This window comes from Lemur catta, chromosome 11, assembly GCF_020740605.2.
Source record: "Lemur catta isolate mLemCat1 chromosome 11, mLemCat1.pri, whole genome shotgun sequence".
In the NCBI taxonomy this organism is placed as follows: domain Eukaryota; kingdom Metazoa; phylum Chordata; class Mammalia; order Primates; family Lemuridae; genus Lemur; species Lemur catta.
This window is the reverse complement of record NC_059138.1, coordinates 62,579,546-63,536,669: the sequence shown is the minus strand read 5'-3', so window position 1 is coordinate 63,536,669 and position 957,124 is coordinate 62,579,546. Positions and strand designations below refer to the sequence as shown.

The 957,124-nt window shown below is 34.3% G+C and overlaps 1 protein-coding gene across 6 annotated transcripts; it reads left to right on the top strand.

The window, feature by feature from the left end:
* The first annotated feature begins 249,619 nt into the window (after positions 1-249,619).
* DGKB (diacylglycerol kinase beta) lies at positions 249,620-892,654 on the top strand. 6 transcript variants are annotated; one of them, XM_045565381.1, is made up of 25 exons: positions 249,620-249,930; positions 289,313-289,316; positions 312,653-312,905; positions 380,779-380,855; positions 395,629-395,782; positions 410,341-410,481; positions 420,767-420,816; positions 424,050-424,124; positions 427,121-427,240; positions 435,670-435,787; positions 438,448-438,536; positions 438,619-438,735; positions 447,758-447,856; positions 488,347-488,463; positions 498,247-498,320; positions 501,041-501,115; positions 515,682-515,767; positions 517,851-517,940; positions 523,677-523,837; positions 608,476-608,540; positions 722,648-722,738; positions 729,617-729,812; positions 863,662-863,782; positions 864,729-864,789; positions 891,999-892,654. In XM_045565381.1, the coding sequence occupies exons 3-25, from the start codon at positions 312,836-312,838 to the stop codon at positions 892,104-892,106; spliced, it is 2,355 nt and encodes a 784-aa protein (XP_045421337.1). In that variant the 5' UTR covers positions 249,620-249,930; positions 289,313-289,316; positions 312,653-312,835; the 3' UTR covers positions 892,107-892,654. The 6 variants fall into 6 exon arrangements, with proteins under 6 accessions (XP_045421337.1, XP_045421333.1, XP_045421332.1 ...); XM_045565377.1 differs by lacking the exons at positions 249,620-249,930; positions 289,313-289,316 and adding exons at positions 384,568-384,588; positions 480,287-480,319 and having other exon boundaries at positions 312,775-312,905; positions 891,999-892,106; XM_045565376.1 differs by lacking the exons at positions 249,620-249,930; positions 289,313-289,316 and adding exons at positions 384,568-384,588; positions 480,284-480,319 and having other exon boundaries at positions 312,775-312,905; positions 891,999-892,106.
* Positions 892,655-957,124: the final 64,470 nt, after the last annotated feature.

Here is a 957,124-nt window from a genome sequence, read left to right as displayed (position 1 = left end):
ACTTTGCATGTAGGGAATCCTGCTACAGCAGAGAGCCCTCTGCTGGCTTGAAATTACTAAATTTACAGCATATAAATTCTCAAGACCTAGATTCTACATTTTAAAAACTTTTCAAACTATAGGTCACATCATACAGTAATAGCAGAGGAAAGAGACATTTTATAGATCTTTAAATAGGTTTTTAGTACTTCAAAAGAGTTTAATGGTTTCCCAGGAGCGATGCATGAATGAATCATGCATGAATGCATGAATGTATATGCTTTAATATATGTGAATTTATAGGAGTGGCCTAAAATGAGTTTAATAATGGAAATAAATAATTCAAAAAATAATAAAGATCTTTTTATGGTAGATTCAGTTTTCTTTGGGTAAACTTCAATTTATTCATTCTCTGTTTTCTCTCTCTGCTGCCCTCACTATAATTCTAAAGGGTTTTCTATCAGAAATACAGGTATTTTCAAGCTACACATTTCCAACCCATGGAAGGTAGAAGTAATTCCCAGATAGGTAGTGTTCCTAGGGACTCTATGCATGAAGCAGGGCACCTTATACTTCACCTTCAACCCTGCTAATTTTCCAGTCCAGTTTTCTCTTGCAGAACATTAATACATGATGACAGGTCATATAGCTATCTTTAATGTTGTAAATTGATCTTGAGTGATGCCATATAATTTGTGCTTACTGGAAGGATATTCTGTCTCTCACTCTCTTTCAGGAAAGCACTAAAAATAGGGTTCTGCAATTATCAATCCCTTCTAAAGGAGAGATGTAAACTGATTTTGCAGGTAAAATTATGAATATACTTAGTTTTCCTAATCTATCATAAGAAAAACTAGAGAGAGAGAAGGAGCATTTTTTTTAATGAATAGTGTTCTATTAGCATTATTTAATTTAGCCTCTAAGATCATGTGTATTAGTGCTGTAGCACCAGTTTATAGAAAAAAAATCTCAGTCTGAGAGTGTTTAAATAACTTGCACAGGCCCATGAAGCATAATATTAATAAATGGCCAAAAAGAAAAATACTTAAACTCTCTGAAGTTCTGCATCAAAGTCTATGATGTTTCTCCATTCCATGATGCCAGATATCCAAGGCAAGTCTTTAGAAGTGTAGGCCCATGAGTTTAAGTTCAGAGTATTTTCTATTTACTTTCATGCTCCAACATACAAAATAAACTTCTCAGGATAATTATTTTAGTTGTAGGACTAGTATACAAGATAAACCAATCCATAACTTCTAAACCTTCTAAGAGTGACTATGCCCTAGGTTTACTTATAGGATTACCATGTATCTGAAAGAAACCTATTACTATACTTGATTTGTCAAGTTTCTCTGGAATTGCCCATCAGTTTAGCTCCGTTTGTTGTGTCATTTACTTCACCCTCACTTCATCCCTTCTAATCATTTTTGTTAAACTTAATCTAATCATCTCAGGGTCATGACACCCAGTAATATGTGCATTCCTAATTGTGTATCAGATGTCCAATTAATCACTAAAGTATATGAATCCTTGTTATATTTAACATTAACAGCTTACATTGCTGTTTATAAGAGTTTCTCAAATTTCACTTTACTAGTAATACATAATCCAATCATTCGGTGTGGAATCTGCAATAGACTGATTGAATGGAATTCTTCAATGTAGGGTGTACATCATGGTGTACAGTAATGGGGTGCATTAGGGATAGCAATAGTAGTTAGAAAATAAAATGTCCCCTCTCTATTTTCTCATGTTTATAGACCCCAGAATCCCAAAGTAAGATACAAAACATAAAGACTAGTTTGGCTTTTGGAAACTTAAAACATTTTGATGTCATGATTCTCAGCAACTCTATGGAAGGAGGCTTGGCTCCATCTTAAGCCTGCCTCAGTGAAAGGAAATGAACAGACAACATTCTACTCATTATTAGAGTATTTTTTTTTCATATCTCACTGTAGTTCTGCCACACTTTCTTTTCAACATCATAATAACTTAAACTCCTTCCTCCCTAAAACACAGTTAGAAAAATTTAGCAAAATAAGCAAGCATTGATGGTTTTCTCTTGGGGATTGTGTCTTCTTTTTGAAATTCCACAGATCTAACATCATTTAAGTAATAATTTCCAGCCATTACAGGTACCCCAGTATTCATGAATGACAATAAGTTTACTCCTTGGGTGTGTACTTTCTTTGTTTTAACAGCAAGAAACTCAAAATTATAATCTGTCTAGAGTTACATTACAGACCAGGAAAAAGCAGTCTTTGTCTTTATGTATCACGATTACCTGTAGATCTCTTAAAAATGGAAATGCCTGGTTGGAAAAATGAATTTAGTAAGATTGAGGTGGTGCCAGAGAATCTGTACTTTGCAAAGCTCTGCCAATGATAAAGTACAGAGGCTATACCCAATCTAGAATGAGCGATTAGTTCTTTCTAGACCCTCCTCTCAAGTTTCAGAAATATGCAGGAAAGATGCACAGTGTGAGGAAATATTGTTTTGACAGCAAAGATTTTAACTAAGGCAAAGAGGTGACACTGATTAAATAAGTATGGTCAGATATGCCACCAAAAGACTCTGTTTCACATGAGAATATTTTGCAAAAGTTTTTAAAGAAACTGAGCCTAAAAGCTTAAAAACTATATAATCATCAGCAAGACAGAATGGATGGACATGGAGCAGGCAAGGGAGATGTGGTCAAAAAATCTTGTGAACATAGGTCCTGTTTGTGTTTGAGTTTTCACTTTTAATAAAGGATTATTAGCAGTATTATTAAAATATACTGAGTTAAGTTTGGTAGGCTTTTATTTTGTACTGCCAGCTTCTGGCAAGGTCTCTGATGGCAGTGTAGGAGAAGCATGCACAGTGAAGAGAGCTCTCCCTTTAGCACAAAGTTCTATCTTACCCTCACCCTATCCAGACAAAGGCAGCCAGCACATCCGTTTCAGACACAGTACACAGCATGCATTTTAACTCTCTGGTAAAATGATGTTTGCCAAGACAATCGGTGTCTAAGGGCAGCTAACTCTTTCTAGACAGGAGGTGTTGGAGATCATCTAACTATGGCACCTGGCTGCCACATGTCACACTAGGAAGCCTTGCCTTAGCCTATCAGATAGGCTGCAAGATACATAAAATCATCAGGCTGCCATTTTGCATCAATGAGCCCCTCCAAAGCAACAACTAAATATTTAGTAAGTTTTGAATTGTTTTCCAAGAAAATGTGTGCTAAATGTGTAACTTTCATAAAATGGTTATCAACCTATATTATTCACAGAGTGGGGGGAAGTTAGTGATATCACTGATTGCACAAAAACCAGAAGAAATGAATGTACTGAACAAGCATCAGCATCCATTTCCAAAGCCTGTACTCACTTTAAGAAAACCTTGCTCACAGGGAAGGATTTAACACACGCAACTGCAGAAGGTATATGCATGCACTTTCTGAAATTTAACTTTATTTAGATTAAAAGACTCTTCTTGGTTTATTTCACTTATTTAACTATTACATTTTTTCTTGTACACAGAAAATGAAACAATAGCTGTTAATATGTTGGCTCCATTGCTGAAAGACTTTGCAATCAGTTAAAAGATACCAGTTTTATCTCTGTGCCATCTAATTCTCCACATGGAAAATCTGCTAAGAGCAAGAATAGGTCAATGTTTTCATCCAATTCACGGAATTGAAGCAGTTTTTAACAGTGTATCCTATCAAATGTGAAACATCTCATACCAGTGTGTCAACTGAAAAGTTTAATATTGGAGATAAAATTATTTTTATTTTGTGGTGATATGAATAGAAATTTTGGTGGCATAGTGTAGTGGTAAAAGCAGTGTTCTTTCTAAATTAAGAAACAGATTGCAGAGAAATTGCTTGAAATTGTGTTAGGCACAAAACTAATAATAGTATTCAAAGACGTACATTGTCCAAATTTTAAATAGTATTGTATATATACAGAGTCGCAAATTATAAATTTGTTTGTTGTGAAAATAATGTTAAATACAAAAGTATACATCAATATGACAGTACGATTTGGTGCCAGACATCAACAGATTTTAGAAATCTGTGAGACTTTGAAGAGCAATTTTGTAAACCAAATCTACATTCTCCACCAATATTAAACTTTATGGTAGATTCTGCTAAATTTTCTTGCATTCTGTTCAAGACAGTTGGAAATCCTTAGGCAAATATCAATAAATAGTGACAAAACTATAATTCCCAAAGCTGTTAGTGAATTTCACTTACTGCATACAAAGCTTGCACATAAGAAGATATTGAAATTTATCCCTATGAAAGTAGGAAAGGACTGAATGAATTAAACAACAAAAATTCAATCCTCATATGAGATTTAATTTTAACATCCTATAATTAAGCTTGAGAATATTTTCCTTTGTGCAGATTAAAAAATATATATTGATGAAGGTCTTATTTTTAAAGGGATACATTTATATTATACACCAGAAAAGGAACAAAATCAGAAAAGCCTACAATTTCACAACATCTGAATATGGTGAAACAATAAAAAAGTAATAAATAAAGATAATTTGCCTGATTAATTTTGTTTTATAAAATAATTTCGAAGAAAGTTACCCTGAATGTAGGTAAAAATACAAGATTGATGACAATTGTTAGACTTAATCATTTACAGCTTTCAATAAGAAAAATTTAGAACAGAAAATATCATCCACTTGCTATATTTTTTTAGCTTCATAGGCACGGAAGATTATTAGGTACCTATAAAGAGTATTTTCACAATTTTAAGTGTTGTGCAGAGAAGAGTCCATTTTAAATGCCAACATTTTTAAATGGTATTAATCGTAAGATGAAACTTTGAAGAAGAGTACAGATAATTTTATGGGAAAATTCAAAATAGTAAGATCATACTGACAACATTGTCAGAAAAACACCACTGACATGGTATTAGAGAAAGATGTAACTAAGAAACTGATTGAAGTAGTGAATATGTATCAAGAATAATTATTCTATTTTTTTTATTTTTAATGTTATAGAATCTAGATAATAGCCCAAGGAAAAACTGAAACTTTTTCAGTCTCAGATTTGGCTGAACCCCAAGGGGACAGTTGCTAACTAATCCTAAATTCCAAAGGGACATTGTAGAAAACCGTGAAGGACATACATTGTCTAAAATTAATTCTAAGACCCTGGATTCCTCAAACGAAACCTGAAGAAGATTTGTGGGTTTAGAAGATTAGGATGGGAGAGAGAATTATTGGAGAAGGTCTGGTGATGTGAAGTTCCATCTGGCCCTCCCTCCACAGCGGGAGAGTGGGTGAGTCTTCTTCCTCCTCCATCAACTCTGGTAATTGGAGCTTCAGAGAGTCCAATAAAGAGTTTATTCTTATGTTGAAATTTGTGTCTTGCCTCAGTGAACTTCTGTTCAACCCATACCTTCTAGCCAAGTGGCCAATGGCCGCATTTGGGAAGTAACCTCATTCATGGCAATGAGTGTCATTTGCAAGTTTCTGAAAGGGGACAGTGAGTGTGAGAGCTGACATAAAACACCTGGAAAGACAAAATGTCAGTTGAGAGCCGCTGGAGATGTACGGCTAAGATGCTGGTAAGAGGGTGGAGCCAGAGGCAGCAGGTGGGGGGGATTAATCCTTTTCAAGAATTCACCTAGGAAATTCTGATGAGTAGTGAGCTTTAAACACTACCAGGACACGGGGCTGGGGTGTAGCGTCTGAAATCAGTGGTAGCCAGGAAAGCCCTTTCTTCTCCCCTCCACTTCCACCTTGACTACCCTCTGGACTTCAGGAGAGACAGAAGATGGGACAGACTAACAGAAACCAAGAAACCAACTCCCAACACACAATATGCTCCCTCTCAGACACACACCCGCACGCTAAGTGCACCCTTCCTACGTACAGCAGGGCAAATGGGGGAAGGGGTCTGACGGAGAGGAAGAAACTCTAGTGAAGTTTGCTTTTCAAACACAGACTTTGGCATATTAATTTCTGAACTGAGAATATTTTTATTACTAATGTGATTAAAAGAGTTTTATAATCAAAGGGTAATCAGGTAATATATAGATGCCGCCCAAGATGTCATCCAAGCACAAATAAATGACTCTACAGAGAGGGTGGAGGAAAAATGGAGGAAATGAAAACGGTTGTTTTCTTTTGTTATTTATGAGCCCTGTTTTTTTCAGCATGCCGATCCCATATTCCAATGTGCAAACGAGAAAGAATATCTCTTAATGAAATTATTTGAAAATTACAGGATGCAGTGTTTAAGCTTCAAGGAGAATAAAACGGAGAATAATTTTCCAAGTAAGTGAAGCACTTATAATAACTTATTTCAAAAGCAATAAAGCTTAAACACAATTATATAAAATTTTCTAATGTAGAATAGCTACCTTGAGACTTCTGGAAGATTGCATAATAAGGTTCATTTATTTATTTATTTACTTTTTAAAATTAAAAAGAACAATCACTTTACAAAACTGCTTCCATGGCTAGCAGTGTGGGAAAGGTGAATAGGTCTAAACTAATTTTCTTCTCTATTTCAACACTTTTGAAAGGCACAAAAGGAAATAAGACCAGTCCAGAAATTCATTCTTTCTCTCCAATTTTTCCTTTTCCCATATGAGCCGGGCCTGGAAGTGTAGGGCTACATTAGGGAGTGTTTCCACTGTGTGGGAGAAACATCTGCAGAGTGCGCCCTGGACCACCGCAAGCGAGTGAGTAGGCAGCATATGGGGGCGGAGGCGGCAGACAATAAAAGAAAAACTGGAAGCTGGTTAGTCCCAAACATCCAACTGAATTGCCTAACCTTCTGTTTACCTTTTGTGTTATATAAGAAGTCAAGAGCCTTAACATTTATATTAAAATAAATATTTAAGTGATGATAAAATAGAAAGCGTGCTCTTAGAAATTTTTTCCTTCTGTGACTATACGACATGTTCTGCTTTGCACATCACTCTCTAAACAGCGAGCCTAAGCCGGGTAGTTTTCATGGTTTTTTTTTCTACTCATTCTGGCAGCCGTTTATTAAGATGGCCATGCGAAAGATGAGGAGCTACAGGCCTCCTCTCAACCCAGAGGGAAGCAAACGGAGACAGAGGTGAATTCTGAGTAAACTCACTGTAAAACATCAGGAGCCAAAAGGGCTCTGGAAATGCAAATGATTATCATTAGAAAGTAATATGCGACTACTGAAGAAACATTTGAAAGAATAATGTGGTCTAGCGAAACAATCCTGCAATCTGCATTCAATCAAAACTGACCAGAAATGCTTGCAACGGTCCTTTGTATTGTTGGGAGCCAAATGCTTTCTGAAACTCATGAAGAAAACTTTATAAAAGTGTCTTATTACCGACAGAATAATAGTGACACAAAAAAACTAGCCTTAGAGTTGACTTTTCCGATAAAGGGATGATTCCCCAACTGCAATGGCGAAGGTATTAAGAGTGACAAGAATATTTACACACCTGTCAAAAGCTCACAGATAAGCTTTATGGGTGAGTTTGTTTTAGTCTATGGTACTTGTAATGAGACATCCTGCCCACCAAATAGCTTATGTATGAGGACAATTGAAATTCAGAGTACAGAGTTTTGAAAATCATATGGGGCAAAACTATACTTAGAAGACTCGACAGAAAGAAAGCATAATTAGTGGAAGCTGCTTAATTGATTTTTATTTTAGGCCAATCTATTACAGTAAGTCTTTTAAGTGCAGTGTTATTGAAAATCTATTACTTTTATTCTTGTAGAAAAGAAAACACACATTCTTTATATTAAATAGATTGTGGTCTACACTACTCACCTTTCGTTTGGCGCCTTCGTAAGCCAGGCTTTTGGACTGCAGTCTTAAAATAGAATGTTCTAAGGCTGGCTGTGATTAAGTTTCAGACAAATCATCTGCCTTCACTCCTTATAGTTCACACCTGGCTTCCATGAGCATGGCCGCCTCCTTGGGATGCTGACTGGCAGTCGTAAGACAGGAGCCCTGCAGTCCTCTGTGAAAGAACTACTTATCCTGGGGCCATAGATCATATAGAACCAAAGTGCATGGTTTAGGAGATGTCAGGCATGCTCAGGAATCCTAAGCCTCATTCATTTACCTACCAGAAATGGAAATGTGTTCATAAATATCATTTTCAACAAAATACCATAAAGTTAGAACTTAACTGAGACCTAATGTATTTACTATCAAAACCAGGCAGGCAACCAGAAAGACCAGTAAAACAATTACCCTAGATTTTCTAATTCAAGTGTATCATACCTTTTAGTTTATATTTATTGTTCTGAAAGACAACCCGATGAAATTGGATAAAATCAATATTTAACTAAAATGGAGCACTGAAGAATGACAGTAATAAGTTGATAACTGCTTTGGAGGCATTTTTAAAAATGATAAAGTAGGCTGTATTATAATATAAATACAAAAGAAGTAATATTCGTGAACTTTAGCCTTAGAGAAACATTTTTCTTTATATTCTGAAAGAATACAAAAGAATAGATTATTAGTTTATCAATGCCAGCATTACATAGTAGAAAATGTACCTGTCCAATAAAACAATTATAGCTCTCATGATTCCTTTAAATAAATGTCCTTCCTTCCTTCCTTTTCCTTCCTTTCTTTTTTTGCTTTTTTTCCAAAGAGAGATGCCATTTTAATTTCTTTTAAAGTTCAAAAATTCAAATTCAAATGGGCTGTTTTTGAGAATTTGTTATGAGACTTTTGATACAGATTACATATACAATATTTGTCAAAATATTCAGATTGGTAGAAATACGGAGATTAAATTAAAGACTGCTTCCCCAGGAGATGTGTTGTTTTTAACAATTTATTAAAATATGCTGAGTTTTTCTGCCTAACTAAAATGTACTTAACAATGACAATCACTTTATATAAAATTGTGCTTGCAAAGGAGCAGTTATCTAATTTTATGAGTTTAATAAACTAAAATGATAAAAATCCTTATGTTGTCTTTGTTTAGCCACTCATGGCATTAAAATAATTTGTTTTATGTAAGTTTTTTTTAATGTGCTTACAACTACTTGATGTTAAAAGGCCTAATTTTCTTGAATCTAACTGCAATTTGGCCTTAAATAGCTGATAGAGACTACAGATTAGCAATTCCCATGTGCATTAACTCAATGAACCCTCACAATAACTCTTCTAAGTAGTTATTATCTCCATTTTATAGTTGAGGAAACTGAGTATTAGAAAGAGTAAGCAATTTTCTAAAAGTCAAATGGTAGTTAAATGTAAGATTCTGTAGGAGAACCAGAAGTGTTTGGATCTAGAATCTGACATATTACTGAACTGAAAGCCAAGGTATCTAGGCAAAACAAACAAATAAAAAAAAAAGGTGTATGTAAGCAAAGATGCAGTTGATAAAATAGCCTATTTTTTCAAAAAAAAGTGATTCATATAGAGTATAAAATTAACATTTTTATATTGTAAATTGATGTATCAGAGTATTGTCACAGGTAATGAAAAAGGAATGCTTGAAAACTTCAAATAGCTGGTCTGTTGTTCTTTTCACCCTGCAGAGTGGATGGAGCACGGTGAGTATTAGTTAAAACCCATTTACTTGGATCTTCTTCCAACTGTGTAGGTTTTGGAAATGAGAAAATTTTATCTTCTCTGAAGTCAAGAAGCCAGCAGCTGGGTGTGGTGGCTCACGCCTATAATCCTAGCACTCTGGGAGGCCGAGGTGGATGGATTGTTTCAGCTCAGGAGTTGGAGACCAGCCTGAGCAAGAGTGAGACTCTGTCTCTACTAAAAATAGAAAGAAATTATATGGACAACTAAAAATATATACACAAAAAATTAGCCGGGCATGGTGGTGCATGCCTGTAGTCCCAGCTGCTCGGGAGGCTGAGGCAGAAGGATTGCTTGAGCCCAGGAGTTTGAGGTTGCTGTGAGCTAGGCTGATGCCATGGCACTCTAGCCTGGGCAACAGAGTGAGACTCTGTCTCAAAAAAAAAAAAAAAGAAGGAGCCAGAAAAATATATTAAGAGGATAGAACAGAAATATAAAGGCAGAACCCTCAATTGCTAATATATGCCATCATGATAAAAAAAAATTAAAAAGTATATTTCAACAAATGAAGACCATTCTCCAATATGTTTTCAATAAATTTTATTGTGCTAATATATACATAACATAAAATTTGCCATTTTAATCATTTTTAAGTGCACAGTTCTGTGGTATTAAGTACATTCACATTGTTATGTAACCATTGCCACCATCCATCTGCAGAACTTTTCCATCTTCCTAAACTGAAATTCTGTACCCATTAACCATTAACTCCCCATCTTCCCCTTCCCCCAACCTCAGGAAACCACCATTCTACTTTATTTCTCATGAATTTGACTGTTCTATATATCTCATAGTAGTTGAATCATACAACATTTGTCCTTTTTGGACTGGCTTATTTCATTTAGCGTATTTTCAAGATACATTAATGTTGTAGCATGTATCAGAATTTCTTTCCTTTCAAAGGCTGAGTAATATTCCATTATACGTATATACCACATTTTTTTTACCCTTCCATTGGTCTATGGACACTTGGGTGCTTCCACATTTTGAGTCTTGTGAATAACGCTGCCATGAACATGAATGTACAATATATGCTTTTATCTATAACAATGATTATAAGTTGTATCTACAACACTCTTAGAAGCTTTGGGAATCATCTGCTGTTAATGGAGTTAGAAAGTTTCTTGTTTGCTTTCTCAGGAGCTGTGCATACTAAAACTAAATACAATAAATCAAAACAAAACCACTACCATCAAAAAACAGATTTCTAAAACTTCTACAATTTTCTATTACAGTGAATGGTAAAATTATGGAAAAAACAAAGGAGAGTTCCAATTCTAGATAATATATTGGCCCTACAAGCCTATCTCCTCTCCCTCCTAAAAACTTACTGCACTGAAAGTAATGAAATAAAAGGTATGCATCTATCAAAAAATGTGGAACAGGAGGGAAATGGTTAGAAAGATAGGAGCTGTCTGGGAGTTAGAAAGCTAATTTATAGATGAGTAGTGACTGGTAAAGTAGTTCTGTACGGGACCCAGCAAAGAGTTTGAATAGTAGGGGCTTTAGCTCCAGAGGAATTAAGTTTGTTCCTAAAGAATCACAGTAGATAGAAATAGAAAGCAGGAAGAAAATGTGGGCATTAAAATAACAATCTATTGAAATTTTATGTCAAATAACTCCTTGCACTTAGCATGAAATGTTAATAGCCAAACAATACCTTCTCAGAGAGGGAAAAAGTGAGAATTCTGCTCTAATGAACTTTGAACAATCCAGGAGTTGGGACCTACTATGGTCTGAACATCCCCTCTAGAAATCATGTTGAAATTTAATTGCCAGAGTAACAGATTAAGAAGTGAGACTTTTAAGAGGTGATCAGGTCATGAAGGATGTGCCCCCATGAATGGATTATTGCCCTTATTGAAAGATGGGGTTAGTTATTTTGAGAATAGCTTCCTCATAAAATGAGTAGACAAGTTCAGCCAAATTTTCTGTCTCCCTTATTCAAGCGTCCTTCCACGCTTCCATCTGCTGCCTTCTATCATGGGATGACCCTGGGCCAGATGCCAATGCCATGCTCTTGGATTTCCTAGCCTCCAGAAAACAAATTTCTTTTCTTTATAAATTACCCAGTCAGTGGTATTCTGTTACAGCAGCATAAAATGAAATAAAACAGAAAATTCAGTACCAAGAAATGGGGCTGTTTCTATAACAAATACCTGAAAATGTGGAAGCAGCTTTCAAAACGGGTAATGAATAGAGGCAGGAAGAATTTGGACAGGGAGGCTGGAAAAGGCCTGGTTTGCTATGAATAAAACATTAAGGTGATTATGGTGAAGGCTCAGAGGAAGAGGAGAGCTGTAGGGAAAGTCTGATTCTTCTTAGTAATTACTTAAGTGTTCATGACAAAAATGTTCATAGACATATGGACAGTAAAGGACATTCTTATGAAGTCTGAGACAGAAAAGAGGAACAAGGTATTTGAAACGGAAATAAATACCATCCTTAATATAAAGTAGTAAGGAACTTAGCAGAATTGTTTCCATGTCCCAGAATGTTATGGAAGGCAGAACTTAAGAGTGATGAACTAGGATACCTGGTGGAAAAAAATATTGAAGTAGCAAAGCATTTAGGCTGCTGCATGGCTACTTTTAATCATATACTGTGAGATACTAGAACAAAAAAACCAAACAAACAAACAAAAAAACATGATACTGGACTTGTTTTTGATGTTTCCATCACAGAAAAAGGAAATGTAAATAATGAATATGTGAGTTTTTTTTTCTTTTGATAAATTAGGTATGTATAAATACTGAAGTAGAAAAGTAGAAAAAGATAAATTTCGACTAGTGCAATGATAATAATTGAAGAAAGTGGCAAGCACAATATAAATTTTATCAACCATTCTTCCCAATGCCATTATAGTGCTCCTCTGTGTATAAGAAGACATCATTACTTCCTTGTGATTTTGGTTCAGAAATTCCATGCATCAGTAATGGATCTTCTCTGTGAACTAAATATCATGTTAAAATTTATTAAGACTCAATAAATACTGATAATGCGTGATTAAATACAAATTTCAGAATAAATGACTTTCCCATTTTTAACAAAATTCTAAATTCTGTTTTTCCAACATTGAATTCCATATTTTATTGAAGAACTAATTTGAAAACTCTGATAACTAATGTTTATTCAAAATACAATATGAGTATCATATTTGGATACCTTATATAAGATAAATCAAAGTTCTGTGATAGTGAAAAGAGAATAAATGACAAGGACTAGTCATGTTTTCATCACTTAATGATATATTGTGTTTCAAAGATTAAAATGCCTTGTGAAAATATGTAAGCTCATTTTCAAACATAAAATCATATGTTAAGATCAAGAAATGGAAATAAAAGAGAGGTATCAGATCTTATTCAAACAGGAGAGAGAGAGAATAAAAGCCACACATATAAAAGGAAATAGGTATTATCTGGAAAACATTCAGATGTTCTTCTATTATTTTCTTTGATTCAAGCACCATAATCCCTGCCTAATTCACTAATTACATGAATTCCCCTCCCCTCCAAAAATCATAACCAGTGTGTGATTTAAAACTACTCTCCATGGTTGGTCCTGAGTACATGAACCTGGAAAGAAGGGAAAAGAATCCTCCCTTTTGTATGGCAAAATAGTTAAATTAAACTACTAGCTCTTTTCTTTCTTGATACTGACATCTATTGGAAAACAGAGGAATATGTTTGTATGTTTGCTTTCTGAGGGCAAACGAAAACTAATTAATTAAATTTAAAACCTTAATTTAAATTAAAAATTATGAACGTATAATAAATCAACCATTTTAATGACATCATTTGCTAATTTCTTGAAAACACATTTGTATGGCTTTTTGATCTTATAAAGCTTTTTTTAAGCCAGTAGTTATTGCAGATATAATTATATGTCCTCTAGAACTCATGCACTCTAGGTAATGTGCCCTTGATTCCAGCTAACAGGTGAACATTAAATAGTGAAAGAAAAGAATAGAATTTGGCTTATACTCAAGTTTTGCCTACCAAGCTCTGTGAAGATTGCTCTTCTACCATTTGTATTGGTAATACAAAAAGAAAAGAATTTTCTAAAACACTTAAATTGATTCAAACTGTGAATGTCATTTTTTAAAAATACACAGTTTTTAAAATATATTAGCAAAATTTTCCCAATCTATTTGCCCTGGGGCAAAACGTGTAAGCCCAGTAAAGCATGTAGTCTTTCTCTGTAACTACTACCCAAATTTATCTTTAAGTAGATGTGGAAGTACCAGGCCTCCATAGGGTGTTTTTTGTTTAAGTGAACTCTAAGACATCTCCATGGAAATACACATGCAGCTCCAAGGAAGGACTCCATGGAAGGACTCCTGTTTGGTAAAACAGCCTGTAAAGTATACATTTACTCTACACTGAACTGGGCTGAAGAGTTTACCAGGAGTTCATCTTTACTCTGAGCTTTTACCAATATAAGAAAATCAAGCACTCAATGGAAAAAAGTATTTTTCTTAAAATTTAACTTCTTCGTTTTCTTGGGTAAAAATTAGACATTTAAAATTACAAAAGCAAGACACAATTGTACTACAAATGCAAATAGAATAGACAGAGTAAAAAGTGATGATTCCTCTTTAACCTCACCTAATGCCACTCCCCTCGTCCCAGGTAAAACTGTTAACTTTATTTTTCTAGACTTTATGTATTTACATAGATATGATGTATATATAAAAAAGGTATGGCACATGTTTCTATCTCTCTATTTATAGACATATCCATCTTCATATTTGGGGAAATATTAATTTTAGTAATTCAAGAAATACATAGAAGTACCAAAAAACATAAAGGAAGTAACAATTCCCCAAATGCTACCATCCAGAAACTTTTGCCTTTGATATTTTACAAACATCATTTCAGACTTTTCACAGCTATAAACAGATATAAATAAGGGTAAAAAGTGATCATATTTTTCCGGTTATTTTAAAATTTAAAATGCATTAAAGTTAACATGAAATTTATGGAATTTTTAAAAATTTGAAATAAATCCAAAGGAATCACAACTTTCAAATAATTGTTTCTTTACTCATTAAAGGATATTATCTCTAAAAATTAGATACTACTAAACATAAAAAGAACAAATATGAAGATAATACTAAAAATATATGAATAAAAGCATAATTCTTTCTTAAACTACATTTTCAAATTCATACAGAATCTATTGGCTCTTTGCTATGCAAATAAGGAAATTTGTAAATTTTAACTCTTAATTTTGTTTTTATTCCTTAACCCATTTTCTGTTAGCCATAGTAATTTTAAATGGCCATGGTTCTCTAATCATAAGTACTATAATTTTGTAGTTTTATATTTATCTATTTTATATTTCATTTATCTATTTTTATTATGTTCCATTCACATTCCTTTGCTCTCTTCATTAATAATTTCATTCTGAATCTTAGGGTGATGATTTATGTACCATTTTGACTTGCGTTATAGGGGCTAGATCTTACTCATGTTTCTGTAAGAAATCAATGTGGCTTTAAATATTTTTAGAGTCTATGCTATATGATAGGCCAAGAGATGGACAATTTATTCCATAAAACGAGATGGCACATTCTCACTTCCTATAAAATCAGTTATATCATTCTATTTCTTTGTTTTTTGTTTTTGTTTTAAAGAAATCTACATATGTATATCCTTTGAATGAGCTCCTTTGCATGCATTTGGCCTTTCTGGAGTGATACAACTCACTTTATTAAACATAACTGAAGTGAAAAGTCAAATTCAGTAAAAAGTATACATATAGAAAGAGAAGCTATAGAGAAATATTTTACCTCTTAAACAGATATGATGGGATATAACTATTTCAGAAGCCTTTATTTTTGAGATTTGCTTCCCACCAAGTTAATTATGTCTATCAATTGTGATGGCACGATTTTTCAGATTGAAAACATTTACTGGGTAGTGTTTGTATTGAAATGCAAATGAGGGGAAGGCCCTAGATGGCGGCCCTCCTACCCGGTACTTCCTTGAGCTCCCACCACGCAAAGCCTGAGACACTTGACTGTCCTTTCCTTCTCACCTTGCCTGTCTCTTTCCCTCCACTCATTCTGGGTTTTGAATAAGCATAATTCTTTTGTTAGCCTCTGAAGGATCAGAGAAGCTCAGCTTGCTGAGCTGTCAAAATCCATTCCTACTATGCAACAGGACTTGAGTTTGAGGAGCTCTCCTGGGTCCCTCCCACTGGAACATTCAAAGAAGAATGTGTTTAACCGCCAATAACCAATTAACATTAAAGTCTTGGAGTTGTAGCCTGTCAACAATTGTTGCTCTTTACTCTGAGTCAAATGTCAGGTTTTCTTTAAGTCTTGATGTTTTAGTCAATTCTGTCATAACCATTACTTTACCCTGCTGAGGTCTACAAAATGGATGCTTCAATTCCGCTTGTGGGCCTCTCTGTGAGACGGGAAATAACTAAGTATCATCTTCAACCTGAGTTGGGAAGGGCTCTTGTAGAAACCTGAGTCGGAAAGGTTTAACCTATGCACCTGTACTCACTGAAACTGACTTACTGAGATTCACTTGGTGTCTGAGGGCATATCCTCTATGTCACTATCAATCCTTCCCTCTATCTGGGATATTGGCAATCTTGTACCCAAAGGAAAGACATAGACCACTTTTTCCTCCTTATTCCTGAGGCTGGGATATTAGGCAAAGAATATAGGTGAAACTAAGGTGACATAAATAAAGTATGAACTTTAGTTAATAATAACAATAACATATCAATATAAGTTCATTAATTATGATAAGTGCATCACGCTACATAATACACTTTGCATAGGGTATATGGGGATGCTTTGTACTACCTTTGCAACTTTCTGTAATTTAAAACTAATTAAAATTTAAAAAATAAAAATAAACATGCATGTTATGCCTCTGTTAATGGAAAATACACATACACATGTATGTATGTATATACGTAGCAAGACATCTAGAATCTAGAATGACATGATAATATGTTAAACTTAATTGTCCCTTGATGGTGGATTTTTTTTTCCTTTTTGTTTGTCTGTATTTTTCTATATTAATCATTTATTGCTTTTGTAAAAACTAAAATATAAAATCACTTTTCTGTCCCATTTTATGTAGCTCATTTCTACTACAAGCTACAGAAATCTCACATAATAAAGAAATGCATTTTCTCACAAAATAAGAGATCCAGAGGTAAGGTGAGTTCTCCTTATGCATGAGTCAGAGCTCTGGGAAGAACATCTCATTCTCTTTTCAGCTCTGTGTCCTCAGCATGCCCGCTTTGTCCTCAGGTGTGTGCCCTTGTGCTCACGAGATCGATGCCAACATTAATTACATGGCAACATGCTTTCTTGCTCATATCCAGTGGAAGAGGGGAAAAACATCTCCTCCAACCTTGTAAAAAGATTTGAGTCAATTCAGGTTACTGTGTCCACCCCCAACTAGTAACAGTTGCCAAATGTTCCCTGGCTTAAGCCAAAATTTATGAACCAGTCACTGTTTAGAGGGGTTGAGAATGATGGGTTAGACATAATCGGGATTCACCCGGAACTGGGAATAGAGTCAATTTTCCCTGCTGCATGGGCTTTCTGGAGAGAAAGGAAATGAAGCCTGTTATAGATCTCTTATAAGCCTGCAGATGGGGCATACCTGGCCATATAATCAACCCCACTGGCCCAAGCAAAGTGTAAAAATAGACACCAATTACCCACAAACTACCTGTGAGTAGGACCTTCAATCTTAGTTCTATCCAACTGAGAAATTCAAACTAATGTTGTCATCAGTGATGAATAAATCCACATCCACGGAGAGATAATGGGTAGAAGGAGAGTCCAGAAGCATAACTTGGACAGATGTCTCCCATTAAAAATAGAAACATCACAGGGGGGCAAAATGAGCTCACCTCTTAACACATTGGCCTTACCTTTCAACCTAGCACAGGTGTTAGGAAAAGATGGCAGCCTGTGGGCAGCCTGCTGCCTGTTTTACTACAGCCAAAGAGGTAAGAATGGGCTTCAGCATTTTAAATGCTTGGAAAAAGGTCAAAGAAGAGTAAATTTTGTGACACATGAAAATTATTTGGAATTAAAATTTCAGTATCCATAAATAAAGTTTCATGGGCCAGAACCATATTCATTTGTTTGCATATTGTCTATGGCTGCTTTTGTACTACACGTTGGCAGCATTGAGTTGTTGTGACAAAGACCATCTGGCCTGCAAAGCCAAGAGTATTTGCTGACCATCCCTTTATAGGAGCAATTTGCTAACTCTGGACCTAAAGTCAATCAGGGACTTTGCTACTGTCCTTAGTGGGGGGATCATCAGTCTCTCCAGCCACATGTCTACCTTCCTGAGCTCCCCCGCCTCCATATCAGCCCCTGTTCCTTGGTTTATCCTCCTGGAAGCCCCGGCAGCCAAATGAAATTTGCCCCAGAACAACTCCCTCAGAAGGCTCTGAACTAGGTCAAAACAGCATCATAATTAATCCAACTCCAAGGCTGAAAATGATCTCCTGTTCCAGTGTCCATTCTAAAGGACGTCCAACTAGGTTGTCGCATACAGCCTATCAGACATTCTGCAGTAAGAGTGTCATTATAGGCACAGCTGTCCTCTCACAGCACTCAGGAATCTGCAGTGAAGGCATCCCCACTGCCAGATTTATTTTAGATGCCTTTGTTTCACGTCCTGCATTACCGAACGCATCTTCATTTTCCTGTTGTTTTGAGTCATGTTTTCAACACCCCAAAACTGAATTGAGTGTGGGCTCCATCTAGTGACTCTCTTGTATTTTCAGCCCTGAGTCTTACTTAGGAACTGTTTCTACTGCCTGCTGTTATGAAAATACTTAGGCTTAAAAATAGCCTGCCTCCTGAGGGAAGATTCTGTCTCTTACGTAACTGCCCAGTGCATAGCCAAAGGAAGCCTACGTAGTAGGGATGGCACTCAAGCCTGTGGACATTCAAGCTCTTGAATCCAAGGTTAGCCTCACCACAATTCCCTTCTCGGCTCTGTATTCATGATTATATTTGGAGCGGCACGTACCGGCTGACCAGGTGGTACACTAAAATTTTGAGCTTAGGACCTCATTAATGCTTTTAAAACAGGAAACGTTGATCTAACCATCAATGTATAAAGGCCTATAAATGCTCCCTTTGTTTTTTCATTGCTTTTTCTGATCCTTTACTTCGGTTCCACCAGCTTGTTAGGGCTCAAGACCTGCCAGCATATGCTGACGATCTCCTCCCCTGCAGTAGGTAAGCTGGGCATAGTTTAAAGTCAAAATCAAACAGCATATGTGCCCCGAGGCTGCCTGTGCTGCCTAATGACCTGTACCTTCACCGAGGCCAGTGCAGCTGGTATTAACTGGCCACACCCTGTGCAGTCACAATCTGCAATAAATGTCTGCTTGGCTAACAGGCCATTTAGGGCTTGTGGGTTTGTATGTTTGCAGAGATGTGTTTGGCTCCTACAGCATGGATAGGATCAGCTCTGATCCTGTGCATTGACTGAGGGCTGGTATTTCCATCAAGACAGCCCATGGCCTGTAGATAAGATCACTGTGTGCTGCCATGAATGATGAGGTGTACATCTCATATTTGTTAAGATTTAGAACTGTTTCTCCAGGACACAGCATATAAAAATTCCACATTTCATTTCTGGAACATCTTCCAAAAATGCAGGATTTGGAATTTTAAATGTTTATTGCCATACAGTTAAAAGACACACAGGTTGATGATGCCTGAGCACTGGTAATGGATGGTAGATTTAAATGTCTTGCTGGAGTTGACCTTAGAGAAGCTTCTAAAGTTTTTTGGAGAGCGTTCAGAATAGTGATCTCAGCCGAGCAATCTTAGGTAGATGTGAACTTTTGGTTTTCAGTCTGATCTAAGAACCTAGTGAATGGTTGAAATGTGTTGTAATTGTTAAAGAAAAAAAAATGCTGTGTGTTATTTTTTTCTTTCCTTGCAGTGTTTGAAGGTTGTAATTGCCTCCTAAATACACAAAGTTTAAAGCATGTGGTCTGCTTTAACTCTGTTCTTCAAGCACAGGCAGCCTGTGTAAAGCACTGTGATGCAGTCACCCAGTTTTTTGGTTGCACTCTACTCCTTAGTTTCTCCTGCAGAAGAAGAATAAAAGAAGAAGTGCAAAATACTGATTGCTACCAATTTTCATAATTTTGTGGTGCTATTTAGAAGTACCTATGGGTTTCCATCAAATTAAAACATTTACTAAGGACTTGTAGACAAAATTTAGAATGTCAATTGAAATTATCAAAAATTCCCAATGTGGAATAAAAAGTAGAATCTCTGTTCCTTCTCTTCCCTTTAACTCCCTACTGGACATTTCACTGAATGACTAAGAGCCCCCTTCAAACTCAACATTTCTCAAACTGAGCTCCAGATCCCCCACCCACACTGCTTATTTTGCTCCATCCAAAGACTTCTCTATCTCAGTTGTCAGAAATGCCAGACTTCTACCTGCTCAAGCCACAAGTTTGGATCACCCTGGACTTCTCTCCTTCTTGCTCTCTCCACATGAAACCTATCAAGAAGACCTATTGGCACTACACTTACAATACAGGAACAATGTGAGCACATGTCACCTCTACAGCTTCCACATTGACCTAGGCATCACCCTTTCTCACTGGATGGCTGCAGTACCCTATTAAGGGGTTTCTCTGCTTTCCCCCACCCCTCTCCCTTAAAGCTTCTTCTTACCTAATACAGTACCCCAAGTGACTGATTTTTTTAAATATAAGTTGTATCACATTCACACTCTGTTTAAAACCTATAAACAGTAAGTGCCCTATTTCAAAGAAATAAAGCCCAAGTTCTTACAATAACCAAAGGGCTCTTTATGATGGCGGCCCCCTTTCTCTCTGAGCTCCTCTCGTACTACTCTGCCCCTGACTCCTGCCCTCCCTACAGCAGGATCTTTGCTGTCCCTTGAACACAAACCCTCCTGCCTTAGGGTTTGCACTCATTGTTCCAGTTGCCAGGGGTGAGATTCCATCACATCAATGCGGCTAACTCCTCACTGATCTCGAACGTTTGCTCCAGCATCCTTCTGCTGTTTCCCCTTAATAGAGCAACATTCCCTCTCCTTCCCTAGCACCACTGATGCTCCTTATCTAGCTCTACTTCATGTATTATTCCTATCACATTCCTAGCATATATTTCATAGACTTACTTGTGTTTATTATTTAGTATTTGTCACCCCCTATAATATACACAAGGCTTGGGATCTTTGTCTGTTTCATTCACTGATGTATCTTAAAGACCTAGATCAATGCCGAGCATATGGTAGGTACACAACTGTTAAATGAATGAATGATATAAATTAGTTTTCATGTGAATTTATATACATACACGTACCTATCAATTATCAAAGATATGCTTAAAATTATCTTGTATTATTGCATCATAAATTCTTTAATTCCTTCCTATAGAGCATGAACATGCTTTTACTTTTCACTATTTTAATCTCTGATGACCAATAGCATATATACATATTTTGTATTTGCCCATTTACAGGAAAAGTACCTTGTGTATTTTTAAAATGTCTCAATCTTGTGTCATATCCTATTTTAAGAAATTGAATTATATGGTATATTGATTTAAGTAATGTAATGTAAAGGAATACCTCTAGACTAAGAATAGGAAAAAATTCCAAATCTGCTACTATATAATTCTGGACACTTAAAATCATCGAGCTTATTTTTCCCTACTTAGAGAATAATGTGCTCCTTTTTTGTCATCTATGTCATTTGTTTAAAAGGGTTAAAGATAACATAGTGGCTATTATGTTGAGAACTATAAGAATTTATTCAAGTGTAGTTTTACCATGTTAAGTTACCCTCAAACTCTAAGACTTGTTACCCTTTAGACTCTTCCGCAACTGAGTTTGAGATAACTGAGAAGGGGTTAGTGATTACCTTTTATTATTTCTAATCATACCATCCTAAATTGACACAGAAAACCTGTGATGAGATTTGATAATACAGAAGCCCAACTTGAGTTGTAAACTGTATGCAAATCATTTGAGGTGTTTATTGAATTGAACCTATTTAGAGTTGGCCTTCTGAGGCAGATAATTATCTTCAAAGCCTTGTTCATCTGTTCATCCATCATATTAAGAAGGGTGCCAGACACAGGGTAAGTATATTGCTTAGAGTTCTCCAGAGAAAGAACAAATAGGGTCAATAGGGTAAGTGCGTGTGTGTGCGTGCGTGTGTGTGTGTGTGTGTGTGTGTGTGTGTGTGTGTGTGTAGCAAGAGAGAAATTTGTGACAAGGAATTTTGAGGGCTGGCAGTCCACAATCTGCTGGGTAGGCTGGCAGGCTGCATAAATATCAATATATACAAGAAGGCCTCTTTGGCTAGCACTGGGGCCACCTGTGGTCTTTAGGAGAACCTTGCGATATGGCTCAGCTCCATACTCAATATAGCGCAAGAGTGATAGTCTAGCATTTGCCAAGGATGGTGGCTTGGTAAACAAGAATGAAGCAGCATCTCTAGCTTCCTATGCACTGCAGGCAGGAAAAGCAAAAGTTTATGCAAAGAAATATGTAGGATCTGAGAAGCCTGGAGGAATGATATAGGTGCGAGGACCATAAGAAGTGACTACACAATAGGAAGGAACTTTGCCCCTAGAAGCAAGAGGTTGGATAGTAGTGGGAGTTAGAATTCACCCCAAAAAGAACAAGTAAGGAAGAATGAATTTCCTTTCAGTACCAACCACCTACAGAGATCTGGTGCAAAATATCTACGGATCTTATTTTCCATTTTACCCGAGGGAATTTGGTGACACTTGGATCACTTGTCCACTCCTGGCCCAATCAACTCTGGCAGAAATGGTACAGTCAGGTCTAAACACTGCGTCCAGGCATGATATTTGGGGGATACGAGATATAAATCTTTTTTTTTTTGAGACAGATTCTCACTCTCTTGCCTGGGCTAGAGTGCCGTGGCGTCAGCCTAGCTCACAGCAACCTCAGACTCCTGGGCTCAAGCAATCCTCCTGCCTCAGCCTCCTGAGTAGCTGGGACTACAGGCATGCACCACCATGCCTGGCTAATTTTTTCTATATATATTTTTTAGCTGTCCAAATCATTTCTTTCTATTTTTACTAGAGACAGGGTCTCACTCTTGCTCAGGCTGGTCTCGAACTCCTGACCTTGAGCAATTCTCCTGCCTCGGCCTCCCAGAGTGCCAGGATTACAGGCTTGAGCCACCGCCCCCGGGCCAGGAGATATAAATCTTAAGGGAATGATTGTTGTGAAGTTGGGAACTATGTCAAAACTTGCCTTCTACATATAATAAAAAGCAACTTCTTTAAGAGAAGTAAAGATGCATTCTATTTGGTTTTATTATTTTTGAATTGTAAAATCTTTGAAAGTAAAAATAACTTTCCTGTAATTCAAAATGCTTATAAAATAAACATTCAAGTTGCACTTACCACATAATCAGCAACTTGCACCACACTTTTTACTTGATTTTACTGACTTCATTTAGGTTTTGATCTTTCAGAAACATCTTAAGGAATAATGGTGAGGTTGAGTTGAAAGATCAAAGTCTGTCTGATTCAGATATTAGGAAAACTTTATTGTCATTTCCCCCAAGAATCGAAAATATCTAGGTGACTTCTATCACTATAATTTCAGGTTTCTATGAAAAAATTTCCCAACTCTAAATATACTAGTTTAATAGACAGCAAAGTTTGATATCCAAAACACTAAATAAAGATTTATTAATCCTAACAATCAAAGAAAGTATCAGATAGTACATAGTAGTAATTTTACTATTTCTGTCACCCTTATAAGGCATCTAACCACGTGCTAAGAGAAAAGCTGGCCTCTAGATTTGATACACTAGGATGGTTTTTAAAGGATGTGATCTAGTAAACCATGAACAATTAAGTTTCTTAACAACTACAAAGTTACTTTCATTATCACACCAGAATAACCAACTAAATTATATTTGGACATATATTTCTTTTTCCTCTATGGCTTTCTTTTTTATGAATTCTGAACACCCTATAAAGAAAATCTAATTTATAGTATGCTTTGAAATAATATTTTCTGAGATTTCACAAATTAACAAAGTAATAGAATGAATGGCACTATGAAAAACCTGAAGTTGGAGCAACTGGAAAATCTCTAAAATTATTTTCCTGTTCCATTGTGCAGCCTGTCAATATCTTCTACCTATCGGGAAAGACAGACAGCATTATTTCTCAGATTGCTGTTGGTACCAGTATTATCTGTGTTGTGCTCAATCCTTTAAAGCTATTTTGCTTACTATCTTGTTCCTGTTTCCTCCAAGAAAGATATAGATAGGATCTTTTTTAAATGCGCATGCAACTGAGGATGAGCCTGGGGAGAATGTAATAACCCACTGTTCTTTTCAAGTCCTGGACTCATGCCCTGGGAGCATGCAGTGAGAAGAAACAGAAGAAGTGAAATCTCAGTAGAAGAATTAAAAACAAAGCAATCCATCTCTACACTGTTTCTTAGTCCTTCTTTAGAGATTAAAGATATTTTTTTTTTCAGAGTAAAACCTTTAGATATTGTGAAAAGTTTGTTTCAACCAAAATCACTTTTTCTCATCATAGACAGGTTTATTCCATTTCTAGTCCCCACAAATAAACAGAATATATATATTTTAATCTATCTCAAGATTTTTTTCTTTCATTATGTACAAAAAGTCGTTATTGACCAGTATCTACTTCTATGTTAACATACTGGGTGCTGTTTGGAATCAAATACAAAGCAAATGTAATGAAGAAACTGTCTAATAAGAGGGAGAGACATATACACATGTTAGTTGCTTAAGAGAATATAGTTTCTGTCACCCTCACCCTGAGCCCCAAAATAACAACATGCAATTCAATCTGAATGTTTGCCTTTGTTCATTTTGTATTTATTTTTAGGGCCAAATAAAATTTACTTGTAGTCTTGATTTTTATCTTTATTGTTTCTTGAGGAGTCCACATCAATTAAAACACTGTCCCAAGTCCTGGGATGTATAATACAGTTTATTTCCCTTCAGGAAAAAGATTAAAATTTAATTCAGAGCCAGGAAACAAATAAAAGCAAATCAATTATATGCTGGAGCTTTGTAATCACAGAAGTCTGCACAATTCTACTTTATGAATGGACCTAGTCTGTTATAAATTCCCTTTGCTTTTGTACTTTAATTCTCAGAGGGGTTCAAAAGACAGCTTCATTGGTATGGAACTATTCCCTTAGTACGAATGCTATTGGGATTCTACCAGAAGGCCAATGCATGGGAAAAAAACAAAACTAGAGAAATCAAATGTGTTATGAGGTGGAACATCGGTTGCTATTTTGAGGGATGAGGTTTGTTAATGTTATTGTTGACATTATATGTTGTTGTTGTTGTTACACTTTTTAAAAAATGCTTTCCCCACAATTGTGGTCCTCACAAATGTGATGGTTGTTTTTCCTCCTTTCTTTTTTAAAATGCGATCACAGAGCTTCCCTGAGCTACTGATAGACCCATACCCTGTGGCAAGTGCCAAGGGAGATTTACTAAAATGCATATCCCTGGGCTCCAATCGAAACCTAGTGACAAGGCCAACTTCTTCATTAGCCACAGTAGGTACTATTGTGCTTAGGGTTCGTGGTACTTTTAGGAATCTGAGAAAATGCATTAATGTCTTTTAAAATCTGAAGAAAAAATATAATCCATCTTGGATTATATTTGTCTTTATACCAACACAGTCGTAAAATATAATATTTAATATTCATTTATGGATTAAGGAAACCACTAAAGACAGTAGAGCCTAAGTCCCATAAAAATAAAAACGTGATTCTGCCTAGTAACCAGTATATTCAGAACAAGAGCCCCAAACCTCCATTTTAACCAGTACTCACAAGAAAGTTTTTGAAACATTGTTCTGGAGCAGTATTTCAAAACTGTATCCTTTCTGGGTTCAGTCAGGTTTCATTCAGTGAGACAGAATCATTGTGAGTATTATGAAAGAAGGAATTTATTAGAGGAGTTAGACCTTACACAATCGTGGGAAGCACAGAGAAATAAAGTTGGGAAACTAGATTTGGAGGATCCAAGAGGTCACCAGCCGGCTTTCTTGAGTACGGGCCTGGACGGAGGGGTGCAAGCTGGCACAGGAGTCTGGGAAGGCAGGCTTGTCCAGCTTAGGGAGCAGGACAGGCAAAGTGACGGTGACCTGAAAGAAGTCTCTGCAAGGCAATCGCCTCTGCATCTGTAGGGGTAGAAGTGAAGGGTCCTGGGTCGCTATTCGCCATCAGCACCTGCAGGCTGGCAGGAGAAGAGTGGGACACTGAGCAGGAAACAGCAAGGCAAACTTGAATGCACCTGCAGATGCCTCTGATGACCTCTCAGAGTATTGACTGCTTCTTCACTCTGCCTTCCAGATCTCCTGCAAGTTTCTCATTCGGCTGACACTAACCCGGAGGCCTATAGGGAAAGAATTCTGGGAAGTATGTAACAGTTCCAGTTTAGCCAAGTGGACAGTACAAATATCTGCCTCTCTGACACTCAGATGCTAGGTAATTTTCACCTGCATGACACATCCTCTGCTCTGTGGGCTGACCAGGGTCCTGGTACTTCCGGTGAGTCCAGCTTTTTTCTCCTACCCTCTCACTTATTGGCTGTGCGATCTGAGGGAGGTTATTTAACCTTTCTGAGCCTCATTTTTCTTTCTCATGTAACAAAAGGGTCAGAGTACCCACTTCAAAGGATTACTGATTACTCAATGAGATACATAAGGTCGGGTGTCCTGGCCAGCCTGTCAGGTACATGGTAAATGTTTGTTACTAATACTATTATTAATAAAGTAGACCACAATATGAATGAGTGATTGTGATACAAGTATAGAAATAGTTCTAAATCTGCTCAAACTGTAATGCTATTTGCTGACTTCAGAATTTAACAGCCAGAGAGATGAACCAGACTGCCTAAAAGGACCAATAATTAGATGGCTAACATCATAGCAGCAACTTTGAAAGCCAATAGGAAATAAGGAAATAATATTTTCAATGTGCTGAGAGAAAATAACTTAAATGTAGAACTCTATGTCGGCAAAACTGTCTTTCAAGGACAAGGACAAAATATTTTTCACCCATTAGAGGTTTACTGTTAACAAATCTACCATAACAGAAATTCTAAAATATGTATTTTAGGTGGAAGGAAAATAATCACAGCAAGAAGGACCAGAATGTGAAAAGCAATAATAGGCAAAGATTTGAAATGTTAAGTAAGAAAATGTTAATTGTGTTGAAAATAAAATTAATTCTATTAGTAATCAATTCCTTCTGGTATACTTTACCACAGAACAAGACTGATCAGGGTTCTGGGACTCTTTTGAGAGTCTTTGCTGTAGCAAACATATAAAATTCAACTTTTGCTTTAGTTGGGGCCTCTCCATTTACATGATTAGAAAAGATTCCAAAATTGACACCTAAATTTGATGTTATGACAAACATTATTCTATAATGAATAAAAGTCAAAGTAATAATGCCTTGTCTAGTACAATTCTAGTCTTTAAATCAATAAACAACTTCATCTTTCGATATCCTTTTAACAATTACAATTTTTCAGGGACTTGACTTTTAGAGCTTATATAAATCTGACTACAGCCAAGGTTACTAGATTTCTCTTAGCATGTATTTCCGCCTTTTTGATGGAGACAGACCTTATTTTTAACTAGTCACACAGCCACTCGGAATAGAGTTTACCAGTCTCCTTGGTAGCTAGCTAGTTCTGGCCAATGAAATCCATTAATATGTAATGGGTGCAATTTCCAGGATGTGTCTCTCAAGGGAAGGAGTGTGATGTTGACTGCCTCATCCCACTTCTGCAAGACTGTGAATGTGGTGGGTTGACACTTTGGTCCCTGAGAGGGAGGCACTGGGGGATGGCCAAGCAATAAAGGGGAAGGAGCCTGGGCCTCAGACACCGCAGAGCACTTTACTTTTGTTTAAGCCATTGTTTTTGTTGTTGTTTTTGTTTTGTTTATTTTGGTACCTTTTAACACCTAGCTAGAAAAATAGAGTGGCTCTAAAAACTACTTATGTAAATTTATGGGCATACTGAAATTCATTATTGTAAACATTGCTTTAAATCTCTACATTTCACTGAAAACAGCACTAGTCATTTCTTACGCTGTCAATACTTTACTGATTTCCAAAACCTACTTTATATTTTAGAAGACAATGCCATGGTCATGAATGCAATAGAGAAATCTGTGAGGACTATCTTATGACAATATTGTGTTGGTGCAAAAGTAATTGCAGTTACAGCATTATTGACATTTACCCTTTGATTTTAGAATACATTCTTAAATAAAGGTGGTTATGTTATATATCATTTTAATGCACATTTCTTGCTTTATGTTTTTTTTTTCGCTAATGACTTACTACTTGCTGTTTATTTTATATATATTTTAGACTATGGAGATGATGTCAGACAAAAAGCAAATTAGAGCGATTTTCTTATTCGACTTCAAAATGAGTGGCAAAGCAGCAGAGACAATTCACAACATCAGCAACGCATTTGACCCAGGAACTGCTAACGAACATGCAATACAGTGGTGGTTCCAGAAGTTTTGCAAAGGAGACGAGAGCCTTGAAGATGAGGAGCGCAGTGGCCGGCCATCAGAAGTTGACAACTACCAACTGAGAGCAATCATCTAAGCTGATCCTCTTCCAATAACACAAGAAGTTGCCAAATTGCTGAAAAACTCAACGTTGACCATCCTATGGTCATTTGGCATTGGAAGCAAATTGGAAAAGTGACAAAGCTCAATAAGTGGGTGCCTCATACGCTGACTGAAAATAAAAAAAAATCATTACTTTGAAATGTCATCTTCACTTCTTGTATGCACAAACAGCAAACCATTTCTCGATTGGGTTCTGATGTGCGACAAAAAGTGGATCTTATACCACAACTGGTGAGCACCAGCTCAGTGGGTGGATGGAGAAGAAGCTCCAAAGCAATTTCCAAACCAAACTTGCACCAAAAAAAGGTCATGTCACTGTTTGGTGGTCTGTCACCTGTCTGATCCGCTACAGCTTTCCGAATCCCAGCAAAACCATTACATCTGAGAAGTGTGCTCAGCAAATCTGTGAGATACACCAAAAACTGCAATGCCTGCAGCCAGCATTGGTCAACAGAAAGGGCCCAATTCTTCTCCATGACAGCACGTTGCACAACCAGAGCTTCAAAAGTTGAATGTATTGGGCTACGAAATTTTGCCTCATCCACCATAATCACCTGACCTCTCTCCAACTGACTACCACTTCTTCAAGCTTCTCAATAACTTTTCGCAGGGAAAATGCTTCCACAATCAGCAGGATGCAGAAAATGCTTTCCAAGAGTTTGTCAAATCTTGAAGCACAGATTTTTATGCTACAGGAATAAACAAATGTATTTCTCATTGGCAAAAATGTGTTGATTGTAATGGTTCCTATTCTGATGAATAAAGATGTGTTTGAGCCTAGTTATAATGATTTAAAATTCATGGGTCTGAAACTGCAATTATTTTTGCACCAACCCAATACTTTCATCTGCAAAGCACTTCTCCTCCAGAAAGAAAGCGTGTACTTTTAAGATTAAATTTTTGTGCCGTGTCCAAAGCTACAGGTAGTTTTAAGTAATAGCAAGAATAATAGAGAATGACTTTATTGGCTTTAGTTTTAATAAAACTGTAATTGAGACTCAGAGCCAATACAACTAACATATAAGAATCATTTCATTTTAACAAAGAGAACCTTGACAAAAGATAGCTGACTGCATCCTTTGTCTAGACGAAACCACTTTGTAGACTGTACAGAGCTAAGCCTAGAAAATGATTAAATTATACAATATTTAAGCTTAGTTTTCTTGCAACACTAAATAATTCTATCACATCTTTCTTTTAGCAGTTGATTACAACATTTGAGCCACATGTTAAGCCTAGTGTTTCATATATAAATTACTTATATTTTTTCTTCTTGTAAGAAATTCATGTCTAAGTTAAATTTACAATAAGAAAATATTAACTTTATGGATGTAAAGAATAAGTTTCCAAAAATCTGATAATGTATATTTTTATAACATTAACCTAACAAAAGTAAATGCTTATATTTCAAAAATTATAAAAGTGTATTGGAATTAACTATGCAGTTATATTAACTATGCTAAATCAGACTTTTATTTGTTACTTATGTTTTGAGTGCAGGACTGGAGATGTGTTTTGTTAGTTTTTAGTATTATAAAGTATACTGATAAAACAACTCTTTGTTCCAAGAATAAAATAATTTCAATAACTTAATTTCCACAAGTAAATTATAGTTGCACACAAATTTTAATAAGAAAATACATTCTTCCTTGTTAACATATATTTTTCCTTTGAAATCATCATTAATGAACACAGTTTTAGAGCATACTGTTCCTAACATTTGGAGATGAAATCAGTTTTCCAATTTCCTCTACATTGGAAGAAAGTAGATATAGGTCAGAGCATTTGATCTATATAGTGTAATTGTGGAATAATGATTAAATTTCTGTGTTACAGAATATCCTCACGAACCATTGGGTAATAATCCTCACATCTTCTATTGTGAGTGTGAAAGAGATTGATATTGTGAAGTATATGGGAACACATGAAAGGCAAAAAATAGTTCACACTAAAATATGATAAAAATAAAATTCAGTTTTTCTTTAAAAAACTAGAGTTTAATGGATTAAAAATATGAAAAATATAGAAAAGATAATTATACATAATATTACTATCTGGAGATAATCATTAATATTTTGATATATTTCTATTCTGTTTATTTTTAACATAAGTTTACATATCTACATATCTATATATTAAGAGCCAACTTTATATTGTGTTCATACTATGATAGACTGCACATATTTATATATTTTAAATGTGCTTTTTAATAAATTTGTACCATTTTATTTCATAGGATTTTTATAATCCTTCTTCATTTTTGAGGTATTCAGTAAGCAACTACCTTTTTAAATGCTATTAATAGGAAGCAAGTGGAAAATGACAAGTGATATATAATTTATTTATTCACTTTCTTACCTCATCTTTCTGAAGCATAGGGCGTAGGCACGTGATATTTTGATCCTATCTAATGAAAATAATGTTAGGCCACTTGTTCTGTCTCCATTGGAAATCAGACATAGATATAATTCCACATGCCGGTGCATATAGAGAACATCTTGACACTTAAATTATGTAATTTCAACTTTGTAGCCTGCCCTAAAAGAGCAAAGGCAGACAATTGCAACTGAGGAAATACCACCAAAGGTAGTTATAATGTACTTTGAAAGCACTTATTATTCCTCACTAAAAATATGCATGCATATATATAAGTACCACTCCCACACACACGCACCCCTGAGAATGCTAGGGATTTGTGAAAATCATACACTTTATGGATTTACTTTTCTTGTTTGCATTTTCTTATGTACTTCTGGATAACAGGTAAAGAACTTTTTGAGGGACTTTATTATTTTTAAATCTTTAGTTTCTATTTTGTAAAAAAGATTTGTGAAAAGTACTACCATTTAAGTAATTAACACAGTTGTTTCTTATAAATCAAAGATATATTATACAATACAATTGAGAAAGTTAAACATATGCATGTTCCTTTGAATTATCATATAAAATACTTGACTAAGTATTATTATATGTGGCACAGTCACTTGCCTAATAACATTAATTTTAGCCCATTTCTAGACTTCAAAAAAAAAAAGCATAAAATTGCCTTTCTGGGTCTGACAATAATTTAAACATTTGAAAGATAAATTTTTGTAAATATATTCAAATTTAATACTGATGCTTCTCTTTTTATATGGGCCAAGTAATAAAAATTTAAAATAGTTCAATAGGGTCAATGATACAGCAAATACATATTTTATTATAATTTGCTACACAATAAAGTTTCCTAATGCAATGTATAATTTACAATGCATGCTACTTATCAATTTTTTAAATAGAAGGTTCTGGCTTTCTAATTCTTACGTTATCTACCCAATTTGAGCAAAATGATTAGTACTGGGGTAGTGTTCTCCAGTATGATTAAAGTCATTCTTAAAATCTTACCATCACTCCTTACATTCTAAGAAAACGTGAAGTTTTAATGAGCAAGCTGTTCTATAGTGTCAGAAACTCTAACTGCATATGCTTTACACATTTTTGAAGTAAGAAAAAAATATATATATATAGTGCCAATTCTTTCTGTATGCCCTGCTTGACTGAGTGGAAATATGTTTTTAAAATACTTCTGAATATACACATGGCACCAAACACCAAATACTTATATAATGTAAATATTTAGTCATTCACTAAAATGAGTGCTACTTTGAAAAACCTTCTCAATTTACTATAGACGTGTTCAGTTAGTCAGACCTCAGCATAGAAGGGGTCATGCCATGTTTCCAGTAAAAGGAAGGAATGTGACAAGAGGCAGATTCAAAACCTAGCCATTCTATGTGACAGACTCATTGATTAGAGCACAAAATCACACATGGGTTTAGGGCAATAGCAGTAAATTGGTCCAATAAATTTACAGAGCCTAAGTTTAGAGGATTCCGTGCAGTGGCCAGGCTGTGATTAATAGTTGAACTTAGAGAAGACTGCCAACAAAAGAAATAGTGAGATTTCCACTCATCAATTTCAGGTGCAGTAGCAGGAAGACTCCAAATTCTGGAAAAAACTGTTGGAAGAAATGTAGACATTTAATGCTAATTGGGATTCCTAGATTGTTAGCTTAGGTAAATTACTAAAAGAGGAACTAGGGAACATAAAATAAATCAGGAACCTAATCAATGACCAAAGACAATATAATTTATAGTTAGATAATTGGGATTTAAACCCTGGCTCCTCACTTTAGTGACTGTGAGATCAGGGGCTGTGGTTTAAACTCTTCAGTGTCCCATTTATGAAATGGACATGATAGCAGCACCTATTTCTTAAGGTTGTTGTGAGGATTAAATGAGATAATGGCTGTGAAGTTAGTTTCTTTGCTTCATTTCTGGCACAGACCAGACATCCAGTATATATTAAATAACTATTAGCAGAAATTATTGTGGCAAGGTAATCACTTTTGCCTTTTCTCCCTGCAATCTTCTTTCCCCTCTTACTTCACTGAGGTAGCCAAGGTCTTTTGTACTCCTCAGTTTCAGGGGCTCGATAATACTAAAAACCTTTTAATACTAAAAGTCACTTAAGTGACACACCCTTTCTTGCCATTTGATGTCTTAAAGTCTCAGGATGAAGAAAACAGATAAAATGCTCATGAGGGTGAGTAGAGGAGAAAAGAAAAAGAAAAATGCGAAATATCAAGAGAAAAGATTAATGAGATGACACTAAAGGTAAACATTGGATGGAAAAATTATGGAGGCTGAATAATAAACACCAGAATTCCCATCCTCAGGACTGTATTCTTACCCTTAAGTAAAACATCAAAACCGACTTTCTAGATCTGAAGAACTTCTTCAGACATATGCAGAAACATTTTTAGCTACAATTATTATGGTCCAGATGTTAGTGTGTCTTGCTACCTTTTCCAGGCCATATTTCATTGGGGTCTTGAAAGATAATGTGGCCCTAATAATGATTGAGCATGAATTACCCACTAGCAACATGGGATAAAGACTTAGAATCAGTTTTAATTTAGTGAATTAAGATTAAAAAGTGGCTATTTCTTATATACATGAGTTTGTGGATTGGGATCCATAAGCTCCAAATCATAATTATTAGCACATATGTCTGAGTAAGGTCTTAGAGATTAGGAATAATGTAAGAGCTCTAGACCTTGATACTAAAACCCACTATTTGGCTCCAGAGCTGAATGATTATCTCATGGATCAGACAATTTGAGGATTAGCATAAGGCTAGGCCCATAGACAAAGACACACTGTTCAATCTTTTGGAAGGAAGAGAAATGCTGGCAGAAGTGACCTTTCTTACTATCATTTTTACCATGTTGTTTAAATCACTCTGTTACCTTGAAGAGTGAGAGTCCTCACTTATTTCTAGGCATTTACCAAAAAAATAAAAAAATATTTGACAAAAATATAAATGTAATATTTAAATATGATTTTGTATTTTGGTTATCAATATATATTTAGTTATTAACATTAAAATTAACCCAAGGAATGTAGAACCACCATTTGTACTTTAGGGTACTTATCTGGTGTTTGGCTTTGAGTGGCCTTAGTGAAACAAGACAAATCCAGATCTTGCCTAAAACATAATTTTATTATATTACCAAATTAATCAGAAGTTGAGGACATCTCCAAAGAGACAAAAACAAAAACAACAAAAAGACAAAAAAGGAGGTTGAAACAAAAATTGGAATCTTCCCTACAAATACTCCCAAAGTGTTGGCTTCTTTGCAGGGCAAATGGCGTCAGTTCTGGGCTCAGGTAACAGGACCCTGAGCCGTTTGCAAGATGGAAATCCTTAGACACTGGAACTAAGGCGAGAACCCTAAAAAGCAGATAAATTGGTTTCTGTTGATAATTCCCTTGATTCCGGGGAGGAGGATATGGATATTTACTCTGGAAGGGCACTGAGTAAGGTCAACTAAATATAAGTCTATAGTCAAAGAGCACCAAACACACAAGGAGATGAGTGACCATGAAAGAGAGTCAGCAGGAAATGAGTATTAACTTAAGAGCCATAAGGACTTCAGATATTGGAATCATCATATATAAAATATGAAATGTAAACATATATGAAATATTTAGATAAAAACATAAAATCCTAAAAAAGGAAAAATTAATAAGAAACTATTACTCAACACAATCAGGAAACTTGAAAGAACCAAAATCAACTTTAAGAAAGAAAAATATAATTATGGAAATAATAACTTTAAAAAACATCTCAATGTGTAAGTTGAAGTGTAGATTGGACAAAACTGAAGACAGAACTGGTAAACTAGAAAAAGATCTGAAGAAATTACTAACAGTATGGCACAAAAAAGCAAAGGGATTTAAAAAATAAAAGCAAGATTAAGGTATTTTGAGAATAGACGATCTGGCATATGTTTAATTAGAGTCTTAAAAAGACAGAATAAATGAAATGAAGGAGAAGAAACATTTCAAGAGATGACCACTGAATATATTCTATTACTGCTGAAATTAAAATAACTCAATATTTAAAACTACAGTAGGGAAACACAAAAGGGGAAAAAATAAAAGTGATGTTAAATGATGCCAGAGGTGAAAGATAAATCTCCTCTAAAAAATATCATTTTGACTGAAAGTTGTTTGCCAACAGCAGTAATGGATGCTACAGAAATTAGAATAATATCTTCAAAGTGCTAAGAGAAAATAAGTATAAATCCAGTTTTGTATAGTTAACCAAATTAATTTTTATTCATTATTGTTTTAATTTCTTGGAACTCAGTTTCAAGGACAGAATGAATGTCTCTCAACATTTTATGGCATATTTTATGTTGATATTATATTTTTATACTTTATAATGTATTTTATTTCACATATAATTAATATGTAATTTATATTTTCATTATTGCCCAGTACAAGTCTCATTTCTTTTTATTTTTACTTCCTTTTAGCCTGAATCTCCACTTTTATTCTATTGCCTACCATTCCCTACCATGGTAAATTTCTAAGGTGTTTAATGCACATGTTTTATTTAAATATATTTTGATAAAATGTTGACTAATGACAACAATGTGAATCAATGTCAATTTTTATAAAGTGTATTACTATATTGGAAATAAACTTGGCATGATCTTATAAGATTAAAACAAATGATCCAGCAATTCTATATCGAATATGTACTGACTCCCTGTCCCTAAATCACTCTAATACATGACTACCAGGAGAAAAGAATATTAGTAACATCACTATCAAGAATAAAAAACCAGAGGCAATTCAAAAGCCAACTTTCAGGAGAATAAATATTTTTCAGCCATGAAACTCTATTATAGACATTGGCCTAGGGAAAGAATTTATGAAGAAGACCCCAAAGTCAATCACAGCAACAACAAAAATAAATAAATGGGACCTGATCAAATTAAAAAGCTTCTGCACAGCCAGGGAAACTTATCACGAGAGCAAACAGACAACCTACAGAATGGGAGAAAATATTAGCATGTTACACATCGGATAAAGGGCTGATAACTAGAATCCATACAAAATTGAGGAAAATCAGCAAGAAAAGAAATCAAACAACCCTATTAAAAAGTGAGCAAAGGACATGAACAGAAACTTTTCAAAAGAAGATAGACTAATGGCCAACAAACATATGAAAAAATGCTCAACATCTCTAATCATCAGGGAAATGCAAATCAAAACCACAATGAGATATCACTTAACTCCAGTAAGAATGGCTTTTATCGAAAAGTCCCAAAACAATAAATGTTGGCTTGGATGTGAAGAAATAGGAGCACTCATACACTGCTGGTGGGACTGCAAACTACTACAACCTCTGTGGAAAGTAATATGGAAATACTTCAAAGAGCTACAAATAGACCTACCATTTGATTCAGCAATCCCATTACTGGGCATCTACCCAAAGGAACAAAAGACATTCTATAAAAAAGATATCTGCACTAGAATGTTCATAGCAGCACAATTCATAAATGCAAAGATGTGGAAACAACCCAAGTGCCCATCAATACATGAGTGGATTAATAAAACATGGTATATGTATACCATGGAGTTCTACTCTGTCACAAAAAACAATGATGATCTAGCATCACTTGTATTATTCTAGATAGAGCTGGAACCCATTCTACTAAGTGAAGTACCCCAAGAATGGAAAAACAAGCACCACATATACTACTCACCATCAAATTGGTATTAACTGACCCACACTTACGTGCGCATATAGTAATAACTTTCTTTGGGTGTCGGGCAGGTGGGAGGGGGAGGAGGAGAGGGGTATATTCACACCTAATGGGTGCAGTGGGCACCATCTGGGGGATGGACACGCTTGAAGATCTGACTCAGGTGGGGCAAAAGGCAATATATGTAACCTAAACATTTGTACCCCCATAATATGCTCAAATAAAAAAATACATATTTCAACAGTGAAAATGAATGAACAGCAGCTACACATATCAAGGTGAGTGAAATTTAGACACAATTGTGAGTGGATAAAGTAAGTCAAAGATGACCACATACACCATAACAACATTTTAGACAACTTCAAAACAAAGTTAAAAGTACATGTTGCCTGGAGTTACATATTTTATGTGATAAAAATAATAAGAACAAGGCAAGTGAATGATAAATATAAAATTCCGGAAAGTGGTTCCTTAGGTGGGAGTAGGCAGGGGAGGAGATAAGAAGACATAGATAGAAGCAAAGGTGTTGGAAATGTTCTAGATCTTAATTTTGGTTTTCAGTTCAGAGGGGATATTTATTTTGTTATTAAGCTTCACACATTATGTATGTGATATGTGTAATATATATATATGTGTGCATATAATGTTTATCATATGTCAAATATTACCTAATAACATTTTTTAAGAACTAAATTAAAAAGTCAACTTCCATCTTTGAGAATTTTATTTATAGACTCAGGCCTTGCCCTACATTTATTTTATGATGTGTGGGCTCCATGGGCATTTTGTCTTTATTCAATAAGATTTAATTTTCTGTTAATCAGCTTCATTAAGTTTAATTGATATTTTACCATCTCAGGCTGTATCTTATTTGAGAAAGGTAAGTACTGAAACATTGATATTTAGGTAATGGTTTGTTCTGCTTGTCCCTGCTTAATTCATTCTTGGTTGAAGGTGTTGTGTTGTATGGCCCAGACAACCCCAAAATTTTGAACACTTTCAGGTTAACTTATGCAGTTTTGCAGAGAATATATTTCTCATATTCATAATTGAAATTTGATTTTATAGCACTACGCTTAATGAATATCGCTTCAACAGTTCATTGCCTCAGAATATATACAGCATTTAGAATGCCATGATTATGATTTAGCCTGACCAACTGGTACAGTGGAATCTAATTACCTGCTGTGATTTTTCTCTGCTTAACTCATCCAGGAGGGAAAAAAATCATCCGAACTCATACAAATTTACCTTGTCATTACTATCTAACTTCACTTTCACAAAGTTTTTCTGAACATGTGACAATAAAACAGAGTGCCCTGTCTCCAGGACTTTCTAGAGGAACAGGTTCAGAATAAGTAACAATTATGCAAGATAAAGGTTCCAATAATAGATGTACTAAAAAAATTAGGGAAATGTCATCCAAGGGAGAAAGGCAATTCTAACTCACTTAAGGGCTGCTGGTAAGGTGGTGAATGGAAGAACTGAAGAGCTGAGCCATATCTGAAGTGGGCGTACAATATCATTTGGTGGTTAGAGAGAACAATGGACTTAGCTGGCCCAGCTCCAACTTGAGCAAAGGGTAGAAGAGTGTCGGGGACTCGGAAGTGATGAGGAGACTGCAGTTCTCTCAGAAAACAGTGAAGTAAGGAGAGCAATTTTGAAGTTAAATTCTTCTGCATTGTTTCACTGCCTCTTACCTCATCTCCCTCGCTCTCCTCCTCAACACTATTATATCGCTCTTTTAAAAACACTTTCAATCATTTCACTTCCAAGCTTAAAAATATTCACTGACCTCCCCTTGCCCTTAGCAAAATTTATTCTGGAGCTTGAACTCAAGGACCTTCTCAATATAACCATAATAGTTCTTATGCACCATCATTCCCTCTAATCTCCTACTGTAAAACTCTTTTAACAGAAAATAAATCCATCTATTATCGTCAATCTTCGAATTGTATGCTGGTCTGCATTTGATTTCACAAACCCACTTCAACCACCCCTATGTCACACCATTTGCCACCTGTTTTAAGATACCTATCAAGTTCTACTTTCTCTAAAATGTTTCCCAAATCTCTGAGGTATGATTTCTTCTTCAAAATTCTCTACAGTACAGAAAGTATAACACTCAACTATTAACAATTCAAATAACAAAAAGCAGAGAATTATGGAAAGGCAAAAATCACAAATAAAAATAAAAGAGACATCTTCATGGCTGAAGAACATAAGTTGTCAGATCAAAAGCGAAATTCCCAGTAAAATGTATAACAAATAATTGCTTCAGTTGACATCATTTCTGAACAGCATGGATGAAAACAATTTTCAAATTTTTCTAGAGATACAAGTCACTGACAAAAGGGCAAAAATTATCAGAAACCATACGTACTTTAACACTGTGGAAGAAGGCTTTCAAATTCTAAGAGAAAATAATTTTCAACATAGGATTCTATATCCAGAACATTAACAAGCAAGTGTGGAATGTAGATAAATAAACCATTCTCAGCCATTCAAGGCCAAGAAACGCTTACATTCCATGGAATCTTCCGTTGACATTTTATGATATAATTTGGCAAACCAAGGAATTAAACCAAGGAAGAGGAAGTCAAGGAACCTAGAAAACAGACTCTAAACTAGAATTTCAAGGCAGGTAACCTACTGCGGGACATCTGTGGGACAGATCTAGAAGATAAACCATCCCAGAGGGAGGATTCTGAAGGGAGAAAGTTTGACAAGAGATAAATAGTAGAATAAAATAAAGCTAATAGAGATTCCTAAAAACATACACACACACAGCAACAACAGTAAAGGCAGTCCTCCTGGAAATTCAGTGCTTTCACATGAAGCAAATAAAATATGGAATACTTTCAACCAATATAGGAATTGTAAGAAAACACAAAGTTTGCCCTTTGTGCAGAAAACTTACCTGTTCAAGTGGTCCAGAGATTGTGATTTTGGACCCAAATGAAAAGGCATGTATTCTTAGCACACTATTTACCACAGAATGGGATCTCAGTAATAATGTAAGTGCTCATTTTTTATTACAAAATTTAAAGTCAACTAATGCTAAAGCAATGATGACTCAACTTCTGAAGTGAATGTGGGTGTATATACCTTGATTATATAAATGGAAAGGTTCAGCTGACAGAACTTATGAGATAAAAACCAGGGAGGAAAGGTACCGAGAGAGGGTAGGGGAGCATGTACCCTTATTTGACAATGTGTGACATCAAGATATGCTGTTAAATGCTAAAGGGAAAAAATAGTTGTTTCATTATGTGATCTAAAGATATAAAGTAAAATATGAAAATTTAAAATGATAATAGATGTAATAAGTATTTGAAGAAGGAGGGTGGCAGGAAGGGGAAATAAAAGCAAAACAGAGAAGTCTTCTCCTTTATATGGGAAAATGAATACACACTGAATAAAGCTGAAATATTAAGAAATAGAAAAATATGTGTATCACCTACAGTTATGGAGGCAAATACCACAAGAAATTAAAACAGAAAAATTGTAGTCATCATTAAATGGCAACTAAGTGATCAACACTTATGTGCACATGTGAAAATAACACTGATCAGAAATCAAGCAAGTGGGAGGGGGCAGGAGGGGATGGGTAAATTCACACCTAAAGGGTACAGGGCACACTATCTGGGGGATGGGCACACTTATAACTTTGACTCAAATGGTACAAAAGCAATTTATGCAACCAAAATGTTCGTACCCCCATAATATTCTGAAATTTAAAAAAAAAAGAAAAATTTAAAAGGATCCTCTGATGAGTAGCACTTTGATATCAAAAGTATTTGCTTTTTATCCTGAGTTCTTTATTATTGATTTGCTCCTATGTGGATGCACATTGATAAAACTATAGAATTTTTAAAAGCATTATATATTATTTAAATATGCAATTTTAAATAAATAAAATGTGTTTCTTATCTAAGCTAGTCTTTTTCTGAACACACAAAACAAGTTCATAAGCTCAAAATATATGGCCATTTCATTTACCATGGCAACTGTTACAGTCAGGAAGAAAACAAATCACCAGCTGGTGATTTGAAAGGTGATGTTCTACAAATTTGGGGGGGTGATGAGGACCTTGAACAGAGGGACAGGTCAAAGATTCTGTTTAGCTTTGATAACTTCCTGTGTTCCATTTTCATAGTGAGTCTAAATTCTCTTAACTACCAGGTTGGTAGAAAATACTATAGGCAAATTTGTATACATAAACACATGCACACACCAAAAAATTAGTATAAGCAAATTTTGATTAGCTACACTATCGCTCTCCATTTACTTGGATAATTGAAAATTCACTCACATACAGGTAATGTTTTCCTGAAATGGGAAGATTGGAATTTAGTTGTTTAATCACTATAATCTTGAAATAAGGGGCGTCACCATGGAGTGATAACATTCACCAAAAACACGTGAACTTCATTTATGTGTAAACTGAAAGTTTCCATTGTTGATTTTAGTTAGATTTAATTTGCTAGTCACAGTACCACTTGCTCTCAATTATGAATATGTGTAGTGTTTTAAAGAAAATGTTTTCTGAGCACTCCCCAATTTCACTATCGCATTACCTCCCCCTCCTCCTCTTTCAAAAATCCCAGCTCCTTTGACTTATAAACCTCTGGAATTTATCACTTACCTTTTTTTTTTTTTATTGCTGCCATTGACTGGTGACCTGTTTTCTTATCCCTTATTCACTAACGAATTTAGCCCCTAGCTAACTGTCTTCTCTTTCCATTCTGTGTCCTCCCTGTTGTCTCCCCTCCCTACTTCCTTGTATTCCAAGGTCTTTGTGATAACTACTTCACTGGAGGCAATTTCAGCACCATTGTCCTCTCCTCCTCCATTGTGTTCCCGTTACCTTGTTGAAATCAATTATCCACTCTCGCCATCTTGACCTGAGTAGCCTAATGTTGCAGTGTATGCTCACAAAATAAGAATAGCTACTGTGCTTTGCAAGTTATGCCCGCAGTTCCTAAATGGGCTATGGCACTGCTTGTCAGTCATTTCCCAGCATGCTTTCCTTCCCACTCTCCTAAACAAACGAATATTTCACCTTTACTCTGCACTCCTCAAATCTTTTCAAAAAGCTAAATAACTCATTTGTCACGGATTTTATAGACAAAAAGAAATAAGTTGCACGGGAGCACCCAATTCCCCAGTAAACATAGTAACTTACCATGCCTGTTCCCACATTCTTGTTTTTCTCAGTTTTACTGGTGAAATGGCCCTACCAAAGTTTAACCACTGTACCTGTGTTCCCCTTTCACGTCCGCTCTTGCCTTCCTGAAGACAGACCCTGCAATTGTGAACTTTTTCTCCTGAATTGCCGACATGTCTTTGAATCAGATCATTCTTGCTAACAGACAAATAAGCTGTAATAACCCTCTGTTGTGAACAAAAACAAAGGAGGAAAAAAACTTTCCTTGACCTCATATCCTTGGTGTTATTTCTCTGTTTCTTTGCTTTCCCTCTTTAAAAATTGAGTCCAGTCCCTATCTCCATTGCCTTGTTTCACATTCTATTTTCAGCCCACCCCAATTCATCTCCAGGTCACAATCACTTCCCTGAAATTGCTTTCATTAATGTCACCGGTTACCTTGATGTTGTCAAATCCACTTCTTCATTCTTGGCTTGCCTGACCTAGCAGCAATTTTGTGACAAATAACAATTCTCTTTTTAACACTTTCTTTTTTTCAATTCTTTACCATCACATTCTTCACTTTATTCTCCTCCCTCCCAGACTGTCCCTGTTAGCTTGGGTCACTGGCTGTTTCCCCTCTACTTAACTTACAAATGGGGTGTTTACTGTCTCTCTCCCTCGATTAGAATACTGGTTTTTTGGAAAGGAGTTACCTGAGTGTTTTATTCTGTGGTCTATGCCCAAAGCCTAAAATATTGTCTGGCATATACTAAGCACTACTTACTCATTAAATGAATAAAAAATATCAGTTTGTCTAGTTTTGAAAGGTAGCACAGGCTGCAGTTGCAATCCTGATTGGTTATAAGCTATGTGGGCTTGATAAAGGTTATCTAAGAGCTGGCAACTTAAAACACAAGATGGTGTATTTAAGGAGCTCAGGATGGTTCTGATGGCCTCCAAGTCGGTGCTAGAATAACTTTTCCCTTGTCCCATCTTCCAGGCCTCAGTATCATCCCCTCAGAGACACAGCATTGATAATTGTATCTAAAGGAGACCTGCAACCCTGAATCACATCAGATTACTCTGTTCTAGTGTCAGTACTTATAAGCTGGTATTATTTCATTGCTTTTGGCTTCCTACTCAATCAGCTCCTTAAAAACTGAATTCCAACTCTTCAAGTAATGCCTAAAATATAAAAGTATTCCCCTTAAATATTAATAAATAGTTGTTGAATGAATTCATGAGTGCCCATATAAACTATTTGCCTTTTACTCCCCCAATACGAGCAAACACCAAGGTTGCCTGTGTGTAATTTAGATTTGATGTCCTGCAGGGCAGTAAATCCAGTGCTGCATGGTATCTTGCAGGTGGCTCTTGTAATCTATTCTTCACCCTTCTGTATTCCTCTCTGCCTCAGTAGGCTGGCCTGTATGAATGCATCTACAAGTCTTTTTCTTTGCTCTCTGATAAGCTTTGGCCAACTGTGAGCTCAGCAAGAGATTAGAGGGAAAGAGAAGAGTAGATTCAGGATTTTTATTTCTCTAGATCCTTCTTCATGAGGGTGCCTTGGGCTAGCTGCATTTCCTCAACTCAAAGTTAAAGTTCTCACAGCAGCCCTCTCTACCCAACTCTCTCATTTTGAGTTCCAGGAATCACTCTTATCTCCCCGCCTTTTTTTTTTTTTTTTTTAGAGTAAGTGCTATTACTAGTCCATAATATTGCCTTATCCTCTGTTTTTTCTCTAAATTTTGCCTCTACATTTGTAAATTGTCCCTTTATTAAACCATTCTCCACTTATCCTATTTTGAATATACCATCTACTTTTGGCTGCAACACTGACAAATGTAGATGAAAAAAATAGTTTGCAAGTAGTCAATGACTTATTGTAGTCTTGGTCCACTCCTCGTGCTAGAGTCTAGCTAGAAATGATTTCCGCTTATCTTCAGGTGTCCACAACATTATTTCTCTGTCACTAACAAGAGTCAACTCATTTATTTGTACCATGTTCGGGTGCAGAAAGGAAGGGATAAAAAACACTGAGGTGTATAAATTGTAGATACACTGCCTGTAAGTTAATGTAACTCAACCCAGTTCTAGAGTCCAAGACATGACTAGTCTTACGCCGTTACCCTTTAAGTTGCAGAGCTTAACTTCACTTTGCAAATAATTCATCTGTTTTCTGCTTTTCCTAAAACACTGTTTTATTCACCTGTGATAAAAAATTCCATTTGTTGATGGAAACATTGTTTAAACCAAGACCCTTAGGAGGCTGTGGAAAGAAACTTCTCCTTCTAAAGAGTCTTTCTAAAGTAGCCTCCTCTTTTACTTAAGTGGTTTAAATCCATCCATAAAAAAATTACAAGCAAAGAAAGATTTGAAACAGAATGGTATAACTACCGGCTTTGAGAATCTCAACAGTTTTTGAAGTTTAATAAATTATTTTATAGTTTCAAATTATTTTGCATAAGCCAAGGTTCTATGCTCAAGGAAGTTAATTATTTTAAACAATACAACAGATGGGTACTCAAGATAAGAATGGAAATCACTGCCCACTTATTGCTCATTCCTGAGAAATACATGTCTATATACATATTATACAAATATATGCCAGATGCCATATCATTGACGTTAAAGAGATGTCATCATCATTTTAACACTGTGTTTTCTCACTTCTTTATTTCTTTAAGCAATATTTAAAACAAATACAAACTGTCCTTCACTATAAAACCAATAGCCAAGTGTATTCATTTTAACAATTATATAGATTACATAACTGGAATATTAATATCCCAGTGTTTCCCTGTTTTCAATTAATCCTTTCTTTGTCCACTCCCTGTGTTACAATATTCTTGGCCACACCTTATAACAATTACAGAAGCTTTTGTTTCATATTAAAACAATTTTTAAAATTATTTCCAGTGCTAATCTTTCTTGGGGAGGGTTAAGTGGCATGTGAGGAATGGAGAAAGATGTTGAAAATGTGATATCAGCAAACGTTAAAATGTTACATTGTTTTAGAAGATTATGTCTAGCTCCAGGAGAGAAAAACAAAACAGCAACAATAATAAAAATAGAATTTGACTATTCTCAGAAAAAAAATAAAGGTAGAGTATCTGTGAGTTTAAAAGCAATCTCATTTTTAAACATGAAAAAAGAAAAAGCAAATAAATATTGAGTTTCTGAAATGTAATTATCATAATAAATTTGAAAACCATCGCCCTAAAAAAACCTAAATGGTCAGAGACAACATTTAAATATATTTTACACTAATTAAAATAAAACCATATTTCTAGTATTATTCATACACCCAGTAAACTAACATATTAAAATTGCAAAGTGGGAGGAATTGTATGTAGCATTTTACGATTTCCTGTTTCTAGAATATATGTCCTAGACCCTCAACTCTTATACAATACAGGCTTTCAAATTTTCTCTTTAAATTAAACCTTTGGGATTACTCAAGCATGGCTGATACACTTAGATTATATCAGGTATTCAATACACACTATGTGCCTTTGATTTACCTGACAAGCGACAACAAGGCTGTATTGAGTTAAGCACAGACACTATCACTAAATGAACATTTGCAGGACCTGCCTGTGGTTATTGTCATACCTGGACACAACTCTTGTTCAATATCCTGTTTGGAAACAGCCTCCACCAGATGCTTCCAAAGAAGGGCAAAACCACCCATAATGCAATTGTATGGATATGTAATTCTATACCCTTGGGGGAAAACACTTCATCCTGGCCCCAGGTGGTAGGCCACTAATATTCTGTTTATATTCCTATGAGGACTGATATCTTTAAAGTATATATTGTTCAGTGAATTTTTAGTAGTATGCCTTTACCTTTCAAACGCTGACAATGTTTCTATGATTACAAGTCATCAAGATGGGAAATGTTAAATTGACCAGAATGCGTTGCTTTTCCCCATTTTTCACACACAAAAAAGATCATTTATTTCAATGTGTTGTGAAGCCAGGTGCAGTAGTGTACACCTGTAGTCCCAGCTACTCAGGAGGCTGAAGCAGGAGGACGCTTGAGTCCAGAAGTTCAAGACCAGCCTGGCAACATAGCAAGACCCCATCTCTTTAAAAAATGTGATATGAAACATACAGTATCATCTTCCCATATTTTACTCATTTCTTATATCTGATTCAGACACACTCTCTCTTTCTGAAAAAATTTGATAAACTATGTAGTAGAAATAAAATGAATCCATATGTTAATGGAGAAGCTGGATATACAACTCAACAATGGCCAGGCAATATATAAAAAATAGAACTCTGACCCATATCTCTAGAGCAACCAGCTTGGGGAACCAAGCAACAACCTCTGCTGCAATCCATCTAGAAAGTCAAATCACACCTTTGTAGCAATCATCCCTTGATGATAGACTTGGTCCAAAGACTTCCAGCTTCTCTATCCTGTCCCAATCCCCTGCCTCAAACTCAGGTCAACCCCCAACCAGTTATGCTCCCCAAACTAATCACGTAGGATGCCATACTTCTAGTTAGCCCACCTCCACTTTCCCCATTCAAACTTTCATTTAGAGCAAACCTGAAACCCTTACTTTTTTTACTATAAAGTTCTTGACAACCCTGACTGCCTTTGAGTATACGTCAAATGTAAGTGACAGTGGGTGATTCCCTAGCTGTAGCAAGCTCTAAATAAACAGCCTCTGTTTATGCTCATTTGGGTAGTGTTTGCCTATCTCCACTGCATGTTAATGTTCTTAAAACATGAGCATGAAATTTTAAAAAGAAATTGGTTTTGAAGTACACTTTAAGCTATTTAAAGTGGTTATTTCTGAGATGTGGATTAGATGCAATGGATAACTTTCCTTTTTTTCTACATATGCATACATATTTATATTTATATATTTTTAGTTTATATATATTTTTACTTGAGTATCACTTTAAACTTTTAAAAATTATTTTTTAAAAAATAAGGAATAAGCTTTCTTTCAATTAGAAAACTAAACTCTATTTCCTTGACAGAGCTAAGACAAATTAATTATACATGCAAAGGAATTATCACAAAGTTTCTAGAAGGCACATAGAAAAACAATAATTTTACAGACACTAATCAATTACTAATAACAAAATAAAATAAATTTTTTTAATAAAGTAGTTTATCTAGAATATCTTCCATTGTACTGGTGACTTTAGTTAGAAACCTGAATGGTTTGCTCAATTTCATGAAATTCACCCCTTCCTTTTCTTTTTTTCCTTTCTTCTTAGAAATTCCCCCCAACAATATGGAGATATGACCACAGCTTCTTCTCTTCTGCCTGCCCAGGGCAACAGGCATGTCTATTAGCATGCACGCTTGAGTTGCCACCACTGTTTTCTCCTCGAAGATCTGTCAGGGAAGGAAGCTCTACTAACCAGAAGCAAACTAATTGGATGGCAGTGTCAAGATTCAGGGCAGGAGTGTTGTTCTAAAAAAAAGGAGGAGGAGAAAGTAAGCACAAACCCTTGTGGTTGTCTCTCCAAACTACAAGCAATGGTCTAGAACCAGGGGAATTATATGAATATGGTTGGCAGGAATGAAAGAGAGTGGTGGTCGGGGGCGGGAGGTAGGGCATGTCACCAAGGGAGAAAGAAGTGAAGAAGAAAATATTGTAAATTCCTGAAGAACTGAAAAATAGAAATTATATGGATTCTAACTGACTACCTACTACATTTCTAAGACTGAAATGTCTCAAAAAAATTAATTAGGAGCTAAATTTACAACTACTGAATAGCAGATTTAGAATATTTTGACTTTAAAACAATGTTTAAATAAAAATACCAAACCAAATTATAGATAATAAAAAACTATTCTTAGGAATAATTCTAGATTAAACCTTCAATTTTATTTTACCAATTTTGTTATGGGTAATTTGAATTTTTTTCTGTAGATTAGCAAAATTGAATTATTATCACCCAATCATTACAAGAAGACTTAGTTTCCAGTCACTAATTTAGAATATTTACCCTCAGTATCTTTCATTGCGTGAGATTTAATAAGTTTTCTCTCAATTTGAAAAGATCCTGGAGAAACTTTAGCATATACAAGAGAAGATGTTTGCTGGGGACTTATTTACATATTACGCATAGTAATTTCCAAGGTTGAGAAAATGTTTGTCATTTCAACACCAAGTGCCACAACAGTGTCATATTATGAAAAGGATATCTTGGCAAGAATGAGTCTTACAATCATATATTTGTGTGTTTGTTTTTCATTTTCAGATTTGATCACTCCAATTTTATTTTTATGTGGTACCTAGCAAAAGTACATATTCTTATGTCCTATGGTTACAAGCAACAATAGATGACAGTAAGAGGCTATTACAAGACTTTAGTAAATTTTATACTTCCATTTAGCCAATAGACATGTTGTAGGAATCATATAAATCATATAAATTTGGATGTCATTACATTTTTTACATATTTTTTTAACTTCACAGTGTACACTCCATTTTACAAACATCTATTTTGTATTATCATTGGCTTTACATGGAGAACAGGCACAAAGAGTTTAAGTCTTTTATTATGAAATTATACAGTTCATAGGTGGTAATGTCTAAACCAGAATGCAAGTTTTCTTGTTTCCATCTGAGTATGATTTCTATTATGCTATTTGTGTCTCATCGAAAAGGGGCTTCTGTGTGCCTGGTTCCCAGCTCACTCTTGGCATAGAATAAAAGTCACTGAATGCCTGAAGCTATTACTAGTTACAAGCAATCCTAACATTTGAATAACTTTTATTGCTAATTATTAAATAATATACTATGAAATACCCATTAAATACTAGATGTTGTATTTGATGACTTATAGATATTCCCTTTAATATTTACAACAATTTTAAAAGGTAGGTGACATTATCTCCATTTTTAGATAAGAAAATTGAGATTGGAGATATTAAATAATTTGTCCGAGGTCACACAGCTGACAGTTAGGATTCATAACTATGTCTTTAGTTTTATACTTCTTCCAGGATCTGTTCTTTTTGGAGTAGAACATCTCCTTATTTTCATGTGACTCTATTGTTAACTCTTCTTTCTCGACCCTTCAGAGACCTATCAGATGGTTAGATTATTTAACCTGCCTACTTCTCTAAGCAGATTGTTATATATACTCACTCTCTGGAAGAGAAACACAGGACACCTGGTAAACATAAACATTATTGCAGAGTTTTTTTAAGAGAGAGAGAAGCTTGCCAAAGGAAGATATTAATAACACTTAAATCATTCTAGAGATGAGTCTAAAGCATAAAGTAAAATGTTGGAAGAGATCTGTAACAGTCTATTTAAGGCCCACCTTTGTTATTGAATGGTTCGTTGTATGAAAATCAATTACAACTTAGCAGTAAGTTCCAGGGCTCTTAGTAGGGGTCTGAATAGAAATCTACTTCCACCGGATTTCTGGCCACAACCTGCTGACCAGAAACCACTCACTGCCTCCCTCCCCCACTGGTCATTCTGTGAGTGGGACACAGAAGGAGGGGACAGGGAAGGCACAATGCCAGCCCCTGTGCTCTGAGGACAAACTCATGCCTTCTGATTACATGTCCAACTTCCCAATTGGAGAATGAGCTATTAAATATGTTTTCAAAGATATACAAAGTGCAGAATACTGTTTTTTATAGTTCATAAAACAGATAAGAGCTTGTGTATGCAGACATATCTTGATCTTGGGTGTGTTGAAAAGTACTCCCAGTAGGTGGTTCCCAGCTAAATTGTCATTTCTTTTCTGAAGCCATCCGATTCCAAAAATACAGTTTTAACCTTTCTACTTTTTTACATTTTCATACTATTTCATAACTTTATTATAAAGTTTATCAAAATCTATTGTCATGACTGATTTCTCTACTGCTGCCTATCCTCAGTGATTAGATATGTTCTCCTTGGCAGCAGCTCCCCTGTATCTTGTTCTCTTTCATGACTTAAGTGCTGCCAAGACTTCAGGCATTGTAGGAGGCACTATTCTCAGCAACACTTGCTAATTTTCTGAATCCAGTTACAAGTAATGCTAGCATTTGCATAGCATCCTGAGAAGTGGTTAATTGATATTATCTCTAAGTCCAATATAAAAGCCTATAAATACTCCATGTTGCTAAAAATGTCTATCTTTAGCTATATAAAAGAAATCATTTGAATACTAAAGAGATGGAGAGGAGGACAACACCATCTCTGGCTTCCTTCCAAAGATACGAAGATCATGGAAATGTGTCAGCAAATTTAACATTTAATAAGCAAGAGAAACCTTATCTAATTCAAGTTCAGTGACCTGGACTGAAAACTTAGTTAATTGCTCCAATTTGTACCTCGGATATTCACATATTCTGGATCATTTTGGGCTAAAAACAACAAAATAGGGACTGCCAGAAAATTCTATTGTCATGATAATTGACAATCGAAGTTGACTATGGAAAAAATCTGGCTGTCCATATTGGATCATACAAAAAGAACGTTACCAAGGAGACACCATGGCTACCACAGAGATAAGTGGCTCAGGTGAAGGACAGGGCAGGGGAAAAGCTGGCCAGGCACCAGCAAACAAAGAGCAATGCTGTTAGCTGCTTTTCTTGTTGGTTGGTAGGTTGATTTGGGCTTTTATTTTGTTCTTCCTGCCTGACAGTGCAGGCACAAGATTTATTGTGTGAAACAGTGACAGTGTGGTCGCTGCCTTTTCACCATGTATGCCATCCCTCATCACAAATGTGGTGAAAACCATGAGCTTTTTAAAACACTTGAGTTATGCTATAAGTTGCCGATTTGAAACACTCTGTAAGAATATTCGAGATTGGCACTGATGCAGATTTAACAGAAAAGCTACAAAAAGTTATCCAATTGAGAAACCTGTCCTAGCATACTTGATTTTATTTATTGCTGCTCATCTCACAATTTTTATGTGATCTAAATGAACTCATCAGTGATTTATTTAAAATCTGGGTCAATAAAGTTACTTCTCCAGTTCTGTAATATCTAAGATTATTATCTGATTTTCTTTTGAAGCTTAATGACCAAGCTTAATCTCATTCCATTATTATTGACTTATTTTATGTTCATATTTCCACCTAGTAGTCAGAAGAGTTTAGAGAGAGGTCCCAAAGACTCGTTTAAGGATGAGAGTAGCAATTTATGCATTATCTGTCACATGGTGATGAGAGTCAAATACAGTAACCTGCTAGAGAACATTGTAAATTTTGAATATATGAATATAAGTAGTCATTCATTCATTTGCTCATTCTTTCATTCACAAATATTTCTGAGGGCCTTCTCTATGCTTAGTACAGTTCTAGACATTTGGGATACATAGAAAAATAATTTCTCAGACCTCATGTGGTTTACAGTCTAGTGTAGAAAACAAAGATGAAATATAATTAATAACTAAATTGTATACTATGTTAGAATGTCAGACAGTCTACAGATTATCAAGAATAAAGCATGAAAAGTGAGACTGGCGGGGGTGTGAAATGTTGAAGTTTAAACTATAAATCAGGATAGACATCATTGACCATATGAGTTTCTTGCTAAGACTTGCCAGAGGTGAAGGAGCTGGTCATGTGAATATTTGGGGCTAGAGAACAGGAAGAGAAAAAAAGCCAGTCTAGGTCCCTAGACAAGAGAACAACCAGAATGTTCTGAAAATAGTAAGGAGGCCAGTATTATTACAGAAAACATGGCATGAATGATATTAGCAAAACGTCAGTCAGAAGGCAACAAGATGACCAGATTATGTACTGCCCTGTGGACAATTGTATAGACTATGTTTTTACTCTGAGTCAAATTTTTTGAGGAGAGGAGTGACAAGGTCATATTCAAGTTGTAAAAGGATCAATCTGGCTGCTTTGTTAAAGTAAAAATATAGAAATCAGGATAGAAGCAAGGAAAACAGATAGCTGTGTATCACAGTATATATGATGGTAGCTTGTACCAAGGTGGAGGCTGTGAAGGTAGAAGTGGCTGAATTGTGGATAGATTTTGAAATTTTAGCAAAAAACAAAAAAATCTTAGAACAGATGTGGCTGTTAGAGAAAAAGAAGAGTCAAAAGTACACTGTGACAGTTTTGGCCTAAGCAACAGAAAGGCTAGAAATGTTCACAACATAGAGTAAGGCAAATTTTTGGAGGAGAAGTTTGGGGAGAGGGTGTACAGGTAAGGAGCTCATTTTGGAAATGATGATTTTTGAGATATCTATCAGGTAGAGATGTTGATAAACGATTGAATGGCTATATGAAACAGTAATTTGTGGAAAAATTCTGAGCTGGAAATGTTAATTTAGCAATTGTTGGCACTTTGATTAGTATTTCAAGCCATGAAATCTGATAAGAACATCAAGATGGTGAATACGGATAGAGAAGCGAATGGGCCCAATGGCTGAGCCTGCAGACAGTCTGACATTAAGCAGTTAGGAAGAGATTGAGGCATGAACAATGCAGATTGAGAAAGAGAACAGTGAAATAGGAAAAGAGAAACCAGTGCAGTGTGATAAATTGGTAATCGATTTAAAAAAGAATACACACACACACACACACACACACACACACACACCCATAAAATCTTAGTCTTTTAGTCAGCTCAGGTTGCTATAACAAAATACTGTAGACTGGATGATTTACATAATAGACACTATTCTTCACAGAGACTGGGGAATCCAAGATTAATGTGCCCACAAATTGGCTTCCAGGTGAGGGTCCACTTCCTGATTTGCAGATGACTTTAAGGATGTGTCATTATAGGTAGAGACGGGGAGCTCTGGTCTCTCTTCCTCTTCTCATAGGACACTAATCCCATCATGGAGTCCCACCTTTGTGACCTCATCTAAAACTACCTCCCAGAGGACCTACTTCCAAATACCATTACACTGGGTGTTAGGGATTCAATGTGCGAGTTTTAGAGGAATACAAATATTTAGTCCATAACATATTAACACACATGAAAGAGGAATAAATAATAATCTGGGTTAAATGCTGCAGATATGTCAAGTAAGATGAGTTCTAAGAATTGACTACACGATTCTTCAATTTGAAGAGTGTTGGTGATCTCAGGTGGAAAGGACACAACCTGGTGGGAGTGACTTTGAAGAGAATGAGAGAAAGGAAAACTGGAGACAGCAAATTTATGCATTTTTTCAAAGAGCTCTGAAAAGCTCTTTCAAAGAAAAATGAAATGAAGAAATAGGGTAGTCAGACAAAAAAAATCTAAACAGTGGTTTTTTTTTTTGTTTCTTTATTGGGGGTTTTTTGGTGGAGAGAGGCATGAATAACAGCATACTTTCTATGCTTATGGAAATGATATAGTACAGATTAAATACTCAAATATGTGTTTGAAAGGGGGAAATTGCTGTTCTTAATTGATGTTCTTAATTAGGAGAGCCATGAGAAGAACCAGTGCAAAAGAAGAGAGGCTGGATTTATATAGGAGCGTGCATGATTCATCACCAGTATCACACTCACAAGGTGCAGCATGTGGGGACGGATGCTGGGAGACTGGTAGACCTGTGACACAAATGGGTGCAAGTTCTTTTCCGATTGCTTCAATTTTCTCTGTATAATGTAAAATAATTAACTCAGATTGAGGCTGGGGGAAAATGTGTCTCTAGTTAAGAAAAAGAAGTTATGGAATATTGCTTAAGGAAGTATAGTATGATTGCAGGGAAGCATGAAGGGCCCATTTGAGGTTCTTAGTCTTGTATTAAAAGTAAAACTAGCCAATAGGTTGCGTGTTTTCCTCCAGCCACATTCAGCTGCAAGGGTGCAGGAGTTAATAAATAGGATATAATCAGCCAAGCAAGTTCTGCAAAGCCAGAGAGGCGCAAGGAAGCTGAGGATGTATGCAAGGGAGTGTTTATAATAACTGATCTTAGAATTTAACCTGGATAAGGAAGAAAGAAGGATAGCAGGACAGTGAGGGGTCGTTAAAAGTTGGTAGGTTCAAAATTTAACATTGTATAAATTAAAAGTATTAAATCAACAAAAATATTTTTGCCTATATTAGTTAGAATATCCATTCCTGTATAATCCTTTATGTTTCTTACTTGATTGGATTACACTGTATATGACAGGGTGATCTTGATCATGAAAGCATCTCAATACCAGGAACAATTTATTAAAAGTAAATTTATAACTTACTAATAAACTTATTATATACTCAAACGGGTAGGTAGCACAATTCTAAATTTATCTCAGGTTCATGAACCAGTCACAAAGCAATTTGCAAATTATGTTCTTATATTTTAATCATTTGAAATTATGTTTTCCAATTTTAATTCCATTTGCCAACATTTCATAGGTTTCAATCATGTCAAAATTTATACTAGTATATATGTGTGCAGCATCTAAATTGAATTTGCTCAAATCTAAAATTATGGACATATATTGCCTTTATTTATGTGTAACCAAAATCAAAAGTCCATACAAGTCAGAGTTACATACTGCTTCATCCAAGGTGATGTATTCAATTTTGCAAAATAGCAATACACAAAGGTATAAATACATGTATATATAATATTTATATATTTTTTTTCTTCTCTGTATTTTGGATGCCTATGACTCTTTCACTGCTCATTCATTACTGTGGGAACAAGTGGGAGGAATCACTGTTAGTGACATTCACATCAATCAGTTTTCTGCTCATATCCAATTCTTATAAAGGTCAAAAGAAGAAAAACACCTAAAAGTTTAACTCATGGTTTTCCAATATTAGATCTGTGACAAAATCACTTGGTAAACTTTTAAAAACTACTGATACCTGAGTTTTGTCTTATATCACTAAATCAAAATATCAGGGTAAGAGGAGAGCAAATGTGGCACTAGGCTTCTTATTTTTTTAAAAGCTCTTCAGATGATCCTAATGGACAGCCAGGATTGAAAAACAGCAGCTTTAAAAAAAAAAAAAAGTTTATCTAGTTATGTTGAGCTGTTCTTCCTTTTGCAGCTGATAATCAGAGGTTGACAAAAGCAAATTACACTCATTACTTGTCTGGTTTCCTAACTACAGAAGGTGTCAGTAACCTCCCTACACAAACATTAGAAATACATGGTGCAAATGATCTTTTCAACAAGGCAAAATTAATGATTTCTGAGATCCTGTTCTTTGTTAGATAGGAAAACTATGATAGACCAAAAATTGAGTTTATGCTGAGCAAACATGGTCAGTTTTACGTAATCAATAGTGAAAACTCTCAATCTAAATAAAAATTTGTCCATGGAGGACATAGCTTCTCCATTAGTGTAAAATGGAATAGTAGATAATCTCATGTGATTAAAATTATAATCTCCCCTAAAAAGGCCTTCTTTATCTTTTCCCATTTGGGCTAAAGGTATTAAAAAGCATGCCATACCATGTTTTTAATCAATGCCACTTTTTTGTGAAATACTGTTATATCAAACTTGACAGTTTAAATTAAAAAACTCTCATTTAAAGAGGATTTAGAACTGAGAGCAGGAGATAGAATGATAATAAATACATCAATAAAATGGACCTTACCAATTTCTCCTCTTCTGGACACCTTAAATATGACTGATCATTTTGCTCATATTTTGGGTAATCCAACATCCAAATGAAGTTTTTTTATTGGTCATAACAGTAAATAAGGAAATGTGGCTGTGTAGAAATCTGTATCTAGAGCTTTCCCCAACTGCTATTTTTTTTTTAGTTTAAGTTTGTTGGAGTACTAAGGCACAAATAGTAAAATTTATTCTTAAAATTACAATTCTTTGAGTTTCAACAAATGTACAAAGTCATAACATCCCCATACAATCAAGGTGTAGGATATTACTCTAAAAAACTTAGAAATGTCTGTACAAATCAGACGTACATTATTCTAATAAAATTCTCTCTTGTCTCTTTGTAGTTATTTCCCTCCTAGCATAACCAAGCCTTGGAAACTACTAACCTGATTTCTGCGGCTGTAATTTTACCTTTATCAGATTGTCATATAAATGTAATTATAGATATAGTATTTTGCATGTAACTTCGTTTATTTAGCCTAATGCCTTTTAGAGTCATCTATGTCCATACAAGTATTGGTAGTTTGTTTCTTTCCATTGCTGAACACTATACTATTTTCACCATTTGCTTGTCCATTCCTCGATTGATTGACGTTAGGGTTGTTTCTAATTTTTGGTATAATGAATAAAGCTATTATAAACTTTTGCATACAGGTCTTTGTGTGGACATATATTTTCATTTATTTTGGAAAATACCTAGAAATGGTATTTTTGGCTTGTAGATAAGTGTATACTTTAATATTAAGAAACTGCCCAAGTATTTTTTAAAGTGATTTTACCATTTAGCTTTTCCAGGAGCAATGTATGAGAGTTGCAATTGCTACAGATCTTTATCAGCACTTAGTGTCATCTATTTCATATTTGATTTTTAGATTCTATTAGGTGTTTATTGACATTTCATTTTGGTTATATTTACATTGTCCTAATGACCAATAGTGTGTTTATTTGCTATCCACGTCTCCTCTTTGGTAAAGTGTCTGCTCAAATGTTTACCTGAGTTGTTTTTTTTTTAATTGGGGTGTTTGTTTTCTTTAATTGAGCTGTGAGAATTCTTTTAATATTCTAGATATAAGTACTTTACATAAATAGATATGTCATTTTCCCCTCCCAATCTTCAGCTTGTCTTCTCAGTTTCTTAACAGTGACTTTAGAAAAAAAGCTGTTCAACGTTTGATGAAGTTATACATTCTGTTTCTAGTAACATTAAACAATTATATCAAGCAATTGTACTTCTGGAACACCTAGAGCATTGTTTCTTAACAGATGGATTCTGTGAGATGAGTCAGATGAGGCAAATAATAATCATCTTCAAAACCTGTATATTCAACTAAAGAGACAGGTTTTGCTATAGATGCATTTTAAGCAGGAGAGAGACATGATCAATCTTCATTTTAAAAGACTACTCTTGAGTCCCTTACAAAATTAAAAATAGAACTACTATATTATCCAATAATTCCACTACTGGGTATATACCCAAAGGAAATGAAATCTGTATGTCCAAGAGACATCTGCACACTCATGTTTATTGAGGCACTATTCACAATAGCCAAGATATGGAATCAACATAAGTGTCCATCAATGGGTGAATGGATATAGAAAATGTATGTACATGATAAAATATTATTCAGCTATTAAAAAAGAATGAAATCCTGTCATTTATGACAACACAGATGGACCTAGAAGGCATTTTGTTAAGTGAAATAAGCCAGACAAAGACAAATATTTCATGATCTCACTCATATGTGGAATCTAAAAGGCTGATATCATAGAAGTAGATAATAGAACAGAGATTACCAGAGAGTAGGGAGAATCAAGGGAATGGGGGAAAGGCAAATATTATCAACAGACACAAAGTTACAGTTAGATAGCAGGAGTAATTCCAGCATCCTATTGCACAGTAGGGTGACTATACTTATTCAAAAATAATGTATTGACTATTTCAAAATAGCTAGAAGACAGGATTTTCACTGTTCTCTCTAAGTGTTTGAGGTGATGCCTGTACTAATTGCCCTGATTTGATCAATAACATGATGTATACTAGCATACGACATATCACATCATACCCTATAAATACATACAACTATTATGTGTCAATTAAAATAAAAAATAAGGACTACTCTTAAAGAGCGATAAGTTTGGAAAGAGGAAGATCAAATAGGAATGTATCATATCAGCCAAAGGTCATGTGCTGAAGATATGAATTAAGGCAGAGGAAGTGTGAAAAGAGATACAGAAACAGATTCAAATGATGATTATGATAATGATGATGGTGTTGATGATAGTGATGCTGACGCTGGTGTTGATGAGGATGATGATGCTGTTGCTGCTGCTGGTGGTGATGATGATTACAGGTAACATCTTTGAGCGCTTCCTATTTGATATGAACTGGGGAAATTTTATTACATAAATTATATCAAGTATTCCTTATGACAGCCCTCTAACCCTAGACTTATTTTTAGCTGCATTTGAAAGAAGAGGAAATTACTCCTCAAGAAGTTTGAATAACTTTTTCAAGATCATAGAAATACTAAAAAAAAGTGGAGTTGAACTTTTAAGCAGGCTCTCCAGAACCTCTGATTTATGGCCACTTTAAGATTTTACATCTCAGCAAATATTTAGGAGTTAAAATGGTCAACTGGATGGTAGAAGATGAGTTGAATTAGGGAAGAATCTAGGATTTTTCTCAACATTCTGACTTTGGTAATAGAGTAATGGTAGTCTCAGTCACTGAGGCTGAGAATGGTGGTAGGGGTGCTAGATTGATAAAACACTATCAGTTGTGGGGAGAACAGTCTAGTAAGATCTGAGCTGAAAATATGTATGAATTTATCTGCCATGAGAGATAAACAAACCAGGACATTTTCTAAAGAAAGACTATAGGGCGAAGAAAAATATTCCTCAGATGCACACAGCTGGACCAAGAATTGATCATTATTATCTTAAAATTCTTATAGACAATGGCCTAGGTAAAAAATTTATGAAGAGGACCCCAAAAGCAATCACAGCAACAACAAAAATAAATAAACAGGATCTGATCAAGTTAAGAAGCTTAGGCACAGCCAATGAAATTATCACTAGAGCGAATAGACAGCCTACAGAATGGGAGAAAATATTCGCATGCTATACATCTGATAAAGGGCTAATAGCTGGCGTCTATATAGAATTCAGGAAAATCAGCAACAAAAAATCAAACAATCCCATTAAAAAGTAGTCAAAGGACAAGAACAGAAACTTTTCAAAAGAAGGTAGACTAATGGCCAAAAAACATATGAAAAAAAATGCTCAATATCTCTAGTCAGCAGGGAAATGCAAATCAAAACCACAATGAAATATCACTTAATTCCAGTGAGTATGGCTTTTATCAAAACGTCCCAAAACCACAAATGTTGGCATGGATGCAGAGAGATAAGAACACTCATACACTGCTGGTGAGACTGCAAACTAGTACAACCTGTGTGGAAAGTAATATGGAGATACCTTAAAGAACTAAAAGTAGATCTACCACTTGATCCCGCAATCCCACTACTGGGTATATACCCAAAGGAAAAAAAGTCATCCTATGATAGATACATCTGCACTCAAATGTTTATAGCAGCATAATTAATAATTGCAGAGATGTAGAAACAACCCAAGCACCCATCAATACATGAGTGGACTACAAAATGTGATATATGTATACCATGGAGTACTACTCAGCCACAAAAATTCAATGGTGAACTAACACATCTTGTATTATCCTGGGTGGTACTGGGGCCTATTCTTCTCAGTGAAGTATTACAAGAATGGAAAAACAAGCACCACATGTACTCACTTTCAGATTGGTACTAATTGATCAACACTTAAATGTGCACATATGGAAGTAACATTCATCAGATGTCAGGCAGGAGGGAGTGGGGAGGAGGCGATGGGTAAATTCACACCTAATGGATGTGGTACCCACTGTCTGGGTGTGGGCATGCTTGTAGCTCTGACTCAGGTGGTGCAAAGGCAATACATGTAACCTCAATGTCTGTACCCCCATAATATTTGGGGACAAAAGTCCATAGGTTACAAGTTGGCTTGAGTACAAAGTGTTCTGATTAATGATCACCTTCAAATGACAAGTGAGGATTCAGTGGATAGAGAGACACCTTGTAGCATTATTGGAAGCTTCTGCATTTTCTAGTTAATATAAAAATATCGTTTCAAAAACAGGCAAGCATTCACATCCTCCAAGAGATTAGAATTTGGGATGGGCACCCTTTCTCTTGTCAAAGACCTGTTGCCTTGGTCAGATAAAGGTCAGAGTACATGCATGATATTTGAAAACTGTAGAAGATGTTATAGTATAACACTTTATTGTTTCTATTTAGGTTATAAACCAATAAAATCCAGGATTTCTTTTATAATCACAAGGCAGTATCTTCAGAGTTTCAAGAATATCCCAGAAGTATTAATAAAGAAGATAGTGTCGGGAAAAAAAAAACAAAAAAACACTGAGTATATCACTTGAAAGATACCTAGCATCTATGCCATTTTTTATAAAACAAATCTACTTATTTTATCATGTTTTATTGTCAATATTTACAGTGATTAATCTGTAATAGAAAATATAGAAAAATAGAAAAATCAATGCTTTCTCAGGTAATCTTTCGATCATGCTAGAAACAGGGAGACTGAAAATTAAGATTAAAAATTTCCACAGGAAAAACAATAATTTTGCCATTTTACTTGAATGGTTTCTTTCATTCTAACAAGTTGTTCATTTTTAACAGTGTGGATAAAGAATTGTACATCCCTGCAAAGTTGTTAATGGATTCTGTCACCATGGAGCACACAAGGTGAACCCCCTGGGAGGAGAAAGAAATGTATTAAACTAAATGGACAACTAATGAGATACTTAAAAGCACGGACAGGGAAATGTGCTACTGGAACAAAGTCTATACAAATTTGTTTGAGGCTTCCAGTTCATTGATTTGTTTATGGAGATCGCTTAGATTCACATATCTTTTACTGCCGTAGTTGAATGTAGACTGAAGACATTGAACACATATTTGGTAAGAGTTCCCAGAGGAAGTACCAGAATTAGCAGCCTCCATTAATAATATTTGAGGGCCTTTGGCTTGATTTTAAAAAATAATTAATTTATTTAAATAGTCATTTCCTCCCTAATGTTGTTTACATTGCATCCAGTTCTGGTTGTCAGTTATTTCCTCTGAAGAAACAAAATCGCATGTCCTTAATATTCTCATCATTGTCCATCTCATTTATAAGTAATTTAGCTATGTCTAAGCAAAGAAAGTAAATGAAAAATTAAGCCATTAAGGAGGGAATTTATTTTCAACTAGCCTGACTAGATCATGATACTTTTCTCAAATTTTCCCAATAATAGCATAAGTTAAAAGGCAAATAAGAACTGAAGGATTTACACAATATATGTTTTTAAGCAGAGAGTTGAGTAAGATAGAATAGAGTAGGCAATGATATTAACATTCCTAGAGGGGAATCGCCCAGTTCAGCGATGTCTTTTGAGTGGAGACCTGTAACAAAAACTAAAGTGTGTAAATATGAAAGTAGCACTCCCTGGTTCTCAAGGAGAAAGCTGACAGACAATTCAAATACAATTTTTCATATAAGTACTAGGATGGAGATTTATCAGAATCATATCATATGAAAACACTGATGATAGATGTTTAGCTGCACATAAGGGTTCAAATATCTTTGACACAAACACACATACCACATGGGAGTGTGTATGTGTGTGTGTGTGTATATATATGTGTGTGTGTGCATATAGCTATGTATATATGTATGTCTATATATGTGTATATATATGAATGCATGTGCATGTATGTATATGTATATGTGTGTATATGTATATTGTGTGTATGTGTGCATGTGTATATGTATATATATGTGTGCATATATAATATGCAATATAGATTAAAAGCAACCCTAAACTGAAAAAAATATATATATATAAAACAATCAGTAGGAAAGCTATTATGTTTACAAACACAGTAAACACACTATGATGCTCCATGCATTGGGTAGTACACCTAAAAGAAACAATTTATACTGGTGTTCAATTATCTTTGTTGTCCTTACCTATTATATTCTTTCAAGTTGTCTTTTTTAACACGTTATTTTATTTTGATTTTTACTTTTATGAATACATAATAGTATGAATTTATGGGGTACATGTGATGCTTTGATATAAGCATACAATCCGTACTGATCTCATCTGGGTAATTGGGGTATTCATTACCTCAAATGTTTATCATTTCTTTGTGTTGGGAACATTTCAAATTTACTCTTTTAGTTGAAGACCCCCAAAGCAATCACAGCAGCAACGAAAATAAATAAATGGGACCTGATCAAATTAAAAAGCTTCTGCACAGCCAAGGAAACTATCATTAGAGCGAATAGACAACCTACAGAATGGGAAAAAATATTTGCATGCTACAGATCCAATAAAGGGCTGACAACAAGAATATACATAGAACTTAAGAAGATTAACAAGAAAAAATCAAGCAAGCCAATCAAAAAGTGGGCAAAGAACATGAGCTGAAACTTTTCAAAAGACAACAGAATAGCCAGCAAACATAAAAAAGTGCTCAGCATCTCTAATGATTAGGGAAATGCAAATCAAAACTACAATGAGATATTACCTAACCCCAGTGAGAATGGCTTTTATCAACAAGTCCCAAAACAACAAATGCTGGTGTTGATGCAGAAAGGAACACTCTTACACTGATGGTGGGACTGCAAATTAGTACAACATCTGCATAAAGTAATTTGGAGATATCTCAAAGAGCTAAAAAGAGAAATATCATTTGATCCAGCAATCCCAATACTAGGCATCTACCCAGAGGAAAAAAGGACATACTATACTAAAAACATCTGCATTTCAATGGTTATGGCAGCACAATTCACAACGGCAAAGATGTAGAAACAACCCAAGTGCCCATCAATACATGAGTGGATTAATAAAATGTGGTATATGTATAGCATGGAATACTACTCAACTACAAAAAACAATGGTGAACTAGCACCTCTTATATTATCCTGGATAGAGCTTGAGCCCATCCCTCAAAGTGAGGTATCACAAGAATAGAATAACAAGCACCACATGTACTCACCATCAGGTTGGTACTAACTGATCGACACTAAGGTGCTCACCTAGAAATAATATTCACTGGGTGTTGGTCAGGTAGGAGGGGAGCTGGGGGGGGTGGATAAACTCACAACTAATGGATGCTGTCTGCACTATATGGGGGAAGGGCAAGCTTGTAGCCCTGGCTTGGGAAAAGCAAAGACATTATATGTAACCAAAATGTTGGTACCCCCATAATATTCTGAAATTTTAAAAAATTACCCTTTTAGTTATTTGGAAATATACTATAAATTATTAACTATAGTCACCCTATTTGCTACTGAATAATACAGCTTGTTCCTTCTATCTAACCATATTTTTATATGCATTAACCAACCTCTCTTTATTTTCCTCTCCCTATTACCCTTCCCAGCCTCTGATAACCACCATTCTATTCACTACCTCCACGAAATCAATTCTTTTAGCTCTCACATATGAATGAGAACATATAACATTTGTCTTTTTGTGTGTGACTTACTTCACTTAACATAATGTTAAGTTGTCTTAATAAGTTTTTATTCCCCAGTGTTTGGTATCCACAGTAATTATTTTAAGCCGTTTCTCTATGACATTAATTTATTTCAACCATTTTTATCTTTCTTGCTTCAAACTCATTACTTTTGTAATAGCATTGTTTAGTTCATTTGGTTAAATACTTCTTAATTTTTTCAACATATTGTTTAAGTCTTGTTTGTCTCCAGAACTAAGATTTCATTTCAGAGATATCAATTGTATGTTCTTTTTGGCTTTTGAAGAGGCTGAGCAGGTGCTTATGTGTATGTGTAGGTGTGGGGGGAAGGGGAGAGTGGGTTAGGGTGGTAAATGCTAAGTTAGAACTATTCATGCAATATGGAAACTAACAATTTTGCCAGTAGCTCTGATACAGGATCTACAGCTTCTGGCTGGAATATGTTCTATTCTTGAGCTTTGAGCTTTTCCACCAGTTGCATTGGCATCATTTCATTTCTGGAAAACAGCAACCCAGGTGTCTTCACTACCTATTTTACCCATATTTCCAGAGCTGTCATTTCTACTCAACTTATAAGCATTTAAAGAAAAGGCATTTTTAAAAAATTCATGAACTTTGGCCATAATTTTTCTTTATTTGTCAGAACACAAACCCACTCCTGGTTCTTATCCTTCCATGTTTGCCTTCAAGCCCTAAGGTCTATTATAGATGCTGCTGTCTATGATAAATTTTCCTTTTATGGTGCAATTAAGCTTTTCAAAAATGCAATCCTTATACATTAAGTGATATATATGAAAAGATAATGCATGCCTATGATCTAAATGGTTTTCAGACTTTTTTCATTGCTCCTACCTTTGTCTATTCTCCCACTTTCCTTAACCAGAACATATTAAATGCATTCTGTGATGGAGAAATTATGAGTAGCATTCTCACAGCCATTACTCGTTGACTTTAGACTTTGAGACGAGGGATAAAGCTCAGTTCAATACTTTTGGGACTAAATAAAACCATTCATATGGTTTATGTTCAACTAAATAAATCCAAAATGGTATCATTAGAAAATCAATATTTGAGTAATCCATTTTCAGATCCAAGAGTCATTGCTCTTTTAAGGATCAGCTAATGACTACTTTTCCTATTTCTTGTCTTCCTTACAGGACAATTATGATGCTGCATGTGGAAAAACCAGAGCTCTCCCTAAAGTGGCATGTGGCATTTAAAAACAAAAATCTCCATTTTTAGTGCTTACATTAATCTGATGATTTTCTCCTCTTGAGCAAAGCAACTATAATGCCTTCCTGGTGTGTTTTGCAGCCCACTGAATCAACATCACACATGGAATATATTTATGAAGAGACAGAATTATGTCATACCCAGAGGGGAAAATAATTGGATATCAACCCTGCATTTGCTGCATTAATCATATTTTTGTGACTAAGAGAAGAAAAAATAGAGTTGGTTATTAGACTCACAATGACCTTGTTTTCAGTATCCAGTTTTGTTGTGATGAATCTCGTGACCTGTCTGCACACTAGGTTATTGGTAATGTAAGGATAATTATGTATAATGCCTTCTCATTAGCTCAGGGATTTGGAAAGCAATTTCACATTTTTGTATTCTTTTATATCTTTGTATTACTTTAAAATTTTTTCTCAGGCATTATAACTTATAAATAAAACATATTTAAAGTTTAGAGGGAAGTCTGACATGTATCATGTTTATTTTCCCAACTGTTGAGATGGGACTGGCAAAATGGGCCATGTTGTTCCTGAAATAAATACAAAATTATTTTGAAGTGAAAAAAATATTATACTGTTCAGGTGCTAATGGCACTCCCTGGCAAAGAAAACTAAGGCATACTGTCTTGTGATGATGTGAAGAGGATTTTTAAGTGTATAATTACATTAATATTTGAAGTCGATTGCATATCATTTTTATATCATAGGATTTAGTGTTATTAACATTCAGAAAAATCCAAATTAGGTATTAAGGATAGTAGGATGGGAGGTAAATAATATGGAATTTTAAAGAGAGGATTTGATTTTAGGCAAGATAATGTGTCACACCTGGTAAAAGATAATTTAGTAAATATTTTGGATATAAATTAGCTTCTAATGGAAATGATAGTGATAGCAAATGTTGAGGTCTACTAGAAGCCTTTGGGAGAAAGTCTTAAGAAATTAAAAATATATATATAACATTTTATGATCTATAGAATATATTATTAAGATAATAAAGAAAAATTGCAAATGTTTGGAACCTCAATACATTCATATAAAATGGTAACTTGCATGAAAAGAAAAATTTTATTTCTGGAGATAAACCTCAACATTTTAATCTACTGAATTGTGTTTTGTATTTTCTATGTATCAATCACTAAAAAAAATTGTACTGACAATTCAATTTTAATGTGCAAAATAGTGTGAATGGGGACACTTATCATCAACAAACTATCAGTTAAACTAGCATTATAAGTACTGCACTAATAGGATTCACACTTGTTAATTTGGAATCATGTAATATGCTTATAACTTATCTGATAAATCTTCAATGACTTAGAAAAGCCATGAATGGAGAGGAAGAGGAATCTTCCTATTAAAAGGAGTTTGATTTCCTAAATGATATCTCACTGCAATCAGTTTCATCTGTCTGTCAATGTCAACTTGCATAGAAAGAAGAATGTAGAATGGAATAGAACCTACATTTCATTTTAAGATAGATAAGGTAGGCCTGACAGCCATTTCTCATTTTATTTTATAGTTGTTACCTGAACCCTAGTTCTGCTTAGGTATTGGATAGCCATAGACTATATAAATGGTCATATATTTCAAAGTTTGCATACTTGTGGCATAATTTTGCTCAGCTAAACCTATGATGGTAATTCAGTTTTCATGCCAAAGACTGGTATAGGTATAAATATGTGAAAGAATTCTGGCCCAAAAGACATAAGGAAATTCTACAGCGGTATTCAAGAAATTACTGATAACTAGTAAATGATGAGGAAAAATGAAAGTTTTCTCTTTGTGGGATTATTTTATTACAACTGAAATTTTGGCTGCCATTTTGGGAACATGAGTAGAGCTGGCATAAGAGAATTAATCAACATACATCTAGGCAGAGAAAAGTCATAGAAAGAACATGAGTCATTAGGATGTAATTTATCCACCAGGCTAAACCATCATTCTGCCTCTGATCTTTTTTTCATATGCAATATTAAATTTCTACATTGTCAAGTTATTTTTTGTCTCTTCTCTTACTCAAGTGATAGTTGATACTTGTTATTTAATGCATTGAAGCACGTATTTATATAAGACAGTGTTTTTCTATCTGAGATGGATTTGAGAGCATTGTGAGTCTTTCAATGGCACAGATACAGAAATTAGGATTGTGTTCATCTAAATTTCTAGGATAACTGTTTGACAATATTGTTTACATTTGTAGCAGTAGAGGACCATAGATAGCTTTACCCACACTTCCCTTCCACCTCATCATTTTACAAAAAATGCATTGAACTCCAGAAATATTAATGGCCTTTACCAAAGGTAGACTAGCTCTCCGAAAGAGCTATATTTAAAACACTTGTCTTTACTCCTAGTCCAATTTTCTTCCCATTATACTATGCTTTCCTTAGAAGCCCAGAAACTAAGTCAGTATCTGATTTTAATTATTACCTCATTATTTTTGTTATGTAGTTGACCCTTCTTTATAAAACCTGTGGTATTTATGAATTTTCCAGATTAACTGACAGACTGGGCTTAACTATTGGTGTTGGTGAGTCACTGTCCATGGTGCTATGCAGTGGAAAGAAGAAACTAATTTTCTAATTATTGTTTGACCCTTACTTTTTGATAGTAGAAAATCATATCTATGAATGTTACTACTATATGTGCATGTAAGTGTTGATCAATTAATACTAATTTGATAGTGAGTACATGTGGTGCTTGTTTTTCCATTCTTGTGATACTTCACTTAGTAAAATAGGCTCCAGCTCTACCCAGGATAATATAAGAGGTGGTAGATCACCACTGTTTTGGGGGGCTGGTAGAAATCCATGGTATACATATACCACATTTTATTAATCCATTCATGTATTGATGGGCACTTGCGTTGTTTCTACACCTTTGCAATTGTGAATTGTGCTGCTATAAACATTCTAATGCAGATGTCTTTTTTATAGAATGCCTTTTGTTCTTTTGGGTAGATGCCCAGTAATGGGATTGCTGGATCAAATGGTAGTTCTACTTGTAGCTCTTTAAGGTATCTCCATATTACTTTCCATAGAGGTTGCACTAGTTTGCAGTCCTACCAGCAATGTATGAGTGTTCCTATTTCTCTGCATCCACGCCAACATTTTTGTTTTGGGACTTTTTTATAAAAGCCATTCTTACTGGAGTTAAGTGATATCTCATTGTGGTTTTGATTTGCATTTCCCTAATGATTAAAAATGTTGAGCATTTTTTCATATGTTTGTTGGCCATTAGTCTATCTTCTTTTGAAAAGTTTCTGTTCCTGTACTTTGCCCACTTTTTAATGGGGTTGTCTGATTTTTTCTTGCTGATTTTCCTGAGTTCTATATATATTCTAGTTATCAGCTCTTTATCAGATGTGTAGCATGCAAATATTTCCCCCCATTCTATAGGTTGTCTGTTTGCTCTCATGATAGCTTCCTTGGCTTTGCAGAAGCTTTTTAATTTGATCAGGTCCCATTTATTTATTTTCATTGTTGCTGTCTGGCAATAGTTGAGATAAGTATCTTCTTAATACATTACATAGTATGTTGTCTGCACTAAAAAAGTTTGCAAATATAACCGGATAATATAGCAATGACATGATTGATTTTTCTTAGATGATCCCAGTACTGGCTATAAACTGGTAATAATTTTTCAATCCTACCTAACCTTTCAGTCCTTCTCAGTCTGTTTTATGGGCCTTCCTGTTCTCCATGACCACACAATGTTGCAGTATTACAAGGTTCAGCAATTGGAATTCTTTTTCTCTTCTACTTGCAGTCACTAATGATCTCACTATTGAATAAGTTTATGACTTTGTTCATTCCTGTGGCTTTCAATATACACTTTTTTTTTAAACTTTTAAATGCACATCTCCAGCCTGTACCTCTCTCCTGGACTACAGATTCATACATACAATTGCCTATTTAACTTGGATTACTAGTAATCATCCCACACTTATGGTATCTTCCAATGAGCTGGGGATCTTTTCCAACTTTCTGTGCCTAGTTGATGACAAGCCTATCCCCAGTGACTGCCCTCCTGCAATCATCATCAGCTCTTACCTGAGTTTTTGCTTTAAATGCTAAACAGGTCTTCCTGATTTTAGTTTTGTCCTCTACTATTTTCAACACAACAGCCAGAGTGATCCCCACAAAAGATACACCAGACCATGTTGCCACTCCTCTCCTTCAAGCACACTAGGGGCTTACGGTCTTATTCTCAGAGTAAATAGCAATGTCCTTACAAAGGCCTGTGAGACATTACATGATTTGGTCCTCCCTAACCTCTTTTATCTCATGCTAATGTCCTCCTCTTTCACTTGTTACAGCAATTGCTTCAGCAATGTTCCTGAAATAGATGCAGCATGGTCCCATTTGCAATCTTGGCTCTAATTGTTCTTCCTCCCTGAAAGGCTCTTTCCCCCAGATACCCACTGGACTTATTTCCTTCTAGGATAGGTGTAAATGTCATTTTCTCTACATGGATGTAAAAAAAAAAGGGCAAATAAAAATTGGTTACAATATTGACAACATAATGGTAAGTTGGGCATATGACAAAAGGTCCAGCAAACAATACCTATAACTTCCTTGTTTTCATATTCTTGATAATACAGGCACTATAAGCTTTTTTGATCCTATTAGCACAGGCTAGTTTTCTTTGTATTATTACAGTAATTATGCATTTAGCTTAGGCATTGTGCTGAGAATTTTAGTATAATTTTTCATCTACACAACTTGATGAAAGGACTAATCTTTTCCCCACTTTACATACAAAAACATAAAAAGGACCCGATTAACTTTCCCAAGACCACCTGGCTTGTGAACAATATTTTTTTTTTTTTGTAAGAGCGTTTTATATCTTTTCAATGACAGGTTACATTGTTTTGCCTTCCTTTTAATTATTTTCAAGATAGAAGAATCTTTATCCAGTCATATGCAAAATGCAATACATAATGGATTTCCATAAAAAAGTAGAATTTTATGACCTACAAAATTTTATCATCTACTAAAATCTATAGAATTTAAGCCAGCATTCTTGAGTCCTGAAGGTATTTCAGTTTTCACCCTGATCCTGAACTGAATCAATTTCAGTTATGTCTCTATTCCTTTAGGATTTGAGCAAAACAGTTTATATAAAAGAGAGTAGACTAACAGAATCTCTAATAATCTTGAAAGAGGAATTAAGCAAACCATAAAAATAAAAATCATGTCTGGCTATGGCCCCAGTGGATCTAAGAAAGGATTCAGGGCCACATGGGAACTTTTGAGTATCTCTGGATATCATGAACAAAATGACAACAGCCCCGCCAATTTAGAAACTTCAAATGCCTCAAATCAATGGATTTTATTAAAATATGACAGGTTTATACTATGATAATTCAGACCATTTGTTAAAATGACTTATTAGTTCCTGACTGCATACTCTCTTTGCCCACATTATAATACAGTTATTTGAAATATTGTAATACACTAATTCTGAAATGAACATTTTAAAAAATTAATTAATTAATTAAATTAAGAAAGGAGAGTGAAATGGAATTATAAAAATTAGAGAAAAATCTGATATTGTAATACTGGAGCAAGCAGGAAAATATTAATAAGAAAGATATGGTGGAGATTTTTATAGGAAAGAATTATGGAGGAGTGTATGCATAGCTGAACACAAGAATTCTTTTCCTAAATTCCATTATCATTTGTTTGGGGAGACTGTTAACAGTAGTTTTCCACATATCTGCCTATTTTGGTATGCCATATTTTGAGCAAGCAATTTTGTACTAAATTAATGGTTTTCTGACGATGAACCTGATGACTTGGCTATAATTGTCCTGCCACAGTATGTTTTTATACTTCATTCTACATGTTCCTCTTTCTATGCCTCTTAACCTTTCTGCCTCAATTTGCAAGGGTGGTTGATCACTAAAATTTCTAGCCCTGAGGAGACAATCCTGAAATAAAATAAAACAGGAGACACGTGATGCCACCAAAATAAATCAAACTCGTAATATTTGAGTTGCCTCAGTCTAAATGTAATGAAGATAGCAGCTTCTCTAAAAACAAAACAATAAAAACAATGAAAAACAAGAAATAAACAAAATAACCTGTATTAATCTTGCCAAAAAAGGACAATAGCTTCATTATTCTGATAGGATGCTGGGATACTAGACAGAAAATATTTCCCAGGACGTGATCTCCTTATTTGTACCAATGGCCCAATGACTTTCTCTTTGATCTAAGAGAGCATATGCTTCAACTTGAAGTTTCAATTATTTCTTCTGACATCTGGTAACATTGATGATATTTCCAGAATCACCCAGTATTACTACAACAGTGTAATGCTGGGAGCATTTTTACAACAGATAGCTGTTGAATGGAAACCTGCATTTTAGTAAATGCTTTAATAGCATTCAGGTCTAGTTATATCCGTTTGCTTTCTTTTTCTTTTTTTCTCCTTTTTGTTTTCACTTTATTTTATTTTTATTTTTTGCACTGCTATGAGAAAAAGCCAAAATCACTTAAACCCTTAAATACAGGAGTGTTCAGATCACTTTGTCAAGAAAGGTTTTAAACCAAGAATGGTGCAATGGAAAGATATGAAATTTAAAACTCAGGAAACCAAGTTTCCGTCATAAGGTTCACAATTTCTATAGGCAAATGCATTCTAGGTAGGTGTACTTGTATTTCCCATTCTTTGTAAAACATTTTTTGTACCACTTCCATCATCTGTCTTCTCCTGCTGCCACATATATTCTCCATAAAATAATCTACATCTTCCACATTCTAGGTTACTAGAATTAGAAATCCACCTTTTGTAGTAGCTCTGGGGGGGAAAAAGCATGGTTAGTTCACTGAATTCAAATTTTATATTAAATTTTGCTGTCCAAGGAAAGAAACTATAGAGGTAGGGTAGATTTTATGTTAAAATTTTATTCAAAAACAAAACTTCTGTGCAAAACTTCAAGGCCTTAAACTGATATGCAATGAAGCAAGACCCTGTCTCTAAAAATAATAAAAAAATAAAAAAATTCGAGATCTTAATCATCTCCAGATCTCTCCCTTACTTCCTATTTTCCCATTTTGTAACATGATATATTATGTAATGAACACATAGAATCTTTAAATTGGAGGACAGAATAGGGTTTCTGATATTTACCTTAGGGTATTTTTCCCTTCTTTTTTGACATTGCCTCTGCATCCTGCTGTTTCTAGTCTTCCTGGACTTTGGAATATCATATCATTTTGAATCCACATGTGAGTGTTAACGATTCAGTGCCCACTATTCAAATACCCCACTTTATATGGACAGGACACTGGGGAGGAACTGGAGACAGAGGCAGTTCTCAGTGGTAGGTCTGTGTCTGTTCCACTATGTTTAGTGTTTTCCTCTCTTGGAAAATCTCACTCCCTCACATGGTTTCTACATTCTGTTTCCCAAAATGGAGAAGTCCGTACCACCTCCTCCTGGGCGTGGCCCCCAAGAAGGTTAATGACTTTCCGCAGCAGCGGACATAGTTGATCACTCCCTCTTTTTTGGAACACTTGACTTCTCTAATTTTCAAAATATCACATTTTCCTGGTTTTCTTCTTTTTTGACTTCTTCCTCAGCTTCCTTTTTGTTGATTCCTGTTCCTGATTTTATTATAGCTTCAAATCTAAATACAGAATGCTTTTGGCTATGTTTTAGATCTTTCCCTTTTTACATATGTAATAATGTCTCTAGTTACATCACAATATATCTTCTGTCTATATATATCATCTTCCTGTGTATATTGCATCTCTCTATATATCTTCTTTATATATGAGATAATGTATCAGTCATTCAAATGCTGTTGAAAAATAAACATTTAATTACATTCAAACAGATTCATAGCATAGTAATTTAAAAACCTTGGAAAACAGTTTTGATCAATTAGCATGATATAAAATGGAGACATGTTCTGTAATATTAAAATCATTTACAAGAGTTTGAGACCAGCCTGAGAAACATAGTGAGAACCCACCTCTACAAAAAATAGAAAAATTAGCCAGGCATTGTGGCATGCACCTATAGTCCTAGCTACTTGGGAGGCTGAGGCAGGAGAATTGCTTGAGACCAGGAGTTTGAGGTTGCAGTGAGCTATGGTGATGCTACCACACTCTAGCCCAGGCAACAGAGAGAGATTCTGTCTTTAAAAAAATATTGTTTACAATGGAGAGATGGAATAAGTATTTTCTTATATCTATTTATAATATTTGTTTCATTTGCTATATATAAAGTACATATAATGTATATAGTATAAACATATATTACAGTACAGCAGAAGATCAATAATGCTATTTTTAATGTAATAGTGTGGGGATGGGGCTCTGCGGCCAGCGAGGATACCGGAGCAGGTTCTGGGGATTGAAAGAGACCAGTGGCAGTGGGCGGACGAGATATACTCTTTATTGTTGGGATGATGCAGTGGCAAGAATATGGTAAGCACTTCTATATGGCTCTGAACAATAGTGGCAACAAGCGAAGGCGTGATCACATGGGCTTTACCTAAGAGGTGACATCATGACTACATAACGGTGCTGACTCATGCCTTACAAGAAGACTGGAGGAAAACACAAGGGCAGTCATTTTGGTTTGGCCCAAGAAACCTCTTGCCTATACAAATGGATTTTCCCTTACAACTGGTCAATGAATAAAATAACTCTTAAAGTTTTTACACATCATTTACTTCATTAATGTTTATTTAGCTTGTTTTTTGATATAAAATTTATTAGGTTCAATGGATATAACTGTGACATTTCTGATGGAATGACAATGGACTAAAGTTTTTCCCATATGTATCATGTACTAATCATACCTGGTGGTTCAAATGACCAAAATTACCAACTTGGAAATATTGTTTATTTCTCACTATGTTGTTATGTATTTTGCTATTTTTACCATAATTCTCCTATGTGACTTTGAATATTTCCAATGAATTTTAATTGGAACCATAAATCAGAATGAAACCTAAATAATCTATTGCTTAAAATGATGTATCAGTTTTCTTTTGACACTCTAATGCTGCATTAAAAAACACCTGATAACTCAATGGTTAAAACAATAAACATGTATTAGCACACAAGCCTGCAGTTTCAGTGATTGAAGCCGAGCTTGATGGGGTTGGCTGTGCTCACTCACAGAGTTGAGAATCCACCAGCTGCAGGCTGAGAACGACTGGCTGTGGGAAGACTGGAGCAACTGGCTCTGGCCATGTGTCTTTAATTGTCTCTGCTCCACTTGTCTTTAATTGTCTAGCCTGAGCATATTCTCATGGTGATGGCAGAGATGCGAGAGCACAAATAAAAGGTTGCAAGTCTTTTCCAAGCCTCTGCTTTTGAAACACTTGCTAACATTCCATTGCCCAGATCCAGAGTGAGAGTGGGAGGGTACTACAGGGATAGGAGCAGAATAAGGGTCAGTAATTAAATCAACCCACTGCATATGGTTTGGACACATTGAATGCTGCTATAAGGGTCATAATCATCTGTGGAACATTTTAACCTACACGTAGTTAGTCTCTCCCCCTCAAACATTCTCATTCAAAGAATCTATGTATTCAAAAATCCATGCAAATGATTGAAATGTATAACCTAAGAATGGTTAACCTAATAAAAGTAATACCAGCAGGTATGGCATGGCAATTTGGCCTAAGCAGAGTATGCTTCTATTTTAGGAATTGTCAAAACAATGCACCAGGTTTAGGCCATCCACAAAAACTTTAGGAGAAGAAAGTGATGAATGTAAGGGAAACTTTTTTCTTAGGTCTTAAGATTTCCTCCTTTGTGTTTGTTTTCCAGAATATAAAAGCCAAGCACAGTAATATGCGTAGCTTCAATAATTTCCTATTTCATGTTTTCACTTGTTCTTCTAATTCAATTTTTCTGCTTTATCTAGATTTCCCAAAGGATCTGTCTTCATTCTGTGACTAACTCTGATTCAATTGACTGTTCTAATAATAACTTAGTAATAAATTCGCTCACAAAATCGTTTTTGTTTTCAGCTTTTTAGTGTCATTCCAATTAATAAGAGAGCATTATTTTCCTGTTCCCTCACAGAGTATGTTAATATACTATAAATATCTTGATATACCACAAATGAGGTTAAAATTATAGAAATAATTAAAATACATATGAAAATCGACTCATAACTGGACATAAATACACAGCAGGACTCTACTAAAGTTTTAACCTATCGGACAAAAATACAGACACTCTTTTTTTTCTATTTTTTAATGTACTTCGTTGGTTGACTTTTAAAATACTTCCTCAACAAAAAACCTCAGCTCTTATGAAAAAATAAAATTATTTTTGGTGATCAACAATATTACTAAGAAATTATATAAGAGATTAAAATTAAATACCTTATTTGAGGAAGCAATTTAAATGCATGGTCAACCTATTTAAGGGTTGAGGCCTGGTTTCAGAAATCTGGGCCAGAGAAACTCTCTGAAATTGCTTGAGGCATGTTTCCTGGCTGCGTCTTGCATCACCTTTTCTGACTCCGTAGCCAAGACTCATAGCTCCAAGAGTTGGATGTTGATTGTCAATGTGTTCCTAATAAAAAGTTAAGCCCTCAGATTTTTAAACCAGACATATTTGCAAAAACCATTGCAATTTCTTATTTTTCTTCCTATATCAGCTATTCATCTCACACTCCTAAGAAGCAGTGCATGACTTCATTCATTATAATCTGTGCTTCAGTCTGAAGAATTCAGGAATATTCATCAAGATTTGCCATTAATCAGTTAAAGATGTTCATAAACAAAGCCAATGAATAATTCATATAAAATGGATTACATGTGCGCTAATGATGAATAATCATGAATTGATCTGGAATTTGTTAATGACTTATGAATATTTATCTCTAGATACTCCTGTGAAATTCACAATTCCACGAAAACTGTTTCCTTTTACATTTCATCCTGTACTTTTGCTGAAGATGCCTTTGGGACCATTAAGTACTTTTCCTAGAGGGTTTTAGTATAATAAAAACTGTTACTATGATGTCATCTGCAGATCTTACTGAAGACACTAACAACTCTCATTTATTTCGATAATCTCAATCTAGCAGATTTTTCTTAGGTAATATTGCCTTTCACCATGTGATCTTTTTATAGATGACAGAAAAATTGCTATGTGATGCCCACTTAACTAGTCAGATGTGAGAATGTGAAAAAATAAACCAAACTGGAAACTAAATGCCGGAAATAACATTTTCCTTAAGCAGCCACTAATCGTATGCCAGGTGCAGAATGTGTAGCTCTTCAATGAATGTCTTCTTAGGATGCCCTCTGGCCACTTGCACATCGGAAATTTCATGACAACTTTGGGCTGAGCATTTATACGAGATGAGGCACTTCAGCCTAGGATTGTCATCAGCTGGCCCTTCTCAGGATGAGGAGAATTAACAAGCAACATTTTTGGAAGCCTTCAAGCGTTCCAAGTGCTTGGCCATCACTGAGCAGTTAATCCTCCTTTGAGGGAGGTCAGCCCTCGGCTTGAATTTCCACATGAAGTATTTCACACAGATGTGAAATAATCTCTAAAGGCCACAGTGCAGCAAATCTGGGATAATAAAATTAATTAGAGACAGACATGGGCAAAATTGGGGAGCAAGAAATTTATATTTTTGGTTGCCCACTTGGATGTTCTTTCCGAATGCTTCTCATAATAAAAGTATAGTTATTGCTCACTATGTATTAGGAACTATTCTATACACTTACACGCAAGTGTTAATTTAATCCTCACTACAATCTTACTAGGTGGGTACTACCATTTTCTCTATTACACAGATGAGAAAGCTGATACACAAGGTGGTGAAATCAATTGTCCAGCACACAGCTAGTAAATGACTGAGCTGGGATTCAAATCTATTCCTGTTCATCACAGCTCCAGACTGGGTTTGTAGGTGACTGTGCGGCCCCATTTTTGCCTCACCACTCCTGATCATCCCACCTTAGCTTGTCCATCCTGGCAATTACCTCTGTTATACATTTCTGCCAAGTCTCCCCAACAAAATTTCTCACTGTCTTTTATCTGGTAGAGAACTACTAAATTATCACTACAGTGTGCCTGTATCTGATCACTAGAGTAGTTTTGAAAGACAGAAACCTTTGCAAATTCTTTTTAAGTATCATCTAAGTAAGTACATACTGTGTCTCTTGAAAGGACCACCTCTGCAGGAAAATGTGATGAAATTTTATATCGGTTTTCTTCAGAAGATCTTAAAAATAACTAGGTCATTTAGAGAAGTGGGAGCTTTGAGCAGTTAGGCCAGGGAGGGGTTCATAACTAACCGGTGCGCACACAGCAGTGATTAGGGCGAGATTGAACCAGCCAAGCAGACCACATCTTCGCCCAGACTTTTTATCTACTCTGCCAGGACATATTCATAAGTGCAAATGGTTTTTCGGGCGTGTTCAGGCAAATTACTTTGAGACTGTAAATTCCATTGATGTCACACATTGGGTGGTTAAATTCCTCAATTTACAAGGAAAGTTAATAGTTGTTATGAGATCAGTTTCTATTTATAATAAGTATTCCATTTGAGGGGAAAAAGGGGAGTCTGTGAACTATTTTGCTTTCCTTAGAGTCCAGTACTATTTTCACACTCTTGTAAGTGTTTATCTCTGAACTAAGCTTTTCGGTACATGTATACATTTTTAAAACACTTCTTCATGGACCACTCTCCATTACATCAGACGGAGATCAGTATTTGAATAAACAATAACTAATTATAAATATTATGGATACAATGGAAGTTATGTGTGATTGCTTCAAACAATGGGGCTGCAAATAGACAATGGTAAATAATACAACAAAGAAATTTTGAAGTCAATAGAAGAGGCCGAATTGGAAAAAGTAGGGCTTAGGGACAATTTTAAAATTACCAAAAATCCTACTGGTCACAGCACCTCTTCCTTTTACATACAGGTTAAGGTTTTCCCTCTAGGAGAAAGCCATTGTTCTTTGAAATATCTTTAAGATGTTCTGAAAATTATTTTATTCCTCTTTGTAAATACCTTGTATGCATTCATGTCCAAATAAAGTTATCTGATTCAGCAACATGAAAATATCTTTCATTATTAGAATTTGTAGTACTTTTAAATGGACTAATTCGATACTCAGGATTTTTCAAAACTTTTACCTCTCTCAATTTACAAACACTTTGTATAGGTTTTATACAGTATTAATACACTTTTTTGTAAATGTATTATTGTTGTAAAGAGACTTTTTCTCATTTTATATTTCCTATTACTCATAAAAATATTAATATGATTACTGTTTTATAAAAGTGGTGCATGTATTTAGAATAAATGCCTTACATATATTAGCTCATTTATTTTTTTATGACTCTCTCTTGGCTATTTTCATTATGTTTATTGTAATAAGAAAAAAAGATCAAGACATTGTTTCTTTAGTTACCCAGAGTCATACAGTTAGTAAGTGGCAAAACTGGGGCTAAACAGGCCTTGTAAACACAGAGGCTGGATTCTTAAGTAATACTCTATTTTGTTTTTAAGTATCTAGTTAATACTACAAAGTCCTTATCAATTACTAGTTCTCATATATCCTCCATCTTCCCCTTTTAAATAACATTTATCTTCAAATTTCTAAGTAATACAGTTTATAGAGGCACTTATTTTTCACTATTAGACATACTTATTGACTTACATTATGGAAGAAGAATATTTAGCTCACTGAGTTCTCTTACCCTTTGGGACTTCACTTCTATTGTCAGCCTCCTGAAATACTAACATCCAACCTCCTGATTAAGTCAAATTTCAATGTTTACATTTTTATTATTTTGCAATTACTACTGTCAGCTGAGCTATTGACAGAACTCTCGCTCTTCATTTAAACAAAATTGATATATTATATTTGTAGATATTTATGGGATACATGTGAGAGTTTTTATAGGTATAGAATGTATAATGATCAAGTCAAGGTATTTAGGGTATCCATCACTCAAGTGTTTATCATTTCTACGTGTTAGGTACATTTCAAGTCCTCTCTTCTAGCTGTCTTGAAATACCGGTACATTGCTGTTAACTATAGTCACCCTACTCTGCTATCAAACATAATAACTTATTCCTTCTATCTAAATGCATGATTGTATCTATTCATTTTTGTATTGAGAATACTTATGCTTCATTTCTTGTATATGTTTGATTCTTTTTATCCTGGAGTTATCTTATTCTCTTCAATTGCTTTTATACACACACACACACACACACACACACTCACACACACACACAGACCAGTCACTGACTCAGCACACAAGCTCTCTGATAGAACTGTAAAATTATTCTAAATATGCTCACATACTTCATACATGTATATAAGGACAATTTTCCCCCTGGATACAATCCTTCTGGACCTCTGTGTGCCCCTGTTCCCATTGGACCTTTTTATTCACAAAGCCTAATGCACATCTCACTTTGGAATTTACCATTTCTTCATCATCTTGGGTATTTCCTTCCCCTCTGCTCCTGTTGAATGCTCTTTATCTTGATCTTGTAACTTCCTTTTTCATGTTTGGTGTTTACTCCCCAATTTTGGTGTAGCATATTCTCTAAAAGTTCAAGAGTTACACGATCAAAGACCTATGTGTCTACATATGACTTTATTTTGCATTGAATATATAGCATCGTAGGCTGGATTTATTTCATCAGGCTTTAGCTTTGGACTTCCCAAACAAAACAACCCAGATATATTTTTTACACAAACAAAACAAAACAGAAATTTAGACTCTTCCTTTTCGTCTGTACAACACTTTTTTTTATAGAGGGGGCAGAAGCTCCAAATGAAGAACTAAATAACTATATTAACAATAACTCTCTTTTTTTTCCCTCCAGATTTCTGGTTTAATAAGAACTTGTTTATTTTGAGGAAAAAAGGTCCCAAACATCAGGCTGTTGGCAAAAATAACCCACAGTATCAACTTTAGAAAACAAATCTTAAGACTATTACACTAACTATTTTTCTAGAGGATGCATTTGACATGTCACCTCTCATTCACAAAAGTACGTTGTGACATTTGTGTTGAACTGCCTCACATAGCACTGTTATGTGGGGTATAACACACATACTTCTGTTAATAACTCAAAGGTGATCTCAGGTGCTAGTAACTAAGTGAGATTTTGCCTTTGCAGTTAGGGAAGCAACTATTGAACCCAAGTATGGATGGAAAGAACTGTACTCCCTGTATAACAAGAGATTATTTGGGAGGCAGCTGATGAAAACCATATATCCTTTTCATTGTTGACATAAAAAGGTATCAAAATTAAAAGCAAAAAATTACAGACTAAGACTTAACAAAACTACTAGGAGCATCCATCAAAGGAAATGAAAATGGGACTAGGCACAGGGCAATATGAATGAAGAACATGGGAAGGACTAGGATGGGGAGAACCATGAGCATGTCCTGAATATACCAGGGAAGAGGATCAATTTCTAAACCCCATATGCTTAAGAGTCATGCTCTGTTTCCTAAGCATCTTTTTCATCATCCTTGATCAACTCCAGATAGTCATCCCCCATCTTCATCATCATCATCATCCAGTATGTCCCCCTCCTCAGCAGAGTCACCTGCACGCCCCTCTAGACTCTACCTTCACATTAGTCTTATCTTCCTTCTGGGACCTGCTGCTCTGCTCTTCTTCTAACTTATCATTCTTCATCTCCATTGCTTATTTTCTCTGTTCCTTTTCAATGTTTTCCAGGTTTTCCAGTAGAGAATCCACTTTTTGTTTTATCTGGATCAATTCCTTCTTAATGGCCTGAAGTCATCTCCTTTCAACTCTCCAGACTCGGAAGAACCTCTCTCTGCAGCAGAGATGTATGGCTCCTCTTTGGACTTGGACTATGACTTTCAACAGGATTATGATAATAATTACCCAGCACGTGTTCCTCCTCCTCCTATTGCTCAGGCTGTGGAGGCCTCAAAATGACAGCATGTTTCAGGAAACACCTCACAAAGAGGGAAAAGTAGCTTCAATTCTAAGAGTAGACAGCAAGGTTCTCCTTCCAAGACAATAACCTTCTAATGTTAATGTGAATGAATCTAATATCCTATTAGCTCTTAGTTTCAGTAAATTTCTTTTTTATTTTAAAAGTAATTTTAACTTTAATTAAGAACAGTTTAATTGTATTCCCTAGAGACATCTGTTAAAGTAATTGTGAACATTTATTTTTTTTCTTACTAGCCTGGGGAGTGATGTAGTGACTTATAATATAGCTTGTTCTTTAATTGATAGCAGAAATCTAGGTTCATCATGGTGTTCAGTTTCTGTTGCCTGGGCATTTGTTTAGGATTTTAGCATCTATACGTATCTTTTTATTCCCCCATAATCTTTTTGAGACTTTTATAGATATGTGCATATGGATAAATTTTTATTAGTGTTTGAATCTATGTTCTGTACCTACGAGCCTATATGAAAAAAATATTTACTCAATCTAAGTGACCAATAATGGATGTTGACTTAGCAAATCAGTTATATTTTTTGTTTTTGCCTCCTATCTCCATGGGACATTTGAGATCATAGCTTCCAAAGAGTAAGAAAGTCAACAGCACAAAAGTAGATTTAACAAAAACCTAATGTGGTTGAGTCCTTACAAATAAGAAGTGCTAGATTAGGTGTCAATAGACATCTGCCACTGATGGAAAAAGATGATTTGGCCAATTGACCTGTTTTATCCTGAGTATTCTTCTCTTTCTCATTCTTTTGTGAGGTTTAATTGTTCACCTGTTTCCACCTTTTTCTTAACGTTTTCATATTTCTATGTACTACATTCCCATCTCCTGAATTGAGCTTTAGATATCTTTGCAACCTAAGAGAGACTGTGAAAGATTATATAATACAGAATTATCCTTTCTTTGAAAGATTGAAGGAACTCACCTGTGAGTTGAATTATCCCAGAATTTTATTTTAAATGTAATTCTTACATTTTTATAATATTTTCTGCAGTTACCAGATTATTCATATTTTCTCTCTCTTGAGTCAATTTTCACTGTATATATGCTTAAGAAAATTATTAATAACCATGATTTCTGTTTAATTAGCCTATATGTGAACACATTCATAGTTTTCCCTTAAAATCTTCTTAACCTCCTTTACGGTATGTTGGTAGTATTCAACCACATAAACTGTTCAAAGCTGAATAGGTGCTAAAGGAGGTGGGAATTGAGAATGAAAATGGTTTTTATTTTCTGTGACAGATAAAGTATTCAGTCACCTGGAAACATTGCAAAACTCTTTTAAAGCTTATCTGCTCAGATTATTTTACACTTAAAGGTAGCTTCTCAATTTTTTTTTTTGCAGGTATCAATAACACTTTTGACACAAAGCTAAATAGATTTTATTTCATTGGCATAAAAACAAAGGCATAGCATAAATTCACCCTGAGAACTGTTAGAGAATTGTGGTGTTCCTCAAAGAACACAGTTTAGACATGTTTGTCAAGGTGAGCTAAAAGAGCCTTGAATTTTATTTTTATTCCCAGATATATTTGTGAGTGAATTTTCAGCAGGTAAGACCGTAAAAATTAAACTGGTTAAATAGAAACAATTACATGTGTATTGTCACTTCTCAAACTTTTTCACATTTCTAAATACTTACTTAAACTTTATTTTAGCATAAAATTTTTGAGAACCACTTTGGAGAATAATTAAAATTTACATTTGCTTTATTATATAACTTATGTTAATTGCCCTTTTTTCCTGAAATGATAATCACCTGATAAAAAGGAAGTATATGGGAAATATGTCTTTGTAATACTGTTTCTATATTATACTAAATGATAATTGAATTTAAGGGGGATAAAATGTATCTTGCTAAACTGTGTGACTTTGAAAACTTATGTGGCATTTTTTCCTGGGGTGAATAATAATTATCAAAATCTCAAAGAATAATGATTCATGAAAAGTTTCAGAATCACTGATTAACTTTGTGAGACTAATGATTTTTACATTGCTTAAAATATTTTAGCACTTATTTTGTTCTCTAATCTATACTACCTAACACTTTCAGGTAAACCAAAGTACTCCTAGCAGTAGTTATTGCATTGTTTTTAAATTAATAGAGATGTCTCCATTTTTTACCAGATAGTATAATTTTGTCATCTGATTATAAATTATATTACATTAAGTAATATTTTATTTGTTTGTTTGTAATCAGGAATGGATAATGGTGATTTCTATTTTAAAATTTTGACATTTATTGAATTAATGATTTTTTTTTCTCCTTTGAACTATGCAAACAATGAGTCATATTCATAGATTTTCTAATAGCTGCTCTGGAATTTCTAGAATAAATAACCACAAAAGTCATTATAAGACAAGCATAACAAAATTTATTTATGATAGATATATAATGTCAACAAAGGATTAGTTTTCATGCCTTTTTATGCCTCTCATAGTACAAGGCAAACCAACCCTTAGCTAAATTGATCAAAAGAAAACAAAGAAGGCATAAATATTCAAAATAAGAAATAACAAGGGGGAGTAAACATAGAAACATAAGTTTAACAGGACTATTTCACAGACCTCTATGCAAATAAATTTGAAAACTTAGATGAATTGGTTAATTTCCTAAGGAAATACAGATTACCAAAAATAACCCCAATAGAGTTAGGAAGCTCCAACAGAACAATTTTCTAATAAAGAAAATTATTAAGGAACAGCCCCAGAAGCACCAGATTTAAATGGTTTACAGGGAAATTCTACCAAATTTTCAAAAACCAGACAGTCAGTGCTATAAATACCATTCCAAAGCAATAAAAATAAGGGAAAGCTTTCAAATTCTTTAAGAAAGCAAGTATAAAACCAATACCTTAGGCCCCTTCTTCTAACTTCCCTGCAGTTTTTCATCTCCTTCCTTTGGAGAGGCAGTAGTGTGGTAATGTGAGAGACCACACGCTACCATTTGGGGAAATACTATCTTTTTTACTTAAGTTATTTTAAAGTCTCAGCATTCTCTGTCATTGAGTTATACTGAGGGTGTATGTCTATGTATAATGCAATTTTCCTTTCTTGTTTTGCCGGTAGTTGATCATTACCCGATGCAGGTGTATAGATTGAACTTGGGCTCATTTTCACCGGGTATACCATGCTATTGCTCCATTGTTGGCACATGTTTTTAGCCCTTATGTCTTTATAATATACAAACCTGTTTAGATTGATTTATGTCCCCATTTACTGCTCTTTGCCTTGGATGTTACATTGTGATATTTTTAGTTCACCATCTTTCATTTTTCATGATTTTCTTATATAACTCTTTCCTTTTATTTTTTAACTTTCTAGGTCATTACCTACCTCATAAAGTATGATAGGAGTTATATGATCTAATATATGTAAATCACTTAGAAAAGTACCCAGAAATACAGTAAGTGCATTATGTCATTATTTTATTTCAAGTACAAAAAATATACTTAGATTTTTAAGTTCTTATGTAAGACTACTGATTTCTGTTATGGATGTGAGCTGAATATATCATGCACATCCTCAGATTCCTTCCATCTTAGCTATCTCCTGCTCTTTTATCTGCTTGCTCCACCTGCTGCTGCCATGACAACCAATTCCATGTGGCCATGTTGGTCTGCCCACCTGACTGATGTTTAGAGTCTTGTGATCCTCCCACAACTTCCAGGTAAAGTACTGCACCACATGGCATAGAACTGCCTTTCCCATTGGCTGTCAAAAGGCCGGAAAACACTGCCTGGAATTCAGGGACAGTAACTCCACAAGGGATGAGTTTTGATCATTGGGGCACTGGAACTGCAAAGAGGATAAACTTCCCTCTCCATGCTTGAAAGAAAATATTTGAACAGCTTCTTTGGAACAGTCCTGTTTGCCCTAGATTAATACCTATGTCTCTTGGTGAAACAGTGGCAGTTCACATAATCTGCTCATGCTGTTAAACTTTCTTGAGTCCTGTTTTAGTTGTACAACTTCCATTGTATGAAGCGTTTCTGAAACACCCATGGTCTCATGATTTAGTACCTCAATAATATGTATCTCATGAATAAAAGTTCAAACTCATAGTTAATTATTATTCCATGGTCAAGTTACCTCCCTCTAGAAAAGTCCAGTAGCAGGCTGAGAGATGTTTCTCAAAGTAGATTTTTTTTCTCTGTCATGGTAAACATATGTTTGCTCCACATTCTAAGGAATCTGTATTGCAAATCATCTTGGGTCTTACCGGAGACTCTATTCAGCATCTCTAGTCACCGAAGAAAACTCCAGCTCTGTCAAAAGTTTTGGGTAATAAAGCTCATTTGGCAGGAAAACTTAACCCATAGTTTGGGCTTGCTTCAGAGCTCTCTTTTCCACTGGGACCTACTTAAAACTAGCAGCCTTCTTCAACTTGTGATAAATGAAGCAGAACGGTATTCTCAAGTGTACCATATGTTACCTTTAAAATCCCAAAATGCCTAAAAGTGTTGTGCTTATTTCTGGGTGGCAGAAAGTACAAGGTACAACAACTTGCTCTTTATCTTAGGAGGGGTATCCCAGAACATTCCAGGTCATTGGTCTTCTCCACCCTCAAATTTTGTTTCTCCAGTGGTGTGCTGGCAAATGCTTAATGGCCAGCTTTCCAGGGGCAAAAAAAAAAAAAATTCTATTTCTAGCTTTGTTATTTTTTTTAAATATAAATACTCTCAAAATGGCTGATTTTAAACTATTAATGAGACATCCCTGAATGTGCCCTTGGGAAAACATATGCACATATAGATCTCAAAAACTATTGCAAGCCAGCTCTTTTATACTCTGACACATGGGAATTACTAGGACCCCTAGGGTACTTGCAGCATTCTGCTCATCAGGACCAATATGGTATCATTGGTAGTAGGTCATGTATGATATTCCATAGACTACATATAGTAGATCACGTTTGGTCTTTTGTGGCATGTCCAGGAAAATTAAGGTCTGTGTGGATATACTACGATAGAGAAGAGAAGAAGTAACCTGAGTTCTGTGTGAAAGTTGTACTGTTGGCTTTAACACATAAAGGCACACTGCTTTTAGCCTCCTATTATGGGTTTCAAGAAGATAATGTTTGCCACATGAATTGCTGCATACTATTGCTGCAAACACCGTAGTATGTGCTGATCTGATTCGAAACTTTCCATATCAGACACAGCAGTTTGAACTGAGATTAGAACTTTGCTAAGTTTACCGTAGATCACCACTGTACATGATGATCCACATCATTTTCACTAGGGGCCATACTGGTGAACTGAAGAGGATTTGATGGAGCCTACCACCCTGAATCCTTCAAATCTTTTTTATGTGGCTACACTGATAATAGCTATATTATATACTGATATATTTTATAAGTAAACCCAAATACAAGTATAATAAAACCCTCATGATTACTTTAATTATGACAGGCAATTATTTGGACAGGATCCTGTGATTCAAAGAAGTTTGTAATACAGGTTTCTTTGAAACAGTAAGAGCTATAAACACATTATTTTAAATATTATTGTTTTATAAATACAATTCTTTCCAAAATATGTTATCTTTATTCATTCCCACAGAAGCATTCAGAAAATAATCTTTCATGTTTTAAACATTTGTAAAGTATACTACATATCAGCAAAGATCATATCCCAGGTGTCAAATTCAATGAGTACCTACACAATTAGACACAACCATGTAATTAGCACCCAGGTCATGAGACAGGGCCTTATCAGAATACCAGAAAACCACCTCATGTACCCCATTATACTTAAAACCCCCATAGGGTAAAGGTTACCTTGATTTCTTAAAACGTAGATTAGTTCTTCCTTTTTGTCCTTAATATAAATAGAATCATATATTATGTACACATTTGTATTTACCTTCTTTTTCTCCAAGTTTTATTTGGGAAATTCAGCCATACTGTTGCAGGTAGTTGTGCATCATTATTTCTAAAACTAAGTAGTATCCCATTGTGAAAATATTTTATTTTAGTCATTTTAGGTATTTAATAAGTAACAATAAGGAAAGCGAGTACTTTTTCAAATATTTATTGTCTTTTAAAATAGTATCTTGTATGAAGTGTCTGTTCAAGTCTTTTGCACATTCTTCTGTTGAGTTTTCTTTCTCTAATAAATAAATTCATTTTGGATATCGGTTTTTGTTAGATGTATATACTGAAAATATTTACTCTCTGGGCTGCTTTTGCACTCTTACTGGTGTCTTTTGACAAATATTAAGACTGTCATAAAAGATCCTCGAAAGGTGATCTCTAAAAATATTTGTATTTATATGTATTCCATCCTACCCTATTCATTTTCTTAAGGAACTTATTTTACCCTTTGATGTATTCAAGAATAAATATATTATTTTTACCAGTTTCTAAAGGTAAAGCTTTTTCACCATTGACTTTCCATTACCTGAATTATCAGACTGCTTTGCACAAGGAAGGCCATTGGTCTATGAAACAGCTTTTGCCAAATGGTTAAAAAGTTCAGAATCAGCTATATTTACTAAACCACCATATGGTTGATACTGTGATCAGTAATTTTACAACTTATTTCTAAATTCAACACTTTAAACAAATTACATTATATATTAAATTCAACTTTCCCAGGGGATAAGCAAGTTATTATAATTGCTTCTTCTCACAAAATTCTTTCTTTATATGGTTGATTGCATGTATGTAGGTGTGTGTATTGTGTAAAAATGTACAGACATACTGTGTGACTGTATTTATAATTTAAAATACTGATTTACTAAAGGAAAAGATGCAAATAATATTTTAGGCCTGAATAATATATAGGTTACAGATACAAGTTTGACAGCATTTATTACTGTGATTTACAACGTGTGTAGGATTAACTCAAAGTATTTCCTTTAAAAAAAGACATTAAACTTAAGACTTAACTTCTTACATACAAACACTTATAACTATTTTCTCCTTGACAAAATATGTTGAGAGAGTTGGAAGGGCCAACTAGTGTTATTTGTTATTAAATACTTTAAAGCACTATTTTTTAAAAAATATCCCTTACATTATTAAACAAAATTGTTTTCCTATAAGTAGGAGTGAGAACAAAAACATAACAAGGAAATAGTAAAACTACTGTTGTTATGGTATTGTGATTTTGCAATTTTAAAATTCCTACCATCTTTCAAAATAGCCTAAGATTTCCTGCAGATTGTACTAAAGTAATTGCACAATCTATTTTCTTCTTTTTTGACTTTTTTTATGACTAATGATGAATGAACAAAAATATTTCTTTGGTGTAAATTTTTAGGTTTAATAAATTCCTTTGAAGATATCTTTTTTCTCTTTATTGCTAGAATTGAAATATTTTAATCTAAGTCAAACTACATTCTCTGCTGCATCAGAAACATTTTCCCTTTTGTTCTTGAATTTGCCTTAAGGGATAAAATAAAGTCATTAAAATGGAGACATAAGTATTTTTTTTTTGTTGTTTTTTGTATTGTCTAATGGAACATTTATGGCAAATATGAAATAGCATTGCATTTAAACTATAGCTACTTCTTTACATTGAAAAAGTTATTCTTCCAAATGAAACTCTATACATATACACATATACATACTCGTGAATATAAACCAGTTAAATAAGCCACATGAAATACATTTTCTTCTTGAAATTTTGCTGGCTAGAAACAAATAGATTGCAAAAATACACAGCTTTTTTTTTTTTTTAATTCATTCAAGTCAAATGGCTAAATGGAGCCAGCACTCATCAAGAGGAAGGAAAAACATTTACAGCTCATTTGGCAACCAACAGAGAAATGTGATGGAAGAGAAGTGAGGAAGTTCTGATGCAGGACACCCTTGTAGGGGACCATGGGCATTTGTTCCACTGTTTTATAGGAGAAGGCAACTGGGCTTCTAATCAGCTTGTTTGTGCCTGATCCCCTTAGGGGTGAGAGATTTCCTAATTTCTGTGATATAAAAATTTCTGTGATAAGGTTCTGCCAGGGACAAATGTATAAATGTCCAAATGACATACCAATCTTGATATTTTTAAATATTTTATTCTGATGATTCTGTCAAAATAAATATAGCTGGTTTAATACACTTAGCTAATGGACCATCACATTTAAATTCATCTTCTTATAGTTGAATAGCTTCCTTCTCTAAAGTTCCAAACAAGTACTACTAAATCTGGAGATATATTTCAGGAATATATAGCCATTTAGAAACAAGCCATTCCCCTAGATGACACCAATGTCTTTGAAATATCATAACAAATTAACAATTCCAAAACAGTATCAACATGTTATAATCTCATTGTTCAACACAGCCCACTTTCCCTTCTTAAGTCAATGCTTTGAGGGCAGGATACACAATTATCTTGTGTTTTTCTTCAAACTTTTATGTGTCATATAAAGATCCTTCCATAGATGACTACTTGGCCTAAAGCTACTGTTTTTGTAAATCCTTAACATTTTTCAATGTTTGCTACAATTCACACAAACAAGTATCAGCAAGGGAAAAAAATCACTAGCAAGGATCATCAAAAACAAAAAGCAATTTGGAATACAGTCTTTGAAAACTGATCAGAAGAATTGGGTCATTTTTGTCATGTCCAACTAAAACAGAGTCAAAAAGCCAGAGGCAAAAGCATGCAGGATATCTAACACTGTTCCAAGAATGTAATTCTCTGCAACCCTGGCTGCTGAAACTGCCTGCTATAACGTGAAACCAGTTTTATCCAGTCTTCTGAAACAACCTTCTGCAACACTAAGACTAGTTTTACCCACCACTGTCACCAGTCAAATCTTGCCAGCTCCCCAAAACTTTACTAGTGTCAGTGCATTTTCTCAAAGTACAATACTTATATTTCTCCTTTTCGTAAAACCTCCAACCTCCTCCTTGTTCTTTGGATATGCCAAAGACCACCTGCTCTGTGTGGACCACTGTGAATTGCAATTCTTTCTTCCCAAATAAAACATTAAATTCAGAGATCCATCTCTATATATTTTATTTGACTTTGACAAGGCTCTTTGTCTAAAAACTGAATTATCTTCATTGTAACTAATCGTACTTTAACTGACAAATTTCATTGCCATGGGGAATTTAGATAGAAAAGTTTTCCATGCTCTTCCACTCACAGACCCAATAAGAATGTAGCAAGATATGAGGTGTCTTTTTACCATTTAGTAAATCCAATACTTGATATAAAATCCTGATACATCTGATTTTATTCAGAGTTTTTCTTTCTTTTTTGCTTCATTCAAAATAACATCAAACTAAACACCAACAATTTCCCCCCCAGGGAAATTTTGATTGTTTTTATGTAACTGAGTTTCGCTGTGATATTGTAATATCATGATATTATGTAGGGCAAGGGTATGTTGCCTTTTCCTCCAAAGGAGTTTTCAGGATGTGGGTAGAGTGAGTGAAAGAGTGATGCTGAGCTTCTACTTCCAGAAAGTTTAGAACATAGAATTGGTCCATCACTGGCTTGCAGATCATCATTATCTGACAGACTCAGTCCACATAACTTAGTAAAAGGGCATCACCAGTAATGTCAAGGAGGGTAAAAATGCAAGTAAGCAGTAGTGTCCTTGAGCATATCTCTGAGATACTACATGATACCACTGTATCTTGGCTCTATATCTTATATATTTTGAGCAAACTTTGTGCTCAATGGTCTCTGGCTTTGGCTATTTTGGGATATGAAAGAACAAAAGAATGAATTTCCCTGCCTCAAAATATTATGATATGAAGTAGTTTAATGTATCCCCCAAAAGTACCTTTGCTTGCTTGGACACAAAATAATCCATTTTAGTTCTTTGTAACATATTTTTTTCCTTATAAACAAAGTGATATAAAATAAATTTAAACATTGTATACATTGTAAAAAAATGTAAAGAATACAGAAATTAAAATTAAATACCTCTTCTAAAATAAGTATATTTTTCAAAAATATAAAAATGACTCATACCTATATAGAATGAACATGTATCAGAGATTTTTAATTCATTAGTGAAGGAACTAGTAGGATGTTAAAAGTACTTACCAGCGCAACTGGGTATTTAAAGACTTTTTTTTTTTTTAAAGAAAATGTTATATGAAGTTTTCTAGTCTAGATTTAAAAACCCTTAATATCTATAGAGCAATAAAAATCAAAACTTTTAAGCTTATTTTTTCTGTCAGATAGAAATCTGCCACTTAACTATGTCATTTCATTGTTTTCTGAGCACTAATCAAATAGTAAATAGCAACATCAAACACAGGTACATTCTTCTAGAGAATTTAATAGCCCTTAACTGGACCTGTGAAAACAGGCTCCATAATAACTTTCAAAGAACGTTATGCACTTTCTCTCATATTTTTTTCAAAGTTTTGGATAGTTTTTCTTAACATTTCCCTTATTTTGATAAATAATCTCCAAGGATTATTCTTGAACACAAAGTTTGGACTGCTTATTTATATAATTACAGCAAGCGGTGTTGATTAACCATTTAAGTCACCTTGAGTGCTAAGTCTGAATGTTTATGTCCCCTCAAAATTCATTTGTTGAAATCCTTACCCTCAATGAGATAGCATTAGGAAATGGGGGACTTTGGGAGGTGATTAGGTCATGAGGATGGACCCCTCATGAATGGGATTAGTGTATTGATAAAAAAGGCCCCAGAAAGACCCCTCACCCTTTCTGCCATGTGATTGCTTAGAAGCCCACTGTCTATGAAGAAATGGGCCCTCACCAGACACCCATTCTTCCAGCACCTTGATCTTGAACTTCCCAGCCTCCAGAATGATGAGAAATAAATTTTTGTTGTTTGTAAGCCACCTAGGTTATGGTATTTTGTTATATTAGTCTAAAGAGACTAGGACATTAAGCATACCATTTTGAGCAACTACTGAGCATCTATCAGAGAATTAACTCTATTTAAAAATTATCATAAAGAATATCAGTTTGGATTTTTACAAGCTTATATTACTTGATCCCTTATAGCAAAACCAAGAAACCAAGCCCAAGAAAGTATCCTGTATAAATTTGCGGAATTCTACTTTGTTTGAGATGTGCAAAATCTGTCAAGTCTCTGATCCATCAGGAAGGGTGGTGTATTCCTTACTGATGAGGCCAGAAGTGTGTAACAGGTACTTTGGGCAGTTTACCTGAAAGGCCCCTATGAGCATAGGCTTCACATGCAAATTAATTCCTTAAGTGTGGGTGTGGCATAGCCTTATTAAATGAAAAGCATTCTTAATATGACAATCTAGGAATGATCTTGGATTGGTACTTTATTTTTCCAATTACATCTTAGTAAAAGAAAAACTTATTTTTACTTAAGCTATACAAATGACTATATTTTCACTAAAAAATATAGAAACTCAATAGAAGTATTTTCTTTTGAATTATGAGGGGTAAATGAGCCTGGTAAATTGAGGGTTAGACCTAAATTAAGAAAAAAACAAGCTTATTTATATACCAAGCAGAAAATAGAACAATAAAATTAAATCAACAATCTGGCAAATAACTATAATTACATTTCTCTCATTAGTTCATTCAGTCCAATGGGATTAATTCTTTTACTGAGTCATAGGTCAGCTGTCTGCTGTTAGTGAAGTTTTCTCCTTCTGGATTTTAAAAAAGACCTAGATGTCTTGACTCAGTCTGCTGGTACAGTCTGGCAGTTGTGTAAATAATATCAGCTTTAAGCTGCAAAGCCTGTAACTGTGATTCTATTCCTTGAGGCATCGATAGTTAAAAGTCCCAATATGTCGTCTTCTATGAGACTGTGAGCACAGCTTTCTTTACTGAAGACAAAAAGACACCTGCATTCAAATATTTATAGCAGCACAATTCACAATTGCAAACATGTGAAAACAACCCAAGTACCCATCAACTCATGAGTGGATTAACAAATGTGGTATATGTGTATACCATGGAGTACTACTTGGCCATAAAAAATGATAAGTTAATACACTTTGTAACAACCTGGATGGAACTGGAGACCATTCTCCTAAGTAAAGTATCGTATCACAAGAAAGAAAAAGCAAACACCACATGTACTCACTATTGAATTGGAACTAATCGATCAACACTCACATGCACGTATGAAAATAAAACTCAAAGGAAATCAAGCAGGTGGGAGGGAGGAGGAGGAGGACAGGTAAAATCATACCTAACACATACAATGCACACTATGTGGGTGATGGACACACTTACAACTTTGACTCAAATTGTGCAAAAGCCATTCATGTAGCCAAAACATTTGTACCCCCATAATATTCTGAAATTTAAAAAAAAAGAGAAACTTGAGTTATCCCAGGAAACAAAGTCATGCAATTCACAATTTATATGGTTTTCTTTACGTTTTTGTGGTAGGCAGAATAATGACCACACAGAGGTGTTCCCATTAAAAAAATAAATTCACTCTATAATCTATAGCAGAACTTTCAGGCAACCGCAAGATGAAAGCAGAAAACATCTGTACATGAGACTCAATGGCTGTGGTTAATTTGTTAGAGAAATGAATGATACCTGTTTGGAGAGGAGAAAAATTGTTTAGTGGAGTACAATAAATAATGCTTACATAAGAAGTTTATCAGCATTGTCTCTGAGAACATATAAGGACAGAAAAAACAAATCTTAGGGCCTGCAAATATATTTTGTAAACTGTAGAAGCTCTGAAATATTTATATTAATCACAATTTATTTGTACAAAATCCCTTGGTTTGAAATCTCTTTTCATGAAGCACCTTTTAGAATAGTGAGAAGCAAGTCAAGAAATGTGGAGTTTATCAAATGAATCATTTTTTTCATATTTTCCTTTTGAGAAGGTGAAAGAAAAAGCTTTTTGTCTCCCCAGAAACCCTTTGAGAAAACCAAACTTTAGTGTTCGCTGTTAAAAGACATGCAATTTTTCCTCACTAAATTTAAGGACTGATTTGGTGGAAGACAAAATGAAAAAAAGATTAGCACAGGAGATTTGGTCACTTGATTAAAATAGGATTATAGATGCCTAAGAACCATTAATCAATGTGACAGTATGATATTTTAAATAAATGTAGGAGAATGTAACACAATAGTTAGGAACCTCAGCTCCTTCAGATATGAGCAATATTTCTTCATTGTTTAAAACTCAAGGACATGATCAAATCAAAACAAAGCACAGAGAACTATTTAGTTATTCTGGTGAGGCAAGAAAATTCAGTTGTCTGGCTACACCAATTTAATAGTCCTTGTTAGGAAAAGAATAGAAACTTCAATTGTTACTTTAATGGATAACCACATTTGGCTCAGCATTAACATATTATGTGTCAGTAAAATCTTCCTAAGCTCATTTAGAAATATAGCATTCATAAAGCCATCAAAACTAAAATGTTGCAGAAATTTGTAACCTTTTGTTGCATCTTTCCAGACTCATTATTTGCAGGAAAATTATTTCCAAGACAAATGAATTAATGTGTCTCAAACCTTCTAAAACTTATCACATGCACTTGTGTTTTCTTTTACTTGACTTTCGTATATTCTGAAACTAATTGACAAGTTACCTTTAGGACAAAACGACTCTCTTTTTTCCCTTAAAATCAAGAATTTATCGCACACACACAGAGTTGGTTTTTCATGCCATTAGCATTTCTAGTGTGATCTCAAACATCAATATTAATTATAACTTTTAATCAATGTAACTTCTGTTACACAGAGAAAACTGGAAGGCAGTGATTGATAACTGACTGTCAATACCTAGCATGTTTGCAGACAGCAAAAGCTCACGAGCACATTAATGATCACATACTGAGACCCACATCCTTTAAACTTATTCTTAAAGTGGCTAAATGGAAATGCTCAGTAACTCGACCCGAAGTACAGCCACTTGTAACATACTAAAGTAACATGTAAAGGAGTATTAATATATATATGCTTGCATGTTTATATAAATATAAAGATAATCAAATGTAATTAAAGTTTCAATATTCTAACTTATTTAATATTTCACCAGGTATCAATATTATTTATTAATTACTTGATTAAATAATAATCCCAAGTCTTTAAGTAAAAATATTGGAAATTATTTGAAGATCATACACCCAAAATTATATTAGAGTTGTTACTGATTCTTAAAAATGCTATGGTGTATTTAAAGTTTTAGAATTTTAGATGTTTTTAGTCCCCTGAGAATTCTTAAGTTCACATAAATTGATCTGTTACCCTGCTTAGTCTCTATAAACTATTAATAATTAAACAAAGCTCCTTCCATTGAAGAGACTTTGTAATCTAATCTATCTATATACTTTGAAGGGAAGAAAGCATTTCAGGCTCACAAGAGGTAAAGATATTTCCCAGTTGCAAACACACAGACATAGGGGGAACTTGTAGGTACATTTCCACATCCTCAGTCACAAGTTAGGAAAAAACACAGAACAAAAAAATGAGCTGCTGTAGCACTCAAATGGATGCTCTTCTTTACTGTGGGCAAGAAATGTTTTCTTCATCGAGTTAAGCTGACAAATAGAAAACATGCAAACACAACAGAGAACTAAATAACCAGATTTCTTCTACCTCTTAGCTGACCAAAAAAAAAAAAAATCTTCATCATCTCAACAGAGATGACTAAATATTCAGATCATAAAACTAGATCCTATTCATTATTGCTACTGAATCGGGAATAACTTATTGGCCATATATAAACCAAAATCAGAAACAAATTTGATCAAGAATCTAAAACAAAGTCAACACAGAAGAGAGAGAGACAACCATTAGCACTTATGGATAACTCTAAGGATCCCAAAATATTGATAAGCCATTAATGAGGAAATAACTAAGATGGTAAAGCTGATTCCTAAGGCGCTTGAGAAGCTGAGTATTTATGGTATAGAAGGGGAAGGAGGAGCAGGAGTCAAGAGTAGAAGAAGATTGATGTAAAGATAAGATTGTTAATTAGGTACAATCTTGGTTAATATTGTATATTGCAATAAAACCACAGTCTTTGGGTTAGTCTTATCTACCAGACAGAAATCTACAAGTTAATATACAACATCACAGTGTCTGAGTTACAATTACATAATAGGTAGGAAAGTCAAAAACAGACACATTCTTCTAGGATTTGGAAAGTTAAATGATCCTTATTACAAAAGGCAAATAATTACATTAAAAGGGGATGCTGTATTTTGTTGTATTTTCTTTTCTATTTGCAAGTTTGTATACTATTCCTCAATTGCCTGAATTTCAATTGTCAGAGATATCTTTGTTTGCTGTACAGTTTTTTTTTTCTATGTATATGCCTACATCTGGGAAATTTATATGGGATCATATAGTATTCAGCTTATTAGCTTCACATTTTTCACAGTGTGGTATAACTGCCTATTTCATTTTAGATCTCCTACTTGATTAAAGTGGCCAAGGGATTTTATATTTGTTCATTTTTAGCCTAATACATGATTTCACTCATTATCTTAAATTATTACATCAAATATACATGGTAACATTTAAATTAATATTCTAATCTTATATTAAAGGGAAAAAACTTTAGAACAAATATTTTTATATTTTTATTAGTAGCATAGTGGTTTGGAGGTGTTTTTCTGAATTTATTTTGTGCTATTTGTAGTGTAGACATCTGTCTCAGTGGTCAATAAGTAAATGATGCTAATAAGTGAAGCTTTGAACCATGTTCACTCTATTTATTATTTTGTATAAAAATAACAAGTATTTGTGTTCCACTGTTTTCCCCATAATCATGTATATTCACTTACTTTTCCTTTAGATTTCTTCCTCAAGCAAGAAAGAGAAGCTATGTCTAGTAATATTGAATTATTTCTACAAAGATTCCGTACCATCTATCTAGTTTCCCTCTAGGAAACCCTAAAGGCTACCAGTAATGTCAAGATGACTCCAATTTCTTGAGATGAATAAGGAAGTTTTGAATGTCAAAAAAAAAAAAAGTTGTGGGACACAGGAGTGGAAGGAGAATGGAAAGAGAAAATAAGGAAAAGGAAAAAAAATACTGCAGATTGTAAAATCTCATGAAGTAGCAAAACCCCACATCTACTACCAGCCCTACATTATTAATTTATAATAGGTTTATTGCAGAGTTCTCCTGTTTTGTGATTTCTACAAATCATTTCGATATTTAAGAAAAATTTATATTGAAAGTAATTATGTTTTATTCTGCCCAGTAGTTATGTTTTATTCTGCCCTTTTAACTTACAAAGGAAAACATTTTTACAAGTAAAACCATAATGATACTTTCAAATAAATTGCTATAATTATTTTAAATTTATATTTATAAAAGCTTATTTCCCAATATTCTTAAAATTTGGAGGCTACTAAATCACTGAGATTTTTATAGTCTCTTCCCCTAAAATATACACACATTTTTTTTTTCATGTTATGGACTTTAACAGAACAGTTCTTTCCATTCAAATGCATAATATTCTTTTCCCCAGATGTCTTTATACCCACTAAATTGCTGGGTTAGGCTGATCTCAAAATCAATCCTCAAAATCACCAATCCCATCTAAAATGTGTGTCCTGATGCTAAGTTGGACTTCCTATGCCAGACATTTTCCATTATGATGAAATCTATGATCTACCTCATTGGTTTGATTTCCATTTGGGCCTCCAAATCTGTCAAATGTATCTGTATATGTCCTAATGTCAATTGTAAATTTGGTTAAAAATAATTTCCCCCAAAGAAAAATCAGTCACATCCAACTTTAAGAATGCTAAATACCATTTATGCTTCCTTACACTTTTCAGCTCTCTGCAGATTTCAAGGAGCTTCCAAATACATTATCTTATTTAATTCTTGCAACTTTATGAAGGAAGTTAGGCAGAAAAAGAAGCAGATTGAGGACTATAAAGTGACTTGTATAAGTTAAAAAATGCAGTAACAGCTGCATATGAACATGCTTTTCAGATTTTTTTACTATAAATTCAGGTCGTTTCTCATGAAAACTTTAGCTCCTTTTTCAGGAAAATATTATTTATGCTGGAAGTGGAACTGTTGCTTGAATGCCTGGGGCTAAGTCTCTTCTTTACTATCACTGGCATCTTTGTTCTTCAGTAGAAAGGTCATTGGCCCACTTGAATGGCCCTGTGTTGTGTATAGTACATAGATACATGGGAGTCCAAATTTCAGGCTTTTTTTTTATTTCTCACACTGATGCTGAAAATTTGGAGAGCATCAATTTCTCTGGTCCCAGTATTCTCTGGTCCCAGTAATGACACAAAAAATCATTAAATTAAATACATTTGCTCAAGTCCGTTCCAGCCCAATTATGCTGTTCTACAAACTGCTTATTACTCTGCTACAAAACTGAACTTGGTAGCAAAAAGATGGATTTGATTTGTCAACAAGAAGTTTCTAATTCTGGTCCATTGCAGCTAACTCTTTATTTCTCTCTGTTTCACTATGCAGCACACATGTCCAGTGTGTACTTAATGAAAGGATAAATCTTCAGTTTAGATGGGAGGCCTCATTGGGAGAAAAACCCCAGGCATCCAGGCAACAGTTTCACTTTCGGCATAAACGATATTATCCTGAAAAAGGAGCTAAAGTTATCATGAGAAAATACCTGAATTTATAGTCAAAAATCTGAAAAGCATATAATCATAGCACTTAAATATGCTGGAGACAATCTTAAAATACATGTGTGATTAGCTGAGCACCATGGCTCCAGCTGGCAGGAAGGCTTGAGCCCAGGTGCTTGAGGCTTCAGTGAGCTACAGTCATGTCGCTACATTTCAGCCTGGGTGACAGAGCAAGACCCTGTTACTAAAAATAAATAAATAAATATATAATTTTTTTTTTTAAAGTGCAAACAATCTAAATATCAGTGTTGACCTCCTCTAAAAATACTATTTCTCAAATAATAAAAATGGCAAATAATTTATTACTAATAGTTAATATACCCAAAATATTGAATTTTATTGCTTTGCTATAAATTTGGTAATACAAATACCCCAAACCCTGAAAAGCCTATATTTTCAATTTTTTGAATTGCTAGCCTTTTGAACAAGAGTGGTTCTTTTCAAAATACTCTCAGTCTGACATACTGTTACTGTTACATGTCAAATTGAATTACATCATGTAATAAAACACACTTACTTTTAAGAGATGTACACCATTTTAAAGTAGAACTCTTCCGAAGTGCAGAAAAAGCATCTTGCGTAAAAGATACAGATGTGCAGATCTTAAATTCTCCCTACCTGCATTTTTTTTTGCTAATAGAGAAATCAAAATGCCATCATATATCAGTTAAGACATCATGTTAATATATCTTTATCAGATTATTTAAAACATTACTGTGCAATTGTATAAAATAACTTTGTTGGAAAATGCAAGATTTTAGTAAGGAATATTTGGAAAATTGGATGTATAGGAGAAAGTGTCATTGGCTTCATTCACAACAAATATATGATATCAACAAGGATTAGTTTTCATTCCACTTTGGAAGCAAGTGAATGCTACCTTCTCTTCAGTGCAGAACAGTTCCAAATGAAGCCAATGAGGAAATGTACAAGCCTGCATTCACTGAAGGTTTAGACATGATTATAATTTCTAATTTTTCTCACTAAGAAACTTTATGATCAGATTTATTTTTCCATGTGAGGCTAGTGTATAGAAAGACTATATACCAACACTGTTAAATTTAAATTCCTATGATGTGGAGGTATAATGGCAATGGATTTGCCACAGCTAGATTTTAGATTTCTAAGGACTCCTATCAACACTTACATTTAAGGATATAAGTATAAAAATTTTGAGAAATATTTCTAGAGATATAAGGAAGGTGATATTGAAATAATTTTGAATTCTTAAAGGTACATTATAGAATAAAGCTAATAAGTAATCGTGTTAATGCTGTTGAAAAACTCAGACAATTACAGCTTAAGAGGGAGAAGAAGAGGGATCCTTCCACCTCTTAACTCTTTCCTGTACCGGAATGTTGAACACCCTCTAGCGCTCTAGCCTTGGTACCTCTTTGAGGCCTTCAAACATAGCATTTCATTTCTCTTTTTTTCAGTTTTTCTACTTGTTCTTGACAAAACAATTAGTCTGATATTAGCTAGTGCCTCATAGAGGAAAGCACATTTCTTTCTTTTGAAATTTAAAGATAAAAAAATTAATTATAAGATGACTTGAAGACTTTAAATATATCAATAAACATACACAATCAAGGATTCTAGTATAATAATGAGTGAAATGGAGTAATTCATTTAACATGAATCAAACACCTTTCTAATGCACACAGAGGGAGGAAACACCACCATATTCTTATTACTTTAAACCACACCATATTTTCCCCTCATGGTATCTGTGGATCATAAAAGGAATACTTCATAATATTAAAATGGAATTTGTAACAATTTCAGATATGTATGCACATAGCACCCCTCAAAGTATTATATATTAATATTTTCAAGTGCTAAAACAGATTTGCACATTTGGAATAAATCTCACTTGGTCATGGTGGGATGATCACCTTGCTGACACATTGGTAGATTGGATTTGCTAATATTTTGTTCAGGATGTTCATATTTATGTTCATGAGAAATAATGCTCTTTAGTTTTTCTTAATTCTAACATCTCTGCCTGGTTTGGGTATTAGAGAAATATTGTCATAATACAATGAGTTAGAAAGTGTTCCTGCCGCCTCTATTTTCTGTATCAATTTTAGAGACTTAGTATCATTTCTTCCTTAAATGCTCATTATTAATAGAATTCACCAGTGACCCTTATCTGAGCCTAGTGATCTCCATTTTGAAAGGCTATTAACTATTGATTGAATTTCTTTAATCAATATAGGTCCCCAATGTGAAGTGGCCACAGCGAAATAAAGAGCACTACTTTACAGATTTGCTCACACTCCTCCCTTCACAGTTCCACTGATGGTCTGTCAGGCTGCCAGGGACTTGCTTGGTTTAAAGCAGGACAATCACAGGGGTCTGGGTGGGAAGTCGTAGCGCACAATGTACTAGCCAGAGGCAGAGCTGCAATGGCTGCTGGATCCGTGGCGTGGTTACTGGTGGCCATAAAAATGTCTTTTCAAGTAGTCCTATGGCAGCTGTATGGGGCTCTAATGTCATCTGAATCATGGACGCAAGGCTCAAGTCTGTTTGAGTTTCCCTTGGAAATCTTGGTATGTGCCTCTTTGACTGTTTTCCGTTGTAAAAAGTGGATGTAACTTTGAAGGGAAAGGAGTTAGCAAAGAGACTTGCTACCTGAGTTGAAGAGAGTAATGTAAAGTCAATGAGAAGATTAGACTCCTTACAAAAGTCGTTGAAGCTCTCTAGTCACCTTAAGTGGAGGTCATACATCCAGTGTTACAAACTCTGTGTTTGGTAGTACTTAATAAAGATGCAGACAAGCCCATCTTTTCACTGGAGGATACGGTAGACTTTCATGACAAAGAACAAAAAGCAAATTCCATAAAATTTCATTTCATGGAGTGATAATGGCTAGTCTTGAAGGACAGGCACAGGCACTCAAAAGAGGCATCAGAATCCCTACAGTGCCAAGTAACTGAGGCCAGAATATCTTAAAGTCATTTCAGAAGGCTATAGAACAATGTCAGAGGGAGTTTGTTAATAGTTTTAATGAAAATGTTCACCTTCAGAAACTTGCTTGCCCAAGAAGCTGCTGAAAGAAAATGAGTGTGAGAGATAAAGGAACAGAAAAAAAAACAAAAAACTAGGAAACATCAACAACCAAAGGGAACATGAGGCCAATTATGAAGAGAGCCAACCAAAATGTCTGACTGAACCTATGCTCTAGATAATAAACTTATCTCTCCTCTTTGGAGAAGATTACACAGTTGACAAATTGACATTAGACAAAAAGGGTCTAATATGAAAATGAAAACTGTAAGTGAATCGTCAATTTGAAGAAGCTCATTGATGCTGTTAATGTAAATGTTTCTTTAAAATCTCTTAAAAGAAAAAAACAAGTAGTATTTTTAAAGTCCCCAATCAGAGCAGGCAATGAGAAAATGCACAATTTGCAAGTGAGATTTAAAAGCTTGTTTTGAAACTCCAGACACCACCTGAATTAAATCAAGAATGTGAAATTAAACTTTGCAGAAAATCAATGGAAGAGGAAATTTATCATCTAGAAACAGAGGAGAAAATTCCCAAAGTATATGAAAACATCAGCCTTTTACGTCAAAACCTTGATTCCTGTGGGGAGATGGCTGAAGGCCTGGAGAAACAATTGGAGAGTCGGTTTGCTTTAATCAAATCATCTCTCATGAGAAAATAGCTCAAGGAAGTTTGTTGACTGTTGTTTTGACCAAGATCTCAATGATCTAAGAAAAGAAGATGCTCACAATATGCAAAAGTTGGCTGAATTAGAGTTCAAAATTGAGCTTTTTCCCAATGTCCCCTTTGCACCTACAATTCCACATGTAGCCCACGGCAGCAACCAAAGAGGGTCAGGTCAGCTCCTTTGCCCTCAGGTTCCCCAGGGAGCAGGAGAGTGAGATGTGATGGCTCAGGGATGCAGTGTGATGGACAGGTTTTTATTGAGGTTTACAACAACCATATCTCCAATAGCCACATACTCAGCAGGACATCTGATATTTTTGCTATTTAAATTAATTCTAATTGAGGCCTTTTTGGTTTAACTTGTTACTTAATTGATGTTGTACTTGCTCTATTCAAGTCCTATGTATAATTATAAACTCTAAGGTATTGTTTCCAGAAGATAGATAGTTTAAATACACTTCTTAAGCATATATAATTTTATTTTATTGGACTTTTAAAATTGTATAAGTATTTTATTTTAATTTCCTTAATTTGTCCACTATTACTTAAATTATAACTGAAGTTGGACCTGAATGAGGGACAATTGAAACATTAAAGATAATTTACAGATGCTATGAGATGTGATAACAAAAAGTAACATTTACCTCAATTAATGTTGATTGGTCTTAAACCACTACAAGAAAACAAAAAGCCAAATCAAACATAACAAAATCTCCAGCCTAATTTATTAGTATTTGTGTTAGTTTACTTCAAATTTTACAGAATGATTTGGGAAGCTGATATTTGGCAATAATTTATTTCTTATTTAATTTATTCTTTATAACCATTTGTCATATTGTTTATAATATTTTTTACTATTTACATTTCTAAATTTGCAGTCAAAATAGAATGATCATATGGCTTCTGGCTTCCATTTTTTACTTAGAAACAATCTCCTCAATATAAATTTTTAAAAATTTTTGTTCTCTGGTATTTTTATAGTAAACATTTTTACATTAAATATATGATCCTACTACAATTTGCATAGGGAAGGACTTAGAATAGGGAAATTTACACAGTTGGAAAGTAAATTAGTGGTTGCTTAGGTTTGGAGGGGTTGGGAATAAATAGGAAGTGACTGCTAATGGGTATGGGCTTCCTTGTGGGATGATATGTTCTAAAATTGATTATAGTGATAATTACATCACTCTGTAAATATACTAAAAACTACTGACTCATGCACCTTCACTGTGTGCATCGTATGGTGTGTGAGTTAATGCCACAATAAAGGTGTTATATTAAGCAAACACACAAAGAAAACTTCAAGCTACAGGACTCCATTGGTATTTCAAGGAGTAAGTCTTATCAACCTTACACAAGATATTCTGGAAGATAGAATAGAGGCAGCACTTCCCAACTTATTTTATGAAGCCAGGATAACATTAAAATCAAAACTAACAAAGACTATAAAAGAAAGTTGCCAGCTGATCTTTTTCATGAACATAAGATACTAAAATTCTTTTAAAAAATCCAAAACATACAAAAGGCATAATACATCAAACTCAAGTTGGACTTATGTCAGAAATACAAGGCAGGGAAGTATTGGGGAAGGATGTGACTAATGAACGCACGGCACCTGGATAGATTGAGAAGTTTCCTCCTGGTGATTTTAATCTTGAAAATGAGCCACGTGTGTGGCATGAGACCAAGGTGGATAATGATGAGTTAAAAGCTGTAGTGGAAGCGAATCCATCTCAACCTATGTGTGAGTTAGCAGCAAGGTTTGACATTGCTATTCCAATAATATTGGACCATTTGAAACAAATCAGCATGGCAAAGAAGCTGGATTGATGGGTGCCACATGAATTAAATGAGCATCAGAAGAGAAATCATCTAAAAGCGTGCCTTTGTTTGCTGTCATGACATAAAGGAGAACCATTTCTACACCACATTGTTATGTGTGATGAAAAATGTATTTTTTTTGAAAATCACAAGTACAATGGCTTGATAAAGATGAAGTGCCAAAACATAGTCCAAAAGGGAATATTCATCAAAAAAAGCCAATGGTGATTGTTTGGTAGTCCAGTGTTGATATTATCTACCAAGGCTTCATGAAACCTGGTCAAGTCGATTACAGCAGATGTCTACTGCAACCAACTGGATGAAATGATGAGGATGCTTATGATTAAGCAGTCGAGACTGGTCAATAGAGACAGGCCAACCCTCTTGCAAGACAATGCTTGACCACATGTTTCATAAAGTTCTATTATTAGATGCAGAATAAACAAACATTTGATAAAATTCTGCAGCAAAACATGATGTTTAAAAAATTCCTCAAACAAACTAGGAAAAAATAAGTTTCTAGATTGAATACAGAATATCTACAAACTCCTTCAACCAATAATAAATTTATTAGTGAAATTTTGAAAACTTTCCTTTCTAGATCAGGAAGCATACAAAGACGCCCACCCTCACTCCTTTTGTCAATCATCCTTCTAGAGTAATTAATTAGTTCAACAAAGCCAAACAATAAAATGTGTTGGAATAGGAAATAAAAAGGGAAAAAAATCTTTCATTATATGTGGAAAATGTGTGTATGTAGGAGGTCCAAAAGAAGCTACAGGTGATATCATTAACCAGTTAATTTACCAAGATGGTTAGACAAAATGTCAACATATAAAATCCTATTACATTTCCAAATAACAGCAACTAATAGAAAATATTTTAAATTATACTATTTAAATGAACATCAAAACCAGTCAAGAGTTGGGAATAAATATAAAAATGCAAGTGCAACAAATTTACAGTGGAAATCCACAAAGCGTCATAGGGAGAATTGAAGAAAACCTACACAGATGGAAGGACATATGATATTCATAGTTGTAAGGCTCATAATATAAAGATGTGGTTTCTCTCCTACTTTATCTGTATTTAATATAGTCAATATCAAAATCCTAGCAGGTTATTTCAAAGCAAATTAACAACTTTATTCTAAAATATATGTGGAAATGTAAAGGGAAACTGTTAAGATGATGACCAGGTGATATTTTTCAACAGTCTATTTTTGGGTCCCCTTTCATTTATAACAGTACTTTGATTTATAACAGTACTGTTCATTTATAACAGTACTTTTGGGTCCCCTTTCTTTTATAACAGTACTATGGGATTATACCATAATCCCAGTGCTCTTTTTTAGAGTTTCCCAAATCAGAACATCCACATTTCATTTTGAGAGCTATACTCCACTGGTGAAGCCATTTCCAACACTGGGGCAAGCAGCTCATAGAGAAGGAGTTTTGCTACTCTTTGGCAGAATCAAGGCAAATTGAACACAGTCCCCTTCTGATGTTGTTTCCAGGGTTCTGTTGTGAAAACTCACCTTAGAACTTAGTTCCTATCTCTCAGTCACCAATTCTTCAGTTGCCCTAAGTTTCATGATTATACTGACACCATTTACTTCATTATCTTCCATTAACTCCTCAGTCCTCTTGGTTGCGAAATCCTTGGAATCTTTTGTGGTTATTAGCACAGGTATTGTTTATTAGTATATATTTTTCACATTTCAATAGGTTTTCTCAAAAGGAGCAGAGCAAAAAGACAGTATTCATTCACCCGTCTTGACCTGGATATTTTGTTAGTATGTAGGTGTTGTATAACAGTATGACTACTGTTCAAATTAATTTTAGAAAAATAAGCAAATTCCCAATGCCCAACTGTTGACTAAAAGTCAAAAGAAGAGCAAAAGAAATAGCAAAGTAGTATATATCCTTCAAAAACTTTAGTAATTTTCTTTGGTTATTTTGGGTTTTTGGAAGCTTCACACTGAAAACTTTTCTATGGCTAAAGGAATTAAGCACCTTATATTTTATAAAAAAATTATATAAGACAAAGCAGTCAGCAAAGTAGCTCCGATTTGTGTACCTATTGATTTAAGCTTTGGAATTTATTATTAATACAGCCAAATATAAATGAGGATATCCTGAACATCAAGAAGTGCATTTATGCATTTTTATGAATTGGCTTCTTTCTTAGCTAGTAGCATAGCCTCCATAAAATTGAATGCCTGAAGGATTTTAATAGCAAATAATTGAGTTTCCATTCATTTGTTACTACTACTCCTCATTTCTATTTTCTTGGCACTAAATACCCCAACCTTAGAAGCATGTATTGAGTAGTTTTGACGTAAATGGAAAATTGACATATTGTTTGCTAAAAGGGAACACTAGCCAGTTACAATAAAAATATTGGACTTCCTTACTTGTTAAATATAAACTATTTTATGTCCTCATTCAAACACCCTTTAATATTCTTGGTTCTCCATCCCCATTGTCACTACCCTAGTTTAACTCGAGTTATTTTCTTTCCAGATCCTTATAATGTCTCCTGTTTGCTCTATTTATATCTACCCTACTTTTGTCCCGTCAATTTTCACACAGGAGTCAGAGAGATTCTAATAATGAGCAAAACAAATCATGCCATTTTCCTGCTTAAAACGCTTCAATGTTTGCCCAACATTTCCACCCTTCTCAGCCTCCCTGTCTACCCATTGTGGTTTTATTTCAAACAGCTCCAGGGGTGAGGAACCTGTGCCCTTGGGGCCACATATGGCCTTCTGGATGTTTGAGTGCGAGGCTTTCACTGAATCCAAACTTCACAGAACAAATCCTGTTAATAATGGGATTTGTTCTGTGAAGTTTGGATTTGGTTGAGAGGGCACACTTGGGGATTCGAAGGGCCACATGTGGCCTTGAGGCCACAGGTTCCCCTTGGAAAATACTTGGTCATTTACTTTACAATCAGATTAGTCTCACATGTATATTTTATTCTTTTAGTCATTCAAGAAATTTCTATTTATGACCTGCAGTTTGCTGGTACTATGGTAACATTGGTGAGCAATTTCAGACATAGTCATTGGCCCCCAAGGATGCCATAGTCCAAGGACAAAAACAAACCTCCTGCAAATACTTGCACAAATAGCATACAGTTGTGAGAAAGTGCTCTGAAAGAAAAGCGTGTGGTGATGTGAGAACTTACCCTGAGTATAATAAAGAGATTTCATTTAATCGTAGAGGCAGAGAAATTTTTCAGGAACGAACGATGATTAGCTGTGCTGTGAGTGAGTAGCCGCTAAATAGGCAAAGTGGAGGAAACGGCAGCCCACAGGGAGAAATCAAGAGTGAAGACCTGAATTTTGCTTCCAGAAGGAAGGCCTCCCTGACACCCCAGATGCCATTAAAGTGCCCCTGCGAACTACCCCATTGTAACCTGCCCTTCTCTTGATCTCTGTCTCTCAGTTCAGCTTCCTTTTTTGTGTGTTTCCTCGGACTATTGCCAAATCTTGTACCTTGTGACTTGGGATGATGACTGCTCCAACTTCCTTATTTACTTTATACAGATTAATACTCAGAACAGGAATACACTCTTCTTTCCTCCCCCAATCCCCAGACACAAATACCGGAGAAGAGCATTGATTGGCCCCGCCAGGTCATGTGCTTGGGCATTTATGTTGGCAATACCTGGATTCTGTGCTCACTACTGTACCGAAGGTCACAGTCCTTCTGAAGAAGAAGGTTCTGGGGGGAGAATCATGCTGGACAACAGAAACAATCCCTGTTACAGTCCTTAACTTTCCTAAAGTTTTACCACCCTCTGATTTTTCATTCTATCTTTTATTCACTTCTTTGAGAGTACTCCACTTTGAAAGGAGGCTCAGTCTTCTTTAAATATTTTGAAAAATGATATACACTTAAAGAAACTCTAAGAAACCATTTACAATGTGACTAATGTAAACATTTTTACTTAATTCGAGTATGGTTTTCCACCTAGAAAGTTGTTACAGTGGAGTACCTGAAATATCGCACCTTAGAATTCAGAAGCATTTTATAACCGCAAGAGAAACAGAAAATGTTAAGCCAGCTTTTTCAGCTTTTATTAAGAGCTAAATCTTTTTTTCTGCACTCACTTATAAGACAAGAATTGGTTGTATTAACTTTTCCATTTATATTGAAAATTATGATTTCACCCATGGAATCCTGCAACACCTGGAAAATTCCTCCAAAGAGAAAATAGTGTATCTAATATGGAAATACTTTATCAGCTTTAATAAAACCTCATATGGATGAAAATTTAAGTAAAGCAAATAAACACTTTATAGTAAACTAGATAATTTTAGACAAGCCAGAATGTTAACTATGCTATTTTAAGGGTTGCCAATCTATATTGTGCTTATCGTAATAAATTCCATAGTAGAGAGTGGTGTTTTGTTTTATGCTACAGGATCCCTAGGACTCATTCAAGGGTACAAGGTAAATAAATCTATAATCCCAAATTATCTATATGTTTGTCTAACTATACATAGCAACAGTTTCTCTTTTTTTATTTCAGCACATTACGGGGGTACAAATGTTTAGGTTACACATATCGCCTTTGCCCCACCTGAGTCAGAACTTCAAGTGTGTCCATCCCCCAGAGAGTGTGCACCACACCCATTAGGTGTGTATATACCTGTCCCCTCCTCTCTTCTTCCACCTGCTCAACACCCGATGAATTTTACTACCATATGTGCACTTAAGTATTGGTCAGTTAATGCTAATTTGATGGCGAGCACATCTGGTGCTTGTTTTTCCATTCTTGGGATATTTCACTTAGTAGAATGGGCTCCAGCTTTATCCAGGAGAATACAAGAGGTGCTAGATCACCATTGTTTTTAGTGGCTGAGTAGAACTCCATGGTATACATATACCACATTTTATTAATCCATTCATGTATTGATGGGCACCTGGGTTGTTTCCACATCTTTGCAATTGTGAATTGCGCTGCCATAAACATTCTAGTGCAGATGTCTTTTTTATAGATTGTCTTTTTTTCCTTTGGGTAGATGCCCAGTAATGGGATTGCTGGGTAAAATGGTAGGTCTATTTGTAGCTCTTTGAGGTATTTCCATATTACTTTCCACAGAGGTTGTAGAAGTTTGCAGTCCCTCCAGCAGTGTATGAGTGTTCCTATCTCTCTGCGTCTATGCTAACATTTATTGTTTTGGGACTTTTTGATAAAGGCCATTCTCACTGGAGTTAAGTGATATCTCATTGTGGATTTGATTTGCATTTCCCTGATGATTAGAGATGTTGAGAATTTTTTCATGTTTGTTGGCCTTTAGTCTGTCTTCTTTTGAAAAGTTTCGGTTCATGTCCTTTGACCACCTTTAAATGGAGTTGTTTGATTATTTCTTGCTGATTTTCCTGAGGTATATATAGCCTCTAGCTATCAGCCCTTTGTTGGATGTGTAGCATGTGAATATTTTCTCTGGTTTTGTAGGTTGTCTGTTTGCTCTCATGACAGTTTCCTTGGCTGTGCAGAGACTTTTTAATTTGATCAGGTCCCATTTATTTATTTTTGTTGTTGCTGTGATTACCTTTGGGTAACAGTTTCTTTTAATGAGAGTAAGTTTTCACAACATCAAGTTACTGAGAGCTTACTCTATTCCTGGCACTGGTCTAGGCACCTGCAATCTGTCAGTGAATAAAGCAAAGTTTTCTAAACTCATAGAATTTATGTCCTAGAAGGTTGTAATAATTATTTATACTCATAGTTATTTAAACATTTCAGAGATATCTCACAGCCGGGCACCGTGGCTCATCCTTGTAATCCTAACACTCTAGGAGGCTGAGGTGGGAGGATCTCTTGAGGTCAGGAGTTCAAGACCAGCCCTAGCAATGGCGAGACACCCTATCTACAAAAAATAGAAAAATTGGCAGAACATACTGGTGCACAACTGTATTCTCAGCTACTTGGGAAACCAAGGCAGTAGGATTTCATGAGCCCAGCAGTCTGAGGTTGCAGTAGCTATGATAAGACCACTGCACTCTAGCCAGGGCAACAGAACATAACTCTGTCACCAAAAAACCAAAACAAAACAAAATAAAATTCTCACTGTCTCACAATGAGTAAGGGGTCTGGGATGCCCATGGCATGCCCATCACACAGGCCCCTACAAACTGGCACTTACCTTGGAGAAATCAGTGCATTTCATACACTGGCTTTCATCAAGCTAGATTAAGAAACCTCACACTGAGTACATCAAATGGTGCTCCTTCTCTCAGAGGCAAAATTAAGTGCCTAAATTCGGAGACACCAGTGATTATAACAAAAACACTGACTTACTCACTTACATTGAAAACTACAGAGGCTGCTATACAAGGACTGAACAACCGTATGTCTTCCTTCTCTGTAGACAGTTTCTGAGAAAAGCCAAATTATAATAAGAGAATTATTTGTGGAGCATGACATTACAACATGAAAGTTAAAGACTGATTTAACATGTTTGCAATGTTAGGCTGAAAAAAAAATCAGCTAATATCACCCTTCTTTGAAATGCCTAGCTCCAAATCTCTGTGTAAATTATTTTGCTTTCTCTGATAATACCCTAAAGCACACACACAAAAACACAGACACTTATTTTTCTGTGGCTGATTCTAAAAAGGGCACTCTCATTGTCTAATCAGAAACTTTATATTTGAGTCTTCTCACCCTCTCCTCAGGTCCACCAAATTGGGAAACGAAAAGGAAAAAGGCAAAGAAATGTACTTGTCTCTGCTTTAGTTTAGTGCATGATTTTCATTACTTTCCAGTCAACCTTCCTTAGCAAATATGTTAAATTATTATTAAGTATGAAATGTCCAATTTCCTTAAGTACTAAGTTTGACAGCTGATATCTCTGACATTTCAATTTGAAATTTCTTGTTTTGTTTTTATTGTGAAGGTACATCTTCAGTCTTTCAAATGCATGGTTTGGCTCATGTTTATCTTTTTTAGAGCAATTTTTGTGAAACTGTGGATAAGTCAAAAATTCTTGTTATTTTCAAATATAAGTTCCATCATAGAACAAATGCAGTGCAGACAGTTCAAAATATCAATGAAGTGCTTGGGAAAGATGTGGCTAATGAATGCATAGTACATTGATGGTGTGAGAAGTTCTGGTGATTTTAATCTTGAAAATGAGCATATGGGTGACCTAAGACCAAAGTGGACAACAATAGCCGAATGCTGTAGTGGAAGCAAATCCATCTCAAGCTACACATGAATTGGCAGCAAGGTTTGACCTTACTATTGCAACAGTATTGGACCATTTGAAACAAATCAGCAAGGTAAAGAACCTGGATAGATGGGTTTCACATGAATTAACTGAAGTGTCAGAAGAGAAATCATCTCGAAGCTTGCTTTTTTTTGCTGTCACGACATAAAGGAGAGCCATTTCTACATCTTATTGTTACGTGTGTTGAAAAATGGATTCTTTTTGACATTCACTAACTTTCAGCACAATGGTTAGATAACGATGAAGTGCCAAAACACAGTCCAAACCCAAATGTTCATCCAAAGGTGTCTGTTGGGTCTTCCAGTGCTGGTATTAATGTTATCCACTACAGCTTCGTGAAACCTGGTTAATGGATTACAGCAGATGTCTACTGCAACCAGTTGGACGAAGTGATGAGGATGCTCGCAATTAAGGACCCGAGATTGGTCAATAGAGACAGGCCAATCCTCTTGCAAGACAATACTCAACCACATGTTGCACAAACAATGCTGTTCAAAGTACAGCAGCTGGACTTGGGAACTCTCTGTCATCCACTGTATTCACCAGACCTTGCACCAACTGACTGCCCCTTCTTCCAAGCTTTGGAGCACTTTTTTCAAGGAAAAATATTCAGTTCTCAACAAGCTATGGAATACGCCTTTTGTGATTTCATCGCCACGGGCTCTCCAGGTTTCTTCGCTGCTGGCACAAACAAGCTACATTAAGATGGCAAAACTGGATGGATAGCTTGATTAACTGTACTTTTGATCTAAAATCAGACATTTCATATTTAATGACCTAATAACTCAAGATTTCAATCCAGAATTCCTCTGTTTCTCTAAATATTCAGTTAATATTCTATAATCAATATATATTTCTTCTAAATGGTAAGCTCCCAATCTGTGACACTTTAGAGGAAGTGGGTTACTCTCTGAAAAAGGTTTTACACAGTTTTAATGATATTCCTCGTTTCTTCTCCACCTACCAGAAGTTATTATTTTACAAATCTCTCCATCGTCTGCTCACTGCCAGACCCACTTTAAAACTCTTCTGCCTTACATGTTTCTGGTGCAGCCTCTACAGATGAGCTTATTATCTTCTTTACTCATCTCCCCAGTTGCTGTGTCCTATGCCTCCATAAGAAGTTGAAGTGAATCTGGTTTATATACGTGACATGATAGTGCTCCCCACAAAAGACAGCAGCATGTCTACAAAATGTGGTGCTTTCAGTAAGCTATGACATTGAAAAAAGCACTTGTGATATTGAATTACATATGAATAATTCATACCCAGCAACATCAATGACGTGCTTGTCCTTAACGGATCAATCTGAAAATGGCTTCTGATTCACAATATAACCCATGCTTTTCAAATTAACATCAGGAGATCTGCTGCTCATCACTGCGTAAAGTCTTAATAACATGACTCAGAGGATAAACCTGAATTGGCCTTTGGTTATTGGTATGTCATGGATTTACGCAGGACATGTTCCTTTGTCAGTAAAATCATTGTTGCTGTTGGAATATTTATTTAGTCATTCATTCATTCAGTCATTCAGTTAATTGGTTAGTTAACTACTTATGGCAGACAGAGAGATTCAGCACTAAGATCCCCCTTCGAGGGTCTACTCATTGCCCAGCTGCAAGGACTGTGGGTAGCCATACAGCATTATCTCCACTAAGTCTACTTCAACTTTTGAGCACAGGATGCTTTCCACAGAACCTTCGGCCGATGGCTGAACAAGACTGGTACAAGGGCATATAGTCACAGTCAATTCTGCACAGTGTGAAACTTCTCTAACAGACAGTCTTCATTTAGGGGTTTGTAGAGACTGTCAGATCTACACCATGGTTTGGTGGCTGTCATTGCCCAATTCTGTATTCTTTGATTTTTTTCCTCAGGTGTGTTTCTTCACTGTAACTTCTGTAGTCCTAATTCCGTATCAGTATCTGTCTCCCAGAGCACTAAATGATACTAGAACTGGGGTTTTGGGACTCAGTCACCTACTTCCCAACTGGAAATGAGAACCACACATCTATTTTCTACTAAAAATAGAAAAATTAGCCAGGTGTGGTGGCACACGTGCCGGTAGTCCCAGCTACTGGGGAGGCTGAGGCAAGAGGATCGCTTGAGCCCAGGATTTTGAGGTTGCAGTGAGCTATGATGATGCCACTGCACTCTACCTAGGGTGACACAGCAAGATTCTGTCTAGAAAAAAAGGGTCATAACATCATAACATAGGACTAGATAGATAAGGGAGCATTTATTAAAGTGGGGCCCCACCTCTGGAATACAAGATTTAACTTCATGGCAAGAACCCCAGCAAATTTGTTTTCAGGATGGTACTAGAAGCCTTAAGAAAGTAATGGTTTTGCCGAACCAAGTTGAAATGCCAGATGCCTTGGCAGACATGGAGAAATGGATTAAAAGGGTCAGGGAATTGGGCATGCAAGAGTGGATATTCTATGTAAAGCCAGATGCTGTACTGAAGGATTACGTTTCTCAGAAAGAAATGTAACACAACTCACCCAAGACTATCAGCAATGCAGTGGTAAAAAGGACACTAGCATTGCTAAGAAATTCAGTGATGTCTCTTCCCTGTACTTTCAGGGTCACAGAAGAGGCTATCACGTAGCTTAGCTCATTTAATAACAATGATGATGAGTTCATGAAATGATAGAGGTCCTTCCTATTGTGGTGCTTAACAACTAAAGCCAGGGGCAGGGGGTGCTGTTACAAATTTTGTAAGTATTCACAAGGTGGAGTGCAGCCTAGGGTATCTGGCCTTTAGAAAGTTGTCCAGATGATTATGTTGATTTGGTGTCCCCAGTAGCAAGGCAGATGTGCGATCAATGACATATATACATAATATACTTAATATACACAACATAAATAATATAAATAAAGCACAAACAGATGACCAAGACATCGACATGCTAAAAAGTCACTATCCCTTGCCAGTTTTCCGGACTCAGGCCAGTTTTCAGACTAACAACCTGTGGACTAAAGAAATGATTGAATTCCTAGAAAGAAGAACCCTGCAATTCCATGGCAAATCTACACTGTAATGATTCCCCCTAGTGTTTTTCTGTGTGTTCATTCTTGTTTTCGTTTTTCTAAAAGTTTTCTTGACCCAGTTTTGAGGCTCTGGTTAGAGGCTGGTCAGTTTCTCCTCTTGAGAAGCTGATTTAAGTCCATATGTCAGCCACTGCCCTTATCGGGCTCTTACACTCTGGGCTACTATTTAGCCCCTAATTGCCCCAAAGCCAGGTGCCATGCAATTAGGGGCAGCCCCTGTACTCTGGAGCCCTGCAAAGGTATTCAAATTAGCCAATCTACAGGGAGCACACAAAGCCTAACTAACCCCACCACACTTGCTATACATAAGCTGCCCCCTAGCGTTTCAGCTTGCTATTGCAATGTCCCAGGTGCAACCCCTGTGTGGCCCTGCCTGTCGCCTTCCCTTGTATGGAGCTGTATGTAACAAAGAATGTTTGTTGTCTTTCAACTGTACAAGTCTCATTGGGCTGTGTCCCACCATAAAAATAATTTTTAAATATTATAAAATACCCAGACTTTCTCCCAGGAGACCTGTGGCCTTTGCTAAGGTAACTGCACATTGAGGAAAGAAGAGTTGACTTTTAGACACAGAGATCTGAAATATTATTCTAGTGGGGGCATTGAGGGGTCAGGTAATACATGGAGCCTGACCAAAGTTAGGCTTATGGTGGATCCATTGTATCTAGAGACCCAAATTGGTGGCCATCTCCACAATTCTGCAGCATGTAATTTGTATAAACATACATGACATTTGGAATAACCACTCTATTGGCCTGCGGATTAATTTAGCCTGTGGATTAAGAGTTATCATAGTAGGAAAGACCAAATAGAATTCTCTGAATTACATCTCTAGCCATTATCTCTATGGGGATATTAACAGAAATATTTTTAAAAAATGCAGTGTTGATAATCCCTATTGCTATCTCCATTATATTCGTAAGTATGGCTCTTACAGAAACTACAGAGATCTTGAAAGTATGACTAGATTACCAACGCTTGTAGGTACAGAGGTTGTCCCTCTGTATTAGTCTCCTAGGGCTGCCATGATGAATTATGACAAACTATGTGACTTAAAACAACAAACATTTATTTTCTTGCAGTTTAGGATGCCAGAAGTTTGAAATCAGGTTGTCAGCAACATTGGTTTCCTCTGGAGGTGCCGAGGGAGAATCGTTCCATCCCTCTGTTCTATCTTCTGGTGGTTGCCAGCAATCCTTGGTGTTTCTTGATTTGTAAGTGCATCACTTCAGTTTTGACCCTGTCTTCACATAGCCTTCTTCCTTGTGTGTGTATAACTTACATTCCAACATTATTTATGAACCTGAAGCAACTGAAATAAGAATAGACAGCAGGCATGTCATTTCCAAATACACTACTGAATAATTCATTTCAAAATTCATTGCTCTGGGACTATGTCATGCATTTAAAAAGCTTGGGATAGAAACTAAAAGAATAGAATATATTTTTTAAAAAAAACAGAGTTAGAGAGGCCTTTGAGTTTATCTTGAATTCTATCTCCATTATTATTTTTCCTAGAGCTATTTGACAATGTGAGATTTAATCTAGACCTCAAAACTATTTATAAAAATTCTGAGACCATTATTCATGAAAGAATGAATAAGAAAGAAACATAAAGGAAAAAATAATTACCTCCTAGTGAGCTTCAAAAATAAAAGCAAGGGAATATCTTGTAATTTAACAGCTGATTTTTCAGGGAATTACAATTACTCATACATCATTTACGATTATTTTCTCATTCTAAGCAGATGGTTATATGCCAACTTCATTTAAAACTTAAAGAAACAACAATAACAATTTGACTTTAATTGTCCAAAGAGACCTAATTTCCTGAGCATATAGTTTTTAGACTGATTGCAATTATCTTTTTACAAGCCTTTATATATTTTAATGCAGGGTATGAACATTGGGATATTTATTGTAGCATTATTTTATTTTCCAAATATGTTGGTATTAAAAGCAAATTTAATAATAATATGATGAGTATGACTTTTTTTTTCCTCTTCCATGTATTTCTATTTCATTTCACCTGGTCAGCCACTTTTGTGAACAATTAACAAATTCTCTGTCTAAACCATTCTTCCTTATTTCTTACAATTTTTCCCCCCATTTATACCATGAGTTTCTACTGGCACTTAGCCTCAAAGCTCATTTTAAAATGATCAGATTTTTAGACTAGTGATTTTATTTTGCTGGACAACTTATCACATTGCTTTTGTACTCCCTGTCTTCTATATTAGAGAAAGTTCTCCTGGAAATTCAACCATAAAATTCTTCAGCATGGAACCTCAAGCACATTGAAAATTTGGCAAATAAACAAACAAAAAACCACCACATGATCCCAGGTACACAAGTAAAGCTACACATTGGGATTCCCCCCCACCCAGGGACTGGTCGTTGTCATTTGCCATCACACCATTGAGTTGGCTCATGTTAACCTCCAGTTGCAACTGAACATCCCCAAACTGATGCCTCGTATGTGCTCTCAATCCACTGATTCATTGATGTGAATCTTATCAAATCTTTCATGAAGAAATAGTTCTGTTAGTTTCTGGCCTTTTGTCTTATAGAAACAGAGCCTAAGAATGTATACTGTATCATCATGTCAATATTCATTTCCTCTCCCTATCCGACACCTGTAGAAAGGACGGTAATACAGGGAGAGAAACAAAGAGGGTTTTTCCCTACTGACAGCAGAAACTGTGCTACAGTTAAAGTAAATATATATTTTAGTTTAGTCTCTATTTCCAGCAAACTAAAAACTCCTATAAGAGAGCAAACTAGGAAATGTGATGCCTCACTATGACCAGCATAGCTCTGGGCTCATGTTAGCCTTTCAAAATAGTGGTTGATGTTGACAAAAAAATTAAGTGAACAAATACATATAAAGGTATCTTTTTGAAAAGTAAGCTGAAGTTTTCTATTTTTAGAAACACAAAGAATAACTCAAAAATGCATAGTTAATTTTAGGAAATTCTTTTGCTTATATATAACATGGCAATCAATAGGTGGTTTTCAAGCAATAAAGGAAAAATTAGCATGATTTATATAAAATACGAGAGGCAGAAGACAAAAATACTACATATTGGTTTTGCAAAAATGATCTTTTTCCCTTCATATTGGCTGCAAAGAGGCCAGTCAGGGTGTTCTATCCCTGGGCAGCTCGATGAATCATCAAAGAAAAGAGTTTTAATTGGTTATGGATTTTTCTGATAATCTATAACAGGTTGCCTCTGTATGATATCTACCAGAGTACTTTATTAACACCTCCTTCTCAGAATAGTTCTGAGCATATGCTTCTTGTATCATAATCCCCACAACTAGAGCTGGGAATCAAATGATGTGGCTTAAATTCCTCAATGAAAAGCTGCATCACCTTTAGAAATAACACAACATCTCATTTATTTATTCTTTGTATTTTTTTAAATCAGGATGTTCTTTCCAATTTCATCAGAATATGGATATGATATTAACTATGAATTAATAAATATTTCAAACTCCTGATTTCAAAACAAAACTTATAAATGAAATCCCCACCACCAACAGCAACCTGCTATGTCTATCTTTTCCATGCAAACCTTGTTCATTTGTCTGAAAAGAGAAACTTAAAGAACTGTTAAGTTTCTGAGCCTAATGGTCATATTAACTGCATGGGAAAGAGGTAAGGCTGGGCCTTAAGTTAGTAGAAAAGCAGCAGATGAAGCCACAGTGCCTGTAGAGCTCCTGCTCATGTAGGATTTTTAGGCCATTCTAAAGTCTCCTGCTTTTACTTGGGAGAATTTGGTGTGGCTTACATTTTAACCAGATCCCTCTGCGGGGGTATTAAAAAGAAAACGAAGGGTAGAAATGGTGGAGTAAGTGAAATCTTTTAATGGGATTTATTGCAATAATCCAGGCAAGAGTTGATAATGCTTGGACTAAAGTGTAGCTATAGAGGTGGTGAAAAGAGTTGGGATGCCAGATAAAGGATCTGTTGATGGAAAGGACGTGGGGTATGAGAGAAAGGGGCAAATCAAGATTCACTTTAGCCTTGTCATTTCAGATGCCTTGAACATTCTACTGAAGCAGCTTTAATAGACTTGTATGCCTGTACCTGTTGTGGAAATAACCTAAAGAATTAGATCAACTACATCTGCTAGGATTATTTCAGACATATAGTTATAAAGTAAATATTGTCATAAAATATCGAAAGGGTGATCAACCTCACACACAGATAAATAAATGCAATTAAAACAACAAGGAGATATTTTTCTCTGATTAGTTTGGCAAAAGCACAAACTTTGATAGTACACAGAATGGTGAGGATGTGGAAAGGCAGGAAATTTCATACACTGTATGAATATGGGCAAATAACCTGGTAGTACCATGGGTGGAAGAGATATGACATCTGGCTTTTAACCAGAAATTATGCCACATAAAATTTAGCCTACAGATAGACTTGCAGATATGCTAAACACATAAGGGTATACATTGTACCTCTTTTTAATTTTCTACAATGAAACCCTGAAAGCAACCTAACTGCCCACAGTTTGAATAAATCATTTACCTCTTCTATGTACATTCATTTAATAGATTACTAATGTGATAACTTTTAAAAGATACATTATATATCTCTAAAATATATTCTTAAGTAAGAAATGAATGGTACAAATGTATAAAATGTATTATTTTAGTGTAAAAAGAATATATGTATGTATTGATATATAATATCTATGTATGTATGCTTTTATATAGAAAATGTCATGAATGGTACTCAAATGGTTAACAGACACCTTTTTGAGGAAAATGTGTTATGTGTGAAGAGATCTTTGTGTTTGACCTCTTTCACAGTGCTGTATTTTTTCATTTGCATGTATTACATATTTAATTAATTCAATGAATTTTTAATTATTAAAAATACAAAATTTAACTATCACAGAGAAGTGGTACAATTTGGATAGGCTACAATAATCTCTAAATGTCCATCTGTTAACTTTTGAATTGTTCTGATTTTAATTTATTCTAAAATATCTATAATATCTAAGTATGTGGTCAAGTAATTGAGTAACTGCTTTATTAAATATCTCTTAAGTTTTATTTGGGGTTTAAAAGGAGCATTGAGTTCTTTTTGTGTATTTAATAGAGACTGGATCAGTGGAATACCAATGACTTCCCAACTCCTAAACTTAATGTTTGCTTTTCAATCTTTATTCTATTTGATCTCCTTCAACCATTGCATTGCATTGCATTGCCCGACATCTACTGATAGGTATCATACTCTACCTTTACTTCTATACAATATTTACTCTTTAATTTTTTTATTTCCTACTATTTATTCTTAAGTTATTTTACTGGTAACTCCTTTTCCTGCATATCACCCTTAAGAACTATTTCTCCCCAGGGTTCTGTCACTCCACTCTAAGCATCCTTAACTTGAGGCCCATAGGCCTCAACACTGTTCTTAGAATTCAAGGGTTCTATGAACTTGGATAAGAAAAAAAAATTACAATTCTATTTTCATTAACCTATAACCTAAATTTTGAATGTAGGTGTGAAATCACAATAGTATGACAGCACCTGTGTCTTTGTCACTAATAGAAATTGAGCATTTTGATATTGCATCATAGTTATGGTAGATAGTCAATATCTAGTTTAAAGTTATAGTAGTTTAAAGTTATAGTAGTTACTAGATTTGCCACAGAGATTGTTATTCAAGCAAACTCGTTCAAGTTTGTTAGGAAAGAAGCACTGTGTGATCATAACTCAAATATGTTTTATAGATATTTTGATAACTGTATTTTATTAATAATAAATGATTTTCTTTAAGACCCTATATATTTAATTCTATGTATTTTAATGACTTATCTAAGAAGGCTTTCAGAGACTTTTCCAGTCCACCAAAGATATAATAACACAGAAAAGGATAAGAATGTTAAGGTTTCCCTTATTGGGGATGGGAAACCTGCAGCCTTGGGGCCACGTGGCCTTACGGATCCTTGAGTGTGGCCTTTTGACTGAATCCAAATTTTACAGAAAAAAATCCTTTTAATAAGTCTTCGAAGACTTCAGTAATCACCACAGTGCAAATGATCCTTGAATCTATATCTTCCATAAAGACATCTCTCCTGAATCAGACCATCCACAAGTCTCAATAGGTGTGTTAAATTCAACTCGTTCTAGTCGAGACTATTTGTCCATCAATTCTTCCCTTCCCCATCTCTACCTTCAGATCTGGACCCTGTATTTGGTCATATTGTCCACAACACTCTAATTTTGCAAAGCAAAAGTCATGTAGTCACTTTCTGTTCCTCTGGCTTAATGATGATTTCATTTGGCAGTTTATGTATCAAGAGCTGTTCAGGATTTGCATTTCAATTTTATTTTATCTTAACAATAATCCTACACAAAAAGAAAGTTATTGAGCCCTTTCTGGGCTGGAAGACTAACTAGCATAGATAAATTGGGTTTTATTAAATGACAAAATCAATATACAAGCCCAAGGTTATCTGATTCAAAAGTCCATGCTCTCTCTATCAAATAGGAGGTCAACAGAGTTCACTATTCTTTTTCTCATCCTACTAGAAGCTCAAAGAAGCAGACCCATGCCTCTTCCATTCATTCATTTATTCATCCATTCTTCAAACATTTATCAATCTCCTGTGTTCTAGGGAGCCTCAGCTCTTCACTGGGAGGAAACATAAACTTGATTGACACATGTTGTTTACTCTCAAATACTTTATAGTTTAATTATTTTGCAATTTAAACATTATCTTAAGCAAAGCTACTCCCATAAATTAGAAGACATTTAACATTGCCTTAACATCTGGACAGTATAATGATAATGATACTATTATCGGTAATGTCAACTGAAATAATGGAAAATAAATATAGCTTCAAAGTAGCAGTTACAAAATTTATTCTACTATCTTGAATTTGTTACCAAGCATGTTATTTTTTGTGAACATATTTCATTCAAGGTTTCCAGCACTGTCACATATAACAAATTTGCTGACAAATGTGTAAACTATAATGACAGAGACCTTATATTATTGTCAGTAATAAAGTCTGAGTTTCTACATTTTTCATTTTCTCACTCTGACTAAAACAAACAAAACTGCCTCACATTTGTAAGTCCTTGAGAATTTCCACCATAAATATTATATCTATATTTAAATATTTGAAGAGTGATTTCAGAATAGCTTTATTTAATTTTTCTAAAAATAATACATGCTTACATGTTTATTATTTTTTAAAAGTACATAAAATACAGCAGAAATAAGTAGTAGATAATATAATATCTTATATACAAGTAAATATTATTAATAATCAAATTATCATTCCAGGCATCTCTATTATATGTGCAAATAGACCAATACATAGATAGCTATATATACAGAGATCACAATTTTTAAATTGGATTATATATGCCATTTTAATACAAAGCATAAATAGTCTTTTCAAAAGAATGTGTTTTGCCTCTCATAAATTTTAATTTCTTAGGTCTTTTTTAGACAAAAGGAGAAAAACTTGGTTCAGAGTCTAAAAATATATTTAACTTATCAATTGAGTGAAGAAAATATGTTGTACTAGCTTATTGTACAGCATTTGATATTTTTTAAGAGTCATCCAGTAACACTAAATAAAGAAGAAAACAATTACATGGCGGTGGCCCTCAGTAATTGGGAGGAAGGAAAATCTTGCCCTTAGAAACAACCCAAAGAGCTGTTCCATTTTACTAATAGTAGTCACCTTCCTGTCCTTTCCAGAATCACTTTTGCTCTGAGCTTTAACCTTGCCGGTGGGTCTTTCTCAATCTGTCTCCTGCTATACTTACTGCTGGACATAGGGCATCATTCCTGGGTTGATTTTTTTCTTCATGCTTCCAGATGCAACCACTAGACAAGAATCTTTCACCTCTCTAACTTCCTTCTCCATTCACAGCCATAGCCATTACCTTTTGGTTAAATTAAGATTGTTTATTTTACCAGTAATTCACACATGATGGAATTGTGCTTCTTCATGCCTATATAAGTTACTTTCATAAACTGCAGGTCCACATCATACCAAAAAAGAGACAATTGCTTCAATTTTTAAGGTGCTTTGCATTTTTTATTTCATTAATTTACTAGTCTCACAAAAGTCTTCAAAAGGAGTTAAGGTGTAGTGCTCCCTTTTAAAAGATGAATGAATTTAAAGAGTGGCAGTTTAATGACTTAGCAGAAGTCATAGAATGGACTATAGCACCACTAGAGCCTGGAACCCAATGCCCTGGTTTCTAAAGTGGGACATTCTCCACTACATCAAGACACATACCTTGATCAATATTACCAGTGAAATCAAAAATACAGCTAACTCTGAGTATCCACAGTTCTAGGACCCCCCCCCCCAGATACCAAAATGTGAGGAAGCTCAAGTTCCTTATATAAAATGGTGTAGTATTTGCATATAACTAATGTACATCCTTCTGTATACTTTAAATCATCTCTAGATTATTTATAATACCTAATATAACATAAATGCTATGTAAACCATTGTTTCTCTGTATTGTTTAGGGGATAATGACCAGGGGGAAAAGGTCTGTACATGTTTAATACAGACTTGACATCTTTTTTCTCCCCAAATATTTTCCATCTGCAGTTGGTTGAATCCATGGATGCAGAATCCATGAATACAAAGGGCCAACTGTAGGAAAAAATTCACAGGAAAGAACAGGGGGAATATTGCCTACTGCATTTTAGTATATACACGGGCTTATTAATGTTATCACAAACTTGTTCGAACTCCAACAGATTATGGTTAATTTGATTGCAGAAAGACATTTTACTTGATTTAATTCATTGCAGTCATTTCCTTTGAGAAATCTCATTAACTGAACCAAAAATAGAAGAATAAGTTGTTCCAACAACAAAACATTTGTATCTAGGTGCAATTTGTGTGTGTGTGTGTGTGTGTGTGTGTGTGTGTGTGTGTGTGTGCATGTGTGCTTTATTCTTAATGGAGCCAAATATAATTATGCCTGTTAGAAAAACAATTTGGGGTAGGCAAATTGAGTATCTGAAGTTGGATTGACTACATTTTTATATAAGGTTATATTTTTCTTCCTGAGCTAAGACACTAATTTTACGGACTTATATTTAGGTCAAGAGCTGAACAGTTTGAATATCCATAACCGAGCAAATCATAGGCCCTCAGTCCTAAATACCAGTGATTAAGTGGTATTTGTCATTCCTGGATATAAAAATAGGCTTAGAAAAAATTTTAATGTAGGGAAATCATTCTAATAGTACCCCAGTATCCCATTTTCTGGTTCCTTTGCTCAGCTCTTTGTGTATTCCAGGGCATCTATATTCATGGTCTGGCTTCCCTTTAAAAATCTATCAAGGCCAAGTTATTATCTTCAAACGCGATGATGGTTTATCTGAAAATGGGACCTACTGATTGACAGAATTCATTTTCCTCTTGAGTTCTATTCATTATGATTGCTGTGCTGAACCAATATATGAAGTTAAAGTTATTTCTCATGGCTGCTTAAATTTTGGCACCTCCAGACCTGGCTTAGACACATTCTGCCAGCTGAAATCTAGAGTTAGGTTTCATGGGCTCAAAAGGATTGTCTTTTCATCATGATTGTGTTTCAGGTTTATAATCCTTACAAAACTACAAACCATTCCCTATAGCAGCTGATGGACAAATCGCCAGGTTTTACATATTGAATCCAGAGGCCTAGAGTGTCAAAGTGTGTGGCCTTGGCAGAAAATGGCCTTTCAATAATGGAATGAGAATGTTTCCACAGATCTAGCCCTGACTCAGCTGGGAAGCTTTTTCATTATACTGAAGCTCAGAACCCACCACCACAGATCTGCTTTAACTGTTCTAGGGTGGGCCCAGGCACAGGTAAATATCAAGTGATCCTTAAATGACTCTCACATTCAGCCAAGGTTAAGGCCCACTGATAGAGCCTTGATAATCAGAGACTTTCATCAGCTGGGTAGGAGACAGGATGCCAAGTGATCCCCTAAGATAAGACACACTTTTTTTTCTCTTTTCATCAAGATCAAAGCAAAGCAAATACATGATAATGTGGATCTCATAACCATTATATCCACAAATTTTAGAAAAATAATTGATGTCAGTCATTTCATTCAGCATTACTTCTTTTGTTATGTTTAACCTCAGAATATAATATGTATTCATTCCACTCACATAACCATGATTTGGCTTGATTTTCTATAGGTAAATACTAAGTTGGCTTTAGTGTCTTTGGCCTCTAGAATTTCACTATACCAAAGACAGGAATAAGAATTCAAATATAATAATTTCAACTACTCTTGTCTTTATTTGTTTTAATGGGAGCCCCCCTACTAGAAACTAATATGAGCTTGGGCACTTTGTGAATAGTAATCATAATTTCTCAATGGTACCTGGCTTCTGTAGCTGAAAGGCAGTTTGGGAGAGATGTGTGGTTTAGAGACTGAGATGCTGGAATTATTGGCTGAGGTCAGTAATTTGTAATTTGGGGGGGACAGTTGCATTTTACCACCTTCCTGGAGAATGAGAAACTTAGTGTGGAGATTATGTACATAAAGCATTGGAATAAAAAATAACTTACACATAGGTAATTAAAAGAAAAAAGTAACTATACTTATGTTGGAGTTCTAAAAACATAGCTCACAAACTAAGCAAAGAAATATGGGGTTTTGAGGTTTTTAAGAATATCAGAAAGTGAAAGAATGGAAAAGACACCAAAGAATAGATAGGAAAGCAGTTGGGAAATCAAGATGTGATAAAATATTCCAGTTCCATTAAGGATGTGTGTGTGTGTGTGTGTGTGCGTGTGTTGGAAAGGAAAGAGAGTGGGTTAAGCAAGCTTTCACAGAGAAGAAAAATGTTTTGTTAAAAAGGTAATATATTTTGTAAAAGTATTGGGTGAAATATAATAATAATATAATAATAATAATTTAGAGCACAGCATATAAATTATATTAGCCCCATGTAACACAGGGAGATTGTAAAATATATAATTTGGTTAGTTAAATACAATCATCAAATAGCTATAACTCATGTGTCCTTAGAACAAAGCATTGCAATCTTTTCAAGCTGAGATTATTTTTAGAGGGTATATACTACAGCTAAATCTCTCCGCCTTCCATCTCCCTTCCCTAATTGTACAGTATTTCATGCCAAGCAGATGTGGGGCTTTCATTTGGTACCATAAAGGAATAATACCACTATTTTTAGTCATACAAAAATGCCTTTAAAACAAAAACAAAAACAGTCTTGTGATGATTTGTAATACCTGTCTAACCTTGAAATATATTTTAGAGAAGTTCAGCTGGTAGGAATACAGTTTTCATGGAGGAACTAGAAGTTTATAATATTTCATGAATATATATAGAGATGCATATTTCTGCATGATTCTCTCTTGGTGCCCTTCCCCCCTAAAAGGGAGACCAGTTTCACTGACAAAGGATATGGGTTATTCCAGGCCTTAATATGACTGTCACATAGCATCCGAGAGTAATGGTTAGAAACTAGAGGAAAGCTGTCAAAGAGTTACTATTAATATTAAATATGAAATGTCAGATTTAGAATCAAAAGTGTAGTTTATCATATCTCAACAAGAAGCAGTATAAAACATGTGCCTAAACTATTGACATAGTTTTGCCATCTTAACGGTAGCTTGTTTATGCCAGCATTGAAGAAGCCTGGAGAGCGAGTCGTGATGAAATAGTGAAAGTCATTTTCCACAACTTGCTGAGAATTGAATATTTTTGCTTGCAAGAAGTGCTCCAAAGCTTGGAAGAAGTGGTAGTCAGATGGTTCAAGGTCTGGTGAGTATGGTGGATGACAGAGAGTTTACAAGTCCAGCTGCTGTAGTTTGAGCAATGTTGTTTGTGTGACATGTAGTCGAGCATTTTCTTGCAAGAGGATTGGCCTGTCTCTATTGACCAGTCTTGGCTGCTTACTTGCAAGCATCCTCATCATTTCATCCAACTGATTGCAGTATACATCTGCGGTAATCTATCAACCAGGTTTCATGAAGCTGTAGTGGATAATACCAGCACTGGCCCACCCAACAGACACCATTAGCTTTTTTGATGAATATTTGGTTTTGGACTATGTTTTAGCACTTCATCTTTATCTAACCATTGTGGTTAATGTTTGTGATTGTCAAAAAGAATCCATTTTTCAACACACGTAACAACATGGTGTAGAAATGGTTCTCCTTTATGTCGTGACAGCAAAGAAAGGCAAGCTTCGAGATGATTTCTCTTCTGACACTCGTTTAATTCATATGGTACCCATCTATCCAGCTTCTTTGCCTTGCCCATTTGTTTCCAATGGTCCGATATTGTTAGAGTAGTAACATCAAACCTTGCTGCTAATTCACACATAGGTTGAGATGGATTCACTTCCACTACAGCTTTTGGCTGATGATTATCCACCTTGATCTCAGGTTGCCCACGTGGCTCATTTTCAAGATTAAAATCATCAGAACAGAACTTCTCAAACCATCAACGTACTGTGTGTTCATTAGCCACATCCTTCTCAAACATGTCATTGATATTTCAAGTTGTCTGTGCTGCATTTGTTCCATGATGGAACTCATACTCAAAAATAACTTGAATTTTTGATTTATCTGTAGTTTCATAAAAATTGTTGTAAAAATTTTTTGAAAGATAATCACAAGCCAAACTGTGCATTTGAAAGACTGAGGATGTATCTTCACAATAAAAATAAAGCAAGAAATGTCAAAGTGAAATGTCAGAGATATCAACTGTCAACCTTAGGGAAATTGGACATTTCATACTTCATAACCTAATAAATCTCAGATGATTGATAGATGAGTTTTTCAAGGCAAAGTTTTAGAATCAAAATGAATTCTTCAGCTTAATAAATGCACAATGAGAAAAACTTAAATGAGTACAGATACACATGTGACTATATACATGTTTATAAATCCATTTACTCTTACTACAACTTATATTTGGTCCTGTTGACAATTTAACTTGGTTTAAATCATATTTTTTGTGTCCCAAAGTCACATACTCCAGAGAAGAAATTTTCCTTGATTTGCCTTTTATTTATCATGAAGATGGATGTCACTTCAGGGGCTTTACGTATTGATTATAGGGGCGTTTCTTAGAAATTATTTCTCTACAGTGTAAAGTCAGATACTGTGCCAAAGGAAAGAGATATGATTAGCTGTTTTGCTCCTAGTGTGGACAGTGTCATAGTCTAATCAATGCTGATATGAGAATTATTTTTTTCTAGATAACAGCCGTGTATAGGTACCTGGCTTAGAATGAGAAGACCAGCTGTTATTTCTAGGACATCTGTGTAGTATTTGGGGCCCATCATTTATCTCCCCTGACCCTCAACACTCTCATTTATAAAGTGAAAGTGATACTTTTGCCTCATAGAGGAATGTTGAGGACTAATTTTTAAAATCCTTTGTAAACTGTAACAAATTATGCAAGTAATTGTTTGCTAATCTTTTCATTACAATTTATCAAAGGTATATCAGGTATCAAATATGTAGTGTTTCACATACCCTATTTTGTTTTCATTTTCAAACAACCCTTTTAGATAGTGTTTTGGCTATCAAACGCCACATAACAAACTACCTCAAATTAGTGGCTTAAATCTTTTCACATAATTTTGTGCATCTGGAATTTGGGAAATCTCTACTGGGAGGTGTGTCTCAGATTCACTTGTGGTGTCAGCCAGCGCAGGTGGGACCAGATGATCCACTTCAATGTGCTTCTTCACTCATATCTGACATCTTGAGGCTCCTTGGCTTTCTTCTCTCTCTCCATCTGGCTTCACGTCCTTTGGGGCTTTGCCATGCGTCTCCTCACAGCATGGTGATCTAGTCATTCTTATATGGTGGCTGGCTTCCAAAAGACAGGAGCAGTTAAGTTCAGTTAAGGGTCATGCCCAGAACTAGCAGCATCATCTCCCTGTGTTCTTTCTATTCAAAACAGTCATAATGACTGCGCAGGTTCAGAGGGGAGAACAGATTCTAACCCTTTGTGGGCGAGTGGCCAGGTCAGCTGGGCTTGAATCAGAGCTGACCCACTATCTTCTATTCCTTGCGTTTATGTTTTTCTAAGGTACATTTAATAAATGAACACTTTGCAGCTTCTTACATGATAAACATAAACATATAAACAAAACATTGTATGCCAAAGGCATCTATTATTCACTATTTTATCATCTGGAAATACCTATTTATTTGACAATTGCACTCCTTTTTGGCAATTGATAGTTGTATAATCATCCTCAGGGGCTGAAATTGTGTGAAATGTCAAGGCAGAATATTCCCACTTTATTGTGGCTGGGCTATGGAGGAAGCTACCTCCTCTGTGCAAAACCAGCCATGCTTTTCATATGTTTGGAGTGTGGAAACACATTTGTGATATATGTGGTGTATCTATATGGGTTATCTAGCCACGTTATTTCTTATTTCATTATTTCTTGATTAACGAGATCACTACAGTCCTCCATCATGTCAGGAAACAGAGGATTTATTTTTCCAAAACCATGATGAGTTTTCTTGTTAATCTTATGGCCATAACAGCATGACCTTTACGATAAGCTTAGTAACCATGGCAAAAATCTCACTGTGGCCAGCCTTCAATATTCCGAAGTAGATGGTGAGGGACTGTTTGCTTTTTGTTTGTTTGTTCGTTTGTTTTTAATCTCATAATATCCTTTGTATTGTCTTCTTGGCTTCTGTTTCTCTGACTGTTTCCTCTCCTCTGTTTACTCCCTTCCTGAAAGGATGTGGTCATTCAGCATAGTAAAGTACACCTCAGGAAGATTCACAACATTTATAAGTATTAGGAATTTTTTTTCTTTTTAAGTTTTTAATTTTAATTATTATGGGTACATAATAGTTGTATTTACTTATAGGGTACATTTAATGTTTTGATACAGGCATACAATGTGTATTAATCAAATCAGGGTAATTGGGGTATCCATCTTCTCAAGCATTTATCATTTCTTTATATTAGGAACATTCCAATTCCACTCTTTTAGTTATTTTAAAGTACACGCTAACTTATTGTTGACTATAGTCACTTTGTTGTGCTGTCAAATATTGCTCATTCTATCTAACTATATTTTTTCACCCATTAAGCATGCCTACTTTATCCTCCCTATCCCACTAGCCTTTCCAGCTTCTGGTAAACATCATTCTACTCTCTGGGTCCATGAGATCAATTGTTTTAATATTTAACTCCCAAATATGAGTGAGAACATGCAAGATTTGTCTTTCTGTGCTTGGCTTATTTCACTTAACATAATGTTCTCCAGTTCTATCTATGTTGTTGCAAATGGGAAGGTTTCATTCCATTTTATGGCCATAGATTATTCCATTATATAAATGTACCACACTTAGATCGATTCTAAATCTTGGCTATTGTGAATAGTGATGCAATAAACATGGGAGTGCACATATCTTTTCCATTTACGGATTTCCTTTCTTTAGGATATATATGGAGCAGTGGGATTGCTGGGCCATATGGTAGTTCTGCCATTTGTTTTCTGAGGAACCTCCATACTGTTCTCCATAGTGGTTGCACTAATGTACATTCCCACCAACAGTGTAGGAGGGTTCCCCTTTCTCTGCATTCTTGCCAGCATTTGTTATTGTCTTTTTGATAAAAGCCATTTTAACTGAGGTGACATGATATCTCATTGTAGTTTTGATCTGCATTTGAGCATTAATGGCCCTCTTCTTTCTTGTGCCTATACTCCCATTCACTTTTTAAATTTGAAATTCCATTTCTATGAGGGGAATCACAACCTCAAATGCCTACAAGTGCTTCCAAGGAAACATTGAGGAATAATGCAGGTTGGATACAGTTGAAACAGGGCCTTCAAGGTTCATTTATTTTTATCCTATTTGTTTATCCATGTCAGACATGAAATGTATTCTCTAATATAAAAAAAAAAGTTCATCGATGGTAGCTGACACTCAGCCTCGTTGTGCAGGAGACAATGGGGAGTGGTGGAGAATGTGGCAGATGGAAGGACGTGAGCCTACAGAAGAGGCACAGGCATCACTTAGAGCCGGGTGACTGGAGTCAGGTGAAAATGCAGAGCTATTAATACCAGATCCTAATTTAATGTGAATTATCTTGATTTATAAACATTGGTGACTATTTCAAAATTAAGAACAAAATAAGATATTACATAGAACATGCCCATGGACCAAATTTTGTCCATGGACCACCAATTTATGAATGTGTTCTTAACTCTAGACTCTTATCTTCCTCTTGAGCTCTAGATTTATACCCAACTGTTCCTGTGATATCTTCATTAAATATCTAAAGTTCATCATGCTTAATATGCTCAAATCAGAGCTTTGCTATTTTCCCCTCAAATTTTCCCATCTCAGGAAATGTGTCTACTATCCACTTAGTAACTAGCCTTGATCACTTTTTTCTACTCTTCCCCATAACCCAACTTATGAACAAGTTATGTCATTTCTAATATCCAAAATATATCTAGAATACATCTACTCCTTGTTTTTACTAGCATTAATCTTTCCTCCAATTTCACTCTCCTTGACAAATACAATACCCTTCAGATTGGTCTCTCTGCTTATATTCTTTCTCCTTTTAGATCTGTAGTCTATCAGCACTGGAGAAATATTTGAAAACAATAAGGAAAAAAAGTAATGACATCATTCCTCTACATAAAATCTCTCAGTGACTTCCATTGTAATTGGAATAAAAGTCATATTTTTTTCCATGGGTTATCTCTTTCATAACACTTGAGCCACATTGGCCTTCCTTCTGTCATTGAAGAAGCCAAGCTCCTATACCTTTCAGGATCATAGTGTTTGCTTTTATCCTGATGCTTTCAATAGTTTATGCTTTCTCTATTTTGTGTCTCAGCTCAGATGTCTCCTCAGAGAGGTATTTCCTGACCTAAGATACCTTCACTGAATAGCTAAAATTCATCATGTTTAGTATGTCCAAATCAGACCTTTTATGATTTTCCCCTCAGATTTTTCTATCTCAGGAAATCTAAAGTAGTCCCATCAAATCAGTTTCTATTTAGAACATCACACTATGTACTTTTTTCATTAATATACTTCAGTTATATTGTAGTCTTTTTTATTTCATTACTAGCAATAACTTCCCCCCTAGAAGGTAAACTCTATGAAGGCAGAGATCTCATCTGTCTGTCTTGTTGGCTACAATAGCCAGAGTATTCCTCCCGGCATGTGGTACTTTCAGAATAAATATTTGCAAGAATAAATGGTTTAAATATCTATAGAGACACATTTAGCATGAGGACATCACTATGCTACAAAGAGTCTCAAATTTTTACCATGTCCTGTGTTATCTGCACCTGCCTGTGTTAATTCTGTCAGTCAGCACCAGACTTCCTCACTCTTTGGAATCAGCCACACACTTCCCTCACACAGTGTTTTCACAAATGTCGTTTATTTTGCCCATAATGATCTCTCAACTCATGCTCCTTGTAGCTGACTAACTCTTCCTCATTCTGCTCTTCCTTCAAATCTCTACTGACTGTTGCTTTGTCAGTGAAGCTGTCGCTGGCTGACTCCCATCCCACCACCACAGACTTGCACAGGTTCCCCACAAATGTGCTTTTGTGTACTTTTAATTTGCATTCTTGTCCCAATTGTTATTAACCCATTTTCCTGTTATTATTTGTTTATCAACCATGAGGGCCAAGTCTGTCACATTTATGGCAACTTTACCAGCTTCTTACAAACTTCCTGGAACACAGTTAAGACTAAGTAAGTATTCGTTGACAAGTGTTTGTAGATGAGAGGAAAATGAAAATGCAGAACTCAGTTCTCTGCCATCCCTGTTCCCCAAGAATACAAATTAATTACCATTAACAAGAAACCAATTTGTACAGCACAGGCTTTCATCCTCACTTACAGGGTCTTCATTCTCTGAAAAGTCCTCCATTATTTTTGGAAAATCCTCCAGGATTTGCATTTGTGCTCTTAAGCCACTCCTGTGACCCACCATGAAGTCTGCTGTTTCCTCTACTCCCCTTTGACTCCCAGTTTTATTAATGTTTTTCACCAGCAACATCATGTGAAGGTACAGTGTCACTGTCCCCCAGCCTCTCAGCAAGACAGACTTCCATTTGTTACCCTTTGGTACCACTGCCCATCTCTGCCAACATATCTGTAACTGGTGATCTGGAAGTGTGGAGTGCTTTGAAACATTCTGTGGGACCAGCTCTATCTTGCTTTCTCCTGAATTACACTGTATAATAATAAAGTTATCTTGCATTCCAGTTCTGTGCACATTTTTAAGAGAAGAGTTTGATCTTGTCTTTATACTTTTTAAATTCATGGCCACCTCTCTTAGGATTCAGGCCATAGATCATGAGGCCCCGAGTGAAATACAAATCCACTGACTATTCCATGCTTTGCTCAGAATCTCTTTACCCCTTGGGTAATTTAGGTTTTGATGTGATTCAAAAACATCTTCCTCCAAAGAGTACTCTTTTACATCCCTTGTACACATAGATACATAGAGAACATATCTCAATTCTTTCCTGGACATGGAATGCAACTGAGGATGCCCACAGCACACCCAAATTTTTTTCAGTGAGCAAACAAACATGGCAGCCAGGCAGGTTCAGACAGGTGTGCTCAGTTCTAATAGAGAATGCTTTGCAATTCAAGCATGATGAACCACCTGGTATTTCTGTGTGTTGTGACACTACATAAATGCAAAATAATTAATATGATTTCAGCATCACAGAGCCAGTAATGGGCCTAGGGTACAGATATATTTATAGCAAATCCATCTTAATCATCAGAGATCCCAGCCAGAGCCTCCTTCTTTTTCCCTTTTCCCACACCACTGCTGATGATTCCAAGAAATTTCATACGCATGTAAAAGGGAAAATCACTAATGTGAGACCAAGGACTAGGAATGATGAGGGGTCTGCTTTTGTGTGGGAAATGTTTTTTCAATATGTACACTGACTCAACTTTTCCATTGAAAAAATTTTCCACTCAGATAAATCTGCCACACTTTTGACCAAATGCAAAACAGGATAACAGACAACGGATAACCCGGAGACAGCCTGACCTGACTTTTACCGCCTTCACAGAGCCAATTTGAGCTCTGAGCAGTGAAATGAGTCAGTGCTTGAGAAATGTAGAAGCACCAGGTTAGACTTCAGAAGAGGTCTGTTGTTAAAATGCAAGGGTTGGAACAAAATAGAAATCTTATTCTTAGGAAAAGTAGTAGAGACAGAACCACCCCTGAGAGCAAATGTTTAAATCAAGGGGAATAAAAATCATTAGGCAAAATAGAAATAGAGTGAAGAAAAACGAAAGACTTTACCATTTCTTAAGTGTTGCTTGTAAAAAGGGACCAAATGGAAGAATGAATATGACCAGAAACAATAGCATTACTGTGAACAACTTATTTTAGCATAGAACTCATATATATTACTTTTAAAGTATTTAAATATATTGCATGATTTAAGAAGGTATCCACGTAGCAATTAAAACTACATGCACTGCAAAGTCTTTGTTGATTTTTACCACATGCAACAGTGCTGTAAGCTTATACGTTATATAAGTAATGAGAGATTATAACAAAGCATTTTTCACAGTAGGTATCAGTATTCTGAAGAGCAAAGCCGCTGAGATTCCAGTTGTAATAAATCAGACTCCCACTAGGGGGAGCAAAAGGGAATAAATCTCAAAGCCCTATGTCCAGGCACCTTTCCAATTGAAGGTACGCTAGATTCTAGAGAAAACTACTCAGTACTTTTTTTTTTTTTCCTGGTGAATCATTTGCAGCCTGCATTTCACTGTGGGAAGTTTCTTTCAGATTTATTTCCTCTGGTTTTTCAGCAGCTTTCTTTGGTTGTAAATCCATGCTGCGGTTGAGCAGCAAAGCAATATTCCAGCAAGTTCCTGCAGGGATATATTTTTTTACAGAATTTTTAAAACCTTGAACATTCAGTTACAGCAGAGCCTTCCCCAGTGCCTTGCCAAAGGTAGCACTCTGGTAACTGAGCCTGGGGCTGGGAGAGGGATAAAATTAGATCGGGAGGGGACACACTGCTTAGGGAAGCTTTGGGAACTGCTTAATGACTCAGAAAGATGAACTGGAGAAGCAGGCAGGTCAGCACAATAGAATGTAATTAGCAAATGCAATTAGCATCAGCATATAAATCCCTCCCCCGTGACATTCTCCTTTGTATTGCCAAGGCAACCCAGGCAGCCTCCTCCATCCCTCCTCCTCCACCCCAGCAGCCCCATTCTCCCTCCCCTTCTCACTCTGACTTTGCCCTTGGAGTTGATTTTAAACAGGTTGCACCTGGATGAACATGTGTGAGGGTGGAGAATGGGGAAAATGGGAGCGAAGAAACGGCGGGGAGAGTGCGGACCTACACTTTGAGGTTGTGATTTTTACTTTTTGCTGGTTCACACTATTTTCAGGCTATAATCCCTGACAGTTTGGGAATATTTTATTACTATTTGTGACCATCAGCCGGCATGAAATATGGCTTTCTTTTCACCTCAATGTGGCAGTTTGCAGATGGATAGATGCACACCCAGGCATTTCACTGTGCCCTAGGTGTACATATTACACATTTCAATTTGTCAGAGCTAGTGTGCTGTGAGACAAACAATGTTTCAAGTTCATTTTCAGGGTCACTAGTAGCCTAAAAAGAAATGAGGATAACTAATATATATTATGTAGTATATAGTATGTACAGAAATATATATTATTATGGTAAAATATGTCAACATTAAATATTAATGTATCATATAATGCTATAATATGCATATATAGTATTATATTCTATATGTATATATAGTAGTAACATTTTAGAAGTTGTATTGAAGGGAAAGGATAGGTACTTTAATTTTTTATTTAAATACCTTTTTTATATTAAACAAACATAATACTTTTAAAAAATATGAAACTAACCCAAATTAAAATAAAATAACATTTTAAAATTAAGGTATTATGATTACTTGTAAAAATAATTTATAGAATCTAAATGAAACAACTCTCACACTAGCAAAATCTTTATTGAATGTTTTCTGCATGCCAGTCAGTTTTCTAAGCACTCATTTGAGTTTCAAAAGAGCCTAGGATATAAGTATTTTTATCACTTTTTCTTTCAGGCAAGGAAAATGAAGGGAGATAACTGGTCCAAGATTACTTAGCAATATAGACCACCATGTTATACTGCCTCTCATATTTAAAATTATGTTATAAGTTGCTTATGGCATTATGTTTGTTGTATATTTCTTTAAGAGAGAAAGAACAAAGGAATGGTAGGTAGCTTGATAACATTAAACATTATTAACCTTCATGTCCATGTGACTTTGGTCTCCTGAATCATCCTGTGGATTTTGGAGTCATCTAGAAGTGAATGCACATCTAGGCTTCACCACTTAGCAGCCTGGCAGGCTAGAGTGTCAGCCTCAGTTTCCACATGTGTCAAATGACGTAATAATAGAAACCTCTCTTCCACCCTGCCCATTTCCCTTTAGGTCCTCATCCCTGCTCCCTGACCCATCTTGATTTCAGATATTGTCTTCTTCCTTCTTGATAAAGAAGAAAGATTCAATAAACTATTCAGATCGTATTTTAGTTTCATAATGCCTTTCCCAGGTCATTGGCTTTTTTTTTTTTTTTTAAAAAAAAAAGGTCCAACCAGAAATGAAAGCACTTATAACAAAGGCATGGTTTATTTATGAAATATTGGGGAGATAAGATACTTAATGCAACTATACCCTGAATTGCTCTCTCTTAGTTATTTGCATTTTTACTTAAGACATAATTATAGTTTTCTCTGCATTCATTGTAGATATAGCACATACAGAGATTTAACAGTGGTGAGAGACTTTGCAGAACACGTCACATACCTGCGCAGCCTCTCCATAAGGATAAGCTAACATGGGTGATGCAGCCACACATTGGGCCTCTCAAGTTTTTCAGTGGATTTTTCCTCCAGAGGCTGTTTTAGCGAAAAAAAAAAAAAAAATCAAAGACTGTCCATGATTTCATGGAGTGTCCTTGAATGTGATGTTTAAATGGTTTATATCACAGAAAAAAACCTGCTGTCCGCATTGCAGACACTGGACTTGAGAAGTAAACTCCTGTTAGTTTAGAAGGGATCCATATCGCTTCACTGGCTAGAATACCTACTTCCCGACTCCAAGAATCTGAAATTTTCCTCCAGCTATATTCAGGATACAGCTTGTTAAGCACCAGCAAAAAAAAAAAAAAAAAAAAAAAAATGCTAGGTGGTGACACTTGTGCAGATAGTGAATTTGGTTGTCTGTCCCAGCTGCTTTGTTGGGGCCACGGGGTTTGGCAACTCCCTGAGAACAGACTGTGGGAGAGGAAAGTTTGAACTTGGAAGAGACCCTCCCACACATATGCTTGGGAATCCATCTCTTTAGCTTGGATTTTAGGGAATATTAACATGCCTAAGGGAAGAATATCTCAGCTATTAGGAAACAGTAGCCGAATGGGGTAGGGCTGGAAGGTTTCTTGTCCTTGGGAACCATTTCAGCTTCATCTAAAAGAAAACTCCAACTCAACATGTCTCAAACAACTAAGAAAATTTATTATTTCACATTACAAGGAGCTTGGAGATAAGCCAGTTCCAGGGTGAGATGAATGATTGGATCAACAATGCAATCAAAGACAGTTTCTCCCTGTCTTTCCCTTCTGCCATCCTCACAACGTTGGCTTTGTTCCTCGGCTTTGTCCCCTTATGAACACAATATGATCTTGCATTTCCAAGAATCACCTCCTCAAAAGACAACATCCAATATCCCAAAGTAGGGGCAGGAGGCAGGGTGTATGGGGAAGAGCATCTAAGCTCTTTGTAGACTTTTGAATATCGTGGGAATTTTCCTGCAGGCTGCACTGGTTAACTTTCATCTTACATTCCGTTAGCCAACATCATGTACCTATTTCTTAATCAGTCACTAGCAAGGAGAATGCCAGTACTTTGGTTGGAACAAAACAATCAAGATCCACCCCTGGCTTATCCTGAGACAATAGCTACATCTATAGAACTAAAGGGGTTCCGTTAGCAAGGATGAAGTAAGTGAATGTCAGCCAATGTTGTTTGGACAACGGCTACTGAGCAGCTTCCAGGGACAACCTAGAAAGTTAATTATAAATTATCTTCTCTGCTGTAACTTTGGTCTGTTATCCTTGGACCGTGAATAATGTCTTGACAACCTTATTTCATTTTGCTGTGGGCCTTCTAGGAAAGGCCTGTGGTCACACCTGAGCCAGAGTGAGAAACGAAGAGTGGTATAGCCTGGACCCTTCAACTTCATGACAACTGTCCTGAGTGAGAGCCACAGGGGAGAGAAGAATCCGCAGACAGGAGTTAGGGCTGCAAGAGCCATCTGCCCTTGCTCAAGGGAACAGTTCTGATCCAGTGTTCTCCATGGATCTGATCTGTTCTGATCCATGTGTTCATTCAACAAATTTTATATGAGCTTCTAACATAGAGTTGGCATTGTTATAGGCACAGGAGATATACCGGCAAGTAAAACAGACAAAATCCCAAGTCCATGGTACTTAGTTTTTAGTTAGGTTGGTGGGGAAAGAAACACTAAAAACCAAAACAAATAAGGAAATCATTTAGCACATTAAAAGGTCATAAGCCCTATGGAAAAAAATAAAGCAGAGAAAGGAGCAGAGGGGACTAGGAAGCGGGCAATTTTAAACAGGGTGGTCGGGAACAACTTCACTATGAGATAATATTTGAGGAGAGTCGCTAGCAAGTCATGCAAATGTATTTGTGGGAAGAGCCTTCTGGAGAGTGGAGAAAACACACAGACCCTGCAGTGTCAGGATGCTGGTGTATCCTCGTAACAGGGAGGAGACCAGTGAGACCAGAGTGGACAGACCTTGCCTATAAGGCCCGCAGCAAAATGAAACAAGATTGTCAAGGGGCCTGTCTTTTGTCAGTCTAATTTGCAGGGCCCTAGGCAATGATTTTTAGATGAGTAGAGGAAAAGTATTTTTTTAAGGGCCAATTTTTATAGCAAATGAGTCCTCCATTGCAAAATGGGGAAAAGGTTCGCTTTCCGATCCTTACTCTGTTATAACAGCATCTAACTTTCGTATCTTCAGCAAGTCACGTCATCTTTCTGGATCTCATTCTGTCTCTTTTGTAAAAGAAACAGATTATCTGAGATTGACTTCAGATTCAACATTGTATAATTCTTGGTGTCTATTATCTGATGGGGCAAACAGCTCACTCTTAATGTCTAATTGAAAATAATTATCAAAATGTCACACAAAAGATGGTCAAAATGACCTTATTTTGAAATGAGTGTGGGAACCATTTTAATTCAGAAATGAAAGTGGAATTTTTTTAAAGCATTACCAGTCCAAAAATTTTATTTCTAAAGGACCAAATATTGAGCAACAGAAATATTTGTTTACAAACTTATTTGTAATACTATTTTTTTACAAACTTATTTGTAATAATATCGATAATGTATTTTTGTAAGTTTGAATAAATTGCAGTGTTTCCTTTCCCCAAGAGAAGATTATCCTTTTGGTCTTTATAGCCTAATTATAAACCATCAAGAAAAATAAAGTCTATTAAAACCAAAGATATTAATTTTTTCTCAATATGTTTCAGTAGGAGATGTAGAAAACATCACACCAAATAAGTAGATCATAGGCAGATTTCCACGTTTGCATCATCCATCAATTTATTTCTATAATATTTATTTTTACAATCAAAGATTTAAATTTGCTGAGCATGAAGGATTTATTCTATAGCCAAAATCAGCCCTTATTGAGTTATTTCAATTAATATTTTTTATCCTCCTCAAAAAATCTAACTATGAATTTTCTGAGAAATTGAGATTTTATATAAATCTTTCTCATAGATTGTTCAAAAGCTATTAATTCTTTCATTCACTGAATGTACATGTAAAGGTCCTACTGTGTGCCAGGCACTATTTTATATCTTGGAGATAGAGCTATAAATAAAGTCCCTAAGCCCACAGAACTTTGCTTATACTTTATTCATGTTCACCTTCTACGTGTCAGATGAAATAACTTGGAAGAAACTGTGTATGATGTTGAGTGTTTGGAGATTCAATTCTTAAACAAATGTTGCTGCCTCATATGTTTAAATCCAACTTTTAAAAATTGTTTACCATCTTTCATTCTTTAACTGTTAGTAGCCTTGCCTGATAATAAGCCTTACTGATAATAAGTAAGCTGAAGTTCTTAAATAGCTTTTCACAGACAAAGGATTTTTTAACTAGATCAACGGAGTATATTTGTTCATTTCAATAAACACAGGCACCATGATTTAGAATAAAGATATTGGATTGGAATCAGATGCTTAAGCTCTTGCCCTGTCATGTGCTTGGACTCCAGCAAGTTTAAATTGTCTGAGCTGAGGCCTCTTATGAAAAATGGAGCCTCTCAAGGTTATTTTAAGGCTCTAGTAAAATGGTACCTCCCATTACTCTCAATTCCAAAAGTATACTTTATTATCCTAAAGTCTAAAACATTAATTTTTAATTTTTAGGTTTGTAAATGTTTTTAATTTATTTTATTTTATTTTTTCAGTTTTTCACTTTTAATTATACATAAATGCATAATAATTATGTCTATTTATAGGGTACATGTGATGTTTTGATATAGGTATACAATGTGTATTAATCAAGTCAAACCAATTGGGGTATCCATTACCTCAGGAATTTATCATTTCTTTGTGTTAGAAACATTCCAATTCCACACCTTTTTTTATTTAAAAATATTACAGGAGTACAAGTGGTTTTGGTTACATGGATTGCTTTTATAATGCTTGAGTCACGGTTATAAGTATGTCTGTCACCCAAATAGTGTTCATTGTACTCATTAGGTAGGTTTTCATTCATCTCTTCCTTCCCTTCCCCTGACTCTTATAGCTATTTTATTAATAAAGTATAACCTACTTATTATTGATTATAGTCACTTTGTTGTGCTATCAAATATTGTTCATTCTATCTAACAGTATTTTTGCACACATTAACCATTCCCATATTATTCCCTCCCAACTACTCTTCCGAGCCTCCAGAACCATACTTCTACTCTCTCCTTCTATGAGATCAATTGTTTTAATATTTAGCTCCCACATATGAGTGAGGACACGTGAGATTTGTCTTTCAGTGCCTGCCTTATTTAACCTCAACATAGTGTATTCCAGTTCTGTCTGTATTGTTGCAAGGGACAGGATTTCATTCTTTTTATGGCTGAATAATATTCCACTGTGTATATGTGCCACAATTTCCTTATTCATTCATCTGTTGATGGACACTTAGGTTGATTCCAAATGTTGGCTATTGTGAATAGTGCTCCAATAGACATGGGAGTGCAGATATCTTTTCAATATACTGATTTCCTTTTTATTGCATATATACCTAGCAGCAAGATTGCTGGGTCATATGGTAGTTCTATTTCTAGTTGTTTGAGGAACTTCCATACTGTTCTCCATAGTGGTTGCACTAATTTACATTCCCACTAACAGCGTACGAGGGTTCCCCTTTATTCACATTCTCACAAGCATTCGTTATTGCCTTTTCGATCAAATCTATTTTAACTGTGGTGAGATGATATGTCATTGTAGTTTTGATTTGCATTTCTCTGATGACTAATAATATTTAACACTTTTTCATATACCTGTTGATCATTGGTATGCTTTGTTTTGAGAAATGTCAATTTTGCTCATTTTTAATCAGATTATTTAATTTTTTGCTATTGCATAGTTGGAGTTACTCTGGTTATTAATCCCTTGCCAAATGAGTATTTTGCAAATATTTTCTCCCATTCTGTGGGTTGTTTCTTCACTTTATTGATTGTATCCTTTGCCTTTTAGCTTGATGTGATCCAGTTTGTCCAATTTTGCTTTGGTTGCCTGTGATTTGGGGGTAATACTCAAGAAATCCTTGCCCAGACCAATGTCTTAAAGTGTTACTCCAATGGTTTCTTTTAGTAGTTTCATACTTTCAGGACTTAGATTTAAGTCTTTAATTCATTTTTATTTGATTTTTGTTTATGGTGAGAGATAAGGGTCTAGTTTCATTCTTCTGTATATGGATATCCAGTTTTCCCAGCATCATTTATTGAAGAGACTGTCCTATCCCCAATGTATGTTCTTGGCATCTTTGTCAAAGATAAGTTCACTATAGATGTGTGGATTTTTTTGTCTGGGTTCTCGTTTCTGTTCTATTGTTCTATGTATCTGTTTTTATGCCAGTACCATGCTGTTTCTGTAGTATAATTTGAAGTCAGGTAATGCTATTCTTCCAGTTTTGTTCTTTTTGCTCAGGATGGCTTTGGCTATTCTGGTTCTTTTGTGGTTCTATATAAATTTTAGGATTATTTTTTCTATTTATGTGAAGAACATCATTGATATTTTGATGGGGATTGCACTGAATCTGTAGTTTCCTTTGATTAGTATGGACATTTTAACAATATTGATTCTTCCAATCCATTAGAATGGAATATCTTTCCATTTTTTTGTGTGTCTTCACTTTCTTTCATCAATATTTTATCGTTTTGATTGTGGACACTTTCATTTCTTTCATTAAGTTTATTCCTAGATATTTTATTTTATTTGTAGCTATTGTAAATGGGATTACTTTCTTGGTTTCTTTTCCATATTGTTTCCTGTGGACACATAGAAATGCTATTGATTTTTGTATGTTGATTTTGTATCCTGCAACTTTACTGAATTTGTTTATGAGTTCTAATAGTTTTTTCTGTGGAATCTTTAAGTTTCTCTGGATATAAGATCACATCATCTGCAAACAAGGATAATTTGACCTTCTTACTTTCCAGTTTGCATGCATTTTATTTATTTCTTTTATCTGGTTGTTCTAGCTAGAAATTCCACTACTGTGTTTAACAGCAGTGGTGAAAATGGGCCTCCTTGTGTCATTCCAGATCTTAGAAAAAGGCTTTCACTTTTTCCCCATTCACTATGATACTAGCTGTAGGTCTATCATATGTGGCTTTTATCATGTTAAGATATTTTCCTTCTATACCCAATTTTTTGAGGTTTTTATCATGAAGAATGTTGAATTTTATTGAAGTTTGAATTTTATTGATGATTTTTCAGCATCAATTGAAATGATCATATGGTTTTCACCTTTCATTCTATTGATTTGATGCATCACACTGATTGATTGGGCATGTTAAACCATCATCCTTATATCCTTGGGATGAATCACACCTAATCATGATGAGTAATCTTTTTAATATGTTGATAGAATTCAGCAGTGAAGCCATAGGGTCCTGGGCTTTCTTTTGATGGGAGATGTTTTATTACTGCTTCTACCTCATTACTTGTTATTGATTTATTCAGGTTTTGGATTTCTTCTTGATTCAATCTTGGTAGGTTGTATGTGTCTAGAAATTTACCCATTTCTTCTAGGTTTTCCAACTTTTGGCATATAGTTACTCATAGTAGTCTGTAATGATCCTTGGAATTTCTGCAGTATCAGTTGTAATGTCTCCTTTTTCACATCTGATTTTATTTTGGGGGATCTTCTCTCTATTTTTCATAGTTATTCTTGCTAAAGTTTTGTCAATTTTGTTTATCTTTTAAAAAAAACCAACTGTTCATTTTGTTGACCTTTTATATTTTTTTGTTTCAATTTCATTTATTTCTACTCTGATCTTTATCATTTCTTTTTTTCTACTAGTTTTGGATTTGGTTTGCTCTTGTTTCTCTAGTTCTTTGAGATGCATCATTAGGTTGCGTATTGGAAACTTTTCTACTTTTTTATGTAGGCACTTATTGCTACAAACTTCCCTCTTACAACTGCTTTTACTGTATCCCATAGGTTTTGATATGTTGTGATTTTATTCTCATTTGTTTTGAGAAATTTATTATTTCCTTCCTAATCTCTTCATTGACTCACTGGTCATTCAGGAGCATATTGTTTAATTTCCATGTGTTTGTATAGTCTCCAATGTTCCTGTTGTTACTGATTTCTAGTTTTATTCCATTCTGGTCAGAGAAAATGTTTGATATGCTTTCAGTTTTTTGGAATTTTTTAAGATTTGTTTTGTGGTCTAATGTATGATCTATCCTTAAGAATCATCCATGAGCTGAGGAGAACATGTATTCTACATCTGTTGGATGAAGAAATATCTGTAAATATATATGAGGTCCATTTGATCTATGGTGCAGATTAAGTTCAATGTTTCCCTGTTAATTTTCTGTCTAAATGATCTGTGTAATGCTGAAAGTGAGGGGTTGAGGTTTCCACCTATTATTATACTAGGATCTCACTCTCTTTAGCTCTGGTGATATTTGCTTTATATACCTGGCTGCTCCAGCATTGAGTGCATATATAATTAGAATTGTTATATGCTCCTGCTGACTTGATCACTTTATCATTATATAATGAATATCTTTGTCTCTTTTTATAGTTTTTATATTGAAATCTATTTTATCTGGTAGAAGTATAGCAACTCCTGCTCTTTTTTGGTTTTCATTTGCATGAAATATCCTTTCCATCCCTTTATTTTCAGTCTATGTGTGTATGCATAGGTAAAGTGGGTTTCTTGTAGAGAATATATAGTTAGATCTTGTTTTCTTACCCATTCAGCCACTACTCTATGTCATTTGATTGGAGAGTTTAATACATTCACATTTAATATTATTATTGATAGGTAAAGAACATTCTACTGCCATGTTGTTATTTGATTTCTGTTGGTTTGTAGTCTTCTCTTTTTTTCTTCCTGCTTTCCTGTCCCCCTGTCTTTGTGTAAAATGATTTTCTCTGGTGGTGTGTTTTAATTTATTGCTTTTTATTTTTTGTGCATCTGTTGTAAATGCTTTGATTTGAAGTTAACATGAGACTTGAAAAAAACATTTTATTACAAATTATTTTAAACAGATGACAACTTAACTGCCCTTATACAAAACAAAAAATAAGCACAGAGAAATCTAAAAGAAACTCTGTACTTTAACTTTTTGCCCCTCCCCTTTTTGACTTTTGTTGTTTCCATTTATATCTTTTTACGCTATCTATCTCCTTAAAAGTTCTTATAGATATTATTTTTGATAGGTTTGCCTTTTGGTCTTCCTGCTCAAGATGTAAGTGGTTTATATACTGCAATTATAGCAATAGAGTAATCTGTATTTGTGTACTTACTGGTACCAGTGTGTTTTATATCTTCAGATGATTTGTTGTTGTTAATTAATATCTTTTCCTTTTAGATTGTAGCATTTCTTGTAGAACAGCTCTGGTGTTAATAAGATTTCTCAACTTTTGATTGTCTGGGAAAGTCTATTCCTCCTTCACATTTGAAGGATATTTTTGCAGGATATAATACTCTAGGGTCAAGGATTTTTCCTTCAGCAGTTTGAATATGTCATGCCACTCTCTCCTGGCCTGTAAATTTCTACTGAGAAGTCTGCTGCCAGACATATTAGAGCTCCTTTATATGTTATTATTTTTTTCCTTTTGCTTACTTCCTTTAGGACATTTTCTTTATCCATAATATTTTGGGGCTTGATTATTGAATGCCTTGAGGTAGTCTTGTTTGGTTTAAATCCATTGGTGTTCTATGACTTTCTTGTACCTGAATATTAATCTCTTTCTCTAGGTTTGGAAAGTTCTGTTATTATTTTTTTGAACAAACTTTCCACCCTAGTCTCTCCCTCTACCTCCTCTCTAAGCCCAATAACTCTTAGATTTGCCCTTTTGAGGCTATTTTATACATTTTTTTTTCTTTTTTCTCTTGACTGTGTACTTTCAAATTGCCTGTCTCAAAGCTCACTAATTCATTCTTCTGTTTGATCAATTATGCTGAGAGACCCTGATGCTTTTTTCAGTTTATTAACTGAATATTTCGGTTCCAGAATTTCTGCTTGATTTTTTTATTATTTCAATCTGTTTGTTAGATTTCTCTGACAGGCTTCTAAACTGCTTCTCTGTGTTGTCTTGAAGTTCATTGAGCTTCTTCAGAATAGCTATTTTATACTCTTTGTCTGAAATGTCACATATCTCCATCACTTCAGGATTGGTCACTGGTGCCTTGTTTAGTTTGTTTGGTGAGGTCATGTTTTTCTGGATGTTCTTGATGCTTGTGGATGTTCGTCAATGTCTGGGCACTGAAGAGTTAAGTATTTATTTTATTCTTCACAGTACAGGCTTGTTTTAACCTGTCCTTCTTGAGAAGGCTTTCCAAATATTCAAACGGAATTGAGTGTTGTGATTGAAGTCTTTGTTCACTGCAGCCATATCAGTACTAGGAGTGCCCCAGGCACAGTAATACTGTGATTCTTGCAAACTTCTGATAGTACCAAATTTATGGTCTTGGGTAAGATATGGGAGAATTCCCTGGATTACCAGGCAAAGTCTCTCACTCTCTTACCTCATTCTGCTGAACTGCTGGAACTGGAGGAGGAATGAAATGGGCACTCCTTTGTGGCAACTGCAGCTGGCACTGTGCCAAGTCACACTTGAAGCCAGGCCAGTCTCACCCAAAGCTTCTAATGACTGCTGGCTGGCTAACTCTGACGTTTATTCAAAGCCCACAAGTTCCTTAGTCAGCAGGTGGTGAATCCTACTAGGACTAGGTCCTTCCCTTCAGGACAGCAGATTCCATTCTGTCCCAGGGTGAGTCTAGAAATGCCATACAGGAACTAAGAATCAGGGGCTTCAGAAATCTGCTTGATACTTTATGTTACTGTGGATGAGCTGATACCCAAGTTGCAAAACAAAGTCCTCCAAACTCTTCCCTTTCCTTTCCCCAAGAAGAAGAAGACTCTCCCTGATCTTCACTGCATGGAGTTGGGTATTGGATGACATAGGAACTGGCTTGGCTGCCACTGCTGGTATCTCACTAGGTCACATGCACCCCCAGCTCACTGTCCTGAGCTGGCAAAGCTGCAGGACTTACCTAAGGACTACAGTCTTTGTGGCCTAACTGCCTTATGAATTTGCCAGGCTCCAGGCCACTTTTTGTAAGCTGGTGGTGGGGCTAGCTGCAACTCAGGTTTCTACCACCGGGACAGAGGATTTTCCTCTGTCTGAGTTGGTTAAAAGATTCCTCCATGGTTGTTGGCAGAATTCTGCCCTCTGTTGTATTTCCTTGAGAAAAGGAGACCCTGAGTTCCAATGCAAAGTCCCACTCCCACAATCATTTCACTCTCCCTCCCCTAAGCAGACAGATACTCTTGCCACTGAGCACACTGGCCCTGCACTGCTGGGAGGATGGAGGAGGGGTGGCATCGGCAATGCAAGTCTGTCTTTTCTGCACTTTTCAGCACCTCTTCCTTTGATTTAATGTTAAAATCAGGTACTGTGATCACTCACCTGATCTTTGATTCTTCTGAAGGTACTTTTTTGAGGTGGATAGTTGTTGAATTTGGTGTTTGTGCAGAGGGACAATTGCTGGAGGTTTCTATTAGGCCATCTTGCTCCACCTTGACCTCTAGTTTTTAGTTTTAAAAATAACAACTCAATTTGTTTTAGACCTATAATTTAATACATACACATTAAAAGGAATAAAAAGATAAATAGATTTAGAGAATTTGAAAATTTTAATCATCACAACATTTAACAAACATATCAGATAAGAAAAGTCCTGAAATGTATCAATTCCTTTCTACTTTCTTTAATTTGGGATTAGCAAGTTAAAATAGCACACTCAAAACAAAGCATGACAGAAATGATACTGTGTTTATGTCTGTTTATCTAAGAAAAGATGAACAAAAATAATTCATTTTAAAATGAAAGTTTTATGCATCCCCTATAGCACACCAGACCTATAAAAACATTTTTTCTCATTTCTAGCATTATATCACCCTTCAGATATTTAGGAAAGGTGACAAAGGTATCCCACAGGTACTATTGATTAACTCACCAGGATTTGTTAGGCTCAATGAGATAATAAAATAAGGTACCCACTGAGAGATTTTAGAATCTCAATAGAAAGTGGAAAATGAACAGCACTAACCAAAATTATATCCCTGCAGATAAGTTAAAATAGTCTCTTAACTTTTCCCAATCAATTTAAAGACTCCAGTGGGCAGAATATAAATAATGGCAATGCCCTGTCTGGATTGATGCATAGGTTATGTACTAAGTGAAATCACTCATCTCAAGTAGAACAAGCCATCATTTTCAGCCAAATGTCAGTCTTGTATTTTACTCTCTCTGTCTCCAAGCACTTCCCAGTTCTAATGCCTTGCTCAAAATGGTGTTTTACTTTAAAATATATACTTTACATATTTGCAGGGTAGCATTTTATCCTTACCCACTTATCATTCCTCATGAATAGTGTACGATTCCACAGTGATATCCCAGAAACTAATGCCTAGAACAAGAAAAAAATCCAAGTGTGATGAAGCACATTATTAACTAGCATTTCTCATAAAGGAATTTGGTACCTAATTTTGTGATCCACATTTTAAAATTTATGTATTCAATTCCATGCTTGCTTAATGAAGTACTAGATATAGCCTTACGGACCTGGGGACTGTAGCAGGAAACGGACTAACACAAGATCAACATTTAGGTGATATTCAGAAACTGAATAAGGGAAAAACAAAAATCATACGAATATAAATGGTTGTTTTATATTATATCACCATTTAAATAAATCAGTCCAGTAGTAACAGTTTCATATGTAAACCAAATGCATTTGCAGCTCATATATTGGTATGTGATGTGTGTCCCACATAAATATATTAAATATTGTTCCTTCTATTGAATAGCAATTGGATAGTCAATGGAAATAATTTAATAGCTACGCTGTACTGGGTACACAACATGTCTCATGCAGTTTCCCACCAATTTGTAATATAAAAAAAGCAAAATTAGAACTAAATTGTTGTATCATTGATGAAATATTAAGTAGGAACCCAATAAACTATGGTGAAAGAATAAAGCCATGAGGAACACAGTACTGAGATATTTATCTCCACACATAAACCTCATTTAATATTTTAAAGAGGAAATACAGACAAGAGACGTGAGGTGAAAATAGTTGTCAATCTGCAGCACAATAACTTACATGCATGTGGCAGGGGAGGTAGTTATTTTAAGAAAGTCCTAATATTGGATTTAATACAGATTTATGCAAACTTTTTGCTAAATATATTTTAAATTAATATTCAACTTTGCTTACTCCTTCAAAGGTCAAATCCAAGAGGAACAGATAATATGTCCTAAAACACAAAAGTAGATAAATTTGTAAATTCATTGTAGTGATGTTAAGGTTAGTTCCTTTAGGACCAACAGGTCGGTTCCGCCAGCAGCTGAGAATGTTGCCTGGCTCACAGTATAGTTCTTCCCCAGTAATTGCTTTCTGCCAAAAGGAACTATTTATTCACTGATTAAGGAGTGAAAGGGTATAAAGATCAAGCCCTCTAGCCTCGATGTGAGAAAACTCAGAAGGGCCACACTAACTCTAGAGCGCCCCAACAAATCAACTGAGTCTTGTTTCAACTCTGTGGCCCTTTACCTTCTTCTTCTGCTCAATCATGCAGCCTTCATTCTCCTTCAGGTGTTGCTCTGTAGAGCTCTACCCAATAAACCAGATGCATGCAAGTGTCAATCTCAGAGTCTGTCTCCTAGGGAACCCGACCTTGGCATTGGATTCCTCCCTAATTAATTACATTTTGAAACTACATACATTATAACAGGAAATTGAAAAAGCTATGCATTTTCTTATGATTTTCCCATCATTTTATTAAAATATTTTTCCTTTTTGTCTCAAAGATTCTTATAATGCTCCCCTCTTTTTCCTCTGTCATATCCATGATCAAATTCTGATCACATCAGGAACACAAGACACTGAATTTTTCTTTTATAGATGATAAAAATCATGATTTAATAAGGACAGAGAAATTTGAAAGGTCATTGAATCCAGTTTTAGTTATAGTTTTTAAAAGCCAATAGACTATGAATATTCTATTCAGTCCTCCAAATGAACATTAGTCATCTCTGTTCAGAGATGTCCCTATCTGACAGTTTATTCAGATTTATATTCCCAGACACTGAGCTACAATGAAAATTAAGTTTAAAAGAAATAAACCAGGAGTTATATGGAAGACATTGCCACATTTCTACTAGGTACAATGTATACCTTTTAAAAAATAAATATACTAATAAAAATTATCCATTGTTTACTGATACTATCTAGTATATATGACACTAGGTACCTTTTATACATTTTTTCTAGACTTCACAACATACCACAAGATATATATTACCAGTATTATACAAGGAAAGAGAAATGAGGTTCATGATTATTAAATAATAAGGCAAGACTATGTGTTTAGTCAGTGGTAGTTTTGAAGCCCGTTGGCCAAAGACTAGTAGGGACACATCTGTAGTCATACAATGATAAGTTTATTTAGCTTGCTATAGCAAGGGAGAACATTCCACAGGCAAGTCTTAGCAGTTTCTCAATCTAAGGACATTATGACAGGCCTTTTTTATATAGGGTATGAGGCTTGGCTTGAATGGTTTTAAGAAGGGTTGTGCAAAACAGAGCATTGGTTAAGACTGAAAGGTTGAGAGAAGCAGGGGATATTTGCTAATGGGTTATGGGCTCTGAGATATTTTAACCAAGAGGAAGTGTTTCTCGTTATTTTCCTTGGTCCATCGTCTATTACTATGATTTACTAGTTAATGTCTTTAAGAGGCCCCATAAGCAGTTTCTCAATTGACTTGAACCCCATACCCATGATCTGAAAACCTCCAAGTATATCTACATGGGTCCATTTTACATGTTTAACTCTATCACGCTATCATTAGCATGGACAGAAAATCTAAAACATTGATGGATTAAAATGTCTTATTTTACATTTAAAACTTCATTTATAATGTCTGTTGGTATGAGCCTCACGCTCAGCTTTCTCTTTAACCAAATCAGAATGTATATTTTTTAATTTTCAGGATTTAATATTATTGACCACAATTAGTTCTAGTGACTAACATTTTAAAAAACTAGCAAATTTTGGAGTAGACAGCAGAAAATACTAACATACTACAGAAGAATATGAAAACCATAATGAGGATTTGACTTTTAACATCATAAATAATAATTAGGAATCATAGAAAGTTATTGAGGTAGAAAATAATATTACAAAAATATTAGTGGAATGAGTTTGGGAAAATATGTGAAAGGTAATGAAGCTCTCAGATTAGGAAATAGAGGTAAGACAAAGATATTCTATATATTTAAAAAGTGGCAGATGTTATGGAGCTCTGATACTAATTTTGTTTGTGCAATAGTTGCAGAGGGTTCTAATGTCTTAAATCTAACTGGCTGAACAATAAATGTTAGATCTTCCCTGAATAGGAAAATTAAGTTGATCTGGTTTAGACCAACTGATTTTGAAATATGTATACAGTGACTGATCTGTTCTTTTCAATTTCTCTCAGGCCTTGGGAAGCAGAACATGAGTGATTAAATATGCTCCTTACAATATCACATAGTATTGATTTACAGTAAAAGTGCGAGGCCTGGTCATCTTTGTGGTCACTGCAGAGGGTAGCATTTATAATATACAGCGGTATTACTAATATAACAAGACCGCATCTAGCCCTGTAGTTGAATATGGCAATGTATCTTGACAAAGACTGTTTTCAAGCATATAAATTATGCTGAAGTTTTAGAATGACTTATTTAGGGGTTGTTTTTGTTATCTATTGGTCCTAACAAACTCCCCCTTAAACTAGTGGCTTAAAACAACAACCACTTTAATGAGCTCATGATTTGGGGCTCAGAAATTCACTCAGTGCTCAGCTAGGCAATTCTACTGCTCTGTCAGAACATAATTAGGATCACTAGGTGTTATTCAGCTGGGACTGAGCTGAACTTAATGGGGCTGAAACACTGGGCCTTGCTGGATTTTTCTCCCTTCCACTTTTTATGTAGTCTCAGGGCCTCACCATATGATATCCTTAGCAAGGTAATTGAACTTCTTATCTGGAAGTTCAGGGCTGTCTGTGCACTTAATAGATAAGTGCAGAACTAGACTAGCTTTATTTGTGCCAAACTGTATTATCCAAAGTTGTCATAAAGCCAGCCAGAACTAAAGGGAAGGGCCATGAGACCCCCCTCTTGATGGGAAGAATGCCAAAGCATTTGTGGTCGCATTTAATTTGCCGTAGGTCTACGAGAAGTTAGGTGAGCTCCCCATTGCAGGCTTCTTACACCTGGCAGCATCTCACCTTGCACAAGCAGAAGCTGCTCACCACCTTATGCACACATCAGCCCTAAAGGAATTAGGCACGTTTGAAGGCTGTACTCACTGAACATCACCCTCTGATATCTTCTGCTGATAATATATGATTTGAACTAATCATGGAAAAATGCAGCTTGTAAACAATTTAGAGTGCTCACATTCACCAATTCTCAAAACAACACGGCTGAGTAACAAGTTAGACAATTGGAACTAGTAGAAACTTCTGCCATAGAAATGTATGTTTACATAGGACATGAAATCTGCTTTTAATTTTTGCAGATCAGATATTCAATATATATACACATATACATATACATATTTAAGGGTAACTATTTGAATTTTATGTAGATAACTTACACCAAAAATTTGAAAATAAATTGGATTCTTGAATAGAATTTTTTTTAAAACCAGAGAGAATTTTTTTCTGTTGCATATTATTTACTTAAATATATTTCCCCCAAATCCAGAGTCTCATTATTGATCAATGTGCACATTTAAAAAAATAATATATCTAAGGTGAATAATGAAACTGACAGAGAAATACACATGTTCTCTTTTTCAATCAAAAATTCATTAACAAGGACATCAATTTCAATAACCAACATGCTGAAAATCATAAATGAAGAGTTGCTGGTTTGTAAACATGTCACTAAGTTAAATCATCATTATAAACTGTATCCCTGGAAATGAATTGCAGCTAGAATATCTTCTTTTAAAATTTAAAGGTCACTGTTTTCATTTTAATCAAACTATGTTTTTATGAATTATCTTTATTAACTGGACATAAAAATGCCACAGATCAAAATATTCAATTTAACTGGAATTAAATACTTTCCTATTTTTGTAATTATTATTTTAGTATTTAAGGAGGTTTATAACTTCTTATTTCACTCGGTAAGCATTAATTGAGCTTCTGCTCTTGTCAGACTATTCTAGGGATATAAAAATGAATAAGACTCATTAACTTCCATTGTCCTGAAGCTTGCATTTTATTGGAGGAGCAGACAATAAAATAGTAAGAAAAATAAATAAACACAATATGATATAGTAATTAATGTCATAAAAAGTTAAGCCAGGGAAAAAGAGATAGAATGATGGGCAGAGTGGGCAGGGACACTCTTTCAGATCACGTGGTCAGTTAAGTCCTTTCTATGGAGGTCACATTTGACAGATAATAAATTGAAAGAGTGGGCCATGCATCATGGTGTCCACCTCATCACTCAATCTCTTCTTCCCTGACTAAATTGCTAAATTATTTTATGGCAGTAATTAATATCTCATTATATATATATACTCACACACACACACACACGCATATATTTTTTACTTTTTTATTGTCTGCTCCCTCAAATAGAATGTAAGCTTATAAATGACAGAAGTGAAGTCAGTTTTATCCATCACTACATTCCCAAAGGAAGTGGGTGTTATATCCAGTTTTACAGAAGAGGCAGCTAGATCCTTTGGTGATCAGTGCCTTAACCAAAATATCCTACAACCTAGTAAAGGAGGAGGAGGTAGGAGGAAGAAACAGAACATATGTTGAGTGTTATGTGCCAGACATCATGGTAGGTACTTTGTCTACATTACCTACATTAGGTAATATAGTCCTCAAGGAAACTGGAGTAGGCTGAACAATGGCCATCTAAATATCCACGCACTAATGCTTGGAACCTGTGAATGTCACCTTATAGGTAAAAGAGACTTTGCAGCTGTGATTTAGCTAAGGAGCTTGAGATAAAGAGACTATTCTGGATTCCCACATGGCCCGTGTAATCACAGAAATTCTTACAAGAGAGAAGTGAGAAATGAGAGAAGAGGCAGGAAACATGACTTTGGAAGCAAGAGGTGGGGGAGATGGGAAGAAGAAACATGAGCCAATGAATGCAGATGGCTTCAAGAAGCTAGAAAAGGTAAGGCAGGAAAAGAAAGCGAAAGATAATGGGAAATGAAAAGTCAAAATGTTCTTTCTCGCTAGAAGCCTTTGAGGCATGGGTCATTCTTGTGAAGAAGAGAGAAGCTTTGAATGGCATTAGAGATTGGAGCTCCGATTTAGACTGGAACAAACATTTGAGTAACCAAGAGTGAGTCATAATGATTGAAAAGGAAATAGAGGTGACTTGAAAGTTGTGAGATTTGCATGATGTACAATTTGAATAATTGGTGAAAAATAAAGGGGCTTCTTGAATACATTTCCATCAAGTTTAACCCACTCAGTAAACCAGTTGACCTTGTAAGATGTGAGATGGAGCAGCTGGGCTTGAGATCAGACCTCCCACATTATTGTCAAGTTTTCTAACATCTTACACCATATTGGGTCTCTAATCTCCCTAGAAATCACCTTAATATTAGAATTTAATCACTCATGTCTTTTACATCCAGTAAATGTGCCTTTTTAATACATTGTACAATGCACTGATTTTAGTGGTCATCCATCTCTTCCTGCCTTAAAGAAATCAAATTAACTTTAGACTTCCTCATTGGGTTCTTTTCTTTTTTTTTTTTTTTTAATTTATTCTTTTAATTTCTGGTCTGCCTAACTTGCCACCCTTTGTTACTGCCTGGAGATTTTCCCATTTTTCATGTAATGGTCAAGTGAGAGGGACATGAAAAGATTAGAGGTTAAAAGATTCATTTCCAGGAAAAAAATTAGGTTTCATTTGATAACCTGGGGATAATTTTATGTGATCTTTAGGGTTTATGTTTATAAACAAAGGAGAAAACCTGAGGTACATTACTTTGTCTAAACGGTTTCTTGAAAAATTCAAGGTATATTGAATGTCAACCAATAAGCAGACTGTCAAGTTGAATAACTCAATCCTGGTTATAAGAAATAGATGTAGGCCAGGCGTGGTGGCTCACCCTGTAATCCTAGCACTCTGGGAGGCCGAGGCGGGTGGATCATTTGAGCTCAGGAATTCGAGAGCAGCCTGAGCAAGAGCGAGACCCTGTCTCTACTAAAAATAGGAAGAAATTGTCTGGCCAACTAAAAATATATACAGAAAAAATTAGCCGGGCATGGTGGCACATGCCTGTAGTCCCAGCTACTTGGGAGGCTGAGGCAGGAGGATTGCTTGAGCCTAGGAATTCGAGGTTGCTGTGAGCTAGGCTGACGCCATGGCACTCTAGCCCGGACAACAGAGTGAGACTCTGTCTCAAAAAAAAAAAAAAAAAAGAAATAGATGAAGATGTGGCTGGGCACGGTGGCTGTTGCCTGTAACCCTAACACTCTGGGAGGCCGAGGCAGGATGATTGCTTGAGCTCAAGAGTTCGAGACCAGCCTGAGCAAGGGCAAGACCCCATCTCTACTAAAAATAGAAAACTTAGCCAGGTGTGGTGGTGCATGCCTGTAGTCCCAGCTACTTGGGAGGCTGAGGCAGGAGGATCACTTGAGCTCAGGAGTTTGAGGTTGCTGTGAGCTAGGCTGATGCCACAGTACTGTAGGCTGGGGGAACAGAGAGAGATTCTGTCAAGAAAGAAAGAAAGGGAAGGAGGGAAGGAAGGAAGGAAGGAAGGAAGGAAGGAAGGAAGGAAGGAAGCAAGCGAGGGAGGGAGGGAGGGAGGGAAGGAAGGAAGGAAGGAGGGAGGGAGAGAGAGAACAATAATGAGGAAAAAAAAAAAACCCATGTTAAGTCATTAAATAGCCTAAGAACATTTAGAAGATAATTAAATTTTTTGGCCGGGTGCGGTGGCTCACGCCTGTAATCCTAGCACTCTGGGAGGCCAATGCGGGTGGATCACTGGAGGTCAGGAGTTCGAGACCAGCTTGAGCAAGAGCAAGACCCCGTCTCTACTAAAAATAGAAAGAAATTATCTGGCCAACTAAAATATATATAGAAAAAATTAGCCAGGCATGGTGGCGTGTGCCTGTAGTCCCAGCTATCTGGGAGGCTCAGGCAGTAGGATCGCTTAAGCCCAGGAGTTTGAGGTTGCTGTGAGCTAGGCTGATGCCACAGCACTCACTCTAGCCCGGGCAACAAAGCAAGACTCTGTCTCAAAAAAAAAAAAAAAAAAAAGAAGATAATTAAATTTTAAAAATCTCTAAATCTTTTGAAAAGTTTAAGTTTTCTTTTCTTTTTTTATTTTTATTTTTATTTTTTTGTCCTGTACTACTTGGAAGTTGCTAAGAACCAATATTTCTCAATTTTTCATTTTATGCCTTAAATCTAAAAAAACAAACACTATGGCATTTGAACTGACATATATCAAATTTAAAGGCTGGATGTCTCTTCCTACTCTAGTTAAACATCACAAAAATTATATGTGCCCATCAAAAGAGTTTGAGCCTGCTATGTATGTGTTATTACAGGATGTTAAAGGTCTTATTCTTTTCCCTATTATGAAATTAGCAGTTTAGTTACAGGGTCACAGATTGTCAAATCTAGTTGGCATGTTAGGGCTCATCTAGATCACTCTCCTCGTGGTTGAAATTGTTAGTCCAAGGTGTCTCACCTAATCACTTATCGAAGCTGAACCAGTGAGCAGTGCTGCCGAGTGCTCACGCCTGTCCAGTGTATCCACCCGCTCTGAACAGCATGTGTACCTTGGCTCCAAACAGCACACATGTTCACCATTCCCCACACTCACCCAAAGACTGCAAGATAAACTTGGGAACAAAATATTATTTTCTCTTTCCCATTTTTAAAATCCAACACCATGTTGTTTTGTGAAGTACTTTTTTCCCTCTATTTTTGCCTCCTTATTTCTTCATCTCTAATCCTTAACACCTTAAATGATTCATTCATTTGAACAGTTTTGGACTGGAAACTGTGCCCTGGGAGCTGGGGGTCAGTTCTAAGAAAAATAGGAAGGACAATCAGTAGAAAGAGGACAAACCGGAGAACTTGGATACAGCAGTTTGACTCCTTTTCCAATCACTCACAGTGCTTACAAGGGTTTGTTCTATTTTATGCCAAATTAGGTGCCCATCCCAGCATAAAAATAAAATAATTTTCATCAAGTTTTCATAATCATTTCTGAATTAGATAGGGGAGGCTAAAGCACTTTAACAATAGATGCAAAATATAATGGGTCAAAAAAAATAGATATTCTGTGCAATAGTCTAACACAGTGCTTAGCAAAGTGTGATTTCTGAAGGCCAGAAATCTGTTTCAACAAACCTCCTAATGTTTAAAGTCCATGGAGCATTTTCCAACCCAGGAAAATGTGTGTGCACAGCGGTGAGGGGGAGGTTGTCTCCGCTCTACTTAGTCATCCAAAGACCAGAGCTGACTGTATCTCTGCCATCCTCATATACCCACATGAAAGGAAAAAGGCACAGAGTAGTGTAAGTGGGATGCTTCTTTCCAAAGGTTTATGAGAAGCATATACATTTGCTTCTCATAAATTTAGTTCATCGTCACAGCTAACTGCAAGGGAGGCTGGAGAATGTAATGTGGCTGAACAATAACATGCCAGCTACTACAAAAGAAGGGAGAAAGGATTTGGGTGGATAGCTGATAGTGTCTGCTACAATTACATAATTCTCTTTGGACAATCAGGTCTACTGGTGATGTGTTTTATCTCTTTTTTTTTCTTGCATTCCCATTGTTGTTGCTTTAATTCAAGTACTTTCTTTAATTCTGACATTGGTCAAGAGTATTTTGTCATGGGAGCTGAGGCAAACTGGTAATTCAAGAAAGAGGAAATGGTTAACAGTGTTAGATGCTACTGAGAAATCAATGAAATGGACTAAAAATGTGTCTCAGATTTGGCAGAATCGAGGCCATTGATGACCTTAGGAAGGAATGTTCCATAAAATAATGGAAGCTATGTTGGCATGGGGTGTGTTAATTGTGTGTAGGAGCTGAGAAAATGGAGACAACAAGATAGAAATAAGTTTAGAAAGATGATTGGGTATGGAGCAGAAGAGAGATAGGGCTGTAAGTAGAGGAAGATATGGGATAAAGGCCATATGTTGATGGAAAAGACAGAGTTGAGAACTTGTGATTAAACATTCAGGAAAGGGAAGTTGGGTACTATTTCTTAGAAGGTATAATGGGGTCAAAACACATATGAAGGAGAATGGATGGAATGTAACAGGAAGGCAGGAGACGTTTAGGGATAGAGAGGAAAATTGAAGTGGTCATTGGAGAAATTGAGAGAGAAAGTTCATAGAATAACACAGACAGATCACTGATCAATACTAAAGACCTATTTGAAGTCACTTTGCACAAATCTACACAAAGCCATTATAATTGCATGTCAATGTTACTTTGGGTTGCCATATTAATTTGGATGCTAAAAATCCCTAAAAATTTATCCTATGATAGTTTCTTTGTTAATTTTTTTCTTTTTGAAACATTTTACTGACCAAGAGTAGAAAAACTATGATATTTTATTTTGCCCAACCCTGCTTAATTAATCGTTGTTCGGAATTCCCTAGTCAATAGGTTTATAACAAATATCGAGCTTTGTCAAATTCGTAACTCTCCCAAGGCCTCAAAATGAACACTCTTGTGGGAGATTTTTAAAAGTTGACATCATTTCTAAATATTTTATAGAAATTACAGAAAATTCTTAAAAAAAAAAAACTCATCAAATGAACCAATGCTTCATGTTTGTAAAAAGTAATTAAGAAAATTGAGTGCATACTTTAATGTCCAGTTTCTGTTTCAAGGAATGAAAAAAAACATGCATTTGTCAATTATTAAACATATTATTTTTAAAATCAAATCTCTAGATGCTTGCAAATTGTGAGGTGACCAGAATATTTACGGACTCCATGCTTTCACCCTTGTAATCTGGCCTCTTCAGACTTCTGAGCATGGTAGGCACATTGCTAAAGCCCATGTCACTCTGAAAAGTTGAATCAAGACTAGGTGCTCTAGGCTGGGCATGGTGGCTCATGCCTGTAATCCTAGCACTCTGGGAGGCCAAGGTGGGAGGATCTCTTGAGGTCAGGAGTTCGAGACCAGCCTGAGCAAGAGCAAGACTGCGTCTCTACTAAAAATAAAAAGAAATGATCTGGACAGCTAAAAAATATATATGGAAAAAGAATAGCCGGGCATGGTGGCACATGCCTGTGGGCCCAGCTGCTTGAGGGGCTGAGGCAGTAGGATTGCTTGAGCCTAGGAGTTTGAGGTTACTGTGAGCTTGATGCCACAGCACTCTGGCCCGGGCAACAGAGAAGACTCTGTCTCAAAAAAAAAAAAAAAAGACTAGGTGCTCTGTGAGAGCAGATTCAGACATTCCGACTCCTGTTTGGGTTTTAAGGTTTACCACTCAACAATGAATGCTAGAGTAATCCATGGTGTCCCACCTATCAAAAAACAATACTGCTCTCTTAAGTCATGTAGAGATTTTCTTGAAAACATTTTGTCAATACACTCACAATTTTCAACATGTATTAGGAATTGAAATACTTAATTTGACCTATTAAGTTATATTTATGTGGTCCATGTTGCTTATTTCCCTAACTAGGCATAGGATCTGTTTTTGAAAATAATATTTCAAATGGTAGGTGGCTGGTGGCTAATGAAAGTTTCAAGTAACTATGAGGCTTCTTTGAGTTATTATTGGTAAGGGCATATATAACTATTTTTGCTAACTGAGATCTCTGTGGTTTACATCTAGTTCTTTTTCTACCTGGACTCTACCTCTAAAGGTTAAGAGGACGTTTTTATGCTTACCCTTTCTAGCAACAATTTCCATGTTTTTAGCAGATGAAAGAATACCAAAGAGCAATATCAAATTAAATTGTTACAATTTTCAAATCTGTTTTGGATGATTTATTTTTTGATTCACGCAATATAAAGCCTGGTTTCACCTGACTGCATATGTTCAAGAACTTGGTAAATTTGTCGGTGTTCTCTGCAAGTTTTATAATTTTTGAAATACTTTGTACTATCTCAACTATAACAAAGGAGCCCAAGAAAGATCACAGAATCAGAAGAACTATAAGTTCACATAAACAAATCTATATAAATAGCTTAATTTCTATAAGTGAACAGCTCTTTTGAATATTTTTAACATATATAATTCTGGGGTCAACAAGTTAAATACTCCACCCTTAAAAAAACATAAAACAAAATGAAAAAAAAATACAGGCAGAGTGCAATTCAGCATAATTGTATTCCATTCTTGTGGAAACACATTCTATATTAATTTCATGTTTATATTCTTAAATTTTAGTGAATGTAAATTATCTATTTTTTCAAGTCACTGGGTTTTGTTTTGCAATTATATTTAAAAGTTTAGTAAACCAAAGATTTTCTCCATTGATAATACACTAAATTTTAATTTTTGCTGCTTAACAAGAGAGCTGAAATCTCTAATTTACAGTTCAAGTCTTCACTGCTTTATTTGCCATGAGTAAGTTCATGAATAATTAATGTTCTTTTTTACTTCTCTGCTCAATTATTCATTCAACAAATAATTACTGTGTTCCCTACTGTAGGAAAGGCATTTTCTAAGGATTGTGGATACATGGAGGAAAAAAAAATTTAAAAATCCCTGCCTTCAGGAAGCTGATATTCTCCTGGAGAGAGACAGAAAGTAAACAAAAAAATAAATATATATTTGCTGATAGAATGTGGAAGAAAATAAGGCAGAACAAGACAGCTAGGAAATGCTAGGTTTGTTTTATATAGGGTACTCAGGGAAGGTCTCTGATAAGGTAACATCTGAGCAAATATTGAGCAGGTGACTAAAATGAGGACATTTGAGGGGAAAAAATTAGGCTGGAGTGTGTTCAAGGGGGCTCAGAGAGGCCCATAGGACAGACAGGAGCAGAGTGAGTAAGGTGATAGCAGGTGTGATCAGGATGGTTAACAATATCAAATGGTGACAGTTCACGTAGGGGCCGTAGGCCTTAGTAAGGACTTTGACTCTTACTCTAATTAAGATGGGAAACCTGCTATAAGTGTTGGATAGGGAAAATATTTCTTCTGATTTAGTTGTAAAAGGATTATTCTGTCTGCTGTGTGGAGTATAGTCTTTAGCGGGATGAGTGAAAGCAGACAAACCAGTTAGGAGAGTTATTTTAATAATCCAGGTAAAAGATATTTGACAAGTGAGAAGAGATGGAATAGTTTAAAGCACTCTAGGTGTGTGTGTGTATATATACATACACACATACACACACACCTAGATATATATACACCTATATATATATATACACACACACTCTCTGTATGCTAGATGTGTAAATATACTCTCTAGTATATATCTATAGTATATGTAACTACATATAGTACAGTAGTATATACTATGTCTGTAGTATATATTATATATATATCTATACTACTCTCTAGTATATATCTATATTATATATATACTGCCTATACTAGATACATATATATATAAACACCTATATATATAAAATATATATATACATATTTTTAAAATTTCAGAATATTAAGGGAGTACAAATGTTTTTGTTACATGAGTTATTTTTGTAATCCTTTAGTCACAACTATAAGTGCGCCTATCACCTTAATAGTGTTCATTATACTTGTTAGGTAGGTTTTTGCCCTTCCCCTCCTCCCTCTTCTCTGCTTGATTTCCAATGACTTTTACTTCCCTCTGTGCAGATATGTGTCCATCAGTTAATTCCAATTAAATAGAGAGTACATGTGATGTTTGTTTTTCTGTTCTTGAGATATTTCACACAGGATAATGGTTTCTAGTTCCATCCAAATTATTGAAAAAGGCATCGATTAATCCTTTTTATAACTGAGTAGTACTCCATGGTATACATATACCACATTTTGTTGATCCACTCATGAACTGATCGGCATTTAGGTTGATTCTAGATCTTTGCAATTGGGAATGGTGCTGCATAAATATTCAAGTGCAAGTGTGTTTTTGATTAAAAAAGTTCTTTTCCTTTGGATAGATACCCAGTAGTGGGAGTGCTAGACTGAATGGTAGGTCAACTTTTAGTTCTTTGAGGAATCTCCATACTATTTTCTCTAGGTATATTTTGAAGGTGAGTGAGCAAAATTTGCTGATGGGTGGATATAGGTCTGAGAAAAATATAGAAGTCAATGGTGACTCTCCCCTGTGTCCCAGCAACTGGAAACTGGAAGGATAGCTGTTCCACTTATTTGCAGAAGAAAGAATGCAAAATATGAACGTGTGGTGGGGGTAATGAACAGGAGTTTGGTTTTAGACATGGTTAATATAACTAAGGTAGTTTCATATTATTGAAAGTTACAGATGCAAAATAGATAATTAGATGTATGAATCTGGAGTTCATTGGAGCGTACTAGGGTAGAAACATAAATTTCAGATTTGTCAGTGGATAGATGGGTTTTTTTAGATCCATTTTATTAGATGAGATCATCCAGTGACTGGCTTTAGGTTTTAAAAAAGATAATAAGGCCAAGGACAGAGCCCTTGGATATTTAAGGTTTAATATTGGGAAAGTGAAGAAAAGCTACTTTGAGACACTAAAACGGAAAACCAGCAAGATAGTAAAAAACCCAGAAGAGAGCAGTACCCTTAAAGCCAAAGATGGCATTATTAAGCAGGTCTAATATTGATGTGTTAAGAAAAAAAGGGACTGAGAATTGGTTATCGTGAGTGAGAATGTGGAAGTTACCACTCCTCTTGAAAAAATAATCAGTAGTAATCCACACTATTTTATTTTATCATCACTGTACTTGCAGGCTTGATGTATTTGGCTTTAGTTTTCCCTCTAATTTAATGTTCCTTATATTTTGAAGTTAAATAATTTATTAATAAAGATGTGAACAAAATGGTTAATATCCCTTATATTACACTCAGATCTATTATTTGATATTGCATTTTGCTTTGCAATATGAAATTTACAGCACCACATTAAGTATTTTAGACTTATGACCGATATTAAAAGGGAAAAAAAGTGTTGTTACGAAATACAATACCACTTCGTTGGAGTATTACTTTATCATGTCAAGTTGTCCTAGTGACTGATCCATGGAGCCAGAGTTACTTTCATAAATTTATGGATGAACAATGCTGGGAATTAAATTTTATATTAGACTATCCTTACCCTAAATGAATTGTAAATTAACCCCTAGAACATATCATAATAACATTTACAGTATTACTGAGATATCTTTGAAGTAAAAACCCCTAAACTTTATATTTTGTTGCATGGATACAAAACCCTTTAATTTACCCAAAATCATTTTATGGCTTCATAACATAATTCATATAAAGCAAGATTTTTTTGTATTTTTTCAAAAAAAACTAATACTATATATTTGTTGAGTTTTTCTTAGAGTATAAGTGCTTTTATCATCTATGTTCTATGGGCTCTATTATGTACTATATATACCACATATATACTATACTATATATATCATGATGTATTTTTATTTGTAGCACTTGTCAGAATTATGATTAAATACATATTTGTGTGATTATGTAAATTCTTTTTTTTTTTTTTTTGAGACAGAGTCTCGCTCTGTTGCCCAGGCTAGAGTGAGTGCCGTGGCATCAGCCTAGCTCACAGCAACCTCAAACTCCTGGGCTTAAGCGATCCTACTGCCTCAGCCTCCCGAGTAGCTGGGACTACAGGCATGCACCACCATGCCCGGCTCATTTTTTCTATATGTAGTTTTAGTAGGCCAGATAATTTTCTTTCTATTTTTAGTAGAGATGGGGTCTCACTCTTGCTCAGGCTGGTCTCGAACTCCTGACCTCCTCGAGCTATCCACCCGCCTTGGCCTCCCAGAGTGCTAGGATTACAGGCGTGAGCCACCACGCCCAGCCTATGTAAATTCTTAATAGGTCATACACTCACATAATTCAAAACATATTTATACAGTTTAAACTCTCCCTCCTGTCCTAGGCACAATCCAATAGATCTCTCCCACCACCCCATCTCCCTGAACTTTATTAACCACTGTAGTTAATTATTAATATTAAAGTTTTGGTACACACACACACACACACCGTGGACTACTACTCAGACATAAGAAGGAATGAAGTAATATCTTTTGCAGCAACTTGGATGGGACTGAAGACCATTATCCTAAGTGAAGTATCTCAGGAATGGAAAAACAAACACCACATGTACTCACTAATAATTGGGAGCTGAATAATGGGTGCATACAGGCACAAAGGAGTGTAAAGGCCATTGGAAATCAAGAAAGGGGGAGAGTAGGGAGGTGAGGGGTAAAACGTACCTATCAGTTACGATGGACGCTATTCTGGTGATGGGTACACCAAAAGCCCTGATTTAAGCATTAAATAAGCTATCCATGTAACAAAAACACTTGTACCTCCTTAATATTTTGAAATCAAAAACAAGAAGAGCTGATTGGGACACAGACAAGAACAGAGTGAAGACCACAGAGAGAAGAGGGCCATCTACAGGCTAAGCAGAGTGCCCTCAAAAGAAACCAACGCTCGTAACGCCTTGATCTCAGACCTTCAGCCTCCAGAATTATGAGAAAATAAATTTCCATTGCTTATACCACCCAGTCTGTGGTACTTTGTTGTAGTAATAAAGCTGTTTTTCCTTTTTTTAATTCTTTAATTTTTTTTTTTTTTTTTTTTTTAGAGAGAGACAGGGGTTCTGTCACCCAGGTTGGAGTGTAGTGGCATGCAGTATACCTGCAAAAGGACCCAGAGTTTATAGTGACTGTCACTATCATTTATTCAATATGAGATAGAAATTTTAGAATAAATACCTGTATTAATGTATTATCACATGAGAGTCACATATGCAACTTTAAAAAGAGTAGTCAACAGAACAAAGAAAGGATACCTATCTGTTCTTTCATTTGAGATGTTTTTCATTTGTGTCTATGCTACTGTTTTTGCTAGTAATTAAAATAAAATATATATCTGTAGCTTGTTGGGAATTTAGAAATATTATACTAACATTTTTTCTTCCTAAATGTCTCAGGTAGGAATGGATCTCAAAAACATATAGATAAACTTCCCTAATCGAATTATTTTAGAACAAAACCTTTCAAAATACATTTTCGAAAAATTAAATATTATCACCATTATTATTATCATTACTAACTCTATTTTACCTGTGGCGTAATAGAGATTTGTGGGGGTTTGTTTCTTTAGGTTATTTTTAATGATATCTTGACTTAGTTTTGAGGCCCTGACTAGAGACTGGTAAGCCCCCCACTCTTCTGAAAAGCTGATTACTTCCACATTCCAACCACTTCCTTGGTCAAACCAAGTACCAGGCAATTAAGCACAGCATTTTAGCGAACAGAGCAACCTAAATAACCTCACCTTGCTTGCCCTGGGGCCCTACATAGCTGCCCATTATAGCTCTCTTTTGCGACTGCCTTGTCCCTGAGAGTGATTCCCTCCGTGCCCCGCCTGGCAGCTTTGTCTCAGTAGCTGGAAGTAACAAGAAGTTCCACCTTTCATGTATTCAGTGTCAGTGTGTTGTATCCTGCCACCAAAAGAATCCTTAAATCTTATAAAACAATTGTCATTGTGAGCAGGATCACTGCTGACTCTTGGATAACTTTTCAGGAGACTGTTCTTGGCTTACTAACTGGTTCCAGACCATGCTGAGATAGGCTTGGGCAGAACCCGTGAGTTTGCATTTCAGCATGTTGCCTGTTGCTGGGTCTGCTGCCTGTGGTTGCCAAGTATCTCCACACGTCTCAGAACAGTCTAATGAAGAATGTTATTGGACTAAACTCCAGAGACTAGATCCAAGCCCGAGTGGAGCCCCCTCGCGTGGCAATAGGAGTGATGGACCACTGGAGCCGCACTGTCTGGGGCTGGCATTCTGTTGTGCTTCCAGTCATTGCCTGTGTTTGGCAGAGGCCTACTCCAGGAAGAGATGTCCTCCAATGCCCTCCCTTCATTTCTTTGTTTATCATCATGTATGGCAGAATGCTGGTTTGTCTGTGTGTTTCAGGCAACACCTGTGCAGAGGTGTTGTTGGTTGTTTCTGTGTGGTAGAGAAACGGCACCCCTGTCTGGTAGTCAGTGTTGCTCAGGTGGGCATCGCAGCGAACCTGTCTTCTTTGCTGCACATTTTGCTGCTCCTGTCGGGGAACTTCATGTTCCCCAGGCCTTCAGGAATATCATGGAGACTAGCTGTCCAATACTCAATCCAAAGGGGGCCTCTGGTACAAGGAAACACATATCTCATCCCAGCAACCTCCTTCAACAGTCACACAGTTGCTTAAATAATGCAAAACTCCTGGCCAGTGTGCTTTGGTATTAGTGAGTGCCCCTGCATAGCAACATGCGAAGGGACTGGTACGTCACACAAAGGAGCTCACTGCACTCCCCCAAAGAGAGGCTTCTGTAGCTCTCAGCTGAAACCCCAAGCCTTCAGAGGTGGACTGGGAAGCCCTAGAGGAAGAGCCGGCTGCCTATGAGGCAGACCACCAGGCCCTTTCCCCACTCCTTTCCTGTAACCACCTAGAAGTTCTGAACTCTAAATTGTCAGATAGAGACAGAAACTAAAACCCATGGCATTAGCTGGTTAGAAGCCCAAAAGAAGAGAAAAGAAATGACCTAGGTATAGGAGGAAAACATTTTAAATAAGTAAATAGTGAAGTATCCAGCCATTGCATCCATGTATCCATGGTATCTATGGCAGGATACTTTTCAGACAGCCCTCATATATTTATATGTTAATATAACTCCATCTATATATACACATGCACACACACACAATTATCTGTAAATTAATACAATTAGAAATCAAAAATTTACTAAAATAATTTTTATAACAATATTATAAAAGGTATACTGATTGGGCTTTTGTGCCTCTACAACACAGATACTAATTAACTATGATATCTGCTAAAATGCACCAATTGACAAAACTTCATAGATTTAATTGTACTGGGTCTTAAATCACAGTTTTAACCAGGGATCTCACCAAATTTAAACACGATATCCTCTATAATCTTGGGAAAGTAACTAAATGTAAAACAAAGGCAGGAGTGGTGGCACTTATCTGTAGTCCCAGTTACTTGAGAGGATCAGATGAAGCCTGGAGTTGAGACTACAGTGCACTATGATCCTGCCTATGAATAGCCACTGCACCCCAGCCTGGGCAACATAGTGAGACTCCATTACTTAAAAAATTTTAAACTTTTAAATAGAGAAAAAGTAGTTACTCCTCACTTTATAGTCCTTCCTAAATTCCCCATAGTCATAGTATCCATTGCTTTAAAATATCTCATTTTGGGTATGTATGTTCTGATACAATAAGTACTAAATTGAAATTAAATACAGTCTTTAGCACTTAAAAATTGGCTTGAGAAATGAGACCCTATGGATCTTTCATGTTAAAATAGTTAAGATGGTCCAATGTAAATTTAAAAAGGACCTTCAAAAATTCAAACATAACATAAGACCTAATCTAATAAATGGGTGATTATGCCCATTGCCTTTCCATTTAACAGCTCAATGTTGCCTGTTCTTAAAGCTTTAAAGGAATAAAAAATAAAGAATGATGCCTCAGGGTGGTCCCATCTATTAAGGTCCCCACAATGAATACCTAATATTATTAAAATTACTTACATCATTCAACCAACAACAAGTAAATACTTTGCTTCTGTAGATTTGGCTAATATTTCTCTTCAGTGGCTATTTCAAAGGCTGTAGTTGGCCTTTGTCTCCAAGGAAAAAAGTAAACTTTCTCTAGGCTACCCTATGGGGTACCTCAACAGCTTTTCCATTGCACACAATCTTTGCAGACAAGAGCTTACTGTGTCCACATTTCTCCAGCAGCACAGGTATGATATTATGATATTACATAAATGACATCCTCCTGCAAGGAGTTTTGTTTGACACACTCATCATAAATATGAATGTCTAACATCTTTTAGTCCTTTTGGTATTTTAGAGGCAGAATATTCCTCATTTACAAATTCTACTTAATGTCCCTGATACTGCAACTTTTAAACCAGCTCACCTTAAATGGAACCCCCTCCAGCAAAAGGCTGTAAAATCTATCCAAATTAAATTCAGCTAATCCTGCAGGGCCCCACTCCTGGTTTGTGCATGGAGTCGTCAAGAGCAGAATGTTGGATCTAGGCAGAATGTTGGCTGCCTATACCTGGTCACCTTAAGTGGCTCCTTAAGTGGCTTAAAATCTGTCCAAATTAAATTCAGCTGACCTGCAGGGCCCCACTCCTGGGTTGTGCATGGAGTTGTCAAGAGCAGAATGTTGGCACTAGGGAGAACAGTGGCTGACTATGCCTGGTCACCTCAAGTGGCTCCTCATGTGACTGTTTCTAGCCCAGTGCAGAGGCCCAGGAACCCTGGAGCACCTGGCCTTGGTGCCATCCCTGACCATTGCAGATGCTCTTCATCTGGGTGGGCAAGATCTCAGCCCCACTGGGCTGACCCTGCAGCGCACACCTGTGCAAACACACAGGGGAAAGATGACTCGTTTGTGACTATAAAAGGAGTATGTCAAAATCCTCATCAGGAGATACCATCTGAATCACTACATCCTAATTCACACTGGAGAAAATCCTTTCATTTGTGCAGCTAGTGGCTGTGATCACAAATTCAACACAAAATCCAACTGGAAGGAACAGTTTGCAGGCAAACATGAAAATTAGCAAAAGCAATATGTATGCAGTTTTGAAGGATATAGAAAGACCTTTAAGAAACATCAGCAGCTGAAAATCCACCAGTGCCAGCATAAAAGCGAACCATGATTCAAGTGTAACTTTGAGAACTGTGGAAAACAGCTTCGCGTAGCAGGCTGAGAAGACAGGGACAGGTCCACTAGGGCAATACATGGCAAAAGGAATGTCTCTTTGTGGCAAAAGCACAGATGGAGCATCTAAAACACGTGAGAAAAATCCCTAAAGAGAATATAACATGTGAAGTATGCCAGAAAACATTAAAATGCAGATAATCTCAAGCAACATATGAAAACACATGTCTCAAAATGGGATGTTTGTTGATGTCCAAGAGAGGAGTGTAGCAGAAACTACAGAACTATGTTCAATCTCCAGAGCTGCAGTCTCTCTTTTCATGAGGAGAAGCACACATTTATGTCTGAACATGCTGGTTGTGGCAAAAGGCTTGTGATAAAATAAAGCTTCTTGAGGTATGACGTTATGGATGATCCTGACAGGAAGAAAATAAAGATCAAAGGGAAACCATTTCCTGAAAAATGCAGTTTGGCCTCTTATCTCAGTTGATGTATCCCTCCTAAAAGAAGCAAGAACAAGGCTTATCTTTGCCTAAAATTGGAGAGTCAGTGAACAGTATTGATCTCAACAGTTTCAATAGTTACCCTCAGCTAAATATCAGATTGCTTTATTTAAAATGCTACACACCAATGAGCTCGGTTATTTTCTCTCAGAAGTACATTTTTCTTTATTAAAATAATTGATTTAGTAAAAAAAAAAAAAAAGAAAAAAAAAGACAAGCACTTGCATTAGCACCCTCAGGTACTCACTGTAGAGGCTCTAGCAAGCTCCTCTCATGCCTCCTGCAGTCTCTGGATGGCCTACAATGACCGTAGTTTGTCCATGGGTTTTTGAAACAAGAAAATGAACTTCCTGGCTCTGTGCTATACACCATTAGAACAAAAAGTGCTGACCACATTCTGGGCTGCAGAAATAGAGGATCTCGCAGACCCTGCACCTGTGACCTGTTATGTCCATTAGGTTGCCCATTAATGCCTTAGGTCATAGGAGCCGTACCCCCAAGCTCAACACTGCTACTGAGGCCTCCTTGATACAGGATGGAGCTAAACCTGGACCCTCTGGCATATTCACACGGAGGAGGGAGTGGCCTCTACTGTCCTCAGTCCCATGACAGATGCAATGGTGCTGAAGGATGTCACCCCACTCCCAGATCCCTTGGCTCCCTTGAGAGCCCCTTAGGATTAACTGAGTGTGAAGCAATGGGAGTTTGTAGGCTGTAGGGCTGGCACTGCCACCATCATAAGTGGTGCAGCTTGCTGGAATGTTGTTGCTTTACATCCTGATAAAAGGGCAGGACCCAAGGGTCAGCACAGTTGGCCAGACTTCAGACAGTCATCTTAGCTCTGAATGCCCTGGTCAGCAAATTGCCCCATCTGCACATTTTCACAAATGCTTAGATCATTGCCTAAGAGTTGTTTCTTCATAGTAAAGAACTCTGTGAATCTCTTTCCTCACAGATATCCAAAATATAAATCAAAGTCACACGTCTCTACTTACATTAAGGCCACAAAACAAGGCTTCAGTAGGACACTCCGAATCCCCTTTGGAGTTCCAGACATTGGTGATGGTAATCAGAGCACACGCTTACTTCTCAGCATGCGTAACACTGGGCTTTTTAAAAAGGCATTCAATAAAACTTTCATTTCCCCAACAGGTCCCAGACAACTGGTTTAACTGAGACACCTAATGGACTTCTCAAAGAACTCTTATTTAAATTACAAAATAACAAATAAACTCATAAACTGATCTCTGTATTTCCCCAGGTATTAATATCTCTTAATTCAAGGCCCTTTAGCCAACTCACACCACATATCAACTTTTAAACATTTTCCTATCACTCTTATATTTAAAGAAGAGGAAATGTCTCATCTCCACGTATATATAAAGACACATTATATAATATGTGGCCCTTTAATAATGTCTCCTCCTGTCTTTATGGATTTTTAATTTTGCCTCCATCCCATAAAGGAGGTAGGCCAGCTCTAGAGTAAAGATTCCTTTTTTGATCGATTTATCATGGATTTTCCCATGGGCCAGGACCCTGCCCATCTGATATGGGAACCCTTTGAGCATAAACTACACCGCCCAAAAGACTTTCTTCGATATTTAGGCTATAAGAGGTAGATGATTAATTCAAGCTCTCCCTCTAATCCTCACCAGAAAATTAAAATTAGTTTTCCAGAAACATTCACATAGTCAGTGTAGAGTACCAGTTAGGGAGACAGAAAATTCCACTTAGTAAATAAAATAGAAATGACATTGTGATAATAATGAAATCAATGCCATATCCCATACTGACTAAAACAGACAACCCTTCATTGGTAATAATACAAGCTGGAGGCAAATCAACATCAGACAACAAAGTCCTGTCAAGTGCAACTAAACACAATTCTGTCAACTCTTGGTCTCTTTACTCTTGATCTGGATGCTTCCATTGGTTTGCAATCCAGAGGCTTAAACTCTCCCATTAAGCCATTGTTTCAACATGACAAATGCTGATGTCCACTTTCCATCAAGTTTGGCTAGCTAGTACAAGCCCTACAACCAAAAGACCTAGCTGGCTTGTCTATCACCAACCAAACTAGCAACTGAGGCAAAGGGCCCATTTGTTAAATTTGAGGGCCTGCCAGTAGGCTAATCCTGTCACTCCATGATCAGCCACAAATATTTTAATGGACAAAAATGTAACACACTAGTAACAACATGCATGCAAATCTGGGCACATAAATTAAAAATGCATCTGCAACAGAACTCCCTCATCACCTGTCCAGACAAAATCTTGGACTGGTTAGGAGCTTTTAGGTTCATCTACCCTTAATTCTTTAATTGTGTCAGGCAGGTTCTGGTGCTTTTGTCCAATTACAGCTACAACACAAATGCCAATATCACCTTTCTTAGCTGTGCACTCACAGAGCCTTGACTGAAAAGATACTCATAAGTCAAGCTGCCGGGAGCATCATCACAAGAGGCTCAGTCTCACTATCATAACCCTAAACAAGACCCAGAGCAACTCTGGTGGGTACCTACTGAAAACGGATAGCCCAGTCCCATATCTCAGGTGACATTGCCCTGGCCCTGGAGCTCATTGTTGGAGATGACTTCACCTTAGGCAATGTCATTTCAGCCCAAGACCTCACAATTAGAGATGGGTTCACCCCCTGTGCCGGAGACAACTTCATCCCAGACACTGAGGGCATCGCACCAGCAACACCCACAGGCTCCCTCCCCTAAGGGCTGACAAATTGGATGCAGAACATTTATTAGTTTTTTCTTTTAATATTATTGATTATATTATAATTGCTGAGCTCCCTGTTTGCATGTCTCATGATTCTCGTGTGCTCCTTGCTTTCTGTCTATACTCTCATGCCTAAAGGGAAACCTTGTAGAGGTTACTAACATCTGTGGCATTCCATACCATTCTATGGACACCAGTGCCTCACCTTGGTTCACCTTGGACTAGACCTCTCACTCCCCAGAGCCTTTTTCCTCCCCACTCCTGAGCTTGCCCCCACAACCTCCCCACTTGGTCTCTGACTGTGACCTCCACAGCTACACCTCCCCCGGGTTACAAACAAATACTGCTAATATTTACAGAGGCTTTACCAAACTATCAGTTCATATCCCCCAACAACAAACTGCTGCACTTACCACCTTGACTTAAGAAATACACCAAGATATTACTATCACAAAAAATAATAAACTCAAACTTTTAAACACACTTTACAACTCCACCAGGATATTGTTAGAGGCCCCAAAATTTCATACTGTTTTTGCCATATAAATGGCTAACTTGGTTACAGGCTGGCCTACAAGGACTACTTATACTTCTGCTAGTTTTTTTCCTTTCTGCTCTCATAATAAAATGTTTTTCTATACTGTTTAGGGGAACTTATATCCTACTCTCTGAAAGTTTCCATTACTATTGGGGGCCACTTGAATACCTCAAATAATTGAGTTCAACACTGATGTCAAGACAACAAGGAATCATTGTAAAATATATATACATATATATATATATATATATATATATTTTTAAATTGTAGTGTCTTGATCCTGTTTTGAGGCTCTGGCTAACAGCCAGTAAGTTCCCCTTTCTGAGAAGTTGATTAAATCCTCATCCCAACTTCAACTTATGAGGCTATTACGCTATATACATATCCTATTCTCCCCAGGGCCAAGTACCAGAAAACTAAGGGCAGCCCGCAAACTTACTAACTAACAAATCCTCAGGGGTCCCTGTAACCTAGCTAACCCCACTCTACTTTCCCCTACAGCTACAGCTTGTTGTTATTCTGTACCCACATACAATTATCTGTGTGTCTCTTGTTTACTGTTGTAAGCAACAGAGTTCTGCCTTCATCTACCCTAGTGTCAGTGTGCTGTGTTCTGCCATCGAAAAACTTTAAATCTTATAAAACATGTGGTTTATTCTCTTTTACTATAAACAATTGGAATTTTCTAAATTCTTAGAATTGCTCTAAATCAAAATAAGTCACATCATTTCAAAAAAAAATTGATAATATGACATTTTAACCTCAATAAGGCCACGTGACCTAAATGTCAAAAGAAGATTAAACCCTGGTAGATATTGATCCATCATAAGCATTCTTCTTTTTTGTCTTAGTATTTCTTCTTTCCTTTTGTTCAAATTAGATGTGTCTGTTTCTTCTGACTTCAATTTCTTTATCATTATTATTCTAAGTTGCATCCTTCAATACAGTAGCTCCTAGCCAAAATTAAATATGTAATACAATTAAAACATTTAAAAATGTTTCATTAACTAAAAGTTAATTTTAAAAATTAAATAAAATTACAAATTAATTTCCTAATGACCAGCCACATTTTAAGGGCTCAATAGGCACATGTGACTAGTTGCTACCATATTGGTAAATGCAGGAAAGCCTTGTCAGGCAGGGACCAAATAAATCCACAGGTGGCAGATACAGGGAAGAAGGGTGGTTCCTAGGGGCAGAGAAACCAGGGACGAGACTGCAGGAAAACACAGCTAACAACTACAAAGAGCAGGAACTTGAGGTTTTGAGGCATATACTCCTGTGGAGCTGCAATTTTGTTATAAAACACCTGTCAGTCATGTATAACAGTCATCTGGTAACATCCCACACCTCCTGTAAGCCCTCCCCCAGACCAGGCCAATCAAAGGGAACCACCTGGGAGTCCTCAGTGTCTTTCTCCACTTGTGGAGACTGACCGGTTCCTCTCTGGAACATAATCTCGCTTTGTATAGCTCCCTTTTCTGCTATAAAAGCTGTCGTGTGGAATTGCTTCCTGTCTGTGGTCACTCCGTCATGCCAGCCCTGCTTGGGAATTTTCCAAGCAAGAAGCCAAAGAAGCAGGACAACAGTCTGCCAAGAGGCCGGACCTGACAGCCTAGCCTTCACAGCAGAAAGTCCCATTGCACGCCTCCCTTCTGCATATCAGTGTGTGTTAATCTCCTGACCTAATTCCAGCATTATCTGTTAGAAAGAGTTTTATGGAGTATATCAGAGGTATTTTAGGTGAATATTTGTTAGCCAAATATTAAGATAAGATAGTCTTAGAGAAAAAGTTATGGTAAGTAAGAAACAAAACATACAGTTAGGGGAAAAAAAGCTCTCATTTTTTAAGCTAAAGAAAACATATACACTAATTATGATAAAACAGAAATAATGTGTTATCTTGGATTTGACCTTTGCTTTTCTGGGTTGTAAATGTTTTTCTTAACATGTATTTAGTAACACAAAAACAAAAACAAAGCAAGCAGAAGCGTTTCTACAACATCAAGAAGCCTTCCTTGGATGGATCTGAAAATGCGCTCATATCAACACGGTTAGCCCTCCAGACAGAGTATGTTCTTAATGTAGACAGCCCATCCTTTAGGACTGGACCATATGGCGAGGCTTGCTGAATTAGAGTAGGCTGCTTTCCCAAGTATATATGCATTGCAGCAAGACATATGTATTTCAATTCAACAAGTTGCATGTTTATTTACAACATATAAGAAAAAGTATTTAGTACCAGAGCTGGTGTTGAGGTAGCCTGGGATGATGCACTGCAAACCACGCTTAATATTAAGCCTTATTATGTTAACAACTTTTAAAGATGCAAATTATCTGATCTGCTCTTTAGAGCAAAGGAATGTGGCCCTGATTATTAGTTTGTTTTATGCATCCTGTGTGTGTGTGTGTGTGTGTGTGTGTGTGTGTGTGTGTGTGTGTGCGCGCGTCTATGGCAGTGTTTTTCAACTTTGGCACTATTGATATTTGAGGCATTTCAGAGAGTAATGCAGCAGTGGCCGTCCCAACAAAGATTAAGGCAGGACGGTCAGGCCCTAGGAAATGTGAGATAGTGGCAAGGATTCAGGCTGTATTGGGGGGTGGGAACAATTAAGAAAGAGACGATGCTTAAAAACCAAAACACCCACACCATCTTCTGCCTCTTTTATCCCCAGTGGCTCACACTGAACCAGTCTTGGATGGTGTGGCATAAAGTAAGAGTTCAAAACTTCAGATATTAAATCTGTGACTTGTGAAAATTTGGTATATGCAAAGAAAATCCTGTATTAATATTATCAAATCAAAATCAGCTCTATGAAGACCTTTATTAATAGATCCTTAAGTAAACGCATCAACTTTTAACCAAATACAAAGTAGCCCTTTCAGTGCAGACTATTAGCTATGATCATATATGTCATTGTTTTTGAGGTAAGATTACAAGGGTGACAAAGGGGCAATGCTACTTTTTGAAGTCCAACCGATGAGAATGATAAAGGAAGCAAATAGTTAATTAAAAGTAGTTCAGCTATGCTTTTCATGGCTTATCTTCTATAAACTGATAGTTTCAACACAAATCAAAAAATGTTTAAGAAAAGAACTTTTACTAGTCTGGAATTTTGATAGGAGAAGGTCTACTTTGCCTGGAGAGCCTCTGATATCCCTTTATTTTAATTAGAATGAACTATTCTTAGCAGATAAGAAATTGATTTCTAGCCAGATTCACACATTCAAGAAGGACATCTTGGTCTTCTCAGAATGAGGCTCCACAATCAGTCACAGAGATGTAGCTCCGGGATGGGAAGAGGGAGTAATTTTCTTCCAAATTTCAGCATAGGATCACTTAATAATCAGTATCCCGTGTCCATTATGAATCATTATTTTTAAAATAAGCCTTGTAATTTTATGTGAGATGCTCAGTTGTGTTGTATCATAGTTAGATGTTAAAAGAACTAGTTTATAAGAAGAAAACATTCTAAATATTTAAAAAATTATAACACTTTGTGTATTTGTGTTTTGTTTTGATGTGCTGATGACCTAAAAATGGGGATTCTCTATCTCTGACAGGCTCTGCCAACGTTGTTCTCATTGTTAACTGTGACAGTGACCTGCACAGCATCGAAGGAAGAGGTGACTGAACCACTAGAGAGCATACCATCTGAATTTTCAGCGACAGCCCTCTGGCATGAAAGGTGATGACTGAAAGCGTTTTGTCAAGGTTGTATAGGATGGAATCCAGAATTCAGGACTATCACCATGATATCACTCTTGGAGTCCAAAAAAATTAAAAAGGATTTAACAAAATAATCAAACTGAGCTCATGACTTGAGGAGATTTTGTATTTGGCAAAGGCACTTGAGAGTAAAATCTTCCTTAGCAACCAGTTAATCATGATCCCTTGGCTATGTTCACCAATACACCCGTCATCCATTCAGACCCTTGTGTTTTTAGCTATATTTCACAGATACGTATATCCATCACTTTATCTAAAGTCCTGGGTGCTTTACTTAAGTAAAGCCCATTTGCCTGTAATATATTAAACAGTATATTTTACAGCATTTTGAAATGTAAAATGCACCAGGAATCAGTGCTGATATTTTTCTCAGATAAATCGCTGCACTGATTACCATGAAGTACATTGATGTCACTATCACTATGACAACATTATGACAAGAACTAGTCACTCTAGGCTACCTAGTAAAAGGAAATGTCATCTATATTTCTGAATAAAATGTAACACATAGGACCTCTGCTTTTGTACCTAAATTTGTACCTTAATGGTTAGGGAATGTTGAATCACAGTTGGATGAAGAAACAATTTACATCAATGTTTCTCTAAAGGTAAGATTTAAATATTTGAAAAATGCATACTTTAATTTTTTGGTCAATTAGAAAAAATTGTTTTATCATTATAAGGAACTATTAATAAATGCCCTTTATTTGCTTATATTTTGCATTTAAGAAAGTACAATGCAGTGAAAGCAACAAATAGTCTAGCTAAATAGGTGAGCTTTGGGATCTACTTGAAGGTTATTATGTGAAGCAACATTTGAATCAGTTTTTATACTTTAGGGTATTGCATAATTTTTAATTTTCAGCTTTTTAAGATAGAAATGAATCATCCACTTGTACTGTTGCATTTTTAATTAAGCATGGATTTAAAATCTTTTTTTTTTTTTTTGTTGTTAACTTTAAAAATAGCTTGACTCTCTCCTGTTCTCTGGTCCCCTAGCCCCAGGGATGTCCTATAGAAAATAAATACAGGCATGCTCAAACCTCAGGAAGAAAATATTAGTCATCACAAACACCATTCATTGACAAACATGCCACTGTCAATATTTTTGGATCGTTTATGCTCAATTTCATACATGTTTTAGATTGTACAGTAGTGTCAGTATTCTGACATTTGCTGTTTAGAGAACTGTATCACCACATGATATGACATGGAACAGTTGACAAATGGCAATTTTCCCAGTAATGTTTGCCTTTTTATTTGATCTGAGCCAAATCTGAAACTCTTTAGAGGAATTCCTTCCTTGTAAGACTTGTTTGATTTATAAAAAGCAAAAAAGAAAATCCATAACCTGTATTGAATTTAAAATTCTACTTTTTATTCTGAGCAATTAAGAGAATGTGAATGTTATACATCATATTTAAATATGGGCTGTAATCACAGAGATGGTCACTTTGTTCCCCTATAACTTTGTAATCACGTAAACATGATTGAACGGCTATTTATTTTTCTGTATTGTATCATTTGGTGCTAGAGACACTGAAAGGAAAACAGAAATATTCCTGGTGAAGGATGTGTTATTCTGAGTCTATTAGCTAGTGCAAAAACTGCAGTATATTTTTAGTGTTGCTCAAATACCTATTTGGAACAATTGAGAAAAAATATAAAAATTGAACATGGAGAATAAGTAGTTTGAGGTCTGTCTAAGAAATAATATGATTAATAAAGCTAATTTCAATCCACAATTCTATCATATCAATTTCTGTTTTAGAACTCAGATGTACATATCTGATTACATTATTTTTAACTGAACAATATTTATTTTCCAAATTATACTGACCATATCTGTGTTACACACCACTTAGGAAAAGAAGAAAATAAAGTTCATTTTAATGAAGGATGTTTTGAATATACCTGAATAGTATCTAAATGAAATATAAATAAACATAGAGATAAACAGAAGAAATATAAGCAGAAGTGTTGTCTGTGTAGAAACTTCAAGAGGGGAGGATTTCAACTTTCAATATTGATTGCTTTAAGTGATTTATTTTCATGAGATATACTTCCTTTACAAATTATAGTTTCTATTTTAAAATAAGCCTTTAGAAGAGCACATTGTATATGACTAAAATAATCTGCTCTAAACCATGTATCTAACCTATTTTTATCATATAACACAAACATTAGCTAGATTTCCTATATTCTATATAAAGTTAGCCCACTTTCTACAATCTTACACGCATGCACACACACACACATATACTCACATGCTTTTGTATTTAGGATGGAGAGAAAAGTTTAGTATGTGCCTGCTCTTCTCTGTAATCCAAATAATATATTTCACCATAATTTTATTTTTTAAAGTCTCTCTCTAAAAATCGCCTAAGAACAACTTTTTATTTGAAGATTTTAAGCTACAGTAGATTTTTTTATAATCTTTGAAAGAACTAGGACATTAACAATCATTCTTATAAGAGGCATTCAAATCTTAAGAAATATAGTTCAGATCAAATGGAATACCAGTCAAATCTTAAATTCATCACTTTAACATAATGATTACTTTCTCCTCTAACATTTTAAATTTATTTAAGGTCGGTGATTTTATAGAAAGTCAGAAATAGAAAGTAGCAGGTTAATTTTTTTTTCTTTCCTTTCAGTTTAGAAACAATGTTTTAGTTAACTGATCTGGAAATGAATAAAAATTGTTGCTTATAAATTCAGGACAAAAGGACAAGTAGAATCTCCTTTATTCACAAACTGATTTATTTCAGTTTGCTCGCATAAGTTACATCAAACAGCCTTTATAGACCATAAGGAATCCTAACATTAAGAAAGATATTAAATCTAAAATGGAGACTTTTTACTAGTATTTGTTATAGTAAGAGTATAGATTAGCCTTAGTATATTTGCAATGCATGATAAAAATGGCACTTGTGAATAGAATAGAGATTCCAGACACTGATTTTTGTCACACTCATATCCTTATATAAAGTGGCTTGTCATTTTCTGAAGAATATCATCTTGAGTTGCCTTAAATATCCATTCAATGTACTTTTACAGGCAAGTTTAGGCACTGCTGTCACTTTTTTAAATGAATAAATAAAAGGCTTTAAGTCATCCAAGAATTTTTTTTTCCCCAAACAGCATTGCATTTGATAAATTTAATGTTAATGCAGTTATTATTTTTTCTTTCATTCTTTTTCCAGTAAGCATCATTCATTTCACTAATGTTTGCTTTAAACTCAGTTAACTCTGTCTTGCAGTTATGACATGGAAAATTGGCTAGAAATTTTTACTCAACTACAACTCTTGAACCATATAATTATTTAAAAAGTACCATATTTAATGTACACACAGAACTTTAGATATATTGTGGCTAGAGTTTCTATCAAGAATATACCATAAGCCTCTTGATAATACATTCTGAAGTGGGAAAGGAGACAGGAAACTTTATTTTCTGCAAATATGAATGAAATTTTTTTCCTCTAATATCTGAGACCTCAGTAAACATAGGGACAGCTTGAAATATATTTATTTATGATTATTGTTCTTTTCATGAGCCCAGGCTTCTCCAGCCTCTCAAATACACAGGTCTTATTTACTTGCTATCACCATCTGTCAGAAAAGACTTTGAGTTGAACAGAAGCAGCCAAAGAATAATCCCACCTGCAGATGCTCTTCAACTGAGAAATTAATCCGAACAATTGAAATCATCATGGAGCGAGCACTGGCTTAGTGTTTTTTTTTTCATTGTGACATAATATTTTACCTTATTTAACTCCTTGGGTAAAGAAAACAAAATGCTAATTATTTCTCCTTCAGATTTGCATTTGAAACTTTAGGGCTTTGCATACAAGTGGTTCCAGAACCCTGTGACACCTTCACCCACCAGCCCTGTTAGCTGTGCCATCCTGGTATAGACCGTTGATCTGACCTCAGCTGTCTCCCATAAAGGGTGTTGATTGCAGGGGAGGAGTTTGGAGCTAACCTTTGGGAGACAGAGTCTGAAGAATACTGCCCCGTGTGTTCTCAGCTTTAAGATTTGTATCCCTGCTAAATTAGCAAGATAAAATAAAAGTATAATCTTTTGTGGGAGAAATAAAAAAAGGCAATCATGCAACTTTGGGAAATGGGCATGAAAATATGAGGGCAATTCTACCTACTTTCATTTTGATGAAATGGTAACATTTTGAGGATGGTTTGTATCCAATTTGTCTTTTTCTCCTTGGGGTCATTCATTCATTCATTTTCTTTTTTCCCCCAAGATAATTCATTTTTTTCATGTATTCATTCAACTAACATTTATTGAGCATTTTATCTTTATGAACCGCTTCATTGTTACTTTATTTGCCAGACTTGTTCTTGCCTCAAGGTTTTACATTTTCCCATTATCCTGTTTTATTTCTTCACAGCATTTATCACCACTTGAAATCATCCTATTTGTTTGCTATATTGTCTAGTTTACTCTCGGGAACTGTATGTTTTGTGAGAAAAATAATTCTATGTGTTGTTCAATGCCAAATTCCCCTAGATCTAGGAGGATGCCTGGTATGTTGATGCTGAGAGTTAATCATCATCATCATCATCATAATTATTGGTAGCAGCTAATCTTTACAAAATATTAAGTGTTTAAAATATTTTTTAACAGATGAAAAAATGAATGATTAAAGTCATATCATAGGATTTATTGGGATTAATTAGGCCCAAACCATGTTACTGTACTTAATGATCTACTGATCCCATAAATTTTCGCTTTCAAATAGGCATTTGGCACATAATGACATTTCAGTCAAGGATGGACTGCATATACAACAGTGGTCCCATAAGATTATCAAGAACTGAAAAATTTCTGTCACCTAGTGACATCTTAACCTTCATAATGTTACAGTGGAACACATTGCCTTTTCTATGTTTAGATATGTTTAGATTCACAAATACTTACCATTGTGTTGCAATTTCCTACAGTATTCAGTACAGTAATTTACTGTATAGGTTTGCAGCCTAGGAGCAATAGGCTATACCGTTTAGCCTAGATGTAGAGTAGGCTACACTTTCTAGATTTGTGGAAGTGCACTCTATGATGTTCACAATAGGGATGAAATTGTCTAAGGATACATTTCCCAGAACATATCCCCATCATTAAGGGAAGCCTGATTGTAACTCAAAGTTTCCTTAAGCCAAAAGGCATCTGCAATCACTCCTCTTTATTATCCCCCAGGCACATTTGTGTTAGACAGGGATTAGAATCACTTTTTGTGAGATCTGAAAGTATTAAATGGATATTCACTTAAATTTGTTCATGATACAAGAAGCCTTAAGGAAAACTGATGGTACATAAAGATTGTACCTTTGGTTTGTCTCTGGCCTTATCATCATGTGCTGCCACAGATGTTATTGTTGCTTTTATTAACTCTTTCACAAATGTCATGTTGAACTAGGCAATGAATAATCAAAATAAATGACAGACTGGAAAACAAGTAAAAAGGATTTACAAAATTAATGGAATCTCTTTTACTTAGGTTTAAAAATGTGGCTGATAGTACACAATAATGCCTGTAATAACAGTATTAATGTGAAAACAAAGCATATCACATTATTCGTATGATGCAGATGTACAGTCAAAATGCTAAAAACATGAAATCGCATGTGTTTTGATAAAATATGCTCAGATCAAGAATACTATGCATTACATTTCAAGAGAGAGAGAAAAATTTACTTCCATTTGAATAGGATCAATTTAATTTATTCTGTGCTTTTCCAGAGCAAAACGCCTGAAACTTGCCACAGCAGGTGTTTGGGTAAAGAATGAGTAACTCTCTCTGTGAGGTTGTAGGGAGAACACATGCCATGGATTATACAAAGGACTGGATGACACTCAAGTCTCTTTCAAGTTGGAGCTTTGATTATTGGGTAAATCATCCCCTAAAAAAGAAAAAAAATCAGCTCAGGAAAGTTAATGAGAAAAGACAGGATCTTTGTATTTCCAGCCATCAAAGGTAGAACTTATGAAGTGTTTTCTCTTTTAGAAAAGGTCTCTCTTGAGAACCTATGGTTTTGATTTTATTTGCTATCTTCAAAAGAGCCACAGATGGGTAATTTATTGTCACAGATATCTTACATTTCACTGTGGAAACAGCCATATTACATTCAGCTTGATTCAAGTAGTCATATGCACAAATACAATAGATCAAAGATTATTCAGATAAAATATTCTAATGTCTCAAGTTAGGAACTCATTTTTTTAAATTGTTCACAGCCTAATTGTTGCTTGTCAACTAAGAGCAGGCTTAGTGTTTCTTGACTAATGTGAAAGTAAGTCAATGGAAGTTTGTTTTTATAATCTTTATACTTCAATGTGTTGCTGAAAAAAAAAACAAAAGAGGAAAGATCAAACTTGACTGAGATAAAAAGACGTGAATAGGATCGTGTAAATATTTATTACTTCTCTGCTACTGGTAACATTAAACAGAAAACAGCCAAAGGTATTTGAGTTTTGAATTTCTCTGCTACCTGGAGTGTGGCTGAATGAGCTGTCACTCCTTTCTCACCATGCTTTTGTCAGAAATAGGAATACTCATTGATCCCCAGCAATTATTAGAGCAGGTTACAACTTTGAACTAAGCTTAGGTTTCTGTCTCTCCATTTCTCTCCCCTTGTCTGTTAATATCTCTGTACATTTTGGCCAAATTATTTATCTGGCTAAAATTTTCCACTGGAATTCATTAGTCTTTACCAATTACTTTACTAACTTTCTGCATGTTAACCAATTCACCCATAAAAATATTTAGATTTTTAACCTCTATAACAATATTTTGCAGAACAATAAGTCTCAAATTATGTCAAATCAAAAAAAAATGTTTTGTTGTTAATTATCAAAAGATTCATCTTAAAAGAGTCAATCACATACTTCTAAAGTCTGAAAGCACTGGTTCTTTAGGATGTGCTGTGGATAAAATAGTTTGTTTACATTCTTATATAGGAATTTTAAAATCCTCTTAGATTTTCTTCAGCACATATGGATTAAGTTTTTCATTTAAAATTTTGCATCTTTCAGGTAAAAAAAAGTTCTGCAGCTAACCAGCTGAAGTTCCAGTCTAAAAATAAAAGTTAAAATTAATTCAGCAGTGCAGATGAACCAATAACTACCATCAGGCATATCACTAAATTGGCTCTTTTCAAATAATTGTCTCATTGTAAAGGTTTGTGTTATATGTAGAATGAATAAAGAGGGTCAGAATCTATTGTAAAGTGTACAATTCATACATATAACATTTCCTGAAGAAGAAATTTTAAAGAGTTTTAGGTATTAAGAATCTCATATCATTTTGTTTTTATTTAACCATCTATAATGTTGATTTTATATAGTATATTTTAATACAATTATTTTAGCAATTATACAGAGGTATTCCCTTCTCTAATTCTCAATTATTTATCTTTACAACATCTTTGCACTTGACCAAAAAAAAAAAAAAAGAAAGAAAATCAAAAATTAACCTGCCTGAGGTTATTGTGGAATGGGGCCAAGGAAAAAAATCCAAATAGATCTCTCATCTGGTCATTTTGTTCTAATGGATGCAGCACAAGCTCAGGCAAGTAAACAGCATTGATGGAATATCCCCTTAAAAACTTCCATCATCCCTATCTAATTAGAATTTTTCCTTGAATAAAGAAAAGGATGCCAATTCATTCTGATATTACTAGCATAAATCACTAAGAGTAATTTAGGAAGCTTTTGCTATGTATTTCATGTTGTGCCGCGTGAGATATAAAAAAGCCTTTTAGGACTTAGTCCATCAAGGCACTATGTGTCTAATTAGACAGACAAATTTAAGAGTGAAATTATATTTTACTCATTCACTTGTAGGAAATAAGAGAAGGAAATGGTTAGCATGGACTATTGTAGTAAAATTTTCCTGGACAAAAGAGACTTCAATCAGGTTGTCATATCGAGGAGGATGTAGTTTTGCCCCTAGAAGTAGGAAAGGCATATTATGATGGGCAAAAATGTAATTAAAAGAGAGAGATGGGAATGGCCATTATAGAGTATGCCTGTGTGTGAGTTGAAAATAGTTTTCAATATTGCCAAATAATGGAGACTATTGAAGAGCCAAGCATGCGATTTTAGAACTGATGAGATTTTTTATAGTGTTTTATATTATTTTGATGTCAGGTCTATGTAAATTTAACAGAGCATGGATAAGTGGTGTTACTACCTTATTATCACTCAGTTCTATTTCATTGCTTTATGTGTTAAACCAAATTATAATTTTACTTACGAATGTGAGATTAGTAATTGCGAGTTGATAACTAAGTAGTATGTATATATGATGAATATAGAACACCATTAATCCATAAGAAAGAAACAAGGTTTTTTTTTTGTTATTTGTCTTAATGTTCATTCTAAAATTTGGAGCATATTTTTCTTAGCCATCATGCTGTAACTTGTGCTCAGGTTTCTAAATATGAGGAATTTTCACAAGAACTTCTTAATAAATTCCGGCTACTTGAGATAAGTTGTTCATATAAAAATACACTCAGAGTTCTAATTGGGATACTAAAAACTATCCTCCTACTCATATTTTATATGTTGATTTTCATAATTCTCCCCTCATTTTTAACTATGTACTTATAACAATAAATTTATTCTCCAAGTACAGTATATACTACTGTCCCTCAAATCTATGTCTTTAAAGCTGCTTAACCCCATCCAGCTATAAACCAATATAACCTACTATTTCTAGTATATCTCTACTTGCATGTCTAGCATATCTTAAATTCTACATATCTAAAGTCAGATTTATCATTTTCCAACTAGCCCCTCACCTTATATTCTTCTGATCTTCCCAAATGAAGTTTATGTTAACATCATAAAACCAATCATCAAGCAGAAAATATTACAAAGCCATTCTCTCTTTCCCGCTTTTTCACTACTCACATCTAGTCAATCCCTATTTCCTTTATCTCCTTTATGCTATTCAAATTGAAACCATAGTTGGGTACCTGAGCCACTACTATCTGCTGCTTAAGCCAGTTTTAGTTGGGATTAAGTCATTTGCAACCAATAGAATACTGAATACTGTAACAGCCTATAATTTCAATCTTGACTGTCACTGATTTGGTTCAACAAATTATACCTCTTGCCTCATTTGATAGCCAACAGTCAATCCCTCATCCAACTTTCCTCCACATTCTTGCCAGCAAGATCTCTTCAAAATGAAAATTTCTAGTTCTTATGTTTGAAGTGCTAAAAAAAATTTTTTTAATGAAAATCTGATTTTCTCACTTACCCCAGCTAGCATAACTCTTATTTACAAATTTTCAATTATGATAGAATAAATACAATATCTTTTACATAACCTGCAATATCATTCATTTTCTGGCTTTTGGTAACCATCTAAACTGTCTGTAAAATTTACTCATGTGCTTTATTCCATTCATCTGACATATTTATAATTCTCCAAAATGCCATGTTATTTTGCCACACTATGCCTTAGCACATGTATTTGTGACTCTATGCCTTATTCTTATTCATAACTCAACTGATGAGCACACATTGATTCTTCCAAATGTTCATCCAGCATCACCTCCAATGTAAAATCTCTTTCCATCACCAAATTTCCACACCTTTTCCTAAAAATAACTAAATTTTACTACTGAAAAGTTTTCTACATAACTTTATTATAACTATTTTATCTGTGAATACAAATATACATATACATGTAATTTTATTTTTATCTTTTTGTCTTTCTAATTGTACTGTGTAATTATACAGGGAAAGATCTCTACTGTTTACTTACCCATGTGTTGCCAGTGCTTGGCAGCGCCTGCAACATGCTGGAGTTTTATTAATTTTGGTCAAATTAGAGTACATCTTTCACCTGTTGCAAAGAAGACCAAAAATCTCAATAAATCTTAGGTATGGAATGGGAATACCATACATATGTAAAACCAGGACCTCTGGAACAAATCTGTTTGGCAATCAAATCTTTCTCTATTCACTCCCCAGCATATCAAACAATTGTTAAACAATTGTCTTTGAATTTTATTAAGTGCAGCAATTCTCAAGAGGCAGATATACCACCTCTCCTCCACTCAAATCTGAATTCAGTTTTAAGGAAACAACCTAATTAATTATTCATAAAGGGGATAAACGCTTTTGTGAATTATCAAATATTCATTTATATATCTTGCAATTTACATACTAAAAAGATGAAATTCTAACTATGCCACTGAGTTTTATTTTTGCTAATTTCATTATTTCAATCAAATACTTTGTAGGAACTTCCACTGAATTAGATCTAAGGAATAAAAGTGGACATCATCATTTTCCCTGGCTACCATATTTTCCATCTTTTGTTAGAAAATGAAACACATATTCTGCGTATTTGTGTGTATCTTTGGTCCTCCCGAAGCCAATTTCCCAGAGCAATCTCGTAGATTTGTATGGAATTCTCCTGTTTGTAACCTTCTCCAAGGACACAGAAGCATCAATCAAGCAAAATAATCAAAGCCCTTCTCATGAATTTTTAAAATTAAGGTTATAGGAAAAAGATCCTTTGTTTTGGGCTGGAAACTTAAGAGGAGAGGACAGGAGAGCTTGGAAATTGCTTGGGTACGGTTCTAGCTTTAGAAAGATAGTCTGAGAGAATGAAACAAATAGAGCAAGAGAAGCAAATATGAGAAATGGAGAGAGAGTGAGAGTGCACAAGTGAACAAGGGGCTCACAAGTTCTCAGTTCTGGTTGCTCTGAGACCTGTAGTTTGATTAATGAGCCAACATAGTCTACATCTTTTGAAACCTCATTTTAGTTGAGTTTCTGCCACTTGCAACTAGTAGAATATTGAATAATAAAATAGCTTATGAATCAGCAGCTATGAGATTTTATTTTCAATGGACATAATAAAATGGAAAAGAAAAAATATAATCACTTTAAATAATTCTAGGCAAGTTTATTAGCTTTGGTGCTGGTGGTATCATGTTTTCTACTTGTTTGCCTGTACATATACACACACAAAGAACTACATCTACTTACAAAGAGTTCTGTGAACACTATCTGTTCTGTGAAAGGCAGATATTTCATTGTTTTGAATGAGTAAAAGGAAAAAGGAGAGACAAAACCTTGATTTACCATGATTATGATGGAAGATATCTGTATTCTCCACCCAAGATTAAACCATTTCATTCAAAAGCTAAAAATATTAGTGTAATTTGACCTTTAAAAGGGGCAACACAATAGTTTTGTTATCATTCTTGTTGCTTCTGCTTCCAAAATTCTGCTGCTGTAGTAAAGAATGCCAATAAATACAGCCATTCTCACATTAAAAAGGGCCTTACTTCTGTAATTGAAGAAATAGAAGTACTTAGAGTATAGATGTGTAAGTTTTTTTCTCTATTCTGAGGTTGTAGAAGTGTCTCATAAAATATGTAAACCATTACACACTCAACAATGAATTAAACTGCTGATGATTAAGGATTACACAGTTGTGTCATATACTATTGAAATTTACAGATTGTTTATCTCTGTTTTAGATAAATAGTTGTACAGTTGGTAAGATCATAATATTTTAAAGAATTCCTAAGTAAATCACCCCACACGATATCAAGACTTAGAGGATGTGTTTTTACCCAGTGGATAGATATCACAGTTGATCAGTCTGCAATACTTTGGCCTAGTGTTATTAGGAGATAATGTCTGCGTTATGTGAAAGTTGATTCCTCAGAGCAGCAGAGGCTGAAACTGAAGTTTAGAAGGGCTAAAAGAGTTTATGGGACAGTAACACCTGTTAAACGGAGAAGGAGGGAGCAGGATTGTGCAGAAGAAACTTTTAGACCACATTTCGGTTTTCATAAAATCTGCCAGCCCAAGAGGAAGCTCTGAAAGAAAGATTGCCTATTAGAAGAGTTCTGTGTTAAGAGAAAATGGCCAGATTTTTATACCATAGTTTGCTCAGTTATCTGCTATGGCCACATCAAGATGAGTAACCTTGGTTCAAAACCTGTGATGAACCAGAGGGAGTCAATAGATGGAAGCTGTTGCTCCGGCCACACTTTTCAGAGCTGGATTAGGGATCCTTCCTTGAGTCTACATGGCACATCCCCATGACAGCCCACATTTGAGATATGTCAGGCAAATAAAAAGGAGTGCACTGTAATCAACTTAGTAAACACAATTCAATGAGACAGGACCATTAATAAAATTCCAAATCATGTGTTTTTAAATTAGAGAGATTTTGCTGACTAAAGAGTATTAGAGTTACCACCAGGGAGTGCCTGAGTGGAAAATGGAGAGATATGGAAATATGTTTTATGTTTAAAATATGTTTTATTTAAAAATAATACAGTTCTTAGGTTCATCTGGTAAAACATAAGAAAAAAATGAACTCAGAAGACTACCTGTAGTTTTAGTATCTTAATGTAAGTACTGCTAATATTTTGGGTTCATTTAATTTTTTTAAGATACAAGTTTTTTCTATACTCAAGTAGTATACAAAAATTCAGGTCTTGCATTTTTTTCCTTCTAATAGATCACAGTGTTCCAAGCTGTTATATATTCTTTAAGTACTATTTTGCATGATGGAATAATATTCCACCAAGCAAACCAAATGCATTCATCACTTCTCAGTACTTGAATCTTATGTTTCACAAATTCATCTTTAGAATCTATAAGAATAGCATATCAAAGTTAAGGTTGATCTTAGTTATCACATATTTGTGATTTAGAAGATAAATTAGTCTCCAAAAGTCATGATGGGGTAGATTTCTAACTTTTAACTCATGCCTGTGGTCACAAATGACAGATGATGAGATTTGTCTTCACTGTGAAAATACGACAAAATGTGACCCCTTTGTGGTAAGTTTTTCCCTCAGGATTAGATACCAGAATCATTTGGCTTAAAGGAAAAACATGGCTATTTCGTAGGCATACAATAAGTATGTGTGTATATATTTTTATGCATATAGCCACTTTCATATGAAGTGGGAGAAAATCTTTTACGTAAATTTATTTAAAGTGAAGGGGAAATACTGGAGAACCACTACTGTGTTTTTCTTTTTTACTTTCAGTGAGAAAAATGTAATATTATATTATAGAACTTTTATGTCTCCCCACAACAATGATTGTAAAGGAATTACAGTCACCTCTCCAGACCTGAAATGTTTAAATGACTGAGATTTCCATTCAGGTACACTGAAAAGAACACATTGGAGCAGTTACTTAGTAAGGATGGCAATATGTAATTTAGTGACAAATGTGGTTACTAGGTTACAAACGAGTTATGTTGTCCTTAGTGAACTCTAGGGCTGTGAATACCCAAATTAGTTTCCTCCCCCAAATTTAAAAATATTAAATTCAAGAAACTGAATCATGATGGCAGATTGAAAGAACAAAAGCATGTAACTCCTCTCCCACCAAAAATGCCCTAAAAAGATAAAAAATGTATTTTAAAAAAAATCTCTCTACTTCACTGCCAAATGAAGGCATAAAATCAGTCTGCCAGGTATAAAATCATTCTGTCAAAATCAATAGCTTCATAGGAACCAGCTGTAACCAATTAGAAAATGTAACTGAAAAAAAACTGTAAAATAACTAGAAATAAATCTATCAATAAATGTGTACTAATTCTATAAATAAATTTATAACGTTTTACTGAAGAATATAAAAGATCTGAGCAAATGGAAAAATATTTAACATTCCTAAATGACAAGACACATTTGTACAGATGTCAGATCTCATCTAATTCTTCTCCCATTGATCTTTCTAATGCAATGCAAGCCCAAACAAAATACCAAGTAAAATACCACATCAACATCAGTGATTTTTCAACCAAAGGACAGAGATGAATTCCAGAATAAAACTTTCGAATTGTGGTTAATAGTAACCTATTCTTTGGCTTCTGATATTCTGAATCTGGATTATTTATTTAGAGATGAAGTCAAGCATTCCTTATGCATAGAATTTTAACCCACCTAAAGTTCCCTTCTCATGCAAGGCTCCTGTGGAGAAAGGAGAGAGTCTATCCTGCCACATGGGGACAACATCCTGACACCGTCCAGCTGTGTGCCCAGCAGGTGGCAGGAAACTCACTTCATGAAAACACTTATTTTTACATGTGAGGAGATAAAAATATGGCCAAGGATGTGCATAATACTCCTGTGGAGATGTTATACAGACAGACTGCAGTTGAAAAGCTTGAAGCAACAAAAATATTGGTTATTTTAAGAAAAGGGAAATGGCATCTTTGGGACATTTGGTCATAAAACCAATAATTAAAAAGAGAGAATCAGGCCTTTTTGACTTAAAATACAGAGAGAAATTTCCTAAAGCTTATTCTCTCTCTCTCTCTCTCTCTCTCTCTCTTCTCCCTCCCTCTATTTATTTATTTTTGGCTATTTTATTAACATCTCTTGGAGGATGTGTGTGTGTGTGTGTGTGTGTGTGTGTGTGTGTGTGTGTGTGTGTGTGTCAGGGGTTGTGTGGGGGGTGGGGGAGAGAGTATTGGGAACAGTATTAGGTGTTATTGGGGGGATGGGCTTAACAATTTAGGGAAACTTTTAATTCAGTTTTACATGTTCATTATCTGCCATCTACGCCACCTGTGTAAAATAAAACCACCATGCTATATGCAGGCTTCCCTGAACAGAACAGCCCTTACTCATGAGATGGTTATGACTTCCCAGAAACATCTTCGTTACAACCTAGAAAACTTTGCTGCTCTCTGGGACACTAATACCTATCAAAACGTGTGATGTATACAGTAATGTGGACGCCAGGGTTGACCAGATGTTGATTTAACTCTTGTTAACTGATGCTGCCAAAAGGACTATAAATTAATGCATTTAAATCATACACATGTCGGGTCATAGTTGCCTGTTCTCATTCTTGGTGTGTTCTTGGCTGAAAAACGACCAGACGCAGCAAAGTAAGGCAAGCACGAGGTGGTGTATTGAGTAAAGTAAGGTAAGTTTGCCACAGACAATGACAGACCTCCTGTCATAACAGGCGGGCCCCGATTATGGTCTGGGGTCCTGTTTTATATTGCCTAGGCTGGGCCCTCCTCATGGTTCAAAGGTCACCATTGAAGCACTTTCATGGACAGTTGGGGGTTGTTAATAGGTAACTGGAGTCTTACTGCGCATGTGGATCTCCCATGAGCCTTTCTGACAGCCCATTTGGGGGAGTGAACTGCAATGTAGATTTAAGCTAATGACATGATAATTAGCTTATGTTATTCCAGGTTACCTTCCAGACCCTATTGTACCTGCGCTGCTTGGCGGGAGGGGCTTGGGAATCCTCTGCATTCTTTCATAGTTGGTGCACTAAGTTCTGACTGGCAGATTGGTAGGGCGTTCCCTCCTCCCCCAGGTGTGGCAATTGCTCAGGGTGCTAGCCTTTGTCACCAGGATGGTCGTAGATCCCTCGCTGTCTACCTCACACATATACAATATATTAATAACATATTCTATAGTAAAACAGTCTACATAAACACAAGTATCTATCAAATAATTTTCAAACCAAATTTATGTTTCTGATGTAAAATATTTTAAAACAATACTTATAAAGTTTATGCTTTTATAGTGCTATGAGTGTGAACTAAATTCTGAAATTTTACAATGTTAGTATTCACTTACATCAGTCATTTAAAAGTCTATACATGAAACTATTCACTTTACTGTCAAATTATATAAATTCAGGCACTTATATATAATGTTTTAGGTAAAGTAAGAAAAAACCTGTAATAAATAAAAATAGGCATGGTAATAAATTGCGTCAGTCTCATGTGAAAAAGAAGTACTTACAAAGCAAGATAGAGTATATGACAAAAATAGTATATGAAGAAAGAGGAATTTCAAGACCATTGTTAGGTAGATAAAAGCTAGTCTCAGGAAATATATATATATTTCTTCCCATAATTTTAGGCATATTTTTATAAAAGCTTTCTCAATCTTCCTTAGAAATATCCTCCCATTTCTTATCTTCTCATGCACTTTTGCACTTCAGTTATCACATTCTAATTTGTATTACAGTTGGTTATATGAAAACCTGTCTCTCATACTAGATCACATTATTTATTATATCCCTTCCGTTGGTAGCACTGAATAAATAATTCTTTGAATAGACCAAAGCAGCATTCTAAATCTTTCTGCTTGGGATATTACCAGAAAGCTTCGTAAATAATGTAGTTAAAACAAAAAAAAGGAATTCAGGGATTTTGGAATTCTGTCTGGGGATTCCTCTTTGGAGGCACAGAATCAGGCTAAAAATTCTTTGAATGTTTTTATGCCTTCTTTGTTTAAAAAAAAATTGGGGCAAAATATTTATGAAGACACTGAAGTTTGAAAGAGAAAATTTCAACCATGAAATTAGAAAGCTATAAAGGCTCACAAATTCAGATTTGGTCTGTTGATAGCCTCTGAAAATGTTGGTATATGATTGACACAATGGATTTGTGAAGATTGGGTTAGAGGGAGGAAGCCAGGAGGAGGGAGACAGGAAGGAAGGCTACAAGAATGTTAACTTTGTGTTAACTGCTCATTTGCCTTTTTGTTTATTTTAATGGAATGCCTTTTCCCTCTTTTTTTCCATCTAATAGTATGTTTAACACAAACAAAAATTTACCTTAACGCTGACACTCCCTTATCTTGTATCTGCTCTATTGCACTCTTGGTTAGGTTTCTTTTTTTCATTTCAAGTGCTCATATATTTTTATGCAACTACATTGGTCTGTGATGTTACAATAGTATTTCTGGTCTAGACAATGGAATTTTACTTGACACAAAGGGCTTCTGAAGGCTGAGAAGCTCCCTTAGTCATGTAGCTTCTTTGGTACTAACAGAAGGAGCATTAATTGTTGGTTAAAAGGAATTAATTAGCAGCTCATTTTCACAACTCCTAAAGATATGAGCCCCATTAGTAAGTCACCACTCAGCAGCACCTTTTGAATTTTAACAAAGGCTACCTCAAATCCTTACCAAATATTGAGCAAAAATCTTTAAATTATTAAATGGCAGCACATAGGTGTGCTGGTGTTCAAATTTGCTGAGTAATAGTACTCAATCGTTTAACAAATTTAGTGAGTCCTTTACCATGTGGACATAAGAAGAATCATCGTGAAGGATAAGACCCATTTGGTTTGGGGAGAATCCTACTACATAAAGCACTGTGTCTGAAATAACTGAAATGTTTCAAGTATCTTACATATGGATGACAAGAGCAGCTATTTTAATTTCTCAGTGTCTATTCAATTTTCACTTCTATCAAAGGTATCTTTCTTCAAGGTACCTGAGATGGGTCTTAGCATACTTTCAATTGCTGTTTGTTTGTTTTTTTGTTTCATATTTTGATATATCTTGTTATCACTTGAGCTTTGCCAACCTCAGTTTTAAGATCTCTCTTAGAACAATCACTTTTTCTCCACTCCAGGTGTTATTCCCCTCTAGACAACCCATATTTCATACCTACTTCTTCAATGTAATTCTAGTAGTTCTTTCTAAGTAATTAAACTCTAATGGCCTAAAATCAAATTAGAGTATGCCTACCCTTCAGATATGCCGTCCACTTATATTATTTGTGACAACAAATACTTAACACGGTGATTACCTAGATACTTATGATCATATGCATCATCTCCGAAATCCTCTCTGAAGAGAGCACATAAATTCATCATCAGCAACAGTTTCAGTCAGATATTTTTAACTAGCTTAATCACTGCCCTGCTGTTTCCTTTGTGTGGTGAAGTTTGCAAGCATTTCTTTCTATTCTCTCAGCTCCTGAATTCTTTCCTTCCAGTATCTTCTTGGGCAAGTAGCTTTAGGCTTTACTGAAACTGAACATTTACATCACTGCATTAACTATTTCCCCCTGTGGTGTCTACTTTCTTCTGAGATGCCTTTGAAATGTTTTATCTTCAGTCACTTTGAGGCTTCTGGAAGGAAGTTAATTGAATATAAAGACTGAGCTCTGAGGACAAAGTTTTCCTTAAAAGAAAGGATATAATTTGGATAGCTTAGGAAAAATGTATAGAAAGAGAGAAAAGGAGAGGAATTCCAACATTTAAGAAATTAAAAGAGAATGAGAGGCTTATGAAACAGATTGCAAAGCACTGACTTTTGGCAAGAATTGCTCATACAAATTCTCTCTACTTCTCCTTGTATTCACCCTGAAACTGGAACAAAAATCCCAATCTTGTTTCTGCCCCCACTTTGCCATTAGACTTGCTCTTGCAAATGATCTTTGTTGCCCTAAATCACGTCCTAATTTTATTTGACCTCTTAACAACTTTTCATAGTGTTGGTCTCACCCTTATTGCAGAAACTTTCTTTGCTTGCCTCTCATAACCTCACAGTCTGCTGGGAGTTGTTCTGGATTCTTTAGCTGCTTCCATTAAGCCTTCTTTTTTGGCTTCTCTTCCTCTTCCAAATCTCTAAATGTTGAAGTTTCTTCAGGCTCAATTGTAGATCAGTGTATCTTTGTATGCTTTGTCCATAGCTCGTCCTGGATTTGGAAAAATATCTACATACCAGTATATAATATGTAGACTCATAAACTGAACTTCAACCAAAACTTTTCAGAGCTCCAGACCAATATAACCAATTATTTACTTGTCTAGACTTGGGTATCTAGTAGTTTTCATGTATTTTATTATACTTATATCTTATTATTCATATCTCCTTTTACTTTTATATTATAATCAATTATAAAGAATTTTTGACTATTCCTGAAGAATATATTTCAAATATTAAATATATCCACATTTGCATATCTTGCCACCATATCTGTAATCCAAAAAAGTCAGTAGGCTGGGCGACTGTGATAGCCTCCCATTAATCTTCTAACTTTCACTTTACTTACCTTCAAGTTTATTCCCAATTCAGTGGCTGGAGTAATTCTTTGAAGTGCAAATCAAATCACATTGCCACACTGCTTAAATCTATTAACGACTTCCTTTAACTTAGGATAAAATTCAAAGCCTGGCAACACTTTGCATGATTTTACTTTTTCTTTTTTAGCCTCATCTCATACCTCTCTATCTGACTCTTAATCCATTTCTCCAAGCTTTTTTATCTTCAGTGCTCACCTGCCTGAAATGCACTCCACCCCACTACCAATAGACTGTCCTCATGTTCAGCACCACAGACAACAGTTGCCAGCTTGTTAGAAATGCAGAATCTCAGCACATAGTGACTAATTCAATTTGAAGGTGGAAGAGTCAGATATTGACCAGGTTATTGATTTGGGCAAATGGACTCACACCCCCTTCCCTCCCTACACCTTTGTAAATTTGATACTTCAGAATAGATAAAACATCTTCAGGAAAACCTTCTTTGATTCCCTGATAAAGTGATTCTCAAATTACAGTATCATCAAAATCTCTTAGAAGGCTTAATAAGACACAGATGGTGGCCCCTACCTCCAGAATTTCTTATTCAGTTGGGCTAGTTGAGAGGGCTGAGAATTTGCATTTCTAACAAGTTCCCAGGTGATGCTGATGTTGCAAGTCTAGGGAACCACACTTCAAGAGTTCCACATGATTTTATAAGCAGTTCTTCTTAGCCTTAGCTACACAGTAGAATCACCTGGGGGAATTTTTAAAAACCCTGATGACTGCACCATCCCCTAAATCAATTAAATCCTAATTTCTAGGATTAGGACTTGGGCATGGGCAATGTTTAGATTTCTTAAGATGATTTTTAGCTGCAGCCAAGTTTAAACTCTAGTTTTCTAATGTAAATCAGGTTCACCTGTTTTTATCCCTCAAAACGTCATGCAGCCTTCCTTAAATGCGCTCATTGTAACTTGTGACTATCTAGTTGGTTCGTTGCCTGTTTAAAGCCTATCTATATCCCAAGTTAGTAAGTCTCATGACAGCAAGGCCACATCAACTAATTTCTTACCAGATGCAAGGTGAGCACACAAGGAACTTTTCCGAATAAATAATAGAATGCAAAGGAGGAAAAATTTGAAAATAATGAAAAATTTAAATGCTGCAGAAAATTAGCTTTCACAAGTTGTCCTTGCTAACTTAGAAAGTCATTTTATTGAAATGATGAAGGTGGAATGTACTGCAGAATGGGTCAGAGAAAATAGAGACAATGAGTCAAGGCTCATTTATAAGTGGAAGAAATAAATAAGGTGAGAAAAAAAATATTACTTATAAGTAAGTTTTCTTTTTAAAGATTGGATACTTTCAGCCATGCTCATAGACTGAGGAGGAAAGACTAGTGGTGGCAGGTAGGTTGAAGATACCTCATATTATCAGTTATGCTTTTCAAAAGCAAAACCAAGATTGCTCTTGAAGGTATGAAAGGCAACATCTTCCTTCAATTAGAATGATGTTTCAAAGGTTAATCCACATTGTAGTGTGTATCAGTATTTCATTTACTTTTATGGCTGAATAATATTCCATTGTATGGACTTACCACCTTTTCATTTGTTTGTTTGTTTTTTAGTATTTTGTAGGATTTTCTTTTTTTTTTTTTACTTTTTAAATTTTTTATTTCAGCATATTACGGGGGTACAACTGTTTAGGTTACATACATTGACTTTGCCTCACCTGAGACAGAGCTTCAAGCGTGTCCATACCCCAGACGGTGAGCACGGTACCCATTAGGTGTGAATATACCCATCCCCTCCTTCCCCCTCCCACCTGCCCAACACCCAATAAATGTTACTACTATATGTGCACATAAGTGTTGATCATTTAATACCAATTTGATGGTGAGTACATGTGGTGCTTGTTTTTCCATTCTTGTGATACTTCACTTAGTAGAATGGGCTCCAGCTCTATCCAGGATAATACAAGAGGTGCTAGATCACCATTGTTTTTTGTGGCTGAGTAGAACTCTAAGGTATACATATACCACATTTTATTAATCCACTCATGTATTGATGGACACGGGTTGTTTCTATATTTTTACAATTGTGAATTGTGCTGCTATAAACATTCTAGTGCAGATGTCTTTTTTATGAATGTCTTTTTTCCTTTAGGTAGATGCCCAATGATGGGATTGCTGGATCAAATGGTAGTTCTACTTGTAGTTCTTTGAGGTATCCCCATATTACTTTCCACAGAGGTTGCACTAGTTTGCAGTCCCACCAGCAGTGTATGAGTGTTCCTATCTCCCCACATCTATGCCAACATTTATTTAGTTGTGGTTGATAGACATTTGGGTTCTTTACAGTTTTTGTTTAATTGAACAATGCTACTGTAAACATTCATGCACAAGTTTATGCGTGAACATATGTTCTCATTTTTCTTTGATCTATATCTAAGGGTGGAATTGCTGGGTCAAATGGTAACTCATTAACTCTTTGATGATCTGCCAAACTTTCTAATGTAATTGTACCATTACTCATTCCACCAGCAGTGCATGAGTTTCCAATTTCTCCACATTCATGACAGCACCTGTTATTACCTGTGGTTTTTTTTTTTTTATTACCATAGTATCTTAGTGTGGGGGAAGTAGAATCTCATTGTGGATCTGATTTGCATTTTCGTGGTGACCAGATATTTTGGGCATCTTTTTATGTGCTTGATAGACATTTGTATATATTCTTTGGAGAAATATCTGTTCAGATCTTTCTTGCATTTTTAATTGGGCTATTAGTCTTTTTATTATTGAGTTTTAAGGGTCATCTACATTATCTAAATGTAATTCCTTTGTCAGGTAAATGATTTGCAAATATTTTCTTGCATTCAGTGGATCATGTTTTAATTTTTTTGAGTATATCCTTTGAAGCACAAAACTTTTTAATACTGAAGTCCTATATACTGTTGTCGGTGGTGATGGTTGAGTTTTGGCAAAATAACTAAGAAGCCATGGCAAATCTAAGGCCATAAAATTTATCCTCATATTTTCTTCTAATATTAAATGGTTTTATACTCTTTACAGTTACATTTAGGTGTATGATCTATTTTTACAAAATTTTGTATTGGGCATGAGGTAGTGATGCAATTTCATTATTTGGCATGTAGACATCTGGTTGTCCCAACATCATTTGTTGAAATGATTATCTTTCCCCATTGAATTGTTTTGTCACTGTTGTTGAAACAAATTGTTGTTGAACCCTTGTTGTTAAGTCAACAAAATTTTGTGGTTGATTTCTAGATTTCTAATTATATTCTATTTATTTTTATGCCAGAACCACACTGTCTCGGTTGCTGTTGCCTTATGGTAAGTTTTGAAATCAGAAAGTGTGAGTCCTTCAACTTTGTTCTTTTTTTTCCAGTATTATTTTGGTTCCTCTGGCTCTTTTGAATTTCTATGTGAATTTTAGAATCAATTTGTCAATTTATTTGAAGTCAGCCAGACTTCTCATAGAGATGTCATTGATTCTGTAGATCAATTTGGGAAGTATTGGCATCTTAACAATATTAAGTCCTCTGACCTATGTACATGGGGCTTAATGTTAGGTTGCTAGATCTGCCATTTCAGAGTACCACAGATTGAGTGGCTTAGGCAACAAAAATGTATAACCTCTCAGTTTTGGAGACAAGAATCCAAGACTAAGGAGTCATCAGGGCCATGTTCCCTCTGAAGAAAGATCTGTTCCAGATCTCCCTTCTGGTAGTTCCTCAAATTGTTGCAGCATAACTCAGACTTTTATCTTGCATTTTCCTGTGGGCATATGTGTCTACATTTTCCCTTTCTGTAGGTATACCAGTCACATTAGATTAGTTGTACACCCTACTCCAATATGACCTCATTTTAACTAATTACTTCCACAATAACCTTATTTCCAAATAAGTTCACATACTGAGGTATTGAGGGTTAGGACTTCAACGTATCAGTTTGGGAAAGAGTACAATATAACCTATGACAGATATTTTTCATTTTATTTAGATTATCTATAATTTCAACAATGTTTTATAGTTTTCAGAGTATAAGTTTTGTACTTGTTGTATTTTTAATAGACTTCATTTTTGAGCAGTTTCACATTCACAGAAAAATTGAACAGAAAGTACAAGAGTTCCCATATAACTCCTCAATCCCCCTCTCCACAGTTCCCTGTTATTAACATCTTGCGTTAGTGTGATACATTTGTTATAATTGGTGAGCTAATACTGATACATTATTATAACTAAAGTACCTAGTTTACATTAGGCTCCACTCTGTATTGTATATTCTATGAGTTTTGAGAACTCTATGATGACACGTACGCACCATTACGCTCACATGGAGAATAGTTTTACTGCTATAACAATCCTCTGTGCTTTACTTGCTCACTCCTCTTTCCTCTAGCCCACCCCCAAATCTCTGGGACTCACTGATTTTTTTCACTGTCTTCACAGTCTTGCCTTTTCAGAATGTCATATAATTTGTATTATACAGTACGTAGCCTTTTCAGTTTTGCTTCTTTCACTTGGGAATGTATATTTAAGGTCCTTACATGTCCTTTTGTGGCTTGATAGCCTATTTCTTTTGCCATAGTTTGTTTATCCATTCATCTATTGAAGGACATCTTGGTTGCTTCTACATTTTGGTAATTATGAATAAAGCTGCTATAAATCTTTTTGCAAAGGTTTTTATGTGGTGTAGAGTGACAAGAGACGATATCCTTGTCTTTTTCCTGTTTTAGGCAGGAAGTATTTAGTCTTCCACCATTAAGTGTGATGTCAGCGGTGGGGTTTGTGTAGATGCCCTTTATCAGGTTGAAGAAGTTACCTTCTATTCCTAGTTTGTTGAATATATATATCTTTTTTTACCCTTTAGAGTAATGCATTTTCTAACCATGTCCTTTCTTGAACTTTTTTTTCCTTTCGTTTTTTATTTGTTATTTTTATAGTAACAAGATCTCATTCTGTCACCTAGGCTGGAGTGCAGTGGTGCAAATCACAGCTTACTGCAGCCTTGAACTCCTGGGATTAAGCTTTTTTCTTTTTTTAATATGTAATTGGAATTTTTAAAATTTACATATGTAATTTACCATCTTTACCATTTTTCATTGTGAAAGCATGTTGGATTTTGTCAAATGCTTTTGCTGTGTCTATTGACATGAGCACTTGTTCTTTTAGTCTATCAATATGATTTTATGATTTTTTAATGATTAATATGACATTAAATGATTTTTGAATATAAACCAGCCTTACATTTATGAGATAAACCCGCTTGCTCATGGTGTATAATCCTTTTCATAAGTTGCTGGGTTTGAGTTGTCGGTATCTTATTTAGGATATTTGCATGGATATTCAAAAGAGATATTGGCCTATAGTTTTCTTTGCTTGTGATAGCTTTGTCTGGTTTTGGTATCAAGGTAATCCTGGCTTCATTGAATAAGTTAGGGAGTATTTCTTTCAGTAGTACTGTTTGGAAAACTTTCATTAATTCTCCTTTAACGTTTGATACCGTCTACCAGCGAAACTATGTGTGCTTAGGCTTTTCTTTGTGGGTAATATTTTATTATTAATCTCTTTGCCTATTATACATCTATTCCAATTTTCTTTTTCATTCTTGGTTTTAGGAATTTGTGTCTTCTCTCTTTTTTTCTTGATCAATCTAGCTAAAAATTTACTAATTTTCTGATCATGTTTAACAAACCAACTTGTGGCTTCATTGATTTTTCTCTATTGTTTTTCTATTCTCTATTTCATCAATTATTGTTTCAGTTTTTCTTATTTCATTTCCTCTACTTCTATGGTTCCTAACCCCCATGCCACAGACCCATACTCGTCCCAGTCCATAGCCTGTTAGGGACTGGGCTGCACTGGAGGAAGTGAGAGGCAGGTGAGCAAGTGAAGCTTCATCTGCATTTACAGCCACTCTCCATCCTCACATCACTGCTTGATCAGAGCTCAGGGCTGCCAGTGATTCTGCATTCTGGTGAGTTGTATAATTATTTCATTATATATTACAATGTAATAATAATAGAAATAAAGTGCACAATAAATTTAATGCACTTGAATCATCCCGAAACGATCCCCAACCTCAGTTCGTGGAAAAATTGTCTTCCATGAAACCAGTCCCTGTTACCAAAAAGGTTGGGGACTGCTGCTGTACTTGGTTTAGATTTGGTTTTCTCCTGTTTTTTTGTTTTTTGGTGTTTTTTGTGTGTGTGTGTGTGTGTGTGTGTGTGTGTGTGTGTGTGTGACTTAAACTGAAAAGTTAGGTTATTAATTTGTGATATTTATTATTTTTTAAAATAGGAGTTTATATAGCTCTAAATATCACCTTAGGCATTGAATTAGTTGTATCTTTACATTTAAGAGATGGGCTTTACATTTAAGAGATGAGGTTTTTTTCTTACTGTTTTTAAGATTTTCCCTTTGTTTTGGCTTTCCAATATTTTTGCTGGGTCTGTGTGAATCTCTTTGTATTCATCCTATTTGGAGTTTGTTATGTCTCTTAGATTTGTAGATTAATGTTTTTCATCAAATTGGATAAGTGTTCAGGCATTATTACTTCAAATATCTGTACTGCTTCTTAATCTCCTCCACTCCTGTTACTTGTGTTATGCATATATTGGTTTGCTTAGTGATGTCAGACATTTCTCTGAGCCCATGTTAATTTTTTTTCTTTATTCTTCAAAATATATGAAAACTCTCTGTATAATGTTTGCAAATTTTCTGTTAATTTAAAGCTTCCATAAAGTTTGTTAAAAAGGTAGTAAGTGGTTTTCCAATATGTATGTATCAATTTAACACAACCACATGCTATAACACAACCTTTTGCTGTAAGTCATCCCCAACATGGTGTATTGGTATGTGCTATAACAGTGAGTGGAAACTAGCATCTTCATGGTTTTTCTTAATTTTCATTCTTCTATTATAGATGCGATTGAATATTTTTTAATACATTCAGTTTGCATTTATGTTTCTTTTGTGAAATACTTGTTTCTCTTTTTCCTATCTTTTTAAGTTGTTTGATTCACAAAATTTCCTTAAAAATATAATGAGTATACATCCTATGTTACTCATACGAGTTGCAAATATCTTTTCTGAATTTGTCCTTTGTTTCTTTACTATTCCTTTTTGTATCTTAAACCTCCTATCTGGGTTTACTTTGCTACTTATTGGAATACATCACTTAACTTGGTTTTTGTTTGTTTGTTTTGTTTTAGTGAAAGTTTGTTGGCATATTTCTTTCCATTTTTGTTTATGTACAAAGTAAATTTAGTTTGTCCTCGTTAATGTACAAAGTAGATTTAGTTTGTCCTCAGTTTGGAGAAATAATATTCCTAGATACAAAATTCTAGGATATTATGAATTGTTTTCTCTCTTTTTTAATGAGTTATTTGTTTCTGTGTTGAAGATATTATTCCACTCTCCTCTAGATTCCATCATTGTTATTGAGAAGTCTAATATTAACTTAATTGTCATTTATTTCTGGTTACTTTTAAGTATCCTCTTGATCTTTGTTGTTCAGCAGTTTTAGTATGTATGTCCCAAATAACACTTTATTTTAATTTCATCTATCCTTATTGCTCTTTGTTTTGCTTTTTGTATTTATAAATTGATATTTCTCCTTAATTCTGGAAATGTTATTCCATGATTTCTTCATTCTTTCTCTAGTCTTCTTGATGCATCTTATTAAATATAAGTTGTAACTTTCTGTCTTAGAATACATCCTAAACTCTCTTTTTCGATATTCCATTTCCTTTTTTTTCTCAAGCATCAATGTGAGTAATATTTTCAGGTTTACTTCCTAGTTCTCTAAATTTGTCTTATCTGTGTCTATTCTTTTGTTTAGGACATGCATTGACTAATCAAATTTAACAAGTATATCTCTAAAATTTTTTTTTATTTTAGCTTATTATGGGGGTACAAAAGTTCAGGTTATGTATATTGCCCATGTCCTCCCATCTCCCCCGAGTCAGAGTTTCAAGCGTGTCTTTAATTCTTTTAATATCTATCTTGCCATTTCCATAATCCCTTTTTTGTTCATTTTTAGTTCCATATTTTATTTCTTTAAATATGTTGTACATAGTTATTTTATGTTCATTGTATGATTTCTGACCTCCTTATTCTTTGTCCCCAAGTCAATAAAAACTGGCAGGAGGTTGAAAAAGGAATTTATACAGGCAAGGCTTTGGGTGGGGTGGAGGGGTGGTTTTCTGGAACCAACGGAAGACAGTGCTGGTTAAGAAGCAACCAGACTGGCTCTCTGAACAAAGGGCTGGGGAATTTTTAAGGGTAGAGAGTGTTAAGTTTGATGCTAGCATTGAAATCATAACATGTAGAGGCAGAGTTTTGTTGGCAGCTGTACATCTGGCAATCATGCTTCTTCATATATCACATGTCTCATTAACATGCTAAATCTCTACCCTTGGCATGATTTTCAGCATTAAAATGAGGCAAAAGGTCTATGATCTGTCAACTTGGGCTTCATTTGGGCAGCAACCATTTGGTGCTGGCTTTGACTGAGGCTGGCAGACCTGTGCTCCAATGGTTGCCACATCCTGTTAAAGAAACTAGAACTACCTTCTATTGAAGCTGGGTGTTAATCATTTTCAAAGCTTTTGTTCAGTACTATAAGCAAACTTAATCTTTGGCTCAAGGCTGAGGCAGGTAGCCAAAGTCCACCTCCTACATTGTCTCAATACGATAATTGTAATATGTGACTTATTCAGTTATCTAAATATGTTGTTAATGTTTCTGTTGATTCTCATTCTTTGTAGCAATTTTTATTATGACCTATATTTTATTAAATTTAATAAATTGAGAACACCATAAAATTGGTAGTAGATTGGAAGTTTCTACTTCTAGACACAATTTTTGTTTGTTTCTGATGATGACCAGAGACGCTACTGACAAGTTTAATTCATTTTCACTGTCTTTAGAATCTTAGCTTCAAATTTTTCACGTTCTTGTGGGACCCACTATTAGTGTACTTATCTGATTGCAGATATCATAAGGTAAAACATTTTATATTTTCCTTGTCTCTCATCCCTGCTAAAATTTAAACTCTGTATTTATTGTTGTAGTTTTAAACTTCAGAAATTTTCTTTACCTTTTAATGAAACCAGTAGTGCATTGAACTTTTTGTATGTTTTAGTTCACACAGAGGCTTAATATATTTTAGCAGTAAGAGGGGAGTGCTAAAGTATTAGGCCTGCCAAAACACTATTTAAATGCCATATTGCTAAGTTTGACATTTTAGAAGGAGATTTTAGTACAAACTCAAGGGGGAAGAATTGTTAAGATTTTTCATAACAAACAAATTTAAGGTACGTGATCCTTTAGATTAGAAAAAAAATGAAGAAAGAAAAAGGGTGGGTAGGATTCGAATGTTTGTAGTCTCAAATTTGCTATTCTATTTATTCTAATTCAGATGCTCTGATACATTCTTGCTCCCGAATTTCATTCTCTAGGTGCCATAAACATTATTTGCCTGTGTTGAAAAGTTCCCTTTCAGAGAAGGAAAATACAATTGCCAATACGTTAAATTTAGATTTGTGATAATATAGCCATTTCTCCTGAGCTACCCATTTAAAGAGTACTGCTTCAGGGATGTCACTTGTGCAGATGTCTGGTTTCATCCTTTATTCTTTGGACTGAGTGAGAGTAGGGGCTGTTTTATTTTTCTCTTTCATCATCACAATATTTTGGTTTTATATAGAAGCCAATGAATGGGAAAGAATAAGAATTAATATGAGAAGTTCTGCAATGAAAGTAGTAGATTAATGATAACGGGCTTGGTGGAATTGTTAAACCTGCTGCTGTCGGAAGGAATAAGGGATGCTTGGATCAGAAAGTTTCTGGGGAACTGAGTGTATACCAGTAAATCTAATATCTGTATCTCTTTCCACATTCACCTCTTTCTAACTTTTCTTTGAAAACACATGTTAAGACATACATTATATTAATTAAGATACACATTGAGACACACATAAAAACTTTCAGGTTTGTTTGTTTCTAAAGCTCTTCATATACCTAAACCTTTTCTTATATGGCCACCATTCAATATATACTATTGTATGATCATATAATTACATTAAATTGGCTCCTATGTGTCCAGTATAATCTCATTACTTTAGTATAAGAGTTTCAGTTAAATATATGAATAATTTCTATATGTTTCAAAAAGGTAAGAATGCAAGATGAATCTTTTTAAGTACAAGTTTACATGTTAACAGTAATTCAACCAGAAATAAGTGGATGCCAGAAACATAAATTAAAAGATTCTTAACAGAACAGTTTTGTTTTTCCATTTCTATATAAAGGAGTTTGTTTTACAAGCAAAGTAACAAATGGCTTGGAACAATTTTCTTGTTGCTAGGCTCTCAGATACCTAAACAGACCTTATGCTTTTTAGGTTTAAACATAACAAACTGAAACATTATAAAGATGCTTAGTAAAATAAGAAGGTGACTCATTACAAAAATTAAAATTTCTCTTTCCTTGTAGAGGTCCCCAATACTGTGTACAACAAACATTGATTTCTCTTTTGGTTTCCTCTCTCTTTAAATCCTTCTCTTAAGCGAAAAACAACCTAGCTATGCTAATCTCGTTCTTAAACATGCAACCCTCATTAAAATATATTCTTAGACTATAACTTATTATTTCCTAATTGTTATAAATAAGCTATTTTATTTTGAAATACTTTTTAATTAATTCTATGAGGTAATAAATATGTAGTTGATGATTTTATTGGATTATACAATCAAGTATAATAAAAAAATAGATTTATTTTAAAGACTTTGATTCAAATGTTAGAGGAATCTTACCAATTAGATACAATGGTAGGAAATATTTAGAAAGGAGCTTAGAACTAAGCTCTCAAAAGTCCTGAGTGATCTTCCTATTTCAATTACTCAATGGCTATGTGACTTGGAGCAAGTCATAACTTTTTACAAAACTTCTCAATTTCCCTACTTACATAATGACAGATTCTTTTGTGGTACAAGACATTCAGAGACATGAGAGCCTGATACCTGTGTGTTGTGTGTATGTGTGTAGTTTTGTAGTGTGGGTAAGTGAGGCTGCTGTTATTGAACTACATTATATATATAATAGGATTAAATGTGACACTATAAAATATAGATGTATTTTATTTTATATGTAGTATATGTGCGTGTTGGGTGGGGGATTAAGTCTGAATGAAAGATTACCATGATCGAGATGTAGAGAAACATATTAAAAAGACAGTGTAAAAACAAATGGGAGTTTAGCCTAAATAAAGGTGGTACTTAAGGAAATAGAGGGTCCCTTGATTTTCTGTGCAAGCATTGGTCTATGAATTTTTTTTCCCTAAAAACTCTGTGTCAAAAGTCAATGTTAAATTCTACTGGAAGTGTTGAATGGATCATGAAAAACCAAAAGCACAAATGCTGTGGAACCTATATGGAATTAGACTATAAAATCAACTGGGAAAAAGTATGGAAAATTTAGGGAGAAACACTTAGTACTGGAGAGTGTATATAATCTCAACATATCAAAATTAGAACAGGTCTTAAGAATACTCACATATTAATAATATTTTATCTATTAATAGCATAATATTACATTAAATGTTTAGTATATATTCATTTTGATACATCTAAAAGAAAAATATTTAATTCCATAGTATCACAGTAATATTAGTACTAAAATATTTTCCCCTTGAAATTCAAGATTATTCCTTTAGAAAGTTATAAGTGTAGAAAACTCCAGGAAAAAACTTACAAATTGCCTACTATAATTTCCTCATTTGCCTAATGTGGATATATTGTGTGTGATATTGATATGCCATCAAAGTAAGAATTTTGCAAATTCTGAACTAAAACTAAAGTATGATAAATAAACCTTAATAATTGGAATATCAATGTTTGATACTACCTTGCTTTCTCACTTTTCTTCATCTATATCTTAAAAGGTTGAATTTCTATTAATATAACATTTGTATTATTGTCTGTTATTTGCCTCTGATTAGTGAAATGTATTCAGATTTAGTTGCTTCTGGGATATGCATGCTTGTTTGTGGGGCTGTGTGTGAATGTATAGGAGAATAATTACTGTAATTACTAACAATCATGGATATTTATAAGAGATCTGATTGTGGTATGGTTATTTGTAACCAGATCAGTTTTTAATATTCTAAGTAAGTGTTTAATAACACAAAAAGAAGAAAGTGGGCAAATCATAAGTTGTACAGAATAATACATTTCTACAAGTTGAACACACCCATGTGACCAGAACCAAGTTTAAGAACTGGAACATGACCAATATACCAGAAGTTCCTCGTGAATAGTCCCTTCCAGTTTTTATCCCTCTCCAAAGATAAGTACACCCCTGCCTTCTAACACGAATCTCGCCTGTTTTTTAAATTTTTTATAAATACAATTACATAATATATACATTATTGTGTCTTTATCAATAGTGTGTCTGTGAGGATTTATTTCTGTCATTGCTTGTGGCTGTAGTTGATTCAAATTTTGGCTGTGAGGTATCTATTATGTGATTATACCACAATTTATTTTCCCACTCTCCTGATGTGAGCATTTAGATTATTTTCACTTTTGTGGTGTTATGAATAAGATGTTATAAACACCTGTATATGTATTTTAGGGAACATACAGTAATATAACCCATTTCTGTTACATATATACCTCAATACTTGTTCTTTTCGTACTAGATTCTTTTCAGGTGATCGTCATATCCTCTGAAAAAATGAATTATTCTCATTCTTCCTAAAGTTTATACTTCTAATATTACCTTCTGATAAATTCATTGTCTATACAAACAAAATAATATACAGATTTAATTCATTTTTTCCAATCTTAAAATTATTGACATTTTTGGATGGGTAATCTATAGGTTGCGGAGATCTGTCCTGTGCGTTGTAGGATATTGAGCAGTATCCCTGGCCTCTATCCGCAAGATGCCAGTAGCAACCCCCTTACACATACAGCCATAATCAAAATTTTCTCCAGACATTGCTGCATGTCCTGGGCCAGGGAGGGGAGGAATCACCCTTGGTTTAGCATCACTGGGATTACATTTTCAGAAAAATTAATAGATAACAGTGATATACATATTACAGAAGAGAAATTCTGTGATTTGCTTCTCCAAAAATTTCATAAATAAATTCTTTTAAAATTGTATTTTAAAGACAAATGTGAAAATGAACCTCTCATTTTCAAAAATAATCAATTCCAAATGGACAATGTTTAAACTATTTACCCTGGATTTCAAAATCTTTTATCATCAGCTCTTACTACCTTCTGTATCTCTTCACAAATATCACAGATCCCTAGTTTATTAGCTAATTCTATTATATGCTATTGTGGTTAAGTGGTACCAAATAAATCTGGGTTCCTGGATCTACCATTTACTAATTTTATGATTACAACTGAGCTGCTTAATCTCTGTAACTCTCAATTCTGCCATCTGTGAAATGTTGTTGCCTTTAGCATGAAGAGTTATTATGATAACTAAGTATAATTCCATATATAAAGTATAAAAAGCATCAGGATAATAAAAACAACACTGATGAATTTATTAGGTGACAGAATGAAAATAATTTTTACAATGTCATTGGCAATGAGCTTTAATTCATTTATGGGCCCCCAGAAAAACACTGTTGCAATTAATAAATTGGGCTGTGATAGATACTTTGTCAGGAGGACCAGGGCCAGCTTTGTTGTGTAGGGAGTCAAGAGCCATCCACTGCTAAAGAGAACCAGATAAAACTGGGAAAGAAAATAATGACTTTTGGGGGCCAGAAGGGGAGTAAATTGATTTAATAATAATAAAATATAGAAAAACAATTCAGAAGTGATGGATTTTTAGTATTTATTTCTTTTATTTTTAATATGAGTTAATTTAATTTTAATTGTAGCTGTGTTTAACAATTGGGTCACAAAATTCTTGAAAATTTATTGATCAGCTCTTGTGATTTAGTGCAAACTGCCTCTAGCTAACCACAGACTAAAAAAATTGTGGAAATATGTGATTAATATCTATAAATGTGCTTTGTTATCTCAAAACCAGGCATTACATATCAGAGTTCTTTTCAACAAATGTCTGGCCAAAAATGTCTCTGGATTATCAAAATTTCTACAAACCTGAGACTAAGACTTATTTTCATCATCACATAACAATAAAAGTAATGTGGACAATTTCTTCTTGAAATCGTCTGCTTGAGCTTATCTGTTTAAGTGTTCCATGAACACAAAATGTGTCTATTCAATAAGCATCTAGAAGTAATCATTGTAGGCTACAGTTGACTTGATTTATTATGTCAATATGACTTCTTTAATTAGAGATGTTTTTATTTTCTTGTAACATTATGTATAATATTAGAATTCAGGAAATAAATTAATCGATGTATATAAATATATTTTTTCCATTATAAAACTAGGACTTCATTAAACATAATGATATATAATATTTTCATCCAGCTAAAAACCATGTAATAACACAACAGAAAAATGAGTTTTTATCATATCTCAAGGGAAGGAATGCAAGCATGGTATTTTAAAAGTGCTTATATATATATAAATATAAAAACAAAGAAAATAAAACACAGTTATCAGTAAGTCAACCAATTCTTCAATTCATATTTAATGAGCAATTACAATGTGCTCATTAAATTGTTCTAGGTAAGAATAAAATAAACCACATCCCTGTCCTCATAGAGACTTCATTCTAGAGGTAAAAACAAACAATGAGCAAATGAAAAGATAACCATATATTATGCTAGGTCAGGCTTTGAAACAAATTAGATATTATGAAAATAAAATAATTCAGGATAAGACAATTGCAAGTAAAATGGAGAAGGTATTTTACATAAAGTGCTAAAGGAAAGAATTTTGAAAAAGTGATTTGAATTGAGGACTAAATAAGAAATTGAGCCTTCCAAATATATAGGGGAAAAGAATTCCAGACAGAGTAAATGGAAAGGGCATAGGACCTGGGGCGGAAGCATGTTTGGAGATTCAAGGAGAATCTTGAGAGAAGTGAGTAAAGCTGGAGCAATAGTGGGAGATGGAAGATAGCCAGTGGCCAAACCACACAATTACAGCCTGAAGCTATAATTATTTAAGCATTATTAGAATATATCCCAATATTAAACTAAAAATAGGAAAAATATGACCCATGTGTAAAAAGCAACCTTAAAAGACGCTAAAAGAACCTTAAAAAAGGTTATTAATGGTAATAATAAAAATAATAATATAAGGAACAGTAATGGAAATAATGTTATTACTGTTAAGTAGCATCTCACCTTTCTATATATTTTATTATAATAACCTTTCTTTGGAGACATTTACTTTATTCATTCATTTATTCCTTTATTCACCGAATATTTATATGCATAATTTTGGGGCCAAGTTCTTTTGTAAGAGTAAGAGATAAAAAGTATAATAAAAATATTTTCTGTTTTCAATGGTTTTTATAACATTATATATTCTATTTTATAATTCAAAGTATTATAAAGGCATTTTAGATTCACTTGATATTCTAGCCCTTTAACATACTTTTAAACATCTTAATATGCAATTAGGTTTTAATATTATATTTGAATTTTTAGAACTTGCATATTTTTGGTAGATGTTTCTCTACTTTCGGTTGAGATAATAAATTATAATAGACTATTATTGAGCTGTTACTTATCTGTATTTGAAACATTATTATGGCTAAGACTGGGAGTTCGATTTTGTGCATGTTTCCTTATAAGACAACCTAAAGAAAACATTCAATGGCACTTATTTGAGATGCTTTTAGCTGTAAGTAATAGAAATCTCACCTCAAACTGTCTTAAACAATAGGGATATTTATTCATTTATTTTTTTCTCAAGCCAAAGGCCTGGAGTTAGGTAGTTTTAGGATTAGTTCAAAGGCACAAGGTGTCATGAGAGCGCTCGGCTAGTTTAAACAATTTTCAGTTCTTCTCTCTGATGTCCCAAGGATTGCTTTTGCTGCTGCATGTATCGTGTCTTTGACTAGTCTAGAAGAGAAGTGATTCCTAATGCATTCCTCACTTCCTCCCCCCTCTTTCTCTTTTGATTGGGGATAAAGACTTCTTTTCAGGTTCGGCAGTAAATTAGTCATTGACAGTCAGTCACAGGATTACCCATTTAGGTCATCCCTGATTCAGGATCTGGGGTGAAAAAGAGCCTGCCTTGACAAAACGATTTGCTTTGTCTAATCTAAAAAAAATGTTTTTTGAATCAGGGGTTCTGTTAACAAGGAAGTGGGGCTTGGGAAAAATAGCTGTTGAGTGGGCAAACAATATCTCCCTCTTTATTTTACTCAATTTATTCAAATTGACAAGTCTTTCATTCAATTGCAAAAATAAGTTCATGAACCAATAAGCAAAGGGGAGCAAAGCTCTAAAAACCTACTACTTATTGGATTCTAGAATTTATTGTTAATATAAGGTTGAGTTGGAAGTAATAGTTTAATACATTTTGAAATTATATCTTGTTATATCTATACTGCTGCCAAACATCCCTTTTATTAATCTCTATCTAAACTATTTAGCACAATCTTTCAGATCTTTTCACTATATTCAAACCTAAAATATAGTGCAATTTTTAAATTTTTATGTGATCATTTTGTGTGATTAAGAATTGACCCCTTTTGCTAATTATCCACAGAAGTCTTCTCAGAATAAGTAACAAAATGAGTAAAATAAAAAAAAATTGGTTTTCATATTTCGCATAATTCACCAATATTTAAATCATCATTGTTAACTTTTTGAAGACCACTTCAAGCATTTTATGTACTGTAAACCAGCTGTTCCCAACTTTTTTGGCACCAGGGACTAGTTTTGTGCAAGACAATTTTTCCACGGCCCGAGGGTGGGCAGGGTAGGGGGTGGTTTCAGACAAATTTTCATAAGGAGCACACAACCTAGATCCCTCGCATGCGCAGTTTACAGTAGGGCTCGTGCTCCTATGAGAATCTAATGCCGTCCCTGATCTGACAGGAGGCTCAGGTGGTGATGCAGTGGGTGGGGAGCAGCTGTAAATGCAGATGAAGCCTCGCTCACCCTGCTCACCCCCACCAGCCCCTCACCTCCAGGTGTGCGGCACAGTTCCTAACAGGTGATGGGCTGGCACTGGTCCTCGGCCCCAGGGGTTAGGGACTGCAGCTGTAAACCATCTCCACGATAACCATGTATGTCTACAAATTATGCATAATATTTCTAAAATGAATGTTCACTCGCCATGACATCCATTAAAGTACCCCATAAGCCCGGGAACCTCGGGATAGGAATTCTTATGTAAATGAACGTTTTTAAAAAAATCATCTCTTTCCTATTCAATTCATTCAGCTGATTTTAATTAGCTGGATCCTATACTGATACAGTTCTATCTATTATAAAATCACATTTCAAATACTTTTGTGGGTAAGGCATTTTCTTCCTAAGACCTGCCCCCATACATTCTCAGCCTAAAATTCGTTTTTATCATACAGAGCACCACTGTTTTAAGAATTTGTTTTTTGCAAGTACTTGAAAAGTCATAACTTTTATGACAAAAACAGTTCTATTTATAATCATTCCTGCTGTCCGTGTCCTACTGAAGTTAGTTGGCCTTTGTTTGGGGCGAGAATAAGTAATTCATCTCATAAATTTTCATGAAAAAAATATAACTCTGTCTTCCTCACATCTCGTATTTAAATCATGGTCCTTACCATAACAAAAAGTATGATCTGTACACTTAGAGAATTCAATAATAAATTTATATTCTCTCCTATCAAACTCTTATTTCAGACATATGTTACTTGAGACAGCCTAAGAAATTATTAAAAATCAGTTAATATCATGCTACATCGCCATGAAATAAAATACCTGGAATTCCATCTTACTGTCCAAGATATATACCTAAACTGAAATAGGATTTTCCAATGTTCTCAGTTTTTATAGAAAAATAATACAAGAAATGTTAGATTCTGAGTAGTGATTTTGTGTTCTTGATGAAATACAGTCCCAGACAAATGTCCCTTACAGAGAAATATTTATATAGTTCCAGAAATATATTTGTCTCTACAGATTTGGTTATACATTTTATCAGTTAAGAAAAACAATGCAACTGAAAGTTTTATTTATTTATTTTAATTATGATGGAAACTCATAGCCTAATTATGTGCTTACCTATTATAATTGGTCCATCTCAAATGCCTAATAATATCCACTCTAGGGCTTTTCCAGCTTTGATTCTGTTTTATCACTCAGATACTATCTTGAAAATTGCATTCAGTAGCCTTTTCAGAGTCTATAGGCAATATATGCACATTTTTTAAGCAGTTTGATATTTTGTGTGTCTGAAGACTTAGAGACCACATGCAGAATGTCTTCTAGATTCCTCTTTGTATATGCGTATTGCACGAACATGTGTGCCTGCTTGTGTACTTGTGTTTATATGTGTATGTTCATATACAGTTGACCCATGAACAATGTGGGGGTTAGGGATGCTAAGCGCCCACAGAGTCAAATATTTGCATATATGTTTTGACTCCCCAGAAGCGTAACTACTAATAGCCTACTGCCAGCCAAAAGCCTTACCCATGACATAAACAGTCATCTAACACATATTTTGTATGTTTTATGTATTATATACTGTGTTTACAATAAAGCAAACTAGAGAAAAAAAAATTATTAAAGAAAGTATAAGGGCCAGGCGTGGTGGCTCACGCCTGTAATCCTAGCACTTTGGGAGGCCGAGGCGGGAGGATCGTTTGAGCTCAGGAGTTCGAGACCAGCCTGAGCAAGACAGAGACCCCATCTATACTAAAAATAGAAAGAAATTAACTGGACAACTAAAAATATATAGAAAAAATTAGCCAGGCATGGTGGCGCATGCCTGTAGTCCCAGCTACTTGGGAGGCTGAGGCAGTAGGTTTTCTCGAGCCCAGGAGTTTGAGGTTGCTGTGAGCTAGGCTGATGCCACAGCACTCTAGTCCAGGCAACAGAGTGAGACTCTGTCTCAAAAAAAAAAAAAAAAAAGAAAAGAAAAGAAAAAGAAAAGAGCAAAGAAAAGCATAAGGAAGAGAGAATATATTTACTACTCATTAAGTGGAAGTGGGTCAGCATAAAGGTCTTCATTTTCATCACCTTCACGTTACACAGGCTGAGGAGAAGGAAGGATTGGTCTTGCCGTCTCAGGGGTGGTAGAAAAGGAAGAAAATTGCTTATCAGTGGACTCACACAAACCTGTGTTGTTCAAGGGTCAACTGTGTATAAAGCAGAGAAGAGGGCGAAACCACAGAAATAGTAGAGAAAAAGGAAAAAGGAAAGTCAGGGAACAACTATCTTATCTTTTTCTTAGTATGTATCAAGTACTCTCTAAGCGTCTTAGATACATTATTTCATTTAGTCTTTATAACAATGTTTTGATGCTGGTATCAACCATCATCCTATTTTATAAATATATATATATCTATCATCCTATTTTATTTTATTTTATTTTATTTTTTTTTTTTTTTTTGAGACAGAGTCTCACTTTGTTGCCCAGGCTAGAGTGAGTGTCGTGGCATCAGCCTAGCTCACAGCAACCTCAGACTCCTGGGCTTAAGCGATCCTACTGCCTCAGCCTCCCGAGTAGCTGGGACTACAGGCATGAGCCACCATGCCCGGCTAATTTTTTTTTTTTTTTTTTTGTATATATATTTTTAGTTGGCCAGATAATTTCTTTCTATTTTTAGTAGAGACGGGGTCTCGCTCTTGCTCAGGCTGGTCTCGAACTCCTGACCTTGAGCGATCCACCCGCCTCGGCCTCCCAGAGCTAGGATTACAGGCGTGAGCCACCGCGCCCGGCCCCTATCATCCTATTTTATAAATTATATATATATGGTAATGTTATAAAAAGAATAATGAAAATTTGTAGTTAAAAAGTCTACATCCATATATACATGTGAATGTGATTATTCAGATGCTGGAGCTGATTTGCCCATATTATGCTAGAGATATGCTCACATTAAGCTGGATTTTTGTAACTATAAGTATGCATGGTTGTCTCCTTCCTTTAAAAGCGGAGAATTTTTTATAGGATGTTCTCCATATAAACTTTATATTTAATCAGAATTTGAATACATTTATAAAATTAAGCTACATTTAGAAACATGAATGCTTTTGTTTTTATCTAAATTCTATTAGTAATAAAGAAGTCAATAGATTAATGCATTGATAGTACGCAAATTGCAAAAGCCATGAATATTTGTATTATTTAGATAATAAAAGGTGAAAAATGTAGCATAATTGTAAATTTAACAAAAGATATGTGTATGAGTGTGTGCACATGTATATATATAGTGAATGAAAGCAATTAAATCAATAGTTGATTTTATAACACTTAAGCAGGATGTTATTATTAGGGGGTATTTCATCATTTACATCATGGGAGAAACAAAGACAAGGGCTGGGACCTCTGTGATATAAATTAAAGGCCAGTCTCCTGCAAGTCCCACCATTGTAATGATTTAACTGTAAGTATTCTCATCCTTCTGTAACACTGCTCAAGGTTCACACTCCTGAAAAGGCAAGTTTTATTGGTCTGGAAACTTGGAGACCTCAGTAACAGCTTCAGCAGGATTACACGATAATGAGAGAGGGATAGTTTACAAAAGGAAAGGCTAAGTCTGCCCCCCAAAACAGTGGAAAAGATGCTGATCAGGCCAATAGGCCTGCCCTGTGTTGACATGCAACCCTAAACTAGGATCACTTCCATCCCCAGTTCTTTTTCTTCCTTCCCTGTTTCCTTTTGAAGATGTAAGAAAAATCTTTATAGGCAAATCAAATTAAAGCAAGGCATTTAAAAATTGGTAAAATAATGGAAAGTGTACTCTAGAGAAACTTGTCTGTCACTTCCCTAGTCTCTCCTGCTGTGGATACACTTCAGGAACTTCCAAAGCCTGTCTTTAATTACTGTCTAAAATTGAGGGTAGTGTTTAGTAATGAAGCCAAGGAAATGATGGACCTCCCATGTTACTTTACAAAAATGAATGACCCCATGCTCAATTTCATCCTCCTGTTCCAGTCTCCTGAAATAAGAGTTTCTCTTCATTCAGATTTAATATTTCCACTTGTGATTTTGGTCCAATTTAGTCTATTTTTACAGAAACCATTCTCCATCACTTTTCTCCAATCTTGTTTGTACATTCCAGCCCTCTGTCTAGCTAGTGACCTCACCTGCCTCTGACAATACATTCAAGCTTGCCTGTTTAAACCATGTTAAAAACCTACAGAGGCTCCTTATCACTCAAATTCATGGCTCTGAAAAATCACTCATCTCAGTTCTCTCTTTCTCAGTCTCACAGTCAGCATTCCCTGATTAGCCTCCCATTACCTCTGACCTAGATTAGCATTTCCCAGACTGATTTCTATAGCCTTACTACTCAAAATGTTGTTGACAGACCAGCAACATGGGCATCACCAGGGGAGTTTTTGGAAATGTAGAATCCCCAGACCCTAATGAATCAGAATCTACATTTTAACAAGATCCCAAGGTTTCTCAGAATAAGGTGTTTCTCTTATTCTGAGAAACATTTTCTATAGAGTATAAATTCTATGAGATATTGGGGTGGGTGTGCTAGTGGGTGGGGGGGAGAGAGAAATGGAGGGCAGGAGAAAGAGAAGGGGAGAGGGGAGGAGAGGAGAGGAGAGGGGAGGAGAGGAGAGGAGAGGAGAGGAGCAAAGAGAGAACACATTGTTTCTCTTCTTGGATATCGACAATGTAACTAGTCTGTTTAAAGCTAATGTAAAGTCTTACACTACAGAAATAGAATTTTACATATAATGTACATTAAAGATCTTGTAAGAGCATTCTATGCACAGTAACTATTTTATATTCATTCATTTTCTCATTTTCTATTTTTATATAAAATTACTGTTGTTATTTATATTTACTATATCCTGACTGCAAATAACCAATGGAAAGATTTATTTGAATTCTTTCAGTCAAAAATGCATATATTTCATTAAATTATTTTTATATAGGTTTTGTCAAAAATTGTCTGATGGGACATTTTTAGGAAAAAAAAGATTATTGATAGACACTCTGATGATTGGGGCCTGACATTGAGTCTTAGTGTAACCCTTGTGATCTATTCAAAACATACAGAGTCCTGGCTGTTACTGTAAGAGGAATGTTGTTTTCTCCTTGATAAATAACTCAGTGTGGCACACCCACCTCTTTTACACATTTTCATAATAAACATGGTCTTCCTTGTTAGTGATTCTCTTTAGAAACATCCAGAATTACTATCAATGCAGCTGCCAAAGCCACTTTAAATTGGGGAACCATTTGGATGCTCATTAGAGCACATAAAGACATAGAACCCAGTACCATTTGTCAGCTGATACTCTCAGAAAGAAGCAGGCACTCCAGTGCTTTCTGTCCGATAATATTAAAATTGGCTCTAAGGCTGGTCTCAGTGTTAGTACATAATGTGCTTTTAGAACCAGGAGACTCTAAAAGTGGCATTAGGCTGTAGGTAAAATTATGACCGCAAAGAAATTCAGTTATGTGGGTTTACTTTTGTTGGTTTCAGTCACTGATAAAAATGCACTGAATTAGAAAAGTTGGACAGATGTCAAATACAGATCAATAAACCACATGGAGTTTTAAATCAAGTTAAGGGATTGATTGAAACAGACATTCCTTATTATAATCACTTTGTCTGTTTTTCATCTGCTTGAGGATTAATTCTGAAATAAACCCCTCTTTGTATATTAATTTTACATGACAAAATTTATTATATTAGGCAGAATATTATTTTTGAGATATAAACAAGAAAGATTAGTGTTTTATGCATATGTACATAAAAATCACTTAATTATTTTTAAAATTAGCATTTAATGATTTATTATTGCTTATCTCTTCTCTGCTTTCATGTCCTCAATCAGCACATTCAAAAAGCGGTAGCTTAACCTCAAAATGATGATTAAAAAATAAATAAATGAAAACCAATTTTTAATTCAATGAGATTGTGCATTGATGATTTATAGCATACTAAACACTCCAGCACTCATAAGATTGATAATACAGCAGATTATCAGGTAATTGCTTGCTCTTATGTATATCACACTTTTAATTTATATTATAAACACTTATTTAAAATATTGGCCTACAAAACATAAGGCTTGTTGAAATTTTTCTCTCCTGTGAGCAATTTATTACGTAAGTAATTTTGGATATTAGTGTTATCAAGAGGAAAAAAATGATTTAATTTTTTTCTGCTAATCAAATGGAAGTTGAAATTATTCATGAGGTTGAAGCCCTGAAACTTTGTTTATCAAATCCAGAGCTGACAGGTAATTCAAATGCTCACTTTTTCCTGAGGACACTGATCTTTTGCAGATATAAAACAATGAAATGCTATTCAGATCTATAGTGTTTTGCTACGCTATGGAAAAAAATTGCTACTGACAGGACATTATTTTTCTACAGAGCCGTGTAGTTTACTGTCACATAGTTGGGGAGACAAGCTTTCACAGTTGTTGGCCTGTGTGTCATAATTGATAAAGGACAAAAAATAATAAAGCAATGCCTTGTAATGTTCAATCAACAACAAACAGAGAAACTTCTGGGGCCGCTGAAAATTAGATATTTTAATCTCTTAAACATTAATTACGATTGAGGAAAAGCAAAGTATAAAATAGAAAAAAAAAACTAAGAAATTCATAATCTGAAGAAGCTAGTTAAACTTTTCAGCTTTCTAAAATTAAAATTCATATATTCATGAGACCTCGGTTGCTTTTTTATCTTTATAAACATCAGTTTTGAAGATTGTACCGATTAATGAGCACTTAACATCTGGGACTGCAGACAGGAGTAAAACATCATTTGTATCCTGAAGGAACTTGTGGAGTGATACAATTAACACAACAATAATTATCTGAAAGAAAGAGGCAGAATATAGCCACTTCGGGAGAGATACAAATATAGATGGAAAATGCACCTTATCCATTCAACACAAAAAGTTCCCAGAGACTATATATGCGAAGCACTATGCTAAGAATAAGAATTTAACCGGGGGCATAAGGAAAATTTTTCTGAGCAAATCAAATTTAAGAGAGGAACTGCAAGATTGAAAGATGTAATTTCCAGTTATCTAGAAGGAACAGGATGTGTACTCCAGGGATACAAAATTGTCATGATATAATGAGCATACTGGGAAAGTTTAAATGTGTTCTGGTGATGGAGAATAATTGAATAGAAAATAATTAGTGATGCTTTAGCACTAGATTAATCTGGAAGCAAAAGTTTATTTTGAGTGGGGTAAACTGTGGTGGTTAGTGTCTCTCAGCTCAGGCTCACCAATTTTATAATATGCTTTGTGATATTGGGGATGAGAAACTGCAAACTCCATCTCTAAGATTTTCTTATCATCTGAGAGGTAACAATGTGAAAGGTCAGAGGAGAGAAGAAGGGATAATCTTCCTGCCTCCGCTATCTGTCAACATCCTTTCAGCTCCAGTGCCATTTGGTACTTCTGGAGCTACCAAATAGCACATTCCCAGATGGCCTAAGAATCACCCACAAAGTTCCTATCACCCACTCCCCCGATGCCTCCTCCTTCTCTCCAGCCCCAAGCTGGGTAACAACACCAGCCATCTGGAAGCCCCTTGGTGGTCAGTACAGTAGCTCTGATAAACTCCTAGTTGCTGGTGACTTCTTTTTTTTTTTTTTTTTTTTTTTTTTGAGATAGAATCTGGCTCTGTTGCCCAGGCTAGAGTGCCGTGGAGTCAGCCTAGCTCACAGCAACCTCCAACTCCTGGGCTCGAGCAATCCTTCTGCCTCAGCCCCCCGAGTAGCTGGGACTACAGGCATGTGCCACCATGCCCGGCTAATTTTTTCTATATATATTTTTAGTTGTTTGGCTAATTTCTTTCTATTTTTAGTAGAGACAGGGTCTCGCTCTTGTTCGGGCTGGTCTTGAACTCCCGACCTTGAGTGATCCTCCTGCCTCGGCCTCCCAGAGTGCTAGGATTACAGGCGTGAGCCACTGCGCCCAGCCTGCTGGTGACTTCTTATCCTTTGGTTCTGAAACCTTAGGTTCTCAAACCTTCTTGTAGATACCATATTTTCTTTCCATTTCTGATACCTGAGGAACCAATTATGTATATTAAATGACCTGTGCTTGAAATTATATCCTAGCTTCACTTCTACTTTGTGAATGTATCTTAACTGATATGGAAAGCACTGAGAGATTTTGCCCATGGGGTGGCATATAGTGATGTAATTTAAAAAGTATAATTTTGTGGTTTACAGGATTAATAGAATGTATGAGTGTCTTGAGGAACTGTGTTCACTGGAAGAACTATTAGTAATTCAGGTAAAGAGAAACAGGATGACTTCATTTTGACAAGTAGGTCACTGATTCTGAAAAGCAGTTTGTGTGACATACTGAACACAGTAGAGATAACATGGGTTGAAGCATTGAGAAAGTTAATCCAGCATGTGTATGTTACTATTTAGAAAACAAAAATTGGCTGAGAAAGAACAGAGAAATTCCATAACGTAAGAAATACGTGTGATCAAAAAGATACTTTTAATTGAACAGAGAAAATAACATACTTGTTTCTTCATTATTTTGAGATACTAATGGCTTAAATAAAATCCAGAGAAAATTTTGATAGAGTATTAATAGGATAACTAGGTATTTAGATGGTTAACATTTTTTAATGTTTGAGAATTCCCCTTGTGTTTCCATAATTGCTACTATATAAATTTCTATACACTTGCCCACTATGCTGTAAGCTCCACAAGTTCAGGGCTTTATGTTGACTTCTGAATCCCCAGTGCCTGGCAAAAAATAGGTGCTCACTAAACATTTGTTGATTAATCTATATTTTAGTGTATTTATTTGTCTTGTTACATGTAAATGTAATTTTAAATATATTTTTGTTTCCAAGTTGAAAGGACCTCTACAAGAAAATCTTATTTAATTAGATTTTCCCAATTTCCAAGCTACTCCATTAGTTACACTTGTCATACCATCTAGATGCAGCACTATGAGGGATATATTTATAGTAGCAGTCTTGCCTTTTTACAGACTGGCTCAGAATTAACTATAAATTGTCTCAAAATAAACTAGTCTATGATGTAATTCTTATAAATTCTGTACTGGGATCTCAAAATCAGGATTTTAGAGTGGATTTTACATATAAATATTTAGGAAAGGAGAAGATAGAAAATGTAAATCAGCTGCCACTTTATAAAACTGGTTACATTTTTTCAAAAAATTATTTTGAGGTATGTTAGTTTGTTGTATTTTCTAACTGCTTTCTATGAACACAGAATATAGCTTCAGGAGAAAATGGGGAAATAATAATCAGAAATTCAATGAAAGCAGAAAGCAGTATACATTTTTAAAAGTAGATATGATCCTGTTGTTATTTAAATCTTTATTTTAATATTTCTTGACCATGATTTCTCTATTTAATACTGCAGGATTTACGTAGGCGTTTACATTGAATTTTTTATGGTTTTAGAAGTGTCTTAATTAGAGAGGTGATATAAAACCAAACAAAACCTAGTTATCATCATCATAAGTCAGGGTAGATATTTTTTAAAGGATAAGCCTCATAAATGGTAGAATAAAGGTTCTACCATACCCACTTTCAGAAAACTAATGAATAAACAAGTTAGATAAAATGTTTTCAACTTAAATCAATGAACTGGAAATAAATTTAGTACTCAGTGGGTCAAACTAAGATGAGGAGGGAAGCAGATAAGTGAGGAGAACACTGAATACAGCTTTCTCTATCTTGAGAACATTTGCCAAAACAGATACACATGATTTTTAGTGACACAGGGATACAGGGGAGAGATGAAAAAGGTCCAGGGACCACTCACAGTTGAGGATACCGTGATCTTCCTCATCCCTGCATAAAATCAGAACCCACAAATTCTAAATCATCATTGAAACAGATAAGTAGAAATATCCTTCTCCCAATCATTTCAAGAACAAAGAACTCTAAGAAAAATTGCCTATCTTGAAACTTGATGCTTAGTGTAGACAGAAAAACAGTAATTACTCCAGTGAATTTGTAATGATAAATATGATCCTTCATGAGTATGCAAACTAAGTTTTCACTAGCTGGGTGGCTCAAAATCTAAAGCTCAGAATTTATATTTAAATGGAAGGGTCACCAGCACCCTTCCAACCAGATAGAAGCAAACACAAATCTTCTGTGGAGAACTACATTCAGCAAAGTTGTCAAAGAATTTCCTGTGGTAAATGTTAAGGGAAAATGAATAGACTGCTAAAAATTACAAAACACACAAATAGAAAGCAGGCACTACCAACAAGAGCCGAAAGAAATAATACATACCAAATTCAGCTTCAGAGACATTAAATATTGGGTATATCAGACATAAAATGTAAAATACTTATATTAAACATATTCAGAGAAATAAAAATAAGGGTTATAACATGAGAGAGAAGCACGAGACATAAAAACTGACCCATCAAAACTTTTTTTTTTGAGACGGAGTCTCACTCTGTTGCCCAGGCTAGAGTGCCGTGGCATCAGCCTAGCTCACAGCAACCTCAAACTCCTGGGCTCAAGTGATCCTCCTGCCTCAGCTTCCCAAGTAGCTGGGACTACAGGCATGCACCACCATGCCCGGCTAATTTTTTTTTCTATATATTTTTAGTTGTCCAGCTAATTTCTTTCTACTTTTTTTTTTAGTAGAGACAGGGTCTCGCTCTTACTCAGGCTGGTCTCTCAAACTCCTGACTTCGAGCAATCCTCCCGCAGTGCTAGGATTACAGGAGTGAGCTATCATGCTCGGCCCAAAATTTTTAAAACAAACCAAAAACATACAAAATCTAGAAGTATGGGACTTCTGGTTCCATGACAATAGAGCAGCTTATTCTTCACAAATCCTCCCACTTACAACTTAAAAAAAGCTAAACATAATGCAACAATAATGAAAAAAATAGATTTTGAAAGGTGGGAAGAAAAGAAGGCGAGCTGTCTAAGAACTGTAGGATTTGAAAAATGAAACATTCAAATTTACAATCAAAAATCACTCATCAAGAACCAGGAAAATCACAAACTGAATGAAAAAGAAAGTCAACATATGGCAGCAACAAAATGAATCAAATGATGTGGTTGCCTTACAAGGATTTTAAAGCAGCCATAATAAAAGTTGCTTCAAAAAGCAATTACAAAATCTCTTGAAACAAATGAAAAATATATATAAAATGTAATGTATCATAGCAAGAGTTTAAAGAAGAGAAATCATATGATCATATCAATAGGTGCAAAAAATATATTTGAAAAAATTCTAACACCCATTTATGACAAAAACTCTTTGCAAATTAGGAATATAGGAAAACTTCCTCAATGTAGTAAACACCTACAGGAATCCACAGCTAACATTATACTTAATGGTGAAAGACTGAAAGTTTGAGATCAGGCAAAGATTTCTGCTTTCTCCATTCTTATTCAATACAATACCAGAACTCCTTTCTACCCATTGTGACAAGGAAAAAAAAAAATAGAAAAGAAAAGAAAAAAGAAAGAAAAAGAAATAAAAGAAAGAAAAAGAAATGAAAGACATGGAAAGCAAAAAAGAAAAAAAATCCATCTCTATTGGCACATGACGTAATTGTCTATATACAAAATTCCATTGCATCTGAAAACAAAAACAGTCTCTGAAAACAGTAAGTTAGTTTTGCAAGGTTGCTGGATACAAGATCAAACTACAAAATGAATTGCATTTGTGTATACTACAATGAATACATAAAAACTGAAATTAAAAACAGTACCATTTACCACTGCTCTAACAAAAATGAAATAGGTATAAATCTCACCAAAAATGTGCAGTCTGCATATGCTGAAATTTGAAAACTTTTGATGGAATAAATCAAGGGAGATATAAATAAAACAACAGACCATTTTCATGAATTTAACACCTCACTGTAGTAAAAGATATCAATCTCCATAAATTGACCTATAAGTTTAATGCAACTCCTATAAAGATCCAAGCAAAGCCTTGCATCTTGAATACAAAAAGAACTCTCAAAACTCAATAGCAAAAATTAAGCAATCTGATTTAAAAACATGGACAAAAAAGCATGAACAGACATTTCACCAAAGAGGATATACCAATGACAATTACCATATGACACAGCCGTTATACTCATGGCATTAATACAGAGAAATGAAATATTATATTCATAAAAAAACTTGTACATTAATGGTCATAGTAGCTTTCTTTGTGATAGGCAGAAACTGAACAAAAACTCAGGTATCCTTCACTGGGTGAACAGTTGAACAAATTTTAGGACAACCATATCTCAAATACTGCTGGGCAATCAAAAGGAAAAGAATTATTAATATATAAAACAACTTGGATGAATCTCTAGAGAATTATAGTGAGTGAAAAAAGCCAATCATTGTAGATTACACATTATACAATTCTATTTATATAATAGTTTTTAAAAGATACCATTTAAGAAATAGAGAAGAGACTTGTGGTTACGAGGTTGAGGCAAGGGGAGAAGGGAAACTGTGAAGCAGGGAGGTAGATGTGATTTTTGAAGGACAACATGAGGGATCACTGTGAACTTGTATACACATAATAAAATTGTATAGATTCCCATGGGGGAAACTGGGTAAAGGGTATCACGGTATTTCTGTAGCATGTCTTATAACTGCATGGGAATCTACAATGATCATAATAAAAAGCTTAATTTATAAAACACCATGCTGTGGCAAATACAAAAAATTCAATAATTACTATTGAAACAAAAATCTAGAAATAAAAACCAGTATTTTCATAACCTTTGATGGATGATTTTTTATTAGATTAAACCTAGCTGAAGAGGGCACTAGTGAACTATGAGACAGTTCTGACCAACTTATCAGGAATGCAACTCAGAGGGGAAAAATACAAAAATGTATTTGTACATTTTGTAGAATGTGTAATTGTAGAATGTAGAAAATTGTAGAATGTAGAAAGGTCTGATAGGTATCTATCTGGAGCTCCACAGGGACAGAAGAGTGAATGTACAATGGGGGAAATGTCTGAAGATATAACAGCTGCAAACTTTTTAAAACTTTGGAAAGATTCAGAAAGTTCATAAACTAAAAAGAAAATAAATATCATAGTAAAACTAGAAAATACCAAAGAAAATGCCAATTGCCTTCTAAGAAACCATAATTTGACTGATAACTGACTCAACAGTAATATCAGAATCCATAAGACAGTGTAATAAGACCTTCAAAGCACATAGAGAAAATATCTGTTTAGAATTATGTACTCAGCAAAAATATTTTTTAAGAACTATGGAAAAATAAAAGCAATTCTATAACAAAACCAAAAACACACAAAATCAACAAAACTAAATGGTGGCAAGGAAGACAGTATTGTTAGACCTCATTAGAAGTAGGTAAGAACAAAGGCATATCAAGTCATATTATAAATCTTTAATGCAAGAATAGCACAAATATTTTATATAGAGGAGTTTAAATATATCTTGATGTTTGCTCTGCAGAGAATGAATTGTAAATTGCAAGAATCAGTTCCAGATATTCCATGAGGATGTGAATTCAATGTTTTGAGAAGGAAATAATAATGGCTTGAACTACAATATAGAAAATGAGAAAGGAGATACATTTGAAATTATGAATTTCAAGGAATTTTGGGGACTATATCTTCTGCTTTGTGTATTTTACAAATCAGGAAATGAGCTTTGCATGGCAAAGTGACTTGATTAAAAAAAATCACAAAACTATATGATTTTATTTGTATGTGGAATTGAAAAAAGATGATCTCACAGAAAAAATAGTGGAAGGATAGCTACGAGAGGCTGAGGTGAAGGAAGGATGGGGAAAAGGGAAATATTGATCAAAGGTACAAAGTTTAAGGTAGACTGGAGGAATGTTTTAGTGATCTATTGCACTGTAAGGTGACCACAGTTAGTAACAATGCATTGTATATTTCAAAATTGCTTAATAGATTTTTAATGTTCTCACCACAAATAAAATGATGAGTTGGTGAGATGATGGGTATATTAATTAGCTTGGCTGAATCTTTCTACAATGTACACATAAATCAAAACATCATATTGTACCTGATAAATATACACAATTATTATTTGTCAATCAAAAATATATTTTAAAAATCACACAGCTGTTTAGTAGCAGAGGGAGGATGAAAATTTAGATATCCTAGATCCCAATTCAAGCTATTTTTGGCTATAGATGAAGCAAAGATATATATCCTTCTACCTTCTGCCTTCCAAACCCTGCTACTATTCTAAATCATTATGATACTCTGAAAGAAAAAAGTCTGATCTACAAAACACTGATGAAAGAAATTGAGGAGGGAACAAATGGAAAGACATGCCCATGGAATAGAAGAACTAATATTGCTAAAATACGAATGAAAACAATTCTACAGATTCAATGCAATCTCTATCAAAATACCAAGGAAATTCTTCACAGAAGTAGAAAAAAAATCATAAAATTTGCATGAAAGCATAAGATGCCATAGATAGCCAAATAAATCCTGAACAAAAAGTACAAAGCTGGAAGTACCACACTACCAGACCTCAAAATACACTACAAAGCTGTAGTAACCAAAATGGTATAGTACTGGTATAAAAACAGTTACATAGTCCATTGGAACAGAATAGAGAACCTAGATATTAGTGCATATTATCTACAGCCAACTGATTTCTCACAAAGTTGTCAAAAAAACTCCTTGGAGAAAGGAAATTCTGTTCAATAAATGGTGCAGGGAAAACTGGATATGCATATGCAGAAGAATGAAACTGGACCTCCAGCTCTCATCCTACACAAAAATCAACTCAAAATGGATCAAAGACCTAAATGAAGCACCAAAAACTATAAACCTACCTACTAGAAGACTACAGGGAAAATGCTTGAGGGCACTGGTCTGGGAAAAGATTTTATGAAGAAGACATCACAAGCACAAGCAACAAAAGCAATAATAAACAAAGGGAATTATATCAAATCAAAAAGCTTATGCACAGCAAAGAAAACAATCAACAGCATGAAAAGACAACCTACAGAATGGAGGAAAATAGTTGCAAACTATACAACTGCCAGATTAATATCCAGAATACACAAAGCACACAAATATCTCAAAAGCAATAAAACAAACAATCCAATTAAAAAATGGGCAAATGATCTGAATATTTTTCAAAAGACATACAAAAGGCCAACAAATATATGAAAAAATGCTCAACAGCACTAATCATCAGGGAAATGCAAATCAAAACCACAGTGAGGTATCAGCTCACCCTAGAATGGCTATTATCAAAAAGGTTCATTCACTTGCATCAAGCGATACCTTTTCAGAAGAGATGATAAAATGAAGACTTGGATAAAGAATATCTTCCCCAAGTGATATTGCACAAAAGATATTTAGTAGAGATGGAAGTATGTTCATACCTATTTTTTCACTTTTATTACAAAACTATTTATTTCAGAACATTATGGACATACAAATGTTTGGTTATATGGATTGCTTTTGTACTGCTTGAGTCAAAGTTATAAGTGTGCCAATCACCCAGATAGTGTACATTGTACCCATTAGGTATGATTTCACCTATGCCCTCTTCCCTCTCCCACCTGTATGATTTCCATTGAGTTTTACTTCCATCTGTGCATGTAAGTGCTGATTGATGAGTCCCAATTTAATAGTGAGTACATGTGGTATTTGTTTTTCATTCTTGTAGAATGGTCTCCAGTTCCTTCCAGATTGTTGCAAAAGGTATTAATTCTTTATTATGGCTGAGTAGTACTCCATGGTATACATATACCACATTTTATTAATCCACTCATGAACTGATGGGCACTTGGGTTGATTCCACATCTTTGCAATTGTGAATTGCAATAAACATTCTGCAATAAACATTCTAGTGCAAGTGTCTTTTTGATAAAATGACTCCTAACATTTAATGTAGAATAGAATTTGGAAAAAAAATCCAAAATGAAAGAGCAATTGCAAACTGTTTATGTTATCCAAGCACAGAATAAAAAGATGCTAATTAAAGGAATGACAGTTACAAAGAGAAGGGAGAATGAGTGATTCATTTAATAAATTCCAGGAGTAGGCGTGTCACATACTTCTATACTCCTACTGTCTTGGGTGTAACATGTCAGACTTATGAAGGAAATAGTATCGTTCATCACAAAAACAAATATTGGAATGCCACAACATTATTCTAATTATTCTAGCTATTTCATTCATATATATGTGTGTGTGTGTCTTTACGCATATGTGTGTGTGTATATATATATATATATATATATATATATATATATAGAGAGAGAGAGAGAGAGAGAGAGAGAGAGAGAGAGAGAGAGACAAACTCCAGGAAAATAGCTGGTAGATGTCTTTCAACTCCTTGGTTAAATTTATTCCTTGAAATTTTTTTGTAGATATTATAAATGCAATTGCCTTCTTGTTTTCTTTTTAAGCTAGTTCATTGTGTATAGAAATACTACTGATTTTTGTATATTAATTTTGTATCTACAAATTTATTGAATTGGTGTATCAGTTTGAACAGTGTTTTGGTAGAGTCTTTAGGTTTTTCTTCACAGTAGATCATGGCATTTACAAACAGGGATAGTTTGACTTTCTCTTTTCCAGTTTGGATGCCCTTTATTCTTTCCCTTGCCTAATTGCTCTGGCTAAGATTTCCAGCCCTATGTTGAATAAGAGTGGTGAGAGTAGGCATCCATGTCTTGTTCCAATTCTTAGAGGAAAATCTTTCAGCTTTTCCCTGTTCAGTAACATGTTGGCTGTGGTTTTGTCATGTATGGCCTTTTTTTGTGTGGATGTACTTTCCTTCTAACACTAATTTATTGAGAGTTTTTATCACGAAGGGAAGCTGCATTTTATCAAAAGCTTTTCTGCATCCATTGAGATGATCACATGGTTTTTGTCCTTCATCCTGTTGATGTAATGTATTATGTTTATTGATTTGTGTATGTTGAAACATCCTTGCATTACTAGGATAAATTCCACTTGATCGTGGTGTATTATCTTTTTGATGTGCTGTTCGATTGAGTTTGCTTCTATTTTGTTGAAGATTTGTGTGTGTGTTGTCATCAGGGATAGGGGCCTGCAGTTTTGTTTTTTTTTTTATGTGTTATGTCTTTGTCTGGTTTTGGTATCAGAGTTATTATGCTGGCCTCATAGAATGAGTTATAAAGAATTCCCTCTGCTTCAGTACTTTGGAATACTTTGAGAAGAAATGATATTAATTCTTCAAGTTTTGGTGAAATTCAGTGGTAAAGCCATTTGGTTCTAGACTTTTCTTTGATGGAAGACATTTTTATTACTGATTTGATCTCATTATTTGTTATTAGTAGGTAGAGGTTTTCTATTTCTTCTTAGTTCAATTTTTGTAGGCCATGTGACCAGAAATTTATCCATTTCTCCTAGGTTTTCTATTATATTGGCATGTAGTTGTTCATGCTAGTCTCTAATGATCCTTTGCATTTTTATAGTATTTGTTGTGACATCTCCTTTTTTTATGATTTTAGTTATTTAGATCTTCTCTTTTTTAAGTTAGTTTATCTAACGATTTGTTGAATTTATCTTTTAAAAAGCCCAGCTTTTTGTTTTGTTGGTCTTCTTTGGTATTTTATTTTTAGTCTCAATTTCAATTATTTCTGTTCTGATCTTTATTACTTCTTTTACTGATTCTGAGTTTAGTGTGTTCCTGCTTGTCTAGCTCTTTGAGGTGCATAGTTAGATTGTTGATTTGAAATCTTTCTAGTTTCTTGATGTAGGCATTTATTGCTATAAACTCGCATCTCAATACTGCTTTCACTGTATCCCATAGGTTTTGGTATGTTGTGTTTCTATTTTAATTTGTTTTGTGTAATTTTTGAATTTCATTTTTTTCTTGATGAATTGACCTATTTATTATTATAAAAATAACTATTTATTGCTGATAAAATTTTGTTGTACAATCTACTTTGTGGTGACAGTGGTGTGGCTTTGCCAAGGGTGGGCTTGCCAGCCCAGGTCATGGGTGTGTGCATACACATGTTGGGTTGGGCAACTTGGGGGTCTGGCTTCTGGGTTTGGAGCCATGGGGCTAAAACTCTGGCTGGGGAAACTGGTATACAGTTGTCCAGCTGGCCAGAGGGTGTGTCTGCCAGGACAGGCTTGAAGAGCTGTTTCTCAGGTCCAGGACACAGACATGCAGCTACTCAACTGGCCTGGGGATTTGTCTGCCAGGGGTGCCCCATACAGCTGTTTCTCAAGCCCAAGATGTGGATCCAGAGCTGGTCTGCTGGCCTGAGGATGCGTCTGGCAAAGGTGGCCCATGGGCCTATTTCTCCAGCCAGGCCACAGGCACAGGGCTGCTTGGCTGGCCTGGGGATTTGTAGGCTGGAGGAAATCCATGGGGCTGTTGCTCAGGCCCAGGACACAGCTGCACAGCTCTTTGATTGGTCTGGGAGTATGCTTGACAGGGGCATGATTCAGAGCTGTTTCTTAGACCTAGAACATGGTCACAGAGCTTCTTAGCTGGCCCAGGAGCATGTCTGCTCTAGGTTGCCCACAAGGCTGTTTCTCTGCCTCAGGATGTGGATTCACAGCTGCTCACCAATCATAGGGTCCTGTCTACCAAGGTAACTCGTGGGGCTGCTTGTGATGCCAGGGATGAGGTTGCAAAGCTGCTTGGCTAGCCTGGGGGCATTTCTGTGGGGGTGGCCCACAAGGCTCTTCTTTCCTTCCTTTCTTTCTTTTCTCTTTTGTTCATTCATTCTTTTTTTTTTTTCTCTTTTGAGACAGAGTCTCACTCTGTTGCAGAGTCTCACTTACTGCATTGTGTCACTATGAGACTGTGAGCCCAATCATAGCTCACTGGAGCCTTGAATTATTCCTGGGCTCAAGTGATCCTCCTGCCCCAGCTTCCCTAGTGGCTGGGACTATAGCTGCATGCTACCGTATCTGGCTTATTTATTATTTTTAGAGACACTATGGGGCTATTTCTTAGGCTGGGATGAGGACTCAGGGCTGCTTGGTGGGCTTGGGGGCAGGTCCACCAGACATGGCCCATGGGGCTGTTTGTCAGGTGTTTATTGGGAGTGCCAGGCCACTGGGCAGGCCAAAGGTATGTCTGTGGGGCAGGGGTGCTGTGGGGCTACTTCTCAGGTGGTGAGCATGGGCATGTGGCCATTTGGATAGCCTGAGAGCATATAAGCTTCTAGGAGGCTCAGAGACCTCTCCTGCTAAGAGAAGGGAATCCAGCATTTTGACCAGCTCAAGGGTGGGCTCATCCTGGTTGGGCCTGGCAGACTGTTCCTCTGGCTGGAAGTGCAGTGGCCAGGGTTGGTTTTCATGCTCTGCAGGATCAGAGTTACAGCCTATCCTGAGCCCAAGTTCTGTGCAGCTGGGGTTGTGGCATTCAACCACCCGTATGGGCTTGGTGTAGTGAAGAGGGAGCCCCGGTGCTGGAGAGGTGCAGTGGCAACTGGCTCCCAGAAGAGAAAGCACTCCAGAGGTGGCTCTGGTCTCAAAATGGCAAGGTGCTGCAGTAGCCTGGCTCACAGGGTGTGGGTGGAGGGTGGGGATTGCACACCTTACTGTCCTAATCTGGGGCAGTGCACCTGTGTGAATTCCTGGCAGGTCTTGAAAGTGGGCTCTCATCTTGTAAGGACTGTGGGATTGTCCTGTAGTAAGGACTGTACGTGTTTGTGGTAGCACTAGGGGCTGGTAGGGATCTTCTGCTACCTTTCCCCACAATGGGAAGCCCCTCCTATCTCTGGGCTCATCTGATCTGGGCAGGGGAGATAGGACTGCACAAGCTGGGTCCCTCCACACTGCCCTTTTGGACTTCTAATCACCGTAGTTACGTCTCCACTCCCCTGCTACACTATAGCATTCTCCCTTTGACATTCCAGTTGAATAATCTTAGTGGTTTATTTGTTGTTTTGATCCTTCCTTGGGCAGATGGTGGCGGGGAGCAAATGTCAGGCATCTCATCTCTAGTCAACCATCTTGCTGACATCTGCCCACAGTCAATACCTTCTTCTCAAAGAGACTTTTTTAAAATGTAAATTTAATCATATTGTATCTTGTTTAAATTCCATTAAGAGACACCCACAATATTTAGGGTAAATTTCAAATTCCTTAGCATGATTGCCAAAATTATCTATGGTTTAGGTCTTAGCTTTCCACACCTGGCCCCCCAGACATATCGCTTTAGTCCATGTTTTCTCAACCACTGCACCATTGATATTTTGGGCCAGTTAATTCTTTGCTGTGAGGAGCTTTCCTGTGCATTGTGGGGTGTTTAGCAGCATCCTTGGCCTTTACCCACTTTGTTCCAGTCGTACTGCCATGCCTTAATCATGACAATCAAAAACATCTGCAGACATTGCAAATGTACCCTAGGGAACAAAGTAAGTAACCCTTGGTGGGCAACCACTGTGTTACACAACGGACTTCAATTTCCGGCATAGGTCATGTTATTTTCTAATTTTAGTCTAAGTTTTATATAGATAATGCCTTTTTAAAATTGATACAATTTATTTTTCAGAACATAATTAGCCTTACAGAGAAATTGAGCAAATTTATATATATCCTTCTCCATATCCCTAAATATCTTTCTCCCCACCCCCATTTCATTAGTACACATCTTGCATTAGTGTCCTATGTTTCTTATACTTACTGAAATTTATATTGATACATTGTTATTAACTAAAGTCCATAGTTTACATTAAGGTTAACTATTTATGTAGCACTGTTCTATGAGTTTTGACAATCAAATAATGTCATGCATCCACCATTACAGTTTCATATAGAGTAGTGTTGATAGCCTAAAAATCTCACCTATTCATCACTTTCCTTCTGCCTTCCTGAAAACCACTGATCTTTTTACTGTCTCTATAGTTTTGCCTTCTTGAGAATTTCATTTAGTATTATGGGCTTTGCAGACTGCTTTATTTCACTTAGAAAAATGCATTTAGAGTTTATTCATTTTTGTTGGCAGCTCATTTCCTTTCACCACCAGATAACATTCCATTTTAGAGATGTACCATGGATTATTTATCCATTCATTTGTTGAAGGACATCTTGGTTGCTTTCAGGTTTTTTTGCAATTATGTGTAAAGTTGCTATAAACATTCCTGTGCAGGTTTTTGTGTGGACAGAAGTTTTCAACGGATATATACTTAGGAGTACGACTGCTGGGTCATATGATAAGACTGTTTAGCTTTGTTAAGAAACTGCCAAACTGTCTTCCAAAGTCACATTTACATTTTGCATTCCCACCATCAATGAATGAGAGTTCTGGTTGTTTTACAACATCACCAGCATTTGGTATTAGAGGATTTTTGAATTATAGACATTCTTATAAACATAGTGACATTTGATTGTTACTATAGTTTGCAACTATCTAATGACATATGATACTGAACATATTTTCATATATTTATTGCCATCTGTACACCTTCTTCTGTTAGATGTTTGATCAGATCTTTTGCCCATTTTCAATTGGATTGTTATCTTGTTATCAACTGTCAAGAGTTCCTTGTATATTGTTAATGAAAGTGCTTTATCATATACATAATTTACAAATGTTTTTTTCCCAGGCTGTGATTTGTCTTTTTATTCTCTTAACAGTGTCTTTTGCCAGAAGTTTTAAGTTTAATGTACAAATTATCATTTTTTCTTTCATGGATTATGCTTTTAATAGTGTATCTAAAAAATCATTATTAAACTAGGTTTTCTCCTATGATATCTTCTACATGTTTTATAGTTTTGTGTTTTACATTTATGTCTATGATTTGTTTTGAAATAATTTTTGAGAAAGGTGTAAGGTCTCTGTGTAGATTTATGTTTGTATGTATGTATATATTTGCATATGTGTATGCAATTTTTCTACCACTACTTATTCAAAACCCTATTTTTTTTATCCAATGCATTGTCTTCACTCCTTCAGTCCTCAAAGATCAGTTGAATATGCTTCTGTGAGTGTATTTCTGGGCTCTCTGTTCTATTCCATTGATCTAGTTGGACAATCTTTGCCAAGAACATGCTGTCTTTATTACTGTATCTGTACAGTAAATCTTGAAGTTAAGTGGTATCCATCCTTCAAATTTTTCTTCATAATTGTATGGGCTATATCTGGGTCTTTTGCCTTTCCATATAAATTTAAGAATTATTTTGTCAATATTCCAAAATATCTTGCTGAAATTTTGACTGAGATTGCTTTGACTGTATAGATCAAGTTGGCATATAGATCAATATAAATCAATATTGACATCAAAACAATATTGAGCCTTCCTATCTATGAATATAAAATATCTTGCCATTTATTTAGATCATCTTTGATTATAATTTTATGGATTTTGTCATATATATACCCTGTACATATTTTGTTAAATTTATCCCTGAGAATTTCACTGGTTTACTATTTTACTAATTTTAGAGTAAATAGCATTGTGTTTTAAAATTCAGACTTCACTTATTCATTGCTGGTATGTAGGAAAGCAATTTGCTTGTATATGTTATCTTGTATCCTGCAACCTTGCTACATTTGCTTATCAGTTCCAGGAGAGTTTTGTTTGCTTGTTTGTTTTCCTTTATTTTCTACATAGACAATCATAGCATCTACAAACAGTTCACTTCCTTGTCTTATCCTACTGCATTAACTAGAACATTTAATACAGTGTTAAGTAGGAGTAGTGAAAGATGTTTGTATTGTTTTGCTTTTAGGGAGAAGCAATTATTTTCTTGCCATTAAGTGTAATGTTAGCGATAGACTTTTTTGTAGATGTTCTGTATCAAATTTAGGAAGTCTTCTCTTCCCAGCAGTTGAGATTGTTTTCATCATGAATGGGTGTTGAATTTTGGCAAATGTGTTTTCTGCATCAATTGATATGATTATATGATTTTTCTTTTTTAGCTTGTTGATGTGATTAATGATTATTAATTTTCAAATGTTGAAGTAGCTGTCCATTCTTGAAATAAATCCCACTTTGTAGTTGTGTATTGCTCTTTTTATACATTGTTGGATTCAGTTTGTTAATGTTTGGTTGAGATTCTCTGCATCTGTGTGTATGAGATATATTAGTATGCAATTTTCCTCTCCCGTAAAGGTCTAATTTTGGTATGAGGGCAATGCTGGTTTCATAGAATGAGTTGGGAAGTGGTCTGTCTGCTTGTAGTTTTTGCAACAGATTGTAGAGAATTAGTATTATTTCTTCTTTAAATGTTTGTTACAATTCAATAGTGAAACTATCTGGGCATGGTGTTTCTGTTTCGGAAGGTTATTATTTGTTCATTTAATTTCTTTAATAAACATAAGCCTATTCAAATTACCTATTTCTGCTTGTGTGAGTTTTGAGAAATTGTGTCTTTCAAGGAATTGGTATATTTTATCTAAATTATCAAATATTTGGGCACAGAGTTGCTTATAATATTCTGTTATATCCTTTTTCTATAAATGGAATCAGTAGTGATGACCTTTATTTTGCTACAGCTATTAGAAATTTACATCGTCTCTTTTTCTTGAATAGCCTGATTAGAAGTTCTTTAATTTTATTGATCTTTTCTGAGAACCAGCTTTTGTTTTTATTGATTTTCTCTATTGCTTTCATGTTTTCAATTCTGTTTATTTCCACTTTAACTTTTATTATTTTTTTTCTGATTGTTTTAAATTCATATTCCTCTGCTTTCTCTAAGTTTCCTGAGGTGGAAGCATAGTTGATTTTAGATCTTTCCTCTTTTATAATACATATATTCAATGTTACAAACTTCCCCTCTTAGCATTGCTTTTGTTGTATCTCACATATACGTTGTGTTTTAATTTCCATTTCACTCAAAATAAATTTAAATCTCTTTTGAGACTTCTTCTTTGACTTATATATTATTTAAACATAGTATTTAATTTCTAGATAGTTTGCTATTTCCAGCTATCTCTCTTTTATTTATTTTTAGTTTAATTCCATTAATGATTTGAGAGCATACTTTCTATAATGTCTGTTCCTTTAAATTTATTAAGGTGTGTTTTATGGCCCAGAATGTGGTCTGTCTTGATAAGTATCCCATGTGAACTCGAGAAGAATGTGTATTCTGCTGTTTTTGGACAAAGTATTTTATAAATGTCAATTAGATCCAGTTGATTAAATTCAATTCAATTGTATTCTTACTGATTTTCTGCCTGTTGGATCTATCAATAATAATAATAGTAAAAGTGTTATTTAATTTCTAAGTAGTTTGCTATTTTCCAGCTATCTCTCTTTTATTGATAATTATAGTTTATTGATAATAGTTATTATTAAATCAATTCAGAATAAGCAAAACATAACATTTTATTTTATATTAATTTTTCCCTTCTCTGATACTTTTTTTTTTTGATAAATCTGAGTTTCTGAGCTATATATTTTTATTCTCTCTGAAGAACTTGTTTTAACATTTCTTACAAGGCAGGATTACAGGTGACAAATTCCCTGTTTTGTTTTGTTTTTTTCTGAGAAAAATCTTTATTTCTCTTTCACTTTTGAAGGATAATTTCATGGAATATGGAGTTCTATGTTTTTCCCTTTCAACACTTTAAATATTTTACCCCACTTTCTTCTTGCTTGCAATGTAATTCCGATTCTTATTCTCCTATAAATGAGACAAAAAAGACTAGCTTCTTTTCTCTGGCTTTTCTCAAGATTTTCTCCTTGTCTTTGATTTTCTGCACTTTGAATATGATATACCTAGGTGTACGAGCATGTGTGTGTGTGTATATACATATGTATATATGTATGTATGTATATCTGTATCTATCTATATCTATCTATCTATCTATCTATCTATATATATATATATAGAAAGAGAGAGAGACTGTATTCTACTTGGTATTCTCTGGGCTCCCTGAATCTGTGATTTAGTGTCTGTCATTAATTTTGGAAAATTCTTAGTTGTTATAGCTTCAGATATTTCTTCTTGTTGTTTCTTTCTTTGTTTTCTTTTTCTTTCATTCTTTCTTCCTTTCTTTCCTTTTGTTCTTCTTGCTTTCTTGCTTTATCTTCAGATATTCTCCTTCAGATTATACTTACATTAAACCATATGTAATTGGTCCATAATTCTTGGATGTTCTGTTTCACTTTTTTCATTCTTTTATTTTTTCCTTTGTATTTCATTTCAGAAAACTTTTTTGATATATTTTCAAACTCATTGCATTCTTTACTCAGCTCCTTCCAGTCCTCTGATAAGGTCATCTTAAGCCTATTACAATGTTGGATTTTCTTTTGTTAATTTATAACATTTCCTTTTGATTTTCTCTTAAAGCGTCTATCTCTCTGTTTCCAGTACCCATCTTTTCTTGAATGTTCTCTCCTTTTTCCATTAGAGCTTTTAACATATTAATCACAGTTATTTTAAATTCCCTATTTAATAATTTCAAAAACTCGTGTCATATCTGAGTCTGGTTCTGATACTTGCTTTGTCTCTTCAGACTTTGTTTTTTCTTGATTCTAGTATGCTTTGCAGTTTTTCCTTGAAAACCAGACATGTTCTATCTGGTAATAAAACTGAGGTAATCAGCCTTTAATATGATGACTTACGGCTAAATGCTGGGTTGTGTTTAATATTTGCAGTATTGTATGTACCAGAGGATTAAGTTTTCTACAGTTGCTTTTTCTTTGTTTTTGTCTTTGAGTTTCCTAAAGAACTTCTTCTTAATTAGAGTCTGCATCTTGTAGCTCTCTCAGTTGTAATCTCTGTTAATGAAGTGCTGGGTTTTGGGGAGGGCAGTTTTCTGTAATCTTATCATTAAACCTGAGTTTTTTAATCGTGAGTCTAAGTTCCTTGGCAGTGACCTCAGATGCATATATTAGCCTTTCTCTCCCCTCCCTTTATGTGAAACAAGAAGAATAGATGGGGCCGGAGTTGTATAATTGCACTTTCCCCAGGCCAGACAAGGCTCTGGCAAAGTATTTCCCTTGAAAGCACTCCTTTGTTAGAGAGAACACTCTGGGCTTATTTCAAAATGATTACTTTCCCGTAGCATATTTCAAAAACAGTTACTTTATCCCTTCCTTTCTCCAAAGCATAGAGGGGAGAGATTTGTCTCTGATCTTTGCTGAGAGAGCCTAGTGCAGCTACCTTTAAGTGTCACCACCAGTTACTAGCTCCAGTAGTTTTTACCAGGTAAGCTCACCTCAGCTGTGATTTTTTAATTTGCTTGTCTCTTCTACTTTGGGGGTAGTAGTTTGCCCTGTGACATCAATTCACTGATGAATCTAAGAAAAGTCATTGATTTTTAGTTTGTTCAGCTTTTTCTGAATGTGAAGCGCGGAGTGGTGACGTCCCAGCTCTTTATATACTGGAATAAGTTGAAACTATAAGTTAAGAAATGTTACCATTTATTTCATTCAGCGTCTTTGAAAATTCTCCTCAAATGTCAACTATCCCAGGAAAAGCTTCCATGTCATTTTCCTCCCTCTTGTATTTAATTTAGTTTGCCCACTTCTTTTGTTTCTTGGCTCTCATTTTACTACTGTTATCACTCTCATCTGTAATGTGAGGATTACTTGTCAGGTTCTGCCCAGTGAGAGGTCCTCGGTCTCAGTGAGGCCCATGGCGTTTCATCTGTATTCACAGTGCCTGGCACCATACCCAGCATATAGGACACAATTTTCTTGTGGAGGGATAATGAATATTATGATGAATATGATACCCAACCTCAAGAAGTTATGTGTTTTAGTGACAGCAACAGGCACATTAATAGGGGTTCTATAGGAAATGTAAAATGTGAGTTAACGGGAAAAATCTCCAAATCATTTAAAACTGTAAAATCATTTAAAGAGTTTTACTCTGAATAAACCAAATTATTTATTCCAAATATGTGTGACTGCAACCCAGGGAACATGCTCTCAAAAGGTCTTGTGAAACTGTCATTAAGGCAGCCAGGTTACAATATGGTTTCATACATTCATGGAGACAGGAATTACAGGTAAAACCTAAATCCATACATGGAAGCCATACATTGGTTTGGCCAGAAAAGGTGGGACATCTTAAAGCAGGAATTTATAAGTCATAGGTGGGATTTAGGGATTTTTAGTTGGCAACTGGTTGAAAGAGTTAAGCTTTATCTAAAAACCTGGAGTCAGTAGAAAAGAATGCTTGAGTTAAAATAAAGGGGTCTTCTGTCCTGTGATGCTATACTGGAATAAGCTTGGAAAGTAAGACACATTATACTGTAGTAATAAAACCACATTTAATGAGATTTTATTGTTTGTAGATATGACTTACCAGGCGTCTTAGAAAGAAATTTTGGCAAGAGAAAACAAAAAAAGGTCAGAGTTAAGTCCTCAAGTATAATAACGGTAAAAACTCACAGTAATTGTCGTGTATGCAGGTACCATGGGGGTCAACAAGAAGGATGAATTGTATGTTTTCTAGAGGAGAAGGCAACTGGACTGAGTGTAAAAATAGGAGCTGATGTGTCAAGCAGAGCAAGGAAGGACCACAGGGGCATGAATCTTGCAGGGCGGAGAAAGCATCTCCAGTGAGGTTGTAAAGCTGAGTGACAACACAATAATGTGAAGACTCACTGATCCATGGTGCGAGAACATTATGTGTGAGGCTGGGTAGAATGCTTGACGGCATCACATTTCTTGATGAAGTAGAAGGCAAGGTCATCTTCTATGAGGAAGAAGGTTGAACAAAGTGGGAGTCTAGAAGAGAGTCATAAAGTCTGAAGGAAATAAGAGAGAATAATTACCTTTGACAAGTTAAATAAGAGACAGTGATTTAAAACACTGAGGAGCAACTTGAAAGAAACATAGAAGAGGTGTCTGTACAAGGCAATACAAAGGATGGTCTGTAGGTAGATAAGAGATGGACATATGTGGGACGTTCATGTCTATGGGACAGTCAGCACCTTGCAAGAGAAATAGAGCCTGGAACCACCACTGACATCATGATCGTGACGTGGGTAATAAAACTGACAACTGGGTAGATTTTGGCTATAATATTTGGCTTTGACATTGGCCCACTTAGTCCTACTTAGTTGGAGTTAAGGAAAGAAGCAATGATGAATTTTGTGGCTGAATGTATAAAAAACTAAATTCTTTTCATTTTAACTCCATTACAACAGTCCTGGCTTCTCATGTAAACTATTCAACAGCCTCCTACATGATGCTTGCTACTAGCCTCTTTTTATTCCAACACATGGTACCTATTGCCACCAGAGGAACACCCTGACTATTCCCCTAATGAACTTATTCCTCTGAGGCAAGCTCCAAATGCTTCCTTATTATTGATCCAGCTGCTAATATATTTTTTTTATTTCAGCATATTATGGGGGTACAAATGTTTAAGTTACATATATTGCCTTTGCTAATATTCTTAATAAAGGAAAGTTAAATGGATTCTGGCCACATGGTGCAAAATTATATCATTCCACAAATGTAGTTGACAGACTAACAGAAACCACCATAAGACCGAGTTTAGAAATATTAGGAAATAGTCCTATTTGGAGATCTATATACAAAACATATGAGTGTGATTCTGCTGGAATTTATCACTTCACTAGCTCTGCATGGTTTTAGAAGTTCAAATTTCTAAGAAGAGAGTCTGGTTGGTCTAATGTAGGTCCCCTTGGCCTTGGAAGCAAGGTTACCTTTATATACATTCCAATAAAATTGCATTCAAAGAAAAATTGGAGTTTGTTACCAGAAGAAGGAGAACTGGACACTGAGTAGAAGCAAACAGAAACTAAAACAAATACAAAACAAGAAGAACTCAGATGTGCTTTGGACATAGTCCAAACATTTTAGCTATTAGTCAGCCTCTTTTTTTTTCTGGCATCTGTATACTGTTATATTGATATTCCAAAATGTTATTATTTAAACAAAATGAGGAAATACATAACAGAGAATGGTCCATTAATTTAACTAATTGCCCTCATTTTGATTTTTACATCTTTGGTCTCACATCTGAGGTTTAAATGAAACATACTATTGCTGTAATTTGGGTGCCCTGGGTCATGGTACCCAGATGCTTGCCCTGTAGCTTAAGCCATTCCTAAGAGCTCCAGGTGCACATACCATCTTTCTCAGATGATGTAGACTTAGGAAAGCCAGTCTGTTTTTTGAAAGGAAACAAAGAAAATAAAGATATTTACCAACAGTTCCTGAATTTGTTATATCAATTTAGACTCAGGTAACTAATAAATCAGTTAACTTCAATGATGATGTGCCAGGCAATGGGCTAAGTGTTAGAGCTATCTTGGGTAAACAAACCTCTAAGAATCCACCCCTTATAGAGCTTATAAGTAAGATTGACAAATGTTAAATAGTAAACAACAAACATACTATACTATAAAATTAATAATTATCCTAAGCCCTATAAAAGAAAAATGAGAAAATATACCAACACCAGGCTATACAATTTACATAACTGAAGATCAACTATTTAAAATATTTTCAGCATTTGGACAGATCCTTACACAAACACTTATTGATGCTGTGATAATTTTGACAATATTTCTTATACTATATATTTTTTAAGAACTAAAGATAGAAAGGCAAATAAATTTTGTCCCTTATATCAATGAGTTCATATGGTCATTGCTGAGTGTCACAGAAAAAGTGGTAAGTATAATAAGATAACATGTTTCACTACATGTATGCATTGCAAAGTCAACACAGTTATTAAGATTAATGAATTAATGGCTGTATGCAGTTATTTGTTACTTTGGAATTAGGAATATCTTATGCAACTATAAGTTATAATAAATATGCATATGCTTGAAATAGATTATAAAATGAAAAAATATAAGAAACCTTGATTTTGGAGTTTAGTGAGGACATTAAATTGTCAAGAATTCTACTGCCAGATGATTTAAAGGTAATATAAATTATTGATATTTAAAATGTTGGTTACATCTTGTAGTGATTAAACATAGGTTAATCAACTACTGTTGTATCACCTTAAGCATTCTAATTTCAAATCTTAAATGATATTATTTCTTAGAAGTGGAGAGGCAATATAGAAGATCTGTTAAGACTATGACCTTTAGAGCCAGACTATGTAAATCCAGTTCCATTGTCACCCCTGCAGGTTGTGTGTCCTTGGATAAATTAGTTAAGTTCTCTGTATTTCTGTTTATCTGAAAATTGGAAGTAACTACAATATCTGCCTAAAAAGATAGTTGTAATAGTTAAATGAGGTGACATTTGTTTATTATATATTAATATCTCTTCGATTAGAGGCTAACATAATAGTATTTGTTCTTACCAAATGTGAACATAGTTTGTTAGAGAAAAAAAGAAAACAAAAAAATAGTACTAAGGCATATGATCTTTCTATCTTTTGTAATATTTTGGAAGAAATATTTTCAACAAAAAATAAAATGTTATATGTGTTAGATTTTATGCTTTTTAATAACATATGCTTTTGTTTGTATGAAACATTATGACATCACAGAGTCCCAAGATTATCACAATGGGTGACAATTTCTCCCTCACAATTTTGACATCAATTCCTATTGATGTAAAGGTGCTTATGTGCCAGTGTTTCATCAAACTATTCAACCTCAGAAACCATTTTTAGATAAATCATCCAGGGCAAATATGGTTTCTGAATTCAGGTCATGCCAATTGAGGAAAGAAGTGACTGAGTTTTAAAAATGTATTTACTCATTGTCTGTTTTAGTTGTACAATTTATTCTTATTTTGCAAGCTGACATGCAATAAAGTCTACTGGTAAATTTAATTTCTCATACTAGCCAAGAAACCTTAGTTTTAAACATTGGGCTAGGTATATTTATAACTATTATTAATATAGAAAATTAAAAATATTTTTAATTTCTACAAATTATTAATACTAAAGTTCCTTTTCACAATACTCTAAGAAGAGCTATGATGCTGAATTCCAATAATGTAATGCACACATGATATTGATATTGATAAGAGTAAAAAGGCTATGAAAAGCATATAAGAGGCCAGGCATGGTGGCTCACGCCTGTAATCCTAGTACTCTGGGAGGCCGAGGCAGGCGGATCATTTGAGCTCAGGAGTTCGAGGCCAGCCTGAGCAAGAGTGAGACCCCGTCTCTACTGAAAAAAAATAGAAAGAAATTATATGGACAACTAAAAATATATAGAAAAAATTAGCCAGGCATGGTGGCACATGCCTATAGTCCCAGCTACTCGGGAGGCTGAGGCAGTAGGTTTGCTTGAGCCCAGGAGTTTGAGGTTGCTGTGAGCTAGGCTGATGCCACAGCACTCTACCTGGGCAAAAGAGTGAGACTCTGTCTCAAAAAAAAAAAAAAAAAAAAAAAAAGCGTATAAGAATTACGATTAAAAAATGGAAACATTGTACAAAACACCTCCTCTTTCAGCAGATCTTTCTTTATGCTGAGCTTTTTTTGAGAATCTGACATTTGAAAGTATGGTTACAATATGAAGATAAGAAATTATTCACTGTGGGATGAAATGGATTGGCATTAACAGACATAGCTGTTTGGGCTGTGCAGGTCACCTACATGATTAAGCTTTTCCTCTTTCAACTCTTTAAGCTCGATACAGAGAAATCATACCATAGAAAGCCGTCATAAAAAAAATACGAGTTTGATTTTAAAGACATTTAATTGAGGCTTAGAATGAGCTTTTCTATTTTGCAAACACATTTTATTATTTTAATATCCATATTTATCACTCAGCCAGTATAGACTGAGAAGGTTAATTGAAGAAATGCATTTTCAGTTTCTCAAACTAACTTCAAGGACAAATACCACACAGCTGATTTACAACAGTGAAGATAATGATAATGAATTTTGTTATTATTAAATTTGCACAATTTATAGCATCTGTCTTTTCAACAAAGTGCTTTGTTAAATCCACACAAAAACCAGTCTATATGTATATGTAATTTTAATGCATACTGCGAGTGGCTTTCATTACTGTTACAATCTTTTACACTCTTTTTTTCAGGTTACCTGCCTTTCTAGAAATTATGAAAATATAAATTTCGATGTAGTAAAAATTTGCTTTAAGCTTAGGTCACATATAAGATATAATAGAAAGCTATTCAACCCTCACCAAAAAAAAAAAAAAAAGAGGGAATATGCATTTTATCTTAAGGTACTCTTCTCTAAACTGTAAACAGTATAAATTGTACATTTAATCATTTAAACAGCTTAAAGCTAAAGTATTTATTTGCTTAAAATTTACAGCATGGTGTTTTAAAGATTTAGCTATTAGATGGAGGTTATCTGCTCTATTTCAAAAATGACATTGAAAATGATTATTAGATACCGCTCCATATCAATGCAGTTGAAAATATTTTGAGTGACTTCTGTGTGCAGGGCTTTGTATAAATATGAATATAATCTGGCCCCTAGGTTCAGTGAAGAGAAAAACAAATAAATGGCCTCCAGAGTGTTAGGGAGAGTGATGGATGTCATTCAAGGGTTAGAACAGATACAGAAGAAGAATCAGTTAAATTGACCTATCTGGTTTCCTAGGGGGAAAAAAGAAAGAAAGAAAGAAAAAATCACTGCAGAATAATATTGTATGCCTTGCCTTTTTAAAAACCATTGGTCTAAATAATAAAGTGAGGTCATGCAGTGTAAAATATGGACATTTTCAGGAACATTGTGTGGATGACCATTGCTAAATCAATTATAATATACTCCACATCCATCATTGAGACAGCCAAATAAATGGTGGGGCTGTATTACAGTCTGCTAATTTTCCACATAAAACTTCAGTTGCAAAACTACAATTTTTCTGTCACAGGTTTTCTTTCTTGTGCTTTAAATTGTGTTTTGCTGCATTTTCCATGGTTCCTTAATTATGTGTCTAATTAAGTCCTAGCTTAGGACTTCACGTAGAAAGTTTGCCCAAATAGCTTCATCACTGCTTCATGTTACTTATCTTTGTAAAGACCAGATCTACAACACTGGTTACCTTCTTTGAAGCAGCGGAAGAATTCTCTTTCTTTCTGATTTTAAAAATTATCTCCTAGGTCAGTAATATACTTGCTGCTTCTAAGTGGATCATTCAGATTCTGCCATTACCATTCAGTTACATATATTTGTTTATAAAGAAATAAAAAATCATTTGAATGCCGTGTAGTTAAACATTAACCTCAGAAATCATGGTCCCAATGAAGAAAGGTGGCAACAGTCACGAAAATCCCTATCCCAGCGTGTGTGTGTGTGTTCATGTGCACACACATGTACATGCACATGCAGAACTTTGCCAGGCACTGTGCTATGTACTTTATATGTGACATCTTTGATTCTCTCGATCACTCTATGGCGTAGGTGCCTACTATCATCATTTTATAGGTGAGAAAACTGAAATGCGGAGAAGATTATTTTCCCAAAGTCATACAGCTAGTCATTGACCTAGCTGGGAATTGAAGCATGTCTGTTTTGTGACAAAGGCAGAGAGTCCAGTGGAAAGACTCACAAATGGCCTTCCCAGCAATAAGCCATGGCAATCCACTTTGTTAGTTTCCTTTCCTATAGAAGATGAGAATTGAACTTGATGAGGTCTAAGGGCCTGTCGAAATCCAATATTTAATGATCGTTATTCTTTTTAAAGGGAGTGCAATAAAATGTCTTTTCTGAATTGCCCCTATCCTCCTAGCCTGTGTCCACTGATTTCATGGATTTGAAACCAGTGGAAAAGTTCCCATATGATAGGCTGCTCAATTTAAGAAGGAGCTCTCCTGTCATCATTTAAGCCAAAATTGGTAAGGATTTATTAATAAATCATGTGACTATAAATATGAGCAATTTGATTTTACTTAAATACAAAATTTTAAATTATAAAGATTGCATTTATTTATGGAACAACATGTTTTTTAAAATCCAATGTGATGTCTGATTAAACTATGTTTCTTTTCCCAATGCTTTACAGATAATAGGTGCTCAATAAATGTTTGCTGAATAAAATAAACTTGAAAAGATTATTTTTAAGCATCAGGTTACATAAAGGGATGTTCATAAAGATAGATTTACATCTACTTAATAACTTTTAATACTTCATGATTTAAGCTCTGTTTCTCATCATTTTTTTTTTTTTGGTTTAAGAATTACCTTATTAAAAGTGATAGAATGTCAGTGTAAGTTGTCTTGCTTGTAATCTCTGATATAGGAGTAACATTTTAGGAGGATAAACATACGTAAATGTGCAAGAATCTGCTCTCTTTAAACCTCTAGTCCAGTAACTACAAGACTAGGTAAAGATTTGGACACCAAAATCCGGGAAAGGGAGGGAGCTATACATTTCTTAGGGATTAAATAGATCCTTTATGTTACTGGTTTGCAAAATAGTTGGGAAATGGGATTCTAGGGAATTTTATTGATTAAATTTGTATAATAGAAAATTCATTTTGGAGGAGTACTGGGGACAGACATTTACTATGCAGTTTCATGAAGTGAGTGATAGACCCGAAAGCATGCTGAGACACCATGAGAAGTGAGTCACTTCCCTAAAGTGCCACTGTTAATTTAGCAGCAGAATAAAGATGAGAAGAATTCAAACACCCTTATTTCTAGCTCACTTATCTTCCCAATGCCTTGCATTTACAGATTAATTCATTTACTTATTCACTCACCTATTCAAAACCTATTTACTGTGCACATACCACATTGTAAGCACTTTAATAGATGCTAGAGACACATGAGTGAACTAAATAAACATGGCTTCTGCCATTGTAGATCTTCCAAAGTTTTTTGGCTTTTCAATAAAATAGTATCATCAAATTACAGAATTTAGTTTGGAAATACATGTTATGATGATGACAGAGACTTAGGTAAAAATTAAGGTTATTTCTTTATAATCTTAGAAGTTTATTCCCATAAATTTTTGATTATATTAATAAGTATTAATTTTTCTCCACTTTTTTTAGATTGATTAACTATAAAAAGATCCCCATGAAGTTTCTGAAATTCCAGTGATGGGAGAAGAGAGACATCTTGGAGAAATTAACACAGGGGTTGTAAAGCAGTGATTTGTAACTTTTCCCCAAAATAGAAAATCCTGATTTACAAGAGTCAGGGATTAGGGTCAACCATTGGTCCCCAACTGAAGACTATCTTCTTTCATTACCAAACCTTATAGTTTTAAGTTTTAAGAGAGTCATTTCTTTTTTAAATTTCAATCATACCATAAGGATCTTTTAAAAAACCAATGAGATGGTGTTAAACACTCATTATCAATTATTTCAATATCTCTTGCTGCTTGTATCTCTACCCAGGCCAGATATTCAGCCTCATGCTTATTTATATTGAAGATATGTAATAAATTATGTCACTCAAGAATATTTAAAGTTTAAGCATTCTTCCTAAATATGTTTGAATTTCAAAACAGGAGTAAAAGTAAAACCAAAAAACACACACACTAAACCATGGAATTTCAGATCCTGGTAGTTTTAGTAAGGGATAAGTTTTCAAGGCAGAATAAGTTTAAAATCACACTACTTGTGGATGAAGTTGGCCTTCTGCATCAAAATGTATTTCTTTTTTCCCTGAAAGGAAAATTTTATTTTATTTTATTTTTTAATTTCAAAATATTAAAGGGGTACAAATGTTTTTGTTACATGGATACCTTATATAATGCTTAATTTGGGGCTTTTAGTGTGTCTGTCACCAGAATAGTGTTCATTGTACCTGATAGGTAAGTTTTTAAACACCACCCCCTTCCAGCCTTCCCTCTTCTTGGTTTCCAGTGTCCTTTACATCTCTTTGTGCCCATGTGTACCTGTCATTTAGCTCCCAATTATTAATGAGTATATATGGTGTTTATTTTTCCATTCCTGAGAGACTTTGCTTAGGATAATGGTCTCCATTTCCATCCAAGTTGTTGCAAAAGACATATTTTATTCCTTTTTATGGTTGAGTAGTACTCCATGGTGTATGTGTGTATATATATGTTTATATATATATATATATATATGCACACATACACATACACCCTATTTTCTTTATCCCCTCATGAATTGGTAGGCACTTAAGTTGATTCTACATCTTTGCAATTGTAAATTGTGCTGTGATAAACATTCGAGTGTAGGAGCCTTTTTGATAAAATGACTTCTTTTCCTTTGGGTAGATACCCAGTAGTGTAAATGCTAGATTGAATAGTAAGTGTATATTTATTTCTTTGGGGAATCTCCATACTTTTTTCCATAGAGGTTGTACTAATGTGCAGTCCCACCAATAGTGTATAAGGATTTCTTTCTCTCTGCATCCACACCAGCATCTATTGTTTTTTAACTTTTTAATAATGGCCATCCTGACAGGGGTAACGTGGTATATCATTGTGGTTTTAAGTTGTATTTCCCTGATGATTAGTGATGTTGAACATTTTTTCATATGTTTGTTGATCATATTTCTATCTTCTTTTGAAAAACTTCTGTTCATCTCTTTTGCCCACTTTTTAAAAACATCCCATGCTCATGTTTTCGTAGAATCAACATTGTTAAAATGTGCATACTGCCCAAAGTGAATTACAGATTCAGCATAATCCCCATCAAAATACCAGTGTCATATTTCACAGATTTAGAAGAAATAATTCTGTGCTTCATTTGGAACCAAAAAAGAGCCTTGAGTAGCCAAAGCAATCTTAAGTAAAAAGAACAAATCTGGAGGCATCACATTACCTGACTTCAAATTATACTACAAGTCTATAACAATCAAAACAGTATGGTATGGGGGTAAAATAGAGACATAGACCAATGGAACAGAACAGAGAACTCAGAAATAAAACCATCTACCTACAAGCAACTGATCTCCAACAAAGCAGACAACATACACTGGGGAAAAGAAACTCTACTCAATAAATGGTGCTAGGAAAACAGGATAGCCACATGTGGAAGAATGAACCAGAACCCCTATATCCTGCTATATACAAAAATTAATTCAAGATGTATAAAAGACTTAAATGTAAGACATGAAACCATAAAAATTCTAGAAGAAAACTTATGAAAAAACTCTTCTAGACATTGGCCTGTGCAGAGAATTTATGACTGAGACCCCAAAGGCAAATACAGCAACAACAAAAATAAATAAATAAGACTTAAGTAAATTAAAAAGCTTCTGTACAGCAAAGGAAATAATCAAAAAAGTAAATAGACAACCTACAGAATAGTAGAAAATATTCACAAACTATATATCTGATAAAGGGCCAATACCCAGAATCTACAAAGAACTCAAATAAATCAGCAAAACAAAAAATCAAAATGTATTTCTAGGTGATAGAAACTACTTTGTCTACTTCCTTTACACTGCAGTATATACAGGTATGAACATAAAAAGTTACTCTTCAGATTGTTAATAATATTGTATTGTATAAAATGTAATAGACAAAAAATGAGCTGACAAAAATATATATCTATTTGGCATCATGTTTAATTAGGATTTTGACATTTAAACATTCTAAATACTCTTTGCATAGAAGATATTATATGATTTTTGAAACAAAATATTAGCTTACGATAATTTCTTTTACAATTGTAGTTTGGTTGGTTTTGGCAAATTGCTTTTATTGGTTAATTGATAAATGCTTTGTTCATTATCTGGTCATTTTTTAGCTAAAGGCAGTAATTTTATAATATAAACAATTCAGGAGAAGATGTATTATTTAAAGAAAGACTCATTCTTTCTGGGTCTTTTCTTACACTTTCCTCTTTCTGTGTTCTCCTCTGTCCAATTTAATCCTGATTACACAGGCCCTAACAACCAGGCAAATATATGGCAAATATGAAACGTACTCAGAGCAAGGGAGAAATAATTAAAGGTGTGAATTCCAAATAAAATCAAAGGGAATTAAGTTTATTTTTGGCTCAGACAAATGAAGGTGGAAAGTGGATTAAAACTATTATTAATTAAGCACGATGTGTGTGTGTGTGCGTGTGTATTTAGGAGGGGCTTTACATGATCACCCAATCTATTACAGCACAAGAAAGTGAAGACAAACTATTGCTAGACTAAATGAAGTTAGTCATTAAGAAGTAATCTAGTCTTTGGGGGTTTAAGAACATCTTTCATTCTAAGTTTTGCTGAATATCATTTTATGTGAGAGCATGTTGGAGATAAATGAGGGCAGAGAATGTGCAAACAATAAAGAGAGTTAATAGATGACAGGGATGAGTTGGTTTCACCAGAGTTTGTAGCGAAGGAGAGATATTAATGCACTGAATTCACTGTGGATGTTACGTGGGGAAGCTGAGAGTCACGACAGGACTTGTATATCAAGATACCCTGCATTTAAGCTAGTAAGCACGCTCCTTAAAAACTATCTGGTTTTGCACACATTCTGTAAACAACTTGATTATGGACTGGTTTATCTTCTGATTACCCCCAATACATTATTTCATACACGGGTTAAAAATGATCATTTTTATCCGTGCCCTGATTGGTTACCCATACATACAGTTTCCCTCTTCATATTTAACTGTCTTTCTACTTTATCTTCATCCGTCCTCCAGTCACCTGCTCCCAGGTTACCAAATTGGAATGCAGCAAGAGAGCATGCAGCTGCTACAACTGGGAGAAGTGGGTTAGGCAGGTGCTTGCTGAATAATGACCCATCAAGGACTATAGTTAGTAAAACGGAGAGGGGAGACAGGTTTCCTGCTGGAGAGGAAGTGTATACTGAATGGTAGTAATTGCAGGGAATACAGCTTACAGTCTAAACGACAGCCACTAGTGCCTGCACTGTCTCCTCCCAGGCCGGTCTTAAAAGCGGACCAGCAGTTAAACAGCTGTAAAGCCTTGTCTCCCTGTCTCATTTTTCCCTGAGCTACAACAGCAAGAGTAGCAACAGCAGCTGGAGAAGCGGCAGAGCCACAGCTAGGCAGGGCTGTTGCTTGCAGCCGCGCAGATTGCCTCCTCCTCACCACACACACACACACACACACACACACACACACACTCTGCACAGACTTCCAATATCAACGCATCTTGAGATAAATCAAGGACTAAGAAAGATGAGAGAAGAGCGTTAGTCATGGACAACAGGTATTTCATCTCCGACAAATTCAGTTTCCTTCCGATGCTTATTGGCTTGTATAAGAAAATAATCATTTGTGATAGCTAGCTTGAGTGGGAGACGGAAGGACCGGAGGTGGCCGCTGTGGAGAAGGGGGGCGAAGTGAAGTGGGAGGAGTGAGAGATGGGGAAGGGGGATGCCAAAGATGACTTTCAGGCTCCGGAAACCCACGTCTTTCAGCCTCCGCTGATTTTGAGTTGCAAATGATCGGGGACCGGTGAACTGCAGGCAGCCGGTGCTGGTGCCTGGAAGTAGATTTCCATCTTTCAGACTCTAGTTCCAATGGGCCGGGTGTTCTGGAAGGGGGTGGCGGGAGGAAGGAGGATGCTGTGAGCAGAGTTCTTGAAGCTCCACTCCTCTGGGGAAGCCGGGCTGTGTGGGAGCCGTCCCCGCTGAGCGGACTGTGGGACTGGAAAGGATCCGGAGAGCCGGCCGGTCCCAGCTCCGCTCCGGCAAAGCAGCCGCTCTCGCTCCAGAGATGCGCCCAGCCTGCGCCTGCATCACACTGCAGTAAGTTACACTGGACACGGCTGGCAAATCGAGTGGCTTCTGGGTATGTGGTGCGGGGGAAGGGAGGCTAGGAAGAAATGGCGAGGAAAGTTAGAAAAGCATAGCTTTTGAATTCTCCGTGAAATGCTAAATCGGTTTGTCTCCCTGACTCCTGTCCTACTTAGGCTATAGTCGGGCTACTCTCAGTTATTTGCAGACGGATTCCGCTTGTGTGTTGGGTTTGCAGAAAGTGCACCCCCAGTCCGTTGTGATTTCAGGCAACAAAACTGGCAAATGTGTTCTAGATGTAATTCCAAGAATGGTCTCCTGAAAGTTACGGATGAGATGGCAGTTTGCCTATTCCAGAGAAAATTCATAAAGAGGCTGGTTTAGACTTTCAGATGCCCTAGTTAATTGTTACAAATTCCATTCCAGATTTATACCTAATCTGTGAAAAAAAAAAAAAAAAAAAAAAAAACCAAGCAAACGAACAAAACAAAATAAGTCTTTGATTTGCCATATTAAAATAAAATGTGAAGTAGGTGTCTAGGTAACTGCTAGGCAACAGCCTAGGCAACACTGATGATATGATAAACATTCAAATACTCCTTAGTGGGTGCACATGGAGGGTTCCCCCAGTTTCTTCCTGCTGCAATAATCTCTTCCACCTGCTAAACAGTCTTTTTCTTGTGATTTCAAAGGGGTGATTTTTACATAGATTGCTCTATACTTAGAAACCAAGCAGCATTGTGTTCACTGGCTGAAAATGAAGGCTTAAAAAACTTTTAAAAAACAACTTCAACTGGTTGCTCAAATTGCAGATAACCAACTCTTTTAAAAACAAGTCAGCAAGGTCCAGGCCATTGTAAAGCAAATGACCAAATAAACATGAATGCCTGCAGAATACCAAAGGTCTTTTCTAGAAAAGAAACCAGAAATAATTAATCTAAAAATGTTGGTGTATCTAACCAGGGCCTCTTACATTGACCAGATTTTTATAATGGAAAAAAAAAGGAGAATAAAATCTTTTAAGCAGAAAGGATATATTACACAAAAATGTTAGACATAATAGGAGAATCATTGGAGAAATTGCTATATTATTACATTTCTATCCAAGAAAGATTATTGAAAAAATGGAAATTGCCTAAATGGAATCTAGGATTTTTAAGCTGGACACTTCCATATACTACCATAAAGTCTGCAGGATAAGCAAGTTCAAAACTTAGGAAATAACTAATGTGAAATTCAGAGTAATTCTGAAGTCCTCTGTCATTAGAAAAGAGGAAACTAAGGGCCACTTCTATCCTATAATTTTAGTTTTAAATTGTATTACTCCATCTCTACTCTGCCTAATCTTCATAATTTTATAAAAATAAAACATGTCTAGAATGTAATTTGAATCGTTTTGACTTACATTCTACTCATCTCGGGGATCTCCAAGTATAAAGACTTAACTTAATATTTTTGGCATTGTTGGAGTACTTGATTTGATACAGGCAACCCATTCCTCACGTGTAGTTTCCCTGTGAGTAAATACTACATGTGACTTTATAAATTGCTGTGTGAAATATAACCCAGGGGATATATTTGTAATGATAGTGCATACATGATGGTGATTAAAATTTTTAGATAGCAGTAAGAAAGAAAAGGAAATGTCTATATAAAAACTAGAAGAATATGGTTGGAACAAGTTTGCAAGCAGTTCACTGATACTCTAGAATGTAGCATTATTTGAACTTTGAGTATTTAGCTCAAGAGAAGGAAAATCAGGCTGAGATCACTGACAGGAAGTTAAAATTTCTTTAAAGATAGAAACTTAGGTAGGTGGAGTTGAGTGTGACAATGCCTTTGCTTCATAGTTTTCTTGTCCTACTAGTAATCTAAGCTCATGTTATAGCTAGGAAGATTATCAAGATCCTTTTGAAATAAAACAATTATTTAAATTGTTTAATAGTTTAAGTTAAAACCATTGGTAAAGTTTGCTGGGACAGAGTTTGAACTAGGCAAGTATCCTATGACTCATGTTTTTTTGTTTTTTGCATTCTACTGAAAGTAGAAAGAGTTGTAGCCAGACAAGCCAGACAAAGATATCTGCTGATCCTTAAATCTAATTTTGCCTACTAATAATGACTATAATGTGATATATAGGCTTTAAATGACATTTTAGTATTATCCTTCTTTGGATCCTTCTTCTCCTGCCTGGCCTCAGGAACCAAGCTATATTTATATATGCATGATACTGTGGCATTATTCACTTAAGAGTAATACCTCTAGGCCAGGAGCACCTGCTCAGAGGAAGCTTTAGGGAAAACTGTGAAGAAGCCTCTTCCGATTGCCTCTCTCCCATCCATAGCATTTTCTTTCTTTTGTGAAACATCAACTACAAAATCTGACCTCCAGTAAGAGTCCCATGCACTGTTCACCCTTAGATATTGAATATGAAGTAGGTTCAACTCCTTGACAACTCCCTAGATATTTCCATGTATGTTTGCTCATCACACAACGAATGAGTAGTTGGCAGTTATTTTGAGTGAGCTAATTGCAGGTACTGGGTCAAGTGCTTTGAATATGTTCTCTCATTTATGATATAACAGATAGAGGAAGGAGACAGTATTTTCTCCCACATAGAAGAAACTCAATCCCAGATGGAATAAACAAATTGCTGAAAGCAACATATTTAGTAAATGGTGGGTTAGGATTATCCCCCAGGAGTGACTAACTCTAATTCTTAATCACTTTGCTACATTTTTTTATTAAAGTGGTACTGGAATGTGGACCAGGTGGGGTGAGTGTATCATTTTGTGGCTGCAGTGGGTGGGGAGTAATTGAGAAATCATAAGAGTTAGGAGAGAGGCTCCCTGCTCTGATACCCAAGATTGGATCTACCTAAATTGAAACTTATAGTGACCCCAAATCCAAACATAGTATGCTCACCATTCCAATTTCAGAGCCTGCTTTGACTGTACAAACTGTAGAAATGAACATAGAGGCATTGCCAGGAAGGAAGATGATGGAGTTAATATAGGAGGAGAAAAGTTGGAAGATCCAAAACCAAAGGAGAATAAAAAGAAAATATGGGGATTACATGGTGGGAGGCTGGTCTAAAAATATGTCCAAATTCTTTTTCCTGAGGGACAATAAAGAACAAACTCTTTGGGGTGTGTGGGGGGTGGAGAGCTTTAGTCACAGATAAAGCACAGACTCTAAACATTTCTTTAAATAGTTGTAAGGTCTGATTATAAAAATTAGATTAGGCTTGTCTTCAGATAATCTCCTGTACATAAATTTTTTAAAGAGAAAAAGATGATGATTTAAAGGAAAGTGGAGAACGAAGGCCAAATGATGACTGAAGAGGTAAAACAGTAATTGGAAATATCACTGGTTCTTGCATAAGCATTTTCTGAAAATTTGCCAGGAAGCAAAAGACCATCTTTAACTGGTGAGGATGAAAACAAAATGGTTCATTTAGGTAAAATGTGAAGTGTTACGGAAACTAACATGATCACTGTCACTTGTCTTCTTATCACAGAAGATAAACACTAACAAGAAATAAAATGAAAATGTTATGGGCATAGAGCCAAACAATATTTTAAGATTGGTCTTTCTCAGCATGCTAAATTTAAACAGCTGAAATTCTTTTTTAAGGATTATCTGAGTCAACAATTTGAAATGAAGGATTTGCCTTTTAACAGGGAATTTGTATTGCATCGTAAATTTGAAACACAATGTCCTTGACTCAGTTATTTTTGACTGGCAATATGCCAATCACTATAGATTCAAGGAGTACAAAAGCTGTTATTTTCAAAATCAGAGGATAAATGAATATATTCCATAAGCAAAGTTGATGCTCTTGAGCTATTGTCAGATGTGTATGTGGTGATGAAGCTTTGCAAGTAACATTCACATTGTTTGCTCTGATTCATTCTCTTGTCATTTGTGACTCTTCAGGTTGGGGTTGGAAATAGAGTTCATTTTCAGCGTTGATTTTTTAATGTGCTGCTAAAATCAGCTCTTTTGCCCATTGGCTCTCTTCCTTTTGTAGTTTAAAATAATGATAGTAACTTTTATTGAGTGCTTACTATGTGCCAGTTGCTTTTATAAGCATCTTGCACATTTAATTTTGAAAATACCCTTATAGGATATAATTCTATTATTATCCTCATTTCCGTTTTATGAAAGGGCAAACCAAAGAACAACAAGGTTAAGTGACTTGTCCATGGTTACAAACTGGAGTTTGAACCCCGGCAGCCTGGCTCTAGAGACCATGCTTTTTAACCAAAAGGATTTAAGTTTTCTAATAACTATCACTGGTTTATTTTAACCCTCCACAGTTCTCCTTTGTCTCTGCTTACACTTGCCTCTTTGTCTGTAATTTACTTTTTGACACCCAAACTCCTCTGCCCTCTCTCCACACTAATGTGTTTCACCTGATGATGCATCTTTCTCCCTTAAGTTTCTACTCTACATCGTATAATGATACTTACGGTTTCTATTTGGATTCTACCACTGCCCAACTGGCTTTCTCTGTGGTTCTGCTGAAACTTGTACTTGCCTTTATTATTGTATATACCACAGAGAAATAAAATCATCTGTTTTCTACATTTAGGAAGGGAACCAAGCCTTATTTATCTTTGGAATTACCGTAGTGTCTGATACAATATTAAAGCTCAATAAACACTTCTTTTAATAAACCGAATTCAAGTCTCTAATTCTATCTCCTGAAGGGATAGATAGGTAGTCCTGCTTACACAATATTTAGTCTTTACCCCAAAAAAAGACTGGAGAATTATCTTTCAAATACAAGTTATAAGATCTGATCCAAAGAGTGTAATTAATAAATAGAAGTCACCATTAGTATAAAGTTACTCAAAACATATTTATTACCTTGTGTGGTATTATATATTTAGAATATAGGGTACAATATTTTGGAATATGACAGATGACATATTTATTTCCAGATCACAAAATTGAAATATTTACTGATACCTTTTTTCTGGTTTCAGGTTATTCATTTATCTTTAGGGGGAAAAAAACAAATAGAATAAGTGATTGATCAAAGATGTTTTGCTCTTGGGGGACAATAATGTGAAGTTGTGAAACACTGCTTTTTAATTGTTTCTTAAACTCTTATTTTCTTTGAGGAAAAACGCCTTAGATGATTTTAATTCAGTAAGACCTCACAAACAGTGAATCATACCTGCAAGCAGACATTCAAGACTTCACTGCTACTAGACAAGAATAGAGTGATTGTAGATGGTGGGAAAATCAATTGCCAACCTCCCTCCCCCAAAGAAGCATTCCCGTTTGTGTGATAATTTGACTTCTATTTTTATGATTTTATCAATTTATTTCAGTAAGTTTTAAAGTATTATAACTATGTGAACTAGGCAACACATATGACTTTTCAAATACAATACTTTTTTAAAAAGTGTCATCTTGGGTCAAGTCATTCTGTTTTAGTCTTCCTTCTAATCCACATGGATCAGTTATCAAATAAGAATTATAATCAGTGGAAGGAAAGATGGGTTGACAAGTATAGTCGTTATTTAAAATGTCTTTAGAGTTCCATCAACACAATAATCTCAGGAGGAGGTTTCCCCCAGTGAGGCAGCTGAGACTTGCTTTATAATATATATTTTTTTCCTTTAAAGAATCCCAGGTTATATATTGTGTTTTGATTGTTCATGATGAAATGGAATTGTGGATCAAGGTGTAGAGAAATCAACTCCACATTTAATTTCTCAATATACAAAGAAGCCTTTTTGAGTTTCATCATTTCCTTCTTAAGTACGATGATAATAGGGGCTAAAACTTAGTCTTTGCATTCAAACTATCTGGACTTAAACCGTCAGTACTTGGATGACCTTGAGCAAGTAACTTAAACTGTATGCTTTAGATTTTTTTCTTATAAAGCAGGGATAATGAAAATAGAATCCACTTCATAGAATTACATGATTTAATCATGGATGTAAAAGGCTTAGAACAGAATGGACATAATAAGCACTCAAAAATATTAGCTATTTATCATTTCTGATTTAATTGGAATGTTGTGTTAGAGAAAGAATAAAGTATCAGCAGTAAAGAAAATGTTCTAAATAAAATTTAAATCTAAAATAATTCTTATTCTATTTTTATATGAATAAAATATTTAGACTCATAATATCTATTAAATGTTATAAACCCTCTCTTTACAGGGTCTCCATTACCTACTATTGTGCCCAAAAGGTTTTTATTAAATTACAAAAAGGAGACCAGACATGGTAGCTCATGCCTGTAATCCCAGCACTTTGAGAAGCCAAAGAGGGGGGATCACTTGAGGCCAGGAGTTCAAGACCACCATGGGTGACATATCGATATTCCATCTCTACAAAAAAAATTAAAAATTAGCTGGATGTGTTGGCATGCACCTGTAGTCCTAGCTACATGGGAGGCTGAGGCAGGAGGATCATTTGAGCCCAGGAATTTGAGCTTACAGTGAAATATCATCTTGCCACTGCACTCCAACTTGGGTGACAGAGCAAGACTCTGTCTCTAAAAATACATAATAATAAATGAATGAACAAATAAATAATTTTTAAAAAGATAACTGTTAACATAGATAAATTAGGTAACACATGTAAATTCAACTACAGTGGCTAGTGTACGATGAACCGCCAGAAATTTTAATTCCCTTCTCCTTATCTAAAATCATGATGAAAGGTCTTTCATTTTTCCTCCTCTGACATTCTTAAAACATAGTCATAACTGTTATTTATTTAATACAAAATAATATTCTGTTTCGCTCTGTATTGACTACTCTGCTATCTGTACCTAAGCACACTGGAGAAATGTGACCTTTTGTATGAGAAAACCTATACTGCCTGGATCAGATCCCTCGGAATTCTATGAACTAGAAAGGAGAAAAATAGAGGTGCCATGGAAAAGCATCACAGGATCCTTGACCTGAAATCAGAACTTCAGGCAGAAAAGATGAGTTTGTAGTTTATTCAGTAACTTATTTTGCTGAGACAGAGAATATAAGTGTTTCTTCCTTGGCTTTTGACCAAGGAATCTTTCTGCTGGCTTCTTAATGAAAAGAAATAGGGCTGGGGAATTCTCACTTGTCATGTCTTTCCTCTACGTATTTTGGAGATTATAAGTAATACCCAGCTATTTCTGGGAAGTTTAAGGTTTATATAAATAGAGATAGGAAAACTATCACTTTAAGAGACAGAATTACTAACACGATGACCCTGTATCCTGTTTTATCCTTCAGTCATTGATGGGCTACTCTGTGTCAGCCACTCCACCAGGATCAAGGGAGAAAGTATGATAATCACAGACAAGTTCCTGCAGTACCAAAGGTTATACTTCAGTGAAAGGGAAAGACAGAAGGAAACACAACTAAACAAGATTGTCGTTGTTGTTGTTGTTGAAATAGTGCTCTGAAAGAAACAAAGAGCTGATGTAGAGAAGAATCGAAGACCCTATTTAGACAGGGAACAAGTTGTTTTCAAGCCTCTTGAGGACCACTCCCCCCACCCCATTATGCATTTTTGCATTATAGAACTCGTCTGTCTTGTTAACAGCTAGTACAAGAAGTGACAGTGAGTGCAAAAGGATTATACACCTGAAGTAATCCTTAAGACCAAGACAGATAAACTCATGGTGAATCAGAATTTTAGAATTATTGAGCAAAACATTTTCATTCAGTCAAAAACAGAACTCCCACTATGATTTTCTCTTTACCTTTATATTATAGGATTATTCAGCTTTGGACAGCTTTTACAGATTAGAAAAATGCAAGTACTTGATGTTGCTTAGTAACTTCTTATGCCTGTCATTTTGGGCTGCACATAAACAACTTGTAACTTTCCCACACTTGTCCCAAATTACTAGAATCAAGAAAGAGCACACACGCTGATGAGTCACTTTGCTGTCGTGTTGCTCTTAATAAGAGTTCTGATTACCAGGATGGGTGCTCTATTGTTACATAATGATGTTTGCCATGGCATATACTGGAACTTTCTATTTGGCAAATAGTTCCTTCCCTGTCACACATTAAAGAAAGCATAGCATAAAAGCTACTCAGGGGAGGACCATTGTTTTGTTTTTGGTGTCTGGTTTTGAATGTACTCTATCCAAATTCTATTAGACATCATATTCTGAAAGTGAAGTGGTAAGATTTTTGAGCTTTAAGTGGAAATTTTGTTTTGGATCTATTAATGCTTCTATCATCCAAGCTACCTGCATAATTGCACGGTGGTATATTTAGTGCTTAGGTAACTCTATTTTCTTTATAGGAGCACTTTAAAAAAATGTCTTGTAAGTGTCTGTACTTATATTGCTATTTTTTATGGGATGGCAATGTCTTTAATTCTTGAAATTAGTCACTTGGAAAAAAAACAAAAAGAATTTGTTAGATTGAAGTATTTGTCAGGAGCATAGCAGTGCTATATTGATCAAAAGTTTTTCTTCACTGAGAAGCATCAAAGCTACATTGAAGGAATTAGCACCTGTATCTTAGCATCAGGGAGCGTCTTGGACAAAGAGAATACACCACACCCTCTGGTTCTTTAACATCTATTTTGCTGATCTTCACTAGTAAATCTCAAACTATGGTAAGAGACAGGGAAAACCTCTTTGAGGAATGCTAATATGTGTGTTAAAAGAAAAAAAGAAAAAGATATCTTCCTGATTTAAACATTAAATAAAGTTGGGCAGTTTTCTATTTTAAGGACTTATAGTACTTCAGATGCAAGTGTGTGTCAGAATCTCTGAGAGTGGGATTTAGTACAAACTTCCATGACCTTATTTAATCACAGAATTCCTCCTCTGGGAGCATCTATTACTATAATATATCTCTGAAAACCCCAGAGCACACTTTAGGAGGTACTGGTCTATTGGCATTCAATTATTCATTTAAAAATTCTGAGCACCTACCATACCTCAGAGTAATAGGTTCTGAAAAAAAGTATTATGAATAGAATCTGACCTTGACATTAAGGAGCTCTTAAACTGGGGTTGGAAGAAGACACAAAGGTGTAGAAATTATAAAAACATGGGCTATAGAAGTAGGCACATGTCACTATAGGAGATGAAGAGAACAAGAGACTAAGGAATTAATCACAGATAATTTAGAATTGAGTTGAGTCTTGAGAGAAGAGTAGGAAATTACTCAAAATAGGACGTTAAAACACTTTCAAAGATATATTTAGAAACCATAATTCTTTTACCCTCCTGTGAAAACAAGTATTTCTTTCATTTATCCAAACATAACTCTTGAGTGAACAGTTGGCTATATGAATAAAGAGATGAGAGCAACAAACTGGGAAAGAGATATATAAATTTGGTGATATAGATGATAATGGAAACCTTTGGCATAGAGAAGAATCCCCGGGAAAAGAATGTCTAGCGAAAAAGAAGATAATTTTAGGAATAAATCTTGACATATCCTAATATTTTTAGACTATATTGGAGTGCACATGTTTGCAAAGAATGAAAATAAAATGTTATAGAGGAGGAAAACAACGACACAAATCTATCATATTCTAAAGGCCATGGAAAAACATCCTATAAAAATGACAAAGTAATCATTACTGTTGAATGTTGCCGAGAGGTTAATTGAGATGAGGACTAAAAATATCTGATGGATTTGAACACCGGGAGATCGTTGGTGATTTGAGCTAAAGATGTATTGCTGGAGTGATGAGGGGTGAAACCCACATGAAAATGTGTTGAGCGGGTAGGAGTTCAGGAAATGGAGACAGAGTGACTCATTCAGAGTTCGTCTATGAAGGTTTAAAGAAAGAGCTGTTGCAGGAGAATAAGAGAAGTTTTAAGGAGCTTTTACTTTTCTGAGGTGTGATGTTTTATTTTGCCTTGATTTTTATAATGCTATTACTTACCCCTCAGAGTCATCTGTCATCTTCCTTATTATTCCTTCAGATTTAGAAATCTGGATGGCAATGTTCCTTTACCTATATCTCCTGTCATCTTTAGGATTGGTTAAAATATTTAGGTTGGCAAATCAACTGCCTTTGGCAGAAATCCCTTAATCACCTTACTTTCCTTGACATTCCACTCCATTCCATGTTAACCATTAAGCAACAGCTCCAGTCTAGATGTTGGTATTACCCAGAATTTCTCATCTTTGAAGTCCTGGAAGTACAATACAGTAATCACATTGTTCTTTCCACCTCCCATCAATCTCCAGTACTTTGACCCACCTCATTTTCTTCCAATTACACTTTTCTCATTTTCCCTTTCCTTACTATACAGACAAGACCTAGTATACAACATAAATAACTCTCATGCACAAATTTTCATTTCCTTGTAGTACTCTTTTCCTTCCATTTTCCATCTGGCAAAATCCTTACTCTTTCTTAGTTGAGCAATCTGGCATTGCTTTTTCACTTTGGGGTATTGAATGCTATTGAAACTCACAAAACTGTGAAAACTGGTCTCATAGTAAATTTGTGATCTCCCATCTCAGTTTGACCCTGGTAATTTTTCTATTATTTCTATTATTTCTATTATTTTCTATGTTTTATTTTCTTTTCCATTCTCCATAGCAGCCTTTTCATAAAGCTCTGCCACACATGCACTTCATATTAATATTTTCTTAAGAAAAAAAGAGATGAATATTTTACCCTCTTCTTCATGTCATTTATTTTTATTTTTGGCATTGACATTTAAATGCTTGAATTAAATTTGAATTTTAATTTAAAATTTATTAATATCCGCAACTACTTCAACTCTACTTCCGAGTGCCCACCTTCTGTCTTTCCCTTGCTTTTAGATAAAGCTGCATAATGTGGCTCCTTCTTTATCTCTTCAAGAAGGTCTGTTCTCTTCCAATCTAATGTTCCTTTGACATTGAGCTGCTTAAAATATTCATTCTGTCAGCACTACTTTTCCACATTACTTGCACTTCCATTGTGTCTCTGATTCTTTATTTTTTTCAATGTTTAGAACGGTATTTGGCACAAAACAGATACCTAAAAAGTACTGAATAATTAGATGGACTCTGATCACATCCCTTCTTGATCGGTGATGATGAGTTGTCTCATAAAGCATCTCTCCACGTCAGCAATGTTTTTATCTTTTAGTCTATGTTAAAGAGATAAATGATCATCCCCTTCATCCTTTGAAATACACTATATTGTAGTATTCATAGGGTTTAGTACTATCAGTGATTTCAGGCATCCGCTGGAGGCTTTGGCACATATTCCCCAAGGATGGGGTGTGGGCTGCTGCCCCTGCTCTTTGTCCATTTATCAGTATGGTTTGTACTGATTCTGAACAAGAAGTGCCTGAACTTTAGCATAGTTTCCCCCTTTGGTACTTAACAGTAATAGATATTTGTCTCATTTTGGAGATAATATTCAATCATGGTATTCTCTTGTGAGAATGAGATTATTTTTAATTTGACTAAGTGTAGTAATTGGAGCTTTCTTCTCTGAGAATTTTAGCAGGTTAAGTTAGATTTAGGCATTTGTTTTATTTGTGACATTCTGTGAATTGATTGTTGGCATTCAGATTGTGAACCTGGATGTAACAAAGAGGAGGGATGAAGGTTATTTTTAGTATTTGACAAGAACAAGCATGGGGACTGTGAGAGCTCATGGGAAGTAAACAGAAGTCTAAGAGGTCACCCATGTGAAGAGAATAGAAGATAACCTAGTCTACTTTCATCAGAGCTGTCACTTCCTCAGATACTCATTGAAATGGTGATATGCTAATAGTAACAGAAAGTATTTTTCTCAGCTACATCAAATGTAATACTGTGAGAAAAATGCTTATAAAAGGGTTTTTTCATGATTTCCAGGTTTGATTCAGAAGTAGGTGGTCACTTGATCAAATTTTTGATTTCTATAACCCTATCCCTCCTCCATTCTTCCCATGGAAGCAAATATTATTTGGTGAGATAAATGAAGGCATTTTTAGAGGAAAAGAATGATTTATATCAAACTTGGGCTTCAAGTGGATTTATCTATAGCAGTGTACTAGCCTATTTTGCAAGTGTGCATTTTCCATTTATCTTTAGCTTCAAAAATAATAGAATGAGGCTGCCCTTGGAATAGCCTTTAAATTTCTAATATTTCTTGTCTATGTAATTTTACCTAAGCAATATAAATAAGGTTAGCTGTGACCTAAAAAAAGTATACTCAGTCATTTTGCCCAGAACACAATATAGTATGTGCCCTCATTAATTTTATCTGTGGGATTTTTAAAAGTATAACTTCATAAGAGAATGAAAATTGGGTGGAATGAGAAGACTTTCAGACTGGGGAATTTCATTAGATTTTATGATTAGCTTAATTCTCATAGGCTGATGTATTTTTAATGCATGTATGTTTAACTTTTCCTCTTTTTATTGGTTTTAGACATTACTGAAAGAGGTTAATGTATTTTTGTATGATATTTATCTCAAGCTAAACAGGAAAAAAATTGGAAAACTAATTTTAAGTCTAAAGAAATGACTTCCTTGATAAATTTGAGGTAAAGATTCTGTCTACCTCTATCAAGTCAAATTCCCTCTGTGTTATGTTGTGCAGATTCCACCAATTCTACAGTTTTTCTTTTTGTCGGTTTAGAGTGGGATTTTATGTCGTTATTTTAGAAACTCTTTTCCTTTTAGTTTCTACTTGAGATTGCCAATATATTGAGTATAAACAGTTAATTGATCCCTATGAGGACCTGCTTTTTCCTTATACAATGAACAAAATATTAATGGCCTACTACCCAAGGATTATTTATTCTCTGCTAGCTGGACATGGAGCTCCAGTTTCCTAAACTGAGCACTAGTCTGTGAGTTGAGCTTCCTCTCCCATCTCCTATCTCTTTTCCAAATGAGTTTTGTGATAGCCAGGACTACTCTACTGGAAGTTTGGATGGTCTGATAAAGCACACTGAAATACAGAAGAGTTTATCTGTAATGCAGCAAGAAGCTCTCTGAAATGGAAGGGGCTGGCCCCTTAGTGCTGACAGGGTCTCCCATCCATATGGTTATAAAAGATCAAATTCCCATGTTCTGCACTTTGCTGACTGGGAGGATCCTTGCTCTGCATGGGATGCCGGTAGTACAAAATTTTGGATATGCCCTTATGTGGAAGAAAACAAAGCCTCAGGGAGCATCTGTTCACTTGCATGTTTAATCTTGTGCTTTTTCTTTGCAAGGATTATTTGCTAGCATAATATTCATAGTAAATCAAAGTGAATGCCCAGCATAGCTGAGTCATGGTCCTAATTCTTGCCAATGCCAGAACCTGAACCAGCTTTTTTTTCTGACCAGTTTAGAGTCAATGATAAAAAGATCTTTACTGGACTACCTCATAAGATTCATTGCTGCTTTTTACATAAGACAATTAACACTTCCTGGCTACTGCAATTCCATGATGTTCCACTTTATCCATGTCTTATCCACCAAGATGCAAGGAATGTAATCTTGTTAAGTGTTTTCAAACTCATTAAGCTTAGAAAATTATGACAGGCCAGGAAACATTACCCAGCCTTTATTTACTTATACTTCCTAATTTCAATTTTTAAATAAGACACCTTAAACACTGCCTACATGTAGACAACTTCGAAACTTAACTGTTCTGTCCCTCACAGTTTTCCGATACATGGGTCCTTCTTTACACAAAGATGAAAATCAAGGAGCTCAAGCAATGGAAATTTTGAAGAATTCACAGACATTCTCTTTTAGCTTGCTCAGTTTTTTATGTGTATTTTAATTGCACCTCACCTTTAGGTCTACTGATGAGTTGTTATTTTCCTTGCATTAAGAAATAGTAAAGGGCATCATTTATATTTTGACTGTAACTCTTGAAAAGCTAAATGTAATGTATTCTAAGCAATGATTGATCCTCACAACTTTCAGATATATGGCTCCTTACACAAAGATGAAAATGAAGAGAGCCAGTCATTTATCATTTAAGATACCCAACAGGGAAGGAAATTCTTTAAGTGCAAGGCAAAAGGTTATTGCTATAATGATGCAGGAAATTTCAATACTGGTATATGGAATGAAAGGAACTCCCATATTTGGAATAATATCTACTCTATCATGCCTACCTTTGGGGCTTCTGTCTCTGGGCCTTGCACTAGTTCCTTAGCCAATTATAACCTGTTATCAATAGGTGCCATATTTAAATTGGCCTTACAATATATTAATGATTTTCTGATTATCAAATACACTTGACTTTTATCAATTCTTGTCATCCATGAATTTGCCATGTTTGACAGCTTCACTCCTTGTTGCAACTTTGTCCTTTTTTGTCATTGGTAAGCCTGCACTACCCTAGTATTATTTCTATTTATTCAGGAAGCCAAAAAGCATTTAATAACTGCTATTTGTCAGGCATTGGGAAAAGAATGCTAATCAAACATACAAAGACTTTCTGTCTCCGGTGAGTTTTCAATGTAGTGACAGCGATTGATTACTATATATTATGAAATTTAACAAATGTATTTTGAATACCCTGCTCAATGCCAGGTTCTGTTCTGGACATTGGAAGTGCAGTTTAAAAGTAGTATATTCAAGAATTTACATTTTCTTGGAGGGTATAGAAAGTAAAATTTAAATATGTAATATAATTTTATATATAAGCTATGAGGAGAGGAAGTCAGGGCAAGAGGAACAAGAGTGATGGAGAATGGGTGTTATTTTAAATAATGTGCTACTTGAGATTTATTTTTTAAATATGTCCCATTCTTCTATAGACACACTGTATTTGAAATGCCTCTAAGACATTCAAGTGGTGATGTTGGATATATGGGGCTGAAATTACATAGAGTTGTTGGAGACAAAATTGTGGGAGTTGAGTGTAGACCTGGGAGCAGGAGAGATCACCTAAGGACTAAATGTACATAGAGAAGAAGGTTCAATGCTAAGCCTTGGGGTAAACCAACGTTTTGCAATAGATAAGTGGTGGAGGAATCTGCAAAGGTAACTGAGAAGAACAGCAAGAGAAAGCGAGGAAAGTGCACTGTCCTGGATGCCAAGTTAAGGAAGTGTTTCAAGAAGAATGAGCTGTGTCAGTTGTTACTGAGAGGACCAGCAAGAGGACTGTGGGTCAACCACAAGATTGGGAAGGGTAGGTCTTTGCTCATCTTAAAAAGGTCAGTTTCAGTGGAGTGGCAGAGTAAAAGCCTGATTGAAGCAGATTAAAGTGTGAATTGTTAGTGTTGAAGTGGAGAGAAAACAAATCTAATAACCACACAAATAAATTGGAAAGCACACTGGAAATATTCTATATAGAACAGTATTATTTGACCTAGTGTAGCAGGTTTGAAAGGCTTTTTGAAGAAATGATTATAAATTGAGATCTGAAGAATGAGGTAGTAGCAACTAGATAATGAAGAGAAGGCAGAAAAGCATACAAAAAGACATTATTGCAAGGCAAACTTGAGAAATAGAAGTCCATTTTGGCTGGAGTGGGTATGATAGGAGATTAAACTGGAGTCAGATGGTGCAAGGCTGCTTTATGTTTAATCTTAGAGCACTGGAAATAATTGAGGGCTTAAGGAAGGTGGGGACATGTGGACAGCATAATCTATGTTTTGAGGAGATAACTCTAGCTTTAATGTGTACGCTAACCTGCAGGTCGGACAGATGGAAGTTGGTAGCCAGTCAGTAAGCCACTGTAGTAATAGAGGTGAGTGATTATTTTAGCCTGGATTATAGCAATGATGATGGAATTGGTGAGGAAGATAAATTTTAGTGATATGTATGACGTGAAATTGACAGGACTTGTGACAGTCTGAATATGAGTATGTGAGGGAATGAGGTAGAGGAGTTAAGAAGGAGCTTTAGGCTTCTGACATTAGCAGCAGGGGAGCCAGTGCCCTGCACCAATTGAGAGAGAATTAGAGCAGGACCCCTTTGGTTTGCTGTTACTTTGGTGCCCCTAATGAATTCAGTTTAAACATGTTGAATTCGAGGATATTTTAAGGCTTTCTCATCCGTCTAGTAGGCTTTTCTTGTCTATATATCCTACTCAAGGATATTATCAAAACTGAGTTTATTTGTATCCCTCCAAACCCTTCTTCCCATGTTCAAATCTTAGTCAGCTTGAAATGTTCCTTCTTCCTAGTATCTTCCTAGCTTTCATGTTGGCTGATTCAAATTCCATCTCGTGATGTTTCCTGTCTCTGTTCTCTCTCACATGTGTTCCTTTCTTTCCATTTCTGCCACAGCTAGGCAATTTCAAACTCTTAAATTTCATCTGACTGTCTCCTTAATCTGCTATGTGGTCTCTTTATTTTTAATCCATTCCTTATTTGATATGTTTTTTCCCCTATCCTCACTATCTATTTTCCCATATAAGATTCTAATTTTCTCATATCCTTGCTCAAAATAATTCCATAGTTCCCCTTTTCCTTTTAAATCAGCTGTAGATTCACCTTGACCTGGCATTCAGGCAAAAAAAAAAAAAAATCTGTAAATTACCCTTAGCTTTCCACAATTCTTAGTGCAGTGATTAAGAACTACCTGTTTTAAATCCTGACATTAGTGTTCACAGAATGCTAGTTGTGTGATTTGGGTTGAGTTATTTAATCACAATGTTCAATTTTTCAAATGGGATTAATAATAGCAACTCACATTACTGTTTTAAGGCCTAAATCCATGGGATTCTCTTAGCACAGTCCATGGCACAAAGTCAGCATCAACTAATGCAGCTTCTGTTATTATTAACTCCCACTATGCCCCATCCACATGCATGGACAGAGGTGCATTTAACCACCTAGTGGGCAAACCTTTTATTTTCTCTCTATGTGCCATTTTATACTCCTAGCATTCTTTAGCCTAGAATGTTTTCTCCTCCTTCTCTTGGTAGACTTTCCTCACAACACAACTTCTTTCTGTTTACATTTTTCTTTCCTCTTTCCAGTAACAGCTCTATCCAGGAAACATTCCTTTCACTCCCAACTCTTCCTTCATCCCTAAACCCAGGTTCTGTTACTCCACATTTTAATGTACTTTGACATATATTTCATTTCCCCCATGTATGTCTGTACCTTTTTTTTATCTTCTAGTGCATGGTGGTACTTGAGTACAGGGATTTTAGTTGTGTAGTATTTATTCCAATATTTGTGAATAAATGATTGCAATGTCAGTGGGCAATTCTGTCAATCACCTATAGATATTGCCTCTTCTCTTTCCAACACATACTGGTTTTGGCTCTACCCCCCACCAAGGAACATCAAGTTACCTGGCTCACATCTTCTTTCTTAGGGACATAGGCTTTCAAGTCAGCAATCTTCTAAACCAATCAGAGCCAATGCATTTTCCTGAGCTCCCGGAACTCTTAAGTGCATTTTAACTAAGCACTTCTGGCAACAATAGCCCTGCTTTTGTGTTCCAAGTCCTTAGTTTTTAGTGAGCCCCTGCTCCCGCAGTTATACATTATTTGAGGAAAGCAGTTTTAGGAGAAGTGATGGAGGAGTACCTTAATACTTCTCCACTCTAGGATCATCAATAATTGGCTTCTTAACAAAAAGTGGCATAAAAGAGAATATTTAGTATCTTTTCTGTTTCCTGCCTAATTTCCTCTGGTCTAAGTTCTGCCTGCCAAGCAATGGTCTTTGGAGCCCAAGCTGCTGTGTTTTAGGATGTTCCAAAAGCATGAATCAGGATTGATTCTTATTTTATTCATGGCTATACTTGGTGGTAATTTACAGAGCCTGAGACGAGGGTTTATTTTTCCCCTCTGAAGGTTTCAGGGATGTTTTTGTCAGGATTTGGAAAATGTGCTCAAGGAGCAGAGTGATAAATTGAGTGCTGCCTCAGAAAAAGTCAAGCTGTCAGGGAACATATTTATTTCCACGTTTGGGAAGCAGAGTAGGAGAAGTACAGATCTTTTAAAAAGCTGTGTGAAAACTTTCTTAGGTAAGGGAGAAGGTCAATTTGACATGACTTTCTATCCATTTTATTTATAACTATGGATTGCCTAGACATAAAGAATAAATAGAAATCCAAGATCCCTCAAAGATGGTGAACAATTTTTTTGTAGTAGTGTAGTCGTGAGGAAAAGTTGATAGTTCAATGGTTCTGTTTCAAGAATAAATATCATAATATAAGAGAAATAAATAATTATATAAAAAATTATCCCACGTTTGCCTAGAGCAAGGGTCTGTCTGTATTTGTAAAGTTTTATTGGAAAATGGCTGAATTCATTTGTTTACATATTCCTTATGGCTACTTTTGTATTACAACAGCAGAGTTGAGTAGTTGCTGCAAAGACCAATCTGGCCAAAAAAGCCTAAAATATTTTCTATCTGGTTCTTTAGTAAAAAATTAATTGACCCCTGGCCTAGAAAGAAACTTTTGGATTAAAAGAAGTTTATTCCTTTTCATCCACTGTGTTTTCTGTAATTGCATTAATAAGTAATTTGCTCTAATTGTGATAAATGACAGAATTGTGATGGGAACACCTATTTATTAATTGATAGTCTTATTCTACTGATTAAATTGTTTGTTGGGTATAGTTAGGGTTAGAATAGGGCTAAAAGTAAAAAGAAAATAAATGTGTATCTGCTTCATCCAACCACAATATTTACTAGAGCCTTAATTAGATGTGACACAAGTTAGGTATTATTTGCAGAGCTACTGAATCCTCTTTTGTGTGCAAAATGCCAATTAAACCTTAGGGTTCAGGTTCCCTCTTCTTATAAGAGATTCCCAAAATGAGATTTTCAAATTTGCTAATAAGTATGAATAGTCATAGTGGTTAATACAAAGCCACATGACTTTGAATGTAGACGCCTAGAAAAAACTTTGCTGGTATCTCAATCTCTATATATCTAACTCCTAACGTCTCTGTCTGCATCATATCTGTCTCTATCTATCTTCATCTCGATCTCTAGCATTCTATCATCTCTATCTCTAACTCTATGTGTGTGTTTTCCCATTTTAATATTTATTTAAATAAACTAGAAAATTTGAATTCATTAAATATATTATGTATCTACATGCATTTGTTTGTGATTCACCAGTACTCATCAATATTAATTTAATCAAACATTAGCACTATGCTAGGTGCCAAAAAAGCACGGTTCCTAACTTCATCAAGCCTTCATGTTAGCTTTCAGTCTGCAACCATAGGTTCTTGGCACGCTCGTGGCCAAAGAATGACCAGACACACCAAAGTTAGGCAAGCACGGAAATGAGGTTTATAAAGGATTATAGGGCAAGAGCAAGATATAGGTTTATAGAGCATGGTACATACACCATGGATGATGACAGAGCCATTGTCAGCAACAGGGCAGGCAAAAGGGAGGGCAAAGAGAGAGAGCTTGGCTAGGGTCTGCATCCTATTTTATAGTGTCTGGATAGGGGCCTCCCTTGTAGTTCAGAGGTCACCCTGGAACCACTCTGATTAGACAGTTGGGAGTCACGTGACCTGAGCCTTAATAGGCATGTGGATTCTAGGTCACTTTCCAGACTTTATGCTAACCATGTGGGTTGGCCCATGGGCTAGAGAGTCCTCTGCAGTCTTTTGTAGCTGGCATGCCAAGTTCTGATTGGCAGATTCATAAGAGTATTCCCTCCTCCCCTCCGGTATAGTGAATCAGCGTTGGGCAGGACCAAGATGAGGGCAATAGAACCCAGTTTCATCCCTAGGAGACTCTGAATCCCTCACTATCTACCTAACATTCGTACTTTGGAAAAGATAGACATTTAATCCATTGCAAACAAATATATACAAATATATATATATGTGTGTGTGTGTATATATATACGCACACATACACATAAATGTAGATATATGTAAAATTTGTAATTTAAATACAAATTTTACATGTATCATATGCTAAAACTAAAAACAGTTTATTATATTACAGAGGGGTCCTGATTTAGACAGAAGAGTCACATAATCTTTTCCGAATAAAGTAACTATTTATATAAAAAGGGAGAAGTTAGGCAAAAACAAGAAGAAAGAAGGAAAAAATATATCCCGGAAAAGGATCTTTATACATTCATGATTACAACCAACCAAGTACTACACTGTAACAATCTTATTATACTTTTTCTGGAAAGCACGTTGTTATATTCTCAAAAATGACACAGCTTTTCCATTCCCTTCTTAAAACTTCAGCCGTTACCTTTCACTCAAGTCTCAAATAGCCATGATCCACATTTCATATAGAAATATAAAATATATAGAAATATAAAAGAGTAATTCAAATAGAAATTTCAATACTTCCCACTAATCTATAAACCTACCCCAGCCCTACCTTCTCCTTCTTTTTGCTATTGTGAGAGAGGAAATTCGGTCCTTTATGAAATGCAAGACCTAGTATATTCTCTGACTGTCAAACACTGCCCTTTTGTGTACTACCCTCCTCAGTTATTCATTTTCATTTTCTCTCTTTCTTTCTCTCTCATCCTTGATTCCTGTTACCTCTCAGACTCCCTAATAATCCATATTTACTTTCTGACTTTTTAACTCCAAAATTTACTTCTCGCATTCTCTTTGAGACCACCAAAATCTCTTGTCTAGGAAACATCTGTTAAAGTAGATTTTTTTAAGTTAAAAATATGACTTACATAGAGATACAAAATGAACTCATTTCAAAGATTTTATTCAACTCATTAATTATTAATGGAACTAGTAAAATATCAAGAATGATTCAAAAAAGAATTAGAAGATGTGAGATTTATAAAGTTGGACAGATAAAGGAATGCAGAAATGAATTTGCCAAAAGACACAAAAGTGCCTAATGTCGTATGAGGCAATAAATACTAACTGGTGTATTATGGTATAGAAGCCATTTGGATTTCTTTTGGATAAAAATCATTTAACATTTTCTCAGAGAAGAATCATGTCATTCAGTTTTCTACAGGTTAACCCTTTCTCTTAGAGAGTTGCAACATATCCAAATCAGTAGTAAATATGAAGTTGAACAAAGGTACACAAACCTAGAAAATCCAATAATCTCCAGGCAGAGCGTGCCTGGTACACAATCAGCAACAACTATACTGAAATGATACCTAGTAATCTTTTTGCCCATTTATAAATTCTGATAAATATTTATGACTTAATAATTCTGTATACACTCTTAACTCCCAATTTACTCTCTAGAAAATGGCAAGAATGTTCTTTTGACAATTTTATTGTAGAAATTTAAAATACTTTGGAAAAATTATCTTAGTAAAAATCAAAAAAGCAAGTGATTTGTTCAGAGAAAATAAACTTGTCTTATAATAGGCAAAGAGTTCGTTTCTCTAGTGTTCAAGAATGTATAAAAACTGTTCAAAAACATGACAGAAGTATAGAAATAATTCAACAGGTTAACAATAGTCAATTTATAGAAATGATTCTAATGGCTGACCATGTGAAAAGATGCTCAGTCTCTATGATAATCCTAGAAATGAAATAATAATCACAACAGCAATACCAACAATAATAATACAAACCAAATGTGTCCGTCAGCCTGGCAAAATTTAAAAACATTTGATAGCATCTAGTATTGGCAAGGGTGTAAGAAAATAGCTCTCTTATAATTGCCAGCAACTCTGTAAATTACTGTGAAATAGATGGAAACTATTTTATCGTAATTTTTTAAAATTCGAATGTCCCATATTTTTAGGCCTAACAGCCTCATTGTTATTTATTTATTCAATAAACTAAAGATACTAGAATAGACAGACATATAACAAGGAATTTTTATTGCACCATTGTTTTTTATAGCACAGAACTGGAAACAAGAGCAAATAAAAATCGATAGGGATAAGGTTGAAATAATAGCAAAGCATTATTCCCTATAAATGATGTACCTTGTATAAGCAAAAATAAATTTATACACAAAGCTTTAATGGTGATTAAAGTAAAGTTGTCAGCTTGGACTGAGGCTCTTAGAGACACTGTTTTGATACTTAAGCATGTTTTTATAAAGAGCATTGTTTTCATAATTATACATATAATTTTAAATTATTACAATACAATATTATATCTCTGTTCCCATGATCAAGGTCTTTCAAGAGGCTTCTTACAGCATGAGGATGCAATCCAAACCCCTTACCCCATCTGTAAATCCCTTGTGATTCAGCTATGCTTACTGCTCTAACTTGAACTTGAGTAGGTCTAGCACTCCCTAGTTTCACCTAGAAACAATATCCAGCTTTTAGTTTATTTTGAAAAATTACACCTCTTTCTTACCTTAAAGCCTGCCCACAAACTAGTGACTCCCTCTTGTTAGACCCGCCTTTTTCAGACTCTGCTGTTTCCATTTAAATGTCACTTCCCTAAAATTATCGCTTTGATCCTGCAATAGAAATTATTTTCCCCGGTTATGAATTCTTATAAGGATTCTGAGGAATGTCGTTCTTTTAAAATAGAAACCAAATTGACATCTTAGGAAGCTGAGAATTGCTAAGTAGTATGAAGAGTTTGAGTATGCTATGCATGATCAAATAGAAATTAAATCTAATTTCTTAAAACTAGAGTCCTATTATGAAAGAAAACAAGAATCAGACATACAATTGTTATGTATTAGTTACTTTAAGAGCTTCTGGAATATTTCACTTAAAGAGAATTTCAACTTGTTATACAAAAGTTTTATGTGGCAAGATTATTTCAGCATTGAATTAATTTACTATGGAGAAGAATGAATGGCTTGCTTAATTTTTCTTCCCAGCTATAGAGACTGTTACTATGGACGTTTTTATTGGATCAAAGAAGGGTTTTACAAGTTTGTTTGCTAATATAACTATTTGGGATCATAGGAAGATTCTTTGGACTTTATAGCCTTGGGTCATTTGAAGTGTTTTTTTTTTTTTTCATTGTTGAAGTTTTGGCCATTTAGGTTAGAACCTTCCAAAACATAAATATTTACATAGAAAGTTTTAATTTAAGGTATTTTGATAAGACAAAGTATGAAATACACAAATAACTTGTAAGAAGAGCTAAGTGTTTTATGTTTAAGGAGCAAATTCAAATCTGAAGTGATAGAAAAAGTCTCTTTTAAGTGATATAAATGACCACATTCATTTACTGAATGCAAAGTATGAAAGTTTATCATATTAAATTGTTTCGTTAAATAGACTGGGCTCCCTAACATAGCAAATCAGGAATCTAAACAGAATATTCTATACCTCAGGTCATGAATATTTTGAAACACATTAACATAGATCGTTTTTGTCTGTCATTATTTGAGAAGAGCTGTGAACCACTGTCTTGATACACAGTACTTCTTTACTAAAACAAATATGTCAGAATCTGTGTGACATTTTGCACTGTCTGGTAATATAAGCCCATGAGTATTTAATTTATCATCAAATAAAAGCAGCAATTTTTGAGTACTAAAACACAACAATTTATAGAGAGGTGTAGAATTTGTTCTGGTGGTGGTGTTTAAAATGTTGATGGCTTTTATATGAATTTGAATGGCCTGGGAATCTTATGACCTATAACCCATAAGCTAAAATGTATGAAAGACTCATAATTCAATAGGAAGAAAGCAAAATTAGTTTGTACAGTGTTTTAATAGATCATATGATATAAGTAATAAATATCTAACTCTTTGATTTTTTTATACTCAGTAAAATTGTAGTTTAAAAGGACTCTTCACCAATGTAGAAATTATTCAGTAAAATGTATGCTCTTATAAATACTCTGATTGCCGACAGTCTTTTAAAGTTTTAATTTAGAAATGTTAGAGCAATTGCAATATGAAAGATAAAGCTGTTGGTAAAAGTTTTATTCTACATTACCATTTATGAATGCAGATAAAATAAATAAAAAGGTGGATGTGAAAAGTATTTTTAACTTGTGAATTATTATTGCCACAAATTTTCTCTTGTCAATTTGGTTTATAGATTTATGTGTGCAAGGGTAACACATAAAGAATTTTTGTTGACAGACTCTATTTTTGTGTGTACATATTTCATTGTTAAAATATTATTGGCTTTTTTTTCCTGTTTGGGGCAATCCCAAAGTCACCAGAAGTTAGATGGAATAAAAAAATTCTACTTTTGTCCTTGTATAAGAATTGTCACAAATATGAATTCTTTTTGAACATATACCCATACAAAAATAGACACTAGAGATACAAAAAATTATAGAATGATAATTGGCCCCTAAAATCTAGGTTTTTAATTTAATTATTCTATACATGATTTTTCCTCATAGCAAAGCAGTGTATTTTCAAAAGCTTCAAGGGTCTATTGTTTGCAGAACTTTGCATTACAGAGAATTACTTAATTATCTCCTAGTAAAAGTTTAAATTTTGAAGTTAACTTGGTAAATAAACATTTATTAAGTATCCACCACAAGCTTGGTTTTCTGAACATTTCAAAACAAAATAAGGTATATATTATAAACCACTGACATTCACACAGCATGGGGTGATGAAAATGCAATGCCAGAGTGGTTGCCCAAAATAGAATTTTTCAGAAGCTTATTTAAATAGGAATGAGGCCAAAAATTTGGCCAAATTTCAGCAATGGTATTATAGGAGGTATTCCTCATGTGTGAATTCTCAGAGACTGGAAAGAGTGACAACATGTGGTATATAGTTATGAAACTTCCCTAGCATCCCACCATTCTTATATGAGAAAAAAACTCTTGATTAACTCTGGCCATATGTGTCCTTTTAATTTTTTCACATAAAATCTAATAATACTGATGTCTTCATAATTATCTTCCCAGCACTAAGCACAGTTCTTTGTGCCTAAAACATGCAAGATATTGAAATCACAGACATTGACTAATTTTTCTATTCTGAAAACAGAATTTAGTCGATGTTACTAATCTTGGTTAATAGCATATGATATATAAGAAAAGTAATTTGAAAGATAGATTAAATTTGTGTTTATGATTTGATTCAAACGAATGAACATATTTATACTGAATGTACAATAATTTTGCTAGGCACTATATACTTTAAAACGTATAAATATATCACCTTGTTAGTTGAGGAGACAACTAGAACTTACACTCTGTCATTGAATGACAATATAGAGCATCAGATGATTCAGTCTCAACATCTGTTGTACAGGCGATTATAAGTCCAGAAAAGCAACTAAGTTGTACTAAGTTGAACTTGATGCGACTTATGTAAACAACAATACAAAACTGATAAAATAGCTCTAATACTAAATAAGCACCTAAGAAATATAAGAAGAAACACAGGGTAAGAAAGTTGATTGAGGTCTAGTTTGACTCTTCTTAGTAATCAAGGCAAAAATGTAGACATGAGAGTTATAAAGCTCTTATTATTTACCTGAATGATGCTAACACTGTATGAAGAGAGAGAATTTCTGTTTAACCTGATCACTGCAACAAGGATGTCTCACACACACACATATTCAACGTATTCAGCATGTGTGCACATATTAATTCACATAAATTCCATAATGCTCTTCATTAACAATCATTTAGCAACAAGATCAACAATGATCTTAAGAGTTTTGCATTATTTATTTTTACCAATAAATAAATAAATAAATGAATGAATAAATAAAGGTGAAAACACAAGACATATTAAATTATTGTTGACACGGCATTTTTATTTCACAGTGTTGCAGATTGGTATATTTCATATTACAGTGTTCAATTACCTATGTGGCTTAACAAAAAAAAGCATGATGGCTCCTTAAAAGTGAATGGTTAACCTATTCCTAAATCTTCAGTTAAAAGCAGATACATGAAGCAGAATTTCCCTTTTGAAATAAGGGAAATGGCATTTGGAAGTTATTGAGGATGTTGGAAAAGAATAGAAGGTCTTATATGACAAACAGTTGTAGAGGAATGAAACCTATTTAGTCTGTGGCTTATTGAGGTAGTTTTAATTTTTCTTAATCACTTTCCTTAATATGATATTGGTCAAACTGTTGTTACATTATCATTTTTTTTAGTATGCTACCCATGGCTTTCAGGAAAATTCACCTTAAATCCAATACATCTATTTAATGACATATGAAACTTCTCTCTAAAAAATGAATATTATTTTCTGATGGGGAAGAAAAATTCCTTATCATGTAAAGATCCTTATGGATTTATGCAAAATGTCTGGTTGTTGAATTTTTTTTTTTTTCTGTTTTTCCCTTAAGCTAGCAAAATGCAAAGAGAGTTTGGGAAGGGAAGATATGGCACAGCTATTTTTTCCACCTACTTGTTTTGGAGAAAACTTGGAAATTTACATGCAGGGGAATGTGTGTTCTAAAACTTTATATTGCATCTAATAATAAATCTTTGTGGGGAGATTGATTTTGAATAATGCCTATAAGCTTGGGATACAATTAATTTTATTGCAGTTGTAACTTCCTTAAGTTGTTACTGCACAAAGCAATATTTAAGATCACTTCAATATTTTATAGCAATATTCCCCTTGTCTTTTATCATTGCTTTTGCATACAGAGAAATCCATATACACACATACACACATGTATGTGTATGTATAGAGAATTAATAATACATGTTATGCTATAAAATATTGTAATAGTTTTTACTCACTATAATTTTATGTAGAGATTTTGTAGATATGAAAATTGGGATTTTTTATAGATTATATGCATCTACTAATGTTAATATAAAATGAATGAAAACAATATGTTAATATTATGTAAGTAGATTTATTTTGAAATGTGGAAAATGCATGCTGTCTCCAATGCTAAGCTATCAACTAACTTGTCTCTGCAAAATTGCGTTATAGTAAATACTTAAATGATCGATGAGTTCAATTGTGGTCAAATAAATCCTAATTAAAGAGAAATAAGTGAGGCAGCCAAAGAGCCTGAGACACAGTAGAGAATATCACGTTCTGATTTTCTGTGCATTTTCAAAACAGATTTCTCTGAGTTAAGTTTGTGCTTGTGTCTGTAGAAGCCGTACTACAGGATAACTGAGTATATCTTCATCTTCAACTAGAGAAATTTGATATTTTAGGTGTACTAGTAGAATTTTATTTAAAGAAAGATTGCTATTACTAAAAATGTTTTAAAATTACTACTGTATATTATTTGTTTCATTCTTAGTAATGCAATGTTCTATTTTTTCATATTTTGATCAATTAATATAATTATTCCATATTTCTGTACCAACTACCTATGTAATATTTTATAAAGAAGTTACTAACATAATACATGAATACAGCCATTACTAAATTTTAAATATTATATTTCTATAAATTTAAAGAAGTTGAATGATATTTTAATAATTTTCACTCAATTGAAAGATATTTGGTAATAATGAGTCTATAATTTGGGATTGTAAGGGTAATTTTGCTTAGAAACGGTGGAACTCAAAATTAACTATAAATTTGCACGTACATGTCATTGAAAAACATGTGCATACATATGTATATATACATAAAGTGTACATCTATGATAAGTTAATTATGGCATTAATATTAGGTTGACGATATTTATTCTTTACATTTACATCTTTTCCCACCAAAATCATAGGTATCTTTTTTTTTTTTTTTTCTTTTTTTTTTGAGACAGAGTCTCACTTTGTTGCCTGGGCTAGAGTGAGTGCCGTGGCATCAGCCTAGCTCACGGCAACCTCAAACTTCTGGGCTCAAGCGATCCTACTGCCTCAGCCTCCCGAGTAGCTGGGACTACAGGCATGCGCCACCATGCCCGGCTAATTTTTTCTATATAGATTTTTAGCTGTCCAAATCATTTCTTTCTATTTTTGGTAGAGACGGGGATCTCACTCTTGCTCAGGCTGGTCTCGAACTCCTGACCTCGAGCGATCCACCCACCTCGGCCTCCCAGAGTGCTAGGATTACAGGCGTGAGCCACCGCGCTCAGCCTCAAAATCATAGGTATCTTGTTCAAAATAAAAAAAAAACCTAATATGCTTGAATTTCTATTGTTTATTATACTTGAGTAATCTCCTAAATTTATAGCAGCCCTAAAATTATTCTTCCTGCCCATCTATTTGCCTTATCATTGTGATCAGAGTATAGAAAAACTAATTCACTACATATTTTAAAACTAGTTAGTTATGCCACCAATGAGCAGGCTATTATCATGATTAAGGACAAAGGAAAATTTTGTCCTTAATCATGATAATTCCTATTTCTACTTTACAATTGAACAAGCAAAGATGGGCCTAATTGAGTGAGTATTTAAATGGAAAATTGCAGAGGTGTAATAGAAAGAGGTGCGGCTGCATTGACCTTATGTACCAGAGAGTTATTACCAAACAAGAACTTCCTAAAGATAAAAAATTATTCCTAAGAAGTTTAATGGACAGTTTGGAAAATCCTATTGCTCAGTCAGGGTGCTTGTTTTAAATCTTCTAGGGTACATTGAATTTCTCATTACCTGGGTCAACTCTTGTAGATGATTCTACTTTTTAATTACTTTTTAGAACTTAAACTTTGGCATTAGAAGTAAGGACTCACATTTCATTGTGTTATAATTATCACTACATATTTGTATTCTTATTCTGTTGATTATCAAATAAAATGTTGAATTCTTAAATCCTTTCATATTGGCTCCCATTTCGAAGTCAGAGAAGCTTCTCGGATAAATATATACCATATAAACAATTAATATATTTTAGAAAGTAAGTCTCTTTTTCTGGGAGCTAGGAGTAAACCTAGAATAGTGTCTTAGAGAGAAGGAACCTGAAGAGGCCACAATTCTGAGAGTATCTAATGTCAGTGAAATGACTAAGGTTCAATTTCAAAATCTTTGCAGCGACTTGGGCTTTTTAAACGGTGATGATGATGTCACTGTGCTATATAAACATTCACCAAAATATTCCATTATTCATTTCACCAACATTTATCTAGTATTTACCTAAAATCAGGATGTGTGCTAGGCATCGAGAGTGCAGTATAATGTAAAACAGAAACTTTGCAGTGAAGTTTCTTTCTGTATATTCGATGCTTCTAGAGGAGGTGTTGACAAATAGTTTTCATCACATATACCAACATCAGCTAAATGGTGGCGTTTGCCTATGGTGCTGTGTAGACAGAGATTCTGAGGCTACCTCTGAGCTCAACAGCTAAATATTTTAATTATTTATTTATGACTGTGGCTAGTGGTAGCAGGTATATTCTATATTTGTTATTCTTGTTCGTCCACTTTCTTCTTTAGAAACAGCATTTCATTGCAGAAATTGGTGTTGTTTATAAGTAGCATATTTATGCAATGAGCAATATGAGCAGATTAATATTAGTATATGACAGGTTATCATTATATTAAGCCCCAGAGATGACTTATGATGCTTGGTCCTTTATCCTCCACAAACTCATATTTATTTTTAGATCTAGTGAATCACCATTTTGCCCTTCGCTTCCCCAAGAATGTAGGGAGGTTAATGTTCATGAGAATCCAAGTCCTGTCTTGATGATAACTTTATTCTGGTCAAAGGACCATATAAATCATAGCAGTTTTAACAAAAAGCTTCAGAGAATGCTTATGTTTCAATCTTCAAAAGGTTAAGATAAAAGCTGAAAACTAAATAAGTAAATATGAAAATTCATTTTGATAATGATCAGCTACTGTCTGCACAATGCTATCCATCTTCATACCTCCCCATACATAACAGTCCACACAATAAAAATGTTAATGTTTTCGTGAATTCTAAACAGTGTTGGGCACTTATTAGAGGCTCACTAAATGCTTGTTAATGATTTGATAGATGAGTGATCTATGTATTATTAAAATATTTTCTCAGCATTGTGTTAAGCATGTTTTGTAAGAAACAAGAGGTCTAGTCCTCCTCAGTCTAATCTAGGTAATGTTAGCATACCAAACATCTAGGCATATTAACATATCAAAACCAGAGAAAAACAAGAGGTTCATAAATAAGTGATAAACTGTATAGGAGGGACTGTGAAGATAGTAAATTAGAGTAGGGTGGACCATAGTAGCTAGAGAAAAATCTTTTCAGGAGGATCAGCCATTTTACCCTTTCATAAATAAGTGATAAACTGTATAGGAGAGACTGTGAGGATAGTAAATTAGAGTAGGGTGGACCATAGTAGCTAGAGAAAAATCTTTTCAGGAGGATCAGCCATTTTACCCTTTGGCCAGCATCTCTCTTTTTCCCATCCCCACTTCCTCACTGCCCACCAACCTCTGGTAATAAAATTAATAAGTTTTGGTGCTCTATTGTGCAGCATGGTGACTATAGTTAATAGCAATATATATTTCCAAATTGCTAAAAGAGTGGATTTTATTTTATTTTATTTTATTTATTTTTTTGAGACAGTCTCACTCTGTCACCCGGGCTAGAGTGCCATGGTGTCAGCCTAGCTCACAGCAACCTCAAACTCCTGGGCTCAAGCAATCCTCCTTCCTCAGCCTACTGAGTAGCTGCGACTACAGGTGTGCACCACCACACCTGGCTACTTTTTTCTGTTTTAAGTAGAGATAGGGTCTCACTCTTGCTCAGTCTGGTCTCGAACTCCTGAGCTCAAGTGATCCTCCCACCTCAGCCACCCAGAGTGCTAGAATTATAGGCTTGAGCCACCATGCCCAGCCAAGAGTGGATTTTAAATGTTCTAACCAAAAAGAAATGGTTAGTATGTGATGTGATGGATGCTAATTAGCCTGAATTGTTCATTTCACAATGTATATAATGTATGCATACATTAGATGTATATATGTATATCAAAACATCACATCATACCCCATAAGCATATACAGTTATTTGTCAATTAAAAGTAAAATAAATTTTTATGAAAGAGGTCAGATATAAGTTAGTCTTTGTCAGAATTTCCATAATTAGAGAAAATGGGAAAAGAATTCTTCAAAGATGGTGGGGAAATTATCCTGAGCAGAAGGCAAAGGTATTTTCTAAAGAACTGACTCACTAATTCACATTTTAATCATTTCATTTTACTTATTTATTAAATATCTATTTTTTGAGCACATACAGTGCAGATGCAGGAAGCTATGAGGTAGGATAAACAGAGGAGTGGAGAAGGTCCTTCATTTGATGTATCTGTATGATACTTGGATGAAGACCTCACTAAATATATGGCTCTGTGGGTTTGGGTGTCAGGTGAGAATTGTGGGCAGTAAGTAAGTTTAAAAGGCTTTTTCACATAGCCAGCAGTGGAATCCAGAGACTGGAATGAGATCACCCAGGGAAAAACATGTACAGCAGAAAGACACCCAAGATATAACTCTCGGTTTCAATATTCAACCTATTGATAAAAGAAGAAAATTTGATAAAGGAAAATTACAAAATAGAGAGATGGGAGAAGAGTCAGGAGAGAGTGTAATAAACAAAAGCTTGGAAGATAAAACATTATTTAATAATCTCCCAAATCATAAAGTAGATTTTCTGTTTTAACATGAGCATTTGTGGCTGTGAATGTTGGCTCATTCCTGTAATCCTAGGATTTTGGGAGATAAAAGCAGGAGGATCACTTCAGCCCAGGAGTTCAAGATTAGCCTGGGCAACATAGCAAGTCCTCATCTCTACAAAAAATTTTTAAAAATTACCCAGGCATGGTGATGTGTGCCTCTAGTCCCAGCTACTCAGGAGGCCAAGGCAGGAGAATCGCTTGAGCACAGAAGTTTGAGGTTGCAGTGAGCTATGATGATGCCACTGCACTCTAGCACAGGCAACAGAGCCATACCCTGTCTCAAACAAACAGACAAAAACCAAAAACAACCATGAACATTAGTGAGTAATCTCTTGTTTGTTTTTTTAGTGTCATAACCCATCAATACTAACTAGATATGTGTACGTTTATGTAAATGCAAAGCAAAATGAATTTTCAAATATGAACATGTGTGTATAATTGTTTCAAAAGATTAGTAAATTAGGTATAGAACAGAGAAATGCTCATGGGTAATAAATATGTGTAATATAGTCTCCCCTATTAATGATTTATTTTTATATACTTCAATAAAAATAAACTTTCAGAAAAGCTTTTGTGAAGGTAAGATTGATCATACTTCTTTTTAGAAGTAAAGCACATAGTTGTTTGATATGATTTAATTTATTCAAGAATAAGTATTAATAACAATATTATGATAGAGCATGGCAGCATAAGCATTTTCCTAGAAATGGAAAGAATGTTCCTGATTTGGAGGAATGCATACTTAATTATAAAGTTGTAATACAATACTAAGAAAAAAAGAAAGAAAGAAACCATTAAGCTTTAAAATACCCAAGAAATTAGGGACCCAGCTAAAACTTAAATGTTTAATCCTGTCAAAACATAACAGGATCTTAAAGTCTCTAAGGTGGACCTCAATGTTAAGCAAAAACCAATGCTAAATTCTTAATTGAATTTCATTTTCCAAGAACGACAATAGGTTATTTTTAGTTTTTCACTGCTTATTGTGATAAGGAACATGAGTTTTTTTGTATAGAATATTCCATTTGGCAAGATGCAATTCCTCGTCTCTTTGAGCTTATTTTGGTGATTGCCATGCCAAGGTACAATTCGCAACATTAAGTTATGAAGAATTCTGACAATGTTTAGATGATAACATCTGGAAGGACTATCCTTACAGTTTGATAAAAATGTTCTATCTTTACTTCAAAGACAAACAGTGGTGAGAATTTCTTTTTCCAAGTGTCTTCACGGAGCTGTTTTATGTCTTTATCTTCCCTGGGGAATTTGAAATTTGCAGCCACGCAAGGAAGCAAAGAACTATTTACTAACACCCATTTAGTGCTCAAATGTGCAACAGGGACTGTGCTAGATTCTTGTCTTTAATGTCACCACAGCCCCTTGAGGTAGGTACCATTTTCCCAAATTACATTTAAGAGGGAAAATTCACCCTCTCTTCCATTTCTAAAGAGGGACAATGGAAACTAGAAAAGTAGAGAGGTTGAAGGGAAGAGAAATTGCTTATTAAGGTAAAATGATGGGGAAGTGAAAGGGAGGAGGGGCAGAGGTGAGGAACAGAGCCAGAGCTACTTTGCTATGTGTGACTGTGACATTAGAGAAGAAGGGCGAGGTGAGTGTGGGTGCAGCTGTAGAAGGGAACACTGACAAAGGGGATGTTTTGCTTTGGCAAATGTGTGTGACAGCTACTGCTGCTACATTTTACCACAAAAGCTTCCCTAAAATCTACATTATTGTCAGTGAAAGACTGATTCTAGAAGGGTTTTTGGTTAGATCAGAACCAGAACAAAAAAGTCCAGTTACAAGGGGGTTACTTGTTAATAAAGAAATGGATACAGAGATGTTAATTAGGATGGAAGGTTGGAATTTAGCCTGGGTCTGCCTGACTCCAGATCTTATTGTTCTGTTCCTACATCACTTTGCATATAATTTGAAGCCAGCTGTAAATCCAGGTGGGGAACACCTCAAGAATGCTGCCTTATACTCATTGCTAATACCTTAGTTAGTGTTGAGGATGTTTGACTGGGACAGCCAAGTTGATTGTTTTGGCAGAAATCTCAGTTAGAATTAGACATGGGTTAAAGAATCTATGCTAATTTTTCTTGTGTACATATCCTAAGAAACTATATTTCCTCCACTTTGCTAGTGTATTTATAAAGAAGATTCTCAAAGGAATAAACAGAAGCCTAAGTTTCACATTCTATTAAAAGAAAAAGAGAAAATATGATTCATTAGGGATATTTATGTAGGTTAATTAAATTTGTATTTTAATAACTTATAAATATTTAGAGCTTTATAATTATTTTTCACAAACACTATGCAGCAAACAAGTTTGAAAAAAATAGTGTTCCAATTTCAGAAAACACAAAGTCAGTTTTTAAATTTAAGGAGAAATTTAACAAGTATCATCTTGGTAAAAACAAATACAATGTTCCAAGATTTTATTACTATAAAAATACGTAAATATATAAAAACTTTGGCTTTAAAATATTTTGCATGCTGTTGGAAATTAGTTCTTAAAGCACTTGAAATACAAAAATGTATGACATTTCAGAAAAACAGTTTAACCAGAGAAAAACAGTTTAACCAGTTTAACCAGTGTTTTCGGAAACACTACTTAATAAATATAAGTTAATGTATTAAAAAATATGACTACTGTCTTAATTAGATGGCTTATGCACCAGCATCATAAAAATACCATCCACTGAGGCTTATGTATTTCAGTATCTCAAACGCACTGGCTTATACTGCAATGCTTTATAACAGGATTTATCAACCTTGCACTATTAACATTTTGGACCAGATAATTCTTTGCTGAGAGGACTGTAATGTGCTTCGTTGAATGTGCAGCAGCATCCCTAGCCTCCTTTCACTAAAGCCAATAGCCTACCCCTCCCCCATGCCTCAATCCTTATAAAACTCTCCCCAGACATTGTGAAATGTCTCCTGGCAGGTAACATTGTCTCTGGTTGAGAGGTATTGCTTTATAAAAATCATCATTTAACTCCATCTTATATACATATTTAGAAATCTTTTTTATGCTTACGTTCCAGAAATTTTAAGTGTTACTCAAAAAATTAGTACTATACATAACATTCTTCATCTTTGTCAATTACAAAGATTTTTTTTATCACAATGAATGAATAAAAGTTGTTTTATTTCAGTAAAATTTTCAGAAGATTTAAAATAATAATAAGTTGAGACATCTAATTAGGCTGAAAACATACATATTTGGCACTAATTACCATCTCTTTGGCAAACTCCATACAGGGCCACACTTTTAAAATAATGGAAAGAGAATAAATCCATCCTTGAGAGTAATTAAAATCTGGGTATGTTCAGTATGGAGTTCTATCTGGTCTTTGCTGATTGTATTTGTAAAACATTTTGTGTATGTGTGGATTTATTTTGTTGATGGCTGTCAAATTCATTGACAGTGACTCTCGTTTTAATTTTTAGAAATGAAGTTATTTGTTATCAATTTTGTTTTTCCACAGCATAATAAATGACAATCAGGATTATGCATTTTTCTAAGCAAGAGACCAATTAAATTAAAATAAAAATAAGATTTATTTTATAAAATTTTATTTATTTAAAATAAAAATTAGGTGCTTTCAGTATTTGAAACTTAGTTTAAACAATTTCATGTGTATAAAGCTAGAAAAGCTTTTCTGTCTTCCTTATGAGAGCCAGGGTCTATATGGGAATTGTATCTCGATAACAGAATATCAAAACTAACTGCTAAATATTGATCCCATTGAAACATTTTCTTTAAAGTCTATGCTTTAGATTCACTAAAAGAGTGAAACTTAATCATGGGACTATAAAACACTTCTCTTTCCCCCACACCTTATCACCACATTACTAAAGATTTAAAATAGTAAGTTGAGACATCAAGTTAGGCTGAATTTATAGCAGTTCCTTTTACCTGGTGTATCATGTTCAGTTCTCGAAGAAATTACAACGCATACCAAAAGGCAAAAATATACAATTTGGAGAGACAAAGCAAGCATCCCAAACATGGCAGGGATGTTGGAATTATCAGACCAAGAATTTAAAACAACTGATTTATATACTGTGGGCCCTAATGGATAAAGTAGATAGCTTACAAGAACAAATGGGCAATGTAAGCAGAAAGAAGAAAATCCTAAGAAAGGAACAATAATAAATAAATAAATTTTAAAAAACATGCTAGAGATCAAAAGCACTGTAACAGAAATGAAGAATGCCTTTGATGGGTTTATTAGTAGACTGGACATGTCTAAGGAAAGAATCTCTGAGCTTGAGGATATATCAAAAGAAACTTTGAAAACTGAAAAGCAATGAGAACAGAGACTGAAAAATAAAAAGCAGATTATTCAGAATTTTGGGGGCAAACACAAAAGTGCATAATGGGAATATCAGGGGGATAAAGAGAGAAAGGATACAATAAATATTTGAAACAGTAATGACTGAGAATTTCTTCCCAATTAATGTCTGACACCAAACCACAGATCCAGGAAACTCAGAGAACATGAAGCAGTTTAAACATCAAGCAACAACAAAAACAAAACAACTTTTGTTCTTTTGGGTAGATGCCTAATAATGGGATTGCTGGATCAAACGGTAGGTCTACTCGTATCTGTTTAAGGTATCTCCATATTGCTTTCCACAGAGGTTGCACTACTTTGCAATCCCACCAGCAGTGTACGAGTGTTCCTGTCTCTCCGCATCCACACCAACATGTTAGTGAACTTTTTGTTATAGGACTTTTTGATAAAGGCCATTCTCACTGGAGTTAAGTGATATCTCTACCCAAAATAACAAAAGTCATTATATAAAAAAGACATCTGCACCCAAATGTTTATAGCAGCACAATTCACAATTGTAAAGATGTGGAAACAACGCAAGTGCCCATCAATACATGAGTGGATTAATAAAATGTGGTATATGTATACCATGGAGTACTACTCAGCTATAAGAAACAATGGGGATATAGCATCTCTTATGGTTTCCTGGATATAGCTGGAACCCATTCTACTAAGTGAAGTATCCCAAGAATGGAAAAATAATCACCACATGTACTCACCAGCAAATTGGTTTCACTGATCATCACCTAAGAGCACATTTAGGAATAACATTAATCAGGTGTCGGGCAGATGTGGGGGGGAGCAGATGGGTGTATACATACATAATGAGTACGATGCGCACTGTCTAGGGGATGGACACACTTGAAGCTCTGAGTCGGGGTGGGGATGGGGGGGCAAGGGCAATATACATAACCTAAACATTTGTACCCCCATAATATGCTGTAATAAAAAAAATTATAAAAAAATAAAAAAAACAGCAGCAAAACTACATTTATGTATATCATTCTAAAACTATAGAAAATCAAAGATAAAGTCTTGAAGGAAACCAGAGAGGGATATGTGGAAACAGTTTACATATAGAAAAACAAGGGTAAAAATTACATCCTACTTCTCAGAAGCTATGCAAGTAAGAAGAGAGTAGAATGAAATATTTAAATTATTTACAGAATGAAACCTCACCAACCTAGAATTCTGTACTCTGAAAAATTATATTTTGAACATGAAGAAATAAATACTTTCTCAACCAAACAAAAATTGGTGAATTTGTTGCTGGTAGAACTGTCTTGCAAGAAATGTTAAAAGTGGTTCTTCAGAGGGGAGAAAAATAATGTAGGTCAGAAACTCTAATCTAAATATAAAGAGGAAGAACCTCAAAGAAGGAATAAGTGAAGATAAAATAAAAACTTTTAGTTTTTATTCATAAGTAATCTAAAAGTTAAATCTGTTCAAAATAGTAATAGCAAGTATATTCGATTATGTATGACTATGTGTATATCTTGTGTGTGTGTCTCTCTGTAAGTACACGTACTTATATATGCTTATATATAAGTGAAATGAATCACAGCAAATTCCAGGGAGGAATTATAATTATTTTGTTATTATAGTGTGCTTACACTAACCATGAAGTGGTACAGTGTTATTCAAAAGTGGATGTGCATTAGTTGTAAATGTATATTTCAAACTCTAGGTCAATAACTAAAAAAGTTAAAAAAAATTTTAACTGATAAGAAGGAGAAAAATGGGATCATAAAATACTCAAAACCACAAAAGGCAGACAAAGGGTAGAAAACAACAATAAGGATAAAGAACTAAGAAAAATATCAACAAATCAAAAATAGTAATAAATATGGTAGATAGTAATCTGAATATATCAATAATCACTTTGAACACCAATGGTCTAAATGTACTAATTAAAGACATAGATTGTCAGTGTGGATCAAAAAATAAGAACTTCAGCAAGAGTGAATTCTAATGTAAACTGTGCACTTTGGGTGATTATGGCACGCAATGTAGGTTCATCAATTGTAGAAAAAGCACCAGGCTGCTAGGGGAGGTTGGTAATGGGAGAGGCTATGCATGTGTATGGGCGGAGAGTATATGGGAAATCTCTGTATCATCGTCTTAATGTTGCTGTGAATCTAAAACTGCTCAAAATCTTTAAGAGAAATAAGTCTGTGCTCTTCTTAGGCAAGACTCTTCAGTCTAGGAAGTAACCTGTCTCTGTTACCAACTCCAACCTCCTTTCCATCATTATTTGTATTTTTGTATTCATCTCTGTGCCTTTGCTTATACAATGTTTATCACTTGGAATGCCTTATTTTCCACCTTAATTCATGAAACCTGTAGTTATTTTTAGTGGTCTTTTTAAATTTCAATTTGTCATGAGTTCATTTCAAATTATTCTGAGCCATACAATGCCCTCTATTTTCCAGCCTTTCCTCTCCCATTGCAGGTTAACTCAATCCTTGATCCTCTTTTCACTCAACACACTCTCTTTGAGCAGTTATCATCCATATGTACACAATGACTCCCAAGTCTGCAAATTCAACCTGTAACTCCACCCTGGATCCCTACTCTGCACTTACTCCTCACTATATATGATAGATTGAACGTTCCACAGAGAATCCACCAAAGTTCAGCCAAGATACAGGAAACATTTTAGGCATTTAGTAACAAAGGCAATGGAAGAAAGATAATAGCGAAACAGGAAACCACTAGTAGCTTAGGGCTGAAGACACTAAAGAGAAGGTTTAGCAAGAATCCAAAAGTCGGGGTTGTCCTGGGGGAACTTAGGCCATAGTGAGATGAGCCTGGATATAGATTGCCTGAATCCAGTAGGGAAGGGAGCTAAGAAAATGTAGCAGGAGTAACAGGGAATGGATCTAAGTATAAAAAAACAAAGACTGGAATTCACAGATATCAGAAATGCAGCATAATTTTTATTAAACTCATTTTTCCTTTACCCTAATCCAAATCAGTTGCTCCTCCAGAGTCCCACTAATGAGATTAACATTTGCGTAGGTCATCTTGATCACCTGTTGGTTCAGCAATAGCTTATCAATTCTTTACAATTTTAACTCTGGAATGTCTCTAGAATTGCCATTTTCTGTTCAGCCCCACTGCTATGGCCTTTGTGTCCACCTCTAATATAGCTTTATAGTACACATGCAAAGCATCCTCATCAGCATCTCTGCGTCCAGTCTGTCCTTAAGTGCCAGCAGAATTCTGTCTGGCTATGAATGCAACCTTAAAATTTTCCTACTTATATTTTTAAAAGAGTTACCCACCACCTAAAGGATCAAATTTTAATACCTCAGCTTGGCTTCTGGCTCTATTTTTTTCTTTATCCTCTATGATTCTTTTGTCCATAGCCTCTGCTCAGTCCTAGTAAATGGCTTGTAACACGCCTGGCTGTTGTACATTTCTCTATCTTTACATATATTGTTCCCTCCGCCGGGCTACTGCTTCTATAGGACTCTACTCAAATATCCCATTTTCTGTGAAACCTTTTTTCTAACACCCAGAAATTGTTTCTTATCACTATGCTTAAACATAACTCTATTTGTATTATACATGCATTTTAAATATCTCTGTGTGTATATATATAAGTGCTTGTGTGTATATATATATTTCCCATTCCCAATCAGAATTCTTAAGGGCAAACATTGTATTTTATTTACGTTTTTATCACTAGAATATGGTAGCATAGGCCTATTGTAGATGCTACATAAATGTTTATTGATTGAAGGAAAGAATATTTCTAGTGCTCTTATGATCCATTAAAACAGTTCTGTGATTGTATGAGTGTGTTTGTATGTGTGTTTTGTTTTGTCAAATATTTGACATATAGACTCTGTCATTTAAGTGATTTAAGAACAAGTGGAAAAAAACTACAGATATGTACCTACACAAAACTGTTGTGCAAAATTAAAAAATTACAATTGTAAGACAACTTCTGGAAGCAAATCAAATTGGTTAAATAATTTAAATTTTGCAGAGTCAATGTTCCACTTTTCATTTAATATTTTTTAAAAATTTAATAGACTGCCCAACATTTGTTCTCACCACAAAATAATGGTAAATTGGTGAGGTGATGGATATGCTAATTAGCTTGATTGAATCTTTCTATAATGTATACAGAGATCAGAACATCACATTGTACACCATAAATATACACAATTATTATTTGTCTATTAAAAATAAAGAAAACACTTTAAAACTATATCTTAACTCATAACATTTACACAACTACAAATATGTATTATATGCCCATTTCTCTTGGATTTGAAGTGATTTTCCACTTTCTCATATACTAAAGTTACATAGTTTAGAATTAATATAAAACTAAGATTTTCCAAATAGTGTGGTGGGAAATTCCAGTTTTATACTTAATGCTAAACTATGTAACTTTAATATAAATATTATTAGTTTATTTTTAAACCATAATTTAAAAATATGACAAATGTCTTTTGAAATCTAAATTTTAGAAAATATTTATAAAATATAAGAGACACAAATGATTACTACCTAGTATAAAATATTAAATCAAGACAATTAGTAAGAAAAATACTAAAACACCGTGCAAAAATGGACAGGTAGTTTGAAGGGGCAATACACACACACACACACACACACACAACACACACACACACACACAATTACAGATCCCTAATAAATATAAAAAGTTTCACAGCTTTACTGAAACTCAAAGAAGTGCAATTTAAATGCTTTGGCATTTCTGGACCATCACATAAAAATAAATTAAAAATAATATTATTAAAAGTAATATCAAGCATTTAATTTGGGCTCTCCACCATGACCAAATCTGCATTTCTTTTCTCTTTATGCTAGTGCTCTTATTGTGACCTCTTACAGTATCTAACGTAAAATGATTTCTGTTGAAAATCACTTTAAATAACTATTTCTGAGGGAAAGCATAAAAAAAAGTATATTGAATTTTGTGGCCTATATAATACATTTAATGTAATAGAGCTAAATTAGTTGAGATAAAACACAACTATACACATAATTGTAAAGTTGAACGAGGAGTTAAAGCTGCATTATATGTTAAGAAAAGAACAATTTGTACAGAAAGTTCATAGAGATTTTTTAGTCTTTTCCTTACCTTTCTTCTCATTGAATACTGGACTTTTAAATATAAACATAAAACATCTAAGATATATATATATAAGGGAGGCAGCAGAATTTAGTGGTTAACAATTGGGTAAAAGTTGAGGTTTCTCTGTTGAACTCCATGAGTTTGAATTCTGGGTCCGTCACTTATTCACTGTGTGACTTGGGGCAAATAATCTCAACTCTTCATCTCAGTTTTCTTATCTGTAATATGGAAATAATATTACTTCACCTAGAAAGTTGTTACAACCCCTAAATCAATATAAAGGGTTTAAAATATATCTAGGTTATAAAGAGCACTTAATAATTGTTAGCTATTTATCCAATGCACAGCAGGGTGATTATAGTTAATAGCACTGTATTGTTCACTTGAAATTTGATAAGAAGGTCAATGGTAAGTGTCCTCACCACTTACACACACACACACACACACACGCAAAATCATAATTAAGTGTGATCATTAATGTGTTAATTTGATTTTGGTAATCATTTCATTATGTATACATATATCAAATCATCACATTGTATGCCTTGAATATATGCAATTTTTATTTGTCAATTATACCCCAAAGCTGGAAAATAAAAGGAAAAAAAAAGAGTCTCAAGTTCATTAATCATCAGGGAAGTGACATTTGAAGTCACATCATCATTTCACATCCACCATATTGACTAAATATAAGAAGCCAGATGTTGCCAAGTATTGGTGATAATATGGATCAGCATGAACTGCTGGTGAGAATGTCAATGGGAAACACTCTGGAAAATGGTTAAGCATCTCCTGACAAGTGCAGCAATGTTCATAGCTGCATTTCCATTAGAGCAAAACCTACAAGCAGCTCAAATGTCCTTCGACAATTGAAGAGGATAATAGGGATGTATGCAGACAATGAAAAAGAGCACAGACAATGGAAAAGAGCACAGCAGTGAAAATGAAGAAACTTCAGTTATATGCATCAAAACGGATGAATCTCGGAAACATAATACTGAGGAAATGAAGCAGCCACAGAAGAACAAATGCAGTGTGATTCCATCAATATAATGTTCAAAAACAGACAAAACTAAACAGTATATTGTTTATGGATATGTCATAGACAGCAAAACTATAGACACACAATTAGGGGCATTATGAAAAGGGGGTGGTCTTAGGGAGAGCAAATGGATTCCTAAGGTGCTGGTAACACTCTATTTCATAAATTTGGTAGAGAGTAGCAAGGAGTGTATTTTATTATTTTTCTTTCAACTTTTCATATTTACATTTTATGCATTTCTTGTGTGTACAGTATATCACACAGTTAAAATATTTTATATAATGAAAACATTCTTAGCTATTATTATTATATTTGAACATTTAGCTAACAATGTTCTGTTTTTATTTTTACCCATATCAGAAATTCCTTAAATATGTATTATGTTGAAAGTGAAACTTTGATACATGCTTTTATATTTCAAAAATTTACTTAGTACCTGTATTTTCTTTTTCAACGTATAGCTGAGCAGAAATAGCTTTGTACATCTTATTTGATGCCTCAGGGTCACAGAAATATAAAATGTAAAAAAATATACAAATAGTGAAAAGCCCAACAAATTTCTATGATTTATATACTAAATATGATGGTCAGAAAATTCCAGTATTCTAGAATTTATTACACACATATGCCAGCTACCTGGAAATAAAAGGAGATTGGGTGAAAATCATCCAAGTTTTGAATTCCCCCTACACTGACATCTTACATCACTGCTAAGAAAATGATTCTTAACTGCAGCTATTTGCCAGGGATATAATGTGTCATGCACTGTTTATGAAGGAATTACATGGCATCATCTTTAAATTCCCAGAAAAATCTCTGATATTAATATTTAGATTCATATAACCTTTAGAAAATGTCATAAAATCCATGAGTTTTCACTTATAGCTGTGCATACAAATTCACACAATTTCACATCTAATATCACGTTGTTCAAACACCCCCTGAAACTGTACATGAACAACTTAATGTCCTACGGAAAAGATTCAAGACAGAAGGGGATTGTTTCATGAAATCCTCTAACCATAACATTTAACTGTGCCCTTTGAAACTACAAAATTGATAAATAACTAACAGTAAAAGCATCTAATTAATTTTTTCTCTAGATTAATGTTCTGCTGCTGAAATACTCATCTCTTACCATTTACATATTACCCCATTTTACAATAGGACAAAAAGAGAATGGAACATTTGCTTATGAAACTGACACCAAAATACTATATTAGAATTGTTTTTTTTTCCTTCCTTATCTTAGTTTTTATCTGCCTTTCACAAAATAATTTCCTGGGTATCAATTTATTAGGTATCATACACACATACAAAATAAATAAACAATGGGAGACATATGGGTGTATGTGATTGTCATCAAAGTTCAAATTTGTTCCAACAAACACAGTTATAAGACAGGCAATTGTCAAGAATGAGTAAAATTTCTTTTCTGTAAGAAAATGTTTACTCCTTTATAGATTAGAAATCTAAAATATTTTTAAGTGCTTTATGCTCTGAAATTTCATAATTTCTAAAACTGCAGAAACCACAGATTATATTTTAAGTGTACATTTAGCATTCTTTTTTTAATGTTTATCAATTTATTATAATGGATATTACAAAGGATACAGATGAAGAGATGCATAGGCTCAGGTGTGAGGGAAGGGTTGTGGAGTTTCCATGTCCACTCTGGGCACACTACCCTCCAGGAACCTCCTGGTGTTCAGCTATCTGGAAGCTCTCTGAAGCCAGTCCTCTTGGGTTTTTATGGAGGCTTCATTACATAGGCATGATTGACAACTGTGTAGCAATGGGGACAAAAATCACAGGATCTAAACCCAGCAAGGCTGGTCTGTTCATATTCTTCCTGGACTCTCTGTGTAATGTTCCTTCCTCCAGGGTATGGGGGCAGAACTCCATCTGGAATGAGGGTCTTTTGACCCACAATCAGATTAGAGTCCTGTCTAGGGCAGGTGAACGAGACAGGAGAGAGAGTCTATCTCCTGAGGCCTAAACCACCCCAACATTAGAACAAGGACTATGGGAGTTATGAAACTCCATAGGAACCGTAGATGAAAACCAATATATAGATCATGACACCACAGAGCACACCCTGTGCCTACATCAAAACAATACACAGCTCAAAAGATACCGCCACATGACTAGAATCCCAATTAGTCATAATAATTAGTTTCGTCCATCATAGTGTATTAATGTCTATCAGGGTGAGGCCACCCATGTTTGCAGGGTCCTTTCAATTTTGTCAGGTTCCAAAAGTAGGAGCGGTCCTGGCAAACACATAGCTTCACCCTTCCAGGCATCTGGTGTAATTGAGCGAAGAGACAACATCATCTCTTGCTTTGAGAATCTTTTGAATTATTAATGTAATACAGGCAGTCCCTGGGTTACAGACAACCCAACTTACGGCATTCTGTACTTATGAACGGGCTCCCAAGTCTCCCCATAAGGATAATTAATATTAATAACTGAATAATTAAATTAATACTTCAGAAACTATTTTCTTCCGTGCATGTCAGCAGACCCGCAGACGAAAGCAGTTTATTGGCGCAGCATCTTTGTGCCAGCAGCTACTCTCATTACGGTCGCTTACATGCAGCGTTACTTTTGTCTTAACTTTTTAAATTTGATTTTGTGAGTTTATGTTTACTGTTATGACTGTGCCTCCAAAGCGAAAGTCCACTGCAAGTCCCGGTGAGCCTTCTTTGATCAAAGTAGCAGCCTTCCAAACAGGTTGGTGGCCATTCATCTTGGCACTGTCATCCCCAAACCCAGCAGCTCTTGGTCGTTCAGTTGTGAGCTGTTTATAGGGCACTGTCAATCCAGCAGCTCCTCGCACGGTTCCAGAGTTGGTCATTGAAGGATTTATTGTAATGAATATTACAAAGGATACAGATGAAGAGACAGCATAGAGCAAGGTATGTGGGAAGGGGCTCAAAGCTTTCATGACCTCCCTGGGTGCACCAATCCAGGAACTCCTTCATGTCCAGCTATCTGGAAGCTCCTACGTTTAGTACTGTTTTTTAGTCAAAGAAGGTATTTCACAAGGCAAATACTTGGTACATTGTAGTTAGAATATATCATTTAAATATGAAAATACAGAGCTGCTTTTTCCATTATTTCAGTGCTAATGAAATAGGTTTCTTGTCATTTTGTTTGTGACAGTGAAAAATAAGTAGGTATTCAAATTCCTTCCTATTTCTTGGTAAAATTTTCTGGTCATATTGCCTAAGTTTTTGTTTGTAGGCTTTTGTACAACTTTGGCCACATGTTGTGTTAAATCAGGTGCCCCTAGTGTATACTATATGTTACATTATAGCACAGATGGTATCTTTAACTGTAACACAAACCTGTTGTGAGATGTGCAGTTATGCATTCCAGTTGTTTGCATTCAGTCATGAAAGGAGGTGAAAAGGAAAATATTTATTAAACAATACGGAAATTTTACAACTATAGTTCCAAAGTAAAAAGAGCAATTATATTCAATGGTATAGTAGAATGGAAAAGGAAATATATAAATTCTAATGACAGCAACAATGAAAAAAATAAAAACCCTGAAAATCTGTATTTTCTACCATTCTCAGCTTTTTCTTTTATATCCTTGCTTCTATTTCTGCTAAAACCCACTAGTTACCTCTTTCTCCACCCCTGCACATTCTGGAGAGAGAAAGCAATGCTCTCCTGTTCCTTAGCTCTCTGGTTCACCTTTTGAAGCCAAGCTTTCTCATCTTCTTTCTGACTCACATTTATAGTCTGTTTCTGACTCCGAACAAATATATCTAATGGAGTGATAACAACATGGTGTGGCTGCTTTCACACCTGACTGGGAAATCTCATTTCTGAGACTAACAAGGAGCCTCAGGCTCTGACTCTGCCTCCCTTTTTACTTTCCTTTTTCCTCGATAATCAGATCTCTTCCCCAGTCCCAACCTCTTTTTGCCCAGACTTTAGTTTCTGTTCCTAACAATGACCCACAACTGACACTCTGGGTAATTTCTTGATTACTGATCAACACATTTCTGCTGCCTGCAATGCCTTCCCTCGTGTTCTCTCTTTCTCTCCTGGTGAAAACATAACTCAAGGTCAAACTTGTATTACACTTCCTCTTTGTAGCTCTCCCTAATCTCCACAGTCAGCATCACACTTCCACCTCTGTGCTTCTGAAGCATCCTGTTATTCATCAATCTGCTGCACAGAAAGATGAACGTGTTTAAGTCACTGTTCCCAAATAGACTGACATCATAGAGATCTGAGACACTGCTTAATTGTGTTTATTTTCCCCAGAACCCATGACAGTGATATGCACTTGTCAGTCAATGAATGTTTGACTTGAATATCTGACTCTGTCTATCCTGGCTAGATTTTACCAACTGCCTTGATGATTTCCTTGATTTGTCTCTATCTGCGGTCAATTCCCTAAGGTTCCTACTCATATCTCTTGGCTTTCTGCTGATCTAGTGGCTCTTTCTCTTTCCCTTTACTGCTTGATCTGTTGCCATTTGACACGGTGACAACTTAATATCCCTCATGGTGCTGTGCCACCTAATGATAATCCGTGTTCTACAGGCCAAGTAATTACTGTATACCACTCTGAAGCTGCTACTCCACTTACAAATCTTGTTTGTCCTTGCTTTGCAGGGCAGGATCGTATTATAATATAGAGTTTATTGTCCCCTTTACACAAGTCTTCCATTCTTTTTACATACATTCATACCTCTGTAAGTATTTTCTATTTTTATTTTTCTCAGAATACATTCACATCCTAAAACAAATGTGAAAACTGTATAATCATGTTTGTACTTCAATGTGTGTTACCATGAGCATTCAAAGTCCTTCTAACTGTAGTCATTCCTGAACTACTGCTGTGGACAATCTGGTTGTGGCAATTAGACCCAAGATCATAAACACATTGAAATACTGGCTATTTCCAGGGACATAGCATCTTATCAAGACAACTGAAAACAAAAGACAAGCCCAAAAATGTGGTTCCTGGATATGTTCTTAAAGTATTGTGGGGCCAATATTGGAAAACAGTTTTCCCTCCTCATACCCACTCCTCACCACAGTACTGAATACTCCATTTGCATTACAATGAAAAATCCTATTATACATGAATGGAGTATGAATCTTAATTGTAGCTGAGAACTAGTATCGTTTGAGTATCAATTCTCAACAGTCACTGGTCAAGCAAATCTTATGGCCAAAGAGTCATTCACATTGGACATTTATATTTTCTAGGCTTCAAGTCTCTTAATTCAGATAGTTAAAACTGCCTGTAGTATTTAGAAAAGTAATAGTAAGTTATAAAATAAAATTTGATACTTTTAAATGAAGTAAAATTTAAAATCTAAATAACAAATATCCTACAACAACTGAACAATGCTTAAAAGAAAGATGTTATACGTGAACTCCTATATATGCCAAAAAAAAATAAAAAAAATAAGGAAAATATCCTAATGGAAATATAGAAAGAGGATATAAACAGGTAATGTATTGAACATGATAGTTAAATGTCCAAAGAACACATGAAAATGTTCTCAGTGTCCTAGAAGCTGACATATGAAAATTAAAACAAAAAGGACCATCTTACAACCATTGCATTAATTTCTTTATACCCTTTTAACAAATTAGCACAAATTTTGCAGCTTAAAACACCTATTTTTTATCTCACAGTTTCTGTAAATCAGGCTTCTGGGCATGGCATAGCTAGAATCTCTGCTCAGGGTCTCACAAAGCTGAAATCAAGGTGTCTGCAGGACTGTGTTCTCATATGTAGGTTTGACTAGAGAAGGACCCACTTTACAGTTCCCTTGGGTTGTTGGCAGAATGTGTTTCCTCGAGGCTGTAGAATTCATGGAAGCTTGCTTGTTCACAGCCAGCAACAGAGAGAGTCCCTGCCTCTTCAATTGTCTGACTTCTAGACCCTCCTTTAAAAGACTCACTGGACTAGATCGAGTCTACCCAAAATAATCTCCCTTTTGATGAACTTAATATCAACTGATTAGGAACTTTGATAATGTCTGAATATCCCTTTACCCATGTCATATAATGTAATCCAATCGAGGGAGTGACATCTCATCCCTGTCCTGATATTCTATGGGTTAGGAACAAGTCACAAGTTCTACTCACACTCAAGCAGAGGGGATTACACAAGGGTGACTCATGGGGTTTCACCCTACAGTGTATTCCCTGCACTCATTTTTTGGGCAAACACTTAAGAAACTGACTAAAACACGTCCATTTTGAAGAAAAATTTGGCAGCCAATAGTAAATCAGACCCTAAAACCCAGCAATATCATGCTTAGGTAGGTGCCCAAGTGAAATATGTGGGAATGTTTCTTGCATTATTCATTTCAATACTGGAAAATTAGAGATACAACCTAAATTTCCATTAATAGATGACTAGGTGAATAAATCTGGTATATTTATGCAATGAATACTTTTACTCTACAGCAGTGACAATCAATGAACTAGTGCCACATGTGCTAATATAGACACATCTGAAAAACTTCAGTGAAAAATGTAAGTTGCAGAAAAAGATAGTCAGGGTGATGCAAATTATATAAAGTTTGAAAACATAAAATGGTACTATACAGTGTTCCTATTATATATATTACATATTCAGTAAAAGAATAAAGGAAGTATAGAAATAATAAACAGCAGTGTTAACATCTGGAATTTAAAAGGTGTTAGCTTTTATAAGTGTAGAAAAAATACATGCTTACCAATTGAAAAAAGATCAGTTGTAACTGTGTACTTTAATATTTGTATTTCAATGAGAATCTTATTTCAAAGGATAGTTCATGAGCTTTGTATTTTCTGTTCCACTGAGACAAATTTTAATCTAGAATTTTTCGACTCTTAGAAATAAGCCTCAGGAGGCTAATGAGGAAAGATGCATAAGTTGAAAGTGGTTCACTTAAGAGTTCCTTATAAAAAGTGTTCTGAATGCTATCATATATCTGATTATATCTGTCATTAGAATTGATAGAAACATGGGCTTCAGAGATTCAAATGCACTGTAGAGCTTTAGAAAAATGTTAATTATTGGTATTCATATATATTATCTAAATTGGCACTATATTATCTATATTATCTGTATTGGCACTATAAAATAATGATATTCTTATAGATTGTGTTCTACATATTTTATATTAAAACTTTATTTTTCTATTATTTATGCCTTAACACTCCTGATAAAAATTATTTTTAAAATATTTTTGAGGGGTACGTATGAGTCGCTCTTCACAGGAACAGAAAGGAAATCATATCAAAATTCACATCTAATGAACATCAAGTAGGGTGTTAATAATTAAGAACTAAAATAAGAACAAGAAATTAAGTATGGAAAGAATCTGAACTTTCCAAAAGCATTGTACTCAAAAGAATCTTTTCGTAAGTAAAACAGCGTCTGAGACTTTACTGAAAGATCTTAATCATTTATAACTCAGAAAGACAAAACGCTGAATCTCTGACAAAATGTGTGCATACGCATATGTGTGTTTGTGTAGATCTATGTGTGTGTGTGCTTATTTGTGTTGGGGGTCAGCTATGTCTGTTGGTCAGTGGAAAAATAGTTTTACATAATCAAATTTTCAATTCTTTACCTTTTTCTAGTCATGTCCTGGACGTGTATTTGTTAACAACTACCTCATGATTAAAACTTTATACCTAAGTAGAAAGGATATATATCCTCTCTCTGAAGGAAACTTGAAGAAGAAATCTTAGTTGAAAGGCGAGCTCAAGGTGTGATTGAGGCTCTCCCTGGATTTCCAAGTGCTGCTAAATTTAGGTCATTCTAACCAGGAGAGGCTGAGGCATGCTATTTCTCCGCTGATCTCCAAACAGCAGGTGCTGCACACCAATCTTTTTTGAGATAGGCCTGATTTAAAATATTACAACCTCATTTCACACCTTGAATTTGTCTTAAAAAGAGTAATTTATTTTCAGTACCTTTTTTTAGAAACCTACATTAGAAGCTTTGTAATGTGGCTCAGTTTGTCAGAGTTTCTGTTCTTTTCAGGGGTGTCCCTTGGGTTCACTGGGAATGCATTACACGCTGTCATGCAATTATTCCGGTTTAGATTTTGATTCATTTTTGTGAAATCATTCTGTGCTTATAAAAACTCTTAAATATTTTTCTCTATGTGCCAACTAACATGCACAATAGACGAATTTCATTCGTCAATTAGTTCTTTTTTAATTCTGTAAACTTCTATAGATTAAGAATAAAAGCATAGCTTATAAAAATAATGCTTCTTTCAGTTCAGTCATCTACTATAATAAGCATATATTATATGGCAGGCTCTAGGTGGTTTATACAACAGATTTAGTTCTCCTGAGATCATTTGTATTATCATTTTGCCCAAGATGAGATTCATGTATAAAGAATGAAAATATCAAAGTGACAGTTTTAGGACAGATGAGCTCCAAAGTTAACTTACCAAAATGTCATAAGCTTAACCAGTTTAGAGTTTATGGTTGAATTATATATGGGTAATTTTGCAGATTGGACATTGTCCTATAGGCAATGAAGACCCATTAAAGGATGTCCTATGCAGATGGACTTTTAAAAAGGGTACCTTGATTGTAGTGAAGACAATTGAATAAAGGGGACTTACTACGAATGAGTGAGGCAAGATGTAATAAAGGTGTGAAATAATGCAAAGACCAGAGGGATAGAGATGAAGTATATTTTGCTTGGAGAATGTCATGTGAAATTTCTCTAAACCATTCTTTAGAGAAAAATGGTTATATTTCAAAAATTTCTCAAACTCATTTCTAAAAGGTCTTGCAATTTATGGTTAAACATCCCTAGTTCTTATACACTTGGGTAATTAAAAAAAAGCAAAACAAGTTTAATATATTATTAAGCAGGGAAAAGCAGCATTTTATAATTCGGTACTAGCAACAATAGGGAAAACAAATAAGAAAATGACATTGTAAATATTTCTCAGTGGTATTTTTGGTGAACCAGGGTACATGTGGAAAGTTTAAGGCAGTGTTTTTAAGAAGAAAATAAAACCATATACAACCAAAGTATTTATTGTTCTATTGTTGACATCTAGGTCTGGGTATGTAAATTGAATACAGATCGCTGTTGTATACTGTGGATTTACTACAAGCATTAGTTGTTTCTCACAGAAGACATCAAATATCATTTAGTAAAAAGGTCCCCAGTGTACTTCAATAGTGATTTTCCTTAAGCAGCTGTGTACTCTTATCTTGAAGTTGAATAACAGCATTAGAGTAGATTATTTTCTAGGGATTAAAGATTTGGAAGATATTAGTTCCTTGCCAGCAGTCATTGATTTCTAGGAAGCATCTATGACTAAATTTATTATTTTTTAATTAATAGAAGAAAATCATATAATTGGTAAGCACATGCATCCTTAATTCAAAACAAAGTCTGAATTTTTAAACTATTATATCATAGTTTCCTTGGGAAAGGAGCTTTTAGTTGGAGAATTATTTTTAGTGAGTTTCTGCCTTCAAAAGCTGGATGTAGAAAGCAGTAAAGATAAATTCATCAACTTGCTATAATCAACAGTCTAGGAAATATCTTTTTCTGTTGAAAAAGCCCCAGGTCAGACAGATTGAGAAAAACATTCAACTACATTCTTCCTTAATCAATATTGCACCCTGGGGGCAAAGGAAAGAGTTATCCTTTATATTCTTTCCATTTTCTCCTCTACATTTGGGCTTATATTTGTATTTGAAAAATCTTGGCCGGGCACGGTGGCTCACGCCTGTAATCCTAGCTCTGGGAGGCCGAGGCGGGTGGATCGCTCGAGGTCAGGAGTTCGAGACCAGCCTGAGCAAGAGTGAGACCCCGTCTCTACTAAAAATAGAAAGAAATTATCTGGCCAACTAAAAATATATATACAAAAAAATTAGCCGGGCATGGTGGCGCATGCCTGTAGTCCCAGCTACTCGGGAGGCTGAGGCAGTAGGATCGCTTAAGCCCAGGAGTTTGAGGTTGCTGTGAGCTAGGCTGATGCCACGGCACTCACTCTAGCCCGGGTAACAAAGTGAGACTCTGTCTCAAAAAAAAAAAAAAAAATCTTCATGAAAGAAACAAACAGGACTTATTCCCTGACAAAGATAACAAAACATGGCCTGCAAAATGGACCTCTTCTCTTTTTGGGTTTGAAATCTTTGCCTCTGACCCTCACTCATTCAACAATCTATGGCTGTAAAGTCCAAAACTGGAAGAAAATCCAGATTAAATATTTATACTCACCTCCCAAAGACCTTATTCCTTACTTCAGCGGGTGATGAGAATTGATAAACAATATGCACCTGGCCATATAATGTAAGAATGGTAAATTAAGAATAACACACACATATACACATACTTCATGTAGCGTGTGCTTAAATGTAATAACAATAACAGCAATAATATTTTAATTGCTTTTTATATGTGTCAAATGTTGCCCTAACTAACTTGTTCTAGTTACTATTGCATAACAAATCACCCATGCTTAGTGCTGTAAAACAACCATTTCACTGCACTTGTTAGATTTGGTGGGTCAGGAATTCAGAATGGGCATAGTAAAATTGGCTCATTTCTGTTCCCCAGTATCTGGTATCTCAGCTGAGATGAATTCAAGGTTGAGGAAGGGGGTGTTTGCCAGCATGGGCTGGAATCATCTGAAGGCATCTTTACTCACACATTTGGGGGTTGATGCTGGCTGTTGACTGGGACTTCAGCTGGACTGTTGCCTGGTACACCTACACTTAGCTTCTCCAAGTAGTCTTTTTATATGAGCTAGTTTGGGCTCCTTAGGATATGTTGGCTAACTTCCAAGAGCAAGCATCTCAAGAAAGAAAGTAAGGTTGAAGTGTGTGTGACAGTTGTATAATCTAGACACAGAAGCTGCATAGCATTACATGTGCTGTAAGCTATTGGTTAAGGAAGTTACAGAGGTACTCACTAGTGCAATGGGGGAGATGTAGACACCACCTTTTGAAGAAGTATAACAGGATTCTAGAAGGCCATGTGAGATGAGAGATACATTATTATTGTCATTCTCGGAAAATAGAATCTGCCAGAGCATTTTACATACATTATTTCATGTTGAGAAAGATTCTATCCCTGTACATGATCCCCGTTTTCACCGAACCTGTCAGTCTGTATTCTAAAAGGTGTTCTTAAAATCATATGAAGAGAAAGAGAATTGAAAATTCACTTAAAGTTAACTTTCTCAAAAAGAAGAAAATAAAATAATAATCCAAGTTCAAAACCCTAACTTAAAAAAAAGTACACAATACAAAGCTTGTTATATTTCCCTCTTTTGCATCACCAAAGATTTCCCTTGAACCTTTTCTTTTAGATTTTTTATGTGTCAGCAGAGGCCAAAAATAACACAATTATGAATCTTATATTAAGCCACCCACATAATCTTCTCAAAGGTTTGCAGATTTCCAATCTTCCCCCCCACTATGCATACCATATATACATCTAAATTCAGTGCCACAAATACATCTTAAACCCTTACTTATAAAAGCAAGGAGAAAATAGCATTTATTGAGAACATTTTATTTGTTATGTATTGTGCACGTTATTTCATTAAATGCTAATACCTATGTGAAGTGGGTGGAATTATCTACTTTTCATAAGAAAGGAAATTGAGGTTCAGCTGATGAAGTGATTCACTTTACACAGGGATGATGCTTAGCTCAGAGCTTGAATGGGAATGTGGGCCTGATTCAAAAGTGTAAGAATATGATTATTTGTCCTCTAGATGCCTGTCTACAAATTCAGTTTAAAAGCAGACTGATTATTATGGTTCCAAATTAATAAATAGCAATATCCAACTGGTTCAACTCTGCTGCTCTTACTGCATGGCTTTAGTGAGGTTACTTCACCACATTTTTATATAATTTTTTCATATCTTCCCACTGTTACTTTCTTCTTCCCCCATCATTTCCTAACACAGCTCACCACTGATAACAGGGATTTATACATTATTGAGAAGACAGAAATAATCAATCAGAAATATTTTACATTCTAAGCACCAAATCTACAAAACTGCTTGCATCTGTATCCATCCTTAAGATAAATTTTGGTCCTCACATATTTTCTGGAACTTATCTCCTCCTGCCTTTTTTAAGGACTTTCAAATACTAGGCAGCTTCTCTCTCTCCTGAAGTTTTAACCAGTCTCACTAATAAACTTTTCTCATCAAATTTGAAATTTATTTCAGTAAGTTTTACAAAAAAAGACAAAGACAACTTTTTTCTGGATAGCTATTTCTGTCTCTCCACTTCTCACAATCACACTTCTCAAAGAGTTGATGACTTTCACAGACACTGATTTTTAAGCTCAGCTCCCCTGTACAACCCTTTATAATCTTAACTGCCCGTCTTCAAAGAAATTGCTATTGTTAGGTTGTCGGTAACCACCATGTTGCCATTGGATGTTTCAATCATCATCTTATTTAATTGCTCAGTGACTTTTGAAAACTGTCTTCTATCCTTTCTGTGAAAAATTCTTTTCTTTCTCTCCTGTTGTCTTCATTGACACCATATTCTGCTAGCTGTTTTTTGGAGGTAGAGTGGGGTGAGATGGGGAAGGCCTTTTTCCACCTCTGATTTCTAAATTTGGGCACTCCTTGGAGCTTTGTCCAGGGTGTCTTTCTCACACTACACTTTTGTCCCAGATGTGCTGGGTAGTTTGCATTAGCCCTTGCAGATTTCCTCTTTGCCCTTTTCTCATCTTGCCCTGTGCCTTTAGAGGCCGTTTTATATTGCTAAGACTGCATGGGTGGTGGTCTTTGTCCTCTGGTTTATGGTTAGGTTTGGTCAAAGTGAGGCACTGGAGGAGATTAGAGATTTGCAGAATAACATCATGGAATTTGTTACCCTACCTGGTGTCCAGCTAGGTCACTCCAAGAGAAATGTGTCCTGCTACGTAAGGCCATGGTTTCTGTCTCTGTCCATTCACTGCTGAATGCCCGAGACTGGGCAATTTATCATAAAAAGAAATTTATTTTATCAGAGTTCTGGAGGCTGGAAAGTCCAAGATCAGTGCACCAGCATCTGCGGAGGGCTTTCTTGCTGCATCAGCACATGGTGGAAGGTGGAAGAGCAAAGAGAAAAAGAGGGCTGAATATGACCTTTTATAATGTCATTAATCACACTCATAAGGGTGGAACCGTCGTTGCCTAATCACCTCTCAAAGGTCCCACTTCTTAATAACGTTACAATGGCAATTGAAGTTCAACATAAGTTTTTTTTTTTTTTTTTTTTAGACAGAGTCTCGCTGTGTTTCCCGGGCTAGAGTGAGTGCCGTGGCATCAGCCTAGCTCACAGCAACCTCAAACTCCTGGGCTTAAGCGATCCTCCTGCTTCAGCCTCCCGAGTAGCTGGGACTACAGGCATGCGCCACCATGCCCGGTTAATTTTTTTCTGTATATATATTTTAGTTGGCCAGATAATTTCCTTCTATTTTTTAGTAGAGATGGGGTCTCGCTCTTGCTGAGGCTGGTCTCAAACTCCTGACCTCGAGCAATCCACCTGCCTCGGCCTCCCAGAGTGCTAGGATTACAGGCGTGAGCCACCGTGCCTGGCCCAACATAAGTTTTAGAAAGGACAAATATTCAAACCATAGCAAATCTTATCAGATGACTCTCCATATATAGCTACTCTGGAGTCTGTAAACTGAAACATCCTTAGTCCCTCTAGACACAGGTCCAATAAATTGCCTGCTATTGCTAGTGTAAGGTATTGTACCATCTTCTAGCTTTTATTACCCCTGTCCACACTTCCTAAATAATCTTTTCATTAAACTCTTAATTACACATGTTAATTGTACCATCTGTTTCCTATGGGGATCCTGATACATGGAATCCCTCACTAGGAAATAAACACTAGGATGGAGTTAGAGATGTAAACACGTATCAAGAAATTATTCCCAGGAAAGATTAAAAGGGGGAAAAAGCAAGAAGAGTTGGGCAGGGAAAGTCTTCAAACTGTAATGTAAAATTGACACCTGTGAAAAGAAGGAGGGTGGGAAATGCAGGATTGGTCACAAATAGCCTCAGACCACCATGCAGATCAGATGAAATCTCAGCCAGTTCGATGGGAAGGTCTGGAACAAATATGGACCATTAAAGGAGTCCCCAATGGACAGAAATGGCATAGTTGTAGTATACCCATAATCTTTTATCATTGACCCCTGTCTGTGACAAGTGTTTGGTTCAAAAGCCAAGCTGGCTTCTGAAGATCAGAAGTAGATGCTGTCAGCTAATTGCAGTCTTTGCAGCTGAATGGCAAGTCCTTTCTTGAAGCAGAGCTTCATGGGGCAGCTTCATTGCTGCCATATCAAGCAGAATTATCCATTCCCAAATCTTCAAATATCATCTATACTGGACAACTCATAATATCATACCTCGTGTCTCTTTTCTTAGCTCTAAGATTATCTCACCATCTGTTAGTACCTTCAATTCAGATGTCTGATGATCATCTCAAATTTAATACAGCCCAAAACTAAATACTGATTTTTCTGTTCTCATCAAACCTGGTACTATTCCAATATTTGGGAATTCTTTGAGTTCTTTCCATTTTCTGTGCTAAAGCCAAAAATACAGCAGTCGTTCTTGATCCTTCCATCCCGCACACAACATATTCTATTCATTATCAAATTCTGCTTCAAAAATGTCTTGAATTCAGCCTTTTAACTTCATCTTTACTGCCATTTCCCTAGTTAAAGCCACTTAGCCTCACCCGGTGTTGGAATAGCTTTCTAGATGGGCTTCCCACTTCTATTCTTATCCATTGATCAGGGTGGACTTGTTAAAATTTAAGTCAATCTTGTAAATCTCTTGCACAAAATACATCAATGGCTTCATAATTTTTTCATGACAAATTGTACTATCCTCAGTAGGGCCTTTGTGCATCTCCATGATTGAGCTCTTATCCATTTTCCAGCCAAACCTTGTGCCCCTCTGCTTCTTGCTCATCAGGGTCCAGTCATAATTGACTTCTTTAAAGTTCTTCCAATATTTGTAATCCTCCCCCCTTTCTTTTCCAGGCTTCTGCTCAGAATATTTTTGTCCTTAGTCAAGTTTACAATTTTTAATCAAAACTTCCTTTATGGATTGCTCTTTGAATCTCCCAGACTAAATCAGTACTTCCTGTTGTACTCTCTTATACATTTTTTTTTGTTTTTTTAAATATAACTTTTTACAGTTTATAATTATGTATTTGTATAGATGGTTTGTGAAATGTAGATCTCCCCCCTGAACAAGGTCTAGGAGCTCAGATACCATATCCAATTAGCATAGCACTATATCCCCAGCATCTGGCTTAGCACCTAGTGTGCCACTGGGTCTCAAATTTAGATTTATTTTATTGATTAAATGAACAAATAATTATGAATCAATTGATATAGTTAATATCCCACTTAATTTCATCCTACTTTTCCTCCAGCAATTTTATGGTTGTTATTTTAACTCTGCATTCTTTCTCTGCATTCTCCAGGATTTTTTCCAATGGTTACCTCACCATTTGGTTTTGAGTAAATATTTTCAGCTATCATAATGCCTTAAATTTGTATATATACACTCTTCAGTGTGCCTTAATGTTTGCAAACTCCTATTCAATGATTGGAGTCATGACATGCTGACTTCTAATAATTATTTAAAAATCTATACTTAATATGACTAACAAATGATGCATCAAACCCATCTGTTTCATTTATGGAGATATTGCCTAACAGGTTCTTCATGAGGAGGTTGAATCTTTCTCGAATTACATAGATTGTGTTTTTGTCCAGGTACAATGGGCCAAAAAGCCTTCTTCAACTCTTCTAACATGATTATTTCCTGCCCCCAACTAAGCAAAGTGGTGCATCCACTAACTAGATAGGAAGGCCAGAATTAGTCTGCTTTCCAAAAGCCAGCAAAGTGGATCCCTCCTGGCACTCATTTTAGGTGTCTAAAGAAAGCCTTCTGCAGAGGAACAGGAAAACTGTGAATGCACCCTAGGGAATCCCAACTGAATATTGTCACATTCTTTATACCCATTTATGAAGAGGCAGAGATAATAAGAAAGTGCTGCTATCATTTTCATTACCCTCTGAAGCATGGAGAATACCTCTGTATTTAATATTGTACAAGCAACATTTCTCGTTTCACAGACTTATGATATGTCAGTTCAACTAGTTAAAAGATTTGACTAGAAAAAAATATTTCCATCTGCACCTCACCCTTATTTTTATTGTTTTGCTACATGTCATATCACATGATGAAAGTTAGAACTACCCAAATTATGAGAAATCAAGGGCTTCCATTAGGAGAAGGGTGAGAAAAAGAGGTTTTTAGTCAAAGCATTTTGGTGTTAGAATAAACTAAATCCAAGAGCCAAAGAAAATTTACTGTGAGTCCTTCAGAGATGCCATTACTCTGTAAATACCACTTGTCAAAATGCAAATTGGGTTAGAAGAGCAAATTCAGAGACACTGTTCTTGATATAAAAAGTGAAGACCTAAGTTGACCAGGTCATGCTAAATGAAAGAAAGCCTAAGTGGTGTATTTGTTAGATACTAGAAATAATTTAAAAATGTACTTGAACCTCATGTGTAAGGTGGTTTTATAAATTGGTTAATTAATATCTCAGTTAAGGCATTTCTTGGGAACGATGCTCATTTTTATAGGGCTAGTTATATTTTTTAAACAATTTGACAAACTGTTGGAAATAAAGCTATCCTTTTGCAATATAAAAGCTCTGTATCTGAAAGTGCAACTCATTTTGTTTATGCCCATTTAGTTGAAGGAAATAGTTGTGGCCCCTAGGAAAAGTGAAGCCCATGGTGACTTTTGTTCATGGTTTCTTCTTTATGCACCATTTTTTCTTTCTCGGTTTCAAGAGTTCCTTCTAACTCTCCCACTCAAATTTTTCTTTATGGAAAAAAAGGAAATAAATAAATTCACTCAAGATATATTTACTGATGTGCTACTAAGTACCATGTACTCTTCTAAGCAATGGGGAAGCAGCAGTGAACAAATGAACAAAAATCCCTGCCCTCCATAGGGTTTACATATTGGAGTATAGGACAGGATGGTGATGAAGAATCTTAATACAGAGGTCTGGATGAAAATCAAGGGCAAACCTAACAAGCATTTTTAGTTGATTTGTTCGTTTTATGAAATTCCATCCAGGCTCAAATCCACTTATGTTGCCCTTGATTCTAGTGTCGGGAAACAAATATTAAACAATATGAATAAGTGAAGCATTTGATGATAATACATTATATTCCAAACAAATAAAAGAGTGATGGAGGGATGGTATGTATGAGTGTGCAGTTTTAAATTGAATGACCAGGTAAGGATTTGCTGAGTGGACAGCATTCATGTAAAGATCTGAAAGATGTCAGTTCATCAGTCATTTTCAATTTTGGTTTCTTATACTTAATTAACTGGAGGATTTTAATACATTTCAGAACAGGTAGCCAGATGGCAAGCTATGATTAATTAACTAATTGTTATTACTATTGTAACATATTAACTTGTTGATAACTTGTCAGACAGGCCTATGGAATCATCTTCGTTCATGACCATCCAAGGACACCAAGGGGGGTTTGGGAATTGGCTGTTAAGGACAGGGGAGAGCTCAGAGGAGCAGTTAAGAAATGATTGCAGCAATACAAGTGAAAGAGAAAGGAACTAAATGAAGATGTTGACATTTTCCCAAAATGTTGGAATGATCAGGTTTCTGGCTTTATTTTGCAGTCCTTTCATTGTACCTAACTGCCTTCAGGATAATGCCCAAACCTCGTTATTTAGCATTGAAATCTTTTCCAAATCTGCTTCTTTCTGGTTTCTCTTATGGGTGTGTCTCTGCTCCAATTAATCTGTTTTTATAAAAACAAGTGGTGGATCGAATTTGTTGCACAGTCAGCTGTTTGCCTACCCTTGTCTAGTATACGTGGCTCTACCATCCTTAGCGCATAGTTTCCATTCTAATGTTATCTTACTAGTGCAAGAAACTTCTGGATTTGAAGCCAACATGTCAACATTTCAGGTAGGAAGGTGGAGGGAAAAAAAAAAGATTAAAAGGACCCTTGACAGCTGTTTCCTCTAATAGAACTTTCCTGTATGCCTCACCAACACCTGCTTACATCTCATTGGCCACTTCTTCACCCAAGGAACCTGGGGAATGTCGTCATTTAAATTATTTTCATTCAATAAAATTAAGGTTCTGTTACCAAGTAAGCAAGGGAGAATGTATACTGGGTGAGCTTCCAGCAGTCTCTGCCATACCTACCAGGTTCCAGTCACTCAGTGTCAGTTTTCTAATTCGTCCAAAGGGGAGACTATTAGGACCTACCTCACAGAGTTGGTTTGTGAAGGATTAGGGAGTGCCTTGCATACTCATGCTCTCAATAAAGCTGACACGCTGTTGGAATTAGCATTATTTTCATCTTTTGTATGTTCTGAACTTTGCTATGTAAACAGTGCCTAGAATGCTGTCTAGGCACTGGATATACAGTGGGGCTCAACAACATTGGAATGAATAAATGGATCAAATGGTAGTTCTACTTGTAGTTCTTTGAGGTATCTCCGTACTACTTCCATAGAGATTGTACTAGTTTGCAGTCCCACCAACAGTGTATGAGTGTTCCTATCTCTTCACATCCATGCCAGTGGATGAGTGTTCCTATCTCTTCACATCCATGCCAACATTTGTTGTTTTGGGACTTTTTGATAAAAGCCATTCTGACTGGAGTTAAGCGATATCTCATTGTGGTTTTGATTTGCATTTCCCTGATGATTAGAAATGTTGAGAATTTTTTCATGTTTCTTGGCCATTAGTCTATCTACTTTTGAAAAGCTTCTGTTCATGTCTATTGTCCACTTTTTAATGAGGCTGTTTGATTTTTTTTCTTGCTTGAATTCCTTATAGATTCTAGTTATCGGCCCTTTATTGGATATATAGCATGCAAATATTTTCTCCCATTCTGCAGGTTGTCTATTTGCTCTAATAATTGTTTCCTTGGCTGTATGTAGACCATAGAGTACTACTCAGCCATAAAAAATGGTGAACTAGTACCTCTTGTATTAACCTGGATTGAACTGGAGACCATTCTTCTAAGTGAAGTATCACAAGAATGAAAGAAAAAAGAAAACACCACATGTACTCACCATTAAATTGGAATAAATAGATGAACACTTATGTGCACATATGGAAATAACATTAATCAGAAATCAAGCAGGTGGGGACAGGTAAATTCACACCTAATGAGTACAATGCACACTATCTAGGGGATGGGCACACTTTGACTCAAATGGTACAAAAACAATTTATGTAATCAAAATGTTTGTACCCCCATAATATTCTGAAACTTATAAAAGGGGAAAAAAAGAATGAATAAATGAACTGCCATTATCATCAGTTAAAATTTTAGGATTGTAGGCAATAGAAATTGATTCTGGCCCACTAAGTCTTGGACTTTTAAATTTTATTTTTAAAAAGATTTTAATTAACAAACAATAATCACATATAATTACATTGTGATGTCTCAGTATATGCATACATTTAATCCTTTATTAAAAGAATATCATAAGCTTCTGGAAGTAACGAGATAGCTGGAGAGTCAGGCTCAGACTAGGACAGGTATCCAATTATTTCTGTAATAATTTAGGTACAACTATTTTCACCCTGTCCTGGAAGTGCTCCACTCGACATTTAAAGCCCCAGGAGATGGAGTGTAATGTGCCAATATGACTGACTCATCTGTATCCCGTTAGTAAGAGAAGGACAGTACACATTGTTTTACAGTCCCACCAAAACTGTCTGCAACTAGAAAGAGACAGGGAGTTAGAATAACATTTGTGTGAAGGTGGAAATCAGCAGGAGGAAACTGGGTAGAAGACACAGAAATGTCCATTACAGGTTCCTACTGCTTTCTGTTTGCATTGCATCCACAAATTCATGGTTGTCTCTGGGAGAGAAAGATACTCAACAATTTGACCTATGTTAACACATTAATATCATCATTTTCCCCATTAAATAGCAAAAGACCACCTTGTAAAGTTGAGTGCAGGGACCCTGAACACTTGAGACCAAAAAGAATGGTTTTTAAAGACAGGATGACGGGATTTGACAGTGATGTTCTGGGTTTGATGTTGGAAAGTAGTAAAGTGATGTTGAAGAAAGGCACTAAGACCAAGTGAGACTTGTCCACAGAAGTACTGTGACTTTAAGTAATGACATCTATCGTGCAAATAAGCCTTCCAGTGAAATCGTTTCATAAACCAAGTAATTCTTTCTAAATACTTCATTTTCTATAAAGATTTCAGTGACAGTCTGGCTGATTAATGAGCAATTGAGTATAGTCTCTGACAAAAATGTTGAAATCAGATGGTTTTTCATTTTGTTTGCCTTTACAGATATAGCCAGTGAATGTAGGTCCATGACAACCTAGGGATTTATTTTAAAGCATGATTCACAATAGAATCATCTACTATCATTACACAAGTCTTTCAGACATTTAGAATTGCTTTAATTTGGCAATTCTTTTTGGAATTTTTAAAACTTGTAAAAGTAAACTATTCTCTTTATTTGCTTGCTAGAAAAAATTTATGACTCATCAAGATAGATTTGCATGCTTGCAAGTATCTGTGTTGCTGCTGAAGACCATTCCAAGCAATTGCTGGAAGTCTATATTATAAAGCTGAACACAAAAAAATTTACTTTTATGAAACTATACTTTATATAAAATTTTCTTCACATTTTGTACTCTTAATTATGTTTATTTCTATAATTTGGCAATAGCAAATGCATATAAAATACCATTAAAGTATGGATAAACAATTAAAAATTAAGTATTATACAAATTAAAATACCTTTCAAATATATTATTTAGGAATTAAAAATCCTTAATATTTTATACTTGTCGATATTTTTCCTTTATGCAATAATGCTAATCTTTTGATCTTTGTGTTTTTCTTTTTGCAGTTAACACATTATTGAAACTCCAAACATCCACAGCAGTTTCATGTGGACAGTTTGCATATTTTGAAAGCTTAAGGTATTTTATCATGAATCATGCCGTGTGGAATCTTTGAAGCATAGAGCTCTGCCCAACACCTGAGTGAAGAATCCCTCACCTGGCATGTGAGAGAGCTCCTCACCACCACCATGACAAACCAGGAAAAATGGGCCCACCTCAGCCCTTCAGAATTTTCTCAGCTTCAGAAATATGCTGAGTGTAAGTATTAATAATATGATTTTATTTGGCATTTGTGCTAAACAAAGTATCATTTATTTGTAAGAAGAGACCATAGATCCTGTTCATCATGGGCATAGATGCAAGCGTGTCTTTTGTGTTTTAGAAAGAGGTTGACTTGAGACTTCCTTTTTGACGCGATAGAAAGGAAAGGGCAAATTAAATCAAGCATCAAATCTAGAAGAAAAGGAAGTAGGACGTTAGATGCAAAACAAAGCTTGGAAAACACTCCAGCTGTAATAGAAATAAAGCAGAGGATGAGACATGCTGGCAGAATGGAGACTGGTAATACTCTAAGAGAGGAGAAGAACGACAGGAGCACAAAGGGAGTGACGAGGAAGTAAAAGGATAAAAAAAGCAATGTTATACTGGAGTCAAGATGTTCTGATTCAGAGATATCAGGAGAAAGGGAAAAAGTGAGTTTTGCTTTTGTTTTTTTTCTGCTTAACCTATCATCTCAAGAAAGACTGGAAGTAGGGAGTCATAGATACGTTGTGGATTAGAATTAGAGGTTGCAAAAGAAAGAGATGTCAGGACCTCAGGCCCACTTGTTAGTGTGTGTATTGACACAAATGATCAGCTTTGATAATTCACTTCACAGAACCTTATTTTTACATATTAAGGGGGTTTTTTTAGGGCCACTGTATGCACAATTCGTCCATTCATCATGTTAAGAAGATTTAGCCAAGAATGGCCAAATTCTTGTTTCTCATCTGCATTCTTATACTCAATACTTTCTAAATTTATTAAAAAATGATTTACCTATAATTTTAAATTTCTACATGCTCCTTGCTGTTGTGGCATATCCAATCATTAGGTAAACATTTCTGAGCATCTTATTTAGGGAGAGTAGTCTCCCTAACAGAGGAAATACAAATATGAAAAGATAGGAGCCCTCTCTGCAAACAATTTACGGTTTAATTAAGGGTGGAAACTAATGTATCAATGATTCTGTATCTAGGCAGAATAAGAATACTGTAAGTGTCACAGGCAAGCATTAAAGTTCTTATAGGGTTTTAGTATTCAGTTGGAGTTGGGAAAAGAAAAGGAAGTCTTCATAGAAGAATTAGAATTTAAAATTAATCATGAAAAATAGGTTTAAGGTAAATATTAAATAACAAATGACATGATATGGAGAAAAAGGAAAAATTAGCATATATTTGAAGAAGGGAGGTGAACCACATTTAGCCCATCACAATTGAAGGGAATAAGTGGAATTAAGGCTGTAAAAATGAGATGGGATCAAAATAGGCAATGCTTAACTTGAGTCAGTCAGTGAAGAGTCATTGTAGGGTTATAAATGGTAGAGTGACATGAACAATTTTATACTTTAAGAAGTTTAATTTGACAACTGAGAAAATGGTACAAGGTGATGGTAAGAAACTAGAATCAGGCCAATTAATAAGCTATTGGAATAGACCACATAATGTGGATCATGAATGATGAGTTAAACAGTGGGGATTCAGATATTGTAACATTAAAACTAACAGAAAAGAGCTTGGAAAATAATAAAATATGAGAATTGAGAGAGAGAAAGGTCTCAAATTGAGCTCCAGACTTGGAAGATGGGATTATGGTGATATAATTCTTCAAGCAAAGAAAACACTGAGTTTGGTGTAGGTCGTGTTGAACTTGGCTTGATTATTAAAATGTTATTTTCCAGCATTTGGGTACTTACAGGAAAAATACCTGTAAGTATTATAGGAAGTGTTAACATAAAATAGATAATTATTGCTATGATAGCCAAAACATCATTTATAATTACTGTTGCTCAGATATAGAAATTCCATTTGAATTGATAAGCAGAAAGACATTTCTACTAAAGTCTTAAAGGTATTATAGGCTGCTGCTTATATTTTATTGGCTAAGTAATATGGGGTACTTTAATTATGCCATAAGAATGCTTGAATTAGTAATCAATTTGTGGAAATGCCTAAATAATGGTTATAAAAATTATCATAAACATAAAAATTATAATATATTGAGACAAAAACTAACAAGTGGTTGGTACATTGGTACTATGAAACAATACAATAAGTGTAAGAACATTATTAAAATGGATTGTATGAGAAGACAAATGAACAGTTAACTATTAATTTAAAGAAATAGTGCCTGTCCCATGATTATTATACTTGCTACTCTTTTACAAATAAGCAAGACAACAACATGAAAGTGCTAGATTTACTACTCCAAGAATTTTCCTGTGTACTTAGGAATTAAAGAATACCACGATTAGAATGTATTCTTCTGTAATAAATTTCCATTGTCAGGATATAACTTGAAACAAACTTACCATCCTGAAGATTATAAAAGTAGTACAGTCTCCATGCTATTCAGTATATGCAATCAGTTTATCAAGGGCTTTTAAAGATTAGATTTTTCATGTTGCAATGCAATATTGGCAAAGTGACATTCCTCCCTACTCTAGTAGGAAAATGGCATACTGAATTTGCTTTCTTGATTTTAACTGTTTCATACCTTTTAATAAGAAATTGTTTATATACATTAAATTAGGAAATAAAAAAGTGATTTAAAGTTAAATTTGCTACATACTAAGATTATATGTGATATATATCAAATAAGTATTTTATATGCTTTTTTGGGATGGGGTGGGGTTGTGGAACTCTTGGGCAAGATGAATGAGCTCATGGAACTCCTACTCCAGCAAAACCAAATCATTCAATTTTGGACCTAGAGTATTACCATAAAGATCATTTCCTCGGGTTACTTATCAGATTTTAGATTTTCTCCACAATCGCCACCCTGGAACTATGATTGTTCTCTTAACTGCTAAGCTTTTCTCAAAATTAATTGAGGATGATTTGGGTGATACTGGCCCAGCTAGTTAGGTAGCTAGCCCATCAAATAACTTGGGTTCAAATCCTTATCCCACCATACTTTAGATATCTGATGTTGGGAAACTTACTTAATAAATCTGTGTTTTTATATTTTTGTCTGGAAAACATGTCTAGTGTTGTGAGTATTAAGTTGAATGGATGGATATAGGTGAAGTAATGAGAACAGTGCCTGGAGAATTGATAGTGATATGACTGTTTATGATTATTATCTTCATAGAGAGGGAGTAATTGTGTTCTGTTGGCTGTTTGAACGTATTGTGGATGATCGAGTAGAAAAGTGCCACATATTGAAGCGTGAAGATTTTGTGTCTTTTTTTTTTTTTTTTTTTTTTTTTTGTGCCACAAGACTAGATTCTTCTCACAAGGTAGAAGCTTCTGGTGCTCTTGGCAGCCGCGGTTCTGTGTTGTCCCCACAAATGCGGACGGCAGCTAACGTGCAGCCTGCTGTGGCTGCCTGAAACATGCTGCGACCGTGCTCCTGTTTAAGGTTTCAGGCTGAGTCACTCCATGGGAAGCTTTTCCATTGATATGTGGGAGGGGACTATAATTTTCTCCTCCACTTTTTATATAAAGTCATCCAAACTGTTATAAGATAGAAAGCTCTCACTCCTGCCGTGTAGAGAATTGAGTTTATCACATTACTGGCCTCTGGGTGCTTCCTGCTGTGGTTCCGTGGCACAGCAAAGGGTTAAGAAACTCCAAGTCTTTTCATGGATAACAATATTTTCTATGTAAAGTCTACATGAGATTTCCAAATGATTCATTATCTGCCCACATATTGTCACTTAGGATTAGCTCTTCATTTGCTATATATAAAGTGTGTTATATAGCATGTAAATTATTTTTGAAAAATACTGTGTTATTATGGTGGGAACATTTCCAAACTTTCATAAATTTCATACTGTTTATAGCAGCTGGCATTGTTAAGAGTTACAAAATTATGGTGAATTTGTTCTTTTCAATAAAGACCAATGTGCCTCGTGTCTGAACCTGGTGTGCAATTTCTTCCACTGGAGAGAGAGGCATGTGGCACGGCTTAGTGGAAAGAGCATTCAAACTCATACTTGGTGGTGCTGAATTTCAGCCCTGTCTTTACTGATTAGGGGTATGACCTTGGGAATGTTACATAAACTGCCTGAGCCTCAGCTTTTTCACTTGAAAAAGTAGAATCAAACCTCAAAATGTTGTTGTAGGATTTCATGAGACAATGATCAGCATCGTAATAAATAATGAGTTTTTATCGTACTACTGTAAATAATATACAAGTATTAACTGATTTAATCCTCACAATAAGCCATTTCTGGCAGATTAGCTGGTATAGAGCTGTGGCTCTGTAAGTGATAACAAAGTCAAAACAGTAATAATTCATTTATGTTTCTTATGGAGATTGATTTATTAATAAATAGATTATTAATCATGTTTCTAAAATAGGAAAAGCTACAATCCAAGATTCAGATCCTAATACCTCCATCAGCCACATCATTCCCTAAGTGTTTTTGCGTTCAAGACAGTGCAAAGCAACACAGATGCTGACTACGGCTTTGCCCCAACATGTCTTTCTGGTCTCTCACCCTCGTGTATCTGGCTGGGCAGTGTGTGACTCTCGGTGAGACTCTGCCTGAAGTAGAGGAAGGTTCCAGCATTCTGCCCACACTCATTCCTCCTGCCCCTGGAACCTTTCTCTTGTACTAAAAACATGGGAAAGAAACGAGAGATGAAAAGTAAATCATTAAGCAACTGTAACAAAAATAAGGTTACATCCTTTTCCATTTTAAGAGCTTTACTCGTCTCTTTGAGGAACTCTGCATTGTAGCATGATGATCTAATTGTGTCTTTGAGACATGTTTTGTGCTTGATCCATAATGATGGGACAAAGAAAGAGGAGGGAGAAGACTTGACCTCCTCTCAGGTGTATACTCATTTCGTTGTTAGGCAAATTTAGATCACATGCTAGACCTCTTTTCAGTTCATCACGCTGAGATTAGCTTTTACTTCTGTCCGGTACCCTGTGTTAGATTGGCTCTATTTTGGGAGGCCAAGCCACTTATTGATAATTACTCTCTTTGTATAAGACAAAATGGATAAATGGCACAGGGCCATTTAGCATAGTGTCTGAGAACACATAATTTGGTGTCAGATAACACTGGGTTTGAGGTCCAGTGCTGTGATGTACGTACGCTTCAGCTTCCTCAGGGGATTGCCTCGATGAGCAAATGTGAAAATGTATGTAAAGAGCTCAGGATTCAATATGTTATTGTCATGATTAAGATCATGATAGTGGTAGCTGATGTAGTTGAATATCAAATGTCACTTTTTTTCCCTTTGATTTAGGCCTTTTCAGTTATACTACTTATCTGAAATATCTTGACTTACCTAAAATGTCTTGACTTTGCCCTGACACTTGGTCTGAAATTTCAATATGCAACTCTATTTTAGATAATGTATGTCTCTCATTTCTGACCCTGTTTCTTCTGATTTGCATTGATTAACTCAGCAGTTCCTGGCTATGACCCAGATTGTATTTCTGGAATGGATGTTGGCTGCATAATCTCTGTTGCCTCCTCTCTGTCTCTGGTTCCTATTTGTTGTAATCCTTCAGATTGAATTTCTTGTTGGTGACTTCTCTGTGTCCCTATGTCTTAAATCTTTCAATACCTAAATCTCTCAATTGCAAATGAAAATAATAAGTATGAATGTCTAAATTCCCATTATTTTAGTTCCCTAAAGACAAGTAACTTTCAATGAATTTTAAACATCTATTTCTTTAAACTTTTCAGACTTGCCAAGAAAAACCAGTTTTATTTAGATTTATGGTTAAACAAACTTTAATATTGAAGTTATGACTTCTGTGGAGTATTGGTCAAGGTGGGCCAACTTATGCTATGATTATAAAATTCACAAAGTCTCAGTGGCTTAACAAAACAGAAGTTTATTTTTTGCTCATATTACATTTTTGATTTGAGTCAGCAAGTGGTTTAATTTCACAATGTCCTCAATCAAATCCCAGTCAGATGGAGCAGCCATCAATGTTAAAAATTGGCAGTTGCTGTGGCGCAGAAAGAGAGAGGGACAGAGAAAGAGAGAGAGAGAGCTTGTGAATTAGGCGCTGACTCTTAGACCTTCTCCCTGGTAGGGATATGCTGACATTTCTTTGGCCTAAGCAAAACACATGGTCATATCTCACTTTAAGAGAAGAGCATTTCTCCCATCTTCCCAGTGCTGGGGGAGAATTGAAATATTTGGTGAAAACTACTAATTGTTCAGTATCACAGGAGTAAAGTATAACCTACCATTTACTTTCAGACATTAGGCAAGTCATCACAATCTTTTTAAACCTCTATTTCTTTACCTATAAATTGAGGATAATAATCCCTATCTATATAATAATAACTCTTGTTTTTATTAGTAATATTATTAGAGAACATTATAACAAAAATTATCGATGAGGTTTATATATATCTAAATTATATTCTTTATCTTTAACTCAGTTATAGTTTAATGATTGTTATTCACTGGAAGATTCTTTAGTTGCCATCTTCTATATTATTGTACGAAGTATCACAAAACAAAAAAGAAATAAACGAGGAGACAGGCTAGAGGAACTTAATTTTACTCATCTGTCATTTATTCAGCAAATAATATTTTATGCCTTTCACTCTTAGGCTCTGGGTAATACAGAAATGAATAGTGTGGCACTTTAAATCAAGGAGCTTTCAGCCTGTTCAGAGAGACAAATATGGTAGGAAATGATGATAAAGCAATGAATGAAATGTATTCTTTGAATGTTATTAATATATCTGCAAGATTCTTGAAGAGCTTTTAACTCTGCTTCATGTGGGTAGAAGTTGAGAGGGAAATGGGATTTTAATGTGAATTGAAAGTATTGAATAGAAGTGAGAGAAGCAGAGAAACTATACATTAGGGAAGAACTTGAAGTGTGTGTCGGAATATACATTTTAGTTTATGAACGTGCATGTGTGTACATGGGCATGAGTATAAGCACTGAAGATAAGGCTGGAGAATTCAGCAACAGTCACAAAAAGAGGGTCCATGAGTGCCATTAATAAAAGATTGTCCTTCAATATTGGGAGACATTGAAGATATTAATTTCAGAGAGAGTGAAATTATTATTTGAATCAGAAAGGATTCAAGGATTCAAATATATAAGATCTTTGATGAAAGGAAGACTAAAAACAATTAGGAGGATATTTTACTAGGACAGCTTGTAGAATATTCAGGGTTACATGAAGATTAAGGCATTGTTAACAGAGAGGTAAACACATATTAGAGAGGGTATCTGTAGGCAGAATGAGCCAAATGCAATCACTAGTTGCTTAGGGGGACTAAGGAAGAAGGATGGGGTATTTCAGCTTAGAGAAATAAGTCAATATGGGTCACCCAATCCAAGAATGAACAGGTTTAGAGAGAAAGTTGAGTGATTTGATTTTGGACATATTAAACCTTTGGTTCCACAGGGTATCCGTTTGGGAAGTAAATTAGGTACTTTGAAATACAGATCCAAAGCTCAAGAAAGAAATCAGAGACAGAGATATAGAACAGGTATACCTTTCATTGTGAGTGGTTATTAAATCATGAGCATAGATGAGATGGAAGCAGATTGATCAAGGAGAGAAGGATGGAGATGGAACACTAGAGAATTGTATTTATAAGACAGTTAGAAGATGAGATACACATGAGAACAATTGAGAAATAGTAACCAGAAAGGAATGAGGAAATAAGTGAGTGAATAGTATTCCATAATCTAAAGAAGAGTATTTTCAGAAGATGAGATTGATTTTACAGTAATGATCCTATTGCATCTTAGAGTCATCATCATTTACACTGTCATTGGTGATTTTAATATGGATTTTTTAAAAGAATAATAGCTGCAATGGGGTGAATGGAAAAGAAGAGCAAGGAGAATACATATAAGCTGCTCTTTATAAAAATTTAAATGCGAAAAGAAACAGGAATCATCATAGATAAAGTAAATAGGGTAACTAGAGGGATTTTGTTCTTCCACATGAGGGGAAACACATGTTTATAGGTGGCGAGTGTGGCAAAACTGAAATGGAAGATTTATAATATTAAGGGAATAATCTGTGACAAAAGATTGTAATTCTATGGCCAATTTTTTATTTTTATTTTGGTTTTATTCAATTTACTTAAGCCTGTTTCAACTGTTTATTTTCTTAAGATTAGTTTTGGCCCCTAGCAAGTTACATAACCTTTCTAAACTTTAATTTTCTCAACTGTGTAATTAAGAAAATAATAAAGACTATCTCACAAGACTGTTATAAGACTCAAAGAAAGTAATGTGTGTGAAAATGCTTTGTAAACTGCAAACCACCATATGTAAGTTAATTATCACTTTTATTGTTATCATTAGAATGTACTGAGTTATCTTTCTACTATCTATTCTTTCTGTAGTTTAATATCTCTGCTTTTCCCGAATCCATTATTTATTAAATTTACAATTTGCTTCCATAAGACTATGTAAGAAATGTCCTCCTGCTCATAGTGGCCTAATTTTCCTCTTTTGCCTCTTAGAACATAGTTTATCTTCAAATCCTACAGCCTCTTTTAAAGCCTTCCCTAGGCATCATTAGGAGCAAGGATTATTTTCTCATACCCAAAAATGTATTTTATGAGGAAGAGCATTTATAAGGGTGAAATTTTACCCTTCTTACAATGTAATAAGATAGCCTGCTACAGATTCATGGATGCTAGAACAAGACATGAGACTCCTGGGTCAGAGACAAAACACTTTATTAATCATGTCATAGCAAACAGCATGTACCTCATGTTTGCTTTGGTTCTCCTACTTCAGTTCCTATAGGTAAAGATGAAGAGGGCTAAGTCACATCTGGGTAAGCAGTTAATTGTGTCACAGGAGAGAAACCATAAGCTTAGGGAAACTGATTCTTTTATAATGGACAATAAACATATCTGCTCTTTGCTCAAGGGGGAGTTATAATCTCTGTCTCCCAAGGTTGTTCAATGCAAAAACATCCTTGGAATGAAGTCCAGAACAAAGGCAGTAGGTCCCTTTTCTTGCAAAATCTACAGAAATACCAAAGAAACATTGAGAACTGTCTTTCAATAAATATAAGCTGATAATAGCCATTAACATCATAATCAGCGGCTAGAAGGTGATGAAACCACATATTTCTCCCTCAGGCTGCCTTTCAGTCCTTGTAAAGGTATCCTCAGATTTATGCCCAGAAGTCTCTTGTCTTAGTCTCTGATCTCTTTTCTTTCCCTTTGCCCTACTACTAAGTTCTCAGATATATTCTGTCTGTGCCCTACATTTTCAAAGTAGAAAGAGACTTAACAGCTTTTCTATATTCATCCGGGAAGGATGAAGGGGAAATCTATCTAACTGCTGGATTTTTAGAACCTATCCACAAAAAATAGGCTTAATTCTTCCAGTTTATTTAAAGAAATGTCTCTTAAAACACAGACATTTATACATGCACACACACACACCTTTTTTTGCAAGTATCGATTATTATTAACTTATTTTTCAGTGCTTTATTATAAAATGAACACAGAAAGGAAGAATTTGGGAGAAGGGGACAAATGGTCCCAATGCAGCCACAGTCCCTTTCTTTAGTAAAAGGGCTTTAAGAACACTGGCAAGTGAATGAATGTCCTGGATGCCACTGACATCCCCATCCCCACCCTACCCCCAGCCCCCACTCCCACACCATAAGTGCCTTTAGAGCACAGTGTGTTATTATTTGAGCAGCTGTAGTGGCCAAATGATGAATGACTTCCAGAATATTTTTCTTACTGCATTAAGATAATCCACTGTTCCTTGAAACCTACCCCAAAACTGAGGCAAGTGGAAAAGCAAAGCTCTCAGATAAAACATCAAGGAAGGAGTAAAATGCTGGTAACTACAGCTTTGACTTAGAAAGGAGTTTGACTTGGTTTATAGTTTTCCTATGGCTATTACAGAATAGTCACGGTATTTTAAAAAAAAATTCTGCCTAATAAAATTTTTTCTCTAGAAGTTGACTCTTAAATTAAATCTCTGCCTTTTGTAGCAGGAATTCAAGGAAGAAGTCTGTAATGAAAAGATTCCCATAGAATTCATAGAACACAGGATACATTCTGATTATTGGTAGCATATGATTTGATATAACTACTGAAACAGTCTATTGCCAATATCAGATTAGTTGGTTTTAATGGAAAAAAAAATCAATGCATACAATTTTTTAAAAACTGGCCAGAATCATTCTAAATTAACCTTCCAAGAGGGGCACATTTTCCTTTCCACTCATCTTCCTGTACTCACCTCACAGGTGCCAGAATTATAGAAAAAGTTCTTACATATTCTGGGCTTCCTCAGACCAGAAAAACTACCCAATGATCTCTAAGACCTTTTCTCTTCTTAGGTGTCAAATAATCTCCAGTGTCTTTTTTTTCTTTCTTGGTTTTAAAGACATCAGTCATTGCTCTCGGCATCCCTAGGTAGTGTTTCTGAAGTAGCAGTAACTGCTGCCACAGACCACTTATAAGACACTACTATATGGTTCTCCTCAATTAATAATAATTTCTACCACTTCCAAAGATGCTTTCTGGTGAAGGCACCTTGTAGGACTCTTTCCTCTTCTTCCACTATTGGCTGTCATATTCATTATGTCGAGTTCTGTGCTTATTTTCCTTTTGTTACCTTATCTTACCAGCCTGATCAAAAAAGCATAGAGTTCAAGAGTACAAAATAACTATTAACCTAAGAGTTATTAATACTTAATACAATCCTCTGAAAAAACTCATCTTGGAGAAAGAGACATTCCTAAAATGCTCATTGATAAAGTTCCATGTGTCCTATAATTGCATATTGCTCTACTCACATTCCACAGAAAATGAGAGAGCTTTCCCTCCTACCTTGTAGTTTCCCTTTCATCTACTCTTTCAGGTGCTTGGGTATCTAAAAACCTTATATTTTGTGTGCGGCTCCTTTTCACTATAGCCTGTAGGCTGAGACATTTGAAAATTTCCCCATGACTCTTTCTGACTTACATCTGATTATATTAATACAAGTTGGTACATAAGGGTACATAAGGAGATATAAGGGAAGCATGATAAAATGCCAAGGTATCTCTCCTGTAAGCAGAAAAGAATAATAGTTCAATACCTATAAGAGGTTAGTATTGACACTATTGGCAATATTAGTCTGGTTACAAGTTCTGGGTCCACATGCACCACTACTCTGATTGCCTCATTCTCCAGTAGCAACTTCAGGGGTTCTTCAGTCCACCCTGTCCAGGTGCAGTTAACGTTCGACATTCACACCACTGAGAGTTATGTCAACAGTTATTATAGGAAAATGTGGACACTGATGCCTTGAGATGGACTAAATAATAATAGTCACCAGAGACTCGTCCAGAATTCTTCTTCATCTGTTAGTGCAGACATTTTGGACTACTTATGCTTTTCTCAGGGTATTGCAGGACAGGATTTCCAATAGGACTCAGTTGTCAACAATCCAGCTAAATCCTATACCATGGCATTTTGTCCATCTCTAGGAAAGAATTTCTTGGAAATATTTACCAGCTTGTTTTCTATGTTCCCCCCCAGACAGCACTGGCAGCAGAACGTGGTGTGTCTTCTTGAGGGGAATCCCATGAGCTTGCCCCGCCCATGAAGGGCAGAATTGGTAATCCTCATTCGAGCCTTCTAAGGTGTCCACCAACATGTCAGCTTTCAATTAGATGTATCACCTGAAATCATTATGATTTTTGCCTCTTAAATCATTTCTATTTTCTTTTTCTTTGTTGCCTATAATCTCTGATTTCTCTTCCTGCTTCTTCTCCAATTAGCCAAAATCACAGGAATGCTCAGATATTTTTAGGAGATTGATGTTGGCTGGCAGAGCTTGACATGGACCATGGATTGCTCCTACCAGCTCTTAACTGAGTCTCAACTGGCTTTCTTTTCTTAAGTCTTTCTCTTTAGTGTCCTTTGTAAACATTTTCTAGTGTATTAAAGAATTGCATGTATTTTATCCTCTCTTGTATGCGTGTTCAAGAAATTACATATCTAGGTTGGCCTTTTCTAACCTACTGAGATTTGCTTTCTAAACTGCCAATAGTACAGACTTCAGCAAAACAGAGGTGCAACATTTTCTCCAAGTTTCTCCTCCATAAGAAACTCAAAGCTGGCATTCCAACCTCACCTCATTTCATTTGTATTTGAGTCCATATTTCTGTTGCATAACTATGGCTTGTTCAAATTTTCCTTCCCTGGAACTTTCTTAATAGTCTCACAAATATTTTGAGATTTCAGTGCTTAGTGACATGTAGCAGAAACTGTGCTATTTATCTATCATTGTGCATAACCCAAGGTCTCTGCGTGGATGGCCCAGACATTAAGTAGGGCCCTCAAGCTATACCATATCCCTCATGGGTCTTTCTTCTACACAAAGAGTCTCCAAATTTTTTAATACACATTGCATGATAAATAAGGAATAAATTATTCTATAGAAAGCTCCTTGACTCAGTATTTCCTGCCAAAAATTTCTTTGAGGGATCAACTTGATAAACACATGTAATACAGCTTGGTCCTGACTTTGGAGTAGAAACACCATTTTCAATGTATAGGTTCCTTCCACAAGTTCACTGCTAGTGGCAGAGATTTCTCCATGTTAATCTCTCTCTCTCTGTCGCTTGCTCTCTCTTTCTCTCTCAAAATGCTCTAGGCTTTTCTATTATCAATTTAAATGCCACAGTAGAGACTTCTGGAACTTTCAATGGCATACTTAGATTCATGTGTGGCCATTCCACACATCAAAACTCCTGAACAATGCCTTCTCCTGTCCCCATGCTATTTATTATATTACTTCACACAGTATTTTAAAAGTGGTCCTAGTATGGTCCATATTCCACAAAGAATGTAATACCATGAGTAACTGATCAAAGACACACCTAGAATACAAAGGATGGGGCAAAATACTTGCTCATTTGTTCTATGCTCTTTCTTCTCCTGCTTACCTTCCTATTTCTTTTTGTGGTCATTTGCAGCATCTTGGCACCATCCTGCCTGAATCCCACAAGGTCAAAGGTGGCAATACCATTATTTTGGTGTCCTGTGCAGTCAGGGTCTGCCATTATTCATGGATTCGTCTCATGAGAGCAAAAGATGGCTCACTGGGTCTATTTTAGAGTATCAGAGTAGTGCATTTTTAAGGCAAGGAAATGATTACATGCTGATATTTATTATAACTCAGCGTATATCTTGGATGGCAAATATAATATCTAATATGTATAAAGAGCTGATTATGAGTGCATTATAGGTTACATTATTCTAAGTGCCTATGCCTTAACTATATTAACACATTTAATTTCCATAGCAACCCTACAAGGCCAGTAGTTATTATTATTGTCATTTTACAGATGAGGAAATTGACATACAGAAAAGTTTGATAACTTGCCTAAGATCATAGAGATCTTAAATCGTAGAGCCATGGTTCAAATCAGGTGGCAGTTTCCAGAGCCCATGCACTTAATCACTCTGTTATACTAGCTCTAGATGTATTATCCCTTGGGCATTAATTAGCTTCAAAACAAACCACAAACCAGCAAATCTCCCCAACAGGAAAGAGAATAGGAAGAAAGAAAATGAATAGAAGGACCAGTAAATTCCATTCTGCCATAAGTTCAAATTATTCATAAAAGATACAAATGTTTGATATGACTAAGAAGACAAAATATAAAGTATGGTATTTCAGGAATCCACTAGGCCAAGAGAGGGATAATTTTTGAGTGCTTTTAATACATCCTTTAAGGTAGCTGTGAAATAGTTCTGATGGGCAAGGAGTTTTGAGTCACTTTGAAAGCAGCAAGAGGCTCATGAAATAATTAGAGGATATGAGCAGAAACTTCCATGAGGAGATATATTTCTCCCAGGCAGAATCCATTTCCGAGCTCAAGTAGGAAGAAGGATGATGAGGTCAGCCAAGTTGTTTGAGTAAGCACTTAAAGGCTTGTCTCACTTTCACTGCAAGTTTAACACTGCTACTGAGTACAAGCCCCAGAGCAATGTAGGCAAAATCAAATAGGCTGCCTCAGGCAGGAGCAGTTAAGGAGAAATGCTGAAGGTATAATTTAATAAGTGGGCAAAGGGAACTTTGGAGAGTTAATGCAATTGACAAAAATGACATCAATTAGTCAGAAAGCCCAAAATACCTCTGTGTTTGTGTTCCTGCAATTCTCCTTCTAACAGTATAGTCTTTATTAATATAATATAGAGGTTCAGTTATTGTTTTGAGTACAGAATTAATTTTTTTTTTTTTTTTTTGAGACAGGGTCTGGCTCTGTCACCAGAGCTAGAGTGCAGTGGCGTCATCATAGCTTACTGCAACCTGTAACTCCTGGGCTCAAGCATCCTCCTGCCTCAGCCTCATTAATTAGCTGGGACTACAGGCACCACACAGGGCTAATTTTTCTATTTTTCGTAGAGATGGGGTCTCGCTTTTGCTCAGGCTGATCTCAAACTCCTGGCCTGAAGCAATCCTCCCTCCTGTTTTGGCCTTCCAGAGTGCTAGGATTATAGACCTGAGCCACCACGCCCAGCCTGAGTACAGAGTTAATTTTAAGGAAAGGAGAAATTGCCCTGCTAATTTGTTTAAATTGTAAACCTTTAAAAATGTATTTTTGGAAAGTGGTGGCATCGCTAGTAGCCAGTTGAACTGCTTAATCCATCTAAAACACAACCCTGCTCTAGGGAACAGCTCCCCACTTCAAGCCTGTAGTAGGTGCCAGGCATTTCACACTACTCAGAGACACATACAGAGTAACAGTCTTTTTTTTTTTTTAATTTTTTTTTATTTCAGCATATTACAGGGGTACAAATGTTTAGATTACATATATTGGCCTTGCCCCACCGGGTCAGAACTACAAGCTTGAACATCCCAAAGATGGTGCACACCACACCCATTACATGTGTATATACCCATCCCCTCCTCCCCCCTCTCCAGAGTAACAGTCTTGATAAACGAATGGTCTATATATCTCAGCTTACCTGATATATGTGACACACACATATATATATAAGTATGATATATATGTACATACATATATATAATTTTTTTACTTTGGCTTCCAATTATATCAGCTGTTCCTGTTGGGATGGATCAATATGGGATAGATTATATTATTATAAGAATCAAAAATTCTAAAATTACATGATTTTATAATCGACAAAAATAGATCCCTAAATGATGTTTTATGTTACTTCATGTAGTATGATCTTGAAAGACAAAGACCAGGTCAATTTAGTAATTTTTAAAAGGGCAAATGTAAATAAACTTACTATGTTTTCTAATCTCTGATGCAACTCACCTTAGTTGTGACAAAGCAAACCACATACCAAAATTTCTCTAAGTCTAGGTTAATAAAGCCATTTTTGAGGATGTTAATGATTCTTTTCAACTATATTATGTAATGTAGCTTTCTGAATTCCGATCAAGAGTAAACATAATTTGCTAATTTCATTTCACAAAAATAACTAAATTTTATCTGTTTCCCACTCTTTCTCACTCTGTCTTCTCTCTTCTTTCTACTTCTCTCCTATTTTTCTCCTTCACACCCTCTATGTCCTTTCTATATCCTAATCTCACAGAGAAAACAAAACAAGTATTCTAATTGACAAAACAAGATTATTATATTCTCTAACATGGAAACTTAATTTATCAATTAGTGTTTAGGGAAGAAAAAAACAATGAGGAGAAAAAGGTTATGGATCTGAAAAGTCAATGGTGATACAGGTTATGTTAACGTAGATCAGTGGGCAAGGGCAATTGAAGAAATTACATTTTATTTTTAAAAGCCATATATATTCCTTTTAGCTATTCTACAAAATATGGCAAAGCAGGGAAAAAATTTCATACCCTTAGCCTCACTTTCTTATAAATTGTTTTTTTTCATAATTTTATTGTTTTTGTTAGTTATTTTGGTGAAAAAAGATATTAAATTTTTAACATTGTGCTTTCCTTGTTCCCAGTGAAGAAAATAATCATGTCTTTAGTGCACAGACAAATTTTTAAATCTGACATTATAAAGCATGGATAGTCAGCTCTTTCAGTTAGTTCTCTCAGTTCTTCCAAATAGTTCTTACAGTTGAAATTAGCAAAAACCCTGAAATACTTTATGTCTCTGTGATTTTTGCTTTGAATAAGATGTTATAATAACTGTGTTTTTCCCCAAAGGCTAATTTCTGGTACAGTAAAAGTATCCTATATTTAGTATGCCATGGAGATCAAATTTTAAAATTTAGAAAATATTTTGAATATGCTTGCTTTAGAAATAAAAAGTACTGATTAAAGAGAAATAAGATTTAAGAAAAATTAATTAAAATTATATGGTACAGCTTATCTACATATTTCAATATTCTATCCATTAATTTAGTAATTTTATCTCCTACCTAATTTAGTTCGTACCAAAATCTACTTCTTTAATTATATTTGGAACAATTAATTTACTTAATTTTCTTTTAATAAACAAAGCTGTTTAGAATTATTTATAATTGTATGAAATGAGATAGACATAGATTTAATTCTTAAATTATAAAATGCATTATTTACGATATAAATATATAAATTGAGTTAAATCCTTGATGAATTCAGGTGAAAATGTACTTAAGATATTGAATAGAAAAATATTGTATTTGAAGACACCCTTGATTTCTTTTTTTTTTTTAGACAGAGTCTCCCTCTGTTGCCTGGGCTAGAGTGAGTGCCGTGGCGTCAGCCTAGCTCACAGCAACCTCAAACTCCTGGGCTTAAGTGATCCTACTGCCTCAGCCTCCCGAGTAGCTGGGACTACAGGCATGTGCCACCATGCCCGGCTAATTTTTTCTATATATATTTTTAGTTGGCCAGATAATTTCTTTCTATTTTTAGTAGAGACAGGGTCTCACTCTTGCTCAGGCTGGTCTCGAACTCCTGACTTGAGCGATCCACCCGCCTCGGCCTCCCAGAGTGCTAGGATTACAGGCCATGGCGCCCAGTGTCACCCTTGATTTCTAAGATGAAAGAAAAATGTTCCTAGAAATAGATCTTCATAATTAGCACTTCATCTTTGATTTATGATTTTCTGCTTGTTAGGACAGTTACGGAAGAAACTAACATTTTCATCTGTTATTTGGTCATTTATACTTACCCTTCCATAAACTCACTAGCTCCCAAATTTATCAATCTCAAGAACTTTCCCCAATGTGTATCCCTCATCTACTTAATCCTTCTTTTCTCTATCATTCTATCAACCTACAAATGTACTGTAGAATTCTATGTCATATAAGAGCTTGACCAGATACCTCTCTACTTATTGCTCCACTTATCTGCCTGGTTTCTGCTTTCTGCAATCACTGAAACTATTAAGGCTAAGGTTATAATCGCCAATATTCTTTACTTACATTATCTGAGCTCTTAAAATTATTGGACTTAGTTAACCAAATGATTTCTTCCTAACTAATCTTCCTAACATTCATCTCTCTTGCCTCAACATCTATAATTTCTTCTTTCCTATCCCACCACTGGACCATCCTTTTTAATCTCCTTTTTAGATTCTTCCTTCTAAACCTGACCTCTAAATCTTGGCTGGTTCCTAGATTATGTTCCCTTTTAAAACTTAACTTTCATTTCCTGTGTGATCATTGGTTCCAAGGCTTTCAATATCACATACGTGACAATGACTTCCAAATGTATATTCCTAACCCAATCCTCTACTCTCAATTCCAGGTCTTAAAAAGCAGCTGTCTAGTTGACATCTTCAATTGGATGGCTCACTGGACTTTCACATTTAATAGTCTAAAAATTGAATTATTGATTCCCTTTGTGCCCCATCAAAATAAAGCAAAAATTAAAACACAACTCCATTTCTTCCTTAGGCTATTGCATTTTGAGCTTCTGTTATCATCATTCCATAACATTGGAAAAAAGGTTATGTCTCATCCTTGATTTCCATCTTATCCTCACTCCCACATAGAAACTGTCAACAGGTCAACTCTCTAAAATAATTTCCCTATTTCTCTTAAATTGTGGTGCTTCCACTGCAAATTTGGTCACCTTTGTTTCCTGAACTACCTCAGTATTCTCCTTCTTGGTCTTTCTGCATCTCCCTCTTGTTCCTCTCCAATTTATTCTCTATAGAAAAACCAGCAAAATTCTTAAAAAATATAAATCCAACTATGTCATTCTCCTGCATAAAACGTTGATGTCCCATTGTACATAAAGTAAGATCCAGATTCCTTACCATGCCCTGTGAGACATATGGACAGACTTTGGCCCACCTTTGAAAACCATCTGGCAATCACTATCTTTTACTTACTATGATCAGACACACAAGTCGTGTTATACTCTGTTCCCTTTTTCTGAATGTATCTTCCTTTTGATTTTTTCCCCCAGACTGCTTCCTTTTTAGCTTTCTGCTTTCAGCTTTCAGTCTAAATACCAACCCCTCCATGAGGCCTCTCCTGACCACTTAAAGTTCTTTCTCCCTGATATTATCTACCTCTATTACTCAGTTTATTCCTTTCATTACAGTTAATGTGATTTGTATTTATGTATGTGTTATTTAATTATTTGTTTTTATCATCTTTAGTTTCTAAAGGTAGTTTACTTATTCATAAATATGTATCTAACTTATAAATACAGCATTTAACACAAAATGGGCATTTAATAAACATGGGTCAAATGAATCAATGACACATGAGGTCAATAGGGAAAATGGCTATAGTCTTTATATATAGAAAGGGACATGATAGGGGTTAAAAGATGCTTTGATACAAAAATAAACTTTTCTGATTTTAAGATTTCACTCTTCCTAGTGAAGGGTAGGTTATTGACTTAAATGTGAATAGACTTTTGTATCTCTAAGTAATTAAGTGGCTATGGGGTAAGGGCATAGATATTTCTGGAATCAGGTATATACTTACTATAAATGCCTGAGTTGTTTCTTAAAAGGCTATTCTGACATAAGAACTATGAAATTTGGGCAGAAAAGTATTGTGTGAACCCATTACAGTTCTCTTAGGTCTAACTTGATTTAACTACAGAGCCACATTGTGCTCTAGACCCTTCAAAGTTCTAGCTCTGAGATAGCACTCGGTGTTAATTTTGACTTAATGTAGAGTTCCTTGCCTTAAACCCAACAGAAAGGTCATGTCAAGGAAGGAGCACTGTCCTCCATAGCATTTCATACACAACACACTCACATTAAACATTCTTCAACTGTCCATCCAGTGATCAACTAGAAGTTTGTTTAGAGTATTTACTGCTTTCTTGTACTCTTCTTGATACATTTGAACTAATTCCAAGTTTTCAAGAAGTTTGGCTAATATAAGACTTTAATTAATTGAAATCATAAATAATAACAATATTTCCTGATTACATGTGAAGTTTAAAACAACTGGAAATGCTTTAAAATGTCCATCCCGAGGAAGTTTTTGCATAGGCTGTAATAACAGGCACCACAGAACACCATTGCCAAGGTTTCTATGGGACTTTAACATTTGGCACACTGCATTACAGACATAGTCAACTCTGTTAAAATACACTATGGCACAGGAAATTTGGAAAACGATGAAAGAAACACTATTATATCCTAATTTTATGTAATAAAAGATTGCCTACATATTATTATAATAAAGAAGTACGATTTTCTAAATGGTGTTTTTAAAAAATAAGACTTTAAATTTGGTTCAGAAGATTTTTTATTGATCCAGAATCCTTATTGTTTATATAAAAGGTGACCAGGCATGCTTTAAAGACTTAGAAGATCATTGGATGATTGATGATTAAATATTATCAGGCATCTCCTACATTGCTGGCATCAGGTAATGTATTAAAAGAGAGAAAAAAAATGTAATTTCCACTTATCTTCTCTCTACCTTATCTTTTGTCATAAATCTCTCTAAAAGATCTCAAAACATTATATGGGGTATATATGGGAAGGTGTTATAAAAACCTCTCTGAATATTTATACCTATTTTAATCTTGATTATTTTGAAATTTATTTCATTTATTGTTTATACCATTCATTTGCCCCTTCATTTAGTTTTACAACTTAACCTAGTATGTTTACTTCATATACTTTGTTGTTTTTACTCTGAAAGGTATATGTTATAGAGTTTAAGAACATGGGCTTGGAATTAAACTGCCTAGGTTTTAATTTTGACTTTACAAACCATGTAACTTTGGGCAGGTTACTTGATCTCTGTGCCTCAGTTTCCTTATCTGTAAAATGTGGACAATTATAGTATACATATGTCATTGGAAAATAGTACTAGCAATTGTTATTATTACTCATTATTGTTACTGGTCTAGGAAACAATTAATTCATCCAAATACAATGCAGATGACTTAAATGCAGAACCCTGTATGTCTCCTTTATCCCTCAGGTTTTTACACGCTGGGTACTCTGTATGTATTAAATTATTAGAAGATATTATAAAAAAGAAATAGAATATGGAAAGAGAATGAATCCTTGGCATTTGGAAATGATGGAGCATAGACTGAGGGAAACCATGAGGCAATGGAAGCTGGACAGAGGAGTAGCATAAATCAGAGAGCAAATACCCTATAGATTAGATCCACTCAGTTCTCTTAATGAATAATTAAATATTTACTACCTTATCTTCATTGTTAAATTGCAGAGCTCTGCCAATTTTTATAGTAAGCACTTACATCTGACTTCAAGTCTCTGCACTTCCATATAATACCATTCTCTATCCTTTTTTCCTCTCTTTCTCAAATATTACCATCCCTAATATAGAGATTTTTTAGCATACAGTAGTCCAAGTATAGTTTCAACTACAATTAACGTGTCATTGCCTTTATCATCATTCCCTTCTCCTCACTTGCAAGATGGAAACTTCCATTCCACCACTAAAAGTTGTGTGTAGAATCCCAGCTGGTAAAATAGCCTGACTGGAAGTGTTTGCATTCTTTAGTTCTGCTCTTTCTTTTCCAAACAGGCATTGCCTCTGTTTCTCTTTTTCTTATGTTGGCAGCTAGTCCATAGTTCCTTTCTTCATAGCCTCTACTCAGAGCTTTAGTGGACACTGTGGCAGAGGGCAGGAGGCGGAACGGAAAGGAGTTCCTGCAGGAGGCTAATGGGCTGTTTCTCCTTGCTACTGGGGAACACAGCAGGCCACCCCACCCAGCTGTTCATTGCTCTTCTTTTATGTGTGCAGGTTGGCATTCTCATCAGAGCCTGCTGGTTGAAGATTCTAGAACTGCATGTGTGAGAGGAGGCAGAGTTAAGTATTTGATTTAGTAAAGAATAGAAATTGGACCTCCCCTGATTTAGCCATTTTATTTATATTTTCTGGAAATCACCTTTAAAGTATTTTCAATAGTCACTTGTAGGAGGATTATACAATGGCCTGATTTCCCTTGATATTTTTGAAACAAATGTGCTTAGTCGTTAAGGGCCCCCTTCAGTGAGTGTAGAGAGGTTTCAGGCTTTTAAGAATTCATGTTCTAATCTTCTGGAACATTGGTATTATCACAGTTTCCTAGCAGTCATGATTTGTGTACCCAAGAGAAAATCTGGAGTTTTTCCCAGTTTGTATATGGGTGGCTTTCTCTTATATTAGCATGTAGTAGAGAAAGTCAGAATTAGACTTGCCACATATATAAGACGCCTACTGATTTTTTTTGTTACCAGAATTGATTTTTGCTGTCAGCCTCATGCCATAATTTGTATGCGTCTATATGCACATGTACATTTGTGTTATTAGATTTCAAAAGGAAGTGATTAAAAATAGATTTCACTTTGTACTATATCATTATTGTCAATATCTGTGGCAAGGATCTGGGAATAGATACTAAGTAGACAATTGAGTTTGACAGAATAAGCTAAACATTGTGTCATTTGTCCTTATTTTAGATGAAAACATGCATTTCCCTGGCAAGAAGGAAAAATGTATGTTAATTAAAATATTAATACCTAACTCTGATTCAATTTCTAAAAATGGGTAAATTACTGCAGAAGCATAGATATAATAAATGCCTCAAAAAGAGGAAAGTTTTAAAAACCTTACAAATCAAAACTCAGCGTTTGCTCAGTTTTTTTAAATTACTTTTTCAACTCTTCTTGATTATTTTTATCATAGTTAATACCTTAGAAGCTTTTTATGTTTGGTTGTTTGTTTGAATTTTTTAATATGATCATGTCCAGCTAGATTTATCCTCTTTTTTTTTTTCCCAAACTAAAACTACATTTTGAAGCTGGACTTCTTATAAGTCAATTCTTATTCTGGTGTAACTAGATATGAATTATGACTGGCAAAACTTACGATATTTATCAGACTATGAGATGCACTCTTAGTGGTACAAATAATTTAAAATATCTCAAATGACATTTAGGCAGATATGTGTCTGTGATAGGCACAACCATAAAGCAGTCTCCTCAGAAGTGAAGATCAAGATCCCTGAGGAAGATTAGAAGCAAATCAAAGTAACCGGAGATGGACTTCAGGAAATGCTTAACCCTTAGTTATTTCTGGAAATCTCAAAAACTGGAAATGGGTCTGAAATTTATAGGGTATATGAAAGGAGAAAAATAAAAAGATAAAATATTGATGTATATTATAAAAAGGAACATCTTACCCACAGAAAACCATGTTAATAGTCTGTGAGCTTTCATATATTAAGTGTGTCCCATTAATAGCAGAGAACACAAAGTCAAACATCATCAGGAGTTTATCCCTGAGTGACATTTGCATGAATATGTTGTGTACCTAGAGGAAGTCATTGGTATTATCAGTATGTATTGGTTCATAGGTGTCTTTTTTTTTTTGCTACTACAAAATATTGACAGACTGTAGATGTCATCCTCCTATAATAATCAATATTCACCCATATGTAAAATATTGTGCTAAATTGCTCACATTATCCCATTTAATCTTTAAATTAAACTTATGAGATATTGTTCTTTTTACTATTTTTCTGACCAAGGAAATTAGAGAAGTGGCACAGCTAAAATAAGCAATCAGAAATGGAAGTCAGGTCTGTCTGATTCCCTAGTCCGAGCTCTTTATGCATTTGCTATTCTGATGCATGGCCACAAATCTTTCTGCCTAACAACTAGAGACTAAAAGCAATGATTAGTGATTATTTCAATAACTTCCAAGCATCAACAAGGATAAGTGTTGAGAAAAACAAATAGCAAATTGCCAATCTGGGTGGAGAATGAAAAGGAGCATAAAGATAATTTCTAGTAAGCACACAAAGGGATTTTGTGGCTACTCTCTACAGATATATAATATAATCATGCCTAATATCAGAACAGGCTTCAATAGAAGACTTTTACATTTAAAATCTGCATCGTCTTCCTTCAGTTTCACTTGAGGTTATATTTTATCCATCTCCTGGTGCCTAACAAGTCTGGTCCAGGGAATGGTCTCTCCCACTATGTTCCCAGCAGTGTGTTCTTTTTATAACTGTACACAGCCTGTGACCTCCTCATGACCTCTTTTTGCACTGCTGTTGACATAAGGAAATAACTGAGGGAAGGAAGGAGTGTTGACTTTGTCTGGTCGGTAGCCCAACACTAAAGCCAGGGTACTGGGTCTCCAACAGAACCACTAATAGAGATCAGGATGGCTGGAAGAAGAGAACAAGGCATATCTCTCTCTGTTAAGATCTTGGGTTAGGCAGTGGGCTGGGAAATGTGCCATGCACCTACCTAAGCAAGAGAAAAAATAATCACGTGAAATGAGTGGCTGGAAAAGGAGAGGGCAGAAATGGGGCAACCTACACCTCCTCTTTTGGCATGGCAAGGATGTGTGAGGTCCCCAGAGGTTAAGTGGATTTGCTGAAAGCTGGCTAGACTTGAGCTATTTTGTCAGTGCCATACCCTACAGGGAGGCCTGCTGTAAGGACCTGCTGTAAGGGGACCATGGAGCAAGGACTGCACTTTCTTAGGATGGGGAAGAGAGGATGAGCTGGAGGCACATTTTCCATATCACATTTGGGCCTTCCAAATGGGAGGCCCTGAATGACATTGCACACCTGCACATGACACTGCTGGTGTCCGATGCCTGTCCCACTATGAATAATGACAACCAGCAGTCCCACTAGCCAGATCGACAGCCATAATCAAGATGAAAACAAGGAAACTAATAAACATACAAAATGAACCAGAAAATGAAATACACCTTTTCTTACTCCCTCCATTTTCTGTTTATATGCCTCTGTATTCATTCATCATTCATGATGTTTCATGTGTAGTGATGTAGAATGATAGAAAAAGAATGAAATATTAGAGAAAAGATTAAATATGGAGGTTAGAGAAACTATGAAATCCGGTAATTGAAATACTGGAATAAAAAAGCAAAAGGAATAGATCATAAATATTAATTAGTTATATATTAGAATAAAACTTATTTGAACTGAAGAACAGCATTAGTCTGCTGACCAAAAGGGTTAATTGAATAAAATTACCTCAAATATTCTCATAACATTTTTAAATTTGAAGGATAAAGAAAACATTTATGAGTATTCGAGCAGGTAATCTAAGGTAAGAATATTTGGTCAGATTTCACAATTTATCTCTTTAGAAGCAATTATCAGAAGAAAATAAAGTTTTGCTAGTTGAATGTTTAGTGGAAAATGATCCAAAATTCTAAACCCAAGCACATTTCTATTCATAAATGAATACAGCAGAGACCAATACCCAAATATTTATACAAGGTCTTGTGATCTTGAAAATTACTCATTTTTAATGAAAAATATTAATTGAAGAAACTCTTATAGTAGAGAATGTTTTCAGCCACAATAACAGAAATCCTGATTGAAAGTGGCTAAAATACTTATGTTGATGTTTTTTTTTCATACAACAGGAAGAGACAGGTAATGCAGGCTTCAGGTTGATAAAAATAGCTCAATATTATCAAGAATTCAGGCTTTTTCCATCACTTTAACTTGCTATTCTTGGTACTGGTTTGACTTCAACCTGGTAATAAGGTAGGTGTGATAGTCATAGCCAATTCAGCAGATAAATACTTTTTCTGTGACCATGTATTAGAAGAGAAAATACTTTCTCCAGAAGCTTCCTGGAAGATACTCCCTCATGTCTCCTTGAACAGAATTGGATCCCATGGCTATCCCTGAACCAATGTCTGATTGGCTTGGATTTTATATATCTGGGGTGGAATATAAATTGGAGAGTCAATTGCAATGTTCACCATGGTTCTCCAAGGGCTAAGAGATAAACCAAAATACAGAATGCAGGAAAATTCATGGCATACAAAGATTAGAAGCAATCACTGAAATCAAATATAAATAGAGTGATTTCAAAATAATTGTTTAAAATATGATAGAATAGAAATTTTCAAAACTGTTCATCATAAGCAAATAGTATAAAAATGCAAGGAAATATTTCAGTTCTTAGATAATGCAACAAAAATTAGTAAATAATGTAACATGAATCATAACTACTGAAGATGATTTAATAAAGCGTTTTAAAAAATCACTAGAGTAAAAGATACACTCAAAGAAAACCTTATGTATCACAAAAGATATAAAACAAGAAAGTTTAAAAACATAAACCAAGATAATAGGAATAAGTTATAACAATAGATATAAGTAGATTTAATTTCTCTATTAAATGGCACACAGCCTCATTTTGAGTTAAAAATAAAGTCCAACAATATATAGTCTATAAGAGACAAAGGTATTACAAAGCGAAGAAAAACGTTAAATGAGAAAGAAAAAAGATAAATGTTCTGATAAAAGAGAGTATCTGGTGACTGCTAAAGGGCTCCACAGTTATCAATTCTGGTGACACTCCTGGCACACCCAGCTGAGGCGTTTGGCTGTAGCATGCCTTGATTTCATCTTATCTGTCTCACTGCTACTCATGTATGTGGTTCTTGACATTCCCAAAAGCAATCCTGGTGGGGGAAAGTTGGTGAAATATGCCTGATGAGTATACTAAATATGAGAGCAATTTGCTTACTGCAAGTGAAGCAAAAATTAAATGTTGCATCATTTACAACTCTTTGTCTATATATCTCTTCCTTTCCTCCTAAGACTTGATAATGGAAATAGCTAGAAGTATACGGCAATGGATGTGTTAGAAATTCAGGCAGCAAAAGTCCTTGGAATAGTTCTGGTTATTAATAAAATTACTGTATGCTTCTCACAAGTTTTGAACATTCTAAATATAGCTCTGGAAAAGTTAGAGAACAGTCTACTTTTTCTCAGGATTTCTTGAGCTTTGTTTTCCTATTTTTAGATCATATTTGGTACATCACTGTGTTTATTTTTCTCCTTGGTTTGGATCATGTGTCCTCAAAGCCATATTTACTAGAGGGGAAGAAATCACAATGGAATGTGAGTTGTGGACTGGGGATAAAAAGAAAATGGAGATAGGGGAAGCACTTACTGATGCTGCAAAATTGCTAAGGTGCAGTTTCACAAGGCTAAATTTAACCTAACCAAGCACACATGGTATTTTAGTTGTTGAAATCATATTGCTTTAAAAATGAGTTTTTAATACCAAGAATAGTTCACATGTGGGAGCTGAGAAAAGAATTAATAGAGTGAAGAGGGTTGAAAGATTGAAGCCTGGGGTATTTGACAAGATAAATTCCAACGGAAAATGTGAAATTGGGATAATTTATCTGGGACCCCGAGAGGTGTAGCTTAGAATATTTTATAGACATTTTTAATTTCCAGAATTTATTATGATAATATTTCTACATGTAAAATGATTTAATATTAAAGAAGAATGACTTTTAAAAAATGTAATGGAAACAGAACTAAGGAAATAAGAGGCAAAAAAAATTAAAATGTCCATGGAGTAAATTTATCTGTTCTATTAGGAAGAGAGATTATATATACTATCAGCACGAAAAAAAAATTTGTTTCTTTATAAAATGAAAGAAAAATTCACCACTATTTTAATGAAAGAAAAGCATGAAAGATAACTTGTTCCCACACAAAAGACAGGTATTAAAAGTGAAAACCCATGACTTGAACAGATATTTGTACACTCATGTTTATAGCAGCAATATTTACAATAACCAAAATGTCCAAAAGCCACCCAAGTGTCCATGGAAGGATGATTGGATAAACAAAATTAGGTTTATACATACAAGGAATATTAGCTTTAAAAAGGAAGAAAATTCTGACACATGCTATAACATGACTGAACCTTGGAGATATTATGCTAAACGAAATAAGCCAGTCCTCAAAAATACAAAAATTATATGATCCCACTTATATGAGATACCCAGAGTAGTCAAATTCCATAAACAGAAAATAAAATGGTGGTTTCCAGGGCTGAGGAGGAGCAGGAGAGGTGGAGTTAATATTTGATGTGTAAAGAGTTTCAGGTGGGGAAAAATGTGAAAAATACTATTTAAATATTTCACATAAATAATGTAGTCAGAATCCTTAAATTTCCAGATGGACTTTCTTATCAGATATTCTGATTACATGCTTGTTTTTCAAACCAGTTTTGTAACACTTTTCCGTAGTGGCTCTAAAGAAAATACTAAGAGAAAACCTAGCATACATTAAGCTTATCACTTTCTCATGTTTTGTGTGCAAAGTTCTCTTTAACTTCTGTTAAAAATAAATGCTTTATTTCCACATCATTTGCAAACTTCAAGCAGCTTCAAGTATAAATGGATGGTGGCTGATAAGGCAGAGACATTCTAGAATTACTAGGAATTTAGAGCTGCACCTTACTTGTCATCTATTTTGTCCTCTCGGTTTTCAGTTGAGGACTTTGAGGGCTAGGTCTGTTTATTAGTGGCTGGTCTAGAGTAAGGACCTGGAGTACTTGTATCCTGTATGGTTAATTCCACTGTTTCATGAAGAGTCTCTTGGCATTTGCTGGTAAAATGAAACCTATGAATTAAAATCAAACATTCCAGTTTCATCAGTTTTCCCCTGGGTTACTATAATAGCCTGTGCCCATGTTTTATACCCTTTTTGCAATCTCTTCTGCTACATTCATTTTTTCTTTAATTATTATTTTCATCATGACTTTATCCTGTGTAAAACTCCTTTGCTGACTGTAGTTTCAAGCTCAATGTCCTTATTCTATCCTCGAACCTCTTTACAGTGAAATCTCTTTTTTTTTCTATTTAATTTTGTCTTATTACATTTCATTCAGATTCTACATAATTTTAGTGGAGGGTGATGGACATTTAGGAAGTATTAATGCACAATTCTTGAAAGTTTTAGATTTTTTTTGTATATCCACCTCGACTTGCTATTCAATTTGCCCTCTTCATATTGCTAATTATGTATTACTTTTGTATAGGACTTTCTTCCTTAAGAACTTATTTGCTTTGTAATACTATTTTCTATGTATCAAATATTAACATTTTTGACACTAGTATCTTGGGGTACATTCAGGAAATGATAATCTAATCTATTTGTCTATATTAAAGTAAACATCAGTCACAGAAGTCTTGTTAGTCTAAAGAGAAAGAAGAATCATTTGCAATGAATGAGTCTATTTTGAAAAGGAACCTCTAAAGAGCATTCTTCTAACTAGGGATATTACAATGTGGTCTGGGACCCTGCACTGCAACTCAGGCCTATAATCCCAGCACTTTGAGAGGCCGAGATGGGAGGATTACTTGAGGCCAGGAGTTTGAGACAAATTTAGGCAATCTAGCTAGACTCTGTGTCTACAAAAAAAAAAATAAGTAAATAAAAAAGACTAGGACTTAGATATTAGATAATGAATGTTTTTTTAATTATTTTAGATGGTATATTGACATTGTGGTTTTGTAAGAGACTATCCCTGTTCCTAGTGTTGCATATTGAAGACTGGATGGATGGGATGTCATGATAGCTATTACTTACTTTAAAATAACACCAAATATATATAAGTATATATACACAAACACACAATTAAAGATATACAGATATGAAGCAATATTATAATTGTTAAAACTAGTTTGAGGGCATGTTTTTCATAATATGAAATTCTTCATAACAGAAACAAAAAAACCCAAAAGGAATATTATTCTAAGGAGATGCTGTGAAGCAGTTATACACAACCTTTTCCTATCATAACATATCTGGTTGATAATGTTGTCACAAAAGCAAGAGCCTCTATGGCAGAGATGAGAGGATATGTGTTCTGAGATACTCCAAGGACATTAGTTTCAACTCCATCCCTTTCTACCTCATTTATATCATTTTATATACACAATGCTGATTTTATCTCATCAATGTGATTTGACACCATAGTTGATGACTATTTTTCTAAACCTATATTCCAGTTCTTCATAATGATTTTCCATGGAACAGAGTAGAAGGAAAATAATATTTATTTTCTGCCAATGCAAAATATTTAATTCAGAATTTTTGATAAAATTATTCATTGATTATTTTGATCAATAACTACAGTAATATAGCTATAAAATTAACATTTACTTATTTGTTCATTTATTCTTTTTTATTAAATATTTCAGTTGGTCATTATAGTAGGAACGGAGCATAAAATCATTAACAAGACATGATCTCCATTCTCAAGAAGGATATAATATAGTAGGTGATACAGAGGAGAGAACAGAGAGATCCGTGAGGTGTAACTCTTGCAGTTGGAGAGAAACCAAACTCTAATTGACCACTACAGAGGGAGAGAAAGAGAGAGAGAGGGGAGTGTGTGTGAGCACTCATTAGAGAATTTACAGACTTAACTGAAAAATTCCAGAACTACTTCAGCTTCAGGTGTAGCTTCATGCCCTCAGGAATATGTCTCCATCTCTTAGCTCTGATTTTTTTTCTTTTCCCAAGAGCTTTATTGTCTTTCTGGTAGCAGGGGTACTCCAACAGTGATGGGTGAATACTCTAGTAGTTTGCCACCCTAGAGTGAGCTGTTATTGTTTCTGATTGTTCAGGGAGAGTCCTAGAGCTGCTGATGCTAACTGGTGTCTCAGAATACTTGCTCTCCCCTGTAACATATACTGTGGCTCTTATTGTCTGGACCTAGGTTATATGTTCACCCCTGTTGCCCTAGAATGGGGAAGATTTCTGGAGCAACAAATTCTGAGAGTAGGAGGAAAGGGGATTCTTAGGGGAAATAGATGTGTTACCAGAAAAGGGAGGGCAGCTTATGAACACCAAGCAGTAGTATTTTTTTTGGGAATATTATGGGGGTACCATGGAATACTACTCAACTACAGTAGTACTTTCTTGAATAAAATATGAAGATACTTCAATATTGTCTTGGTCCTTTTTAAAAAGAGCCATCCATTTGTAAACTGCTGATTTTCTTGGGAGCATTATCCCCATAAACATTTTGTAAAGCATTAATGATTTCACCATTCTTCCGCCTAAGCTTCACCGTAAATTTGATGTCTGTTCTTCTTTCAATTGTAGAATTCATGTTGCTCTAATAGAGACTCTTTTCAAACTGATGTCTTATCCTTCTTAGTGCCTCAAACTAGATCCCATTCAGACATTTTATAACAAGTTAGTACAAGTTTATTTTGGTGCAAAAAATTTTGAAATCCATGTGTAGCTTTTTCATAATATGCATTTTTATGAACCCTTTGAAGACCCTTTGTACAGATCAAGTAAAAATTTAGCAGGTTTCCTGTCTATTAATATTTTACTTCTAAAAACACCATGATCAACTAGATCAAACACGCTCACAGATACATTCAGCATAAGTCAGACTGTTCTGATTGCTACTCTGACTCTGCTGTCCATTAAGGTAACCAGCCATACCTTGTGTTTGGTGGTTGAGTGGCCCTTACCACTCCAGGATACAATTATTCCATTGCCTTTAGTTTTCCCAATTCAGTGACTGCAGTTCCCACTCTGAGGTCTGGTCTACAGAGAGGGATCACAGAGCTCTTCAAGGATACCATGGCTTCCCTTATAAATTTATTACTCACAATATTGGTGAAAGGTATGTCTTCTGGTTTTCTCACTGTGGGTGTAAATTTCTTAATTCAAGAAATTTAGTCAAGCAGAATTTATGTCCTACATAATTTCTTTTTATAGTATGGGAGAAATTTCTCCAAGTGAATTGAATTGAAAGTATTTATTTGAATAAAAAAGATATCAGGGGATAATAAAAGCATCATAGATATGGTGCTTTTTCCTAAAAGCCTTTATGGAATAAAGGTAAGGTGTAAAACTATATTAAACAAACCAAAACTATTCTAACGTTACATTTGCAAAGTAACTTTCAAAGTTTGCTAAACAAATTTTTTAGTTTGACTTAGTGTTCATCTTTTCACTTGAGTCTACCAGCCTATTTTTACAGTATGAAAATATGTTGAGGTACCAGTGTTGTCATTTATAGAAAGATTATGAAAAGAGGTTGATTTTACCCCAAACATATGAACACCCTTCCTTAGTTCTGCCTGTCATTTTCCAGCTACTTGTGTTGAGACTTTCCTAGTCCCAGGCCTTTCTTGAGTAGCTTCCAAGAACTATTATTTATTTCCTTTCTAATTCTATTTCTTGACCCCAGAAATAAATGATGAGAGTGATGAGGACAATGAGAGAGATATTTTGCTCTAATCAAGCCATCAATATATACCAAGTCACCTTATGTTCATTATTTTATTTAATATTTAATTACATCCTTTTGAATTCAGTACCACTATTATAAATAATACAACTGAAACACAGAGATGTTAAGTGATCTGTAAATGTCATCTAGCTAGAAAACAAGGTAGAATTTAAATTCAGGGTTGTTTGACCCAGTGTCCAATCTTGTCCCAACTGAGGTCTTAACTAAGTCTACTAATCTTTTAATTGAATGGAATGGGAACTTCATTATGGAAAATCTCATTCCCATAGCAACAAGGGACCATCCCCATTCATTCCTTTCCTCATTTCTGGTTCCCCTTTTATTAGCTTCTTATTTACCTTTTCAGTGTTTTTGTTTTTTTGAAAATAAAAGCAAAATCTAATATATATCATTATATTTTCCACTTCTTAAACACAACTTCTCCTGAAACTATTCCCATCACAGTATGCAGAAACTTTTCTCATTTTTTTCTTTATACCTACAGTGTATTCTTTATTTCTTGATGAAATTTTCTCTCTTATAGTGCTTTGTTGACCATCCCCAAAGCTACATATATTTGTTTTATTAATTGGGCAATATGTTTCTTTCACTCATGTGTTATCAAGCTAATCTCATATTTATATGTAATTATAGACATAAAGTCATTGAAAATAGATATCTTAAAGACTCAGCAGGGTTATCGAAAGAAAGGTAGTTAACAAGAAGCTAAGAAGTTAATTGATAAATTAGAAGACAGAGTACCTAATGGTAGTATGGGAGACAAAAAAAAATTGTTTTTATAATAATACATTGGTTTTTAGGATTAAAGAGACCTATATTTGAAGTCTTTTCTGCTACCTATTGGACCCACAAACATGAATAAATTCTTTCACCTCTTTGATTTTCATTTTACTTTGTCTGTAAAATGGAGGAAATAACATGTACCTTCAATGATCATTTTGAGAATGAGATAATCAATGTAATTCTAAATAGTATGTGATATATAGTAGCCACAATAATTATGTTTTCTCTCTAGATCATATTGTTTAAAATGATATTATACAACAAATATGAGTTTTATCTCATTTTCCATCTTTCTTACCTAATTTTGTCAATGAATTGCTTAAGATGAAAATGTCTTTCTTGGTATATATCAATGTGGCTTTCTTTTGAATTATTATACAGGTTCTATCCTTCTGTTGGGTCTTGTCCTCTTTCACTGCTTGGCTCCCAATGATTTTATGAGAAGCATCTTAAGTGATCAAAGCCACCCACTGTTTTTAATCAGAGCCCCAGAACTGCATGGAGCTGAAAAAGCTTTAGAAGGGTAGCTACATGGTAAGGCTGAATGCTAATTGGATTTGGGGATTAGGGTGGCATGAATAAGCTGCAGGGCTTCCTCATTCTCATATTTGGTGACTGTTAGAACATTTTGCTCTGGGAAAGCAAGACAAATGGTAGGTCTGAAACAAGGTAAGTGACTGTAAAATTATCAATCAGAATTCTGTCAGGGCTCCCTGACATTTGTAAGCAAAACTATTCTTAGAATAGTAATATCAACCCTACCCACCTAGCTGGCTATTTTAAGGGATGCACTACTGAATACTTTGTCAGAATATTCTTTAGACCGTTCCAACTGGCAAGATGCCTTTTGATCTGTGTTTCATCTCACTGTTCATTTTTGCCACAGGAATAAATAGATCACTTTGGAGCATTCGACAAAGGAATAGCCAATAAGAAGAATGATGTGCTTGTATTTAAATTAGATGCTTTATATTAAAGTTAAAAATAACCTCTGTAAACCATTCAGAAAAGCAGATTAAAGACTTAATTTTTAAGATGTACTAAATAAATTTTTAAAATTTACTTTTATATCAGCAAAGTAAAATCAATCATTCTGCCTTTGCTGTGCTTCTACAATTTCTCTGGAATATTAGTTTGTGTCTTCATAGGCCTCTCAGTGTCAGTCTCTCATCCTCTTGTTCTCATAAGCATCCCCATAAAAGTCATCCCTTAACAGTGGTCCCCAAACTTTTTGGCACCAGGGACCAGTTTCATTGAAGACAATTTTTCCATGGGTGCGGGCACGGGGGTGGAACTTAGGCGGTGATACACGCAATTAGGACAGGAGCAGCTATAAATACAAATAAAACTTCTCTTGCTCACCCACTGCTTACCTCCTGCTATGCATCCCCACTTCCTAAATTTCATGGAGGACAATTCTTCCATGGCATGGGGGTGTGCAGCAGAGCTCTATGACTGGGTCCCTAACAGGCCACAGACCAGTACCAGTCCATGGCCCAGGGGTTTGGGACCATAGGCTTAAAAGACACAGTTGGATTTATTGACTTATATGAAATGCTGACTCTTCTTGAGGTGTGTTTGAAGTTCTATGAACCACATTCTGTCATAGCACAGCATACTAGTTTAAAGAATATAAGTGAATATTATGTAGAAAACTTAGAGATTAATCTGTCTAATTGCTACTTCACTGCTTCTATTAACTTTCCGTCAATTATGAATGATGTTGCTTTCAACATTTGATTACAAATCTTTGTGTCCATAAACATTTTTATTTCTCTTGGCAAATGCTTAATTGTATGTAAAGGAAATATTTTTTAAAATTATATTATCAACAGAGGATGGTAAAGGGATGTAAAAAAAGGTTATTTTTCTACCTTTCGTTTAAACTGGTAAAATGGTCACCAGTAGCATATATAATGTAATATTATACCAGTAGTATATATAATGTAATACTCAGAGCAGCCACTAAAATCTATATAAGGAAATACACTCAAAAACAATAAAGGTAAATGAAGTTGGAATTCTAAAAAATGTTCAAGTAACCCATAAGAAGAAAACAAAAAGAAAAGAGAGAAACAAAAACAGACAAACCTGCAGCTAACATCATACTCAACATGGAAAAGCTGAAAGCTTTCCCTCTAAGATTAGGAACAAGAAAAGGCTGTACACTTTCACCACTTCTATTCAATATAGTATTGGAGGTCTAACCAGAGCAGTTATGCAAGATAAAAAAAATAAAAGTTATCCAAATTAGAAACAAAATATTTAAATTGTTCCTGTTCACAGATGATATGATCTTATGTCTAGAAAACCCTAAAGACTCCATCAAAAACCTGTTAGAACTAATAAATGAATTCAGTAAAGTTACAGTATATAAAATCAATGTACAAAAATCAATAGCATTTTCATATACTAATAGTGAACTATCTGAAAAAGTAACCAAGGAAACAATTCAATTCACAATAGCCTCAAAAAATAAAATAAAGTACTTGGGAATAAATTTAACCAAGGAAATGAAAGACCTCTACATTAAAAACTATAAAACATTGATGAAAACATTTAAGAAGACATGACTAAATGGAAAAATATTTGATGTTCATGAATTGGAAAAATTAATATTTTTAAAATGTCCATGCTACCCAGAGTGATCTACAAACTTCATGCAATCCCTGTCAAATATTAATGACATCCTTTACAGAAATATAGAAAACAATCCTAAAATTCAAAGGGAACCCCAAAAGACCTCAAATAGCCAGAGCAATTTTGAGGAAAAAAAACAAAAAAAATTGCTGGAGGCATCATACTACCTCACTTCAAAATATACTGCAAAGCTGTAGTAACTAGAACAGCATGGTACTCACATAAAAACAGACAGATTGACCAGTGGAACAGAATAGAAACCACAGAAGTAAATCAACATTTATAGCCGACTGTTTTTTGACAAAGGCACCAAGAACACACAATGGGGAAAGGGCAGTCTCTTCAATAAACGGTTTTGAGAAAACTGGATATCCATATGCAGAAGAATGAAATTAGACCCTTATCTCACACCATATGCAAAAATCAACTCAAAATGAATTATAGACTTAAATGTGAGACTTAAAACTGTGAAACTAATAGAAGATACACATAAAGGAAACCTCCATGACAATTGTCTGGGCAATGCAAAGCAACAAAAGCAAAAATAGACAAATGGTATTACACTAAACCAAAAGGCTTCTGCCCACCAAAGGTAACAATCCACAGAGTAATGAGACCATCCACAGAATGGGAGAAAATATTTGCAAGCTGTACATCTGATTCTGAAAAGGGCCTAATATCCAAAATATAAAGGAGCTCAAACAACTCAATAGGAAGTAAACAAATAACCTGATTGAAAAATGGGCAAAGGACCTGAATAGACATTTCTCAAAAGAAGACATGCAAATGGCAACAGGTATGTGAAACAAAAAACTGTTCAATATCACTAATCATCAAAGAAGTGCAAATTAAAACCACAATGAGATGCTGCCTCACACCTGTTAGAACAGCTGTCATCAAAAAGACAAAAGGTAATAAGTGTTGGAAAGAATGTGGAAAAAAAGAACCCTTGTACACGTTTGGTGGGGATATAGTTTAGTATATCCCTTATGGAAAATAGTATGGATGCTCCTCAAAAAATTAAAAATAAAACTACTACATGATCCAGCAATCCCACTAAAGGGTATACATCCAAAAGAAATGAAATACACACACACACTGGAATACTATTTAGCTATAAAAGAGAAGGGGGTATTTTATCATTTGCAAAAATACCATGAACCTGGAACCTGAAAAACATTGTGTTAAGTGAAATAAGCCCGGCTCAGAAAGATGAGTACCTCATGATTCCACTCACATGTGGAATCTGCAGGAGTAAAGTGGTGGCTACCAGGCGATGGGATGGATGGCAATAAGGGTTGTGTAGATATTGGTCAAAGGATACAAAATGTCAGTTAGATAGCAGGAATAAATTTAAGAAATCTAATATACAATATGGTGACTATAGTTAATAATGTATTCTTGAGAAGTGCTATGAGAATGAATGTAAAGCATTCTCACCAGAAAAAAAAATTAACTATATGAGATAACGCATGTTAATTAGCTAGATTCAGTCATTTCACAATGTACATATACTTCAAAACATCATGATGTATATGCTAAACACATATATTTTATCTGTCAATTAAAATATAAAATTTAAAAATGTAAAGCAAAAACTGAAAACAAAGTAGAAATACACACATCCACTATTACAGTTGAAAAAGTCAATACTCTTTTCTCAAAAATTGATAAGACAACCATACAGAAAAGAAACAAGGATATAAAATAATTTAACAACACTATCAGCTGACAGGATCCAATCATTATTTATTGAACTCTCCATTCCACAATAATAGAATACACATTTGTTTCAAGTGTCTGTAGAACCTATATCAATAGACCATTATCCATATCCATAAAACAAACCTTAGTAAATTTAAAACAATTGAAATAAATGTTGTGTTCTTTGATCACAATGGAATCAAACTAGAAATCAATAATAAAAGTATAAAAAGAAAGCTTAAAATAACTTGAAAACTAAACAGCACACTTCCAAATAAACAATGGATCAAAGAGGAACTCTCAAAAGAAATAAAAAAAATTGCTTTGAACTGAATGTGAATGCAAATATATCAGTGTTTGTGGAACATAGCTAGTGAAATACTGAAAGGGGAATTTATAGAACTAAATGCATGTATTAGAAAAGAGGAACATTCTGAATCAATACTCTAACATCCCACCTCAAGAACCTAGAAAAACCAGAGCTAACTAACCTGAAAGCAGAAGCAAAGATGAAACAATATAGATAATGACAGAAACCAATGAAATTGAAAACAGAAAAGCAATTGAGAAAATAAATTTTGAAAAGAGTTGGTTCTTTGAATACACCAATAAAATTCACAAACCTCTGGAAGAGTGACAAAGAAAAAGAGAGAGGACACAAATCACCAATATCAGGAATGAACCATGAAGCAGGGACTACCACTACAGATCTTGTACACATAAAAAGGATAAGGGAATATTATGATCAACTTTACATACATAAATTTGACAGCTCAGATAAGGTAGACCAATTCTTAGAAAAAAGAAACTGCCATAACTTAACAAATATAACATATTTAAATTTATAATTTCATAACCTCCAAAAACTAGGCCCAGATGGTTTCACTGGAGAATTTTATCAAACATTTAAAGCAGAACTAATACCAACTCTACACAGTCTCTTCCAGTAAATAGAAGATGAGGGTATACTTAGCAACTCATCTTATAAAGCAATTATTATCCCAATACCTGAACCAGACAAAGTACAAAAGTAGAAAACTATTATATAAGCCAGCCACCCTAATGTATATGATCCAAAAAGTCTTAACAAAATATCAGTGATAGAATTCAGCAATAAATAAAATAATGACACAACATGTGCAAGCATGGATTATTGCAGGGATATAAGGTTGGTTTGATATGAGAATATCAGTCAATGTAATCTATCATATTAACAGGATAAAATATAAAAATATCATGATCATATGAATTAATGCAGAAAAGATCTGACAAAATCCAATACCCATTCATAAAAAAACCAGAAAATAAATAAAACAAAATCTCTCTGAAAAATAGGAATAGAGGTGAACTGCTTCAACTAAACAAAGAGCATCTATAAAAAGCCCACAGCAAATATGTCCTTAACGGTAAAAGAGAGAAATGTTTTTCTCCTAAGACAAGGAAGAAGAGAAAGATGTCCACTCTCCCCATTCTAATTCAGCATATCACTTGGATTTCTAGACAGTGTAATAATGGAAGTAAAAGAAATAAAAAGCTTATAGATCAGGAAGAAAAATAAAATGATCACTGTTCGAAGATGATATAATTATTTATTTTGAAAATCTCCAGTTATCTACAAAAATAACTCCCTAGAATTAGTGAGTTTGGAAAGTTTGCAGGATAGAAAATAAACATCCCAAAGTCAATTGTATTTCCAAATATGGATACTGAAATTCAAAATACAATGTCAATCATAATTACTCAAAAATATTAAAGTATAAATCTAAAAATATGTTTAATGTGAATTGTGTGCTGAAAACTAAAAAATTCTGGTGAGGAATATCAAAGAAAATCTAAATATATTGACAGACATAAAATTCAGAGTTGGAAGACTAATTGCAAAGATGTCAATTCTCCCTAAAATAATATACAGATTTAATGTAATTCCTATCAAAATCTCAGCAAGATTTTTTTGATAGATACAGACAGAATTATTATAAAATGTGTATAAAAAAAGCAAAGGAACTAGAATAGGCAAGTCATTTAGAAAAAGAATAAACTGGGAGAAATTAGTTAATTTTAGGACTTATTACTATATATAGCCACATTAATCAACACTACGGTATTTGCAGGATAAAAACATAGATCAATGAAGACATAGAGAATCCCAAAATAAACTCACAAATATATGCCCCATTACTTTTTGACAATAGAGCAAAAGCTCAATAGAGGTAAAATAGCCTCTTAAACAAATGGTGCTTGAGCAATTGGGTATCCATTAAATAAATAAACCAACCAACAAACAAATAAGCTGAAGTCTTGCATCTTAGAAAAAAAATAACTTAAAATGGGTCATGGCTTTATATTTAAAACTTAAAACTATACAATTTTCATGAAGAAAGAAGCAATATTAAAGAAGATCTTTGGAATCTAGTCCTAGGCAAAGATTTCTTAGACTTGATACCAAAAGCACAATCCATAAATGGAAGAATAAATAAATTGGACTTCATCAAAATAAAAAACTTTTGGTCTACAATAGACCCCATTAAGAGGAATAAAACCCAAAGTCCACATTAGAAGAAAATATTTGCAAAACACACATCCAACAAAGAACTAGCATGTAAAATATAAAATAAACTCTCAAAATTCAGTGGTAAAAACCAAAACAAACCATCTGATTAGAAAATGAGCAAAAGACACGAACAGATATTTTCCTGAACCGAATATACAGATGGCACATAAAGCACACGGAGAGCTGTTAAACATTATTATGTATTAGGGAAATGCAAATCTAAACCAAAATGAGATATCACTACTCAATGGTTAGAATAGCTAAAATAAAAAATACTGACAACACCAGATGCTGGCGAGGATGTGGAGACACTGTATCACTCATCCTTTGCCTGGGGGAATTCAAAATGGGTTTCCAGCCCTCTCTGGAAAACATTATAGCAGTTTCTTAACAAACTAAACATGGCACTACCATATGAACTGGCAGATGCACCCCTGGGGATTTTCCAAAAGATAGGAAAATACATCTATATAAAAGCCTATACATGAATCTTTAAAAGAGCCTATACATAAATCTTTAAAAGAGCTTTATTCATAATAGCCCCAAACCGGAAACAACCTATATGTTCTTCAACAGTTTAATCAAACTGTGGAGTATTCAGCAATAAAAATGAATGGTTTATTGATAAATGGATATCCAGGTAATTATGTTGACTGAAAGAAGTCAACCCCAGAATGTCCCATACTGTATGATTCCATGCATAAAGCATTTTTGAAATGACAAAGTTATAGAAATGAACATTAATGCTTGTCAGGGGATAAGGGGGAGGTAGGAGCCAGAGGGAATTGTGTGTGACTGTAAAAGAGCAGCATGAGGCACTCTTGGGGTGAGGGAACTCTTCCGTATATTGACCATATCAAGTCAATATTCAGGTTGTGATATCATACTACATTTTGCAAGATGTTATCATTGGAGGAAACTGAGAAAAGAACACATGAGGTCTGTCTTATTTCTTACCACTATAGTTGAATCTGCAATTATTGCAAATGTAATTCCTCTAGTGGTAAGCTGCAGCTTTGTTGTGCTTAAGGTCAGGTCTGGAATTCTGAAGAGTTTTTCTCAGCATTCTTGCTTCACTGCCATCTCCCAGCAGGCTCTGAATGCCTGTTCCACACAGAGGACTTCCCTTCCTTCAGCGGTAGACTGCTACCACATGAACTTGGTGTACTGTGTTTAAAAAAAATAGAATTTATTATTATTTAGGCATCACAAGGCCAACAGATTAGGAGATGACTGCTATTGAGAGAATACTTTGTCGTACTCTCAGATTCCGAGAGAAGGGGACACATCGTGCTTTGGGGCAGGCTGTACACGGTGAAGCAGCAGGCCAACCGGGGCAGAGGGAGTGTGGAGAAAACATGGGTAAGAAGCTTTATTGTGGTTTCCACAGGAAATAACAGTGAGGCAGGATAAGCAGGTTTGGGATTGGCTAGTTGGAATAATTTCAGCAGGCCCTGGGTTATACAGGCCAACTGTAGCCGTCTGGTACCCGCTGGCCGTGAGGTGATTGAGGGAGGTGGGTAGTGGGGCAGAGCATGAAAGGCCCCTAAAGGAGGTGATTGGAGTACAGGCTCTGGTTAATTGGTTTGTATATGAGAGAAATGTTCACAGACAAATTTTTGGCTGTCTCTAGAAATTAGCTAACCCTGTGAGGGACAATTCCTCCAGGGTCAGCAAGACCCCAAGATGTCAAAGCATCAAAATATGGAAAACAAAAGGCATGGTTAATACGCAAGGCTTTTGGTGGGAATCAAGGTGGCGGTGGAAGCTTTCAGATCTGCTGCTGCATCCTCACACTTAGAAAGATGCTGTATGCCTGCTCCTCATGGGAGAGGCGCTTTCTGTGTTCCTGACCCTCCTTCGAAGGCAATAGATCTCTGCTTTGTGATGGCAATGTCCTGGGCATTACAGCTGTTTTGTCCCTCCTGCAATAGCAACAAGCTTTTTCCTGGGATCAAAGTAGAAGAGGGTTTTCTGTCCCTTTCCCAACAGCACCCCGCTGTGGCTTGTTACTCAGTGCAATGCGCCAAGGGACCCAGAACAAGTCTTTACCCTCCTGCCCCATCTTCACGCTTAAACTAATGTATACCATAAAGAAAAAAGTGTTACATTTGACTAAATAATAAGGAGCTACTGTAAATGCAATGACATTATAAAGAAAGTGAAAATAAAGTCAAATGATGGAAGGAGATATTCATAAATACTTATACCTGGCAATAAATTAGTGTCCTGAATATATAAAGAACCCCAATGAATCAATAAGAAAACAATAAACATTCAATAGAAAACAGAGCAAAAGTTACAGATATTCCAGAGAATAAGTGATATTCATAGTGAATAAGCATGTGCAATGATGGTCTCGTAAAATCCAATTAAACCTACATTGGATAATGTTGTGTATCATTTAGATCACCTGATTTTAATAAGATTGATAATAACTAATGTTATGAAGATGGTGGCCTGAAGATCTTATACAGTTTTGTTGCAATTGTAAGTCAGTATAACTATATTTTTGCAGGAAATTAATGAAGTTGGTGCCTCCTGTAAAATGAAGATCCACATATACCAGTGTTTAGCAATTCTCCTTTAAGTAGTTTCTCAGAAAAAAAAAAAACCTCTTGCACATTTACATTCAGAAAGCTATGCAAATATTTCTTTAGAAGCATTGCTTTTAAGAGTATGATGTTTAAACCACAAAATTTCTATAAACAGGAGAATGTTAGGTATATTTTGGATACTATATAGCAGTAAAAATGAATGAACTAAGGCTAGGTGCATTGAGGCTAATAAATCTCATGAACATAATTTTGAATCTAAAAAACAATTTTGCAGGCTAGTTATTAGAATACAATGTAATTTGAATAAGTTTCAAAACATGTAAAAGTAAAGACATTGCTTAAGAATACATACATGGGAGATATATTAATACCTGCATCTCTTAATTACCTTAATTTGCTAATTAAGAGAATGACAATCACAAATGTAAAATCCAGGAGTATTTGAAATGTGTTAAATTGATCATCCATTTACATTTTATGTTATATTCTTTCATATATATGAAATAGTTTATAATAAAAATAATCATTTACTATGACAGAGATCCAATCTCTTTCATTCCCTGGTTTGGAAGCCAGGATCAAATCATTCAATCTACAGGACCTCAGTTTTCTCATCAGAAAAAAAAATGCACTAAACATCTCTTTTTTTTTTTTTGAGACAGAGTCTCGCTTTGTCGCCTGGGCTAGAGTGAGTGCCGTAGCATCAGCCTAGCTCACAGCAACCTCAAACTCCTGGGCTGAAGCAATCCTACTGCCTCAGCCTCCCGAGTAGCTGGGACTTCAGGCATGCGCCACCATGCCCGGCTAATTTTTTCTATATATATATTTTAGTTGGCCAGATAATTTCTTTCTATTTTTTGGGTAGAGACGGGGTCTCGCTCTTGCTCAGGCTGGTCTCGAACTCCTGAGCTCAAACAATCTACCCGCCTCGGCCTCCCAGAGTGCTAGGATTACAGGCGTGAGCCACTGTGCCCGGCCTAAACATTTCTTATATTTACTTTTTTCCCTTTCTTTATAAATGTAAACTCTACAGAGAAAAAGTATTTGCCAAATTTAATAATGACAAAATAAAGGCAAAAATATTTACACTTGCCAGCTTCATCAATATACTTCATGTATTTGAGTTTTGTAATAAGCAGAGTTTGTTATATATAAAAATGTCTCTACAAAACCACTCCAATAATTTCCTAATGTAAAACAGCAAAATCAGATAGTGAAAGCAGGAAGAAATGGCCTCAGTAAATGAGAGGAAATTCAGGTATAAAGGCAAGTCACACTGGGAAGGTGAATTAACTTATTTCGCATTCATACATGCAAAGGTTTCAAATGCTTCAAAAATTTTTCAAGTGTCTTGTGATCAGTAATTCAAGAGTGCATATTTCTTCCTTTCTAACTTATGTGGTGTGACAAATGAATCAGAATCTTGGAATCTTTGCTAAATGTGTTCTTCTGGATCTAAAAATGATCCATATTTTGGATAAGCCTATCCTCTTGATGTGCCTCAAATTCATTTAATTTGGTCAGCTAGACAATCAGCTCTTTTATTCATTACTTCCCAGTAATATTTAACATTCTCATTGTCTGTTTCTTACTGGACTAGATACTACCAGGAATGGCAAGAAGGATTAAATATAATCTGAATACTTATATAATGCCCAAGTGAAAAGTTAAAAAGAAAGGCAACTAACATAAACTCTTATAGAGAACAGTATAAAAGAATATTACACATGAACAAACTGTAGTATAATCACACCAGCCTCCTTACTCTTCCACCTTTCCTTCACGCTGACATAGTATAGACTTCCCCAACTTCTATGGGGCTCGCTGCTTTTGGTCTTTACACAACTGTCACTTCTTCAAAGGGACATTCCCTGATCCCCTTATTTAATTCTCCCTCCACCACACACTTCCCCCTCCCTTATCACTTATCACTCACTTTTATAATTTTATTATTTATTGGTGTAACATTTATCTTCTTTTTATCCAGTCCCCTCCCCATGAATTTTTTAGGAGAGTAAATATTTTCTTCCATTTCTTACACTTTTATTCCCAATCAGTGCTTAAAACAAAGGACAGAGTAGGCATTGACTAAATATTCTTGTAAAAATGACACGTATATGGGTTGGAATAAGCACCTATTTTGGGGGTGAAAGTTTTTTCCAAGGTGGGGGAAGCAATATATTAAAGTCTAAGCATAGCATGATCTTAGAATTCATTATTTAACTCATTCATTAAACCACTCAATCATATTTTTAAAAAATACTTTTTACTTTGGGCCAGGTGATGATCAAACTCTATACCTTCCCTAAAGAGAGGAAGGAAGAAAGGAAGGAAGGGAGGAAAGAGGGAAGGAAGGAGGGAGGGAGGGAATGACATTTTTCTAATTTAACTGGTTGTGGCTATCATATAAAAGCTTCATTGTTCAAAATACTTGTATGGATATAACCTTGATAAATACACCATCTTAGGATAGAGTAATAAGGATAAACTCAGAGGATTGAGTACAATAACACAAATGTTACATATAAAAATGGTGCTTCAAAATAACTACGTTGCTTTTCAAGTGGAATAGGATATTTAAATAAATATGTGCAAGCTTCAGTTTCCTTATTAAAAATAAGAAAAATAACTGTAAAGTAAATGTGATTTGATAACCCGGGGGGGGGGGACCAAGGAAAAAAGTGTGATTAGGAAACAATGGATATAGAAACCACTGACTTTAGATCAAATGGTAGCAGGTGAAAAGAACAGGAGTGAGTGTGGGGAGGAAATCAAAATAGTTCATAGAAGTGATAATGGGGGGTGAGTTGTAGCATTTTTCTCCCTTCCAGTATTTTCAAAGAAGTTTGATGTATAACATTTGCATTTAGATGATATAAAGCAGCAGTCCCCAACCCTTTTGGCATCGGGGACTGGTTTCACAGAAGACAATTTTTCTGTGGACCCAGGGGGTAGAGATTGTGCAGTCAAACCTTTCCACTAACAATAATCTGTATTTGCAGCCACTCCTCCCGTGCTAGTATCACCCCTCAGCTCCACCTCAGATCATCAGGCAGGAGATTCTCATAAGGAGCCGGCAACCTAGATCCCTCGCACATGCAGTTCACAGTAGGCTTCGTGGTCCTGTGAGAATCTAACGGGGCCGCTGACCTGACAGGAGGCAGAGCTTACACGGTGATGCAAGCGATGGGGAACAGCTGTAAATACAGATCAAGCTTCGCTCACTGGCCCTCCACTCACCGCCTGATGTGCAGCCAGCGGCTCCCAACAGGCCAGGGACCAGTTTCCTCCACATGGCCTCCAGGGGTTGGGGACCACAGGTATAAAGAATACTAATTTCTAAACAAATGTCAAAGTGTACCTAAGGAAGATCTGGAAGGTGATTATTGAATTGAAAGATAAGTGGGATAGAGCCAACCCCATACACGAGTGAAATGTATGAAAACACTTTATATCAGAATATTGCTCTCCAGGCTGGTTATTTTTGAAGGTCGTGAGCCAGTCTGCACCTTACTCAGCCACACACCCTTAAGGGAAGCTTACCTTTTAATAGAACCAGCATGGGCATTTTTTTTCTTTTTTTTGTAAACGGACATATAAAACTGTGAAAGAAATCAACCTCAGGTACTTAGTGACATCAAGTTTGAATGTTTGGATGAGAATCACAAAATATTTGAAGAAAATGAACAGCCTGAAAGAGAAACATCAAGAGAATAAGTGAAACAACTGATTTGAAACAGTAACAAGGGAAAGCGATAATTGGGAGGCAAAACACATTTCTAAGTATTACTGTTGGTGAGATTTAAGAGACTGCTGCATCATAAAACAAGAAAGGTGTATGCTGAAACATGAACAAAAATTAGCAAAACTTCTCAGAAATTAAAATTATAATGCTAACATTAAAAAGGATGCAATTAAATTTGTTAATATATGGATGCAGAAGACCTTAACCATCTGAATGTCAACCATGGATCTGTTTTGAGCATACAGCAAAATAACACAGAGGTATAAGTTTCTAGTGTTCATTTAGTAAACACCTCAGCAAGACTAAAGAAAAGCAGTTAGACATTTTGAAAAAATCTGTAGAAGAAAATCATGTTCAAAATACTATGCCAACTAAAATATGGCACAGTTTAACCTATTGATTGAATATAAGAGTAAGATGATGGAATCAGCTTGATACTTGGAACATTCTTCAAGTGACACAAAATTAAAGTATCATCACAGCTCCTCCCCTCAGGGATCAATCACACTAAGAAGTAAATGATATTATTATATGCCTATTTTTATAAATGGTGTTCAGTGGTTTTGAAATTTTACAGTCAAAAGATAGGCAGAATACTGAAGCATGTTTGTTAGAGTGGGCAAACATGCTGAAGCAGGGAGACGAAAAATTCTGAAACCTAAAGAACAAAGATGTTTATATCTTTCCTGCACCAAAAAGTCAACTGGGGAATGTTCCAGATCTGTGGGTGGCTCTCCATCACAGGGTCATTTATAGACTCAGGTTACTTTTATCATGTGCTCTGGGCTGGGTGTAGGTCTTGTTCATTTTCCAGCTGGCGAAAGCAGGGAAGAGAAATCATGCAGAAGGCACTTCCCTGTTTGAATGTCCCAAGTTAGAATCAGCACAGATCACTTCTTTACATTCCATGCCCTGTTTTCACATCTAAGCTGGCCATGCGCCCAGCTGTAACATTAAACATTAAATACAGGAGAAGAGGAATCTCCATCGAAGAATAAAAATATAAAAGTAAAGGTGTAGTTGAGAGAAAGTGGAAAAAAAAGTGATGAAAAGAAGAAAAGGGTAGGTCAAACAATGTTCTAAGGCTCTGTAGAGAAGAGACAATAGCTATTCTGGAATTGAAGGATTAAAATAGATTTTTTTAGTGAAACATCTACATTTATAAAGTGCCAGTTAGAAGAAATAAACTAGAAATATAACCAGTAAAATTTTGAATATCTCTGTGTGTGTTGGAGGCATATTTCTTACCTTTTATGTCAGGGAGTAAACAGATACTGTGACAAGAAACAAAGATAGCGAAACAGAACAGAAAGGGATAAAATATTTAATTCTGGGTCTGCAGGAGACTTTACTTTTTATTTTACATCCTTCATTATTGTTTGAATATTTTGATCATGTTGCTTGAACCACGTTAAACTTAAATGATGGTTATAATCGTATTATTTTATAATTAGAATAATGTTAAAACACATCAGGTATGTCTCTTAAATAAAGATGGAAAAACCTTTTGTAATTTTTTGTTAATTTAAGCCATTGGCATAAAAATAAAGGCAAATATTTTCTTCATTTTACTAGACAATTCATGTTCTACTTAAAAAATCACAAAAATGAACTAACTGCATTTAAAATATAAAACTATATAAGAGTAAAAGTTAAAAGTTAACTCCCTCTTCAATTCTCTCTTCTAGCTGAATGCAAGAAATATAAAAGCAATCATTTCTTAGTTGACTGAATATTTTCCTAGTAGTAAACTTTGCATAAGACTTCAATTAACTATCTTTTCTTTACTTCCTGAAAATATCAAGCAACTGGAAGAATGGTTCCATCTGCCAAGGGCTACAGTATAATTAATACTGGAAAATCAATTCTTTATTTTTATACAGGTCTCTGAAATGAGATTTGATTAATAAGCAGCCTAGCATACTCATTTAAAAATAGATTTTAATGTGATCCGTGTAGCACATAAAAATGACTATTTTATGCAAGGTACTTTATGTGCTAGGTGCTGTGGAAAAATCTAAGAAAATAAGTCATGGTCATTAGCTTAATGGAGCTTGCAATATAGCATATATACAGTGTTCTAAAACTAGAAGGCTTAGAGATAGCCTAATCTGTCATCTTTATTTACAGGTGAAAATATTAATAACAAGCTCCAAGGAATATATTTGCCCTAGTTGTACAGGTCTTCTAACTCTGAATCCTGCCCACTTTCTACTTCAGAGCACTTTTCTTCTTCAGTCTTTTATCTTTAAGAACATGATGCTCAGTGATCACTCTACTATAATGCAAGTTAAACAGAGAATTTACTAGTAGTACTGAGGTCTACTTAATTAATTCATATTAATATGAAATATGAATTAATGTGACATTTTTACTTGAGCATATGATTATTGTAACTAGAATGCGCGGAGATTTGTTTCACATTTGAATTATTTCCAGATTCTCTACACAATACCCAACACTTCCCTCGTGTACATACTGTTGTACATACTGCTACAACAAATTAAATTAAACTTGCTGAAGAACAAATTAGCAGAATATTAAAAAAAATAAACCCTAAAAGCTGTGAAACCTTTGATCCATCCATGCTGCCTTTAGGAATTTAGGTAAAGATAGAATGAAATATGTCCCAAAGGTATTTGTATATCATGTTTATTATACTTTTAATATTGATAAATATTTAAGAGTAATTAAATGCTCAAAAATAAGAGGCTATTTAAAAAATTAAATTATGGCATAGCTGTAAAAGGAAATAAGATTCAACGAATACTATTGATAGTACAGATATATATTTATTAACATGAAAAATATTTAAAATGTATTAATTAAAAAAGCTTCTTGGAAATGTCATGTAATTCCTAATCTCATTTTTTGTAATTTCTGATCCCAGTTTCTAAATATGTATTTATGCACACATATGAAAATATTCTAGAAGGATATCAATACACTGATAATAGTAGTCATTTTCTGGTAGAGAAATTATGCATAGTTATATCTTTTTCTCTTTAAGTGCCTTTTGTTTTTTAAATGGACATTATTAATTATGCAATCATAAAAAAATTATAATGATTCTGACTTTAAACACAAAATCCACTTCTAGCGTAACAGCCCAGGAACACATGCCACTTAATATGATGTCAATCTGGACAATGGTAGCCAAGGCATGCAAAGCAATCTGTGATGGAAAGAAGATTTAGGAGACGGAAGAGAGAAATTGGAGAATTCTAAGACAATAACAAATTGTTTTTTAAAAATCACAAATTTAGATAAATTTGCTGCCAATTTCACTTAGTTGGCCATCTGTCTTTATTAACTCATACTTCCTTAGAAAACCTAATAATTTGGAGAAGACTGTTGCATATGACTATATAGACTTTAAGGTGGAAGAAAGGATGATTTATATCACAATTACAATCTAATTAAGATTCAAATAACATTTTCAAAGGGCCAGTTGTTTAAAAGTCGTTAATCAGATAACCTCATTCATAGCAACATTTAAGCAAAATCACTATGAGATAGCTAAATAATAATGATAATAATATGTGAATAAGAGGAGACCTACAATTTTTGACCCTTTCCATTTCATACTGCCACTTCTTGGCTTTTCTGTAATTTCAGATTTTAAGTGGAACAAATATCCAATTAGTTTAGAATCTTCTTTATACTTTTGTATGTTCTTGGTTAATGTGCCTTAGGTAAAGCTCTTACCAAGGTAACAACTGAAGTTTATTTAGTTTCCTGGAATACTCTTTATTTAAATGGCTGATCTCCAAACCAACTCTAACTTTCGAGGAGATACTTTCCTCCTTCTCAGGCTCTTCCTATTACAGAAACAATGTCAAGAAAGTTTCTCCATGGCTTGTAGATCTTTTCTGCCCAGTTATTCAGGAACACTTTTAACTCATCCTCATCCTCCTCCCAAGCCTATAGGTGAGAATAAATAACATTAATGGGATAAGGTCCAGAAAACAAGCAAGTCAGCTGGCTTTCCCAAATTCTGTTAACTCAAACCCATTTGCAAAAGCCACTCTCAGGAAAATGAGCCTAGTGTCTAGAGATTTTTTTTTTTCCCCTTTGCAGTGAGACTACAAAAATCTTGAGAGACAGTGTGGGTTCGTGAAAATGTAACTGTCTAGCATTAACATGACTTTACTATGATGTGTGACAGGTTGCAGTACAAAAGAGTTTCCCACAGATGTAGGCCAGTATAATCTTTTTTATTTATGGCCCATTTACATTTCTTGGTGATCTCATCTTTTGTCCATTGCGAAAGCCCTCCCATACTGCTTTCTGGAACTTTTTCTAAAGCAGAGGTAGTTTGATCAGATATTTCTGTGCCCTTCACTATTGATTGCTTAACATTTTTCATTGTAAACATGAGGCTAGAACCCCTTATTTAGAGCAGCTACCATTAGGACTGCACTACTGTGGTTTAGTTGGACTGTCTGATCTGCTTCATTAAATTCCAGTGCTGTTCTTGACTTTTCTCATTTGTGGTTTCTTCATTAGCTTCTTTGTGATTCTTCAGTTACTTTGACTGAATTCACTGACTGTATACCTTCTGTTTCTACTTAATAAGTGTAATGCATTCATTCCCTCATTATCTGAATTTAACACATTATTGAAAATGTGTCAAATATTGATTTTTTAACAGGAGGCCATTATTTTTAAAAGGGAAAATGAGAATGCCTTCCCAACCTATGAAAACATCCAACCAAATTTTCCCAAGTAATAATAAATACTGAAACACCTATATAAAACTCAACAAAGACTTTTATATAATACGATGCATGAAAGTACCAATTATTTAATCATTTAACACCTTATTATTTAGCACTTCATGTGCTTATTAGTGCATATGTGTGCAGTGTACAATGATGCTGTCATGTAAAGTATTAGATACAAATTACATTTTCCTTCTAAGCAGAAACTTGAATAAATAATATGTTAAAGACATAATGAATAAAAATAACCTTTAAGAAAACAACATAAGGAGGCAAAGTTGGTGGGGGTTTTTTTTTGTTTGTTTTTAATTAAAGCATTGAAGACTTCCTGATTGAGATTTAGTGGTGAACAGAGCAAGGGAATATATAGTTAGTGCTGCTGTTTGCTGAGGGAGAAGGATGGGGATGAGGGAGCTGGCGAGGGGTCAGAAAGGAGGGAAGTAAATGCCTGAGGTCTAGTCATGTCCGAATACAAGGAACCAATAGAGAGTTTTCTACTCTTGGCTCCTTTGTGTTTGGAAATGAATGGCTGTCCATTATCAACTATCAACTGATCCCATAGGCAACAATAATAGAAGGATTAAAATTCATATTCCACATCTGTTTCCATTTCCTTTGCTTGTGTCAGTATAAGTGGTGATATGGAGAATATGACAGCATCACATGTAATGGCCAAATTATTTTTATCTGCATGATCTAAAATTTATTTTAAAGATTTGCAGCAAGGATATTTGCTTTCTCTTCTTCCAATTCACAACAAGAATTAAGTTTAGCAAATTCTTTTCTGTAACTGTATTTCATAAAATCTGTTCAACATTTTCACTGTCCAGTGTCTTAAAATAGACCCCCACACCAGATTAAGCTATCAGTTTTGTGTAGCTCTCTTCATAACAATTTTGGAAGTTTAGCAACAAACCACAGAGCCATCTCATCTTCTCATATTTCATTTAGTCTTAGGCATGACATTCTTCTTGTAGCCCAATCTATCCATTTGAATACCTTCTTGCTATCAGGACCATTTAATTAATCATTTATCAGAGCAAAGTCATCTCTGACAGCACCCACTCCAGATTCTGTAGCACCAGTATTGGATAATATGCCTTCAAGGTGGCTAGTACCTCTTGGCTGTACCAACAGTGATGTTGGAAGACATAAAGATCACTTGGATATTGTCTCATAACCAGCAGTCCTAGAAAGATTCCCTAGGATGCTCTACGATTCCCTGGAGATATCAAAAGAGCTATGTTTACAAAATTTTCCTCCTTCAGTTTTTCTTGGACTTTTGATGAGTGGTGACAACAAGCCTCTCAGTTGTGCTTTGACTCCCTTCTCTTTATTTAGGCCTGATACTTTGGCTTGCTACAGTACTGACACTGAGACTGTGTTCTCCCTGGACTGCTCCCAGGCAATGAGCAATCACAGTGGTGGTGGTAAATCTAGCACTTTTCTTTACAACAGAGAACTCTTCCAATGGGTGATGTGTGCTGGGGAACTCCTCCCTGGCCTGGTGGAGACTTTCTCAGAGCCGCACCACGGTCTGAGGCATTGCTATGCAATCCTCGTCCTTCTTGTCCCCTTTCACAAGTGTTAGACCTGCTTCACAATCTGAAGATGCCCCTTGCCTACTCCTACTCCTTTCCCAGGTTATCTTCATGGGTGTTTCTACCAATTTCTTGCATGTGCTTCTCAGAGGACCTCAACAAACATACCATTTAACAGTTTTACGAAATTTGCTTAAAATCCTGGGTTGCTTTTCCAAACAATGCGTCAATCAGAGTTTTTGTTGTTGACAATTACCTTTAAAATTTCTACATAGTGGGTTCAATAGTGGCCCCAAAAAGATAGGTACAAATCTTAAACCCTGTGAAACTGTGAAAGTGACTTTATTTGGGAAAAGAGTTTTTGCAAATGTAATCAAGTTGAAGACATCGAGATGGGCTCTAAGTTTGATAACCATTGTCTTCATAGAAGACAGAAAGAGAAAAGGCCATGTGATGACAGGGCAGAGATTGGAGTGATGAGTCTGCAGGCCAAGGCTTGCCAAGGATTTCCAGCAGCCACCAGAAAATAGACGAGAGCCATGAAACGTACTGTCCCTGAGAACCTTCAGAAAAAGAAAAAAAAAAAAAAAGAAAAAAGAACCCCTGCTGACACCTTGATTTCAGACCTCTGGCCTCCAGAAGTATGACAGAATAAGTTTCTGTTGTTTTAGGTCACCACGTTTGTGGTAAAATCTACAACAGCCCTAGGAAACTAATAAATAGCATTAGCTTACTTTTGGCAGATTTTATGTTCCCGGCAGTTTTTTTTTTTTTTTATTGCTAAATGAATTTATGAGATGGTATTTGTTTAAAAAAACATCCCAGCGTCAACATGACTGAAAATCTTCACTGTGGCGTGAGCACATTGGTTAAAAGGAATCCTGCAATTCACCCTGCTGCAGTCTTACTCATTGGAGCGGCTCATCCCCGATTTCCGAATTGTGCAATGTTGCATGACCTGTAAATCTCTCAAACCATCTCACACTGGCTTTGTAACTAAACTCCTTTACAAAATCATCACCCTTATCCATTTCTTTCTTTTTTAGATCTTCAGAAATGCTTAAACAATGTGGGACTAGCATTGCTCCTACTAGGTGAATGTCTGAAATGCAGCTAAGATACATTAGAAATCCTCTCTGTCAGGTTAGCCTAAACATTTAGCCAGTAGTTGAGCAGGCTTTTTTATTTGATAGCAAATTATGACAAAGTTTGTTGATAGTTGTTATAACAAATATTCCAATGTTAGAATGTAAATGGTGAAAGATACCCTTTCTTGAAAAAAAAAAAAAAGCATAGATTTTCCTTCTGAACACTATGAGACAGGTATGTATATTCAGAAGAACTAAGGAACAATATGCACATACATAGTATTTTATCTCCAGTCAACTCTCCTCCCCCTAATTTGTAAAAATATAAAGATTGATTGTCATTTTTGCAGATACAGTTCACTGCTTAATAAATGTAAGCTTTTGGGGAACTTTATCAAAACTGATTACTTTTCAGAGTAATAAGTACAATTCTAAATATATTTCTGAAATATAATTCCAGCACCAGTATTACTAACGTTTGATACCATCAGGGAATTTGGCCTGCCAGAAAAACATATTTCTTTTTGATCTGGAATTTTTGCTCCTCCTTCTCTTTATTTTTTGGTTTACCTGGTGATGGGATTAGAAATTTCCAAGTTCCTTAATAATGACCTTGCTGTTAAAAAGTGTGATAAAGATTGAGGCAAGTAAAAATTAGAGACAAGAATATTAGGAGGAGAACATTGAGGATATGTGGGATTGTTCATTCTCTAAGTGTATCTGGAGATATTCATTGTCAGAGAATCATAGAATGTTGTAGCTGGAAGAATCCTTAAGTATTGTTTATTCTGATATCTTCATTATTAAAGAGAGAAAATGGAAGTCCATTTTGTGAGACTATCCTATAGATCATCTAAGAGCCATGATTTGGAAGTAAATCTGTCAACTACTTATCATTTGTATAGTTACAGCCTCCTTTTCACGTTAAAGGCTTCACAGCCTCCTGAGCTAAGGTAGAGATGAGTAGATGCCTCAAGCCACAAGATAAACATGGCACATTCTCTTGAGTTCTATTCTCAATTTAAGATTTGAGGCAATATTTTGGAGTTTCATGTTCTTTAAAATAGATACGTGAGCAAATTGTATTCTTTAAAATGTGTATGCTAGCAGGATAAATAGACTAATATTGTGTTTGTTGGTAAATATACAGACAGCTGAATTTTTTATGTCCAGAAACTAATTGGAAACTTTAGTGATTTTTGTATTGTCTTAAAACAGAATGGTATTAGCACTGTAGCTAGAGAAGAGAGTATTGCTGCCAGAATGTCTGGTTTCTCAGTAAGCGTTTTGTAACCCACATAAGAATTTTGAAAAATAAAATAGTCATCTTCTGAACTAGTGTGGGTTTAAAATTTTTTAATCATGTACTGATTCAAAATTGTAACCCATAATTGCATTAAATGTTTTGATTTAAGCATATAAAATGACTGCATTTAATTTTATTGCCCACAAAAGAGAATTTCCCATAATAAAAAAATTAAAATTATGATTTTAAATATAACTTTAGTTTAAAACACTTTACATTATATTCTGATTGTTTGTTTAAGATAGGAAATTTACAGCATCTAGTGAAAATGCAAAAAAGAAAATGAAAATTGAGAATAATCTGAATTTCAGGTAATGAAGGAAAAAAAAATCACAGAGCTCAGTTTTAAGTCTGAAGGCACAGATGGTGATAAGGGCTCACAATTAATGGATATTTACTATGCACCAGATACTGATCCTAGCCAAAACACATAGACAATATTGTTATTATCCCCTTTTACCAATAGCAATAATGTTACCATAAATAGTGAATGGTAGTTAAGCAGCACTGGTCAACCTGCCTTCCCACTTAGGTAAACTGTCCATGCCCCACCTTAAGCCAGACCCTCTGCTATGAAGAAGATTGCATTCTTTCTTACCCACTTAGATGTTACTATTGTAATTGGGGCATTACAAACAGTTCCCATATATGGTGGAGAATTTAATGAATAAATGCTGTGTGTGTTCTGGCTGCTCCAACAACTGACATCATTCTAGTGGTTTCCGCTCCTTTTTTTTCTTCCTTTTTAAATTTTTCTCTCTCCACTAGATCATTTGTACCAACATGTTATCTTCTTTTTCCTTTTCTTAAAAAAAAAATTATCTTGACCCTACTTCTTGCAGTCCAGCTACTTCCCAAATTCTTTCCTTCTGTTGCAGCAAGTCTTTTTGAATGAGTTACCTGTATTTGCCACCTCTCATTTCTCTCATCATATTTTCTCTTAAACTCGTTCTGATTGGGCTCTTGTCCCAACTACTGAACTGAAACAGCTTTTGAAAGGGTCATGAATGACTTCCTTCCTGCTAAATCCGAAAATCTTGCTAAATCTGCTCCTCATTTAACTTGACATTATAGAATGCTTTGCTTTTCAGGACACTTTATCCTGCTATTTTACTAGACATTCATTCTTAGTCTTCTTGTGGATTCCTTCTGTTTTCCTGATACTTGAACCTCAGAATAGCCCAGGACTCAATCCTTGGTATCTTATCTATCTATACTCATTCTCCATTTGCTATCAATTTCTGTGACTTTAAATATCCTTTATATACTAAGAACACTCAAATTTAGTTCTTCAGCCCAGACCTCTCTTCCGAATTCCACACTCATATATAATTGCTTTTCAAATGGCTACACTTGCATGTCTAATAGATTTAGCAAATAGAAAATGCCTAAAACTAGAATTTAGGACTCCTACCCCAAACCTGCTCCATCTGTATGTAGCATTTTCCATTTTTCCTCTGTGGCATCTTCTCCCCTCCAATTGCTCACACATACAACCTTGGGATCTCTGGATAGTTTATTTTGACATTCCATATCCAATCCAGCAGAAAATACTTTTGGCTATACTTTGAAAATAATCCATTTTTTCTGCCCTACCGCTAACAAGGTATCATGTCTCTACACTGCATTGGTGTAATAATATTATAATTATTATGTTTGCTTTTTATCTTCCCACACTAAAATACAAACTGCCTGAGTAGGTATATTTTCTGTTTTGTTCAATGAAATATTCCAAATAGAATAGTACTTGTTTTAAACTCAATAGGTGCCCTGGGAATATTTGAAAGAATGATTAAGCAGTCATAACTGTAGGCTTTTATTTTAGTTCTTTATCTCTGGATTTGTCTTGAAAGACCTATTTATTATTTCTAAAGTACATAAAACCCCATGTAGATTGATTCATTAATTATTGCTCATGAGAGATACGTTTTAACATCCTGTCCCAATTCCACATTTATAACATCCTTTTGGAGGCTTGAAATGGCCGTGGTGGGAATGTTTACAATACAGTAATTGGCAGATGCTACAAGTGAGCAACCTCTGTACTCTCAACAGTTGTTAAACATTAACCACATACCACTAGTCCACACCAGTCAATTCTGTCACTAATTAAAATTCTTAAAAAATTCTTAATTAAAAATTATATTTTCAATATAAATTTTTAGTTACAGTATAGATGAGTGGTTCAAAGGTGAATGTATGTTTTTCTCAACATATTTTCTAACAATAAAATCTGTACAAAAATGGAAATTATTTCTCAGGTTCCTAGCATCTGAATAAGTTTGCTGATCAAATTAACAGGTATTTTGTCTACCCCCCAAAAATCACTTGTAACAGTAACTTGTAATATTTTGTCTGAGGCATTGGGCTAGATTCATACATCAAAAGGTTAAATGTAGACACATGAAGGAGGAAAAAATAATAGCAACTGCAGGAAAGTGTTTTAAGTGTTGATATTTGAAAGGATTACCAATGAATAATGAATGTGAAAAGTAGAAAGGAAACTTTCTTCATTTTCTCAGATCGGTAGTTCATTTGGAATTAAATAACTTTTTCCAGGTAAATAGAAATAGTTACTGCTATGCATATAACACTTTGCTCAAAGATATTTAATATTATGGTCAGTGTCGTTTTAAGCTCACAATGAACCCAAGAGCTTAGCAGGAATATGTACAGAGGAAACTCCCACTCACAACAGCTTAACGATTTGCCCAAAGGCATGTGATGAGCTTGGAGCAAAGATCTGAACAGAAGGTTTTTTTTGTTTTTTTGTTTTTTTGTTTTACAGTTTTCCCTGTTGTAGGTGTATCATTAGAATATTCTTCTTAGGATGCTTTTTCAAAACTCCAGGTGTATAGATTTCAATTACTATATAAACTGCTACAATGTGACTCTTATTATTTTTAGCAATAGATCCATATTTCTTACTCAATTTCTTTGTACTTTTTTATTGCAATTCTCATACAAGTAGATATGAACTTCTGTTTCTTGGTGACTAGTTTCTATATCTCTTATTCTATAGTGCTGTGGGTGTTTCCTTTCTGCTGCTGACTATAATTTAGGTGGAATTTCTTTTATATCATCTGGGGAATTGAATTTAATAGCAAGATCAATTTCTAGATCTGCTGAATTTCCAAAGTACTATTTTTACTATTGTGACCTGAGGTAATGATAAATAAATCTTTAAATAAAATGTTCTCATGAGGTTCCCCTCCACCAAAAGAAGCTCCCTGTGCAACAGACAGACAAAATATATATTTATACAGAGGAAAATGTAGCAGGAAAAAATATTGCTGATTAACTCTTACTTTCCTGGTACATGTTTTCAAGTAATGGTTAATTCAACCTTAACTGCATATAAGAATCATTACAAAACCTTAGCTGCTTTTGTAAAATACTCATGACTGTCCAATCATGGAGATGGAGGCAAATTCAATCTGCATTACTGTGTTTTGGGCCCAGACATCAGCATATTTTAAAAGCTATCCAGATGATCCTAAATATGGATCCAGATTTGAGTATTACTGGGTTAGACAGAGATAAAGCTATTTCATTCATTTTAAATGCTATATAGCTAAAGAAAACTTTGATTATAAAATTTAACATTGTAATGCATAGTAATATGTTATATGCACATTAATGCTAGCTAAGTATTTAAATAAGAAAATTCTTCTCTCAAAATAGTTGAAGCTTCACAGTCCTATTTACCATAGAATTAAAACAGTCCCTGAGGAGACACTTTCGGCTGAGCACAGGAAAAGACTTCTGGGTCATGAATATCCTTTCTGATAAGAAGAAAAAGCTATGTAGGAAGGCCTAGATTTTTTTTTTTATTTCAGCATATTATGGGGGTACAAAAGTTTAGGTTACGTATATTGCCTTTGCCCCCTCCATCCCCCAAATCAGAGCTTCAAGCTTGTCCATCCCCTACAGAGTGCGCATCGCCCTCATTATGTATGTATACACCCCTCCCCCACCAACATCTGCCCGACACCCAATTAATGTTATTCCTACATGTGCTCTTAGGTGATGATCAGTGAAACCAATTTGGTGGTGAGTACATGTGGTGCTTATTTTTCCATTCTTGGGATACTTCACTTAGTAGAATGGGTTCCAGCTCTATCCATGAAAATACATGACATGCTATATCACCATTATTTCTTATAGCTGAGTAGTACTCCATGGTATACATATGCCACATTTTATTAATCCACTCATGTATTAATGGGCACTTGGGTTGTTTCCACATCTTTGCAATTATGAATTGTGCTGCTATAAACATTCAAGTGCAGATGTCTTTTTTATGGAATGTCTTTTGTTCTTTTGGGTAGATGCCCAATAATGGGATTGCTGGATCCAATGGTAGGTCTACTTGTATCTGTTTAAGGCATCTCCATGTTGTTTTCCACAGAGGTTGCACTAGTTTGCAGTCCCACCAGCAGTGTATGAGTGTTCCTGTCTCTCTGCATCCTCGCCAACATTTATTGTTTTGGAAGTTTTTGATAAAGGCCATTCTCACTGGAGTTCAGTGATATCTCATTGCGGTTTTGATTTGCATTTCCCTGATGATTAGAGATGTTGGGCATTTTTTCATGTTTGTTGGCCATTCTTCTGTCTTCTTTTGAAAATTTTCTATTCATGTCCTTTGCCCACTTTTTGATAGGGTTGTTTGATTTTTTCTTGTTGATTTTCCTGAGTTCTAAATAGATTCTAGTTATCAGTCCTTTATCAGATGTGTAGCCTGCAAAAATTTTTTTCCCATTCTGTAGGTTGTCTGTTTGCTCTCATGACAGTTTCTCTGGCTATGCAGAAGCTTTTTAATTTATTCAGGTCCCATTTATTTTTGTTGTTGCTGTGATTGCCTTTGGGGTCTTCTTCATAAATTTTTTGCCTAGGCCAATGTCAATAAGAGTTTTTCCCACATTTTCTTCCAGAATTCTAATAGTTTCACACCTTAAGTTTAAGTCTGTTATCCACCGTGATTTGATTTTTGTCCTAGATTTTGAAGGAAACTTTTGAAAGCACTGAATTGAGAGAACCAGAAGATGACTTTTCCATGGTCCCATTTAGCATTAATATAAAAAGTAGTAACAGCCCTTCTCACTCTTATAAGAGCTTTCATTTTTGCCTGGAAAAACCAATGTCCTAACTGAAACTAGGAGGCATAGCACTGTCTCTTTTGACAAATAAAAAATTAGATTATGAACTTATGCTTAGTCCTTTAAAGACATGTTATTAATATTTATATAAATGACAAATGCATTTTATATGTTAGGTAGTCTTGGTCTTAATAGTGGAATATATGATAGTCTTCTCACAGCTAGTATGACTACTATTTAGGTGGTGAAATTATTGGCCTTGGCTTTTAAACTATATTTACTGATAGAATTCAGCTGTGAATCCATCTGGCCTTGGGCTTTATTTTGTTGAACTTTTATTACTGATTCACTCTCTCTACTTCATATTGCCTGTTCAGGATTTCTATTTCTTCCTGATTCAAGTTTGTGAGGTTTTGTGTTTCCAAAAATTTATTCATTTCCTCTAGATTTTCTAGTTTGTGTACATAGAGGTATTCATAATAGTCTTGCATGTTCTTTTGTATTTCTGTGGTATCAGTTGTAATGTCTCATTTTTCATTTCTGATTGAGCTTGTTTGAATGCTCTGTTTTGTTTTCTTGATTTATTTAGTTAGTGGTCTGACAATCATGTTTATCTTTTCAAAGAACAATTTTTTTGTTTCTTTGTATTTTTGATTGTTTCCATTTCATTTAGTTCTACTCTAATCTTTGTTATTTCTTGTTTTCTGCTAGCTTTGTGTTTGAATTGTTCTTGCGTTTTAGTTCCCTGAGGTGTGACATTAGGTTGATAACTTGTGATTTTTCTTTTTTATATAGGCATTTAGTGCTATGAATTTCTGACTTAGCACTGCTTTTTCTGTATCTCAGAGATTTTGGTAGCTTGTATCGCCATTGTTGTTCAGTTCAAAAAATTTTTTGATTTCATCATTGACTGAAAGAACATGTAGCAGCAGGATGTTTAATTTCCAGTATTTGTGTAGTTTTGAGAGTTCTTCTAGAAATTGGTTTCCAGTTTTTTTTTTCCACTATGTTCTGATATATATTATGGTTTCAATTATTTAAAATTTGCTGAAACTGGTTTTGTGGTCTAACATACAATCGATCTATTTTGGAAAATGTCCCACATACTGATAAGAAGAATGTATATTGTGCAGTTTTGGGGGGATAATTTTATGTCAATTTCAGTTAGTTCCATTTGTTCTAGAGTCCCATTTAATTCCAGTGTTTCTTTGTTGATTTTTCTGCCTCAATGATCTGTCCAGTTCTGTCAGTGGAGTGTTAAAGACATCCATTCTTATCATGTTGCTGTTTATTTTATTTTTAGTTCTAGTAGTATTTGTTTTATAAATTTGGGAGCTCTGGTGTTAGGTACATACATATGTAGGATTCTTGTATCTTGAATTGATCCCTTTATCATTTATCATATAATGATATGATGACCGTTTTTGTCTTTTTTTACAGTTGTTGATTTAGAGTCTTTTCATCTTATATAAGTATATCTACTCTTGCTTGCTTTTTGTTTCTATTTGCATGAAATATTTTTTAACCTCTTTATTTTGAGCCTGTGTGATGCTTTATGAGTTAAAAGGGTTTCTTAGAGACAGCAGGTATTTGGGTTGTGTGTGTGTTTTTTTAATGTCTATTCTATCTATATCCTTTACGTGGGCATTTAAACCATTTGCATTCAATGGTAATATTGATAAGTGAGATAGCATTCCAATTATCCTGTTGATTGTTACCTAGTTGCTTTGTATTTACCCCAATTTTACTGTTTTATAAGAGCTGTGAGTTTTTACTTTTGAAAGATTTTACACTTGTTGAGTATCAACCATTCTTTTCAGTGTTTAGAGCACTTTTGGGCATTTTCTGCAGAGTAGGTCTTGTGGTGAAAAATTTTCTTAGTGTTTTCTTGTCTGGGATGCACAGAATAATTCACAATTGCAATAAGAGAGAATCAGCCTAAGCACCCAACACCTGATGAGTGGATAAAGAAAATGTGTGTGTGGGGATGTGTACACACACACACACACCATGGAATACCACTGAGTCATAAAAAGAATGAAATAAGTCTTTTGAAGCAACTGGATATAACTGGATGCCATTATCCTAAGTGAAGGATATGAAAAAACTTCACTTTTCAAACCTCAGGAAAGAAAACCAATACTAAATGCATTCACTTACAAGTGGGAGTTGAACCATAAGTAGGCATGGTAATACAGAGTTATCATGGGCTTGGAAGACCTGGAAGAGGGGAGGTGGGAAGATGGTGAGGGATCATAAATTATGTATTGGGTACAATGTACACTCTTTGGGTGAGGGAACACTAAAAGCCCTGACTTCACCAGTGTACGATTCATCCATATGTCAAAAAATCACTTACATCCCCGAAATCTCTTGAAATAAAAAAAAGAAAAATATATATTTACTGTACAACAGTTTGAATCACTACTTTATACTCTTGTAGTTGTGTGATTTTAGCTGTGTGGTGACTAGGTCCCTGAGCTGAATTGTAACATTCTCTTCACTCTTTTTCCAAAGAGAATAATTTGGGTCATATGCAAGAGTTTGAATCCCTATAGTAAACTCTTTTAGCTGAATGATTTTATCTGTGTGATTCTGAGTAGGTAATAATTTCTTTAATCTTGATTTCTTCATGTATTATGTTGGGAAAAAGTTTCATAAAGTTAATTGTGAGTATTAAAAAAGAGAATAAAACACTTTGTAAACTCTAAAATGCTTTACACATTCAAGCTATGATTAGTAGTGTTAATAGTACTCAATGCATAAATCAGATGTAGATTCTAAGAGAGCTATTATGGACAGTTCTCGGGAGGGTTAAGTTACTATCTACTGTGGTTGAAGGAGGTCCTGAGAGGTTTTGTGGATAAGGTGTCAGGTAAACTATTTGTTTTTGATGGGATCAAAAAGAACGTCATGAGCAAAGGAAGAGCTCTAAAATCAGGGGATACCTTCAGAATTGGGTGACTGGATATTGAATTATAAATATGGAAGGCATTGAAAATAATTATTGATAAGTAGGTTTGGATTATATTTTGACACACCTACGATGCCAAGAGGAGGATTTTGTGCTTCAGTCTAAAGACAACGGGAAACTGTTGAAGGGTGATGATGTATTTAAAGTCATCTTTAGGATGGAACAAAGGAACAGGGACTTATTGGGCAACAGACACTTTGCTAGACATAGTATGGCAAGGACCTTTTCATTATTCTATTTTAAGTATTAGAAAACTAAGCCACAGAGAGGTTAAAAATATGTTCAGGGACATTGTGCCAAGAATTCTGGAGCCAAGATTCAAATTTAAATCTATCTGGCTTGAAATCTCTCCATTACTTCACAGGGCCTTCGAGATTAATCTGACAAGTACGTGTTGACTTTTTGGAATAAAGAGGCAAAGAGGCAGTGAAATCACACAGGCAACTCATTCAAGATATAACAGATACATAAAGAGATGTGAGATAAACTAAAGTGTTTCATTATTCATGCAGCACTTTTTAGGACCCATTAGCTATTTTCTCAACATTGCCAAAATGAACTTACTAATTATTTATTTTTATTTCAGAATAATATAAAGGAAATTTAATTTCCCTTGAAAATCATGTAAAATTATGAACCCTGTAAACAAAGTAAATAATAATTTTTTCTTTTTTTTAATTTCAGCATATTATGGGGGTACAAATGTTTAGGTTATGTATATTGCCTTTGCCCCACCCGAGTCAGAGCTTCGAGCGTGTCCATTCCCCATGTGGTGCGCACCGCACCCACTAGGTGTGAATATACCAATCCCTTCCCCCCCACCTGCCCAACCCCAAGTGCCCATCAATACATGAGTGGATTAATAAAAAGTAAATAATAATTTAAGGTTGATTTCAGAAGCGTAGCTAGTTTAATTCTCAAGGCCTTGTTTACTACATGACTCAGCCCAAATGAGAGGATTCTCAGGGTGTGGGCACTTTAGGGGGCCCCTGGAACACTACTCAGGTACCGAGCAGGTGCTAGAGAGATGAGCCATAAGACAAAATTTACTCATCAGCTCTCATATTCATTTCCTGTGTTCTTTCCCAGCAATAACAAAGGAGTTTGCTGAGAAAAACAACTCCCATGTTCTTGCTCAGGACCAGCTCAGTTTTTAGGTGATTCTGGTAGTAATGGAAAAGACAACCCCAAGTGACCCCATTGTCTCAGTGGTGGTTATTGATACAGTATTACATTACTTTCTGGGAAAGATGGATATGCTCGTCAAATGGCGGCAATTTATATCCACTGTTTTTCTCTAAATTTCCTGCCCTATTTGCCAAGCCAAATATAGGTACCTCTGAAATCAGTCCTGTATTTCAGAATTGCCCCAAGTCTTTCTAGGAGACCCAGTGTTTTATGCTAAGCATCTGTCTGGATCCCTTATCCCAAGAATAAACCTGCTGTTTGAACCTGGCTAAGCAGCACTTCACTTGCCAATCTTCTTGGTTAATAGATCTCTGTCCCATTATGGATACATATTAACTGTGAACTGATCTCCTAGCTCTCCTGTCTGGCTGCCTGCCTGGATTTCTCAGCATTGCTCAGCCCAGTATCTGTCACTCTGCTCTCTTGCTTGAAGCTCCAGTATTAGCTGAAATATAACTGAAAGTATGTCTTATCTATCGTCTATTCATCAAGGTATTACTTTCTTGGTGTTTTGTCCTAGATGGAAGGTCAGACCCAGTTACAGATCTTTCCTCCTCTCCATGAGCCCAGTGTTGTTTTGGACAGAACATGATCAAGAATTGGCACAATCCGAAAGACAGAAATACTTGTGGTGATAGGTCATAGAAAGAAAATTGCAAAAACAGCTAAATTACAAAGTAAGATAAATGTGTGTTCTCCTATGAAGGAAGGTAGGTAAAACACAGCAGTAGGAATTTCACAACCTAGTGCAATTTGGGGATACAAGCAGACACGTGGACAGTTCATGTAAGGGAATTCTATTGAATGGTCATGGATCTGGAACCTCTGGTGTTCCATATCAAAATCCCCAACTGTAGAAGATTGGCTGATCAGTCTTAGAGAGACTAGGCCGAAGAAGAGTTATTGAGGCACGGATAGAAGAATAAGATAATGCTCCAGTTTCCAAACTAGATTATAAAGTGGGGATCAGGTCATAGTCAAACTTCAGATATTAAGATATTAGAACTAAAACTTGAGAATTGGAAATGGAGCAGGTGAAATTGATGATGATGATTCACCTGAATATGAGCTAGAGCTTTTTAGATCATCTGAGACCAAAATCATTATTAAGCCTCAGTTCATGGAAAGGGCAGTTGTGTGTGTGTGTGTGTGTGTGTGTGTGTGTGTATGCTTTTAATTTAGCTCATGGTCTCTTTATGAAGATCATTTTGATATAAACTTGACCAGCTAACCAGTAAAATACAACAGGAATACTTTTAAGAGGTTTTGCCCTCTCTGGAGCATTTATGAATGATTATTGAATGTGTTTTTTACTTTTATGGAAAAATGAAATGAAAAGGCCTTCTTCAGGCAGTGTCTCTAAAGTTGTGCGGGTAGCCTAAATATAGGAAACCAAAAATTACCTCCCCTTCCATTTTATCATTGGGCTAAGCTATGTTTAAAATAAACATAGTCTCTAGGGATATGATATTCCAGAATGGATGCATCTGCATATGTGGATGTCTCTGTGAGTACGCGCAGAAGGCTTGCATCTACGTTTATAAACAAGAAGTAAAGGGTTTATTCTAACTTAGAATAGTGTCTTATCAACCATGACGCAGGACTTGGGAATAAGGGACTAGGTTTATGTCTAATTTTAATATACAATTTGGTCCCTGCAGTGTAAGTTTCTGATAAGGTACATGTCAAAGTAATTACTGTAATTTCTTATAATTTAGAAAGAGCTGTGATTAATTTAATCCCAATATTTATTGCAAAATTGTTGTTTCAGCTTTGTAATAAAGTTGAAAGGTGTGCAAAAATGAAAATATGCATTTTCTGCCCTAGGGTGACCTACAGTCTAGCAAGGGACATGACATAACAAAAACTCCGATCACAGTATGGAAAATGCTAGCAAAGTATTAATATATACCAAAAAGGAATTGCATCGGAAGCTGTTGAGGCATCAAGTAAATGTGCGCTCACACACACATACAGCCCGACCCCAGAGAGTTTCAACAACAAAAAGACAAACAGTCTAATTAAAAAAAGGTCAAAGAACTCAGATAAACATTTCTCCAAGGACTATACAAATGGCCAACACACACATGAAAGAATAGTCGGCATCATTAGTCATTAGCAAATGGCTAATCAGATGCAAATCAGACCACTTCACATCCACTAGGATAGCTATAATAAAAAAAAGTTAGGAAATAACAAATGTTGGGAAGGACGAGGAGAAATCGGAGCCTTTGTATGACACATTGCTGGTGGGAATACAAAATGGGACAGCTGCTGTAAAATTAATTTGGCAGTTCCTTGAATCATTAAACATAGAGTTACTGTATGACCCTGCAATTCTACTTAGGTATATAGCCAAGGGAATTGAAACATATGTTAATTGTACACTTGAATGTTCATAGCAGCATTATTCATTATGGTCAAAACCTGGAAACAGCTCAGATGTTCATTAGCTGACAGATTTTTAACACTGAAATATATCCATGCAATGGGATATTACTCAGCTATAGAAAGGAATGAGGTACTGATGCATGCTACTGTGTGGATGAACCTTGAAAACACCCTGCTAAGTGAAAGAAGCCAGACACAAGGACAACATATTATATGCTTCCATTTACATAAAATGTTCAGAATAGGCAAAGCCATAGACGCAGAAAATAGATTGATGGTAGCCAGGAGCTAGAGGGGAGAGAAAATGGGGAGTGACTGTTAAATGGGTTAGGGTTTCTTTTCAGGGTGATGACAATGTTTTAGAATTAGATAGTGGTGATGGTTCCATAATACTGTGAGTATAATAAAAACTGCTGAATTGTGCAATTTGCAATGGTTAAGGTGTTGAATTTTATGTGATGTGAACTTTATTTCAATTAAAAAACACTATCTCACACACACACAAACCCACAGAATTTACAACATAAAGAAAGGAAATTGTACATTTCAAGTGAAAATATTTAAAACAATTCACAAAATATAGGCAAGATGTATTCAGTGGGCATCTGAGAGTGAGTTTTCTAACAGGATGTTAAAAGAACTGATTTGTAAATTAGTTTTTTTAGAACTGGAAAACATTTTATGATAGTTCTTTTTTTTCTTTTTTTTTTTTGAGACACAGTCTCACTCTGTTGCCCAGGCTAGAGTGAGTGCCGTGGTGTCAGCCTAGCTCACAGCAACCTCAAACTCCTGGGCTTAAGCGATCCTTCTGCCTCAGCCTCCCGAGTAGCTGGGACTACAGGCATGTGCCACCATGCCCGGCTAATTTTGTCTATATATATTTTAGTTGGCCAGATAATTTCTTTCTATTTTTAGTAGAGACGGGGTCTCACTCTTGCTCAGGCTGGTCACGAACTCCTGACCTTGAGCAATCCACCCGCCTCAGCCTCCCAGAGTGCTAGGATTACAGGCATGAGCCACCGCACCCAGCCTATTTTACGATAGTTCTAATAGCACTACATCCTGGGGAAGGCCAGAAAGAACTATATTCAAATGCTAGGAAACAGTTTCCCATGCTGTGTTCCATAAAGGACTGCTGAAAATCTACTTATGTCTTGCACTTTAATTTCAAGATTTTCTGTTCATTTTTATTCAAACTTGATTGATTTTGTAGATGACTTACCTGAATTTTTAAGTTATTGTTAAATTTTAAGTTTTAGTTTAATTTAACTTAAATTTTAAGTTATTGTTTATTCCTTTAACTTAAATAAATTCCCTTTAATTCTGAGATTGTTTGATCAAAAATTATATTTTTGTAAGGATGAAAGCATTATTTTAGTATACCAAAAGTACATATTTATATGTATTTTAATTTTAATTGCAATAATATTCATGTTAGTTCTTTTTGATATATTTACCATATTAACTCAGAATTTCTTGTCACTATCTGATATGATGAAACACCTACAAATTAGAGTACTTTTGAAGAGAATAATTTAAATACTTTGGTAACATCTAAGCTTTGTCTCATAATGGAAAGAGAGTGAGACTTAATTTAGTATTGAGTTATGTATAGTTAGAAAATTCTTCCTAATAATACTTGCAAAATACTGAAATCTATAGCTTGCCTCTGAAAAAATTTGTCATTGAGACTTAGCTACACATTTTATTTCTCTTATTTATCCAGTAGTGTTATCATTTAATGCAGTGATATACAAAAAATGTGCTATCTTAATTGTAAGATTTGACAAAAGACTGCTCTTTTTTCTTTTTAAAATAAACTTGTTTCATCCATTTAGATGTTATTTTATGAAATAAAGGAAGAAAACATACTATCTATTCATTTATTTATTCATTAATTCATATAATATATATGCAATTGCCCCAGTCTTGGGCAATACACTTGAGTAAAATATACTTTCTTCTGATCCTTTTGTTTCTTTGTATTTTTTCCCAATTAAGTAGCCTTTCAAAAATGGTAAAAGACATTTTACATGTTGATTTTTAAATTTAATTTCTCTTGGTGATTATTTCCATTTTAAGAAATCCTTGTTTCTGGACTGAGCGATACACTATGTCAGGAATATATAAATAATTTGTGCACTTTCTGTTTTTTTCTTTTTTTTAATAGATTCTACAAAGAAGTTAAAGGATGTTCTTGAAGAATTCCATGGTAATGGTGTGCTTGCAAAGTATAATCCTGAAGGGGTAAAACTTCTTTTTTCTTTATATTAGTTTCATATCTATGCTTGGAGGGGAGTATTACTTAATGAGGAGTTCTTGGAAATATGTATATGTGTGCATATAGATACACACATATATGTATGTATATATGTGTACATATGTGTATATATGTATATATACATGTGTGTATCTATATGCACACATATATACTTATACATATAAATATTCCTCATATACCGTAAACCATTTACCACATATCATAAAATAAACAGAATGAAGTTCATAATGAAATGCTATTCTGGAAGATATATTAAATGTTTTGCCCCATCCAAAACATTTTGCTAATGAAAATAAATCTTCTGTATTGTATGCTTGAAAGAATATAGATCATTTAAATATAGTATTAATTTATTTTCCTAAAAGTCAAGAGACACTATTAGATAAAAGGGAAAGGGATTATGCCTGTTTCTCAGTCTATGACCTACAAATTTTAACCCAAAATGGACATTGGTGTGCAGCAAGGGGTTACTCCTTTAAGGGAGTTATTTCCTTGACCAAAGAAGGATTTTGTGCTGGGTTTAACTGGTCTATCATCTTAAGGAGCTAGTTTGTACAAAAAGAAAGGAATTTCTTTTCCCTGTCTTGTGTTTAACTTATTTCCAGTAAGCTTAAGATTTCCTGGAATTCCTTCCTTGTGAAAACCTTGCATGTCTTATCAATCGCTTTTGAATACCATAACCTTCCATTTAACATTAGTTGAGAGACACTGTATTTTAAATGTTTGGTTATCATTGTCTTTAGTTCATTTGTAGCTTCACCAAGTGATATTTGGGTTATATGGGGTTGTATTGGGTCCTCTTTGAAAAAGACCCTTTTGATTGGATGTGTCATCTAGATAGATTTGTTGGTGAATAAAATGTGATTTGTTTTAGTTATTGTTGTTTTGTTTTTGCATGTTTACAAGAACGTACTGGTTATCTTTCAATATTGTACTTTTTTGGGATTTATAGAACTTTATATTAGTTATTACAGCCTAATCTCTAAACTTCAACCTCAAAACATTCATATTGTTTTAATTTCCTTGGTATTTCTCATCATTAGCTATCATAACATATTTCTTATTCTCTCTATATTCTGATATATTGCTGTAACTTTTAAAACTCTTTAATCTACGATTTGTTTTTTTTAAGAAAATTGATGTTTATTTCCTGTAAATGACAGAGAAAATTAAGACAATTTAAAGCCACTCTCATTTTTCTGTATCAGAAAAAAACAAAATGTCTGAGCTACCTTCCCTCACATTTCATTTTCTTAAGTGCCATAGACTGAGAGAAAAAAGTTGGCAGATAAACTTGTAAAACTGAAAATCTTAAAGTCCAAGAAAGCAGAGTGAAAAAAGTAAAGATGACAACTCCACTGAATTGTTGTGAAACCCAAAAATGTCATTTTTACATTCGCAAAAATATTTAAGAATATGCATACTTATCTAATCTATACAGAAATGAAACCTGTTTTTTCTCCCTAAAGATAGTTGCTGGCTATAAATTCAGTTAGAAAGTGATCTTATTTGCAAAGCAGCCTTTTTGCTTCAGTGAATTTTTTACTTAAAGGACTCCTGAGACTTAGTCTTATTGATATTATATATTTCATGAAGATTATCAGTCACTGTACACTGGATTTATTAAGGTAATTGCTAGATTTATTATTAGACACACATACAAAGTTACCCTTTTCAATAATATATTAACTCTCCATAAATTCACAGAACTGCTGATGAAATGCATTATTAAAATAATGGATAGTTGGAAAACAAAAAACTAGATCTCATTATGACTCAAGAGCAATTCTAAATTAAGAGTGAAACTGCTCTCTGATTTTAATATTGATAGGAAATTTTCTTTCAAGAGAAAATTTTAAAGTTTATACAACCCTTTTAATAAGCAATATGTACTTTATAAAAGCCAATAGGAAATAACTAAGAATATCCAATGATGATGATGAAATCTTTAAGGTCTTGAAATCCTCTTCAATATATGACCTCATCTGATTTATAAAACATTACTGTAACCATATGAAAGAATTCCTACTGCCAATTCACATGTAAAGTTATTGCTGTCTATTATCTGGTCAATTTAACCCTAAAGTTGGGTGACTACTTAATAATGCTCAATTATACAAGAAAAATTAGAAAAGTGATTAATCCAGTCTGGCCCTAGAATGAATATTTGCTCTTTAGTTTTATAAAATGAAGATAGCTTATATCATTCATAAAATAGGTATTTGCCAAGAAAGAATATCCCTTAAATTGCTTGTCCCCGTACAAAGTAAAGCTGTGGAAATGGTAGATGCATTATTTTACTTATAATTCACTTGAATTACTGGATTTCAACAGTTCTGTGTATAAAACAGGAAATGTGACCTGTTTAATTCTATTTTAAAGGAGAGGAAATAGTGAGTATATTATATGGATGAATCATTTATTTTTAATTCCTATCTTTTAAGGAAAATTTGTTAATCATTCTTTAAAGAAATGAGTAAGAGGAATCTAAACAATAGCCTTAAAGATTCTGTAGGAATCAAAATGTTGAAAAGGACTTGAAATTCCCAAATTAATAAAATTACAGAGTTTTTAAATGCAGTAACTCATTTTAAAAAAAGTAAAATGACTTTTCCAAGATTAACCAGGTAGTTCATGACAGTAATCACAAATAAAACCTAATTTTCTAGTATCCCAGTTTAAGGCCAAGGCCTTTGCTCTTCACTTAACTGACCAGGCCATTGGATGAGAGGAAGATGCCTGGTAGGTAGGAAGAAGGTGAAGAGAAAGGCTGGGTGACATTGCTTGTGTAATGAGTGTGGCATATCCCAGTATATATAATTACTACTGACTCATGCCTGACGAGGTAAGAGAGTCTTGTTAGTTTCTACCAATCTTACATGAATCGTATAATGCTCAGGGTATGATTACTGCTAGTCTGTAGTAGAGATCCAGTCTTAGTGAGAGAGTTCACAGTGAAACATAGTTAGGTCATATAAATAATCTCCTGAGGGTAGTGGAATTTGGTAGTATGAGAACCAGTTTGGTATTGCATGCCTTTTTTTTTTCTTTTGGTCTTGGATTTCAAATTCAATTCCAAATTGTTCATTGACATCTAAGAAATGGGAAGAAAGTATAGAAATGTATAGAAAGATATGATCTTTAAGGACATAGAGAGAGACTAGTTAAGTTATGCTAATAGAAGGAAAACCTTAGGAGTAAGGAATAAGTATTCATAATCTAATATATCTTTATTCACACTGGTATATTTTCATTAATCTTCTCTGTAAGATTTTAATCATACTGCATGTGTTATTCATTATATTTATCTCATGTCAATTAGAATTGTTTGCATATTATATTCAAATATTGATCTAGTCATTGGTTCTCAAATTTTATTGTGCATCAGAGTCATCTGGGGGGCGTGTTAAAACATACATTGCTGCCTGCCTCCCTCCACCCCTTAGTTTCTGATCCAGTGCTTCTGGGGTGGGGCTCAATAATTGGCATTTCTATTAATTTCCTGGTTTATGCTGATGCCACTGTTTTGGAACCACATTTTGAGACCTATGGATCTAGGCTATGTTTTAAAATCAATCTGTAAACTTGGACTTTTTGTTAAATTATCAGAGATATGAGATAATGAGTATAAATTATCTTACATTAACACATGTATTCTTTCTTTCCTTGCATGCACAGAAACAAGACATTCTTAACCAAGTAAGACATTTTCTTTTCTATTAAAACCTGTCTTTTCTTTCTTTATTCTGATATGAACTATGAATTTCTCATCCATATCATTGAGCTATACTTCTATACCAATAAGATTCGTATATTACTAGTATGGCAAGGGTGCCTATAATACTTATAAAATTATAATTGAGTTCAGATGGGACAAAATTTTTTCAAATAAGTCAAAGTCTCAAATGGAGGAGCTGGTACCTTAATAGAATCAAAAAGTGTCACAATTGTAGACTACAGTTTTGTAGACCTTGGTATTTATTTTTTTCATTTCTCTAAGACATATAACCCTATGCTGTAATAATCTAATAAAAGTCTTAATTAATTTATTTACAATGGGGAATTTAAAAAGTATATTTAAAGTGCAATGATAAGGCTTTTTTTGTTTTGTTTTAGTTTGTCTATGGTATGTTAGAATATGTAGGAGAAACATAACTGAAAAGTTGCTGATTTTGTCCTCTTGGGAAGAAGAGTAACCAATCTGTTGCTTCAACCACTCTCCTACTAAAGTCCATTTTGTAAACAAAGTTTTAGTTCAATAGTTCAGTTGAATGCATAGAATCACAGCTTGTTTGGGGTGTTCTAAATGGATATTTTGTATCACACTAGAGGACCTATATTAATCATCTTCAGCAGGTTAGGAATATTTCTTACTAAAATGTATGCATTGTCTAAAATCACAATATTGTTTCCCTTGGACAATACTGTATACAAACTAGCTGCTTCTTCTCAATTTTTTTTTATCACTCAATGACAATAAACACTAATATCATTCCCAACATGTAAAGTACAACTGATTACATCAGAATGATTTTGGTGGACATAGATACAGGTCCCACATTCTACAATCTTCTGGATGGGGCACTGCTAAAATGGTGATTCATTGACAGTGATGACATTTATTAGGCCCCATTTCAGAAGATGGCCTTTCCTTGTTTCATGTCTGACCTTTGTGGAAACTTTTTGCTTCCCCAAATACAGACTGCATGGGTTTTATGGTACTTAGGAGGCTACCCCTTGGAGTAAATGGTTGTTTTTTTGAGTGTCTACATTTTCAGGTCTTGGTCATTGAATAGTATTTGTTGAGCACCCTTGGTCAACAAACACACCTTTCTGCATAACGTGGGTCTCCACTAGAGGCTGTCTGAAAACTCGTGTCAAAATTAGCTTTAGCTTTTTTTATGGTCAGCAAAATGGGTTTTTTCCTTCCCTTCTCTTGCCCTGTCTTTGTTCCACGTGCAGTTGTTTAGTAGGCAAGTGATTTCAGTTACAGAATAGGAAAGACAAACTGCGGGTAACCAAAGGGAAAAAATGCGAGCATGCATGTATTATTGCTCTATGCATGTTTTTTGGCTATCAGTGTTCTCCAAATATAGGATTTTCTCTGTACATGTTTTCTGTCAATAGAGATCCTTGGCCTCAGGCTGAGGTATGCTTTCATAGCTCCCTGGTGGCTTCCTTTATCTTTGCATTTGGTTCTCTGTACCGTAGCTTCTGTTAATATGTGCATCTTTACATTCAGACAGGGAGTTGCTTTTACCCCTTAATAAGAAATCTGGGGAATCAGAACCTACTTTTTATAGTGCTTCTGCCTAATGTAATATTTAAATTGTCTTCAACAAAGATAATGACACTGATATAATTATTAACAATGATATAAACACTCTTTCACTGAAAGCTGTAATTATCCTTCCAGAGACAAATTCAACTCTTCCCATTAAAGAAAGCATAAGGAAACTATAACAGAGAAAATGTGGTCTTAGGAGTCTGACTGAACTGAGTTCAAATCCTACAACTACCACATGTTAGCAGGCCTTGGGCAAGTTTTCTAGCCTCAGTTTGTTCACCTATAAAATAAAGAGTGTATCAGCTTTATTGGGTTGTTAAAAGGGTTAAATTCTAAAGTATACGTAAAATAATTAGTTCTGTGTCTATCACTTAGTAGGCATTCCGTTAATGTTTAGAGACAATGACTGTGGTCACTCTTTAGCCACCAATGTGATTTTACACAAAAGTTCTGGAGCATGACCCAAAGATGAAAGTGAGAATATCAGACATGCCGCCCCAACTAATTCTCTACCCTTAATTTTCTCAGGGCCTCGCTTTCTCATTTTAAAGTAAGTAAATGTAATGCTAATGGCTTTTTTAACTCAAAAATAATGTCCTTCCACCATGTGGTGGGAGTGGGGGACATGACATGTTATTGGCTTTCCTGCCAAGCCTGGCCACATTCCTGAGTGCTGTCCTGGCAGAATTACTGTGTCTATTGCATTTGTTTCCCCTCCCACAACTATGCAGGGCCAGGACAATTAGTTAGCAAGGAACAGAAGTAACATGTTAACCAACATTTCTGCTTCTCTTTCTTGTTATTATCAATACAATCTCACTCATGTTTCTCTTCTTATCAGACCTACCTACAATTATAAAATACAGTTACACCAATTGCATCCAATTGCTTTCTTTACAAATGAGTTTTAAAAACAAGTAAACTCATTCTCCTTAGTTTAATAATCACAGCTAACTTTAAAAACTGGTAAATACTCCATCTAGATTATTTGTCCTTAATTTTTTAATGACATTTATTAAATAATTTATATAAGATTTAAAACCAGTTTAGAGAAAAAAATAATGCTAGATTTTTCAGGTAGTCTTTTTACATTTTTCCAAGGAGTAGTAAAGCCAAAATTACCCTGCCACATCTAAATTTTATTTTTACTGTTTGTCTTTTGTTTTTGTTTGTGTGTTTTCATCATCAGGAGTAGCTGTTTTTGAGCAGAAGACCATGGAAAGATATTAGAGGAAAATAAATATAGATATTTTGGTGGAAAGACTTAGAATGTCTAAGAATTTTAAGTTTTGTTTGTAGGCAAGGGAAATCATAAATAATATTTTCAGATACATGGCCAAAAGTAATAGGTTACACTTTGAATGTCAATGAGTACAAAAAGAGTTACAGTCCCAGTTCAGAATGTGCAAGTGGGCAATTCAAGATTGAGCAAGTGAATAGATAGTTATACTATTACTTTTTATTATTATACCTTATATTGTGCATATGCCTTTTTCTGTAATGGCAGATCTATGGATACACTAGTCAATGCATCTAACACTGATAAACCAGTGGCAAATTATCTTGTACCATATGTTGTGGGCATGTACACAGAATGTATAAAAACCTCTCAAAACTCAGCAGAAAAGCAAACAAATAAACCAATTAATGATGGACAACAAATTTAAGCAAATACTTTACCAAAGAAGATATATGAATGGAAAATGCACGTTTGAAAACATGTTCAACATCATCATCCTATGTGGATATGCAAATTAAACCCATAATGGTATACAACTACACACTTATTAGAATGGCTAGTATATGCATGTATATTTGTGTATATATACATATGTATGTGTGTATTTTATATACATGTATATGAAATGTATGTGCATATATACATAAAGTGCTTGTGAGAATATAGAACAACCAAACTTTAACATATTGTTGATAAAATACACATTTTTACAACTTGGAAAATAATTTGTCACTTTCTTATAAGGTTAAAAATACACTTACTATGTTAAACAGCAATCCCACTCCTGAGTATTTACCCCAAAGAAATAAAAGCTTATGTTCACATACATAAAAAAAAAAAAAACTGGAGAATCTGTCTATAAAATTATACTTTGACTAACATAATGGACATTCACATTAGAAATATTGAAGTCTTTAGTGTTAATAAGGAGCTTTTGATATTGGACAACTTAATGAACTTTTATGAGCCTCAGTTTCTTTGTCTATAAGTAGGAATAATAATAGCATCTACGTATTGGGTTATTGTGAGGATTAAATGATAGCATATACATAATATACTGAATGCAGTTCCTAAAATTATAACATTTCATTAGTATTTCCATTATATGCAACTAACATTTTAATAAAATTTCTAACAGCATCTTTTCATTAAGGTTAGTAGAGCAGCTCACTGACTATAATGATTTAAAGGAAAAAGTGGAGACTTTGAGAAGGAGGTTGAAATAAAAACATCCACTAATGAAATATAAACATACAGAAAGACAGAAAAGTTTTTGGAACAGAAAGAAACTATTGGATTGCATCCCAAACGCACTTGTTGTCTGTGTAATAAATGCTAGATATGATATTGGGTCTGGTCCTGTAGAAGAAACAGAAATGATCAAGATGATCTTTGCTCAACAAGAGTGACAATGTAATAAATCTATTTTACAAATTGCAGACAAAATGCTTCCACTAAGAATTTCTAAGCACTAAAAATAATTAGTATAATAAATTACCTGACCCGTTTGTAAATTGTGGGTCCTTCACTCTTACATTTTATCTGAGTATTTCCTGGTTTTGTATATCTTCTCAACTTGATATTTCTCCCAATACTAACAGTGGTAGATTTGGGCCTTGATGGCTTAAAAAGAACAGAACTTATAGAGTAGTATATATTTGAAACCCTTGATCACTTTGTTGTTACTGGTTTTGTTGATATTGTTTTGTTTTAATCTGCTACAATATTAAATATACAGCCATAATCTATGATACTCTGAAATAACAGTATTCGAGATGAAGTGATAGAATATATTTCTGCTGGGAAGCTTTTTGAATTTATTCCATTTTACAAATTTTTGTCATTCCACCTGAATCAATTTTCTTCCTTGCTGACTTGCCTACAGAGAGATTTTTGAGTGGAATTTTGCCATTTTTGACATTTCATTGTTCATACCTCACGTATACAATGAGGACTTACAATGTAAAAGCCATGTTAAACACTTTGTGATGTGAAGTCATGTTGGACCGTGTAGTCTGTCAGGAAAGAGAAGTTGTACGTGTCAATCTGCCTGCGCACATGTGTGCATTAAGAGAACTCCTTTTGGACATTTTTTTAAAGATGAATATATAAGTAAGAAATAATTAAAAACTGACATTATGATATGAATTGAAATTATGTAGCAAAGGTGTTCAATATATCTTTATTGGATTTTATTTTTCAAGGAGAAGATAAAGATAGAGCATTTATGTGTGCGTTTCAGTAACACTCAAACCTGTTCTCGTGCTAACATTGAAAAATAGACAAGACAGTGTCACACCAGATTAAAATAGGTTCCAGCTGAAGTACAAAATATTTAGATACAGGCCCTTGATTACAAGACATACTGAAAATCATGGTAAAAATATTCTGTTTAAAATTTTTCTAATGCATTATTTGCCTTTTGTAATTACTGAAATACTTTGAGTAACATTGTTTATCTTTCTTGCCATTTCCCATCTTTTACTAAAAAATACATTTCTAATTTTTTCTCTACTGAGAGGATGCTAGACTTAGGTCAAAGCTAGAGTTAATGGACTGTGTGCCTCTGAAGTGGTAAAATATTTCTCATTTGCCAAAACTAATTTAAAAATTAAAATTCAAGGTTTTCACACTTTTCACTCTTTAAAGGAAGTTGCCACATTATAGCTTAAGGGGACTATCAAGGCATTCTCTGAAATTTGAAGTAATAAAAAGTCAATTGCAATACAAGATAAGCATAAGAAATGAATTATTTAAAAATATAAATTTTTCTGAAGATATTTCAAATCAAAAATATATGTTTGAAATCTCAGAAAGTTAGGTATGTTACATATTTAATATATTAATATATATTTTGGCTCAGCAGTTTTACATCAGTTTTTAATTTAACATAATTATTTAATGATATAAATTAGAAAGTAAAATTGAAAGGAAAATGGTGAAAGAAAACCCCTGGCTCATTTACATTATCACTTTGTTACCTCATTTCATCAGAGTTCTTTTGCTCAGTAGCTAACACATTAATAGCACTTTGCACATACAGGCCCTCAACCAACACTTGTTGACAGATGGCTTGTTTGTTTCTTTAGCTACTTAATCTGTAGATTAGTTACTTAATCTATAATAGCTCGATGATTTGTTTTTGTATTTTAAAGGTCATCTATTAATTCATTATGTATATAAGTTTGCTAGAAAAATGTGAAAACTGAACGTGGACTATCTTTTATCTGATACAAAGGAGTGTTATAATGGTCATATGATCCTGTTAAAATATGATTTAGATCATGTGTTTTCCTGTTAAAAATCCTCCAATGACAGTTCTGTTCACTCTATGTTGAAACCATAAATCTCTTTTGATGATCTAATATTCTGCACAATCTCCCCCAGTCCACACAGACCAAAGATTGAATCTTTGACCTTATTTCTTCCCACTCAAATCCTCCCTGGCTCCTGCTCTAGTTGCCTGCTCCTTCTCACTGGCTCCTATACAAATTCCTCTAGAACAGGGGCTACTTTACACCTCAGGGCCTTTGCACTAGCTGTCTTGTCTATCTGCAATGTTCTCTCTCCAAATACATGCAAAGCTCTCTCCTTCATCACCTTTAAATCTTTATTCAAAGAATGGCTTCTTATTTTCTGATCATCGAATTTAAAACAGCAAGCACATAGTCCCAAATATATAAATCTTTTGCTTCATTTTTTCTACAGTGCATAAGACCATCAAACATTGCACATTTAGCACATTTATTTTGCTGTTTTCTTATTCTCTTCTTTAGAAGATAAGCTTCCTCATGAAAGGATTTTTTTTTGGTTCTAGTAATATCTTTACCCCAACACCTAGAACAGAGCCTGGTACAGAGTGAGTGCTCAGTGAACATGTGCTGAATATGAGCAAATCCCCAACCTAAAACTGCCAAAAGAAATTAAAGTAATGATAGATTGATGACATTTATTTTCATTTGCTTTGAATCCACTTGAATGAATACTAGTGTTATTTCTTTAGTATTATCAGGGATTTAAAAACAAAGGATCCAGATGGTCAGATATAATAATGAAAGGCATATAGAAATGTGTTTTGAATTTGTGCCAATTTGGCAGCAACATCTGAGCAGCTCGCTCAGTCTGTATTCTTTACAAATTCTCTGTTTTCTCCCTAAATAGTTTGTGGCTGCTCCTTAAGAAAAATGAAAGAAAAAGCAGTTTTCGAAATTTTAACTTGTGTTTGTGTGCACATGCATGTGTGTGTTTGCGCTTATAGCAGCTTGATTTTTGAACACTCATTCAATTAAGTCTGACCCAGTATTTCTCATCAATGTTTTCATTGATATGCCTATAAATTATCTCATTCTATTTAAAGGTCACAATCTTCAAAAGCCTATTCTAATACTCCTACATGACAACAATAGAAAGTATGATACCTAAATTTGGAAATTTTCTTCTAAGTCATGAATTATGGAAGATGTATAGATTGAGAACATCTCATTTATCAGAAATGTCTAATAATTTGGACAACATAGAATTTGAAATGCTTTACTAACAAGAAAATAAAGGGAATGGGTTAACCAGGAGAGGCACTGAAGAACAATTCTTCAATGAATTGGATACACTGAGTTAGCTAATTTTGAGCTGTAATGAAGTCTGGGTTTTACAACCTTGTAAGCTGTGTGTAACGCCAGAAAATGTAACAGAAAGGAGTTTTACTTTTAAAAACATGGTGAAAAAGCTCAAGAAAGAAGTTTACATTGTCAGTTAAATTTCAGCAGTGACTAATATATCTTGTAGAAATAATTTAAAACAGAGGAATTTTTTTCTTTTATTTATATATCTGCAATAGGCTTTTACTTTTAAAGTAAGATATCTTTTTAAATTGTTGCTTTATGAAAGCAGTAATTTATTTGCCAATGCTGCACACACACACAACAATTATAACAAAGTATCTAAGACATACAAAACCTGAACTTTTGATTGGGAAAGATGCAGATAACTTTATAGTTTTCTGGACCAATAAAAAGGCAAATTAATATAATAATAAAAAATCCATCTAAGCTCAAGCTAGTGCTTCCTTTTACTTATTTCTTTTATTTTATTATTGTATTTCTTTTACACACTATGTGCCCAAGGATACGTTAAGTGCTTTATACATCAAGTTTTATTACATTTAGACAACAACCCTGAACGATTGATCTCATACATCACTTTACATGGAGGAAATTAAAGCCTAGAGCTGTCAGAAAATAAAACTAAGCTAAGTTTTGCTTGCTGAGCATGTGAGTGCTATACCTGAGAACGTTCAGAAAGCCTTCCAGAAAGCTGGAAAAAGAAGGACTGAGGAGGAATATATTGCTTATTAGGAGGGATGCTAGACATTTGAGTTCATTTTTCCTTTGGCCATTTTTCTGTTTTTCACTATTAAGTCACAGGCACCTATTTCAATAAGGTTCTGTGGGGGTTGTGTAAGGCTCTGTAAAGAGCACATTTGGGATTTGACATTCTTTTCTTTAAAGCAGCAGGTAATTTGCCCCATATCACTCAGGTGGCAAGTAGAGGTACTGGAATTTGAAAGAAAGGATTTTATTTTGAACTCCCTGTTTTTGTTTTTGTTTATTGGTGGTTTTGGTTTTCTTATGTTACCAAGTTAAGATCTGGGCTAGAAATAGCTGTTTTAAAATATTCCTAAAGGAAACCCAGGGAAAACTTTCAGCAATTTCTAGTCCTTTGCTCCTTTTAGAAGTTCACTTTTTATACCAGCTTCCTAAACAAAAATAATAAATGCAAATGAAAACACATAACATGATATGCTTTGAGGCTTATTTTTCAAATATTATTGGGAATGCTGAACATTTGAAATGATGATTCTTTAAACAAATATTGTTTATATTTGTTTAATTGCTTACAGTGCTTACTATGTGCCAGATAGCATTCTGGTGCTTCAAAAATTGTAAATCATTTAATCCTCCCAGCACAGCAAGAGGTAGTTACTGTTACTGACATTTTATAGATGAAGACATCAAGGTATCTAGAGTTTAAATAAATTGTCCGCAGTCACACAGGTACTGTTGGATCCAAGAGTTGATCCAGGTAGTCTGATGTCCAAGACCATTCTCCTTGTCATCTGTCATGTTGTTAAACAAAATGCTGATTAAAAAGACTTGGGACACAGGAAGAAGTGCTACCATAAATAGCCTTGCTTCTAACCATGATGCCGATGAAGATTTTCATCCTTACAAACTTCCTGTAACTTTGCAATCAAATCAACTCTAGTTCCTAATGGGCCTTCATACACGTAGGGATTATCTATCACTGTTGGTCACTCATCCAAGTGAGTGTGAATTACTCCTTTTTAATAGATCATCTATAAGGAACCCTATTAGTAAAAGTAGGTGTTCTTGCTCAAGGAAACATTATTCGGATATAATTGCCTAACTACTGTCCTTATTTTCATATTTTGAAACGTTGGCTGCATTCATTGTGGCAAATTGTTTTTGGAAGTACTTCTCCCACCTGGGGCTATTCTTTATATTTTTATATTACTCACAGTTTTTAGTTATGTAGTGCATTTTACTAGTAGAATTGGCAATATTCTGTGGTGGTGATGGTGATTTATTAAATGTGGAAGAAAATGAAGTCTTTTTATTGCCACCAATGTAAATGTCTGAAGGGCTTTTGTGAGCATGAATAAGCAAAACAAAACTAAACTAAACCAAAAAAGTTAGATTAGGGTATAGGCAGAGTCTTGGAACTATTAATAAATGAAGAAAAGTTTTTTGTTTTTGTTTTTATTGCTTGAGATTATATTAGGTATAAAAGCAAACATAGTACATGTACTTAATTGGCACATCACCTAATCCATAAAAATTTACTTTCTCTAATGCTATTCCTGAATGTCATATTCCATTTTAGGCTTATCCCAAAAAGCACAATGATAAATTGGTCATTCTCCACCACATTGCCCCAATATTGTTATAAAGAAAAAGCAGACTTTTTCTATTCCAAAATAACAGTTTAGGGAACTAATTTTATTCTCACCTGCCAGGAATTTGAATAAAATTAAGAGCATCAGTCTGCCAAATTTCATTTTTGTTCTATTTTTAGTTTCCTCTCAGTACACTGAACTGGGCAAGAAAAAATTGCCTTTCAAGGGTTCTCTATGACGCCTGTCCTCCCTTGCCCTCTCTTGATCTGCACAGATGTGGCTTTATTCCAGCTTCTTCTCTGTAGGTCTTCTAGTCCTTTCAAATGCCCTCCAGGATAGGACCCAAGAGTTCCACCGCCTTCTCTTCTACGTGGTCTACATCCGTTTCCCAGAAAACACTCATGAATAGTTGCTTCTGCAAACACAGGGAGTTTTGGCCAAATTCAAACCAGTACCATTTACTTGCCTTTGTCCCCAAAGTACCCACACACTTGTCCTCAATTTTGCAGGCAAGAGTCCAGTCCTGGCCCACTGCCCGCATCTGCTGGGAGAAACCAAGCACTTCACGTGGCTCCCGCGAAACACTGTCATTTAGTTTGAGGTTAGAAGGTGTCTTCCATCGCCATTCTCCCTAGTGGGTGAGGCGGCCCTCAACGCCAGAACAATTCTCTCCAGATAAATGTCTAATCGTTTGTAGTTCTGCAATGAATACGAAAGTATAAGATTCTTAAAACATGTTTCTTTGGAAAGTTTGCATATGAAGTTTTGAAATGTTATATCAAGGGTTTAGTTGAAAAGTTGATGTTAACCTCTTTTTACAATTGTCACAACAGTAATCACCATTAATGACAAGCAAAGGAGATGGAAAATTCCTTTCTCTCTGGGTGCCTGCTGTATGGATCTATATGATTCTGTACTGGCTTTTTCACATTAGTCACCTGGTTTCATCATCACAACAATTTTGTGGGAACCAGGAATAATATTCCCAATGTACAGAGGAGGAAACTAAGTTTCAAAGAGTAAATTCTTTACGATCACATGGACACTGTGGAAATAGAAATATCTATATGGAAAGTTCCTGCTCTTCCTGCCACACCACCACAGATAAGACATACATCCCATCGCCCGTGTTAGCCTGGGGACTGCCTAACCTATTTCTCAAATAGCTACTGTCTTTTTGTAAACTTGGATATAAAAAATTATTTGAAGACATCTCTACTACTAATGATTTTGAACATAGCGTAACATCTTAACATTTGGCTAGATCTTAAAATACATGTTTTAAATTTTCTTTTTCAGACGATAGATTTTGAAGGTTTCAAACTATTCATGAAGACATTCCTGGAAGCAGAGCTTCCTGATGATTTCACTGCACACCTTTTCATGTCATTTAGCAACAAGTTTCCTCATTCTAGTCCAATGGTAAAAAGTAAGCCTGCTCTCCTTTCTGGTGGTAAGTTTATTTACTTAAAAATTTATAACAGTAAAAATTTCAAAGGCTAATTGAGTATAAAATTCTTATAAAACAGAAATGATGATTTTCTTAAAAATTGTCTCTGTTGCAGGATTTATACTTTCACACTAAGATTGTGTAAATCATTTTAAATATCTCCAGTATAATAATAGCTAAACGTTAGAGAAAATACAATTTACCATTATCTCTCCCTTGTCTTGGAATTCTATATTTAGGTAATAATTTTTAAGAGATATTCCCATCAAATTTAGATAACTACTATTTTTAAATAGCTAGATAAATATAGACAGCTGTATATTTGTAAATGTATCACAAAGCAGTTATATCAAGAAATTACAATATTAATATCTGTTGTGTTTATTACCAATATACTTTTACATTTTTAGATTTGTGAGCACAGAACAGAGTTTTTATTTTTCTCTTAGAGACCTTAAATTTTTGTCACCATAAAGATGATTGGTTCTCTCATTATGGGTAGCTTCTTCAGAGATGTATAAATACATTAATACCTGTTGTAGCAAGCTCCTTCCAGTCAGGAGAAAAATAATTTCACTACACTTCACAAGAGAATATCAAATAGGAAATTGGTTAAATTGGTGTTGGAGGATTGAAAAAGCAAAAAGAGAACACTGAGATAATGTAGACAGAACCATAGGAAGCATGTGCTGCCCCTAGGTTGGAGTAATCAAACCTCAGAAGCCTGGAGGACGGACCTCTTGGAGCTGGGACGGGGTTCTGAGGCGAGGGCCTTGCCTAGCAGCTCTAGCCTCGGGCTTCTGGCTGGCTTCTTCTCTGGCTTTGGTAGCTCCAGGATTCAAGGAAGGGCCTACAGCCCTGGAACTCAGACTTCTGATGAGGGAGCATCACCGTGGCCTGTGCCAGATCCTGTCAGGGGGACCTTATTGTACCTTTGTTGGCTTAGAAACAAGCTGGAGATTAAGCTTATTGCTACTGGAACCACGTGCTAAGGGCTGAAATGCTGGAGGGTATTAACAGAAGAGCAGGCTGCCTAACAGAACCAGCCTCTCCTCTTTCTCCTGTCTTCTCTTCTTTCCCTCTCACGCCCCCTGTGGACCCAACAGGAATCTGCAGACAATGGAGAATGTAGTCTACAGCATTTCTCATTCTTTGACCTCTTTTGAACTCTTAGAAATTACTGAGGACCTGAAAGCGCTTTTGTTTATGTAGGTGATACATATTGATATTTACCATATTAAAGGTGAGACGGTATAAAAATAACAACAATCAACCAATTACATGTTAACCAAAATAACCTATTTTTATGAAAAAAAAAACTATTTTCAAAAAAATTAGCTAGAAGGGTGGCATTGTTTTACAGCATTACAAATGTCTTTCATGCCTGGCTTGATGGAAGCAAGCCGGGTAATCATACCTGCTTCTGTGTTTCTGTTGCTATAGCATGTCACAGGGCCTCTTGAAAACTTTGCTGTACACTTAGAATAAGAGTAAGAAAGGAAATAATATCTTTTTAATACTATCATTATAAAAATAATTTTGACCTTACAAAGCCCTTGCAAGGAGCTCAGGCATCCCAGGAGAGGCACTGGTCTAGAAAGTCCCAGCCCTAATATCACAAAGCAGAATATAGAAGTGTTGGTAAAGGGATGAGAAGTTTAATAACCAACATTCTGATGAATAAAAATTTAAAAACATATAATTAAGAGACAGGTGGTTGAGCCAAAAACAAAACTTAGACAATCTGATGAAGAGTCCACAATATCAAGCCTTATTTAAATAGCCACAGAATTGAACGTTGCTCCCTCTTCTGTTAATGTTGTAACATATTTTTCCTAGAGCAATTGCATGCTGGTACAAGCTTTTTTAAAACAAGTGTACAAGTGTACACTTTCCACATGATTACCCTCCAAGATATATGATGACTAATATGTTTATCATCATTTTTCTCTTCTTATAAATACTTTTAATTCCTTACATAATTCCCTTTCTATCATGGATTGAGAAGCCTCACCAGACTCACTGCTTTTCCCTGAATGAATTTGAGTTCATCTGTCCTTAAAGTGGGGTATCAGGACTTAAAAGCATTTTGGGGTGAACATTTCAAAATGAGGCAATTCCTTACTTTGATCTAGAAATTGAGACTTCCCTGTTCTTCACTTCATGCTATAAATGTATTGCACATACCTTAGATTGAATAAAAGAACAAAGTTGTCCTTTATTTAATTTTACATGAAGTAATGCCATCCTTGGCTTTTGAGAAACAAGAGGGAACATTTTTTGATAATGTTGTCTGTCTAAATAACTGTATCAGACATGGAAGAAAGAGACCAATTCTAATAACTTAGGTAGCTTTGTAAGGAAATTAAATCCCAAACTTCCTTTTCTTCTAATAGCATATGTTGTGTACTAAATAGATGTTACAATTACTAGGAGTAAAAATCAAATCAGATTTCAAAATGGGAAAAAAAGAAGGAAGAACGGATTGTACTTCATTTGGGACAATCGCACAGAGCTACTTGAAAGAAATATGGGCTGTGCAACCCTCCTGCAGCAATAATAAATTAAACTCTGATTCCTTTTCAAAGCTTGGACTCCACATTTTAGAAATAAGTGCATAGTGTCCTTTCCAGAACTATTTCTAACCCTACATTCATTTCAGACCTACCTTTGTGAGTTTTTTTTTTCCCCACTGAGGAAGGAGGAACAATAGACAACAATAAAATTTTTAAGGGCTGAGGTAGCCTTGACTCAGAACTAAAAAATATCTTTCTACTTTTAGAAACTCCCTTTGCAATAATCTGTTATCTAATGTATAATAAAATGTATTTGTGGTTGAAAAATCACAAATTACTTTTGAACAGAGAGGTGCTATAATCTTCATTTATTCCCTGTTAGAGTTCACCATATTTTATTACCATAATACCAGCAGAAGTACGATAGCTATTCTTTACTCCATACACCAGCTGAAAAATAAGGGCTTCCTGATGAAAAGCAAAACTAAAAAGGACAAAATCTTATTCTCATTAATGATTGATAGTCAAATATAGGAGAAATGGTAACAGTAAAATATTTAGCTTACGTGGAATAAAAATTAAAAAAAATAACAATATGTAGGTATAAATGTTGTGTGTGATTGAATGTGTGCATGTGTATAGCTGGCTTTTGTTTAATTTGCAATATCTAATGATCCATCTGATATTTCATGAAATGTATGACTTATTTTTGTGAAATACTTTGTTTCAATATTAAATAGTGCCTCTTATTTAAAATAAGGTTACCTGTATTGTTCCTATATTGGACTTTTGATTTTTGAATATATCCTGAAAGCAATTATTTTTCAGCTTTCTCATACTTCTCCTGCCTCATTGTAAATGCCAGGTCTCTCTAGTCTCTCACCTCTGCCAGTTCAATGACCACCTTCTCATCCTACCTTCATCCCTTTATAGTTCATCTCTTGAACTACTCTCTGTAAAGACTTTTTCACACAGTTGGAACCTTTGTATTTCTGCAATTGTCTTACAAACCCTCAACTATGAATCAATATTACAATCTCATTTTTTAGTTTCTACAACTTGAACACGGAGCATAACCAGAGAGAAATTGCATAAATATGCAGATTTCTGCCATTACAAATTTCTAGTACCCACTATTTACATGACTTTAATGCTTCTTCAGCTTTGTAAAAACTATTTATTATTGACACTTTCCCCTAGGTCAATTATGTTAAACTTTAAAAATCTCATCTTTTAAGTGTATTCAAATATTTCCTTTCAGTCTCAACACATGACATTTTTTTCACATGATATAAAAAATAGGCACTGTCAGACATAAAATGCCTCAATTACTCCCCACACAACCCAGAATTAATTCTTCAGCACAAAAAGAATATTTATTTACTATATTCCAGCTGCAGGTTTTCATCTGGATGTCCCACAAGATAGCAAACCGTGTCTGAAAGTTAACTCTCTTCTCTCTTGGTGAATGGCATTCAAGAATCTATCCATTTCCCAATAATAAAATATTAGACTCTTCTTATCCACCACTGCCTCACGCCTCATATTTAGTTAATCACAACATGCCCTCTGTTACTCATCACAACCACTTCTTCCCAAACATTCTGCCAGTGTCATGGTTTGATTCATAATTGTGTCAGAGACTAGCAGTTAGCATGGCTCCTGGCTGGGCCCTGGCTTCCCAGCTCCAAAATGTTCTTTTAAACAGAAACCTCAAATAAGACTCCTGGGTTTCTGAGTTTAGCCATTCACTATCAACTAATGTAGGTTCTTTTTGCTTTTTCAAGCAAACTTAAGTTCGTGATACATAAAACTGATTAAAGCTGAGTTGCTTTGATGAAGAAAGTGAGTGTGGGAGAGAGATGATTACGTGGAGTCCTGCTCAGCTCCACCTTTTGAGACACCCCCTCCTGAAGTGACCTTAATGGGACTCCAGGGACTGAGCAATACAGATAAGAAGATGGTGAAGTCTGAGTTCCACAGCCTGAAGCACAATCCCTTGAAGGTTATAGATCTGCCTGCAGCCCTATTCTCACTGTCTCTCTGCCCCATGCACGTCAGACCCTTTTCATATCCAATTATTTGCTATGACTTAAACCTGCTCTGCTTTCTCAGGACTCTGTGCTTTCTTGTATGATGTTTCCTCTGCCCTTATCTCCACAGAGAAACCCAACTCCTTACAGCCTCGGCTAAAGCTTCACTGTAATTAAAAAGCACATGCTGTGTTCCACCCTAGGAATTCAATGATGAATAAGATGGCATACCTAGAGCGTGCCATTGGGAAGCAATGCTGGCATGCTTGTAAAAGACACACCATCTGCCTTTTGTGGCATTGCTGTCCCTTCCTCACCCCCACCTATGTCAGCATCACATAGACCGGCACTCTGGGAATTAACTGCCTTCAGCTAAATTATCTTTCTTTTTGTATAGGACAGCAATTAATAGCAATTGTTAGTAGCTGTTAGTTTCTCAAACAAAATAGAAATTAAAAGAGAATGTAATATAATTCAGACACTCATTTATTCCTATTGGGCTCTACAATGTCCAAAATGTTGAATTTATAATAGAAAATGTCTTGTATTAGCTGCAGGTCAGTGTAAGTTTTTGTTGTTTCTTATTAGTTGTTTTATAAGACAGAAAGAGAAGTTTTTCCAAGCACCCTTTAAATCATGTATTAATAGTTAATTGGTCAGTTGTGCCATTTAGTTATTCATTTTATTCATTCATTAATTCATACATCCAATCATCCAATTATTTAAACACATTAAATGCCAGGAATACCTCGGGAAAACAGAGGATCCTTTAAAGTCAAGCAGGAAGGCAGACAATTGTGTGATCAATTATATTATAATAAAATAAATGTTGTGATCCACTTGTGAGCTGACTAGGTAGACAGCACACTGAAATGCTTACAGGTGCCCACGTAAGACTGGAGGAATTGGGCGGTGGGATGTACCATTTCAGGAGTCATCCAGGGTAAGTTAGAGTTATCCAGGGAAATGGGGCAGGTACTGGTGGGAAAGGAGATCCAAGAAGAGAAAGCAACATGTGTATTTTTATTCAAATATACAAAACATGTCCTATCCAAGGGGAGTGTATGAACTGTAAGACATTCAGTATTCATTCATTCAAAATTGACCACTTACAGTGTGTCACTTAATATTCAAGCTGCTGGGGGATACATCAGTGAGCAAAATAAAACCCGTCTCCAACTGTCATTTACATTCTAGTGGGGAGAGACAGACAATTAAATGTGTGTAGCATGTCCAGTGGTAACCGGTACTGTTGGCAAGAGTGAATATGAAAAGAGGACGGAAAGTGCAGGTTGAGGCTGAGGATGACCGGGAGCCTGGGCTTCTCATGACTCACTTAAACTGGGATAAAGAGTATAACAAGGTCATTCCTGTGAGTCCCAGAGCAGATGGTGGCCATGACCTTATAAGTATTGGTCATGGCTTGGAGGTGGGCTGATGGGAGAAGGCATGATAGGATCCAAATCCCGAGGATCTTACAAGGTTGGAGGAAAGTAACCTTATTAGGAGGGCTGCCAGGTCTGGGTTTCCGCCTTGACTCTGGTTGGGCTGGTGCAGACGCAGTGACTGAACAGCATGAAAAGAGTCGAGAGAGGTAGCCAAGGCCACATGGGGATGAGTTTTGTCTGATTTATGAATTTTATGCAGAAGAAATTGGAAAGCCATTACAAGATTTTGAGCCAGCAAATAATCACACTGCCATTGATGTGGAAGCTATGATGAAGGAAGATGAGGCTGAAGGTATAAAAGGGTCTAGAAGATATTTTAAGGTTAAGAGTAATAACAACTATCTCTGAAACAATTAAGGAAGCTTATCTTTGGTCACTAACCCTCCTCTTGCTTATTCCATGGGGCAGTGGTTATTTCATCTGTGCTGTAAAGCTACAGATCAATAAGCTGTAATGTCAGTCCTAGGATTTGGCTCATTTTATGTTTTCTGTGCAACTAATGAGTCCCACCACAAGCGCTTATTTTTGGTAGAAAAGGAGAAACAATTCCTTTTTGCCTTTAATGAAGTTAATCAATTAAGAACAGAAAATTGTACAATGAAAATTAGGTACTCGAACCTTTGCACAAATGTTCTTTTGCCAAATGACTTTACTGAATGTTCTTGCCAGAAGACATACTTCATTAATTGTGCTGAGAAGAAACTATTATTCTTACCAGGACTGTCTTGAGGATATTAAAAATACATGTATATGTGTGTTTATATGTATTTTTTTTTAATGTGTGGTAGCATAATAGCTCTTTTGTGTGTATTCAGCTACTTCAGTGTCCACAATGCCAACAAAGGTGGATAGGATCTCAGAAAACACAAACTGAACAGACTATAAGGCTCATATGACTATGAGATAGGGAGATTCCTGGTATATAGTGGGCATTTAAAATATACTGGTATATTTATTAATTTTGATATATTTAGTATTGATGTAATAAGTTTATATACTTGAATATAAATGCTCTAGAAACAAAGATGAAAAAATTTTATTCATTAACCAATTGACATGTATTTATATTAACCATTACATTTCTTTTCTCTCTCTCTTTTTTTTTTTTTGAGGCAGGGTCTTACTCTGTCGCTCAGGCTAGAGTACAGTGGCATGATCATAGCTCACTGCAATCTCAAACTCCTGGGTTTAAGCGATCCTACTGCCTCAGTCCCCTGAGTAGCTGGGACTACAGGCCCACACCACCACACCCAGCTAATTTTTCTAATTTTGTTGAGACATGGTCTTGCTTTTGCTTAGGCTGGTCTTGAACTCCTGGCCTCAGGTGATCCTCCTGCCTCCCAAAGTACTAGGATTACAGGATGTGAGCCACTGTACCTGGTCCATTACATTTCTTATACCTCGATGGTACCAAATTCATACTTATAATTATTATTATTAATAGTAGTAGTAGTAATTCACAAATTATTTTATTCCAATAAATATTTATCCCTTAATCCCTTCCCTGCAACCAGACAAAACTTATAACTTCGGGGTCTGGTTTGTGATAAAATTGTTATCAGTAAATAAAGAGTTCTTCCCAAGTCTCTCCTTTAATTATTAAATGGTTTTGAATATATTGGACTTGCTTATACATATTTCTTTATTCTTCCACCTGAATAGTCTAAGTAATATTTGGTTTTCAAATGCTTTACCTTTACTTCATTATTAGATTTATATACCCAGAATAAAGAGATTTTTGTATTTCCAGTTATATCTTAATAATTGCACATTAAATGATAGTATTGTCTTAAGATTTTTGCTCTGTTATGTTCAAGATTATTTATTTATAGTTTGTAATATTCTAGTAAAAGCAAATAAGAGATTTAGTACCTTGCCGAGGCCCAAATCAATCATAACATTTCATTTGAGATATGCTGTAAAACTGCCTAGTAGTGGCTAGAAAATATGCAATGATGTTGAACACTTGCTTTGATCCCCTAGAGAATGAAAGCTCTATAGTAATGGGATTTTTTTGTCTGGATTATTCAGTGTTCTATCCTCAGTGCCTGGGATCTGGTTTTACATGACTAATATTAAAGGCCCTGGGTATTTATTTAGGTTTATGTTTATAAAGGAAATGCTAATCATATATCTATTAAAAACACAGATAAGCCATAAGAAAAATCATTCATAATCCATTTTCCTATAAGCAATTATTGGTAAAGATTTGGTAAATATGTGATATATATGTGTATGTTTACATGTGCAAACACATAGACACAATCACTCACAAACCTGTATTAATATAATGGGTGGCTTAAGACATGGGCCAAATGGAAAATGAAAGTTTAAAGTTCTCAGCCATGGCTAGGATTTCTAATTTCCTTCTACAGGTTTATGAACTAATCAATGTTTTTTGAGTTTTGAAAATCAAACTCTTAAAATGAAGGTTATTTATTGAGAGCCAAGAGACAGATTCCTCTAATATTTTTTCCTCTCTCTAGCCTCATGAAATTCTGCTTAAGGTATAAAACTCCAATTCAGCTGCCTATTGAATTGTGTTTGTACTATTTGTCTTTACCTCTGTTTTCTTAAATGTAAAAACAGGAATAAGTGTATCTATCTATCTTACTAGTTATGAGACTGAGAAAGCATAATGCATATAAAACACTTAAAATAGTATTGGGTACCTTATAAATGCTCAATAAATTTCTGTTGTTACTATTATTCATTAAACAGACTATTTTCCAGTGTTTTAGTCTGCATACATGGCATAAGGGCAAATCTAACTTAGTTTTTTTTTTACTCGCTAAGATGTTACACATTCTGAAAAATAGAGTTAAATTGAAGGATATCATTGGAATTTCTTTTCAATGTGGCAAATATGGCCAATTTGGCATGGTGGCCTCTTTTAATATGTGGTGGTTTAATTCTTTTTGTCCCATACTTAGACGTATTCAAGTGACTGAAAGTTATTTAACCAACTTTGAATTATCTACCTGCAGACAATATGTAGCCCACATGGTCCAATGTAGTGGCCACTAGCTACCCATAGCTATTTAGATTTAAATTCATTAAAAATTAAATAAAACATAATTTCAGTTCTCTGGTTACCAGCCATGTTTCATGTGGTAAATAGCCGTATATGATTAATGCTATTGTATTGAAAGGTGCATATATAGAACATTTTCGTCATTGCAGAAAGTTTATTGGATAGCACTGGTGTAGACAGAACTTGTTTTTACTGCTTTTGAAAAAAGCCCAAAGTTTGGAATTGGATGACCCATCTTCCACTGTTTACTCCCCTGACTGACTGCTATGTGACCGTGAGCAGTTTACTCACTGACTTTCTACTTTTTCATCTCTAAAATAGAATTATAGGGTCATATGAGACTGCTGTACAAAAGTTTTGTTTGTACACAGCCACAGGAGTTATTGTTATTATCATTATTATCATTATTTTTAGAGACAGACTCTCACTCTGTCACCCAGGCTGGAGTGCAATGACACGATCATATCTCACTGCAACCTCAATCTCCTGGGCTCAAGCAACCCTCCTGCCTCAGCCTCCTAAGTAGCTGGGGCTACAGACACATGCCATCATGCCCTGCTAATTTTTTTAATTTTTTATAGAGACAGGGACTTGCTATGTTCCCCAGGCTTATCGCCAACTCCTGCCCTCAAGTGTCCCTCCTGCCTTGGGCTCCCAGAATGCTAGGATTACAGGTGTGAGCCACTATCCCCTGCCCAGAGATGTTACTATTATCATTCCTTCACAGAGGTGGCTCTGCTCCTAGAACATTACCCCCAAAGACCTGCGCTTCCAATCCTTGTTCTCATAATCACTTGTTTGGGGTTTTTTGGCAATGTCCAAGCAGATAAAAATCAGAGTATATTCTCAGGGGGATTTTCTCAACCCCAGTCTCATGTCAGGGACTATATCCCACTGTCTTTTCTCACTTTAGGAGGAATCACTATCTATTTTACATTCATTATTGACTTATAATGCAATCTACCTCATTTTGCTGCCAGTTTGTATATGCATAAAGAAGAAAAATAATTATAATACTATCTCAAGACAAGCATATTTGCAAGGTTAAGTGTAAAACTCATAAGATGTGTAATAATACTAACAAATTTTTTTACTCTTGATTTTCTATGCCTGTTAGTATGGATATTGGATGTATAATTATACTGTGTGATAAATAAGTCTGATACATTTCTGTAAATTGAACCAGTTTTTAAAAAAGTTAAATTGCCAGATTGTTTTATCATCTTATAAGTATAGAAAATGTAATTTGTGCTATTAGTTTTGAATATTTCAGTTAAAAAACCAATAGAGATAATGTTACCATTTTCATTATCTGAAATGCAAGTGTTTAAAAATAAAACAAACGGGAGCAGAAGCACTAATTTAACATGTACTCAAAAATTGTTTGCTAATAATTGAACTTGGAGACTGGAATTAAAAATACCTATTAGAACAAAACTTTTTAGGTTATTGTTTCAGGAAATAGAGTATCTAGATTTTAGTACAATGAAAATCATGTGCTTAAAGAATATAATAATAGTAGATAATATTCAAGTTGACTAATGCTAACTATTTTTATAATTAAAACTTTGAAGAAAAGAATGCTTATAAATATGTGTGTATATGTGTATATATATCTATATATATCCTGAAATAATCTTAGAGAAAAATGCTTTCTAAATAAATTAATAATAAATAGTTTTATTACTAATACTACTAATATTCTTTACAATGCTTATTTTTCACTTTATATTGTACTTTGTTGTACATTGTAATATACATGTATACATATATAGATATATATGTGTGTGTATACATTTGCTTTACTTTTGTGGTGAAATATTTACAGTAGCATATCATTGGGTAAGTCAGAGAACCTGCAAATTAGGTGTTAATCAATCACATGATCTTCAGAGCTAAATATTGGCCACTTGAGGAAAAAGAAACCACCTTTTGTTTTGCCTAGCCTCATATTCCCTTTTCAGTTCTAAAGAGAGAATTTCACTGATGACTAGGTGCATGAAATTGGCCTTTGTTAAAAGAAAATAGAATTTTGAGCCTCTTCCCAAGAGGCTATTGCTGCTAAAGAGTAATATAGGATTCCACTTAACCATCTCGTTGAGGAGCTGTGGTCCAGAAACCAGGCTGCAAGTTCTTGTTTGCCATCTGTGTTGCCTCCTGAGCTTCTCAATAACCATTAGTGCAACTATATAAAAGGAAAAGGACTTTTTCTTCAGGGCAATGAACCATAGCAGAGAGGAATACGTAATGGGAAAAACCTCCAGCCAGATTTAGGAAAAAGAAACAAAGTCTAAGGGATAGAAGATAGAATAGAGTGTAAAAATAACCTCTATGAAGATGACTGAGGCCCAGGGCCTGCTTTCAGAAAACTAAATGAAACTATGAAGAAACATTTTCACCACATAAGAAAACGTGGGCTGATCTTGGTAAGAGGGTAGGAGTAGGAACCAACCTGTGGACATTTTCATCAAACATCTCAAAATTTAATAAGGTTCGTGAATGGATAAATAAACTGTAGGACATTCAGACAATGGAATGTTTTTCAGTGCTAAAAAGAAGTGAGCTATCAAGCCGTACAAAGACAACATGGAAGAATCTTAAATGCAATCTGAAAAGGTTACAGGTGTATGATTTTAGCTGTATGACATTGTGAAAAAGGCAAAACTAGAGAGAGAATGAAAAGCTCAGAGGTTGTCAGAGATTGAGGAGGTTGAATAAGCAGAGCAGAGGATTTTTAGGGAGTAAAACTGCTCTATACAGTACCATAATGGTGGATGTACGTCATTATACATTTGTCCAAACTTATAGAATGTACAACACAAAGAATAAGCCCTAAGTAGACTATGGAGTTTGGATGACAATGATGTCAAATGTCCAAAACATGTCAAAATCTGTCAATGTAGGTTCGTCGTCAGTTGTAACGTATCACTCTGGTGGGGGATGTTGACAATGGGGAAGAATATGTGTGGGGCTGACAACTATAAACAGAAGTAGAATTAATGTGAAACACAGAGATATATTTGAAGTAAGACTTCAGTAAAGAAAATGAAGGAAGGGTATGACGTAGTGTTTTTCAAATCCTTATACTTTCCTCTCAATTTGCTATGAACCTACAACTTCTCTAAAGAAGTAAAGTCTTAAAAAAAATTAAGTCCAGTTCTATAATTTTTTTATCAAGTAATTGTGAAAAAAAGGACTTTGACATTTTATCTCTTTGATGCACTCTATAAATCATTTCAAAAACTATATATTTTACCTCTCAAATTTTGCTGCAATTGGAGGTGAGGAAGAGTGGATCAGTCCTTCAACATATAGATTGGATATATGCCAATATTTCTTTTTCAAAAGCTTTATGTTCTTTTAAATGTAAAACTTTGACATAATTAAATGCATGATTCAACATTCAGTTATTAATATGTCATGAGCAGAAAATGGAAAATATTTACTCACTTTTTAAAACAAAAAGAATTTTAGTACAGTAATACATTCTTTCAAAAATGGAGGCTATACATAAATTTATACATAAATATGTTCATGCTTAATTTATATATTACATACAGGAAAGGCAAACAGAAAATTATGTGGTCCTTACATTCTCCAGTTGTTTGTATTCAGTATAATGAAAACTGATAATTAAATACCATGGGCCTTAGTTTTGTAAGTACAAACAAATTATCATACCATGTTCTAAATAAGTGCAAATGTATAATATGTTTAGCTTTCTTTCAAATAAATGTCACAGCATGCTCTTTACTTTCTTTTTTGTTTTGTTCTGAGTTTTTGTATAAAAAAGTTAAATCAAGCTGATTAGATTGTTTCAGTACCACAGGGGGAGGGCTGGGAAGAGAGGATTAGCTCATCAGGCAGGATGAGTTAGGTCAGAGCTAATCCAACCATAACTCAAGTGCTGTGTTCTCTAAGTCTGGAAGTTATGTTCGTGTCAAGGGTCAGTGCCAAAATGTCTTTTTTATAAATTGGAACTGCTTATTCCTGCAGCTGGCTAAGCTTTCTTTGGCTAGTTGCAATTATTCAAGGCACTTTTTTTTTTTTTAACTTAGAATTTGTCTTCAATTTTCTGCCTTCTTTGGTTTGTAAAAATAACTATTAGTTTGTATTACATATACATTGATACTTCTATCAAGAGGAAAATCTATTTATAATATATGTCTCTGTTACTAACTTTATAAACAAGTAGAATGAATGTGAAACTTGAAGATATATTTGAACTAAGTAAGACTTTAGTGAAAAGAAAAATGAAAGAAGGATATAAAGCAGTGTTCTTCAAACTGTGGCTTTTGACCCATTGGTGGCTAGTAAATTCAGTTGGGAGGATCTTTGACAAAATTTTAAGGATCAAATACAATAGAATAGGAGTAGGTTAACATAGAAAAGAAGATATTTGTGTAGTTATGAAACTCACTAATGTGTGTGTGTGTGTTTGCAGGGTTAAGATGTAAATTATTTTTCTTGCTTTTTTTTTTTTTTAATTATTGGCCTTGAACTAAAATAGTCTTTAAGCTACCAATGTAAAATACAGTGTGAACTGGTATTGCTAGCTCTGAAACTATGGAGAATTAATCTCTGTAAGACTTTTTCTCATCTGTAAAACGGTAATAACGCAATCTACCTCACAGGGTTAATGTAAGGATTAAGATGATATGTGTTAAAAAGCCTACCATGGTTTCAGCCACACATTAGATAATCCATAAATAGTTCCCCTTATCAGTGGTAGCATCACCAATGATAAAACTAACTGGTGACATTTCACAATGCATTCAATTATATGCCTGGGAATTTTGAGATATTGGGATGAGATTATAGGTATTCAATCAAAATTATAAATCACAGAAAATAGACTAGGGCAAGAGATGTGCAATTAGGTAAATCTGTGCTGAGGAACCATATTAAAACAAGATTGGTCATATGTTCTCACCTCTCTAATTAAATGTCCATTGTGTTCATCCAGAATGTTGTTTATGTTCTTTTTTACTCAAGGACAGATTCCTTGATGGGAAAAAAGGATTTCTTATTCATGGTCCTGGCAAATATTTGATATAAATGCATGTTTTTATGATTTAACAATTATTTATTATTAAGATAGAAGTCATATTGTGACAAACTCACATTTCTTCAGTTTTTCATGAAAGGCCCATTTTCAGTATTTTCCCTGCTGATGTATAGCTGTCACCGTCTAAAGCAGGGAAAAGTGGAATAGGAGAGTGGTGCCTCATGCATTCGGATTAGGACAGTAACTCACCCTGGGCAATAGGATCCTGACCCTGGCACCTTCCAGTGGCAGGCAGAGCAGTGTCCAGGGCCCTGGATCACCACAAACTCTCCATTATTTACAACAGTCATAGAATGTGCCTAACTCTGCTATCCTGAAGTTCCTGAGGATTTTATTATTCTATGATTAAGAAAAATAGATATCTTTCTTTATAGTCTATGTGTTCTCTCTCTGTTTTCTTCATTAGTTTTTTTGTGTGAGAACACTATGAATATTTAAAACACTACAATTTTTTTTTTCCAGGTCTGAGAATGAATAAAGGTGCCATCACCCCTCCCCGTACTTCTCCTGCGAATACGTGTTCCCCAGAAGTAATCCACTTGAAGGACATTGTCTGTTACCTGTCTCTCCTGGAAAGAGGAAGACCTGAGGATAAGCTTGAGTGTATGTGTTTCTTAATTATTTTACTCTTCAGAGTCAGGGGCAGAAGGGACTAGATCTTGATGAAGGCAAAATTGCCTCTACTACAGTTGTGTTATTTTTGGATAAATAAAGTGACCCCATTTAATAATAAAACAGTTTCTCCTACTGAGGATCAGACAATTAAAAGATATTAAGATCTCCCCATTTCAGGTTCCTATTTATCAAGTTCCATTTATTACCAATTATTTCTGGAATATGTTTGTTACATGACTTTAAAAAAAATGTTCCTCAATTCTTTTGAATTGACAAACTTTGGCAAGTATCCTTTGAACTGTTTGGAAAAAATATTTATGTCTAGTGTGTGAAGAAATCACATAAGTGAGCAAGAAAGTTCCCTATAAATAGGCAACCTGCACCCTTTTACCTTGGAAATCTTTGCATGCTTTAGCACAAACATTCTCGTTGGCAGGGAAAAATGATTTCTCAAATGCCAAACTGCTTATGAGATTTGACTCTGGATATTATGAATAATTAAATGATAATTTTGTTTGTTTTGGGATGTGGCAGATACAGAAAATTGTTATCTAGTTCAAAGTAAATTAAGTACGGCGTGTGATAAAAATATGGTGATAGTGCTCCCTCTGGTGGCAAACTTTACTCATTGCAATCCAAGAAAATATTTTTTCAAGCATTTACTCTAAACCTGATCACTTGATAATCTACTTTATCTCCAAAGCCCTTTCTATGTTTAATGCTGACAGCTTATTCAATAATCTGATTAACTTAATTATATCGTATATTATTAAAAATGAATGAAAAATTCTTACTACTAGAATGATAGTGAAGATAATGTCCCGACTTTAAGATTTTTAAAGCAAACATAAAATGTTGTGATGGTTCAGAATTATAATTAAGAAGCATTTTTAGTCAAATGTAATAGTAACTTACTGATAACATTTCTCCTGTCAGTAAAGGATTTACCATAATATGATTATTAAAAAGTCACACCTGCTTAAGTTATGAATGAGCCATATGAACATCATTCTTTAAATACATATTTATTATTCATAAATGTTGAATATTTGAATTCAATATTTATTTTGTATTCCGAAGGACCAGAAATTTCTCCCATTCCAAAGTAAATATTAACATTCAGTGAATCTCTATTGAAGTGAGAGCCAGAAAGAAAGTTTGCTCAGGTGTTATCAGGACCGTGTTTGGGGATGATTATAAAAATATAAAGGCAAACATTTTTTCCACATCTGAGAATGGATGAAGGTACCATCAATCCTCCTCAAAATGGTCTTTGGTGGGGCAGTTTAATTATTTCTAGGTCAACTGGAAGTATATTGCTTTTAAGGTGGAATTTCTAAGAAGCATGCTTTTGAGTTTTCAGCGCAAGTCCTTGAACCTACTTAGACTTTGTCCACAATTGTGGACAGAGTGTTAACTCGCATACTAGTCCAAGATACTTGATGAATCAAGTCAAACTGACCTGCTGTTTACTTTTCTTCGGTGTTATCAACCCCCTTCTCTCTGTTCTTTTTTGGAGTTTCCCTGCTCTTTTTCAAGCTTACACAAGATTCAGTTGCATTTTCCTTTTTGCTTAACCATTTCTTCAGACACTTACAGGCAGACTTGTTATGGCCTGGCATTTTTACTATCAAAGTAAAGGATGCTCTAGGTCTCTTCTCTACACCCTCTAATTTGGTGGTCCTTATCCTGGCTATACATCAAAACCATCAGATTTTTTTTTTCTTTTTCTTTTTGAATGCCAAAGCCTGGCCCTTTCCCATATCAATTAAATCAAAATCCACCCCCCTTATCCACTTTCTTAGTAATTTACCATGTATTTTTTACCCTTCTACAACTGCACATTTACAAATTTGTAACATTTATGTATTCTTTTACAGTTACAGTGTTTTTTTTTAATTTCTCAGCAAGACTTTAAAAAATATTTAATGGTGGTTAGTTTATTATATACTTACGTCCAAAAGGGTTATAACTTGTTAAGCAACATAAAACATAAGAATGAAAAGAAGAAAAAGCACTTACAATTAACACAGAAAGAGATGTGATCAAGCACCCAAAATTAACTTTTTCAGGTGAATGTTGAATTTGGATTAGCTGAATCCAGGTAGCTAAGCAGAGGGGAATACATACACGTTGCTCTAGGTCAGAGATTTTCAAACTTTATCACACATCAGAATTGCCTGCAGGGCTTGTGAATACACAGCTTGCTGGGACCTGTCTCTATCTGATTCAGCAGGTCTGAGGTGGGACCTGTGAATGTGCATTTCTAACATGTTTTCAGATGATGCTGATGCTGTTGGTCCAGAGACCACATTTTGAGAAGCACTGGCTTATGCAATTCCTTCTGTTCAGTAAAAACACATACACAGTGTCAATATTTGGTTAGATTCTTTTACTAATAAGATAAAGGAATTACATTGTCATCAATGTTGATAAAAGTAATACCTTTCCCCCAAAAATAATATTTAATAAATGTATTTAGAGCTTCTCATCACTTTCTATCTCCTCACCTGTCTTTTCTGCCAGGTGTTTACACAATGTTCATTATAAAGCTGATCCTACAGAGAAGAAACTAGCAAACAAATATTCCTGAATTTTCCACCGATTACAGTAAGTCCTCACTTAATGCTGTCAACAGGTTCTTGGAAACTGTGACTTAAAGTGAATGATGTATAACAAAACCAGTTCTTTTTTTCCTCAACAACATTATAACAAAATGACATTGAGGGGAAAGGACATTATTTGAGGATCTGCTGTATGTTGTTTTGCTTAAAGTCGCAGTTTCCAAGAACCTCTCAAAAATGTTAAGTGAGAACTTAATCTATAATCCATTTCTTCAAATTTGATTTCCTTAACCCAATTGTAATTCCTCCCTAAGAGGACCTTGGCTGCCCTGAGCCTGTATCAGGTAGAAAGTGTTTCTTACTCTGCTTCCACGTGCCCTGGGATACGTGCTTTTACATGGCTAGATGCACGTGTGTTTTAGGGTTTGAGGGGGTTTCATTTTTCTCTCTCCTTGTTGGTATCAGTTACCAACCATCCCAGTGAATGGATGAGGACATGGTGTTGGGGCTGATTTGCTTTCCTAACCTTAAACCCACCGCAGTACTCTATGGAGAGTCATTCATTCTCTCTTTTAGTCTCCTTCATTCTTCCAGTTCTGTGACTTCACCTCCATATTTTTATAGCTCCACTTCTGTTGCAATACGCCAAGGCTTGTAACTTCCAAGAATTGCTCTTATTCTAAAACTTTAAGCTCTAGAATTTCACTCTGACCACAGCCTATATTCACTTAACTTCTCACTCTCTTACTATAAATATGGCATACATAGTACTTAAGAACACTGACTCTTGATTTATACTGACTGAATGCAAAGCCTAGGTTGACACTTAACTGTCTGAGTGATTTGGGTACATTTTAAAAAAAAACCTCTTCAGGACTCAGTTTCCTCAACTGTAAAATTGGGATTATAAAATAGTGTCTATCTCATAGGATAGCTATGAGGATTAGATGAACTAATATTTGCTCACATAAATTCCTTCACATTTATTAGTTCACATAAAGTTTTTAAGTGACATAAATAAAGATAAGTCAAAAATTCTTCACCCTTGGCCACTTCACTTCCTCTTGAATTTGCCCTCTGAGTTTTGCCTGCCCATGCATTCAAATTCAAACTGATTCCATAATCCATGGTATAAGATGTCAATTACTTTTTCACAGTTAGTTTCAGGTGTCCAATTTATTTACTTATATACTGAGCAGCAAAAATTTAGTGAAATAAAAATATAATTCTAGGGGTTATAGATCTACTCAAAACCTCAGCTGGCCTTCAGTGTCAGTGTTTCTCTCAACTTGTGTGTTCTAGATAGAAGTTAATTCAGATGCTTTATTTTTTCAAACACCTACCTATGTAATTTTCATCTCACTCATGTAGTGTGAATTCTTGTAATTTCCTCCCCTCTTACCTAAAACCTTGTCGACTACTATACCAATTTTTTCCTGTTCCTCTTCTGATTCAGAGTGAAAGAGGGTCCATTTGATGGTTCCTGATATCATAATACATACAATTTAAATCCTTAACTTATGATCGATAAACTGATCTGGCTCCACTGGTAGACCTCAGCCTACCCTGCCAGTCCTGCATCTGGCTACAACCCGCACACATGTGCACAAACACTGTCCCAGTCACATGGGGCAGCTTTTCCATCATCAGACAAACCCTGAACTTTTCTACCTTCGTGCTTTTGCTTATAATGTGCATTTTCTGGGGTTCTTTCTTCCCAGTGTATATTTGACTCAGTCCAGTCTACACTTGGCCTTTCCTATATCAGGAGTCCTCTTGCCATCTCCTAATCAGATTTACTTCACTCTCCTTCATACCTCTGCACTCTGTGTAGGTGCCCATCCTATAACCTAATACCTGTGTGTGTGGTTCACACATAGATGCTCAATAAATAATAGTTAAATGAAACTATGTTAAAGTCAATGGGTGCTTGAGAATATAAAAACTAATATTGATTAGTTAAGACATCAAATAATATTAAATTTATTTATACTTTTATGTTAAAATGCATGGTATTCCTCTTTAGATTAGTGTCTATCAAGTTACTAATGACTTAAAATAATTTTTAAATTACCTTACATTTTTTGAAAATGTGTCACTGAAGAGAAATCAATAAGAAAATATTCAGAAAGTGGATCATGGACACGCAGATAATGAAGAGTAACCTATGTGCTAACGTAACTGCTATGTATGGTATTAACCTTAGAAGCACTGAAATTTAACATTGAGAAGACCTTCAAGTTCATCTACTCAACCTTCCTATAGTTTGTCAATGAAAAAAAAAAAAAAAAGAAAGAAAACCCAGAAAGGGTAGTTATTTATTATTCTACTAGTTTATCTAGCTGTGACTAAAACCTATGATTTCTAACCTATTGTGCAAAGCTCTTTTTTTTTTTTTTTTTTTTTGAGACAGAGTCTCTCTCTCTCTGTTGCCTGGGCCAGAGTGCCGTGGCATGAGCCTAGCTGACAGCAACCTCAGACTCCTGGGCTTAAGCAATCCTTCTGCCTCAGCCTCCCGAGTAGTTGGGACTACAGGCATGCACCACCATGCCCGGCTAATTTTTTTTCTATATATATTTTTAGCTGTCCAAATAATTTCTTGCTATTTTTAGTAGAGACAGGGGTCTCGCTCTTGCTCAGGCTGGTCTCGAACTCCTGACCTGGAGCAATCCTCCCGCCTCAGCCTCCCAGAGTGCTAGGATTACAGGCGTGAGCCACCACGCCCAGCCAGAGCTCTTTTATTTTGAAAGACTGTCTTTTGTTGTTTTATTTGTTGTTTCTCTTGTGGAAAAAAGGAGAAAGTATTACTCCATTACAATGGATGTCAGACACTCTAAGTAACTAATTTTTTTCACCTCTTCTTTTAAAGTTTACTAAGTAGGCATTGAAATCTATAAAACAGTAAAAAATTGTGAATTAAAGAAATTATAGTTTAAATGCCTTTTAAAATATATACTTTCTAATGTGTAACAACAAATTCTATATTAATATTTTCATATTAATAACATATTCTGGCAAGTGCAAAAACACCACAGTATGCAGAGTAGGATACTCAATGAGAAAATAGACAGAAACTTGAAAATCTTTTGGAATAGAAAAAATTTTAGATGTAAAAAATTACCCTTATCCTTGCATAATATGCCTTTGCTCTGATCTTTTAACTAAATACCTGTGTGGGCACATAATTGTTTCTATATAAAGTGAAATTACATGAGCATAAAAATAGAAAAAAAGTGGGTTAAACTAGCTTGTAACTTTGTAGCAGGTACCCATATTTGGAAGCTATCATGTTGACAAAATGATTGTAACACTGGGCTTATTTTACCTTTGAACCTAAACATCTATATGCTTATGTTGGTTTTAAAAATAAGATCTAAACATTCAATGATTCACTTGACCTTGGGACTTGACTTTACTTTTGAATATTAAATAAATATTAAGAAGAAATAATCTCATTATAAAATTTAAAGATTAAATATTAACTTTATCATTATTCATAAATATAGTTTTAAAAGGGAAAAGTTTTATAGGTGTACCAGGCCAAACCATTTTTATTTTCAATGGAAAATAAAAACAATTTCCTTTTTTTTACTTGATTACTTTTCTCTAGTTCTATAACTACTCAGTTCTCAAATTTTCCACCATAAATTCTGGTTCAGAAACATTTGTTCTTGAATCTTTTCATTGATAATCACCTTGCCCCCTTAATTTACTTTTTCTCTCTTTCTGAAACTAATATTACTTGGATGTTGAAACCCCAAGACAGAACTTTGAATTATTATTTGTTCTTTTTGTTTTTTTTCCTATTTCCCACCTTCTTTTCTTTTCTCTTTTGTCTTTCATTCCACATCTGGGATATCTTTTATATCTTGTGAAGAATTTTTTCTTACTTTTTCTATCTTACTTTAAATTTCATAGGGAATCCATTTTGTTCTCAGCTTGATCTTTTTATGTTCCTAGTCTTATTTCATGGACTGAAATTTTAATTTTGCTTATAAAGTTCCTCCCCTTCTCTGCTTTGTTAATTTATTCACACTACTTTTTTTTGAAAGGATTTGTTGATGGTGATGGTAGCCAATAGTCACCAGGAAAATCCAAGAGGAGGTGAAGTGTCCAAGGATCAAGAATTTGTAACTTACTTTTATTTATTCCACTTAAAAAACATGTAAACTAATAAACATGAAAGAATTTATGTGAGCAAATATTGGTTTAATCCTCATAAAAGACAAAATCTGTTAAATATCTAGCAAAAAAATTAAAATGACCCCCACCTCAAACCATACCCAAAATTCAATTCCAGAATTACTGTTTCTAAGAGATACAAAAGGATACAATTGTCAAGATATTGGTGAAGGCTAAGATTTTTATATAGAACATAAAAATTACACATAGAGGAATTATGTAAAGACAAAGTTTGATGAATTAGTCTTTTGTTAAAATTATGATCTTTGGTTCATCAAAAGATTATACTAACAAAGGGAAAAGTCAAAACATAGAGTGGGAAAGTGTATTTGCAACACATAACCCAAAAAGGACCTAAATACAAAACATATCAAGAACTTCTTTGAATTGATAAAAAAATGGACAAACAGGCCGGGCGCGGTGGTTCACACCTGTAATCCTAGCACTCTTGGGAAGTTGAGGTGGGAGGATCGCTTGAGGTCAGGAGTTTGAGACCATCCTGAGCAAGAGTAAGACCCTGTCTCTACTGAACATAAAAAAAAAAAAAATTAGCCAGGAGTGGTGGCGCACACCTGTAGTCCCAGCTACTCAGGAGGCTGAGGCAGGAGGATTGCTTGAGCCCAGGAGTTTGAGGTTGCTGTGAGCTAGGCTGATGCCATGGCACTCTAGCCTGGATGACAGAAAGAGACTCTGTGTCAAAAAAAGGAGGCCGGGCGCGGTGGCTCAAGCCTGTAATCCTAGCACTTGGGAGGCCGAGGCGGGCGGATTGTGTGAGCTCAGGAGTTCGAGACCAGCCTGAGCAAGAACGAGACCCCGTCTCTACTAAAAAATAGAAAGAAACTATATGGACAGCTAAAAATATATATATAGAAAAAAAAATTAGCCGGGCATGGTGGCACATGCCTGTAGTCCCAGCAACTCGGGAGGCTGAGGCAGTAGGATCGCTTAAGCCCAGGAGTTTGAGGTTGCTGTGAGCTAGGCTGACGCCACGGCACTCACTCTAGCCCGGGCAACAGAGTGACACTCTGTCTCAAAAAAAAAAAAAAAAAAAAAGGACAAAGGACAAACAATTCTGTGGAAAATTGGGCAAGAGACTGTAATAGTCACTTCACAAAAGAGGATATTTAATTAGCCAATAAACATATAAAATTAGCTCAATCTCACTAGCAACCAGGGGAAGTCAAAATAGAAGCTCAGTGACATACCACTATACCTCCACCAGCATTGCTTAAAGTAGACAATGGGTAATACTCAACATTGGTGAGGAAATGGAACGACTTAAACTATCCTAAACTGCTGTTGAACAAGTTAAGTAAAATCACTTTTGATATCTGTTTGGCAATATATGCTATGGCCCAGACTTCTTCCTATTGATCTGTAACCAACTGGTAAATGTTCACCTAAGTATAAAAGCCATCTAAGAAGGGTTATAGTGGTATTGTTTGAAATAGCCCAAGCATTACTAGAAATAGCAAACTAAAATATCCATCCAGTTTAGAATGAATAAATTGTGATATTTTTATATGTTGAAATACTGTGCAGATAAGACAATAAATGTGCTAATGCTATCTGCAAAAATACAGAGGAAGATCACAAAGGATGTTCATTAAATTCTAAATTCAAAAGACAGCATATAGAAATCAAGATAGTGGGTATCTTTGGGGAGGGGAGAGGATTTCATGATGAAAGAGAGTGAAAGGGGTGCTATTTTGTTAGTAATATTCTATTCTTTGACTTAGAGATAATGGATTGCTGTGCTCTCTTTGATAATTTATTGAACAATACATTTCTCTTTATGATATTTCAATAATAAATTCACTTTTCAAACCAATGTTAAGTACACAGTATCACTGGAAGAGATAACAAGTTTCCTTTTAACCATTTGTTTATAATAAAGTTGATTATTATTTTTAAGTGATATTAGGAAGCACACAGAATCCCTGGGAGAGGCAGAGAACAAGTATTAGAGGCTATCTCTCCTGAAACAATGACTAAATTAAGTACTGGATTGGGTTGGGGATAGGTTTTTGTAAGTTTTTTCCTTGTTCCCATAGTTAATACTTTCTCTGAGTGGTCAGTTAATTCTTGCCACTTATAAAGATATTTTTTTTGCCATTTGCTGCTATGCTAGAAATTCTTGAAATGCTTAGTGCCCACATTGTGGTAGATTGTTCTTTTCTTCTGCATTTTATTCTCATTTATTGGGTATATGAGAGGGAACAATCACCATGGTTCGCAAATAAACATACTTAAGTCTTTTACTGGCTTAACATTATCCATCTTAATTCAATAGGTAGACATTTTTTTCTTACATTTTAACATCTTTAACTTTTTTTTTGTATCTTACAATACATAGAACATCATAGCTAAATTGGCAACTTATGTTTCTTTTTAGTGATATACGAATTTTGCAACTTATGATGATATCTTAGAATGGGTGAAATGCAATAACTATTAAATACAAAAATAATAATTAGTTACAGATATACATTCAAGGTCATTGCATATTATGCATCTTAGTTATCAACATCTTTATTAATATTATAGACCTCAGGTATCAAGGTTCTCCAGGAAATTATACAAAACCCACACAAACTCTCACTTCCACTCTTCTATTTTTACAGCTGTGTCATTCTTCTCTGTTCTTCTCAAAATGACACCTGCAGCCTCTTCCACAGCCTCCTAGGGGTGTGTGAATTATACAAGGGAGCCCTCAGGCCCATCAGGGACCTCTGTCATCTGCTTTCCTGAGCCCACTCACAGAGAGCCAACATTCTCCTCTTCCTTACTTGATTAGTTCAAAGATCAGTTACCCTATGAAGCTCCACCTCAGATTTAAACAAATAAACCATTATAGCCATGATTATAATGAGTTTTTCTGTGTTGGCATCCTCCATCAGAAAGAATCCCCTATTTTGCACTCCTCCTTCCTCTCCCATACTGCTTGAGAATCAATCATAACAGTGGCTTATGTTTGTAACGTGATCTATGGCTTTTGATATGCATTTGTGTATATCACCTCATTTAATTGTCACAGCAAATGTGTGTCTTATGGTAGGCTGATTATTCTCCTCTCACAGATAAGAAAACAGTGCTTGCCTAAGCTCACATTATAATGGATGGTGGATTCCAAATTATAATTGATTTCTAAAATTCCTGATCAGTTGTTTTTCCTTATTCACTCTGCCCTTTAATATACAGACCATTAATATTTCAACTTCTTTCCATCTTTTATTTTTGAGTTTACATTTAATGATCTTATAATAAAGAGTTTCAATAAACTATAGTACTTTTTAGTGTTTTCTAGATACAAACCAAATTTTATAGACTTTATATCTGATATCCAGTGTACTTATTAATTTCTTTTCAATTTAGCTTGAAAAATAATTCCACAAATTATTTGCATTGAGCAGGGGAGGAATTTAGTATTTGTTTTCAACAGAAATCAAATTTTTAAAGAATATGCTTTAAACTAACATTGATCTTACTCGCCTATAATCTTTTTTTCAACACCTCTTTTATTCTAGTTATGTTTCGCCTTTATGACACGGATGGGAATGGCTTCCTGGACAGCTCGGTAATTTTTTTCTTCAAATTTTCTGTGAAAATTTTAAAGAGTTTTTTGTTTTTTCTGAAAAATGCAATGAATAAATTTGTAGCTATTACCACAGAAGGCACACTTAATATCATTTACACGCACTCACACAGCATTTTTATCTTTTGACTTTTTGAGAAAGAGTGATCTGAGGAAACTGTTGGGATTATGATTGTTCTATTGAATAGTATTGCTACAAAAACAGAGCTTTTTCCCCTGCACTGAATTTAGATAAAAAAAGACTCCAACCTTTTCTGAATAAAATGTAAGATAAAGTTGAGACCATTGATCTAGAAAGAAGGAAAAACTATGACTGAGATTTGACACTAAAGAAAATATTGAGAATACAAGTAGCATTTAAAGGAATTATAAAATCAATTTAAGTATCTCATTATTTTCCCACTTTAAAAAAGTATTCTTACTCATACATGCTGTTGAAATATATTTATAGATTGCTTTGACACACTTCCCTTTTTAAAATATATCATCCAATTTTATATGCAGATTATACTCCATAGTTTTAGTAATAAAAATAACAAAAGAAAAATACCATCTCTAATTAACTGAAAGCAATAATTAAATGTTTATTTTAGTTGTAATATATTGAAATCATTGCTACCTCTTAGAGGAGTACAAAGTAGATTCTTAGTTCTAGTGCATAAATCAGTACATCATATGAAAGTCCATTTTAAGTTCCATCTAATAATCTATTTTATATTTGTTGGTAACATATTTTGAGTATTATTTAATATATTATTTTCTGTTCTATCAAGAACAGATAAGAATATTAATAAAAGAATAAGTGTCATATTCTAGAAAGTTTGAAGTACACAGGTGCATTTAAAAAATAAATGTTTTGATATATTAAATAATGACTGAAATAAACATTATGTCTGTTAATGAGTGAGTTGCTCTCGTCATCTGATGGACCTTCCTATGGCAGAGCTCAAACAGAGTTTTATGAGCAATGCAATGAGGTTGGAGACATGTTTATGTAACATTGAGTAGGATAATGGTATATTAGCTTCTCCAGAGAGAGATAAAAATATATAATTCCTACTCTCGGAAATGACCACCACTCTGAATTGATGCTATGATTGTGGGGTTTCTTATATTTAAGTCTCAGTAATTTTTCAAATTATTTTTAAGTGCCTACTAGTCTTCAGTTTTCCATTTAGAAATATCAAGCTACATAATAAGTTTGCTCATTTTCTGGTGCCATTTCACAGCTAGGCATTTAGATTTCTTCTAGATATTTCAATATGTTTATTGTAGCACTCATGACTACACTAATACAAATTATATTTTAATGCAGATTTGTTTTATTTAATGTTTCTTTTAAATTAAATTAAAATAATATTTCTTTATTAGGCTTCTAGTCATGAGTTGGCAGCTGATTTGAAAATTCAGTCAAATGCTTTTTTTGGTCTCTGGCCATTTTTTGTTAACGTATATGGTAGATTACTAGCAATAATTATAACTATATGCAAAATATTAAATGATGAGTTGGGATAAATGGATTTGTTTATGGATAAACTAGTCATTTTTGTAATTAAAGACCTGGATTTAATTTCTAGAGTTTTCTCTACTGCCCCAGTAGTTTTCTGTCAATGTCAGGTTTCAAACTGTACCTTCTGAAGTCATTTGTGTTGGTACCTTAAAGGTGTAGCAGTTTACTCATTTGGGGGGACAAAACCGAAAGAAAATTGATAATTTGGAAAACAACCACTATGTTTAATAGTAATAGTTGAGGTTTCTTGATCATTTACAATATGCCAAACAAGATAAATGCATTTTACATAATACCATGTTTAATCTTTGCAATAATTCTCTGAACTAGGTAAGTTAGAATATCCATTTTACTGATGAGGAAACTGAGTCTTAGAGAGGTTAAATGACTTGTCTAATGTCATATGCCTACACAACAGTCCACCAAAAATAGTTTCTGTTCTTAAAATACATTCACAGACTTTAACCCTTCCAAATCATTAAGACATATATAAGCAAAGAGAGAATAGATGCGAGATTGGTAATGTGCATGAGTGCATACACACACACACACACAATTTTAGCATATAATTCCAAGGGATTTGTGTTTTAAAATTCGCTAATCTGTAATAAATAGATTTATATTTGTATTGTTTCTGGGGCAATCTGTCTTACATAAAGAATATATTTATAATTATATTTTTCTCGGAGAGATAGAGGGACCCATGGCCTCCTAAAAATCAACCTCTTATATCATATTTTCTTCTCCATTTCATGAACATTGACTACATACATTAGATCAGAGATTTTAGTAGAATAATTTTTGATTAATATGTCTTTTAAGCTTTATTTTTTATACTTATTGTATTTTAAATTATACTATAAAACACCACTTTTTAAACTATGTTATGTCCACATTTGAAATTATAGGCATTTTACAAAGCCATGTTTAATCTTTTCTGGAGCTAGATAGGGAGAATTAAAACATTAAATAAATAGGTATGAAGAAGGTTTTCATTTACTTAGCTAAACCATCTGTATTAACTAGCAGTTCTTCAAAGAGTTGATATTTGAGCAGAATAATGTGAAGATTCAAGCTAAAATTCTATCCTCTCTCAAAATAAACTCTGCATGTATTTGGCCTCCAAAGCTTGACCCTGAACATTTTTCTAGCAGAGCAAATTATCCAGTAAATGACTAGAACAGCCAATGTATGTGCTCAGTGTATCAAAATAAAAATAAACCTCTCAGTTGTCCTCAGACGCTTCCTTCCACAGTTCCACATCTGTTTTCAAGCCAAAGGGTCAGGCTATTCAGTGATTTAGAAGTCACATCATGTAAAAAAATATATATGCTCCTGCTTTCTTTAGATAATTTTTTTCCAGTAGAAGAAAATCTTTCTTGGTAGAGTTGCGCCCTCTCCTGGTGAAGATTTCTAGACAAAGTACGAAATAAATTTATATTCAGACTCCTCTAGTCTGTGTAGTCAGACCTTTCTGTGTGTGTGTGTGTGTGTGTGTGTGTGTGTGTGTGTGTGTGTGTGTGCACACCCATGTGTGAGCATGCATGTGAGTGTATATAATCTTATATATGTATAGGATTATATAAAATCAATCATATAACTCAATTAATTTTTTGAACTATGTGCTGAACAAAACAATTCCTCTCAAAGGTTAAGAACTTACTAAGGTCTTGTATTCAAATATTCTCTCTCCCCTTCCCCCCAGGAGCTAGAAAATATCATCAGTCAGATGATGCATGTTGCAGAGTACCTTGAATGGGATGTCACTGAACTTAATCCAGTAGGTATATGAATAATTTAACTATTGACTAAATTCTGGAAGACCTTTTTTATTTTTTTGTCTTTTCTGGAACCCTAATATATTACTGTCATTTGATTTTGATAATGCTAAGCCACTATTTCTAATCAGAAGTCAAACTAGATTCTGAATAAGATAATAAGGTGTATGTGGTATTCTGAAGCTCTTAGAAGTAACATTTGCTCTCTTCCTCTTGGAAATTATCAATATTTTGAAAAGTGGTCTTACATACATGTGGATAAACAGAAGCTGCTGATAGACATTGTCAAGGTCATGTCATGTCACAAAAGAAGATGATGATAGTTCTCTATACACAATTCATTCTGTTATATTGTGTGTATGTGTTATTCAATGCTTGCAGCTCTCTGAGGTACACTGTTTTTTTCTTTTGCAGATGAGTAAACTGAGACCCAAATATGTTAAAATTACTTACCCAAAGCTCTTCAGATAGTTAAAGGTCAAGACACAAATTTTTAACCAAATGATTTAAAGAAACAGTATCTAACAATGCTTATAAGACCATAAAGACTCATTGTTTTAAATAGATTAATATCAAAATTCCAACATTATTCAAATGTATATTAAAACATACCTGATTAGAAACTTTGACTTAAGTCACAAGTTGAGGAGAGTTGATAACACCTATCGATTTCAGTTTGCTTTCAAACCTACTATGTTTAGTAAAGTGTACATGAATAAAGCAAACACAAATCAATTTTATTTAAGCAGTTTGCATTTTATATGAATTCCAGAAGCCTGTTTTCCAAACCACTGTTCACATATATGCAGTAAAAAGCATGATAATGCCATGACTATGTGATGCAATAACTCTGATAGCATTTCCCTGTCTTTGTAAACTAAAGCCTGCAAAGCACAGGGCATGTACAAAGGAGGGCACCATTCTTATTGGGATTGGAATATTTCCAGTTTTAACTCAACCTATTTTTTCTTAATGTGGAATTGCACACGCTCTGCTCATAGTGAGTGTTAGATACCATTAACGGGTTGCAGTTGTATATGGAATAATAAAGTAGATGGTAACATGTATTTAATTTACAGCTTGATTCACCTTAGTACTATTTTCACTGAAATCCAGGGAATTTCTTATTTGTACTATTGTCCTTTTTGGTTACATTAGTCTAAAACAGCTTTCCATTATCCTACTCACCTTTCTACCTGGGTAAACTATTCATCTACCAATCAGGCCTGCTTGTTCTCGCTGGGGGCTGGGGAAATGATTTTTTCCTATCAGGTTTCAAAACAGAAGTGGGCACTTGCTCTTCTCCACAAAAATTATGTTTGGTGTGTGTGTGGCATGTAGATTTGAGAAGAGAGAGATCAGAAAGCTCTGAGGAAGGGGACAGTTGGTGGCTGACAGCAGCTAACTAAGATGAAACCTACTGTATTTGTCAAATTCTCTACTGGAGAATATACTGTAATAAACTATTGCATTTTTTGGCAAGTCTGCCATTGTTCGGAGTAGTTGAAATAGTAGAAAGGCAAGATAAAAGTCTGCCTTGTGCATTGTGTCTGCTGTCATGGGAACTGCCTTGTCTTGCCTAATGCTTCAACAGCTCTCCTCATTGCAAACAAATGTACAGATTGCAGATTCCTGATAGGTTTCTATATACGAATAAAGAAAAGTAAACATTTGAGGTTGACCCCAGTTAGTACGCAAGACTGAGATGTCCTTGGAAGGAGTTTTTATCAGATTAACACAGGCTGTAACATTAGATTTATTAGGTACAAAAATGAGAGCATCAGCCATTTATTCATTTCTACTAATGCATCACATGCTCTCAAGAGGCAGTGCATTTTAACCAGACCTTATGCCATGTTGTCAGATTCTAAATAATTTCTCCTATCTTTTATTTTGAGAATAATGAAGTAATTATTCCAGCATCATTTTTATTCCAAAAAGTTTCTTCCCAGTATCTGTAGATCAGTTTGTTGCTATGAAGGAAAATAATCTGATTTTCATATATGGTACTTCCTAAGAAAGGACACCAAGTAATCAACGACAAGAGTGTTTAGGCAAATAATACTTCTACCAACACATTAAATATTTCCTTTATTGCACCTTTTCATATCGTTCTCTGTGTATCTTTTCCCAAATCAATTAGAATTTCCACATTTTAGAAACATGGTGAGTTCCTTTCCTCACTGGAATTCTTGCCATTTGCCATCTTGGTGCCATTAGATGAGAAGTACTTTGCTTTGTCAGCAGCCAAGCTTATTATATTTGGAACTGATCAATAATTTCTGTTAATAATAACACAAACAACTCTACTTGGCACTTACTATATATGCCAGGGCTCTTCTATTTATAATACATTAACTCATTTAATCCTAACAACGTGACCCTTTGAAGTAAGTACTGATATTGTCACCATATCACAGAGAGGTAAATTGTATTACAAACAACACTAGGCAGAACATTTTGAAACACTATGTGCAAGTCATCTTTAGAAATGAAGTCTAATCAAATATGATTTGATTCTTTAACTTCTTAGCTCTATTAAGTTCTGATAGGCAATTAAAAGCAACTTAATTCCCTTGCCCCTTACTACTTAGCAAATAATTATTTGAGCTCTTTGCCATGAAGTTAATTTGTTCAGACATTTTTTGGCATATATATGAACCTAAAAAATAATCTAGAGAAAGTAATTAAAGACCACTTTCACCCTTCCATTAAAGATGCCTTCTTGTTTTAGCTGCTCTGTTCATTGAAAAAATATTAAAAAGTTAAGCATTTATTTCTAAAAGGTAGTCAGTGTAAGTAGCCAAGTTTTAGTAATTATAACAAAGTCACTGCTTCTTCAGTAATAGGATTAATGTTGTACTGAACTACCAAGGCATTTATCCCAATTTAGCTGTTAGTCACAATTTGTTCTATAAATCAATGTAATGATTGTTGTATCAAACGAAATTTATTTTATTGATTCATTGCAAATTTTTTCTCATCTTCTCTACTCCAGATCCTCCATGAAATGATGGAGGAAATTGACTATGATCATGATGGAACGGTGTCTCTGGAGGAATGGATTCAAGGAGGAATGACAACAATTCCACTTCTTGTGCTCCTGGGCTTGGAAAATGTAAGCATTTACACAGAGGAGGGTAACCTGGAGGTAAATCAGTGGGGTTCTCTATCACACATTTTGATTATAAATTGATCTGGCTATTTTCTGCTATTAAGTATGTAGTTAGTGCCTGGAACTTTTAGTAAGTATGCTGCGGTAAAATGTAACAATAACTCCTTGTGTCCTAATGCTCGCCACAAACATATTGATTCATTTTAGATATTACCTTAGGATTCAAAATACATTTTTTTCTCTTTTGTTTTTCTCCACTTAAAGTAAAATCTAGTTAAAAAAAAAAGTTATAGACCTTCCCATGTCAAAAGCAAAAACCTCTGTAATATTATCATATTCTGTGGTTCTTGTGGTGCTGCATCCCATTCAACATTCCCCCTCCCTATGAAGATAATCTATTTTATTGATAACCAATACTTGGAGAAAGCAGTTTTCTATCTGAAGTAGTTGAGAGGAGATTATACATATATATGTATTTCTTTTAAAAAAACATAAGTTTTTCTTCCATATTAGCAGATCAGCCAGGTACTCATTCTAAGCCTGTCAAAAGTTTTTTTTGTATCAGAGCTTCCACTTGCAATTAAATACTGGTTTTAGGAAATAGAACAGATTAACCTAAGATCAGAATGTGATATAATAATGACTTTGCAGCCAAATCTTGATGACTTAGCCTTAAAGTGAATTTCAATAATTGTAAAAATCTGATGAAATCAATAGTTTATACTAGATTTTGAATTTCCCCTTAATAGTTGAATAAGACTTAACTATACTATGTATATAGTAATATGTAAACCTACATTCAAAGAACACTAGGGATGAAAATCATTATGATACTTATATTATTTAAAATTGTGAGATGCAATAACATAGTATCCACCACTTTGCTGCTGACCCCAAAACTTTTCATACTCCTTGCTATCAGCAAAAACAATTTTGACAATTTTTGCAATTCAAGACTATACCATGGTTATTTAAGAGACAAAATATTTAAAGGTCAGTTCTCAAGATGTCTTACTGTCTATGAAACATGTGAATGTTTGTAAAAATATGTTTGTGTATATGGGTTTAGGAATATACAAATGAGATTAAAGTTTAGGAGTATATATGGGTTTAGGAATAAATAAATGGGCTTCAGGACTTTAGCATTTGTTTCTTTTTTACCTGGATCTTCTAATCCGTTTACTCTCCATTTAATCTTACTCTTCATGAGGCCTATGGCATTTTAAACATAGTCAGAGGAAGGAAAATTAAAAGAAAACATACTTGTAAGTGACAGAAGAGGAAATTGCCCTTAAAATAATTTATTGAAACAAAATATAATAAATATAGATATTATTGTTCATAAATACATATTTATATCCTTTAAAAATTAATGAAACAATATTTCCTTGTACCTGATGTTTTTATACTACACATATAGATTAGATACACATAATTTAGTATCATTTTATAATGCCCTATAATATGCCTCTATATTATAAGTATGTATTTAATTATTCATATATCTTATGACAAAAGCAGAATGTAAATCATACTATTGGGAGAAAAAAAAGAAAACTGACAAAATGTTAACTTCTTAATGTTTAGTGTAGATGCTGTACTGGAAAATAGTTGTCAGATGACTCTAGTCAGGAAGTTCCAATAATAGTGGTTCCCGGAAAGGTAATATAACATTTTTAATGGCAAAATTTGTGTATTCTAAATATTTATGGAAATCCTAGTATGAAAGAAGAAGGAAAGATGCAGGAATAATTAAGTAAACTGTTTGGTAGTGGGAGGTGGGACAGAATAGGGCAGAAGGGAAGAGTTAGTCCCCTACATTAAATATCACAGAAAGTTTTTGAAATGATGTTTTTCTTCGGAAACTACTGCTTAGAAATTCTTTCAAATTTAATTTATAAATTTAGATATTTATGAAGTTGTAAAAATAGCATGGGTAATGTAGTCTACAAATTTATATGGATTTAACCCAACATATTTTAAACAAATTTAATACCTCATTAGTTTCTAGTGTAGCAGTAAGTTTATTTCAACTGAATGACAATTCTTTGCTTTTAATGTCCACTCTATTTGTTATATGTAATTTACTTTACAATTATATTTGTAAACTTATATTTTATGTTTTTAGTAAAAAGGAATTTTTTAGAGTTAACTAGGAGAAATCAATTTAGGGTTTTACAATAATATCAAAGCTGTGTTCCAGAGTTGTGTTACCAGTAGCTGCCACTAGATGACAGAGCTACATTATTTTAACATTTAGAGGAAACCTTAACTATTAAGAGATCTATTATTTCCCCCTGAGAAGAACAACTCTGAAAGAACAAATTTCCCTTTTCTTTTACTTTTTTTTTTAAAAAAAGAATAAGCCAATCTTATTTTAAATTGTCTTTAAAAAAATATACAAGCCATGTAATCGTATGTAATGTTCCCAAAATAGAGCATCTATTTTTTAGAAACAGCTCTTTTTAATTCTAAGCCACGGTAATTGTTTTAAAAAGAAGGAGTGACACCAAGACAACTGAATGATGAGAGCCTTTTTTAGTAATTGAGATTTATTTCCTAACTCTAGGCAGTTAATGTGTTACATTATTACCTGTAGAGAATTTGATCCATGGTGCCATTCTCCTCCCCTTTGCTTATTAAATTGGAAATCTAGATACTGTAGCTTGAAGTTGGCCATTTATTGCAAAGCCTGTCTTGTTATGTTGTCCTATATATTCTTGTCTATTGTCAATTATGAGCTCGGGGAGTAGATTCTAATTGATAGTGCATGTTAAATACCACAGTGTATTTGAAAGTGACTGTAGTGTCCTAGCCAAATTACACAGATCAGAATGTTGTCCTTGGAGAGTAAACCTCACTTCTAATGTAAGGCACAACAGTTATAATTTCATTGTAGTTTATTGTTCTCTCTTTACAGCAGCTAAAAAGGTGCTTTATTTTAAAGAATATCTGTTTTAGTAGGAAAATCGGAAATGTAATTTATTAGGAATCGATTCTATACCAAATGCTAGAGAGCAGGAGTTAGTTCTTTTACAAGAGGCTCTTCAAATTCTGTAATACACAAGAAGAATTGGTGAGATATGGTACAGGGTCTTGGTGTCTCCTACATCTGAAGGAAAATTGAGAATTTGGATGGCTTTGTTATTCTGGTAATCACAATAAAAAATTATACATGAGACTTATTCATTCTTCTGTCAGCATTCATCTCATTGAACAATTGTTTTTCATAAACATCTTGTTTAATGTATCTTTTTGTCGTTAAATAACTGTATTAGCAATAGACTCTGTTACAGTGATTAGAAACTGTGTAAAGGGACAGATATTAAATAATTTAGGCTTTGGGACCATACGGTCTTTGTTACAACTGCTCAGCTCTGCTCTTATGGCAAAAATGCAATCACTGATATATAAATGAACCAGGAAAGCTAAGTTCCAATAAAACTTTATTTACAAAACAGGTTGCTGGCCAGATTTGACCCCGTATCATAGTTTGCCAGCTGCTGATCTATTCTGTCATATTACAAACAGAAAGAGTTTTAATTTATTTTTAATCATTCAGGAGAAATGAATCTGATACCTTTTACTTAGTATAATCAGGCAACCACAGCAAGGCATGAGGACTAATGGAGAGATTGCATAGGATCAGTGAACTTCATCAAATTGATCTTCACTGTGGCTCTATTATTGACTGACTAGGTCATTTTGTGCAAGGCAGTTGCCCTCTCTGGAATAATGAAAAGAAGTTAGCTAAGAACATGCTTTTTCTTTTCTAATACTCTTTCAGTTTAAACATTTCTTTTCCAAAACGAACACAATAATTAATAATGCTTTGATTTCTGAAATCTATAATTTTTGATTATCAATGAATTTTTCAAGGAAAATTTCTAAATTCGTATTATCATTAAAATCGGAATACACATTTAAACAGTAGCCTCACTTGAAAAGAGGATATTTTAACTTCTTGGTTGTAGATTGTTGTGCCCACATCCAGCCTGTATGGCTTTTGAGAGGATTTATATTTTTATATCACAATGTGTGCTCAAAGAATCCTGGTCTTTAATCCCCATATGTAATTTAAACTTTGCCTTTGATTGAGATGGTTTAGGATGCATTTTTTTGCCCTTTCTCTGTTAAATGAAATGTAGTGGGTTCTCTGATGAAATTTTTGAGTGATGGAGTGTAGAAGATGATGTATTTTTAGTAGATTAAATTGTATTTAGGAAACTGATATTTTACACTCTAATTTTAAAAATTTTAATTGGGTTGAGAGTTTTTGTTCTGCTTTCTATACGTTGCTCAATCTAGAAAGGAGTTATGTGACTAAATAAATACAGCACAACAATTCTTGAGATTACAGATCAGGTAATTCAAGGAAAATGACTATGTAGTGTTACCTGCTGTTGAGTGTGCATCTGAGCCTCAGGAATGGCAGGGTTCCAGACTGACCTCAGACAGTGTGGTCTGGGGATGAGCAGTTGATTGCAACCCCCCCCCCCAACAGAATTTTAAAACTTCTCTGTGCATTCTCCTTGCCCCTAATATAGTTCATCTTTTTGTCTAAAAGAACAGTTTCTTTCATATTGTTATAATTTTTTGGAGACCTTGAACAAAAATGTAAGGTAATTTAATGGTCCTTATTATTTAATGAGTTGGAGTTCATTTGCAACATTAGCACTTCTATGTGTTATAAGTCAGTTGAAACACGGCTTGCTGTGGGGGTTAGGAGCATTCAGGCTGGGGCGTTAGTGAAATTTCTCCCTGAAGTCTTATGAAAATAAGGTATTATTTATAGTAGCCCTCATTGACTTGAACATTTTATGTGATCTTGGAAGTATTTAGAGAAAAACTTAAACTTTAGAAATCACTAGGATAATGAAATAGGTTTCAAAAGTTCCAAAGAGATTCTTTCCTTTGAAATATCCCTTTGACTTCCAGGGAAGTTAGAGTTGAGGAAGAACGGAAAGCTCCTTCTCAGCATGGACTCGTCTACGATTCATTAGGCATTTCTCTCTGTCTTAAGCACAGAACTGAACTGCTTCATTATGTCTGGTAATGAAAAGAAAGAACAAATTTTTTATGAAATAAAGTATAGTGAACCTCCAAATACCCCTCTCAATTCTTTTGGCTGAAACATTGGGATGTTACACAACTCAACCCAATGATGGTAATAATATTTGCTGTTTATATAACACCAGTCTTCTGAGGAGCTAAATTAGTTTCACAGGTATTGTATAATGAAACCTCACACCATGGTCTGGGAAAGGAAAGTGGATACTTTCATTTCATTAGAAAGGAAGATAAGAAAAAAGGTGAAATGGCTTACCCACATTTTCATAGTAGGCCAGGAATCAAGCCTTCTGGATTCCCTGTTTATTTCTTTTTTAATGAAAAAATGAATTCTTGGCAATAAATATTTGCAATAGAAGTACTAATAGGAATGTGCTCTACTGACTGATAGAATATAAGAGACAGATTCTTCCCCTCCACCACTAAGTTTGCCATCTAAATTAGACAAACAAGACAAGACATGAAAATACAAAGAGTTGGAGTATAATTTGCGCTGCTGAGAAGTAGTTGGCTCCTGGTTTCAATTTCTTCTCTTAAAGAAGTCACATACATATTTCATCCCTTGCATATTTTGGCAATATATCCAGCTAAGAGCTATAAAGCTATTTAATTTGTGTTTTGGTAAAGCATTTTATGCCTGGGTAATGGATTTGTACATCAGTTGCAGCCTGTAACATGGCTAAGTGTTCTGATTGACAGAACACCCACGTTCAGACTTGTTTATTTTTTGATAAGGAAAATGCCAGCTAACTTAGTCCATATGTGCTCTTTAAAGGATGAGGCTTATTCACATGTAATGGACAATCATTTAAAAATAAAATGACAAGATTATAAGAACAGTAATGCATATGAAAATTAAATTATTCCCCTTTCTTCTTTCATTTAAAAATATTTTTAAGCACTTAACTATTACTTTTAAAATTTTTTAATTTATTTCTTTAAAAAAATCAACCCCATATTTAAACTTTTAGGATGTTTAAATTTTATTTAAGATAATAAAAATTTAAAAATATAGATTGTTTGGAAAATATAGCAGTTAAATATATAAAGCATTCTATTTGCATTGTGAATCAACTAGAAATATAATGACTCACACAAAACAGAACAGGATTCAGAAATTACTACAAAGCCTGTTTCTTAAGATTTGGAAGGAAATGGAAACAACTATGTCTTCTGAAATTCTCTCCATGACTCCTTCTGCATAGCTACTTTTGTGGAGAACTTGTTAGTCCCTTGTCAGAAAGGCAAATCTGAGCATTATTAAGAACTTTAAAGGGTCTGAGATTTACTCTACTTGCAAGTTAAGGTGTTAGCAGCTTGCCAGAGTTTCAGGGATGGTGGCAGAGGACATCAGACTCTTGGGTCAGAAACAATGCACGTTATTATTCTCAGCAAAGCAAGCAACAGCAGCTTCATATTTGAGCCAGTTCACCTTGCCCTCATAGGGATGATAGAGCACAGCCCAAGTAATTGCTGTGCATAACATCAGAGCTTGGAACCCCTGGCTTAGGAAAACTAAATCTGTTATGTCCCATGAAAAACCTGTTTAACCTTTGCTCAGAAGGGAGAGATTATTATCTTTATTACACTGGGCAGTAAGTAAACCTGCCCTCTCCTCTGCAAGGAAACACATCTTTTTTGTCCAAGATTGTTTGTTATTCAAATATCTTTGAAAAGAAAGCCTGGAAAAAAAAAAAAAAGATAGTGCTTCTGCTTGCAAAACATGCAGAAATTCAAGAGATCCATGGAGAATTATCTCCCAGGAAGCATTTTCATTAATGTTTCATATTATGATGCAAATTTGACATTTCTGGTTCTAACGTAAGAATTAGTTACTATAGATTTCCTCTGGCAATACAAATCTAGTGGCTTATCTCTTGACTGGGAATAGGAAAAAAGTGGTTAGGACTATTATAATTAATATTTTATTATCAAGAGAAACAAGATGATCTGGATATGTTTATATTGTCACACTACTACAGAATTAGTATTAGTGCTCTAGCACATAGTAGATGCTCAAAAAATTATTAGGTAAATGTATTCTAAGATATAGGACAATTTGGCTTACCTCAAAAGTTATGACCTTTAATGGTTTCAATAGAATACCAATAAATGATGTCTGATATTAATCAGAGTTTGGTAACGATTTGTGGATGGTGTACAAAGAACACATGGTAAGGGAGGAAATGATGGCATCAAAAGAAATAGTATATAATAACTTCATTTGATATTTTGACCTTCTTGTCAGAGGTTCAAGAGATTCATAAGCATCAAATTATTTCATTTTATTTAATTAATTAAGAGACAGAGTCTCATTCTGTCACCCAGGCTGGAGTACAGTGGTACAATCATAGCTCACTACAGCCTCAAACTTCTGGGTTTAAGCAGTCCTCCCAAAGTGCTAGGATTATAGGCATGAACCACCATGCCTTGCCCATTTTATCTTTATCTTGAAAAATGTGGATGTAATTAAACACACATTAGAGAAGTAGCTATTATGAGATCATGTAGAGTTTTACTTAGATGAGTAAAACACAATTATAGTATTTGGCTAAAATGAGAATTAATCTAAACTCAAGGTTTTATCGTGGCAAATAACTATAGTGATTATTATAAACAAATATGGTAATACAGTTTTAATGTTTTTACCATCTCTCTGTGAGAATAAAATCATTCATATTTTATAAAAGGAGAGTAAACAAACTGGTAACATAATTAGGTCCTTTAAAAGTTTTTTTCTTAAAATTTAATATTTGAGACATATAACAATATATTAATATAAATTATAATACAGCATAAGGAATCCTCACACAAAGCCCTAAAATATCCCCAGTAACTTCTATGTATTGCTTTTCGTACCCCATCCCATTCTTCCGTTTCTTTGCATGACCTAACCACAACCTTGAATTTTGCATATTCTTACTACCAAGCAAGGGTTAATGAAGTCTTTGCAAGTTTTCATTTATCAGGCTCTTCCACTCAAGAGTAATTTCTCTCTATTCCTTTATTTGTTTATAAATTATACTAAAGATAAAGTATTCAAAGGTGAGGTAGACACGTCCCCGTTCCTAGGGAGAGCTCAGTTTGGCAGGTCATTACGATGGTGTGGGGTATGCTGTCAAAGTGTCGATATTAGACAAGAATTTGAGAGTTGCTATAGCATCAGTGATTTGTTAGCACTATCTCATTCCACTCGAGCACATGTGTTTTTCTAAAGACTCTGTGGTGATCTTGGAGAAAGTCAGAGATGAAATAACAGATTGTCTTCACATGCTTCAGTCCTGCTCTGAATTTTATTGGCACTTACATCTTCCACTGTTTATTTCATTAAGTGAAATCTGTTTCTCCTACATCCTGTGCAGAACGTGAAGGATGATGGACAGCACGTGTGGCGACTCAAGCACTTTAACAAACCTGCCTACTGCAACCTGTGCCTGAACATGCTGATTGGCGTGGGGAAGCAGGGCCTCTGCTGTTCCTGTGAGTACGTTGGCTCTGCCTGGACGTCATCACCTTGAGTGAGGAAGGGCTGATTTCATGCAGTAGTCCTATTTGTAGATGGAGACCTTACAAGTGATCCAGACTGTCCCTGTACCTATGATTTATGTTTTCCTGTAGTGTGATTTTTTTTTTTTTTTGAGACAGTCTCACTCTGTTGCCGGGGCTAGAGTGCCGTGGCGTCAGCCTAGCTCACAGCAACCTCAAACTCCTGGGCTTAAGCGATCCTCCTGCCTCAGCCTCCTGAGTAGCTGGGACTACAGACATGTGCCACCATGCCCGGCTAATTTTTTTCTATATATATTTAGTTATCCAGATAATTTCTTTCTATTTTTTTAGTAGAGATTGGGTCTCGCTCTTAACCATCCGCCCGCCTTGGCCTCCCAGAGTTCTAGGATGTAGTGTGATTTTGAATGCTAAGATTACTCTAGTTTTATATTTCTTCAGTTCTGGGACACTCTCCCCTTGGAAAAGAATGAAGGACACTTTCCAATACTTTAGCCATTTTTTTTCCACTGTAGTTTAATGTATTCATGATTCCCATTTCTTCTGGGATTATCTTGAAGATTTCCACTAACTTCTCATATTTCTGCCTTACTCATGTTTGTCTTTTTCCCCCCTAAGTTAGCTACTTTATTCACATCGACTTCTTATAATGAGTCAATTCCTTCAGGTCTTTAAAAAAATGCACATTAATTGATTAGAAATAGATTTCTTTTCAAATTAAGAAATCACAAGGAATACAAACTAATTTTATACCTCAAGCATATTATTTTGAATACTATCATAAAGAAAATCTTCATATGGGGTTAATAGATATTGGAATTCAAAGCACTGATGGTTCATAAGTTGTGGTCATATTTTAAATTTCAGCTAACTCATCTTTGCAGTTTTCATTTTATTCTATTAATTCCGTACTGCCAATTAGAATTCTTTAATGGTGTATACGACAGTTAATTTATTAAATCACCTAAGTATTTTTAAATCTACAGCATATCTGCCTAAGAAAATTTTACATTCCCTGCTGTTTCTGTTAAATAGATATTAGACCCTCTTTACTTAAGTTTGAAATTCTCCATTAATCCATCAATTTCTCTCTCCATGTCCTTTTTCACTATGTATGGAGTTACTAAAGCTGTCAAGTTCTTTAGACACATACCATTTTTGTGCATTTAATTTAATCTAATTGCTTCCCTGGCTCCATACAATATGTGGTTTTCAGATTTTTTTTTTTTAGCTAGTATCTTCTTTTGTAGTATGTTTGAGAATTTACTTTTTCTTCGATTTATTATTAGACATTAAATATCATGTTTTAGTACTACATATGTATATGACTTTTTAAGTCTTTAAGGATTTTAGTAAAGCTACATAAAATTTACACATAGCACATTAAAGGACAGTTTCTAATAGCCATGTTTGAAAAGTTAGTTATACTAGAACTTTATCCATGTACAAAGGAAGTGCTTTGTTTTTAAAGTTCTATTATTTTTAAGTAAAGGAATTTTTTGTGGTGGACCCTATAAGTAAGAGCATATGAAACAAAATGATAACTCTTAAATAAGGTGAATGATGCTATATAAAGAGTGAGAATTTTGGTCATAAATTTCTACTGATTAGTGTGGTAAATACAACACTCAACATTATTGTTAATATGGAATAGAAGAGAAAGTATGATTTCTCCCTCAGTTTTGCCAAAGAAAATCACATATGTGAATATTTTGGAAGAGTTTTACTATATAAATATTGTGTGGATTTAATGTTTTTCATTCTAATTTTAGGCAGTGGTTTTTGTTTTTGTTTTTATTGAGAGGTCTACATGGTTTTTTTAATTTAAATTTTGTTCTACATATTTATGCATTAGAACTCTTAATTTGGCAACAGCATTTTACTAAAAGAACACCTGTATATGAGCCTAATTGTATTCAGGATCAAACCATAAAAAAATGTGAAGATGCCAAAAAAGTATATGTATATACACATATATATTTGCTTGTTTATGTGTGTGGGTATAAATACATGTCTCCATATAAACATTAATTTTTGAATTTATATACCTTATGCTGCCTAGCAAAAGTTGCTCCTTTTGGACAAACAATGCCACGATGGCAAATGAGGGATGAACTTTTACTGAAGGCCTGGCATGTATGATGAAATCTATTCTGTGGAAAAAGACTAATCAGCCATTTAAGGTTTAGATAAATCAATAGACAAAATAGCATAAACTCATGGGCTTTTATTCCCATGCCTGCCAGCTGCTCTCATGCCTATACTTTGTAAAATATAGATCTCTTCCTTCTAGCAAATGACACCAAGCCATTTGGCAGTCATCAATTTGTCTTTAATATTTTTGTCATCTGGGAATATTGTGAAAAATTTGAGTGAGGACTGATTTAATTAAGCATTTCCTGCTATGCCATGATAGAGGAGTCTTGGTTTTTTACATGCATAATATTTCCTGTACTAATTGGCCTTTTGTATTCTATGGTAGAAACAGTCGACTTGGGCTTTTCCTTGATGTGGCTGATTGGATTGATTAGGGAGCAGTGGATATGAAATAAGGTTCTGTTAATGTCATTCTTTCCCTATAAAATTGCAATCAGGACCAGGATTAGCTCTGAATTTGTGTACCTGTTTCCTTTCAGTCTGCAAGTACACAGTCCATGAACGCTGTGTGGCTAGAGCACCTCCCTCTTGCATCAAGACCTATGTGAAGTCCAAAAAGAACACTGATGTAAGTTTGTGGCCATGCTTGCTTTCTGAAGGTGGTGAGCTTCAATGCCTCCTCTTATCACAATGATGTTATTCTATTCTAGGTCATGCATCACTACTGGGTTGAAGGCAACTGCCCAACCAAGTGTGATAAGTGCCACAAAACGGTTAAATGTTACCAGGGCCTGACAGGACTGCATTGTGTTTGGTGTCAGATCACAGTGAGTAATATTGGAAAACAAATCCCAGCATTCACTCACATTGAAGACTGTGTATCCCATACTTTCTGAGAGTCCCACCTTGGAAGGGCTTCCTGAACTTTACAATATGCATAAAGCCTTAGAAGCTTCTTATTTCGTCCGACTTGCAAAGGGATAGGACCAGAATCAGATTTGTTTTCATACAGTCCAGAATTTTAGAGCTGGTGACAGTCTTAGAGCTGATACAATCACATGGTTTTCAAACTGTGTTCCATGGGGCTCTAGAGGTTCCCAGGAAGGATACTCAATGGTCACAGCTAGGAGTAGGCAATGAGAGCTGGGTGCTGACTGGGGAGAGCTCAGCTATCCCTCCACCTCACAACCCTATTTTGTAAGGGTTTTCTGTTTTACATATTCTAAATTTATTTTAATCACAGGATCCATGGGCTTTAAAAGGATAGAAAAATAAACAATGTGGTGCAATGATTTAATTATATAGTGAAGACACTAAGCCCCCAAATGTTAAGCAAATTATCCTTGACCACATGGTTAGGAGGAAATGGAAATAGGCTATATTTCAGGTCATGATGCTCCTAAGAACTCATTTTACCCTTCTTTCCAACATGTTGTTGCCATTTTCCTTCAGTTAACTCTTAAATTAGAGGATAAGAGATATTGATGTAAATGTTAGTCATTAATGGCATTCACAATTAAGAAAGAAGAGATAAATTGGTCTTTCCTGGGAAACTTTAGGACTTCACCTGCTTTGGATGATTGTCAAAGCTGGCTTCAAATAACTTTTGGAATAAACGCAGCTGTTAGATGGTACCTTTACTGTTATATGTTTAATTTCTAGAAATTAATTAGAATCATGCATTTCAAGAATAGCTATTTTTGATCATATAGTACAAAAACATTTATGGAAACTGGAGTTTTGTTTCTCCAGCATAGTGTTTCAGTACTCTGGTTACAGGAGTAATGTTTTTGCTTTTGTCAGAATAAAAGAGTAGGAGACACTAAGTCAGTTAAGCAAATAAATTTCTCTATAGTGCTCCCCCCAATGCCTCACTCCCAATGCGCAGATTATACAATTTTCTTAAACACTCACACACAAACACACACATACACAGGATAATGAGAAAAACAAACTGACTTACATTTCAAAAATACAATTAAGTCCTTTTTTTAAAAACGAACACATGTTCTTCAATCATTTTAAGCTATTACTCGGTTAAATTATATTTACATTTGAAATTTTCTCAATTATGGAAGATAGTTTTATTTTTTAAATGTTTGGTTATTATAATAAAATGTCTAACAATGATTTAAATTACACACATGAATTACTCAAACATATTGAATTCTCAGTTTTAACAAGACCACAACTATTTTATTTTTTTATAAAATTCATGCATATTAAAAAAGTTAGATTTTTTGCCAAGCATTTACAAAAATAGGTAGTTTTTGTTTTAGCTCTTGTAGCAGGCTCTCTCTCTTATTTTTTCCCATATAGTGCATCTTTCACTAGTTACATCTTAACTTTGACATAAACTAAGATTTGAAAAGAATACATTTCTTTATATTTCAAATTATTTTTCTATTCTTTATAAATCCCAAATGTAATGTCTTAGGTTTATTATTAATATTTTTTTATTTCTTTAAAAAATCAGTGTTTTTAAAGGTGTACTCAGCTTAAGCACACTAGGCTTTTAGAACTTTTAGAATTTTCTTTATTTGATTCCTCTCCTCTTTTCCCCATTTAATCTCATGAAGTTCTGTCTTCTGTCCTGTCCATTGTGTAGGGATCACTGTCCTCAATGTTACTATTGCTATTGGTCTCTTATTGGTATTCAAAGTATCTTAAAATTCTTTATTTCCTTGTTTTATATTCCATTTTGTTTTTCTCATTCTCTTCCTTTTGTTTTAATGGTTCTTCTCATCTGTGACTTCATAATCTATACCTAGCCCTACAACTCATAAGTCATACCTTTATCTTTGGTCTTGATCCTGGTCCTAGCTTTACATGAAATGAGATACTTCCTTTGACAGGAAAGAGGGTATCACTTCTAAATAAACTGTACTTTTTAAAATCTAAAGATTTTATGTCCCAAATCAGTTTAGGCAATATAACCTTAAAATTTTATTCTTACACTAAATATCAATGAATATGTGAAGATGATTCTATTTGTCACTATGGCAAAGCACAACATAAAAAGCAAATGTCTTCATATCCTGAGTTCAAAATTAAATCAATCGATCAATCCTTGAGTTCTATTCAGGAAACAATGCTAAACAGGGAGCTATAAGGTGATTAAGGCAGGGTCAGAAAAAGAAAAATCTTCCCTCTTCCTAAGCTTTCTCAAGTCCTGAGTCTTCTAGCTAACCACAGCCTTATTTGCTATAAACCATAAGCTCCGGGGGTCCCATAGGTATTTAATTTATGAAACAAGATTTGCACGATTAAAAAAAAAAGTTATTATGTATTTGGAAAAATATACAGCCTTCTCAAAAGTAACTTCAGTCTCTATACACTTTTGGATTTTTAATTTTAAGTAACTGTAGGGACACATTTTCTTATTTATTGGTTTTGTGCCCAGGTTAAACAGGATATATTTACTACAGAACATTTATATATTTAGTATTATTTATAGATTTTTCTTGAGCTGAGCTGTTGTGTGAAAATTTTAGTATAAAGCTAATCTGCTCTTGACTGATGCTACCTACTACTACTGCTTGCCTTTAGACAACTGAAACTTTCTTTTGCTCTTAGACTTTCCAGAAAGTACTATTAATGTAGCAGAAGTTATGAGAGTAATGAGATATGGCACTGTATGCTGGGCTTTAGGAAGGCCTATCTGAATAGATTAGATGAGGAATAGATTATAGAGAGAAACAGAGAGAATGAAGCTTGGCTTCATTTCAGGGTTTTTCCAAAAGCCATTATTTCCTTTTATATATGACTGTTGGAAGTGGCTTGCGTGTTGTAAGTCAAACCAACTAGATTCTTAAGATCACCTCTGTCACTGGTTGTGCCATCTTGTGCCATATGTGTAATCGGTTTGGGACAATTTCTTAATTTGTAATATGGAGTTAATGGTACCTAATTTATAAGATTGTATGAGAATTCTGCAACAGGTAGAAAATATGTGTAGATATGTTTAGGACAAGACTTCACACATAGTAAGTGCTCAGTAAGTAAAACTTAGTCAGAATTAGGGTAAATACTATATGGCTGCATAAAACCCACCCCTGGTGCCCAGAGGGCACTCCATAAACAGTATTCATGTCATTTCTCTCTCACCTCTGGAAGGATCTATAGTTGCCCAGTCTAAGTCAGAACAGCACCTTCATGTACTAAAAGAATTGAGAATCATGTGGTCCTGAATCTTTACTAACTCCTAAGCCAAGTCGATTGATTTATTTTCACAAAGAGCAACTCCTACAACTTTTTCATTCTATCAGTCATGGTATCATCATGCTTTCAGTCATTGGGAATAAAGTTAGAAATCAACTTCTTTTACTCTTGTCTTTTACCTTTATCTTATGTACACAACCCATCACTGAGTCTTGACATTTCCTACTTAAAATATCTTTCTTAGATATGAGTTTTTGTCTCCACATTCACAGCCCTAGTGCAAGCTCTTAGCACCTCTTGACTAGATTAGAGTCAGAATCTCTTGGCTCATCTCCCTAACAGAAGGTACTTTTCCTATAACGCAGGCTGCATACCACCTCCAGAAAGATCTTCTGAAAATACTAGTTTGTTATCATATGCCGTCTTTAGCAACCTATAATAGCTCTGTGATAATAAATGCAGCCCTCAACGCCCCCCTACCTCAACTTGGTTTTTAGTTCCTCAAAAATTCTACCCAAACCTAAGCACATGACAGTACCTGTTCCTCCCCTACACACACACCCTCTGCTGTAGTGTGCATGTCTGTGGTTGTCTCTTGGGAAGGCCATGTTTCCTTCCTCTCCATTATTTTGTCCATCTCATTCCTTTGAACACACCCATCTTAAATGCTAACTCCATGTCAGGAACCAAGTTAAGTTCCTTATCTTCCTTGAAAATTTCTTTGATACTAATATATCCTTTTTCTAAATATTCTGTGTATTTTTATTCCACACCCACTGGAAAGACTGAAATGTTCTCCAGTGGTTTTGGGTCTCCATGCTAACGTCTGCACTGCTAGACTACAATCTACTCCAGCTGTAGGTCTATGGTCCTCGGTTTTTCCTAATCACCCAAAGTTCTTGCCAGAATGCTGAGTTAGAGGAAGTCCTCAGTGAGATCATTCTAAGCACCGATATGCTATTCTTATTGTTAAATATTAAATTTCAAACGTATGCTCTATTTAAATTTTGTTTTATCATATCATCCTATAATACTCAAATCTGCATAAGTTATGCAAGTAAATGTAAACAAATACTTAAAGACAAAAATCCACCTTCACACCCATTTTTCAGTCAGTACTTGTGGCTTCTTCATGTTATACTAGTTTGCCATCTTGTAGATATAGTTAGGCTCTTAGAATGAAGTTTTATCTCCTTTTGTAAATCTAAACACTTCAAAAATAAAAACAGGAAAAGCCTAGGGAAGAGCAGTGGAAAACTGCCTTCTAGGCAACCAGTTCTCTGCACTTTATATTCCAATCTTTTGAGCCAGGCAAAATATTTTCCTTGTTTTCTCTTCTCTAACATTCTGCCATCCTTTCAATCTTACTACTTATACCTGTTCATTTCTGCTAAGAATGTGTTTCCTTGTCCTTCTATTTGGAACTTGTTGTGAATTATTCCTGGTCACAGTAAGCTATGCCTAGTCAGACAGCACTCTTCAGGATGGGAGGTTGGTACATATTATTTGGGCTTGACAAATAATGCCTATTTCATAGGTGTGAATTATTAACTTTTGGTTTGATATAGGGATACTCCTTTTATTAAAAATATTAAACTCCTAACAGTAATGTTTAAAGGTTTCCAATGTCATTGAAAGGTTTATTACATTTTAGCAGATGCCAGCATTTAGGAAGCACCCTGAAATTGCAGAATATTAGGGTCAACGGAATGTATCAACCAACAAATATGTTCCTCTGTATCAGGCCATTAAGGTTTTTTAGAAGAATAATTTATTTCTCTTTTTTTTCCTCTAAATTCTTATGAACATTCATTTTCTATTTTTCCTCCTTTTGACTTCTTAGATTCTACTGTTTTCTTTTCTGACCAGTACACCCACTCTTTTCTCAACTCTATCCCATAAATACATACTGGCACACACATATACTCATATACTTTCTTTTTCTTTTTAACTTGAGATAGCTTCTTCTAATATACATAGATCTGGCTCTAAATTAGGTGCTACTGGAAGTTGTCATAAACTCTGAAATTATTTCCAAGTGTTTAATTCACTTCCAGGAAAAGCTGGTTCCTATTCTATGACTTTCCTATGTATGAGGCTGAATTTCTTAACATGAATGAGAATTTTGGGACTTATAAAAAATGATCTGAAAATTTCTACATCTAATTTTTAAAAAAATGCAAAGGTGACTATGAACATTTTTTTTTTGTTAATTTAGAAAAACAAGTAACAATTTCTTTTCTTTGCTGCACTATTGGTTCTTTTACTCAAGAGTTAGGATTCATTAATTATACAGTTAATTTCTATTCTTGATGAGGATCTTTATATTTAGGATTTTGCTGATTTGGGGTCTGGATTATCTTGAAAAAATTGTCAGTCTTTTATTTACACTGAGAACTCAATTGTGTCTTTTTTCTTTTATTCTTGTCCATGAAATGTCATGGTGACAGGTTAAAGGAACTTCTTATTGTTGATGTTTACTTTTTAAAATCTTTCATAAATATATTAGCTTTTATAATTTTATTTTATTGACTTTTGCTTTTTGTAAAGACTGTTTTTTTAGAGCAGTTCAAGGTTCACAGCAAAAATGATTATACACTTTTATGCTTGGTATATGGTCCTGGGAACTATATGTATTTTCACATTGGCTTTCACATTCTATATATTGTCCTCAAGTATGTCTCTGAGCAATATGGTGCATAAATTAGACTTACTATACATATTTGACTCCCAGCTTGTAAAATGATCAGTACTTCTAACATCATGTCCTTAGCTTTGACACTTCTGTCTACAAACAACATTATGGTGTTGATGGCCACCCAAATATATTTACCAGCTGCTGGATTCTAGTCCTAATAAAAGCATAAGGTGTTCCTGCATATTATTAGTTAGTATAGACTTTTTGGTTAGGAGAATTTTCTTACACTATGGATCCCTGTTCCGCAGGTGATAATATGGTTACTGACCTTCTTATGAACACTACTACTCCATGCTTACATTTCTAGAGGACTGTCTTGCAGCTCCCTAAATAAAATTCAGGGATACAGGCCACAGGGGCAATCAAACTGGGAAATCCCATTGGGCTAGGTTTAGCTCTGCAGAAGCCAGTATTTCATGGAACCAATTGTCAGTACATATACTATGAAACTCTAAAACCCCAATATGAAGAACTACCCCTCACACACACTCTGGTAAGCACATCAACTCATCAACCTGAGAGCTCAGTTCTTTCCTTCGGGCTAGGAAATTAGCCTAAATGCCCAAAAGCTATCATTAAATTCATTTTACTTTTACCATCTTTTCTTACAACTGGCAACCCTCAAGTAACTATATAGAGAGCTTGGTTGTCCCTTAACCATATCAGTTGCAAATTGTTGGATACACATGGCATAGAGACATGGAGAAGGCTGAGGCCCTCAGGTAGTACATCCATGGTCCGTGTTGGCATGAGACCCAGAGTGCCTTGTCCCCTTGACCTCCAAAGTCACATGTGCAGTTTTATACTGTAATCAAGAGTAAAAGTTCAATAATCTCTTGTACTATACACCCATGGATTTTTATCTTGCTTCTTGTTATTTGTAGAAGGTTCTTAGAATCTGCATTCTCAGTTTTAAATTAGTTTTATAAGATCAAAGAGCAAAAGCTTTTTCTGTATGACATCCATGGTACAACAGAACCTTCAGATACATAATCTGTCTTTGGTTTTAGCACAGTCTTCATAGTGCTTTATTGTTTTCTTAGGGCTGCTGTAACAAAATGCCACAAAACAGGTGGCTTAAAACAACAGAAATTTATTCTCTCATAGCTCTGGAGGCTAGAAGTCCAGAATCCATATGTCAGCAGTGCCATGCTCCCTCTGAAGACTTGAGGGAAGAACATTTCTCTGCCTCTTCCTAGTGTCTGGGAGTGGCCAAAAATCCTTGACACTCCTTGGACTGCAGCATGAGATCTCCAGTCTCTACCTCTGTCATCACTTGGCCTTCTCCCCTCTGTGTCTGCGTCCAGATTTCCCTCATAAGAATACCAGTCATTAGATTATAGCCCAACCTACTACAGTACAAATATATCTTACTTTGAGTACATATACAAAGACCCTATTTCCAAATAAGTTCACATTCACAGTTGAGGGCAAAGTTAGAATTTTGATATATCATTTTGGGAGACCAAATTCATTCTATAACACTTGGTAATCTATTACCTCTAAATCCAACATTCAGGGTCATGATTTCTTCTTAGAAAATTGATTATTAAGTCCAATAAACTAATGGTACATTTTAAACCACTAATTAGTTTTATTTTGAGGAAATTGTGTATTTTAATTTAACCAGAGTGTCAGTTAATTTAGTTTTATTGCACATCCAATGGCTACTTTGTTTTCAACACCTCTTGCCTCTTGACAAAGACCAGTGATGTCTAATAAAAAAAAAATATTAAACCATTTTTTTTAATACAGAAGCTTTATATGCCACTGAGAAGCAGAGCTGCTAATTATGGGTGAATGTGTAAAGGTAGTTTTATTTCATGTAATGCAACCTAAGGCACGTTAATATTAGTGCAAGTAGCCTTAACTTCAAGGCAAGGAGTTAGCATGACAATAGTTCTAGATTCTAGGACCACAAAAATACCCTTCCAAAACAATTCTACCACCAACAGTAAATCAACCCTTATTAGAGTCCCATGCTTAGTTAATAATTAATTACTTACAAAGGTAAGTATGTTTTAGAAATTTATATAGCTAAGGCTTAAATGGGGTGGCTTTTAGTTCAGAACTGAAAAATGATGTAGCTTTTTTTTTTCTGTTTTTAACAAGACGTTATCTTATTAAAATGTATAATTTTTCTAAAGTATAAATAGTTCATATCAAATTGATATGTACTGGAGGAGGAAGAAATCCCTAGATGCTTTCAAGCAAATACTATTTTATCAAATCTGTATGATTCCAATAAAAACTACCACCTCAATTTAAAAACATCACTACTTAATACACTATGATATAAAACCTTAATTTAAACTTGTGACCAAGGTTGGTAAAAATATCAGTTTGGGTTTATACATGTTGAAAAATAAATAGCACATTATATGATTATACACTAACTTAATGTCGAGCTGAAAAATACAATATAAAGATAAATTTCTATAATCATAATCATCTTTTATTTATATCCTGCTCCTACTGAGATGAATCTCTGGTTACATTTACATATTGAATTACAAAGTTAAAACTAATGATGGGATCAATTATGCCCCATACTGAGCTGTGCACTTTGGAATGACTTTGAGAAAACAGGAGGGTCAAAAAAAAAAAAAAGCATACACAGTGCACAGTGGTTTCGAGATTATGCTAACAGATAAGCAAAAGGAAGGACTGTAATGGGCAATAATTTGTGTTTGTCAAAGAAATTAGGCTTTTTTGGTGCAAAACCTGAAGTACATTCTTAATATAAACATTTCTGAAAATTAGAAAATATATAGGCTGGGTCACAGAAGTTGCTAAATAGTTTATTTAAGGTACATATATAAAAGCAAATGTAATGTGAATCCCTTTATGATTCTTTTTATTTGTTCATATACTTATTTTAATGTATTTCTAATGCATTTGCTGTATTTCAGTTGAAATATTAATATAATTTGCCCACGTTTGCTGTTGTTGTGTAGTATTTGATATTATCCCTCCTTCTCCTTTTCTAGTTGCATAATAAATGTGCTTCTCATCTAAAACCTGAATGTGACTGTGGACCTTTGAAGGACCATATTTTACCTCCCACAACAATCTGTCCAGTGGTACTGGTGAGTTTTCCCTTATCATTCTGCTAACTCAGGGTGGCTGTGACTAATCGGTACAGTACACTCCGAAATGCTTCCAGAACTAATTTTGCATTAATCAAGGCAGAACTATATAGATCCAAAATACATGATTACTTCAGAGCAGAACACCTTTGCCCACTATATTTCTTTCTCCTACATGTCACAATACACGTTTTAGAAAGGTATGCTTGAACTGAAGCTGACTCAGGTTTTATCACTTAGTCATGCTGTACTTACCAGAAATTGTATAGGCAGAACACTTCTACATTTTACATATTTTATAGATCTAGCTTCCCAGAATAATGAAGTTATTCTTATGAGCAATTTTGCTGGGGATGCACATTATATATCTGCAATGTTGAGGACTCTCATCTAGGTCAGAGGCTACCTAAAATGATGACACATATCTTGAAGAAAGCTATGCACTGCCGTTAGCTGTTTTTTTTTTTATTGAACAATAAATTTAACTACCTGCAAAATAATTACTTAATTCAATAAATATAGAAGTGAAAAATGCATGAGTGAAGAAACTCTAAAAAGAACAAACCTTGATAGAAAGAAAATCAGGTATTCAAAGATAATATTCATATTCTTGTTCAAAATCTAAATTGTTTCTAAAGTAAAATAGTTATTTTACAAAACAAACTATTTTTACATCCGTAATACACTTCTCATTTTTAAAAACAACATGGAAATGAAATGGCTGGAACTTCAGTTTGATATAATAAAAATATAACAACTAAGAAATGTTAGACAAATACTTTTCTAAAGGTCAACCTAGAAATTAATCATATTACTCAATTTGCACCCACTTATGATTCATTTTGTAATTATCTGTAAAATACGGGTTGTATTTTAAATGCCTTTATTTAACAAATTTATTAAAAACTCTTCATTTTCCCAAACTACAAAAATATAGGAAAAGAAAATACCTCCATAGTGCTGAGGATAGCAATAACTAATTCTAAATTTCCTTTCTTCATGTAAGATTTATTAGATACCATATAGTAGATAAGATTAAAAATAATGAAAGCCATATAAAAATACATTACATTTAAGGTTAATTTAGTGTTATTTTTATTCTTTTAAGTGTTGTCTTAAAGAGAAAGGACCTCTAGAATTTTTATGTTATATTTATTCTTGATTAAAAATATAGTAATTTTACTGGTTTAGACACATCCTTGATCTCAGATTTAAACTCTAAGAAGAAATACATTATTTCATCCTACTATCCAATGTCTGTGGAAGAACCTACTCAATTCAGTGAGCCTGGGAACTGCTTCCTTGACCCACTTACATCAACTTCTGGTCACATAAAGTCAAACATGAGGTGATTCTTTTTATTATTTTATTGCTTCTTTCTTTGAGAGAATCAAAGGTAGAGAACATGTGTTATGTGAACTTTGTTGTCATCTAACAATATTGCAAATTCTTTCATTGCTAATTTTAGACACTTTGATTCTGAAGATTTATTTCAATCATTAAATATTCATACAGTCTTACTGATGATATGCATCTCAACATTTGCTACTTTACCATTTTTGTGGTACTATTTACTCTGAAGTATTTGACAACTGTTGAACATTTTATGCTTCACAAATGTCAACCTTTTTGACTTCCACTATACCAAACTTTCTTGTTCCTTTTTGTGTTTCTCTGGATACTCCCTTTCACTTTCTTTCTTGGGTTCACAGTGTCAATCCACCCATGTTGGTGCATCCCTGTGTTCGACCCTTCCATATTATAGCTTTCCACTCTTAATATTCTTCCCAATGGGATCTTGCTTATTTTATTGATATCATTATCATGTTAATTTATATTCAGCTTATCCTCTTCTTCAGAATCCTAAACCTATAGAACTGCCACCTGGAGATCCCATATTGTTTTACATGCAACATGCCTGATATATTATTATTAATTAATGTAATAACGTTAGCTCTTATTTATTGAGCAAATATACTATACCAGACACTATGCTATAAATATTAATTAATTCATTCAATGAATATTTACTGAGTGCCTAATATATGCCAAAAAGTATTATAGGTGGAAAGAAACAGTAAAAAGCAAAACCAAATCTTTGCCTTTATACAGTTTACATTCTAGAGGGTATAAAGTATCCATCAAATAAGCAATACAAAAAAGTAAATTATTTAGTACCCAGTTATATTAAAACACATAGAAACAGAGAGTAGAATGTTGGTTACTAAGGGCAGGGGGAGAGACGAACGGGAGATGTTGGTCAAAGAGTACAATTTTACAGTTATATGAGGTGAATAAGTCTAGAGATCTAATGTACAGCATGACTATAGTTCATATTACTGTATTGCATACTGGAAATTTGCCGAAATACTAGAATTCAGGTGTTCTTACCTCAAAAAAGGTAGCTATATCTGGAGATGGGTATATTGATTTGCTCGACTCTAATAATCATTTCACTATGTATGTTGTCAAAGACAAAATCACAACAAATTTATTGATATAATCAGTTTTTGTTCATAATTCATGAACGGGGGCAGCCTCCATTCTGCAGAATAGAATGAGAGCTCCCACTGGACAATGGCTGAACAGTGGGTTTTGTAAAGTGGGAACAAGAAAACAGAACAATACAAAGAAAAAGCTTATCGGTTAATATCAGGTTCCTTCAGATTACCTCTCTGGTGCAGGATAAAGCAGAGGGGACATCCTTATTATGCTCATTCAGGTAGATTGGTATCTCTTGTTTTCAGGAAAAAAAACAAAAAACTGGTTTGTTTTGGGATCTGTCTGTATCCCTAAAGTTTCACCTTGATTATGTGACACTTAGTATAAGTGACTCCATTTTGGTTATTTTGGTTTGCTTGTGTCTGTTAGTTGGGGCCTAGTGTAGGAGCTCAGTCCAAAAAATGGCTTCTCATAATTTTGTTTAACTATATCAAAATATTATCTTGAATTCCTTAAATATATAAATAGAGAACTACTGGTTGTATTTTCAATGTAAAGGACAATATTAATGCAGGGAAAGAGAAGAAATGCTGGAGCTGCAATTATACAAGAGGCAGTCAAGATAGAGTTCATTGAAGAGGTAGTTGAGTAAACAGTTGAGTGATCTGAGAGAGTCACCCATGTGGCTGTCTGGGGACAGAACTTCAGAGACAGAGAAGCCAGCAAGGATGCAGATTTTGAGGCAGTAGACACCTGACATATCTGAAGGTCATTGAGGAGATTAGTGGCTGGCCCTGAGTGAATAGGAGGGAAAATAATAGAAGAGAATGTCAAAGATGTAATAAAATTTTCATATTGTGTAGAGCAATTTAGCTCACTATAAGATCTTTCAGCTTTTTCTCTGAATGAAGTAGGAAGCCATTAGACAGCTGTGGTCCCCAACCCCTGGGCTGCGGCCCAGTACTGGTCTCTGGCCTGGCACCAGTCTGTGGCCTGTAAAGAAAACAGGGGCGCACATGACTGCCTGAGCTCTGCTTCCACCCCCGCACCCTCCACCCCCAATCATGGAAAAATTGTCTTCCATGAAACTGGTCCCTGTTGCCAAAAAGGTTGCAGAGGATTTTGACCAGAAGAGAGAATGATCTGATTACATTTTAAAAGGAACAATCTGTGCTGTGTTGAGGGGGCAAAAGTGGAAAAAAGATATAACACTTCTATTTTCTCAGAGAAATAGGAAGCTGAGTCATTAGCTGGAGTGAGGATGATGGAAGACGTGCAAGTTTGAGGATTGGGAAGAAGTTTTGCAGGAGTCACCTAGGAAAGTGGGGGGCTAAATGGGTCACAAGAAATGTAGTATGATTGCCAAGGAATAAAAAACAGCTGTCTCTAGTTAATCATAACACATTTAATACAAGGCCAGTAAGCTTGGATAAATATTTTTCTCTAGTCACATTCAGTTATATTTCTCCAGTTACTTTCCAGCTCCAGGAGTGGGATAGGCATAGCCCACTCGAGGTGGTGTTTCTGCCAAATAAGATGTACAGAAAGAGCAGCCAGGGAGTTTAGGATATTTGCAAAGCACTGATTATAAGGACTAACCATGGAATTAACCTGGAAAATGGAGGATGTAAAGACATGATGAGTGAGGTATAGTAATAGATGTTAGGAGTGATACACTGTGGATTACAGTGTAGCCAAAGATTGTTGGAATCAAGGTTAGTGGAGTGACTGGTGTCAGGTTGTGAAAGTGAATGAGGTAAGAATTAAGATTATTAAAGGGGTTGCAGTTATTGGTGAATTTATTTAATACTCACAGTGACCCCATAAGATAAATATTATAATTGCCCCCATTTTACATATGAATAAACTAACAAAGAGGTCAAGTGAGTTCCTCAGTGTCACATGAGTAGTATGTGGCAATCCTGAATTAGAACCCGAGTGGCATCACTCCAGAGCCGGATGCTGAGGTCCTCATTGCCACCTTTTCTCCAAATCCAAATAGAAGCCTTTCATCTGTCCCACCTCAGTGACCAGAACCTTCGTACTCCAACTCTCCCAAGCCTAAAACCTAAGAATCATTTTTGAGTTCTCATCTTGAATATTAGATTAATCATTAGGAGTACTATTCTAATGTTCTTAATCCTATCTTTTTACTTCAGCCCGTAACTGTCTCCTATGCCACCCTCACAGGGTTTTCCTACGACTGTCCCAGTAGCATCCTTGCTAAACTGCCTCCTTTCCCTTTATCCCCAATCTGCTTCCTGGGTCCACTTCCAAAAATGCAAATATAATATGTCTCTCATGCATAAAATATTTTTGGTGATTCCCTATTTGAATTCCAAACTCTCTAGTGTAGTAAACAAGGCTCTTTAACTTGATCAATCACTCATATGCAACCTTACGTAGCAGAAGTCAAGGGTAATTGAACTGCTTGTCATTCGCCCATCCAAGTACTAACCAGGCCCGATCCTTCCTGCTTAGCTTCCAAGATCAGAGGAGATCGGTGCATTCAGGGTGGTACGTCCAGCAGTAGACTGCTTGTCATTCCCTAAGTACAACTGTTCTCTGAAGCCTTTAGGGGTCTTGTATATGTTAATAAATCAGCCTAAATCACTTCAGTTTAAAATTTTCTGCAACTTACTAAGTAAGAGTTAAAGGTTACTTTCTTATCACAGAATAAATACATTGACTATTATATCCATTAACTATTTAAATACCCATACTTTAAATGAATGAATAAAGTTGTTCTGCCTACTTAATCTTACTTGCTTAATCTGCTCCAGGTAATGGGCTCTGAGCCTTCTTGTTCTGTGAATTCTCAGTAACTTCCGAGGAATAATTCCACACTGCATGGCCTATAGCCCTTGGTTTAAAGAAAATCATTATATCACAAATAATGTAGTCTTATTTTGTTTTTTTTATTCCTCAATACTAGTTTCCTTCTTAAGAAATTATATACCCCAGTGACTTGTACTAATCTTCTCTAAGGAAAGCAGATGAGGTTCCAACTCAGTTATCACAAAATGGCCATTGATATTATCTCTATTACATTCTAGAAAATATAAAAGACAGAACTTAAGATATGTAGTTTTTTCCCCTCCTTTGCCATTCACTCTGTGGTTAGAGATTAGTTATTGAATAAATTACATAAATACAATATGTATTCCTAATTTCTGGTTGAAGCTCATGTAACCTTGCATCGTAATAACGTACCACAAGTTCAAGATCCATATCAGTAGTCTCATGGTATTTTAGAACATATTTTCTGGTGTCATTAAAAAAAATTGTATCAGCCTTCTCATTCCTCCCCAACACTTATTAACTTTAGGTTAATGATTCAGTAGATATATGCTCACCTGTTACGGAGATCAGCAAGGTAAGCATCTTCTTTGCATGGATGGTGTGCTTTTTATAAGCATGCACTACAAATGGCTTCCACAGATAATTGATCTTAATAATGGCTATTGCCATAAAAATGGGGTAAAATCAACTACTCTATAATTAAAATAATTATTGTATGATTTTTTTCTATTGAAATGGTAAAAATGTTACCGGTGATTTTATACATCAGATATAATTACTATTTTCTAGGTTGCAGTTGACATCTAGCATATTTTGAGAATACTATCAAAAACCTGTATTGCTTAATATTTATTTAATGTGGTTTTTCTATCAATGATTTTTAATGACTGTGTCTAGGTACTTAAAATGCTTCTTTTGAAAAATTTTCAAGCAAAAATTATTACAACCATAGTACATTTACTACCATATTGAAGAGAATTCCTGTTTCAAAGGTAGATTTCTTTCAGGTCTCCCCTTAATTTAACTCCATACAAATTTCGGGTGAATCCAAACTATTCAGTTGGGACTCTTGATAAGCAATTTAATTTTTATAAAAGGCCATTAACCCTTTCCAACTGATTGTCAAAACAGATGTTTTGTCTTTAATGGAATCCATTTAAAAATTCACTCTTGATTCTTCCTACAGATCATACCCTGAAGTCTCTGCTGTCCAATCCAAAAGAAAGTGACACTGCAAAAAAAATATTAATAATCTTGTATGAAACATGGCCTGATGACCATGCAAGCCACTCACTATTATACTTTCTAAATTTTACGCCTAACACAAGACAGGTGTATTGTCTCTTGTTTTAGCACCTCACAGTTTTGCTTAAATTAAATTTAGCCTTACCATTATGGCATCAGCCTGTATGGAAAGGCATTTTAAAAAATAAATCATATGATAACCTCCTATGTGTAACAACAAAGGTATGCTGGCAATGTTCTCCATTACCTGACAAAAGTCCCTTTTAGCTCTGTTTATCACAGTTTGTTATCTTTTGGATTTTATGAGTCATTACCCTTTTATTTTCTGTACTTAAGAAGCTTGGAGTTAAATTTATACCCATTTTACTATGATATTGGACTATATGTTATTTTTTTATATGTGCTAATCTAATTATGACTTTATTACTATGCTATTAAATTTCCCTTCATTATAATGGCCTCAGTTAGTACTTTTTTTTTTTTTTTTTTTTGAGACAGTCTCGCTTTGTTGCCCGGGCTAGAGTGAGTGCCGTGGCGTCAGCCTAGCTCACAGCAACCTCAAACTCCTGGGCTTAAGTGATCCTACTGCCTCAGCCTCCCGAGTAGCTGGGACTACAAGGCATGCGCCACCATGCCCGGCTAAGTTTTTCTATATAGATTTTTAGCTGTCCAAATCATTTCTTTATATTTTTTTGGTAGAGACGGGGTCTCACTCTTGCTCAGGCTGGTCTCGAACTCCTGACCTCGAGCGATCCACCCGCTTTGGCCTCCCAGAGTGCTAGGATTACAGGCGTGAGCCACCTCGGCCGGCCTAAAAGCAAGGTTCTTATTCTCTGAAGAAGGTGTTACTTATTTTTCCATTTCAATGTCAATATTTAAAAATTGGTAAATTAAAATTTAGGGATGATATAGTGTTAATTTGCTGATTATTCAAAGTTGAGATTATATGACAATTAAATATCCACTGTTTATATGCTAATTGTTACTTTTGTGTATTTAAGGTATCTTTTAGATCACACTGATAGTCTGTGTGGATTACTTTTATATATTAATACATCTGTAAAGATAGATTCTTTCTGCTTTAACTATTTTTTCTTCTTCTTCTTCCTCCCTTTCCTCCCCATTGCTTGCTTCCTGGCATCCTTCCTTCCTTCCTTCCTCTCTTTCTTTCTATCTAACTTTCTTTCTTTCTTCTTTCCATTGACTTTTACTAAAGTCACTGGAGCTAAAAAAACCAGTTAAGAACAACTCCCTTCTCTCTTGCAATTCAGAGTCTATGAGTCAAGGCAGGCAAACAGATGACATATTATTGTGTGATAAGTATTAATTTATAGGTGCCCTAGAGGATGGAATTGTAATCCATCCTGAAAGTAAATCAAGAAGTAAATAAAAATTTTCTTGAAGAAATGATGCCTGAGCTGAATTTTGAACAATAATTAGGTATCTGGCAGGCAAATATTGTATGAGCTCTATGAATAGTCTCAGTGACAATGAGTACATAGTGTGGTCATGAAATGGCAAAATGTTTCTTAGGGGTTATGCATAAAGTTGAGGCTGCAGAAATAGACAGGACAAGGTGTGAGATAGTGAAATGTTGGCCTGTCTTGTCAAGGAGTTTTGCTTTATCCAATATAAATATGAGCTTACATGATGAGCTTTGTGTTACAGAAAGACAACTTTGCCAGTAGTGTGACATAAAATAAATTTAAAACAGGGAGCAGAAGAGATACGAAAGTTTCATACTGAGCTTGTGATGTGAATGCTCAAAAGACACCAACAGAGTAAGAAAATGAGGGACCTAGGGGAGAAGACTGTAGCAGCGAGTGGAATGTTAGGATGTGATGTGATTTCAGAAGAGATTATTTTCAGATAATGGTAAGGTGCAATATACAACCATGGATCTGGGTATCTCAGGTGATGTTCAGGGGAAGTTCACTAGATGTTAGAAAGTCAAAGAACTCTGAAAATGGTTGATTGGATGTTATCCTTAAAACCACCCATTAGAATGGCAGGGTCTTGATGAAATGGTTAATATATTACAGTAATGAATAAGAGTAGAAAGAAGAACTATTAAATTTTATGAAGCTGGAGTAATAAGAGATTCTACTTTGGGGGTGGAGGAATGATGATTTTGATGGAAATCCAAGAGATTTCCGTTAAAACCATAAAACCAATAATGGGTGAGAGAGTGAGCAACCTCTTTTCAGAGGTGTTCAAGGGAAAGGGCAATGACTTAGAGAGGGAAAGGATAATTTGGATTTTTTTGAACAGTTTTTCCAGAGTTCCCAGTGAAAATTTTAGAAAAGAGGTGAAATGATAAAGATTGATAAGAAAGAAAGAAATAAGCATGGTCTAATGATAGCCAGAAAGGCTAGAGGACTAGAAGTTAAAGAAGTTCTAACATGAACTCTGGATCTGTGGGTAATTCATTCCCTCAAATAGTTTCAGAATGGTGGAAAATTAATTGTGTATGAAATATAAAAAGAATTGATATAAATTAGTAATAATCAAACAATGCAATTCAAAAGGGCAGGAGACTAAAACAAAAACAAGAATTTGAATGAAATATATATACAAATGACCTATAAACACATGATATGCTCACCATCATTACTTATCAGAAAAATACATATTAATTATAAGGAGATAACATAATAAACCTGCCAGAATGAGTAAAACAGGTAAAAACCCTAAGCTTGGTTAAGAAGCAACCAAATATTCATACATTACAGGTGGGGGGAATAAATGGGTCCAATCACTTAGAACACCATTTGGCAGTATGCTATCCAAATTTAAATCCTGGCTTTTCACTAGTTTTATGATGCAAGGCAAGTTATTAACATTTTGTCCCTCTGCATTATATATGTAAAATGGAATCAAATGAATTGATTTGCTTAGAACTATGCCTAGTGTGTAGTGAGTGCTCAGTTGAAAGCTAATATTATTGTTATAAAAAGTATTATGTTAGAATTTAAAAAGTGAATTTGAACTCTATATTATGAAATAAGCACTCATGAAATAAATTTTTAAAAAATAATACAAAAATTAAAATCTATAATACAGTTATATAAAAAGAACCATTATTAATATATAAATAGAATCACCATTAAAATTACCTTCTTGATTTTTAGACTTTTTGACATTTTTGCAATTAAACTTCATATACCATGAAGCATCCTATTTTAACACTTAAACTGATATCATTAAATGTTTAGGTATTTTCATATCCTATGGAATATCACTACTAATGGCTACATAATCTCACTAAGTGAGGATATGACAATTTAGTTGAAACAGTGTATCTAGCATCTTTCCAATTACCTATTTTCTTATTGTAAGTAACATTTTAGTGAACATCTTTATGAAGAACGGTTTCTTCTGGCTACTCTCTAATCCATAGTGCAAAATATCATTTTTCCCATACTGCATTATTTTGTTCTACACACTAGTCCAATTTCACAGCTTTTATATTCTTTCTGTACTATAAGCCCACTTACGATCAGGAGCATAGTGATTAGAATGTTTCCAAAAATAGAAAGTTTGTTTTAGAATGAACAATTGTTATAATTTTTAACATTAATTTAAAATTTAAAGGTCATTAATTTAGCTCATTTAAAAACAAGCATATCATCAGAATATGCAATAAAAATAGTATCCGTTAACAGGAAGTGATAGAATGTGAAACAATGAATGTGTTCAGCATTGTGCCCCTTTTGGACCAATTGTGATGTGTGCTTCCTGGAGTACTTTTTCTTGTTATAATATCCTATTAACCTTTAAGAATGGAGTTCATAAAAATGCCAAATAGATAAATAATGAAGCTTGTTAGCTCACAGAAAGGACAACAAAACTATTTGGGAGATATCAATTTTTAAAATATTCTTTATATCTTTTTAATTAGTTAAGCCTATTTTTATTTTCTATTGATACATAATATTTATACATATTCATGTAGTACTTGCAGTATTTTATTACATGCATAGAATGTGAGATGATTAAGTCAGGGTATTTAGGATATCTATCACATCAGGTACTTATCATTTCTATGTGTTGGTAACATTTCAAGTCCTCTCTTCTATCTATTTTGAAAAATACAATGCACTGTTGTTAACTATAGTCACCTTACTGTGCTCTTGTACATTAGAATTTATTCCTTCTGTCTAGCTGTGTGTTTGCACCTATTAACCAACCTCTCCTCCCCAGCACCCGCAAACACCCGAACCCTTCCCAGTCTCTGGTAACTATCATTCTACTCTCTGCCTTCATGAGATTAACATTTTTACTTCCCACGTTCGAGTGAGAACATGTGATATTGGTCTTTCTGTGCCTGGCTTGTTTCACTTAACATAATGACCTCCAATTCCAGCCGTCTTGCTGAAAGTTCAAACGGTCTTAATTCTCTCTCTCTTTCTTCTTCACTGTAACTTTGAAAACTTGGCCAAGTTGTGGTGTTGCTGAAGCAACAATCTACGTATCTCTACCTATAACACCCTCCAGGAACCATATGCCATATTAACTTTTCTTTTTCCAATCTTACTTGCTCTTCCACAATTTTAAGAATTCTACTAAATTATGCGTTGTAAATATGGTGATTAAGTCTTAAATAGCATAGAGTATGTTAAATCTTTCTTTAGAGCATGTGTTTAACTAAGTCATTACTCCTCAGCAATGTCAGAAGGTGTGTTGGGGAGCAGAAGTATGGACTGAGTCTCTTTCTCACAGCCCAAGTATAAAGTAGTATTTCTGTTTTTCTATGACTTATTTCTAACTGATGAGAGTTAATAATGACATCCCCAATGCTAAACATAAGCTAATTAAAGGAGGGAAGGTGATATTTGAATTTTCTGTGATTGTGAAATTTGGAATTTGGATTCTTTGTAACATTTTTTCCTAGGCTAGTTTTAGAACTTTCAGAAATGTAGAATCTTCTGAGGAGGTATGAACACTTGACTAAGGATATATGCTGCACTGAGCTTCAGTTTTTATTTTACATACTTTTGGCTGCTTCACCCTTATTTTCAATTTACTTCCTTAACCTTTAACCACAGTTACTTAAGTCATCTATTTTATTGAAATTTTTTATGTAATCAACCAAAGGTTTGTGCCTATGCAGTGTTCTTTTTTGTCAAAAGAGTAGGGATAAAGCACATTGTCAGTGCTCAATAAATGTTTCATCAGTGTCATTACTTAATATTCATTTAATTAATATTCATTATAGATCAATTCATAATTGTCATCATAGTAATGATAGGCAAAAGGGAATCTCATTTTTTCCATATTTTGAAAATCTAACTCAGACTCAATTTCATGGTTTTATTCATAAAGGATAGCTGCTTTTTATTTATTTAATTTTTAAAATGTGTAGTATTAAATCTCACTGATTTAAATTCCAGTGAGGAACACATTAAGCACTAGAGTGCTATAATATTTATAAAATATGTGTACATCCATTTTGGTTTGGCATATTCTTTATGTACATGTATTTAAAGGGACATAGCATGAGAAAAGGGGGATGAACCCAGCATCACTAAGGGTTGATTACATCATCTACACTTGCGAGATGAACTATTTACGTGATACATAGTCTTTAGTTGGATAGGCTTTGTTGGTTTCTGAAGTACCACCTTTATTCTGACCTCGGCTATATAATGTAGACTATGTGCATATATCAACAGGGATAAGTCTAGAAGAAAAAGTTTACGTATTGTGGCCAATTATATTTGTTTCTACCTAAAGGAAAATGGTAGAGTTCTATTTTCATAAAGTTTATTTTTTAATAGGGCTATAAAAATATTCCTACAAGTTTCTGTAATATTTCTGCCTAAACATAGCTGTACTCAGGCAAGCTATAATAATTTTTAAAGAAACAAACTTATGCCATGTTGGGTTTGTCAAGATTTATTTAAAAAAAGCCAAAACAAAAGGCTGATGAGACATAAATTAGAAGTTCAGTTAAGAGGAAATCTGATGAAAATCTTCTTAAAAAAACACTTGATCAATTGAGTTTTTATTTAGCATATTCAGGATGCAATGCCCTATGGATTGACTCTTGACCCCAAAGAGTTTAGAGTCACGAAGATTAATTAGACTGTCATGCATATGGTTAATTAAAAATGTCAGCCTTCTCCACTGTTTCCAAATCTGAAAAGAAACAGAACAGTTCAGATGTCCAAAAACTTACTATAGATAGGAGTATTTCAAAACTCCAAGTTCAGATCACAGGTGTCTATGTTAGATCTAGAAGTACATAGAAATTAATGTGGAGTTTGTAGTCCCTCATATTGAAAACAATAAAGAAGTCATAAAATATTGTTTTCTTTTCTTTCTTTCTTTCTTTTTCTTTTTCTTTTTTCTTTTTTTTTTTTTGAGACAGAGTCTCGCTCTGTTGCCCCTGATAGAGTGCAGTGGCGTCATCATAGCTCACTGCAACCTCAAACTCCTGGGTTCAAGCAATCCTCCTTCCTAAGCCTCCCAAGTAGCTGGAACTACAGGCATGTGCCACAATGCCTGGCTAATTTTTCTATTTTTGGTAGAGATGGGGTCTTGCTTTTGCTCAGGCTGGTCTTGAACTCCTCAGCTCAAGCAATTCTCCTGCCTTGGCCTCCCAGAGTGCTAGGATTACAGGTGTGAGCCACTGTATCTGGCCATAAAATATTCTTTTAAAATTGCATTCTTATGACTTTTTGTTTTTGATGCTTTTTTGCATTTTTCCCCTTTACTTTTTAGTTGATATGTAATAATTTTCCATATTTATAGGGTAAAGTGATAATTTGACACATATATAAAATGTGTAACAATGAAATAAGGGTTATTTGTGTATTCATCACCTTAAACATTTATCATTTCTTTGTATTGAGAACATTTAGAACCCTCTTCTACCTTTTTGAACATGTACAATAAATTTATTGTTAACTTTATTCACCCTATAGGGCTACAGGACAAATTGAATTTATTCCTTATATCTAGGTATAAATTTTATCCATTAACCAACCTCTCTTATCCTCCCTCCCCCATATTTCCCAGCCTGTAGTAACCATAATTCTCTCTACTTCCATAAGCTCAAATTTTTTTTTAGCTTTGACATATGAGTGAGAACAAGTTGTATTTATCTTTCTGCCTCAATTATCTAATCTGCCTCAATTATTTCACTTAATATAATGTGCTTCAGATTCATCCATGTTTCCACAAATGACAGCATTCCATTCTTTTTTAATGGCTGAATACCATTCCCCTGTGTCATTCATCTGTTTATGGACATTTAGGTTGGTTCCATATCTTGGCTGTTGTGAATAGTGCTGCAGTAAACATGGGAGTGCAGATATTGATTTCCTGTGCTTTGGATAAATAGCAGTGGGATTGCTGGATTATACGGTGATTCTATTTTTAGTTTTTTGAGGAACCTCCATATTATTCTCCATAGTGGCTGTGTTAATTTACATTTCCACCAACAGTGTATAAGAGTGCCTTTTTATTGGCATCTTCACTAGCATTTCTTATTTTTTGTGTTTTTGATAATATCATTCTAGTTGGGTGAGATGATATCTCATTGTGGTTTTGATTTGCATTTCCCTGATGATTAGTGATATTGAGCATTTTGTCATGCTTCTTGGCCATTTGTATATGTTCTTTTCAGAAATGTCTATTTAGATCGTTTGACCACTTTTTAATGGGATTATTTGGGTTTTGTTTTTGTTTTTGTTTTTGCTATTGAGCTATTCAAGTTCTTTTTGTTCTGGAAATTAGTCCCTTGTCCAGATGAATAGCTTGCAGATATTTTCTCCTATTCTACAGATTGTCCCGTCATTCTGTTGTTTGTTTCCTTTGCTGTGTAAAACCTTTTTTAGCTTGGTATCTTCTCATTCGTTTATTTTTGTCTTTGTTATCTGCCCTTTTATAGTCTTGCTCACAGAATCTTTGCTTAGACCAATGTCCTGAAGAATTTCCCCACCATTTTCTTCTAGTAGTTTTATAGTTTCAGGTCTGACATTTAAGTTGTTAATCCATTTTGTAATGATTTTTTGACATGGTGAGACATAAAGGTCTAGTTTCATTCTTCTACATGTATGGACATCCAGTTTTCTCAAAACCATTTATTGAAGAGGCTGTCCTTTCCCCAGAGTATGTTCTTAGAGTCTATATCAAAAACAAGTTTGCTATAAATATGTGGATTTATTTCTGGGTTTTTTATTCTGTTCTATTGGTCTCTGTATCTGTTTTTATACCAATATCATGCTATTTTGATTACTATTGCTTTGCAGTATATTTTGAAGCCAGCTAGTGTGATGCCTCTTTTTGCATAGTATTTTTTGGGTATTTGGGATCTTTTGTGGTTCCACAAAAGTGTTAAAATTGTTTTTTTCTATCTCTATAAAGAATGTCATTGGTATTTTGATAGAGCTTACATTGAATCTGTAGATTTATTTTGAGTAGTATGGTCATTTTGACAATATTATTTCTAATCCATGAAGAAACCTGGGATATATTTCCACGTTTTTGTGTCCTTTTCAATTTTTTTCACCAGTGTTTTGTAGTTTTACTGGTAGATGTCTTCAACCTCCTTGGTTAAATTTATTCCTAAGTATTTTTTTTATTATTTTATTTAGTAGCTATTGTAGATGAGATTGCTTTCTTTTTTCAGCTAGTTGGTTATTGGTGAATAGCGATGCTACTGATTTTTGTATGTTGATTTGTATCCTGCAATGTTATCCAATCTGTTTATCAGTACTAAGCATTTTGGGTGGAGTCTTTAGGTTTTTCTTTATATAAGATCATGTTGTCTTCAAAGAGGGACAAGTTCACTTCCTCTTTTCTAATTTGGATGCCCTTTATTTCCTTCTTTTGCCTAATTGCTCTGGCTAAGTTTTGCAGTACTATGTTGAATAAAAGTAGTGAAAGTGAGCATCTTTCCCCTAATCCAGTTCTTAGAGAAAATACTTTCAGCTTTTCCTGGTTTGGTATGATGTTACTTGTGGGTTTGTCATATACGGTCTTTACTGTGTTGAGATTTTTTCCTTCTGTACCTAATTTGTTGATAGATTTTTATAATCAAGGAATGCAGGGTTTCATCAGGGTAGGGTTTCTGCATCTATTGGGTTGCATCTAATAGGGTTTCTGCATCTATTGAGATGATCATATGTTTTTTTTGTCTTTTAATCTGTTGATGTGATGCATCACAATTATTGATCCACAGATGTTGAATCACTCTGACATTTCTTGGATGAATCCCAGTTGATCATATTGAATTATCTTTTTGATGTGCTGTTGTTTTCAGGTTGCTAGTATTTTGTTGAGGAATTTTTTAATCTATGTTCATGAGGGATATTGGCTTGTCATTTTTGTTGTCATTGTTGTATCTTTTTCTGGTATTGGGATCAGGATAATACTGGCCTCACAGAATGAGTTAGGAAGTATTCCCTCCTTTTCAGTTTTTTGGAATAGTTTGAGAAGAATTAGTGTTTGTTCATCTTTAAAAGTTTGGTGGAATTCAGCAATAAAGCCACCTGGTCCTGGGCTTTTCTTTATTAGGATATTTTATTTCTGATTCAGTCTTGTTACTTGTTATTGGTCTGTGTATGTTTTCTATTTCTTCCTGGTTCAATTTTAGTAGGTTATGTGTTTTCCAAAACTTTACCCATTTCCTCTAGGTTTTCTAATATAGTGGCATATAGTTAATGGTCTTTAATCATCCTTTGTTTTTCTATGGTATCAATTGTAATGCCTCCTTTTTCGTTTCTCATTTTATTTTGTTGGGTATTCTCTCTTTTTGTCTTACACAGTTTAGCTCATGGCTTATCAATTTTGTTTATCTTTTCCAAAAACAAACTTTTCATTTTGTTGATCCTTTGTATTTCTTTTAGTTTCTATTTTATTTAGTTCTGCTCTGATATTTATTTCTTTCCTTCTAAAAATTTTGAGTTTGTTTTATTCTTGCTTGTTTAGTTCCTTGAGGTGCATCATTAGATTGTTTATTTGAAATCTTTCTTATTTTTTTGATGTAAGCATTTATTCCTATAAACTTCCTTCTTAGTAACTTGTTTACTATATCCCATAGGTGTTTCTATTTGAATTTGTTCAAGAATTTCTTTTTAATTTCCCTCCTAATTTCCTCATTAATCCATTGGTCATTCAGGAGCACGTTTAAGTTACACATTTAACTTATTTGTACTGTTTTTGAAGTTCTTGTTTTGATTTCTAAATTTATTCCTTTGGTCTCAGAAGATATTTAGTATGATTTTGATTTTTTAAAATTTGTTGAGACTTGTTTTGAGGTCTATCCTGGAGAATGTTCCACATGATGAAGAGAAATATGTGTATTCAACAGCCATTGGATGAAATGTTCTATAAATGTCTGTTACATCCATTTGCTCTATAGTACGGTTTAAGTCTGATGTTTCATTGTTGATTTTCTGTCTGCTAAACATGGGGTGTTGAAATCTCCAACTATTATTGTATTGGGGTCTGTCTCTCTCTTTAGCTCTAAAAATATTTGCTTTATATATGTGGGTACTCTGGTGTTGGGTGCATATATATTTAAAATTATTATAGCTTCTTGCAGAATTAATCCCTTTATCTTTAGATAATGACCTGTTTTTGTCTCTTTTTGTGATTTTTGACTTAAAGTTTACTTTGTCTAAGTATAGCTGCTCCTGCGCACTTTTCCTTTCTGTTTGCATGGACTACCTTTTTCTATCCCTTCACTTTTGGTCTGTGTGTCTTCACAGGTAAAGTGAGATTTTGTAGGCAGCGTATAGTTGTCTTGTTTTTTTAATCTTTCAGCCAATCTGTATCTTTTAATTGGTGAATTTAATCCATTTATATTCATGGTTGGTATTGATAGGTGAGGACTTACTCCTACCAAATTGGTATTCCTTTTCTGATGGTTTTGTATATCCTCTGTTCTTTGCTTCCTCTCTTATTATTTATCTTTGCAGTTTGGTGGTTTTCTGTAATGATAATGTTTGATTACTTTGTTTTCTCTGTTTGCTTTACCAGTGAGTTTTATACTTTTGTGTGTTTTTGTGATAGTAGAAATCATCCTTTTGCTTCCAGATATAGGACTCACTTAAGCATTTTTTGTAGGCCCAGGCTAGTGGTGATGAATTCCCTTAGTTTTTGCTTTTCTGGGAAAGACTTTATTTCTCCTTTATTTTGGAAGGATAGTTTTGCTGGGTATTCTTGAATGGTGTTGTTTTTCCTTTCAGCACTTTGAACATATCGTCATATTCTCTACTAACCTGTAGGGTTTCTGCTCAGAAATTTCCTATTAGTATGATCACAGTTTCATTATATATGACTTGATGCATTTCTCTTGTGGTCATTGACTTTTGACAGTTTGACTATAATGTGGCTAAGAGAGGACCTTTTAGAGTTGAATCTATTTAAAAACATTTGAACTTCCTGTATCTGGATGTGTATCACTCCCAAGACTTGGAAAGATTTTAGCTATTATTTCACTTAATGGATCTTAAACCTTTTCTCATCTGTTCTTCTTCTGGAACTTCTGACATTCAAATATTTAATCACTTAATGGTGTCTCATGTATCACATAGGCTTTCTTTATTCTATTTTATTTTCTCTCTCTTTCTTTTTCTCTTTTTGGCTGACTAGGTAATTTCAAAAGACCCATCAAGTTCTGAAATTCTTTTTTCTGACTGATCTTGTTTGTTATTGAAATTTTCTATTGTATTTTGTATTTCTTTCATTAAATTCTTCAGATACAGGATTTTTATTTGGTTCCTTTTTAAGTAATATCTATATCTTTGTTGAATTTCTCATTCAGGACATGAATTGTTTACCTGATTTCTTTGTATTGTATATCTGTGTCCTCTTGTATCTTGAGTTTCCTTAAGATCATTGTTTTAAATGCCTTTTTAGGTATTTTATAGATTTCCTTTTCTCCGGGGTCTATTACTGGAGAATTATTGTATTCCTTTGGAGGTGTCATGTTTTGTTGCTTTTTCATGTTCTTGTGTCTCCACTTTGATATATGTCCCTCTGATGTAATAGTTACTTCTTCCAATTTTATGGAGTAGCTTTCATAGGGTAAGAATTTTTCCTGTAGATGTGTCTATAGTGTCAGATGGGTAAAATGCTTTGGCTTTGGTTCTGGGTGAGAACAGTAGTGTATTCTCCAGATAGTTTCTTTGGCTGTAGTCAATGTCAGTGTAGTCTGCAAGATCCTCAATGGCTTAGGCTGCAGTTGTTTTTGGAGGCTGCTGTATGTTCCTGCTGGGGATGGTGATATTAGGCAAGCCAGTCATTTCGCCCCTGGGTGATGCTTGTTGTCTCTCGTGGTGGTGGTATCAGACCCTGGGCAAGACACTCATCAGTCTCCTGAGCAGCATGCAAAAACTCACAGGAGCCCTGACACTGGAGGGGCCATGTTCACCAGGTGGCAGTGACAGCAGATCCTGGGGAGGGTGGTCCTTGGGTGGCCCATACAAGCACCACCAGAGGCAGCATTGGGCCCCAGTTATACAAGTCCTTGGGTTCCTGGACAATATATGTGGGCATGGAGTGGCCCCACTGTTGGAGGGGGAGAAGTCAATTTTGGCAGCAGCAAATTGGACAAGTGGCTCTCATGTTCTAGTAAGTATGCACTTCAGCTTCCTCTGTCCTAGGGTTAGCCTCGCTGAGATGCTGAATAACTTGTTTAATGGGGTATAAGAAGCTGCCTGGGCTTGGATGCTGAGGACATTGCCGTACCACTGGTTCCAGCTGGTGTCACAATACTGCAGCCCTCTGGTGGATGTAGGGGGGACCCAAGGATATGGAGATGCAGGGGCTCTTGGGCCCCAGGGCAGAATGTAGTCTGATGGTTGCTCTACTTTCAAAATGATGCCACGTGGCAGCAGCTTGTGTCTCAGAGGTTGGAGGTGGAGGAAGCAGCTTGAATTTCCTCTCTGGAACAATGCAGTCACATGGAATTTGGGCAGCTCCCTGTACTAGGCTTAGGGCCTGGGAGAGCTGAGAAGCCTTCTTGTAGCTAGGACTGAAAGTACTTGCAGTGGGAATATAGACTTCCGGGATCTCCTGCTTACCTTTTCTCTTCAGTGGGGAGTCTTTCCTGGCTTTGAGCCAATCCTGGCTGGTTGTTTTGTGTCTCCTTCTGTGCTGCCATCTTGAGTTTCTGTGTCTTAGAGGGTCTTTGTCACTTTCTTACTGAATTTGAGTGTGCTTCCAGAGATGCTGTATTCAACATATGGTTATTTACTTGCTGTTTTTATCCTCCTTTGTATAGGATATAAGTGCCGGGTGCTTCTAGTCAGCCATTTTAATGGTGTCCAGAAATGTTAAACATATAGCCATATGTTATCATTATTTAAAAAGAAATTAAAATATATGAAAAGCTAAAATTTTGTAAATAGACTTAAAGAGAGAGTATTATACATGTCTGATTCAAAAATGAGGATGTGAAATTATATATTAATGAATGATTTAAGTTATTCTATAAGTTATTGCTAACAATATTCAAAGTGGTTTGTATAATATACAATATGCAACAAAATAAAATATAGTGAGTTTGTGCCAAAATTGTTAGAACTTAGAAATTCATTACGTAATACCCTGAAAACTTGACGGAGATAGTTTGCCATTTTTTCTCTGAGTTTCTTAGTACCTTAACCACCACCAACAATATATATATATTTATATATATATAGGCTATATATATTTATATATAAATTTATAATAATAAATAAATAAGTAAATATAGGCTTGATAGTGTTCACTTACAGAAAAAACTTTTTATTCTTTTGTGGTTACTGAGAACCAAGATTAATTTCTTTTGTGTGAAATTATATTGGTAGTGGTCTTTACCTTAACAATATTGAAATAATCAATGTAGTTGTGTTTGATTTTTTTGGTTTTGTTTTTTATAATAATTGTCAGTGCAGACTGATTCCTTGTGGCCAAAGTGCATTTTAGTATAAAAAGTCTACCTGTTGCCAAAGTAAAATAGTAATAGTTCTGCAACTAGAAAAAAAGAAGTATGGCAGGTAAAAATAGGAAAAATGTCAAAGACAATTGTTTTAGATGGTCAAAAATACTAACAAAAACATCTACCTTATAATACACTGAATCGAGAGAGACTAAAGAGTAAAGCAAGGATATAGTGGAAAGAAATAATGCCATATCAGAAATTAAACATGTCAGCATCAGGATAGGACAAAATCAACATTGAGGACAACTGAATCAATAATTTGTAGAAGAGGATTAAAAAAATTTCCTATAGTGCAAAGGAGAATGACAATAAGGTGGAAAGAGATCATACTATCCCAAGCAAAAAATAAATAAATAACTGAACTAAATTATTCTCTTAAGTCTAAGTGTACTAAAATAAATAAAACTGAATCAAAAAGAACCTAAATCTCTTCTGATTTACTCATCTACTGGTGAAATTTCCATGAAATATTTTTTTGCTGGGCAAAATGATTTCTAAGTTTTTCTGGAAGAATAAATGTACACAAACATAAAACTTCAAAAATGAAGAGTAATAAGACATATTCTAACAAATCTTAAAATTATTAAATTTACAGTAATCAAAATAATGTGGTAATGACTCTAAAAGATGGAAAGTTCTGTTAGAAAATCTAAAGTCATGTTAAACTACATGTAATAATATATGATAAAGGTGACATATCAAATCTAGTGAGGCAACAATGGTGTTGAGATTATTGTATAACTACATGAAAAATAAAGTAAGGTAAATTCTAGGTTATACCTATTCCAAAATAAATCAAACATGGATTAAAAATTTTAATTTTTGCCTGGGAATGGCCTTTTTATCTTTTTCCTAAAAGGAGAAAGATAAAAGATAACGGTAACTGACTTGAGCAATCAAAATTTTTTTTTAAATGTTAAAACCCCAAACTTATGGATCAAAGTAAAGATAAGCATCATAACAAAAAAAAAATCCCTGTTTTGTAAAATGTATGCAGATTACTTAAAAATAATTTAAAAACTTAAACCCATAAGTAATCAAGAAATACAGATTAACACAATGCAATCTACTTTTTCTATCCATTTTGAGAAATACTTAAAAAATAGTAGTACCCAGTGTTGGTGAGGGTGTGCAGTTTTCTATTCCCATATAACACCAGTGAGACTAAATTGTCACAAACTATGGCATTAAAAGCTCCCAAATATATCAACTTCTGTGTTAATATTTCTGGTTGCACCCTTCAAAGGAAGTTTGGGGTTGAGGCAGGGCAAACATCCAGATCTAATAGCATGAGAATAGAAGAAAATGCTTCATATCATTCCCATATTTTAATTTTTAAATTTTGAATGCAATCAAAACCAGACTCCCTTAAACACTTCTAGACGTTTAAGCATAAATTCCACCTTGCAAAGGTTGTAACCTGTGGTTTTAATGATTCCTGCTGAAATGGTGGTGATCATAAAGTATTTATGCACATGATTTCCTCTGTTTTACTATTAAATATAGTTTGTTTATTCTTAACTCTCACCTGAAACCTGAGGAAGAATTAATTCATATTATCACTTTTGGTCCACACATCGATTTCATATATAATACAGTGATCTCTGACATGCTCCTGCCTTGGTTCCTTAGTTCAACAAGTTCAGTCTGTGTCCCCTTTCTGTGAAATAAAGATAGTTCTGCTGAGGTCTCTGAGATCACTCCTTGTTGTCCAGTCTCTATGATAAACATCTATCAGTTGAAATTCTGTTGCTATTAGTAAATGCTTTCAATAGCTTTGACCTGTTCAGCCCCATTTGCCCCAAAGAAACTCAAATCTTTGAGGAATACAGCTCTATACCTATTGTTCTCTTCTTTATTAAGTTACTCTTATTTTATCCCAGCCACAAATATTTTGAAGTTATTTCATTTGGTTGCCATTTCTTCAACATCCTTGAGTCACCCAATGCCTATCATCTTCTGATTTTTTTCATTCTTGTATTCTCTTCCTTCTCTCTCTTAGACTTTCTATTTTTCTCCTGTCATAGCATTTGTCACAGTCTAATAATATATTGATTCCTTAATTTAAAACGGAAAACATTTGGCCAAGGTTTAATGCAGCATGCTTACATGAGTTAGCGCTTAACAGCATTATGATTTGAGTCCATCAGTCCAGTTTCATTTTCACTTTTGTGTATTATAGAACCCATGCCGGTAAAGAGCTGCTTGATCTTTCTTCTGTGCAATTCTGTGTCCTGTATTTGCATACGGATCTGTCTCTTGTCTGCCTCTTCACATAGCCATGAGTATGTATATGCAGGTGTGTAGATACACTGTGTCAAATTCCTTTCTTTCTCCCTCTTCAAAGCACAGTAGTCTAACTTCTCACTATAAAATGGATCTGAAACTGCTATTGCCATCCTTACTAAATTTAATTGCACTCTCTTAAGTTGGGTTCCCAAAGACCAGAGCATGACACAGGGATTTAGCATTGTATAATTTATGGAGGGAGAAGAGAATTTTTAGGAAAAATGTTAAGGAAGGAAGAGAAGCAGAAAAAGGAAGAGGTAAGCCCCAAGCAAGGAAGTGATCATAGGGAGAGTTTAGCCTTGGCCTCAACCTTCTTTTGGGTTATGGGGCAAAACTTGTATCATAGGATTGTTCCTAATTTAAGGACAGGAGGCTGGTCTTTTCTAACCCTTATCAGTCAATCATCAGCTGTGGCCTCCTGGGACAGCTTATTCCTGTGAGCAAAGAATAATTCTTCAGAAAATAGCAATAGCTAGGATACCTAGGATCTCTCAGCAATTAACACTCATAGCACCTGGTGATAAGTTCTCTGACCAGTTAAGAAAGGAAAGGAACTGCTTTGGGCTACAAGTAGCATACACTAGAGACCTTTTCAAGTGCGATTTTTTTTTTTTAATTCCCTACAGTATTTGACACTGTTTGAAATGCTCTCCTCTCATATTCTGTAACACTCATCCAAGGCTTTTCTACTAGTTTTCCTTTTACCTATATAGCTATACTTTGTCAATATTGCTAAATTCCTAGTCCTCTTTCCATTGTTAAATATGTATTAGGCTTTCATTTTTGGTTCAATTCTCATCTTGTCACACTGTTTGTATATTATCTCATTCAATTCCACGACTACAATGAACATTTTTTAATATGTCTTTGTAATTTTGTTCTCCCCACACTCATCTAGATCCAAATACTCAACTTTATGTTGTAAATTTCCCCTGTGATGTCCCACAGAGGCCACAAAGTCAGCATAGCAGGAACTGAACTTAAAATGTTTCTTGTGAAACTTGTCCTTGTACTGGTTGAATAGCACTACCATCATGTCTACCGCCCACAACAAAGGGTATGCCTCTTCATCACTAGCGCCTGATGCGATCTTGACACAGACTAAATGCTCAACAAATATTTGCTGAGTGAATGAATAACATTCAGTCAGTTCTTCTTATGCCCATCAGTTCACTCTTTTTCCTGAGTCAAGAATAAAATATATCAGACAGTAACATATATATCAAGTAAAAGTTAAAATGAATAGGAGACGAGGTGGCTTATTTTTTAAAGATCATTGATAACTCATGATAATTAAATTTTATTGTTATAAGCTAATAATACTGAGTTTAAAATGTGTGATGATGAGATAATTTTAGTGGAAGTCAGATTAGCATTGTATCTAGTTTCTGGAATGGCTCTTGAAGCATTTTATAGTTATAGCTAAATTTTGAAACTCTTGTGATTGTAATGTTGTTGTAGTTATATAAAATATCCAATAGATGGTACTGTGAAATGCCTCACATGGTAAAGTGGAACAGCAGGTAGAGAATTCAAAGGGAACATTTTCAGAATTTTGAGGGGACTCACAGTATTTTCCTCTGGGTATTAAATTATATTCAAATACCTGATTTTTAAATATAGCTTAAGCAATTTAGTCTTCCCTTGTAAAATATTATAAATATTCACTCTTCTTATTGTAGTTGTAGTTCAGAATATGAAAATTGATGTTTATTGCAAAATGGAGCTTTAAAAATATTCACATTCTATTGTTTAGAAATTATGCAGTTTTTTTTTGTAGTGATTACCCTCAGTTAATGTGGTATTTTAGTAAGTGTTACTCAGATACAACATTTTCAGCATACAACTATACTGCATATCTTTATTACTGAAATTCTAAAATGCTTTTTTTAAAAATAGAGCAAAACTTTATGCTTGCTTAGCAGGGTGGGACCATTTCTCTCACATTTGGTCTCCACCAAGACTAGTATGATGTCTGATTAGAACATTCTACCAGAATGTAAATATAACATGCATTCAAAACAATTAAAAAATATATAATCTTATGGAGTTAGAAATTCTTGAGAAAAAAGCAATAATCTAAAACTGGTTAGAGTTTGCTTCTAAAGAACAGGAAAAATAGCAATTTGTAGATGGCCTAATTTATCTTAATGCTTATCCAGAATTTATATGATAAAGAGGCCCATGTCTATTTTTAAGAATGAATGCCAAATTTTGACTACCAGAACTATGTTTTATAAAATCTATTTCTAAAGCTATAAATTTCTGAGGAATATGTGATAATATTGAAAGCATGAAAATAGGTATATATCTACTTTATTACATACAGATATTTGAAAATTTTAAGTTATAGTTTATGACATTGTTCTTGACAAATGCTGAGTATTCCTTTGTATGAGGATTATTTATTTATTGAATATACTGTAATTAAATATGACTATATGCCATGCACTGGAGAAACAAAGATAACTCTTTGGTACAATGTTTTTGCATGAATCAGCAGTTTCTTGGGAGATATGTATCATATGATCTTAGCTTCTTTCTGCATTTATTTAATACTATTTTTTACCTTGTTTTATATAATCTAAATATATGGTATGATATATTATGCATCCTTTGGAAAAGAAGATATTCTTAGGTGCTTGCAAATGTTCTGCTTAAAGAAAATATGCTATTAAAATAACTTGAGCTAGCTGAATTATTTTAGGCTATTTTATTAAAAGACAAAAATAATTAGTGCTTTTATAAATCTGGGTTTTTCCAGTCATTATCTCCTAAGCCATGTCAGGACAAATATTTTCTGATTTGTAATATAGGACTGTAAGGTGAACAAATAATTGCCTGGACACACTGAGTTAATGATTTTTCTTCACGAAATATATTCCATCTGATGATAACATCTTTATAGAATTATCAGGGAAAGGTGGGGCCTTTAGAATCCTATCCAATTCTTAAAGATTTTGTATTCATTGCATACTATACAAATTTTCAAAATGATGACACACACTGATTCATTTACTCAGATTTCCTAGTATATTAGACGTATATAACATTACATGGCAAAGTTTCTGTTTGAGCTAAATGGGTTTAAATATAAACTGTGCATGCAGATCTCAAGTGATAGTCTCTTAATAGATGTCAGATACTCTTTATCGCTACCCTCTTTTATTTCAGTAACATTTTAATTAATTCACACTGATTGAATAAATGTACATTGAGACTTGTTTCCTAATGAGGGCGCATTTAGAGGAAAGGTTCTGCATCATTCTGATATCCTGTGGGTAATTATATTCTAATTATATGGTCGGGGGAAAAGAGTCTATAACTCAGTACTGATATTGTTCGTTGGACCCAATTAATTACATGCACATAATGAAAGTTCATGATAAGGTTGACTGGCAGTCAGTGTAAAATTTTAACTCAATCGAATCTTAGCTTAACGTGAGTACAGAATTGGACTTTAACCTGGTTAGAATATACTTTGGCATGAGATCAATGGATATTTAGAGGGGCAAAGGATGAGAACAAATTCCATTATAATCTCTTTGTTTTTTTAATGCAAGGTCTCTTCCAAGGATGATCAAAAGGAAAACTAAGCTTTAATTCTAAATATCATTATTAATATTCTGTCATTTCCTACAATGATACTTTTATATTCTGGAAAGCAGCAGTACCCTAACTATACAATGATAAATTTCTAGAATTGGCTTATGTTTTCATGGAAAGAAAGAATAGGTATAACAAGAAATATAGATTAATTTTCTGAACATAAAATTTATAGATATTAATCTATTATATTAAGTTCTTTGGACATTTTTTTTAAGCCACCAGTTTCACTTACGACCACATCCCAAACATACACAAAAATAATTACACATACACAATATACTCATCAATCTATTAATTATCTAAATGCATTCTAAAAAATAATCTGAAAATAGTCAAAAAGATGTGCATGTTTCATTTTGAAATCTGTTTTGCATACGATTAGTCTAAATACCAGCTTCCACCATTCCCCTCCTCAATTTCAGTTTTTCTTGCTCAGATTTTGGAAAGGATAGCATCTAGAGTGAGGAAAATAGCAGAGAGGATTTTGTTCTTCCTCTCATCTAGTCCCCTCCTTTCTCACTCTTTGTCTTCATTGCTTTCTCTCTTTGATCTCTTCTCTCCCCTTCTGCATCATTTCTTCTTTCTCTCTTCTAAGAGCCTTAACATAGATGTTCTCATTAAAAACACACATCTGTTGGTTCCCATCTACTTAGTAGCAATAAGAATGGTTTCAGATGAAGAAAGTGGAACCCATCTTTTCTTGCTTGGGTCTCAAGCAGGCAGTGGAAACTAAGGTGCTTTCCTAACTCAGGGTCTATTTATTCAAAAAACGACAGCTGTAAGAAAAAAAATTAAGTCATTGTTTTCAGCCATGTCCACATTTTTAAAGTGATTTGGAAATAAAATTATTTTAAAATATTGATGAAGAATGGAGAAAATATTTAGAAACCACTCTATATTTGTTTTGTCTGAAAGAACTAGCATGAATATCAATATGGATTAATTTAATGCAATAACTTCCAGTGCAGCAGTAAGCTTCCAGTGTTCCAAATAAAACTATTTTAAATAGCTTATTTTCTTTTGTATACATTTGAGTATCTCTGGCATCAAAAAGAAGAAAACTAATGGATGTGGAGTGCACTGTATAGGGGATGGGCACACTTGTAGCTCTGCCTTGGGTGAGGCAAAGGCATTGTATGTAATCTAAATGTTTGTAGCCCCATAAAAAGAAGTGAGAGACATAGAGAAAACCATGGTAGGGAAAAGAAAAATTGTCTTCATTAAGTGGCACACTGCCTCAGTTGGAGAGGTGAAGTTGTTCTCTCACTCATGATAATAAAATGTATTGAGAGCATCTCTGGGATATAAAAACTGCAGATAGTTTGGGTTTCCATGATTTTATTTTCACATTTCAGTTCTATGTATTTTTTTAAAGTTTATCATTGTGGGTCCTTAAGTGTGTATATTCACACATATGAATACAATGCAAATTTTAAAAAGGAAGGGAGATAGAAGTGATTTTTATACTACTGTCATTTTCATTAACATCTTTAATACAAGATTATTTCAGTGTATTACAATATTACAATCAAAAGAATCATGTTATTTTTCTTTTCCACTGACATTTTGAAATATTAATTAAAATCAAACTATCAAAAATAAAACATTTTAAAAAGTACACATATTGTAACCTTACCCAGGGTCCCTTGCCTGATCACTTGTCACCTGAGTCAAGTTTTTAAGCTTGTATCAAAGCAGAAATTAAATGGTAAAAATATTTGTAACTGTGGTTATTTCACTATCCTTAAACTATAATTGTTCACAAAAATATTACATTCTTACTCTAGCAAATATGACCTCTATCCATATTCACAGAGTTTTGTACAGAGGTATTAAAGAGAAGAAAGTATGAGTCTCCCTTTATTCCATCTCCCTCGATATGTGTGTTTGTGTCTAGAAAATAAATAAAAATGAACATTTAGGAAAGGTGTACCTAGTGTAATGGATGTCTGAAAACTTAAGGGGCACCAAATATTTTCAATAAAAATGTTAAGAATTTATCTTTATAGAGGTATCTAAATCATTTCAATCATGGATTTCTAAATATAAAAGCATTCTTACATAGGTATGAAATATAAGTTTTATTAATTTTACTGTAGTCTTGAAATAATGAATGATCCTTTTAATGTGGGTACTGTGCTCCTATTACATTTTAACTAAGTCAAACCTCCAATAATCTCCACCAAAGATTTTTCTTTGTTCTATGACAATTTGGATTAAATTGTCAATTTAAAATGATTAAACATTAGAAAATATGAAGACAAGAGATATCCTAATACTTAAGAATAATAGGATTTTTAAAAATTCTTTGATATTAGATTGAACTTAATAAGTGTCCTGAAGGCAAATGCATCTTTTAAACTAATTATCTGTACTGTGTATTCTATTTAATATTAAAAAGATACTGATTAAATAAAATCAATCACATTCCTCTGTAGTCACATCTCACATTGGATTAAATAAAAATATACAGTTTCTTTATTAATTCTGATTAAAAATATATTACATTTAGAATCATGCACTCATGATACTTTTCAAAAAACTAAAACATTTACTCTGCTCATCCTTGATATTTAAAAATTATGTACAGGAGAGTAAAAAAAGAAGTAATATAATATCTGAATTTATTTTCTATTAAATTGCTACTTTTTTAAACCTAGATACCATGGTTTTTTATTGTAAGTCAGGAATAAACTACTGATGGCATGTTAATTTAATGTATACTTTTTGCTTATACATTTTGATTGTAAATGAACTCATATATATGTTTTTCCATCACTCTTATTCTTGGAGTGAATTTCTAGTGTTGCTCTCAGAAGGCTAAGGCTGAGTGTTGCATCAGAAAATTCTTAGGGCTGGTGGCTTTCTCTCTTACATATTTATAACTTCTGGCCCCAGCTGAGCACTCAGTTTTGCTTGATTCAGTTATTCAGCCTTACTCAACTGCTTTTTCATTGTCAGAGAAGTAGTGACAAATCTCTATTTCATTACCTTCTTCATTTCATCACCTCTCTGCCAACCTCCCTTGCACTCAGCAGATAACAGTAGATATCCCATATCTCTACAGCTCTGAGAAAGAGGAAGTCTCCAAGTGTGAATATCCGTAAATTCCCAATTCTCTACTCCAGTGGTGGCAAAGTGGCAGCTAGGGTTTAATTTCATCCCACAATGCCTGTTGTTTTTTGTGTAATACCCTAAAATGGGTTGTTTATTATTCATTGTGCCATAGTCTTTGCCTTTGTGACATCAGATCTTTTTCGCTCATTTGTATTACCTTCTTGACCCCTGTAGGTTTTTGCATTGGAGACCTCTGTTAGTGCAAACCCACACCTATGTTTCTCTGTCATTAGGTCCTCACCCAAGAGGAACACATCTGGACAAGTGCAAAACCTGTGTGGGTTTCTGCCCATCTGAAATATTGCTTTTAAAGAACCTCTTGTTTATCATTTACCTTTAACAATTCCCTCTGTCTCTCTCTGCTCCTCTTTATCAGCAGCCTAGAAACTTACCTGTGTTTCCTTATGTTAAAAGGAGAGTTCTAAGTCTCCATGAAAATAGTGCTCATTATTTCTCTTCCACCTACCCCCATGCTTTCTCTTCCAAACTTCTAGAAACTTCATTGTTTTCATTGGGATAACATACATGTTTTTATTTCCTCATAGAAATATTTTTATACACTTTTAGGCATTACATTAGAGAATATAGTAAAAAGGTAGAAAGAACAATTTTTTCCTCCCAAATTTTACTACAAAAATTCTCAAACACAAGGAATCCAGTATATTCCCAATAATTGCTGTTATTTTGTCATCATTTCTTTATATATTTATATATATAGGACTGTGTGTATGCATGTATATACATATATACAACATATAGATTTTATGTATACTATGCACACATATGTACATAATATATGTTTTATTAAGGTGAACCTTTTGAAAAGTAAGTTGCACATAGTATGACACTACATCCCTAAATACTTCAGCAGGTATCTTCTAAGATTAAGGACAATTTTCTACACAATGACATTACTATACTCACACCTAAGAAAATTAAAAATCATTTCATAATTTGAGTCATTTTCCTGTCCATATTCAGATGTCTACAATTATCAAAAAAATGCTTTTTGTTGCTTTTATTTATTTATTTTTTGTTGGTAAGTGTGGGAGTGGACCGGGATCTACTACAGGCTCTTGCATCACATTTGGTTGTTATTCTGAACCATTTAGATAACCATAATCTTCACTTGGTTTTCCAAAGCCTTGCTTTCTTCAGACACATGCATAGCAAGCATACTGTCTTACAAGATAGAATGTATCCGTGACTCATACTCTGGGGACTGCTTGTGGGGTGTCTTATTTTGGTTGGTTGAGAGCCTCTGAGAGTTTCCTGCGTCCATGGTGTAGGACCCATGGATAAGGTACTTGATCTGGAGTTGAAGGAGAGCAAATGTTTATATACTAAGATAAAGATGGAAGGACTATATCCCTTGTATCTTGTATTATATCTTATGTATTATATCTTGTAATGTTTATTGAGACCTTATGCTTCAACCTGAAACTGAGAAAGATAGATAATAAGACTGGCAAACAGCTTTGAACTGGCTCATACAGAAACTAGCACAAACATTTTGCCTACCACCCATTGTCCCAGGTGCTATGGAGACTGACTGGGACTCAGAAGTCAAGAATATCACTGAAATGAAGAAGCTTTCAGTGAATGCTCTACCAAACCTATTGTCAGTACATCTTTAACACAATAGCAGTTACTTCCACAGAATTCTCCGGTCAATTGGATATTTGATCAGAATTCATATTCCTAGACTTCATGACTTTTGACTAGAAATCTGCAGCTGTAGTATTTTCTACTTATAATATGGAAATATCTACTAAATAGACTTATATTTCTGGACACCTTAATTTTGCTTGGGCTTCCCTAAACCTCTTCTCCTTCTGTGTCACTTTTGGGTGCACTGAATCTCTGCAGTCCATCTCTATGCCGCACAGCTGTGAGGGTGTCTAAGGTTTTAACTACCTCAGATATAACCATTTATTCTTTTGGTTCTTGATGCCTTCCTGGAGTTCTACTGGGTAAGGGAGTAATATCTGCACTCTTACATTGCTTATACTCATCTTGGTGATCTAGCATCATTCAGATACTTCCTCATATATCTTGTACCTGGGGAGGAAATTGGAATATATCAAGTGTCTCCTACTTTTCAGGGACACACAAATATCTAAGAACTCCTAGCTCCCTATGGAACTTTCCTACTCCCCCCAACCATGGGAAGTCTTTATGTAGTATTGTATGTGTGCTTTGTTAACTATTCTAAATTTGCATTTTATGTTCTAAGTCTCACAAAATTCAGCCTTTTTAAATTTAATAAACTTTTCTCTGTTTCTGACCATCAAAATGCCTTTCCAGTGTGACTCACAAAGAGAGCAGTGGGGGTAAATAATTGAAAATACAGTCATGAAGGACAGCATCAGTATATTTAACCTCATCTTATTTTTTAAATTACTCTCAAGTAAAACTTTTGCCAATTACTTAATTATTTTTACTTTTTTGTACTGATATTAATAGAATGTTTTTCTTATTTCCAGAGTATTATAAAATATAATCAACACCGTAAGCTATATCTACATCTAAAAGGCAATGAGCATTTTTAGGAAGGAATGAGAGTTGGAATGGAAAATGGGAAGAGGGATGGGTAAAGGGGCAAATTAAAAATTAGGGGGATTGTTTGTGAGGGATAATAGAAGTTGGAGATGAAGTCTTCCAAAATACAAATGTAATACATTAACGTTGCAGAGAGGCCTGTGAAGCTGGCCAAGGTTGTTGAGAAGTGTACTTTGAATAGATGAAGTTGTATTTTGGATAAATAATTTCACAGCCTAAACTACTCTGCATTAGAGCATTCCATATTCAATGAAAAAATATTCATTTATTTAATTCAAGGAAACAAAAATTATACCAAGGAAATGTATTTTTAATTTATTCATTTATTTCACAGGACTATAGTGATATAAGAACCTTCATTGATATTTTGTTTTCAGTTTGATTTTTTTTCAGCTTTAATATGAACTTTTCTTTTTCAGCAGACTCTGCCCACTTCAGGAGTTTCAGTTCCTGAGGTGCGTAAGCAAAAAAGGTTTTCACACTTACAATTATAGGTCATTCTACATCTTATATTATTATAAAAAACATTTTGGGCTGGCTCAGTGACCTACTAATATTAATTTTTATATTTTATTTATCCCATATTCTGATATTTGGAAATAGGGATCTTCATATTTTCAGTGATGGGATAGACTTAAAGAATTGCCAATCTACATTTGTTATAAGCATTAGAAAAAAAGTTATGTGACCCAAAGTATACAAAGAAAAATAAAAAAACTTTACTTTGCAAAGTTTTGACCAGTATATAAAAATAATTTCATTCTTATTTGTCATGTAAAAATGTAAGTACATTGCAGAAAATCCAAAACAAATAATCCTTTGAACCATCAAAATGTAAGTTTCAATGGTAGTATGTTGACAAACTTTTGTTCACTTTGAAGTGCCCATCACTTTGAAGAGTCTAATAACATGAATCATGTAGCACATGCCACTGAATAAAATGTCACTGGAATATAATATAGTCACAGAATAAATGGCTTTTATTTTGAAAATAAATGTTAGCATTGCCACAACATTTATTTTCAGATGTTAGCTTTATCTGTACATTAGTGAAGCAAAGCCTCCACATTGTTCTGCGACAATATCCTATTCAATTGTTATTATCTCTATAGGAAATGCCCAAATGGTATTGTTTTCCTTAAAATTATAATTTGAGTCTGCTTGCTTTGGAAAGTATTAATTATAATATAAGAAGGCTACATAAGGGTATGAATTTATTTATTTATGGAAAGTATTACTTATATGAATGCTACATAAGGGTAACATAGTTGCCTCTTTTTCCTCCCCACCAAACAATAGTTTTCTAATCAGTGTAGACTTCCTTATTGAATTACAAAAAATTCTAATTTTTAACCAGAGATATACTTAAAAATATGCTTAGAGATATGCTTGAAATATAATGTTTCTTATCTAAGGAAGTATTAAACTGATTTTGTGTTGTTTAAGTGAGTTGATAACATTATTACCATACATATAAAATAAAGATGTTAAATTATACACTCAAGTGACAAAAGTATTAGAAAAGTTTATCATTTCATCAAATTATTTAAGTGTGGGAGAATCAATTTTGTATTTTCAGGTTCTTGAGTTATTTTTGCCCTGATTATAAGCACATCAAGTGAATATAGGCACTGCATTTGAGATTTAAATTTTCTCTTAAGATTTGTTACTCTGCAAAGATCTCCCATGTTCAACTATATATTTTGTATCATACATACTGAGTAAATATTAAATAGAACCAAATTTCTATTTTCATAATATGCTTCTTTTTCATTGTTTTTTAAAAATAATTTTTTTCTTAATATAAAGTTTTCAAAAGTCTTCCTATACTACCCCCTGTTTTTTTCTGGCAAGATATATTGGTTTACATTAACTTACACTTTTCACTATCCTTCAAATTCATTATATAAGTTTTTTCAACTATGTTGTTCCAAAAATTTCCTTAAGCCCATGTATGGATATATGCATGAGTGAGTGTGTGAATACACATATATATACATACACACAGACAAGAAACCTTATGTTCTACCATCAGGAACAGTTGCTCTTGGGTTAACTAAAAATGTGGTTAAAGTGTATGTGGGAGAACATGTAGAAAGATATATACATACATTAAACATTTAACTTAAAATATGTAAATATATATTCATTGGCTACACTTTTGGGTTAGGATCAAGGACTTTTCTACGAGGACAGATCTTCTAATCGGAAATGGTATATAGCCTTTCTTGCATACATTACAGTCTTATCACTCATAATGCTCAGTTTTAATTATTTTAAAGTATAACTAAAACTTAAAGACATCTATGAAGTATTTTGAGTGTAAAAATACTCTTTATGTTTACTATTAATTCCCAAAGCTTTTACAATTGTTGTGTCTGAACTTAACATGACCACTCTTCATACATACAACACCGCCACTGCCCCACCAACAGCTTATATTATTGTGTCTTTCCAAAACATGCAAGTTATTTTTCATGGAAGCAGCTCTTTCATTTTGTACTCACAATTCAATGGTTTGAGTAATAATTCAATTACACAGTTACACTCACAAGATAAGTTTTACCTGGAATTGGTACAAACACTTTGGGGACTACACAGAAATCACTTTGTTGAGCATTTAGCTTGACTAATAGAAAGAGATCGTGAGTGTGAACATACAAGAGAGCTGCCTCCTGGCTTTTAACTTTCCGCTTACTGTGGCCAACAATCAGTATGGTTATGAAGAGAATGGAGAGTAAGTGAAGTTGGGATTGGTTACAAAGTCTGCTTTTAAAAATAATTGTGTGTATATATGAGAATATAATTTATATGTATGTACATTATGTATATATACATATATAATATTATTTCATAATGGTTCTGCTGTATGCTAGTGCATAGAAAAAATTAAATTATTTTGGCATGGACTCTCATTCCTAAAATTCATTCCCTCCAATCAGGATTCCTTTAATAGAAATCCTGTACGTGGTTTACACCCAGTATGAAATTATCCTAGGAGAAAATATGGACTTCATGTGTGATGTATGAAAACCAGAACTTTTAGGTCAAGTCACAAAGTGTACCTTCAAGTTTAGGATGTAAGTAGCACCTCCATATACCTTAAGACTAGTCATTTTGTCTGCTTTGCTACCTCTCAACTCCCCCAAAGACACTGTGCCCAGATCATCACAACTATTATTCCCCGTTAAGGTGACTCAGTACACAAATGAAGTTTAATAAAGTAACTAAAGTACATCTTTACAACATCCATTTACTACTATGACCTGAGCAGCACACCTCTGATGAAGTTAGTAACAAAATAAACTAATATTCTTTATTTATACTTTCAAAATTTACTGAGTGCCTATTTTATGCCAGTACCTTTATCTAGATTTTCTCAATTTATCTTCACATGAACCCCTCATTTTATAGGTGAAATAGATAGTAACTTAGCAATGGTGAATAACTTGCCTAAGCTTACACAGAAATAAGAGACAAAGCATCTAAGCCCGTACCTTTTTGACATCACTCAAAGTTATTTTTGATTTTGTTTTTTAATAAGTACTTACTTAACAAAATTAAAAAGAAATGGAAATCTTTAGAGTTTATAATGTCTCATTTATTATATTTATGTTTAATACTTGATGAAATCTTTTTAAAAATCGAGACTATTTTGCTAGTCAGCAATTACTTTTGCTGCAACTTTCAAAGATTGCTAATAGATTTAGAGCCTTTGCCGTTTTTGAAAAGTTCATATTAACTGAAGGTAGAGCTTTGCAACTGTTAGTAAGATGGTTTCTAGGAGCTCTGAACCTTTATAAGCCCTGTTATGGGCTTATAAAGCCCAGAAATGTTATAAGGTAACATTTCTGCATCAAGGAGATCGTAAAGAAAGTGCCTATACATATGTGATACCATAGGTTAAAATTCTAGGGTGTCTAAGAAATTCTAGTGGCCTAGCTCCAGTGTTAGAAAGGGCTAAATCTCCATTCAGGCAAGTTGTGCAGTAAACAGTAGCAGGGAAAGCAAGTTCTAGGATGCAAGTGATGGATGCTGTTGACAGCAAAGCACTCACCTTTGCAGCTTAGTACCAATGGAGGTGCTTTGCTGCTGCCAGTCTTTCATGCTGAGATTGGACAAAAAGAAGAAAACTGTGTGCTTGAGGTAATCATCACTTGCTGCTTGTAGTTTGCCAGTGATCGATAACAGCAGGCTTAAGGGTTGTTGTAAACAATTCTTTTGTGAAAGCACTTTTCACCCATGTATAAATACTCTACCTCTGAGAATCAGCATGATATAGAAACAGATTTTTATAGCACATATTTAAAGTGAGGTCTTTTTATTTCATTTACTTCATCTTTCTGTTTTCTGTGAATGGTCTTTTTGGCTTTTCTTCTCTGTTTATTATGATGGTTATTCCTTTGGAATTCTAATACAATATATTCCCCAGTTAAGATCTGTTGTGCTACTTGTGGAGTCTAAGGATCACAAAACACTGAATTCTATATTTTAAATGTCTGCGTAGCAAACAAATAGTTGATATCTGAAAATGCTCAAATATCAATAACTGTATTTTATATTTTGTAGTTATGTGTTCCATATTCTTTCATGTCCTTTTTAGGTTAGAGTAGTTCTTTTCAGTGTTTGAATAAATTCTATTGATTAAAGAAATAATTTTCCAACTCTTTTTCATCTCTAGGATAAAAAATTATCTAACAGAAGGAAATTTGCCTTAGTTACAACAAATGTAATTTATTTTGTAATTTAGAGCCCAAAAACTTAAAGCAAGAACCTGAAGGTTAAATGGCAAACACTCCCCCCTATTATCATAGAGCAATTTTAGCCTGATGTAAAATGAGGTTGATAAGCTCTTTCTGAAACTTTTCAATAACTTCTGCACTGGGAGTTAACTCTCTTCAATATCATAATAGAGCTCTGCCAGTCAGGGTTCCTTAACCCCCAAACATGCTAGTGAAATCCTGGTGGACAGCAAATATTTCAAGGATGCAATTGTTTCCACCTTTCTTTCCTTCATGTAAAAAGGGAAGGAATAAAGATTTTCTCAGTGGAAATAGGAGAATGTATCCATCTACCTTTCTGTTAGCCTATGCTGCTTAAATAAAATACAGTGAATAACTCAGAGGGGTTTCTATACAAGTTGGAAATAAACACATAACAAAAGAATATAATAACAAGAAAACCCCTGGAAAATTAAATAGTTGTGAGTTTCTGCTGTTTTTAAATTTTCAGCCTTGATTAATTCCACAAATTGCACATACTGGCTTTTTTCCTCAAAGAAATCATTTGGTTTTCTTGACATGGGTGTGTGTGTGTGTGTGTGTGTGTTTAAACGAATGTTTCCTATTTCAATATTAGCTAGATAATATAATAAAATAAGTATATAGATGGATATACTGGGGATTTTCAAAATTACCTTATTATAAACCTCTTTCATAAGTCTAGATTTCAAAAACACAACCTCATCAATTGAAAACTCAATTTAGAGTTTTAAAATTTATTTTTTATTTTTTACAATTGTTTAGTCTCCTGCTTAGCTTACTCAGAGGGATGACTTGTTGGAGGGATATGAAGCCATTTAATCAACTGCTAGCTCTGTCAGTTGGAAGTTTCTATCACACAGGAATTTCCCTAGCTATATTCATGAGCAAGAATAAAATAATGTTAATAGATGACTTGGTAGCTCTTTAAAGACATATATTTAAATATCTTAAGTTTCCAATATTACATAAATACATAATCTGGTACAGATACCCATTTCCAATGTAACTAACCAACTTAAATGTTATTTGATTTTTCTAACCTAAGCATTTTATGAATTAAATGCAGAATTTAGTGTTGGATAATGTTTCATGTGTGTGTACACACACACACACACACACACACACACACACACACATTTGGAAAACAAATACTTTGCATAGTAGCAATGAGCACCCAAATGGGGAACTACACCTATTTTATATCGTTCATAATAACTTTCATTTATTGACTAAATATTCTAATATGGACACCATGTTAAGGACTTCATATGCTTTCTGTTAACCCTTACACAATTCTGGGAAATAGGTATCATTATCTCCATTTTGCAAAAGAGTAAGCTCACTAAGTTATATAATTCTTAAGCAGTAGAGATGAGATTCACCTCAGGCTTTCTGATTGCCAACCTCAATATGTAATTCACTCTTCTTATGCATTATACCATTTAATTATCTATGGACAAAATTATAATTTGCAAATTTTGAAAGACGGAGCTTTATTTTAAAAAAATCAATATTTTTGCCAGAAATTATGTCTATATGAAATCACATGATTTTCCCAAGATTTTGGATTTTAAGAATTTTATTATGCCATCCATTTTCATTTTTAAGAATTTTATTATGCCATCCATTTTTAGTCACACACAAAATATATTCAGTGTTTTTGCACCATGGAACTGCAAGGTAAATGGATTATACTAGTTTGCATTTATTTTAGTCAGAGATTTCTGATCTACCTAGCTCTAATATATTTAATGACAGCTTTACTTTCAAACCTACTTAAAAATAGCATTCTAAATTACAGAAATTGAAATTATCCCCTAGCAAGCAAATATAGGAACTACGAAGTGTATATATACACACTGAATAAATGACAGGAAATATGTGGCACTAAAACACTTAAGCACCCATGGCAGACATTGCTAATTAATCAGGAAATTCTTTCAAATTAAGCCTAGAGACGGCCAAATAATCCTTCTCAACACAATGCTTCAGGCACTCTTTTAAAAATTGTGTTTTTTTAATGTTAAGTTTCATTTATTTCTTCATTCATTTATCCTGACTTTTGTCAGGCACTGATCTAGGATCTGATATAGACCAGTGAAAACAAAAAAGTGCTTTCTTTTGTGGAACTTTGATTAAAATGCGGGAACACTGGCATTAAACAAATCTAATAAATAACACTTCAGGTTGTAATAAGTCATATTTTAATAGGAGGCTTAAACGTACTAGAGAAAGCTCTCTGATATTTGATCAGAGACCTGAAGTGAAAACCAAGCCCCACAAATCTGTCGGGTCATGTTTTCCAGCAGAGTGTAGAATGATTACTAAAGCTCTTAATTAAAAGCATGATTGTTGTGGATCAAGAAACAATAAGGAGTCCATTGAAGCTGTGGTGGAGTAAAAAGGGATGAATGTGGCTGTTGTGCAAAGAACTGAGTGTAGGGAGACAAGATGGCCGGATGGACTCATTGATCCATTAGGTGATGGTTACAATAATCCAAGAAAAAAAAGGTAATATTCGCTTAAATTATGTAATAATGAAGGTGGTGAGTAGTCATCAAGTTTGTGATTTATTTTCAGGGAGGGGAGAGGCTAGGCAGGAAACAAAAAAATAGTTTTGAATGTTTTAGGATTGAGTGTTTTAGGCACTCACGTGGATAGAAAGGGTGTTTGCATATAGGAATTGCATTTCAAGAAAGAGATTGGAACTGGAAATATACATTTAGAAGCCTTCAGATAAATGAAATTGAAAGCCTTGGGGGTAAATGAAGTTACCTAGGGAGACAGTGTAGATAGTGAGAAGTTCAAGAAAAAGGTCAAGTTTTATAGGTTGCAAATCTGGGGGAAGAATGAATGAAAGAGACTATGAGGGAGCAAGTAGTGAAGTAAGAAGAGAAGAATTGAGAGGAAGAAGTGTCCTGGAAGCCAAATGAGGCAAGTTTTCAAGGAGTAAGAAGAGATCAATTCTGTCAAAGGCTGCTGAAAAGTTTGAAAAGATGAAGACTGACCATTAGATGTGGCAATGAGAAGGTTACTGGTGATTTTAATGAAAGCTGATTTGGTGGCATAGTGATAAAAGTTGATTGGATTGTGTTGAGTAAGAAGAGAGGAAATAGAAACGGAGCAGGGTGGGGAAGGACAGGGAAAAAAAAAAAAAAAGAAACAGGGACCAGGCAACTCCCAAAATAAATTTTTTCATTATGGGGAACAAAGGAATTAGCTGGGATGGAATGTGAATTTGAAGCTGTATTGTATCCCTAATATAAACAGTCCACCATGCAATTAGAATTCTTATTCAATATTGCCTGTATTTATAAGCATTCTTTTTAATACTCAATACCAAATCCTTTAAATTATAATCCTATACTATTTTTACCATTTTTATGAAAATAATCAACTTTAGCAGTCCTTAATAATTTGTGATAAAGAGTCATAATTGGGCACATAGGGATAATACAATTTAGTTTTCTTTCATATGGTTTCTTTAACTGATATTTTGATCATCATGAAACTATCATATATATTGAGCCAGTTAAAAGTGACAGCTTTCATATTATTCACTGGGAACTTCAAATTAGAAATTTGGGCCCAAGTTTGTAACCATGAAAGTCTTCTACTAGTTGTCCCATTTAGTAAAAGAACTCAACTTTTTTTTTATGTTGATTATTTTTTGATTATTAATTTTATAAAATATTTAATAAAAAATATTTTTCTTACAGGAAAGGCAATCAACAGTGAAAAAAGAAAAGAGTGGTTCCCAGCAGGCAAATAAAGTGACCGACAAGAACAAAATGCAAAGAGCCAACTCTGTTACTGTGGATGGACAAGGCTTACAGGTATTATTTTTTAAGTTCAAATTTTAGTAGCTTCCATATTTGTTACTTCTAGTCTCTCAAAGTGGCATATGTTCAGCTATCAACACATTTGTTTAATGTGCATATTAGCTAAGTAGACTGTTTCAGAAAGATCTTTATTAATTTATCAAGATGCCAGTCTTATAGTTGATTGACAGAGTGACATTCTGGTTAGATTAATCATTTATGATGTTATCTCCATTTAAACTCAAATTGGCAAGAGATCTTTTGTCAATCCGAAAGTTTTTGCAAATTACTACTAAATATACACATTTATTAGATACATATATGACATTTATTTACAGGTATTCTTTCTGTCTCTACATATATATATGTATTTGTATTTAGTATGGATATGATTTTGAAGAGTCATTTTCATAGCAAAAATATGTCTTTAGGAAAGAAGGGAATTAACTCTATTTGTGTTAATGCTTTTATTCCTAAATGAATAATAAAAATAAAGAATTTATTGCAATTTACTCATATCTTCCAAAGTTTTAAGTGACAATTAAACCCCATTTATGTTTCTAGTTTAAGTAAACACAGGTAGTTCAAAATTACCTTTTGAAACTTTAAAAACCTATAAATTATCCTTATGATCTCTGACATTAAGAATAACATTTCTTCCATCTGCATTTAAGATATTTTATAGCATGACTGTATTGTTCTTTTTACTTTTATTTCTTACTCCAATATGAAAATAGTCAACAAAGTAGGCTTAATCTATGAAATTGTGGACTTAATTTTGTTATTCTACCTATACGTTTCTGTCTTTCATTGCTTATTTCTTGAATATGCTTCAAGTTTCATGTTCTTGGGGAAACGTACCAACAACTTAATACACAGAGATTATGTCATGTACTTGTATTCAATAAATACCATGTTTCTTCTTTTTTAAATTTATTTTATCTGTGATACTACAGATTATGTCTTTTATATTTCTTAATCTGTAAGCATAGTTCAGGGCACACAGTCAATGCCCAAATGCTTGCTTCTTCATTGTCTTGAAAATCTCATTGAAAATTTAGAAATAACTGGTTAAATTTTGATAACCAAGTTACTGCTTGGTTTTGTTCTTAAAAAAACTCATTGTGAATAGAAAATTTTTATGAATTATTAAACTCAAGTATAAAAAGAGGGAATACTGAATGATAAAATTATTACATTTGTTAGAGAATATATAATTTAATTATCAAGAGTAAATTAGAATGTACTTTTTGGAAGTCTTATTCACGTGTTTAGCAATTCCATTAAAGGTCTCAAATATGATATATATCCACAGTTTTGATAACAAAAAATTACACTAAATTATCCAGTAAAATATTTTTTGAAAAAAAAATCAACATTTCAATTTAATACATAGATTGCAAATATTGATCAGTTTAAATCTTTAGTCCCTCTGGGTCCCTGCAATGAAATTAATGAAAGGAAAGGCTAATTCTGAAATCCAATTACATTTCATACATGGCAAAGTACATACTTCTCATCATGGAAGGGAAGCATGTATCATTTGTTAAATAGTATAATCTAAGAACTATGATAATATGTTATACATTAACTTGTTTAATTCTCTCAGTAAACATTAGTTTAATACCATTATTATTATCAACACTTTCAAAATTATATTGGTGCTCAGAAGTAAGGTAACTTTCCCAAGACCAGTCAGCTGTAAAGCCAAGGTTTGAATGAGGACCATCTGACTCAGCGTTTATATGTTTTACTCTTAAGCCACCCTCTTTGCTTAAAAATATTTTAACATGTATGTAACTGTTAAATTTCTGACTTCATTCTTCTCTGTGTTTTTATATTGCCACAGGCTGTGAGATAAAAATCATGTGTGCAATAGAATTATAACTTCTCTCATCTCAGGTTCCCAAGATTTGTATAATCATATCTGAATTTACCCAGACATCAAGACCAAAATTAAATGCTCATGCAGAATGTTTTAAAGGCTTTAAACTTACATAGCAATATAAGTTCTATTTTATGTTTTATTAAAAAATAATTTGAAATATTTTACCTTATTACAACTAAATTAGTCACATTAAAAACCATAGATGATGAACATGCTCTGTGGATGTGTTCCATCTCTCACACCAGATAATACATTTCATAACAATTTTTGGCATATAAAAGTGTCAGCTAAACTTTGTCAGTAGGCAAAGCCCTAATAAAACAGCAGTAAAAAATAATACTGTAATTGTGATCCTAATTTTCTGAATTTTAAAATATTGGTATATAATCATGTGCAAAAGTCCCTTGCACCTCAGCAGAAGGGACTAAAATATAATACACATAGAAAATGTAAAAAAATAAAAAAGTAAATTCCTGGATATCTATTACAGATAAAATTTAAAACATAGGAATTTTATGTTGTAGTTATCAATTTAAAATAGTAAATGGTTCTTTATCAGGAAAGGGGAAAAGATCTATCAGTAAATTAATTTTTTTCTGTGAGTTTTAAAAAATATGTATCATGAAAAAGCGTTGAGTTGCAGCCCAGTTTGCATATAACTCAGTGACAGAAGAGATCTACACTGCTTAAAGAAGACTATTAATCATAGTTAAGCCCATTCATCTTATTTCTTTCCAGCTAACCAGCATAATGATCAGGATTATTATTTCTAATTAGAGGAAGTAATAGATCATGTATAACCTTAGGATGAGTCCCATTAATTAACCCGAGTCCTAGGGGACTTCAAATAGAGGTGGTTAGGCACTCTGTCTTTGTCATCACTCACACCATAGGTTTACACTCGATACACATGATCACATGTAATTGAAACTGCAATTTCTTAACATGCAAGAGATATAGGACTACAGATGACTCTCCCACATGTGAACAAATGTGGAGAAAAACAGAACAATTGTTTAAACCGTATTATGTTGAAGTTACCTTGTCCTTAAATTATTCTTTGAGAAACATTTCCAAATAAAAGGATGGCTTGAGAACTAAAAAATATAGTTTGTAATACTTCTAACACAAGAAAAAAAGACGGAACTTTTATACTTAAATATCTAAAACTGAATGAGTATCTTCTCCCACACAACTGCTTCTTCCTCTTGTCTTCCTTATTTGCTACATCTCATTCCTGTAACACGAAGGCTATAAACTAAACATATGCATGTGCACTATACATAACTGTATAGTATATATGTAAATTTAATTCCCTTTCTTTGACTGATGTGTGTGTCCCTTGTTCACTTTAGAATTCTCAATCTTGTTGACTCTTTCATAAGCAGTTCTTCATTGTCATTCTAACTCCTTAAGTCCAGAATTATTACTCTATAGTTCTGAGTATTACAACAACCTTTATAAATAGAGTCCCTATCTCCATATACATAATGTGATAAAAAACAGAGCTGAATAAGATAAGAAATATCAGAGCAGAGAGTTGGGATCATCTAAAATTTTAAGTACAATAGCCAGATTAGGCCTCATTAAAAAGGTGATGATGTTTGGGTAAAGATTCAAGAAGTGACACAGTTGACCATGTGGAAATATTGGAAATGGGTAGCCTTGAGGCAAATATATGCCTGGAAAGTCTAGGATCAAGAAGAAACTGCATGGTTGGAGTAGGGTGATCAAGATGGAAAGTGGTAGAGAGTAGAGTACTTTAGAGAAATAACAGAGCTAGATGCTACAAAGCCTTGAAGGCCTGAATAAAGACTTTGAATTTAGATCTTAGTGAGATGAGGAGATATCAGTAGGAGGGTTAAGCACAGAAGTGACATGATTTGAATTTCATTTTAAAAGGCTCACTGTTATTGAGATAGATTGTGGGGAGCAGGGAGTCCAGTAGATAACTACCACAGTTATCCAGGAGTAACAGGATGGAAGCTTGATAGGGTAGAGCGGTGGTGGTGGAGAGATGTGGGGGGATTCTGCATGTTTTGAAGACAGAGTCAAAGGGATATGCTGACTGATGGGATATAAGGTTTTTCAGAAAGTAAGACATCTCCAAGATAGTTTGGTCCATACAACTAATATGATGGGGTGGCCATTTATGCAGATAAAAAAGGGTCTGGGTGAATAAGATTTAAAGAGAAATTTCTGATGTGTTAGAAATCCAAATAGAGATATTATGGAGGAAGACAATTATGTGAATCTAGAATTTAGGAGAAAAGACAGGCATCAGTTTGTGAGTGAAACACACTGACGGCAGGTAAAACCATCAGATAAGATGAGATCACTAAGGGAGACAGTATGTATAGAGAGGAGTAGTTGAACTGGGATCTGAAACTAGTCTGTCTCTAAAGTCATGCTGTTTAAATATAAAGTTTCAAACTGCCCCTTTATGTGAGTAAATAAAATTTTACATGATGGACTCTATTCAGTATAGAGGGGAATCCAAAAGGAACAGTCTCTTTCTGGAATGCCCTGCACACCTGATTTATAACTATTCTTCAAGATTTTTAGTACCACAGATGCTATAAAATCTTCCTTAAACACTTTTTCTTTTCATCAGTATTTTGTTATACTGCATTACCCTATCTTGATGTTTTTTAAAAACTGTTTAGAGAAAACACAGTGTTCTGTGGAGATGCCACAAGCACAGTGGTGGAGGGATGGGAGACTGAGCATATTCAGAGCTCTTTCACGCTTTAAACAGAGCAACTTGACTGTCTTCTGTTTTACATGCTGTTCTACTTAAGGTTATCTCAAATGTTGTATAAGTATGTACTTCGAAGAATGAATAGTCTTAGACTGACAGAATTTTTGATACATTTATGTTTTTGTCTTTTACCTCCCCGGCTACCAAAATCTGAAACAAAAAGGATACAAAATCTTTAGATGACAAGAAATTAATTTTCATAATGACTGAGTTTTACATCTTATTTCAGAATTAATGTTTGAAAGTAAAAATTCTAAATTCCTCATGTTAAAAATAGATTAGATATAGTCCAAGAGAGAATTACTAAACTTGAATATAGCATTGGTACAAGAATTCTATCTAATCCTCAGATATCATTCAAGTTTGACCAATTGTCCCAATAATATCTTTTACACAAGAGAAACTAGTCCAGAATCATGTTAACTTCCTGATTTTAATGGTTGTATTGTATGGATGTAAGAGAATGTTCTGGTGTGCAGGCAATACTAATGTAAATGAGAGTGATAGAACATAATTTTTGCAACTTACTCTCAAATGGTTAAGGGAAAATAGTTAATACTGTTCTCATAACCTTACCATAAACTTGAGATTGTTTCAAAAAATATAAAATATCACTGTAAAATTTAAAAAATATTATTGTAAGATATTTCAATAAAACTTGATTCATGAAAATCAGATATACTGAGTTTCAGAAGCTAAGAAAACTATTTATATTTTTATTATCAGTAGATATGATTTACATTGCTATGCAAATCAACTCCCTAGACTGAATTCTGTGAAGGAGAGGGAAAAGATAGTTCATACCTGATTGACCTCTTTGGAAACCAAGGTCTGGAATCAGATAGTCCCATCAAATTAACTAATTGAAATATTACATCTAAAAACCAAATTTATTTTTTGATCTCAGATATTTAATTTACAAAAGAATTGGCTGAAAAGGAGTATGCCCATATTCAAAAATGATAATAGCATAATGTAAAATAAAATAAAAAGGCTATCCAAGGGTTTTTATATCAAGTTTCTATTGTTCTTCCCTCAGAGTCTAGAGATATTAGCAAACTTGATGAAGAATAAAGTGTCTCTCTATGCCTGATTACCTCTATATCCAATTGTTTGACCCTACAGATCTTGTCTTTGACATGAAATACAATTAGGCTCTTTAGTGTGTGATGAGGAAAAAAACAAAATATAATTGTATTTTGTTTGTTTGTATCTTAGACAAGATAGCCATCATTTTTTTCCCTCATGTAAATGAAATACAGAAGTAGTATCTCCAGGGCTGATAAGACAACTCCACATTTTTATCAGCACTGGTGCTCTTATGTTTCTGTTTCACGTCCTCAATCTGTGGCATCTTTCCTCATGATCAAAGATGCTGCTGGTCCTCATAATTTCCAAGGTCCATGCTGGCATCAGGAAAAAGAAGGCTAGGTCTCACTCTTCGTTTTAAAGAGCAAACCCTGAATTTCTATGCAATACGTCTATGTTATTCTGCTCCAGCTGCTATAACAGATTACCATAGACTGGGTGGCTTAAACATGGGACATTTATTTTTCATAGTTCTGGAGGCTGGAGAGTCTAAAATCAAGATGACAGCAAGACAGATTTTGTTCTGAGGCCTGGTCTCTTGGCTTGTAGGTGGCCAGCATCTCTCTGTGTGCTCACATGATCTCTTTCTTGTGTGTTCCCAGAGAAAGAAAGAGAGAATTCTTGTTCCTTTTTATATAGGGAACTAATCTCATCATAAGGGCCCCACCCTTATGATTTACCTAATCCTAATTACCTCCCAATAGCCTCATCACCACGTGCCACCACATTGGGGGTTGAAGTTCAGCATATACATTTGGGGGGAGGGCACAATTCAGTTCAAGCAACTTTCAATTATATCTCACCAGACAAAACATAAACATATTTTTTCTCCTTTTTCTATATATTTATTAATATTTATCCTCTTAACATGACAAGATACTAGAAGTTAAAACTTCTCAAAATTCTTCAAATGATATATATATATATATATATACTCTTTAGGCAGCAGCAGCAGCTTCCAAGAGACAGATGTAACAGGAGGGGAAAATACTTCTAAATTACCCTATGCCCATGGCTGTTTTACTTAAGAAAAAGAATTTGGGAATTAAGTGCCAGTAGCAGACTCTACCACTAAGACGCTGCTGATTATTTCAGGATTATTGAACACAGTGGTTGCTTGTTTTTAACTTGTAGAACTTGAAGATGACTATGCAGTACTGCAGGTCTTTGGCTTTCAAATCTAAGAATCCTCTCTTTGGTCTCCTGGCACCCAAATATACTCTGCTGGACTGGCCTTTTTTATAGTAACAAAGGTCAGCACAGTTTTAAAGCTCTTTGAATGAGCATTGAAAAACATGCCAAATTTGCCTGGAACTTTAACATTTTGAGTCTAACACCATTAAATGTTTCCTTAACATCAGAGTCTCAGCAGTGCTTCTGTTTAATCACATATCTCCCCTTAAAAAGTGGATTACATTAGGTGTTAGGTGAGTTCCATTATGTTAGGTACCTGTTAATAGCCTCAAAGGTGTGAGAATACACAGTACCTGATATCTTGCAAATAAATAGCACATTTTATTTGTATATTGTTTTATAAGCCTGATCTATGATAAGAAAATGTGTGAAGAAAAGGTTGCTAATTGATTTATTATTCCTGTGTTTCCATGTTGGGTATTTTATTTTTGCCTTTGCAGAATGTCATAATTCTTCTAAATTCTTTAAATTCTCTTCTATTTTTGTAATCAATTTAATCTTTCTCCATCTAACTGCTTCTAAAAATGACATCTAGATTTTGTATTTTATTTCAAGATACTCTATAGGCTATAATCTTTTCAAATGGGATGTTTATTTGTTTGTAAGAATAGACAACTTAAAAATACAATTATTACTGACTTTTAATTTATAACTTATAATGATGCCTTTAAATATTCCAATAAATATATATCTCTGAAAGTCATTGCAAAACATAGTTTCCAAAGAATTCTAAATATTCCACCCAGTGTGAATTTAAATATAATCTCATATAGTCATAAACTGAATGTTGAATTTGGGGAGGAAATGAAAAATTATCCTAAAGAGTATTTGGGTTCAGGTTTAATACTTTGCTCGGAACCTTTATTTAGCTTGAGATTCACACCTCTATTTAAAAACAAGGGGTAACAATTCAAATTGAGTTAGAAATCAACTAAAATCTGTATCTCTTAACATTATTTTTTTGCATATGGAAACTTTAGGAGTTCCAATTTTGTAAAAAGATTAGAAATAAAGGAAAAATAAAGGAAGTTGAATGCTAGTCTCTAGATGTAGGCCTTTTTTGGTATTTATTCATTTTAGTTTTTAATGGCAGGGGACGGGCACTCATGGCAAGCCACCAGTGCTACTGAAACCCAGACCAAAAAGGGGTCCTAGCCTAGGTCTGATTGCTTGCTGAACAGAAATCCAATTACTGAGAACAAGGAGGATTGCCACGGAAGAAAGGAATTTTTAATAGGGGAATAGGAATGTCATCAGCTGAGAAAGACGGGGCTAAAGGGCAGAGTTCAAATCTGTCTCCCTGAGTAAGGAGAGTAGGGGCTTTTAGAAGAGGTTAAGGAATGTGTAAAATCAGTAAGGATGTTGAGTATTGGTGTAACTCCTTCCAGCATCAACTCAAAAGTCCAAAGTTTCACATGACACTCAAGTCCAGTTCCTGCCACCTATGAGCCTGTAAGACCATAAACTAGTTATTTACTTTAAGAGATAATGGTGGTACAGGCATTGGGTAAACATTCCCTTTCCAAAAGGCAGAAATTGGCCAAAAGAAAGGGGACTATATGTCCCTCATCCTGGGCATGCTGGCGTAAGAGGTTTAGCTGCGAGGCCCTGAGCAGCCTCGTCCCTGCGACTTCGGTGGGCGCAGCCCGTGTGGCTGCTGCGTGGATTGGAGCCACCTGCCTGCAGCTTTTCAGGCTGAGGGTGCAGCTGCCGCCGGCCCCACCGTCCCGGGGTCTGGAGGGCAGGAGCCCTCTCCCCGCAGCTCCGCTAGGCAGTGCCCGGGCCGGCTCCCCGTGGGGGCTCCCACTCCACATCCCCCTGGCCCGGCCCTGGTAGGCTTTCTCCGAAAGGCTTCCACCCCGGCTGCAGGATTCTGCCTGGGCCCCCAGGCTTTCCCGATCATCCTCTGAAATCCAGGGTGGAAGCTGCCGAGCTTCCGCCACTCTCACATTCTTGGCACCTGCGGACTTAGCCACACCTGGACTCCACCAAGGCTTATGGCTTGAGTCCCCCGGGACAGAGGCCTGAGCTGTAGCCCTGCGGCCCTGGGAGCCGCCGGCGCCGGAGCAGCGGGCCGCGGAGCGCGGCCGCCTGAGGTAGCACAAAATGGCGGCGCCCGGCCCCCTGAACCCTTCCGTTCTCTCGGGTCTCCGGGCCGCCATGGGAGGGGCAGCCTGGCCTCATTTCCACCTGGGACCTTACCAGCTCTGCCTTACTGTCCGTATTTCTGTCAGAATGTTGGTCGCAACTGCTTACCAGGTCTCTAAGGAGTTCCGAACGGTCCCCCATCTTCCCGTCCTCTTCTGAGCCCTCCCAACTCTTCCAGCCTCTGCCGGTTACCCAGGTCCAAAGCCGCTCCCCCAATTTCAGGTATCTTTATGGCGACATCCCCGTTCCTCACTTAGGCTGCTTTGTGTTGCTATAAAGTCATAGCTTGAGGCTGGGTAATTTAGAAAGAAAAGAGGTTTGTTTGACTCACCGTTCCGCAGGGTGTCCGAGGAGCACATGGCGCCGCGTCCCGCGAGGGCTTTAGGGAGCTTCCAATCGGGGCGGAGGGCGAAGGGCCCGCAGGCCTGTCACGCGGCCGGAGGAACCCAGAGGGAGCAGGAGGGGCCAGGCTCTTTTAAACAATGAGCTCTCCCGTGAACTAACAAAGTGAGAGCTCACTCATTACTGCAGAGAGGCTACCAGCCACTCCTGAGGGATCCATCCCCGTGACGCAAACACCTGCCACCAGGTCCCCCCTCCAACGCCGGGGGTGGCATTTCAACAGGACATTTGGAGGGCCCAAAAAGCCAAACCACAGCAGTCCTTTTCATATTTAATGTGCCTAGTCATTTTTCCGTTTATCCGTCTTTCCTTCTAGATCACTCCTGTTCCCGGTACTCACCCGCTTTTAGTTTTTGTGAACCCCAAAAGTGGTGGGAAGCAAGGAGAACGGTAAGTTTTTAAAAATCATTTCCTTTTCTGTGTCACATGCATGTACAAAGATAAACTAAAATTATGATGTAAAATGCTTAAAAACATTATTCCTCACTGTTTACTAATTTTAGTACACAATGAACAATGCTAGCATGTATATATACAATATATGTATATAGGGATATGATGTTTTTAGAATTCAAAGTTTAATATAATAGCCTTTGGTAAATATGTTTATTGTCAGAGTTTAGGTATTTGAATTCTCTCTACCCCACCTATCGCCCCTAGCCCTTAACAAACAGCTTCAAATACAGCATGGCTTCATAAATACTGTTGAATGAAAATTGGTTCTCTAAATGGTTAACATGATGGCTTCAGGTAAATCATAACCCAGTACTGAGGAACAGAATTTATATCTAGCTTCTAGGCAAAATATATTATAATGATTTTCTGCATGTGCATTTTGGAGAACATGATGCCATATTTCCTGGAGAAGCACAGACTATTTAATCTGAATAGTAATGAACTGCCTTATCAGGTATATCAGTATTCTGGCTGATAACAAAATTTCATTTTTGTAATGAATGAATGATTAAATAATTATATTTAATACAAATATGAAAATCACTACATTGAAAAGTAATTCTTATGTTCTTAAGAGGACAGTCATAAACAAAAACCTTATACCTGCCTGAATGCTTTCTAGATGTCTTTTTTTTTCCAGAATATTATGGGGGTACAAACATTTTGATTACATGAATTGCTTTTGTACAGTTTGAGTCAAAGTTATAAATATGTCCTTCACCCATATAGATGTCTTTTCTAATCTCAACCAAAAAAGGCAAACATATAAAAGCACTCACCCAACTACTGTGACAGTAAAACAAATTCCTTTGTGGTTCACCAAATAACAAAGTTGAAATATTTCTCTCAATAAGGGAATTTTGTAACTTAATTTACTTTCTGTACCATTTAGTTTTCCAATGAAATGAAGAGTGTTCTTTATTTTTCAATCAACAAAATATTTACTTCTGCTTAAAAAGTATAAGTATAAGTTTCTTCTCTTTCATCACCATATGGTTATGTTTTTACTCTGTGAAATGTGATATAAATTATTTAAAATAAATGGCTTACTAATTAAAAATATTCATAATGCTTTATTAAAGAGAATAGTGTCACTCAGAGATATGAAGTAGTAATGAAATAGTAATGCTATAATATTTTTCTCCTTTACTATTTATAGTCTGTCAGCTATATATATTATAGATATTTTGGAAAAAAGTAAACTTTTCACAAAGAATTAGATAAAACTTAAATTCATGTTGAAAGTTAGAGACAAATTAAATCTTAAGAGAAAAAGGTGCTGGGGATAAAAGGCATAAGAAGCAGTCATGCAGGGAGGCAGGCCCCTAACAGTTGTATTGCAATGCCACACAGCAAATGTTAAAATAGAAATGTTTAAAATAAAGGTGCTATAAAAACTTAGAGGAGGAGGTAACTATTTCTGAAAACCAAGATGTCTTCAGAGAAGAAGTAGCTTTTGTACTGGTTTTCATTTAAGTAGATATTTGTCAAATGAAAGGAGAAAAACAGATTTGTGAAAGGGCATGGTGTAAACCAGGAGGAATTTACCGAGGTTAAAGTTTAAGGGGAAAGGAGAGAAAAATGAGAGAGAGAGACTGTGGCCATTTTGTGGAGATATTTGAATTTTATATTGTGAATAACTCACCACTAGCAGGAACTTCTCATCATGACCGTACTTACACAGCAGTCGAGAAGAGGGCTGGATTACCCAAAATTTTATAGACCTTGTGAGGGAACTGGAAGCCTGAGCTAAGGTAGTGGGATGGAGTAGCCAGGTTTGATAGACATTTCTCAGAAGGAAGAGGTATTGAGACAGATTCTAAAAGATATAAGCACATATTACATAGTGAATCTGGAGAGTTTTTATCAGTAAATATCCTAAGAATGTGTTTATAAAATATGTTTTTATATATATATAAAATTAATTTAAAAAACTAAGTATGTCCTTTCACTTTTAATATTTTGTCTAAGAATCCCAACCGTGTGGCATAGGTATATACATAGAAAAAATTTTGTTGCATTTGCTTACAAAGATTTTTTTCAGAAAAAAATAAAAATTATTTAATATGGCCTGTTGAGACAGTTTAGCAATTTTGTGAGCTGACTAATCAAGATGATTTTCTATATAAAATGATTAGGCCAAGTGAGGCTATATTCTTTGCTTACATATATACATATAAAGTATATAATCCCATTTTACATAGGGGAGAGATAATTTTAGACTAAATTAGGTTGGCTCAATGACTTAATATTGAGCTCCATGTAGGGAAATGTCTACTGACAAGTGTTTATTGAAAGAAAATATTTAAGGAATTTTATAGTAAAATATTTTTAAAATATTTATTTGAAATCTAGTTAGCTAAATAATGTTCAAATGAGGTTTATAAAATATTCTAAATAAATATGCATATTAAGAATGCAAACATTAGTTCTAACAATAAGCTATATTGCCTTTATAATGGCTACTAAGCCCTTTTTTTAAAAGAATCATTAGTTCCTAATGAGTTGTTATACTTCTAATATTGTTAATGCAAAATTTATCAAATATCTTCAGTTATAACCACATATATTTATAATATTAACGGATGCTATTTATTTAAAATTATTGGGTATCATTAAATTTTCTTTTCCCCCTTATATTTTCACCTTTATAGAATTTACAGAAAATTCCAGTATCTACTAAATCCTCGTCAGGTTTACAGTCTTGCTGGACATGGACCAATGCCAGGGTAAGTCCAAGGACAATATCATTACCATTAACTCACTTAATACTAACTAATTAAATAAGCAACCTGCTGTATCTAGAAATAATGTTATTTGACTACAGCAGCCAGATTAGTATATGAAAATTGAATATCAGTTACATAAGAGAAATCAACGTTTTTTGAAATAGCTAACAATCCATTTGAAGCAGACTTCTCTCCTAAACATTGTCATCTTCTTAATAGTACTGATAACAATAATAATCACTCTCTCTCTCACACACACACACACAAGCTGAGTGCTTAAACATTTAAACCATGTGTTTGTAGAACTACTCTCCTTTCTTGTACTTGTTAAATGTAAAATATTTCCTACAAAGGAAAGAGAAAGCCAGTTAACAAGGAATGGAAATCATAATATGATTTTTTCATTTACTGCTTACAAAATCTAATGAATATTACTCTCTTATAATATACTTTGTTGTTAATATATAAGATGTAGTAAAATAAGATTTTTTTTGGCATAAACCATATAATTTTGATATCACAAATACTCACTGAAATAAATCATTGTTACTTTGGCCTAATTAAATAATTAGTGTCATCTTCTTCCACTGGCCTCTTTTTTCTCTATCAACATAAGAGTAAACAGTAGACCACAGGAAGTGGCGAAAAACTCTGCTATACTTATTTCTTTTAAAGAAAAAAGCCATGTGATTTAAAAGGAGTCTTATAGGTCATTCTCAGGAACTACAAACAAAGTATTGAAATTGTCTATACTCTTTTAAAAGCTCAGAATAAAATGTATACCATGTGTCTTATGTTAAACAAATGTTAATAAAATCCAAGTAATTAATGTAAGGCTCCCACAATTATATTCATCTTTCTTTTACTGCCTTGCTGCCTGCTGGCCAGAATCAGTTTCCAAATGCTGAGCTGTGGTCTGTGGAATCGCCTTCCTGTAGCAGGCAGACCACAGGATTTAGTTCAGAAAAATGCCTTTGTTAAGCTCCAAACTACAGAACATAGAGGACCATGATCAGACTGTTGGCTAGGTGAGCTAGCCACATGCAGCCAGCTCCAGTGTAGATAAAGCCATGACAAAGCATAGTCTTGATATTAATTCAGAAGCTCAATCAGGAGAGCTTTTTCTTGCTTTTTAATATTCTCTGGACTTCAAAGAAGTAGCTCTTGTTCTGTAGGATTAGGAACTGGGCATTCTAAAGTTTAAGTGATTCCAAGACCTCTATAAGTCCATTCAAACCAAGTAAACCTAGGATTTCCCATTTTTCACAATTAAATTGGGGGAAGGAGGTATTGATTTTGCAAATTAAAAATGTTATAACTTAACCAATGTGTGCCTTCATTGTCTCATCTGTAAAATGAGGAATAGCACCTGCTTCATAGGAAAGTGAAGTTAAATGTTATAGTGCCTCTGAAGCATATAAAATGTGCTTACTATATAGTATGTATCAATACTATTTGCAGTAATATTAATTAATAATTAATAACATGGCTACTTTGTAACTCTAGTAAATACACTGTAATAACATTGATTTTAGCCCTGTTTTCTCATTTCATTTTTTTCTACTACACTTTAAATATGTATTACATGTTTCCTTCACTCTCTCAATTTTAAGCATCCTATTATTCTCTACTCTATTTTAATATATATAAAAATTAATTTAGAAAACAAGTTAAAGTCTCCTCTTTAAGCACTATTACTGCTTAGGAAATAGGAAATACCATTATGATTGTTTGGGTATATTTTCCTAAACAATCTAATATACACATAAAAACTAATATATTCTTATCTATCTATCTATAGTGTATTCATGTGCCGGCACACATATGTTGGATAGGTATATAGATAAATAAATTTTTATATAACTTGGAGTATAGATTATATATTTCCCTACACATTCCTTTTTATACTCAAAAGTAAATGATATGCATTGTTCTATTTCAGCAGATACTGATCAGTTTCATTATTTCTAAGTGCTGCATGATATTCCATAATTATGTTAGCTATCCCATTATGATGAATATTTAGATTGCTTGTGTTTTTCAAATATTACCAAATATGTTCAATTAATACTTATGTAGTGGGGCGTGGTGGCTCATGCCTGTAATCCTAGCACTTTGGGAGGTCAAGATGGGAGGATCACTTGAGCCTGGGAGTTTGAGACCAGCCTGAGCAACATAACGAGATCCCATCTCTACATTAAATAAAAAAAATTAGCAGGGTGTGGTAGTGCGCACCTGTAGTCCCAGCTACTTGGGAGGCTGAAGTAGGAGTATGGCTTAAGCCCAGGAGTTTGAGTTTGCAGTCAGCTGTGATGATACCACTGCTCTCTAGCTCAAGCAACAGAGCAAGACCCTGTCTCAAAAACAAAACAAAACAAGTGTATCAGTGTATCTGTTTGTTTTTGAAAGCGTATTCAAATACTTTTATGGATTATGTTGCTATGTGTAGAATTGCCTTGGTTGAAAATATTTAATGTCTCAAGTTTTTTTAAGCAAAATAAGATTGAATACAATTGTGTTGAATTTCTAGTTTCACCTTGATCACTAGGAGCTCTCTCCAATACAAAATCCCACACTGCATTCCCAGTGACAGACCCACACTTCCAGAAGTGAGCTATTCCTCTGTTGTTATCCTAAAGGCAAATGCCACAGGTAGTTGCTCAGAATGGGGACTCTGGCCACACTATGTTACCCTTAACTTAACCCAGTGGCTGATATGCTCACTTGTAACTCCTCCCATTCCTTTTTCTAGCTGTGCTCCCTGATCATGGGTCTGCTGAGAGAGTGTCTTATTGCAGTGGTTCCCTTTCAATGTTATTGCCTTACAAGGTGCTCTATTCTGTAGGATCCCCCCACTAATCTAATACCCTTTGTGATTTACACATTTTAGTTTTATCACCATTTCTGGTTTATTACTTTTCTAATGCTACAATAGATATACTTTTTAAAAATATGTATTTTATTTGCTATCTTGAACCTGCAGTTATTTATTCTTTTAATTTCTTTTTTTTCCATTTTTATTCTTTAGCATATCAATTTATATTGTTCTTTTTGTATCATCTCTTCTTTCATGCTATCTTTATTTTTTGCTTTTTCTAACACTTTGTTTGTAAGAGCAGGTGATTTTCTTGATTGACTGAAACTGTCCCTAGTGTGAATTATCTAGTAAATACTAAAATTCTCTGGCATTTGTTTCCTTTTTGATCTTTAATTGTATTAAAACAGATGTGTGTATTTGTTTCCAGTATATCTCCTTCTGTAAATTCTTTCTCTCCGATCCTGACTATTCTGTTTCAAGATGTCTAAACTAGAGTCTATTTCATAAAGGTTGTTTCCTGCCTAGTGGTACTTATTGTGATATAATTTAACAAATTATTTAGAAGTATAAATTACTCAGAAATGATGAAACATAAAATATAAATTGCTCCCTGGTTTTTATATAATAAGATTTTTTCTTCACAATATTAAAATAAATATGTACATTTCTAGTTGTACACCAACTTCACATGCTAATATTACTTATGAAAAGTTAATATCAACTTTTTTGTATACTTCTAAAGTTGTTTGTAACCTTCTGACTGTAAGCTTTATGAATACACAGATAGTTTATTCTCATATCATATCTAAAAGTTTAAGCCAAAAATAACAAATATTTATTAAATTTATTGAATTGAAATAAAACACAAGATAACTTTAAAATATGTAAATTATTTTTCAGATTGATGAACATAATTAGATATAATGAACTGTTTGTCAGAAAGGTGCTTTATAAAAATCTTCGGTTTCATCTACCCAAATTAAAAGCAAAATACCTGTAATTTTAAAAATATAATTTAATAGTCAACCTACAGATTCAACTATTACAAATATCATACATATTTCTGTAGTAAAGCCTTAGAATATAATCCTAGTAAAATAAATGTGTAATTTAGAAATTACATAACAGATTCCACAGATTTCATTACTTTCTTAATTTAAAATATCATTTTATGTAGCCAAATTTCTACCATATTTTATTTAAATAAATCTCTCCTCTTACATCAGAGCTTATGACCTTTAACATATATCTGTTGTTAATAGAATCATGTTGGAGAAATGAACAAAATCCTCAAAAGGCAAAACATTGTTCATTAAAACTCAATCAAGCTGTACTAGAAATTTCAAAAACAAAAAACAGAACCCTGTCCTTTACTAATTTATAGTTATATATTTTTAAACTATCCTAAATGGTGACTATTTTCCATGTACTAGAAAAAGTTTATATTTTAACACATGATCTTTATAAAAATATTTTATTATACTAATGAAATTAAGAATATTTTGTATACTACATCAAAGTCCATTTCAACTAAATATTAATTTTTTATTCATTTAAAAATGACTTGAAAAAACTTGATATTCCTTTTAACATTAATTTTTAAAGAATTATGTACATTAGTCAAAAAGAGAAAACATATTTAGACCACATTACAGAACCTATTGTTTACTGCCTTCTTATTTTAAACTTATTTTATACTAGGGAGAATATTAAAGTTATTTAATGAGTTAACATTGTAGGTTTCCCAGAAATAAATATTCTCTCATTTTCTGTCTCTCATTCTCTCTTTTGTCATTTCTCTGACTCTCTCCCTTTCTCCTTCTATCCTTCACTTCTAACATACACACAGGCATAAGAGATGTTTTTGAAATTTCCAGAGATAATGAAATGAATGTTTGAATTATTAATGGCCCACTGGAATATATATTTTTTCACATACTGTAAAAATTATTTCTGGTTATGATGGTAACAGCAATAAGTTACACTGCACTTTTAAAGATGAGTTCAAATTACATTTTTAATAACTCTCCCACTTATCCACATGGACTGTCCTTCTAAAACAGTATAAATTCACTTTTCATACAGTATCTCAAAAGGCTAACCAAATTTGTTGAAGCAGATACATTTCCTAGTTTATCTAAACTTTATAATTTATTGTTAAAATAAAGTACGTAAGATTTGAGATGGGCGAATACGGTTATAATTAGCTTTACCTTAAAAGGAAATGATGGAAGACTCTCATTAAATTCATAAGTCATCACTTTAAAGCTGATTATCAAGATTCATAGAGAAGAGATGAAATATCTCTTTTTGTAATATATATATATATATAATGAATTGGGGGACATAAATGCATCATGCATAGATTTTTTTAGATACTACATTAGCAATAATATCAATGATACCAAGGTATGTATAGATACAGTTTGGCTATTAAACAAGGTGGAAGTTATTAAAAATGAGTTTTCTAGACTATAAATATAGTTTCAAAAACAATACTAACATCACAAATCAGAAAATTCATGCAGATTTTACTGAGGCAACTGTGAAGACATCTAATCTTGTAACTTTAAGAATAATATGTAACTGTGTACATGCAAGTATGAATATGAATTGAGCAGAATAATAAGAGATAAGTATGCTTGTTTCTGGTTCTAAATGCTTAAATCAGAATGCAGACCTTTCTTAAGACAAATTCTTGAAGTAAACTATTTTTTTTCTAAATAAGGAGGAGGAAAAGGAAGAAAAGGAGACTTGATGACATATGATAAAGTCATTTTTGATCCTTCAGTCTTGTGTTTCCTCAATACAAACAAATATGAATATGTATAATTAAAGTGAGCATTCACTATGCATTGATATGCTAAAATATATATGAATCTCATACTGATTTCCTCTAAGTATCAAAGAATATCATTGTATAATATAAAATGTGTAATACATACACTGCTTAATAGCCATACACTTATTTATTTTTATATAGTCAATCTGATTTCTAACCAATGCATCCACATATTATATAAATGACAGTATTTTATTTTCTTTGAATAATAGAATTGGAGATTGGAATCAAAAGAAGTATCTGTATATTGGCATTTAAGAAATCTGATTTTAAGACACTTTCTAAGATGATTTTGGAATCAGTACTGTAATTTTTTTCTTTCTTAAAATATTTTTCTGATGTGCCTTTTAAATAATATTGTTAGGTACAAATGAAAACTTAATGATTTTTCTGTATCAATTTTATCCTAACACTTACTAAAAATGAAAAGTAAGCTTCTGAATCTTAGAGGAAATTTAACTACATTTGTTTTTAGTGGCACTGAGCATCACAATCTCACCACCTATCTTTTTTATTGTGTTAACACTTAACATGAGCTCAACCCTCTTAACAACTTTTTAATTGTACAAAACAGTATTGCTACCTATAGGAACAATGTTGTACAGCAGATTTCTAGAACTTATTCATCTTTCATAACTGAAACTTTAAGAAAGTGTTTTTTTTTAGTGGTCACTGTTAAGCAAATGTGGTAAGAAAGTATCTGACACAGGGTTACTAAACCCATATATTAACATAGGCTCCCTTTTAAATTTAGCTATTGTAAATAAATAGTAAACTTTATAGAACCAATGCTATAAAGACCAACATTGAAAACTCAGATATCATTAATATCCTTCATAAATCACTTGAAGTTTTAATTTCTAAAAATGTCCATAAGTATAATGTGCCAAGCATGATTATTTCATTGTAAAATGTTTATACGTATTAATTCTTCAAGTGGACCTTTTGAAACTGAGAGGTAAAAAGTACAGTGCACAGTACTGAAGTTGCACCAAAGGGAAGTCCTTCCAGACACTCCTCATTCTTTCACTCCTCTCCACTGGAAGGGCGACCCAGGAAGTGGGAACTTCACAGCTGGTGGTCATTGCAGCCTTACTGGGTGAAAAGTCAGTGCCATGTATAGCCTTCTACTTTGGCTCTTGCCAAGTCTCTTGGATTTGTTTGCCCTCTATCACAGCTATTTTTCTCTGCACCTTCTGTTTACAATGATGTAAGCAGGTCTCCCAATTGTCCACTGGCTACAATTTCAGATTGGAGGTAGGAGAACTCTCCTTACCATCCAATCCAGCTTTACTTGTTAGAAAATTCTCTTTGTGACTATTCTGCCAAAACACTAGGGGTGGGTGATGTGGGGGTATAGATGAGTGGCAGGCATTTTGACCTATAACACATATATACTACCTTTAATCAAGGGGAAAAATTAAATTAGTAATAAGCTATGGATAGTAAAATTCATTTGCAAGCACACTTCGTTGCATGTTTAGCCCAAAAAAGCAGGTGGTGTTAATTCCATTTTAAAGATAAAGAAACTGAAGGTCAGAATGATTAAATAATTTTCCAAAGCTGCTATTCAATGAATGAATGAAATAAGGAATGAATGAATCTCTAGGGAAAACTGCATGGATTGAGTGGATTAAGAAGTTAAGATAAAGAGAGGTCAATTTTTCAATCCAACTAGCAATCAATTTACAGAGAGTAAGCTGGTCTGACAGTCACATGGGGTTTATGTTTGGGGGTAGGATGCTGCTGAAGAACCAATGATGACAATTTTAAAAGAAAACAAGAATGAATAACAGATGAAACATCATCATGGAGTAGAAGAACAATGGTGAGTCAACTGGATGGTTAGGCTTTCACCAAAAACAATTAGCTTTGATAAATGTTTCAGCTACTGACATGTTTTAAAAAGCTCTCATAATCTTCAGTGCCAAAATATTTGAAAACCTAGGAGAGAGAGACAAATTGCTACAGAAATATACCTTGTAAAAGCTGACTTAAGAAGAATTGGAAAGCATGAATTTTTTCAGGAATTATTCAAGGAATTTAAATAATTATTTAAGAATTTTCTATTAAAAAAAGACTCACCAGGAAATTGTAAGTGCTACCAATTTTTAAGTAACTTCCAAAATTATACACATACTTCCAAAAAGAAATAAGAAATGCAGGAAGACTCTGCAACTCATTTTATGAGATAGTATAGTTTTTATAAAAAAATTACACCCAGGTGATATGAGTAATAATGACAGTAGGTCAATTGTGTTCATGGATATAGATGCAAAACTTCTAAAAAAAAATTTGGGAACCCAGATACAATTCTCTATAAAAATATTAATAGACAAGGAGCAATTTGGGTGCATGGAAGAATAATAATACAGAAATATATAAATGTATAATCTCATAATAACCAATTAAATGAGAGCAATCATATCAAATCTCAGCAAATGCTGAAAAAATTTTAGCATTTGTTTATAATAAAAATTATTACTACAGTAGGAGTAGAAGAGAACTTTATTAATCTCATGGAAGGTGTCAATGAAAGAGGAAAAAAAAAGGAAAAGAAAAAGGAAGAAAGAAAAAGAAAAATCCCTGGGAGGCCGAGATGGGAGGATTGCGTGAGCTCAGGAGGTCCAGACCAGCCTGAGCAAGAGCAAGACCCCATCTCTACTAAAAATAGAAAAATTAGCCGGGCATCGTGGTGTGCACCTGTAGTCCCAGCTACTCAGGAGGCTGAGGCAGGAGGATCCCTTGAGCCCAGGAGTTTGAGGTTGTTGTAAGCTAGACTGATGCCGTGACACTCTACTCAGGGTAACGGAGTGAGACTCTGTCTCAAAAAAAAAAAGAAAAAGAAATCCCTACAACAAATATATATCATCCTAAGTGAGCAAATTCTGCAAGTATTCCATTTAATTCAAGAATAAGATATTGATATATCAGTGTTCTCTATGAATACCCCAATTCAACAATATATTGGAATTCTGTCCAGGATAATGAAACAGGAAAAGAAATATTATAACAATTATAAGGATTGGAGATTACTAATAATAGCATTGTTATTAGCATATGACACAATTATATGCACAGAAATCCAAATGAATATATATGTAATACAAACAAAATACAGGCAATATGAAAAAAAGGAGGTATATGACTGTTTATAGAATCAATATATAAAAGTCAAATATATTTATACACACCAGCTACAAAAGCATTAATATTAGTAAACATACATTTAAAATATTTAAAATACCAACAAAAAGTATAAGACAACCAAGAATAAATCTAACAAAATATATGTAAGCCCTGTAAGCAGAAAATTAAAAACTTTATTGAAGGACATTAAAGAATATCTAAATAAATTGAATGATCCTATATTCACAAGTAAGGAAACTTAATTAACATTATACAGATATTATTTCTCCCCAAACTAATTTATGAGTTTAATGCAAATGCAATCAAAATCATGATTGGTTTTTCTTTGGTCATATTTTAATTTTTGTTTAATGTGACGAGTTAACTTTAAAGTGTTTATAGGAAAACAAAGAAAAAGATTTGTTATGCCCTATGAGATACACATTTACTAGAAAGCTATAGTAACTATAAGAGTGTGGCCCTGGTGTGGAGATGGACAAATTCAAAAATAAAATAGAATACAGAATACAAAAAAACAAAAATGCAGACATCTGTGGAAATTAGATTTATGATGGGGTTTTCATGGTAGAAAGTTGTATTCAGTAAAAGAAAATATGATAAAAAATAAAGAGAAAAATTGCTGCACTATAGCCAAAAGGAACCGAGGAAGGCAAGGACGAAGGGAGGAAAGAAGAGAGATAGGAAGACAGGGTGGGAGGGAGGGAGGCAGGGAAGAAAATAAAAGAATGCTTGCTTCACACCACAACACATTAAGAATTTGTATATCAAAAGTAAAACTGAAATTTTAAAAGAGAATATGTGTGAATTCTCTTCAGACATCTGAGTAAAGAAGCTTCTCTTACAGATGACGGTTAAGGTACTAGCTGCTTATCAAAAGATTGATAAATTTTAATAATTAAAACTAAATTCATACTTATTAAAATGAACATTAATGAAAGTAAAAGAAAAAAACTTTAGACTTGTGGAAGATACTAAAATCAAGGACAAGTAAAAAAATTGAAAATCAATAACAACAAAAGGAATAGAAAGTAGAGACAAAAACTTGAATAGGCATTTCACAAAAAGAGGAGACACATGAAATTAAAAAGTGTGACATTACAAGTGTTAGAGAAGATGGACTCAACACAGTACATTTGTTGTACATTGGTCCGATTTCTTTGGGAGACAAACTAGCATTGTTTTGGAAAGTTGCCTGCTACTGTATCTTACTCCTAACATAGTACTGTTCCCATAAGCCCTAGGAAGTATGTACAGGCATACCTCAGAGATATTGCAGGTTCAGTTCCACACTGCCATAAGAAAGCATATATGGCAATAAAGAAATTCACACAAATATTTTGGTTTCCCAGGGAATATAAAAGTTATATTTATACCATACTGTAGTCTATCGTATGCAATAGCATTATATTTTTAAAAAGTACATAAACAAAAAAAACTTCATTGCCAAAAAATGGTAAATATAATCTGAGCCTTCAGAGAATTGTAATCTTTTTATTGGTGGAGGGTCTCTCCTCAATGTTGATGGTTGTTCACTGGTCAAGGTGATAGTTGCTGATGATTGGGATAGCTATGGCAATTTCTTAAAGTAAGACAAGAGTGAAACTTGCCACATTAATTGGGTTTTCCTTTCAGGAAAGATTCCTCTGTAGCATGCAATGCAATTTGATGGTATTTGACCAACACCAGAACTTCTTTCAGTATTGGAGCCAATCTTCTCAAACCCTTCTAACTGCTTTATCAACTATGAGTATGTAATATTCTTTATTGTCATTTCAGCAATGTTAACAACATCCTTACCAGGAGTATACTCCATCTCAAGAAACTACTTTCTTTGCTCATCCCTAAGAAGCAACTCCTCTTCAACTGTTCAAATTTAATCATGAGATTGTGGCAATTCAACCATAGCTTCTGGCTCCCCTTTTAATTCTAGCTCTCTTACTAAATTCTACCATATCTGCAGGGACTTCCTCCACTGAAGTCTTGAACCCCTCAAAGTCATCCATGAGGGTTGGAATCAACTTCTTTCAATTTCCTGTTAATATTGATATTTTGACCTCCTCCCATGAATCATGAATGTTCTTAATGGCACCTAAAATGGTGAATCCTTTTCAGAATGTTCTCAATTTACTTTGCTCAGATCCACCAAAGGAATCACTGTCTCTGGAAACTATAGCCATACAAAATGTATTTCTTAAATAAGACTTGAAAGTCAAAATTACTCCTTGATCCATGGGCTGCAGAATGGACGTTGTGTTAGCAGGCATGAGAACAATATTAATCTCCATGTACAGCTCCATCAGAGCTCTTGGGTTACTAGATGGTTTTTCAGGGAACAGTAATATTTGAAAAGTAGTCATTTTTACTGAGTAGTAGGTGTCAACAGTGGGCTTAAAATATTCAGTAAACCATGTGATAAACAGATGAGTCGTCATTCAGGCTTTGTTGGTCCATTTAAAGAGCATGGACAGACCATGATTCTTAAGGTCCCTAAGCTTTTCAGACTGGTAAATAGACATTGATTTCAACTTAAAGTCACCAGCTACATTAGCCTCTAACAAGAGAGTCAGCCTGTCCTTTGAAGCTTTTAATCCAGGCACTGACTTTTCTCTACTGTCAAAGTCCTAGCTGGCATCTTCTTCCAATAGAAGGCTATTTTATCTGCATTGAAAATCTCTTGTTTAGTGTAACCTACTTTCATCAACGATCTTAGCTAGTTCTTCTGGATAATCAGGTGCAGCTTCTACATTAGCACTTGCTTCTTCATCTTGCACTTTCATGTTCTGGAGATGGCTTCTTTCTTGAACCCTCGTGAACCAACCTCTGCTAGCTTTAAACTTTCTTCTGTAGCTTCTTCACCTCTCTCAGACTTCATAGAATTGAATAGAGTTAGGATCCTGCTCTAGACGTTGGCTTAAAGGAATGTTGTGGCTGGTCTGATCTTCTGTCTAGACTCCTAAAACTTTATCCTTATCAGCAATAAGGATGTTTCACCTTCTTAGCATTTGTGTGTTCACTGGAGTAGTACTTTTCATTTCCTGCAAGAACTTTGGTTGTTTGGTGTGAGAGGCCTAGCTTTGGGCCTATCTTGACTTTTGACATGCCTTCTTTAGTAAGCTTGATCATTTCTAGCTTTTGATTAAAAGTGAGAGACATGAGACTCTTCCCTTCACTTGAATACTTAGAGGCCATTATAGGGTTATTAATTTGCCTAATTTCAAAATTTTTGTGTCTTAGGGACTAGGGAGCCATGAGAATTGGGAAAGAGATGGGAACGTCTGGTAGGTGGAGTGGTCAGAGTACACATGGCATTATCTATTAAGTTCTCTCTCTTACATGAATGTGGTTTGTGGTACTCCAAAATGATTACAATAGTAACATCAAAGATCACTGATGATAGATCACCATAACAGATATAATATTTAATGAAAAATCTTGGAAATATTATGAGATTTTCCAAAATGTGACACAAAGACATGGAGTGAACACATGCTGTTGGGAAAATGGCACTGATAAACTTGCTCAAAGTGGTGTTGCCAGAAACCTTCAATTTGTAAAACATGCAGTATCTGCTAAACTCGATAAAATGAAGTGCAATAAAATGAAGTATGCCTATACAAGAATTCATTTTTGATGAGAATATAAAACAAACTAGTTCAAATGCCCATTGATATAGATTTAAAAAGGCATATTCACATAAGTGGTATTTAACACAACAGTACAAATAAAAAAAATTCTTCAGCTATACATGGAAAAAACTTCATCTGCAACATGGATGCATCTTACTAACAATGAATGCTAACTGGAAAAAGCAGAAAGCCATATGTTGATTATGGTATACACATAATAACCCAGTATTCATAACAGTGCTCACCTTTGTTAATTAGGAAGAGGAGTGCTATAAGGAAAGAGTATAGAGGTATATGTAAGTTACTGGAAATGTTTTTCTGGAATGGGCAATTGGTACATTGGTCTGTATTATATTATACATAATGTAGGCAAACCAACTGGTAATAGACTGGAAGAAAATACTTTTGACATGTCTAACAAATGGTAAATATCCACATTATAATAAGGAAATGCATGAAAGCTTCATGTTTTAAATATCCATGAATATTATTATCAGAGGGTGGGTTTTAATAATTTTTATATATTGTCTATTACATTTACACACTTTTGGTGTCACTTTGATGAAACTCTTTTTAAGTAATGCAAATTTAAATGCAAATATCACAGGTAATATGCAAAGAGTTTATAAGAGAATATTTAAAGACAACTCAGTAGAAAAGAGGGGCAGGGTTTTAAGATGCTGTTTACAGAAGAAGTCATACCTCTCCAGGAAACCTACAAAAATATTCTCAATTCACTAGTAAACAGGGAAGTGTGATTTTACAAAATAACAAGAAGTTGTTTTTCACTCATTATTAAAGAAATACCATAAAGTTATTTATATGTAGTGTTTTGGGGTTGAAAGGAAATGGACACTTACATGTTCTACAGTGGGAGTGACTCAGAGGGATGTGATGATGTAATAGAACATTTTCCTCTAGAGTAGCCTTCAAAAGCACATTGCACATGTTTACATAAATACACCCAAGTAATGTTAACTATATACTTTTTTTTCTAATAGTGAAACACCAGAAATAATTTAAAGCCCATGAAAAGAAATCATTTATTTAAACTGGTATAATACTACATGCATTTATTATAAATCATGATGCGGCACTTAAAAATCATGATCTGACAAGATGCAACACATAACTGTTATGTGCTGATACAGAAAGATCTCTTAGACATATTTGAAGTAAAAAAGCACACAAGTTAATGAATAGTTTGAATAGCACAATCTTATGTGTGTTAAAAAATGTATGTAATAAAGATTCATATATGCCCATTCATATTTACAATATATAGAAAAATTACTTGGATGATTGCATATTATATTACTACCAGTGGTTATCTCTGGGGTAAAGGAAGGGAAGAAGCACATTCCAAAGTTTCTGTCCTGTTTGAATTCTTTTATTGCAATAAAATAGGCATGTATGACTGCCTATATGTGACTTACTTTTCCCAAGGTAGGTTGTTGCATTAATAAGCACGCTGCATGCAGTATCAGCAGAAGCAGTGGGTATTTATGACAGCTGACCCAGCAATTAGGCTTGAGTGTTCCTGGGTGGAAAACACTGTCAACCAGGTCAAAATGCAAGGTGAAGCCTGACTCCTATTTGCAGACTCTAAGTCAAAAGAAAAGACTAAAACAGTTGGCTAGAACCCCAGATACAGCCTGACCAATTTCTCCCAGTAATGGATAAAGTAAAAAATTGTTAAAGACATATTTACTGATGCAAGAGGAACATTTGTATGATTATTCAAAGGATAATTTTTGATTGACAACACTTATTAAATGAAATAATGTAGTATGGTTCATTCTGGATTATGTGAACTGCAGATTATATCTGGGAGAATATCTTAAATTTATTTTAATGTATTTACTTTTTTAAATTTTACAGTTTATAAAATAAAAATTAAAATATATATTATAGAATCTAGAATATATAATTACAAAATATTTTTAAATTATAGACTCTGGAATATATAATTATAAACTATGCTTAAATGATCTATGAAATATAATTGAGATATTTTACATTTTCATGAAATAAAACTATATTTTATTTGATAAAATGCTAAGGAGACAAAACTGAAAATGTTTTCATTTTAAAATATTAATCATGCATCATAACATGCTTATTTTTCAGGTTAAACTTTTTCCGAGATGTTCCTGACTTCAGAGTGTTAGCTTGTGGTGGAGATGGAACCGTGGGCTGGATTTTGGATTGCATAGGTAATGCAAACACATGTTTAATGTGGCTGGGATGAGAGTGATTACATTAAATTGTGTTTTATCTATCTATAAATTTATTGCTACCGTTAATATCTTTAGAGGTGGCAATGTAGTTGGACATCTGGCAGGTGCATACTATTTACTGGTTTTATTTATTCTTCCAAAGTTCAAAATTTTAATAGACATAATAGTTTAAAAGTTTCTAGAAATTCTATCTAATCCATTTCTCATAGTATTTACTAAATCTTCAGCATCGTTTTCAAATCAGGCTCTAGGATATCTGGCATTTGCCCCAGTCAGGGAGCCAAAGGGGTCTTAGCATTTGTGATAAAATTCTGCCACACAGATATGCTTAGTTTATTTAAACATGGAGTCTCAAAACCATACCCTCTGTGTGCATTCATATCATCATCAATCAGTACCGTCATCATTGCTAATTTTTATTTATCATATTCTATTTGATAATCTTGTGCTTTCTGCCTAAATTATCATGTTTATTCCTTGCAACTCTGTGAAATAGATAGTGTTAATAATCCAAGTTTAAAGATAGGGAAAGTAAGACTTGGAGAAGTTAAATAACTAGAACAAAGTCTTCTTACTGTGAACTGACAGAGCTTGGATTAGAACCCACACTTTAATCTTATTCTATATTGCCTCTCTAGTTAAATTTAAAGAGCTTTTTATAAGCAAACAAAACAGATACATGATTGAGGATAAAAGATATTATGCAGCACTAGAAAAACTTGATAAATTCACAAAAACTACTGATTACTGGTTAGAAGAACAGATCGTATATTGGCCTTTATGAAGAGATAAATCCAAAACAAGTATTTACTTTTTTAGGTCTCATTTCAGTTACTGCATTGACCAATTTTTTGTTAAAAACAGGCCCTTTCACAAAAGGAATTGGTTCAAAATAAGTTTTGCTTTTTCTATATACATTGAAACAAACTTCTGTTTAGGTAATATAGATGAGAATATTCTATATTTTTATACACTGGAAAATATTTAAATTAAAAATGAATATATGTTGTCAGCCACACTTTTGAAAAGGATCTAACAACTTTAATCTACTAATATTTAATAAAAAAGAAATAGTGAATATTCTAATCTTGGCCTTCCAATAAAAGATGTAAACAGTATTTATATGCTCTATCTAAGAAGAAAACCACAATTAAGAATTGCAGAAGTCAATGAGTTACTTGAAAAATGTCTGAGGACTTGTGAGGACTTTAGAGTGAAAACAGTAGGAATTTTTAGATTGTTTTAGCTTTCAAAATCTAAATATTGGCTGTTTAATTGTGCATATCACTAAATTATCTAGCCACTCAAGCTTTACACAGACACACACTGACTCTGAGTGGCTGAGGAGGGAGGAAAAAATTTCAAGAAAAGAAAGTGATATATGTTTGTGAGATTAATTCAAGGCATATGATGATTCAAACAAAAGCATATGGAATGTCAGCAGCAGAGATCTTTACTGCTCTGAACCCAAACAAAGCACTATGTGATGTAAAGATTAATCTCATAGAAAACCTGCTGATCTCGGTGTAATCCAGCTGTTAACGTTGTGTTCCATTTGCTCTGACACAAAGCAGCACCATGGGTGGGAACAATTCAAGGACATTGTTAGCAATTTATTCACTTTTACATTCAAATTTTCTCAAAGATTTCATTCCTTCAAGTAAAATGTACCTAGAGTTGATGTTGCAAAAGGACTTTATACAGGAACCTACCCATCTACCCTGTGTGTTCCTATGCTGCATATACCTGCATCCTTGAGGATTGGAGATAACTAAAACATACCATAATCTTTATCTGAGTTAATATATTTAGAAAGCTTTCCTCTTGCATCAATTTTGAAAATCCCTGTCATTTTGTGAATAATATAGTATTTGTGTTTTATCAATTGCTACAAATGCATACAAATTAACCATAGTTCATAATTGTATGTAAAATAAATTTTGTTTTGTTTATAAGCACCTAGGAGAATTCCTTCATTTAATGTCAGGATGTCTTTTTATTTAGTGTTGTTTTATCTGAGTTCAAAATTTTATTTTGTTTTAATTTTTTGATTCTGCAGAAAAGGCCAATGTAGGCAAGCATCCTCCAGTCGCAATTCTGCCTCTTGGGACCGGCAATGATCTAGCAAGATGCCTGCGATGGGGAGGAGGTAAAACAGCTGCAACAATAAAAGCAGAAATACAGTACACAACCACCACTCCCAAAAACACAGCCATGTATTTCTTTACTGGGTGACAACTACCATATGATTTTAGCAAATGTAGTTGATATCATATATATAATTTTGAACTATAGTCAAATAGTAGACAAAGAGACTGTGGGTGTTGGACTTTAATCTCATACTAATAATAGACTTGAACTTGGGAAAGACAAGTTTCCAACCCTCTCTGGTTTTGGTTTTCTTGCTTAGAAAATGAGTAAACATGGATGAGCTCTAAGGTAGTGTTCAGATTTTTAATTTATGAGCTGTGTGGTAAAATCACAAACAGGAAAAAAATGAAATACTTAATTTTTGATACCCACTCCATGCTAGCCAGTGTGTTTTGCACTTAGCATTCAGAAGTGAGAACAGAAAACAAAAGGACCTTAAATTCTAGTAGCACATAAAGCAAACTGTGAGACTCTCTACTAACAAGTAAACAGAGGACCAGTTTAAGGAAAAGCCTCACTGAGGACATGACATAGAGGAGAAACCTAGTGGCTGGATCATGACACAGCCATATAAAACTAGTGGTGAACTTCATGGGCAGAGGCAGAGGGAACATCAAGTTCAAAGGCCCAGAGGTGGCAAGATGCTTGACATATTGAAGAAACTGAAAATGGAATAATGTGGATGGACCAAGGCAAGTAAAGGGAGAATATTTCAAGATGAGTTCTTAAAATATTCTGAAGAGTCACTAATATACTATAATAGGCTGTAGTTATCTGAAGGTCACTGAATACCACAAATTTTGGTAAAGAAGCATAAATTGAATGCTAAATATTTTTAGCATCTAAACTCATTTAGAGAAGTTTGGAAAGTGTCTACTTAGCGTGAATCGGAGCCTTTGGGGAGCTTGTTAAAAATATAGTGGCCTGACCCCACCCAAAATATGCTGAATGGAAATCTCTGGAGGTTGTACCTGAGCAGATGATTTTCTTTTTAAACAAACTCCCTAAGTGTCTCTGATTTACAATAAAGTTGGAAAACAATTCCATAAATATCTGTCCAACTAGCTCTAAGCTGTGTACATGCTGGGCAAACAGCATTGGAGACTAAGTCAAAAACTTAGTATATAATCTATTCAGGATGATCAACTTTAATAAGAGCATTTTCGTGGGTTGAGCTAAATCTCATGGAATCTAAAGAAATAAAGATATAACCATTGCTTATAAGATGCTTATATTTGCCAGTGTTCATACATGTGCCTTGATTAAAAACAAGAGAAATATATGTGCCCTCTTGTTACACTCTTCTGGAACATATATTTTATATATGAAAATTAATAATTGTATTTTTTGCTTCTAAATTAGCAAATGGCTAGCATCTCAAATATGATCAAGAAGTCTATTTTTGGCATATGCTAATGATTCTTGCAAAACCATGTAAAAGATACTGTCCATGGACAAAGGCAAGGCCTCTAGCATATGTACATTATTAATCAGTGATGAATTCTCTGTCAATGTCAGTATGTATCGGCATTGTTCTAGGTGCTAAATAGAGAGTAAAGAAATAAATCTATGTCTTCCACCCTTTTGGAGATTACATTTAGTATATATTTATTATATGTATATACTATATAATATATATTATATAGTGTATATATAATGTATATATACATTTAGTATATGTATTTTTTTCATTTAGTATATAGACTGCAAATCAACAAACTGTACCATATATAATTATAAAATGAGATCAGAGATACAGAAAAATGAATACTAGAGAGGAACTGTTTAGCTAGATGGTCAAGAAGGCCTCTATGAGGAGGTAACATGTAAGCTGGACCTAAAATATGAGAAGCAGGGAGAAATAGCATCCTGTGTCGCAAGGACTGAAGGAAGGCAGGCTGGTGAGATTGCCAAACTGCAGTGGAGTAACAGGCAGTTAGAGATGGTGATTACTGTGAGTCTGGAAAAATAATCGGGAGCCAGATAATGCAGGGATTTGTTTCTCATGGTAAAAATTTTATTTGGTTGATTTTAAGGTGCAAAGTGAAGGTTTCAAAGAGTTTCAGAAGCAGAGTGACCCAATGACATGTTTTCAAAAATAGATTAATTGGAGGAGGAAAATAAACTGGCCAGAAAATGTGACAACATGGAGAACTATAGTTTTCCAAATGAAGACATCTATTATAGTTGTCCTAATGAGACAATAAAATGACTGGACTAGGGTTTTAGTGATGAAAATGAGGCAAGTAGACATGTGAGGGGTACATTTTGGGGTTTAGGCTAATCAAACTTGCCAGTGGATTGGATATGAGATTTGGGGAAAGCAAGGTGTCAAGATGCCCAAGTTGAACAATTAGGGAAATGGAGAAGCCATTTGTTAGACCCTGTTAATAGAGAAACTTGCTTTAGAGTAGGATTATTTCTTGCAAGATATGTAACTTTGAGCAAGTTGCTTAAGAATTGTGCTGTTTAGATTCCTTATGAGAATTTGAGGGAAATAATGATGCCTACCTTGTAGGTTCTTATGTTAAACTATTAAATTGCTTTGAACAGTGTTTGTGCTGAGTATTTATGTAGTCATAATAGTTATTACTATGTGTAATATTTGTAAAAGAAAGTACTTTATTCAACCAATAATCCCTTGCTTCACTTAGGGCAGGAAAATATATTGACTTGAAGTCTCTTTTTTTACAAGAATATATTTCCATATTTTGGAAAAAGTAGCACTGTAAGAACGTAGGAAGTCCTAGGGCATTTGAAAAATGCTTAATTAGCATCTGTTTACAATTTTCTGGCAATAATTAGTCTCTCTAACAAAAATTTGAAGAATATTGCAAGCAAAATTTTGTTTGTGTAGGGTAAGGAGCTAAGTGACAGAGTTTTAAATGGAGCACACTCTTACACATACTTGTGGTTGCTTTTCTTCACGTGATTTTCATTTGTAAAAATTTCTGTGACTTTTTAAATGCATTCAGTTATTATGATAATATATTCTTTAAGAAAAATATTAATTATGTTTTCATTGTGTTTCTTAGCCTGAGTGTTTATAGGCTTTAAATTAAAATAATGAAAATAAAGTGGCATCATTCTTTTGTGTAAATAAGCTTTTGCTTGAATATTTAGTGGATTTGATTTGTCTTTTTTAAAAATATGATCCTCTTGAGTTTAGAAATACTATTTATAGTTATGTACCATTATTTAACATGCTTGTACACAGATAAAATACAAAGAAATAGGGAATAGATATTTGTTAAATGGAGGATTACAGTTTGGAGTTCGTCTGTGTGAATTGCTTCTAAACTGCAGATGTTCTGATTCTCAAAATACATTTATTTATTGACTCTTTTCATTTTTATTTGGCTGGAAGACTGATTAAAACCAGCCTTTTTCATATTTAGCCATAAAAATCCCTGAAAACATCCAGAGGTAAAGATTTTAAGCTGAGTGACCCTACTACAATCTAGCTGTGGTAATTAAATTTCACTGAATTCATTTCTATCATGTTCTCTCTTGGTTAATTGCTGTTCCTACATTTTTCTAGTGTTACGTTGAACAATGCTGATATTAATCTGAGACATGGCTGAAAACAAACTCAACATTTGATTTAAAGCATTATAATTTGCTCATATTTCTGATGAGTAAGTTTATACCAGTTCTGTCTCTAATGTATCCAGCCGCTGCTAATATATTTTTCATATAATGTGACTGGATACTTTCTGAACAGCCCTCATATATATATGTGTGTGTATAGTACACACACACACACACACACACACTTCCATACTATATTATATTAATTCGTTTATGGCTGAAAACAATCATGTTTATTCTGAAACAAAAGAAGAATTTGGAAAATAGGTGAATATACTTAACTATATTTTATTTAATTCAGTAGTGAAAAAATATATATTAATAAAATTTATTTGGGAAGCTAGTAACAGTTCTTAAAAGAAATAAAAATATAAGAAGAAATTAAACATTAAGAATGAGGTAGAACTATTAAGAAACATCTGAAATATAAATATAATTATAAATATGAATTATGCAGTTTAAACTATTCATTGTTTTGCCACTGAGTAGATTTATAGCTATATTATTAATATTCAAATTAAAAAATAAATTATGCTATAAAATATATATCCTTTAAAATAATATTTGATACTTTCAATGTTTATATTAATATAATCATTTTATTGTACTCTGTTGTATATATTAAATAGCACATAATTATTTTTTAAACCTATATAAGATAAGAAGTGAGGATGGACTCCAAAAAGAGTGTTTCTAGTTTCTGGTGGCCTTTACTTTCTAGCAGTTAATTGAAAAAAATATACCTTTAATGTAATTTATTCTTCCTTAGGGAATGTTGGCATATAAGAGTGCCCATTCTTTTTTTTTTTAACCCAGTGAGTTTATCTGATGATATGGATGCTAACACCTCTAATGAGGACTCATAGGCTCTGGCATTTCCTTGTTCATCAAATAAATTATTAAGTTACGGGCCAAAAGTTGGACACAGAGAAAAAAGAAAACAACTCTGAAAATATTGTTCTAACTCAAAATATCATTTTAGTTATATGTATGTTTGTACATGTGTGCATATGTATTTGAAGAGAGCTATTATTTAACTTAGTACAATATTTCAAATACCGATGTTATCATAGTAGTATTATATTGTTGAGAACTTTCTATTCTCTCTGTTTTAGGCCTCATGTATTAAGAGCTTTTATGCATCATTTCACTTAAAATCCTCACAAAAAATCTAAGGATTTACAGGGAAGGAAACTAATGTTGGGGGAGGTTAAGAAACAAAAACAGTAACGTAGCCAAGGTTAGGCTGCAGTCATAACTATAATATATACTTACAGATAAATTATAGAGAAAATGTAATATTAGCAATAACTTTATTTTCAGAACATGTTGACCACCTATAGTTGATTCGTTAAAAAATGGGTTTGTTGAGCATTTACTCTAGGGCAGACCTGGTAGGAGGAACTGGTAGTGAGAAAAGCACAAACTATAAGGCAGTGTACTAGTTCTAAGGCAAAGCTAGTTTTGAGAACTATATGCTGTGGGACTTTGTAAGAGGGGCATCTGGTCCATTATTTTGGAAGGGTGGCTTGCAAAAAGAAGTGTTTGTGTTAGAAAATTTAAAACCATGCTGAGGAAAGAGATGCAAGCCAGCCAAAGAGAAAAAGGGCACTATTAGTAGATACAATAAAAAATAAAATGAAACAAATTTAAAAAGTATAAGACCTTTTACTTAAATTAAAAGTTGTTCTCTATCACTAGAGGGGAAAGAGTGAGGATAAAGGAATTATAGAAAGGGAGACTAAAATGACATGCAGGTTTTAACTTCAACTGGGTGGCTTTCTGAGATAGGATGCACAGGAGGGAGATCTCGAAGCAGATAATTAATTCCATTTTGAATATATTGATACAAAGTTTTATGGGGGTATGCAGTAGAAATGTTCATTTGACAGTTGGATATACTGAGAATTTTCACCAGAAGAGAGAAATATAAGATACACTGAAAATTAAAGTTAAGAATTAAATCTTGATATGAATACAATAAGATTATAGTTAATTCTTCATTTGGTTTTAGAATTTGCTTTAAAGACATTATTTACTTTTAGAATAATGTATGTGCATAAATATACTCAAACATATGTAAATACAGCTTTTGTTATTTGGATAGATTTATTTTCTCAAGGTAATTTTTTTTTCCCATTAGGTTATGAAGGTGAGAATCTGATGAAAATCCTAAAAGACATTGAAAACAGCACAGAAATAATGTTGGACAGGTGGAAATTTGAAGTCATACCTAATGACAAAGATGAGAAGGGAGACCCAGTGCCTTACAGTATCATCAATAATTACTTTTCCATTGGCGTGGTAAGATTTTTAACTAAATTTTCTCTTTTTTTTACCTGTCCTGGGTAATCACAGTATAAAAGCTCTTACACAATGAAAATTTACTGATTATAAATAATTTATTTTATTTTTATGTCAGCAAAACATCTCTTCCAATAGGTAATAATAAAGCTTATGAATTTATTTAAAGTCAGAGTATCAGCAATTGATAAATTTTTCATGTGTTAAACAAAGGAAAGAAACTATATTCTTTGTAATTGGTTTGAACATTTTTGTTACTAAAACGAAGCTTACAATGGTTTTAAGATACTTTCAACTTTTAGAGTAAACACAAAAGCTCTATATTAGGAAAAATGTGAAAAAATTGCATCAAATTTTATCCTACTTTGAGATCCATGTTTATTATAACCTACTAAAAGTCTACGATAAGTCTATTAAAAAGGCTGCTACTATTCTCAAGTGGTTACTAAGTTATGATGCTTACTTTTTACTTTACTTTATTTCTTTTAGAATCTTATACTGAAAGTAAAATATCATTTGTTAGTGGAGTTGTTGATATTTTAATCCTTAAGAAATTAATAATTTATCAGTGGTTATATATGTATTCAGACAATTATGAAGCCTAAAATATATTATCATAGCATTCCACTCCATTTAATATATGTCACTCAAAGCAAATTTTGTCATGTCATATCTCTCTCACGTGCACGTGCACACACTAGTAGACTATTAAAGACTAGTAGAGAATAGAAAGCACTGGTTGAGTCCATGAACTAAAGAGTCAAACTACCTGGGTAAGAGTCCTTGAGCAAATTATTTAATCTGTCTATTTATTTGTTTGTATCTTGCTGGTTATGATTTCCTCTCTCACAGAGTTACAAATAATATGATTATACATATAAAGGATCTTAGAGTAGTGCATGATAAAGGCTACATATACAATAGTTACTAATACTATGATAGTTATTATTATTTGCAAGAAAAATGTAATGCATCTTGATCCATAGAAACTCTCCTATTCATATTGATATGAAAAATGGTATTTTTACCAACTTCATTGGTGTTTAAATTATATACAACCTAATTCATTTTGTTTAGCTTTTAATTATTTTAATAAATTAATCCATTGGACGGGTGCAGTGGCTCAGGCCTGTAATCCTAGCACTTTGAGAGGCCTAGGTGGAAGGTTCACTTGTGGCCAGGAGATCAAGACCAGCCTGATCTCAATTGTGACACCTTGCCTCTACAAAAATTTTTAAAAAAATTAGCCCAGTATGGTGGTGTATGCTTGTAGTCTCAGGTACTGGGGAGGTTGATTTCAGGAGTTCGAGGTTACAGTGAGCTATGTTCATACCACTGCACTCCCACAGCTTAAGTGAGAAAGCGAGATCCCATCTCCAAACAAAAAAAAAAAAAAGAAAAAAAGGAAAAAGAATGAATCCAATTTTACAACATTTTTATCACTCAAACAAGAATCTTCATGCATATTTTTCGTCACTCGTGGCTCCTATTCCCAGTTCCAGGCAACAACTTCTCTGCTTTCTGGCCCTAAAATTTGTTTTTTATGGACATCCTATTAAAAAAAAAACCCTACAATATATGGACTTTCTTTCACATAGCATAATATATTTGAGGTTCACCCTTGTAAATTGTATGAATACTGTTTTCCTTTTTATTGCTGAGTAGGATTCTATTATGATACATATGTCACATATTGTTTATCCCTTCACCAATTGTTGGACATTTGGGTTGTTTCTAGTCTTTATATATTATGGATGATGCCAATTTCTTAAGTCTCTAGGGATTTTTTGTTTGCTTACTATACTTAACTCCAAAATTTCCATTTGGTCCTTTTTTTATACTATCTGTATCTTTAATTAATACTTTTATATGAAGAGTCATTACTGCTATCCTTTATTGTTCGAACATAGTTTCTTTTAGTTCTTTTGACATGTTTGTAATAGCTGATTTGAAGTCTTGGCTAAGTCCAATGTCTGGGGTGCATCAGAGTTTGACAACATCTGGGGCTCATCAGACGCCTTGTTTGTTTGCTTATTTTTTTTAACATGTGTCATATTTTTCTATTCCTTTGCATATCTCCTACTTTTTTGTTGAAAACTGGAAATTGAACACACTATATTTTAACAACTCTGTATTTTCATTCTCCTACTGGAGTTATTGTTGTTGCTATGTTTGTTTAGCGACTTGACTGGAGCCTTTCTCACTTGTGGTGTATACACGCTACTGCCTTAGTTTTTTGTTTTTAATTTTTGTTTTATTTTAATACTGGTTTCCTAGAGATCACTGCTGAGTAAACATTATCGGCCAGAGTTTGTGCTCAAACACTTTGAGCCAGTAAGTCTTCTTCCCTTTGTCATTGGGTCCATGTGTTCATTGGGAAACACACTCAAAGTTCAGGCAATTGTAAATCAGCTTCAGCTTTTAATATATTTGGGTCTTTCTGTTGTCTCTTCTGCTCATGTACAAAGCCTCTCATTTAACCAAGGTTGTGTAGATAACTAGGACTTTCTTCTATCTCTTCTGAACATGTATATAGCCTTGCGTATTCATACAGCTTTTCAGGAGCCAGGAATATGTAGCTTGTTATCATAGGGCACTAAGACTGTCTCATTCCCGTGGTCTCCTGTTAAATTTCTGGCTAGTCTGATGGTTACTTGTTTGCTCTAATCGATTTCAAAAACTCAGGCCGGCTGTGACACTGGCCTTCCCTATTCATTTGCCACAGCAATCACAACTGTTTTAGACAACTCTCTAGGTCATGGAGATTTTCTGGCTTCCATTTCAAATCAAGTCAGCTCCACTGATAGTGAAGCTGCTTTCTTTCCTAGCTTGCTCCACTCTGATACAATGATAGCACCTCGGGATGTGGTGATCAAGAAAGGAGCCCAAGGCCGAAACATCACAAGTTGCCAGAGTTGCTATCTGAGGTTCAGTAGTTTTTGTTGTATAAATGCTTCTCAATTTTTTATATGCTTTTAGTCAGTTTCCAGTGGTTCTCAACAGAGGATAATTCCCCTTTCTCCCAGAGGGCATTTGTCAATATCTGGACACATGTTTGAGTGTCATGACAAAGGAAGTGTTGCTGTTGGTAACTAGTGGGTAGAGAGGTTAGGGATGCTGCTAACTAGCCTCAGTGTATAAGACAACCCCTCAAACACATAGCAAAGAATTATTCAGCTCAAAATGTCAATAAAGTTGAGTCTGAGAAACTCTGATATTAGCAAACAGAAATACAGTTGACCCTTGAACCATATGGGTTTGAACTGCGCTGGTCCACTTCCATGTGGATTTTTTCAGTAAAAGTTATGCCAGGTGTAACTCTCTTGCCTCCACTTTCACCCTCTTCACCTACTGTGCTTCTGCCATCCCTAAGACAGCAAGACCAACCCCTCCTCTTCCTCTTCCTTCTCAGCCTACTTAACTTGGAGACAATTTTATGGAGACTTTTATGATTATTCACTTCCATATATATGTAGTAAATATATTTTCTCTTTTTTGTGATTTTCTTAATAATATTTTCTTTGTTCTGGCTTAATTTATTATAAGAATATGGTGTATAATACATAAAAGATACAAAATACATATTAATTGACTTTATGTTAACTGTAAGGCTTTCAGTCAACAGTAGGCTATTAGTAGTTAAGTTTTGGGGGAGTCAAAAGTTATGCTCAGATTTTTCACTGTGAAAGGGGTCAGAGCCTCTAACTCCTGTATTGTTAAGATCACCTGTATTTAAGTACAAAAACTCAACATATTCATCCACAGACGGTACGCACTGCACCCATTAGATGTGAATATACCCATCCCCTTCTCCCCCTCCCACCTGCCTGACACCGGATGAATGTTACTACTATCTGTGCACATAAGTGTTGATCAATTAATACCAATTTGATGGGGAGTACATGTGGTGCTTGTTTTTCCATTCTTGTGATACTTCATTCACTTAGTAGAATGGGCTCCAGCTCTGTCTATCCAGGATAATACAGGAGGTGCTAGATCACCATTGTTTTTTGTGGCTGAGTAGAACTCCATGGTATACATATACCACATTTTATTAATCCACTCATGTATTCATGAGGACTTGGGTTGTTTCCACATCTTTGCAGTTGTGAATTGTGCTGCTATAAGCATTCTAGTACAGATATCTTCATTGTAGAATGTCTTTTTTTCCTTTGGGTAGATGCCTAGTAATTGGATTTCTGGATCAAATGCTTGAAGCTCTGACTCAGGCAGGGCAAAGACATTATATGTAACCTAAACATTTGTACCCCCATAATATGTGGAAATAAAAAATTTTTAAAAAAACCACTCAATGTGTTAAAAAAGGAGAAATGGAAAACTCTCCAAAAATTGAAAAGGAAAGCTGTAATAGAATAAGAAAATATGGGAAAAAATTACACCACTACAAAAATACAAAATGTTAGCAAAACTAGAAGCTGAAATCTTGAAAAAATTTAATCAGACCTATTGCAAAATTGATTTTATAAAAATTGTAGAGAATTATAAATAAAGCATATAGAATGAAAAAGAGAAAAAATAAATACAAAAGTAATAAAAATGAGAAATATATGTATTTATATACATCACAATTTAAAAATATATATATCCCAATTGAAAATATATTATGACTAATATGAGTGTGTAGCAAAGTTGCCAAATATAAAAAATCAACTTAAATATTTAATAGTATTTCATTATATTAGCAGTAAACAAGGCATTTACAAAAACAATACCAACAAAAATACGAGTGTTTAGGAATTAAAAGCATACACATAACCTTTTATATAGGAACTGTTAAAACTCTGCAAAGACATGAATGGAGAGCAAATAAATGGAGACATTTTCTATTCTTATATAAGAATGCTTGATATAATATTCAAATTAATTTATTCATTTAATCTATGACTAATCAAAAGTAGAGCTGTATGTTATGACAGATTTATTCCAAACTATATATTATATATAAATATATTATAAAATAGTTTATGTGGATTTTTTCAATAAATGTTTAAAGTTTATTTTAATAAGGAAAAACAGATTTGTTTCACGAAATTAAATATCCTGCAGTTGGACTGGATGATTATAACAGAATGGTGCTATGATAGAATAGATGAATGAATCAATGGGGAAGTAGAGAGACATATATTGGAACTTAGTATAGCAGTGGTACAAAAATTTATTGGCTAAATAACAGATTACTCAGTTGATAATGTTCAAAAACTAGCTTTCCAGTAGGGAAAATATTTGTTAGAACTATACCTTGCATTATTTAAGCAAATGCCAGATATATAAAAGAACTAAATTTAAAAGCAAAGGACCTAATAAAAGAATGTGTAATAGAATATATATTTGATTTTACAATAGATAAGAACTAATTAAACAAACAAGGTGGATTTCGATTGAGTTTTGTTTTGAAGGGTCCCATTCCATTTGACTTGGAACTCTTTTGAGCATAATGTGGAGTCAGGGTGTGCCCTCCCTGTAAGATTTTCTACTGCCCCAGCAAGACAAAGGCTCAACACTCAGGGCCACAATCAGAGCAATAACCCTTCTAGAGAATTCATGCTTCATATGTCACTCAACAAGGCCAACTTCTACTCAGCAGCTTGTATTCCTCTTCCTCAATCAGTGAACCTAGAAAACAATGAAATGAAATCAAACTAATCATCTGTCTCAAGCTATTCCTGAATATACAAAAAATAATGGAATTGAAGCATTGAAAGGATGTGGGGAGAGGGCAACTAAACTCTATATTATCACCAGCATGAAAAAGCACACAATGTGGACACATAATGTGTATTTGAAATTGTCTCTAGAAACTCTACTGCCACCTAGTTACAAAGTGATCACAAAGTTTAACTCTACTATCACTACAGAGTATTTTCAGTATTTTAACTATTGCTCTTCATATAGTGACTGCAAGTGCTGTACAATGTACAAAGAACCTTGCCTTACATTTTCAGGAAACCTGAGATGGTTAGAAAATATATAGTTATGTATCATCTTCATATTCATTATGATATATCCCTTGTATTAGTCAGAGTGGGTTGACTGATGGTATAGAGAACCCCAGTGATCTGACGGCAGGTAAAAATCAGTTCTTCTTCACAAGACAGGTCAGTACAGATTGACAAATAGGAAGTGGCTCTGCTCCACTTTGTGTGTCAGTGATCTAGGCTCCTTTCATCTTGTAGCTTCACTATCTTCTAGATACACAGAATTGTCACTATTTAACAATTGAACTACACAGGAAAGTGGAGTATTGAAGTGTTTTTTTTTTTTTTAAATGGGCAGACCTGGTAAAGGTTGCATTGTTTCAACTCCTAATTCATTGGCCAGATCTCAATCATTTGCACCTAATTTTAAGGAAGCTGAGGAAATGAATTGTATTTACCAAGGAAGGAAAAAAAAAATGGTCAATAACTAGACACTCTTCCAATTCCTTCTTTGTAATACTTTTCCGATTTACCCAGAACTATTTGAAGCAATCCTGAGATCATAATTAACTCTAAAAATAGATATTCTTCCATAATGATGGTCCATCAATCTAGGGATATTTATTTCGTATCCAGTATGTACCAGATACTATTTGAGGATTGGCAATGAACATGATAGAAGAATGATATGTATTCACTAAGTTTAAAAGATAGTGAGATGAGAGAGGATTGTCATGAGATGCTGAATAGCTGGACATAAGCAAATTTTAAAAATCCTAGGAAGAAAACCTTCCACTCATGGCATCACCACCAAATTTGCATATATCATTAATTTTATTTTTATGGTTGATTCTTTATTTGTTTAATAAATAAAAAATTAAGCACCTATTTTCCCCCAGGCCATAGAGTCATAGAAATAAATTAAAGATTCAGGTTAACTCATTATTATTACTTTGAGTTTAATGATAGAAGGAAGTATTTAGTTCTTGGACAAATAGATAATTTTTGTGAATTGTGATCAATGCTGTGAAAGAAAACAAAAGCTACCATGAGAGAAATCAGCTTTAGATCTGATAGGAAAGGATTATATAAAAAAGATGCACTTAAGAAGAGAATATAGGCCAGGCACGGTGGCTCAAGCCTGTAATCCTAGCACTCTGGGAGGGCAAGGCGGGCAGATTGTTTGAGCTCAGGAGTTCAAGACCAGCCTGAGCAAGAGCGAGACCCCGTCTCTACTAAAAATAGAAAGAAATTATATGGACAGCTAAAAATATATATAGAAAACTTAGCCAGGCATGATGGCGCATGCCTGTAGTCCCAGCTACTCGGAAGGCTGAGGCAGTTAGATTGCTTGAGCCCAGGAGTTTGAGGTTGCTGTGAGCTAGGCTGACGCCATGGCACTCACTCTAGCCCGGGCAACAGAGCGAGACTCTGTCTCAAAAAAAAAAAAAAAAAAAAAAAAAAAAAGAAGAGAATATACATCAGTGAGCTGGACATCAAAGAGATGTGAAGGGCTTGAGGTGAGAAAGAGCTTTCTGTTTTCAAAGACCTGTCAGGCCAGTGTGCCTGGAGCATAGAAGGGGAGACTGGGAGTAAAGGACAAGAAAGGCTGCTGTAGACATGGCTGCTGCCATGTCTTGAAGGCTCTTGGAAGCTGTGGTGTGGTTGTCTTTTAAGTGATAGGCCACTAAATGATTAAATAATTACAGTTAGGAAATGAAGTAGTCCAATTTACGTCCAGCAGAAACTTTTCTATCAAAGGTGATAGCTAGACGTTAATTGAAAGACAGATAAAATAATTGTCATAAAAATCATAAATACCACTTTAAATATTTTCTTTTAGGCAAAAATCTATTAAAATTATTGAATTGGCTGTTCTCCATTACAAGCCCAGACAATGTCCTTTCTTTGAATATGGGTCACTAACTGGGCTTCTACAAACTCTGCCTCATGTAAACCAGTCTTTATAATAAACCGCCTATGATTTCCAGTTACAGTTTCTTCAAAGTGGAGCAAAAATGCAAAAGACACTTGTGAAGCAAGTTAAGTATAAAATCCCTCTAGGATTTTTCAAAATTTTTAAAGTCTTTTTTAATTATTTTTCTCTCATGTATTAATAATTCTATAGCAAAGTTTCAGCACTCTATTTACTTCAAATCCTCCTAAAGCATTTGATTTAGTTTCTAGAAAAAATAATTATAATTCATAATTATATTTTCAATTTATATGTAATTACATAAATATAATAAAAACTAAACTTGGCATAAATAGGGTTAGAAACAGAAAGAATGACTCTTGATTATCATAAACCTCAAAAGACAGAAGGGAAATGTGCAGGTTTTCAGTAAAATTCAGTATAATTCAGTAAATTCAGTATAACTTTGGAGAAAAAATATTTGTTAATCTGGCAATTCACTTAAAGTAAGCTGAGGTAAACAAATTATATATATATATATATACATATATATATATATTTTTTTTTTTGAGACAAAGTCTCACTCTCTTGCCTGGGCTAGAGTGCCGTGGCATCAGCCTAGCTCACAGCAACCTCAAACTCCTGGGCTCAAGCAATCCTTCTGCCTCAGCCTCCCGAGTAGCTGGGACTACAGGCATGCACCACCATGCCCGGCTAATTTTTTCTATGTATATATTTTTAGCTGTCCATATAATTTCTTTCTATTTTTAGTAGAGATGGGGTCTCGCTCTTGCTCAGGCTGGTCTTGAACTCCTGAGCTCAAACAATCGGCCCGCCTCGGCTTCCCAAGTGCTAGGATTACAGGCTTGAGCCACTGCACTCGGCCTAAACAAATTATATATTAAAGAAACATTTTGATTGCCACATGCGGAATGACATGAAGGTTTTCAAGAGTGGAAGCAATGAGACCAACTTACAGTATGTTTTAGTAAAACAAGAGAGGTGAGTACACTGAGTGCATACGTATTGAAAGAACTGGGCAGACCTATGAAATATTTTGAAAATAGAATTGACAGTGTCTCGGGTATGAAAGGAAATGAAGTATTAAGGCTAATTCTGAGGTTTTGTATTGGGGTCGGTTATATATGAATCAGGTTTTGTAGAGGATGTAAAGACATGCTAAGTTTGAAATGCATATTGGTGGACATGTCAGGGCTACAGTGGATATTTAAGTATGGAGTGTCTCAATTAGAGATAATTTGGAGGCATCAACATATTTATTATTTTATAAATCATTATCTTAAATCTCAGTGGTTTAGAACATTAACCATTTTATTATTCACAAGACTATGGGTCAACTGAGTGGTTCTGCCATCAGTGGCAGATTATCTGGAGCTAGTTAGTCTATGCTAGCCTCACTCATATATCTGAAGGTTGGTTGAGGCTGATGGTAGAATGATGATGGTGATGGGTGACATGACTCCCATCATCTGGAAGTTTAAGCCAGGCTTTGTCAAGGAGTTGGTTTGCATGTCTGGCACCTTAACTTTTCCAAGGGAAAATGACTTTATTATTTTTTTAAAGAGGATAAAAATAAGCAAATATTCAGATTAAGAAAGAGCTACAGACAGCCACAAAACAAAAAGAACTAGAGGGAAAAATGCATCAAAATTATAATGATGTATAAAACCCAAAGCTTCCTCCCCTGCAAAAAAGTAAATAGAATACAAAAAATTCTGGCACAAATATTTTTTTTTAACTGAAAGAGGTACACAGTGTAATAAATTTGAAGATATAACCACAGCTATGGAAATATTTAAATAATTATGAGTATATCATCTGTGTTTATATGGCAATAAACTTTGTCATATAGAAGGAATGGAATATTTTCCATCCAAATATAAATAGCTGAAATTTGCTGAAGAGGAAAAAGTAGCAAATCAAAGCCAGGGGTTCTCAAATTTAAGCATATATCAGAATCAGGTGAAGGGCTTGTTAAAATGCAGATTGCTGGTTCCCACACCCAGGTTTTCTGTTGCAGTAGGTCTCAGATGGGGGAGTGGGGTCTAAGAATTTGCATTTCTAATAGGCTTCCAGGTGATCCTAATGTTGCTTGTCCAGTATCATACTTTGGGAGCCACTGCTTTCAGTGTATAGCCAAAGGGAAAAAAGCAAAACTGTAGTAGAACTACTAAGACTGGTGTCAATTCAATTTACTCTTCATAGCACAAAAAAAATGTTTAATTTTTTAAAAACTTCAGAATATAGATTAAAATAGAAAGTTTCCCCCAATTCATTTTTCGTAGCTAGCAAACTTCAATATCATTTCCTCATAAACACAGTCCCCCAAAGGAAATTCACATATGAATATAAATATAACAGTTGCAAGCAAAAAAATTAGGAAATAAATTTAAATAGAATATCTAAGAACAAAAATCTGTTGACAAAATAGGGTTGTTTTCAAGAAAGCCAAAAGAGATCGATGTTAGTATAATTATTTAAATAAAAACCAGGGTTGCCTTTTTATAATTAAAAACTAATTGGAAAAAAATGTAAGACATTTTCTATGAATCAATAGTTAATATCATATTTGTAGTGGCATACTGGAAGCATTCCAAATAAAATCAGGAAGAAGACAAAGATTCTTCTATCATTTTCCCAGTCAACATTTAAAAAAGTGTACTAATTTAATAGCAAAAACTTTTAACATCATATAAATATTGAAAAGAGACAAGTTATTATTTGAAGGTGATGATTACATTTATAGTAAATATGCATGAACTAAAAATAAAACTAGCATAGCAAATTAAGGTGATAAATACTAGATAGATACACAAAAAAGCCATTACTTCCTTTATAATATTAAGTTATTGTGTTAAGATCAATAAAATTTTGTTAACAATATGAGCAAAATTATAAAATGCCAGGGTTTACATTTAATAAGAAAGATCCCAGCTCATATGAGAAAATCTAAAAAATGTATGCAAAGTTACAAAATAAGACCTGAATAATAAGAATTCATTTCCTGTATGGGAAGATTTAATATTATTAAGAAATCAAGTCTCCCCAAATTAATTTACACATTTAGTCTATTGCTACTGAGAATTCTAATAGGATTACTGGTGGTTGTTTTTTGATTAATTGTAATTTGCAATTGGATAAAAATGCCTTTATAATATTCTGAAATAATTAATGTCCTGCAATGGCCAATTTCCTTGCCATGTACTAAATACTACCAAGTTACTGTAACTGAAATATGGTGGCACAAACATAGATGAGTAGAATAGAATAGAAAGTTAGACTAAAATAAACTACAGATATGTAGGGAATTTAATATTTTTTACATGGCAAAATTTCAGATCATTGGGTAGGTATAAAGTGCACGATAAAACTAGGTGACAAAATTGATTGTTCATTTGAATGAAAATAAATTTATATTTCTACTCTATAGCCATATGAAATATACATGAAATAGATTAAAAATACAAATGGAAACAATACACTTAGAAGAAACTATAGAACTATATTGCTATTATGTTGGAGTAGGAGAAACTGTCCGAGGCAAACGAGAATACTAGAATCCATAAAGGGAAAGGAAATTATGGTTGTGTTTTCTTAATCTTTCATTTTAAAAAATGTGTGTTAAAATGCATTAGCACAAATGTCAAAGAAAATATTTCCAACATGACTATGAAAGGTGAAGTTAGTAAAATAAAATATGACATTTTTAATTTAAAAAATCTAATAAAAATATAGACTATAAGAAATAATTATAATGAATAGGCAGATAAAAAGATTGCTAATGTTTTTAATTAATAATGAAATTTAAAATTTGGCAGTGGGTTACCATACTTTGCCTTTCCAATTATTAAAATTTACAAAGATTGATCATATGATCATATCTAATGCAAATAAATATATAAGAAAAGTGGTCACATTCATATTGCATGATGGAACCTGTAAATTAGAATAATCTTTTGAATAATAATATAATGCCTATTAAAATTAAAAAATATGAATACCCTCTAAGCCATTAATCTCATTCCTAAAAACCTATTCCATAGGAAATAAGAACACAAAAGCCTACACTGTATCAATTATATTTAATGACATACAGTTAGGAAGAACCTAAAAGTTTATCAATTTGAAAATGATATATAACCAGAAAAGAGGTCCCAAAAATATAATGTTAATTGACAAAAGCAAATTTTCCTTAAATAAGCATTGTTTTCTATCCTTTTGTGAAAGGGGACAGTATAGAAACTACCTTCAGGAAATTGTGGGGATTAAATGAGTAAGGGACTTCTAAATTCTTTACAACATTTAACACTAGTGCTCAATAAATCTTGGGAATAATAATCGTAATCAAATATGAGTTTTTTTATGTAGCTTTGTCTCTAGGAACATATAAAAGAACCCAAAAATATATATACCAAAATGTTAACAATGTTCACTTCTGGCATGTGGGGAGACAGAGAGAAATGAAACTTTTGCTTATCGATGTAATTTAAAAATGTGTTGGGACCATGGGTAATCTTTAAAATTTTACATCATTATTCAAAGATATTTAAATATTTGTAAGCCCATACCGTGATGTTTAAATTCCCATTCAAATATTTGCTTTTAACCTGCTCAACAACATTGCTTCTTGTTGAATTGTTTTAATAATGGTTTGAGATTGGATGTGGTTTTACTTTCTTAGATCACATTTTAAGTGAATAGACATAATTGTAGCTGCTGTTCTGCTTCTTTTTCATTTCATGCATTGTGTCTTTTCCTTTCATTCATTTATACAACAGTTTTATTTATTTTTTCTTATTTATATGAGTGTCACTGCTCAATATTTTTTAAAGTATTGGAAAATAAATGAGAATCAGTATTGGGAAATACAGAAGGCAAAACTTCAATTCTCATTTAGTCTACATTTTCCTAGGGTTAAGACACAATGCATAAATGAATTTCAAATACTGATGAGTGTTTTGAAGGAAAAGATGCAGGGTACTATGATGGAAAGTGACTAAGAGTATGTACATGGCATAATGTCTTTATTTCACTGCTAGGTGGAAAATGTATTTTGTTCCATACTACATTATTTGATGCATTTTGCACCATAAAATTCATCTACGCTGAGCTGTCTGAGCTGACCATGGCAAATTCTTCTGTTTCACTTGTTCTTTCCATTTGCTTCTTAAGTTGGACTTTCTCTTTGGCTGTCTTCTGTCTGGGGATTAGGCCTTAGACATCCCAAAGATCTCAAGGCCCTCTCTGTTAGTCTGAAGAACATTGGTTCATTAATTTTATTTTCTAGGTTTTTGATTTGTTGATAGCTGTGGCTTTTCCAGAAAGTCCTCTATGATAGCTCCCTGTTCAAAAACATTCACTTTTTCCCACTGTACAAAAAGGAAAGGAGATTCCATATTAATATGCAAAGGGTGTAGTCAAATTAATGGTAGCTGCCCCACAAAGAAAAGAAAAATTAAGTCTCTTTAAATATGATATTTTCTTGTCCAATAAATAATCCAGTTAAAAAGATTAGCAAAATATACCTTTTATGGGTCATTTACTGGGGTTTATAAATGGCATTGTTGAATAAACATTTTTCTTCTGATGGTACACTTACATTAGTATAAAAAATTCAAAATATTGAGTTATCACAGGCATTTAGTATACTAATACACATTAGTATTTTAGTTACAAAGGAGTTCATTCATTACTTCATTCCACAAATATTTATTGTCTGCTCTATTGCTGACATAAGCATTATAGTGGATACAAAGATGAACATGGTGCCAAAAAGAAGTGTGAATTCTAGCATATTGGAGTTAAAACATTACACACGTGTCTTCCCTTGCATGTGGCTAGAAGAGATACAAATAAGTAATGGTTCAGAGAATTATTTATTTTCCTTTAAACTGTTAGCATATTTATCTGTTTTTACTATAATATTAAGTTATTATGAAGCATATTTAGCCCTCCAAAAATAGATATAATAGAGTTTTAGGGCATATGTTAGCAACTACCTTACCATTCTGTAATTAGAGCATCAGGGTATCATAAACCAAATTCACAAACATCTGTATTGCCTTTCAATTTAATTTGTGGAGAAAAAAAATTAAGACTCACTTTGAGACAGATTGCAGTAGCAATAATAGTATGACTTAGTGTTTCAAACATAATAAATGTTAAAATAGTGAAAGATTTAAGCAAACCCATTTCTTACTAAGTGTAACAGTGATCATCTTTGCAACTGAGAATATGCATAATTATGCATAATTAAGACATATGAATTATCTTCCCCACCTCCTAGGTCTCTGAGGCCGAGTCTGAAAAGCCCATGTATTTTATCCACGGAAATGCTTCTACCAAGATAAATTATATTTGGCTCACTGACATCAATAGATATTCAGCCACAAAATAGTGCTCATGTAAGACCATCTTAGCCCAATTCTGTTTTCCCTACATAGTGTATTGATTTTGTAGCAGCTGTTAATCATCCCAGTGAGTTCCAATTTGGACACTCTTCAACACAGAAGTCAGCACTGTGAGTAGAAACAAGCAAGGCAATAAGAATTGCAAAGGCTTCTGGAAAGGTCCTTCAGTTTTTGTAGAACATATCCAGAAACAAATTAGTATCACATGCTGTGTAAAAAGTGAAAGCCAACATGAAAATGAAAACCTTATCCACTTTAGTTTTTCTGAAATTGGAATTGGGTTTATGCTCACTGTGGAAATCTTCCCTAAGTCTGGAAGAAAGCTGACAAAGTCGAGTGGACTTTTACTGCACCATATATATTACCACCCAAATGCCCTATCAAATAGATATTTGCATGGTTGTGATTTAATATCCTTCAGCCTTCGTCAGTCACTAAGAGCCTTTTATTCTGCCAGCGTGGGAAAAATATGACTACTTAATTCTCATAACCATAAATTTCAAGTTAGTGGAATAGTTAGCAACAGAATTTCTCCAGTTATCAGCCCTTTCGTACATTACACGTTTTCCTATATATTTTCTGAAAACACATAGGAAATATCTTAGCCATAGAAATTTAGTAATGTTCACAGACTGATTACAAAGGCAGAATATTTTTGTCTGGTCATGAGGTCAATATAATTAGCCTCTGAACATAATCAAAATCTATCTTTAAAATCATTTTCTTTGATTTGTCCACTTTAGCTACCTCTCTATTATAAATATTATATAATTTTTACAAAGTACCACTCTTTTATTACTTAGATTTAAATTTGTTTTGATAAAATTCTATTGGTCTACAGATAATTCTGTCATCATACTAATGACAGTAATTGTTATGTGGTTCCTAAGTGAGGAAGTTGGATTCTACATTTAAGAAATTATAAAGCTATGGATCATAATAGTAATCACATGAAGTTTAATGCTCATTACAGAAGACAGTGTTAAGAATTATATTTTTCCCATTTTATGACAAGAACTAATTTATGGTGACATTAATGCTATACTGGTGTAAAATATTCTTCCTAGAAAATAAACTTCACATCTTTTTGAAGATGCTGTCTAGTAGGACATTGACTTCTGAAATTGGTTATTTATCTCAAGAAAGATTTATGTTATTTAAGTAAATTGTCAATCACAAAAAGATAATTAAGCTAAAATACTTGATAATTTTACTCATAAAATTTCATTGCAAATATAATTCCACCTATTTTCTTAACAATTACATACTATCTCTGTTTTATTGACTCAGTCACATTAAACTCTTTAGTAAATAAATTTTTTTAGAAAAATAAATAGCAGTTCACCTAATCTCAAGTGAATGATAAATAATGTATACTTTAAGTATCGAGTAGAAAATAATAGCATTTTTTTCAAAACAGATTCTTCCAATGATGAATACCATAATTTGATTTTATCCCTAAAACTAAAAGCCCCGAGCTAGAGTATTGAATTAGAGGATGTAACAAAATTGCTATTTTAATTTTATTAATAAATTTTCAAAAATACTTGTTTATTAAACTAGTGGTGAATATTTTTAATTGCTTTTCTTTTCACCATGTAACTATTCTATCTTTTAAAAATGTTCAGATTAAATATCATTTTTAAGAGTTACTTTTACCCACATTTCTTTATCACTCAAGAAAATTTACAGTGGTTTTGATTATTGACAAGAATTTCTGATTTCTGAGGAAGGTAAAATGTAATATTTAATTTAAAATAAAATACAAAATGTGAAATTGAATATTTAAAAATAACTATATGGATTTGGAGGAAAAATAAAATGGAAAATGCATATCAATTAAAAAAAAAGAAATCTTTATTCCCAGGTAATTTCTAGGGGTAAAACAACTATTTTTAGGTGTCACCACTTGATCAGCAATTTGCAGAACCAATGCAAACTGGTTTCTGCTGTCCCTCTTCTAACTCTCTCCCATACCATATTCCTAAAACTTCTCTGTTGTCACCCTTGACATCGAATTAACAAGTCCAATAGTACTTTCTTTCTGAATGTTTTGCAGCACTTAACCTTGACTCATTTTCTGTTTCCTGAATTTTTTTTCTTACTTCCTTGGGCTTCCACAACCCCATACCCTCTACAATGTGTCATTCTCTGACCACCCTGCTGGCTCCATATCACCTTCAAGAGACTTTTCTAACTTCATGTGTCCTTCACATGCTGATGATCACCAGGATTGTTTTTCTGTTCTACTCTTTCCTGTCTGCATTTCCCTGGGTTATTTCATACCTCTTTATGATTTCAGCCACCGTCCATGCAGAGGACAGCATTTACTAGAACACCCATCAAGATCTTTTGTTGGCATTTCACAAATCTCCATAACTAAAAGGAATCCTATTGATTGTCTCTTGACTCTTCTCTAAATCACTTCTATGTTTATTTTTCTAGCCCCCCACGTATCTCTGACTCTCACCACCTCTCATCAGTACTATTACCATGCCTCCTTGTTGTTGTCTGTGCTTCTGGCCTTGATTCCTCAGACCCCTGCTCCTCCAGTCAGTAATGGCTCCAGTGGTCTGCTGTTGCATCCAGATGAATTCTGAGTGTCATATCTGTTCTGGCCCTGTCTCATCTCCAACCGCACTACCAGAAACTGCCTATAGTCTCTGAAATGCTTTTACTTAACTTTGTTCCTCTGTTCACATCATCAACTCTGGATGAAACTGACTGTCCTTCTCCTCCTCCTCCAATTTTCCCCAAATACACCCATTCTTTCCTCATTTCACAAGTTACAAGGCTAGTTCCTGTCCGTTTTTGAATAATCAACTCAGGCCTCTCTTCTCTCGTAAAGCTTTGCCTGACCTACCAAACTGGGTTTACTGCACGTTTTGTATATCCTGTATTATTTGTTACATGTCTTTATTTAATATTAATCACATTTTACACTTTGCTTTTTAGTTATGTGCTTGCTGGTCTACCTTTCCCTAGAATCTGAGTTCCTTGAAGTCGAGGAATGTAAATTATTGGAGTATATCTACTGTTTGTACATACATTGACATATAGCTATTCTCAAACAGATATTAAATGATTATTTACCTATGAATAAATAAATATTCTTCTGTATTTAAAGCTACAGATAGATTTCTTTAGCTTTGTCTCTTGTTCACATTTAATTAAGAACACGTTCATTGTTAGATAAAAGCAAATAATATAGATTTCCCGTCATAATTTAAATAAAAATTTCTAAATAAATATAGAGGTAAGCATGTTATTCTTTCAAATATTTCTAACAATTTTAGAAAATGGGAACATTAACAAGCTGCCTAATTTGTTGCTAAAGAATTTATAATTTGCCAGACATTTTCATACATACTTTTCAAAGCATGCGATCTTTTAAAAAATGCTATAAAATGTAGGAGAGACCTATGTCTGACATGAATGATTTTAACAGAATTTTTATTTTCTTACAGTCGTTTAATTTCTAGGACATGAACTTTCTTAATGTTCCATAGCTAATTTAATCTTACCTGGTTTTAGCTGTCATGTGTTTTTAATGACTAAACTTGCAAAATGTATCACAGCTAAGGAATTTTTTTACATTAAAAAAAGCCCTCCACTCTTGCTAAGAGCTATAATGCTTGCAAGTGACAATGATAAATGAGAGTGTATTCCTGAAGATGTAATTAATCTGCAACAGGGTCAGAACAGCTCCTTAGGTAAATGAAACTAAATCAGCTGTGTAGTCTATAATTAACTTACAACCATATTAGCCCAAGTGTAATATTATTCATTATATATGTAAGGTATTATTTTCTCCATACGAAAGTTGTAATTTGCTAAGTAATGATTAACAATTCATCTTAATACTTTAGTCATATTATCATAATATAATTGTCACACATTTTCATTTTATTCCATTTACCATTTCCATTTGAAAGGCAAAAGTAAATGTGTATCCTTTATATTGTATGCACAGCAATGAAAAATTTGAAAATAAAGCCTGATTTCCTGGGATTAGATTAGTTCCCACTGGCACACGATGTAGCAGGTTTATTTTGGATACTGTGAGGATGTGGAGGTATATGTAGTAAATACTAAGCCAGAAGCAGATGTATAGCATTCAGTCTGCATTGAGTACCTGTTAGTACAGAAACATTCAAGAGAAATGGAGAAAGGATTTTTGACCTTTCAAACCTATTTCCAAAATTTTTATTCCATACTGACCACTCCATATGTAACACCGAGTTTATGGAAAGTTTAGACACTCAATGATTGCGATGAATATTAGTTAACCAAGAGAGAGCTTATTTTGTGTGAAGTATGATGCTTTGAGACTTACTCAAGAATATTTTTGGAAAGTAGAGAAAAATATGAGGCTAAGTACAGAAATAAAACATGTTTTAATCAGGACTGCCTGGGATTCACATGACCAAAATCCCACTCATGCCAGTTTAAGCTGACATGAGACTATATTTACTTATACAACTGGTCCACGAGTGTTTCTGTCTTTAGAATGGATTTAGAAGCTAACATCATCAATGCCATGTTACTTTTTGCATCTCTTGGTTCAGTTTGTCTTCAACTCAATTCTTTTCTAGCTGGATCCTAATGACATTGTCTAAATTCAATTTCTTCCTCCTTTTTTGGGTCTGCTTAGCTCACCTGACCTAGTGGAAAAATTTGCTGTCTGAAGTTCTAGATTGATAGTGAAAAGACACAATCTTATAATACCTCCCAGTTCACACAGAAAACCCTAGGGAGATATTTGATTTAAAAAGTTTTGGACATGCACTCAAGAAAGACAACATAATTTGTGGGGCCCAGTGTGAAGTGAAAATAAAGAGTCCCTTGTTCAAAATTGTTAAGAATTTTAGGAATGGAGTGGTAGAGAATTAAACCGATTATGAAAAGGCTCTCCTGAAGGTAGGACACTATGTGACGGTGCAAATTCCATGCCTGTGAAGCCAGCCCTGTGTGGACTCATTCCTGACTGCTCCAGAAATGGCCTGAGTTACACTCATGCCAGAGGATGGCAGTGATAGTAACGAGGGTATTTCTACCTAAACCACAGGAAATATGCTCGCTGTTGTAAAGAGAGGTTCTATTATGAGAAGTAAGAAGACGGATGCTTTACAGGCCAAGCTGGGAAGTTGCTCATTAGAAGTCATTTACAAATTTTGGCAGTCTTTTAAGAAAAAAAGTGAAAAATTCATTCAAATAAAATTTAATTCAGATTGGTTGGGTTCCATATATATGCAAGTAACTTTCGTTGGTGGTGTGAATGTTACTTAAGTATCACAATAAATGATATTTCCTCCAAAGAAGCTTGCAATCTAGCTGAGAAGATATGACAAACTATGAATGATATCCAAGAAAGAGAATTAGTCTATTCTTCAATAACATGGAGTTGTTACTTCTGACATGTAAACATTTTTACAGAAGAAAGACTTACTAGACAAAAAACAGAGTAACACGTTAAAAAAAAAAAGAATATGCATTTGCTGAGATTATGCAGAGCCTTCAAAATCTTTGGGCTGAAAAACAATAGCAAATGTTTGTTCCTTGTTAAATATCCATCACACGTCAGAAGGGACTCTGTTCTGGTTGTAATAATTCAATGACCCAGGTTGGTAGAGCTTTCCTCGTATGCAATATCTCCCTTTACAATGTCAGGGAGATGAGGAAATGATTAATTCAGTGCTAGCTTTTCAAGGTTTTTGCTCAGAATTGACACTAATCACTTGTACTTGCATTCAGTTGCTAAAGGAAGTCCACAGCCACATATAACTTCAAGAGAACAGGAAAGTTTATTTTTATCATGTACCCATTAGAAGAAAAAACAGAATATTGGAGATTGGAGAACATGTCTGATGATTATCAGAGTCAGTTCCTTTGTTTAGAAAATATTTAATCGCTGCCCTACACCCAGTACACTCCTACCCTAATAAAAGGAGTTAACCCTAAGGTCCCAGTAAATTCTGTACAGACTGGCCGAAGTCCATGTGTTCAGCTCAGTCGTGCTTGTCTCTTCTTTGGGAGGTGACAGAAATGGTCTACATCAGTTCTTCTCATGATATCCATTAAGCTAGAGACTTAGGACCAAAACCAAAAAATTTTCTATCCTCTTTCTTTCCCAATGTATGATGATGGATCAGGAACAAGGTAACCAAAATAAATGTTCCCAAGAAGAGAAAGAATGGGAGTCTCCCAGCAGACTGTGGTTTGTAGCAATTCTTAAATTCTGCTGAACAGGTATTGTAAAGATTCCAACTCTAAGATGTGTGGTAGAAGCTGATTAAGCCTTTAATCTTGTCTCTTCAGGCTTTATTATCCATTGTTCCCTGTAGTTCCTTTGCTATAGTCTGCCTCATTTTCCTCTTTGGCCACATCTGATGTAGGCATGTGGTAGTGCACATCCTTTTTGAGAAAATTTGTTTCCTTAGTGTACTTTCTGCTCACAGACTGTGAGGCTCCATGGCTTATCTCAAGTCTTGTAGATTCAGAATCTTTTTTGGTCCATGATTTTGGCAGTATATTTCAAAAGCTTGGTTGACTCCTTATCTGTTTAATTTTAGTTAAGAACATAGACCAATACCCATCCATACCCATAGTTCATTTTATTTAAGGATACCTTCATCAGATAGATCTAAAGGGGAGAACCTCATCTTTAATCTTTTTTTTTTCCTGAGTCATCTTTTGTAGTTGAACAAATTTACTGTGTGTCAAGTCATTGACCTAACTTTTCTCTCTTGTGCCATAATCTTTCAGAGGTTCTAACAATGGAAATGAATTATATCCTTGTCCTGAGGCAATTTATTAAATTAAAATTTCCAGTTATAGGTATGAATCCATACCTTATTTTCTTTGCAAAAGCTGGGTTTTAATCTACTTTTATTTCTCTAAAGCTGTCTCAAATTTATCTTTTGCTGTATAAGGCTAAGGAAAATTTTCGTCTTCCAGCCCTAATGAATTCTCTGTATTATCTATATGAGATTTTGTCCCCGCTTGTAAACTCTCCAGGTTGTTTTTGTGCTCACTTATTTCTTGGCATACTTTGCCAAATACCACCACAGGCAACCTATGTGCATTAAATCCATTTTTTCAACCTCTTATCCTAGAGCTCAAGATATTTAAGTACATAATTCACTTCTGTTCCACCAACATATAACATGGGTCATCACCTTCCTTCCAACTGCCTCTGATGATAGTTTCCTAACTCTGTACCACCCTAGACCCAACTGCTAAGCCATTTTTACATATATTCATTGTTTTATTTTTTTTTTCATCATGACAGCCTCCCCCTGTACTGTATCAATTTCTGATACAATGCAGTAACAAAAAACACTCCAAAATCTGTGTGGATTAAAAACAACAACAGTTTACTTTTTATTCAGGCTACTATGTGTCTAGCATATGTTGCCGGAATTCTCTGATCACATCATCCTCATTCATGGATCCACAACTGGATGTTGTCTCCACAACTCCACAACTTTGTGGTAAATCACATACCCTCTCTTAAAGATATCTGACTGGGAGTGACACGTATTATTTTGGTTAACTTTTTTATTTCCCTAAAGCAAGGAACATGCTACTCTTGATTTCTGAGTTTGCCCAGGAGAAGAGAACTGAAATATAGGCAAACAACCCTAATGACTACCCTAGTATGGATGCATAGAAAGAGAAAAAGAAAAAATTTTGAAAAAAATTGACAAAGAAATAAAATATTTAGCAATGAGGGAGGTTGAAGAAGATGGTAATAAAAAGGAGAAAGTAGTAGCAGGTATAAAGAAAATAGGAGTGTTTAAAAAACTGTTTTTTAAAAAAACATTTTGGCATCGACATGAAGAAGCATCTGACAGTAAAAATACAAGTGGGAGTGAATGAGAAGGAAAATTGACATTTGGGAGAAAGCCTAGAAAGCAGAGAAAGAGAAATAACTCACTTATCGGGGAAAAACAGCGTGACGGGCCTGGAAAGCAAAGATGGATTTCTATAAAAGAGAAAACAACTCTGCTAAGGAATTTAACAACCCGTCCTAGAATTTTCTTGTAAAAAATATTGCATGTCATGTATTTATCATTACTATTATCCAACCCCAATATTTTTGACTATCCATATAATTATAATTGTGACTGATTTAATTTAGGTATTTTTTTCTTTGGAAAATAATAACTTGATTGTTTTCCTTTAGACACTGAATTTTGACTTGCATATCAGCAATGTTAGAGACATGTGAGAATAAAAGATGTTATTGACATTTTTATACACAAAAAGTGAATTTATAAATATGTGTTAATGATTTTTATTATTTGAGTAAAAGAATATTTCATTTTCTATTATCTGAATGAAGCTATATTGTAGATTTATTCACTTTGTTCTATAACTAATGTATCTCTTAATAGAAATCTCTTCAAGGCTGATGAATACCACTACTGTGCTACTAAGCATTTGAAAACACAAAATCAAAGAAAAGTATACTGTGTAATTCTTATTAGACGAATTTAGTCAGTTCATGTTTTCAGTAATTGCACCTAGTTCAATCTCAAAGGCCTTAAACGATGAGATTTTTTTTTATTCTTTTATCTTATAACCGGATTGATCTCAAAACCTTTCTTCTGACATTCTGCTGAAATTTCCTAAATATATCTGATTTTTACATAACAAATGATTGTCTTATAACTGTAAGTCAAGGAAGATTTTTAGTTATGCTGATTTGAATTCTCAGAATTAATGACTGAATTCTAGAAGGATAAAAATTATAAACTAATAGCAATGTCATATATTTAATAGCATATGAAAATGGAATTTTAGTTCATCTATTCATGTTATCATTATGAAATTATTTTTAGGTATACATGATATACTCCATTTTCTGAGTTTCTATCCATCCTTTGTTATATTGTGTTACCATTCAGCTCCTTTTGAAATCCTTGTGGTATATACAGGTGTCTGCAAAGTAGCTTTCTCTCTAGAAATTTTAACCAATTAATGCCTTCTGAGCTTGCAAAGTTTTGGTTTTTAAATTTGTGCCATAACAATGAGTTATTATTTATTGAGCTGCTGTGTTTGAGAGTTACATTGTACTAGATTCTTTACAAATAGTATTTCATTTAATTATCTGCACACCACTGTGAGCAAGTCACTACAATTCTTGTCTCATTTCACTGAAAAGAAGACTGAAGTTCAGGGAGATTAATTATTTCAAGTGCATAGTTGATATTGGGAGGGAACTCTCAAAGTACAAATACTGTTTTGTCTTTTTTCATTCATTCAGGTAGGCATTCTAACACTAATATAATTAGGTCTTTCTTTATAAACATATTTTACATGCTGTAGTGTTAATAAAATGGACATTTGTTCATCATTATGTATTTAGAAATTATTTCAATTTCTAACAGTTTTGAGATGGAATAAAAGATGACATGAACAAGTAATATGTTATAGCCAGGAGTGTGAAACTAGCTCACACACAAAGATACATCTTTATCTCAGAATAGTTCAAATGAACCTATCCACTTTTTTCAAAGCCCTCTCAGCAAAGTCAGCTGAAACACGACTCTCTATGATCTGGGTAAACAGAGACTTAGGTAGGAGCAGTGTGGCTTTAGAAATAGGACATTTTCTTTGAGTTACAATAGATAAAATCCCCAAAGTCCTCTTCCTGCAGTTGGTAACTGAGCTGGCAATCTGCTGCAAGAGGGAAGGCATGGTTGCAGTCAGTCTCAGGCAGCTAGTCTCACTTGACACCCTTCCCAATGGAGAATGCTTGCGAGGACCACTGGCAGGCAGAATTGTTATATTCATACTTGAATGTCTGAATCTTTTGCCGCTGCAAGGGCGGGCTGCTACATGTTGGTTCAGCTGACCAGGCAAAGTAGTGAAATGCAAAACTAGTAAAATTATATAGAAAATCTCTTTCATTTAAGAGAGTGTAGGTATTAAATAGGAAAATATAATATGCAAGTGTTTTCTGGACAAGAAGCATGATGTGAGTAAAGCTATGAAGTGGAGAATACAGACAGTGCAAGTTATGTTTAGGGGAGGGTGACCACTGAGCTTGACAGAGACTCCTCCAGGGGTGAAGTAGATGATCCTATGAGAGTTAGAAAAGAGTAGCATGAAGCACCTTGAAAACAATTATAAGGAATGTGGAGATTAAGAATGGTTCATGAGGAACCATTGGAAGATTATGTAAAAACAATTGATCATTTGAAAGGAGTGTTGTTTTAGGAAAAATAATCTGACAGCAGCCAGAAAATTTTATTTAAATTTGATAGAAATGCAAGTAGGAAGGCCAATAACAAGTTTGGAAGATAGCAGAGTTCTAATGATATGACAATGTAAAAAAATAGAATAAGATTATATGTATGGGAATATTAGATATCTAAATGTGCTAAGGATGAAAGAGACAACTGACAGCATTTGGTAATGAATTTGGCATTGAGATTGAAATCTCTATTAAGTTGTCATCACTTCACAGCATTCTCTGCCTTACTAATGTCAGCTTGGAAGCGCAGGTCTGGAACACAGAAGAAAGGGTGTCGGTGATATAAATTTGAGAACAGATTGATGTGGATGTGATTGCTAGAAAAAGCCTATAGGATGTAAAAGAGAGTAGTCTAGGACTGAGTCAGAGAATTTATCATTTATGTGCTTTGGGAAATTTTTAGATTAGGTTGCTTCTATGTAGCTCTCTACAAATAACTATCAATTTTTTCTTTCTAAGTAAGACCTCTATAACACAAAAATTTTACTTTTAGAAGTGCTGTTCTGTACATGCATTTGTGGTGGCACCTCCATGATATTTCATCTGTTTATTACTTGTTTATCCTCAGTGGGCTCAGTTCATTCCTATACCATTTGTTGTGTTATACAAGTAGCAGGATATATTGACTACAGTGCCACTTTTTTATTTGGGCTCTAAGGCACTGCCAAATCTTTTCATCCAGTTTAGAGGCACTTCGGCGTGCCACACAAGTGAATTGGTGTTGATAACTGATCTATATTTGTGAATGATTTTCTTCTCCATTTTTATTTACATAGAAGCATAATTATCACCATAATACTACAACTGCCACTCGCTTGAGTTGTTATCTACTCTCACTGGTGAAGGAATCTCACAAATCTGTGGACATGGCATTACTTGTCATGTGAGTGTGTCTTGAAAAAAAAAAAGGAAACAATGTTCTTTTTCTTGTTTTTTAATTGACACATAACAATTGTACAGATTTATGGGGGTACATAGTGATGTTTTGATACATCTAATAGTGATGAGATCAGGATAATTAACCATCATCTCAAACATTTATCATTTCTTTGTGTTGTGAACATTCAATACCTTCCTTGTAGCTATTTGAAACTATGTTAACTATAGTTATCCTACAGTGGTATAGAACACTAGAACTTAGGCCTCCTATCTGGCTGTAATTTTGTACCTTTTACAGCAGTCCCCAAACTTTTTGACACCAGGGACCATTTTCATGGCAGATAATTTCTCCATGGACTGGGGAGAGGAGGGATGGTTTCAGGATGATTCAAGAGCATTACATTTATTGTGCACTTTATTTCTATTATTATTACATTGTAATATATAATTAAATAATTATACAAGTCACCATAGGTTGGGAACCTCTGCAAAGTTTAACAGACAATATTCTTAATTCAGTGTTTCTCAAAGTATAAATAATGAACTACTAGTGGATCTTTGTGGTCTGTCAAATGTCAGCAAGCTGTCTGGTGGCTTCAGATGCAACCACAATGTAGTTTTGCTCATACACATTGCATACATTTGAAAAGATTGATTACCATTTTCATAGATATTCTACCATCCTATTGACAATCTTTGGATTTGAAAGGTTCTATCAATGCTGAAAAGACAGTGTTAATCAATTTGTCTCAAAAAATGTTCATATAACAGGCTAAATTTTCTCTCAGCTAGTATTTTCATATCATTTGCATAGTTACTGCTTGTGTGTTTTAAATATGTAGTTGGTATTATTACTATTATGTTGTGTTTGATCCACAATTCATAAAAAATGAAGCCAGAGCTCAGTATAAACCTCTAGAATATAAAAGTAATGATAAAATTACTCATAAAATTATAACTCAAATAGTTGACCAAACTGTATTACAAATTTGGAAGGTAAATCTGTATATTGTCAGATAAGCAAATTACCAAGCGTAATGACTTTGTACAAGCAGCCAAAACAGAAAATATGATAGGAATTATGAAGATAAAACTCTTTTAAAATGATATTTTATTGGATTGATGATTTTTTTAAACTTACCCCAGAGCTTTTTAGGTTAGACATCTCTGCCAATTTGGGGCATGAACTTTTGTTTAATTTCCAAGCAAAGCACAATAATATCTCTGGTAAACCAATTGAGTTATTTCAGAACAATCATAATACAATGTTTATAAAATAAATTATTATTATTTTTGCCAAAGGCAAGGAAAAGATCAGAAGCACTTCTAAGACATCATTAAAACTACATCTTCACAGTAAATACGTCACATTTGCTGAGAGTGTTATAACAGCATTTGCAAGGTTAATAAGAAATGTTATACCAAAAAAGTGATATATGGGAATATTTCTTTATCAAATGATGCTATTGACTCTGGCATAATATTATTGGCTGTATCTTGAAAGACCAAGTACAGGGTCTGTATATGCTAATGAATATTTCCCCTAATGAAACTGGCGATGTGATGAGTCCACAAATGGTGCTACATAAATGAGAGAAAAATATTCAATGACGTTTTTCTGCATCTTACATGAAAAATTCATGCTATAGGAGATTAGTCAAAGCTATTTTGCAAATGATTATGGAGAATTAAAAAGGTATATTGTAATCTATAATGAAAAGGCCTGAGTATTACACTCTGAGGTGGTTACATCTGAAAGTCAATCCACATACTGCGTACATTTAGTTAGTGGTAAAATATATACCTCTGGATCTTGATTAAGTATTAAAGCAAATCAATAGTATGAAGGTGAACAAAGGACACATACTAAGTGTAAAACTTTTTAGTGTGCTGTTCGAGGAATTGGGTAGTGCCTCTAGGACTATGCTTTTCATTACTGAGTTACCGCGGCTGTCAAGAAGACTGTATATTATGTGAATTTTTGAAATTACAAATGAGATTTTTAAAAATCTTGCAGACAGTAGTTGTAAGTTACTTGCTCCCAAGTTTTACATCTCAGCATTATTTTTAAAACAGGTTTAAGAAATATATTTATATACCCTATAATTGAACTATTATAAGGATATAGTTTGATTATTTTTAGTAAATGGATAAAGTTGTGCAAACATCTCCACAAGAGTTTTAATTTTTTCCTTACTTGTTATGCTTTACTAATCTTTACAAAAATTTCATATATCTTATTTCATGCCTTAGCACAAGGAAAACGTGGCAGTGTGGGATTTGGTTCATTTCCCCTGCAGCTTTGTTGAGGTGTAATTGTTATACCAAAACTGCACCTAATTAGTTCAATTTGGTGAGTTTGGATATATGTATACACTCGCATTACCATCACCAATATCAAGGTAATAAACATATGTATCACCTCCAAAAGTTTCTTTGTATCTCTTTCTTTTGCTTTTTGTTGTTGCTTTGGAGTTAAGAATATTTAACAGGAGATCTATTCTCTTGTCAAATTTTTAAGTGTGCATAGCTTATTATTAATACTATAGGCACTATGTTGTAAGCAGATCTCTGGAACTTACTCATCTTGTATAACTGTAACTTTATACTCATTGAACAACAACTCTTCATATCCCACTTCTACCATCTCTTGGTACCACCCCTTGGTAATTACTATTACTATACTGTTTACTTATGCACATGTGACTGTTTTAGATGCATCATATAAGAGAAATCATGCTGTATTTTTCTTTCTATGTCTGACTTATTTCACTTAGCATAATGTCCAGGTCCATCTGTCACAAATGGTAGGATTTCCTTATTTTTTAAGCCTGAATAATATTCCAGTGTGTATATATATCTCACACACACACATATATATACACAAATATATATATTAAATAGATATATTGTATTTACCAAATGTGTGTGTGTGTGTATGTGTATCCCATTTTCTTTATTTATCTGTTGATGGACATTTGGGTTGTTTCCAAATCTTGGCTGTTGTTAGTAACACTGAAATGAACATGGATATGAAAATATGTCTTCGAGATCTTGATTCATGTTCTTTGGGATATATACCCAGAAGTGGGATTGTCAGATCATATGGTAGTTCTATTCTTACTTTTTTGAGGAACCTCCATAGTATTTTCTATAGCAGCTGTACCATTTTAAATTCCACCAACAGTACACAAGAGTTCCAATTTCTTTATTTTTATTTATTTATTTATTTATTTATTTATTTATTTATTTATTTATTTATTATTTTTTGAGACAAAGTCTTACTTTGTTGCCCAGGCTAGAGTGAGTGCCGTGGCGTCAGCTTAGCTCACAGCAACCTCAGACTCCTCGGCTTAAGCGATCCTACTGCCTCAGCCTCCCGAGTAGCTGGGACTACAGGCATGCACCACTATGCCCAGCTAATCTTTTCTATATAGATTTTTAGTTGGCCATATAATTTCTTTGTATTTTTAGTAGAGACGGGGTGTCGCTCTTGCTCAGGCTGGTCTCAAACCCCTGACCTCGAGCGATCCATCTGCCTCGGCCTCCCAGAGTGCTAGGATTACAGGCGTGAGCCACTGCGCCTGGCCTAGAGTTCCAATTTCTTGACAGCCCCACCAACACTTATATTTTTTGATGGTAGTCATCCTGACAGATGTGAAGTGATATCTCATTGTGGTTTTGATTTGCATTTCCGTGATGATTAGCAATGTTGAGCTTCTTTTCATAAACCTACAGCCATTATTATGTCTTCTTTGGAGAAATGTCTATGCAAATCCTCAGTCCATTTTGTAATTGGATTATTTAGTTTTTGCTATTGTGTTGTAGGAGTTGTAAGAGCTCCTTATATATTTGGGAAATGACTGACTCCCTTATCAAATGTGTGTTTTGCAAATATTTTTTCCCATTCCAAAGATTGCCTTTTCATTTTGTTTATTGTTTCCTTTGGTATGCAGAAACATTTTAGTTTGACATAGTTCATTTGCTTATTTTTGGTTTTGTTGCTTGTGCTTTTGATGCCATATCCAGAAATAACATTGACATGACCAAAGTTAATAAGGCTTTTCCTTATGTTTTCTTCTGACAGTTTTACAGTTTCACATCTCACATTTAAGTCTTTAATACATTTTGAATTAATTTTTGTGTATGGTGTAAATAAAGGTCCCAAATTCATTTTAGGTTTTTTTTTTTTTTTTAATTTCTGTAAAAAATGTCTTTGGAATTCTGACGGGGATTGCACTAAAAATGTAGATTGCTTTTAGCTAGTGTGAAAATTTTAAAAATATTGAGTCTCCCAATCCATGATCACAGGATGGCTTTCCATTTGTTTGTGTCTTTTCTATGTTTTTCATCAGGGTTTTATACTTTTCAACTTAACTAGTCTTTGACTTTCTTGGTTTCTAGGTTTACTCCTATGTATTTTATTCTTTTTGGTGATACTATAAATGTGGCTGTTTTCTTAATTTCATTTTTGAATAGCTTGTGACTGGTGTATGGAAATGCAACTTCTTTTCTGTGTTTATTATGTATTCTGCAACTTTATGCAATTTGTTAATTCTCTCAGTTTTGTGTTATAGTTTTTAGGTTTTTCTACATAGAAGAAAATGTCATCTGCAAACAGTAATTTTACTTTTACCTATCCAATTTAGATGCCTTTTTTTCCTTGCTTAATTGCTCTATCTGGAGCTTCCAGTACTATGCTGAATAGAAGTGGCAGGAGTGAGCATCCTTGCCTTGTTTTAGATCTTAAGTTTTCAGTTTTTCAATGTGGAGTATGATTTTAGTTGTGAGATTTTCCTATTTGACCATTATGGTGATGAAGCAATTTCCTTCTGTACCTAATTTGTTGATGGTTTTTATCATGAAAGAGTGTTGAATTTTGTCAAATGCTTTTTCAGTATCTTTTGATACGATTATTCTATTATTGCCCTTTATTTTGCTAATGTTGTGTGTCATGTGTGATTTGCATATGTTGAACCATCTTTTCATCTCAGGGATAAATCTCAGTCATGGTGCATGATTGTTTTAATAAGCTATTGATTTTGGTTTCTGAATATTTTGTTGAGGATTTTTGTATCCATGTTCATCAGGGATTATAGTTTTCTTGTGGTATCTCTGCCTGGTTTTAGTATCAAAGTTATGTTAACCTCATAAAATCAATTTGGAAGTATTCTCTACCTCCTATTTTTTAGAAGAAGTTTTAAAAGATCAGTTTAAAAGTTTTAAAAGAAGTATTAAATCTCTTAAATGTTTGGTAGAATTCATCTGTGAAGTCTTCTGATCCTGAATTTTTCTTTATTGGTACATTTTTGATTACTGATTCAATCTCCTTATTCATTCTTGGTCTTTATAGGGTTTCAGTTTCTTCTTTATTCTGTCTTAATAGGTTGTTTGTTTCTAGGAATTTATGCATTCCTTCTATATTGCCAAATTTAATAGTATATGCTATTTCTGTGGCATCAGTTGTATTGTCTCCTCTTTCTTTTTTTTATTTTATTTATTTGAGTTTTCTCTATTCTTAGTTTGTTTTTAGATAAGAATTTATCAATTGTGTTTATATTTAAGGAACCCCAACTCTTAGTTTTGTTGATTTTTTTCTATTGTTTTCTTTTGTTTCATTTTTTTTCTCTGTTCTAATCTTTAGTATTTCCTTCCTTCTGCTAACTTTGGGTTTAGTTCTTTTTTTTTCCAGTTCCTTGAGGTATAAAATTAGGTTGTTTATTTGAGATATTTCTTCTTTTTAAAGTAGTGTTGATTGCTATAAAATGCCCTCTTAGTACCACCTTTTCTGTATTCCATAAACGTTTTAGTATAAGGTTTTCATTTTTGTTTGTCTCAAGATATTTTCTAATTTTCTTTCTGATTTTTTTTTGACTCAATAGTTGTTCAGGAGTTTATTATTTAATTCCCATGTATTTGTGAATTTTTCAGTTTTCTTTCTGCTATTGATTTCTAGATTTATTCCATTGTGATCAGGAAACATACTTGAAGTAATCTATCTTCTTAAATTTTAAGATGTGTTTTGGGACTAGCATGTGGCTTATCCTAGAGAATGTTTTGTGTGTGCTTTAAAAGAGTATGTATTCTACTCATGTTGGATGGAATCTTCTATATATGTCTGTTAGGTCCGATTGGTCTATAGTGTTGTTTAAATCTGCTGTTTTCTTATTGATTTTCTGGCTGGATAATCTATCCATTATTCAAAGTTGGGTATTGAAATTGTCTACTATATTTGTATTGTTGCCTGTAATTTCCTTCAGATGCGTCAATGTTTGTTTTATATAATTAAGTGTTCTGATGTTTGGGGCATATATATTTATAATTATTATAGGTTCCTGGTGGATTGATCCTTTTATCACCATATAATGACCTTCTTTGTCTCTTGAGACATTTTTTATTTAAAGTCTGTTTTGTCTAATATAAACATAGATAGTTCATATCTCTTTTGGTTTTTATTTCATGAAATATCTTTTTCTTTCATTCACTTTTAGCCTATGTGCATCTTCAAATCTAAGGTGAGTCTCCAGTAGAGAGGATCTAGTTGGGTCTATTTTATTTATCCATTCATCTACTCTATATCCTTTGATTAAGCAATTTAACCTATTTACATTTACAGTAATTATTGTTAGGTCAGGAATTAACTATTGCCACTTTGTGCATTGTTTCCTATTTGGTAATTATCTTGTTCCTCTCCTCTTCTCTTGCTCTCTTTTTTTGTGGTTTGATGATTTTTTTTTTTTGTAATGATACACATTGATTCTGTTCTTTTAATTTTTTGTTTATATACTATATATTTTTCTTATAGTTATAGGGCTCTGTGGAAACTCTTATTAATTCTAACAGTCTATTTTTAACTGATAATGACTTTTCTTTAATTACTTATAAAATCTCTGTTTTTACTGTCACACACTTCTTCTTATCAGTATCAGAATTTACTTCTTTTTTGATGAACACAAAATTTTTATTTTATTTATTTTTATTACAAAATTTTTACAGGAGTACAAATGTTTGGGTTACATCTATTGCATTTGCACCACCCAAGTCAGAGCTACAAGTGTGCCCCTCCCAGCCCATGCATACTGTACCCATTAGGTGTGAATATACCCACCATAAATACCCATAGTATTTATGCTTGTCATTTTTTTTCTTGCAGTCCTTTGAAGATACCCCCCACACTCTCCTTGCTTGCAAAGTTTCTGCTGTGAAATCTACTGATACTTTATAAGTATTGCCTTGTTTGTGATGAGTTACTACTTTAAAATTTCTCTCTTTGACTTGGACTTTTCACAATTTAAATATAATATGTCTCAGTATAGACCTCTTTAGATTTAACCTATTTGGGCTTTTCTGGGCTTCATTAATCTGAATGTCCATTTCCTTTCCTAAATTTGGAAAGTTTTCAGTCACTATTTTTTAAAATATGCTTTCTACCCCTTTCTTATCTCTTCTCCTTTTGAAACTCCCATACTGCATTTATTGTTTCACGTAATGGTGTCCCACAAGTCCTGTACACTTTCTTCAGTCTATTTATTCCTGTTATTTTTATTCTTCTGACAGGGTAATTTCAATAAGTTTCTAAATCAAGAAGTATAACTCATCCAATTTTGTTCTTCCTTGTCAAAATGATTTGACTCCTCTGGGTTCTTTCTCTTTCCACATATGGTATAGGATCAACTTGTTGACTTTTTGGGAAAAAATCTGCTGGTATTTTGATAAGGATATTATTAAATTGATAGGTTGTTTTGTTCAGAACTACTATCTCAGCAGTGTCTCTCACTTTTAGACCTTCTTCAGTTCTCTCAGCAAATTTTTACAGTTTTCTTCATAAAAATGTTCCAATTTTTTGTTAAATATATTCCTAAATATTTTACTCTTAGGAAGGATTATAAATAGACTTATTTTCTTGATTTTACTATGTAATTATTAATTGCCAGTATATGGAAATATAGTTAATTTTTCTATATTGATTTTGAGTATTTTGGATCTTGTGATCTTGCTAAAATTCATTCATTAATGCTAGTAATTTTTTGTTGGGCTCTTGAATTGAGATTTTTTACATATAAGATCATGTTGCCTGAAAATAGAACATAGTTTTTCCTTTCTCTTTCAATTTGGATGCTTTTAATTTCTTTATTTTTGTCTTTATTGTTTTAGTTATAGCCTCCAGTGAAATTTTGATTTATGTGGTGAAAGTGGACGTTCCCTTTGGTGTGGCAATTTTTCAAGGAATAGACAAATATATTTGGGGCACAAGCTGACCTTTGTATGCCGTCAAATGCTCTACCACTGAGTTATACTCCCAGCTGACCTATATATGTATTTCCAATATGCAAATGTAGAAATAATTATAACATATTTGTGATAACATTTGGTAATGACATTAAACAATCTAAAGTTAATATCCTTTTATTCCATATTGTATAGCAGATTTTTTTGCTTGAAATTTAGATTATTTGGCTATTCTGTAGATTTTCTTGAGTTACTTTATAAAGGAAATAGCCTAGTAAAATGAACTGGGAAACTTAGTTTATATTCACTCAGGATATTTTCTGCTAGCATCTTTATTTTATAAGAAATGACACTGTATACAAGAGCAATGAATTAATAGGAGAAAAAGAAGACAAAGGAGAGGTTTAGCCTGACTGTAAATTACATAAACTATTCTTGGCGAGATTTGAACCGTCTTGCTATGTCTTGTATATGACGTGTTCCTCCTCAGGATCTTAATATGATGGGTAACTTGATGTCATCTAAGGTTTCACAGGAAACCAAATATTGTATGGTAAACTCATTTAAAACATTTTTTTCATGTTTTATATATGCCATCCAATTTCCAACTCTCACCTCTCTATAAAATAGGCAAGAATTTTAAATTGTAGGTTATAAATGTTAAGAAGTGATCAAGGGAGTCATGCACAGCTATTTATATATCAGTCATGCCTCAATAAAGGGGTTTATAAAAAGGGATCAAGTGAGGAGGCAACTTGAGATGAATTATTGTATATACAGAATGACAAGCCATGTTAATTACTTATTACCTCCTTTCCTCAGGATAGGCCAAAGTCATTACTCAAACTTGATCTTTATTCATTATCTTCCCTTTTTTTTGTGCTTCATAAAACAGTATATAGAAATTTTTTTTACAAAGTTAGGAATGTAAAAATTCATTTTTGGGAAAGCAATTTTAAATAATTTTTAAGTTACATTAGAAAATATAGCCTTGATAAAATGCCCTCCCTAATAAAATGTGGTATATTTATACCATGGAGTTCTACTCAGCCACAAAAAACAATGGTGATCTGGCACCTCTTGTATTATCCTGGAGAGAGCTGGAGCCCATTCTACTAAGTGAAGTATCACAAGAATGGAAAAACAAACACCGCATGTACTCACCATCAAAATGGTATTAATTGATCAAGACTTAAGTGCACATATAGTAATAACATTCATCAGGTGTCAGGCAGGTGGGAGGGGGAAGGAGGGGATGGGCATATACGCACCTAATGGGTGTGGTACACACCGTCTGGGGGATGGACACGCTTGAAGCTCTAGTCCATTTTGGATTTCACTTTATGGGTAGCTGCTCAGGTCAAAAAATTAACAAGTTCATAAGTGACTACTAATCACATTTCACTTGACTATGTGTTTGTGTCTAGCTAATTGTACAAGACAATATTTGAAAGTACTTCAGAATGCAATTTATTATACTGTAGAATTCCATGAAGAAGAGACATACCAGGCAAAATAATATAAGTTGAGGATTAATCCAAAATAAACCATGCAAAAATATTCTAAAATGTGTTTCCTGGACCTGTTGGAAAAAATAAACAAACACTGAAAAATAATGACAGTAATACGATGTGGAAAAATATAACAGAGAATTTGAAAGTAACCAAATTGTATTTGATAGCATTGATAGTATTGTCATTTTCTTTGGTTGCTCTCAAATCATTCTTATCCCTGATGTAATGGATTTTTATCTATTGCTCAAATACATTTTTCATGGAGAGTGATTAACACGTTTCAGAGCTCCATACCTATGTTATATACAAAATATCATCTTAATTACTTCACGGTGGAATCAACATGATCTTTATTTCAGGGATTATATTGATGTTTTCAATCATGTTACCCAATAAAAAGTAGTAACTCACTTAAGTAGACATTACAGGTTATTCATTTTCAGTGCTATTGCTCAAGAAAATAGTTGATCTTTACTTTTTATAACAAACACATGAGTAAACCATTGTTTCCCCAAATCCTTCTCTTTTGCGCTTCTTCAAAACTCCACAGTTTCTTTTTTCTTCAGGAGGTTTTTATATCAGCCTGTATCAAATAAATTTTGGGGGAAACTCCTTTTCTTTTCAAAATTAAAGTAGAAGCTTTGAAAATAAGTTTAGGTAAACATCTTTAGTGTGTTTCAGCATCATCATAAATAGTTATCCAGACAGTTCTCGTATAACCTAATCATTTTAGCAATGAAACATTGAAGATGTGTAAATGACTGCAACTTGGGCCCCATCAGTTGCTAATGAACTTAATTAAGCTACACTCTTGATCTGGGTTCAGGCACTAAACCCCAGTGCAATTCACAAATTTCTGAACTCCATCTCTTTTGTCCTTCCATTTTTCTATACCTGTCCAAGTTATTTGCCTTATCACAGTATTTTTAAAGAAATATGCAATAAATCACACAGTAACTATAAATTAAAAGGTACAATGGCACTTCTGCATTTGATAGGCCAACCGTAGCAATTCTAATTCCACACATCGATTACCTGTGTTGCAATACGTATAACCCCATTCATGTTTCTTTAATGAATCGTGTAATATTTTTGGTTAGCCTATTTATGCTCTATTAGCATAATGTCTTGATGCTTCTTTTCTGTTATCACTTCATAGAATGTGTATTACAATATAACTACTCTGCAATTACTGTTCAGGAAAACCACAATACAAATACATTTTCTACAGATTACTTCATAATTATACTTCAAGTTACCATGTAGTTCAATGACTAATCACCATGTTACTTGCAATTTTTATATCTTGTAAGCCTGCAGTTTAAAAGACAGAAATAATCAGATAATTAGCCTTTGATTACATAGTACTCACCCTGTTCTTAAATGTACTTAAATGGTCAATAATTACCATGTAATTACAGAGCAATTATTGTAGCACATTCACACCACCATAAGTAAGGCACTGTCAGTGATTTCATTCCCTGTGTTTAGGGATTTATGACTCAGTCATGGAAAGGTCACTGCAGTCTGCATCAGGGCAAAAGCTGCCTGAGAAAGTGGGCCATTTTGTAAAGGTGAGAGCAGGTGTCAGTGCAGTGGAAAGGCCTGTTAAAGAAAAATTGTGGTGACTGCTTTTTTAAGATTTTTGACATGGAAAATGAATACAAAATATGTACAACAAGAGAAAATCCAGAGCTTATACTGACTGTTGAAATTTTTTGAAATCCATCAACTTGTTCTTTTCAACAAGTCATTTTCTCTAAGGTATTTCTTTTCACTTTATCCAAAGATGCTTTTTTGGATACTAATATACTATTTAAAATTACAGAGTACAGGGTTCACACACTAAAAATTTTCATCTCACTTCCATATAGCAAGAAGTTTTAAGTGCCAGCACCTGGCACCTCAGCAAAAGATCATAGTTAGCACATTTTCTTTTTATTGAGTTGTTGCATGGCAAGAATTGATAATTTTCCACTCTGGGAGTTAAATATAAGTTGCTGCTTTAGAAATAGTTTTACACGGATGTATTTTTCTACTGAAACATGTAACTCATTTAATTCTCTAATGTTTTATTTTATATATGTTTATTTTCATTACAATCATATTTCATTAGAGGAAATTGGAAGTATTCGTGTTAACAGGGAAAAAACATATCTTAAACCCAAATAAAATTATAACACTCCATGGCAATATTATCCTATACTTCTTTTGAGCCTTCCAAAAAATGATTCATACAGGGTCAAGTATGTGTAAGAATCTCAGGAAAACTTCCAGTTCAAATCCATTTTAATTCTAATGTTTTTAGTGCATGCTCTAGTATAATATTTGCAAAATTGCCAGTTCACCAGGAATTTGGATGTTTATTTTTACTAATTTTTCTTTATTTTTTTTTTGCTTTTGATAGAACTGCTAAAATCTAAAATGACCACAAAACACAAAAAAGCTTAATGTAAGTTTTCAAATACTTATGTAGGTTTACTGTATTTCCAATTCTTGTTGTAGGTATGAGTGTGTCCCTCTGGGCTTCTGCCCCTCATGTTCTCTTTTTATTATGACTTCTTCCTATTGCCCAACTAATATGTTCTTAAATAAAGGATTCAGATAATTCAGAAGTATACTGAGAAAAACATGGAAGTTTCTCTTATTTCTCCTTCCCCATTTTCGTTTCTTACTCTAGAGGTATCTTTATATTTTAAACATAAACAATTTAACATTCTTTTGAAAAAAGTTAAAATTATCTAATTGGTAGATTGTACATAGTTTTTACAGCTTTTTTCTTAACTAATATTTATTCATATGGTTAAACACTGTTCAATAAAATAGTGGACAATGCTAACCTATGAGTTGTACACAATAAAGGATTCTCTCATTGGACAAATGATTGGGCACATGACCTTGGCAGATCACTTACATGATTTGCTCTAATGACCTTTAAATTAGAGGTATCACATTGTTAAGAGTAGACAAGGTATGATGACCCAGTTGGGCTAACTGTGCAGTTGCAGAGATAAAAGAAATCAACCAGAGATCAATGCTAAGATTTGAAAGCAAATTCAAAGTAGTGTTAGACCATCTTTGACTATAAATGCTGAGGACATTTACTGTAAGTTAAGGTTCTTCAAAACTAAACAAATAAATCGAACATATTATTATATTACCAGTAAGATTTGCAAGCACATAAATGTAAGCCAAATTATCTTTTCAAACTACCAGTTTTAACGTTAACATTTGATGGAATAAAAAAAGATGGGAGAAATAGGTGAACTGCCAAGTAAGTAAAAAGTAAATTATTTACTCACATCAAAATGTATGTGCTGGGGGTGTGGGGGGAGACCGATTTTGGTGTGCATGTATGGAGATTTAGAATTCATTCTTTATCTATGATGAACTGTAAAGAATCAAAATCAATTTGATAAAAATGCAGTTTGCCATCCTACTGTTTCCCTAGGCTTTACAAGCAACCTCAGTCTTTAAACGTCATTTCGTTGTGGCACTCTCTTATAGATCCTTACATTAGCCACACATTCTTTAAAATTAGTTTTAAAAATGTTTCTAATTGAAAAAGCTATCTCTCATCACAATGCCTTTCTCAAAACTTTATTTTTCTTTTTTGACTCTCTCCATTATTTGTGTTGTAATCCTTTAGAAACTAATTAAAATGTAGGGAGATGCAAAGTAGAGCTCACTGCTTTAAAGCACAGGTTTTCAGTGGAGGTGATTCTGCCCCCAGGGGGACATCTGGCAATGTCTAGAGACATTTTTTAGTTATCACAACTTGGAAGTGGGGTGCTACTGGTATCTAATGGGTAGAGACCAAGGATTTTGGTAAACATCCTAAAATATGCAGTACTTACTATACAGCCCCCTACCCCACAAAACAATTACCACTCTGCTGAGGTTGGAAAACCCTGTTTTAAGGGAATATGCATACATTAACTTTGATAATGTATAACTAATCAAATGAAATTTCAACAGAATGTTTTTTTCCCCAAAAAATTTATTTAAAACACACACAAGTGAAGAAAATAAACTTTGGGGAAAATATTTTCATGCAATTGAATTTGAAAAAATTATACTATATAAAATATAAAATAAGAATTAGTTTGCCTAGTCTTTGGGGATTATGCATATATTTTTCAGCACATGTAAAAATCATATTAAATCACTTTTCTTAAAAATTTAAAAATTTTCCATTTCCAATGCTATTCTTCTTCAAATACTATTCTTTACTTCACAATTTAACTTTGTGGACCCAACTGTGATGATATTAACACATGAATAAGTACTGGAAAATATATTGAGATGGTAGTTAATAAATAGTAAAAAAGACCAAAGTAAATTTTTTGTTATATAAATAAAACTATTTTACTATTTTTACTAATTTTTTTGGAATTATCAATGTCTCTACATTCAATATAGTAATTGGATCATTATGTCTTACCTACTATCAACAGTGCTTATGTCTCTAATTTAAAGGTCATTAGAGCAAGTCACTTAAGTGACCTGCCAAGGACATGTACCCAATCATTAGTCTAACAAGAAAGAACCTCTTGTTGGGCAGAGTGATTTTTTCTCTGCTGCTTAATGGAGACAACTTGATAACACTCTTCTCAAGATAGGGTATAAGTATAGCAAAAGAGTATAATTTCCAGAACAGTCATTCTTGCTTCCAGAAGAGTCTAACTCAAGCTACTCAGAATGTCTTCTTTTTTATCTGGAACTAAAGTCACATATGCACCTTACATCTTCCCTGGAACAAATGAAGATGAACTTTGGGATCATTTACAAAGAAGTTTTTAACTGAAATGGGGAGAATGTTACTCAGATCAGGACTACAGAATGCTCACAGGAGAAAAGAGTGACCTACTTGTCTTGGAAATGGTAGTTCTATCTGTATTCAGGGCAGGGCCACCAAACCAGCAACAATAATTAAAAATAACTTATCAAAGAGGTTGAAAATAGCAAGAGTTTAAAAAAATTTTTTTTAAACTTTTTATTATGGAGCTTCAACTTTACCACAAAATGGAGAGAAACATATAATAAATGCCACATACTCCTCATGCAGCTTCAGTAATTATCAACATCTCACCAAATTTGTTTCTCCCTCCCCACTTTTTTGTATGAAATATTTAAGGCAAATTTCATAAATTATGTTATTTTACCTAGAAACCTTTTAGTATATATCTCTCACTGCTAAGGGCATTTTATTTATGATACAGATGCCATCATTTATTATATCTGCCAAAATTGACAGTAATTCCTAGTATTTTCATGATCCCTACAGTAAACGGAAGGCTTATTCAAACTGGGATCATGTAAACAAGAGTTTAATGACTAGACCATTACTGAAGATGTAGGCAGGGTTTGGGCATAGTGCAAGACACAGGAGAGGGTTCAGTAACCTGGCCAGTATCTGGGAAAAGGTTGCTGCTTTTACCACTCCCTTGGTCTGGAGCAAGAAGTGGGAGTAGTTACTTAAACCCAGAGAGAGAAAGGAGCTGAAATCAAATCCCTGGGGATACTCTTTTCCAGGAACAGTGGATTTTTTTTTTCAAGTTTAAATTTAAACTGTTGATACATCTTCTAAGCATCTGTTTTAGAATATTAACTACATCTTATTTAACATTTCATAGGCAAAATCAGTTTCTCAGCTCTCATTAAATATATATATTAAATGAACATTTCTAAAATGGAAGTTGGAAGAGAAACAAAATTACCAGTTTATTTGATATGTCTATATGACTCCATCTCGAACTGGGAAATGCAGAACAATGAACAGTATTAGCTCTGGTCTATAAGTTAGATGCTGGTATTCTCTATGTAGTACACCATTTAGTTATTATAGCAAGATAATATAGAAGATATTATAATCCCCATTAATAAGATGAATAATGTAAAACAGAGCTTAAATTACATTAAATCATACAACTAATAAGTAGTTGAGCTGAGATTGAAATATTGATATGTCTGACTCCACAACTCAAACTTTTTATCTTGCAACATGTAATTTTCCAACTACTCAGTAGCAGTTTGATATCCCTATACCTCATACTTGTTTGCAGATAACATTATATAATATTTATAATATAACTTATAATATTATATAGCCTTATACTATATAAAAATTATTTCCAAACAGGATAGCATATTACTACATGATAAATATTATTAATATTATAGTGTATTATAATATAAAAACATTTATGTTTTATATGTGGCTTTAGTTTGAAGTATAATGTTAGCACAATATCCTCAGGGATTCTGAACTTACTGTATGAAAGACTATGTTGTAGGCCGTTGACTGAACTGTATGAAGGAAACAGTTCTTCAATATAGAGCACTGATCTGTTTTACAGCCAGTCAAATAGGCTGTACCCGTGAGAGCATGCATGGGATTTGGCTTGTACCAGCTACTGGAAATGATATAATCATCTCATTTTGAAATAACTTTCATGAACAAGGAATTGGTAGTCTCACTTCTTAGGTGGTTTCATATGCCTCCTGTCAAAGGTGATGGTGTCAAAATGAAGTGAATTAGAGAAGTCATTACAGCTAAGCAAAGTTTTACTTTTCTAATATGCTTTTAAAAAGAATTCATCACTTAGCAAAGAATGATACTTAAAAGCATATTATCTATCCATTTGACCTGTATTCACAGCTTCTTGTTATTGAAGTTTACCTTTATTTCATGGTCAGCAGCTATGAACTATGAGGTATAATTCTGAATGCTCTGGCTTCTGAAAACATAAAGTTATAGAAAGAATGGGGCTGTTAATCAGAAAATTGGGTTTATGCAAAAATGAACCAGTTTTATACCCTTTCTGGTTTCAGTTTCTTCATCTGTGCAAGAATAGTACAGATTTCTCAATCTAAATTTCTGTTATTTTTAAATAATATTGTATAAATCAACCAATCAAAAGTTAATGGATGACATGACAAAATGAATAATCGACAAATCCTTTCCCCAAAAAAACTATAAACTGGATAATCTTGTCACAAACAAGCAATTCTTTGCTCTAGAATTTAATCAAGGGTATAAAACCAACAGAAGAATGTTTCCTCATGAAATTTTTGAACTTCAGTTATAAGTCTGTGGCATTTTTGCCTGGGGATGCTCCCATGAACTCTCTTTCCAGCTGTTTAAATATGGTCGTTCAACCAGAAGGGGGAAGGCCTTGCTGCCACTGCCAAAAGGGGCTCACCAGATTTGGAGTATTGTCAGTTAACAAGTGGCCATCTCAGTGGCAGGGAAGGATAGCGTTCTGTTATGCTGACTGTGCACATCTATGTGGTACATGCAATAGGTCAGTGGACTAAGTCAAGAATTTTACAGAAAATTATGGGAGGTTAGATAACACTCATGTAGCTCTGGCCTATAGAGGCTATGCATGTGCAGCAGTGATGTCAGAGAGCCCTATAGAAAGTAAAAGCCTGGGAAAACTTGAAAATGCAATCTAAACTTTAAATGTACAGCCTGGGCGAAAAATATATCCATCAGCAGAAAATGAAACATTTAATGACTGAGCTAGTTAAGCACAAATTCTGACTAGTCTTTTGGTAAACACTAAGCTATGTGGCCACAATGGTATATCAAAACACCTTTAGGATGCCAAGCTTAAAAATAAAATTAAAAAAAAAAAGACAAAACAGGATAAGCAGAGACATACATTGTAAGAGACCATATATTGCGGGAAAGGCAGATTTCACAGATTTAGTCCAGGCAAAATTACTAAAGAAAAAAAACAGCAAAATAACAACAGCAATCTTAAGAAAAGAAAGTAAAAATCCAGAGTTGCTACATTATATTATCTGAAAAATCCAATATTCAACAGAAAATTATGATATGCAAAGAAATAAGAAATTGTGGCTTGTACGCAGGAAAAAAAAAACCAGTCAGTAGAAACTGTCTCTGAATTTTTCCAGATGTTGAAAAAGTAGGCAAAATTATCAAAGCAGCTATTATAAATATATTTTAAAGAGAAATCTTATTCAAAGAATTAAAGGAATGTATGAAAATGACTTAGTGAATAGATAATCTCAAAAAGATAGCAATAATTTAAAAGAAACAAATGAGAGTTATGGAAGTGAAAAGTACAATAGCTGAAAAATAAAAAGAAAAAATCACTAGAATGATTCAATGGCAGGCTTGTAATGTCAGAAAAGAGAATCAGTTAACTTGAACATAAATCAATAAAAAGGTCCTAAGTTCAGAAACACAGGAAAAAACCTGAAGATCAATAGAGTATGTGACTTCTGGAACAATACCAAGTAGATCAGTATAATGTAATGAGTGTCACAGAAGGAAAGAAGAAAGTGAAATGGGGAAAATTTTATGATGCAATGGTTAAAAGATTTCTCAAACTTGATGAAAAATAGTAATCTACAGAACCCAGAAAATAACAAACCCCAAACAAGATAAACACTAAGTGATCCACACCAAGGTACACTTAGTCAAACTGTTGAAAGACAAAGACAAAGTGAAAATCATGAATGAAGCAAGAGAAAAGCAACTCTTCCCATGCAGGCGAATGACAATACAAAAAATGGCTGGCATCTAATCAGAAATAAGGGAGGCCAAAAGATAGTAGAATAACATTCTAAGTACTTAAAGAAAAAAAGTCTCTCATACAATAATTGTATGTTTATGTTTAGCAATATTATCATCCAATAATGAAGATATAAGAAGAAAATAGTAGTTTTTTTCATTAATATTATCATTTAATAATGAATATCTTCAGAGAAAGATATTCCCAGACGAACAAAGATTGACTGTTTCATTGCTAGAATTTCTTTGCAGGTATAGTACATCCCACCAAATGACTGCAGGATGCACATTCTATTCAAGCGCTTGTCAAACATTTTTCGTTAGAAACCATTTTCTTTTCCACAAACACATATCAATGAATGTAAAAAGAGTGACAACGTACAAGGTGTTGCTCTGTCAATCACAAGATTGTATGAAAACTCCACAGCCGAAGGAAATCTGGGAAAACCCCAAATGGTAAAAATTAAGCAAGATACTTCTAATCACCCATGGAGCAAAGAAAAATTATAAAGAAAATTAAAAATATTTTGAACTGAATGAAAATGAAACTCCAACATATAAAAATTTATGAGATGCAGCTAACGTAGTCTTTAGGGGTACATTTATAAATGTAAATGCCCATAATAGAAGATAACAAAAGGTCTTAAATAAAAAACCTAAGTTTATACCTTAAGACCAGAAAAAGAAAAGCAAACTAAATCAAAGGCAGAGTAAGAAAATAATAAACATTAGAACAGAGAGCAGTGAAATATAAAATAGAATAGTAATAGAGAAAATGAATAAAACCAAAGTCTTATGCTTTAATAAGATGAACAAAACTGAAAAAATTTAGTTAGATTGGCTGAGAAAATAGGAGAAAAGATACAAGTTACCAAAATCTAGAATAATGACAAGTGCTAAAACTATCAAATTTCTTGAAAAGAACATGTGAAAATCTTTGTGACTTGGTTTCAGGCAAAATGTCCTTAGAAACAATACTGAAAGTAAGACTTATAAATAAAAAATATGGCCAGGCTGGGAGTCATGGCTCATCCCCCTAATTCTGGAACTGTAGAAGGCCAAGGTGGAAGAATCACTTGAGGCCAGTAGTTCAAGATCAGCCTGGGCAACAGCAAGATTCCATAAAAATTATCCAGGCATCATGGTGTACACCTTTAGTTTTAGCTACTTGGGAGACTGAGGCAAGAAGATGGCTTGAGCCAAGGAGGTTGAAGTTGCAGTGAGCTATGATGATGCCACTGCACTCTAGCCCAGGCAACAGAGTGAAACCCTGTCTCAAAAATCAATGAATAAATAGAAATAAATAAATAATATTATAAATTGAAATCTGATAAAATTAAAACTCCCCTTTAAAGACATTAAGAAAATGAAAAGACAAGCCAGAGTGAGAAAAATATTTGTATATCTTTTATCTGATAAAGGACTTGTCTACAGATTATAAGTATTTCTTATTCTCCAGTAATAATAATAATGACAGCCCAAATTAAAAAGTGGACAAATGATTTGAATAGACATTTCATCAAAGAAGATATTATTTAAATTCTAATAAATAAAGAGGTGCTCAATATTATTAATCATTAGGTAACTGTGAATTAAAATTATAAGAAAATACCACTATATACTCACTAGGAAGGCTGTAATCAAAATACCAGACAATACCAAGTTTTCGTGCAGATGTCGCAAACCTGGAACCTCCACTAATTTTCAGTAGGTAAAATTAAGCAGATATTTTGGAAGACAGGTTGTCAATTTCTTATAAAGTTAATTTCACACCTAGAAATAGTCAAGAGAAATGAAAATTTATGTACATGCAAATACTTGTATGTGAATATTCATATCTGTGTTATTCATCATAGCCAAAACCTGGAAAGAAATTCTCATCAACTCATCAATGGATAAAGAAAATATGATATAACTGTACAGTTTAATATCAATGAAAAGGAAGGAAATACTGATACATGCTATAACATGAATGAACCTTGGGAGTATCATGGTATATGAAGGAAGCCAGATGGAAAGATTGCATATTATATGCTCCATTTATGTGAAATATGCAGGAAAGACCCATTTATACAATGAAAAGTTTATCAGAGGTTGCCTAGGGCTGGTGGTCAGAGCAGGGATTGATTGCAAACAGTTTTGAAAAAAATTTGTAGGGTCGAGGTGGGAGAGTGATGGACATGCTCTAAAATGGAACTAGGGGATGGTTACACAACTCTACCAATTTACTAAAAATCATTGAATTATGAACTTACAAGGGATGAATTCTGTGACATGCATACTAAATTCAATAAAATTGTTTAAGAAGTTAATGGTGCTCATGATTTTTTCCTTTTCGCTAAAAGTGTAGACCTGAGAGGTAGGTCAGTGGTTCTAAAAGTATAGTCTCTGAAACAGCAGCATGAGTGTCACCTAGGAACTTATAAATGAAAATTCTCAGACCCTAACACATTCCTCTTGGATCAGAACGTCTGGGCAAGGGGCCCCACAATATGTATTTTAACAAGTTCTCGGGGGTATTGTGGTATATACTAAACTTTGAGAGCCGCATTCCTACAAATTCCTACAGTAGTTGGTTCTCTTTCTTCTTGGGGAAAAGTCTCTTATCGCCAAAGTCCCCTTAAGCCAAATGCTTTTTTTTTAAATTTAATTTTATTTTTTTGATTATTTAAAATATGGGATTGGCAAATATTCTTAAATAGAAGTATTACATAGAAATTTTTAAATTTCACATAGTTCTTGTGAAGAATCACAAAATGTGGCAATACGCTCATCTTTCTTATAAGGCAGTATTGAGCTGGAGCAGTGTTCTGGGTCCCCCTTGAGAAAGCGTGGGCTCTTCAGTGTACCTTTGAACCACACAGCTTTCTTTACTCATCTTCACTATCTGTAGCCCCCTTCCAGATCTGATCTTTAATGTACACTTGAAATAGGAAAACAAATTTCAGATATTAGAAAGTACATTGAATTCTTCAAGTAGACAAGAAAGTATTAAGATAGTATTATTATAAATGTTACGGGAGGGAGTGGGTAGAGTCTGATTTTATAGCCATATTTTTTATGACTTCATTCAATGGTTTTGTTCAAATTATGTACTTCTTTGTGGTTTACTTTTTCTGTTTCATGTTCTGGGAATTCAGGCAACAGATTACTCACTTCTAGAGTAATGGATTGTTTTATATCCTTGTGATGTGAAGCAGTTGTTTTTCTTCTAAAAAATAAAATCTAACTTCTAAATTAGCAATTTGGAATGAGAAGTTTTTTACAGTTCTATAGTAACTATGCCATTTATATATAATCTAAGTAGCTTTAAGAAAAATAGTCAATGTGATTATTCAAATAATTTAGTGATAAAAATTTCCATTTCTAGATGACAAAGGCAGAAGGTTGAGTTTGTTGGCCAGATTATAACAACGCTGTGTGAGTACTTTGGTATTAGATACTTAAAATATGAAATCTATTGATTTTCTCTCCCCCTAATTTATACATTTTTTAGAGAAGGTATTTAAAACATTTTTGTACTCAGTCGATGTGTAAATTAATATCTAAATGAAAATATAGTTTAATAAATTTTAGTTATTAAATATGTTAGATTATTTGATTCAGTTTCTGATTTATTTATAATTGTACAGGGAAAGTGTTTAGTCTGACTGTCAGGAACATTTAAGACACAATCCATCTCAAAGCAAACAACTTCTTTCCTTATTATGGGACCTTGAACACAGTTATCACTGATTTCATTATTTTCTGGCAAATAATCACAGAATCTGCCATAATCAATTTCCTCAGAGATGTTGAGTACTTTTTCTACAATTGCTAATGGATTAAAAATAATGAAACAATATATTTATGTTATGATGTGTTTCCATTTTTAATTTTCATTTGATTTTGGTATTTGTTAACTAACTCTTTTTATAATTTATTCAGGATAGTATCGGGGTACAAGCATTTTGGTTACATGTAATGCTGTTTGCCCCACCCAAGCAAGGGCCACAAGTATGTCCCTCCCCCATACAGTGCATTCCACTTCCATTAGTTGTGAATTTCTACTGCCCCACCCCTCCTGGCACCCAGTGAGTATTATTACCATGTGAACAACTTAGTGTTGGTCAGTTAGTACTAATTTGATGGTGAGTACATGTTTTTGCATTCCTGTGATACCTCACTTCAAAGGATGGGCTCAATCTCTATCCAGAATAATATAAGAGGTGCTAGATCACCATTGGTTTTTGTAGTTGAGTAGTATTTCATGGTATACATATACCATATTTTATTAATCCACTCATATATTGATGGGCATTTGAGTTGTTTCCACATCTTTGCAATTGTGAATTGTGCTGCTGTAAACATTTGAATGCAGATGTCTTTGTTGTAGAATATCTTTTTTTGCTTTGGATAGATGCCTAGTAGTGGGATTGCTGGATCAAATGGTATTTCTATTTTTAGCTCTTTGAGGTATCTCCAAATTACTTCCACAGGGGTTATACTAATTTGCATTCCCACCAATAGTGTAAGAGTGTTCCAACCTCTCCACATCCATGCCAGCATTTGTTGTTTTGGGACTGTTTGATAAGGGCCATTCTCACTGGAGTTAGGTGATGTCTCATTGTAGTTTTGATTTGCATTTCCCTAATGATTGGACATGTTGAGTACTTTTTTATATGTTTGCTGGTCATTAGTCTGTCTTCTTCTGAAAAGTTTCTGTTCATGTCCTTTGACCATTTATTGTTGGGGTTGTTTGAGTTTTCCTAGGTTTTTTTTTTTTTTTTTTTTTTTATGTTCTAGATAGATTCTTGTTATCAGCCCTTTATTGGATGTGTAGAAAGCAAACTAACAGTTTCTAACCCTCACTTTCTAACCCTCTAAACCTAGGAATTGTTACTTAAGAAATGTTTGTCATGCAGAGAATGTTCTGGCTCTGAGTGGGGGATCTGAGACCACTAACATTTAGTCTCCTTTTCTTTTACATGGGATACTGCTGGTACCTTTCTTGTAAGGTTGTTGTAACATTTAATTGAGAACATTCATTTTATTACTGTATATGATACGAGGTAAGATTAAAAGCATGTTTATTTGATACATATATTAATAAGATCTCAATGTATGTTAAGTGATATCTTTGTGATTCTGATGAGAATCTGTTTTGGTAATAACAGAAATATTTAATCTCATGCTCATTCTATAATTAGGTTACCAGTCAATAATAAACTTTATCTTCAAATCTGTTAATAAAAAATTATTTACAGTTATACCAAGTTCTATGGAGTGCAAGTAAAAGTTGGTACTATGTTCACATTGTCCAAATAATGCAATCGATGGTTCTAGAGTTCTACTTAAGAGTAGTTTTTAAGAAAGTCAAGTTAATATCCTATTTTTTTAAAGATTATTTTAAGGTAGAAAAATAATTCTCATATATGTGTTTTCATTTGTTAATTCCAAACTAAAATGTTCCATTTTGGAAGATAACATTTTATTTAATTTTTTTATACATTTGGGGAAAATGTACCCTCACTAATTAATAAGAAAATCATAGTTTGTTAAAATTTATATCACAGTTTAGAGATTATAAAAAAATTTCATTGGCTAGAACTATTAATATAAATGCTTTGTGATTTAAATAGTACCCAAAATCTAATCAGTTCTCAAGTTAATTAGGAAGTTTCCATTGGCATTATATAGATGTTTAACATTTATCATTTATCTCATGGGTTTTAAGAATTTACATTGATAAAAAAGTAACATTTTATAAGAGAATAAAATTATGTTTGTGGTAATTAAATGCCTAAGAATATCAGTGACCAAATGCAACATCAGAAAATTTGGGGACAAAATAAAAGGTAGAAAATTTTAACTAGTTAGTAACTAGGAGAACATAACAACTAGATAGAGCACTTGTATATTTAGAAAACCATCCACATGTTCATATTTCAGTTTGATTCTAATACTTTTTTGTTAAACTAAACATTATTTTAGGCCCTGGGGAGTATAATAAGATGAACTGCATATAGTTCTTACATATAAAGACATTCACAATCTAGTAAAAGATTGTATTTCACTTATCTTTTGACACAAAATTTTGACATTGCTCTTATAATTTAAAAAGTTAGTCTTCTACTATAGTGCCTAAAATGCAGTAGATGTATTGAAAAAAATCTTGTTTTAATAAAATTGCTGTTTTGATATAGTATGAAAATATAGGTAATAATTATATGACTATTAATTGTTATCAGAATTAGACTGACTCTGTCTTAAAGTTGAGTGAATAAACAAACGCTCAAAGGTCTTCCTCTGATCATGCTCAAATAACTGATTCATTTAATTTGGTGAGAAGGTGAGAAATACTCAACAAATTTGCACTCAGTAAAATCACATTAAGTTGTTGACATGAATATGATTTCTTAAAATGAGCACAACCATCTACTATGTCTCATATGGAGTTTGAAAAATTTTTAGCTTTATTCTTAATTATATGTAATACCCCCAAATGTGGTCAAACCTACTTAATACATGTGGAAGATAGAATAATAAAGTATGGATTCTGTCTTAATCACTCTCCTCTATTAAATATTAAAAGGCTGTTATTAATAGCACTTTTATAATGGATGTCATTTTCTCCCTTGAATGAAAACCTTATCTCCTTTCATGTATTCATTGCAGAAGTTATATAATCTTTTCAATTCTGAATCTTGTACCAAAGAGGAATTTTCTTTTGGCTACATTCCATATCTTTTTTGCATCTGCCCCAGTTCTTGACACGTAGTAAATGTTCAACAATTACTTGGTGAATGAATAAATGACCTCATGATTGAAGTAAGGACAGAATTTAAAAAGAGAGCAAATGAATGATCATAAAGCAAAATTTCTTTGTTTAGTTCAAATAATCTGTTTCAGGTGTGCCTGTGTAATAATAAACTGTATTGTAGCTGAGTTCCACCATATGAAAGGGGTAGGGAGCCTCTTAATTACATTTAGTAGGGAATAAGTGATAAAACAGTATGTTTTTTCAAGTTGTATAGCTTAATTATGATTTTGGAAAACCATATAATACTATTCTAGCTTCTTTGGGAATACCTGGAAGCCACTTTCTAAAACCTGAGATATCTATAGGAATGTTTTAAGACAACAGAATAAATAAGACTGAGTTGTCAGGGAGAGATTTTAGAAAGAGGATTCAAGCAATCCAATGCATTCCAATCTATCTAATGTCCAAATTAAACTTTCAGAGTAAGCCTATTTCTTAACATGTTAGTATGTTGTAAGAAAAACAGACTTCCAACAGAAAATATTCTGAGTAGTCACTGTATATATATCATTTATTGAAATCTTCCTTGGTAGTCAAATGAATCTGAATAATTCCTTCTTGTAAAGAAAGTAAAGATAGCATGAATTTCTCAAACATCAGTTTCTGTTATTATGTTTCATGTTTTGCAAGCATGAGTATGTTAAGTGTTGTTTTGAAGTACAGGCATAACTCATTTTATCATGCTTTGTTTTGTTGTGCTTCATACATAGTGCATTTTTAGCAAATTGAAGGTTTGTGGCAACCCTTCATCAAGCAAATCTATTAGCATTATTTTTCTAACCGCATGTGCAAACTTTGTGTCTCTTTGTGTAATATTTTAGTAATTCTTGCAATATTTAAAATGTTTTCATTATTATTATATTTGTTATAGTGATCTGTGATCAGTGATCTTTTCTAATAGTATTGTAATAGTTCTGAGGCACAATGAACAGTGCCCACAGACAATGGTGAACTTAATCGATAAATGTTGTGCGTTTTCTGACTAATCCATCGACCAGAGTCATTTCCCCATCTGTCCCCGTCTCCTCAGGCCTCCTTATTCCCTGAGACACAAAAATATTGAAATTAGGCAAATTAATAACCCTATAATGGCCTCTAAGCATACAAGTGAAAGGAAGAGTCGCATATCTCTTTCAATCAAAACCTAGAAATGATTACGCTTAGTGAAGAAGGCATATTGAAAGTTGGATAGGCTAAAAGTTAGGCCTCTTGTGCCACACAGATAGCTAAGTTGTGAATTCAGAGGAAAAGTTCTTGAAGGAAATTTAAAGTGCTATTCCAGTGAACATATGAATGATAAGAAAATGAAACAGCTTTATTGCTGATATAGAGAAAGTTGTATTGGTCTGAATACAAGAAGAAACCAGTCACAACATTCTCATAAACCAAAGCCTAATCCAAAGCAAATCCCTAACTCCATTTTTTTTAATTTTAATTTTTTTTTAATTTCAGCATATCATGGGGGTACAAATGTATATTCACACCTAATGGCTGCAGTGTGCATTGTCTGGGAGATGGACACGCTTGAAGCTCTGACTTGGATGGGGCAAAGGCAATATATGTAACCTAACTCTGTTTAATTCAGTGAAGGCTCTGAGAGTCGAGGAAGCTGTGGAAAAAAAGTCTGAAGATAGCAGAGGTTGGTTTGTGAGGCTTAAGGAAAGAAGCCATCCCCAGAACATAAAAGTTCAAGGTGAAGCAGCAAGTGCTGATGTAGAAGCTATAGCTAGTTATCCAGAAGATCTAGCTAAGATCATTGATGAAGGTGGCTTCATTAATCAACAGATTTTCAATGTAGATGAAACAGCCTTCTATTGGAAGAAGATGCCATCTGGGACTTTCATAGCTGGAGAAGAGATGTTAATGCCTGGCTTCAAAGGACAGGCTGACTGTCTTGTTAGGAGCTAATGCAGTGGGTGATTTAAGTCATATACCATTTTGAAAATCCTAAAGCCCTTAAAATTATCCTAAATCTCTCCCTATGCTCTACAAATGGAACAGCAAAGCCTGGATGTGTAGACATTTGTTCAGCATGGTTTCCTAAATATTTTAATCTCACTGTTGAGATCTAATACCAGAAAAAAAGATTTATTTCAAAATATTACTATTCATTGACAATGCAACTAGTCACCCAATAGCTCTGATGGAGATGTACAAGGAGATTAATGTTGTTTTTATGCCTGCTAACACAACATCCATTCTGCAGCCCATGGGTAAAGGAATAATTTTGATTTTCAGAATTATATTGTATATAATGATTTAAGAAATATATTTTATAAAACTATAGCTGCCATAGATAGCGATTTTTTCTGATGGACTGGGGCAAAGTATTAATAAATTGCAAACCTTCTAGAAAGGATTCACCATTCTAGATGTCATTAAGAATATTCATGATTCATGGGTGGAGGTCAAAATATCATCATTAATAAAGAGTTTAGAAGAAGCTGAATCCAACTCTTATTGGTGACTTTGCAAGATTCAAAGCTTCAATGGAGGAAGTCACTGCAGATGTAGCAGAAATGACAATGCAGTTAGAATTAGAAGTGGAACCTGAAGCTGTGACTGAATTGCTGCAATCTCATGATGAAGCTTGAATGGATGAGCAGTAGCTTTTTGTGGATGAGCAAAGAAAGTGGTTTCTTGAGATGGAATCTACTCCTGGTGAAGATCTGTGAACATTGTTGAAATGAAAACAAAGAATTTAAAAGATCACATATGTTCAGTTGATAAAGCAGCAGGAGGAGGGTTTGAGATGATTGATTCCAATTTTGAAGGAAGTTCTAGTGTGGGTTAAATGTTATCAAAGAGCATAGCATCCTACAGAGAAATCTTTTGAGAAAGTAAAAGTCAATCTATGTGACAGACTTCATTGTTGTCCTATTTTAAGAAATTTCCACAGCTGCCCCAATCTTCAGCAGCTGCCACTCTGATCAATTAGTATCAAGGTTGAGACAAGACCCTCCACCAGCAAAAAGATTAGGACTCTCTGTAGGCTCAGATGATCGTTAACATTTTTGGCAATAAAGTATTTTTTAATTAAGGTATGCACTTTTTTAGACATTATGCTGTTGCACATGTAATAGATGACAGTGTAAACATATCTTTTATGTGTACTCAGAAACAGAAAACTGTGTGAATGGCTTTACTGGTATATTAGCTTTAATGTGGCGTTCTGCAACTGAACCCACAATATCTCCACACTATGCCTGTATGCCTTCAGCATTTGGTAAACAAGAAAAACCTATAGGCAATGGGGGTCATAAATTGACTAGGAATCAAGACATAAATGGCAGCATGGTTTTCAATCATAGAAGAGACCAAATACCTGTGTGTACTAAATGCTATGGAATTTAAGTAATTTATGGAAATGTGGCAGGATTTAACCACCCACTTAGAAAGCGCAAATTATTTTCTTCATGTTAAATTAAAATCCTAAGTTTATATGTCAATTGTCATAGACGCACACTTGAAAATTTAATGTAATATCCCTTCTTACATCTTAAATTGCAAATGTTATATTATGTAAATGAATTAACCCAATTTCATAAAATGGCAGAATGATGAAACAGTTACAAAACACTGGGTTTGGGGTCAAGGGACCTGAGTGAAATATCTGACTTGCTGAGTAACATATTAAATAGGTTATCCATGTCCCAAATTAGGCTTCAACTTTGCCTCTAGGAGATCAGCATCAACTTATCTAATAGATAATATCCACAAAACTGATTTAATAGGAATCAACCTTAGTACAGCTTATGAACAGGGTGCAGAGATTCTGGGAGTTTTTCACAATAGTTCCAAAGAACTTATGCTACAATAATTTCACTTCATTCTACCCAAATATTCACAATCTACTTTTTCTTCTTTTCTGAATAAAATGTTTTCCTTCTAAAATAGGCACCTTCAGAAGATACAATAGCTTAACCTAACAGAGTAGCAATAATATAAGAAACTTCAGGCCAACTTCCAAAACAGCAGGAAAGGACTTCTTTAAGTGGATGATCCTTTTAAAGATCCTCAAATCATGTACTACGCATTTTATGTGTTCACAGGTATAGTCCTGATAATAAAGTTTACTAGTTTATAAAACACAATAAATTTTTTGATGAAGCAAGCCAGAGGGTTCAAGGAGGAATATTTGATAGAGCCATAATTTAAACCCTACTGTGTTAACAATAATTCAGCCTCAGTATATGGTTTATTGATATTTTCACCTGTTTTAGTTGTACAGTTTATATAAATAAAGCCTAGATGCCCTTTTCCCTTTATTTATAACTAATATGGGATAAATAATTTTGGTAAATTTGCTGCCTTATCTTCTATTGAGGAGTCACCTGGGTAAAGACAAAAGACTAAATAAACAACAGCCTTTGTAGAATCATTGCCTTATAGCTATCCTCAATAGCCAAAGGTAGCTTTAAAAAATTATTTTTAAAAATTAACGTAACTCAGTGCTGGATTATTGTTGACAAATCTGTGTATCTGTAAGTATGTACTATAAGCTAGACTGGACAAGTGTTTGGACCTCCATGTCTGGGAATTATGCCATCAATACCCACAGTTGATTCACATGTTTTTTTGGCTCTTTCCCCTCATGCCATCTGCAAGCTTGGCAACATGCCTACTTGCAAGTTGGGCAGACCTGTGCCAACATAGTGGAATTTCAATGGATAATACATAGAATTCTGCAAGATGTAGCATTTTAAAAAGGAAAACCTGCTTTAAGGGGCACCACATTGGTTCAACATATGGCCTTCTATGGATACCTGAAGAGAAAGGGTGAAAGAAGACATGGAATGCACAGATACTTCCAAGTGGCAGTAAAAATAAGAACACTGTGAAAATATCTGTGCAAAGTACAGAACGAAAATATCTTCACATACTTTATGGCTTGACATATTTAAATATTAAGTGGCATGTGGATTCTCCATAATAATATTGATTAGCAAGAGACCACTGGGATTTTTTACATGACACATTAAATATTTCAGGAGCTTTCCTGACAGTATGCTCAGGGGATTTAAGTATTTCATTAACACTGGCAACATGCCCTATAGAAAATATCAGAGCCTAAATGCTACCCTTAATTTTTGAGAGCCAATGAATGAGATGCTAGGTTTTGGAATTGCCATGAAAAGCACTGAAAAATATATTACTCTTAATTTTCGAGGTGAGGGAGTGAGACTTATAATATATATAGTATTGTTTGAATTAAGAACACTAGGATAGGTTATGCTGCAACAATAAACAGGACTCCAAATCTTTATGGCTTAACTGCAGTAGAAGCTATTGTATTATATCATGTCCATTGGTCAGGCCAGTCTCCTTTAAATAACCCAGGGATCAGACACTTGCAGCTAGTGTCTCTGCCATGTTTGTACTCACAATATAATTACAAATTCATAGGTCACCTTGGCATCCTCCAGACTGCAGATGGAGTAGGAAAGAGGGCAAAAAGAAGGAACTCTGGAAAGTACGTAACTACTCCAGGCCAGAATTGATACATATGACCTCCACTTACAATCCACTGGCTAGAGCTAGTCAGTGGTCAGCTTGCTGGGAAATACAGCGGATCACAGGATATCAGGGAGTACCAGCATCCTGTATCATATCTGAGAATGTCAGTAGTCAGTCTTCTTTTTATGTGTCAGAGAATCTAAGGGAGTAATATCTCTATGCACTCACTTATAGAGTCCTGGACTCCAGGGACTCTAGGGATCTAGGCATGACTGCCTCAAAGGCTAGTGTATGGCTCTCCATCTCCGTGTTCCTGGTGCCTTGCACAGTCTATAGCACATCTTTGTTTTGTGAACAAATGAATGGAAGCAAAACTCCTATTTTACCTGTCAGATCAAAAGAGATTAAGTGGCTTACATGAGTTCCTACAATCAGCTGGATCTTCTAACTCCTGATACAGCACCATGCCAATGTAGAGAAACTTTATTTGCATATTGTCTATCTTTTTGTATAAATGTTTTGAAACTAGAAAGCCTAATTTTTACCTTTAAGAAACTTAAAAAATGATTAAGAAGTTTTTGACTGTAGGAGTTTGATATTTTGCCTCCCCCGAAATTTTAGATTACACAAAGGTCTGGACTTGCTCTTAGCTTGCTCTGTTGAGTCAGGACAACATCCTTCATGTGGGTGAGTTTACATCTATTGATTTGTGGGAGGCCTGGAATTTTGTTCTTCCCTAATCAGAGGATTCTGCCAAAATCATTATTCTGAGTTCCCAGGAAGTGTGGTTAGTCATAGCGTGTCGCCTTTTTGTGCTACACATTGTGAGCTAGAGAATATACATTTAACGATGCCATAAAGCCTTGCACAGCTTATACTTGAAAATATTAGGTGGGCCTGCAAAAATACGTGGGCATAGCTAAGAGTGAGAACATTTTAAATCACACTGCTGGCAATGGAAGGATGTTGCTCTGCCTTTAGAATCAGCAGTGAAAAGACCTGGAAAGTAAGCAAGTGGACTGTAGATCGAGCAAGGGGATAGTGAATTTACATGGGGATGTGGCAAAGAAGCAAATATACTGGGTATTTGGTGTCATTCACATTTTATACTGCTCCAGCATGTCCTGTAATACTTCCATATTTTCTTTAGGAAGGTCTGCTAAAGTGTGTTTTCTCTTTCAAGAAGTATCCCAAAGGTACTAAATTATAGTCAAAGGCAAATAATTATATGCACATATATTCAGGCAGCAATGTTTAATTGATTTTTTTATGTAAAAATAGGTAGCATGGATTGAGTGTTTTCAAAACCATCAAAAGGCAACAAACTTGTGACAGGTAGAAAGAAAGTAGCCTGCTAGGTAAAATAGGATGAGGGCAAGGGTGGGGAGTAAGGTTAGACAATCTTGAAACAAAACAAAATAAAATTTTAAAAACATGAACTGAATCGGATGTGAGGGCCAGGTTATAGCTTATAGCTGAGCATTATACCTGAGCCTTGAGTGTGGCATGGAATCAAGGAAGAACATTGGAGAGCTGTATCATAATGTGGAGCCTCGTTCTTTGCTTCTGAACTAACGGGTTGAATTCTAGCTCTTGTTACTTTGAAGATTTAGAAAAGTTTTAGTATGTTTAAGGGATAACTATAGGATTATTGAAATTATCACTGACTACCTTTGTCTATCTAATTTGGTCAAGAGAAATCATTTAGTATTTAGTGGCATATTGACTAGTATAGATACAGTCATATCTTAGAAATTATCCACTAAAATATAATACCTATGAGTCTCTACATTAAAAATCAATTTCAAGTCAATTATAAAATATTTGTGGGAATCAGGGCTTTTTCTATTTATTTTAAAGAAAAATGGTACTTTCTGTTAATTCTTTTTATTTTCATATACTGATAACTTCTTATTGATGCATGTAACTACTTGCTTCAGAATATTTATTCACTTTAAAAAAATGTAAGCGGAAGAGTGCTTAAAATTTTACAATGCATTAGTAATCACACATCTCACATAAATGAATAACATTCTGTGAATCACAAGGAGAAAGCTATAAGGAAAAAAAAAAAGTCAACAAGTTCATTTCTAGATGCCTCTTAGCTGTAAACCTCTAACCACTCTTTCTTTGTCAATACTGAACTTTAATGAGTCCGGATAAGAAGCTAGTCAATGGATATCCATTTAGCTAGTGACAATCTGAACTCCAGCTGATTGTCCTAGCAGCTGTGTGACTTCATTACCATTAGAAAGGCGTACAGCCAAGCCAGCTGGGATCCAAACCAGCTACTCCATACACAGAGCATATCTATTTGTTGGTTTACACATCAGAATTACACAAGGCTCCATGAAAAGTTTGGAGTATAAAATAGAATCTGCATAAAGATTTAATTTAAAGGGCTTATCATTACTATGCCAAGTACAACTAGTTTGTTTTGTTTCTACTATGATATAGTATATTGTGGTTGTTTTCAGTTCTTCCATAAATGCAGGCTACACGCAAAATTTGCATTTAGATACCAAACATAACTGCACATCATAATTTCCCAGTTAAGAAAACATCTTTTTGGTTGTGTTTGTTTTAGTGCTTACAACAGTGCATTTTCATTTTCTAAGGCAGCTTTAATAGAAAACAGTTTCAGGAACTTGTTAATAGCTAGTTTAGCTTCCATCTGTCCCCTCCTTTCTATCCCTAAAGCTCTGTCTAGATCAGGCCTCTGTTAGCTCTCCTTTAGACTTTTGCAAAGGTTTTCTAACTGGACTTGGCTCTCCTAGTCTCTCCCTGCCTTACATTAGTATTAGAAAATTGCCTTGAATCACATCGCCGTTGCCTGGAGCAGCGTTTTGTAGTATATTCTTTGGCCATCTGCGCCTGAAACTACTGGAACCCAAAAGCAAGTGGAATGCATATTCTTAGCCTCATCCCAGACCCATTGAATAAATCTAGGAGTTAATCTTATTTATACTCATTTTTGAAAAGCACTTCTGTAATGAAGATCCCACAGTTAATAATTCACTTCTTGCCTCAAGAGTGCTCCCAGTTTAATTATATGATTAACATTGTGTCTTAAGTAAAAATGAGTCAAAATATAGATCATGCTATAAAGTTAAGATATGTGAAAAATAAGGTTAGATAAATAATCCATGCACTGTTATAGGAGAAAGAAAGCAGTATATTAAAACCACCATCTTCTCTTTAAGACAATGCAACAGACAAGGATTGATTAGTCCCTAAAGAAGACAGACACACAGATATGGAGTTAGTTTTTGGAAAGAATTTTAAGAAGCATATCTTACTAAAATGTCTCTTTATAAGAACAATTGTTATCACAACATAACCCTGTAGGATTGATTGTTGTGAGGACTAATAATATATGCTTAGCACATAGCACAGTGCCTGACACTCACTGAACCTAAGCTATTGTTCTTATAGCATATAGACCTACACTGTATATATATTTGTTGTTTGTTGTATATATTCATGTGGAAGTTAATTGATGAATAAACTGGGCATAGCTTTAAAAAAAAAGAATTATTATCACATAGTTTCAGCAGTAGATCTTACACAGATGGTAAAGTATTAATTGATAAGAAGCATATTTTTTGAACAACTGAGCAGCAAACCGTGGCAGAAGTACAAGCATGCAGGTATTTCTCACTTTACAGAAATTAGATTCTGGAGGAGCAAAAGGCATAAGGAAGGGGAAAAAAACAAGCACTTACTGGAGTGAAGGTAAAAGTCAAAGGACAGACAAGTTCTTTCAAATGGTATGAGGTCTAGTGGTTCTTTCGTTGCTTTTAGTTTTCTATAAGTAAACTGATTCTTCAGGGGAAGATTGGAAAGTGTTCAAGATGAAAGTAGTAGGAGTCTCTTAGGTGAAGGAGACAGCAGTACTGAAAGCCAGAATACTGACTGCATATTTTCAGAGGAGGTAGGAACTGTGCTGGACTTTGAGTGATTAATGCAAGCAGCAAGAGGGGTTTTGCAGTTGGGGTGCAGTGTGATGAGAATGGAAGTATAGATTACATCATATTTTTAAAGATTTTGCATAGAAATTTTATAGATAATATAAATCAAACCTCAAGTTAAAATTTGTGATCTTTATATTTCTATCAACCATATTTATGACTCCAACATTTATTAATAACATTTTAGTATCAGAAAAATAACTGTTACCAAGAGTATTTCAGAATCATAAATGAATACAAAAATGACAGTGTAGTTGTGTTTGGCTTCCTTAAGAGTAATCTATTGTGTAATGTATTACTTCAAAATGTAATGGCCCGAAACAGCCATTTTATTTTTGTGCACAATTTGTAGGGTGAGAATTTGGAAGGTACACAGCTGGATGGCTTTTCTTTGCTTCATGAGCGTTAGCTCTCTCTGGCAGTTGGAGTTGGAGGATTCAATTCCAAAATAGTTTCTTCACCCACATGTCCAGTACCTTGATTCTGCTTGGCTTTTCTCTCTCTCCAGGATAAGAAGGCCTCTCTCTCCTCACAACATGGAGGTCTCAGGTTAGTTGCATTTCTTATGAGGAAGCTGGCTTCCCCAAAACAAGCTTTCCAATTGACACAGGTGGAAGCTGCAAGGCCTAGAATGTCATTTCCATTGCACCCTATTTGTTAAGCCCAGGTTCAAGAAATAGAAATATACTCCACCTTTCTTTCACTGGGGTATCACATGTATGAATGGGTAGGTAAAGAATTAATGGGAGCCACTATTGATTGAGACAAGCTACAATGTCCACCCTCTTGCCTCCCAAATTTGATGCAATCTCATACCCTCAAAAATCTTACCCCATTATGGTATCTCTTCAAAGTCTACACTCCATCATTTAAATCAGGACCAGGTATTGGTGAGGCTCGTGAGTGCACTTCTTCTGGCACAGCTCCTTGAGTATAATTCATCTTGAAATAAAGACCTATTAACTAAAGAGGCAAATTACCTGCACCCCATATATACACCTAACATAAAATGGCATAGGATAATAGCAACAGACACTTCCACTCAAAAAATGAGGAAATGCAAAGTACAATGCAAAGAACTGTGTTCATAGCAATTCTGAAATCTAGCAGAAGACGTATTTCCAGTTTCTTGTTTATAACCCAGTTTGGCTTCCTGGACATGATTCTCTGAGCTCTTGGTTCTGTTGTCTGAATCATTATTTCTTTTCCAGAGACAGATATCCATGTTTTTCATTAAGCAGTTTTCTTAGCCTGCTATCTTCTCATAGTATGTTGGGGGTTCAACAATCTCTCTTTATTTGGTACTATCTCTATCCTTTTCTGCCAAACTAGAAAACTTCCAATAAAAGCTTTGTGTGCTCCCTATGTGTGAAATTGTAAGTCCACTCCATTAGATAAGAGCCATATCCATATATCTCTTCCTGACAGACTTTTCTCCAACTTGGGTTGCCTATGAGGTGGCTGTAGCACAGTGCCCTTAAGATTCTTAAAAACTCTATTAATTGAAAGAGTCTGTAAAGCACACTCTAAAGAAGTTTAGAAACCCTACTAAGCAGACCCTTCAATATCTTAGAGGTCATGAAAAATAATCTCACAGTCACAACCTTGTGATTTCTATACTTTAAATTCGTGTGTTAATAGTAGCACACTGGATTTGATCTTTTCCCTGAAACAAATTCTTATCTTGAGAATCTTTCGCTGGGGGTGTCTGGGGATGAGAAACAGTTTTATCTTCAAAACTTATCAAGCTCATTAATATTTTCTCTAAATTTTTCTTTAAAACTTGTAAGTTCCTTTATTTCTTTCTCTTTTGTTATTGAGGCAGCATGAAGATGAGAGTGGGCACTTTTCTACATTTTACCTAAAAATTTTTGGAACCAATTTCATGAGTTTATTAGATATCTTTTCTATTTTCCATGTAACAAGATGCAGTAATATTGCTAAAGATTTCACCGCTATCCAACAGAGGTCCCTTTTTCTCCACCCCCAAACATTTTCCTTACTGCCATTCAATTCCTTACCAATAGACCCTCTGAGGTCCTTTGAACTTCTGTCCATCAGCCAGTCCCAAACCAATTTCACACCCAGCTATGAGGTGTCATGCTTAAAACACCACTAGAATGTTTATCTTTAAGAGGAGTAGGTATTGTTTATTATTTTTATCACTGTTAACAATGATAGTGAAATTAAAATGATGGAGGTGAGAAGATTTTACCAAATATATGGGAATGCTACTAAAAATATAACTTGTACTCTTGAGTGTGCCACTTTAGGAAAGACAATGCCAAAAAAAAAAAAAAAAACAAGCAAGGAACTTTTTAGTCTTGTCCATTTTCTTATCTTAAACCCTTACTCCAGTACTAAGCATATAGTAAGGCTTCAATGAATAAACAAATTAATAATAAAAAATGAGTAATTTTTAAATGCTGATAAAAGCAATTTTATTTGAGAGACTGATCAATAAAAATAATAGGATAACCTTCTGAAATTTTCTATCAAAAAAGGTGAAGCTTAAGATAATTTATATGTGTCAAAACAATTAAAAAGCAAAGGTATTAATAAAATTTGAAATATAAGAAAAATGACTTGTTTGATTCTTAAAAGCTGGTATTGATTTAAAGCTAATAAAAACATACATAAAAATAAAAAAATTCAAAGAGCACATAAAATTAAAGAACAGAAAATATATAAAATATTGAGAAAGGCCAGAACAAATTTGTTAATAATAACTCCACAAGGGAAAATAGGCTGTTTGTGTTACAATGGTCTTGATTCACCTTATTTGAATTTCTAATACTTGAAGTTGACTTGTGGGAGAAGAAATGTATTTTCTTCTCAATGCCAATGCTGAAGAGAAGTACTGGGATGAACCATGAGTCTGATCCGCTATGACATTTCTTATGTTTTCTGTTTTAAGCATGTGGAAAATATTTAATCATGCTATCCTTTATGTTACTACAACACTGGGCTATGCTTTGAGCAAGTTCTGCCTTTTACTTTTCAGAAGATACTTGATTTATTTACTACTTGGCATTAAAGTTATTTTATGTAGTGTAAAGATTATACGCTAGGAATCAGGAGACATAGCTCTGCCACCAGATCATTAATTATTTGTAAATCATTCCATTTGTGATGTCTTCTCACTTTCCTTGCTTGTAAAAGGAATTTTCAAGCAAGAAGATCTGTGGGGCTCCACATTTATGGTTTAATGATTATGTTATTCTATCCCTGATCTGTCATATCTCATTTTCACTTTCGGTATTCAAGAAGACTGGGGCCAGAAGGGAGAGGAATCAAATCAAAATGAATCTTGTGGGGATGATATTGGGAGCCAGTAATAATGATGTTTTTGTAAATCATGGTAGCAAAAATCTCACTCATCTTTCCTTTGGAGAATAATTCCAAATGAACAAAACATACTGCAAAATGAAACTATATATTTTTTTAATCAAATGAAGATTTGTCCTGCCAATGCTGGTAAGTCTCAACCTCAAACAATAGTAATAAATATCAACTCCTAGATGCCAACCCAGACCTAACTAACTAACTAAATTATCTTTCTGGGAACAAAAAAAGAAACAGAAAATGATTTTGAGCATAGATACGTTTGGGACATTATTTGCTACATTTTACCACTTAAGAAACCTGTGCACAATCTTTCATTTGTTTAGTAATAATAACTCCAAAACAGAATCACAAAGTTCTGTTTCTAGAATGGGGCCCATCTCTAAGACCTTTTCCCTCCCACTCTTCAAGAACTTTTGATAAAGATTCAACTTTCAAATGAAATGAAAACTCTTTACCTTTATATTCTCAAAGTTCTTCATGTTTATACACAATGTCTTTTCTTCCATCCTCAATACCCAGTTTCCAACTCGTCTCCAAGTGATTTTTTCTTCTTGACTTTACCTACCAAGTACAATCTATTCCTCATATGTGAGCAATCAGTAAACTTAAGGCAAGTAAATAAACTATGTCAATGTATAATGTAATTGGTAATTTTAACATTTTTGGTCTGTTGGAATTAATATTTTCTTGTTACAAAATACAAATTAGTTTGGCTTTCTTTTCTTTGCTAGTGAAAAGCATACTTGTGCTTATAGATAAATCCTAGCATACATTGACAGAGTACTACACATTTTTAGGCAAAAAACAACTAAATTGGCAATTTCCCAAAAATACTTTCAATAGACCTTAATTCAGATGACTTACAAAATAAAAAAGATGTCTGCATTAAAATTCAGAAGACTTTCGTTTTACTCCTAGTACAGCACTAACAGGTTTTTTATTCTCTGAAGCTCTGAGCTTGAATCTCTACAAAACTTTCAAGTTTTTAAAATTTGATAGCTTGTTACCTATCCTAATTTTCTTTTAAATTTGTATCATTATGATTGTATAATACTGTGTTTAATTAAGTTGGCCATATATTAATGTATCCTTAACAGAGCAATTTAAAAAATGGAGCACTTAATTTTGTGAATATATTTTAATGACATTTAAAGACATTTAAGCAAGGTAAGCATCTTTAACAAATGCTATTAAGGAGAATGTGTAAGGTGGCAAATTAGCTTCACTAAGACAATGTTTGTTTGCATTAAAGGATACATTTCACAAATTCAGGAGAAATAGATATAAATTACATATCTTTTTAAATGGGAAATATTTCTTTAGTGGACTTACAACTGTCAGATATAATAAAGCATATTTATGTCCCATGTATTTTAAAAGTACAAGAATCTAACTTAATAAAAATAGAACATAAAAATCCACAAATAAGTAATACTATATTAAATATATGTTTGTAGCAATAAAGATAAATATACAGCAAAACTTGTGCTTTGAGTGCTAGAATATCAGCTGTCCTTCCATGAGTGGTACTAGGTGATATAAAGTAATTTTGTCAGCATTCAGTGGTATTTTGTAAATAAGATAACCAGCCATCTCCCAGAACAGAAGGAGACAATTGAGCTGGGTTCAAATACCAGTTGAAACCAACTATTGATTTTGCAATATTGCACAATTTACCTACCTAACACTGTTAAACATCAATTTGTTCAACTATATGCATAGTAACATCCAACCTTCGAAAACATAGTGAGTTATTGTTACTTGGGATGATGCGGCAAAGTTCCAGTTCTTGTCTGCTAGCTCTATGCCATTGGTTGTTCTCTAGATTACACAGCAGAGGCTAGTTATGCTCACCTGTGCTTGGTTCAATGGGTTTTAAAGAATATAGTGACACATTTCTAATAAATGCCCTGTTAAAAGAGCCCAGGATCATAGAGCCGACTAAGGAAGACATTCTCTGTGATATGGAAATGGAGTTAAGAGCTCTGTGTAAAGTAATCCCACAAGTATAATGCAGTCTCAAAGTGGAGGGCTAGTGTTGAAACTAAAGATGTTCACTTTTCTTACCACTCTCTCACCTTCTACAATCTACGTCTTGAAGCACACTCACATGTTTTTAGAAATACATTCTTATTAGCTATAGCAACTTTTTGTATGCTACCTGAAAATGGGACTGCATAATCACTAACGTGATTTTAGTCAAGTTATTATAAATATCTCAAGTAATTCTACTCTTATCTTCTATTTTCAGATTTTATGCAAAAAATATTACTTTAGCTTTCAAAACTTGAAAATAATGTCTCTACCTCTTTTTTACTAATGCATTCTCAGTAAGTTTCAAAGAAAAATAAGATACTGAAGGGAAGAAGAGATTTACTAATATTTTGATTTTCCTAAGCAAAAGGTCTATATTTTAATTTTGTCATCTGTGAGCCTAGCAATGTTTGGCATACAGTACATACTGAATAAATATTTATTCAGGAAATGACTTTGAAAGTTAGGTTGATGAAAGTGGTCGTTTTGAGCAAAGTATCTATTGTATTGTACCATTATACCACTCCTTTTTTTTTTCACTTAATCACTCTGATTTGGGTAAAAGAACCCCGAAGCTGTTATATTTATAAGGAAATAATAGCCATTTGTAACTGAGAAACAAATACTCATCCATCTTACCATCTTACCATCTTTTATATTTTTAATATGCCACTGAGGTTTATCTTTATAAAAATCCAAGAGCAAACTCCTTCAGTTATTGTAAGTTTGACCATATGGGCATTACTTCTGTAATCTACATCTGAAATTGAAAAACAAATTTTATGCACGTTTCATAAAACATGGACTATTTATTTGCTAAAGGTAAGGCAAGAAAATGCTACTTCAGTAAATTTTTAAAAATGCAAGTTAGGTTAAATATTAATTTGAATGTCTACAATAATGAGTACCACTGATATTTAAGGAAGTCATTACTCCACGGTGTAGTCAACAGGCATATTGATTAGAATTAATTCACTACAAAAAGTCTCCAATAATTTTTAACATAAGTTTTTTCTCTTTAACAGTAGCCTGAAGCTTGTCTTTTCTTTTTTTCTTTGTGGTCAATTTAGCAACAAATTTGCAATTAATCATTTGCTGATTGCAATGAATGGTCTGTCAATAATATGCAACTCACATTGCTAAAAGGGTTATACTGAACTTTATTGTTTTCTTTTTGCCTTGGGAATGCTTTGTCTAGCTGTATTTCCTAGAATGGATTTTGAATAGTTGATTTGAAGTAAAGCATGCCAGTTTTAAAGAGATACTACAGGCTGCTCTGAGGGTATTAATCAAGATATGCCCTAACTTTCTTTTGGCATAACAATATTTGGACATCTGTTCTGACTCCTTATATGTGAAATAAAACTCATACCAGATAGTAGAATAAATGAAAGGTTTCATTATCTTAAATGTCATAACATTTGTTTGAATTATCATGTGTAGATTTTAAATGCTGAAATTGTCATCTTGGTTTTGTTTCATCTATTTTGCTGTCCTTTCAAAAGATTATAAGCCTGAAAAATTCTTTTTTCAATTGCATTAATAATTTAAAAGAAATAATTTACAATTTTATGTAATAACAGTGAAATTGTGGGTCAGCTATATAGTCTCATAATTTCTAAAAGCATAAATATTTTACTGGGAAACATACCCTTTTAAAGCACAAAAGGTTTCTTGTGACAAATAATGCATTTTAAAAGAGCCATTTGTTGACCATTATTGTAGTTCTCTTTGTGTAATGGTATTATAGATTCTTATGTGTTCACTTATTAAAGTATTTTCCATTGTGTGTATCAGAAAGGATTTGTCTCTGAATTCAGTGTTACCACTGATTAGTGGGGACTCCATCTCAAGAATGATGGGTCAACTTGGAGTACAATAGGAATATATTTGAGCTTTTCATTTAAACAACAGAAAATAAATAATTTGTGGCACATAGCAGTACTATCAATTTTTATTTCAATTGCCCCTTAAACCTTTGACATTCTCAAAGACTTTTTAAAAATAGTATTACTAATTATGTGAACATAACTATTTATCATGAAGCCATATAACACACATCCACTAGGGTTGCAAACACTAGCAGTACTAGATACTGCTTAACAGTTTGTATTTTGTGCTTCATTTCATGTTACAGAAAAATAAAGGCATATAATTTGACATACATAAAATGATTTAACTAAATTATGGAAGCAAAGCAGCATTTTACAAATGTGTAATTTTGAATACCTTAAAAAAGTCATAGGAGCTTTCATCCTTCTATTCACTTTGCATATTTGATGTCAGAGAATGAGTGATGTTTTGCCTGGCAAAACATTTCAATCCAAGGTGCCCCATACTATTATGTTTGTGAGAGTTATTTAAGGTGGTTGTAATTCTTAATCAGTGAAAGTCATTTCAATAGGCATTGCTTATTTGAAAAGAGATGAAGAAAGTTAGGTTAAATTTATATTCATATATTTGCAAAAAATGATTAATTTTTACTTCTTTTTGGGTGATGCGGTCCTGAGTTAAAATTAGCAAAAAACAGAAAAAAATTATCCCATTTGAAGCATTAAATAAAGATTGTTTCAAGCTGCTTATACATTTTCTTAGCCATCTGAAATCTGGTTATTTTATAAAATTATAAATACCAAATAAACTAAAATATTCTATGGACATACAAGATGAAATGCTAGATAGTAAATGAACTGAAATGCTAAATTAATATAATGGAAAATATACTCATTTAAGGAAAACTTGCATAACACATTTTAATTATGTATCAGCTCTAAACAAGGGGGGTGTTTTCTTTGTAATTTTATATAAAGAGCATTTTCATATATTTTAAACTTTCAAAGCCCCAAAAACATTGACAGTAATAAATTGGTGCCAAAATAACATGGAGCATTTTGGCCATACATGTATTTACAGATCTTATATTTGACTGTGGACTATGAGTAAAATGACATTTCAGTTTAATTACTCTGATATGTACATAGCCATGAGACATTTATGGCCAAAATATAATGTTAACCATGAAGTTTTCATGGTGGGTAAATTTAGAGTCATAGAAGGCATTATACTGCAGTAGGCCCTCCCTAATCTGCAGTGCAGTTTCACTTCTGTGGTTTCAGTTGCCCACAGACAGCCACAGACAACCTGGACTAAGGCAAGGGCAATGGAAATACAGAAGCTAAAAGTAGATTGACAGGGACTGGCCAGTGCTAGATGTGAGAAAAAAAAGAAGAATCAGAAATAACTCTAATTCTGATCCTGGGTAGCTAGGAGTAGGACAATGGTATCAGTGATGGAAATAACAATTTTGATAAGAGGAGCAATTTTGGGGTAAAAGACAATGCTAAGTTTGAATTTTTAGCATGACAGCTGCATGGCAATACAAAATATGGATTTTGGAACATAGAACTGAAAGTCAGGAGAGTGGTCATAGTTATGGATATTGAACTCGATTTTATCAAAATAATTGAAAGCTGCAGAAAAGAATGGAACCAAAGATGGGGGATTTTAAGACTATGAGGTTGGAAGAAAGGGAAGTCAATGCTGAATGTTGCAAGGGCAAGAAAGCAATCCTGAAAAAGTCTTCAGAGTTTGGTGATTTGGGATTCTTTTATCATCTGTGAACTTTCTAATGACTTTCATTTCTCATGAAAACTGTCAACAAAACATCACTCAACAAAGTCTTGAAACAAACATGCAGCATATTTTCAAATGCTTCCAAGAATGACAGAAAGATAAAGAAAAACCAGGGACGAAACCAATATCAAATTTTCTTGTATGCAATTACTAAAAAAAATTCTAGTTCTTTTTTTCTTAATTTAGGTCAATATTTGTAAGTAACTTGCGAGCAAAGACAGTGGTTTTTATTGATATATTTAAAAGATAATATAGGTTGGTATTTAAAAATCTCATAATTCATGAAATCAAAAATCTGACACTTTTCTTAATAATGATTTTTCAGTGACAGTTTTTACATTAGCAAATTCAAATAAGAAAAGGAAATAATTATTATTGGATGTTTTCTGTATTGCAGGTATTAGTTTGACTCTTTCACCAGACTATTTTCTCATTATACCTTACAATTACCTCAAAAAGAAGAAACAATTTTCCTAGGATCCCATTGCTAGCAAATGACAGAGAAAGGATTCAAAGGAAAGTTTTGTTGATTCTGAAGCACTAGTTGGTTTGATTTCCTTTTCCAAATGAAAGATTAAATGGTTGCTTATTTGACTTTTCCAAATCAAATAAGATTCAACATTTGTGGAATAATGAAGTAGTAAAATCTGAATTATTCACCATCATATGTAAACATTCTATAAATATTTGTTATATATTTCATTTTAAAATTTTTATCTAAACATGAGTCATGATTGGCAGATTCCAAAAGGAAGATAAATTCTGGAAAGTAATTACTTTGTTAGTATTGTAGCAATATTTCACATACATTTTTATTTGAGATTTTAATAATAATTTTAATATTTTCTTATTAATACAGTCTCTCTTTTCTCATAAACTATCAATCTATTCTCCTTTTTGTTTAATTATTTAAAAAGTTATTAACTTGCATAATTATAGATACATATAAGTTCATAGGTGCCAGAAATATATTTAAATAGGCTTTTACCTATTTATCTTTTCAAAAAATTAGGCAGTAGCTCTAATCAACTGGCATATATTTTATAATATTTGGGATCAAAGCTATTATTTTCTCTCTATGCATGTGTGTGTGTATAATTTTTATATATGATTTACACTTTAGTCAAAGTCAAACCTCACCTGGAAATATTAAAAGATTAAAACTCATTCTGAACCATGCATTTAAAAATGATTAAAAATGGTAACTTTTATATTATATGTGAGGTTTTTCTTACCACAATTAAAAATTTTTTTAAAATGTAAAAAAAAAAAAAAAAAAAAAAAAAAAAAAAAAAACTCATTCTGGGAGCTGGGCTTTTGAGATTACACAAATGTGCTTTTTTTTTTTTAAATTTCTCGATGTAGTTGACACAGTTGTGTCCATTTGCCAGTTTGTACTCTCACAAAAAACTATATGTTGCATTTTAATAAAACTTTTAACAAGCAAAAAAAATTCAGTATGACAAAAGAAGACTTTGTCATCTTTATTGAACTTCCTGTTATTTCTGTCTCAGTTGGAGGCAAAACATCAATCTAATTACCCAAGCGAAAAGCCAATGAGTCATATCCTATCCCTTCCTCCCCCTTACCACTCAAACAAGTAACATCCAATCAATCCCAAAGGCCAGTATTTATCTCTCAAACATTTCATGAAAAAGTACTCTTTTCCTCTCCATACTACTACTGCTATAATTCAACTGTTATCTCCTCTGCAATAATGAACCCACCAAATGAATGATCCCTACAATATCCAAGTTGTTACCAAAAGTTTGGTGCTTGTCTCCAAGGCTGAACAAAGAACAGAGGACAAGTAGTTTGAGGAAAAGGAAAAAGAAGTTTATTAATTTGTTAGCAAATGAGGAGGATGGCAAACTCTCGTCTTAAAGGAACAACATCCTCCCTTTAAGCAGAAATACAGAGCTTTTAAAGGAGATTTTTAGCTTCAGGCTATTGTTGTTTAACTATAGCATCTCTGGTGAAGATGATCTTGTGACCTGTGTCCGGACAGGACAATTCTGTTTAGCTATCTCCTGTAGTTTAAGATGCAAAATATAAAGAATATTTTTCTGCCCCTTTGATTACTGGCCTTGGGCAGGAGTGAGTTTTGATTCCTCAAAAGGGTGAGGGGCTTTAAAGAGACAACTCATAAAGCATTTTGCCCTTTTTCAGACCCTTACTCCTGTTACAAAGTGATCACTCTAAGTGCAAATATAATGTTCTGTTTAAAACATTTACATGGTTCTTATTTTTAGAATCATGTTATATCTCCCTTACATAATTATAGGTCTTTCTTTTTCAGGCTCACTTGTGTTGAGTTAGAAAAAAGAGTATGAGGACAGAACCCCACAGAAGGTCATTATGGAAGAGACAGCCAGGGGAGGAATAGCCTGCCAAGTACACTGAGATAAAGCAGCCTAGAAAATAGGAGGAAAACCAGGAGTTGGTCTGATCTAACTCAAGGAAAGAAAATGTATAAAAAAACAAAAGAAGAAGAAGAAGAAGAAAGAGAGAGAGAGAGAATTGGCAGAAGGTCCAGCATTTAATTTATAATGGAGTGAAGGAAAATAATCAGACTGCAGTAGAACAGGGAGTGACAATTAGAAGAAGCAGAGAGAGACAACCTAGTCAATACTTTTACTAGCATAGGAGAAAGCAAACTATGGTGAGTTAGGGAGTCAGAGGAAGTGAGGAAGTGAAGATAACAATTTTAGTCACTATTTTAAAAATTTACATGAAAGAGGAAAGTGACAGTATTTTTCAGACACAGAAAGTTAAGAGATTTTTGTTTAGATTATTGATACCTAGGTAAGGAAAGGATAAAAATAGAGAAAGAAAATACATCCCAGAGGTATTGTGGTTCTTGAGAGATTAAGAAGGAATAGGATTCCTGCACAGATGGGGGGTTTAGTTTTAGAATGGAGGAAAGAAAGCCCTCTTGTAACAGAGGGAAGGAGAGCAGGGTACAGACTTTAGATGTGAGAAGAATGTCTAATATATCCAAAAGGCCCATGTCTGTGTGTGAAATAATATTGGCCAACTAGAGTGGAGTGGACTTGAGCAGATGCAAAACCCAAATCAGAACCCAGTAAGATCAGACCTGGAAAGACATCAGGTCTAGAACAACTGTGGAAAACTCTACTTTCAGCTCAGGCAGTTGGCAACAAAGCCCACATATTTGTAAGAAAAGATTTGATTGGCAACTCCAAAACCATGAAGTTATAAATACTCAATTCTATTCTAAGGAGAATCTTTTTATATTCTTCTTCTAAGATATTTCATCATGAAAAATAAATGTCCATAGAAAGAAGATTTCAGAGAACAACAGTTTTAAATTATTTACAACTATAAAAATAAATAAATTAATTAAATGCCTGAAGTGCTTATGAAAAAATAACCTCTGAAGTCCTATTTTGGAGCAAAGTTGAATTTAAAGGATGACTCCAACAGAAACTTTCATCTGTATTCATATTTCCCCTGAAAACAGCAACTCATTTTAACATTGTGTGTCCACTTCCATTCTGCAGTACTTCTGAACTCTCCAGCTTCAACAGAACTCACTGACTTCCTTTTCATCACGTTGCCATCTTGACCTTTCCTCTCTTCTGATGACACAGCCCTACAAGATGTGTCCCAGACCAATTATATACTCTCTTAGTAAGCAGCCCTAGGGGGGACAGTGATTCTTTATCATATAGTGCTTTTCTCCAGATAATCAGTCCAAAAGGCATCTGAACGTTCTCATTGCAGCAGACAGGGAGAGAGAAAGACGTTGACTGGCATAGGCAGTAGGGGAAGTTGTAGGTTCTTATGTGTTAGCAGTTCATGTCTTATCACAAATAGTTACAGTTTTATACATTATAACTTTTGAGGGTTATATGTCTTAGCAATCAGCCACTATTACACATTTTTGCAGAACACGCCATACTAAATTATGTGTAATGACTGCTCAGGAAGACATGTGGATGATATTTAGAAGCTTAAGATTTTACATCCACATAACACATGAACGGACTTCCCAGGGACGCTTCATGCGGGATTCATGATTTACATGAAACAAAAATTAAAGCAGTATTTCTAATATCCATTATTTCTGTACATGCCTATAACCTGTATCACACTAATAAATGTGATAACCATATTTATGTACCTTCAAACAATCCAACATATTTTTCCTTGCATAAGGATTAGATCTTTATTTTTGGCTGGAAAAATAGGAGTAAATATTTTAAACATTAGCAAAACAACATCTGATATGTTATTTTGTTGTTAATTTTTGGATTTACCTTCAGGGCTTTCAACTTCAACCATCACCTCTGTCCCAGAATACAGCTCCCCGCTCAGATCCCCACAGGACGGTTGGATTGTTCCTTCCTCCAGTGTGCAAACCCTATTGGGAGTGTTACTCCTTTCTCTGCTGCCCACGAGGACATCCTCCATAGACTAATTACAACTCCATTTCGGGGTAGTAAAAGCAAAGACTAACAAGAGTAGTTTTCTCTTATAAGTTTTTTGGGTTTTTTTTCCCTAAAACATGTTTCTAGATAGGGAATAGATTTTAGTTTTTATATTACATTTATAGTGTATTAATTTTATCTCTGAAGTCTTTTGTGAATTCACTATTAATGATTTAGGAGGATGATGTCATAGGCCTTTATTTTCTTTCAAATACTGTAATAGTTTACTGATGTGGGAGTTCTGCCCTCATTTTTTATGATGTTCTTTGTAACATCGAGGCATAAGGTATTTTTTGCTGAGGGATGTTGGACTCAAGTCTTCTAACTTAAGTTAGATAAATTAGGAGTCTCTGATTATAGTCTCAAGATAGTGATTTACTGATTTTATTCTCTTTAATTACTGTGATTACATAAAAGGACATTTAAAATAATATTTATTATTGAGAACAAAGAATAAGCACAAATGCTGTTTATCATTTAAGGAGAACCAATCAACATTATTTTGTTTTCTAACATCCCCTAGGAAATACATCATTAATTAAATAAAACCTACCATTAGGTTAAGAATAGAATTATGGACACAAGCAGCTTCTCCTGATTTTCAGAATAATATATGTTGTTTTAGAAAATATGAGATGCTAATGGCATTAACAGCAATAAATGTTGAAATATCTTAAAGAAAAGACAGGGATGATTACTCATCAAAATAAACATCACACAAATGATCCACATTGGTTGGCTCGATATGGAAGTAGCACCATGAGTCATGGATTAGGGATTTAAAGACTAAATGCAGTCTCAATTCTGGCAAACTGCATAATCTCAGGAAAGCCCCTTAAACACAGATATTTTCTTTCTAAAATAGAAATATTAATATCTTCTCTGTTTCTGTTTTTTTTAATTAAAGGTCAAATGTCTAATTTACCAAAATTAATGAGATCAAAATGTATAATTTACCGGAAAATCATTTAGAAATCAGGGAGCTCTGTATAAATATAAAGTATTATAATTTTAACCACAGAGAAAAATAAGTGACTGAAATATTTCATAGAAATCACCATTATAGAATTAGCAGACTATCTGCATGTTCTCAGAGCAGTGAGATGCTGGAGAAATAATTACCTATGTTTCAGTTAGGGCTATGTTTGGCTTCATGGAGCAATAACAAAGTCACAAGTTGTGGCCTTCTTTTTCCATGTAGAGGACAAGTGAAGGAAGTACCTTCAAAGGTACTGTAGCAGCTTCAAGTTGTTTTAAAGGACCAGGCTCTTTTTTTACCCTTTGTGGTTCTTAGCAATGGCTTTTATTCTTATGTTTTCAAATAATCTGTTGTACCTTTATGGAATTGCATCCCCATTCCTGTGAGTAAGGTGGTGGTGATGAAGGATAGAAAGGACTCTATCTAGATAAACATTTCTAGTTACAAAGGAACCCAGGGAATTGAGTATTTATTTATTTTTCTTAGCTGGACACGTTGCTGCCTAGATGAAATGAGAACCAAATAAACATAGTATCTACTGTCACTTTGAGATATCTAATTGATATTAATCAAACTATTGATATAATTGTTTTTCAGATATAAAGAATATAATCATGTTTTGGAAATCATTCCTATAATATAGCTAGAATCTTTTTAGAATTCTTAAGGCATCACCTATAGAGACAGTGGACTACGTGACTACATGCTATTTACATGTAGGCACATAGATTCTGGTTTAGGTTCTGGCTACTCCAGCTTGATGATTTATGCTGAGTTACAAGAACCAATGAAATTTCAGGTTTCTCTCTAAAAGAGTATTTACCTTATAGATTTGCTAAGGAGATTAAATGGGCTAAAAGCTATATAATTGCATTGAGCACCTTGTTCTTGATGCAACATCAACACTATTGTCATTCGTTGAGGTTATGAATGTTATAGAAAGCCTTTCTTCCAGACTTTCACCATGAAAGTTATATAAGTTATAGTTCTGGTTCCAGTAAACTATTCAGCCTGCTGTTCCCTTCCCCAATATAATCCTCCAGGGAACCCCTGAGACCTATGTGCAGGCTTATTTCCTCCCTCACCTTTGAGATCTATTGCCATTTCTATTTACAGATAGTAAACATATTTTTGTTTGTTTGTTTTCTTCTATCTCATTTCCCCTCCTTTGTGTTCACATTAGGCTTCATGGCAACCTATATCACTATCTGTTCCTCACCCCACCTCATCCCAATTTACCGTTTGCACTCCTTCTACTTTGGTCATTCCCAGCCCCAGCTTAATGACTGGTGAACAATACACATGATGTTTTTACTTGAATTTATTTTGCAAAGCCAAGCATTATGCTATCACATTTCAACCCCTTGGGCATTCAAAGATGACAAGGCTTTCTTTGCAGGTTTGTTGAAATGACATCAAAGCCCTGAACACATTTGTAGCTTTTATCAGATTGAATGAATACTGTAATGACCAAAGCAACCTCAGACATAAATGTAATTGATTGAACCAACCTTTCTGCATTAACTGAAGCTATTTAGTGAATACTGTTTTAGAGAGAAATCTGAAGCTTAAGGCCTGCCTCCACTTCATCATCTTCCCATGTCTCTCCCCTTCCTAAAGAGACTGAAACTATTTGAATTTTACATACTTGACTTTTTTTTTTATAATTGAGAAAGAAGAATGCAAACTCGGAGATAAGAATTCTATTAGAGGGGGATCAAAAACTTGAAAAACACATTGGAACCCTACATTATTCAGTGGATACTGGCAGAACTTGTGAAAAATTCTAGGCCTGTGATCATCGTAGAAAAGGTTTTCAGCAAGTATTTTCTAGTTAAGTGACACTTATGGAAGTAGATGGATTCTGTGTTAAGACACCGTTGATTTGTTTCTTCTGTGACATGTTGGATTACACTTTTGATTCAATTGCTAATCATGTACAGTGTACCATTTGCTTCATTTGAGATTTCTGGGCCTCCAAATCAAAGAATTTTAAATTAAAGGAAGTGCTTTGAGAGAAAGCTAGTCTATTTCATTTAATAAAAACAAGTCAGGAATTTGTTAAATATTAATAGAAGAAAATTTGTATGTAAGGGAGCATTTTAATCATATAAACCTTATATTTGTTATAGTAAGTCCATAATAAGTTTGTTATTATTTCTATAAGTTTGTTCACGAAGCTTAAAGTTAATTATGTGAAGAAACTATTCCAAAAGTATTCTGGCTGTGTTAATGGCATATGTTATGTGTACAAGAAAGAGGAAGAGTGAGACTTACGATTTATGTTTTCTACTTGGTAGATATCTCCAGTTCTCTGAGGTCAAATATTTTTTGCTATTTCCTCCTGAACTACTCTGTCTGGTTTCATGACCTTTACTATATGAAATATATAAACAAGAGGAATATTCAATATGATTATTAAAACTTAAGTAAAATCTGCCCATCTTTGTCCATTTTTGGAGTAAAATGATGAGCTAGGAAGTAAGCATTATAAAATGCATAGGATTAGTTGTAATGATTAACTCAAAGATTATGCACAAAATTTCTAAAATTCACTTATAGGATAACCCCATACACGTTTAGTCCAGCTTTTTTATGCTTATTGGCATATTCCAGACCCATCTTGGCTTTGTTGCAACCACTTTGGTGGTCTAGTCTATGAGCACTGTTTAAGGTCAGTTCTAGATAGAATATTCTAAGCTTTCATTTCTTTTCGAAATGTGAAAATTACAATCAGACAAACAGGAAGAAACTGCTAGGGACAGGCATGTTTCTTACAGCAAGACATGAACATTAAAGAGCCTAACATGATGAAAGAAGAAATAAAAATAAAATTCTAAAAAGATTACAAAGCACAACTACCACTTACCTGTCTGGCGTCATTCCGTGTAAAGTGGATAGCCCTACACACACCGAGGCCCACAGTACGGGGTGACTCCTACCACTAGGGAACGTTAAATGTGACAAAAGATTATTAATCTATAAATTAAATCCGTAGATTTAATGAAACATTTTTAATCTTAATTACATTTAAATGTAAAAGTTTAATCCATAATTCATATTGGAAAATATATTTATGTGAGATACATAATTCTTTGAAAAGCCTTGAAATTTTCTGTGTATACACTGTACTTTCAATACATAAATCTAAGCTTTTAGGGTGCTGTTTTATAAAAATGACAACTCTGGTTTCATTTTCTGAAATAATTCAGTTTCAAGTGTTTTGGTTTTTTGAGTGAGAAAGTTTAGTATTTCTAGGTACCATGTAATAACAATTTTATTTGATTAATTAAAAATTTACATACTCTCTATACACATGTATCTCTTAAATTATACTTGTATGGATATTCCAGTGGTTACTTTAATTAATAATTGTGTCAATTCTTCCACATAGATTTGGCACAGACATTTCTTATACTTTTGTGTACTCATACCTTCCAATTCTGCCATAAGCATTGAATCTCAAGGGCTGTGATCCCTGTTTTCCAGATTGCTTCTGTTTGCCTCTGTAGATCTCTCTGCTCTTCTCCATTCTGCTGTCTGCCTGGACAGTGTCTGCGTAGATCATATCAGGGTTCCCTTGCCCTTTTGTTTCTGGTTGATGTAGCCAATTGAGATCCCAAGCAGCAGATGGGAGGAAAGAAAGCAGGATTAGGGTCCTGGATACCTCAATGAAAAGTTATCTGGGACTGGATGTCTATTCCTCTCAAGGCCATCTTCAGAAGAACTTGTACCATCCCTCAGATATTTTAACCTTAACTTCCTAAATCTTTTTAACTCAACATAGTGGGCATCTCTATTGATTTTTTTCATCCTTCAGTAATTATCATTTTCTCCTGTCAGGCTCACATTGGTAGATTTTTTTCCCTAGATATTTGTAATCACTATTGCCATTGTAAGTGACATTATTTTCTATTACTGTGTTTTAGTGTGGTCAATTCTAATTTTTATATGCTATTCCTATATCTAGACAACTATTTAAACTCTTTTCTTAATTTATATGGATTTCCATTAATTTATTTGATTTTCTAGACAGAACATTATGTCATTGATAAATAATAATAGTTTTTCATTTTCTTTATAATACCTACAACTTTTATTGTTTTATTCTTGATCTATTGCATTTCTAAAGTCCTCCAATGCAAAGTTAAATAGATACCCAGCAGTGGTATCTGAGGTTAAGTAAGTCTTTTTTCTCTAGGGTTTTACTGTTTGTTTCATGCCCATTTTGTGGTGTTGACATATATATAATCTTTGTAATGCCTATTCTAATTTGCTCATATTCCTTTTTACTAAATTATATTATAGATTGTAAACATCATGTTAAATACAAAAAGTAAAGCAAATTTGAACTGAGAGGATAAAAATAATCATGGATTCTGAAAAAATGAAATATTATAAAATAATGGTTTTCTCAACAAAACCTACATCAATATTAATAGATAATATATAAGTTTCCCATGCCTGCTGTAATAAATTACCACAAACTTGGTGGCTTAAAACAACACAGAAGTATTCTCTTACAGTTCACGAGACCATAAATCCAAATTTAGCATCCCTGGACTGAAATCAAGGTGTCAGCTGGTTTGTCCTCTTTCCAGAGACCATAGGGGAAAAAATGTTTCTTGCCACTTTCAGGTTCTGGTGACTTTAGTATTCTTTGAGTCATGGCTGCACTATTCCAATCTCTGCCCCTGCAGTCACATTGCCTCTTCCTGTTCTGTCTGTCTAATCTCTCTCTCTGTCTCTCTCTCTCAGAAGAACATTTGTGAAGGCATTTGTGAAGGAATCTCATTTCCTCACAATCCTTAATTTAATCATAGTTGCAAAACCTTTACCATATAAAACAACATTTCCAGGTTCTAGGGATAATGACTTGATATATTTTGGGGTCACCATTCATCCCACTACCTCTGTCCTCTGGCCCCCAAAGATTCCTGTCTTTTCTGTGTGCAAAATACATTCACCTCATTCTGATACTCCTGAATATCTCAATCCTTTACATCATTAACTCAAGTAGAAAATCTCATCTAAATGTCTTCAGGTCAGAGTACCACATCTCATCTTCTAAATCAGGTGTGGGTGAGACTTGGTATGATTCATCTTTCGGTAAAATTCCTTTCCGTTTGTGGACCTGTGAAACTAGAAAACAAGTTATCTGCTTTCAGAACACAGTGGTAGAAGAAGCATTATATTACAGTAATAGACATTCCCACACCAAAAGAAAGAAAGTGCAGGGTAGAAAGGTCCCAAGAATGAACATGTTCATAGTTGCAGTAAATTTATTAATACCAAGTTCCAGGGATTAAGATCTGATATCACTGAGGGGACATCATTCAGCTCACTATTGATGGCTTCATAAAAATGATCTTTCAATTAATTTATGTGGACATAGAAAATCTAAATCAGTCACAGAAATTAAGAAAACCAAATTCTTAGTTCCTGTAAACAATGCCACGACAATTCACAAATGATTCCTTAAAAACTTCAAAGAGCAAATAATTTCCATGCATTATTAACTATTCTGGCACATAGAAATTAAAACCTCCTGGCTTTATTTATCAACCCAGTGCAATAGTTATCAATATCTGGTAAAATCTGCCTGTGAAATAATCTCACTTGTGGCTACTGTTGTAATTTTCTTAAATAAATATTAACAGGTAAAGGTAGTGCCTTATGTAAATAGTACATTCAGGTAAAAATTGTCAGAAGAGCAAAGATTGCTTATAACAAATGGGAAATATATTATGGAACCATAATCTCTTATCGAAAAGGTCAATCTAAAGCTGTAAAAACCAAATTTTAATAGTTTATTTGGTAAGAAATATAACCTGAACTGACATGCTCTTTTTAATGTTACAAAGTGCAGTGTTTGTAATGTAACTATTAAATATAGTTAGCCCAATCTTGCAATGTGAATTTATCCTTCCTTGAGTCAATATTCATATGTACTAGTGCAGAAACATTTATGTGAAGTTTAATTACAGTGTGCTATCCCTGACCCTTTTAGATTTGTTACATAATTTATCAGACCTGTACAGTATAACCTTTTCTAAAATCCACAAAATTTTGAATACCAAAGCATAACTTTTCCCATGTACTTCATTTAAGCGTTATGCAATTTATTTAATTTACTATCTCAAACAACCTAAGGAGAAAATAATATGAATCTCAAAACCTATAAATATATTTCTACAAAAATAACAGCTAACGTTTATTTTCTTACTTTCTATATGCCAGGCACAATTCTAATTGTCTTCCACGTATTATAACATTGGCTCTTCATAGCAAAGCAAGTATTATTAATATCATTCTTATTTTAAGATAGGAAGATGACAGCATTGAAAATCTAAGCAAACTTTTCAAGGGCAATATCCAGTAAATTTTAGCACTGAAACTTGAACCAAGTCAGTTGAATATACATAGATAAAATGGATAAAAGTTGAACATGTAGTCCACACAAGAAGAAACAGGAATGGAAAAAAGCATATGAGAAGATGATGGTTATTGTACACCTTTGTCAAAACTCATTGAATTACACACTTAAAATTGGTGATTTTTTGGCATGTAATAATACTTCAAAAAAAGGAAAAGAAAATCACCAATTTTTTAATCTTTAATAAAATATTCAACAAGTGAAGCACCAAAAACTTCAGCTTTGAAACTTGTTAGCAAATTGCAATTATTGGGGGGGGGGGGAGGCAGAAAGCTTGCACACAGGGAGACATTAAAATTTATCCCTCCAAAAACAAGGAAAAACTTAATTATTTCAACAATGAAAACTCATATAAGATTTAATTTTAAATTCTCCAGTTGCATTTTGGAATAACTCTTTGATGATGCTCATTTCTAATTGGCTAAATTTATGTTCTATCTTGCAATAGAATAAAATTGAGAAGGCATTTAGTACAGTCCAATGGTCAAATAATCAAAAATTATAACAACTTATTTGACAGATTTTATAAGAGAAAGATTCTTAAAATGGAATAAAAGATATAGTACCTATGACAATATTTGGACAGATATATTTTATATTTCAATAAAAAATTTAGTATTGATAACACCCTCCTCTTAGTAGAATTTGCTATAGGCTCAGGTATACAAACACTTATAGAATATTTTCTCAATTTAAAATTTTATGATTCATAGAAAATAAAAGTTTTTTAAGTGAATATTCTAAAATGTAACTTTAGAGATTTGGGGAAATTTTATTTAAAAAAATAAAAAATAGGACCATACAGAAGAAAAAGAACAAAACACTCATCAGAAAAATACCAGTGACAGATTATTTGAAAAAGATTTGGCTAAGAAGCTGATTCTTTGATATGCATATATTTAAATATGTATAAATATATAGCAAGAAAAATTATTGTTTACATCTTTACTCTTTAAATAACACAATGAGGTTTAAATTTGTTTTGCTTGAGTAAAATTGATATATTTTATTTTTACTTCTTAGATATGATTTTTAAGTAATTTAAAGTAAAACTATAAGTTCAAGAAATAATAAAATCCATTTGAGTCAATAAATAGATATTTCAAAATTCTGCAATTTTACCATATTTTAGCATCTCCTTTTACCTTCAAGAAAATTCTGGTATGTATATAAATTACAAGAACATACCAGCTATACAGAGCATTGATCCAATTTCTGTAAAGAAAAATCTCATTAACTCTCCACCAAGATACTTTAAAGGGGTATCAGTATCCTTTTTTAAAGATAATAAAGCTGTTGCTCTCAGTTTTGGAAGTGGAAAGTCTGTCTGGATTCAGAATTTCCCTATTCTAGGAAGTAGAAGAGATGCTGATTTAATTTCTGTGCCCTAAAAAACTTCATAAAGATGAAAGGGTAAAATTTATTAAAAATTGCCATTTTAGCTTTTTCTTGTTTGATCTCTCTTTAGAGAATCCCAAGTATCCCTGAAAGATGGCGTCTGGATAAGTTTGCAGCGTTTGCCAATACTCTTTCAAGCCCCTTGGGGTTATGCCAAAGGGACAGGGTCCCTTGTGAATTTGGTCTGAATTCTTATCCAAATGAACACCTGCTGTCATTGTTCCTTATCAATCCTGTAGTCAGCAATGTCTGCTCTCTCTTTGTGGTGGAACCCATTCAACACAAGGAAAAGGCCTGCCAGTGTTCCAGGGCTAGATTTTATCCCCCACTCCACCCTTTACTAAAATGATCTATTGCCCGAGTATCTTGGAGATAGAGCTAATATTAAGTTTATCTTTGGCTATTTGCTGTTCTATATTTCTAATAGTTTACCCAATTATGGTCCAGTGTACGTAAATGTTTTTTTGACATCTCTGTCTTCTTTCTTCTCCTCCCTTCTCCTCTACTCACTTTCTCTGTCCTGTTTATGTTCTTTTGGAAAGGAAGAGATTTGTTATTGCAAGAATATATACATGTAAATAAAATTATACTACACAATCTATTTCTAAAAATCTTAGTTTTCCCAAATTAGCAGAAACAAATAATTCAAGCAGAAATAAATTCAGTGATATTCTCCCTATGGGTAACCAGTATTGATCATTCATTCTTAGTACTTGATTTCATATTTCTTTGTTTTTGTTTAACTGGTATGCTGGATGTATGCATTTAATTAAAAGGTATTCCAAATTGGTTTCGCAATGGATTTGTGATTGAAGTTCAAGTAAATGCTTTTTTAAAAATCAGTTAATGATCATGCTACATATATACCATACATAGTCCAATTCAGATTTTTTTCTATAATTTCATACCACAGTAAGATAACTTTATATTCTAAAATATAATATGTTTATGATCTATTAGCAAGAATTAAATTTAAAAAAAAGAAATTCTGTGACTAGATTTCAGAGTTATTGGGCTGGTAAAAGTGAACTGTCTTGAAATGCTTTCTTCCTAGCAAACCAGGAAGTTGATTATGTATATATAACAACATTATATCTTAGAATATCAAACTACAGAGGATTGTTTTTTTAGTTCATTATAAGTGTTGCTTCTATATACATCTATTTATATCTTTTTGTCCTTTTCATTTGTGGATTAATTCGGTTACTTGATATTATTTAGAATATCAAATGTTCGGACAGAAAAATACACAGTTAGCTCTATCTTGCAGGGAAAAGCAGCTCTCTGCCATCTGCAGTGGGCATTGGTCCCTCTCTTGTTGTGCCTCATGCTTTGTTATGCATGAGTAAGCACATTAGCCCTTTCATTTCATTCATTAGACTTTTAATCCTTGATTAGTGTTTTTAGGATTCTCTCAAATACACAACTTCTTTATTTCCTTTGTGTTTGATTTTCTTTTTCTTTTATCTCCCTGATGAAACAAAATTAATAGTTAATCACAACAATAGCCCTTTTCTACTGAGATGATTGGTAAATATATTAGTTTCTCATTTGAGTGATGAATCGTGTGGATAAAGAATGAGAAAATATCTTCTTACTTGGAATAACAGGGTTAACTGTTTAGAGTCAGAGCAGCATGTTCTTGAAGAGCTTGGATCACAATATTCCACCAGTCTAACACACCCAGTATGATTTCTGTTTCATAGAAAAAAATCTGAATGCATTTTCTAAAAGTAAGAGATGTCCATTAGAGTTCAAAACTGATACATTTGGGGTGTCAGAGGCAAATTACGCTTGCCATCAGTTCTCCAAAAATAAATATTTCTCTTTATTGTTTTTCTCTATTAAGCATGGTAAGTCAAGATATGCCAGAAAGTTGCTTGTGATACAGTAATTAATTCCACATCGAGACATACTGAGCAAACCCTGAAGTCAGGTATCATACTTACCTTTGCTAGATAGGCACCCTCACATTGTCTTTTTACCCGTAATTGATCTCAAAGGACTAGGAGCATCTCTACTTGATCATTTGTCCTCTTAGGCCATCCTTCTAACTCTTGTTTAACAATATTTTCAATTATTATTTGGCATTTATGCTTATATGTGCTATCTTAAACATGCTTTGAGTACAGGGCCAAAATCAGTTATTTAAGGAGATATATAAAATTAAATAGAAATAAATTTCTAGATGCAAATGTGAGAAGTAATCAATTGTGAAATGATTAAATAAATCACACTTGCACAGAATTTATGTGGATTATACATTTTTGCCTAATTTCAGAACATCTTCTTGGTAATAGTATTGTGAAGAAAATGTTAATTTTAAAATATTGTTTCTATTTAATCTATATTTCCACAAGATAATAGGATCCTAAACTTTCCTGTTTTGCTTTCTGTTTTCTCCCCTTAGGATGCTTCCATTGCGCACAGATTTCACATCATGAGAGAAAAACACCCAGAGAAATTCAACAGTAGGTAAGACAACAGATGATGAAATGGTAATTGTGGTTGCTGAATTATGTCATAAAAAGATCACTATATGGTATTAAAAATTTTATATATAGTGACTGAAGGAGGCTCAGTGTTTGTGTAAATATTAAGATGAAAATATAAATGAATTGAATTTTTCTTCTTAGGTTTTAATGGGGCTATAATGGGGAATGCAATGTGGTCATCTCGATTCCATTCTTATGTGCTGTAAAAGAAGTATTTCAAGTATAAGGTGAAAATAATTAAGGTGAAAATTTATTAAGACATACTGGAAGTCTTTGAATAGTTTGGTATGTGACAATCCATAATCCCAAGGGAAAATGTGGGGTTCTAATTTGATAATGCTGAGTAACTGCGTGTTACATAGGTATCATATGAGTCCTCCAGTCTTTGGACTATCCACCCCATATGGGCCTCAACTAAATGCAAAATAAGCCAGAGTAATATCTTTGCCAATATAAACTATTTTTAGAGACATTTTCTTCAAGAAAAAAAACCAAAATCACTTTTATTATAATAGCAATAGGCTATCCCTTTAAAATGTTGACACTGACCTTAGCGGCTACTCAAGGAAATAGGGAAAGCTTTGGCTCTGTTTCTTCCCCATTTCTAGAAGGAAATAGGGGTTGCTCTCCACTGCACTCCCCCAGAAAAATGGAGCAGAAGAAGTGAATCACCTTTTGCCTCAATTATACCCATTTTATAAAATCATAATCAGCATTTCTATATATTTAAGAGACTTCATATATTAATATTCAAATCCAAAGACTCTATGGTCTCTGTATTTGGTTAAGCTGGCATCTTACCATGAATGCTATCTATAGAACATTTATTAGATAACTGTAAGAGGAAATTCTTATGTTTATTTTAATTTTGTCCCACATGAGTACATTGATATAATTTTCTTCCATGTGGCTTTATAATAAATAAATGCTATTAAAATGTATTTAAAAATTTAAAATTTTCTAAAATATAGACTTGAGTGTACTATTTTATGCAAGAATCATTATAGTCAATAGTTTCATGATTAGTGAGGTCCTATGTGATTTCACTAAATTTATCTATTAAAATGTTTTAGTAAAAAAAATAAAACTTATTTCTAATACCTCCATTAGGTATTGCCTCAGGTTGTTTCTTACCCTATAAATCAGAAATCACAGCCCTATGGTTTGATTTTATTCTTCATAGTTCAGAAAGCTATAATTTTTGTTTCAAAGAAAATAGAAAAAATATATATAAGGATATTTATGTGTACACATAATTATCTTCAGAAGTGTTCACAAAAATCTTGTAACCCTAGTTGCTTCGGGTGAGAGGAACAAAGTAGTAGTGTGACAATTGAATTTTTCTTTTGTGCCTTTTTGTACTTACTGTTTGAATTTCTCTCCAAGTGCATTACAAATTTAAATCAAAAGTATTCAATTAAAAATTTGCACCTATCAGTTTTCTTTGTATCTATAATAAACATTATCATTTTACAGGAATTAATCTTAATTCACGAAATATATGAAAATAAATTGATATGATAATGAAATTATATTCACTGTATAGATTGTAGTACTCAATGATATACCTTGAATATCCTGGAAATGAATATAGTTATAAATATTCACAAAACCATATTATAAAATATAGTAGTCTGTGCTTTTCCAAATGGCATTCTATGAAGGGTTCATGACTTTATATTCATATGTTTAAAAAGGTTTCAAGTGAAAAAAATCTGTTTGGAAAATGTAGCATTCAATGTACCCCTGCAGGAGTTGAACAATATAAGAGCCCATGAAAGGCTTTAAGAAACACAGGGAAAACAAAAACTTTCGCAAGCTATAAGGCATTACTGTCACAAAGTTAGGCAGGAGAGAAAGACAGAGAGAGAGAGAAAAAGAGAGAAACAGCAATTAAAAAAAGGCAGAGAGACAGAGAAAGGAAGAGAGAGAAAGAGAATTAAAAGTATAGAGAGGTACATCAATATATTTATGTGATAATCAAATTTGACAACCTGTATATAAGAATGCCAATATTTACAATCCTCTCGTAAGTGTCAGAAGCTAATTTCTTTCTACAGAATAATTTTAATTCTTCTTGATAATAAAGACTTCTATTATTTACATATCTATGTAATTTTTTATTGTCAATAGCACTACTAATTTATGACATTCCTCCCTGCTCATAATGTGATTAGATGCCATTAACAACGATATGTTTATGTACCACAATGTTTTTATAAGATGTAAAACTATGCCTTATTGAAACTTCTTTGTAAATTTGAGGCATGAGTAAATCTTGCTTATAAATAGGTTAGAAGGAATATTTCACTTGAGATAAAAACATAGAAAATGCCTTCCGGAATGACAGAAAGTCACAGGTTTCTATTGTGAGTTCAAATAGTGCCAGGTATATAATAGATGCTCAATGTATTATTATTGGCCAACTATTTTTTTAAGATGACAGTTCTGAAACTCCATATATTACCAAGTCAATTAAGCATGGATGTTTCAATCTATGCTTTTGTAGATTAAATCTTCAGTTAGAGTTCCAAATATTTAGGTAATTCCCTAAGCCATTTTCCAGATGTGAAAATTTTCTGATAAATTTCTATGAGGAAGATATATTGTTCACAAGCAATTTCATACTTACAAGGGCAGATTTTCAGATTTCAACACTGAGACAGGTTCAGCTATAGCATACTTTCATATTTTCAGGAATTTGCAAATGGATTTTTTTAAGTACTCCTAATAATGGTATTTCAGATCAGATCTCTTGTCACAATAAATCATATGCCATTAATATTATCCTCTAGCATACTCACCTTGAAATTCATTTATATTTTAAAGAACATGATGTTTCTAACATTATCTTAAGGAAATTAATTACCAAAATATATAGTTCTGTTCTCTATGCTTCTTATGACAGAAATTGAAAGAACTGGGAAAGGTAATGATTTTTCCGGTGCTTAAGAGAGTGCAGTTGAAAAGTCTATATCGTATTCTTTCCAAATTTCTGTGAAAATGTAAGTTAACTGTTAGAAGGAAGCATGCTACCTAACTTTCTACACTTTAAGATATTTTTTCATAAAACTGAATTAAAACAAAGACTTTTGGTCTTATAGATTCAAGACAAAATAATAAGCTATTCATGGTACTATGATTTATAACTATATATTACATAATATTGGTATTTAAAATATTTATATAAATTGATGATTATTATTTACAATCGTATTTATGTTCATAGTGTTCACATATGTTACGCCTCTCGTGGTTCCATTTAGATAGAGGATTTTAAGTGTTTGTTTTTAAAAAGTTGGATGTTAATAATTATCAGTACTTTAAAATATTCAGCCATTAGAATGATAATCATGGAGGCTTATAAAAATTTTAGAAAAAAATGCAAAACAGTGTTGAATTCCGTGAGTAAAGTTATGCAACATTGACAAGAACTTGCAAGTAATAAGTAAAATGGATCTATCTATAGAAAAAGTATTGTGGTCTTACAAAGGTTTCTTAAAATTGTAATCATGTTTTCAAAAAATCAATTCAAATTCTTAAGGTATAATACCTAAAAGCATTTAACTGGAATAAACTAAAAGAAATCAGCTAGCAAGCCCTGATGACCAGTGATCACAATGGTACTATTTCATTAAATCCACACTGCTTATTCAAAAGTATCTGGTCTGTAACTTCCTGAGTCAGATAAAGATAGTTATCTCAGCCTTAAGAGTCTTGATTCTGCATGACTATTTTTTTAGGTATTAATAATACCTTTTAGTTTTCTCAGTCTTTTTATATATTTAACCTACAAGAACAAGAACCAGCAATGCAAACAAACAAACAGAAATTCTACAACATAAATCCCTGAGCATTGTGTCTTGCTAATAAATAATATTCACTTACTTATAGATTAGTTTTATGCTTCTTATCAATTTCATAAATCAGCAATATTTAATTATCAACCAATTATTAATATTTACCTGGTGATGGCAGTGAACTGAAGACTGAGTATAAATCATCACATACACACACGCTCTCTATCTCTGTATATATACATATATAGGTATATATGTATATATACTATTACTTTATGAGTTTGTATAAGTTTTGTAACTTGAAATATTAAGCTATATGCTAAAGTTAATAAAATTCTATTTTGCATAAATATGAATCTGAAGAGATATTTTACTGATGTAAATATTTTATTATCAAAATAGATCATAAATTATTCTTAATGATTTTGAAATTACAATTTTTTACCTGTAATTTATTTTAAATTGTGTTTGTGTCTGCAATCTATTATTGGAAATTATAACTTTTCATGTACTCCACATGTCATATTTGGAAAATTATAATTTCCAAGTTAAGAATAAAGAAATAAAACCTAGGTATTTCTTCTACCTTCTTACCTTGATGTTGTAGAGACAGAGAAAAGCCCACAGACAAGAATAATGAAATAGAAAATTGCCATTTGTTATCTAGACAGAAAAGAGCCACTTAAAGTTCTAGAGTAAAATGTGAAGGTAAAAATAAAATGATGTTTCAGTAGTGACAGGAAAATACTACATCACAGCCAAATATTTTTACTCACTATCTAGACTACTATTAAAAATTGTTCCTCTGAATTCAATAAAATAAATTTTTGAAGCTCCAGAGGAACATTCAAATTCTTTCTTATATCATGATAATGTATTTATATCTGTAATTTTCTTCATCTTCTTTAGAATTTTTAATGTATGTTTAATAAAAGCCAATTGAAAATTGTTTTCCAATGAATTTTATGATATATTCTCATACATATATATCATATATGTATTTCTGAGTCAAGCATGGCATAGCAAATAAAATATAAAAGGTATTTGTATTTTTTTCTCTGAAGGTTTTTAATTATATCTTTATGGAATTGCAGTTTTAGAAATTCATATTTTCTTTCACTTAGAACTTCTAGAAATTAAACTTTTATTTCATATATTTACTTTTATCTGTAGTATTTTTTAGTGAGTAAAACAATTGACATGTAAATTATTGATTTTCACACTCCATTAAAAATAATGAAAGTAAAGGCAAAATGGAGTCTGTATTACATTGTCTTTATTGAGACATTTGACCTCATTTTTGTATCAGTCAAGACAACTTCATTATTGTGTTGTGAATTTTTTCCATTTAAAAATGTAACTTATTATGTTTTAAAGCCCACTCTGCCTTATGTAAATGATACTGTCTTTCATAAGCCAACTAGGTAAACAGTACTGCTAATATTAAAAGTTAAATATTTTTCATTTTTAATATTTTAAATAAAATCTATATTCATTAGAAGTAGTAGCTTTGCACAGGGACCTTTTGGAAGACATTATATATCATGAGAATTGCATATCCTAAAGCACTTTTATGTCTTTATGTCTGTGCATTAGCAACAACTTTGGTCTATTTTTTATAAAGAAGCATACCCATTTTTCATTCTAACTTAGAATGAATACTAACTTATATATTTTAAATGAGATTTTTAGAAATATTTGTGTATGAGCATTATTATTAAGCCAGTTTTTGCAGATGACTAAACTGCTGCTTGCATATAAACCATATAGTGTACTGATATATTGTAAGATAATTACTAATAGTTTCCATTTTTCATATTATATTTATGTAAGTCTTTCAAACACATATGTTTTTGCTATACATATATTTCTAATGTAAGGCTTTTAAAATAATTTACTAACCATGCTATTCTATTTATATGTTTTCATTTATAAGTTGAGACATTTAAATATTTTGTTTGAAACAAGCAGGTAGAAATGTAAAAGGTTAAATGAGTCATAGCTGTGTGCACACTGATGCAAAGGGCTTCAATTCACTAGAATGTTTCTGCATAATTTCCTGGTATTATTATAGCAGAACACTTACTTCTATATACAGGCTGTTCAGCAGCATGTTCCTAAGATAGTAGGATGAGTGAGGACTGGAGGATAAATAAAGAAGAGAGTCAGAAACTTTTCTTCCTTCCTTCTTTGCCTCTCACTCCCTCTCTTCTTTCACTCCAAATTTCTTATTTTCCTGATCATTTTTTTTCTTTAATTTGCCATTGCAGTGGAGTAACAAAAAGATTAATGGAGGTCTTGAAGCTTGCATAAAATATCGCTTATCTGCTGTTGATTTGGTTGATTATTCAGAACACCTTTACCCATTTATATGATGGACATCCAACTGGATGCTGAAACTTTAGAATCTCTAAGGCAAATGAGGGAATAGAACTTGGGGTTACACAGAGATCTTAGATAGTGTTAGGTTCTACAGAAGAATATAAGTTGCATGAAAATTCTATGTTGTAACTGTACATAGGAAAGGATATTTCCTTCAGCTCCCAAATTAGGGTCACCATTGAACTCTAAGGGATATATGTTGGGGAAGAGGTTGCTTATATATTCTCTAATTTAATAAAGAAGAAATATTTATTTCTAGTGTCTGTGTCAAGATACTTACATTTTATTAGTATCTTTTCCATGCAAATATTCTAAATATTTTCCTTCTCAATTTTGCCTTTCTATCCTAGGGTTTGTATTATTACTTTACATGAATTTGTATGTGGTCTATGCAAAAGGTTTATACACACACATGCACACCCACATGAATACTCACTTCCAGGACAACAATAAAGAAACAAGGTTTGTAAAATAATAGTAGTTAATTCAGAGATGTCCACAAAATCACAAGAATAATCCAAGTTATAGTATTTTCTTATAGGGAAGAGTACTGAACAGTAAGAAATTAGTTTCAGAAAAAATTTTCTACTCATTGTTATGGTTTCTATGCCTACATGGATACATTTGGGAAATACAAATGTCAAATTAAAACACACAGTAAATTATTTCTTGCTTTTTACAAGCTGACAGCAAATATATTTGTAACATACATGTATGTATTATATAATATATATATATAATTTCAATTAGTCCATAATAAGTAAAGTGCCAATTTAAAGGGTAGAAGCTAGAGGTAAGCTTGGACTGAAGTTAGAGCAATTTTTTCCTACAAAACCCTATTCCCAATTTTAAGTGTTTTGTGGTTAAAAAAAAAAAAAAAAAGACACTGAAGCTCTTGTCTCCTTTGTGTTGAGGCCTGCTCCTTTGGTTGGCATCAGTCTCTCCAACTTTAGCAAGATCCAGTTGTGTTCTGGCGACAGAGGGGATCCTCTGAACTAATTAGACAATGGCCAGCCTACTTTGGGAAATGAACCTGTTACTGTGACTAATGTCAATCACAGATTTTTTTTCCTTTGATATTCATAGATAATCTATAGGCTGGCATCTGCAATTGATTAGATTTTAATTGTTATTTTCTTAGTATACATAAAGTCAGTTCCATAGGAGTTAGTTAATTTGGTATGAAATTTAAATATCTGGTTTCTAATATTCAGATATGTTAGCATTCATTCTATCAATAATACAATAAAAATAATTTTTGCTTCTTCTAGAATAGAATCGATTGATTCTTGATAGAAGTTATACCAGGGAACAATTTTGAGGACCTTTGTTGTAACACTTCTTTATAGGATATATTAAGTATAAAGAAAGTCTATCTTGAACTCTTTCCAAAGAGGTTAATCACCTCATTATAAGGTAATCTTACTCAGAAAGTAATCCCCTGGCATGGCTAATTGGAACTAATTAGATGCTCTCCATTGCTTCTTGCTCCTGCTCCACCTAAACTTTAGTTACTAATGCCTTTCTTTTGTAATACATGTAGTTAGATGGATATGTTCAGCATTATTTTCTGTCTGAACAAAGTTAATGCTAAAATATTAACCTTGAATGGCTGATTTAGTTTTAAAAAATGGTTCCCTCATAGACATTGCTCTTGGGAGAGAAAAATATTCTCACATACGCAGCATTTTGAAGTTTGTATTTTCTGTTTTGTATTTCTACATTAGCAATGTTTTCACAAAGTAGGGGATCTTACTCAAGCAATCCTCTTAAGATATATACATAGTCAAGGCTAAACTGTGACTTTAAAATAGCCCTGTTTCTCCATGTCCTATTCGTGTTCCCATGGCACTTACTCTCTCTTAGTTCCTGAGCTTTAGCTTCTGACGGAATTTCCAATTGTCTTCTATCCATTTTGTTTGCTGAGTCCTCTGAGTCTGGGAACATTTAAGCAATCTTACTGTGTTCCTTTCACTGACACCAGCACTTACTGCTAATCACAGAGGCTGACATTGAGATCTTTAATGAGCACCCATATCTTCACCATGTAACCACATTAGTTAGAGGTGGAGGTAAAGATGCCTGTAATTTGCTGAGAATTGGCGAGGGTGACAAATGGGATGCTATATTTTACATAGAACCTTCTTTAGATAGATTATGTAAATGGCATAGAATACACCTTCATCTCTACAGACAAGATTGAAATGACCTGGATTGGAAAACAGGCTATTAGAATTTTAAAGTCAACTTAAATTTTAAGTACAACTTCTTATTTCCTGGAAATTAATAGCACTTTATTCCCAACTCTGCTGGGTTAATAACCTCCATGTCAGACTCTCTGAAAAAAGAACAGCTATTTCATTAGTCCTAGGCATTTGTGTCTTTCTAGAATCTGCACAGGTCTCCTCCACACCAGTGCTAGTTGTATTATATCCATCAACATGAGTTTGTCATGGAAATCCTGGCCATTGATGACATTGTGTCTTAAGAGGCCCTGCAAAGCCAGATCTCTTTTATATTTTTTCTAAAAATTAAACCTGGCCTACCACTGATACCTGGAAGAAATACAGAGAACTCTTGGACAATAAAGACATGCTCACAGCCCAATACACCAAAAGGGTGTCCCTGCAAAGAATGTGGGTGCTGATCACTCCAGATATTGAGAAGCTCTGCACTGTTTAATATCTTAATTTTCAGAAGCAGCTTGGGGCATATAAAGCAATAGTTCCCAAATTTAGTCAGTAAAAATAATAACATAATCTAGAATTAAAATACATGTATATTATATTTTAAGTATATACATATTTATATATTATTTTTATTTTGCATATGACTTTTTATTCTTTTATTTTTTTGATTGAAAAATAAAAATTATATATATTTATGATATAAACATGATGTTTTGATATATGTGTATATTGTGGAATAGCTAAATTAAGCTATTTAACATATGTATCACCTCATACACTTATTTTATGTAGCAATAACACTTAACATCTGCTCTCTTAGCAAATTTCAAGCAGTTTGATATACATAATATAGCTAACAATTATAAGAATAAGTGTTTATATAATAAAAAAATTTAAAATGGATAAATAATAAAATATTAAACTAATACAATGATCATACGTATGAGTTCAAAGATAATTAGAATTCTGTTGGACATAGTCCAAGAACTGTACTTTGAAAAATACAACTTTATTTCATTCTCTGTACAGGAAATTCTGTAGCTTGACTCATCAAAGTAAGAAGAGATAGCTCCTACAGCAACAAGATAGCAAGCTGAATTCATCCGGTTTCTGTATATAAACACCATCCTTATGAATGTCACTATTTTAACATAAGGCCCCAAGCTGTGTTGATAATCACTGTATCCAGGGTAGGCACTGAGTTGGAACTTAGTAATATTTTTCAACTTACTTACTGAAAGATAAGACCAGTTTGATTTCCTCATTCCTGTCCAGAATCCACCTAACCAACTCCTACCTTTTTAAATCTTCTTTATGTTTATGGTCCCTGAAAGTAAATATGGAGCTGAACTGCTTAGGATTTAACTAATAATTCCCTATTTCTTAGAAATATTTCCTTGAAAATGGCACTTCAGCTTTCTAAACCCCTAAGATTCAAAGAAGAGATATATGAAAAAGATCTGTCCCGGGGTGCCTGTTTTCACTTTGTGCATTTATTCATTATCTTCTCCCAGCTGATAGCTCATTTCTGTCCTTAGGCCAGCTTGTGTGCACATGCAAATATCTACTTCCAACTCATGCAAATCCCACGGATGATGCATCACAGAAAGTCTCAATATCTGTGGTGCACACCAACAGCTAGGAGTCTAGCTATAAATCATACATGAGCAAATGTGGCTGTGGGCCATACTTTTCCATGAAGACTTAAAAGACAACACTAACAACCAGGGAATCTTGGTGGGAGGTCATGCCTGGATCTCCCCAATTCTCCTTTTTTCTCCCTCAGATTATGTGCTGGTTAGGACTAGTTGGCTTCGAATAGTGGCTCTTCCACTTCCTAGCTGAATGACTTTTGGAAAATTGCTCCTCTTTGTGCCTGAGTTTTCTAATCAGTTTCTAATAGTTCCAACCTCAGGATTTGTTGCATAGATAAAATAACAATGGATGAAGAACATTTTGACAGTGACTGGCAAATATAAAATGTCCAAAATTATTAGCAGTTATGATTCATGAGCTTATCACTCACTGCCTACAACTGCCACCATCTGGAGTTTCTCTGATTCATTCTATACCAATTCCCAGGACACTCCAACTCTCTCCCAAGCTTTCCTCATCTTGCTTCTGTGATTGTTTTTTTGAGAGTCTGAATTCATCAGCAGGGCCATACTTTGTAGACTTCTGTTCTTGGTGAATGGCCAGGAAAATGAATTATAATAACAGACTTGAGCACCTGCAACACCTATGCTCAGCAACTCTGATGTAGTGTTATTCTCAGTTGCCTGAATCCACAAAGTTCTCACATCCCCCAGTGAAGAGTGTATTAAATGGTATGGCAACAAAGATTTAGTTATTCCTTTAATACATCACAAAGTGAATCTTTATTGAGGGAGGTAAGAGTGTACGACTTAAAAAGAAAAGAAAAGGAAAAAAAAAATCTCTTGCTGAGAAAAACAAATCAGTTAAGAATTTGTTTTAAATTTGACTTAAAAAATGAGGGAAATTTTTGGTTCATAAAAGTGATAAGTCAGGGCCAGGTGCAGTGGCTCACACCTGCAATCCCAGCAGTTTGGGAGGCTGAGGCAGGAGGATCACTTGAGGCCAGGAGTTCAAGACCAGCCTGGGCAACATAGTGAGACCCCATATCTACGAAAAATAAAAATAAATTTTAAAAATATTTAAAAATGATAGGTCAGATTTTAGGCCAAGTTTGATCCAAAGATAAATAAAATCATCAGGTCCTAATTTCACTTTTTTTTATTCTATTGTCCTTGACCTTCTTCATAAATTAGATCTGTCCTCAGACTGACTGAGATTGTGGTGATAAAATAATTCTGGGACTTACAAGCCCACAATATTAGGAGAGTAAGAAAGAAATGCAATTCTGATTTTTATTTGTATTGGTTCTGCATCTTTTATATGTGTGCCATGGAACCAATCACTTTCCCAGAAAATGGGAATCACTTCCCTTGAAACCACATGGATATCCAGATGAAGGCAGTAGGTGATTGAGGATGAGGAGGTAAATGCTGCTGTGTCTGCTGCACACGCTAATGAGCAATTGTGTTCATCAGTTACTGAACTTGATTCTCTGCTTATATTACAACACTTTTTCTTTCTTTTTGACTTTTTTTTAGCCTGTGTTTTTTGTGCAAATCTGAATATTACCTTTCAGATTCTAGGCTGAATGTGGCACCCAGTAGTTAATACCTAATGCTGTCAATTATTCCAACTACTATTGCAAATAGATGAAAATTTCTCAATCTTTTGATGTTTCCCACTGGCAAAAGCTTTACTTACCCAGTTGAGTGTCTTCCCCATAACTCACCTGGATGTTGAACTTTATTGTAGAAAATCACAAAACAAGACAGATTATCACCAACGAAAATTCACAATCATAAAACTAGTGATACACTGCATAGTAATCTTACTTATATTTCCTTATCCAATTACTTCTCTCCATCACCACAAAACCTTAATCCAACTTTCCTCATTCTGTTCAGTCCTTCAACCCCTCTTTACTCTAGAGATTACCTTGATTTATATATGGATGAGAAAATATAGACACCATCAGATAGAAAGTGATTAATTCAACTCCCAAATAACAATCAACCTATTTATATCCATATCCATATTAATATTAATATTTCCTTCATCCTTTCCATCCTTCCATATTAATATTTCCTTCATCCTTTCTGATACAAGGGAAAAGTTATTAATCCATTAATCTAGGGCCAATCCCTTCATTTTGTGACCTATATCTCCTCCATACTACTATCGCCTGCTTTCTCTAGGACCTTGGAGTATATTTTGTCTTATATCTTTCATATCCTACTACTGCAGCTTCATTCCCAAGAAGCTCTGCCTACTTTTTCTCTTCATACTAAGACAAACAAACAAACAAAAACTCCCTTGATATTGCTTTACTTACATATGATTTACTTTATTTCCTTCACAACCGTAATGAGCTAAATATGTGCGTCTGCTCAAAGTTCTTGTGTTGAAATCCTAATCTGCGTTGTGATGGTGTTAGGAAGAGGGGCCTTTGGGAGGTAATTAGGATGTGAGAGTGGAGCCCTGATGAATAGGATTAATGCTTTCATAAAAGAGACCCCAGAGAGCTCCCCCATCATTATTACAAGTCTATAACATGAAGGTGCTTGGAAAATAGATAATATTAATGTGAAATATCCTTCCTGATCTTGAAAAGCCTTTGGGCCAATGGGGAAGTCACAAACCAAACATATAATCACAATAAAATGTGATAAAAACTATCAATGAGGTAAATTGCAAAATTGGATACAATGTGCTGCCAGAAAGAAATGCCTGTTTCTGTCTGACGTAAGTGGAGAAGACATCCCCCAAAAGGTGTTCTTCACATCCCCATATCTAGTGCTCACAGCATCTTCACCAGGTTCCTTCTCTGGGGGCCACCATGCCACCTCTGCTCACATCGAGACTTAGTGGTGCAGCCACCCGTACACGCGAGAGCTCAGGAAAACGTGGCCTCCTGCTTGGGGGTCATGGGCCCACCTCACGTCTGGGTGGTTCTAATACACACAGAAAGGAAGAAAAGTGGATAATAGGGTCAAATAATCTCTCTGACAAAATTTTATATATTTTATTGATAAAAATAAATTGGACTTTTCAAAGATTTGGGGTTTCATAATTCATTTTCTCAGCCTAGCAAATAGAGTTATAAACCTAATAGTTGTCTGTTGTTATCCCAACATACCATAATAAGATTCATCACTAATATATATATATATAAATATATATATATATATTTTTTAACAGCGGTAAAGACAGATTTTATTCAGTAGTATTGCAATAGGGAAAAGAGACCTCAGGGTAGAAGTGAACTCAATTCCAAATATGGAAAAGACAGGTGGGCATTTATAGCCAGTGAACCGGATGAGGGATTCATGGAGGGTGATGGATAGTTACTAAGAAGAGACCTCAAGCATAGGGGATTTCTTACTACATCGAATACTTAGACCTCAATGATAGGTGGATGAATTTCATGAAATACCAAAGTTGATGTGATTATTGTAGAATGAATTAGCATAGCAGGATTTTTGCTAAAATGGGGCTATGCAGGCCTAGGACATGGTTCAAAAGGGAGGTCTAGTCCAAAAAAGGGCTCATAGGAGCCTGTCTAAAGTTTGGTGTAGAAGGATCTTTGTCAATCTCTTTTCTTATATAAGGAAAGTAGATGCATTCTTCTTTCCTCTTAAAAATATAAGTCCCTTTCTCATTTAGTCATTTTATTCCTAAAGGACCAGATGAACCATTAGGTGAGCCTTGGTGTAGTAGAGGATATTTGCTCAATGCTGTGTAACATCAGACATTTAATGCAGGGGATTCCTATGAAGATTAAAAAAATATTAATGGTATTTGAAGGTTAAACAAAGCTTCTGGACCCAGAGGGCAGCCAATGGAGAACATTTCTCAACTTTGGGCTTGAGGTATCTTTTCATGGTGTAGATAGGATGGCAGTGGTGATCCAGTGGATTTCCTAGTAGACAATCTGAATGTCTGTGGTGATGGCATAGACATATCATGGCCATTTCCTGGAGGAGAGCAAGGAAGTTTTGAGAGTTCCAGCAAATTTCCGAGATGGCCGACACAGCAGCAGCTGTAAGCACAATGTTTGTCAATACATGATTTTTTTTTTTTAATTTTTTAAAGTCTGGGCTATGTTTCAGATACTCTACTAGAATAGTTTTCCAGGATTATTTTTATTTAATCCACACACAACCCTAGGAGATGTTTACTATTATTATTTTCACTTTACATATTAGAAAATAGAGTTAGAAGTATAAGTAACTTCCCCTAGTTTACATATTTAGCTAGTTACTAACCATTCTGTCTAGATAAGTAGTCATTTGATTCAAGGCTATTATGCATTGAATGCCAGAAAGTACATTTTTTTGCTCAGGGTAAAAGATGAGTTTGACACCATTCCTGTCACTTAGAGTTTACGGCTAAGTAAGGGAAAAATACACGCAAACAAATACGTATAATACTGTAAGATTAATGCAATAATTGGAGCATCATATATAGTGGATACAAAGCAGAAAATACTTCTTAAGCAGTAATAGGATAATGGTGACTAGCAGGCTCTATAGAAAACCTAATGCCTGAGCATGGTTTTCCAAGATGATTTAAAGTTTTTTAAGTGACTATGGAGCCAAAAGAATGAATATCACATGTTAGGATAAAGTGGCATAAAATATAAAAGGTGTGCTGGTGACTATAAATAGTTTCATGAAATAAACACAGAAATAAAGAAATGTGAGAAATGGAAGGATTAAAGGGACTTTATAAATCATACTCATATCAAAAAGAACATGGGTTGTCCCATTGGAATCTTGGACTTTATCCTTGAGATAATATGAAACAACAGGTTTTAAACAAGGACATAAGACTAAGGAAATGGATTTGTAGAAGAGAAAAGTGGTTGCTGTTACCAAGTTTAGTAATTGTTATGGATGTGAATGTGGAAGGGAAGGGAATGATGAACAAAAATATGTGAATGAAGACAAAATATTGGCAACACCCACCAAGAGTGGATATAGAAGAGGTGGTGTGTGGGATGATGATTATGAATTCAGTTCTGTCCCTGTTAAATGTGAGGTGTCGGTGCAATATCCTGGTCAATTCTATAGACGATTGATTTTACTGGCCTGGAATTAGATGAGATGTCTTTGATGGAGCTGAATAATATAAGTGCCATCCAGTAAAGGAGCCATTTTTGCACCATCAACTGCAAATTGGAGTATCAGTAACAATCAGAATGCTGATAACTGGGTTATTTACCTGGGTTATGTTGAATTATACTTGCTATAAAAAATATAGTTAAGATTTTTGAAAAGATTGACATAAAATCATTGGCAAATTATATTTCATATACTATAAGAAAAATTACGGGGCATATTTTATTATTATTAATACCTTTATCAGAGATATTTACTTGGCATTTATTTACTAACCTATTTAAATTATTTTATTTATTTTTAAATTTTTATTATCTTATAAGAAGCACTTTTTAGTCATAATAATTTATTAAATTATTCCTTTAATATTTAGGATAAGAAATTTAAGAATCTAATTTTATTGTGATCTTCAAGGAAATATTTATATGTTAGAATTCAGTTTAAAATTCAAATTGTTAAAACAGTTTCCATAGATTCCTAATTCCAGAAAGAAAGAAACTTTAGAGCCTCGTTTTTGTAAGCAAAGCTTGGAAAGATTGAGTACTTTAAAGAAGTTGAAGAATTGGACCAGCAGAGGGCGCTAGTCCACATGCACTCAGCCTTGCAGCACTTCCAGAGATCTAGAAAACGCCAGATGAGTCCTTCCTTAAAAACACGTTGGCAAAGTCATTGTTTGGCTATGTGTTGTGTTGCCAGGTCTTAGATTATTTACACCAGTAGTCCTTCTCATGTGGAAGTATGCATCTCTCTTGGCGCAGTGTAATTTGAGTTGTATTTGAATGACAGCCAGCACACTTGAGAGTCTGTTATAAATGCTAAAATCTTAGCAGTCTGTGATGGGAGGTCAAAGGCCATCTGTGTACCTTAGTCTTGCAGACTAATTAAGGATCTTTTGATCACATTTGATGAACAAGACCTGTTTTAATCTGATGTGGAAAGGACTTTGCTTCAGACAAACTACAAGTCAAAGTGTTGATGCTCTTTCTTAATTGTAGCATTGCTAACTAAATGCAAAATGAAATAATTTTGTAGTAGGAATGAGGATATACTCAAAAATTCTTATATTTTATCTATAAGTAATTAAATTTGGAAATAATAGCATTAATATGATATAGCACATAGATTATTTTACAAGTTTTTTTTTCACATACGATTTTGGTTTTAGAAGTATTTGATGATCTTGCAAAAATATTATTTTACAAATTTTTCAAAAATGCTAGCAATATTATATTTTGTTTAAATGCATTTTAACAAATCATATATTTTAGATACATTTATTAAAATTATTTTCTTATATTTCCCCTTTAGATAAGCAAATGAGGAAATAGTTTTTTAACACATACAAGCTTTTTAATGTACAGAAATTATTGGCAATTGTTCATTTTCAGTAATTACTTAATAATACCAATTAGCTTTTAATAATACAGGCCCTTTTACATACCCTCTTTGCTAGTGCACCTGATTTCTTCTTATTATAAGAATATTTTTTAGCTTGTGTATAATTAACTATTTGATATATCTGTGGTAGTGGCTAAAATCTTTTTATTTCTAAAAGCTGAAATGAAATATATTTGTTTCTTATGTGTGAAAAAGCAGTTAATGCTGTCATTTCTACTTTATGATGCAGCACAATGAAAGTGTAATAAACTGTTTAAAAACCTGTGGGAAGTTAATTTTAATGTGTAATAGTGTGAGGGGGGTCCCATTTCTTTTCTTCATTCAGTGAAGCTTATAACAAAGATGATGATTATTTAAGCAAGTGACAAACTGTCCCACTGATAGGATACATTAATTTGTCTCCAAAGCTGTTCCTTGTCCTCCATAAGAAGGTGATAATTAGGTTTTGAGATTAGAATAAAATAATCATGTCACTTAGGTAGATGCTTGTTAAAATATATTTAATTCTTTACATAAACTTGAAGCAAAAGCTGTAAAATATTTTCCTGTGTAAACTTTTAAGTGAATATAGCCCATATATCAAGTTAATATTAAGCTAGCATGATCTTTGGGAGACTAACAATTGGAAAGATAATGTAAGAAGTGATTAACTTTTCAGGTAAAGCATTGGAATTAGGTTTGCTAGAATACCTAATAAAACAGCACTCATTCATATCATGATTTAATTTCTTTCTTTGTCCATACTGAGTGTTCAATTTAATCTTTGAAAAGTCACATAGAATTGTTTTATGCATATATATTAACATCTTCAATTTCTAATGTTGTTGAGAGCTTGAATTATCATTAGATATGGCAAATGATTTCATTTCTTCTTAGCAATATTACACAAAATTAACTAGATCCCACATCTGGATGCCTAAAAGAGTACTACAGGTTGAGTACCTCTTACCAAAATGCTTGGGACCAGAAGTATTTTGGATTTTTTCACATTTTGGGATATTTGCATATACTTAATGAGGTATCTTGGGGATGGAATCCAAGTATAAACACAAAATTCATTTATGTTTCATATATACCTTACATGCATAGCCTAAATATAATCTTATGCAATATTTTTAATAATTTTGTGCATAAAACAAAGTTTGTGGTAAGTACTTATCTGTGAAATTTTCTATTTGTGGCTTCATGTAGGCCTTTAAAAAGTTTCGCATTTTGTAATATTCAGGATTTCAGATTTTCAAATTAGGGATATTCAACCTGCATGTGGTATTTGAATTTTAAATGGTGAAAATACAATTTATAAACACAAAATACTGGTGTCTTTTTAAAGGAAGACCCTTTCATTGCCTTGAGGTTGATGACAGCACATTGCCTTAAAGTTCTAAAACCCAATCTTCTCTAGCTTTAAATAACCAAAAGGTAATTTCCTCTTCTTAAGATTTGTAGGGTATTAAAAACTTTCCTACATCTATTTCCTGAACCAAGTTGGAGAATGTTCAGTGCACATTCATTTAAAATACCTTTAAACGTTCTGACTCAATTACTTTTAATAGAGTGGAGAATGTTTGGTTTTTCTTTTAGTGCACACCATGAAAGGTTGAGTTTTAGTTAGAAAACATACAAAATTAGTTCCTGTGCAAAGGTAATCTCTGGAGAAATGTAAGTAACCAGAAAACAGGACTGAAGACCATTATATGTACTGCAAATGTCATGTACTTTTCTTGCACTTATTATGTACAAAATTATGACATAAATGAAGTTATGGTAAGACATTGACAAAATAAAAAGATTTTTGTTGCTAATATGCAAAAATGCCACATCTGTTTTTATTCATTCGGTACTTATTTCTTTGAGGGAGCATTTATACAGCTGTGAAAACCTAGGGAGTTTTGTACAAAACAATTTTGACAAATGTTCATGATTCCACACCAATGAAATGCATTTTAATTTCATTCAGAATTTTCCAAGCTCTCTAGCACATAAACAGTAGTAAAACTCATATTGAAGTTATTTCTATAATTTTTAACTTCTTTGTTCAAATGAAACAAGCAAGTTTTCCTGGTTCTCGCTACAAAATATAAAGAATTTTAAGCAGAGTTTACAAAAAAAAAAAAAGTACATTGATGATTTGGAGGTTTGATCCTAATATTGGGTTCCACTGATGATTCAGCCAGAAGACACTTCATGATGCCATGCAAAGAACACACTTTCAGTTCTGTCTATATCTAAATTTTGCTCTGCTTCTTACCAGCTCTAAAACCTGGGGTAAATCGGTAAATCATTTAGAATTTCGGAGGCTTTATTTCATCACCTGTATAATTGGAATAGTAATTCCTATTTCTCAGGGTTGTCATAAGATTAAATTAAATTGAATAACCCAAGTAATGTAGCTAATGTAATACCATTTCTTTTCTCTCTCATTCCCATCAGAATTTACTATCAAAATTCTCATGTAACTCAAGTGCATGAGGGATATTGATGCTATAATGCAAAGGTCCAATAACTCTCTGGAACTTAGAAAGGTGTATCATAAATATTAGGTGATTCTTAGAAAGTGGGAAATGGACTTGGAAGTTTTTGGAAACTTAACTATATGTGTAAGCCATTGTTATTTTCATTTACATGCACATGTATACAGTCATGCACTGCATAGGACATCTGAGTCAATAACGGATCACATATACAATGGTGGTCTCATAAGGTTATAATGGAGCATTAATAGAAACCATCTGATATAGGGTATTTCATGTTGGCATTGAAGATCAAGTAGAGGAAATGATTGACATTCAGTAATGATGTGAGGACATTTGGTTTTCTACATAAAAAAAATATATAAATAAATAAATATATACAACATCTAGGTTTGTGTAAGTAAACTGTGATGTTCAAACAATGACAAAATTGCCTAATGACACATTTCTCAGAAGGCATTCCTGTAGTTAATTTACATGACTATAAATTAGCTTATGTAGCTGTTTCATTTTCATATACTGTCTAGTTTTTCTTTGTAATTTAAATTCAGTCAATCTCACTTGATCCATTTTTTGTCTCTATAGTTTTCTGAGTTAAACTCACCTTCAGGTGAATCTACTATGAAAATTTCAGTTAAGAAATGTCCTTATCAAAGTGTACTATAAAATGGTTTGCAAACAATAGTTATCCAAATCTTAGTAGCTATGCACACAAATCTTTTGGGCCTTAATAGATTAAATGAAGCATAAATACTTTATACTAAAGAATAAAAACCTACAATTCTAAGATCACAGGTTTTTCCTTAATTTCAAAATGAGTATTATTTTAAAATATATTCTTGAGTAGTTTGGAATTTATATAAGAATAAAATTGTTAACAGATCCAAGATAAGGACCCTGGTTTTCATATTCTAAGAAAACTGTATACCCTTATTAATATTGTTTCAATAATAAAATAACATATTCATACTTATTTCAGTTTTTAAATTTGCTTTTGCATGAATTATTTTATTTGATCTTAAGATGTTTAAGCCCAGATATGTATGCCATGCATGCTCTTTTCTGTTTGGCAGGAAATATTGCAAACATATTGATGGTGATAATTAATATTTTCTAAACAGTCAAAAAACAGGTGTACCTTTTCAAATAAATCCAAATAAAATTCAAAACAAACTTGTTGAATGACTTCAAAAAGGAGTCAAAAAATAAAGTAGAAATTCTCTTGAAAGGCTTTAGATTAGGAATATTATTAGCAATAACCCTTTTAACAGAAGCAGTAAAATATAAAGCAATCATACATTTAACTGTACAAAAGAATGACTTTCATTAATTTCTACAATTGATCTCTTCGTGTTTGTTACCACTCTCACTGATGGAGTAAACAATTGGTTTTCTTAATGAAAAGTACTTTAGTCTTTTATAGTTTAACACATTTTCTCATTTATGTAACTGTCCAGTTTTTCTGAGCATCTTTCTCTACTCAATGGCTTTGTTCTTCCTTTCCTCCTTCCCTGAGCAATATTTAGGTATGAAGGGCATATCTTATTTCCTCTTAACATAGGTATATTAGGGTTCTCCAGAGAGAGAGAGAGAGAGAGAGAGAGAGAGAATTTGGTTATAAGAAGTTGGCCTATGTGATTGTGGAGGCTGAGAAGGTCCAAGATCTGCAGTCAGCAAACTAGGGATCCAGGAGAGCTGATGGTACACTTCCCGTTCGAATCCAGAGGCCTGGGAAGCAGGGGAGGGCAATGGTATAAGCTTCAGTCTGAATCAGTTCTGAAAGGCAGGAGAAGACCAGGCTTGAAGACAGTCAGGCTGAGACAGTGAATTCTCCCTTATTCAGCCTTTTTGCACCGTTAGAACCTTCAGAGGATTGGATGAGGCCCATCCACATTGTGAAGGCAGTCTGCTCTACTCAGTCTACCAACAAATGTTAAAATTATTCAGAAACACCCTCACAGACACATCCAGAGTAACGTTTACCCATATACCTGAGCACCTAGTGGCTCAGCCAAGTTGACACATAAAAGTAACAGTCACAATAGGGGAAGACTCTGTCTTCCAGACAGTCTCTATCCCTGCTGAAATGTAGCAGAAGCCACGTGGTCTCTGGGCATGTTGCACTGGCATCTTCTGTGGAGACCACGTGATATTTTGGGCATCTGGCTGATACCTGCTCCTGGGGATTGTGGACTGTGTAATTGTCTTCATTCTCAACATCCCATACTCACCAATTATGTGTCCTAACATCTGCCTTCTCCTAGTTCATTCTAAGCACTTTTGAGTTAACACTGTGGGAGGGCCTTGTAATTCTAAGATGCTTTTTTTCTCCACCATAATAAGGTTTATGTAACTCTGCAAGGGCTTTCCTCAGAGCCACTTGACTGGACACTTCCTTGAGCCACTGCTACTTTGCTGTTCCCAAACAATATAAGGCATAGAATTATGAAAACAGTATTGTTCTTTGCAGTCACTGAAAGGGTCTCCCAAGGCAAATCCCAGCATTCTCTGATGGCCGTGTTTTACTTGGGTATTTTTCTTTCCCCTCTGAGGTGTTGACCTGAAGAATAAGGGAACCAGCCAGTGCATACAACCTCTTGCCTCTCTATTTCCATGATTTTGTCTCCCACCTTGCCACCCACCACCTACACTCAGCAACAGCAGGGCTTGGCTCTTCAAGTTTGGCAGAAATCCCCCGCCGTGTTTCGTTATTATATTGCTCCAGTGTGTTAATTCTTCTGTCCTCAGTCCTCTGGTACCTGTCTCTTGATCTGAAATCCCTGCTGTGTAAATACAAAGAAAAACCCTTTATATTCCAGCGAGGCCTGACTTTTGCAAGAGTAAAAAATGCATGGCTTTAGATTATTACCTGGATGGATGTCATCCCCAGGAAGATATTATGCTGTTGACATGATCACTAGGGGATTCATAGGCATGCAGGAATTTGGTATTAACTAGCATGGCAATATGTGGATTTAAAATATCAAAAATAAAAAAGAAATGGTCTGTCTTACATCTATTTTGCATAACAATAAAGTGTGTTCTTATCATATCTTATTTTTTTATTGCATGGAAAAAATTATCACAAATACAATAATATCAAAATTTTTGTTGCCTAGCAAGTCCTATATAATAAACTTTGGAAATCAAAGTATAGTAATTTAAAAACAATCCACTATATTATTTAATTTTCACACTATAGTCTGTTCACAAAGAATCCAATTAGATAGTGTCACTGAACATTCTCCATGAAAGTTTGGCACAAACCCTAATCAGAACACCTAACTGGGTTGGCTAAACATTTTGATCCAAGAGTCAATGTTAATTCTCTGACTCTTTTGAAGCTGTTATTTCCTTATTCTGTTGCAGAAGAAATGCTTGCAAAAATGTGCTATTACTCTAAGGGAATATAGATGTTTGAGAAGAGGTTACACACCACTATAAGGTATTTAGGAAATATATTGTCTAATGGAGTTTATAATGGTAAAATATGTAAGCAGTGCTCAAGAAAGTGGATGCAGATATTATCGGCAATTGAAAGTAGTAGGTGGTTATTGTAGCTGGAATGCCTCCCAGAGCAGATGGTTTTTTAGGAGTTTTTGAAGGAGAAGAGCAAGGTGGCCTGCCTGGCGTATATTAATTGTATGTCTGTTCCAAGTGTAGGGGGTGGTTGGAAGAATGTGCGATGTCTTGAGTGGGCGAATGATACAAACAGGCATAACTTCAAAATAACCTGGAATTTATATCTCAGAAAGCTTACAGACAATTTAGAAAGGCACAGTTTTGTCTGAAAGGAATTAGTAAACTGCAAAGGTACACAAACAGAAAGTTAGCACCACGTAAAATAGAACACACGGTCAATGTTTTCCCATTTAACACTTGGCTATTGCTCACCAACCAAAAATAATAATTTTCTAATTAGGGAAAACCTACTAAAACTACTTGCTGAATTTGTGTTTAATAAGAACAGATCTTTTCAAACATGTAAAAGATAAGATTATTAAGTTCTAATATTTTCTATGTATATGTGGCAGGCTTCAATTCTTTAAGAAGTGACACGATTTAACTAACTTTGTTGTAATTATATTTAGTTGTGAGTTCATAAGGACTCTTGTCTGTTACATCCATCCATTTCTTACAGCCACCATTCTGGCTTCAGTAGCATTACCTCGTGTTCATACTGCTGAAAATTCTTCTAATTAAATTTCATCCCCAGTCTTTCCAGTTCTTTGAACACGTCTATATTTTGCACTCAGATTAATCTTTTTAAATCTGACTTTGCTCCTTCCCTTTGACAGTGTAATGGGTAAGAACACAGCATCTGGAAACAGCCTTGCCTAGATTTGAATCCTAGCTCTACCGCTTCCTAGTTGTGACCTTGGGCAACTTACCTCTCAGTTTCTTAGTTCTCTGTATATAAAATATTTAGATAATAAAACTACCTATCTAAGGAAGTTGTTATGGAGGGTAAATTACTTCTTTTTTTCCAAAACTATTTTAAACAATGCTGGGCATGTCACAAGTGTATCGTAAGTGTTTAACTAAGGTCATGGCCATGCTTAGGAACTTTTAGGACTCCCTGTGGTATAACAGAAAGTTCAGAATTCTTAGCTTTTCCACCATCTGCCTCCCACTTTCCAGTCTTAACCAAACTTGAGGCAGACATTCTACTCAGTGTTCTGTTTATTTTGTGCTTTCTTGCTTGTATCTTTTAATGTGGAGCTTTCCTCAAACCAGGATGTTGAGCATCATTGCAACACCACACCCATCTCCATCCCCAAATTATACATTAGGTCAACCACAACTCTAAGAGTCCTGCTTTACTCCCACCTCCTGCATAATTGCTTCCTTTTTCACCCTCTTTCTAAGTGTCTTTCCCTACCAAATTCTCCCAACACTGATAGATGAAGCTACCCATGTATGTAATAGCATTAATCTCTCTCCCACTAAGTTGCTAAATTCCAAGAGAGCATAACTTCAGCATCTCAGGATACTACCTTGCACACAAAAGATGCTCAATAAATGTATGATGAATGAGAAAATGAATGAACAGATCAGTGAATGCATATTTAAACTGGAGTATTCAATAAAGGGATTTATTGTGTTTTAAAGAGATTGAAAGGTCTACGATTCTGGGAATTTAAATGTAACTCTGTGAGGTTTTAGGTAATTCTACTTTAGCCAAAAGCCCTCTAAAAATCAGAGTAAGTAGTCTAAAATTCCCAATGAAAGTGCAGAAATTAGTGTTTCTTCAGTTCACCAAAGTCAGGGAAATATTCTGTTACACAGAAAAGCATAGAGAAAGCTAATGGTTAGAATCAGGGGGTTTGCTGTGACAAGGTTGCTGTGGTAGCCATTGTATGATTATTAGCACAGGTCTGTTGGTATCTACAAGTGTTCTGAACAATTTCAAGTGAGAGATCTGAACATGTTGATAGTTGTACTCCTAGGATCCAGTGACTGAGAAAACAAAAAATGATAAAAAGATGTAAAGTTAACATGAATATACCAATGCTTTAAAATAAATATATTTTATAATGTAACTTAAATATGAACATCTTTTCAAATTATCAGTGTATATAAATGCAAAACTATTTCTATAGTGAAGTAACTCTGCACACGCGAATTTTCAAACTATTGTAATAAATTGATATACCCCATTTTTGGTCCTCATTTTGACAGCTATTGGATTGGAGGATCACATTAATGAGGACAAATTTATGAGCTTGTTTTTATATGAGCCTTTATGTGTCCCTGGACAGAAGTCTTTTAACAAGAATCCTGTATCAGGTACTTTCAACATGTCTTTAGATACAAATTGAGCAAATATTGAGCTGGCTAAGAAAGAAACTCAGAGATCCCTCAGAAAACATGGTATATAAATTTGTGTTTTATCCGTATTTTGTTGGATATATTATTATTCAAAAATTTTATCATTTGTCAATGTTTAGTTGAATTGTTTTTCAAATCGCCATTCCTAATAACACTCAGTTTCTGGCTTCATGTTGTGTGTTAGTGTAATATATGAAATTTGTAAAAGCTAACAAGGCAAGTTTCTATTAAATTGCACTTCCTTAGCCTAGTGTGTCACTCTTAAAGAGTAAACAGAGAAATTGATGAAAGACTAAGTAAATCAGCTTACCTAAATTCTCAGTAAGGTTTCATAAGGATCTTGGAAGAGGTTTAAAGGATGTGCATATAACTATCCTAATAAAGAATGCATTGTGATTAAATGGAACATCAGTTAAGTAGCTACTTTATAAAACACTAAAAGTTTGTGTGGCTTTTTGTCTGCTATTGTCAGGATTCTTTCCAGGCTCCTTAGAGCACAAATTGACTTCAAAGGGAATTCTCTTCATGAAGTAGGAGGAGACCCTATACATTGATTAAACAGGAGACTGCGAGAAGTATTTGAAGAAATTTTCAGTTGGAATAAATATGAACAAGAGACTAAAAGGACAAGGAAGTCAAAGAAACATGTATTTTCCTCATATTACAAATTACAGTGATTGAAATTTAACATATATTACTGAACCAAACGGGTCTGCTTGGACAGCACAGCCAAGCCGGACACTGACACTGAGATTTGCAGTGAGAGAAAAAGACATTTATTGCATGGCACTGAGAATGGACAGCTAACACTGAAGACCCAAACTCCCTGATGGCTTGCAAACAATAGTTTTTAAAGGCAGGGGTAAATTTCAGGAAAGCAGAAGTTTCAGGCAAAATCATAAATCAACATATGGACATAATACATTGGCTTGGCCCATGGGTGTGACTTTCTTCCACTCCCTCAGGAAGAAATTTAGAACAAAGAATGATGGTCAGAGTTCAGTCTTCAGTTCCCCGTTATCTGAGGTCTACATGATAATGGTTGGCATTTTTCATCTGGGGGAAGTATCTAAAAAACAACTCAAGAATATATGTAAAGATGTTATCTTTTCGTTTTCATAGGGAAGTGACTTGTAACTTGTGACTCTGGCTTGCTTGAGGGACTATGGTTAGTACTTTCTTGCTTATCAATGTGCTCGCTCTTCAAGGATAGCTAGATGTCTGGAATTTCCCTTAAAAGAACTCGTTTTTTGTTTTGTTTTTTTTTTAATTTCCATGCTTTGGGAACCTGCACTGTCTCACTTACAAGTAAAAAATATCTCTGAGCTCATAAGTGTAGGTGTTCTCTTTTGGTAGGACTAAGAAATCTAGTGAATTCCTACAGCAAAAAGAATTTGAGTTTTCCATGGAAGAAAACTATAGGACTAGCTTTTGGAAAATTATATATATATATATATATATATATATATTTTTTTTTTTTTTTTTTTTTTTTTTTTGAGACAGAGTCTCACTTTGTTGCCTGGTCTAGAGCGAGTGCCGTGGCATCTGCCTAGCTCACAGCAACCTCAAACTCCTGGGCTCAAGCGGTCCTCCTGCCTCAGCCTCCCGAGTAGCTGGGACTACAGGCATGCGCCACCATGCCCAGCTAATTTTTTCTATATATATTTTTAGTTGTCCAGATAATTTACTTCTATTTTCAGTAGAGACAGGGTCTCGCTCAGGCTGGTCTTGAACTCCTGACCTCGAGCGATCCACCCGCCTCAGCCTCCCAGAGGGCTAGGATTACAGGCGTGAGCCACCGTGCCCGGCCTGGAAAATTATATTTCTTAAAAAAGAAAACAGCATTTTGATATGATGCTATTGATATATAAGAAATATGCAATTTATAGCTGTGTTTAGTGTATGTATGTCATTAGGGACATTTTATCTTTTAATATGCACGTTTCTCTTTATGATCCTTGGGAAAATATTCTACCTGTTAAGATCAGAAATGGTAATCATTACCAAGCAATTCCTTCAATTTATCTTATAATCACTTAATTAAGGCCAAGTTGTAGCCATTGTACACAGAACTTCAGTTTATGCATTTTAGCTTCATGTTATGACATTCTCTCCATTATCTCCTTTATTCTGCTTCTTATTTAAGTACATTTCTGAATGTTATGTCCTAGTAGAACATTTTTAAATCATTTAGAAAAATAAAAAGAAACATAGTTGACAAATGGCTATGGCAAGTTTTGGGAAATATTTCTATTCAGATTTTTTTCTTAGTGTCAATCACTTTTTGCTTGATCATGATGATGTTTCATCTTGCACACAATAATACAAAGGAGTGTGGCAGTCCTTCGGATGATATATTTAAAACATGTAGTGGAAATATAGGAAATCAAGAGATCAGAGCTTTACTCCTTTATTTCCTTCAGTGTTTGTCACCAGAAAAGACATGTATGCACATTTTTACTTTATACATTATGATGAGGAACAAAGCAGCAGAAGAAAAGAAGTAACCAAAATCAGAGAAAAACTAAATAAAATGGATAATAAAAGAATTATACAGAAGATGAATGAAACAAAAAGTTGGTTTTTTGAAAAGACAAACAAAATTGGCAGGCCTCTCACTAGGCAGAAGTAAAAAAGAAAGGACTCTAGTAAGGTCAATCAGAAATGAAAAAAGAGAAATCACAACTGATACCACAGAAATACAAAATATCATCTGTGAATACTAGAAATATCTCTATGCACATAAACTTGAAAATGTGGAGAAAATGGATAAATTCTTGGAAACAGACAGCCTCCCTAGCCTCAATCAGGAAAAATTAGAATTCCTGAACAGATGAATATCACTATTAAATTGGAACTGATCAATCAAAACCCACGTGCACATATGGTAGTAAAACTCAGTGGAAACCAAGTAGGCCGAAGTGGGGAGGAGGGGACAGCTAAATTCACACCTAATGGGTACAGAGCATGCTACCTTGGTGATGGGCACACTTACAACTTTGACTCAAATTGCAGAAAAGCAAAACATGTAATCAAAATGTTTGTACCCCTGTAATATTCTGAAATAAAAAACAAACAAAAGAAAATAAACTCTTATTAGACATACCCCAGTAAAGAAATTCAGTCAGTAAATAACAGTGCATCCCTTCATTCACTGATATTTTTAAAGCCAACTTTTAACAAATATTCCATTAGCATACTTACAAATCTAGGGAATATAAAAGAGGGAACCCTCTCCCACTCATTTTATGAAGTTTGAATCCAAGACAGAATTAGGAATGAAAATTAAAAGCTTATTTCAAGTGTTAGCATAGATCCAAAGTTCTAACCAAATACTAGGAAATTGAATCCAGAGAGATATATATTTAAAAATATCTTTTTTATGACAAAGTTGGGTTTTATCCCAAACATACAAGGATGACGCAATAATATCAGGATATTTGTTATAGAAAAAATTATCAAAGGAGAACATATTTAAAAATAATTTGTTAAATGTCTCGTTAAAACAAAACATACAGGCAGTAGATAAAATTCAATATCCACTGATTAAAATTATTAACATACTGAGAATAGAAGATATGTAACTATTAAAACAGTGTTTAGTCAGCCTGACACATGATGATGAAAATTGGAAGCATTCCTTTTGATTCAGGAATGATACAAAAATGCTCACAATCATTATTTCTGTAGAACACTCACATAAAATAACTCTTAGTGCACTGAAGATCTAAATGTAATAAACAAAAATTTAACATTTTTGGAAGAAAAGATAGGGGAACAATTTATGACTCCAGAGTAGAAAAGAATTTCTTAAACAAGACACAAACCATAAAAAGTTTTAAACGTTAAAAAAAAATTACTTTATCAAATTGAAAACTGCGTATCAAACAGAAGCAGAACGAAAGAGCAAACATAAAGTACATGAAGGAAGAAGAAAAGTGCAATGTCCATAACTGACAAAGGATTATTATTTGGAACATGAAAAGAACTTTTGTGAATATAAAGAGGAAGACAAGGCATTCTGTAGTAAAATAGGGAAAAGATGTGAAAAAAATTCTAAAAGAAGAAAAATGAATGCCCAATAAATATAAGAAAACCTATTTGACTGGTTTCAATTAAGAAAAAGCAAATGAAAATACAAGCTGCCATTTCACAACTATCAGAATAATAAAAATGAAGTTTGATAATCTCAAGTGTTACAGTGGATGAACAACAAAGCCATCATTGTGGGATAGATAAATAAAATGTGTTAGCAAATTCAAATAATAGAATATTATTCAGTGATCATGAGGAAAAAATCTGAATTACCTCTATAACCTGAATATGTGTTATAAACCCAAATGTTGGCTTTTAAAAGAGCAAACTACAGGCAGATGTGGTTGCTGGTTCCTAGCACTTTGGGAGGTGGAAGGATAGCTTGAGACCAGAAGTTGGAGACCAACGCAGCCTGGGAAATACAGAGAGACCATTATCTCTACAAAAACATAAGAAGATTGGGCTGGGTGTGGTGGTGCAACCTGGAGTCCCAGTTACTTAGGAAGCTGAGGCAGGAGGATAGTTGGATCCCAGGAGTTTGAGGTGCAGTGAGCTGTGATCATGCCACTGCACTCCACTCTGGGGCCCTGGGAATGGCAGAGCAAGACATTGTCTCTTAAAAAAAAAAGAACAAACTGTAAAAAAAAAATATGTGTTTATTTATTAAATTTCAAAACTTGCAAAATTTTTTATGTTTTAGAGATACATGCATAGAGAAAGCATACATTCATGAAAATGAGAAATGCTAAAGAGGAAAGTGGTTATCTGTGAAGAGAGAGGAAGGGAAAGGAAATGAGGAAGAAAACACAGGAGCTGCACTTGTATTTGTGGCATTTTGTTTCATCAACGTGTGAAGGCAGCAAAGGTCTTTTTTTGTATTATTTCTGTACATCATCACATATCTAAATCTTTTGCAATAACATTTTATTTTTATGTAAATAAAAATATTCTATTGCCTTTACTGTAAATTGAAATTTTGCTAAAAAAAAACTGTTTAGAAATGTCATGAGAAGATTCATTTTCTTCTCTACTGAAATGGAAGTAACACTAACAATATATCAGCCAATGTCAGGAATGAGGGTGGTGCAGAAAAAATGTAAAGGGGACAGTTTGCGGACTAATACATAAAAGAACCCCTTCTTAAGAAAACCAACCCCCCTTTTTGTTTTTAGGTTTCTTGTCTATATGTTTGTTTTCTCTTAAAGACACTTTAGTTGGAGACATCTCATCTGGTTATGTTGTTTCCAATGAAATACAAGGCAATCCTGATTTGGAAAGACCTTGGACTAAAAAATAAATAAATAAATAAGGCTTCCACTGTTATTATATCATTTTCCCATTAATATAGGATTTGAAAAAATCTTGGAAACTTAAAGGTTAGAAAGTATATTCAGGGCCCAGGTTTTTTTCCTTATTACTTAGATTTTAAAACATGAAAGTGTTAACCTTTCAAAAAGTATAGAGAAGATAATTAGGTGATACTTAATTATCTGCTTCTCTAAGAAATATATTGCTGGATTGAAACCTATTCTTGCTGCCAACACTTACTAAGATTGCTAGAAGGACATCTTGCTTCACAATGTCTGGCTCTAATTTGAGATTAAATAATGTGTGTAACTATGCTGTCATCTACAATTCATGGTCACTCATAAGTGCAGTTCATTGAAATCTCACCCATGCTCCAACCGCTGTCACTCCAGGAAGTAAGATTCATTGCACTTTTCTTTCTGTTTTTATCTAAATTATTATGTCAACTGTACAGAGAGTTTGGGCAGTAAATTGTTCTCAATAAACACATCATAAAAGTCTAGCTTGACAATATCCCCTTAATGAGAGGATCTGCATTTAATACCCCCTTTTTTTTATTTTTAGAACATGAGTACAAAAATAACAAAATGTTTTTGGTGATTTCTCTCCTAAGTCCTCCAAGTGAGATGTGCTTGGTAAGACTGTTAAAAAACCGGCTGGCTTTGCTCTCTTGACCTACTAATTCGACTCTGTCAGCCTCACTAAGAAGCAGTGACAATGTACAACCTGATAACCAGGCAGGGAACTTTAGCCCCATTTTCTTAATCCTGGCTATTTTAGTGTTACACTGACAAGTTGGATCAGCAATCTGTCACGTTTGATTTAATTTGTTCTGGTATCCCTGAGTTTTTATTTGATTTAGATGGATACTTGTGGGGGAAAAAATCTTGTTTGGAAACTTCAAAACTTCTTGAACTTCAAAACAGATAATAATACCTTGTTGTCTAGTTACTAAGACTTATTAATTAGTTTTTGTCATTCTCTAACCCTACAACAAAAAAAGATTGTTTTTTTGTCATTTCATCTGTCCTGTGCTGAAGGAAAAATATTAAACTCCTAGCTTTTATTTCACTGTCTTATTTTTCAGTTACTTAAATACCAGTATGTTCTGCCTTTAAAAAGATTTCCCTAGAATTCTCTAAGGCACAATCTTGTAGTCATTTCCTAACAAGGGCTTAAAAGACAACCCTAGGGAAAAATTTGGGGGTTAGAGAGGAAGTGGGAAATTAACATTGAAAAATCTCACTATAAATAATTGAAAATATATATTTTTAATTCACCAGATAGTACTTTGAAGACAATTCTCTGTCTTGAAATGTTCCCTTTCAAGATGCAAATTAACACAATTACCTTAGTTGAAAACATATTTAGGAGGTATGCAATCAAAATAATAAATCAGTTAAATAAAGCCGGCATGTGCAATCACATTTGGTAAGTAAATAATTTCTAATGAGAAACTATAAAGAATATATTTAACATACTTTTAAGAGTAGAACATATTTTCTGTAGAGTAAGTACTGCTCCTAAGTTTGGATTTAATTTTATTTTTTCAATCCAGAGACCCACAAGCTAATAAGTAACTATGTAGGAAACTCAAATAAAAAAGCATAGCTAGTTTAGAATTATCAGTGTCATTTTATGTTAATTCTACATTACTGAATAAAGAAAAAGTTGACTTTCTATTATTATGGTCTTGTTTACTGAATTAATCAACTCCAGCTTAATTTCAATTATAGCCACTTTTTCTGGGGCTGATAAAAGGTTTTTTCCTGTTGTTGTTGTTTCAGCTTCTTTATATATTTAAAAATAAAATGCATCGCCATAAATCATTAAGTCTTGGCTCCCAGAAAAATATTTTGCATATAAAAAATAAAATTTATGGTTTGCTGAAGCTGCAATTCTTTACTACTAAAACACACAAATAACAGAAAGAAACCCAAGAAAGAAAAAGAAAAGCCCAAATGCCAACTGAGTTAAGTTCATTAAGGAAAGTGAAATTAATTGTGTTAAATAGTAGATACTATGAAAGCATTTTAACTATAAGATGGATTTTAATAATTCACCTAGGTAATTTCACTCTGAGGTTCATTAAAAGATTTTAGAGAATGGTTCCTGCTTTTTGGGGGTCCATTACTTTTAATAATTTAATACTGCAACTTCACTAATTAAAACAAAGGTCAAACTCCTAGAATTTCAGCTAAGGCTAGACTATCTTCAGTCAATTTTGTGGGAAATATGCGTATATTTTCCAAATGAATCACTGGGAAATCACCAAGAGTGAAACAAAAAATCAAAGTAACAAAGTAACATCTAATAACATTTAAGTGTCTAATTATTGAATTTAGGCTAAACAGAAAACATTACATTTTGGAAAGGAGGGTGGTGATTCTCATTTCTTAGGGAAAGAGACCAGAGAGTGGTCACAGATATAGCAGCTTGTCCCCAGGTAGATGGCATACCAGAACAACTATCCAATGGGTCATAAATGCTAATGAAGTGAGGGCAAGAATTCTGAGTCCTGAACCATGGCCCACAGGAAGAACAACATCTGTCATGTTGGCAAGTGAATCCAACTCTTGTAATAAATATTAGTTTGTTGAATTTAATATTAGCTTATTTTTATTTAAAAATGTTCTTGGTCAAAGAGCTAAACATTCAATACTATTAAAAAATAAATAGAAACTCATCAGTATAGGCAATTAATTTTTAAAGCTCTACAATTTCTTTTTCTTTTCTTTTATTATGGATAATAACACTTAACATGAGAAACCTTAACAAATTTTAAAGTGTACAATACATTGTTATTAATTATAGGGACCTTGTTGTACAGCAGATCTCTAGAACTTATTCAAATGCATAATTGAAACTTTATGCTCATTATAAAGGTCTACAGTATTTTTTCTTTTATTTCAGAATATTACAAGGGTCAAAATGTTTTAGCTACATGTATTACTCTTGTGAAGTTTGAGTCAATGTTATAAGGGTGCCCATCACCCAGATAGTATCATTGTACCTGTTAGGTGTGAATTTACCCAACCCCTTCTCCCCCCACACCTGCTTGATTTCCATTGAATTTTATTTCCATATATGTTTATAAGTGTTGATCGATTAGTTCTAGTTTAATAGTGAGTACATGTGTTGTTTGCTTTTCCATTCTTGTAATACTTCACTCAGGAGAATGGTCTCCAGTTACATCCAGGTTCTTACAAAAGGTATTAATTCCCCATTTTTTATGGATAAATAGTATACCATAGTATATATATAGCACATTTTCTTAAACTACTCATGTATTGTTGGGCACTTGGGTTGATTCCACATCTTTGCTATTGTCAATTGTGCTACAATAAACATTCGAGTGCACATGTCTTTTTGATAAAATGACTTTTTTTCCTCTGGGTAAATGTTCAATAGTGGAATTGCTGGATCAAATGTTAGGTCTACTTTTAGTTCTTTGAGGTGTCTCCATACTATTTTCCATAGAGTTTCTAATGATGTGCAGTCCTACCAACAGTGTATAAGTGTTCCTTTCTCTCCACATCCACATCAGCACCTGTTGGCTTGGGACTTTTTGATAAAAGCCATTTTCACTGGAGTTAGGTAATATCTCATTGTGGTTTTGATTTGCATTTCCCTGATTAGAGACTTTGAGCATTTTTTCATATGTTTGTTGTCCATTAATCTTTCTTCTTTTGAAAATCTGTTCATGACTTTTGCCACTTTTTAATGCGGTCGTTTGATTTTTTTTTTCTTACTGTTTTGCTTGAGTTCTTTATAGATTCTGGCTATTAGCCATTTATCAGATATATAGCATGCAAATATTTTCTCCCATTCTGTAGGCTGTCTGTTCCCTCTATTGACTGCTTCCTTGGCTGTGCAGAAGCATTTTCATTTGATCAGGTCACATTTATTTATTTTTGTCGTTGCTGTGATTACCTTTGGGGTCTTCTTCATAAATTCTTTGCCTAGGCCGATACCTATATGAGTTTTTCCAACATTTTCTTCCAGAATTCTTATAGTTTCATGCTTTAGGTTTAAGTCTGTTATCCATTGTGAATTAATTTATGTGAGTGGTGAGAGGTGCAGATCCTGTTTCAATATTCTATATGTGGCTATCCAACTTTCCCTGCACCATTTATTGAATAAGAATTCTTTTTCGCAGTGTATGTTTTGTCTTCTTTGTCAAAGATCAGATGGAAATATGGGGATGGTTTTCTATCTGCAGTATCTGTTCAAATCCATAGGTCTATGTCTCTGTTCTTGTGCCATTACCATGCTGTTTTGGTTACTATAGCCTTGTAATATAGCTTTAAATCTGGTAAAGTGATGACTTCTGATTTGTTCTTTTTGATTAATTTGCTTTGGCTATTCAGGATCTGTTCTGCTTCCATATAAAGTGTAGAACTATTTTTTTTCTAGATTTCCAAAAACTGATGTTGGTATTTTAATGGTGATTTCATTGAACCTGTAAATCACTTTAGGTAGTATAGACATTTTAACAATGTTGATTCTGCCTATCCATGAGCATGATATGTTTTTCCATTTGTTTGTATCCTCTGAGATTTCCTTCCCCAATGTTTCATAGTTCTCCCTGTAGAGGTCTTTCAGCAGATACTTGGCATGTATCCAATCAGCCAGCCTGTCTTTTGAGTGGAAAGTTCAAGCCATTCACATTTATTGAAACAATTGATAAATGGGGTGGATTTCTGTTCATCCTGTTGAATAGAATTTTGTTGCTTTGTTTTATCTCTTGAGACGTTGTGGTATCTTGTCTTTGACCTTTAGCTTTTAGGTGATTTTATACTGAAGGGTGTCTATTGTACTGATCCATATCTAAGGCAGTTCTGAGTACTTCCTGCAGGGTAGGTCTTGTCTTCAAATTCCCTCAGTGTTTGTTTGTCTTAGAAAGTCCTTACTTCCCCCTCATATAAGAAACATAGTTTTGGAGGATACAAAACTCTAGGCTGGTCATTATTCTGTTTGAGAATACTTAGAATGTGGCCCCAGTCCCTTCTGGCTTGTATGGTCTCAGTTGTGAAGTCTGAGTTACTCTGTTGGGTTTTTCTGATGCTTTTACCTTAGGGCTCATAGGAGTACCTCCTTCATGTTTATTTTGGGAAGGCTGATGACTATGTATGGTGGTGTTTGCCTCTTTGTGACAAATCTCCCAGGAGTCCTTTGAGTTTCTTGTACCTGGATATCTAGATTTCTAGCAAGACCAGGGAAATTTTCCTAAGTTATTCCCTCAAATAGGTTTTCTAACCCTTGTGTATTTTCTTCTTTGCCCTCAGGGATGCCTATGATTCTTATGTTAGGCCTCTTTACATAATCCCATATTTCCTGTAGGCTTTGTTCATTCCTCTTATTTCTCCACTCTATATCATGACTGACTTGTTTAATTCATAGCTGTTGTCTCCAAGCTCTGAGATTCTTTCTTCTGCCTCATCTAACCTAATTTTAAGACTTTCTACTGTGGTTTTTGTTTACTTGAAGGAATTTTTCATTTCCAGAAGTTCTATTTGATTTTTCTTTAATAATTCAATTTCTTTAGAGAATTTTTCATTCATTTCCTGAATTTTTTGGTTTCTTTGTATCGGGTTTCTGTTTCCTCTCATATTTCATCGAGCTTCCTTACAATCCATGTTTGAATTTCCTCATCTGTCATTTCAATGTTCTGATTTTGGTTGCTATCCATTGCTTGAGAGCTGGTGTTCCCTTTTGGGTGTGTCTTTTTGCTGTGATTCATCATAATTCTGGAGTTCTTTTGCTGATTGCTTTTCGTCTGGGGCAGCTGTTGCTTTTTATTTTTGGATTTTTTTTTTTTTGTTTAGATAATGGCACTCCCTATTTAATCTGAGATGGTATATGGTACTTGTGGGTGAAAATCAACATCATATCAAGGCCATAAAATATAATCACATTTGCAAAGCCCCTTTTGCTATGTAGGACAACATATTAATAGATTCTAGGGATTGAGACATTGACACCTTTGGGGGAGGGAGGGATTTTCTGCCTAACTCAAAGGGCTTAAAATTTGCAGGTCAAAATAAAGATAACTCAGCAGTGCCAAACTGTTTGCTTGTTCAGCTTTAATTTTTTTTGGTCCAATTAAAGTAACTTAATGTTTCTTTGATTCTAAGATGACTGTCTCTTATTCCAAAAAAGATAACAAGTTGAGCATCCAAAATCTAAAAGGCTCCAAAATCCAAAGGTTTTTGAGTATCAACATGGCACTACAAGTAGAAAATTCCACAGGCTACAAGTCATAGTCAACATGTACTCAAAACTTTGTTTCATGCACAAAATTATTAAAATATTATATAAAATTATCTTCAGGCTATGGGTATAAAGTATATATAAAACAAATGCATTTTTTGTTTAGACTTGGGTCCTGTCCCCAAGATATCTCATTATGTATATGTAAATATTCTAATATCAGAAAAACTCTTCTGAAATCCAAAACACTTCTGTTTCCCAGCATTTTAGATAAGGGTACTCAGCCTGTAACTAAATTTTTAAATTAACTATTTGTTCCTGACTACCTTATTTTCTTTAGTCTCTCCAAAGTTAAAAGGGGAGGGAGAGAGAGAGAAAATTTGTTGAGCCTCTAATCTGCAAAATAATAAGTGTTTTGAATATATTATCTTATTGAATCTTTCACGTAAGCAGTGTGTGTGTTTTTGTTTTCTTTTTCAAGGAATCTTGTTGCACAACTCCCAGGATCTCATTCTCATAGAATGCAATACTGCTTTCCTCTGATTATCATGTTTTGCTTGTAGATACTCAGGAGACAATACCCAAGGTTACACAGCTAGAAAGTTAAGCTGTGTGGCTTCAAAACCAGGCCTCTCTGACTTTAAAGCCTGTTGTTTCAGGCCAAGTTTTTTGGAAAAAAGACTCTTATATAGAAATTTGAATGCAAGAATTTTATTGAGATCAATAATAGTAAGGGAGTGTGGGAAATTTTATTGAGAAGAGTGGAATTGCATTAAAGTTTCAAAAATGCCTCAGCTGATCTCATGGTAAGCTCTAGGACTGGAATGGCTCTTGGCAGTAATTCTTGAAGTAAAGGGGCCAAGTCTTTTATCTTCCCAGTTGCCAGTCAATACCATGTGAGCTGCTCCCTGGCAGAAGCTGTGACCTCAGACAAGGAGGTTCTCCCCTGCCCAGCTACTGTTTATTGTTAACATTTCCAGCAGCTGGGAAGAATGAGTACTTTAGTGTTCATGCAGGGAATCTGGGAAAAATCACTAAAGCAGGGGTCCCCAACCTATGATGAGTTGTATAATTATTTCATTTTATATTACAATGTAATAATAACAGAAATAAAGTGCACAATAAATGTAATGCACTTGGATCATCTCAAAACCACTCCCCTCTCCACCCTCCTGTTCCATGGAAAAATTGTCTTCCATGAAAATGGTCCCTGGTATAGAAAAGGTTGGGGACCACCCCTAAAGCATCCATTACACCATGCTCTTTCCATATGTGCTTTTTAAAATTCTGTCTATGGCACTGGGTTTTCTTCCCTGGGGTATAGTTTACAGGTCTTCATATTTCCTTGTTTCTCCTAGGTGATACATCTGAAGTGTGTCACTTGAGGTAAACAAACAAACAAAAAAGTGTCTGGAGCAGCTTGAATAACAGAAATAAAGAGGAAGGAGAGAGAGAAGCATAAAGTGAGGAAATAAATGACATCGAATAAGGACTGAAATAAAGCTAAAGAAACTAGAACCAAGGCAGAGAGTAGAGGCACATACGGATATTATACCTCACATGTCCTTCTCCTTGGGATTAGGGTTAATGGATTGACTCTATGGGATCAATTTCTGTCTATAGATTTTAAAAAGTCGTTGCAAGCCAGAAAATCTAGTGGATAGAATTCAAGCCAGAGGCCATGAAGGGGAGCTGATAGTCAGAGAGATTAGACTAACCTGAGGAAGTAAAAGTACGATAACAATTGAGAAACAGAAGAGTTGGATATAGTTTGGACCTAATCAATTTGGAGCATATCCTGAAAGAGTAAAGACATCGGAAGGGAATGCTACAGACATTGGTGGTGTTTATGGCCTTTTTAAATTTATTTAGCCAAGAGGGAGTGGTGATGGAGTTGAGTACATGGCTCTTAGAAAAGTTGTGACTACTTCTCATTACTGCCTGTTCTATTACTACAAACTGCATCAATTCTTACTCAAGGTGATAAAGGCAACTCTTTGTAGGAGTGATAGGACAATAGCAAGGGCAGAAAGTCATAAAGGGAAATATTTCTGCTTTGAGAGTAGCAATTTTTATACTTTTTAGTGAGAAATTAATAATTGTTTGTAAGGGATTTTGTAAGTCAGGAATTTTGCCTGTATGGATGATACCACATTGAAGTCTATTTTTATCAACAGAAATACAAATATGTAAATATTAGGAGAAGACACATCATTGTTTTTGTTTCTGGGCAAGCACTTTCATATTCTACTAAAGCATATTGGCATAGCCTTTCACAGCTAACAAATGTCAAGACATTGCAAAATATGCATTTATAAATAACACAGATAAATGTGAATATGAAAATCATAATAAGGATATAATCTATTATACGATAGCTACACTATATATTCATATGGCTTTCTCATTATTACATATGAGATTTTATTTCCTGCTTTAGTATAATTTCTGTGAAAAATTTCATATCAATCAGTATGTACATCTTTCTCAAGAATTTATCAGTTGTCTATCAGTTCTTAAGAATTTATCAGTATAGTAATATAGATATATCTTAATCCATTTGATTATTGGATTAAGTGCAAAACTATTTAAAATATTGTCAGAAAAGTTTTGTTTAATCCTTAATAACTTACCACAATAAAATTAAATTTAAGAAATTATTATAGATAAAACTTATCCATTAATGCACCTAGAGCATTACCTTAAAGAAAGTAAACATAATATTAATTGATGATACCTTAAAGAAAGTAAACATAATATTGTTTGATGATAACTACAAAGTCTATTACACAAGAGCTACTAAATTTTTCCTTTGGTTCATGAAATAGTATCAGAGCTTTAAAGTAGAGTATTTTTAATTTCTGAACATTTTCAGCAGCACAGTATATGCCTACAATAATATTAGATTTATCCAATTAAATTGATAATATTCAAAAACTTTTCACCTAAGAAAGCAGAGAATTTCTATTTCCAAGGAATATTAAAGGCTTTATTATTAAAGTTTACAGTAATATCACACAAGAGGTAGACACAATGTGAGGTTTAAGGAGCCCTAAAAGCTAATAAAGCTTATGCTGCAGAACAGAAGATGGCTCAGGGGTCAGTAAGTGATCATGATGAACCCAGATTCTAAAACAGGTGGAGGGGCAGGGAAGAAAGTCAGTCAGTCAGTCAATCATGCAGAAGTCTGGGACACACGGCAACAAAGTAGAAAACCAAGAGGCAGCATAAGGGAGAAGAAGAGGACCTTCTATGGTGAGATGGTCAGGGATGCAAGAAAGCAACAACAGCCAAGAAATTCATGTCAACTGAGAGATTAGAATAAGAAGGCCAGAAGATAGGCCACAGGAAAATGATACTTTAAAAGTAAGTGTCTGAGGTAGACAATTCTAGGTAAATAGGTCTAGGTAGAATTGAGAACAAATCTAGAGTTAGAATTATTGACATGATAGTCATACTTGGAAACTAAGTACAGATTCGTACATAGCTATGCTATGGTATGAATAAAAAAGATAAATATCATTTTCATCAAATCATAAATAACTTCTCTGACACATGGAAATATGCCAATAAGATCACTCCAAAATGTGAAAGTAACAATGTATCTAAAATGTAGATAACTGAATAGAGTCACTTGGACAGTCTACTCAAATATACAATAAATACTCAACCAAAAACCAAATTTATATTGTGTTCATCCAAGGTGAAACTGTAGAGGCATCTTAGCATTAGACCTAACTTATCAAACATTTACTGAATTGATGTGTTAGAGACTTGGCTTGGAGTGTTTTCTAAATCATTAGTCATAGAAATTTGAAATTTCAATGTCTTGTTCCAGATAAAATTAATGGACCAACTGAACATGGGAGCCAACTGTGAATTTGGACCCAGATGTCACTGAAAAGAATGATAAATTGGCAGATTAGGGTTTGTCCCATATCTCAATAGACAGTGAAATACTTTAATGGTTCAAAAATATAGATGTAAGTCACAAAGACCTCAGAAATTAACAAAAATATTTACAAAAATTATTAGATATTCACAAGAAAAAAACTGTGATTTGAAATATTTTTTAAAAACCAGTTTATACTATGATCTAAAGGCATATATTTTGGTCTAAGTCTGACTTCATTTTGCTCAGAAAATTGCCATATATGTAGATACAAGCTAGTCATTAGCACTTGACAGGGCTCAAAATGAGCCATAGAAAAACATTTTGCATACTTTACTAACAGCAAACCCAACAAATTTCTTGTGAAATTATATAACTAAAAACTCTAGTAAGGGCAAAGAATCAGTACAAATAATGATTTCCCAAGTAAAGCCACAACAATACCTGTTAAAACTAGTATGCTTTCAGGAATTTCCCCAGTATAGATTTTTATAGGCATTCTAGAATGCATCACAGTTCTGGAGGCTGGAAAGTTCAAGATAAAGGTGCCTGCACATTTAGTTCTGGTGAGGGCCCTCTTCCTGGTTTACAGATGTATATATTTTTCCTGTATCTTCAAAGGCATAAAACAGGGATAGAGAATTTCTCTTGTCTCTTCTTATAGCAACACTAATCCCATCAATGAGGGCTCCGTCCTTATAGTCTAATCCACTCACGAAGACCTCACCTCCTAATACCATCACGTTGGAGATTAGAAGTTCAATATATGGATTTTTGGGGGAATTCAAACATTTAGTCCATATAAATTAAGTATTACATTCTTGTAAACAAAAATACTTTTATTTCATCCCTTAAAATAGAATTTCCTATTTCCAAGATACCTTCCCTGGTTAATAATTCTATGAAGACTTCTGGTTACAGAAATTAATGTCTAAGAAACTTAAATATCTATATTATTCTATCCCCATATTATTAGCCAACCAATTTTATATAGAAATATAAAATGGTCATTTTTTCAGGTTAAAAATATATATATTTATTATATTACAGAGAGTCCTTAGTAGGGTAGGGGTACCTGGAATGTTCTCTTCTCTTTTCAGCTGGTTTTACTGGCATCTCAATAAGTGTAGACCCTTTGTTTTCAGATCTTGCCTTTATCCGAATCAATAAGTGTTAAAGTTAAAGGGGGAAACTCCTACTTTGAGGGGGGGTGGAGCAGGATAACTGAATAGAAACCTGCAGCAATCATCCCTCTGCACAAACAACAAATTTGACAACTATCCACCAAGGAAGCACTTTCAGAAGAACCAAATATCAGGTGAGCAATCACAGTACCTGGTTTTAATATTATATCAATGAAAGAGACAATAAAGATGGCAGAAAAGACACTTTTGCATTGGCTATGCCACCCCACCCCTATGCCCCGACAGTGCCACACCAGCACGCCAAGTGGAGAGAGAATCTGTTTGCCCAGGAGAGGGAGAGTGAAATTATTGTGAGATTTTGCACTGGAACCCCGGGCTACCCTGCCACAGTGGAATACAGCACAGGGAAGAATTCTGCTGGTGCCCATGGAGGAGGATTTTCACCAGCCTGGGTCATAGGGAAATCTTCTGCCCTGAAACCCAAGTTCTTCCTGGCCCCACCACCCACTAACAAAAAGCAGCCTGGGGCCTGGAATTAATTCATAAGGTAGTCAGGCTGAAGTCCTTGGGGAATTCCTATAGAAATGCTGGTTTAGAGCCAGTGAACTTGAGCGCATGACCCAGTGAGACACAAACAGAGGTGGCCAAGCCAATGCCTGTATCACTCGTCCTCCAACTTCAGGCAGTGTGGCTCAGGGAGCCTTCTTCCACTTGGGAAAAGGAAAGGGAAGAGCTCAGAGGACTTTGTTTTGCAACTTGGGTACCAGCTCATTCACACTAAAAGTGCCAAGCAGGGTCCTGAAGGCCCTGATTCCAGGCCTTAGTTCCTGGATGACATTTCTAGGCCCACCCTAGGCCTAGAAGGAAATATGACACACTAAAGGGAAGGACTCAGTCATGGCAGGATTCACCACCTGCTGACTAAAGAGCCCTTGAGCTTTGAATAAACATCAGAAGCATCCAGGTAACAGTCACCACAAGCTTTTGGTGAGACATGACTGACTTTAGGTGTGACCTGGCAGAGACGTAGCTTTAGTGGCCACAAGGGAGTGCCCACATCACTCCTCCCCCAACTCCTGTAGCCCAGCACAGAGAGTGAGAGAGGAGAGTGAGAGAGGAGAGTGAGAGACTTTGCCTGGTAATCTACGGAGTTCTCCTGTATCTTATCTAAGTTCACCAAGGTGCTAGCATGAAGAGTCACAGAATTACTGGGCTTGGGGGACACCCAGTACCAACATAGCTGTAGTGACCAAACACTTAGATCACAACACTCAATTCCTTGAATATCTGGAAAGTCTTCGCAAGAGGAAAGGTTCAAACAAGCCCAGACTGTGAAGATTTAAATAAATACCTAACTCTTCAATGCCCCGACATCAATGAGCATCCAGAACATCCAGGAAAACATGACTTCACCAAATGAACTAAATAAGGTACCAGTGACCAATCTTAGAGTGATGAAGATATGTGACCTTTCAGATAAAGAATTAAAAATAGCTGTCCTGAAGAAGCTCAGTGAACTTCAAGACAACACAGGGAAGGAATACAGAAGCCTATTAGAGAAATTTAACAAAGAGATTGAAATAATAATTTAAAAAAACCAGCAATTCTGAAGCTGAAAAATTCAATTGAGAATCTGAAAAATGCATCAGAGTCTCAACGGCAGAATTTATCAAGCGGAAGAAAGAAATAGTGATCTTGAAGACAGGCTATTTGACTATACATAATCAGAAGAGAAAAAAGAATAGAGGATAAAAAAGAATGAAGCACACCTATAAGATCTTAAAAATACCCTCAAACACTGAGGAAAGAAATTGAAGAGGACAAACACACAATAATTGGAAAGATACTGCATGCCTGTGGATGAGAAGCATCAATATTGTTAAAATGTCCATACCACCTAAAGCAATCTACAGATTCAGTGCAATCCTTATCAAATTACCAATGACATTCTTCACCGAAATAGAAAAGATAATCCTAAAAATAATCCTAAAATTTATGTGGAACCACCAAAGACCCAAGACCAAAGACCCAGAATAGCCAAAGCCATCCTGAGTAAAAAGAACAAAATCAGAGGAAAAGCATTCCCTGACTTCACATTTTATTACAGAGCTTAGTAACCAAAACAGCATGGCTCTGGCATAAAAACAACACATAGACCAATGGAACAGTATAGAGAACTCAGAAATAAATCCATACATTTATAGTGAACTTATCTTCGACAGAATTGCCAAGAACCTACAATGTAGAAAGCACAGTCTGATAAATGGTGCTTGGAAAACTGGATATCCAAATGCAGAAGAATGAAACTAGATCCTAATCTCTCACCATATACAAAAATCAAGTCAAAATGGATCAAAGACTTAGACCTAGGACCCTGAAACTATGAAACTACTAAAAGAAAACATTTGGAAAATCCATCAGGACATTGATCTGGGCAAGGACTTCTTGAGTAATACCCCCAAAGCATAGACAAACAAAGCAAAATTGGACAAATGGGATCATGTAAAGCTAAAAAACTTCTGCATGGCAAAAGAACCATCAAAAAAGTGAAGAGACAACCCACAGAATGCAAGAAAATATTTGAAAACTACCCATCTAACAAGTGATTAATAACTACAATATATAGGCAGCTCCAGCAACTCAATAGGAAAACATGAAATAATCCAATTTTAAAAATGGGCAAAATAACTGAATAGACTTTTCTCAAAAGAAGACATACAAATGGCCAACAGGTATATGAAAATATGCTCAAAATCATTAGTCATCAGAAAAATGCAAATCAAAACTACAGTGAGATATCGTCTCACCCCCATTAAAATGGCTTTCATCAAAAAGCCAGGCAGTAACAAATGTTGAAGAGGATGTGGAGAAAGGGCAACTCTCGTACCCTGCTTGGAATGTAAATTAGTGAAATTACTATGGAGAACAATATGGAGGTTCCTCAAAAAGCTGAAAATAGAATTACCCTATGACCTGGCAATCCTGCTGGTTATATACCCAAAGGAGGGGAGTTCAATATATTGAAAAGATATCTGCATTCACATGTTTATTGCAGCACTATTCACAATAGCCAAGATTTGAAATCAACCTAAGTATCTATCAATGGAGCAATTGATAAAGAAATTGTGATACATATATAAAATGGAATATTATATAGCCATTAAAAAGAATGAAATCTAGCCATTTTCAACACAATGTAACTAGAGAACATTATGTTAAGTGAAATAAGCCCAAACACAGAAAGAAAAACCTCACATATTCTCACTCATATGTGGTGGCTAAATATTAAAATAATTGAAGATGGTTTTATATCTGCATTCTCTGTCCTGAGCTATTGGTCTCTGTCACTATTTTTGTGCCAGTAGCATGCTGTTTTGGCTACTATAGCCTTGTAGTAGAGCTCAAAGCCTGGTAAAGAGATGCCTCCAGATTTGTTCCTTTTGCTTAAGGTTGCTTTGGCTATTTAGGCTCTTTTCTGATTCCATAAAAAGCATAGAATTATTTTTTCTAGATCTGTGAAAAATGATGTTGATATTTTGATGGGGATTGCATTGAATCCATAAATCACTTTGGGTAATATGGACATTTTAACAATGTTGATTCTGCTGATCCAAGAGCATGATATGTTTTTTTCTCTATTTATGTCCTCTGAAATTTCCTTCTTCAGTGTTTTGTATTCTCCCTATAGAGGTCTTTCACCTCCTTAGTTAAATATATTCTTAGGTATTTTATTTTCTTTGTTGCTATTGTGAAAGGTATTGAGTCTTTGATTTGATTCTCAGCTTCAAGGTGGTTGTTCAAACAAGTGATAGTGAGAAACCAGAGCATTAAGTTCCTTTGTCTGTCTTATCCAGCTGTATTTAATTAAGGTTTATTTGACAATCCCCACTAATTATTAGTTTCAAGGAATAAGGCTAAAGAGAAGATAAGAATCTAGTAAATATACCCAAGAATGGGATCTAAGACATCAAGATTCACTCAAATGTGGATAATAAAATAACTTACAAGAACAACTCTATCTTTAGAACCAGCAAAATGATTATCCATCTATGTTATCATTGTTTTAACATTTTTAGGATATTGTAGCCAGTTTTTATTTTCATGTTTGAAAGATCTGAGTTATTCAAATTGAATAGTCAAATGGAAATAAAATATTAGAAAACAGAAAGAGGAAACAAATGCAAGTTAATTGAAATTTTAAAATTTTTAAAATAAATAGGATAAAGAAATTGCTTAAATGTCTTAATTTTGAAAGACTCTTAAATGAAATATTTTAGTGAGGTAAGAAATATTTGACTGTTTCTGGGTATTAAATCCATATATTTTTCCCTGCAGATAGACTTGTTTCAATTTTCTTTAAAACATCATTTAATTTTTACTGGTTATGCAATATGTCGATGGTGAAAAATAAATTTAGAGATATGACTATCCTTAGTAAGTAAAAATAATATTACCATAATGGAATTTCTTCATACAGAGTTATTGGAACTAAGTACACAGATGCAACAAACCTTAAATTCAAGGCTCAATAATAGCTTTCATCAGGCTGGGCGCATTGGCTCACACCTGTAATTCTAGTATTCTGGGAGGCCTAGGCAGGAGCATCGCTCGAGGTCAGGAGTTCGAGACCAGCCTGAGCAAGAGCAAGACCCCATCTCTACTAAAAATAGAAAGAAATTATCTGGACAACTAAAAACATATATAGAAAAAATTAGCCGGGCATGGTGGCGCATGCCTGTAGTCCCAGCTACTTGGGAGGCTGAAGCAGAAGGATTGCTTAAGCCCAGGAGTTTGAGGTTGCTGTGAGCAAGGCTGACGCCACGGCACACTAGCCCGGGCAACAGAGTGAGACTCTGTCTCAAAATAATAATAATAGTAACAATAGCTTTCATCAATATATTTAACCTGTTAAGTAGTTTGTCTTTCCTGGCTCATAATTTTAGCACAGTTGCCCAGGATACTTCTTTATCAACAAATCACTTAGATCTAGGTAAGGTAGAAAGGTAGTGAGATAAGGTTAAAGATGTTTTAGTCCAGTCACTCCGGAAAAGCTTCTTATTTCCTGCCATGTCCCTTAACTATGGTGGTGCATGGCTTTCCTGTGCCATGAACCCATTCCATCCATTCAAGCATTCATTCAACAAAAATTTGAATCTCCTACTGTAGGTACATGTGAATGTTACTTCTTCACGAATGCTAATATCATAAACCATAAAGTTTTGATTCCATAGGTCTCAAGTGCAAACTGCATATCTTCAAATCACTTGGCTTAATTTACAGATTTCTAATTCCAATCTTATCCTTTATGAACAAATAGCAAATTTTCAGTGCAGTGAGCCTGTATTGTCAATAGCAGACAGAACTACCTTCTTGCAACCTATGGGTAATTTTGGTAATTCATGAAACTTTAAATTGTTTACACATGAAACTAGTATATTCTCTTAAAAGTAAATATTCCATTTTCTATTAATTCATGTAACTTTTAGCAATAGCCACAATAATGGCTTAAAAGTTTGAAGTTAATTGGATAAAAATTGAATTTTGGTAATTTAAATACTTGTGAACTTTCCTTTTAAACTATTATACAAAAATTTGGATGGAAATATTTTGTTGTTATTTGGTTTGAGATGGCTTTGAAGGGAATGGAATATATCATTGCTACTGTAATACTGACTTAAAGTGATCTAAAATATTCCTTCCTCTATATGCTTATATGGGACTGCACTGATTGGGCACCAAAGATACAATTAATCATCTTTACTGCAAGTCTAATTACAAGATAATGTCAACTACATATTGCAGGACGTTGTCACAAGATAACTTGTTTTCCCTCTCCCATTGTTATATAAATACTGAGACAAAACTGAAATGTTTATAAAACTGAAATGTTTATTCTTAAAGCAAGAGACATTGCTCTTATAATCAGTTTTTATTTTATTTATTTTATATCTAATTCTATCAGATTATTGTTTGTAGTTGACTAGTTCTATGTGTTGGATATAGGTGCACCAGTAGTAGCTCTTCATATACTTTTGAAATTTCATGATTTTTATGTCAGTTTTATATTTGATTCCAGTCAATAAATTGCATTTTTCATCTGTGACAATTATTAAATTCAATTAAATATATACAGGCTGATTTTTATATAAAAATGTAAGGTGCAGTTGATTTTTATCTTTCACTAAATATACAGAAAACTGGGAATTTTTATTATGGCCTTAGTGTGATGGTACACTGCAAATATTCTAAGTGAATATGTCTTATATCATGGGGAAATGCATTCAAGATGTGTCCTAGTTATTATTTTAATTCAACAATCAAGTGTGGACATTGAACAAAGAGAAATTTAGGGAAAAATCAGTGAAAATCATATAAATCTCAACTCTAAATTATGTAATTTCTGGGATAATATCAATATTGGCAATTTTCTTTATCATATGTGCACTTTTCTTATATTTCTACATCAACCAAGTCATAGATCTTAAATAAATATTTATTCATATGAGACTTAAATAAGTGAACAAAAAAAGCCCAGAGTGCATGAAGAGTGAATATGTTTTATCTTTGGCTGTTGATTGGCAACAGAGACATCAGATGTTCCTTAGTATGTCAGTAGGGTGAAGGGGAGTACTCACCAGATTTGTCATCCTGTTGATGCCTCTTCTACAACTTATGTGCTGTGTATTCTTGAGCAATTGTGTCAAGCCCTTGAGCCTCACATTCCCTGTTTGTGAAATTGGGAGAGTTGTAAAGAATAAATGGGATTAGGCAAATGCTAAATAACAAGAGCTAAAGAATTTGGAGACCCAGTTTGAATCTTAGCTATAGGTTTAGTGTATTATGTAAATTTTAATCAGTTGTTTAAGTTCCCTGGGCTTCAGTATTAAAAAAAAGAAATAACAAAACCTGCCTCCTAGAAGTATTTTGAGGGTTATGAAATGGCATATGTAATATACCTAGTAGAGTGCCTTGAATATAAGTGGTGGCTGTTATGAATGTAACAAAGCTTCCAGAGAATGACAGAGCTAACTATTTTATATAGGGTGGCCGATGGGTTTTTGCTAAATGACATTTGAGCAGAAATTTCTTTTTTATTTCAAAATATTAAGGAGGTGCAAATGTTTTTGTTATATGGATACACTGTATAGTGCTGAAGTCAGGGCTTTCAGTATAGCCATCACTTGGACAGTGTTCATTATACCTGACAGGTAAGTTTTCATCTCTCACTTCCCTCCCATCCTCCCTCTTCTTAGTTTTCAATGCCCTTTATATCTCTTTGTGCCCATGCATAACTATCATTATAGCTCCTACTTATTAGTGAGAACATGTGGTGTTTGTTTTTCCATTCCTGAAGTACTTCACTTAGGATAATGGACTCCAGTTCTGTCCAAGTTGTTGCAGAAGACATCATTTCACTCCTTTTTATGACTGAGTAGTACTCCATGGTGAGTGTGTGTATACACACACACATACACACATACACATTTTCTTTGTCCGCTTATGAATTAATGGGAACTTAGGTTGATTCCATATCTTTGCAATTGTGAATTGTGCTGTGATAAACATTTGAGTGCAGGTGAATTATTGATAAAATGATTTCTTTTCCTTTGGGTAGTGGCAAAATTGTACAGCCACATGCAGAAGAATGAAGCAGGATCTCTCTCTATATATATATACAAAAATTAAATCAAGATGCATTAAGGCATGAAACCACAAAAATTCTAGAAGAAAATTGTAGGAAAACCTCTTCTAGACATAGGCCCAGGCAAATAATTTATGACTAAGTCCCCCAAAGGCAAATGTAGCAACAACAAAAATAAATGAGACTTAATTAAATTAAAAGGCTTCTGCACAACAAAGGAAATCATCAACAGAGTAAACAGGCAACCTACAGAATGTGAGAAAATATTCACAAACTCTATATCCAACAAAGGATTAATATCCAGACTCTACGAAGAACTCAAACAAATCAGCAAGAAAAAAACAAACAACCTCATCAAAACATAGAAAAAGAAATGAACAGAATTTTTCAAAAGAAAGTAGACAAATGGCCAAAAAACATATGAAAAATGTCAACATCACTAATCATCAGGGAAATGCAAATTAAAACCATAATGAGATACCACCTTACCCCTGTCAAAATGGCCATTATTGAGCACAAATTTTTTTTAAAAAATAGAGGAAATGTGAAAGGCAGAAATCTGGAGGAAGAGTACTTTGAACAGGGAAGAAAATGGATTAAGTCCCAGGGAGAGATCCAGGGTTGGTGTACTCAAATCAAAGGGACAATGTAGCAAGAATAGAGTGGGGCAGGGAGAATGAGGACAGAAAAAGAACAGAGGTCTAGGCTGTATATTGCCTCAGAGAGAGAGAGTGGATGAAGATTAGGTGTTACTGAGTGGTAGGATTTGGCAAGATGAACAGGGGCCAACTCTGGTTGCTTCATGGAAGGCTTAGAGAGTAGGGATTTAAGTGATGAGACCAGTTAGGAAACTATTGCCCAAGACCAGGCAGGGAGTAATATCAGGTAGACTATTAGATGGTGGTGAAAGTGATGAGATGTGGCTGGATTCTGCATACATTTTGAAGATAATATTAATGAAATTTACTGGTTGATTTTACATGGGATGTGAAAGAAAATTAAATGATAAAGTTACAGATTTGGGCAACTGCAAGAGTAGAAGCACCATTTACCAAGTGGAAAATATTATGGGAGGGAAAGATTGTTAAGTTTTAGTTTCAGTATATTGCCATATGCCAAATTCAAAAGTTAGAGCAATTATAAATAGTAATTGTTAACAATGATTTTAAGGCCATCATTGTGTGAAAAATCAATGATTTCAGTTAACTGTTGATTAGAAATTCTCCTGTTTTGAATTTTCATCCAACTTCATATTGAATCACAGTTTCGTGATTTAAAAGTTTCACAGTTATTACTAAGCCTCTCAAAATATATCCAAAACAATTTTATTAATTACTAAGCAACAATTACACAGTTAAATGAAAATGTATCTGTACCTAGATTCATTATTTTTTATATACTTATATGGACTAGATGATATTTGAACACTTATTTTGTAAATACTAAAGGAATAATATTTAGGAGACCATTTAAATCTCCTTAATGTCAGATAATTTTATAAATTCTTATGTAATTAAGATTCTAATTCTGATTTCAAAAGAAAAATAGCATTATTCTTTTTGACAGTTACAGATAGGCCTTATTCTTCATTTTATATTTTACAATTGAATAGCAAGGTGGATAGTAAGTTTAAAGATTAGTTTCTAGGATGGCAAAAATATTAATGTATTCTGAATTTGAAAAAAACAAATATTATTAATGTATTATTCTATCTATTGTCTAGCAATCTGGCTATCTTACTACTAACTGTCTAGTTTTCATTTTCCATTTGTTAACTTGAGTCAGATATTCTGTTCTTGTTAGATGAATCATAATGGTTTTCTTCTGACATAGAGATATAAGTAGGGCTTGATTATTAAAAAAAAGCTTCATCCTCAGAATAGAATTAGGGTCCCAGCATTGCTGATGAATAGCTATATAATATTGCATATGTTATTTTATCTCTTAGAGCCTATTTCCCTATCAAAACATGCATGGATCTCATAAAGTTTGGGGTGAATTTAATGAGATGATGTATATAAAGACTTCTGCACTATACCGAGGATATAGAGAGCACTTGAAAAAAGTGTTTGTTGTTAGTATTCCTTGTATTGTTGCTAGTGCTTACTCAGGAAGGCTATTATTATTACATTGTGAGAAATCTAGTCTACTTGCCAAATTTTAAATGACTCAATCTCATGTTTAACAACCACAGGATTAAGTACTAAAAGGGTCTTAATACGTAAAATTTTTTTACACTTAAGGAAAAAAAAATCCTATGAGAGAAATGGACTCTTAAGACTACACTATCAAATAAAATACAACAAAGACATTTTGTTTTTAAGACAGTCCTTTGATATTTAAAATTTATAAAGCCTGGAAGGTTTTTGTGTTCCATGGTGCTGTATGTGAATAACTATAGAAAAGTTGGATGATATCTTACGTAAATAAAATGTACATGGATTTCAAACCTTCCTGATTTTAAAGAAATCATAAAAAACAGCATATGTATTTCTTATTGTTGCTTTATTTCTTTAATTGGATAGCAGATTTTTTAACTGTATACAATTTTTGCTACAGAAATTCTCAACAATAATAACATAAAAATGAACTTCAGAAAAATAAATATGTATTTATTCAATCGCAGAAGATCGGGCCCTTCTTTGACTTTTTAAAAGCTAGCAAACAAATTCTATAGTACAGTGATACTTTGTTGATACCAGATTAATCATATTTAGAAACAATTGAAAGGAGACTAAATTTAATTGTATTTTTCCTTTTAGGTTAATGGAACTGAAGAAGGTAATATGATTCAGCAAATTGATAAAGGAGATTAGTTGTCACAAGTGCATTTTTAAAAATAGGTAAACACAATTTATCAATATTTTGATGTATACATTCTATAAATATGCTCGGTATTTTCCCAGGAGACTGTAATAGCTTTTTTGGATGCTAAGGAGTGCCTGAAGTGAATTTTTATGGCCCAGTTATAAACTCCTAAAAGAAGGGTTTATAATGGAAACATGATGAGACATTTAATATCAGCATTGAAATAGGTACTTTTGAGTCCCATATTTGTTTGAAAATAGTAACAGCAGTTACAGTTTCTCCCAGAGGTGTATTTTTTTTTTAGCTACATGTCTAAGTGTGTCTAATTACAACAGTGCTCTTTGTGCCTATTCAAATGTTGATACTAAACATTGTTTTCCATTACCATCATGTTCTTATTTTAGAGCTTTTTAAAAGTACTCTACCCAATAAAATATCTGTGGAAATTATATTTTGAGATTCACTGGAATGTTTTCCATTGATAAAGGTTGAAAGGCAAAATGTTTCCTTCTTTTTAAATAAAAAAAAATTTTTTTTAAAGGCAATTGTCCCAAGACATTAGAATGACCTATTTTAAAACAGATATTATCTAGTTTATCTGACTGGAAAAAATAAATAAAAATAAAGATGATAACTCTCATATATTGGTTAATAATTTATAGTTTACTAAACACTTTTTAAAAATAAATTTTATTTAAACCTTAGTAAAATCCTACATTATCTTTATTATTACTATCTACCTGTTTGCAGAAGATGAAAAAATCATTTGCTTATGGTCAATCAGTGAATAAATGGCAGAGAGTTTTGATTATTTGAAACTATTTGAGTACCTTTAAAGTTGCATTAACTTGTCCAAGATATTATGAGACTTTTCAATGGCTGAACAAGTGAATTACAAAAAATTATTTTTAAAATTAAAATGAGCATATATGTTTGTAAAGTATGAGCAATTTTTTTCCTTATCATCAGCCAGATAAAGATTTAGTTACTTAATATTTAAAATGAAGTAATCAGCATCTCAGCCATATATAGTTGAAACTTAAATTTGATGTTTAAAATAAATGAAATTTAATAATTTCCAAATGAACTGAAGCTTCTTAGTTTATATCAAGAATGGGATAGAAGATTGAGGGTGGTTACAATAACTTTCACCTTCAAGTCTACTGTGATGACTCATTTTTCAGGCTGGAAGTACAGAGAAAAAAATAGATTATGAAATATATATTGATAGAAATGGGATAGAGACCCCAAAATATCTGTTCAATTTATAGTACGCAGTGAGACATGTTACTCAAATTTTCTCTAAATTTTCTAGAAGAGGGCAAATGAATTAAAACTGAAATCCAAAAACCCTCTTGTGTATTATCTTTGGAAGACTAAGGATCAATGAGAAAAGTTCCTCACAAGATTGAAACATAGTTTTACCATATCGCAATGAAAATATTGTCACCTGAATTCATCTTTAATATAGACTAGGTAATATTTTATTCTTTTTTCCTAGGAAGTCATGGTTAGGTCCCTTATTTTCATGTATTTTATCTAGATTATGATTCTTTTTTGAGTACCAGTTTTCTATGCCTTGGGCTGCATTTCAGTTATAGCTTTTAAAATATGCTAGAATAAGAAATAATATTGATGTTTGCCCCTTGAAGTTTCAGGTTGGATGTATTCAAAGCCTCAAACATATCTTTCAAATAAAAGTATGCAGGGCAAGTTGACACTATTTAAGACATTACATGCCCTTCTCTCATGTCCAGAAACCAGCCAGACACAATGGTCATTTTGCTCCAAGCGTATTTCTCTTTGGAAACCAGAGGACTGCAGTATAAAACACAAAGCATTTGAGACTGTGGTCCTTGTCGTCACAAAACAAAGCCAATGTCTTGTTATTTTACACTCAATTTTCACATAATTTATATATCTTGAGAGTGAGGGTCATTTAGAGCTACCCAGGAGCCTAGATGTCTCTAAGTCTAATGACATTGTCTCCTACTCCCTGCTCATGGTTTCATTCAACTTTGCTGGAGGGTACCATTAGTTCCATTACAATACTGGTTTTTGCTTTGTTTTGTTTTGTTTCAAATTAAGCATATTTACCTTAGATAATTTCAACACAGTTTAAAAGATAACATTGAGTCTAGCAGTGATCACCAAGATCTCACCAAATAAAATTTTTTCACATTGTCTTTAGCTACATAGCAAATGTAAACAAATATATGATCACAATTCCCTTCATTGTAACTACAAGCCAAAGAGGAGTGATAATTTGATCTTTTGCAAAACTCAAAGTTTGTATCTCCAAAACTCAACAGTTTTATAGTTGACTGAGAACTGGACAAAGAGGTATTCTAAAATGTCTTTACCTGTTTATTTCCTAGTAAGATTTTGATTACAATATAGCTTTATTCATATTTCCTATAGGTTCAGAACTAAGAAATGTGCTATATGTCATATTAACAGTAGTATTTACTCAAACTACTTTCTTCTATTCTTTTTCCCATAGTACAGAGAATTTTGCCAAGTTTTATTTTGTTTATACATTAGTAAATACAATGAATTTATTTATTTTGTATTTTTTTAATTATAACAAACATTTTATTTATTAAAGTGAAAACTGATGATTTAAAAGACTGGGGAAAAGGACATACAAATAGGTCGTGACTCTATGTGAGCCCCCAAACCAGTACCTAATCTGTAGAGATCAGGCAATAGGGTAACGCAGACAGTTTGTTGGGTGGATCTGGGAAAACATGGAAATTCACATACACCAGTAGCCAGTTAGAGAGGGTGAGGCTACTTCATCTGTCTTTGGGTTATCAATGCACATGTAAATTAGAGAGGTTTCTAACAGAGGAAAAACTCTGCTCTGTAACTATTTTTCTCTGACCAAAGCCAATACTCCCCCAAAAATTTAATACTTAGGAAAAAAAGAAATTTTAAATTGTATTTAAATACTTAGACTTGATCTGAAACTAAGGGATCAATAATAACAGTAAGGAGACAAATAAAAAAAAAATCCAGAAATATGTAAACACTCAGCATTAAAAAGAATAGGACAGGCCAGGTGCAGTGGCTCACGCCTGTAATCCTAGCACTCTGGGAGGCTGAGGAGGCAGGAGGATCGCTCTAGCTCAGAAGTTCAAGACCAGCCTGAACAAGAGTGACACCCCGTCTCTACTAAAAAATAGAAAGAAATTAACCGGACAACTAAAAATATATAGAAAAAATTAGCCGGGCATGGTGGTGTATGCCTGTAGTCCCAGGTACTTGGAAGACTAAGGCAAGAGGATCGCTTGAGCCCAGGAGTTTGAGGTTGCTGTGAGCTAGGCTGACTTCACTGCATTCTAGCCCAGGAAACAGAGTGAGACTCTGTCTCAAAAAAAAAAAAAAAAAAAAAAAAAAAGAATAGGACAAAATGAGAAATGAGAACAAATGATACTCCATAAAAATAGTCATTACAAGACAAAGAAGAGAATTCTGGTTTGGGGAAATTTAGACAGCATGTTGTATTGGTAAATCAAGAGCTGGCTCTTCTTTCCACCCTACACAAAAATAAGTTCCAGGTGGATTAAAAACCTATCATGAAAGGAAAACCTATGCTATTTTAAGAAGGCAATATAAGGAATATTTTCACAGCCTCAAAAAAGGAATGGATTTAACTGGGATAAAGACAAAATCATAAAGAAAACAATTGCTATATGCAACTGCTTAAATAATTTCTATGTATAAAATAATACAAAAAAGTGTAAAAACATGTACCATTTTCAAGACATATGAAATATTTTCAGAATATGTAAAGAACTTCTATGTGTTTATATATAGAAAAGATAAAAATTTATTAGTAATATTGGCAAAGTTTTGTACAGGCACTACATAGAAGAATAGGTCCAGTTGGGCCACAAATGTGCGAAGTATTATTCAGGGAAACATAAATATAATGATTTTCTTATATATACTTTTTTGTCATGCAACAATGTGAATGGTGCAATTTCTGAGTCAATATGTTTACAATATGTTTAAATTTTCCCCATTTCTTCTAAGATTTAATTTAGTAGATAATTAGTCTTCAAGTATTTTCTTTATATGGATAACCTGATTTTTCAGTTTTGATGATTATATAATAATTTTTCTTACTTTCACAATTTAAAAATATTACAAGACTGTAACTTATTTTCCAGATACTTAGTGAGTTTTTTATGTAAAGATTAAAGTGCCTTATATTTGGAAATTAAAAAAAAATACTTTTCTTAGATTATTTCTCCTTCCCCCCGCCATTCTCTCCTGTAGATTCCTGTACATTAGATTTCCTAGTTTAGTCCTCTTCATTTATTTCTTTTTTTTTATTCCTAACTTTCATTTCCTTTTCTTTTATTATTCTTGGAGTACAAAGAATTTTCTGGGATCCTCTTTTATTTAGTTCAATGATTTGGTTTTCTACCTTCTTCAATCTGCTTTTTAACAAAAATCTGCAATCATGATTTGCATTTTCAAGAACTCTCTTATCTTGTTATTAATCCATTTTATGAATTATTTTTGAATAACATAATTTATTATAACTGTGTAAAGGAAAAAAAATTACAGTATAGGCACTCCTTCCCCAGAATAAAAACTCTAATATACTAATTTATCTGCTTTCTCAATTATAATAATCATATTAAATGATAGGTTTCTTAATCTGTCTCTACAATTTGCTATGCAGAACATATGGCCTGAAATACTATGGATGTTTACAAATATTTATACTTCAGAAAGCAACCTTATTTCCCAATTTTAGGTTCAGGTAACTCCTACTGAATGCTTCTATGCAACAGTTTTGTGACAGACCATTTCTCATATTTTATCACATTTATTTTTAATTTCCTGCTCATAACAAGTCTGTGAGGTAACCATTATTGTTCCTGCTTGAAACCTAAGAAAACAAGCTCAGAAGGGTAACAATGCTAATGAAATAAACACAGCTATTAAGTAATATAACCAGGATTATATTCAGGTCTTTTGATTCCAAACCTAACCCATTGTTCAGCATAGTGCAAGATTGTTAATTATTTTTGCAACTGAATGATAGCATATTAAAAAGAAACAAATGGATTGATATAAACGTTCAGGTTTTCCATAGTTATTCAATAATAGTAATAGTAGCTAACATTTGTAGAGTAGTTGCTTTGTATCAGATACTATGCTTCACTTTGCTTTGCTTTATTATTATAACGAGAGGGAATTGATATTATACACATTGCCATAAGGATATTTATTTATTGATTTATTAAAAAACTCTAACTCTAGTAGCATTGTAATCTGAAGCTACATCATTAAGTGTTACAGAGATCTGCAGAGTCCTACAGACACCACTGTTAAGAAAGCTGCATTCATTAATAAGCAAATGGGAACCAGCATACGCAAGCCCAAATTTACTTATGTTTGTAGCTCCCTGACCTTAAAGAAAAAAATTTTATAATATACTTAACAAGGTTTTCATCCACACTAGATAATTTTTTCTGTCATCTTTTCTCTCCTTTTTTACTGAAAGGTGTATATTCTCTCCAATATCCTGAACAAATATAGCTTTTCAAAACATCCTGCTCATCTAAAATTCCAGAGAAGAAAGCTTCACTAAAGTTTATTTTTAATTACTTACTAGCATTCTTAGCAAGGTAAATGTATAGTTTGCAAATAAAAAAGTAAAAAATTACCAGAAACAAATTATTATATGTTTCAGTTTTCACATGTCAATGCAAAGAATTTAAGCAAAATTGAGCTGCTGATCATTATTTAAGGAGTTCCTTTGAATGATTTCTAATCATTTTAAATGTTATCAAATCTCTCTGTTGAGATTCCAGAATAATTTTTCCAAGCTAAAATAAAAAAGAAAATTATTCATAGAGTACATCTCAAATTTTATATTCTGAATTAGTGCATGCCTCATAATTCCAACAGCTCATGCCTTTCAAAAATGTTATAGCTTAACTTACTTAGCTAGGATAACTCCACCTTTTGTTATGTTCCTTTAAGTCTTTTATGTGAATATTAAAATTGCTAGTTATTTCAGTTTTTTCTTCTAATACAGTGTCTGCTTATACCAATCTCCAAAACAAGCTTAACCTAAATCGTTGAAATCATGGAATTAATTATAACTAAAATATATTAAAAATGCAGAATTCTACAACTTTAGAGAAAAAGGGATTTTAGAAAACACCCAGTCTTTACCAAAACCAATAGGGAAGAGGAGAACTAAGTGTCTTCCTCAAGATCACAAAGTAATTTGTTAGAAAAAATAAAATATACAATATCTGTTCCTATGGCCCTAGTTCTTTCTATTAAATATGTGTATATCTTTTTAATCAAGGACATGCACAGTATCTGTCAGAATTTGATATTATTGAACTGTTTGTACAAAGAAAGAAATTTTCAAATGAATGATGCCTGTTGAGCAGAGTACAATCTTGTTCATTGAAGGTATTGGTTGCAACTCAGAAAAATTTTGAGTGGGTCACCAGACAAAGGAAGTGTTCAGTGAAAGTACTTGGAGATGTAGAAATGAACTAATTTAAATCCTTTAAGGGCCAGGCGCAGTGGCTCACCCCTGTAATCCTAGCACTCTGGGAGGTTGAGGTGGGAGGATGGTTTGAGCTCAGGAGTTCCAGACCAGCCCTAGCAAGAGCAAGACCCCGTCTCTACTAAAAATAGAAAGAAATTAGCTGGACAACTAAAAACATATAGAGAAAAAATTAGCTGGGCATGGTGGTGCATGCCTGTAGTCCCAGCTACTTGGGAGCCTGAGGCAGGAGGATTGCTTGAGCCCAGGAGTTTGAGGTTGCTGTGAGCTAGGCTGATGCCAGGGCCCTCTAGCCCAGGCAACAGAGTGAGACTGTGTCTCAATAAATAAATAAATAAATAAACCCTTTAAGAAAGGATTTGAAGCATAAGAATTTGATCATAATCCATAATGTAAGGAAATTTTAAAGGTATATATGTTTTTAAACAGTATATATTTTACAAAGTTAAAAAACAATGGTTGAGGATGGGAGTGGGTTCCTCTTACCAGCCAAAATTCATAACTTATCCAGATTCTATGAAACAGATCTAAGAATAAACACCATAGAATTTTATTCACTCAGATGTAATGAAATCAAAGCAAAGCCCTATTTAAAAATACATGAATATCATTTGACTTAAAATTAAGCATTAATTTGAGGCATAAAGCCAAACTAATTTTAATATTCACCAGAAATTCCAAAAAGGAGTAGATATATATTTATATGTAATCACTTTATGTAATATATATTATATAATCATTACTTTTATATACTTATTTTAACAATGTTTACTTCTAGAAATACATCTTTTAAGTTTTAAACCTACTCTACTGAGACTATATAGTAGATTTCCTTTGTTTAAACATAGATCACATCAAAAAGTCTTGAAATGACTAGCTGCTTTCTTCAGAGTATTTAAATTTTATGTAGTTGTTAAAAATTATGTGCACAAGAGATAGGATTTTAATGGATAAGTTACAGAGGGAATAATGTCAAATGACTGAGCTTGTCAGAAATGTTAAGTGCCCTTCACACATCCCTAAGGCTGGAGAATGTCATTTCACACCCCTGTCAACCTATTTAGAATTAAGTCAAGGAACGTGTGGAGCTTTTATCCCCACTTACACGGGGACCTACAGTAAAAAATTCTGATCCTTTCGTGCTATACAGATAATTAAGATTACACCAATGTATTTTTTCTTTATAGAAAAAAGAATTTTAATGATGTAGAGACTTACAGATAATATAGGGAGACTCTTTAAATACACATGTTAAGGAATTAAAGCTTTAATTAAATGAGTTATCCAAGATACCCCTCTTTATTATTGAAAGAGATAAGACCAAATCCTAATTTCTAGGGAAGGGCTGTGTGTGTGTGTGTGTGTGTGTGTGTGTGTGTGTATGTGTGTGTGCTTGTGTGTGTGCTTGTGTGTGTGTACCACACTGTACCATTTCCAGAACAATTTATACATATCATATTGAAATGGCCTTCTTAATATTATAGGATTCTTTTCATCTCTCTTTCACTTTTAATTGTTCAAGTAAGTTTTTAAATCCTCACAAAGCCTGCTCTGTTCTGCTTTTGGAGAGTAAATTTTGCCTAACCTCCTCCAGATTCCTCACATTCACTGGACTCTGACATCTCCAATCTTAGTTTCTTACAATGATTGTTCATTTTCTAAACTCTGGACATTTGGAAAGGATATACATTTTCCTCTACTTCATCTACTTCGTGTTTTTATCGCTATATGTTGAAACTTTACATCTTTTACTAGAATTGATTTACCCTTTCTTTTTTTGAATTATTCTATAAAAGATCATAACCCTGTAAACTTAAAGGATGTACAATCTGTTAAAAAAGAGTATGAATATTGTTGAAAATGAATAGTATTTATTGAAATATTGAATAAAAAGGTTTAATGTAGTTTTCACATTTAACTTCTAAGAGCAAATCTCTGCTCTTACTATGCTCAAATCTTTCCCATTAAAAAACAACTTTTACACTAATTTGCCTAGCTCATGTCCTTCTAGTGACTATCCTTTATTGTTCATCTCCTTTGTAGCCACAATACTGAAAGTGTTTTCTATTTTTTCTATTTCCACCTTTCAAGTGTGATCCAATCTTGTCTGCACATCCATCACTCTTGCCCTGGGCACCAATGACCTCCATCTTCAGCGAGACTTCTTTTACCTACATCTTAGATGAGTTCTCAGCAATATTTATTAGAGATACATACTTCTGGGAACACTTTTTTTCAATTGGCTTCTATGATGCCATATCTCTGGCCACTCCTACTCTATCCCCCACCCTTCCGGCTTACTCTCCTTTACCTGGATTGCCTCACGACTCATCACTGGGCCCCTTCACCTTTAGCTTTATTGACCTCACACGTAACCCCCTGAATTTCAAGCACGATCCAGACATCTCTTCTGAGATCCAGGATCATTTTCCAACTACCTCACTGGCATCTCCTCTTGAATATTTTGAAAGTAATTTAAGGTCAGTACATCTAAAACTGAATTTATGATCTTCCTCAAACATTGATGCTATTCCAATATTTCCTATCTCCATGAATGACCATTATATCCATCTCTTTATGCAATTAGGATCCTATAAGCCACTGTCACTAGCTTCTTCTCACTTAATATCAGGCCCTTGCTGTGCCTGGCCTTGTGCTGAGTGCTGAAATAACTTATTGGTTTTTCATTCCTATAACCATGTGCAGTAGCTATTATTATTGTCTCCATATACCAGTTTCCATGTTCAGTCTATTACTATATCACTTTAGTTTTGCCTTATATGTAGCTTGTAGGTCCATCACTCCATTCCATTTCTACCAACTCCATCCTAGTCCAGGCTGCTGTCAGCTCTCACCTGTATTACTCAAATAACTCCACAGTTCTGCTCACTGACTTTTGCTCTCCTTCAGTCCTTCCAGAGTGATATTTTTCTAACAGATCTCTGATCATTTTGTTACCGGCCTCCAAGTGGAGGTTTTTCCAAGTTCTTGGTGTTTGTCAGGAAAAGAATTCCAGGAGACACCACATAAGCCAAGCAAGGAACAGTTTTTATTCAAAGTGAAAGTACATTCTCAGGGAAGAGAGCAGGCAAGCTGAAAAGAGAGCAGCTGCACTGGGCAGAAGTGGTCTTAGATCTTTTGTAGTCTTACTAATTGAGGGGAAGAATATTCCTGGCCAAGGGGTTGGCTTTTACTAAGAATTTGGGTAGTAATTCCTAGAATTGGGTTCCCTCGCATTTTTATACTTTATATGGTTGTCTTGGAACTGTTATGGTGATTTGAAGGACATAGAAATTTTAAAACCACAATGTAAATGATATTAAAATTAGCCAAAATTTATGTAAAGTGACAGAGATAGCTAATAAGCTGGTCTAAGCCAGTTCTTGCCTGCATTTATCAGCCCCTCTAGTTAGATTCTGTTTAAGAGATGTTTATTTTAACACCTGCACCAGATCTTTAAGCCACTGCATCTGGTTTCAGCCTTGTCTCTTAGTCCTCTACTCTAACATTTTCACTTATATGACCACCTTTTCAAATCTCCTTAATAATGCCCTAGACACCCCTGTGCCTCCAGCCTTACAGAATGCCAGGCTCATCTATTAAAGCCACACCAAATTCCTTTGCTCCTTTCCACCTCAGGGCATTCCCTGAGCTATCTTTCCTCCCCTTTTCATTATGTATCTCTTGTGCTTTTTTCAGATTTTAGTTCATTTGTGTCTTTAGCAGGGAAGCCTGATCTGACCTTTTAAAAGTCAATTTCCCAAGTCAATGTCCCTAATACACATTTTCCCATCACATCTTTTCTTTGTAGCATTATTACAGTTGCAATTTGAAATCAGTTAACATTATTCTAACAATATCTGTATCCACAATACATTGTTTGCTGTACAGCAAAAGTTTGTGTTTGTCTTTTCTTAACTTTTTATCACCAGAAGTTAGTATGGTATCTGCATTATATCAGGAATTCCTCAAATATTTTTGAATATATGAATGTTTATAGACTTCTGGTCTTTCTCTATTCTTATGCATATACACGTAGCATCACACATGCATACAAATTGTGTCATGTTTATGTCTGACCTACACATGTAAATACCTGCCCTTACCTGCCCTTACCACCCCCCCACACATATAAATAAGTTGTGATAATAAGGCACATATTATCTATACAACCATATTTTTGGTATATCGGTATTGCCTGTGAATTTTTACTAAATAATCTCATTAATTTTCTATAATAAGGTTTAAAGTTCCACATATTATTCCACTGAATGCACATGACATAATGTAGTAAACCAGTGCCTTGTTATTTTACTGTTAGATACCTGGGTTAACATCTTTGTAGATTGAGCTTTGTTTATATCTATAATTATTTCCAGAAGAAAAGAAAAAGGTAGAGGAGAATGGTGAGAAACTAGTAGTTTTCATCTGAAAATCAGTTATCATTTGCCAGAAAATGTGCTAAGATTTATGTGTGTATCATACTGTTTATTTTACAACCACCTTGTAAGTGGTTGCTATGATCCCCGTTATACAGAAATTTAAGTTAAGACTCACAGAGTAAAATACTTTACTTGAAAGTATATAGCAAGCAAATGGCAGACCAACAATTTGAGCCCAGGACTCTTTGATTACAATAAGACTTGTAAAACAATAGACTTTAAATACTTTGATGTTTATCATCAAATGTCCCCCAGAGATTTTTATATTAATCTATAGTTCTTTACTCCCATATGTGGGCCATCACTATTATTATTAAATAATTTAATGTTAAATAATTAAATATTATTACAGAAAAAAATCTTTGCCATATAAAGATAACAGATGCTCCTTGATTTACAATGAGGATCATGTCCTGATAAACCTATCACATGTTGAAAGTATGCCAAAAATGTCAAATATGCATTTAATACTTCTGACCTACTACCCATGATAGCTTAGCCTGGCCTACTTTAAAAATACTCAGAACACTTACATTAGCCTACTGTTGAAAAAATCATCTCACAAAAAGCCTGTTTTATAATGAAGTGTTGAATATCTCATGTAATTTATTGAGTGCAGCATACTATAGAGTACAGTATCAGTTGTTATCCTAGCGATGGTGTGGCTAACTAGGAGTTGAGGCTCTCTGCTGCTGCCCAGCACTACAAGAGAATATCATACTGCATATTGCTAGCCTGGGAGAAGATAAAAATTCAAAATTTGAAGTCAGATTTCTACTGAATGTGTGTATCACTTTGCACCATCATAAAGTGAAAAAATCGTAAGTTGAACCAGCATAAGTTCGGACTTACAGAAATTCATTCTTGATATATTTTTATATGTTTGAATATAAATTCAATACATTCGTATTTTTTCTGTGAGTTATCTGGTTTTTTTATCATTTGTACTGGGATAATTTAAAAATATAATTGATTCATCAGAGCTCTTTTTATATTAAGGATGTTATATACCTCTATTTTGCAAATATTTATCCATTTTATCAAATTCCTTTTAATTTTGTTTATGGGATATGTATGTACTTGTGTATGTACTTTTAATGTTACAGTAATTTTAACCTTTTTATATATTTATATATGAAATATGTAAATGTTTATGTAGTTATTCAGTCATAGCTTTTACCATAGTTAAGATGTGACTTCTGAAAACATTTTAACAATGGATAAATGTTAAATAATTCTTGAAAGAAATGTGCTTGGAAATATAAATTATAAATATGGTTGGTTATATAAGTGAATGTAGATAAAATCTATTTTAGATGTGTCTTGCTGAATAAAAATGTCTTAGAGATAGGAATAGCAAAAGTTTTAGAAATAGAATGAATGTACACATGAGATGAATTTGGAGAAAAATGAATAGAAAGTTATACAGAACCACACTTTATAAAAATATACAGCTATATTATAAATTTTAAAATATGTTAAGCTTCTCTGAAGGAAGATTATAAAAAGAAAAGAGTATATATATGTATTATTGGTGTAAACAGGCTTGATGTAATTACAAGGTCAGAAAAACTGATGGAGAATTCCTGAGACATTTGAGTATAGGTAGGGGTTTTGTTACTTGTGGCATCACAGCATTTTGGTTTATCGTTGACCCTTGAACAATGCACGGGTTCGGGCACTGACCCCCTGCACAGTTGAAAATCCACATTTAACTTTTGACTCTGCAAAAACTTAACTACCAATAGCCTACTGTTAACTAGAAGCTTTATCAGTAACATACACAGTCCATAAACACATCCTTTGTGTATGATATGTATTTTATACTGTGTTCTTACACTAAAGTAAGCCAGAGGAGAAAAATGGCATTAAGAAAATCATGAGGAGGAGAAAATACATTTACAGTACTCTACTGTATTTATTGATATCATAAGTTTACATCATTTGGTTACAAGATTTATTGTCCATCTGAAATGGCAGACAACCGCAGCTGCAGACCTCAATCTATAGTATTTATCAAGCAATTCAACTTTTTCTTGTAATGTTATGACTTTTCTCTGCTTCTTGGAAGCACTTCCAGCATCACCAGTAGCCCTCTGTATGAGTCCCATAGTGTTAGTCAAGGTTTACTGGTATTGCAGTAAACAGGATACAAAATGTGGTAGAATGAGAGAGATCACTCTTTACTGCAATTTGAAATGGACTTGATGAACTGCTCACACAGAGATGATTAGTGTCACAAGGCTTTTAAGCGCATACTTGCAACACTTGAGCTCACCACAATAGCAACAAAAGGTGACTACAACATCACAGTAGTTCAGTATGTACTACAGTGATGATTTAATACACGTTGACATTTGTTTACATTTTTTGACTGTGAATGGTGCTATGTACTGTGTGTGAATGTTTGTGTGCATAAATTTTGACAAATTTAACTTTTTATAATATATTTTGAGTATATTTTATGGTAGTAAATGATGAAATAGACTAGTATTTATATATATTTAATGCATTCATGATATACCTAACTTTTTCTTATTTTTTTCTGATATTTCTAGAATATGCAGTTCATCTGAGAGTTTTTTTGAGTTGTGGCAGATGTCCCAAAATTTGTCCATTGTATTTTTTTAAAAAATATCTGTAAATAAGTGGACCCATGCAGTATAAACCCACGTTGTTCAAATAAATCCAGATTATTTATTTTTCAGTTTATTTTTAGGGCTTGAGATCCAATAATTATTAAATAATGAACAAAAATATGAAATTGAAAATACTAAATCTTAAATTAAAAAAAATAAATGAACAAAAAGATTAGGATTCTAAGCTAAGTTTGAAATGGCAATTATTCTCTGAATTTGGAAAGTTGTTAGATGTGTCTTCCAATGGTATTTTGCCCTCATTTCAATATAATATTTAAACATTTCTAGTTCAGCCAAAAATCAGGTAAGATTAATACTGTGGTCAATTTTACTCTGTGAAAATGATTACTTTGTCTTACAATCTTTCTGTATTTCCCACTGCTGCTAGAATGACAGCAGTCACATAGTAGCACATAAATAATTGCTTGTTGTTTTGAGAAATTTCTTTATTTCTGTACCTATTCCAACCAAGACAAAATTCCTAAGTACTTCTATGATGACTGGCCTGCCTGTGGCACTTCCACTGCTTCTGTACGTGGTGCTTATTAATGACAAGCTCTAGAAAGTCCCAATCATAGTTACTCTGTTATGTCCTCAGAGACCAAAACTTCAACTAATTGGTCACTAAACCCTGAAAGAGGGATATGCTTACTTTGTCAAGAACCACCATGTTTTTTCTTCAAGACTGTGTTTGGTAAAATATCTTCTGTCTTCTTAGAGCATGTGTTACACAAGTTAGCTCCTAATGACTAATAATTATCAGTATAACCAACCCCCTGCCATACCTGAATTTTCTGGTTTTCAGAGGTGGGAAAAGGGTGGCTTCTATTTTTGCACTGTTTTACTGCTCTATCCAAACTGTTATTCTTCTATGCTCTTAGGGAGTACCATTGAAGTACCTGATTTATAGCTTTTGACTCCTTTCTTATTGTATTATCATTTGAATTCTTCACTCTCTGTCTTTAACCACAGATTTTGCCATATGATTTTGTAATACAACACATTAGAAAATAAAAACCATTATTAATTTCAATTTTCAACTAATTTCACTAAATTTGAATTCTTTTGGCTAACAGAATTTTACCAGATATAATTGAATTGAGGCTTTAATTTATTTGTGTGGTTAGGCTTGTCTCTTATGCTTCTATCACTCACAGTGAGAAAAGTGTACCCAGATAGCTTCATCTCCATCAGCCTGGCCTCATAAATGGACACACAAAGAGGAGACAGAAATCCTGGAGCAAAGTCCCCCAGACCTGCAACTTAGAGCAGATCAGCTCAGGTGACCCGAGCCTAGATCAACTGAATACAGTCAAACCACAGACTGATGAGCATGAGACACAATGTCTGCTATTGTAAACCAGTAAGATATTTGAGGGTTGTTTGTTATGCAGCAAAGCTAACTAATACATATAATAAGCACTTATTATATGTGATGAATAAATTCAGGAAAAATTCCATATCCATGTGGGCACTGTGCTACCTCCCTAAGATTGTAGTTCCTAGGACTTCTGAACTAGAAGAACTATCACTTCCATTCTGTTCAGCTACCGCCTGTCATATCTGTCATATTCATACACTGAAATGCATCATTGCCTTCCCTCTCTGGTTTCTAATTTTTAACCTTTTAGCTCTCTCACTCCTTCACTCCTCCTCAACTGGCCCTGTATACCTTGCGCACTTGACCCTTGCATTTTCTCTCATAACCATAAGCATCTTCTTGAAATAAATTTTCTGCTCAGTACAGAATGCATATTTAATCACTTGATTATATCCTCAATCTGTCTCTCTTTCATTTTCTGTGTCTTCCCTGAAAACCCCAAACATAGATCAAACACTCAATTTATTCTCTTCACTTGTACCTTCAGGCTATCAATAGCGCTTGGAAAAATTGTATATAAATTGAATAACTCCATAAAATGAGATGCAACATGGTGATACATCATGCAAATAAATTATTCAAGATGCTACTTAGCTTAATAGCAGAAAGTTTAGGATTTTCCAAAGATTTCTCTCACTCTGTGCATTTTCCAAGCTCCCTAGGTGTAGACAGCCCCAAAGTGGGTCAGTCTATTTCAGACTAAGAGCTTGTTTTATTTATTTATTTATTTTTCCACAGAAACAAGGGTCACTCCTGAGATTTCTTTCTGGTTTTCCACATACAACCGCCTTTTAGGAAGTTAACCAGATAGAGCCTGTAAGTGTGTACACCAATGCATAGATCTAAGACTTCTGTCTGATTTCTGCATTTCCTTATATCAGGGTCAGTCAGCATTTCTGAATAACATTTCTGAATTCATCTTCTTCTGTACAGTGAGGCTATTTGCCCAAAGTATTAAAAGAGTTAACCCTGAATGACTCCTGCTAGTTTTGAGCCAACTTGCTCTCAGATCAATTTTTTCTCCTTTGCTCTTTCTAATGGGCATATCGGTGACTCTATTCTTAAGCTGTGTTTCATCAGGCTATTGTGTCATCTGGCATCTTATTTGGTTCAGTCACTGAAAGTCACTGGTGTTATAATGGATGGAAGAACAAAGGGAAATTTTAAAGATATAGCTCCTCTCTGGGGCACCATCTCGAATAGTGGCTATAGCTCCTCATTGAATCAAACTTCCCTTGGATGTACCAACTAATATTCTATCTTATGCTGGGTGACTATGCCTCTGGGCTGTAGTAATAACCACTCCCCTTCTTTTGCCCTTGTAACCTAGAGATAGTAGTGACTTCTGCTGTAGCTAATCTTGTGTTGACTTACAGCCCAAGACTGAATTCTCATCTAGTGGTCAAAGACACCAAGCTTTTTCCTGCCTCAGTTCCTTTGTCCTTCCTGGTTCCTCTGACTTACAATGGCCTTTTCTCATCTTTGTAAGCTCCTTCTTCAGGCCTCAGCCAAATAACATCTCTTACAAAGCTGTGCCTGGTTTTATGACTCTCACACACATGGAGTTCTTTCATTCCATGTGTTACAATCTATATAGCTGGAATGATTATTGTTTCACTTGCATGTTGACTTTCTTCTCCAAATTAATTATAGTTTTGTGGTGGCTGAAACCCTGCCTGTCTTGATTATCTCTGTATCTTCAACACCTAGGATGGGACATATTAGACTTATGATACGTATTTCTTGAATGAGTCAAAGAAAAATGAATGAATAAAATGTGATTATAGTCCTTAGGAAGCCTATCTCATTTAATTCTTACTATAAGCTGATGTCATAATTACTATTATTATCCAAATTTAACAGTTGAAGGAACTGACATTTATAGAGATTAAGTAGCTTGTCATGAGTTACTTCAGAAGTCATAAAATTAAGTAACTTATTAAAAAAGCTAATGAAATGGTGGAATCTGTATTTAAAAGGCAGGTTTTTGTGAGTCCCCAGTTCATACTTGGTACCAAAATTTATTTTAAAAAAATATCCTCTGAAAGATATTGACAAGGTCATGTAGAAGAATTTTTATCCTTATTTACTTACGCATATAATGCCACATGTGCAACTCTGTATAAGATTTCTAATTTTGAGCAACTTCAAGTTGATTACATTTGAAATGTAGAAATCAAGAATTTGAACTTAGATACATTAAATATGAGGACTAAATGATAAAATGTATCATCCTATTGGAATTTGGGACTTTAGATATGAATCTGGGAATGATCGAGTTGTATGTCATGCTTTCAGCCTCAGAGCTATACAAAATTGCCCAGAGATTATTGAGGGAGAGAATGTGAGCACAGAGCACTGAACTGAAGCTTGGTTGCACCAATTTTTCATGGCTGAAGTGAGAAGAGGGAGTGAATAAGGACATGGAAAAGGAGCAGCCAGAAAAGGAAAAGGAAAAGGAAAACAAGGAATGTAGGTTCCCAGACATGAGCAGGAGGAGCAATTCAAGAAGACATTCTGGTGAAGGCATTGTAAGAGGAGAGGTATGCAGAAAGAACACTCTTGGTGCAGTGCAGGGGACTGAAGGGAAGGAGTTTATAGCAAGATGCAGGATGAGATTATGAAAGACGTGACTAGAGACCACTGTCTGGGAAGTTTTATTACAAAATGAGGCTGCGGCTGTACTTCCATGATTAGGCTCAGTTTCTGGCACACAGTGGCAGTAAATCTGAATTTCACACAACTGTATTAAATTGAATGCTGAGTTATAGTTTGTCTTGAGGAATAATATATACCAAGCATGGTGAGCAGTTGAGTGTGCATGCTAATTTGCTGTTGGGTAGAATGGACAAGGAGAAAAAGTCTATTTGTAGAATTGTCCTTTTAGGCATTTGGCTCCCAGCAGAGTGGGAAAGTATGGCTGAAACAGCATAACATTCAATAAAGAGAAGATAATGATAACTTTTCATGTTTCAGAGGTTGAAAGAGAAAGAAGGGCATTGCATCCAGCTTAAATGGAGATATATAAGATGTATGTGCAAGGCATCTCAAATGTTAGCATCCAAGAGTTTCTCACATACTCTATGTTACTTTTCATCTACTATCAGTGTTTGACTTTAAAAGTAAAGTAGATGTCTCACCTTGGTACATCAAGGTTACTTTTACATAAGGCCTTTGGCCTAAAAGTGGCCCACTTATCTCTGACATGATGAAATGCATAGACTTTCTGAAACTACTTTCTTTAAAGAACACTTTACTTCTGTTTTGGTAGGAGGTTTTATTCTGGTACCCAAGGAATTATAATAATTATTAGATAAATGGCATACTATTATAATGTAATCTTACTTTTACATAAAAAGAAAAGTGAAGAACGTGATCATTAGGTGAATTAACAAAGCTTAGATGAGTATCACAGGTTCTGATTTTAGGTGTCTTTGTCCAGCCAGATTCCATGACTCACTTAGGGTTTTAGTGATTTCAGTAATAGTTCTCATCAAAAGATATTTGAAGAAAGCAAGTCAGTGTGGTGGTTAGATAAATGGCAAAGCAGTCATATGTAAATAGTTTCCGAAGTCTTTACATAAGAAGTTTACTTCCTTATTGAAAACTAATGGATACAACAGGACACTAATTAGGGTTTCCTAAGAGTTCTTCAGGAGGAGTCACATTGGAGTTGATGTGAATTGGCAGAAAGCAGCATAAATTGATTTGATCGCTAAAAGGCATTGCATTTGGGGCCTTTTTTTTTAAATGGAAAATGGTTCCCCAAAGAAAACATATATCATAGCAGAATGAGAGGAAGAGAAGATAAAGAAAATTGAATGTTCGTTGCTGATCAATTATTCAGAATCAATTATGGTTTGCTAGGGAAAGCATGCTGTGCCAAAGCCAAACCAAACTCAAGTAAGCATGAGGATTAATTACTCTCATGCTTGCATAAGCTAGAGGAAGGAGGAGGTGGTAGCTACTGGCAGAACTTTACTGCTCTCGAGGAGCAGAAAGCCATTCTGACACAATGGGAGAGAAGAGCTTGCTCCAAAATGGCAGGCCTTTTTTATTTTTATTAAGGGGGAGAGTCTGCATTCAATTTAAGGGATGGGCATATAAATGATTATAATTTCTTCCAACAAACACTGTATTAGTCAGGATTCCCCAGAGAACCAGAACCAATAGGATGTGAGAGAGAGAGAGAGAGAGAGTGTGTGTGTGTGTGTATTTATGCATAGAGAGAGAAAGAGAGAGAGAGAGAGAGAGAGAGAAAGAGGTAGATTTATTTTAAGGAATTGGCTCATGCTGTTGTGAGGCTGACATGATGACTGGAAACTGCAGGGCAAGAGAGTTTGCTGCAAATTCCTACAAGAGTCGATGTTGCAGTCTATAGTCCAAAAGGCTGGAAACTCAGGCAAAATTTAGAGGTTTCAGTCTGGAGAATAGAATTCCTCCCTCTTGGGGGACTTGTCTGTTTTCTTAAGGCCTTCAACTGATTGGACGAGGCCCACTAACATTAGGGAGGGTTATCTGCTTTATTTAAAATGTACTGATTTAAATGTTAATCATATCTATAAAACACCTCCTTCACAGCAACATCTAGAATGATATTTCGCCAAACCACTGGCGTCATTAGCTAGCCAAAGTGACACATAAAATTAGCTGTACCTTCTTATGACCCAGACCTGTGCTATTGATAGTAACTTCTCACAGTTTGATAAATATTTTTGCACACTGTCACAGTCACAAACGTTATATTCTCACAACAATATTGTAAGTTAAACAGGGAAGCAATTTTGACTCCAGTGACATGAATAAGGAAACCAAACCAGTAAAAACATACCATTATTAAATTGTAGATAGGAGCCCACATCCAGTGTCAGAGAATTTTATTAGCAGTCAATAAGGAAAAAAGCAAATATAATGCTAATAAGAAAATATGTTACTGGAATTAAAATTAGTCATTGATGTGGGTAGGAGTATCATTTTTAACATTAAATTAGAATTATTCTGTGAATTTGAAATTGCAAGCAATTTTCATTTAGCTTGCAATATTTTAGAAATAGCTAAGTTGTGATAAAATAATTTTAATGGTAAAAGTGACAGTCTTATTCTTTAAAAAAATAAGCATTAAATATCATATATGGAATAAAATAGATCCATCTCATTTCATTTATATCTATAGCCGTATGTATGTATATATGCATATATATCTAGAGAGAAAGAATTAGAAGGAGAGCAATAATTATTAGTCCCCACCAAAATATCTGTAGTACCCCAGAGCCCTCCATTGAGTGAGATTTAAGCAAAAGTAGGTTTCATATTATGATTCATATTAGTTGAACAGGTTGTGTGTGTATCTGTGTGTGTGTGTGCATTTGTAGAAATTATCACGTTTTTTGTTTCTTGCTATAGATTCCCCGCCATGGAAGCACTCTTTATTCATAGGTGTCATACATAAGAGAATAACAAATCCTCCCAGTATTAAAAAGTCTTCCCTTCCCCAATGAGACAGGATTTCCCCCTCATATATGACTGCCATTGTGTGACATTCTTTTGAGCTGAGAGAAATTGAAGGCTCTTTCTCGTTTTTAGAGGGTGGATTGGTTAACTATAATGCTAGAGAGAGACTATTGCACCGATTATTTGAAACATTTAAAAACTGGCCTATTGCAGGCAATTATGGTTGGAGTTAATGAAGCACTGATTTTTCTAACATAGTTGAGTAAAGGAGAGAAAGATTTTTTTTGCCAATAAAAATCTCATCAGGTGATGGCCTTGACAGAACATCCCACTATTCCTGTCAGCCAGAGCTGTCATAAACAAACCACTGATGAGACAATGACAATAATTAACACAGTGTTAATGGGATATGGAGCCTCACAGTTATTTTTTCAGCTACAGTGAACTGAATGAATGCCAAACAGTGCACATGGCTTAACATCATAACATGTTTCTCTTTTATTTACTGTGGTTATGTTGGCTCTCTTGTGTTACAAATCATAGATATGCTTTCTCAGGCTCTTGGGATGGTAGCTAAGAAAACTAGATGCTAGAAATCCAACAACTATGTTCAGATTAATGGTAAAGGTTGAGAGCGAAGAAATTAGCTTAAATTGGACTTTGTTTAGATAAGACTATGGTAATTTGGCCCTGCATGATGGAAGACATTTTGCATTATGATTGTAACTCTAGGAGAGAATATTATTTTAAAAATTGGAGGCTTAAACCAAAAGTTAAAATAATCAGAGACAATGAATTTCATTAGGGATGTCACTAGCAGAATTAGATTCATAAGGTCATGAGAGGTGCTAGCTGCTGCTGCTATAAGCAGATGTATTTGGTGGTAATTTTTGAAAGTAAGATGACAGTATATCTGTAATAGTACAGGGGAGCAAACTGAACTGAGAAGCATTCAAGGATAGCTTGGTGAGTTCCCCTGAACATAAATCTCTGGTCCCTCTACTACAGTCTAACTTGCTTAAACTCTACTGTATTTGCAGGGGCATATCTAATAGGTCTTACCCTCTTAGCATTTCTACTTTTCAATGAGATATTTATGGAACATATAAATACTTCCTTAAGCCACACTGCAGGCTTAATAAATTTCATCTTGCACAAAGAACAAACATGGTACGTCTAGACAGAATTTTTTTTTCATTTTAGCTTCCCTGCTTGAACTCAAATCAAAGGAAATAGTTATATTACATAAAACGCATTCACTTGTGGAAGTGGAAATGTTTTGATCTCCATTAAATACTGGAAATAAAAAAAAAGTTTGAATGTACTCTGAAAAGTGGGATTATTTTTACCATCCTGAATGACAAATCTTTCTGAACAGGCTTTCCAGCAATTAGTCTTGCTCTAATGCTATTTCTACACTGGCAAGATGAAGTCTGTTACTTGCCAGATCTCTGGAGAATATGGTGCTTTCTGTAGAGGCACTAGTATTTGTCCAAATGCCAGAGTATATGCTTGTACTTGGCTAGTGTAGAAACAGCAGAAGAGGTCTGAAATACTCAAATTTTTATTGGATTAGTTGGGTGATTTCTCTGAGGAATTGCTGCTTAACTTCTCTAAGAGTCACAAATCATTAAACATAATGCAAGGACGTCTGCGGGTTATTCTGACTATTTACTGAACTCACATTACATTTGGCATCACTGAGAGTCAAAAGGAAGTAAAATCGTGGTCCTGACTCTAAGGGAGACCATAAAGGGTGTTTTCCTCTTTGATTTGCAATTTAATTGAAGAGATTTATATGGTGCTTCGAAAAGGATTTTTAGAAACTATTTTTGTGCACACCAGTTTGGTACAAATGCTTTTTTGTGTGTGATAGTCAGTTACTTACGTAGATCTTACCTTAAATACTTTAAATAGAAATCCTATTGTTCTTATCAAAATTCGTTGTGGTTTTTATAATAATTTAAAAATGTTGTTAATATTGTCCTTCATGTATCTCTCTTATCAAAAGGGAAAAATCTGGCAGTCTATGAAGATTGTTTAAAAAAAAAATCTTTCATTTTGTTAGATTCAAAGGCTTCAGAATAGTCTGTTCCCTATTCTGTCTCTTTTTGAGAACTTCAAGAGAAATGACTTTTTCAAAGAACACCCTGTTGAAGTAGATTTTCTTTGCCATTCTAGAAACACATAATTTGGATGTCATCCCATAGTCTGTCTCAATTAAAGCACCATAGACTCTAAGTTTTCTTTTATCTTGGGCCAAAATCAAAGCTTGCTTTTTTATGCAAGTAAGTATATAGGATGGTCACTGTGCATGGTAATCAATTCTCCTTTTTTCCCTCAAACTTTAGTGCTAGGTTATAGAATTAGTTAAAGGTTATTTGCATTGTAGATATCTTTTTTCAGGATTAGAGCTACTACTGTGAGTAATCTTCAATGTTGATGATAAAATAGAATTTTCTGAATTTAATTAATATCAAACAAATTAAATACTCTAAATAATATTTAGGTTTTAGGCACTAAATGGAACTATTGATTATCGAAGAACTGAACTCAGGTAGAGATGGTAAATTCTTTTTCCCCCCATAAATAGATCCATATCCCAATAAGTTGTGGATATTTAATTATCATTTATTTATAATAATAGATACTAATGATATTTTATGTACTAAGGTGCTTCTAAATATATTCTCAATATATATTCAGTAGCTTTAGACCACTTTTGTTCTAGGAGTAGTAATGGTGTTAATAATAATACTGGTATTCTGATTTTGCCAATCAGAAAATGAGACTTAAGTAACTTAAAAAACTCAGATTCATATGTTTATAAGTTGCAGAGCAAACTCTTGAACTTGTATCTCTTGATTCCAAATCCCTTACTAATTTCACCACACCTTTCCTTCCTGTCTATAGCGTATAAATGTCAGTAGGATATACAGAAGTGCATGATTTGCAGACATATATCCTCTCAAGATAACTTGCTGAGGTTGCATTCAAGTAGCCCCCTAGATCTTCTTCCCTAGTGTTAGATTGGACCCACCACTCACAACCAACTTGAAAACCTTAATGACTTTCAAAATCATGGGCTTCTGCAGGCCAATATCTTGCCTCACTCTTGTTCCTGCTTTATTCTCAGTCATAGACCATGTGTTAGCATCTTGAGATCACATTACTTCATAGATGACTCCAGATAACAAATGCCAACAACTGTTCCCTCTGATTCCATTCCCATGATGTGTTTCTAATCTCTAGTCTGGCTACATGCTCTTTCTAGCTTATCAAAGTAAAATTACTACTAAATCCTTTACTTTTGTAGATGATTTGCTCATTTGAGAATAGCAAAATGATAATAAAAACAGAGTCCAAGATTTTGCCTTCACACATGCCAGTTAGTTTTCTTTTTTATAAAAGTCAAATTTTATAGCTTTGCCTCACTATTCCTTTTCAAAATGATAGTGTGAATTTGTCAAAATCATAATGTGAATTTGTGCTCTAAGCATTGATTGTCAGTTGCTCAGCCTTTTGAATGAATTATACCTTTAGTACCATATACAGATCATGCTGATATTCATTATAAGATGTGTATTTTCCTAATTTTCATTTTGTATGCACAAGGACATTTTCAAGGCCAAAGCTCAAGGAAACATAAGAGACCATTTATGTATTGGTAAATGTGGTTTAGCATAATGTCTCACAATGGATACTATAAAACTTGGCATTTCTTCATTTTTCCTATCTTTAGTCTTTTCAACTGGTCATTATCATTGATCAAAATCATTCAAGAGGATGAGATCAAAGTAAACATTTAGGTAGTTGCAGTAGGTGAGCATTTATGATGCCTATGTTGTATTTTCTCCAATGAGTAAAGCATCCTTTGAAGTGATTCCAGTGTTTATAGCTGCTGAGTATTCAGAGATTTCAGTGAAATTTTGGCCATCTGAAATCAGACTTGCATCCTCATTCATTTTGAAAGCACAAAAACACAAAAGAAGGCTGTGAATTCTTTGAAAACAAAGCTGAATTGTTGAGCACCCGGGAACAATTAATTTATCTAAAAGAAGCAGAAGACCCAAAGATTACACTTGATATAAGAAAGCATCCATATAATGAATGCTCTAATTAGCTGATAAGAACAGGCCTCATTTTTCACATGAAAGCTAAGCAGCATAAGAGAAGCAACGTGAAACAAAACACAACCAAATTAAGTGAAAAATGTGTAATCAAAAGAGAGCATACACGGCAAAGAAGGGTCCACCGGACCATAGTAGTCATGACGCAGGTCAAAGGTAGTGACGGAAGTGGTGAAGAGACCCTGCAGTGCTAAAGAAAATGAGCAATGAGAGGAGACAACAGGAAAAGCAGCTCTGTGGCTAGAAGGACACAGAAGATCTGGACTCCTGTGGAGGCCATCTTTGCTACTTTAAAAGGAGTAAAGAAGAAAAGAGCCAACATGCCACAATGGAACCTGAAGATATACTCACAGAATATTTCTAATGACTGGCTTATGGAAAGGAGGAAAGGTACAAATATGCACTGGCACTTCTGTACTCCTAAAATAGTCTACATGTGAAAAATAGGCCAACCACTAGGATTCAACAGTCTGATGAAACAGCAAACGTTCATAGCTCAGTGAACTCACAGGTCTTATTCTCTGTCCAGTCCTGTACCAATAAAACTGACATTTGTAACTTTAGCTCTTCATTTAGTACAGCACAACTGTTAATGCTAATAATCTAATCTCTTGTCATCAAGAAAGTTTAAATCATGTCCTGTCCACGTATATCAAACTGTAAGAAAATATATCACTCTTACAGCAATTTCCATGTCCCACAATTTCTTGTGTAAGTAAATTCTATGTGTGTACACACACACACATACTCTTCCAGAAATCTTGAAAAATTTCTTGTCCAGAATATTTTATCCCTTCAATATTTCCATATAACAATGAATTAGTAGACAACTTTTCAACCTTAGCTCAAAGTTAGGAATTCTCTCTCCTCTGAATTGATAAGATATAGAAAACAGAGAAACATATTTTGTTTCTTTTATTCAGTGGAACACCTTTATGTGCTTATCATGTCTCTGGTCTTTAGGGTTTTATTACTCTATAAACTTAGTAGATAGTGGCATAGCATGGCAGCTTTAGCTATGACAGAGCTGGCTGTGGATTGAAGCATATTGTCACCTGGTGTGAAATGCAGCCAGAGCACTTTAAAACATAGTGCTTATAGCATTTTAAAAATAAAATACTGATTCTGTTTAAATATGGTATCTGCTTTGATTTACATGTCATCAATGTTGTTGGATAGTATGCTTTTGCTTTTTGAAGAAACCCCATCAATAAATACAAGCTCCGAACAGCCTTTTGGTCCATGGCTGCAAGGTAGGGGTGGGGGATTACTCCTGCTTTGGGGTAAGCTTGAGTATCATCTTGGCATTAAATCCCAATATGTAAAGTTTAACAAATATTGCCTTTGAATTCAAAATTAATTGACTTCCTTATGGTAAGCCAACATAGCTTTCTTTTTACAGAAAATATAATTTTTAATAATTAAATGGCCCAACATATTTGTTCAAAGTAAGGTTTTGATATTTTAATCAGCACACACAGCTAGACTTCTGTGCACCTTGTTTCATACAGATATGCTATTTTATTTTCACCTTGACATTAATTGTTTTTTCAAATAAATCAATCTTTAGTAAAATTGAGAAAAACTATTTGGGATTTCTCAGGTAACAGACTTTTCATTCATTCACGCTTAGTTACTATTTTCAAAATATATTATTTCCTAACTGATAAACTTACTTTTTCATAAAAAGAAGAAAATCTCATCCTAGGAGATGGAAGGTTAACCTGCTCAACCATTCTCCAGTGACAAAGCCATGTAATTACAGTCCAGGAGAATAAACTTCAAGTCATATATTGATGACTCACAATGGGAAAACTTATATAGAAGGCAATTCTTCAAATGCATATTTTATAACCAAGAAATTTTACCTTATTGAAGTGAGATATAGAATAGCTTTCATTGCTCATAATAAAATCATTTTTAGGGAAAAAGCATTTACGCTTTTTCTTGGAGAGACTGGTAATTCAATAAATTACATATAGATGCTCAAGAATTTTATTTATTTTGAATTCACTGAGTTTATCAACAAATTGATTTATATCTTAGTTTCTTTCAGATAAAAAATGTGAATAATAAATTAATGGAACCTAAAAATGATTTTAATAGATCTATTAATATGCCAGAATCTAGACTATTGCATGCTATTTGCACATACTTGTACATATGGTAAGATATTATTTAGATAAGGCAGTTCTCTAAAATTTTTTACTTATCTGGGTTTCAAAATGCTAAAATTCTTGTTTGAATCTGATCACTAAATGGTACATTTGAACATCAACTTATAATAAGCTATTTTTAAATTTTTATCAACATCTTTAACTATAAAATATAATTTTTTCCTTTTTCTTATATTTCTTCTGGAAAAATGTCAAAATATTACATAACATATTTACCTATTAAAAATAAAAAGTATAGTAACAAAATTATGAAAAAATATTTTCTGCCAAAATTTGCTTTGAATTGGAGAGATTATTTTAAGTGTTTTCTAATGTATGAACAAGAAAAGCAGCAAAAGGTGGAATAGGAGTAAGAGATACTAGCAAAAATATTTCATCATTGTATTCATTACCATAAATCAAAGGCACTGGAAGATTTGCCTGTATGTTTGGGAGAACAAGCTTTTTATTGACTGTCTTTCATAATTAATAGCATTTACTGTTTAAATCAAATTAGTCCACTTTTCCTATTAAAGCCTTACTGTAGAATCATTTTTTAAAGCACAAATGACCTTGACAAAAATGAAGGATCGATAATATGTTGATTAGGAGTCTATTTGCTCTAATAGCAAATGTTTCCCTGTCCTTAGTTCCTGTTGCAACACTCTCAGGGGTCGTAGTTCATTACTATCTCCTGGCAGTGGTATTTTCTACATATAGAAAATGTTGACCCTACTGAGCAAAACACTGATGGATTGACTTAGTCATATATATGGATTTTCTTAATACTTCTTTAATCAGCTCATTTTTGGTTTCAAGATTGTGTTTCAGGATATCCATCAATTGGTCAGGAAGAAGAGAACAATATGCTGTTGAACCCAGCATCCTCAGAATTACTTGAGTTAGGCTTAATCAATGAGTAGTATAGGAGCCATGCTTTGTTGCAAAAAAAGAAAAGCTTAATGTGACTGAGGCTTCAGAAAATAAAAACATGACCATTGATGGGGAAATGGATAGCAGGAAGAAAATGCACATATAATAGCAACATATATGGGCATTCATGTCTGACGTGTTGAAAAATGAACCTAGAAAATGTTATACATAAGCCACTGGAACCCTTGCTGAATTCAAGAAAATTTCCTATGAAATATGGTAATTTTTATTACAAAGTGGTCTTCTATCCACCGTAGCTTCAAAGCAAAGGAAGACAAATATTTAAGCAATGACACATCTAATAAACAGAAATCATTAATGATATATTCTTTATCAATAATATATGTGGATGAGCTGGTCTAAAATCAATCTAGTCAAAGAAAAAAAATTTGCTTTGGGTAGCCAAGAGGAAAAAAGGACAAATGAGATGCAATTAAGCAGAGAACAATTTAGTATAACTCTAATAGCAAAGTCTTTAATGATGCTTTGGTACAGATGAATTTGATTTAGAAATATCTCCCAAGTTAAGTTGTGGAAACCCAGCTCTTCAGTCACTTAAATTTGGACAGGCCAAAGTTAATATACTGAATGAGAAAATTGGAGCCTTGGAAAGGAGCTAAATGACCTAATTGATCTTCTTTTCCAGCACTGATTTCTAGATACCACTATGAATTAAGTGAAAGAGGGATAATTTTTTGCTATTTAAGATAAAAAGATATGAACTAACTTATAAGTGCTTACTTTTTTTTTTCTTTTTTTTTAATTCACCATACAGCTGTGTCTAGAGTCTCTTCTGCCATCAGATTCCCACTGTTCTTAGTTATATGGCTCTGTGGTGGTGTACACAGTCTGCATGTCATATAAATTGGTTCAAAGAATTTGTCCACAGGTGTTCTAGAACCAAATAATAGGCACAGAGTTTCTTGTCCTGATTTAGAAACAAAAAGGTCATTAGACACTATAAAAAACATTATCCTTCACTGTTCCATAAGCAAGACTGGACCAATAAGATAGTTAAATAAATGGTGAGAGACAGGGAGAGAATAAAAGGCCCAAAGAGGTTATATCAGTACATCAGCGATGTAAATATTTTATAATCTTTAGAGAGCAGTGTGATACCTTGGAACAGAGGTTGGCAAACTTTTTCTCTAAAGGCCAGGTAGTAAATACTTACTTATGCTTTGTAGTCCAAGGTGCAAAATTAAGGATGTTATGTAGACCATTAATTACTTAACAAGAAATAAAAGGAATTTCTACATGATGTGTATTACTAACATTAAAAATATAATATAAATTGAGTGCATTTTTTATAATATGATTTATTAATGAGAAGCATGGATTTCTGATTTGGGGAAATAACATTTTGCTCATTTGCAGTTCAAAGTTGGTGTTCTCTGTCACCAAATCAATCGCACACAGGCTGTACAAAAACGGGCCCATTTTGTCCCTCGGGTCATAGTTGGCCTTGCCCTTCTCTAAAATACTTTTGACCTGGGGTAGAGCTATTTCTGTAGAAGTTTTATCTCCTGTGCAGGAGTATATTAGAGAAATTCTAAGCCTAAAGTTATTTTGGTGTATAAAATTAAGATCATCTAGTCGGTTGAATGTGACTGATCAAATATACTTAAATTCTTATTTTATTGATTGTAATTGTGTGTGAGGGCCACTTTTAACCAATGAGATTTGGAATTTCCAATAGAATTTGACCAAAATCATTTATTGTCAACCACTATCCATTCCCTGAGTGTAGACAACAGCACTAAATCTGCTTCACTCAGTGAACTCATTCTGTCAATGTCTCTGGATGTCCTAGTGAGACCCCAGGGATATAGTGATAAATGATCTAAGTTCTGCTGCAGAAAAAAAATAATAGTGTTAATCTATTATTATCTATATTCCTTTATTCATTTATTTATATGTATTTTCAATAATCATGTTGAGTTTACAGTATGTTCCATTTACTAATAATTATGAGGATGAAGAAATAGTTTATGAATGTTTCTTAGGCAGGTTTCTTACATCATGATATTGACTCAATAAAAAAGTAAACAACCAGACTCTTGCTACTTTTTTGTGTTAGTGCCAATATCTAGCAGTGACAACTCCAAGATAAAGGCTATAATCTTATAATTTTGAAAGATTTTGTCTAACAAATTAAACCCTATTGATATAACAGTGCTTCTATACATACATTAGTGTTTTTTTAAGACATCAAAATAAAGTTAAAGCAAATACAAATACAGAGAAAATCTACATGTATTTAAATTTCTAAATCAGCCAGTATTAAATAGTCAGATATCCTTTGGTACTAGAATATTACCATATTCTTTCGGGAAACACATGAATTTATATTATAAATGTACTAGGAATTATAGCTCTTCTGTAAATTTTCAAATAAATTTAAATAAAACTTTATTTTAACAGAGATCTTCAAGTATAACCAAAGATGAAACATCAACTCAATTTTGCAAATAAATTTCATTATTTGTGTCTAATTCTCATTGTATATAATTAATAGTCTCCCAATATTATATCTTTCCAACCAATTTTATAGTAAGAATATAGTTAGCATTTGCATTCATTTTGTCTTTAAACATATATCTATATTTCACTAAAGAATTAAAAGCATGAAATTAAGCATTAATATATCATATCTGAAAGACAGAGAAGAGCCCTTTTCCATTATCTTTCAAGTTACCTTCTTTTATCCTCCTAAGAACCTCAGCCCTCCAGTAGGGTGGAGATTATGAAAGGTGGTGGGGAGAGAAAGTTGGCTTGGCTTGCAAAAGGCAGGATCTGACCCAGTCAGACTATCACCATGGATTTATTCAAAATATAACAAAAATCAAAATAGTTAAAATAATACATTTTCACACAAAATTGTTAATGAGAATTCTTAAAAGTGAATTTAATGTGGTTTTAATCACTAATAAATTTATTATTTTAATGACAAAAATACCTCTGACTAACAAGTGTAGATAATATATGTGTCCAACTGAATGCATACTAATTTTATGTTGATTTTTCTTGAATTTAATTTTTCCCCATAACAGATTTCCAAATAATTAAATGTTCTCTCTAAAACTTTCCAGAAATTGAAGAGTCTTTGAAGAAAGAAGCAGCAAAAATCTTTTTACAGAGCAGATCAGTTTCCCTGCTCTAGTTCAATATTAGTCATTAATAACTTTCTTTCTTAAATGAGTATATTTTGCATACTCCACTCTAAATTCTGTCGTGGCTATTTTATTTAAGTAATTATATTTCCCCTTATTAATTCTGTTGTGATAATTTTACTTAAACAAAATCGTGAAAAAGATCTCTAAATGAAATATAGACTAACACATAACGAGAGACACCTGTGATCTTTGGATGCATAGTATTGCTTCTATTTTGTTGTTTTGTTGAAAAAATGTCTTGTGCACTCTAAACACCTACATTTGTAAGTTTCAAATAATCAAAATTCATCTTTTTTTTTGTGGCTCTTGTCAAGAAATCAACAAAATGACATAAGAATTAAGTGTATTAAATAGTACAAAAAATACTATTCTTACATTATCACCTCTTCATATTATGCCAGAAAACATAGATAGCAGTTAAAGGAGGATTTCAGTTTAACAAGCTGAAAAGGCAAATGGACATTGATTTCTTTAAAGAATGATCTTTTGTCCAGGATTCTCTTCAAAAATACTCAAAAACTTTATTACCAAGCTATTATTACAAATTATTAAAGTGAGATTAATAAGAGTATGAGAGATTTTCCATTTGCTGACATGGACAGGAGTTTTGCATCTTGGTTTGCGACATGAGAAAAGGAAAGTTCTGACTAGCTTTTACTGTTCAGAATGACAAGAGTATTTAAATAAAATATGTGAGAAGAATTAGAAATGAGAGAGTCTATAGCACATAGCCTTGTCGTGTATCATAGTTTACTCAGAAATGGGCAAGTAGCATTTCCTGTCTTGAAGCAGCACTATTATATGCCTTCTCATACTCAAATTACTGCCTACCCCTCACCCCCTTAGGTTTTTAGGCCATTTGCCAACCAGTAGAACTTTGAATTATAATTTCTTCCTCCACTATGTTGGAAATGGTCCACTAGAAAGGGGGTTGAATGGGATGCCTCATCCTTTAACTTTAACAAGGGCTGCTGATGGATGTGGTCCATTTAAATGTAGAAGAGAGAACTGAACTAGATAACGAACTTATTATTCCTCTCGGAGGATTATAGGCTAGTCCCGAAGGAGTGCAGTAAGCCGGAGCAAATCCATATCTACTGGCTAAACAATAGCCAGAAGGCTGACTAGAAATATTGATTTACTTTCTAGGCCATTTAGGCCTTAATGGCGGAGAAAAGCTGAAGTGCTGTTTACTTTTCTGCCAGAATCGACCAAACAACCAGTCCATTTTTTACAGGTTTTTGATTGATTTCGCTTAGAGGAATTAGAGGTGATTTATTTTTAAGCTGAAAGCAACTCGTAAATATCTTCAACGGCACAGGTTCCCTGAGAGGAAATGTTAAGTGGAGATACTTATTGAGAAAGACTTTGTTGCAAATCAATGGGAACAGGTACCATGGCTCGCTGTGAGCCGTCAGGTGTCAGACACCTTTCCAGAGCCCTGTCAGGAGTATAATCTCATCCCTTCAGCTACTCTCCTTTTGAAAGCTCTCAAATTCACCAAGCTTGAATAAATTTAATCGCCTGACTGAATTTCAGCCAGATGCACCCTGCTGACTTTCAAAGGGTCCTAGATGGGACAACATAATGGTGTGCAAGGCTCATATGGAGCATTTTCGATGTTTGATGGGTGAAAACAGTAATTTATCACACAAGTGGCAATTTTCCATGATTCCTCCATCCCACACACAGAAAATGTGTAACTCCAACAAAGGAATGAAGCAGACACACAAAAGAGGGCTCATCCAAAATGCTGCCATATTAGTCTGACTTTTAAAAATACATCAACTCTTAAATCAGTAATAATATGGAAAGATATGCTTCAGCAATAACAACAAAAAATGGTTGGTGATTTACTGTTCAAGCTGGCAAGGTGTGAGAAGGCTATAATGGAAGGGTAGGGAGTGTTTTAAATGATCTTTCCAAGAGTGCTCGTCTTCATGCTTAGAATGAGTTAACAAAGGGGTAAAGGACAGCACTTGAAATTCTATATAAAAGCTCTCTATTCCATGTTAGCAGGAGAGGGAGAAGGGAGTTCAACAAGCTTCTGATTTCATCTCTGTGCTCTTTTTCTCAATTGTTATCACCACATCTACTGTCTCGTAAATTTTTTTGAAATGGTGCAGCTTAGGAAAGTTGTCTGTGTTCTTTTTTTTTCCACCTCACTGAAAGATTTGAAAAAACCATATTACCTATAAAAATCAAATTTTGAACCTTGGCATTTCTCAATGTATTTATTCTTATACTTTTAAAAGGTATATATTTCCCTTTATTTCATAAGAATTTCTCTTCTTGCCAATAAAAGCATAGTTGCCTATTGTAGAAAATTTAGATAATGTATACAATTTAAATATTAAAAAGGTGACCCGTGATCATTTCAGTTTTTCTCATATTTTTTCTTTCAGTCTTTCTTTCCCTAGGTATTTATGCATATCTGCTTAATATTTTTTTTTTAAAAAATCAAACAACTGTATATGATTTTTTTTTTTTTTTGGCTTAACATTATCTCAGGAGCATTTTACCTAATCTGCGAGTGAAACTCCTTCATCCAGTCATAGCACCACCATTTCCTAGCAGTGGAAGCTTGAAAAGGACACTTCAACTGAGGATCCCTGTACTAACATGTAAAATGAGATAAGAGTGGAGTCCCTACCCCATAAGATTATTGAAAGGATGAAAGGAATGATGACAAATCATTTGAATTTATAGCTCAAAAATCATTTTGCATGTCTCTCATTTTACATGTCTCGTGTATTTTGCTTTCACAGTAAAATAGTTAGTTCCCTGCCTGCATTCTATATCTATTAACTGTCATTATAATGGCAGGCGTCCCTACAATAAATCAAAACATAGAAAGCTTTTAATGGATAGATTATTTTAAAATAATAAACGTAGACATTAATCTAATTAATGTAAATAATCTATTTCTTTTTTATTTTCCCCCCTCTTTTTTCCTTCCCCACTACCCCTCAAAATAGTTGATCATTTAGAAGAGGCCAAGACTCCTGAGAGAGAAGCTGTACACGTTTGTGCTGATAAACTTAAAAGACCATGTTTGCTGGAGTTCACCAGAGGGACAGTTAGCTACAGCTTTGCTGTAATTACTGTAGACCCAGGGCAGCAGTAATTTATGGACTGACAATTTTCTCTTTCTTTCTCACTTATCTCTTGCTTTTCACTAAAATCTGTGCAACTATTTCAGCAACTGGCACATGATTGTGTCATGATTCCTGTGGCAAAAATTACCTTCTCGCCACAGGTCTTTCTTGATAAATGAAGTTACTTAATTGGAAGGGAATTATACATACTTGATACAGGAGTCATGTGACAGGGCAAAGGGCCACAAGCAGCCTAGATTTCCTAAATGTAAATGTATGAGAAAACTCATTTTTCTTTTCATCCTGGGAATTTAAATGGAGATACTTGCTAAGAAAAAGTATGAAGTTCAAAGAAATTTTTTAAAAAATTATATCTGAAAGTGAAATACATCAGTAAAGAAAACAACAGCTGTTATCATGGAGCTGAACTGGATTTAAAAACGCTAGCTTAAAAGAATGATTATAAATGCAATATTGCATCATTACATTAGAAGCTTCCAGGCCTAAAGCACTTGTTCAAGACAGAATTTCCCACATGCCATGTGGAATTATAATTTTGAAATACATTAAAACTTTCTATATTCAAATAAGTTCAAATAACTCCCACAACCCTCACTCTTAGAAATTCACAAGTGACATTACATTTTAAAGGCTCTGTGATGCTTTATACCTTAGTTTTCATTTCACTTAAATTTAGCATTTTCTTCAGTTTAAACGAAGACAGCTCTGATAATATTAGCAGTCCCTGTGACTTTGTCCCCAATAAAAATGACAGATATTTTCATATCACATTACAGTAGTAGTAGCTGTCTTGTAATATTATTTAGCTCATTACTATTTTAAAATTATGGTAGTTACTAGACCTACTGCTAGATCTTATTATTTAATGTGTTAATCAAGGGATACTTGCATTAATATATCACAAACTTATTTTTATGCTTTGATAATTTTACAATTCATTTTCTTCAATACCCTATACATTTTGTGTATTTAGTAACATTATTCTGAGAAGGGATATATGGCTGCCAAAGGGATTTGTCATGCAGAAAAAGAGGTTAAGAACCCTTGCTGTTAATAAAGTTATTGAACTATGCCTAATGTTATAATCTCCAAACCCATTTATTTAGAAATCCTTTTATTTCTCACTCTGAGAATCATGTTTACATAAGTCATCTATAGAACACTTTGGAAGACTCTTCCATGGTCTTTTCTCCATTGACCTAGTACATTACATCTACCCTAGAACTCTTGGCTACAACCAGCTGCCTCAACTGGTTCAAGTTTCTTCACCACCAGCCTTTTCAGTGCCATTAATCTCTTGGAGGTACACAATGAACCTGTTCAGTCCTGGGGAGTTCTCACTCAGCACAGGATTTCTCAACCTTAGCACTACTGACAAGTTGCTTTGTGGTGGGCAGCAGTTCTGTGCATTGTAGAGTGTTTAGCAGCATCCCTGGCCTCTACCCATTATATACCAGTGGCAGCTCCCTTCCAACCCCCAAGCTGTGACATCTAAAAATGCCAAATCCAGGTACTACCAAATGTCACAATTAAAGGACAATTGCTCACAGCTGAGAACCACCAGAATAAGGTTTAGTTTGTAAGAGGAAAGAATTTGTTATTCTCTAGAAACAATTCAGAATCAAGTTAAAAACTGATTAATCTGCTATATAATTAAATAACATAACTATATAAGCAATTTTTCAGGAGAGTTCTGTGGGCCATAACCTGTAAATATGAGAGAAATTCAGAGTATGTCCTGTATTTTGCTATGCCTATGCCAGGGTCAGCAAACATTTTTCCTATGAATCCAGATAATATATATTTTAGGCTTTGTGGTTGGACAGTATCTAATACAGATATTATTTCTATCAATGTAAGGTGAAAGCAGCCACTCACAATAATGTGAAAACGTATGTGTTTCAATAATACTTTATGTACAAAAAAGTCAAGATACATTTGGCCTGTAAGCTGTGTCTTGCTAATCCTTGCCCTAAATGTTATGTGGTAATTTTAGGTCTAGAATAAAGAAAAATGCTTTCGTAAATAGAAAGTGTTATTTAATTTATTTGATATATATTTAATCATTAAGTGATACCGATTCTCAAAATTTTCATTGTCTCTTATCTAAAACTTTGTTTATGTTAGTTAATTATGTAAGTTTGGACTATCCTCACAGATTTGTTAACATTTTGGTATCCTATGCCTGAAATTAAGGTGGAAACACTAAGTAAGTGGGTTGTTACTGAATGCTAGGCAGTGCATACCTCATCTTTAAAAGCCTCTCAGTCCGTGACTGATGGTGACCAAAGACAGCCACAAAGTATAGTCAATCTTGGTTCTTATAAACAAACTACATGCTTTATTAAAATATCTGTATGAATGTCAATTAACATATCCTCTATAGACATTTTCTGCCAAATGACACCTCTTAATAGCCATGCCCTCTTTCTACCTTACTATTAGAACCCAGGTTTTAATTCAGGATGATAATGCATTCAGTTAAAGACTACACTTTCCAGCCTCTTCTGCAACTTTGTGTGGCCATTTAACTACATTATGGCCTATGAGACATATGTGATAGTACGTGTGGGACATTCAGGACAAATGCTTAAAGAAAGTTCACTCAGGAAGGAGCCTCCTTTTGCTGTTCTTGGCTTCTTTGTTCTACTGGCCTGGTACATTGAAATAAGGGCTGGAGCAACAGACATCATTTTGGGTCATAAGCATACAAACCACACATTGAATATGGCAGAGCAGAAAGATAGGAATCTGGGCCTCTGATGACACTGGAAAGCCAAGACATAGGACTATGTACCTTCTGACTTCTTCTAAGTGAAAAATGAATAAAATCCTATCTTCTTTAAGCTAATATGGGTTTGGATTTTATGCTATATGCTTTAAAATATGATCCTAATTGATTGAAATACTCTAAGTTCAAAAGTGATTCTAAACCTCTTTTGAGTGGTTTTGAGTGTATGAAACCTTGACCTTCTTACCTATTGCTTCAGGAACTGATATACCTCAGACAAATAACCAAGGCATCAGTCACCCCCAAAAAGTTGTGGAGAGACAAGAAATTATATTTAGAGACCTTGTGATCTCCTCAGATGTTCTTCCCAGAGAGTGAAACAAGCCATTATAAATAGGAGCTGTCATTGAAAAAAAAAAAAAAATGTTCCAGTTGAATCTTGTTTTTATCACAGGTCTTTTTCTGCTGTTACCCCAAAAGAAAAGGAGAAGGAAGTTCTTGCTCAAAATTATCCAAATATTACCAAATTGTCAATAAGAACAGGTATGAGGTTATTCAATTTCTTGCCTGGCCAGCACCTTTCTTACCATATTTTTTCTCTACTTCAATTTCTTAAAGGAGGCCTCTTGCCTCTTTCTCACCCTCCATTCCACTGTCACTGCCCACTGGGCCCCATCACTGCTGCCCAGTTCATTCTGGTCAGCCACCACCATTGGCTATTCAACGACGCAGAGACCTTGTCCCAGCCATGTCATCATTTCTACCCCCAGGCACGTTCTGTTATTTCTTCTGGATCTATAATTACAAGAGAAATCCAAAGTAGTTAAAAAGTCATAGGATTTACAGTCCTTCATATCATAAATACTCCTCCCTTAAAAGACATCTCTTGTGTTCTCCAAATGCTTAATTTCCTAAGAGTTGTTATTCTGGCCCTTGGAAAATTAGTAAGTTTTCATAACTGGTTATGTCTACCAGTAGGAATGTATAAAAATTACTCATGTGAATAGGATGAAATCTTTTCCTTCTGTAAGGCAAACTATAGTTTTACAAACTTTGGGATGCATGTGCATGTGTTTGCATGTGTGCATGTGCTAAAAAAGCACTGAAGTACTAAAAAAGATCCATTGGGAATTGATAATGAGAAACGTAAAAATATATATATCTGAGTGAATACAGAGGCTTCTTCCTCTCTATGTGTTGTATGAGCCTTGGTGAGTAACCCTTTGATGGACAAAAAATTGCCACCCTTTGTGTATCTATGCACAAAGACTCTACCAACTGCGGATAAGAAATTCACAGCAGGCATATTCCCACTCCCTTCTCCCAAGTGTGTTCTCTCCTAATGCATCCACATGCAGCCCTATGATCCTTCTCAGCAGAACCAGCAGGCAGTTGCTACCAGCCTATCAGAGGTGAAATCTGAGATGAAAACTTTGTAGTTGTATGACTAAATTGTTTTGTATAAATAAAATGGAGAATGATGGCTGAATTTGAATTCATGTGAAATGCATACCTCAGGATCCAGAAAGAAGTCATACTGACAAAACAAAACACTTTTTGCATTGTTACAAAAAGAGTGCAGAATCAAGAACTAGAGCTCTCAATTGCTGAGTTTGGGTGCTCCTGCACTTTAAGCACAGATGGAAACTGAAACTGGCAAGTATCGTCATCATTCCTCTGAGACCAATATAATTGAGGAAAAGCTTTGTGGTTAGGCCATGGCTAAAAACAGGAGTAAGCCTGGCACAGTGGCACATACCTGTAGTCCCAGCTACTCAGGAGGCTGAGGCAAGAGGAACCTTTGAGCCCAGGAATTTTTAGACTGTAGTGTCCTATGTTTGTGCCTATGAGTAGCCACTGCATTCAAGCCTGGAAAACACAATGAGACCCTGTCTCTAAAAAAAAAAAAAAAAAAAAAAAGCAGGAGGAAATTGGGGCAGACACCTACATCCTAAATGCCAAGGAGAGAATTTATATGAACTCTGTATGATTAAAATCTATTAGTAAGATCACTCTTTCCACTCCTGTAATTCCATTTCTCCTCTCTAAAATGTATATACAAATTATTCCTACCCTAAAGGGTTGTTTTCTGACTTAAATAAAATCATATATGCAAAACTCTTTGCATATTGTCTAACACATAGAAGGCACTCAATAAGCCAATAAGTGTTATCATCTCAGGGCTGCACCTGAAATTGTCAAGACCTAGAGCAAAAGTACAAACAGGCCCACATGTAACACACACCCCAATATTTAAAAGTTTTAAATCAATCTAACCAATTTGCTTTTTGGCATTAAATAAAATAGGCACTATCTGATTACCTTGGCACAATAACATTGAAGACTAGGTTCTAACACTTTGAGTTTCTCACCTAGAGATGACAGCACAGAGAGAATGAGCCCCTGAGCTCTCAGTCAAGGGCCTCCTCTCTTCTTTTCCCACCCCTAGCTCCGTCATGTACTGTGAGGAGCTCTCCTCTCAAGAATAGGGTGTCCAGGCCACACAATCTCCTCCATATAACAGCACCTTGGCCAACCCTTGGGCCTAAGGATGCATGCATACCAGCATTCTGTCAAGGAAGAATTCTGTCCATGCTCTAAAAGTGGGCTTAGGTCTACCTGGGCAGAGGAGTATCGGTTTCCAGTTACCCATAGCATAGTCTTGGGAACAGAAGGCCCAGGGACTTTTGGCCCCACAGACTTTTATTCTGGGCAGGAGGAAGAAAGAAGTAATGCTAGAAGATGGTCTGAGTAAGGCCCTGCAATATACAAATTCAGCACAGAAACCCCTCTTCCTTTAGCATAAGGGCCATTTACAATTTACCTTAAAATGGGTAGGTTGGTAATGCTTCATTAAAATAAAAATTAAAGGCCTAATGATGTATTATTTTCAATGCTCATTATTTAAGAAGTGCATGTAAAATAAAGGGAAAGATGAACCCTTAAGTGGTATTTCGATCCATAATTTATTTTGCAGTTCTCACCATGTCTATATTACTTTGTTATCATGCTGTAACAGATTATCACAAGTTTAGCAGCTTAAAACAACACAAATTTATCTCACAGTTTCTGTAAGTCAAAAGTCCGAGTGGGCTTGGTGGGCTGGTTTCTCTGTTCTAGGTTTCCCAAGGTAAAAATCAAGGTGTCAGCCAGCAGAGTTCTTAACAGACGGCTCTGGGAAGAATATGCCCCCAGGGTCCTTCAGGTGTTCACAGAATCTAGTTCCTTGCTCTTATAGGATTGAAGTCCTCATTTCTCTCTGGGCTGTCCCCTGGGGGCTGCCCTTATATCCTACAAGTTTCCCTCCAGGCCTTGCAGTCAGACCCTTGTAACTCAGAGCCATCAACAACTCCGCAAGTTCTCACATTTACAATCTGACTTCCCTTTCTGCTCCTGCCAAAGAAAGTTCTCTACTTTGAAAAGCTTGTCTGACTAATCTCCCTATTTCAAAGTCCTTAACCTTAATTATATCTGCAAAGTTCCTTTTGCCACATACCAAAATATAATTACAGGTTTCAGGGATTGGGTTTTCGTAGCCATTCTGCCTAACACAATATCTACAGAATTAAAAGATAGTCCATATGTTTTGATTTCTAAGGAAATAAGAAATCAACAATTAGCCAGAAAGAAAAAAATTGAAGAACTATATTCTATTACCATGTAGTGCTTTGTAGGGAATAGAGTCTCAGGAAAATATATTTAATCAGTGTATGATGAAAGCAATGAATATTCCTTATTCTTTAATTTCAGTTTTCTAATAATCACAAAATATTTCAGGTTAACAATACTAATTATATTAATATCATGATAATTAACCATATGGTTATACATTTAAATAAGATATAGAGCTGATAAATATACTACTTGAACACTTAAAGACAAATGAAAACAATATGAGTAATATTTATTCTTTAGTCTGGTAGGAACTCTTGCCAAAACAGTACGATTATGTTACTGTATTTTTATAATACTCTGGTAGTGTTTACAAGATTTACATTGAGAAGAATTTCATTTTCTTCATAATAACCACTGATTATCTGACTTTTTACCCACTTTTCTTCCTTTAACTTCCAAATGATTTTATTCCTTTTTAAATTAAGCATAATTAAAAACAGATTGTCATTATTTTTTAGATAAACAAAGAATTTCTTTTTAAAGTTAAACAGTGTTTATAAGCCTTTTAGTTCTGGATGGTGATAACTGTTTTAATCACTGAAGGCAAATTTCTGCCAGACTTGGATATAGCTAACCAAGTATGTTATCAAGTATTGAATCACTTCAGTGAGGGCATAACTATAATTGCTGAGAGCTTGTAAGTAAGTAAGTATATAGTTTCCACCAGCACTTTAGCTGGACTTCACAATCACTAAAACAAAATGCCTGACAGAAGCCTCACAATGAATTTAGGGGAGGAATTATTGTATTAAAAGCAATTGCTTAAAGCCAGCTGAAGTCATTAACTAGTGGGTATGTTGACACCAATCAGAATGCTCTCCACTCTCTTTCCTCATTCTCTGAATCACCAAATTTCTCAAGAACTGGCAAGAAACAGGAAGTGGAAAAAAAACCCACTTCATAATTTCTTTGAGTCACCTAATGATGGATTTCATCCTAGAATTTCTAGTAGCAGTGGTGCGTGAACTGGAAAGTTGGTTCAACAAAAATGATTTTGTAGATGGTTAAGGACTTACAGATGATGAAAAGAAATGGGAGCGCTTATTTAAAGAGGGATGCAAAACAAACACTCGCTGAATTCAGCATAATGAGACAAGAAAATGAAGCCAGAGAAATGAATTCAATTTACAAATAACAAATTTAGAAAAGGAAGAAATCTAGTGTAATGCGAAAAAGTCTTAAAAATGTGTATGTGGCATAATTGTCTCCAGTACTCTCAAAAAAAGGATGTTGGTAAAAACTGGAAAAAAAAAAAATTAAAAGTTTTTTTCCTCAGATGACATTTTCCTCAATCTCATTATGCCTTACTTTATTTTTAATCAAAATTTCCTCTCATCTTTCCAAATCAGTTTTGCTAACAACTTTCTCACTTCACCAAAATATGTAAATATTTATAATGGACAGGAGCAAAAACATAGATTGTTTTTTTTTCCCTTTTTAATCTTATTTGCATAATCATGTAGTAAAAAGGAAGCCTGAAGAAAATGAGTAGGTAAATGTGTTCAAGTATACCATTTATTTAAAATAAAGGATTTTTGTACCTTTTGAGTTTTAAGTTTTCAATACATATCTTATTGCCTAACTCCCCCTAAATCTATGAGTGTTTTACACAGAAATATATGTTGGTTGAGGCATTTGATCTTAGTCAATGTATCTGGGAGAGGTATTAAATAATTTTATATCTTCTACAAATACTGATTGCATCATTCCCTAGGATTTAAGAGACTCTTTGAATGACTGGGGACCTCCTCTATCATTCACAAATTTTTTTAAAATAATTTTGTTTATTTTGGAATAATTTTAGATTTATAGAAAGTTTACCAAGATGGTACCCATGTAAGCTGATCTATTTTACCTATTTTTCCCTAAAGTTAGCATCTTACTTAATCATGGTACACTTGCCAAACTAAAAATGAATATTCAAAACCAAGAAATTATCATTACTATACTTTTGACTCTGTTTATATGGGCAAATGGGTTAGCAGGTTGTCTTCTTTTCCCCCTGGAAAGGACTGGATCCCCAAAGAGAGTCAATATTCATACAGAGGTCAACTTCAAAATCAGTAGGGAGGAAAAGGGGCTTCCCACTGTGAGCCTAGAATTAAATTCACTTGTCTTTCATTTTGCTCTGCTTTCAGTAGAAGCCTTTTACCTGTGTGGCTACAAAATTTGACAATTTGGTCTGGGTCACCCCACGTAAATCTCAAGAATGTCTGACTGAGGGACTCTGATATTTCAACTGGACTCTAGGATTACAGGGGGATTTCAGTAGGCTGAGAGATCCAGGAAATTCCTCCCCTAGGAAAATCCTTTATGGATTGCAAAGACAGAATTCTAGGACATTATCAAAGGAACACTCTGAGGAAGGGACATTACTATATTGTCTAAAAAGACCCTTCCAAGGGACAATTGAAACCATGGCTGAGGAGGACTCTGCACACGGGCAAAGGGAGTACAATGTGCCCTTGGGAGCTGGGATGCGGATTTGGCAAGAATGTCTGGAAGGTCCCAGGGATCTGGAAAGTGCCCCAGCCAGTGTGAGGTGCATGGTTAGTGATGGAGGTCACAGTGCTACATTGCTTCCACAGACAACTGGGGGTCCTGGCTGGGTATATTGTTTTGATATACAGTTTTAATACGTACTCTTTTGGGCTGTATTTGTTGCCAAGTTATAAGTACTTATGATAAGTTTTTACTAAAATCACTTAAGTTGTGTTTTCATACCTGTCCTAGAAAGATAAAAATGTTCACTGAGGAGTTTTAAAATAGAAGACAAAAGCATGGCCCTGAAGAAAAGAAAGTCCATACTTTAAATCATAAAGCAAATCAAAAAAGTTTAACAAGGCTACCATCAATGCAATTTTTCATTTTTCATTTTAAATTAAATCATGGGAATAAAACAATTTTCCTTTTTCTTTCTCTCTAAAGAGCTTAGTACATTATAAAAGAGATGACATTGAGTGATTGTTAAATTAATGAAACCATTGTTAGAGTTCTCTACAAGTTTAGAGATAGATTTATAAAAGGTACATTTGGCTGGCTGGCTGCTCAGCCCTATTTTTGTCCCTTTTAGCTTTGAAACAGCTTAATCAGGAAACAATTCTACACGATGAGTCAAAGGTGAATCCCTTGAGAAGCTAAGAATATCATGACACAAATGGTCTCAAATTTAGGGGTTCGCATAGTTCAGAACCCCCTGTTCTATAGTGCAGATGCTGTGACATCATATTACTTAAACATGTAAAATGCAGAGACAGTTGTACTTATACTTCACAGAAATTGGCTGAAATTACAAAGTGCACAGTGTGGCCTTACACCATGGTTCTCTTGGAAAGCCTGCCCTAGGTTTAAGGAATCCAACACTCACATAGTCGGCAAAATTTCTCTTATTTCTCTTCTAAGTTTGGTCATTTATAGAAAGCTCATTTCTGCTTCAAGGAACAAGATTACAGTTTGAATATTCTCATTAATCTGCCTCCGTGGAAGTATCTAGGTACCCTTAAATATCCTAGAAAAGTTATTTAGGTTATGTTATTTAGCACAAAAGTGTACATATAATGGCTTTGCACACATTTAGTATTCAAGTAAGCAATACATGTGCTTCTGAAAGGGCTGGGGGTGGGGGCAGTCATGATTTTATAAGGTTTTTATAATTCTATTCCCTAAAATTTAAAGCACTGTAACAATGGTTTCATTAATTTGTGAATCATTCAATGTCATCTCTGCTATAAAGTACCGGATTTTTAATGGGTTCAGGGAGAGATGAAAATTATTCCTATGATTTAATTTAAAATGAAAAATTGCATAGTTAGTAATTTGTTAATTTGGGGGGGATGGGCTCGTAAAATTTTAATCTGATGTAAGATTATTTTTGTAATGAGAATATACATGTTTCCATAATTACTGAGACAAGAAGGATCGAAAATGTATTTAAAATATAATATAATGTGTTTAGGTTACTTATGCAAATTAAGAGTTTTGAGAAATATAGAATGTTACCATGGTGGATTATCACAGCAGGTGACCCTGGTGCATCACAAAAAAGTCCTCTCTGCCTTGTCCGATTTAGGCCCCAGCTGCTGTGAGTGTTCTGTGCCAACTCAGACTCACCTGCGGCTGGCGGGCAGCCACCACCAGTGCAAGCTGGGTGTCCACCTGCGTTCCGCCTCAGGGCCTTCCTTTCTCTTGGCCAGAAACTAGGGAGCCAAGAGAGAGCCACTTCTACTGTCTTGTACCCTGGATCATCTATATACCATTTGCAGACGTACCCTTGTTTGTAGGAAAGTAAAATGAAAGCACTCTTGAAACAAGTTTGAGCCAACATTTCACCCCCAGGGCTCTATGTTGTCTGACCTAGTTCAACTACAAAGACCCTCATGTTGAGGGTGGCATTCAATGTATTCATTCATTTATTCAACAAATATTTATGGAGAACTTACCAAGTGTGAAGCATGCTTCAGGTGCTGAGGATAGAGCCTTGCAATAAAACCATTGCCCTCAAGGAACTTCTAGTCTTGTAGGGGAGAGAGTCAATCAACAAGTGAAACGTCAGCATTTCAGGTGGCAGGAAGAACTATGGAAGAAAGCAAGGCAGGGAATGCCGGCGTGGAGCTTCTATTTATAGTTTCAAATAGTGCACTCAAGAAGTCCTACCTGAGAAGGTGGCATTTACAAAGAGAACTGGAAGGTGAGGAGGAAAGGCATGTGAATATTTGGGGGAAGAAATTTCTAGGCAGAGGGAATAGCAGGTACAAGAAGGAAGGTAGGTCTCTGGTCAGAGCAAAGCACAGCAATGACGCCAACACCTGACCTTGAACTAATAATTTATTCTTTCTGTGTCTCAGTTGTGACTTTTGGAAAATGAAGGTAGTCTTAATAGCCAATTCATTGTGAGGATTGACTGTGTTATTTTATTTATGGCACATAGTACCTGTTCAATACATGTTGGCTCTTATTGTCACTCACTCAGTTTCATCTGTTCCACTCACAAAGGAAACATAAGCAAAGGCTTCAGCAAATGGGATATCTAAAAGGAAAGTAAAACTGTTACAGTGCTCAGAAGGTTCTCCAACAACATCTTGGCTTTTCTACAGCCCTCAGTTGCATTATCAAAGGCCTCATTCTGTTGTAGTGGCCTTGGTATTTGCTATGTGCCATGAACCAAGGTTCAAAAATTGTGTCTTTGGAGGGGAGAGGGAATATTTTAAAACACCTGCCTAGTCACAAAGGATTGATTACAAGAAGAACTGATTTAGTTTGGAGAGTCATTCAGGGCTAAAGATGAGTAGGAATTTTCAAGTGAAGAATGTGAAAGAGAGGCTTATACACAGAGGTATAATATAGGAAGTTTCTGAGGCAACAGAGGGACAATTTGTCCCCTCCTCAGGGGATCCTCAGGGGACATTTGGCAATATCTGGAGGCATTTTTGAGTGTTACAACAAGGTTAAGGGGGGTTGCTACTGGCATCTAGTGAGTAAAGGCCAGGGACACTGCTAAACATCCTACAATGCACAGGACAAAGAGCTATCTGCCCCATAAATGCCAGCGGCATTGAGACTGAGAAACCCTGCTCTAAGGCTCCAAAGTGCTTTCATTTCAGGGAAACAGAAGACGACTTAGGTGACTAGCTCTTATCATCACTGGGTTGTTAAGACTGGCAGGATCTTCTAGATTATGTGGGACTTTGTAGGTTTAATTAGATTGTAGCCTAAATTCAAATGATGTCACTGAATAATTTTAATCAGGATGTGTATGTGAGGGGGGTGAGGGGGTGAGAGACAGGTGGGGTTGGCAAGACTTGATTTCTATCTGAAACAGATTATTATAACAGAAGTTTTAGCTGAGGCACATTCCAAAGAGAGATGCTAATGCAGAACCAGTTTGAGGACTGCGAAAGCACTTTACCAAAGGTGTAAAAGCCCCCTCCCCTCAGGCGGAGATGGAAAGGGTTTTGAAGAGGTGTCTCTGAGGGAAGTATTCTGTCAGGTCCCCCAGACCCCTCCCAATGGGGTCACTCCCTGTTAATCTCTCCTAACCGGAACTTAAAAGAGGAGGTTTAAAGTCTCACTTGGAGACTCTCCTTACCTCTTCTCCCACCCCTTGCCCCAAATTGGAAGGATCAGAGAATATGGATTAAAAGAGCAAGAAAAAAGATGTCATAGGTGAAAAATGAGTTATGAAGCTACCCTCCCACCTTTTCTTTTCACAAATCTTACTCTTGCATCAGCCATTAGCTAAGTCAGAGAAGAAACCTCAACTTTAAATTAGGTTAGGAGTTTTGATGAAGCTAGCATTTTAATTACTGACCTGAAACTTTATTTTGGGTAAAGGCCTATACAGAATACATTTGAAGATAAATTTCAAAATTTATGTCGTTTATGATAGTACCCTTTCAGTCATTTTTATTCATTATAACAGCTACTTCTCAAATTGAAACAAACAAAAACATGGATCCTTTTTGGAGAATAGCTTGGAAGGGGAGCAACAGTATTTGAAAAGAACACTTACATTTGCCTACATCTGGGCAAAATCCTCTGACAATACAGTACAATGTAAAGTGTCAGTGGTTTACCCTCAAGACAGTATGTCTGACCGGGAGCGGCAAGAGTGTTTCATACTGCCTGTCACTAGCCAGGGAAAGGATCAAAATTCAAAATCCAAAGTATGGTAGGAAAAGCGTAAGTGAAACTATGTAAGTTGAGATCATCTGTACTTACATCACAAGCTATATCACAAGCTGTATTTCTTTCACATTTTGTCTAATACATTTTTGATTATTTTAACACAATAAAATATATAATTATGAAAGTATGTTCCTTTCTAGAGGAAATCTTTGAAGGAAACTTTAAGTTCAAATCTAAAACTTAGTTTATACTAGCGTCTATCTTCAATATAAAATTTGTTCTTTTAAAAATATGCCTAATTATAATATTAGATGCCATAACATCCCTTCTCAGTTTATGTTATCTGTTGAATTGATAATAGCCTGGATTTGGCTTCAAGTACAATAATTTGTATTATAACACAAAGATTGGTCAATTCTTTGCCATGCATTAAGATAAATGACAGAGAAGAAAGCAGTAAATGTGAAAATAACACATTGTGGAAACATATAAAAATGCTCTTCTCCCTAACAGCAAATTAGGTTTTCATTGGTCAAATGCCAATGCATTTGAGATACAGCAATGTAAATTTGCCTGAGGCGGGAATGTGGACTAACTACCTTCTGAAGGTTGAAACCCACTCATCAAATGTAAGCAACACTAATTTTGTGAATTCTTATTAGTACTGCATAACGTTATCTGAATATAACTCTATATATCATGCCCACAGATATACATTGAATGGTAAAACTTGCCTGTCTTCTCAGCTTTAAGTGAAAAGAATGATCACTTTGTTTCATGTGAATTTCATGTAGATATATGAAAACATGGTTTGAAAATAGTGTTTATGATCTAGCATGATACATTCTGATAACAATTAACTTTGAATAAGAAATAAAAATAACCTGTATTCAAGGCCCGTCATGTATGATGCTTACCACCTAAGATGCTTGTTAATCTCCCAGTTTGCAAATACAACTATCTATAATCAGAGTTTTGGACCTGGGCTTACATAGTCCTGGGCACTATGAAGAGATTTCAAGACTATAAAACTCCAGAAATTTTAGGGATAATCCTGCACATGTATGTCCTGTGTATATTTCAGGAAAGAAGGTTCATGACTCTCATCAAATTCTGCAGGTATTCATGATCCACAGAAAGCTGAGAACTGCAGCTCTAAGTATTCACCTCAAGCAATTCACAAAGCTATTTACAGACTAATTGGCTCTTCTCCGAACTAGATATCTTTTTCTTTTTTTTTTTTGCTTTGTAATTTTAATTTTTTAAAAAAGTGAGAGAAAAGACTTTTTAGCACTTCACTGGGATTTCTGTATGCATGGAAACAAGTGGAGAATAATGAGGTCAAGGAAGGCTGGGGATGTCAGGAAACTTAGGCTGGTTCAAGTGCTCCATGATTCCAGGTCTTTTGTATTATTTGCAAATGGTTAAGAATATAATCATTAACAATCACAGGGGTCTATGTGGTCCATGTTTTACACTAGCATATAGGAAAGGATAAATATCTTGTCAAGTTCTAATACTTACATCTTTTTTTGTGACAGGATTTGACTTTATGCTGTAGGTCCTGGTTACCCCTTCTCCTTCTAACTCTGTTCTGATTCCTATTATGTATATCACCACAATGATGATTGAACAAGGCATGAAGTTAAGGACTATAATGATTGACAGACAAAAACTCTTAGAAGATTTACACATATTGATTGAATATCAGAAGACACTACTTGAATCTGATTCTATTTCTGGTAAAATTCTACCCAATTTAGACTTGGCCTCTTTATCCACTGGGGGAAAAAAATTCTGCAGTGCTTTTCTCTAAAAGTAGGTTCCACAATTAATAATTTTATTCCCATTATTCAATCTCCAAATAGTGAGTACTTATATGTACACAGCACTATGGAGGAGATAAAAATTAAACTGAAATAAAGAGCCCCTACCCTCAAGATGTTGACGGTCTAGGAGGAGATATAAAACTACAAATGATCATAATATTTGAAAGTAATAAGTTTCAAAAGAAAAGTAGAGATTTGGTGTTTACAGCCAGTGTCATAAAGTGGTATTAGGACTACCAAATATATTCATCTATGTGACACATTTGCAGATGGTGACCTTCTATATGATAATCTTGGTGTATTTCCTTAGAAAATTCTGTTTTTCTGAGGTCTGTTGCTCCACGACTTTTGGTTCTTGAGATTTATGCTCCTGTACAGTCTGGGCCTGAGCTTCATTAGCACCTGATTTACCATGAGTGCAGATGGTTATTGGAAATAAAAAGTCAGCCATTTCCTATGATTAAATCTCTCATGGGCGGCATCTCCTCTTAGCTATTTCCTTACTATTGCATATGATTCATTCGCAAGCAGAACAGTGATTATTATATGATTGTTAAATCTAAAGTGGAAAGGAAAGTAGAATATTAGAAAAAGTCTAGTAGCTTATTAATATATATTATGTGCTACAATGAAAATGATTTTACCTAAGTATTAGCAAGATGATAGATTTATGGATGATGAGAGAAAATTACTCTATTGTGACGATTGGCTGTAACAAAAAGAATACAGCATTTTTCTTCTTTTCTTTTCCCTGTTTTAAGGGGTTATTGCTTAAACCAGTAATCCCCCAAAATGCCTCCTCATTTTGGTCACTTGCCAGTACTTCTGGGCAATCATTTTATCGTGAATATTGTAGGCAAATGAAGGGAACTTCAGGATTGTTAATTGCTATGTCTATATTTTTAGAGTGTAGAGGAAGGCAGGACTTTGTTTCTAACAAAAATATTTCACTAGTTGTTCTCTGGAAGTAATTTACTGTTATTTTTTTCACTTGACACATTTCTTTCATGAGGAACAATAACAGTTTGAAAAATTTCTTCACCCTTTCAAAATTTTGCATACTCTTTGTTTTATACTGCATTTAAAAAGATAATGACCACATAGTACAGAGTTAACCTGCACAATAGAAACTTGTTGGTTTGCCTGGTTATATGCTGTATTTAACTGCACTATCATATTTCTTTTCTTCTATGTAAAAGTCTAATTGTTCAATTGAAAGATAAATACAACTGCTATTACCAAAGCTCATTTTTCTCTAATTCATTCTCATTATTAGATTTCTTTAGGTTACTTCGTTTCGACTCTGAGGGCTTGGATACAAAAGAAGGTTTAATAATGAAATCCAAGCACTGCCTCTGCTGATTTTTTGGAGCATGTTTTCCTGCCATTTCCTGAATGCTCTTGCAGCAAATGATTGTCTCAAATAGATAAAATGTACAAGCACAAAGAAACACAAATTTTCTATATATTTTTCCATATGAGCACTGCCACTAACAATATTATTCATAAGACAAATATGCTATACAGCTAAATATCTAGCCCTACCCAACCAGCACAATCTTATCTCCTAATGAGCTAACACTTTCTATTGCAGCCCCGCTGGCCACCTTTCTGTTGGTTTCTGGGATTTGCTCCTTTCCACTACAGGGACTTTGCACTTATAATCATCTGTGCCAGAAATGTGCTTCCCTCCCAGTGATTATAACTCTCACGAAATATTTCTACTTTTCCTCCTTTCACATATTACTGTAGCAGTTTCATACAATACTTGTGTGAGTGTTTGAAGAATTAATATCTTTCTCACTAAACTGTAGGGTAGAGATTATAGGTGGAATTTTCGTTGACTTTTCTATATGTTGTGCTTAGCACAGTGTCCAATATATATTAATGATAAGTTTTTGCTTCTTTTATCTATTTCTACATAGCACACCATACTAATATTTAGTGGCTTTAAACAGCAACCATTTATTACCTCACACATTTCTGTGGATTAGATGGGCAGTTATTCACCTAAACCAGTGAATAAGCTAGAAGCTGGGCCCAGCCAGCATCCTGGGTATCCCTCCTGGTGGTTTTCCATCCTGGGCTTGTTAACATGGAGATTTCAGGAAAATGCCCCAAGAGTTAGAAAGTGGTGTCTAGAAGCCCCATGAAGCCTGGGCTTTGGAGCTCACACATCACTTTTGAAATGTTCCATTAGCCACGTAAGTCACAAGGATAGTCCAGATTCAAGGGGTTGGAGAAAGAGGTTTACCTCTAGAAGGCAGAAGCAGCAAGCAGTTCCACTGCATAGAGGGAAACATACAGGAATGGGAGGAATTTGTGCCCAGGAAATAATCTACCATTGTATTCAATAATGAATATTAATAGTTAAGTAATTATGAATGCAGTTATCATTTAATTATAAAGACATGTCCAGAAATTGGCTGAAGTAACTGCTTTATGTTTTGTTGCATTTTGTTTTGGGTTTTTCGTATATAAACAATTTGCTTTAAGAATGAGAAGAGGTAGAGAGAATGGATCATTAATTCTAAGTGATATAGATAATCTAAACTCATGTTTAGATACATAATGGTTATGAACATGAGGACAGAAACTGTATCTATTTTAATCATTGAAGAATTTCTAGCAACTAGAATAGTACCTGGTGCATAAGAAGTGTGCAGTAAATATTTGTTAAATGAATGAGCAAAAATAATAGACATTCTTTTCTGTGGTCTTCTCTTTTATATTCCTAAGGAAGTTGCCTCTTGTTCTCATCTGTCTCACATGATTAGGTTCCAGATTTTTAGAGGGACAGCTAAATAGGAAATAAAGGTCCTGCTCACATATGTGGTTCCATCAATCCATAATCATAAACTCTGGCAAGATTTGGGGACACTAAAACATATTATGTAAGTAAGAATAATTTTGTAATTTATTTTATGAACATTTGGCTACCTACTAAAAAGAGCCTCCAGGAGGTTTTGTTTTCTTATTGATAAGTACAAAATGACAATAAGATATTTTCTCTAATCTCTGTAATCTGTTCAGAATAGGCAGCATCTCTAAATGAGTCACTAACCTCAATGAGTGACCATAAATATCCAATAATATTCAGAATGTGATGAGTTCAATACTGTAACTAGATTCAGATTGCAGTACTACATTTTTGGACAAGAATCTCACTTTGTTCTGACTCGTGGAAAAATACAGATCACTTTTTTATTTAAATCTGGGAAATGAATGCAACATGTTGCTAGTATTTTAACATGGGAAATAATGGTGGTTTGGTTATTTTTGATGGTAATGCAAATTGAAACTACTTTTATCTTATAAAAATACTTCCAATTGGAATTAATTTGTACTTATTATCTGCTTATATGGATATATTTTCTAATAGGAGATAAGAGTACAAGGGGTGAGCGTATTTTAAAAATAAAACAGTAGATAATATTGGAGACAAAAGGAGAAATGTTTCCTTTACATTCATCTTAGAATTATCCAACATGTATTTCACAATGATTAATCCCCAAATGATAATGCCTACATTTGTCAATTAGTTTATGTATAAGTCAGCTTGAATATTTTGTATAAATTATAGCATCATGACTGGAAACAAAAACAGATCATGATATTTCAGGGAGTCATCTGTGTCCCTCAAGATGTAAATCAGTGACAAAAAAGGCAATCTAAATAATAATAGATGTCCTGATTCATGTGTTATACTATATAATTCTTCAATTTGATGAAAAAATCCATATTTTTAATATAACTTACATGTCATTATTCCTATCCCTTCTCATTTTTATATAAGATAATTAATGTGTTTGTAAAACCACTCCTCCATAGCTTTAGGAAAAGGAGAATTGTCCCATTTTTTTTTCCAGTTCTAGTGTAAGAGAAGTTTTAAGGTGAACAGCATTTTCAAAATGCAAAGTTGTGCTTCTTGTTACCAAAGTGGAAAAAGACTGCTGATGTGTGAAGAAAAACAAAAGGTAAAACACTTAACTAATTTTCAAAGAATAGAAACAAGTTTTATTAGAGGTATTTTTTTTAAGTTGTGAAGCTGTGGTAGTCTTCACAGAATATAGGTAAGGAAAATATGTGTGAAGGAGCTCGAGAGGTGTAATTTTTATCTTGATTTTTGCAAGTTTTAGAAAACAGAGCATCTAAAAATTGGTTAGGAGAAACAGATTAAAATGTAGCAAGGTAAAATGTGTTCTAATGATACATAATTATTGATTTAAAATTATTCTATAACACTGAGGATAATGGAAATGTATTAATTGATGGCATTCACATTCAGTAATGAAAGTAAATATGTTTTTCAAAAATACACATATAATTTGTTTTTTCACATGTTGAACTCCCTATATTGGATTTTGAAACTACTTTGCTTGGTGATTTTAAGTGTCATTCATATTTTAATATGTAAAGAAATATTATTAAACAAGGTTATTTATTTTAATAATGTGGGACCTCTTTGGATATTTGTTAGATTTACAAAATTACCAATCAACATATATTCTACTTATAAAGAGTTGTCCATGAGTCAGGTTGGAAAGCTGATCTGATATGTGGATTGGTAGATTTATACCTCTCCTGAAGTATCTACATTTAATTAACTTCCCTGAAACTTAGTAGGCATTCGTTAAATATCTGTTGAACTGTATTAAAACTAAAGAACTATATATTCTTATATCTGGTGCTTAAATAATTTATTGACCTAGTGTATTCAGTAAAAACCAATAAATAAGAAACGAGGAGGGATGAGGAGAGAGAAACAGACAGTGACAGAGAGAGAACACTTGCACACAGGAGTGGACACATATACACCAAGAAAGTCAATTGGTGAATGGCCGAAAGAGAGGGGATGTAGCAAGCAATTCTTTCACTACATGGCTCAACATATTCAATTAGCATTATCCAGTTAGTTGTTCCTGCTGCCGAGGAAGGTTATCTGGGCTTTCCAGTGGGGAATATCTTGGTTATTTGATCACATACAGTCCAGGGTTTCACTCTTACCTTGGTAAATGCAGACATAATTGAATCATGGCACCCAGATATGATCAGGCTCTTATTCACTTGCTCAACTTTATCAATTATAAAATTGATACAACCCTTAATATGAAGAAAGTTGATGATAATTCCTTTCCAGGCGTTCAAATACACAATTCCATAATTCAAGACATCACATTAGTGATATCAAAATCCACAGATAGCCAAATTAACTTCTGGGTTGGTTTGTAACTCTGGAATTAGAACAAAAGAAAGATGGGTTGAGGAAATCTATTACCTAGAGTCTTTGGAAAGCCTGATTAATTTCCTTCCTTAAGGTAGTCTCTCTATTCCCTTTTACTGTGCACAAATATCATCCTGTATACCTCCTTTTTAGCACTCATCATAATTCATATAAAATAATTTAATATATTTTTTGTGATGCAAAATAAGTGTTATGCAAGCAGAGACCTCCTGTGTATAAACGTAATTTCAATGCCTACAACAGTACCATACCTAAAGTAAGTGCTCAGAATGTTGAATAATTGAATTTCTATCCCACCAGAGAGAGAAGCCTGCTAACTTCCCCTGACATCCAGAGTCAGGCTTGGAAAAATGCTGATATCCGCATTTGTAGTGCTCTCCTTTCTTTGTTTTTAAACTTATTAAACTTACTAAATGTTTTATGTGGTAGACACTTTCTATTTATGAATATGATAATTCTATTAAATAAACTACAGCTTTCTTTTTTATAGAGGCATATCTTATTTCCTTGTTACATTTGTCTGTCAATTTTGCCTAGGCTCTATATGTTTCTATTTATATTACTGAGAAATACCATATCTTAAATATTTCTGCAGATAATCGCAGACATGGTATATTTTATTAATTAAAATACCACAAAGTGACTCTATTTCCAAGTCATTGGATGTGGCATGGGGGAAGGTGAGAAGTATGAACTTACTAGCTGCTTACTAGTCTATAGAGACTTCACTGGCAATCATAGAAGCATCAGATGCAAATTGGGGACACTCCAAAAAGGGCTATTTTATGCTATTTTTCAAAATTATTTCAAGCATATATAAGTGTGACAATAATTCTTAGAAAATTTGTGGGGGGCAGTAAGTCAGATGAGGAAAAGCATATTCAGTGGTATTTGTATTTCTAGGCACAAGATAAGAACATGGAATTATGCCAAACAGAAATTCTCCACTTTAACTCTATTTCAGCCACCCAAATTTCACATTTAGGAAAATAGTAATGTATGACAAACATATCACTTCATTTAGGTTTTCCAAATCACTCATTGATAATATATTTGAAAATTCTCTTATAAAATGTAATGAACTTTGCTGTGAGTGTGCTTTCAGCTGCAAGTAACAGAATACACAAAATAAATAATAAAGTCTATTTATAAATCTCACATGAGTAGTAATCCAGAGACAGGCTGTTTCAAGGTGGCTGATTAGGCTGTCCAACTCTGGCAGGAATCTGGGTCAACATCTCTGGGTTTCCCTTTTTTTTCCCTGCATGGTGGCAAGATGTTGCTCCGTTAGGAGGGTCAGAGCTTTCACTTTGTGTGTGTCTCTTTATCAGGCAGGAAAATTTTTCTTAGACTCCCGCAGTATACTTCTCTCAGGTTCTATTAGTCAGCTCTAGATTACACTGTCATCTTTAGTTGACTTATTTCAGAAGAGGGAAATATTTGACAAAAGTATTTAAACAGAAATATGAACAAAGGTGTCATCTAGTGATGACCTGTCTGACCTGTAACATTTTTCTTGTGGCTTAGAAAAAATGTTTCAAGAGATGCTACATTCATTATTGTATTTAATGAGAGATATTATGGGAGAAAGCTAGGATTTCTTGAGTTAGATTTTGCTACTTCCCATGAAACGTTAGGAGAATCACTTCTAAGCGTCAGTGGGCTCATCTGACATGGTGCCATGCTCAGTAATGATAGCAGTTATTACTATCGTACATGTCATTCAATCTAACAATTTTCTTAGGGAAAATTTTATTATGGTGAAACATTTATTTTAATAGAAAAGATCTAATTATTGAAAGATATTCAGTTCTAAACATTCTTGATCATTGTTTAAACATTTTATAGGTTTAATCTTATATTTCAAATAATTATGAATGTATCATTGCTCTCAGGAACTTGAAATGTATATGTACGTCTTTGGTATAACTCTGCAATGTTGCATCACTACTGCTTTTATACTTTTCCATTTTCACTCTACTAATTAGTTCTAATGTACCAGACATAGTAGAAAAGAGAACATTTAGATAAGAAATAATCAATTAGTATTATGATGGAAAATTCTTATACATAAAAACTCTCTTACATAACCATGGGTTTTTCTTTGTTATAGAGAATTGTTGAAATATTTGAAAAACATACTAAAATATTTGATCTTTGATGCATCCTTTTCATATACTTATGTATGAAAAACTTTCTTTACTCTTGTAAAAGTAATTCAGGTTAAAAATTATGTTTTTAGAATATCCATCTTTTTACTTACAAACTAAGATGGAGTATTATATGATTCTGTCTGAAGTTTCTATAGCTTGTTTCATTGTTTCCCTGAGACTTAACAAGCACATCTTATGAATGAGCATTAGATACAAGCATTTTTATATGTCATTTAAAAAAAAAAATTCTATCTCTACCTGTTGCCTGGAAACATGAAAAATGTTTGCTCTCTTGGGTGTGAATATTAAATGTCCCCACTGTGTCATTATAGCAGTGTTTCTTCCTTAGAAAATATTATCAACATTATTCTCTTACTCTGAGAAAAGTATAAATTTCTATGAACAAAAAAAAGCATGGGTTTTGAGAGTTTCTTTTTATAAAATAAAATGATATGGATATGTTCATATGAATAGTAATTGCCATAAAATTGTATTGTTTCTAAGACATATCACATATTTTTATACACTTAAATGCTGGATACTGTAATTTTTATGAATTGAAGTAAATGTTTCCACTAATTCTATTTTTCCATACATTGAACAACCTTTTTCATAACTGTTTATTGGTGAATTTATAGTTGCCAATCAAAAGAAACAAATTGTTGATTTCATTCAAATTGGGTCAGGACTTAGTTCTTAACAAACACCTACTACTGTAGTTCATATGGCATTTAGTTTCTCAGGAAAATTCAAGAAGTGATAAAAAACATAAATTACAAATGTTCCCACCTTTCCCCCTATGCTAACCTATGGTTGGTTCACTGGTAAGGTCCCCTGTGCCCTGACAACGTTGTTTGCTGCAGCTGCTCTGAATGCTTTTCCTTCCTTGAGCTGCTTGCTTTCAGACACTGCTAATTCACTGGTGAATCAGGTCCCAATGGGGCCCTTCCATTTGACTCGTAGTGTATTTTTAAAAGTAATACCTCACTACATTTAGGAATAAATGAGTAACCCTATAACCAATGTTTAGTGTAATATTTCTTGGTAATGAAAAATGAATAAAACTGAATTGATTCCATGACATAAGTGCACCACTTTAAACACTTACACTGCAATATGACTGAGTCACCAATGCTACATCTCCCACCACCAACATTGTTAGCCAAGTCCAAATTCCTGCTATGCTTCAAGGGTATGCCATAGAATAGTGGGACTGAGTTTTAGTATTAAAATAAAGTTATTGAATTGTTAGAAACTTTTTCTCCATGAGAAAATTATTTTTAAATCAGATTTGAAATGACTTAAATATTTTAATAACAGAAAAAAAGTAAAAGAAAACTAATGAAAAAGATGGGATTTAGGAAACATCCTTAATAAGTAAAAAACCCAACTTATTGATTTTAATTCTATTTTAACTAAGCTATTTAGGACATTATGTTTTTGCTTTTATTTGAGAAGCAAAGGTCAAAAGGGATTTAATTTCTCCTCTTGATAGATGAGAATGTAGATAGAATCCACTAGTTAAGGATGCTTAGAAAGGGATTCAAGTGTCTAATAGAAATCTTTTCTGTTTTGTACATATTAAATGATCTTCCTGTATTACCTACATCCCCACAAAATGCATAAAAAATAATAAAACAAATGCGCCTGTAGGATAAACATACAACTTTTAACTTAAGAGTAATTTCACTGAATTAAAGCTTTTTGTATGTTTATGACTTTTGAGCTTTTTATAGTAAGACAAATAAGGTAATTTCATCCCCATTTTTATGTTGCAACTCTGTTAGAAATGAGCTTCGTATCTAATTAGGTTCTTTTGTATTCTTTTTGGGAAATGCACTGGCATCTCACATTTCGTTTGCTTGTTTTATTTTATGTTTGCTTCATTAACATTATTTAGCAGATGAAAGCCAAAACAGAAAACATGTAAGCCAGGAAGAAAAATTTCAAGAAAAATAAATTGTTAGAAATTAAATTATCTATTTGAAAGTTTAAAACTTGGAGAACTAAATATTAACTAAATTTCATAGTGACAAGAATGATTTTGCTTGAACAGAACCTCTGACAGTTCACATTTCTCTGAGGATATGTAAAAGAAGCAAAATTACATTTAGTAAGAAAATGCTTGGTAAATGAGAGTTAATTTATTCATCTTTACGTGAGTATCTGGTAGCCAAGCACTTTGAATATTAAACAGAAAACTATAGATTTACAATTAAATTTATTGAAATAGGTTTTAATACATTAATTCAAATTATAATTATATGAATAACTTTATGTGGGGTTTATAGGACATTTGTCATTATCCTTGGAGTCACAATATCTGTCCAAGAATATGATAAATTTGACTTTGGTGTGACCATTTCACAATAGGTTAAATGTCCAGTTACCATATTCTTGAAGTCCAAAGCTATGTGTTTTCTCTGACAAATTTGAGTTTGAATTATTTGGATCATTTTCTAATGTGAGCCATAAAAATAAATAGCATACATGCTTAAATGTGCTTTTTTTGCATTTCTACAACCTAAAAACCAGTTTGGTTGAAAAAAATAAAATTTAACAGCCTTTAATTTGTCATGTGGAATCTGATTCTATGTGCTTTTTATTACCTCCATATATTTATCTAAGTGAAACATAAAATGGTTGTAATAATGGGGAATTTAAAGTAGCTTTTGCACATGAGCAGTAATGCTAACTAATATGGTGAATAAAGGCTGAATGTAAATTCTCAGAATTTCTGTTTCTTGTGATATGTTTGCTAAAGTGAGCATATTTTGGTTAACTGATACAAGCTCCACATCATGCTAATTAAGCTATGAAGAACTTTGATGGGCAGACTGGAAAAAAATGGGGAATAATCCTTTATCTGCAACCCAAAGCCTCATATATTTATTTAATTTTAAAACTACAATACAATATAGATTAAATTACAGAACCTGTCAAAATATAAGCCCATAGCCCTTTTTATGCTGCAATAATGCTCTGATATTCCTACATATACATTCAGAGATAACCTAGGGATGGCATCAATCAGGATAATCAAATATCGCCGGTTTCTATTGATTCTACCTCATTTATATCTCTTGAAGTGAGCCTTTCTTTTTCATTTTCCGTGCCACTTGGTTTAGGCCTTCAATCATATTACATTTGGATTATTCCAATAGCCACATTTCTCTCAATAACACCAGCAATTCAACATTCCAGCCCTCTTGTTCATTTCTGCTGGACCTATTTGCCTATTTTAAAAAAGCTGGCCATGTCACTTCACTGCTAATAAACTTCTGTCAGCTTCTTAATAATCTATAAGATCAAGTCTAAAACCCTTACTTTGGCTTACGTGTTCTGAAACAGACCCTACCATGCTTGTTAGTCTTCACTCAGAGTGTTCTTAAGTCATACTGCACTACTAAACACATACAGAACTTGTCTCTTCTTTCTTCTGTTTGCCTTCAACTACTTATCTATTAAAATTCCACCTTCTCTTCTAAAACTTTCTGGACTCCTTCCAGCAAAATTATTTGAATCATTGAAGTGTGTTCTCATAATACTTTGTTCTTATTTCATTTAGAGAACTAACTTTACTATTATTATTTTGTATGCACATAATCTTACAACATTCTGAGCTCCTTGGGGGCAAAGATAATTACATTTGTATTTGTATCTTTAGAACTTAACACAGTAGCATATGGAAATGAATGTTCCCATTAAACATTTGTTGAACAAATGAATGAACGAATGAATCCAGAAAGGTCTGGAGAAAAGACCAACACAAAAATGTTATTAGAAAACCTGCTGAATATAGAAAGACAATTCCAAACAGTCATAAAATATCCACTAAGAATGTCTTGAGACCACTTCATACAGACCAATACCTTCCTCTCAATCTATCGAATGATATATTTTTCAGCAGAATGATAAATCAATAAGAAAATATTTTTAATTTAATACAACTTCAGTCCCCAGTGGGTATATTTATAAAAGCATAGCTATTTTATAAAGTAGATATTTGTGTTAATTCAATATAGACTTGTATATAGACACAGGTCCACAGATCTTGACTTTAAATGTTTACCTCTGCTCTAACTACCTATTATTTATTTATATCTACTCACATATATGAAATTAGGCCATAACCTAAGGAAAATATTCTCTGGAAAAGGGTAAGGATTGATGGTGCTAGAATCCTATGAAACCTGTATTGAATACCTACCCCGAATATGGCTGATACATAAAGGGCTCATGAAAGTTTTGTAAGCAAAAAAAACCTTGTGTGAGCCTAAATATTATTGAATATATCTAGGTGATTAATCTAAGATTAATTTATATTTGTGATTTCATATCAGAGAACTCTTCAACATAGCGTCATAATAAGCACTCTGTTAGGTTCCGTGTCATTTTCCAAACCCATAATAGGGTTGAATTAAGTAGTAAGGCCTTTGCCAAATGTCTTTTATCAGTTTGGTTTTTTGTTGTTTGTTTGTTTTAGGGACAGGGCCCCACTATGTTGTTCAGCTGGCCTCAGGCTCCTGGGCTTAAGCAATTCTCCTGCTTCAGCCTCCCGAGTAGCTGGGACTAGAGGCATGCACCACTGTACCTGGCTTGTCAAATGTCCTATTGTCTAAATATTTCAATTGTTAATGTAAGAAATAGATATTGATATTTATAAGTCAAACAGAATATTGTAATTTGATGTGAGAGATATATTTGTATACCTTAAGAAAAAATTCAGTTTTGCCTTTATATATGAAAATCTATCATTTTATCTACCTATATTTTCTTTTTTTTTTTTCTTGTGACAAGATCTCACTTTGTTGCCTGTACTAGAGTGCAGTGGCATCATCATAACTCATTGCGTCCTCCAACTCCTGGGCTCAAGTGATCCTCCTGCCTCAGTTTCCCAAGTAGCTGGGACTACAGGCGCACACCACCATGCCTGGATAGGTTTTTGGGTTTCCTTTTTTTTTTTTTTTTTTTTTTGTCAATAAGGGGTCTCCAATAACTGGCCTCAAGCAATCCTCCCAACACAGCCTCCCAAAGCATTGGGATTGCAGGCGTGAGCCACCATGCCCTGCCTTGTATTTTCTTCTAATTGAGGGCATGATACCTTATTAAAATTATGTATAATTAAAAACTACATTTTTTCTTATGAACGAATTTTCAAATCTAATACTGAATAATATAGAAATATAGTCAACCTTTGTAAAATTACATTAAGTGTTCATAAATTTAATTACCTGGTACAAAAAGCCAAAGATAACATCATTGGGTCAAAGCGAAAATACATTTTGAACATTTTATTTTAGGATTAAATACTGAAATAATTTTAACTATATTTTCTTTGCAACTTGTGTTATGTTGATATATTATTACTTTATTAATTCTTTAATGCTATATTATGACTTCCTTATGTCTTGAAAATTCTTGAAACAACTAAAGAAGTTCATGCTTTATCATAATTTTCCATATTGTTCGTATTAAAGAGGATAATATCTTTAAAAAATAGTTAATATTTATTCCAAAGTTACTAAATTTTAGCTTTATGGATAGCCACTAATTTTTTCTTTTAAGTATGCTGTCCAATCATGTGAATATCCAATGAATACTTAGCCATCTAGAAAAATTTAGCATATTTAAATCTTGTCTCTTTTTTCCACGAAAAATTCTAATTTTTTCTTCTCTCTTTGATTATAAAGTGGTTAATACTAAAGTCAAATTGCCTAAGAACAAGCTAAGAATTATGAGCATTAAAACTATATTTAAACATCTGATCAACCAATAGAAAAGTCAAAGATATACTTGAGTCTGTCAGATCAACACATTCCTGTAATCTCCTCAGGGCTATCATACAATTTGACACCAACATTTAAGCTTTGAAAATTATGTGATCATCTGTTACATTTTAGAGATCATATGTCCTCAAACCTTTTATATTAGTTATAACACAAGAGAGAGGCCATTTTTTAAAAGATCTTTCTGTTACTGATGATTGCCTAAGTTGCTTCTTCCTTTCCTTTTTCAGAATGAAGAACAAATTTTGGTATTTTGAGTTTGGCACATCTGAAACTTTCTCAGCCACCTGCAAGAAGCTACATGAATCTGTAGAAATAGAAGTAAGCAAAATGAGTTCTCTTTTGTCATCCTATGAAATGGCTTCAGCTTGGTTGTTAATATGTTCGTGTTGTAGCCCATGGAATGAAATGTATATTAAGCAATCTGTGTAGATTTACTCAAGATTCTGAATTGCCATTTCTTTCACTTACTGGGAATGTAGCACTATCTGAAATACCAGTATAATGTTAAGTGTGGGCATGAGTTGTTTTAATATAGTATAAAAAAATGAGAAGTGGAACACAACTTTGGAAATCAATGAAAAAGTTACTGGGCATAGTGTGGATAGAAAGATGTAAGATAAAAGAAAGTAGTTGAAGAAAAAGAAAAAAGTTGCAAGATACATTAAAAAACTTATTATTTTCAGGTCTCAGTATCTTATAACCTTTAAAACACAGTTCACTAAAATTGTACTTACTTTTATGAATAAAGGTTAAAAAGTGTACTTTTCCATTCCATTCCCGTTCATTAACTAGGTTTTGTCAGTTCCCAAGGTTGCGATTTCCCCATTACATTTATAGAAAGTGGAAATGCCAAGAAATAGAGCAAAGATAGCAAGAAAAGACACATTTTAAAAAGACTTGGAGCAAATAGGTCTATCAAAAAATATAGACACTGTAGGACTCAAAATTTTGAAGATATAAAAGAAAATAAGTTATATTGAGAGATTTTAGGGGTTAAATAAAAAGGAAAACTTTTATTTTGACAGATGGTAAAGACAAAAACCAAAGGAACAGAATTATGAAACGTGAACATTTAATGACTAGCTGATAAAAATTGAGAAATATTGGCTTTGACACTTTTTATTTTAAAAATAAATGCATAAATCCTCTACTGACACTTAAGCATTAGAGGCATTTATTCAGGTAATAAGTTTAGTAAACAGAAATAGTTATGGACCACATTATAATGCACCATTATAATGACCTGGCTGGATTCTTCATTACCCTAACTTTTTAATTTCCTGTTACTGATAATAATACCAAAAATGATTTTACTCTTAACATAAGCTTTTTGTACTTTCATCTCATCATGATCAGTAAATAGAGTTAGATATTAGAATTATTATAAAATCAGTGGCCATGGAATGATAAAAAGCCCTTCATAACTGGATCAGATAAAAACCTTCAAAAGGAATATGATCACAGAAGGTGAAGGATTTGAGTTCAGCATGGACTTCCTGTGATTACTATTCATAATTATACGTATGTGTATGTTTATTTATTTACACATATAACTATATATAAAACAATATAGAGTATGGATATAACTATTGTATGTATGCATATATACATAAGTAGTTACATATGTAGTATGTAGTTATATATACTATTACATATGTACATATATATAAAATATATGACATATGACTATATATAGTATAACTATATATAAAACTATATGAAGTTATATATGCAGTATATATAGTTACATGTCATACATTGTCATACATGTAGTTATATATGTAATACATATTTATTTAAAAAATTAATAGTCCCCCTTTACTTTCAAAATCATTATTTTTAAAAAGTTGCTTTATATGGTGGATTTGGAGATTTCTTACCCTCAGAAATCTAGGCTCAAAGAAAATCTGTAGCAGAAGCCAAAAATTAAAAAAATAAAAGTGTGGCTTTGGTTGAATGTAGGTAGAGACACTGAATTCTCTTGTACCTTTCTTTTCCTTGTCCTAGTCCTAAACACAAATTGAAAAACTATTGACCTATAGAATAATACTGTATGTGTCATAAAGTAACAAATATTCAAGAAAAATGTTGCAATATATAGCAAAAGACATTTGAATGAAAATAAGTGTGGAAAACGTTGATTTTTAAAGTCCTAAATAATGATAAAATTGACTGGTTTTGTTCCACAGAGCTTTACATCATATAGAAAAACTGTTTAGAGTGTTCTCCAAAAACTCTGGACCACTAGAACTAAGTTATTTTTCTTAGAGTCATGTTTCTACATGTTTTCCAAGTCTGGCTTTCTAGCTCTGTGTCACTGGTTTATTCTGAGAGCCACATAGCATTTATAAATCACAGCCAGCACTGTGTGCACTGCCCATCGTATTGTTGCATATCTTGGGGGGTGTGTGTGTGTGTGTGTGTGTGTGTGTGTGTGTGTGTCTGTGAGGATAGTAATGCAAAATCAGCCTCCCTGCTCACTTTTTAATGAATCCAGTCTATCATATTAGCAGAATATGCCTTTCTACCCTCAAGGTTACTTCATAATTAAATATAACAAAAACAGCAATTCGGAAATTTGATTCTGTTTGTTGTTGCTTCCTATCTGGCCTAAAATTATAACTACTATGGTTTGAAAATATATAACAAAATAAACCACTTCAGTAACAACAGAATTTCAAGCAATGGATATACATTTTATTGGCAGCTTTTTTTTAAAAACAACCCATCTTTTGTGTGTATTTTTATTTCATATTACATACAGAGAGCTCTTTCCAAAGGGTGCAAATATTTGAGATGATATAAATATCATGGAATAATAATTAATAATAACTAAGATTTATCAATTATTAACTCTACCTCATGGTGCTAAGCAATGCACATATATTATCTGACTTAGTCTTCATGAAAACCCTATGAATTAGATGTACTATTATATATCCATTGCAAGGATGAATGTTTTCTTTAATAATTTAAGAGAAATAAGAATTATGTTGCTGCCAAAATATTTAAATCTAATAAGGAAACAAATGGATAGGAGAGAGATACATATGTACACACACACACACACACACACACACACACACACACATATATGTAGAGAGATAGTGATCCATAAAGTAGAAATTTTTAGTTGAAAGAAATTCAGTTATTTTCTAATGTTATTACAAAATATAAAGAAATAAAAAATAAAATGAAACACTTTAAAATTATACAAAAATATTTTAAAAGCTAAGTTTGTATTAAAGTATTTATGGGGTAGGGGCAGATGTGTGTGCCTAAGAAACTCAGGCCAGCATTTGGGATTGAAGCTATAAAGTTCCTAAATTTTTATTTTGCTCTATGTACCAGGCAAAGTTAATAAGAGAGTAAAAAAGCCTATTCTTTAGGCATTTATTTCAGTGTTTCAGTTGTCAGTGAGACTGGGAAGGCTGGTAAATTTTAGTCAAGAATTTGTATCCCCAGATACTGATTTGTCTAAACGATTAAGTACCTCTACAAACCTAAATAATCTCAAGAATTAACAAATGGCATGAGTAGTATCAGAAACACAAAATAAATTAGCTGGATTTGAAAGACAAGCTTTTGATTGCCCAATAACCTGGAAAACATAGAGTTCTTAAAGGAAATAGGGCAGAGTTTCTAAGCATAGTTCCTGCCCCACATGTCCTAATGCTAAAATCAGCTATAAAGTAATGTTATATATTTCACTGAATAAAATTATGAACAATTTTTATCTGATACAGACATAGAATCAGACTCACTATGGAAAAAAATTACAGTTTATCATGAATTGCATCTCATCAAATTTACTATCCACAGTTAGAGCTCTCCAAATTTCTTCATAGTTTTAAATATCCCTATCAACTGACATGTTAAGTGGATCTGAAACACTAAATTCACATACAAAAGCTTGTCTTTAACACCTCTATATCATATGGCCAGGGCACATTCGTAAACTAAGATCAAAACACATTGGCAGAAAAATTTAAACCATCTTCTTTTCTTTCAGGTAAAGCTGTCTCTAGAATAAGATCTTCCATTTTAACACTGAAAAGAGTGGACAATGACATGCCAGAATTACATTCTAGACATAGCTCCCATAGTACTATATGTTAACGACCTTTTTTCTACATAATAAAAATATTCAGGATTTATTGACTAACTGAGGCTGTTAGCTTTTAAGCCTTTACATTCTTTTCCTCTGTAGCTACCTTTTTAAAAGTCATAAATCTTCAAGGGGTATGAAAATATTATCTGCCACATTACTATAACTTGTTTATATTTCATAGCCTTCACCTCAGCTTTTATTTTCATGCACTCAAGTGACGTGCTACAATTACTGGTCTCCATCAGAACCAGCTCTGAAATTTTCCAGACTAATGAACATAATGTCCAAGCAAACAGAGGAAGGTAGCCTGGGGTCAAGAACTAGTGGAAACAAATCATTAATAAATAGCAATTTATTTAAGTACATTGTCCTGCTCGCAAAGGAACATCCATGTGTTCTTCATCAGTCCTTGTTCTTTGAGACTCCTTGAGAATTTTTTTTTCACTTCTCAGAGAGCGACTTACTCTGTTTCCTTAAAACTACACATGACAAGACTCCGAAGAGTGAAAACATGAATAATAGTATGCACTGATGTTTTTCAGTTGTCACATGTAACTCCACTAGTTCAATTTAAAAAAAAATAAAAGCCCATTTGCAACATGCTCTCCTTTTCTGCAGATGAACAAAGGAATCCTCCTTCACTAATTCTGAAAGTAACTTGTCACAGTGGGGTTCTAAGGCCTAGTCAAATAATTGTCTTAGTGTACTACCTGCTGTGTTCAATATTGAGTGAAAATGGAAGCCAGGCCCCAACTCCAGCTTATTTCACGATTCTTCTGTTATTTAAATGATTTTAGTCAGTTTGGGGGAAGCCAGACCTTTATAAATTAACAGCAGGGAAATACCAAAGGTGTCAGATTGCATATTTATCATCTTTTTCGTGTAATACTTAAATATGTATTAAGAAGTGACTGACATAAATTAGGCAGATTTCAGAAGCCACAGGCCGTGGCTTGTAGAGGACCCCCTTCTGCTTGACATTTCATCCTTGTCAAAGATCAAATTATTTTAATTTAGGCTGCAAATTATAAGGAATGAAGACTTCTTTGTGGGAATTCCCTGTGGTAATCTGACTTTTGTTGTTACTGCTGCTTGTCAGTGTGCAAAAGATATAATATGCATGCAAATAAGGTTAAAAAATATGTACTATCTAATTATCCAGCCAGTACATTCCACTTGAAGACAGTGGGAGGCCTGACACACAGTATGTGTTTGATTCATTGAGGCCTGCAGGGTATTTACACAAGATTACTTTTAATTATGAAATTAATATCTGTTTATCTAGAATATATAGCGGTAAGTGAGTATACACATGAGCAGAATTCTTTAGTAAAAAGAAATCATCTTAATTTAGTACATGAAAAGGAGGAAAAAGCACTTGTTTCTGGGGGAAAAAAAAGGCATCATCCAGACCTTGGTTTCACTCTCCTTGAAACAAATTGAATGAAAACTTGGCACTTTCTCTAGAATTTGTTTCTACCCCTGCCAAGTAGGCTCAAGATGTGTTTCTTTATTTCACAGTTTTTGTTTTTTGGTGTACAAGATGCAAGCTTAGATTCGGTATGATGAGGCGAATGTGCAAAAAGAGAGGGTTTTTTTTGCTTGTTTTGTTTGTTTTTCATCATTTTGGTGGAGTATTGCCCCTTCTGAGTTCAAAAATCATGATTGCCATGAGAAATGATGAAGTTGGTATTAATGATTTTTCTGTAATAAAACATGGCAATGAAACAATCCCACTGTAAATAGACCTCAATTTAAGTAATGCATATCCCTAATAAGTTCTTTAAAAATCCATGTGCTTTTATCTGTTCTCATATTAACTTGTAATTCAAATTGGGAGAATAATTTCTGGGATATATTTATAATAACTACCATTTTAGAAAACTGAAAGCAAAGAAATAAATAAATTAGTAATTCAAAAAATATGGATTACCCATGTTACTTTCTACACATATCTATCAGCAGAAATGAACACAAAATTCAAAAAATTAAAAAAGTGACCACGTTAAATACAACAAAACATTGTTTGTTAGCAAGTTCCAAGCAAACAAAAAAAGTCTGGCTGATTAATTTTTTTCAACCTATTGTTTCAGCAGCTATAAAGGGATGTTTGGCTGGAGAGTCCTTTGACCGCTACTCTCAGCATTTCCCTCACTCAAAGTGTCTTGTCCTCCTTAGCAATTTGGACAACTGTGCTTCTCATTGCCTTTGACATCCTGCTGAGAACTTCATCTAATCCAAGAAACTATTTTTGGTCACTCCAATGTGATTGAAATCTCTTTGAGTTGCTGTTTTGTACTTTTCTTTTTACAGAAATCTTTTTTTTTTTTTTTTTTTTTTTGAGACAGTCTGTGGCCCTGAGTGGAGTGCAGTGGTGTCATCATAGACCACTGCAGCCTCAAACTCCTGCGCTCAAGCTGTTCTGCCTCAGCTTCCCAAGTAGCTGGGACTACTACTTTTTCTATTTTTAGTAGAGATGGTCTCGCTCTTGCTCAGGCTGGTCTCAAAATCATGAGCTCAAGCCATCTTCCCTCCTCGGCCTCCCAGCGTGCTAGAATTACAGGCATGAGCCACTGCACAAGGCCCTTTTTTACAGAAATCTTTAAAGCCACTTCTTTCTCAGCCAAAAAAGTGAGACCATGAATCATGAATTCTGTTCTTTACTTTCCCCCAGTAGTGCCTTGTAGTATGTTCTAAATAGCCAGCAATCATTAAAATTTCTGCCTAAAATTGGACTGTACTTCCAAGAATTAACCTTTTTATCACACACTGGAAATTTGCAGCTGCTTATATATGCAAACACTAACATGTGCCTGTTCGAAAGGTTTTCTGTTATAACCAAAGATAACTCAATATAATTTGATCATTTTTAAGAACTATTAATGATAACTGATTAATGTTAGTGGCTGCAATATCTTTTATATTGACATTTAGGGTAAATATTTAAGTGTTCTTGAAAGGCTTATTTAGAAATGACAAGATTATGGATTTAAAAGCTCTTATCAAAAGATAAGGAAATGAAAAAGAAGAAATCAAGAAGAGAATGATAATATATCCTATTGTTTCTGTTCTTTTTACTGATCAGTGTGATGGAGTCCAGATAGATTTAATAAACATCTCTCTGGAAGGAATTGCTATTTTGAATATACCCAGCATGCATGGAGGATCCAATCTTTGGGGAGAGTCTAAGAAAAGACGAAGCCATCGCAGAATAGAGAAAAAAGGGTCCGACAAAAGGACTACCCTCACAGATGCCAAAGAGTTGAAGTTTGCAAGTCAAGGTAAGTTTTCTAACAATTAATTATCAAATTGCTACTTAATCTGCTTTCAAAAGCTACCTTCAAATTAAAGAGCTTCCATCACACTATAATAATGTGTATATTTATATGATTGCATTTTTCTTATCATCATATACCCAGGTGTGACAAAATTATATCATAATACATTCTAAAATTGTGGATAAACTGGCTATATTTTTCATGAATTTTTTTTCTGCTTTATTATTCTTTTTTGGATATAACTCGTCCCAAAGAAAAATAAAATACATGTTGAGTATTTAGTGAATAATAACATAGGAAATATTGTACTTTAAACTCCTCTGGAATGTGATCATCTTGGATAGGATATTTCAGTTGCTAAAATAAGGGCCTAGTTAAGGCTTTTTTAAGGTGAAGTTATAAGATTTTTGTCATTCATTGAAGCTATCTTACATTAAGCTATTGTTCTAAGTACCGTATATAATGGAATGTTTAAATATCCCACAATAAATTTTGATTATCTGCTGGTATATTTCCAGAAAGTAAATAAAAACACATAAGAGGCCTAGGAAAGAGAGAACAAAGAACTAACAAAACAGGATAGAATAGCTATGGATCAGAATTTTCAACTCCATTGTAATATAGTTCACATTGGAATGTGATACGTAATGCTTGTTGATTGATTTTTTAAATAAAGGTATCAAAGTGGTGGTATTCTAATAACTTATCATTCCCCAATAAGTGTATATTATTCTATAGTATCTTTTTCCCTTCTAGAATTACCTAATACCGTTGATGGCATTAAGAAATAAAGAAAACATGTCTCAGTTCCATGTAGCAAGGACAAAATATTGCAGCCTTAAGGGCCCAATAGAAGATAAAAAAGAGAAAGGAAGGAAGGAAGGAAAGAAGGGAGGGAGGCAGAGAGGAGGAAGACAGGGAGGGAAAATGTGAAACAGGTCGGTGGGTTGGATGGTGGTGGGCAATAGGTTTATGTTTTGATGTCCTTGGGTACCTGATGTAAGTTTCAGCAGCAGGCAGTGACTTCTGTTGTATGGAATTTGGTACCATGAAGGTGACAAAGATTAATGGAGAAAGTATTAGGTATGCTCTTGAAAGAAATACTTATTACAACCAGCCAATGACAGGTGGTTTTGATAGCCTTAAAATGTATAAGTAATCCTAAAGAATTGTATAGTTTAGTATAAGCAAGCTTCTAACAAATGAATTAAGATATTTTATGCTCAGAATAGAATAAAACTATATGAAAACATGGAGGAAAATAGTATTTCATTTTGAAGGGGAAATATATAGTAAAAATGATAATAATAAGGGCAAAATAAATATAACTATTAGTTTCTAGAAGTTATTGACCTTAAGGTTGTATTTGTACTTAAATATAAATTTAAATGTCAGATTAGTAGTAAAAAATAGTGACAAATTTCTAAGTATTAGAATTAGCTTAAGGACCATACTAAGATTAAACTAAAAAAAAATCTCTTTCAGTTTTAAAGACTATATTTATTATGTACTACATACATATGCATTGCTTCCCTCCTTGCAAAAATTTTTTACTATGTATAGACAGAATAATATATACAAAATAATTTCCAGGTTGATTTTTCTATTTGGTCACTACATCCCAATACTTGCCATTTCCTTTGCATGTACATATTCCAGATATTTATCCCAACTGATTCTCAGTGGCTCAGCTGCCAACTGTATCCACCCATGGAGCTAATGAAAGTTTCTAAGACACATGGCCATGTTCCACCCAGACAAAAGTCTGTACACTCTCTATAGAGCTGCGGCAGACATGCCGTTTGCCTGGGCTCACTCACCCTCCTTTGCATGTTTTTTTCAGCAATGCACGTTCATAATAAAACACAGACAAACCAGCTTCAAGAATTGTCACAGACTGTCAGTGTTCATGACTGTAGGAAAAGCTCTCTCTTAGGTTTCTGTCTTCTTGCTTTTTACTATGGAACTATTAGGACCAAGTTCCAGTAAATACTGGGAAAGGAGAAAGTGGGAATGTGCAAAGTTTGTAACTTTGTAATACATTTTTCTCATTACACATATGAGGAAAAAAGCAGTGAAAATCAGAGAGTTTTTCATGTTTTATTGTATGAATAATAACAAGCATGTTTATAACTGATTATGCTCAATTTTTTGTTCCCTTTTTAACCAACTGTGCTTATAGTTTTGGTTTAGTTTTATTTTAGAAGTATAAACTCAGTATTAAGAATGACCTTTTAAGCTGAATATTAAAAAAATAGATTTTGTATGTTAATTAGTCTTTTTATTAACTTTATCAAATTTTTAAAAATTTTAAGAATAGACAAAAGTATCTCAAAATTCTTCTAAATTTTTATTTCGTATTTATACTGTTAATTCTTAAATGTTACATTTAATAGCCAAAAATGTAATTTACTACTGAGAATATCTGTATATGCCTCTTTCCTAAATGGTAATATTTCTATCACTTGATTTTGTTTACAATTTCTTGATACAAAAAAGCAATATTATTACATGTGAGGGTCAATCAGTATTTTCAATCTAAATATAATCTCAAATTTATATAAAATTATTACAAGCTTAAACTTTAGAATGAAATATGACAAATATAGCTCTAGTCCAACACTTTTTAAACCTATAAACCAATTAATAACTTCCACTGTTAGCAAATGTGTAAGTAAAGAAATGAATAATTTGGTAATATAACTTTCTTCTTTTTCAAGAAGCACTTTCTTAAAATATTAACTAAAAACTCTGTAAAAATTACCAGAAGTTTTAAATGAATTTTTACTATATTGGAATGGATGCTTGTTTTCACAAACTTTAGAAAATTTCTGTTTTGAGGGTGAGAATGGGAGAACCATATAACTAAATTTATATAATAGAAATAAATTATTTTATTTAGTAAAAGGATTTAAATTATTTTAAAAGTTTACACTTTTATTCTAATTTAAACAAATGTCACAGGCCAAAGGTACAAGATTGGATTTGGAGCAGTAAATCTTCATTTGTATTAAGTTGTACACGATCTGGGATTCCTGCTACACAATTCATTTACCTATATTTGAGGACACTCACCTAATAAGATCAAAATATTGGCAATTAATAAATTCATTGGTTGGAAATTTTACTGTTGACTTAATTCAGAGTTGAACAAAATTATAAGTAATTCATTTAATTACATTATTGTTCCAGCAAAATATTCTAAAATAATTGGAGGCAGTTCTGAAGCATATGAACACTGACACTCAATTCAGTAGACAATTTCTTTGTATGTGTATGTGTTTATAAAAAGAAACGAGTGTATTGTATATAGACAACACAGTCTTTAAGCAAAATTGTAAAGTAGGGGCAAGTTGTTCTTCAATGCTCCTATCCTTAATATTAAATCTTTCCCACGTTTTTCAGTTGTTAAGTTCATCTTTGCCTCCCCCTCTTCTGAATTAACCTCAGAGAGATGTCTAATAAATTTATTCACATTAATGTATAAATGACTGATTGCAGATGAAAGTAGAGGTATTTGAATTTTAAAAGATATAAAGGCCTTCAGCTAAAACATTATTTTTCAAACTGTGTTCTATTGAGTTATAACTGCAATTCTTCAGCAGTTCTGTAAAAACTTGGTTCAAATTCATTGCCACATTTTGGAACAATAAAAAAGTCTATAATAAAAATATATTTGTTGTAATAATAGTTCTCAAATCATTAACTTATGTTACCAGAAAAAAACAACTTCTCTCTTCTTCCTCTTCCTGCTTGTCTTTTTTCTCTCTAGATAGATAGATAGATAGGTAGATAGTTAATACACATACACACTTATATACCTATACACATATAAATAAATAAATAACTGTGGCATTGATTAGAAAGTCTATAGCTCTGCAATGGTCATTTAAAAATGTCTTTGCATATCTAATGAGGAAAATTGTACGACTGCGCACATTATCACCACAGTGCATTACAACCACATGCAATTAAAAGGTCAGCAATCTCAGGTGCTTTTGTTTAGCACAAGCACCAAACAGTATATAACCATCAGTGGAAGGGAAAACAAGGTGACAATATCTATACTTCAAATGAAGATCACTATTTAGCTGTATTTTTGTTCGTACAAAAATTGTATTAGTTAACTAGCTCGCACAAATAATAGGCTTGTACTGGCTTATATATCACTCAGACTTTTATCAGAGAAGATTTTGTAATTAAACATGCTCACAACTGCAGCTAAGGAGCCAGCAATGAAATTGAAACATTTCAGGTGCGTGTGTAGAATACAATAAATTTGACTAATTGAAGCTTTGAATGAACATCTGAAATAGTAAGTTATATTATGTCATAAACTTGTATTGTCAAAGATGAAAAACACCTTTGACTTGAATGTTTATAGCAGCACAATTCACAATTGCAAAGATGTGGAAACAACTCAGAAGCATATCAATATGTGAGTGGATTAATAAAATGTGGTATATGTATACTATGGAGTACTACTCAACCATAAAAAAAAATGGTGTACTACCTATTGTGTATTATCCTGGTTGGAGCTGGAGCCCATTCTTCTCAGTGAAGTATCACAAGAATGGGAAAACAAACACCACATGTACTCACCATTAAATTGCTACTAATCGGTCAACACTAAGGTGCACATATGGGAAGTAACATTCATCAGGTGTTGGGCAGGTGAGAGGGGGAGCCGGGGATGGGTAAATTCACACCTAATGGGTGTGGTGTGCACTCTCTGGGGGATGAGCAGACATGTGGCTCTAACTCAGGCGGTACAAAGGCAATTTATGTAACCAAAGCGTTTGCACCCCCGTAATACTCTGAAATTTTTTTAACAAGTCACCACGTTTTTTAAGTCCTCGCAGTGCTTGAGTGAGGACTTAAAAAAAAAAAATTTAAAAAACAAAAAAGGAACTATGTTGAATGGAAGTGGAGATAGTGGGCAACCTTGTCTGGTTCCAATTCTAAGTGGGAATGCTTTCAATTTTTCCCCATTCAGTATGGTATTGGCTGTGGGTTTATTGTATATGGCCCTAATAATTTTAAGGTATGTCCCATCTACGCCTATTTTGCTAAGAGTTTTTATAATATATGTGTGCTGGATTTGGTCAAATGCTTTTTCTGCATCTTTTGAGAGAATCATATGGTCTTTGTTCTTGCTTTTATTTATGTGGTGAATTGCATTTATAGATTTGCGTATATTGAACCAACCTTGCTTGCATCTCTGGGATAAACCCCACCTGGTCATGATGAATTATTTTTTTGTTGTGCTGTTGGATTCAGTTTGCTAAGATTTTGTTGAGGATTTTTGCATCGATATTCATGAGGGATATTGGTCTGCAGTTTAGGTGAGGCAAAGGTATTATATGTAACCAAAATGTTTGTACCCCATAATATTCTGATATTAAAAAAAAAAAGACACTGTTGAAAAGAATTTTTTAACCAAGCGTCAGGACCTCTCAAGGAATGTGAACCATTTTAGTTATTCGAACTGATTTAGCTTTGAAGATGCAAGTCCGACTATTCCATTTTCCAGTAATGGAATCAGAATGGTTCAAGATGACTAAGTGAGATGTAAAAAGTTCATACCACTTAATTACACATATGTTTGTATCGGGATATTTCCAATACCACACAACAAAAACAAAATGCAGAAATCAATGAAAAATAACATGGCTTTGACATTGCAATTGTTTTCAAAAAAATAACTCCATTATCATAGATTGATTTATTGAATGCATTAGCAATTTGAACCTCTTAAATGTATTTGTATAATACAAATAAAATTCCTATTTTCTCACTTATTCACTGATTTTTAAAATATTGCTTCATTTTCAAAAAAAAATTGTTGACTTCATTAAAAAGTTTGTTAACCACTGAAGAAAAGCAATTATATTCAAATCATAGCATTTCAAGCATTTACCAGAAGCTAAGGGAGGTACTGCTGGGAGCAGCTGGACTTTTTGCTTGAAACCTCATTAAGTAGGTGCCTGTCCACCCTGCATATGAATACAACTATCCAGGTTCTTATCATACAAAAAATTATTTAAAAACTAATTAACATAATATATACTGCAAGAAATTTTTAATGATTTCATTCACATTTACCAGTCCTCATTTTTTCCTTTGGGCAGAATTTCTTAAATCCAACAAACACTCCATGTCTGGAAAATGAGATGTTTTAGCAGCTACACAGACAAATATTTTAAAGTTTAATAGTTTTGTGTTTACTATTAGAACTGTCTTTGCTTTGTGGTAAGGAATGCTGAAGTTTTGAAAAATTGTTTATAATAGCATTAATAATGTAAACTTTCTTTGTAAAATCAGTATATCTAAGTAAAAATAGAATAGAATGACTAACCTAAAAAATAATACAGAAGGTAACTTGAATAGCACAAAAACTGTGAAGGTGAGACCCACAAAGACTAAAGTTTACAAAACTACACTAGACTGTTATTGCAGCTTTCACCATCTCCTATCTTTTGCATAGCTTTGTGTGAATACTAAGTGTAAACATTTTTAAATTCGTCATCATTTTCTTGCATAAAATTTAGTATGTGTCATTTCCTCCAGAGTAAACTTTTCCATGTACTTTATCCCAAACATTCCCTCATCCCACCCAATCTGATTTCTCTGTGCACCGTAGGGAGAGATTATATATCTGATTGGCTATTAAAGAGTCTCTAAGTGACTTTATTATTATTTTTTTGAAAAACATCCAGAAATGAAGAAGAAAAACAAAACAAGACAATCCAAACCAAATTAATCAAAGAGAATAAATGAGATGATGTCTGTGACAGCTTAGCAAAACTTGAATTTCTTTTGCCTGTGAAGATAAGTAAATAAGGTTTCTAGCTTCAATGTCTTTATCCTTAAAAGGAGGTAGTGAGTTCTGGAAGAGATGAGATTAATCTGTGTGTGCTGTACATTGTATTACTCAGATAACTGCACAAAGAACATTTAAATAGTAAGACTCTAACCCTTTGTATACCTTTTAAAAGTTATATTTATCTGAAAGTTGATGGTAATATACATTTATCATGTATTATTATTAATTTTTCCACACATTTCTATGAGTCTTTCTTGTCCGTTTGTTTGTTTGAGACACAGTCTCACTCTGTCGTGCTGGCTAGACTGCAGTGGCATCATCATAGCTCACTGTAACCTCAAACTCCTGGGCTCAAGTGATCCTCCTGCCTCAGCCTCCAGAGTAGCTGGGACTACAGGTGTGCACCACCATGCCCAGCTAAGTTTTCCATTTTTTTTTTTTTATTATTTTTAGTAGAGATGGGTGTCTTTCTCTTGCTTAGGCTGATCTCGAACTCCTGAATGCAAGCAATCCTCCCATCTCAGCCTTCCAGAGTGCTAGGATTACAGGTATAAGATACGTTGCCCAGCCTCTATAGGTTATTTAGGGTAATTTAGAAAGCAATGTTTTAAATTGTCTAAATATAAATGCAATATTCATTTTAGAACTGTAGATGATGTATTTGGCATTCAAACACTGGCAAGCAGAACAATTTCCAAGCATTTAAATTCAGTGATTAAATCAATTAAATTTAGAAACAAGAAAAGGATTTCATGCAGCATTATTATACCTGGTTGTTAAAATTGTTGAAAAAAGATCATGGCATTTGAGATGTTGCATTTCATAGAAATATATGCATATACTAATACCATGATATTTTCATTGGCTGAAAATAGATAGATCCAAACATTTGCTATCTAGTAACCTTTAAGATGTTTCAAAATGAGTTCCTAATTGTATGTTTTTAAACTGCCTCCTTTGAAGTTTTTCAGCAATGGATAATGCAAATAATGGCACATACTTAATAAATCTATCTAAATATCAAAATTGCTGTTTACATTTTAAGATTATATCATATACCTGGGCATCTTAATGTGATAACTCTATATTTTTCCAAAAGGACACAGTGTTAAAGTTTATAAAGCAGTAATAAAAAGAAATTAGAGAATATAAGACATATTTCTTGTATATGAAAATAAAAATATTTTTAAAATATAAGAGTAAATACTCTTATCTTTGGTCTAGCTGGCCTATAAAAGCATATATATTATCAAGGAGAATTTATAAAATTTCTATTTGTCATAGCACTGTAAAAACTTCACAGAAACTGTTAGCTTCTTAGAAATTTGGAAAGCAGAAGCCAGAAATAAGAATAAATTAATATTTTTGGAACAACTGAACCACTAGGTGACAATCTTTAGAATATTCTTATATCCCTTCTGGAGCTATATAAAATACATACCTTTTTATGGCTATCATTTTTGCTTTCTTTTCCCTTGTTCAACAAATTTTAAAAACCTGAGAGGCAGTATACTTCTAGAAACTAAATCTTAGTGTAAACATTGTATATAATTTTATAACTCTTTATGGTAGAATTGGTAGGGCTGCAAAATCATTTTGGGCTGAATATAACAGATAAGTAACAATTTTAACATAATAATTGTGTTTCTAATACATAAATGAAATCATTGCCATTAATAGTTCATTGCTGAAAACAAGTTGAAATTAGGAAAGTGGATAAAATCCAAAAGGGTAGATAGGAATGGCAGAACAAGGAGCAAATGCTGTCTCAAAATAGCATTTGAGAAAAATGAGTTTTTAGTAGTAGCAGTTGCATTTTTAAAAATACATGGTTTTGCAATCAATTTAACAGAGGCAAGGGGAGAAGGAAAGGAACCTGTTTACTTGAGGTTTTTGTTACAATTATGGCTCAGGTTGTTAATCTTATATGACTTTTGAGGCAGAATACCTTCTTTTTTCAAAATGCTAAAAACTATTCTGAGATCCTTCTACATTTCTAGCTATTGATTTTATTTGTAACTTCAGAGAAGGATGAAAAGTACAGATTAATGGGCCATTTTCTGTAGATGTTGATGTCTGATATCAGTGATAAAATTATCATCTTATTTGTTTTTGTGACATATGTGTCCAATACTGTATCTGTTGAAATTATGGCAGGTCTTCTACTCAGGTTAAGGCTGCATGGTAATTTTAAGTCAGTATAACTTATGCTTTGGTAGCATTATAAAACAGATTTCCAAGCTAAATAAATGTTGACCAATTATATAATGCTTAAATAACTAAGTAACACTTGTAGAGCATGCTTTCCAATAGTAGTCACATAGAGATTCCAAATATGAGGCTATCTATACAAATTTCCTAAATATAAAGTCCTATAGTAATCTTGACCTCTGAGGGTGATGATTTGAAGCTGGAGTGATGGATGTCTTCCAGGGAATTTACAACAATTTTTTCTATTATCATGGCATGTGGCAACAAATTAGGGAGGATTTTTTAAAATTGTAAGCATGAAAAAACTATCAAAAAGACATGAAATCAACTATATAAAATGCAAAACATAAATCACAGTTTTACTTTTTCCATTGGTATTCCAAACCATGTTTTTTCTCCCATCAAGACAGAAAACAATAACCAAAAAAAACTATAAGCTAATTAACAATAAGACTTCATTTGTACCATCTTGTGAAATGACATCTCATTTAGAGATTTCAAGTTACACCAGGCGAGATATTGGACTTTTATTAATATTTTACCTTTCTTTATTTTATAACTTTTTTTTCGGATAACCTTAATGGATGTGATGAAATGGCTGTACTCTACCACCAGGTTCTGCTTGCACACATTTATCTAACCATGCAGGGTGCTAGGAGTGTCCAGTGGAGAGCAAAGGAACCTGTTTCTTGAAAGAATCAAATCCCACCCTCCACATAATTATCTTTAAACTGCATGAATTTGAGTTAACCAAAGCAACTAATCACGAGAGTTCCATTGCCATGAATTTAGTTTCTATGAATACAGTCTTGTGTTATATGAGCTAATTAACATATGGATGGTAGCTTCTTGGACAGTGTCCAGCCCACTCTGTTTTTGTGGAAATAGATGGGAGGTGCATGTAGTTCCCTAGTCCCTGCACACTGTATAATCATTCTCCTGGCTGAATAAAACTATTTCCATTGTTCTTTCTTTCATAAACTATGAATTTATAAACTCAGGGATTTTTTTCAATGTCTATTTTAGGCAGAGTGTGTTGGCTGCTGTACAGTATCAGCTATTAATCAAATTAAGCTAAATATTGAGGCCTGAATATTATAAGGTGACAGTCATTTGAAATAAGACTAAAAATCTCCATGGATAAACATGACTAATTTAAATGAGCCCTGGGGAGCTTTTTCGAGAAAGTTCAAATGCCTGATGAATGCTGCACTGTTATTCTAATTATCCCATAATATGGCACAAAATAACAATCTCATTTCATCCTTTTATTTACAAAGCTTCTCCCATTATCATTATACTTTACCTGTTCAAGCTCTGAAAGATTGCTCCTCCTTGAGAGATTCATTAAAAGAGAATAATTATATTATATTTCACAGATTGGCAGAAAGAAAATGTATCTTTGAACAATTCCATTTCCCTGAACAGTTGTTCATTTCAGGGCTGAAGACAGGTCTATTAAGTACTTTCTACCCTTTTTAAACATGTCAAAGCTAACCATTAATACTGAGATTAGTAATTTGGTTCTGATTTAATGAAAGAATCAGTTGTTATTTGCAAAGCTGAATTTCTGTGAATGAAACACAGACAACAACATTTTAAAAAAGCAATGAACACCAAAAAGCATTAAAGAATTTTCTTTTGCAGAATGATTTAAATTCATATCTCATCTGATAGTTAAAGCCCTTAGCATACTGACTTTTTTTCCTACAAATCCTTTCCATCCAAAAAACTACATAAAACATATTTTCTTACTAAGTCTGTGGCATTCAAATTTTCAAAGTATCCTGTTAGAACCAGTAAGCAATGGAAAAACAACCATTATCATAGAACATTCCATTTTTAGATTTACTGGAAGAAATCTTTATGGAATTTATGATTAAAGGTCTTTTCAAAATCAAAAAGAGTCATATGCACAAAAATGTGACTTCCATAGAAAATAGGTCTGAGACATGTCATTTCCTATTTGCACATGTTGGTGCTGTGAAATAAGCTGTCCATGATCACATGCAAGTGTATACTTTAATTTCTTTAGTAAGTAATTGAGTAAAAATGAAATATGTTCATTAGTGATGGTTTTGCCAAATTTTCTGTGCTTGATGATGAATACTTTCTTCCCCATATAGTCTTTTCTTCACAACCTCACCCTGGCCAGCTCACCAAGCCTAGAGTACCAGAATATCTAGTGAGTTTAGTAGGAAACAAGGTGTCAATGTATCTTTTAATCAGTCTAAAAGTATGAAAATACTCTTTTGATTTTAAAAAGACAGTCATTGTGTCAAATTTAAATAGCTATTTAAAATGTGTGTAGGATTTAAGGAGCTCTCAGAGATATGCAATGAATTAATCTGTATGTCTCATTTGAAAAGTATATAACTAAAATATGCTGATATATTAACAGCGTTATTTCCAATTGGAGGCATTGTACATTTTTATAGTGAGGTATTATTTTTAAATTCTTGATTAATATATTTTCTCTTTTTTATTAATGAAAACTATTTCTTTTAAAAGATTTTAATAAATTCTTATCATAATTGGTTTTGTTAAGATAGGCTACTTTAAATTTCTATTTGCTTTTTTTGTTTTTCTTTTCTACTGTTTGGTTTCTGAATATTTTATATATAAGTTGTCTTTGTAAACATTACTTTTCATCCAAATGTTCTTGTAAAAGTCAGCAATCAAAAAGGAACTGTAACAGGTGTTTTCATTCTTGAGGAAAGGAATGAATGTGCTGTTTATAGAAGATACTGAAATTTCACTTCCTTAGCAAGTCAAGAGCCATTTTGTTATCCAAAACATTGAAAAGAACCAAAAATGAAATAAATGAATTACTTTAGGCATAAAAGTTGAATTAAACTAAAAAAACTGAAATTTTAAACTCCTATGGTAGACTTTAGTAAATAAGAGTAATTACTAGTGATTACTCAGATAAAATGCCTTGTATATATATATTGTAATAGAGTGTGCATGTGTGTGTGTGTGTGTGTGCATGGGTATATATATTTGCATATAGACATTTGGTTTATGAAGAAAGGCCTATAGATATGCAGATGTCAAAATGAAGCACAAAATAAGTACATTACTTGAACACAAATAATTTTGCAAATCCTGATTAGAAAATCAGGGAACCAAAGCACTAACTCAGGAGGAAAGCAGAGGGCATTTAGTTTTGTTTTCAAAGAGGGAACCCAGAGTGGGGGAAAACAAAACAAGGTTCTCTAAAAAACAAATAATTACACCATTATCCCAAAGGAAAGGAGGATGGAAATGGGTAGACAGGAGAAAGGAATTCCTTTTTTTCTGTCTTTGTTTCCTTTTCTTGCGCTATGTGTCATCCCTTGAGAATAATGCATTCTTCAGATTTCATCACTATTTCTCCTCCAGATGAGAAGGGCCATTGTTTAGTGATTCCTGCCACAGTAACTGAACAACTCACTCTCTTCATAGAACCTTGTACCACCGTTACACTTACTTGTGGACCAGAAGACAATAGCTTCTGTCAGAAGGCAGTAGTCCCAATACTGTAATGACCTTTCTTTCTTTTTATGTCTTCACATGAGGTGTGTGATATTCCATGGGCAAGAAAAAAAAAAAAGACTAAAATAATATCACATCAATTGGTTTATCTTACACAGAATTCTTATCTAACCCAGCCTTCATTCCCTCTACTTTCTTTCCAAGTCAGCATCCCCTGATAAGAAAGACTTTCAACATGGACATAGAAGACTACTGAATTTCTTCTAGACGGGCTTCAGTTTTTAGTGTCCTAGAATATAAACACCTGGCTGTAATAAGTTCTATGGTAAAAAGAGAAAGAAATCTGTGACCTCAGACCAATTATTATCTTGGCCAAGGTGTTTCATAACCTATAGAAATGGACATAAACATTTCTGACTTTTCTACTTCATTGGGTATTTTATACATATCAATACATTTTAAGAAATAATTTACTACAGAAATATAAGGTGATCCTATTATTATTCCATAAATTTTAAAATATGCACAGGACTACCACTCTAGCACATTTTAAACACTTTCAAAATTTGGCTTCCATTTGTGAGAGAGGAGGCAGAAATTAAGGGGTCATTCTCTAGCTATGGAACAAGTAACACTTCTAGGAATTAATATTGATGCCACAGAATTATAAAAGTAAATAATATCGATGTTTCAGTTTATGGAAAGTTTTTCTTTTTCTAAAAAAAACAATATTATGATTAAAGTGTAGAGTTCTGAAGATTTAAAGTCTTTAAATGAGATCTAATGGAGAATTAGACTGCTTTCTGATCCACTTTTGATTTAAATTGTTTTTTTATCATCCCTTCTGAAGAATGGGGCACTTTTTATTAGATTTGTCCCAATAAAAGTTGGTTAGAATACATTCACCTCTTGTCAGGTATTGGGATGGCTGAAATATCTTGCTTTTGCAGGTAATTTCTTGGTGCCTTTCTTCCTCATGGTGAATCACAGAACACATTATTTGCTTCCTGCCTTCCCTTTAAAAGTTGCACATCTACCATCTCTCACTTTCTTAAGATTTTAGGGCCACAGTGCTGATTTCCTGGGAACCACATAGGGTAATCACCATGACCACCCCTACTGATCTAGCAGCAGAGACCACGTCACTTCAGCAACCAGTTCAGGTTGTACCTGCTGCTCTTAAATTTCTGACGCCCTCCCAGAGGTATGCTACATTACTGGTGATGCACAGAGCTGTTTATAAGAGCCCTCTTTAAAATAGGCTGTACGGGAAAAGTACAAGCTGCCTAACAAATTAATGACATTGTGAGGTGTTGCCTGCTGGGGTGAAAATAAATTGTAAGAGAAGATGGGGGACAGGTAATGGGCCCTAGCTATGCTGCAAAACTCTTTTCAAACTGATGCTGACTGTGTGTCAATAGATGTGGCAATAACTGTCAGCAAGACTTACGGCACTTTAAGACAGACTCAGTAAGAGGAAAAATTGGAGGAGTTCTATGATTTTGTTTAAAGTTTAGCACCTCCTGCTTCTGAAGCAACTCTTTCTAGGTGGCAGGGTCACTGTCTCATTGCAAGTCATTTGCTACTCCCAGGAAAACTCCGTTAAGTCTCAAGATTTTGAATATGTATTCTATTCTTGCATGTGTTGTTATTGTTTTATTCTTGGTGCTGATGTAATGCTGCTATTTTTGAATTAAAAAGGAAAAAATCTCATAAGGTTCAGGTACGATGTGTCTAGCTTCTCATAAAATGTAGAAAGTATAATCATCATTCCTATCCTTTTGTCTTTTGAATAAGTTTCAGTTGCCTCAATTGTCATTGCATGTTCAACCCTAGGGTAATTATGTTTCTAAGAGTAATATGGCCTTTTAAAGAACGATTTTCTATTGTTTGGTTTCTATTGTTGTTGGTATCATGTCTTAAATCTGACATTTTTTCTACTATAAAACTTTCAAATGTATATATAAAATGTGCATCTAGCTCTTTTTCCATAAATGATCAGTGAATGAACAGATTATGCTTTTATTAACACTTTTTTCTCAACTTAACTAATTTCTTGATTAACTGATGGTTTCTGTCTTCATTAGGAATTGTGTAGGATGGACAAGACTTTAAAGAGTGAAACAAGAATTAGTTCTTGAATTGAGCAAACTGATTACCCTTGTGTTAAATCTGTTTTTTCTAAGGCTAGTAGATGGGTTTTTGAAGACCATTTTACAACGTGTCATGTAAATTTAATGGACAGATTATAAGAAATAATCACGTTAAGACCAGAAGTGTCAATCTGCATGTAAGTCATTCACTCATTGGTTTTCATATGTGCCCAGCAAAACTGATTTGTGACAGCTCTTCCTTTCTCTCAGTCTACTCAAGCCCCAGTGGCCTTTTTAATACTCATCATATACACCAAGCATGACACCACCTCAGAGCCTGTGCACTGATATTCTCTCTGCCTGGAATATTCTTACCACACACCTTCACATGGCTTTATGTGGCTTCACGTGGCTTCTCCCTCGCTTCTTTCAGTTCACTGAAAACAAGTCGCTGTTAAAATACGCTCTCTTGGGAGAGGCCTTCTCTGACCTCCTGTCTAAAATATTATCCCATCTTCTCTCATCCCCTAATCTCCCTCCCACTACATGCTATCCTTTTGAAGAACCTAAACACTGTAATGAAATATAACATATGTGCAGAAAAGTAAATACATCATATATGTACAATCAATTTTGACGAAGTGAAGAGACCTATGTAACCACTTTCTCAGGATAAGAAACAGAAAATTACCAACACCAGAGAAACCCACAGTCACCTGCCCTCCACAGTATTCTGACATCTATCACTGTGTTCTGTCAGTTTCTGAATTTTATATAACTAGAATTATATAGCATATATTTACTCATGCCTGGCTTCTTTAATTCTATATTTTCACTATTTGAAAGTATTTATTAAATGAGTATCCAGTTTTTTCAAGAGTGGAGCTATTATTAATTCTACTGCTATGGACATTATTGTTGAACATTATGTTAATATTTTTATATATATTATATATTTTTTCTGGATATACACTAGGTAACAAAAATTGCTGGGTCATAAGATACCTATACATGTTCAGCTTTAGTAGAAACTGCTAAGAGTGACTGTACTGATTTACATTCCAACCAGCATTGTACAAGGGTTACAGTTGCTCCTCATCCTCACTGACACTTTGCATGATGAGTCTTTTTAATTTAGGCACTGGTTTATTGTGCTTTAATTATGCATTTTTATTGATGCCTAATGCTGTGAAGCACCATTTTATGTGAACAGATAATTTGGATATTTTTTTTGTGTGTGTGTGAGGTGTCTGCTCAAGTCTTTTGCCTATTTTTATTAGTTTTATTTGTTTTATTGATTGATTTACATTTAAAAGAACTAGAGTATTTTTTTTCTATTGGTTGCAAATATATTCTCCGATTGTGTGGCTTGCCTTTATTTATGATATCTTTTGAATATCAGAACATCAAAATCTTATTAAAGCCCAATGTATTATTATTTTTTCATTATTTCATTACTTTTTCATTATTGCTTTTAATCTATTGCTTTGAATATTTAAAAAAACATTCAAACATATGCTATTTTTGAGAAGCATTATTTGCTGAACTTTTAACATTAAGATGGAGCTGATTTTTGTACATGGTTTACAATTGTGATCAAGAATAATTTCTTTTTTCATGTCATTGTTCACTTTCTTGAAAAGGCTCTTACTGCCATCACTTACTGGAAATATAATCTTAATCCAAGTTTCCATTTATAAGTTGATTTATTTCTGGACTCGTAATTCCACACAAGGAGTCAACAAGCTTTTACTGTAGTGTCAGATAATAAGTATTTTAAGCTTTGTGGGTCACATACTCTTTGTTGTACCTATTCATTTCTGCCATAGTTGCACAAAAGCAGCCAAAGACAATACCTAAATGAATAGGCATGGCTGTGTTCCAATAAAGCTTAACTTACAAAAACGGGCAGCAGTCCAGATATGACCCATGCTACAGTTTACTGACACCTGTTCTGCCCTATGAATCTATCAATCCTTATGCCATTATTACACTGTCCTAATTAATGTTTTATTCTTCAAAAAGAGCATATCATTTATAGTTCCTTACACATTTTAGAATCAGCTTATTAATTATGCCCCTCTCCAAATAAATAAATAAATAATCACAGGAATTTTGGGAGAATTGGCAATTTTGCAATATGAATCTTCCAATTGTTGGCCATGGTTTATCTTTCCATTTATTTTGGCATCTCTTGGTTTCTCATAATAATGGTTTATAGTTCTCAGTATAGAAGTCTTATGCCTAGATATCTGATGTTTTTGGATGCTATTCCCAATAGTATCTTTGCTAACATTTATTCCCTAATTATCAGCTATTGTTCAGAAATACAAAATTTTCTAAAGCTACTTATCAGTTCTAATAGTGTAACTGTAGATTCTGTGGGTCTCATCTACCCCAATTAGCAAAATAGTACACTGGTTCTCAAATTTTTGTCTCTGGATCCCTTTACACTTTTGAAAATCATTGAGGACTATAAAGAACTTTTGTTTATCTGGGGTACATCTGTTGTTGTTTACCATATGCAAAATTAAAGCTGACAATTTTTTTTAATTTGAATAAATATACGGGGTACAAGTGTAGTTTTGTTACATAGATGTATTGTATAATGGTGAAGTCTAGGCTTTTAGAGTAACCATCAACTAAAATAATGTACATTGTACCCAGTAAGTAATTTCTCATCCCTTTTAAATTTTAAAAGTACTTATCTCTTCATTTAAAAGTATTAATAAACCTGCTACACATCAATGTATTAGTAGATAATATACATATATTTTTAAATAACTGTATTTTCAACAAGAAAAATTTAGTAAGAAGAGTGGCACTGTGTTGATTTTTTATAAATCTTCTTAGTGTCTGCCCTAATAGAAGAAAGCTGGATTTTCATATCTGCTTCTACATTCCTTCTATTGCAATATGTTTTTTTAACTGAGGTAATTGAAAAAAATAAAGCCTCACATAAATATGTAATTAGAACAAAGGGTGGTATGTTAATAATCTTTTCAAATACTGTTAGATCTTATTCTTTGGCTCTGTATCAAAATTCAACAAGCAGTAGTTCTTAAAGTTAGTTGCAGTGTGGAATATGGAAAGATGTCTATCCATTTTTGGCACTCTGTTGCATTAGAATATACAGGTATGTCTTGACCTTTGAATAGATCTCTTACCTGTGTCATTTAAAAAAAATCAGTTCTTTGTGTTGTTCAGAATTTCAATATTGTCACAGTTTATTATATAATATCAAAAAATCACACTTCTTAATTTCATGCCCAGATGGATAAATATAAAATTTTCTAAATTTCAAATTTTCACTTAAAAGATTAAATTTTATTGTGGGGAACAAATACTATCAGTTGTTTTCCATAGAATTGACAAGCTCATTTCTTTCATTTTTAAGAAAATATCTGCCAAATACCTAAATCTGAATAGCTATAGTTTTACTGTCAATAGCTCTTTGAAGTTTAAAAAAAACAAAGGTGCTAGTTTAGTTCACAACTCAAACAACCACACAAATGTTTTTTCTTTAAACAACTATCACAGTTTGGTAGGTAGCAGAAGTGCTTTATGTATATTCCCCATTTTGCCACAAAGAATATTAAAAAGATGTAATGAAGAGTAAAGATTTAATAAAATTTTTACCACCTCATCAAGGACATTTTAAGCCTTTAAAAAAAAAAACATGTAAGTCATGGAAATGAGCAATGCATTAATTACTAGTATAGTTAGGTACTACTTGTTTTATGTTAAGAAGCCAGAAATTTTACACAACATTGTCTTTGCCACTTCAGTGCAACTGTCAACAAAATGTATGAAAATAATTTTGACCTCGTTAATGTCTTGAAAGTGTTTCAGGGCCCCTCAATGTCCACAAACCACATATGCAGAACTGCTGATATAATGGACGAGCGTGACATTGTGTACATTCTATAAGAATGTCAGATCCTTCTTCACTGCATTGTGAGAATTAGTAGAACCCCAAGTTAAGACCATATATGTATACTATTGTCTGTTCCACATAGATCTAAACTGATGTTAATTCTCCTTTCTGAAAGGGACAGAAGTGAATGCATTCCATATTTTGATGTCTTTATATTTCACATTGCAGGCTGTATTAACCTGTTACAGAAAAAAAAAAAATACCACATCTGGCACAGCAACTAAAATTGCTGTTACTGTCTGGATAAGTTTGTAGTTGTTCACTGTCATATACCATGATCCATCTTTATTTTTATAGGTGCTAGACTGATGTTGTAAATAGGAATAAGCCAGAGACCACTACCCCTGCCTTCTTTAAAAAGAAAATGGCTTAAAACAAAATTATTTGTCTTTACTATACAAGTAAAGTAAAAGAAGTCTAAGTTTTATACCAAAAAAAGAAAGTATTGTGAAAAATGTGGACAATATCAACGTTAAGAAAATTGATAAAGATAAAAATTGAAAAAAAAAATTGTGGGTTGGACAATAATTGATAGCTCAAATACAGAATGAGAAACCAATGTGAGAGATTTGCCAATTACCAAGGATGTATAATCCAATAATACCTTGGGACATCTTGGAAAAGAACACGTGGTGGGGCTGTGGACTCAGTGATTACACTGAGGGCCAGATGCCAGCCCAAACTCCATTTATTATCTGGCTCCCATGTGCCTTCATTCTATTAGGTGGACTATAGGATCAGATTGGGTTTCAGGCTACGAATTTCTATTTTTGATTCTGAATCCAGCAATCCTCAAAAGCTCTGAATGTTCCTATTTACCTGGTACATAGTCACTTGAGTAAAATGGCCTTAGGTCCCTTTGGAAAGACTGGGAAAATTACTACCTCCTACTTTCTTTCCCCAAAAGATGTCTTCTCCTTCAATCAATAGTCTTCAAGCAGAAGTCTGAGAATCAGGTCAGGTCTAGAAGCTAAGCAAAAGATGGAGATTTGGGGCGAAGGGAAGATATAAACCTGTCTTAGCCTCTGATTATCTTTTCTTGATTTCATTGTGTAAATTAAGCAACACCCTTGGTGGCTGCCCATCTGTCTTGCCTGTGAGAACTCCATATTCTATTTATTACTCTCTTGTTTTCTAAAGGTTAGACCCATGTTTGCCCCTCCTATTCTCCTGCTCATTACAATAATTGCATCTATGTTTCTTCTGGCAATTAAGTACCACCTCTTGGTATCTATTATTTAGCGATTCTACCATTCCTGTTTTTATCAGAAATCCCAGTTCTATAATGTGATATACCATCTCCAACCAGCTAGCCTTTAGAGGACAGTTACCACTGAGCTTCTCAATGATTCTCATGTCCTCCATACCACAATCCTTATTGTTTGGTAAATGGAGTGATCAGTGGCTCATCCTTTGGATTATTTTTATCCGGTGGGTTTTCTGGCCTTACGTATATATTTTATCAGTCATGCCCAATACACTGAGTCCTTTGATCCCATCTTCTTTCATTTTCCATGGCAGTTCTGAAATTTCTACCTCACTTAAAGTGGGCCATAAATTTGTCCAAGCTTCCAAGAACCATCCTAGCAGCTATTAACACCATCTCTGAGGGTATGTGCCAGGATTTTAAATCTTATATCACAGTAGATGCTTTCATATCAATTAACTGCTATATCCAAATGTATATTCTTTGTCACCTTCTGTCGAGGACCCTCAGGATACTGCTGTGTGCACTCTCCCAGCTCCTGCAGATCCTTCAGCAAATTCAATGACAGCCCCTCTCCTCTCTTAGCAGTCCCACAGCATCCTTGTTCTGGCGGTGCTAGCATTTGACCCTCAATATTTGTCTGGTTGTCAGGGAAAGTAATGGGAGTAAATCCAGAAAAAGGGTAAGAATTATCTTATGAGAAACCTACCCCTTTTTAAGACTCTATATGATCTTTAAATGGAGGTTGAGAAGGTGCTGTCCCTTGAAAAGAGGAGTGGACTACTTCTGCAGGCCCAGAGAGAATCTAGGAGTTCTAATTTCTGAATTGCATCTCTCCAGATATCCATGTATCATTATCACAACTGTCAGCTTCTGCTCGTGGAATAGGAGACCAGAATTCTCTGAAGTCTGCTGCTTTTATGATTAAGGTCTGAACCTGGTCCTCTATTCTCCTTGCTCTTTGGCTGCAGAAAATTAGATTTCCTTGAATCTTGTAAAAGATTAATCAGTATGGTTTTTGCTCTCACACAGAGCCATTAACAATGTTATATTGAAGATCTACTATGTGCTAACTCCTGCAGATACATGGTGAACAAGACAGTTAGGACTCTGCCTCTAGCAGATTATATTATTTAATCCTAACAATAATCAGCAAAGAAAGCAGTATTTCACCATTTCTAAAGCTGAAGAAAGTCAGACCATTTAACTCAAGTGCTAGAACAAAAGAGCATCAAGATTGTTAGAGACCAATTTGCAGAACTGAGAAAAACGTGCCTTATGTGTTTAACTTATTCTAGAAACAAAACCTCATTTTGCCCTAGCAGAGTCTCTAAGGGCTTTCTTCTCTCAAATTTCCCACCAGGTTTAATAGCACCCAGTCCCTCTTTGATGTCTTCAATATAGCTCACACATTTCCCATTTTATCTACCTTCATACTTGCAGTTTCACACTCGTTTCTAAGTTTAGCTGACAGCCTTCTAACTATTATTTAATGTATGTGGTTTTGTTTCCATATCTCCATCCATTCATGCCACATATTAAAGAAGATGCTTATGACTTGGTATCACTTTCTCTGTTAGTCATAAGATTTGGCGAAGACACTTGCGATTAAAAGAAAAATTTCATTTGAATATCTTTTTAATCTTTTTTTGGATATATTTTTAAATGTATATTTTAGACCCTTTAATGGTGTGTTAATATTAGAAATATTCTATTATAAAGAAGTTTATGTCTTTTAATGTAATAATCATAGAAGAAGTCTATTATAAATTAAATAGTGTAGAAAATGGTTTATGTACAAATACATTTATTGCATAAGGGTAAATAATGTAAATATCCAACTTTAGGGAGTATTGTTAAATTAATTGTGTCATAGTGATTAAAAACTATAGGTTGGAGAATTTTAGTAACATTTGAGAATGTTCATGATATGGAATTACATGAAGAAAGCCTGGTTTAAAGCTACACTAAGAGTATTTTTATTTTATTTTTAATATATATGTACTTCATATAAAAAAGAAAAGTGATCATTTCCCAAAAAATAGGGTAATAGATTTTTTTGTCATTATATTACATTTTTTAGATTTTCCAAATTAAGTTTGCATTACTTTTAAAATCAGGAAAATGTGTTATTTCAAACCTTTATTTTAAAAAAATTTATTTATATTTGTCATTAAAGCCCTAAGCCAGTAGTATTTTTAGATAAATTGATTGATACATAGGAGCCAAGGGCAAGGAAATTTACACACAATTTAAGGAAGTCAACATGGAAATATTTGAATGGTAGAAAAAAATAAAAGCTTATATCAAAGTTTGAGTAAGATAGTATATGATTCTTCTAAAGGAAAAAGAAAAACTAAGTCAGTGACACAATATTATGTTTAGGAAAAAGCACAACAGATATAGTTAGCGATGTATAAGTAAAACAAATTACTTGCTTTAAATTATATAACATTACTTTTATTCATATTAACTACTGATACTAAGTTTTGTCCACAGATTAGCACATTTGTAAGTTGGCATTCAGTACTGTCCATGGTAAAGATTTGTACGATTTGTACAGATATAAGCACATTTCTTTAATCCTAAGAGAAGTTCCAGCTGTTCTTTTCCTATGTGCACATATAGCAGCCAACTGCTCATCTTTCATTTAGAACATCCTCTAGTCTTTAACCTTTACTGTTATTTGACTGTATTCAATTAATATGCCCAGTCATACATTAGAAATATGTTAAAACTTGAATTAAATGTCTTGGATGAAAGCTTATAGCACCACATAATTTTCTATGGAAGACTTTAATTAATTGAATTCTGAAAATATTAAATGACTATCAGCATTTTCTATACTATTAAAATTCTTCTGTTTTAGAAATTAGAAACAGGTTTAGTTTGAGAAAATGATTATGGCTATTCGGTATTGGATTCCTACTATACTCAAGACAGAATTAAGAATAACTCTCAACTATTTATCCATTTTCCCACTAATATCATTGTATAATATTATGTGTTAAGAAATGTGGTAGATTCAAAGAGAAAGAAGGGTGGGAAAGAAAATGAAACCTGTAATTATAATAAAAAATGATAAGTGCTGTAATGGGGAAGTTCTGGTGATAAAGGCAGACATACCAAGGGCATCAAATCTTGTTGAAAAGATTAGGGAAGTTAGAGAATACATGATATAAAGGTGAGGCCTGAAGAATGAAAATGAATTAGATAAGCAAAGAGGAAGAGGAATGTTCATATTGTTTCAGGTTCCTGGTAGGGCAAGAGGAGACATTGGAAGAGTCAAAGGTATTACAGTATGAAATCACAATAAAATTGGCTAATTATTGGCCTGAATATGTGGCTTTTTTTTTTTCTTAACAAACTTTAAGCACCATATGGACAAAGAATATATCTATTTTGTTTCCTCTTGTATTCCCAAGATTGAGCTTGGTGCCTGGTTCTAGGTCTCATCCATTCTTTTTATTTCTTGACAGTTCATCTGCTTTCATGCTCTGCTATTCACATGCAAACCAACATTTAATCATTTGGGAAAAAAATTTTTTTTTGAGTTTATTAGAGGTTATTTATTTATTTATTTTTATTTCAGCTTATTATGGGGGTACAAAAGTTCAGGTTATATATATTGCCCATGCCCCCCCATCCCCCCGAGTCAGAGCTTCAAGCATGTCCATTCCCCAGACAGTGCGCATCGCACTCATCATGTAGGTATACCCCTATCCCCTCCTCCCACCCCCCACCTCAGTCCGAAACCCAATTGGTATTATTCCCAAATATGCACTTAGGTGATGATCAGGGAAACCAATTTGCTGGTGAGTACATGTGGTGCTTATTTTTCCATTCTTGAGATACTTCACTTAATAGTATGGGTTCCAACTCTCTCCAGGAGAACAAAAGGGATTCTATATCACTGTTATTTCTTCTAGCTGAGTAATACTCCATGGTATACATATACCACATTTTACTAATCCACTCATGAATTGATGGGCATTTGGGTTGTTTCCACATCTTTGCAATTGTGAATTGTGCTGCTATAAACATTCGGGTACAGGTGCCTTTTTCATAGAATGACTTTTGTTCTTTTGGGTAGATGCCCAATAATGGGATTGCTGGATTGAAAATGAGAAAAAAATTTAAATACAGACCTCTGGAGAAACAAGGTCAAACCTGTGGCATTATCGTAGAACCTCTGCTTTCTAATATCTGTCTTATAAAATGAGAAACCTGAAGAGAATATAGTGGTCCCTATTATGATAAGATCATTGGCAAATCAGGGCCTTGAAATTATACTGATGCAATGTGTGAGACAACTGCCAAGAAGACCTTCTAGTGTCTGAGGCTAGTGGCAATTGTGACATTTGATAGATCACAAAGCACTAGGCCTATAGATAAATGCTGCAGTTAACATGTTCAGAATGCTCTGAATTTCAGCTCTAAACAACAATTCCAAACATATAGCCAAGCACCTGAAAGTTTTTGCTCTTCTGAAAATCATTTGACCCTAAGATAAAATCATTCACTACCGAAGATTAGACTTGTATTTAACATCATCAAAATGAGGCAAGAAGGCACAGCAAGACACACATCACATGTTCTTATGCATATGTGGGAGCTAAAAACATTGGCCTCATGGAGGCAGAAAGTACACTGGTGGTTACCAGAGGCTGGCAAGGGCAGGGGGCAGAGGGGGAGAAAGAAAGGTTGGTTAATGAGTACAAAAATGCAGTTAGATAGAAGGAATAAATTCTAGTGTTTGATAGCACAATAGGGTGATTATAGTTAATAATTTATTATATATTTCAAAATAGCTAGAGGAGAAGATTTAGGATGATAAGAAATGATATACAATAGGTGACAGATATCCCAGTTACCCTGATTTGATCATTATATGTTGTATACATGTTTCCAAATACCGTATGTACCCCATAAATATGTACAACTATTATGTGTCAATTAAAAATGAGATGAGAATCTCAAATGATATCTTTGTGAGATATATATATATATATATATATATATATGTGTAGTGAGTGAAAAGTCATACATAATAATGTGTAAACTCCAAAGCTGGAGACTGTCTCTATTCAAATAGTTTTGTAATACTATATTGTCAAAACTAGTGAGTGTTAATAATATTAAATCCCTTAATAAGTTTCATTAGGCTTAATATAGGCCTACCATCTCATGAATGGACAAGTTTTACTTTATTGAGCAGTTGAGAAATTCCATGAAATTTCCATTAAAATTCACAGAATATTGAAAGAAATGTTTTATTTCTCAGATTAAAAACTGAAAATCAAATGACATTTATGAACTGTAAGCTCACTACTGAACACTAAATTGGCAATTGCTTACCTACCAGGGGAAATATCTGTGAACTGAACATTGGCTAGCAATTGAAGAGAAAACAATCTGTTTGGGCTGTAATGTGAAAAACGAAACCAGCAATTTCTTTTTCCGAAGCTCAGCTCATTACCTGGCCTTGTGAGGCAGAAAAGTAGATGTAAGTGAATGCTATGAGACTTGGCACAAAGTGGGGCTGTGGAATGTTGTGTATTATGACAAGAAAATCTGGGAATATTGCAAAAATCAAAATGCTCTTAATGGTGCAATAAAAAAATCTATAAAACACCGCAATATAAAAATAAGCTGTCTTACATTAACTGGGTGTAATAATGCCAAATGTGGAACTCTGACAGCCTAGGTGGATCTCAAAAAAATAAAAAATAAAAATAAAAGATAATTCATCTGAAAGGTAGTAATTTTAACTTGAAGGAAATACATAAACCTTAACTTTAGTGTGAAGAATTACAGGCTGATTTGTTATTTTTGAGAAGAGCATTTGCCACCTTCTTTGCTTGAGGTAAAGGGGTGTGTGTGTGTGTATGTGTATGAGAGAGAGAGAAAGAGAGAGAGAGAGAAAAATTAGTTCTATGATAGCAAACTGTGTAGAATAATGGACAGATAACATTAAAAATATAACAAAAGAGTGAAGAAGCACATGTTCTAATCCAGAGTTTCATTAAAACATTAAATTTTCTATGTACATGTTAGCTTTTCTTCCTCTAATATTTAATAGACTTTTCAATTCTTGGGTGACTTTCATGATTCTAAAAATGTGTTTGCAAGCAAAGCGCATGAAAACCTTGAAGCACCTGCTGGGGCGCTTGCAGCATAAGGCTTCTGGGCCACATTACTGTTCATAAAGAGATGATAAAATGTTTATCTGGAGCCAGTGTAGTAGCATACGTGGCAGTTGACTTTTGGACTTTCTATCCTTGTTCTGGCTGGCTTACTTTGATGCTTGTAAGGCGATAGAGAGTGCCGTCAGGATTCATTAGATGTATTTGAATTGGAACACGAGCACAGTGCAGCCAGATCAAGACAGGTTTGGTCTGAGCAAAGTAACATCAAGCAGTAAAGAAAATATTAAAATGAATAAATGAAATAAATCAATATTCAAATGGTAAATATGGCAGGGAAGTTATTTTATTTAATGAAACAGACAAAGGTACAGTGTCAAAAGATCAATAATCAATAGTAAAAACATAGTTTGTTAATTTACAACTAAATATTTATTTATTATTATAGAAAGGTGAAACATTCTTCCTTAAAAAAAAAAAATACGGGCAGGGTGCAGTGGCTCACACCTGTAATCCCAGCATTTTTGGAGGCTAAGGCGGGAGAATCACTGAGGCGAGTTTGAGACCAGCCTGGGAAACATATTAAGACCCCAACTCTATCAAAAAAAAAAAAAAAAAGCTAACCATGGAGGAAAAAATAGTCATAACCACTAAACCAAAGTTCCTTAAAGGGCATATGTTGTTCCTCAAGTTAAAAAAGAAACACAATAATTTTTATCATTATATTTCAAATAAATTTTGTCATTATAAAAACTTTGTCATTACCATTTAAAGTGAGGAATTTCCTTTCCTTGTTTCATAATGTCCGTGAAAGAAATACTTTACTTAGGGTTGTCAGAAAAAACAATGTCATTATGAAAATTGACACTGAACACATACGAAAATTCATCTAAGATTATTCTAGATATCTGAGCTAAATAAATATCCATATTGCCTAGCAGCATAATTATAATAACCAAACTGTATGATGAAATGTTAAGCTGCTTCTACCACCCTTAGCATAATAGACTAATCTTTAGGAACTGTACAAAATACATTCTCAAAATCATTTTTCTTGGCCAGTGATTCATTCAGTGCTGATAATAAAGACCAAAAGTATACCTACCCTCATAGATCCTATGTCACAGCAAAGATGTCACATAAAGATAAAAGATATATACAAAAAACTATAAATTGAGTTTCACCACATAGAGCTTTCCAATGTGAAGGAAATAAACAAGGTGATATGGAGTAATTGGTGGATTTTCAGTTTTCTGTTTAGAATGAGTGGTCCAGGAATGCATCTCTGAGAAAGCCACAGTTAATTTAAGGCTGAAAGATGAGGAAACAATTATGGGACAAGCCAATAAAAGTCTATTGCAGGAAGAGAAAAGAGTTAAATTCAAAGACTGGAATGAGCGAGATTTTTGTCTTTGTGAGGAAGAGCAAAGAATTCCATGTACCTAGAGTTAGATGAGCAAGGGGCAATGTGGGCATTGCCAGATGAGGACAAGGACAAAGAGGATGGCAGGTAATTGGAAGATTTTCAGGAGGGAGTAACATGATCTAATTTATACTTTAGCATTCTTAGTTTATAGCACACATGTACACAAATTTCAAAACACAGTATATACTTAATGATTTATCACAAAGTAATCACCTATGTAAACCTCACCCAAAAACAGAACATTAGCATTACCCCAGAAAATTTTCTTATGTCCCCTACTTAATTGAAAGCTTCCTACCTCCACCGGAGGAACCATTATTCTAACTTTTATTATAAATATTTTATTGATTTTCCATATATCTTCATCACCTGAGAATGTATTCCTAAACATTATATTTTAATTTGTGTCTTGAATAAAATCATTTAATATCTATTCTTTTGTGCCTAGATTCCTTTATGCCATATTGTGATTGTGGAATTGATGGTTATTTTGTTGTCTTTGCCTTTAGTTTGTTCATCTTCATTGCTCTATGTGATTACAGGGATGGAGAGAATCAAAGTAGAGCTATAATTCTTGTGAGAAGATTTGTTCTGATTTGTTCTTATTCATCAGGCACTGCCTCTGGGCCTCCAATCCAAGGCCAGGAGCATTTATCAGGACCCTGCTTTGATAGACTCTAGACTCAGTCCCATGAGTCTGACAAAAATACTGTATACCTTATAGACTGAAATATAGACACCCCTCTTGAAATGAATGAAAGCTCACAGGGCAAAAGTAGCCTCCCTCTCCAGAGTTACATATTTAGAAAGATAGTAGCCCCATTTCTTTACTCTCGTATTAGCTTTCTAAATCTTCAAATATATACACACACACATACACATATATGCATCTGGATATGTGTATGGCTATGGATGGGTATACGCATGTATATGTATATGTCTATGTATATAGCAGTACTAGTTTCCTCATTGGTAGGTTTGGCCCAAATTACCGAGTTCTTATTGCAGTAAGTCCCCTAATTTATCTTTTTAAATGATTACTGACTGTTTTTATGAGAATGGATTTAAGCAGTAAGATTTGAAGACAGGATGCAAATTAGATCAATATTCCTGTTGTCTGTGCAACAGATGAAGATGTCTTGACTGGGTATCTGTGAAAAGAGAATTTCTTTTCTTTTAGGTAGAAATCTCAGGACTTGGCAATTGTTTAGGATATGCAGGATATAGGAAATAGAGGAGAAAGATAGATTGATAAGCAAGGACAAATTATGTACGGGATCAACCATTTCTATCCCATTATTACTAGGTAGCATAGTCAAATGAGATTTTCTTCTTTGGTGTTTTGTTTAACATTTGATTTAAAAATATTACCTAAGATTTTAGGCTTTGGAAATATATGTATAAGATGCCACATGTGTTAAAACAAATAAAATATCAAATACCACAAATAGATACACTAAAGAAAAAGTGTAATTTTTTATTTTTAAAGGCTTGGCTATTAAAATCATATCAAATATATACAAATGTATTGCAGGCTGTGTGTGCCATATGAAACTGTGATGTCTAATAGTGTAGGAAAGCTAAAATCCAATCAAATCTGCATCCAGTTAGAGGATTTCCTCAAGAAAACCCATCTGGCTCAAAACAAATGTCATCTTTGACTGATAAACCAATGTCTAATGAATTTCTGTGCTGAGTGAGTCATTGAATTCAGCAGCCATTTGCTCTAGTTGAAATGAGGTACCTTAAAGTTCATTGTTGATGATGGAAATAAGACTACTGAAAACCAGGAAATGGAAAAAGAGTACAGCCATATAGGAGACATTTTTATGAATAATACATTTTTAAAAACTAGATTCTGGATGTCCTTAAGAAAGTCAATATGCTTAAGATTAAAATAAAAGTGGCAAGTGTTAAAAAAACAACAAAAAGATCTCATGTAGGAAGGAAATATAAAGTTAAGAGACTATTTAGATTTGACTGAAATTATTCAGAGGTTTATAGAATAACTTTATCAAATAGGTTTGTAATGATTAATTACTAATAAAAATAAGTGATCATTTTTCATGCAGGGCTTTTAAATATGGAATAAGTGATAAACTTGGTGATTATAGCAGTATCACTGTGTGTAGCAATCTATGAATCATATCATTGACCATTTAAGAAAAGTCAGATTGTTCCAGTTGTGCAATTGGTTAGCATGTGATACTATTGATGCCAAGGTTGTGAGTTTATGCCTCACCTGGGGCATCCCTAAAATAGTCAGGTTTGTGAGGAGAAAGAAATAAAATAGGAAGTATGACGTGCACTTTGCTATTTTAAATGACAGTGACATCTAAAATAAGAAACAACATTTGTTGAGCTAATTTTTTAGAAAGTTTTTATATCACATCGAATTTGAAAATATTGGTGGACTTCGGAAACTCCACTGGAGCTATTTTATAACTTTGGTAGCTGTCTTTCAGAAATCATAAGAGTGTGATTACACATTCTTCTATGTGCATCTGGAAGTAGTTGGTATACGAATATAGTGACCATATGTCCTATATTATAGGGGACCATGCCATTTTCAAATATTTTTACATGGTTCTAAATAAGGGATTTTTTTGCTTTTTGTTTTTGTTTTGTTTTGCTTTGCTTTGGCTCAATAACCTTCACAGACATAATATACACAGTTAATAGTAGCTCAAAATAGTAGCTCACTGGACACCCCTTCTCAGAAATGAGGAGTGGAGGGCGTGTCCCAGGGGGATATGTAACAAAATATTAATATGAGGGTAATGGCAGTGGAAAAGCATCCCCCAGTGAGCTGATGCACTGTGGCTACTTTTCTTCCCTTCCTAAAACCCTTCCCCTCTTATATTTTCCTATCCATTCAGTCAAATCATGGCACTCAAATTTTGATTCAGAAAATATTATCATCATGGGTCTATATTGTGTGCGTGTGTGTGTGTGTGTGTGTGTGTGTGTGTGTGTAGAAAGAGAGAAAGAGAGAAGAGAGGCCAAAATGTGGGTAAAGGTTTTTTCACCTGTTAACTATTGCTATTGTTGGTCTAAATGAAGCACCTTTGTCATGTTAAGTTTATTTAGCTTTCTGTATCACAACAAAATTACCTCTTCTCCCCAAACTCTCACTAATCATATTCTATAATTTATCCATTCACTCATTCAATATTGAGTCCTTAAAATACATCAAAATCTGTTCTAGAAATTATGATACATTGGTGAAATGATTCTTGTTATAGAAATGTAATTCTACACATTATGTAGACTTTCCTACCTAGGCATTTTTCCTTTTACTTTACCCCTGAAAATTTGTAGCAAACCTGAAAAGAATGTAAAATGCCTCTTTACTTTTTCTGTCAGCCACTACCTACCTTTCCTCCAATGCTTAACTTCCATTGCCACCCCTCACTATCATTTGATAGATTTGAAGTAGAGGTATGAGAGTTGGTTAGTATTACAGAAAATAGCCTTCAGGTCTTGAAACAAGGTAGATGGAGGATTGAAGGTTGAGATGCTTATTTGCTGGGAAGCAAGAGTAGACTCAAAGTTTCGAAAGAATGTATTAGAAATAAATTATCCAAGAAAACCTTGTCTAGGAGAAAAAAAATAGGTGAAGCTATAGGGTCCATACCCCCGAGCTCAGGTAGGAAATGGAGATAAGGAAATATCTAAAGTTCAAAGGGCTTTTAATAGACTTATGTTAAGCAAATGCAGATGTTAGGCTTTGGAAAATTACAATTCAAACACACTTTTGGCCCCTAAATCCCCTTTAAGATGTAAAAGGAAACAATATCTGTCATTCCATAATTATAAATAAAGAAACCTAATATAGAAAGGCCTGGTTGAAGAAATATTTATTTGGGATTGAATTTCAGTCAAAATGGGATCAGACAATGATGGTGACATATTGCTAACTGAAAACAAATATGTTACCAAATAGAACATTTAGTATGATGCCTTTTCTATAAAGAAAACTGCATATTTTGTATATATGTACTCATCATTCTCATATTCAATAGATATCTATAGAGAACCTACTATGTGCTAGGAACTATTCTACATGCTGGGGAAACAGTGATGAGCAAAGAAAAGTAAGATCCTTCCTTCCATGAAGCTCTTTGTAGTTGAAGGAAAAAGACAATAAAGAAAGAAATTTGATATGCATTAACAGATGCCCTTCCTCAATAGTTGGTTCATCTCCATTTGGAAAGATTTCTGGAACCTCTGTGATCTAAACTATATAAATTGATTCTTTCTGGTTAGTCTGTTTTGAACTCCAAGACACTCTGAAACATATGCTAACTTCTTCTTAGTCTGTATTTTAAATGGTCACTTGTCTGATTATCTCATTTAACTGGTGAGTCACTTGAAAGGCAGCCCTAGTCCCTTTCATGACTACGTGTATCCCCAGGGCCATCCCATACAAGATATTTAATAATCTTTGAATTATTGAATGACAAGTTGCAATAAAATATGTCACCTGTTTCTGAGGAATTTCTATAAAAAGAGAAGAAAAATAAAGTCTATATGTAGTAAATCATAATAAACTGATGTCAAGACAATTAAAAAAGCATTTTTATTATTCCATATATTTATATGGAATATATATATTTGACTGAATAAACTTGTGCTCCATCCTGATGTCCTCACATCTTACACTTCCTTTGCAATATTCCGGCAGTTCCAATTTTTCAATTTATTTGATAGACCACACATGGTAATCCTCACATCACAGTAGCTACCACTGGGCCAGTGCAGGGTCTGCATGCTTGGTGCAGTTGGGAGTGGTGGGTCTCTGTCTCTGATTTTCTAAGGAATGCTTGAGAGTGTGGTAGGCAGAATATTGCCTTTCCCCAAAGATATCTACATTCTAATTTTCAGAATCTATGAATATGTTATGTTATATAGCAAGGGAGAATTAAGGTCACAGATGGAATTAAGGTTGCTAATCAGCTGATTTTACGTAAAGCAATTATCCTGGAATATTTGAGTGGGCCCATTGTAATCCCAAGAGTCCTTTTAAATGGGAGCTTTAGAAGAGGGAGGACCAGACTGATGACAGGATGAGACTTGCACAAACATTGCTGGCTTTGAAGGGGGCCATGAGCCAAGCCATGCAGATGGTTTCGAGAAGCTGGAAAAGGCAAGGGAATGGATTTTCCCCTTGAGCCTCCAGAAGGAAATGCAGCCTGCCAACACTTTGATTTCAGCCCAGTGACACCTGTGTTGGGCTTTTGAACTCTAGACCTGAAAAATTAAAGAAAAAAATTGTGTTGCTTTAAGCCACTAAATTAGTGGTAATTTGTTTCAGTAATAGAAAGCAAATAAAAGAAAGGAGGAGAGGAAATCATGCTTTACAAAGTCAGAGAGGAAAGTTGTAAAAGATTCAGTAAGAACAACATAAGGACTTTGAAATTTATTCCAAGTGCAGCCGGAAGCCATTGGAGGGTTTTAAACTGCAGAGTTTTAAAAAGTAAACTCCATCTATTCTGTAGAGGATGGATTATAGGCATCCCGGAGGATATCACCTAGAAAAAGTATGCAGATAGAAAAGAGAAGGCAGCCAAGGAAGAAATGAGGCATAGACACAGGAAAAAAAAAAAAAAATACCGGAAGGGCAAACCATATGTTACCATTAGTTATTTTTGGTGGTGACATGACAGATGATTTATGTGTTTTTTATTTATTTCTTTCTGTCTTACAAGTTTCTTTATTGAACACATTTTGCATGGTAATTTTTAAAAAATAACAATCAATGGCATAACATATGGAGAATACATCAGCCACAGGTATAAGATGTTAGTTCCTAGTCTGTGAAGAGAGGAGAAGACAACGAATGACCCAAGAATGGAGTAGAAAACAGAAAGGATTGGAAGAGTTCAGTTGTATCTGTTTGCCTTCATCTTAGCAGGTACAAATAGAAGCTGGGCACTGAGATATTTTTGGTCATGCACCTGCAAATTCAGGTAAAACTTTTTTCTTAAAGTGATTTCTGATGAGTTTTCCTATTTTTATGTGAGTGAATTTATAAAAGAGGCCTTTTGTCCAGATTATTCAATAATTGTTATTTTGTGAAGGACAATGTATTATATGTATTAAACTAATTTAATAATATGCTTATTCAACAAATAGAATTGTTAGAATATCTCTAAACAAAATATAAAAAGTATCATTTCTACACATATACTTAAAAGGCATATCACTATGTGTCCACTGAATTGTTTCCTTTTGTATTTTTTTCTTCTGTCTCTCATCCTAAGGATGATTTATGGGCAATCATTTTAGTTTTCTTAGTCTCTGAGTTGGCCATCCAGAAAACTTAAAATACTGGATGACTCATTTTTGATCTGGCATTTTGCATCATATTGAAATGGCCTAACATGGAACTGATAGTTGTAAAAGCTCTGTTTATTTATCTTGTTCTTTCTTTAATAAAGCAGTAGCCACTGTCAAAACCAGCACCTCTGAAAAACCTGATTTCAAGAACAGAAGCTTTTCATTTCATGGTTTGAAATCAGACAGCAGGTACACAGAGGCACTGTCTAAGTGCACGTGGGCTAAATGGTTTTCTTGGGATAGTAGCACAATTCATCCATAAGTAAGACCACCCCAGGATCTGAATTAGAATGAGCCATTTAATAAAATGTAGTCTCACCTGCTGCTTTAAGGATTGATACTCCCAAAGAGGGAATGGTATAGATTTGTGTAAAAATTGGTTTCCTATTTGGGGGTTCAAAAACACTGCTAAAATATGCCTTTTATTTTGTGACAATTGATAACGAAACAAATAACCAGTTTTGAATTGTAGTCAATTCAAGATATGAATATAGGCAGATACAGTTCAGCTGACACAGAATGGGAGTATTGCTGCGACACTTTTCACAGCTTGAATACACATAAAATACTGTGAGAAAGGCAGCCGCGCCACATTCTGCATTCTGAGTCAGTGCTGACGGTGCAGCGCCATTTTGCAAGGGGAGACCCAGCAGGAGGGAGAAAAGGCGACATAAATGAATCATGGCATATCCACCATAGATGAAAATGCAGCAGATGAAGACACTTCTCACACAGAGGGACTCCTGAATTTAAACATTATAATTAATATCTTCGCCAAACACATTCACAATTATTTCTTTAGATCCCAAGATATGAAACCAAAATGACTTTTCACAAACAGAACAAGTGAATTGTCATATTTTCTATTGCTTTCTATAGCAGTGATAAACATAACATTCAAATTTCAAAAGGAAGCATTTGTCCTTCAGAGACAGTGCTTCTTTTGTGAGGAAATTGAAAAGGAGGTAAATAGTAGAAGCTACAAACAATTTCCAGAGTTAACCTATCTGAAACTCCTGAGATTAGCTCTTGCTTCCTTATCCCAGTGTTTCCTTTGTTGTGTGAAATGACAACTTGGCTTGCTGCTTAGAGAAGTAAACTGTTTAGGGCAACGAGATCTTTCTTGCCTACTTACAGGATTTGTGATTTTCACTCACAATGGCAGAATTTTCTGCTTACATTGAATACTTCACCTGCATGTATTCCTGGTATTTACTATAAAAATCTATAAAAGTTTATGAAAATAAAATGTTTAAATTGGGATTTTTATCTGGGTCCCGTAAAAGGAAATTGCACTGAAAAATTTTCTTATCAAAACAAAAATGTCAGACAGAAAGAGTTTCAAACTTCTGTTAGAGCCCAGGTCTGTAGGATACCCCAAACTATAGCTTCCTTATAACAATAGGGACATTCACTCTGAGGAGGATTCAAAATTTCTGAACCAATTTTGAGATCACCAAGGAAAGAGCCAAAATCTGAAAAGATATTTTAGGACTCATTTTACATCAAACATTGTAGTCTTATGGCTACTTGAAACGTAAGTAAAACTCTTTCTTATATCTGTGTCAGAAATGAAGAAATACCTTGAATTTACAAGTAAGAAAATTATTTAATATTTCATCTCTTCATGCTTAACACTGAACAGGGTTTCCCTACTTTTGGGTAGCATAATACTTAGGCACTTTCTCCTCACTAATTTGGGGACATCACCATAGATCTGCTATTTGTAGCCATTTTATTGATATAAATCATGGCCCATCCAAGTATCTATGAGGCTAATATTCCCTACTTAAGTCTACAATAGCTGGCCATCCCTCTACCTTACTGCTGGAATATATGTTGTCTGTTGCTACCTGTGGTAAATTGTATTATTGTCCACAAAGATGTTCTTCTGATAGCAGAAAAGGTTACATTTGCTCCTATGAATTGTTAGCATCCACTGTGGCATGAAATTCTGCCCAATAGCAAGGGAGCAGAAGTGGCTGGTGTCTCCTCTGGGCAGAAGCTTTAAGAGCTAGCATGTAGCTGATGTGTCCTTTCTCCCTCCTGTCACAGCAACCAGCAATGTCCCCAGTAGTGGGTGCCCAGTCAACTTGTAGCTAAGGGAAGGAAAGGTACAGCCAACTTACAACGCACCTTTGATGGACATGAACATCAGTGGAAAATAAAACTTCATAGTTGTAAACCACCAAGACATCGGGGTTCATTGTGTGACAGGTTAACCTAGCCTTTTTTGACTGAAATAACATCCATTTCTCATAATTTATAGACTTTTAGGCCATAAATAAAGTCTTAGAAGTCACCTGTACACTAGATATGCAAACTGGAGAAAGTCAAATAACTAAATTTCAATCAGTCATTCTCTGGAATTTCATATCTTCACAAAGAAAGATACGAGATCTTATTTTTACTCTTCTATTATATTTTCCGTATCTCTTTCTAGGAATAAAATGCATTGAAAATCTCAGGCTGCTTGAAATAAGAAATCTATAGTTTTGTCGGTCCTGAAGAATTGGGCTCTAACAGAAGCTTAAAACTCTGTCTCTCTGACATTTTTTTTTTTTTTTTGAGACAGAATCTCACTCTGTTGTCTGGGCTAGAGTGCTGTGGCGTCAGCCTAACTCACAGCGACCTCAAATTACTGGGCTCAAGCAATCCTCCTGCCTCAACTTCCCAAGTAGCTGGGACTACAGACGCACACCACGATGCCCAGCTAATTTTTTCTATGTTTTAGTACAGATGGGGTCTCACTCTTGCTCAGGCTGGTCTCAAACTCCTGACCTCAAGTGATCCTCCACCCTCAGCCTCCCAGAGTGTTAGGATTACAGGCATGAGCCACTGCGCCTGGCCTTGACATTTTTGTTTTGAAGGGGAAATTTTCCAGTGTAATCACTTTTATGGGAGCCAAATAAAAGTCTCAATTTTAAATGAGATTTTTTTCCCCCAGATCCTGTGTTGGACTTCTAGGTCAGGCCAGGGTCTGCGTTACCTGCTGTTTGTTTGTGAATTGGTTCCAGATCTCCCAAACTGGTGGTCACATGTTGTTTACGATGTCTGCCAAATTTGTAGAAGTACTACATGTATTTTGAGTTGGGATATAGCGTTTGATTTTGCACACATCTTGAATTTGAAGATCAGGTTAACCACCTGGAATAACAAGCATAAAGTACAGAAAAATGCCGTTGTTGTTCCCTTATTAATAATGGTATTTTATTTGCAAAGTCCCATTTGCCTTTATCAAGGTGTTTGCTTAGAAGAGGCTAAAGATATGTTTCTCTAACCACATTGGCCCTATAGAATTGTTTCATTAGGGGTTTTGTGTTCATTTTCTTGTTTATAGTTACCTTATTTTATTTTAAAATTACAGTGAGTCTCCAGAAGGTAAAGGAAGGGATATTTTTAAAAACTGAAACTAGGACAGTGATTTCTTAATGGTATCATCCTTCTTTATCATGCCATAGTGATGTGACTTAGATAGAAATTTAAAATGGATTATTCTTTCAATCACTTGTGACAGAAATATTTACTGCTTAAACGTGTGATTAGCCCATATCGATCATCTTCAAAATAGAATGTGTAAATGTTATGAAGTGCTTATTTTTTAAATAGGGTTTTGGTATGCTGTGTACTATGAATACATGCTCATGCAAATACATTACTCGTGTTCAGAAACTGCCTATGTTTTTGAAATGCATTCAAATGTATTTGTTTCAGCTTTTAAACATTTTACTTTTATTAATAATTTTTAATTGCATCTCTCTAATTAGAGTCAACAGTCCTTGTATTTGTCCCATTACTAATATTGCCCTTTCCATACTCTGATGAAACTAAAAATGAGGTGTTTTTTTTTTCCCAACATGAGTCACTGTTGCAACATTTCAAAATAAATTTCCAGAGTATCGACACTAAATATTGAGTTTAATATTAAATTGATTGAGTACCTTCAAATCTATAATCAATTTTAAAGCCTGATTCTATAATAAATAATATATCTTAGGAAAATTAGGAGAAATCTGTTTTTACATTCTGAAGAAGTATGCCAAAGAACAGCATGCTACAAACAGCATTCCAAAACTCTGTCGCTGTCACATCATTCTGTGTTGCTGTATGTGCTAAGGGCTAAGTTTTGGCTGAGGCCCAGTCCATGTGGATGTTGTCACAAGCCTTCCATTCAGGAGCAACAGTGCATATGGGTGTGGGCTGTTCTTTCTGGTAGCAGAACCAGACTGACCCACCACAACGCATCAAGGAACCTCCTGTTTGGATGCGTCTGTCTGTGGGGAGGTTTCCAGCTGGTCTATTTGCTATACATTTGGATGCTTTCATGTAAACAATGAAAACATTGAGAGAATTGCCCATGGAGTCTGACTAACAACCAAAGGCTGACTTTGGCTACTCTACAAGGACAAAATGATGAAGGCAAAGAGAGTAGAAAGAAGGGTTGTGAGTAAGGTGGGTAGCTGAAAGGCAAGCAAAGAAACAAAGAAATTCAGGAAAAAAAATTTCAAGGAAGGAAATACAAGAGGGTAACAGTTAAAAGTGCAAGGTGCACTTTATTCCTGGGACTATAAGGTTGATCAGAAGTAAATGACAGCAATTGTATATTAAGCATAACTGCTGGAGATATATTCTGAGTTCTTTTCAAATAAAGAATTTATATTCAGTATATAAAATACACCATAAGCATGACACTAAAAATTATTTTAAAATAAACATATTGTGATCCTTCTTCCTAGGCCACACCAACCTAGGGCTATACCAGTAAAAAATAACAATAACAACAGCAACACTCAAGAGACAGGCCTTACTTACATATTATCAAAAAGTTTAATAACCCTCACATTCTGCCCAATCAGTTCAGGAAGTTCAAGATACAATTTCTTATATGCAAATGAACATGGTCTTCCTGGCTCTGACATGATTACCATTGCCTCTATGCCTAATCTTAACAACATAAGAATCTTAAGAAAGCTACTTGCAGACAAACCTTGTAGTATTCCTGAAGCATCATGGCTTTGGCTCCTTCTCTCATTTCTTCTGCGTTATATCCTCCAGTGTATTCCAACACGAACAATGTGGAAATGAGGCATTGACATAGGATAAAATTATGATTAAAATTCTTACGTTTTGGATTTACTTCACAGTGTCATCTATAAGACCAAGGTGTCCTCCTATTAATTAAAAGTGTTAAGTCTTAGACCGAAACATGTTAAGGAAATATTAAATGATAATTGGGCACCAACTTCCGGAAAGCACTATTTCAGGACCCATGTGTTCAAAGATCACTCTACTCACCTTTCCTTTGCCATCCTCATGACTCCCCAATTAGTTTAAATACATGCTTCACTTTAAAGTTTTGATTAAAGCCTGGAAATTGTCAGTGTATTCCTGTTGAAGATCTAATACCACATTACCACAGGTACTACCCATGTATTTACAGTGGCTTGGGTTCACTATCTGTCATGTAGACTATGCAATAGAGATAGGTAAAAGACAACTATAGGAAAATGAATTGGCACAAGTTCAACAAACATTTATTGTGGATCTACCAAATACCAACTATGGTGACAAATATTTAGAACAACATAGAAGTTCCTAGAGATTTTCCATTAAAAATTCTGGATATATGGAAGAGTGAAACAGGGTCCACACCTCTCACCACTCACAAAAATTAATTCACAATGGATAACATACTTAAACCTAAGGCATGGAACTATGAGAATTCTGGTAGAAAATATTGGAAAAACTCTTATATATTTCAGCCTAGACAAAGAATTTATGAAGAAAACCCCAAAGGCCATCATATCAACAATGACATCAAAAAATAAATGGGACCTGATCAAATTAGAAAGCTTCCACATAGCCAAGGAAACAATCAATAGAGCGAACTGACAAGCTACAGAATGGGAGAAAAAAATCACACACTATACTTCCAATAAAGGGCTAATAACCAGAATCTATAAAGAACTCAAGCAAAACAGTAAGAAAAAATCAAATAACCCCATTAAAAAATGGGCAAAAGACATGAACAGAAGCTTTTCAAAAGAAGGATTAATGGCCAATAAACATGAAAAAATGCTCAACGTCTCTTATCATTAGGGAAGTGCAAATCAAAACCACAATGAGATATCGCCTAACTCCAGTGAGAATGACTTTTATCCAAAAATCATAAAACAACAGATGCTGGCATGAATATAGGGAGAAAGGAACACTTATGCATTGGTGGGACTGCAAACTAGTACAACCTCTGTGAAAATCAGTACGGAGATACCTCAAAGAACTAAAAGAAGACCTACCATATGATCCAGTAATCCCACTATTGGGCATATATCCAAAGGGGGAAAAAAGTCATTTTATCAAAAAGACATGTGCACTTGAATGTTTATTGCAGCACAATTCACAATGGCAAAGATGTGGAATCAACCCAAGTGCCCATCAATACATGAGTAGACTAACAAAATGTGGTTTATATATACCATGGTGTACTACTCAGAAATAAAAAAAAATTGGGGAACTAATACCTTTTTTAACAACCTTGATGGAACTGGAGACCATTCTTCTGACTGAAGTATCACAGAATGGAAAAACAAGCACCACATGTACTCATCATTAAACAGAAGTAATCAATCAACACTTATCTGCATACAAGGAAATAAAACTCAACGGAAATATCTAACAGGTACAATGCTCACTATCTGTGTGATGGGCACACTTATAACATTGACTCAAACTGTATGAAACATGTAACCCAAAGTTTTATGCCCCTGTAATATTCTGAAATAAATAAATAAACTTAAACAAAAAATCTGGGTATAAGAAAAAGTGGCATCCCAAAGTCTACTTCACTGAGTTAATGCTAACCTTAACAGAAGAGAAACACTGACTTGTAGAACTCAAGAACTCATTAAAACATTAATAGAACAGATGGTAAAAGTACCAATAAAATCTTGAAAACTATAGCTTCCTTTTTGTTTTTTTTTAAATAAATTCAACATATTCAAAACCTGACTTTTATTCTATGTCATGTTTGTATTTTGTAGTCTGTAGGGTCTGATAAATACATTCCACCATAATAAGAACTTAAAAAATCTGTTTTTCTCATGGACAAGTGTATTGTATCTTATAGAATTTTAATGCTGAAAGAGATGGTAGATATCACATGGTCTTATTTTCCCCCACACATCAAAAATAACATGTTTTGTAAAAGCCCATATGTTTATATATTACTTTATATGGGAAGGTGTGACCAATAGGAAAAGTAATCAGAGTGGCTAATGTGTTGGTTGCAGGTGAAAAAAATTTTATATTGTTAATGCCTTTTTGTCCATTGAAACATTTTTCTAAAATTGTCTTAGGTTTTTGGCACATATTTTATAATTCTAATAATAACCAAAATATGTTAAGTTATAATATGCTTAGGTATTTATAACTACAGTTATTGAAACACAGTCTGGAATCTCAGAAATTATCTAGACATTTAATGTTCAGTCAACTTACAAAAGTTTTCTATCCAGAAAGATTTGAAAAAATGTCTTTTACAACATATTTAAAGGACTACAAAAATGAGAATTTAGGGCAATGAAAAATATAAAGTATAAGTAACAAAATCGGTTTTAGCTAAGCAAGCTTTTCCATTATATGAATATTTAGCCAATTCCTAATTCGGCTCCTTCCACCTTTTTAAATAGCCATAGTTACCATAGGAGATTCTGAAATCCAATTCCAAATTTTGGTTTCTGTCATATCCTTTAGTACAAGACTTTAGTGCCCAAGTAAAACTTTCTCTGTATTCTTTAACTATTCAAAGTCTAGATGCCAAAATTTTCATATTGTCACTGTGCTAACATGTAAAGCTATATTGTTTCCTTTGTGTCCCCAGTTATAACTATTCTGCCCTTCCAAAGTATTATGCTCAGTGAGGCACACTTTTCAGATGGGTAGGAAGTGAAGCCATACAGCCCTGGGCGAGCCTGGCTCACAGGTGTTGTGTGAAGTCTAGAAGATAGATTTCATGACGGGCTTTCATGGGAAAGCCCTTCATAGTTGCAGAGAGTCTCTGGTTGCAGACAATGCTCAGCTGTACACCAGCACTAATTATAAATAATGATTTCTGACATTGAAAACTTTGTGGGTCAGTGAGCAAGGAGCTCTCCACCCTCTAATTGCTGTCACCTTCTAAAGGGAATTAGAAAACAACAACAACAAAAGCCTACACTGGTTCACTGATACATACAATTTCTAGTAATACAGAAAAGGCAGTTCCAAACACAGGTCTCCTTTTATAAAATTTTTTAAGCACAAAGAAGATGTGATATTTACATATTTGAACCTACTCCAAAAATGCTGACTGCCATTAGGGATGTTAAGGTCAAGGATTTCTCAAATGTGCTAAACAGATTTGCCTCATAAATGTGTTCTTTGTTTCTCTAAATTATTTATATAACATCTTCCCATATACATAGATGCACCTTCAAAAATATGTGTCATAATTGTTTTCAAAAATAAAAACCATTTAATATTTATCCTTTGGCACATGTTGGTATTCAAATATGCAACGTGAGTTATCAGATGCACTCTTGTACAACCATCAGTGAGCCAGGCCAATAAAGACCCCATCCACAAAGTGGTCTGTGAGACTTTCTTCTGATAATAACACTTCCCTGGACTCTGCTAAAATTTTGTATGTTTAATTTTAGCTCTTTTTCTTCACGTAGTCTTCTGTGCTTGGAATGCCTTGAGAAAGACGAATAGGATTAGCAACTTAAACACCCAGTAAAAAGGCCATCTTATCTATAAGACATTTACTTACTACATCCTTCCCACTACTCTGCTTCAATAGTAATTTGTAGCCCCTCTATTATTGCAGTAATTGTGGTGGAATCAATCAATGACTTGCCTCTGAACATGCTAATAAGTTTCATGTTTTGGTTTTGTTCAACTTTGTAGTACCCATGTAATGACAGTATATTTTAGAAGCTCAGTTACAGCAGGGTGTATGTATATTGTCAAATCAATAAGATACATATATTAGGAACTAGCAATAAATCAAGTTATTTTGATGCAATATCAAGCACTATTAGAAGGATGCAGAGTGAGAAAGTATTGTGAAGTAGAACTTTTCAATATATTTTGTTAAAATAATAAACATTTTGCCCATTTTTAATTGGGTTATTTGTTTTTTTTGCTATTGAGTTATTTGAGTTTCTTATACATTTTTGGATGTTAACCCCTTATCAGATGTATAATTTGCAAATATTTTTTTCCATTGTGTATGCTATCCATTCACTCTGTTGATTATGTCCTTTGCTGTGAAGAAGCTTTTTAGCTCGATGCAATCTCACTTGTCTATTTTGTTGTCATTGCCTGTGCTTTTAGGGTCATATCCAAAAAAATCATTGCCCAGACCAATTTTGGGAACATTTCCCCAAAGTTTTATTCAAATATTTGTATTGTTTCAGATCTTATATTTAAGTCTTTCATCTATTTTGAGTTGATTTTTATACATGGTATGAGATAAGGATCAACTTTCATTCTTCAGTATGTGGATATTCAGTTTTCTCAGCAGCATTTATTGAAGAGACTGTTCTTTCCCTATTGTTGTTCTTGGCACCTATGCTAAAAATCAATTGGCCATAAATGCGTAGGTTTATTTCTGGTATTTCTATCCTATTTCACTGGTCAATATGTCTGTTTTTATGCCAGTACCATGTTGTTTTGATCACAATTGCTTTATAATATATTTTCAAATCAGGAAGTTTGATGCCTCCAACTTTGTTCTTTTCGCTAAAGATTTTTTTGGCTATTCAAGGTTTTTTGTGCTTCCATGTGAATTTAAGGGTTGTTTATTATATCTGTGAAAAATGACATTGGAATTTTGATAGGGATTGTATTGAATCTGTAGACATTTTCCAAAAGAAGACATACAAATGGCCAAGAGGCTCAAGAAAAAACTTTCAGTATCACTAATCATTATGGAAATGCAAATTAAAACCATCATGAGATACCTCACATCTGTTAGACTGGCAATTGTCAAAAAGATGAAAGATAACAAAGGTTGGTGTGGATATGGAGAAAAGAGAACCCTCCCACACTGTTGGTAAGAATGTAAATTAGTGCACCCCATATGAAAAAACAGTATAGAGATTCTTCAAAAAACTAAAAATATAACTACTATATGTTCCAGCAATCCAATTATGGGTATATATCCAAGAAAATTGAAATTAATGTATTAAAGGGATATCTGCACTCCCATGTTCATTGCAGCACTATTAGCAATAGCCAAGATATGAAATCAACATAAGTGTCCATCAACAAATGAATAGAAGTAGAGAGTAGGGGAAGAAGGGAATGAGGAGTTGTTGATCAAAGAGTAGAAAGTTTGAATTAATCAGAAGGAATAAATTGTCAGGTCTATTGCACAGTATGGTGACTGTAGTCAATAATGCTGTATTTTGTATTTCAAAATTATTTACAAAGTAAATTTCAAATATTTCACCACAAAAAATGGTGAGGCGATGTAAATGTTAATTAGATTGATTTAATCATTCCACATTGTTTACATATATCAAGTCATCATATAGTACTCCAAAAATGTATATAATTATAATTTTTAATTAAAAATAATATTAATAAAAGAAGTAAATGTTTAAAATAATAATTTTTTAAATTTAAATTTTTATCTGTAAATTAGAGATTATAATGGGGTCTACATCATTTGGTTGTTATAATCACTGAGATAATCCATAGGAAATATTTTAGCAAAGTGGCCAGCATATCCTCCAAATGTATTAACTATTATTTTTATCATACTTAAAAGCACCAAAGAAAGAATAGAAATCATTCAGAATAATACAATTTAGGCATGACCCCTATAATGACTTAGTGTATATTTTCCAGTACTTTTCTTATGATATATATACAACACAAATGTAGAATAGTACTGGGCATATAATATTGCAGAACTAAAATTGTCACTTAACGTATACCCTGGGTATTGCTTTTATGTCATAAATATTTTTAAAAACAGGATTACAATGGCATTATAATATTCTATCATGTAGGTATACTGTAGTTGATTTAACTCATGTTTGATCGTGTCTTTATTGACTGAAAAAATGCTTTTTGGAAAAAAGTAGGATATCAAGAAATGTTAAACTATTAAAAAATGTTGGTTTGAAGAGTAAGCAAATATAATGTAGGAAATATGTAGTTCTACAAATCGACAAAAATAATGAATAGCTTTACTTGCCTTTATTACAGATAATGGAGTGCTATGTGGTATTATTGATTAGAAAAATTTCTGTCACTAAATAGTGAGGCTGCAGTTCTTAGCAAAGGCAGATTACATATAACTGTCCCAAGTTAAGAAACAATAAAGCTTCAGTTATTTATATTACAGTAATTTTACCATCTGATTTTTGAATATTAAGAAAAAATTCCCTGTGTACTAGTAGGTCTATCACTATAGTATATGAGGCTAGCAACCAAAAACATAAGCAGGATTTCAGAACTTCTTGCTTTTGTATGATAAATTAGATAAACACATAAATACTTACTGTACAAAGACGTGACTAAATGATGTCTCATTGTGTTACTTACAATTTGCATTGTCCCAAAATCTGACTGACCTCATTTATCCTATCATGCCAATTATAATTACTTCTGGAGATGTTTTCAAACTTCTGGAGTTCTAGTCTGTTACTGACAGGACATCATTGACATTATGTAATTGTTAAACCTAGGGCTACTAGGAATTGCTAGTGGATTTTGTTAAGTGACACTGTTTGTTTTTCATTGTTTCACTGTTTAACTGTTAGCTGTTTCTTGTCTTCTGTCAAATGCCCAAGGCAGAGGAAGTATGGCCTTTCCAGCAGGCAGATACCCTGAGTGAATTAGAACTATTAAAATTTCCACACATGGACACTATTTGACTCATTCTACACATGCTGCAATTAAGTGCTTGCTGAATGTTACTTTCCTCTCTCTGAATGAAAAGCTATTAGAGGGGAAAAAACTGTGGAAAGACTTAAGTGTAACCCTAGATTAGCTGAAGAAATGGACTCATGTTGAATTGTGACTAAGGACTTTGTGTTTTATTCTTTGTGGAAGAAAAACACCTGCACTCAAATGTTTATTGCAGCACAATTCACAACTGCAAAGATGTAGCATCAACCCAAATGCTCATCAGTTCATGAGTAGATTAATGAAATGTGGTATATATGTACACCATGGAATAATACTCAGCCACAAAAAAATGACATATTAATGCCTTTTGCAACAATTTGGATAGAACTAGAGACCATTATCCCAACTATCTAAAGAATGGAAAAACAAACACCACATGTACTTGCTATCAAATTGGAACTAACCAATGAGCGCACATGTGCACAGAGGGAAGGAACATGCAGTAGAAATCAAACAGATGGGAGTTGGGAGGAGGGGATAGGCACAAACCTACTTACCAGGGTCAATTAACACTATGGATGATGGGCACACTTACAGTCCTCATTCAAGCATTACAAAAGCAATACATTTGACACAAATATTTGTACCTGTGCAATATTTTGAAATAAAAAAATAATAAAAATGTAAATAAAAGAGGTTACTTTTCAAAAAAAGAGAAATGAACTTAGACAATGGAGATATCCACAACATTCATATGTAGAGTTGGCAATAAGTTAGAATCTATTCTCTGAACCTTATCATGAAGACTCACCATGAAATCATGCTGACCAGAACACTGATATTGCAAAATATTCTCAAAACTAGCACTCCAGCCTTGCGGTCATTACCAGTGTGATAAATCAGAAAGCCCACAGTGTTTGATATAAATATGTTGTTTATGACCGTAAAGCAATGAGCTTGAACTCGTACACTATACACGCACATCATTTTCATATTCTATTGTTACATCTGAAATGAGACTGCCAAACAAACCATCATATAACCTCTTGAAGATCATTGTGATCTTTCTTATGAATTTAGAACTAATATTGGAACAAACATATTTGGTCACATTATCTTCATTTCCCTGTTCTAGTATATCAGATATTATCAGACACATCTTTTCATTCAACTATTCCATCTACTCTGGCAAATAGGTTCTCTGTTCTCAATACTAAAATCTACAAACTTTATATCCTTTTTTCCTTTTAAAACTTTGATTATTCATAAAGGATTTGCAATTGGAATCTTTGTTTAAAGAGGCTAGGGCAACAGCCATTTCTGCAACTTCAGTGAAATTGTTCAATAATTAAAAATCAACAGTGTGCTTTATGAACATCTCCTAGTTCTTATGGGATTTATTTTGTTATATGGAGACACTAATGCATCTATGTGAAAATATTTTCAGTCATGGATGACATCTGGTTTAGAGAATAAAAGCGGAGTGACAATAGATATAGTTAAGGAGGTGCTGACAGTATGGCAGATAAAAATAACTACTGTACAAATGTAATCTTTAAGTAATTGTGTGCATAGCTTCTTCAAAGACAAATGTCAATAGAAAATGGTTGGAAAATATGTTTTTCTGAACTAAATCTTTAAGTATTCTTTTATAGTTTATGATCATTTATATAGATTTATAAAACACTTTCCTTTTTGATCGTACGAGATTTTCCTTCCTAAATATAATTATATATATATGTAGATGATAATAATTATGGCTGGAATTATATAGAATTTTTCACCAAGAACTTTAGTACTGAGCATTTGTGAACAAACACCTTACCCACCTGACTGGGATACTAAGAGGTTACTTCACATACATCTTTGATATTGCTCTGAATTGACAGATCATTAATTTGTCTAGTTCTCCAAATAAATATACCATCATCTTATATTGTTTATGGGGGTTAGTATATAAATGACATAATTAGAAAGAGTTATTTGGGTTTTAATCTCATTTACCCATTCAAATCAGATTAAATTAAGTCATATATGCATATATAGTACTATATGCTCATTTACTGGTTTTATATCAAAATATCAAGGAAGTAAAACCAACACTTGCACCTTTCTCTTTCTCTGTCTTTTTCTTCCTCCCTCCCTTTATTTCTCTTTCTTTTTTAAAAGAAAATGGTTTGACTTTAATATAATGCTATTATCAGAAAACTTAAAAAAAAAAACAAAATATCAAGAAAAGTAGAAGAAAGAAGACATACAAATTTAGAACAGGTCATGTTGTACACATCATCTATCAATAACCAAAATAAGCAAGAACATAAGAATACCTTTTTTGCTTTCTTTATACACATTAGCAAAGTGTTAAGGTTTTGTTCTAAATAAGAAACATAATATGGTTAGATTTTGAAAAATCATGTTTTGTCTTTACCCTTGCCCGCTTGGCACCAACACACACTCAAAAGGATACTGGTGAATCCAATTTATTCTGGGCTATTTTCTTTTTCCCTTCTAAGTCCCAACTAAAAGCTTTTGTGTTTGGGGCATTTAAGCTGAGAATACCTTTTCTGTAGTGCTCTCTTTCAGAGCACTTAGGCCATGTGCTTTGCCATTATTTTAGAATGGTAATGCTCTCCTTTTAAATGATGCTTCCTTTGCCCCTCAAAGGCCCCATTGTCTGCTTGGGATCCTAAGTCCGGTTGCTTTTAGCCCCTGATAAATTAGTAATGGAACAAAATCAGGAGGTTTTGTGGCCTCTGTGCCCTGTTATTAAATTGTGGTTTGGTGCTAAAATGTGTGTATAGACCGCAGCCTCTCTAATGACAAATAACTGTTGACCAATTGGACCAGACTCGGTAGAATCACAGAGCTGCAAGGACCTTCAAGATTCTTTGGTCTAATCTGCTTGTATTTTCAAGAAAAACTGAGGCCTTGGAAGTTAAAAGACTTATACAAGATCATGAAAACAGTGAGCAACATAGCTTGGACCACTATATTTTCTGATTCTCCTGTTATCACTCCTTGAATGGAAGTTCAGATATATTTAAAATATTAGGAAAAATGAACTTAAACTTAGCTACGTTTTTTGAGAAAGACATAGGAGCCTTATAAAAATGTTTTAAATAATTCATGTTGGTTTTTTAAAAAAAATTTGCTCCGTTATCAATTTCTAAGTTATTATTTACTCATAAAAGAGCCAGTATTCCTGTAGGATTCTTTTCTTCTCAAAGCTTATTCTTGTAAGCTTGTACCTATATCATATCAGTTAACATGTTATTAACTATGTAAAGTGAGTAAGGAAGGCATTATTATCTCTAATTTTCTTAGTTCTAATCTGAACTCCAATAACCACATGTTCAAGTTCTCTCTCTTTTAAAAAATCACTTTCTACATCATATTTTGCTTAATTTGCTTCTATACCTCACCTTCTCCTTAATATAATCATTAAAGGATTTGAAAGCAAAGAACCTTCTTAAGCATCTTTCAAGGCCCCACAAATTCTAACTCATGGCTTCACAAGAAATAGGCCTTCAATATGTCTACTTAGTCAATGACTAAATAAATTTCGTTTTGACAGATAAGAAAATGTATACATAAAAATATTTTCTCAAGGTCATATATGGAATCAGCAGAAGAGATAGAACTAAAGTATAGTTTTTATTTATTCACCTATCTATTTATTGTATCAAATGGGCAAAGACTCAGAATGCCTGCACTACCAACAACCCCCTTTTGAAAGGAGCAAATCTGCCCACAGACCATCCTAAAGAGTCAGTGCTGTATGAACCCTGTGCCCCTGTCTGCCCCAACTGGAGCTGATTGGTTGATAGGATGGGAGAGACCCTGACCCATATTATACACCACAGATCATAGGCTGACAAGGACTTAGAAGATGAAAAACAAGATATGAAGAAGGGGCAGGAGAGGCTAGAATGGCCCATATGCCAGCTAAAGTTGGAGGGAGCAATAACTAATGAGCAAACAGAGGAACCTGGTTAGGTAGGAATGGGAAAGAGAAGAGAAAGCAGCATATATGTAGTCAAAATGAGGGTACCTTGAGAGACAGAGTACAATAGCCCTTGAGAGAGAAATAGAGAGTAGCCTAAGGCTAGAGTTGCATCACTTTTGATGACTTTAATTTTCTATTTCCACTACCATCCACATGCACATCGAGAATGAAACCCCTTTATCATGAAGTAAATTGAGGAATATCATTTTTTTTGCAACAACAATAAAAGCCTTATAATAAACTTAGTGAAAGGCATAGGAATCAATGACCCATGATTCAGAAAGGTCAATACATTTCCATTTTGCCATGATGTCTACCTATTAATTCCCTGTCTTAGTCTTATGAAGAGTTAGAGGATTTTAGTACAGATAATTGAATATTGTCCACCTATTTAAAGAATATGTGTTATAAAGTCTTCTTTATGTAGTTGACTTTAAGATGTATTTTGACTAAAATCATGTTACAATATTTCTCAGGTGTGAAAATAAAATTTCCCTAACAAACAAAATAAGGAATATGTATGGATTGCATCAAAATAGGGAGTTTCTAAATCCATGAGCTGCAATTCCATTCTGGTTGTTTTCAGCCTTGCACTATTTCTTCTGATCTAGCTATCATCTTGACCTGGAATGCTCCCACTCTGCCAGAATATGAGGTTGCATTCTGAAAGGATATATTTGATTTTTGTAAGACTCAGAGGTGAAGTCAGGGAAATGGTGAATTCAGAGAAAGCCTCTGAAAGAATATAGCCTTCAGAAATATACACTAACTATGGCTCAGAGCAATAAATGTTCACTACTTATACTGTTGTCTCTAATTCAGGACCAAACAGACAAATGAAGTTGATTCTTGGCAAATTGTTGAGCCTACCTGTGGTGGTTTTAAAATATGTCCAGAAATTCTTTGATACTGCTCCAATTAAGAAATGGAGCTTAATTTCTCTCCCCCTGCATGTGGGGTGGACTCAATGGTTCACTTCTAAGGAATAGAATAAAATGCACTGATGGTGTGTGATTGCAGTGACAAGGTCATAAAAGAGATTGTTGCTTCCTTCTTTCTTTCTAATACCTCACTCTGGGGGAAGCCAGCTGCCATGTCATAAGGAAACTCAAGCAGCCATAGGGAAGGGTCCATGTGGCAAGGAACTAAGGCCTCTGGCCAACAGCCATGTGAGTGAGCCATCATGGAAGCAGTTCAACCCCAGAAACCTTCAGATGTTTAGTGACAGCTAACCTGCAACCTCATGAGAAACTCTGAGTCAGAATCACCTGCCTCCAAATTCCTGACCAACAGAAACTGTGAGATAATAAATATTTGCTATTTTAAGCTGCTAAACTAAAAGGTAATTTATTACCCATAATAGATAACTAATACACTGCTCTTACCTATTAAAAAGGCATCATCAAAGTCAAAGTTATTAAATGTTCTAATTCTCATTATTTTCAACAAGTCTTCTCTATCAGAAATGATACATAAAATAAAATTTTCAAAATGTTCAGTATGTCTTCTAAATATGTTACACTTTGTAGGGGTTAAATAGATAACATTGCTCAACCAACTTAAGACTTACATGCTTTTCTTAAAGGGAAAGTAAAATTGACTTTCGCTAAAATTGATTAGTAATGCTAGGAATTCCCAGTCAAAGAATCTGTATCTTTTAACATATTTCTTTTATTCATTTCTTAAATTTCACTCATTTCATTTTTAAATCTTAGAAAAAACCAAATGGAAGAAGAATTTCTTATGTGCTTCTACATTGTTATTCTGAGAATTCTTTGGGCACTTCTTCCTGCTGAATTCTAAATCAATAACCTTGCATATGCTTCAAGTATCTCTGTGTATTTATATATGTATATAGGAATACTAAAATGCGTATGTTGTTTTTCACTCTGTGTTTATTTATTTATTTATTGCTGTTGTAGATTAATTCTACAGAAGCAGCTGCCTGTGGGTGGTGGGTGCATGTTGCAACATCTTTATAAGGGTTTATAATCTGGTTATGTGAAAGAAGTATTTGAAGTGAGTGTGTGTGTGTGTGTGTGTGTGTGTGTGTGTGTGTGTGTGTGAGAGAGAGAGAGAGAGAGATTTTAATGAGTAAGGTAGAGGTTTTAAAATCTGAAAGTCAGATAGTTCTACACAGTGGTTAGATCAATGGGCTGTATAGTAAGCTAGCAGACTTGACTTATCTCCAAAAATTATTTTTGGAAATTGGATAATACTTGGCTGGCAAAACCCTGATTTTTTTTAATTAGCCCTGGAATTATAGACTTAATAGTTTCAATATTTCTGTATATCTTGGTGAGTCATTGTCTAATATTTAGCGGTTTATCTTGTTGTAACCTAGTTAGTAGAATTGTTCTAAAATAGTTTGATGAAAAACCACCACAAAATGGAGTGTCAGCCTGGAGAATCAGACAATTTACCCTATGTCCTGATTATCTGGAGTTGTATAAACAGATCACTCAAAACTTAGTGACTTAAAACAACAAGCACTTATTACAACTCATGTTTTTGTGAGTCAGTAATTTGGCTGATCATTTTTCTGCTCCATGTGGCATGACTATGATTAGGTCACTTGGTAGTGTTCAACTTAGGTACCTTAGCACAGTGGACTAAAAGGCTGAGTTCCTCTGGGTCCATCTTTGTCTCCATGTAGACTCAGGACCTCTCCACATGGTTTTTTGTAGCTGAATAGTTGGGTCTCTTAGACAGTTTCTCAGGGCTCCAAGAGCAAGTGTTGAGACAGGAAGTGGAAGCTGCCAGTCTCTCCTAAGATCTAGCCCAGACATTGGTACAACTCACTTCTGTCATTTTCTTTTGTTAAAGCAGTTATAGAATGTTTAAGACTTGATAGGAAAAGCACTGAAAAATTTGTGGCATTTTTAATCCACTGAACCCTAGAAGATACACAAAGAAATGCACTCATTCACAAAAATGTCTCCTATATCACAGATAACTCTAGAAGGAAACTAACTTGTTCACTATCTATATTACAAATGAAATTGGCTTTAAAATATAAGGTAAATGTTTACCTGACCAAGAAATTAAAACAAAAAACCTTTAGTTACACTGAAGCACATCAGTTTGCTTAAGTATTAATGTATTTTAATATATTGGTGATCATTAATATCAAGGAAATTGATTACAAAATAATCATGTTATATTATGAAGCTATATTAAAATGAATAGCATTATCCATTTAGTTAAACCAATGTATATACGCCTTTATGTATTAAAAAGGAACCAAACCATTAAAATAAAATCAAAGGGTAAAAGAATGTTATCACTTTATCTTGAAGGTTGTTGGATAAATAATGACATATGTATTTTGGTACATTGGTATTTAGAATCTCAATAGAAATACTTAAAAGGTCAAACATACAAAAGCCTCTTTACCTGTAGCAGCAAAAATGACATCATCTCTAGCATTTATAGCTACAAACATTTTTCAAAGACAGCAATTTATGGATGCTCTTCTAAGAATTAGTCGATATATTAGCTTTCTTTAAAATATGCAGCTGCAGCAGCAAGCCACATATATTTTATTTGGCCTTGCTAATTTTCTGTGAGTTCTAGGAGCTATGGATTTTTGAGATATTTGGCTGAAACTCAAAATGAAGAAATCGTTTTAAAAAATAGAAAAGCATTTCATTCTTTAAAAATGCTAAAAATATATGATGCAAAATGTCATAGTTTGGCTGTAATAGCAAAATTCTTAGAATCAATCAGTCAAAAATAACTGTGTTATTTAGGCGCAATTTGAAGGCATACAAACTAAAAACAGTATTTTAAAATCATCTATAAGGCCGGGCGCGGTGGCTCACGCCTGTAATCCTAGCTCTGGGAGGCCGAGGCGAGTGGATCGCTCGAGGTCAGGAGTTCGAGACCAGCCTGAGCAAGAGTGAGACCTCGTCTCTACTAAAAATAGAAAGAAATTATCTGGCCAACTAAAAATATATATACAAAAAAATTAGCCGGGCATGGTGGCTCATGCCTGTAGTCCCAGCTACTCGGGAGGCTGAGGCAGTAGGATCGCTTAAGCCCAGGAGTTTGAGGTTGCTGTGAGCTAGGCTGATGCCACGGCACTCACTCTAGCCCGGGTAACAAAGTGAGACTCTGTCTCAAAAAAAAAAAAAAAAAAAAAAAAAAAAAAAAAAAAAAAAAAAATCATCTATAAGAGCTTGATGGCTTTTCTATATACTGATAGCTGTTTGCCTTGTAAAAATAACAATTGAATGAGCACAGAGAATAGACCACCATAGAAAAGGTTGCATTTTATGTAGCACTAACATGCACACAATAGCATTTAACCTACTAAGTCAGGGTCAGGGGCAACGGACACTACAACAACAACTCAAACTACCCTATTTTATCACTATTCTATCTAATCCCCTCACAATAAAGGCAAAAAACAAACCAAAACTCAGATAAACACCCCAATGTGGGAGATGTTTTATGTATATTTTCTTTGCTGGAATAAATATGGTATTTGGGAAAAAATACACAAGTACTTGGCTCAATTGTTTATTTATTTTTTATTCATTAATTTCTTTTAAATATATTCATAAAGAACCTTTTATATGCCAAATACTATTCTCAACCCTGGTGTGTGGGTTCATGTGAAGAAACTGACATAGCCCTTGCCTTCAATATACTGAGAATCTAAGGGGAAAGATGGATGTAAACAGGCAGTTATATTGTAGTTTAAAAATGCAATTACTGGAGCAAGGATGAGATATTATGGTTATAGATGGGTCATCTAAGTCAAACTTGGAGAAGTGGGGAAAGATTTCCTGACCTGGGACAGTTAGCACAGTGTCAGAGAAGCACGGAGAGTTAAGCAGTAAAATGAGTAACATGTGAACCGAGACTACTAAGCAAAAAAAATTTAAAAAGAGAATGCAGGAGTAAAGAAGACATTTCAAACACAGGAAAAGGTTCCTGAAACCCAAAAGTGTATGTTAACCAATAAGACCAGAAAAGTAAGTCCAAGCCAGAGCTTGAAGCCCCTCGTATTAAATTGAAAAATGTTATTCAATGCTCAGTGAGTGTCTTAGAAGGTTTTAGATTTATTTTTAGAACAATCTCTGGCTTTGAAAAACTGGTTTGCAGACAGGAAGATTAAGACACTATTGCATAAATTCGGATGGAGAAGGGAAAATCTGAAAAAAGAAGCCTTCCCAGCCTTTATTGAGAGTCTCCTGAAAGCCCTTCCAGATTTTGCCAGTGACCATTACAAAGCCAATGCCACATTATTTTTATTTATTTTACAGCAAAACCCTACTTCTGAATAATTCCTATTTTAGTTTTTTATTACTATATAACAAACCATCCCACATTTTAATGGCTTTAAAAAAACACCACCATTTTTCTCATGTTTTTGTGCATTTGTTGGGCTCAACTTGGCAGCTTTTCTACTCCTAGTGATGATGGCTGGATCTGTGGTCATCCAGCGTGCACAAATGGGCTGAAATATCCAAGATGGCTCACTCATATTGCTGCCACATATGCTGGGATGCTTGGACAGCTTGGCCTCTATGTTGTCTCAGGGATTCTGTCCATGTGACATCTCTAAAAGTCACTCCAGAAGAATAGCCAGACTTCTTATATCGTGAGTGACTCAGAGTTCCAAAAAGTACAAAAACAAAAGCTGCTTGGCTTTCTTAAGATTTAGGCTCTGTTTGTTGATAATGTCTTCCACTCATAAAAGCTGAACATGCACTCTCAGTAAGATCCTTAATTATGATCAGGACTTATCAATATTCTTTCAGGATCCCCTAAAAAATAAGACAGCAGGAGCATCCCTAAATGTGTCACAATCAGGCTACTGAATTCCCTAGAAGCAGGTGTTTTGATTTGTTTTTAGGCCCTATTTAATGTAGAAACCAAGGCCAATCTGAGAGCATGTGGTTTGGCTACTTCAGATAGATTTCTAATAAAATGCATTAATCCCAAGAAGTTGGTCTTTCATGGTTCTCTCCTTTACCTGATGTAGGATATGTCATTACACAATAAAGAGAACACATGACAGTCAATCCAGCACTATCTACGAATGTCTGTCCCTAACCATTCAATCCCTCATCTTATCGTTGGCAGTTCATGATGAATCTATCTTGATCACATGGAGCTCGGACTCAAGCTGTTGGAGGTCTTGGATAGGTCTCAAAAATAGAACTGAATTCCCTCTATAACTGACTTCAAACCATAGAGGCTCCTCCCCCTAGAGATACCTTGATAGCTCCAGAAAAGCTTTTGTTCTCTAGATGCCAGGACTCTGTGTGTATATTCTCCCCTCCTATAGAAGCTTTGCTATATTTTACAAATGAATAATCTTTATCATTTGGAGACTTAGATCTCATGTTTCCATGTGAACCTCCAGTGTGTTAAGTTGCATGTAAAATGAAGGATTCCTTTGTCCTAAGGATACAAATAAAATAAAAACATCATTGCCTAAGGGATAAACGAAGTTCAAGGAGCAATTCTTAGGAGACTGGAGACCCAGGAAAATCTTGCTTTTCACTTTATGAATAGTCTTAAAATTGATCAGTTCTCAGCCTTGATGCTGAGGAATCCTCAAGAGCAAGAAAGAGTGTTGTGCTTCTCACGGTGGCCAACACAGATCAGGGGAGTTTTCCGGAGGAGGTAATATCTGAGTGAATTCCTGATAGATACATAGGATTTAGCCAGACATAGGGTGCAGGAGGTAAGAGGACCATGTGCAAATACCTAGAGGCAGGAGAGAAAATGGCATGCTTCAGGAACAGATATCTATAATATAAGTATGGCTAGAAAATGAGTTGTGGGTTAAAGCCAAATGGAAATAGATGAATTTAGAGAGAGAAGTGGGTATGAGAAAGTGAAAGTTCATGTCATGTATCTACCAAAATACCAAAATATTTTAAAGAGAAGTATGCCTATATAGTATTAGAAATATTAGCCTGGAAGGAAATTGTAAGATAATAAAATGAAAGTGGTGATGATAATTGTAATAATACTACCTGCTGTCATAGGGTTGTAAACTCATTCACAGTTTACTCAGGTACATAAAAAACATTTGATTTATTTTATCAATAATTAATCTGGTCTAATTTACCTCTATCTGCTGAGTAGCAGGGAAGAAAAACACAATATAGTTCTATTTTAAAATGTGCTTCTTCTGACACTTAATGGATCTCTTTACATAATGCTAAGTCTTTCTAAAATAAAATTTGCAGCCCTTCAGAGTTTGTAGCCACCTGTCCCTCTCCTCAGATTCCTTCCAAGATGTGATCTTGATGGGCAATGGGAGGGTTATGGCCCAAGCCACATCTTAGTACAAAGGGAAAATCTGACTTGTTTAATGAAATCTCTTCTGACTTCCTTGGTTCCCTACTTGCCCATATAGTGTTCTAAGCCACAGCCTGAGTCCACTTTAAGGTGGCCTGATTAGTTGGAGCTGGTTTGGCCATAACTCTGAGTCACCATCCCACTTCCATTCCCCATCTTTCATTTTCACACTATTGAACTAGCTTTTGCAATAGCTCTGTGGCAGGTGCCTGCCTCTCAGCCCAGAAATCTTCCAAAACCACTCCTCCAGGAACAGTGACTACATCTGGGTCCCATCTGTCTCAGTTCCTTTGGGCTGCTATAACAAAATACCACACACAGGATGGCTTATAAACAACAGAACTTTATTTCTCATAGTTCTAAGGGATGGAAAATCCAAGATCAAGATGCCAGCAGATTTGGTGTCTGGGGAAGGCCTGCTGTCTGGCTCATAGATGACATATTTTCATTACATCCTCACAAGGTAGCAGGGGCAAACAAGTTCCCTTGGGCCTCTTTTATAAGGACAGTAAGTCATTTATGAAGTCCCTACCCTCATGACATAATCACCTCCCAAAGGTACCATCCAGCTTTTAATACAATCACGTTGGGGATTAAGTTTCAACATGAATTTTGGGGGGAAACAAACATTCAAACCATAGAACCATCCGTTCTACAAGGTAAATGAGATGGCTCACAAATGCTAAGCTGTTTCTATTCAACAGCATTGTGCTATTGAGTTTTCTTTGCTAGGCTGAAAATTCGACTGCTGTATCATCATCCGAAGAGCTCCTACGCTTCAGAGGGTCACTCTGCCCTTATTTTTTTACCTTCTCCTAGCATAAGTCCAGTAAGGGTAAATACATGTTATTGATTATTCACCACACAACCCAAGATTTATTCAAAGCCTTCTGTATTATATAAAGCACATTTTACTGTACATACTTGTATTGTTATGGCTTGTTCTTAAGCTGTTTAATTGAGAAACTTTACATAGAAGAATTTATTTCTGCTTTATATTCTTAATAACATTTAATGCCAATCGCTTTTTAAGAAAAAAATATGGAATGTAAGATTTTGGAATACTGTGTCTAGTTTTAAAAGAATCAAACTGACAGATAAAAATAACTGACAGATAAAATTTTCTGGTATTAAAATTCTAGAATATCACCAAATCATTGTGTCTCTATTAAAATATCAAAATTATATCTATATAAAATATGTTTTGGTTTTTTTCCTATATCTAATTTAAGGAAGAAGGTGCTACTAAATCTTATTTTATATTTGGTTACATATATACCACATATTGAATTGATTTTGGATTAATTGGGTCTAAATATAATATCTATTTTTTCCTCTAATTAAAGATATCAAATCAGTCACTGAAAAGGCAAAAATATCAACTCAACCCTAACTGTTTTTGATGAATAGATGTGTCCAAAACTTCTGTTCCTCACTCATCCTTCACCCTAGAGCATATAATATCTAAAGTTCACAAAGGGAGAATATAATATTTGCTTGGAATGATTCATACCAACACTTAGGTATTTGTGCATAAACATATGAAGAGGCTCTCTATACATTATTAAAACTATTGATTGAAAAGCAACAAATCCAGCCTAAAGCACTAATTGTTTTATATCTTTGATACAAAACATTTATATTTTTACTCTGTTACTGAAAATTACAGATTTTTTCCATTGTAATTTTTGTCTAAATTACCTTGGCACTGAGTAACCCAACATGTTTAAAAAGAGAATGAAAACAATTGCCTGCATAATTTAAACCAGTTAAAACATTGGGAAGAGCATCTAGCAATTTGCCCAGTTCATTTTATAAATTTTTTTATATTCTGCACATATAAATACTGCCATTCTGAAGAGGCTTTGTCATTTATTTAGTTAATTTGATCAAGTAAACCACTAGCTACACTTAGTGAATAAAAGTCCCAGGCTTGTTTTGTTTTTAATGGTTTTCATGACTTTTTGATTCCATTAAATGCATAATTGACAATATTCCACTTTACTTTGTACTGTGTAGACAAAATCTTAATGAGCAATAAATCATCTCTTTTTGTGGGCATAAAGCATGTTTTAATCATAACCTTACCTGAGTTAAATGTTAACATTTTGGTTAGTAGCAAGGTTCACTAAAAATGAAATGTTACTATAATTCCGTGGTATTAAGTGGCTCCATGTAAGCCAAAGAGTTGCTAAAATTAACTAAAAATGCCTAGTTGCCTGACCTTTAATAGGCTGAAGTCTCATTCTTAATTATACTGATAGAAAGTTCCTAACCTCACTGATGTAATAGGAAGTGAAAGCTAGAGAAGCTGCCTTATTTTATTAGCTATAGTAATGCCTATTGTTTTAATGATGAAAAATGCCAAATAGTTTTATAAAATGATAAACATCATGTAAACAACAGCCTCGTCTAACTCTGAGTTTGTTGGCTTGTGCTGCTGGGTGATCACCAGCAGGGTTTAATTTTAAACTTGCTAACACAAAATAGTAACTGGAAAGCAATTTGTTTCACTTTTTCTTAGTAAAATTATGATGGAAAACTGTTCACCTGGGAAAATCCAAATTCATATTGTAAACATAATGCTGCTTATAAGGACTCCTAATGATATACTTTATGAATTTTAATTTCTGTTTGGAAGTCAGCAAGTGTGCATTCTATAAATGTAAACCATCTGTTGGCACCTCCTAAAAGACTAGATTTCAGTCCATCCCAACATGAATTATTTATTTTGATGGATTTCTTTCCTAAGCAAATTCAAGATTGTGTGAATGTGTGTGTGTTTGTGTCCGTGTGTGTGTAGGGATGTGAGGTGTGTGTGTTAATCTGTTTTTAATCTGCAATAAAGTTTCAAAGTCAGGACACACATAATTGCAAACCCAGAAGATAAAAGTATTCAACAACTTGAAATGTGTTCATTTTACATAAATAAGATGCTTGTGAAATTCATAAACATCATTTAACATTGGATCAAAAGTGAAAAGAGAAATAGGAGGAAACAATAAAATATTTCTATAATTTTAATGTTTCAGTGACAATATCAGAAATTCTTATTGCTTATGAGAAACAAGAAACCCATAGCTATCCACTGAGGCTCTCCCATGCTCTATAGTCAACTGCGATGACAATGAATATTTTAAATAAACATTGAGTTTACTAGATGAGAATTTACTATATTTTGAATAAATGATTTAATTGGGGTTAACTTAATAGACCTTGTTAAATTGCCAGGATTGCATTTTTAAATAATTCTTATTGATAAATAAAATGGGCTCTTACATGTCAACAATTCCTGCACATAGTTGCACAACTATGCACAATTCTTTGAGTTGTATTTAACTTTTGCCTTTCTATGAAGAAAAATTCATTATGTAAGACAGAGACAATGCCCATTTATGCATCTGTACTCTATTGCAAAGAAGGAAAGAGATAGGTTCTCAAGGGATTTTTTTTTAAACCTTGTTCAACAGGGAATAGTATAGAGTTGCAAAATAAAAGTTATGCTATAGGATAGTTTCTTTGAATCTGTTGAACACATTTTATAGACAAATCCACCCCAAATCTACATTACAAATGGACCAGGACTTAAATTAGACTTTAAGTATCAAAATTTTCTTGGTTTAAAAAAGTTCCTCCCAATAATAATTTAAAAGCTGCAAATTTTCCTAGGGGTAATGACATTCTTTTGAGGGGTGGGCCTAGGTAAAACAACACACTTACCCTAGGGCTATGAATTCTTTTATATTCCTTTATATGGTCACTATTCCATTTTATAAGATGGACAAATTAAATCAACTGTGAAAAGTCTGTTCTGTTTTGCACCAAAGACCAAATTCCTGCTGTACATAGACTTGATTGTGCTTGTGTGTATTTCCATAACACTTGTTGCCATTGGAGAGCTGCAGCTGCATTTGCCATCTCTGGGTTGTTCCCTCCCATCCCCTTTCACCCTCTAGCAATTTTTGTTCTCTTCCATTCAGACAAATTTGAACTGATTAAATGTTCTTGGATTATGCAAGAAAGCTATAGGACAAAGTGGCAGAGAATGCCCTGTTGCATTTCACCCTAATTTCAGCTGCTTGTATATTGTATCTGTAGTCCTTGTAAATGTATCTTTAGTTATTCCTCTAGTCAACAGATCTAAAATATATTTAATCCAGACTACTTACTGATTTGTAACTGAAAAAAATCATAATGTACCAACAAAAATAATCGGTATTCTTCTTCTTATCCAAAGTACCTTCTCCAAATATGATTCCTCCTTCCCTTAACATATAACATCTTTTTACTGGGTACTTATTAAAAATTAAGTTCAAACATACATATTGAATAACTGGTATCAAAGTGCTAACGGTTTACAAAATGGTTTACAAAAAAGAGTATGTTGAACAGGATTTATATTAAGTCTATTTTCAGAAGAAAGTTCTCCAACTATTAAGTATGTCAACTTTTACCCATCATAGTCCTTTGGTTCATTTGGTTATTTTACTCAGTCTTTTCCAAATAAAAAAAGCTATTCTTTTGTATTGACACCATTTAAATTCTATTTTCCAAGCTAATAAAATATTGTATCTGTGTTTTTCTTGAAGGCGGAAACCAAGAATGCAGTTAGGGCTCAGATAACTAAAGCCTAGACGTAATATGAGTTATTATTTAATTAGAAGAGATACATATAGGAAAATCAAGGAGAAGTGTCTTGATCCTTGTCCTTGCTCACACTTCCCTCACATTTTCTTATTGTTTTTCTTGATGCTACTATAATACTTACCTGTCCATTGTACCTTCAATGTCTATTTTGAATCTGTCCACTTATTTTCTGTCTGCACAATGAATATCCTTGTAGAATCACCATCTTCTCTCTAAAACAAACAAACAAAAAACTATATAATAACCTCCAGTTTGTCTTCAAACATCCACTCCGGCTATATTCCATCAACTATCACAGCAGCCAGAATAATTTTTTAAAACACATAGAACAGATTCGTTTATTCTCCAACTACAAATTTTTTATAAAATATAAAAAATAGCACTCTAAATATCCATAGGTTAGGAAATTTTAAAGCATCAAAATAAAATTGAGAAAATATTAGAATGAAATTAAATATAAAATACTATAGATTAACTTTAAGAGAATATCTCAAATAGTATTTAGAGGGAAAATAATGTAAGTATTAGGAAATAAGAAAGACTAAAATTTAATGAGCTAAAAAGTCAATATAAATATAAGACAAGTACTAGGAAATAAGAAAGTAGTAAAAAAGAAGACATACTAGGAAAGGAAAAAAGAATGAAAATTAATAAGCTAAGAAATCAACTCAGAAAGTTAGGAAAATGGCAAAGTAAATGCAGAGAATGTGGAAGGGAAAAATAATATAAAATATAGGAGTAAAATTGATTTAATAGAAAAAAAGATTGAATAAATAAGTAAATAAACTATTTATTCAAAAGTCTAATAAAATGGACAAAACTGTGCCAAGATTTAGGAGAATCATAAGAGAACATTATCATAAAGAACTAGAAATAAGGATTTCTGGCGTATAGAGTTGTTTCACAAACCTTGGAAAGGTCAAGAAAACGGGGCCTGAAATAGGTGCACTAGGTGTCACACTTAGTAGGACCTCATTGGCCTTTGCTGGGACAGGTTCACTGTGGCTGGAACACATGACCAAAGCCTGACTGCAGTTTGCAGAAGAATGAAATGGCAGGTGAGGAAATGAAGAAAACAAAGTGCAGATTACTACGCTAAAAACTTACCTACAAAGAAAAGAGGAGAAAAAAGTAGCTGGGCGGACAGTAGGATAAAGATGAAGGGGGTTTTTACAAACTGCAGTGAACCAATCAATAAAGAGAATTAAGCTCATGGGCTAGGAATAGGTATAGGTATGCATAGTATTATTTTGTATGCATGAAAGTCTTTGGAAAGGGCATTAATTTAACCTTGTTGTTCATTTTTATTTTTCCAGTAGCATAGGGGTCACCAAGTAATCTCTGAATATGCTTCTTGATTTACAGTTCTCTGAAAAGATTTAAAGAATTCTTTATTCTTGTTTCTTTTTTCTCACTTAATTAGGGGCCAAGGGAGATGCTTTGAGCACAGTGAAATGTCTTTAATTGAACTCTATGTCTTGGTCTTTATCATCATAAGAGTATACACATATTGACTCTGCTGATTGCATTATGTGTAGTAGCAATAGGAGGGTGATTAATATTAAAATATTTAATCATTAAAACACCTCTAATTAAATTATTTTATTTTTTCCAAGGCTTGAAATGGGAATATTTTCATTTTTTTGTACAAATTTACATCTGTCTTTCAATAGGACTTCTCAAGTTTGTTGATTACAAATAATTCTTAGGTAATGGAGAATAGTTTTAAGAGAAGGCTATTTAATTGGTTTGACACCATACTCAGATTTCATCACATTCTTCTCCGCATTTGTCTTCTTTCCTAATTCTCACTTCTTTCATAACTCATTATTTACCTGAACATTTTGTGTATTTTTTGCATTAAATTATTATAATGAATCAAATGTGGTACTTCCTTCAAATTGTATTGGCTGCCTTGCCAAGTTTAAAAGAAAAACTCACTTGTTTGAATTACCCAATGCTAAGGAGTATTGTTCACTCTAGGGAAATCACCAGTATTTTTAAATACTCATGATAAGAAAATTCTTTATGAGGTATTAGGGAAGGGCTTCAGATAAGGTAAGAGAAAACAGTTTCAGTTGGGTTCTATTTTTTATTTCTTATCTTACTTTTGGAATTAAACTTGATCACACACTGCTGCATTTGCTCTGGAGGCAAAGAAGGGAACCAGAAAGAAACACAATTTTGACATAAAGAAAGCTTTTCAGTTATCTAGAAGTAGCTTAATAATAATTAAAATACAAAAGTACTCTGTATGTATGTGTAGTGTTGATAAAATATACAGAGAAGCAGTTTCTCATATTTTATAACAGTTTAAAATAGATCAAGTATTATTATGATCCTCATCAATATGGATATGAGTAAACTAAATGAGATTCAGAGTTGTTAAGTGATGGAACATGTTATCAGTATATATCTGAATTGAAACTCAAATGCAAATCATCTGATTCTACATCCTATGTTCCTTTTTGAATATTACCCTTCCTCCTCAGTGAGGATAACCTCCATGTCTATCATGTTATGTCAAAATCAAAGTAATAGAGTCATCTTGTCCAGTAATTCACCAGCTGCTTATACTTTCCCACACCTCAACAAATGGCTAGATACCTCCAATGAGATTGGATTGAGGGTACAGAGAAAGTCTCTTAAAATGAAACAGAAATCTATTCTGGGATGCAGCATGAGAGTATAAGGCAGGCACAATGCCTTCCACTCAATTCTTGGTTCTCCTTCATATTAGTTCTATGCCCTCAGGAAAGTTACTTTTCTCTCTGGAACAAGTTTCATGTTCCAGAAGAATAAATGTTCACATGATGAACAAATTTTCATCCATAGAATATAGTCCCCTTCTACTTTTCCTCTTATTCTTCCTTCTCCTTATTTCTCTTCATCATCATGAGTTTACATCAATGAAAGTAAAACTCACATAGAATTGAATATAAATAGCTTGATGTTAAGAAAATGTTTAATAGTTATACTGGATATAGTCTATGAACAACTCAAAAGCTTTTTACTCATAACCCTCATGAAATAGGCAACCATATTTTGCCTTCTGAGCACAAACTACTATTTATTTTAATGTGATCCTATTAACCTGATCATAACTGTTATTAGCTAGTATTAGTATCTAAACAAAAGACACACATCTGTACACTATATTTGGGAGACCATGTGCCGTGGATTCAGTCTAACACAAAAATTGCCCAACAGAGGTGCTCCACTTTGGAAGATGACAAGTTGTTACAAATGAATCTTTTCTCTTGTGCACTTTGAAAGGGAGGGAGGAAGAAGGATGAGGGAAGGAGACAAAGGACAGTGAGAGAAGTTAAATCATGAGTATGGTGGTGTCAGATTACATCCACAGAGTGCATGCATACGTCTGAGAAAATAACAAAAAGTGAGGAAGTCACTTTAATTTTCAACTCTAAGCAGAAAAACATTTTAAGTGAAAGTATTTTAAAATTTCATCCTCATGACGGTATTCAAAAATCTAATCTCCCAGGGGGTAAAATAAATTGGATGCCAGAGAGATTTCAGACAAAAGAGCAATAAGGATAGAGGGATAGGAAGCTGTGGCTATTTCAGATGTTAAAAACTAATTTTTAAGACAAAGCAATAGGGCCCACAAGGTAATGTTAGACAATCCAGTGCTGACAGCCCAGGGCCAGATAGCTGGACGTATTGAGCAGAGCAGATATAAAATTCAGAGACTCCTCAAGTGACTTCAGCATAGTGGCAGAATAGGAGTTTTCAGCACTCATCTTCTCACATAAAAATCAATTTGAATAACGTTCCACGTGCAAAAATACCTGCACAAGACCTAAGGAACCCAGGTGACATATTACAGCTCCAGAGTGGAACACAGAAATAAGAAAAGACACAGTAAAGAGAGTAAGAAGAACATTATTACTTATCCACATTACCACTTCCTCCAAGTCCATGTAGCATAGCATGGAGAGAGATACCCTCCACATGAGGGAGAAGAGTGAAATGAACACCCAACTTCCCATGAAGCCCAGGACAAGGTTCACCCCAGTAAACTCCAGCACTGGGCTGGTTCCCATGTTCCCAGGCTCCAGGCAAACCCCCATAGACCCAGGTTCTAGGCCTATTCTAGAGCCAGACCTGCTCCACAGACCCAGGATTCAGGCCCACCCTCACAATGCTAGGTACCAGGCCTGCTTGTGTGAACTCAGGCACCTGGTTGATCCCTATGGCTGCATGTTTCAGGGATGCTTGCGCACTGACCCAGGCACAAAGCCAGCCTACCTGAATACCGTATCCCCAAGTCTGCCCATGGGACCTCACCAGCTGACCCATCCAGAATCTCTGGAAGGGTTGACTTATGAAAAGCTTTCCCTGGCTGAGCCAGTCTTCCAAACTGGAAGAGCTGCCACTTCGTCAAATAAGCAGACATCAATGAAAGGCAGCAAAATCATGAATAATCACAAAAATATGACATTGTAAAAGTAACAAAATAATGCACCAATAACCAACCCTAGAGAATTGATAATGTGCAAACTTCCTGACAAAGAAGTCAAAATATTCATCTTAAAGAAACTTAATGTGAGCTATAAGAGTTTAACAACCAATTTGACCAAGCAGAAGAATCAGTAAGCTCAAATACAAGTCATTTAAAATTACCCAGTTAGAAGAACAAAAAGAAAAAAAAAGAATGAAAAAGAGTAATGAAAGCCTATGGGCCAGGCTCAATGGCTCATGCCTGTAATCCCAGCACTTTTGGAGGCCAAAGTGGGAGGACTGCTTGAGGCCAGGAGTATAAGACCAGCCTGGGCAACATAGCAAGACCCTATTTTTAAAAACAAACAAACAAAAAAAGCCTTTATGGGACACCATCAAGCAAACCAAATGCACATTACAGGAGTTCCAGAAAAAGTAGAGCAAGAGAAAGGGCATAAAGCTAATTTAAAGAAATAATGACAGAAAACTTCCCAAATCTGGAGAGGAAAATGAGCATCCAGATCCATGAAGTCCAAAGAAACCTATATAGATTGAACATAAATATCTTCACTGAGGTACATTATATAAAATTCTCAAAAGTCAAAGACAAAAAATTTTGAAAGTAATAAGAGAAAAGTGAATTGTTACATACAAGAGAACTTCTATAAGACTACCAGTGGATTTCTCCACAGAAATCTTGAAGGTCAGGAGAGAGAGGTATGGTATGTTAAATGTGCTAAAAGAAAAACTGCCAAACGAAAGTATGATTCCCAGCAAATCTTTCCTTCAGAAATCAAGGAGAGATAAATACTTTCCCAGAAAAAAAAAAAAGGAAAAGAAAAAAGCTGAGGGATCTCATAACCACTAGACCTGCGTAATAAGAAATGCTAAAGAGAGTTCTTCAAGTTGAAACAAAAAGATACTAACAACATGAAAACATATGAAAGAAAGAACATATTCAAATTCAGCATTCTCTAATATTGTAATGATAGTTCATAAATTATTTTTAATCTAGTATAAAAGTTCATGGACAAAACTTTTGTTAATGGATACACAATATAAAAAGATGTAAATTTTGACATCAGTAAAATAAAATGTGGGAGAAGCTGAAGACTTTGTATATATGGTCAAAGTTAAGTTATTAGCAGCCTTAAAAAGACTGTTATAAGATGTTTTACATAATCTCAAGGTAACCACAACAAAACTATGTAGTAGAAACACAAAAGATAATGAGAAAGGAAACAAAGAATATGACTCCAAAAAAAAAAAAATCATCAAATCACAAATAATACAGCAAGAGAGGAGAAAAGAAAAAAAAAACTACAAAATAGAAAACAACAAAATGGCAATAGTAAGTCTTGTTCTAGCAATAATTACTTTAAAATTAAGTAGATTAAAATCTTCAATCCAAAGACATAGAGTAGCTGAATGGATAAAATAAATAATATCAAACTATATACTGCCTATAAAAGATTTACTTTATCTTCAAGGACACACATAGGTTGAAAGTTAAAGGAAGTAAAATGATTCCTACAAATGGTAACCAAAAAGGTCTGAAGTGGCTCTACTTACACCAGACAAAATAGATTTTAAGGCAAAAACTGTCACAAGGGACAAAGAAGATCATCATAGAATGATAAAGTGGTTAATTCATCAAGAGAATATAAAAATTATAAATACATATGCACACAATATTCGAAGACCTAAATATATAAAGCAAATATTTACTGAACTGAATGGAGAAATAGACCATAACACAATAATAGTAGAGGACTTGGATATCCCACTTTCAAGAATGGATTGATCCTACAGACAGAAAATCAATAAGGATATAGTGGACTTGAACAACACCATTGACCAAATAGATCAACAGACATGTACAGAACATTCCATCCAAAACAACAATATGCACAATCTTTTCAAGTGCATATAGAACGTTCTCCAGGATATATCATATGTTAGTCCACAAAAATCAAGTTTTAACATATTTAAGAAGATTGACATCATATCAAGTGTCTTTTCTAACTACAATGGCATGAAACTAGAAATCAATAACACGAGCAAAATTGGGAAATTACAAATATGTGGAAATTAAACAACATACTCCTGAACAACCATTGGGTAAAATAAGAAATTAAAATGCAAGGAAAAAATATATGGAGACAGATGAACATGGAAACAAAACATACCAAAGCTCATGTGATACAGCAAAAGCAGTTCTAAGATGGAAGTTTATAGTGATAAATGGTTACATTAAGAAAAAAAGAAAGATTTCAAATAAATAACCTAATGTTACATTCTAAGAAACTAGAAAACAAAGAAAAAATTAAACCCAAAGTTAGCAGAAGTAAGGAACAAATAAATGTCAGAGCAAAAATAAATGAAGTAGACACTAGAAAAACAATAGAAAAGATCAATGAAATTAGGAGTTTGTTTTTTGGAAAAGATAAACAAAATTTATGAACCTTTAATTTGACAACAACTCAATAGCAAGAAAACAAATAACCAGATTTTTAAAATGGACAAAGGGCCTGAATAGACATTTCTCAAAAAGAGACATACAAATGGCCAACAGGTATATGAAACAGTGTTCATTGACACTAATTATCAGGGAAATGCAAATCAAAACCAAAATGAGATTATTACCTGATACATGTTAGAATGGCTATTATCAGAAAGACAAAAGATAGTAGTATTGGCAAAGATATAGAGAAAAGGAGCCCCTTGTATGCTGTTGGTGGGAATGTAAATTGGTATAGCCATTATAAAAACAGATCTACCACATGATCCAGCAATGTCAGTTCTGGGTGTATATCCAAGGGAAATGAAATCAGTATTTGAGGAGATATCTGCACTCCCATGTTCATTGCAGCATTATTCAGAATAGCCAAGATATGAAACCAACCCAAGTGTCCATGGATAGATAAAGAGCTGTAAAATATGTAAAATAAATATATGTATACACACACACGTATATATACACACACAAACAATGGGACCTTATTGAGCCTTTAAAAAGAAGGAAACCCTGCCATTTGTGACAACATGGATGTGTCTGGGGGACATTATGATAAGTGAATAAGTCAGGCACAGAATAACAAATACTGCATGATTTCACTTATGTGTGGAATCTAAAAAAGACCAAACTTCTACAATCAAAGAATAGAAAGGTGGTTTCCAGTGGCTAGTGATGGGGAAAATGGGGAGATGTTTGTCAAACAGTACAGTTTCAGTTATGCATCATGAGTATACTCTGAGGATCTAATGTCCAGTATGTATTGCAGTATAGTTAATAATGCACAGCAGTATAGTTAATAATAGTATTTTATGTGCTTAAAATTTGCTAAGAGAGTAGGTCTTACCAAAAACACACACAAAAGGTAACTGTATGAGGTGATATGTTAATTAGATTGATCATGGTAATCATTTTATAATTTATATATGTATTAAAACATCATGTTGTACACCTTAAATATATACAATTAATTTCTACTTGCCACTTATACCTCAACGAAGCTGGGGGAAAACAAACAACTCAGGGAACTAATCTCTGAGCCACATTTGCTCACATTACCCTTAGTTTCTTAGCCAAAAAGAAAAAAATTGAGTATGATTTCAAAACCTACTGAATATATTATTTTTAATTTGTTACATAGTTTGTAGTGAATTATATGCCATTCTCTGCACAGAAAATGGATTTAAGCATTTTCAGCACAATCTAACAAGCAGCTTGCCACAGAAGTTAAAAATGTGGGTTCAGAATCTAGACTACCTCCTTTTGAATTCTGACTCCTCCACTTACCAGCTGTGTGATATTGGACAATACACTTAACATTTCTGTTTCTCATTTCCCTTGGCTATAAAATGGTATTAATTTTAAAATGTATGACATAAAGTTATTGCAAAGATTAGATGTGAAGCACTTAAAGCAACATCTGGCAAGTAATCACCACTCAAAAAATATTAGCCATTATACTTATATTTTATTTTTTATAATATATTGATATAGAAAACTCCTTTGAGCAGTATTATATAGAGATCCCTGGGCTGACTGAAGGCTTTATGAATATTGCATACAAACCAGTTAAGAAATGTCCTTTAAGAAGGCTCCTGTCTTACAAAAAGCCAATTTGTAACCAGAATTCCAATTCTTATTTAAACTTTGAAATAATTGTTAAATAATTCTACTTTCACTTCAATCTAGTCAGAATATTCTCTTCATGAAGGCAAGTTAAATGGAGAAAAAAAATTATTATAATTTTTATTGGTGAACTTGTCATTTAGTTAAAATAGTTAGAAATACTATTACTCATTATACCATTAGTCTTGCCAAGGAAACCACAATATTTAAATGTCAGAAGCCACCTGGGGACAGGCTCCTCACCTCTTGGCCAGAATCTACCTCCATAATACCTCTTTTCCTATGCTTACCTGGCTTATCCAACTCCTTTCTTTTAGTTTTTTTAGGTTTTTTCCCAACAAGGTATATTTAATTGAACTTGATTTCTATATTACTGTTTAATCCATTATATTCAAATTCATATCTTCCTTACCTGACATTACTGATAAATAATCATAATTAAAGTTTGGGGCTTTAGCAAACTTTTCAGTAAGACACTTAGTCTTAGCTAGTAGTCTTTTATCTTATTATTGCCAAAGTTCAGCACGGGGTGTGTGTGCATGTGTGTACATATGCATGTATGTATGTGTCCCTGTGTGTATTTCCCTAGTATAAATACAGTAAATATGAAGGCTAAATTAGTTTCAAAGTTTGGGAGACTTCTCTATGATATCATCATGAATCTAATTCCTTCTTCCATTCAAAAACATCTCCATATGTGTCTCTCTCTCCACACATGAGATACAAAGAAAAAAGTAATGAGAGTCCTGGGGTAATAAAAGCTGCCAGAACGTAATTACTGTCTTAGTCCACTCAGACTGTTGCAACAAAAATACTGTAGACTGAATGGATTATAAACAACACAAATTTATTTCTCATAGTCCTGGAGGCTGAGAAGTCCAATAGCAAAGCAACTGCATATTTGGTGTCTAGTGAGGGCCCACTTTCTGGTTCATAGACAGCTGTCTTTTCTTTGTGCCCTCACATGGTAGAAGGGGCAAGAAAACTCTCTGAAGTATCTTTTAAAAGGGCAGCAATCCCATTCATGAGGGCTCCACCCTCATGACCCAAGGCCCCACACAAAGCCCTACCCTCCTAATGCCATCACATTGGAGGTTAGGATTTAGCATATCGATTTGGAGTGAACACAAACATTCAGTTTGTAACAGTGAGTGACATCACACTAAAAGATCTCATGGTAAAATGAATTTTGAGAAAAATTTTGGCAAGAACAATGATGGTGGGTACATTTAATCTTACTGCACTGTGCTCCAACTTGTTAACATTTTCCTCATTATTTAAGGCCTTGTCCAGGTTCTATCTCCTCTTTATGTCTTCCCCAATCATTCTTCCAGAAGTTACTATACTCTCCTTACGTGATAATAAGCACCTCTCTCCCTCTTTCTCTTTCAAAGAATCCCCTATAACATTTTTTTGAAGGAAAATATTAATAATAGAAATTTAGACTTAGATTTAGAGGTCTTCACCTCCTTCATTTAATAAAGTTAGGTGATTTGACCACTACCAAATAGCAAATGTGGTACTAGAAATCAATTATCCTGGATTCCAATTTAGTTTCAAGTTATGACAATGGCTGTATGAAGAAAAAGGACAACATGAGGGTCATTTTGAAGAAAGATTTAACAATACTGTGGACTAACTCAAACTATACTCAAAGATGATTGACTTCTCAGTTTTATTGGGAGAATAGTGATATTAATAATATTAAGAGAAAAGATTTTTATTTGTCAGTCATAATGTGCTAAGGAAATAACCCAACTGGAATATTTTTATTTCTGAATGAAGTATTTAAAAAGAGGCATTCAAAAATATATTTGTTGCAGAAAGTAAAATGCCATACCAGGGTATAAAGGTATGGTTTCCATATTTCAAATAGTGGCTTATGTGGATGTAGCATATGACCTTGATTTTTAAAGATAATCAGAATATTTGAATTAGTGTTCATTATTAAAAGCTAATATGTTAGGATCCATGTGGTTCTAGGAATTTCTAAATGTCTCTGTATTGCTTGTATTGTATTCTCACCACCAATTTCTATCACTTATTCACTTTCTTTGATTTGCCTGCCCCTTGAAGGACATGGGAAGTTCAGTTCTATGCACACTAGCAACAGGATTCCAGACTTCAGAGTCACAACTGCACAGCTCTTTGTTAAGTGCCAATTCTGTTTCCCACACTTTTGAAGGCAGTAGGCCTAGCTTTGGCAACATTTATACAACCTCAGAGCAATAAGCAAATTTCCACTTGTCTCTCCTTTTTTTCTCTTCTTTTTCCTACTTCTTTTTTTTCTTTCTTTTTTTGTCCAAGAAAAGGTAAAATACCTAAAAATAGGCTTACTGTGGTTGCTCATAGACATTTTCATTTATGTACATTTAATGTCTGAAATTGTTTTTTAAAAGATTGTTCTCTTCTTCTATCTTATCCATTTCTAATCTCCAATCTTCAAATGTGCATATGCTTCCTATTTATATGAAGTCCAAATTCCAGACATTGCAGTATTTTGGAGACACTTAGAAAGCTTTATATACTTTTAAAAAAAAAAACCTTTCATATATTTGGATGTGGTTTTTGTATATTAACTGCTGCTGAGACTTCTATTGAATTTAGAAGCACTAACATCATCTTCAGTTATTATTATTGACTTGGAGGTTATGAAGGATGTCGTTGAATTTAAGAACTCTGACCTTGCTCTGAGGTCACTAATTAAATTTTATGACTTACCTTATGAAAAGCTGGAGTCAAAAAGGGACAGAATAACTTTTTCTCCCTTCAGGTTGTAATATAATTTATGAACAACCATCAGGATTTGCTCAAAGTATTTCCACAATGTAAGATATTGCTTTGAAGGGCCTGGGTGGCATTACTGAATGAATTCTGACCTAGATTCCTAAGAGAATCAAGTCTCATGGCTCTCTGCTCCTTCTCAGACAAACAGTAATCTTATTCTCAAGCACAGAAAACTGTCAGGATTTGTGACCTTTACTGTAAGTGATATAAGCTAAGCCAAAGTAGAGACAGAATTACCTCTTGCCTCGCAGAAAGTCACACTTGAGGTCACTTTCAGGACAATGCAAGGACAACTGCCCCACTGCTTCTTTGCCCTGTTAGGCCTTTCTGGTTGGCTGATTTATCCAGCCTAGGATACACCCCACTCCAGTAATTCAAAGAGAACTCATCGTACACTGGAAGAGATCAAGATTGGTAACCACTGGCGACTGGTTTCTGTGGAGGAAAATTATGTCAGCCTGCAGGCAGGTCAAGGACTGACAGAATCAAACAAAATCTGCTAAGGTTTTTTCATTCAGCAGGCAACATCTGCTTAATAAGTATGGACCAAAGAATATTGATTGTCTTTTTTTTACATAGATGTGTTAAAATATATAAATTACTGCAGGCCATTTATATTTTATATATATATATATATATATATATTTAGGGGTGTGTGTGTGTGTGTGTGTGTGTGTGTGTGTATCCTAATGCAATTTGTCTTATTATCCCAATTAGTTATATTTGTTGCTTCTAAAAATAATTTAGCTCAAAGTATTGTTTTTATTACTTAATCATTAATTTGCAGTCATTTTATAATGTTTTTGAAACTGTTTTTCTTAATATCTTCTCCTACACTTTCCATATTACATCTCTAATGTTCTCCTTCTTTCTGTTCTTTCATCTACATAAATGTTCTCATGATATATTTGTAAGTTCCCTGGATTTCAGGCAAATAAATTTTACTTTCTCATTTTACTTTGCTTTCCAACTTCCAAGTAAAAGCCAACCAGTTAAAACAAAACATTTTCAAATTCAATTTTTTTTAAGAAAAAAGGCTTTTAATTTGTAATATTTTCGATTAAGTATTTAAAAGCTGCTTAAAAGTCAGCTTATTTCTTAAGGACAATTTTATGACACACATAAGGGCTATGGGATATTCCTTATCTGTCATTTTTTACACTAAGCTGTATGATTTGGGTTTAGGAATATAACATTTATTTATTTAATGTAATATATTAAGAATTATAGCTAACCCTCCTTCACATGATCAAAATTGCTCAGAATTTTGATAACCTTTATAGAATAGCCATGGAAGAAAATGCTAAGGTAAAAATTTTAGGTAGAAGAAATTGTATGTTTGAACTACTAAATGAAAATTGGGCTGCTGATTGTTTTTATTATATATTGTGAAATTTTTGTCTTATATACAGTATGTTTATGAATTATTAATATTATAATTTATAGAAATGACATTAATGAGCACTTACTTTCATTAGATGTCCATGTGGCTAGCTAGGATGAAAGCTCTGTACATTTATTAATGCTCTTATAGGCCAGAATACAATTCAAGTCACTTTCAGGCCATTTCTTGATGATGCTTGAGTTTCCAAGGTATTTATGGTGGGAGTTAAAAAGGAAGAACAAGCTGAATTGGCATGAAGGCCATAGCTATGACCATAGCTACTTGAGAAAGACTTAGAAAGACGTTCTCATAAAGGATTGTGAAGTGATTATCTCACAGATTCTACAAATTCAATGAGATGCACATATAAAAAGTTTCAGAGACTTCTGTGACTTATTAAATATAAGATATATATTTTGAATAGCAACTTATATCAATCCTTCAAAACAGCAACCATTTATTGTCACTTAGCTTATTCAGCATTAATTAGTCAGTGACTGAAAGACAATAATGAAGATGTTAGAGCAGATAGGTAGCGTCTTTGAGCTGCTCACTTTTTCTCTCTTTATTGCTATAAGTAGGAGAACCAATGGCAGAAACTGCGTCTTTTCACCAAAGATCTTTTTTTGGGAGGAGGAAACAAAAGATTAGGTAGTTAAGATTTCTGACATTTCTAATTAAGGAGATTAAAAGAGGGAGGTAGTTCACTTTTCCTTAGGAATCATCTTACATCATGGTGACAGAAATGACTCTGATAATGATGAGAAAGTACATATTTACATTTCTTAGAAGAATTGTGGATGGCACAGGCCAAAATAATATCATTTTGCTATTTATCACTTAATGATAGCTTAAGCACTCCAAAGGTAATAATGTTAAAAATAATTAAGCAATTGTTGAAACATTGACATTTCTTGGTTGTTTTGGGTGCAAACCAAATGGGTTGTTAAAATTCTATGATTTTTCACAAGTACTACGTAATTACAATAGAAAATTTCTTTTAAATGGAAGGTAGGCTCTGGTGGATTGTTTGGTTGTTCTTTTACAACAGTGGGATGTACAGTATGTAAATAATTAACAGGGAGAGATAGTAATGAAATCCCTTTGGCAGAAAAGTGTTTTCTGGCTAATGGGTACATATATAGGCATATATAATGAGTGAGGGAAGATTTAGAAACATATGTGTATTATGCTATCTTCTCTACTTGCCCATGTCTTCGTTTCCATTCATGTTTTAAACAAAACTTATATACAGTGACTGGAAAGGAAACGGGATAAAATTATTTCAATTACATTTATTTATTAAAAAATAAATATTTTTAAATTATATGTCAAAATAAGACCTAAAACATCTTCCTGTAACAGTCCATAAATAGTAATATGGTAAAATAGATAAATATCTATAGATTTGTCTTTAAACTCTGATCTTGTATTAATCCCCTTTACCAACTAAACTCCAATTCCATAATAATCAGGCTAGATGGAGGTATAATCTTATGACCAGTGACCCTGACTTAGCATTATTTTGGAAATCATAACTCATCTCAAATGGTACAATGGAGGGCTTTGACACTTAATAAAATAATTAATTGTGATGCTCTAACTCTGAGAAGTCCTTTAGGCTTTCGGAAGACATGGAATATTTTGCATCATTCAGATAGAAATCACTGCCTTAGTCAGAACCAACTCTTAGTGGCGTTTTCAACATTTTAAACTCAACCAAGCCTAAATAGTAAACAAGGACTTTGTCATGACTTTTGTTGTTTCTTTTTATACTATGCTTATCAAAATTTAAGAAATTTCATATTTTCAAGACTAAAGAGCCTTAAACTTGAAGGAACAACATTGCAGTTGTTTTTGAATGGCTCTTAATGTTTTTCCTAGCTATGAGGTTTATTGAAAAAATCAACAAATGTCTGAATAAGGAAAAAAAAACAATTATTTTTGATAACCTACAAATCATCATGTAGGTATATGAAGGCTTCAGAAAGAAATGCATATCATATTCTGAATACATGATCTTATACAGATGTCTTGCTATTGATTCTTTGAATTGGTTTTATGTACCTTCAATGTACTTGCTGAAAATAATCTAGGAATTACTCTTTGAGCCTTAGCACATTGAATCAGATAAATAAGATTCCTAAGATAATGTAGAAACAATATAGTTTGAGTGGATGAAAGTAATCATACAGAGTTGAAATTATTATTCTGGGCTGTACAGAAGGGCTTCAGAGAATCCATAAACCCCTTGACATAAAAGGCAAAATTTTTGTGTCCTAGTGTAATGTACCTTAATTATCGATAAAGTCTTATAGGGCTTGGGGACACAAAAATGATTTAAAATCACACATAAAGCTATGCTTATATAATCTAAGATCCCTCCAAATCATATTTTACCCCTTAGGCCCACAGAAAGATTGGAGCAACTTTATAGTGTCAGCATCCTTCTGGCCCACACACAGCAGGCTGGGTAGGTGTCAAGTAAATGTAGATTCTAGTCTAGGCTTAGATATTCATTCACCTTTTGACCTTAGCACATCACTTAAGATAGTTACTCTCTTTTTTTTCATCCTTAAAATGAAGATGCTAATTATCTACCTAGAAAGATTAGAGGACATAATGAATGAGTAAACACACAGTAAAATTATGAAGTGCTATATAAATGTAACGAATTACTATGACTTCATTGCTCGAAATTTTGGTATTAAAATGTACAGTAAACAGAAAATTGCACAAGGCAGCCTGCCACGGAAAGATCAAACAGTAGTGAGCTGTTTCAGAAGACACTTTTTACATTCCATTCTCTGAAGTTTTCAAATTCATCATACCTATGAGCTTTAAACTTTGCCGAATACATTTTAACATTTAAAAAAACTTTTTGAAATCAGCCATAACATTCTTAGAGCTGTAAAAACATGATGTTCCAACTGCACTTTTTTTTTTGTAAGCTTTGTACCCTTTTCTTGGTTTTATTGCCAAAACAACCCATGGAAACAAAAGATGCAGAAAAGATATGAAAGGAAGTAATGACTGCTGAGCAGTTATCCTGTAGATGAATAATAGACAAGTAACATAAACAGATGCAAGCCTAACACGAATGCAAAATGAATGAGAGGAAACAAACAGCAAAAGCAGTTACAAAGTTCGGCAACAGGAGTGGGCATTCATCTATCTCCCTCGGAAGATGCTCTACTGCTGACAAAACAAAATCCTTTTTCACTGTAATATAATCATTGCTTTAGACATTTACCTCTTTTTGAAGAATAAAAACGATAAATAATTATAAATTTAAAAAAAATTTAAGACCAAATACAAAGCCTGACAATATTCTTAGGCTATGATATTTCAACAAGCACCTAAAACTTAATAAATAGGTGACAGATATAATATAAAATATATCAACTAATGGTACCCCACTGCTACTTTAGTGTATGTTCTTACTAGGAAATACCAGTCTTGATAAACTTGATTAATTCATCCAACCTGTGTTAAATTTATATATTTCTAACTTTATTAAGAATAATAATAGCTATAATAACTATAATTTACTAAGTGTCTACTATGTGCACTTCACATGGATTTTCTCCCTTTCATCTCCTACAAGGTCTTTGATTAGTATAATACCTCAAGAATTATTAAATTTATCATACCTGAATTTAAACTAAATTTAGACTAAACCCATTTCTATAAAATTTTCAAAATTTGTAGTAAAAGATACAAATGCAATAAAATCGAAAATCCTTAAAATACAAATAAAAAGACCTAAGTGAAAGGTTTAAATGGTAGAGAGTTGAGAAAAGGGAAAATTCTGTAAACTCCCACCGTAATGTGCTGAATCCAATTCCATAAAATGCAGAGTTGTATCACTGTGATGTGAATGAAGTGATTCTGGATGTTCTTGTACAGCTACCCATCTGGGAGACTCATAGGTGTGGGTATACTATCCTCATCCTCCTGTATCTCTCAACTAGTATTTAGAGACAGTTGTCTCCTCCAGCTTAAAGATTGGTGAAGATGGTGTAGGTCTTGTGGTTCACCAGGACTTCCAGGCCAGCAGCAATAACACCAAGAATTTTCTCACCTGCCAGCCAAATCCAGGGTGATTGGGCCAGGAGGTTCTTGGGAACATGAGGACCAACTCACCACTACCCAGACACCCAACATAAAGGAAATTACCTATAATTTCTCTGCCTAGGGTCAATTTCACTTCTACCTTCCTTCTTCCCACAGAAGACAAAAGCTTTAACCCTTTATCTTGTACTATTTTGAGAATGGTAATTTGCTATAATCATTGCTAAGTTTCATTCTTATTAAATCAGACAATGTACTCTAAAAAAGTTACTGTACTTGAGCCCAAAATGTAGGCTTGGAATTTCTGCAAATCAAGTCAAAAATGAAACAGTTTTCATTAATTCTTATTTCTGATAAAAAGAAGTTTATGAATTTCAGAGAAACTCTTTCTTTTACCAACCTCTGTGAGATATTTGTCTTATGGTTGTGTATGTATAAGACATCAACCAATTTAATAAATATATTTAAAATACATTAATATAAAAATTATTTCATTGGGTTTTAGTGATGCATGTAATAATATAAATAACCTTTAACTATTATCACCTCTGTTAGGGACAATAAAATTCTTGTTAATTTTTTGTGTTTAAATCAATATTGAGTGATGGTTAACATTCCCCGAACACTACAAATATTATCAAGAAAAATATATATGTGAAAGGAAAAAAAATGAAAAAGCTTGTTTCTTCATGTTATCTTAAAGAGGTGAACTTAAAAAAATGATAATTTCTATTCTTTGTTACCAAATCAATGGTGCATTTTAACTTCTTGTTTTATAACTCAGGTAACATCATCATCATCATGTTGATGCCTCCATATAAATTATTTTGTTGCCATCAGACTTGTTTCTGATTCATATTCAAAATACCTTGTGTAAAGGATGTATCTTATAAGAGTCAAAATGCAAGTGTAATTTTAAAAAATATCTTGAATAATTGTAAAATATTAGAAATTATATATATAATTTATACTTACTCAAGATAGTATTGTCTTACATTAATTACTATTTGGTGGCTATTCAGGTACATTAATGGATTGAACATACTACCTTAAAGAGTAAATGGCTCATTTATTAGCACCTTCACAGCCCGCCACTTAAAGGAGAAAAGGCCAATGCACAAACCAGAAGGTAATCAAAAGTAATGGAAGGAAGGAAAGAAGGGAGGAAGGGAGGAAAGGAGGGAGGGAAAAAGGAAACATGAATAAATTGAGCATACCATTCATATCTCACATTCCTTGTTCCAGTGAAGGAGTCCATTTCAATTTTATTCTTCATATTTATACATAAGTAGTATATATATAAATACTTCTAGGTGTGTATGTGTATATATATGTTTTAAACAGAGTAACAGGACATTATGCATGACTAATGTAGAAATGTGTTAGGCAAGTGTAATGTTGGACTGTGGGACTTTACCTGTGGCTTTGAAAATGAACCTTGTTGATAAGAGAATAAATGTAAGCAATCTCAGAAGTTTCTCTGTACTCCATAATAATTACTAGAGTTAGTATGCCAGATTGATTTATTGGTCTTCTATCACATTGCCAAGAAATAAAGAAAATGGAAGGCAAATATAACGTTACAAATTAGGAAAGGAAAAAAGAAAAATGACCATGAGGGGGCAAAAAAAGCATTTAATATTAAATTCTGAAAATGTTTAGGGGTGTACGTGTTTCTTTTCACTACATTTTTTTTTCTATTTAATTTCATTTTTTGAGATGTGATCAGGTACTAGTATTGCTGGTATAAGAATTGAATTAGCTTATATGTGTCAAGTTATTAATTTATAAGATTTTTCATCTCAGGAAAAAGAAATTTGGAATTAAATTATTTCTTTCTAATATATAATTTGTAGTTGGGTAAAATTTAATTGCTTTGATATTTTTAGAAAATATTATGAACTTTATTTTGTTTCTTTCAGATGAAATTTTCCACCATTTCTAAAATTACTTGCCTAAAACTACAGGACTATGTTACATCTATTGGCTGCATAAAATTTGATTTTCAGTTCGATTCTTATTGAGCACACAAAATTATTCTTTTATCAAAGTATATGGTGTTTCTATTTTTTTCTTTTTTTTCAATGTTTTTGTGATAAACTTTATGGTCTGGAAGACATTAATATTGAAAGGGCCTCTGATTCCTCTTAGCTTTGCTATTATTTTCTCAAGTTTTTCCAGAAATAATAATTTATTATTTCTTTTCTTCCTTAATTGAGTTAAATACTCTCTTCACTTTTCTATAAAAATTGTTCTGTCTCCCATGTTTATCTCCAAAGTGATAAGCTGCTCTCTCTATTGGTAGTTATTTGTTCTGAAGCTTGGTTAAATTGCCATAATTACAAGTCATTTAAATAATGATTTTAAAGTATTATTGGTTCTTTCAAATAATATCTATAATTTGAAAAGTCTATAACTGCAAGATAGGTATATCACTGTTTACATTTTATTTTTAATTAGAATTAAAATGCATATTTTGCAGTCATTTTTGACAAAAGAATCAAATAAGTGAATCAGCTCTTTTTTGTTCACTGTATAACACTGGGTTATTACTAGCATAAACTGTGTGAGTGTTTTGTACAGTGTGTGTCCATATATATGTGTACATATTCAAGAGGTAAGCAATTCAGAAATGTGGTTTGTTATTCATGCATATATCTTATGTTTCCACAAAATTTTATAGCTTTATATAACAGCCAACTTAGCAGCAGGAAGCTAAATATTAATACATTGTCTTTTAAGTATTCAAGGCTGATAAGCTTTTTAGAGAAGAAACTGAAGCAGAATTAGGTTAAGAAAGTTAATTGCCGTTTTCCAATACTCTTGTTTACTTTACATGTTTCCAGATTACAGTTTAGCAAATATTACATATGATATGCTATGATGACATTTATTTTATTTATAAAATTACATGAACTACTGATTTTCAAAGCAGTAATGATCAAATATTGGCATTCTACTTCACCGATGAAACCTCTGATAAAATTGCCATCCACTGTTTTTTCCTGAAATAAGGTCCCAGTTCTGAGGCCTTTCTCTGTGGTACAGAATGACAGTTTCGTTTCTTAATATCAAATTCTTTTGCCTGTTCCAAGCAAAACAGATGGTTAAGATAATTATAATGGAAATGGCACGCTGAGAAAACTGTTGAAGAGACCATTCCATTCTTGTATTTTTCCTTTTTTCTTCTTTCTAAATGCAGTGGAGAACAGTGTGGGACAAGGAACAAAACATGCAAGTTTAAAAAAAGTGACTTCTAGCCTTGACTCTGCAGAGGTGACCTGTGGGACTCAGATCAAATCTGTTAAACTCGTTGATCTCAGTTTCTTCTTCTGTAAAATTGAGGAGGGGCTTATTTATCCTGGTGACCTTTCCAGTGCTCAGGGAGAGTACCTGGAAAAGGCTTCCTGAAAGAAGAGAAAGAAGTCAGCCCAAGAAGGAGAAGAGAGGGTTCCTGAAAAATAAAACCCAAGTTACTTTTTTGTTGACCAAAAGAAATTTTATGCAAAAGGCATTTCAAATGAATTTCAAACAGAGAACAGAAATGAATCTGAAATGCCTACCGTATGCTTTTTCAGCACTTTCTAGCAATTATGACAATTTAGGTGGTTATGTAAATTACACAATTCTTGTAAATGATATAATTATGAAATGTTGGGGCAGAAACAGAAAAGGATTACATTGCTTTAAAGCGAATATTGCAACGATATAAGATTGGGAATATACCCCCTCCATCACCTTTTCTAAATCCCTTAAGATTTTACCATTGCCAATATAAAAGCATCAACATGAAGAAACTTTCTGAGGGCAAAAGTGGCAGTGAAAACTAGATAGGGTGGTAAAATATAATGGAAATATTTTGGACTGATTTTTTTATTATTTGGATTCAGAATATTAAATTTATGTTTGCATAGAGAATCCATTCACATAAAATTATTTTTAAAAATATTATTCATTCCTAGCAATTTATTTGGCCTTGGGAGTGTTTATGCCACTGGAAAAAATATTTGTAGCAAATATTTCACTTAGCATTGTGTGGTTCATGTTTTCAAGAAGTAGAAGAATACTTTATTGGGGGATATTTTACTGCTAAGATAAGCTGAAGTAGTTTAAGAACCATAAGCCGGCATATAGTATATATATTGGCAAATCTCAAAAAATCTTATACTTACTTTTGGAGAATAGTATATGAAATTTCTTTTCCTTTTAAATCTATAGTTACTACTTTATTCTTTATTCTCCAGTCCATTAGGAATGACAAAGGTGTATGTAACTTATTGGTGAGGGGGAGTACAGGACTTTTTTTCTTTACTACTTCTGTATTGTATTGAATTTTCAATGTGAGCTGCAAGGGTTCTTACTTTTTCTCCACAGTTGACACTTTCCTCCCAAGGAGACATAGAAAGCATAACCGCATAACCAGAGGGTTGTAGCTCACAATGGCTTTTATTTGCCTTGCAAGGGGGACCACAAAGATTCCTTCTAGGCATTTGGGGTTCTTTTGTTGAATCCCAAATAGATACACTTCTCACCCTGAGGTTTAGAGTTAAAATTGCCTTTGCCAGGCCTTTGCTTAGTTAAATGTAACTGTGATGTGGGGGGTGACAAACAGAAGCTTTATTTTCAGCTTTCTCTCCCTCTGTGGGAGTAGGTGCAAGGCGGGAGAGGGGCTCTCCTCTTCATCTCCCGGTGCACGCACCCCACACACACTCTCGTTCTTCTGCCTTGACAGTAGGTTTTTAATGATGCAGACAATTTTCCTCTGGGATCACCTGCCCACCTCTTTTCCCCTCCCACTAATAGCTTGTACTTAATATTCTTAGATGATAATCATCTTTAGGCACATCTATAGAGGTGTGTAGAATATTCATTTCAATGGATACAAATGCATCCCTGCTTTATAAACTTCTCCTGAATGATTCAGTCACAGCATCTTTAAGAGAAGAGTTATTACTGTGCAGTGTGGACCCTCTATGGGGGAAGATTTTCCCCAATCACACCCTCTCACACTTGCTAAGACTTCAAAAAGGAAATTCTGGGACTCAATTTTTGGGCAAGAACAAAGGACACTGGCATGAAATATTGCTTTACAAAATAGCAAATATGAACATCCTCTCTTGGCAAAGAACAAGAGAGACTAAGAGACTTTACACTGCTCTTCTCTCACAGTTGCTTCCGATAGCCCCATTTGTCACTGGCTAACCAGACTAGGGTGGAGAATCGTCTGAAAAATTGTCTCCCCACTGCTTCCTTTCTATGTCCCCTTTCTTCTTTCTTTGCCTGCACATAGCTTAAGGCAACCCCTTTGTTACACATAGGCTTGCATTGTGTTGAGTGATCTTCATTTGTTCCCCTCTGTCTTCCAACTCTAGCGGACACCTCAAGAAATTAAACTTTCTTTTTGCAACCGTTAAGGCAAAATAACAAGCATGGATAATAAGCTTGAATAGTCATAGTGTAGCAAAGACAAAATGCTCTTTCCAAGTGGCCAGCAGATTCTTCTTCCTGTTGCTCTGAATGTAGTCTAGATCTTAAGATTCTTGGAGCTTAGAAACTGACATGTTAGGGCTTGTAAAGAATTTTTGCTTGGAAGATGGAGCCTGGAATTTGTTCTTAGAGCAGACACACCCATAATTCTGGGAGTTGACTCTTTAGTGAGCACTCGTCTTACAAGTACTTCTTCATTTCTTTTCAGAGCAATGAAACCCTAAACTAGTAAAATAACAAGATAATTAACACTAGCTGTTGTTCTCTAATTAATAATGTCTTTTGGGTGCTTCTAATAGGACTGTGCCCTTGCAAAAAATTTTGAAAAAATTTCAAATTCCAAATTAGGAATTTGAGTTGGTCCTATCTTAGTGCATGCTATATGCTAGGTAGGTTAAGATGGAATCTCATAAATTTTGAGAAGTATTTGGTCTACTCTAATGATTCCCTTGCCTTTGTCTTCATGGTCTGAATTACCCTATGAAGTGGCATGGGATTTTTTTTTTTTTCCTGAAGCAAATGCATGATCACATGTGTGTGTGTGTGTGTGTGTGTACACACACATATATACACACGCACAAACACATGTGTGTAATCATATACATACACAATACACACACATATACACACAACAAAATAGACTTGATTTTACAATATGGCAATTATCCTTCTGCAGAAGTCTTTTCATGATTTTCTGATATAGTCAATTCTTAAAAATACTAATAAATTATTTTTATTAAAGAATTTTAAAGAATGTTATCAGAAAATATAACATCACTTGGACAGTCATTACAAAATCTATTCTAACCTTGCTTAAAACAACTTTCAACCAAAAATGAATCACAAAGACTCAACCCTGTCCTCCTTGAAGATTATAGCATAATAGTCAAGATACAGATACTAACAATAGTAATTATTTAGTTGCTGTGAAAACATTTATAATAGACCTCCATGTTAGGAACACATCTCATCTGGTAGACATTCCTGGGGTACTTGGACTTAGGAGGAAATATGGAGTAGGTAGCTTTCCAGACAAATAACATGTATGAAGATTGCCCTGAACAGAAGAAGTTGGCTCTTTATAAGAACTGAAATAAGCAAAGTAAACATCAAGGAGAATGAAAAGAGATAAGGCAAGTAAAGGTGATCTACTGATCTCAAAAGTTTACTCTCAAGTTTAAGCTAAGATTTTTAAATACTTTTGAATCTATAGAGGTATAATAAATGTGGCAAAGTTGATAATGTTATAAAAATTCTCTGATCATGCCAGTTTTTTACTTTTTACCAGTTTAGTTATTGTCCTATATTAACTTGACATCATTAATTTCCACCCCTTTTTCTTAATTTGCTGAAACTTTTGACTTTACAGATTACCTCATATGATAACTCTTAATTAATGACTGTTTACCATAACAGCTTTGGAAAATATTTACCATTTTCAGGTAAACTTCCCTTTTTTCCCCCAAAACACACTAAGTGACTATGCTATAATACACATTATTTTGACATTATTGTTTTAGGCAAAAATGCAGTCACCAATTTATGTGAAGCCACATTTTCTAGGAAGAAGGATCATATGGAATGAATTTGAATTGTATATTTTTGCCAAGTGAGAGAATGAAGACAAATAAAACACTTTAGTGTATTACACATGAACTCCATTCCTCCTGTTTTGAGGCACTATGTCAAATACTTGTTTTGCCCTAATAATGTTAAGTTCAGGTTTAGTAAGAGATAAATATGAGCCCATATGAGGTAAAGATAGTGGAAAAATGGTACAAGAAGAATTAACTTTTCCAACGACCAATTCTCTTTCACAAATCTCTCATTGTGAAGTAGTTTTGTCTTTTGGCAAAGAAAATAAAATTTCATTACATTGCATTTATGTACAAACTGTATTTATTTATTTTTGAATTACTGTTTATTACATATAAAAATTTATCTAATATTTAATTCGTATACTTTTTCAATCAGTAAAAATTATTTGGTTATCTTGGTATGGGATGGAATACATCATAATTTATCCTACTACACTTAAGTAAAAAATTTTATTTAACAACTTTTACTTAGATACAGTTTTCTTGGAAATGAATGATGGTCATTGAACAAAGGGTAGGCATATTTTGTAATTGTTGAAAAAACAAAATCCCCAAAGATTAACCCAAGAAATTTTCTTCTTGGATAGTTTAGTTTTCTCACATTTCTGTGAGCTATAAATTTTATGAAAAAAATGAATGTGATAAATGTAAATATAGATACACACATTCTTATATATCCATATATATGTGCCACATAATATTTCAGTCAATGACAGAACCCATATATAATGGTGGTCTCATAAGATTATAATATGATAATTTTACTGTACCTTTTCTACATTTACATATGTTTAGATACACAAATGTTTACCATTGTCTTACAATTGCCCACAGTATTCCGTACAGTAACATGCTGTACAGGTTTGTAGCCTGGGAACAATGAGCTATATCATATATATAGCCTAGGTGTGTAGTAAGCTATACTATCTTGGTTTGTGTAAGTACACTTTATGATGTTCACATGACAAAAGTCACCTAATGATACATTTCTGGGAATGTATCACTGTTCTTAAGTGATATATGACTCTATATGTGTGTGTGTATATATATCAATAATAATGACAACATTTATAAACATGTAAAATAATGTAGAATGTTTAAAATTGGAAAACATCTCAAATAAATAATCTAATCTGCTTATTTTCATATGTAAGTAAATTAATTCAGAGGTAATATAAAATTTGTTCTGCCCTGGTATTTTGTAATGCATATATATACTTTGGTTTTTCTCTTTTCTCTAGGTTTTCTTTTGAATCTTAATTACTGTGCATATATACATTCACACACGTGTGTGTGTGTGTATGATGTCAGCACCTCTTGATCCTTTTCTTACTGAAATGTATATGATCAAATTTGCTGTGAGTAATCCTAAATGCCATTGTTCTTAATTCATTACTATCATTCACAAGAAAATATTTTTAAACACACTTGCACACTCACATACAGAAAGGATAACTGATACTAGGAAGCTTAAACTTTAGTCTTTTTTGGTGCTGATAGAAGTAATGAGTTTTGAAATACAAAATAATAAGTTTTTAAAAAATTGTTTAATATGTCCAGAGCAATGGCAGAGATTGAATATGTATTTGACCCTGAAAACCTCCCTGTTCCTTTTTCTGTTATGATTTTTCTGATTGCCACAAAGGGCAAAGTCATCTGCCAGTTTCACTTCTGCTCTCATTCACTTGTGTGGACAAAGCCACTGTGCCTTGTAGGTAGCACTGTCTGAGTGGCCACCGTAATGATGCACCCAGTACAGTGTTATACCTTTTGTGTGTTTGTGCATGTATGCACACATGCTATAAACATAGCTGTATTGGTGTTTTCAGATTACTTATGTTAAATTCCATGTCTTTTCAAGTTAGAGTCTTAGGTTTTATAAAAGCAATAATGAGTTAAAATTCCCAATCACAGTAGAGAGGCCACTTCCAAAGGTTACAGTATTAAAATAGCAATGACTACATTTTGTGCATTAATTGAAAACTTTTTGCTGTGGAAAGTGGCCTAAGGGCCACATGGTATCCAGCATATAACTTGGTCTTTGTCCTTCAGTGTTGTCAGCTCCTTTGTTTCCTTCAAAGTGAAGAAATAACATGAACTGCAGCTCGTTTCTATTCTATGGTCTACAAGTCTAACAGGCATCAGTTGTAAAAATGGAATAAAAATATATTCCAAAGAACTTTGTTGTCACTGGAGTTAGGGAGCTACAGAAGTTGATGATATGATAACTTTTGTCTTCAAAGCCAGAAATTCTCTATGACCCTGAAATTAAATTCTCTGAGCTTATAACATATGGGTTAAGCCACTCTATTCAGTATTCAGTTCAACATAGATAATGGCTTAACAAACACTGTCTTAATTGATATTCTTGTCAGAAACACCTTGACAACAATAACAAGACAGTCGCTAAACTCTTTTATTTTATATTTTCCAGTGGCCACATCTAATTCTAGATGTGGTCATCTAGAATTCTGAAGACAGATGTGATCTTACATGCAAGAGACAGAGTATATAAAATTTTAATAGAATTTCAAATCTTAAGTGCCCTTTTATTATTCCTGCTGCTTTTTGTTTTCATGAAATGATAGATAAATATTATCACATAGATATGTGTGAAATATGTGTAATTATATACCTTTGTTCCATGCTTTTAGTATTTGCATATGGACCAACAAACAAGATTGTTTTTCTTTTCTCTGCCTACCTCCTTCCTTGGCTCACTTCTTAGACAATTTTATCAAGATAGAGTCAAATAAGCCTTAGTTAGTCCATATTTGAAATAAAAATTTAGTTAACTCATTTCTGGAGAGTTGACCTTGGCAAATCCTTTCTGGACATTTTCATTATGATCTATTCTTTTTATTTGCATTGGCTAGCTTTGTTTTGCTGTTTGCTCATAGACTTCTCTAGTAGCTTGCACATTTGGGAAATGTTTTGAAACTCAAACACTTAGCCACTATGATTGTTTGAGTAAAAAGTGTAGGAAAATATTACTTTTCAAAGTATGAATCTAGTTCAATTTCCAGTGGGGTATACATGAGGATGGGCGACTATATGTATTCTCAGGCCTTCCAAAGTGAAATTTTCTGGACAAAAAGTTCATCAGGGTTGTGAAAGAATCACAAGAGGTTTCAAAGTATTAATAGAATGGACCAAGACTTGAACAATCTGTAGTTTAACCCTTAACTTCTTACCAAAGCTGTGGACCTTCTGATAAGTTATTTAACCATTTTTGCAGTTTAGCTTTTTTATTTAAAAATGAATTTCTTTTCAGGCATGGTGGCATACACCTGTAATCCTAGCTACTGGGAGGTTGAGACTGGAGGATCATTTGAGTCTGGGAGTTTGAGTTCAGCCTGAGCAACATAGTAAGACCCTGTCTCTAAAAAACTTTTTTTTGAATGAGATTCTTTTTTAACCACATGATCCATCATATACTAGCTTTAAATTTTTATGATTCAAAGTAAATGCCAAAAACAGCAAAAATTCTTCATCTTCAAAAGTAATCACAAACATGGATTCCAATGCTACATTATATTTTCCACATAATTGATTCATTTTGTGTATTATAAGTAAAATGAAACTGGATATTGATAAATGTTTGATAATTATCTGGAAATTTAGCCAACATAGATTTAGAGCTCTATGAGATTCAGTTTGACATGTGTATAAATCATAATATAATTATAAAAATCTTTATCATTTCCTCTGGGGAATCTCAATTTATAATGATCAAGGAAAATAGTCATGAGCCTAAAATTTAAAAGCAAAATTGCAGAATGCCAATAAAATAGTTAACTATTAAAGCAATGTATAATTACTTTAATATAAAAAATATATCAATAGAAACCATCTTTTCTCTTTACCAGTTTAATTTTCATATTTAATAATCTACATAATCTATAATGCCTTTAAAAAGTCTTAAAGTCCAAAAGAAAAAAAAATATCTATTTTGCTTACATATAATCCTCTTAACATGCACATGACAGATGGTGTTTCATATCAGGTCAGAAATAATGAAGGAATCTGGCTTTAAATCTAAGAATCAAGGAAAAAATGAGTAAATAGGGATTGCATATTTGTAATAGCATTTTTCTCCTGTAATAATTTCTTATATATTTCTGTCTGTGGGTGTGTGGATTTATTTTACTTATTTCATTTTGATTATACCTTGTTGGGATTCTGAAAGGTTTATTTATGATGTGATTGAACATTTTCTCAATCCTTGGATCTCCGTAGCCAAGTAATAATTTGACCTTCAGATATTTTAAATGGAAATTTACTAACTAGTTTAGAAACTGGGAAATCTGTGACTCATGGGGAGGAAAAAATACACAGAAATTCTATCAAGTATGAAAGAGAGCAATATTTGTCTAATTCATTTTAGAGAAACTAATTATAACATTAAATGGTCTGAATTCTTTGGGAAAAAATAAATAATTCATTTTATATAACAATAGCATATTTTACAATCATAAACTTAACTGACTATATTTAGAGATTAAATTTAGATCTTTGTCTTGTGCAGACAGTAGAAAATTATACTCAATTAATCCACTAATTTTTATTATCTTAATTTCTAACTATCAATTTTTTAATAGATCATGTGCTGGTCTATATCATTAACTAACCTGATCAAAACTAATCCATCATTATATTCCATAAAAGATAAAGCCTATATATAATAATTATTAGGTTTTGTGGCCTTGACTGCATACAAGCTATACAAAAGAGGACAGACACTTCAAGTAATACATGTAGCTGGATTGAAAAAAGAAGTCAAAATTTTTCTTACAACATGACAGCACAAGGAGCTCTGTGGATCCAATCCCTAGAGAAACCGGTAAAAATTGTTTCAAAAAAAATCTTAAGTCTCTGGAAATGGTCTTAGGGTCACCTAAATTTCTGAAATGGCCCTAAGAAAGTCACACATGGATCATGTAATGAATGAATAAATAAATAAATATTTAGTCAAGAAAATTTACTAAAACTATTGTGTTCCCCACACACCACACACACACTGAGCACTCAGCTCCTAAAGTTGAGGCATTTGTCAGAAAGAAGTGTGTTATTGCCCCCATTCCAGCTCCAAAGGTGTAATTCAGAGATTTGGCAATGGGAAGCAACAAGCTGTAAAACAGAGAGCTCCATTATTTTTTCCCACAGGAACTGACTTCATTTGTAATAGACTGTGAAGATGTTCAAGCCTAAGGATGCTTTCAAAATCAGTGAAGACTATGGAGAAAGGCAACTGGGAGGTGATTGGGTAGGGTCATTGGAAATATAACCTAAACTATAGCTTGACTATTTTTCTGGAGAGAACCAGGGAAAGAGACAGCTTAGAAGTGCCTGTTCTAGGCTTAGAACAAAAGTGAAACAGTGAACTTAGGAACTATCTCTTCAAATGATCCTGAATTTAATTGGCTATGTTGGTGAAACAATTTATACACCAGGGCAATGTTGAAAACAAGAGCATAATATAAGCTATCAATTAGTGGGTTTGGATGTGGTCAAAGAAAGAGATAGTCAAAGAGGACTCTGCAAAAATCACTGTCATTGCAGGGTGATTATACTCATATCCAGGACTGCGCATTCCCTTGGGAATATCAGAATATCAGAAATTTCACACCATAAAGGGGCAAAAGTGGACATTTGATGGTGGGAGTATTAATAGAATAGACTTCTCCAAGATAATCCAGGCAGTTACAAAACAAAAACACAGGCAAATAACAAGCCTCTGTGGTGGTAGAAAGTACCCAGAGTAGCTAAAATATATTACCTAATGTTTCAAATTTCCAATAAAAAAGTATGAGACCTAAAGAGAAACAGGGAAATATGACTCATACACGGGGGAAAAAAGCAGGCAACAGAAACTGCCTGTGAATGCAACCAGATGTTGAATTCAACAAAGTCTTTAAAGTAGCCATTATAAATATGTTCAAAGAAGTAATGAAACCATGATTAAGGAAGTAAAGGAAGGTACAATAACAATAATACATCAAATAAAAAACATCAATGCATTATCAGTAAAGATAGAAATTTTAAAAAGAAACAAATTTAAATTCAGGAGTTGAAAAATATAATAATTGAAGTGAAAGCTTCACTGGATTCAAATTGGCAGAAGAAAGAATTGGTAATTTGAAATTTGATCAATAAAGATTATATAATTCAAAGAATAAAGAAAAAAGGGAAGAAAAATGCAACTCAGAGAAACATGGGAAATCAACAAGCACATGACCAATGACAGAAGTAAAGGAGAGAGAGAGAAGGGAACAGGAAAAAAAAATTAAAAAAGAAAAGTCTAAACTTTATTGAAATATATTAATCTACATATCTAGTGTGGTGAATAAACACTAAATAGGATAAACATAAAAAGATCCACAAATATATGCATCACAGTAAAACTGTTGAAAGCACAAGACAAGGAGAAAATCTTACAAGTAGCAAGAAGTAACATCCCGCATACTTTACAAGTGAATTCCAATATGATTAACAGATGACTTTCTGTCAAAAACAATGGAGGTCAAAAAGCACTGAGATAACATATTTAAAGGGCTCAAAGAAATAAAAGTCAAACAAGAATTCTATATTGAGTAAAACTCTCTTTCATTAATGAAGACAAAATAAACACATTTCCAAATAAACAAAACTAACTTTATGTGAAATAATAAAGGAAAATCTTCAGATTGGAAGCAAATGACCCTGGAGAATAACCTGAATCCACATTAAAATAGAAAGGCCAATGATAAAGATAATTATGTCATTATAAAAGATAGTATAAATACATTTCTTCTTTTTCTCTTAGCTTATTTAATAAGCAATTCCATAACATATTATTGGGACTATAACGTACAAACATGCTATATTTGACAATAACAGCACAAAGAAGGTGCCTGAAATTGACTAAGACATTGACTTCAGATTGTAACTTGATCAACAGGAACTAATGAAGAGATCCAGAAATTATAAATAAAAAAATTCATTAGCAAAGCTGTAAATATTTACTTGCTGTTCTTTCTTCTCTCAGCTTTAATAAAAGATACAAAATTATATAATGTAATAATTATAGCAATGTGATGTATTTGTAATATTTATAGATGTAATAGCTATAAAAATAATATCACAAAAATTTACAAAGGAAATAGCATTATATAGGAGAGCAGTTCTATATATGACTAAAATTAGATTAGTATAAATATGAAGCTGAGTCTGATAAGTCATGATGTAGATGGTAAGTCCTAGAGCTACCACAAAGGTTGCTCAAGAAAAGATAGTAAAAAAATCATTAAAGTAATTTAAATTCTACATTATAATGCAAAACAAAGCAACAGAGAGGTACAGAAAAGACAAAAGACATACAAAACAAAAAGTAAAAATAGTAGACACAAATCCAACTATATTAACAATGATATGAAATGTGAATGGATTAAATAACCTAATCAAAAGACACAGTTTATCAGAATGGGGGAAAAAGCACCAAGAAACATTTATATGCTGTATACAGGAAACACACTTTAGATTCAAAGGTAAAAGTAGATTGAGGGTAAATGGCTAGGAAAGATATATCATGCAAGCAGCAATCAAAAGAGTTCAGTTGGCTATACTAATAGACTTTAAAACAAAGAGTGTTACTAGAGATAGAGAGAGAGATTTAATAATGACCAAAGTGTCAATCCTTCATTAGGATATGAGAAATTATAAATATATATGCTAGAACAATAGAGTATCAAAATGAAGCAAAAACAAAAACTAATAGAAATGAAAAGAGAAACAGAGAGCTCCATAACATTCAAAGACTTCTATATCCCACTTTCAGTGATGATGGAACAATTATGTAGAAATCAATAAGGAAATAGAAAATTTGCACACCATAAAGCACACTATGTATATATCAGCATCTTTACAAACACCAATATAACAAATATCTAAACATCACTTATACAACACTACACCTGACTGTGGACTACATAATTTTTTCAGGTGCATATAGAATATTCTTCAAGATAGACCATAGGCTAGCCCATAAAATAAATCTCAATAAATTTAAAAAGGTAGAAATAATACAATGTACATTTGACTGCAATAGAATGAAACTATAAATCAATAGGAAAATTATAGGAAACTCCCTAATACGTGGAAATTTAAATAACATACTGCAAAATAACCAATGGGTGAAAGAAGAAATCAAACAGGAAATTAGAAAATGTGTTAAGTAGAATGAAAATGAAAACACAACATATCAAGGGAAATTTGTAGCATTGAATGCATATATTAGAAAACAAATTGGGAGGCTGAGCCAGGAGGATTGCTTGAGCTTAGGAGTTTGAAACCATCTGGGCAACATAGAGATCTCATCTCTACAAATAAAAAATAATAAAAAAAAAATTATCTGGGTGTCATGGTGCACACCTACAGTCTTAGCTACTCACAAGGCTCAGGTGGAAGGATTGCTTCAGTGTAGGAATTCAAATTAGAGTGAGTTATGATTATGCAACTGCACTGCAGGCTGGGCAACAGAGGAAGACCCTGTGTTAAAGGAGAAGGAGGAGGAAGGAGAAGGGGAGGAGGAGGTAGTGGAGGAGAAGGATTAACTTAAATTAATAAACTAACCTTCAATTTTCAGATACTGGAAAAAAAAAAAGAGAAAACTAAACCTAAAGCAAGTAGAAGGTGAGAAAAAATAAAGATTAAAGTGGAAATTAGTGAAACAGTGAAAAAATATAGAAAACCAATGAAACCAAAAACTATTTTTTAAAAGATTAAGAAAATTAACAAACCTTTAGCTAGATTTACCAAAAAAAAGAGAAGACTCAAATTAGTAGAATGAGAAATGAAAGGTGATACTATAACAAAATACCATAAAAAAGTATATGTTAATAAACCAGATAACTTAGATAAAATAGAAAAATTCCTAGAAAGACAACAAACTACTCAGGAAACTGACTCAGGAAGAAATAAACTCAATCTGAATTGATCCCTATATAAATTGAAGTAGTAATCAAAATCCACCCACAAAGAAAATCACAGGCCCAGATGGCTTTACTGGTAAATTTTACCAAATAGCTAAAGAAAAATTAGTACCCATTATTCACAAATCCTTCCAAAAAATAAAAGACAAGGGAACACTCCCTAACTCATCCTATGAGACCAGTATTACCATGACACCAAAACCAGGCAAAGCCATAACAAGAAAAGAAAATAACAGACTCCGGATGGCTCACGACCTGTAATCCCAGGACTTTGCGAGGCTGAAGGGGGAGAATCACTTGAGCCCAGGAGTTTGAGAACAGTCTGGCCATCATAATGAGATGCTGTCTTTACAAAAATATTTTAAAATTTAACCAGATATGCTGGTGCAGGATAATTACTTGAGCCCAGGTGTTCAAGGCTGCAGTGAGCTATGATCACACCACTGCACTCCAGCCAAAATGAGAGAGCAAGACCTTGTCTCTAAAATTAAAAAAAAAAAAAGAAAATGACAGACCAATATGTTTTTATGAATACAGATGGAAAGATCCTAGCAAACCAAAAGCAAAATACTAGCAAACCAAATCTACAATATATGAAATGAATTATATACCATGACAAAGTGGTATTTATCCCAGGAATGTGAGTTGGTTTAACATCTGAAAATCAATTAATGTAATGCACCAAAGCAATAGAATAAAAGGCAAAAATCACAGGATTATCTCAGTACACACATAAAAAGCACTCAGCAAACTCCAACATCTTTTTATGATTAAATCACTCAACACACTAGGAAAAGAGAGAACTTTCTCAACCTGATAAAGGGCTTCCATGAAAAACCCACAGCTGAGATCATACTTAATGGTGAAAGACTAGATGCTTTCCCCCTAAGATCAGAAATAAGACAAGGTTGTTCATTTGCTCCATCAATTTTATTCAACATTGTACTGGAAATTTTAGCTAGGGCAATTAGGCAAGAAAAATAAATAAAAGGCATCAGACTGAGAAGAAAGAAATACAACAATTTCTATTTGCACATTACATAATCTTGTGTATAGGAAATCTTAAAAAATTCAACAAGATACTATTAGAACTGATAAATGAGTTTAGGATGCTTCAAAGACAAGGTAAATACATATAAATCAATTGTATTTCTAAATCCCTGTGATTTGCTACTAAAAAATAAAATTAAGAAAACAATATTATTTAAAATAACAACAGAAAAGAAGAAAATACTTAAAATAAATTTAACAAACAAAATGTAAAACTCTGACAACTTCAAAACATTGTTGAAAGAAATTAAACATCTAAATAGATAGGTAAACATCTCATGTTCATAGATTAGAAGATTGTTAAGATGGCAATACACCCCAAATTAGTCTACAGATTCAATGCAATCACCAATAGAATCCCAGCTCATTTCTCTAGAATCAACAAGCTGATTCTAAAATTTATTTGGAATTGTAAGGGATTCGAGATGACCAAAATAATATTAACCAAGATGAACGATATTGGTGTATCCACACTTCCTAATTTCAAAACAAGAGTACAAAGCAAGAGTAATCGAGACAGTGTGGTACTGGCATAAAGACAGACATATATAGCATAGAATTGAGAATTCAGAAATACATCCATGTGTCGACAGTCAATTAATCTTTGACAAGAGTGCCAAGGCCATCAAATGGGGGAAATGATAGTCTTTTCAACAAATAATGCTGGGACAACTGGACAGCCACATACAAAGAATGAAGTTGGACCCTTATCTCATACTATACAGTCATGCACCACATAACAACATTTTGGTCACTGATGGATCATATATGTGATGGTGGTCCTATAACACTATAATACCATATTTTAACTGTATCTTTTCTATGTTTAGGTTTAGATACACATATGCCTACCATGCTTTATAGTTGCCTACAGTATTCAGTATAGTAACAGGTTGTACAGGTTTTTAGCATAAGAGCAACAGGTCTGGGCAAGGCAGGCAACCTGCAGCCTTGGGGCCACATGTGGCCTTCTGAATCCTTGAATGTAGCTTTTGGACTGAATCCAAATTTTACAAAATAAATCCTTTTAATAAAGGGATTTGTTCTGTGAAGTTTGGACTCGGTCGAGGTGCCACACTGGGGAATCCACAGGGCCAGATTTGGCCTTGAGGCCACAGGTTCCCTAACCCTGTAGTAGGCTATACCGCCTAGGTTGGTGTGAGTACACTTCACAATGTTCACACAGTGATGAAATTAGCCACTGATACATGTCTCAGAAAGTATATCTGTCATTATGTGATACATAGCTGTATAGCAAAGTTAACTAAAAAATAATCAAAGAGATAAATATAAGATTTAAAACCCGAGAATTCTTAGAAGAAAACATAGGACAAATCTTCATGACCTAGATTCAGCAATACATTCTTATACATGATACAAATAGTGTAAAAAACAAAAGAAAAAATTATAAATTGGACTTCATTAAAATTAAAAATGTATGCTTCAAAGGACCCTATTGGGAAAGTAAAAAGACAACACACAGATGAGAGAAAACAACTGTGAATCATATTTCCAATAATAGATTTATTTCTACAGTATATAATGAACAGTTACAACTTGATAACAAAAAGATAAATAACCCAATTCAAGAATGGCAAATGTTCTTAATAGACTTTTATCCAAAAAAGATATACAAATGGCCAATAAGCACATGCAAAGGTGCTTGACGTCTTTAGTCATCAGGAAAATGCAAATTAAAACCACAATGAAATACTACTTCACATCCATTAATATGGCAAGAATCAAAAAGTCAGATAACAACAAGTGTTGACAAGGATGTGGAGAAAGCATAACCCTTATACCCTACTGGTTGGATTGTAAAACGGTCTAGCAGTTCCAAAAATGGTTAAATGTAGAGTTAGAATATGGCCCTCCTACTCCATTCCTAGGTATATATATGTCCACAAAAAAGTGAAAGCGTATGTCCACACAAAGACTTGTCAGTTAACGTTTATATCAACATTATTCATAATAGCCAAAGGTCAAAACAATGAAATGTCAATCAGTGGATGTGCGGATAAACAAAATATGGTACATTCATACGATGGAATATTATTCAGCCATACAAAAAAATAAAGGACTGATACAAGCTATAACCTAGACTCATCTTAAAAACCTAAAAAATTATGCTCAGTGAAAGAAGCAAGTCACAGAAGACCACATATTATATGATTTCATTTATATGAAATATTCAGAATAGGCAAATCCATAGAGGCAGAGAGTATATTATTAGTTGCTGGGAGGATAGTTGGACTGAGAAGGGGAAGTGGGGGATTGGTGAATAAGAGAGCAATTTATAAAAGATACAGGGTTTCTTTTTGAAGTGATGAAAATGTTCTAAAATTGACTGTGGTGGTGGTTGCACATATCTTTGAATATACTAAAAAAACATTGAATTTCACACTTTAAATGGGTGAATGATATGTGAATTACATTTCAATAAAGCTATAAAAAAATCTCTGTCCCAGGAATGGTGGTTCAGCTTCTTTCGCAAAGGATATAATGTAGTAGTTTAGTTTAGAAAGCCCATAAATGGACAAAAGTATGACCAGCTTCCCCTTATCTTCCCTCAAGCTATCTCTTATTCATAATAGGCAAAAGCCACTTCCAAAGCAGATTAGGTCTTCATTTCCATCAGCATTTGGCCTTTGGTCAACTCACAGTACAAAAAGAGCTTTTGTTGGCAGACATCTTAGACCACCAACAAATTCACCTACGAGGTTGAGCAAATGTCATTGTGGTTTTCACTAGTATTTCATTAGAAAGATATTTTTATTTAACTATTCAGTACTTTTGCAAGATGGTTTTAGTGTGAAGACAAATACAGTAATGTTGATCAAGATTTATAACTCTTTTTTAAACCATGACCTTATAACTATTGACTTCAAGTGTCATGGCTAAGTTAAGTTAGAGTTCAAATTTATTATCTATTTGGAAAATATTTTAAATTCCTTTTCCATTTCCTCAGAATAAACCAGTAAATTTCTTTTTCTGTTCTCTATTTTGAACATATTAATATTGGAATACCTCATATTGAAAATTATTCTTTTTGTTCAAATTCCACATAATCTGAACTCTTTGAAGACTGCAGTCTTATGAACACAAAGTTCCATCTGGGAGGTGTGTCTGTGTGTTTATATGAATCCACCTTTCCAAATAAAACTCAGTTTATTTTAAAGCCAAATGAAATATAACATTTGCTTATTAGTAAGGGCCCAAACAGGAAACAGATTAAACACTCACGTTAGGATAACTTAAGGAGGGTTTATTTACAAAGGAACTTACTATTACAAAGATATGAGCAGGACCATGGGTTAAGATGCAATGCAGTTGTCACCACCTAGATAGACTGCAATGGACAAAGGGAGGAAATGGTAAAGAGAAAAGTCAACTGCCTTGAGGGGAGCATAACTTTCTTTTTTTTTTTAATTTTACATATATTTTGCTTTATTTAGCATATTACAGGGGTACAAATGTTTCGGTTACATATATTGCCTTTACCATGCCCAAGACAGAGCTACCAGACAGAGGGCACCCCACCCATTAGGTGTGTATATACCCATCCCCTCCTCCCTCCCCACCTGCCTGACACCCAATGAATGTTACCACCGTATGTGCCCGTGTTGATCAATTAATAATGATTTGATGGTGATTACATGTAGCGCTTGTTTTACCATTCTTGGGATACTTCCCTTAGGAGAATGGGCTCCAGGGGAGCATAATTTTCTGCCAAGCGTCAATCCATTTATTAAGCCTGTGGTGACTTCCCAGGGAGAGAATAAGAGAATAATACGTAGCTTGAGTTCTATGTGGAACATATGCATACAGGTCTATATTTTGAAGAATGATGTTATTTTTTTCCTGATTACATCTCTTGCTTTTAGCTTGTTTTGAGGTCTGTTTTCCCATTTATATTCTAACTAGGTTTTTTTTGGAATTTCCCATAGGATGGGTCAACATGTGATTTTTATATAAACTTGGTATAATTACTCATTTTAGAAGTTGAAAGTGGTCTTAGAGCTTTGTAATAGTTGAGAATGCTGGTCCAGATTAACAACCATAAATATTTGTGATTAATTTTTTTTCTTTAATGTTAGGAAAAATGGGAAAAGTGAAAGTATAGAGATTGCAACTTAAAGTAGTGTACTAGTTTCAGAGATTTGGCATCTAGGAAAAAACGCATGCATCAAAGAAGTAAACAAAAATCCAAACATTAAGTTCAATTAAAGGTAGAGGAAATTAATGAGCAGTTGTTTCTAAGAATTATTACTGGAAAATATGATATTTATAAATAAAACTGAATTATTCTCACTTCAAAAAATTTAATATCCAAGTAGTACTTTAAATCCTCATGCATATCCTTCAGAAATATAGTGAACTCTGGATCTCTAGGGGGCCTTAGGGACTCTCCAGCCCTCTCTTGTCATTTGATGTGGACCCTGAGCTGTAAGTAGTAAAGGGACTTTCTCAATCCATTGAAGTTCTCATGCGATGGGTGAGATGCAATGAAAAGCTAGCTAGGTTAGAGGTTTAGAAAAACTTTTTAAAATAATACATTTGTGCAGTATTCTTATTAACTATAATGCATAAACACTGATAAAATATATAGAAAATAGAAATTGTAGATTGTTGAAAAGGAACAAAAAAATCACTCATAATTCCATCTTCCAAAGACAACTATTACCAACACATTAGTGTAAATACTTTAAGTTAATTTAGAACAGACACATGTCCCTCCCCACTCACACATACACACACCTTAAGAAAAGAAGTAACTTGCTATATGTATTTTCAGAGCCACCTTTTTTATTCTATAGTTTGGGCTTATATATAAACCGAATTTATTATTCCTGACTTATAATAATACACTAATATGACCTTGAGAAGTCCAAAAAGTCTTGGACATGGCTGAGATTTGAGTACTATTCAACCATGTTTTTCACCATAATTTTATTCCTTTTCTAAGCCAATTCTTTACCTCCAGCTTCTATCCAAATTAAAAAGTTAAAGAAAAAAATAAAAATTATGTCTCATTACTCTTTCTCATCATAGCATATTTATATTTTTAATTTCTTTAATAGCATTTATTATAATTTGCGATTATATATTTTAGTTTTTGTTTCAAATCTGTTACCCTCCTTAGCCAGTAAACTCCAGGAAGGCAAGAATAATATCTGCTTGCTTTCAACCTTTTAAAATCTTAGCACAAAACCTGACACGTAGTAACAGCTTGGTAATTATTTGTGAATGAATCTGCAAATTAATCTGCTTAAATAAATAATATCCAGGTCATATGTACACAGTGGCAAACACATAGAACTGTGCTTAGCCTTGTATAAAGTGACAAACATGTTTAAAAGTGTCTGACTTTTGTAAATAAAATGCATACCTTTCAAATCTCTTTTTCCCATTTACATGTAGCTTTAGTGCACAGAGAAGTAACATTAATAATGTTACTAGGTTAGAACTCAAATCCAAGATCAGAATGCCTGATTGCAAATCCTACCTCCACCACTAATTAATTAGGTCAGTTACTTAACTCTGTGTCTCAGTTTCCTCATCTGTAAAATAAGGATACTACTAGTACTCACCTTATGGGATTATATCACGATTAAATGAGATAAAACATGTAAAACACTTGCACACTAACCATACTAAGTGCTCAAAATATTACTAATTATTATTGTTATTATTACCATCTTTATTATTATTTGGGTTATATCTACATACCATATAGACTTTTATGAAATTTGAAAGGGAATGTGCATGTAAAAGATAGAAGAGGAAGAAGGACTAATATGTATGCTTACCACAGGGCCTTTGTGAGGCACTTTACGAATACATTATCTCTATTTTACCCTTGAGAAAAATGTGGCTAAAAAACTTTAATTTTCTATCAGGTTTGTCATTAACCACCTAAACATCCATGCATACCTATACTACAGTTTCCTTTCCTATAAGATTGTTTATATTTGCCCTAGCTTGCCATATTCTCCCTGTTTTCCTTGTATGAGAAATCTCACTGCATCCCTCAGCCATGAGGCAAGAGCCCACATTTTCCTCAAGACTCCATTCAAATGCGAACTCCGATCATGGTCATTGCCTTCATGCTTTTATTTTACCATTGGCCATAATGACGAAGGTAGGTACTTACAGATCAACTCCTTCATTTCACCATGAACTTCTTGGACTTCCACTTAGCAGCACTTACATGGGGCTTATTAAATGTCAAATGGGAGAAGAAGCAAAGGAGTCTGAGAGGGAGAAAGAAGTAAATGGAAGTCAGGCAGTGTTGGTGTGACTCTAAAACAGGGGGAGCTGTCGTTGGAATTTCCTCTCAACTCAGTACTGTATTTTCTTAAGTTTTACTAATTTGAAGTTAACATAGGTGATGACAAAGAAGCTGTTTGTGCATTTAGTCTTCTCTTGGTATTTTTGAAACTGTGCTACTTTCTTGCGGGTGGAATCAGTCACTACATTTGAGGCTTTATTACTTGCTTTGTTGTAATTATGTAATAGAAGACAGCAGGATGGAGGCCAAAGAAAGCAACTTTTTTAGACAATTTCTTTCTACTTAATAGAGCAAAATATGTTTGTTGCAAAAAAAGAAGAACATGGAAAATGAAAAGAACAAAAGTGAGAAATATATATTTATCCCACTACCCATAAATAACTGCCATATAACATTTCTGTATGTTTTCTTCCTATATATTTTTTGCAATGTTCAACCAAAATATGTTTTTTGTTTATTTGCAAAAACATGAAATAGTAATAAATTTCTTCATTGTGAGAACATGAATTTGAAATAGCACATGGAATTTTATTTCATAAATGGATGTATTATCTCCAAAAGGAGAAAGAGTATGACATATCCAAGAAAGGGAAAAGCTATGTGTGAGTAGAAAATGAAGACAAAAGTAGCAACAGATAGAACCAGAGAGGTGAGCAGGGACAAAGTCATCTGGGGCATGTAGGCTCTGTTGAAGGTTTAGAGTTTTATATTAAGGAGAGTCAGAAAGACCAAGTGTTTTTAAATAGGAAAGCAATGTGATATCTGTTTGAGAGAGGCTGAGTAGACGTGGAGAGACCAGTTAGGAAGCTATTGCAGTTACTTGGAACTAGGGTGGTGACATTAGAGATGAACAAAAATGACATTAGAGATAGTGTGAGGAGTACTTGGGAGGGGACAAATGACAGAGAGAAAAAGGGAGATAGGGTGAGAAAAAGGGAGAAAGAGAGGGAGAGGGAGAGAAAGCAACATGTACAACCTCACTATAATAATAACCAGGGAAATGCAAACTAAAACAAGATACCACTTTTTCCTTCTATTTGATTAGAAACAAAAAAATTATTACTATCAATGATTGACTATAATGTGAGGAAGCTGATATTGTCCATATTCTTATGATGAGAGTATAAACAGCATTGCGATCGCCACGGTTCATGAATACTGGTGGAAAGCACAAGACTCCTGGGACAGAGATAAGTACAGTTTGTTACTCAGCAAGAGCAGTAGCCAGAATATCAGCACTTTTGCACTGGTTCCCCAAGGCCCAGTTCCCACAGGATGACACCAAGAGGCTCATGCAATGCTTTGCATTATGGGAGATGAATTCTGAGCTCAAGGGAAATGTCATACTGGAGAATAAGCATGTTTTCCCTTCTCTCTGGAAGGAGATGCATTATGTTCTGCGGCTGTTCAATACACATCTTTGAGAAGATAGTGAGGAACAAAAGATAGACAATGCCCTGCTTGCCAGGCATATAGAAATGTGACAAATCCATGGAGAATTTTCTCCCAATACCACCTGGAAGTATAATCTGGCAGTATCTAAATCTGTAATTTCTCCATCTCAAGAAACACTCATATAAGGAGCCATGTATGAACATATTCATTGCAGCACTGTAACAGAATAAAAGAAGAAAGCCCAACCTTAAGTAGAAGAAAGTCTAACAGTAGGATATCCATACTTTTGTGTTTTATGCATTAATTAAAATGAGTCAAATTTATGTATGTACAAAAATAGCTCTCCAGGACACGTTTTTGTCTAAATAAACCAGATTAAAGAGTATGTTACCTTTTTTCATTTTTGGTAAAAATTGACATTCAAAACTAATTCATATATTTCAAGTTGAACTGGTACATATATGAGTACATATAAGAATAGACAAAATGTTTGGATGGATATATTTCATAATTAGTATTACTTCTGGGTAAAGAAAAACACTTAAGAATTAGTAGTGATGATGAAATGACATTGTTGCCATTTTTATAAAGTACAGAGTCATGTATGATGTTTAATTTTAAGAAAGTTAATTGGCAAGACTTGGTCATTAATAGATTGGGAAAAGAGAAAGACAGAGGTGTAAAAATGACTTAAGTTATCTAGCTGGATGGGTGGTAGTAAAATTTGGAAACACTAGGAACTTTAGAAAAAGAAAAAGTATTTTGAGGGGAATGGGAATGATGACTTAATTTCAGAATTATTGGATTTGAAGTATTTATGTGTCATTCAAATTTAGATGTTGAACAAACAGTTTGATGTTAGGGCTTGAGGGTAGAAATCAGATTTATTCCAAGCTGGAGATTAAATGGGTAGGTCATCTGCAAAATGATGGCAATTGAAACTGTGTTGTTCAATGAGAATTTGAGCAAAGAGTATATTGAAATGACCCAGGACAAAGCCCTGTGGAACTCCATCCTTTAATTGTTAAACAGAAAGAAAGGAGATGACAAAGGAGACTAGAAATAAGTGGCCAAAGATGTAGGGAAAACAAAACACAAGAGTAAATATCCCAAAGCAGAAGCTAAGGCAAGAGACTGCATGAAGAAGTAATGGTCACCCATGTCAAATGCTGCAGAAATATCTATTAGGATGATAAAGACCATGGACTTTTGCAGCATGAAGGGACAAGACTATGAAATTAATGTGATAAAGTTTAATGAAATGTTAGGGAAAGAAGCTATATTTGAATAGTTTGAGAGGTGAATAGGAGGAGAACACAGTAAAGAAACTTGTAAAGATGATGAATGGTGAAAGAGGAGATCAATGTAAAGGTGATAGTTGTAGGGGGATGTAGCATCTTTAGAGGTATTCTTTGAATGAGAGAGTTCTGAGCAGATTAAAATTCAGATGACAAGGATACAATGGAGAGGGAGAATGCATGAGAAATCAGGGAAAGGTGGGGACATAAAACTAGAGGAGATGGGTTTGCTTTATAAAGATAAAGACAGTGGTGTCACAAATTTATAGTAACAGGAAGCAGAGGGGAAGGGTAGGTGTTGGTTTGTGTAGGTCTGAGATGGTAAAATGCTAAGGCAGTGACCATCAAATAGAAGTCTGGTGACTTCTATTTTCTCTGTATTAGGTGGCATGGCCATCTCTTGAGGGTGAGAGGGATTTGAAGATTTGAGGACAGGGATATAATGTTTGAGCTGTTGGACATGTGAGGCTTGATGTTGTGGAAACTAATAGACTGATAATCTCCATCATTCTCACCCTACCACATTGATTCATTCTGAAAATCTGATGTATGTTGAGACTTTGGATCAAGCCAAGTCACATTAAAGCTCTGTTATGATTCTGGCAGCACATTAAAACCCTGTTATTTTCCTGGCAACACTATTTAGAAACAGGATTTTCAACTGAAAAGTTAAATGTCTTTAGATTATGCACATGGATATGTGACTAAACTGAAAGGACAAAGCAGCCATCACGCTGGAGTGCTATCTGCTAATTAGTCTTGAAGAGTTGGCTAGCTGCCCATGGGCGTGAAAAGAATTCCTGTTTGCCTTTGTATTGAGTTACAGAGTCAGGCATTTGCCCCCAGTAAGGGAGGCATCGCTACTTCTTGCTTGGCCATTGCACCACCAGATGTATCGTATAAATACTCTAATGGCTAGCGGTGGACTAGGAACATAGGAGATAATCTGATGCAGGCAGATGCTAGCAGTCAAGATTACTCAAGCTGTATTGAAATTTCCTTTGCACCTGGCACTGGAGGTGTTAGCCATGCCAGTTCAATCCCCCCAACACAGATGTTCTTGTTGTACCACTTTGTATGTGTAACATTTAGGTTTCTGTTCAGCTTTGCCATAGTACACATAAATACTGTAATCCAAAGACCACCCATTTATTAGTGCACCTGCATCTTCAACCAGATTTCTTTCATTCTTTTCAATGGATGCTCAACATTAAAAAAAAAAAAAAGGCAGCCATAGGGTGAATAACCTTTTGAATTTTGCCAGATAGCTTAACAAAATGATGATAATGATAAAAATAACAATATCACAGCCCCCCCAATCCACTAAAACAATGTTACTAAAATATGAAAATAAAGTGAACTATGTTTAATCAAAAAGATTGTTTATTAATTTCTGTTTTAAGCTTTTCTTTATTTATTAGTGAAGAAATAGATTATATAAGAAAGTTATTTTTTCCAAAGATAAAAATGCTCCTTTTTTTCTTCAAATGGGAGATGGATAGAGCTTACCTCTTAAGGAGCAGATTTTGCTGGATGTGAACCTTTGGAGCCCCCATTTTAAATTAATAGGAGTGGAGCTCTGTGCAGCTGAAGACTGCATATGACCTCGTGAATATAGGATAAAAAAGCCTTTGGAGGGAGACAAGATCATTACTCCAGAGAATAGCCTTGTGTAGTCGCTGTCCTACTGAAGTGGGGAAAGGGCATCCAAATGTTTTGATCTTGTTTTTATAGTTGCAAGCAGTGTCTGTATCTTTCCAAATACCTAATTTTGTCATATATCTCTCTATGAAAAGAAATTTCAATGCTACTTAATTTTGGTTTGTGGGGAGATGGGACTGCCTTTAATTATTCATTTGAAGCAAATAAATGTTTAAACATGAGATACATTTTAAAAATTGATGAGTGGTGATGGTTTTTGTAAGTGTTTTTTTTTTTTTTATCAGTAGTAATAGTTACTCAGGTTTATATTCCTGTCCTCAATATATGAGGGCTGTCTGTCTCCCACTTAGCATATAGCTATAATCGTATTCTGTTTGAGACATGTGCCCATAGAGAAAAGAGAAGCAATGTACACCATCATACCACTATTACTCCCGTAATTTAGCAAATCATTGTGTAGAATATATAGGCTACCAAGAAACCAGCTAATTAAGAGATAAAGTGGAAAGAAGTGGTGAATCCAAAAGGAAGAAGGAAGAAGCAAAAAAAAAAAAATGAAAAAACAAAATAAACTAGCCATTTCCAGGAGGATGTGAATATTCTTTTGTTTATTTCTAACAACTCCTGGAGCACTAGGATAGGATTGAACAAACACTAGCTGTGTTTTCAGTGAGTAGTGAGGCCATCAAGCTAGCTGCAGAGGCTACCTAGTACTCCTGTGTTCCAAAATTAAAGAGATAAAGGTAGAAGGCATAAAAATGGAGAAAAGAACTAATAAAAGCTAGTTCCTTTAAAAATTCTAAAATTAATGCAAATATTTTTATTTTGAACTCTTTTGTTCAATACAGAAATACTGGTGTATGTGTACATACAGGCACAAAGAAACATCAGTCCATAAAGTAGAAGAAAGAAGAAAAGAGAAGATGTATAAAGAGAGAAAAATTGGGGTGTTTACAGTCCCTTGCATACAGCATAGAAAAGGGGAGTTGTTTAAAGTAGAACTTGAACCCCCATTAATCCTTCCTGACTGCTACTGCAAACATAAAGATTAAATAGAATATGCTTCTTTACCCTAGACTAGTCTTTGTTCTCTTCAAGTTTTTAAGGCCTTCTAATACAGCACTGCCACCAGCAGTTCAAGAATCCTAACTACTGGTGCTCTCTATTTCTGTTCCACCCTTGGAATATTTTTCTAGTTCAACTAAATGCTTTTCATTGTTAATTATATTATCGGTAACTATTGAAGGCCTGTCTTTGGCCAAACATGGTACTAGGTGTGTTGAAAATAGACTCTCTCACTAGGTATTTTATTTTATTTTACAGATGAAAGGACAGGTGCTTGCAAAGCTTAAATAGTTTTTTCAAAGTCACACAATTAACTTAAGGAACAACAATCTGGACCCAGAACTCATAAAAAGCTTGCATGTTTAATCACTATAAAACTTTACCTAGAATATTATAGGGTAGAGCTTTCCAAACAAAATTCTGCAGAAATAATCAAAGATCCCGTGAGAAATTGTGTCCACAAGTTATATTTAAATTTTGAGGTTATTAGTTTTAAAATTATTCTACAGTTCACTTTGAAGATAAGAGTATTGGAATCCATTTCTTTCTCCTCTTTTGTTCCACATTTACATGCCCTTCCTCACTGTTTTTAATGTCCTGGTTCCTACGTACAATAAAGGAGTAGAACTAAAAAGGTTGCTACCTCAGGATGAAAATCATGGTTTTTTTTCTACGGGGAACCTTTCTGTCTGTGCTTTCATACACAAGCGCTATGCCTCACCCTAGAGATTCTGGACACAGGGTGCTACCCCTAGGACCTCTGACACTGCTCCCTCAGAGAACAGAATGTCTCCATGCCCTCCTGGCCAGAATTGTTTCTGTCTAGTACCTCCCTCGTCAAGCCACTGCATTCCAAGCTAAAGTGTCACAGTGGTGCCCCTCACATATTGATGGATCCCACTCTGATGGATCCCACCCTGAGCAATCACACCGATGGACCACGTGCTATTGGATCATACACTGAGGAATCACACGCTGATGGATCACAGAGGAGGCAGGGGGAATGAGCTGCTGCTTCCTTCTGAAGCTAGAATTTATATTCCTGAGATAAGTTTCAGAAAGTTTTGGAAAGCAAGAAAGCATGACAAAGTCTTCAACTCCCCCTAAGAAAAACAATATAATAAAAGATTAATTAAAAGTTATTTTCAACACCTATAAACTCCATCTCACACCTTTTTACCCTAATGCTTAGGTTTTCTTTCTGTATCATATCTACTTTCCCTTAATTCAATATTTGCTAGTAATTAATATAAGTTGTGCTTTACTGCCATTGTCATACATAGTAAAATTTATTTACCTAGCAGAGATCATGCTAACTTACCTCCTACAAAAATAGCTGCAACGATAAATAAATTTTATGCAATATAAGATTCACATATCTATTAGAGTTTGCTGAATTTTAGCATGTACTATTTTGTTTGATCTTTGCAATAATCCAATGAGACAACCAGGATGTATGACATTATTTCTACTTTATGGATAAAGAATCTAAATTTCAGAAGGGTCATGTGATTTCTCAACATCAAATATCTGATTATGTTGTTTACTTTATAAACTATGTCAGTGAAAGCCAACAGTCCTTCACATAAGTCTGAACTCTTTAACATGGTTTATAAAATCATATGCCCATGCACTTGTTTGTTTTATTGAAGCCCCTGAAATTCTGTGCTGCAGCCATACTGAATCATTTGTAGTTCAATTTAAGCACCAGGCTTCACCTCACCTTTTGTTGTACCTTTGCACATGCTGTTTCTCTGCTTGAATTCACCATCACCTGCCTGTTCTCCTAAATAGGAGTCTCATATTCTTCAGGTTGTTACTTAAACATGACTTCCTCAGGGAAATTTTCCCTTAAGGTTTTTTAATTTCCCTTCCTCAAACTACCTAGCACCTTGAACTTATCCCTGTCATAACTCTTATCACATTTTTTAATTGGTGTTTCAATTACCTGTTTGCTTATGTGGATTAGACGTACCACCTTCTCCCTTTACCAGACTGTAATATCTACAAGGACACATACTATATCTGGGTAGTTCATTTCAGTCATGAACTCTTTAAGGAATTGCTATCTTGTAGTTAGCACACAAATTTTTATTTGAATATGTGTATTATTAAATTAATTATCAACTGGTTAGTGTCATATATCAGAAATGATCTTATTCAAAGTCTGTAGTTTTTCTTGCCTCTATCTATCTTATATACTATTCATATAACACACATATACTGTATTATTACTTGGCTGTTCTGTTTTAGTAAGATTTAGTGAGACTCTACTTCCTAGATGGAGTATGGCTCATCACATTCTGGTCCTGGGACTTTTTGCAGAGTACAAGATATAAGGTTGGGAATCTAAGCTCAGAAGACAAAATCACAAAGACCTGGTGAGTCCAGAAGTGAATCCCCCTGGGAAGGAGCTTGGGTGAATTGGAAAGGGCATGTCCTGTCTAAAGGCAAGAAGGTGTACAAGGAGGGCAAGTTGGCCCAATGCTTTCAGATCATCCAATCTCTGAAGATAGTATCAGAATCACATGTTTATGTGGAATCTACTTATTTTTAAAAATGTTATCAGACATTGAAAATTTTAGATCATAGTATGGTATGAGCCAAACAATTCTGTGACTCTGATTCAGCCCTCTGGCCAAGAGTTTGTGACTTCTGCTCTCAAAAGAAATGACATGAGGTGTCCCAAGGAAGAGAAGTTTTAAGAGGTGAGGAAAGGGATAGGAGAGATTCTGATGATCCAGGGAGAGGAGATGGTTGGTGTGTGTGTCCCAAGAACAGTGTAGAACCACAGCTGCCTCCTTGGAAGAGTCCTAAAGAAGTGGAAAGACATTCTCAGCTGGAAAAGATGTGAATGTATCTAAGGGGCAGAACCCAGGATGAGTCTCAGCAAGTTTCCTGAGTCCCACATACACGTGGCATCAGAGTGCAAGCTTGTATAACATGAATAACAGTGGCAGTGTAACACAGCAAGAATGAGAGGCTGTTTTCAAATGTTCCTGACTATTATACAATAAATCTTTAGAAAGAAAATTGGTCTTTAAATATTTAAGATGGAATTTACTAATTGAATGGAGTAATGGGAACATGGATGCACAATTAAGTTGATTAAAAGGAAAAAAATATATTTCATGAACACCTAATGTGTGCAGTCACAATGACAGCTTATTCAAGTGCTCAAAGTTTTTCCAAATAAAAACACATTTGCTCATATCAAAGAATTGTTACAAAATAACTACCAGAGGTGAGACACAAAAAGGATTCATAGTAATACATTTCTTTTTTTTCCTTGAATTGATCCACATGAGCATAGCTCCCTGTCTCATACCCTTTGACCCTGTTTTTGACATTCTTTTGTGTGTGTGGAAAATAATTACCATCTTATCATGTGACAACACAAATCTTGGCTATTTTATAATGTTCCCCAAATGCTTTCTTTTAGTCAGTCGACTACACACTTGAACCTTTTGTTCTCATGGGCAAAGAGCCAACAAAGATTTTTATGAGACAATTTAGGCTATATTGACTCCTCACCAAACCGTAAACCCTATATTTTCTCAGCAGTTTTATATTTCCCAATTTAAAATATGTATGGAGAGGTGGTTTTATCTAATGGATTGAAGTATGGTCAGTTATTTAACCAGAGACTTCAGGCTAATCATTTTCTTGCCCAGATTTTTCTATATAGATACACATAAAAGTATGTCAGCTCACCAAGGTATTTGTAGAACTGTGTAGAAGAGCTGCAATAAATTAGAACAGTTGAAGCTTTGGGTAACATCAGAGGTGAACATGGGCGCATATACTGAGCCCCTCAGTAACAAGTTTCCACGTGTTAAAATTTCATCTATCATGGCAGAGCATGTTGAATTTTTGAACAAAAGCACTGTCCTCATTTTAAAGTATAGTATGTGATTTAATATAATACAGATCAATGATTTCCATAAATGTTAATTATGGAATGTTGAGAAAACATTAGTGGAAAATATTTTTAAGTACAATTGCATCAATTCATTTCCCCTGCATCTAGGAATGTGTTTGTCAGTGAGTGCCATTTTGACTTCTATATTTTCTCAGATATTACTGAGAAGCTCAATTAAAATGATGAAGGGAGAAGTATCCTGTGATTAAGTAACTGGGGGAGGAGAGAATAGGGATGACACTTAAATACTTTTTGTCAATTGTATTTGACCAGAAACTTCAGATTATCTAATGTTACAGATTGCCAGTTGGTATCAAGTTTTTCTTTTTTCCACACCTACTGAAGTAAATGAAGACTGGACATTCTCCCAATGGTCAACAAAATACACCTCATGGAAACAGAGATGAAACTTTATGAAGCACTTTGGTCTCAATTATCCCCTCTCATCTAACCTCTTTACATTACCTACAGTCTTATAAGGTTTTTCAGGGACACTGTGAATATGATTGTGCAGGATGTGCTCTATAAAATTCAAGAAGCTGCCATTCACTTATACTAGGATGTGAATGGTGACTCCTAGGGTTATATAGTATACAGCCTGCACAGCTGGTTGTACACACTGTCCTGCGGGTTTATGGGCCTCTAGGATCAGAAGCTCTTTTTGTTGTTGCTGTTGTTATTGTATCCTAGCTAGCTAACTCCTATCTAAATGCTTGAATGCTAAATATTCTGGTTTGTACGTATGTAACCTTCTCTGAACTTGGGTGAATTATTGCTGCCTTGGAATTTATTCATTATCAGAACAGAGGAGTATAAGAATGAGAAGAAACCAAAATACATATCCATCTCTAAGTTCTGTGGATTTTGTAGTTTATTATTTGCTCCTCAACCAAATTTATTATGGGCTAATCCAATTATCATTACAAGGAAAAGTTCCTTATGATGATAAGGGACAGAGAGAAAGGGTTGTATCACTGTTTGTGTGTGTGTGTCCTTTGACTTAGGTGTAGAAAAATCTTAGAGGATAGAAAGAATAAACATTGGAACTTTTTTTTTTTTTTTTGGCTACTGTTCTTTTTGATACTGGTCCCCAAGCAGAGATTATTCGCACATCTGTTGATTTTTTTTTCACGTTGCACACATTTGCACCTTTTTTTTAATGTTGACTGAATCGCTTAATTGTAGAACATTCATTTTAATGTAAATCTTACAGTATTACATGAGTGAATGTATGAAAATAGCTTGGAACAGTTTAAATTGGGCAGAATTCTGCTTTGATCATAATGTGCCTCTTCAGCATTAAAATAAACTTGCAACATATGCTGAAAAACATGTGTAATAAGTAAGTGCCTCTTGCATGGTGACTTATCTGGAAAAAATAAATCATCATTTAATAGAATTCAAAAATTCATAAAACACTTCTAACAACTAGCAATTTGATGGTATGATTATATCATATATGTCATTTTATAATCACAAGTGCCTGGCTATTTCTGACTCAAGGAAATAATTTTTAAGTTTTAAAAATGGTATAAAATTTTAATTATTTTTGGAAATATTTGAAAACACAAAGCATTTAGTAGGCAGGTGTATAACATTTTACTATATTGTTACAGACTTACTCTTTCTTTATTCTTTTTAAAAGATACCAAAGAATGTGGCAAATTGATTTCCGTCTTTAGAGCATACAATAAAAATAACAAAATTATTAGTGTCCTTGAATCGTGATGAGAATTGAGAAGAATTAGTAATGACAAAAGAATTTTCAACAAAAAGAATGGCTAGATAATAACAGTTTTTGCCTTAAAAAGTATCTTGGTAGATATTAGCAATTAATGACAAACATCTAAAGAATCTGTCCACCAATATTCTGAGATGTAAGGAGGAGTTGTAATATCATGGGAAGAATTCTACACACTTGCTGTATAACTGTGTGCAAATAATTTATCTTCTGACTCTCTTTCCCCACCTGTAAAATTGTATTAGTAAAGAATGCTTTTGGTTACAAGTAAAAAAAAAAAATTCAGCTAACAGTGGCTTAGGCGTGTAAGTACTATGAGTATATTAAATCATGGAAAAGCATGGGAAACTAAACAGAGCTAGATAAATATAAGATAGTGCATACATAAAAGATAATCTATCAAAGTTTATCTTTAAACAAAAGAAATACATTGGTTGCATCAAAAAATTTTCTATGGGAGAAAAAAAAGGGGCGTACTAGAGGCAGCCTGCCTGTTCTCTGCTCCCAAGGAAAGAAGTGAAAGGTGTAGGCAACTGCCTACATATGGATCTCTCGTCCTGGAAGCAGCATTGTGAATTCACAGAGAAGCAATGTGGGACACTCTGTGGAAAAAAGGGTGATGGGGTGATAAATATAAAAAGATTAGAGAAAGTTAGGAGAATAATAGTACAATAGAGCGTGGGAGCACCGTGCTTGGCATGCTCACCTTGCCAGGGCAGTGTGGACTGAACTGCAAAACGGCACCCACTGCCCCTGCAGACCTCCTACCTGCTCAGACAGGGACATGCCTGGAGTCTGTGCAGAGCTGTTGCTCTAGACAATAGGCACTGTGAGGATTAGGCAACAGCTAAAGCCAACCTGAACTCTTGGTTGCACTGTGCCGGGTCTACACCAGGCTGGGCAGGGAGTGGACTGCCTTGTGGCTTCCCTCAGCCACACTCTGGAACTTAAAGCCAGGTGCTTCACCCCTAGAGCACAGCAGGACCTGGGCACAGGAAGTGACTGGAGAGCAGCAGGCCCTGATCTGAGAGGCTCTGGGCAAAAACTTTGGCGGATTCTGGGTGGGGCATAAAGAGCTATGATCTCTGCACATCTGACCTGGCATCCATGGGACCCTTGTGCCTAAGAAGCAGGCTGCAGCTTGCTCGGCCCCAAATCTTCTTTCCAGTCCCCAGCTACTTCCTGCCTGTCTGGCCCTGACCTTGCTTTCCAGGTTGTGTTGGCCCCCATCTACATAGACCTTGTTTCTGGCTCAGAGTCCCTACTCAGGGGCTTGTTTCCAGCTCTACCCCAGTCCCTGCTCTGAGACTCTCATGCTGAGGCACAGGAGGCTCCAAACTGAGAGCCTTGGGGTGGCTGCTATGGCAGGCACTGAGAGGTGGGTGGAGAGCCGCATGGTCCCTGGGCTGCTAGAGCCAACAACTACCCGCCTGACTTGGCATTAGTGGGACCCTGGTGCCCTAGAGCAGCTAGCTGCTTGCTTGCCCTGACTCTGCCCTCTGGGCCCTCCATTACCTCCTGCCTATTTGGCCCTGACCTTTACTGCCCCTCCAGGTCGAATTGGCCCACCATCTGGGAAGCGCTGCTTTTGCTTCAGAGACCTTGCTCAGAGGTTCTGCTTGGACCTGCTTCCTAGTCCCACCTGTGAGGCTCCCATGCCAGAGCCTGAGGCTCCACTCTTGTGTCTCCAGAAATCTGCCCAGGCCTGAGACACCATGGGCAAGTCTCCAGCACTGCACCTACATACACCCCAAGACCCTACCCCAGAGCCTCCACCATCAACTCAGGGCTGAATAAGCAGCTCCAAAGTCCAATGCCCTGCCAGGGAACCCCAAGCTCAAAGCCACCAACACACAGTGACCTGCTTTGAGCAATCACCCACATCCTGGGAACCCAACACAACCTTCTCCAACTGTTGCAGTTACCTCTGTGGGGAGACTCTTGGTAAGGCAATCACCACACCAGCCTCAGTGAACAAAGTCTCATCCTGCTCCCAATTTGAACATCCTACAACTATCTGGAGAGTTCTCAGCAAAGAACAGGGAACAAGAACCCTGGCAAGATGAAAAATCAAAACAGATCAACACCCCCCAGGGATCACAATGGAGCTACAGCAGTGAACTCCAACTACAAGGGAATTGTTGAAATGACAAATACGGAATTCAGAATATGAATGGAAAATAAGCTGAATGAAATTGAAGAGAATGTTGAAAACCAACAAAAAGAAACCCAAAAAATATTTCAGGAAATTAATGAAAAAGTCACTAAAGAGCTTGAAAAAATTAGGAAGGCTATAATAGAACTCAAAGAAATGAAAGAGTCTTTCAGGGATTTTCAAAATGCAGCACAAACTTGTAGCAACAGATTAAACCATGGAGAAGAAAGAATCCCAGAGCTTGAAGACAAGGCTATCAAGCTAACCCAATCATTTAAAGAGGCAGAGAAGAGAACAAGAGCAGAGCAATCACTTAGAGAGATATAGGACTATGTGAAGCAAAAAAACACACAAATTATAGGTATCCCTGAGGGAGAAAAAAGTGCTAAAAGGATGGAAAATCTATTGCAGGGAATTATTGTGAAAAACTTCTCCTGTATTGCCAGAGATCCATTCAACCAGATATAAGATGGTCATCAAACTCTGGGAAGATTCATAGCAAACAGAACATCTCCACAACACATAGCCTTCAACCTACCCAAAGTCAAAGTGAAAGAGAAAATTCTACAGGCAGCTAGACATAAGCAACAACTGACCTACAAGGGAAAACCCATCAGGATAACAGCAAAATTCTCAGTGGAAAACCTATAAGCCAAAAGGGCGTGGGGCCACATCTTCAATCTTCTTAAACAAAACAACTACCAGCCTAGAATTTTTTAACTTGCAAAACTAAGTTTCACATTTGATGCAGAAATTGAGTCTCTTCCAGACAAGCAAATGCTGAGGGAATTCACCAAGTCCAGACCTGCCCTGTAGGAAGTACTCAGACTTGCACTGTACATGGATCACAATAGATGCTCACCAGTGTAAAAACCACCAAAAGCTAAAGGTCAGAAACCAGTCATCACAATGGCTTAAGAGGTAAAACAGAATAATAAAGTTCTACTTAATAGAAAGAACAGAAATCCACCCCCCTTATCAATGTTTTCATAAATGTGAATGGCTTGAACTCCCCACTCAAGAGACATAGGCTGGCTGAATGGATAAAAAAATACAAGGCAAGCATCTTCTATCTCCAGGAAATGCACCTAACCCACAAAGACTCATTCAAACTCAAGGTGAAGGGATGGAAAACAGGATTCCATGAAAGTGGAAGCAAAAAGAAAGCTGGTATAGCAGTTCTCATATCAGATAACATAGACCTCAAATCAACAAAAGTAAAGAAAGACAAAGATAGTCATTATATAATGATAAAGGGAACAATTTTACAAGAATACATAACAGTTCTAAATATTTACGCAGCTAACACAGGTGCACCCAGATTCATAAAGCAAATCCTACTTGATCTAAAAAAAAAAAAGAAAAAAAAAGGATAAACAGCAGCACTGCAATAGCCAGGGACTTCAACACCACTCTGACAGAACAGAGCAGATCTTCCAAACAGAAAATAAACAAGGAAACAATAGACTTAAATGGAATTCTAGAACAAATGGGCCTAACAGATATTTACAGAACATATTTCCTCATATTTCCATCTGATCTTTGACAAAGCAGACAAAAACATACACTGGGGAAAAGAATCTCTACTACATAAATAGCGCTGGGAAAATTGGATAGTCACATGTAGAAGACTGAAACAGAATCTGCATCTCTCACCACTCACAAAAAACTAATTCATGGTGGATAATAGACTTAAACCTAAGGCATGAAGCCATAATAATTCTAGAAGAAAATGTTGGCAAAACTCTGATAGACATTTATGAAGAAGACCCCCAAAACAATCACAGTAACAAAAATAAATAAATGGGATCTGATCAAATTAAAAAGCTTCTGCACAGCTATGGAAACAATTATTAGAGCAAATGGACAACCTACAGAATGGGAGAAAATATTCACATGCTATACATCAGATAAAAGGCTGATAACTAGAATCTATCATGAACTCAAGCAAATCAGCAAGAAAAAAATCAAGCAATATCATTAAAAAGTGGGCAAAAAACATGAAAAGAAACTTTTCAAAAGAAGGTAGACTAATGGTCATCACACATATGAAAAATGCTCAACATCTCTAATCATCAAGGAGATGAAAATAAAAACCACAATGAGATATCACTTAACACCAGTGAGAATGGCTTTTATCAAAAAGTCTCAAAAAGACAAATTCTGGTGTGGATGCAGAGAGATAGGAACAGTCATACACTGTTGGTGGGACTGCAAACTAATACAATCTCTATGCAAAGCAGTATGGAGATGCCTCAAAGAACTCAAAGTAGAACTATCATTTATTTGATCCAGCAATCCCACTATTGGATATTTACCCAGAGGAAAAAAAAAGATACTCTATAAAAAAGACATATGCACTCAAATGTTTATAGCAGCATAATTCACAATTGCAAAGATGTGGAAACAACCCAAGTGCCCATCAATACATGAGTAGATTAATAAAATGTGATATATGTATACCAAGGATTATTACTCACCCATAAAAAAGTGATGAACTAATATCCCTTGTATTAACCTGGATGGAACTGGAGACCATTCTTCTAAGTGAAGTATCACAAGAATGGGAAAACAAACACCACATGTACTCACTGTTAAATTGGAACTAATCGATCAACACGTGCAATAAGTGGAAATAATTTCATCAGAAATCCAGCAGATGGGGGAGAACAGGGGTTAGGTAAATTCACACCTAACAGGCACAATGCACACACTATCTGGGTGATGGGCACATTTATAGCTTTAACCCAAATGGTACAAAAACAATTTATGTAACCAAAACATTTGTACCAGTGTGTAATATTCTAAAAAAGGACATTTTCTATGAAATCATGAGCAATATTTTTGTTCCTATCTAGTACTCATTGTAAACCAAATTTAAAGATGAGTCTATCCTTCTTTTGGAGCCTCTTATAGAATACTATGAGGAAAGTTTCAAGTGTACTTAAAAGAATACATTATTACTAATTCAACATATGCTTATTGATTGCTCCCAGGTTATGCATTTCGGAATCCAAAACAAAACAATAAACTCCAAAGCAACACAACATGTGATTCTCTTCCTTAGAAATTTTAAATTAATTTGGAAATGGTGTTCACATCTGCAGATATATATTCTCTAAGCAGTCCTCTCTGGAAAGACCTCTGTGTGACTGTCCCACCGAGCCCACAACATCAGCACATCCTAAGCCAATCTTATCATGTTTTCTACTTTCCCACTTGTTTTTCCCCCAGTTTTTTTTTCAATTTAGTTGGTAGCATGACCATCAGCTTGTCTAACAAGCCTGAACCTGGGTGGGCATCCTTATACCTTGTAACACTCCCACCTACCTGTTCATGGTGCTGTCAGTTCTACCTCCTAAATGGCTTTCACTTTCATGCACCTGGTCACAGCCTTAACTCCCCGTTATCTCTAACCAGGAATATTTCAGTGCTTCTCTAAGGGATCGGTTTGCTTATTACCTTATTTTCTTCCTATCCATCTGCAATGATCTGAATGTTTGTGCCCTACCCCCCAAAATGCATATGTTGAAATCTCAACCTCCTAGGTGATGATAGTAGGAGGTGGGGCATTTGATTAGGTCATGATGGTGGTGCCCTCATAATTGGGATTAATGCTCTTAGAAAAGGGATCCCACAGAAATCCCTTAAACCTTTCACCTTGTGACATTGCAATAAAAAGATAGCCATCTAGGAAGCAGACCCTCACCAGACACTGTTGTCACCTTGATGTTGGATTTCCCAGCCTCTAGAAATGTGTGAAATAAATTTCTGTTGTTTATTAGTCACCCAGTTTATGGCATTTTTTATAGCCACCTGAGTGGACTATGATATCATCTTCTCCAACTTCCTAAATGTTCTTTTTAAAATGCAATCTAACCACTTCTCTACTTACCTTAGAAATCTTAACTGCCCCCCAGTCAACTGCAGGGAAGAGTCAAGCTCTCAGGCAAGGTTCATAAGGCCCCTCATGACTGAGTTCTCATTACCTCATTTCTCACAACTCTTTAGGCTTTCTCTAAAGTCTTTCCATCCCAACTCTCCCCACAACCAACGACCATCCACAGAATTAAATACTCTCCCTTTTTGGCAATACAACATTTTTTTTTACACTTCAGTGCTTTCAAGGAGACTAATTTAGGTTAGGAACTGTGACTTTTTGCATCCATCTCAATCACCTTCCAGAGTACCTGGCATGTATTGATCTCCTGAGCATCTATTGGTACTCCAAATAATTCTGTTGGATGAAGCAAATGATAAATGAATGAAGAAATTATATATAATATTATGAAACAATGTGTATGATATAACAAAATGAATATGGAGTTAAAATTTAAGCCAGAAAAATAAAAATGCTAGCCAAAATACCTAATCAAGAAGAAACAAAAAGAGACAATTGGAAATTCATAATAGCTATGTAAAAATGGAGACTACTTTTATGGGTAAAGTTGAGGAGAAATGAGAATTGCACTAAAGTATTCATAGCTATCATGTTCTGCAATGAGGAGCTGTCATATAGTCCACTAGGTGATGAGACAGCCAAAGTGCAAAGTGATACGTATCATTTTTTTAACTGCTAAGTCTTGCCCTCTGGGGGCAACGCTATGTGAATTTTTGATTCTCTAGTTGCTGCCTCACACTGTAGGTTAAGTACCAAAGGCATCATAAATATATTGTACTTTTATATAACATTTAGCAGAGGGCTGGTGACATAAGAGAAAGCATTAAAGAAAAGTTGTTATTAAACTGAGCCTTACAGGACTAACCATTTAAATAGCAGGGGAGGTAAAACTTTCTAGGTTGTTGGATGATGGCAATCAGGCCTCTTTAAGGAATAGAAAATAATTTGGAGAAGGTCTGAAAGTTTCATAGAGGACTGTTGGAAATAAAGGTGTGATTATAAATAGTTTAATGGCAAGGTTCTTGCTCTTTAAGAAATACAAATCAATTAAAGGTATCAGTGAAGGAGAATGACATCACTAAAGTGTATTGAGGATGATGAATCTGGCTATAGTAAGAACCAGAAGTCATGTCACCCAGGAGTCATTCAGTTTCAAGTTAGAGAAACCCAACTCAACTGGCTAAACAAAACTAGACCTTTATTTAAAAAAATTTTTAAACATTTAAATTTAGAATGACTTTAAAAGATACAAAGTGGATACATTTGTTCATATAACCGAACAATCCAGGACTAGGTCCGGAATGGCTGAATACAAGTACTCAAACAATTTAGTAACCAGAATGACTCCTCCCATGCAGTGGGAAGTTGGCCTCTAGGAGCTCCAGGCTTGTGGCCAGTTCAGAACCTACAGTGAAATGTGAATACCTCCTTTCCAATTATTGTAGTGAGGGTCTTTGTTTATGTCTTGCTCACCACTATATACTCAGCACCTAGCCTAGTAACTGATACATGTGATTTTAATATATTTCTTTAATTTTTTTTGTTTTAACACTTATTTTTATAATTTCTGAGATTGTTATGAGCATGTGGTAAATAACAAATGTCTTGTTTTGCAAAATTGTTCTTCAGAGAGCTAAGAAATTGTATACTTTGTTATCATTACTACTTTTATTTCAGAAATCATAAAGCAGTAATATCATAAAATAATCATATTAAATTAATAGCCAAATAAAAAGCTTCATTAAAGTGGGCTGCCACCAGCCCAATTATAGTCCAGCTTTGTTCTACTTACTAATTGAACCCTACTGAACTTTCTGGTTTTACTATGCCTTACACCTAGAACACTTGGGTATTGTCTATTTGTCCCCATTTCTTGTGGAAATAAGACTAGTCTGGATCTTATTTTCTTATTTCTGCTTCTGGCTTCACAGTGAGTCCAATCCTGTCCCATGCAGCCTGCAGCGTGATGACCTAGTTTCTCTATCCCCCTTTGATATCATGGTGTGATGCTCATATTCTGCCCCTCTCCTGAGGTGTCCAGCCTAATTACATTTCCCATTCATCTGACCCAAATGTTTTCTTAGATCATACCTTTTTTATTTGTTCTTTTGTTCTTCTATTCTTTTCTATTTATTCTGCATTCCCTACCACTTCAATATTTGTAGTCGTAGGTCTTCCATCTGAGCCCCACCACCTTCAATTAGTTTACCTCCGATTTTTTTCAAACTGTACTCATGGAAATGCTGATCCATCAAAAGTGTAGCATTCACAGAGTTCATAATTGCATTACTTATACATACAGTATATTTAGTCTGGGAGAGAAAGAAAGAGAATGAGCAAGAAAATTACTGTGAAACTGACTGAAAGAGGGATTTAATCACAAGGTAAGATCAGTACCATTCCTCGTTTAAAGACAGAGTAACTGGGTTCCAGAAATATTAAATGGCTTGCCTGAGTTTGCCCTTGTAGCTAAGTCAAAAGTTAGGACTGAGCTTCTAAGACATGTTTGAGTTTAGTTCTTTCCACTTAGACCTGCTATTTGGCATAACCATGCCAAATGTTAAATATTTCCATATAGTTGGCCCTGGTCTTTTAGGTTACCCATGTCCATGACATCCCAGACTTCTCCAGATCCAGCAATTACAGAGGCCAGGCCTCTAGACCTTGATTCCTTGCAATAAGTAGGGTCTACTCTGATTGGCTAGTGCTCTTGATGACTGCGAAATAATTTGTTATCTCCCCTACTTCAGTATCATCATGGTGGCAATTCACACATGACCAGAAACGTGTCGATAACAACTATATTTTTTTAATCAGTTTGGCAGCCAGGAAAAGATCAGGCAGGCTTATTGCTTATTATAAAAGTTCAAAGTTCTGTAAGCTAGGGGTTCCTCTTCTATAATGCATCGCACAGGGTGTACAGGTACCTCCTGGACCTCTTTGTTTCACCCCATGGAAATAGGAGTTCTAGGGCCTAATTCAAATGTCAATACTCTGGCTACTACTATTGTTATCATTAATAAAGTCTTACGTTTCTGACCCAAGAGACTCATGTCTTCCGCCAGCTTCAACAAAACTGTGGCAGCTAACATGTTCGCTTTCAAGAAAGGTAAAATCGCCGGGCGCGGTGGCTCACGCCTGTAATCCTAGCACTCTGGGAGGCCGAGGCGGGTGGATCGCTTGAGGTCAGGAGTTCGAGACCAGCCTGAGCGAGACCCCGTCTCTACTAAGAGTACAGATAAAAATTATCTGGCCAACTAAAAATATATATAGAAAAAATTAGCCGGGCATGGTGGCGCATGCCTGTAGTCCCAGCTACTCGGGAGGCTGAGGCAGTAGGATCGCTTAAGCCCAGGAGTTTGAGGTTGCTGTGAGCTAGGCTGACGCCACGGCACTCACTCTAGCCTGGGCAACAGAGTGAGACTCTGTCTCGGAAAAAAAAAAAAAAAAAAAAAAAGAAAGGTAAAATCTCAGATGTTTCACACCTTGACAACTTGTATCCATTTCCCTAGGAAAAGTTTCTCTTCTTACCAAAGTTCTCGCTAGACCTCTGCTTTCTAATTTTTTCTTAATACTTTCACCACTAGGATTCAAAATTCCTTCTTTTCATTGATGATCCATGCAGAACAGATTCTTTTCATTTGTAACTCAAATTAACACTCATGCCTGAATCTGTTTAGTCTCAAATGCTAGTTTCAGTCTTTTGTTGAGATAAAGAAAAGAACTGAATAGATGTGGAGGTCAACTCTGAAACTTCACTGAATAATTCAATTATTTGACCCCATCCCCACACACTTTGAGCCCACAGGTATGAATTTATCCATCTAAAATGAGTCCCTAGACTCATTTTTCATGGGCAGATCAGCCTATTTCACACCTGATGACCTTAGTTAGGTGGCCTATATCAGAAAGAAGTTATGATTCCATTTGGAGCATTTGCTCAAAAATATCAACCTTTCCACTGGATGAATGCCAGTGAGCTTGTCAAACAGAAATTGCTAGTAGGTATTCTTTGAAATGTGCATCTCAGCTATACAATTGTTATTTGAGAAACAGACCTTTCTAATAATATTTTTCCAATGAAGTTGATATTCATTCTGCATTTTTACCTAACAGAAAAAAAAATATTAGAAAGGTTCTGTACAAGAGCTTTAAACTATCTGGTAAAAGTGGCGATCAGTCCAAACACATTAAAATTCTATTTTCCTTTACAAGTGTTTGCTACAGATGACCCCCACTGATCTTAAATATATTTCTGTATCTGTAACTGAATAGAGGTTTTCCGTACAGCATGTTCTAATGGCACTCTGGCCTTTAGCCAACAAGGCACTGAATAAGACTATTTTTAAAATACAGAAACTGGGAACAGCTGCAGCAATCAAATTTGATAAAAACAGAGAGGAACTTTGCTTTTTTTTTTTTTTAAACGGTTTGTCCGAGTTTAGTCTTCTTTCATAGAACTGCTTTTGTTCTGTTGTATGAAGGGCTACAAGACCAATACAGTGAAACCCTTTTAAACAAATAACTTCTAAAAAAATATGACTAAATAGAATAATTTTTCTTTGTACTAGGAATTTTTCATTGCAATAAAAACTATTAAAAAGGGGATATGTCTCTTGTAAGAGGAGGTAGAAGAATGAGATATATTGGCAAAGTTTGTGCTACAAAAGATATTTCAGCTTTCCTCACCCCCAAAACAACTTCTTGAAAGACAAAGTAGGTAAAGTCCTTAGTTTCTCAGTTGGAAATCTGAAAGTTTGCATTTGAACTTCTCTTAGGTTTTTAAGTGTTGCTAGGGGTATAGGTACTTTTAATGTTCCATTTGTACTTTTCACATTATTGTTAGTCATGAATGTTGTAGTATTTTCTAAAAGCTGGATTAATATCAGTGCAGTTCTTTTGTAAAGATAAACTGACATGCTTTTTAAAACGCAAAGGAAAACTTTTTCACAGAGACTTTTTGTATTTATCTGAATCCCTCAACATGTCTATATACAAAGGCTTATTCTTTTTTTTTTTTAATTCAATCTCTCTGGAAACTTGTCAGTACATGATTAATAAGTGCCATGAGGTGACTAGACACTGAAACTGTCCTATACTGTAGTGGGTTGCAAGTTCTGTCTTCTAAATGATTTCATGTGTGGAGTGGATTTCTCTGCTAGCTTCGTAATTAATGTGACAAAGGAGATTACATTTTTTACAAGTATTTACAAATGGAATTAATGTAGAAATTCCATATAAATAAAACTATTTATGTCAACATTAATTCAATTTGGTAATCCAACACGGTGATATAATTATTTTTCTGTAGATATAAGGTCATGAAATAAAATTACCTTACTGCGTAAGAAAGGAGGGGAATGGGAATATATACAAAATAGAAGTATTCAGGTGTATACTAAACTATCTTACTTGTTAACAGGTAGTTTATTGGATATGGTGGTATGTCTGTCCACAGTCTGTTATACGCTTAAACAATGATAAATTAACCAGAATCTGTTCTGACTTGAAGAATGCTTTCCTAAAGGCATTGATGAGTCAAGAACTGTTCCTCTTTAAATGGCGGGGCAATGATGATCCGAAGTATGTTTAGAGTTTGAGACAGTAACAGTCCCTGTTCAGTTCATGAGCAACGAATCCTCAGTACTGCAATAACAGTAAAACTCCTTAAACACACACTGTTCTAAGCAGAAACTATGACATTCTGGTTGTGCAGAGCCTTGAACTCAGCAGGTTTTCAAGGATTCTCTGGCAAGACACCGGGCTTCATAATATAGTCCTATATTTTACTGGTGCCAGAAAGTTCTAAATGCAGGTTGCCGAGATTTAATTCTGTTTAGTCATGTAGCCTCTTCTCTGAAGACAAATTGCCAGGGGAGTAAGATTTACTTCTGACCAGCAATGCTTTTATGCTCAATAATCCCCCAATATAATAGAGGCTGTCAATCTCTTGCTAGAAGGATTGTATTTATATGTAACCAGGACAGATTGGATACCAATTCAAGCTCTGTTATACAGGGAAAAGTTTAGTGTAAATCACTATTCCCCATCATTATGCTTTGTCCTTATTTTAATTTTCGGCATTGAGTTTATGAGTTCAAACGCATTACCATGTTTTTACAGTTTTATTGTTTTTCACGTTTTTTCACATTTCATTGAAACTAAAAGGGACAGTAGAAACATCTCATTGTAGTTAGTCTATAATATATTTCAAGGAAACAAATGATTTTCATAGTGCTTCTGGATATTGAGTGTAAAGACTACTTAGTCATATGCAAAATAATATTCACACATTCTCCTATAATATTAGATTTTCATTTTGGTATTTTTGTATGTGTTTTCCTTTTAATTGCTGAAGCTGCTTGACTGTTAGGAGATAAGTGTTGGTGATCTCCCTGGTGACTTCATCCCCTTAGCTGGCATTAGCATCAGGGTGCAGGATGCCCTTCCAGAAGCTATTCAGGATTTGCTGACATCAGCCTTCATTCATGAGCACTTGCTTTGTTTAGTGATGGCACTAATATGAGGAGACACGTGAAGTGGCTTGGTTTATAGAAGAGGGCAGAAGAGGCATGGTGCTGTGAAAACATTCCCACACACACTAACGGCTCATTCACACAGAAAACAAGTAGGAGCCTTCAGTCCCTTCACAAAGCTTAACAAGAACAAACTGACTCAAGAATCCAGAAGCAGCAGTGTTCATATTCACCACTGGCTTATGCTCATAAACTTTCTGCTGACATTGACTGATAATATACATTGCCAGTCACAGCAATGGATTGCTGTGGGAAGTCTTTAAACTGGTTCTCTGTGGGTCTTCTGAATGAAATACTTATGATTTATTTGGTTATGTGTCCCATGGTGAAGCTCCCTTTTCAAATACGCTATAACAAAGTGACTTGCAGGTCCTGAACTGCTTTGGTCACAATAGGGAAGTTGTTGACAATATGCCATACTGTGATTTCTGGTCTTTCCTTTTTTTAAAGATCCATTTATGGAAGTTCAGAATTTAAGAATAAAAACATAATGCTATAGTCAGCTCTGGCTGGTTGTTTTCAAAAACCAGATGGCTTTAAAGAGATAATCAAATCCATTCTTTAAAAGTCATTTTTAAAGTCAACCATGTGATTCCACTATGAATATATATATGTGTATATATGTGTGTGTGTGTGTGTGTGTATGTATATGTATTTCTGTGTATATACATTCAACCCTCATTTTTCGTATTTCCAAAGGAAATGGGATATTTCAGATTGTTAGATTTTCCAAATAACTCAGGTTAAACCATTCATGTACCGGACTCTAATATTTTTAGTTTTTACTTAACTATTTTGTTTAAAAATCTATCTAAAAAGTATTTTGCCTTTTTTAGTCTTCTTTTTTAAAAAATTGTTTATTTTTATTGACACATTATAATTGTACATATTTATGGGGTGCAATGTGATGTTTCATTACATATCTATGTCAAACAATGATCCAATCAAGGCAGTTAGTGTATCCATCACTTCATGTATTTATCATTTCTTTGTGTTGAGAACATTTAAAAGACCTTCCTCTAGCTATTTTTTAATGTGCAGTATTTTACTGTTAACCCTATTCATCCTACAGTGCAATAGAACACTAGAATTCATTCCCCCTACCTAACTGTACTTTTGTAACCGTTGAGCAACAGCTCCCCATTATCTCCTCCCACCTCCCTTCCCCAGTGCCTGGTCTCTGGTAACCACTGTTACACTCTCGGCCTCTATGATATCAACTCTTTGTTTTGTTTGTTTGTTCATTTGTTTGCTTAGATTCCACATATGAGTGAGATCATTTGTTTTTTGTCTTTCGATGCCTGGCTTATTTCACTTAACATGATGTCCCCCTATGTTGTCTCAAATGATAGGCTTTTATTCTTTTCTAAGGCTGAATAGTATTTTATTGTGTATATATATATATATATATCACATTTTCTTTATCCATTTATCTGTTGCTGGATAATTAGACTGATTCCATATCTTGGCTATTGTAAAGAATGCTGAAATAAACACAGGAGTGCTGCTATTTCTTCAACACCCTGAACTCAATCCCTTTGTATATACACCCAGTAGTGGGATTGTTGGATCATATGGTATTAATAGTTCTATTTTTAATTTGTCAAGGAACATCTATATTACCCACTTAATAGCTGTGTTGCTACTGTGTTCTCTAATCTATATGTGCCCCTGACTTTTAGATTTATATCCATACCCTTTATTATCTGTACAAAAACTAATGCAGTACTAACCATGTTCAGGAAAAGATTTATAAAGTCAAAGGCAAATTTTACTCTAAAGTAGGGTTTCTTACCACTTTGGTGAAATCTACTGACTTCTCAGACTAATGTTTTAAAATTCATAAAATAAAATATACCAACTAAAAAAGAAAGTAATATATGTGATTTCTTATTAACAAACTAAATTTAAACTAGCAGTTCAATAGTTATAAAATTTCAATATAACAATGAATATAAATAGCATTTTGAAATATATACAAATAAAAATGTAAATAAAATGAAATTTAAAGTATTATTTTATAGAGACTACCAAAGATATTTAGGGATTGTGATTAATTAAAATTTAGTACTATTTTTTAAAAGGAAATATTGTAATACCTATAATGTGATATGGAAATACCTGTGATATCTATCAGTGAGAAAGTCCCAGGTATTGCTCCTACAACCATGGTTTCTTGCCTAAATTTATACTTGAAAAGTAATGCTTAATTTCAATTACATTTTTGCTTGTGTTGCTTGTGCTTTGAGGTCTTATTTAAAAAGTCCTTGCCCAGTCCAATGTCATAAAGCATTCCCCCTATGTTTTCTTCTAGTAGTTTCATACTTTTGGGTTTTACATTTAAGACTTTAATCCAGCTTTATTTGATTTTTATGCATGGTGTGAATTGGGGGTCTAGTCTCAGTCTTCTACATACGGAAATTCAGTTTTCCCAGCATCATTTATTGAAGAGACTATCCTTTCCCCAGTGTGTGCTCATAGCATCTTTGTCCAAAATCAGTTTGGTATAGGTGTGTTAATTTATTTCTGGACTTTTTATTCCCTTCCATTGGTCTGTGTGTTTGTTTCTATCCTAGTACCATGATATTTTGGTAACTATAGTATTATAGTATATTTTGAAGTCAGGAAGTGTGATGTCTCCAATTTTGTTCTTTTTGCTCAGCATTGTTTTGGATATTCAGGGTCTTTTGTCATTTCATAAGAATTTTAGGATTTTTTTAACTTATGTGAAGAATGTCATTGGTATTTTGATAAGGATTGCATTAAATCTGTAGATCACTTTGGGTAGTATGGACATTTTAACAACATTAATTCTTCTAATTCATGAACATGAGATATTTTTCCCTTTTGTGTGTGTGTGTCCTCTTCATTTCTTTCATCAGTGTTTTGCAGTTTTCATTATAGAGATCTTTCACTTCTTTGGTTAAGTGTATTCCTAGATATCTTACCTTTTTTTTACCACCAGGGTAAACTAAATTATTTTCTTGATTTCTTTTGCAGATAGTTCACTGTGAGCCTATATATATATATATATATATATATACCCTCTCTATACCCTCTCTCCTTTGTTAATAGACCTACAATTGTATACTATATTCCTTTAGGTGTCAAAAGCGTGCTTTTATGTTTACATACTTTTACTGTGGAACACAGAGTCCACATTAATACATTTTTGCTATTGTTATCTCTACCCACTCCCTTTTTAAATTCACATCTTCTAATTTATGCAGATTAGGGAAAACAGCTATTTATGCTTGTGAGAAGCACATCTAAATTAGGAATCAATGGAAAATAGATGGACATGTGAAGAATATTTGAACTGTTCACTTTGGTGGATGGAATTCACATATATCTTGGCTTTTTAAAGTGTATTCTGGATCCTCAGCCATGTTTCAAATCGTTGCTAGATAAAGGAAGCAACACTGGAATGCGTACAATCTACAGAATGTACAACTCCCTAGCTAGCTTGGTCTTACTGTCGTCAAATAAGGACTTAGTAAGTGGCCCTATAATTAGCAATTTATGCTGATTACAAAATGCCCCTGCAGAGTCAATGAGTGTACTTCTACCTGGCCTCCCACAGTGGTGCAGAATGTTGCTGGACACCATGCATCGAGGGGTTTGTCCTGCCCTGCTCCACCTCCCCTCCCCCTTTCCTCAGTACACACTATATTCTATGAAATGCTGCAACCCACATTCAGTCTGTGTGTGATTCTTCCTCTTCTGTTCCTTCACATATGGCAGTCTCAGACAATTACATAAGGAGACATATTATAGGGCATAACTGTCAAAAATGAAGAGACTAAGCTATGAATAAATATTACCCACTTAATAGCTGTGTTGCTACTGTGTTCTCTAATCTATACGTGCTCCTGACTTGTAGATTTACATCCATGCCCCTCATTACCTGTACAAAAAACTAATGCAGTACTAACGATGTTCAGGAAAAGGTTTATAAAGTCAAAGGCAAATTTTACTCTAAAGTAGGGTTTCTTACCACTTTGTCTGGTGAAATCTACTGACTTCTCAGACTAATGTTTTAAAATTCATAAAATAAAATATACCAACTAAAAAAGAAAGTAATATATGTGATTTCTTATTAACAAATTAAACTTAAACTATCAGAAGTTCAATAGTTATAAAATTTCAATATAACAATGAATATAAATAGCATTTTGAAATATATACAAATAAAAATGTAAATAAAATGAAATTTAAAGTATTATTTTATAGAGACTACTGAAGATATTTAGAGATTGTGATTAATTAAAATTTAGTACTATTTTTTAAAAGGAAATATTGTAATACCTATAATGTGATATGGAAATGCCTGTGATATCTATCAGTGAGACAGTCCCAGGTATTGCTCCTACAACTACGGTTTCTTGCCTAAATTTATACTTGAAAAGTAATGCTTAATTTCAATTACACTTTAGTGAAAATAAAGTTATATTTTCCTACACTCAAATTCACAGACCCTGTGTTAAGAATTCTGCTCTGATATGACCCAATTTTGATGGTTTTATTAAGTTTTATTTTCCCTCTGAAGCACCTCTTCTAGACTTTCTATTTTAAATATGAAAATACCTAATTCAAAAGATTTTCTTGCCTCTGTTATCCCCATGGAGATATTTGGAAGACATGTTAACTATTTCAGAAACCTACTATTTTCCCTTTCAGAAGTGTGCCTCATTACATTGAATTGAACAAAAGCAATATATTCCTTTAGATAGACACATATACATCTCAAGGTCACAGTGTCAGGATTTCTCATTGCTGACATATGACTCTTGAAGGTAGAGCTGACCCCCACCTGGATCTCCAGGTATGGTTGCAACTTCTGCCTTCCTATATATGACTACTCTTGCTCACACTCAACAGAGCCAACCAGAATGCAACGATTGAACATAATATTGAATGTTAAGCTGTTCTAGTTTATTTTATAATAAAGTTTTTTGGAAACTTTGGTGTTCCATGATAAATAACAAATGGATTGTGGTAAACCTCATAGTACACAAGTGTGGTGACACTCCATGGTTGAGAACAGCTGTTCTACACATGGACACATATACTGTGAAATTAATGCTCAAACATTGTATCTTGCAGGCATAAAAACACCATTTAGCATTTATAGCAGAGGTACTAAAGTCAAAACCTCAGTGATTTGAAAGAGTTCATATTTTGCTTAAGCACAGGTTGGCAAACTCTTAATCTAAAGGGCCAGATAGTAAATATTTTTGGCTTTGTGGGGCATCTGGTCTCTACTCTGCCATTGCAGTATGAAAGTCAACATAGACAGGACCTAAATGAGTGAGTGTGGCTATGTTCCAAGAAAAACTAATTTATGGACACTGAAATTTGAATTTCATATAATTTTCAGATGTCATAATATATTATGCCTTTTGAAATGTTTTTCTACTTTTTAAATATATAAAAATCATTCTTATTTCATGAGCCATACAAAAACAGGCAGTGGGTTGGCTTTGGTCCATGGGCCATAGTTTGCTACTTCTACTGTTAAATATATTGTAAAATCAATAGCCAGGTAGCAAACCAATTAAGTAGGTTAATCTAGTTGGTAAGAACATCCAAAGGAGAGCTGTACTTAAAATAAATTTTAGCTAGAATGTGAGGTGAGGAAGTCTTTGACATTTTCAGATGATACCACATACAAGCACAGAATTCAAAATTATATAGGTAGAAACTCTCTTTGTCTGAAATCAATCAGGACCTTAATCTCAAAGCTAACAGGTAGGAGGCATTAATTGTGTGTACACATTGCAGATTGTGCTGCATCAAAACATGTGGAAGTGTTATGGGAGCAAATTTGTACAGCACAAATTTAGAATTTCTTTTTTTTCCCCTTGAACACCTAATTAGAAGGAATATGGTATTTATTTACCTTTGCCAGAGTTACTAACATTCCACTATTCCCATATAATTATTTATATTAGCAAGAACAAAAAAGTTTAAATACCTAGGTCTTCTAAATCCATGAAAAATAGCTTCATTACTGCTTATTAGTGGCAGAATTGATTTTCAGGGCATTTTTGCAGGGAGAAAAAACAAAGACAAATTAAAAGAAAGAAAAAAATCAGAAGGAGGGTGGTAGACAGTAGCAATATGGTGTGGGTATAGACAAATCCCTGTGATTCATGGAAAAGTTAGGGCTCACAGATTAACTCTGTCGTGAGAAAGTGTTTCATTTCTTATAGAATAGTTCCTATCAACAAGCTTCAGATCACTACAAAAATTAGCACGAAATTTCACCTCTTTAGGAATCAGGCAGTGCAAAATGTATAGCATTAAATGTGAACTCTAATCCTGTGGTAGTGGTCATGGTGGTGGTGGTTGTTGTTTTATAAATATCACCAGGCACATCTGGAACTTTAGTGCTTGCCACAGTGTCGTTTTCTGGTTGACATATATCTAAGAAATGCGTATATTAACACCCAGGCTATAGAGCCAAGCACATTTTAGTGCCGGCTACAGCTGAAAGAATATGTTTCCATTCCTTGTCCATCTGTTCTTGGCAACATAAATTTAAACTAGAAATGCAGAATAAGTTTCATGAGAAATAATCTAAATAAGATTTAGAACAGCAAGGTGGATGCTCTAAGTTATTATGACTTGTATACATTTGATTTTGTAGCTGTAAGATTGCTTTTCCTTGCAAGTAATCTCATGCTGCAGGTAAAGTTAAAAACTAATAGTATTTTTTATCATTAACTTAAAAAATATAATGGTTTTGTCACATGTTCTAAATGCTATATTAAATTTTGTAATGATCTTGGGGCTAATGAACTTTGAGATTTCAAAGCACTATTTGCCACCATACAGCTGAACTACAATGAAAAGGAATCATTAACATCTCTGCTCTCCACGCTAAAATGCATTCATTAATGAGGAGTAAGGGCTTTCTGTACAAAATGGATTCCATGCAAAACAGATTTGCTTGTTTTTTTATGAGTCCAATTTCAGCTATGACCAGCTATTATATAATTATCTTATGTCATAATCATACCTCCTACTATATGCTAACCCCCCAGCTTTTTCTGCAACTAAAACAATATGAAATTATTTACTTACATTTGACAATACACAAAAGTATATAGGAATATTAAAATTAAAAAGAACTATGTATGTGTACCTAGACTCCTGCCTCCAAATCAAGGGTCTTGGCACTCTGAGCAGATAGGTGAGCAGATGGGCTCACTGTGTCTTGGGGCAGGACTCCTTAGGATTCTACTGATGTGAGTTTTAACACATGGTTTCTGAGTGCAAATCTGCAGGTTGGAAAGGGACCTTGAAGCTCATACAGTGTAGTGGTGGTGGTGGCTGTTGTTTTGTAAATATCACCAGGCACACATCTGGGACTTTAGTCCCAATCTCCATCCCTATATAAGAAACATTTCTATAATTTTTTATAAAGTCTGTCCTTTTCATTTATCAAATGTAGCATAGAGCATCAAAGTTTTTGGTTCAAATTTTGTCTCTGTCACTTCCTAGGTATGTGAATATGAATAAAGTCATTAATGTCCCCAATTTTCAGCTTGTGTATCTGTAAATGAGGATGATCATATTTATCTCAAATTTGTTTTAAAAGGGAGAAAATGAGTTAAAATACAGAAAGTGATTAGTTCAGTGACCGGCACTTAGTAAACCCTCAATAAGCAATACCTCTTATTATTAACCCCTTTCTAATGTCCTCTGTTAAAAAAAATGATAATGATTGCCCTGTGCTAATTATCTAGTCTACTCCCAAACAGTATTGTGGTAGAATATTCCTTAACATTAGAAAAAACATTTTAAAAAACTACTATTATCTCTTGAACTTCTACACAAAGCTACCTATTACTGTGGACAAGTCATTCAATATTTTAGGGACTTAGTCTTCTAATTTGTAAAATGAGAAGCTTCAACGCCATGATCTCTAAGGTCTCTTGTACGGAGTAATTTAACAAAATCATGTTTGACAGCTTATCTTCATACTTTATTTATAGTGTCGAAATGTGTTTGCTGCCAAATGTCTGATGTGGGATATATAAATGTTCCATATATACATGTGGAATAACATTAAGTTTGTTGATGTTAAAAACTACTGGTATATTTCTTGGTATTATTTGGCTCAGAATGCATTCTTCCCATTTTGTTTTAGAATAAGCTGACAGCAAATCATTTTCCACAGAACCTCAAGGTTTAGTTAAAGTGAACATTAACTAAACCTAAAAGTAGGCCATCGTTTCATTACTTTTAGTTTCTAAGACAGAGAAGCTTTTTTTGTGAAGTGGTTTTCAGGTTTTTTGTTTTTTATCTCCATAATATCTAATGGCATTAAATTGTGGGTATACGCACTGTTACTGACAAAGCATCTATTTTCTTTCAGATCTGAGTGACCAGCTGCTGGAGGTGGTTGGCTTGGAAGGAGCCATGGAGATGGGGCAAATATACACAGGACTGAAAAGTGCTGGCCGGCGACTGGCTCAGTGCTCCTGCGTGGTCATCAGGTAGTTCTTTCTCTGTAACTGACAAAGGGATTTGACATGGCAGAGCCTCAAGATCATTAAAAGTGTGCAGAACTCTGATAGTGACATTTGTCTTAGTTGCACTTCAAATGTTCAGCTATTAATACTGATGTATTTCAAAGTAATGGAAACTGGCAGATTTTACAAAGTATTGGTTAGCTATTGCTTATCAGATTCACTGAAATCTGGTTCTCTCTTGTTAACTATCATGGACACATTGATGCATCAATTCTAACATGCAAATTTTATCCTTCCAAATTAGCTCATACTCATTTTAGTCTACTGAACCACCTAAATACTTACTGGGAAAATAGCCCCAAAAAAACCACAGTGGACGCACCACTGACTTAAATTCTTTCCTGAACTAAAGTGCCACATTGTTTCTGTAAAATTAAATAATGAATTTTTGCACAGTAAGATCTTATGTATGGATTAAATGTAAACCTTTTCAAGAATTTTTTTTCTAAAATTTCACCTGAAGGGAAAAAAAAAAAAAAAAGTCTATTTTGACCCTAAAGTGAAACAAAATATTGTAGCATAGACATAATTGATGTTATTTATTTGAAAATGTTGGTACTGGGAAATCTGGGACATGAAGTACCTTTTGCCATGTGGAGGTATGAAAGCAAGGAGACTGTAGGAATTCTGATTGTCTCATTAAACGTAAACACTGATGTTTTTCTTTTGGCATGGAGAATTTTTGTTTATACCATCACATTTACCATGAAGCTCTTAATATTCCTGTGACCAAGACACCTTTCAGGGTATTCATTAATAATGAAGAGTTGAAGCCCCTTTCAAAAGAGATAAATTTAGAGCCCAGCTATTACCAATTTGCCTTCCCTGGTCTCACTATCTTATATCTTGCATATAGTCTGTAGTGTAGAATATTTCAGTGTTAGATGTATAATGAAATATTTTCCTCCAGGACTAGCAAGTCTCTGCCAATGCAGATCGATGGGGAACCGTGGATGCAGACGCCATGCACAGTGAGTACAGAGTACTTGAAATGCTATGTTGATTTCATTTTGCCTTCCATATATGTATATTCCTATAACCATTATAAATAACCACAATATCTGATCTCCTTTTTTAACTTCTTTAGGACTTATCAGCAAATATCTTTTATTTTTTTATTTATGTGTCAGAGACACCACATTCAGGTTTTAGACATTACATGCCCTTGGCGATGATTTAGCTTTTGAATGTTTGTATTAGCCTAAGTATAGCTTTTAAATACCATAGATCAATTATAAAGACTGGAACTAAACAAAATATTGATATAGTTTTTCTTAAACTTTTTTGTATTTATTTTAGAACACCTTATGAGAAAATTATTTATGGGACCGTCAGACATGCATCTGTTCTTTTGTCTCTGCTTGGGGATTTGAAGATTTTCTTCCCCATAGTAAAAATACCCTCTATTTTTTTTTTACCATAGGTGTTTTCTCCACAATCATATATTATTTAAATCAGACATTTTGCCCCACCCCAAAATTTCAATTTTCATTTGTGTGGTGAATATTTCATTGCATTTCAAAAACATGCTGTGAGTTGCTTTTGGTACTGGGCATAGAAACACGAACAAGATTAACAATATAATTGTGTTCAAGAAACTAAAATTCTGATACTAGGACACTAAATGAATATGTAATAAACAAATATGTAATAAATATAACTTCAGATTACAAGAGTTATGAAAAAAGTAAGGTGAAATAACAAAGAGGAACTGGAGGCAGAATGGTAAATACTACCTTAGATAAGTGGATCTGGAAGCCCTCTTTGAAAGGACACAGTCAAGAGCTCAACGTGTTGAAGAAACAGTAAGGAGAATGGTGTGACCAAAGCTACTAGCATCACAGGGAGAATAGTAAGAAGTAAAGTAGAAAAGGTGGACGGGGATAGATCATGTAGAAAAAATGATGGTAAAAAGTTAGTATTCAATTCTTTCATTGTTAATATTTCAAAATATTAAGGGAGTAAAAATGTTTTAGATTACATGGATCATTTTTGTTATGCTTGAGTCCTGGCTATAGGTGTGCAATACTATTGCAGGCCTTAAACATCATCTGGTTTACATTATTAAAGTTCACGTTGGCTGCTCTGTGGAGCATGGATTTTACTGATTGCTGATGGGGAAACAAGTCTATCCCAGTAGTGTGGGCTTAGGCAAGGTTGGCATCAGGGAAGGAAAATGAAGTGGATGGATTTAAGCTACATTCTGGAGGAATAATAGGAAGAATTTACTAGTACTTACCTGGGGGTGGAGAATGGTGGATCAGATAAAACAGCTGAATTGAAGTTAACTCTTACTTATAAATTATGGTGTCATTTACTGAGTAAGTTAGCACTGGGAGGGAAACTGGTTAGAGAGTGATTGATAGGGGAGGGTCTTAATCTTGCACAAGCATTGTACTAAATGTTTATGCTATATGTGAGTATTTATCAAATATTCACACAAACTCTAAATAATGAATATTGCCACTTTTCAGCTGGAGAAAAATGAGACTTTGGGAGGTTAAATAACATATTCAAGGTCAGGTATGGAGCAGATATGGAATGAAAACCCAGGACTCTTTAATTAAAGCCCATTTTTTCATTAACTATTTTAAACAACTTTAACTACAGATTCCAAACAGCACAGATTAGCATGCAAAAGGGAATTCTTAATTTTACCTTTCTAATGGTTTTATTCTGAAGCTCTTGGCTCAAATTTTGTGTACAGCACATAAACATAACTTCTTGTTTGTTTGTTTCTGGTATATACCTTTTAGCTACCTGTTCTCCATGGTTTTTTCCTCCCTCTACCAGAAGGTATACACTTACATCTTGTCTGCTATCTTCACTTTCCAAATGATACTTTTAAATTCATGTTATTATATTTGCATGGCTGTCAAAGGTGTTGTCTTTGTTCGTGGTGTTGTTAGTGGTGACAATGGTGGCAGTGATGGTGGTGATGTTGGTGTTGCTGGTGTTGATGGTCAGGATGGTGGCAGTGGTGGTAGTGATGGTTAAGATAGTGGTGGTAGGGTAACAGTGGTTTTTGTGGTGATGGGAATGGGGGAAAACTAGTGGTGATGGTGGTGATGGTAGTTGCAATGGTGGTGCTTATGATGCAGGATGGTGGTGGTTGTATTTAATAGTAGTATTCTTGCCTCTCATGAAAGATTACTTTTCATCAGCCTTGGTGGCAAAGAGAATAATAAGTAAAACAAAAATAGTAAAACCAAATACCCCTATAAGTACTCTTTGTATTCTTTGGACTCAGGGAGAAAGGGTGTTTAGTCCCTAAGCCACATTTTGAGTCAAGAAGCAGGAAGGGCTATGATACTATCTAACATTTAGGTTCTTAGTATGTGTCCTGTGCAGTTGGAGACACTTGACCTGTGTCGACACATTTATTTCTCACAGAAACCCTATGATTAGCCTCATTTTGTGAATGAAACAACTGAGGAAGACAAAGGTTAAATAGTTTGTTTGATTATGCACAGCTAATAAATAGCCGAGAAGAAATTGAAACCCGGGCAGCCTGGCCTCAGTGTCTGCCTCATCCCTCCTCCCCGCTGTGGATCTCACCCTGAGAAGGGCTCAGTGCCTGCTGGAGATCCCCTGCCAGAGTGTGACCTTTGCTAACCACTGACTGCCTTTCGCCAGCTTTAAAATGTCTGTCTATCGATATTTAATTAGTGCTTTAGAATAATTTCAGCTTCTTTCACATAAGCACTTTTAATAATACTTTTGTTAACTTTTCTTTCAATCAGTAATGAGACCACTCATTTCTCTACTAATTATTAAATTAGTAATAATTTTTATGTCATTTATGTTTAATTTTCTTTTTTTGTAAACTCATTCATTTAAAACATTAATTGTAGCCTACAGTGGGCCAAGAATTATACTAGACTATAGCTCATTATTTTTATTACATTCTGTTATACTCTACTTTTCCTAGAACCTCATGGGGTTCTAGAACTTATTACACTTTTACTGAAGAGAATATTTGGTGTTCATAGCATTGGTATGGTTAACTATAGAGTGTTTTTTGTTTCAATTGAATAACATTTTTTTCACTGAACATAAGAATTGGTAGAATGTTAAAATTCTCTGCTGAATCTAGATATCTGTAAGCTGATATTCAATCTATGAAGGAATTGCTCTAAATATAATTTTAGAGAAGAGAAGCTGTTTTTCTTTAAGTGGAATATGTAAAATGGAAAGGCAGGCAATAAATGTGTCTTGATTTTTAAATCAATTAATGCTTTCTTAAAAATCAAGGTAATGTAAGTTCTGGAGGTGGATGGTAGTGATGGTTACACAACAATACAAATATATATTTGATACCATTGAACCAAACACTTAAAAATGTAAGTCAAAATGGTAACTTTGTGTTACATATATTTGATCACAATAACAAAGTAATTGAGAAAAAAGATCAATGTAATATTTATTTATAAATTTCACCAATCCTGAGTTCAAATATCAGGAAAAGCAAAAACCAAAAAGCTTGAAAGTAATGCTTCAAATATGTACTTTGTAATTATTTTTATGATCTTCTAAATTCTGTCACTGTAGAGCAATCCACAGAAATTTGTTAAGTGCTGCTGTGTTCATTGTTTTGTAATAATCACTGCGTTAACACAGAATGAGTTTTAGCCACATAACTATTGATAATGTTAACAAGCTTATCAAACTGAAGAGAATATTAATTCTAGAAGAATGTATGTTGAAAATAGTTGTAGAAGAGCCTGTCTTTAGGCTGGACTCCAGAGCCTATTTTCTCCTTTCTAACTAACTATTTTTCCCCCTGACCCTTCCTCCTGAGCACATAACACTGTAGTCAATATGTTCCTATTATGCGGGGAAAGAAGAACAGTTAGGGGTGGGTATTAGAATGACAGCATTAGGGAGGATAGACTAGGTCAGATTCCCTTTTGTATCTGTACACCCAGCACCCCCTTACCAACCATTTATTACAAGTGATAGGTGTCCAGTAAAGTTTCATTAAGTGAGAAGTGTCTATACAAAGCCTTAGGAACCTCAAATTCAATATAACCAACATAGTCTCAGCATTTGCCTCCCCATATCCCTCCCACCCCAAGTAATAAGGTCATCTTATATCCTAGATCTGCAGTTCTTCCCTATACTTATTGGGCTAGTAAAACCATTTTGCACCCTGTGTTTCTTAAGCTACAACTCAGAGAGTTATCCTATATGTCTCTCTATACCCTCAAATCCAATGAACACGTCCACCTATTGATAAGACTATTTCTGGAATCTTTTTCTTTCTTTCTATCCCTCCTACCGCTGTCTTAGATTTGGCACATTTTATTTCTCTCTCACTCCCGGCAAAAGCCACATCAATATTTCCGCATCTCCATTTTTGTTGCATTTAACTGCATTCTTCATATTGGCACCAGAATGGTTACTCTAATCCCCCCATGACACTCTTCTACCTAAAATCCTTTAATTACTTTCTATCTCATAAAATATAATTTGAGCCAGGTTTCCTCTTTCACCAATATCATCATCTTTTACTTCATTTTTATCTTTTCATCCACTTTTCCCTCACGTCCAAACTTTTCCTCGTCTTCACTTGAGTAAAACAACTCATCCTTTGAGACTCATTCTTTGCTAACCCTCCTCCCTAACTCCTTTCCTGTGTGTGCCCCGCTCCACTGCCTCACCCCCTCCTTCTCTCCAAATAGCCTCAAAGCTCAGCCTCAGTGGTTGACAGCTTTATCAAAGCACTAACAGCATTACATTGAAGTTTTCAGGTTGTATGTCTAACTCCTCGTAGACACAAGCTTATTGAGGTCATGAACCATGATTTTGGTCATCTTTGGACCCTCAGAGGTTAGCACTGTGCCTCACACATAATTAGATTGCCAATACCAAGTACATTTTTAATTTGCAAATTTCTCAAATACTTCTCGGGGTAGTAAAACATTTAAAAAAAATGTTTTTTACCAAATCTTTCACTGAACATAATGTAGGTTGGCTAGCAATTCATTCACATATTTTTCATATATAAATACATGTAAAAGTTATTTTGAGTTATCTTTATTCATTATATTCTCAAAGCAAAAAATTTGAATGTATCAGAGAAGAAATACTTCCTCAACCTCAAAAGATTTTGTCCTTCTGTTTCCTATGTGATACAATGAAACTTCTCTGGGCCACTTCCCTCTGTATTATCAATTGTATATTCATTTTATACATTCTAAAGTCTGCATTCTGTTAATTCTCTGAAATATTAATAGGTACGTATTAGTTATTACTTGTGGTATATTTATGAAAAGTAATGCCAAGGAGATTTTAGTGCAATATCACTTGGGTGTTTTGTTATGATTTAAGAAAGAGAAGATTCCTAAAACTTTCTTCTATGTGGTAGAGAATGGAAAGAAAGTCATGAACCAGATCATAAATTGAATGGTGAAATGACCATAGGTAAAATAGGAAGACTCTTCAACGTGATAGCTGAAGGCATAGCAACTTCTTGAAGGCATTTATATGTCTTTTGGTCTCCCTTTGCCTTGTAACGTTCCTTTCCTGGTAAAATACCTGAACTTGCTTGCTTAATCCTAGGTCACAGCTACCTTCAACATGCAATTTAGCTTCGAACTAGCACTCAGCTAATCTCTGCCAGGTCTGGTAGTCTTGCTGTCTTAAGTTTGATTCTTTGCATTCCTGGGTACCGTAAGAACACCTGGTGCATGCTGCCCTGATTTCCACCTGTGAACCATTCTAGGAGATGCCATTTTTTACTTTAATGCAAGTTCCCCTCCCTGGCACCAGTACCTCCTTGACTTGGGTACTGGACACTTGCTTTGCCTTGTCTACTCTGTACTAGGAAGACCGGATCTTTCCCCCATTGCCCTAGCCATGCAGTTATCTGGTATTTAGCTTCAGTTTGACACTTGTTTTTACAAATTCTAGCACAATTTAAAAATGAAAACTCTTTAAAAGGAGAAACAATGTTCTGGGGGCTATTAAATGTTTTGTTTGTGTGTTTGTTGTTTCAGTTATTAAAATAATCATTCTTTAAAAGTGTTATTTAATCTTTAATCACTTGCCAAATACAAATTAATCTCAGGCCATTACCATATAAAATGAAAGATTGTATAAATTTAAGTTTTTCCAGATCATCACATTTAGTATCAGCTTAATGAAGATTGATGGATTTTTCAAGACATTCAAATGGCCTGGAGATTTTTGAAGGAAACCATGGTAACGATGCCTAGATACGATGTTTACCATGCTTACCATGTACTAGTTTCTGTTCTATTATTGATAGTCATTCATTGCTTATTTAATCCTCACAACACTAAGAAGTCAGTAAAGTTATTATGATTCCCATATCATTACCAAAAAAAATAAAAAAATAAAAAACCCAAAAACTGAAGCCAGAGAGATCAAGTAACTTGCCCAAGGCCACACAGTATGAGGTAGAAACAGGCCATTGGGTTCTAATCTCTTACTTATGATCCTATGCTGCCTCACTCAGTCACTCTTCAGAACCATAGTGTATTTCTAATATTAATAATCAGCTAAACTCTATCATTTAAAACAGAAAGCAATCCATTTTGAGCTTATTTTTAATTTTAATTTTTATTTAATACATTATAGGTTGATTCCTAGTATAGCCAAAGCTGTCTATCATATTGCTGCCAGAATTACTACTGAACAACACAACTAAGATAATCTTGCTCCGCTGATCTCATAATTCAATTCCTCCTCATTTCACATAGAAACAGTTCAGAATCCTTGTCACGGCATTAAATTATTCTCCCAAGGCTGGCACCAGCCTGCCATGCTTCATAGGGACAACTATCCAGAGACCTTCTGTGCGTACTGCTTCCTTTTGTGCCTAATATCCCCATTCTCTATTTTCTGCTTTAGAAATAAATTCATTTTGGCCTCCAGGGAGGATACAAGGCAAATCTGTGACTTCTTCCAGCAGTTCTCTAGGACCCATGGTTGCATTTCTTTCATCTAATCTTACCTCTGGTTTATTATTTTCATATATTTGATTTCTTTTTCATTTTACTCAGATTGCCTGAATTAATTATTCTATCTATTGGGATATATGTTTTTTTATGTTACATCAAATCTTTCTGGAAGGCAATGGAATATAAATACATACAGACTAAAAATAAAATAAAATCTCCTCCTTCAATGCCAAGCTTAGAAGCAATTTCCTCATGAAGCCTTTTTAACTTCCCATCTGTCTAAAATATTTGCCTGATCCTTTGTACTCCTGTGACTCTTTGTTGATATCCACTTAATGGCATTCCAATTCACAGCCTTGTATTTTGGCTACGTATGCATGTGTCCAGCTCTTCTGACTTAATTGTAAGCATGTTTTGTCTTTAATTCACCTTCATACCTTGCATAGTGTCTTTTACATGATCTGGTTTCTGATGAGAAATCCACTGTCATTTTAATAATTGCTTCACAATATATAATGTGTCATTTTTCTCAGGCTGCTTCCAAGATTTTTTTCTTTGTCTTTAGTTTTCAGGAGTTTGATTTTGATGAGTCTGGGCATGGATTTTTCGAGCTTATCCTGTTTTAGTTTCACTGAGCTTTGTGAATCTGTAGCTTTATGTTTTGCCTAATCAGGACATTTTCAGTCATTATTTTTTTCAAATATTGATTTCCACACCACATTCTTTCTCCTCTCCTTCTAAAACTCTGATGACATGTGTTAAACACTTTATGTATTGTCTCATAGATCTCAGATTCTGTTTGTTTTTTCATTTTTTTTTCCTTTCATCTTGGTCTTTCTGTGGTTAGATTGGATAATATCTACTCATCCATACTTAAGTTCACTGACAATTTACTCTCTTATCTACATTCTGTTCTTGAGCCCATCCAGTTAATTTTTTATTTTGGTCATTGTGTTTTGTTTTCCAGGGGCAAAATTTCTGATTGGGTCATTTTTTAAAATAACATCCTCTATTTCTCAGCTGAGACTCTTTGTCTTTTCTTTCATTTCAAGAGTATCTGCCATTACTTCTTGTAGCATGGTTATAATAGCTGCTAAATCCTTGTTTGTTCATTTCAACAGTTGTATCATCTCATGGTTTGCATCATTGGCTGTCTTTCCCTTTGTGCATTTTTGAGATTTTTCTGCCACTCCATATACTGAGAAATTTGGGGTTATAACATTTTAAATGTCATGTTATGAAACTCTAAGCATTGTTTGATTCTTGTGGGAAATGATGATTTATTGTTGTTGCTATTATTATTTCAGTAGGTAATTGACTTTGTTAGATCTGTCTTCTGTGAGTTATGGTTCCAATATCAGTACAGTTTTCAAAGTTGTTCATTGTCATTCAGATTTATTTTTCATATAAAAGATCCATAGGCCTGTCTGAAAACTTGATGATGGTCTACCCAATGTCAGTTCTCAAAGTCATCAGTATGCTTTTGAAGGTCAACTCTATGCATACACAGTTCAGGGGTAAACTCAGGAGATCATACACAACTTTATGGGATAACTTTCTTGAGCCTCCTCCTCTCCCTTGATTGATATGATATTTTTTGACTCCCAGGATTCTCTTATAGTTCCTCTGGCTAGTTATCCAAGGCTTTAGTTTTCTTGCTCTGCCATGTATTTCCTGATATAGCATCTGCCTCCAGAGCCATGTGGTAAGGGAATAGAGAGGGAAAGAAGTACAAAGATTTCTCCCCTTATGCTTTTGGGCCCATAGTTCTCTAGTCAGAGAAAAGGTTTCCATTGGAGTTTTAGTCACCTGTCAAGGAATTGCCAAGGGACTGGGATTGGAGAGATTAGGTGGGGAGAAAAACAAAATAGGATATATTTCCCACTCGCTCTGACTTGTAGGGCCCTCTTTTCCTACTCCTTGAACCAGCAAGACAGGATTTTTCTTGGAGCTTTCTATCTGTACATGGTATACAGTTATAGTTTTTGGCCTGCCTTTAAGTCCAGGACAAGAGATACAAAAGGAAAGAAGGGGAAAAAAAAAGAAACCAGAAAACTCATCACTAACTTTGTGGCATCTCATGATCTGGTTTCTTCCTCAATCTACCTGTTATTATTTACATTTCAGCAATTTCAGATATCTGTTCCACGTAGTTTTTCCAGGGTTTGTAGTTGCATTCAGTGGGGGAGGTAGAGTAGAGTGTACTTACCCCTTCTTGAGTGAAACTGGAACCTACCCCCTCCCTTTAAATTTTATTATTTATACCTATATTGAGATCCCACCAAAATCTCTCCATCGGGTTGGCATATTATTGGCCAGAAGTGCCTATCTCCTTAAAAGTTTATTCATCATTTCCATATCTCTTAGAAAAATACTAAATAAGTATGCCCTAAACTTTGAATTTTAAATCTCATCCATTTTGATAAAAATATCACTTTTTTTTTCCATTCTTGTGTCCTACTTAAGTAGTTTGAGACAACACCTATCTTATTGTTTGAGAGAAAGTAATTGACCAAAAAAGCATAAATTGCCTACTCACTTATAAGGATAAGATTAAGGTCTTATATATTTCTCTAGGCTAGTAGGCCAGTGATGATGTGGATGACTATGTGGGTTGTTTTTATTTTTTATTTTTTAGAGACAATATCTCACTCTGTTGCCCGGGCTGGAGTGCAGTGGCATGATCATAGCCCTCTGTAACCTTGAACACCTGGGCTCAGGTGATCCTCCCACTTTCCCACCTAAACTTCCTGAGTAGCTAAGACTACAGGCTCACAACACCACAGCCAACTAATTTTATTTTTAAGATGAGGTCTAGCTATGTTGCCCAGGCTGGTCTTGAACTCCTGACCTCAAGAAATCCTCCAGGGGATATTTTTTTTTCAGAATACTTTGTAGGCAAACACATGCTAGAACTATTGCAAGTCAATTATCTGTTAATATGGGAGACTTTTAGACTGTGGAGGTGAATGTCCAAGGTCATGAAGCAAAGAGTTATATGACCAGAACTGCTCCTAACTTGTTTTTCTATTTCTAAACTTGTCATCAGTTCATTAAGCTTGTTTGCCTAAGGATAAAAAGTTCAGAGAGGAGGAAATACTGTGTTTTGCAAGCTTTCTGAAATGCAGAGTGGTGAGTAAAGGAGCACAGGTATAAAATGGGCAGCTAGGACAATGAGACTCCTTTACACTTTGACTTTCTGTCAGTTCTAACCTTAGCAAGTCCAACATAGGACATTTACACTTGAGAAGCCAAAGAAGTCATTTTAAGAGAAGATTGTTTAAATGGTCCTTTCAAAGGTCCATTCAATTTTGAATATCATGAAAATCCTTTCTATTTGGGAATACCATTTAAATGAGCATTTCACATAAGATTATATTAGAAAATATAGCATTATCTCCTGATCACTTTTTTCATTATTTATGTGCTTATGTATCTCTCAATTATTAGTTCAAGAAACAATAAGTATTTTAAAGTCAACTTGGAACAGAACTATGTTTCCTAACAAGGAACTACTTAAGCCTAAATATAAACAGTACATGGTAAAAGATTTACGAGGGGAATAGGACAAATTTGAGAAGTAGAAAAATAGCTAGAATTTGCCTTTCTTTATGATAGGTGAGTCTCCTTTTACCACTACCTAAATTAACCGATCACAGACCTAGGGACTAAAAACAAATTAGAAGTTATGCAACTTTACCACTCTTTTGTTAAGCATCTTAACCACTTTATTAAAACTTCTGTTTACCAGCATTTTATTTAAAATCCATTCTAGGTCGTACTATTTTAAAAGTTATTTTGAGAAAGCTGGCATCTGCAACTGAAATAGTCAACTTTTCTAGCACTTTAGCAGAAATTCAATATAGTCTGAGGTTAAAAATATTTTTCACTCCTTGAAAGCAATGTTTTGTGGGATTTCTATAAGGAGGGAGGGATAAAAAACTGCTTAGAAAGATTACTGTGCCAAGTAAGTATATTTCAATGGGTAGACTACAGGAATGAGGAATCGAGTCCACGGTCTTGCATTTGTTGTGTCAGTGACATAATCGACATAATCTTCTTGAAATTATTTCCTTATTCCCAAAACCAGCCACCTTCAAATCATAAAAGAGTATTGAAGGGTTGTTGAAAATTACTACACACCACATTTAACAACACTAAGAAAGCATTAGTTATTTTATGGTGTATATTAAGTATTAATATAGACTAACTTCCCTGTGATCCTGAATCACAACAACAAAAAAGTTAAACCCATGTTATTTTATGGTGGAACAAAATTTGACATCTTTTTGAGATTTGGCCAAAGTGTTACAGAAAATTTAGCAGCAACTTTCATTGCTTTCCCATTATCATCTACAGATGGACTCATTATTGGAAAGGACACCATTTCACTATAATATTTAACATCTTTAATAACTACCTAAAAAGTCAATTATTTTTAAACTCACCCAGAATAGAATAGTGCTGTGAAAGTTATCTGCAGAGTTACCTAACTCTTGAATCTCCCAAGACCCTTGCATTAAATTGGATTAACTTTAAATATTATTAAATAATTATTAATACACCAGGTTGATTTCCTGGAAATTAGTCTTGTTTTGAAAATTTGATAAGAATATTATATTCTCATTAAAAATTACACAGTTATTGTAACTTAACCCTTGCTGACATGGTAGATATACCATTTTTAAAGAATCTTAAGGTGCTCTACTGGCTACTTTAGAAGGGAGGTAAAAAACCAACAAAGGAACAAGTGTATTTTTAGTGATGAAAGAAACGAGTAAATCATAAATTATCAGTGGAAAAATGCTTAACAGGTAGATGTAGGTAATGAATATTTTTCTGATGTGCCTAGAAATTGCATTTTGCCTAATATTTAAATACCGTAGAATAAGGATACCTGTTGAAGAAAGAAACACCACAGTTTGTATATTTCATGAGCTACAATTTTGATATTTTTAAGATTGTGAAAATATATTATCATGCAATTATTCATTTAAGTAGATGAAAAAATGCAGAAAATTATAAAGAATAAAACTTACTCATAATCCTTGCATTCCAAACCAACTATATTTAGAATTTAATTTCTCAATTTATTTCAATGCATAGGTAATATTGTTCTGTTACCAAACAGGGTTGAATTAGTCAACTTGTTTTTTTAACTTAACAATATATTGTAGACATTATTCAAGGTCAATACATTTAATTCTAAAACATTGCTCTCAATTATTGCATAACATTCCAGTATATGAATTTTACTGTGCTACATGTGACTGATCTGCTGTTGCTGGACTTTAAATGTGTTTCTAGATTTTCAAAATTATAATGATAATTTTAACATTTTATTGAGGCATAATTTACATACAATAAACTGCACATATTGTAAGTGTAAAAAAACAAAAAAAGAATAGAGAATTAAGTTTTTTGCCATCTTGAAACATACTTGCATAAGCAGACTACTGCTGTTCTTGTGAGTATGTTTTAAGGTATGAGAGGTAGTGAGACCCCAAAATCAGTTAAATAAATCAGTTAAAGAAAACAAACTAAAAGCCTCTTTTTACCTAAGTCTTCACTGGTAAATGCTTTTGCATAAATTTACATTTCTAAACCTTAATTTTGTTTTTCAAAGACTGGCACATTAGCGCTTAGTTGGGCATTATTTTGTGTGTTCCTCTGTTACTTATGCATTAATTAGTTTTGTTTACCTGTGCATAATTTTTCTTAATTTCACAACAGTTGTTGTTTTTGTAATTGACAATGCAATTTACTGCATGTGTGGTTTCTGGCCCCCAAACAAGAATGTTAAGGTGGAAAGCACCAATCTTTTCATTTCAGATTGTTTAAAAAAGGATTGGTTGTAACTAATTTCCAATTAATTTGCAGTGGTTATGGAGGAAGAAAGCCAGTGCCCCTACTAATTAAAATTTAAAATATTCCAAAGTGTCATCTTCAGGTGTCTCTGGAATATATAATTTCCATTTTGGTTCATTGCTGGATCTGTAACACCCGTGAGCTTGACAGCTCTATTAATTTAAAGGCTCAGTAATACCTATTAGTACAAAACATGAAAAAAAATACCATTAATCATTTATTTTAATTTTGCAGCTCTGTCATTTTCTCAGTATGTTTTAAAATTATGATGACACCATAATGTGCACAAATCGACCTGGATGAAGGGGAAACGGATCGCACTACTTATGAAAGATTCTGAAGTTCATTGTTAGGGCTTAATTAATGCCAAACTGATTAGATTTGATTGCATTTTGCCACAAAAATATTTTAAAGTTTTTTTCTTGCCATAGTATTTTTTAAAAGTTATCCAAATATTGTGTTTAAATTACACTTACCTTTTTGTAGTTGTTCATGGTAATACATTCAATTGAAATACTATAAAATAAGCCTAAATTGTTCTTTTATTCTTTATTTTGAAGACTGAATTAATCTAGTTATTACTTTCAATTTCAAAAAATTAACTTCATTTCAGCTAACAGAAAATAATGTCTCTCATAGTCATATTCTTTGATAACAACTCCAAGCCTAAATTGGACGTGATGTCTAAAAATGCCTAAGGGCAAAAAATTAAATGAGAAATATGCCAAATATGTAACACTTTATGCATAGATATTGATATGATCTAAGACTGTAAATATGCTACAAGTGATAAAATTGTATGTACTTAACAGAATTTTGTCATTAGCTTTTAAGAGGACCAATATTCACACTTAATTCAAAACTGAATATCTTCCTCTAGAATGTGCAAAGTTAGAAGTAATCTCCTACTTGATGGGAATCATCAAACCTAATATACAGGTTTGATTTTTTCATGCAGTTAGAGATCTCTCTTCTGATGGATGCAAACTATAGAATCATAAGGCATAAGCCTGACTTTTCTCTCAAATTTGCCTTCTGATCTTACCTTATTTAGCTGTTTATTATCTCTGATTTTGTGTATTAAAATTAGAAAATAAAGCTAACATATTATAAGCTTTCATTAAAAAGCAACAATCTGTATTATTGAAAATTTTAAAGACCAAGTCTTCTTATCCACTAGTAGAGAACTAGTGTAATGTTTCATAGGGGTCTTCCCGGGATGCATTACCAAATTCAAATAAACATTTGAACTTATGTTTTCTTACTAAAAATAAACTGAATCTAATTTATAGTTTTTATTTACTTGAATATTCAGAATGCAGTTGCACATTTTTCAGTTGAGGAAACCTGAAAAATTCAAAGAATTTTAACAGATTACTTTGTGTCATCCTCATGACAATTTTGTGGGGTGAACAACATGGATATTATTAAACATGATTTTTAATCAATAAATACAAATTAAGAAGATACTATAACTATTTGTCCAGGCCAAGAGTACCAATGATTTATTTATTCATTCCTTCAATAACTTATTGAATTCCTTCTCCATGAAAGTGCTAAAATCTTGTCCTTGTGTTATAACAGAGAGAAAACAAAACAAAACAAAAAATGATCTCTGAACTCAGTGCAGGTATACATTACTCAAACAGTCACACAAATATAAAACTCCAATAATGATATAAGGTCTGTGAAAGGAGAGGTTCATGGTACTATGAACTGTGATATCATGTTACTGTGGTGCTTATGTACCACAAGAAGTTACACAGGGGGATTTGATCTCATTCCAGGAGGTCCTGGAAAGCTTTCAAAGGAACTTAAAATTGACCTAAAAACTGAAATATGAGGAAGATAGAACTAGGCACAAAGGAAGGAGCAATGTCCTATGCAGAGAAAACAGCACAGTGTGGGAAGGATCATGGTATGTACAAGGGTCAGAAAGAAGACACCACACTCCAATTCCACTCCTTTAGTTATTTTAAGGTATTCCTAACACAAAGAAATCATAAATGCCTGAGGTGATGGACACCCCAATTACCCTGATTAGATTAATTCACATTGTATGCCTGTATCAAAACATCACGTGTACCCTATAGAGATATACAATTATTGCATACCCATAATAATTAAAAAGAAAAAGAAGGCCGGGCGCGGTGGCTCACTCCTGTAATCCTAGCACTCTGGGAGGCCGAGGCGGGTGGATTGCTCGAGGTCAGGAGTTCAAGACCAGCCTCAGCAAGAGCGAGACCCCCGTCTCTACTAAAAATAGAAAGAAATTATCTGGCCAACTAAAATATATATATAGAAAAAAAATTAGCCGGGCATGGTGGCGCATGCCTGTAGTCCCAGCTACTGGGGAGGCTGAGGCAGTAGGATCACTTAAGCCCAGGAGTTTGAGGTTGCTGTGAGTTAGGCTGATGCCACGGCACTCACTCTAGCCCGGGCAACACAGCGAGACTGTCTCAAAAACAAAAAACAAAAAAAAATACTACCAGACAAAATCACTTACCCACAAAGAAAGACAGTAAGAAAGAAAGAGTTACCAAACAACCAGAAAACAAGCAACACAATGGCAGTAGTAAGTCTTTACTTATCAATCATAACACTGAATGTAATGAACTCAGTTCTCCAATAAAAAGAGACAAAAAAAAAAGAAAAGAAAAAGAAACAATGAATAAACAAATATTTGATGAATAGAAAAGGAAAAAAAAATAAAGAAGACACCACAAATGTGGAACAGAAAGAAGAAAGGTGTGAGGTGAGGCAGGTGAGTCAGTGGGAATCAGAGCAGCAGGACCTCGAAGACCACAGAAGAAATGTTTAGATTCAGTCTGAGTCATATGGAGCTAGAGAGAGGTTTAAGCAGGAGAGTGATGTGAGCAGATGTGTATGGTGACAAGATCATTCTGAGTGGGGAATGAGTTGGAGGGAGAGGCCATGACCAGTTAGGGGCTTGTAAAATTATTAGACAGTGGTAGTAAAGAGAAAAAAGTATCAACAGATACAGAAAATATTTGAGAGATAAAATTGATCAGATTGAGTAACAGATTATTTTGGGGAGGTAAGGAAAAGAAGGTATCGAGAATAATCCAGGTTTCTGGATCATTTTGAGCGATTGAATAAATGATACAACAATTCCTTGAAATAGGAGACTCTAGAAAACAATCAGGTAGTTTCCTTTCCATTCTAGTACTAGTTCAACAATATTCTCCTCCCTAATCAATGTCCTAAGCACATTGTTAGAAATGTCAATTATCATTACACCATGGACTGGCAATTTTGTTATGCATAGGAAAAACTGGACATCCATATCCAATTGGATTACCATGGTCTAGTTTAACATTGAGGGGAAAACCTTTCAAACCAGTGCTATGATGTTCCAAATAGCCAAGGTCTGAGTGTAGGAACTAAGCCATTACAGAAATTCTTTCTTATAAGACAGTGTGAGCTTATTGGACTCCACTGGTTAAACAAACAAAGAAAATCTATGCTCTTTGACAGTTGGTAAATCCCCACATGAATCTTTTTTCCTAATCTTTCCTTTGAGTAGAAGTGGAGTCTGACATGTGGCAGGAATGCTGCCAGGTGCTTCAGGGAGAAGGCAGATGGCCATAATATGACATTTCCCAATGCCACCAAGGAATCCAGAAAGCCTTGTTGTCTCAGATAGAAGAGGGGTTAGCAAAACATACTTTCCACTGAACTAAATGTAATTACACTAAAAATAATAAATAACATTTATTATGTACATATATGACATGCCTAGCCTCATTTGGTACTTGCAGTGGTCTTATAAGTTATCAACAGTTGTGTTCATTATATTCCTTTAGCAAACAGACACAGAGGCTCAAAAATGTGAGATTCTTTGGCCAGGGTTTATAGCTGGCCTGTGGCCAAGCTGGGAATCGAACCCTTGCCTCATGTCTGGAGTCCATGTCCTTAACCCCTTGCTAAATAAAAAAGACTGTATAGAAAAATTTATATGACATATTATTTATTAAGAAAAGTAAAACCACAAGTTGTGAATACTGTCTGGTTATAGGCAGAGAGAGGAATTTTTTTGTGTTGTTTTGTTTCATTTTGTTTTTGTTTTTTCATGTGACCAAAGATTTGGAGATGCCCTAGGAAAAGATAAACAGTTACTGGGTTAAAATTGTGAGTATAATTTCTTCATAGAGATGTGAAAGTAATAAAAATGCTTTTAAAATGTCTTTGACCTTCCCTGGCAACCAACTTAGAACCACAAAAATATTTTGGAAGGAGGAATAAAATTTATATGTTAAAAGAAGTTTCAAATCCAGGTATGAATATTTCCCCTGCGATGTGGCCGAATAATCCATCATTTTCACGAAGAAGTTTTCTCTTTTCCATACATATTTAAACTTCCTGCAGATTTCATCAGGAAGTAAACTTCTTAACCCCATTTTTTAAAGATTTTATTTTAAATCTTCGCAATGATTTCTCCGAATTTTATGTTAGATCAAAGATTTTTAACATTAAACTGGAATGAATTATCATTCCAGAAAATAATGGTTAGAATCATAAAAAATCTGGCAAAGGAATTTTAGAAAATTGTTATGTTTCATTGCTTTGCTTTTTTGGCAGTTATGGACCTGAAAAATTTAGCATGCACTTTATTCCCGCTGTCATATGGCTCAGCTACACACATGAATTCAAAATGGTTTCCATTATTGGAAGGAGACAATCTTATTCCAGAATCAAGCTAGGTAACTTATAATGTTCCAGATAGTTGCTAAATTAAGCTCTCTTCACAGATAGTTTATGGTGTTTATTTTGCTCTGAAAACCCCATTCATTTTTAAGGTAGCTGAATAAATTCAGTGATAAGAAATTCTTAAGAAGATGAAGCAGGGGGAAAAAAATTGGCTAGATACAGTAAGAATATTTAAAAAGGAAAATGCTACCTGCTGAGGTACTTTCTAAGAACCACAATATTATTGTGCCCACCCTGGTGTAAAGCATGAGAATCAATTAATGAGATTATTCGTTTGAGCCAAATGTGATCAGTTGGTATATTACCAAAATGGAGGCATGTTAGTATATATTCTAATTCAGAATTTTCACAGAATGAATTCTGAATGGTGGCACGTAGTATAGCAAAGATATGCCAAAGAAAATTATTTCCACTTTCATCCATCTTTTAGCTACTGACCCAATAAATCATGCCTTTAAATTAAAATTTCTTTCTTTCACCTTATGCCCCATAATTCTACATTTAATTTTCAACCTTTGACTGAATTATACCAAGGTTTAGCAAATTATGGCCCATGGGCCAAATCTGGTCACCTGCCTGTTTTTACGTATCTAAAGAGTTAAGAATGGTTTTCATATTTTTAAATGGTTGAAAAATGAAAAGAAGAGTAATATTTTATAATGTGAAAATTAGAATTTAGTTTTTGTACATAAAGCGTATTGGACCATGGCCACACCCATTTATTTACATACAGTCTAAGACTGCCTTTGCTCTACAAGGGCAATGTTGAATAGTTCAGAGACTGTAAGCCTAAAACATCTACTGTCTAGTCCTTTGCAAAAAATGCTTGCTAACCCCTGAATTATATGGATATCTACTTAGATATCCTGTAATATGTAGCCTTCAAATATAAATGTTTCTATATTTCAAATTAGGCTAAACAACTTAACAGCTTACATGACTTATGTGCAGTCCACATTGAAATACTGAGGCATGCCTAGCCCACATTTATGAAATTTGAAGGTTTCTTCCTAATTAATAAAAGAGGAATAGGCCACACTGAAGACTGACTGGAAATGTTTATATGATAGCACTTTTGTCTCGGTTTTTTCCTACCTCTCTGGCTATTTGTACTCATATTCTTTATAGGCTATCACTCTTCTGCTACACACTTAAATGTCACTATTCCCCAGTTGCAAAGTCTACCATCTGCTATTCATATTTGCCACACTGTCCTTCAGTAATTTCTTCTCAGTTGATGATATTATTAATGGCTCATCCAACTCAAATCTTTCTCAAGACCTGTTCTCCCTTCAGACTGAACATATCCTTCATATTGTCTCACCTAATACTGGGGGCACCAACTTCTTGGTTTCCACGCCTGCCAAAAATGCTTCTCTCTCTATAAAAAGCATCATTATGCATACAACAACTAAAACCAAAAACATGGACATAATACCGGAATCTTCCCCTTTTATCAATACCCCACACATCCAATCGACTGTTAATATCATGTTCTGTAAATTGTGCCTCCTCAATATCTCTCAGATCTGCCCCTACTCTGTTCCTATCAGCACCGCCCTAACTAAAGTCCCTTTCATTTCTTTTCTGGATTACTACCTTAATCTTCCATCTAATCTCTCTGTCTCTGTATGGCACCCAGCCCCTAATCAATGCTGTCAGAGTCAGAGTGATGTGACTAAAACTTGGGTTTAATTGTGCCACCGTCCTTCCACCGTTATATAAATGGAATTCATTTTTGTGCTCCCATTGCATCCTGAACATATCTCTGTAGCTTAACATGTATCACATTTTACTGTTGCATATTTGATAGCATCATTATACTTCAAGCACCTCAGTTAGGTTGAAAAAATGTCTATTCAACTTAGAATCCCCAGCACTAAACGGAAGTGAGTACATAATAGATTAATCATAAAAGTAATTGAAGTTGAGTAAATTAGGATATTTGTTTTTATTACTGCTTACTCTTATCCATATGTTTTGGGGGTGAGTACCAAAAGGTGCTTGTTATTCATTCATGTAGTCAGCCTTGCCCCTTAGGAAAGGAACTAAAATAACAAACAGACCAGGGCTTCTCAAATGTAAACATGTATACAAACCACCTGGGGTTCTTGTTGGAAAGCAGAATCTGATTCAGATGGTGTGGTGGGGGACTGGGAAATCTGTATTTCCAACAATGATGTCTGCACTCCTCGTCTGTGGATCACATTTGGAAAACCTAAAACACTTGAGTGCAAGAGAATTTTAAAAAATTATTTAACATTTGTACCAAAATAATATATGCACATTAAAACAAAGCAAAACAAAACAAAATGTATTGACTTGCAAGAAAAATAGCCATTCTCTGTGCCATCATTTCTATGTCACCAGTCTGCTCATCAGATGCAACCACTTTGACTCTTTGGCTGTTTCTTCCTATAGTTTACTCCACATTTGAAAGTATGCTTTGCTGTTATTTTTTGATATATTAGTATTAGGTATACTCTACTTACTTCATGCTATAGAAAGATAGTTTTTAACTCGCTCATATTAATTAATTTAATTCTCTTACTAATAGCTAACATTTACTGAGTGCTTTTTACATGCCAGGTAACATTGTAAGTATTTTGTGTACACTGAATCATTGATTTAGTCCTTGCAAGAAGCCAGTGAGACACTATATTAAAAGCTCTATAGTATTGATGAGGGAAATGAATCGCAGTAACTTGCCCAAAGTCACCAGATAGAAAATGGTGGACCCAGCCAGCCATTAAGCTCTTCTGCTGCTGAAAAGAATGATATAATAATTTTATTTAAATCAACAAAAACTATATATATATAATCATTAAGACCATAAAAATGTTATCAACTGTAGAGCTGAATACTGACCCACAATCACGTGTTCTTTCCTATAAAGCTTTTAGAGTTTCTTTCTCTCTTCTCTTTGCAAAGTGATCTTTATTGTAGTTCTCATTTTCCTCAAAAAAAAAAAAAAAAAAGAACAACAAAACAAAACAAAAAACCAGTCCACTCCACCATATCCATTTATCTGTTATCCTCACTCCTCTTCTTTATATGGCAGAAGCCCTTCCCTTCAGGTGTCTCTCTCTAGGTCTCTTGCAAATCTGTTCTCCTGAGTCTCAGTTGAATTCTGTTTTTTAAATCTCTTTCTTAGTTCGTTCATTTATTTTGCTAGAGAACACCCTAAATATGTTTTAAAGGGCATATAAGAGGTAAATTTTCTAGATTCTTTTGTGATTGAAAAGGTCTTCATTCTACCCTTGTATTTCATCAATACATTGTCTAAGTATAGAATTCTAGGATAAAATTAACTTTTCCTCTGAGGTTTGAAGGTGTTTCTCCATTGTCTTCTAGCACTAATGTTTTTGAAAAGCCTGATGCCATGCTGATTTTTATTTTTCTGTGAGTGACCTATTTTTCCTCTCTGATGATATTTAGAATCTTCTTTTTATCCCTGTGCTTTGACATTTTACAATAATGTTTGATTTGAGCTGGGCAGGACAGGGATAGAAATTTGATTGGCAAAAAAGAGAGGGAATGCTCTCTAGGGCAATAACTAGCACAAAGGTGCAGAGGTGGGAATTAGCATGGAGAGCTTGGGAGATTTGAGAGTCGTCGACTCTCAAACCCAGCTCTTGCACTTACTCACTTGAGGGGTGCTATGTAGGTTACAGAATTCATCTAAGTTTCTTTGTCCTCTAGTTTTAAATGAGGATGTTGACACCTACCTCCTAGGGTTGTTAGGAGGACAAAATTAGATATTATACAAATTAAATTATGAAAAAAGTATTCTTTCAATAGCAGGTATGAGAATTTCTTGAAGAGAATAAATCCACCTCTGTCAGATCTTATCAGAATGCTTTGATAAGCCCTTAGGGAAAGGGTGTTGAGTGAGTGTGTTCAGATAACATGAAGAAAATAAATACTACTTTTTATGACAAAGGCTTTTGGAAATACTGTATTTGATGCTAGAAGACAGGGAACCAGGAAAGAAATCACCAAGAAGCTGGGCCAAATACTGTCTAGAAAATTAATCAGGGAAGACCCATATCTCTTCCCTTTAATTTTAGTTGGGCTGAAGAAGGTCTTTGGAGAGAACACAAATGTCTAATGGGAATAAACATCATTTGCTGTGTGTCATGAGACATAAATCCCCTCTCCTTCTATCCCTTTTATGAAATCATACTTCAGCTTCACACTCTTCAACATTAATTTTTTTTTATAGGAGTGGGCTTTTGTTGAGTGAAATTCAAACAGGTGAATGAAATATGTAGCATTCTAAATAATGTGTGTAAAGCACTTGGCAAAATAAGTCTTGTTACTTTTTATTCTTGCTGATATTCTTAACATTACAATTATGAGGTGGAATTATCACATTATGTAACCTTAACAATGAAATAGAAACAAGAAAACTATGCTTTGTAATCCTTGATCTGGTTATTGGTTTCTATGTGTGCGTCCTTATTACATATTGAATAATTGTGAAACTGAACCTAAATTTTTTCATGTTTATATTTTTAGATGTGGCCCATCTTAATTTGAAATAGGAAGACAAAAATAGAAAGAGTCATGGGCAGAAGTGCCTATTTCTGCCACATTGCTTTCCAGAGGAGTGGGTGATAAATAGAAATTAAGGGTTTTGATAGGAGGATACCATTCTGTTGCTGACAATATTTATCTTGCATTTTTTTCTATCTTGTTTTTTTTCTTAAATTTCAAAATATTATGGTACAAATGTTTTGGTTACATGGATTGCTTTTGTACAGCTTGAGTCAAAGTATAAGTGTGCCCATCACCCAGATAGTGAACCTTGTACCTGTTAAGTATACACCCATCCCCTCCTCCCCCTCCCATCTGCTTGATTTCCATTGAGTTTTACTTTCTTATATGCTCATGAGTGCTGATCAGTTAGTTCCAACTTAATAGTGAGTATACGTAGTGTTTGTTTTTTCATTCTTATGATACCTCACTTAGGAGAATGGTCTCTAGTTCCATCCAGATTGTTACAAAAGGTATTAATTCAACATTTTTTTTTATGGCTGAGTAGTACTCCATGGTATGCACATGCCACATTTTATTAATCCACTCATGAATTGATGAGCACTTGGGTTGATTCCACATCTTTGTAACTGTGAATTGTGCTGCTCTAAACATTCGAGTACAAGTGTCTTTTTGGTAAAATGACTTTTTTCCTTTGGGTAAATACCCAGTAGTGGGATTGCTGGATCATATGGTAGGTCTACTTTTAGTTCTTTGAGGAATCTCCAAACTGTTTTCCATAGAGGTCATACTAGTTTGCATTCCCACCAACAGTGTATAAGTGTTCCTTTCTCTCTGTATCCATGCCAGCATCTGTTGTTTCAGGACTTTTTGTTAAAAGCCATCCTCACTGGAGTTAAGTTATATATCATTGTGTTTTTGATTTTGCATTTCCCCAATAATTAGAGACTTTGAGCATTTTTTCATATGTTTATTGGTCATTAGTCTATCTTCTTTTGAAAGCTTGTGTTCATGTCTTTTGCCCTCTTTTTAATAGAGTTGTTTGATTTTTTCTTGCTGATTTGCTTGAGTTCTTCATAGATTCTAGTTATTAGCCTTTTATCAGATGTATAGCGTGCAAATATTTTCTCCCATTCTGTAGGTTGTCTATTTGCTCTGTTGATTTTGGCTATGCAGAACAGACTAATGGACAGAATAGAGAACCCAACTATAAAACCATACTCTTATTGTCATCTGACCTTTGACAAAGCAGACAACAATATACACTGGGGAAAATAAGCCCTATTCAATAAATGGTGCTGGGAAAATTGGATAGCCACATGTAGAAGATTGAAACAGGATCCTTACCTCTCACATCTCACAAAAATTAATTCAAGATGGATAACAGACTTAAACCAAAGACATGAAACTAAGAATTCTAGAAGAAAATCTTGGAAAAACTCTTCTAGATATTGGCCTACACACGGAATTTATGAAGAAGACCCCAATGGCAATCACAGCCACAACAAAAATTAATAAATGGGGCTTGATTAAATTATCTTGCTTTTTTTTTTTTTTAAGCAATGCTCTTCTACCTTTATGTAGCCATTCCAGTTTCTAGAAGCCCCATAACCATTGTTTATGAATGCCCACAATTTTCTTTCAAACAATCTCAGACTCTCCTAGAAAATAAACAATCAAAATCATGTTTCAAAATGCCTTGCTCATATCTGGTGCTCAATAAATATTTGATGTATTAAGAAACAACTAACAGCAAAGGCAATTTATGTAACCCAAGTGTTTGTACCCCCATAATACTCTAAAATAAAAAATATAAAAAAGATTATTTTAAAAGATGCAAAAACTATTCATTACTTGCAATCTTAATTTCCAAACAAGACAGAATAAAATCTAATAAAAATTTGCAATTATAATAATTATATGTTTTCTAATTTTAATAATACAGTCGTTTGAATAAATTATGAAAAATAGATAAGCCAAAAAAAGTTAAAATCACCCTTAATCTTACTGCCAAATAATAACTGTCCTTAACATTTATAAGCTTACTGTTCTAGTCTATTTTCTATTTTAAAATAGACATATGTATATGGTGTCTATAACTTGAATCATAGTATGTGTATTGTTTTATAAGATTCATTTCATTAAAATATGTTATGAAGATTAAAAAAGAAAAAAGAAACAACTAAGAAGTAACTACCTGACTCCTACAGATGGGAACACTTAAAGAGAGCCCAATATTTGGTTCATGTCCTCAGATTGCTGAAACTTGCTATATGCTAAAATCTTTCTGGATAAATTAGAAAATAATAATAATAAAAATATGAAAGTGTCAAATGTGTACAAAACAGGCATCTGAGTCATTTTTATAGGTCTTTCATGGCCCCCTTAACCAGGGTTTCCCTTCATGAGCAATCTGAGCCTGAGGTTGTACTCGAGTCTCTACAGCTTCCCACAGCCTACACCTAGAATGTCTATGACTACAACACCAACCACCCACCCAGCTTGGAACTATTCTCATTTGTAATGGAGTAGTTTTCCTTCTGCCCAAATATACAAACACATGTAATTATCCAATGAGATAATGTATGCACAGAGCCTGGATGCATAACAGACACTTCATGAATACTCGTTTCCTCCATGTTATCTCCTCTGACCAAGAGGAAAATATAACTAACTGTTTCTGATTTTTGTAATAAAAAGGATGTGGATTTCATTTTTTACAGAACTAAAATTAGATTAAAGAAAGAATTGTGTACTTTGACCATAGGAGTGATTAAACAACCAACAAGATAGGTTATAGATAATTTTAAAAATAGTACTGGCCATTATTCTGCTTAGAAACTGAAAACCAGAACTGTGTATTAGTCAGTAACATAGATTAAAGGTCCCATTGTATCAAGAGCACTGAATGAGATACTGTGCTATTTTCCAAAGGAATAAGAACATGTAATTACTTTCAAAAAAGAATTTCAGTATAAGCGTAGTCACAATCAAACAAAATTCAAATATCTTAAAAAACACAAAGAATGTCTAAATCAAAGTTATGTAACATTTTAACTATACTTTGTCATAAATTGATGTTAACTTTATATAAGTGACTAGAAAGATACATTTCCTCTAAAGTCTGAGTAACTATTTGATAATGATAATCTAATTTTCCAAAATGCCCTAATACTATTACACCCTCTAAAGGATTTAGTCCAGCAATTATGAATCAGAAATCTCTACCTTCTTATTTTAGCTACTAATGTTGTATTTGAATCTGAGGTTATCATGTAAGAAATATTAATACATGATACCTGCTTCCCCAGGTACTCATTTAAAGATGACATTGTATGTAAAATGATTTATTTTCATTTTTAGTGTTAAAAAATAGTATCTTTTACTTACTCTTCTATTTCAGCATCTATAATACTATTGAACATGCTTGTCCAATTTCTCTTTACTGCTAGAGTATAATTTGGGGGGCGGGGGACAGAGATTGTGCATTGTCTATTTATTCAAAGTTCCTGTACAGTGTCTGAAGCATGGTAGGGGCTGAATAATTTTGTGAAAGGAATAAATGATGAATGATACAGTATTAAATCTTGTCTAAAGCTAGGATTTCAGAGGAGTTTAAAAATCAATGGCAATAAGGTACAATATAATCTAAAGTTGAATTGGTGAGAGAGAAAATCTGGTAGAGATCATTTTCAATCTACATAAATAGGTGCATCATAGGATTTTAACTGTCTGGCTATCAATTCCCCAGTTCTCATAAGATTAAAAAAAATAAAATAAAGTCGGATATTCATAGTTTGGAGCTGGTTTAGCCTACTGGCCTTTTACAGATGCAATTTATTTTTGCACTAGAAAGAACACTGAATCTTTCCAGAATAACCTTATTCCAACAAACTTAAATAAAGTTGTAAATTCTTTCAAGGTTTTTCCACATAACTTCTGTCTTTCTAGACTACGAAGAAAATTTCCATTTCCCAAAAGCCCCACTGACGATTTTAATGATCCTGTTCATGTGACATACATTTTTTTTTCGTTGCATTGCTATTAGTGAATGACAAGTGAAGGATATTCATTTTAACTTGAAAATGTCAGGTATGCACTTTAAGAGATATATTTTTTGCAGCTTTTAATGAGGTAGTGTTTCTTTTTGAAAGAAATACTCATCTCTGATGCGAATGCTGTGCAGGTGACAACTGATATTTAATAAGCGATGGCTCTTGTATTAGTAGCAGTTCACTAAAGAAAATGTCTCAGATTGCTTTTGAAAAACTCTTAGCGTCACTAGCCCAAAGGCAAGATGTGACCTTTTTATTACATAATGAGAATCATTTATTATCTTACAATGTATCTTAAAGTCACAGACAAAATGCCACTTTGATAATTGCTTTCAATTAGCTTTGAGCATAGCATATATTCATAAAATGTCTTCTCTAATTTAGAGTTGAATTAGAGAAAATTGCAGACATAATCTACTTTAAGGTTGTCTCATTTAAGGTGATTCGTAGTTTTATATCAAAGAAATCAAAACGAGTAGCTTTAGAACAGTCTCTCAAAATGTTTTAAGCAGGCTTTTCAATATTTGATTCTATTCTATTGCCAATTAATTAACAAATTAGAAAGCTAGTTCATCATTTCTGACCTTTTATGCACATTAACTTTTGACTTTCATTCCTAATGATTGTTTTGAAATTAAGCCTTGCAGTTCGTGCTGAAAGAGAGAAACAATCTGATTAGCAAGATAAATAAGGCTTGCCTGGATACCTGGGCTGTAACTGGGACTCTGAATACTGTGATGGTGCATCCTTTCCTACCTTCAATAAATAATGCATAACTAATGGTTGAGAAATCATACTCGATAATTATGTAGCCTAAATAAAGAGTTTTGTGTGTTACTACAAGTGAAGTTAGAGGCAACATGATCTTTAAAATGTGACTTCATTTTTATTTTTGTTAGTATCCTGAGCATTGTGAAATATGATTATTTAAATGCATATCCTTATCTCCCTTAAAAATGTTTTTGAACTCATGAAAACTCTGAAAGTACATTTTACACTCGTGGCATTTCAGTAACTCAGGAGATATTATTAACCTTAACAGAGATTCTCAGAAATCGATATTGCATCTGAAGATTACTCTACTCTCTTTTTTTCTAGATAAAAATTACACACAAGAACCAGGCTCCAATGCTGATGGGACCTCCTCCAAAAACCGGGTTATTCTGCTCTCTCGTCAAAAGGACAAGAAACCGAAGCAAGGAATAGTTCTGTATCGTTTTGTTCTTAGAAATCTAAATAGCATAATTGGGCCATGGAACACTTATGCTGGAAATCTTTGAACCATTTCAAGTCTCCTGCTCATGCAAAATTATAGAATTGGTTTAACAGTTTTTGTTACTAAGCTAATGTAAAATTCAGCTATTAGAAAATTTATTGTCTCAGTTTTTATAGGAATCTTTGCATGAAGAAAGCAGAAGTTTACATGAAGTGATATTGCATATTTTTGTTGCATGCATTCCCATTGATTTTTATGTCTCCAACCCATCTCCTCCCCAATTTCCATTTACTACCCTGTGAGAAAAACTTATGAAACATGAAAAAGGAAATACCATGGGAAATGTGATTCTCAGTTTGATTCCAATTATTACTAAGCACTAATCAGTAATGCTACAATGACCATAATTGCAGATTGCTATACTTTTCCCTTTTAATCAGTGTATCAATGACCTTTGACCTGTGACTTGAAGAGAAACTTTTAATTCAAATGTTTTATTACATAGTTGTCTACGTACGATACCTTGCTATATATAAATAGTTTTTCTTCAACATCTTAACTCTTCTGATTGAAATTTGAAATATCAGGTATAAAGTTATCTTGTGCTGAAAAATAGAAAGTAGTTTTTATTTTGTTTAGCTTTGGTTTTAATTCCAGAAATAAGTGAAAACATGTTACTTGGCAGTGAAGTGTGGTAATATGACAAGCCTTATTCCTTTCAGCATGAGACTCTAGGAGAGAATTCATAATCACACCAGTAACCAAATAGATATTTTAAACCATGTGCCTAATTAATGTGTTTCCCACCAAAGATTCAAAAAAAGATGCTTGAGAGAAATGAGATAATGCATAATTAATTAAGCATTGTGGAGCAAATTTATGGTTCTTCTGATTAATTTTGTGATCACTAAAATGCTGAGAGTGAGTTACCCATTAATTATGATTAAAATTCTCACCTTTCACAAACAATAGACCATACAACACAATCAAAGCTTGATAACTGATTTCTTGCTTTTTTGGGTCATTTTTAAACATAGGTGTCTAATTTTTAATGGATCAGTTAAGTACACTTGAAGGAAGTAAATGATTGTATCAGTTCCTTTCTAGTATAAATTGGTACCTGTAATAATTTTGAGCTCATTGAAGCAAATCATGCATGCAATTAGCCCCCTCCCCCTCACCCACTGCACTCCCATCTCTATGACATTTCAAATGTTTATTTGGAAATAATGGCCTAGATCGTTGCTGAAAGGTGTTCATGGCATGGATGGATTCTCTGATTATTTAAAGAAATCAAGGAATGGTACTTTTCTCATTGTTTCATTAAGCCTGTGATATAAAATGAAATGCTTCTGAGCTGTCTTGGTACTGTTCATTCCTATTGACCTGCATCTATCTCATCACTGCATGTTTTATGTTTTCAAACATGTCATAAAGAAAAGAGTGCTTGAAATGCATGATTTATTAGTTTCTCTCTCCACTCTGCATTAAAGTGCTAATGATTTATCAGTTCTATTTTGTTATTGATTCATTCATCTTTGAATAACAAATAGCATTTAGTGATTCTGTTGAACACAAACCTGTGCATGGATTTATGGATTTCAAGTGAAATTGCTATAATTTTAGTTCTTTGGTTTGAAAACTCAACTGAATGCTGTTATATCAAATAGCTACTCTCAAACAATGCACTATAATGGAAGATTATGTATAAAGTGTATTCTTTTAGTGTTCCAGAAATATTGGATGGTAAATATCAATCAACAATAAGTTTAATTGCTTCAAAAATAAAAGCTTTTGAATAAAATTAAGACATATTTTAGCATTCCCAGGAACATTATGATTACAATTGCACATTTAGTACAGCAATCACTTGCCCTAGTATAATAAAAAAAAGAGTTGTTTGGCAGAACAGTAATCTAGACCAAAAGAAATCTCAAAACAGTAACAAATGCATTACTGACACAATGTTACATAACACACACATCGATTTTGTGTATCTATGGTTACAGGTAATAAATATTTTCACATGAATTGACAAAATTTTCTACAATGGGCAGGCAGGCTTTATGTCAAAAACATATTTTGAAGCCACAAATTATTTTATGTTCGCTACAACATACAATTATTTCTTGGCTACCTTTTATAGTTTGAAGACTGCAACAGTTTGTGAATCATTCTTAACAATCTGTGCAGTGCAAAGCTGTTGGATAGACAGTGGGATAAGACAAATTAAACAACCTGCCTGTAAGATTTCAATAATTGAAATAATGGGATGTAGCTTCTCTTGAATGTAGCTAGATAACCATAATTAGTGCGAATAGTAGTTATATTTGCAGTCAGTTGGATTCATTGGTACCCATAATAAACTCTCAAATGTGAATCTAATTTGACTTTTCCCAATTCATTTTCTAAAGATACTAATGTACTTGCCCTTCAAGTGCACTACTCCTGTGGTTTGGAAAGTAGATTTTAAAAACCTACTTTGATGGTTTTGAAATCAGAGAAGACATTCTTCCCATTTTTATGACAGCTTCATGTGAGGGCTATATATTTTAAAGAAAATTCTAAACTGAAAGCTCTATAGTATATTAAAATGTGTTAAGTTATAAAGGTTAGATTTATATGAGAACTTTTCTTCTATGTGTGTGTGAGAGTTTGAGTTGTTGAGTCAACCTCTTTTAAACTTAGTAGACATAGTGGTATAAAGTTCTAAGTGGATGAAGCTCTTAAGTGAAAATTAACACTGGACTTAGAGCAGTCAGAGAAAAAGGGGAAAAGATATAGGCACTTTGCTAAATGTTGCCATACACTGCATTGGTAAAGAGAGAGAGATTCCAGAATAAACCTACATATCCACACTTCTAAGAAATAGGAATGGAGGTTACCTACGTAGAAGCAGAAATTTTAAAGGACATAAATGTATTTTTCCACTTCCATGTGTATACCATGTGTGTTTGATTCAAAATGCTGATCCATTTATTGTGGTGGAAGGCTATATCTTGTAGGAAGTGAAAAAAATAACATTTTAACAGTTTTTATTTTTAAATAGGCTCATATGATCATGACCAGAATAAAGCAAAAGCCTCAGATGTTTAGCGTAGATAGTCTACTGCAGGCAGAAATTTAAATCTAGTGAGGACTAATGAATCACATACATTTTTCCACATTTTGGTCTGTTTTCCCTTTTTAGGGGGATAGGAAGCAATTGCCATTTTCAAGGAAGAATCTGTTTTGAATCTCAGACTGCTACTTGAATAAGGCAAGACTTTCAGTTGGTTCCATTTCTCTTTGGGTTAGTGTTAGTTTGTTGTTCATTGATTATAAAACAGAAAACAGACTTTTTATGGTACATATAACCCCCAAAGATTTATTCAATACAGAACTTATAATCTCCATTAAAAGATTAAACCCTTGTAACATACAATGAGCCTGTAAACTTTAAGAAAATAAAACCCTGTAAAAGACTTTTCATTTTGTGAAAGACAGAATTCATCCTTAAAACTCCTGAATAAATTGTACTGTATTTAAATAAAGTTTGAATAAACTCACATTTGGAAGATTCTGTACATCCTTATTGTGTTGAAAAATATGGAATTCATTTAATTAGAGTATCTTAATTATTTTCTCAGAAAGTGATATATATAAAATCCTGCTTTTTGAAATAAAAACTTTAACCACTCAGTTAAGTGTCATTTCTTACTGCCATTTTGGCCATGTTTTGTCTCTAAATGAACTCTTTCAGCAGTTGGAAAGTCTACCTACTCCACTGAACATACTTAGTGGGAGTTCGAGGCCAGACACCCTGCCTCTTGTTAGTATTTGGAGACTGAATTCTGTGTCACTAAGAACCAACTCATTCTTTTTTGTGGTGCCTTGAGTCCCAAGTTACTGCTTTGAATATTATACTTACGTCATAGATTCCAAGTAAGCCAACAAACTGGATGACGGAACTGTGGGAACTTGAGTTGACTTTTCTAGATGAAATCAATTTCTATTTCTATTTTGTGTTACAGACTTAAACAAGTATATCTTGAACACTGAGTAGGTGAAAGATATGTTCAAAGGGGCTGGAACAATTAAAAATTTTTTTAAATAGGACATAATCTCTTTTCTAAATGTCTTTACATGTTTTAGAAGAGTTAAGTAAATAAATGACCCTACTACATGACTGGATAGGGTAAGAACCAAGGTAAGTAAAATGTCATACATATTCAAAGGAAGAAAAGATAATTTGGTGAATAAATTTGAAAAGGCCTCTACAGAAAGTAAATCTACAAATGGCATTTTAAAAAGCTATAATTGGCCAGGCATGGTGGCTCATGCCTGTAATCCTAGCACTCTGGGAGGCCGAGGCGGGTGGATCGCTCGAGGTCAGGAGTTCGAGACCAGCCTGAGCAAGAGTGAGACCCTGTCTCTACTAAAAATAGAAAGAAATTATCTGGCCAGCTAAAAATATATAGAGAAAAAATTAGCTGGGCATGGTGGCACATGTCTATAGTCCCAGCTACTGGGGAGGCTGAGGCAGTAGGATCGCTTAAGCCCAGGAGTTTGAGGTTGCTATGAGCTAGGCTGACGCCACGGCACTCACTCTATCCCGGGCAACAGAGCGAGGTGCTGTCTCAAAAAAAAAAAAAAAAAAAATATACATTGAGGAACGAAGTCAAATTTTAAGAAATTCAGAATAAGAAAAGGTAAGTAGGAACACAGGCAGAGAAATCAAGTCCTAAATACTTTGGTGCCTTATCTCATAAAAAAATGTTAGAGATTTTATAGCTGAAGCAGTTGGGTAATACTTCTGCTTAAAATTATTACGAAAAGAAGGAGCAAGAAAAGAAGGGAGATGAAGAAAGAGGTGGGGAAGCAAGTAAGTAAGTGAGGGAAGGGGAGAGAATAAAGGCAGATGCCAACATTAGACTCAGATGGCTGTGAGAATTAACTTCCCATTCTGGAAGAGAAAAAAAATGAAAAAATAAACAAATCCCAGGTGGTATGACTTACAAAGCCTCAAAATAACATCTGACCATTCTATATTTCCAAGGAGTTTTGATTAGATAATATTTTTAAAATGTTAGTAACTTTATAAACTCTCCAAAGCTCATGAAAATTCAATGAAGAATACCAATTGTAAAATGTGTTGATTCTAAATGTATAAAAAAATTAAATCATAAAATACATATAAAATTATATGTTAAAAATTCATAATAGAATATTAAGTCTTTCTGACAACTGACAACTGGTGGCAGAGTCAGTAACAGATCCAAAAGACTCTCTCTCTTTTATTCCGTTTTCATTATCCAAACATTCATTCCCTGAAGTCAGTTGAGCTCACCAAAAACATCTCTGATGAAAATTGTATTAATAATAATAATCATACCCCTTAAATTATTAGGGACTGTATAGCTTATCCTTGAAAAATTAGAAAGTGTATTTGAGCTGAAAGATTATCCAATGTGCATATCTTTACAATATTTTTCTTACTATAGTCACATTTTTAAGATCCTGTACCTTCAGTTTGTACCAGAAATAAGAAAGGATATTTCTCTACCATTTTTGCTACTCAAAGATTTGAAAGGGACAGAAAAATTAAACACTTTATAGCCCCACAAAATGTGTTTTCAACATTATGTTAAAAGGCTGAAGACCACCCCATTGTGAGTCTCCCAATGCCTTTCCAGCTTCGCAGCTGAAGGGCAGGGTATTGAGATGTTTAAGTCTGAGGGCTCTGAAGCCAGACCCGAGTACACCTCTTGGATCTGCTACTTACTTGCTGTGTGATCTCAGTCAACTTATTCAAGGTCTCAGAGCCTTAGTTTTCTCAATCGTAAAATTGAAATATGTGTTAAAAATTAAATAAATATATCAAATAATTTAGAGCAGTGCCTGGCACACAAAGGATAAGAAAAATCCATGGTGCAGAAGACCTTTATTCTGTTCTGCAAAAACAATTCACAAATGGTTGGTTGGTTTAGCTGTTAGAAAAACAGTTGTCAACTTCAGGTTCAAAATAACTCATCATTGTATGTTCAGGTTATTTACATAGGTTTACATTTCTAAGTTAATTCCCTCACAAAGTTATCTGGACATATGCAGATGTGCAAACTGTAAATCCAAGCAAATGTCATTAGGCCACCAAGAGAAGTCTATAGTTTGACAACTTTGTATCATCTTGAGGACTAAAGTAATACTAGGTCATCATGAGACACATCACCAGAACCCATGGCCGCTGTCCAAAGGCATGGCTTTCTTGAAGTCTCCATTAACTTCTTGTTCATGTTCTTCTCTGTGCTGCTCCCTCCACCCCACACATCAAACCTCAAACCTAAATTAATTGTATCCACATTTAATTGTCAACACTCAAACTCTGCCCTGAGTATGCATCTGACCTCTTGCATTCCTTAGGCCCACTTCTCTTTGGAAAACACCAGGACCTATAATAGTTGATTTGTGCCCGTGCCTGTCAAATCCTAAAAGCCTCGCATCATAGGCACTGCTTTTATCAGCCCTTCCCCACCCAGCCCCAGAGATCCGGAGAGCTCCCCTTGTTCCTGCTATACCCATGTAGCCAGACTTGGTAGGCCCTGCAAGAGAACCACCAAGCACAGAGCTAGTGTCCACAGCCTGTCACACCTCCAAGGTGCTCTCACACTGGTACCTATCCTCCCTGTCCCATCAGATACCAGCAGGGGAGTAAACACAGCTCAGCCTGCCAGCCTGCACGTCCCCAGAGCTGCCTTCTCAAGTGCCATGATGGAAACTGCAAGAGCCACAGACTTTTGGCTGTGAGAAAGCAGGGTAGAGGCTGGAAAGGTAGGGGTGTGGGCAGTAGTGGGAGGCCACTGTGGCATAAGCAGGGCAGTGAGCTGCATGAAGGAGGCAGTAGCATATAGAGGCAGTCGGTGGAGCAGTGTGAAGTTAGGGGTGGCCCCTTTCATGCGTCCTACATTGCACTTTCCCAATGAGTTACATCTCCACTTAAGTGGATGAATTTGTTAAAATCCACCAAAATCTTACCCATTACAGACATTAACAATGTTATTTTTATTAATAAAAGTAGAAGTTGATGCTTATATAGTGCTTGCTCGGTTCCAGGCATGATTCTATAAACAAATTAATTCATTTGACTTTTATAATTATCAACATCATTCCTATTTTACACATTAGAAAACTGGAGACCATAGAAATTATTTGAAACTTCTGTGACAGAATCAAGAGTGGAACCCAGAAACACCACAACACTCAACAACAGCTTGTCTTTTCATAATCACTATGCTACACTGTCTTTCACCCGGCCTGCAGGATTAAGTTCAATTTATTTCAATGCAACATGATGATAAACTATATTCATTAGTTAATTTGTAATAGAGATATTAAATTATAAAATTCTCATCTCATAACATGAATAGAAAAAGTTAATTTAATTGTTACTATTATGGCAGTTGCCACAAGAATATTCAAGAATATAAACAGTATCATTGATTTTAAGAGAACATTATTGAAACTCCAAGTTACCAAATGACTATAAATTTAGTAGGGCAGTTGTTGGAAGAGTTTGCTGTTGTTACTTATGTCGAAACACAGCTTAGAGGCAAGTAGTATTCAACTACCAACAACCACATCACATGAAAGATCACATCAGCAACTTCTAAAACTTAAGGGATTTGAAAATCATTAGAATAATTTGATGAATTAATTGCATTAAATATATATCATTTGAAGGATAGATAGATGGGAGGATAGATAGGTAGATAGAAAGATGATAGATATTTTCTTTGGAGAATTAAAGGGAATTTTAAAACAATTTTGATTCATCAATCCATTTACATTTTTGTGTAGGCCACTGAATACTTCAAATTTCAGCCCTAGTTCATTGGCTTATCAGTTAAACAGTGCTCTTTCATCTTACCTTCCCTAAACCTCTTCTCCTATTCTTTACATATAAATATATACATACATATATACATATATATGTATATATAAACATTTACTGGACAGATATTATGGTTTTAAATATACCTATATACCTAGGACTTCCAAGTCTGTATCACCAACCCAGCCTTTTCTGAACTCAGTCTATATTTTACTGTCTATTCTCACATCCTTATTTGAATACCCCACAGACATATTAAACCAAACTTCATCAAAGTAAAACATCCCTCACCTCCTAACATCAACCTGTTTGTCCCACCTCCTATTTAGTTTTCTCGATGAATTTTGCCAGTACCCAAGTCAGAATCCCAGGAAAACCCTTAACCACATCTTCTTCTAGATTTCCACTCTTATCAGTTCCATCTACTCTAGTGCCTTAATAGTTATCAAGCCCATTTCCTCCTCAGCACCCCCATGGTCTTTGATCAGACCCTTGTCATTTCCTGCTTAAATTATAGCTGTAGTCAGGGGTGAATCCAGATTTTGTGGGTCCTGAAGCTCATAAAATTTGGTAAGATCTCTATAAGAAAAGAAAAATGAAAGTACAAAGCACAACATTTATTTAGAAAGAAAACTAATTGCCTGACCCACTTCCATATTTTTTGGCTGCATACCCTTTGATCCTCTCCTTATAGACAACAGTTTTATAATATTTTTCTCCAGAGAGAATATAATGAAAACTCAGTCTTTTCTCTAGGCTGGTTGATCCTGTTTTAAAATTGATAGTTTAGACATTTATTTTGGCTTCCTAACTTTTGTTGGCAATGTCACAACAGTAATCCCTGTCAAGTCCTTTGTCCAGATGGCGCCTTTGAGAATTCCAGCTCTTTGACCTCAGTAGACATGGTCCAGCTCATTCAGGTCCTCACAGGGCCAGGAGGACAGGAGGCTGGCATCAAAATGACCATTAAGCATGGAGTACAGCACCATCTATCTCTTTGGGAATCTTTCTACCTGGGGTCAAGATTGGTGCAGATGCTCATCTGAGCTACTCAGGGTATTGTCTGGAGCCCTGGGGGATGTGGTGGCCTCAGAGTGTGGCAGCAGACTGTGGCTTTGCCATGTGACTAACTGGGCGCTTGCTTCCTCTTTGTAGTCACTGAGTTTGGGAAAGGACCCATGCAAGTGAGGGAACTGCAGGCTTCCGCTTGAGAACTCCAAGGTTAGTCAACATATGGGAGCTGTAAGAGGGTTTTGGGGACAAAGGTGAAAACCTTAATCCCAACTGCCCACTTCACAGAATATGTATCAGGGTAAAGTTAATTAATCTCTATAAGCTTCAGTGTTCTCATCTGTCAAATAAAGATAAGTATAGCATTTGTTTCAGGGTTGTTGTAAGGATTTAAATAGACAATTTTCAAAATTATTTTCCCATTGGCAAGCATTCAAATAATATTTTTTAGCTGAAATGGAATTAGTAACTGTAGTAGTAGTAATAGTTATAGTCGTCCTATCAGCAAGTAGCAACAAAGTCCTCAACTATTTTTTTCTAGAAATAGGTGATCTCCCTTATTGGGTAACCATTTTTTTGTATGATAAAAGTCCAGAATCCTCGTAAGCAAGGGCTTTCATGAGCTGGACCTTGTTTGACCTTGCATGTAACATCTCCTTTCTCATCCCCATCTGCAAACTGAGCTCCAGCTCCACTACTTTAGTTGCATTCTGCCATGTCCTTTGGTGACTGGGTACTTTAGCAAATTTTATAGTCATTGCCACATCCCCCGTTCTTAAAGTTTGGGTCACCCCCTTTGGAAGAACGTCTGGAACCACTTTGATCCAGAATGCATTAGAGAGACTCCCTCTCAGACCTCCTGACAGCCATGCTAACGTTCTTCGTACTCTGTTTTCAATGGTTACTTGTGTGATTCTCTCATTAAACTGGTGAGTCACTTGGAAGCTAGTCCTGGGTCCTATTCACTACTACTCACCTCAGGCCATCTCATGTTATATCATCTCAATAATTTTTAATGAATAAATATCAGACAGCCACCAAAACAACTCCCAAGTTTCAATAAAATATATAACTTGTTTGAGAAGAAAGTACATGTAAAGAAAAGAAAACTAAACAGTCTGTATTTGGTAAATCATAAGAGATTCATATCAGTACCACATAAGAGGTAAATTTTGGCTGAATAAACTTCCACCTCATTCTGATGTTCTTCTCACCTCTTATCATTTTCTGGATGCAATAGCCCAACATATCTAACTTTTCAATTAATTCAATAGCCAATATGGCACACACGAACTCATAGTGGCAATCATTGGGCCAGTTGAGGATCTGCATGCCTAGTAGAGTTGCTTATCTAAAGGAGCAATTCTGAACATGGGGCTCCTATTTTTCTACCTTCCTGTATGATTTTCCAATTGCTGCTGTAACAAATTGCCCCTAATTTAGTGACTTAAACAATACAAATTTATTATCTTACAGCTGCAGGTCAGAAATCCAAAATGGATGCCACTGGGTTAAAATCAAAGTGACACGCTTGAAGCTCTGACTTGGGTGGGACAAAGGCAATATATGTAACCTAAACATTTGTTCCCCCGTAATATGATGAAATAAAAAAAAAAATTTAAAAAGTGTTGACAGGGCTGTGCTCCTTCTGGAGGTTTGAAGGGAAAATGAAAAGAATAAAAGCATCTGTTGTGATGAGACCTACTTCACTGAAGACAACTATCTCAATTTATTTTTTCAGATGCTAGCTATACTTAATTCTGGTTTTAAGTATTTAGAAATCTGCAGTATAATAATGCTTCCCCCGAACCCCCATTCTCAGGACACAAGGCACTTTCTACTTTGGTCTGTAGGTACAAGAAAATAATAAAGGTGACTGTAAACGAGAGGATTAGGGTACTTTCCCTAAGTTAAATTGTTTATGTTATGCCTGCCCCACCTTTTCCCATGCATTCATTTCATAACTTCAGCTTCAGCAGAAGCAACAGCTGAACAGAGTCAGAGTCCTACTTTTGCATCTGGATCACTATCCCAGTGGAAGCTTTAGAAGAGGAGTGTGCTGACAGATGCTAATGAAGACAAACTAGTTTATGTGTAAATCACTAGGTGTTTGGAAGAAAAAATGAAAGTACTTTGCAAATAATTTCAGTTAAAAGGACTTTCTAGACTTCTTGTTTCGTTCCTAGATCAGAATTTTCTGAGTCAAGGGAAAGTTGACAGCCAGATGAAAATTTAGCATATTCTTAACTTGAGTCCTTTTCCTGTTCTAGAGTCTTCACTACTGTAACTGTGTTTTATAGCTATTAGAGACTCTCTTGTCATCCAGTCATGTGGGAGAAATTAATTAATCAATTCAGTGGTCTTTTCAGTACAATCTAGTCTTTAGTATAATAGAAGAGTGGCAAAATGGTAGTATATTATCAGAGTCTAAGGAATGTTCCAAAATTCCAATCACATAAAATAATATTCCTTTAAGGGTATTATTCACCCTACATTTTAATTTAAGTAGAGTAAAAGTAATCAAAAAATAATTTTGAAATTTAGAAGGTAGAAAGAATTGTTATTGCCCATGCAAAGCTTCAAGTGATGATTTCACTTCCCTGACACCAGCAGTGCTAAGAGGGCCATAGTCCCCAGGCCCCACGTGAGTTTCCTTGAGGCTGTGGAAAATTCCCCGCACACTAAACATTTCTCTTCCCCAGAACACTCTCCTTTAAGGAAGCAAGCTTGCTAATTCATGCCTAGACTCAACCGTGAAGTACATCAAAGTAATATCCCCCCAACCCTCAACCAATTAGAGATGAGAGTCCCCTGATACATATCCCAGCCTCCCTGTTCTTTTAGGTCTAAAAATTCACAGGTGTGGTCCATTCAGTTTCTTAGAAGATTTTTCAGTGGAACTGAGCTCCAATTGTCCAAAGCAGCAACACACACATTAGTATACCCTTTTTTGCTTGTCTTTCCTTTCTCTTTCACGTTTCCGTATTTCTCACCTTAGCTTCCTGGTTTTATCTTCCTAATAAAGTAGCAATTCCCAAGTCCTTGTCTCAAGCTCTGTTATTGCAGAAACTCAAAGACAGTATAAATATTCAGCCTAAGCTTGTGGCTTTTTCAAAGAGACCTAAGTATCAAAGGTTAAAAGAAAGTTTGCAAATCAAATGCCTCAAGAGGCAAAGAGGGTGACCTAAGGAGTGAAGCCCACTAGGTAAAATTGCATAAGTGGGCATTAGATGATGATGAGAACTGTATGGCAATTGCAGCATGCACACCTTGTTTGAAAGAGGTTGTGGCTACTCGGGCAAGCAAATTGTTGCCAAATGAAAAAGAATGGCAGTGCCATTTTTTCTATTTTTCAAGAGACATGTCAAATTAACATTTTTATATGAAGTCTTTTAATTTCAAAATGCTGTGACAAATAGAAAAAAAAAAAAAACTTCTGTAAATTTTGTACAACCTATGAAATCTAAGTTCTCATCACCTCTCATTTAAGAATTTTTTCCCTCCCTAAACTATCAGATCTGAAGTCAGGAGTTGAATTGTATGTCTATCTGATAATGATAAGACTCATTACTGCCTTATCAGCTCCAATTTCTCTGCCAAGAAGTCAGGCTCATAGTTTCCATGAATTGTTTCAATTGAGATTAAATGCACTGAAACACTGATGAACTAAAAATGTTGTATATCTTTTGTTGAATCCTTTAACAAATTTAGTGTATGTTTATTGAATGCCTCTGAGCTCAAGAAACAACCACAAATAAAACGGCCAAAGTCTGTCAGCCTCATGTGGGTTGTATTCTAACAGATACAACTATTGAGCCATCTTTATAAACCTTCTAAAATGGCGTCATCTAATCTTAACAAATATAATTAAAAACTTTCATGAGCTGTGCTATATTTGGGAAGCTTTCATGTAAGTATTTTTATAACAGAAGCAATAGCTTTCCTATCATATTATTTGTTTGTTAGGTTTGCAATATGGGTCTCATCCTTTGCTCTTTCCTTATTCTACTCAGTGTTTCTAATCAATTTAACTGATTCTTACTCAGGACTTTTACCACTACTACATCCTGAAACAAAAGGGATAGAAAGGCAACGTGGTAGGAGATCTTATTTACATTATATAATGTTGCTATTTTATTATTATTGGAGCTGAGGATAATCTCCTCATGATGACACAGCTAGAACCAGGAATTGAATCTAGGCCTGACTCTCTCTGGAATGTTTTTCACTACTCATTGCACGAGTGCCTCTCCAGGTAGGGTAGGTAACACTATGCCAGAGGGGAAAGTAAGTATCTTCTTGGATCCCAGATTTATCTAAGATTAGGGAAAAATCAATAATTTTATGCAAAAACTAACACAAATTTATACATATGTTTAAGATGAAACAAATAAAATGAAACAAATTAAAGTAAAACTTCATGTTTGTAATAGGTCACTTAAATTATTCCCCCAAGCTCCTTGGTTTATGCACTCAGATTTTGGAATATGCTTTGAGAAAACACTGACTCATACCCAAATCTTTTCCAGCAGCTGGGATCTCACTTCTAATTACATACCAGTAACCTACTTGTGTCTCCACTTGGATGTTCCAGAGGTGTCACAGACTCAACATGCTCAAAATTTGACTCATCCACATTTTCACATGACAACTTGCTCTTCTGTCTATATTTGCTCTTTCACTTAATGGAAGCATGGCCCACTCTTTCTTACCTAAATAGTTACTAAGTCTTTTCTATTCAAATTATTTCACATCTTTTCATTCATCTTCTATCCCTACTGCTACTGTCTTAATTTTCAGTCCTTATCTTTCATTTGAACCTTTTTGAAAATTACCTGATGTAATTGCTTTCAGTATTTTCTGCTTTCAGTTGATCTTACTACCTGGTGCAAGAAGTTTTCTAAAACGTAAATATTACCATGCCATTTACCTGTTCAAAACCCTTCACTGGCTGCCCATAACCTACTATAAAATCTACACTTATTAACCCAGTAACCAAGGCCCTTAATGATCTACCCTATGTCTTCCTATACAGTTTGATCTCCTGCTACTTCACCCCTCCAACAGTCTATACTCAGGTCATTCTGTAATACAATTCCCAAGAGGCTCCATCTTATAAGACATTCTGTTTTGGCTAGTTACCATCCTGATCACCTTGCAAATTTCTATTTCTCTTTTATTGGTCACCTTAATGATCTTACCAAAACCCTTTCTGATCGTTTTTCCCAATATAGAATCTGTTAATCCCATCCTGTGAATTTTGTGCTTTATTGCACTACTGCAATAATTTATGTAGATATCTAATTCTTCACTAGATTGGGACTTTCTTAAGGGTAACAACTGATCATTTTTTATCTTTACATTCCCAGCATCTACCATATTAGATACACATACAAGCACGCCACACACACACAAAAAATATATCTCTATATCTATATAGCTTGTGCCCTCTCCAAAAAAAAGTAATAATCCCCTTATTTCCAATGTCAGTTCCTTATCGCATTAGAGCCACTAGTCTCTTGCTCAGCTCATGTGTTGTTAGCATCTTCTTGTCCTCTAAATCTAAGGAGTCCTTGAGCAGCTGCTTTCCCCCGCCCCCCCCACCCCCGTTTCTTCAGCTGAGTTAAATGGAGTTGGAAACACACGTCAGTAAGTTAAAAAGATAAATGAATGTCTTTCTAGAGATTGAAATATGATCACCAAAGTGTGATTTTAGATATGATTCAGAACAAAAAGAGCAGTATGGGAAACTACAGAAAACAGAGTAGAAATGAATATACTATTAAGTATAACTAAATCTCTCAGGGCACCTAATTCAGGAATTCTTCTGAATTAAAGCAGAGAAGAGAGGAGATCTTGCAGGTGCACTAGGTTCCAGGATTCAGTTTTATAGCCTTAATCCTACAGTGAGTCTAGCAGTTGTAGTGAGAATGAGTCTTTCAAAGAAGGTAAGGAATATTTAAATCAACTAAAGCTGACATCTTCTAGTGCCCAAGGTCCTTAACATTAGGTCATATTTTTTAAAAAACCAAATCTCAATGGTTAAACAAACAAAAAAAAATGTTTCTCTTATTCACATCATAATTTCTCATGAATTGAATGATATAACGTTTTCCAATTAAGCATATGGCCTCCGGGGTCAGGGGTCACTACAGAAAAGAAGAAGAGTGTGAATAAGCACACAGAGCCTTTACAAATAGGCACGTAATTAGCTTGCCTTGCATCTACTCACACCCCATTAGCAGAGTCGGTCACACCAGCACCAACCTAAATGGCCTTTACCTAACTGTAAGGGAGTATGGAAAAAAAAAATCTAGATTTTCTGAAAAGGAAATTAAAAGATAATTTAGTAAGTATAACATTGTAACCATCACAATAACCTTATGTGTATCATTCTTTTAGTTGTGCAAAGATAATGCCCCATCTTTTCTAATCAACTTACTCTTTATTTTACCATGTACACAGATGTAACCAGGGATTAAATATCTTTGAAATACCACATGAAAGAGAGGAAAAAAAAGAATAAATTATTTTGAGTCAAAATATCAATGACTAGTAACATATCTGTTCCTTTCTTTTAGAAGGTGATTAGAGAGCAGAAAAGCACCAAGCTGAAATTAGAGGGAATGGGAAAGTATTATACCATTTTAGCAATTGGACTTCTGGAGAGTTACTTAAGAATACTAAAAGTTCCAATTCTTCACTTGTAAAATGGAAAAAAATAACATTTTTCACCAAGGTTTCTATTAGAATTTGCAAATACAAGTTAAAGACTTACAACAATATCTGCTACAAAGAAAGTGCTCAAAATCAAGGGCTGTTATGCACAGTATTATGAACATTGTGTTGCTATTATTATTATTATTGTCAATATGTAGATCAGTTGGACAAACAAAATCTTGTCCTTTCCCGAAGAATAAGTACTCCATTTCAAGTGATCTAGAACAAAACTTCCCATATATTGTGTGGCTATCTTTTGATGGCAAAGTTCAAATTGCAAAGTTAAAATTTTGAAATAAAAAACTGAAAATATGCATGTCCCAGATCTTTTTATGGCTTCTTTATACTATCAGAATGTACTTAGAATTCTCCCCATATTCTCTCAGCTACCTTCCTCTCCAATCTTACTTCTTACTACTCCTCTTTTCTTTCTGTTCTTCAGCCACATGGGCTTTCATTCAATCCCTAAAATATACCTCCTTACAGGACTGCTTTGTGCAGCCTGTGACTTTGACAAGGGAAGAAAAGAGAATCTTCTAGGTGGAGCAAGGAGCATGTACCTTCTAATAGCTAAAACATCACTTTCTAATAAAATCTTTTCCTAGGCTTGCTGTTTTTAAACTGTTGGAGGTATTACTGTTGCAACTACAGGTGTTGGAATCACAATATCCCCAATGAGCAAAAACTCAGGAGTCCAGATTTACAATGGTGTTAGCTCAAATCCTTACTGATGTTGTTGGAACCTGCAGTCTCATGTAGTCATATTTTTGCTGTTATTACACCACTGCAAGTCAGAAACCAGAAGCAGGAGAAAAGTCTTCTGTCTTTTTGTTTGTTTGCTTGAGCTTCCTACAAGTGACTCCTATTAGTAAAGATGCCAGATGACAAAGTTATCTAAGAAATGTAGTTTGCAAGCTTCTAGTCCTGGAGTTACAAAAGACAATACATATGGAGTGATAACCAACAGACAATCTGAAAAAATTCTGCTATATATTCTCAGAGCATTATGTATCTCAACTTCGTATATCTATCATTTTTGCAATTCACTCACATATTTTTAAATTAATATCTCTCTCAAAAGAATGCAATTTCCATAAAGACAGTGGAAATTGTCTCATACTGCAATTCATTTTATTCAACAATTAGCATAAAACCTGGCTCACAGTGGGCATGAAACAAATATTAAGAGAATGAATAAATGATATGACATAATTAATTATAAAGTATAAGCCATTTGATAAAAATAATTACTAATATACTGCCAATACATACTGAAAATGACTATACTCTGAATAAAGTGAATTATTAATTTTTCATATATTTGTGAAGTAGGCTCAAAGTTCTTATATGATAATGTGTCTTTACTCCCTTGCATTTGCATAATCTATTTTGAAAGAGCAAGGAAAGGACAAGAATAATAGAAATATACATCAACAATATTTTATCAGAATCACTGTCCAGAGTCGAGTTAAGTGTATGGTAGTGAAGAATGGATAGAACAATTTGATAGAAAAATCTGTTGGATAATAGCTGACCTCGAAGAGCCTTCTAGCACAACTCAGAACTCTCTACCAAATTCCAAGGCTTCTATCATATTTCTTTTACCCTCTTCTATTCTTTCAAGCTCAGAAAATGCATATCTTTTAATATCTGGTTGTTTGCTAGAAAACTGGCTAATGCATTCAAAACTTGTTTCACTGTATCTAGTCATTAAACAAATTTGTGACTTATAATGGAATTGGTGCAAGAAAATGGACCAAATAAGAGTTTAAAGCACTTAGCTTTAAAGAGCTGCAGATGGGCTAAATAATATTTTCAAATAATATTTTCAAAATGTTGATACATATTTGCAACTTTTTCTATGCTCTCTGGCAACATGCTGTGAGCTCTATTTGCACAACCGTGAAGAATTAGTTGGGTTTTGGCTTGTAATGTTTTACATTACCTTAACAGATGTAGTTCTAAATATCTGGCATTTCTTTTAATGTTGTTATAGCATAGATATGGGTTTTTTTTCTTGTTCTCAATATGTATATTCTAACTTTTAGAGACTTTTTTAGAGAAAGACAAGTTTTGTCTAATGCTTGTTTATTCACACACATAAACAGGCCACCTCACATACAGTTTGGTGAAGTAAATATAATTGAGGAATGGAAGAGATTTCAGTCATATATAAAACATTCATTATATTCATCATAAAACATTGAAATTCATATTAACAACAGGAATTTAAAAGTATTACTGGAAAATGCTCATTTGGTTTTAACTTTATATCCCTTTTGTCTTTTTGTAGCCTAAGAAAACACATAGGCAAAAAGGGAATTCTTCCTTTTTTTATACAACTAAAAGATCAGTGTGACTCTACAATAAAAATATTTTGTTGCTTAACAAATGCATAAATGAAGGTTTCTACATGATCCTTTGGTTTCAAATAACTTATTTTTGCGACAAAACACATAGTATTAATATTTTAGAACAATGAAATTTGAAAATTCAAGAATAAACACTTTGCTCTTCTGATCTTATTTTAGATTTCAATTATTCTCCTATAAATGCTCCAAACTAAAAACTTCTATCAACTTAAGAGAAAGGAAAATAGAATTTGAAAATTAAAAACAATAGTATCAAATTAATCTTCTTTCCTAGACTTCAATCTTCCACTGGTTTCTAGTTAAACTATCTTTTGAAAAGCATAATAACATCTAATTTTGTAGCTACTATAAAAATTTCAGTTTTACTTTACAGTTATTTTGGAATTTTACTTTTAAATTTGAAAACCTTTTTAAAATATATTATCTCATCTAAATTTTTAAATTATTTATTCTTTTTTTATGTCGTGGGGATATGTATTCCAAATATTTAAAAATTATTCTCATACTCTAGTATCTTCATCGAACAACAGTATTACCAATTTTCTATCATATGTTTAACTCCTATCGTAATTGTAATTGCACATTTTACAATCAAATATTATTTAGAGCTGGAAGAACTCCTTACTAAACGTTTTTTTTTTAATTATGCCTATGTAAACTTATGGTTTTTGACCACATTCTTACAGCTAGCTAATGATAAAGCTACGAATAGAATCCCACATACTCCAGAACTGCTCCTATCTCCAGAAATAATTCAAATTGGCAATAAAAAAAAACACCCACAAAAAAGTCTCTGAGACTTTTAAAACAAAAGAATTATAGTCAAAGCTGAATGGTAGAACAGTTATTTCCAAATATTTGGTTTTAGAGTACAGTTTGACTAATTTTAGAGGGAGTTTACATAATTATGTTTTATTAGGCAAATATTAAAATTGCTTTGCTTCCTCTGAATAAACAATGCCTGATGATAATGGGGATAATTGAAGAGTGGGGTTGACAGTGGTTGGCAATTTTTTTTTTTTTAGGATTTTAATCTATTTCTTGGATAAAATGCAAAACTCCAAATCATTATAATTGAAATAACTAAAAAAATAGCAACAACATCAGAAGAAAACATAATGATGCACCCACTGGATGACACCTTTGAAGTTTTTTTTTTTTTTGCAGAATCCAACAAGCTGTTTGTGACAATGATGCTTGTGCTGGTGTGAATGCTTGACAGTGCTGCAAGAGTGAGCACACCCCAAATGTAGGTCTTAAAGTTGCATTTCTATTTCTTCAGCCATGATGCCTGGCCATTGTTCCCCCAAATATAACACCAGGCAGTGTTTGCTCTGTTGGATTGGGCTTCCTTCTTCCTGTAAAAATTGTGCTCCTACCAACTCTCCATTACTGCTTAGACCTTTGTCTTAAGCTGACACACTAGCTCAGAGTCTACATTTCCTCGAAGATATTTCTTTTAGAAGCCTAGTTTCCTTTCCCTGGCAGTAGGCCTTTTTGAAAACATCCTGTTCTGCTCTCATCTTTTCCCCTTTAAATCTTAGGAAGCAAAGAGTTGAGAGCCTATCCAACCTCTCACAATCATGCTCAGTGACCTTATTTTTTTCTGTGACCAATGAGGAAGAGCAAGGACCTCAGGAAATCATACTCATCATGGAGTCACAAGAAGTTCTATTATATCCTTTCACAGGTTTCCCACCTCACCGAACTCCTTCCTTTCAAATTTCATAATCTACTTACCTGCAGCTTCTCCTGGAAGACAGAAATAAATAAAGCTTGCCTGCTCCAGCATCCTTTTTATACCAATATGTGAACCGTGGACGGACCTCGGTCAAAATTGCGAAGTCAGCAAAGCTTATCTTCCTTCGCTGTCTCTCATCTTCTTTCAGGATTCCCTTGCCAATGTCAGCTATAGATTGTTGCATCCTGCCAAAAATGATGAATGTTTCCCACTGAAACAGATCTTACTGTTTCAGGGATCAAGCGATTGATAACGTCATCTATGTTAGTGGAATATTTATGACCAGATATTTTATATTTAGGGGTTCAGTTTTTACAAAGTGCTTCCTTGAAGAAACAGCCCTGGGTAGCAGAAAGCTCAGTGGGTTTGCAGTGAGGTAGACTTAATTCCAAAATCCTGAGAAAATGAAAATAAAAAGAGAAGGAAAAGAAGAAACAAAATAAGTGTGCAATGATGAATGAGAAAAGATATAAAAGCTGCTCTTGTGCTCATAGTTATTGTTGTATTTGGACTCCGCCATGTGGAAACTGAAATGAATGATGTAGTTCGTTTTTAAAGGGAGTTTGCCATGAACCTGAGCAGCATAAACAGTGAATACTGAATTTTTTAGAAGTTATACATAGTGAAACATCAAAGGAAAATCCAGGAGGAAGAAAGTATTCTGACTTCAACCATTTTAAAAAGTAAATCTGTTACATAACAAATAATCCAGATGTCATCAGAAGCAGATGCCAATGAAAGGTTTTACTGCTGAATTCAATAGAAGGAAGCATCATCTGTGACCATTTCCTTCGGTGAAAAAGGAGGCCAGCCAGCTCTTTGGGATTCAAGCCCATGGTGTCTGAAGTGAAACCCACAAGTAGAAACCAATTAAAATGAAGAACAGAGAAACTCTTGAGAAGTTCTAAAGGAAAATGCTTAAAAAGTGCTGGATAGTTATTTGCATATCACAGAGGAGATTGAAATGCATTAAATGAAAGAGACAATTCAAGAGTTCAAATTTTGTGTAACTCTAATTTGGTTTGGAATAGGTAGACTTTAATTTAGGGTAGTGCACACAGTGTTTTTGTTTTTAAGTCACTGCTCTCTCAAATTTCTGATATATATACATACATATACATATATTTATTTACTTACACATATGTAACAATTCATACACTCACTTAGCTTTCCAACTTGCCTGTATTTGTATATTTACTGCCCTGGTGTTGATATCTTGCATCTCATAGGTAGCTGTCATTATTAATTTGTACTGAAGTAAGATTGGCTATTTATCAAGCATTCATCAGTGCTAACAAAAAAATATTTTCAGATTCCTGGTGGCTTTATACAACTTGCGTTAACATCAAATCAGAATGATTATTTTCTTTTTCCATGTGCTATTTTCTTAGTCATTTGCTAATGGTCTTATTTTTTCATCCAGCAATATAAATATTCTTTGGTGTGTAATTTAGAGTAAATAAATTATCACCAGACATAAGTTTTGGTAACCCAAGTGTTAAAGTTAGCAAAGACCACAATCTGCATTTTATTTCTGTGCCTTTCCTGTTATTTACCAAGTGTCTCCTTCTGTGCCATAAATAATTTAGAGTTTAAAGTGAGTGATGCCTCTAAGTGCTAGAAAGCACCAGATCACCTTTATTTCATTTGCTAATGTTTCCCTCATATAATCAGAATCTGAAACCACTCCACTTGCCCTCTAATTTTAAACAAAAGTCTTGTTATAATGCCAACTTTAAGCATTCTTCTGGAAAGAGGTAGAGGAATAAATTTAATATGCAATATCAATTGATTATAGAACACCTTTTGTATGCATCATTACTAGTGGCACTATAAATCACATGCAATTCATAGAGGAAAATGTACATTTAATATGACAAAAACAAATAAGACTATGAAAACCATCAATACAAATTGATTTGGAAAGGGTTTTACTGATATCTGTAATTCAACAGTGGCATTTAACTATAAAAGAACTTAAATGTATATGTAATTTGAGTCAACATATACATAACCAACCTGAAACCCTTGAAAGAATCAAATTACAAATTGAATTGAATATTTCTTGTAAGGATATCTTATAAATAATTTTAAATTATTCATTTTAGTATGTCGTGGAAATAAAATTGCAGATTCTTCACAGTAGCGGGAAACATTTTGCTGATTTATTGTGGTGATGTCCTTATACTGATAAGCAACCATTTCAAATATTTCTTTGCTAGTTTTATTTATGTGACCTTGAAATCATCTTTAGAATGAGAAGAGATCTAGCAGAAGATCTAGCCCATGATCTTATTTTCATGATTGAGAAAAGAGAAGTCCAACAACTTTCACTTTCCCAAAGTTTCCAAGTTAGATTGCAGTGGGTTTGGAATTAAAACCCCGGGGTCCTGTGAGAGCAGATTTGTGAAATTCTAAAACTTACTCAAAAATACGCACCACAGACTGGTTTAAGGTATCATCATTAAGGTGTCATTATTAAAAACAAACAGTACTTCAAAACAATTATCTGACTTCCTGTCGGTAATTTAAATGTCTTTCTAGCTGGAAACCGAAATATGAAATCGACTTACGTTTCTCTTCTTAGTTAGATTAGAAAATAATCAAGACATTTAAGGAAACTTGTCCACCTATTTAAGAACGTGGGGTTGCATCGGTTTTTTTCTTTATCTTCTGTAGGTAATGAGAGCAATATTTAGCACCAACCCAAAAGAAGAGCACAGCACTATATCTTTCTATGTGTGTCTGCTCATTTATAAAGTGTGGGTAGTTACTAATGTCATGGTGCTTTTATGAGGATTGATTCTGATAATGTATTTAAAGAATTTAAAAGAGTGTCTAGTACATAATAAGAGTTCAATAAACTAGTATTTAATTACTGCTATTGTGATTGGCTTTACTGAATCATCATCATGTTCTAATATTATCTGATTCAATTACTCTATTTTATATAAAACATGTTGTTCACATCCATGATTTTTAGCTACCATATGCCCCTTGTTCAACTACAATAACTCCATTATTATTGAAGGAAAAGAGACTAATATAATATCTCCCAAGCATCTACAATAATCCAAACATTGCCATAGGTGTTTCATATATCACTCAAATTATTTTCACAGTAATCCTATAAGGTAGATATTAAAACCCCCCATTGTCTAAGCACAGACATTCAGTTCAAAGAGATTGACTCGACCAAAATTCCAAGCAATATAAGAGATGCTGAATTCAAAGTTAACTGTATCTGCTTTAGAAGCCCATCAATTTTCTAGTCTATTGGGAGATTTCAAAACCCAAAAGGTCATGCAACTTTAAAAATTAAAAAAAAAAATTCTATCTTATTCTTCTGGCAGAAAAACCAATTTTGTTTAAATTACATACAATTCCATCCCTCTATGCCAACACTAATGAATAATGACTGGGAATCAATTTCTAAACACTGATCCCAGTTCCACTGGACTGTACCTGATGAGGCAGTACTTAGGACTTAGGACTTTGAAGCTCCTGTCTGCTGTAACCTCACATGTTTTTGTATTGTTTTTCTCCCAATTAAATATCAAATGCAAACATGACATTACCTCCAGCCACACACACACATGCTGTCCACATACACACACATGCATATACACACCAGGAACCATCTGCCTCATTCCTTTTTTGAGAGGCTAGGGCTTTTTTTCTGATAAGAATCATGCTTCACTGTGCAACATAGCCTGATCTCTGATCAATCCCCTTTTAGGAATGACTACGGAAAGCATTACAGCATTCAGGACACTTTCTCAGGACTTCCATAATCCCTGTTAAATAATTCCTTAATTCCAGATGTTGAAAATCAATTCATGAAGAAGTTTCTTCAGCTTTCACATAGTGAGAGGATTATTGCCTTCCTTTAGCTATATATGCCAGGTAATATGCTAAACACTTTGCACACATTACATAACTAACAGTTGCAATAGCTGTATGCAGTTGATGCTATTCCTTATCCCTATTTTCCAAATGGGTAAAATCAGGGAACCAGAGGAAATTACCCAAAGTAACAGTTACTGAGTAGAGGATTACAACCTCAAGCCTGTAAGGATGTTTTCAGGTTCTACCTTATAAGGCTTACACAGGGTAAGCCAACTCCTGAGCTGGTCAGACTTGATTATCAACCTTGGAGAATCTCCACCAGATATGGAGGGTGTATTTCCTCCTTCCATGTTCCCCCAGCTTTCCCAACTAGAACGTAGGGAATCAGGTATTCAATTAGAACATGTGCTATGATAGGATCATCTCTTTAAGATTATTAGGTCAATACAGTCTTACTAGCCAACATCTCTCTGAGCAGTAACAGATCTTTTGCTTCATGAAAACAACTCTGTTACTGTTTCTTTTCTCATTTGAAAGTGTACTATCTTCTGAAACCATAGTGTTTATGTGAAACAAAAGAAATAAAAATCTCCGTGAATTTTACACTGTAACACTTACTATGCAGGCTGTCAGAAACCTTCCAACAGATGATATAAAAACCTTTTGAAAGTTTAGTTATGATGCATGTTGTTTGGGAAATTTTGGACTTGTTCTATTAGCGCTCAGATGGCTGTAATAAAGACAGCTGCTGCGGAGAGCTGGCAGGTGTACAAATGAAGTTAGAAACGTACATGTTTACCACTTAGGAGCTGCATACACCTACTGTTCTTCTTTGCCAAAAGATAACAATTCCACGTTTTATAGGCAATTGTCTTTCCTTTTTTGTCCCAGAGGCTCACCAAAATTCAATAAGTTTATTTTAGTGAAAACCACCTTGCTGCACTCAGCATCTTGCCTAAGCAAAATTCCTTAAAATAAAATGAGCAGGAGCCATTACTGCAGAGTGAACAAAAGCCAAAATGATCACGAGCCCGTTTCTTTCCAAATGAGCTCATTACTATTAATTTTTCCTGTCCTTAGAGAATATTTGAAAGAGCAAGTTCATCAGGAGAGTAAAATAAATGTTAAAAACAAAGTTGGTAAAAATATCTCTTCCCTTTAAAATTGCATCCTAAGTAAGACGATCCCATAGGACGCTAACTCTCAATGGCACAGGCTCTGAATAGGTATTTTAGATGATTAGCTATGCACGATTCTGGGAGCACACATGGATGTTTTGACATTGGTATTAAACTGAAGCTAAATGTTTGTAGAACTACCTCAGTAAATACATGTAATTCAACAGATTCCATCACCAAGAAACCTATGACTTCCCCTCCTTGGAAATCTATGGAAGTTCTGTAATTGGAAAGAATAAAATAATAAAAAATAAATGATAACATTTAAAGTCTCTCTATCTGTGGCCAAATTCTCTGAATGTCCCTACAGTACCCTAAGTATGAGGACTTTAGTATGCACAGTGGAGCCACATGGCTAGAGGGCCAGGCTTTAGGTGAGAAGAGTGAGGTGACTAAAGCATTTCAACTCCAGCCAGGGCAACAGGGCAAGACTTTGTCTCTCTAAAAAAAAAAAAAAAAAAAAAAAAGTCATAAAAGGTAAAAGCATTTCCTTTCTTTGGTACATTCTCAAACTTCCCTTTTGAACCCCAGCTCTTGTATTTACTAGATATTTTGATACTGAAATTTCACTAAGCTCAGCACTCCCAGTTTTTAATCTATTGAATGGGGATAGTAATTGTTTTTACATCCTATGGAATAGAATAAGATACTATATGTAAAGAGCTTGCAAGTACTTTGGCACAGTAAGAGCCCAAAATGTTGGGTATTATATTCGTTTTATGAATTTGGACAGCATTCTTGGTCTTCTCTTCATGGTCCCGCTTCAAATGGAGAGTGCGGTGAGATGAGCATAGACTTGCTTCTCTGCTTTTGAAAAGACCAGCATGTCCAGGTGGGGTTTGGACCACAGGGAACATACTTCTTTCTGAAGGAGATAGGCATTCTTTTTCGGTGAGCTAAATTTTTCATGCTTCTTCAACATATGAGGGTCGTAAATCTTCAGATCTAAGATCAGGAAAAAGAACAAGGTAAACTGTCTGGCTTGACTTAGTCTGAGCCTTCAGTTAAAGCAGCAACAGCAATTCTCTTGGCTCACACAAGATCCAGCCTACTTCAGGAAGATGAAAAAACAAATAGGCATTTGGAGTTATTTGCACCATTCTCTATTGTAACTTTTCTTGGTAAGCCTGAAACACTGGGAAGTCATCAAAAATTGAGATTTGGGGATTCTTGTTATTGACTTAATATGTCAATATTCTCTCTCTCTCATTTCTCTCACCTATGTCTATGTATCTATGTCTATGTATCTATCTATATTCAAATTATTTTTTTTTCTCAGCAGAGAGAATTTTCATCATTATTAAAACTTCTTCTGTCCCTTTTCCCTGGTGAGTTTAATGATATGCCAGTTCAAAAACCCATAAATACAAAGCAGGAATGCTACTGATTAACCTGTCTCTGAATAATGCTGTCAAATATTTCATTTTAGAGCAGAAACACACCTTTTACAGAAGTGGCTGCTACTCTTTATTAGCATTCAAGCTGTTTGAAGGTAACAGAAAATAGAAAGTGACAAAGTATTAACTTATTTAAGAGCTAGGGATGCCCAAGTACTAAGTAAGAGAGTGTCACACTGATGACACATGAATGTTCAAATCCAAAGCAGAAAAATCATCCAATTTAATATTTGACTTCTGGTGCTTACAATCATAGATAAAATGCTTATAAGCCTATATATTACCAACAGAAAATGTTTAACGCCTAAGCAAATGTTTACCAAACAAAGATGGGTTGACCCTTGAAACATACAGATTTCCTTTTTTTTATTTTACAAGATTGAAAATTTCAAAATCACAATCTTTCCTTAGTCTACCTGACAGTAATTGCATTATCAATAATATCAATATGTTAAGCATGAAACAAAAGCTTCCCTGCTAGGTTACACACTTCCCTAACCTCTAAGGCATTCCTCTGCAGAAGGCCATGAAGAACACCTTGTAGAAAAAGGCTCTGCTCCTGATCAACCAAAATATGTAGCATGTTTTGAATAATTTATTCAAATCCATCAATTCACATTTTCTAATGTACTCTGTCAACAAAAATCCCATGCAAGGTGAAAGATCCAACTCATTGTTTTTCTTCAGGCTCAAGCATTTTACCACTGTTTGGAAAACATCCCAACAGTAGTTAAAAGCCCTTGTATGAAGCAGGATATCAGAGAAGATCATCTGATAATCAAAACTCAGAAGTTTTTTGTTTTGTTTTTTTTTTAAAGATTAGAACTTTTAGTTATTGGCCTTTAAATACTATTTTGCTTTTTTTCCCCTTTGGTATCAAGCAAGTGCTTAAAATGGGAATCATTCTACAATAATGGTATTCAGACTCCAGAAGCTCAATTATTTTTTTTTGTTTGTGTATTTATTTTTATTTTATTTATTTATTTATTTATTTATTTATTTATTTATTATTTCAGCATATTGTGGGGGTACAAAAGTTTAGGTTACGTATATTGCCCTTGCCCCCCCACCTCCTCCGAGTCAGAGCTTCAAGCGTGTCCATCTCCTAGACAGTGCACATCACACTTATTATGTATGTATACACCCATCCCTTCCCCCCCGACATCTGACCAACACACGATTAATGTTATTCCTGAATGTGTTCTTAGGTGATGATCGGTGGAACCAATTTGATCTGAGTACATGTGGTGCTTATTTTTCCATTCTTGGGATACTTCGCTTAGTGGAATGGGTTCCAACTCTATCCAGGAGAACATAAGAAATTCTATATCCCCATTATTTCTTATAGCTGAGTAATACTCCATGGTGATCAATTATTTTTTAATTCAGTTCATTTCCCACATTTCATTTGTTTGATTTTCTCAAAAGTGTATTCCAAGGTGTAGGCATTATTCCTCAGCTATGAACAGAGTGCAATGTGTAGCTTTTGCCTAACTTTCTGGGTAAACCATGCTCCAGTCCAAATGTTATTTTGTACCTGATTCAAAATAGTCAAACTACAAATGCTCAGTTATAAATGGTAGAAGGAAATGAATAACGTTGAGGAACTGCTTCGTATGGTTCTGTTTATTCGAGGTTATGATGGTTCAGTATAAAATCATCATAGAGAAACTAAGAAAAAAACCAGTCTGGGTTACAGAGACAAAGATTAAAGTAGAGTCAATATGTGCAAGAGTAGAAGAGCATGGCACACGTGCCTTTCAAACTTTTGAACACAGACCAGAGCAAGAAATATATCTTTCTTCATTATCCAGTAACATATGCGCACATGCACACACACGATCATAAACACGCATACATACTCATACGAAGAGAAAGAGCTAAACTACAATTTTCATGAAATAACACTTGCCGTCATTATACAGGACATATGCTGGTATTTTCTAACGAATCTATCCCATGCTAACTTATCTCATCCTCTTCTATTCTGTTGCACTTGTGTAGGGGCAACTTTTATGCTCCTGATATATACTGTATCCTTTGCTGTGCATCCAGATGGTAGTATTTGCCTAAGCTGTGTCAAGTATTTCTTGCTTTCTATCCTGGGATCTTCTCAACCACCTCTGCTTGGGACTTGATGAAAACACCACCAATTCTGATTGATGCATAAAACTGAAAGTGTGAGCTAAATAACATATTTTGGAGTAATTCTTGACTATTAGGGGACCAGGGCCAGTGGAAAATACTCCTCTTTCATTCTTCTGAGGCACATGTTTCACAATTTTTCAGAGTTCCAGCAGTCACAATCTGGACCCAGATGCACTTAGTAATGATAGAATAACACACCTGAGGATTGTTTTTTTCTTCTTCCATGTTTCACTAGTCTCCATCCCTATTATTTCTTCAAATTCCAAATAAACCTTTTGCACATATACTCTAGTTTCAATGATTATTTTGGGGGAAACCCAGGTTAGGATATCATTTGATATTTTTTTAATGTTGATTGTGTCTCAAACTGAATACCATTATCCTAAGTGAAGTATCTAAAGAATGAAAAAAAAAAACACCGCATGTACTCACTATTAAATTGGAACTAACTGATGAGCACACATGTGCACAGAAGGAAGTAAAACTCAGTGTAAATCAAGCAGGGGGAGGGGGACAATGGGGTGGGTGAAAACCTACCTAACAGGTACAATGAAAGCTATCTGGGTGATGGGCACACCTACAGCCCTGACTCAAGCATTACAAAAGTGATCCATGTAACCAAAAACATTTGTACCCCCATAGTATTTTGAAGAAAAGAAAGTCACAAAATCTGTCTAAAAATTGTTGATTGTGAATTTATTTCATGATCTACTGATATTAATTTGCAAAACTTCAGTTAGGCCTTGGGAAGAAGAAGGCAAACCCAGGTGAAAACGATGGCTCCTTGGTGATGGTAGAGATGAAGAATTGTCGTACCAGTTCTCATACCAAGTAGATTTTAATCTACTCCTTGATGAATGCTCCTCAAGAGGCTTTGTCACATGACTAATAGGAACACGTTCTTTGTCCGCTCTACTCACAGCTGCCTGATTTTATGATTTAATATAAAGACCAAATGTAAATCCTGCATTTTAATTCAATTTAACAAATATTTATTGAGTTTCTACAATGTTGAAGGATGGAACGTTTCTAGAAGAGACCTTGAACATCTTGCATCTTTCTGTGATACAAAATTGGAAATCATGTAGGCATTGTTGATGCTTTCAAACATTTTATTATAGGAAATTAGGGGTTTGGAAGAGAAATAAAGAAATTAGAAGTGACACATACAAATAGGATTAAAGAAGAGATTTAAATAAAATGTGATGGTTGCATCTTAAGTTTACAGAAAAAGAAATACACAGAAAAATGAATAAAAAAAGAAAAAACAAGAGTAATGAGTACAGAGACAATTGTGTCAGGAACACAATTTTGGCACCATATTCTTATACACAAATAGCCAGGGAGGAATGATAAATAAAGAAAAATATGAAATTTTATTGTAAGTAACTACATATGTCCACATAGGTATTACAGGGCTTCCCTGATCACTCAGGAGGTATACTGACTATGCAGATTTCCTCTTCTGTGCATTTTATAGTCTTATCATTGCCCATCAATCTGCTGGTAAGTTCTTTTCTGTAGATCTCTAGAAATTTCTTCACATATTCTGAATAGTAATCTTCTGTCAGTTGTGTGTGTTACAGATGAAGGAGTCTTACTTCATTAGTATTCCAAAAGAATCTGTAGCATCTGACAAACCCTTCACTTGTCAGGCTGAATATAAGTAAAAATAGATAAGGGCTCTGGAAGAGGGCACTGACTGCTATAAGAAGTTTCATCTGTGGTCCAGAAACATAACATGCTAGGATTCTAAAGAGTCTCTATCATTATATTTGAGGCACTATGAAGATCAATGGAGAGACCAATCAGTGAGAATTCTGAGAAACAGTCTTGATAGATCAAGAGGCTTAACATCCATTTCTACCTAAATTTCAGATTATTTAAAATGAATGGTAAACACTTATAAGGGAAAAGAAAAAAAGAAAAAGTGCCATCTATACTTGTCCCTGGTTAAGCACAGGACTGACTAGAGTCTTGTCCAGTGCAGTGACATGCACTAAGTGGTCAATATTTACTAAACAATATTGTGGTACTGTGGGCATTGCATCTTAAGAGGGATGCCAGCAACTGGGAGCACGTTCAGTGATGGATGAGGAAGGTAACAAGGAGTCTAAGGACCATGTCATGTGAGAATCATTGAAAGAACTGTGTTTGCTAAGCCTGAGAGAAAAGACGACATTAGTGGCATAATACCTTTCTTCAAAAATCCATGTGACTTTGATATGGAAGTAAAATAAAAATCAGTCTACTTTGAGATGCCCATTAGACCATTAGATGTTCAGGTAAAAATGTCAAGAGGACAATTAGTTATACAAACTGGAAGTTCAAGGATGAGGTCTGGGCTGAAGATGTTCATTTAGGACTAGTCAAGATTTAAATGACCTTTAAAGTTGAGATTTTATGAAACCTAAGGGTAAAGTGTAGATAAAAAAGAAAAGAAGTCCAAAGATCGAACCCTGGAACACTTCAATTTTGGAGACAGGCAAGTAGAGGAGATATCAGCAAAAGAGTTTGAGATTCAGCAACCTCAACTCAGGAGAAAAACCATGACAGTGAAGGATCCTGAAAGCCAAGTGAAGACAGCATCTTCAGGATGAAAGGCCCTTCAACTCTGCCAGATACTGTGACAGGTCAGTAGGTGGGACTAAGAATAGAAGCAATGCAGAGGTCATTGGTGACTTTGAGCAATTTTCAGTGAAGCTGTGAGTATGAAAGCCTGAATGTGGTGAGTTCAAGGAAGAATAAAGGCAAGGAAATTAGAGGGGACTGGGGACAACTGTTTTGAGAAGTTTCTCTTTGAAGTAATGAAAAAATCTGATGCAGTAACCTGGGAGAAGAGAAAGATCAAAGGAGAATTGTTTTAAGGTGGGAGAAATTACAGAAAATTTGATTTATGAGAAATATCTCAATAGAGAGGAAAGACACAATGATAAGTAAGGGGAGAAGATTTTCAGAAGCAACATGCTTGAGTGGGCAAGTAGAAACAGGCATATAGGTGGAAGGGTTAGTCATTGCTTAGAGTAGGCAACAGACAAAGTTCACAGGCAACAGACACAGGTGATAATAAGTGAATAGGTGTGTTTGGTAAGGGTTTTTGAAATTCTTTTCTTATTGCTGCGAAATTCTTAGAAAAATAGCATCATAGGTCATGGACTGAAATGAACATAAAGGAGTAGGTGTTGGAGATTTGAAGAGAGAAAAGATAATTTGCAATCGTCAGTAAGGAAAAGGGGAGAGTGACTCGCTTAGGAAACCACAGTGTGAATTCCAGGCCTCATTAAAAGCTCACTTTAAATTTGTAGCCATATTTAAAGTGATGTGGTGTGTTTTTCTCCAGCCATGTTCAGTGCTACTGTCTGGGCAGAAGTAGAGAGGGAGACGAGTTGGATGCACACGTGCTGCACACTGGCTTTGCCAAGAGAGTATAGAGCAAAGGGAGTGGAAGGCAAGGGAGCTAAGCATAGGAGCCAGGGAATGGTTGTAATAACTAAAGATAGAATTTAAGCAGGATAAAGAAGGAAGTAGAAATATGAGAAGGGATAAGGGATAAGAAAAAGTAGTGCATCAGCTGATTGTTGATTCTTGAGTTAAAGAGATTGTTGGACTTGTGATTCTAAACCAAGTGAAGTGGAAAGATAGGAAGTGATTGCTGGAAAATGGGATGCTTATGAATGAAACTTAGAGACTGCAGTTATTGGTAATGACGCGTTCTAGGGTGTGACCTTGCGAGTGAGTAACTGGGGACACAGGTATTGAAGGAAAGGATGACAAACAACTTAAGGCCAAGATAATGAAAGAATCATCTAGGTGGATATTGAAGTTCTTAAGAATTATGTCAAGAATTGTGATGGAAAGAATGACCATGAACCGGGAGCTAATATCTTCAAAGAATGAAAGAAAATGACAAGACGGTCAGATACCAAGTGCAGCAAAGAGGGATACTGGACAGGATAGCCCCATGGCATGGAATTGTGGGATTAAAAACTGGACATTTTTGAAAGGAAGGAAGGAGAATTGTCCGCAAGCCATACTGAGAAGCAACAAGGCCTATTGCACCTCTGGAAGGGGGATACGCAGTGTGTGAAGGAGCAAACTTCTGCCACTTGAGATGACTACAGGGGAACAGCGTCCTGAGGGAAGAAGCAGATGTCAACATAGAGCAAGAAAGTGAAGAGTTTGGTCACCATGTGAGAGTGTGGATGTCTGTGGTAATGACCAACTATGTGTAGAACAATCAAATACATATTTTCATATTCCATTCTTTAGTGACTTGATTATATATTCAAGAAAATAGTTGTAGAGGAGAATCAACCTGCATACATGCAGGTACCACTGAACCAGAGCACAATTCAGTTGTATTAATGATTTACCAGGGCCATGCACTACAATCCAGGGTGACAGACCCCAGGGCACAGAATCAGAGCAGCCTCTGGGCTTTATGAGTTACTTCTAATTCTATAGCTCCACAATGTTTTTATGATAGACAAAAGTTTGAGTTTCATTAGCCTAGTCAGATGGGAAGTAAAATAATGGTGTAAGATTCTGAGAATAAGATATTGACTCTGGTAGAAAACATAAATTTGGTAAGGTGATAAAATATATTCAAAACAGGGAGCAACATGGTAAAGTGGAAAGAACACTCTACTAGACTTGGATGGTATTATTTACCCACTGTTTGTTCAACTTCTCTGGGCTTTGATTTTTCCTGCCCTGAGAGAGTCAGACCAGATAAATCCTTAGGTCCTGGCTCGAAAATGCTCATATTTGACAAGGCAAATAATCAACTTAATTTTTCATAGCACAACTTTCTTTTCTACTTATTCTGCTTCAAGGTATTTGAAAATTATATTTGTTTATGTAGCTGAAAATTGGAGTTCTAAATAAATAATATTAAACAAACATCAATTTTGTTTCAGAATGCAAATGAATAAATGAAATAAAATAAATACCTATACTGAACAAAACGAATGATAAAAATTTATTATCTTTCCTCAATCTCAGGCAAAGGACCATATTTGGCTAGATATTTCTCTCTCTCAACCATTCCCTAGACATTAGTCAGCATTATAACTGATTTCCTATAAATATTTAACCAATATAAACCCTAGATAAGAATGATAAAAGGAAAAATGGACAATATAAAGAAAAAGTGGCATAACATTAAATAAAATGAAAAAAAAAAAAAAAACCATTCCTGGAAAAATTGCGGTTGTAAGATTTTATCCTTCATCCACACAAGGTGATAGTTATGAAATAAGCATTATTTGTGAGACTGCTTACTACATCATATCCAAAAGCCATCTTTAATACTGACTTTTATATTTGTTTCCATCAAACATTTTTTATATTTTACAATTTAAATGGAGAAATTATAAGAACTAAGTTGTTAGTAGAGGGTGCGTAAAATAATAGACATTTATCTTCATCTTTAACTCAAAGAGAAGACAGGAATAAAAATATTAATATTGTAACTCTGTATTAATTATCTATTGCTATGTATATATTGCACAATTCACATTTTTTTAATCTCTCATAGTTTCTATGGGTCATGAATTCAGGAACAGCTTGGATGGGCAGTTCCAGCTGAGGTTTCCCATGATGTTGGTTGATGTTGCAGTCAGATGTTCAGTTGATGTTACAGTCAACGGAATAGTTGACTAGAGCAGAAGTATCCAATTCCAAGGTGGCTCACTTATGACTGGCAAGTTGATGTTGGCTGTTGTCGAGAGACTCAGTTCTTCTCCACATGAACCGTCCTCAGGGCAGTTGAATATCCTTACAATATGGCAACTAGCATCCTTCCAAAGTGGTACAACAAAGCTAGAACCAAGCAAAGGCCATCCCTTCTATGACCCAATCACCCAGCAAGATTTTCACCACATTCTGTTCATTAAAAGTGGTTCACAAGTCCAGCCCACATTCAAAGGTAGAGAAATTAGTCTTCTCCTTTTAAAGAAAGAATGGCAGTGAATTTGCAGAAATATTTTGAAATCACCAAAGACTACAAGGGAGATTAATATTTGCTCATTTTTTAAAAATTAGAAGGTGCATTGTTTTAGTCTGATATGTAGTAAAATCATTAAACATATTTGGTTTTAATTGACATAAATTGATTTTTCTTTCTTCTTTTCTTTTTTTCTCTTCCTCCTCCCTTTCCTTCTCCTCCTCTTTCTTCTAAAATCTGCTATTTTACTCAATTGACAGCCTCAGTTGTCTGTTTTGGAATCTAGTAGACATGACCTAAGTGTTTCTGCCAAGGTCACCCAACAAAATGTGAAGCTCAGTCTAAGTTTTCTAAGTGACAGATTTGCTCATATAATTTTCAGTTATTTTGAAATAACCCATCAATGACAGCAGCTTGGCTTTTATTCCTAGGCTTTGTGATTATGAATATAAAATTCAGGGAAGTGAGTTTCTAGTGAATATGAGACAGATACTGAGTTGGGGGGAATTTATGAAAACTTAAAGTGACAAGGTCATAGACAGAATTTTGGCACCCACATACTATAAATTTGGTGCATGATGTGGTAAAAGAAATTGAATTGATGACTAGATAATGCACTATAGACCTTTCAAATAGCAGGAGCAAAAGTCATTTTTTTCTTTTATTTCTTATTTATTTTAATTAATAATGTATGATGGTGATCTCAGCAGTTTAGCAGAGCAAGTTCCAATTCTCTCATTTTCTATCTGCAGTACAGAGATGTGACTCTGCTGTCAATACAGGTTGTGGCATTTGTTATATAATAAAAACCAAAACCATATTTAGCGTGGCTAACTTTTTGAACCTCTCCACAACAAAAGGATATATTACTGTCTGTGCTAAGAGGTGATGTCACATCATGGTTTGTTTTAGATAAGGGTGAAAGTTAGATAGTGAGCAGAAGCAGGGGTTGAGAGAGTCATTCTCTATAAACAACAAAACAGAGAGCAAAGAAAAAATATTATTTCAGATTTTCATAGAATATCATGCAGTAGATGTAAAATAGCCTATTAATGAAGTATAAAATGTAAGCAGCCTGGTAGAGCTACTGTATATACTATTATTATACCTCATGTTTAATTTCTAGTAAATTTGTTTTTGAAACCTAAAATGTTTAGCCAAGACCAGAAAACTTTTTTAAATATATAAATATCTTTGCTACTCTCAAACTGGATTTATGCTGTACTTTCCATCTGAATGACAGTACACAGGGATAAAAGACTGGCATCAAGAGAACTTTCACTGGCACAGAAGGTCAGAAACTTCAAAAATAGTGCTACTAGAATAAGAAAGTAATGAAAAGTGCTATCCAAGAATTGCTGGGTTTAGTGTACATCCAGATATCCGAAAAATTTTGCCATAGTTTGGTTATAAAGTAGGTATTCTTATTCCAACTTGCTTTTGAAGAATTTTTAAGTGGTGTCTTACTAAAAATAAGTTCAATGCCAATTGCTAAAAAGTAGCATGATTCTCAATGTTTATTTTACACAATTTACAAAAATAAGAATGCCTTGTGAGCATAAAGGCAAGACTAGCTTTGTATTTTGGGCAGTACAAGTACATTTTAATATAAGATAAGTTAATGTAATAGACTGTTTCATGACTTATGAAAAAGAAATTATCAACTGATAATTAATTTCTAGGCTCATCTTTCTGTTTAGGACTCTGGATTTTAAAAGAACTGTAGAGAAATCGAAAGGATTCATTTAAGCATTTCTAATGAATAAAACAATAGTAGTCTTTTTGATCAGAGGGCTAAAACAGACTATTGATAGGACTGTATCATTGAGTTTAACTTTAAGCATTTTCCAGAAGAAGGCACGTTTTAGGTAGTGTAATATTCTACGAAAGAAGATAATACCTGAATTAAATGATGATTTCATCATCCAGAAAATCGTTCTAGCACAAAAACTAAAACTTTGAAGTTTTGGATAATTTCTAAAACTCCACGAGGTAAATCCTATGACTCTTTTCCTCCTTAATCTTTTCTAACATGGAATAATAAAAGGTCTAAGATGGTACAAGATCAACAATAGAAGCCCTACCTTAGTTTTGACAGACTTGGGTAAGGGCTGAGTCAATATCTACAACAAGACACTGCCACCATTTTTTTTTTTTTCATAAATAGAACAAGGCCAGCTAATGAAAAGAAAAAATTCCTTTATGAATGTAATTTTCTAATTAAAATCATTTCATGATTTTGGTTATGTATGGAAGTACACTAGAAACTATCGATAGCCCATGGGAAGTGGGTAGGAAACAGTTACCTTGTAAAGTTTTGTGCCATTTCATGTGGATTAGGGAATGGGGGTGTTGTTGGATATTGCATTTCAAGAAGTATCTGAAAGTTGGGGTCCAAGTCAATCTAAAAGGCTTTTTTTTTTCAGGGAAGAGGTTTTTGAGGAGATTAGTGTAGATCCTTAAGGAATGATATATCACGTGGTGATGGGTACTGCCATTGTTGTCCTCAGCAGGCCAGAGCAGAAGTAGACACAGGATGCCCGTAAAGCCTGTTTCCTAAACACAGCCCTTGAGAGCAGCAGCAAGTTTCTTGGTGACTAAGTTTGCTACGAGTGAAATTCATTTCTGATGCCATCAGAGGCAATATTGCTTGATAGAAATAGAAAGAGGTTTTCACTGGTATGCAGTAGAAGGAAAAAAAACCAACGATGGAATTTACCACAGCTTGAGGATCAAATGATCCCCATTGTTCGATGCACCTCGTGAGCTTCAGTGATTCTCGTCATTAGGAATCCAACTTAATTTGCTTTGAAATAAGAATAATGTGGTACTTCTTTCCCCTGAGTGTTGGGGAGCAAATACTTGCCCATTAAATACATAAATTATGCTCAATATACTGTAAAAAGTTTTCTATCTGAGTATGGCATGGGTTTTGTTTGTACATGAAAACAGCCTTACAACTTTGGAGATTTGAAAAGGACAAACTAACTGAGGTTTCTTCTTGTAAGAAAAGAAAAAAGAAAGCGAGAGTAAAATGACAATATAAGAATGGGAGTATACCCAAACTAAAAAACATTTCTGTGACCTGGTATAGAATAAAGTAAAATAAAATAAATTAAATTAAGAAATGACAATCAATAATTCTCTGCCCTTTAAGGATTCTATCCTTCCCTGTGTCCCAAAATCATGCTGAGATTTGCACAAAAAAATATCCTGAGCAATATCTCAAAATCTTTAGTGAAAAAACAAAAGGTAGTATATTATATTTTTTCTTCTTGTGACCATGAAGCAAAGGAAACAAGATCTGGAAAGAGTGCTGTAGAGTAGGGGTAGAAACAAAGAGGATGACCCTGTTAGAAGAGAAGCCTTCAGGACTGCAATGTTCCATAAGAAAAAAATCTAAAGTCTGATGGGTACAGAATGCATTCATTAAGGCGGATTTACTGTACTCTAATGAAGCTCAATCCTTAGGTTTTCCTCACTTAACATGAGTCCTTTCTAAGACCCTGAACCTAGTTCTGCATTTGTGTAATTTGGCACTCTTTTCCTTAATGAGGGCCCTTAAATTTGTGCAAACTCACTGATGTCTAATTCACTCTTGTCTCTAACTCGGAAGAGAACATCCTGGTATGTTACATAAGATGTATAAAGGGAGAAGCAGACATTCCACTTCAAATGACACCACCACCTCCTCCATTCCATTTCTGTTCCTTATCCCACAAAAAGTGGGTAGAAAAAATGTACCCAGACTTCACATCATATCTCATGAAGAAAATAAAAAGAAGCTGGCCTTGATACTTCAGGAAGAGGGCCCACCTACTCTCACAACTATCCAAACAAATGGAATGTCTAGGCAGAGACAACCAGGTATAGATAAAGGAGAAAGAGGAAAGAAAGTGACATGACAATTAAACAAACATACAAAGGCAAAACAATTTTAGATAAGAAAGAAAGAAAAGAACCTATCCAATGTTAAAACATAACTTGAGGTACAGGAGGAAATTCTTTACAGTTGCTTAGCACAGTAGAACAAATTAAGAAAAATATAGCTTCCATAAAATAAGAGCTCCAAGATAAAAGAAAAAAAAAATGACAATAATTCTAAATGTAAGGAAAAATGATTAAATTATTTTAATAGAATTAATAATTTAATCTGAAAAAATAAAGGACAGAAATTACACAACTAAAAATAAGGTTACTGACGTAGTGGAAGGGTTTGAGATACAGTGCACAAAACAGAGATTAAAGAAATGAGAATGAAACAAATTGGACACAGATGATAAGGCAAGATAAGCCAACATAGTATAATTTGTGTTCTTGACATAGAAAAAAAACAAAAGATAGAAAAAAAAAATTTTTCTAAAATTTAATGCAAGAGAATTTCCGGGAAATAAAGAAATCATTAAATCTGCAGATTGAAAGAGAACACTGCTCCAGAGTAATTTGCTGTAGAAATCTCAAGACCAAACTATATGCTAAGTTACATATTTAAGTATTATTTTTCTAAACGTCTTTTTGGGGCATCTCAAATTAAAAATTAAATCATCTACAACAGGAGAAAATCAGACACACATCAAAGTTCTTCTCAGCAACCTTCAAAGCCAGAATGCAATGAGGTGGCTTCTACAAAGTTCTTGGAAAAGCGTGACCCAAAAACATTATGACCAACTGAAGTATCAGTCAAGTATAAAGCCCAGAGGCATATATGCTCAGATTTGAAAAATGTCACAGAATATGCAACCTACAAACTCTTCTTGACAAAGAATTTGTTTGACAAAGAAATTCAGCAAATTTAGAGAAAGATCAATATGGAGAACACAAAAGAAACACAGTGATTGTGGTAAGCATTAAACAAATGAAATAGAAGAATGAATCTAAATAATATTAATTAAGAATTATCATTTCTATAGAAGAAAGTAGTCATAAATTTTCAGCATATAGAACACTAATATAGCAAAACTTAGAAGGGAATAAAATCCAATTAACATAAACAATATTGCATTTAAAATAATATATACATTATAATTTTCTTTTTATAAAAATTTTTCAGCCATTTCTTTTGTTTATATGTATAGAATGATATATGTGTTGGCTTTGTGTAAATGAAGGTAATTTCAGGAGAGTGATATTCCGGAGATTTTTAAAAGATTTTTATTCTTATAATTTCTCCACATAATTTGAAAACTATAATTAGTATTTATCACTTTTGCAGCAATAATAAAGTGATTTTTAAAAAGTAAAATAAAGCAAAAATAATAAAACAAAAGCAAAAGTTTCACGTTGTTAAACATAATTAATTAAAAATGATAAAAATATGAATGATTATTGTTTTCTTCTTTGTGTTTTTCTATACCATTTTGGGTTTCTCATCTCACCCACTGTCAAAAAATTATAAGTCTGATGCATGGGAGTAAAGTGAGGAAATGTACAAAAAAGACTAAATGTAGAAAAGTATTTGGAAAAGTTTGGTTATGAGTAGGACAGAGAAAAGCCCATCATTGAAAGGACACATGGACTTAAAGTAGAGTTTTCATTAAAATAGTAGAAAATTGAACATGTTTCTATGCTGATGCAAAGGACCCTAAGTGTTTAGACAATCGATGCTGAAGGAGATGACGGAGATAACTGCATGAAGGAAGATAATTTTTCAAAGAGGTTATAAAGGATGGGATCCAGACCACTAGCACAGTGATTGTCCTTGGAAACAAGAAGAGCCAGTTAGTCAGTTATTCTGTTGTAACATACAGGAAGAAGGAAACAAAATAGGTACAAATATAAGCAGGTTGTAAGTCTAGGCTTGGAAAATATGGAGAATCTAATTTTTGTGGTTTCAATTTTCTCAATAAATTAGTTCACAAGATCCTTATCTGAATACAGTAGGAGAAGAGGATATTGTATTAGTTTGGATAAATAATACTAGTTAATATAACAAAACATATTCAAAATTCTCAGTAGCTTAAAGGAACAAAAATGTATTTATTGCGTATACAAAATCCAATGTGCGTATTCTTAATGGGCAAGTTATCTTATGCATAGTCACTCATGACCCACTTCTTTCACCTGTGACTTCCCCATTTTTCTGGTCTTCAGAATCTTCTCTATTTGCTCAGCAGATGAAGAAAGAGAAGGATCGTGTGCAGGTGATATTTTATGGGACAGATTTGAAAGTGATGGATAGAACGTCTGCTTACACTTCATTGGCTAGAACTCAGTAACATGGCTATTTCTAACTGCAAAGTAGGCTGGGAAATGTAGTTACTTTGGCGAGTCTACGAGGAAGAGGAAATGGTTAGAAGAGAAGCCAACTAGTTTCTGCCTCAAGAACAGTTAAATGTTTGATGATCAAGACAATTGTATGAAATAATTTCAGGTGTTAAGGAAATCAGCCTATTTAGAATATAATATGATTGGTGGGCCATGCTAAGTGCAATAAAAAAGGTTTTAAGTCCATATTCTTAAATATTTAATCAAAATGTATAGCAAAACCTCCTGGCTTGGTTGGGTGATTTCCTCCAAACTTTGCAGATCAGTTTAGACACAGAAAAGAGAAATGACAGATTTTATCTAGATCTGTGTTTTCTTAGGTGAGTAAAATAAGGGGAGAAATAGACAACCAGTTGAATGTATCTACAAAAAAAAGAAATTTTATTTATGGACCATTGAAACAAGGCTGATCTAGGAAATTGATGGATATTGAAAAAGTGATGGAATCAATGCATTGGGGATCTCAATGAAGTCAGATATTTGTGGCCATTGAAATATTTGATAGAACAGCTATAAAAATAAAGTTATCTCAGAGTGAATTGCTTTGACTCTCTATTTTTAAGGTTTCTGGTGATAACAGGGATTATGCATATTATCATAAGAGGGAAAGGTAGCAATAGAATACATTAAAAGGTTATTAGAAAAGAGGAAATAAGGAAACCGAGAGGCCAGGAGATAGGATTTATACATACTGATGTTATCAAGAAACTTGACATGAGTAGGGATGAAAATTATCAGTCATAAGTTCTAGTTTTCCATGAAAAAATTTGGTGTAAAGTTGGTTGTTAGATGACAGAATGAATAAGATCAATAAGGTAATTTATCCAGAGGAATCCATCTCAAAAAATGAGATGGAAGAAGTACTGAATTGTAACTAACAATGGAAAGTAAGAAATTCTAAGTAGTACACCTAGATCATGTGGTGAGTAAGACGTGAAACAACTTCAATTTAAAAAAAGGAAGAAGAAATGAACTCAGTAGATATCTAGGTTGTACTTTCGGCAAGAGCAAGAGAAGAATATTCCAAGAGGAGGTTGAAGATATTGGGGAGCTTTCTGATCACAGAGAGGGGGATTGAGTGGTTGTGGGAGAGTTTGTGTGGAGGGGTTTGTAGGTGCTTAGGTTAGCTTAGTGGATATCAAGAGTAGTACAGAGGTAAGACTAGAATAATAACATATAAACTGCAAATCTCCAACATTTGTTGGTAAGCGGTGACTGGGATGAACAGAGATAAAAAGTATAATGGGATTATAGGATAGTATGGAGGCAATACTGTTAGTATTATTCTGAATTCTTTTCTAAAGAGGCTGTTCCTATCATGAGAGAAAAAGAACATGGAGAAAGTAAAAGAAGTGGGACAAGTGTGAGAACATTTGAAGGGTAGAATATACAGTTATTAGTGATTGATTATAAGAGATAGAGAGGAGGAGGAGAAAAAGATGATTCCTTGTTTGTGGTTTAAGCAATGGAATGGCTATTGGAGTCATCATCAAACACAGTCATGGGTCCCCTAACAACCTTTCAGTCAACAATGGATCACATATATCATGGTGGTCCCATCAAATTATAATGGAGCTGAAAAATTCCTATTGCCTAGTGACATTGTAGTCATCATAATGTCATAGTAAAAGGCATTACTCGTGTGTTTGTGGTGATGCTAGTATAAACAATCCTAATGTGCTGCCTGTTGTATAAAAGTCTATCATATATAATCATGTACAGAACGTAACACTTGGTAATGATAATAAACAACTACGTCACTGGTTTATGCATTTACTGTACTACACTTTTACTGTTATTTTACAGTGTACTCCTTCTACTTATTAAAAAAAAAAAAAAAACATGGTTAACTGTAAAACAGCGTCAGGCAGGTCCTTCAGGAGATATTCCAGAAGCTATTGTTATCTTAGGAGACAGGAGCTTCATGTGTGTTATCGCCCTGAAAACCTTCTAAATGGACAAGATGTGGAGGGTAAGGCAGTGGTATTATTAATCCTGACCCTGTGTTGGCCAAGGCTAATGTGTGTGTGTTTGTGCCTTATTTTTTAACAAAAAAAGTTTAAAAAGTAAAACACAAAAATTTAATAGAAAAACAGCTTATAGAATCAGGTTATAAAGAAAAAAATAGTTTTTACAGTTGTACAACGTATTTGAGTTTAAGCTAAGTGCTTTTACAAAGAGTCCAAAAGTTTAAAAAACTAAAAGGGGTAGAAATAAAAAAGTTACAGTAAGCTGAGGTTAACTTATTATTGAAGAAAAACTTTTTCTGTAAATTTAGTGAAGCCTAAGAGTAAAGTGTTTATAAAGTCTAGTGTAGTGTACAACATTGTCCTAGGCCTTTATATTCACTCACCGCCCACTCACTGACTTACCCAGAGTAGAGCAACTTCTGGTCCTGCAAGCTCCAGTGATGGTAAGTGCCTTATAGAGGTGTACCATTTTTTATCTTTTATATCATATTTTTATAGTACCTTTTCTGTGTATAGATATGTTTAGATACACAAACACAAACTTACCATTGTATGACAATTGCCTACTGTACACTCAGTACAATAACACGCTGTACAGGTTTGTAGTCTAGGAGCAATAGGCTACATATACCATATAGTCTAGGTGTATAGTAGGCTATACCACCTAGGTTTGTGTAAGTACACCCCATGATATTTGCACAAAGACGGAATCACCTAATAATAATTTCTTAGAATGTATCCTTGTTATTAAGCAATGACAACCGTATAGGGAACATTGCCAGAGGAGAATAGATATTGTAGGTTGGATTTTTAAAATTATTTTTGATAAAAAGAAAAGGATGAATTGATCATTCAAATGGGGATGTTGGGTTAAAGATCTGCAAAAAAAAAAATTAAGAGAGATGCTTGGGCTATAGATATAGAGGAAAATAAACATTTATGGGCTAGGTGGAGGTTGAAGAACTGGCAAAACAGACTGAAAAGAAGCCACCAAAGAAGTATGAAAAAACCTTTCAGTGCCACATTACAAAAGCCACATCTAACGACCATCTAACAACCATAGTATGGAAAGATGCTAGATGCCGACAAATAAATAAGCAAGAAGATTCAGACTATGAGTTGATTTTATGACATGGAGCATACATATTTCCTACTTCTGTAGTTGCAGAATTTTCTGAAATGAGACCTTATCAAGTTTTATGGTTTCTGGAACACTGAAAATTATTCTTTCATACTCAAGAATATATTAATTTTTCAAGTATGAATTAATTTTACTACTGTATTCATAATCTATTATTAAAAACATTGCTTATTTCAGTCATATTAATTTAAATAACATGGTTGGATAATGTATTTAAGTATGGTAGTTTAAAAGCTGAAAAATCAGCCTCTGCAAGTGCTATTTTCAGAAAAAGTGCTAGTTCAGATTTTTTTTAGTATAAACACAGGTAATCATTGTGCAGGATATGACATATTGTAGTAAACACCTTTCTGGGTTAGTAATATAAACTTCAATTACCTAATTAAAATGCATTATATGTACAATAAATTTACATTAAATGACTGTATTTTTGCAAAAAAACCCCAAAAAGTACCACTCAAAGTAATGAAAACGTAACTCAATCACTAAAAGGAATTTAACTTAAAACTACTATTGATCCTGCCAGGTCCTGAGATACTGGTTTACAATAATTAGGGCTTCCCAAGGAGAAACTGAGTTAAAGAAATAGGAAACCTTTCAGCAATTTAGGATATGTCTCTCTCAAGTGTGACAGCTTTATTAACGGTTTTTTTCCAGAAAAAAATACAGCATAAATTCATATTCATTATTTGATCAGTATCGTAATGATGTCTGAACCCAGAAAATTCAAAATTTGTTTTACAATAAAGGCCTTGATGCCAAGTTATGTGTTTACTCTTGGCTTTTTTTCCCCTTCTCTTCCATTTCTTTAGACAGCTCTAGATTAACAAAATATTTGCCCCACTGCTGAAATGCAACCCAGCAGTATGGGAGTCACAGGAGTATTATCAATGTCTGGCCACAGAAATCAGCATTAGCATACTTTCTCTGTTCTTGTTTTGACAAGGATCATCAAGCAGCCGACACAGTATTGGCAGGTCAGTAAAGCAATGCAGAAAACAAAATCACAAGTGGCGGGCAGTATGGGAATTTTCAAAGTTTCCTTGAATTGCTCCTTGGTTCAACAAACTTAGCTACTACAATGGACTATGTGGGAGAACTGAGTCGTATATTGTCTCAGACTTACAAATGAAACCGATGGCAGAAAATTTTTTATGATACCAGTCCTCTTTTTAAATGCGGCGATTCTTTACCTTTATCCTCGAGAGCTAATTATTTTGTTAAATAATAAAAACAACTCTAAATTAAATATATTAATCAGTATAGCTAAGGATTCCCCTGAATGATATGTTACAATCATAATATATTAAGTCATCTTTATTGATCCTAAAAGTATGGTTGCACCTGGTTGATGACAGTACAGTTCCAAGGAACCATAGCATAATGATTAGAAACATAAATATTGAAACAAGACTACATGGCTTGGAATCCTGGCTCTACCAATGTCTGTAGGACTTTGATGAAGTTACTTGGCCTTTCTGTGTCTCAGTTTCTTCATCTCTAAAATGGGAATCATAATGGTGTCTTTCACATATGGTTGAGTAAGGCCTAAATTAGTTAATATATGTAAAGAACTTAGGACAGAGCCTGGCATAAATTAAGCTCTCTATGAATATTAGTTAGAATAAACATTAGCTAAATAATTTTTTTTCTCTCATTTTCAGAAAGGCAACCTCAATCCCTCTTAAATTTTGGCAATTAATTTGTTGGACAAAGCTCCACCATCATCTATCATAGATCTTCTGACAAAGAATTTTCAGAGGGTACAACTAGAATTTGGGAAACATGACTTATGCACTTTTTCAGCATGCATTTATGAAGTGCCTACTATGTACCAATTGGCTCTTAGTGTTTAGATTAGAAGAAATGAGTAAGTCTGTCCTCAAAAATTGCTCCATTGTATTAGAAAACAGGTAAGTACATATTTTGCATTAAAACATGATGCATGTGTGCATACAAAATATATTGTGCAGTGGAAAACAGAGCCAGTAAAGAGCAAACAAGTCTGTTCAGTAGGGTCAGCCCAGATTCACAGAGAGATTCAGATCTGAATGGACCCTTGAAGCCTGGCTGAAAAACCCAGCCTATTTCAATATTAACTATTCTCATTATCAAGGAGCATTATAAAAATCTCTGCCCTGTAAAATTAAATTTATAATGAACCTTTATCTTGACATCTCTCTTGGGACTTGAGGTGGAGGCATGGGGTTACCACCAGCTCTAGACATCTTGTTCTTCTTTAATTCTTTCTAACAAAAGTCACGGATGAATGTAGAGCATAAGTGATTTGTATTATCAAACCCATTATATCCCCCTTTTTATATTTCTTCATGGATAAAAGAAAATGACACAAACATTATTCTCAAGGATAAAAGGATGAGAGGGGAAAGTTACAGAAATATTTGAATACCAAAATGTATTAAAATGACAGAACCCCATCAATGACTATTTAGCTGAAGGGTACATGGAACTGTAGGCAGTTGTAATAGCATGTAACTTTTTCTGTATTTTAGGCTAATGTTCAAATCTACAGTTTCATTAAGTTTGGTTTGGCAGTCGCATCCCACTCATTCTGAGGGCGTATGGCAGAGAGAAGAGAAGCCAGTCTGCTCGCAGAGTAGATGGATCTCAATCTCTTACTCATCTCATGGCAGAAAAGCTTTTTTTAGTTGTAGTGCTGCCAACATATAAAGTGAGGAGCAGCTGAAGTGGCTTATAATCATCCACACATACTTTGGGACATTGATAACTTATTTTGTGTACAAAGAACATCAGAGGAAGCATAGCAACTTAAGAGTTAGAATTAAGAGGGTTGCATCTGAATTTACTACTTCATCCCCTGCAGTTAAAGAGTACAAACCCTGGGAAGATCAAATGGGCTGAACAAAATCACACATCTATCCCACAGCAAACTCAAGGCTATAATCCAGATTTCTTGGATTCCAATCATATTTTACTTCTACTAAATCATGAATTATTCCTGGTAATTGTAAGGGAATAATAGTACACCCTTCAAATTCTGGTTAAGTGCTTTCTGAGAACTTTAATTCAAGAAGCACAATTTTTCTTTCTTCAAATGCAATAGAGTATGACTGAAAAATGTCAGTGATACCTTCAGACTTGAAATGCATTTATAATATGGGACCAGAGTTTATTTATACAGCTATTAAAATAAATATCTCCAAGGGCACATCTCCTTCTAAAGAAGTTACATGTTTCATCTTACAAGTTAATTGCTTTTTTAGATTTTACTGAAGTTTTGTCTTTCACAATAAGAACAAATTTTGGACTATTTAGAACATTTGCTGAATCGGATTCACAAATCACTTTTTCTTGTTTCCAAGAGCTTATAGGGTTTGACAACTTCAAATTTCTATGCTGCCATATAATTTGACAATCAAGGTTTAATTTATTGAAATGTTAGTTTCTGGATAAAACCCTTAACACTTTTAATGAATCGCCACCACTAGTACCTGCATTTCTTTCCAGAGTCATTCTTCACAAAGAAACACAGTTTTGTAACTCTTCACTGGAATTTTATATGCTGTAAATGTGAGACTAGAACACAAATCCACATGAAATGTGAGTGCTCAATGGTCACCTCACTCACTCGTGGCAAAAGTACAAATTGCTATATAATAATAGACTGCTATAGTTTATTTGTCCCCAGCAAAACTCATGTTAAAATTTAATTGGCAACATAACAGTTTTGGGGAGGTGGAACCTTCAAGAGGTGATTAGGTCATGAGGATTAGGCCCTCATGAATGAATTAATGCTATTATTGTGGGAGTGTGTTACTTATGGTGGGAGTGGGCTCCTGAACAAAAGGACAAGTTTGGTCCAAATGCATGCTCGCTTCCCCTTCCTCTGTGGGACCAAGCAGCAAGAAGGCCCTCACCAGATGTCTGTGCCATGCTCTCAGACTTCCCAGCCTCCAGAACAGTGAGCTGAATAAACCTCTTTACTTTGTGAGTTACCCAGTCTGTGATATTGTGTTATAGCAGCAGAAAATAAACTAAGACATAGACCTAGAGTCTCTCAAAAATAATCTAAAGCAGTGTATTGAATCTCCCATGTCCTATATTCTATTGCATACATCTTCCAGCCTACACCTCAGCATGTGGTGTTTCCCATTTGAATTAGCATGAGTTTGGTTACAAAAGGTGTGTGTCCCTGTGTACATTTTTTTAGTCTGTAAATATACACAATAGATAATTCAATGCCTGCAGAAGTTTCTAAAGCAAGCATAGCATGTTACATAACAAAACCCGTTCTTCTCCCTCTTTCAACTAAGTTGTTTAACAGTTTCAGCTGTTAGTTTGAGTCTCTGAAGAAGCTCTTCAATGATGTATTTAAAGCATTTTTTGAACAGTACGACGAAATTCCAGCAAGTTCATTCCAAGAGAAGAGAGCTTATTTCTGTGATCTCCTCCAGCAATTTGCTCTTTGCAGTTTTTCTCTCTGTCATCGGGGCTTTGATCCTTTTCTGAAATAGGCTTTTTATCTCTAGCTTAGAGCTTCTCTCTTCAGTTCCTTATGCAATTGTCCCAGGTTCATGCTGATCGTCATGGTTCTTTCTTCTACTTCTCACCGGTTGGTAGCAATCTCTTTGTGCTGAAAATATTCCCCTTTCCAATAGGCTAGTCCTCCTATCCTATATCAATACAATTTAATCTATAACTCTACTGGTGTTTTGAACTTTGAATAAATTATAGATTTGGTAGTACATGGATTAGATCATACAGAGTTGTCTTTCTTTGAAGTCATAATTTATATAAAATCTTTTTTAATTTTATAGAACTCTAAATCCTATTATATTAATAAGTGTGAGCTTATGAACCAATTATAGTAAAAAATAACTGCTTCTTATAGTTTACAGTCAATATTTTGTTCTAGTATATGATACAGGTTCAGGAATAAGGCTCTCAAATATAGAAAATGTAAATAAATTGCACCATTTTGCATTTTCACAGGGTTTTATCCTTTTATCTGTGTTCTATGAAGAAAGCTAATTTACCTTGGCATGTATTCTAATAGAAGAAAACTTCCTTATGATATCATATGTATCAAAAGACAAAATTTTAAAGCCTGAATTATATGGAAAATAGTGACAGTAATTTGAAAAAGAAACATTTTACTTTTCAAATCTCATTAGAAAAAATAATTGACTTCATATAACCCAATACTTTGGAAAAAAAAAAAATCTATCTTATAGCTTGAAATAAGAGTGGGAAGACTATTTTTGAAAAAAATATTGTGTTTGATTTAAGACTGAAATGTTTTATAATTAACATGTATTTCCTTGGTAATTGTTTTAAAATAGATTTATGGTATGTGATCTATATTAGGATAAACAGATTATTTTCTGGAATATTTGCTGAAGTTTTCAAAAGCAAAGCTAGTATGTTGAAGTTGGTAGATGGTATTACATTAGCCTGGAATTTTCAGAAGCCATCTCTTCTATCAGGAGATTGCTGTGTGAAAACAAAAGGAACCGATAAGAAAACAGAGATTAGAAATAGAGAGAGATCTTGTTTCAGCATGCTTCACCACCCCTAGGCATTCCATTTATAAAAGTCAAGAAATTCCACTTATTGCTTTACCAAAAATAGACAGATGATTAAGGTTTGTCATTATGGAAAATCAACATCAGGAAAGAAAAGGACCAAGAAAAATAAGCAAATAAAGCTTAAACCCATAGAAAAGTGATGCAATGCAAGAAATGAGCAAATTTTAAAATTATATTTGTAGAGTGATTTGACGGGTTACTTTTTTTTATTTTTGTCTGACTTCATAGATGTGATGGGAAATTGGATGTCAATTTTATTTTCCAGAAACCACACAAGCAAGAAGTGGAATGAATTACTTACAGTGACGAAAGAAAAAGAAAAGGTGGGTCTAGGTAAATTTGGGTTTTAGTAAGACTTTCATCTGAGTTTTGATTGAGGACCTGGCAGACCTCTGCTTCCTTGGCTCTGAAACACCGTGGGGGATTAATTTCCACCATTAAAAGGTTTTGAGCTTCGCTTTTAACTTTCCATGCCATGGAGATTCAAAATATGATGTATATCTTAAGGCAGAGATGACCATGGGTTTGAAGCCATTCAAGGCAAGACATTGTCTCCTAAGCACCAAAAAACTGCAGAATATCTCATTCAGTACAGTTTTCAGCCCCCCAATACCACCCCAGAAGTTAATAAATATCTCAGGGTGGAAGCTGGCCATACATTTTGGATTCCCCAAATATCAGTCCATAATTAAACATTGTACAGCTGTTAAAAGCTTTGCCTCCTTCTCTTTCCCCAAGCAGAGACCCTCTACCTAATCCAAGCTATCCTCACCTTATATATGTTTTCTAAATATCCCCAGGAGAGAAATCAGCTAGAGATCTGGAAGTTGGAGCTCTCACAGGAAAGTCTCTTTCGTTTCTGAAATTTTATTTCACCTAGTCTTCACTAATCCAGAGTACTTTGAATTTCTCAAAATTGTTGTTTTAGAAATTATTGTTTTTTAATTTTTAGTAGTTATGGAGAGACCTTCCACATGTATTACATCCAACCTAGAGGCTAACTTCACCATTTAAAATATACTTTACAATGTAGTTTAAATGCTGAGTAGAGGTACAAGTTTATTCTTCATTACCAAAATATATACACATACCAGGAATGCATATTTTTTAAATGTTTTACAGATATTAGCATATGATCAATAGTGTTTGGTCATCCCTGTTCATGAAAATTTCCTTCTTTCACTTTTCCAAAAGTCACATATATTTAATTTCTTAGCATGTTCACAAATCTACTTGAAATGAAATCAAACCTTTCAATGGTCCTTCCTGAGAAATATTTATACATATGAAGAATCCACTTTTTATAGGACATACCTATCCATAGATATTTCTCACTGTCCTTAAATAGAAGATGTAGTAATATTCTGCACTAGTGAAATTTTTTTTTAAAGAACGAAGAACTATAGGAGCGCTTAAAAAAAGAAAAGAAGCATGTATGTTTTGCATAAAATCATTTTGCTTATTTAAACATATATCAACTTATGAATTTTCTTCTTGAATTTTTGACATTCACACTATAGGCTTAAATTAATTGTCATGAGCTTTAATTTCCACATAGTGGAACCTAAACTTGTTCTATTTCCTAGCGCACCTTCTATATATCTTCCAGACGTTCCCATCACTAGGATTTTTTGAATATCAACTTTTTTATGGTAGCTTCATATTTCTCAAATTCAGTAGTTTTTTGATCTCTTGTCTTATTTTACTTTCTTGGAGCTATTCTGCCAAGCTTTTTGTGCTATCTGAAAAGCCCTCAGCTATCTGAACATCTGGAAATAAAACCTTGCAATTAACAGTCACATTTTCATCACTGGAAGTCTGTTAGTTTGTGAACATCTTGCTCTTGCTTTTCCACTAGGTATGTGGAGAAACGGCACCATCTGGGTCTAATGAAACAGAAATGAAAACTGAGGATCAGAATACCCGTGACATGGTTGCCCAAAGCATCTCTGTACCTCATTTCATCTAAGCATTTGTTTTACCTTTTCTGGGCTCAGTGCTTTTTTTACTCCATGTTGCTGAATTGCCACTGACAGAAAATGAGAATATTCCAATGCCCTTTCAACAATGATTTTAAATTTAAATGCTCTGATGGAGCTAGGGTTCTTAACATGAGTTCTGAATTTTAATAAAACAACACATTTCTTTTTTGTATCTAGTCTTGTTTTGACTTGAATTAAATAAAATGATTTAGGCACCTCATACTTTCTCGTGGCTGTCACACTATCTTAATTTATGGGGCTCTAGAGTACTGTATCTCAAATTCTGTCTCCCTTAATACAGAAATATAAAACAACACATTGTTATATTTTTATATTACTTTGTCCTGAAGGCTTACAGGGACAAAATATGAATGACATTCTATTTCATTCCTTTGTGTGATTAATTAGAAATTTGCTAAAATATTGGAATGATTTTTAGGTAAATCATTTAAATGTAAACTGAGTTTTGTTGTTAGGATTTTAGGTTAGTAAATGAAACTGAAAATAGTTGAATCCACAGGTTTTCTAATTGAACTAACTAAATTCCTGGTAATTTGAAGAGCCTCTTTGGGTGGGGTTTTGATGGAAATCAGGGTGGGATAGTAAGTAAGTGGGATTCCTATAGGCCTTTACACCCTCATAGGAAAAGTTTGATTTTCATCTGTTCTAAATGCTAAGATTCTTTGTAAGACTTGATTTGAATAAACTTTTCCATGACTTAAAAAAGAAATGTAAAAGTCATTGATGCTATCAATGCTTCACTCTAGAAATTAAAAATATAGAGAGAGAGGTATAAATATGATGTGTCTTTCCCAGAAGCTGATTTTCAGCTAATTCGTGAGCGAATTAGAAAAGTTTCTCCTAATTTCAATTTTTTACACTTTCAAATGGACCAATTAGAGAACTGAAAAAAATACACACAAACTAAAGAAATGCAAGAAAGCAACAAATTTGTATCATTTTTTGGACTTATATTCAGGACAATATTATTTAAATTATTTGCAGAGACTTTTGTAAAAATATGTCATTTTTGAGGGAAAGATTGGTTGATGACTATAGATAATTATAGCTTCAGTTTATACATATGTATAATCTAAGAACTGGCTAGATAATTAGATATGCATTAGGTTAGCTGGTAGAAATCTTTACACCACTTTTTACTTGACACTTCTCTTTTCCATAAAACTGTACTGAAAATTTTATCCCCAATGTTCTAAATAAGAATCTCATCAAAAAAATAAAAACTTAAAAGAAAGTTATAGTCCATATTCATTATCCAATACTGTATTACCTATTCTAACTAAGGATAAAGTCTCAAGACCATGAAGGCAGCTGAACAGACAAGTCCTTCAGTGAAACTGTGGAAAATGTAGCAATAATTTATTATAATTCCAGCTTTGATGTCATAAAAATTGTACAATAAGTGTAAAGAAGTTTCAGATTTACTATCACAGTAGTTTTAGTCATTTAGCATAAATGAAGAAATGGACCTTTCACCATATTTCTTAAAATCTTACCAATTTTCAGCAAATCTACCAGCATTCACTGTTCCTAAAAGAAAGAATAGAACTCAAAAGTCAGAATCCCATTGGTAGGGGCAGATGGGCCAGCAAATCAGAGTTATTCCTGAGTATTTGTCATTTCAGAAAAACTTGCTGGTTGCAATGGACTGAAGGTTTGTGTCCTCCCCCCCCCAAAAAAAATAAATTAATGCCAGCATATTACGTGGGGACTAATGTTTAGGTTACATACATTGCCTTTGCCCCACCTGAGTCAGAGCTTCAAGCGTGTCCATCCCCTAGACAGTGTGCACCACACCCATTAGGTGTAAATATAGCCATCCCCTCTTCCCCCCTCCCACCTACTCGATACTAGATGAATGGTACTACTGTATGTGCACTTAAGTGTTGATCAGTTAATACCAATTTGATGGTGAGGACATGAGGTGCTTGTTTTTCCATTCTTGTGATACTTCATTTAGTAGAATGGGCTCCAGCTCCATCCAGGATAATACAATTATTACATAATTGTATAGCATCATTATAATAGTATAATAACATTAAACATCCACTTGTCCTAACAACATTGCTAAAATAAATAATCAAAATTCACCTACAGATTACCTTTTGGACTTTTGTAATTGCTTGTTAAAAGCTGGTATGAATTGAAACAGATAGCTGGTTCATCCATCATAATTAGCACAAAGTATCTTGTATAGATATTTTTGTACTAACTTTATAAGTCTTTGGCCTTTCTGATTTTCAGCTATCTGTACTTTGTGGTATAAATCTGAATGATTACTAATCAATCTATTGGTAACAAGCCTGAAACTTATTCAATCCAGTTCTCCTCCATAGACATGATTATCTGAGGCGGTTCTAATTTAATCTGCCAATGCATTTGACATTGACATCATTTTTTTATTTAATTTTTAACTGTGGTGAAAAATACATGATATAAAATGTACTCCTTTAGCAATTTTAAGTGTACACTCCTGTAGAGTTAACTGTATTTACATTGCTGTGTAAGAGATCCCTAGAATTTTTCATCTGGCAAAACTATAACTCTATACCCATTGAACAAAAACTCTCCATTTCTCCCTCCCCACAGACCCTCATGAGATAACCAATAATGATAATAGTATAACAGATGGGACATGCAGCAGATAATCTTCTATGATCATATCCCAGCACCTTTTTTAAATCTTCATTATCACAATTAATGGCCACGCAATGGTCATTCAGATTATTAAGAATCTGTGTGTTTCAGATTTCATTCAGTAAATACTCCCTGTAAATTGGTTCCTTTCATGAGTCCTTGTTAATAGACACATCTTGAGAAATGAGAATAGGAATATACAGCCATTATAAATATTAGTTCATATAGTCATATCAGAGCTCCTATCAGTTTATCCATTTTGAGGACATAGATCACTCCTGAATATGTGTTTGCTAGGATGGCTATTATCCAGCTCACTTTAGTTCTTTGGAACTAGAGGAGGTTTCAGCATAATACTTTGTCCCAAGGGCATCTAAGTCTAAGCTAAAAGAGCTATTATTCTTTTGCTCCAAGCCTCTCACAGGAGAGAGAAAATTATATTAGCATTTCCCTTTTGTAACACCCATTAATTGACTCTCCCTTGGTTACAATCTCACCTTTTTTTCCATTTATCATTAATTTTTATTAAAGCTTTGCTGCTGAGATAAGTCTCTCTGGTCCAGCCATGGTCTAATCCATGTTGCTGGTAGCAAGAAGATACATGCTAGGGCTTCTTCCTCTTTTGTTGCATTCGCAGTCATAGTGAGTTGAATTAGGTAAGTATAGAGAAATGGGGCCATTATACAAAAATGTTTGCAGCCCTCAGTCCCAATGTGGCAAGGTCTGGAGAAGAAATAATCTACCCCATCAATCCCTTTAGAATCCTGTTTCAGTTAAATTCAGATTAATTATTCTTGTTTTGGAATATTGCCAGTCTCTGGGACAGTAACTCTAATCTAGGGACTATTGGGGTTGGCATTGAAAAGAGAATGTTTACATATAAGGGAACACTTGTTTGTAAGCTGTGTTACAAACATCCTCTCACTCCTATTTTCCAATTTCATCACAGATGCATAACAATTTATCTAATGAAGACCAATAATTAGTCCTTTTGATATTAAATTACAAAATGTAAGGCTAGAAGTTTGTAGACCAATCCTTCAATGCCTTGATCTGATGAAATGTAACTAGGAGAACCAAATCAATACAATATTTTTTTTTACCAATTCTTTGACAGCATAAGCTGCATTGGCTTCAGTAAGTGACTATGGGGATCCAAACCAGAATGTTCATCAAGTCCTGTCAATATCCATTTACATACTCTCCTATGCAGCAGTAGCCAATGTAATCTACTTGCCAGCTATGTGCTGGCAAGGGTAAATTGCAGATTTTGCCTTTTCTGTTGGCAAATAGGACAATTTTTCTTAACATTTTGAGCTTTAGTAGAGGCTGAATAGTTGCCCCTTTTATTATCTTGATGTTGCAGTTGAGGAAGCCAGGGGGAGAAATAGATCTGTGACTGTCTCTTTTACAGCTTCGAGAGGTAAAAGCTTTCCTTTTATAGCAAACCATTCACAGTGCCCTGCCAATCATAAGCTGAGTAGGGGGCAAGCGTTGCATAACGAGTTTGTTTCTATAGAGGTAGAGGGTCATGATCTGGGACTATCCCACCACAACAAATTCCAGGAAAGAGAAACCCCTTTGTCCCTGTGGGCCCGTGAATTTCCTCCTCCATTTAGCAACACTAGGCAGCCTGACCTGGTTAAATCCCTCCCCATTTCATTGCTTCAGGCAGTACCAACAGGGAGAATTCAGAGCCCCAGTAGCACCAAATAAACCAAACAGTCCAAAATAAAACCATAAAGTCTCAAAAAACTACAAAATTAAACATCATTGGAACAATAGCTCACAAAAGTAGGCTAGAACTTGAGGGGTAAAGTTTAATAGTGTGACTGACTGTTAAAATAAAAGATTTAAATAGGAATCAGAATATCCTAACACAATAGAAAAATTTCCAAGATATAATCAAAAATCATCCATCATACTAAGAATTAGGAAAATAAAAGTTTTAATTAAAAAGTTAATCAACTAATGCCAACACTAAGATAAATCAGGTGACGGAATTTTCTGACATAAAACTTTAATGCAGTCATTATAAAAACACTTCAACATCAATTTATAAATTCTCTCGAAATAAATAAAAACCAGAAAACCCAAGAAAGAAATAGAAGTTATAAAGAAACAGTGGAAGCAAATGAAAAACATAGAACTGAAAAATTCAGTGAGAGAAATAAAAACCTTGCTGAGTTCATTTAATATGAGACTAGAGATGACAGAAGATAGAATCAGTGAACTTAAGGAAAATCGGTAGAATTTGCCAAATCTGAATAACAGACAGAAAAATAGACTGAAGAAAAAATGAGCAAAGTCTCAGAGATTGAGGGACAAAAACAAATATACAACTTTTTTTTTTTTTTTTGAGACAGAGTCTTGCTCTGCCTCCCAGCCTAGAGTGCCGTGGTGTCAGCCTAGCTCACAGCAACCTCAAACTCCTGGACTCAGGTGATTCTCCTGCCTCAGCCTCCCAAGTAGCTTGGACTACAGGCATGCACCACCACACCTGGCTAATTTTTCTTGACTTTTAGTAGACACAGGATCTCGCTCTTGCTCAGGATGGTCTCAAACTCCTGACCTCAAGAGATCCTCCCACATCAACCTGCCAGAGTCCTAGGATTACAGGTGTGAACCACCACACCTGGCCAAAAACAAATATACAACATCTATGTCATTGGCATCTCATAGAGGAGAAAAAGAGAGTGGAACTAAAAGAGTATTTAAAGAAATACGTGCTGAAAACTTTGCAAACTTGACAAAAGACACAAACCTTCAGATCTAAGAAGTCAACAGAATAAACCCTCCAAAAAATCCACACAAAGGTACATCATAAATAACTTCTGAAAATAGTTAGAGAGAGACAGCACATTACCTACAGGGGAATACGAATTCAAATGATTTCTCATCAGTAACAATAAAGGCCAGAGGAAATGGCACAATATTTTCCAAATGCTGAAAGAAAAGAACTGTCAACTGTGAATTCTATATCTAGCAAAATTATTCTTCAGGAATTCCCCTTAGGGAAATAAAGATATTTTCAGATGAAGAAAACTAATGAAGTTTTTTACCAGCAGCTCTGTTCTTAAAAGACTGTCTAAAGAAAGTCCTTCAAACAGAAAGGAAATAATAAAAGGGAAAATCTTGGAGCATTAGGACTGAAGAACAAAACAATATAAAGAACAAAAATGTAAGTACATATAATAGACTATCCTTTCCTGAATTTGATAATTATATTTGCATATTGAAATAGAATTATAATACCATCTGTCTTAGTCCATTCCTGCTGTTATAATAAAATACCTTTGACTGAGTAATTTATAAACGAGAGAAATCTAATTCTCACAATTCTGGAAGCCAGGAAGTCCAAGATCAAAGCTCCAGCAGATTTAGTGTCTGATAAGGTCTTGCTCTCTTCTCCATAAATAGCTCCCTGCTGCTGTGTCCTCATATGGTGGAGGGGCAAATACTATGTCTTCCCAGTGAAGGATTTCCTTCAACCTCTTCTATAAGGGCCCTAATTCCATTCATGAATTAACTCTTCATGAGTTAATCACCTCCTAAAAGCCCCACCTCATAATGCTATCACATTATGGTTGTTTTAACATACGAATTTGGAGAGAACATATTCAAAACATAGCACCAACTGATACTCTAGACAGTGACATTTAAAAGTAAGGAAGGTAAAAAGTACCTTAAATGAAGTAAGAATTTCACACTTTAAGTGATAAAATGTCTATAGCAATAGACAGTGATAAATGGCATATGCATATTGTCCTATCTAGGAAAATTAACATGAAACTATAAAAAGAGTACACTTTAAAAATGTATAAATATATCAAGATGAAATCCTAAGAAAATGTTCAAGTAATACATAGGAAGAAAAAAACAGAGGAATGAGAGCCAAAAAAATAAAAATAAAAACAGAAAACAAATAATAAAATGATAGACTTAAGCCCTCACATATGAATAATCACCTTAGATGTCAATAAAAAGAAGTTATCAGAAAAGATTTTAAGAAAACTTGTCCCAGTGGTATGTTATTTATAAGAAAGTCAATTCAATGACATAGGTCAGTTGAAACTGAAAGGATGAAAGAAAATATATGATGCAAACATTAATCAAAACAAAGATACTGTGGCTATATAAATATCCAGTAATATAAAAGTCAGAGCAAAGAAAACTAGATACGAGAGGGAAAAAATATAACAATTTTTAAAAAGTGTTTCTACCAGGAATACACATGATCCCAAAATATACAGGCACCAAGAAAGCAAGCTTCAAAATACATGAAGCAAAAAATGACAGAGTTAAAAGAATAAATAAGACAAATCCAGAATTATAGATGGAGACTGCAACTCTTCCTTTTTGGTAGCTAATGATACAACTAGATAGAACAAAAGCAAGGATATAGATAAATTGAACAACAAAATTAACTGTGATGAAAATCATATGCATAGAATACTCCACCCAACAACAGCACAACATATACACACTTTTTTTTAAACCATAGAAAATTCACCAAGATAAGCCATACCCTGGGCCAGAAAACAAACCTTCAAAAATTTAAAAGAATTGAAATCATAGAGTATGTTCTCTAACTATAATGAGCCTAGCTAGAAATCAATAACAAAAATACAATAGGAAAATTTCTAAATGCATAAAAAACATACTTCTAAAAAATTCATGAATAAGAGAGGAAAACTCAAAGGAAATATTTAAAAAGCACATAGAACTGAATGAAAATAAAAATACAATATAGCAAAGTAAGTAGGATATACACAACGATGATGAGAAAAAGAAAAATTATAGCACTAAATGCTTACATTATAAATGAGGAAAAAACTCAAATTAAACACCTAAGTACCCACCTGAAAATTTAGAGGAAAAAAAGCACAAAATAAGCCCTAAGAAAGCAGAAGGGAGGAAATAATAAAGAGAAGAGCAGAAATCAAAAATAGTAAAACAATAGAGAAAAAAAAATCAATTAAACAAAAGCTGGTTCTTCCAGATAAGAATCAGTAAAATTCATAAATCTCTACAAGACTGACAATAAAACAGACACAAATCACCAATATCAGGGATCAAATAGGAGATATCACAGATTCTGCAGCCATTAAAAGAATAATGAGGAAATATGACAGACAACTTCACATACATAATTTTCACAATTTAGAAGAAACCGTAAAGTACCGAAACTGAGCCAAAGGAAAAGAGAGGTTCTGAGTAGTCCTATAACTTTAAAGAAATTGTATCTGTATTATAAAAGCACACAAAAAGGAACCCTCTGGCTCTTCTGGTTTCATTGGAGAATTCCACCAAACATTTAAAGAAAAATTAACACTACTTTTGCAAATTTTACACTTTCTATTTCAGAAATAGAAGAGGAAGGGACACTTCCTAGTTTATCTTATAATACCAGAATTATCCTGATATCAAAGCCAAAGACAGTACAAAAAAGATACAGATCATTATGTCTCAAGAATTTGCACACAAAAATCCTTAACCAAAAAAATTTAAGTAAACCCAATCCAATAAACTGTATAAAAATAACTATCCACCATAACCAAATGGTATTATATTTAGTCCAGGTATAAAAGTCTGATTAAACATTCAAATACCAATCAGTGTAATCCATTATATAAAGAGGCTAACAACAATCATATGAACATATCAATTGACTCACAAAAATAATGTAACAAAATTCAACATCAATTTATGATAAAAAATGTTCAGCAAATTGGGAATAGAAGAGAATTACCTCGCTAAGGAATATCTATGAAAACCTACAATCAACATCATACATAATGGGTGAAGACTATATACTTTCTCTTTAAGATCAGGAAAAAGGCAAGTATATTCACTCTCATCACTTTTCCCAACATTACTGGAAGCTTTAATTACTGCAGCAATGCAAGATAAAGCAATAAAAGGTATAGAGATTGTAGAGGGAGAAATGAACTGCTCCTGTAAGTTCAACATGGTTGCAGAATAAAGATTGAGTCACAAAAATAAGTTGCATATCTATATACTAATGATGAACATTCTGAAACCGAAATTAAAAACACTACCATTTGTAATCACTTCAAAGAAAATGAAATACTTAGATCTACACTCAACAAAGTATATACAGGATACATATGCTGTATATTTTTAAATGTTGATGAAAGAAATGAACAAATATCTAAATAAATGGAGAAACATACCATGCATGAATTGGTATGGTATGAATTGGTACAGATTGGAAGACTCAACATAATAAACATGCCAATTCTCTTCAAATTGGTCTATAGATTTCACGTAATTCCACAGGCTTCACAATAGCTTTAACAATTTCAACAAAGAGGAAAAGTAAAGAAAAATAGAAGAAAAGAGAATAATGTGAGATAAATCATTCTACCCAATACTAAGGTTTACTCTATAGCTTTATATATAAAGATCTCTAGGATCAAGGATCAAGCAATGAATTATTAGACTTGACATCAAAAGCCCCATACATAAAGCCAAAAATTTTATAAATTCAACCTCATCACAAGTAAAAAGTTTTGCTCTGCAAAAGACCTAGATGAGAGAATAAAAAAACAAACCAAAGCCTGGGAGAAAATATTTGCAAAATGCATATCTGTCAAAAGTCTGGCATCTAGAATAGATAAACAACTCCCAAAACTCAAAAGTTAAAAAACAACAACCAACAACAATCCAATTAGAAAATGGACAAAAGACATAAAGGGATACTTCACCAATGACGATATAAAAATCCTTTGCCAATAAGCATGTGAAAATATGTTCACTATTATTAGCCATCGAGGAAATACAAATTGAAACCATAATGTAATATCACTTTATACCTGTGATGATGGTAAAATATAAAACCAGTGTTAATACCAAATGCTAGAGAGGATGCAGAGAAACTGGATTTGAAATGTCTATTTTTTTCACTGTGTTCTTTTCACAAATTCCTTTTTATCTAGGGTATGAGTTAGTAAATATTTTCCCTCGGTATTTTTTTTTTCTTTTCACGTTTAAATGTTTTTCACTAATAATCTGTAATGCTTACTTTTGGGGGAGTTTTCTTACCATATTCTCTTTTTATTTCAATTTTATTGGAATCTTTTAAAATATCTGAACATCTTTGATTTATACTTTAAATATATACTCTACTTATAAGTAATATGTTTAAGTTAAGGAAAATACCGACAAAACATTGCATAAAAGCAAGTTTTTTAGAATAAGTAACTTGTTTTAGAAATTCATTACTCTCTATAAAATACACAAATACTATTTATTTACTTAACTAACGAGAAAGCACTTCTGTGTTAATCCAAATTTCTTCTCTACCTCTCCTTACCAAAACCATTCACACTTTTATTCTTTTCATCTCCAGATAATAGGAGTGTAGACTTCAGTTGAATGCTATTTCAAAACTATATTTTAAGACATTTTAAAAACTTTTTCCATACATTTGATTTGTTGTTTATAATCTAATCTCATAATTTTCAACTTTGTAAAAGTAAATTATTTAGAGAGACAGTGTTTAACATCCACTTTTCAATGTCACTTTCTAATGTGGCATGATCTAGTCATAATTTTCTTTGTGGAAGTTAATATTTAGGTACTAATTTTTGATGCTCCACAAATATGATATTGATTGCACACTATAATGTTTAATCAGCTATTCTAAGCACAGATGCTGTTCATCCTTTCATGTTCTGTAAGATGTTTTATCTGTAATTAAAGAGTCAGCTATACAGAAAATGATTGTACTTTGCTTTTTCCAGTATTACAGCATAATTATTGATTGGTAGACTACTTTGAATTCTCTTGCTAGTATAAACTACATCATTTAAAAATCCAAATTATTAATATATTTTAAAATCCCAAAAACATTGCATTGTATTTAAAACTTTTTTCCTAATTCTAATCCATACTTTATATCAATGTTTATCAACAAACAGATTGTACAGCAAATTTTGAGCCTGTTAGTGAGATAATCATGACTAAGCACATTTAAATGTAGAATAGATAAGATGTTATAAGAGCTTTACTCCTACTCTTCATTTTCTAAAGTTTTCTGTGCCAAAGTGGACTAACATCTATGAATCTAATTCTGCATAAATTTGCTGGGTACACATCCTAATGAAATCAATCATTGAATAATCACTGAAGATATTTTGTGATTTTTTTTCTTAAATGGAAGAAATTTATTTGTAACCCCAAAGCATATGGATATATCAGTAAAACTGCATGCTTTCACAAAGGTTAAATGAACACGCCTTCCTAAAAATCCATTTAGGGAAATTCAAGCAAATCCTGCTTAGATATGTATTCTTTTTACATATCTTTGCCCCAGCTCATTGATTCATGAACCTGAACAAGTTAAAGTAGAAAAAGGGACACTTTAAGCTTCTCTTAGTCAGTTATTGCCACATACCCTTAACCTTAACTATATTGATTTGCCCTTCTTTTGTGGCTGTTAAATATTATAGTATGCAAAACTATTCCTGGTATTATTGACAAATATGTCAAACTCTGTGTTCATCAAAATTGATCTAAGTGTTCTGCACTTTGGTATGTGCAGTCAGTTGTAGGCCTTGAGGTCAGTTTCACAAAATTCAGTGGGAGTCAAAGGACAAGGACAGAAGCATTTGAAACTCAAAGAGAAAGAAAAATCAGATGGTGTGTTCTGCTTGGTTGAAGCCAGCTCTTGTGATCACAAGAAACAGAAATCCACTCAAGTTAGTTCAAGAGAAATGGAATTTATTATAAGGTGGTTGTATCCATCTGGATCCAATCAGGGGAAAGAAACCACAGTAATTTAAACAGGAAAATTTTAATATAAAGAATTATTAAACTACGATAGGGGAGTAATTATAAGGATGTAACAAGAACTCTGCAGAGTAGCCTAGGGCTTAGGGAAAGTATGCAATGAAGGGAAGGCTAGAAGGGGGAATTCCAAGGTGGGATTTACTTTTGGAGAAGGTGTGGTTGTAGCCCCCAGGAAAGTCTGCTAGGTCACTTGGATCAGGGCTGGTCCATGGTGGCTGGGCATGGAGGACATAAGGTGGCAGAGAGCCAAGGTTCATAATCAGATGTATCCAGAGGGAGTAGGGGGTGGGGCTTTTGCATAAGAACTGGGTCTCAGGAAACAGCACTTCCAGTCATACAAATGAGCAGAAACTCTGGCAGGTGCACAGAATCAGAATTCTTCCTCTTTCCTCAATGACTCTGCTGTGCCCTCTACTGACACAACTTAACATGTGTTCACCATAATGGAGAAATGCTTGGAGTCCAATGCATTATTGCAGTGCGAGTATTGAAGGGTGAATTTGGAACTGAGAGACAATAAAGTGACAATTGGCACAAATTAGAATGGAATCAACTGACACTAGAAAATCATAAGGAATCAAGTTTCCCCTTAGGGGCCAGTTCTTTTTTTGTTTCTCTCTCTCAACTGTGAGGTTTTTCTCAAGGTGTCTCTCAGTCTACCCTTCTCTCCTTATGTTTGAGTTTCTTCTTTATAATTTTAACTTGTACCTGACCATCATGGTCTTTCTAACTGTTCTCTGTATGAGACATTTCACTTCACCATCCATTTCAAATCAAGCACTTGGGACATTAAGTTCTTGAAAGAGAAGATCTATTTAACAAAGCTCATTCTTTTTGAAAGAGAAGATCTATTTAAGTTCTTGAAAGAGAAGATCTATTTAACAAAGCTCATTGTTTTGCACCAGCCTCATTAAGCTTACATGTTAACTGTCCCAGGGCCACTCCTGGTCTAATTGGTTCTATACCTAGAGGTGGGCCACATGGTATTAATAGAAAACATGTTTCCCAGGAAAGCCTCTTCAGCATAGATGAATAGTTGTCATAGATGTCCATAGATGAACAGTTCTCTTTTACAAGGGGCCATGGCTGACAGAGTGATTGATGATTTGATGATATCTCTAAATTTGGGATAAACACACACACACACACACACACACACACACACGTGCTATGGTCTGAATGTGTCCCCTCAAAATTCATATGTGGAAGCCCTAACCCTCACGATATTAGGTGATATTAGGAGGTGGGGCCTTTGGAAGTGATTAGATCCTGAAGGCAGAGCCCTCATGACTGAGATTAGTGCCCTTATAAAAGAGGCCTGAGGGAGCTTTTTTTGCCTCTTCTACCATATGAGAACAGAGCAAGAAGGCATCATCTAAGAGAAAACAGCCCTCACCAGACGTTTGCTGGCCTCTTGATCTTGGACTTCCCAGCCTCCAGAACTCTGAGAAATAAATTTTGTTTTTTATAGGCCACTCAGTTTATGTTATTTTTTTAATCACTGCCTTATTGGACTAAGATAATCTATCTATCCGTCCATCCATGTGGCAAAATTTTTTGTAGAAAACAGTCAACTAAATCTAAGCAGTTTTGTATTTTATCCCTTCTAGGTATGTTATAAACTTCTTAAGATCCATTTTTCTACATCATAAAACAGTTTTTGTTTTCACTGGATCATCTTCAGTTTTTTATAAATTCTCTTTTTGGTATGCCAACATCAAAATTGATCTAAGAAACATAATTTGTAAAGGAAGAATTATATCCTGATTCTTTTTTTGTTACACCTTTCTGCATTGCTTGAGATCATTACAGCTGTGAATGAATCCAACTCAAATCAGTTTAATTAAGAAAAGGAAATTCATTGCCTCGTGTATTTGAAAAATACTGACTCCAGTTACTGTTGGATTCCCAAACTCACATGGTGTTATCCATTTCTCAGCTCAGCTTTTCTCTGCAATGCCTCCATTCTCCATAATTTCTTTGTACATACTGGCCCTCACTACTCAAGATATATCATTTTTAACCAAATATCAAAGCAATAGCAGGCAATGGTTGATGCCCACAGGAACAGTAGTGAGTAGTAGAAGGCTTGGAGAACAAATGTCAGGTTACACATACAAGCAACAAAAGTGTAAAAAGAAAGTTGCCCACATTCTTTTCTGTGCATTCTTTTTAGCTTGTATTAATATGTATACATGTGACCACCTTTTTCACTGAAAGAGCAGCTAATTTGCAAATAAATAGATATCCATTATGTATAAACTTTCCATAAGTTGGACCCACATTTTGCGTGGTCTAAATTGGGATTGGCAAATATTTTGTTTACTTACTGCCACTTTGCCATCCTTGCAAATATCTCCATACCAGTGGTTCTCA

Coding starts and splice junctions, on each gene's coding strand:
- DGKB (XM_045565376.1), top strand. CDS start 312,836: ATGACAAACCAGGAAAAATGGGCCCACCTCAGCCCTTCAGAATTTTCT. Junction 515,768..517,850: donor CTGGATTTTGGATTGCATAG/GTAATGCAAACA, acceptor TTGATTCTGCAG/AAAAGGCCAATGTAGGCAAG. Junction 722,739..729,616: donor ATGAATCTGTAGAAATAGAA/GTAAGCAAAATG, acceptor TTTACTGATCAG/TGTGATGGAGTCCAGATAGA.